Below are 1,137,278 nucleotides of genomic sequence, written 5' to 3' on the forward strand. Positions count from 1 at the left end.
TGGTCAGTATCTGTGCCTGGCGATGTCAGTCAATGAGAGGGGTGTGGGGTACATGGGGGGAACATGCTGAGAGGTTTTGAGCTATGTCGAGGTTGCAGTGTTTCGGGAATGAAACAGGCGAAGTCCACTGGGCTGCAGGATATGTGGAGTGGGGCTTCGAGACCAATCTGGGCTGGAAAGAGAGGCAGGAATTATCCTGAGATATCCAGGGAAGTGCAGTGCATACAGGTGGTCGCTAGCGCTCTGGAATCGGATACATCACATGGGCGGAGTTTATCGAATGCAAAACAGACCAAGTATAAAGTCCCAGGAGACAACACTTAAGGGGTATGAAGAAATCCAGGAGAGACAGACGTCCTGGGAGCCAAGGGAAGGGAAAGTTTTCAAGGAGAGGTTAATAGTCAAAAACCACAGGGACATCTGGGGAGATAAGGGCAAAACAGTGCCTCTTGGATTTCGCAAGAACAAAGTCCTTGGGCTCCTTGGCAAGTGTGTCAGTGAAAGGATAGGACCAGCAGCCAGCATGCAGTTGATGAAGAGGAGAATGGGAGGTGATGACATTGCTGGGGACAACTCTTTCAAGAAGCTCGGCAGGGAGGGGATGGAAAGAGATGGAGCCGAGGGGTGGAGAGAGAGTTTGGAGCCTGGGGATTTTGGCTGTTGTTATTGTAAGACGGTACAAGGCTTAGGCAAGTTTATATGACCCTCAGCAGGCGGGTGGGGATGGATGCAGGGTTCAGAGGGCAGAATGAGAGTCTTCCTCTGAGGCTGGAGGGAAGAAGAGGAGAGAGAATCAAGATGTATACAAATGCACTGGTGTGAAGGCAAGACTTTGAAAGAAGTCAGCCCGATAACCTGAATTTCCTCAAAGAATTAGGAGGAAAGAGTGTCTGCTGAAAGCGAGGGGACAGGCCTGAGTGGGCAGGCAGGGCTGGACTTGAGGATGGTGGTAAAGATTTTGAGCAGCGCTGGAGGGGCAAAGAGAGACCGCCAAAAATCTTGGGACCATTGAACTTAGAAGCTCTAAGGTCCCAGTGGCCCAGAGCCGTCCAATTGTGTGGTTTTCAGATCTTCTGATCTGGAATTCATGGCAAGGTCAATGGGGCTGGGCTGAAATATTTTACATATACAGAAAGAATTAGCTAAACTATTAAAGACAACAAAATAAAATTGAAGAGAAATTGTTTAAGCTACTCATGGGAGCAAACTTTTCAAGCATTTTGGCAACACCTATCTACTGTCCTAGTGTGGGAAGGTAGAAAAAGACACTGATCCATTCAGTGACCCCTGGAGGTAGGTCCACAGAATTCCTACTTGACAACGCTTCTTAACCTGAATTGCTTTACTAAGAGCCCTTGACAGTAAAACGTTTCCAAATGTGCCCTGATTGATATTTTTCAATAATTCAGACTGGGCAATGGGAATGAGTAGAAACCCATATTTTAAAACTTAATGGAAGTTTTCATTTTAAAAAATGAATCCTAAGAACTGAAATAACAGCATGCTGGAAAACCCAATTAATGTAAGGTATACAAGCAATACTTTGTGTATGTATCTTTGACTTGGAACAACAGTCAGTGTTCTTGTTGACATCCTGCTAAACCCAAAACAGATCTACTATGAGGGATGGAGAGGGGGCGGGAATGGTTAGCCAATGGTCCATCCTCTCAGCTTTTGGGGGTTGTATATTCTGTAAGGGGAGTGGGGTGGGAGGTGAGGGATGGAGACCAATCTTAAAGATTGCTCTTGGGGCCAGCCCAGTGGCACAGTGGTTAAGTTCGCACGTTCCACTTAGGTGGCCCAGGGTTCGCTGGTTCAGATCTCAGGCGTGGACCTACACACTGCTTGTCAAGCCATGCTGTGGCAGGCGTCCTACATATAAAGTAGAGGAAGATTGGCACAGATGTTAGCTCAGGGCCAATCTTCCTCAGAAAAAAGAGGAGGATTGGTGGCAGATGTTAGCTCAGGGCTAATCTTCCTCAAAAAAAAAAAAAGATCGCTCTCATGTCAGGGTTGTGGCAGGCCAGAATGAAGTGAGGAAACCATATTAGAGATCTGATGAGAGATGACAGTGGCTCCTGCCATTGCAAATGGTGGCATTGGGGGCAGAGAAGTCGGCAGGCTGGAGCATATCTCCAAGGAGGAGCTGACCCGGCTTGCTGAAGGACTGAAACTAAGTGGAAAGGAAGAGAACAGACCAAGAACAACTCTGAGATTCCTGGCTGAAAATTGGAGGGAGGGCAGTGCCACACAGTGAGATGGGTAAGAGTTGATGGGGACCATGTTGGGGAGGCTGCTCCTGGGGGAGAAGTGTGGAGTTCCATTTAGGACTGGTTGAGTTGAGATGCTCGTGGACATCTAAATGGAGATGCCTGTCTGCTTGGATGGACTGGGAGTTGTGGGCCTGGATGAGACCCTGCTTGACTGTCACGATTTTACCTTTTCAAAAATCATCCTTTGACGTTTGGCATGGAAAGTGTTTATGCTACAGATCAAGGATTGGCATGGATATTACCAAGTAGGATTCCAAAATTGCATTACATGTACATGTATATACACATCCACGGACAGAAGTCTAGGAGGATTACAGCAAAATGTTGTCTAGGAGTCATTCCTGATTTGAACATCTTCCCTTCATACCTCAACCACCAGTTATGACAAACATCCTCTTTAGTCTTAAAGGGAAGTCCAACCCCAGAAAGGATTGTCCTAAAAATGTTTAATATAACATTATTCATTCCAAAATTATTCACGAAGCCTACACGGTATGGTGGAGTGTGAATAGGGTGACCAACTTGTCCTGGTTTGCCCAGGACTTTCCCAATTTTAAAGTGAAAGTCTCATGCTCAAAGAACCCCGTCAGTCCCAGGCCAACAGGGACAGTTGGCCACCCCAAGTGGAAATCAGTTTACTCTCCTGCTTGGATCATGGATTTGCTCCTTACTGGCCACCTGGGCACCCGTGAGAAGACCGCTTCTGCTCTCTGCCTCAGTTCGGTGGCAAATATATACCCCTGTTGTGCACGTCTAGTTGTGAGGATGAAGTGAGGTCAGCATATGAACTTAGTAAACCATGACAGTCGGTGCAAAGGGTTATTATCACTTTGTCCCCAAAATAACTTTACACATTGGCAAGACTTTGTGTGACATTACAACATAAATAAGATGAAAGAACAATTACCAAGAAGATGGTCATTGATTACAAGCTGACCATATAATTTGTTGTCTAAACCAGTGTTGAGCGTGAAAGGGGAACCCTTAATTAATACACTTGGATAACAGTAGTAGACAAGGACTGTCCTCAGTAAACCGGGCCATGCAGTCACCTGGGCATGGACCACAATGTGACTTGGGAACAGGACTGGCATCACAGGCATGCAACCAGAGCAATCACACAGGGCCTTACGCTCAGAGGGCCATGCATGTGGTTTAATGCTCTGCTGTCGCCCTCTTGAAATTCTTAATAGCTTTTGAACAAGGGGCCCCACATTTTCATTTTTCACTGGACCCCCCAATTATACAACTGGCCTTGGGAGAAGCCTGTGGTGCAGCAGGGAGAGATGGCGTGCCCTCTGAGACCCCTTCCAGGTGAAGGCAGCTAAGCTTCCAGGCCCCCAAGCAGAAAGTTCTGGTATTCACCCCAGCGGGTTCAAATCCCCTGGACTTAAAAATAGCAGCACATAATGAGATAAAAGATGGAGCCTGGGGTCCCTGAGCTGCTGCCTTAACTCCATTCCACCAGGCTCAGAGCAGGTGCCGGCCTGCAGCGGGGAGCCAGCCAGCACAAGCTCAGAGGTGTTTCCCGGGAACAACCGCACGCCTGTGTGAACTCTGGTTTTGTCCTTGGCCAACACTTCCGCAGCCTGACAGTCTTGGGCAACTGAGCAGCTGGATGAACCCTCGAGGGCGTCTGAATGTTAGTCATCCTGTGAAGTTAAACCTACTGATGTGGCAAACTCCAGCCACGCTAATGGCTGCCAATGCCAGTGATGGGGCTTCCAAGGGCAAGAACTGTAAAATCTGGTTCACTATCTTAACAACCCAGAACAAAGCCAGGTGGCATGGCCAGGAGAGGGCAGCTCAGAAGTGAATAAGAAGTGGATCCCATACGCCGGGGTGAGCCCTAGAAAAGGCAGCAAGCAGCCAACTACAGTAGAGCGCTCGAGCCTGATTGGGAGAGCGGGGAGGGGTGATAGAGACCATTGTTTTCCAGTCGTGCCTCCCAGGGCCCCACCGTCCCACTCAGTTATGGCAATTTCTCAGCCCCCGCCCTCCTGGCATTGGGGTGAGACCATTCTCTGTTGTGGGTGCTGTCCCGTGCATTGTGGGCTGACTAGCAGCGCCCCTGGCTTCTACCCACTAGACACCACTAGCAGACTATCCCCTGCAGTTGTGACAACCCAAAAATGTCCCCTGATTTTGCCAAATGTCCAAAATTGCCTCTAATTGAGACCCTCTGGTTTGTGGCATCACAGAGTATCTACATTCAGGATGACTGGGAAGATTCGATGAGTTTGTAAATGTTAAGGTACTCAGAATAGTGTCCGACAGGGTCAGCACTCTGTAAGATAAGTATTTGTCAAATAAATAAAATTATTGTACCCCTGCTGCCCGATTCTACCCCACATGGAGTCTGCGTTGGCCGCCCTGCACTGTCATCACACCACGGGCTCTCTGTGCCTGCACAGCCGCCACCCCGGGGCCTTGTTCACACCTCTGTTTGTGGCTCTCCCACTTGCTACCAGGGCAAACGTCTTACCTCTCTGTGCTTCAGTGTCCGCAGTGGAAAAATGGGGAGAATCGCTGTATTTATCTCATGGGTTGTTTTGAAAATTACGTGTTGTCATGTATGAAAGGCACTGGCACCAGTGGCTGGCACACAGTGAGTGCTCCAGGACTGACTAATGGGAATTGTTATTACGGCCCAACAGTGCCTGGCGGGTGTTAAAAAAACAAACACGCACACGCTGTGTGGGCCTGGGTGTTGTGGGTGTGTGTTTAAGACTGGAAACTGTGTGCTGGCCTCCAAAATCAATCAGGGATTTTTCTTTTTTCTGCTTCTTTTCTCTTCTCTCTCTCCTTTTTTTTTTCCTTTTTTTGAGGAAGATTAGCCCTGAGCTAACTGCTGCCAATCTTCCTCTTTTTGCTGAGGAAGACTGGCCCTTAGCTCACATCCGTGCCCATCTTCCTCTACTTTATATGTGGGACGCCTACCACAGCATGGCTTACCAAGCAGTGCCATGTCTGCACCTGGGATCCAAACTGGCGAACCCTGGGCTGCTGAAGCAGAACGTGTGAACTTAACTGCTGCACCACCGGGCCGGCAACCCTCTTCTCCCTCTTTTTTTTAATGGGGCAGGGAAAGGATGGTAGAGCTGGGTCCTACTATACAATGCCCAGCTCCACTTCCTCCTTAGGTTGCAAAGCTAACCTTGGGTTTCTAGAATCTTCCTCTGTGGCAGATCTGTCCCGTGCAGCTCCTTCACAGGAGCGAGGAGTGGGTGGTAGGGTGAACAAGTGTTCAGATTTGCCCAGGACTGACTGGGTTCCTAGGGGGTTAAACCCAAAAAGTCCTAGGCCAACTCAGATGAGATGGCCACCCCAACTGAGAGTGTGGGATTCTCCACTGGCTAAAATGATCCTTCATTGTCAGAAACCCTATTCCCAGTGGGAGGCTCAGAGACGCGCCTCCTGCCGTGCCACGGCTCCCTGGCTTTCACAGGGATGTGGGCGCCTTGCCCGGCTGCTGCCCTGCTCCCGCTCTGCCCCTTCCTTGTGCCTTGGGGTCTGGCAGTGGCATTATCCCCTAGCAGGGCCCAGAGCCTGCCCCAGCCCCAGCCCAGCGGCCAGCACAGGCCCTTCCAGCCTCCCCCGCCCCCATTTCAGGACCCCTGTGCTTGCTCACATATGGTCTGCCTCTGCCCAGGTGCTGCCCAACACTGGGTCTCTCGAAGAGAATCGCTGGAACCAAATCTCAGTGACTTATCAGCGTTCTTTCGCCTCCTTCCAAAGCTTCCAGAAAGGACACTTGTGGATGAGGGCAGCAATTAACTTTATCATCCATAAACGATCAGAAGTAAAACCCAACAGCTGGTGTGAATCATGAGCACCATCACCACTTCAAAAGTTCGGGGGTTTATTTTTTCTGGTCCAGAGAAGGCTTGCCACTTTTCAAATCTACCCCTCCAGACCCTTCTTCTACAGGCAGAGAACTTGGACCCACTGAAAATCATATAGCTCTCCAACTGGCCACGGGGAACCAACCTGGGGCACGGACACCAGGTGGGACGGACCCCAAGCAGCCCCCATGGAGGCGAGGAAGGCGGCTGAGGGGCTCCTCTGCAGAGGGCAGCCATGAGCCTAGAATTTTAACTTACGCTCTTGATCCCACGCCAAGGCCCCAAGGAAAAGGAAAGAAGTCCCCCACCCCCTCCTCCACCCCCGCTCCCTGCCAGTCAGCATGGTAAAATGATCTGGGAAGAAAAATGAGGGGAGGAAAACCAGACGGAGGTGGAGAGGCTGCCCAGAAATGGCTGCTTTTGTCAACTTGGATTTCTTCGCCGGTAGAGACAGTGTCGACGGAAAGCAAGTGTGTTTGTTCCAAGAGGGGATGCCCCTTAGAGGAAGGCGCCAGTTCCCAAATGCAGATAGATCCACAGACAGAACTACCATCACCACCGCCCGCAGTCTCATAACGGCTCTATCATAGAACCGGTCTAAAACCATCGGGCGCGCACCCTTGACAATGACCGGGTGGTTAATAATGGCTCATTAGCCTCTTCCTGGAGATAATTTACATCTCGTCTGAGCCTCTGCTTTTCAGGCATTTTCCTGTCTCGGCTCTGGGCTTTTTCTTTTTCTTTTTTTAAAACTAAATCCATTTAATACTCGAGCTGATTCTCCAAAATACCTTAGATCAGTACCTACAACTTGAAACTAGTTTTTTTACCCCAGCGAAGAAATTGCCTGGCGCTGATCCCTACTGACCCTTCTTGATCTCCTGTAGTTGAAAAGTGCCTTTGGTGGGGGAATTTTAAAAATCATTACCACCAAATACTTCAAATGGAATTCAGATTGGAGCCCACTGCACATTTCATGGCTTCGTGACATTCTTGTTCAGGAATGAATCTTTTATGAAAGGTCTATTTTAAGTGGCACCTTCCAGAACCTTATTTTTGTCTCAGAAAGGAAAAGGCAGAGGCAGGAGCTGGAGACTTCCGACTCCCCCTGAGCTTAACTTGGCTCTCAGCGGGCGAGGGCGGTGGGATCTGGGCAGATCGGGTGCTGGCTCTGCTCTCAGGCCCTGCCGTTTTTTCAATCAGCCTGTTTTATTCAACTGAAAACAACCCCTGAGGGCTGAAGCACGCTGTCTCCGCTGTTCCCGGAGGCGGAGGATCTCATCTCATCTCGGGCACCAACTGCTGACCAGTGGGATTTCTCACCTCCGCCAGGGAACAGCCCCTTTGAGTTCCCCACACCTCTCGGGGCCTGGAGGCTGGTTCTGGCCCTCCATCAGCGGACCCGGAGTTGTTTTTCCAGGTGTGAGAGAGGCTTCCATTGAGTCGTCCGCCCACTCTTGTCTGTTCATTCCACAGATTTTTACTAACTTCTGTTAAGAAGAAAATATCCAAAAACTTGGAAATACGGCAAAAAGATTACTTCACACCCTTCCAAAGTCATGCTAGAGCGTTGTTTGATGAGCCCTGCTGTCCTAGACGGGACATGGACAGGTGGACATGGACTCTGAGACCGTGGGGGAGGGGGAGTTGGTTTACTGGGGGCGGGCGCTCTCAGGAGAGACGCCTGTAAAGCAGTGAGGAAGGAAGCATTGGGCAGGGGAGAAGCTGAGGTGGGGTGTGGTTGCCGCTGAGGCCTCAGCCCACCCCACGCAAACCTCTGGAGCTGGGGTGGCCCTTCAGTGTTGTCCCAAATTGAGTCAAGAGGACCAGGCTTTGTAACACCTGTTCAAGACCACCCAGGGGTGGGGGAGGGAGGGTATAACCTTGGGGAAGGCAGCTTCCTTCCATCTCAGGCAATTCCCAGTGAGGGACAGAGCTGTCACCCATCAACGGCTGACATTCACAGCAGCTGGGTGACAGTGCTGCGCACTGAAGAAGGGATCTGGATAACACCAGGAGGTCACTCGATATGAAGTCATTTTGACTTCTTATTTATTATTGATTAAGACCAAGACGCTAACTTATAGGAAATTGATAAGTTACCAATGATGTTTGTCCGGTAGAGATAGAAACAATTCCTGTCTGGTAGAAAAGATAGCCCCAAAGGTCACAGACATTGCCCCACAGGACACTCATCAGTTTTGAATTTAACTTAGCAAAGTCACTTCCAGCAGTTTCTTTCAATGACAACATGTACTTCAGTCTCTCGTACTTTCCTGTGAACCAGCTTTATCATCCTGCTGGTTTCCTCGTTCATGAATTAGATAACCTTTGACCCACCGGGGGCTAGGACTAAGGAGAGGAAGGAGGGGCACCTAGAGGGGAGCCATCTTTGCTTCGTCCCAGTTCCACCCCTGGACCCATACTTACTATATTATTCTGAGTCATTTTTTAACTTCTTTTGAAACTTAAACTTTGCCTTCTCTGAGCACCTCCTGTATGGCATTGAGTCAGCCACTCTCTGATGAGCTCTGGTTATTTGTTGGGGTCTATAACTCACTCCAGAATGGCTGGAGGCGAACAAGTACCCGCTGTGCTCAAGGCAGTGTCTGAGGCACAACGATGAAGCTGGGAGGCTGTATGGTGAGGCAGGTGTGATCGAAGGCCCTGGGTTCAAATCCACTACTTACTATTGGCCATGTGGTCCTGGGCAGATGACTGAACCTCTCTAAGCCTCGGCTTCCACATCCTTAAAATAAGGTCCAGAAGTACCGCGGGGAGCGAATGCATGTAAAGCGATTTGCCCAGGAACCGCCATATAAGGATTCAATAAATGGCAGATATTATTACTAGCCGTTTTTTTTTATTGTGGTAAATTACGTACCATAAAATTTATCGTCTTAGCCATTTTTAAGTGTACAGCTCTGTGGCATTAAGTACATTCACATTGCTGTACAACCAATCTATTTCCACCATCCATTTCCAGAACTTTTCATCATCTCCGACTGACACTCTGCCCCCGTTAAACACTAGCTCCCCCTACCCCAGCCCCTGGCAACTGCTCCTCTACTTTCTGTCTCTATGAATTTGACTGTTCTAGGGACCTCATATAAGTGGAATCATACAATATGTGTCCTTTTGCATCTGAATTATGTCACTTAGCATAATGTCTTCAGGGTTCATCCATGTTGTAGGATGTGTCAGAGATTCATTCCCTTCAAGGCTGAATAATACTCCATCATATGTCTATACCACGTTTTGTTTATCCATTCATCGTTGGTGGACACTTGGGTTGTTTCTACCTTTTGGCTATTGTGACTTATGCTGCTGTAAACAAGGGTATACAAATAGCTATTTTAGTCTCTGCTTTCAAGTCTTCTGGGTAGATACCTAGAAGAGGAATTGCAAGATAATATGGTAATTCCATGTTTCATTTTTTGAGGAACCACCATACGGGTTTTCCATAGTGGCTACACCATTTTATACTCGCACAAGCAATGCAAAGGAGTTCCAATTTCTGCACATCCTCATCAACATTTGTTATCTTCAGCTTGGTTTTTTTTTTTCTATAATAACCACCCTACCTGGTATGAAGTACTATCTCATTGTGCTTTTGATTTGCATTTCCCTAATGCTTAGTGATGGTTAGCATCTTTTCATATGCTTATTGGCTACTTGTATATCTTCTTTGGAGAAATATCTCTTCAACCCTTTGCCCATTTGTTAATTGGGTTGTTTGGTTTTTGTTCCTGACTCCTAGGAGTACTAACTATTCTTCAGAAGAGGAAAGCTAATCTCTGTCCACCCAGGATACACATATAACACACACGCACACAGACTCCAGGCCACGCGATAGAGTTGGGGTGATAGGACAGATCTCTGAAACATGAAGCAAGAAAGTGCCACAGCGGTGCACAGACTTGTCTGGAAATCAGCCACTGGGGTCAGGAGCGCAGGCCACACTCAGAGGCAGGACACTCCAACCAGCCCCCAAGAACATCAGGACACTGGCTTCGTGCGTGCAGCATGCTCTAACCCAGAGAGATGAATGGCCACAGATGAAGCAACTCAAATACCCAGACAACTTGGCTCACCACCCACCTACCAGGAGAGGGCTTGGTCTTTGCACCCCAGCCTCTGTACTGGGCTCATTGATCTCATCTGGCAGAGAAGCTGAACAAACTGGGGCCTGTCCTTCTCTTCCTACCAATGCCAAGGCAACGAGGGAGCCAGTGACCAGGAATGTCTGAGCTTAAAATAGAGAGGCCCAGTGCCAAGATCAAGGCTCTTCTTTGTGTTGAGAATAGCACTCTGACTTCTTCTTAGTCTGGTTGTGTGTCTAGCTCAGTGCCTGGAACATTAGAAGGGATTCAGTAAAAGCGGTGTTGAACTTGATGGCCCTGGGTGAAGCTGGGAGCAGCCCACAGGAAAGGGACTCTGTCTCTTTCCAGGGAAATCAAGGCACCCCCTTGCTGAGACTCTGTCACATCTTCACAGATACCTGAAATAATTTCTATGGTGCAGCAGTGGACAAAACTTTGCATCTGTCTTAGTCAGCTAGGGCTGCCGTAACAAACTATCACAGAGGGCGTGGCTTACACACCAGAAATGTATTATCTCACAGTTCTGGAGGCTAGAAATCCAAGATCAAGGTGTTGACATGCTTAGTTCCTTCTGAGGGCTGTGGGGAGAAATCTTTCCATGCCTCTCCCCTTCTGGTGATTTGCTGGCCATCTTGGACATTCCTTGACTTCTACCATATCTCCCTGACCTCTGCCTTCATCCTCATGTGACATCCTCCCTGTATCTGTGTCTTCACATCTTATAAGGACACCAGTCATGTAGGACTAGGGAGCCCATCTTACTCCAGTATGACCTCATCCCAACTTAACTAGTTACGTCGGCAGTGACCCTATTTCCAAATAGATCACATTCTGAAGCACTGGGGGTTAGGACTTCAACATAAGAATTGGGGAGGGGACATATTCAACCCATAACAGCATCCAAAATCTACATCAGTCACCTCCTTTCATTCTGAAAAGCCACAAAATAGCAATGGCATTGTTTCTGAAAGGATGTTGGGGAGAGAAGGTCCTGTCATCTGGAGCATCCCCAACCCCTAGCACGGGCCTTATGGAAAAGGTGGGAGCAGAAGTTTGAGAGTCAGATAGGCTCTTCCTTACAGCTTCACCATTTCCTTCCTGGGTGACCTAAAACTTACTTAATCTCTCTGATGATCAGTATTCTCATCTACATAAAAGGAATGAAAAGAATCAAATGGCAGAGTTGTTGAGACAAAGAAGGTAAAGTATAGTGCCTAGTCTATAACCAAAAGCTTAAACACATCAGTGCACTGCTAATGGTCACTTTTTCCATAGTAATAGAGACCCCAAGTTTTAGCTAAGCATATGGTCACCCAACTTCTTCTTGCTGCTAAGTGTGGTCATGTGACCAAGTTTGGCCGGTGACATCTAGGCGTAAGTATCATGTGGCAGCCTCTAAGAATCATCTTTAAGAGGATACTCATGCACACTCTTAGCCTTTCTTCTTCATCTTATCCACCTTCCTGCTGATGATGGGCATGATGGTTGGATGATGGCATCTTAGACCATGAGGTGACATGGGGAATGGAGAGCATGCATGGTGGATCAACACGATGGAAGGAGTGTAGGCCCATCAGGGCATCCTGGAGCAGAGCCCTCATACCAAACCTGGACTTTCATGGAAGAGAGGAAATAAACTGACATCTTGTTTGAGCTGCTGTTACTTGAGGTGTCTTTACTCATAGCTGAACCCAATCCTAACTGATACAGTTGGGTCCCTTCCCAGGCCCAGCATAAGTGACCATTACATGTTTGTTGGATTGAATTGCATCTGTGGTGTCACTGGGAGTCCTAAGGCATTCATACCCACAAGCTTTCACTGTTGGACTCTTCCTAGCCTTCAGGGTTGCATGTTCTGGTGGTAGACAGCAGAGGGGCTGGCACCCCTCCCCTGGACCCCACGTCCCTGTGCAAGTAGTGGTGAGTCTGTGACTGAGAATAAACATGCTTGCTACCCTCTGAGCACAACAGAGCATGTTACTGAAGGTCCATGGGGTACTAGTTTGTTCTATTCGTAGCACACTGAGGGTAGGTAAGAAGTATGGAGGGAAGGGAGTAGAGAAAAAGCAAAGCAAGTCCCTGAGCCCTCTCATTCTGCTTCCTCTCCCAATATCCCAGGAATAAAAGGGCTACCATTCTTGAACAGTTTATATACACGATTAGCAATCCTGCAAGCCAGGGAACACCTCTCGTTTGGCAGATGCTGTTTGGTGATTTGCTCAAGGCTCACGCTATGGAGCTGTAGAGCCAGAATTTGACTCCGCCAGCTTCTGAAGCCTGAGCTCTCCCCAAACCCATAGTCAACTCCCCGAAGCCCTCTGTCCACATTGCTCTTGGAAAAACTGTGCAATCCCAGGCCTACACTCAAGTTGTACTGGGTTGCTGTGCATGCAGGAGCCCACCGCCATCCAGGGCATATGAGGTGGTAGAAACAGGATGGGCTTCAGAATGTCAGGGAGACCGAGGTACAAATCCTTGCTCCCACTCTCAGCAGATCTGTGACCTTGGATATATACCTTGGCCTCTAGATATTCGTTTCTTCTTCCGTAAACAGTAAAAACACCCATCTCAAGGGTTTCCCAGGAAGACTAAATTGGAACCAATGTGACAACTTACGTAAAGTGTCTGGCAGAAGCAGCAGCTCAATAAATATAAATAGTAACTCTCTTCCCTTTAGTTTTATCCAGACATCCTGCCTAGTAAGGACTTTGGGGACAGAAATGGGGCAAATCTAACATAGCACTCCAAATCGTCCTCCAGCCCTTCCTGCCTCTCGCCTGGCAGCCTGGTAGAATCGCTGGAGATGAATTAGAGAATCAAAAGATGAGGAGCCAGTCCTGTCTTGGCCACTTGCTCACTGGGTGACCTTGGGCAAGAAACATAACCCCCTTGAAGACCTAATGAGATTGCATACATGAAAGAAATTTATAAATCATAAAGGGTTGGGCAAACAAAGATGGCGGCCCAGTGCTCGGACGCAGCCTGGGGACAGAAGCCATCACTCCACATGTTTTCTTTTTAGAGGACAGCTGGACAAAGGACTCTCCTTCACAAAAGACTGGGGAGAGCAGTTTGGTTAATGGTCCTTCACCCAGGGGCCAAAAGGTGAAAGGTCACAGTAAGGCCTTGTCTGCCAGGGGAATTCCTGCTGAGAGGCCTGGGGGCTGGTTGCCATTGTGAGGCCCAGAGCAACTGGCTCTCTAACCAAAGAAAGGGGTACTTTGTTTCCAAGATTCCAGGGAAACTGAAAGAGAAGGAGGAGTGTGGGTAAGACTGAGGCTTCCAGAGATTCTCCCTTGCTTCCTGACCAACACGCTGAACACTCAGCAGAATTCAGTTGTTCCTTCAATGACGTCTATTGTTACTATTATTAGTTAACGTCTTCAACCCTGTCTAAAGCCCAGGCCTGTGCTAAGGAAGCACTGTCTCACCGAACCCTCCCAGCAACCCGACCCAAGGCTGACCTGCCTGAACATCCCCATTTAGCTGATCTGGTGACTGAGGTTTGAGTCATTCCCCGGTGTGACCCCCGAGTGCGTGCCATCCTCTGTGAGTGCTTACTATACATCAGACTGTGCTAGAGAAAGGCTGGAGAGACTGAAGTGACCCCAACAAGGTCCCTGGCATGAAGCCTAGGAAGCAGCCAAGACTTAAACGGGAAGAGGGACATACACAGAGTTTGTGGGACCCCAGCTCCAGCAATCCTCGCCTTGTCTTCTGGCTCAGTGGGGGAACCACCATCCACCAACCACCCTGGGATTTTAGAAACTTGAAAGTCAGTGTCTCCTTCACCTCTCCTCTACACCCAGACGCTGGTCCAGGCTGACTAGTTTGACCAACGTCAAGTTGCTGGCCCTAGGCTGGGAGTGACCGGAAGTCTTCATCATCTGATCTCTGTTACCGAAAGTCCTGAAGACGTGAGTGCAGGCTTTGTTACAAGGAAACGGGCAAGATCGTGAAAAGGGCCCGTCATTTCAAACAAACACAGATTGGGCTGCTTCACTTGACTGGTGATTTCACCATACTCTCAACAGCTCTGGGATGTGGTTCATGTCTTTACTTCATAGATGAGGAATCTGAGGATCAGAGATGGGAGAAGCTTGTCTAGGGTCACACAGTGAGGGGGTAGGGAAGGCACATGTTTCCAATCCAGGGCATTACACCATCCGGATTTACAAAGCAGGGAGAAGGAAGCGATTAATGATGCCTGGAAAAAAGATGCTTCCAGAAAGTCTTAGAGGAGAAGTCTCTTGACTTGGGCTAACTTTAGTATGGGCTTGGAAGCTAGGGTGCCTGGGTTCAAATCTGATCTCCACACTCACTAGCCTTGTGACCTCAGTTTCCTCCTGTAAAACGGAGGTGATAATAGTACCTACCTCTGGAGATTGTTGTGAAAACTAAATAAGCTAATGAAAGTAAAGTGTTTAGAATAATGTTTGCAACAGAGCAATCCAGGTGCTATTCTGTCATGGAAGGATAATAATATTATTCCACTAATATTCCTATTGAAGGATGATAATAATTTGTTGAGTATCTATTCTGTTCCAGGCCTGCACCTGATGATTTTATTTGTATCATCACTACAATACTGCAAAGTATTGGTTTTTATGCCCTACTTGAGGAAATTGAAGTCCAAAGAGAATGCGAGGGCCTCCAAGACAGTCCCCAGTGTCCCTCACCTCCTGGGATTCATATCTGTGGGCAGCCTTCTCCCACATGAATCACGCCTGACCTATGCAACCAATAGGATGATGTGGAAATGGTGGCTTGTGGCTTTCGAGGCTAGGTCATAAAAAACATGGCAGCTTCCACATTGCTCTCTTACATGGCCAATCTTGGGGCAAGCCATCGCCGTGTCATGGAGACTCTTCAGCAGCCCTCCGGGTTGGTGGATGTAACAAGTAACTGCAGCCTCTTGCCAATGGCCAACACTCAGGCAGCAACACGTGAGGGAGCCACTGAGGGAGCACATCCTCCAATGCCAGCTGACATCCTCACCACAACCTCGTGAGATCACAGCCAGGGCTGCCCGGATGAGCTGCTCCCAAGTTCCTGACCCACAGAAACTCTGAGATGATAAATGTCTTTTTAAGCCTCTAAGTTTTGGAGGTAATGTAGTACACAGCAAACAGTAATGAATACAGAGGATGAGTAATATGCTGAGGATAACAAGATTTAAACCTGGGCTGCCTGGCTCCAGAGTCCAGCCCAAACCCACCCCATCATGGCTGAGGAGTGATTTCCACAGCGGACAAGAAGAGGAAGGATGTTCCGGGTGGAGGTGTACCGCCTCCTCACACTAGCCCCTCTCAGCAGACTCCAGCTGGTTGGAGAGGAATGGTACATAAAGATACTGCGCTGGGTGCTACAGCCAGGAGAACGGAGGGCTGCCCACTGGCTGGCAGCAGCTGGCTGACCACGTCACTCCTTATTTGCTGAGGAGCTGTGGAGAGGAAGGAGGTATTCGTCTTGTTTGGAAGCCTCTGATCCAGGCCAGTGACCATGGCAATGCTCAGCCTTGGAGATCCAGCTGCTACCGTCCAGTAGGGTCCCAGGCTGCCACCTTCCTCCAGGCAGAGCCACCCCTGGGCTGGGCACAGCCACCCCCTTCAGGAGCTCCTCTAGAGGAAGGGAAGGGGACTTTTCCTGTCCCTCAGCCCCAGGGGCCTGGAATTCGGCCTCTTTCCACTCTGCTGCCAGCTGCCCTCTGCTCAGCAGGGCCCTTGACCCTCCAGGAAGGGCCCAGGAACCACGCGAGCCAAGCGCTCCCAGCTCACTTTCTCCTGAGCTGCGCAGAATAGCCAAAGCGCCCTGGCTTGCTTTGAAAGTGCCTGGGGAGCTTTTGATCCCCCGCAAAAAAAAAAAAAAGGCATTTATTATCAGAGACTGTTTGTTCCAGGTTTAGTATCCTCAAGAGACAAAGTGAATTCTCTCTGCAGTTAAAGGAGTTTCAAAATAGAAAATCGGGGGGTGGGGGGAGGCGCTGGCTGGAAAACAGCATCTATCACCCAGGAGGGAAGGGGGACCATAAATCTCGCGGCGGCTGCAGGGGTCTGGAGGCCTGGCATGGACCAGCAGACCGATCTGACTCCAACCAGGAGGTGGCGGCGGGGAGGGCAGAGCCCACGGGCACTTCAGCCTTCCCTCCCTCAGCTTTGGTGGCCACACTCTGCATGTCTGTGGAATCCTGTCCTCTCCCCTCCCCCCTCTGCCCTTCCATCCATAAAGACCCTCTCTTAGCGTTCATCAGGGAAGAGGACCACGAGGTTACGTTGCTGACTCTCTGCACACTCCACAACTCCCCCAAAGAAATCCCTGAGGCTGGTCATTAGCACGCAGCCACCTCACCCTGGCAGACACATCACTTGAGTTCCCTGAAACTTTCGAACCCATTCCTTCAAGAGAGTCTTATATTGTCAAGTAGAGGGAAACTGAGGGGCTCTGGAACCAAACAGACTTGGGTTCAAATTCTGGCTCCGCCACTTTGTGGGCCCCTCTAGGTGACCTCAGATGAGCTCCTGGTGTCCTCTGCCTTAGAGTGCTGTTGGAGGATTGAATGGGGAAATGTGTGTAGAAGGACCAGTGCAAGGACCAGCATGGGGAAGAAGCCCAAAAACAATAGCTATAATGATGCAGGGTGAGGATGAAGAAATTGAAGCCCAGAGAGTGTGGGCGACAAACCCAAGGTTGCAGAGCACATGGGATGCAGAGCCCAAACCAGGCCCTGGGCTTCCGATCCCCACTCACCTTATTGTTTATTTCCCTAAACCAGCTGGACATCTCCCATCCCCACCTGTAAAATAGCGGCAGAGATCTATCTCTCTGCAGGGCCTCTGCGGGGATAAACGAGAGCAGCATGGCTAGCATTGAACATGTAGATTCTAGAACCAAGTGCTTGGGATCAAACCCCAGTTCTCCATTTATGAACTCTGTGACTTTGGATGAGCTGTGAACAGCTGGGTGCCTTGGTTCTCCGATCTGTAAACTGGAGCTAATAAGGACCTACCTCATAGCCTCGTTGGGAGAATTAAATGGGTTAATAGTCAATAAACAGTCTTCCAATGGCAGAACCATTATTCTGACCTTCCCCTGCCTAGGGTGCCCAGAGATCTAGGCTCACCAGGCACAGGACAGCTTTCCAGGAGATGGAAGGAGCTGGCTGCAGAGTGACCTCCCACCTGACCCCACACGGGGCTGCTGGGTTGAGGGCAGGCACTGCTGAGCGCTGGCCAGACAGGGCTGGGATGGGAAGAGAAGGCCAAGGGGACTGGAGGCAAGCCCTCCACCGCCCGCTGCCCTCAGCCAGGCGCCACCCAAGCAGTGCCTCCTCTCCAGCTCAGCGGGATCGCGGGTGCACAGGCCAAGCTCTTGGGTAACCTGGTTTTGAGCAATTCTCTAGAGGAGAGCGAAGTGTCCAAGGAGCACATGAGGGCTGTGTCATTACATCCTTTGGGTTTGTTCTCTGTTTTAAAGACATTCATTAATCAGTCTCACTCTATTTTTAGACAACTCATGCCTAGCCCATCAGCCAGACTCTGGCCGCACTCTGAGAGTGAACTTGGTTATCTGTTTTTTTTTAAACCAGTTTTTTTTTAAAAAATGAGAACTGAAGCAATTTTTTAATGTTCCCTTCAGGAGGGGGAGATATACAGAGGTCACTTCTCAGCATATCAGCAGCTTACAAGCTATGGAAAATCAGGGCTTATGCTTTTTTGCTAAATTAAGACAAAATTCATTGTCCTGCTAACAGAGTGTCCATCCATCTCTGCTTTGGGACTTTCCACCCTGTTTTGTGATTGCATCTTCAGGAGTCGGGTTCCTCTGTCAGATTGGGAGGAACAGGGTCTTTCTCCCTCACCGTTGTCATGATTTCTGCACGAGTGTTCTCTGCAGTTAACACGGTGCCTGAAACTGAGGGGCTCTGGGAATATTTGTGGAGTAAATGCTCATTCTTCCCATCCCCATCCCCTGCTCTCTTCAGCAAGGCACATGGCACATTGCGGGCAGGCAGTGGGGGACAGAGTTTTTGCCAGCTCAAATTGCTCTCCCTTCCCTCTTCTGATACAGAAATCTTCTTTCCACTCGGGACCCATCTCCTGTGGTTCAGATAAAGTGACACTTGCTCAAGGAATTAGACATGTGACCCAGACCTTGGCAGAGTTCCCAATCTCCATGAAGGTGGTTAGTGCAGGCATGGAGCCCTGAGCTAAGAAGAGTCAATCAGAGCACCCCTGAGAGAGTGAGACAGCTGTCAATATGGTAGCCACTAGCCATGTGTAGCTATTGAAATTTAAATTAATTAAAACGAAATAAAATTAAAAATTCAGTTCCTCAATCACACTAGCCACATCCAGTAGCCACACATGGCTAGTGGCTACTATGCTGTATAGCACAGATAATAGAACTGTTCTATTATCATAGAAAGTTCTATTAGACAACACTGACCTAGATACCGCCATATTTGAATCAGACCTGAACAGATTTCTTTCCTTTTTTTTTGCTTAAGTTTGAGTTTCTATCATATAAAGCCTAAACAAGTCTGAAGTCAAGGTGTTGGAAGGGCCATGCTCCCTCTAAAGGCTCCAGGGAAGAATCCTCCTTGCCTCTCCCAGCTTCTGCTGGCCCCAGCAATCCTTGGCACCCTTGGCTTGTGGCCGCATCACTCCAATCTCTGTCTCTGTCTTCGCTTGCCTTCTTCCCTCTGTGTGTGTCTGTGTCCTCTCCTCTTCTTAGAAGGACTCCAGTCATCAGAGTTAGAGCCCACCCTAAACCAGTATGACTTCTTCTTGACTAATTAGATCTGCAAAGACCCTATTTCCAAATAAGGTCACATTCTGAGGTTCAGGGTAGATGTGAATTGGGGGGACACTATTCAACCCAAGATGCATTGTATTTACTGGTGCTGTTGACCAATAACTTGGGTTATCCAGCGTTGACTCCAGCTAAGCCTGTAAGCAGGGTCTGTTGCTTCTAGTCCCCCAGAATAGTCTCACCTCAATATCATCTTGCTTCATCACAAACTTCCCCTTCTCCCACGTTCCCTATGGTGAATAGCGTAGCCATATATTCAGCAATCACTCACGCCAAAAACTTGAGGGTCATTTTCCACAGTTCATGCCACCTCACTTCCTCCACTCCCAAACCTAAAAGTCACACAATGTCCTATGTGTTTATTTTCATACCTGTCACCTCCTCTCCACTCCCTCTCATTTCTGCCCTGTGTCTCCATCATCCTTCACCTAAACCATATGAAGATTTCCCATCCCCACCCACTCTGCACTGGAATGATCTAAAATGCAAAACTGGCCAGGGTACTCCCGAAACCCCTTTGGGCATCACTTGAAAGTAATGGACCCTCAGCTTCAGAAAAGCGCACATAGACGCAGATCATACAATTCCACGTGGAATTTCATGGGGTTCACAAGATCCCATTACCTTGAGGGCAAGGCTTCTCAAACTTTAAATCACGCACGGATCTTCTTAGAGTGCTGGTTCTGTCTCAAAGAGTCTACGGTGGGCAGGAGAGCCTGCATTTCTCCCAGCTCCCAGGTGAGGCAGATGCTGCTGGTCCTCGGACCACACTTTGAGTAGCAGGGAGTAGGTGCATAATGATGACTCCTTCCTTCATCATGACAGCTACTAGTTACTATATATTCTTATTTAATCCCTCTAGCAAGCCTATAAGGCATTATTAGCCCTGTTTTATAGGTAAAAAACTGAGGTTTAGCCAGCGTAAGTAAACTGCCCAAGGTCGGACCACTACTATGTAGCAGAGCCAAAAGCTGAAACCACATTTATATGTCTCCAAATTCTTTGCCCTAAACCCGCACTAAAATACCCCAAAAGCCTTTCCCATCCCTCTTGTCACCAATGCAGATGGGACTGTCTCTTCCTTTAACATTTTACAGTACCTTTGACCTTTTCATCACGGATATTTGTTCATGTATCTGTCTTCCATGTCTTTGAACCACCAGCACTTAGGCAATGCCTGGCACATCGGAGGTGATCACCAAAAGTTTGAGTGACTGGGCTTGTGTCGCACCCCCTGGATTGGGCACCCTTCTCGAAACTCAGTCTGGGACTTGTTTTACCTTCTTGTTAAGTCAGCAGGCACCCCACCGAGAGAAGCTGCCTGAGCCCGAACAGGAGAGGCCAGGCACGATGCCAGCCAGGGCGGGGGCCCTCTAACCCCGCAGGTGGCCCCAGTGTGCCTTCCCGGGGCCCCACCCTCCGGGAGAGGGGGTTGCGAGGCCATCTGGCTGCAGCCTGCGCCTGTGAGCTGAAGGTAATTGTGTCTCTCAGCCGAGAAGCAGGCCCTGCTCCTGCCAACCGTTCACGGGGGAGAAATGATTAAAAAGCTGGAGAGACTGACTCATGAGGAAATATGAATAAAGTACAACAGTCCCCAAATATGTTTAGCTTGGCTCCCACACAAAGGGGGGATGTGATAAGGGCCCGAGTTAGAGGGTGGCAACACGGAGACGGGAGGAAGGCGAGATCCTGGCTGGGAGGACCCCACCGACGGGAAGGTGAGGGGGGACAGGGCGACGGAGGGGGACGAAGTGCGGAGTCGGGGCTGCAGGAAAATGGCTCCTGGAGCTCTGGGGCAGCTTTCCACAGGGTTGGGGACCACTGCCAGAGATTGTGCGCCCACCCCTCAGCTGGTTTGTTCCTTCAGCAAATGCTCCGGCCCCCACCCTGGGCCAAGCATCAAAACTAGGCTCAAGGGTCGCTCAGCGAAGAAAACAAAGTCCCTGCTCTCAGGCAGCTTATATTCTATCAGGAAGAAGCAGGTTCTGCAGCCTTTGCCCTGGCTGTTCCCTCTTTCTAGAATGTTCTTCTCCCAGATACTCATATGGTCAACTCCCTCAACGCCATCATGTTTTATTCAGGTGACACTTTCTCCATGAGGCCTCCCTTACTTATCATGGTAACCTTATTACCGACCACCTTATTTAACATGGTCACCCTCATGAAGCCCCCACCCCAACTCCATTCTGGTCCATTTGTTCTATTTTCCAGAGCACTTTGCACTTTCTAACACACCGTATAAATCCTTGTTTGTTTTGTTTATTGTTATTGCCTGTCTCTTCCCCTTGGAAAGGCCCGTTGCTCTCTCTGGTTTCCTGCAGCCAGGCCGTCCGTGAGCCGGCTGGGTTCCCCACAATGGTAAAGAAACAATAAAGACTCACTGGGCTAATGAGGATGGAGGGGACTGTGTGGGAGCTCCCCGCCACATGACAGACAATCGACTGCTGATTTCTTGGGGGAAAGACGTAAATCCTGGGCTCCCCCTGAGTGGGAACACCTGCTCTTAGTTGTGTGTTAGTTGCTGAAAATGCCCCGTCAGGGTTGTTCACTCTCTTCTGAGGTGCAGAGAGGGCTGAGGGGCCCAAGTTTCACTAGGAATGAGTGGTGGTTAAAAAATGGGTCCCCTTACAATAGCCAAGACGTGGAAGCAACCTAAGCACCCATCAACTGATGATTGGATAAAGAAGATAAGATATATAGAGATATATATATATATATATATATACACACACGCAATGGAATACTACTCAGCCATAAAAAAGGATAAAATCGTCCCATTCATAACAACATGGATGGACCTTGAGGGTATTATGTTAAGTGAAATAAGCCAGATAGAGAAAGACAATCTCTCTATGACTCCACTCACATGCGGAAGTTAAACATGTGGACAAAGAGAACTGATTAGTGGCTACCAGGGGAAAGGGGGGGGGGCGGGGGGTGGGCACAAAGGGTGAAATGGTGCACTTACACGACTGACAAACAATAATGTACAACTGAAATTTCACAAGGGTGTAAACTATCATAAATTCCATAAAAATTAAAAAAAAAAATAGGTCCCTTTCCCTCAGCCCACTCACCTGGCCGCCAATTAAACAAGCCCAAATAACCAGGAGGGTTAAGTGTGAGTTCTAGGGTCAAAAACTTGGGAGGCTTAAATCCCAGCTGCCACTCAGTACCGTGTGACCTCAGTGAAGCTGTTTAACGATGTCAGGCCTCAGTTTCCTCATCTGAAAATGAGTTAATGATAGTACCTTCCTCATCGGATTGTCGTGAAGTTCAAGAATGAATGTCAAACGCTTAGCACAGAGCAGACACTTAATAAATGTTACTGTTGTTGTTACAGTGCACAGTTTTATGTTAGTGGCTGTGAAGGAAAGGAAAAGTGAGAGCTGGAATCTCTACCATCAGGGCCTTAGAATGGCTGGGAAGGAGATAGGGTTTGCATGGACTGAGGGGGAGGCTCTACCATCGGATCATGGGATCCTCATCCTGATTCGGTCTTTGAGTCAGTCAGCTGCCTTCATCCGCCCACAGGGCACATTCCTCCCACCTCCACGCTGCGTCACCCCTTGTCCATCTTTCTCTCTCCTCGGAGGCGAGAACCACATCTTACTCAGCTCTTCCCACCCCCAAAGCCGAACTAGCCCAGTGCTTTGTACCCAGCAGGCATCCAGCTCATGTCTATTAATACGACATGAGATCCATGTAGACAGTTTACAAATACCACTTGAGCAAAGTGCTTCATTATAGATGGAGGTAAACTGAGGCCCCTGTAGGTTATGGACCAGGCCCCGGGCCACACAACCATTTATCAGCAGAGCTCTCCCTGGAATAAGAGTCCCTGAAGCCAGCCTCACCCACTAGCCGTTGAGACCCCTAACTGTGAGGGATTTGCTGTTCCTGTTGCCGGGCGCCCAGCACCCCTAGAATGTTGTGCCTGATATCAGGAGGATGGAGGAACAAGGTTTACTGTGAAGGACACAGAAGCTCAACGGGAAAAGGACTACTGCTGTCCGAGTAAGAGAGACACAAAAGGCGTGTGGAGAACCCAAGCCATGCAGAGTAAGAATGGAGCATTCCTGTCCTGCTAAATGCTACTTTTCGCCCTCGCTTTGGAGTTTTGAAGGCTCAGGGGTTTTCCAGGGGCGGGTGGGGGCAGAGAGGAGAGACAGAAGTGCCTGTGAGAGAGGAGGCCCTGTGGGCAGGGCTCCCGCTCCCTCCACCCACACGCTGACTCTAATTTGAGGGCTCTGCCTTTATCGGTTTTATTTGTGTATATTTCTGGGTACAATTTCCTTTGAACAAAGGGATCTGTGACTAAAAGAATGTTCGAAAGCCACTTGCTATTTCCAATACAAGATCAAGGAGAGGAGAAATCAGGAAAGGCTGGAAAAGACGGAGCAGGCTTCTGGGAGCGATGGTTAGAATTTGGACTGGAGAGGGAAGAGGGGAGGGCCCTGGGGTGAGGCTGATGACAGGAAGGGAGCGAGCCCCAGCCAGTGGCTGGGACACAGCAAGGGTGTTCTCTGATAGGAGCAAGAATCCTGTGGCTAAGTGGGGAAATGGGGAGCAATAGGCTTAAGAGGGGACGAGGCGAGGGAGAGTTTATGGGAGGGACCTTCCTTTATTCTCCTCAAGCTGCCTCTGGTCTCTCATTTGTGAGGTCCCCTGTGTAGCATGTCCGGGTTTTAAGGTCTACAACAGCAATTCCTAAAACATGGTTTAGAACATTCTAGGCATCTCCCACCCTCTTCATGAAGTCTACTATACATGGTGTAATCTGAGAAGTTCCAGCCAGAATCTAGTGCTCAGAAATACCTTCCCTGCCCTGTTTTGTCTGACTTCCTTGCTTCAGGAATCCACTCCCCAAGGTTTCAAAGGCCTTTGTCATGTTAACACACAAACCTCTGACCCAACAGAATAACCCTTGGGCATTCATCTCACAGAATGAAACTTATGTTCACCCCAAGACCTGTGCACGAATGTTCGTGGCAGATTTATTTGTAACAGTCCCAAACTGGAAACAACCCAAGTGTCCTTCAGTGGGCGAATGGTTAAACAAACTGTGGTACATCCATGCCATGGAATACTACTCAGTGATAAGAAAGGAATCAACTATTGACATGCACAACCACCTGGATGGATCTCAAGGGGTTTATGCTGAGTGAAAACCCAAATCTCAAAAGGTTGCACACTGTTTGATTCCATTTATGTAACATCCCTGACATAACAAAGTTATAGAGATGGAGCACAGATCAGTAGTTGCCAGGAGTTAGGGATGGGGGAAGGGTGAGCGCAGCTATAAAGGGGTAACGCCAGAAGCCTTATGGTGAAGGCACAGGACTGTATCTTGATCATGGTGGTGGTGATGTCAATCTACACACGTGATAAAATTGTGCAGAACTGCACATATATGCAAATGAGTGCATGTAAAACTGGGGAAAGCTGATTAAGCTTTATGGATGGTACCAATGTCACTTCCCTGATTTGATATTGTACTATAGTTATGCAAGATGTTGTCATTCGAGAAAACTGGGTTAAGGGTACACGGGACCTCCTGTAGATTTTTTTTTTTTTTTGCAGTTTCCTCTGGATCTATGATTATTTCAAAACAAAAAGTTTAAAAATAACCCTCAAATATCCCTAGGAGGGGTAACACTTGTACTTCAATTAAGATCTTGCAAATTGGTCAAAACTTTGGCAGATAGCAGAGGAGGTGACAAGGAAGGGAGGGCTCCAGAAACTCAGCCAGCATCTCAAGTTTATGGGGTGTTTGTCCTGGCAACAAAGCAAGTGGAATGTTACAGAATTAAAGCAAAACAAAACCCCACCAGCAGGATGCATTGTTAGGGTCCTTTTGAGAACGAGTGTCCAGTGGTGTCCTGGAGCAGCAGGGTAGCATTTCTTTTCAACTTCAGGTTCACGGAGTCCTCGTGTGGCTTAAAATCAGCCCTAGCGGGAGTATTTACACCACAGAAATTGGCAAATGCTACAAATCAGAGTTGTTTTAATTAGGAAAGCTAGTTGTTAAATATTTACCAGCACACCGTCGAGAATATCTGATCAGAATTGTCTTGGACGTTAAGGACACTTCTTAGCATCTAAAAGAGGTCCTAAGGCAGGCTGCCCCAGGACTGGTGAGTGTGGTAAACTGCATAATGGCCCTCCAAACACATTCGCAGCCTCGTCCCTCAAACCTGAATGTTCCCCTATATGGCAAAATGGATGTTGCACATGTGCTTAAATTAAGGATGCTGAGATGGAGAGATTATCCTGGATTACCTGGGTGGACCGGATGTCATCACAAAGATCTTTATGAGACACGCAGAAGGAGTCAGAGTCAGAAGAGACGGTGATGTGATGACAGAAGCAGATTGGGTGATGCACTTCGATGATGAAAGAAGGTCCCATGAGCCAAGGAATGCAGGAGGACCTATGAATTGAAATAGGCAAGGAAATGGATTCTTCCTTCAGAGCCTCCAGAAGGAACCAGCCCCGCTGATACCTGACTTGACTTTTAATTTGTTATAATAGTAATTACAAACGAATACAGTTAGGAATGTAATTTACCAATACCAGCTCTTCTCAGTCAGCATTTCTGTGATTCTCCTGGCTCTTCCCTCATAGTCACAGAATAGTTGCTATAGCTCCAAGTGTCACACATCCTCACATAACCACACCCAAAGATTCCTCACTTATAACTTTTGTTACGAGAGAAAAAAAAAACCTTCCTAGAAGCCTCCAGCAAACTTCAGTCATGTTCATGTCTAAAGCCATCATTGGCAAAGGAAATACAATTATTGGGTTTGGCTCAACCTGATCAATAATCACCCTTTGTGCTGAGAAGGGGTCCGTGAAACAAGCACAAGCCCAATATTTGAACAGAACTGGGTTTCAAGGAGGAAGATTGGGGGACAATAACACAGCTCAGTGCTCCCTGGAGGTTGTGGTGTTCTCAGGTACATGGCCGGTCTTCCCGAAAAAACAGCTTCAATCCATTTGGTGCCCCAAAGGTGCAGTCACTTTGGGACTAGGTGGAGGCACAAGGAGTGAAAAACATTTACTGAATGTGCACTATGTACCAGGTGCCTTCCATATCTTCTCACACTGTATCTTCACTTTATCCCAGAAGCTCAGGGACTCAGAAAGTCCTAGAAATTTGCTCAAGCACACACAGCCAGTCAGAAACCAAGTTGGGATTGAAACTCAGACCTTTCCAACTACAAAGCACGCAGATTTTCCACTGACCTTGGCTTCTCAGACAGCCATCAGCCTGACGGCATCTTCGGCCCCTGGCCCCACACCCTCCCCACATTCACACCCCTTCCCACTGTTTCTCATCTCCAAGACCTGACTTGAATCAAGCCTTGATCTTCACCAGACTTTAACACTTAATCTAGAATTCCAGGACCGTGGATCTACAAGGAGCCAGTGGCTTCAAATGCCTTCCCTGGGCAATGGCTCCCGGAGGCCCTCCAGACCCACTCAAGAAACGCCCACACCCTTCCCCATCACATACTCCTAGTCACCACCTCCTGGCTGCCAATCAGAAACGGGAGGATGCCTTTGTCCCCCCAGTCATAAGCTTGCCAGAGTCGCTCCTCCCCCAGCCTCGGCTTTATCACCTGTCAGCTGTGCAAACCTTGGTCAAATGACTTCACCTCTGAGTCTCAGGTCCTCGTGTAGAATGGGGTGCTTGGGTTGTTGTGAGAATTCTGAGACCGTTAGGATCACCCATACCGGGGTGCCCGGCCCTTAAAGAATTCTCAATAAATATTAGGCATTTGCCAATAGAAGACTTTGGGAAACCCAGCTCAGCCTGTGGCAAATTATAGGGTACCATGGAAACCAGACCTAAGGCCTGAGAGAGGACAGGCCTGGTGTGCCCAGAGCCTGTAGGTCCTTTAGGATCTACTGCCTTAGGTCCTGAATGCTCGTTACAGTCACACGGGCACCAAGGAAGGCCTCCATCTATTGTCCTCGGGCCCTGGGGAGGGAGCAAGCACAGCTCCATAGGATCTGGCCCTGAACACACACTCACAGAGTGAGGGAATTGCTGAGGGTCTACCTCTGGCTCCCTTAGACAGGTGTGCTTAGTGAGCTTAACTTAATGCATCTTCATTGTCCCCTAAAGGGACGTGACAAAATGTCAGGTGAATTTGTTAGTCTCACTCCATCCAAGATGGCGCCTCACAGGGATTGCTTGCTTAGGTGACTCGATCTATGGAAGGCCTGTATCACCCACAGCCGCTTTTCGTCAGGTCTTTGATACCCATCATCAGCCAGCAGGGCCCTCATTTGAACCAATGTTGATACATCTGTCCTCAACTTAAGGGTTTAACTGACGCCTGCTGCCTCCTTTGTTTAAACGATGGCTGCTGTCTCCCTTGTGATAGGGTACCTGCCTCATCAGTAGTTATCATTTGCAGGCCCCATAACTACCGCTTATTAGCAATATGAACCTGCACCAGACACTTAATCCTCTGAGCTTCGGTTTCCCTTTCTGAAAATAGGTATAGTGCTGACCCCAGTTGCCCTGCCTGCTGCTGATCTACTGGAATGAGATAAGAGCTATAGAAATGGAAGGACTGTTTTGTGAACAGCCAGGCTCTGCTCCAATCCAGACTGTCATTACCAGAAGGTCTGCTGATCCCACACAACTGGTGTGTTTATGAATGTGTTCCTGTGGACTAAGGGCGGGGCAGAACACACCCTTCTGATATTTTTAAAGCCATGCTCCAAGGGACTAGCTATAAGCTCGACACAGAGGCCTCCACACAGGTATAATCCATTTGATCTATGCATCACATGGTGCCGGCAAATCGCTTAAAGTCTCCAGACCTCCGTTTCCCCATGCACAAAATAAAGGGATTGGAGGGTTGGTCTACTTCTTGGCTGGCTCTGACTTTCCATGGCTACTGAAAGACACTAGATTTTGAGAGACACAAACCATAACATCTACAATCACGCCGCAGGCTGTCTGAGCACTGCTGAATTATCCCGGCAAGCACGGCGCTCCGCCCCCTGCCCGTTCAGCTTGTCCATCCCCACAGCAGCCTAGTTTCCAGGCGGGGGAAGAGAGCCTCAGAGACGTGACCCTTCCCAAGGCCACCATCATGGAGTGACCGGGCCAGGACTGGAACTTCAGCCTGCTTGGCCCAACGCCTTGGTGACTTCCACTTTTGCCACATAACACAGGGATTTTCCGAATTTTCAATGAGATATTTTCATGTTATTTTGTAGGGAAACCAGAGATATTTTTAAAACCTTTTGGAAGGTCAAGACTACAGTCGTTTTTCAGGGTGAATGGTTAATCCCCCCAACAAACAACACCCTATGTCAAAACTGCACCCAGAATTCAGACCTTTCAAGATGGAGGGGGAGGGGTCTCCGGGAGGATGGAAGGCCCAGTGGCACCTGCCAGGTCTGTGAAAGACGGAAGAGGTTGAAGAAGAAAGAGTAGGAAAAAGCTTTCTTCCCCCTTAAGTTAGAAAGCGGGCAGAGAGAGAAGGAGAGATCAAAAACCACTAAAGGTCCCTCATGTCAACCTCTCCCTGTTTTAATTAAGCAGCAAGTCCACACACCCACCCCCTCTCCCTGAAAAATGCTTTGCACTCAGCAAGAGCTGCCACACAGCAGGTTGCAGTTAAGCCTTCAGACAACCAGCAGCCTCAGGAAATGCCAGCAGCCCACAGGTGCGGGGCGCGGCGGGGCCCCTCGGCTCTCCGGCACCCAGGCAGCACAGTCGCACGATGGACCAAGAAGCTGCGAGAATGTTCCCTGGACCCTCTTCCATGGGGCCATGACCCAAGGCAGCATGCCTCAAACTGCGACAACCCTCAGCAGGAAATACATTTTCCGTGGAGACCCAGCCTACACCTGCATGCATCCACACATAGGAAACTCAAATAAAATCTCCCAAACGGCACTTAGCACTATTGTGTGCAGTGCATTTGTATTTTCTACTCTATTTCTTTGAATGATTGTTGCAGCCTTCTACGTTAATTTTATCACTCCATGATGGCTGCAACTTGAAAACCCAGCCTGCTGGCTGGATGCACCCAGTCCCCCAAATGAGGCCCTGGCCTGGTCACACACCTCCCCTTCTCTCTTCTCCTCTGCCAATGTCCCCTGCTCCAGCAGACTCCTGGGCTTGCTTCCTGAATGTCTCCAGTGCTTCCACACTGCCAGGCTTTGCCCATACCCTTTGTTTAGCCTGGATGCCCATTCTTCTGTCTTCTGATTTTTCCTACAATTGTGGCCACCTCTGTGAAGTCTTTCCTGAATTTCTGCGTACCACTTGCTGTTTGCAAGCACCTCTGTTCTCCACTGATCACACTAGGTGTGGTCATCCTACTGGGACCGGATGTGAGCCCTTCAGAAGCTGTTCCCCCTGCCTGGCCAATGTCCCACAAATCAGAGTTTCTCCATCAACGTTTCCACATGGAAGAGAGCAGGGAGAGAGGGCGGGCAGGAGGAGGCAGGATTCATACCTCCGCCAGGGGCAGGTCCAGGTGCTAAGGAGGGAAAGTATCATTTATTGAGTGTCATCTCTCTGTCAAGGCCCTTCCATGCTTAGTAGAAAGAAGACAACGGTCTTCAAACTCAACACTGACTACCGCCGCCTTTTTCTCCAAGGCGGGGCATGATTCATCCTGGAGGTAAGATGTTTAAGAAAACTCTTAGAGATGACGTGATAGGCTTTCTTGGAAGAGAAAAGCAAGACTCCTTGGGCTTAATTCAGAACGGCAGGAATGAAGTGGAAGCCTAGGAAACGGGGACATGTCGGTGGAGCCAGGAGAGAGACGACGGGGAGGCCCTGTTTCTAGAGCAGTGATGTCTGACCTTGAATTCACGGAGTCCCTGCCACCACCCCAACCTTTAGTAACTTGCATCAGTAGTCCTTCCTGGGGCAGAAGGAAGACAGAAGGAAGGGCTTACATAATAGGATCTGTCTTACAGGGTTTTGTGAGGACCTGATGGGTTAACATAAATAAAGCACTTAGAACATGGCCTGGTACCGAAAAAGTGTCCCATTCGTTTCATTTAATCATCACATCAACTCTTCAAAGTGAATATTATTATTCCCATTTCACAGATAAGGACACTGAGGCTTGGGGGGCTCCAGGAAAAAAAAAACTCAAGGAGAATCAGCCTCACAGAACCAGCTGACTAGAGAATGTTTGCTGCGTACCTGTCCTGTGAAAGGCACTGGGGGACGCAAAGACTGAAGGGCCGCCCTGCTCACAAGAGAGTGATGTTTCTAGTAGGGCTGGTGAATGGAAGCTCCAGTAGAGGCTTTCTAAGTTCAAAGAGCAGAGAGATCCCCGGGGGGAAGGAAGGTGGGGAAGAAAGGGATTTAGGCTGGGCAGGGAAAGCTGTGCTGGGGAAGCAGGCCTGGTGTTCTAACCAGGGTCTGTGATCAGGTGGAGAGAGAAAACCAGCAGCAGCTCAGGACAGGGGGATGCGTTAGTCACATCTGCAGCCTCCACCCTCAGGCCCTCTGCTAGCTGGGACTGATTACAGAAAAAAACTGTGCTGAGCCAGAGTGGGTCAAGGGACCCATTTACCAAGGGCCTCAAAGGTCAACTTTTGATCTCCAGGGTAGACCGCACACCCTGCTCACTCAGCCAGGGTGGAGAGAGGCATCCAACCCTCCATGATCATTGTCAAAGGGAAACACGCAGCAGCACAGTGACAAGCCAGGGGCCCTCAACCTTGGTGGCACATGAGTGAGTGCCACCCCACCGCAATTGAGTCTGAGTCTCTGGGGGTGGCGCCCAGGCATCAGTAGGTTTTAGAGCTCTCCAGGGCTGCTGTGCTGGTGAGCACCAAAGGCTGGCTGGAAGCTCTGTTTCTTCATTTAAAAAAAAAACAGAAGTGGCCAGAGCCTCTCTCCAGGCGAGGAAGAGAAAGCAGGAAAGAACTGGCTTCTCCTTGTGATCTTGATCCAAATCCCTTTTTCTCTCGCTGAGGGATTCTCCCAGCAACCTCCAAGCAACCAGCCAAGAGACGCTGCCCTGAATTTTCGGTCCTTAGCTATAGAACAAAGAACTCTTTGAGGTTTAATAAGAGGCTGCTTGGCTCTCTGGCCCCTGGGCTACTAAGATCTAGAGCGAGAGTCTGGGCTGCCCCATCTAGAACAGAGCCAGCCTCGGAGCATGGCTGTGGGGTTGGAGGACTCCAAAGGTGGCATCTCTGCCACCTCCTGCCCACCCTGTTCCGACCCTCCAGAGAGGGCTCGGCCACACGAGATGCTGCAGGAGAGAAAAGCCAGCAGCTCACCCCACAGAGCCCTGCACTGTGTTAGGATCTCAGGCAATGAACCCCAGCCGTTCACTCCCATCCCTCCCGCCACTGGAGGGAAACCAGCTTAAATTTGACTGGCTAGTGGGAATCCCTCTGTTTGTCAATGCCAAGTTCCCCCCAGCCGCCTGCTCCCAAACTTTGTTCCCTGGGGATGCTATCTCAAGCAGGCAGAAACTTAGCTTGTCTGAAGTGGTCCTGAACCCTCTTGTGTTGCGGGGTTGGGAGGATAGGAAGTGAGTACTTGAAATGGACTTGGGTCATGGGAATGAGGTGAGGGGTGGAGGGGGCCTTTTGCGCCAGCTTTGTCACCCTCTCCAGCCTCTGTGACAGGAAATGTTGAATGGCGGTCAGAAAGAAGTTGACTCCTCCGAGCCTTAGTCGGGGACACTGCCAATCATCCCTTCTCACTCCTGCAGTTTTAATGGCTCACTCTTACCTGGGTCTTCTGCATCTGCCTTTATGCAGGTTCCTTTCTCTTCAGGGTCAACCTGCCTGCATCCTACATCTTCTCCCATCTCACTTGCTCTTCCAGGGTCCTCACCTGCTCACGGCCCCATCCTTCCACAGCAGTGGTCCTGTCTGATGACTTCCCAGGCCCAAGTCATCTGGACACTTCCACTCCTCTTGCCCAACATCTCAGCAGCCTTGGATATTGCTCCACACAGTGCAGTTGTGGTTGCAGGGTTAAAATGAAGCTGCATATATATACGTAGGCCTGGCACAGAGTCTTCAAAGCCTGTTAGTTCTCTTCCACATGCTCCAGCTCCCTCTCTTGAGAGTTTGCAGCATTGGGTGTACTTGGGAGCCTGGTGCTACGTGTAGTCCAGCAGTGGCTGGAGAGCGCTAAAGGGAGGGAGATGCTGGGGAGGACGAATCAGTTTGTAGTCACTGGTTTGTGGCCTGATAGAGTGGCATTGTCTGACCTTGGGCTGCTTTCCTTGAAGACCACCATCCCTGGGGTGGACAGAGATAGTGAGACTGTCCCTTCTTCATTTTTCCACAGAAGCTGCACAACCCGAAGTCAGGCTGGGTCAGTCTTAAGACAGAAATGACTTACAACGCCCTAGCCTTCCCAGTGGCTCCTTTAATAGGGATTGTTAATCTTTCCTTTTCTCTGTTGTTTGGGTTAATTTGCAAGGGAGCTTGTAGCTGGATTGTTCAGTTTTAAGGATATATAGCCCTGGAGGAAAACACCAACTAAGAAAATGGAACACCTGAAAAAGATCAACAAAGGAAAGAGAAGAAATGGCTAAATTCATAAATTCAGGCCCCGTGTCTGAGGAGGTTCTGAGGAAACCCAAGGTGTTCGCTGAAGTGTTCCTGCGTGTCTTCAGTGTGACTTCTTATGCTGAATCCTACCTGGGGCCCTGGTGTGCTGGAAACGTTTAAGCTGGTGCAGCAGAGAAGACATGAGGGAAAGCACCCCCAGGTGGGGTCACAGACCCCATGGGCGTTGAGTTTCACACCAACGACACACGTGTGTCCTGGCATGCTGGGGACTACACTTTGTCCCAGGTGCTACATTTAGGGCCTCATTTAGTCCTCAAAGCACTCCTCTGAGGTTAGAATTATTATTCTCTTTCACACAGTAAGAGAATTGAGTCCCCAAAGTTATGGGAAGGGAGGAAACAAGCATTTATTAAGCAGCTCCTGTATAACAGGCCTTACATTCTTCATGTACATGGTTTTGACAGAAACCTCATTTTTGTTTTGTTTTGTTTTTTAATTTTATAGATGAGGAAAGGAGGCACAGAGATGATGAGTACCTTATATAAGGTGAACGGGGAAGCTGAGTTTCAAATTCAAGTCTATCGGGCCTTGGAACTCATTTTCTTCTGCCTCCCTATTTATTAAATAATTTACTCAGGGTCACCTAGCTAGTAGAAGAATAAAAATAACCATTAACATAGGTAATATTCACTGGACACTTCCTATATGCTCATCTTGACACGGTACCTACTATAGATTGAGTATTTGTGTTCCCCCAAATTCATATGTTGAAACCTAACCCCGAAGATGCTGGCGTTAGGAGGTGGGGCCCTTGGGAGGTGAAGAGGTCATGAGAGTGGAGCCTTCATAATGGGATTAATGCCCTTACAAAAGTGGTTTGAGAAAGTCCCCTTGCCCCTTCCAACACGTGAGGGATGACTAGAAGGCATCATCTGTGAACCAGAAAGTGGGCCCTCACCAGACACTGAATCTGCTGGAGGCTTGATCTTGGACTTCCAGTCTCCAGAACTGTGAGAAACAAATGTTTGTTGCTCATAAGCCACCCAGCCTATGGGATTTTAGCAGCCCGAATGGGGTAAGACAGTCCAGCTCACTTAACCCTCAGGCTAACCCTATGAGGAAGGTTCTGTTAGACTCATTCCCATATCACAGATGGAGAAACTGAGGCTCACAGAGGGGAAGTACCCCTGGTCACCTAGCTAGCAACGGCAGATCAGATTTCTCGAACTTGAAGCTCACATCCTCTTCACTCTGCCCTCTGGCCATCTCCTCACGCCCGGCAGTGTGCTCTTCCTCCTCAGTGTTTCCCCAGGTCCTTCAGGGCCAAGGGACAGTGGTGCTGAGAAGAAGTTGCCCAACAAAGTAAGAGAGATGCATGGCGTCTGGCCTGTTGTCACTGTGCCCTGGACAGACTGATATCCCTTCTCATGTGTATCAGTTCCCAAGGGCTGTTGTAACAAAGTACCACAAACTTGGTGCCTTAAAACAACAGAATTTTATTTTCTCACAGTTCCAGAGGCCAGAAGTCCAAAATCAAGGTGTCAGTGGACCCTGCTCCTCCCTCCAAAGGTTCTAGGGGAAAGTCTGTCCTGGCGTCTTCCAGCCTCTGGTGGTTGCTGGCATTCCTTGGCTTGTGGCAGCATCACTCCAGTCTCTGCCCCTGTCCCCACATGGTGTTTTTCTCTGTATTTCAGTGTGTCCAAATCTTGCTCCCTTTTTTCTAACGAAGATACCAGTCATTGGATTTAGGGCCCACCTTAAACCCAGGATGATTTCATCTTGAGATCCTTCACTGATTACCCTATTTCCAAATGAGGTCATGTTCTGAGATTCTGGGTGGTTACGAATTTTGGGGGGACATTAGGTGACCAACCACACCACAGTTGTTGACATTGGCTTTAGTCCCTTCAAAAATGGTGTTCAGGGCTGGCTGGCCCCATGGCCTAGTGGTTAAAGTTCTGTGGGTTCCGCTTCAGCAGCCTGGATTTGTGGGTTTGGATCCCAGGTGTGGACCTACACCACCTGTCAGCCAGGCTGTGGAGGTGACCCACATACAAAATAGAGGAAGATTGGCAGCGGATGTTAGCTCAGGGCGAATTTTCCTCAGCCAAAAACGAAAGAATGGTGGTCAGAATGATGCACTTGATCTGTTTTGGGGATAAAAAACATACTAGTCCATTTGGCTAATCCTTCTTCCTCTCTCCTGTGGGATGAAGGATTTTCTGGGTTATCCCTGTCTTCTTTAGAGCTGCACCTTCCTCTAGCAAGATTCTCTCTACCCAGACAGGATCCTGAGGCCAAACATTTTAGCCCAAACTTCTCCAGTCAGAATCCCCATCCCCGCAGACTTTCCAGCAGGTTCTCCCTGCAACCCCAACCCTCATGTTGGCATTGCCCTCACTGCCATCCAGCCTTGCCCATTGCTGGAGAAAGGAGCACAACCAGAGTCTCTGGGGACCACTTTCCATGATGCTGTGCTGCACTGGGCCTCAGCAAAGCACTGTGCCCTCGCTGCTCTCTCATGGCACCCGCTAAGGCTCTTTGAGTCCTCTCCTTCCTTTTTCAAACCCCCTTCTCCTCTTCTCTCCAGCTTGGAGTGTCTGCAGGAACAATTGTTAATGTCTGTTGGATACTTTCAGAGTGTGTGGAGCTTTATTCGCTCATTTACTAGCCTCACAACCAGAGGAGGCAGGTTCTATGGTGATCCTCTTTGTTGGCAACTGAGCAAACTGAGTTAATAGCTTACTGGAGGTCGCATGGTAAAGAGCAGAGATGGGGTTTGAATCCAGAGTCAGATGCCAGCCCCTAAAAGCTTAAGCACCACCATCTACGATCTAGGCTTCTGCTACCCAAAGTGCAGCCTGAGAACCAGCAGCATCAGTATCACAAATTCTGCCCTGGTTCATATGCACATTCGAGAAGCACTGGGGATCTTGTTAAATTGCAGACCCTGATTCAGTAGGTCTGGGGTGCGGCCTGAGATTCTGCGTTTCTAAGCAGATCCCAGATGATGCTGAGGCTGCTGGTCCACGGAGCGCACTTGCAGAAAGAAGGGTCTACCACATATGCTCTACCTCCCCCAACTCTGATGCAGGAGCGTGAAGCAGCTTGCCCCCTTCCCTCTCACCTGTGCTCCACAGCCCGCCAGCTGCTCCACTGCCCGGCTCCACCAGGGAGCCCCTCCCCTCTCTCCAAACTTAGATCCTCCCACTGGCCTCCCCACCATCACTCTCCCTGACAGAGTCTCATGACAATTGCTGCTTCTTTTCCCTCACCATTTACCCCCAAACAACGCTGGCAATTCGGCTTTGCCTCAGAGCTCTCTCTCCCTGCTGACCAGATTTTCAAAAGTTACCAGGAACCTCCTAACAGTTCTGTTGATTGATTTTTTTCTTAGTCTTCTCCTTCCTTGACCTGCCCCATTAAAGGCTGTTGACCAAATCCCACACAGCTTAGCATGAAATTTTTTCTCCGGCTCATCCTGATTGCTTCCCACCTCTCAGACCTATCTCCTTCATTCCAGTTCTTCAGTCTGCTCCCAAAATTGTATGTCTACTTCCAGGTCCAGATGACATGCAAAACTGAATCTTCAGCCCCAACTTCTCTCTAAATTTCCAACCATGCATTTCTGATTCCCGAAACTCAAAGTCTCAAAAGAAACTCATCGTTTTTCCATTTAATTCAGTGGAACTCAATAAACAAGGGTTGCCAGGCATTGTGCTGTGAAAACAAAATGACAGAGCTGTACTCATGAGGGGTTCCCAGGAGCAAGGCTGCCCTGACCCCATTGGTGTGCTGGTAAACCAGCTTTCGAAAAAGCAAGCCCTGATTTGTAGCATTTGCCAATCTCCGTGGTGTAACTATTCCACCATGGCTGATTTCAAGCTTCTAACATGACATTACTGAACATGCATGGAGTTGGGAAGAGATGCACAGAATCAGCTCTCCTGAGCTGGTACAAGCCAGGTCCAACATGCCACTGCATGACCTCCACACGTCTATCAGCTATTCCCCTAGTCATCCACTCTCAAATCTTAGAAGCGTCTTGACATCCTCCTCTCCCATTCACCCTCATATCTAGTAAATCAGCAAATGTGGTGATTTTAAAATAAAACCCTAAAATTCTTTGAAGGTATATGTGATAAGTTAAAGAGAAAAGAGAATAAATAGCACATAGAAAAGAATAGCAAGATGGCAGAGACTTAAACCCAATTATGTTGATAATTACACAAAACATAAATGGTCTGAAAACTCCAATTAAAAGGCAGAGATTATCATCAAAATGGACAAAAAAAGAAAGACCCAACTATTTGTTGTCTATAAGAAACGCACTTTAAATATAGAGACAGAGGTAGATTAAAGGTAAAAGGATGGACAAAGACACAACATGCATACGAATGCTGGCTATATTAATATCACACAAAATTAACTTCAGGACAAGGAATATTATCAGGGATAAAAAGGGAAGTTCCTTTTTCTTTTTATGTACTTATTTATTTTTGGTAAGGAAGATTGGCCCTGAGCTAACATCTGTTGGCAATCTTCTTCTTTTTGCTTGAGGAGGATTGTCACTGAGCTAACATCTGTGCCAATTTTCCTCCATTTTGTATGTGGGATACCGCCACAACATAGCTTGATGAGTGGTGTGTAGGTCCGCGCTCAGGATCTGAACCCACAAACCCTGGGCTGCTGAAGTGCAATGCACGAACGTAACCACTACACCACCAGGCCAGCCCGAGGGACATTTCTAATAATTTAAGGGTCAATTTAACAGGAAGATATATCAATCAAAATGTGTATGCACCTACTAACAGAGCTTCAAAATACATAAAGCACTAACTGACAGAATTAAAGGAGAAATAAAAGAAATGTGCAATTACACCTCTTTTCTCATAATTGATAGAGCAAATAGACAAAAATCAGTAAAGATATAGAAGACTTGAACAATACTGTCAACCAAATTGACCTACTTGACATTAACAGAACATTCTATACAGCATTAGTAAATATGCATTATTTTCAAATACACATGGAGCATTCATCAAGATAGACCACTTGCTATACCTTAAGACAGCATTCCATACATGTAAAAGGGTTGAAACCATAGGTTATATTTGCTGACAACAGAATTAAAAAAAATAAGAAAAAATATCTGGAAAATTCTGAAATATTGGGACACTAAACAACATATTTCTAAATAGCACATGAATAAAAAAAGAAGTAAAAAGAGAAATTAGAAAATATTTTGAACTGAATGATAATGAAAACACAACATATCAAAATCCGGAGGATGCACCTAAAGCAGTGCTTAAATGAAAACATATAGCTTTAAACACTTATACCAAGAGAGAAGAAGGATCTAAAGTCAACTTAAGCTTTCAGCTTAAGAAACTAGTAAAAGAAGAGCAAATTAAGCAGAAGGAAGGAAATCTGGAAAATAAGACCAGAAATCAAAGAAATAGAATAGGCTTACAGTAGAAAAATTCAATGAAACCAAAAGCTAACTCTTAGAAAATAGCAATACAATTGTAAACCTCTAGCTAGACTAACCAAGGGGATAAAAAGAGAGAAAACGCAAATTATCATTATCAGAAATGAAAGAGGGGCATCATTACAAATCCTACAGATAATGGAAAGATAATAAGGAAATAACATAAACAACTTTATGTTGATAAATTCAACAATTCAGATAAAATGAACAAATTACTTGAAGGACAAACATGACCAAAACTGACCCAAGAAGGAATAGGAAATCAGAAACAGCCCTAATCTATTAAGGAAATTGAATTTGTAATTGAAAATCTCCAAAGGAAAACTCCAGGCCAAGTGGCTGGACTGGTAAATTCAATCAAACACAAAAGGAAGACGTATGCCAACCTTTCATAAATTCTTTCAGGAAACAGAGCAGAAGGTCCACTTCTCAACTCATCCTATGAGGCCAGCCACACCTGATACCAAAACCAGACTGAGATTACAAGAAAAGAAAACTGTGCGTTAATATTCCTCATGGATGTGGATGTAAAATTACTTAACAAAGTATTAGCATTTTAAATCCAGCAATAATTAAAGTAGATAATACATGATGACTGAGTGGAGTTCATCCCAGGAATAGTGGGATGGCTTAGCATTTAAAAACCAACCAGTGTAAACCATCATTTTAACACAATAAAGGGGGAAAAATCATGTAATCAAATCTATAGATGTAGAAGAAGTATTTGACAAAGGAAAACTTGCATTCATGATAAAAACTCTGAGGAAATAGAAGGGAACATCTTCATCCTGATATAGAGTATCTACAACAAACCTACTATTAGCATCAAAGTTAACGACGGAAGACTGAGCCCTTTCCGCCAAGACTGGAAATGAGCAAGGAGATGTGATGTCATAACCTTTGTTTACCATTTTACAGCAGGTCCCAGTCAGTGCATAAAATGATTGCGTACATAGAAAATCTTTATGAAACTATTTTAAAAAGCTAATAGAAACGAATTCAGCAAGGGCATATGATACAGGGTCAAAATAAAAAATCAATTATATATCTGTACATTGCCAAAGAACAATTGGAAAATTCCATTGAAAAATGCCATTTATAACAGCATCAAAAAAAAAACCCCATGAAATACTTAGGAATACATTTAACCAAATATATCCAAAATACGTACACTGAAAAAGACAAAGCATTGCTGGGAGAAATTAAAGAAGACCCAAATAAATGGTAAGGTAAGCTGTTTATGGGTTGGAAGACTTGGTGTTGTTAATTTGTTAGTTTTACTCAAATTGATCTGTGGATTCAACTCAGTCCCAATCAAAATCTCAGAGTTTTTTGGTAGAAATTGACAGGCTGGTTATAAAATTTCTAGAAACGCAAAGGCCCTAAACCAGTCAAAAACACTTTTTTAAAGAAGAATAAATTGGGAAGACATACTCTTTGATTCCAAGACTTATTATAAAGCTACAGTAATCAAGACAGTGTGGTACTGGCATAAAGAAAGATAAATTTATCAATGGAACAGATAAAGTCAGAAATAGACCCACACATATATGGTTGATTGATTTTTAGTGAGGGTACTGAAATAATTCAGCAGGGAGAGGATAGTCCTTTCAAAAATGTGGCTGCACAGATAGAGAAGGACAATGTCTGTATGACTCCACTCATATGAGGAATTTAAGCATGTGGACAAAGAGAACAGATTAGTGGCTACCAGGGGAAAAGGGGGGTGGGGGTGGGCACAAAGGGTGAAGGGGTGCACCTACAACACAACTGACAAACAATAATGTACAACTGAAATTTCACCAGACTGTAAACTATCATAAACTCAATTAAAAAAATGTGGCTGCAAAAACCGGATACGCATATGAGAAAATAAATGAACCTTAAGTCCTACCTTACACCATAGACAAAAAATAACCCAACATCAATCATAGAGTTAAGCTTTATAGAGGCTAAAACCATTAAAAATTTTGGAGGGAAAACAGAAAAAAATCTTTCTGACCTTGGCATAGGCAATGCTTTTTTGTAGAAAAAACATGAAACACATTATCGGAAAAGAAAAAATGGATAAATTGGATTTCATCAAAATTAAAAATATCTGTTCTTCAAAGACACCATTAAAGAACTGAAAAAGAAAGCCACGGACTGGTGGAAAACGTTTGAAATACAAACATCTGACAAAGAATTTGTATCCAGAACACATGAAGAACTCTTCTATCTCAACAATAAGAAAACGAAAGACCAGGGCCATCCTGGTGGCGCAGCAGTTAAGTTCACATGTTCGCCTTCTTGGCAGCCTGGGGTTCGCTGGTTCGGATCCCAGGTGCGGATATGGCACCACTTGGCAAAAGCCATGCTGTGGTAGGTGTCCCACGCATAAAGTAGAGGAAGATGGGCATGGACGTTAGCTCAGGGCCAGTCTTCCTCAGCAAAAAAAGGAGGATTGGTAGTAGTTAGCTCAGGGCTAATCTTCCTCAAAAAAAAACAAAAGACAAAGAAAACAAAAGACTCAATTTTAAAAGTAGGTAAAAGATGTGGTCAGATGTTTCTCAGAAGAAGATATGTTAATGACCAATAAGCACACAAAAAGATGATCAATGTCCTTAGTGGTCAGAGAAATGCAATAAGATCTACTACACAGGCACTGGAAGGCTTAGAACTAAAAACACTAATCATTCCAAATGTTAGAAAGGATGTGGAGCCACTGGAACCCTCATACATTGTTAATGGCAATATAAAATGATAAAACCACTTGGGTAGACAGTTTGGCAGTTTCTTATAAAATTAAAAATATACTTACATACAACCCAATGATTTCACTCCTTGCTTAACAAAAGTGACATTATATGTTCACACAGACTTCTAAACGGATGTTCACAGCAGACTTATTTATAAAGTCCCCATGTTGAAAACAACCCAAATGTCCATCAACAGGTGAATGGATAAACAATTATGGTACATCCATACAATGGACTAATACTCAGCAATAAAAAGGAACAAACTGCTTAGACACAGAACAACAGGCATGAATCCCAAGAACAGTACTGAGCAAAAGAAGCTAGACACAAAAGAGTACATGTTGTATGATTCATATGTATAAAATTCTGGAATTCTCAACTGTGGATGATTTTGTCCCTCAGGGGACATTTGGAAATATCTGGAAACATTTTGGGCTTGTCACAAGTTGGTGTATGCTAGTGGCATCTAGTGAGTAGAGACTGGGGATGCTGCTAAACATCCTACACCTCTCAGGTCATCCCTCACAGCACAGAATTATCTGATCCCAAGTGTCCATGGCGCCGAGACTGAGAAACCTGAGCTGACCTAATCTATAGTGACAGAAAGGAGATCAGCGATTGCGACTAGTTGGGGGTGGGAAAGCCAGGGTCGACTGCAAAGAAGCACGAGAGTGAAAAATAATGTTTCGTATCTTGATTGCGGTAAAATGAAGCATTTTACTTTATGCTTCAGTCAAATCAAATCAAATTGATTTTTTTAAAAAATGACTCTGAACATTACCTTGAAATACTTTTTTGTTGTTCCCACGCATCAGGTAACTAAAAGTGCGCGGTTCTAACTGTAAATTACCCTGAGCAAATCTCTCAGTACTGAAGCTATTCTTTTTACTGGATGGGACCTGAGATACAGCAATTGGGAAACCTCTCACATCCTACGAAATTGAACCCACGTTTACTAATTAGTATCTGTGGAAGGTGGAACCAGGAGGGGAGCAAGAACAAAGAAGTCCCCTTGTCGATCAATCGTGTTATAGTATTATACAATTACATTCTTACATGAACGCATACACACAGCCATTTGCACACATTCCATCTGCATGGTGCCTGACCCAAAGAAAGAATAGAGGAAGTGTTCACAGCCTTTGCCCTAACCCCCCATTATGTATGCTTTTATCTTTGATGTTTCAATAAAGTCAGAAGACTCTTTAACCTTTTAGCTAGGGTGCCGTCTTTTGGAATGGAGGCATTGTAAAGAAAAAGGCAGCTCCTCCTGGGATCATCTCTGAAACCCTACATGTTGGGGCCCTTTGCTGCGGTGTCCTAGAGCTAGCTCACACAGGCTTGTGGCAGCTGACCTCAGGTTTCAGTTTGAAGTCGGCCGTGGTGGGAGCATTTACACCATGGAAATTGGCAAACACCGCAACGCACGGCCTGTTCCCTGGAGAGCTGCTTGTTAAATGTTTGCCAGCACACCACTGCCTCTGACTCAGAAAGAAATGAAATTCATACCGAAAAGAGAATGTGCATGGGTGTGAACATGGACATTGTGGTTTGGAATGTATGAATTTTCCTCTTAGGTCATAAAGACAGTTGCAACTGCCCTGAAGATCCGTCTTCTCATAAAACCAGGGGGAGCGGCGGAGCCTGGATACATTCCACACAGTGGTTTAAGAGAAAATCGCAGTTGGTAGCACAGGGGGCTAAACAAAACAAAATGTTTGTTTTAAAACCCCGTACTTTGTATTGGATTCAAGCTAAATTGGAGTACAGAGTTGAGTGAGATCTTAGCCGTGTCCTCAAAGGAAGGACAGAGAAGCCCCAGTTTAAGGATGGTCAGACCACAGCCACGGGTTGCTGTATTTTCTGATGGTCCCCATCCTGCAGACAGCCCGAGAAGATGGAAGCGCTCCAGGGCCCCAAAGCAAGCTCCAGGCAGAGCTGAAGTGTCCTGCAGGGCCTCGGCTCCTTTGGCTGCTTTTCCAAGCAAGTAAGGACAGGGCGGAAGGAAGGAAAGATCCCCAGAGCAGACACCAGAGTTTCTGGTGAGTTGTGGCTCTACCCTGAGCTGTCTCTAGCTTTCTGGGTGCCAGCCTGGCCCAGGAGGCAAAGTTCCTTTGCTCCTGGCCTGGGGAACATGAGACAGAGGACCAGGTACCCCAAATGCAGCTCAGTCAAGATCAGCAAAACTGAGGCCTTGGAGCGGGGAGCCACAGCGAGTCCTACGGCTTGAGGGCTCTCCTAGAATTTATTTAAATCACCTTTAAAAGGTATTTCTTTTTCCTTATAAGAGAACAGTGTGGGGTCACCAGTAGACACCAGCCCATGTCCCTGGGCTTGGAGATCAGACCTGGAAAGTTGAAGGCCTTCTCTGAGCCCGTTCTGAGGGCAGATGCTGGCGACAGGCCCCCTCCATTACCCTGGGAAACCCGGAGGAGCAGGGAGAGGTGGAAAACCCCACTCCCAGAGCCCTGCTGGGCTGGCCAGAATCTAGGCTGCCGCCCTGGCCTCCCAAAGAACCTTCAGTAACCAGGGTTCCCATGGGAACCTTGAGGGGGTGGGATCATCAGCTGGGGGTGAGGAGGAGAGGGGAGAGGGGGCAGCTTCCCAGCGGGACAGGAGAGCAGGGCAAACTCTCTTCTGGGTGGAACTCGGGGTAGAGACCTCTCTCTCTCTCTCTGCTGCCATTTCCCTCTGACAGTGGGATTTTTAAAAACTTGATCAAAAAAATAAAGGAAAAAAAGAAAGCCAGCACAAAAGAGCAGGATGGGGAGGACCCTAGGTAGAAATCAATGAAGGCTTTAAATCTTCCACACTGAAAAAGCCTGCATTTCTCTGTTGTCTTTGGGAACCCGCTGAACGGCTGGGAAACTGTTTTTAATAAACAAGAGTTCAAACGCTGAGGCTCCATAGCCAACAGTCACGCCTTAAACTCTAAACTTTACATGAAAACTCTCCCAGTCCCTTTGAACTCGCCTTCCCTCTCCGGCAGAGCATTCCAGTGTTTATGCATTTTTCGAGATTGCTGGCAGGATCCGAGGCGCTTTGAATACTTTCCCTCTCTTTAGCAATCTCCTGCCTTCAGAACCCATTAATGCCCCACTCAGCAACATCAAGGTATTGCTTTGAAGTCCCTTCTGGCTACAGGCCTCTCACACTCTGGTTACTGTGCAATCAAATAATTAAATGGATTCTCAGGGAAAAAAAAAATCATTCTTTTCCTTGGTAATTAAACACTCCAGGTTGGACAGGAGTGCTGGGTTGCCAAGGGAGTGAGGATCTATAAAGACTCCGGGCCCAGAAGTCTTTGCTCGTGGCCCCCAGGGGAGAAAAATAATAACAACAGAGTCAGCTTAGTCCTCATTTCCCCTATTCACTTCCCTGGGCCCCGGGCTCTCCTGTCTCAGGACCTCCCTTCTGAAGGGTGGGGGTGAGGGCATCCCCACCACGAGAGCCCCTTTTTGGGGTGGGGGGTGGCCAGAGTTGTAGGAGGGGCATATCTTGGCCAAAGTAGGCCTATGAGAGATGGTAGCTGCTGGAGCGCAGGGACCAGGGCTCGCCGCAGTCCCAACGTGATTAGGGTCCTAATTTGGCTGAGAGGGGAAGACAGGAAGAGGAGGGCAAGAGAGTGGTGGGAGGACGTGTAAGAAAGGGGAGGAAGAGGGATAGGAGGAAGGAGAAAGAAGGGGAAAAGAGGGATGAGGAAGAGGAGGAAGAGATTGACAGAAGCAAGGGGGAGACGGACAAAGAAGGGGAGGAGGAAGGGGAGGAGAAGCGAAGGAGAGAAAGAGGGAGGTGAAGTGGGGCAGCAGGGGCAGAGGATTGCTTAGGCTTCCGTCTTCCACATCCGTCTTCTGTCTTCCACACCTGCACCAGGGTTAACTTCTCCCAGAACAATCGAGGTCAGGGTATAGCCCCAACCTGGAAGAGCCCAAGGTACCTTTCACCACCTGCTCCATCTTTATAGCCTCTACTCCTACCTCTTCTTTCCCACCTTCTTGCCTTGGCCAAAGCAGTTCCCTCTCCCAGGATTGCCCTTCCACTATTCTCTTGATCAATTCCTGGGACCCCTTACGTCTCAGTCCGGAAGGGACCTTCCTCTGGGGAGCCCAAGCAGACGTGGCCCACCTCTGGGTCTCTGGACAATCTTTATTCAGGCAACTTCTAATGCTGAATTATTATCTCTCAACCGGTGTGCCTCTAGGGCGGGGACCATGTCTCCGTCATCTGTGGTCCCCACCCCCACCCCCCAGTACAGGCACATAGTAGCTCTCAGTAGGTGTTGCTGATGTTGGTGATGAGGATGTTCAGCAGAGAAGAGCAAAAGTGGCTTAGGTCCCAAGAATCACTTTAAATAAAGGCTATTATATACCCTAGGCCTTTGGTTTCAAGCATCTAAACATGGCATTCCCCATAACTTGAACTTGAGGTTTCTCTTCATCACTCCGTCCTGTATTTCAAGAGTCCAGTTTCCATTCTTGAACCTCTCTCCCCATGTGAGACCATGTAATATGTGTACCTGAACCTCCTGGAACTTGGGTTATCTGACATCCAAACTGGTCTGGAGAACAGATCTCCCAACCCTGGGGACAAGAGCTGCATTATTAGTCAGAGTTCTTTTGGTTGAGTATGACAAAAATGCAAGTCAAAATGACTGAAGGAAAAAAGATGAGAGGATTTATTGATTCACAAGGCTGGGCTTCTGGGCAGTTGAATCTAAGGATCCAAGTGACGTCATCAGAACTTGGTCACTCTTTCTCTCTGTTCCCACCCCTCCATCTTGTGGCTCTGAATTCTTCTCTGTTGGCTTCAACCCCAGGCAGGTGCTCTCCACACCATGGCCCCCAAAAGCTCCAGGATTTTGTGCTATTATTTTAGGAGTTTCAATAGAAAGAAAACACCTCCTTCTCTGAATTCCTGGCACACGTCCCACAGCTGACTCTCATTGGACCAGCTTAAGTCACATGTCAATCCCTGAACCAATCCTCGTAGCCAAAGTGATAGAATATACAAATTGGCCAGAGCATGTGCCATTTTTGTAGCTGAGGGGTGTTCCCTGAAGGAAAACCAAACTCCTGTTAGCAGCAGATGAGGACGCGGATGCTGGGCCAGCTAAAATAACAGATGACCCCTGTAAGAACAAACCTCACTAGTGTCATTTATGCAGATTCTCAGAGGGAGGTGGCTGAGAAGACACAGTGTGTTGGGGATGAAAGAGTGGAGATAAACCAGAACAAGAAACAAGACCTCATCTGATGTTGTACAAGGGTGGGAGGCGGGGAGCAATGGAACCAGGCAAGTAGCAGATGAATCAAGAGGATGTGATCAAGGAGCAGGACCTCCCAACAGGTAGGGGGCAAGGGGAGGGCAGGCAAGAACTCCAAACTATTCCTTCTTAGTCCAGAAGTGCATTCTATAATTCCTGGGGAGTCAGGAGCCTATCCTGGGCCTAGCCTGCCCCCTGCCTCCAAGTAGCAGATGCTGTGCTATGGCTCCTGTTGAAAAAGGAGGTACCGGTGGAGGAATCGAGGCAGTTCTGCACGATGAACAGGGAAGTTTGCAGAAATGGCCACAAAGTCTGCTTGAAACAATGGAAGTCTTCACACACGTAGGGATTTATCTTAAAAAATTACAAGATGCTCAGGACACTTTACTGAGCAAAAGAGTATGCCTTATATTGGAAGGAAATACACCAAAATACTATCCATTGGTATTTCTGGGTAGTGGGATTATAGATAGATTTCATTGTCTTTTGTGTCATTCTGTGTATTTTTCAAATTTTTTACTATGAGTATTTATTTGTGTGGTCAGGAAAAGAATCCAAATTAAAGGGAAAAAATCACTAAGCTGCTCACGTCAAACGCTCTACAAGCCAACCTTTTACTGTCATAATCCACTCTTCTATTTAATTCATTTTCTTGCCATCCCTCTGTCCCTTACCCTGGGGACCTGGCTGTCCCTCAGTCCGGATAATTGGCCTCTGGCCGACTGGGAAGCAGGTGGCCCAGGCTGCCCTGTTCCCTAAAGTGAGGTTGGGAGGGTCTCTGCTTCTCAGTGGGGCGGGGCGGAGGGGGGAGGCAGGGGCGGGGGGAGGTTGGGGGGCTGGGTCTGGAAGCCAAAGCCATGGTTCCCACTGAGCCTGGAGCTGCTGAGGGAATCGGGCTCAGATGGACGGCAGCTGTGACCCTCCTCCAGCCTGCCCCCTCCTCCTTCTCTCACCCCCGGGCTTTTTCGGGCAGGATGAATGAACAACAAAGGCCTGTGGCCATCTCAGGCATGCCAAGAAGTGGGTGTCATCTGGAGGACGCTTCTGCCCAAACCTTTTATGTTGACAAACCATGCTGATCAGAAGACTAATTGCTTCTTGCTGTCTTCAGCCTGACAAGTGCTCGACAGTGATTCACAAATCATTTATACAATTGATTATCACAAAAGACTTTATCCTCGTGGAAACAGACATCCAGGCACCCACTGCCTGGTTGAGGATGGGAGCTGAGGCTCAGTTTACCAATGAAGGTCCCTGCCAGGACAGAAACCCTCCCCTAAAAGTCAGTAAGACGCCCCAGCGACCAGGTAGCTGAACCCTTCCCTTGGGAAAATATGGCGGAATAACCCTCCCAGGCCTGTGCCAAACTCCAAATGGCAAGGGGGAAGAGATTTGGACGGCTTATCTAGCCTGGGATGCAGCCTCCGGGCCAGAAGAGGTCTAAAAGCTACGGGAGGTACATTGGCTTTATATTCTTGACCTGCAAATCCTTGGAGACAGAAATTCCACAGTTTTTCCCCATGACCTATGCCAGGGTTTTATCTCCTGGCAGCCAAGATAGTTTGGGGAGAGACAATTGCATCTCCAGCTTTTCATCCTGTTTTGCCATGAGCATAGAGGGAAAAGGCTCAGATCCCGTCTTCAGCTTCAGATGGGCAAAGACTGGGGCAACCTGGATTTTCAGTTTGACCCAGGCTGGGTGGAAATGAAAACTAGAGATGTGTGGAGAAGTCAGTATAGAGTGTGCCCAGGAAAGACTAGCTTAGTCCATGTGGGTCTGGGAAGGGAGGCTGGCGGGGAGTGGGTAGTTAACTGAGGTGACTGGAGGGCTGGCGGAGTATGGAGGTCTTGCACGTGGTCATTGTAAGTTTCTCCTTGAGGTGATGCTTAAAGTTTTTCTCTTTGAAAGATTGTGCTTTTCTTTTTTTGTTAGGACAGACAAAGGATAGGTGTCCCAATTTTTTCAGTCAGGAGACACACACCACTCTAGTTTTTTGTTATGGGGTTAAATTGTGTCCCCTTCAAAAGTTATGGTGAAATCCTAACACCCAGTACCTCGGAATATGATCTGATTTGGAAATCGGGTCTTTGCAGCTGTAATCAAGTTAAGACAAGGTCATTAAGGTGGGCCCTAATCCAATTGGACTAGTGTCCTTATAAAAAGGGGGAATTTGGGCAGTCACAGACATGGACAGAGGCAGGACTGTGTGAAAAGACACAGTGAAAAGAACACCCTGGGTAAGCAGCCACAAGCCAAGGACCCCCTGGGGCCACCAAAAGTCAAGAGGCAAGGAAAGTTCCTTCCCCTACAAGTTTCATGGAGGGAGCATGGCCCTGCCGACATCTTGATTTCAGACTTCCAGCCTCCAGAACTGTGAGACGATAAATTTCTGTTGTTCTAAGCTGGTTTACAGCAGCCCCAAATGAATACAGTTTAACAGAAAGCAAATTAATCCAGGGTATGAGGTGCTTAGCAATTTGTTTAAGGAGTTAACAAATGGAATAGACTGAGCCTTTGGTCATGCCTTCCAAAACCCTACAGAGCTCACCTGCCCAGGGAGTGTATACGGATGCGCTGCCATAGGCATGACCCTGTTATCAGGAAGCAGCCACAGCCACTGCAGATCCAGGAGCTGGTGGCTGGACACCATAATGGGGAGTCTGGCCATCTCTCTCAGCTCCCCGCCCCTCGCAGCCAGGGAGCTAGGAGCGATGCCCACGTGGCTGCACTAAAGCCCTGGGTATCCATGACTTTGCTTGTCGGCAGACAAGAGTCAAAGGAAGACACCTCTGCCTCCCAGTGAGCAAACCTCCATGATGGAACCCACTTCGCATCTAAACCCAAAGCAGTTGGGGAAATGTAGTGTTTGGCTTTCAGTCTCTGCAGAATAAGAGAGCACGTGAGAGGGAAAGAAGAAGGAAGGTTGAGCGGCAATTTACAGCATCCCCCAGAACTAGAGTTGCCAGATTCAACCAGATGCCCAGTTAAGTCTGAATTCCAGATAAACAACAGGTATGTTTCTAGCATAAGTATGCCCCAACTACTGCATGGGACATACTTATACTAAAAAAGTATTCATTGTTTATATGAAATTCACATTTCACTGGGCGTCCTGTATTTTAATTTGCTAAATCTGGCAATCCCAACCACAACACCGTCCAGAGCTGATTTCTAGTTTTTTCTTGTTGAGATCCCTGAGAGAGGGAAGGAGAGAAAGTCAACCCTGAACCCCCATGACCATCAGCTCATCCCCGATCCTCTCCATGTACTGTGTCTGATACGAACAGCATGAAAGGCTCAGTAACAGGGGTTCACAGCAACATCATTTGGACCAAAGTTGAGTTTGGGAAAATGGAGCGAAGTCAGATATTGGGTTACTGAGGGTGGTGTGGTCACGATGTCTGGATGAACTTTACCTGGCACTCCATCATTCAGGGTGATGTTCTATCTGCAATGCTCTTATACATCGAGGTCTGAGCCACAGGCCTTGCTCTCAAAGTGGCTCACAACTCAGGGGAGGAAAAAAAAAGCAGATGTGAGCACAGGCTGAACGCCCAAGAAATGCCAGAGTCCGAGTGAGTTCGGGGGTTCTGAGCAGGAAGCCTGGAGGAGGACAGGGAGGAGAATGGGCGGGGGTAAGCAGGGCCTGGTGTAACTCAGGTGAGGGAAAGGAAGGAGGGACAAGGGCTAGCAAAGTCAGACACGAAGACCAGATGGTGGGGATCGGTGGGCGATAATAGCAGCTGACATGTACAAGGCCCTTGTCATGGGCCAGACTCTCTTCTGAGAACTGTGTGCACTGAGCAACTTTCATCAGCACTGTGAAGGACGTTTATGACTCACCTCATTTTACAAAGAGGCCAACCCAGGTAGAGCAAAGTTCATTGCTCAAGGCTATGCAGCTCGGAAGTGGAGATCGTAACAGAAAGGCAGGATTGGCTCAGATTGAGGAGAACCTTGAATATCCAGGTCTGACATTCAAATTGGTGATACAGACATGGCTTGAGTGTCAACCACAGGCAAGGCGCTGGATTCAAAGACAGGTAAGCCGCTGCCTCAGACAGTCAGACAGGATGTGGCCAAAGCTCTAGAAAGGACCTTCGACCCAGAAATTCTACACAAAAAACCTCCATCCTAGTATTAAAGACTCTTTAGCTATGAATACTGAGGGAGTGGTTAGCTATGAAGATTTCATTCCAATGTGACTTAGAACTGAAGAATTTGGAAACTATATAAATGTCCAACCATACGTGATTAGTTAAATAAATGATAGTTCAGCCATCCATTTAAGTCATATTGCAGAAGAATATAGAAAAATATTTATTGATATGGAAATAAGCCAATGATATGTTACTGAGTGAAAAATGCAGATTACAAAATAGTGGATACTTTATGGTCCTATGCAAATATGTGTGTGTGTGTGTATTTTAACTTGGAAAGATAGTGCAAAGTTTTAATAGTGGTTATCTTAATCTTAGGTGATACTACTGTAAATAATTTTTATTTTCCTTTTTTGCTTCTACTGTATGAATATTGAGTGCCTCCTAGGTGCCAAGCACTATGCTGGGTATCACATACACAATGGTGAACAAAAGCATATTTACTCCCCGCTTCATGGATGAATAAGGGGACAATTAAATAATTATGGTATAGTTACAAATTAGAATGTACAATGAAAGAATAAACGAAGTTCTGTGATGGAGAGGATCAGATGAGGACATATGTGGATCCGATGGTCAGGGAAGACTTCTGACATTTAAGTCAAGACCTGAAGGCTGGAAAAGAGACAATCTCAGGAAGGGCTGAGGAAGGAGGTGTGCCCAGCAGAGGGAACAGCATATGCAAAGGCCCTGAGTAGCAGAGCACCTTAGGGAACTAAAAGGTCAGAGAGAATGGAGCACAGAGAATTTGTTTTCAGAACTGGGCCTTGTTGAGGTGGAGGAGCCCTTGTTCAGGGGACACTGTTCTTTCTGTGGCAGATCCCTTCTAAAGCACCACTCCCCCCCCACAACACACACTCACACACCCAACTGTGTGTGTGTGGTGGTGATGTTTGTGTGTGTGTGGTTTTTTTGTTTGTTTAAACCAACTCAGGACTACCCACTTCCTGGTGCAAGTCATAGAAGACAGCAGAGGCCTGCTCTCATGTCAGATTTTTACAAAATCTGGTTGATAAAGTGAGATAATAATTACTAAGGAAGATATAAACCGCTCTTTTGGATTGTCTATGTAATTTTGGGAGTTTCTGTCTAACCAAATGATTTACTAAAGGTAAAAAAGGAGGAACACTTTTCCAAACACCAACAAGGAAAACAACCAATCTTATCTAATTGTTCAAATACACTGGACTATTTTCCTTGGGGCAATTGCCAATTTCCTTCTTTCTGACAGCATGATTAGGGTCCCAACACATTGGGGGGGCAAGTAAACAGGATACTTTTTCCATAACCCCACGTTTCAAGTCCCTCGGCACGAACTGTCATCCTAGGTGGGTCCACACAGAATCTCCAAGTATTGTGTAAGGTCACAGACTTAATAAAGAAAAATTTAAAGATGCTCTGGGGCCAAAGCTCAGCTCTAGCTGGAAGTCTGTTTCCAAATCTGGCAGTCTGCTGGCCCATTCGCCCACCATCTTCTTGGCTCTGTGCCAGCTCAAGAGAACAGAATGCCAGGGCCCAGCTGTTGCAGCAGGGAGAGGGGGAGAAGGAATTTCCACCCGAGGAGCTAATAACAATACAGCTAGTGAGGATGGAGCTGTGAGTACTCCTGAGACCCTGGGGGAGATCCGAACCCACGTCCCCTCCTTCGCCAACACAGCAACCCCAGACGGTAAGCACGTGTATTATCTCCATGTAACAGATGAGGAAACCGTGGCTCCCCAGTGTGACAGCCGGAAGAGGACTCAGCCCAGTCTGCACTTCCCCCATGATTAGCTGGCTGACAATCAGAGAAACAAGACCAGAGCACAGGGAAGCACCTAGGAAATGAAGACCAAGTAGGTGAATCCGATTTGCAGCTGAGGTTTAGACAGGGGAAGATCCCAGCGGATTAGGGCAGCGCAACTCCATCGTGCAATGGGACCACTGAGAGAGGTCCGGACACACAGGACCCGTCCAGCCAGGAGGTCTGGGGAGGGCAGGCTGCATCTCACCAGCTCCCAGGTGAGACCCGAGGGGCTGGAGGAGGGAAGGAGCTGGTTTCTGGAAGAGCTGTGTCTTAAATGATTTGGGGAAGGGGAAGAAAGCGGCTGACAGCCCAAGCCATGGGCTTTAGCTTTTTCTTTTTTCGGGGCATGGATCCCTTTGAGAATCTAATAAAAGTATAGACCCTCTCCTCAGAGGAAGGCACAGGTGACTCTGCAAAGTGTCCAGGGTTCATGATCCCAGAAGCCCATCCACGCCAGATGAAGAGCACCTGACTGTTAAAATGAGAGCAGCAGAGAAACAGGCCCCCTTAGAAGAGGTGCTCTTGCACAGACGCCCGCGGTTCCACAGAAGGTGGTGGCGCCAGGACTGGAGCCCAGGTTTTTCTGAGCCCCAAGCCTGTGTTATATCTCATTATTCTCACTGAATGAATCAAAAGGCCTGAAGATTAAAAGCCATAACCCCCTACCCACCATGCACTACAGGTTGCATCACTTCATCCTTTGGGATTGGAAAGAACCTTATGATGCTGGAAATGGGTTCAGGATACCCCTGCTGTGAACCCCCCCTCCAGGCAGAAGGGGAAGAGTGCAGCAAGCTGCATCATTAGGACCAAGATCAAGGAGTCCTGCATTCCGGTGTCGGACTCCCCCTATCCTCGCCTCCTCTGCCAGCAGCTGCCCCAGACGCCTCATGATGCTGCCCCCACATCCAGGCAGTTCAGTCCAAGCCAGGCCTTAGCGCCACAAGGCCAGGACCCTGGCTTACTTCTGTCCTGTCAGCCTCACGCCAGTTTGCAACAGACAAAAAGCTAGACAGATCCACTGCAGATCCCGCCCATGAAAACTCAGCCCACAAGAAGTCCGACTGCCATCACAGACCCTTTATTCCTAAAAAGCGTTCATCACAGAACTTGTTTAAATAGATCTGCTCTCCCAGATCTAAAATACAGCCCAGCACTCCAAGCGGCCACTGCATGGGGAAGGAACACGTGTTTGTTGAGTGAACAACTGCACACCAGCTTCCATGGCCATACAAGCAAGCTGTCCAGTGAACCGTGCAGTTTTCTTACAGAACCACCTGCTGTTTGTTCCCCACCTTTCCAGCCCAGACCCTCACTGAAGCCAGCAGTTGACGTCTACTCAGCCACTGGGAGGGTAGTTAGCACTGAGCTCAGGATTCATCGGCCCCATTGGATATTCCAGATCCACACACTGTTTTCTGAGAGGCTTTGCATCTCTGAGCTGCCTACTGAATCGAGCACTCCTGGGAGGGCCCGCCTCAGCCCCTTATCACCTGCACCTACCTGGCCAGGTTGCAGATGTCTCCCTGGGAGGAGGCTGATGGTAGAGGGAAGTGGACATCGGAGGAAATGTTGTTCATACCTCGCTCCACAGGAAAATCCTCAGCCAGTAACCGAGTGATTTTGAAGAGATTTTCAAAACCCCAGGACAGGTGCAGACTGGGTAAGAAGAACTCAGGGTTGGTTAGCAGTGGGCTGAGCAAGTTGGGAAATCCAGCAGAGATGTTCACACACAAAGGTGCCTCTGCCCGCCTCCCACCCGGGACTCAAAGACAAGGCCAACGTTTTGAAAAATATAAAATTTTAATAAAGGCTACATCTCTTAATTACAATAATTATTGTACCAAGTAATTTTCCTTAAATGAACTCTTTATAATGCATAATTTACAGTATAAGTAAAACAAAATGCCATGGCAAAAGTCATTGAGTACAAGACTTGTAATAAAAAGGCATAAAATATATTTGTACATAAACCCCTTTCAAAAAACAAGGGAAAGCTTGAGCCCTCAATATAGGGCGACACACGGAGCGGGACACCGTGCAGGTACAGGTACTGTACTGATTTAAGATCAAGCACTAGAGATAGTGGACTAATACTCTTCTGCCGTACAATATATACAGACGTATAGTACAAAGAACAATGGCAAACAGAAGGTACAGATTAACTTAACACAAAAACCCGAACGTCAAAATGAAGGTGTATGGAGGAAAGGGTGCTGCTAGGTCTTCCCACAACTGTCCTTTGCAGGGCAGGGGGCAGGGGGATAATTTCCAGAATGGCTGTGGTCCAAAAACTAATTGAAACAAACAAACAAACTCCAAGGAGCTGTTATTTCAATAAAAGCACAAGTTGAACCATCAGGTTCCAGCAGGCCCCAGCCACTGGGCACCGGCCTTGGTGGGAAGCTACAAGAAGTTACAGGGTGCATCTGGGGTCCCAATGAGGCTCCCCCCTCCTCCACCATGGATCATCCCATCCAACACGACAACCCCAAAACTGCGGGGACGTTGCAACGTAAGTCAAACCTCAAGACCTTTTATGACGAAACAGAGCAGCATAAGAAATGCACCAATTTCTGTGTGTGTCAATGGCAGGGCACCATTTAAAAAGTCTATCTTCACTTGGAGAAACGCAGGGCAGAGCTTAATTCTTCTTTTAATGAAGAAATCATTAATGCACTCCTGGTTCAACTCCTAAGTTTAGATAGAACAATTAAAACTTCCTCTCTCCCCCTTCCGTGTTTAAAGCAGCATATCCATAAACTGGGGATGGGGGGAATTAATTGTTCAATAAATATCAGTAAGGATTCCTGTTCAGGTAAGCCATACAGTTTCTCAGTTTATGGATTTCAGATCCCTAGGAAGTCATACATTATGTATGGCAGTCTCTCAGATACAGTCAGCATCTTCAATAGCCAAGAGTGGTCATGTTTTTAATAAATAGTTCAGGCTTTTCTTATCTCAGTACCCAGCTCGGGAATAATGATAACCCACCTCCCCCCACCCTCCCGAAGGCCCAGTGGCCAATTCTTCCCTAGACTTTGTCTTCTTCATTGGTTTAGTTTTCCTTCAAAATGCTTCATTGTGGTTGCTCACGTCCAAGACCGGTGGCGCGGGCTCAGGCCCCACAGTTCGAGCCCCAAAGGCTCAATCGATCCTCTCCACCTTCCCCAGAATCCTGCCTTCATACATGGGGAGCACCGTCTCATCGTCCCAGATCTCCTCGAAAACTGCTCCACAGGCAAACTCGTCGCTTGCTTTTTTGAAGTAATACCTTAAAAGGAAAACCCAAAAACCATCTTGATGAAATTGCATTTTCTCCTTTGTTTACAAGTATATGAACACTGAGGACTGAGGTGTCGTAAGAATTCTGCAACAGTAGGTGAGCATGGAAACGTCTGTCCATATCGGATCTGGAGGGCAGCCGGGGCCAGTGAGGGCACCACCGGGCGGGTCTTATGTCGCTGGGGAGGAAAGGCAGGCAGGCACCCTGGGAGCAGCCAGCAGCCTGGGTGGCTTCCCTCTTGCAGTCTTCAGCCCAGAACTGCTACTGTCACCCAATACACACATACAGGGAAGAGCAAACTCTGCAGAGTAGAGCTGCTTCTTTGTCCCCTTTTGGGGGGCGGGGTCCCCTCAAAGAGACCCCAGGCTCAGCCACCCTGAACCTATGGAAGTCTGTGGAAGGCTGACACCTCTTGTCCTTCCCACCCTCCAGTGCCCATGCGCCAACTCTGCCGGCCAGTCTCTGGCACAGCCATGGGACAGACAGGCTGCTTCCTCTGTGGCCCCTGCAGGAGGCAGGCCAGCCTGATCTTGCTTCTCAGGGTAGCAGACAGCCCCGGTGCATGCTAGGCTCCCCTCTTCTCCCTCCCTCCTCCTCTCCCACCCCACCCCTCCAGGGTCAAACACGAAAGGTCCTTCTATTATGCCCCTTGATTAAAGGTTCCTTTTATCCCACCCAGCCTTCTTTCTTCTAAGGCTGTTTAATTGTATGTGCAAATGACCGGCCTCTCGCAGGAGAGTCACATTTGGAAACAACTGCGGTCCGTCCTCCTGGGCCAGGCCCACTCCCAGGCCTCTTCTGAGGAAGTGAAGGGGGAGCCTCTCTCTTGCCCATCCCCAGCCAGTGAGACCCCTCAGATGGATTAAACTTGCCCCTGCAAGCGTCATCTTCGGCCAACCAAGGCCACTCACAGGAGAGAGGGTCACAGTCCCCTGGGGGGAGGGGGCAGTCTCTCTAAAAGAATTAAATTGTGTCTTAGGGTTATGGTTGTTTTTTTATTTTTGTCTTTTCTCTTAAAAAAATTAATTCCCCTTGGTTAGAGCTAAATTTCTTTCCTCTTTGATGAAGGCAAGCCAAATACTTTCCTAAGAGATAAGAAGTAAAGTGAAACAGCTGCGTTTGGTCAGGGCTCTGTTTTCCGCGTTCCCAGCTGAGCTGGAGCGTCCGGGTGAGCAGCACACACGGCTCTAGTGGGTGAGAACGCTGCATGGAGAGGGGGTGTGCATCTCGGGAGGCCCCTGGAGATGGTGCGAAAATGGGAAGGGGCTCTGTGCTCACGAGACCCCGATAGCGGGAAAAAGTCACTTATCCAAATAAGAGGCTCAAATTCCGATGCCCCCTCAGTCACGCCCCTGGGCCACCAGCTCCAGCCCGACCTCGGGTTTACCAGGCGAGCAGGGCTTTCACGGCATCTCTGAACAAACAGGCAGTGACCTTTTACATAATTGCCACCTCTTCCAGAGAGGAGACATTCCCGTGGCCCCACCCCCAAGACTTCAAAAGTGCAGCGCTGCCCTCGTTTTCTCCAAGAAACGGGCTTTTCCACTGCAACATGCTTTATGTGGCAAACTCTGCTTTCTTCTGACATCTGGCACCAATAGCGTCTGGCCCGCCTGGAGGGATTGTTCTCCGGCTGAACCCCTGCCACAGGGAGATTACTCAACGCAGCTCAGGTCCCCCTGCTCCACAGCCCCGTCCTCGCTGGGCTTTTTATTGGGGGCCGAGGGGGTGCAAAGTGAATGTTGGAGCAGCACTCCTGCTGGGAGGGCGAGGCATGGCACCCTGCACTCCCCGACCCAGGAGGGCAGCGAGAGCAAGGAGAAAGAGATAAGGCGGCTGGGAAGGGCCTTGCCACAGCCTGATCCAATCAGGAAAGAATTTGAGAGTCGACCACTTGTGCAAGTCTTTGTGCATTAAAGGAGAGGCCGGGGCTTCAAAGCCAGGCTTATTAAGTGTGCCTTAGAGAAAAAATCAGAGCCAGATGTGGCCAGAGTGGCTGAGCATGGAGCCTCCCCTGCAGCCTCGCTGCTCAGTGCTCCGTGGCCCTTCTCCCCTGAAGGTCACTTGCAGTTCCACTCAAAGTCCAGCCGAGTCAAAGCTGAGATCAAAATGAATCCCTGGAGGGGCACACTTGTGTAATTAGTTTCACCTTGTGTCTGTTCAAGATTAAAAAAAAAAAGGAGAAGCAGCAGCCAGACCTGTTCCCCAAACCCTTTGATACATTTTCAGAATTGTCTCTGCTCAGGTGTAAAAGGGAAAGATCTAAGCCCAGCTCCATGGACTGAGTGTCAGTCACCTACAGGGTCCCAGCCCGAGCCCTGTCCCTTCCCCTAGAAGAGGAACCACTCTGGGCCCCTGCCCCAATCGGCTCCCAGGCAGAGGTGGCTGGTAGAGCTACACAGGGCTGGCGCTGGGAAGGGACGGGGTCTCAGGGCCCTGGAGGTGGGCTCGCCTGAGTCTAGAAGCCAGTGCCCACCCGGCAGGTTGCTAAGTGCTATGAAAGTTCTCCACTCCCATCCAGGCTTGAGGCGGAGTGGTTGGCACCTTCTGTGCCCCTCCTTAAACCACGTGCTGGGCGCCTCGCTTGCCCCTCCCTTGTCCCCGCCCTGCAGCCGAGATATAGTTGGAGCAGGACTCACATATTCCCTTGGGATGAAGGCCATTGAGAAGGGGCAGGCAGGACTCTGGAGTCATCACCTGCCCAGCATTAAGGGGAAAGTAACCACGAAATGGTCCAGGGCTGGTTCTCGAATCCTCTCCAGGGCCCTGGACAGCCAGGGTGGGCACCTCCACTGTGCAGACGAGGAAAGGGAGCCTGGAGAGTGGGAAGCTCCCTTCCCTAAGGCCCCAGCAGGGAGGGAAGGTGGTGAGGCCCTGGCAGGAGAGTGGCCAGCCCTGTCCACCTGGTGCCCACCCACAGGTCCTGCCCTTCTTGGTTATGGACAAAAGAGCATTTCTGCTTCACATGACCCATAAAAGAGTGGGGTGGTGCTTCAGGCAGAAAGGCTGAGGAAGGAGAATGCTGTCTACACCCCCAGGCAGTGGTCTCTGCCCTTCCCTAAGCCTGCAGTGTGGACAGTCTCTCCCAGACCCAAGCCAGCAGAGCAGTCTTCTGGTCTCCTAATCGGCCTGTCTGTCTGTCTCTTTCCTCCCTCCACATACCTCTGTCAGGAAGAGCTCCCACAAGGCAGCCCAAGCCCAGCTCTCCTTCTGACAAAGCAAACTGCCCCCTTTCTCCTCAGAGTCTTGTTCACCTGGAAAAGCCGTCCAGGTCCCCACAGAGCCCTCCCAGTGGCCTCCCCGATGCTGTGTTATTTCTGTTAGTGGTGAGGGGAGAGAGGAAATGAGGAAGAACTGAAGCGCCGGGCAGCCCACTCCAACGGCCTCCCCGAGCGCTTCCTAACCCGGCTCTCCGGCCCCTCCCAGGTCTGGCCGGGCCAGGGAAGCGACTCTGGCTCTGGGTTCTGAGCAAACAAACTCTGGAGCAGAAAGAAGCCACAGGACTCTTACCTATAATTTCCCTTTTTGCTGAGCTGCTCTTTAAAGTGGCCCAGGGTCAGGCTCTGAGCCTTCAGCATCCTCCTGTATGGGATTTCTTCTCCACAGAAAAAGTAAGTGACGACCAACTCACTGGCCTGGAGCGCGTGGACCCCTGCCAGTTTCTTTGGCTCTTTGTGACTGAAAATAAGATGGAACGCAGCAAGTTTAGTGTTTGAAGGCAGCAAGGAAACACACACACACACGCAGGCTCTCCAAACACTATTTCCAGAGATGAAGTGAGGCTGCAAGCTCCAGGGGGCCTGGACGTGGGGACCCCATATCACAGAGGCAGCCACCTCTAGTGGAAACACCGTCTAATGCTAGGTCATCTTGTGGGGCACATAGGAAGGGACAATTTCCTTTGGGTTGTACAAATTGCTATTGTTTTCCTCACTGCCACCAAATGGGGGGACAGAGCAGCTTCAGGTTGGCACAAATGGGGTGCTTACCAGTGAAGATGAGAGAGGAGAAACTATCACAGGGACAAACACCCCAACCAGGGTTTGCTGGGGAGACAAACCCAGAGCACTTTATGGGATGACATGAACTCAGAATGCTAGAGCCCACTGGGGGTTAGCCCATGGTCATTTCAACTTCCCCATTTATTCCAAATTTTTGTAGAGTGGCTTAAAAAAAAAAGCTGCAGGCCCGGACAGCTGGTAGACTTAAGGTCAACCAATTAAAACAAAAGGGTCCAGGGCGGTGGCTTATTCAGGAATTTAAACATTGTTGATTGCTCAAGATGAAGAAGCTAAGAGAGAAACTTTAATTATTTAGACCATTCTAGATTTCTGCAGCAGACTTCTGTTTAAAGGCACCCTCCTATAATTAAACAAAGCCAGGCTCCTCTGCTCACTTTTCAAGAGTGTAAATTTATGAAAAGAATCATGGCACAATTGAGAAAGAAGTCCTGTTTTTCCCAAGCAAAACAACAAAGATCACCCTCTCTCCATCTCTACAATGATGGAGAATCATCTTCCTGCTCAGTGTGACACAAAGATGTCTCCAGGGGCCAGCCCCATGGCCGAGTGATTGAGTTCGCGCACTCCACTTCCGTGGCCCAGGGTTTCACTGGTTTGGATCCTGGCCGCGGACATGGCACCACTCATCAGGCCACGCTGAGGAGGCATCCCACATGCCACAACTAGAAGGACCCACAACTAAAATATACAACTATGTACTGAGGGAACTTGGGGAGAAAAAGCAGAAAAAAAAAAGAAGATGATTGGTAACAGTTGTTAGCTCAGGTGCCAATTTTTTGGGGGAAGAAAAGATGTTTCCAACTTGCTAACTTGCAAGCTGAATGGGGATAACATTTCCATCTGGGTTTGGGGGTCCCTTTTATCTACCTGCTAACAGCTTCATATCTCAGCTTTGATTACTGTGTACCAGGAACCCTGAGCCGTCCATCGCTTCAGGAAGGAACACCTGTGCACAGGTCATGATGCATTCACAATGTATTTCTCAGTACAGGCAGGGTTTTCAAGATCTTAATTTACGACAGCATCTTTGTTTACTGTTCCTTGTTGCTAACTTTAAAATCAAGGTGATTTTATATACTGAAAAAAGTTTTCAGAAATCACAACTCCAGACAGTGAATACCCTGAAACGTAACCACCAGGCAGATCTCAGCAATGCCAGGTAAAGACACTCACTCCTCAGAAGCCAGGGTTGGGTTGGAGAAGGGCGTGGCTCCTGCTTGACCAGTGGCCGAGTGGTTCCTGTCCCTCTGCTGACTGGCCGTGCAGCACCTGAGGACACGGCCAGAGCGGAGGATTCAGAGGTAAGCCTGCTGTCCCCAGGGCAAATGGGGTGACCACCTAAAGAGGCACAGAACTGACTTCCATCCATGGGGAGACCCAACTGAGGCCTGGAAGACATCTCAGGAACAGCCATCCTAAGTGCCTGCCAAGCCCCTCCCCCACCGGAACCTGGGACTGGACACTGCCAGCCCAGGCAGGGGCTGAAGGCTCTCGAGTCCCCAGTCATGGCTTCTTATACACTTATCTAACCAGCCTTCAATGATCAGGACGTCAGTAAGCAATGGGACTTGTAAGGAATGACTGAAATTCATTCCCCTCCTTCTAGGCACGACTTGCCTAACACACAGATCCCAGTTAGCTCTTCAGAAGCAAGGGAACTAAAAGGAACAATTTCTGGAGGTTGGAAGGGAGAATCTCAGGCAGCCAGGAGCAAATCCTCCCCCCCAAGAAGGGATGAGGACCTAGGCAGACAAGGCGGTCGTTCCCTCCAGGGACAGGCCAGGGCACCGCCTCCACCCCCCATCCCTGCCCTCCCCGCGGAGGCCTTCTCCACTCACTCACCGCTGCTTCGGGGGCTTGGACACCTCCGCCAGCCTGCGGCAGGCCTCCTCCAGCTGGGCCAGGGTGTTGGGTGGGGTCAGGGGAGGCATCGCAGGGTCCTGGGCGAACGGGTGGGCTCGGGGGGTGGCGCGGGGGTGCCCGTTGCCGCCCCCCCAAAGGTGGTGCCGACCGGCTCGCTCGGCTGGGGACACGCGGGCAGACTCCAAGGGGTAGGCCTTTTTTGCGCTTTGGGCACTGAACAAGAACGAATGAGGCGAGAGAACGCAGAAGGAAAGAAACTGGGTTAGAAAAACTGGAAAATGTGACTTCAATAGAAACTTCTCTATTCTGCCTTCAGAGAGAGAAGAAAAAAATAACCCTACCATAACACGAACAGGGGGCGTTGCCAAAACATGGCATTTTTGTGGTCTGCTCAGTCCAACATTTAATATTAAGATGGCAAGAGCAAACAGTCCCATTTGTTTTCGGCCGACTGCAAAAATAGCCCTCCCCACGACACCTCCGCGGTGGCCGGACCCTCGCGGCGGCCGCGGTGTTTACCTGTGGGGCTTGGGCTTGCTCTGCCGCTCGCTCTCCAGCATCCACTGCCAGACATCCTGCGACCTGTCTCCTTCCTCCCCGGGCAGCTGCGGCACCCCAGCTGCGCCTGGGGCCCCTCCTTCCCTGGCGGGCAAGGCCAGGCCCGGCTCCGTGCCTTTCCCACTCCGTTTGGGCAGTGTACTGCCTCTGCTGCCACTGTGGGGAACCAAGAGCCACACCCGTCCCAGAGAGCCCGTCACACCTCCAGGACTCGTCCCATCGGGCAGTTCGGCAAGTGCTAGGGTGACACGACAGACCCAGGCACCTGCTCCCCTGCCTTGCCCCACCCTGTACCACCCTCCCGGATGCTAAATGCCTGTGACCTCCAACCACCCCCCACACCCCCCCTCCCCCACCTGCCCAGGGCTCTGGTGGGGAGAGCAGTCCCCGCCGGGATCCTCCAGTCTGCCTCACACTTACCCAAACTGCTCCACTGGCGCGGGCTCCGGAGCCTTGGGGTGGCTCTTGCATTTCGAGTAGCAGTAGTACTCAGGGCCCCCAGGGCAGAAGCAGCGCACCCTCTGGGCGGCCTCCGCCTCAATCTCCTCCTTGGTCTTGGGGACGGCGTGGTGGTGGATGTAGTGGTGATGGACGTGCTTCGTCGTCTGCTTGGTCACGAAGCCCTTGGCCCCAAGGAGGAGGCAGCCGGCCGGCAAGGCTGCGGCGGGGGGCAGCTTGCCCCCGGGCGGGAGGAGGGGGTGGTACTGCTGGTGGTGGTGGTGGTGGTGGTCAGGGGAGCGGGAACGGGGGCTGTAGCGGCCCACACCCGGGGACTGGCAGCCAGGGGTCTTGAGGACCCTGGACAGGTGGTCGTCCAGAATCGTCTGTGGGTCCTCCTCATAGCTGCCAGAGGGTAAGAGGGAGAGGGGGTGCTGGGTGGGCCCCCCCTCCCGCGAGCTGAGCGCTAGGTCGGAGCCGTCCTTCTCTTCATCCTGGAAGGGCAGACAGCAGAAGGGGGAGCGACCCAGTAAGTGGGAGGGCCCCCTGGCAGGGCACTGGGTCAAGGGGAGGAGCGGCGCCCCCAGCCCCAGCCCAGGGCCAGCACTACCTCTCGGATCTGCTGCAGTCGCTCCTCCAGACTGTGGCGGCTCTCCAGCTCCAGCTTCAGCTTCTCCAGCCTGGAGATCAATTCGGCCGCAAAGGTGGCGGGCTCCACGGGGGTCATCTCCTTGGGCAGGCGGTGGGTTCTCTAGAGGACGCGGGGAGGAAGGGGACGAGGCATGTTTAGCAGGCCAGCAAGAGGGGACAGCGGCGGCCCAGCGCCGGGCGTGGTGGCTCTGCGCTGGAGCAGAGAGCGGACGGCGCGGCGGCCCGGGCTGCTCGGCAGTTTTATGCGCCAGCACCGCGGCCTCATGGAGAGCCATGGTCCCCACCAGCGTTTGCCTTGGGCAGGAGCAGTTGGTCGCACTCCGAGAGGCCCCGCTTGTTCTCTCTGTAGTACAACCAGCCCATCAGTAGCTACTCTGAAGTAGAAAATCTTCAAAGACTGTTGTCAAACATCAAAAAAAAAAAAAAAAAAAAAAAAAGGCAGCCCTCTGAGGTGGGGAGGGGAGAGAGACCAACTCAAGGAACAGAAAGGCGAGTCTAAACAGAAGGGGAGCTGGAAATTTAAAAAAATAAGATTGGAAGGGAGGTGGGGGAGAGGAAAAGGGAAAAAAAAAAAAAAAGTCACACGGCCAGATCAGAAGAAGCGGTAATTTATTTCCTGGCCGCACACTGCGCACCTTTGAGGTGGTGTTGTCTCAACAGTGTCCTACATGTCCCTCGCTTTCCTGCGCCCCCCGCCTCCCCATCTCTTTGTACAGAAAATGAAGAAGGCTGCTGCAGGCTAGTAGCAGAACACTGCTGAGTCTGGCTGCCTGAATCTGATCTATCAAGGGAAAAGGGAACATCTCCAAACCAAGTACAGAATATAAAAGGCACCGGGCGCGCCTGCCAAAAGCAGCCAACAGAGAGAACCCCCACTGCCAGCTTTCTGTCCTCCTCCTGTCATCTCGCCCCCCACCTCCTCGGTTCTTCTGCCTCCTTCTCCCTCATTCCCTTCTTGCTTTGCCCTTTTCTTTGGGGTGGGGGCAGCAGAAAGCTGACCTGCAAAGGCACACAAGCATCTCCCCAGCACATGAGCCAGGCCTCACCACGGCAACCACTTAGCTGCAGATCCCAGGGCACAGAAAGGCCCCTCGGTAGGAGATGGCCATCCTCACACAGGCTGGCTCCACGCAGCCCCCAGTCAAAGCGCTGCCTTGTGGAGTTGAGTCGATTTGCACACCCCAGGACAAAATCATCTAATTCACAAGCTTGGGTGGTAGAACTTTTCTTTATTAACACACGTACCACCCCCACCCCGCCAAAAAAAAAAATGTGTATCATCAACACTGTTGTATTTGCGGGGGATTGTTACTGAGGAGGGGGAGGCTGGAGGTCCTCAGAAAAGCAATCTTATGTTAATTTTAGGACAAGGTTAAGTCTGTCCTGGACCGCGTGGGGAGCCTGCAGGGGAGGCGCTCTGACAACAATCCGTGCACTAATGCAACAGGGGATTAGCAATTCGATGTGTTAATTTTCTAAATGCAACATAACTAATGGACCAACTGGATCCTCTGAAGCTGGCAGGAAGGATTCATAAACAGAGATGGCGCTCTACACTGGGCACTCTCTTCCTTTCCCTAAGGAACAGCTTCCTTGCAACCTGGAACTCAAGAGTCTGCAAGCAGCACAGCTCCTGAAATGTAATGAGAAGGCTCTCTTGAGTCCAGGGGCCACCTGCTGGCTGCCCTCCAGGACTTGGAACGAGAAGGGGAGGTTCCAGACAAGTTGCTCACACCATGCTGGCATCTCATCTCAATCACAGGAAGGAGCTGCTCATGGGATCCTCACTTCCAACCACCTGAAGTTCCAAACACTTCATTCATTCAGCATTTATTAGGTGCAGATTCAATAGCAGGTACTAAGCCAAGTTCTGGGGTTGGAAAAAGACAAGACGGAACAGCTGCCCTCCACGGTTTCAGAAGTCAGCAGGAGAAATGGCCAAGTAAACAGATAAATGGACAACTGAAATGGCCGAGCCGTGCAATCAACACAAGGAGAAGGTCCAAGCGATGAAATTTTCCTTCCACAGGGGGCAGAGGTTCCTCTCCATGCATTCATTCCATCAACAAGTGCTTATTAGGCACCTATTATTTGCCAGGCATTGTTCTAGTCTCTGTGGATATGGAAGTTAACAGAATAGACAAAACTCCCTGCCCTCAGGGGGCTTCCATTCTAGTGGGAACCCAGTGAGAAGCAGGGAATTATCTCCTACCATTTCTTGGTTCCTGGGAAGGAACTGCTTTGGCTTCTTTCTGATAGAGAATTTTCTTTGTGTGTGTGTGTGTGTTTGGTCTTTTTTTGGTGAGGAAGATTGGCCATGAGCTAACATCCATTGCCAATCTTCCTCCTTTTGCTTGAGAAAGACTGTCCCTGAGCTAAGATCTGTTGCCAATCTTCCTCTATTTTGTATGTGGGATGCTGCCACAGCATGGCTTGATGACTGGTGTGTAGGTCTGCACCCAAGATCCAAACACACCAACCCTGGGCCACTGAAGCAGAGCGTGCAAACTTAACCAGCATGCCAAGGGCCTGCCCAGAGAATTTTCTTTTTTGAACTGAGAAAATGTAAAGGTTCAAGTAGGTCACCTTGAGTTTCACTCCACTCAGTATCACACCCCAACGACCCATGTGATAGCTCTTGCCTGGTTCTTTCCTTCCCTCCCCCGTAGCAGCCCCCAGGCACTGTTCCTCCTAACTTCCCTACACCTCCCACCCCTTTTCTTCAGGGCGCAACAAGGCTGAAACAGCTGCCTCCCCCCTCCAGACTATACTCACCGGGAAATGAGGTAGAGACACTTGGCCATTGGCCTTCACACTGCGATGCATTTCTCTCTGGAGCTGTTTCTTACTCCCCACACGATAAGGAGGGATTCCGTCTCTAAGGGAAGGGAAAAGACAGAACCCACAGGCTCGTGAGGATGCTTTCAGCACATGGGCTGACTCACAGGCCATCCTGAGATCCTGCCAATGGAGAGGGCCACATGCCTCCATGGGCGTGCACCACCCACCCGGGCACCATGGCTGCTTTCACAGGGAAAGATCAATCCAGGATCAAACTACCAAACTTCCTGCTCATCAATCATCTCTGGAAATTTGGCTCCCTCTTGGATTCAGGATGGTCGACTTGGGAAGAGCTTGGTAAGCTCATCTCTCGGGTTGTTGTCTTACAACTGGGTTACACTCCAGCGGGCCCAGTCAGAGAGAAGGTGCCCCTATTTTACAGGTGCCCCAAGTAGGAGATTTAATTTCTCTTTGGTCCTCCCAACAGTCTGTTACCACTGCAACGTACCACCCCAGATCAGGAAACCGGGGCCTGACAGAGCGTACAGGGCAAAATACCGCAGGATAGGAGGGCCAAGCCAGGCATTAGTGACGGTCTGTGTAATTCCCCAGGAGTCAACCTCCCAGTTGTTTCCAAGTTTCTTCCTTTTATAAATTACCCCAAGGGGATCTTTGGGCTCCTTCTCTCAGCTTCAAACCCTACCACCCCAACCAATGAATTCTCTAAGTCACACGACCAATGTGGGCATAAAGAGAAAGCCCTTACTAGGTGGCATTCTACGCAATTCATTCAAATATCTGAGTACCTACTATGTGCCAGACCTTGTTCTAGGCACTGGGCAAGAGGGCAGGGAAGGAAAGGGATAAAAATGCAGACAACTGCCCTGATGAAGCTTATACTTAATGGGGGGCACTTAATGGGGGGCACAGGCAGTAAGCAAAAATAAAAGAGTAAAATCTAAGGTATGTTAGAAGGTGGTAAATACGATGATGAAATACACTGCAGGAGATGGGGAGAGAGGACTTCTGATGAGCAGGGAAGCACGAGGGAGCTGAAATTTTAAACAGCAGGGGGTAGGTCACTGAAGTCCTTGCTGCAAAGGTGACCTTTGAGCAAATACGTGAAGGCAGTAGGGGCCCCTATGTCCTTCATCATTATATTTTTAAAAAAGGCAAGAGGAAGCGGTAAGAAACGCCTCCACTCCAGCCAGTCTTCGCTAGAAACATGACCTGGAGTTGCCATGATTTTTTAAAAAGAATTTTGTTCTTGAAAGCAGTTGAATGGTCAAGGTGTGACCATTTTCCCCTGGCTGTCCCTCCTGGAGGCCACCCATTCACAAACGCCTCAGGGTTCCAACATTGCCATACTGAACCATGCTTGAAGGCTGTAAATACTGAAATTAGGCATTTGGTTATTTCCCTTTCCCTGGTGTATTGTTCATCATAGGGTGAGAGGAAGAAAAACATCTTCGGCTCATCAGCAGTGGGGGAAAACCAGGGGTGCCTAAAAATACCCAGGCGCAGCCAAGGGTCACTGGTTGACCTCTAACTCCTTATCTGGAATGCCCTAGAATTCTAAGGCATTTTCTGGAAGTCTGCTGACCTAGGCCAGAGAAGAGGACCACTGTGGAATGATGCAGATCACAGCAGATCAACAGTCCAATGATATGTATTAGCCAAACCTTGGCTAAGAAGCACATCAAGGATAATCGTTTTGAGGGTGCAGGGGGAGAAGAGAGATCAATACAAAGCACGGACTTACACACAGTGTGAGTCCTGTCCCAGAGAAAGGCCGGGGGGGGCAGACACGGGGAGCACTGTGGGGCGGGTCAGAGCCAGATGACCAGTGCCGGCCAAGTCTCCCAGACAGCCCCCTACTCACTGAGGCCTGGGACTTGATTGGGCCTCTAAGGCCAAGTAGGATAAAAGGTTCTAAGTCCAGAAACTTACTGAACCACCTGGAACTTATTTACCAAAACTCAGTGTTTTCACCTTGGGATTGTTTACAAGACATGGGAGAAAACTGGGTTCTCACAAGTATGCCTGGCTTGTCCAGTAACCAAATTTCACACCAGGGGATTGATTCCAACCCAAGGCCGGCAGGCCCCATGTACTGAGTTCCTACTGTGGGTCAGACACATCTGACATATAATCCAACTTCATTCTCACAAACACCCTAATTCACCACATCTTACAGATGACCACAGATGCTCCGTAACTCGCTTGGAGTCAGTCAGTAGCGGTTAGATCCAGGATCCGGAGCCATGCCCTGTTGGACTCTGGAACAGGTGTCCTCAACTCAACAACCTATACTCTCAGCCCCAACTGGAGGAGCCAAGCTTCCTGACTGTCTGAACATGGGGGCGGGGGGAGAGGGGTCATTTCCTAAGCCCCACAAAGCCATCTGACATTCTCAAGGGGTGAATGGGAGATTTGGGGAACATTCTGGAAAGTCTTCCCCCACCACTTAGTACTCACTGGCTACGGGACATGCGAGGTGGCTTCCAAAGCACGGTGAATATCTACCTAAAATCCCTTGTGGGGTGGGGATGACAGGGGGGTTCCCACAGATTGGGTCTCATGCTGGCCCAACCAACTTCTGCTGCCCCAGGGTTGTAAGACACTGTCCACGCCTTCTGACCAGCGACTCTTCCACGGGCTTTCTAAGAGTGGATGGCTCTGCTCCAGGCCTCTGCCTGACAATCTTGGGGGGCAGGAGCCAAGCACCCCATGAACTCCACTGTGACACACACAGGCTTCAGGTGTCCCAGAGGAGGCCCCCATCCATCTACTCCAATACTCTGTCCTTGAGTAGCCTTTGCTCTTTCTTCTCAGATGGAAATTAGTGGCAAGGCTTTTTTATATCTCTTTTTCTTTATCCATTAAGGTAGAAGAAAAAAAGATAAATGGGGGAGGTGGGTATGGAAGGGGGCGCAGGGGAAGCAGGTCACTGCCCGACTGAAGGCAAGAGAAACAAATGATTCTTTAAGCACCCCCAACCAACACACACCACCTCTTCACCCAGGGCAGGCGAAGGATCCAACTGCAGGAAAGGAAACTTCTGACCAGACAAAAAAGGGAGATTTCAACTTGCAGAGGCTCAAAGAGGCTTAACAGGCACCTTCAAGGAAATGTGGCTTGAATTCCCCCCCAAGCCAAGAATCTTCTTCCAGAACAGCCCCTCATTCCAGAAGTGGGCCTCTCTTCTTTTGATTCAGGCTCTAAAAGTCTAGGATCGGCTTCCTGGCTACTCACAACTGTGAGCTGAAGAGTGCCCAAGTTTTGGTCCCTGCACAGTCTACTTTAATTATAAACATTTTAGCTAACGAGCCCGCTGCCGGGCCCAGCTGTTTCTGGGGAGCACTGGTTTTGAAGTGTGGACTCCACTTAGCTGCCATTTAAGCCGAGCCAATTAGCTTAGCCTTTTGACTCCCCCGTGCCCGGCCTAACCTGAAGGTCGGTTTTCCGGCGGCTTTGAAAGAGCAGACTCAGGCGCACGTGCGTCCACCCGCATTTTCATTTGGCAACCGCTCGGAAGGCGGCCTCTGATCACAGCCAACATCAAAAGCCTGGTTTGTAAGATAAGGTAATATTTGAAGTTCACTCAGATGCCTTCCCTGGTGTCCAAAGTAAACCCATAAATAAGATATAAGGAAATAAAAATAAATAAATAAAGTGCCCGGTGCCCCCCTCGGCGTGAAAGGCGAGGAGAGCGACTTGCACTGATTTTGTGACATGGCACCAGCAACCTCCACATCGAGTGGATCCTGATTTGAAGAGCAGCTCTGCACAGAAAGCAAAGCCCGAGTCGCCTCCCCACCCTCGCTGTAGCTCAGAAGCACCTTGGGCGGCATGGAAGCTGCTGTTTCTGCTGTTTCCAGCCCCGGGGCTGCGTCCTCCCAGGCCTGATGCCCTGGATTCGCCCTGCCTCCTTCTGCCCCCAGTGCTCCTAGGACCGGGACTTAGGACTTTGCTGGCAGTCTGGCAGCCAACTCCCCCCGCCCTCAAAAAAAATTAAAAATCCATTTCTTCCGAGAAGGTGGGTTTCAGAGTAACAGGCTCGTAAAACAGCTTTCCCAGAGACCTCCCCTGAAGACCCAAATCGCCCGCCATCTTTAACAGGGCTTTTTACTGAGCGGGAAAACAAGTCGGCAGCGGGCTTGGGGAGAGGCAACGCTTCCTGGAACGCCCCTGTCCGCTCTGCCCCTCCAGGCCCAGGCCAGCGCTCTGGAAGCACCAAGGGCGCGGCCCTGCCCAATTCCATCCAGGCCTCTCGCAAAGGCCCCCGGGACTTAATTGGTTCTGTCGCAAATGAGACAATTGCCTCCCTGGGCTTGTGTCTAATGAACTCCAACCTTCTGGAGTCTATTGAAGGCCGCCTGTGACCCCCTCTCCACTCTCCCCAGCCGCATCCCCTCCCCAACTCCCAGCAGGGCAGCCGCCCCACTCCCCAGCCCCACTCCCCAGCCCCTCGCAGCCCGGCCAGCCATTGTGACCAGGAGAAACAGCCAGGGCTTTTCATGCTTTATGGGGCGCTCCTATTCACTTGTTCAAGGAAATTTCAAAGGGGCCTGCTACCCTCTTATCCCCTCTAAGCTTCCCCAGAGGAACAATGGGCTGAAAGCGATTCAGTGCAGCTTTTCATCCCCCACACACTTTATTTCTCGCTCGGCGCTCTCATCTGCGCCAGGCCCACAATTGGCAGAGCGCTGAAGAGGGGTCTGATCCCAGCCCTGGGAATCCCGGGCGACCCGCCCGACGCTGGGCAGATCACACCCACCCGGCCAGGCAGCCAGAAAGCACCTCGCACAGCCCGGCTTTCAGGGCACGCCAAGTCTGCCAGGCAGGAGAGCGGGAGGCCCCAGGGACCCCCAGGGCCTGGCAGCTCAAGACCCACAGGAACCTGTAAGCCCAATGGGCTCTTGTTCCAGAGGCCCCTTTGTCCCCTTCCATAGGCCACATGAGGCAAACAGCCCTGGACAGAGGACTCCTGAGAGAAGAGGATCCCGCACTGATGAGAAACACGCTCTTGGTTGGTATAAACACCCCCAAGTGGGTGCAGCTGCAGTGGCCGCATCTGATAACTTCCCACTTGGTGGCAAGGAGGCTCAGAGCCCCAACGTGGACATCAGATCAGATCCAATGCCGTGAGCCCCCAGGTCTCCGAGCCTCCAGGTACATCTCTTGGCATTGGCATCCTGGTTTACTCATCACCAACCCAAGGGAGCTACACTACAGGAGGGGCTCACAACACCCTGAGGTCCTCCCACTGGGACCCAAGGGTATCTACTGTGCCCCCAAGAGAAACCCGCTAAGTGAGGGACAAACCCCTGCCACCTAGAACAGCTGACTCACAAAGGTAGCTTCTCTGATCCCTGAAAGTGGCTTCAAGTCGACAAGTGCTTTCGCTAGAGGAGGGAAGGGGAGAGCTTTAAAGTCACATGTAAATAAAAATAGAGAGTCTTCCTTCTGGAAAGGAGACCAAAGAAGGGTGAAGGCAGAGGGTGCAGGGGAGAAACCAGGACTTGCTCCCTCGCAGTCCCCCAACCCATTAAAAAAGCAAGCAGTGTGGTCACTAATAAACAAAAGTAAGGGAAGTGGCATAACGGTCTCCTTATCAACTGGTCCTAATAACATAGCGCACGTGGGAAATTTTCGTGCTTGGTGGGAGGAGTCTAACAGGCAAAGGCCAGGGGCCGTGTCTGGCCTGGAGTTGAGTTCTGTCTCTGACATGAGTGCCTATGGCAACAGTGGGCCTTTCTTCTTCCTCATCTGTAAAGTCACAGGTGACTGCCGACCTTTTCGACTAGGTCTTGTGAGGCTCAGATAGGCATGGGGACTACGGCCAGTTATCTCCTCCCGAAGCCAGGATAACACCTCAATGATGGGGACCGACATGCAGGCGAGGAGCAGGAAGCAAGCCAAAATAGTCTCTACAGAACTAAACAGAAGTCTTACAGTCTTAAAGAAACTACATCTGACTTAGGAGAGTCACTCAATGCCCGCATTCAAATCCCACTTACCCTTACTTCACACATAACGCTAAGACTCCCACGCAATCCACAAATTAATAAAAGCTGAAGGAGTAATGCTGCTGGAAGCAAGTACACAGACAGGAGCAAGAAATGACAGCAGGGAGAATGACAGAGAAAAAACCCTATTTTTAAAATGGGGGGCTGCCAACATGTATAGAGGCAGATAGCTTTATACAATCTTGTATTCTCTGAGAAAATACTACAACATAGTATGAAAACATCTTGATATTATTTGGATCAAGAAATAAATTATGCCTTGTCTAATACTATTCCATAAAGACAGATCAAAAACATATTATTTTAAGAACTATGTCCATCAAAGGATAATTTTTTTCAAGTATGGATACCTAAAGAGTTCAGTCAACATGGAAAATTTACTTCTGTGGAACCCCCTCATTTCTCCATGTTGCATGAAAGATGTGTAGCTTTATTCTATTTTTACTCATGCCAAAATCTGTTCTTATACTAAGATGGAGCCTTTCACCTTAAGGATCTCTCTCACTTTAATAACAGGGGAATCTGAGGTGACACAATAAAAAGTCACTGGGAAAATCAATAGTAAAGTACCCAGCCAGCCTCATCAACTTTCCTTCCAACTGGTTCCATGCCACAGGCCAACCAACAAAACACTGGCCAATAGAAACCAGATAACACCAAGCAAACTAGAAGAATAGATGGTCCAGTTTTAAGAAGCTAAAAGGAACAAACTCTAGTATGTATACCAGAATTTACAACAGCTCAATGGGTTTGCCTTTCAAAACTGTTCCCTTGGCAAGAGAAATTCCTTTTCCAAAACATTGTGGAAAAGCCTTCAAAGATCATTTCTAGAACAGTGGTTCTCAGCTGCGTGTTGGGAGACAAGACAAGCTCTTGGGGAGTTTCACCCAAGCCCAGGCTCCACCTCCCTCAGGTCTCTGGAATCAGAAAGAATCTCAAAGGAGCTCAGGAGATGGGGATACCCAGCCCACCACACAGACACCTCTATGAGTCTCACCGAGAACTGCTGTCCTCCATCTACAGAGATCACCACTGCATGACCTCAAATGACCTCAGACTCAAAGCATGACCCTGCCTGATGGGCTGCTGACCTCATCAGACCACCCCAAGGACTTGGATTGCTTTCAGAAATCAAAGCCGTCCATCTGCAAAGATCCGGGATCAGACACAACTTTGGGCAGAACTGCTGCCTGACAGAGTAGGTGCTTGAATGATGTCCACTTGAACACATCCATGAGGGGACATTACACACCGTGGCTTTTTAGAGAGCTCTGGCTTTCTGACTCCCATCTTCAACGTCTTTTCCTTCGAAAACAATGAAGACCTAAACACAAACCCTTCTAATGCCACCCTGTCTCCCACCTGTTGGTTCTGCAAGTGGGATAACTGGGTTTCAAGACCAGCCGAGCACTTCTGCCCACAGGGAAGGCAGAAAAACTGACAACCGGAAGATGGGTTTTTAAACTCAAGGAATTTAGATATTCATCTTAACCTTCTATCTCACTTCAGTTTTCCTCTGTTAAGATCCCATCCAACTTTCCTTTCCAGGCTCTAAGCTTAACACTCCCCAGACTACCATGTCACCCTCCTAAGCCAGCACGGCACCCCTGGCACACTCCCCTCCCACCAAACAAAAGTCTACACACAGATGGGATCTGTAAAGCCAGGTGAGAATGGCTGAGGACTCCGCCCAGCTGGTAGGTCACACTGCTAACCATGTACATGATGGGGATACCGGAATACTTACACGCTACTGTCCGTCATGGACATGGAATCATCAGTCAGTGCGTCACTGGATATCTCACTATCATTGGCGCTGGTGGCTGGTGCAAAGACATAGCCAGAACCTACATGGTACGGATTCACAGGCTCGCTCCTCTTGAAGGACCTGCAGGAAAAGTACAACAGCAGTGCATCACTGATTCTCTCCAGAAACCCAGGTAACCAGGTGACCAGGATGACAGAGTGCACAATCCTACAATCTGTTCAATGCCAACCTGCTGCCCAGGGCCAGCTGATCACAGACTGAGAGCAGGGGTCACAAAAGGAGCCTGCTGAGCCATTGACTTGCCCTGGGGAGAAAGCAGGTTGGATTCCTCTGTCCCCAAAGGTGAGCCCTACCAGGGGACAGAGGAGGACCCCAGAGGCAGCCAGGGGATCCTACAAAGTTCTAAATACACACATACATAGAGGAGGGAACAGGACTCCGCTCTAGGAGGCGAGGCTATGGAGCGAAAGGGGAATAAGTCAGTGGACAGTGTCTCCCTCTCCCCATCCCCACATCCAAGCCTGCACCAGAAGCATACAATTTGAGGGTCCCAAGACATCTTAAGCTTCCAAACTCCCCGCCTGGGCTCTATCAGCATAGCTCCAAGATGCAAACACCTAGATGTCTGTCCTAGCCTTCTCTTTTCAACCCTGGACACAGTGAGCTGCACAGATAGGACAGAAAAGTTCAGGACAATGTTTAGGACTTCTATCCCACCCTGAGCTGGGCCTCTGCCATGCCCTTCCCCCAGCCTGGCCTTCCTTCTCCCAGGGCTGGCTAAGGCCAGCAGGATTAAAATGAGCAGCACAGCTGTTTCAAAGGAAGGTCCAGGCCCCTCCTCTGGTGTCTCCTGCCCTTTTGTTGCAGTGGCCTCTGCCTCCCCATTTTGCCCTCTTGATCTCCTCCCAGAACAACCAGTGTGTCTGTCCCCTGCTGGGCTGCATTCCTCTTGTGTCACCAGTGAGGAACTGAAGTGGGGGGAGAAGGAGGAAGGGGCCACTGTGGTTGGCGGGCTGCAGGAAGGGGCCTGTGAAGCCTGAAGTTGCAAGACACCTCGTATACAAAGACCCTGGCATACTCCACTGGGCCCACCACGTCTAGGGCAACAGCAGAGAAATCAACTGGAGGAGAAGGGAAAGGCTAGAAAAGAGAACATGTTCTTTCAGACCACCGCGGCCGGTCCATACAGCCAGCTTTGGAGTTGACAGATGAAAGGAACCCAGGAGAGGTCAAAGCAGTCTTCGGCATGTGTTCACCGAGCTCCTAGTCACTGACAATGTGTCCACTGCTACACTGGACTCTGGGTGTTCCCAGCCCCGGTCTCTGCTCTCCTGGCACCCATGGCCTGGTAGGGGTGTGTCACCATAATGTGAGGGGGCACCACGAGGGAGGCAGACACAGTGTTAACACGGGTCCACAAAGAGGGGCTCACCTTCACACACATCAATCGCTTTTAATCCTCGCAGCCACCTGGGGGAGAAGCAGCACTGTGCCCATTTTACAGATGTGTCCTTGGTGGTCCCACAAGAACAGCAGCCTGCCCTAGATCACAGAGCTGGCGGGCAAGGGATTGATTTGTTGGGTTCTCTCTCAACCTCTTTTTCTGCCTCCTAATACAAAGACTAGCCTCAACATTTAAAAAAATTCTTCTAGAATCAAAAGCAGGATGAGTGGCCTGGGAGAGGTAACCCTGGCAGAGCTAACGATGGAGAGGATGCTTCTAGCTGGGATGGCCGGGGATGGCTCCCTGGGACAGGTGGGAGGAAGGTCAACCTTAACGGATGAGCATGAATTCAAGGAGATGACACCCAGGACCTGGGAAGGGAAAAGCAGTTAAAAGCCCTCCCCAGACTGGGGAGGAAGGGAGTGGGGCTAGTCGGGGCAGGAAGAGGAGGGGGGGGCCTGAGGTGTTCCCAGCGGCACCTGTGATCCAGCGGGTGTGCCACCAGGTTGGACTGGAAGGTGGGGTGGGGGTGGACAAGGAGTTGTTGCCACAGTTTGGTGTAACGGCCTCAACAGGGGGCAGTGGGCAGGGAAAAGAAGGTGGAAGAGACGGTCCCTGTCTTTAAGGAGTCTGTACCCTAGTGGCTGGAGTGACAAAACAAATAAGAAAAGTTAGCTTCAGAGTCAGAACATTTTAGAGCCAGGATGAACCTTAGAAATGATCTAACCCAACCCCCTCAGTTTAGAAATGTTAATGAAAGCCAAGAGCTACCAGTGATGGAGCACTTCGTATGGGCGGGGTCTTTGTTTTTGTCACTGCTGTACCCCCAGCAGTAGTGCTCAATGAACGTCCGCCCAATCATCTTTCATCCTCACTACCACCCAAGGAGGTAATGGAGCCCAAGGTGGGGGTGTCAAAAGCCTTGTTGGAGGGCCACCCGTCTGAAGAGTCAGCCACATGGAACCAGTATCCAGACTCCCAGAGGAGCCCAACATTAGCAGGGACCTTGATTCTGTTCTAGTGAGCTAGGCTGGAACATAAAGCCAGATCTTAGAAACGTTACATAGGTGTGGAATTGACTGGAAAGTGCAAATGAGGAATGTCACACCTGAACCCGTCAAACACCTTGGATCAAGTGACCTTGAACTGTCATTTGGACACTCTAACCCTGTTCTGATATCTGTATAGGGCAATAAGGCTCAACGCCTCCCAGGACATTTTATGATGATTAAATGAGGACAGTAAGATCTTCCATGCCTTAGAACTGGTCCCCATGTCCTCACTCTGGGATTTCCAGATCCCAGGTCTAGAGAGGAGGAAAGGCAGTTGGTTTTTCTGGAGAAGAGAAGAGATGAGGGATGATTCAGTTAAAAGAGTCTCCCAGTTGATAAGGGAACTCAAGAGGTGGAAGAGGATGATTCTGTTTGGCTTTGCCACTAAAGGCAGAACAAGAGGAAATAGACTTTCCTATAAGATAGAATGAAGAAACACTTCTTAATCCTCAGAGTGGACCCATGGAGTGGATGGGGGCAGGCTATGGAATCACCCAAGTCTTATCTTTTTTTTTTTTTTAAGATTGGCCCTGAGCTAATATCTGTTGCCAATCTTCCTCTTTTTTTTTCCTCCCAAAGCCCCAGTACATAGTTGTATATCATAGTTACAAGTTATTCTGGTTCTCCATGTGGGATCCCATCACAGCATGGCTTGATGACAGTGTGTAGGTCCATAACCAGGATCCAAACCAGCGAACCCTGGGCTGCTGAAGTGGAGAATGTGCTCTTAACCACTCGGCCATGGGGCGGGTCCCAATCCAAGTCTTTAAAATAGCCCAAAATTCCAAGGTATCTGGGGTCCTTGGACTGGGCTACTGCCTCAAAGCAGGATGGACAAGATAACTTCTTCAGGGCCCCATCCTATCTTCAGGACCCCATAATAAGTAACTTCTGTAAGCCCTTGATTGGGACCAGAAATCAAGAGGCCAAGAGCTGGTGCTGGCTTAGCTCCCAGCCAGCTGGGCAACCACAGGCGAGTCACAGCCTCCACGGAGGACAAAGTAGGCAGCTCAGGGCTGGCCTGGTGGCACAGTGGTTAGGTTCGTGTGCTCCACTTCGGTGGCCTGGAGTTTGCAGGTTCAGACCCCAAGCATGGACCTACACACCACTCATCAAGCCGTGTGTGGCAGCATCCCACATACAAGGTAGAGGAAGACTGGCACAGATGTTAGCTTGGTGACAATCTTCCTCAATCAAAAAGAGGAAGATTGGCAAGAGATCTTAGCTCAGGACCAATCTTCCGCACCAAAAAAAAGAAAACAAAAAGAGGCAGTTCAAACATGGCCATCTGCATGAAGTTCTTACATCCGCTGAAAGGCCCAACAAGGGCACTGTAATTTGGGAGGATCATGGTTAAATAGTCCAAAAACCAACCGCCAACAGAGTGCCCCTGTAGCTCGTCTTCCTTCCATGGCATTTATCATGACTTATAATTACAGAGCACGGTGTGTTGACATGCTGAATGCCTGTCCTGTGCAGCTTGACTAGAAGCCCCATGAGGACAAGGACCAGCTCTGTCTTCTTCACATGTGTCTCCCCGAAGCTGCCAGCAATTTGTGGCATGTGGCAGCAGCTCAAAGCTTTGTTGAACCTCCTTAAGAGACTCAGGACCATTAAATGGGTTGCTGAAAAGTTTTTTAGTCTAAGAGGCATGGTACAAGATCAAAAAAACCCAAACAGCCTTAAATAGCCTTCAAACCCTCTTTCCTTCCCTGAGCGTTACTATCTTTGTGGTATTAACACATCGACAATGCCCCAAATGTAAGGGTTGTAATTCAGCCTCATACAGGGAGAAAATGACTCAATAGACGTTCCTCCCTCCCCAAGAAAAAGGGCAGCTAACTCCAACCCATGTGTGCTCACAGCTTTGCGCTCCTTGTTGAACACATGGATCCCAAAATAAACTCGTCTCCCTTCACTTCCAAAATAGAGGGCTACTGTGTGACCAGTAATTAAAAATGGAATATACTGCTCTTAGCTCAGTTGACTGCAATAAAGTATTTGGATTTTCCTACAATCATAACAAGACGAGGCAGAGGAAGGAGGCAGAGCTGTGGGGAGAGACAGAAACTCAATTTTTCAGAACCCAGAACTTTGTCACAATCGCCACATAATTTTAAGAAAACGGATTAGAGCTGTTTTCTTGTGATTACTTAAAGAAAAAAAAAAAACGGAAAGAAACTCGACCATGCTACAGTAATTGTACCCAGATGCTTTGATTATTTCTTCAGGACTGTTGTGCTCCCAGTTGCCGCAGGATTTTAAATTCCTACAGAGTGGCCTATGGTACAGATTTTTGCACTGGGCTACAGAGGCTCCTGGGACCTGAAGGGAAAGGAGACATCGGCTGCTATTTTTCTCCCTCAGCCAATTCTTATCTCTTATCTTGATGAGGTGCTGTGGTCCTGCCCCCTCCCCATACACGAGGGCAAAGCCGGCCTAGAGAGAGCACAATAGAACTGACCTTCGGGGTCTCTTTCTGAGTCCCCTCTCAAAACAATGCAACTTCAAAAGTGTTTGCCTAGTTTAGGGCTTTCCAAAAGCCCTCTGACAATTTACTCACAAAGTCACTGCCCAAAAGGCAACACTCTCTTCCACAAGCATTTTCTAAGGCAAGAATAAGGGACACTAAGCGAGTGGCCTGGCACTCAGATGACACTGGGCAACTGGGCCTTTTGACAACAGGCAAACTTTTACAAGTGTATCTTAGCAAACTGCCTTCATCAGAGCTTCCATCCTCTAATTGTGGGCTACTGCTTCCAGCATATCTTTCCTATGGCATCATTTTCTTTGATAGTTGAAGCCAAGCTTGATTCCAATGGCTTCTCACAAAAACGGGCCTCATCAGTGAGTTCTTTCAGAGAACAGGAAGCACTTGGGGCCAGCAGAGGGCCATCTGCTGGGCCCGGCTTATTTTAAGTGATTCTAGAGCACAGGGTCCCATGGGAGACAGAGGAGAGCCGCCTTGGGCAGGAACACTCAAGGGCCAGTGCAGAAAGGGAAGGACACACGCAGCATTCTGTGCACCCCACACTGTCTTCTCCTTCCCAAAATAAATGCTGGGCTGAGCTCCTAATCCCACAGCCCCCTTCACACACACCTCGACACTCTGTGTGTGTGTTTGTGTCCTGGGCTTTTTACACGTTCTTCTACCAACAGGCCACTCTCGCCCTCAGTTATTTATAGAGACCATCAAAAGCCCAGGCATCCCACTCAAGCACTCGCAAACCAGAGTCCTGCCCTCCGAGGATAATTCCTGCTCTTCCGTTCCAACTATTTATATTAAACCTGACACCAAATCAGTAAGGACACAAACAAGTCATTAAAAATGAGGCTCCTTCGAGTGCCCAAGGTAAACACACTGCTTGGAAGACCAGCCACTGCTCTGGGCATCCAGCGGCCCAGACTGCTCCTCAACAGCGGGTGAAGGGAGACCCTCAGCAGGACGTGTGTTTTCGGTTTCATTCATTTTGCTAACTTATTGAGCCCATCCCATAGGCCAGGTGTCTTGCGTGCTGAGTGAGTGTATGAGGAGGGGGAGTTAGGATCCCTACATCCCAAGAACTAGCTGGAAAGACAGACTTAAGTTCAACAGAGAAGGCTGAGGAGTGGCAAGGGGGAACACTCTAAAACTTTCCAGTGAACATGGACTAGAACCCAAGAGTCACTCTTTGAAAGTGACATCCTAACCTGGCTGCCCTTTTCACATACCCATTTATTATCATTATTAAATTATACTAACTATAACGCTTTACATCTGTTCAAAACACTTCCCTTTACAAAGGGCTTTCGTGCTTATTATGTGGATCCTAATAGCAACACATGACATAAGCAGAAGGGATGGGGCCCATTTGTTTCACAGATGGGCACAGGAGTTCAGAATGGATTCAGCCCAGGTAGAAAGCGGTGCACAGGGCTGGAACCCAGGCCTCTGACACCGTTCAGGACACCTCCCAATACACCGTATGCACACTTGAATATCTTGTAGGTTAAAATGAAATTGGATGTCTTAAATTATCTTTGGCAATGCCCAGTTAAGACTTATGGGCACATGTAGTCCAGATAAAATACTTCACTTCAACCCAACAGTGGAAGAAAGCACATACAATTAGTATGGAAACTCAAGAGGCTGAGGAAAAGGTGTCATCTATCTATCAATGACGCCCACAGTTCACAACCAAGAAGGCAAGCACTGAAAACACAAAGGACCTTTGGCCCCTGGCCCAGAATCTCAAAAGCTTCATCACCAAAATGTTGAATCCTGGTAATATCCCAGCTGAGGCCTTTGGAAAGGGGAGGGGCACACCGAGGCTGGGTGTCTACCGCCCACCCACAAAGGGAAGGGGTCACAGCAGGGTCCTGCCAGGGTGCTTTCTTACTGATGACATCCAAAACCACACACGGTGCTACTGTATTTACAAAGGTGACACTCTGGGGCCTGACACCGGGAGGAACAGAAGCCCCACTGTCAGGAGGGCCCTGGAGACGCAGCCTTCCCACAGGCCTTAAGTAGTCTGAGCTACAGCTGCCAAACTGGAGAGCAAGGAGGCCAGCAGGTTTACCCAAATGTTCACGTACAGGAACGGGGCAGCAACGGCAGGTGCCCAGTGACTGCCCTGCCACCAAAGCCAGACCCAGTATCTGCCTCCGAAACAACCTGAAACCACAAGCTTAAAGATGCTGAACTCCTTTCACAAGATCATTTGCTTCCTTGCAAAAGCCAATCCGTTTCCACTTAGGTGTAGACCAGATGTCTGAGTGTGGGTAAACAGGCTCCCAAGGCTGTAAGGGTGCCCCCTGGTGGCTGGAGAACAAGCCCTTCCCTCCCTGTGAAGAGTCAACTCACTTGGCCACCCCTAAATCACCGTGCGCCTAGGCTCAGACCTGGCTACCCTGCCCCTCCTCCAGCTGCCAGATGCTGGAGGCCCTACCCTAGAGAGAGCAAGTCTCCACAGAGGCAACCCCCAGACTGCATCCCTGGTCCCCAGCACAGGGGGAAATACGCAACGGATAGTGAGAGAAGCCGCTCAGACAGCAACCACCCTCCCTTCCCCTGCATGCCATCAGCGGCAACCTAGAATTAAGAGGCTCACTCTCTTTTTGGACGTTTGGAAGGGGAGGGAGAGAGAGAGAAACAGAAAAACTCGTTCTAACAGGAGGTCTGAAGTTGCCTGCAAAGGTCAAGAATCTTAAGACTTGGCCATTCTGTAAAGGACTGTTTGTCTTGAAGCCTCAAAGAGAAAGGACTCCAGGGAACCGCCCCCCCCGCCCCGCCCCCCCCCCCCCCCCCGCGGTCCTCACTGGCCAAGACAATTTCCCCATTAGCACTAAGCCACAAAATCATCACCCAAGATCTGACCCTCAGGCTGCAAGCATTGAAAACCTAGATGAATATACCAGCAGACTTGAAAGCTAGAGGTCTTCAGTGGGGAAAGTCGCCGGGGCCCTCCCCAGTCAGGAGTTTCTTGCCAGGTAAATACCTAATGCTACAAACAGACCCACAAGCTCGGTTGTTAAGCCAGCTGCTGCTCTTATCTTAACATAAGTTCAAAATATCCCACTTACCCCCACGTCCAATGGGTGCACACGTTATTTTCTGTGCCTCCACCACAACCCAACTGCCTCCCTAGCCACAGTAAATCCACTCTCTACTGATTAGTGGTGAATGACCCCTTCCAAAACCGGTGCTTAGTGTATCTGGTGACTCAGAGGCATCAAGGCTGCTGTCCTCTCCCTCCCTCTCTCAAGCCCTTCTAAGACCAGCCCAGGATAATAAGTAACCCGCATTAATGAATACTGCATTGGAAGACTGCAGGTATTCAGCTGTGTGCATCACTCCCCCCTCAACAACAAAAAGCAACATCAAAGAGTTCATGGCCAGTGGTCCTAGCTCTCAACAGCCCTTTGTCAGCCTCAGCAGCACATCCATCCAACCATCCACCCTCCTTAACTCAAAACATCTGCCAAGTCCATAGCATCCTCCAACACCCCAACCCCCTCCTCACCCCGCCAAGTCTTACCTGTATCCATTTTCAACAGTTTCTGTGGACCTCACACTCGCTGTAGCCCTCAGGGTTTTGCTGGACAAGCCAACCACAGTGGGGGCAAGTTTGCACTTGAAGTCGGCACAAGTCCATTCCTCTTCTTCATTCAGGGTAGGGAGATAGCCACACACGACCTTTAGGCTCCCCAGTCCCCCAGTACTCATGTAAGCTGTGTTTTCTCCCCCACTCCTCACGTATTCGAGGTATATATCAGAAGTCAGAAACATCTGGTAGGCATTTTCCTCCATCACCGACTGGATCTCAGTCTGTGCCTGGTCAAACATGATGGAATCAATCTGCTGCTTCTTGATGCCATCTCTTATGTAGGTCTTGGTGGCAGGTTTCAGCTGCTTGGAGACAATGCTGTTGTTCTCGATGTACCTTTTGTAGATCGCTTTGGCTACTCGTAAAGTTTTGGTATCCTTCAGGTTCATCTGCCTGAATCCATTGCAGGCAAACCAAAAGTCTAGGGTATCCACGCATTTCTCCCTCTCCAGGAAAGTCCGGAAGAGATAAGCACCATCCTGATCGCCCAACAAGGAGTGCAACGACTTGGTCCACCTGGTCAGAGGGGAGTCCGGAGATGCCCGCCCCTCGGGCTCCCCCAACCCATCCTCGTTCCGCCTGGCGTTGGAAGAGACAGGCATGGGTTTGGTGACCTGGCCCTTTCCCACCCCGGTCTGGCACGGTGGGGTCTCCCCTTCTTCCCCCGGAACCGGGGGTCGGGGGGCATCCTCGCGGAAGCTGCTGCTGGGATCTGGGAGGCGAGTCACCAACACAGCGCTACTCATGGTGAGGGAGTTCTCACTGAGTTTGGGAATTTTTTTATTCTTCCAGTTCCTCTCAGCAATCAGCGTGGTCTCTCTTTCTCTCTCAAGTCAGCAGGGGCTCATCTGAGCCTCCTTTCTGGAAAGAAAAGGAAGGGGGAGGTAGGGAGAGAGAAAAGGGTATTGATCTAATCAAAACCAGATCTACCCAACATCAAAGCAAGAAAGTAAACAGGCTTTTCAACTCCTCAAATTCAAATCAAGCAACCCAGCTATCTGCGAGGTGCTCATCTAAAGTATCAGACGCCGCTTTTTCAAAGGCGAAATCTGAGCTCCCAGCACACTTGGGGGGGAGGGGCGGGGAAGGTGAGAGGGGAGCCCCGAGGGTGGGAGGCGGGGACAGAGGGGCAGGGGAGGTGTGAGACGTAACCTCCCCAAAACCCACTCGGCCCCGGCACACGCAGGGCAGTCCCGCCCGCGCCTCCCCGCTCCGCTCCCCCCTCTCCCCTCCCCCCGACAGCATTGACTCCAAAGACGCGCACTCCCAGCCGCTGGGCTGGGTGCAGGTGAAACCAATTTCGGTAGATTTCCCCGCTCGGCTCTCCGTACAGATAACTCGAGCTCCAAACGTGCCCTTCCCCAGCATCTGGTTCCCATTCCCCCCACCCCACCCCTTCCCCCGTCCCACTCCTTAAAAATTCAGAAGATCCTCGACCGAGAAAGAAGCCCGCCCAGCACAGGGCTGAATGGGCTCCCGGACTCCCAGCTGGAAAACGCCCCCCCCCCCCCACCAACCCAGATGTACTTGTTCACTGCGCCCCGCCTCCCGCCAAGAATCCGACTCAGTCTACACTTCTGTCTCCCCTGCTCCCCCAAACCAGAAATCAACTAACTAAGATGAGACTAACTTTGCAAGAGAGCAGAGAAGCCTCAGGACCCGCCGCCCTCGTCCCCCCAACCACCTCCCGGAGCCTCAAACCCTACAAAACCGGACCAGAAACCGTCTCACGCTACCACTGCCTGTGCCAAGAATCCCAAACTCTACTGATCTCAAGCCTGTCTCTTTTTTCCAAAAGAAAAAACTCTTATCTAACCAATAAACGAGCCGCTTTCCCCAGCACGGGAAGGATCAAACTAAGGAGGGCCAGGGCGCGCCAGGGGTGTGGGGCGCGACCCCGAACGAGGGGCTGGGACCCGGGGCCTGGGGTGGATGCGCACGGCCCCCGCCTGGGGCTTCAGGCCGCCAGGCTAGGCAACTCAGTCGGCGGAGTGGCGGGGCCGCCGGTAGCGCCGCGTTACCCGGGCGGAGGGGAGGTGGGGCGGCCCCGTTACCTGGAAGACGAAGGCGGCCCGAGACCGGGCTCTCATCTCCGCCGAGACCCCCAGGCCCGCCCCCCGGCCCAAATCCAACCGAACACGTCCAGAGCCCCGGCGAGCGGGCCGCCGAGCGCGGGGCCGGAGCCCGGGAGGCACTCGCAGCACCCCGAGCCCGGACGCGGGTCAGTCCCCCGCGCCGCCGCTCGCACAGGCGCCCACAGAAAAAGCACGGAAAGCAGCAGCCTCGTCCAGAAATGGCGACGCGCGGAGTCTCTGCCTCTCCGCAAAAGGGGGCCGGGGGCGCGAGGCCCGGGCGGGGAGGAGAGACGCGGGGGACGCGGGCGCCCCGGGCTCGGGCAGCTCCTCGCGCAGACTAAGCCTGGGCCAGCGCTCCGGGCCCCTAGGCGCGGACCAGTAGCTGGGAGGGGAGGGGAGGGGAGGGGGGGCGGAGAGGCGGGAGGGAAGGATGGGGCGGGGGGAGAGGGGGCGGAGGGGAGGGCCAGCGGGGGGCGCCGCCACCCTTTCATCCCACCTTCCAAAGACACTCCCGCGCACACTCACACCTCGACTCACATCCATAACAACGACAGCGATGCGCCCTCCGGGGGGGATCTGCCCCCTCTCCGCCCCCACTGCAGCCGCCACTTGCAGAAGTCCCTCCGCCCGGGCCCCCGCCACCCCGCTGGGGAGGGGGTTCGGGCGCCGGACGCGCAGGGCGGCCCGGCCAAGCCCCCCGGAGCGCTGGGCGCCGGGCCCGCCGCTCCCCTCCGCGCCCGCCCGGAGCGCGCCCCGAAATAGCCGGCCTGCTAACTTCAAAGGGCCGCCCGGCACATCAAAGCGCACTGGCCGCCCCGCCGCCGCGGCCTCGGCACTCACCATTGATCCGCGCGCGCGCTCCGCAGCGAGACCTCGCAGGCGCCCCGGGCAGGGCCCTGGCCCCGGCCCCCGGATCGGCTCGCAGCGGCAGCCCCGGGCCCCCCCGGGCCGGTCCCGGCGTCGGGGAACATGGGGAGTCGCGCGGCAGGGGAGGGGGTGCGGGGAAGCAACAATCCCGGGATTAGAGCGAGATCCACCGGCCAGGGAGGGGGAAAGCGGCGCTCCCCGCCGCCCCTTTTATGCAAAAGATCCGAGTGGGCCTCCGCCCCCGCCGCGGCCGCCCCCGGCCCCTCCGGCCCCCGCCCGGCCCGGCTTTCAACACAGGTCCTGTTTCCAGCAGTCACTCCGCGCACCAAATGTCCTCCGGGCGCTTCCAACAAAAACTGCGCTGTGGATTTAACTGTGCACTTCAAAGGCGCGAGCCGAGCGCACGGTCCTGAAAGGGAGGTACGCACCAGCCGCGCCCCGGGCCGCCCCCCCGGCCCCCGCCGCGCCTCCTCGGGGCCGTCCGGCTCGCACCGCCCCTCCCGGGCCAGGCTCGGCCGGCGGACCCCCTCTCGCCCCCGGCGCCCGCGACGCGGCTTGGCGCGACCTCGCCCCGGGCCCGAGGGGGGCTTCCTTTGAAGCAGCTCTGCTGTGGCCGCGCCTCCACCCCCACCTTTTACAGCAGGGCCTTCGGCAGGGGAGACGGGCGCCTCGGACGCCGGGCGGCCCCTAAATCCAGGGCTACGAGGGGTTATTTTTATTTCGCGGCTCTCGGGTTGTTACTGAGTTGCCAGGACCTTATCAAAGCGCAGCCGGCTCCAGCCGACTCCCCCGGGCCGGGCCGGGGAGCCAGTGATCCCGCCGCGCCAATCACAGCCGCGCTCGGCCGGCCCGCGCCGCCCGCTTAAAGGGACAGCGCCCCGCGCCCTCCCCGGCCGGCCCGGCCCGCCCCCGCCGCACGCTCGGCTCCCGCGTTAACCCTTCCCCGGCCCTCCTCCGCCCCCTGCCTGGCCCCCGCGGCCCCAGAGGCTCTCCCAGCCTGAGTTCTGATTCCGTCTTTCAAGTTCTCTGGGCTCTGCTCCGACTTCTTCCCGCTGCCTGCCCTCGCCCTCCCCAGCTCTGGAAAGCAACAGTTTATTGTAGCATTCTGGCCGTCGCAAGAACTGCAAGCAAGCAAAATTCTTTTTTTCTATCATCAAACACTTTTCTACCTCTTTTCAAGTTTCCCTGGGAATTTGGGCTTGGAGGATTCTAGTCTTGGGATCGACTGACCAAGTGTCATAGGGCGAACGCAGGCCTGGATGCAGCAGGCATGTGCGTGCCTGTGCGCGCATGTAACTGAGTGTGGGTTAGAACCACCGTGCGTGCGTACGTGGATGTGTGAAGATGGGGATGTGAATCTGCCAGCACAGGCCTGAGTGCTGGGGATGAGCCCTGACGCCTCGTGAAGAAGCATCCCTCAGTTTCCTGAAAGTTTGACCCCAACTTCCCAACGTGGCCATCAGAACCCTCCTTGCACACACATGGACCATCTTTCTTGTAACAACTGCGTACCCAACACTCTCGCAAGAATCCCTCATCCTCCCATATGTTACATATTAAAGAGACATGGAATGTCTTTTTTCCCCTCCACCCTCGGTTTTAATGTACTGAAAACTCCTCTCCCCAATGTCACCTTTCAATTCCTCCACACGTTCCCCCAATAATGTTTACGAGGTACAACCTTCTCTTTGCACTTAAGAAAACATGCCACAAATCTAGAACATTATTCATTTACTCATCACTTGCTATAAAATGATGCCTCATATGATAAGCTAATAATTAACTTTTCCTCCTGTTAAAAAACATACAAGTGTAAACCAGATTTCTTCAAGAAGGGAAAGGGAGAGCCCAGCATCGTGGGAGCTGTGCGAGCGTCTGGCTGTCCAACTCTATTCCCTTTTCCTTTATTTACTTTCTTGTTGAACTTGATGGATGACAAACCCTCTTCAGTACAGAGGTGCCTCTAACCTGTCATGCGGCCTTCAGAACTTTGAAACATGCAAGTAACGTGTCTGTCTGTTTAGGTTTCCATAGGAAAAAAGAAGGAAGATACACCACCCATGCTCTGCTGGAAAAGGGCAGGCGTCACAGGCACTGCTCCACCCCCAGCCTATGGGGCTGTGACAAGGGACTAGAGTCCTTGCAGCCCATGCTGCCAGACTTTTCAGCTCCTGGGTGCCAAGGCAGGTGGCATTGCCCTCCCCAATACCTGACTCTTTGTGCCCATGGTCTGCCCCTCTGGGCTCAGCACTCCAGGCAGCCAGGCTGGCATAAAGCCAGCAGTCCAGGCTATGAAATACAGCCACCTCGGGGCACACCAGGAAGGCCAGTGAAAGAGTGTGGCCCGATGACTCATCTCTGCCTTGGGACAGACAACTGCTGGGTGTGAGGAAACTGGAAGCCAGTCTGCTTCAGGTTGGCTCCTCTAACAGCCCTGCCTTCCGGAGTGCTGGCATGTGGGACCCATGGCCAAGGGCACACCCACCCCCTTCGGCGACCCCAGGAGAGCCAGGGGCAAAGCTGTCCTTGTGGTTCCGGGGAGTCTATAGGCCACAGAGGGTGTTATTACAGGAACGAAAGTGTATATGGAGGGGAATGAATTGCCATAGAAGCGTTTACAATGTAAACAGCAGCAGCGCGTGCAATTGCATGCATGCACACACACACACACAATGTGGGGGAGGGGAGATAAAAAATCAAAACATCCAAAATCAAAATAAACAATGATCAGAAAGAGGACGCTTTAAAAAGGAAGTGGAAACTTGGTCTTCATGGGTGGTTCCTCCCCCCCCCCCCAGCTGTCCCCATTGACCCTTCACTGCCCCCCAGCCAGCCCTAATCATCCCTGGCTTGGCTTTAACCGAAGGACTCTCCTTCTGCTCCCTCATTATCCCAGGGCTGCAGCGGCAGGAAGGAGAGACCGGGGATGAGGACACAGGAGCACGGTCTGGCTCAGTTTGGATTTTCTCAGTAATGACCCTTCTGAGAGCCTGGTTTCCAGAACAGGTGCTCAGTCACCTTGGGCCAATGACTCCCCTTCATCCCACCCCTGCACACCCCCCTCCCCTTCATATCTGCTGGTACATTTCCCATCCAGCAGGAGGCTGGGCCAAGTGCTGAGGAGCCGGGGCCCTCTTGAGCCTCCAGGTCTTTGACTACTTGTTGATAATGTTTCTGGAGGAGAATCCAAAGTCCTTGCCTATACCCTTTCTCAAGATAGCACAGTTTTCCATTTTCCCCTTCTCCCTGGCAGCAGCGATATCATGTGACTGGTTGTAATCCTGCACGGTTGCCTGGAAACTGGAAGGCAAGGTGATGGATTTCTGCACATGCTCACTCTCCCTGCTCCTTTAAAGAAAAACCCTGCAGAGGATCAACAGCCCACTTTGCCTAAGTGCAGACAAGTTTAATAAAGCAGAGAGTAATTCTCTTCTGGAATTATGTACCAGGCTGAAATCCTAGAATCCCAGAAAATGAGGATTCAGGGCTCCCTGAGAGGCAGCTGGCCAGATCTCCAAGCTTAGTCAGCCCCACAATAGCCCTCTGGAGGGGAAGGCACACCAGCTGTGACTTCAGAGGAGCTCAGACTCAGGCTACCACTCTCTAGGATTCAGTGACTTTGTCTTTATTTCTTTGAAGAAGAGCCACCTTAGATGGTGTACCTTTGTTTAGGGAGGGAGGTGGAGAGACACAGGTAACCTTTCCTAAGACTGCAGGTCACCTAATGGCTCTGAGTTCCGGTGTGTTCACCTGTAGATTGGAGGAAACACCCTTCAAAAGCTGTTGTGAGGATAAGCAATGAGGTAAATGTCCAGCGTGATGTGTGACACACAGTAGGTGCTCAAAACATGTGGTTATTTCTGGGTAGTCACCCTGTCCGCTCAACAGCCTGTTGCCTGTTCTGGGAAGAAACTCCCCAACTTCAAAGGAAAGATGCCCTCCAGATAGGAGCCACACTCCTGGGGCTGGGGGCCTGGAAGCGACCCAGGAGGCAGGGGTGAGTTAGTGCCCCCCGCAAAAGAAATATCAAAACTTTCTAGCCAGGGGGCCCTTAAATTAGTGTCATCTAATCGAACCCATCATTTAAGAAATGAGGGAAATTAAGAAAAGAGGTGAAGAGATTTTTCCAAGGATCACTCTGCCCATGTCGGAGCTAAGCTAGAATCTCCTGGGGTCCTGACTCCTGTTCATCCTCTTCTTCCATACCATGGTGAGAAGACGCAGGGCAGAGCTGGCTTCCGCGGCAGGGCTAACAAATGTGATTTGAGATGATTTCCTAGGAGAATCATCACAGGGCTTCAGCCTGAAATTCCCCTGAAGCCCACTTCATTCATCCCTACTTCTGTACAGGCTTGACCCCCAGAACTCCGCTGTGCTGAGCCGGCCCCTGGGCGGTTCCACCAAGTCTTTTATAGCAGCAGATGTCTCCCAGGGCATCTCGGTAGGGTTGGTCCACCTGAGGGATAACTGACTTTAACAGAGCCGGAGAAAAAGGAGGCCTTGACTTCCGACCTGCTCTCTCTCCCTACTTCCCCTCTACAGGGGGCGGACCTTGAATGTCAAGGTGGAGATTTTGAAGCCCCAAGCAAAAAAAGTAAGGTTTTCCTAAGAAATCCTATCCATAGAAGTGTTGGGGAAACTTATTTGTTAATAAAATTATCATCTTTGGTATGTTAAATGTAAAACACAGTTAAGTGAAACAATAATTTGAAATTTCCTAATCTTATTTATTTTCAAGTGCTTTTCATATTTCCTTCAAATGGAGCTACAAACTGCTGGGTTTTTCAGCATCTCACCATTCATCATCTCAGAGTTTGGCTTTAGGTGTGGGACTGAGCCAGTAACCGGAAGAAACCATCAATATTAAAGCAAATCCAGAAAGAGGTTTTGATTTTTGAAGTTATCTTCTCCGTAACGTCAAGCAGACACACACAAAAAAGGTTGCTTTCAGAAAAGGATGTGAAAAATAGATAGCAGAAAGAATCACTAAGTCTGTCCTGCAACTGGCAACACGTGGAACTTTGCTAATAAATAGGTCTGAGTTCCTAAGCTCTCTCCACTGACTTTTTTCCCACTCCTGATGTTTCATCCTGCTCATTTAAGACAACTTCTGGAAACTGAAGTTTTGCCAAGTTTGAAATCAGTTCCTTTATTCTCTCATGTCAGTGTTTCTTGATTTGCTTTGAGCATTTCCACAAGCTGTCTGAGCGCTTTCCCGGGCTCTACGGGACTCGCGGCGGTGGGCCAGGATGCTTGGCAGAGTGTCAGGCTGCCCGGAACACCTGGGGAGGGTCTGGATTCTGCCTCCTGTTGAAGAAACTCCCCTACATCAAGTCCTCAACGGGTTGCTTTATTATGTGAACTGTCGATGCTGCAGCTGTGTCCTCGTCCCCTGCCTTGGCTTCGGGGCACGCAGGTAGCATAAGATGGCTGGCAAACTTCTTTCAAGCGGATTCTACACTTTCCTCCCCTCCCATTGTTCCCTCAACCCATGGCAGTCTCTCCTCCTCAAACACCATTCTCAGCCAGGTAAAAGACATCCTAATTGTGAAGTCCCATGGGCCCCTTTCGATCTGCATCTGGCCCGGCTTTTCTGCAGCTCTCTCTCCTTCTCGAGGCCTTGTTACTTATCTGTCAGGACTTTCTAACAATGACCACCTCCCCCTCCTGCTGCCCTTCGGGACACCTCTGCCTCCTCCCCATCCCCCACCTGCGGCTCTTTCTCTGGGTTCTTTCCCCCTAAAATGTTTTCTGGGCAATCTTCTGTTCCCACCCATCGTTCCAAACTCCGCTCTCTAGAGACCAGGGCCTCTCAGACCTGTAGCCCTGGCCTCTATCACTACTTTCCTTCATCATCCCCTCCTTGGATAGGACAGCCACAGGCTCCTTGAATTTAGCACTCTTAAAATGGAACCTACTTTGTCCCTCATTGAAACCAGCCATCCTCCTGTTAGGCAGTGACCTCACCACCTCCAGCTGCCTCACTGAGAAACCTGGGCTGTGTCTAGACTCCTTCCTCTCCCTCATACATCTCCATTCAGTCACCCAACCCTGTTGATTCTGCCTCCTAAACACCTAAAATCATTGCCTTCTCCCCATATCCATACCACCACCATGGCTCTAGCTCTTCTCATCTCTTGCCAGGAACAGCAGAATGTTCTCACTGTTTTCCCTGCCTGTAGTTTATAGCCACCTGCTCCTGGGCCCCCTGACATGTTCCTACCATAGAGAGCGGTCTGCAATCTGAAATTGAGCATTTCGTTCTCAGCTTCAAATCCTCTTCTGGCTGCACAGAACCTTCAGGATAAGGCCTCAAGCATGGCGCACAAGGTGGCTGGCGCAGGCTGATCTCCAGCTCCCTCTCCTGCTGTTTCCCCCTACCCCTCCTGTCAAGGGCAGTTCCACGTGGTGGCTCCCATCTTCCAGTCTTCTGTGCCTTTATCCTCAAGATTCCCCTGGCTGGCCGGCCATGCTCTTTGCCTACTTCACTCCTCCTCTGTCTCAAAGCCCCTGGACTGGGAGAGGCACCCACCCTCCATACACACATAGCACCTGGGCCTCACCTCTGAGGTTGATCTGCTTGTCTGTCCCACCCTCTCAACTGTGAACTCTCTGAGGAAGGGGCCGTGTCTTATGATCCTCACATCCCTTAGCCTAGCCCCTGGCATAAGGTGAGGACTCTCTAAATGGTTGAACTGCTCTGTGGACAGGGGTGATATGTGAAATATTTAACAACTGGTGAGACATGTACAGGGGCCAATCAGCACAAGGCCAGCCTGGGTCCTGGAGCTGGGTCTTAGAAGCCCCCTCAGAGTCAAGCCTTTAGTTGTTGTGTCATGGGGAGCAGTGGTTGGCATCCTCTAGGTTGGCCCCTAATGATCCCTGCTTCCTGGCATTTGTACTATGTGTAACTCCCTCCCCTTGAGTGTGGGTGGGACTTACTGAGTCACTTCTAACAAATAGACAATGGCAGACATGACAGGATGTCCCTTCTGAGATGAAGTTATAAAAAGACTGTGGCTTCTATTTTAGGTGCCTCTTTAAGATCATGAGGCAGCCCTGTGGAGTGGAGAGGCCCGTGTGGCGAGGGACGAGGCCTGCCACCAACCAAGTGAGTGATCTTAGAAGCCGATTTCTACCCAGCCAAGCCATGAGATGCCTGTAGGCCCAGCTGATAGCTTGCCTGCAACTTCATGGAAGACCTTGAGCCAGAGGCACCCAGCTAAGCCATGCCCAGGGTCTGGACCCACAGATTAAGGTGCATCCTTTGAGAAGTGGAATGGCAAAACCAGACCTGTTGATAAGGCTTTTCTCCTATCAACTAATATTGCTAATGCTAAAAATCAAGTTGCAATACATACGGGTTACATGAAGCTTTTCTGCACTTTATTAGATAAAGGCACATTGATGAGGAATGGTAACAAGCAATAAACTGGCAATCATTACAACATGTTTGAAGTTCTTCAAAGGTTACTGGGAGTTTCTATAAAGATATATCAAATTTCTCCAAATAGGTTATGAATTGAAAACCAAAGTCATTTTGAGATTTTACTGAGTTATAGGATAGAGACATTTTATCGCATTCAAAACAGCATTGACTTTGCCGCCACCTTTTCCCGAGATGGTTTTTTTTTTCCCTAAATGGAGAGAGAGAATTTATTGATCCAGAGGGTAAACATGAATATTATTTGTTAGTTATTGCATTCAAATTCAGAAGAGGGAAATGAATCTTCCCTTTGGAGTGACAGGGAACCTGGAAGACAGATGCTAAGGAGAGTACTTTGGGGATTAAAATGTGGTACCACAAGTAGCAGGGGCTTGGGGCTAACTCCTTGAAGGATAATGGTCTTTGTGAGCAGGTCCTCGGATGGATTTCCCGTCAATGAACTTAGATGGGGGGAAGATTCCCGAATGGCATGGTCCAGAAAGACTTTGGAGAAGTCTTCTTGTTCCTTGATGACCATTTTAATGACAGTCTGTGAGAGCGTGTCCCCTGGACAGACAAGGAGAAATTGTCTGCACAGGAGATACGCTGAACATGCTTAATGGTTTTCTTAGCAAAAACGTTAATATCTCAGACGTGAACTAAAATGTATCAGTGCCTTGAACCTCGCTTCCTGGTACTAATGTTCTCTTGATAAATACTTCCCCAGTAACTTTTGAGCACAGAAAAAGATAGAAATTATTGAAACTGCAAAATCTCTCTTGATAATCTCAATGAATCACCCCAGCACTTAAGGGATGTGAGAAAAAATTAAGTGGAATAAACGGGTCTTGAGTTAGGCCAGCTCTTCAGACAAGAAGCCAGGAGCCAGAGGCCACCAACTTCAACAGATGACGAGGTGAGAAAGCCAGACTTTTAGGTGACAATAAATATCACTTCCCTTCCCCCTGAACTGAGCATTTCTTTTTCGCAGAATTGAATTTTTTTTCAAGAAGATCAATTTGGCCGATGCATTTAATCTGTCAACCTTCGTAACACTTTTCACATGAATCCATTAATTCACAAATCAGAAAATGATCAAGACCTGGTGGCCTGACTTTGGGGTCAGAAAATAGGGTCACAAAAAGTGAGCGAGTGAAGGCTTCCTCCCCTTCCCTTTCTCCATTCCCAGCTCGGAGAAGACCCGAGAGCAGTGAGTGAGGTGTGGCGGGCAGGTGTGAGACAGCTGCCTGCCGAGTGGAGATGGGGTCAGTGCCTTGGGGGTTGGGGGGGACCAGGAGAAGCCCCCAGCTGCAGGATGGCTTCCAGAAGCCAAGACCAAGAAACACGCCAGAGCAAGCTCTGCCACCCAGGCCGGGTGCACGGGGCGTGGGAGGGCCGTGAGGCCTGTCTGCCATTTCGGCTTTCTCAGGCGGCCACCCACTTCGTGTAGGTCGAGCAGCTGCTTCACCCGAACTTGGCTCTTCTGTAACTGACGTGACCCTCCCCATCCCCCACGTTGAGCTTTGACCTTTTCTACTCCCACAAAGGCTGCCTTCCTTTCCCCTCTCCGGCCATCCCCAGGGGGTCCCTGCTCTTAATTTCCCTGTGAAAAGGTGTGAACCTTAAGCTCTACAAGACAATGGAGGGTCCTGCATGCCTGGAGGACAGCAGCTTGCCCGAGCAGAAGGGGCCTTTTCCCAGGGAGCCAGGATGGGAAGAGAAAGGTGGGTATCCAGTGCAGTGGGCACCGGGGTCCCAAAGTGCAACTGAAAGCCGGAGTGCCTGCCCTCAGCAGCCTGCCATCCGGGGGAGGCCGGGGAGAAAGACATCAATAACCTGCTGGCTAATCTGACATCTTTTGTGCCAGGAGCTGGGCAAGAGAGGTCGGACAGACAGACTAGGAGGGCACAAGATGGGAGCTCTAATCGCCTGGGGCGAGGAAGCCGGGCAGTTGCTGTGGGCAGCTGGGAACAGGACCTGCACAGGCCACAGGCAGGAGGAAGCTGTGCCTTTTCCAGAAAGCCACAGAAGCTGAGAGCCAGGGAGAAAGGCGAGGAGGGGCAGACTGGCCTAGGTGGGCTTGTCAGAGCCGTATGGGCCACAGGAAGGCGGTGTTTTCTTTATCCTAAAGTGTAATTATGAGCCGGGGAGTGCAGTTCATTGGTTAACCATGGAGGGTCTGAAAAGAGATGGTCTCCTATGAGGAGTCTGTCACTTCTCTGTGCCTCAGTTTCCCCAAGGTAAGATGGGAGGAAGCAAAGTATCACAGGGGTTGTTGTGAGGAGTAAATGAGGAGATAGAGTAAAGCGGCTGGAACTCTGCCTGGTGACCAGTGAGCAGTGGGGAAGGATTAGCCATTTTGGGGAAAAAAACTAAGGAGAACAGCCTGGGCTGGGGCCTGGCTCCCCGCTAACGGCAGGCTTTCGGGCTGTTTGAGACCCTCTTCCCTTAACTGTAACATGAGGATAAAGTAATGGCATATTTAGGGTGGAGCTTGAGTGGAAACATCCTAGCCAGTGAACGTCGTTTCCAGAAGGAGTACTCGCTCAGCTTTCTGGCACCAGCGGTTTCCCACGGCCAGCAGCCGTCCCGGCGTCCATCTCGTCCTGTCGATGCTCACTGCTAGACCTCAGCGAGGGCGAGGGGCTGCAGCCAGCTGACTTCATCGTGGGTCTGCCTCACAGTGCACCCCCACCCCCAAGCCTTGCTTCCATGACAGCGAGACTTCTAGGTAGCTGCAAACGGCCATGAACCCTTGTACAGCATTGGCACCCCAGCCTGCTGGCTCCCCGTCACCACCGCCACCTCCCACCCTCCAGGCCTTTCCCTGGAGGTCCGATTGAACAGCATTGACATCTGTTTTATAATTCTTGCTGCTCCTCCCAAGAGCCATAAGATGGGTCCCAGAGGGTGAGGTCAAGAGAGCCAGGGGCCCAATCCTGGCCCCACTTATCTTCAAACCTCTCAGCAGGGCCCTGCTTCTCAGAGACTTCCACAGAGCTTGGCATAATTGGCAACAGGTACACACCACAGCATGCTGCTGCTCTTTTTGTTTTAATAATTTTTTAACGATCCCGGTGTGACTACCGAGTTTATGATGCCTTACTCCTCACATTTGTGCCTCTCTTTGTAAATCCTGCAAGATGCTGTGTCTCATCGATTCTTTGCGGTATAGATCCCATTCCTTATTCATATTCTGTGTCAGAAAAAGGCTCGTTCAAAGAGAATCCTCGGGGCAAGTGTTATGATGGCCACAGACGGGGCAAGCCTTCCTGCCAGTGTGCATTTTCCGTGGCTGGCCAGGGGTTCCAGGCCAGTGTGTGAGATACGGCGGGTCTCACCCATCAACAGGGCCTCTGTGTGTCCTTCAGATACGGCTGGCTGTAATGTCTTGGTGTTGCAGTGGTGTCGGGGCAACCCCTGGGGGATGGCAGGTTTGGAGGATGACAATAGAGTCCAGGATAGGGCCTCTCCTCTCCTCTCGGGCCCTGTGGCGCTCCGCACTCTGGACTCAACCTTCAGCACGCTGTGCCCCTGCCCGGGCTGTCCTCTTGCTGTGTGTGCCTGGCATGGGTCTGCATGCCTGGAGGCCACTCGTCCTGGGTTCTCAGAGCCCTCTGGCAGAGATTCATCAAAGGACACTAAAGGGGCATGCAAGCCCACCTGTGTCTTCTAGGGACTTTGAAGCCAGCACAGTGCCCTGCATAGCAGGCATGTAGTGCTTAAAGGCAGGAGGAAGGGAGGCAGAGAGGGGGAGGTGAGTACGGTCATTCTGGAAGTATTGGACACCGAGTTTGGCTGTTCTGCATTGTATCAGTTTTCCGATTTTGTTTCCCCCCGGGGGGTCTGGTGAGGGAGACGGTCGGGTGAGGGAGGGTGGATGACCTCCTAGGTGCAGTGGACCCAGCACAGGGATTGTGGATCCTGTTTGCCCGATGCTGGATGAATGTGCAGAGGCAGGAGAGGGCAAGGGGAACACTTTGGGGCTTCCCAGCTGGACCTTCCATCCTTGGCCTTGCCCACTTCAGTAAAGTGAACAGAGCCTCCAAGGACTTTGGGGATGGAGGACGCTGGACATGTCTCATCATTGACCACATCTTCCGACCACCCTTCCAGGATATAAGCCTGTTCCATCCTTGGCTGGCCAGCTAGGGGGCTGCGTCCTTACCCGCTGGCTCTGCATGGGAGCATGCTTGCCCTCCACTCCTTTGGCTTCCATGTCAGGGAGGGATGCCTGGCCCCAGAAGAGGAGGAGTTGAACCAGAGTATACATAACTCTGCCCAACCTGCTTTGGGGTTGGCCTGCAGAGTCTCCCGCTTTGCCTCTGCCCCTCTACGCCCTAAGTCTCATAAGGCAGGCCCCACTGGGAAGATCCAAGGTTGTCCCTCGAAGCTAATGTCAAGTGGTAAGTAGGCCTAATTTGGGATCCTGCTCTAGGAAGCCAATTGTTGCTGATGATTGCCATGCACTTACTTGACCAGCAACAAACTAGACGTTTCATCTCCACCTGCCTGACTCCTGTGTCTGCTTTCAATTCACTCTGCACTTGGGCAGAGAAAAGGGGTGCTATTTATTGGCCCCCTAGAACCTCAACACCCAGTTTAGAAGTTGTTTCCTCTATAAATGTACTTTCTGAGATGGGCCTTACCCACAGCACCCAAGGTGGGATGAGAAGGGACAAAGGAGGGACACACAGAGGCAGGAAGCTACAGTCACCCCCATCCCACAAGCATTTTTTCCTACCCTCTGCATGCCGCCTCAGCTGGGCTGTTGGTCTTACATGTAGAAGGTGCTGGATTCGTCCAGCGATGCTTGTCCGGACAACGTGACCCCATGAAGCTGTCAAAGTTGTCAGAACAAAGCCTTCCACTTCTGTATCCAGTGTAATGAAGAAATGAGCAGAGGAATTAACGAATGAGAAGAAACTCTACATTTTGGACTTTGGAGTCAGAGAGATAAACGGACTAACTGTGACCTTGACAAAGCTGTGTATCCTTTTTAACCTTAATTTCCCCATCCATAAAAATGGAGCTAAGGATAAATAAATACCTTGTAGGGTTGTTTATGACTGAAATGATTTTCAAGCTCTCCCTTTTATACGTTCCCCACATACCAGTTTGGGTACCTAACAGGCCCAGGATGCTGTGGGTATCAAGATAATGTCTGGGCCATGCCTCCTGGAGTTGCTGGCACAGAGAAAGCAAAATGACTGCTATTGCTGTTAGGATTATTTTCCTACTCAGGGGTACATTAGGGCCAGGAGGCCAAGTGGTGACCTGGGCAGGGGGATCACACGCAGTCCTGTAAGTGTGGCCAAGGCAGGCGTTCCCATAGTCCCCTACAGGCTGACCCTGCCCGTCCACAGGGAATCCAAGGCCTGTCCCCAGAGGGAAGGTGGGTCTGTGGCTCACTGGCCACAACCACCAGTGATGCCTCCCTCCTTGGCGCCATCTTCCCTCACAAAGAGCGGCCCTGTCTGAAGCCCCAGGGCCGAAGGCAGTTAAAGAGCCATAAAGACAGCGAGCTGCCATAAACCAGAGACAGTCGTTAGCAGTTTCCTCTCTGATAAGGGCTTCAAGGGTTCCGAGGAGACTGCTGTGATTTCCAAGTCTGGGTCCTTGTGCCTTAGATATTTGAATCCTTGGTTCAGAGTCCAACGAGGGAGAGAAAATGGAGGAGAAGAAACCCTCTGAGGGGACAGGAAGGAACGGGAGGTGCATCTGGCCCAGGGCAAGAGGCAGGCGGCAGAGGGCTTCAGGTAATAAAGAGACACTTCCTGTGGACCAGGCCGTCTGCGAAGGGGATCAGCTCATTTACTCCCCCGCCCAACCACTCCTTGAGGTAGACACCACCATCATCAACCTACTTTACAGGAAACGCAGGCCGGCGGGCAGGACCAGCTACAGAATTTGCAGGGCACAGTGCCAAACGAGAACGCGGGCCCCCTTGCTCAACAATTATCAGGAATTTGAAGATGGCAACAGCAGAACAGTGAACCCAGCATGGGGCCCTCTGAACTTGGGCGACTGCGTGAATGTACTGATGGCACGTCCATGAAGTCAACCCATCCAGAGGGCTCAAGACGCTTGACGGAAGTCACACGATAGTAAGTAGTGGTGGGGCTGGGTGTGGACACAGGGAAGTAGGAAAGAACAAGGCTCTGACTTGTCTCTCCGTTCCTCCCAGCCCGTCTCCAACATGGGAGAGCGCTGCACCAGCCACAGGCGAATGCTCAGAGAGGGTAAGTAAACAGTTCAAGGTCATCGAGCTCCCTGAGAGGTGGGTTCTCCTGACAAGGCATGGAATTCAAGGTGGGCCATTGCCTTGGAAGATGTCAACCTCCACTTGCTTAGACGCCCTTCTGGGACAGTGGAAGCACCCCGGCTAGAAAGGACTGCCGAGTAAACATCCCACTAGGATGGATATGTGGGCTCTGCCACCAGAAACTCGCCTCCCTCGGAGCCCAGGGCTCAGGCCTGGCTCTTTAGCAGATGGGAAACTTCCTGAAAACCCTGGTCCAGTGTTAGTTTCCCAGTCTCTGAATGATAGGGGTCGGTCTCCCTAGGCCTAAATATCTGAAGGCAACTAGTCTGAACCGCTAATCTGAAGGACGAGAGCCAGCCAACTGAAGAGGCATTTTATTAATTTCCCATTGGCTACGTGTTCTTACTAACTGAATGCATCATCAGGGAGGGTTAGTGGCGAGCGCCCAGGCCCGCATCCCAGGGAAGGCTCTGGCTCCAACTCGTTCTGTGACCCAGGCCACTCTGGGCCACCTAGGGCCCTCACCTGCACAAGGAGATGCTTGGACACCAGCGTGTCTGACTCTTACATTCACGGCCCTTCTATTCCATTCTCCCTCCTCATCCACAGGAGGCAGCTCAGCCCCACCTTGGATGTGGCCAAACTCATCAGATAGGAGGAATGAAGACTTCAAGAGCAGCAGGCTGTCACCTACTCGCTCCTCCTCTCTTTGCACAGCCTGGGCGAGGAGCGCATATGTCTGGGCCTCCCTGGAGGGAGCGGGGAGGTGCCGGTCTGTGGCCTTTGGTCTCAACCACAGGTCCAACATTCAAGAACAATAACATGGGTACAGGCAGATGCTGAGTGTTTAGGACCCACTTCTTCCTTCTGTTCCTGGGGCCTGTTCCAAGAAGCCATCATACCTCTGCCTCAGGAGAAAGGGCCAGGTTTCCAAAACACTCCTAGAATGAGTCTAGGGTGTCATCTTTGTGCATTCTTTTTTTTTTTTTTTGGTGAGGAAGATTGGTCCTGAGCTAACATCTGTTCCCAATTTCCTCTTTTTGCTTGAGGAAGATTGTTGCCGAGCTAACATCTGTGCCAGTCTTCCTCTATTTTGTATGTGGGATGCTGCCACAGCATGGCTTGATGAGTGGTGTGTAGGTCTGTGCCCGGGATCTGAACCTGCAAAGCCCGGGCTGCTGAAGTAGAGTGCACAAACTCAACAACTATGCCACTGGGCTGGCCCCATCTTGTGTATTCTTTTTTTTTTTTTTTTAAATAAGTATATCCATATCTGCCATATCTCCTTTAGGCCTTTTTTTTTTTTTTTTTTTTTTTTAAGATTTTATTTTTTTCCTTTTTCTCCCCAAAGCCCCCTGGTACATAGTTGTATATTCTTCGTTGTGGGTCCTTCTAGTTGTGGCATGTGGGACGCTGCCTCAGCGTGGTCTGATGAGCAGTGCCATGTCCGCGCCCAGGATTCGAACCAACGAAACACTGGGCCGCCTGCAGCAGAGCGTGTGAACTTAACCACTCAGCCACAGGGCCGGCCCCCCATCTTGTGCATTCTTAATGCTATTCCCAGTATTCAGGATTATGTATAATCATAGCAATTTGGAAATAGCATTCATGTCTGTGGAGGATTGATTAAGTAAATCATACACACTATATGGGCAGAACATAGGAACATTATATAGTCATTTAAAAGGTAATAGAGTTGTAATGATGTTGGAAATGCTTATAACATGAAGTTAACTCCAAAAGGCAAGATGCAAAAATTGCATAGACTATGTATTCAGCTAGGTAAAATGTATAGAAAAAAGACATGATTAGTAGATGGTGGGATTGGGGTTAATTTTTCTCTTGCTTTTTTATACTTGTGTTAGCATGCTTGAGTTGCTGGCCACCTCAGCCACTTCTTGAGGGGCAGGACTGGATGGTGACATTTTGTACCATGTGACCCCGTCCCCTTCCTGGGTACAGCAGATTGGACTACATTTGGCCATGTCATTCACAGGCAGCCATTCATAGGCTGGCCGGCGCCAAATGACTTGAGGAGTTGGGTCTAGAAAGATGAGCTGGGTTGTTCAGGTTTTCCCTTAAGCTCAGAAATTTGAACTGAAAAACAAAAGAAAAATTGTTTACCATGGGAGCCAAAGCTGTGGAAGGGGGCCAGAGTGAGGCTGGGGGAATGGCTGCCAGGGGCCAGGGACTTACTGAAGTTATGAGGAAGCAGGGGCCAGAGGAAGGGGCCATGCCCTGAGGGATAGAGAAGGCCCCCAAACCCCTTGTGTTCTTGTAACACACCCTCATTTTCCCTTGAGGTCAGTTGAATGGGTCTCTGATCCTTGCAACTAAACAATATTAGCTTGTATTTTCCAAAATTTCTACAATGACTTTATATTACTTTTAATAAAATAATTAACCACCAAAAGGGGGTTTCATAGCATTTTTGGGTGAGCCTGCCATTTTGGAATGCCTTTTTATATGGGGTCAAATATTTTAAGGAAGCTTGGTCCTGCATCATTTCATCAGGGTTATGAAGAGCTGTAGGTCAAGGCCGTTGGGATGACGTGCAATCCAGGAGCTCCATTTGGGGGCTTTGGCATCAGACACTTCTAGCCAGGGCCTGTTGGGGACAACCTGACAGGCCAAAGAGCCTTGTCCCTCTCAGCAGTGTCATCTTTGAGAGGCAGTTTGGCATCTTTCCTTTCATGCTGATCACATTCTTAGATTGCGGATGGGTCTCTATACTGTCCTGTGCAGACTCTCGCACTCATAGACACACAAACCAGAAAATGAGTGGCCTGGAAATACCAGGCAAGAAAATGGAAGAAAACATGTGATTAGTTCTATAGAACTTGAAGTCTACTTCTTCAGCGAGGGGACTTTGTTAGCGAGTCTGAACAGACAAGGATGTTACATTTCCTGGCCCTCTAACCCCGGTAGCATTTCCTTTCCCCTCACAGGCTTCTCCCCTTGAAGATTCTGCTCCCCACACTTCCAGACTCTTGGCCAGATCTGCAGACTTGAAAGGGGCAGGATAGCGGCCTCAAACATTCTCTCCTCCTGGATAAAACGCACCCCCCCCCCACTCATCTGTCTATTAACTTTCGTCAACTTTCTTCCTTCCTACTTGCTTGAAATGAGGATTACTGGGCAGAGAAGACGCAGAGTGGGTGAAGCGGGGAAGGGGAGGATAGCGAAGTGTATGGGCTCTTCTCGAAGCAGCCAAGCAGGCAGTATGGTGTTGTGCCCCTGCCCCCACCCTGGGCTGCCGGGAAGAGGACAGGTATGATGCAGCCAGAAGACAACTCCTTGGGAGACCTCAGCCTGGGCTCATATCCCAATTTCACCACTTAAAAGCTGTGTGGCTTGGGCACATTTTTTTGCCTTTCCGGAGACTGAATTTTCTCAGCTGCGAAATGGGAATAAACCACTCGGTTATAGAGAGAAATGAGAAAATGGACATGATGTAATCGACACAGAAATGGAAACATAAAGGTGTACACCTGAAATTGATATAATGTTATAAACCCATGTTACTGCAATAAAAAAAAAAGAAAACGGACATAAAGGTCCATGTATACAGTAAATGCCCTGTAAATGTTCCCCTCCCTTCCTCTTACGGAGCCAGGCTGCGGCTGCCCTTTCCCTCCCTCCCCCACGCCTCCCCGTGGGAAAATGTCCAAGATCTTCTGGAGAGTGTGGTGGGGGCTGGCACACTGAGCACAGGGCAGTCACCCCAGGCCAGGCGGGCAGCCACCTTTCAGACTCTTCCCCGAGCAGACCAATTGCTCGCTTTGCGGACTGTGTCAACAGGCAGTGCTGTCCCGGCCCAGGGAAGGGTGAGTGGCTGCAACCAGGTTTAGAAACACGTGTCAAGCCCAATTCCAACCAGATGAGGCTGGCCTGTTTCCAATGGCCACTTTCCATCTGAGTCCTGGCCAGAGGGACCTCTGTCGGGTCCCATCCCCAGGCAGCCAGGCCGTTTGTTCCCCAGAGCCCTTGGATCCAGACTGACGAGCTCATCCCAGTTCTGGAGGCTCCAGTCAGAAGGTCCAAGCCCTGAGTCATGGAGCTCAAGGACGAAGTAACCTCAAGGAGTGCCCATCTGCACATCCTGTAGTTACGCGGGCCAGTCCTCTCCCTAACACCAGAGGAAGCAGCTGGGCAAAGGGAGAGGTTGGGAGATGCTGTTCAACCACCACCCCACGGGGGTTGGATGAGCCATTGCCCTCCCCGCCGCGACTGAAGCATCCCTTAGGTAGCAGATGGGCCTGAGACAACTGGCCAGGAAGCCACTGGCCTATCTTTGCTGGGTTAAAAATGGTGGCTGAAAAACATACGCCACTGCCATCCAAAACACCAGCCCACCAGAGAATGCACATACCAGCAAAGAGTCAAGAAGGAAAGGAAATCCAAATGTTTTGAGTTTAGCTATTAAGCATAGTTTCCAGCGAGTGCACTCATGTCTTGAAATGAAACAGATGAAAGCAACATGTGTCAATGGTTGTAGGAAGGCAATAATGTCATCAACAGGAAATAAAGAAATTGAACACTGAAGCCTCAGCCCAGAACTTAACTCTTCTCCTGCCCTCGTCCCAAAGGCTTTTTGCATGGAAGGCTGAGGAAGTTTCCTGCATGACTGGGTCTCCGCCCCTGGGGGGTCCTACAGGAACCCCCAGCAAGGATCACGAGCACCAGGGAGGGACTTGCTGTGTTTCTTAACAGCTGGTGGCCTTATAAAGAAGGAGGCTCACGGGCCCTGGGTCCCCTGAAGGGGAAGCTGCACAGCCTCTCTCTCCATGAGGAGCTACAAAGCTTTGGCCGTGGGACCACAGTTAAGAGCTCCTGGCAACGGCATGCTGGCTGCTGGCAGAGGCGGCAAAGCCAAGGCCAGTGTGCTGGCACTGAAAGGGCGGGCGGTGCCACCCAGGAGTCCTGCAGACCCCAGGAGGCGCTGAGTGCTGCTCGGGGGCCGGGGATGCAGAAGGAGCAGGCTGGGGTCTAGGAGACCCCTTCTCACCCAGTCTCTGCACCCAAGACAGCATAAAGGAAGTGCACACCCGCCCCTCTGGCCAACCCTCAGAGAACCAGAAAAACGGTGACTTTGGGCCCAGGAGGGTGAAGCTAAAGTCCACCCGCCTCAAGAGCGGTCCGACGGCTCCTGCAGGCCAGCCTCCCTGCTTTCATCTCTGATGGAGTGACACGATTTGGCTTTGGGGACACCTGCCTTGCTGTTGACCCTGTATATCACATGCAAATAATACCTAAAATTTGAAAATAAAACAGAAAAAGTGGGATAACATAGATGAGGTGGAATCACAGAGCGAGAGCATCTGTCTGTCCTGTTTTAGACCTGGCTTTAGCTCATGTGTGGCCCAGGGGGCCAGACAGGGCTGCAGGGTGCACCTGTCACTTGCATGAGATCCTTGGGGAGGTCCAGAGCTCTGCCTGGGAGAACCTGGAGGCCAGGTTCAGGGGTCAGTGAGCTAGTCCACTGATTTTCAGACTAGCCCAGGACAAGATACTCTAAAACAAACGGCTGGTAACATTGTCATTACATGCAGATAATGGACAGAAATGCTTTAATTCCTTCTCCCATCATTAAAAAAACTTCGAGCAGGCCTCGCTGCCAGATTCCAGTATAGGCGCCTTGGTATTCACTCAGAAAGGTACATATTTGGGTTTACTGTGCCTGTGTATATTAGCTCGGGCTGCCATAACAAAAATCCAGAGACTGGGTGGCTTCATCAACAGAAATCTGTTTCTCACGGTCCTGGAGGCTGGAAGTCCAAGATCAAGGTGCCAGCCAGTTCGGTTCTTGATAAGAACTCTCTTCCTGGCTTATGGACAGCCACTTTCTCACTATGGCCTCCGCATAGCAGAGAGCGAGCTCTGGTCTCCTCTTCTTATAAGGGCACCAATCCCATTATGGGGACCCCACCCTCATGACTCCACCTAACCCTAATTACCTCCTGAAGGCCACATCTCCAAATACCATCACCTCAGAGGTTAGGGCTTCAGCATGCGAATTTGAGGGGAACACAATTCAGTCCATGGCACTATGCTTTAAAGAGTGTCACCAGGTCAATCTGAACCACATCTGTAGGTACCTGCCACGTGCTCAGGGACAGCATCAGCGACGGTCAGACACAGGCCTTGTCCTCTCAGAGCCCTCATTGTGTGAGAGAGAACGACAGAAGCAGACGACGTACCAATGATAGGATAGAGATCAAAGGAGAGATGCACACGGGGCACCAGGGGTGAGGAGGTCACTGAGCCCCCAGGATGAGATAACAAAGGGCAGAGCCAGTCCGAGGAAGCTGAGAAGGGCAGCTTGGGAAGGTGGAACAGCATGAGCAAAGGCTCAGAAGCTAGACACAGAGTTGGGAGTGGGGACAGCTCCCTGCAGGATCCCACCATCCCAGCACATGACGAGTGAGGCAGGCGGGTGTCCAGAGTGGAGCTGGCGTGGCCGGAACAAGGGGAAACCCAATGCTCTGCTAGAGTGTGGTCTCGAATTTATAGAGAAACTACTTCAAACTGGCTAGTGGGGGAGCTATGTAATCGAGCTGTGTTTTAGGAAGTGCCTTCTTGTGGGAGTGTTGGGGGCTGGATTTAATGAGCGGTGGGATTCAGGAAGCAGGGACCCCAATGGGAGTCCATTAGAATCTAGGAGATCGGATTTGGCTAGATATTTACATTTTATTTCAGCAGCTGTTCTGGGTTGGGCTCCTTGAGATGGGAATTCATGTGCATTCTTAGGAAACAGTCTCAGGGAAACCTGTAAGGGAATGAGGAAGTGCCCAGGAAGGGAAGGAAGCCAGCAAGGGAGTGATGTCCACAGTGTCCCGCAAAAGCTAACCCTGGTTCACTCCAAAGGCAATCCTATAACAGCGTAGGCCACCCTTCACCATCATCCTGGCTTGGGGACAAGGGAGCTGGAGTATTTATGCCCCAGCATCTGTCAGTCACTGGTTAAGGGCTGGGGGAAGATACTAGGGGACACAGACATTTCCTGCTCTCCGAGCTTGCAGGCAAAGTGAGTTCTAGCAGCTTCCACTAGAGATGTAGGAGGGGAAAGGGGAGTGAAAGCAGGAAAAGACTGGTGCCCGAGGGAGGTGAGGGGGTCAGGGAGCAGAGCTAGTTAGTTATCTGCCACAATTATGAGACTGCCCAAGGACTCCCAGTGCATCCCAGAGCATCGGTCTCAGCCAGGCTTGGCCAGGAATTAGTGCTTGGGAAGAACTTATGTGGTTCAAATCTAGAAGGTCAAGAAGAGTCCAAAACAGGATTGCAGCATCAGCTCCATTTCCAGGATTATGTGGACCTTGTGGCTCTAAAACATTCCTTCCAGCTGTGAAAGGGGCAAGAAACATGTCAGAGACAGGAATGCTGGCCCCACATTCAGCTCAGAGCCACTGCAAACCACACGGAGGCTCCGACAGGGCTGCACAGTGAGAACCGGGGCTGGGCTTCCGGAGCTTGGACCCGTCCGACAGCTGCCACTGACTGGTTATCTGAATGTGGTGCAAAGGTGAGTCCCCATCCATGGGTGACTCAGTGCCCTTTGTCCCCACAACCAGGATGGCTCTACCTGCCCTGCCCATCTCTAAGATTGCTATAGGGATAAAAATGGGATTCCAGCTGGGAAGTTCTCCAAGAACATTCAACTGTACTCCACTTCCAGAGGGGTGACTAACGTCAGACGTGAGCAGGCAGAGAGGAAAGTGCCATTGACTGAACATCCCCTACAGGCCGGTGGCTGCCCTTACAGGCTTCATGCAAATGATGAGAAGGCACACAGGGTAGAACTTTGACCCCCAGGCTGGATACTGACAGAGAACTTGGTCTGTCCCTACAAGCCGCAGATACCACTGAGTCATGTGATCTCCACCCAAACACAATTAATCACTGAGCATCTGAGTTACCTCTTCAGACTTGAGGATAGAGATCAAAGCCGGCCAGTCAATGAGACTTTGATAAGCCTTGGACCAGGCCCAGAGCCAGCACCTCGCCCTCCCTCCAGGTCCAGACAGACAGACTCAGCCAGCCGCATGTCAACCCTGAGTCTTGTCCCCTACCCTCCAGAGCCAGGCCAGCCTTCCACAGTGCTCCAGAGTCATTTAACCCTGAAGTTAACCTCTTCCCCTTTACAATGAGGCAAGGAAGCCTCTGCCTTTCCTCTGGAAAATCAGCACTGTGGATGAACTGGCAAAAAGGACCCCATCCTTTGCCCCTCCCCTCAACCCCGTCCCCTTGGCAGCCCCTCCGCCTGCTCTCCCTGGTAGATCCACAAGCTTGCAACACATTAAAATCTGCGCCCCAGCACCATTTACAGACCCTACTTGTCTTGGACCCTCCAGGTCACAAGAAAAAGATCAAAACTATGACGATAACATTTGAACTGTCAGGGAACACCTGTATAACCACGGAGAGCTTCTCCCTCAGCGTCTGTGCTCCACCTCACTGTGGGGACTCCGGTGCTGCAGAGATGGGACTGAGAGTGAGGGGCGGAGAGTCTACGGTTTACTCCAGGGTGGCCAGGCTCTCCTAGACCCCGTGTCTACATCCAAGTCCCCGTTCCACTGGGCAGCAAGGGAGCCTCTACCCATAGCTCTGGACCCTAAGCTCTTTAGGGGCAAGGACGAGATTCACCCCCTTTTACATTCCCAGAACTTCACACGAGGCAGGTGCCCAGCATGGGTATTGGCCTTGAGGACTGACTAACGAGTCACTATATTTCATCACGTGTCACGAGAGAAACTGAGCATCTGAGAGCTCTGGGACTGGCCCAAGCTAAGCTGGTCAGTAAAGGCAGAATCTGAACTTGAACACGTCTGTCTGACTTCAAAGTTTGGGCTCGTTCCAATACACCACACATGTGTCTAAACTAAGACATCTGGGTTACAACATCATAAAAATCAAAGGTTGGCAATACTCACATTCCCAGCCTCCAGTTTCACACATGGACTCGTTCTGTCCCAGAGGCCAGGACTTGTGACCCTGACCTTGGGCACGTCTTTGCTGACAAGCGGTTCTGGGTAAGAGAATGCAGAAGGTGTCCATGCTGCTCCAAGGGCGGGAAGGATAGGCCATACTAAGGATGTTTCCAGTTACCTCCACGTTCTCTCTTCTACAGGAGCATGTAGGCTGCAGTGTGTAATATCCAAATTAGCAGATGATTTTTTAAGAAATTTTGGATTGGATTCTGGAATAGATCATAGGTATCAGATTCCCATTGGGCTACACTGAAAATTCATCATAGTTTTCCAAGAACAAACCAAATGCAAAGAACTGACTGAGCAATCCTCAGTGACGTAATTCGGAGGGTGCACAACCTGTATGTGATCAAGGAGAGACTATGATGGACCATCTGATTAGATCACAGGTGTTAAAGGCACTGAAACCAAGGGACCGGCTGGCTGCTGGCCACAGTCAGCTCCCTGCCTGGTCCCACTTGCGGCTCCATCTCCCCAAGGCAGTCACTCTGCAAGTGACAAGTAGGCCACTGCACAAGTGGTGTGAATACAGAGGTTCCAGGGGGCTCCCCAGCTCTCTTCTGGCCTCCCCTGTTTCTTCCACCCAACGCCCAAGTAAGCAATTCCTTCCAGGAGTTTGGGTCACAGCTTGAGATGTTGCAAACTCTTTCGCTAGGGTAGCAGTCACATACACCTCTTGAGAGAAGGCTTTTGCAAGGACTGGAGTGAGGGCTGCAGATGGATGGGACTGCATCAGGTGGTCTTCTCAGGCCTGCTAGTGACCCATGCCCCCCGGGACCAGGGCAGAGCCCTTTGCACTCTCCACTCACTCAGGGACCATTTATGGAGCACAATTGGTGGTGAGCACTGTGCTGGCCCTGGTGGCCTGGGCTGCATTTTCTGGCCCTTTGGGGACATGGGTGGCTCTCTGTAGAAGCCTGGGGGGAGACGTGTTTGTGGGGCTGAGGCGTGCTGGCAGGGTGAAGGTATTCTAGCAACCTCCCCAGCCCCCAGCCACCCCACTGGACGGGCCCAGGAATGCGGTTGGTAGGAGAGGCCTGCCCTGCAGTCTGCAGAGAGAGGCTATAGCTGCCCTGGCAGCTGTTCAAGTGTTGATCCATTTCAAAGGCCTTTTGTTAAACTTCTAACGGCCAAAAGGACAGCCTGAAGCCATGCACAGGGAAGGGCCTCGCAATGTCAGTGACCTGGAAGGCTATCAAGCTCCCCTCCAACGCAGGAGAATGGAGACAGGAGCTGGACAATCAGCGCAATAAATCAGGGGAAGGGGCCAAAGGGGCCATAGTGACCAAGAGGAGGCCCCCTCTGGCCTTTGGGGTATATTGAAAGGCCACATGCAGGTGTACAGAGCAGGACGGCGACCTGGAGGTTTTGGAGAGATGCTACAGAGGGATGTTGCAAGTGTCTACACTAAATGTTGAGCCTCCCTTGAGCGATTTTCGAGTTCATTTTCTCCAGGTCTTGTCTACCCGCCTATCGCTTAGCTGTGGGGGCCAGACCTCTGTCTCTGGTCTTGGTTCTGCTACCACCAATTAGCTGGCGATTTCCGGGCAAGTCACCTCACCTTCTGAAACGCTATTTTCTAATTCATACAATAGATGTTGGCCTGCTTGCCACCCCCGATTCTCTCCATGAATGCCAGGGGCATCTCAAAGGATGCAAGGAAGGTTGAGAGAGGCCAAGGCTGGGAGGGGAGGTTGGGAGCTCAGAGGGGGCCCCACACCAGCTCCAGAGGCCCCTGAGGGTTCAAGCCCTCCTCCCACCAACTGCGGGGGCCCCCACACCAGCGCAGAGTGGATCTGGGCCCTGAGGAAACGGGGACCCCTGGCCTCTGTAAAGCTTGCCCCAGAACGGTGGAAGAGAGGGGCTTTCCTTCCCTTTGAAAACCCTGCCCTTGTCCCATGTCTTTCTTTGGTTTGAATTCTAGATTGCCATCATGAAGAGGTGGGGGTCAAGTCGGACCTCTGGTCTTCTTGTGCCCCCCCAACCCCCCCAAATTTCTGGGGTCTGTGATTTGGCAGAGATGTCTGGGGGTAGCAGCCATCACTGCCATCCTGTGAGGGGAGCGCTCCGGCCCAAATTGATGTCAGGTTCCCGGCCGGGTGGAGTGTTACCTGGAGCTTTGAAGCTCATAATGACTCCAGACCATCTTCTCAAGTCAGCGGCTACAAATGTTAATAAAATTAAAGCCACCTGAGAGTTCAGCCCAGCGATCCTTTGAAAGCAAGTCTGTGATGGGTTATTACCCTCAATTATCTAGTTGTCCACTCTCTTAGCTTGGGGTTAAACTCTTAACTCTTCCCTTTGAAGTCATTATCCTTTTATCTATGACTGGACCAAGGAATTTCAGGACAATAATCAATGGAAACTTCATAAGAATAGAGGAGCCGCGAGGGGAAAAGGTGTGAATATCCCTTTAACTGTCGGGGAGGATGGGGGATGGGGCAGGGAAGGGACTGGGTCCCCAACTTGAAGCAGCAGAAAGGAAAGGGGGAAACACTCCATAACAACCACCCAGTGAGCAATTTTCAGATCCTCTGGAAAATGAAGAGAAAGGGATGGTTTGGGGGTGATCAGAGAGGTGCAGGCTTCATCAAAGGGAGAGAAAGTAATGAAGCAAAAAGACACAATTAAAGAATGGGTTTAATTAGGGCTTTGATGTCTGACATGGTGCATGACACTGTTCAAGGGGGAAAGGGACCAACTATTCATGTGCCAGGAAATGGCTTGTTAAAAAGATCTGTCCCCAAAGAGGCTGGCGCAGAGAGGGGCGCTTTCATCCCAGCTTCTCCCACCAAAGAGGAAAGTCAGGCACACACAGGTCCTCATCAGCAGGAGGAAAAACATCACAACTCTCTCTTTTTGCAAAAGTCTTTCTGGGCTCCCGGAGGCGGCAGCTCTTTCAGGATCATTACACTGCCTGTCTCTCCCTGTTTAAAAAGAGAGAGAGAGAGAGAGAGGAAGAAAGAAAGAAAGAAATAGGAGGAGGTCGCTAACTAACGCTGGAAATGTGTGTTTCATTTCTCCTTTTCATTTAATCCCATTTGGGACGCTTGTCTACACAGAAAAGACGAAAACGCAGAGGGGAAGAGCCTGTTTCTGCAGTTTCCCAGTTGCGCTGGAGCAAGGAGCCGTCTCCGGTAACGAGGAGCAGTCCTGCCCGGGTTTAAATGTGACATTTCCCGCGTCTGCCCTTCCACCGAGCAGCGCACACCTCTCCTTCTGCCTGACACGCACACGCACACAGACTGCCAACTGAGCATTTGAAAGCGCACATTTTGCCCTTGTTATGACTCCCCCTCTCCTCATTAAAAAAAGAAATAATAAAATAAAAACTCGCTATATTGTGTGCAACATCTGGAAAGTTCCCTCCTCCATCTGCTAGGCCCTGACAGTGTTTTCAGCCACAGAGCCGACCTCACCTCCTGCAATGTGTCGTGGAGCCGGGGGTAGGAAGCCTGGACTGGGGAAGGCCTGGCAGGGGGAGGGCCAGACAAACAGGTCTGCTCTTTGGCTTTGAGAAGTCAGGGCTCTCTGAACCCAGGGTCAGAGCTGACCCCCATGGCCTGGGTTCTGGGGCCCGGGCTTCATGGTGCTCCCAGTTTAAGGGAGGCAGCTGGTGGCCCCCCGCGTCTGTTCAGACAGGAAGCAATGGCTGCACATTCTCGAGTTCCTGGGAATAACTTGAGTCAGGCCCTCCTGCCAGAGCTGGGAAGAAGGGCGAACTGCTCTGAGACCCCAACATTTACGCTTATGATTTCACTTGAAATGAGCCTGTCTTGGGTTTTCGATTTCAAAACACCTCTGTCTTGGATTTTTATTTCTTCTTATTTATACACACACTTTAGCTAGCACTCTGGAAAAAAAAAAAAAGCAGCAGGTTTTGAAAAGTAGAGTGGTTTATGTGAAAAGATCAAAATGTTTCTCATACTTTCTCCGAAGGCCTAGGGCTCTTCTCTCCCAGGGACCGAACTTTTTCTCTGAGCGAGTAATCCTTTAAAGCCTCAGCCCTCATTTCTTTTAGGTCACTCTTCCATTTCTTGGATTTAAAGAACCAGAGGGGTCACAAATGTGGGCACGCCACTCAAAATGAGCCACCGGGCTTGGGCCACTCTGCTCTGGGAGATGAAGGGGTGGACTTCAAGCCTGAGGAGTGACCTCCCAGTGGAAAGGGGCAGGTGACCCCAGGCCAGCCAATGAGAAGCTGCCGAAATTTGGGGTCACTTGAGTGACTGTAAGTGGTAGATGTCCTAGGTTGTGACGATCTCGGACGTGTTACTTGAATGCAAACACATATATTTAGACGTGAGCACAGGTGCTGCCCAGTCTGGGATGCCGCAAGGCATCTGCTCCCAATTAGAATCGATGCTAAAGTTAGCTTAACAAAAAACAAACTTCTTCAAATCAAGTGTAATTATTCTAGATACATAAAAGACGCTTTGTAATACGATTTGTGCAGACCCTGGAGGACCTTCTGCTTGAATCAGGGGGTTTACTGGCATTTTTGCCAGACCTACAACTGCTCAAACATTTATTTATTTTTTATTTTTATTTGTTAAAAAATTTTTTTTTAATTTCTTTTTCTTTTTTTTTTTTTAAAGATTGGCACCTGGGCTAACAACTGTTGCCAATCTTTCTTTCTTTTTTTTTCTTTTTCTGCTTTATCTCCCCAAACCCCCAGTACATAGTTGTATATCTTAGTTGCAGGTCCTTCTAGTTGTGCGATGTGGGACGCCGCCTCAACGTGGCCTGACTAGCGGTGCCATGTCTGCGCCCAGGATCCGAACCCTGGGCCGCCGCAGCGGAGCGCGAGAACTTAACCACTTGGCCATGGAGCCGGCCCCTTCTTTTTTTTTTTTGAGGAAGATTAGCCCTGAGCTAACATCTGCTGCTAATCCTCCTTTTTTTTTGCCGATGAAGACTGGCCCTGAGCTAACATCCATGCCCACCTTCCTCTACTTTATATGTGGGATGCCTACCACAGGATGGCTTGCCACATGGTGCCATGTTTGCACCCGGGATTCGAACCGGTGCAGCCTGGGTCACCGGAGCGGAATGTGCAAACTTAACCGCTGCACCACCGGGCCAGCCCCTGCTCAAATATTTCAACTGTGAAGAAATGAAAGATTTAAAAAGTACTGTAAGCCTAAATTGGCCCACATTAGGAATAATCGTAATCTCTCCTCCTCACTTTGGGACTTTCCATTTTATAGCAGTTTCCTAATCTTTGCACAGTGGAAAGTAAGATGCTTGGGGATGTTTATAATAGGATGGGAAAAAAAACTTATGAAGGGCCTGAATTTTTTTAAAAGGGCTTTAAAATGCCCTAGGTTTATTATAAAATACTTTTGAAAATGTTTCTTTTAGTGTTCTCTTCCCACAAAAGGAAGGTATGATATGAGGTGTATTTTCAGCCATTGGTTTTGGGGAAGTTCATCCCTGGCTTCTGATATGTGATTCTGCTGGACAGGGCTGGGCAGCTGGGAGCGTGGGGAGAGGCTCTGGGCTGGCACAGATGCCCTGGGAGCCCAGCATGCTGACCTCAAATGCTTTGGGGGAAGTGAGGTCAGGGGTTGGCTCGATTCTCCAGCAGCCCTGATCCCTATGTCCCTTTGGGGTTTGCCAATATTTTCCCCTTACACCTCGCTTTTTTTTAAATATGAGAAACATTTCTGCGGTAGGAGAAAATGGATGTTCATTACCAAGTGAAGCTAAACCCGAATTCACCAAGAGGCCTCTGCAAAAGAGGCTGCAGGCCACAGAGAGAAGTCTGACTTCAGGAACTGAGTAAAAGGCTTCCCTTTCATGTTGCTTTCAGAGAGGAAGGCTTCGTGTGTGATGAGAGTAGGTGTCAGGAACAGGCTCTATTAAAGGTGGCTTTGCTGGAGGCTTGAGGGCCCAAAGGCAGGGACATTCTTTTTAACAAGCTTCCACCAGGCTCTGGCCTCAAAGCAGAAACAGGCCCCAGGTCAGCACTCAGAGGATGAATGGCTTCTCTTCCTCAGCTCCCAGTCGCCCACCGGAGAGGCGGTGGGGTGGGGGTGTGCGTGCACGCGCATGTGTGCACACACGCACGTGGGGGAGGGGAAGGGGACACTCCAGAAGGCTTTTCACTCTTTGGAAGTAAAGTATGAATTTAAGACCCCCCACAGGAAGTCACACCCACCACCCCAGTAACCTGGCTTTGCAGAGTCTTATCTACCAATTAGCTGGAGTCTACACCTCGCTCTGCCAGTATTGGCTGAGGACAAGTTTTTGGGACAAGTTACCCACCTGTCTATGCCTCAATTTCCTAGTCTGTAAGATGGGGAGAGAATCCCGGTCTCACAGAACTGTCGTGATTATCAGAGGCCATGTAGTGTCTCTAGCACATTGTAGCGGGAGCCCAGTATACTCATTATTATTTTTCCAGTATTTTGTGTGCATAAAACTATATAAGAAAGAATGGATTTCATTTAGACCCCAAGACCACAAGCACCTTGAGAATAGGCACTGCGTCTCCGTTGGTATCCTCAGGTCCTAGCACACTGCCAGGAAGACGATGGGCATCAGTACAGGGTCATGGTTGCTGTCACAGACCACTGCAGACTTGCTGTTGGTCAGGAGAAGGGGGAGGAACAAGGAGGACTACAGGAGGTTTGCTTTACAGATAATCTTATAGGGCTGTCAAAACCAGACATTGATTAGTTTTATTGACTCAGAGTGGCAAATTTCAGGTACAAGTTGAAGTCCATCACGTGTTAAACAGGGGCACCTACTGGTAAAGCATGGAAATGCAACCCGATTCTATTAGACACTGTCAGCAATTAGCCCAAAGGGAAGAGGAAGAGGAGGAGGAAATTCAGGGTTGGGGAACCCTTGGCCCTAGAAGTAACAGAAGAGGAGACAAAGGTGAAGGAAACATTCTTAACTGAGGAAGAGTCAAAACGCTACCAAGTGCTCAGACTGCTGGCAACATGCCACACCTGGAAACTAAGCACATCCAATATGCCACAGACCCTCCTTCCCAGTGGAATCAGATCCTACAGAGTAGCTCTGCTCATCCAGCAGTTGTGACGAATCCCCCTCCATCCACCCTAGTGATCTTGTCTGGGCTCCATGGCCCATCCCAAACACATAAAATGACTGACTAGGGCATAATCTCTAATGCTGGCACAAGGACAATGGGATGGGCCAAGAGAGTGTGAAAACCACGGCCTTGATGTGATGACTAATAGATTGAACTCATTGGAAAGGTTCCCCTGGCCTACCAGGAGACAGTAACTCTGGTTTTGCAAAAGAAGTCAACGGGAAAATAGGATTCACTTTATAGTGCTCTTTGCTGGAACCCATCTGTCTCATGCAGTTGCCTTCATGTACCGCTCTTGGGAAGAATGGATGTGTGGATAATCTGATGAGGTTGTCCACTCACTTGTTCCTACTAACATTCATTGAGCACCTCCTGTGTGTTGGGCCCTGTGCTATGACTGAAGCCCTACTAGGGCAGAGGGAAGGGGATATTCCAGGTGATGCATCTATTATGGTGCTCACCTTGTATCAGGACCATTTGAGCAGCTCAGTCACCCTTATCACTGGCTAGCCATGTGGCTTTGGCCAAGCCATTTAAATTCTATTTCTCTTAGTTTCTTCTTCTGGAAAGTGAGGGCATTTGACTTGATCATCTCCAAAATCTCTTTCAGCAAAAATATCCTAAGCATCACGATCCATGTGAAAAAGAACAGGTAACTGCCATCACTCTGTATAAACGTGGTGTTGCTAAAGAGCGGTAATAAATTTTCTCGCTGTCTGCCATAATCATGTTCTGCCACATCATCTCCCTTCACACACAGATGTTTTTTCCCCTTTCAAAAGCTTGCTCCCTCCCTTCAGAGTGCCTCGCCACTGTTGGTGCCATCCATTTCTGGCAGGCTCCTTATTGGAACTGCCCGAGCGCAAGGCCTTGATGCCATGCCTGTCCCTCGACGGGAAGGGAAACAAGTCAGATACATGACAGCCCATCCACTCTGCTCCAAGCACCTCCTGAGGAGAAGAGGAGAGGAGGAGGAAGCCGGGCCATTTGAGGCGAAGAGTAGAGAAAGGCAGAGTTCTTTTTCTAGAACAGCTGTGTTGATGGCACAGTGGCAACCCTTCCCTGAAGTTCCAGTAGTCACTCGATTGCTTGGCTCACATCTGGGGAGTTTTGTGGGGCCAGCTGAATGGCATATGTTTCCATATCTTTTGAGAAGATTATCAGGCATGGGCCTTAGCATCTTAACATTTTTGTAATTATTATTTCTCCATTGAAATGGAAATGTCTTCCCTCCTACCCTGTTTCACTGGACCGTCGTGGGGCAGGTCTTCTGTTGTCCAAAAAGAAAAAAAAGGACAGACTGTTTGGAACAGTTTGAAATACCTTTAAAGGAACAGTCAAATCATCCATTCAACTAAATAGGAGTCAACTCCCCTAGAAATAACTTACAAGAACTTCTTTGGAGTATGACATTTTCAAAGCAAAATTCTCTTCTTTTTTCTAAATACCACAAGCAATGCATTGAGTTCAGGGAATACTGCCTGCCAAACTTCAATTTTTACATTTAACCTTTCTTCTTTTTTAACGTCTTGCAAAAACATGCTTGAAACTCTTCAAAAATCTTTTCAAGCTTGAAAGTTTGGAAAAGAGTCTTAACTGACGAAATCCTCAGTTCTTCGCTTCCCTGTATCTTCCCTTCCCCCTTCCCTGGTTAAGGAGAAAAATTATTACTGCCCTTTCGGCAAACAAGGTTATCTCTCATCAGACTGGGAAGGGCTCAGTGCTGGCTGCTGACCTCAAACGTCCACAGCACCTAAATGACTCCTAACTAACTCAGGGGTTCTTGCGTTAAAAGTGAGAACCCCCTAAATTGTGGCTATGGTAGAAACACGACATCAAACATCCCCCACTACCCCTGCGTCAGGGCAAATAAGCATTGTATAGTCAGGTTCTGCCAAAGAAATGGAAAATACATCTATAAACTGGACTAGTGGCTAGTCAGTATGAGAACTGAACTTTTAAAAAGGTGTTGATAAAATACTTGTTAGAACAGGAAAATTGGATTAGTGGTGGTGTTCTGGGCATGACGTCCTTTGGGCCGAAAAAAAAAATAATCATCTTGTTCTATTTTTCCCGGAGCCCAGAAAAGCACTCTCAGCCCAAACATCAGCCCCCTAATCTTATTTTCTTTTTCTCTAGCATGTATTTTATTAACCCATTTTCTCATTTACCCAGTCTGAATAGCTCAGTGGGTAGCATCCTTCTTAGAAATTGAAAGGCTCCTTGGAGATGCTACGTTGGAGCAGAAATGCACACAGACTCCCAGGCCCAGTGCAGCAAAGAAAAGCCCCTTCTGTAATCCTGTCTGGTGAATCCACACATTGTATTCCGGCCTGCCAGGAGTGCTCAGGCCTTATTAAAACATGGGCCGTCAAGGAATGCAGCTGGCAACAGGCTGGCAGTGTGCAAAGTGATTAATATCTAGGTGGGGATGAAAAACAGTTGTTCCAACCCAGGGCCCAAGGCAAAGGCAGCTGCTTTCCACGTATCTGCCACCTGGCAACAGACTACTGTCCTGAAACACGTTCCTCGAGCGATGGTCTCTTGGAGTCATCAGGTGCAGCCTGCTTTGTACCTGTATCTCAGGAGATCAGCCATGAGTTTAGATACAGGCAGGTGACCTGAGTTCTCACCTTAGCTGTGCCACCATCTTGATACAATGACCTTGGACAGCCACGTTCCTTCTTGTAGCCACTTCACAGGGGGAATCCCGAGGGATCGCACTGTACAGGGAAGTTGTGAAGAATTCCAGGACAATGCCCTATTCTACACCCCTTGGAAGAAATATATAGATACACCGTCCCTATTTCAAAAGCAGAGCCTTCAGGAAGGGGATAGTGATATTCCCCCCAATTTCCCATTCTGACTCCCGGAAAAGTCTGTCCCGTGGTCTCTGCAAGGTTGCGATAGGGTGGAGGTGGGTGAAAGGCTGCACAGGAAATGAGCTGGCTCAATGTAACCCACAACTCTGAGTCCCTGATCTACCCCTCAGTCCATGCTAGGACCTGGGATGACACAACACGTACGACATCATTACTCATTAGGGAAACGCAAATTAAAACTACAACGGGCTAACTTACACACCCACCAGAATGACATAAATTAAAAAGACTGACACCACCATGTGTTGGCGAGTCTGTGCAGCAGTGGAAACACTCACACATTGTCGGGAGGAGTGTAAACTGGTTCAACCACTTTGGAAAATTGTTAGCAATATCTACTAAAGCTAAATATACGTTTGTCCTATGGCCCAGTAATTCTACCTCTGGTACATATTCAGGGGAAAGGATTGCGTATGTCCACCAAAAGATAGGTACTATAATATTCATAGCACTTATATCCATAATAGTGCCAAAGTGGAAAAAAAACCCCAAATATCCGTCAATAGGTGAATGGATAAATAAACTATAGGATATTTATACAATGGAATACTACACAGCAGTAAAAAGAAATTAACTATGAATACAAACAATAATGTAGCTAAAACTCACAGATGTTTTGTTGAATAAAAGAAACCAGGCACAAGAGGACACACTATATGATTCCATTCACACGAAGTATAAAACAGGCAAAATTAACTCTGGGGATAGAAGTCAGACCAGCGGTTACCTCTGGTGGTGGGCACGGACTGGCAAGGGGCACGAGGGAACCTTCTGGGGTGATGGAAATGTTTTACATCTCAATCTAGAGGATGATTACTAGGGGAGGAGTACGTCACCCAGGTGACGACCTGTGTGTACGCTGATGTACACACACAAAAATTAATCAAGCCGTACACTAAAAATGTGTGTTCTTTACTGCATGTAAATTATATCTCAATAAAAAAAGCTAAATGAAACAAAACAAAAACATTCCCTAAACTTATATTCTAATTTTTCCTATGTGTTGCCTTGGTCTTCTTAAACAGACTATAAATTCTTCAGCACAAAACCATGTCTTATACTAATAAATATCTATTACAAAAAAACCCAAAATGAAACAAAATAGACACATATGTGATAAAATTGCATAGAACTAAACACAAACTCACACACACACACACGTCAATGTTCTTCACACCAAGCTGCAGAAGGAGTCAGGCTGATAGGGAAGGAGTAGGGATTAAATGATGGTTTTGGAAACAATCTGGAAGAATGTGACATTTTTTCTTTTCAGCACTTTATAGATGATCCATTGTCTTCTGCCCCACCCCAGCCCGCACCCCACGTTTCTGATGAGAAGCATTCATTTTTTTTTTTTCTTAAAGATTGGCCCTGAGCTAACATCTGTTGCCAATCTTTTTTTGTTTTTTTCTTCTTCTCCCCGAAGCCCCCCAGTACATGCTTGTATATTCTAGCTGTAGGTCCTTCTATTTCTACTGTGTGGGACGCCGCCTCAGCATGGCTTGATGAGTGGTGCTATGTCCATACCCAGGATCCAAACTGGTGAAACCCTGGGCCAGCGAGGCAGAACGTGTGAACTTAACCACTTGGCCTTGGGGCCGGCCCCCAAAGAATTCATTCCATTTTTTTTTAATTTGGTCTGTCTCTTTTTTTTTGAGGAAGATTAGCCCTGAGCTAACATTCACCACCAATCTTCCTCTTTTTGCTGAGGAAGACTGGCCCTGAGCTAACATCCATGCCCTTCTTCCTCTACTTTATATGTGGGATGCCTGCCACAGCATGGCTTGCCAAGTGGTGCATAGGTGTGCACCTGGGATCTGAACTAGTGAACCCCGGGCCGCCAAAGCAGAATGTTCGAACTTCACTGCTGCGCCACCGAGCCAGTCCCACATTCCTTCTTAATGTTGTTTCCTGGTTATGTCTTTTTTCTCTAGTGGCTTTCAGGACTTTCTCTTTATATCTGGGTTTCAATAGTCTATGATACATCTAGGTGTGGTCTCTTTGTAGTATGTATTCTGCTTGGGATTTGCTGAGCTTCTTTGATCTGTAAATTGATAGTTTTCACCAAACCGACTAAATTTTCAGCCATTATTTTTCTTCAAATATTTTTTCTTTCACATTCTCTCTCTTGTACTTATAATTACACATATGTTAGACCCCATGTTATTGCTCCAAAAATCGCAGTCTTTGTTCATTTTTTGCAATATACTCTCTCTTTTCTTCAAATTGGTTGCTTTCTCTTGATATATTTTTAAGTTTACCGACCTTTCTTTACTACCTCCAATCTGCTGTCAGGCCTGTCTAGCAAAATTTTCATTTAGGATACAATTTTCAGTTCTAGAATTTCTGATGTTTTAAAAAAGTTTCTATTTCTCATCTCAGATTCTCCATTTCTTAATTCATTATGACTATCTTTTCCTTTAAGTCCTTGAACATATTTATAAAAGTTGCCTTAAAGTCATTGTTAGCGAATTCCAACATTTGAGTCACATTAGAGTCAGTTTCTTTTGATTGCTTTTTCTTTTGAATAAAATAATACTTTGTTTTCTTTTACATCCAGTTATTTTTTTTATTGTATATTAGACACTGTGCTTTAGATGCTAAAGGGACTGGATTTTATCTTCCTTTGAAGATTACAGTGATTTTCTTTTAAGTAGGCAACTAACTTGATGGGACTCAAACTCTAAACAGTATTTCTTCTGTAGTAGCAGTGCTGAAATATTTGCTCTGTTCTTTCATCCTTCCAGCTATTGCTTTCTGTAGTTACTTGGGGTCTCTCTACACATTGACAGTTCAGAGGTCAGCCAAGAATTTGAGAGAAGTTCATACGCAGATTTTGAGGCTCTCCATCTATGGCTCCCTCTTTCCCTGGATTTCCCCTCAATTTCTAGCCACTCTGATAGCCCCAAGTATGTCTTCTGATACCTCAAAGAAATAAGACTGTGACTTTTGCTTGACTTCTAGTCTCCCCACGTCACGAAGACTGGAGATTGTCCTCAGGGGGAAAACTACATAAATGTGGCTTTCAGTATTGTTCCCTTCTTTCAAAGGTTGAATACCCTCCAGTTTATGCCTGATTTTGGCCACTCTCCAGTGCCCCCAAATAGCTTTTTTTTTTTTTTAATGATTTTGTCAAGAGTTTATCATTGTTTTCTTCCAGAGGGTTAGTTCAATACAAGCTGCTCCTCCATTACTGGAACTGAAAGTTGACACAATCTTTATGGTCTTTATCTCCAAAAGAATTTTAGAAATTGTGATGTAAAGGTAAGTCTTACGCCTTGGAACATCTGGGGTGTATGTATGTTTCTGTGTGTGTATGCCGAGGTGGTGGTGGCAAGGAGAATGGCATCTGACGAGACAGCTGGGTATACTCCTATTTGAAATTTTCCTGAGCATCTGTAAGGGCAGGGTATTGAGGTAAACACTGGGGATCCTTGAGGACAGAGACCACATCATCTATACTTCCAAGGTACCATGCACAAAATCAAAGGTCAGCAAATGTTGACCTGAACTGAATTCCTGCTCTCAATGAGCTTATAACATGCTTTAAAAACAGCAACGACAGGGGCTGGCCCCGTGGCCGAGTGGTTAAGTTCACGCGCTCCGCTGCAGGCGGCCCAGTGTTTCGTTAGTTCGAATCCTGGGCGCGGACATAGCACTGCTCATCAAACCACGCTGAGGCAGCGTCCCACATGCCACAACTAGAAGGACCCACAACGAAGAATACACAACTATGTACCGGGGGGCTTTGGGGAGAAAAAGGAAAAAATAAAATCTTAGGAAAAAAAAAAAAAAAAACAGCAACGACAAAAAAACCCACATCACCCAGAAACACAGCAACCTATGGAAAATGATTCAGCGCCATTTGAAAATAGCTATGGGGTAGACTGGAGATTAAAAACTTTACGTCTAGTCTTGTGTCCACCACGAACTGGCTGTGTGATACTGGGTAAGTCCCTTCCTGTAATTTGGTCTCAGCTTCCTTATCTTCAAATGGATGAGGGCCCTGCCATTTGACCCAGATCCCTTTCTGCGGTCATAAGCTCCGGCTCTGTGAAGAAGAAGAAGGTGTTTTGGTTCACAGAGAGCAAAGGGGTCCTTGCTGACACTTCTGTCTGGGGCCCTAGATTGAAGCTCAAAGCTGCAGTGTGACCTTGGTCTGAGTCACCTCCCTCTCACACAAGGTCCTGACATAAGGAAAATTCCAGGGGGTCAGCTGCTGCTCAGCCTGGGCTTGAGATCCCCTCAGAAGGGAGCCTAGTATCTTCTCTGATGCATATTCATGAGGAGAAATAGCCAATCACCGTGGCAAGAATGACGAGGGGGGTCAGTGGAATCTGTTTGACCTTTTCTAAGGTTCTAATCACTGCAGGATTCAAGGTGGAGGAGCAGCGGTGGTGGTAACAGTGACAATGAAAACAGCAGCAATTACTCACTGAGTTCCTCCTGTGCTGTACTGGGCACTTTATAAACATGATGGGTTTGAGTAAAAGTTGAACAGACACGGCAGAAATTATCTTAATCAAAACTGAGCTCCTGATTGTTCCCTTCAACCTGCACCACCTGCAGCCTCCCCATCTCATTTAAGGGCAAAGACATGCTTTAGTTGCTCAGGCCAAACACTTTAGAGCCATCTCGCATTTTCTTCCTTACACTCCACATCTACTCCATCCAGAAATCCCATCGCATCTGAGTTAATCTCCAGGGCCTGTGCTTGCTCTATACTTCCAGTGCCTATGTTAGCCCCTTATAACAATAGAGGTATATGAATTTCCCTTGGTTTTTAATGAAAGAAAAGGCATTGTAGTTGTCCACTAATTCAATTGACCAGATGAATCCCCAAGATCATGGCTTGAGCTTCGGGAGATGTAAGTAGCCTGTCTGAGCTGGGGCGATGTGTCACCTTGGTGGGGTACCATATCAGGGGGGATGGGGGGGGGGCTAAGGCTCGGGACAACCCTGTGCAATGCAGGAGTTTTACCCTGTTATGCAGGAGAAGGGACTAAAGTCAGTGGGACCAACTTGACTTTCAAGGTCACAGAGCTAGTAAATGCTGGGACGAGGATCCGAAGCCAACTCAGGCATCAGAGTCAGGCTACTTTCCCTTCGTCATGCTCTGCCCTGGCCAGGTGTGCTGTTAAGAGAAGCAGATTCCTCAGCACCCATTGTCCCCTGGTCAGGAATGGGCCAGTCCTGAGATGAACTCTGAGTGAAGGGAGTGATCAGGAAAAGTCTGGGTGCAGGATGCTGTCAATAGGCAGTGGTGGATACTTCCCCTCCCAGAGTGGAAGGGCCTGGACTTGGTGTATTCCTAAGAACATGGCACTGCAGTTGGCAGGAGGGAGAGCGCACCAAAGCAGAGAAGAAAACCAGGAAAGTAAATGGCTTCCTCCTCCTCCTCGTCACTGTTGCTTCCATCATCACTTATGGGGGCTTTGCCAGGGCCAGGCCCCGGCTCGGCATAGTACTTGCATTACTGCCTGTAATCCTACAGCTACCCTATGAGGCAGGTTTTCTGTCTCTATCAGTGAGACTCTCTGGGGAGGGATAGGGAATCTGAGGACAGTGCCTTTGTTTCTTTGCTGGCACCAAGGGCTGGCAGATGCAATCAACACAGGTTCTTGTGAGAGGGGGACTTTAGGGGAAGCCCCAGCTCAGGCTGGGAGAGGCAGATGTATGGGCATGTTTGATTCATTCCCAATGCAAGGGGTAATGAGAGCAATAAAAGTGTCTGCAGGAAAGAAGGCACCACCTGGCAGCTCCAGGTTCACACTGGTTGTCAGTGAACTGGACTTTGGGTTTTATTTTGTTTTTTTTTGTGAGGAAGATTGTCACTGAGCTAACATCTGTTGCCAATCTTCCTCTTTTTGTTTGAGGAAGACTGGCCCTGTGCCAACATCAGTGTCAGTCTTCCTCTTTTTTTTTTTTTTGAGGAAGATTAGCCCTGAGCTAACTGCTGCCAATCCTCCTCTTTTTCACTGAGGAAGACTGGCCCTGAGCTAACATCCATGCCCATCTTCCTCTACTTTACATGTGGGACGCCTACCACAGCATGGCATGTGCCAAGCTGTGCCATGTCCGCACCCAGGATCTGAACCAGCAAAGCCCGGGCTGCCAAAGTGGAACGTGCACACTTAACTGCTCAGCCACTGGGCGGGCCCCAGTCTTCCTCTGTTTTATGTGGGATGCTGCCTCAGCATGGCTTGATGAGCGGTGCTAAGTCCGTGCCCGGGATCCAGGCCTGCGAACCCTGGGGTGCCGAAGCGGAGCGCACGACCTTAACCACTACGCCACTGGGCTGCCCTGGCATCTGGACTTTGAAGCAGTCCAGGCTCCCCCACCCCTCTCTCACCCACAGGCAGCCAAGTGGCCAAGCCGTGCAGAGGGGACTTCTTACCTTCACAGATTTATGTTCCCAATATCGACAGCTGAGACCGATGCGCCTCTTCCACATTCACAGGAAACCTCATTCCACGGGGCAGTGGGTGTGCTTCCATCCAACAGGGAGCACTGTACAGCACCACTGAAGCCTTTGTCTAGCGGCCGGTTTGGGAACATGTAGGGTGGAATCCCTCGTCCCAGGGAAGGTCCTTCTCCATCTTTTGTGGGGGATTCTCGGAAATCTCTATCAAGTCTGGGATTGGAAGGTCTTCTAGCAGTGGCTCTTGCCCCGGCTGCATATTAGAATAATCCAAGAGCTTTTAAAACATTTGCAGGCCTCAGCCCCAGCCCTGAGCATTTTATTTTATTGGTCTAGGGTGGGAAATGGGCCTGGGTGCGTCTTAAAAGCTTCTCAGATGATTCTAATGTGCAGCCTGGGTGAGGCCCCCTGTCCACTCTAGCTGGGTTAGTGGAAAGGTCTTCATCAGACAGACCTGGCTTCGAGTCCCTGTTCCACTACCAGGACCGTTTCTCCTTGGAAAATAACCTCTCAGCCTCATTTCTTCATCTGTACAGAAGAGCTGAAATAGCCAAACACTGTGGTAATATCTACCTCTCAGAGTGGTTGTGAAGATTCAGGGAGAAATGCCTGCAAAAGTGGCTTGCCCTCAGAAAATAGATTATTTCCAATTAGAATTGATCAACGCGTGTTTTCAGTTCAAAGTTGGCATGTTTCCCTTGTTCAGGAGGAAACACAGCCAGCGACGAAGGTCGGGCTCTCAAGGAAGTGTTGGCATCCCTTTTTTCAACCTATGTGCAAACTACAGAAGAGATGGGGCTCCAGGTGTATTCTGAAGTAATCCTGCCTCCTGATCCCTTGTGAAGGGTCCAGAAGCTGCTGGCCCCTGAGATGTGATTTGCATATTATGCCATCTTGGAGCATTTTATTTCAAGCAAAAAATGAGAATCTATCTTGAGCAACAGGGAGACTCAATTTGGAAAACAGGAGGCTCTGCCTCTTTCCTTCTTGAGTGACATCTTGGACTGTCCCAGGAACCAGCAACATTCCATTCATGTCCCTCAGTTGTGTTTCCATCATCTCCAAACAGAAAATCAGAGACGTCAGCAATGGAAAAGCCAAAACCTTATGCGTTTTGAGTCTTTTTGAAGGCTCAATTTTAATAATGTCCCCATGTGAGGATGTCTGGCTGGATATCAAAGATCTCTCTAGTTGCTTCACATTTTTCCCTGCCATTGCCCAAGAATAGATACTGATCCGCATCCTAAGATTTTGTCACAGAATCTCAGAGTTACAAAGGACCTGCGAGATACAGATCAAGGGCCTGCACCATGCAATCTCTCACTCTCCCTGCTGCTTCCCTGACACCACTGCTTGAAGTCTTGCCGGATTGAGGACCCACCAGCTTCAAGGGGAGGGGAAGGTCAGCCTTGGACGGTCACTCTAATCTTGCAAATGACGGAAAAGAAATGAAATTCCAAAGAGAAAGAATTTCCTTATGCAGTTCCAGCAGTGGCTGACATTGGAAGGACGCAACTCCCTCATGCACCCTTTTCCTACTGCCCAGAAGAGCACCTCTCTAGAGAATAGAAAGGAAACCCAGGGCCCAGGCACGGAAGGGGAATTGCTGAGAGCAGAGAGCACTGCCAGGACTCAGCTCTCGCAATTCTCCCTCATTTCTCACACTCTTGCCCAAGAGCAGACTCTTGCACATACCACTCTTTGGGACTCTGGCAAGTGTTGCTCTCCAACAAAACATCTTATCAGATGGTTTATGAAATTAAGCTTTGATGTCTTATAGCACATTTCTAAACAGACACTGTTCCCAGGGCTACCAAGGGCTAGACCTTTCAGCCTTTCTAGATCAAAAGACTCATAAAGTACTGAAAAGACTAGTAAGTGGACATTGGCCAAGCATGATCATTGTAAGAAAAGAGCTTGGCTGATATCACCACAAAGTTAAATTAACGTGTCTAATATACTATGGGGGCGAGGGAAGAACAAGCAATGAGGGAAAGAGTATGGGTTTTGAAAACAAAAACTTGGATTTTAGACCTAATTTGGCCACTTGGTAGATGATCTTTGATCTTAGGAAAGTCACTCAATCAAATTAAACACAAGATCATAAATACTCCTTTCTGAAGTCTTTTCTTCATGAGCTGGGTTGGATGAGATTTCTTAAAATATGAGTCCAATGATATTGGACAGAAAATGGTATCTTTGTATCAGCATTTTCCATTGCTCCAAGGGCCTTGGAACTATGTTCAAAATTAGGGTTATCTCTAGAAAACAGTTATTATGGACACAATGTGCATGAACGCTCCAGAAATCCATTGAGTGGGAATTGCTGGGGGAGAGAAGAGTCCATTGCTCCCTTTCGTTAACTCTTCTGTGGAATTCTTTGATGCTTCTAAATAGACTCTTAAAGCTTTATCCTGTATTTTGATCTCAAACCAACAAGTTCGTTTCCAGAAGTAATGAAACTGCTTTAGTGGTGCTGAAAATGCCTCATGTTCTTCTGTGTTTATGAGAGAAGTAGTTCTTTGGCCTAAACTACTGCTTAATTCTGAGGCATAAGGATTCATTGCAACTGATTAGGTTTCCAATACACCATCACATTTTTTCTACTTTATAAATAAGCCTATCACATCCCCTCACAACTGAGAAACTGGCTCTATACACGCTACAAATATTTTTTGCATTCTTTGAAATTGTGTTCACAATCAAATAAGATGTCTTCCTTTTAATTAAATGCTTTATTTCCAAAACTATGGTCTTTCTTTATCCTTTCGTTGATTGAAGAATCCACACATCACATTTGCTTTTCTTAGACATAGTGAAGCATGAAGACATTTTAATACTTGATGGATTTTTTTTAAATGAAGTGTTGCAAAAAAGATCTTTTTTTCTAAGCTGCAGAGGGAATCAGATGAATCACTACCAACCTCGACCTTGAACGGGTAGATTGTATATCCAACTAATTTAGGCCATACATGTAAATATTTAGGAAATACATGTTTTTGTGGTTAGTAGTGGTCTTAAATAGGCTAAGAGAAGAACTTAAAGCAGGGATAGGTACCAAGACAAGCTGATGAATGTGAAGCGTTGTCTCTAGCAGCTGGAGGTGGCTTTCCCTTTCAAGATGGCCTAAGTGACGTCCACACTGAGACTTCTATATCTTAAACACAACACTAATTTGATAAACCTATAATCATTTTCTCTTGTCTATTTATCTGGATGGTGAATCTAAGGCATACGGAGTTTAAGTGCCTAGCCTAAAGGCAAACTGAACCAGTGTTGGAAATTGGATTTGTCCATCAGTGGAACTATACTTGCACAATAAAATATTTAATAACTTGGCTGAAGACACAGTAGAATTATACTTTCTCTTCTCTGTGGTCAGAAGGCATAATGTAAAATTCAGCTACCCTAAGGGGCATGATCATAGATAAAACCATTATGACCAAGTAGGAATTACAGTATAAAATCTAAGTATATAAAATGGAATTATTTAGATGGCATTACAGTGAAGCTAATCTGAAATAAGACTCTACCTATTTTTGGCCCAAAGACTCCTTTCAGATGAAGATAAATGCTACTCCCAGTTTTACATACAGTTCTAGGAATAAAACTCAAGACTTCTCCATAATATTGTTGGGATCCTCTCCATTTGTTCCTGAAGTGCCTGAGCGGAAAGCACATCCTATCCAGCACTAGAGTGGTAAGTATTTGAAAATCAAGCTCCTAATTACCCATGGCATTTCTCAGTTTGCTTTTAGCTGATGCCATCTGGCAGAAGAGTGGCACGACCTTAGGATACCAGCAGTGGAAAAAGCCTGAGTCAATGTCTACAAACCTTCTCACTTCTATACTGCTGACCTCTGCAATGGACAGGCTAAATAGTGACATGCTTTAAAGTTGTGACTAGGTTCCAACTTCTCTTTTTTGTACCTGGGAGGGCCATATGCTGGTATTGAAAAAGAAATCCAGCATTAGATTAGTGGTGGCACACTTAGGCACCACAGTCATCTCTAGAAATTCCCAGTGGGGGACCCTACCCTGAGACACGGGAGAAGTCACGGTCTGGCCAGCTTGAGTTGACTGACTTCTCCCAACAGCTCAAGGGCACCGAGCAAAGTTGGGTTCCCTTCGTCACTTCTTTGGAGGGCAGGCAGCAAATTTAAAGCATTTACACCCTCCCACTTCCGAGTAGAGATTATAAGGTGACTAAATGTCCTATTCTCAATTTTTCTTAGTAGATAAAAGCCATTTTCCCCCTCCCTCCCTCTAAAATGAGACTATAATCTAAGTTTTTTTGACAGAATTATAATGTCTTGCCTTATTTTCTTTGTAAGTCCCTATTAGTAATTTTCAGTACCGGCATGAAGGAAATTTTGGTGCCAAACTATACAAAAAAATAAACAGACATTTACGGCTTCTAGACATTGTGGTAAACATTTATAGAACTTCCAAAAAAATTTAGGGTATCAAAATGCTTTTATGTAGTAAGAAAGTTTTACCTATATTTCCAGAATTTTAATGTTTAATTTCCCTTTTAAAATAGTTGTTTCATCTCTTGATGTTCAATACTAAAGTCTGTATAGTACTGTCCTTACATTGCTCTGTTCTTTTTGTTTTGCTTTGGTGAAGAGGATTGGCCCTGAGCTAACATCTGCTGGCAATCTTCCTCTTTCTGCTCGAGGAAGATTTATGCTGAGCTAACATCTGGGCCAACCTTCCTCTATTTTGTATGTGGGATGTTGCCACAGCATGGCTTGATGAGCTGTGCGTAGGTCAGTGGCTGGGATCTGAACCCAGGAACCCTGGGCCACTGAAGCTGAGCGTGCAAACTTGACTGCTATGCCACCAGGCCAGCCCCATACTGCTCTGTTTTTAATGCAATCTTCTTTACCTCCAAAATGTATTCACAATAATTTGCCTGGTTTTCTTAACTACTGTTTGTTTTTTGGGGGGTGGAGGGGAGGCTAGGCATTAAAAAGTGTGATTTTGTGATCAAGTATACCAACTCAAGGCTAAGTTCTACCTAAATATCAAGTTCAAGTTGACTTTTGCTGTAAAAATAAAAATGCCTGAAAACCAATGATAATCTCCTATCAGTAAGGATCAGAAACAAAAATATCTGAACGTAGAGGAACATCCCTGGAGGATGCTCAATTTCATTATCATGATTTATCCCGAGGGCTAGTTTGCAAAATGGCTAACTTCATTTAAAGACTCCAAACATTTTACAAATTGGCACAAACTGTACGATGAGAGAGAAGAGGTGACCTTTCCAAACATTTCCCTAAACTTTCAGAAATAAACCCGAATACTCATTCACATGGCCGGGCCTGCAGAAGCTCCCGTGTTTTTGTGGGGTTTGCGTCCGGTGGAACCACTGCCAACCGCAAACTGTTACTAGAATCAAAGGAGGAAAGCCTGCCTCCAATCCCTAAGGAGCTCTCAGAACTGTACCGGGCTCGCCACCACTCAGCTCAGGACCCAAGATGTCTGGGAGCCACCACGCCCTTCAGTTTGGCTCCTCAAGGAATTCAGATGGTCTCCTCTAATCCACTGCACCTCTGGACTTCTTCCTCAAGGGCAAACTCAACGGCTTTTCTTAGTCCTCCTAGAAGCACCCTGGGTCTGACCCTGCGACCAACCCTCTCCTCAGCCCTACCTCTCTTTTATAAACTCTTTTCTTCAGCTTCCCAAATGGTACACTCCCTCCCGGTCCCCTCCTACCTCTCTCCTCTCCTCCTGTCTCCCCCAAACCTTTCTCCTTCTTGGTGAAACCATCAGCTCTCTCAGCATCTACTCTCAGCCAGACGTTCCTGAATGACAAGTCTCTGGGCCCTGACCCAGGTTTCTAGTCACCTGATGAGGCTCAGTACTTCTGAACCCAAACTCATCATTCTTTCTCCCACTCAAATCTGTGCCCCGCATCTTTTTAGCCTAGCAAACTTGGCCCACATTGGTTTCTTTCTCTTTCACAATCATCTCATTCATTCAGGTGCCACAGCAGCTACTGATTCTTTGACCTACTTTCCATTCACAGAGAGATGCTTCTCTCACTGGGGATTTGGTCCAACGTATGGGACTCCTGCACACATTTCCTAACCTTTTCTCTGTCCCCAGTCTCTTGTCTTTTCTAATACAATATAGCGGAAGGAGCAAAAATGAATGAATGACAGAGACAAGAATTCCAATTTCTGTTTTCATCACATATTAGAAATGTGACCTTGGGCAAATTTCCAAACTTCTTTTTGCTTCTGTTTCCTAAAGTATAAATACTACTTATCCCATGACTTTATTGAAGATTGTTAGAAAATAAAAATAACCTTCATATATTGAATGTTTATTGCATGTTAGACTTTTTAACGCACTTAATTTTCATAACCATGTTCTACTGTTTCCTCCATTTTCTAAGATAAAGAAACTGAGACAGAGAAGCTAAGCAACTTGCCCAGTTCCAGGTCCCTCTGACTCCAAAGCCTTTAACCACACATGTGGAGACCAGCCCAGGACTGTAGGTGGTCAGTAAATGCGGTTCCCTTTGTCTCCCATAATCTGACTTCAACACACCTTTGAAATCTTCTCTCGTACTGCTTTCTCCTGGGATCACATTGTGATCCAGATCATCTGAACGACTTCACTGGCTATGACTCCATCTAGAATGCCCCTCCCCACACTTCTACTTAGGGAAACCCTACTCGTATTCCAATGTCCAGCTTAAAAGTCACCTCCTACACCTCCTATAAATGTTGCTACTGCCTTGGAATTCCCACAATAGTCAGCATTTCTCTTACACAAAGATCATGTTGTCTCTTGCATTATCAGGGTTTTTTTCTTTTCTATATGTCCATCTTCCCTCGTGGATCATGAGCTCTTCACAGGCCAGGAACAGGTCTTGTGCATCTCGGTATGTCTAATCGTCCCAGGCTCCGTCCTTGGGACAGACACGGCGCTCAGCAAAGGTCTGCGGGATATTTAATTTTGGAGCAAATTTATTCAACTTTTGAAGAGCTGAGCTCAATTCACTGTTTGCATGAAGTGAAAATGCTCCTCATATGTCAGACGTGATATCACAGAGAGAACAATAATTACCATGTGAGATGGAGATGGGGCCAATTAATCTTTCTCCTCTACCAATACAAAGGCAGAGAGAGTGAACATTGCATCGCTCTAGGCAAAGTACCTAATAGCAGGGGCCAGCAGTAGGCGGTCTACCTAGGTTTGCTATCTTAATGAGTCTATTCAAAAAAAATTTGATACTACAAGAAAAAAGGTATATATGTGCCTTTGAAAGTGTATGGATTTACCAATACACACAGATACACACACACATTCACACACACATACACACTTCAAATAAGATTGTAGGAAGGATTTAAAAGAAAAAGAATTCCCTTAATCCACCCAATTTGTATTCCAGCAGCTTCCAAATTCACATGCCCAAATGCATAAATAAAAATACTGAAGAAAGTCAGATAACGTAAGTGGGAACTCAGTCAGAGAAAGGTTCCCTAACGTTGTAAGAAATATCACTCTAGGCAGAAAACTGCTACCAGATCCTTAACGCTGAGAAGGAGCAGGCGGAGACACGATGAGGCAGTCCTGCCGAGGCTTCTTCACGCAGTAACCACTGCGCCCGGCCTGGATAAATATTTTTATTGCAAACACAGTGATATGTATTGGACCAAATTATCAGTGTTGAAAAGGATTTCACACAGACTGTGATGCTGCAGTAGCTAGGAAACACAAAAGTGTTCAGCGGAGTCTACACATAACTTGAAGAGCAACATCAGGGTTGATGTCAGGTAAGTGACAGCTGCAGTCAACTCGCATGAGGCAAAACCGGGAGATGCAAACTCGCTTTTGAGACATTGCAGTCGATGTCAAGATAATTCTGCAAAAAGTGCAAGATTCTCGGGACTCTCCACCACGCGGTTAGGAAAATATTTCCTCTTCCTCAGGAAATGATGTCTTTTCTATTTTCCTTTTACCCTTAAACTGTCAGGCTCTGCTTGCTGAACAGAGCTGAATTGCAGTCAAACAACCGTTTTGATGTTTTCACGACACACACTGATCACAAGGTTGGATGGATTGTCCAGTAAGATTCAGAGAGTTAGACGGCGGAACGTAGCCCAGCTCTTATACTGGGATCCTTGGCTCCATTTACATATTGACATCCACCCCACTCAGGGTTAGGCTAAGAACAGTGAGATATAGGAGCTGGAATAAGTGGCATAAATACAGATAACTCAGGAGTGGTGAGAAAGCTAATGGGGCAATTAGGAGGCTGATTCATTTGTTTATCTCGATGATTGTGCTCTACTAGTTGAGTAGTTTTTAAGTGTTCTGTGGTTCAGGAAATTTTCCTTCGCAGGCTCATCAAGTCCACATCCTTCCATGTGCCTGATATTTCCACGAAAGGAGGACACACCACGCTAAGCACAGGGTATGCGTTTTGGCGGACCTTTATAATAATACGCTTGCTAAGATAATTACGATAAACAATGCATACCAAGCCCCAAACAGAGAAAAGCTGGAAGAAACATTCAATTGTGGTTGCTACCGTCTTTCAAAAGAATCACAGAGCAAGACATGGCCTAATTGAATACTCCTGATTCAGGGCTACAGCGCCAGTTTCCAACTCGCTCATTTAACCTGTGATTGTAGAAATATAATGTAGATTAACAGAATGTTTGAATAGGCAGGAACTTTTTAGCAATCACCTAGATTTGGGTTATTCTAATCAATATTTCACAGAACTCTGTATAATAAAATATGTGGACCACATAAAAACCTAAAAAATGATTCCATGAATCAAGTTATTTTAGGAGATTCTGGATTAAAGAAAGTTGGATGGTTCTTTACCAAAGGCTGTGGCAGATTAGAGACGGCCACAGATTCTTTGATATTGCTGGAGCCTATGTCCTCTCTCCTTGACTCTGGCTCTGTCTGTGACAAAACTCAGTAGAAGAGATGTTGTGCCATTTCTCGGCCCAGGCCTCATGTGGCTGGTGGATTCTGTGTCTGGTCTCTTGCTGGGTTTGCTCTTGTAGGCTCCTCACAGCCGCCATGAGAGTGAGCCATCGCAGGCTTGAGCCCACTGAGCCTCCCAAGACTGTATCCCAGCCAATGTCTGATGGCACCTGTATGACACTCATGTGAGAACAACCTAGCTGAGCCCCGTCAACCCTCAGCTCCGAGAGAGACGACAATAAATTATTGTTTAAAGTCACTGGGTTTGAGAGTGGTTAACTGTCTAGCACACAGTAGGCAATCAATAACTATTTATTACATGAATCAATGACTAAGCAAGTGATGTAAATGTGGATCTTCAAGGGGTATAGTTGTACCCCTTTATGTGATAGATTAGAAAAGTAAGGCCCAGATAGGTGAAGAGAATTGCCCAAGGAAACAAAGGTAATTCGCAGGCTCCACCTGTGAACTAACCCCCTTTCTAGCTGAAGTAAAGGAGGGTGGACAAGATGATCTCTCTTGTGTAAACACATTTTTAGCTCGTTAAATGTATCAGCCTTCCTACCAGGTAGCCCTCTCTTTCTGCTCCATGATCAAGTCTTTGTGTCCAACTAGCTATTTTCCATAAGACCGCTCTTAATTGGTAAACTCCCAAAGAGGATATAAGAGTACTTATTGCCTGATGTCTAGACTAAGCTCAGTTCTAAAAACAGCAGAACCTATAGCAATATCTTGGGCCTTTGGTTTTAAAACATTTGCCCGATGGAGATCCTTGCGTAAAACTGAATTGTCTAGAAGAGTGAATTTTCAACTGAACTAGATATTGGTGAGGGATCCAGATTTTAAAATTCCTTCAGCCTTAGGTTACAAACTCCATTTCTGTTCCTCCACGTGAGAGGTAAATAATATGATCTGAAGTTTGATTCAGTTCTTAAAACAATACAGTGAAGAATGTTAATACAGGTCGAAATCTGGGATATTCAATTTTACTTCCAAACACTGTTACGGCCTGTGCCACAGCTTCCTAATCAAGTCTCCAAATGCAAGACCCACTTCAAGAGTTGAAAAGAAGTTTTATCTAATTATCTTCTTTTCCTTCTTTGGATTGACCAAGGCTGTATCTTTTTCTGGTGCTATCAAAGGGGCTGCCGGGACAAAAGCACATCCAATTTTAAGTAAGCTTTAGTTAGCAGACTTAAAATTGATCACGCATTTTAGTTTCAGTAACTTGCAATTTCTACACCCTTTGATAATTCACTTTAAAGAGCAAACCGTCTTTAATGACAAGGCTTAAAAGAGACGACCTTTCTGAACAAAATATGAAAGCTGAGAAGAGAGAGTTCTTTTAAGGAAACTATGAATTAAAATGACCTTGTGTTCTGAAACTTTTCTCCCACCATTTTTGATGTTTTACCTTTCCTTTTTACTCTTAGAAAGAAAGCTAAAACACCACTGCCTTCTGTGGATGGTGATGCACTTCAATGAGAGAGCTGTTAATTGTTAATTCAAACTCAGTTTCTTCTTTGTGCACTTTCTCTACAGATTTCTTCACTGAGGTTGCTCACCATCATAAGCATATGGCCGTTTCTGAGGAAATCACTGTTGATAGCGACATTACAGGATAACATTTGAATCTGAACTATTTCCCTTGAGTCACAGTCAATTCTCTTGTGCAAACTATGAGGCAGGTCCATCCATTCTGTTCCCTCTCTCTTAGTCCTTTTCCTCCATTGTGCCCCTGGATCGCTGCCCTCTGAGGAGTTGATTGTTGAGCGGGGAGGTTGCAAAATCAGGGGTCAGACCCCTTAGGTGGCTCACTGCTTGGTGATGCAGAAATCGTGGAGTCAAACAAAACCAGTATGTGTGCCCATGACTGACAGCTAATGTCCACGTTAACCCTTCTCCTGTCTGCCCCATAACTGGATAACAACACACCCCAAGAACACTGTGATCCCACAGCTTGCCTTCTGCTCAGCTTGTTCCAAATGCTTTATCAGCCACTACCTGTTGACAATTACATGCTGAAATGTAAAAAGCACAGGTGCTTGACTCAGGTGCAGCAGCCAGTAATAATAACTTGAAAAGTAACTAAATTAGGTGCTTGTGATGAACAATTGATCTTCCACCAGATAAAAGAAAGGATGAAATCTTAGATGATTTTATAATAAGGGACAGTGTTTATAATTTATTTCCTCAGCACTTGCTTTTTCTCCCAGTAGCCATTTATACACGCAGTAAGGAATTTTAAATAAGCCAAGTGCAATTTTTCTTTCTCTTCCTCTATCAGAGAACATCCACAAAAACATTAGTCTCAGCCACCTATTCCTATCACATACAATCAAACCGACCTAAAGTTTCGGTATGTTTGCTCCCAGACGTATACGACATGCTTCAGAAGGGAAACAGGATCTGGGTAATGTCAAAGGTTCACCAGTGTTTGTAATTTCATAACCCTTGAAATAAGGAAAAGAAAGAATAGCAGGCAGCTTTCCAAAACACCTACTGATATTTACTCATGGAAAACAAATATTCTTGAGTGGGAGTTCCAATTCCAGCATACAATACAATTCACAAAGCATTTTTACTTCAAGCAACTAATAACCTTACTAATGAAAGCTGTGGAGCTTCAACCTGTTTTTTATGGTCTGTATAGAAGCACTTAAAATTAATCACGTAGTCTGAATCTTTCCCTTTCGAGTACTAAATCACAGTCTGAGTACCAAGTGTCCTCATTTGTTAGGTGGTTTTAACAGCCCTGCTACAATTTTGCTTTTTCCTGAATTTTCTTTAAGCTAGTGCTATAATTTGTTGTATGTGCAAGAAAAATCTTATCCTTCAAAGTACAGAGACTTCTATTCCTGGAGGAGGTATCAGGGTGAACATTACCAGGTCGAGTTGTGACTGGACAGCAACGATTTAGTGTAAGAGTGCGAGGCCGCCTACTGATGGTCTGCACAAGGCGGTGTCTGTGCTGATCCTGGCCCTGGATTTGGAAGTAGCTGTAAAACCTGTTATGTCCTTATCATCTCCATGTCTCAGTTACAGTACAAAAAAGGGTAATTAATCCCTGGGCAGCAAACAACAGAGATGGGCGTGGGAAAGAATTTTGAAAAAGTCTAAGTAAATGTTCTGCCCTGTCCTTTACAGTAAACCAGATGACTACAGCCCTGCCTATGGTCCAGATTTTTAGTGTCTCAAAGGGCCCATGGCACGCATCACAACACGGTCAAAAGAATATGGAGCATCCATCCAGAGCAATTCAAAATTTCCTTGGCAAACCACAGAACTGCTTACTGGCATTCAGGTGAGACTTAAACACCCATTCACGGGTGCAACACCACACTCTCTCAACAAGGAAACACGGCCAATCAAAGCTCATCCTGCCATCACTTGCCAGTGTGTTGAGTGTCCTCCCAACACACCCCTACATTTTAGGCATTTTAAGGATTGTCAAATGATATTATTATTAAAACAACAACCATAAAAAGAGAGATGAAGAAAGCAACATTAAACCATAGCTGCTGCATAAAATTCGTACACTATTCTGCCTCTGGAGTCCCAGGATCAGACTGGAGACCAACATGACAAGTACTTGGACTGATGTCAGATGACCCAGTGGCGTTTACTCTACATAAGTATGCTACTTATGGATTTGATCTTTGACACGACAAGGTATTTTTCCTTGTAGTACAATTCGAGACTGTGTTTCTAGGGAAAAATACCATGTATACGTCATACTTATTTTACCAAATGAGGTGCAATAAAAAGTAGAAATAAAACTGATCAGTACAAAATAATATTTTAATAATATATGAACATGAACATGAAAACAATGTAAACATGTTAAAATTTTGATATGATACTACAAACGTGATTTTGATCATACGCGACTGGTAAAATTCTATGCTAAAGCATTAACCAGGCATATCATAAGAAATCATTTCTTTTCCCAATATAAGCAATTCTCAGTACACACTCAAATGCACACAAATATGGAAATCAGAAATAAAGGAATGTTAAAAAAAATAACTTAGTCAGACACAAATAAAACCACCCCATTAGCGTATGAATGATGTATGTTTTTATGATCTTAATTACATTTAAGCATTAAAAAGAAAGCCACTGATCTCACAGTTTACTTTACAATATCCAAATCTGCAAACCTGCTGGAAGAAGTCCACAGCGCAGCCCAGGCAGCTGAAGCCATTGCACTCTCGTGTTCCTCAGGTAAGTCTCCACGCAGTTACCTGAAAATCAAAAATCAACAAGTTATGACTTTTTCGAGGTTTAATGGCCATAGCAATTAAAAAATATGTTCTCATTCAGGAAGAGTTGGATAGAGGTTAAAAAGGATATTTCATATCAAAATTTCATCATTTACTCCTATAAAGTGTCAAATTCTATCTATACCAAGCAACAGAATCTTTGGAAAAGTGAATGATTCACAAGGTTTTTACTTTTAATTGAAGGCCAAATAAGTGGTTCAGTCTTTCACTGCAAGAAAAGGAAGTCTGTTTGACTGAATTAGAGCAGGTAAACATAATCTATGTCAGTGATGTCCCTGGGAACCTTTGCTAAAAAGGTCTCACGTATCCCCGAGCAGTACACACTGGGGGCACTGAAGTCGCAACATCACTAAGCTGGTTCTCTCTTTTGGTCTAGAGAATGTGTGCAGCAGCGCGGAACCTCCAAGGGCCACAGGGCTCTGAGGATGTGGACTACCATAGTAAGAGTCGCATCATCTCACTATCTTAAAAGGAAGACGGTGTCTCCTTAACCCTGCAACTGGGCTTCAGGACAATGTCTTGTCGTGACTCTGCAGGTGAAGCCTGGACTTGCAGGCACCCGCGGATTCTCTCATCTTGTTCTGATAGTACTGACCAAGCACTGTGATTACAGGAGGTGGGGGCCTTCTCCAAGACAGGCTGTTTACAAAAATAGTCTTTTTTTCAAAATTTATATTATGTTTAAGCATTTTAATAAAGACTAAATTCAAACCTTAAGACTCACAGGGACAAACAATACAATACAAGTGTTCGAAGGCATTCTGGTCACAAGCTGTACCTTCTGCCTTGGTATGCAGTCAGTTCTTCCTGAAGGATGGATGCTCTCTTCTGCAGAAAGTTAACCTAGAAAAGACATCTTGTATGAGAAGAGGCGAATGTGGCTTAAATGGCAATTTTGTGCAAATGTCATGGTAGGATTTTATTTAAATTCAGACAATTCCCTAGATAAACTCAGAGGATTTGTTGAAAGTCAATGTTGTATTTTTTTACATTTGGTCATATCGCATCCCTACTGAAAATCCATCAGAGACCACCCAATTGAGTTCAAACTCCTTATTGCAGAGCCATTTTGATCTGGCCCTAGCCTGTATTCAAGGCTTTACCTCTCCTCGCGGCCTTCCCACCATCACCACCTCATACACCAAGTCCTTCACACGTTGCTGTCCAGCACAGGCCATTTTCTCTCTTTGGAATGCTTGGCTAATTATCACCTGTACATCCTCCACTATTTGGTTCAAGTGTGACCTCTCCTACTGAATTCTTCGACTCATCCCGCACTGCTCACCGCCTCCTGCTCCAGGCAAATGCTGTGCACTTCTCGAACTGCCTGAGGGCTGTTTTCATATCTCCCCAAACCTTAGAGCTCTTCTGGGGCAGGGATGACATTCACTCATCTCTGTGTCCCCAGTTTCTTGTACAGAACTGGGCACGTAGCTGGTATTCTCTAGCTGTTGAATGAATGAGTGAGTGAGTGGAAAGAACATTACTGCCTCCTGCAAGCCTCACTCCACCCTGGGGATCTCTGGGGTTGGAGAGACAATATTTTGTCATGGAAAGAGCCTGGGCTTTGTCTGGAGTTAGGCCAACTTGGGTTCAATTCCTGGCTTGGCCTCTACGGCTCTAGGAAGATTACTTAAGCTCTTGATGCTTCATCTGTGAAATGGGATTAATGACAGCTACTTCCCAAGGCTATGAGGATGAGTGAAATGACTAGTAGCAACTGCCTAGTGCAGAGCTCATGGCAGGCTTCACCCCATGGCCCCACTCTTGAGGGGCTGGGGGATGGAGGAAACGGAGTTGCTCAGCATATTCTCTTAAATCAGACCTTGATAACATGGTTTGATTATTTTGAAGAATAAATTTCTATACTATTAAAGATACCTATATCAGGTATAAATTCAAAAGCACCTTACACAACCAAATGAAAATGGTTTGGGGATAACTTATGCTATGGCTTAATGTAATCAAGAGTCAGTGGTGTTTGATCACTTTGGAATTGTTTATTCTTGCCTCTTTGGTCTGAACGGAAACCATGGCAACGGTTGATTCTGAAACATAGTTATGCACGAGAGTACAGCTGGCAGAATAGAAAACATGCTTGCAAGAGAGGAAAGCAGTCTTTCTAAATGGGTATATATCAAAGTGGTCCGCTTGGTTTTGCTTATTTGTAATATTACCCTGGTCTTAATGTTATCCAATTGCTCAAATGACCCACAGGACAATTGATAATTTTGACAGATGCAAGGATTACACTGATTCAACTTCCCTTCCCCCACTGTGCTTTGCAATTGGAATTCCAACAATTTTCAAAAAACACAGGCACCTGTGCTTTCAAACTAAATTTGCTTACTACATAGCCTGTGACTCCTCCGTGCAGCTGCCAATTCTGAGGCCCTAATGCAGCTGGCAGCCCTCTCTTTCTGGGTCAACATCCAGTGTTAGGAGGCTGAAGTGGCTTTTATTACAGGGAAATGATATGAATGATAACAGAAACCCCGCAGGTGGATATCAGATTTCTTTCTTTCTTTCTTTTTTCCTAAAAAAAGCCTCCTCTGAAGGTGCCAGGTCCGACATGGCTGACCCTATGGAAGCTTTCCTGCAAAGTTAATGGGTAAACCACACCTCGAGGAGAGCTTTTCATGTAAATAAAGATGACTTAACCCTTTCTACGTGAACGCTCTCCTGTAGTACTCATTTTTACATACAGGAGAAAGCACAGCAAAACAACTTCTTCACCTCCAGAAGTCATAGCCAACAGTAGCATAAGGATTGATATAATGGAAACTTCGTTTTCAGATAAGAGACTTTTTACTGAGGGGAATATAAAAGGAATAGCTAAAATTTGCTCCACATTTCACCTTACACATTATGAACAGCTAATGTGAATATCATCAAACTACATCATTTGTTTTATTCCTAAATAAACTTACTGAGCATCTACTATGTGACAGGCACTGCTCTTGGCACAGACAGCAAAGAAATCTTTCCCTCAGGGCGATTTTCCAGAAAAAACTATGTTTTAACTTTCTAAGTGTATTAGAAACAGGAATATGTGAACTCTTTCTTATGTTAGAGTTAAAACACTAGTTTTTAAAAAACCAGCAATATATAAAACTAACAGTATATAAAATATATACAGCAATATATAAAACGTTTACAGGAATATATAGTGAAAACTTACATTGGAAGTTTTTTTAATAAGTATCTAAATTTAAATAAATTTTATCTCTCATATTATATTTTATGAACTATACCAAGAGCTACACATTTCAGCAAGAAATATTTAACCTAATTGTTTGAATACTTTGTTATTATTCTGCCTTGAATTTAAAATGCATCTTATCTCTAGCAACCATATAAAACACACCAGAATAGAAATGCTTCTAACTTAACCATGTTTTTGATTTCTCTGCACATTCACCCAGTGAGGAAGCAGCAATGTGCTAAGGATGGCATTTGGGGCCTGGCACCAAGAAGAAAAGGGTGAGGCTGTATTGGAACGTGGGCTGTAAATGAATCAAAGTGACCCTAACTGAACTTCTCAATTTCAAAGGTGCTTTTAAGAAAAGCTTATTGATACAATGAGTTCTTCAACCAGTAAGAAAAAAATTCTAAAAAACTCCCCAAACAAAAACCAATTAATCCTGGGTACTAGGTTATACTATGACGACACATTGATTTCCGGCATCAGTTCAGAATCAAACTTATTAAGATATGCATACCACCTAGACCCTTGGAAAATGCCTTGATTCTAGTAATTACCTGTGACTTCAGGGAGGAAATAGTGTCTTCAAGTTCTTGTCTTAGAGACGCTGGCATCAATCCTTTGAATTTTGTTTCATATTCCTGTCGTATGTAAGTTATCTAAAGTGAAAAAAAAATGAAAGCTTATCTTTCCTACCACAGAAATGATTGCTTTAAATTTAAGAAATCCCAGAATAATATCTATCCATCACAAAGGTAAGTTTGTCACATGTTTTTGGAAACCAAACGATAGAAATGAAATAAGAGGAAGCACAGTTACCAACTGAAAAAGGTACTCGGTCTGTCCTTGTGAGTGTGGGAGAGACAGCCCCTATACCAATACTTTCAAATTCTTGTTAACACAATTTTTAGCATCAGAAAAGTAAAATACCTATTCTGTCCTCTTCACTCATGATGTATGCTCTGTGCCAACCCTGTATCCTTTTCTTGATTGGGGTGTGGATTATGATCATACTAAACTGTGATTTGAGGACAATTCATGGCATGTTGTTGGTTTGATTAAGACACTTCCCCAAAGTGGCTAGGTACCTGGATGCTTGATATAATCCATACGATTATGAAGATATGAATGAAGGAAAATCCACACAGCTGTGTCTCCAAGTCTCCCCAACACGGGTAGACCAGAGTCAGAGTGCCCTTGTCATCATGAGCTTCTCTGATTCATGGGTTTCCCTTTCCCTCCAGAATACAATCAGGTCTGTGCTCAACTAACTGATGGTCTCTGGGCTAGTAAAAGAAAGGTTGGTGGTTCATCCCATTCATCTCTCTAAAAGCTAAAGATAGAAACAAGTGAGCAAAGTGGAAGAGAAGTCGTTGGAAGGACATGCCAGAGCAGGATGAAGAGGTGTGTGAATGTGAGCATGAATGTAAATGTGTGTCTTGATGTCTTTCTCCAGCTATGTTTCTTTATCTTTCTTCCTCCTAACCTGAGATGAGATGGAATTAATAAATCTGTTGCACATGCCGTGTGTGACTTAACTGAATTCTAAAGTTGAACTGCAGTGTATCCTACAAATGGCTCATTGGACACAACTGGACAAAAGGTAGCAAATTATGAAAATATGTGCAACTGAGTTCAGTTAGACAAGTCGATGAATTTACTGAGGATAATTTTAAATTAATAGCCTTAATTCCCAACTTTTCTTATACTAAACTGAATTAAGGAAGAAATGTGTTCTAACAGTCCATTTCATTACCTAATAAAATCCCATGGCAAATGTTCTAGAATACAATTTTTCAATTTTTTGCAAAGTGTTTTTTTGAGATATATTATAATCTTGTGATTTATACCTAGAGGAAAAACAGAAATAATGAATAATGATCTGTCCCACTGATGCAATATTTGATTTTCCCACCTTCTTTTCTTGGACTTGAGTCCAATAGTTACATCTGTCAGCTGACTCAAATGAAAAGCCAATGAAAGCAAAACACATGCTTTACAACTTAGATTTCAGGGCAACATTTACTGAGGGCCCACAGGCTACTATACTTACTTTTTTCCCCAATCATTCAACACTGCCTCTGAAATTTCGACCTACTACTCTCTTAAAAAGAACTCACATTTGCTCTATTTCCTGTCTCCTTGTTTGTTTAGAATGTCTGCCCACTGCCTGGACATTTTCGAGACAATTTGGCTGGGTATAAAAATACTTCAATCCCACTTTCTCTCAGAACTTTGGAGACATACCTTCAATGTCTTCTGGCGTTACACACAGCTATGGTGAAGTCTGAAACCAGGTTAATTTTTTTTCCATCGTGAATGTGACTTTCTTTCTCTGCTGGGATGCCCATATGACTGTCTTTTTCCTTGACTGATTGGGATATGTTTTGGTATTAATGACTCTACACCAATTTTCCTGAGACATTGCGTGTGTCCTTTCTATCTTTAAACTGAATTCTTAGAAGACAAATTTCATCTATTAGAAGAATTATTTGTATTCTATTATTGTTACATATGTTCATATTATATATCAATTTTTTTCTATTTGTTCTCTTCTTCAGGAACATATACTTTGCTTGTGTTGGCTCTTCTTTGACAATCTCCTATAATTAGAATTTTCTCTATTATTTTACTTTCTTCATTTTATATGATAAATATATATATTTAAAATTTCTATATAAATATTATAAACGTATAATATATATTATAAATATATATTAAATATACTTATCATATAAAAATATCTATTTTATTTTTCATTTCATTTTATGTGATTTCCTCTAGTATGATCATCATATTTCCTTAGACATTTTCAGTCATGATTTTTCTATTTTTGTTTCTTCTAATATGGTTTCAATCTCTGTAACCTTTTGATTTTTGTCTACCATTTTTCCTAAGCTCTAAAAGATCACTTTTCATCTATCTGTTGACTTAAATAATCTTTAATCATCTCTTCTTTTGTCTTCTTCTCTATCTCCCTCCACCTCCTTCCTTCACAGAAATACATATCAATGTGTTTTGTAAATGCTGTGACATTGTGAATAACTGTTTGTTTTAAAAACTACAATTTGTCTGAACCTTCCCCATTTCTCGGGCAATTTCCCATTTGATCTCTGTTCTTTATTTGCTTTTTTCTTATATTCCTTCTTTCTTTCTCTTTTTTTTTGTGGTGAGGAAGATTGGCCTTGAGCTAACATCTGTGCCAATCTTCCTCCATTTTGTATGTGGGATGCCACCACAGCATGGCTCGATGAGTGGTGTATAGGTCCACATCCAGGATCCGAATCTGTGAGCTCTGGGATGCCAAAGTGGAGCACATGAACTTAACTATCACGCCACGGGGCTGGCCCTGTCTTTCTCTCTTTCTTAATCTAGCAAGGATCTTATGATAGTTTCTTTTCTTTAAAAAAAATTTAAACCTCATTTTTGAATGGAACCAACTATTTGCTGAGTGTTGAGGATGGGGGAGTAAGCTGGAGGCAGGCCACAGCTATAATTTGGTTTTGTTGTCTTCAACACCCTTTGACTAAATCTATTCTTTCATTTGCTCTTGGTGCCCATCTCCTCTCAGTTTTCAAGTACTTTGGAGGTCATGGCGAAGCACTCAAGCCCTTTGGTTAATGCTTACAGTTTCTCTGGACTCCCCTGCCCCCCTTCACTTTTCACATCTGAAAGTCTCTCTCTACGTGAGGCTGGGCCACAGACAGCAGACAACTGTGCGTCAGCAAGGGTGCTCTTGGATCACCACTACCCCTTCCATCACTTTTTAAGTCCAGTGCCATATTTTCCAACTTTCACTGAGGATTCAGGCATTTCTACTTCCTGTCTACTCCTTTCTTCTTTGTTTTTATGATTTCAGTGAATCTGAGTGAACTTCAAATGAGCCCTTGGAAAATCTGAAATTACCTCACCTATGAGTGAGACTATCAATCAGGAAAACACTACTGAATCCTTAAGCCCAAATCCTGAATTTAAAAATCATTCTACCAAGGAGAATCCTGTTCCTTTAATAAAGTCATGGAAAACTTTAACCAGTATGTTTTACTTTATTTATGAGGTTAATAATGTTACTTCTAGCAAACATTTATTGAGTATTTTCCATGTGCCAGATACAATTCTAAGTGTTTCAATAAGTGTTTAATCCTTCTGACAACCCAATGAGGTAAGCACAGAAACGCAACCCATGATTTGAACTCAAATAGTCTGACTCTCAAGCCATATTCTTAGCCACTATGCTCTGCAGTTTCTCAAATAATCTTTCCAAATGTTGAAATGTTTTTCCCCTCAAAGAGGAACAGGATCTCACAGACCAGTTAGAGCAGTTTCACCCACTATACATTGATGCTCCCTTAGCACAACAGGGGCTGGGGCATGGGGGCGGGATGTACTCTCCTTCCAGACAGCCATCTAGTCTTCACTCTATTTTTTTTAAGGACAACAATAACAACAATTGGTTCCAATATGTTATGGTTCCCTGTACCTTCCCATTGGTTTAAAATTTTAATTTATTGAAGATATACATGTTCGATCAATTAAAAAAAAAATCTGTGCAAATACAATACACATATTGACCTAAAAGAACAGCTCCACAAATCTCTTACATAAGCACACATTTCAAAGTCCAACCAGTAAAGGATATATCTAAGTTTGTGACATGGTAAAATGAGAAAGAGGAAGGAAAAAGTTAGCTTCTATTCCGTCATACCACTTTGACTCCTGCTACTGTTTTCTCTCTCCCCACCTCTGACCCAGGATGTGTCTGAGGGGAAGTAAGGAAGGGGTAATGACATTTACCTATAGACTAATGACAGACATCAACTGCTAAATACGCCAGTCTCTCTCCTCCCTGTCTTCCCATATTTCCTCGTGGTGTTAATCGGCCTTACAACAGATCAAGAAACAAGAGGAAGTTGAGTTGATCTAAGCAAAGGGTTTGGTGGACATGCAATTCCTTTTATGAAGGGAGATCAAAACTTTTACATACAAATCTATTTTATTACTAGATTCGAATATTAAATTCATTAACATACAGTGTCTGATTATACTAGTGAATGATGTTTATTAAATGCAGAAAAATTCAAAGACTGTTCTTGCTTGAGTACTTCTGGAAAGGAATTTCCAGGACTGCTGCAGCTCATTTCCATTCCACCTCCCACTCCCACTGCCCTCAAAAAGCACGGTGTATAATTATCTGCTCTTCCACATTCCTCAACCACATCACACCAAACAGACATAAGCTTCTGCCTCTCCAGAGTGGCCACTTCTCTCTCTACTTTCCTTTGTCTCCTTTCCTTTAGCAAAGGAATATTAGAAAACCCAGGACATCATGACAAACAATGATATTCTTGTAATGTAGTAAGATCCCTTTAAGCTGAGTACAAATGGTGTATGTCTGACATGGTACCCATGTGAACAAAGATAGCTGTGCTCTGCTCCATGGCAACAGACTGCCCAGCTTTCCCTCAAAGGCATAGCACTGACAATATTTCCTTTAATTTTTAAATGAAGACCCAGAACATCCATAATTGGAGTTTAGCATTACAATTAAGTAAAACTTATATCCTGTGTAATCAGACAAATACTCATTTGTATAAATGAGAGTGGATGAAGTATACAGGATATGTAGTTGACTTGAGCCAAGAGGGTCTCTGGAGGTAAAAATTCCAAATGTTGAAGAAAATGAACCTTGGAAATCTACAATTTCATTAGAAATATAGAAGGGAGAACTAAAACATATTTAGTGGTGTTTTTATTTGAAAAACACTGCATCAATTAATTATGTCAGTATGCCAAAACTATGTTAAATGTGTCAACCTCCTGTTGTACAATAAAACAAGTAAGATGAAAGTGTGTGGCTTTGTACAAACAACTTAGGGATGATGCCTCAAACACAAGACGTTTTCTTACGAGCTTCAATGCATCCAATACTGAATTCACTTTTGAAGAGGTGAGAAAAGGGGAAGCTACTTTTGAGTTGTCACTGGCAAATACTCTGGTTGTTTTTTCACGTCTCTGCATAGTCATTTATTATTGTATTTTAAGGTAAAAGAGAAGCAGTCCAGGAAAGTGACTGTGCCTAATACTACTTTACAAAGTCCAACCAAGCATTTGTGGAGTCAGTTCAGCAGAGGAAAAAGGGAACTAAGTAAGAATTCTATCGACGTTATCTCCTAGTACCTTTCCACTTCTCTGCACTCCACCAGCACCATCCCAGTTCTGACCACCTTCGTCTTGCACCTGGCCTACTGCAATATTGGCATGTTGGCTTTGTTTTTCAAAACAAATTTGCTTAACCTTTAAAATCAAAATCAAAATCCTTTATGTGGCCACAAGGTCCTGCACAGTCTGGTCCCTATCCGCCTCCCACCCTCCTGTCACCCCAGCGAGTTGCCCTCACTTTCAGAACAGCAGACACCTTAGCTTTCTGTCAGTTCATTCACCAAATGCCCGAATGCTTTTTCTCACACAAGTCTTTTCTCTGATGATTCTTTCTTGTCCTGTGGGGTTTGGGCACTGCCTCCATCTGGACCTCTGGATGTTGGAGAGTCCTGCTCTGTGGTGATATCAGGGATGTTGTAGACCCAGGTACCCAGCTCGGGGGAGCTTGTCAAGACTTAGTCATGAGGCTGTGTCTGGGGCAACAGCTTTCATCAGTTTCCTTTCAAGAACGGGGGCCCACAACGGCCCATGCTTTCAAGCTGTGACTCACCCTTTTGTCATTTACCTGGCAAGGAGCCCTTTCAGCAATTTTAGTCCCTGTCCCCCCAGGTCTTTCCTCCCAGCTGCCTCTGCCTGCTGTGTGACTCAGGATCCCATACCTGTGGCTTCAGCTTCACTCACCACACTGGCGTTCCATTCTTTTTCTAGATCACACAGATGTTCATCTTGCTTTTGATATCAAATACATCCTTTTACTTTTCCCTTTTTACATTGTGCCAATCATTATTGAGTGTTTGGAGTGGAAGGGGTGCCTCATACCGTGACCTGACAGAACCATCTTGTACAAAAGGACAGAATGTTTTATAACCTGCCTTTTAACTTAATAAAGTGGAGGGCTTCGGAGCCCAGACTCTGGGGCAGGAACATCTGGAGCTGAATCTGGGCTGTGCCCATAAACTGTGTGCCCTGGGAAGGCGAACTTCTCTGTGCCTCAGTTTCCTTGTCAGGAAAACGGGAATTATAATTTCTCAAAGCTGCTGTAAGGATTAGATGATTTAATACATGTAGAATTTTTACAGTAGTGGCATTTAGTAATGTTCAATAAATGTTAGTTATTACATCATATAATGGAGACTATACATATACTAAATATTTCATTATATTATCATGTATATATATATTATGAATTATATGTGTATTTCATTTAACCCATTCTCTATCATTAGACTTTTTGCTTTCTAATTATTTGCAATACTATGAATCCTTACAGCAAATTATTTGCATATATTCATGATTAATTTGAGGACTCCATTTAAACTTCTTTTTGTATTTTTTACTATCCAGTGATTGAGAAAGTACATAACAACAAAAAGCTTCTCTGAATTCAGAATCAACTTGAAATGAATTTGTATTTCATAATTAAAATAATTGACATACATTTGAAAAACAGCAGTACTTGTTCATTTATTTATTTATTTTGTGAGGAAGACTGTCGCTGAGCTAAAGCCTGTGCAAATCTTCCTCTACTTTATGTGGGATGCTGCCACAGTGTGGTTTGATGAGCAGTGCTAGGTCCGTGTCTGGGATCCAAACCTGTGAACCCCAGGCCGCTGAAGCGGAGCACGTGAACTTAACTTCTATGCCACCGGATTGGCTGCAGTAGTACCTGTTTTGAGCCATATTATTTATTCAGGCTACCAACAACGATTGGTGTACATGTGGATTTTCACAGACCCTTGCCTATAGCTCTGGCCCACAGGTGAGGAATCAGCGCTCCAGGCTGAACGATTTAAGGGAAGAATCTCGGCTCAAACCTCTTTCCATCCAGCCTGGATTTTCACCAGTTAGGAATAGACAGGAGGGTTAAGGGAAATTATCAGATGCTTTCACTCATTATGGATTAGTTTATTCAGAACCTGCCGTTCCAGCACCTGGCTTAGCTGAATGCCATAAAGCAAACTGAGTTTGATTGGTGGGTAGATTGTAGGGGGTAGGAAATGGGAAGAAAGAAGAGGTAACTTTGGAGCACAATATACAGTCTGAGTGAGGGTGAACACGGGTGGGCACTGCAGTAGGGGGTTTGGGGCAAGTAGAGAGCATCAAAGAGACCTTGGGCTTGTGAAGGGCAGTGGAGGGCAGGTAAGGGGTGGGCAGGAGGGGGGCATGGGGAGGGACGGGACTGTGGGGATCAGATGTAATGCAAACAGACACGTGGAGGATGTTTCTGAACGATGGGCCTTTGTGTAGCAAAACGGTTTTGCATGGGCTTTTTAGAGTGAGTATATAGAACCTGTAAGTTTGATACTGAATTCCAATATGGTTTGAAGAATAAGAATGAAAGAAATAGTAGCAAAAGATGACGTAAAAGATGCTCTCGTGAAGCCAAGAAAAAAAGCACTGCCTTCTAAGAAATTTCATTTTTATTGGGGTTAAGGTATTATGCGTTGCCACAGCAACTGTCAAGAGAGATCCATTTTAAGAAGGGTGCTCTGCAGCACAGCTTGTGTACTTTGACTCTAAAATATAAAGTGAAAATAACCATAATTTTCTTAACAACCTTTAAAATATTAATTTTCCCTTCTTTCTTCCATATGGTTTTATCTTATGGTTCTTTATTCCAACTGGTGTTCTTCAGACTGAGGCTGGGGCTCACAGGTGTCCTCTGTTCCCCATTCACAGGGACCAGCTCCCACCCGAGGGAGTGAAGCCTGCTGCTTAATGGGCCTGGACCTCCCGGGGGAGCGGGTGGCTGATGAATGAAGTGGCTGCCGACCCCTGGAGTGGGAGGGTAGCATGAACTAGTTTCTGGGAAGGGTTATAGTTTTAGGAGGAAGGAACAGTTTTCTGGAACTGCAGAGAAAACGGTAGCCTGAGAATGAAAAGGATGGTTTGAACCTAGCACTGTAATTAGGGTTAGATGCTCTAAATCCAGGTCTGGGTAGCTGAAAAGATTCCTGACACCAAAAAGAAATGTGGGTCTGGTAAGCCTACTCAGAAAGATTAGCACACACAGAAAAGCTGGAAATGGGTTAAGACAGTCAAAGGCCAGAAAATTACCAATAAACTGCTCACATCTGTCATGAATAAAGGACTTAAATATCTAATAGGAAGACTGAGATTGTGACATGAAATAAACATGTGTGAATAATAACATTTTGGATGATATTTTGTATATAAGCTGTACGCCTTACCTCCTGATGGAGATGAAAAAATGAAACCATATTATAAATCTCCTATAAACAAATGTGGCCTTCAGAGGAACTCGTTTAGAATTTCACGAGCTATATGTAGTGATTGTGAATTTTGCCCACCAGCAATCATTCAAGAATCTTCTGGTAACTGGAATCCACCCCTCCTCCATATCCTCCCACCCAAGGTCACAGGGGTGGAGTATGTGACGGGGCCTAGCCAATCATCACGTCACATTTCCTCTGTGCTGTGACTGACTGGGGCTTGGGTACATGATCCAAGTCCAAGTAACCAAAGTCACCAAGAGTCGTGGGACCCAGACTCTCATCCCCCGGACTTCACCTGGGGGTGTCATTCTGGGGTTGTGACAACTATCTTGCTACACAGAGCAAGAGCCTGACTGAGAGTGGAGCCAATCCAGAGGAAGAACAGCTGAGAACTGGAGAGAGAGAAACAGGGCCCTTTATCAAGCTTTACCTGAAGTTAGCCCTGTCCTTAGATGTTTTTTCTTAACTTTTTATTGAGATTATGATAGTCTACAACCTTGTGAAATTTCAGTTGTACATTATTGTTTGTCAGTCGTGTTGCAGGTGCACCACATCATCCTTTGTGTCCACCCCCCACCCTGCCTTTCTCCTGGTAGCCACTAATCTGTTCTCTTTGTCTACATGTTTAACTTCCGCATATGAGTGGAGTCATACAGAGATTGTCTTTCTCTGTCTGGCTTATTTCACTTAACATAATACCCTCAAGGTCCATCCATGTTGTTGTGAATGGGACAATTTTATCCTTTTTTATGGCTGAGTAGTATTCCATTGTATATATATACCATATCTTCTTTATCCAATCATCAGTTGATGTGCACTTAGGTTGTTTCCACGTCTTGGCTATTGTAAATAATGCTGCAATGAACATAGGGGTGTATGGGACTTTTGGAATTCCTGATTTCAAGTTCTTTGGCTAGATACCCAGTAGTGGGATGGGTGGGTCATATGGTATTCCTATTTTTAATTTTTTGAGAAATCTCCATATTGTTTTCCATAGTGGCTGCACCAGTTTGCATTCCCACCAACAGTATATGAGGGTTCCTTTTTCTCTACAATCTCTCCAGCATTTGTTACTTTTTGTTTTGGTTATTTTTGTCATTCTAATGGGTGTAAGGTGATATCTTAGTGTAGTTTTGATTTGCATTTCCCTGATGATCAGTGATGATGAACATCTTTTCATGTGCCTATTGGCCATCCATACATCTTCTTTGCAGAAATGTCTGTTCACGTCTCCTGCCCCATTTTTTTTTTTTTTAAAGATTGGCACCTGAGCTAACAACTGTTGCCAATCTTCTTTTTTTTTTTTTCTGCTTTATCCTCCCCACACTCCCGTACATAGTTGTATATCTTAGTTGAAGGTCATTCTAGTTGTGGGATGTGGGACGCTGCCTCAACGTGGCCTGATGAGCAGTGCCATGTTCACGCCCAGGATCCGAACCCTGGGCCACCGCAGCAGAGCGTGCGAACTTAACCACTCGGCCACGGAGCCAGCCCCATCCTGCCCAATTTTTGATCAGCCTGTCTGATTTTTTGTTGTTGAGTTATGTGAGTTCTTTATATATTGTGGATATGAACCCTTTGTCGGATATATGATTTGCAAATATTTTTTCCCAATTAGTGGGTTGTTTTTCTGTTTCAATCCTGTCTTCCCTTGCCTTGAAGAAGCTCTTTAGTCTGATGAAGTCCCATTTGTTTATTCTTTCTATTGTTTCCCTTGTCTGAGAAGACATGGTGTCTGAAAAGATCCTTTTAATATTGATGTCAAACAGTGTACTGCCTATATTTTCTTCTAGAAGTCTTATGGTTTCAGGTCTTACCTTTAGGTCTTTGATCCATTTTGAGTTTATTTTGGTGAATGGTGAAAAAGAATGGTCAATTTTCATTCTTTTACATGTGGCTGTCCAGTTTTCCCAGCACCATTTGTTGAAGAGACTTTCTTTTCTCCATTGTATGCCCTCAGCTCCTTTGTCAAAGATTAGCTGTCCACAGATGTGTGGTTTTATTTCTGGCCTTTCAATTGTTCCATTGATCTGTGCACCTGTTTTTGTACCAGTACCATGCTGTTTTCATTATTGTAGCTTTGTAGTATGTTTTGAAGTCAGGGATTGTGATGCCTCCAGCTTTGTTTTTCTTACTCAGGATTGCTTTAGCAATTCGGGGTCTTTTGTTGCCCCATACGAATTTTAGGGTTCTTTGTTCTATTTCTGTAAAGAATGTCATTGGGATTCTGATTGGGATTGCATTGAATCTGTAGATTACTTTAGGTAGTATGGACATTTTAACTATGTTTATTCTTCCAATCCATGTGCATGGAATGTCTTTCCATCTCTTTATGTAGTCATCAGTTTCTTTCAGGAAAGTCTTGTAGTTTTCGTTGTATACATCTTTCACTTCCTTAGTTAAATTCACCCCAAGGTATTTTACTCTTTTTGTTGCAATTGTGAATGGTATTGTGTTCTTGAGTTCTTTTTCTGTTAGTTCGTTATTAGAGTATAGAAATGCTACTGATTTATGTAAGCTGACTTTATACCCTGCAACTTTGCTGTAGTTGTTGATTATTTCTAATAGTTTTCCAATGGATTCTGTCCTTAGATTTTTCAGTTTGGGTCGGATTTTCTGTCATTTGCAACCAAAATAGTCCTAAGTGAAACAATGTAGAATACGTAAAATATTAACTTGCATTTATGTGTTGCACCCATTAGACCAGGGGTCAGCAAATTTTAGTCTGCAGACCAAATCTGGCCCACTGCCTGTTTTAGTAAATAAAGTTTTATCAGAACATAGCCATGCTCATTTGTTTCATATTATCTATGGCTCCTTTTACATGACAATGGCAGATCTGAGTGGTCTTGACCCAGACCCTATGACCTGCAAAGCCTAAAACATTTGCTATGTACGTAGCCCTTTACAGAAAGTTGGCTGACCCCACACTAGACCATGAGCTTCGCAAGGTAGGCACGGTGTTCGTTCTGCTGATACTGCAGCCCCAGCATTTAGCTCGGTTCCTGGCATATGGTTAGCAACTCAATAAATATTTGCTGAGTGAATGAATGAATCGAAACCTCAGAGCGCACAACTGTTGGTGCTAAGTTAGTCTTTGTCTTAAGATGACAGGATCTTCAGAATGTCTAGAGTAAACTAATCACAAAACCTTTCCCTAAATACAAAAAGCAGCTTCTGTCATCACCGTATTGCAGTTCTTAATCAGCACGGTGGCTATTAATAAGTAGGCCGGCTTCAAAGCTGAGAAAATCGGAGGCAAATACCAGGGCCTACAGGGCTGCCGAGATCAAAAGTGATCTTAGAGATTTACCTTGAAGGAGGGAGCTTGTGGCAGCCCTGCTCTGTTCCCGCCCCTTCGTTCCTCCCCTTTACTCACTATCAGACTCTTTATAGGGTTGTGATGGTAAATGACTCATGCCTCTCTTTTTTTTGGAAATTAAACCCCAGCTCCTTTCTCACTAGAATATAAGCTTTTAGTTTCTACTTCTACTTTTTCTTCCTAATAATATGATTCCTAATATTTTTCTTTATATACACTACAAACACTCCCTTCCTTCAAAGAAAGGCTAGGATAGGACTTAAAGGATTATCATCTGTGCAGCAGGATTATGATAGAGGCAGGGAATGAGAAAGGCTGAACGGGGAGTCTGGGGCGGTACATATTGAAGAACATGGTCACGAGACGGGCCACGTTTGTTTGAGTTAGAGGACTTTGCTTTGTAAGATGCATCTCTGAGAGGGTTTGGAGAAAACCTCTGGGGGAGGGACACAGTGATTTTCATCTTTGTTTACAGTGCCTGGCCTTCCTTTCAGAGAGAGAGTGGATCAGCCCTTTTTGGTTGGGGCTAGACTTCCTGAAAGGGTAGTTTTGGTCAACAGAGGACCAAAATCCCAACTGGAGGGGGAAAAAAAAGACTCCTGAGACTTTTAACTAACTTGTTAATAAAGACCCAAGAAGATTTACAGAGTGACAGTGATATTCAGTGAGGCTGACAGTGGGTTTTGGGATCTGTTTGACATTTACTCTTTGTACACTGAAGTAAGATTGGAACACTTGGCACAGATTAAATGCTCAATGAATACTGTCTGAATGAGGTAGTGACTGAATAAATCTATGGTTGAGTAGGTAGGTGGGACCTTGAAATGATGGAGGTCGACAAATTTAGATTTAATGTAGTAGAAAATAGAGAAAGTAAAGAGAAACTAACATTTATGATCACCTGATACATGCCAGGCACTGTATTAAGTAACTGATATATACCCTTCCAAATACTGTGAAGATTCTGTTCAATCCTTAGATAGGATTTGGGAGACAGCATCACACCCATTTCATAGATGAGGATACAGGCTCACCGTGAGTAACTGCTGGAACCAGGACTGAAACTTGACACCTAACCCTGCACTGTGTCCACTTATTACAGGGAGGCAGAGGGCGAGGATTAACGTGGAAGCACTGAAAAGCACTCTCAGGAGAGGAGACAGCCTGGGGTGCAGGGGACAGCGCAAGTGGCTAGACTGATCTAGGAGAGTGAGGAGCTCTTGCTCTAAGGCTATGGCTGTGTGAAGGTCATATAACAGAAGCTGACAGCTAACTGGCTTGTAAAAAATAAAAGCCAGAGATGAGTTAAAGGAGAATGTACGCCTTCAGCGATGTGCCTAGCAGAAAAGTGACGTTACCGTAGAGATGGCAGTAGGTACAGGGAGCTGGTCCATGTGTGGGTGGGAGAAAAGGTATGATTTTGGTTTGCATTTACTTAGTTTGAGGAGTCAGGAAGGCATTCATGAGGAAACAGAGGAGTGGAGCTGATGAGAAAACCAGGGCTGGGTATCTGAGAATCACATACCAGAGCAGGAAGCTGAAGCCTTGGGAATGGAAGGGCTCTCTGAAGGGGGAAGCAGGGACTAGGAGTTTCCCAGCAGCAGAACTCACCCATGAGGGGCTCCAACACTTAGGATGCAGGAAAAGAACCAGAGAAAGGCCAGGAATGGCCAGAGAGGTGGGATGAAAGTCAAGAGAGTGGGGAGCACGGCCTTGGGTTCACAGAGAAGGGGAGCAGTTGGGTGTCAGACGCTGTGGAGACGCCAAGGAAGGCGAGACCATCTCTACCATTTGCCTTACATGTCGTCACCACGGACGAAATAGAGCCATCTACACAGCTATCAGCCATGAGACTTTGGTGAGTGGCAATGCTACAAATAAAGAGAGTTTAAGATGGAACTAGTTTGTTGATAAATATGTTCTTATTTTAAGGCAAAAATTACAACAGAAGTGTCCACATCTAACCTTCAGTTAAACATCATTCAAATACCTGATTTTGTCAAAGATTTCTGACCTGGTTTGAAGGCATTTTTCAAAAGAGGCAAGCTATGACTGCTCTTTCTTTTCTGCATATTTAAACTCTTGACAATTATAAATAAGTTAAATCTCTCCCTCAAAGTACCAATTATCTCCTTAGGTTTGAGAAGGCATTTCTTGCCAGATATGGCATTCTATACAAAACACAAAATAGGCACACAAAGGCGGCCATTGTCCTCCGGCTGCACCCGGATTCACTTAGGCAGCTCCAATCAACACTAATGAGGATTTGGTGCACGAATCCCCGTACCTCCCAACTAATGGGAACAGAGACCCCACAACCTCAGAGCAGAACATTTCAAAACACTATTGTAAACAGTCACTGACTAAATTCGTGAGTTGTTCACCTTTACACAGCAGAGAGAAAAGGAATTGTCATTCAATTAAAAGTTAGGGAATGTGAAGTTATCAAAAGACTTCATTTAGTGTCTGAATGACAACGGTCAGGATCTCTATCCAGCCAATGTTTACGGGTGATTACTTCGCACAGCTCTGTGTGGAGAAGCAAAGTGAGTGTGAAATGTTTTTTGTCTTCAGAAGCTTATACTTTTTACATATATGTGTAAAAAGGAGCTACATAAACACATAATTGAAGTGTAACAGGCCAAGGAAGGGAATAGGAGAGACTGATTACTTCTAAGTGGGAAAGTGGAAGTCTTTACAGAGGTGGTGAGATTCAATTTGGATGTTGCAGAATGAGTAGGAACTTTCCAGATGGATGAGACAGAAAAGAAATCGCTGGCTGAGGGAAGAGCAGGAAGCATACAGGCGAATGAGTGTGGCACGCTTAGGGACTAGCGAGTGGTCAGGTGCGGAGGGAGGTCGTGTGGTGGGCAGGGCATGAGTGAGACCGGCGGAGACTGTGCTGTTAGGACTTTGAAGGCCATGCTTTATTCTGAAGGCAATGGGAAAACTCAAGGTTTCTGACTGGAGACTAACACATGCTGCCTTCTATTACAGCGAAAGAAACCTATTGTAGCTGTCCTGCTTCGAGTTTTTCTTCTTCAACTGATTCTCTACACTGTTGCCCTCTTCTCCAAAACACAGATCTGATTATCTTGCCCCCCACACCCCATCACTGAATTTAGTTAGTGACTGTTTACAGCAGTGTTTTGAAACGTTCTGCTCTGAGGCTGTGGGGCCTCTGTTCCCATTAGTTGGGAGGTAAGGGGATTTGTGCACAAAATCACTTTGACAATTTTTTTTAAACCTCTAGACTAAAGACAATTTCCTTGGCACACATCATGTAAGAACTTTCTTGCCTGATCTTAGCCTAACTTTCCAGGAAACCCTGTATTCTAGTAATGACTTGCATTTCCCCCCAAAAATCCTATGCCATTTTGTGCCTCATGCCTTTGCACATCCTGTTCTGTGCCCTTTTTTGGCCCTTCCCTCCTCCTGACTGGCTGAAGCACTACACCCTGTTCTCACGGAGTACCTTCTCCAGGACACCTTTCCTCAGCCTTCCAGCCAAGGTCGCCATTCCCTCCTCCAAGAGGCCTCGAAATCTTGCGCATCAACAGGTATTACTGCTGTGATGATGATTATCACCATCGACAACTGACACTTACTGTTTTCTCTGTATGAGGCACCATACTGCACTCTTCTGCATATATTGTATTTCATTCGCTCTTCCTACCAATTCCATGTGGTACTCTTATGGCTATTTACATATGCAGAAATGGGCCTAGAGAGGTTCCTGTCTTATCCACAGTCACACAGCTAATTAGGAGCTGAGTTAGGACCCATCTCTAGGGCTTCCTCACCCCAAGGCCTCTGCTTTTACTTCATTTATCACATAATATTATAATTATTGATTTACATACTGCTTTCCCTATCAGACTGTGGGTTCCCTGCGGGTAGGTCTATGCTTTCCTGGAGATCAATGCTATTTAAAAAGTAAGCAAGATTACACTCTTATTTATTTGAAGTTTGAAAACATTATATGGATTGTTTTTGCCAACCTCTTGTGTAGGCTGGAGTTTGCATGAAGCAGAACGTATCAGACCACACGACTCTGGGCTCACTCACCAGAGCTACACCTGCTCTCGGTGAGATGCAGAAATGGGGCCAGGGAGCCGTTCTCTTCCTTTTAGGAGAGACTGGGGTTTCTGTTTTTACAAATCAGATAAACTGGTAATAAATATTAACTTGGCTTGCTCGTGTGGACATATGTGAAAGTAAAATTTCTGTTAGAAATGGTTACATTAAAGTATCTTTAAAAAACTTAAGTATGTTGTTTCTGACTTAGACAAAACCAACAACCCTAAGACACTGTGTGGAGAGCACAGTTGTGTGCGATTGAGCAAGAGACTTCCTCTTCTAATCTTGTTTTCATTATTATTTTCGTGCTCTTCCAGGAATGTCGCGGTGCATTCTTTATAAAACTGTTGCCCAGATCTTTTTTAAAACACATCAAACCAACAAAGGTCAAATAAAGAGCAGGGAGATTTTGTTCTTCCAGTTGAAGACATTTCTTTAATATTAAAAATGTACTGAAATCTAGAAACATATTCTGATGATGTCTGAAAAGAATTCATGACAGAGAGTAAAAAGACAAAGAAAAAAAGCTCTCCGCAGTCACTGGTGGCTGAGGGCTGTGGGATCCTTATCAGCACAGCTTTTTTCTTTACTTCAATGACAGAGAAAATTCACTATTTAAAATCAGAAAAAAATGTCCTAAACATCCTGTACTGGTATTACAACTAATGTCATTCTCTGTGTTTATTGGCCCACAAGGTAAAATACATTATGGTGAAAATTTCAACTACTTCATTTATAAACGAAAACAAATAGAAAGGTGTCTTTTCTTATTCAGATAGAATTCTAGAGGGTTTGTGTTTGCTTTATTTCCAACCACTGGAGGCTGCTATCAGAAGGATCTCTCCACGCAGCTCGAGAGCCCGAGTAGGTGACTCAGAACTCCACAGCAATTTCATTCCCTCTCTTTATCTTCCACATATATTTAAAACCAATGCTGGCAGCAGAAAGTCTAAGATTTCTGGAATAAGTGTAATTTTGCATTATGCTAACATTTTTTCCAGCTTTGAGAAAATTAATCTTGCTTCCTCCTGGCCTGAGGAAGATTTTAAATACTCAGATAGGTGAGTCCAAGTTCCTGGACTAAATAAAAGTGGCTTATGTGACCTCTGTCATGTCCAGTGATCTTGGAAATATAAGGGCTGTTATATTGTGAGCTTCCGTTAATATATTTTAAATGTCCCTTAAGGCAAAGTAAATGTTTGATGGAATGGGAACTTTCAGAGGATTCGTCTGAAATTTTAATTTAATCTACCCATGGTGTAGCTGAATTGCATTTCTGGATCACAGGTGGTAACTATAAGAAGTCTGGGAGAAAGCAGGGTGGCCAGTGTGGCTGTCTAAGGATTCGGTGCAAGGTATCAAAGGTGGCTAGTCTTAGGCATAGAGGCCTTTAAACTACTATCTTAGGATTTCTGGAGCAATTTTTCCTTCTTAGTTTGAACTATTCCAGGCCGATGAGACAGCAGGGCCCGGTGGGCGGTGGGGTGGGAAACTGCTAGGATTGGTGGAGCTGCCTCAAGGAAGCCCAGCCCACAGCACGCGCAGAACTGGACACACGCATTTTGTACGAGCACGTCCCCCTTTACCTCTCCTAGTCCAAGCTGAACCCCTGCTAGTTCACCAGCACGGGTCTATGCGTTGTGGGGAACCCAAAGGAGGCATTGAACCCAGTCTTCAAGGGGTTTACAGGGTTCTTGGGAAGCAAAATTAGCCCACAACTATTACAAATCCAGCTACGGGGAAAGTGAGTATAATTGAAATTTGGGGGAAGAAAAGAATCTTTGTGGCATGGAATTGTTTGGGAAGGTCTGAGGGAGAAAGTGAGTGCTGAGCTGTGCTCCCAAAGGTTAACAGCAGTTCGATGGGCAGAAATTTGGTGAAAGGAAAAAAAGCATGAGCCAGGGCCAAAATGAGTGTGGACGGTATGGAAGCTGACAGCCTAACTCAGCAGAGTGCCTGAGTGGAGATGCCGGGGACTGCTTAGAAATACTACTGGACAGTCAATTAACCTGGACTACAGAGAACCTGAGAAATGTGGCAGAGAAGTCCAATAAGCGAGTGGAAGCCCGCTATTTTGTCAAGCAGGGGAAACCATGATGACGTGATATTTAAGTAAGATTACTCAGAGATGAGAGGCAGGCAGACCAGCTGGGAAGAGGCTATTTCATCAAAACATGATGAGACCAGGATTCAAACAAAGATGACAGTGGGGATGGAGAAGATGAATAGAACTCAAGTGACATTTTGGAGGTAGAAATAACACGACTTGATGATGAAATGGTTATAAAGTGTGACTGACGGAGACGGCAGAGTCCAGGACAACGTCAAGGTTTCTAGCATAGCTTCCTCTCAATCCTGTTAAGACTGTCAGGGCTCAGTGTCCTCAGAGGTGAACTATCCTGATACTCTGGCCTCTTGGTTCCCAGCCGTCTCAGTCAGCTTGGGCTGCTTTAACAAACACCGTAGGCTGGGGGGCTTAAACAACACACGTTTATTTCTCGCGGTTCTGGAGGCTGGAGGTGCAAGACCAGCGTGCCAGCAGGGTCAGCTTCTGTGAGGACTCTCTTCCTGACTTGCAGATCGCCAGCCTATTGCTGTGTCCTCACGTGGTGGAGAGAGAACAAGATCTCTGTCACGTCTCTTCTTATAAGGGCACTAATCCCATCATGAGGGCCCCACCCCCTGACCTCATTACCTCCCAAAGGCCCCATCTCCAAATACCACCACACTAGGGCTTAGGGCTTTGACGCATGAATTTTGGGAGCACGCAAACATTCAGCCCATAACACCACCTCAATTTTGATGACTTCCACTTCCACACTATCCAATTTTTCCACCCCCACACTGCTTGTGCCACTTGGCTTTCTTTTCACTTGTAAACCTAGCCCTCCCAAGCTGCTGAGACGATGCAGGTAAGGACAGGAGTATTATTAGGAGCCTAGGACCAACAGCTGGAGGCAGCTGGAGTTCTCTTACTGTTGCAGACCCAGCATCTAGTGGCCTCAGGACCCAGGCAATAGTTTGTTTCATTAAACCAGTTCATATGCATAAGCTGCCTTCTCCCCCTGCCTAATGCCCCAGGTCCCTTCTAAAATCAGAGTTCAGGGCCAATGAAACAGGAGCCCAGGACTTTTGCAAGAGCTGTTGGTGAAAGGGAACTTTCTCTTTTCTGCTGATGTGAGCCTGGAAACACAGGCCCAGGAGTTGCTAGCAGTCGTCTTGCAACCACGAGGGGGATAACTTGCAGAGAACAGAATCAACAATAAGGAAACCAAGCTACAAAATGGAGAGAGAACAACTGGCTTTTGGTACATAATTTGAGTAACTGGATTAAGTCTCTCCTGAAGTCAATACTACTTAGTTACATGAGCGAAAAAATCCTTAGATTTTTGAGATTCTCTGCAAGAGCCTTGACTTTGCACCCGCCGAGCTGGCCCAACCAATCAGCTAGCGATGTAGTGATGGCCACTATTTAAACTGCCACACCCTACTGACTGGACTGGATCATTGGGCACTGACATCGCCTCAAACCCCAAACCAACTTCGGCATCTCCACTACTTGCCTCGCTCCTCACTGTTACCTGCATTACAACACTGGTCACTCAAGCCTCCCTACCTTCCAAATTAAAGGCTTAGGCTCCCCGTGAACTCTCATGCTGACTTAACCTAGACTTTCCACACTAACATCTTAGATTGCTGGGTCCTCTGGGCCAAATTCCAGCTCTGGTGACTCCCTGCCACCTGCTTTCTCCATCCCAAGGCTATCTTTGGCTGCTGCAGAAAGTAAACAACAATAAAACATACACACACTACTGTAATAGGGTCCACTGCAAATTCATGCTATCCAACCCCAGTGCACCTTCTCCACTGCTGGCAAATCTTTCACTGACCTCTGTTTAATGTCGTGTGGGGGCCTTTTTCACACAACTTCTATCTTACAAGACACCTACACACCTAGCAGCCAGCATCACTGGGGCTCTACCAGTGACTGGCCCTGTGTAACCCAGGACCAATGGCACCTGTGCTTGGTGAAGCTTTTGGTCACACCCAGGAAGTACCATGGAAAATAACTTTATTCAAAGACAAGGGGTTTAGTTATTTGCTGTGTGTCTTAATTGACGCAGGTCATCAAAGCAATAATTCTAGAGAACAAGGTATAAATCAATAACATAAGTAAATGCAAGTGATTAAAGGACAGAGCCACTTTAAAGCAAGTGTTGCCCAATCTCCTGAAAACACAACCAAACTGCTTTGCAAGACAAATTACAATGGTTTGCCTTTGTTTCTACTAAAAAGCAGTAATAACAAATAATGGGAAGTTCAATTGATAATTAAAGAACAAGAACACTTCACTTCTGGGCTTTCACAAGTGAGGCAATATTCCCTTCAAATTATTATAGTCCTGGCAAGGCAAAGTCAAGGTACTTTAGTTTCTTTGTACTTTTCTTCCCTTTATTCCAAATTTTATATGAATGAAACACGATGAGTAACTCCTTCAATTTGGATCCTTCAGGATATTATTTAAACACTGGCATCTGGTCTAAGGGAAATTTAATGCTAAGTCAGAGAAGTATTTGAAAAATAGTTTACATCTGGTTTTGCACTACCCATCCCTGGAAGTACCCAGCAAGAGTGGAGGAAATGAGCACATTGCTGGCTCTCCGGGTTCTGGTGCTGGTGGGGCTGGTGCCTTTGGTGTAATGCATACCACAGCATTCCCTTTTATAAAGTGAGGGATTAGTGCCACCTTCTCTGTAGCAATGTCGTGACCTCTATAATGCTTCTTAAATTGAGGACAATGATGGACCCACCAAGCCTTAACACATGATTTAAATCTGATCTGACAGTACTTAAACCCAGAAGCCCAGAAGGCTAATGGTTGAACAAGTTTGGGAAAATGTCCAGGGAGCCAAATGTAGGAGCCCAAGGAATTACAGAGAGGAATCACAGCTTCAGGGCAGCGGCTGGGGGAGGGAAATGATACTTTCTGCTTGGTATCTTTTATAGGATTGACTAAAGCTGTGGTCCCACTCTGATGTGCCAAAAAGCAAAAAACAAACCAACCAAAAGACCCCAACCAACCAAACAACAACAACAAAACCCCCCCCAAAAACCTCCAAACTCCCAAATCCTATAGTCTTTTCTTTTGTACCTCTATATTTTATTATATTAAGGATATGCCTTTTAAACTCTCATGCAAAAAAAAAAAAAAAAAAAAGAGAAGAGAAGAAAAAAACCTGTTGAGAGGAGTCCAAGAGAGGCTAAAAATTAGCAATGGGAATTAGTTTAGGAACAAGCATATTTTAAATTTCATACATTTAGTTAGACAAAAATGGAAACAAGATTAAGATCAATCTGTAAGATTTGCATAATGAGGATGAACTGAACTTGCAGAACCATGAAGAACAAAATACACAACAACGCAGCCATCGTGGGGCCCATCCCAACCTAGAGGTGAACCTCTCCAGTGTCACTACCACCCGACAAGGTCTGTCACAGCAGCCACTCCCGCCCTTCAGAGTGGGGCCCAATGCCTGGGACACATTTCAATAAACTAAAAGTTAGTGACAAGACTAGCTTTTATTTTGTTTTTAGTTTGTAAATAATTCACACATCAAAAACTTCCATGCCTTGTTCTTTGACTAATCCCTAAGACCCTCCAGTTATGTTGAGCTGTTCAATATACATGGTAAGCCTTTGCTCTATGTCAGGAACTTTCTACCCACATCCAAGAGACCTTATTACCCTAGTGACTTGTATTTCAGCATTTTTCTTTTCATAACTCTGATCTCCTACCTGGAAAATCCTCTGTTTGTAGTTAAGCACTAAAAGTCTATGTAATTCATAACCACAAGGGCAGAGAAAACTCTAAAACCACCTGACTACATGTGGCTTTTGGGGAGCAACATTCCTGGAATGACACAAGCTGAAAAGGAATCAAAGCACTCTCTGACAACAACACAAAGTCAGACCTCCCTTCTCTCCTTCCCGGGGATGGAATAAGAAGGGTTTCCTTCCTCTTCAGTTTTGCTGAAATTTGAACAGTTTCCTTTCTCTGAGTTCAGCACTCCTGAGTCACAGTAAGAGTTAGTACCACCCTTCTAGCCAAGGACAGGTTTGGACAGGCTCATCTTGACTCCCAGGCCAGCACTATGCAAAATTGCTGAGCGGTGCTTTTCTCCCGCTGTCTCCTTTCTCTGGCCTTCCCTCCTGCCCCTGTTCTGGTACCCAGCATTTTCATACTTTCTCACCACTTTCTCCCAGCAGAACTGTCTCTTGGTAAAGGCTCTGATGGGTGGACAACTTGCAACAATAAGTCTCTAATTGAAAAATAAAGTTTTGGTCCCTGATACTTGAAATTTTGCCCCCGTCTAATTTCAGTTTTCAGCAAGTTGGTAGGGGAAACATTTTGGGAGGGGGCAGCTGACCCTTTTCTCTTCACCGAAATCACACTACCAGTTTGAACTTGGGCTGGTATTAAGACGAACTCCATTACTATGGCCTATTATTAGTGACTCACTTCTCTTTCCTTTTGAAGATGTTATGACATTGAGCCCATCTGTTAGATCAACTATAAAACCTAGATTTAGCAGCAAGGAGCTTTCTTCTAAAGACAAGTTTTAGACTCTAGAGTCTGATACGTCAGATTGAGAGGCATGCGTCACCACACAGACACAAATGCAGGACTTGAGTTTGAGAAAGACGGATGCCCTTGGAACAGAAATTTGGGAATTATTGCAACAGATTAATGCTGAAGCCAATGGGGATAAATGATATCCATGAGGAAGGGAGAATGTAGAGCTGGAAGAAGTAAGCAATAGAGACCAGAAAACAGGGTTACCTCTGATCAAGATAAATGCCCAAGAGCAGAAGTCAGTAGAGGAGATTGTGAAGGCGGGTCCACAGGCCAAGACCAGTAACTTGAAGAATCTCTTCTAGGCTGTGAGCACCTTCAGGGAAAGGTCCTTTCACTCATCTTACGCACCATGGCCAATGGTACCTACCACATAGTAGGTGTTCGATAAACGTCTGCTGGATGAATGAAAGCCTTCTCCTATGAAAAATAACTTGTTTCTCCCTTCAGTGAGGCAGATCTTATGTGAGGTTTACTGTTGTTTTAAAGAGGGTCTAAAACTTCTGTGTTGTGTTATTTTCAAAATATACCGTTTATACTCAAATATAGTTGCACAGATATCATAGCTAGACCTTCCTAACAGGCAGGTCCACTTACTGTCCAGGCCCTGATACTTTCTGTATATTGTTATAACTCAGCTGGGATTTTTTAAAAACTCATAATTTAAATTCTTAGGAAGCTTTCTATTTGCTGGCAACATCTTTGTACACACAAATGCAAACACTTTTATCATTGTTTGTCACCTGTTTAAAAACCAAATACCAAAAAGTATCAACTTTAAAATACATCATGAATTCTTCAAGCTTCAACCTAACCTCACCTTCCCCCAGACTTAGATGCTCCTAAATGCCACAGCTCACAAAGAAGTGGAGTCAGCAACAATTAACCAACATAATTTTCACATATGCTACAATCAATTTTTGGCAAGCTTCACTCAAAAGTCCAGTATGTGCATAAGCAAAAATGCAGCAGTTTTAAAGATTAATGAAAACTAAGTAGAAACTACTTCAGAATAATAAATCTGATTGTCAGCCAACACCGTGCAAAAACGTATGGAATGTATTATTCATATATTCACTGACCAAGCAGCCAACTGCCCACTCTGTTCAAAGCACTGTGTGGATGACCACTGTGTGGTCGAGGGGGAGGTACCACGATTAAGCTCAATGTAAATGACTGGGGTATTAACTTACATTATTGTCTTTGAAAGAATAACTTACTATTACAAAGAAATAAGGAATATAAATATAATAGATATATTAACATATAAATATATAAAGAAATGTCTACTGCTATTTCTAAAAGGAAATGCATTTCTCAGATGTCTTTTGAGGTTGTTTGGCTATGTAGGGGGTAGGTAAAACAAACAGTATGCAGCTGGTGGAAAGGGAAATACTACAAGCAGGTGGCAAAGGGAAAACAGCAGTCAGTGGGCCAGGAATCTGAAGGTCAGACCACAGGGTGACATCATGGTAAACAGTCCCCCTTACTATAGTGTAAGAGCTCCAGAAGGGGGAATTGGGAGGGAGCATGAATACGTAGTGAGGGGAGAAGTACCCTATGGTCCCCTAAATAGGGGGATTCTACACCTTGGAGATGAAGATCCTGCATAGTGTCCAAGAGATCCCATGATGATGTAATAAGAGTGGGCCAAGAAGTCACTCTGTGATGGATGAAAGGACAAGTTGGAAGGGAGCGATGTATCTATCTTGCATGTGCAAGAGGACTGTGAGAATTTCTGTGTGTGTATCTAATTGGTATAAGTTCTCTAAACCAACTAGAGATCAACTCTATCTTCTCTATGGTAAAAATTGACTATGAGGCAGATTTATACATTATACACACATCCATACAACATATGTATACTATATTCCTACTATAGCACATCTTCTTCCTGCAAAGGAGTTTTAGTCTAGTGGGAATGACAAAACAGGTACACAAGTAATTATAATGAAAGTGGTGTATCTAAACCCAACAAAGAGTAGCTATCAGAAACTCTCAGAAACCAGAACACTTGAGTGAAGCACAGGAAGCGTAACCATTAGAGATGAGTAAAAGACAAGGACACATTCCCTCATAGCTACTTCTCGGTGTTGAACCAGAGGCTCAGCCTGTGCAGTAACACAACAAATATGGATGAAAGATGGAAAGGAAGGCACAAAATAATCTCTATTAAGGAATGATATAATTGTCTACTTAGATAAATTTAAGAGATCAACTGAAAAATCATTAGAATTAATATTGATAATAGTTCTGGTTGGTTGGATATATATAAACAAAAAATATGAATACGTTCCTAAACATCAGCAATTACTCTTTAGAGAACATAAGGGGAAAATCCACAAAAGGAGAAAATTGCCATAATATACCTGGGAATAAATTTAATAAGAAATGTATAACATCCATAAAATGATAAAGTTCAATTGTACTGAAAGACAAAAAAAGGCCTAATGAAATGCAGAGAGATAAAAAGTTCCTGAATGGGCAGACTCAATATTGCAAAGATGTTCATTTTTCCCAGACTAATTCATAACTTCAGTACAATTCCAACCAAACAATCGTTGAGATTTCAAAAATAGAAGTCAGTAAGATTATTTTAAGATTCATATGAGAGTGCAAAGGCTTAAGAATAACTAAGACAATTCTAAAAAAAGATGATGAGGGGAGCCTTTCCCCTACAGACAATATTTACTATGTTCTAGTACGCTTCTAAAGGTGTTACTTGTAATAACTGACAATTCTCACAACAATTTTAAGAGGTGGGTACTGTTATTAACCCATTTTAAAGACAGGGCAACAGAGGCAAAAAAAGTAAAGTAACTTGCTTGAAGTCCCATAGCAGGTAAGAGGAAGTGGCAGAGCTGGGGTTTGAACCCAGGCACTGTGGCTCCAGAGTCCATTCTCTTAAGCACCATAATATATGACTCATATTGGTACAGGAAATGGAGAATAGGAAAGAATAAAAGGTCCCAAACAGATTTATGTATATACAGAAAATTTTATTTTTGACAAAGGTAACATTTTAAATAAATGGGGGAAGAATATCTCAGTCAATAAATGGTATCAATAACTGGTTATCAATTCGCAAATAAAACAAGGTAAGATCCCTATATTAGCTTTCTACTGTTGCTGTGACAAACTACCATAAATTTAGCAGCTCGAAACAACACAGATCCGTCATCTCAAAGTTCTATGGGTCAGAAGTCTGAGGGACTCAGCTGGTTCCTCTGCTCTGGTATCCCAAGGCCAAAATCAAGGTGTTGGCTAGCCTAGACTCCTGTCTGCAGGCTCTCGGGGAGCATTTGCTTCTGAGCTCATTCAGGTTGTGGGCAGAATTCTGTTCCTTGTAGCTGGAGGGCTGACATCCTCATTGCCTTGCCGGCTGTCACCTGAAGGCCCCCTGCAATCCTTCTTATGTCGCCCCCTCCAACTTTAATCAGCACTGGTGCACTGGATCCCTCTTACACTTAGAATCTGTCTGATCTCTCCTTCTGCCACATCTCTTCTGCCTCCAGCCAGAGAAAGTTCTCTACCCTTAAGTGGCCATGTGTTTATAATGGGCCCATTACTGGATAATCTCAGATAAACTCTCTATTTTAAGGTCACTGATTAGTAACTTTAATCACATCTACAAAGTCTCTTTTGCCATGTAATGTACATATTCACGGATTCCAGGCATTAGAGAACGATCTCATTGGGGGAACATTCTGTCTCGAGGTGTACTAGATAAAAGAGAATCTATTTATAACCTCGGGGTAGGGAGGACCTTCCTAAACAAGCTTAGAAACCATACAGAAAAAAATGGAAGACAACGTTCCCCTAAAATTAAAATACGGAACAAAAATTTAAAAGATAAGCAACTGGGAAAAAATATTTGCAACCTATTGGACAAGCCATTAATATACAGAATATGTAAGAAAATAAATTTCTATAGCTCACATTAGAAAAATCAGTAGAGCAAATTAGTGATGAATGTGATCAAGCAATTCACAAAAACGCAAATACTAGATTTCCACTTCTAGTAATGGAAGCTTACGTAATTCTCTCCCAAGTCTGCTTCAGAGTATGAGGAAACTAACAAGGCAGGGAAGAATTACGGGGCCAAGATCCTGGAGGGTATGAAAATCAAGAGAGCTTGTAACTCTGGCATTTGGGACATTTTTACATAGTGGCCTCTGCCAATTCTAGAGTGGTTGGTGAGAGGCGAGAATCTGAACAGATCTTTTAACAGCCTCACAAAAAAAAAGCCATGGAGACACAAATTGCAGTCCAGGACTCACTAAAGGGGAGTGCCTGGTAAAATCTCATGCTCTGGGTGGATCCTAAAGAGCTACACCCTAGCAGTAGGAGTGAATTGGAAATATACCAGTCCTGTCCAAAAGTGGAATCTACCTTCAAATCATCTTAATCCCTGAAAATGGATTAAGGTTATTCAAGAGGGCAAGTGCCACTACCTGCCCACCTAGAAGCAAATGTAAATTCTCTCTGGAGGAAACTATCGTCATCCTAGGTCTCAAATTATTTCCAGAAACTTCTACATGAAATATCTGGCACTCAGTCAAAAACAGCCAGGCTCACAAGAAAAGCAAGACAATATGACCAAAAGCCAAGAGAAACAAAGACAATGAAATAAGACCTACGTGAATTCCAGATAATGGTTATCAGACCGAAACTTTAAAAGAACCAAGATAAATATGTCCAACAAAATAAAAAACATAGTTGTGAACTTCTCCATAAGATAGGAAACTAAAATAGAACTAAGCAGAAATTCTAGCTCTGGAAAATATAATAACCAAAATTAAGCATGGGTTTAACAGTGGATTAGACACAGCTAAGGAGAGAATCAGTGAACTAAAAGCTGGATAAAACAATATCCAGAATAAACACAGGACACACAGAACAGAGTCAGAAGGTCTAGGATACACACAATTATAGTCTTAAAGAGAAGTGAGAATTAGGCAGAAGTTAAAGTAGAAAATTTGATACTATAACTACTAAAAAAAAGTATACCCATAACAACCTGAAAATCTTCCACCCAAGAAAAGCCTAGGCCCAGATGGCTTCACCTACCAAACATTTTAAGGAATAAATGATATCAATATTACAGAAACTCCTCCAGATAATTGGTAGAGGGAACATCCCAGTTTGTTTTATGAGGCCAGCAAACTTTGATATTAAAATTAGTAAGAACATTACCATAAAAGAAAATTATAGGCCAATCTCACTTATAAACACAGATGTAAAAATCCTAAACAAAATATTAGCAAACCAAAATCCAGCAAAGGTAAAAAATGCTAAGTCAGCATGATCAAATGGAGCTTATTCCAGAAATGCAACACTGGTTTAATATTAGAAAATCAATCTATGAAGTTCACTGCATTAGCAGAATAAAGGACAAAATTCATATGATTATCTCAAAAGATGGAAAAAAGGCATTTAAGAAACATCCGTTTATGATTTAAAGAAGAAAAAAGAGACTCTTGGCAAGAATAGAAAGAAAGTTTCTTAATATGATAAAGGGAATCTATACAAAAGTCAATTGTATGTCTATATACAAGCAACAAACTGTGAGAAAATAAAATTTTAATAAGAATACCATCTAAAATAGTGTCATAATATATCAAATACATAGGAATAAATCTAACATAAGTTGTGTAAGATATCTTTACATAAAATGATAAAAATATAAAAACTAAAGAATACTCAAATAAAGCAGACGGATATACTATGGTCATGGACTGGAAGACTCACTAGAAACTGACAAATGGAATCTAAAATTACACAGAAGTGCAAAAGGCTATGAAGAACCTATCATTAAAATGTAAGTTTCACAAGAGCAAAGATTTTTGTTTGGTTTGTCATCTATGTGTATCAGGGCCAATAAAAGGCCTGATACAAAGTAGGTGCTTAGTAAACATTTGTTGAATTGAATTGAAATGTTGAAAGTATCACTTAGGAGTTTAGAAAAAGAGTTCACCCTGAGCTGTCATATAATTCCTGTGGCATATTCTGATTTACCATCTCATTTACCTTCCTCTGTTTCAAGTCAAGCAAAACCTCAAAATCTTATGTACGGAATGAAGCATTTGGGATCACTCAGTGTAGCTTTCCAATTTTTCTCCATTCTTTCTTCAGGGGCATTCATTCAAATAGAAGCTTAAACCTGAAGGGTAGAAAAATAACATAAACTGCCGTTCTGGCTCTACAGAGGGTGCCGGGCCTGACACACCACCTGTCAGATTACTGATTCCTTTCTGCTGGTGCTGCTGCAAGAACCAGCACAAGCGTCTGAGCCCAACCTCTGTGCCCTTGCTTTCCCACCATACCTTGCTGCCCACCTGAGCAGGGAAGAGCCCCCCACATCAGTTTGTCGGGGCCATCACCAACATGTTGTAAATTTCTCCCTTCTTAATCAAAAATAAAAAAGTCTCCCATCAGAGTGCTCTCTACTGCTACCTCTCTCCTCAGCCTTTCTGAATAAACTTGAGTGTAATTCTCACATTAAAAACCAAAAATGGATCTTTAGGGGCCGGCCCCAAGACCGAGTGGTTAAGTTCGCATGCTCCGCTTCGGCAGACCAGGGTTTTGCCGGTTCTGATCCTGGGCGTGGACATGGCACCCCTTGTCAGGCCATGTTGAGGCAGCGTCCCACATGCTACAGCTAGAAGGACCCACAACTAAAAATACACAACTATGTACCGGGGGGCTTTGGGGAGGAAAAGGAAAAATAAAATCTTAAAAAAAAAAGGATCTTTAAATGATGTTTTAATCATTTAATCATGTCCTCTGGACAAGTTTTCCGTTGCATCTATACACTGAGAGCTGAGTATGTAGTAGGTTGTCTGATTCAAAATAGGACTCGTATTCCACAAGATTTTAATAATGCCAGTGATGCTGTATTCTTCACTAGTTCTAATTTTTCCATTTGATGCAATAAGTCATTCTTTGCACTTGAACATTTTATAATATTATTTTTTTCCAATTGAAATAATGTCCTCTAATTCTGTATAAAAATCCAAAAGATTATCTAACTGGAAGGTATATTCAAATGGCCTTTTAAACTTCTGAATTTTCCTTTGTATTAAAAAGAAATCACTTTTCTTTCCTTATTTCTAATTTAAACTGATATACATCTGATGCCTCTAAAATATCTCTGATCTTGTCATTTATTTGACAATAAACAATTTCAATTGCTTTTATCTTAAAATACCCCTTTCTCAACAGGAAAAGGAGATATTTTCTGACTGGACTACAGTAGAAATGAAATTGCAATAAGTGGCATCTTAGAATATTTGATACTCTTTGAACGTGATAAGCACAATAAATAGTCATCACACATTTCTCTCTTGTAACCATGCTGACTCACCCCCACCCTCTTTTACCATCTCCGTGTTCATCTCTTCTTTGACTTCCTCTTTCCAGCTGTTCACTCAATTCCATGAATTCAGTGCTTAGTAGCTGCCAGAAAAGTAAGCCCGGATAGGACACTGCACAGGGATACATTCTCCTTTTTATCTTCCTGGGAGACTATTTTTGATTACCCAGGTTAACGCTTGATAATTCTTCTAGTCCGCCAATTTTAAAAGGTGGTATTGAACACAACTTGGTTTTAAGCTTTTGTTCCTGCTTTTTTCTTTAAGTGCCTCCATAATTGACTGATTTGGAGTAAACCATCTGGACTAAATCATTTTTGGATTGAAAAATAATTTTTAAAAGTACTAAATTAAAGCCAAAACTATCTAAAAAAATCCAACCAAAAGAAGTGAGGCTGTATTAGTATGTTACTTCATTGCAGGAGTGAAAGATGAGATCCAGCCCTAGGCACAGCCAGGCTTTGAACCTGGCAGCGCCGGGTCAGAGCCCCCGTGCAGGCCTGTGGCCCTCACCCCCGTCTTCGTCGTCGCCCAGTGTTCAGTGCATGGATGAAGAGCCGCTTCAACAATGTAGAAGATGCTTTATGGAAAAACAGCTGCAATGATGCAGTGGGTGCTTTGCTGACACTTGGATTTGGTATGTCAGCAAAGCACAGGATTAAAAACATGCAGCAGGCACGTCAGGGACCCGCCTCCTCTCCCCTCCAGCAGCACAAGCCCAGTGAAGTTAAAAACAAAGGGAATCTCAAGAAAGTAATGATGAAACGCAGAGCACATTCGCCCCAGAAGAGCTGCTTTCAGTTAGCCTTTAAAAATGGCACTGTGATCATCATGTATAATTTTTAGTGGTGGTTTTGGGTATAAATGTTTGGCCTGCTTTACCACTAAAATCTACTAGAATAACTGATTTATAAGGAACATTTTGATGAGATGTATAGTTTAATGAAAATACTCATGTCCCTGACACTGTGCTTCAAGTGTTTTTCAGAAAACAGAGGCAACTATGCAAACTCTCATTGAGAATATGATGTGGCCAAAATTAAATGTGGTTCTATCCCTCATAACAACTCAAATTTTAGAATCATGCATCATACCAGCTGTCTGGGAACAAATGTATTTTGTTGGCAGGGGAACAAAAGAATTAGTCTGAATTTTGTAAATAAACTGTGGTTATTGAAATTACTTGAAACAAGCCAGAATAATAACCATTAAACATGAAAAGTCCATAAAAGTCTTTGAATTAGATTTCTGTTGCAATTATTATTCCTGTTTTCATTACATGTTTTGGGATAAAACATAGTTTTGAGCTGTTAGTACTTTTAAATAGATTTCACTGCAGATGAGTTAGCCAACAGCAGCTAAGACTATGAAGTTTTAAAAATCATTATGGAGAATGGAAATTAAAGGCTTGGAAATCTGTAAAAGACCAATTCTTCCTTTTAACAATTGTCACGATTATTGCTTCACTGATTTTCTGTCTACATAGCATCTTCCTTCTGTAAGGCTGCCTCTGACTCTATAGATTAGTTGGTTCCCCTTGATGATGACTGAGGTGGTTTAAAGATAAACAGAGTTATCCAATGGAAGCTTTAAATATATTGATGTTACTTCTCCTAATATCCATGTTACTTCCCGATAGATCATTGGGCACTGTGGGAGGCAAATAGATTCTTTCAGAATACAAATGATAGTTGCTGTAGTGGTCTAACAGGAAGAAGGAGCTAAGGCACTTCCTGAGATGTCTAACATTACCCGAAAGCTAACTAACGTAAAGGGACCAAGTTTTATTCTTAAACCCAGGAAGCTGGGAAGGAAGCAGCAGAATGCTAAGGTCAGCATGTAGAGAAAATAAAGGACTCTGCTGGCGTCCTCTCTGCTTTGGCCTTCTAAGGGAATCTTATGGAAGATCTGGAAGGGCAATCTGCTCTATTTGAGAGAAGAGCAGAAAGATGAGGGCATTTGTGACAACATGGATGAACCTGGAGGCCACTGTCCTAAGAGAAGTAAACCAGACAGAGAAAGAGGATCTTACTCACATGTGGAATCAAAAAAACCTGAACTCACAGAAACAGAGTAGAATGGTGGTTGCCAGGGCCTGGAGGGTAGGGGAAACGGGGAGATGTTGGTCAAAGGGTAGAAACTTACAGTTATAAGATGAAGACGTTCTGGGGATCTAACGTACAGCGTGGTGACTCCAGTTAATAATACTGTAGTGCATACTTGAAATTTGCCAAGAGAGTAGATTTTAAGGATTCTCACCACACACAAAAAAGTCATTATGTGAGGTGATGGATGTGTTAATTAACTTAATTGTGGCAATTATTTCACAATGTATATCAAATCATCATGTTGTACATCTTAAATATACGCAATTTTATTTGTTAATTATACCTCACTAAAGCTGGAAAAAAATCACTGAGGAAAAAAAAAAGAGAAGGTAGGCTGATGGGCAGGGAGCTGGCATTGTGGTTTCTCTTGGTTTCCCTAACCTATGAACCCCTTTGATGCTATGATGTCTGGGGCATAGCTGGGGGCCACAGAGAAGCCATGAGAAGGCTCAATCATCCTACTCACCTCAGCTGAAAATTGTAAAAGACTATCTATAATATTTTAACAAAAGTCTAGACAAGTAGATGTTTAGAAAAAGCCTGCTTAGAATATGTTTAGAAGGCCCAATGCCAAGCATCTATAATCACTACCCAAGTTCGGTGGCTTTTGGAACTCTCTCTTCATCCTTAAACTCCCTTAGCATATGATGGGGTTAATCCTCCTTCCTTCCTTCTCTCCCTCCCTCCTTCCCTCCTTCCACGAATTCACCGATTCTCACTGGGCCAGGAACTAGGCTCAATGCTGAGACAGAAGGATAAACATGACAGCTCAGGAGCCCACCCTCAAAGAGCAACATCTACCGAGGGAGGCTGCTGGGAAAACCTTTCAATGGAGGTTCCCAGAAAGTGCTACAGGAGCACAGAGGAAAGAGGCACATGTCGTGGGCAAGGTCATTCTGAGGATGAGACTAAGGGCCGCAAAGGCTTTCTGGAGTAGTTCAGTTCAACAACAAGTGCTGGCAGATGCCACAAAGATGACAGAGAGGGTCCAGGTCCTCACTCTCAAGGAGCTTAAAGTGTAGTAGGAAACTCTTTGGTTTTCACGACATTCAGTTCTTCTGTCTCTGCCCTCCTCTCTCTGACCATTTATTCCTGTTAAACCCTCTCTGTGTCCTCCCCTACTTTCTCTGTCCCTTCAGTGTGCACCTGCCCATGCGTCTGCCCATGGCCTTCTTATTTCTCTCTCTGCTCTTCCTTGTCAACATCATCCACACTCTGAGGGCTTTTCCTATACACCCCCGTCAAGATGATTCAGATATATTGACATTTCTAGGGCTTTTCTCGAGTTGTAGATTCAGATTTTCAACTACATGTCTCCGAATGAATGTCCCGCTAGCATCTCCGACTCGACATTTAAAAAATGCTCCCGCTGTCCTCTATACACTGGTTTATCAACTCAAAACTTGGTATTATTTTCGACACTTTCCTTTTTTTGCCCTCTAAATCTTTGTGTTCTACGAATTTTAAGTGAGTCTTCACATCTACCCCTTTCTTTCACTCCCTTGGAAAATACCCAGTTTGAGGGCTCCTGATTTCTCTTGTGGCTAGTGATGTGAATTTTAGTGCTAGCATGTCTGAATTGGTCTCTTTTCATTCCTTGTTCATCTTATCTTCCACCACCAGATTCATCTTTCTAAAGTATAAACACAATCATGCAACACTACCTAGTTACAGAAAAAAAATCCTCAATGGCTGATGCCTGCTTTCTGACCAGTGACTGGATCCCTTAGCATCGCATCCAAGATTGGCTGCTGATGGTCCTGACACACAGCACAGTGCCTGGTAAAGAGCAGGGATCATTAACAGAGGTTTGTTCTTTTCTTTTCTTTTTTTCCTTTTTTTTTTTTTTTTTTGAGCAAGATTAGCCCTGAGCTAACATCTGCTACCAATCCTCCTCTTTTTGCTGAGGAAGACTGGCCCTGAGCTAACATCCATGACCATCTTCCTCCACTTTATATGTGGGATGCCTACCACAGCATGGCTTGCCAAGCAGTGCCATGTCCGCACCAGGGATCCAAACTGGTGAACCCCGGGCTGCTGAAGCAGAACGTGCGCACTTAACCACTGCGCCACTGGGCTGGCCCCTCTCTTCTTTTTTTAATGGACAAAATGAATGAAGCTGACTTTCTGGATTTATTTTTCTCTTCACTGATGCTGCCCTCTGGGCAAGATGTTCTTCACTCTTCCCTGAACACTCTGAGCCTGTCCTGCTTCATGTCTTCCCTCACTCTGTTCCAATGTCCTTCCTTTCTGGTGATGCCTAACTCACATGTCCCCTTCTCCTCTGTGAATAATTACAACCACACACATTGCATCTGCATTATGTTTTATAGTTTTTGAAGTATTTTACACATTTTACCCGGTTTTGATGTTCACATCAGCCCTGTGGGAAGGTATTGTTACCGACATTTTAGGAACCTGATATCTGGAGGCTAAGTGACTTGCCCCAAATCGCATGACTAGTAGCGACAAAGGTGGACTTAGAACCAGCCGTGCTTCCCTGCTGGACCATAATGGTCCTTGAAGCCTGTCCTGTTTCCCTTCCCTGTGTCTTGGTAGAGGTGCCTGGGACAACCTCTGCCCCCTCCCCAAACATACGCAATTACTATTGAGACTGCATTTGGTCACTAGATTCTCTCCTACATTAATTGATACATCTAGGCCTCAAATATAGGGCAGGCGGCTTCACGGCTGCGATTGAAACGTTAAGTGTGACTGGCTTTTAGCTAAATATTTTAAAACAATGTTGCTTGTGCCTACACAGTCCAGACCTTTAATGGCTGGACACACCAGATAAGACTGAGAACTAAACTAGCTGGCTGCAAAAAACACTGCGCACGAAACCAGAGAGAGCTGTTGCCTGGGCAGCCCCAGGCAACAAGATGAAGCAGAAGCGCAGGTCTCCGTGAGAAGGCTGACGGAAGCAGTGCCCTCCCCTGACCAGCCTGCAAGGGCCCAGTTCCCTTGAGGGCCACGGGCTCTGGAAGCAACTCCAGGCCAGCGAGCGCCAAGCCCTGCCTGGGGTGGTGGGACTCAAACCTTTTACTGGCTAAAGGCCCTCCCCTTCCTTCCTCCCGGGGTCGGGGAAGATGGATGCCAGCACCAAGTCTGGGTTCTTTCCACATCTGTGACTCTGAGTCTCCAAGCCATTGAGAAGAAAAAGAACCTCCTTTAAATTCCACGCCTGGAACCTCCATTACACACATATCTCCCTGCTCTACGGGACTGTGACCTCTTGGGGGGCAGGAGCTATAACTTGCTTGTCTTTGTTTCTCTTCAGTACCTACTGTTGTCTAGCAATAACGCCCGTCAAAAGAATGACAACACGCCTGTCAAAAGAACAAAATGTTGAGCAAAAAATTATGACTCTCCTGTGAAATGCACAGCATTGTATTTAACTTATTAGATCTCTGAGGGATTATTTTTTTCTCACTAATGTATTTAAAATAGTCTTCTGGAAAACTGAGTGACCAATGTAATCAAAGTTACTAATACGTTCAAAACTTAAGATAGCCGGTTCAACGCAGGAGTTTTATTACACGTATATTAATATCTACATTATATTAGGTGAAAATCTGACATTGTTTAGTGCCTTTGTGATAAATATATGCTTTGTTCAGCATTAAGAATACCAAGTAAATTTTTAGACTATTTCTTTTCTTCTCTCTCTTTTCTATAATTTATCAGATTGAATTATTTTAGCAAAGGCTAGCAAATTACTTAGTCTCATTGTGAATAAATGAAACATTGTTGCTCCCGAGAGTGACTTTCAGTTTTACATATATCTGAACCCGAGTGATACGCGGCACATACCCATTTTACACAGTGTTCAATATGATGGGAAATCACACCCTGGGAGTGCGCAGCCCAAGTACCATACGGGGAGGAGCGGTCCCACCCGGGGTCTGTGTGGCAAAGTCATTTCCTTTCCTGACGACTCAGTTTCTTTGCACAAGGGGGAAGTTTGGTCAGAGCCCTGCTCTCCCCTTCTTTGCTGCAGCTATGGGATTCTTGCTTGGATCTTATCTAGAACTAGAAATTATTAACTCCTGGTAAGGATAAAAATAATGATTTTTAACTACTTTACTATTTATGGATTACAGGAAAGATCATGTTTCTCTAAGGTTGACTTAGATAGAAAATTAGTATTTTCTAATTTTATTTGTTTTATCTTGAATCTGCATAAGGAGCAAATTAAGTCTTTGTAAGTCTGGATGAACATGCCTTCTCTGGGCGCTCTGCTGACCGATCCGCCCGGGGTGAGGAGCTCGAGGAGTGAGCCGATGGCGCTGAGGCTCTTGGTGGGCAGCAAGGATACCACCCATCGAGACCTGATGAGAAGCAGCTTTTTGTTTTTAATTAAAAACAAAACTTTTAAAATGCCTCATTCATTTTTTATTTTTATAGAATCAAAACACAGGAATTTTTTCTTAAATGAAAAACAGAAATAGTTTAAACTTTTTTTTTAAGCAAGCAAGTTAAAAAAAGCAGCCCAGGAAATTGTTCTTTGTAATTCTGCCAGTTTCAATTTTGATCCTTTATGCAGCTAGCATCAGGATAATAATATTTGGTGGAAAAGACAGAGAAGAAAGTTCCAAGAAGCTGTTTTGCACACATTTCAGTTCTTTGATTGGCTGACGTCAGGCTAGCTGTTATTGCAATTACTTTGACAGATGGCAAAAGAGGAAATCATATACAATAATTTCAACATTTTAAATATCCTAAGTAAGCTCAGATATAAGCAGACCCTAAAAAATATACATGATAACACTTCATATTACCTTTGACTACTTCTATTACTGTCACAGATTGAAAGAGTGGTATAGGTCAAGTTTAGATAAAAGAAAAGTTAAATTAAATATAGATGAATAGTATCTATTAAGCGCCCATTATCTGCTCTCTAGTTTTGTTGAAACAATTGGCATTTTTTTTTCTAGCTACACCCTAGGACCTTGTGGAAAGAACCCAACATTTCACAGTGGCAAAGATTATGAAATATTCAGCTTTACCCATGGGTATTTCCTGACATTTCTTTGGTAAACTGTAGCCTAATAGAAGATATCAAGAATTAGTGTAAGAAATATTCTAAAAAGCTATTGTCACTACAAAGATGAAAGCAACTTTGATGATCAAAAAGAAGTCAATAAAAAAAGACTGAAAGTGGTTCTTGAATCCCTCCCTATTGTTCATTTGGGATTTCTTAATTTCCCTACTCTCAGTATATTATGGAATTTTCCGTGTGAAGTTTTGCCACGAATTAGAGTGATGTCAACAAAGTTTTACCTTAAGTCATATTTTCTCACAAACTGGAGAAGCCCCAGTCCTCGAGGGAACACTGTTCTCTGCTTTTAAGAAGCTTGTCTTCTTTTGGTTACAAGCCTCCTAGACATCGGATGGAGCTCAGCTGACCTTCAGTGACAACTAAATCGATGCCGATTCCACTTGAACCTCACACTGTTATGTGAGGAGGCATTTTCACCTGTGGCCACAGCTGCTCTGCCATTGTCTCCTTTGCTCTGTGTTGTTCTCTGCCCACGGAGGGTTAATGGCATTTGTGACGGTACCAGGTGTCTGGAACACTATGCTTGTTTTTCTGCCATCTTTAATGAATCTACTTCCCCTGTCACTGCTATGCAGCTTTTTTATTAACTAGAAATGTTGTAACTTACAAATTGTCATGAAAGGAGTAAAGGTTTGGAATTCAGATAAACCTGGGTTTGAATCTACTATGGACTAGCTGCATGATCTTGGACGAGTTACTCAACCCCTCTGGGTTTTAGTGTGCCATCTGTGGAATGGGGATGGTAATACTGGCCTTATACAGTTACTATCAGGATAAATGAGCTAATTCATGTAACATTTCTTGTGCAGTGCCTGTCATCTCATAGGCCTTTGATAAAGTGTAGTTACTATTAATTTTTTCATATTAGGATTATCCTATTATTGACTGTATGACATAGACCCTGTACAGTACCTATACATGTACATATACTATATATGAATTTATGCATATCATATATATACATGATATATATATATATACATGACATGTATATTACATGGGGTATATACCAGAGAGTAGGAAGTAATTAAAGGAAGTCAATTCAGTAATGTTAACACTCAGCATCTATTAAGTGCTTACTTCTGCCATTTTGAGCAATCCCTTACCTTGGGATTCTGTTTGTAAACAACTCCAGAGATGAAAAACCTCCCCTATTAGACTTACATCAGTGTTTATGCTTCCTATAAGGTGAAAATGACCTAATTTAATATTTCTGTACTGAATTTACTGTGAGCTATGAGACAATCAAACTATAAACGTCTGTCAATATCTATGGCAGGTTGTATGCACAAAGATTGGTGACACTTAGGGGATTGTTAGCAATTCTATACCCAATGGCCAAGGACAAGGCATTTATAAAAGATTTCATTAAGACTTGTGATCTCTACTGATACACTGTTGACCTTTTACTTTAAATTGTCAAAATTACCACAAAGAATAATTCATTATAACCAGAAGAATTAGATGAAAATAATCCTCTCATTTGAAAATAAAATAGGTCATTAGCTATTGTCATAGCCAGATTATTCTGCTTATATTACATTTATTTTATTAACAGAATGAAAAGAGGAGAAAAATAAAATTCAAAAGAAAATATGATTTATGTTTCTAAGTCTAAGAATGTCTATTTATTTTAATGTGACGACATGGCAGATTGTTGGCTGCACACCCAACCTCCGTCTCCCCTCCTCCTTGTCCAGGTTATACGCCCTCTCCTAATTCCGCTACCAGCAGGTGGAGCCTGATTGGCCGAGGCTAGTTTTGATACCTTCCGTCCTCTTGCCAGGGATTGGACATACCAGGCTGAGCATGTGACCTGTTTTTTCCAATGAGATGTGAAGGGAGGTATGTGGTGGGGGTGGTTCTGGGAAAGGTCTCTTTACTCTTCGGAAGGGGACCCCCGAAACAGACAGCCCCTTTCTGCCTCTGGATATTGCTAAATCTGCAAGGGACGTCTGGAACTGCTGTAGCCATCTTGGAATTGCTTTGAGGCTGAAGCCAACACAGGAGGTAGAACCACGAGAATGTCAGAGAAGCAGAGCCAAGGCCCCAAGGCTCTCTGCCCGGAGCCTGCCCTACCTACAGACTTCTGGTTTTGTGAGGTAATAAACCCTTTGTTGTTTATGCCAACTAGGGGTGGAGTATTCTGTTACTTGCAGCCAAAGCATCCCAGTGGAAACAGAAAATGCATAAGCTCCTTGACCTGGAGAAAGACAACAAACAAACCAGCCATGCGGGGGTGGGGGAGGGGGTACCTGTTCCTGGGACTCCAGCTCCTTGTGCTGTAGTTTTTTCTCTGCACATCGCACTTGATTAGAGCGGTTTTCTAGTTCATCTTGTAAAGCCTGAAACAGTGCAAGATAAACACATAAACATTAAAAATCAGCACCCTTGGAAAAAAGTTTTACCACATGAACTGGCATTAAAAAGGCCTCAGCCCTCTAGTCTATTGCTGTTGTTCCAAAGAGTTCAGGCAAACAAAACTAGCCTTTTAATGCCAGGCCCAGGGGTTTTCTACTTTAGGAATCACTGGAATGAAAATTTGCAAACTTATGAAACAGACACATTAGCAGGTATCAATTTATTTTATGAAAATTTCCTTAAATTCCCAGCATAGAACTATAAGCACGCAATAAAGCATAGTTACTGGTAATTAAAATCACTCTATTGGTACACCTGGAAAGTACACTTATACTCTGAAAAGTGTTGTGACAGCTAGGAATTGTAATATTGGACCAACATGACATTTTTCAAAATTAGACCATGGTAATTTGAGTAAATTATAGCAACCTTGAAGGAATTTCTTTATTAAATCATGAGGATGGTATGGAATTTTAGGAACCTGTAAGAAGTGGACAGAGATAAACTCTTCTAGTTGCCAAGCAGCTGTTGGAAATAGAATTCAGGTTAACATGGGAAACTTGGAAACCACAAAGATTAGTAATTATCATCTCATCAATTACTATTTTATGTAAATAGGTGAATTAAAAAAGAAACAGGATCCATTCAAAAATCTGATGTAATTATACATATAATACATAGAAAGTTACAGGGAGCAGAACACATGGGATAGCAACCGCAAAGATCCCAAGTAAAGTTTCAAAATAAAATTCACTTAATCAAGACTTTTGAGTTTCCACCATAAGTCAAGAACTGTGATAGGTACTCTAGATAGAGCAGTGAAAGAAAACAGACAAAAACCATTCTTATGTTCTATTGGGGGGCAGAAAATAGCAAACAATAAGTATAATACATGTCAGTGATAAGTGCAGAAGAAAAATAAAACAGAGAAGGAGAATATTCCAGAGGGGGGAGGGAGGGACTGCAATTTTAAACAAATGGCCCAAGAAAACCTAACTGAGCAAGGACCTGAAGGAGAAGAGAGAGCAAGTCAGGGATATCTGCAGGAAGAACCTTCTAAGCAGGGGACACTGTGTGTGCAAAGACCCTGAGGTGCATGTTTGGGGACACCGCAAAAGCCAGTGTGGAGAGTGAGCACAGGGGGAGCAACACTGTTAAGGGCATAGCAAGGGTCAAGTCTCATCAGGCTACGTGAAGCCTCAGACGGCAGCTAAGAACTTTAGATTTTATTAGGGGTGGATGGGAAGCTGGTGGAGGGTTGCGGGCAGGTGTTGCTTTGGTTGCTGTGAAGAACAGACTGAAGAAGGATAAGGGCAGAAGCAGGCAGGCATGGGAGGGAAAAGAAGGTGGAGAACTGGACCAGGGTGGTAGCCGTTGGGGGCGAGGGAAGTGTAAGATTCCCGGTATATTCCACGATGGAGATGACGGCCCTAAGGAGTGGATACAGGGCATGGAACAAAAAGAGACCCTAAGGGTTTTGGCTTGGAGCAGGGAGAAGAATGCAGTGGGGGAAGGTTAAGGGAGGGCAGGTGCAGGGGAGAAGATCTGGAGCTCAGCCTGGGATATGTTAAGTTTGGAATGCCTGTTACACATCCAAGAGGAGATGCTGGTAGCAGCTAGGTGTAAGAGTCTGGAGTTCAGACAAAGGGCCCAAGTTAGTATCCATTAAAAATTCTTTCAATGCAACGTCAGTCTCTTCTACATATAAATACAGAGAGTGGTTCTTAACCTTTTCTGGGGTTCTAGATCCATTTGAACATCTGATGAATGATATGTGGTCACACCCCACATGAAAAGAAAAAATGCTTATAATTTTGCCTCTGATTTTAGGAGTCCACAGATTGCCTGAAGCCACCCATGGATGGAGCCCAGGCTAAGAGCCTCTAATTTAAAAAGTAAAATGGCTGGAGAATAAGGTTAAATTCTTAGGGGCTCTTTGATATACTTGATTATTAATGCAAAGTTCAACCCAGTCTGAGAATAAATAAACATGAAACTCCCTATTCTTTACTTGTTTATAATTCTGCTATTATGATCTGTTTCCAGAATGATGAATGCAATTGTTCCTATGCTTGTTGATTAAGTGGCATTTTTTTCCTTTTGAGAGCTACCAATAGATAGGATCTCATCAGCTTCCCTTACGGCATAATTGGGGGAGTAATGATGACCGTGTTGGGAGGACTGTTTGACCATGTTTTTCTGCTCCCACTCTTTCCTGCTCTCCAATCCATCCTCATCCTGCCGTCAGAGTGATCTTCTTAAACTTAAATCTAATTATGTCATCCCCCCTGAAATGCTTAAACAACACTTCAGCATCCCCGAGAAAGAGCTTAAACTTCTGGGCACGGCATTCAGGGACCTCCATAATCCAAGCTGAGCCATATGAAGCCTCAGTGTCCTGCTGATGTCGCTCTACTACCAACAACAACAGGAGCTGTCATTGACTGAATGCATTTCAATTTTAACCCTCACTGCAATCCTCTGCAGCAGGCATTATTTCATCTATGTTAGAGAGGACACAACTGAGGCTCAGTGAGGTCAAACAGCTTGCTCAGGTCCATGTGGCCAGTAGTCAGGCACTAGACTGGAATTTTAACACAATGACTTCAAATTCAATATGTTTGTGTGGCTCCATGCTACCTCTTCCTCCCTCTCTACCTACTTTCTCTTTTCTTTGCCTGGAAGCTGCCTCACCTGATGGTGTAATCTCCCTGACCTATCCCGAGAGCTAAATACAGACTCCTCTGGGCTTTCATCCATTCAGCGTCTAAGAGAATCAGTTTCCACGTCTGCGTGAGACTCAGAGCACCTGAAGCCCAGGGCTCTCTCCTCTTCATGTCTGCAAGCCCAGTGCCAAGCCAGCTCAGTGCCTGGCACACACGACACTGAATCCATGTCTGCGGAAGGAACTAATAAACATTTGAACTATACTCCCTGAGGAAATTTACTCCAATTATCAGAGCTTCCAACCATCCTTAATAAGACACATTAAACAAAAGGTTATTTAATTTTTGTTTTTTTGTTTTCCTTGTTTGTTGTTTTGTTTGATTCTCCAAACACAGAATATACAAATATATCTTCCAAATATCTATATCAATACACATATATGTATTTATATTATATTATTGTTACTTATAATAATATGTTTTCTGGTTTCTGCCACAGCTAAAAAAGACAACATTCCCTTGATTTTTTTTAGTTTTTATTTTTACTTCACAGAAAAAAATAAAGGAGATGTGCATCTCCCTTCTTCCTACCTCCTGCCTGGTCTCCCTCCTCCTGTACGCCAGTAGAACCCTGGGAGTGGCCCACTCTCAGTGCCCCCTCCCTCCCGTCCCATCCTCTCGGCGCCGTCACACCCGCCTCCTGCCCTCACTCCTCTCCTGAGGCAGTTGTCACCACAGGCAGTTGTGCCTCCTAAATGCCAAAGCCAGAAGCCAATTTTCTTCCTCATTCCATGGCCAGCATTTGGCCCTGTCCATGCCCTGAGTGCTTTTCCCCTTAAATTTTGAGGAAATAATTCTGCAGAGTGACATCAGGGGGTTAAGTAAGGAGGCTGTTGCAAGAGTGAAGCCAGACACAACGAGGGCTTGAAAGAGGGCCGTGGGTCTGGAGGAGGGGACCGCAGTGGGAGAATCACCAAGGGGGAAAGGAGGGACTCAAAGAGACCACAAGGCTTTGACACCGAATGACCAGAGAACAGTGGACAGCATGAACTGATAAAGGGACCAGGAGCAAGCTCTCAGTAGGGGCAGTATGGTTTCTGAGAAGTTGAGTTTAGGGTGCTAGTGAGATTTCTAAAGGGACCAGTTACCCTGGGAAGGTGGGTCTGAGCAGTGGATAGGGGTCTCAGACAAAGGTACAGATGGGCACACTTCGTTGCGGTAGTGAGTAAAAAGAGAAGAGGTTCCAAAACCTGACCCTTGAGTGGTACCCACACTTCCAAGCAGGCCGAGCAGGATGAGGCCAAGAGGCTGGTGAGAACTCAGAGGGGCAGGAGGCGACTGAGGAGAAGCTGGCGTTATGGAAATCTGGCTGCAAGAGTTTCTGGCAGGACAGGTAACAGAAGTAGATCTGATCCTTTCTCCATATGTCACATGGTGAAGAGACCATCAACTCTTCCTATTTTATCAATATTATCAAAATAGAAGAGAAATTACATTTGCTTTTCAAAAAGATACCACTTTTCAAATTTACTCATAAAGACACAAAACATGTGACCTTTCTAAGGTCAATGAAAGAAAGCAGTATGTCTAGAGATTACTTTTATTATCTATCAAAAAACCAGATTAAAAAATTGAAGAGTAACCAAATAATATTCCACATTCAAAAAAGTTAAAATGTACCAGATGAAAGGAAAATGACAGTTTATATTGGCAGCTGTTCCTGGTCTCATATTCCAAAAAATTATTAGGCCATTAGAATTCCAACCTCAGAATTCAACATAAGGACTATGTGAAAATGACCACAATTGCTCAACAAGTACAAGCGGGAAATTTCTTTTCAGTTGTGGCTTCTTTATTCAAAAACCTTCAAATCTGACATTTGACACACAAAAAAAATCAACTTTTAATTTATCCCCGAGAAAAGCTCAAGATAATTAAAGAACGGAATGTCCAACATTGGGTCAAAAATATAAAACAAAACCCAACTTGAACAGTAAAACTGTTTATTCTGCAAAATTATTCCTCATCTCTTAGCTCTGCTCTGTCAACTTGCAACATGACTGCAGACGCAGCTCTTCCTCCCAATTAAACCTGCCTTTAAATGCCGTGCCAGTCAGCTTGCTGTGCGAAGCTACACCCTGCCGACTCTCAGGGCGCTCCGTGTTGGTGGGGAACAAAGAAGGACACTTTCCAGAAGAAAAACATAAATGACATAATAAGCTTTACAAGAACAACGAAGGCATATCACACTCTTTAAAAAGGAGCAGGTTATAGGATAATTTGATTTATTTGTTTGAAATAAGAAAATAATTAGAGCAAATTAAAGTGTAAAAGATTTTACATGTCAGTGGCCTTTCCAGGCTGAGGAGACGCCCTGGCAACTATGTGTCCATCGAATGGCACCCCTCACAAGACTAGAGCTTTCAGGAGGCTTAAGAAAAAAACAAAGAGTATTATATCAATGCTATTTTCATAAAATTTATAAAGATGATTCAGACCAAGCCACTCAACTTGCAAATCCACGCACTAAGGAATTATATGTAGTCTTATTAAAAATCAAAGTTTCTCTTGCAGTTCTCAATCAAACAAACATGAAACGATGGCAGATACATGTCTTTTGATAATGAACAAATGAAACAAAATTTCATTTCAATTACAAAGTCGTTAAAAAGTTATTTAACAAAGGAAAACTTCATTGGAAGGAGAAATCCTGTTATAATGATAAAAAAGATATAGTCCAAGTGTTCCCATGTACAAGGCATAGGACAGAGAGAGGCCTTCAGACTCACTGTTTAATACGACCAGAAGTCTTTCTAGAGATTTCTGACCTTGTCTTTGGCCAACCTCTCAGCCAGCTCCATGTATGGGTGTGGGCAGTGGGCGTCCACTCTGGCACATGACAGCTATGACCCTACTGCCCTGTCCCCATCAGCTGTCTGAGCTCACAAATGTGTCTTCAGCTCATAATCCAGAACATCTGTACTCCAGGTTCTCAGCAGAGAACACAATCTCAAACCCCGCTTTCCCATCTTTACCAAAACCTCAGTTGCCAGAAATTTGGAAAAATCCACTTGCAAATCAAAACAAAATCAACAGTATTAAAAATCACCCTTCTCCTGAATCACTTGTTCTGGAAAAACTGTCAGCAGAGTGAACTCCAGAGGCACATTCTCTTATACGTTCTATGTTACGCAGACTGTAGAATTGTGCCCTCCCACTTTTTAAGAGTTTTCAAGCCAGTTCTCACTGACTTGAAATTTAATGTGTTTTACATTATACTCTGCCTCATTCTGTGTTGCCAAGTCTCGGCAAAATGCTTGTGTCTGGCCCTTTCACAAGTCATCATGAAGTCCACGCACACATGTCTCTGGGCCTGCTGCACATTGAGGGGCAAAGGGTAAATGGATCCTTCCCTTGGTTCTGTCCTATAGAACATGTTCCACACGTTCTCTGGGAAGTGGGAACCTTGAGTACTATAGTGCTCTTCTATTTAAAGGGATTCGACTAAAGCATATGTAAGCAAAAAGATTGTGGATTCGGTTTTGCCTGTATAAATACAAAACCAGGGTCCTCAAAGTCATTGATTTTAGCTGAGGAGTTTAACAAGAGAAAAAAGCAGAGTATTTGTATTAAACATGTTGCCAAAATGAAGTTAGCCTGGCAAGCTGTTGAAAATTGGTGAAGCTGGGTGATGGGTAGATGGGGTTCTGCGTACTATTCTCCCTATTTTTGCATATGTTTGAAAGTTTCCATAATAAGTCAAAAAACATTTTTTTAAGCTTTTCTTACTTAAAAAACATGAAGTCACCATATCCTTCCTTTCATGAGGTTTGAATTTACTATCTTACTTCAGAGAAAACAGATGATTCATTCATCATTCAATGGGTAGGAGGGGTGTGGAAGGATTTCCGTATGTCTATTTTGGACATAAAGTGAAAGAAGCTGGGAGCGGGATGTTCATATTTTGACCCAAGAAGAAGAAAACTGAAAAGGGAAGGCTTATTTATATTTTTATTGAGATATTTAGTCAAAGATGGTTACGGTGAAACTACCCGGAACCATAACTTACATAGGGTAAAATTCCAGGTTTGTTTTTTTTTACCGGTAGTGGTCTGTTTTCCATTTAAAACCCAGAATATAATTAAAAAATTCATGTCACAAAATATCTGTTTAGATGATAAAATTTCAGTATAAACCATCTTCCACTGATTAGTTTATCCATCAAACAGAAATGACACCTGGCCTGTGGCTACAGGGAAGAGACAATAATCATAAAGGGAAAATAAGAATGACTCATTTAAACCTTAATCGCCTTTTTAGTAACGCCCACATTTCAGCAGCGTTACTGCAATCCAGTTTACAAATGGTGCCGACAATATTTCTGATGAGCAGATTTTCTTTGACATATAAATTGACAAAAGAACAGCAAATGTTTTTCTTTCTACTACTGCTAACTGAAAGTTAAGGGAAAACTAAATAAAAGCAATAAAATCTCACTATTTTTATGTCAAATTTACAGATTTTTTTTTTTAAATCACATCTTAAACAACTGGGATACAGCAAGAAGACCAAGCCGTGTGTCCCCCAGCAGAGGAGATATAAATCTGGGGCTAGGGAAGATGACACAAAGGCAGAGAGTGACATTTTTACTGGGTGGTCTCACTGGCTATTTACAAAGGCCACTATAGCTCCTGTTTTATTTTACTTTTTTTAAATCGGCTAAATCTACTCACAAAAGGAACAAGTCTTCCTCAACTGAAATGCCAGTCAAGATTTCTTTTAAAGTGATTTCTTCATTCAGACCTACCCAGGATGAATAACTCGCCATAAAGAAGGTTTTATTAGTGATTCTGCAGTAACGGAGGACGGGTTCATACCATAGATCTAAAGAAAACCAGAACCACAGTTACAGCAGAGGCACTAACGCCTTCAAAACACAACAGTAGAAGTTTTTTCTTTATGGCTTACGTTCAGGTTTTTAATTTTTTTTCTTCACATTCCAAGTAAGCATCTTTTTTCAACCCTCATAATTCAGTCTCTTGTGATACTGGTATGAAGAAATGGAGATCTTGGGGGTTTTTAACCCAATACATATGTTACTCTTCACAGAAGGCAGAATTCCTTGCAGGTGGAAACTTCTTAGTTGTTGCAACAAACCAGGTGGACAAAATACCAAACTTTGCTATGAACTATTGCCTACTGAGTCAACATAAAAGGCACAAGTATTGTGGCCAAAATAAAAAAACAACAGTACTGTTTTCACAGAGAATAAAAAATTTTTCGGTTTTTCTCTTTTTTTCTTTCTCTCACCAATTTTCAGTCCTTTAAAATTCCTAAATAACTTTCTTTAAAAGTCCTAAAAATGCACTTTTTAAGAAGTTACAGAGGTTCCAGGAAAAGAAATCATGTAATTCCCAAACTTTGATGATCTAAGGAAGCTGGAATCTCCTAACACACCTCATTACTGTTTCTCTCCGCACACCAAAGACCTTCCTGCTTGGCCCACATCTCCTCTTCAAGGAGCCAGTATATTTCTACTCAGGAAATCAAAGCACATTCTCCCCACTCTGTCACTCCAGACAGCTTCACTTGTGAACAAGTTCTTATCTCGGGCGGTAGAAAGCGAGGATCAAGTTCAAGAACCACAGCTAGGGTTTTTAGGGATCATGGAGGAATTTCCTCGCTGGCCAGTGTGATAACCACTTTGACTTGAGTTAGGTCTTTGTGGAACAGAGCGTAATCTGTTAAAGCCTCAGAGACCACGCGTCTTCTGTGCGAGCCCAGGGAAGACGGCGCACCCACAAGCCACTGACTGAAATTTCGACTTCTTACACCAGCTCATCATTCCCCCAGGGGACCCCTCGAGCCTGCAGCATCACCCCCATTTCTCCACACACCGTGAATGTCTCCTCTGTTAAATGGAAGTCCAGAGTCACTTCTTCCATGAAAGATTTCAAAGTTAGAGTGCAGAAAACTCCTATTTCTCAGTAAGTCATTATGTCCCCATATGATAACATTTTACAGCTCTTTTTACTTTGAATTTATCTGACTTTCTTTCTCATTCTAGACTATGAGCCTCATAAGGGTAAGAACGTTTTTCCCCTCATATTTTAAAAGGGATCTCTGAAATGCTTAGTCAAGTGCTGACACTGTGGCGATAGTATTTACTGGTAACATTAACCAATTATATAAAGATCAAGTTGCCTTTCATTTAAAACAGTTGAGGTATGTCTACTAAAATTTCTCCAGATTTCTTTTTTCTCCTCTCAAACTACATAACATTTCCTCTCACTCTGTCTCTAGATAAAAATATCTGAGTTTCACCCAGTTTGCTCCCTCAAATGTGAGATGTTTCCCTTCTTGTTTTCTCAAGATAATGCACCTATCAGTGCCCTCATTTCTATCTCTTTTCAAATTCTAAGGGTCCATCACAACTGTCACCCTCTCCCTTTCCGCTGAGCCTCTCCCAGTGTCTAAACTGGCATGCCTGACTTTCCCTCTGCCTCTCTGGAAACTAATCTTGCTTTTCACATGTTGTGTGGGAGAATGTATTTTGAATGGAAAGACACCTCGTGGTTCCTTTAACCTGATATTCTTTTATTCAGTGATGGCCACACTTCTCAAGCGCGTTACTATATTCCCATATTTCTCCCCCATCAGCTAACTCCTTCCTCATCTGTAACCCGAGTTGGTCTCCAACACCTGATGAAACTTGCTCTCTGCGAAGTCAGCAATGAGCCTTTTATTGCCAATCCAACAGCCTTTTCCACATCTTTATTCTCCTCGACCTCTCTGTTGCCTTGAGCACTGTTAAATCCTCTCCTCCCAGAAATCTTTGCCTTTGACACCAGAAAACCCTGGCTGTCCTCCTCCCCGTTCCAGCAGGCTTTTTGCTCCTCCTCCTCCTTGTCTTCCCTTTCAGTTGTGGATATTTCCCAAACTAGATATTTCTTATCTCTCCATTCTTCTCTCTAAACACTGCCTCCTTTGGACAATTGCTTAATCAATTCCATAAATTAATAAAGGCATTGCTATAATCTAAGCACACGCCATGTGCCAGGCACTGTGCCAAAGATTACCCTCAAAAAGCACTGAATTTAGTGGCTGGCCCAGTGGCATAGTGGTTAAGTTCACATGCTCTGTTTTGGCGGCCCAGGGTTTGCAGGTTCGGATCCCAGGCACAGACCCAGCACCACTTGTCAAGCCATGCTGTGGCAGCATCCCATGTAAAATAGAGGAGGATGGACACAGATGTTAGCTCAGCAACAATGTTCCTCAAGCAAAAAGAAGAAGATTGGTAAGAGATGTTAGCTCAGGACCAACCGACCTCACAAAAAAGAAACTTTTTAAAAATCACTGAATTTAATACATATGACAAACTTATAAAGAAGTAATTATAATACCACATAAACTGTGCTGAAGAGAAGTCTTACCAAGCATTGAGCGTGAACACAGGAGGAAAGCAACACGTACATGCCGGGAAGGGCCAGAGCGAGAAGACTTCAGCGAGGAGGTGATGTGTGGCCGGAGGAGAGAAGTGAGCTCCCCGCAGATTCAATGCAGAGGGAAAGGCATGGCCACAAGGACCAGCCGCGGTGCTGGCTGCGCAGGGCATGGGGAGCCGATGACGGGCAGTGAACCAGGAAAGGCTGCTGGGCGTGGTCTTGTGGGCCAGGAGGACCACAGATATTATCCTGTGGCAATGGGGAACCATGGAAGGCCCTAAGATGACCAGACTGACCAGATTGGAAGAGCATTTAGGTGGCAACGTGGAAAGTGGGGGCAGTAAGGCCCGCAGGAGGCTATTCAAGAGTCTTGGCAGGACACGTGGGAGAATCTCTGGGACAGACCAGAGGAAAGGTCTGTTGACACCCTACCTTCTCAATGTACAGTAGGAAACCAGGCCCAGAAATATGTGCCTCTAAGCCTCATAATCACTTGTGTAAAGGCCGGGCACAAGCATTCTGGCAAGTCTTGGGAATACAGAATGAGGCAAAACACATTAAATTTCAAGTCAGTGAGAGATGGTTTGGAAACTCCAAAAAATAAAAACAATAAAAAAGCACAGTTTTACATATGTTCTGCATAACACAGAACATGCAGGAGAATCTGCCTTAGGGGTTCACTCCGTCACAGCAGGGAGACTACTAGGAGGCCACTGCAATATCACGTGGGAGATGAGCCTGGCTTGGACTAGAGATGGCAAGAAGTGATGGGCCCGCGACGGGGTGGGTTTACATGCGGAGATGGCAAAAAAGCCAGAAGGCAGAACTATGGGGCTTGGTAACAGAATGAACGTGCCAGGTATGAGAGAAGGAGGTTCAAAGAAGGACTATGAGGCTCCCAGCATAGATGGCTGATTGCTGTCATGAGCTAAGGCAGGGAACACAGCAGGATTAAAATACATGGAAAGGAGGAGAAAAAATAAGTTTCTGACCGACACAGATTCAACAGTAATATAATGCAAATGACTTGACCATTAGAGTATGGTGACAAAAAAGAAACAGTGGAAGAAACAGTTTTGGGGCAGTAAGATCATGAGTTCAGTTTTAGAGCCCGAGTTTGGATGGGTATCATGACACCCAGCTTTCCCTGTCCAACAGGCAATGGAAACACCAGTTCTAATGAGGGCCTTCCTGCTGATGATCCCTAAAGCTCATCTCCACACCCAGCATGGCACGAGTCCTCTAACTGGACATCTCCAACCGTCTCTCGCATGTGTGCACATAGTTGCTTCACTGTCATCTCAAACTCGGCGAGTTCAAGACCAAACTCATGATTTCCCTCCTCAGTCAGCCTCTGCCCCGCTGTCCTGCTGATTCAATGACACAGTCATTCTTGCAGTCAGCTGGGTTTAAATCTCATGGTCATCTGTGAGTCCTCTCTCTCTTAGTTCTCACTTCTAGTTAGTTGCTCAAGTTCCTTCAATTTATATCTGAAACGACTCTTATTTAGGTCTTCCTTTTTACACACCAGGTTTCCACACTTTTCCCAGTTGTGTCATCCTGCATACCACTGGAAGACAAATTTTCCTCAAAGACTCTCTCTTTATGCCATTCTCCATCTCCAGAAGCATAAGGACCTGACCATCTCTCACCCCATCGAGATGGAACTTCCTCTGCCTAGTTCCGGATCCCTCCATCTTTCTCATTGCACTCAACACGCTGACTCAAAGCTCACATGTTCCTATGTCTCAGGCTGGGTGACAGGGGCTTGAAGTACTCCACCTCCTCTCACAATAACCCTCGGAAGTAGAAGCCTCACTTCTCAGGAAGCAGCTAAGGCTTCTAGAGGTTTCCCAAGCTGCCCACTTGAAAGTCATGAAAAGAGGAAATGGCCCAGGTTAGCTTGGCCCCGGAGGAGGGAGCAGGGCCTTTGGTGGCCCTTGTTGCTTTCTTCATCTTATGTAGAATGTGTTCTTCTCCCTATGATAATGCTACCTTCCTTCAAGTTTCCAGTGACCCCAAATCATCTGGGTTTGGTTTTAAGATATTTAATCCTCAATTTAATGAATTAAAATGCATGAGAAGCAGGAGGAAAAATAAGTTTCTGTGTCACAGATTCAACAATAAAAATAATGCCAATGGCTTGCCTATTGGAGTATGGTGTCAAAAAAGAAGGGTATTACACAGTGTTATGGGTTGAATTACATCCCCCCAAAAGATATGTTGAAGTCCTAACCCTTAGAACCTCACAATGTGACCTTATTTGGAAATAGGGTTGTTGCAGATGTAATTAGTTAAGATGAGGTCATACTGAGTAGAGTGAGGCCTTAATCTAATACGACAGGTGTTTTTATAAGAAGAAGAGAAGAGACACACTGGAAGAGGTTGGCCATGTGACAATGGAGGCAAGGATTGGAGAGTGACGCATCTACAAGCCAAGAATACCAAAGAGTGCTGGGAAACACCGGAAGGGAAAGGCAGCAGGGAGGACTCTTCCCTAGAGCCTTCGGGGGAGCCCGGCCCTGCGGACACCCTGATTTCAGACTTCTGGCCTCCAGAACTAGGGGACGATAATGTTCTGTTGTTTTAAGCCACCTGGCTTTTGGTACTTGGTTATGGCAGCCCTAGGAAACTAATACACATGGCAAGAAACTTCCCTTGATTTACACATTTTCTTTCTGAAACCCTACAACACACACACGTACACACACGTGCATGCACACGTGTGTGTGCACAGGCTCACACAGGCACACATACACATTCCCTTTCATACTACCCAGTTCTAAACCTCATTTTATCCACATAGGGACCAATAGTATTCTCATAATGAGACAGTCTGGATAATGGCCATAGCGGGGTAGTACTCCTATCATATCTACACGTATTTCTATAATTTTGTTTCCCTGGTCATATCGGGTTATAAAGGAAGTCAGTCCAATATAACAGAGGCACATTCCTAGACAATGGAAGAGAAAATGCCCGATGGAGGTAGAGATCCTTAGGTGAGCCCGTTTCCGGCACTCCCACATTCATACAGGGGATGGAAATTCTACATGCCAGATAAAGTGTTTTTCTTTTCTTTTTTTCACCCTAGGATACTGGGCTATCTAAAGCCAATACTTATGAAGGAAGAAGTTTAAAACTTCCCATTTAAACCCCTTAGACGGAGAGGATTTACAAAGATCCTGTTCAATGTTCTGCTGACACATTGTCAGAAACATTTATCATGCGACCTTTTGAAGTTTTTTCCACTCCCTTTTAGTTATTAAAGCTTGGATTGCAGTTAGTTATCAACAACAAAGCATACACGTGATAGTGTTTTTATAGTCAGCCTTTCAGTTTGATTTCTCAACTACTGAGCGACATTAAATTCTCCTGATGAGAAAAATGATTAGTGACCTAGTTTCATGCTGAATGCACAACAGTTGATTTCTGAAATCACTTCTATATGGACTACAGATGAAGTAGGGGTCTTGGAAATTTCACTTACGTGTTTTATAATGCTCCAAATTCTAAGAGTCTTCAGCTAGAAGACTGTGCCACTTTAAGTTAGACTGTAATTCTTTCAGTGCAAATTAGGAAAGAATGACCTATATTACTGAGACTTCTCTGGCAACTTGATTACTACTATAAATTTCTTCACACTGAAAATACCTGCAGTTCACATTTTCACAAGACGAATTAAAATTCTTTTTAGATAATTCAATTGAATAATATTTTTAAGTACATACAACGTGTTAGATGTCATATAGAAAGGATAAGTTGGTAAGACATGGTCTCACCTTTCAAGGAGCTTACGCTATCATAGAAGGTATGTGATAAGGACAAAAAGCAGGGGAACACAGTAAGTATCTTAAGTGTCTAATTGAGAGAACAAAAGGAAAAGGGAAGGACACAGGAAGAAGTTTAATGACAGCACAAAGAAGCAAGCAGATAAATGCAGCATGTGGGACATTCTACAGCACAGCTGACGTGGCTTCTGCAAGAAGTCACTAGCATAGAATAAAACGTAAGGAAGGGTCTGCTTTAGATTGAAAAAGACATAAGATTTATAACAACCAAATGTAACGTTTAGATTTTGTTTGGATCCTGATTCAGACAAACCAACTGTGAAATGGCATTTTTGGGTCAATTGGGGATATCTAATTATGAAGCAGGTATTAGATGATACTAAAAGATAATTGTTAATTTTCTTGGTATGACATTGGCACTGTGGCTGTGTGAGATAATGTCCATGTATTCTGAGAGGCATTCTGGAATACAGGGAATACATGGAATAATACAGGATATCTGGGATTTGTTTTAAAATATTTTAGAAAAGAGAGAAAACATAAAGTAAATATGCTCAAATCTTGATAATTATTGAAGCCGTGTGATGGCTACATGGGAGTTCATAGTACTATCCTCTTTATTTTTGGGTATGTTTGCAAATTTTCATAACAAAACTTAAAAAAAAAAAACCCCACATACAATAAACTGACATGGCAGAAAAAGCACAAGATCAGGAAAGTCTTTAGGTAGGAAGTAGCATTTGGGAAAAACTTGAATAATAGCTGCACTTTTGACAGGCAGAAGGTGGGGAAGGGGGAAGAAATGTCTGCCAAAGAAAGAGCATTTGCAAAGGCAAATAAGAGAAAAGTAGGGGTGTCCTTAGCAAACAACATGCAGTCCAAAGGAGCAGCCCCTGGACTGTGTGAAGGAGAGGCAGTCCTGCAAACGGAGTGAGGGCAGAGCACTGGGGCTGAGTTTACACTTAATTTGGTGAAAGCAGAGAGACTTTCATGCAATGCCTAAACTCAAGAAGGGACACATAATCACTTCCTAGATGTCATTAACACATGTCCCAGGCTTAGCAGGTACAAAACTAGATATCTTTTCAGTTCTCCTGCTTTCTTCCTCTACCCTCTCACGCACCCCTTTGCCTAAACCTATTGATCTTCCTATATATTCAGATCTAGATTAATGGAACCCATGTTCACTAATCATCCAAATCAGGAAAGTTGAGGACACCTCTAAATTTTCTTTACCCTTAACCTCCCATCAATCATTTACCTACCTCCTAAATGCTTCTCCTCTCCAGCCCTACTGTTACTGCTCTTGTCGATTCTCATCTGGACAATGACCACACTCATAGATCTCTTCTTTCCAATTCACTGTTGCTATTCCTGATCATCAAGTTTTCTCTGTCCCATTGAATAACACCACCATCACCTACACAATCCGTCAAATTATCCAAGGCAAAGACTCAGGAGATATCCTTGATAACTTGCTTGTATTCCACTTATTCCCACCCATAGAGTCCTGTTTTTCACCACTAAGCCCTGTGGATTCAATCTCTTAACTACATTTTGATTTGGTCCACTTCATGCCATCTCTACTAACCTTCTTGGATTGTATTGTCAGAGCCGCCTATCTGGTCTTCACTCATTCCTCATGGCTCCCCTCAGTCTATTCTTCATAGAGCAGCTAGTTATCATTTCAAAACCCATCGCTGAATACCTTCTTTTGCTCACTTCCCCCTGCCACATCCAATTCATCAGTAACTTCTGTTACTCTACCTTAAAACATGCAGAGTCCACCCATTTCTCTCTCTCTCTAGTTCTAGCACCCTAGTCCAAGCAATGGCCATCTTTCATCTAAAGATTACTCCAACAGCCTATAGTCTCCCTTCATCTCCCTCTTATACTTTCTGCACACAGCAGTCAGCTCAATTCATTTGAAGTGAAAATGCCTCTCGCTTAAAATTCTCCAGTGGCTTACCATTACACTTAGAATAATGTCCAGTCCATGGCCAATTAGGCCCTACAAGACCTGGCTTTTACTCATCTCTTAGGCCTCTTCTTGTGCCAGTCTCTCTTTCATCTTCTCTGGTCCAGCCACATATTGCCTTCCCTTTGTTCTTTGAACATGCTAAATTCATTACTACTTCACAGACTTGTACCAGCTCTTCCCTTCTTTTAGGAATCTTTTCTCCACAATCTTTACATGGTCAACTCCTTCTTGTAACCACTCTCAGATTACATATCACTTCCTCAGGGAGGCCTTTCCTGACCATGCAACGTAAATTGGACACCTGCTCATACTTTATGATATCCTATCTTAAGTCTTCACAGAACACTTACCATCATCTTTATTCTTTCTCTTTTATTAGAAGACTCTATGAAAGCCAGGAATGGATCCTGTTCACCACTGAATTTCAGGGATCTAGAATAGAGCTTGGCACATTAGAAGGTGCTCAACAAATACTTGCTGAATAATATCTGACCACATCCTCCACTATTTAAAATATTCCAAACGTTTCCACATGGTCTTCAAGGCACTGCCTGATCAGACCCCTGCCTTCCCTTCCATCTTCATCTTGTACCACCCTCGCCCATTCCTCATGCTACAGCCACACTGGCTGTCTCAGCTTGTCATATGTGCCATTTCTCTCTGACATGACTTTGCATATTCTCTTCTACCTCAAGCATGACTTTGCCACTTAACACTTCATTATCTCTCTCCACACATCCTTTAGATCTCAGCTTAAACATTACTCTTGTAGAGAAATCTCTCCTATCAGGTCTGCTATGATGTATTCCATAGTACCATGTGCCTCTCCTTTGTAGCCCCATAAGTCACATCTTCACATTTATTTCTGTGATCATTTTATTTGCCTAGCACTTACGTCTTCTTCTAGCTATAACTTCCACGAGGGCAAGGGCTATTCTTGTCATTGAAGGACTTTAAAGACCACTGTATTAAAAAGGTCATTTTCCTGGAAAATAAAACTTACTGATGGTGGGGATAGGGAAAATCTGTATTATTTCTGAATTCTAATTTGAATATACAATAATGAACATAAACATTTATGCTCCTAAATACATAGCAAGAATTACATTAATGGTGAAATTATGAGTCATCTCATCTGATGATTTTGCTGCTTTTTTTAAGATGAAAGTTTCAGAAGTTTCTAACTGGATTTTTTTTTTTTTAAGATTGTGATTTCCTATGTGAGTTAAGAGAATGTAAAGGATTAAAACTCTTTTTGAATTACTGGATTAACAATTACTGTTGTCAGGAAAGTAAGCATTTCCCCCCTAATCACTAGGAGCAGTACATGATAAATATAAGGAAAAGCCCTTATAATGTTTTAACACCTTTCAAAGTAACTCTAATAAAAGACAATAATGTGTTAGGTAAATCATGACTTCATGAACTGTATAAGAACTAGCTTGAAACAAAAGACCCAGTAAACTTAATGTGGAGATGTAAATAGTCAAAAAATATTTTTAATAAAAAACCAAGGCTGGTTCTTGGCAGAGTGTAGCCAAAACATATTTGCTCAATCTTCACTTTTCACCAAAGGCTTTCCTTTACTAATGAATTATGCCTGTAACTAAAACTGTAAGGCTAGCAGGGCTTCTTTGAAATGAACTGCCACGAACCAAACACCTAAAACTTAAGATAAGTGTTGTTTCTCTTTAAAATTGACAAAACTCATTTTAGAGCATTACATGATTGGTAGCCTTGAAAAAGACGATTGTAAAATAATACATGCTAATTGAAGAAAAATAGAAAAGCATAAAGAGGAAAATAAAATTTCTGTAATTCTTGTACTCAGATATAACCACTACTAGCACAATGTCTTTTTCCCTAAGCATATGAAACTAGCATGTTGAACCCATATGACTCACTGAGTATAATGGTAAGAGCCCCTCTCTCTCTGTCTTCTACTGTTCTCTTAATCTCCCTTAGTGGAGGCAGCTCTTCTGTCCCTTGGTGAAAACTTAGAAAGGGGCCTTGATTTTTCAGGTCACTCTAGTCCTACAGTCACTTTGAATTGCATGAATAGTCTTAATCCACTTGGATCACTCTCAACAAATTTAAATTGTCCCTAAAAGCAACTTAACCTAAGGTAAGACATATTTAAGGGACTGCAGAGCACCATCCTATGACGTATTATCAAGGTACTTTTACTTCCTGTTTATCTGTGACCCAGGCACCTGAACCAGCTGGGTGGTCCTCGTGGGGCCCCTACACACCAACATCCCTGATGATGGCTGAGACTGGACTGGATGTCTGGGTGTCTCCTTGCCTCACCCTCCTAGTTGTTATATTTTATTCTCCTCTGAGAATATCCCTCAACATTTGTCTTCACCCTGCTTCCTGGCCTTCAGCTCTCTGTTGCAGCTCTCTTTGTACATTGCCCTTGGCCTGCTGGACGGAGTGGTCCTCTTTACTCCCTTCTGCAGAGAGTTGGCACACTGAATGGGAGTCTCACTATCACTCTGTGCTCATTTACGTATCAAAAGCCTACCGCGCTCAACGGAGCAACTCCTGAGATGCTGTAAGTAAAGGAAATCAGGGCATGAAGTTAACGGTTCTTGCCCTCACAAGGTAATTGTGGTATTTCCCCCCACAATTCATGGATAAGACATACAGAAGATGAATAGTAGGACAAAAAATAAACACCTCTTTATCCACTTCTTTTAGATCTCTGAGGAGACTGAAGTATTCTGTATTTATATGTCAGGTGGAAAGTAGCCTGGAGAAAATGATGTCTAATATTGCCTATATCTTAGGCAGGAATAGTTCCAAAGACTTTTGAAATATGGCATATTAAAAATGCTCGCAAAAATAACATAAAACAGGACAGGGTTACCCGCATCGCCATCCTCATTGTGTAGTTACCGCCCTCTTCCATGCGACTGGCAAAGCCCAGACAAACATATAATTTCTGCTGTGCCGTGGGGCTTCAAAAGGGTTTTGAGCAACAAAAAAAGCCTTCTGCTTTCTCACCAGCAAATGTAAATAGTGACCAAAATAGTACTAGAAAGAAAGCCGGGTTAGGGCTGTCTGGGCCCTGGTCTAATTTTCACTTTTGATGAGAAGATGTGAGCAAGTCTGTCCTCTGTGTAGGTGGGTGTTGTAGGTGACATTCAAAAGCAAGGACTGGATGGAGCTCAGAGGTGTGCTACTGGCAGCACAGAACTATAATGAAGCTTGCATTCATGCCAAAAATCACCTATGCCAAGCTGAATTAGCTAATGCTGGGTCAGGAAGGAGGTGAAAACTGGGCATAAAAACTATGAAAGGCAGACTCGAGGCACAAAATAAATGGGAAACACGTTCAAAGTATTCAAAGTATAGTACACTGACAGACCAACCACACTATAATCTCCATACATCAATCATTCTCACTTTTCCTGTGTGTTTTCCTGGTTTCCGAGCTTTATAGTAAGGTAGGTAGATGATGTATGGTAATTGAGTATTCTGGTAGCTTTACGGAAATGCATAATATAAGATGTGAGCAGAGTACGGCTTTCTAGCTAGTGGTCTAGGGTGTTACCAGGTATGCAGACAATTAGAACCTGCTGATATAATTAAAATTATTACATAGCCTTCTGAAAATTGCTGTTTTTATTTTGGGGAACTACAAGTCCAAATCTGCAAAGGATACAAATTACATTAACTTTAGAAACAAAAACATAAGAAAATCTAAATATAGCCATTTAAGGAAAACCTATACTGTCTAAAGAACAATTTAGAAGTTATTTTAAGAGCAATACCAAATTGTTGTGTGACACATTGGTTCCTACAAAACACACTCAGGTGATGGCAAAACTCACAAATACAGTCCATTTCTATCCCTCAAATTCTTTAATAACTATTATTTCCTTCCATGTCAAGTCAATCTACTTGCCTTCTTCTCTAGGTTCCTCTCCAAGGAGCTGAAGAACATTTAAACTTCCTCTTCTTCCTAATTTTGGCCACTCTTCATTTGTGCATACTAACTTCTTGGTCACCCTTCTAAAGGATACTGAATGTCACTTCTCTAAACCTTGAATACGCTCCTCGTCTAAATTATGCAAGCATCCTCTACTTTTTCCTCTTCAAAAAGGATTTGGTGTTTCCCAAGAGAACACGTCCCTTTGAGCTCCAAACATAGTCTCGTGTGCACGCTCTCTCTCTCTCTCTATATATTTTTTTTCTCTCTATATATACATATATATTCTTGGCACAACGTAAATATGTAACATTTTTAGGTAATTCTGTTTGTTACATCTAATTTACTTTGTGTTGTAATAACCCAACTGATCAAAATGTGAAAAAGTCAAGAAATCAGATATTTTACCATATTCTTCTTTTTTTTTTGCTCTATATAATGTCAAAATTTTTACCACTGACCTGATAATTATTGACCATTTACATGAAGATGAACATTACCCAGTAGTATATACATCCGTCAGTTTATTCTTGTTTCTTTATCTACGGATTCAGAATGTGACCCAGCCCTAACCTTCTCCCTTTCCCAACTCCTACAATTATATGACCTCAGTTCTTCATTTATCAGCCATCTGTGTCCCTAGTCATCCTCCTAGTTCCTTCATTTTCTCTCCTCTGAAAATCTTGACTTTGCCTCTATTTTGACAACTAATTCCATTGCTATATCATAGGTATTTTATTATTTAGGATTGGTGCATGTCTGAAATCTTAAATTAAGCAATCCAATATTCTGGCCTGGTAAAAGGAACATCATCATCAAAGATTTATACACAAGGAAACAGTGGGTATATTTAGGCAATAAAAATAGTCCCCTCGGGCTGATGCTTAGGGTACCTGTAGGGAACAGTGGAACATGAAGGAGATAGGCTGGTTGAGCTGTTTGTTTTATGTTTCACTGGATAGTGGGGAATAGTTGAAAGCTTTGGAGTAGGGGAATGATATGATTGGTGTGTTTAGATATAGGACTGATTTATCTGCTTTGGTAAAGCATGAAGGAGTTGAACTAGTGGGAGTAAGGAGACTCAGGAAGAGTCTAGGAGAGAAGTAATAAGCATAAATTGGATGGAGGTAATGGTAACAAAAGGAAAGGGTTAATTTAAGGCATAGAAACAACTGACTCTGTGTAGGAAGCAAGGAAGGGAAGAAGTCAGCTGAGGACTCAGTATGATTTAAGTCCTGAGTTGTAAGAGTGGGGAGGAAATAGGTTGAGTTCTAGAAGCCAAGAGATCATCCATATAGAGGTGTCTATTTAGTCTGGAACTTGAGGGTAAACTAGGGTCAGGAGTTCAAAGTTGTGATTCTTCTGCAGAATAATTAGAGATGAAATTGTAGGAGTGAATGAGTTGGCTAAGGGAGAAAGAATAAAGAAAAGATCATAGAGCGTTGGTGCAGAATTTATGTTTAGGGTTCCTGAAGAGAAAAGAAGAGCCACTGGCTAGAACCACAGAAGGCATTTTAAGTGTAGTGTGGAATCTGGGGAGTCAAGGAGGGGGTTAACAGAACTGACGTTGTTCAGGAGAGGTGGAGGAGATCCATGACTGATATCACCCTGACCATCATCATCAACACAATCACCATCACAATAACAAACCACCACTACTGCTATTTCTAACACTAAAAATAAGGAGGAGGAAGTTGATCATTTCTAAGAACGTGGCTTTATTAGTTGGTAAATATAAATGCCAAATTCACTTCATTCAACCAAAATTTACGGAGTGGTTACTATTTGCCAAATACCGCACTGGGCTCCAGGTGTAAGGAAAAGAACGAGAAATGAATGCATGGTGAGAAAGCAGGGGGAACAGGCTTCGCCCCACTCTTCTAAGAATTTGGTGGTCCTAAGAGTTTGAGAGGGGATAGTAATCTAGGTCAGGGGGACTAGTCAGGGTCAAGTCAGACTTTGTTTCTAGGGGAAGAACTATTTAACCTTACAAGTCTGAAATATTATACTGTGCTAATTGTACTGTGAGACCCATCTACAATTTATAACAATGTTTCTGCTGGAAAATATGTTCAGAGTTTCCATTTGGGATGCAAATAATACATCTTTCCCTACAATACTCTTGGTAGTGTAATTGATTCAAAATTTGGGGGGTAGTGATGGAAACAAGAGAGAGGATTATGAGACCATGAGGAGAGAAACAGTTAGAGAACATGATGCCATAAAGGGGCATTTCAGGGTATAATGTGATTCCAAGGGCCTTCTTGGGAATGTGATGGCGCAAGAAAGTTATAGGAAATGGAGGCCTGGGAGTCATGCTACGATCACAGGTCTGGATTCTAGAAATTATTTATTATTGCCATAATCTTTAAATAAAAAAACTGTATTTTATACCTACAGAAGCCAGGAGTCTCTAAACAATGGTGCAAATAATTCAAGCCTGGAGACATTCTCAGCTAGAATAAATTCATATTTATATGTTCCATTTTATGTAATTCCTAGAAAAATGCTACTAACCTTTATGACTCGGCTCTCATTGGGAAATACAATTTCCTCAGCAAAATAAATATGTATATTTTAGGACTTCTTACTACATCACACTTAAAAGCCTTTACTATGAATTTAGAAACTTGCCTTGTCCCTGGAAACAGCCTTTGAAAGGATGTCATGTGCCTGAGGCAAGTGGCTGGATGGGCAGTATACGGCTCCCTCCGTACTCTCTTTAAACTATAATGATCCCACAGATATGAAAACAGGTTAGTCCCAGAAGAGAGTGAAGAATGCCAAAAAGACACCAGAAATAGGACAAAAATAAGGTTTTGAAACTTATTTGATGATTTTCAGAAACGCCACATTATGACCACTGTGTTTAATTTTTATCTTTTCTTTTGATTAGCAGTTTTTCCTCTCCGGCTTTTGAATCCTGGCTCTTCCTCCTGGCTCCAGGGCTTAACCTAAAGGCAGATATTTGAAGCGCACGCTCTCCTTCAGTGTCCTCCAACATAGTAGGTATGCTTTATAGATGCTATATGATAAATACAAAGCACTGCTTTGAAAACAACTTTTTTTTCTCTCAAATCCTTTTCCCAGACTCTCCCAGCTTTCAAGTTTTAATTTCCATGCACATCATTTCTTGGAAAACTAGCAGCTAGAGAATTTGTGCCCCAGTGAAGGCATGGGTGGCTGAAGGTGAAAATGTTTCAAAGGGCCCCTGACTTCTAGGCCAGGAAGAAATAAGAGAAAGGAAAGCAGGGAAGCCGACTGCTCCGTTTTGTCCCCTGGCACTCATTCTGGTTGGCAGACCTTACAAGCAATTGTAGCAATCTCACTCTAAAAATCAAAGGGAGCAAAAAAAAAAATCCCTTTTTTGACTGTAAATATTTTTTTCTGACAACTTTTCTCTATTTTTATAAAATTCGACTCAATAACACTCCATCCTTGACTAAGCGAATGTGCTGAGATATAAAGGGGATATTTTGATATATCTTGACTGAAAGTTGTATTTACTATTTTAATTTCGATCAAATATTTGCTATTTGTCCATAGAATATAACCAATGACTAAAGTTTAGCCAAGAGCCTCCTTCAACTCATCCCGTGAGGAAGATGGCCTCTTTCCAGGGGCCCCTTAATGTTAACGTCTATTTCACTAGTTGTTAAACACATACTTGTATTAAATTCTACTGACTGTTTTTTTCCAGGAGGATTTAGTTTAACTTTCTTTTTTTTTGACATACTTGTTTATGTTTATTGATAAAATGAAAGGAATTTTTATGTCATGAAATAATCTAGCCTCAACATGATGAAATAAAAACTTGGCTCATATGGAGAAAGGAAAGGGAAAGCCAACTTTTCCGAGCTTCTAGATAATTGAGGGACTGACGATGGAGAGAGGACAGACCAGAAAATGTTCTTATTTTCGGGTAAAGCCTGTAAGTATGATTGTTCTCTTAGCCCTAAAAATTTTTTCAAGTGTTTCCACACGAAAAATTCCAAGAAATGCTATTAATGATTTGCCTCAGAGACACGGAGAGAGAAAGGGGGAAGAAAGGAGGAGTGAGGAGGGAAGTTTGAGGACTCATCCCAAAACAGGGCATGGAGTACAGGATTTTTGGATGCTTAAGAAGTTAAACTGCTTTTCTCTGCATATGTTGCAGAGAAAAAGAGAGAGCTTTCTAAGAGGAACTGTGTTTTTACTGCTTTATACAGTCCACACAAAAGTGGACATGAGGCCTGGGTGTGTTTGGCAGTGAACGTCCGGTGAGCTGACAAATGAGTGCTGAGTGACCACGGCGTCTGAGGCACTGGGCTCAGCTCTGGGCTCGCAGTGAGTGGCTCTGTTCTTATAGAGCTCAGAGGCCAGGGGGAGGTGCGGAGAAGTAACAGCAATCACTTTGTTACATGTGTCCACGCTACAGCGGGAACATCAGAGGGCACAAGAGGAGCAGGAAGGATGGAACGTAAGCCAGTTGTGGGAGCCTGGGATGGCTAAGGAAGTATGTCTAGAGATAGAGACACCTAAAATGAGACCTGTAGCATGAGCAGGAGTGGGACAGGGGAAGGGGCAAAGGCTTGCCATATTTGAAGAGTTAAAGGTGAGTAGTGGCAGGAGTGTGGGGGGGCAAGGAGGCAAGAGGTGAGAGATGGCCAAGACAGGCTGGTGGTCATGGAGTCTTGCAGGCCTTGTTAGAGCATCGGGGCTGTATCTTCAGGCCCACAGAGACTCAGTGAAGTAAAGATCACTCTAGATGTGGTACAGGGAAGAGACTGCATGGGGAGAAGACTGGGTGGGAGCCTGCTCAGAATCAGGAGAGAGCTGGCGCATCCCTGCATTAGGGGAAGGGCCTTGTGGATGCAGAGAAGATGGTGAGCCAAAGTCAAGATTAGAACTAAGTGACTGGATGCCTGTGGGAAATGACAGAAGAGGAGAAAAGGAAGGACAGTGCCATTAACTGCATTTGGGAACCAGGAGCAGAAGCAAGTGTAAAAGGCTTCAGATAATTTCAGTTTTGGATATGGTGAGTTTCAGGTTTTTATAGGACATATTGAGATCTGTGTAGTTTTCCAGGAAGCTTCCAGAAAGATCTGGAATGCAGTAAGATCTGAGAGATCTGGGGTAGAGATAAAAAGTTGCCAGTTGTCAAAATATAGGTGGTAGTGGATGAGATTGCCTACATGAGATCATTGAGCCTAATTAGAAAAAGAAGCCCAGAACAGTGCCCCTGAGGAACAACGGGGTTTGAGGGCAAGAGAGACAAAGGAGCCCATCAATGTGACCTGGAGGGAGCTGTCTTCCACTGTGTCAGTCACTGCAGAGGAGTCACGCAGATCAAGGCTGAGCGTCCAGTGGATTTAGTAACAAGGATGCCATGGGCAACCCAAAGAGCAGCTTCTGTGGAGTGATGGGGACAGAAGTCAGACTGTAAAGTAATAAGAAATGAGTAGGAATGGAGTATGGACAGTGGCTAGAAGCAGAATAAGATCAAGAGGTTTATTTAATATGGGTTATATTTGAACACATCTCAACTCATTGGATAGGGTGTTTTTAAAAAATAATTTAACAATAATGTATATGTAGGACTCATTAAATAGAAAACACTATTCTAAATGCTTTTCAAGCATTTGCATTTAATTCTCTCAGCAAGTCCCATAAGTTCTAGTATTATTTCCTTTTTTTTTGAGGAAGATTAGATATGAGCTAACATCTGCTGCCAATCCTCATCTTTTTGCTGAGGAAGATTGGCCCTGAGCTAACTTCCTTGCCCATCTTCCTCTATTTTATTTTTGGGATGCCTGCCAAAGCATGGCTTGATAAGCGGTGTGTAGGTCTGCACCCAGGAAGCTGCTGAAGCGGAGCGTGAGAACTTAACCACTACGCCACCAGACCAGCCCCAGTTATGATTTCGATTTTTTGAAATGAGGAAGCTGGGGCACAGAGAGGTTAAGCAAGTTGTCTGAGGTTTCTAAATGGTGGAGCAGTCTGGCAGTCTGCTCCAGAATCCATATTATTAAGCCCTATACTTCTCTCTAACACAGCACATGCAAGATAATCTAAGCGCATACGTTGAGCCTTAGAAAAATAAAACAGTGGTAACATTGAAAAGATCGAGTTTCATGTAACACTTCATAGTTTGGCAAAGGCTGAAAAATTACTCAAAGTAATACAGAGCCTACCATCTTCATTCCACTGTGATAGTGTCCTTCCAAAAATCAACAACACTGCAGTATTGACTCTTTTTACTTATCCAGTGATCATTTGACATCATAGACATAAAGTCATTTGAACTAAATGCATCCTCAAAATAACTGGTTTCCTCTTGGAAAACAAATTCCTCAGGCTTCTCACAAATCAATCTCGGGAGAAGTCTCTTTGCTGAGCCTCCATATCTACGACGCTACACGAGATGGTTATTCAGCAACAACAGTTACTCCCTTTGGAAGGCTCTTTAAATTAGGTAAAATGTTAAGAAAGTTGCTTTTCAAATCATGATCTCTTTTCTAAATTGGCCTTGAACATTTTGTTTCCAAGGACAACTAGTGATAATTAGAAAAAACCCCAACATCACAGCAAGCAACAAAGCCAGCTCCTGAAGGAAACAATTCCTACACAGTTCAAGTGAGAAATGGTCTTGCTGAGCCCACTCCAAAGTTCTGCGTGAGTCACAAGGAACCATAGAGGATGTGGGGACGATGCTTCATCCATTTTGGCAGCTCACATACATTTAAAGTAAAAATAGTATTTTCATTTCCACGTGTATTTGAATACATGGAGTACTAGGGAAAGACCAAAAACTTGGAAGTGTTGGGTTCAAGGCTTGGTGCTGCCAACACCTACGAGAAAAGGACCAGGCACTTCCCCTCGGGTGGGCTCAAGATTTTTATTTGTGAAATGGGGTACAAGGATGGGGAGAATGTGAGGTCAGTGGGGCCAATTCTCTAGGATTCTTTTCAGCTTTAGATTCTGTCAATCAATGAAATAACATGGAACTATGATTTTTGCTGGTATAAAAGGCAACAGTTTCACATGAATCCACTAACTTTAATACTCTGCTTATCAAACTTTTTTAAGAATAAAGGAAAGATGGGGCTGGCCCTGTGGCCGAGTGGTTGGGTTCGCGCGCTCCGCTGCAGGCGGCCCAGTGTTTCGTTGGTTCGAGTCCTGGGCGCGGACATGGCACTGCTCATCAGACCACGCTGGGGTGGCGTCCCACATGCCACAACTGGAAGAACCCACAACGAAGAATACACAACTATGTACCGGGGGGGCTTTGGGGAGAAAAAGGAAAAAATAAAATCTTTAAAAAAAAAAAAAAAAAAGAATAAAGGAAAGATGGATGAGAACATGATGTTTGAGAACAGAGAGATGGTGAGCTTGAGCGGAAAACTGCCATCAAGAAGGAAAGAAGAGAAATCAGAATAAAAACTCAGCTAGAGGAAACGTGACACAGGATCTGATGGACAAGACTGCTATGTCAAGCGGTCAGAGCTCAGGAGCAGTTTTAATGACAAAGCATTAGGCCAAGAAGGGAAACGGCAGACTTGTTAGCAAGGCTGAAGCAGGGGCCACAGCAAAGTTGATGCCATGGATGAACAGCAATGGTCCAGGTTCGGAGGACTCTAGGTGAAGCACACATACACCTTTGGCCTCTCCAAACAAGCACATCTTACACTATACAGTGTGTTCAAAGAAGAATTCCCGTGCAGTCAGAGGTGAAACACAAACTCCCTTGCGATGTCAATAATGAACTTGTTCCATATTCTAACAGGGGCCCAAACTGTTTCTGTATCCTTCCCATGAGACATGAACTCACAACGAGGGGTTGTTTACTAACTATACCAACGAAAAAATTAGGCCAAACTCAGAATTGGTAAACAATGATTTGCAGATACTACTTAAAAATAAAATGAAACTAGATAAGCCAGCTTGGAAAATAGAGAGGAAAGTAAATCTCTCTCTCTGAGGAACACCAGTATGTGATAAAATTTGAAATAGTTTTTTAAACAAAAATGAAATACTACTGACAAAAAATGATTCACTATTCAAAAACTAGCAGTTCAGCTGAGGTCTGGTCAGAGCTGTGGAGGAAGGTAAGTGCACCGGGAGGAAGGTGAGAAGAAAGCCGCTCTCTGGATGAGGAAATGCTGGCCAGCACTGCTTTTGAATTTGGAATGAATCTGCCACTAGGAATGGCAATAAAAAAAGATGGAAAAAAAAGCAAGTGGGAAGAAAAGAAAAAATAATGCTTGTTTCTAAGAATGCTGCTGCTTTGTTTTATGAACTAGTCTATTTGTTTTGGCCCCAACTAAACTCAAGAATGTTTTCTGCATATTTTACAGTGTAGTTTATAGACATCAAAGGAACAATCTCTCCTTTCATCATTATTTACACATAAAAATAATGCAATTTGTGGTGCATGTAAGATGTTACTTCTTAAAAAGCTCTCGAGTCTAATTTATTAATTGCTTGAGATTTAAAGTTAAACAAGGGTGAGATGCAAATCATATGTTACTCCGAAATATTTTACCACCAAATCTTGTTTTATTAATGAGATGTTGAACAGCCATATGAATATTTATTTAGGTGGTTAGGGGCTTTCTGAAGAATCCTGGAGCAAGTGACAGAGACATAAAAGCAAAAGGGTTCTGCCTCTCTTGAAAAAAATGGGGGCTGTTTCTTTGTTTTTAATTCCACTTTTTCCTCTGTGCTTCCAACATTAAAGCATTCCTGTAACCCACCAACCACCCCAGATCTCTTTCCATCCAAATCTTTCGTTTCAGCTGCTACTACTGCTGCTCTGAGAGCAAAAGCCTCCTACTGCCAGCCCTGGGGATAACATTTTGGTCTTTTGTGACGGCATGATAATATTGCATTATTTTTTTTCCAATTATACACATTTGGAAAACACAATGCATGTACAAAACTAGGTTTTTAAAATTAATTTATTGATTTTGATTTAGTTCTTTAGAAACTGTGTAAAGTTGTATAGATTAACTCTTTTATTATATATTTCTTTATGCAACAAATCCCCTAAAAATAACACTATAAAAATGTAAGGCTGAGTGAGCTAAGCCCATCTTAAAACTTTTCCACGATTTATGAGGCACACTTATGCAGAATCAGTTATGATTATACAACTTTTTATTCATAGCTTCACTTTTTTCTAAGAATGTATAATAACTGTTGGAAGATAAATATGCATATATATACATATCTTATATATATGTATATACATTCTATCTTTTCTGGAAAAGTATATACACACAAGCAAACACACATACACAAATACACACACACATACATATATACATACATTCCATTTCCTTTTTTAAAAATATACTTATGACTCAGTCTGTACATGTAAACATGGGATCATGTAAAGTACAGACAGAAATACTTATGAAGTCAGGTGTTAAACTTCCGTAGCAACGTAGGTGATCTGAAAGTCCACCAACAGGCTGTCCTGCTCCAGGGCTCCTCCTCCCATTGCAGTCTAGCCCCTTCTCTTCTCCTCTGTGGCCTCTTCCATTCCTCTGCCCTCAATGCTGCCCGCCTCCCATGTGAAGACCTTAGCGCTCTATTCCTCAGGCTCCCAAATTACTCTCTAGCTCCCCTCTCCCCCTTTCCCCTCCAGATACCACTTCCTAGTCCTTCAAGTGGATAATCTCATCTAATTGTTAGGAACAAAGTCTCTGATTAAACAACTTCATATTAGACTGTGAATTACTTCAAGCAGTTTAATATGCTAACATATAAAGGATGTCTGCCTCTTAAAAGAGTTTTCTAATTCAAAAGCTTAAATATTTAACTGCAGTTTTTTGGGTTTTTTTTGCTGTGTCTATGGGGATCCCTACTTCTTTTAACTGCAAGGTTGGTGTTGATGTATTTAAATCTTCCTTAAATAAAACAATAATATACACGAAATTTATCATTTAATGACTAAAGATTATATCCTTTAAATCGACCAGTTCTTTATTTTTGGGTGCCCAGTTCTGTGGGTGCTGTGCAGAAACCAGAATTATGAGACATGATACACTAAGAGAATCACTAAGCATTAATAACAGAACTTAATGAAAAGATAAGGTCTCCAGGGACTGGGGCAGCCAGAAAAGCTTCATGGAGGAGACAGGTAGGACCTCTAGACGGCCTTGCTAATACTTGACAATCCGAGGGCTAAAGACGCGGCTGCGGTGAGGGGAAGGGACACACCGTGAGTGAAGGCAGGATGCAGGCGACAACATGTACTTGTGGACAGTGAGAAAACCAGCTTGACTAGAACAGAACGTGCATGTTGAGGAATACTGAGAAATCTGGAGGGGCTTTTTGAGAGCCAGGCAGAAGAATCTGCCTGCTTACAAGGAGGTGTTATAAGTAATCTTCTAAATTTAATTTAGTAATATGACATTGTAAGAAATTAAATCATTGAAAGATTTAAAATGAAAAAGTTCTATTCCCCCAAGATAACCAGTTACCCATTTTTTAGACCCAAATTCTTTTTTTAAGAAAGACAGACAGGAGGCCGGCCCAGTGGCGTAGTGGTTAAGTTTACACACTCCACTTCGGGAACCCTGGGTCCATGGGTTCAGATCCCAGTCGTGGACCTACCCACTGCTCATCAAGCCATGCTCTCGTGGCGTCCCACATACAAAACAGAGGAAGACTGTCCCAGACATTAGCTCAGGGACAAGCTTCCTCACGCAAAAAGAGGAAGACTGGCAACAGATGTTAGCTCAGGGCCGATCCTGCTTACCAGAAAAAAAAGAAAGGCAGACTGCCACATGCGGCACCTCATTTGGATGTGTCTGGAGTCTTGGAAGCTTGGCTATCCTACATTCTCCTACAAACTGACCTTGAGAGCTTGTGTGCAAGTTCCAGCAGGGGAGCGCAGCAACTCATATATCCTTGACTGAAGAATGGTCCTCCTTTATCAGGGAAGGTCGTCCTCTTCGACAGAGCACACAGCTTCGAGAGGGACACACATGGAGCAGGGAGGGAGGAAGGGGACACCCGCCTAACCAGCCAGACCAGCTGAATCAACCCTGGCAATCAATCCGGTGACAGATGTCCTAGCCAGATCGCCCTCACATCTGAGACCCAATTTTAAATGTATATGACATTCTGCATTCTTTTCACTTACTCCATATTGGCAATCTTGTCTCATTTCACTTAGAGATCTACTTCATTCTTTTAAAATGGCCTCATAATATCCCACTGTATGGATGTATCATAATTTACTTTTTCCCTAGCTTTTTCTTCAGATAATGATACAAAGACATTGCATTTCCTTGCAAGTATATCCAGGAGATAAATTCCTAGCAGTGGAACTGCTGAGCCAAAGGTTATGTGCACTTAAGGTGGTGGTGGATACTCCCACACTGCCCTCCAGAGAGGCTGCACGGACTCATACTCCCAGCAATAGCGCATCATTGGGTACTTTTTCAAATTCAAAGTTTATGCCCATCAAGTGGCAGCCAGGCCCTTTGAAACTTTGTAGTTTTGATTCACATTTCTTTAATTATGAATGAGAATAAGCATACTTTTCACGTTTGCTGAATTCACGTTGTGAATTCTGTGTTCAGATCCTTTGCTCTTTTTGTCCGCTGGCTTGTTAGTCTTTTCCTATTGATTTCTGAACACTCTTTGTAAGGCAGGGAAATCAGTGATTTAAGATTTCTCTGGCAGAGTTCTTCATCCTGGACTGGAGCTGAGAGATTTTGGCAGGGGAGTCAGCTGAGAGGAGGCTGTTTTAAATCAATCGCAAGTTGAGAAGGGCTCTGAAGAGGGTCATATCAGAGGAATAAGAAAGTACATGCTAGGACTCTGATGATAGACTTGAGATAAACTGGGATGAAGGAGACAAAGGACAAAGATGAATCCCAAGTTTCTAGCAAGAAACAGAAAGACTGGGGGTAACACTGACAGACTGGAAAGACGAGCCAGTTTGGAAGGGAAGACGATAATTCAATGTTATAGTTACTGAGTTTTAAATAGCAGTACATCCTCCAAAGAAGATGATTTACAGGCAGTGGGAGATACAGGACCCAACCAGGAATCAGGCCGAGGCTTCTGGGAACCATCTCTGCAGAAGTGACAGCTGAAGTCACAGAGGAGATGAGCTCACTGTGGAAGAGAAAAGGAAAAGCAAAGCCCAGGACACAGACTTGAGGAACACCCAACTAGGAGGGAGAGAGATTAATAGAGGAGACAAGTAAAAGAAGTAGCATATAAACCAAGCGAAGAGTCAGTTTCTAGAGCAGGGGTTAGAAAACTATGACCAGCAGGCCAAATCTGGCACCAAGCCTGTTTTTGTAAATAAAGTTTTATTGGAACATAGCCATGCCCACTTGTTGACAGATTGTCTATGGCTGCTTTCATACCACAACAGCAAGAGCAGAGTAACTGTGACAGAGACCGCATGGCCCAGAAAGCCTAAAATATTTACCATCTGGCCCTTTACAGAAAAAGTTTGCCAAACTCCGTTCTAGAAGGAAACTTGTTGGTCAATATAGTCAAATGCTGCATGAAAGTCAGAGAATGATTAGAAGTGAGCAAACAGTATTGTATTTAGAGAGGGGGTAACTTTCTGTATTATGTTGGGATTAGAAAAGGAATTTTAAGGGAATATTTGGAAGAGCCGAATCATATAAATATCAGAAAAAGCAGAGCAAGCAACTGGTCAGTAGCTGGAAAGAGTAGCAAGAGTGACAGCGGAATGCTGCCTATCCACCCGTCCATCCAAATACCCTTTGTGTTGAGAAGGTTGAGTGTCACCATGACCACGGGGATTTGAGCTGGAAGTCAGTTTCTTCAAGAAAGTGGGGGAAATGGCTTACTGTGGCAGCAGTAAGCTGGTCAATGTTTAATAATTGGCTCTCAAAAAATACTTGTGGCAGTGTGCACTGACTTTCATGGTGCACACATTCCAGCTGGCAGAATTCCTGACAATTTAACAATCGGCTCGCTCAAGCCAGTACAAGCCGATGCCAGCACACCAACTGGGTGTTGCTGCCACCAGTGCTGAAGCTGGAGGATGGCGTATAGGAAGAAAGAGCAAAGTGTTGAATTCTTTAGGAAGAAATCCTGGGGAGCAAGAGATAATATCATGATAGTTAAAAGGAAGAGGCATGAACTTCAATATTGATAAACGATGAAAGAGAGGTTGGTCAAGAGTCACCAGAGACTGAACAGAAACCCAGCTTCTGCTAGAGAGAATAGGCAAACAGCCAATTCAATCAAAATATCACAACATTATTTAACATAATGAATATATTAAATCCTTATCAAGTCTTCTAATAATTAGGATTCCATATAACCCTGAATATACATGTGTATGTGAATATATACAATTATGTGTATATACACATTGTATATATGTAGTGATCATTCAGTAATTTTGGTATTTGAGGCTTACAATGATATATTTCAGCTCATATGTTCATCATACTGACTTTGAAATTGTTTCTGATATAGTTCAGAATTATTAGAGATTGAAATATTTCTAAATAGTTATTAATTTTTTTAAATATTAAAAAAACTAAATGATGCATATATATTCCAATATTTGACTAACCAAAGCAATTCCTATTTTGGACCATGTGATAATAAAATTAACCATATATAGTCACTCAGGGACTTCTGAAGAATAAAATTTACCTACCATGGGTGAAGGAGATTCTGTTTTCACCTGTACTCCTTCAATCACTCTCTCAGTCATTCGTGCATTCACTCATCAAATCCTAACTGATTCCTTAGTATACATAGGGCAGTCCCATGGGCTAAAAATATTTTTCCTAGTGCTTGAAGGATTTTGTCCTCTGAATAAATAATCTTCAACTAGTCTTTAAATAAAATAAAAATTTGCCAGCAAATAGAGCTGGAGGAAGGATATGGAGTAAAACACTTTGGGGGGAGAACTGTGCATTTCTTCTCTACTCATTTACTGTTATTGCTTCTCCTTACTCTAGGAAGCAAAGTCATAATTCACTGTCACACTGTATCCAGGCTTATCTTCCAGAGCATTCTTCCTGGAAAATGGGACTTTTGCTTTATGCTACTATGACTAAATGGCTCTGTCTTCCTTTCTGAGTGAGGAGGCAAGCCTTCTTGGGTGGGATGGAAAATGCATTTCTATTCTTAGCATTATTAATTCTAATTCAGGAGGGCACAAAGAAAATGCCACTTCCCTCTGCGCCTTTAGGACATGCATGCAGGGGAGACAAGAATTAAATAATGAACAGGTCCCAAACAAAGCCATTTGATGCTAGACACTGAGATGTCTTTCTGTTTCTCAATGCTACTAAAACCCCACAATGAGGTTTGTAATTTTATTCTTTGGGAAATGGATTCCTGTAAGCTTTTAGCACAGTGAGAATTGCCCAATCTTATGAAATATTCTTCCCCCCCCCCCACCCCAAGCCCTTCTGGTAACACAGACCAGATTTCTAGATGTCCTACTGGCAGCCGACCTTTTCTCGTGAACTCCAGTCAGTGGCCAAGGGAGAGAAGCATCAATGCTTTAAAATCTCTTTTCTGTGCCTGCAAGCAAAAATTTTACAACATTTCTCCTTGATATGAAATCTCTGCTTGGACATCTGGCTTCACAGTGAGGAACTTTCAATACACTAGCTTCAAAGAAAGGGTTTAGCCCTGGTGGTGCGGTGATGCCAGAAGAATGTTCCACAGTCTTTCTGTAGAACTATTTCTAAGCAATTCCCCCAGTGAACCTCTGTTGAGTCAGGGGCTATTGTAACGAACATTTAGATAACTTGGCTTTGGTGCACAGCCTTTTGGGAGACTTTCCCTGGAGTATACAAATTATGCTCTCAAATAATATACACAAGGTCTAGGATTTTATCAGAAAATGCCTAATCAGGCAAAAGACATCACTGTTACCAAAGATCGGAGTTGTTTTCACATAACTGCTGTACTATCACAAAATATTTACAAGCTTGCTGCCATCAATAAAATAACATGAGAATAAAGTGAACTTATTAGTTTTCAGAGCCTTGATTTATGAGGCAACATCATTAATTTATTCAGCATATTTTTAGCACTTCCATCAAACCAAACATCCTGGTAAGTGCTTGCTCTCAAGAAACTTAGAGTCTAGTTGGTGAGAAAGAGAATTAATCAAAATACAGATTCACAATCTCCTATCTGCAATCTTGGAATCCCCAAATCCTCTGAAAACCACAAATTATTTTTGAAAAGCTGCAGTTAACTTGTGAGGCAACAAAACCTAACCGATGTTGCGAGGGTGTTTATAGTCTCTACTTGTCCCATTTATGGGGGATATGCATACGTTTCACTGTGCGTTTGTGTGTCTGCACAGTGTGTCTCCCCAGACCCCACTGGGGAAACAGTACAGGCACCGTATCACCTCCCTCGAATCTGCAGATTCTGATTTGCAAAACGCATCCAACCTCAATGCTTTGGATAAGGGATGGTGGACAGCATCACAGTGCAGCAAAAACTCCACCAGAAGAGTGAACAAAGCTGGTATGACCTCCTCTCTCTGATACTTCGCGGAAAAGACGACATTTAAGTCTTAAAGGAAAAGGACTTTACACAGAGTTCATGGGATCACAGAGAGCACGGCACAAATGTTGAGGACTGGCAGTTGATGAGGTGGAGAGGAGGGCAAGAGCTAGACAAGCGCTTCCGAAAGGTTTTGATCTCCGTACCCCTTCACCTTCTTAAAAATCAAAACTCAAAAACCTCAAAGAGGTTCTGCTATGTGGGTTATAGTTATCGATATTTACATTATAAATTAAAACTATGAAATATCAAAACATTTGTTAATTCATTTTAAAATGACAGTAATAAGCCCATTACATGTGAACATAGATGTATTTTTTAATTAAAAATAACTATCTTCTAAAGCAAAACACATTCAGTGAGAAGAGTGGCTATGCATTATATTTTTGCAAATCTTTTTACTGTTTGCCTTAGAAGGCAGCAGAATTCTCATATCTGCTTCTGCATTCGATCTCTTGCAATATGCTGCTTTGGCTGAAGTATAGGAAGACAATCTAGTCTCGCATGGACAAGTAACTGGAAAAGGGGGGAAGATTTTAGTAGGCTTTTCAGACGATTGTGGATATTCCTGTGATGACATCAAAATTTGACAAGTGATAGTCTCTTAAAAGTTAGTTGCCGTGTGGAATCTGAAACCCTATCTTGCTGCACCGTTGCACTGAAATCCACTGGCCTCTTTTCTACTTAGGATGGATCTTTTACCCACGCATGATTTTGTAACATCAGGTATTGGTCATGCGGAAAGCACTGGTTCCGTGAGTTATATGCATCTTCCAAATGTGACGAGCTTCACTGCATCCTTCCCCCTTTCTTCCCACCACATCCTCAGTAATGCCACTGCTCTCATCAGAAAAGTTTTTAAGTTGTGGGAAGCTGTCAAGCCTACAGCAAGGGCACAAGTTTTCCAAATTTCTAATTTTTGCTTGAAAGCTCATATTTTATCATTAGCAACAATAGAGTCAGTTGTTGCCCTTGAAGTGTCAGGCTCACTTTCTTCGTTTTCAAGAAAACCTCTGCCAGATACTCAAATCTGAATAAGTGTAGTCTGCCTGTCAATTGTTCTTTCCAAGTGACTACGGTTCAGCTCACACTCCAAAGCAGAACTTCTTTTCCTTGAGACAACCATCTTACTTCAGGACGCAGCAGAAGCGCTTCAGGTGTACCTGCTATTCACATTCAAAAGATGTGCTCTCAAGGGGTGAGATTTAATCAAATTAACACACTTCATTGCTTCAGTTTTTTTTTTAAAGCACAAGTATGTGGTGGTGAAGAGAATAATGACTACCAGTACGTGAGTGTCAATGCCTTGTTTGTGCTACGACACCAGCAGTTTTACCCCCCATTGCTTTTATACCATCAGTGCAAATGTGAACACAGCAAAAAAGGCAAGTGACATCTTAGTGTTATTATGAAAATAGTTTTGATCCCTGAAAAGGTCTCAGCCTCACACGGGTCTGAGGACAACACCTTGAGAACTGTTGGTTTAGATCATGAAATGCTTTGTATGCCATGCTGACAAGCACAGGCTTTATCCTATAGGCAATGGAAAGCCACTAACGGATTTTAAGGAGCAAAGCACATGCTCCTATTTGTGCTTTAGAAAGGCCGCCTCATGACAGTGTGAGGGATGGATCTGAGAGGCCGAGCTGCTGGCAGCGATTCTACACAGGATGGACTGTAACAGGCAAGGCCAAAGAGGAGGAGGGTCTGACGAAGAAGGTAGGAACTAGTGACTGGGAAACAGGTATGAGTTTGGAGATACTTAGGTGTTATTTCTAGGAATTGACCTAAGAGACGAGAGGGAGGGGAAGAATCCATTCAGGGGGACTTCCAGAATCTGACTTGAGTGACCAGGTGGATGATGGTGGTACTTTAATTCAGATAATCAATACAAACTGAAGAACAGTTTGGGGGAAGGGAAGAGTGGGAGGTAGATAAATTCAGTTTACAATATGTCTAGTTTGAGCAGCCTGTGGGCCGTCCAAGTGAAACTGTGCAACAGCAGTTAGAAGTGTGGATGGAGAGTTCAGAAAAAAAGTCTGGGTGGAGGTGAAAACTCAGAATTCACTTGCATGGAAGTTTACGTGAAGGGATGAGATTGTCGAGGGACAGTACATACAGAGAAAACAGAAGAGGCTTTGAGTAATATCAACATTTGAGTGCTAAGAATAGGAAGGGGAGACAGGGAACGGGAACAAGGGTTTCAGAATGGTAGATGACCTGGGAAAGTACTGCCATGGAGCGAAGGGAGTTTTTAGAGACCATTTATGTGGCAGATTGAATCACGGTTCACAGACGATCATGGCCTCTTACTAGAGTGGGAATACAATTTCCCTGCCCATTGATTGGATGGAAACGAAGCTGAGGCTGCAGTCATTGTTCTTCTGCTCTCCCTCTTGCACCCCTGTAATCCACCATGAGGACAGCTATTAGTCCAAGGAGACTGTGCAGACACGTAGAGCAGACCTGAACCCAGCCTAAAGCCTGGGGTCAAGCCCCGCCAATCCACAGCCTAAATCTGAGCCACACGAGTGATCTGCACATGTTGAAAGGAAAATAAATGTTTGTTATTATAAGTCACTGAGTTTGGGGGATTGTTTGTTATGTAGCATTCTTGCAGCAATAGCTGACCAACATAAGTTCCTCGTTAAATGATATTAAGGAGTCAAACAGGCTTCTAAGATCAGATGGCAGATTGATTTTCCCTCTCCCAAAACCAAATGAAGTGAGTAAATGACAGTAAAAACTGGAAAAAATGCACTAACAGCACTGAAATAGGGTAGTGAGGTAGACACAATACAAAAAACCCTCAAAAGCCTGCGGTCAAGGAAAGAAATGTGCTTCTGGAGCACACAAGAGAGTTGCACAGTGGCTCAACTTCAAAATCTGCCAGTGTCCCCTGAATCATTATTTCGCTATGAGTTAACAAAATCCTGAGAATTTTTCTTAATATCACCAAATCTGGAGAGAAGAAAACTGTGAGTAGCCTCATCTTTTTCCTCTTCTGACTGAGAGAAGTGGAGATGGATACAGTGGAACAACAGGTAAATATCCAGCTGTTAATCTCTGAGGGAAGTGAAGGTGTCAGGACTCCAGAGATATACACCAAATTGGGATAATTCAAACCCCAGAGGGAGCGCATACGCCCTCTCCCATTGAGGTGGTGTGAGCCCTGAAACAAAGAGGGCAGTGAGCCCCACCTCACTGCACGCACACCTCTATCCAGCTCTGCCTTCCGCTTCCCTCGGGCCAGAGAAAATGCAGACACTACAGATAAGGTTGACTCACAGAGAGAGAGAATCACTATGCTTCAGAAACATCTGACATTGGATGTTTAACATTTAGAGGTATCCTGGTTAACTAACGAATTTATCCTGGTTAACTTACTAAACTTACATGATAAAGAAAGACTTCTTCAGGAATCCCTCAGAAAAAGCAAACCATTTACACCAGGGAAAACTTAGTCTTGATCAGCCTTCTCCACGGCAATAATAAACGCTGGATGAGCAACATTTCAGTTCTCAAGGGAAGAAATGTGAACAAGAATATTGTGCCCATCTAACACATCATTTAAAAACAAAGGTTAATCAGCAGACATTCTGAAACATGAAACAACTCAGGGAAGATAGTACCGTGCGTCTTGAAGAAGCTACTTGACCAAGAAATCCAGCCAATTAAGAACCAAATCAAAGTAAAAACTTTGGGAATGGAGTTGCTGTGGTAAAAGGCCTAGCGGTAAGCACCACATCCATTAAAGATAGCTTGAGTATAAACCAAAGGTCGTGATTAAAGACAAATGGCGAATATCATAAACCTGGACAGTGTAAAAATACTACTACTCCTCTGTGTCAGAGGTGGTAAGGAGGGGTGATGGGAGGAAGTACGAGCGTACTAATGTACTCATTTTTCAGCCCCAAATCAAATTCTGTCCAATGTTCAACAATTCCTTCTGTTTTACTCTAGTTTCTTTCATCTGTTTAATTTAAGTAAAGTTAAGAGTTTTCTAAAACAAACAAAAATATAGAATCTAGAGTATTATCCCATTTTATAAATCTATTTGGCTTTCTTTCTCTTTTTTCCTTATATGTAGTAGGATATCTGAAATAATGATCACGTTAATGCTATGATGGTTATTTCTGGGTGATAGGATTTGGGATGACTTTAAATATTTTTAATTTTTTCCTCCCTGCATTTTGAATTATTTCTGAGCATTTGCCATTATCCATTTTTACAAAAACAATAGAGTAGATTTTCTTAAAAAAAAAAGATGGATACAAATATGCCACAATGTTAATTAACAACATTGATTCTGGGTGGTAGGAATATAGACATAGATATTTTCTTCTTTGTACTATTTTGTACAGGTCAGGAATGAACGGGAGATGAAAACTGGATGTTTAAGAGAGACGATTGTGGTGGATTTAAGATGGCCTCACAATCTCCCATTCCTCCCATTGAGAGGTGGAGGCTATTTCCCCCCAACCTGGATTCTGGGCTGGTCCTGGGACCTGTCTTGGCCAATAGAATGTGGTGGAAGTGCTCCTGTGAATTTTCCTATCGTAGCCTTAAGAGAAGTGCAGGTCTGCCCTCACCTCTTTGAGCACTTTCTCAGACACCAGCTTCCACGTAAAAAGTCTGACTACCCAGAGAGCAAGGCCACATGGAGAGGGCTGAAACCATCTTGGACGTTGAAGCCCCAGTCAAGCTTCCTGCTGCATGTAACCCCACGAGGGGCCCCAGCCAATGCTACACACTGAGCAGCAGAATCATCCAGCCTATCCCTGCCCAAGTCTCTGGTCCAAAGAATTATGGGCATATAACGTAGCTGTTGCTTTAAACCACCAAGTTTTGGGGCGGTTTGCTATGCAGCAGAGATAGCTCTTTTTAGAAGCTTGACTTCGAAGGTAAGGAGTAAGGAGTGATGAAGATTTTTTCGACCTCGACTTTTTCAGATGGGGTATACAACAGCATAAAAGATCTATTTGTATGAATGCGTTTACGTCTATAACTCTTCACACTCCAGGAATTCTGTTTTGTGAAAGACTTCACTTCATCTTTGTTTCTCAGACAGCGAGGACCATGCCTGCTCTTAGTCTCAGCCACCATGATTCCTTCATGTCCACTGGATTCCTTTAGGCTGGTGGCTCTTCCTTTTTTACTAAACTATTTTTGTTGTTTCTAATTGTAAAAGTGATGCTATAACTTAAAATATAGGGCTAAGACAAAAGAAGAAAATTACCACAGATTCCACCACTCAGAGATCTCCACCAGCAAAATTTTGATATGATTCCAATTTTGTTTCTCTTTATATGTACTTTCATGTGCAAAAATTACCTCATATGTACATAATTTTTTATAAACTGTATTTTCATTGAAAACTATCTTGTGAACATTTGCAAAATCTTTAAATATCCTTCTCCAACATCATTTTCAATATTGCATAGTTTACACACCATGGTGAAAAATACAGTATAGAAAGGAGATAGAGAATGCTGGTATTGTGGGTGCCTGGTATATAATAGGAGCTCACTAAATAGTTATTGGATAAATGAATGAATGCTAGAATGAGCATCTTTTTGGCTAGCTAACGCTTAGTGAAACTCTTTAATTGCCAGCTTAGGGCAAATTCTGGAAATGGGTCAAAGGCTAGGCACATCTCTCAGGCAATTTAATAACGATAGGTATTGCCAAATTACCCTGCAGAAATGTTTTATCAAGTTACACTGCACCAGAATGGTGGCCCTTTAAGTGGGTTTTAGTAGATACTTTATATCTCAAGTTTTCTCCAAAGAATTACTTTAACGAAAGTTTTATTTATTCTGTGGCTCTGCAGAGTGAGTACTAGGTTTATTCTCCATCTCCATTCTCCATCACCAACTTGAGAGCTCAGCTCATCAACCCAGAAATGCGGTGAAGTACGTTTCACAATTAGCACGCACACTGTGTTTATAGCACTATTTAATACGAACATTTAAATACAGTAATATTTAATGTTACAAAATATTAAGTACATATGAGTGTATTTTAATATATACACAGACAAGTGCATTTGGTTTCAGAAAACCAAAAACAAGCCTCATGGTGACTGTGCCTCTCTCTGAGTGTCTCTACTATCTATCTATGTATTTATATGTATAAAACACTCAAATGTAACTGGAATGTCCAAACCAGACATCTGTTGCAAACGTGCTGTTATCGTTCAGGCAGACGGAAGTCAGCATGAGGGTATCTGGGTTCATTTATGCACTCGGTCATTGACTCACTTTCATAGACTGAATGTAGAGGCTGAGATTTGGTGTAATAGTTCATAGCTGAGGCTTTCAAGTCAGAAAGTCTCTGACTTAAACTTGGCTCTCCCAGTTTAGCAGTATGACCTTGGGCTGGTTATTTAACCTCAGAGCCTCAGTTTTCCCATCTATAAGATAGGGATGATAGAAATACCTTCCTCATAAGGATTACTGTAAGGCTTAAATGAGATAACAGAACATGAGATGAATGAAATTGTTTGGCAGAGAGCCTGATACATAGTCCATGTTGAATAAATATCAGCTATTATTCCTATTATTTTTGGTAACACAGCCTGAGAAAAAAAGAACCAAGGCAATAAGTGCTAATGAATTAATTATCTTATGTAGATTAATACAAAAAAAAGTCATTCACTTTACACATAATCTAAGTGAGTGAATCAAAACTGAACTATATCTGGGGCTGGCCCAGTGGCGCAGCAGTTAAGTTGCACATTCCACTTTGCTGGCCTGGGGTTCGTCGGTTTGGATCCTGGGTGCAGACATGGCATCACTTGGCAAGCCATGCTGTGGCAGGCGTCCCACATAGAAAAAAAGTGGAAGAAGATGGGCACGGATCTTAGCATAGGGCTAGCCCTCCTCAGCAAAAAAAAAAGAGGAGGACTGGCGGCAGATGCTAGCTCAGGGCTGGTCTTCCTCAAAAAAAACCCCAAAAACCAACAAACTGAACTATATCTTATTTACACTGTAATTTTAATTATTTTCAAGTACCTATGGTATCCATGTTTGGAGGTCATAAAACATATATATTTATATATACACACTGCCATCTTTTAAATTCAGTCTTTATGATTTGACACTTTGTTGGAAATTAGGATCAGAATGCTTTTCCCGCTTAACAGGTAAATGGATTAAAACTGCAAAAACAGATAATTAAAACTAGGCAGTTATATTAATTACATTTCTTTCAAGATTTTTTTTAAACTTTAAGAAATAATGCTGGAAACTATGTTGTTACAGAGTAAAAGAATTTATGTTTTCCCTTTTTGCTTCTATTGGGATTTAATTATTTACTTAAAATTTGGAAATTACCTACCACTTGGTATTTGGACATAAAGTGGAAAAGAAATTCACTTAAAATGAAATTTTTATATAATTAAAACAATTTAAACAAAGTATGTAACTCAGTTCACGTAAAGCAAAACAGTCATACAGATCAATGAGCATGTCCTACGCATTTGTAAATGGAAAAAGGCTTCCAAGATTTTTTAAATTACCAGAATTTGGAAAAGAAACATCTTTTTTGTCTCATATCACATGTAGGGGGAAAAACGCTCACAGGTGGAAATATACAGGGAAAATCTCATTAACAACAAAATAAAATAAGTCCTCACCTCTAAAGCGAGAAGCCTTCAAGGTTTTGTCCATATCTTAAGATTTTTTATTATATTTGGTGTTGTCCAGGCTTAAAAAGGGTATATATAAAAAAGTGACTTATGTTAACATTAACTTTTCCCTAAATTACTCAGCTAGCCTACAGCAGGCTGTAGAAAAGAAAGACCGAGGGGTTAGGCAGAAAAGGGCAGCGGTAAAACCCAAATGTTTCCTTTATTTTTCTTTGCTTTGTATGATTACTCTACATGCTTTGAGTATTGTTATAACAAAGTAAAATCACTGAAAAATAATCTTTTGCTGGAAATTCTTAAAAAAAATTTTTGTTCTCTTTTAAATCTTATTTATAAAGGTTCCCAGATGCTTATCCCCACAGATTAAACACAGCATGATGTAGACGCTTACAATAATAGTCAATGCTATGAAGCCAAGAAAAAACTACTTTGAGATCTAACTGCCTATCACCTAAAGAATCAGGGTCCAGGGAATTTTCTGTTGCTACTAAAGGTGTGATTCTCTGAAGCCATTTAGAAACAACCTCGGTTCTCAGCAGCAATGCATCTACCCTGTACTATGTGAAAGCACATCAAACGGCTGGCATTCCAAACCTCAGACAGGTTATTTCTCATTATGCGAACACATAATGAAAGGATGTGGGCAAAGAATAGAACGTAAATTGGAAGCTGACTTCTGAATTTATTAGCCAGCAGTACTGGGCTAAAACAGTCATTCTAATTTCAAGAGACAGCTCCAAAGTGGTTCTCCAGAGAAAGGACAGGGTATTTTTCAAATATTTGTTCAATGTGAATGGACTGGGCTTGCCAAAAATGACTTTTTATGCTGGCATGTGATCTCTTAGAGGGAAGTCAGCCTGAGTCACTGGATACATCAAAGGTGGAGTCCAGTGAATGGAATTACTGCAGGCTGTGTGAACAAGCCAGATACCTGCATTCATCTGCCCACTGCGGGGATCTCAGCCCTCCTTTTAATTACATTAAAGCAGCTGGTGCCACTGGTTACTGAAGTCTTCAGATTACCTTGATTGCTCGGTCATTATCTCTAATCAGCTGCTTCTTCTCATCTTCAAACTTCTGTATAACATCCTGGAGCCGCCTTTCTGCAGCAAGCTGCTGCCGGCTGTTCTCCTCTTTCAGAGAGGAAATGGTTGTCTGAAGTTCTGCTATGATCTAAAATGAAAACAGCATGCTAGAACTTCAAATTCTTCAGTGAGAGGCATCTATTTTATATGTATTTATGCTTAACAAAAGAATGGATTTGGCAAAACTCTAGTCCACAAACTAAATATTTTCAATCAACATATCACACACTATAAGGCATGAAATTCCCCACAATAAAGGCTATAATAAAACTGTGAATGGTGAGCAACTGCTGAACCAAATATATTTGGAAGACATTTCCACTATAACATTCCACAATATTTACTCATCAGAAAAAAGAACATCTGTGATCTCAAAAATATGAAAAGCATCAGATTTTATTTTCCTTAGCAATACACTTATTAGAATGAAAAAAGCTATTTTGCCTTTCATAATACTCTGAGCTGCAATAACCAAAGGACATAATGAACAAAGTTCATTCTTCATAGTTACCTCATCCTACACAGTAATTTCTGAGTATCCACTAATGTTTGTGCATTGTGCTAAGCACTTCCAGCCCCTGTGTCGTTTACTACAGTGAGACTAGCGTTATTATCGCCCATCTTTTATAAATGGAGAACCAGAGGTATAGAAAGCGGTCACATATTTTACCTTGTCGAAGACGACATCCAACCAGGGAGACAAGCAGGATGTGAACCATGCAGTCAGATCAATCACTGCACTACTCGGTTCCTCTAACCGGCCTACTTTGTTTTTCTTTTAAACAAGGTTTTGCTACTGAAGAGAAGTTTATTATACATAGTTCCAAACAGGTTGCTTTCTTCCTAACTGATATATATCCATGAAAGTTTATTTTGGTTCAAAGAGTATCATTTCCAAGACTCACACAGTATTCTCTACCTTTGAGAATTGCTTTTCTTGAGGACTGACTGCCCTCCAAGTTCTCAAAGCAGTCAACTGAGGGAGTCTTTTAATTTAATGAGTTTACTGACAGCATCACTCTTCCTCTGGTTTGGATGTATGCACTTCCTTTCAAATTCAATAGTGATGACTTCTTAAAAGCAGGAAACGGTTGTTTCTTCTAATAAAAGAAACAACTTTAGTCCTGGGTTAGAATATAATTCTGTTGGTTCTGGGGGAGGAGGGCTGGTTGGTGAGAAACTCTGGACAAGTTAGTTATCTTGAAGCTCAGTTTTTCCAACTATTATTTGATGGCGAAACTAGATTACAGTGTTATAAGGCAATAAATAGAAACTGTCTGGAGTTCCACAGAAGCCAAGTCCTGTAGAAATATTAGTTGTTACCACTGACATAAATAATAGCATATTTACAATAAAATATGGAGTATTTATGCTTTTAAAAGTGAGCAAACTCACTGTAACAAAGTTTAACATTTAGAATCTGTAAATAAGTAAATATTAAAACAACTGTGAAATAAATGACAAAATACATAGTAGGAGTATGTTAGTATTTTTAAACGCAAACTTGATTGTGCTATGAGGGGAGGAATTCATTTACTGAGAATGAAGATATTTTCATTTGTTTTCTGAATTTGGATTAAATGTTGTTTCCATTCTGGCATCAATTCAATTAATTCTCATCGCACTTCTATGAAACAGGGAAGGTTAAATTCTTACAGCAAATGTCAAAAAACTGAGGCACAGAAGAATCAGCTCATTCAGGCACAGAGCAAGAAGAGCCAGAGATAAGAAAGAGCCAGATTTCCTTGGCCCAACATGAAACTTAAGATTGATATTTTATAAGAACACGGGGCCAAATAGTAAAAATAACTTCCTATTTCAGTGACTCTTGCAGTGTTTCAAGTGGAGGGGACCACAACTCTGCAGAAGTGGTGAGTTCAATTCAGTAACGTGTTTGCTGGGCGTTCAGTGTGTGTGTGTCTAGTTCTATGCAATTTTATCGCACGTATAGATTCGTATATCCACCATCATAAACACGTCAATACGTTTTTAAAGTACAAAGTAATTTCATTTCTTTAGAAAGTAAGATTTAGGTTAGCCTTTAACTGACCAAGACTGAAGATAAAAATATTTCAGAGTTCTTCAAATGACCACAAGGGCATGACACAGGATCTCTCATTTTCAGAAGATTTATGACAGCAGTACATCAAAAAGAAATAAATGCAGGTTTTGGAAGGAACTACAAGTGAAGTCCAGGATGTTCTGAGAACAGTATGCTTGCTTTTGTCTGGAAAATGAAACCTTACATTCTTTGGGGGAATAATGAGATTCCTTAGGGGAAATAATTAGATTATCTTTGGGAAGTTATTTTAAAAACTTAAGATGATGATATAGGGAGAGTGTCAAAACACTCCAGGTGAAACATATTGAATAGATAAATAGATAAGTTGATTGACAGACTGATAGATAAGATGGATATAGAGGAGTGACTAAAATACAGATAATTTTTAAAAGCAGATTTGAGATTTACTTTCAGACTGAGACATAATAATATTAACTAGATTAATTGATTTAGGTAAGGAATAAAACTCACTTGATTGTAGACCCAGAGTATAAGACAACAGACTATGTTCACCCTAGCTCAGTGCACAGAACTGGCACTCAATGAATATTTAAGCAGCAGAACTACAGTCATAGTAAATAAGAAAAAATAATTACTTGGCAAATTATATTGAGAAGACCTAGGCTTTCCATAGAATAATAATGTAAAAAGCTTCCAAGGAAAATGAAAACTACTCTATGTAATCATAATCAAACCCCACCAGTTTTGATTGAATCATAATTAAAAACCATAAAACAAAATGCCACCACTCAACTAAATGTTTACCCTGTATTAGCTTCAGAGAAAAAAGTGGATTAGAACATTTCCATGTGAATATTAAAAATGAATATTTTGGGAAGCAAAAGGAGAGATATTTTGGGCTGATGCTGTAAGAAACCTAACCCATGAAAGCTATAATAGTTAATAATTATTGTTAAGCGATTAATACTTTGCCTAAATGTTAGTTGTCTTATTAGGTCTTAAAAATAACAGGATTCTAAATAGAGGCTGAGATTTCATCTCTAACTCTATTGTTTTTCAGATCGTAGTACAGTTGAGATTTTTATAAAGCTCTTCTTTAAAATACGACAAGACAAGGCATTCTTGGGAAGGTTCCGCAAACACTGAAGATCCTCATACAATCTGCGGAAGAGTGGCTCCTGGGCACCTTTCGCATTCTGGGTTGCTCCCCTGGAGACACGAAGCTTGGGGACGTGTGGGACATGTGGCATATGCCAGGCACTAAGCTGCATCAAGTCTGTGGCAGTTAGTGAGGGGCACTGGGAAAGCCTGTTCCCTGGCAGTGGGGGGCTCCACTGGCATTTCAGTTTTAGTCTTCTCCACAACTACCCATACTCCTGCAAAATGGCAGTATCTTTGAAAAATGGCTACCAGGCGAGTCAGCTGAGTAGGGAAAACTGAAAAGGCAAGGTTGATGTGTAATACTAAGATAAAAAGAACAAGTATGTGATTCTGATGGAAATGATATTTGAGAGTCTGCCCAGAGATGAAGCAAGCACTGCCATCAGGGTGAACATTGAGAATCCCAGAAGGAGCACAGTCCTGGGTGTGCCCAGGTTTAGTGCACGTGATCTATTAGGTCCTAAAAGCTTAATAAAAACCTTAAAGATTAAGTAACTTCCTTTAAGGGAAGAAACTATTTAAAATATTTTCCAAATTTAACCTGATGATCTCCTGGGTACCGATGCATTCATTACTAATGCACTCATCTTATTACTGTTTTTTTTTTTTGGAGAGAAGAATTTTTAAAAACCTGATAAACAGTTAAGCAACTTTGCTTCTGGCATTCTCATCAGCTTAGATATGAATTAGAGATTCTAGCAAACTGTCACTGGAAAACAGAAGAAGTCCATCCATGGTTCTGTTTTATAATGTTCATTTTCAAATAATCTGTTTTTCTGAACTGACTGGAATTGCCGATCAATGTTTCTCAAACGCCAGTTCACAGATAAAAATATACACATATTTATATACATATAAATATTTATACGTACTTAGATGTGGGCAAACAAAATGTTACTAATGTAAGGTTGTCATCTTACCTTTTATGAGAGGGATGGACTACCTTTTACTATGGTATTACACCCTAAGATTTTTTTTCTTTTTTGGGGGTTGCACTGTCTTTTGACTTATGAAATGATGGTTACAGTACATGACAGTTGCTTCCAGTTGATTTTTCCTCCTTCTCTTCCTCCTCCCCCTTCTTCACGTCTTTACTTGGGAAAATATTTGTAACCCTATGCCTCTACAAATTTTGGGGGGAGATTTTATCAATTCTTGAACACCCAAAAATAAATTAAAAATAACTAACTTCTTTCTCCTTCCATACCTTTTTCATTCTTCATTCCCTTCTTTCCTTTCTCAATGGTAATTTTAATACTCATAGTATAAGAGCTAACAGCTATTAAATGCTTTACCATGTTCTAGGCTCTGTTCTAAGCACTTTTTTGTCATTGTGTTACTTAATACTTAAAACTATCCTAGGAGGTAAGTACTACTCCCCCATTTTAAAAATGAGGAAACTGAATTCCAGAGAGGGCAAGGAACTCGCTCAAGGTCATGTAAATGGTAGGGCCAGTATTCAAATTCAAATCCAGGCCTATGGGACTCCAAAGCCTGGGCTTTCCTCCACACTAAGTGACATCTAATTCACTTTATTATGAGCTCCTCAGGCTTCTTCATACATTGCTTTAGATAAACTGAAACACTCCTGCTTACACTCCCATCATCTAAGCCTTTCTGTTAGCTATCTTCTATCTCACTTTCGGTCTGCCTCCCTCATTTAATATAAAGCAAAACAAGCAGGATCTGCGGGGATGCCAGCTGGGGCTTTTCATGTTTTAGTTTAAACTTTAACTTTTGGAGTAATAAGATTTCTTTTGATTATAAGAATGTTTCTCAGTGGATTACAAATGATATTTCCTCATATTCTTTCCTCAAGGAAGGTCTAGAATAATCGTGATCAAGACAGAATCATCATCATTTAAACAAACACATACAACTCTTCACTTAAAGACTTTTTGCTTTCCTAATGGGATGTGAATTACATAATATATACATTTTAGAAATAATTGTAGAATCTAACAAATTTCATGAGAATTATCACCAAAGCTTTGCCATATTAAAAGTGTGTGGGATTGGTCACGCTGATGGTGTCAAGGTTCAGAACTTCCATTCCAAAGTCAGATCCAGGTTGCGTCCTGGCTTAGTTACTTGCTAACTTGTGTCACCTCACTTCTCTGAGTCTCAGTTTTCTCAACTGGAAAAATGGGCCCAATAATAGCTCCCAAGCCCAGAGTTATTGTGAATGAAGACTGAACGAGTCGGTATGGTTAGTGTCCCATAAACATTCTTGGTTTTATGATCATTTTGTTGTTGTGTTGTTGTTACTACCACTGTGTGGTAACTCATAAAGTGGTATGTAAACTTCATTTTACTACCACATATCACTGTATGCACGCAAAACACTAAGAAAAGCCGATTTTAAAAGATCATTAGATATCATGCCCCCAAAATTAAATGGCTTAATCTATTCCTCGGTAAAGTGCAAAGAAGTATTTATATTTATTCTAGAACTACTTATACAACTAAGGAATGCCTGGGAGTCTCTAAATGATATTACAGGGTATCATTATAATAACTTACACAGAAAAAGTACTCTAGGCATCTTACGTCAAGCAGAGACAAGCATTCAACTATTGGCTTTTCTTATACTAAAATTAATGTAGTAACAACATACAGCAAGATATGGAGGTAGGGACTTATAATTCTTCTGTTTCCCAAAAGGAGGCAGCAATTGAGCTGCTGATTTAACCCAAAATACTTGTCATTTTGAGTTTTGCTGTTAAACAGTCTTTGGGTGCAGCAAAATGGAATAGTGCAGAAAAGCACAGATGGTATCAAACTGCTTACATCACAACGGTAGGTGTGTATCCCCTGCTCTTGGGAAATGTGTTTCAGCCTGGGCTTGTTCAAGTGCACAGGCTGGTTTTACAACATCTGAGTCTGTGTATATATGTGTGTGTGTGTGCGGGTGCGTGTGTATTGGTTGAAATGGTTTAATATGCCTAATTTAAAAAAATTTTTTAATAAGACAAATATTAAAAGCATATTTTATTTATCCATAAACCTATCAAAAATATGATACCAATCCTTGAAAAACTGAAAAGAATTAAGTTTAACTCTAAATTAGAAATGCATTTATGTGCAGATTTCTTTTTTGTTTGTTTTGGTTTTTTTTTTTAACGTTCTTACCTGCGAAGATTTGGCAAGCTTCTGAGTATATTCCTTCTCAATCTGCTTCAGCCTGCAGTTGGCCTGAAAAACACACGGACACGAACAGACACACACACGGTGACCTGTGAGCTTGGTAACTGTTCCACATGCCTATCACCAGGCAGCTGGGACGGCTGCCAGCTGCACCGCCCTTCTGGGGCAGCCAGAAAACCACAGGGCTTGCCTTTGATCTAACGCCAACTATTCATCACTTAAAAAGCAAAAAGCAAAAAAAAAAAAAAAAAAAGGATCTCTCCTGCCAATTATTAGACAAACACAGACTTCTGTGGAGAGAAAGAGAAAGAGAGAAGGAGAGACAGAAATAGACACAGCAAACGTGTGAAGGCTCGGGAGGTACAGTAAGGGAAAGGGAGAAGAAACAAAGGAAAATGAGAAAGAAGAGAGGGCAGAGGGAACTGGAGGAGAAGGAAAGAAAGAAGGTAAATTTAGTCCTCTTTCCCTTAGTTTAAAGATAAAAGAAACAGATGCTCCTAGACAGAGGCAGATAGGAGATTTTTAGATTTACTGAGCAAAGAGTGGAGCCCCACCCTGCCTAACACATGAGAACTAGTTTTTGAAGTGACAAATATATTTAAATCAAACAATTTTTATGTCCTGGAAGTAGGGTGGCCTTCCCAGCTTAAGTCCACATTGCTTAGAACCTGATGATCTCCTTTGCCACCTGAGTTCTGAGCCTTTGTATGTGACCTGCTTTCCCGCTCTCTGGAAGCCTTTGGGATCTTCACTTTCTCTTTAGTGTTTGGAAATGTCACAGTGACATGCTCTAGATTGGCCCTTTTTTCATCCATTGTGTCGGCACTAAGTAGGTCTTTCCACTCTGCGCTTGTGTCCTTCATTTCTAGAAAAGGTTCCGGTCATTACTCTCATACTTGCCTCTCTTTTTCCCTGGTCTCTCTCTCTTGTCTCTGTCTCTCTCTGCAGCTCTGATTGTTGGACCTCTCAGTCTTAGCATCTCTTTTGCATATTGTTCCTATTTTCCATTTCTTTGTCTTTCTAATCTTTCACAGAGATTTTTCAACTTTCAGTTTTAATGTTTCTATTGGATTTTTTAAAAATTCTGCCATACTATTGGTAATTTACAAGAGGTTTTTGTTCTCTGAATAGCATCATCACTCACCTTTTTACAGATCAGGAAACTGAGGCACAGAGAGGTTTAAGTAACACTGTTGGGAAGTGATGCAGCCAAGACTCAGTCCCACGCAGCAGCGCATGGGTGCTTCACCAGCTAAAGCACAGAGCTTAGTGCCTCTCCAGATAGTCCCTATTTCTCCTGAGGTTATTTGTTTCATATATACCTATACATATCTGTTTGTCTACATCTCTACACACACACACACACACACACACACACACACACACACACACACACACATATATACACACATTTTTTTTCTGCTCTCTAGAGTATCTGTGGGTTTTTTTCTGAGTTCTTTTTATTTATTTACTTTGCCTGCCTGTTTTGGTCTCTGTTTTTCCTTTTAGATACTTTCCTCAATTATCTGGTGACCTTTGGCACTTTTTCACATTTAAAGTGAGCCCATCTAAAATTGGCAAGCTCAGGGGCCGGCTTGGTGGCACAGCAGTTAAGTTCGCAGGTTCCACTTTGGCGGCCCGTGGTTCGCCAGTTCAGATCCTGGGTGTGGACCTACACACCACTTGTCAAGCCATGCTGTGGTAGGCATCCCACATATAAAGTGGAGGAAGATGGGCACAGATGTTAGCTCAAGGCCAGTCTTCCTCAGCAAAAAGAGGAAGACTGGTGGCAGATGTTAGCTCAAGGCTAATCTTCCTCAAAAAACAAAAAATGGGTAGGCGTGGGGATAGGTGGGCATCATCACATGGTGTCACAAAGGGGCCTGGACCCTGTCATGTCAGTATACGACTGGACACTCTTCTTGGACCATTTTGCCTAGAGCTGAATCCTCCAGCTGACTACGTGCAGCACAGATCTGGCGCCAATGTTTCCACAAGGGCACCCGGGTGTTCAGGATGTAGACTCTTACACAATCCCGTTTTCATTTTTGCCCTCAGCAAAATGAAATGGGTCCCTTCTCTCATTCCATCTCTCCACAGAGCAAACCAGGGGTGCACAGGGGAGGACATGGAATAAACGCATATTTTTGAAACCCTAATCCCAATGTGATGGTATTTGGAGGTGAGGACTTTGAGAGGTCACTGGGTCATGAGGGTGGAGCCCTCATGAATGGGATTAATGCCCTTATAGGAAGAGGTCGGAGAGTTGGTTCTCTTTCTGCCATGTGGGGATACAATGAGAAGATGGCAGGCTACAACCCGGAGTCCTCACCAGAACTCAATCGAGCATGCTGGCACCCTGATCTCAGCCTTCCAGCTTCCAGAGCTGTCAGAAATAAACTTCTGTTCCTAATAAGCCACCGAGTTTATGGTGTTTTGTTAAAGCAACCCGAGATGACTGAGACAATAGCCATGTGTTTTAGGGACTTAAGTTCAAAATCAATTCTTCAGTTTACTCCATAAATTGCATGTATAATCTCACTGAGTACACTCAGTACTTTTTTCCCAGAGTAGAGAAGATAGGTGACTATTGCTCTTTTTCCTAGTAAGCCATCAGACTCTATTCTAGCTCTATAATAATAAAGTCACTCTCCATTATAGAATTAAGGCCACCCTGAACCTCTTGAGGTTTATTTGTCTTGGTTCACATTCTGCCATTTTTTTAATCACAAAATTATTGATAAAGTATTTGTTGCTTATTTAATAAACACTTAAAAGAGCTCTTACCATGTGCCAGGCCCTGTTCTAAGTGCTTTAAAAATATTTACTCACTAGAAAATATAAAAATTATAGTGTCATACATTGAGTTACTTTGCTCTAAAAAAGTCAGATTCGGAGATGCTGGTTAATGCAGGACAGCCTGTGTCTCAGCTGCAGTTACTTTCCATGAGTGTGTGACCAGCCAGGCCCAGAACCCCACAAACTTAAATAAGTTCCATTACAACTAACTATCCAATCCATTCATCCACTCCAGGCAATCAGGACTAGAGCAGCGAATTAAACAGACCAAAATCCCTCCCTACCTTTATGGAACTTCTGTCCTGGAGAGTAAACAAAATACCTTATACAAGTAATAGTATTTTAGATGGTGCAAGTGCTATGGAGAAGGATAAAGCAGGGAAGAGAGATGAGAAGGGATGAAAGGTAGGAGGTAGTTTACAATTTTAAAAACATGGAAGTTAGGGAAGGCCTCGCTGAGAGGATGATATATGAGCAAAGACCTGCAGGAGATGCGGGAGTCGTGGTAAAGTCTAGAGGAAAGAGCACTCCAGGCACAGGGAAAGCCAGTGCAAAGCCCCTGAGGCAAGAGTGTGTAAGGCATTTTCAAGGCACAGTGAGGTGGCCAGTGTGGTTGGATTAGTGAGCAAAATCTCCCTTGGACAAGATGAGGTCTGAGAGAGAATGAAGGGCCAGATCCTACATGGTGTTACAGGCAGTTGTAAGGAATGTGGTTTTCATATGAGCGACGTGGAGAGTCATGAAGTTTTTAGTACGGGGCTGACATGCTTTAATGTTAAGGGATCACTCCAGCTCCTGCTTGAGGCAAGACTTAAGCAGAGGAGCCAGTTGGGGGCTATTGCAAAGAATCCAGGAGGGTAACAGAGGAGGGGTGAGAAGGGTCATATTCTGAGAAAGATTTTAAAGCAGAACCAAGTGGATATGCATTATGAAAAAAAGAGATGAATCAAGGATGACTTCAAGACTTTTATCCCAAGCAACTAGAAGAACAGTGTTGTCATTACCTTACATCAGAAAAACTATGGGTGGAAACGGTTTCGGGGGGAAGATCACGAGATCAGTTTTGGACACATTAAGCTTGGAGACACCTATCAGAATCTGGTGTTGAAGTGAATATTTGGATACTTGAGTCTGGAGTTGAGGGGAGAGGTCTAGGTTAGAAGTATAAATTCACACACCACCAGTATATAAGTGGCATATAGCAGTATGCTACTGGATGAGATCTCAAGGCATCGAGTGTATACAGAAGGAGAAGTCTAAGTATACTGAGCCTTGACCTGCAAATGTTAGGAGTCTAGAGATGAGAAGGAAAGCAAACAGAAGTAATGGCCAGAGGGATAAGAAATCGGAATATGGAATCCTGAAGCCAAGTAAAGAAAGTGTTTCAAGGACTATTCAACTGTGTCAAATGCTACAGAGAGGTCATGCAAAGCGAGGACTGAGAAATGACCATAAGGCTTAAGCAAAGTGGAGGACATTGGTGATTTGGATAAAAGTAATTTTGGGTGCAGTGGCAAGGATGAAAGCTAGATTAGAGACAGCTCAAGAGAGGAGGAGAAATTAGAGCAGATACAGACAAGTTGTTGGGTTTTGTTATAAAAGGAAGGCGAGAAATGGGCTGGAAGCTACAGGGGAAGTGTGTAAAGAAAGGGCTGATTTCTTTGTCTGCTTGTTTTTTTTTAAGACAAGAGAACTAATAGCTGATGGGAAAGATCTGGCAGTAGAGAGGGAAAACTAGATGATGCCAGAGATTTACTGGAGATGTGTCCTCGAGTAAAGGAGAGGGGGTAGGATCCAGAGCACGCGCGAGGAAGATGGCCTTTGCTAGGAGTGCAGCTAAACTGCCCCTAGTAATAGCAGTGGGAACTTTGGATTACTTCCATCTTCTCCATGAAGCGGGAGGAAAGATTCATCAGCTAAGCATGAGGACAGTAGAAGAGACTGTGGGGAGACTCGAGGTGTGAGGGAGGGGTACCAAGAGTCATCTAGGAAAGTGGGAAAGGACGGGACTGAGGAATATAGTATGAGTCCCAAAACACCACGCAGCATTAGGGCCCACTTGAATTCACTAATGTTGAATTTAAAGTGAGACCAGTTGGTAATATATGAAGACCTCTAGAACTTGGTAATAGCAAAATGGAGCAGAATCAATACTGGGGAGAACAATGAGACTAATTGAAGAAATAAAATTAATTCATCAGTCTTAAAGGTTTTTACTATTTATTTGAGCCTAAATCACAGCTGCCTGGATTTCTGAGTTCATCTTAAATAAATCTAAAAAGTTCTGGTTTAGCATGGTTGAAAATTTAGAGCTAATTTATCATGCAAGCTGTCACTAAAACATTTTTTGAATAATTCTATTTTCAAGATGGTACTGACCGTACATTTCATTTCCATGCATAAAATTAAGTTAGGGTTAGTTATTTTAATGCAAGTCTTATTTTCATAGCTATCCTCACTGTATAGAAATACAGTTTTCAAACAATTATCTGAAGCATGACCTAAACAGACGCAGAAAAACAGAAGAGAGGAATATCATAATCTTGAAGTGAGCAAAGCTGTTTTGTTGTTGCTGTTATTTAAATCTCTAGCTCCTCTTCACTGCTCCCGTTTATGGTTGGTCATGCCCTCCATCCTCCACCAACCACTCAATTCCCCTCTGATTGTCTAGGGCTTTCTCCTCAGGTCATTCTTCCTTGTTAAAGAGCCCAATGTGTTGGTCCACTTTCTCTACGCAATTCCTATCAAAATCTTGGCCTTAAAACCCTACCGGAAAGTAACAAACCAATCAATATTCACAAACGTGTCAATGGTTGTTAATCATCTTGAAATGCTACTTTTTGCAGGATTCTTGGCATTATATCTTAATTTTAAAAAGTCCTTCATTCCTTTATTGTCCATTTTCTTTCATTAATGGTGAAAGTTCAGGCATTCATGATTTCTAGGAAGGGGATCTGAGGGAAGAAAATTAGGAGACTCCTCTAGAATACTTATATTTAAGGCAAGCCCTGATCTTACAAAGATATATTTCTTTAAAAAAACTTTTTTTAAAGATTGTCACCTGAGCTAACAACTATTGCCAATCTTTGTTTTTATTTTTTTCCTGCTTTTTCTCTGCAAATCCCCCCCGTAAATAGTTGTATATTTTAGTTGTGGGTCCTTCTAGTTGTGGCATGTGGGACACCGCCTCAGCATGGCTTGATGAGTGGTGCCATGTCTGTGCCCAGGATCCAAACCAGCAAAAACCCTGGGCCGCTGAAGCGGAGCATGCGAACTTAACCACTTGGCCACGGGGCCAGCCCCCAGATATATTTCTTTAAAATATAATAGCATAAGTTTTTGAATAAAGTATTTGCTTTCAGGATTAAAAAGAAGAGCTGCTTCCTAGATTCTTAAAACATATCATAAAGCTCAGACTATTATGCAGTATTTTCTACTCAAAAGCTTTGAAGGCATCCATCGGAAGCATCTTCAAACTCTGTAAATACAGTTATGACCAGTTGATGCCAGATGTTAATATATAACTGTGTACTACCCTATGAACAAAGACATTCAGAGAATTCAACAAATATTTATATTTAATTTAAAATATTTATGAAATTTTCAAATTTGAAAATCTCTATATCTTACCTTAAAATAAAGGTACGAATTTGTGAAGCATAAATAAAATTCATGATTTCCACTCAGGCCACAATGGAGGACAGGGACCATACTTAATCTGCCACAGTAAACAGCTAGAAAACTGCAAAAAATAAGCAGCACAGGATTGTGACCCTGTGAAGAGAAGGGAAACAAAAGCAAGCCCTACAATCACTCCTGCCCTCTCCCTGGTGGCACATTCTGGGCCTGAACACAGGGAAAGGGAATCCAAGCAAGCACAGCAGCACTGTGAATCAAGGAGACCAAGCCTGGAGTTCAAGAAGGCTGAGGCCCCTGGAATTGGTGGGGGCAGAGCACTAGATAGGAGCGAGCTATGCAGAGAAAGAGCTTCAGACATCTACATGGGTTCCTCTCGGGTCTGTTGTTGATACTCAGCTGTGCGTGTGCAGGGTCAAGTTCTGTAAGGCCAAGTAAAATGTGACTGGTGAGCTTTAAGATAAACAATTCCCAAAGCTCACACAAAGCGGAGAGATGTTTCAGTTCTGACCAGCCAGAATGGAGAGTCCTCACAGAACATCCAGGAAGGTCACACTTCAGTCATGGGGCTAAACTAGCCTTAGAGTAACGTCAACTTTAAATCTGCTTTAATGAAGTTTAAAAACAAGCCTCAAATGGATCAAACTGCTCATCTACAAGTAACTACTTCCTAAACAGAGTCTAATATTTTCTAAAAGAAGTCAAGAAAATCCAGCATTCAACAACATAAATTTTACAATATTCAGTATCCATTAAAAGACAAGCAGACATGAGAGGCAGCAGGAATATGTGAGCCATAAATAGAAGAAAAATCAGTCAATAGAGCTAGATCTAGAAATGACAGAAATGGTGGAATTAGTAGACACAGTCTTTAAAATAGCTATGAAAAACACTCAAGGGGCTGGCCCCGTGGCCTAGTGGTTAAGTTCAGCATGCTCTGCGCTTCAGTGGTCCCGGTTTGGTTTCCTGGGTGTATATCTACACCACTTGTCAGCAGCCATGCTGTGGTAGTGACCTACACACAAAATAGAGGATTATTGGCAACCAATGTTAGCACAGGGACAATCTTCCTCAGCAAAAAGAGGAAGAATGGCAACAGATGTTAGCTCAGGGTGAATCTTCCTCAGCAAAAAAATAAACAAAAACACTCAAATATTTTAACAAAAAAGTAAACATAATGAGGAGAGAAATGGAAGATACAAAAAAGAACTAAATAGACTAGAGCACAGTAATATATTATCTGAAAGGAAGATTTCACTGTATGGGATTAATAACAGATTTGGCATTATAGAAGAAAAGATCAGTGAATATGAAGAAACAGCATTTTAAATATCCAAATGATTTCCAGAGAGAGAAAAACCTGAATTTAATGAACCGTCTCAGTAATCTCTGAGAATATATCACATCATCTAACATAAGTGTAATTGTATACCCGAAGGAGAAAGGTTCGGGGAAATATTTGAAGACAAAACGGCTGAAAATTTTCCAATATGAAGAAAACTATAAATCCACAAGTCACAGAAGGACAATGGACAAAAAAGATAAACACAAAGAAAACCACATCAAGATCCATCATAATCAAATGGCAGGAATAGAAATAAAGACAAAAATCTTAAATGCAGGCAGAGAAAAATAATTAAAAGATAAAAGATAAAAATGACTGAGGATTTCTCATCTGAAACTATGCTGGTCAGAAGATAACATGAGGAACCTTCGAAGCGCTGAAAGAAAAAGTCTGTCAATCTAGAATTGCACATTTAGTGAAAATATCCTTCCAAACTGAAGATGAAATATAAATATCTTCAAACAAAGGTCTGAGAGAATTGGTCGCCAGCAGACCTGCACTACCTAAAAGGTTAAAGGAAGTTGTTCAGGCAGATGGAAAATGCCACCAAGTGAAAACCCAGATCAGCTCAAAGGAATTAAGAGTGCTGGACATAGAAAATACGTGTGTAACTATAAATTACCTTTTTTCTTATTTTAAAATTTCTTTGAATAATAATTTACTGTTAAAAGCAAAAATAATAGGGGCTGGCCCCATGGTGTAGTGGTTAAGTTCAGTGCATTCCACTTCAGTGGCCTGGGTTCATGGGTTTGGATCCCAGGCATGGGCCTGCACCACTTGTCAGCCATGCTGTGGTGGAAACCCACATATAAAGTGGAGGAAGACTGGCACTGACATTAGCTCAGGGCTACTCTTCCTCAAGTAAAAAAAGAGGAAGATCGACAACAGATGTTAGCTCAGGGCCAATCTTCCTCAACAAAAAAAAGCAAAAATAATAAAAGTATATTTTGGGGTTTATAATATATGCAGAAAAAGGATAGGAATAGGGAAATGGAGGCATTCTGTTATTAAGGTACTTATATTTTATGTAAACTGGTACAATAGTACGTGAAGGCAGACTGTAATAAAGATGCAAATCATAAAAAAACAATGAAGAGGTATATCTAATAAGCCAATAGTAGAAATAAAATGGTACATTAAGAAGTACTCAATGAATCCAATAAAGGTATGAAGAGAGGAAAAAAGGAACAAAGAAAAGACGGGACAAATAGAAAACAAATAGTGTAATAGTAGCTTAAAAGCCAATAATATCAATAATTATATTAAATATAAATGGCTTAAAAATTCCATCTAAATGACAAAGATTGTCAGATTGATTTAAAAGAAGGAGTAACAACATGGTATTTTCAAGATAAACACTTTAAATATTTTAAAAAATTAGAATTAAAAGGATGAAGAAAGATGCACCATGCAAACAGTAACCATAAGAAAAGTGGAGTGACTATGCTAATATCAAGGCAGATGTGAGAACAAAGATGCTTGGCAGAAAAAAAAATGGATATTTAATAATGATAAATAATTTAATTCATAAAAATGATACAAAAATCCTAACACGTATGTACCTAATTTCAAGAGCTTCAGAACACACGAGGCAAAGACTGACAGAACTGAAAGGAGAAACAGGCAAATCTGCAAGTTATAATTGAGGAGATTCCAACCCTCCTCTCTCAGGAATCGGCAGAAAAAGCAGAAAGAAAAAGTGGGAGGATATAGATGATCTGAAAAATGCTGTCAACCAAGCTGACCATTAATTAAGACAGACCATAATATGGGCTACAAAAATTTCAATAAATTATAAAAGGATTGAAATCATACAGAGTATATTCTCCGACTACAACGAAATTCAATTAGGAATATATAATAGAAATGTATCTGATATTCCCCAAATATTTGGAAAATAAAAAATATACACCTAATTTCTACGATTCAAAGAAGAAATCACAAGGATAATTAGAAAATATTTTCAAATTAATGAAAGCATAGTATTTGGAGAACACCACTAAATAAGTGCTTAGAAGAAATGTTTTAACTTTGAATTATTTTATTAGCAAAGAAGGAAGATCTAAAATAACTGATATAAGCTTCCCATGAAGAAGTCTGAAAAAGAATAGCAAATTAAAGACAAACTAAGCAGAAGAAAGAAAATAATAAATGTAAGAGTAGAAATCAATGAAATAGAAAACAGAAAAGTAGAGAAAAACAATGAAACCAAAAGCTGGTTCTTTGAGAAGAGATCAATGAAATTGATAAACCTCTAGATAGACTAACGACAATCAACAGAGAGAAGATATAAGTTACCATTATCAGGAATGAGAGAGAAGGGACATCACTATCAGACTCTACAAGCATTAATAGGGCAACAAGGAAATATTAAGAATAACATATTCCCCCAAATTTTTGAAAATTTAGACAAAATGCATAAATCTCTTAAATGATACAAATTACCAAAAGTAATTCAAGAAGAAATAGAAAACTCAGAATCCTATGTTCCTATATGTATTAAACACACACACACACACACAAATACACCTACATTCAGGCCCAAGTTGCTTCACTAGTGAATTCTATCAAACATCTAAGGAAGAAATAACATCAACTCCACATCAACTTTTCCAGCAAACAGAATAGGTGAAATTACATTACGATAACTGGTTAAAGGAACAATGTTCCTCCAGCAAAACATGCATGCTGCCTCTTCCCACCATCAAAAGCCTTAGACCATTAGTTCTCTCCAGTCTTCCTTCCTTTCATATCATCAATATCTTCCGCCACGTTGACTCATTTCCACGTGCTTATAAAACGGCTAGTTTTTCCCCCACACACACAGCCCTCCCTGAAATCCTGACACATCCCCGTAACAGTTTCACAAACGTTTATTTTGAGTGCCTCCTCTGTGTCGGCACTGCATGCTTACAGAGGTAAAAGGTTTAACCCAGTTGGGGAGGAGACAATAAGGGAGTAAATGAGATACAGCAGAAGTGCCACGAAAGAACTGTGCAGAGGCGTCATTAGGGAAAGACTAGGAGATAGCTCGCGTCAGAGAAGACTTTTCTAAGGAGATGAATACTAAATGATGATGATGATGATGATAGCAACAACAACTAATGTTGATTTTGCTCTTATTCTACTGACACACACTGTTTAGATGCCTTACACATATTAACAGATCCAACTCTCAAAGACTCCGTGAGGTAGGCGTGATTATTATCTTCACTAATAGATAGTGAAACTGAGAGACAGAAAGGTTAAAAACTTGCTCAAAGTTATCAGCTGGGAATGAACAGGAATCAACCAATTGAAAAAGAAAGAGAAGAAAATTCCAGGTGAAAGGAGCAACGTGTACAAAATCTTAAAGGAACATGGTGTATCTGAGGCACTGTGCCTTCTTTTCTGCCTTCAAAGCCACATTTCTTCAAAAGGTAATCACCCCTCTGCCTGCATTTTCATTTATTCAGGAAATATTTACTGAACAGCTTGGTGACTGCCCATTCCTTACTTATGGCCTGAATTTGACTCCTGTCCCCACCTTTCAACTCATCAATGACCTTCTTATTGCTATAATAAGAGGCTATTTTTATAACATTCAATTTTTTGTGTCACAAGGCCAGCAAGACTGCTGTACCCAGTTCTCTGTGGGCTCACACCTCTCCCTGACAGTGAGAAGGAAGAATATACAACCTCCTGGGTGTCTGAGAGCAGCATGGATGTAGCAAAGAGAATGCAAGGTCTGAGGGGCTTCCAAAGAGGAAGGAGGGATTACAGAGAACTGAGACTCATATCAACTGACTACCAAAAATCAACGGGGACAACAGATGTCTCAGTGGATGCTTAGGTGGAGGTGATGCCCAGGATCACAGGACCCCATGCCTCATCCAGTGCACCACAGCTTGATAGAGCCCCTGGGCTTACATGCTGTCCTGGGGAAGTGGGAGAGTGACCGAGGTCTGAGGTGACTGAAGACAAGGACCAAGTTTTTGACACGCAGCCAAACAGCGACTCAAAACAGAAATTGAGATTATAGTAAAACAAGCACATCTGAGTTTATGGCCTGATATTTACCCTTTTCAGGTCTATCACTATTAAGGGTTAGGGTGAGACTTTGGTGGCATTTGGCTCAGATTCTGGCTTGCCACCATGCCTCCTCTCCAAAAAAAAGATGCTCATGAAAGCAATGGTAGCAATTAAGAGAGAAAATGCCACTTTATTATAGGCTGGTTCTGTGCCCAGTGCCGTTAATGTGGTGAGTCACCTGGGGTCCCCAAGCCTCATGAGGTCCAGACTCCCTCCTTCCAAGCTTGAATTAACATGTGCCCATGGCTTGGCCAAGCAGAGGGTAAGAGAACCTGAAGCCACAGCAAGCTCGCGTAGGCCTAAGGAGAGGCGACCAGGCCCCCCTGAGGAGGCCCCAGTCCTCTCATCCCCACACAGCACGGATGAGGGAACAGAGGAACGCAGAGCCATGCAAGAGTGACAGGGACCCTGCTCACCAGCAAACATGGCCAGAAATGTGCTCATTCACATCAGTGCAGCCTCTGCATGCAAAATATGGGAGCATGAAAGGAGAGGGGGGCAGGAGGGCAAAAGCATTCTTATCAGTTTTTCCCACTTAGCATTATATCATAAGCATTTTTCCATGGAATTAACATCATTTCAAAACATAATTTTTAAAAGCTTAATATTTCATCATATGAGTCAAGAATAAAACATGTTCCCACAAATTTAGGAAAAGACATTGTTCTGTAGCCACGGTAACAAGTAGCCATCATAACTGGTTTTAAATGTATTCAATGAATCAATGACAGCTCGCTTTGGTGAGCACACTTTTGCAGCCAACCAAGAGGCATCAACCCCTCACTTCTGAAAGCTGGCCAATCAGAGACAGACTCAGTCTAACACATACACCTCTGAGGGTCAGCCAGTCAGCACGTCTCACACAAGTCACCTTGCTTCTACCGATGACATCAAGCCAGGACTCTGCAAGTCCCCACTTCCCCACCCCTGAATTCTAACCCACCCAAACGCTCCACACAAGATCAGCAGTCTGCCTGCTCGGAGAGACTGTGCCTGACCAGCATAGCTGTCCCTTATTGTGGTGAGCGATAAATTCAGCTTTGTATTTCAGACACTGACAGGATATAGCATGACCTATTGAACCATTCCTCTATTACTGGATTATTTAGATTGTTTCTAATATTTTATCATGATAAATAACACTGTGGTCTGTGTCTGCATACATAATGTTTCACTGCAGTGCCGATTATATTTTTAAGAGAAATATCAAGAAGTGGAATTACTAAGTCAAGGTACCGGAACATTTTTAAAGCTCTTTAAAGTGCTTTCCAGAAAGGTTGTATCAATTTACCATCATACACCAGTGTCTGAAATGCCCATTACACTATATACTTGTAAGGATTAAGTATTTTAATTTTAAAATAATTCTTGTGAATATAATAGAAAAAACAGCTTTTTATTTTAATTCGTATTTCTTTGTGAAAAAGAATATGCTAGTTCTTTCCACAATATCTAGTCTCCCCTTCTTCTTTAGGAATAAAGTTTTTCATTGGGTACGTGCTGCACAGAATGAACACTATATTTTCCAGACTCCTTTGCAGCTGCGTGTGGCCATGTGACCAAGTCCTGCCCATGTAAGTGGAAGCGTTGTATGGCAGCTTCTTCCTTAAGAGGCAGTAAGTACGTGACCTTTGATTCTTCTTTGTCCAATTTCCAAGCCACTGCATAGGCCTAGGATGTGACCTTGGACCACAAAGATGAGGGCCACGCCATAGAGATGGTACAGGAGTAAGGCAGACCATGACTTGAATGGCTTAGCTGGTCTTTTTTGTGAGAAACACATAAACTATCTGGTTTAAACCACTATTATTTGGGGCTTTCTGTCACTCAGTGATGATTTTAATCTTAACAACTACACCTCTATTTATTGTCCATATTTCCTGAGTTCCTTTTTTGATTTCCAACTGCCTACTAGCCACTCAATCTATGGTGCCTCTCCGGCAACATGAAAATTCAACATCTCTACAATTCTCTTACTCTGAGAGTAGGAGGTGTGCTATAGTCATTCCTCATCCCTTCTTCCACCCCACTGCACACCAAGGCCAATGTTAAATGCCTTACAAATAGTAGGTGCTCAATAAGCATTTGCTGATGGAAGTTCTCTACCTTCTTATGAAGATTCTTAATCTGAGGTCCACGGATAGGCTTTAAGAGTCTATGGACGCCCCCTAAAATTTTACGCAAAGTTTTAGCTATATTTTATATACACACTTTTGGAAGAGGATCTAAATATTTCAACAGATTTTCAACGGAGTACGTGAAGAAGAGCAAGCAGCACTGTCCTCACGGCTTCACTGTGTTATGTGGGACCACATTCTGCCTCTCCATGCATTTAAAAGTACTGCTTTTGCTTCAGTTTATTGGTCTTAACATTTCCCCTGCTTTACCCAGAATTCAGTTTTTTCTCTACCTCATGCCAACACTATTTTCCCGACTTGTCCCCCTGCTTCCACATTTAGCCAACCTCTAGTCTACCCCGAACCCCTGCTGATTACTCCGCCGCTGAAGAATCTTGCTCACCAAGTCCAAACTCCATGGCGTGCTATTCAGGGTCCTTAATGATATGGAGCCCACATCTCTCTTCTGCTTCAACATCCCCAAACACTAACTTTATCCTGTTAGGATAACTCCTCAAAGACAGGAATCTTTGTGTATTCTATTAACTCATATATCCCAGGACCAATAATACAACCAATAACTATTGAACAAATGAATAAACATTTTCTAATATGGATTAATGGGGTTTTCCAGACTCCTTCATTGCTCTGCAGTCTCCATTCGTCTGCTATCATGTTTTTCTCTAATCTGCCAGTGTACAAACAAAGACTAGTTCAAATGCTAATGCTTTCTTTGCTCATATCCTTTAGAAGTGATTTGTTTTTCTTTCTTTTGTATTTACAGTCCTGGTAATATACATGATGGTTATATAGTCTTTTGAAAACACGTCTTATCTTTCCTAATAGATTATGAACAGAGCTTATGGTTCTGGCATCATTGTTTTGCCCTTAGTAGTTGTTTGGAAAATATTGTTTAATGAATTAATGGCAAAAAACGTACATGTATGGGCTGAGTTGGTAAGATTTTTGATAGTTGTGGGAGAAAAAGATAGCTTTCTATTTCTTCATCTCCACTTAGCACATGAAAGGTAAGGTGGAGGGGGGAGATAAAATGGAAAGGTTTATGAGTATTTTTAAAATATGATTTACCATATTTATTATCTCTTCTAAGAAGAGATGAAAGATATTTTGGGGCAAAATAGAAACTGAGCATAAATGTTTGAGAGAAGGTATCCACACTACTTTTTGCCTAGGTAAATATAATTTATTTTATATGTCATAGATATTTTAAGACATTTTAAGGTAATTGAAATATTTCAAGTTGATTATAAAAAATAACTTTTTAAAGATATAATTTAATACCACTTCAGAGAAAAATATTACTTTTCTCACATTGCAGTTAGAGTGGTAACTTTTTCCAAATACTGTATTAAATGATAAAATTTTACTTAAAAACACGAAAGCTAAGTTAGAGATTATATATAATTATGCCTTGCAGATTACTATGCTGGCTCAAACAGAATATCAATGTTTTAAAGAAGCTGTCATTACTTTCACTTCCACATCCTTTAACTTTCAGACTGGATTAAAAATTAATGTAATAAATAAAGTTTCTATTTGTTGTTCATTTAATGAAATATTTATAGTGCTTTGCATTCATTGGGCACTTAATGTTTATTGAATTGAATCTTGAAAAGGGTTTAATCCATCCACGACTTGATCATACTAATTCTCTTCATCATAAGACATTCTCCAAGATCAACCACTTAATCGAGGATTAGTGGGTAGATTGCCATTTACAAGACTTCGGATGATCACAGTTCTAATTTCAAAGCCCCTTCTTGAAACAAATAATCAGAACCAGAAGTGAACAAACATTTATTGAATGTGCCAGGCAAGGATACAGATACGAATAAAATAAAGTTGCATCCTAAAACTTTTAAATCTTATTTTGAGTCAAGGATAAGTTCTCACTTTGAAACAATCATTGTAAGAAATGGTAATTTAATTAAAGGATTTTTTTTCTTTTCCATCATTACATATCAATCCCAACTTGAGAAAATGGCAACTAGTCTAAATAGCAAAGCATTGGCAAATGTCAGCACTCCATATTCGGTGACTCTTCCGTTTTAATTCATTTCTAGAAAATCAGTTGTCATTTTAAAATTTTTTTTTAAAGATTGGCATCTGAGTTAACATCTGTTGCCAATGTTTTTTTTTTCTTTCTTTCTTTCTTCTTCTCCCCAAAGCCCCCCAGTACATAGTTGTATATCTCAGTTGTGGGTCCTTCTAGTTGTGGCATGTGGGACACTGCCAAGGCATGGCTTGATGAGCGGTGCCACGTCTGCGCCTAGGATCCGAACCGGCGAAACCCTGGGCTGCTGATGCAGAGCACGCGAACTTAACCACTCGGCCACGGGGCTGGCCCCTGCTCGAGTCACTCTATATAGTTACTTTACTCAGAACCAGAATCTAACAGGAATCCACGTGTTTTGGGTTTTGTCAGTGACTATTTATTTCGTAAGAGTCCCATGGAGAAGCCACATCCTTTATTAAAGAAGGAAGAAACTGAACAGTTTTGGAAAAGGGCTGTGGTATCATTATTATAACCATTTATTGAGTATCTACTCAGTAAACATTGGTGGATCTATTCTCAGAAAAAGTTCTTATATTCCTGAATTTGGCCCTATTTCTGAATATGCCAAATTAGTATTAGATACATTTTCTGTCTATACAGATTTAATAACTGTGATCATTACTGTGGACAAAAATAATGTGTATTTAATGACAGACAACCTAAAGAATAGCATGGGACAGTTGATTTTCTGCCCTCACTGTAATTCAGAAGGACTAATTTTCTCACCATTGCAACACATATATTTACGTGGCTAACACCCCTAAATGATCACATAAGATTCACATGAATTTCCACCCTATTCACTGAATAAGAAAGCAAACTGTGAAACAAGCTTATGGAACTAGTTAAAGAATTAAGATCTAATCATATTTCAAAAGCTCACCCTAAGAGAAGTTCTCTGAAGCAGAGGCCACAGAAACTGAAACTCATTTATTACTTGGGCAGAAATACAAACTTTAAGAGAATGAGGGAGAAAAAAACCCTGTACTTTGCTCTAGGGAAGAAGCAACTATTCTCTGATGTGCAAAAAAGAATTTATCATCAAAGACCAAATGTAAATGGGGCCAATTAATTTTTTTAAGAATCTCTACCTTCTATAATATTTTTATGTCTTTGCTACTGTTATGCTTTATACTGAAATCTAATGTTGCATGATTCGACAAATATTAAAGGCAAATGACTACTGTATTTAACAAATTTTAATATACATAATATACTTTTAAATATACTTCATATATTTACATGTGAGTGGCACATTTATTGGTATAGTACTTTTAGGAAGCAGATAGAATATCTATTTCAGATATACATAATAAAGTAATAAATTATTTCAAATAAGCTTTGAATCTAGGAGCTAGACGTCCTGATTTAGCATACTCATAAATCCCATTAATATTTTACTTACTGTTTAGGAAATTTTTCTACTTTTTGGCTCACTTACATAACAAAAAAAGAATGTGCTGAATATTAGTTGGAAAGTTTATGAAATAATGTATTTACAGGAAGTTACTATGTTAGATTTGTAGGCAGTTCAATATAAAGCAGTCATCTTGACACTTAACAAAAGCTCCCTCTCTTTTACTGGATAATCTGGAAGTTTGGAATAGGGGCTGAGGGGACATTCTTGAGATTTAGTCATTAAATCTTCCTAATTAAAAATGACCTAGAGCTTATCTAGTTTTCCAGGATCATCTATATTGAGATAGAATTATCATACCAATTCATCTAAAAATAATATTCAAAACAACATTTGACAACAGTGTGCAGGATGCTGGTATCAAACATGCTCTGTCCCCTCTTCAGTCTGCAACATGAGATCTTAGTTAGTTTTGTTGCGTGTGGGTGAATTTCCCATCACCCAGACCCTCGAAGCTACTCCAACCATCTTTTTCATCAACTCAAGCTGCTTCGGTTGACTCCTCCAACCACTGCTGCCAAATGGTAAGCAGTAGAGCATGGCGGTTACGAGCATGAGCTTTCAAGTTAAACCAATCTGGGTGGTGTGACCATGGGCAAATTATTTACTTTCCTGGGCATTATTTTATAATGTGCAGATAACGTGGACAATGAAGATTAAACAGGACTGAGGTTTAGCAATGTAGGAATGGCGGAAGTTCAAGATGGCAAGGGATCAGAGAGTGGTGAGTAAGCAGTGGAATGAGGACAAAGACCAGGTTCTTTATGCGTGAGGGAACGGAAAAAATAAAAGGTAAGGCAAGAGAGATCAAAAGGAGAACTTGATAGACTGAGATCTTGGAGGTGAACTAGCTGAGTAATGCTGAGGCCTGGGGCATGGCTGCATTTTTTGATGGATAAAGTGGAAAGAAATTAGAAGGTACTTTACTACAGCTGAGCTTACAAAACTGTAAGGTCAGGCTATTAGAAAAGTCAGCCATCAAAATCAGCCTTTTGCAGCCAAGTCTAGTTACTCTTTCCTGTGCATTCCTCTATTTCAAATCCATGAAAATAACTATTTGCCCCAAATTCTTTACCGGGGAAGCAATTTTATTCCTGACATGTCCCCAAGACTGGGGTGCTCTGCTGCTTTTGACATTGGTAAAATTTTTTTTTGTAAATGTTTAAATTACATAATTGACACATACGAAAGAACACAGTATTTTGCAGGTTTATGAAACATGATAGAGAACTCTTCTAAACGACCACACAACCTAACATCTCGCATCGCAAGTGCCAGTGCTCCCGCCCGCCCTACTCCATCCCATCACCCCCCGAGAATCAACCACTATCCTGAATTTTATTTACTGCCCTGCTTTAAAAACTTATCATATGTATAAGTATCTCTAACCTATTATCTTGTTTTACTATTTTTTTAGCTTTATACAAACATAATCATGCTCTCCTGCAATTTCCCAAAACTTGCTGCTTCTCACAGAACATTGTTTCTAAGATTCATTCACGATGTTTCATTTGAAGCTGTATTTCCTTTATTTTCACTGCTTTAGAATACTCAATTGTGTGAACAAATCAAAATCATCTGTTTTTCTGTTAATGGGCAATCGAACTTTTTGAGTTTTTCCTCCATGAGCTATGCTGCTATGAACATTCCTGTACATGTCTTCTGATGCATATTTGTGAGTTTCCAGGGTATATGCTAAGGAGCTGAATTGATGGTTCATAAATCAAATGTTCAACATTACAGCACAGTGCGGCCAACATTTTATATTCTAACCACAGTACACGAGTTCTTTTTACTCCACACTTTCAACCACTTCTTATTTTTAATAACAGCTTCAGTAAGATTAAATTCACATATTATAAAGTTCACACTTTTAATCTGTACGATTCAGTGGTTCTTAGTGTATTCATAGAGCTGTATACCTATCATCACTATCAAATTCCAGAACATTATCATCACCTCAAAAAGAATCCCCATACTCATTAGCAGTCACTTGCCATTTTCCTCCCCCTCAAGCCACTGGCAACCACTAATCTACTTTCTGTCTCAATGGATTTCCTATTTTGGACTTTTCACATAAATAGAGTCCTATGACCTGTGGTATTATGTGACTGGCTTCTTTCACTCAGCACATTTTCAAGGTTCATCTATTTGTGGTATGCATCAGTACTTCATTCCTTTTCATTGCCAAATAAGATTTCATTGTACGGATATACCATATTTTGTTTATCCATTCATCAGTTGATGAACATTTGGGTCGTTCCCACTTTTCGGCTATTATAAATAATGCTGCTGTAAACATTCTTCTGCAAGTTTTTTGGGGGGAAATATGTTTTCAGTTTTCATAAGTATATACCTAGGAGTAATTGCTAGGTCATAAGGTAACTCTAGGTAAACTTTTCCAGGAACTGCCAAACTATTTTCCAAAGTGCCTGCACCATTTTTCATTCCCACAAGCAAAGTAGGAGGGTTTTAATGTCTCCAAGTCCTTGCTAAAATTTATTTCCCTCTGTTTGATTATTGTTATCCTCATGGATGGTATCTTATTGTCATTTTGATTTGATTTCCTTAATGACTAATGACATTGAGCATCTTTTCATGTGCTTATTGGCCATTTGTAATATCTTCTTTGGAGAAATGTATATTCAAATCCTTTGCCCATTTTTAAATTCAGTTATTTATCTTTTAATTGTTGAGTTTTAGAGTTCTTTACATAGTATGGATACTAGACTCTTATCAGATAAATGATTTGCAATTATTTCCTCCTATTCTATGGGTTGTTCTTGTACTTTTCTTGATAGCATTCTTTAAAGCACAAGTTTTACATTTTAATGAAGTCCAATTTATCTATTTTTTTCTTGTCATTTGTGCTTTGGTATCATATCTAAGACCTCTTTGCCTAATCCAGTGTCATGAAGATTTACTCATAGGTTTTCTCCTAACAGTTTTATAGCATTTTTCTTTTATTGTCTCCTTCTAAGAGTTTTACAGTTTTAGCTCCTATATTTAGGTCTATGATTCACTTTGAGTTAATTTTTGTGTATGTTGTGAGGTAGGAATCCAACTTCATTCTTTTGCATGTGGATATCCAGTTGTCCAACGCTATTTGTTGAATTTCCATCTGAATTTTAGGATCAGCTTGTCAATTTATACAAAAAAGGCAGCTGGGATTTTGGTAGGGAATGTGCTGAATGAGTAGATCAATTTGGGAAGTACTGCCATCTTAACAAAATTAAGCCTTCTAATCCATGAATATGCATGTCTTTCTGTTTATTAGGTAGTCTTTAATTTTTTCAGTAATATTTCATAGTTTTCAATGTACAAGTTTTCCACTTCTTTGGTTAAGTTTTATTTCTAAGTATTTAATTATTTTATGCTATTAAAATGAATATTTAATTATTTTTTATTTTTTTATAGCTAACAAACTTTTTGTTTGTTTTTTAAAGATTGGCACCTGAGCTAAAAACTGTTGCCCATCTTCTTTTTTTTTTCCCCCAAATCCCCCATGTCCGCGCCCAGGATCTGAACTGGTGAAACCCTGGGCCGCTGAAGTGGAGCCCGTGAACTTAACCACTTGGCTACGGGATTGGCTCCTAAAATGAATATTTTAATTTCATTATCAGATTTTACATTGCTAGCATATCAAAATACAACTGATTTTTGTATGTTGATCTATATTCTGCAACTTGAACTCATTTTAAGTTTTTTTTTTTAGTGTGAATTCCTTAGAAGTTTTCTGCATATAAGATTTTGTCATCTGTGACTAGAGAGAGTTTTATTTCTTCCTTTCTAATCTGGATGTCCTGTATTTTTCTTGTCAATCAATTAGGTATAAAATGGTATTACATAAGGGTCTTAGTTTTCATTTCCTTAATTGCTAATGAAAGAAGAGTTCTTGCTATCTTTATGGGCTACTTATATTTCCACTTCTGCGAAATGTCATTACATCTTTAGCCAATTCTTTTATGGGCCATTTCTGACATAGTATCAGAATAACATTAGTTTTGCTTCTCCATGTATAATTCATATCTTATTTATTTCTTTTTCCCGTCTTATGATCACTAGCATCTCTACTACAATGTTGAACAGCAGCATTGATAGTGGGCATCCTTTTCTTTTCCTGATTTGAAAGGGAATCCCTCTAACGTTTGACTGTAACAAGGATGTTTGCTCTAAGTTTTTAATTGACATTCTTTATCAAGTTAAGGACATTCCCTCCAATTCCAAGTTCATTAAAAATATTTATCACAGGTAGGAGTGGAATTTTACCAGATGCTTTTTCTTCACCTGAGATGATCATGTGCATTCTCTCCTTCCATCTGGCAATGCAATAGACTATATTAACGGGTTTCTCACATTAAATCACCCTGAATTCCTGCATTAGATCCAGCTTTGTCACAATCATTTATATATACTGTTAGATTCTATTGCTAATGTTTTGCTAGGAATTTTACACTTAAGATTAAATGTGAGATTGGTATGTAATTTTATTTTTACTGTCCTCAGTTGATTTTTATGTCAAGATTATACTTGCCGTGAACGGACTGGGGAATATCCCCTCTCGTTCTTTCCTCTGATAGAGTCTGTATGTCATTGAAATTGTCTGTTCTATGAAAATTTGATAAGAATTAGAGCATAAAATCATTTGGCCCTGATGTTTTCTTTGATGAAATACTTAAAACTAAATGCTCTAATATCTATAGAACTATGTGAGTTTTCTATTTCTTCTCCATTCAAACACATTTTCTAGAAATTTTTCCATTTTATTCAGATTTCCAATTTTATTGGCATAGAGTTAGTCATTATATTATCTTATCTTCTCTGGATCAGGAGTCATTTTTCCTATTTCCTCCCTTGTCTATTTGTACCTTCTCTCTATTTTTCTGATTAGTCTTCCAGGAAGTTTGTATTATACTAGTCTTTCAAAAGATCAAATTTTGCTTTTGCTGAATTACTCACTTTTTATTAAAACTTCCTTTTCCTTGGCATTCATGCCATTACTCCCTCTCCTGGCTCTCCAGGCACCACTCTGACAACTGCTTATGATCTCTAGGTGATTTTCAGTGAAAATTGCCCCATGCCATCCGCTCTTCTCTAACTATATCTCCCCTTTTTAAAGCTACTCTTACAGTTAGTTTTAAATCATCTTTTTGTTGATGTGACTTACAACTCTTTCTCTCTCCCTTTTACATCCCACGCACCCTCATCCAGACTCGGCTGACCACAAGTTGGACAGGCACTCTCTGCGATGTCTCACAGGCACTCAACTCACTGTCCCAAACTGAACTCAGTCATTTTTCCTCAAATCTACTCCTCCTCATCTTAGTTAATGGAACTTTCATTTAGTCACCCAAATCAGAAACTTAGAAGAATTTCTTAGAATCTTTCTCTCTCACCCTTGACAGTCCTGCCAATTTTCACTTCTGGGTTGACACCTTCTCACTCCTGAATTTTTACAATAGCCTTCTAACTATTCTTGCCCTATTATTTCCTATTCTTTCTAGCTATCTTTTTTTTTTGTCTGATATATGTCCATCTACCACTTTTCAATCGGTATCCTATCTAAATCGTAAATATGATCATATCAATTTGCATCTTAAAAACATTCATTGCTTCTTGGCAGATACTAAATAAAGTTCCAGTTCCTTGTTAGGGCATACGATGTCCCTCAGGGCCAGGCCTCTACCTCTCCAGCTTCCTGTTCCTCTACTTCCCACTCTACCCTTCACGCTTCTGCTAACACTAGACTGTAGTCCTAGAATATGCTGTTTCACAGTCTGCATATTTGTCCAGTGTGTTTTTTTCATGAACATCCTTCCTTTCCTTGGTGGGATCTTAATCATTTCTCAAGGCTCAGTTGAGCATCATCTCCTCCAGGAAGTCTTCCATAAAACATCAAGAAACCTGAGTTTGGACCAACTCACACTTCTCCAGCAGTCTATATACACAACTAGTTTATTTCTTGTTGAAACCATTTATCTCTAACTAGATTAACAACTCCTTAAGGCGAGGGGCAATTTATTATATATCTTAACTCCCGGCACCTAGCACATAATGGGATGCAAATTTAGCTTTCTTGAAAGCACTGGATTGCAGTCCGCCCTTCTGCTCTAAGTCCAGGTCATAACTGCTGCCCGCAGGCTCAGTGAGCTGCACTGGAGGGGAGGAGCAGCTGAAACTGGCCAAAGGGGCCAAAGAAAATAAAATTCCCTCTTCTCCGCCTATAGAGAAAGCTGGCAGCTTAAATCCCAGGAATCCCAAGCAAGAGTAGATGAGAAGGTTAGCTACCTAGAGAGCCTAATTTGAGAATGGAATGTGGAACACGGGAGGCAAGACTGCTAGACAGTAGTTGCTCTTGGTGTTTGTGTCCTAAAGCAGAGAGCCATTTTCAACTTTCAACTTTTTCAGCTTCTTCTAAGAAGAATCAGAAGCAGCGTCTTAGTGAGGGATCAGGGCTTCATAAATCAGGCTGGGGTTTAGGGCCTGATTCAAATCCCAGCATGAATCTATGATGGGAACTGAGAGCCCGTGACTCAGGCGGAAACCTGGGGAATAGGTACACATGGTGAGAATTAACTAAGGAAGATGCAGACCATGACCACGAGGTCCCCTCAGGGCCAGTCCAGCCCAGTAGCTGCTGAACGTGCAAGCCACACGCCTTTCCACACTCCTGGGGAAGCTGTCCTCATCAAGTGCCAGCCTGGGCCCACCTCGCTTCCCTGACTAGGCCCAGTCTAAGTGCCCTGAGTAAGGCTGGAGCGGCAGGGACAGAATCCTGAACCCTTCCCTCTGCAGTCTTAACCTCTCCAGCCCTCGGCTCCTTTGACCCCTTGCAAGTAGTAGTAGCAAACACGGGCTCAGGTCATTCTCTAAAAGTTCTGCTTGCTTTTCGTTTTTCACAGTGATGCTCTGAAATAGTAGCTCCAACCTGGGAACCTTAGAATTACGAAGCATCACGAGAAAAAGGACATCATAAAAAGCCTGTTAGAAGAGTGTGGGGCCTGCAAATAGAATCTCTGTGATCTTCTGTTGAAGGGTGCCCCCTCACCCCATTATAGATGCTGAGTTCTTCAAACGGTTCAGTTTCTCCCAACTAGGCCTTCGCAGCACCACTGCTAAACCCTCCATCTTAGTTGAACACTCTCCCTTGAGAATGTGCCTGATGCACACACTCACCAACTGGCCTTTTATCTCCTTTCAGACCAAAATCAGCAGTGCAGGCCATCATATTTATATCCCAACTACACTTTATTTTGATCCCATTTGAAATGAGGAGGTCTTAATCTTCATATGATTTTGGGGGTGATTTGTTTGTGTTGAATGTCAGGTTGATATAGTATTAGTGTAAATCTTCTAGATTTCACAGAAGGAAAAATCAATAAAAAGATGACTACAGGAGACTAAAAATAAAACAGGGAACCAAAATCTTGAGAAATAATTTTACAAAGCTTAAATATCTTTTAATAGGCTATAACATTGAAACTATTTCCCCAAACAGGATTACAACAAAAGAAGAAAGTAGGAGAAATGACACAGAGTGAAAGGAGAAAAATGTTATTTGAGATTCTAAACCTCCTGAATCAGAATTGCCAGGATCTTGGGGCCCAGGAATCTGTATTAAAAACTCTCCCATTGCTTCTGATAATCAGTCAAGTTTGGGAACCAATGCTCTAGCTAATTGAGGATACAAGTGAGGGCACTTTTCTAAATACGAAACAGTAATTCAAAGAGTACATAATTTCTGCTTACATTTCTGTTATATTATCGCATTTCTACTGTGATTTTTCTGAGAAAAGAGTTCAACAAGTTGAGATTGGTTGTTTTAAATAAATGAATATCGTCAACTGTGATAACCCCGAAAGAGTTGCTATGGTAACACAGAACAAAGATAATAACATCAAGATCTAAATAATCAAGGTTGCTTAGTGATCTTAAGCTGGCTTACTTTTAATGGCTTCAAATGCAGTAAAAAGCAGTTAGCTCCAAGGTGTCAGACAGTATTACTACAAGAGTATTTAACTAATTATGTGGTCCTCCCAAACCCCCAACAAAAACAGAATGGAATATATTGTTTAATCATGAAAGCAATTAAAATACATAAAGACAATTTTCACTGAGTCCACCACTCTCAGCATGTAATTATTTATCTAATTCAAGTCATGCAGCTAGGTGTTAAAATTACCTTATCTAAACTAACTGCAAAAATTGAAAGTCATTTCAGGATTTGATCCTCATTCATTTTCAACCAAATATCCAAATTCATTTCAAATTCACACAAGAACTGCACCAGCTTCACCTAAATCAGTTTTCTACAACTTAAACATCCCTCCTACACTCAGATGTAATTGTGAAACTACTTTGATCTTTATTCCCAAATTTATTGCTCTGTGTAATCCATGACAAAATATAATGTGATTTACTATATCTCTATATGACAGCCCAGCAGCTGACAGAACTTAATAATTTAGCATAAGAAAAAAAACCTTCTGGCACCAAAATACACAGCTCATAATGGGGGCTCTTTAGTATCAGTTTACAATGCAGCTTATACAAGCCGATCATAAGAACTTCAAAACAATTCTTTTTTCTCTCATGCATTTAATGAAGGAGATTTTTATTCCTTAAACGTGCTTTGTAGCTGCAAGCAAGTAATTTGGGAACATTCTGCTTTTGTTCTCATTAAAACAATGCGAGACTAGATGCATACTGATGTTCCTTTCTCAAAGAAAAGGATGAAATTTCTCCATTTAATCTGAAATAAGTGAAGAAACGCAAACATGGGAATCTAGGAGACCCTAATAAAAGTAAATTTATATTTGGTTATGATATAGAAAAAAGCATAGATTAGATAGTTAGACACTGTATATATAATTATCAAAATCAGGTGAAATCGAGACTTGTCTTTGGAATCGCCAGGGCTGCAGTCTCTCTGAAATTCCCTCTCCCTCAATGAGAGGCTCCGTCCAGGACAGGAAATGTCAGACCAGGTGGCCCTGAGGTCTCTCTCAACTCAAAATTTCCCAGATCCTTGAGCTTGCTTTTTAGAGGGCCACAGCGGTTCTGGTGGTGGGGTGCTGACGGGTCTGAGGGTCTCTTACACTTTTGGCCGAAGTGGGAGATAGTGGGATGCTCACAGCTCACTTGTCTGGCACCCTGGAGATGACTGGGTGTGTGTGCATAAGGAGCCTCAGCAGGGTGGTCTGGCTGGGTTTGCAAAGCTCTAGGTTCCCTCTGGAATCTCACTGGTTTTCCAGCACTGTGGTTCTCAACAAAATGCCCCCAGACCCCTACCCCTTGATCTGTCAGCCTATGACCCAATCATTGGGGAGTTACTTCCTTATTATTTCTTTAAGATATTTGGTTATAAAAGACAAATTATATGTTCAAAACTTCAATTCAAAAATTTGAAACTTAATGTCTTCTTAAGATTCTTATCTAGGTTAGTGTATTGTTGGGAAAGGCTGGCTGGCCAGTTGACTTCCAAGAGTATTCAAGCACTTCTTGTGATGCCATCCATGAGGTGATCTAACTTGTGGAATCCACCATGGGTCACAATCTCATTCCCTGTTTTGCAGCTCCGGAAACTCAATGTTGCCAGTGACCCTGTGTGGGTGATCTGACTCACACAGACTAAATCCACAGCAAACCTAGGCTCTGAAGGGCATTTGCTATTATCCTATGTTCCATTCATTATTATATTTCATTTATATTTGCACACAACTTTGCTCACATTCTAAACCAGCCTCTTGACATGCTTAATACCTGTCATTTGTCACAAGCACTCATCTCTAGCACTGTAATCTCAGAACAGAACTTGGAAAAATTCCAAGAATTTTTACTGTTTCTTGTTTAGAAAGGTTATAGTTAACTGCTTTAGAATCTAAAGCTACTAAAATCCTTGAGGTGCTTTTCTGATGAACTACATGACTATGGTTTTCAATTCACCCAAAAATAAATACCAAATAAGACTCTATATGCAAATGTATCATGAAGCAGACTTTGTTCTGGAGTGCTTTAGTGGACTCAATCTTTTGAAATGGCCACAAGACTTCAGAATATTTCAATACAAAAAAACAAAAGATGTGAACTGAATAATTTACTAGCTGTTTAAATTTTTAAGTTTCCTTGATTGGTCAAAGGTGTAATACAAATGTTTTACCTCCAAATAAACTCAAATGCTGTTTCTGTCCACTTGGTTTACAAAGATAAGAATGGTTTCAATATAAGAATGTAGTATTTAATTCTCTAGTGTTTCTTCTTTTATTTTGAGGTGAAATAAAGAGAAAATGTTCTCTATGCACAATTTCCTTAAAAAAAAGGTCTTTTCGCCCCATATTTGAAATAAAATCTATGGCTGCCACAGACATCCTTAGGAATATCTACCACTAGGAAACACTCTGTCCTTGACGGCTAGACTAAAAGCTCGTAATAGTCCCAAGAGAACTCCCCAACACCCTAATCCCTCCACTCACCAGACTTACTTCATTATTGGTTACATCCACTCTCTTGTCTCCCACTCAACTCTGACTTCAGAGCCAAAAATTCAGGGTTTTGGCCAAATCAAGGAGTCTCAGGCCAAGGAATTTGGATTTTATTCTGGACACAGTGGGATGCATTTAGAAGTTTGTGAGCAGGGAGTGAAATGAGTAGAGCTGTCACTGGGAAGATGACTCCCCGGGGACCACAGAGAATGAACAGAAGAGCAGAGCAGAGAACTGGCAACATTCAGAGATAACTGCTGCCAGTGGGTAAGGGTTTTTATTTAAAGTCCTAATGCAACTACAATAACTGAGGAGACAAAGGAAGTGAAATGGGGCTATCCAGACTTGTGCCTCTTTCTGAAGGAGAAAGCTGCATTAGGGAAAATTGGAAAATGAAACAAAAAGTAATAAGACCATTTTGAACTCTATACGCATTATCGACCTTTCCACCATCTCTTTCACAAACACACAGGAACCCAAATAATGACACATTCAAAAATGGATTTTTCTATAGTAATTCTTTGTTTAAAGATGTTTACTTTTGGTATATTTTTCAAAGTGCAACTGGAACAAATGAAAGATGTATTGAGAGCTCTAACTATGGGTGAATCATAAATAATTCCTCAGAAACCGAGAATAAAAAACATGTCCTAGTGTGGACATGAAATCAATCTCTCACAAATTCTCCCACCTGATGATACATTTCTTTCTCAATGTTGTTGTCTTTTCTTCCATAACCCACACTCCCTTTTTTAAAAATTGAGATATAATTCATTTACCATCGTGTCCATCCTTCTAAACTGTAGAATTCAGCAGTATATTCACAAAGTTGTACAGCCATCTGTCTAATTCCAGGATATTTTCATCACCCAAAAGGAAACCTTGGACCATTAGCTGCTGTTCTCCGTGGGAACCCTCCCTTAGCCCCTGGAAACCTCTAATCTGCTTTCTGTCTCTGTATTTGTCCATTCTGAACATCTCACATAAATGCAATACTACAACACGCCACTTTTTGTGTCTGGGTTTTTTCACTTGCATAATATTTTCAAGGTTTATCCATGCTGTAGCATGTATCAGCAATCCATTCTTTTTCATGGCTGAACAACATGCCATTGTATGGATATACTACTTTTATTTATTTATCATCATTAGATGGGCACTTGAGTTATTTCCACTTTTTGACTATTATGAATAATGCTGCTATGAACATTTGTGTATAATTTTTGCATGGACATGTTTTCAATTGTCTTGGGATATACCTAGGAGTGGAATTGTTGGGTCCTATGGCAATTCTATGTTTAACTTTTGCAAGAACTGCCAAATGGTTTTCCAAAGTGGCTGCCACTTTACCTTCCCACTAGCAAAGTATGAGGGTTCTAATTTGTCTACATCTTTGACACTTCTTATTGTCTGTCTTTTTAATTATAGCTATCCTAGTGGGTATGAAGTAGTATCTCATTGTGGCTTTGATTTGCATTTATGTCATGACAAAGAGCATCTTTTTGACATGCTTATTGGTCATTTGTATACCTTTTTTGGAGAAATGTCTATTCAAATCTTTTGCTCATTTTTAAATTGGATTATCTGTCTTTTTATTATTGAGTTATAAAAGTTCTTTATAGAGACTCCTAGACCCTTATCAGATAGATAATTTGAAAATATTTTCTCCTATTCTGTGGGTTGTCTTTTCACTTTCTTGGTGGCATGTCCTCAAACCACAAAGGTTTTTACTTTTGATGAAATCTAATTTATTTATTTTCTCTTTTGTTGTTTCTGCTTTTGTTGTCATATTTAAGAAACCATTGCTTAATCCAAGGTCACAAAGATTTACTGGTATGTTTTCTTTTAAGAGTTTCATTACTTTAGCTCCTATATTTAGGTCTGGCAGGGTTGTTATCAGCAAATTCTCTCAGTTTTTTTATCTGTGAATCTTTTTAGTTCTCCTTTGTTTTTGAAAGATGATTTCACCAAACGTAGAATCCTGAACTGATAGTCTTCTTCCTTTAGGGCTTTGAAAATGTCATTCCACTGCCTTCTGACCTTCATGGTTTCTGATGAGAAATCAGCTGTTAATCTTTCCATTAGTTCTTTAGACATAGTTTCCTTAGATTTTTGAACATATTTGAAATAGTTGATTTAAAGTCTTGATCTAGAAAGTCCAACATTTGGGCTTCCGCAGGGACAGTTTCAATTGATTTAATTTTTCACTGCCCATAGGCCATACTTTGTTTCTTTGCTTGTCTTACAATTCTTTGCTGAAAACTGGACATTTTGAATACCATAATGTGGCAATTCTGGAAATTAGATTCTCTTCTTCCCCAGGGTTTGTTGTTGTTCCTGAGGATTTTTGTTATTGTTGTTGTTTTTTAGTGACTTTTCTGAACTAATTCTGTATACTATGTATTCTTGGTCATATACAATCACTGAAATCTCTGCTTAGTTAGTGGTCTGCTACTGATCGGGCAGAGACTTCCTTAAAGGCCTGGAATCAAAAAGTCTTCCAGTTTTCACCAAGGGACTCTGTGTGCATGTTGGTGTGCACCTTCAACACTCATGGTAGATTATAACTCTGCCTTAGTCTTCTCTTCTTGCATGTGCAGAGCCTCAAGGTCAGCCAGAGGTGAGAGCTTAGAACCTTCTCAGATCTTCCCTGAGGATGCACACAGCCCTGGGTGTGTACTCAGCGCTATGCCATATAGCATTCTGGATTCCAAGGAATATGTTGGAGATTACCAAAGCACCTATGGACAGCTCAATCCCAGCTTTACATTTTAAGCTTTTGGGTTAGCCTATCGTTTGCCCCAAGTGTTATACACCACCTCAGGCAGCCATGATCTTAAACAAATCTCTAATTGTTTTTGAAAAATGCTCCCAGGAAGAGGTTTTTCACACTAGGTAAACTCCAAGTCAGGACAAATAAAGATAGCTTTGTGAGTAGAGTCTTCCTGGGAACCATCAGAAAGGTCAAATAATAAGAGTTTTTAGGAAATGGGGCTTTGAAGGAGCTGCCCTGTTCTGGTCCCTCTAATGGCTTCCAGGCTACTGATTTTCTCCATGATTGATGGCTATTGGTTTTCAACACTATTGCAGAGCTGGGGAGAAAGGTAGGATGGGAATAGGGTAAATACAAAAAGTCACAGGTGCCAGCCTAGTGGCATAGTTGTTAAGTTTGCACTCTGTGCTTTGGAGGCCCGGGGTTCACGGGTTCAGATCCCAGGTGCAGACCTACACACCACTCATCAAGCCATGATGTAGCAGCATCCTACATACAAAATAGAGGAAAATTGGCACAGATATTATCTCAGAGATATTCTTCCTCAAGCAAAAAGAGGAAGGTTGGCAACAGACATTAGCTCAGGACCAATCTTCCTAACCAGAAAAAAAAGTCACAAATCTTGTTGTTGTTACCAAGATTCAGCTGTTTGTTTGTCTGTTTTTAAATGAATGCTCCCTAGATTGCTGTAAGCCTTTGGCTAATTTCCATAGTTGTGAAAAGTTTGATTATAATAATTTTTGCCTGTTTTCTCATTGTTTTCATGCAGGAGAGAATTTTTGGAGGTCCATAATCTGCCATTTTTCCTGACATCCTCCCCAGCAAATTCATTAAGTGTTGTTTTCTACAGGGTTACAACCTTTCCTTTCCTGTTTTCTCCTCTTATTCCATAAAATTCCCTTGGGAAATATCATCCACATCTAGGCTTTCAAAGTTTACCCAAAAATCACTGACTCTCAAATATACATCTTCAAAACAAACTTTTCCCTGGAAGCCTTATTGATGACCAATGACCATTTCTATATCGATATTTTACAGACGTCTCCAGCCCAACATGTCTTATACCACTCATCCACTTGGTTACCCAAACTAGGAAACTGGGAGGCATCCTAGATTACTCCCATTCTCTATTCTTCAGGTCTTCACTAAAACACCTCCTCTGTCAAATCTTCCAACATCCCACTTTCCACAAAGCTGATCATTCTCTTATCTTATTACATGTATCCCCCTTGTACAGTATTTGTTTATTTGGATGTTCCTCTTACTAGACTATAGGCATCTTGCAAGTAGGAACTGTATATTATTCATCTTTCTTATTCCCAGGACTCACCACAGTGCCTAGCATATTATAGTCAATCATCTGTTTTATCAGTGTAGCAGATTGCATTCTACAAAGATGGCCACACCAATATATACCCCATTCCCACATGTTCTCCTCACAATAGTGTGTTGACATTTCTCCAACAAGAGATGAGGTCTATGTTCTCTCTCTAGAACCTGGGCAGAACTTTGTAACTGCCTTAACCAAGAGAATGTGGTGGAAATTACACTGCTTGATTTCTAAGGGTAGGCCAAAAAGGTGATCTGGATCCCACCTGGTTCTCTGTGTCAGAAGATGAGCCTTGGGAGTCCTGAGCTAACACGTGGGAAGTCTAGCTACCCTGAAGCTGCCACATGGAGAGATCAGAGAGAGAGAGAGAGATGCCAGAGGAGCCCCAGCTGTTTGAATCTTCCCTGTACAAAAAATGTGAGTGAAGAAGCCTTCAAATGGCCTCAGCCCCAGTTACTGTCTGACTGCAACACGTGAGAGATCCCAAACCAGAACCACTCAGTTCAACAGCTCCCAAATTCCTGACCCACAGAAACAGTTAGGAGATAATAAATGTTATTTGAAGCCAGCATGTTCTCGGGTGATTTGTTTTACAACATTAGATAAGTGAAAAAGTAATAAATGAAGGAATGAGGATGATAGTGGAGAAGTATCTTGGTGTATGCATAATATCCTTTTTTGTTTTCTCTGTCATGCATCATTTTCAAATGGAAAAAAGTGGTAAATATGTGATTTTTTAAAAAGTATCTCATATTTGTGTCAAAAAATTTCAAAATGCAACTAATGTAGATGCACAATGAACTTGCATCTAGCAAGGAAATCTTTTCCCCAAATACTTAGCGGTTGTATTATTTTCTCAAAATATATTTCGTTGCATTATTTAATCATCATTGTATGGTACCCTGAAAGGTAAAACCCTATTCTCCATTCTCTCCAAATAGACAATTTCATAAAGATAGCTTCTGGATCATTCATATTAAAAGTTTCTAGCACTGTAATATCTAAGTAGATTACGTTTTGTGCACTGACTGTTCTTAAGTAAATTTTTGATAAATTAAATGACTTAAAGTGTTTTTGTAGTTTTCTAATGAAAAGAGTTCTGTTATGAATCATTGAGCACTTTGTTAATTCTGATTTTTCAAACAGTGATACTAAATAAATTTTAAACAGTTTAATATTTATAGATTTTTTTTTGTTCTGGTTACCTTTTCCAATTTACTTAAACTAAAAAAAAAAATAAAAACTTCATCCCTTTCTCCTACTCCCCATCCCCCACTTCTGGCAATCACCATATATTAAATATGGATTATTTCATATATCATAGATGGACACAAATTCACAATGACAGAAATAATGATTCTGTTTGTAACATACATTTAATCTCAAGCTAACAGCTGTTAATATCTTTGGATTACATTTCTTTAGAACAGATGCTTACTTAACACAGATAAAAGAAATTAAACATTAAACGAAGTCTCATCCAAAAGAATCGGCCACCTTTCAATAATCTTTCAGCATGTTTTAAAAGGGTTGGAGTTAATTACCTATAATTTCTAAAAATGTGTTTTGTCTGGTTTACCTAAGCCAAAGGAAATGTTATTTGAAGCAAACACAAGAAAAGCTTTGTATTTTGATTCACAAATATAAGTTTTCTTTGTATTAGTAAAATTAGATGTACAATCTATGCTCATGACATGGTTTTGTATTCTAAGTCTACAAAGATTTTTTTAAAAAACAAATTTTAGATTTTTTCATTTCAAATGTAGATGAATAAATCTAATTATTCACTCAACATATATGTTGGAGTACTAAATAAACTGCCAAAATTTCCCCTAGAAGAGATATATAGTTTACAGTAAAATACCAGGAAAAATTTCCTCAATTCGTATTTTCTTTCCTTTTGCTTAATACATTGAGTATAATTTTTTATTAAGTATATTTCTGATGCCATCATTTATAAAATCTCTTATGTGAGTTTCATTTTCCAATCTCAGGCAGCTACATTGTTGGATGAATGAAAAAAATTAATAGTAGTCTGTGAATTATTTAAAAGGCATTACGGATAAAGATGAATGTATAATTTACTATCAAAATTGAACCACTTTTGAGAGTAAACAGAGTGTTAAGAATCACACTGAAAAAACAGGCATTGAAACTGGTTCCCATGGTCATCCTAAATATGAATTATACCTTCAATACGCTATTAACAGAATAACATAAAATACCACCATACCAGGTCAGATCCACTGCCCATCTAACCAAGGACAGACACTGTAGAAGTAATCTTTATAGTGGCAGGAAGAGTCACAATGGTCCTCATCAACACCATCATTTTAATGTATTCATGTTATTTTACTACCACTATAATGCCTCACTTGCCCAGAGGTCAGAGTTCTAGCGACAATTGTGTATATTATTTAGAGGCTGCCCTGAGGCCCTTGCCCATGCTATTGGATGTAGAAAATCAGTTGACAAATTAAAAGAAGTTGCCATCAGATAAAGTGACAACTGAAAGAAGAGGGAGGAGTCAGAACTATTAAAAGGAGAGAGAACTACAATGACAATGTGGGACACATTTATTGTAGGGAATCTTGTGTGGTACCAGAATGTTCACAGTGATGACTGAGTTGTCAGGAAGAGTTGTTGATGTCTTCAGCATTTTTTGTTTAAAACAGTAGGGGAGTATGTTAGAGAAACAGCCCTCAAAATATGTCTTGGCACATACGTAGAGATGACATTGTAGTTATTTGGAAACTGACATGAGGAACATTTTACTTCTGGGCAATATCTGATAAATGAGGCACTCCTGTACTTCCTTTTATTTGTCTTGAAGCTGTCTACTTGGTTGAGAAAATAATCTTAATTAACCCATTCATGCTATTAGAGAATCTGTTCTTAGAATCTATCTTCTGCCTAAAATGAAAACTTTTAAAAATCTTCGTATGGAAGCTGCTTCATTCCCTTTATCACTTTAGTTATCCTGTTTCAAATGTTTACCAGTTCTGTACTATTTCCATAATTTTAAGCTGCATTATGGATACATTCAAATCATATTTGACGCAAAAGCAGAAAATACGTTTGTTTTGTTCTATTCTGTTTCCAGAGAGCTAGAAGTGTCTGTGTCAATTTTACTGGTTGGTGAAATCAAAGCCCAAGAAATATTCTTTGTGAAATCCTTTCAGTCTAATCGGGGTATTACAGTGGGAAAAAAAAAATAAAGAACCATCCATCCATCTAACGATCCAACAAATTTTTATCAATAGCTATTATGTACCAGGCACTGTTCTAGGCACAAGAGAAACAATAGCAAATAAATAAGTAAATGAATAATAATAAATCATAAGTAAGAAGTAGAGTGGAGGAAAAGGCAGAGTAAAATGATGGAAAGTGATAGGGGACTCTCACATTCCAGCAAGGATCAGCTGGTCACGGGGAAATACAAGGTCTGTGGAGGAAATCCAGACAAAGGAGAGAAGTAAGAGTAGAGACCTTAGGTAGGAACAAGCTTGGCATATTTATAAATGATAAGAAAGCTACATGCCAGTCTGTGCACTTCTGGGGGAGAGGAGTAGGAGATAAGCTGGAGAGGTAGGCAGAGGCCAGATCACACAGCATCTTGAGGACAAAGTTAAGGAGTTTCCATTTTCTTCTAATAGTAACGAGAAGCCAGAGTATAGCTCAGCAGAGGAATATGTGTGGAGAAAAGACTGTTAGAGACAGCAAGTGTGAATAGAGGGAGACCAGCTGGGAGCTACTGTGACAGTCCAGTCAAGAGCTGATGTCACTTTAGATTAGGGTGGTAATGGCAGAAGTGATCAAAAGTGATCTGATGTGGGATATATTTTGAAGATGGAGTCAGCTGGACTTTCTGATAGAGAGAATATGGGTGTGAAAGAAAGAAATGAGTCAAGAATGATTCTTGAGTCCTATTTACTGATTTGGAAAAGACTGGGGAAGAGTTCTGTTTCAGAAAAGTGTGAGAGGACTATTAGAATTTCAGGGAAGATGTCTAGGAAGAGGTTGGATATACAAGTCTGGAGCTCAGGGGAGAGACTAGGACAAGAGATACAAACTGTAAGTCATCAACATGTAAATGGCATTTAAAGTCATAGGACTCGGCAAGATCAGTTACGGACTGAGTAAAGAAACATTAAGAGGTGTAAAGAGAAGGTGAGGCCAGTCAAGGAGGTGGAGTAGGAGCAACTAGTCAATTAGGAGAAACCCCTGGAGAGTGTGACGTTTTGCCTAACTGATAATGTGAGTAAAGTCTATCAAAGAAGGAGCAATCAAGGGTGTCAAAATTGATGAGCGGTCAAGTGAAATAAAGACAGTGGAGTCTCACTGTCAACCAATACTGGACTTACAAGCTGGGAAAGTATTAGTTAATCACAGGAAATTATTGAAAATTAACCAGTTTAGACCTACAAAACAGCACTTACATATGGTTTAACTTAACAATAAACCTTTGTTAAGCCACTGACATTTTGGGGTCAATTTGTTACCAGAGCACAACCCAGCATAATTTGGCACGGGTGATCAAAGAATTCTTTAAAATATTATAACATGTTTTTATGATTTGAAAATAATATAGTAGAGAGGAAAATGTTGATATAAGAGAAAGGATGGATAATTAAAAGAGAAAAGTCCTTCAGGAGAGGTGAGGAGGGCAGTGCACTGGCAAAGGCCTTGGCTAGAGGCACACATTTCCTTCAGTAACGCATCCATGCAGCCTAAAGGAGGGAAGGTGGAATATATGGAAACCGATGCGGTTGGAGGGTGGATAAGGGATGGGCTGATGAGGAGGTTCTCTTCTGCTGCTTCTACTTTTCCAGTGAAATAGAGGTCATCACTTGAGTGAGGAATGAAAAGGCAGTGTTGGATGTTTGAAAAGGGAAGAGAGGTATGAAATTTTCTTAGTGCAAAAATGAATTGACTATTGCAGTGCTGAGGACCCACTTAAGCTTTTTGGCCCTAAATTTAAGTAAAACCAGTGGCATGAGTGCCTATTCTCTTCAGCCACGATCAACTGTTCAGATATAAGAGTAGGGCAGTAAGTATTTGGTTTATCCAGAGCTGGAGATTTTCCCGTGGGGAAGGTGGAGGAAAAGAGGGGCAAAGAAGTTGAGAGAAGTTCCAGGGAGTGATTACACTGATGGACTATGACATCTAAGCTGGGAAGGAAAGACATAAGGAAGCTGACAGAAACTGAAAAATGATGAGATTAATGGATTTGAAGTCCCCACAGGGCAAAATTCTTTTGGAGTGAGAAAGCTAAACTAAGTGAGCTAGAAAGATGGGGGTGGGGATAGGTAGTGAGAGTGGAATGCCTGAAACCAAGATTTTGAAGGTGGTACAGTTATTAGAATTGGCAAGGACTCTAGGTCGTAATCATGAACAAGTGGCCAAGAAGAGTGATGAGCTCAAGTAACCAAGAGGCCAGTGAGTTGTCATGATTCTCATCAATGGACCAATCCATTCACTGTCATCTTGGCTAAGAACAATTATGATTTGAGTTCAGACATGCTTTGCTCCTTCTGTACCAGTTTAATCACGTACAAGTTACAGCCATGAAAGTCAAGCCCTATGAATGAGATAGTATTTGAAGCAATATCTAAATTTCATAAGAAAAGTTCTATTTAATTAAATGAAAGTTTAAAAAAATTTGCTCTTCTTAACTTTGTTAATCTCCTATTTAGAACTTAAAGCTAAATGAAGAGCCATGTCCTTCTACAATAACAGAATGCCTCATTTTTGGTCTATCACTCTAAATGGAAGTGGCACTTTACTACCAAAATACATGTAAAACCATTCTTGGTTTTTTTCCATTAATACTTAATTTTTTTCATTGCTGTTTTCCAATCATAATCACGTGTCTTAAAATCACTTTTTTTTCTCACGGAAAAATATCTTACTCTCCTTTGATTTTCATTTTCTTGCTTTCCAGGATATTTACATAGAAAAATGGCTTTTGCCCCCTGTAGATGATTCATAGTTAAGAAAGGAGTAGAATTATTTTATACTTTGTTGCTCCAACACAGATCCTAACAGCCCAGAGAAAATTCCCCCACATCTATCAAAAGCAGCAGTCTAATGCAGCTGACAAGGAAACCTAAAGCCATCAAACAACAGTAAACCTATTTATAATCGAAGGTTTTTTTAGGGAACTATTTTTGGTTCCTGTTATATATTATCACCATCAGAAACAATCAGATTAAAAGGAAATAAGACAGTGGAAGAACAAAACTTCAGTTTTACTTAGAAAAAAAGCAACCATCCAAACAAGCATCCCTAATCTCTCAAAGACAATGATAAGGCAATCCGACAGCTTTCAGAAGTCAAGGTGACTTTCAACCACTGTCATTTAAATGGACAGAAATTCCTACAGATATCAATGCAAAATTTAAAAAGAGAACTAACATTTTTTTAAATGAATGTATAAAACTTTAGAATTTATACAGGATAAAAGCTTGTTTTTAACATTTTCAAGGTTGAAAGCAAAGGCAGACATTGCTTTTCTGAAGCTATTATTGAACAAAAAGACTTATTCATATATAAGTAAATATCTATAGTGCAAATTCAAACATAAAGCAAAAATCCAGAACATAAATTTCAAATAAAAAGGTAGTGCATTTACGAGTATTTCCTCTGATATCACAGAATCCAGATGACTATAGGAAATTATAGGAGGATTACACTTCTAGTCATCCTATATAGAAACAGCAGGAAAAGGTCTGGTGTTTGTCCAGGGAGCTGGACCAATAATTCTGCTAGAGGATTCATTAAGTTGAGTGGATCTGAGATCAAGTCCAAAGTGAACAAAGAAGAACTGAAAAATCAGACAGGTACCAAATACTCAAGGTAGAAATAAGAAACAGGGGTAAAGAGCCTTGTGAATAAAAGGTGTGGGTAAGAGTGATGTCAGCAACATGGCAGAGTGAGCTCTTCCCTTAGTCTCTCCCTCCTAAGATACAATGAAAAGGACATTCATAAACCATCAGAGGACATTCACACAACATAACAGACGTCTGAGAGATCCATGCAGCCATACATCTGAAGGTGGGGATGCTAGACCTGCTAGGAGGCAGTGGAAGGAGGTAAGTGGATGTCTTCTCCCTCCCCCAGCAGCAGTGGGCCGTGATCTAGGGTGCCTGACCTTATGTGGCAGCCAGCATGCGACCTTGAGAGAAGGGGGAAAAGGCAGGCCTCTGTGGGAATGCTCTCACTCTCAGAGTTGCCTCCCAGCCCATAGGAATGCTCCACAGTGTGGCAGCTAAGCAATTGCAGGGGTGTCCCCATCAAGCTGAGCAGCCCAGGCAGGCAGACAGTGAGCACAGAGTGGGAGACTGTGGGAACATGCATGCAAAAGAAAGTGTCCTCCCCCTGCCACTGCCTGGTGCACCAGCTTGGCTGGTCAGACAGAGCAGGGGATCCTGGCTAGAGCTCCTGTGCATACATGTCTAAAGCAGTGGCAACCAGTGGGCAAATGCAGACAGACCCTGTTGGCACAGCTTCCAATGGACAGTAACAACTGCCAGGGGTTGTGGCAGGCTCAGAGAACACAGCTCCTGCCTCCCTGACACAGTGGCAGCAGGTGGAATCTGCAACCAAATACTACCAAAACGCAATGCCAAAAGTCCACCTCATCAAATAGAATAAAGAAGTATATTAATACTCCGGACCAGAAGGAAAATGACAAGTACCCAGAAATCAACCCTGAAGTCATAGAAATTTACAACCTAAACGACAGAGAATTCAAGATAGTTATTGTAAAGAAACTCAATGAGTTGCAAGAAAACTCAGAAAGACAGGTCAACGAACTCAGGAATAAAATTAATGAATACAGGGAATTATTCACAAGAGATTGAAATTATAAAAAGAACCAATCAGAAATCTTGGAGGTGAATAACACAATTAGTGAGATGAAGAAAAATCTGGGGGCCAGCCCTGTGGCCGAGTGGTTAAGTTCGCATGCTCCACTTCAGCGGCCCTAGGTTTCGCTGGTTCAAATCCTGGGCACGGACATGAAGGAGTTCATCGCCACAAGACCGCCCCCCCATACAAGATATGATCAAGAAGGGCCTTATCACATAAAAAAAAGAGAAAGTGTTACAAAGCCTTGAGCAAGGAGATAAACAGACAGACAAATCAGAAAATTACAGCTTTCTAGCAGAACAGGTTACCAAACACTTAATTGTAACATTAAAGATAAAAGGAAGGAAAGCATCAAAAATAACTATAATCACTTCATTTTAATCACAAACTCACAATACAAAATTGGATAAGTGGTGACAATAATAACTTAGATGGGGAAGAGGCAAGGGAAGGAACTTGCTTAGACTGAGGAAATCAGAGGTTATCTGAAAATGGACTGTCTCATCTACGAGATGTTTTATCCAAACCTCATAGTAACCACTGAACGAAAAATCAGAACAGAGACACAAATGATAAAGAGAAAACTAAAAAAACCATATAGAGAATCAGCAAACTGAATTGACAGGCAGAAATACACAGGATGAAAAACAAGGGAAATGGAGAACAACTAGAAAACAAGTGCTAAAATAGCAGTAATAAGACATATCAATAATCACTTTAAATGTAAATGGATTGAACTCTCCAATGAAAAGACACAGAGTGGCTGGATGGATTAAAAAACAAGACCCAACAATATGCTGCCTCCAGGAAACACATCTCAGCTCTAAAGACAAACACAGGCTTAGAGTGAAGGGATGGAAGATAATACTCCAAGCTAATAGCATACAAAACAAAGCAGGTGTTGTCATACTTATACCAGGGAAAGTAGACTTCAAGATAAAAAAGGCAATGAGACACAAAGAGGGGAAGTATATGATAAAAGAGACACTCCACCAAGAGGACATAACACTTATAAATATACATGCACCAAGCACAGGAGAACCAAAGTACATAAAGCAACTATTAACAGCCTAAAAGGAGAAATTAACAACACCACAAGAATAATAGGGGACCTCAACACTCCACTCACATCAATGGACAGATCATCCAGACAAAAAGTCAACAAGGAAACAGTGGAATTAAACAAAAACCTAGACCAGATGGACTTAATAGACATATATGGAACACTCCATCCAAAACCAGCAGAATACACATTCTTTTCAAGTGCGCATGGAACATTCTCAAAGATAGACCACATGTTGGGAAACAAGGCAAGCTTCAATAAATTTAAGAAGATTGAAATCATATGAAGCATCTTTTCTAACCATAACGCTATGAAACCAGAAATCAACTACAAGAAGAAAGCTGGGAAAGTGACAAATATGTGGACTAAACAACATGCTACTGAATCACCAATGGATCAATGAAGAAATTAAAGGAGTAATCAAAATACATCTGGAGACAAATGAAAATGAAAATACAACATACCAACTTATACAGGATCCAGCAAAAGTGGTCCTAAGAAGGAAATTCATAGCAACACAGTCCCACTTTAACAAATAAGGAAAATCAAAACCCTTTAATGTTTTTTTTTGCTGAAGAATATTCACCCTGAGTCAACATCTGTTGCCATCCTTCACCCTTTTTTTTTTTTGCTTGAGGAAAATAAGCCCTGAGCTAACATCTGTGCCAATCTTCCTCGATTTTGTATGTGGGTTGCTGCCACAGCATGGCTGACAAGTGCTGTAGGTCTACACCTGGAATCCCAACCCACTAACCTGGGCCACCAAAGCAGAGCATGACATACTTAACCACAATGCCACGGGGCCAGCCCCCTCAAATAAGTAATCTTAAATTACACCTAACACAGTTAGAAATGAACAAAATTGACAAAACGTTAGCCAGATTTGCTAAGGAAAAAAGAGAGAATGCTCAAACAAATAAACTAGAAATGAAAGAGGAGAAATTGATACCACAGAAATACAAAGGATTATAAGAGAATGCTAAGAAAAACTATATGCCAATAAATTCGACAATCTAGAAGAAACGGATAAATTCTTATACTCATACAACCTCCCAAAACTGAATCAAGAAGAAATAAAGAAGGTGAATAGACCAATCACAAGTAAAGAGATTGAAACAGTAATCAAAACCACCCCCCCGCCCAAAAAAAAGTCCAGGATCAGATGGCTTCTATGGAGAATTGTACCAAACGTTCAAAGAAGATTTAATACCTATCCTTGCCAAACCTCTCCAAAACATTGAAGAAGATGGAACACTTCCTAACTCATTGTATGAAGCCAACATCACCCTGATCCCAAACTCAGACAAGGAAAACACAAAGAAAGAAAATTACAGGCCAAGATCACTGATGAACATAGATGCAAAAATCCTCAACAAAATATTGGGAAACCAAATACAGCAATACATTAAAAGGATCATACACCATGATCAAGGAGGATTTATACCAGGGGCACAAGGATGATTCAACATCTGCAAATCAATTAATGTGATACACCACATTAACAAAATGATGAATTAAAACCACATGATCGTCTCAATAGATGCAGAGAAAGCATTTGACAAGATCCAAAATCCATTTATAAGAAAAACTCTCAAGAAAATGGGTATAGAAGGAAAGTATCTCAACATAATAAAGACCATTTATGACAAACCCATCGCCAACATCACACTCAACAGTGAAAAACTGAAAGCCATCCCTCTGAGAACAGGAACAAGACAAGGTTGCCTGTTCTCACCACTCTCATTCAACATGGTACTGGAGGTTTTGGCCAGAGCAATTAGGCAAGAAAAAGAAATAAAAGGAATCCAAATTGGCAAGGAAGAAGTGAAACTCCCCCTGTTTGCAGACAACATGAGTCTCTATATAGAAAACTCTAAAGAATCCACCAGAAAACTATTAGAAATAATCAAGAACTATAGCAAAGTGTCAGTGTACAAAACCAACTTACAAAACTTAGTTTCATTTCTATACTGTAATAACGAACTAACAGAAAAAGAACTCAAGAATACAATCCCGTTTACAATGGCAACAAAAAGAATAAAATACCTAGGAATAAATTTAACCAAGGAAGTAAAAGACCTATACAATGAAAACTATAAGACAGCAGTGAAAGAAATGGATGATGACATAAAGAAATGGAATGACATTCCATGCACATGGATTGGAAGAATAAACATAGTTAAAATGTCCATTCTACCTACAGCAATCTATACATTGAATGCAACCCCAATTAGAATCCCAATGACATTCTTTACAGAAATAGAACAAAGAATCCTAAAAATCATATGGGCAACAAAAGACCCCTAAAGCAATCCTAAGAATTAAGAACAAAGCTGGAGGAATCGCAATCTCTGACTTCAAAATATACCACAAAGCTACAGTGATCAAAACAGCATGGTACTGGTACAAAACAGGCACAGAGATCAACGGGATGGAACTGAAAGCCCAGAAATAAAACCACATGTCTATGGACAGCTAATCTTCAACAAACGACCCAAGAACATACGACGGAGAAAAGAAAGTATCTTCAATAAACGCTGTTGGGAAAACTGGACAGCCACATGCAAAAGAATGAAAGTAGACCATTATCTTTCACCATACACAAAAATTAACTCAAAATGTATTAAAGACTTGAAGGTAAGATGTGAAGCCATAATACTCCCAGAAGAAGATACAGGCAGTACACTCTTTGACATCAGTCTTAGAAGTATCTTTTCAAATACCCTCTACTCAGGCAAGAGAAACAAAAGAAAAAATAAACAAATGAGACTACATCAGACTAAAGAGCTTCTGCAAGGCAAAGGAAACCAGAAACAAAACAAAAAGACAACCCCTAAGTGGGAGAAAATATTTGCAAATCATATATCTGACAAGGGGTTAATCTCCAAAACATGTAAAGAACTCGTATAACTCAACACAAAAAAACAAACAACCCAATCAAAAACTGGGCAGAGGATATAAACAGATATTTTTCCAAAGAAGATATACAGATGGTCAACAGGCACATGAAAAGATGCTCAACATCAAAAATCATTAGGGAAATGCAAATCAAAACTACAATGACACACCACCTTACAACCGTTAGAATGGCTATAACTATCAAGACAAAAAATAACAAATGTTAGAGAGGATGTGGAAAAAACGAAACACTCATCCACTGCTGGTGGGAATGCAAACTGATGCAGCTACTATGGAAAACAATATGGAGATTTCTCAAAAAATTAAAAATAGAAATACATACGACCCAGCAATCCCACTACTGGGTATTTATCCAAGGAACTTGAAATTAATAATTCAAAGAGACTTGTGCACCCCTATGTTCACTGCAGCATTACTCACAATAGCCAAGACATGGAAGCAACCCATGTGCCTATCGACTGCATGGATAAAGATGATGTCTATACATATATATATATACACACACACAATGGAATACTGCTCAGCCATAAAAAAGGATAAAATCGTCTCATTTGCAACAACATGGATGCACCTTGAGGGTATTATGTTAAGCGAAATAAGCCAGAGAGAGAAAGACAAACACCAGATGATTTCACTCATATGTGGAAGTTAAACAAACACATGGACAAACAGATTAGTGGTTGCCAGAGGGTAAGGTGTTGGGGGGTGGGTACAAGGGGTAAAGGGGCACATATATATGGTGATTGACAAATAATAATGTACAACTGAAATTTCACAATGTTATAAACTATTATGACTTCAATAAAATAATGAAAATAAATAAAAAATAAAAGGTGTGGGAAATGAGGAGTTAGGAACCCAAATCAGAGTGTGTTTGGGAATGAAGAATGTGGCAAGAGTCACGAACTGGTTCATAAAACCAATTATCTTGTGAAGCAACAGCTTCAGTCTTTTGCTCATGGTGACATACCTGAGCCAACAGATGGCTAGATAAGCTGGTAAAGGCACTGGAAGCAAACAATTCCTAGCATAGGTTTTGGAAAAGATACACTGGAATTAGAATCTTGGTTCTGCAACTTGTAGCTTCACAGCTCTGAGCCAGCTGCTTAATTCCTCTGAGACTTAGTATCTCCAACTATTTGGAGGGAATAATAACTTCAAAGGGCTTCAGGGGATCTGTGTTGTCTGACCTTAAAAAAATAGAAGATAGTTAATTTGTTTCATGAAATTGACAATGCCAACTTTTAGGAAGAACCATCCTATTAAAAATCTTGTATTTCCTGATCAAATTGTTGGGGTGGAAATGAGAAGGGAAAAAAGGGTAGTAAACAAAGTAACTATTTGCAAACATAGTTAAGCTCATATAATGTATATCTTTATCCAGTGAGGTGCCCATTTCTCCTAATAGAAAAGAGTAAGCATGGAAAGTTGAGGCTTGAAAAGACAGTAGCCATGTCAGCAAAGGACAGAATCGCCTTCAGATAGGTCACTGGTCTGGGGCTGCTTAGCTAATTATTGACAGAGGCCTGGCTATCTAGCACGTCTCTCCCTGCATGTGTGTCTAATGTTCACTCTTACCAAAGAACAAGTGTAAGCATTATTTCCTCAGGGAAGTCTTTCTTAGTTCTACGACCAAGTTGTCCATTCTGGCATACTCTCCTAACTCCCCGTATCTCCTTCTCAGCAGTCATCATACGTATCGTTACCATGCGTATAACAGAGTAGTTAAGAGCAGAGGTCCTGGAGTCAAACTGAGTTTGAATCTGGTCTCTCCAAATTACTGGAACTGCTATGTGAGCCTCCACAAAGAGAATCACAGCACGCACTTTGCTGTTGAGAGGAGACAATGAGATAAGCCTTTGAAACACTGCTTGACATTTGGTGCAATGAACGTTGGTCATTTTTATTACTAGTCAGTAAGGGTAATTAAGGCAAGAAGTGTTTAATACCAGACGTCTAATACACTCATGGTGTGGTGCTCCCCACAAAATAACACAAGACATGTCCCTTGTCAGACACTTAACCAATTGTCGGACACGAATCAGTTGTCAGACACTTAACCAGTCAATGCAATTGAAAATCCATAAAATTAACAAACTTTCAAAGTAGTTGTGATTTTTCTTTTAATTTTTATTGAGTCAATGATAGGTTACAATCTTGTGAAGTTTCAGTAGTACATTATTGTTTGTCAGTCGTGTGGTAAGTGTACCCCTTCACCCCTTGTGCCCACTCCCCACCACACCTTTCCCCGGGTAGCCACTAACCTGTTCTCTTTGTCTGCATTTTTAAATTCCTCATATGAGTGGAGTCATACAGAGATTGTCCTTCTCTATCTGGATTATTTCACTTAACATAATTCCCTCAAGGTCCATCCATCTTGTTGCAAATGGGACGATTTTGTTCTTTTTTACAGTTGAGTAAGTATTTCATTGTGTATATATACCACATCTTCTTTATCCAATCATCAGTTGCTGGGCACTTAGGTTGCTTCCACGTCTTGGCTATTGTAAATAATGCTGCAATGAACATTGGGGTGCATGGGACTTTTGGAATTGCTGATTTCAAGTTCTTTGGCTACATAACCATTAGTGAGATGGCTGGGTCATAAGGTATTCCTATTTTTAATTTTTTGAGAAATCTCCATATTGTTTTCCATAGTGGCTGCACCAGTTTGCATTCCCACCAGCAGTGTATGAGGGTTCCTTTTTCTCCACAGCCTCTACAACATTTGTTACTATTTGTTTTGGTTATTTTTGTCATTCTAATGGGTGTAAGGTGATATCTTAGTGTAGTTTTCATTTGCAGTTAGTTGGTGTAGTTTCATTTTCCTGATCATCAGCAATGATGAACATCTTTTCATGTGGCTATTGGCCATCTGTACATCTTCTCTGGAGAAATGTCTGTTCATGTCCCCTGCCCATTTTTTGATTGGGTTGTTTGATTTTTTTGTTGTTGAGTTGTGTGAATTCTTTATATATTATGGATATTAACCCTTCGTCAGATGTATGACTTGCAAATATTTTTTCCCAGTTAGTGGGTTGTTTTTTGTTTCAATCCTGTCTTCCCTTGCCTTGAAGAAGCTCTTTAGTCTGATGAAGTCCCATTTGTTTATTCTTTCTATTGTTTCCCTTGTCTGAGAAGACAAGGTGTCTGAAAAGATCCTTTTAACACTCATGTCAAAGAATGTACTGCCTAAATTTTCTTCTAGAAGCATTATGGTTTCAGGTCTCAGCTTTAGGTCTTTGATCCATTTTGAGTTTATTTTGGTGAATGGTGAAAAAGAATGGACAATTTTCATTCTTTTACATGTGGCTGTCCAGTTTTCCCAGCACCATTTGTTGAAAAGACTTTCTTTTCTCCATTGTATGCCCTCAGCTCCTTTGTCGAAGATTAGCTGTCCACAGATGCGTGGTTTTATTTCTGGGCTTTCAATTCTGTTCCATTCGTCTGTGCACCTGTTTTTGTACCAGTACCATGCTGTTTTGATTACTGTAGCTTCATAGTATGTTTTGAAGTCAGGGATTGTGATGCCTCCAGCTTTGTTCTTTTTTCTCTGGATTGCTTTAGCAATTCGGGGTCTTTTGTTGCCCCATATGAATTTTAGGATTCTTTGTTCTATTTCTGTAAAGAATGTCATTGGGATTCTGATTGGGATTGCATTGAATCTGCAGATTGCTTTAGGTAGAATGGACATTTTTAACTATGTTTATTTTTCCAATCCAAGTACATGGAATGTCTTTCCATCTCTTTATGTCGTCATCCATTTCTTTCAGGAAAATCTTGTAGTTTTCATCGTATACATCTTTCACTTCCTTAGTTAAATTCACCCCAAGGTATTCTATTCTTTTTGTTGTGATTGTGAATGGTATTGTGTTCTTAAGTTCTTTTTCTGTTAGTTCGTTATTAGAGTATAGAAATGCTACTGATTTACGTAAATTGATCTTATACCCTGCAACGTGTTGTTGTAGTTGTTGATTATTTCTAAAAGTTTTCCAATGGATTCTTGGGGGTTTTCTATATATAGGATCATGTCATCTGCAAACAGCGGAAGTTTCACTTCTTCCCTCCCTATTTGGATTCCTTTTATTCCTTTCTCTTGCCTAATTGCTCTGGCCAAAACCTCCAGTACTATGTTAAATAAGAGTGGTGATGGAGGGCATCCTTGTCTTGTTCCTGTTTTCTGGGGGATGGTGCTCAGTTTTTGCTCATTGAGTATGATGTTGGCTGTGGGTTTGTCATATATGGCTTTTATTATGTTGAGGTAATTCCCTTCTATCCCCATTTTTTTCAGAGTTTTTACCACAAATGGCTATTGGATCTTGTCAAATGGTTTCTCTGCATCTATTGAGATGATCATGTGGTTTTTACTCCTCATTTTGTTGATGTGGTGTATCACATTGATTGATTTTCGGATGCTGAACCATCCCTATGTCCGTGGTATGAATCCCACTTGATCATGATGTATGATCCTTTTGATGAATTGCTGAATTCGGGTTGCCAAAATTTTGTTGAGAATTTTTGCATCTATCTTCATCAGCAATATTGGCCTGTAGTTCTCCTTTTTTGTGCTGTCCTTGTCAGGCTTTGGTATCAGCGTGATGTTGGCCTTGCAGAATGTGTTAGGAAGTGTTCCCTCCTCCCTAATTTTTTGGAATAGCTTGAAAAGGATAGGTATTAAATACTCTCTGAAACTTTGGTAGAATTCCCCAGGAAAGCCATCTGGTCCTGGGGTTTTATTCTTTGGGATGCTTTTGATTGCTGTTTCAATCTCTTTCCTTTTGATTGGTCTATTCAAATTGTCTACTTCTTCTTGACTAAGCTTTGGGAGATTGTAGGAGTCCAAGAATTTATATCTTTCCTCTAGGTTATCCATTCTGTTGGCATATAGTTTTTCGTAGTATTCTCTTATAATCCGTTGTACTTCTGCAGAGTCTGTTGTTATTTCTCCTCTTTCATTTCTGATTTTGTTTATTTGAGCTTTCTCCCTTTTTTTCTTTGTAAGTCTGGCTAGGGGTTTGCCAATTTTATTTACCTTCTCAAAGAACCAGCTCTTTGTTTCATTGATCCTTTCTACTGCCTTTTTTGTTTCAATAGCATTTATTTCTGCTCTTATTTTTACTATTTCTCTCCTTATGCTGACTTTGGGCTTTGTTTGTTCTTCTTTCTCTAATTCAGATAGGTGTAGTTTAAGATTGCTGATTTGGGACTTTTCTTGTTTGCTAAGATGTGCCTGTATTGCGATGAATTTCCCTCTTAATACAGCTTTTGCTGTATCCCATATGAGTTGGTATGGCATGTTATCATTTTCACTTGTCTCCAGGTATTTTTTGATTTCTCCTTTAATATCTTCAATAATCCATTGCTTGTTCAATAGCATATTGTTTAGTCTCCACATCTTTGTGCATTTCTCAGCTTTCTTCTTGTAATTAATTTCTAGATTTCTAGCATTATGATTGAAGAAGATGCTTCTTATTATTTCAACTTTTTTACATTTGTAGAGGCTTGCCTTGTTTCCCAACATATGGTCTATCCTGGAGAATGTCCCATACACGCTTGAGAAGAACGTGTATTCTGCTGTTTTTGGGTTAAGTGTTCTATATATGTCTATTAAGGCCAACTGTTTTAGCTTTTCATTTAGCTCCACTGTTTCCTTGTTGATTTTCTGTCTGGACGATCTGTCCATTGATGTGGGTGGGGTGTTGAGGTCCCCTACTATTATCGTGTTATTTTTGATATCTTCTTTTAGGTTTGTTAATAGTTGCTTTATGAACTTTAGTGCTCCTGTGTTGGGTGCATAGATATTTATAAGCATTATTTCTTCTTGATGAAGTGTCCCTTTGATTATTATGTATTGGCCCTCTATGTCTCTCTTTACCTGTCTTACCTTGAAATCTGTTTTGTCTGATATAAGTATTGCAACACCTGCTTTCCTTTGTTTGCTATTACCTTGGAGTATTGTCTTCCACCCCTTCACTTTGAGCCTGTGTTTGTCCTTGCAGCTGAGGTGTGTTTCCTGGATGCAACAAATTGTTGGATCTTGTTCTCTAACACATGTTGCCACTTTGTGTCTTTTTATTGGAGAGTTCAATCCGTTTACATTGAGGGTAATTACTGATGCATGAGGGCTTAATGCTATCATTCTGTCGTTCATTTTCCAGTTTTCTTGTGTTTCCTTTGTTTCTCGTCCTGTGTATTTTAGCCTACCCATTGACTTCCGCAATTTGTTATGCTGGGTTTTTTTAGCTTTTTCCTTATTTATGTTTTGTGTCTCTGTTCTGTTTTTTAGTTTAATGGGTACCCTGCAGTTTGTATTCAGAACCTCGTGCATAACACATTCCATTTTCTGGTGGCCTCTTACTTCCCTAGCCTAAACTGATTCAGTCCTTTTCCTCCTCCCCTCCTAAATTATTATTTTCATCTCTTATTCCAACTTGTGTTGTGAGTTTGTGGTTACAGCGATAAAATTGTCTTTGCTTTGGTGATTTTCTTCCCTTTATCCTAATGCTATAGTTGAATATTTGCTATCCTATTCTGGTTCTATTAGTCTTTCTACTCTGTATTTTGTGACCCCTTTCTCCCTTTTTTCTTTTTTCAGGTATGAGGACCTTCTTGAGGATTTCTTGTAGTGGAGGTCTTGTGGCTACAAAGTCCCTTAGCTTTTGTTTGTCAGGAAAGGATTAATTTCTCCCTCATATCTGAAGGATATTTTTGTTGGCTACAGTATTCTTGGCTGAAGAGTTTTATCCTTTAAAGTTTTGAATACGTCATTCCAATCTCTCCTAGCTTGTAAGGTTTCTGTAGAGAAATCCACTTAAAGTCTCATAGGGGTTCCTTTGTACGTTATTTTCTTCTGCCTTGCTGCCCTGAGTATCCTTCTTTTGTCATTCATTTTTGCTACTATATGCCTTGGAGTAGGTCTTTTTACATTGACAAAGCTAGGAGATCTGAAAGCTTCCTCCACACACACTTCTCATTCAATCCCTAGATTTTGGAAGCTCTCTTCTATTATGTTGTTGAGCACACTTTCTGCTCCAATTTCCTTTTCCACGCCCTCAGGAATTCCAATGATTCTTAACTTGCACTTTCTCATTGAAGCAGCTATTTGTCAGACATTTTCTTCAGTTTTTAAAATTCTTGGTTCTCTTTCTTCCTCTGTCTGGAGCCATTCAACCTGTCTATCTTTGATTATGCTAATTTTCTCCTTTATGGTGTCTACATGGGCATTCAGGGAATCCATATTCTGTTTTATCTGATCCCTTGTATTTTTCATCTCTAGTATTTCTGACGGGTTCTTCTTCATAGTTTCAATCTCTTTTGTGAAGTAACTCCAGAACTCGTTGACTTGTTTTTCTATATTTCCCTTCACCTCATTGAGTTTTTTGATGATAGCTATTCTGAACTCATTTTCACTCAGTTTACCTATTTCCAGGTCCTCAGGACATAATTCTGTGCTTTTATTCTTTTCCTTTTGGACTAGAGCTTTTATAAATTGCTGGATGGTAGAGGAGCAGTTTTTGCACATAATGCTATTATTTGGTTGCAGTTACAGCCTGTCGCCACTAGATGGGGGTCGAGAGCCGCATGTTCTGAGCCCTCTGCCTTCAGCCACGATGGCGGCACACAGTGCAGGTTGGGGGAGGAAGGGCACTTTCTCTCGCGCAGCGACCTGGATTCTAATCAGCTCTGCTCTCTGGTTTCCTGGGGCCCTGGCTTGATGGGGTCCCCCCATGTGAAAGCTGTCCCCTGTTATTTGGCTGCTGTGGGTCTCTGATGATCTCTGTGTTATTAGGATTCTTTTGGTGGGACTTCAGTTGCTCCTTTTGGTTTTAATTTGGAGGGGAGAGAGTCCCGGGCGAGCTCACTCTGCCATGTCGCTGACGTCACTCCGTGATCATGTTTTTTAAATACAGGTAGTCCTTGAAGTGCACAGTTCTGATTTGCATGGATTTCAGTTTTCATGGTTTAGTAAGATAAACCCAGTGCTTCAAAATGCTTCAACAATGTAGTTAAAATTTCAGTTACTATGATACATCTTCTGTGATGAAGTTTGTTAAATGATTTTCTGATTTTTTAAAACTGTACTGTCTTACTAAGTTATATGTGCTAGATAAAAATCCTTTATATAAAATACATATTTTGCAAATATTTTCTCCCAGCTTCTGGCTTGGCTTCTCATTTTCAAAGAACAAAAGTTTTGATTTTGCTTAAGTCCAATTTATTAATTTCTTCTTTCACAGCTCATACCTTTTGAACCCAATCAAAGAATATTTTGCCTGAACAAAGACCTTTAAGGTTTTCTCCTAGGGTTTTATATTTTTAGTATTTATGTTTAGGTCCATGAGTCATTTCAGATCACTTTTGTATACGTGTGAGGTAAGAGTGGGGTTTTTTTTTTCCCTTATGGATATCCAACTATTTCAGAACTATTTGTGAAAAGACCATCTGTCCCTATTCTTTATCTTAGCACATTTTTTTGTCAAATCAAAATCAATTGATTATAAATGTGTAGGTCTATTTCAGGACTCTTTATATTGTTTAATTGATCGACGTGTTTATCCTTACATCAATACCACATTGACTACTGTAGCTTTATCGTTAGTCATGAAATCAGGAGGTATAAATCCTCCAACTTTGTTCTTTTTCAAAATTGATTTGGTAATGCTTTGCATTGTCAAATGAAATTTAGAGTCAGCCTGTCAATTTTAACACCAAAAAATGCTGGGATTTTGATTCAGACTGCACCTAATCTAAGGATCAATTTGGGAGAAATGATATTCTAACAACGTTGAATCTTCTCATCCATGAATTTGGTATTTATCTCCAATTACTTAAGTTTCTTCAATTTATATTACCAATGTTTTGTAGTTGTCACTGTAGAGATCTAGCACATATTTTATTAAACATTTAAGTATTTCATATTTGTGTTGCCATCGTAAATAGCATTGATTTTTAAAACTTCCATTTCCAATCATTCATTGCTAGGACATAGAAATACAATTGATTTTGCATACTGACCTGGTACCTTGTGACCATGCTAAATTTACTTATTACTTCTAGTAGAGTTCTGGTTTTTTGTAGGTTCCTTTTGGTTATTTCAGGTAGAGGAGATGCTGCCTACAAAGACTGTTTCATTTCTTCCTTTCTGAGTTGTATGCTTTTTATTTCTTTTCTTTTCTCTTTTTGCATTTTTGCACCAACTAGGACCTCCAGTATAAAGTGGAATAGAAGTGGTGAAAGTGTACATTCTTGCCTTGTTCCCAATCTCAAGGAAAAATCATGTACTGTCACCATTAAGTATACTTTTAGCTGTAAATTTTTCTTTTTCTGGTATCTGTTCTCTATCCTAGTTTTCTGAGAGTTATTATCATAGATGAATGTCAAACTTTGTCAAATGCTTTTTTTGCTTCTACCGACATGATATGATTTTCCTTTTTTAGTGTTTTAATATGGTGAATTACATTGACTGATTTTTGAATGTTGAACCAACTCTGCATTCTAGGATAAATGCCACTTAACCATGATGCACTATGTTTCTTCTGTATCACTGGATTTGATTGGTTAATATTTCCTTAAGGATTTTTTTGGTGTCTGTAGTTTTATTTCTATAACTTTGTCCAGTTTTGGCATCAGGGTAATGCTAAGTTCATGAGATAAGCTGGGAAGTGTTTCTCCTCTTCTATTTTCTGAAGGAGTTTGTGTTGTGAACAGACAATATAAGTGGTAATTTATAAATGTATATGTAACATATAAATAATTTTGTATATAATATAAAATTAAAGGCTACTTTACAAATATTATAAAGGGATTATTACATATTAATTAATAATTAAATACAAATGTGAATATTCAGTATATTGACTAATGCTCTTCATTTAATTAGGTGGTTAATAAAATCACCTAAGCTATGGGAACAAACCCAAAACAGTAGTTAATTAAAAATATCATAAAACAGTGGCTATTGTGATATTTTTGTGATACTGTGATATCACAAAACAAAACAATGTAAAGATGTGTGAGGCTGAAATAATCAAGAGCTATTTAACCAAAATATATTACAAAATGGTTTCCTAAATAATTTTCTCCTCTCCCTTAAAAGTCTGATCAGAGCAAAATTCAGATTCCTCTTATGCTCATGTAAGTCCCTGCTCACGTGATTTTTAAAAATCTAACATTTCCCCAAGAAGTGTCTATCAAAAACCATGCTATTTCCGGGCTGGCCTGGTGGCATAGTGGCTAAGTTCACGTGCTTTGCTTCGGTGGCCCAGGTCCAGATCCTGGGCACAGACCTAGCACTGCTCATCAAGCCATGCAGTGGTGGCATCCCACATAAAATAGAAGACTGGCAGAGATATTAGTTCAGTGACAATCTTCCTCACAAAACAAAACAAAAAACAAAACCCCCAAAACCCTGCTATTTCTAGTTTCTCAATAGTAAAGGTTGGGTTTATAACATTGCACAATTTTGACTTGGTTCTATTCCTAAGGTCGCAGAGAGTATTTACAAAACAAACATCAATCTTCACATCTGGGTTTTAAATTAAAGTGCTATCTAATTCCTTAGCCATATAAGGCATATTTTAAAAAGATGGTACAGGGCATTTGAAAGTCATGCCAACATCACTCTGAAAACTTTTATACTATTTTATTTTCAGCTTATAATCTAATAAGTGCAGATAAGATGGAAATTCTACAGACCCTGCCAAATGTGGTCTACTTAGCAAAGGTAGAGGTGAGGTCTTACCTAATTTGAGCTGATACACTGTTGGGCTATTTTATTCTCAGCTATATTTTATGGGAAACAAACTAATTTGTAATTTTTAAAAAATCTATATTATATTTTGATCCTTTATGTTCTGATCAATAATGATAACTTTCCTTCTTCGTATCTGCCATACTTAATACATTCCCTAGGTCACATTGTAGGCATTCAATAAATGCTTAACTTCAATATGAAATTCAACTGAATTAAACTGGTGATGTAGCAATTTGCAAAGTAATGCAGAGCTTCAGACGCTAATGTTCTGTTCCAGTGGATTAAATTATCATCAGAAGCAAAATTTGAAGTAAAAAATCTCTCAAGAATTACAACAAATAAGGCAAATGTTTGGCAAACCTCAATTTTGTTAACTTTCTCCTCAAGGTTAATACTGTGGGACTATCTTATAAAAAGGTTATTTGGGGACATCCCTATTAATCACTTTTATGTGGTTTGAGACCAAATAACCTCTACTCCAGAGAAAATACTATTATAGTAAGGTTTTGTTATTTAGCACAGTAGCCTTCGAATAGCAGGGATTCAATTTTTGTTCAAGTAAGTATTATCTGGTCATTAATTTGTTCGATCCCAAAATAATTTCACAAACTTTATAACAGTTTGTGAGTTCTTAAAGACTTCTGGAGCTCAGATTGACTTCTAATACATTACATCTTACTCTAATAGTCATTCTATTTATAGAAAAGCTAAAGTCAAAAACTACACCTCCATTCTAACAAAATACCCTATAAAAATGTTATGTTCTGGGAGAATGTTGTTGAGGATGTTAACCACATTACATACTGCCTTCTTCATGAGAAATCCTAGTAAATTAGTCTCTGAAGACTTCAATTCCAGGAATTTGAACTAGCGACTTTTAAAATTTTATTGCACTGAATCTTGTTCTAATTGCGATGCTCTCTTTACATTTGCTCCTGAAACATATAGAGTCAAATTGAAATCCCTCTCTAGGAGGTATACAAACTCTCATATCACGGCATTGTTTTTCACAAACTTTACCTCCAGCTTCATCTTATTTTTTCTTTTATTTTCCCCTGGATTTGATTCCTTACTCCAAAAATATTTGCATTTAAAAAGTCACCTTTGACTTCCAGTATTTTCTTCCTAAAGATTTAAAAAAAAAAAAAAAAAAAACCACATCCCCAGCACAAGTTAAAGCCAGAAAATGCCAAAACTTCAAAGGAACTATGAGTAAAAATAGTAATAATGTGCAGGAAAGATTCACCAATGGGTGGTAAAATTAGTGAATGAAAGTCTAAGGAGAAACAGGATATTTGCAAGTCTCAAAGTCTCTCCTCAAAATATTCTACATATTACAAAGGGGAAAAAAACAACTTTATAGCAGAGAAACCTGGTGGATACTACCTTAACAGAGTGATCAAGGTTAATGTCACCAGCAATAAGATATTTCCATATCAGTTACCCTTGATATAACACACTTGAGAAAGGCACAATAACACTTCTGTAGTATTCTCATCAAAAATGTATAACCTCAATCTAATCATGAAAAAACATTAGACAAACCCAAAGTAAGAAACATTCTACAAAATAACTAGTACCATTCAGAAGTGTCAAGGTTATGAAAGACAAGGAAAGACTGAGGAACTGTCACAGATTGGAGGAGATTCAAAGATTGACAACTAAATGTAATGTGAGATCCTGGACTGGATCCTGGAACAACAGAAAAAGAACATTAGTGGAAAAACTGGTGAAATTCAAAGAAGGTCTGCAGTTATTTACCAATGTAAATGTAAAGCATTTTACCAACGTTAATTTCCTGGTTTCAGTGATTGTACAATGGATAAATAAGATGTTGACATGGGGGGAAGCTGAGTGAAGGCTGCATGGAAATTCTCTGTACTATTTTTGCTACTTTTCAGCAAGTGTAAATAAAAAGTTTAAAAATAAAACATTTTAAAAAGTCAGCTTCTATCTTTTTTATAAGTAGGGTTTTCATTATTACTGTTTGACATTCCCCCAATTTGTCCTAAGCTCTTAGCTTCTCATTTTATCCCCTTGGACTGCCTCCGAAAATTCTTCCTATCTAGTGCCAATTCAAATATTGTACTTCAAGGACCACCTCCTCCATAAAACAGCCTCTGATTACTACAGACCTTGTCAGATTTCCCAGCATTGTACCCTAATCTAAAATTTTATTATGCATAGTTAAAACGTTTTTGAAGTTCTCTTATGCTTGTACTTCTCATTATCATCACAATAATAAAAGCTTCCAGAAAGCAGGGACAAAGTTACATTCCTTTTTGTGATCAGCCCTGAGCTAAGTACACAATAAATGCTTGTTAAATATATGTTGATTCATTCACCCACAAATTATTAAGGAAACTAGAGATTTGGAAGTTCACAGCACCCGTTTATTCCCTCTTTGTGTTATGAGACACCAAATATAGGACTAAATGAACCATTAGATATGATCTAAGTATGGCAACTCTAATAATTTCTTGTTCTCAGGAAGTCTCTAAAATGTATGATATTTCCTTCAATTTAATAAAGTAGTCTGGGCTGAATAAACACTATAATCCACATTAGAATTGCAACATAATAGAAATATAGGTCTAAATTACACATTTTTAAAAGCTCATTTAAAAATCTGTTAAATTCCTCATTTGATAATAATATGAAATGTATAATAACGTAAGCAACTGTCACGAATTAGATTCAAAGATACCGATGTTTTATGAGATATTTTCCATGACCCAGGGTTGCTTCCTTAGAGTATTCCTAGGATGTCTACTGATCTGTTAAATTCATGCAGTGGGAACAAATGTCCATTTTCTTTGCCAAGAAAATACCATAGATGAATATTAAAAACAGTTCTGTTAGCCAAAATTCACATCTGCACACACTTAAAAATGAAGCTTTTCTTTTTTCCAATAATAATTTGTAATACATTCTGAAAAATATAAAAATTAGACAGTACTCTACACCTGGCTGGTTAACTAGTATTTTAGCTGAAAGTGCAATAATACAGCCCACACTATCACTGAAACTGATTAGCACACTCTAAATTGTGGCTATATGTATGTGTACGTATATACACATTAGTAACTTTTTTTGGTGTACATATATATAGAGAGAGAGATGGTTATACATATATATAGAGAGAGAAGTGGTTACGAATCAAATACAAAGTTCAAAATATATTCTAAGGGTGGAATAAATCAATTAAAAGAAATAAAATATTTTTAAGGAGAATATAATTTAAAACATGGGAATTAAAGAGATTTTTCTACAAAATTTGGGAATTCTAATACTTTAAAAAAACTTCTCAACTATCAAGGTAATATTGTTTTTAAAAAAGGTCATTCATTCACTAAGAATGACATATCAAAAACAATGGTTCTTTTTTTTCACCAATTTTTTAATATGTATGTAGGAGAAATACATTTTGGGCCTGATTTCCATATTGTTGTATTTGCAAAACTTTTGTAATATTTAAGTAGTAGAGGCTTTTAATCCAATGTATTATGTAGAATATATGCATAAACTATATTATTTAAAAACATTTTAAAATCATTTTTTCCCCCTGAGGAAGATTAGCCCTGAACTAACATCTGTGCCAATCTTCCTCCACTTTATATGTGCGTTGCCGCCATAGCATGGCTGATGAGTGGTGTAGGTCTGCACCTGGGATCTGAACCCGCAAACCTAGGCCACCGAAGAGGAGTGTGCTGAACTTAACCACTACGCCAGGGGGCTGGCCCCTCATTTTGATTTTGAAAAAGAATGATTAATATGGAGAATCGAGACCAAGAATAACCTGTATATTAAAAAGAGATATTTCAAAATATCTATCACTTCGCCTATCATATATCTGTGTATATTATTGTTATTTTAAAAAATCATGTATATGTCATAGGACACAACAAAAGAAACTGGAAAATTAAAATCTTGCTTCCATAACCTATACACATTTTCTTCTATTGGTGTGATCCCATTTGATTCTTCATATGTTAGGTTTGTTTTGAGAAGTCATTTTCCAAAATTCACCTGTCTAATAATAAAATACACTACTGTATGAAATAAAATATGCTTATATATGCTGCTTCATTAAATTAATCTCCCATGAGGAAAACTGTTAAATATCAGGTATTTGTCTGAAAGTATGTAGAAATCTCAAAGAATCTACAAAAAAAGTGACTAGAATAGGTGAATTTAGAGAGGTCATGGGATACGAGATCAATATGCAGAAATCTATTGTATTTCTATATATTAGCAACAAACAATTGGGAATGGAAGTTAAAAACACGAAATGATTAGGTATAAATCTAACAAAATAAATACAACATCTATATGCTCAGAACTATAAACACTGTCGAAAGAAATTAAAGAAAGCCTAAACAAATAGCAAGATAGTTTATATTCATGAACTGGAAGACTCAATATCATTAAGATTCAATTCTCTCCAAACTGAGTAGATTTGATGCAATTCAAAAAAATATCCCAGCAGGATTTTGTGTAGATTTCATTACGTTGATTCTAAGAGCAAAAGAACTATGACAGGCAAAACCATTTTGAAAAAGAACAAAGTTGGACACCTCATACTACCTGTCTCCAAGACTATAAAAGCTATCGTAATCAAGGCAGTGAGGGACTGGAAAAGGAAAGACATACAGTCATGCATCGCTGAACATGGGGATCTGTTCTGAGAAGTAAGTTGTTAGGTGATTTCACTGTCATGCGAACATCACAGAGTGTACTGAAGAACAAGAAAATGTGCCACCCCAAAATGTGTCTCTTTACCATGACGATTAGTTTAGGCTGATTATTTTTAAGAAACAAAAGCCTCAGAAAGTTTTTCTTGTTACCTTCCTGTAAACTGCCTAAAAGAATTCACATTAAAAAACTTGTCTTGGGAAGTGAGTTATCACTTAGCATAACATGAACTAGGTAATACACAGGGAGGAACCTAGAAAAGCCTCTTTGCTGGGCTTCCCTCTGTGTTCTTCTGTTTCTGTGACCAAACACTTGTTTTCCAAATGTTTGCTCATTTTCACCTACCTGTGAATTGCCTTCCTTCCCTTTGAAGTCCCTGACTCTCCCCACCCCCCGCATCTTCTTTTGTCTTTAGCTGAGGAAGACATTTAAGGTGAGAGCTTCAGTCATTTTAGCAAGTTACTTGGTTTCCTGGGTTTCTCTCACGTATACATGTTATCCAACTTGTTTGTTTTTCTCCTGTTAATCTGTCTCGTGTTAATTTAATTCTTAGACCAGTCAGAAAAATCTAGAAGGGCAGAAGAAAATTTCTTCCTCCCCTATAGTACTTAACACAAACCTACATGGTATAGCCTACTACACACCTAGGCTATATGGGACTAATCTTATGGCACCACCACCGTATATGCAGTCTGTTGTTGATCAAAATGTCACCATGCAACAAGACTGTAAACACCAATGGAACAAAATTAAACACCCCAGTAGTATACCACACATATATGCTCAACTGATTTTCAACGAAGCTGCAAAAGCAATTCAATGGAGAAAGGATAGTCTTCTCAACAAATAGTGCTGAAACAATTGAATCTTAATCTATACCTTGCACTATTCACAAAAATTGACTCAAAATGGACCACAGACCTAAATATAAAACTTAACACTATAAAACTTTTAGAAGAAAATCTTTGTGACCTTAGGTTAGGCAAATATGTCTTAGATATGACACCAAAAGCATGATCTATAAAAGAAAAAACTGATAAACTGGATTTCATAAAAATTAAGAACCTTGGGGCCGGCTCTGTGGCTGAGTGGTTAAGTTCGCGTGCTTCACTGCGGCGGCCCAGGGTTTGGATCCTGGGCGCGGACATGGCACCGCTCATCAGGCCACGTTGAGGCAGTGTCCTATATCCCACAACTAGAAGGACCTGCAACTAAGATATACAACTGTGTACGGGGGGGTTTGGGGAAATAAAGCAGAAAAAAAAAAAAAGGGCGGCACTTCAATGCCAAAAAAATAAAAAAATTAAGAACCTTTGCTCTTTGAGAGACACTGTTAAAAGAATGAAAACTTAAGCCATTGACTGTGAAAAGTCATCACATATGTAATCATTTGGTTATACAGTCATCATATCATATGTGATTTGTAAATCATATATCTTATAAAGGACTTGTATTCAGAATATATGAAGAACTCCCGAAATTTAATAATAAGAAAATAAACAATATAAAATTGGAAAACATTTAAATAGACATTTTACCAAGGAAGATATTCAGATGACAACATATGTGAAAAGATGCTCAATATTATTAGTTATTAGGGAAATACACATACAATGAGATACACCTATTAGGGTGGCTAAAATAATATTACAAACTCAACAATATCAAGTGCTGGAGAGGATGCAGAGCAACTGGAACTCTCACACATTGCTGATGGGAATACAAAATGATTCAGCCACTTTAGAAAGCAGTTGGACAGTTTCCAATAAAGTTAAAAAATATATTTAACACACAACTCAGCAATCCCACTCCTTGCTATTTAACCAAATGAAATAAAAAATATATGTTTACACAAAAGCCTTTATGTGAATCTTTAATAACTCAAATATTTTTCAACTAGAAAGTGGATAAACAAAGTTTGGTACATCTATGCAATGAAATATTGTTAGCAATTAAAAAGATCGAGCTACTGCTACACACACAACGTGGATGAATCTCAAATGCATTATGCTAAGGGAAACAAACTAGACTCTAAAGGCTGTACACTGAATGATTCATTTATCTGACATTCCAGAAAAGGCAAATCTACAGACACAGAAAACAGACGCACAGTTACCAGGAGTTGGGGCAAGGAGAAGGAAACGGGTTGACAACAAAGGGTCTGGAGGAATATTTGAGGTGATGGAACAGGTCTTTATCTTGATAGTGGTGATGGTTTGTCAAAGTTTGCAGGATTATACATAATCTATATGTAAATTGTAGTTTGATAAAATGTTTTAAGAAGACAGAAATGAATGAAGAGTTACGGAAGTACAGGAAAGAGAGCAATTTCTTCTGAGTTGGTGTAGGAAGCAGGAAAATAGGGACAGTAACATGTTTGAATGAGGATGATGAGTTCACCAGGTCTTCCAGGCAGAGGGAACAACATGTGTGAAGCCATGAAGGGAGAAGCTTTGCAGCCTATTTTTGGAAAAGGGAGTCATCTCAGGTAAGCACAGCACAGACCATGTCTGTGATCGGGGAGACAGTTAAGAGAGGTAGAAGAAGAGACTTCATACTCATTTGGATGACTATTATAAAAACAAAACAAAGAAACCCAAAGCAACAAGCGTTGGGGATGATATAGAGAAATTGGAACCCTTGTGCACTGCTGGTAGGAATGTAAAATGGTGCAGCTGCAATGGAAGACAGTATGGCAGGTTCCTGAAAAAAGTAAAAATAGAATTACCATATGATCCAGCAATTCCTCTTCTGGGTATATATCCAAAACAACTGAAAGCAGGAACTCAAATAGATATTTGTACCTCCATGTTCATAGCAGCATTATTCACAATAGCCAAAAAGTGGAAGTAACCCAAGTGTCCACTGGTGGGATGAATGGATAAACAAAATGTGGTATACACACACAATGGAATATTATTCAGCCTTTTATGAAAAAGGAAATTCTGACACATGCTACCACATCGACAAACCTTGAAGACATCATGCTAAGTGAAATAAGCTAGTCACAAAAGAACAAATACATATGATTCCACTCATAGGAGATCCCTAGAGCAGTCAAATGCACAGAGACAGAAAGCAGAATGGTGGTTGGCAGGGGCTGGGGAATACGGGGAGACAGAGAGTCAGTGTTTAATGGGTACAATTTCGGTTTTGCAAGATGAAAGGAGTTCTGGAGATGGATGGTAGTGACGGTTGCACAACAATTTAAATAAGCCACTGAACTGTACGCTAAAAGATTTAATTAATTAAAATGAATAAGAGGAAAAAAGGAAAGTTAAATGAGGAGAAACAGGATTATGCAAATCCCTGGCCAGAAAGCTAAGAAACCGTGGCAACCTCACTTTGTTGTGGGCAATAGTGCTTTGTAAGATTTTGAGCAACAGAGGGAAACGCCATTAGTTCACAATCTACCTTGCCCAGAAGGTTCCGCTTGATTCTACCCCTCTCCCACAGACCTCCAGACATTTTCCTGGGTGTTTACCAGGGCCTGCTGTCCAACAGATTTAGACAATGGTTCTGATTTCAGTTAAAGGTAATCACAGTTTTGTCTGTTCCATTATTCCTGTCCCATTAAAATAAATCTCTTTGAGGGGAGCAGTTATGTTTACATTGCCAGTGCCTAACCCAACCCAGCAATAAGACAGAGGGTATCTCAGTCTTACCTTCTTCTCTTTGAGGCCAGATGGTCCTGTGTCCCTCAGGGGCCTCAGACTACCAGCCTGCTCTTTCTCAGGAGCATTACCATTTTCTCCCTTCATCCCTATTAGACCCAGACTTGGCTTTCCTGGGGAGATGAGTAGTCTACAGTCAGAGAAGACCACATTTCCTTTGGACCCCATTAAGATGAGGGCTCTCCGGACAGGACAGGCCAAGCTTCTGCTTTTCTTTGATGCTAATGAGGGCACAGCCCCCCTGCCCAGACAAGAAGATCTAGTGACATCACAATCACACTGCTCAGTTTCTGATGCCAGGGCTAGAGAGCCAGCACATCCTTTTCTTTGTGACTCCAGTCTCCCAGGGGCAGAAAGGGGAAACAGGTTGAAGATGTCCTACAGCATAGGAGTATGGCAACAATATAGATAGATGGTGACTTTTGTAAATCGCTGTTCAGCTTACAAAGTGTTTATAATATAGAACATTTCCAAAAAACTGAACAATGCAATTTAAAAATCACATATAATCTCATCCTACAAAGAAATGAACTAGCGTAGTTCCTTTTTTTCTTCTCTGTGTATAAGCTTATTTATGGCTCATTTTTTCTTAGTCTCACATCCTATATCAAATCCCTGAGAGGTTGTGTTGGCTCCAACTTGAAAACGTATCCAGAAGCTTACCACCTCCACTAGTGCCCTCTGTTCTAGGCCCCGATCATGTCTCACTTAGATTACTGCCCTGCCTTTCTAATTGGTTTCCCGCTTTTGTTCTCACACAACTAGAACGATCTTTTCAAGTCTAAGTCAGATCACATTACTCCTTGGCACGATACCCTAATCTTCTCCCATTACTCAGAGTTAAAGCCAGTCCTTAGAACAGCCTCAAATACCCTACATGATCAGGACCCTTGAGATCCCTCAAACTTCATCTCCTACTCTTTCTCCTGTGTGTACTCTGCTCTCTCCACACTGGCTTCCCTGCTGCTCCTTAACCATGACAGCCATGCTCTTGCCTTGGGATCTTTGCACTGGCTGTTTGCTCTATGAGAAATTTCTTCCTTTAAATATCCACATGGCTAATTCAACTCCTTTGTTGATCTTCTCAATGAGGCCAACCCTGACCACACTATTTAAATGGTCCCAACTCTGGTACTCCGGAGTCTCCCTTAATCATCTCTATCATTTATTATTGAATAGCACCTAGAAACTTTAAAAAATTATTTGTAAGTTACTTCTGTTGCATGTTCACTTCTATGGTCTGTCTCTCCTGCTAGAATGTGAGCTCTGAGGAGACAGGAATGTCTGCCTATTTGGTTCACTGATATATCAGGCGTCTTAGGACCTCTATATACAAAATAGGCACCAAATGCTGAAAGCATTAAGAGTGTGCCATTGCCGCTAACTGTCCTTCAGCATCCGTTCTTCTTCTTCTTTTAAATAATAATCTCTCCCCAAATTTTAGTGCTGTACATGCTAACAAGTCCCTGCTTCTCCAAGTATGGCCCTAGGACTAAGATTTCTCTGGTGGAATGTGAGTGAGAATGATATGTACAACTGCCATAGCACTTCCTGAAAAGGAAATTATTTGTCATCCTCATTTTCTTTTTCCCCCTTCCTGCTGGTTGGAAAATGGTAACAACTGGAATAGGAGCCCTTAATGCAGAGATGGTAGCTCCATGTTGAAGATGATAGACCAGCCCGCCAGCTAGCCTGGGTTCCTAAATGACCTTGTGGAACAGAACCATTTGCTCCCACCCTTGGGCCACCCTAATACCTCTGGACTGTTAAGCAAGGGAAAAATTAGCTCCAGATCTCATTTATCCACTGTGTTTTGGGGCTCTTTCTTACAGCATCTTAGGCTTACCCTGATGAATGTGGAGAAGACCACCCATAATAATAATATAATCATAGCATTCCTAATACCAAACCATCTTTGTATTCCTGGAATAAAACCCATGTGGTCATGCTGTACAATGTTTTAAATAGGCTAGTGGATTCTTTTGCATAATATTTATTTGCATTTTTTTACAATATTCACTAGTGAGATTATTCTGTTTTTAAAGGGATACGTTTTTTGGGTTTTGGTATTGATATTATGCTAACCAAGGAACAGATTACTAAGTCAAAAGAAATGGATATTATAAAAGTCTATAACCTAGACTACCAAAGGCTTTCAGGAAGGTGGTACCAATTTACAATCCCACTAACAGCATTTTAGAGTATTTATTCACTGCACTTAGTGTTTGGTATTATTAATTAAAAATGATGCTTGGTATTTTTTAAAATAATTTGCTTACTCAATATATGAAAAGTAATATCTTGTCTTAATTATTATTTCCTTGATTACTTGTGAGAATGAAGAGGTTTATTTAAGAAAAATGCACTTTTTCTGGTCATGTATTTTCTCTCTCTTTTTTTTTTTACTGTGTCCTATAATGCATTCAATTTAGTTAAATTAATTGACCACTTTCAATTATTAATTTATTTAATCATCACAATATTGAACCAGGAAATCCCTTTCCACAGGGAATAATTGCTTCCAACATGAACAATGGTTAGAACGAGACTTGACTCTCAGCCCAGAGCTCTTCCACTATACTCTGACATCTGACCCCTTTGCAACCTCAGCTACTCAATACACAACACCTAAAGCTCATTGTTTACCCTCTGCCCTCCCCTCACAGAAAGTCTCTCAACAAAGGAAGCAAAAATGTGGATAGAGAGGCTTTGCCCCTTTTCTCCAACTTCCTTGAGCCTCCTAATAAATGGAAAATGCTTTTGTTTAAGTGCATTAAACGCTACTGAAATGTTGGTGTGGTATAAAAAAAGCATCAGTAAAGGCTAGTTGTAATATTAAAACAATTACAGTCTAGTTATCTATAACCTAAGTTCAGTATTACTGTCAAAAGGGCCCTCATTTAAAATGTATGCAGTCAGTATTAAAACGTTCCATAATTAAGTCATAGGACATATAAGGAGAAAAGATGCCTCCTAAACATAAAGAGTATCCTCACATATAACTTAGCATGCAAGCTGGAACATGCTTGAGAGTGAAAGAAGTGGGGGAAATACTGAATCATACAGGATTCTGGGACAACAGATGCAAACTAGGACTTTCCTGGGCAAGCTGGAATGCATAGGCATTCTATTTATGGTAAATCATCAGGATAGTGCCATAAATTATTTCCTTCATTATTTGTAATCATTTCATCATTAATGAAGATATTAATGAAATACATTTTTTTTCACTTTACTTTTTCAGTGTTATGAAAAAAAGATGCACTGTCCAATAAGACTCCTGTAGATTTGGCCATAAAACCAAAAGGACTAAAAGAACTGTACAATTCTCAGCAGCAATCTTAAACACATACACACGCACACCAGAAAACCCCACAAAACCAAAAGGAATACACACACAAATGCCTTTGGGCACAAATACCTGCTCCTCTTGCTCTCCACTCTCTCAGTTTGGATCTCAGTCTCTGAAGATGGCAAATGAACTGTTCCATTTTCAATAAATTCTAAAGTCAAATTACCATCTTTTGTTGCACTGACCTAAGAGATTTTTCCTTTATTCTAGTTAGAAATGTTTTCATTTAAGAAAGTCCAAATGGATAAAATCAACAAGTTCTGGTAAATGGCAGAACTTCCATTTATAGTGGTGTGATTAGAATATTAGAGGTTAGGCTAGAGAATGACAGGGAGGACTAATCTTGTAAATTTTAAACGTTTAATATAAACAATGATTCATTTATAATTCTAGATTTTATTTTCAAATAATCTTAACATAAAATATACTGCCTTTTCATTTTCTCCAAGTAAAACATAGTTCTCCAGCTCAGGAAAACTACAGTTGGAAGTTAAGCTATTATTTGCTCTCCCAGATTGTTAGAAAATAGGAGTGCTCTTTAACATGCAGCAGAGGTAGAGGAAGAAACAGCAGAAGAAACAGAGAAAGCCTTTCAGCAGGGAGCAGCCCACTGCCATCTACATCCCTGACTCCACATCAGCACTAAGCTTTGCAGTTCCACTCAGGTAAGAATGGCAAAACCTCGACAGTGTAAATATTCAAGCAGGAATGATGATAGATACTCTGCTCTTTTTGTTTAATAAGTAAACACTCCAGGCATTATTCCAGTATTTATTTAGTGGAATCACTGTGAAACAGGTGCCTCACATCAGAACCAGAAAAAGTAGGAGAGAGCTGGAGACTGGTATAAAACTGAGAGACTAGGGAACAAACAATTCCTCTTGTTACACAAGGAGATGCACAAACTGATGTAAGTAAAATATTTGGTTTGGACTGATTTGTATATATTGTCAAAATGACAAAAAAAAGTCCTGGTTTTTATATAAGACAAGACATAGCCCCTTTCACCATTCAGAGAAGGTTTACAATTGAAGTTATTTGAAGATACTTTAAAATTCTAAACCTTAATATAAATGAATACCAATTCATCACATTCCAATTATGTTCACACTCAAAGTTTTCTAAGTTGTCATTTATGCATGTTTTTTCTTTCATAAATTAATTTACTGTTATGTTTAAAGGCATCAGTATAGTCCATTATATTAAGCTGTGGTTTATACACCCAGAGGAAAGTGCCAACTTGAAGTTCATCAACATTGTAGAATGTTGTAAAAATTATACTGGATGTTGTTTGCCAATCAATTTTTATAAATCTGAACTGTTTGAGGATAATATTTAAAATTTTAAGGATATGATACTTCATATTTTTAGCAAAGGAAAAAGTAAGAAAAAAGATCAAAGAAAAAAGAACAGAATTGAGATTAGAAATCCATTTTAAGCCAAAATGACAATGTCTTCATAAGTTAATATTAATCCTTTAATTATAAATTTCAAAGGTCTAAGTAGTTTCTATGACCTTAGCTTTGAATAATTATGCCATATGGAGCTTTTCTTAAATTTGAAAAAGATGCTGAATTGTTGCTCAAAGCCTTTTAATGACTTCAGGCTGGCAGAATTCCAGTATAATCCTTCAGATACCATTAAAATTATAGACCAGGAACCCAAGCTGGTAAATGCTATGTCAATTTCATAAGCGGTTTTTACTTAGTAGAGCACAGTGTGGAGAATGTTTGATGTGTTCATATATATCTAAATATCAAATTGTGAAGCGTAAAACAACTACTTATAATGAAGAATTCACAAAGGAAAAGATGGACAGGTTACATGAAATATAAATAAATTTTTTGTGTATCATAAAATTAAAAGGCAAATACCAAAAATATTTGTCACAAAGATAAGAGTTTTATCATCCTAAATATAAAACAAATTTATATAAGGTGATGGAAAAAACACTAGGACACTAATGGGAGAGAAACTGACAAAGGATTTGAACAGGCAATCCCCAAAGAATGAACTACGAGTAACAAATCCATTATACATGTTCAATCTCACTCTTAAAAATGCCAATTAAAAACAAATGTTGTTCACCAAAAAAATACCAAAAATTAAAGAGAAAGTATTAATTATACTAAGGACTGGCTAGATAAAACAGATATTCTTTTGAGGAAAATATAAATTAGTACAACCTTTCTAAAAAGTAATTTGTTCCTATAATTCTACTAAGATCTTAACCTATGGGGAAGAAATGGGAATGTTGACAAAAATTTACCTATGAAGATGTTAATCTCTGCATCAAGTTAGACATTTTTTTTTTTTAAAAAGCTAAATGTTTAAAAATAAAGGAATACCACAATAAACTATGCTACATCCGTAAAAATGGAATATCATGAAATAATGAAAACTATTTTCAAAGAATTTCTAATGACTTTGGCATATTCTTAGCACAACTTTTAAAAAAAGCAAGACAACTGTCTCTTTAGTATGATCTCAGTCAGCTAAGTTAACATAGCTATTTTACATACACACTAAATTATTACTATTAGTTACATCTGGGTGATAGTAGTAACAGGAAATTTTACACGTCTCTATTTTCCACATTTTCTAAAAGGTCTATTTCAAGAAAAGTTATTTTTAAAATAGCTGAACAGATCTTTGAAACAATGGTAAATTTTTTTATTTTTTATTTTTATTATTTTTTATTATTTAAAGATTTTTATTTTTTCCTTTTTTCTCCCCAAAGCCCCCCGGTACATAGTTGTGTATTCTTCGTTGTGGGTTTTTCTAGTTGTGGCATGTGGGACGCTGCCTCAGCGTGGTCTAATGAGCAGTGCCATGTCCGCGCCAGGATTCGAACTGACGAAACACTGGGCCGCCTGCAGCGGAGCGCGCGAACTTAACCACTCGGCCACGGGGCCAGCCCCGAAACAATGGTAAATTTTAAAGACAAAAGTTTTAATCTAACTTCTGAAAACTACCCACTACCATCACTTACTAATGCTCTTTAATTTTTCAAAGGTTCATATTTTATGGACCTCGTTTCAATTTGGTTTGAAAAGATTTTCAAAAGGCTAGAAAAGCAGCTTTCACTTTGCAAATGTCAATCATTGACTCTTTCGGATTCTCCGTTTCAAGTATTTTGACCTTGTGGAGGTATTTCATGTTTCTCTTAACTCAGACACTGAAGATATCATCTAGGTCTCACTCGCTGCTGACAGAACCTCAGGTAGGATCCAGACTTAGGAATTCTTTTATAACCTTAACATTGTAAGTGCTACTGAAACAACCCAGGCCCACAGGGAATGTTGCATTTAGATTATTTATTATCCTAGTGTTACTTTCCTCTCCTCTTTGAAGCTTGATTTTATACTTAATGATAGAAAATCATTTCTAAACCTCTGAATCCTGACTAGATTTTGAACTGCTAGCAAATATTTTAACTTTTGGATTTATTTAAATGTAATAAAACATTAAAGATACAGTGAGAAGAATTCAAATAACACGCACAATGAGATTAACATTCTAGTAAAAGAATTATGTACTGGCTTATTAGTATTAATTCAAACTTTTATAGTAAGAACTCAAATGTCTACTAATTTGTGCACAAAAAAATTAAAACTGTGTCTGAAAAAATATTTATGCTCTATGTTTAACTTATTAAGTAATATGGAAGAAATTACAGCACTAAAAAACAAAGGAATACTTGAACATAAAGATATATCTTGTCCTACCCGAAGTATTTATAAGGAGTTGAAATCAAATTTGGATGCATCAATAATTTTTTATTTATTCACATTACCATTCACAGTGGCTATATTGAATTTCTCAGTTCATCATCATTCTTTTATTCACTCACTTAACCTTTACGAATGTCTACTTTGTACGAGGCACCACACATGATCCTGGAGCTTTAGAAATAATCATTTCACAAGGACTGCTTCAGGGAAGGGACAGTGCAGGTCCTCACTGCATTCTGAAATGCTAAACTCCTTTTACTAGTTAAGCAAAAACACTTATCAATCAGAAATACAAATTACTCTTCATATCAGCAGCCCAGTACTTGTACTATAGCATATGGATTTTGGGGTTGACTATTTCCATAACTCGACAAAAACAAAACTTATGGTCCTAAACACTAGCCCACTCAATTCTCTTGTCCTTTCCCAGATTCTCCCCCTGCCAAGACCCTGCATTCTCATTAACATCCTCAGCACTTGTGTACATGTCAGCTAAAATTACTACACTAAAACCCCTTTTCTATCTCCTTGTATTACTTGTGTTCTCAGTTCAATTCAGGAGCATTCCATTCTTCCAGACTCATGCTGCCATGCTCCCTCCTCTACCCGCAGAACTCCAATTCTACCTGAGCAAATTCCTTTTCACTCTCTTCCTTTCAGCTACATTCCAGCCATCTGCTCAGCTTGAAGCCTGGCTGTTTCACTCTTCTCGAAACTCCTCACTCTGAGCAGACTATTGTGATCCTTTACTAAAAACATAGATGATATCTTACACAAGCTCTTCTCAAGTCTTGTCAAAGAACTTCTTTATTTATATCTTTACCAAGCCTCTTCTTCCTTCCTTCCTCCTCAGAAGTCATGGCTCCCGTCATTCATTCACTTAATTAATGCCAGGTAAGCACCTACCATATGCTAAGTTTTCTAGGCACTAGCAGTACAGAAATAAACAAGATAGATAAAGTCCTGCTAATGGAGCTTAGGTTATAGTGGAGGAAAAAGAAGATAAGTGAAAAAATAAAAAAATGATTTCAGATAGTGAGATGAGCTATGAAGACAAAGGGACAATAAGGGGGTAGAGGTAGGCAAGACTTTAGATAGAGAGGTCACAGAAGGACACTCTGAGGAGTGCACAGTGATGAGGAGGAGGATGGCCATAAGAAAATCATGGAGAAGAACATTCCAGGCAGAGAGGTGGCAGGTGTAAAGACCTGGAGGCAGGAGAGAGAGATACATGTTCCAGGAACAGACCAACGTCTTATGTGGCTGAATCCTCAAAGCCAAGGCATGAGGGTGGGCCAGTGCTGGCAATTTCACTCACATCCTCCTCTCTCAGATCATAAGCCATCAGTTATCTATGGTTCTTTGCATCTTTAAGGCTCTTCCTCTCCATTAGTCTTTTCTCATGTATTTCAAGAAATTTTCAGCCTGAAAATATACTCTCCTTAGCTCCTGTTCCTCTTTGGAACTGCACTTTCCTTTTAATATCAGATTTTCCAAAACAATAGAGTATTCACTAATCTCCACTTCCTCACTACTCTCTCATTTATCTTGTGCAACCGTGTTTCTGCCCACACTATCATTTTCAGTGCTGTCCAAGATCAATGACGTCTCAGTTTCAAATTTCGTGACCTTTCCTCCACCCTCATCCTTCCTGACTTTCTGTCACATTCTTGACAATCCTCCTTTCCAAATATTCTCCTCCTTTATTTCCATGAAAATACATTCTTCTCATATTCCTCTTACCTTGATGACCCTTCTTTGACTGTTTCCTCCCCAACCTCCTGAATGAAGTTCTTCCTTCACAGCTGTTGCTTGTTTTCCTTCTGCATTTCTCTCTTGAACAGGCCCTCTCTGTGGGTGACTCCCACAGCTGTCTTTCCCAGTCCTGCCTTCTCTTATTTTACCTACAAATGCCCCTCAGTAGCAAGTGAACACCACAGCTGGGTTTAGCGATGGCACTTCAAACTCAACATGCTCATAAATGAATTCTTCTTCTTCCTCCCCAAACCAGAAACTTCTCCTACATTCCCACAATGCCATCCCCAAGATGATTCTCAAACACTTCTCCACTGGCTCACTGTCACTGCTAACCTCTTACCACCGTCACTCACCTCTAGTGGGCCCTCAAGGACCTCTTGCCTAGATTAATCTAGTCTCGCCAATTACTTCTACTGCTATAGCATCTTGCCAACACTGATAGAAAGATTTTCTTAATAATCATTTGAATCTGACACTTCATTGCTTAAAAATCTTCAGTAGCTTCTCACTGTTTACCCAGTGAAGCTAAAATACTTACCACAGCTTTGGAACCTTTTAGTGATCCTTAGCTATCAATTAGCCTGATCACTGACCATGCTCCTTGATTAATATCTATGCCATGTAAAAGGGTTTGTTTGCTCTTGCTGCTTCTTGATTCCTTTGGCTTAGTATGACATCTTGCATATCTACTAGTCAACATCCTACATATTACTTATGTCTAGTTCAAGTGACATCTCTTCCAGTTAATTTTCCCTGATTTCCTTAACAGAATATAATTTTCCCCAGTTCACCCTCCATCTCGCATTACTCTTATCTGCGTATGTGTGTGCCTTGCAGTCACTATTATTTTATAATCTCCTTGAGGACAGTGCCTTTTTTTCTTTTTTCCTTGTATCCCCACAGTGCCTGCAATAATGCCTTTCTGAGACATAGAAAATCTTCCAGAAATGTTTGCTAAATGAATTACCAATGGCTTCCAATACTAACTTTTTATTATCTGTATCCTGTCAAATAGTAACACAAATAAATCTATACTCAAAAAAGCTCATCTCCTACTAAAAAGAAACATTTGAAATGTGAATATATAATGCAAGAAAATTACAGCCTAAACTGTATAAGTCTGGCTTTGATATGTTTAATTTTCTTAAATTGAGGTACACTGGTATCTGCGCCATTTAAGAACACTTACTTAGAAATACTTTGAACGGTTGGCAGAGATGACTGAAGCCAAGGTGAGGTATGTAAGAGCTACCAGAAAAGATAAGTGCAACACCACGGTCACTCTCCATCAGTCCCTTTTTTATCTGCTATTGTCAGAGGGCTAAAACTATTCTGTATAAGGGAATTTCCCTAATTCTTGGACCTTTGTATGTTTTAGCATCAAAACATTATTACTTTGTACTGCTTTGATGGAATTATCTCTAACATCTTCACTCAGATGTGTAAAAGGCATCTCAACTGGAACATGTCCCAAATGGCCCAACTCGTTGCTCTTATAGTCTTCTTGCAGCAAGGGGAACTCCATTTGTTCACTGGTTCCAGCAGGTCACCTTGGAATCACTCTTGTCTGCTAGCTCCAGTGCTCTCTCTAGCTCTTTTTCTCTCTTTCTCTCTCCCTCTCCACATCTGAACCAACAGCAAATCCTGTCAGCTCTACCTTCAGAATATAGCCCGAATCTGATCAGTCTTTACTACCTTCACCGCTACTGCCCAGGCCCAAGCCTCTTATATCTTGTCTAAATTACTGCAATAGCCTTTAAAAAAAACTTATTTTATTGAGGTCATAATGCTTTATAACATTGTGTAATTTCAAGTGTACATTATTATTTGTCAGTTTCTGTATAGACTGTATCACGCTCACCACCAATAGTCTAATTTTTATCCATCATCATATAAATATGTGCCCCTTTACCCCTTTTGCCCTCCCCAACTCCCTTCCTCTCTGGTAACCACTAATCTGTTCTCTTTGTCCATGTGTTTGTTTATCTTCCACACGTGAGTGAAATCATGCGGTGTTTATCTTTCTCTGTCTGGCTTATTTCACTTAATATAATACACTCAAGGTCCATCAATATTGTTGCACATGGGACAATTTTGCCTTTTTGACGGCTGAGCAGTATTCCATTGAATATATATATACCATATCTTTATCCATTCATCAGTTGATGGGTACATGGGTTGCTTCCACGTCTTGGCAATAGCTGTTTAACTAGCCTCCCTACTTCCTTCTTTCCCCTCATTGCAGTCTATTCTCAGCATGCACAGTCAGAGAGACTCCACTCAAATGTGAGTCAGGTCATGTCACTCCCTGCTCAAAACCCACTAAGCCTCTTCTACTCACAGAGAGTCAAAGCAAAGCCCTTTCAACAGCTACTCAGACCTACAGGACCTGTGTCCATCCCCTGAGGTTTCTTCCCTGACCTCATTACCACCTCCTCCTCCTCAGTCATCATTTCCAGCCACACTGGCCACCCTGCTGTTCCTCTGAGAAGCCAGACTCACTTCTGCCTTGTTAAAGCCTTTTCCCTATTTATTTCTGGGTTCAGAGCTATGCTGCCAAGGGCAAAGTCTGCTGAAAACTGACTCTCAGATAAATTTAGGTTCTAGAAAGTAACCACCTTAGGATCACGGTCCCTGAAAAATCAAGGGAGTAGTGCCTGGAACGGTGCTGTACGCTCTGTGAAGCCTGAACATTTGAAGAAGAAGAGGTGGAAAAAATTAAACAGAATTAGACGATTCTTAAATTACCCTTTTCGACTTTCTTGATCCCAAGATATAGACTGGTTTTAAGGAGCTCAAGAGGCAACTTGCAGTTGTCATGATTAATAGGAATTCACATGGACTACCTGATTAAAATATTTACACCAAAAGAATGAATACTTGCACTTATACCTGGAATATAAGTCAACCCAAAATGCGTGAACATTACATTAACATTTCAAAAATATATAATTCTAAAGAAACTTTTCGTTTTCTGAAATATCAATCTGGGAAAATGTCACCATTTTTGTTACACTGTTACAAAAAATGGCAAAATCTAGAAATGACTATTAGACAAGCTAGGAAAGATCTAAAACCTAGTCTTAGCCTAAGAAAACTTAGGGCCACAGCCCAAGTATTCCTAACCAGTATAATATTTGACAATGTTATAACATTGTTTTATCACAATGTGTATTTAATTACTGTGGAACGGGATATTCCATACAATGCCTTCCAGGAAAGTCAAGGGAAAAGTTAGGAAACCTAACTCTCAAGATTATTTTAGTGGTATTTAGATATTACACCAAGATACTTAAACTGCTCACTTGAATAGTTTATAAACTTGAAGAGCAATTCTATGTCCACCATCTTTTAGAGATTAAACATAAGGCAGCAGTGGATTTCAAACATGGGTTCAACCGCCCCTAAAAGACCCAGGTGCATAGCTTACCTTTTCCAACGTCATCTCTGTCTCCGCAGCATGAGCCTTTTCCAGCTCTATTCTCATTTTCTCTGATTCAGCCTTCAGCTTGCTGACAGCAGTGTCGTGGTCCCTTGCAGCCCTTTGTTTCTCCTCTTCACGAAGAAGACCAAGCTCTACCAGCTGCTGTTTCCTCTGTGAGTTCACATTAATCAGCTCTTCTCTCAACCTGTGCACTTGGGCCTCCATGTCAGCAATAACCTTGTTTTTAAAAATGGAAAAATGGGCAAAGGATATGAATAGGAAAGTTATGAAAGAAGAAAAAGGCTAACAAATGCACAAAAAATGTTCACTCCTTTCTTTTCTCCTTTCTTCCTACCCTCCTTCCTCCCTTCTTTCTTTCCTGCCTTCCTTCCCTCATTTTCCAATCCCATGCCATTCCCTCCTAGCTCAGATTTAAACACTACCTAGAACATTTTACCATATACATTTAGTTCTTCTTATTTCAAACATCTATGTAAATGGAATATCACATGTATTCTTCTGTAACTCGCTTTTTTCAAATACTCAATACTATGTTCATGAGATTTGTCTAGTACTTCCTATTGTATTTTTGTTTTTATTTCATTGATTTCTGCTCTTATTTTTATGTCCTTCATTCTACAGTCTTGGGTTTATTTCATATTCCTTCTTATAATTTCTTATTTTGGATATTTCTCTCTTTTATTTTTATCCATTCTTCTTTTCTGATTTATAAACTTAAGACTATAAATACCCCTCTACCTATACCTTAAGTTTAATATCTCAGGTTTAGATATATGGTATTTTCATTATCATTTAGTTCAAAACACTTTTTAACTTCCATTATTATTTCTGGAGATCTGTTCCACGCCTCTCTCCTAGCCTCCGCAGGCGATCCTTGGCATGCCTTGGTTTGCAGAGGCATCACTCCAATCTCTGCCTCCATGTTCACATGGCTTTCTTTCTACATCTGTTGTCTCTGTGTCCAAATTTCCCTCTTCTTTATAAGGACACTGGTCATCTTGGATATAGGCCCCATTCTAATCCAGCAGGATCCAATTTTTACTTTATTACATCTGCAAAGACCCTATTTCCAAGTTGACACACACAGGTTCTGGGTGGATATGAAATTTTGAGGGGGACACCAATCAATTTAGGACATGGAGTTTAATGCTTCTCTTCTTGTTACTCACTTCTAATTGTATTTTGGCCAGAGAATGTAGTCTATATTACATTAATTCTTTGAAAATCCTTGCAATTGCTTGATGGCCACTTATACAGCCAATTTTTTAAAAGTTTCATGAATGATTGCTAAGAAATATGTATTCTACATTTTCTGCAGTTGCTGGGTGCTATGTTCCACACAAATCCATTAGACCAAACTTGTTTATTATGTTGCTGAAATCTTCCATATCTAATTGCTTGCTTTCTTTACTTGAGCTATTGATTACTTAAAGATGTGTGTTAAAATCTCCCACTATAATGGGAGGTTTGTCTATTTCTCTTTGTAGCTCTGCTAAATTTTCCTTTACATATTTTGAGGTTTTAAGGTCCATGTAAGTTCTATATCTTAGTTAATCGGCTTTTTGTTTTCAAATAGTGATCCTCATCCTCTTTTTATCTAGGCTTGATTTTTGCCTTAAAGTCACTTTTGTCTGAATTAACAGATTTTAGTAGCAGCTTTTGCGGGGTAGATAGCATTTTGTTCAGTATATTTTTACCCATTTTTTTTACTTTAAACTTTTTGCATTCTCAAGTTTTAGGTATCCATCTTATAAATAGCTTATATATTTTGAATTTTCTTTTAAAAATCTAATCAATCTTTGTCTCTTAAATGGAGCCTTTAGTCCAATTTAGTCCATTAGTTTGTATGTTAACATATTTGCCTTTATTTTTTCTCTTATTTTGTGCTATCTTTTGTAAATTTCATTTCTTCCTTTTTTTGCCTTCTTTTATTCTAAATGAATAAATTTTTTCTTCTTTCAACTTTCTTCTTCCTGGTTTGGAAGTAACACACTATATAGTCCCTTAGTGGTAACAGTAAGAGGCCTCAACACCCACGCTTCACTTATCAAAATTCAAAGTTAATTATTCTGCTATCCTCCTAAACGCTAAGAGAAACTTAGGACATTCGAAGTCCTGCTGCAGTCTTCCATATTTATATGCTACAGTTGTTACTTTCAATTTATTTTGTTTTTCTCAACTCAATATTGCTAATTATTTTATTGGGTTAGTAGGCACTTAAATCTATCCACTTATTTACCTCTCTCTTGTTTCATTATTTCTTCTTGCAACTCTGACCTCCCATACAACCATTTTCCTTTAGCTCCAAGTTCATTCTTTACGTTCTTTTAAAGAAGTTTAGCAGCAAGCACTTAGTTTTTACCAATCTGAAAATATTTTTATGGGTGCTGTTGAAAAGTCAGCTGTTATTCATTGGAAGATAATTTGTTTTTATCTCTCTGGCTGCTTTTAGGACCTTCTATGTGTCTTTTGTGTTCTTCAAGGTTTTTTTATTTCTCTTAGTGTAGACACGTCTTTATTTAGTCTGATTGGGACATGTCACTCCTCTGAATCTGTCTTTGATAAGCACTGCAAAATTCTCAGGCATAACCTATTCATTTAACGTCTCTGTTCCACTCTCTCTCCACTCTTCATGGAACTCATTTAGATGCAAGTTAAACTTTTCTATTCTTCCATTTCACTTAACCTCTCATATTTTTCATCTCTTTTCATCTCTCCTACATTCTGCACATTTTATTCTGTGTCTATCTGCTCTCAAATCCAGGCAATTTCTTAATTTCAATTGTTTTGTTTTTATTTTTAGAAATGTTATTCTTTTTCAAATATGTTTGATAATTTTCAAACTCCCTTGCTATTTTACTATTTTAAATCCCTCTAAAATCTTTAAATATATATAATATATTAAATATGACTACTTTCTATTCTGTGGCTGATAATTCCAGTATCTCAGGTCTTTGCAGGTCTCATTGTGCTGTTGAAATTTCTGAAGCTGCTGGCTCACAGCACTTCGTTTTTTCTCACGTTGTTTTATGTTGCTGTTCTTTTTTAATGTCAGCTCATATTTCTCAACTTTACCTGTTAAAATCGAAACTGGGTTATCCAGCAATCACGTGACTCTGATAGACACCTGGAGCTCTTGGCATCTCTGGATAACTTTAAAATAAGTTCTCAGCCTGAACTGATTGTGAATTCAGACATCGGATCCTCATGAGAACTGGCTTTTAGTTAATGAATTTTCAGAGGCAACTCCCCATACTCAATGCTAAGGTTTGAAACAGGTAATTTTCCTGTTTCTAGTTCCCTGGTTTTTAATTCACCCATACACTGTGGTATGGCCCTCTGGTGTCCTAGCTTTATGCGTGGTGGTATCCTAATAGATTCCCCACCATGGGCAGGCCCTAGACTTTAGTCTTTCTCCCTGGGCTCCATAAGAGTCAAAAAACTGAAGTTCAAGTTCGCTCAGTTTTAGAAAAGGTCCTCAAGGTGACAGCTGCCTTCAGTGTTCTGCTTACACCTCTGGGTTTCTGTTTTCATTTAGATTTTGACCTCTGAGTATCCTAACTAACTTAACAGCTCACAAATACACTCAAAAAGATGTTCGTTTAAAAAACCTTTAAGCTTTCCAGTTGTTTTCAGAGGGAAAGTTGATCAGATAACCTAGTGGCCGTGCTACCAGATGAATAACTAGTTCAGGCTAAGAGAACCTCTATTATTATTGTCAACGCATTAGCTATGAAGAAAACATTTTCTAAAACGCGATAACTATTTTATGCATGACGTACTTTCACCAAACACTGCCTAAACCAACATTTCCCTGACTGGAAACCAGAAAATCCAAAAGTGATGGTAATGGCAAAAGTAACATGAGGATGCTAGGAACAGGAATATAAAGCTAAATGATGAGAAGCTGCTTCAATAATGAAAATATCTACAATAAATGGTTAACTCATTTTCAATGAAAATCTTGGACTCATTCTATTTTGAATGTTAACAATTTTATAGTTTCTACATGATACACAATAATTGTTAACATTTTTAGTATTTATTTTGCACCACGCATCTCATGTAGACTATCTTATTTAATCTTTGCAACAACCCAATATGACAGATATTATTAATATACAAAGTTTTCCCTTAGTTTGGATTATGGTCAGTACACACTAGTTCAACTATTGACCCTGCTCCCTCCCTACACTAGATTGCAAGAGACATATTACAGATGGCTGGTCAAACACATTTATGTTGAAAGAGGAGAAAGGGCTTGAAATCAGAGCCCGAGGGCCTGGAGGTGATAGGGTGCTCCATTTTTATCCTCTCTACAAAAGTTGATTGGAAATAGATAGCGCCAGAGGAATGTATAAGAGAAATTTGTAAGAAATATACTTTACAGAAAAGGCCAATTCTCATAAATCTGTAGTAGAAAAGATTAATCTTTTTTCCCAGTAAAGGTATGCAATGTTTTAAAGTTTATTTGCTTCTCTGTTTCAAAGATGTATTGGTATCTGTATAGTGATAAACAACTGTAAACCAATTATCCTGATAACAAAGTCTCTTGCCTTCTGCTTCTTGTTTTAAAATGATTTCTCTTCTTTGAACTTGATACTTGGGCATAATAAGAGAAAAGATGGTCAATATAATCATGTTCCAAAATAGATGAGTAATCTTCTAAGAGCAGAGAGACTTACGCAGTGACAACAGTTATGTTTCCAGGTGGCAAAACATTCTTTTAAAAAAATTTCAGTGATATCAACATGGTAGAGTAGGATGGTCTGCTGACTGCATTTCCCAAAGTCAGCCATGGAGAAACCACAGGAAGCAGGAACCCGAGATATTGTCAGGGAGGAAGACAAAACCTCTACCAACTCTAGGTCCTTCTGGCTGGGTACAAATTAAACTGACATGAGACAGAATAACAAGAGAAAATCAAACAAGGCTTTATAACACATATACATGAGAGAAACCCAGGAAACTGAGTAACTCGCCAAAATGGCGGAGGCTGTTCTCTTAAATGCTATCTTCAGCAAAAGAGGAAGGAGGGTGTTGGGGGTAGTGGTTTGGGGCTTCAAAGAGAAGGAAGGCAATTCACATGGAAATGGAAAAGCAAATGTTTGGTAAACAGAACTTTGATAAGAATGGGCTTAGTAAGGATCCTCATAGTCTACCAATTCCCAGAGATATCTGTGGTGATGGCTTGTCCTGAGGACAGGGCTTTTATCTTAAATTCTTTTTAAGGTGGGAGGGAGGGGGGTCAAAGTTTCTTTCAGAGTCTTTTATTTTTAAAAAGAGACACATTTTGAGGTGGCCAATTCTGATCCCCCACATATTAATGATGACGACAACAAGAAGAATAAAAACGATAACAAAAATACAACCAGAGGAGCTCCTGGGCACAACAAAGGCTCTCTTGAACCAGAGACTGTGTGTAGAAGGGAAGGGGTTGCAGCCTGGGAGACAACCAGGAAACTCCTATAAGAAGGGGGGCTGGAAGAATGCTTTACTTTCTGCCCTTACCTCTGTCTTTTGCTGCCATGAGACAATGTGACCTGTCCCATTGCCATGTTTGAAACAAGAACCCAACATGGTGCTGCTATGAGTCAGGTCACACCAAGATAAGTGAAAGCCTTGCTGGGGTGAAGAGCTGAAGAAACCAGGTATAGACTCATCAGAACTTCTTAGACATCCACTCTTCCACATTCTCCCCTCCAAACTTCCAGGACTAATCCATTTAACCTTACAAAACAGCCTTCTCCCACTGCCATTTGTTTCCAAGAGGTTAGATGAATTCCTGAACCGCAGATTTTCCTGCCGTGGTAGCTGTGAAAGGGAGTGGTATGTGATGCAGTGCTCTGTCTGGGGGTTCATAATCTCCTCCTTCCATAAGCTCATCCAGCAGGTCAAGGACTAAGGACCGGGCTTTTGCTTTCCCCAGCTGACGTTACCACTTAGACTATCTGATAGTCCCAGGGGAATATTATCTGGCCAAAGTAAATACACCTGAGGAGCAAAACTACTATGAAAAAGCTACAACTAAATGACATATATTACCTGCAGTGTAATAGGAACAGATGGATCAATAATTGTTTAAAATAAGTATATACATAACAAACATACTAAAAAGGGTAAGCAAAGAAAACAGACATGAAGCAGGAATCAGAAATCCTAAAAGAAGGAAAAAGTGAAAATGCTGGGAGAAAGAGCAGGGTAGCTACAGCCAAAGAACAGAAGCATAAAGTGTAAAGAGGGTCAGAATGAGGAGCTCCCCCAGGAGGCAGCAAGCAAAGATGATGACAGGACACATAAGAGAAAAGCTGAGATTTGTGGAGGCAGAGGAAGTGACAATAAGGAGACAATGGAGGGCTGTGGTCTGAATGAATGTGGCCCCTCAAATCCATATGTTGAAAACCTAATGCCCAAGGTGATGGTATTAGGAGATGGGACCTTTCGGAGGTGATTAACGCCTTCATAAAATAGAATTAGGGGCTTTATAAAAGAGAACCAGAGCAATCCCTTGTGAGGACACAGTGAGAAGGTGCTAGCTTTGAAACTGGAAGAGGGTCCTCATCAGAATGCAACCATGCTGCTGCCTTGATCTTAGACTTCCAGCCTCCAGAACTGTGACAAATAAATTTCTGTCATTGGTAAGCCACTCAGTCTGTGGTATTCTGATATAGCAGCCAAAACAGACTAAGACATGGAGTCTGAGAAAAACAGACATGGAAAGATTTTATCCAAGTTCAATCTGATTCAAAAGCTTTTGCTTTTATCACATACTATACTGTGTCAAAGCAGAAATAATTTCTCATAAAGAATGTGTTTTATTAATTTATTCTTTCTGTGCACCTCTAACCCCTAATTTTCACTATGATTAGTACAAAATTAACATCCAAAAGTCAAAAGGTCATAACGTCTTTATAAAAAACACAAAATGAACAAAAAAAATCTTAGTTTTCCAAAAACACTGACACCACTCCGAACTGAATTTCAATCTTTGTCAATGTACACAGAAACATTTTTAAATGATATAATCATTTATATCATTGTTCTACCTTTTCCCCCACCAAATTTTATATCTTCATTCCCATTAGTGTATTTGTCACTTTTAGTGGCTCTTTGATATTTCATCTTTACAGTATATCATAATTTCCTTTATCATATTATTCTAGGATATTTGTCTTATTTCCAATTATTCATTATTGTAAATGAGACATTTGTGAATAAATTACAATGATACTTTGCTTTTAGGTTATGCTATCAAAATTATTTGATTCAAAAGATGAGAATAACTCTAACTTTTTTGCAAATTGCCCTACAGAAACACCAAATCTATTTCCAGTGTGAACAACAGTGTATACGTGTACCTATTTCTCCACACCCTTGTCAGTGCTGCACTTCGTCATTTAGTATATTTTATTAGTTGACTAGGTATGTGATGGCAACTCAGGGAAAGGCATTTTAAATTGTTGGCAACATTGATACACACTGGCTTTAGGCCAGTGGTGACTTTCAAATACAAAAACCATACTGAAAGTTTATCAACCAATTATAGAAGAAATAAACATTAAATGAAAGAACTAAATGCTGAAGCCTTCCTTTCAGTATTTACTATTTCAATCGTTAGCATGTCCTGAAAACTAGAGTGATAAACTGCCAAAATAAATCTGGAATAGATGTGTTCACTTTTCCTTAATATTATAAATAGCAAGCAATAAAACTTCATCTACATGACTGATATAAAAAGAGAATTACAAAAAAATTTCACAAATTAATAAATGTTGTGCCTATTATAGATATAAGGCCAACTTTTAATCAAATTGACTTTCAATTAACAGTTAAAAACATACAGACCAGAAAATGTGGAATGGATGAATCTTGAGGACATTATACCAAGTGAAATAAACCAGTCAACAAAAGACAAGCATTATATGATTTCACTTATATGAGGTACTTAGAGTATTAAAAATCATATAGACAAAAAGTATAATGGTGGTTTCCAGGGGACAGGAAGAGGGGAGAATAGGAGTTACTGTTTAATGGGTAAAGAGTTTCAGTTTTACAAGATGAAAAGAGATAGGTGGATGGATGGTGAGTAATGGTTGCACAACAAACTGGCTGTATTTGAATGCACCACTGAGCTGTACAGTTAAAAATGGTTAAGATGGTAAATTTTATGTTATATCTATTTTACCACAATAAAAAAATAAATTACAAAAAACCCCCAAAACAAGAAATAGACCAATTTCCTTAGAAAGCTATGACTCTTGACACCACTCTGAATCTGACAAATTCTGGTAAGAGAAGTGGAAGTTTAAAATATCTTACAAATGATAATGGATTGCCAGGATTATCATCAAAGTAGTCCCAAACAAAATTTTTTTTTAATTTTCATTAAGATTATGATAGTGTGTAACCTCGTGAAATTTCAGTTGTACATTACTGTCAGTCATGTTGTAGGTGCACCACTTCACCCTTTGTGCCCACCTCCCCTTTACCCTGGTAGCCACTAATCAGTTCTCTTTGTCTACATGCCAAAAAAAATTTTAAAAAGCAGTTTATGAAAGTAAAATGTTTCTAAGTTGAGGACATGTCCAAGGTTAAGAAATAATCATTTGGATTATTTTCAAATTTGAAAAATTATTCTATAGGCACTCTTAGAATAAAGATACATTAACAACTTATTGATATATTAGGTTACCTTTGTATTTTCATAGCAAGTTTATGAACAATCACCACCACAGGCTGAAATATTTACCATGTGCAACTCTTTAACTTATAATGATGTATAATTCACTATTAGGATCTATGATGTGGAAGCCACTATGATAAGTGACTTCCAGAAAAAAATTTCCCTAGAGTTTAGACTACAATACATAAGCTACACACACATATACACAGACACATACAAAAGAGCCATAAGAGAAGACAAAGTGCTGTAAGAGTTCAGAAGAGGGAGCAGTCACTTTGAGCCAGGAAAGATTCTGGAAAACTGAATAAAACTGAATGCATCTGACATAGACCTTAAGAGATAAATTAGTACAATTTTTGGACAGGAACAGATGCAGGACAGATATTCAGGCAGAAAGAAAGAGCCGCATGGAAGAAGAAAAGCAGAGCATTAAAGGGGAATCAAGGAAACTCAGAAAAGAGAGATTTGATGAAGATATTGAAGGATTTTGACTGTGAAGCTATAGGGGATTTCAAGGCACTGGAGGACCAATGAAGATGCCTAAATTAGATGCTGGAGTGGAGTATGTGAGGATAGTGAGCTAAGTAATACTACTGGATTTGTACTAAGAAAGACTAATCTGGAAGCAGTTTATATAATGGACTAGACACACTCTGGAGATGGGAAGGCCAGTATTGGGGGAAAGAGTGGAACAAATAGGGATACAATTTTAGAAGTAGAATTGAAATAGCTAAACAACCATGCATGTTGAAGGCAAGGAAGAGTGAGGAATATTGGTGATTTAGGACACTCACTTCAAGCAGTTTGGCAGATTAGAGATTCTTCGCTCAAAGCCAGTAAGAGAAACATCCAAAGGGGAAAACAAAACAAAACTAAAACCACACGCACGTAAAACTGCATCTGCCAAAAACAGGATAATAAGCAGTAAGCACACTGCAAAGGCAAGGTGTCTTTGAAGGCAAACGACCTTATCAGCACTGCAGCTTCAGGGCACGGGGATATGGGAGCCGAACATGACACCATTAGATTAAGTCAGAGAGCCAAGAATAGGACTAATGTGGTTCTAGGTCAGTAGTGTTATCTACTCCCACCTGAAGCTAAAACAAATTACCTCTGGAGAAAAGCTTATTCAGTTTAATGTCTCTAAGTTCCCCTATAAATTAAGATAAACCAAACATGAGCTCGTAATAAAAAATTACTAAATCCATTAAAAAAAAACATTGTTAGGAGTCAGCAGAAACAGATTCCCACTGGCAAGCACTTCAGAAATGGAAATTATCAGAAAAAGAATATGAAATAAATATGTATTAAATATTTAAAGAAACAAAGTATGAAATCACAAAATGAGTAAACCAGAAGAGATTAAGCAAATATTACCAGATTTGAGTAGAACCAAACATAATTTCCAAAAATAAAATTTTTGTATCAAAGATAGAATGGATATGCTAAGGTGGTTTAACTACAGCAGAAGCGAGAAGTAGTAAAACAGAAGAGAGATCTCAATAAATTACTTAGAACGAAGCACAGCAATATCAGAAGATAAAAACTAAGTGAGATGTTTAAGGCTAAGAAAGGTAAAATAAGAAGATCTCATATATGTCTAGAGTTCCAGAAGGATAGAAGAGAGAAGAAAAGATATGGAAGATATGAAAAGATGATGCCTGAGAATTTTCCAGAACCGAGAAAAAGCAAGAATCCACAGAAATCATGTGCAGAATAAATATCAAACAGGATGGGAAAAAAGAGAGAAAAGAAAAGAGGAGAAAGAAAAGAAATCCACATCTAGATACTAGGTAATGAAATGACAGAACACACAAGACAAAAACTTAAAAGAAGACAAGGTGGGGGAAAAAGAGATGGCATTCAGCAAATGACATCCCAGTAGCAACAAGCACATGAAACATCCAGATTTTGGTTTCTAGTACCATTCTCCAATGCAAGGAACCAATGGTCCTTGGAAAAATGACTGATTCTAGGAATGGGCAGGAAATACATAAGATGAGCCTGGAGCATCTTGCTGTGCTAGAAGTAAGGAAGTGCTCATTGATGAAGGTATATCAAAGAGACAAGGGGCCAACTGAAAGAGCTCTTAATAGCCAAAGCTGGAACAATTTGAGAAAGTATTGGATTATATCCTGAAGAATAAAATAAATGTCCATGGGTACATGCCGATATAAAGATTTAATAAATTAATAAATAGGGGAGAAGAGACAAATCTTCCTTGCAAAAGAATTTCAGTATAATAAAAGAGCATTTTACAAATCCCTACCGGGTACCCCTCAAAACTGTCAAGGTCATCAAAAATAAGGAAAATCTGACAAACTATCACAGCAAAGAGGAGACTAAGGAGGCATGACAACTAAATGTAATATGATACTTTGGATGGGATTTTGGAACAGAAAAAGGACATTAGGTAAAAACTAAGGAAATCTGAGTAAGATAGGGATTTTAGTTAATGATGACGTATCAATATTGGTACATAATTTTAAGTGATGTATTATACTAATGTAAGATAATAGGAGAACCTCGGTATGAGACATATGGAAGCTCTCTAAGCTATCTTTCTATTTCTCTGTAAATCTAAAACTATTTTAAAAACAAAGTAATATTTTAAAAAATAAGGGCAAGAAAAACAGCATAGATAAAAGTGGGAAAGATGAAAAAAAGTAAGATGGTCTATCAGTAATCACAATAAATGTAAATGGACCAAAATTACTGTTAAACGAGTGTGATAGTTTAGATTTTTTAACAAGTCAAAATTCATCTATTTTTTTATGAGACACACAGAAGACATGAAGAGAATGAAACTAAAGAGATGTGAAAAGTTACACCAGTAAAATATTAACCAAAGGCACTCTTAAAACAGGGTATCATTAAATAATGATTTTTAAAAATTTCATTCACCAGGGAGATATATCTAAACTTGCACACGTAATAAAACAACCTAAAAATATATACAACAAATTTAATAGAACTATTGGGGAAAATGGATAAATCCATCATTTCAGTAGGAGATTGCATCATACACACACACATATGAAATGCAAGTGTCAACACACTGCAAGAAACTGGTGGTATTAAAGAGACATTCTTTGACAAGATTGCAACTAAATTAGGAACCATGACCAAAATATCAAGAACAAAACCAAAATAATTCCACATATACTCTGAAGTTAAAAATATACACCTTTAGGGCTGGCCCCGTGGCCGAGTGGTTAAGTTCATGAGCTCTGCTTTGGCGGCCCAGGGTTTCACCAGTTCGGATCCTGGGCGTGGACATGGCACCGCTCATCAGGCCATGCTAAGGCGGTGTCCAACATGCCACAACTAGAAGGACCCACAACTAAAATATGCAACTCTGTTCTGGGGGGCTTTGGGGAGAAAAAGGAAAAATAAAACCTTTAAAATATACACACACACACACACCTTAAATAACTCATGGTTCAAAATAAAATTAAGATAAAAATTAAAAGTGCTTAGAACTGATCTCTGAAAGAAGAAACAAGGCACTTTTTACATTTGTGTTGTCTTAATGGGAATGAAGGGTCTAGTGCTGAGAGTCAGGAGTCCGTAGGAGATATTTTACTGTATCTGTTTTTGTGACTTTTGAATTCTGATTGATATTACCATATTTCCTAATCAAAAGGAAATTCACAACATTTAAATAAAAATTCTTAGAATGATTAATAATGAAAATATTACTTATCAAATCCTGAAGGATGCAGCTAAAGTGAAAGAGATATGTAACCTTAACATGCTATTAAAAGGCTAATTATTAATGAAGTAGGCAACCAAATTAAGACATTAGCAAGATAGAACAATTTCTGGCAAGAATGATGAAGAAAACAAGAAAGAAGGCACAAATAATATTAGGGATAAAAATAAAGATATGGCAATATTATCAAGAAAAAAGAGGTAACTACTACTAAAAATTTAAAAAGGACATACTATAGATCCATCAGAGATTAAAAATAAGATAATACCATGAAATATTATACCAATAATTGGAGAACCTCGGTGAAATAAATACCTAGGAAAATATAAAATGCAAAAGAAGAAAGAGAACTAAACAATCTAATTTTAAAAATTGAAAATATAGTTTAAAATTTCCCACAAAGAAAACACTAAGCTCAGATAATTTTACACGTAAGTTCTAATATCTCCCAAGAGATAGACCATTTCAGTCTTTTACAAACTCTTCCAGGGAACAGAGAAAGGGAAACATCCTCTGAAACGATTTCAGAAGTCCTAATATTGATACCAAAGGAAGACAGGAATAGGAAGAGAAATAAAATTACAGGCCAACTCAGGCATGCACATAGACATAAAAATCCTATATAAATTATTAGCAAACCAAGTCCAGTAATGTATAAAAACAAAATATGTAATCACCAAGAGTCAGAGAATGCAAGGGCAGTGTAACATTTATAAAAGTTTATAAACGCCAAGAAATATCAAATTTACATGAAAAGGAAAAATACCTGAACTATAAAAATTTATGAAAACTGACTAGAAAAAAATGAAAAATGTGAATCATCCTATAATTATTAGAAAAATTTAAGTAGTAGTCAAAAATCTTTCCAGAAATGAAATATCAAGCCCAGATGGTTTTACTGGCCAGTTCCACCAAATATTTAAGAAACAAATAACTCACTCTTACACTAATTCTTCCAGAGTATAGAAAAAGAATCATTCAGCAACTCAATTTACGAGGCTAGCATAACATCCGTTAAAAAAACATTTCCAAAAAAGAAAAATTTCAGCTCAATCTCTCCAAATAATTATTAGCAAATTGAATCCTGTGGTAATAGATCAAGAAAAAACTGGATGAGACATATTGTTGGTGTAATGTTAGAAAATAACCTATAATATGATTTACTCCATTAATGTATTAAAAGAAAAAAACCTTATGATTATATCACTATACAGAAAAGTATTTTATAAAATTCCACAACACAAACTCTTAGCAAAATAGGAATAGAAAAGACCATTCTTAACCAGGTAAAGGGCATTTACCAAACACTCAGTAAATTTTATTCATTCTTTATTGTGAATTTTTAAAATAGCCCTTTTAAAATTTGGAAGAGAAAAGAATGCCTGCAACAACTACTTGTACTCATAAGTGATGATGAAAACAAAACTGTCTTTAATCATACATGTTTTTATTGTCTATAGAAAAAATGTAGAACGAATGTATGAATTATCAGAAATAATAAGAGAATTTAGAAAGGTGTTTAAATAAAAGATCAATGTTTAAAAATCATTTGTAATTTTTATACACTAGCAAAAAATTATAAAACACCATTTACAACCATAACAAATATAAGATTCTCAGAAAAAGGTTTACCAAAAGATGTGTAAAACGCTAAAGAAAAAATGATAAGCCTTTTTGAAAAACATTAAATAAGATATAAATAACTGAGAGACATATCACGGTGATGGACAGTCTCTCCATCAGTTCTCCTCAAATTGATCTACAGCATCAATGCAAGTCCAATTAAAATTTCAACAAAAGCTTTCAAACTTGACAAGTTGAATTTAAAATATACAGGGATGAACACAGTACCATGATACTCATAAAGAATAACAGGTGGTATGACATTCCATACCAGATACCAGAACCTAAAATTATTGAAACTAATACAGTGCTGTATTATCACAGAAATCAGAAAAATTTGACTAATGGAACATAATGAAGAACCTACAAAAAGCCTCATCTTGGACAGAGCTGGCAATGAATTTAGTGGGGAAATGATGAACTAGTCTAAAAATTGTGCTAAGACAGTAAGTTATTCACATGGGAAAAAACGAAATTGGATCCTTATCTTACACAGTACACAAAAGTCAATTCTCTCCATTCCCAGGTATACATCCAAAAGAAAGAAAACATATCTCCAAACAAAGACCTGTACATGAATGTCCATAGCAGCATTATTCATAATGGTCAAAAAGTGGAAACAATGAAAATGTCCATCAACTTAAGAATGGACAAATAAAATATAGTTTATACAAACAGTGGAATATTATTCAGCAGTAAGAAGGAATGGAGAACTAATACATGCTACAACACGAATGAAACTTGAAAACAAACTGAATAAAGTAAACCAGTCACAAAGAGCTCATACTGTATGACTGCACTCAAAAGAAATAGCCAAAACAGACAAATCTAGAGAAACAGAATTTAGATTAGTGGTTGCCTAGGGCTGGAGTGCTGCGGGTGCAATGGGGAGTCACTGTTAATAGGTATCAATTTTTTGAGAGGGGCCAACACAATGTTCTAAAATTAGGCTGACGGCTGCACAGCTAGGTGAATATACTAAAACCCAGGGAATTGTACACTTTAAATAGGTGAATTGTATGGTATGGAAATTATATCTCAATAAAGCTATTATTTTAAAAATATCAATGCTGAGTAGACTAGAGACCAAATGCGAAAGACAAAATTTAAAAAAATATGAAGGATGGCCTTTCGATTTCAAGGTAAGGAAGGATTTCTTAAACATTACTCAAAGGGCACTAATTTGAAAAGACTGATAAATTAGACTACAATATAATTAAGAACTCTCGTTCATCAAAAGACGCCATAAAGATAATGAAAAAGTAAGTCAAAACCTGGAAGGGGAGATTTACCATATACACAATTAACAAAAGAATAGTAACCAGAATTTGCAAAGTGTGCCAAAAAAATAAACACAAACAATCCAATAGAAAAATGAGGAAGACATGACCAGGAAATTCATAAAAAGCTAAAATTTTAATGGTAAACATATGAAAGGGTGCCCAACCTCATTAGTCACCAGAAAATGCAATGTTATTTTATTTGCAAATGCAAAATGCAAAATCACTATATTTGCAAAAATTAAGAAGTCTGACAGTACCAAATGTTGGCAAGGATGTGTATCATTGGCACTCTTACACACTACTGATTTGAGTGTAAAGTGCTAAAACCCCATTGTACACACCAGCATTCATAAAACTACATTATTACTAGAGATGGTCCAAATGTCCATCACAATTAACCGATTTCTTATCATACAACGGGATATTACATCTAGAAAAATGAATAAACTAGGCTGCACGCAAGACTATGGATGAATCTTAAGAAAATATTGAGGGGAAAATTCAAATCACAGATTACCTACCATATGCAACCATTTTTATAAAGTTCAAAAACAAGCAAAAGTAGGGGCCAGCCCAGTGGCGCAGCAGTTAAGTGTGCACGTTCCGCTTCTCGGTGGCCCGGGGTTCACCGGTTCAGATGCCGGGTGCAGACATGGCACCACTTGGCAAGCCATGCTGTAGCAGGCGTCCCACATATAAAGCAGAGGAAGATGGGCACGGATGTTAGCTCAGGGCCAGTCTTCCTCAGCAAAAAGAGGAGGATTGGCGGCAGATGTTAGCTCAGGGCTAACCTCCAACCGCCCAGCCCTCCAAAAGGAAACAAAAAAGTGGTAAAAAGGCAGGATCAGAAGGTTTGACCTCAGAAAGGTCTGAGGCGGAGGTGTTCACAGAATGGTGAGTACCTCCAGGTGAACTCCTGCTTTGACATAGGTCACAGGTCTTTCAAGACTTTTGATCCCCAGGTAGTTCATAGCTCTCTGGTCAAGTATGTCAGTCATTGGTTTGTCTGTCCATCCATCTAAACATCCATTACCTCACCAAATCATATTTTAGGGAGCTGGATGGTCCATATCTATTAATGAGCCTTCTGTGTCTATTTCTGAAGAGTTGTGTTCTCACGTTTACATGAGGCTTATCAAGGAGGCAGAATCCTCAGAGGAAATGGTTTGAGGTTGCATTCAAGAGAAGCAGTCCAAGCTCCCGACCTCTTCCTCATTGGAAATTTCCTACCTCAGTGAAAGAACGAAGAACCTAACAACAGGGGCCCTGACACCATTGTCCTGCCTTCTTTAGACATTCTTTGGCTGGCCACAGAGGTTAGAATTGGCAAGGAGAACAGTATGGAAGTGGATAACGTTTGGTCAGATATCATAACTGCTTCACACAGAGTTCAAGAGCAAGATGTCACAGAATTCAAACACATCTGTGTTTCTTACAAATGAATTACGGGTGAGTGCAAAGTAGATGGTTGAGGTATGCCTGCTAATCTCTATTGGGTATCGGGGAGGGCAGTAAAACTAACTGCATCTTCATGATCTCAAGGAAGATACAATTAAATGCCACAGGAATGAAAACCTCACAGATGGGTAAAGGTTTGAGAAATGATCCTCTAATTTCTTAGCTAGTTATGTCATGTAGAAAAGGTCAGAGTACGCCTACATACACCCCTGCAGTTAAGGGGCCTTTCTAGGTATTTTTTTTCACCTTTTATTCACTTGGTCTTTTCATTTCACCACATACAGGGAGAACTAGAGCAATTGGTCTGATGGTTTGCATATAAGGGAGATGATTAACTCGTCGTCACTATCACACAGAACCAGAAATGAGCGTACTGCACTGAGGAGTGCAAGCTGCTGCAGATACACTTATAATACCTTAATCTTTCTTTGAAGATTTTGAAAATATTCCAGGAACATAAAATAATTCAAAGTCACTACTATAAACACCAATTATCATTGTAAAGTAAGATAAATGTATAAGGTTTAAGGGATTGACATCAATGTATAGTGACCAGAAGGATATCCCATAAGTAATTTTGGGGGAAAAAAAATCCTTGGTATGTGCTATTTCTATTTACTTTTATGGAGCATGTACCTTTAAATTCTCCTTACCTCTTTCTTTTGCTTTAGATTCTGAATAAGTAGAAGTTAATTATCTAACAAGGAAGCTTTATTTATTACTATATATTTCCCATTTTAAATGTGTTTTTATGTAAATCATCTAAAATTTGTTCTCAGTTATATGTCCCTAAAACTTCAGTGAGATCTTTGTCAAGGGAAAATATTGGGAGATAACTTTCAGTGTTGGCAGGTTCAGCTTATGAAGGAAAAGGGAAAAACTTAACCCATGGCATTTTTAAAAAATAATTTTGAGGGGAAAAAGCCCTGATGAGTAGGTTTGAAGATAACAGATTTCTGTTAGTTATAATACATACTCTAAGCACATAATACATTTGTTATTGGTTTATAGTATTATATATTTTGGTACTAACTATTTTTAAAAAACTAAAATATGGGTAAAAGATATTCTTTTTGTTATATTTGGTTGTTGATCACTCCTTATGTCAAAGCCATTTATGAAGCAAAACTTCAGACTCTTATACTAGAACTTTCACTTCACCCAAATAAAATGTCTCATTTTATTTTTTAAGGAAAGGAATATATTGAATAAAATATGAACTTTTTAGATTTTATTAAATATACAGAATTGATGTGAAAGTAGATATTCAGACTTTAAGGAATGATAGCATATATATTTTTAAAAATAGCAGAATATATTAGGAAAATACTGTTGGATCAATAAAAAATAATATTTTGGAAAGGTTTAACATATCAATTTATTTTAAAGAGATTAAATTTATATCATGCGTAAAACTGTACATCTTATGTGAGAGCCTATGTTTATTATAATTTAAAAATGGAAATTCATCTAAATAGTTAAAATAAAAAGCATATTTTACTGTATATTTATATCCTATGACGTAGAATACGCCTTTTAACATTTCTTGGAAATTAGTGATTTCAAATTAAGCCAAGTGTTATAAAATTACTTTATATGTGAGCTAATTTTTTGCATAAAATTTCCTATTTTTATAAGGCTAAAGCTTTTAAAGTGTGTTCCCATCTGCCAGAGGAAAGAAAGGTAGTTGATAAAAGCAGAAAAGAGAAACATCAAGGGATGCAGGTGAAGTCCCATAAAAGTCTAGGTAAGAAATCAGGTCTTCAGATTCCTAGGGCAGCATATTTTCTATTTTTAACCTGCTGCATCTTAGGTGCAAATAGAACTTTCTTGACTCATAAGGCCTGTTTTCCATCAAATGGAAAATATTTTTAAAATCCTTTAAATAACTGAGAGATACTTAGAACTAAGAGCCAACAAATTTACCTTTAAAGTAACTCAAAGATTTCTGAGATTCAGTATGCATGGTTGGTATCTTTAAAGTGCACCAGTGCTTTGTTGTATAGTTACTACACCTAGTAACAAAAAATAAAATCATTAGCCAAGCTTGTGGCTCAGTGAAAATATCTCCTCTGCAACTTGTAAACATGAGAAACGGGCTTAAATTTTCCCATATTCCAAAAGAATAGCTTAGCTCTGGAAGGAATTCTATACAGAAAAGTAAAATGTGGTATTGTTGTTCACAACACGGCACTACTAAACTATGCGATGAACGGGGGGATGGAGCGCAACATACAGGAGACGCAAAAAAAAGTTTAATTTGGTTAGGAACATGCTACAATGGGCTTAGGTCAAGAAATAAAATATATTTTTACCTGCAAAAGAAGAGAGTACTCTAGGTAGAGAACGAAAACAAAAAGAAAAAGAAACAGGGGGAAAGTACAAAAGAAAAGCATTAATTTCCATGCCTATCTGGAGAAAAAAAACTTCAAAAGAAGTGGTAGAACATGTAATGAGTCACAAGAACTGGCAAACATTATGGCTGTATTTGTTTTCTGGGAGTAATGACAATACTACTTAAAATTCATAACTGATGTTGAAATTTCTAGTTTTATGCTAAAAGAACCACCCAAATCATCACATTGAAAATAGGCCTTGAAAAAAGTGAGTAAAAACCCACAGCAACTTGCTTTTAGGTTAAATTACAATTAAAAGGGAAAAAAGAAGGTTCATTAGCACCTTGGCTTAATTTGGAAATTTGCAAATGAAACGTCTACTACACTTAAAATGACTATGTATGAGCATTTATTTTATAGATTAAACTATGTAAGTAATTAACAGAAGCACAAAATATAAATATGTACAAATTTTCTACACTCAAATGGAATTATAAAAGTGGGACTATTCCACTTGAGAATGATGACACTAAACAGACACTGTCATCAAATAGCACTTTTAATAATCTCATCTTGAGAATGCAAAACCTAAGTATTAGAAAGCCAGCACAGATGTATCATCCACAACTCACTCTGGTGCAACATCAGGGCTAACGAACAGCAGGACTACATGTCGGGAAGACGTTATTTGCAGCATCTAGAAACACTTAAGGCTATTTTTTTGACAGTGTTTCCAGGAGTGACAGGTAACCTATTTGGCCTTGGAAGAAGAATATGATTCAGGCTGAATTCTTCTTCGCTAGAAACATTCTTCTATAAAGAATGACATTCATGTAATTGGAAAGCGGATTTTCAACACTCTCTCTACTTCCTATACTTCACCTTCCCAGGAAAGCAAAGTTTCGACCTAGGTTTTCTGCCAGATCTGTATCCACCACTCTATCCAAACATGCTGTACACACGAAGGTCACAATAGCTCACACGTTACACCAGTGCCATTCAGAAAACACTAATTACTGTGCAAACAACCATATGATTTTACATGACTAAGGCAAAGTATCCAGACGTTTTGGCTGCTTAATTAAATATAAGAAAATCTAGAACCCCTTGAAGTACCAATAGCTGAATTTTTAACAATGAGCTGGTGAAAGGAAAGAAAGCCCTGCCTCCTATGAAGGTGGACGCTGACACAGGGACGGCCTCCATCAGACCGGCCGTGGCGTGTCTTCCCTTACCACTGTGACTTCCAGCCGCATTTCTTTTCCATTACGTTTACCTTTTTTGTGCATTGTGTGCGCTTCGTGCTACTAATTCTTTAAATATAAGCAGAAACCAATGCAGAAGAATCACATGGTATGTTTTAGGTCAGTACCATGTAAAAACCAGAATCATGTTTGTAATTGAAGTGTGCAATACAAAACATATAAATAAGTCAATAATCTTACCTAAGAGAATAAATCTGAAAAAATGAATATTATTTCAGCCTTTTTTTCCCCAAGCACCACATTACAAGTGAGGATATCTAGTTTAATATTCCTGTCCTTTCATTAATTGCATAAAATAGTGTAATTTTGGGGTGATCTACTTCTAGGAATTTGGAAAGAAGCTCAAGATAAGTATCCAAACTAAAGGAAATGCACTCTAAAGCCATTAAGGCATTGGTGGTGAATATCTCCAGCACAGCATCCTCTCCAGCCAACTTGACCTTAAAGGACAGCTCTACTGTCCACGTGGGCCTCTCCAAGATACCTTAGGTGTCAGAATACCTTGTATTATGTTTAGGGTATAATGTTACCCTTAATCCACCCTACTTACGAAAGCATCTTGGATGATTTTCATATCAACACAGCAACCCTATGAGACTATGCAACAATAATTTAATTTACTATAAGAGTTTGCACTTTTGTACATGATTCGTTACTTGTTGCTTTTATTTTTCTATTCATAAACTGAATTCATCTAATATAAAAAGAAATTGTGTAGGCAAAGCCAATGCAAATAACTAGAAAAAAATACACTAACTAAAGCCATGGTGATATTACTTAGCTCTGCTTATAAAGTATATAATTGTCAATTTTTTAATAATTTAGCCTTTTCACTTTAAAATTAATTTCAAGTATATTAACACATTTGTGGAGATTTTTTAGGCTGAGGCTCTATAAGAGTTAGCATAAAAAAGGTAGTTCTTAAATATGCTCAAGAGTATATTCAAAAGTTATAAATCTATAATAACTGGCATACAGACATTAGATACTTGATTCATAACAATGATATAAAAATAAGGTTTTAAATTAAATTATAAAAGGATTTAGACTAAAATTTTAAGCATTCATCTTACAAAATATAATGTTAAATTCTCGCACCAGGTAAAACTAGACAGTTACGACATCTAGGCAAAATTAGACATCTTAGATAGTCAAACACTTAGCTACGGGCATAGTGATCCTAATTATAACACTGTTACAACAAACTAAGGGACAAAAGCTACCTAGATCAAGATCATGGATAACAACATATTTTCAAACCCAAAGAAAAAGGCTGTAAGTAAATTTAGAGATGAACAAAAAAAATTAAATGTTTCAATTACCTTAACATTTTTGATAAATATGTGAATTGATTTTTTTCACTTAAAAACATAAAATGTATTTTAAATTTGACAGTTTTGTTAACAAAAATGGTCTATGCAATTTTATACAGAGCTTTTCTAAAACCACTCTGTGATTAAAAAGCTCCATGTAACTACCTATAACTTCCACTAGTCAGTATTCACCAAGTTTCCAAGGCCTGTTACACTACTGGTAGCCTCCTACTTGCCTGTTGTACTCACTCAGTATACAGAACAGAGTGCCCTGACAGTATTTGAGACAGATGATTTATGAGATTATTTTCGTTTTTATTAACCGAAAAGGTTCAGAAACTCCTTACGTCCTCTCTCTCCCATTTAACCTCAAGCACAAGCTTGCACTTGCCCATCCACTCACTGGATCATTTCCTTCCAAGGAAGGACACACCCAAGAGGGCTCTCACCAAAATAGATCTTGTCTCCAACATAGGCTCCCAGCCATGAACTCCGGTCATGGCCAGTCAGGCTCACCTGTCAGACTAAACCTTTTTGTTACCTTCAACCTCTGGCACTTGTTTCCTTCTTAATTTGGGATTTGGATTCCTGACCTTATGCATGTTCCAAAATTAAGGTTACTACCTGTTCCCCAAAACTGTGGTTGTGATTAGATTTTTGACTTTACATAATTACATCCTTTTCACCTCTTGTTTGAACTTCCTGGACTCCTGAAGTCCTTTTCCTCACCTCTTGATCTGACTTCATTATCCGAAAACTGACCTACTTGAATTTTTGACCCTTCTAATAACTTAGCAGTCCATATTAACGCCTAGCTACCCAGGCTCCTGGTCCCCACCCTCTGCCGTGTCCTAGAGTACTGAGATTACTAGATTTATTCTCTGGCCATTTACTGAGCCATCTATCCCCCAAAGCAACCAGCAAACCCTAAGAAAGTATGAGAATGAAAATAAATACCTGCGAAGTGTTGAAACAGAAATACGTGTTGCTATGGATACAGAACTCTATTTATGACCTTAATTTTATTCTATGCAGTTCCAAAGCAAAGTAGCCAATAAGGAGGCAGAAACTTCACTAAGAATGTGATCAAAGAAATCAGAAGGTACACATTATTTTTATTAGCAGAAAATTATATAAAGGGTTTTTTGTTTTCATAAGAGATGCCTAGAATGTGGGTATATGCCATATGACAATTTCATAAATCATAAGGAAAAGAATTTTTCCCAGTTCTGTATGATTACAATTGAATGTATATAGCAAAGTGAATGTCATTAATTAAAATGTTATGCATAATACAAACCACATCACTTAAATAATCCTCTGCATTTCAATTCTACATTTTTGAAAACCACTACGTGTGTGTGCGTTCTCTACACACTTTAGAATTTTACAAGCAGCTTTACAGACTTATTTGGATCCTTATAATAAATATGTAGGTATTACCATTTTCATTAACAATAATAAAGTGGGTGCTCTAAAGGCTGGGTTAAGGTATTTGTTCTAGTTCACAAATCTTGCAAGTAGCAGTCAGGATTGGCTCCCAGGCAATCCAACTTTCCTCATCTGCTCTATGAGACAACACCATGCTTTAGTTAATTAAAGCTGCTTGCTCTAGAATTCATAGAAATTTTCCACGGAGTTTAGACTTACGTGACTGGAGCATTTTCTTAAATTTTTAATTAAATGACCATTATTCATTCTATTTTATTTTACAAATGATGGCTGGCTGGATCAATAAAAATGATTCAACTAACACGTCAATGCTAAAGAAATCTAAAATAACATTAGTGGAAAAAAACAAATGTCAGATTCTTCCACATGTTGTGATTTCTCATGTTACCTATCTGAAATAACATCATTTTATTAAAGTCTGATATTTTGCTTTTCACCTCAAATTTATTGCATCATGAATTACATTTCAAAAGGATGTTCAAGATTTATTAAGAAAGTGTTACTGCAATCAGTCTTCTATTTCCACCATGATTTCCACTAATATTTCAGTTTTTCATGCAGTTTCTATTTCTCAGAGCATTCTTCTAAGTACTTCTTCTACTTAGATTTTCTATCTTTAACTCACTACAACAGTGAATAGTGTATCATGGGGACTGTCTCATGTACTGTCCATGTTGATGAAACTATGACTGGGTTATGTTCTTCACCTTGGCAGCAGAAAAATGTGTCACTCTTATTTAAAGCCTCTGTGACCACCACTGAGGAGAGTGTGTAAGGTTTCCCCAAGCTATCTTAAGTTATTCATCCCAATGATTACTCCAATTGATACTGTCAACTTAAAAAGTAAATTCAGTTGCTATTTTACCTTCAAAATGAGTTTATCTGAGAATAGCCAAAAGAATTGCAATTCGGGATGTGCATGCTATGGAGAACCACAGGCAAACCCAGAAAACAAAGGAGAGGAGCTGCCTTTATAGAGAAAAAGGAGGAGTAGGGAGGGGACTGTTCTAAAGGAAAGTCCACAGGGGGAGAGTAACAATTCAGGGAGGCAACAGGTTCTCATTGGCTGGGCTGTTGCTGGGTGGGGAGTGAAATCTTCCTTCACTAGTAAAGTAGTTTTACTTCCTGTAGAAGATGCAAGTGTCCATCTCTTCCTGTTTGGTGTATTTGACAACGTATGACAGGGCGAGAGAGCTCCCCCTAGAGGCCTTCTCGACACCAATTTAGTTGAGGTTTCTCTCCGTCAACTAACGTCACAATGTCACAATACTTAACCTTGTCTTCCCAACTCTAAAATGTATATATCTTTGCTGCACCAATGATAGAAATACCTTACTGACCATTCTTGTAAAAACACAGTAAATGATGGTACCATAAGATATTTTACAGGATGCAAGATAACTGCATTCTAAAATAGTAGAAACAAGTTGCAAATGTCTTCTGAATATCTCCAATTTCTCTGAAAAAGTGCATTATGAATTAACTAGTCAGGAATTTGTCCACACGGTTGTGAATCTGTTTTTATGGAATACCTTAGAAAACAAAGATTAGATGAAAATAGAAAAAGAAAAATTAGGCCATTGCATTGACAAAAGCTTTCTTTATAAAATTTTTCCACTCAAGTGTTTTTTTCATCCTGAGCTAACACCCGCTGCCAAATCTTCCTCTTTCTGTATGTTAGCCACTACTACAGCATGGCTACTGACAGATGAGTAGATGAGTGGTGTAGGTCTGCACTCAGGAAATGAACCCAGGCCACTGAAGTGGAGTGTGCCAAACTTAACCACTAGGCCACGGGTGCTGGCCCCTCACTCAAGTGTTTTTTAAAAAAATTTTTAAATACACATAATCAAACAAACCAAATGGTATAGAAGGGCTCTTAATGAAAACAGTGCTTTACTGCTTATGACTTCCTATCTCCAATCCACCATTCCCCTCAGGTAAACACATTTAATTATTTCAGTTGTCTTTTTAACTCTGGTGATAATGACCTTTATATCTTAACATAGTTCATGAATTACTAATTCCTCCACTTTATTTTCTGTTTCTTGAACATCAATTAAATATTGAGCATCCTGGGTTAATCATCTATGTCTGACCTTTTAAAAAGTGAAACACAGATGATTTTTATACTCATATTTTTGTCTCTCCTTTTTTGTTCTCTCTTGGGGGAGATTTTCTTGACATTAGTTTTGGCAAATATTTAAAACAATTTTTAATATTCAGAGTCCTTTCTTATTCCTTTGATTGTTGCATTTTCATAGCAGCCTGTTCTTATAAAAATAATCCCATATTTGGTATTTCAATTATTCTTTCCTTAAATTTACTTTTTGCTCCCTAAAATTCCTTGTTTTCTCTGTTTGTAGAGTCCTTCTTTTTCATGCCTCTGAGACATGCCTTAAATGTCAGATGATCCAGGGTTGTCTGTCCATATTTAAGACTGAGGAGGTAAAATGCAGAGTGGAGGCACACATGTGGATGGGGCTGAAGTTTGTATGTTAAGGGGGTCACTGTGCTTTAGGGGGAGAAAAAGGAGAGGAAACTGCAATGGCACAGATCCCTAAAATGCTATAAAGCAGAAGGCTTTGCTCCAAGGCGCCATTTTCCACACTAGCTTCCCAGTACTTTTCCCAGACAGTTTATTCACTTCCTTCAGCATGGGAATAAATGCATAGCTGCTGGCCATTCCGGGTTCATGGTAGAGATAAATCGCCTATTCTATATGCTGACTTTCAATGAATCCTGTTTTTAACTTCATATCTCTCCTCTGCTACCCTTCCTTCCTGGGCCTGGGCCTCTATTGAGTTTTATGAGGAATACAGGCTCTTTCCTAGGCCGTAATCTTCTCTATGTGTAGCTAGATTCTCATTATCTCAGCACTGCTTCCAGAAATGTGTCTAAGTCTCTTGTCTGCTGATGGCACCCTTGTGTTGTCTTGGTTGTGCTAGCTTTATGCCTTTGGCATTCCACTATTATCATTTTAAGGAAGCCTTGTGAGGGACAGGAAACAAACTCATGTGGTCTGATTATTTGGGGCTTCTATGGGCATGTTTTAAATAAACATGATTCAAATCTCTGAAAGTTGTTTTAATGTAGTTACGTAGGGAAGACTCTATGTGTAAAGAAAGATGCATCTATATTTCTGTTCCATTTTCACTGTTTTCACTTAATTCTAGATGCTTCGGGTATCCGGGCCACATCTTTTTGACCCATCTGATTGCAGCCCAGCTAAGGCAACCCATACCTGATTCCACTTCAAGTGGGCTGTGGTGTGACTCAGTTCTTCTACCATGAGCTTTCTCCAAAGCCAGGAAAGGCCACTCAGCCAAAGGGCAGGTGCAGCCACGAAGTGCAGGAGCAGCAGGAAGTATAGGTGCACTCAGCAAGTGCAAGAGCAGGCAGGAAGTGTAGGTGCATCCAGGAAGTGCAGGAGCAGGCAGGAAGTGTAAGTGCATCCAGGAAGTGCAGGAGCAGCAGGAAGTGTAGGTGCATCCAGGAAGTGCAGGAGCAGGCAGGAAGTGTAGGTGCATCCAGGAAGTGCAGGAGCAGGCAGGAAGTGTAAGTGCATCCAGGAAGTGCAGGAGCAGCAGGAAGTGTAAGTGCATCCAGGAAACATAAGTGTGGCCAGGAAATGAAGGAGCAGATACCCTTTAGGAGTACCCTCAATCAAAAGGAGCTGAAATTCCAAGGATAAATGTTCTAGATTCCCATTCTTTGGTAAGACAATTCAACTGGTGTGTTTTTAAAGATTACCCAGGGTTCTCAAGTGGAATGGAGTACCCCTTGTTCTCAGTAGTAACTTGATCAATAAGGCACCCTTTATTGGTTTTTCCCTCCCCTGTCTCATACTACCCATTCCCTCACTTCAGATTTGCTTTGTAATTATACTACTTTGTAATGTAAAATTGCAAAGGAAGTGGGAAGCTGGATTTCTATTAACATGCCTAGTTATCCTTCATGCCAGTCAATTTTCATGGCCATTAGCTTAAAAATTAATATGTATCAAATTACCTTATGTGATGCAAGATATAAATTAGCAAAGAGTTTTAACCAATATTCATTCCTTGAATGCAGTATTCTAGTCATTATATGCACCAATACTTTTATATCTTTAAGTGAGTATTATGATGCATTAAGAATTCTACTTTGAGTGACCTTTAATCAATTTAATGAACTGCTAAGAAGTGACCTTGACTAAAATAAAACTATAGATGTACAAAACGAGGCCAGCCATAGAAACAAAGGGAATGAGAATAGGCATGCTTGGGGGACATTCACCAAAGAGCTCTCAGCAAATTTCTGGAAAATAGAAGGTAGAAAGGACTATACTGAGATGTTGAGGGATGAAACAGGCTGTGAAAGCCAGAGCTACTGGGGAGGCATCAGCAGAGCCGGGCGCCCATCTGTTCATTACAACCCTCTCGAGAGGCTCTGGGCTCACGTACTACAAAGACAGTAAAGACACCAGTGAGAAGTGAAAATAAAAACAAGCTCCTGAAGGTCTATGTACAGGGGAGGTGGGCCCCACCCCTACCTACAGACTGTAGGCAATCCAGGTGAAAAGCAGAAGGCTCTTCTCTAAAAAAAAAAAAAACAAAACTGAATGAACAATCCAGGGAAAGCCATGGCTTCTAATATGGATTCTGCAACCCCAGAATAAAGCTCCCCTCATTCTAGCACTTAAAGGGGCAGGATTCTAACACATCTTTCAGTCTAAAGGCCACCCCCCATCCCAGAACTTACTCTGATTTCCTACTCAAGGAGAGACATATTAGGAGGTGAGTGGGAAAGAAACTCTATTTGTACCAGGAATCAGCTGTGCCGCAGTCCTGTCTGTGCTAGGTTGAATAATGTCCCCCTCTACCCAAAGACGTCAACATCCTAATCCTCAGAACCTGTGAATACGTTACCTTAAATGGTAAAAGAGACTTTGCAGATATGGTTAAGGATCCCAAGACGGAAGATTATCCTGGAGTAAGCATGTGGGCCCAAAGTAACCATGAGGGTCTTAGAAGAGACAGGGAGGAGGGTCAGAGTCAGAGTGAGGGCGCTGTGACAAGGGAAGCAACAAGAGGAAAGGTGATGTGGTGCAGGGCCACGAGCAGGAATGCAGGTGGCATCTAGAAGGTGGGAAAGGCAAGGAAACGTATTCTTCCCTGGAAACTCCAGAGGGAACGATCTCTGCCAACAACTTAACTTTAGTTTTGTAAGACTAATTTTGGATTTCTCACCTTCAGAACTGTAAGATAAATTTCTGCTGTTTTGAGCCACAAAGTTGATGGTAATTTGTGACAACACCAATAGGCAACTAAAATACCATTCATCTTTTGTACATATGAATAGAAAGCAGGAATCATCAAGCACAAAAGAAAAGTCAAGAGAAATAAGTATGAAATAGAAATACAAACAGAAAAACCAATCCGAAAGAAAAAAGATAATTCAGGGCATTGTACTAAGAAATCACTCTAATTCATTATCTTGGAGAAAGGAAAATTTATTACATCTATGAAATGAAAACAAGATACTCTGAGAAATAAACAGAAAAATACAAAATGATCTCTCAGAATTTAAGAACATGATTCTTGAGCATAAAGGGAAGGAAATTTGCAAAAGTACAGTCAAAAGACAAAATGAAAATTTTGAGAAAAAAATAAGTCATGAAGGCTTTCTGAGGTCTTTAATTTAGAGTCAGAAAAGCCTGAGAGAGGCAATTAACCAGCTGTCATTCCGAGGCGTGAAGAAGTGCTGAGGGTGGGACTATGTCACACCTCTGACCACAGTCTGAGGCATGTAGCCAGGGCTCAATACTAGTTAATTCCCCTAACTTTTCTTATTCAAGAGATAAAAATCTCCTGATTGTTCAACCTCAGATTGTTCAAGCTTTGGAACAATATTTATTAATTCCATACTCATAATCTTAATATTCTTAATCTCAGATAAGAAAGTTTATGATTATGGTAAAAACAAAAATTAGGAATAGGAAGTCAAGGCTCTACGGAGCACAGAGCAGTGCAACTTTATTATAACTGAAGGATTTTTTCCCTTTGTGTCATTTTTATGAGGACAGATGCAGCCAACTTCATGTATTAACTTCAGAGGCAAAGCAGAGAAAAGATTATGTGTGTGTGTGTGTGCGCGCGCACGTGCACGCACACATGCATGTGTGTTTTCCCTTTGGCCATCAGACATAGCTTCAAACAAGCATCTTATTATTTTTACCCCTTAAAAGTTAATTTATTGCCTGAAAAAGAGCTAAAGAAGTTCCTGAAGATGATCTCAGACTATGTTCCCTTTGCCAACTAACTATCCTTAATTATAACATCACACCCACTGGACATGGATAAAAAGAAGAGGCGATGGTACCACAGTACACCATGACAGTTTCCATATTTGTCCTCATAATGGCAACACTTCAGTGGTATTAAAGTAGGATTTCTACACACTGAATTCAGTTTATGTACCAGAGATGCACCTAGAAAGTCTTTGAGGTAAAACAATATCAATCTCAATGATCACTACCAGAAGACAACAAAATTAAAGTCATTCTTCAAACTGACTCTCCCTTTTGAAGATTTTAATATAAATTACGGAGAGGAACATTAAACTATGTAGGAATATTTTTCTAACACCACAGAATCAGTGGCATAGTTCACTCCTTGCCTGAGCACGGTGGCTTTCAACAAAAAACTAAAACAGGAACTTTTGTTGATTATGTTTCTGCTTCTTATGGACACAGCAGCCTCTGCAGGGAGAAACTACATGGAGACAAAATAATTTTGTATTTACCAAAGAACACTAAAGAAATAATAAAGAAGGAAAATTATACTCTTCAATTGGGAGAAAACAACACAAGAGCAGTGCCCAAGGAGCACACACTGTTGAAAGATGGAGGTACCGCCCCCTCCAAGAACGGCGTAGGGCTCCTTCTTCATGGCTCATAATGCCTCATTATGTCTCTAACACCGCGCTTAGCACATTATTTCATATTTATGTTTCTTTGTCTTTTACCCCTTATGATTAAGTGTGTCTTATTCATTTTTGCATCTTCAGCAGCTAGCAACATGCCTGAAATTAAGGCAGCCCTCAGTATACGTTGGATGAATATTTTATAATTTTAATCATATTACCAAAATGGTAATCAGTTCTCTGAGTTATTATTATTTGGAGATTTAATAAACATCCTCTGTATATTATAGAAATCTGAAGGTTAAAAAATATGGTATGGGAACAAACAAGGCCCAGACCTAGACCAATCCCTGCAATATAAATTTATTGATTTCTGCTCATTCATTCACTGATTAAGCATCAGTACTTGGGCCAGGCCCTCTGGTATGTTCTTGGAATACAAAGACAAATAAGGTGTCTCTCTCTGGAAAACACAAACACATAAATAATAATGACAATCCAGTAATTATAGGCTTATCCTACACATCTATTTTTGTCATTGTATACTAGAAATTTTGTGAGAACTCAAAGAGATGGGAATAAGTACACTGACAATGCCATCCACCAAAGAACAAACAAAACTAAAAAACTAAAATGAATTGATGGCTTCTCTGGGAACATGGCAACTGTTAGCCTCTTCCCCTGCGACCTAACCCAACTCTGAAGCCATGACTGGCTCAGATTTCCTGTGGCTCTTATTGATCAGCAAATCTGCCTTTGTTAATACAGATGTTTGCATATGTTTGCTGAGGCCACAGTCTGTACTAGGAATCTTTTAGGTATAGGGTATACAGAAGTGAGGAAAATGGGTAAATCCCCTTTTTTCGGTCCATTTGAGGGTATAGACAAAAAGTTAATAACTATGTAATATAAACTGAGAATAGTGCTCTGAAGTTCACAAACAGGGAGCTCTGATAGACTAGCAGGGGAGGCCCTTGTTAGAGAGTCATTAAGTAAGGCCCATTTGAGGAGTTAACAACTAGGGTAAGACAATGAGAAGGAGCTGATACTACAAAGGCCTACAGCAAAAGCCTTCTAGTCCCAATGAACAGCATGGGCCAGACTTTGAAGATAAGAAAGAGGATGGTATATTTTAGCAAGTAAAAGAGGCCAATGTAGCTCAAGTAGAGGTAGCAGGGAGAGAAGAGCTGGTGAGCATGTTGGGAAGGAACAGTAGGGCCAGGTCACGCAGGGTATTGCAGGCCATGCTGAAAAGTGGATTTTATTCTAAGTACAAGCTATTGAAGGATTTTAAGCAAGGGGTTTCCTAATCCAATATACATTCTGAAAGAGGTCATTATGGCAATGGAGAAGAACAAGAGAGAAAGTAAGACTATCAGTTAGGAGGTTACAGCAGAGGGCGGGTGAAAGATGGTGGCGGCCTGGACCAGGGCAGTAGGTGAAAGCAAAGGAAGGACATGGATTGGAGATCTATTTGGGGGTTGAAGCTATAGGATTTATCAAAGGATTAAGAGAAAAAGAAGCCATTCAAGAATGACTTCCAAGTTCTCGTGTGGGCGCTGAGCGTATAGGAATGCCACTTGTAGACAAAGAGAAGATGGGAGGTGGAGGTTTCAGTTCTGGTCTTGTGAAGTTTGAGGCGCTTGTGAACTAGTTAAGAGAAGATGCCAAGAGGCAGCTGGATATTTGAGTCCAGCTCTCAGATGAGAGGAGGGAACTTTGAGGGTCTTAGCATAGAGTTGTTATTTAAGGCCACTGAAATGTAGATGATCACTCTACAGAAGAATGAAGAGGGGAAAAAAAGAAGCCAGACTCCAATATTTAGTGTAAGGTAGAGGAGCTAGTAGAGAAAAGGAAACTGAGACGGAGAAGTGGGAGAAGCAGGGGGAAAGCTAGGACTCGCTGGGAGATACAGACGTCTTCAGTAGGGGACAGTGAAAGGGACGTCTTCAGGAATGAAACCTCACCGCAAGGTTAAAGCAGTGAAGACTGGCTGGTCACAGTACTAGAAAAGGGAGCTAAAACAGGATTCCAGAAAACAATGATGATTATACTGAGAGAAATCCAACTCTTCCCAAGTAACTCAGTAAACTCTATGAATCTCAGAAAACATGTAAGGACTAGGCAAATGTATTTCCTAGTAAATCCTACCTGAAAGTGTTTTATTCCATGTTCTCTGCTAAGGAGAAGAGAGAGAAAAAGAAAATGAAACATTTAAGAATATGAGGTAGACCATAGATGGTAGTAAAAGGAGAATTAAAATATTGCTCCTTTTACTGACATCTATTTTGCTAATTTAAAACTATACATATTCAGAACTTCTTCAGACTACGGTTTGGATGTTAACTTATGGTATAAATAGAAATTCTATTTGAAGAGGATGAAAAAAAGCAGTGCAGAATGATCAGATTTGTACAATGGTATCAAATCTTCCAAGTAAATGGAAGAACTGTTTTTATTCTGAGAAATAGAAGCAAATTTCTACTGTAAAGCAGGTGCACATTATCTTAAGAAAATTTTCTCATGGATTAAAACTACTATTTCTCCTGAATTACTATTAGAAAATTTAAAAATAATCACTTTTTACTTTAAAGTGGACTTAGATCTATGCTCTATGTTTGTAATTACCCTAAGCTACTTATCTATACTATTTGGCTCAAGATAATATCTATCATTCAATAGTACACTGAGCAAAGACAATGTCGAAGTCTGCTTTCCTAAGTGATTTTTTTCTAGATCAATAATCGGATGAGGGGAAATGTTTTAACGCAAAATAAGTAACTGTTTTAAAATTGTGTTGTTTTCCTTTTCTAAAAAAGTGGTTCAAGTTAACCAACTACACTTCATTACCCTGCGATGCACTTGAACAGACTAACGCTGCAAGAAGAGATGCAATAAAAGAGAAGACGCATCTTCCAATCCTTCCTGCCAGAGTTTAAGAGATACCAATCAAGCAAACACCTCTCGGAGAGTCACAAGACTGCTGTGTTAATTAGCTGGTGATATTTTTGACTACGACTCTCAGATGATGAAACTGTTTTTCCTTGTATTGAACCAGCTTGGCCCAGACTAGCCTGTCCCGCAGTGACATGTATATTGAATACAAATCAGACAGCACAGCTTTAAATCTGTGTTGCAGCTCTCATTTCCAATTCGAGAACTGTACTATAATCATAAGCTTCTGGTGGATGAAAGGAAATCAGCTCTCTGAATATTAGCTAATGCCACATTTGCAAGTCCTGAAGAGATCTGTGCTGTTAAAAAAATAGATCATTTCGCGTGAACCTATATATATGAATTGCTTTGTACTGCTCAACTGATAGAAGCAATGCCTGTGCTGGGATTAAACCCTTTTCATCATAAAACCTCATCTGGTTCGGAGTCCAAGTCCATCAAACCTTTTCCTTTAAAGTCCCGCCTTTGATTCTACATCAATTTATTCAAACCGCAGCTGGGTGGCTGAAAACGAAAGGACAGCATCATTTAAACCAACCATGTTCCCAACTTGAAAGAAGGGCTATAATTAAAAAAATGGGCATAAAAGAATGGAAATGGGATAATATTTTTTAATGGTAGTTCAAAGGCCGACAGATGTCAAAGCCTTTGAAGATGTCAGTACACTGAGCAAGAAGTTGCCATAAAAGAGCTTGCCTGAGAGGTGAAGCAGCTTTTTAATGGCTGAAAAAACCCTTGCAGACACATCCTTGTGTTTTTAATTTGTCAGAGTTTCTGCAGTATTTTCTGATTAATGACACATGATTATAACTGCATAGCAGACATAGTTTTATACTTGGTTAAATGAATAGTTTATTCCACATTCTTTTAGAACTAGATAAGAATAGGGACACTTTCTTAGGAAGTCCAAAACTGTTCTGATTGCTTCACATATTTATGCTAATTTTGTGGGACTGGCCAAATTCAGAGTTGCTGTATGTTGCCAGCTTTTGCTCTTTACTAGTCTGTCTGCTAGGAACATTACAATTCACATGTGCTAGTTAGAAGGCGATTCACCACAGTTTCATTCTTTTCATGTACATGGAACAATATGTGCCTGAATAATTAATTTGTGCACCAAGTCATGTCAAACTAAATTAATGTTTAAAAACATTCCTGAGCTCAGTCTAAACAACCACGGGCTGCCATTGGGGTTCAGAAGAGAAAGACTTGCTTAGGGGAAAAAATTGCAGCCATAACTACAGTATGACATTAATGCCTACTCAAAAAGAAAGAGCTGTAATACCATGTGTAAAAGGCTGGGGGACACTTTGCTAGGATTTGGGGGAGGGACTCAGAATGTTCCCGAACTATTCGCCCTTCTAAACAGTTCTGACATGTCAATTTGATTTGTTCTGTGAAATTACCCTCACAATATTCATGAATGTTAACCACAAGTCACCAGTGAGTAGTAGCAAAAAAAGGCTTTCCCACCACTGGGTGTGCCTGTAATTTATACCATGACAATGTGCAGAGGAGAGAGAGTTCAGAGGCTTTGAAGTCAGACAGATTCGGGTTCAAATCCTGGCCTGTTCACTCCTGGGCTGCACAGGTTGGATCTGTCTTCCCTTCTGCAAAAACCAACATAATATGTACCTCCTTCCAGAAAGCATGTGAAAGTGTCTAGTACATAACAGTGTGCTCAACTCCCTTTCTCAAACAATACACAGAAAAATTAAAATTAGGTCATTTCTAGTTGAAAATGTTTATATTTCTATATATAATAAAATCACCTTTTAATGAAAATGATCATTCTTTTAAAAGTGGATGTTGAAATCCAGGTCCAATAGCTCCTAAGTACTGCCCACTTCCTTACGTTGTAATCTTCCACGGCCATTAGTGATCTAACCCTAAGCACATACCTGTTTGCTTCTGACAGCTAACTTTTGGCTCAATCCTGCAAGGATACTCAGGGAGGCAGCTCAGAAGATAGGGCACTAGGGAAGAGATTGGGGCACAGAAGAGGGAACAACATTTTCAAGTAGGATCAGGGAACAGACCTAGGAAGTATAGAGGAAGAGTAAGCAAGCAGTGCCCCCAACCCAGAGAGAGCATCTCTCATAGGCAGGAGGCCTCCAACCTGACCCTGAAGAAGCTGATCTGTAATCCACTCACCTGCCCCGACCCCGGTTTTCTATAAGGAGAGGGGTATCTTAGGGTTTACTTTTCTAAGGTAGGGGCTGTTGCCTCTTTTGTCTCTAGGTGACTATAGTTTTGGCATTACTAACCCTAGGCACAACTTCAAAGCAGGTGAAGGTTGCCTTAAGCATTTTTCTACCTCCTTGTCTGCACTTACTAAATCTTCTTCTTGCCCCCTCCCCCACCTCCAGATGCCCAAGTCTTCTGACTACAATTCCCCTATGGCACCCCACCAGGAAGTTATCTTCCTGCAACATTCCTCTTCCTTCTCCTTTTACACTCTTTTCATCCATCAAAACTCCCACTTCATCAGTGTAATAGATTTCAGTTTGATGAGAGCAATTTAATTAGAATAATTTCACAATATGGTGGCTATGACAGTTACTTTCCTCCCCATCTCCACGTTGTTCAGATCTTCCCTTCTATGAAGACTTCTCTGGTTCCTTAAGGCACACGCAGTCGTCTGACCAGTGGAACGCAGGGCAGAGAACCAGGTAAAAGCAATGACCTCATTTGCAATTCTTTGTGTACTTGCTAAACTGCTTGGCAAGCCTGTGACCACTTCCGGGGAAAGGCTTTGTCTTCTTTGTTTTTGTATATCTCCTCTTAGCACAGTGACTGCTACATGAAGGTATTCAATAAATGACGAACAAACAAAGAAATCAATGAAGGAATCCTTGGAGATAAATTTGCATCTTAAAAGAAATCATTTATTCTTTTTACCATATATCTTTATTCATTTAACTTTTAAGTGTTCATGAATTACCTGTTCAAGAATTCATTTTACTGTATATATTTATCCATTTTGAATTTTTAAATGCTGCACGAGTTACCTAGTCAAAGCAAATACACTAAGTAAAGCGCAAGCAAGACAGAGAACGTTAGTCAGCCCAGACAAATTCCTCTTCGAGATATTTCAAGCCATGTAACTGATAGATCTCAGGCATGGTAGTAGATGATTCTGGAGTGGGAGCTTTCTCACAGCCGGGTGTCTCAGACTGGGCATTTCAGAGGAGCTTCAGACCAGCTTGTGATCTCCTTTTCTCTTGTTGACTGACGCTGGGTATATCCTCCCTCTGACCTCAGAGCCTCAAACTCTTGGTTCTAACGTAGGCCCAGGCAAAACTTGGTCCTTTTTGCCTCATTGGGTGAGCCCGACAATCGATCCTGCTTCTCTAGGTGAGCTGTGAAACTTCTCCTTCGACCCCAGGAGCGGCAGTGGGCTGGAGGCACTGGGCTGGACATATAGTTGACCCTCCCCACACCACAATGGAAGCCTGGTTTAGGGCTGCCTGCAAATCATGCCTGGCCCTGCCACTAACTGCCTGAGTTGCTTCATTCATCTGGGTCTCATGGTTTCCCTCTCTGAAATGGATCCCCTGAGCTCGACGTCCGTGACCAGCTGCAGAATGATGCGATGTGGAGTCAAGCTTCATAGCTGTCGTTCATTTGGTGCAGTAGTGCATTTATGTTGTACGGCCACAGTTCACAACTTGAAAAAAATAAACTAAAATTTATAGGGTTATTCAAAAGTATTTTCCCATTTTCAATTCTCTCAACAATCCAGGAGTTAGGTATTATAGTTTTTTTTCTTTTCCTGGCTCCTGAAATACCACTTTGTCTTGGTTCCCTTCCCATCATTCTTGACCACTTTCTCGGTCTTCTTGTCCAGTTCTATTTCCTCCATCCTCCCTTAGGCGCTGAGTGTCATCTATCCTCATTCTTCCTCCTCCTTAGGAGATCATGTCTTCATGTTGGTATCTATTACCATCCATCCTGGTGACTCCCAAATCTTTCTTTCCGAAGGAGAGCTCTCTTTTGAACTCCAGTCCTATATTTCCACCTGCCTAACTGACACCGACACCTCTATGTTCTGCAGCGTATCAAACCACAACTCTGGGTCTCCTCTCTCATATCTTCCGTCATATCTTCTTTACTTGAGATCAAAGCACCTTTATCATTTTATTGCACTTTGCTATATATCTATGTCTGTTAATCTGGAAAGTCTGAAGGCTGGGCCTGCTGGAGGAGGCCACAGAATATAACTGTCCATTTCCATGCTGGTTTTGTTACCAGCTTCTTATACACCTGGTGGCCAGGCAGGCATGTAGGCAAAGTTTCCAGACAGCAGAAAGGGACCAGGAGGGTACTAATCTCCCTTCACGCCATAGAATGGTGAAGAAAGTATCCTCAAGGGCCTGATTAAATCATCACACCAATCAGGTGGTGTCATTGGCAAAAAGGTGCCTTCCTGGGGACTTGAGGGTCAAGGCAGCTTGTCCTGCTGACTAGGGGTATTACTTTGTCTCCTATCCTATGCAGCCTTTGATGTGTGGTAAGATGTATCCTTTGTCTATGTTAAAGCAAGGCATTCTTTACTCCTATCTATTGGTATGAATCATATTACCCTCCTTTTATGACAGATGCACAATGCCTGTTTCGTCATAGAATATAAGCTGGAGGACAGGGATCTTCCTCTTTTTAATATTCCAAGGCCCTAGTACAGTGCCTGGCACACAGTAGGAGCTCAACAGATGACACTAAATGAATGAATGAATATTACAGATGTGGAAAACGATGATCAGATTTATGAAGTGGGTTACCCGGGTTTATAGAGCCAGTAAGTAGTAGAGACTGGCCATGAACCAGCATCTCTGTCTTCATATTTGATAAGAAATTGGCAATTGCATTCAGGCCCATGCTTTCATTATTGTCTACATGCCAATGAAGTCTAAATTCATATTTCTGGAATCTCGATCTGCATATCCAACTCTCTATCTGACACATTTCCATCTGGATGTTTAAGATGTAGGTCAAACTTAGCTTGGCAACAGCAGAACTTTTGTTTTTGCTTTTATTCCCTCCCAATCATCCTCGTATTTGACACCACCATCTATCTAGCTGCTCAAACCAAAACTCTTAAGAATTCTTCTTTCCATCACTCCTCATATCCAAGCCATGAGCAAGTCCTGTTGACTCCGATGCGTATGTCTTACAGACCTCCAGGACTGTGCACAGCAGCCACGGTGGCCTTCTGAAAACACGAATCGGACCCTGTCCCCTTACTGCCTAGAAGCCTCTCATTGCCTTCCAATCACATTTAAAATCAAATCCAGAGTCCGCCCTGGTCCTGCTCTTCCCTGCACCTGCTGTGCTCACGCCACACAGGCCTCCTTTTTCATTTCGTGAACACACCAAGTTTATTCTTCTACAGAGTCTCTGCACCAGCTGTTCCCTCTGGGTGGCTGGCTTCTCATCAATCAGATCTTAGCTTAGATATCTCTTCCTTGGAAAGGACTTCTCTGATGGCCAGGTAACACAATCACTTGGTCATTATCATATCTCTCTATTTTAATTTTCCACCTACCAGTTATTGCTATATGATGCTCTCCTTGTTAATTCATTTTTTGTATCATCTTTCTTTCCCCATTCAAGTGTACCTTCAGAGCAGAACACTGCTCTGTCTTGGTCTTTGCTGAACCCAGTGCTGCAAACCCCTAAAGGGCTATATAGGTTATGCCCTACACAAATCTGGGGCAATATTCACAGATACAAGGACATGAGGGGCACCTCCTCAAGGGGTGCACCCCCAGCTCCAGGGCCTGGCACAGAAGAGCACTCAAAAAATCTTTATTGAGTAAATGAATCAAGTTGAATAAAGTCTACATCATAAGGAAATTTCATATACACAATTCCGCCTAATTTTTGCAGACGGGAAAACTTATTTGGAAATAAATTTGATTTAGATATTATTCTAAGATTCACAAATATAAAATTTCCAAGTCAGAGAGTTCCATTTTGTCAATATTAATCTGGAACTATGAGATTTCAAACAGCAGTCAGAATAGTTAACAACAATTATGATTTTCATGAGAACATTTACTCTATTACTCTTATTTCTAAATTGAATGATTTTTTTTAAGAAACACCAACTTTACGGGAATAGACTATGATGTTTACTGCACGTCACTAGAAATTGTTAAAGAGATGCAAGTACAAGAGTGCATATTTCCACGTCTTCCAAAGTCTGAACCAGCACATGCACAGTCAGGACTGACTTTAATAGGGGAGCCAGGAACACACTGCACCCCTTGAACTCGTGGCTTTTGTCTAACGACAGCTTTGGCAGTAATTTTTGAATAACTGAAGAAGAAAACGTTTCCAACTTTCACACTCCACTTCTCTTGTTGTACATGGCAACAGCACTCTATCTGGAGCTATCAGACAATTTGCCCAACAAGTGAGGAAAACATTTACATTATAAGAAATTAGCTTTTCAGGAAACATTTGGTGAACACATGCATTTTGTACATTAAATGACATCTCTGCAAATAACAAAATAAATAAGGTCCCACTTGACCCTGGGGATCTGGGGTTTGTTTCATTAATAAATACTGACTTAAGGAGCAAACTTAAGATGAATGAATCACCAGCTTAATTTTAACCTTTTTAAAAACCTTTCAAGTCTTTACACTGAAAAATTCCCTCGTTTTGAGACGCGGGGCCTGGCTGGACTGTTGGTTCCATGTTCACTGAAAGCTCTTCTGTGCCACAGAGCAATGGTATCAGTGGCAGACACACACACACACCCTGCAAGACCAACGCTGTCTTGCAACTGCCCCCATAAACAAGGGAAGAGACCCCAGATCCAGGCCACATACTTGGACAAACTTCATCCCTGAGGACACCATTCACTCATTTTCAAATACTACTAATACGGTCGGGCCTTAACTTCACATGGAAGCAAAACAAATCAAAATTACTCAGAAAAATAACACACATTTTCAAACCCTGCAAGTCTAATTCTGTATTGTTTCTTTCTGATTTCTTGTGATCTTTCCCCACTGAATTTTCACTGAATTTTAATATTTGTTTCAACTGAAAATCAGCTTAAGTTTCACACTAATCTACCAATTTCAATGCTTTGGGGCTCAATCAGGCCAATTTTTATTGTCTAAAAAGTTTCCTCCTAATGACAGTATTTTTCAAGCATTTTCTGTAGACAAATATTAAAGTAGTTTGAAAGTAGACTATTATTTTCATATAATGTCTTGCTCTCCTCCTCAAATAGGAGTTTAAGGTCTCCCTGACATCAATTTCTGTCATTTTTCTCATGAAAAAATGCTCAGGTGTTAAATATCTTTCATATCATGCAACTAGGAATGATTCCAATTAGCCCTGAATGGAGGACAAAATGACAGTTTAATAAGCCTCAATTTGCCAGCTCTTTGAACATTTGATGATATCATCATTTTGCCAATCATTTCTTGCACTTTGGCTTCAAACCTCTCTGTCATAAAAAATTACCTCAAATATACAAATAAAGACATCATCTCTGAGAGAACTGACTGAGTCAGAAATCCAAAAATGACTTTTCCAAGACATCAAGGAAAAAGAGTTATTCATCCAATATTTCCTCAAAGATAATTTCTGCCAACATTCTCAGTAATTTCGCTGAGGCAGAGGTGAAGAGGCGGAGGAAGAGCAAGATGCTAAATATAACTGAAGCCTTTTTCCTTGTGTAAATGGGAATGACATTCAGCATGCGGAATAACGATTTATCTCTGGGTATTTTATTTTAAAAAAGAATTCATCTGAAAACTTCTCATTTTGACCAAAATAACTCTAGAATTAAGCCAAAACTGCATTAATATACAGCGTTTCTGAGGATTCTAAAAGAAATATATTTTCTAATTATTCTTTGTTATTTCCATTGAGAAAGTCTCCAGGTTTAAAATTACCAAACCACCTTGATTTCACTTCTAAAAGATTGTGAATAGCTGTAGTCACGTAATAAGATCCTTACATGGGTTCCATTAGAGAAAAAATACTAACACTGAAGTCTTTGAGATTTATTCCTTAAAATAAATGGATCATATGTAATATTCCAAATTAGGATGTGACTATAACAGAAGCCACCTATAATAAACCATTCACAACAAACCACACTTCACCAGCACTAAATGCAAATTCCTAAGAAATTTTTATAGAGATTGGTAGGCCCATTGACCTGAAAGCTTACTGGATTCTTACTTTGGACATATCTTCTTATTTCAGTAATAATGTGAAAACCAAAAGTGAACCCATTTCAAAAACATATTCATTTTTCCATTCTACAAATTCTGAAAGTTGTGGGAAGGAATTCTATTCCAAATAAAATATTAAGAAATGCATATCTCTTCAGAATTTAATTTGTCTCAGAATAAAGACATAACCATGGCCTGTGGCTTTGGGGAAGATTGGAACTACTGGCTAGAATCTGATTTGGATTTACATAGTCTGAGTTATGGGTATCGCTATTTTAAATCTAGCAATGTATTAACAATCCAAAATTGAAAATATAATGGAATTTATGCAGAATAAATGAAATTCAAAGACAATGAGTTTATACACAAGCAGGCGTAGGGGGCAGGGACCTTTTCCATGAGTCTCAGCTACACTAACTACTGGTTATGTAACCTTGAGCAATTTCCTATGCTTTCTGGATCTTTCCTCATCGATAATATGGAAATACATAGAGTCATCTTCCGACCCAGGTAAGAAGATCAAAATAGAGTTTCCAAATAGGAAATTTAATCCTTACAGGGTATTAAGAGGGTTGAATGAGATAATGCAATGTAAAAGACCTAGCAGAGAGCTTGGCGCATGGGAAGCATACAATAAATATTTGTTGCTGCTGCTGCTGTTAAACACACACAAGCATAAAAATTCAGTGTTGTTCTAGGAGGTACCGCTTACTAAAACTGGAACTCAAGCAGCATGATTCAGTTTTGACTTTGCAGCAATATCGAGTATGGCAAATCACTGAAAGAAATGCAAATTGCAATGAGAATCTCAGCATGGGGAACAAAGAGTACCAGTGTCTCTCTCCCATGCCAGGCAAACATTCACATATAACCCTGCTCCTTTTTTGCCATGTCTAAGTCTCTCCAAAAATCTAAAATCTTTCTTGGAAGAGGCTATGAGATAAGAGTACTGAATTAAGATTAAGAAGCTGTGGTTTGCTAGTTCTGCGACCTTGGGCAAGATAATGTCCTTGAACCACAGATTCCTTATCTGTAAACATAAAATAAATGGATGTGGTCATCTCTTTAGATTACTTAATCTGACTACATTATTGCTGGATACTTAGACACTTGATATGACTAAAAGCTTCTTTTGTCTGTCAGAACATACTGTATACACAGACTTGTGTTCCCTTGCGACCTCCCCAATTTTCACCACTGCAGAGTGATCACATTATACCCCCTATTTGAAATATCTCCAGCATTTAACTACTAATTCTTAAGAACAATTTTAATATTTCTAAAAAATCTATTAGGTATAATGAGAACAAAAGGCAGATTTTTAAAGCAATCATTATTAATTGACATGAAGTTGTTAATTCAAAGGGAATACTTTCTATGTTATTATTTGGAAGGTCTGCCTTTAAAAGGAATATTCTTTATCTAAAAGTGGACCACATGACATAGAATGTGGTTTCCATGGTAACTGCCACATTTGAAAAATATGCACAGGACTAAAGATACACTGTATAATGCTTCTACAAATGGATCATTCTTCAAGAAATCAATTTCCTTGTCTCAGTCTGCTTCTCTTTTTTAACTTAATTTTATCCATGATGAGGACGAAGTTGAATTATTTATAAAAGTTTAATTATAGGCATATACGCTACTCTTGTGCTTAGAAAATGAAAATAATTACAGAATTTTATAATTATAATGGAAAAAGAAAACTGGTGACCAACAAAAAATGTAAACTTTGCTTGAAAGGGCATCATCTTACTATATTTTCTCCTAATTAAGTACTTAAGAAATAGTATTCTCATACAAAGTAATATATATATAAATACATAAATATAAATACATTATTAAATTCATTAAATACTATTAGACACACAACTACTGGATACTAATAAAATGAGATCTTCGCATCAATACATCTACGTCAAAATATGAGAAGGACTGGTTCTATTTGGAAAATTCTATATAACTTACGCTTTTGGTGTCAGAAAGACAATATTTCCCCCAAAGGCTTTTAAAAATGGCTTAGTTAGGAAAACCTCTATTTACATTTTAAATGTATACAGAAAATTCTTGGTCTATCTTAAATATAGTGCTTAGATCATACTATAAAATTTTATCTAAAGAAAATAAATTGAAAATTGTAATGCATGGCTTTACCACAAGACCACTGAAAAGGTCTTATTTTATTTTTACAAAGTAATAAAATGAATTGTTAAGAAACATTTTCCCACCAGCTCTTCTAATGTTTGACATTAAACATTCTATACATTGCAGCAAAACCCACTAATACTTAAAACACACTTAATCCCACTCCTCTTTCCCTCTAATACAAATAACTCAGTGCATCAGGGGACAAGTATCAAAGTGTGGTGTGTACACAGCTGGAACACCAGGCAACCACTCTGATGTGACCGTGTGTGTCACTAAGGAGAAGAGGGGAACAAAAAGCAGGGTTACATTAACAGCAACAGCCTCATTACGTTGGGGAAAATATGGTTCACGTAGTTTGGTTTATTCAAGCAATCAGCCCAATTTAACCCACAGAAATAAAAATATTTCCTACCTCAAAACCAAGAAAATGATATTGGTGAATAAATGATGATGAAATACGATTTTGGTTATGTAGGTAGGATGTGAACCATTTCAGTATAAGGCACAAATATCCTATACTCTGGACCAAATTACCATTTCTTACAGTTTCCACAGTATAAATTCAGAGAAAAGAAGTAGATATGGGAAAGAGAGAACACACTTCAAAGTTAACACTAAGGCATTAACTTCTAAACTGCTTCTAGTCTCAGTCATGTTTCTATTTTTTGGCTACTAAAGATATTTTGCAAGAGTTTCTGGAACGGTCATAAAGTGATGGTACTAGAACTTGGTAGGATCATGACTGAAAATAAGCTTTCTTTTGATTCATAATATGTACAAAATTGGATGTCTCAAAGCACCTATGTTTTTTGATGTTGAGAATAATGGTATTTTCAATAAATTAAAACAAAATTTTGGCATATTAAAATAAAACCTGCTAATTACCTTTTGTGGAAGTACTTTAAGAATCTCAGGTTCCCCAGCAGATTTTACTTCCCAATGTTCTAATAGATAGAGAACAGCACCAGGTACATTGGTCAGCATCCTTTATATTGCCTTAAGTCACAAATTTCTCTTAGAATTGAGAGCTAAAAAAAAATGAATTGGTATGACTTTTTTCATGAGATAATTAGAATCTCACCATTCATCTTGTTTCCCTCTTTGCTGTGGCTTCTAGGCAAGCTCAGAGCCAAAACCTGTACTTAACTGAAGGATTTTTTTTAAGTATAAATTTCATAATGCAGTTAATATCATTTATTGCTTAATTATTATTTTCAGTTACATTTTACTTGCTTAAGTGTGTGTTTATTATAAAATGCTGCCTCACATCTTTTTTGAAAGTAGTTGGCATGTAAAGAAATTAAACCAAGGGTTTTCAAAAAAACGTTGCTCAAACAAAGCACAAACACCATATACAGGTTTAACAATAATATTAAAAACATACATACATTGTTAAATTCATCCTTAAGTAATCTTTGAAGAATGATAGCCAGTGCTTAATTCACTGCACGCATGTACACACCCAGTTTATAAATGCAGATTTTTATCTTGTGCCCAGATTCCCAAAGTCATGGAAAATAATGTCATTGAGACATAATTTTAAAAATTAAAATTATCATAAATATCGTTTCTGGAAAACTGTTTTTTAAATAGAAGAGAGAAAGAAGAGGATTTCTGAAAATCCCACATTTTAGAATGAGTGATAGGTGCAGCCTCTTACTGTGAATCAATATGGCAAAATGAAGATGATCTGTCCATTTGTTATGCAAAAATTGTTCATATCAGAATCATAATTCTCAGTTTCAGGATTCAAGAAAGGCATCAAGGTGCCAATGTTAGGCAAGACCCATTTTACTAAATTCAAATTCTAGGTTTCATGTGTTTTCAGATCCGCTTGATAACCCTCCCCAAGTCTGTCATATCTAATTTGCATTATTCTGATGGTGGTTGTCAGTGGCTGCTGTGGTTACCCGGACTCCTTGACTTGTCTGTACCTCAACAGGTCACAGAGACAGCCATTCTAAGATGGTGACACCACCTCTGGGGTAGATCACACAGGTTCTCTGTAACAGCCTCTACAGTGTTCATACACACCACTCACTTCGGCAACACAAATAAAAATCAAGCAATCTCTAAGTGGTTCAGGGTCCTAAAAGAACAATAAAGGAATCAAGAAACCTATGCTCTGCTATTCTTGTAATTCAAAGGGATAAACTGCAGAAATTCTTCCACTACATTGCAAAAACGAATTACATGTGGAACTATCATGTTAGAAGCTTTTCTAAGATGATCATAACTAAACTATAAATTTTTTATTATTAAAAAACATGACTGAATCAATAAAATCATTCTCCAAATTAATTTCCAAAAGAGGGATCTGGCAAATGAGAAATATTTGACAATGAAGTTGTGAATCTCTCTATGTCTTGATATCTACTGATCTGGATGCTTTTTCTTAAACATTATGACCTTAGGTAGACACAGACTGAACATTTTGTATGAGGGTGATAAAATTTAATATGCATTTTAGCAAAGTAAGTATCAGAACATAAAATATCCTACCATTGAAAATCAACATATTATGACAAAAACATAATATATGCATAGAATAATTAGCTAAATGCACCAAATAAAATGAGGAAAATGGCTAAGTGTCCCTAGTTGCATTACCATATCATATTGTTTCTTTATAAAACAGAAATTACTTGAATAACAACTAACCTTTAATAATCATATAGCATATTCACCAAAAGGGAGTTCCTAGTTGATATATGATTCACCTTATGGTAGGTAACTATACTTTGTAATAACGATTTTCTTATCAGTATATAATATATCACACATTTGGAAGGAGCCTAACGCAGATTTTTAGTATATTGTCTGCATTCAAGAATCTGATGGAAGAAAAAGCAGCAAACAAAGCTACAGTCTCCAGATTAGACATCTCCCTGGTCCTCTTCTGGTTAAGTATTTCAAATAGTCCTTTTTTACAAAATGGCCTCCACTGCTAAACGGGAGCAGCCAAACAGGAACAGAAAATCAAATATCTCTCTGGGACTAAAATTAAAAATTATACAATCCAATATTTACTGCAGCAAGCCACAAAACAGTGATTTGAAAAAAGATCTTCTATTTTAAAAAATATATGCCCACTTTGTTATTTTGGAATTCAGGACTTAAAAAGTATTTATACATTAGATTATTTAGACTACAATCACGAAAAGACATATTTGGAAAATTTAGGACTTACCTGAAGGAAGCTTTGAATTAATATCCTCAATGAATAACCAAAAATAAATATAAATTATTAGCATTTTGGTATATACGATAAGATTTTTAAAATATAGCTTATTGATAAAAGTTTTTAAAAAATATTTTTTCTGAAAACAATTAAGTACAGCTTATACAGAAAATCATTTTCACTTTGATCAAGAATGCATTTAGTAAGTTTCCATTGCTTACTAGCATTCCCGTAACAGCAATTCCAATTGTTTCAAGAAAGACACAAAATATGAGAAATATAATCCTATCCATAGCATTTGAAGAGGTCATATGATCCTCATACTTAATATTTCAATTAGAATAAATTCAATCAATAACCTGCTTATACTCTCCCTGTGGCTTAATTATATGTAATAATTCTAAAATTCCCTTTGGTTATCATTGGAAGAACCGCACCCTATATATGGCAGATAACGACATACGCAAAATCACAAAGATCCTCTAAATTTGGCCTCCACTTGTGTTGGCTTTCCACAACAGCACCAAAACAGTAGGAAGTTATATAAATTAATCTATTTTATTGTATTAATTATTCAATTCTGCTATGCAAACAGACCCTTCACTGACTTAGAACCCAAATACCTCATAGAAGACAATGGTAAGGCTTAGCATCATCTTTGAAGGAGAACATAAGTTTGAAAGCATTCTTAATAAATTGTATGGCTAACAATCAACAGCATATATTTTATAAAGGCTCTAATGAGGTTGGTGGCAAACATACAATGCACAGTGATTTAACAGGAACCACCTGACTATTCTGGTACCATGGCTACTACAATGACCACCTTTTTAGTTAGCAAACCTCCATAAAACAAACTGAAAATAACTTTCCTATAAATGTATATTATTGACAAAAAAAACACCTGTGCTGAGTATATTTATATTGCCCCAGTCATTCTCTGAAAGTAAAAGACAACTCAAGGTCAAATGAAAAAATAACCAATAACTCCTATTCTTTGCCTTACCGCCTCCCGCCCCGCACTCAAGAAATTAACATCTTATTTAATCAGTAGTATTTTTATGTTTAGATAATTATAAAATTGTTTAAACACATATCACAACAAACAAAAGGTTTATTTCGTTGTTTTAAAATTATATTTTTTAGGGAGGAAAGACAACTAGGAAGAAGCTTATGTGTGGTGAGGATAATATGGTTAGATTTCAATGGGAAAAGAGGTGTTTAGACCTAGTATATGATATGGTTTTATTAGAAAAGAAAATTATCTTTTTATTGTTATCAATTGCTCTTCAATTTTTCTTTAATAAAATTTCACAGCAATCTCCTCAAGAGGATACACTAAAGGCCTTTGATTATATATACCCTAAAGAATGTATTGTACCACAAAGATACACACCCAATAAGATTTTTTTTCATCTGAAATTTATAAAGATAATTTTCCATGCTGACAGTGCACATTTCATCCATAAGTTTGAAGAGTCAAATGCTACCACAGCTGGGGGTTATTCTGCCAAATGGCTTCCAACAGGGACTACAGAGATGGAGGCTGGAGGCATGTGTATGTGCATGTAGGAAAAAGCAACAGACCTGATGGGAAATAGCCCTTCTCTAGAGTCATTTATCAATTGCCATCTGAGTGATCTAATCAAATATAGTCTCATGAAAAAAAGCAACACTAGGAAGAAAAGCAAATATTAAAACAGCTGCTTGATTACCTACAGAGATTAAAACAAAAAGCAAGGAGTCAGGCTGATATATTTCATAGGGATTTGCTAAGGCTGAGGGGAGGGGTAAGGGGCAGATACCTTAAAAAAATCCATCATGAAAGGAACTGAGACAAGATTATAAAAAAGAGGCCAAGTTATAGCGCGCCATGGGATTTTTAATCTGGCTACCTGTGGTTTCTGTAGTTAAAGCCTTATTCATCCTCAAAACGGGGGGGGTGAGGGGAAGAAAACAAAAAAAAATCACATTTATATGTCAGTTTTGCAAATGATCAAACAGCGTGCATCAACAAGAATAATAAGAAAACATTAAACGCTGATGACTTTTTAAAAATAGATGCCCGTTTTATAAAATATTATTGATAATTACCTGTGAATCTCGTTTCTTGAACTCTTGAATTTGATTTTCGTGCTCCATATTGGCAGCGCGAAGCTGGTTTTCCAGGTTTTCAATTTCCCGTCCATGGTCTCGGACTAGGCTATCCTTCTCTGCGTTACGCTGCTGTAATAGGTGCGTCTTCTCCTGTTCGTGCTCCAGCTTCAGCTCCACCATCTGATTGGACAATGAGGACAGTTCATCAACAGAACATCCTGGTCGTCATGACAACTCATGGACAGCTTAATTTTTCTCTAATTTGTCCAAGTTGAAAATTTTATTTTTGCGTCATTATTACCTCACCCTTGAAATACTCTCATTTTGGGGGGATTTTATCCAAACCTCCTAATATTCAAGACAGTTGGGCATATTCAGTAAATCGTTCTGCAATCTGTTGACACAAATGCCTGAACATTGAAAAAGATTATGTTGAATGCTAGGTATTTCCTCCCCAAGATTTCGGGTATTACTGAACAGCAATGGTTATAAATGGTTAATAGTCAGTATGCTTTGCTTTTTGCTTAAATATATACACGTCAAAAGCAGCAATTAAATCGGTCAGTTTTCTTTATAATTTTCAAATAAAAGATCAGAGCTAAATACGCATCTGGATTATTGTATATACAGTTGTCTTTTTAAAAATAAAATGATAAATTTCAAAGCTCTATTATCTCGTTGTCAGCTACGGTATACCAACATAAACAGATGTTATGTGTTCCAGAAGGGCACCTGCTGTGCTGCAAGCTTGCGCCATGATTTCATAAAAAGCATTCTATTCTCAGGATCCTTTCCCAGTCCACTCCACACTGGAGCCTGTGACCTTGGCCAGTCTTAGCCTCTCCCTGCTAGACTGAATGGCAGCCCGAGACCAAGGGCCTGGTTGCCGCAGCTTTGATACTAATCCTCCCAGGCTGCGCACAATGGCACCCTACCTGGCCTGCACACTATAGCCAGCCAGGCTGTCTTTGAAGCAGGTGATGAATAGGGGACTGCAGGAAGCCAGCTTCCCCAGTGAACTCCAGGCCACACAGCTGCTAGGAACAGTCACTTGGATTTTTCTTCAGTTTTGGTGGATTTCAGGGTAAAAAACTGCTGTTATCTAGAATATGTTGTGTTATTTTCGGCGTGAGAATCCATCTTCAAAAAAGCTAACAGTAGGAGCCTGCTCCAAATCGATCTTGTTTCGTGCAATGAATCACCAGACTACCTTATCTTAAAGCTATAGCATTCATTTCTCCAGGCGTGCACGCTGCACTCAATTTCAGAAGTTATTTTCTTTTGAGATTTGAAATTCTCATCCTCTAATTGCAAATTAAGAATCAAAACACAAATTTAATTTGCTTTTAATCACAGGTTTCAAAATCTTTTCTTATTGTGATTTTTCTTAGAGAGTTGGAAAATGAACAAGAAATTTTTGACCACTCATACATTTATTAATTTAGAAGAAAGAAAACTATACTAACTCTTGAAAATATACAATTATCATAACAAAATAATGTATAAAATAATATAGAAAAATTTATTTTGCATCTGAGAAAAAAGATGCATTCTAGTGATTTTATGTCTTTCTAAAATTTATGGGTCCTTCTTCCATATTATTCTACTGTTAGTAATATACAGAAAAAAAAAATAAAAATTTCCTCCTTATATACTATATCAAGTAGTAAAAAAAAGTTTTCCTTATTTAAAATGTGCGTGTTTTACTTTGTGAGTCATATAACCACAATGTTAATCCCAAGAAAAGAGAGAATTTAAAATTTTATTGATATTACTGCATTTTTCAGGCAGCCAAGTCTATGAATTATTGAGTTAGAACATTTTTAGTTCTTGGACATGTTATTATTTCTACTCAGTGTTAAACTATCAAGCATTATTACGATAAAATTATAAATTTTAGTTAAAATCATTTAACTATGTGACACACTGAAAGGAAATGGAAAATTCTACTGAGATCTGATTCTCAAAAGCCTCAGAAAAATTGGGATTATGGTTGTGATTTAAAACTGACAGACAGCAAAATACTTCATAGTACTGTAGGGAAAAGTAACCAGTTGACCTATAATTAAGGCAGAAGAACGATAGAATTTTTTCCTGGTATGAGATAGTTAGTGATGGAGCTGCTCATTCTACTCTCTAGCAACGATGCACTTCCATAGGAACTTTCTCTGAGTTATCTGAAGATTCTGATGGACTGATCAATGACCCTGCTCATGTTCAAATTTCAGTTTACTCATTTAAAAAATCAGGAAAAAGTGAAATAGAGATAATGAAATTTCAAGCCCAAAGACAGATGCTCATAAATTATTAGTTACTTTGTCAGGGCCTGTTGTTCAATGATGTTATTTAATGAACAAATCTCAAGGTTGCTGGAGCCTTTTAAAGTGAAATAGCTTAGGTTTGTCTGCCCAATTCAACACTACTTGGGCAACTTCTAGATGTATGAACCCTTTCTGGTTTTCGCCTAGGTTTCTTCACTGTCAGCATCTTCTGGCAGGTGTGTCTTCTCCTGATAAACGGTAGAGTCCAGGAGAAATACCCTAATGTTCTAGGAACATCTTAATGATGGTATTCATAACCACAAAGACCACTGTCAAGGTGGATCTGTGTTTAAATTCAAGGTTTCACTGGTCCTTAGCCCACTCCACGTAAGTAAATGTTCAAAAAATTTCTTTGGGGGTCGGCCCAGTGGTGTAGTGGTTGGGTTCATGCACTCCGCTTTGGTGGTCTGGGGTTCACAGGTTCAGATCCTGGGCACAGACCTGGCACTGCTCGTCAAGCCACGTTACAGTGGCATCCCACATAAAATAGAGGAACTCCGGCACAAACGTTAACTCAGCAACAATATTCTTCAAGCATAAAGAGGAAGACTGGCAACAGATGTTAGCTCAGGGCCAATCTTCCCCACGGGAAAAAAAAAAAACGTTCTTTGGATTTTCCAGTTCAGTCCTTCACTTGTGGATGTGAAGGTGAACATGTGAAGGATCTCAAAGGTGAACATGAAGTAGCATATCTTCTTTACCTTGGACCACCGGATACTTTTGGTTGACCAACAATAATGTCTAATGGAGTTAATGGTGGCCAGGAGGTGGTAAATCATGCAAAATGTGGAGAATGTAAAAGCAGACAGCATCCACAATGATGAATGCTGAATGGTCAAAGAGGTCTCTAAGTCTAAGTGGTCCAGAATCCATAATACATGCTACAGAGGGAAGAGGACACACTATAACCAAGAAACTGCTTAATTAAGGCCAGCTAAAGAGCTCCCTGTAATATGGGAGGAAAAGACTCAAGTTCCCTAATCCAAAAGCACTGAGCTGTGGGCCAGATAACTGTACTGGGTATGTGCCCACTCTACATGTATTAAAACAGATTGGCATGTCTTTCAGGAACAAGGGAAGTGATTAGCTCTCACATGCAAGCATCTGGTAGCATCCGGAAGTCCCCTGAGATGCTGGGCTTGCTGGCTTGGGGGTTGGGGGTTGTGGGTTGTGCACTGGGTGAGAAAATGGCTTTATTGCCTAGGAACTACTAGGTTGACTCGCATGAAATTGTCATTTTTGTATGTCAAAATAGAAGATGAATAGGGGTCCTACTCCATCCGCTATGCTACCCCCCATACACACTGATCATGAAGTTCAAGACAAGTTTTGAAGTTCTGAAGTCCCTGAGGGCATAGCCATCCACCACAGACTAAATCATTCTGCCATCTGTTGCTGATGTGCTCATTCTGAGGCTTCAGGTAAGCGTCCAAGGGCAGGAGCTCATTCCAGGCCTGAGAAAGACCAAGACAGAAGCACTAGATAGCCAAGTCTCTGGGGTGCTGGAATACATATTTTAATTCTGGTAACCATTTTAGAGTGAAATTAGTGCTAGCAAATGAGGCCTGAACACCTTTTAATAATCTTATAAACAAAAAGACAAAGGAAATGGAAGAAGTCGTTACTTCTTAATACACAACACATAGAAGCCCAACACATCTCAGTAACACACCTCAACATCAGAAATTCCAAAATCAGAAATATAAACTATAGAAGATGGTAGAACGCATCCAACAAGTTAAAAAGGAGGATTTATGGACAAAATACTGACTAAAATAACCTCAAATGTAACCAAATTTAAAAAATCTATATTCTCCAAGCCTTGGTATAAGAAGGGTTAAAGCTGTCAACAGCAGGGAGGGGGCCCTCCGTCTTCTCTGGCTGCGAAGGAGGGAGTGGAGGACGTCCAGTTAGGAGCTCTAGTAGATCGGCCCTGCGACTCAGTGGTAACTGCTCGAATTTCAAGTGAACAGACTATGAAAGTTGAAGAGTCTGGAGAGATGGAGAGCCTACCCAGTACGACGTTCATCTTAACCCATGAATCCTCGCTATCACACCCTGATAGGCGGTCACAGCTGCTGCTGGAACAGTTTTAGCAATAAGGTAATAACTGTATTCCAACCTATGCCTCATACTGAACACACCTGGCACTGGAACTTCTGGGTAAAGATAGCTAAAAACTGTGAAAAGAACAAAACCAATGCTAAAAAAAAAAAAAAAAAAAGAACCTTCACTGGCAGCAACCAAACAAGAAAAGAGGGATATCATCTTGGCCACAAATTTCAAACGGTGGTAGTCAAGGAAAGAAACAGAAGATTCTAACATGATTTGGTGAGACATACTATTCTGTCCCCACCCCACCCCCACCCCCAGAGGCAGAACTGCTGAGTTGAAATAGCACTGAGGAATATCTTCTAATACATCAATTTTGGAGAGAAATAGACTGCAGAGCAATCATTCCCTTTTCCCTATCCTACCTAGGTGAGGGACAAGGAGGGTGATTGTATGGAGTAGAAATGGCTGCTGGAAAGAGAGGAATAAAACTGGGAAAGTAAAAAATTGGGGCTGATTCTCCCTAATAGAAGCATAGGCTTCAAAGCTCCAATAAAAAAAGAAAAAACCCAGGGCCTTACCCATGGTGTAGTGGTTAAGTCCAGCACACTCCACTTTGGTGACCCCAGCTCACAGGTTTGGATCCTGGGAGTGACCTAGACCACTCGTCAAGCCATGCTGTGGCAGCGACCCATGTACAAAATAGAGGAAGGCTGGCACAGATGTTAGCTCAGGGCTAATCTTCCTCACCAGAAAAAAAAGAAAAAACCTTCCAATAGAGAGAGCAAATTCTGGTGTTGGACATGAACAAAATGTTAAAAGACATAGCAGATATCAGTTTCTCTAACAAAAAGTTGCTGAGAGCCCCAGCTAAATTTTCCTTCTCCATCTTTATCCTAATCTCAAGCTGTAGCAAAGGAAATGAAACAAAATACCTATGCCCTCAAACTGAAACTCTGAGGAAGACAGACAGGCTGAAAATAAAGGCAGAGAAGGAGTGAAAGAGAATTCATGCATACTACATCAAAACAAACAGTAGATGTGGACAGAGCTGCCCACTTTAAGCCCAAGCAAGAAAAAGGAAAAAAGTATCTAGATAACTGTAAAAAATATTATATCAGGTAAAAACTAACTTATCAAAAATGTGGAGTGGGGGAAGGATGGAAGGGCCATTATTCTGGAGGGGAGCAAAACATACCTTGAAAATTAGAAACAATTAGAGTGATAGGAAAACTTAATAAGAACATGAGTGCAATGAAAGAATAACTCAAAGACAAGGAGATAAAACAACAGAATTAACCAAAGATCAAAATAACCCATCACAAAATTAATTCTAAATTAGAAATGGCAATGAGTTGAATAAACGTGGTTGAAAATCGAATCACTAACACAGACAAAAGATTTGAAATAATCATAGTAAAAAAGCCCATGAAGGAGACAGAAAATAATGTAGAGAGAAAATAGAAAGAAACCCCATGAATACTGGATATGGTATCAGAAAATTTCCCTGAAATGAATGAAGAGTTGAATGTGTATATCAAAAAAGCACACTGTAGGGGCCAGCCTGTGGCATAGCGGTTAAATTCACACACTCTGCTTTGGTGGCCTGGGGTTCACAGGTTTGGATCCCCAGCATGGACCTACACACCACTCATCAAGCCATGCTGTGGCAGCATCCCACATATAAAATAGAGGAAGATGGGCAGAGATGTTAGCTCAGGGCTAATCTTCCTTAGTAAGAAGAGGAAGATTGGCAGTGGATGTTAGCTCAGGGCCAATCTTTCTCACACGCGCACACACACAAAGTCCTGGTGGTCAGCATATAACTGATTTACATAACAAACTCACTCTATATAACTATGAGAATTATGGTGATAGAACAGAATATAAATGTTATAAATCTCAACAACGTATCAATGATACTATAATTGACAAAATAGAGTGGTAGGGGTGAGTGGAAGGAAGTATAAGCACGTTAATTTTATTTTTTTATAGTAGGGAGTAAACCAATGCTCTCAAAACTGAACCATAAAATTTAAAAATGACTCTAACCTCAATGCATTTTTAATATTTATTTTTGAATGTTCTAAGTAATCATATCTCATAAGGTAAAGAAATATTTTTCTAAACTTCAGAAATTCCTTAAGTTTCCCTTGTTTCTTTATTTCAGCTCATTTCATATAAAATTAAATATTTTAATAAAAGTGGCAAATATAGCATAGTCCCATTTCTAAAAAATTGTTTTTGTTTATATATCTACTTATCCTTCTATTTATCTATCTCTGATAGAAATTTCTGGAATGATACTCATACAAGATTAACAATAGTCATTTCTGGAAAATAAGATCTTACTAGAATTTTTGCTTTTCTCATTGTGTGCCGTTACCATGTCAAATGGCAACAGATCCCTTTAGAGGAATATTTACTTGTCATAGCATCACAAGAGCCATTATCAAGGGACATGGTCTCCCTTCAAACACACAGGTTCTGGGTCTGTGAACTGTGAACTTAGATCTGGAAATGTGATGAAGGACCATGGTTTTCCACTGAAGTAGAGAACTGTCTAAAGTGTACTTGCCAGCCCTTGACATTTTTCTTGATGTTGCACAAATAGTACTCTCATTGGCCTCTGTCTATCTTATCCCTCAGAACAACATGTTCTATTCACTGTCGCCACAGATCCCTGCAGGGCAAGACACCTTGATCCCCATTCTAGCCTTGCTGCCCATTACAGGAATCACTTCTACCTTCCTTCTGACATTTCAGTGCCCTACCTGGAGTCTGCCATTTTGGAGCTCTACCACCCTAGTGAAAGGAGGCAGCCTAGTTCCATAGCAGGGTCTCCTATACCCTGGCATAGAGGCAGCCCCCAGAGCTGTTCAATGACATTGACGCCCCCACCGTCAGTGCATTCCTCAGGACCTTAGTGAAGGCAGTATCTTCCAGGCCCTCCCATGGGGTAGGTTATCTGGTGTAAGGTAACAAAATGACCCCAATATTCTCATTTTCCTGAGACTTTGACCTCTTCCTCAATACGATGTCAAGGCAGTTCTGGCATCTCCACGTTGGATCAGTGTCACTAGAGGAGTGGGGAAGACCACTCACCACCCAGTAAAATCCACCTATCGTAAAGGTGCTACATTTTTTAAAAAGAGAGAGAGTCAGGTCAAATATTGTGAACAATTATATACATCAGACTAATAATAGCTCAAGGGGCAATTTGCTTTAAAGTCTTGGCCATTAAAAGACAAGAATTTTTCTATATGGCCTGCCAGGTAATACTTCCTTATCATCCCACACCCCACTCAAGAGCTCCCTGTGGAAAATTTTTGCTTCTTGATTGTGAAATTTAGTACTACTTGTATATAGTAGACAAGACTCATGGCATTAAGATCCCCACTAAAAGACAGGTTCATCAAGCCCTGGTTTTTTCCACTTAATGAGATATGGACTTATCATCAGGTTATGTCTCTGAGCAGTTCCCTATTTGCACTGCAAAATAACACATTTAAAATGTCAAAATAAGTTACCAAAGTCTCTAGAGTTCCAGAAATTCAGCACCAGAGGGACAGAGTCTACTGTAAAGTTAGCACCATTTCACTAGACTGACCTTGTGTCCTTCCTAAAAGATGTTGGAAGCTTTTCTTTTCATTGCAGTGTGTATAACGGAAAACGTGCTACTGGACATTCCATTGCATGAGAGACAAAGACTCCCTTAAAGATAAATTTAAGGACATAAACAACTTTCTCTGAGTCTTTGCAGTCAGAGTAAAAAACACATTTTAGCACAGAAAATACCACAGTATGGTCTGAAGTTCTGAACAACATCTTAATAGAAACAGGCACCAAAAAAATAGTAAAACTTCAGCAGTATGTCAAGAGCAGAAATAGAATTTGTCATCTGTGGGTGACCATGTGGTTCCAGGGTTAGATGTTTGCTAGAACGAAAAGAGCCATCCATGAAATCTGTCAATCAACAGGTCAGTTTAGCCATGCAACTTCTCTTTATTTAAAAGTTTAATGTTATCATTCTAACTGCTTCAGAGATGGAACAAGGGCCTGCCGGCAACTGTGTGTCTTCATTCCTTTTCCTCTCAGTCAACCGTCGACAGCCGGCGACAAATGCCTGCTGAAGCTCAGGATCTACCGAGGACTGAGGGCCGGAAGCACAACAGGATCCTGAAGGCAAGCTGAGAGATGACACACGTGCTGGAAGCAAGGACCGGTCTCTGCGGTTCTCTCTCCCTTTCAACACGCTTACAGGTGCCAGGTAAGTAAGTATTATGAAGCTTTTAAAACTTTTGAAAAATTAGCTACTATTTTTTATCTGCCAGATCTCAATTAAAACCCAGGAAGGATTCAGAGTCAAATGCTTCACGAAGATTTTTCTTCATGGTTTAATGATGGTCAATTCAAGCCACTCAAATTGAGACAATTCGTTAACTGAGAATACACCCTCGTAGACAGAGTTCAACATTTTTGGGAAAAACATGTCTTGACTGTATATTTTAATTTTGGTTTATTTTACTTTATGTCTGTTTTTCTAAAATACATTCAGTTCATTGTAGTCTAGGACATCACTGCTGTTGAATGAACATAAAACATAAAAATCATCAGTTTCCCAGTTAGTGTGAAATTTAGAAGAACAAACAGACCAACCACCTAATGAACTCCTCCAGTATAAGACTGTCTTTACCGTCTTTGTACTTTCCTCCCGTCACCTACTGCAATGCTACATAACTGTTCATAATTTTGAATGGAACATGGCATTCAGGAGCAATAAAAAAGCAGAATCAGAAGTAGTCGGAGGAGAACTACTTCCTCTTCCTTATCCAAACTGACTTGCCTACCTGCGTAGTCTCTGCTGGTCCTATGCTTGAAAGGGTTGGCTGGCCCTGCTGCTGTCTCCAGCGAGGCCCTCCATCTGTGCCCTGGATTCTATCCCCATGGCCAAATCGAGCATGTTGCTCTCACAATTATCCCATCACTCTCTGCGTCATCAACATTTTCTTCTCCATTGGATCATTCTCAATCAACAAATATGTTTTTACTGGACCTCATTTTTTAAAAACTTCCCCTTGACCCTACATACCCCTGCAGCTACCACCCCATTTCTCTGCTCCTCTTTCTTTCAAAATTCCTCAAAAGGGTTGCTCACGTTCCATTCTCTCTCCACCCATATCATTTAGGCTTTTGTTCCCACATTCTACTGAAACTGGTCTTGTCAAGGTGGCTAAAGACCTTCTTGCCAAATCCAATGGTCAGTTCTCAGCCTCCATCTAACTTCCCCTCTTGGCAGTACCTGAAACAACTGGTTACTCACTTCCTCCTTCCTGAAACACTTACTGCACATGGCTTACGGGAAATCACACCTTCTTGCTTTTTCCTTCTACCCCTCTGGCTGCTCCTTCTCAGTCTCCTTGGCTATTTCCTCCACCTCTTCCCCATCTAACTATTGATGTCTCCCTGGGCTCAGTCGTGTGACTTCCTTTCTTTCCTCTCTCTACTCATGTGTCAGTGTCTGTCACCACCTTCACCTGGTTGCTCAGCTGGAAGACTTCTGAGTCATGTTGGAGTTCCCTCGTCCCCTCACCCTCCACTTCATATCCATTAACAAGTCCTGCCTGCAAAATATATCCCAAATCTGACTACTTGCCATTACCTCCCCACCCCCGACTCCTACCTGGTCCAAGCCCCGGTAATCTCTTGCCAGACTACTGCAGTCATCTCCTAACCAGCCTTCCTGCCTCCTCTCCTGCCTCCACTACGATCAATGCTCCACACAGCAGCTAGAGAAATCTTTTTAAGACGCAAACCAGATCTGGCTCAAAGGCTCCAATGGCTTCCCATCACACTCAGAGTAAAACCTGAAGTCCCGACCACAGCCTCTAGAACTAGACACAGCCTGCCCCCTGCTCACCCCCACTCCTGCCACTCTCTCCCCAGCTCACTGCGTTCCAGCCACACATCAACCCATTCCCTCTGCCTGAAATGTTCTTTCCTCACCTCAGATTTTTGTATGGTTTCCTCCTTCACTTCATTCAGGTTTTTAATTTAAATATCACTTCTACAGAGTCTTCACTGACGTTATCTAAAATAACACCTTATACGAAACCACCACCTCATATAAAATAACCCCTTCACTCACAAAGCAGGATACTGCTTTATTTCATAGCAATCATCATTACCTTACCTTACACTGTATTTTGAGAGAAAGAGTGTGTGTGTGTGTGTGTGTGTGTGTGTGTGTGTGTGTGATGGTGGTGTTGTCTACTCTACCATAAGGGCAGAGACTCTATTTTGTTCACTGCCATATCCTAAGCACCTGGAACAGTGTTTAGCACAAAGCAGTTGCTCAATAAACATGTGTTAAATAACGAATCATTGGAATGATATTATTTCTATTCTAGATTGTTAACGCATCTAGAGAATGAGAACCATCACTTAGTCATATCACTAGCTAGGAAACATGTTTAAAATGAAGACTGCCTAACACAAAACAATACACACTTCATATTACAATTACTGAAAAGAACTGTGTTCATCTTTTCCCTCCGAATTCTTACTTGAGATAAAGGTGCCATTTGTTTTAACCTAGATGAGAAAAATTCCAAGCCAGAAAAAAAAGAGGAAGAGGAGGCCCAGCCTTGAGTACCTTTCACCAAGTATCAAAGCCCATTCTATAAACCCAGGCCTCCAACACTTGGCCTGGACCCATGGGTCCAGGCTCTGCAGCTTTACGGCCTGGGTCTCTGATCCTGGCAGCCAAATGTGCAGAAAGCTGGCAGTTTGGCTGTTGCCCGTAGGAGCAATCTGTACCTGTGGCATGGCTGCATTCCTTGGATTAGGTGAGTATGGGAAGAAATAATCTGAAAGACTTGGCGCACCACTGGATCAGGGACTGCATTTGTCTTGATGACAACTGAGGAGCAGAGTGGCTGATATGTAGTTGAGCATCAAAAATTATTTATTACAAACTGGAAAAGGAAAGTCAAGCCAAAAGACTTTAAAAAAAGAGTACAATAAGGTGAGCAAGAAGAACAAGACAAAGAAGAACAGGAGCATACGAGGTACACAGAGAAGTGGACTCACATTTAGAAATCAATAAACCATATGAACATCCATTTTGAAGATTCATGGTCATTAACCTCACCTGGGACTTCAATGCCAAAAAGAAATTTTACCAAATTTTTCTAGTCAGATCAGTCATGCCATCACTAAAATAATTTCAAACAATTCCCACTGCCAGCAGCTCTCCTGTTCAAATAATTCCTCCAGTCTCCGCAAACGGCCTTGCCTCCTATCTCACAGAGAAAAGCCCCCAGTAACAAGAACGTCCTCATTTTCCTACTGCAGATCTACACACCTCTGTGCACCTGTCCGCCCCGCCTCTTCCCACTCGTCACAGCAGATGCCTGCCCCTCCTCTCTGAGGCCAGCACCGCCTGTGCTGGGGGTCCTAGCCACACATCTCCCACTTCCTGGGAACCTGTCCCAGGGAATATCTCCCCTCTGTTTTCTCTGTCTCTTGCTTTCTACTGTATCCTTTTCCAGTTGAGACTAAATAGTCAAATTTCTACAAGGCCTGCTTTTAGGCTACATTACCTAAAAAATCTAGATAACTAAAAACTAAAATATTTATAAAGGTAAAATTGGGAACCGCATGCTATCTGCTTTTTAAATATCTCAACTGATCTTAAAATTCCCCAATCTGGTATCTTTCTGTCTTATCTTTACTACTGTCTTTGCTACCAAAATATTTTAAGTTTCAGATAATGGTAACATGCAATGGGTTGGCCCCTCAGTGTTTTTTATCATCATCAACAATAAGTATCTATTCTTTCTGGAGAATTTGACCACTTGCTTATCTGTTGAACTGCATTTTCCTTTAAGGGCTTTGTAGTGAAAAGAAAAGATATAAAATATAAGATTAAAGAATGATATGATGCCATTGCCAAAAAAATCTCTATGGTTCAGGAAATCCTAGCATGCCTGGTTTGTTGTTTCCAGTTTGAATGAGGTTTGTGAAAAGACAATTAGAATTGTCTTTTTGTTCCAGTGGGTTATACAGGAAAGAAACAGGAAATCTCGATGAAAGCTTGGGCTTTACAGGATATTTGTGTGAGGGTTTATCCCATGTGTTTGATGTTTTTCCCTCAGCATCTGCACACTTTATGCCTGCATTTTTGGCTAAAATATTTTAAAATACCACTTGGCTTTTTTTACTTCATTACAGTTCCTGGCATGATGCTTTCTATGTGGGAGGGGCTCAAAAATTAAAACTCAGTAAGGAAACTGAGGCCCAGAGGCACAAGTCATTCATTTCCTCTGGATGTGAATTCCCTCATTATAAAATGTGAGGATCAGACCGGATAAGTGCTTCTAAAACTTTTCCACCAAAGTACCCCCAGCAGCAGCAAAAATGAATAGTACCCCCTGGGGGATCTGAGGGCATAGCCTGAAGCAGCCTCTGCCAACTGGAAGTTTCTTTGAAATGTCCTATTTTATCTTAAAAATCCATGAGAACTTTGCATTTTACAAAACAGGGAAGTCTATGTTTGTTTTAATATGAGTATTATTTCAATAGTAAAACTACTTTGCTTTCCCACAAACTAGTCTCATGAATCCAACACTCCAGGAAACATGTCTGTAGCTTCACATACACCCTGGCAGCTGTCCACTAGCCTGGGGACCACCTACCCCAATTTGAGAAGCAAGGCCCTGGGTGATCAGCATCTAAATCCCCTTTCAGCCTGAAATGCCATCACCATTACATTGAAGATTTTACATTTTAGAGAAAAGTAAGGGAAATGAATAGGAAAGTTGTCACATTTGCACTTGAATGGCAACTGAGCAGGTAGGTGGAAGCCCTGAAATAAGGAAACCCAGCTAGACAGGTACGTCAGTCACTGAGTTGGTGGTGGAACCAGAGACATCTACACAGGAGACACGCAGAGGGGCTGAGGGTCTAATCAGGCAAAGGAACAGAGTCACGGAACGTTGGCTCTGGAAGGGCAGTGAGCGGTAGGACAGCCCCTCACAGGCACAGACCCTCCTCAGCGCTCCCGACAGCTGCTTCAACACGCTCATGTTGGAAAATTACTTTCTCATAAGACAAACCTTTACACATCTGAGTAATTCTTCAGGAAAGAACTACTTTGAAATGACTCAGAATATTCCTCACAGTGCCATCTACACACGGGTTCACTTTCTGCTCCCTGGAGCTCCATGGGGAGTCCGTTTAGAGTGGAGGCCAAGAGCGCGGCTCGGCTTGAGGCTTTGATTCTATCACTTATCAACTGTGTGGGACCTTGGACCAGAAACTTAATTGGCTATGCTTCAGTTTCTACAACTAGAAGATGGGAATAATAAATAATGGTAACTGCCTCACAGATTACTGTGAAGATGGCTGAAGTCATGTAAAACGGGTAGAAACGGTACCTGGCCCAAAGTAGGTCCTACTCCCTGTTGGCTATTATGGTTATCATCACACAGACCAAGGGTAACATCTCCTGTATTACAGACCTTGAATTTAAAAGTACATAGATATGCAATTCTCCTTAGTCTTGTCTTCTCTTGGCAAAATGTCCATATTCTTTTAAATATTCCCTCTGTCATAGCTCCAAACTGTTCTATAATTCTAGAAACTCCCCTTTGAACATGTTCAAGTTTGTTAGTGTCCTACTTAAAATGTGGTGAGCAGAATTGACTTATTCCTTATGTGACCCGATATGTAAACAATATACTGGGACGCCCTCTGTCACCTCTGTTATCCCACTGTCCCTGGCGTTTCTTTCTCTCTTCCTTGCCATCCCCATCTCCTATAGCCCCCTTCCCTGCCTCATATTTTTTGCAGATGATTTTCTAAACTGAAGCATGGAAGTTTATATTCAACCTCAATAAATTTAATCTTCTTAATTTCAGCTGTTTAAAGCTTCAGAAAATGGATTTTCAAATCCTATTTGCCAACTCCTCCTCTGAACTCTAAGAAGCAGGAAACTTTACTTCTATATCATCATCCAGTGAGTGACACACTTACAAATCTCACTAGTTGACACCAGTCCCCCAGAGATGGCCCTTTGAACTATCACCTAACCACATAAACGTACCAGTATCCAAACCATATTTTCCCATACTGCGTTCGTGAAGGACCTTGTCAGATGGCTCAGTGAAGTCTGGATATATTACATCCACTTCTCTTTCCTTATCTACCAGCTGGCCACCCTGTTCAAAGAAGGAAATGAGCTTAATCGGCTTCATTTTAGTGCACTCGTGCTGGCTTGTAGGGACCACTACTGTACACCTATCCTTTCTCATGATAAACTTTCACAGTAAAAACCTTAACAATTTGCAGTGGCTGGGGGAATACTGTTCCAGTTAATAGAATTTTCCGCTGAAAAAAGGTTTAAAAAAGTTTATATACTATCACATTGATAAATATTCTCCTAAAATCTACTAGCACATACTCCTGCCTTTATCTTTTCTTAGTTACCCCCTGGGATCTTCATTCTCAACATCAATTCTATTGAACAGGCCTATAGACACAGGAAGAATAAAAACGGGTGAAACCTGCACCAACCAGAGGGATCCTCGTGAGTTTTTTAAAATTCCTGTTATACATTTATATAACATTTACATCATTTATCTCTTTTTCATGAAACGAAATACAAAAGAATTGATGCAAAAGTGTATGGTTTCTATTACTGGCATCAATTCCTTAAACAATTAGTCAATTTTCCTTATTAAGTATTTTTGACTAAGACTATAAAAGACAAAAATTTGGTAGAGTTTTTAATCTATCATTCTGAGAACAGCCTTTGAAGCTTAATATTCTTTCATATGAGTTTATATGAATGCCTTTTTACACTAAAAAAGTGACTGTCGCATTAATAAAGACACTGTCACAACGTGGAAAGTCAGGGTGTAAAAGAAGAATCAACCATGATTCCATCATCCAAAAAGTAATCAACGTCATTGTTTGAATATTTCTGTGGATTTTCAAGGTTAAGGATAATTGGGCCAGAGGGTGTAAACATATTTTATGACTCTTGGTAGGCACTACCAAAATCCTTTCCAAAAAGGCTGCATTAATTTATAATGCCACTAGCAAAATATGAAAGTACCAATTTTACTAACCCTTTGCCATGTGTAGATGGTACATCATTGTTCATTCTGACTTCCACTTTTATTAACACCAGAGCAGAAGATGCTTCTACATGGTCTTCTACGTGACTCATTTCTTCTGTTTCTTTTCTTTGCCAGGTCATTTATTAGGACATTAATGATTTTCTTATGATTTGTAATAATTACTTTATATGCTAATTATTTTGTTACAAATTTATTAATTTAATAAAATCACTCTTTGCCCACCATATTTGCTGCAAATATTGTTTTTCTAACTTATAACAATTTTTATTTAGTCAAATGTTAATTTTCTTCAGTGAATTTTCTAATGTGTTCAACTTTAAAAAGCCAGAATTGTACCAAAACAATCACAAAATAAATGCAAATCAGGAGGAACTGACATTTTTCTTGTTTTTATTAGTGCTTCTAATACTGCTTTTAACCCCAAAATCACCTCAATTATACCTTGTAACTATAACATGTTAACAAGCAACATTTCTTGCCCTTCCTTAATATTCTTATTTATATTTGATGAATTATTACCTCAGTTTCCCTTTTACTCCCAGTCCCCACTTACAGGCTCTACTTCTTGATAAAAGTTTCTACGTCTAGTTTCTGAAGTTAGTTTCCCAAGCAACCTCCATTCCAGTACTAAAGTTCTGGAGAACATCCTCCACGGCTCTTTAGAGAAAGTGTGTTTCAGTGGAAATATATGTTTTTAAGTTGGTATATGTCAGAATGACTTTCAGTTGCCATCATCTATTAATCAGAAGTTAGGTACTTCATTCTTACATTACACCATTTGTTTTCAGATGCTGATAAAATAATTCTATTGCACTGGCTTTTGCAGTTAGAAAATCTGAAGTTATCCATACTTTGGTGCCTTCAAAAATAAAATAATCAGCTAATGTTCTTTCATCTATGTCTTTTCTTATCTTTTAGGCTTTTCCTCTCAGGTAATTCTGTACTGCATATAAATTGTTTGAATTGATTTTGTATTTCATTAATGCAAATTTATTATCCACTTAAAATGCTATAGAATATAATATAAATGTTCTATATTTAATCTACTCTATTGTTTCTTAGCATTCATAACTTTAATGTTTTCATTATGCAAGTAATGTATGACACATGCTTATTGTGAAATTTTAAAGGAAAAAGTTTATTTAAAGCATACAATGGAAGTCTCGATTTATCATAACTTTAACCCATAATTCAAAGCCCATTCCATAGACACGTGTAAACTTGTAGAATTTTAAAATGAAATTTACATATCTAACTATAAGATACAGACACATAAATGTTATAATTTGACATAAACGAGATCATAATACAAAAATTGTGCTGTGATGTACTGTATTCCCCGCTTAAAATTATGCCTCAGAAACCTGTGTATGTTGGCTCCTACGAAGTTCTATCAATGTCTTTAACATTGTCTTTAAGTACATAGTATTCCACAGTATAGATTTAGCATAATTTATTTAATCATTGGCTTTAACTTTTTTACATTATTCCAAATAATCCTCCATGAACACATATCCTTTTTGCACATGCGTAAATATTTCTATGGGCTAGGTTCCAAGAAATGAAATTTTTGCATTAAAGACTATATTAATTAAATTTTTAATCAATAGAATACAGATAAATGATTTTAAAAATTAAAACTGTAATGATGATCTTACAATGAAAAGAAACAGGCCTTTGCCCCATCCCACTCTTTTTAACTATTTCTGCTTTCCTTCTTGTGGCAGTTGTTCCATACCTCTACATAACATGTGTATAGTTCTTTCTTAGTTTACCACATCGAGGCATTGTGTGCAGGCTTTCTACTATGGCACATGGGACTCAACTCATTGACACTCCCTCGCCTCCTCTTTTCCACTCGTCTCAATATAGCTACGTCATTCTTCTCAGTTCCTCCACTGGTCAAACCTGTAACTTTAAGAACTATACGAAACCCTCCAAGTCTTATTTCATTACCTGAGCAGCACCTTAAAACCCCACTTCATAATACTGACACCTCAGTGCCCACCCTTCCCCCTTTCTGTCCTTACATCCCTTTCTCCCAATTCCATACCTATGTCACCCCTTACCTTCACTGTTACAATAGCAAGGATGACAATCTTTAAGCTCTGCTCTGTAACCATAAATTAGTTCTGAAAGTTGAACACCAATAAATGACATCTAATTATTATGACTAGTATATACTGTTCATTGAAAAGCCCATTTTGCTCAGATTACATTTCTTTCTTTACTGGTCCAATGTCATAACACCTGTGCTGCTCGATGGAGACTATTTCTAGAATTAAGTTCCAACGTTTTCTCCTTTTTTTTACATTTTCTAATCATAGTAAGTGGTTTTATGCTTACCCCTATTTGATGCTCTTCCTCGTGATGCCCCTTCCTGCAGGAGGATTCCACAGGCAGGGTCTCGCGACTTGCCTTGGCCAATGGGATGTGAGTGGGTGTACCACTGTACTTACTACTGAGTAAGCTTTAAGAATCAGCGTGTGTTCAGCCATTCCCCACCGCAATGTTCCAAATAGTTCATTTGGGAAACTGGACTCCAGATGACGTGACATAGATCAGACTGTAGCCAACCCTCACAGGACATGTGGCATGGGCGAGAATAAACCTTTGTCGTTCCAAGCCACTGACTTGGGATCATGTTTATCAAAGCAAAACCAAGATATCCTCCTGCACTGCCTGGGAGGCCTCTGAACAGCTATCATTCCACCACTTTCCCCCACTGCTCTTCCAATTGCTGGATCTCAAATCCTCATTTTCCTCCGTTTACTCTCTTGTTTTTCTAGAAAACATCGTTCGATAACTTCCTAAGAAAGGGCACATGGAAAGTAAACTTTGTGAGTCCAAGTCTGGGAGTTTCTTTGTGCTGCTCACATGATAGATAATTGGATTGGATAAGTCAATTGACTTTAGAATTTTGAAGGCATTCTCTTTGAGGATCTCCTTTTGCTGATTAAAAGTCTGAAATCAGTTTGATTCCTGTTCCTTTGTAGGTGGTCTGTTTTTTCTCTGAAATTTTTAGAGAGATTCAATTCATATGGCCGCAGAGAACAGGCCTATAACATAACTGTGTGAAGCAGTGTCTATAAAACACATGGAGAGAAAAACGTTCAGCGAATAGACAAGTACCAGCCTTACACAGAGAAGCGAACTGTTTCTCCACTTCAGTTGATGGCTGATACGGGAAAATGTGGGCCTATAGTTGCCAGATTTACTAATGTTGCAAGATAAGCCCAAAATTTGTATTTTTGTATAAAACCATGTATTTTTAAATGGTAAGAACTCATTCAAAAATTACTTTCAGAGGCCGGCCTGGTGGCGCAGCAGTTAAGTTCACATGGTCCACTTCAGCGGCCTGGGGTTCACCGGTTGAGATCCTGGGTGCGGACATGGCACTGCTTGGCACACCATGATGTGGTAGGCGTCCCACATATAAAGTAGAGGAAGATGGGTGTGGATGTTAGCTCAGAGCTAATCTTCCTCAGCAAAAAGAGGAGGACTGGCAGCAGTTAGCTCAGGGCTAATCTTCCTCAAAAAAAAAAATTAATTTCAGAAACTCTGGTCTGGCAAACAAAAACAAGCTTGAGGGTCTGAAATCAGCAGTTTGCCACCTCCGGTTAGGACATTCCTCTGTCCTTGGTGCATACAACACCACAGAGATGTACTTGTCACCCCCACCTCCTGCAGCTCTGTGAAAATCTTCTGTGTCATTTCCTTAACGATTTCCCTTCCCCCCATTTCTCTGTTCTCATTCTTGGACTCCTAATCAGACAGCGATGTTCGTCCCCTCTGGATGATTCGCTCAGCCTCTCACCTATTCTGTCTCTTGGCATTTTGTACTGTTTTCTGGGAGAGTCCCTCAAATTCGTTTGTGGTGAGGTTAAAAAGCAGTGTAGCAGAGCAGTTACGAGAAGGGTATTAGATCCAGAAAGCTTGGGTTTGAATTGTAGCTCTGCAATAAGAGTGTGACCCTGGGCAAGGTATTTTTGTTCTCTGTTCCTCAGTTTCCTCACCTGTTCAATGGACATAATAATAATAGTACCTACCTCTATTGCTCTGTTTTCTACTCATTGATTTTTGCTGTTATGTTATTTTCTTCCTTCTGGTTGTTTTGGGCTTAATTTGATCATCTTTTTCTAGCTTTCTAAGGTAGAAGCTTAAATCATTGATTTGAGACCTTTCTTCTTTTCTAATATAAGCATATAATGCTATAAGTTTCCCTAAAAGCACCACGTTTTCAACATCTCATGAGTTTTGGTGTTGTGTTTACATTTTTGTTCAATTCAAATGTTTTCTTACATCCTTTGTGGTATGCATTCTTCATATTTACTACATAATAAAGTAATGTTAAAACGGTACCAAGGGTTATAAAAATTGGATATATCTTTTATATTTATGACTATTAAAAACCTTTTAATCAAAAGTATCTAAATCTTTCTGAAGGTATCAGAGAAATGTCATATAGAGAGCCTGGCAACAGGGAAAGACTCCCAGAGAAATCAGGAACTTGGACTCTCCTTAAGACTGTAAGCTATTTAGCTTGTGACTTGGAGCAAGTCATTTCACGACATAGTATTAATAATGCATAGTCATGGAAGCCCAATTTTTTTAAGAAATAAAATACACACACACATAAAACCAAACAGGTGATAACTAGTGATGTTTTCATTGGTGATCACATTAAGGACACTGAAATTCCTACTTACTTTTTTTTTTTTGAGGAAGATTAGCCCTGAGCTAACTGCTGCCAATGCTCCTCTTTTTGCTGAGGAAGACTGGCCCTGAGCTAACATCCACGCCCGTCTTCCTCTACTTTATACGTGGGATGCCCACCACAGCAGGCATGCCAAGCGGTGCCATGTCCGCACCCGGGATCCGAACCGGTGAACCCCAGGCCGCCCAAGCAGAATGTGTGAATTTAACCACTGCGCCACCAGGCCGGCCCCCCTACTTTCTAATATACAGATAGTAGACAGATGTATATTGACCAAAACTAAAATCAATTCAATAATAATGAACTGTATTTGTATTATCAACTCAATCATAGAAACATAATGCAAGAGAAGTTGAAAGAAATATAAGAGAAAGTTTCTGCTCTCTTGTAGATTGTACTATGTTCTGGATAAAAACAGCTCTATATGATACCTTACAACACAAGAACTGATTTAAGTGTACAGAATAGTGAGATGATGAATGCTGTAATTTCAGAGGAAGAGGAAATGGGTGTGGGCTGAAAGGTCATGGAACATTTGATGGGAGGTTGAGGTGAGTCTTGAAGGATGGGCATGATTTGCTTAGAGAGAATGGAGCAGGACCGTCCAGGTAGCGAAAATGACAAAGAAGGGCCAATTTTCCAACTTGTGTCTTTGTAACTATTTTGCCTTTACATCGTTCCTATGAAAGTAACTCAGGGATTTTTACCAACATTTTAAGATTAAAACAACACCACCACAACAATCCATAAGGTCACATGTCAGACCAGACTTCCTTTTCATGGAAGTCAAGTGAGCCATTAATTGCTATCACTTAGGAGAGGGGATAAAATTCAGTAATCACAAGGGATTAATGAGTTTTTGATGTAGTACCCACTTAATAAAGGATTAAAATGTAATAGTGAAAAAAAATTATTCAGGTGTCCAGAATAAAAAGGTTCAAATATCGTCTTCAGAAAAAATTTTCTTAATTAAGTGATTAAGCTAACATTTTTCTAGATGTGAAGAAAATAAAGCAAGCAAATTAGACAAACCAGCAAAAATTAATAGCCACCTTAAATGTTCCAAGAATCAGCTGGAATACATTTTTAAAAAGACAAAAATCAAAGCTGTTTTTATTAATAAATAAGAGGCAGAGTGTTGAGGACAAAATCTAAGCTCCTTATGGTACCGCACACGTCCTGGTCCTAGCCTGACTCTCCCCCGTCACCTCCCACAGCTGGAACCTTCTGCTCCACACTCCTGTTACACCAGTCTTCATCGTCATGTTTGCTCCTTAAACACTCCCAGCTTGCACTCACCTCAGGATCTTTGAACTTACTGTTCTCCCAGGCTGGAACACTATTCTTCCAGAGACTTCGTGGCTGGCTCCTCCCTAGTTTTCAAGATTCTCAGCACAAACGTCCACAGCTTAGAGGCTCCCTGACCACCTCTCAATGCTGGTAACTCACCTCTCGTCTGCCGCCCGGCAAGGTCTATGGACATATCATCTTTCCTTCTTTACAAATCACTCTTTGAAATTACTTCCTTTTTTATTTATTGGCTGACTGTCCACCAAAATGTAAGCTTCGTGAGAAAGAAACCTTGATGGTCCTGCTTACTACTCTGCCCAGTGTGGGCAACAGCGCTTGGTACACAGTAGGTACCCAAAACTACTTCTTAAATAAATGAGTAAGTCAAACTGATACTCTAACAGGAGTAGGAGAACCCAAGAATCACAATAAATGTTTTAATTAAACATTCAGATTAACAAACTGTCGGAATAGACTCCAGTGGAGAGTTAAAATTCTCTGTTTCTGGATTTTATTGAAAGAAATATTATTTTGAATATTTCAAATATATTGGGAATAACGTTCTTAGTCACACTGTCATCATGTAGAGATTTTGTGTTATAGATATATTTAAAGAGAGACTACACATGCATTAAAAAATTAAATGGCATCATAAAAGCGAAAGACTAACCTGCTGTTCATATCGTTGTTTGACATCTTCCAGCTGCCATAAAAACTCCTTTGATTGTTTCTCACGAAGAGACTTGGATCTAGTTAGATCTGCTTCCACTCTTTCCATCTATAAAATTTAAAAATCAAATATTAAATTTTTTAAACAAAAAATTGTATTCCATGTTTCAGTAATTTGTTCATTCATTAAAATGACGATTTTAAACACCTCACCTGTCCTAATGGTGAATAATGAAAAACTAATGAAATATACATCAATTTGTTTTTATATATTTTAATGGTTTTAACTCAGGGAAATAAAAATTGGAATATAATTGACTAAATTCTAACATTATAACAATACTGCAACGGAAATATAATTTTAAACATTCAAATACTTATTCAACAAGATTTTATTAAGGCCTTAGTATGTGCTGAATGGGAGAAAATATTTGCAAAACATGTATCTGAAAAGGGACTTGTACCTAGAATATATAAAGAACTCTTTAACTCAATAATAAACAGGCAATTAAATTCAATTTCTAAATGGGCACTATTTGCAGATGACATGATTTTATATACAGAAAATCCTAAAGAATCCACAAAAAAACGATTAGAAATAATAAATAAATACAGTAAAATTGCAGGATACAAAATCAGCACACAAAAATCAGTTGCAATTCTACACACTAACAACAAAGCAGCAGAAAGAGAAATTAAGAATACAATCCCATTTACAATTCAACAAAAAGAATACAATACCTAGGACTAGATTTAACCAAAGAGGTGAAAGACCATGGTTGAAAGAAATTGAAGAAGACACAAAGAAATGGAAAGATATTCCATGCTCTTGGATTGAAAGAATTAACATAGTTAAAATGTCCATTCTTCCTAAAGCAATCTATAGATTCAACACAATCACTTTCAAAGTTTCAACAACATTTTTCACAGAAATGGAACAAAGAATCCTAAAATTTATATGGAACAACAAAAGACCCTAAATAGCCAAAGGAATCTTGAGAAAACAGAACAAAGCAGAAAGTATCACACTCTCTGATTTCAAAATATTCTACAAAACTATAGCAAGCAAAACAGCATGGTACTGGCATAAAAACAGATACACAGATCAATGGAACAGAATCAAAAGCCCAGAAATAACATCATACATCTGTGGACAGCTAATTTGCAACAAAGGAGCCAAGAACAGACAATGGAGAAAGGAAAGTCTCTTCAATAAATGGTGTTGGGAAAACTGGACAGCCACATGCAAAAGAATGAAAGGTGATCATTATCTTACACCACATACAAAAATTAACTCAAAATGGATTAAAGACTTGAATGTAAGACCTGGAACCACTAAACTTCTAGAAGACAACACAGGCAGTACGCTCATTGACGTCGGTCTTAGCAGCATTTATTCAAATACCACGTCTGACTAAGCAAGGGAAACAAAAGAAAAAATAAACAAATGGCACTACATCAAACTAAAAAGCTTCCGCCAGGCAAAGGACTAAATCAACTAAATGAAAAGAGAACATAACAACTGGGAGAAGCTATTTGCAAACCATATATCTGATAAGGGATTAATATCCAAAATATGTAACTCATATATCTCAACAACAAAAACACTAAGAACCCAATTAAAAAATGGGCAAAAGATCTGAACAGACATTTTTCCAAAGAAGATATAGAGATGGCCAACAGGCACATGAAAAGATGTTCAACATTACTAACTATCAGGGAAATGCAAATCAAAACTACACAGAGATATCACTTCTCGCCCATCAGAATGGTTATAATGAACAAGACAAGAAATAACAAGTGTTGGAGAGGATGTAGAGAAAAGGGAACCCTCACACACTGCTGGTGGGAATGCAAACTGGTGCAGCCACTATGGAAAACAGTATGGAAAAATTAAGAATAGAACTACCACATGATCCAGCTATTCCACTGCTGGGTATTTATCCAAAGAATATGAAAACACAAATGTCTGAAGATATATGCACCCCTATATTCACTGCAGCATTATTCACAATAGCCAAGACTTGGAAACAACCTAAGCGCCCATCAGGGGATGAATGGATAAAGAAGATGTAGTATTTATACACGATGGGATACTACTCAGCTAAAAAAGACGAAATCTGGCCATTTGCAACAACATGGATGGAGCTTGAGGGTATTATGCTAAGTGAAATAAGTCAGAGGGAGAAAGTCAAATACCATATGATCTCACTCATAAGTAGAAGATAAAAACAACGACAACAACAAACAAACATATAGATACAGAGATTTGATTGGTGGTTCCAGAAAGGAAGGGGGACAGGAGGAGGGGCGAAAGGGTGACAGGGTACACATGTATGGCGATAGGTGGTAAATAGTTTTTGGGTGGTGAACATGATGTAATCTTCACAGAAATTTAAATATAATGATGTACACCTGAAATTTATGTAAGGTTATAAACCAATGTTACCTCAATAAAAAAGATAAAAAACTTTTATATAAAGGATCAGCTCATGAATGGATAAACAAAATGTGGCATATCAATATGATGGAATACTATTCAATCCTAAAAAGGAATGAAGTACTGATACATGACAAGATGGATGAACCTTGAAAACATGCTAAGTGCAACAAGCCAGACACAAAAGGCCATATATAGTATGATTCCATTTATATGAAATATGCAGAATAGGCAAATCCATAGAGGCAGAAAGCAGATGAGTGGTTTCCAGTGGCTGGGGGGAAGGAGAAATGGAGAGTGACTACTTACTGGGTACGGGGTTTCCTTTTGAGGTGACGGAAATGTTCAGGAACTAAACAGTGGTGATGGTTGCACAACACAGTGTATGTACTAAATGCCACTGAATTGTATGCTTTAAAATGGTCAAAATGGTAATTTTTATAAGTATTTTACCACAACTTTTTAAAATTTAAACACAACATAAATGGTGATTCAAAAAAAATAAAATAAAATAAAACGGGCAAAGGAACTGAAAAGACATTTCTCCAAAGAAGATATGCAAATGGCTAACAAGCACATGAAAAGATGCTAAACATCATTGTCATTAGGCAATTTCAAATTAAAGCAACTATGACATACCACTTCACACCCACCAGGATGGCTGTAATCAAAAAGACAGACAGTAACAAGTGTTGTTGAAGATGTGAAGAAATCAGAACCCTCATACACTGGTGGCGGAAATGCAAAGTGGTGTAGCCATTTTGGAAGAGAGTTTGGTAGTTCCCCACAAGGTTAAACATAGAATTACCATATGCACCAGGAATTCCACTCCTAGGTGAGAAATGAAAACATACACCCACACAAAAACTTATACACAAATACTCAAAGCAGTGTTATGCATAAGTGCCAAAAAGAGGAAACAACCCAAATATCCATCAACTGAAGAATGGATAAATAAAATGTGGTTCATGCATACAATGGAACATTATTCAGCCATAAAAAAGAACGAAGTACTAATACATGTTACGACATGGCTGAACCTTGAAAACAGCATGCTAAATGAAAGAAGGTAGTCAGAAAAGACCACGTGTCTTACGGTTCCATTTATAATAAATTTCCAGAATAGGCAAATCCACAGAAACAGAAAGTAGATTAGTGGTTGCCTAGGGTGAGAGGAGCTTACGGGGGTGACTGCTAAAGGGTATGGGGTTTCTTTCGGGGGTGATAAAATCTTCTAAATTTGATTGTAATGATGGTTGCACAACTCTATGAACATATTAAAAGCCACTGGATTGTATGCTTACAACGAGGGAATTGTTGGTATGTGGTTATTTCTCAACAAAGCCGTTATAAAAAAGTGAAAGTCAAAGACTCCACCTTGGTCTGCGAGGCCTCACGTGACCCAGCCTCAGGTACACCTCTCAGTTCATCCTACTGCGCCATACCTCCACCACCCCCACCACTCCCACCACCCCCATCACTCCAGCCCACCTGCCTCCTTGCTAGGCCTAAAACATGCCAGAAATGCTCTCACCTTGGGATCTAGAATCTTCCCCCCGGTGCCCACAGATATTCACATGGCTTCTTTCTCAAAGTCTTAAAGTTTTGCTCCAATGTCACCTTTGTACTGAGGCCTCCCTGACCACCCTATTTTAAATAGCAGCCCAGCCCCCAGTCCTCTCAGTCTCCCTTTCCTTGCTTTGCTGTTCCCTTTTACCATAGGACACATCACCTTCAGGTGCACTACATAAGTTACTTATTCATTAGGGCTGTTTTTAATGTCTGCTCCCCCCATTGGAATGCAACCTCATGTTCACTCCTGTATCTGAACCTTTTAGCACACTGCCTGGCACATATAGGGACTCAATAAATACTAATCAAATGAAAAAAAAAAAAGACACAGTGTACTGAACTTGGTTTGAAATTTGCTAAATGAACAACTTTCAATATTTAATAGTGCCAATTTTATTTTTATATTTATTTTTTTTGGTGAGGCAGATTGGCCCTGAGCTAACATCTGTTGTCAATCTTTCTCTTTGTGTTTGGGGAAGATTGTCACTGAGCTAACATCTGCGGCAATCCTCCTCTATTTTGCACGTGGGACACTGCCACAGCACAGCTTGATGAGCAGTGCATAGGTCCATGCATAGGTGTGCAGACCTGTGACCCCCAGGCCACGGAAGTGGAGCATGCAAACTTAACTACTCCATCACTGGGCTAGCCCCCCAAATTCTTTATAAAACAGACAAAATAAATAAAATAGTGTTGAATCTAACGTTTTCTATTGCTTAGGAAATTAAATAAATGATATATTATGGTCCTTGCTCTTATCAGATGCTGTTTTATATGTGATAGGAGAGTCTTACATACAGCAGTGAAAAAGGTCTCTATATCGGTAACACGAAAATGGTACCTTTTATTCAAAATAGTGCAGTATTTCATTTGTCTTTCTACCCCTGGTTTAAGTTTGGAAAATATTTTTTCTGAGGTAATTGTCAGTTAATGTGACAATCATTCTATCTCTGGCTACATTATATTACTTATTATTCTGCTTCATTGATATTTTGAGGTATTTCTTCTTTTCAACTTGTACGCCATGCTCTCTTTCAGGTTAACTTTTGGTAAGCACTAAGATAAAACATGAATCTTAGGGGAAATGAACCATGAAAATGCTTCCTTCACAGTTTTTCATGTTACATTGGAAAAAAAAAAACCATTCAAATGCATTTATTAAGACACGATTAAACTTTAAGTTTCTAGGAGTGAAGATGTTCAATAAAAAGCAGTCAATTTCACTGGATCAGAACAAAACACATATTACCACCCACCACTGCTACCGAAAAACACTTTTCAGTTTCTGGTTTTTACACTTCTAGAATTATGGAGTATCTAGATTACGGCATGATATTTAGCACCTAAGTATTTCTTTGTAAATACCGAAGATCACAACCTTGATAATACAAAGTCATCCGCTTCCAAATTCAATGGTCTGAGTTCTAAGATTATTGATCCATAGGTAATTAGCATTTTGGTTGTGAATAAACTTGCTAAGGAATTATTAAAGGAAGCATAGTCAAATCCACTTTTTCTTTTGTCTCAAGATGTGGGTTTTAGGGCTCTCTCTCCCTCAAGACTTTTCACATCAGACCGCAAGCAGAAGGCTCCTTAACTTGTCCTCAGCAATCTACACTCCCTCAACTCCAACAGCCCTGGCATCTCCCTAACAAGCCCTGGCTGTTCTTGATTCTTCAGCCTTTTGCTCTTCACGCTATCTGGAAAGCCTTTCATATTTTTTTCCTCATCTAAATGGTCAATCTTCAGGGTGACTCAAGTCTTCTCTCCTCTCTGAGTGTTCTTTAATCTCACCAACTGACATCAGTGTTTCTTTCTCTCCATGCTCTCGGACTTAACATCTTTATTTTCCTAGCATATTGTGTTTTTCCGTGTAGTATGGAAGTGTTTCAAATGTGTGAGCTTTGCTTATTCATCGAGATCATGAGCTCCCAAAGAAAAGAAACTATGACATAATTCTTTCTTTAGTATCTTAATTATTAACTAATTGCCATGGTATGAAGAATGAATACGTATTAAATTCTTAAGGATGAATGGAAGGGAAGGCAAAAGCAGAAGGGCAAGAAAAGAAGAGAAGATAAATCAAGGAGGGAAGACCTGGTTCATTTAGTACTTTTAGGACAGATCTTCATATGAAATTGATTTTTGGTTCTTATTTTACTTCCACACAGATTGAATATTAAAAAAAAATAATAATATTAAAGTATTTAAAATAAAAATTGTCTTATGTATTCAAAGTTTATAAAGAGTATCTTCTATGAAAAAAATAGAATTATCTTCTATAATCAAAATAGAAAACAATATAAAGCACATGAAAAGATCTTTTATATCTAAACATTAAGAAAATCTCAAAGTAGATAATAACTGATATTATAAGAAAATGAAATACATATGATATTTTAGATTATACTGACCGAAAATGCAAGACCCCACTCCATTCTCCTTCCACAATTTAACCAAAAAAATCAAAAAACGGGTCTTGTAAAATACTTAGTCTGTACAGAAACACAGGGTTCTCCGTTGCCATAGATACAGAAGATTCTGCTTCTGTCTCATGCATCATTCCATATTCCATTCAACTTCAAGCATTAAAAAAAAAGAAAGCCTCCTTTATTGTTTAACTCTGGCTTCCAAAAAACCTAAGAGTAAAACTGGGTGGTCAAATTAAGAGGAGAAAAGGGCTTGGGTGTATTTCTGTGAATGTTTAGGGTTTAAAGAAGTGAGAAAGAGGTAAAAAAAGGTGTTGATTTTTGCTTATATGGTCCCTCAGGCATTTCTTTAGCTACATGTAAGAGAAAACCGCAGTGTCCTCAGCTTAAAAAACATAGGCCCTTTATGTTTTCCTTGTGTAACAAAAAGTTCAGAAGTAGGCTATCACACTGGCAGTTCAAAGATGTCAGGGTTAAGGTCTCTGCAATTCAACCTTCCCATAATGGTTGCAAAATGGCTTCTGCAGCTCTGAACATCCGGGCAAGGAAGGGCAAAGAGGGAAGGGTAAAGGTAGAAGGGCAAAGGGTCCGTATTAGCCAGGTGGAAGACCCTTTCAAGGGGCTTTCCTGCAAGTTCCTGTCAATAGCAAATTAATTATGCTGTTGGCATCTCATCCACCAGAACTACATTAAAAGGCAAGCTCTGTGTGCAAGGTAAGAGACTGCAGCTTTAAGACTGTGTCTAATGCTGTCCTAAATAAAATGAGCGCTCTATTAGTGAGAAAGTAGGAATGGACACTGGGCCAACATCTGGCAGTCTCCATCAAATACGGTCATAATAAGTTATTGTTCTTTCTCTAGTAAAGTACTCTCGCATTATTATATTCTCAGTAATTTGACATGTACAATTCATATGATGCAATTGTATAGAAATATATAATTCAAAATTTATTTTGTTGTAATTAATACATAGTTAGATTAACTATAAGAAATCGCCCTTCAAATATTTTCAGATACATGGAGGAAAAGAGAGAGAGATAGCATAATGATTGTCTTAGAGTACCAAAGAAACATGTAGGTAGATGACAGAGAGATACATAGATAGAGATAGGCAGGCAGGCAGGCAGATAGATATAAATGGTAGAAAGACATATAAACAATTATTTCCACGCTTGGCTAAAGACTCAGTAGGAACTAATATCCTAATAGAGAAAACCAATTAGCACATTAACTGATTATATTTATAGTTCTTTTGTGGGAGGTAATCATTAATTGATATAAGATAGACAACATGTCTGGTGTCTATCCTTTTCTTATTGATCTGTAGGAGTTCTTTATTCTGGGGATATGAATTCGTTGTTCAATATCTGAAGTGCAAATATCTTCTCCCACTCTGAGGTTGCATTTTCACTTTCTACTGGTCTTTTGATGACCCATAAGTTTTTTATTTTAATGAAGTTAAATTTAACAATATTTTATTTTTTACGCCTGTTTCCTATTTAGAAAATCTTTGCCTACTTCCAACTAACAAAAATGTTCCTACATTTTCTTCTGAAAGTTTTATTGTTTTACTTATCATTTGTATACCTACAATCCTCAAGTTTTGTGAACGGGGTAAAATAAGGGGCACGATTCTTCTGTTTCCTTATGACTGTCCACTTGACACAGCAGCATTTACTGAGACGTCCCTTCTTCCCCTGCTGCTGCTACACTTCCTTTCACACGAGTCACATTGGTCATATACGTGCGAGTCTGTTTTGGTCTCTTTCTTCTGTAACATTGGTCATTCTGTGCCAAAACCACACTATATTAATGACTATAGCTTAGCATCAGTCTCTAAATCTAGCAGTGTGAGTTGTCCAGTTGTGTTCTTCCAGACTGCCCTTCGCACTTTCACGTACGCTTTACAATCAGCCTGTCAGTCCCTCCCCCCCAAAAAAGCACTGCTGACATTTTGATTTCAGAATTGTGTTGATTCTGTAGATTAATTTGGGGAGAGCTGACATTTTTATAATCCTGAGTCTTCAAATCCATACACATTCATCAATCCATACACACCCACATACATTCTTCAATTTATTTAGATCTCCTTTGATTTCTGTCAATATGTTTTCTAGTTTTCAAAACAGAGGCCTTGCACATCTTTTGTTAGATTTATTCTTAGGTAAGTGAAGCTTTTTCACACCATGGCATCTTCAAAGTTTATTTTCTATTTGTTAGTTCCTGGTATATAGAAATAAAACTGATTTATATATCTGACCTTACATTTAGTGACCTTGCTAAATTCATTACCAATAACATTTTAACAAGTAAACATTTTAAGAAATTCATAGTTTCACAAAGATGCCATAATTGCAGATAAATGCATAACTCACCAGGCTACCTTAGACATCCCTCCTCTGCGTTCTCTTAACGATCTATTTATTCCACTAGCTATACCAGCTATTATAATCACACAATTTTATGCCCTGGTCTATCACACATGCCACATATATGTCTTAATCATCTCTGAATTCCAGAATCTCCAATGGCTGGGATAGAACAAATATTCATACATTTTTTATAAATGAATGAAAGAAGAAATCAAGTCTGTTGAATCCTTGGCCAGTAAGTCAATAAAACTTCTGAGGTATTAAAAAATAATAACATTACTATCTTCACAATTAACAATCCTTCAAATCAGCAAAATGCAGAAGGAAGGACATATTTTCTGGTCCATTGTGCTCAGTATATATTTTATTCTGGCTTATTTTTCTTCTGCAAAAGTGATTAGTCACTCACGAATATTATTAGGAGAATGCTTCACTTACTACTCTATTAAGCATTTAAGGATAAAGGTAAGATTTCTTTTAATTATTTGTTTTGTTTGGTTTTTTGTTTAATTTTGTTTTTCAAATACAAATACTTACTCTTTGGAATATGCTGTCATTTGAAATTGATTAATTATCACAATAGCCTCTATTGAAACATTTAAATATAATTCTAGAATTTTACCTCTGCTACCTAATCTCATTTAAAGACAAATTCTGTATGTTAAAAGGGTAGAGAGATTTCTCCATTATCATCAAAAAGTAACTGAGAGAAAATGCTTCTATTTATATTGGATCTTTTATTATTTTAAAACTGGTCTAAAAAGACTTGTTTAAAATTACATGAGCCAGCATGACCCTTAAAGGACAAGAGGACAAAGGATGGTTTGGATGATGATTCTTCCTTTCTTTAAAGCCTGTTTGTTATCCATCTACACTTAACGGCACAAATATATCCAGGTGGCATTCTTCCTTCCTTGTAACTTGAAATTTTTTTTCATTAATTCAACAGCAATAATAGGATGATGAACTGAATTTATAATCGCTAAGAATGTAAGAAACTGCTAACCAGTTTCGAACATTCCAGGAGCCAGAAGCAACCTCACTAGTCAACAGCAGTGTTTCAGAATTTTGTTTTCATGGCAAACTAGTGGGTTTTCCAACTATAAAGTTAAGATCATGTAGCTGATGACTGCAAAGAAAAAGGAAGAGAATTTAAAGCCAGATATTTAGCAGCAAATACCATTTAATGAGGATGTAGTTTCAAGAGAAGAAAAATTAACTAGAAAAGTCAAGTGGTTAGTGGAAGCCCCAGGAGGAACTAGTTAGCTGACACTCATGCAGTCAGTTTACAAGATTAAAAAGTTTCACTTTAGAATTGCTGCCAATACTTCAAAAAACATAGCTGTCTTTTTTAGTCATCTGTTTCACAGAGAATAGGTAAATATAGAACACTAGTTCTTTAAAATACAATTATACACACATATACAGAAATAATTCTAACCGAGTAATACATTTTCACAATTAAAATATGTATATTTTACACAACTAATTGCTGACAGCTAACACTTATAATGGATTTCACCATTGGAGTAAAAATTAGGTTATTTAAGCAATGAGATAAAAAGTTCTTCAAAGTGAAAGAAACAGTATGAAGCAATTTTTTTTAAAAGTTTGTTCCATTTTTTTCTCATGGGTCTCATTTTTGAAACAGCAATTCGCTTTCAAAAACAAACTCAAAGCTTTTATTTTTTAATTCAAATTCCCATTGTCTGCTATCAGTAGCAGCCTCCAAATGGAAAAAGATGCCCTACAGCTCTGCTGGCTTTTACACAAAAGATTTTAGCAAGAGGAGAAAGGAGCAGTTGAAAACAACAACAGAAAAGGAAGACTGTTAAAAATACAGACTATGGAAAAGTCTGAAAACATTATGATTCTCCAAATAATGAATCTGCTGATTGATTTTCTTTTAGAATTTGAGCTACATTAGACTCACGTTTTAATCAACTGATGATCTAGAATAGGGGACTTCTAATTTACCATGTTTTGACATGTATATTTTATTTAACATTTGTTAAAATTTGCCATGTCAGAATTATTTGATTTGTAAATGAGCCTAGCTATAAGGATTCCACTATAAACAGGGTTCCTTATTATTACACTCACACCAAAGGTGCTTTCTATATTTCAGAAACTCAATTGCATTTGGCAAAACTATTTGATTGAGATCACTGAAGAACAGTTCTTCAAAAGAAAACAAAAAAAATTCCTGCTCTTCGATTACCATCACTACTACTTTTCAAATAGTCTGTCTCTAGCACCACTGCAGAGACTGCAGAGATCAGGTCTGGTGAGAGCTGCTCACAAAAACAGAAGTCAGCTGTAGGTATGTGGGGGCAGGGGGAAGGGGATCCCAGAGGCATGCATCAAATAGGGTCCTTCATCAGATCGTTTCACCAGTCTACAGAGATGTGATACCTAGAAGGTAGGAACACATGAACTCTTAAGGTCAAGAAGTGAGAGAGTCAAATGGGTCTGGGAAGATTGGTGAAGGAAGATAGAAGACAGACATGAACCAGGCACAAACAGTCAGAGATATGAGGGTGGACCAGTTGAAAGGGTGGCTCCAGAATCAATTCCACAAATACTATCTTTCATCCTTGGCTTTCCCTAAGTTATGGCAGTCACATTTTGTGGCTTGTTGGGGTTCTTAATTTAATGGTTCCTGAGATGACATCATCTCCATGGCTTTCAGTTCTGCCACACAACTCAGAGACTTCTTTTTTATCTGAAAAATTATTTTATCAATTTCTACATTCTCTCCAATCTTTTTTGACATGTATTTTCTAACTTTTCAGCAGTAGGAAATAACATCACAACAAACATCCTTGAACACACATCTTACACACTTTGTATTCCTGAAGAATCAAGTCCTAGAAGTAGAACTACCCGGTAAATGATAAGCACAGTGTTGAACTAACACTCCAGAAAGGTTACCTAACTCTACACTCCACCAGAAATGTATGCCGCGTCTGCTTCCTCAGGCCTGCATGGATTTCTACCTGTGCGTTAGCTGGAAAATAGATCATTGCTATTTTAATTTACTTCTTAAAAAAGTTACTAGTGAAAATAAACATTTCTGATGGTCAATTTCTACAAAAAATGTGTAATTGGAATTTTGACAGTGATTGTATTGAATTTAATGTTGATTTGTGGAGAACTGCCATGTTGACAATACCGAGTTTTCCAATCTGTGAACATAGAATAGCTCTCCGTCTATTTAGATCTTTTAAAATTTCTCTCAGCAATATTTATAGTTTTCAACATGTAAGTCTTCACATTGTTTCATTAGTTTATTAATAAATATTCTTTCTACACTATTGTGAATTAAACTGTTAATCTCATTTTCAGAGATTTCATTGCTAACATACAGAAGCATGACTGAATTTTGTATATTGATCTTATATTCTGCAAACTTGTTTAACCATGTATTACTTCTAGTCCTTCTTTTGTGGATTTGACCATACAGGATCATGTCATCTGAAGACATTTGTACTTCTTCCGTTCCAATCTGTATGTCTTTTTTTCTCTCTGGCCTTAGTGAACTGGATAGAATCTCCAATACAATGTTGAAGGAAGGTGGCAAAAGAAGCAACCACCTTTTCCTTGTTCTTAGGAGGAAAAGCATTAAGTTTTTCAACATTAACTATGTCAGCTGTAGGGTTTTCATAGATGTCCTCTATTAGGCTAAGTTCGCCCATAATCCTAATTTGCCAAGAATTTTTTTTTTACATCATGAATGGTGTTGAACTTATTCAAATGCTTTTTCTGCCTCTGTGATGATCATGTGGTTCGTCCTTTATTATATTAATATACTGTATGATTTTCAAATGGTAAAACAACCTTGGACTCTTGGGATAAATCCCACTTGGTCGCGGTGTATAACCACTTTTATGTTCTAGATTTAGTTTACTAAAATATCATTAAGCGGTTTTGTATCTACATTCATGACAGATTTCAATCTGGAGTTTTCTTGTGGTGTCTTTGGCTTTGATATTAGAGTAATACTGGCCTTACAGAATGAACTGGAAAGGGTTCCTTCCTCCTCAGTTTTCTGAAAGAATTTTCAAAGAACTAAAATTATTTTTTCTTTAATATTTGATGGAATTCACCAGTGAAGTCATCTGGTCCTGGCCTTTTCTTTGTGAGAAGATTTTTAATTGCTAATTAAATATCTTTATCTATTATAAGACAATTCAGATTTTCTCTCTCTTCTTGAGTCAGTTTTAGTAATTTGCATCTTTCTAGGACTTTGCCCATTTCACCTAAGTGGTATAATTTGTTAGCATAAACTTTTTAAAATATCATCTTATGATTCTTTCATTTCCTGTAGGATCAACAGTGGTGTCCTCTCCTCTTTCATTCCTAACTTTGGTAATTTGTTTCTCCTCCATTTTTTTTCCATCAGTCAAGCTAAAGATTTGTCAATTTTGCTGATCTTTTCAAAGAACCAACTTTTGGTTTCACTGACTTTCTGTAGTTTCTATTTCTTTGCTTTCTGCAAATATATAAAAATATTTATCATTTCCCTTCTTCTGTTTGCTTGGGCAGAAACTTGCTTTTCTTTTTTCTGGTCTCTTAAGATGAAGTTTAGGTTACCGATTTGAGAACTTTCTTTTTGGATATAGATGCTTAAAGCTATAAACTTTTCTCTATGTACTGCTTTAGGTACATTCCATAAATTTTGATATGCCATACTTTTGGTTTAATTCAGTTCAAAATATTTTCTAATTTTTTTTGTAATATCTGCTTTGACTCACGAGTTATTTTTAACTGTTAGTTTCCAAATATGTGGGGATTTCCCAGATTTCTTATTGTTGTTTATTTCTAATTTATCATCACTGGGGTCAAAGAGCACAATTTGTATGATTTTAATCCTTTTAAAATTTATTGAGAATTGTTTTGTGGCCAAGCTTATGGTCTCCCCTGGAGAATGCTGCACGAGTGCCTGCAGCCATCGGGTGGGGTGACTCAAATCACGACCCAAGCCTCAGGCTCACTCCTGAGCGAGACACCGACACAGGCAGACTCAGAGCAGCAGGCAGGGCTTTGGAACTAAATGGAAACTGAAACCTGCCCACAGAAGATGAGATGCTCAGAAAAGAACTGGGTCGATAATCTGCTAAAGCAAAAAACTCGAGGGAACTCTAACATTACTCAGAGTACACAACATACAGTGTGTACTGTTCTCAGCTTCTTTCATTCAGCAGGATTTTGAGATACACCCTGTTGTTGTGGGCATCAGTTGTTCATTCCTTTTTATTGTTGAATAGCATTCCACTGTATTACTGCATTTTGATTGTCCTTTCAACTTTTGAGGAATATTTGGGTTACTCGAGTTTTGGGCTTTTGTGAATAAAGCTGCTGTCAACATTTGTTTACAAGTGTTTGTCTGGATGTGTCTTTGTTTCTCTTGGTTAAACACGTAGGAATGGAATGGCTGACATATGGTCACTGTATGTTTAACTTTTTAAGAACCTGGCAGTTTTCCCACTAGCAGTGTATAAGAGCTCCATACAACCACATCTTCACCAACACTTGGCATTGTCAACAAACTTTTATAATTTTAACCGTTCTAAGGACCAAGTAGTGGCATTTCATTTTGGTTTTAATTTGCGTTTCCCTGATGGTGATGATACTGAACATCTTTTCATGTGCTTATTAGTCACTTGTTTAGTATCTTCTTCTGTGAGGTCTCCAAATATTTTGCCTAATTTTAACTGGGTTGTTTGTCTTCTTATTACTAAGTTGTGAGATTTCTTTTATATTTTAGGTACAAGTTCTTGGAAATATGTGTCAATCTTTTCTGCCATTCTCTGGCTTGCCTTGCTTCCTTTTGTTGTTTTTTAATGGTGTCTTTCAAAGAACAAACGTTTTTAATTTCGGTGAACTCCAATGTAGCAATTTTAATCGAAATTTAATTTCTGGTTTTACTGCATTGTGGTAAAAAACATGTGCTTTCTGCCATGCCAAGTTTTAGAAATATATTCAGTGTTTCTTTATAGTCTACTGAGTTTTACAACTGTTCCCTGGGAGTAGAAATTTAATGTCGTATTTAAAAGGTAGAAAGTAGAAATATAGCTGTTCTATAAACTGCTATTTAGACCTCTTGTCTGGTTTTTACCCCCGGTCTACCGGAGGGAGAAAAATATATTAAAGCACCTCAGGACCTCTGATGTCAATTTCTCCATGTTTTCCTAACACCTTTTCATATTTGATTAAGCAGGCTTGCCTTTAGCATGCAAAAATATATTCCTCTGTCCAGTTTAATGACTTTTATTGATGCTAATTTGTATGATAGTATTATACTCTTAGTTTCTTTTTTTCTGAAAACAATTGATATATTTTCATCTTTTTAATATAATTTTTGTGTAACTTTTAGATGTATCTTTTATAAACAGCACATATGTGGATTTAAGTCAGCTAATCAATACCTTTTCTTTCATAGAAAAATTTAACCTGTTAATATTTAATATTACAATTACGTACTCTGTCTTATTTTGGATATTTTGTTCTGTTTATGCCTCTGTTCCTTTCGAAATATCTCCTCCCAAGTTCTGCTTTTGTCTTCTCAAGATTTTATGAGAATCTAACATCTTGTTAATTTTATTAATGCCTATGTTTATATATTTCAAAATTACTTTAACCCACATTTCCCTAATTTTAAGAATCTTTTGAATCTCATCAATTCATGGCAAAGAGTTTTAGCATACTGTGCTCCTCCTACTCTCACTATCCACCTACCTCTTGATCTTTGTTAATGTAATCTAAAGATTTAGATTTAAGTTACTGTTATTAAATTTGTATTTCCTACTTCACATACCTTGTTTTTAAAGAATCAGTAAACATTAGTATTCGATCTTATAACCAGATGTGTAACAATTAGTTAAATTTATTTTGATTTTGTTAGATTCCACTGTTCTCTACTCATTCTTAAATATGATGGCTTCCCCACGTGGTGTCTTTTGCTTCATTTCTGGATTGGTTGACGTGTTCATATAATTTTTTCCAGAAAAGAAATAAGTGGTACACACTATGTGAGCTCTTATTAAGAAAATGTTTCCCTGTTGATTTTGCAAGTGAAAAACTCCTTGATTATGTATAAAATTGGGTCACAACCTTTCTCCTTCAAAACTCTAAAGCATTACTCCATTATTTTTCTAATTTCTCTGCCAGTTTTATCCTGCCTGGAAACTGGTAGGATTTCATTTTATTCTTGAGGTTCAATTCTTTTTCCAGAATGTATCCAGGTTTCATTGCTTTAATTCTACTTGATATCTGTGGCCTCTTTTGTATAGATCATGTCTTCTTATAAAGGTACTACTTTTCTGAATGTTTTTTCTGAATTTTTTTTTTTTAAGATTTTATCTTTTTACTTTTTCTCCCCAAAGCTCCCTGGTACACAGTTGTGTATTTTTAGTTGTAGGTCCTTCCAGTTGTGGCATGTGGGATGCCACCTCAGCATGGCTTGTGAGCAGTGTCATGTCCACGCCCAGGATTCGAAATGGTGAAACCCTGGGCTGCTGAAGTGGAGTGCACGAATGTAACCCCTCGGCCACAGGGCCAGCCCCTAAATTTGTTTCTGAACTTTCTTTTTTATTAAAGATGAATTTTTTTTCTGAATTCTACAGTAGACTGCTTTCAGAGGTATGCTTTTATTCTGTGACTGCCGAACACAAATGTCTTTTTTCTTGTTCTACAGAATGTTTTCACAAGTCCCACACTGCTTACTTGTTTTTTTACTTACTTATCCACGAATTCTGCAATCTGTTAATTTTACATCATCAGACCCAAGAGGTACATTTTTTGAGCCAAAGGTGCCTGTTAGAGTCTTAGCTTTTGTCACAAAGTTGCACTGTCAGCCTTAGCGCTTTCCAGCACTTTACTGTTAGCTTTCTTAACTGTACATTTAAACCTTCTTGCCAGTGGTCCCTTCCTTCAATATTTTCTGTACTCCTTTAAATGTTAAATCAATCAGAGGGTCTCCTATGCAGCTACACTGCATAGGTGGACCAGATACACGACCTGGGGCCTGGGCTCTGATGAGAGCAGCATCCTGGGAAGAGAAGCACATCCATGGAGCAGGAATTGAACGTCTCCACCTTCCAGCACAAACTCTCAGCAGAAATCCAGCTTCTGCACTTGGCAGTGCGTGGAGAAACACAGAGAATGGGATCTCAGACCCCACTCTCAGGACCCAAATTCACAGAACGCAATATGAGTGGAAATCTGAATCAAGAAAATAACAAGAAGACAGTTCCAAACTAGCAAACCCTACAGGGCTCAGTCATAAACCCTTCCACAGAAACGTTCCTACCATCCAGTGTATGTTTGTGACCCCCGAGGAAGATAACTCCAATTAAAATGAAACCACAAATAGGGACTGCAACATTCTTTATAATCAAGAATACCTGAAAATAAACTAAATACCCTTGAATAGGGGAGCCGATAAATAAAATATGGTATATTCATATGATAAAATATATTCAGCCTTAAATGGACTGCACTAAATTAACATGGATAGGGCACAGGCACATAAAATTAAACAAAAAAGAGCAAACAAGACTAATACATAAAATCTGTAGTACTCATCTAATTTTTTAAAAATATACACACAAAAATTATATATGCATAGATAACATGTTCATATTCATGAATGTTATCTATGCATATGAAAGTGTAAAATAGACTGAAATAATATACACTAAATTAATTATAGTGGTTTTCTCAGAGGTGAAGAGGAGACAGTAATATGATTAGAGATGAATAACAAAGCAAACGAAAACTTCATCTGCAATGTTTTAGTTTAAATAAACAGAATGTTAACAATTGTTGATTCTTCATGATGAATATCTAGGTGTTTGTTCCCTTTATTTTTTTACAAATTTTTATTTTCTCTCAAAACTAAAAAACATACCACTTAACTTGTACAAGAAGTGGAGACAGCCTCTGTCCTCCTGAAATGCCAGTTGAAAATAATTTGCTGTAACTGACCAATAAAACACTATTTATGGAACATGAACAAACACAGACATAGTTAACTTGAGCCCTTGCTCTACAGAAACGGATTGGTCATGGGATTTTACTTGTAGGCTGATCCACGCCCCGAAAATGAGATACACTTTTGCCATTACCACATCTGTAGACAGGACTTTAAAATGGTTATTCTTTCCTTGCTTTAAGAATGAATCAAGGGATCCTGAAGGCGGAAAGAGGACTCATCTCCTTGTCTGCACAGCTCCAGATGGTTCTCCACCTTTATCCCTCCATTCACTGCCACCAAGAAGTTGCTGATGGGTGCCCACCCAGGGGCCTAGGAGAAGCACACAGCAGGCCCTCCAGAGACGCACAGCAAGGTCTTTCCCTTCACGTGCTCTGCCAGAGCAGAGGGAGCCTGCTGACTGAGCCCTCTCCATGAGGGCTCTCCTTCTGGGCCGCTGGGGGCCACCCAACCTCCTCCTTTGGGGCTCTGGTGGAGGTGGGTGTTCACCTCTGCCAACCTAATAGCCCTTTCTCATTTTAAGTCCCTGACCCACTATATGGCTAATTTTGATAAAGATTTTTTAAAAAGGAAATATGTTTCTGCCATATTTAAGACCATAATGTACCTTCCTACTGAGAGAGTGACTTTCAAAAAAGATGGAGTGGTAGCCTCCTCACCTGCTCTTTCATGTCGGCATAGACCTTCTCCGAGTTCAGCTCCACCTGCCGCTTAAACTCTTCTAGAGCAGCATCCGCCTGCTGGGCCTGCAGCCTCTGCACTTCAGTCACATGCGCAAGCTGCTCCTCCTTTTCCCTGGGAAAGTTCAGGAAGACTTCAGAGTTAAAATAGAAAAGAAAAGAACTGGGCCCGAATGATAGAACAACATTTAACCTTCTCTAAAATAAAATTCAGATTTCAATGTTTTGATCCAAATTCTGTGAAACTTCCCTTTAAAAAGGTGACAATAAGATAAATCGTCTCAGGAGAAAAAGGGTGTGTGTGTGTGTGTGTATATATATGTGTGTATATACATATATAAAATATGTGTTCTGAGGAGGGCATAACTACTTTCAAAGACTTCTCTAAAACAAAACTGTTTAAAACCATGTATCTCCATCAACTGATGAAGCAAAATGTGGTATATCCATACAATGGAATACTATTCAGCCTTAAGAAAGAATGAAGTTCTGATATATGCCACAACCTGGATGAATCTTGGAAACATTATGCTAAGTGAAAGAAGCCAGTCACATTCATATGATTCTATTTATGTGAAATATCCAGAATAGATAAATCCATAGGGACAGAAAGTAGATTTGTGGTTGCCAGGGGATGGGGGGACAAGGGGAATGGGGAGTGATTGCTAATGCATATGGGATTTCTTTTTTGGTGATGAAAATGTTCTGGTATTAGAAACTGATGATGGTTGCACATCCTTGTGAATATACTAAAATCTGCCAAATTGTACACTTTAAAAGTATGAAGTTTATACTTTGTGAATATCTCAATTTGTTAAAAAACCAAACAATGCACCAATAGAAATATCTTTAATATGCATGTCTAGCAAAAGTTGATCTGTAGGGTGACAGGTGCAACAGAGGAACGTGATGACTTGAAATTATCCTACTGGCCTCCAGTAGACTTGCCTAAAAGAATGGATAACCGTCTAACTTCTTTATATCTTAAATTAAAATTATACAGTCAAGAGAGTCCAACAAAGCAAAGAAATCTTTGCATGTTGATAGAAGAAAGAAAAGAAGAGCTTTAGGTTATAAATACACAAAAGTCAATAATAGTCAATATTGAGGTCTCACTAAGTACTGGGCACTGTGCAAAATATTTTTATATGTATTCTCTCATTTATTCTCACAGTAAACTTGAATAAGCCTATTATTATATCCCTAGTTTAACAGAGCAGGAAACTGGGGCTTAGAGAATATTTCCAAGGCTACACATCTAGTAACAGGTCAAGCCAGGATTCCAGTCCTGGCAGTCTGCTTCTATGGCTCATGCTGTTGGCTACTGTGCTATGCTGCTTTCCTGATATTCCATATGCCATATTTTATGACCTGAATGTGTCCCCTCAAAATGAGATTAGTGTCCTTATAAAACAACATCCAGAGAGATCGCCTGCCCCTTCCACCATGTGAGGACACAGTGAGAAGGCACTGGCTATGAACAAGGAAGAGGGCTCTGGCCCAAACACGACTGCGCTGGTGCCTTGATCTTGGACTTCTAGCCTCCAGAACTGTGAGGAATAAACGTACGTTGTGTATGAGCCAGCCAGTCTGTGGTATTTTGGTTTAGCAGCCTAAATGCACTGGGACATCCTAAGTAAGATTAACTTGGTTCACCTTCCCTAAATGGGAAAGTTTCACATTCATTAAAAAAAAACACTATCTTATTATTGACTGTAATACTGAAGAACGCTGAGGGATGGGGTAATTTAACTCACATAAATCAAATTTTAGAGAAACATCATAACGGGGGTGGGAGGAGACATTTCCTTTCAAGATATGGGCAAAAAGTAATTGAGCTTTTTGGAGTTAGTCAGATTTGAGTTTAAAATCCTCTCAACACCCTTAGTAATTTCTAGGCTTTCCAATAAGAACATATGTGTCATATAAAATATTAAAATACCAAATTTTCTCCAAAAAGATTTAAAACTTTTCTCAAAGCTTAAATGGCAACGAGACTGATAAGAAAAAGTGTCACCTAGTTTCCATTCCAGCAGAACTCTTCTGTCCCTTTGAAAGGAGCCATGCATATAGAGATTAGAGTCCCCCACTGTGCCAGGACAAGGGCAATCTTCAAATAAGCAGCTCTCTGTATTTGGGCTAGAAGAACATACTCTCTATCCATTTTTCCTTTATTTTTCATTTTAAGTGCCACTCGTGTCTATTTTTCTCTTCATATCCACCCACATATCCTTCTATGTGAAGATGACAATTGTCAATACATCCTCGTGATAAACAAAGCAGTTTTCCTTCTACCTGTCTGTTTCACAGGCATAGCCCCCATTTTAATGACCTACAGAGTGTAACACTCTGCCCAAAAGTGTGTGATACCCCGTATGAGAGCGAAGTCAGCTCAGGTGACGCTGCATGCCAGCTGTAGCCCCCAGCTATGGCATTTTACAACAATATGATACAGGCTTCTGGACTTATTTTAAAGCTTTTCTTTAAGTTGTTGACTTTGGTTGACTATTTAACAGGAACCTGAATATCTTGTTATCCACCATTTTTCGTATGTGTTGTTAAAATAAAATATCTTTAATGTTAACTAGTTGCCAAATTCCAAAGCCTTAATATTACTGATGCTTTTTTGCCACTTAATGTTAATATTAGCTCACAGACAATGGTGATTAATAACTGGATGTCACACTGAAGACTGATTCAAGGGACATCACTACATAAAAGACTGAGCACTCTAATGGCTATAGGGAATTTTAATTTGGTCTAGTGCATTTTCATCCTTCTTACATTATTCCGCCCAAGAAGCAGGAAGCCTTGAGTTGTATGTAGGGTTTCCCTGACACAAACACTGAATATTGAGTGACTTATATGAAAGCATATGGGAACTTATAAAGCCATATAAGTTATATTGGGTACCATGGCCTAGACCTAGGGTGGCAAATGCGATGGACATTTGCCACAAACATTTTGTCACAAATGTTTGATGAACATTTGCTCTGGTATATGGACCCAGTTGACTGGAAGGGGCTGTCTAGAATGATCTATTAAAAGGATTCTGAGACTAGGCGCACGGGAAGAGGCTTCTGTGGTTGATGACCAATGTTCGCATTGCGGGGGGTTGGGTTAGGCGGTACAAGAGGCACTTCTCTGCCTTACAGGGACAACAGTGACCAGTTCATCCTAAGATACTCTTTCATTTTTTAGGCCCTCCCAAAAGCGCTTGGGAAGACTATTTCACAGTTAGGATTACAATTTTTCAAAGGTTTACCTTTGCTTGGTCAGACTGTCTATAAATAGAAAAGAAGGCACATTGGACAGCATATGTCATATAATTTAAAATTTTGCTAACACATTTTATAAAAATACATGACCTCTGGCTGAAATATCAACTTTCTTCCATGAATGCTGAAAGTCAGTTGTTTTACTTTTTTTGTCCAATAATTCACATGAGCTATTTAATTAATGTAAACACTTAAAATTTAATAAAACAAATATTTACTCTATATCACCTCATTCTTAACTACAAAATTTAGTTAATTTACTTTATAACTAACTTATGACCGCATAAATCAAAGTCATAGACTTTACCTAAAATCAGTTATTAGAGACCATATTAAAAATAACATTAAAATAAAATCTTGTGCAATAAAGCACATTGCTTTTAACTGATCATTTCTATCCTGATTTACAAACAGCAAATATTGTTTTACATTAAATAGCAAGCATGGGGAAATGTGTGAAGTCTCCCCAGTAGTTCCCAGTACCCCCACACCTGCTGTGCTAATTCAGCAGGAAAGCTGAAAACCAAAGAAGGCCTCATTCGAGTTAAACCAATGTTCTTGTCCAGTTAAACCATGACAAGTACATTAAGCTCCATTAATATTTGGGAATCTTCTGTCTTAATATAAATGAAATATCTGTCAATTTAAATAAAAAGGTGACAATCATTTTAATGAGGGATCCATTTTAATTTCTATAAAGTGATGAAGTGAATTTTTTATTTCTTATTTTTTTGCTGATGAAGATTCACCTGAGCTAACATCCGTTAACAATCTTCTTCATCTTGTACGTGAGCTGTCACCACAGCATGGCCACTGACAGAGGAATGATGTAGGTCCACGCCGGAGAACCGAACCCGGGCTGCCAAAGCGAAGCATACCGAACTTAACCACTAGGCCACCGCGGCTGGCCTTAGAAGTGAAAATTTTCAGGGTTTGAAAAGGAGAAAGGTCTGCTCCTCACTAACATAAGAACGCTATTCCTTTTTACCTCAATTCCGAATAGTGTGTCCTATAAGCAGCAAAAGAAAAAGTGACTTTGAAGTTTATTTTTTTCAGTAGAACCAGTTGTGGGGCCGAGTACAAATGCATCATTCAAATACCTTAAAGATGGACTTCCATGAACATAAAAAGGTGGGAAGAAAATTCGCTTCTTAGATCTTATTTATTTATAAAACGCAGTAAATTTTCTTCATCTGAGTATATAAAGGATAAAGAAAAAAGAAGCTACATTCTTATACAACCACAAGCCAGCTCAGATTAAAGGATGTTCTGAAGTACATGATTATTCCAAAAAGGCAATAAAATGTAGGAGACTAATGGACTACAATTTAGTATTTCTTAGCTTTACAAGCTAACATTTATACGCCCTTTGCACATTTCTATACCAGCACTTTTGATAATGATGGCAGTGATCCAACATATATTTATACGGCTTCACATTACAGTATACTTCACTTGCTGCCAGCTTGGCATCTCCACTGGAAACTCCAAGAAAAACAAAACAAAACAAAAAACTTCAAACAAGTCTGAAAAACAGCTAGAAGAGTCTCCATTCTCTTTCCAGCTGGGCTGGAAAACAAAGCTTTCAAGCAGCTATATCACCTATGTTCATGGCTGCCTTTTGGTACTTAAACTGATTAGAGTGGGTCAGCTAAAAACATTAAGATACAACTATGACTTAAAAGGTGTTAAAAATAATAACTTTCACTCAGCATGATAAACGAAAAAATTTCTTTGGCCTCTTCTTTACATGACTGCTAAGACTAGTGGTCTCTACTAAATTCTTGTAAAAAATGGTAAACACTGTGGACGTCTAAACATTTGATACTTCAAGAGTGAGAAAGGAACACCCAGTAAAATGGAAATTAGTATTTGTCTTAACATTGGAAAGACGACAATACTTCCCAAGTTGATCTACAGATTCAATACAATCCTTATGAAAATCCCAAGTGGCATGCTGCAGAAATTGACAAGCTGAGCCTAAAATTCATATGGAAATGCAAGGGAGCCAGAATATCCAAAACAATCTTGAAAAAGAAGAACAAAGTTGGAGGACTCGCATTTCCTGATTTCAAAACTTATTAAAAAGCTAGAGTAATCAAAATAGTGTGCTACTGGCATAAGGATAGACATATAAATCAACGAGATAGGATTAACATTCCCAAAATAGAACCTTACATTGATGATCAGTTGATTTTCCACAAGGGCGTCAGGACAATTCAATGGAAAAGGAAAGCCTTTATATCAAATGTGCTAGTACAACTGGATATCAATATGCAAAAGAATAAGATTGGATTCCTTTCTTACATAATACACAAAAATTAACTCAAGATAGGCCACAGACCTAAATATTCGAGCTGAAGCTATAAAACTCTTAGAAGAAAACATAGGAGTAAATCTTTGTGACCTTTAGCTAAGTAAAGCCTTCTTAGATATAACACCAAAAGCACAAACAAGAAAATGAACTACAGATAAATTGGACTCCAAATTTTTAAAACTTTTGTACTGCTTGGGATATTATCAAAAGGTGAAAAGATAATCTACAGAAAGGGAGAAAATATTTGTAAATCATATAACTGAAAAGAAGCTTGTTTCAAGAATATATAAAGAACTCTTACAAATCAATAATAAAAAGATAAAGAATTTAAAAATGAGTGAAGAATCTGAATAGACAGTTTTCCAAAGAACATACACAAAAGGCCAATAAGCACATAAAAAGACGCTGAATATCATTAGTCACCAGGAAAATGCACATCAAAACCACAAAGAGATACCATTACACAACCTCTGGTATGGCCAGAATCAAAAGACACATAACAACAAGTATTGCTTGCTTTGTTTTGTTTTGTTTTGTTTTCCATTCATCCTGCTTGAGCTTTGTTGAGTTTCTTAAATCAGTATAATTACATCCTTCACGAAAACTGGATAATTTGGGACTATTATTTATTCAAATATTTTCCTACTATACTACTCTCTTCCCTCTACTTCTGTGACTCAAATTAAACATTTTATTTTACACGAATAAAATTGTGTTATTTTCCCACAAGTCCCTGAAGCTTTTATTTTCAGTACATTTTTCTCTTGGTCCTCAAATTGGCTGATTTCTTTTTTTTTTTTTTTTTTTAAAGATTTTATTTTTTCCTTTTTCTCCCCAAAGCCCCCCAGTACATAGTTGTATCTTCTTCGTTGTGGGTCCTTCTAGTTGTGGCATGTGGGACGCTGCCTCAGCATGGTTTGATGAGCAGTGCCATGTCCGCGCCCAGGATTTGAACCAACGAAACACTGGGCCGCCTGCAGCGGAGCACACGAACTTAACCACTCGGCCACGGGGCCAGCCCCTCAAATTGGCTGATTTCTATTGATTTATCTTCAAGTTCATTGAATCTTGTGATCTCTATTCTATTGTTACATGAGCCCACATTTTAAATTTAAAATGTTGTATTTTTCACTGTTTTTCTGTGGAGATTTCCTAGCTTTTCACTCATTGATACCAATTTTTCTTAATGTCCTTGAGCATAATTATCATGGCTACTTTAAAATTTTTATCTGCTAATTCTAGCATCTAATTCATCCTGGGGTAGTCTCCATTAATTGTATTTTCTCCTGAGAATAAATAGGTCATGTTTTCCTGTTTCTTCATATGTCACGTAATTGTGGCTTGTAGCATTACAAATGATACATTGTAGAGAGTCTGGATTCTGTTATTTTCCTCTGAATGGTATTGACTGATAATTTTAATTTTTTTTAGCAGGCAGTTACCTTGGCTGAATTCAAACTATAAATTCCGCGAGAAGCTCATATATAAGTTGAGCCCTTTTAGCCTTACTTGGGCTGTTGGGAGTTTTCTCCAAGCATGCATGTTTCAGGGCTCAGTCAGAAATAGTAACAGAGATTATATGAAGTATTTGGGCTCCCCCTCTCTGGCTCAGTTATTTCCTGGGTGTCTCTCCATCTTAGTTTGCCAGTGGCTGTGGTTGCCACAATTTTTCATCTGGTTCTTCAAGTACCAAGACCACAACTATCTACCCAAATTCTAGCTGCACCACGTGGTACCAAATGTGGTTGGATAAATGCTATAGAAATGGGAAACACCTCTGCTTCTTCCAAGTGTGTACTCCCTTCCACTCTCTGTGCTTATTCATTCTCCACGGCCTTCAGGTAGTTGTATTTTATATTTTGTACAGAGTTTATATTTGTGGGAGAATTAGTCTGATGGGAGCTTATTCATCCACAATATAAACTGGAATTTCCTTGCTTGGTTGTTTTGACTGCAAGATTACTATTCATCCTTTAGGTGCTAAAATGTCAACTCCTCAGAGTTGCTAGCTACTTCTTTCGTCCTTGTCAGCCCTTTGTATATGCTGCTACTGTAGAATTTAATATACACTATTATACTTGTTAATTTACATATTTATCTTTTCCAGGATAATCAAGTCTCTTTGAGGCCAGGGAAATGGAGAATGTGGGGACAGAACAGTGTCTTCTTTATATTTATACTACATACCGTTAGTATACTACATGTATAGAGTTACTCAATATTATTATATCATCCAAATGGAACCAGAGCAAAACCATGGAAAGAACTAATTTATCAACCTTAGCACTACTGACATTTTGGGCCAGATAATTCTTTGTCATAGGGACCTGTCCTGTGCACTGTGATATATTTAGCAGCATCCCTGGCTTCTACTCACTAGATGCCAGGGACAATGTCCCATCCTGAATTCTGATGACCCAAAAATATCTACAGACATGCCAAATGTCCCCTGGTGGGACAAAATCATGCCTGATTGAGAACTAATAAGCCAGAAAGTATGGTTCTTTAGCAAATTACATAAAGTGAAAGAAGGATTATTATTTGGTTTCAAGGTGTTTGTAAATTTGATTTTTGAACAGGTTTAGGATTCTGGTAATGGAGAATGACCTGGCAAAGCAACTGTCATCCAATTTCTCAAAGAACTCAATGTCATATAATGCTTATAGATGACTATAACAGCTCCATGACCAGGAATTTACTTGTTCTTATAGCATGTGTCTTAGAGGTGCTTTTGATCTAGAGGAAGTGGACTCAGAGATAACTCTTAAGTTGATGATGATGATAATGATATGCTTGTATCTTTGCAATTTACGAGTTTTTGCATGCATTTTCCCAACCAAGTAATTATTTCTAATGGAAAATTTGAAGAGAAAGTAACAGCTGCTAAAAGGCAAAACTGATAAGTATTATTGAAAGAGTATACTCTGCATGAGAATTGTACTTAATATGTATAGTTTTTCAGTGTAAAGGAAGAAATGCTTTGTAATTAGTTAGTTGGAATGATAGACAATACAATTTGTTTCTTCAGTTTGTCAACTGACCTTCAAAAGGTGGCAGAGGAAAGTGAATTCAGATACAGAAGGAAGACAAGTAGTTAAGTCTTGAAAAGGCCAACTATGAAAGGCAAACTGAATCATATCCAAAAATACCAAGTGGAGGAATAAGCTCATATATGAACAAGAGCATGCTGGTAGCTAAGAAGTTCTTGTGCACAGAATGAGGGGGTAACTGCTGAGATCACCCAGCACTATGAATGGGATGAAGTGCAGAGAGAGAGATCATTCAGTAACGACGTCCACGGCGCTGTACATGAGGGTAGCTGGGCATATTAATTTCCTGTGGCTACTGTAACAAATTACCACAAAGTGAGCAATTTAGAACAACAGGAATTTATTCTCTCAGAGTTCTGGAGGCCAGAAGTCTGAACTCAAGGTGTCAGCAGGGCGATGCTCCCTCTGGATACTCCAGGGGATAATCCGTTTCTTGCCACTTTCAGCTTCTGGAGGCTGCTGGCATTCCTTGGCTTCTGGCTGCATCTCTCTCTACTCCATCTTCACATCACCTTCTTTTTGCTTCTTCTCCACCATGTCTCTCTCACAGTGATACTTGTGATTGGTTTTAGAATCCACTTGGATATTCCAGGATGATTCCTCATCTCAAGATCCTTAATTTAGTTACATCTGCAAAGATTCTCTTCCCAAGTAAAGTAATATTCATAGGTTCTGGGGATTAGGACACAGACATCTTTTGTGGGGACCAATCAGCCCACTACACATGGGTTGAGAAGATACAGTCTGCTCTCTCTTTTGGAGCTCTGGCCCTCAGCTCTAGGAGATCAAACATCTTCACAACTCTGGTATACAAAAGTCTTCACTCTAAACATGCTTATATCAAAGAGCCTATTTAGAGTGATGTCATCAAGATGGCAACATAGGTCATTCCCAGCTTCAGTTCCTCTCACCAAAAGACCAGCTAGGAACTACCCATAGACAAGACACCACTGTGAAAATCCCAGAACCCAAGGGTGAAGCTGAAGCATCCCCCTGGAACACAGAGACTGAGAAGGACCATGTTAAAAGGGCAAAAGGAACAGCTACACTCTAACTGCATCAACCCTCCCCCAGGTTGGCACAGTGCCACACCAACGGGCTTTCTCCAGTGGAAAAAAGAGAGCCCGAGGTGGACATCCAGCTCCCCCAGGGTTGCAGGATGCTTCCTGGGAAGCCTATGTGGGACTCAACTCACAGGGCTCACTGGGGAAATCTTTGGGGTTCAACCACTGGGGGTCAGATAAAGACTGAGAAGGGGGGTGGGGCTTACAGCAAGGAGTGCTCATATCTTGGCAGACCATACTCCTCCTTGCAGTGACAACCATGCAGAGATCCAGCCAGTGGCTCTGCCCACTGGCAGAGCCAAGCTGGTGGCCCCATATAGCCAGGGAGCTCAGCAGGAAGTTCTGCCTGATTTGGTTCCCCAGCCAACAAGCCTTACAGGCCAGGGAACCCATTCCATGGCCCCTCCTGGGAAGGGAAGCAAATTTACAGCCCTACACAACTATGGAGTTTAGCTTCCAATCCCATCCCACCAGGAAGCCGGGCCAAAGAAGCCAGGTAGCTGCAGAGCTCATTCTAGAGCCCCACTTGGGCAGGGAGCCAGGTTAGCAGCCCTGCCCAACTGTTAAGTATAACCTCAGACCCCTCATATCTAGGGAGCCTGAACAGTGACCCTTGGCAGCCTTGGAGCCCAGCCTAAAGCCCAGTCCTGTAACAGAGCCCAACTATGGCCCTGTCCAAATGCGGAATATAACCTGTAGCCTCACCTAGGCAAGGAGCCCAGCCAGGTACATGAAAAAGGGCTGTGCATCACTAAACATCAGGGAAATGCAAATCAAAACCACAATGAGATATCACCACACACCCAGTTAGAATGGCTATTATCAAAAACACAAGAGATAGCAAGTGTTGGAGAGGATGTGGAGAAAAGGGAACCCTGCACACTGTTGGTGGGAATGTAAATTGGTGTAGCCACTATGGAAAACAGAATGGAAGTTCCTCAAAAAATTAAAAATATAACTAACTACCCTATGATCCAGCAATTCCATTTCTAGGCATATATCTGAAGGTGATGAAAGCACTAACTCACAGAGATATCTGCACTCCCATGTTCAGCGCAGCATTATTTGTAAGAGCCAAGGCATGGGAAAAAAATCTAAGTGCTCATTGACAGAAGAATGGATAAAGATAATGTGGTATATATATACAACGGAATGTTATTCAGTGATTAAAAAAGAAATCTTGCTATTTGTGACAACATGGATGGAGCTTGATGGCATTATGCTAAATGAAATAAGTCAGACAGAGAAAGACAAATACCATGTAATCTCACTTATACGTAGAATCTAAAAAAACCAAACTCACAGAAACAGAGAGCAGACGAGTCGTTGCTAGCGGGGTGTTTGCGGGGGGTGGGGGGATGTGAAAGCAATGGGTAGAGGTGTTCAAAGGATACAAACTTGCACTTATAAGATGAACGCGTTCTGGGACTGTAATACACAGCATGGTGACTCTAGTTAACAATACTGCGCTGTGTACTTGAAAGTTGCTAAGAGAGTAAATCTTAAAAATTCTCATCACAAAAGAAAAATTTAACTATGTAAAGAGATGGATGTGTTAACTAAGCTTACTGTGGTAATCATTTTGCAATAAATACATATGTCAAGTCATTATCTTGTACATCTTAAACTTACACAGTGTTATATGTCAATCATATCTCAATAAGGCTGGGGAAAAAAGCCCATTTAAGAGGAAACGTTACTCCATTACTCCTTGACTAAGATGCATCCACATCTTATTACCCCTGGGTAGACTAGCCTGCTTGCTCTGACCTCATTAATTAGCTATAAGCCATATGGGTAGGAAACAATAATAGTTATGCGTCACTTAACAACAGGGATACGTTCCGAGAAATGCGTGGTTAGGTGGTTTTGTGGTTGTGCAAACACCACAGTACACTTACACACACCTAGACGGTGTAGCCTAATGCTCCAAGGCTACAAACCTGCACAGCATGTTACTATACTGAATACTGCAGGCAATTGTAACACAATGGGAAGTATTTGTGTATCTAAACATAGAAAAGGTACTGTAAAAATATAGACTATATGATAAAAAATGGTACACCTATATAGGGCACTGACCGTGAATGGAGCTTCCAGGACTGGAAGCTGCTGTGGGTGAGTCAGTGAGTGAGGATGCGTGAATGTGAAGGCCCAGGACATTACTGGACACACTGTAGACTTTATCAACACTGCATGTTTAGGCTACACTCAATTTATAAAAAATATTTGTTCTTCCCTCAATAATGAATTAAGCTTAGCTTACCGTAACTTTTTTTTTTTTAAAGATTTTATTTTTTCCTTTTTCTCCCCAAAGCCCCCCAGTACATAGTTGTATATTTCTCGTTGTGGGTTCTTCTAGTTGTGGTATGTGGGACGCTGCCTCAGCGCGGTCTGACGAGCAGTGCCATGTCCGCGCCCAGGATTCGAACCAACGAAACACTGGGCCGCCTGCAGCAGAGCGCGCGAACTTAACCACTCAGCCACGGGGCCAGCCCCTACCGTAACTTTTTTACTTTATAAACTTTTTAATTTTTTTAACTTTTGACTCTTTTGTAATAACATTTAGCTTAAAACACAAACACATGGTACAACTGTACAAAAATATTTTCTTTCTTTATAACCTAACTCTATAAGCTTTTTCTATTTAAATTTTTTTTTTACTTTTTAAACTTTTTTGTTAAAAACTAGTAAACAAACACACACATTAGCCTAGAGCTACACAGGGTCAGGATCATCAATATCACTATCTTCCACCTCCACATCCTGTCCCACTGGAAGGTCATCAGAGGCAATAACATGCATGGAGCTGTCATCTCCCATGATAATAAGGCCTTCTTCTGGAATGTCTCCTGAAGGACCTGCTTGAGGCTCTCCTTGAAGAGGTGTCACTCTTTTCAGAAATAGGCGCATGGTGGTTTGGTTTGGTTCTTTTTTCCATCATAGATTTGTTTGTAAGCAGATAATACACCATGAACATTCCTCTCTATTAATGAAAATCTTTCAGTGTTGGGGTTCATGTTTTCAAACTTTTTAAGGAGCTGGCTGAGGTCTGCAAAACCTTCTGCTAAACGCTTCTCTGTGAATTTTCTTGGGGATTCTTATTTTCTTCTGCAGTTTCCTCTTCCCTTGCCTCTTCTTCAGCTATGCATTCCTGCTGCAGTTCCAACAACTCCTCATTAGTCAATTCCTCAGGAACCACCTCTGGGAGCTCCTCAATGTCGTCCTCATCCACACCCAGGTTAAAATTGTTTGCCATCTCAACCACAGCCTTGCTGATTTTTGCAACCGCCTGATTCTTGGCAAATCCTTTGAAGTCATGGATGAACCTCGAGTGTTTTCTTCCAGAAGCCATTCCTATACTCTTTGATGACATCCCCCAGGCTCAAGCAAGGCTCTTGACGCAGTCATAGATGGTTTAATCCTTCCAGAATTGCATCAGTGTCTTCTTCACTTGCAGCAATAGCCTGGGCAAAGATCCTCCTCAGGTACTAGGCTTTAAAGGCTGCCATAACTCCTTGATCCATTGGTTGTATCAAAGAGGTGGTGTTTGGAGGGAGAAACATAGCTTTGATGTTGGGATAAAGATCACCAACAAAAGGAGGGAGTCTGGGAGCGTTATCAACAATAAGCAAAATCTTGAAAGGTATGTGATTCTCCAAACAGTCCTTCTCCATTTCGCTGGCATGGCAATTCAGGAGGGCATCTTGGAAGAGGAGCTGGGTCATCTGTGACTTCTTATTGCTCCTGTAGCACACCGGCAGTGTGTGCTTACTGATGTTCTTGAAGGCCCTGGGGTTCTCACCCTGCCAGAGGACAAAGGGTTTCAATTTGTAGCCTGCAACATTGCCCCAAGCAAGAGTGTTATCCTGTCCTCAAAAGCCTTGAAACCTGGCATTGACTTGGCCTCCTTCTGGATCAAAGTCCTTTCAGGCACCCATCTCCAGAAGAGGGAGGTTTCACCCATAGTGAATATCTGCTCTAGCAAGCAATCTTCCTCCACAATCAGCTTATCTGGAGTTTCCAAAAGTTCTTCCGCTGCCTTCACATCAGCGCTCGCAGACTCACCCTCACTTTCACGTCATGTAACGAACAACGATTCTTGAATCGTTTAAAGCACCCAGAGCTAGCAGTAAATTCGAATCGTAGTCGGGTCCAGCCTTTACTTTCAATCGCAAATGAACTTTTTGCTATGGCTGTGATCATTATGCTGCTGAGAGGGATACACGGTTCTGTGTCTGGTCTTCAATCCAGGTCATTAATAGTTTCTCCACGCCTAATATAGGTCCTTCTCAAATTTTTGATAGTCTCATTGCCTTAAATGAAGCAGATCCTTTAACAGATTCATCACTTTTTCTTGTGCTTCAAGATTATAGCTAACATGGAATAAGACATGCCTAATTGGCAAGCAATAAACATCACTGATTTTCTACGTCCATAGTCCTTAATCACTTTTAATTTCGTTTCAGGATCAATCCCTCAATGTGGCCTCTTATTGGCAACATTAGCAGTGGATTTTGTATGCTTAAGGGCTATGATGAACAAAACAACATGAGGTTAAATCAAGCACAGGGGAAAATACAACTGGCTCTGCAATAGGTTTGTTTACACCAACATCAGCACAAACACATGAGTAATGCATTGCACTATGACATTATGATGGCTACCACATCACTAGCCAATAGGAATTTTTCAGCTCCATTATAATCTTATGAGACTACCGTCGTATATGTGGTCCATCATCGACCAAAAACATCATTATGTAGCACATGACTGTAGATACATTTTTAGAGGAAGATCAGCACCATTTCTTCTATCATCGATATGAACTATAGTAGCCTACAGAGCATGCCATCCCATCAGGTTGAAGCAGTACCACTGTGGCAGGGTAGGCTGAATAATGGTTCTCCAAAGACATCCATATCCTTCCCAATCCCTGGAACTTGTAGATATGCTACCTTATACAGTAAAAGGGGCTTTACCGATGTGATTAAGTTAAAATTTTGAGATGGAGAGATTATCCTGGATTTTCTGGGTAAGCCTCAAATGTAATCACAAGGTCTTTATGAAAGAGAAACTGGAGTGCCGGCCCTTGGCCAAGTGGTTACAGTTCCACACGCTCCACTTCGGCAGCCCAGGTTCGCGGGTTCAGATCCCAGGCACAGATCTACTCCACTCATCAGCTATGCTATGGAGGCATCCCACATACAAAGTAGAAGAAGATCAGCACAAACATTAGCTCAGGACTAATCTTCCTCAAGCGGGGAAAAAAAAAAGAGGAAGATTGGCAACAGATGTGAGCTCAGGGTGAATCTTCCTCACCAAATAAATAAATAAATAAAAGAGATGCAGGAAGGTCAACAGAGAGATAAGGAAATGTGAGCGAGGAAGCAGAAGGAGCAATGGCAATATGATGCAGGGCCACAAACCAAGGAATGAAGACTGCCTCTAAAGATGGAAAAGGAAGGAAAAGATTGTTCCCTAGAGCCTCCCAAAGGAACCAATCCTGACGACATCTTGACTTTAGGCACTTAAGTCTTATTTTGGACCTCTGATCTCCAAAACTGTAAGATAATAAATTTGAATCGTTTTAAGACACCAAGTTTTTGGTATTTTGCTACAGCAGTGATAGGAAACTAATGCAAGTAACGACACTAGTATTTTTTTTTTTTAACTTAACATATCTAGGGTTGTCTAAGGTGCTTACCATAATTTATAACTTCCTTAACAATGTTATGAGAACAAAATACAGGAGTGGGGAATAGGGAAAATTTAAAAGTTAAATAAGGTAAAGAAAAAATCGATAGGCTCAATTGTGTTACAGCCTTTAAGTATTTAAAGTTTCTGTGTTTGCTCAGTTACTTGACTCACTTTAAGTAATGTTGCCAGGTTTAAAACACAAGCTAAAAAAGCCAAATCCTTTCTCCCAAAGGGAATATTTACACTTAACAGCGGCAAGTTTGAACGAGATAAGGCCCAGGATGAAAGTGCCCGCAGACTCTTCAGTTAGCTCCAGATGTCCCCCTTGACTAAGATGCATCTGTCTAAAGGAGGAAACTCTAAGTTCGGTTAAGTGCAAAAAATCATACGGTTATGAACCAAAATTTCTGGAGACCAATGACCACTAAGACTTGTATAAGACATAAGTCACCCAAGAAAGTTTTAGTTTTTCCAAAGTAAGTTCATAAGACTAGAAGCCAACATGGAGAAGAATTGTGCCATGGATAATATGGAATGAGGCCCCGTTAGAACCTCAGGGAGTCCCAGAGATTATCAAATACTGAAGGAGAATGTCAGCTCACAACTAAGGTGACTTTTTATGGGAAAGTTTTAAAGTCTTATAAAGAAATGATGCTGACAAATATTTCTGCACTGCTCACATCAAGGACATATCACAATTTTGAGACATAGTGTGGGTATTCATGGTGCTAGTCCAATTCAAAATATGCCAGGACAAAGTGCTATCCTGAGTCACAGAGTAGTCCACATGTAAGATAATCATACAACTACTCAAGCCTAAACACGCCAAACATAAATACATTTTTTGTAAAATATTGGAAGATAAAAAGAATGTTTCTAAGGATTCATAACAAAACTATGTTTAAAAAGGCCATGGCAAACCTGAGATTTTCTCCATTCTTATTCCTTCTAAAAGAACATAATATTTTGAGCTTACAAGAGAGCCGTTCAACCTTTTATTGGCTCATTCATCAAACACTGGTTAAGATTTACCACCTATTAGTCAGTAACTTTCCCTAGGGAACAAAGCTATATGAGAAACCTGTCTTTCTAAGAGGACTCCATCAAGTAAAAGAAAAAGGTAAAGATAAATACTAAGTATTATAACAGAAGTTTGAACACAGGGTCTTGAAAAGCAGGAGAGGGTTCAGAGAAATTTCATTCTGCTCCATTTAATGAAAGAGACGGGTCTGCAGGAAGCAGATCTTTAGTGCAGGAATCCCCATCCTACTATGGTGGAGCACAACAACCTTCTCAGAAGCCCCTCAGGGGTAAGTGGACTTACATACAACAGCAGTAAAGTTAGAACAAAGAAAGCCAGCAGTTCTCAGTGTCAGCAGCAGATGAAGCATAACCCTGGCTCAAACAGAACAGCATTGATACAATCACAGGCAAACACGCAATAAGGCTCCAGGAAACTATGATGATCCAGAAGTAAAGCAGCTGAGGTTTTTCTCTTGCTACTAGGGAAAAAGCTCAAAAATGCATGGTAACTGCATAAAGAAGTCTTACAGAAGGTCCTTCTGACAAGGAGCTTTCATTGTCAGTGATTTCGACTCACCCAGAGAATGTGCTCCAGGCTCCCAGGGTCAAACTCCACGGTTAAAGAACCATGATTGGTTGAAGCTAGTGGTTACGAATATGAACCATGAAAGGGATCTTCTTCAACTACCCAAAAGTCTCTTAAGAAGATATGGGTCTCAGCTGGGAGGTCCATAAATCCTTTGAAATCAACTGGATTTGAATCTTGATTCAAAAGCACTGATGCGGCATCAACCTCCTCCCCTTCTTTCTCAGTAACCTAGGCAGGTTCTAGGGGTGATGTAGGGTCCTGGTAGCAAATTCTGAGATCTACTTGGTCAAATACTGCAGAAAACTTCGAAGTACAAGAAATGGTTCTTATCTTGGAGAAACTACAATCTGATTAAGGGGAAAGAGAAAAATGCAAAGAAAAAATCTAACAGGAGTGTAATATTATATATATTTTGTGACAAATTCTAAGTGCTATAGGAATAAAAACAATGGAAAGTAGCAGTGAGAACCTGTATAAGAAAACCAATCTCAGAAGATCGGAAAATTTGTGTGTAAAGTAGAAAATAAAGCAAGACGGGTAAAGTTAATAAAATATTTCAACAGTTTAAAGTTTTACGTAATAATTTTGTGCTAAACTGACTTCTGCCTATAATATGGATCTATAAATAAATTAAAGGAACTCTAACTCAGCAAATAGAAAAGTAATTAATATTTTTATGGCAAAATAAGAAAACCTTGAAAAATAATCCTTAAAGATCAAACAGCTACAGTGAATCGTGAAGAAAAATTCCTTTAAAATCTTTAAACTTCAAAATAAATCCCAAATCTAATGTTTTCTTTTATGTTACCTATATTTGAGAAACTACTGATTAAAAGTTACATATATAAATTATATATCATATATGCAAAGCTATATACATACCCACCAATACATCTTATTTGAGAGGCAGTATTCTATCAGTAAATAATAAGGAAACACATGTTCATCTTGTACAATGACAAAGCCTAAATATTTTGAAATTGGTGCAGGACCACTTCTTGTTACCAGGGAGACGAAAAAGGCAATGTGAAGTCATCCAAGCAGAATGATAAGTAAACCAAAGCTAGATCAAAGGAATAAAGAAGAAAAGTTGAAATGTGAAGCTGAAATATTTATTTCCTTCAAAACATCATCCATGTCTTGTCCCTGGGCAGTTCAATATTTCAAAGTGGCTGGAAAATATTCTCACATTCATCATTATGCACAAACAGATCAAATATTAAGTAGTCAAATTTTCTCCTTATTTATCAAATATAAACGTAATATTTACCATTGAGAGAAGTTTTTCTCCTTATCATAAATGATTTCTAAATTATGTGAAATATATTTTAAAGTCACAACAGACCTTTTCCAATACTGTTAATGAAAGGTGCTGCTACAAATTCTAACATTTACAGTGTAAACATAATTGTTAAACGTTGTTGCAAATGATGAAGTGGAGTACACATTTATTCAGCGCTTACTACCCTCACTACAGTTTAGGGCAGTTCTTATATTATTTTATCTCATTTTTATAACTATAAAAAGTTATTATTTAGTTTTTTATCCACAAATGAAAACAACGACGTTTAGCAGAGTACTGATTTGCCCAAATTTACATAATAAAATGGCAGAATAAGAAATTAAACCAATCCGTCTGACTTCAAAGTCCAAAGTGCTTCCACATCATACTATTTCTTTAAATCTAAATTTAAATATCTTTAAATGTATATACTTTTCACTAAATCATTGTTTTATGTTAATTAATTTAACTTATAACTAGGTCTTTATTGTAATTTGTCCTTATATAACATTAACATTTGCATATCAAATTACTTTTAGAACATTTGAAAGCTAAAATGCTTGTCAAGCGTTTACTTAATACCTATTATATGCCAGGATCTGTGCCTTGTGTTAGAAATACAAATAATCAAGACACTGTCCCTGGAAAAGAAGACAGACTCTATACCGTTTTCAGTGTGATAAAAGCTACACAATGATATAAACACAATACTATGAGCAAACAAGGACCAGAGGAATTCATTGTGCTTAGAGTAAAATAGAAAAGCTTCATAAAGTGTGTATCATTTCGGTAAGATCATCACTGAGATTGTTTAAGAAGTATGACATATATATATTACATATATATGCTATATATATGCATATTACATATATAATACATTAACTATATGTATATAAAATGTATATGTATTTGTGTGTATTTGATACCTATAAAATCTGTTTTATCTTCCTTCCTACTATCATAGTTTCCATGAAAAAAGCAAATCTCCATCATAAAATTTTCATTTATTTCAAGGGGAAGTCAAATATGGTAGGGGCAAGAGATTTTTTTTTTTTTAAAGATTTTATTTTTTTTCCTTTTTCTCCCCAAAGCCCCCCGGTACATAGTTCTATATTCTTCATTGTGGGTCCTTCTAGTTGTGGCATGTGGGATGCCGCCTCAATGTGGTTTGATGAGCAGTGCCATGTCTGCGCCCAGGATTCGAACCAACGAAACACTGGGCCGCCTGCAGCGGAGCGCGCGAACTTAACCACTCAGCCACGGGCCCAGCCCTGGGCAAGAGATTTCTAAAGATAGAATTAAAGTTTTCTTTGAGATATAATAAAATATACAATCATTTTTACTAATTATAAAAAGCATACATTCTATTGATTAGTGCATAAAAGTGTGTTACTGAATTTATGTTGGTTTCAAGATACCAACCTTTATTTATAAACATATAGCATCCATGTTTCACTGACCATTTCTCCCCACCTCATACTGAACTTTTCCAAAGGCTCCAGTGATTATCTTACATGTGCTTAAGAAGTTCAGTCATCTGTTTATCTGCCACCATGTGGTATTTACTAATTCATTTACCATTAGTGTGTTAAATAGCCATTATGTGCCAGGCACCTTGCTAGATGTTGAGAAAACATCACTGAATTAATCACATCTAGTTCTCGCACTAAGGGAGGTTTCAGTCTAGCAGGCGAAAAGATGTTGCATTAATACTAAAAAGAACAATAATATTCAATTCAATGAACAAAGGAGAAATATAGGGATTAAGAGTTTGTATAACAGGGAGGAAAAAACCTTACCTAGGAATTAGGATGTAAGAAAGTGCTGTTAAAGTTAACTGAAGGATGAGGAGGATTGGGTAAAAGAAAATACAGGATAAGGGCATTTCACCATAAAAGATAACAAATGGACAACTGTGAAAGGGAAAGACTTCGGTTAAGTCAAGGAAGAGAACAGGGGCCAATACAACAAAAATATAGAGAACAGAAAGAAAAGGGCCTGTGATGAGGCTGAGAACTACCTTTTCATATTGAAATTCTAGGGACAGAATGTTTGCAGTTTTGTAGAAAAACTACAATGTGTGAGATGAAAAATATAATGGATGGGATTAAAGGCAGATTATAACCGCTAAAGAAAAGATTACTGAACTTGAAGACATAACAATGGAAACCAACCAAAACAAACTACAGAAAGGAAAATAGAATAATAAACAAAAAATACACAAAGCATCAGTGACAACTTTTAGCAACCTAATATATGTGTACTTAGAGTCCACCTAGGAAAAGAGAGAGAGACGAGTACAGAAAAATATTTGAAGAAATAATGGTCAAAAGCTTTTCAAATTTAATTAAAATTATACATCTGTAGATTCAAGAACTCAAAGAACTCCAAGCACAAGAAACATAAAGAAAACTACACCAAGGCAGATCATAATCAATTTGCCCCAAAACCAGTGACAAAGAAAAAGAGAATCTTGAAAGCAGCCAGAAAAAGACATATTACAGAGGAACAAAAATAAGGATGGCAGCAGACTTGCTGGTAGAAGCGATGTAAGCAAGAAGGCAGTGAAGCAGCATCTGTAGAAAGACTCAACTTAGAATTTCATATCCAGTGAAAATATCTATCAAAACAAAAGACAAAATAAAGATTTTTCAGACATACAAATAATAGAAGAATTTATCAGCAGGAGACTTGTCCTAAAAAAAGAAAAAAGTAAGTCCTTCAGGCTGAAGGATAATGACATAAGATAGAAATATAGATATACACAAAGGGATGCAGATCATTAGAAATTATTACTATGTGGGTAAAATATAATATTTTTATATTATTTAAGTCCCTCTAAAAACAATCCACTGTTTGAATAAAAATAATAACAATGTAGTATGAGGTTTACAACATGTAAAAGTAAAATGTATGACAGGAATAGCACAAAGGTCAGAGGAGGAGAAATGGCAGTAAACAATTCTAAAATTCTTATACACAAACTAGTATAATATCATTTCAGAGTAGACTATGATACCTTTAAAATGTATACTCTAAACTCTAAAGCAGTCACTAAAATAACAAAGCCATGAGTTATAACTAACAGGGCAATAAAGGAGACAAAAGGATTCATTAAAATATTCAATCAACCCAAAAGGAGGCAGAAGAAAATAAAGAGGGAAACAATGGACAGATAGGATAAACAGAAACAAATAGTAAGATGCTAGATTTAAAATTAACCATATCATTAGTTACATTAAATTTAAATGGTCTAAATATCCCAAATAAAATATAGTGATCGTAAAACTGGTTGAAAAAGCAAGAGCCAACTACATGCTGCCATTAAGAAATATACTTTAAAATTAAAGAGGCCAATAAGTTAAAAGCAAAAGTATTAAAAAGATATACCATACCAACACTAATCAAAGGAAAGCTGGAGTGGCTATAGTAATATCAGCCCAAGAAGATCTCAGAGCAAAGAATACTCCCAACAGGAAAGAAAGTCATTTCATAATAATTTAGTCAATTTATCAACAGTACACAAATTGTCTAAATATAAGAAGTAAAACCTTATAGAACTGCAAGGATGAATTAGACAATTACAATAGAGATCTCAATATCCCTTTCTATCAATAATTGATAGGAAAAAAATAACTGATAGGATAAGCAGACAACAATAAAGAGAATCTGAATAACATTATCAACCAACATGACCTAATTGACATTATAGAACATTCCACCCCATCAAAGCAGAATACATATTAATTTCAAGAATGCATGCAACACTTACCAAACAGACTATACTCTGGAACATAAAACAATTCTCAGTAAACTTTAAAGGATTCAAGTCATGCAATGTATACTCTCTGATCACAGTAGAATTAAATCAAAAATCTATAAAAGAAAGATTTCTGGAGAACCTCCAAATAACTGGAAACTAAATAACACTCTTCTATCTAACTCATGGGTCAAATAAAAATAAAATGAGAAATTAGAAAGTATTTGGAACTAAATGAAAATAAATATAAGACATCAAAATTGGAGAGAGCTGCTAAAGCTGTAGTTGGGGGAAATTTTATAGAATTAAATGCCTATGTTTGAAAATAACATACAGGTTTCAAATCAATGGCAACAGTTTTCACCTTAATCAACTAGAAAAAGAAGAGCAAATTAAACACAAAATAAGTAGAAGAAAGGAAATAATAAAAATCAAAATAGAAATAAATAAAATAGGAGCAGAAAACATTACACAAAAATCAATGAAACCAAAAATGGGTTCCTTGAGATCAATAAAATTGATAAACCTCTAGCCAGACTAATCAGGAAAAAGAGACAACACAAATTAACAATATTACAAATGAAAGAGGTTATATCACTACAGATTCTATACTTATTAAAAAGATAAGAAAGCAATATTATGAAAGAGAAAAAAGAATTTCAATTCATAATTCCAAGAATATATAAAATTAACTTTAAAAATGGGTCATAGTTCTAAATATAAAACCCAAAACTATAAAACTTCCTGGAGAAAACCTTTGTGACCTGGGGTTAGGGAAAGATTTCTTGGATATGACACCAAAAGCACGATCCATAAAAGAACTAATAAATGAATTGGACTTCATGAAAATTAAAAACACCTGCTCTTCGAAAGAAATCATTAAAAGGATGAAAAGAAAAGCCACACGCTGGGAGAAAATATTTGCAAATCATCGATTTGTTAAAGGATTTGTATCCCATATACACAAAGAATTCTCAAAACTCAATAAGAAAACAACCAATCCAGTTAATAAATAGGGTAAAGATTTGAACAGACACTTACCAAGGTAGATATGCTTATGGTAAAAATAAACATGAAAAATTTTTCAACATTAGTCACCAGGGAAATGCAAATTAAAAACCACAATGAGATACTTGTACATACCTGTTAGAATTGTGAAAACAAAAACACTGAACATATCAAGTTTTGGCAAGAATGTGGAGGAACTAGAACTCTTAGACACTGCAGGTGGGAAACTAAAATAGCACAACCACACTGGAGAACAGCTCGGCAGTTTCTTAGTTAAACATACACTTACCATAGGATCTAGACATTTGACTTTTACGTTTTTTTCTTTTTTTTGAAACAGAAAAATCATTGTAGTTTCTTAATTTTAAAGGAATACTATGAGACAACGTAAATGAAGGAGATTCAGTTACCTGCAACAGTAATGAATGGATCTCACAAACAATATTGACTGAAAAAAACAATACACAAGATCATGTATACCATATGATCCATTTATATAAATTTTAATACCAGGAAAAACTAGCATATAAGCCAAAACGTGGAGAGAGTTCCTCGGGAAAAGATACTTTAGATAGTGACTAGCTGCATATGAGGGGAGCTCTGAGATATGAATAATATTCTGTTTATTGATTTAGGTGGTGAAAGCAAGTTTGTATCCACATATGATGCACGCTTCCATATATTTTAAAGAGGAATTCCATTTGATTTTATTCAACATTTCTGATAATATTTTAGTATGAGGGATTTTCAGCATATTTATTCTAGAATTCACCCATTTAATAAGATGATATAGACATTCAAGCAATGCATTTCTAGTATAGTCTAGAATGCCTTTGCATGTGCATCCCCAATTCTCTTTCTTTCTGTTGCTCTTTCTCTCCCTCCTTCTCTCTGTATCTCACTTTTATACACAGAAACACCACAATTTCTGGCTTATTGCCCTCCAGTAACGGATATTTTTCCCCATTTTTGCTTATTCTAAAATGTAAATTCTTTTTTTGTTTATTAATGTCACGATAGATTACAACCTTGTGAGATTTCAGTTGTACATTATTGTTAGTCATGTTGTGGGTACACCACTTCCCCCTTTGTGCCCTCCCCCCACCCCCCCTTTTCCCTGGTAACCACCGATCAGATCTCCTTGTCAATATATTAACTTCCACCTATGAGTGGAGTCATATAGAGTTCGTCTTTCTCTGACTGGCTTATTTCGCTTAACATAATACTCTCGAGGTCCATCCACATTGCTGCGAATGGGCCAATTTTGTCTTGTTTTAGGGCTGAGTAGTATTCCATTGTGTATATATACCATATCTTCTTTATCCAATCATCAGTTTCTGGGCATGTAGGTTGGTTCCACGTCTTGGCTATTGTAAATAATGCTGCAATGAACATAGGGGTGCAAGGGACTCTTGGGATTTCTGATTTCAGGTTCTTAGGATAGATACCCAGTAATGGGATGGCTGGGTCATAGGGTATTTCTATTTTTAACTTTTTGAGAAATCTCCATACTGTTTTCCATAGTGGCTGTACCAGTTTGCATTCCCACCAACAGTGTATGAGGGTTCCTTTTTCTCCACAACCTCTCCAACATTTGCCGCTCTTGGTTTTGGATGTTTTTGCGAATCTAACGGGTGTAAGGTGATATCTTACTGTAGTTTTGATTTGCATTTCCCTGATGATTAGCGATGATGAACATCTTTTCATGTGTCTATTGGCCATATTCATATCTTCTTTTGAGAACTGTCTGTTCACGTCCTCTGCCCATTTTTTGATCGGGTTGTTTGTTTTTTTGTTGTTAAGCCTTGTGAGTTCATTGTATATTATGGAGATTAACCCTTTGTCGGATAAGTGGCTTGTAAATATTTTTTCCCAATTAGTGAGCTGTTTTTTTGTTTCAATCATGTTTTCCCTTGCCTTAAAGAACCTCTTTAGTCTGATGAAGTCCCATTTGTTTATTCTTTCTATTGTTTCCCTCAACTGAGGAGATATAGTGTCCAAAAAGATTCTTTTCAAACTGATGTCAAAGAGTGTACTGCCTATATTCTCTTCTAGAAGACTTATTGTTTCAGGCCTAATCTTTAGGTGTTTGATCCATTTTGAGTTTATTTTGGTGTGTGGTGAAAAAGAATGGTCAATTTTCAATCTTTTGCATGTCGCTGTCCAGTTTTCCCAGCACCATTTGTTGAAGAGAGTTTCTTTTCTCCATTGTAGGCCCTCTGCTCCTTTGTCGAAGATTAGCTGTCCATAGATGTGTGGTTTTATCTCTGGGCTTTCAATTCTGTTCCATTGATCTGTGGACCTGTTTTTGTACCAGTACCATGCTGTTTTGATCACTGTAGCTTTGTAGTATGTTTTGAAATCGGGGATTGTGATTCCACCGGCTTTGTTTTTCTTGCTCAGGATTGCTTTAGCAATTCGCGGTCTTTTGTTGCCCCATATGAATTTTAGGATTGTTTGTTCAATTTCTGTGAAGAATGTTCTTGGGATTCTGATTGGGATAGCATTGAATCTGTAGATTGCTTTAGGTAGTATGGACATTTTAACTATGTTTATTCTTCCAATCCATGTGCAAGGAATGTCTTTCCATCTCTTTATGTCGTCGTCAATTTCTTTCAAGAAAGTCTTGTAGTTCTCATTGTATAGATCCTTCACTTCCTTGCTTAAGTTTATCCCAACGTATTTTATTCTTTTCATTGCGATTGTGAATGGGATTGAGTTCTTGAGTTCTTTTTCTGTTAGTCCATTGTTAGTGTATAGAAATGCTACTGATTTATGTATGTTGATTTTATACTCTGCTACTTTGCTGTAGTTGTTGATTATTTCTAATAGTTTTTCTATGGATTCTTTGGGGTTTTCTATATATAAGATCATGTCGTCTGCAAACAGCGAGAGTTTTACTTCTTCATTACCTATTTGGATTCCTTTTATTTCTTTTTCCTGCCGAATTGCTCTGGCCAAAACCTCCAGTACTATATTGAATAGGAGTGGTGAAAGTGGGCACCCTTGTCTTGTTCCTGTCCTCAGATGGATGGCTTTCAGTTTTTGTCCATTGAGTATGACATTGGCTGTGGGTCTGTCATATATGGCCTTTATTATGTTGAGGTACTTTCCTTCTATACCCATTTTATTGAGGGTTTTTATCATAAATGGGTGTTGGATCTTGTCGAATGCTTTCTCTGCATCTATTGAGATGATCATGTGGTTTTTGTTTTTCATTTTGTTGATGTAGTGTATCATGTTGATTAACTTGCGGATGTTGAACCATCCCTGTGTCCCTGGTATAAATCCCACTTGACCATGGTGTATAATCTTTTTGATGTATTGCTGTATTCGGTTTGCCAGAATTTTGTTGAGGATTTTTGCATCTATGTTCATCAGTGATATCGGCCTGTAGTTCTCCTTCTTTGTGTTGTCCTTGTCAGGTTTGGGGATCAGAGTGATGTTGGCTTCATAGAATGTGTTAGGGAGTACTCCATCTTCCTCAATTTTCTGGAATAGTTTGAGAAGAATAGGTATTAAGTCTTCTTTGAATGTTTGGTAGAATTCTCCAGAGAAGCCGTCTGGTCCTGGACTCTTATTTTTGGGGAGGTTTTTGATTACTGTTTCTATTTCCTTACTTGTGATTGGCCTATTCAGATTCTCCATTTCTTCCTGATTCAGTTTGGGGAGGTTGTAGGAGTCTAGGAATTTGTCCATTTCTTCCAGGTTGTTCAATTTGTTGGCATATAGTTTTTCATAGTATTCTCTTATGATCCCTTGTATTTCATTGGTATCTGTTGTGATTTCTCCTCTCTCATTCCTAATTTTATTTATTTGCAATTTCTCTCTTCTTTTCTTGGTGAGTCTGGCTAAAGGTTTGTCAATTTTGTTAATTTTTTCGAAGAAGCAACTCTTTGTTTCATTGGTCCTTTCCACTGTCTTTTTTGTTTCAATATCGTTTATTTCTGCTCTTATTTTTATTATTTCCCTCCTTCTACTGACTCTGGGCTTTGTTTGTTCTTTTTTTTCTAGTTCTGTTAGGTGTCGTTTGAGGTTGCTTATGTGAGCTTTTTCTTGTTTAGTGAGGTGAACCTGTATTGCGATGAATTTCCCTCTTACGACTGCTTTTGCTGCATCCCAGATGATTTGGTATGTCGTGTTCTCATTTTCATTTGTCTCCAGATAATATTTGATTTCTTCTTTAATTTCTTCAATGATCCATTGTTTGTTGAGAAGCGTGTTGTTTAGTCTCCACATTTTTGCACCTTTCTCCGCTTTTTTCTTGTAGTTGATTTCTAGTTTCATAGCATTATGATGAAAAAGGTGCTTGATATTATTTCAACTCTCTTGTATTTATTGATGTTTGCTTTGTTTCCCAAAATATGGTCAATCCTTGAGAATGTTCCATGAGCACTTGAGAAGAATGTGTAACCTGCTGCTTTTGGATGAAGTGTTCTATATATATCTATTAAGTCCATCTGGTCTAATTTTTCATTTAATTCTATTATTTCCTTGTTGATTTTCTGTCTGGATGTTCTGTCCATTGGTGTTAATGGGGTGTTGAGGTCCCCTACTATTATTGTATTGGTGTTGATGTCTTCTTTTAGTTCTATTAAGAGTTGCTTTACAAATTTTGGTGCTCCTGTGTTGGGTGCGTATATATTTATAAGTGTTCTGTCTTCTTGGTGGAGAGTCCCTTTTATCATTATATACTGTCCCTCTTTGTCTTTCTTTATCGGTTTTGCTTTGAAGTCTACCTTGTCTGACATTAGTATAGGGACACCTGCTTTCTTTTGTTCATTATTAGCTTGGAGTATTGTTCTCCATCCCTTCACTCTGAGTCTGTGTTTGTCTTTGGGGCTGAGGTGTGTTTCCTGGAGGCAGCATATTGTTGGGTCTTGTTCTTTGATCCATCCTACCACTCTGTGTCTTTTGATTGGGGAGTTCAATCCATTTACATTTAGAGTGATTATTGAGATGTGGGGGCCTACCACTACCATTTTATGTCTTGTTTTCCGGTTTTCTTCAATTTCCTTTGTTTCTTGTCCCATGGTTTAATCTGTTCTGCTGAAGAGCTGCTACTCTCTGTTGTTGTCCTTCTACTTATCTCCTCTGCTCTTGGTTTTGTAAACCTTTTCCTTTTCTTGATTTTTCAGGAATGAGGGTTTTCCTGAGGATTTCCTGAAGAGGAGGTTTTGTGGCAATGAACTCCCTTAATTTTTGTTTATCTGGGAAAGTTTTTATTTCTCCATCGTATTTGAAGGATATTTTCGCTGGGTAGAGAATTCTCAGCTGTAGGTTTTTGTCCTTCAGATTTTTGAATATATCATTCCACTCTCTTCTAGCCTGTAAAGTTTCTGCTGAGAAATCTGCTGATAGCCTGATGGGGGTTCCTTTGTAGGTTAGTTTCTTTTGCCTGGCTGTCCTTAGTATTTTCTCCTTGTCGTTGACTTTTGCTAGCTTCACTACTATATGCCGTGGAGTTGGTCTTCTTGCATTGATAAAGTTTGGAGATCTATTGGCTTCTGTCACCTGAAGATCCATCTCTCTCACCAGATTTGGGAAGTTCTCAGCCATTATGTCTCTGAATAGGCTTTCTGCCCCTTTCTCCTTCTCTTCTCCCTCTGGTATACCTATCATCCTTACATTGCATCTCCTAATTGTGTCTGATAATTCTCGGAGAGTTTCTTCATTTCTTTTTAGTCTTACTTCTCTCTCCTCTTCTGCCTGCAGCATTTCTATATTCCCATCTTCCAAATTGCTAATTCTTTCCTCCATATTATCAGCCCTACTGTTCAGTGCATCTAGATTTTTCTTAATCTCCTCTATTGTGTTCTTCATTTCCAGTATTTCTGTTTGGTTCTTCTTTATCGTATCAAACTCTTTTGTGACATAGCTCCTGAACTCGTTGAGTTGTCTATCTGAATTCTCTCTTAACTCAATGAGTATTTTAATGATGGCTGTTTTGAAGTCATCGTCATTTAGGTTATATATCTCATTTTCTTTGGGATTGTTTTCTGTGTATTTGTTATTTTCCTTCTGTTCTGGAGATTTAATGTATTTTTTCATATTGCTTGATGTTGTAGATTTGTGCCTCCACATAGAGATAGAGTTTAGTTGCTCCTTCCACTTGTTTCTGCTGGTGTGGTGGGGGAGCAGCTGTTTATACTGCACCAACCAGGAACCCTATCCGCAGTTGTTAACTGGGCCTGGGGCCCTCCTTGTAGTCACAGTGGTCCTTTGGATTCTCTCTTCTGCCATGGGGTCCGTCACGGGGGGGCTTCAGGCTGCTGGTGCCTACTGTTGCAGCCCACCTAGACGTGCTCCCTCCTTGGGGTCTGCAACGGTGTTATGGGCTTTTCCAGCGGCCAGGGGTAGGATCACTTATATTTGCCGCTCCGTCACTGTCGGCACCCACAAAATCTCACTTGTCCACTATGGGTCGCAGCAGAGCTATTGACATCTTCTACAGTCTGTGTTTAGCTCACCTAGCTATGCTACTTTTGTCCTGGGGTCTTCCAGCCTTGTGGCTCCAGGATGGGTGCTCTCTACTAGTGCTGTGCAGAGGCTTTCCCTGAGGCTGCTGTGAGCCTGTAGGGTTTCCCCCTAGGCTACGGAGCCGGGTCGCTGGAACTCCACCCAGCCCCAGTCCTGTTCCCCAGGAACTTGGGGAGCCCTTTGCCCTGTCTGGGGGATAGCCGGAGATCCTGATTTCAGTGGTAGCTGGTCAGCTGCTGCACTGCCTGATATTCTCCTCTCCAGGACCCTCCCGGTGTTGTGGATGCTGGGCTTGGCCCCTCCGCTAATAGCAGACAGAGGGTTTTGTCTGCTGCCTGGGCGGAACTCTGGAGCTTCCCCTCCGGGCCACAGAGTGGCCTCTGGAGCTCCCCCCAGCCCCAGTCCTCTCTGAGATCTCCTGTGATCCCTTGCCCCACGGGGCGGGCAATGGCAGCTGGGGGTCACCTCGTCCTCTGGGGTTCTCTCCGGTACTTTCCCGGAGTTGTGAATGCTGGGCGTGGCCCCTCCGCTAATCGCAGACAGAGAGTTTTGTCTGCTGCCTGGGCGGAACTCTGGAGCTTCCTCTCCGGGCCGCGGAGCCGGCCTCTGGAACTTCACCCAGCCCCAGTCCTCTCCGAGATCACCGGCAATCCCTAGCCCCACGGGGCGGGCAACAGCAGCTGGGGGTCACCTTGCCCTCTGGGATTCTCTCCGGTACTTTCCCGGAGTTGTGAATGCTGGGCGTGGCCCCTCCGCTAATCGCAGACACAGAGTTTTGTCTGCTGCCCGGGCAGAACTCTGGAGCTTCCCTTCTGGGCCGCGGAGCCGGCCTCTGGAGCTTCACCCAGCCCCAGTCCTCTCTGAGATCTCCGGCAATCCCTTTCCCCACTGTGCAGGCAGTGGCAGCCGGGGGGCCGCTGTACCCTCTGTGATTCTCTCTGGGACCCTCCAGGCACCGTGAACACTAGGCGGGATCTCCCCGTCAATGGCAGGGTGAGACTCTCCCCAAGTGCTCAGGTGTGTAACTCTAGAGTTTCCCTCTGCGTTTAGGAGTAATTGCAGGGGCTTTAGGTAGGGTTCTGGTCACCTGTTTCCACCGTCGCTCCTCTGTTGTGTGCTCGCTCCTGCCCTAGGTGTGTGTTGATCTTCTGGGGGCGTCCGTTGGAAGAAAGCCGCTTGCAGGTACTAGGCTGTTCGGTTGGGGTCAGAGAGTTTTCACCTATCTCCACATCCTCCCGGAGGGAAGTCCGTCCGCCTTCCGATGTATAGTCGCGTGGGTCTCTCAGACGTCCTGAGATGCTATCTGGATATCCTTTGTTAAGCGATGAGTGTCCAAATAATTGTAGACTCGAAGGGGGAGAGACAAAGAGGACTACTCATGGCGCCATCTTGGATTCCCCCTTGACTTTTACGTTTTTATCGAAGACAACAAAAAGCAAATGTCCACAGAAAGACTTGGACACTAACATTTGTAGACACTTTATCTGTAATAGCTCAAAATTGAAAACAGTCCAAATGTCCATCAACAGGTATACAGATCAACAAATTATGGTATATCCATACAATGGAATATAACTCAAAAATAAAAAGGAATGAACTATTGATACACAGTACAACATGGATGAATCTCAACATCATTATGCCAAGGGAAAGAAGTGAGACCAGAAGGTATACATACTATGGGCTTCCATTTATATAAAATTCTGGAAATTAAAATATAGTGACAGAAAGGAGATTAGTGATCACCTGCATGCGGAGAAGGCAAAAGGGTGGGCAGAAGAGATTCCATAGGTGCATAAGGAAACTGGGAATAATTATATGCTCACCTGGACATCTTTTCTGGGTTGGTAGTTTCACAAGTATATAAACACGTCAAATTTAAGCAAGTGAGATTTATTGTATTTCAATTATAACTCAATAATAAAGCTGTTAAAATGGCCCTTGAATATATGTTTACTCTCACATAGTATGAGAAAAATGCAAATTAAGACTACATTGAGATACTATTTATCACCTATCAGATTTACAAAAAATTTTAAAAATATAACAACACATTCTACTTGGGAGGCTGCGTGTCAAAGTCATTCTAATATGCAGCCAGAAGAAATTCAATCAATACAACCTCCATGGGGGAATTTGGCAAAATATAACAAAACTAGATATATGTTAATTCTTTGACCCAGCATTCCCACTCCCGAAAAAGGGACCCTGAATATCTATTTTGAACAATATAAAACTACATATCTACTAGGTTATTCATTACAGTATCATTTGTAATTGCAAATATTGGGAGATGCACAGAGGGAGGACAGTTGTTGCCTGAACTATGATTCATCCACACATTAGCATACTATGCTGATGTAAAACAAATGAATGGCCTCCAAGTTTATAATAAATAAAAAAGGAAAGTATAAGAAAGAAGAGAAATAATGAGATATACATGTATCTGCTTATTTGTGCCAAATCAAACACAGAAATTATCAATCAGGGACTGATGAGATCACATATCCACAGGGGAGGAAGGGAATGGAGAAGAAAGGACAGAAGGAACAGGAGTGGGGCAAAATTTCTCTGAATATACCTTTTAGTACAGTTCAGATTTTTGAAATCATGTTAATGTTCCATTTACTCAAAAAATAAAGAATAGGATAAACAAGGATGGCGGAGGTAAATTCTAAAACAAAATACCCCCCCAAAAATCTAACAGTACTTCAAATGATTAATAACATAATCACACTGAAGAGGAGGCAAGAAATAACCAAATTAACTTTCAAACACAATATTTAGATCATATGCTCTCAGACTAAAGACAAAAAGAGCTCAAAAAATATTACTCTAGTTTTAGGTTTCTTTTTCACAGAGGTATGGTTTATCAATTCAAAAAACAACTCCTGGTATTCAAGGTTTGAGCAAATAACTAAATATATGAAGGAAGTCAGGTTTCTCCCTGTCAGAGAAGGGAATAACAAATAAGGAAAGGGAAAAAAAAATAGAAAAAAAATCCTGTGGTATTTGATTAGACTGGAATTCGTGTGAATTCATGATTTCTATATATTTAGCTAGATATAGAAACAGAGATAGATATGTGTGAGTATGTGTATATGCACATGATATAAATACACACATGTATATATACATATATATATGCACACACACATTATGCATGTGAGGATGAATACATTCATCTGTTTCCTATCTCTGTCTGCTAAGAGGGGCTAAAAGCAATTTCTTTGGAAAGGAGAAACACATTTAGGTAATTTCTAAGTGTCTGAACCACAAGGAAAACAATATATATATAAATTTGTAGGATACAACAAACATTTCTTAAAACAATTTAAAACCTTGAACACATAATTTAGAATAGGAAAAGCAATTGAAACCTTTTTTGGATTATGCTGTGATACTTAAAGTACATATAGTGGGAGTCCTAATTTTTGGACCAGTCTGTGAATTCAGCTGTGGGATTCATGTGTGTCCTGGTCTGTGTGATAAACTGCTCAGTTATGACTATCAAAGGTCTATTTGCATAGGCGACAGACAATTTTCCTTAGGAGAACTCATCCTAATGAAAATCTCGTACCTTTTCAAGGGAGTAACACAGCCTTGAAAAGACATGGTAAAAGCATGAAATGTGGACAAGAAAGATGTGATTATCTCTGGAGAAGGAAAAAGAGAAAACCCACGCATACAACATTTTTTTTTCCTTTAAACAAAAAGGATCTGAAGTAAAGATTACAAAATGCTACCCTTTGTTAAATGCATGCTTGCAGGCCAAGTATGTCACGCTCTCCTCCCGCCTTCCCTAACCTGGCCCATGACGTAAGAACGTCGCTCTTTGGGCAAGAAGAGAACTGCTGCCATTTTCGTCCGGAGCTCTCCCACACACATTCACAACTGTCGGCTTTGGGAGAAGCAATTGTAAATGCACTGCTCAGCCCCTTTATTCTCTCTCCAGGAACGTCCTCCTCTTCTTTGCAGACTCTTGTTGGTGGCTCTGGCAGGGACCAGGTGAGCACATTTAATCCAGTGCAGGAGGATTCCCAAGCCTCACATTGGCCACACACTTAAAGCACAACCCTATCTACCTGATTCTTCTATTTTTTCAAATTAGTTCTAAATATGAGAGGGAAAAGAGGTGCTATTTATTGGCCTTTAATCTCTCTCAAATAGAAAATGTTACAAATTTTTCAGATTTTATACAAGTTTACATTAAGAATTTATTTCTACTGAATAAACTCTAGATGTTCCTAATAAAACAGTATCATTAATTTTATTTTCATGAATAATCTTCATTAAAATTCCTAAGGAATCTGTAAAAGTATGCCTTTCCCATACTAATTCAGACTTTGCGAGTAAGAATTTGTGGTAATTTTTTCTGGTTTTTTTTTTTTGAGGAAGATCAGCCCTGAGCTAACATCTGCTGCCAATCCTCCTCTTTTTGCTGAGGAAGACTGGCCCTGAGCTAACATCCGTGCCCATCTTCCTCTACTTTATATGTGGGACGCCTACCACAGCATGGCTTGCCAAGCAGTGCCATGACCGCACCCAGGATCCGAACCGGCGAACCCCGGGCCACCAAAGCAGAATGTGCAAACTTAACCACCGTGCCACCAGGCCCGCCCCAGAATTTGTGATAATTTTGACAGAAGGGACATTTAAATTCACCTTTATTTGTTCCAAGATAAATGACTTTTTTAAATATATGCATTTTGTAATAACGTTATATAGGCCACACAATCTGTTTTTAAAAAGAAACATAACTATTTAAATAAATTTTTTAAATAGCTTCTGACTCATGCTTAAATAAAACAGCTGTATACTACAAAGATGCAAGATCTCAGTGAAGCATGTCTCTTAAGATGGAACTGGAATAGACAAAGCTTTTCTACACATGGGTCCATTTCTTACAGCTTCTCTGCTTTTCTCTGTGCATTTGCTCCACTTTCCTCTTGGCACCAACATAACTATTCAAAACTTTAGGTGGCATACGGGCCATAGTGGCCTAGCCAATCTTCATCATAGTAACCTTCCACATTTGCAGCTTCCGCACTGATTGAATAGTCTCTAGGTTTTCCAGTGCCAAATTCCCAAGCTCAGGGAGGAGGGGCAGCACAGTAGAGCACAAGGGTTAAGAATAGGGGTTTTAGAGTCAAGCACACACAATTTCAAATCCTCGCATTTCCACTTACTAGTTGTGTGACCTTAAGTTCTTTGTACCTCAGAGTAATATAAATTTGCTGCCTTTGGAGGAGGTGTCCACTCCAGACCAAAGAGCACGGCAGAGAAGGGGAGGCAGTCCTATGCAGAGAACCTGGCGGGTACTTGTCAGAGGCTGTGGGCAGGGCACATTCTCCCATTTGGGAATTAAGAGAAGAATAAGTAATGATGCATCTAGTATATGTTGTTATCTATGAATCATTTGGATCAACTCATTAAAAAGGCACAAAAAGAAATCTACTGAGTGACACAAAAAGTGAAAGTCAGTGTTCTATCAGGAAAACAGCACTGAATTAGGAATCGGCAAACCTAAGTTTACGTCCAGCTCGGCCACACCTTGGCTATGCCATACCAGGTAAATTGCTTAATCTCTTTGAACCTCAGCTTCTCCTTTTAAATGCAGATAACAAACAATCACATAAGATTTTCTTGAGGATAAGTTAAGAGAATATATGTTAAAATCATTTTGTTAACTATAAAACATTAAATAAAGTATTGCTATCTTTTATTAATTTCTCAATTCTCCACCAAGATTATGTTTATTTCACCACATTTCATTGCTAAAGTAAAATTTGATTGTAGTTAAATTCAAGAAGCTAAATACATAAACTGCTAAAAAAAAAATGTTTTGCAAACTCAATTCCTGAAGAAAGAATCCAATAAACCTAAAAATCTCATGCTACAAATTAAACCTATAATGTGAAATAGTGTCACAAATGTCTTCATCAATGAGAGGCCCCTTGACCATTATATTATACTGACACTCATATAAAGCAGTGTGTTCTTGTGAGAAGAAACACAAAGTTCTATGAAGACACATCTACAAAGATACACTTAATAGAATAGAAATTTCCTTTTCCACTTTAAACAAGGTGACCACATACTTCTGTCCTCTCTTCAAGCTTTCCATCGTGCTTCTTAGAGGGAGGGTTATGTCAGCATGCTCACTGGGGCTAAGGAATGCTTATAATAAACTGGAAACTTTGACTGGCTTCCATCTAAAATGGTTTCAGATGCTCCAGCAGAGTGCAGAAAAGAGAACAGATGGGTCCCCACCACCACCACCATTGATACTTAAGAAAGCTATTTTTAAAGAGAAAATTATATTCAGAGCTTTTAGGCACTTTCCAAAGTGTGTGGATAACTTTTCTCAAGATGACAGAAATGTTTGTATCAATGCAAAACTGAATATTTTTTAAATCACCTAACAAAAAAGAATGTAAATTTTTGGCAGTGCCTTCTAGTAATTTATCCATAATTTCCAAGGTCAAATGTAATGGTACCAGTTGCAAGAAAAGCAAACTATTATATTCGTTTTAATTACTTAGTAAATTATGAAAATGAAACAACTTAAATAAATAATAAACATATGCTCACCTCATGGTCATAACCTGCAAAATGAATGACCACACTTTATGGGTGTGATAAAACCTTCATGATGAATTGGAACTTTCTCCACTAAACGAGGTGAATCTCCTTAGTAATAATTTCAAACACTACTACAATTCAAAACTACACGATTAGTCATAACAGAGCAAGCTAAGGAACAATTAACTTCCCAACTAAAGAACTTGAAATGTTTCTAATTATAATCACATAGCACCCCTTTAAAAAGAAAAAGCCAAATCAAAGAATCAGACATCAAAAGGCCATTAGGTCTTTCAATATAGACCATTTCCAGACCTGATTTACTCCACATAAAACCTCCTTTGGGATGTTTTCATTTTTCACTAAGAATAGAAATATATGGTTCAAATTACTGAAAGTTTCTTCAAAGCTTCTTGACATTTGTGTATGCCACACCTAAAATGAATAAATTTTATATTAAGTAATAAAAAACTAGAGGATTTAAATTTTAACATAGTTACCAATTTTAAAATTCCCTTGTTAAATTTCACGACATCAGACTTCAGGGATCATGATTTAGGGAGGAATAAAGGAAATCTGGTAAGGAAATAAAAGCATGTTTTTCTTAAGAATGGAAATGTTTGACATTTACTTATCTATTGTTTATTATAAGTTGACAAAATCTTTCTTCCAGAAAATCAGGTCTGTTTGCTTTACTCCTAATCTCATGCTTGGACATGTACACGTTACCAGATTCATGTCCTTGAAACATATTATTCCTTCTGGCAAGGAAATCCTCTCTTCCCCACCAGCTCATTTTCTGTCCTTCCTTCAAAATCTAGTTTATTGCAGAGAAATATTCAGAGACGTAACCCTTCCTCCAATGTCACATTCACCACATAGCACACTGCTACCAATTCTTCAACCATTCCCTGCTCCCTATGGGAAAAAGCCTCCACTTTTGGGGGGCTTTAGGGTCCTCCTCAATCTGGACCACCAGTCCCCTCTACTTTCTGTTCCAACCGGGCTCATCTTCTCAGGTTTCTTCATATACTCTCCACACTCTCTCCATCCCTACATATCAGTTATCAGTTCATACACCTCCAACTTCCTGGATGACTTTCACTGTATCTAAGAACAAAAATATAAGGTATATAAGCCATTGTGTTCAGAACATACCTTGGGGACACCACTGGAAAGAGTAAAATTCTACTAGTAAAATTAATACCAGATTGAGAGTTAGTTTATACAAATGTATTACTGATGAAACTTATTTTCTGTGTCTCTATGAAGAAACCAAAGTATCTGATAGCTAATAGCCAACATAACTGTAAGAAATTACCATCATTGATGATGTTTTTCCAGTATTTTAGATATGTTACTTAGTTTTGCTTTCTTCATTTATACTTTAACACAGGTTTAAGTGCAATGTGAAATTAATTGAGATTAAAGAACCATTGCTTTCAACATGGCTGATGATTTCTATCTTGTCTGAATTATGTTTTGTTTGTAAGATTTGATTTCTTATCACTAGCACTGGCACTATTTTTCTGATTTGAAAAAATATAATGAAATATTAAAATGACTATATAAATAAGCTGTTATAGCAAAAGGAGACAAAACTCACATGCTGCCTAGTGGCTACTTAACAATTCCATTGTAACTCTCTTGGCATAAGGTGGTAATGTTTTTAATTTGCTATTTTTTATGATGATGATTACACATGGATGGATAAGAAGGTAAAAATTTATCAGAGTACTTTTAGCACTGATTCAGAGAAAAATTTTGTTTATAAAACCTAGCAAAGGAGATACAAGCTAAATATCCCCAAAGTAGGGAAGGGCAACTTACTCAATTTAACTGTGTACCCTAATTTGATAGAAATACCACTTAAGAACACCCAACTCTCTGAGTTATAATCTCATGATTATCACACAATACTTTAATCAATGGTCTGAATCCTGGGATAGACTAGTCCCCTAGAAAATATTCTTACCAAATGCCTAGAAGCCTTTACACAATTCTCAACAACTATTCTCCTTTTGTGGGCTACAGCAGCAGCTACAACTAGGGTACAAGGCAGGAAAGTGTGCACCTGCAGAGTGTCATTTGGAAGACCCAAAATAGAAGCCAAGTACAAGAACAAATAGCTTTCCCAGCAACTCCACTCCTAGGTATAGACGCCCAAAGAACTGCAAACAGGGCCTCTAACAAGTACTCGGACATGAGTATTCAGAGCAGCACTATTCGCACAGCCTGAAGGGAGAAACCCAAATGTCCATCCACAGCTGAATGGATATAAAATTATGTTATATACACACAATGAAATATTATTCAGCCATAAAAAGGGATGGAGTACCAGTACAAGTTACAAAGTGGAGGAATCTGGAAAACATTATGCCAAGTAAAAGAAGCCGGACACAAAAGGTCACATACTACACAATTCCATTGCTATGAAATATCCAAAACAGGTAAACCACAGAGGACAGAAAGCAGGGTGGTGGCTCCAAGGGTCTGGGAGGCTGTAGGGAATGGGGACTAACTTATGTAATGAGTACAGAGTTTTATTTGGGAGTGATGAAAATTTTCTAGAACTAGATATAGGTGGTGGTGGACAATACTGTGAATGTACTAAATGTCACTGAATTGTTCACTCTAAAATAGTTAATTTTATGTTATGTGAATTTCACCTCAATCAAAAAAGCAAAAACCAGTAACTAAAACTGTGGAGCAGGCGTCCAAATTAAAATGCCTACAGGGGCCAGGTAACAAAAATGAGAGGAGTGAGCCAAAAACAACATGATCTGCATGTAGTTATGGTCCTGATTTGGGGGGTTTTTTCCTTAACATTATTCAATTTTTTCCTTTTAGTCTTTTCTCTTCTTTTCTTAATCAGTCTAATAGAGATCTGTATAATTTATTAACTTCTTTTCAAAGTACTTTTGGTGATACTCTGTAGTGTGTATCCAATTTCATTGATTTCTGCTCTTAGCTTTATTTCTTATATTTTCTCTATATTTACTTTGTTGTCTTTATGTAGGTTCTTGAGGTGAAGGCCTAGCTCATTTCAGTCTAGATACCAGATTAGAGACAGTCAGATACCAGACTAGAGACAGTCAGATACCAGATTAGAGACACTTCATAACACTTGATGAGCAATACTTTCATCATCTTTCAGTTTTAAATATTTAAAAATTTTATTATGATCTCCTTTTTGACCGTAAGTTACTTAAAAGTATAATTTTAAGTTTCCAAACATGAGAGTTTAAAAAGAAAATTGGCTGATTATTGATTACTAATTTGATTGCACCAAGATAGAAAATGCAGTCTCAATGACAATGATTCTTTGAGAACTGTTGTGACTTAATCCAAGCACTATCCAATCAGCTCCAGCTACTTGTTGCCACCAGAGAAGATGGTTTAGTGTTGCCAGATCTTGGATGTTTCAAGAGAAACCAGAAATCCAAATTTCATGTGAAATCTCCTGATTTTATAAAGTTGACAACTAATTCAAAAATTTCAAAACATTTTGCAGGCCAAGCTGAACACACGTGCAGAATGACACTACCTGCAGCCCAGGAATTTGGAACGGTTACTGGAAAGCAGGAACTTGAACAGAACATCAAAATGGACAAGAAAAAAGCACAGAAGCAGCAAAGATAAGAGCAGCACGTAGGAGAAAAGATGAAAGGAATGGCTTATATGACATCCTGGAACTGTGCAGCAAGTGAATTTAAATATGGGAAATAGAGGCCAGCCCCGTGGCCTAGTGGTTAGTTTGGTGCACTCTGCTTTGGCAGCCTGGGTTCACGGGTTTGGATCCCAGATGCAGACCAACACCACTCATCAGCCACGCTGTTGTGGTGACCCACAGATAAAATAGAGGAAGATTAGCCCAGATGTTAGTTCCAGGCTAATCTTCCTCAAGCAAAAAAAGAGGAAGATTGGCAACAGATGTCAGCAATCTTCACCAGCAAAAAAAAAAAAAAAAAAAAAAAGTGGAAAATAAAAATATTAAAATATCATCTAGTAATAAGTGTTATAAAGAAAATTAAGGAAGTAAATGGTCTGAGACTAAGACATACATTTGTAAATCATTGCTGTAAGGATGGTGTAGAATAATGGTTTCTAAAGCTGTGATCTTGGATTGCATTGTCTCAGGGGAGAATCTAGAGTGAGTGGAGAATAGAATGAACATGCAAAGAAGACCGAGTGGAAGGAAGAAAATCAGGAGGACATGTGCCATAAAGACTGAAGAGAATGTTATAATGAAGGGAAACTAAACAAAATCTAGATTGGAGGTCACTGTAACCTTGGAAGAAGTTTTGTTAACAGGAGGAAAGAAGCCAGACTGGATTGGGCTGAAGGATGGAAGAGGAAGATGAGGAAATGGAGGCAATAAGTAAAATAACTCTTTAAGGAAACCTGAGTATGAAAGCAAAGAAGGAAAAAGGATCAAGGATGGGGGGGGGCAGAATTGGGGTTGAGAAAGGGGTTTTTAAGATGGATACTTACTCTCATCTAAATGTTAAAAGGACCAATGCAATTGACAGACAACAAAGGGGTCTTGAATTAGACTACATACTGGAAAAACACACGGTAATTATGAGAGGAGGCAAAGAATTAGTGGAAGGATTGGTACAAGGGACACACTTTATAAGTTAACAGAATACAAGCAAAGAAGGGTTTAAAACAAGTATGTTAATGAAATTAAAAACAGTATTTTGGTTTGGAGCTGCAAGAACAGAAATAGTACCAATTTTACATGTAATTAGTGACAGGTGACTGGAGAGGCGGAGGAGGTGTTGACAAAGGCTTCCCTACATATTCCACGAACAAACAGCGTCAGGAAAAAGAAAACAGGGATAAAAGCTCAGAAGGAGCTGACTGTGGTCTATTATATTAATAAAGCATATATCGATGGTGTGAAAATCAAAGAACACTCACGGCAAAGAGAATATGATGATTTTCTGGAGTTAAAAAAAAACATTTGGGAGATCTGAGTCCGCCTTTGATTCACTTATTAATTTTGCAGAAAGCTAACAGCATTACACTGCTCGGAGGTCATACAGCTTTACAAGGCTCACTATCCTCTTGAAAAAGAGGCAAAAGACTACAAAGCAAGCTGAGCTCAAGGACTTTTTTTAAATCAAGTCTCAAGGTCATGAGAAGGTCCTGTGTATTTAGATTTTAGTCACACAAACTAATCTATAATTGAATCTACAGCAAATCACAATAATTGATTCCAAAAATGATGACGCCAATTTACCATAAATTGTTTTTATTATGCAATGATAAAAAGCACGGGAGTATACATATTACATTTCAAAAAGAATTCTACCCAAAAATAAGTTAAGAATAGCTCTAGTCTTCATATACAAAATGACATCTGTCTAGCATCGCCTGAACAGTCTCTCTTAAGTGCTCACTAAAATGCCTAGAAAGAGAAAGAGGGGGAAAAACGAAAAAAATCCAAATAAGAAGAACTTAGATAAACAAACAACCCAATTAAAGAACCTGGGAGAAATCTCTAATGAATACAAAGAAAATGGAAGGAGACCGATAAAAAATATGTGTACAGGTCCACCTGAGAGCAAATCTCAGTTGATCTCAGGAAACAGAACCTGAGAAAAATGAGGTAGGAAGACACTTTCTTCCTCCTCAGATCAAAGATACTATGTCTTAAAAAATCAAAAGTTTTGGTAGCTGGGATTCTTCTGCATGGCAGGGAACATCAGAGTAACACCTACTGATGTTTCATATACATCCACTCAGAGCCAGTAACTCCCAGAAAACATCTGGGTTGAGAGTAAAGGAAGAATGGTGGTGTATTGTATGCAGGGACCTGTAATTTCCACAGCTAAGTAATATAGATGGATACCAAACGAGGAAGACACCTGAGTTCAAAATAAACTGAGAACTAGAGCATGCACACTCCTTCAGAAAAACAGAGAATCACCACGTAGGTTAGAAAAAGCATCCCATCAGTAAAGCAGTTTCTACAGGTGACATTTTCCTAGAAACCCTGGAACTTCACTGACAGTTGACAAATAACGTTTTTATCCAGCTGCAGATCTTCAAGAGAGTGTGAACATTATACAAGTCGACAGGGAGCAGAGACAGGACAATCCACACCAAAACACATAATACAATCATGTCAGATGGTATCTACGTAAGTGTGCACACAGTAGAACTTCAATAAGTGTTTGTTAAATAAATAAAACATCAAGACAGACAAAATTTACCCTGTCGAAGACTGAGTAACAAGGTAGAAAAATACCAACAGGAGTCTGAAAGTTATTGCAGAACTTGGGAATAGAAACCAGGAAAAAGAAGCATTCCAGATACACAAAAGAAAAATCTACTGTCACAATGATCTAATACAAGGTCAAGAAGAAAATATCAGGAAAACTGAGAGGTATCTGAATGATAAAAGACAGTCTCTATGAAATAGGGGGTAAAGTCTTAAAAATTATATGAGATAAAAAGAATACAATAAGATTAAAAATAGGGAATGATTAAGATAAAGAAGGGATAAAAAAGAAAGAAAAAATAGAGGGGAATAAAAATTCATAATGGAAGGGGAAAAGAGCAGAAATGTAGGTGCAGAAAATCAAATCAAAGATGTTATAAACTATCTTAAACATATACCGAGAGGACAAAAAAAACCCAGATAAAATATAAGAGAGAACAATAGAAATATGAAGGAATGACAAAAGATACAAAAATGGATATGGAAAGAGGAGCTAAAAAATAGAAAATAAACAACTTAATAAAGATGTTGAATAAAAGATTCTGGAGTGTAACAGACAAATCTAGGCCAGAGACAAGGATGTGAAATTTACTAAATATATAGTATTTGAACCTAGGGGGCTTAATGAGATCACTCAATAAGTGGGCGTAAATAAAAAAGAAAAGAGGGTCAAGGATTGAACCTGGGAAACTCTAAAACACAGAATCCTGGTGTAAAAGGAAGTCTCAGTTCAAAAGAGATTAAAAGGAGTGCCCAATCAGTGAGGTAGAAAACGATCAGATGCTTCTGACACCATGAAAGCATAGGAAAGAAAGAGTTTCAGGAAGAAGAAAAAGAACTCCAAACTAGAGAGGGTTGACCAGGAGGCCCCTCCTTCCACAGACACACTGAATGTACAGCTACACACAGAGTAATTAACTCCAAAGGAAGTCCAGAAACTAGCTGACTAACTCCTATACAAGGCCTAGCTCTGATGGCCAATGGGAGGGGGTTGGGGGAACTTACATTTATGAGTCCCACAGGACTGTAGCAAACAAAGAACAGTTCTTAATGGGCACAGGAACAACCTGTGCCTATACACCTGGGCTACATCAAATCAGGTAAGAAAGGCTGAGACACACTCTTGCCATAAACACCACCCCTGGTGTAGTGCCACATACTTGGGAAGGAATTCCCAACTCCCAGCTTCTCCCTGAGGAGCAAAATGTTTGGACTCCACAGATACAGAAAAGATAAGGAGAAAGGAATCAAAGCATACCACTACAGAAAAATCACAAAGGAGGAGAACAAAGAAATTACCAAACAATCAGAAAACAATTAACAAAATGGCAACAGTTAGTCTACAACTATGAAAAATTACTTTAAATGTAAATGGATTAAATATTCCAATGTAAAGACATAAAAATGGTGAATATATAAACAAACAAGACCCAACTACATGCTGCCTACAAGAGACTCATTTTAGCTTTAAAGACACATATAGACAGAAAGTGAAGGGAAGGAAAAAAGATATTCCATGCAAATGGAAACCAAAAGAGAGCAAAGGTAGCTAGACTTATATCACACAGAACAGACCTTAAGCCAAAGACCATAACAAGAGACAATGAAGGTCAATATATAATGATAAAGGGGTAAATTCATCAAGAGGATATAACATTAGTAAATATTTATACAGTCAACACAAGAGGAAAGAAATACATAAAGCAAATATTAACAAATCTGAAGGGAGAAATACACAGTAATACAATAATAGCAGAGATATTAATACCCTACTTTAAAGAATGGATAGATCATCCAGAGAGGAAATCAATAAGGAAACACTGGACTCAAACTGTGCATTAGATCAGATGGACCTAACCAACATTTACAGAACATTCCATCCAACAGCAGCAGAATACACACTCTTCTCAAGTGCACGTCAAACTTTCTCCAGGACAGATCAAATTTGGGCCACAAAACAAGTCTTAATAAATTTAAGAAGACTAAAACCATATCAAGCATCTTTTCCAACCACAATGGTATAAAACTGGAAATCAATTACAAGAAGAAAACCGGAAAATTCATAATTACGTGGAGATTTGCTACTGAACAAACAATGGGTCAAAGGAGAAATCAAAAATATCTTGAGACAAATGAAAATGGAAACACAACCAAAACTATGGGATGCAGCAACAGCAGCTCTAAGAGGAAAATTTATAATGATAAATACCGACATTAAGAAAAACCAAAGATCTCAAAAAACCAACCTGAATTTACATAAAAAGTTGCTCAATAACACTAATCATCAGGGAAATGCAAATCAAAACCATAGTGAGATATTACCACAAACCTGTTAGAATGGCTATTATCAAACAGAATTTAAGAAGAATAGGTATTAAATCTTCTTTGAATGTTTGATAGACTTCACCAGAGAAGCCATCTGGTCCTGGACTTTTGTTTCTTGGGAGGTTTTTGATTACTGTTTCAATCTCTTTACTTGTGATTGGCCTATTCAGATTGTCTGTTTCGTCTTGATTCAATTTTGAGAGGTTGTATGATTCGAAGAATGTATCCATCTAATTTGTTGGCATATAGCTTTTTATAGTATTCTCTCATAATCCTTTGTATTTCTATGGTGTCCACTGGAATTTCTCCTCTTTTATTTCTGATTTTATTTATTTGAGCCTTCTCTCTTTTTTTCTTGTGAGTCTGATGCTTCCTAAGTGTTTTTTTTCTTTTACTTTTATAATCTTTTTTTTTTTTTTTTGCAAGATTGGCCCTGAGCTAACATCTGTTGCCAATCATCCTCTTTTTTTTTTTCTCCCAAAGCCCCAGGATATAGTTATATATCCTAGTTGTGAGTCATTCTAACTCTTCTATGTGGGACCCTGCCGCAGAATGGCTTGATAAGCAGCATGTAGGTCCTCGCCCAGGATCCAAACCAGCGAACCCCAGGGCGCTGAAGTGGAGCACACAAACTTAACCACTTGACCATAAGTCCAGCCCCTTCCTAAGTCATTTTATGAGGACAACATCACCCTGATGCCACAACCAGACAAGGACAACACAAAAAAGGAAAATTATAGGCCAACATCACTGATGAACATAGACACAAAAATCCTCAACAAAATACAAGCAAATCAAATACAGCAATACATTAAAAGGATCATACACTATGATCAAGTGGGATTTATTCCAGGGAGGCAGGGATGGTACAACATCCACAAATCAATCAATGTGATGCACACAAAATGAAGAATAAAAATCACATGATCATCTCAACAGATGCAGAGAAAGCATTTGAGAAGATCCAACATCCATTTATGATAAAAACTCTCAATAAAATGGTATAGAAGCAAAGTACCTCAACATAATAAAAGCCATATATGAAAAACTCACAGAGAACACTATACTCAACAGAGAAAAACTGAAAGCCATCCCTCTGGGAACAGGAGAAAGAAAAGGGTGCCCACTCTTGCCACTCTTATTCAACACAGCACTGGAAGCTTAGGCAAGAAAAACAAATAAAGGGGATCCAAAGTGGAAAGGAAAAAGTAAAACTGTCACTATTTGTGAATGACATGATTCTATATATAGAAAATCCTAAAGAATGCACAAAAAGACTGTTAGAAATAATTAATAAATACAGTAAAGTTGCAGACTACAAAATCAACATACAAAAATCAGTTGCATTTCTTTTTTCTTTTCCTGCTTTTTCTCCCCAAATGCCCCAGTACATCGTTGTATATTTTAGTTGTGGGTCCTTCTAGTTGTGGCTTGTGGGACGCCACTTCAATGTGGCCTGATGAGCAGTGCCATGACTGAGCCCAGGATCCAAACCAGTGAAACCCCGGGCCACGGAAGCAGAGCACACAAACTTAACCACTTGGCCACGGGGCCAGCCCCTCAGTTGCATTTCTATATACCAATAACCAACTAGCAGAAAGAGAAATCATGAATACAATCCAATCTACATTCAGAACAAAAAGAACAAAATACCTAGGAGTAAATTTAACCAAGGAGATGAAAGACCTATACACTAAAAACTGTAAGACATTATTGAGAGAAATCAAAGAAGACATAAGGAAATGGAAATATGTTCCGTGCTCATGGATTGGAAGAATAAAGAGAGTTAAAATGTCCATATTACCTAAAGCAATCTACAGACTAAATGCAATCCCAGTCAGAATCCCAATGACATTCTTCAGGGAAACAGAACAAAAAATCCTAAAATTTATATGGAACAACGAAAGACCCCAAATAGCCAAAGCAATCCTGAGAAAAAGGAAAAAAGTTGGAGGTATTATACTCTGTGAATTCGAAATATAATACATAGCTATAGTAATCAAAACAGCATGGTACTGACAGAAAAACGGACACACAGATTAATGGAACAGAATTGAGAGCCCAGAAATAAAACCACACATCCATGGACAGCTAATTTTCAACAAAGGAGCCAAGAACACACAATGGAAAAAGGAAAGTCTCTTCAACAAATGGTGTTGGGAAAACTGCACAGCCACATACAAACAAATGAAAGTACACTATTATCTTACACCATACACAAAAATTAACATAGGGTAAAGAGTTGAATGTAAGACCTGAAACCATAAAACTCCTAGCAGAAAATATAGGCAGTACGCTCTCTGACATCAGTCTTAGCAGCATCTTTTTGAATACCATGTCTAGTCAGGTAAGGGAAACAAAAGAAAAAATAATCAAATGGGACTACATCAAATTAAAAGGTTCTGCACAACAAAGGAAACCATCAACAAAACAAAAAGACAACCCACCAACTGGGAGAAAATATTTGCAAATCATATATCCAACAAAGGGATAATTTCCAAAACATATAAAGAACTCATGCAACTCAACAACAAAAAATGAACAACCCAGTTAAAAGCTGGGCAGAGATATGAACAGACACTTTTCCAAAGAAGATATACAATGGCCAACAGGCACATGAAAAGATGTTGAACATCACTAATTACTAGGGAAATGCAAATCAAAACTATAATGAGATATCACCTCACATCTGTCAGAATGGCTATAAGTTACAAGACAAGAAATAACAAGTGTTGTAGAAGATGTGGAGAGAAGGGAACTCACACACACACTGCCAGTGGGAATGCAAACGGGTGCAGCCACTATGGAAAGTAGTATGGAGATTTCTCAAAAGCTAAAAATAGAAATATCGTATGATCCAGCTATCCAACTACTGGGTATTTATCCAAAGAACATGAAATCAATAATTCAAAAAAATATATGTATCCCTATTCACCACAGCATTATACACAATAGCCAAGATGTGGAAGTAACCCAAGTGCCCATCAACAGATGAATGGATAAAGAAGATGTAGTGTGTGTGTGTGTGTGTGTATATATATATATATATATATAGGAATACTACTCAGCCATAAAAAAATACAAAATCATACCATTTACAACAACATGGATGGACCTTGAGGGTAGTATGCTACGTGAAATAAGTCAGACAAAGAAAGACAAACACCGTATGATTTCAGTCATATGTAGAAGAGATAAACAAACACACATAGAGGAAAGAGAACAGATTGGTGGTTACCAGAGAGGAAGTGGGTCGGGGGAGGGCAAAAGGGTGAAGGGGCAAATATGTATAGTGATGGATAAAAACTAGTTTATTGGTGGTGAACATGATGCAGTCTATACAGAAAAAGAACTATAATAATGTACATCTGAAATGTACATAATGTTATAAGTGAATATGACCTTAATAAAATAATTTTTACGAAAAGGTAAGAGGTAATGAGTGTTGACAAGGATGTGGAAAAAAGGGAACCCTTTACACTGCTGGTGAGAATGTCAACTGGTATAGCCACTATGGAAAACAGTCTGGAAGTTCCTCAAGAAATTAAAAATAGAAACACAGTCACCCCTGCGTATCCACGGGGATGGGTTCCAGGAACCCCAGTGGACACCAAAATCCACAGATGCTCAAGTTCTTTATATAAAGTGGCGTAGTATAATGAATACAGTCGGCTCTCTATATCCACAGATTCTGGTTACATTTAATTCTACCTTGATATAATTAATTTAATTCTAGTTACATAAAATCTAAGATTATTTCATACATGTTAAATAATTTCTTCTCACTCCCCAATGCTAAACAATATCTAGGTTGTTAAAGGTAACATTATAGGCAGATATGAAAATCTGACATATTTCGATTGAATAATACATTATAAATTGTATCAGTTCTTAATTTGAGTAATAATAATAATAATAGGAAAAAATATATTGAAAATTTACACACTCAATTGGTCTTTAAATTCATATATTCTCAAAACCAACATCACATCTTCTTAATAGGTATCATGAGTTACAGGCTACTTTTATATTACAGCGGAACAGTTTTATAATTAATGTTCCAAGACAACTTTTAAAAAGCACAAATCTGTTTTATAAACAGAAAAAAATTCTTACCAAGGTGACTCTGCAAAGAGATTTTCATTTACTTATTAAGCATAGAAATCTTTAAATTGATTATTCAAGTTTGCAGGCTTCCTTTAGCTTCTTTCCAGAGAGCTCCTTAATTCAAATTCTTTTCCATTTTAAAGTATGTATCACCATTAACTCCTTGAGATATTTTTTAGCAACCTTACAAACAAAATGACCAAGCCACAGTTCCTCACTTCAGCAATGTATAAAACTAAATTTAGAATTATACTATTCAGCTATACTTTAAAATTCCTACATAAGATTGATTTAACCTAGCTCTTTCTACCAAAATACAAAATTCAAGCTCCTGGGCTAAACTGGAAGGTTATCTGCTTTTAACGCAACTTCATCCAAATTGTTGCAGTTAGGCAATGTTCCATTTAAAAAACCTAATCAAAATGTAGTCCACTCCCTTTGAATAATCACAAGATTGTTTAGTATTCCATCTGTCTTCTTTTAAGATTAGTTTCTAGTAAATAAAAATATAATAACACTGTCATTATAACTTTGCAGTTTTATTATCTTTACTCTAAGGCATTCCTATTTGAAGATTAATCCCTGTTCCTACTAATATTATAAATGTTGATTTATAACAACAAACAAGCAACCAAAGATAAATGAAAGAGATTTAAAAGAACCTTATAGGAACGCTTTCCCACTTATGTTTAAAAATATAACTTCTTTAAAAATATAACTTTAGGGGTAAATAATCTGTTTTCCACTTTAATGGGAGATAATAAATATTATGTATATTGAGCAAGAAAAGACTGTGTTTTTTAAAAGCTATATGTCAGCTTGTTGGAAAAATAACACCTCAAAACTGTTTCATAAATTTCCTCATTTTAAACAAAACTATAGATAAGGCCAGGCAAAAGAAGTGGTGCTGCTAATTTTTGTATGAATAAATAATTTTACAGAATGACTTTCAATAACCAGATGGCGAACATTTGCTGAATCTCAGTAGCATTAAGAGATGGCTGCAAAACAGGTCAAATAAAAATATAATTCAAGAACGTTCTAAATTACTTTAGAAAACATCAAGAATTTTTTCTAAATATTCTATGTGCAAGTGAAATTGTACTTGTAAAAGCAATGGGATATTAAAATATTATTACACATTTTTTTTAAAAAAACAACAGCTACCATTAACAGAAATCTTTAGTGGAGGGAGGAATATTTTAAAACTCAAAAACATAGTAAAATAATTCCTTAAGAAATTTTCACTTTTTTTCTATACTTGTAATACTTGTTCAATTAGCTTATAACCACCCATTTACCAACTAGCAGGTCCATGAATCAGATCACTTGTGTCCTAGATCCTCCTAAAGAAATGAAACTGATATAATGACTATGTTCTCAGAACACAGAGGTTCAAAACTACACTAGGGGAACGTAAAAGTGAGGAAAGGCCTCCAATAACCTCTTCCCTTTGGTCCGAAACCAACTGGAATCCCCATTGACTTCATTTGGTTCTTTGAAAATGCCACTGAATAGTCTAAAGGTCTATCCTCCCCACATATGCGCCTTAGTTGGCAGAAAATAAAAATTAGATGGAGGTATATTTCTAACAGAAATGTGTTTATCAAAAGAAATATAACAAGAATGTTCATACCAGCACTATTAATAATACCCCCAAACTAGACACTGCCTAAATGGATACTGACAGTAGCATGGATAAATATATTATAATTATGTTCACTTTAAAATACTTTTCAACAAATGAGAATGAATAAACTACAATGATATGCAATAACATCTCACAAACCTAAATGTTGAGCAAAAGAAGCTCATTTCTCTCTCCTCCCATCCAGAGTACTGAATCATGAGCTGCATGATTAGTGAGCAAGAAGAGGCTAGGAGAACAGTAGACAGGACTCTCAGAAGGCATTAAAGGGACAGGGATCCTACTAAATGCATCCTAGACTCCATCAAGGAGCCTGCCCATGAGCTGCTGGGAATGCCCTACCCACAGACCCCCGAACAGGCCCACAGCCACCCCCACACTCTGTGTACCTTACCTACACACCCCAATCCTGTGGTCAGCTCCCTGTGTGTGCTCACAATGGTGGCAGCCAGAGAGAGCCTTAGAAGATGGCAAGTGAGGATGTGCAGAAAGCCAGTCTCAATATGAGGGCCAGGAAGAGACCACGAACTTGAGCTTCAGCACCACTTTTGTAAAGACAAAAGAGAAGCTGTAAGCACTTGGCCTGATATGTTGCAGGATTGAGAAAAAGCATACAAGCTTAAGAATTCTGCCACAAGATGGAGGAAAAATCATGGAACAGGTGTACTTACTCTGAAAAAGTCTCAGAATAAGTAGCAGGGCTAAAGGAAGGTACTTCTCTCCTAAAGGCAGTTAATAAAGACCCCTACTAGACGACTGCTACTTCACATGTGAGGATAGCAATGTAAAACTTCAAGGAAACATGACACCTCCAAAGGATCACAATAATCTTCTAGTAACTGATCCAAAGACACAGAGACCTGTAATTTACCTGATAAAGAACACAAAATAGCTATTTTAAGGAAACTCAATGAGATACAAGAAAACACAGAAAGACAATTCACTGAAATCAGGAAAACAACACACAAACAAAATGAGAGGTTTAACAAAGAGAGGAATCATAGAAAAGAACCAAACAGAAATTCTGTAGTTGAAGAATACAAAGAGTGAAACGAAAAGTGCAATAGAGAGCATCAACAACAGAATGGATCAAGCAAAAGAAATAATCTGTGAGACAGAAGATAGGAACTTTGAAATTACCCAATCAGAAGGAAACAAAGAAAAAAGAATGAAAAAGAGTGACGAAAGCCTGTGTGAGCTATGGAATAACCATCAAAAGAACCAATTTGTGAATTATTGGAGTTTCAGAAGGAGAAGACAGGGAGAAGGGAGTAGGAAGCTTATTTAAAGAAATAGTGGCTGAATTATGGAAAACAGTATGGAGGATCCCCAAAAAATTAAAAATAAAACTACCATATGATCCAGCAATTCTACTTCTGGGAATATATGCAAAAGAAACAAAAACACTAATTCAACAAGATATCTACACCCCTACATTCACAGCAGTATTATTCATACTAGCCAAGACATGGAAACAACCTAGGTATCCATGGACAGATGAATGAATAAAGAAGTTGTAGTATATACAGACAATGGAATATTATTCAGCCATAAAAAATGAGGAAATCCTGCCATTTGTGACAACATGGATGGACCTTGACGGCACTATGCTAGGTGAAATAAGTCAGACAGAGAAATACAAATACTGCATGATCTCATTTATGTGGAATCTAAAAAGAAAAGAATCCAAACTCATAGAAAAAGAGATCAGATTTGTGGTTACCAGAGACCAGGGGTGGGGGTAGGGAAAACTGGAGGAAGGTGGTCAAAAGGCACAAACTTCCAGTTATAAGATAAATAAGTACTAGGAACGAAAAGTACCACATGATGACTATAGTTACCATTTCTGTATGATATGCATGAAAGCTGTTAACAGAGTAAATCCTAAGAGTTCTCAGTACAAGGAGGAATTTTTTTTCTTTTTTTTCCATTTCTTTTTAGTGTATCTATATGAGATGATGGATGCTAAATAAACTTATCATGGTAATCATTTTATAATATACGTAAGTCAAACCTTTATGTTGTACTTCCGAAACTCATACAGTTATGTATGTCAACTAGGTCTCAACAAAACTAAAACAAAATTAAAAGTAAATTAATTAAATTAAATTAAAAAGAAATAATAGCTGAGAATTTCCCAAATCTGGGCAAAGATTTGGTTTAAAGACTCAGAAAAACTCTTAGAAGGAAACATAGCAAAAAAGCTCCTTGATGTTAGATATGACACCAAAAGCCCAAGCAACAAAAGCAAAATTAATAAATGGGACTACATCAAATTAAAAAGCCTCTGCACAGCAAAAGAAACAATCAAAAAAATGAAAAGGTAAACTATGGAATGGGGGAAAATATTTGCAAATCATATATCTGATAAGGGGTTAATATCCCAAATATATAAAGAACTCATACAAATCAATAGCAAAAAAACAACTTGATTTAAAAATGTGCAGAGGAATTGAAAAGACATTTTTCAAAAGAAGACATGCAAATGACCAACAGATGCATGAAAAGATGCTCAATCATGAGGGAAATATAATGAGATAGCACCCCACACCTGTTAGAATAGCTATTATCAAAAAGATGAGATAACAAGCATTGGTGAGGATGTGGAGAAAAGGGAACCCTTCACACTGATGGTGGGAATGTAAACTGGTACGACTACTATGGAAAACAGTACAAGAAATTCCTTTCTTTAATAAGAAATTAAAAATAGAACTACCATATGACCCAGCAATCCTACTTCTGAGCATATATCCAAAGGAAATGAAATCAGGAACCTTGAAGAGATATCTGTATTCCCATTGCAGCATTATTCACAATAGTCAAGCTATAGAAACAACCTAAGTGTCCATCAACAGGTAAATGGATAAAGAAGATGTGGTGTGTGTGTGTGTGGGTGTGTGTGTGTGTATATATATATGTATAATGTATATACATACATAATGGAATATTATTCAGCCATAAAAAAGAAGGAATCCGTGCCATTTGCAACAACACGGATGGATCCTAATGGCATTATGCTAAGTGAAATAAGTCAGACAGAGAATGAAAATACTGTATGACATTCCTTATATGTGGAATCTAAAAAAGCCCAACTCATGGAACTGGAGTAGAATGGTGGATATCAGGGCTGGGAGGGGAGAGGAGTAAGGAGTTGCTTGTTAAAAAGTACAAACTTCCAGTTAGACGATCAAGAAGTTCCAGGGATCTAATGTACAGCATGGTGATTACAGTTAATAGTACAGTATTATATACTTGAAAGGTGCTAAGAGAGTAGATCTTAGATGTTTCACCACAAAAAAGAAATGGTAATTAGGTGAGCTGATAGAGGCGTTCGCTAACGCTTAGGTGGCAATTATTCTGCAACACGTAAGTGTATCCAATCAATGTGTTGTACACCTTCAACTTACACAACGTTGTATATCAATTATGACTCAATAAAGCTGGAAAAAATTTAATAATAAAAGTTAAACATCTTTAAATTTGTGTCTTCTGAATCATGAAACTGTATTTAAAAATTCAGTATTTATACTTCATGTTTGCATTTACTCAACAATCTATGTTACTCCTACATGGAATAAAAATATAAAACCGTGTAACTTTTCTGTAAGCATATCTCTTGGAAATTATTTGTGAAAGTTCATCCTGACTCTGAATTTTAAAAAAGGTGCTTAGATGAGACTGAATAGTTCCATAGAAGCTGTTTTTCCTGGAGGCTGTATTTACAATCTTCAACACAGACTCATCGCCTTCAGAGTCATTGTCTCTTGCATGGCCTATTACTGTAGGCTCATCTCCCTTATCGTCCTGCATCTAAGTTCTTCTTATCCTGCCAGGATAATCTCCCTAAAGTGCAGTTCAGGCATAAGATTTACCTCCCTTGAAATAGTACAATATTTAAGTATTGGGACAAGCAGTCTCATGCACACAGTCTTTCGGCCCCACTCAGGTACATAAGAATGGGCCTTGGGCTTGCAGCACTTCCTTACCAAGAGATGAAGAGCCCACAAAGCCTCTGCTGGCCTTGTCACCTTGTGTGGGGATACCTTTCCCTGGATGCCCTTTTGTCTTTGCTTGAAGTGTGTGCATCACACGGCCCCTGGCCAACCCCACTGTTACATCTCTGCCAGGAGAGGACAGGCTCTTTCTACTGCAGCTCAGGAGGGGTAGACAAACTGCTCTGCATCAGCCATCAGGAGAGAGTCGTTGCCCTTGGGGGACCGACGCCCACTACTAAAGCTGATCTTGCTGTCTCCTCCCTGTGTAAGTAAAGCGTTGTTCCATTCAGCGCTTGATCACATTGTGTTCATGGAGACTCCAGTACGAAGACGCAGTGAGCAGAAGTGTTTGGACTTCTACTCCTGGCGGCTGGCATTGTGATGGTCTTTGCTATCCCCCATGTAGTTTGAGTCTTCCCTAGGGATGGGTAACCAGTGCACGATGCCTTACTCTCTTGAAAGTGATAACCAGTGCATGGTAATCTGCTCTGCCATTAGGAATCAAACTATGTGTGCTACAATCAGATTCAAGTTTACAAAACAAGGTCACTAAATTAAAAGTGGAAAATGAACCTGTGTATTACTATCTATGCACTGCAAACTCCCACAAGAAGAAAAAAACTTAAAGCATGTCTAAAATGTACCATAATCATCCATGAAGAATATCTTCTATTTTCATTAAAAATATCCTAATTGTACACTTATTAGAAAGCTGCATTTCCTATTCTGTGTTCCATAGGCCTCCCAAGAGCCTCTCTTAAAATGCTGTGGCAGTGTCCTTCCATTCCAGGTGGGAAAAATTCTCACTTGCTAAAAAACAAAAACGTCAACCTCATCACCTATCCATTTATTATATGAAATACATAAAAGCTTTTTTAAAATACTTAGACTTCAGATATTTCCAGAGACTGTCTGGGTTCATAGCCTGCTCCACCTCATGCCAGCTAAGTGATCTGGGACAAGCTGAAAGTATCTCAAGACCCTGAGATATTTTACTTGTCACTTCTTGTAATAAATTAAATATGTCTATGTATTATAAATACAGGAACTACTTACTTGCTGAAATAATCTCTAATAGGAATTACTATTATTTATTTTTCCTAAATTCACTCATTGTTTAAATCATATAATCCTGAAAGAATTTCAAACTCATAGTGTTGTCGGGAATCAGCACTATGAAAAATCAGCAGCATTTTAACAGTTCTAGATAGAAATTCCATGATGAAAATAAAATTTTGTATTTAAATTCCTAAGATTTTTTTCTCCAAAAAGAAAAGGTGGGTAGCTTTAGAGACACTGTATTAGGTCGGCCTCTGGAAGAAATAACAGTGATTTTCATCCTGCATACCTGAACAGAGAAAATCATTATACAAAGGAGGAACATGATGCAGTTTGAACATCTGAGTCCACAGTAACCAACGAAGGGAAAACGGATAGAGCAGTAAGATGATGACAAGGTCCTCAGGCAACTGAGTTTTAAAAAGAAGTTATTGGACATACAAGGTTAAGCCGACTGATTCTGGACTTCCTATAAAAAGCCCTAACTCTTGAAACAGGGACTGAAACACTTCATTTATTTCTTCATTACAAAATTTCTACTTTTACAAACAATGCAACAATTCTAACAATAGTTCAATAGAAGGAAAAATAACTATTTTATATTAGGTAAATAAAATAAATCAAGAATATCTGATGTAATCAACTGAAGCAGGAAAAGCACACCTAACTTCCAGAGAACATCACACAGTAGTCACCGGAACAGCGCCCTCTGTATCGTAAGCACTAATCTCTATGGTACTATCTTAATACACTGACAGATGGTGTGCTATGCAATACAAAACCTGTGTGGCCGTGTACAGCGGCCAATGCAGAGACCTTGCCTGCTTTGTCCAGCACTTTCTACCCAGTACCAAGAAAGTTCCTAGAACAGAATACATGTTGGGAGGAATTAATAAATTAATTTGATTAAAATCATGTATAAGTCACTGAATAGCTGCAGGAGAAGTATAAACAAAATAAGTGATGCCCCCAAGAGTTGTACATTCTTCATATAAAAGTACACAGTATGTCCAAAAGTAAAAAGAGCTTAAAATCCCTATCTTACATTCTGTATGAAACTTTAAACCTAGAATGTACAACTCCCTACATACTTTAATTTTCATATCACATACCCTAGGAAAGAGTCAAAATACTAGCACACAGGCTTAATACAAAAGAATCAGCTTGTGATATTTAAGTAACATAAATTCCTTGTGAACAATGTCTGTTTCAAAAAAGGATATAGCTGTAGAATGGCACAAAAGAAGACCCGAACAAATGGAAAGGCATATCATGTTCTTGCATAAAAAGATTCAACATTAAAAGATGGCAGTTCTTCCTCTCCTGAACCTACATACACTTTCAGCAACAATAACAAAACGACTAATGGGTTTTTTAACTAGACAAGCTAATTATAAAGCTCAAATGGAAAAACATAAACAAAAAAAAGGAGGATTCTGAAAAAGAACACCACAGCAAGACAAGAAGTCCTATTAGATATTAAACATTATTTTAAAACTGCAGTAACTAAAAGGGACTGGTGCAAGCATATCCAGATCTCTGCAGAACAGAAAGTCTAGAAACAAATCCAATGATAAAGGTGCTAGAGCAGAACTCTAATGAGGGAAAGGCTGGATTATCAAACAAATGACGTTGAGGTAACTGGGCAACCATCTGACAAAAAACAAAAACAAGAGGATCCATACCTCACAACCTACCCTGGACACACTCCAAATGCATCAGTTTTAACTTTTAAAATCAAGCCATCCACATGCCACAAGACAAATGGAAGGACTTTCTTCCTGTGTTCATCAGTAGCAGTTGCCAGTGTCGTGGAATGGATTCTGACTCCCAGCGACCCTGTGGACAGCAGAGCGGAGCCCTGCCCGGTCTTTTTGTGCCCTCCTTTCACCTTCTGGCGCTGTACCAGACAGTGCTCCATTGCAATTCATAGGGGTTTCATGGCCAATTTTTTCTCAAGGTGGGCGGCCAGGTCCTTCTTCTTAGTCTGTCTAGTCTGGGAGCTCCCTGAAACCTATCCTCCATGGGTGACCCCGGTGGTATTTGAAACACCAGTGGCAGAGCTTTCAGCATCACAGCAACACGCAGCTGCCACAGTATGACAATGACAGACGGGTGGTGTGGTTCCCTGACCGGGATGCAAACCCGGGTCCTGTGGATGACAGCACCCAATCTTAACCATCACACCACCAGGGCTGGCATTCATCGATAGAGAACTGGTAAAATAAATTATATCAAACATAAAATAGAACAAGGAAGCTCTTTATGTCTTTATATAAAACAATCTCCAAGATATACTGACAAGTAAAAACAAAAAAAAAGAAAGATGAGGATACATGTAGAGTGTAAGGAGAAAAGACGATGGGAGAAGAATACTTATGCTTGCACATGAAAGGAGACAAGGAATTGTAACACTGCTTCTCTCAAAGAGGGGAAAATGTGCAGCTAGAGGTCTTGTATGGAAGGGGGGCTTTTCCCAATACGCTTTTTTTCTCATCTTTCTGATTTTTAAACACAAGACTACATTACCTAGCTTTAAAAATTATTTTTAAATTGTAGGGGCTGGCCCAGTGGCTTCAGGGTTAAGTTCGCATGCTCCACTTCAGCGGCCTGGGTTCACAGGTTCAGATCCTGGGTGCAGACCTACACCACTCATCAAGCCATGTTGTGGCAGCATCCCACACACAAAATAGAGGAGGACTGGCACAGATGTTAGCTCAGCAACAATCTTCCTCAAGCAAAAAGAGGAAGATTGACAACAGATGTTAGCTCAGGGCCAATCTTCCTCACCAAAAAAAAATGTAAGGGTACAATTGGCCACTGTTTCACTTTTCCGTACAGTATATTTTACAGCAAGTTTAAGCAAGAGCAAACGTAACAGATATTTCTAAATATTTATATAATCAAATATCTTATATATCTACATTTTATATATTAGATAAATTTGCAAAAAGTCAGCTAAACATATGTTTCAGGGTTATAAAGTAATTGAAACAAAAATTCAAAATAATAACTGAAAAGTACACTAATGGAATATCCAGTTTTCACGAGATGCCTCTTTTTAACAAAAATGTGTGATTAGTTTGTTTTAGTAATGTCAAGAGGCCTCTGGCCTGAGAGGTTAGGGCCCATATTTGAATTTGTTTTCTCTCTCTGTTATTTTTTTTTAAACCCGGTTAAAGTTTTATCTGTGGTGTATACATTCAACTACAGTCCCGTATACATACATATGTACATACAGTGCTACAATCAAAACAACATGTTTTAGTTAAATAAGGGTTTGCTTCCTGTAGGGTCATTTATAACCATATCATGCAAAGACCAATATTATCATATGTTCTAGTGAAATTACCACTACATAATTTCAATACTAACTGAAAAACATAAGGCTTCTATATATCAGTGTCAGGGGAGAAATAGTTACACTGTTTACAATTTGACAATGGAAAACAGGTAATATGGATCAGAACAAATCTATTTCAAGGCAGTTTTGTATTTTACTGCCAAAGAGGAGTTTGAGAAAGGTAGCAATTGAAAAGATGACCTTGGAATGTTTCACTGAATACCTAAAAATTGACAATTTATGCAATATCTCTGAACAATGCTTTATTATTTTTATAGTACCGAAAACTTAGAAATCAAATTTGGTAAAGACAGAAGATTGAAAAAGGAAAAAACTAAATCTATACTATCTATGTCTGTAGTTTACAGATTTTAACTCCTCAGAAAAAACCATATACTTTTTCAGTATATCCTTCAAGAAAGCAAGAATGCTCTAGTTTTGTCCTTATTCAAGTTGGAGTGTAAGATACAGTTATTTGACTTAATAGTTAATGAGTATCATAGTTCTCTTCTGATTTCATCTCATTCATACGTGCTGCTGTGAACAAAAGTAAGAGTAAGTCCTCGTGTAGATTTTAAAAAGCGATATCCTTTGATGCCATCATACATAAATTATTTTAAGATGCTCTGTTCAGCAACTCAGCCAATACATTTTCCTAACAAGCAAAGTGAGGGTGAGGGAATGGTTACGCAATCTTCCCAGGCAGAATTTGACACTGAGTTTGTTTGATCTTGGGTGTGCTTTTTGGCCTTTCTGTAAATTACTCCTGCTTGGAGGTTTGGGGAAGCAAGAAAAATGGAATTATCCGATTCTCTTGGAGTTAGCTAGACATACTGCACTCAAGTAAGTGTCCCTTCTTAAATCGCTTTCTTGGGCCAGGTACCCTGTTGACTTTTCTCCTATTAAAGTTCTTATCACTCTGTAGTATAACTGCCAAAGTTCTTGAATATCTTTCCAACTGGACTATAAGGTTCTTGGGAAGGGACTACACATTGTCTGACACATGGTGGGATCTTAATATATACTGAATAAATCAATGTTTTCCAGCAAAAACCGCAACATAAAACTTAGTGATAAGTAGAGCCTAATCAACTTAGTAAATGAACAGAGAAGAAAAAATCTAACACTCCAATCTGTCTATGTAAGTATTATATCATGAGACAAAACCCTACCAATGCCTGTATAGTAGTCCATTTCCAGATTTAACGGCTAGAACATTTATTACCCAAATTTTTCAAAATAATCTACAGAGGAATTTCCAAATGTCCTAAGACCTAAATCTTGTTGTTGTTGTTTTAATCTGTTTTCATTTAAGAGGAAGAAAGCATCTGAAATCACTAAGTTCTATTTTCTTACATTCCTATCACTTAAAAACAGCTGAAATGATTTTTCCTTTTTTAAAAAGATTTATGGCTAGTAACAAAATTCTGAAAATACAAGTTCATGATGGAAAACCGACTCAAATATAACAAGGCTATTATAAAAAATATGAGGTTTAGGTTCTAGTTACTTAACTTGGCTCACGGTTTAGAATAAGAGTATTTTTTAAGTTAAGTATATTATAATTTTACTCACTTCAAAGCTTCCTCCAATTTTTGGATTTTCTTTTGAGCATCTTCTTTTTCTTTATCTAGTTCACTCTGCAAGTCATGAATCTGCCATGACAAAGATATGCAAAATTTACCAGAGTACAAGTAAAGTTTACTTAAAGGAGAACTACAAACAATGAAGCAGTAATCTTAAATCCATTTTTAATATAAAATTAGACTTAGATATTTCAAGATAGAGACTTGGTGAGCCATAACCATTTACTATATAATTATTTCAGTACCAATTTTCTGGTCAAAGTTAATAATTGTCTGACTCTACCTGCATGTGGATTCCCTGTAAAACAAACTGATACGTAAGAAACTCAAAAAGAAAGCAATCACTTTTGAATTTTTTTAAAATTACAGATTAGCCAAAGGAAAGGAATCTCACAAGATTCAGGAGAATACAATAAAAAATGTGTCTCTATTCCCCAAACACGTACAGCTTATGATGAAATAGCCTTCTCTTCCACTGTTAGGAATGATTCGTAAAAGCATTTACAGAGTTGGGGAGAAGATCCCCCCACCATAAGTATCTCTTGACTAAATATGGCATCCTTTGAATAGATGAGGTGGCAGCACAAATAATGAGCGCTAAATGAAAATTTCTCCTCAGAGAAAGTTCTTCACATGCAAACGCAGATAAGCGCACCCAACACGGACATTATATGGATCTAAAAACAGGAAAGGAAACTTTGGTACAGCTGGAAGGAAGGGGAGGAGTCAAACAGCAGCCATGGCTCCACATACATGGCAAGTGAGGGTGCAGAGCCCAGCCAGCACGTAAGAAAACTCAAGTCACTTAGTAGGGTGGGGGTACCAGCTAACCTGCTGGCAACCCAGGTGAAGCTGAACGTCTAACTGATGGGTACGGGGAACAGGGGAGTAATGACAAGAACAAAACCAACAAAACACACACACACACACACACACACAATCACAAACCTTTTCAAAGACTGAATCACTGCTAGCTAAAAATACCTGTAGTCAGCTATTTACATTAGTTTGGACAGAGACCTATTTAACTCAAAAATCCCATATTCTTTGGTCTTTTCCTTTTATAATTCTCTTCTATTTTTTTCTCTTGCTGTCTTAGTAAAAATAAATAAAATAAAATGCTTGTAAACTGAAAGTAGAGAGAAATTTTGAATGAGAGCATCAAAAAGCTTCTACAGGCTGCTATGATGGCAATCACCAAGGTGAGAAAAAACTGAGAAACAGAGAGGAACACGCACGGTAGCAGGGAGGGTGGACTATGGGAGAATTGGGAGATGTCCTCCATATTTTAAATGGTTAAATCAAAACACTTACAAATAGTGATCTTAGCAGGAAGAGAAAGAGCAACTAACTTGCCTTGCAAATTTTTTCCACTACAATTATTCTACATTACATGTGGAAAAAAGTTTATCTAAAATTTTCCCAGATTCAAGACCGAAATTACGGTCTTACTTCTCTTGGATCCCGAGAAACACTTGGCACACAGTAGGCATGCGAAATTGGATCAATAGGGCAACAGAAGCATCATTCTAACACTGATCTGGTTTTTTAATGTAGAGAATCAAAGGATTAAAGCCCCAAAATTCAACTCAGAGATGACCTAATGAGGACATTTTGGAAACATGTTTTTATATCAGTAAATCCTTTCTTGAAATGAAATTTTCAGTGAAAATCCAAACACCAACTTAAAAACACAAAGAAAAACGAATCTTTCTTGGGAAGAAAGTCAATGGGAGAAACTAGCATCCGCTCAGTTAACGTCTCAACTGTTACTTTCAGTGGTGTCACTCATACATATTCACCTATCCTTTTGCTTTAATCTTTCTCTGTTAATCAATTTAAGTCTCTTGTAAATATCATACAGATTTGGCTTTTAACTCAAATTATACTTTTTTTTTTTTTAAAGATTGGCACCTGAGCTAATATCTGTTGCCAATCTTCTTTTTCTTCTTCTTGTTCCCAAAGCCCTTCAGTACATAGTTGTATATTCTAGCTGTAAGTCCTTCTAGTTCTGCTATGTGGGACACCGCCTCAGCGTGGCCTGATGAGCGGTGCCATGTCCACACCCAGAATCCGAACTGGCTAAACCCCAGGCCGCCAAAAGGCAGTGCGTGAATTTAATCACTCAGCCACGGGGCCGGCTCCTACATTTTCTTTTTTCAGTAGGTGAGATTATTGGATTTATTGCTATCACTAAAATATTCTTATTTATGGAATTTCTCTTTATGCTTCCCAGTTTTTTATGTTCCTTTTTTACACGGCTTTTTTTGTTGTTCCAAACCCTGCCATGTCCTGATAGATTGATAAACAGAAACAGTTTTTAATTTCACCAGTGATACTATATAGACTCCACAATTATTTTTAACCTATAATTCTCTAATATTCAGCAAGTAAAACATTAACTTCTGTGTCCTAGTTTTTAAGTAATAACCTGGCACATGTTTACTTCTCCCTCTCCTATCCTTTTTAGTTTTCTTTTAAATGATCTGAGAATGTGGATCCAGACAGCTATTTTAACCTTTTGTTAACTTTACTTCCCTTCTCTCAAGAATTTTTTGACATTTGCATTGTTTTATATCACGTACACAATAAACATTTAAATTCATCTCTATTTTAGCTAATTTTGGCATTCACCACTACTCCTTTTTTGTTCTTGAGTATTTTTTGTAGTTTGGTTTTGATTTGAGTTTTTGCTTATCCTTAGGTTTATTAAAGTACATCATCAGTAATTTTATTTTCAAAAAGAATATCTGAGTGATATATCCCTGAGGCTTTACGTATTCAAGAATGTCATTCTGTTGCCTTCCCCTCCGAAGGAAAGAGTGTGTATAAGATTCTTGAGTCACAACATTTTGGCCTAAAAACAGAGCATATGTCACTCTATTGTTTTACGACATTAAGATTTGCAACATCTCTCTGATACAGGGAGAATCTTCTAAACTCTCATAAACAGACCTTCAGAAAAGTTTTCTCCTATCTTCATTTTTGTGTTAACTTATTCTGAGCCTCTTTTCAGGAATATCAATTGTATAATACTGGTTTTTCTATTTTCTGCCTTAATATCCATCTTCTTTCTCAAAATTTTTTATTCCTTGCCCTTTTCCTTTGCAGTCTGAGAGATAATGGCCTGTCCTTCATATCACTGATTTAATTCTTTACAACATCCATCCTTCCCCAACCAACTTGTATGTGGATTTTAAAACTACTATTAGGTTTTTAGGGTCTTTACAATCCTTCCCATGACAGTACCCCATTTTCACCTCATCCTTTTCTTTCCTTATGATATCTGTTCCTCTTTCATAGAGATCATATCTTCTGGTATTCTACTGATGAATTTCTTCATGTTTTCTTTTGGAGTACTCCATTTTCAGAAGAAACTCCTTTCTCTGAGTCTTCTCTGTAATGTTCTCATTCTTTTGCTCTACAGTATTTTTCCACAGACCCCATTTTGGCTTTTTTCTCCTACTCATTCTTAAACAGTGTATTATCTGTTCAGGTTTGGTGCTTGGCAAAAAATACAGGGGGCATAACCTTGCCTCTGTTTCATGTCTCCTAGCATGATCTCCTCCCAGGAGCTGTAGTTAAAATCCAGTTCCCAGAAATCCCCAGGAGGGTTTGGGGATCTCTCCTCAGGAGGAGTTTTCTCCACAACCCACTCCTTCGGTACTCTGGAAGAAGACATTACAAGGAAAACTAACAAGGAGTTGCTATCAGAGTTATGGGCGAGTCAACAGTATTTTACATATTGGGACTGTACCTCCAACGGACTGTGCTACCAAAGCTTCCCCTCTATTTCCTGCTCAGGTTTTTTCTGGGACTCAGAACTCCCTGTATGAAAGCATAATTGAGATTTAACCCTTTAAGTTAAAAGTTCAAAATATTACCCATTTTGGAAAAAACCTATCTAAAATTACATCGTGATTATGAGTGCAAGCTCTGGAGTCGGAGTCCAGCTGCATGGGTTTTTAGCCCCACCCCTTCCTCTTTATTTTTTTTTTGAATATTGGCCCAAGCTAACATCTGTTTCCAATCTTCCTCTTTTTTTTTGTTCCTCCCGAAAGCTTCAGTACATAGTTGTACATCCTGGTTGTAGGTCATTCTAGTTTCTCTCTGTGGGATGCCACCACAGCATGGCCTGAGAAGCGGTGTGTAGGTCTGGGCTCAGGCTCTGAACTGGCGAACCTCAGGCCACCGAAGCAGAGTGTGTGAACTTAACCACTCAGCCACAGGGCCAGCACCCCCACCCCTTCTCAAGTCACTTAACCCTCTGTGCCTCAGGTGCAACCTCTGAAAAATGGGGACAACAGTGAGAATATAAACAAGATGATGAGTTAGTAAGTTACTCCATGTAAAGCTCCTATAACAATGTCAGGAACATAATAAATGGGCACAAATGTTAAAAGATTATCATCATTGCCCTCTTAGATTGAACACTCTCTACACAAACAGGTTCTTGAAAACACAAGGTCACTATGAACACCCAAAATCACAGTGTGCCACAAAACAGTTAACCCCCTTAGATGGACTGTCGGCCCTTCCAGAAAAAGGCCCCCAAATTGCTAAGCATTTTGAGCTCTTGTAAGCGCCTTTTCTCACTTGCTATTCCATCTTAAACTCTGTCAAGCTTTCAGCTGCTACTTCCTGGTCGGTGGGCTAACTCAAGCACCTTGATCTAATTTATTGCTTCTAAAACCATTAGAACAATTTCCAAAGCGGGAATGGGACTATCTGGGTGGGAGAATGAGAGCCTTCCCTCTGAGTTAAACACGCACGTGTCAATGCACAGACTTTCGAGCTGGGGGTTTCTAGAAGCTGTTTCTCATTTATTTTTATATCCCCAGCACCCAGCACAATCCCTGGCCCACACCAGAACAGTCAATAAATGCTGTTCTGGGTTTGTTTGTTATTTGTTCTTAACTGAATATACGTATATTGTATGCTTAAGAGCCTTTTTGGATTATACTTTTAGTTTTTACCTGTATTCCAAATAGTGGACAGTGACAGAGATAATGTATTGTCAATTTTTCCTTTTTAATGCACTAATGGCAGTGGGGAATAAGGCTTGAATTGATTTGCTTGTAATCCTTTCCCCATTATACATTGTTAATACCAAAAAGGAATGTTAACAATTTAAATAATTAATTTAAATAATGAAAATACAAACCAGAAAGTCAAAGATACAGCATATATTCTCAAACATGTTTGTCATACATAATTGATTTAAGTAGCCATAAGCACATTTACTGAACATTTACTAAATGTATATTTTACTCCTTTGCATCCTAAGAATTTAAGTAACCAAGAAAGGAGTACTTGCATAAATAAGAATGAGATTTGCTATATATAAGGAAATAGATGTACTGTGGTAGACCTTATGGCATAAAAAAGAGTCCTGAACTGCTGCTGACCTACACCCCAACTAGCTGGATAACCCCACCATGTCTCTTAACCACCGTAACCTTGCTTCCCAATATGAAAAATATGGGGCATTGGGCTGTACAACTTGTACAAATTGTTTTACTGTACAATTTCATATTTGAAAACTTCATTCAAGGCACATGTCCTCTTAAACGAAATTATGCCAGTAGTAGTCAGAAAATATTACACAATCTATTATATGTAAAACTATGGTAATTTTAAATTATTTTTAACCTAATTAAAACTATTATATGCGTATGCTAAAAACTGGAATAACTACCTTTAATGGTTTTGAACTCCATCAGACTTTATATCTCATTTGTTACACAGTTCCATCAGAATAATGATAAGCAGATATTTCAGTTTTAGAAATATTCCAGCACCTTTTAGAATACACAAGCTTGACATCTGTCTCCTGAGCTTCTCTAGGTAAACAGCACCATCCTTCACTCTCTGGTGCCTGTTTGGAAAACAAGCACTCGGTTATTTGTAGGAGGCAGGTGTTTCCTCACTAGTAAAATCATTTGGCCTAACCATTTCCTGATTGAACAGATTAGGACACTTCATCAAACAATGACATTTAGTTTACTACCTATCATTTGTTTGATGTTCAAAGATCTTAAGAGCAGGCAATAGCCTCCAGAGATCAATAAAGACCATTAGATAATGTGTGTGTACTTAAATTAGGGACAGCATCTGATGCCAACTGTTTCTCTTACCTCAAAGACAAGTTAGAATCTCCCATGCCGCTTTCTTATTGGCATGAGGAAATAATGTCATTCAGATGGCATTTCCTCCTCCTGAGCAGATATTCAGAACAAAGTTTTATGCCAAAAGTTATTGAATGTGCACACCTGTAACACTGGCTAACAAACAAAAGCCCTATACATCCCATTTAGCTATCCAGTTACACAGCCCAGGACTATGTCAGATTTACGGCAGCTCTTTGAGCAGGCAAAAAGGATATTCCCCGAGGGGGGTACAAGACATCAAATCTTCAAGGCCTGAGATCACAGCAGGTTTAATAAAGAAAGAAGAACAGATGTCAATTTAAAAGGGGGAGATTATGGAATTAATTGTAAAACAAAAAGTGACATGCTGAGCAACATTTTCTTCCAATATAAATAAATGTTAGAACATATGCAATATGAACAAATATGCTTATTTTTCTTTTAAAGAGTGCTATTATATTAAACACGTCATATTTACACTGAAAATACAACACACTTTAACTAGTTACATTATTAAGAAGCCAGGCCAATTGATACCTCATGGAAAGGGAAAAGCTGTGGTTATGATGCCTCATAGAAAGGACTTCAGTCTGCTCCCTGAAGTGAAATAGAACAGGCGTGGAGGGAAGGTTACTGGATGAGAATGAACTGAGCTCTGACAGTCTGTTTCTTGTGTGTGCCCATCAGGGAGAGGGGCTGATCCCAAACACTTAGCTTACTTGGTGGCTACATACCCAAGAAGAGATAGAGGTAGGAGAAAGACTGTCTTTCCAGCTTTATCTCTGTATCTAACAGTCCTCAGCAGGACTTAAACAAGTTTGAGATAGGAATACATTCTTTTTTAAAATTAGTCAGTGTGTGCCTTTCTGCTTGCTACCGGCGCCTCTCTCTGTCTCACAGGTACGCAGATACCATCTCTCAAGAAGAGGGCTGACCACAGAGTGCAATGGAGCAGAAGGCCAGGAAGGCGTTCCTTAATGGACAGGGAGCCAGACAGCTGCCCAAAAATGAATAGTGGACCAACCAGTACACGCAGAGGATGCAGATGCCTTGTACATGAGGGAGCGAGGCTTATGATAATGCATAGTCTTCTTTTGGTAAGTAAAATATTTATGAAGCTGCATGGTTCAACAGTAGAAACTAAAAAAAATTATTTGAATAAAAGCAGTATTTCCCTCTCCTGTTCAGATATCATTTTGTAGACCCGAAATATTTTAAGACCTTGCATTGAGTTGTATCAAAACTGCAGCAAAAAAACTTTAGCAATAAGAAAATTGATTATAATTTTAAAGAGCACATATTCAGGTCAATATATGTCAGTGGAAATACTTTTCCAAATGACAGTCTTCTTCCTAGACTTTAAGCTCCTGGAGAGCAGTCTATGTCTAATTTATCCTTAACCCACTGCCCCATCCCAGGACCTCGTACAATACCGTGCCCAACAGAAGCATTTAATGAATATCTGCTGAGTGACTGTGTGGATAGATAAGATGTGATATCACAAAGTGTCTTAGGAATTTTGTGCTATAAAGCTTGTTTAATTTTAATTTCATATGTATTTTAATTAGTTAAAGGGTTAACCTTTTTCTCATTTTTTATTATCTGTGTACTTCACAAGCAGATTAATTTGGCAAATGTTAGAACAGTAAATAATTACAAAAGCTGCAACAAAATCTTCGCTATTTCAGCTACTCTTCTACACTCTGTCTTACAGCAAACAACAATTTCAAAGCTGAAGTTTAGTAGTCACAAACTCATAGAATTCTGTACTTCATTGCCAAAGGTGTTAACAGTGTGTCAAAAAAACCCAGTTATTACTAATAACAGAGATACCAGCATATGTCAGTAGAAATATTCACTATTCTAAATGAGAAGAAACAATTATCAATCAGTTTTTAAAGTAGTAGACAATTCCTCCAGTGTTTCATATTCTTTGATGAAATAGTGAAAGTTCTTATTACATATATGACACAACAGAATACAAAATAACACCCACCGATTGTACCATATGTTTAAACTGGTTGAAAGAAAATATAATTTCAAAGTGTTACTATGAGAGGTTAACATAATAATACTCTTCACTCATTAAATATAGCATACAACTGATGTTTTACTATTGATATGATTAATAATCAAACTGAAGATGTTCATAAACAAAAAATAAAGAAGCAAAATTTGATTACTGGCTAGCCGAAATGAACTTAGAAATAAGTTATTCTGTAAGGTCTAGAATGTGTGGCTTTATAAAAATGAACCCTCATTCTTAATTGCTTCCTTTGCTATTTAAATGTCTTATAGCTTCTCACAAAACATATTACCTTTTTCTCATAGGTGCGTTTTAAATGACTTTTCTCCGTCTGAAACTTATTTTCTTGATCCTGTGAATGATAAGTATTTATTTTGATTATACTTAAAATTGCTACTAACGTCAATAAAATTAGTAATCTGATGAAATAAATCAATCTACTTGATGATAAACTTTATTTGAATTTTCCACATTAGTAAGAGAGCCCTACCTGTCCAATTTTGTAAACTAGAAATAGAAACATGAGTAGCTTTACGTTAGAGGCCATAAAACCTTAGTTATCTGAATATGTTACTACTCTCAGAAGTACCTACATTACAGTAGAAGAGAAACTTCCTGACCCTTTGGATTAGGGGATTATTTAAAAATGACCAATTGAATCATGTGGAAATAATAAATTTGAAGTTACATCATTCATCAGTCCTTGGTACTTTTTCACCATGAGGGAAAAAAAAGATCTAAAAAGTAAGAAAGAGAGAGAGGTAAGAGAAATTGTGACGACTGGCAAATAATAATTTAAAAGGAGGGAATTATACTAAAATAATAATATATTTAAATAAGGTTATTTTTTAAACTCATCTCAAAAAGGGAGATTATTCAAACTAAAATTATTGTTCTTTATTCTCTGTATCTCATTGGCATCTCCTCTTGTTAAAATAAATAAAATAAGATGAAAAACGACACAATGAAATAAAAGAATCAGAAATGACTACTTACATTTCTGAGTTTTTTTTAATTGACTCTCATTTGTACATAAAAATCAAGAAAAGGGAAGGTGAGTTTCAGCCATTGTTCTTCTAAGGGTTCTAACTCACCCTTAGTTGCTGCTTTCTTTGAAGTTCTGATTCCTGTAACTGCTGTTTCAATTGACAGATGTTCTGTTCTAATTCTTTAATCATATCAGATGCCTAGAAGGATTTTAAGAAGAAGAATAAAAGACAGAATATTGATTTTTGTACCATCCTACTTCTGGTTGAATAAATTTACCATTTTTCCCCCCGAAGGTTCAATCACAATTGAAACTATCTATAAATCTGAATGAAAAGTGTTTTTAAAAAGAGTAAAAAAAATTAATCTTTTACAGTAAAAATATAAATTAAATTCTGCATAGTATTTAAAGTTATGAAAATATAATACAGTGTATAATAATAAGTTTATAGAAAACTTTTCAAATCTCAATTTTAAAACCAAACCCACTGGAACATTTAATTCATGAAATATCAAGTAATTGACTACCTTAGAATTGTAGCTATAGGATACTCTTGCAGAAAGTGTCAATTCCTGGACACAAAGGTGCATGGGTGTTGGTGAGGGTGTCTATGGGCTCACACACGTGTTATGTGCTGACAGGAAAACTACAGTATACCCAAGATTTCCAAAGAATAATGATAAGGTATATAGTTACTTTAAAAAATGTATTATTAATGTAACTGAGCATTTCTTCTTGGATTTTTATGTTTCCTCCTTTAAAAACTTTGGCACTTAAAAGGGTTAACTTATTATAGCAGAATTTAGTTTATTAAATATTTATGTCATGCTATACATCAGACATTTAGCATTTTCAGTATTTTAAATACCAATAAAAATTCTTTCAGTTATTTCAAGAATAAAACACAGGAGAGACTAATTTCGAATACCCAATCACTTCTCTATGGCCCTCACAGCTGCACGCTGAGTGAAGTCAGTAACTACTTTGCATGGTTGCGTGTGCCAGCACACACAATACCTTAGAAACGGAAAGCGCATGTTCCTTTCTCAGAAGGTTTATATCAGCATCACATTTGGTTTGTAATAGTTTCATGTTTTGTTCATAATCATTTACAAGGTGATCTTTCTCTTTATGCAGTGTGTTGCGCCTACAAGCAATAAGAGACAAAAAAAAAATACTTCCAATATATTTAGAATCAACCTCTAAAATGGAAATTTTTAGTCAACCAAATCCAAATGCATTATCTTTCAATATGTCAAATAATTATCCACATTTTTATCAACTGTTTTAAACATTATGCTTCTTACGTTAAATGGGACTTAAACAAACGGCAGTATTTAGGTTGGAGACCTCCCAAGATTAAACGCACAAGGTGGGACTAATTTGGGCAGATAATTTATAGAGTTAACATACAGCTACACAGTAGTACTACACAGCCACACCCAAGCGAGGTCTGACTTCACACAGTACCTTGCCTTTACTTCTTGTAATTCACTACATGTTATCTGGTAACATCTCTCAAGTTCCAGTTTTTCTTGGATTAACTTCTGCTTCTGTAAATTACTGTTCTCTGCTTCTCCTGTCAGCTGCTGGACGCGGGACTCCAGTTCCTTGACCATCTGGTTCTAAAAGAATAGATCATTGTTAAAAAAGCCTCTGACTGACTTTAGAACACTTCTGCATCATTAAGTAGCCCGAAGAAAATATATATCCTATTAGAGATAAAAATTCAGAAAACAAATGTATCATAGACCATACTAATAAAAATTAAACCAACCTCTAAATTAACCAAGTCTTTAAAAATAAAAATACTTTCTACCATAAAAGTAAGACCATAATGTTTATATGCTTTCATTCATTCATTCATTCATTCAGCGAAGATTTACCGAATCTGGTACTATTCCAGGTCTAGGGACACGGTGGTAAACAAGAGAGATGCAGTCCCTAACCTCAAGATTGTTACATTGTCTTTACGCAACTGAAGAAATTTCCATTTGTTTGGTGAATAATCAGCAGTGTTCTTTACTCTTCATTTGAAGTTTTAGAAACCTTTTTAAATTATAAAAGCAATGTAATAATATTTTTAAAAAGGAAATTCATAACCCAAATATTTTAATACAGGGGTTATCACACAAATGACACATGTATTATAAGTGTATAGGAATATTTTATTACATAGTCACAGTGTTCATGCACAAAATTTTCATTTGTTTCACTTTTTTATTTACTTACTTCCACAAGCTCCAAAATTATCACATAATTAAATCATTTCCCTATTATTTGATATTTAAGTTATTTTGAATTTTTCATCTTTATAGAACTAAATACAGGTGTTTAGGATTAGGTACTCTATATACAATTAGGGTAAACAAGCATTAGCTATAAGGACAATTGATTTTCATTTTAACAATTACTTCCAGTAAGTGTGAGTAACTTGAAAAAGTTAGGATGATGTTCCAATCAATTAGTATCCTTTTATACTCTAAGATAAATGTTTAAAATAAATTTTAAGAACTAAATAATATTACAGCCTCAATATCCTTTACTCCTATCATCCATTCTTCATAATAAAATGGATTAGGTATATAATTTAAATTTTGGTGCAACAGCTTCCAAATCTAAGAAATGGAAATAATTATATCTAACTTAAAAATATGGTATATAGTTTAACTTTTTAAAACGCATACAATTCCTAGCTCAGAGCTTGACACATATCAGATGCTCAGATTTCTTCTCCATACATCTATTCATTCTGCCTCTTTATTAGTGATCCTTCTGCTTTAGGAGCTCCTTCCAAAAGATAGTTTCAATTTTCCAATACATATTCTAAACTCTCCTTGTTTACTAAATATGAATTGACTAGAAGAAAGAAAGAAAAGAATACATTCTTTGTCTTCCAGTTTTAAATGGTGGAATAAAGATGATTTGTATTCCTTCTTCTCTTGGAAATTACCAAACATAGACAAGATATACTAGAAATAGAAATGAAATTCCATCTTAATAAACTCTAAGAGAGGAACTCTATTTCTGGCTGTGAAGGAGTACCTTGCAGCATATCACAGTCTCCCTGAGAACAATTGAAAAACCAAAAAGATACAAAAGAAATCAATTTATTTGTAGGCATTGGAGACCTTCCAAGGCAGCTAGGACTTAAGGGCACCAGAGGAAGAAATCTCAGAGAGATGAGTCAACATTCTGTAAGCAACTTTCACCTTTGAGGCATTTCCAGTCTTGGAGGATGAGGATGGAGCAAGGAAATCAGAGCAGAGGGTGGCCAAGGCAGCCAGGACTTGAGGAATCAAGATCCCTGAGAGAAGGGATGCACAGAGAAGTGAGCTCCACACAAGCAGTTTTCTCCTCAAGGATTTGCCAAATTCTTAACATTCACAAGGCAGGAGACTAAGAAACCAAGGGCAAATACTCTGAAAAGCAGACTAGAGTTTTCAGCAGTATCACTGTACTCAGGAGCAAATGACTGTATATTATTCAAGGAAGAGGGCCCCTACGAACATCACAGGCTTTCACTGGCGACATGCATTGAGGGCTACAGCTGGGAGTGCAAGTGAATCAGGGGTAGACCAAAGATTCCAAAGACTGCAACCCAGACTGGAAACCATCCCTGAATGATCAGGAGGGCTGTCTGCAAACTAGCCGCCTCTCAGGCCAGGGCAGAGCCTCCCTGGAGGAAGACAACATTCACACACAGAAATCACTTACATGAGACAGAATAACATCAATACCAAATGCATCATAAGGAATTCTTTTTACAATTTTCAAAAACATTGAATATCCATAAGAAAGGTAACAAACCTCACCTCTAAAAAACAGTAGGTCAAAGAAAAACTATAAGATCCCAGGTAAGCTATGGTGAGATACAAAAAGCAATAAAACTTGAACACGCAGATCTCAGGAAAAGGGGAAAGGGGAAGAAAGCATCAGGAAAAGGAAAGTTAAAATGAAAATAGCTCCACGAAGAAAGAATGCATATGGGGGAGATACATTAAGAAACATGAAGGGAAAGCTTATGGAAAGCAAGCAAAATAAAAATCAGAATGAGCAAAAATTAAACACAAGAGCAAACTATACATATAGAAAAAGAGAAAAAGGATAGCTCACATTTACATAATTGGTGTACCTGTTGTAAAACAGGTGTAATGGTAATGGTAATGCTGTAAATGGTGAAACAGCAAAATATAATAAAAAACATACCACAAGAAAACTTTACAAGAAAAATACGTACTGATTGAAAGGGCACACTATAAAACTGACACAGATGAGGAACACCAAGGTATATGGTAGAGTTATTGAACTTCAAGGAAACAACCTTTTTTAAACATTATCAAATATGTCATTCTCCTACTCAACACCTTCCAATGGCTCCCCTTCTTCTCAGAGAAAAAATGATTATCACAGCCTCTCTGATCTCATCTCCTACCATTCTCCCTTCTCATTTCAGGCACACGGGCCTTCCTGATGCTTCTCAAAGTCGTCAGGCCAGCCTCAAGGCCTTGCATTCTCTGTTCCCTCTGCCTAGAGCACTCATCTGCCTAGAGCACTCATCTGCAGTAATGCAGAGCTTACTGCCTCAATTCTTTCAGTTCTCTGCCTAAACGCCTCCTATACAGGAATCCTTCCATAGCCACTCTATCTAAATAACCAGACCTCTAACCCCCAGTCTCTCTGGTCTCATAGACTTTATTTTTCTTTTTAGTACTTATCACAAATTGATGCATTTGTTTCTTTGCCTATCTTCTCCAGTAAACTGCAAGCTCAAGACATTGCTTTGTTCATTCTAGGTCTCTTGCTTCTAGAACAGTGTTTGGCTTGCAGTAAGCATTCAATAAACATTTGCAGACTATCGATATTTTTAAAAAGTAAATTTTTAAATAATTGTTAAATTTCCAAAATCTTTATCCCATACTCAAAACTGGAGTGATTTCTGGTGACATTACAGAAAAATATTAGCACATCACACAGGTTATAATTGGATGATAATGAGAAAATAACAAACATTTGTTCTTCATGGAATATACCCAAAAGTTTTTTTTTTGCGTTACAAAAGAGCAAAAACACAAGAAATTCAAAGTAGGGATAAAGATATTCCCCATTATTAATAGAATTTTTGAAAATCTATTTCTTTTTTCTCCTGTTCTTAATGAAAAAGAAATATGTGATCATTATAAAGTATCAGAAAATACCTAATTGTTAAAGAAACTAAGGCAAAGAATGTTGAACTGATACAAATAAGTAAGTCTCCAGACTTCAGACTTTGCTAAGGAAAAAGGGTTTCTATCAGCCAGAAAACCAGACAGCCCTCTTTCTACAATATGAATACTGAATACAGTAGACATAAGAGAAAATGCTCAGATAAAAGTATAAAAGTGTTTATCATAAGAGAAAGACAAAAAAATACAGGTGAGAGGGAAAGGCATTCAGCAAATAGAGAAGAAAGTGAAGGATGTTGAAAGAGTATTTTGATCTCAGCTGTCTGTATCTTATTGAACAGAGCAACAGCAATAAAGTGAACTTGAAATTTTAACTCAGGAATTATTAAAAATCATCAGAAACTTCTGAGATCTGAGAGGAAAAGACTTGTGAAGAAAACAGGGAATTCGGAATATAACTATTCAAAAGGAGCAGAACTATCAGAAGTGATTCCTTCTCATGTCCTTTTGGATGCTGTGCGCTTTGCACTGCTGGCCAATCTTCCTGAAGACAAGTAAGTGCTTTGAGTACCCAAAAGTACTGACAGGTGAGTACCTCTGGTACCAGAAATACATGTCCATCCTTATTCTTCTCTGCCTGATGGCCTTCCTTTAGGTTCTAACATGTTCATGACCAGGACCTTACATAACCCAAACTAGGTGGGGGTACAGGCAAGCAGGAATCACTGAGGGATTTCCAGAGAAAAGAGTAGTTGTACCTAGCTCTGGGGTGCAGGAATGAAGAAGATCCAGGACATCAGCAATGTTGGACAGCAAGTACCAGGGGCAGAGGTTTAGACACAAGATTCTGGTCCCTGTGTTGAGAGATCAACAAGTCTCACAAAGACTGGCTCAGAGGAAGATAAGACACGGATTTAGGCGGAGGGGGACAAAGGAAGGCTCAGAAGTTGATTACAAACTAGCAATTTGGTCTCAACTATAAATATGAAGCTTGGGTACTAGAACCAGGATACATGAAAAGAACCTAGAAAAAAGATAACGTGATTTGGAATCATCTGAATATGGAACTACTGCTAACCAAATTTTCTCCACGCAACAGAAGGAACGGTTGCGAAACCTGAGGAAAAACTGGTGCTTGTAAGTCAGAAGTAGCTTGTAGGAAGAAGGAAGAAGAAAAACAAAGAGGTCCTGACAGCTGAAAAGCCCATACCTAACGACATCCAAGCGAATTATCCTAATAGTTACACTGAAAACACCTGTCAATCAGACCGCTGGACCAGAAGTCACTGAGGAATCAGAGATCACTCACTGCAAGTGTTCCAACGTCTCAAAATAGACCAATTTTGATTCACAAAAAGAGAAAGAAGCTGAACTTCATCTGACAAAGACTAATCAGTTTGATGATAATAATTGCCATGGTTCTAAAATGAATTGTTAAAAGGATTATTAGCAAGCCTGATCAATTAGACTACCAGTAACAAAAAGTTATGATGGATTAACCCAATTTATTTTACTTTATTTTGAAAGGGTAAATAAATTGATAGGTAATGAGGACAAGAGCATAAGATGAATTTATGTGGATCTCTAAAATTTATAAAAAGCATTTATTTTACAAAGTTTCTCTTGAAACCTCAGTGAACTAGATGGAAAAATCTGAGCTGGAAGACCCTATAATTATGGAATTAGTAGCCAAGTCAACAAAAGTATAACAACGGTATTTTTATATAGTCCTTCTCCTATTTGAACAAATTAAGCTATCCACCCTAAATTTTAACATAGAATGATTTTTCTAATTCAACAAGATTACGATTATCTTTTTACAACAATTCTTACTCTAGCACCATCCAAGTATGAAGTGTACACTCCCAATTACTTCATCAATAGCAGAAATGAAAAGAATAGCCCCCACCCCAGGTATGCAAAGTTGGTTCAGCATTCAAAAATCAATTAACATAATCCATCACATCAATAGGTTAAAGAAGAAAAGTCACACGATCAAATCAAGATGCATAAAAAGAATTTGGCAAAATCCAACATTCATTCATGATAAAGACTCTCAGGAAACTAGGAATAGAGGGGAACTTCTTTAACTTCAGAAAAAATATCTACAAAACAACCTACAGCTAAAAGAAACTAGAAGCTTTCCAACTAAGATCAGGAACAAGAAAAGGATGTTCTCTCTCACGACTGCTTTTCAGCATCACACTCAAAGTCCTAGATAATCCAATTAATCAGAAAAGTAAATAAAAGGTATATTAATTTGAAAGGAAGACAAAAACTGTCTTTTTTCACAGAAAACATGATCATCTATTTAGAAAATCTGAAAGCATCTACCAAAAACCTCTTGGAACTAATGAGACATTATGGCAAGGTAGCAGGATATAAGGTTAAACATACAAAATTCAATCACTTTCCTATATAGTTGCAATGAAAAAAGGGAATCTGACATTGAAAACACAATACTATTTACATTAGCACCCAGAAAAATAATATTCTTATGTATAAACCTAACAAAATATGTACAAGATCTATATGAGAAGAACTACAAAACTCTGATGAAAGAAAACAAAGAACTAAATAAATGGAGAGATATTCCATGTTCATGGATAGGAAGACTCAATATTGTCAATGTCAGTTCTTCCCAACTTGACCTACAGACTTAATGCAATCTCAATCAAAATCCCAGCAGATTATTTTATAGATATGGACAAACTAATTCTGAAGTCTATATGGAGAGACAAAAGAAACAGAATAGCCAACATGATATTGAAAGAGGTGAAGAAAGTTGGAGAATTGACACTGCCTACTTTAAGACTTACTGTAAAGCTACAGTAATCAAGACAGTGTGCTCTTGTCAAAAGAGTAGACAAACAGATAATGGAACAGAAGAGAGAGCCCAGGAATAGGTCCCCATAAATACAGTCAACTGATCTTTGACAAAGGAGCAAAGGCAATACAATGGAGCAAAGACAGTCTCTAAAACAAATAGTGCTGGGACAAATGGATAACCTATATGCAAAAAAAAAAAGAATCTAAACACAGATCTTACAACCTGCATAAAAATTAACTCAAAATAGATCAAAGATCTAAATGTAAAATGCAAAACTATAAAACTCTTAGAATAACACAGGAAAAATCTAGATGACCTTAAGTTTGGCAATGCCTTTTTAGATACAACACCCAAGGCACAATGCATGAAAGAAATACTTGATAAGCTGGATTTCATTAAAATTGAAAATTTCTGCTCTGTGAAAGACAATATCAAGAGAACTAGAAGACAAGCCACAGACTGGGCGGAAATATTTGCAAAAGACACATCTGATTAAGGACTGTTATCTAAAATATACAAAGAACTCTAAGTGAAAGAAGGCAATCTGAAAAGTCTACATATTGTATGATTCCAACTATATGATAATCTGGACAAGGCAAAATGATGGAGAGAGTCAAAAGATCAGTGGTCACCAGGGCTTAGGGGGAAAGGAGGGAAGAACAGGCAGAGAACAGACGATTTTTAGGGCAGTGAAAATACCATGTATGGTACTATAAAGGTCAATACACATTATCGTCTATTTGTCCAAGCCCACAGAATATCCAACACCAAGAGTGAACTCTAGGGGCCAGCCCCGTGGTCAAGTGCTTAAGTTCGCACCCTCCACCCTCGGTGGCCCGGGGTTTCACTGGTTCAGATCCTGGGCAAGGACAGGGCGCTGCTCATCAAGCCATGCTGGGGTGGTGTCCCACATGCCACAACTGGAAGGACTCACAACTAAAAATACACAACTATGTACTGGGGGGCTTTGGGGAGAAAAAGGAAAAAATAAAATCTTAAAAAAAAAAGAGTGAACTCCAATATAAACGATGGACTTTTGGTAATGACGTATCAATATTGGTTCATAAATTGTAACAAATGTAATACTTTAGCAGGGGATGTCAATAATGGGGGAGGCTATGCATGTGTGGAGACAGGGGTATATGGGAAATCTCTGTACCTTCTCCTCAATTTTGCTGTGAATAAAACTGCTATACAAAAATTAAGTCTAAAAATAAAGATAGGCTCCAAACAACTCATTTTAACACACTACTTAACACACTTCCTCAGGTTCATACTACTTTTGAAAATAAATTTTACATGACATTCAGGCTAATTCCAACATACTAAGATCAAACTTTACCAGACTGTCAAAGACTTATTTCTCCTGAGAGTCCCTGAGCAATTAATTCACATGTAATCATGTGATTAATTCACATGTGATTCACATGTGTGATATACATGTACATACATGTGTGATGTGTATGTATACATATCTATGATATACTCATATATACATATGAGGCCCATGAAATGGGAAAAACCAGCCTAGTTGGTACTACCTGTGAAGACAGGCACAAGACTGGGAAGTCCTGGGGCTGTGCCAAAGAGAACAGTCACCAGAGGGAAGACAAAGATTGAAAGTTAAGAAAAGGATTCAAGAGTAGAAAAACCAGATAGCAGTCAATCAAAATGGAAAGCCAAGGTAAAAGAGAGGTGACAGCAACAGCAGAAGAAAAAGGGTCAGAGACAGGCAGGTTTAAACTAAAGAACAGGATGGTTCTGATACTAAGCCTCAAACACTGAGCACCTGTATCTAACACCTATGTTGTCAGAAGCTGGCATGGTTTCTTGTGCAAGGATACTATTAAAGGAGATAAATATATATGAAATAAATAAGTGGCTTCTGCATTAAGATCTATATTTATTGAACAAATACTTTTATATATACTGATATAAACTTCCTGATTCAAGAAGCAAAATTTGTGACAATTATTCATTTCATTATTTATTTTATTTGTATCATTTATTTATTTTTAAAGCTTTTTCTCAACACTCATTGCGTCTTACACAAAGTAAATAAAAGAAATTTGAAACTTACAATGCTAAAGAAAATCCTATAGACATATATAAAATACCTTAAGGACAACGATATTTGGCCAAAATAATCTTTTTTAAACTGAATACAAAGAACTGAGGGGATATAATATAGTGACGGTCTCAACATGGGGTAAAAAAGTCATTCAGGAAAAAAGATGCTCGTGTAGAATCACATTGTGCAGGCTGTAAAGGACAGAGTAGAAGGGGAATTCAGAGATCTATAACAGCAGGATCAGAGGAGCAAGTATGTGCATAGTTAACGACAAACAGATTACCCTGGGTGCAGAGAATATCCTCCCACATTGTGAACTCAAAGGTGGCACTCGGAAGACTCGGTTGGAGCTCTTGAATAAACACGGCTTGTGAGCAGAAGCTATAATAGGCATTAGATTAGTAACTCAAGTTCTTGATCATGGGAAAATGGGACAAATTGCATTAGTGGGTTATGGAACAAGAGGAGAGAGGGAGAGCAACTGGCAGGTTACAGGAAGAGTCCTGGAATGAGGCAACAATGGCCTGAACTCAAGTGGTAGCTGCGGAAACAGAAGGGAAGAGAGCAGATCCAAGAAAATTTTCAGAGAAGTAAACAGCTTGAGTAAGTAAAATACTAAGTGAAGGAGATGAAAAGCGACAAAAATCAGAAATTTTCCAGGTTCAAAATCTAATATGCCAGAAGAATTGGCACACTGGGAATTAAGGGAAAGTTTGGGAAAGGGTATTATTTTGGTAGGAAATGTAGACATGATTTTCAACAAGTTAAGTATTAAGAAATTATAAAGTATCCCACGGACCTTCAGTTATGCAACCAATAGAGACACTAAGAAATCAGAACCAGAGACAGAGAAGTTGGAGTTTTACATACAAACTTTTTTTGAAATCCTATTGGAGTCAAAAATTAGAAAGGGTTACTATCTGGCAACTATTTAGAGTCCAAAGTTCAACTCCTATGGCAAAAGGAGCAACACATTTTATCTTATATCATAAACTTCTTATTGAAATATGACATATATACAAAAGACACACAAATCTTAAGTATATATTTTCATAATTTCTTATAAATTGAAAACTCACAAGCCACTACAACACATAAACATTACCAGCTGTTCTGAAGCCTTACTGGTCATCCTGTACACAAAGGTAACCACTATTCTGACTCCTATCACAAAAAATTAACTTTGCCTGTCACTGAACTTTCTACAAATGGAATCGCAGAGTATGTACTCCTTTGTGTCAAGCCTCATCATACATATGGTATGTCTGTGAGACTCATCCCTGGCATGGGGGATAGCAGTAGTTTACACTTTTTCATTGCTGTATACAGTTTTCCAGTGCGCGAATATACCTAAAACAATTTATCCATTTTGTTGATGGGTTGTCTTCAGTGTTTGAATATTTAAAATAACATTACTATGGACACTTTCATACATGTTTGATGGTACATATATGCACTTATTTCTTTTCGTTATATTTTCTGTGGTGAAATTGCTGAGTCACAATTAATTTGAAAACTACGTCTGTGTAAAAACCTGCAAGCAAATGTTTATAACAGCTTTATTCATAATTGCCAGAAATGGATATAACCAAGACGTCCCTCAATAGGTACACGGATAAACAAACTATGGTACATCCACATAATTGACTATCATTCAGCAATAAAAACAAATGAGCTAGCAAGCCACAAAATGACATGGAAAAACCTTCAATGTATAATTGTTCAAGGAAAGAAGCCAGTGTGAAAAGGCTACACACTGTATAATTCCAATTATACGACAGTTTGGAAAAGACAAAACTATGCAGACAGTAAAAAAGATCACTGGCTGCCTGGTATTCTAGGAAAAGGGGCAACGGATGAATAGAGTGAAGCACAGGTGATTTTTAGGATGGAGAAAGTATTTTACATGATACTATAATAGTGGATACATGACAATGCATTTGTCAAAACCCATGGAATTTTAAAGCACAAAGAATAAACCTTATTTTATGCAAATTTTAAAAAATCATTTAGGAGTTTGGGAGATCCCAGGAAGAAATGCACACTAGGACGAAAGAATCTAGTTACATTACAAATACATGAAAAGACCTCATTGAAGGCACAGGGGAAAAGGTGATGATCCAAGCAATTCTGAAATGAGTGGAGTCCGTAAGACAAAAGGCAAAAGGAACTGCACATAAGCACTGTACACTGGGTGACAAAGTTCGCTTCCACGGGGGTATGGGTTAATCACTCTGATGTTGGTATAAGGTGTACAGTCATGTGCCACATAACATTGCAGTCAACAACTGACCACATATACAACAGTGGTCTCATAAGATTAGTACCACACAGCCTAGGTATATAGTTGGTATAGCATCTAGGTTTGTGTAAGTACACTCTATGATGTACACACAGTGACAAAATAGCCTAACAATGCACTTCGTAGATTTCTCAGAACGTATCGCTGTTGTTGAGCAACAAATGACTGCATGCTAGAACTGAACGATTAAGCAAACGGATGGAGGATGGCTGAAGCCAAGTTTCCACTGTTTGATTGAGAATTTACAGATACACAGGAGAGGAAGCTGGAATAATCCATGTGGTAATGGGGTAGAGGTACAGACGTCTATGTTGAAATTATGTTGAGTTTAATATAGGTACAGACGGTTACATGTGCAAATGGTCTATAGATATGCATATATACAAACTTAGTAGATACACATGTACTCCCTTGCTCTGTCAGGTGAAAGAGCATAAAAGAAATGACACCCCAGCAGCACACACTAAGCACACAGATTTTGGTTTCTAATACCATTCTCCATATAATCCATATTGATGTGGGTATGTCAAAGGGGCACAGGGGCCCAGTGAAAGACCTCCCAATGGCCAAAGCTGGAACAATTTGAGCAAGAAAATAAAGGAGTATTGGGTTATAACCCAGAGGAGAAAATAAATAATATCCAAGAGTCCATACTGATGTAAATAAAGTGATTGAATAAATTAATAAATGAGAGAGAAGAGACAAATCTCTCATGCAGAAAAACTCCAAATAATTTATGTAGCTACTCTGCCCTCAAGTAGGGAGAGCATAACTCCCCACTCCTTAAACCTGGGCTGCACAAAGTAACTCCTTCCAGAGAGACAGTATGGAAAAGTGAGGAGTAATTTTAGAGTGGAAAACCTAACAAAAACTACCTCAGCCAGGGCATCAAGGTTAATATCGACAGTGATAAGTCATTACCAGTATGTAGCCTTGATAAGATGTGATGAGAAGAGCACTTTGCCTCTGTAGTCTTCCTGTCTCAACTTAAAACCCCAGTCTAATCATGAGAAAAACATGAGACAAAAATCCAACAGAGGAGCATTCTACAACATGCCGGACCATATTCTTCAAAACTGTCAAGTCACTAAAAACAAGGAAAGAGGAACCCAAGGAGACACAACAACTCAACATAATGTGGTATCCTGAATGAGAACCTGGAAAAGAAAAGGGTAGGAGGTAAAAATTGAGGAAAACTGAGTAAACTATAGACTTTAGTTAATAATAATGTATTAATATTGATTCATTTATTGTAACAAGTGTACCAAAATAATGCAGGATGTTACTAACAGGGGAAATTGGGAGTAGGGTATACGGGAACTCTGTACTATCTTCTCAATTTTTCTGTAAATCTAAAACTGTTCTAAAAAATAAAATATATATTTTTTAAACAGTCATCTTATTCAAAATGATGAACTGGTGCTAGTTGAGGGTTTCTTTATAATTGTGAGGTTGCGAGAAGAAATGCTGGTGGTGACAATAAAATGACAAACTGTAGCTATCTCAGAGAGTAGATGAGTTGCTCTATGAATTACTGCATGTTATTACTAACAGTAATAGTTAATAATAGATAACGAAATATTACAGGCGTCTAAGGCCTTTTTAGGTGGTCAGTGCTAATAGTCTAGTGGTTAAGATTGGCATAATCATTGCCGCAGCCCAGGTTCGTTTCCAGGTCAAGGAACCACACCACCCGTCTGTCAGTTGTCATACTGTGGCAGCCGCCTGTTTCTGTGATGCTGAAAGCTGTGCCACTGGTATTTCAAATACCAGCAGAGTCATTCATGGTGGAAAAGTTTCAGTGGAGCTTCCAGACTAAGACACACTAAGAAGAAGGACCGGACTACCCCCTTATGAAAAAAAGGGCCATGAAAACCCTATGAATAGCAGGGAAGTACTGTCTGATATAGCACTGAAAGGTGACAGGATGGCATAAAAAGACCGGGCAGGGTTCCGCTCTGCTGTCCACAGGGTCGCTGGGAGTCAGAATCCAGTGGACAGCAAAAACAACAACAGTGACACCAAAAGCTTTTTGATACTTTTTAAGGTTGGGTCTCTTAACCTTGATACAGGGCCATGAATAGAACTCAGTGTCAGAGAATCTGAATGGAAAAAAGAGCTCATCTTTATTTTCATTCCTCTAACTGATCTTCAGCTTTTCCCTTCAATTATAAATATAGTCAACAAACTAAGGTAATATTAGCAATACCTATGACTAACGGAAATCACAGATATTTTATAGTCCATTACAGTGTTGGATAGTCATTAAATATCCTTCATTTTCACCATTGCTCATAAATTAGAATAGTAAAACTACTAGAATATAGTTGTATAAAGTATAATAGTAATAAAGTCCACTGCTAAATCTTGATATTTGTGGCATTAGTTTAGAAGCATATGTATTACTTCAAAACAACTCTGATTTATTAATATTTTGAACAATTGTAACTCAGTATAATTTCTTTTCTTTGTAATCTTATGTTTTATTAAATTTAAAAATATTATTCTGAGAAAGACTGCATAGATTTCACAACATTGCCAGCGGGATCCGTGGGACAGAAAAAGGTAAAGAATTCTCCTAATAAAGACTCAAATCTCAATAAGGCCACTCACAGACTTTCAGCATGTCTAAACTCTGAAATGAACAGAACCCTATATTTTATAGTTGTCACTTCCCCTAGCATCTAATAATTTTGCTCTAATTTTCATATTTAAAATTCTAATATATTGTTTTAAAAATCCAGTGTTTACGTGTTTTAACTATGAATTTCACACAAGAAAATCCCCGCCAATACCACAAAACATAAGTTTAATAATCTATATTAGTGTCTGCGGTACAATAAATGGCACTGAAACAAAACAAGACTCAACAAAAAAAGAAAAAAGCCTGAAAGAACGACAAAACAGAGAAGCTGATTCTCAGCGACAGTCTCGTCTTTCATCTGAAGCCGTGCCTCGCACTCTACCCTGTTTAATTATTAACTCAGGAGCTGCTCAGCAAGATCTGTCTAGTGTTGGTGATGCTTAAATTCAATCCTGCTGACAGATTCTGTCCATTTTTCTCTATATTGACTATTACCTAATGACAAGTTCTGAATGCTAATTTTTAAATTCAACTTTCACTAAAAATAGAATTTAAGTTTCTCTCACAGTGACTTTCTGGCTCCAAAGTATCACTTTTCTTTACATTCCCAATTTATAACCATTAAAAATTCCACTGTGAAAGATATTGCTCTTGTAATATTATTTAATTAATAAGATATAACAATGCTGTAAACATTTTAGGCAATCAATATGTTTCATAAATTTCAACTAAAATTACTTAGATTTAATTCACGTTTGTGAAAATCTAGGATACTGAGAGGATGAAAATGTATTTCAGATATAAATTTGGTTTTCATCCATGGCTTTGAACATCATCTTTAAGCTGATTATCAAGATGATAACTTTTGACTTTTTCCCCCAACAACTCTGATCCATCTTCAGTCTTCTCCATCTCACTGAACAGCAGCATCATTTCCAGTTCTTACCTCTTGACTGATACCCAAGTCCAGCCCCCGTTCCTCCCTGCAGGACGACTGCAACAGCCTCCTAAGCGGTCTCCCACCTCCCACTCTTGGTCCCCTACAGTTTGTTCTCCCCATAGAGCAAAAGAGATACCTGTAAAATATTAGTCAGATGGGATCACTTCCATGTGCTCAACCCATCAAAAATTAAATACAAATATACTAAAACTTCACTGAATTGTACACTTTAAAATAGGTGAATTTTATACTATATAATTTATACCTCAATAAAACTTTTTACAAAAGGATTAAATGCAATGATCCACATAGCTTTCTCTGATGCTCCCTGACTACTTTTCCTGCAACTCTCTTTTTTGCTCACAGTGTCCACACTGCCCCCCACGCTGTTTTCATAACTTGGCCAACACATCCCTGATGGGATCTTTGCACTGGCTGTTCCTTCTGCCTGAAATGCTTTTCCCAGACTAACACATGGCTTCCTCCCATGCTTCTGCAGGTCTCTATGTTAATGTCCCAGTGCCAAAAGGCTCTCCTTGACCACCTTAGCTGATTAGCAGTCTTCTCCACTCCATTTCCTCACCCCAGTGTTGCTCAACCTTTTTTCTTTTATTATTGCTCCCTTAAATAAGGAGACCTTTTAGATATTTTCCTTCTAATCGTCCCGTACTATGAAATCTTAACAGCACAGACTTAGCGTTTATGAACCGTGCCTGCTGGGGGAGACACAAACCACTGTAACATCTAAGGTTTTTTTTTTTTAAATTTCAAGAACCAATTTCTCTCTGCTGAGGACGAAATCACTCCCATTTATAACACATGTCTTACACTGACTTCTTTTTCCTCATACTACTTATCAGTACTGGACATTTGTAGTTGCTTACTGGCTGTCACGCCCACAGAAACGTGAACATTGTGGACAGGGACTTCTTGTTCACCAATATGTCTCCAGTACCCACTGCAATGCCTGCACACATGAGGTGCTCCGTAATTGTGTGTTGTGTATAAACAAATGTAATTTCGAAATATTTCTAACTTCTGTAAGCCAAAAATTACTTACACTTTTTCAGTTTTGTATAGTATGCTACATTTTTGTTAACTTATACAATTGTTGTGGACTAAACTGTGTTCCACTCTAAATTCATACATTGAAGTCCTAACTCCAAGTACCTCAAAATGTAACTGTATTTGAAAACAGGGTCTTTAAAGAGGTAATTAGGAAAAATGAGGTCAATAAGTTGGGCCCAAATCCAATATGACTGGTAAGAAGAGATTAGGACACAAACACACAGAGGGAAGACCATGTGATGACACAGGGAGAAGACAGCCCCCTATAAGCCAAGGAGAGGTCTCAAAAGAAGCCAAATCTGTCAACAACTTTATCTCAAACTTCTAACCCCCAGAAGTGTGAGAAAATAAATTTGTGTTATTGAAGCTGCCCAGTCTGTGGCATTTTTTTACCGTAGCCCTAGCAAACTAATACAACAATCTAGTAATCAATGAGGAAATTGTAAAAAAGGAAAAGTAAGGACAGATAAAATAAACTTAGGGTTGAGACTGATACTCAAAACATATGCCAACTAATAACAAGCAATCCAAAAAGGAAATTAAGAAAACAATCCTATTTACAATAGCATCAAAAAGAATAATACTTAGGAATAAAATTAACCAAGAGGATAAGAAACTTTACACTAAAAACTACAGAATGTTGTTGAAAGAAATTAAAGAAGATATTAGTAAGTGGGAAGACATCTCGTGTTTATGGATTGGAAGACCTAACATTATCAAGTGGCCAACAGTCCCCAGAGTGATCTACACATTCAGAGCAATCCCTATCAAAATTCTAGTGGCATTTTTTTCAGCAATAGAAAAATCCATCCCAAAATTCATATGGAAACTCAAGAGACCTTGAATAGCCAAAACAATCCTTAAAAAGAACAAAGTTGGAGATCGCACACTTCCTGATTTCAAAACTTAATGCAAAGCCACACTAATCAAAACAATGTGGTACTGGCATAAAGACAGACATATAGACCAATGGAATAGAACAGAAAGCCCAGAAATAAACCCTCACATACACAGTCAAATGAATTTCAACAAGGGTTCCAAGACCATTCAATGGGGAAAGGACAGTCTTTTAAAAGAATGGTGTTGGCAAAACTGGGTATCCACATGTATATACAAAATTTAACTGAGAATGGATTAAATACCTAAACATAAGCCTTAACACTATAAAATTCACAGAAGAAAACACAGGCGAAAAGCTTCATGATATTGGATTTGGCAATGATTTACTGGATATGACATATACAAAAATTAACTGAGAATGGATGAAAGACCTAAACGTAAGCCTTAACACTATAAAACTCACAGAAGAAAACACAGGCGAAAAGCTTCCTGATAGTGGATTTGGAAACAATTTCTTGGATATGATACCAAAAGCACAGGCAACAAAAGATAAACTGGACTTCATCAAAATTTAAAACTTCTGTCTATCAAAGGACACTATCAACAGAGTGAAAAACCAACCAACCTGCATAATAGGAGAATATATTTCCAAATCATATATCTCATAAGTGATTGACATGCAGAATATATACAGAACTCCTACAACTCAACAACAACAAAAAAATCCAAACAACTCAATCAAAAAAATGGGCCAAGGACTTGACAGACATTTCTTCAAAGATGACATATGACATACAATGGCCAATAAGCACAGGAGAAGATGCTAAACATCATTAGTCATTAGGGAAATGCAAATCAAAACCACAATGAGCTACCACTTTGTACCCATTAGGATGGCTATTATTAAAAAAAAAAAACAGAAAATTACAAGTGTTGATGATATAAAGAATATGGAACCCTTGCGCATCACTGGTGGGAATGTAAAATGGTATAGCCACTGTGAGTAATGGTATGGCGATTCCTCAAAAAATCAAATGTAAAATTACCATACAACCCAGCAATTCTGCCTCTGGATATTTACCCAAAAGCACTGAAACCAGGGAACTGAACAGATATTTGTAACAGACAGCAGCATTATTCACAATAACCAAAAGGTAGAAGCAATCCAAGTGTTCATAAATGGATGAATAGATAAACAAAATGTGGTATATCCATACAATAGAATATTATTTAGCCTTAAAAAGGAATGCAGTTTTGACACATGCTACATGATGGATACACCTTCAGGACATTTTGCTAAGTGAAATAAGCCAATCACAAATGGACAAATACTTTATGACTCCACTTACATGAGGCCCCTAGAGTAGTTAAATTCATGGAGACAGAAAGTAGAGTGGTAGTTGCCAGGAAGTGGGGGAAGCAGGATACGGGAGTTCTTGTTTAATGTGTAAGGAGTTTCAGTTTTGGAAAATGAAGGAAGTTCTGGAAAATGATGGTGGTGATGGTTCCACAACAATGTGAATATATTTAATGCCACTAACTATACACTTAAAATGATTAAAATGGTAAATTTTATGTTATGTATAATTTATCACAACAAAAAAATAAGCCAAAAAAACACCCAACCTGACAAGTGACTTTATTAATAATAAAATACTCCTACAAATCAAGGGAAAATATAAATAACCAAATTTCAAAATGGACAAAGGGTATGGATGAGCAACTTAAAATGGCTAAGAAACATATTAACTAGTCATTAGGGAAATGCAGATTAAAATCTGACATTCCTCAGATTAGAACAAAATTTAAAAGTCTGACAGTTATAAGTGTTGACAGGGATGTGGAGAGATGACTCTCATATTCTGACTGGAGGCATAAATTGATATAACCACTTTGGAAAGTATACTATAGACACAGAAATTACACTCAAACACATACCTCCTATAGCAGTGATTTTCAAATTGTGGATTTCAACGCGTGAAAATAAGTTTCAAACTAGCAATTATTTTAATGAAATAAAATAAAGAGAATAGGACATTAATTAGAGGGCACAGCAAATAATAAAAGTATCATTTTGTGAAACTTTTGTTTGAGTTATAAATATACAGGTGAGTGTATGCTTCTATGTGTGTTCTGGGCACAATATACAAGATTTACTTTTTATTGCAAGTCATGGTCAAAAATGTTTGAAAGCCAATGGCTTAGAGCAGTAGTCCTCAAAGTGTGGTCCAGAAACTCCTGAAGGTCCCAAGACCCTTTTAGTGGATCTACAAGGTCAAAACTATCTTTATAATACTACTGAGACACTATATGCCTTTTTCATCTTATTTTCCACAAGTGTATAGTGGAGTACACTTTCCAGAGGCCTCATGGCATATGATACCACAAAAGAATAAACGCAAAAGCAGCTATGAGACTCCAGCTGCCTTCTATTAAGCCAGACATTAAAGAGATTTACAAAATGTAAAGCAGTGTCACATTCCTCACTAAATTTTTTTGTAAAATATAATTATTTATAGTACATTTTACAGTACTATTTTACAGTTATTAAAATATTGTTATTTATGTTAACACTTAAAGGGTTTGTTATAATTAATTTTAAGTGAACTATAAACCTTTTTAAAATATTAAAAAATGTAACTTAAAAAGAAGAACACAATTCATACTGGTTTAACTGCTAAAGATAGATCCCAAATTTAACCTTGAGCACCAGAGTTGCTGTAAGAGTAGAAAAGATGATCAGTTAGGGATCAAGCATGTGTATATTAAGCCTCTCTTCTTTTTAAATACAATGATTAAAACAAAATGAAATAAGCTTTCTTACCTATTGTTGTGGGTGGAAGCATCCTCCAAAAAGATATGTTGAAGACCTATACCTCAGTACCTGCGAATATGACCTTATTTGTAAACAGAGTCCCTGCCAATATAATTAGTTAAGATGAATTCATACTGGATTAGGGTGAGCCCTAAGTCCAATGACTGGTGTCCTCATAAGAAGGCCATGTAAAGACATTGGGACACAGAGACACACAGGAAGAACACCAAGCAATGACAGAGGCAGAGATGGGAGTGCTGCAGATGTCAGCCACTGCGAGCCAAGACTGCTTGCAACCACAGCAGACAGGAAAAGGTGAGGAAGGCTCTTCCTCTAGAGACTTCAGAGAGGGCAGGGCTCCACTGACACCTCAATTTCAGATTTCCAGCTTTCAGAACTGTGAGACCATAAATTTCTGTTGTTCTGAGACACCAGGTTTGTGGTCATTTGTTATGGTAGCCCTAGGAAACTAACATACCTATCAAATTGGCAAAGTTATAGTTTATTTGTTTGTTTTTAATTAAAACATCCATTGTGGCCCTAAATTGTAGAAGAACGGGCACATTTATCCACCTCCAAAAAGAGTAATTTTATTATATAAACATTAATTTTCTTATTTTTGGCTCTATTTACCTCTTTTCTAAATTTTCAATCAACAATACATATATTTTTTTTTCAGTAAGAGATTTTATTTTTAAATCCACTATCATCACCATTATTTTTCTGCAAGTTCTCGTCAAGGTACTGTAATAACTGTAAAAACTGTAATAAAATATTTACTACATACATGGTAAGAGTTAAAAGCTATAAGACTTATTCGCTTATTCCTGGTCTTCTATACAACAGAAGTATAAAACTTTTACATGACAAAAGCATAAAAGACTCAGGAATAAACATTACAAAAGATGTTCAAGAGACCCCAAGATTTTGTTTTCTTTATTAACTTGGTCCCGATTTCTAAATGTGTAAGTAAAAGGAAAAGACTCAGAGTAACCAAGACCCTTCTGATGGACAAGGAAAGAAAGACTTCCCTATTAGACAGCAAGACTAATTATGAAGCTATAATAATGACGACAGTATGATACTAGCAGAGCCAGAGAAATCAGCCAACCAACTAGAATAGAAACTTTCATACAAATGGAAGTTTAATAACTGACAGTTGGCATGGCAGATCAATGAACAAAGGAGGAATTACTCAAAAGCAGAACTGGGGAGAAAAAGAAAATAAGGAAATTAGATCCTATCTCACACCAGTAACAAAATAACTCCAGATGGATTAACGACTCAACATTAAAAGCAAAACTTTAAAGCTTTTAGCAGAATATATAGGTGAACCTTTCTGCACTGGGACTAGAGGAAGATTTGCTTAATAAGACATAAAAAGCACTAACTATAAAAGATTGATAAATTTGACTAAGTTAAAAATAAGACCTTCCTTCATCAAAAGATCATCTTTCCCTCCGAATCTGGAGGATTGCTATATTACAATCTAGGGAGAGGGCCTCTCTCCAAAGCCGCACTTCCCTTTGGATTAGCGAGGTTCATCTGTTATAGATGGGAACTGGCCAGAGGGAGTCCAGCAGTGGTCCTGTGCTTTCCAGGGCTCTCTACCCTGAGGCTCACCCCATCTTCACTATTTAAACTACAACTCATCCACACAAGTATCTGGTCTTCCAGCTATTCCCCAATACACACTGGAATAACTGATAAACCCAAAGGACATGAGTTCATGGTCCAAAATAACTAGACACCTTCAGAAAACTATGAGAGAAAGCCAGCAATACATGTGCGTATATAAATAATGTTAAAATACACAGCATACTATAATTTGTAATACATATATAATAATAAGTAATATATAATACTCTTAAGGCAAATTATTAGAACAGAAGGACCAAAGGTTTTAAATAAGCCTAATAAATATATCTAAGAAGATAAAGAATATACTAACAATGTAAAACAAGAAATTTAAAAAAAAAAAAAAGAAGAAAAGCTAAATGAAAACACTAGGTATTTTTCTAAAGAAAAACGAAAAACACAGATTTAAAGGGCTCAAATGCCAAAAGAACTCACACTCAGTGACATTAGAGTAGCATTGAACATGTATTTGCTGATGTTCAAAACTGCCCATACCCTTTACACTTGAAAACCATCCTAGGCCATACTTTTTCTCATGTTTATCTTTTAGTGCTGCTCTATCGTCTTCTGCCATTGAATATTAAGGTAAAGAAATCTGAGGGCAGCTTAATATTTCTTCCCTTATGCAAGTGACTTGATTTTTGTTATTTTTCTTTGTTGGGGGAAATGGGGTTACGATCTGGCAACTCAAAGGATTCTAAAGGGTCCCAAGGACTCCCCAGGATGTGCTCACCACACTTTGAGAAATGCTGTGGTAAGAAATCTTAACTGTGTCTGATGTCTCCCAATCCAGAGACTGTTTCATTCTCTTCAGAAAATAACCTCATATCTTCTGCTGAGGTGAGTGAGAGACAGCCTATGCTTCATGAAGTGGGGGAAAGGATATAAACACCTGGTTGTTCGTTGCTAATTTTATTATTAAAAGAAAGCTTTATTACGGAACATTCCAAACATATACAGAAGTAGAAAGAATAGTATAATAAACTCATTTGTATCCATCAACCAAATTCAACATCTAGCTGCTGCTTAAATAGACTTTCTAGGTGACGTCAGTAACATGGCAGATTGAGCAGTTTTCTTTGTCTCTCCCCCTTCAAACTACAACTAAATGAACATTCATTGATCAATGGAGGATACTCACACAGCACTGCAGGATGCCTGAGAGACCCATGCTGCCATACGTTGGAAGGTGGATGGACTACCCCCGCAGAGAAGGTAGAGACAGGTGAGAGCTCTCTGGCCCCCAGCCAGCCAGTACCCATGAGCGACTCTCTACCGGCTGAGGCATTCACAGCACTGCTGCAGCCCCAAGGGTGGGCGTGTGCATTGGTGTGACTGAGGAAACAGGTGACTACAACCCTGAGCCCCCTGTGATTGCTCTTTGAACCAGTGGGAACATCCACAGTCCCACTGCGGTCCCAGAGAGTGACTTGGGCTCAGACTTGGTAGGGAGGCCCAGCCCACCAAGCACAAAGACTGGGCAACCAGGGAGCAGACAAAGAGCGGCTAGGCGAACTAACCACCAGCCACATTAGTGCACATAGCTCTGCTGCGGCCCTGAGGGGGCAAGTGAGATCCAGCAAGACCACGCAAGTGGGCAGTGACAATCCAGAGTCCCAGCATGATCAATCCTTGGTCCAGGGGGAAAATTCACAGTCCCACAGTGGCCCCAGGGAGAGTCTCAGCTCGGCCCTAGGGAGAGGTCCCGCCCACCAAACACAATGGCTGGGTGACCTGGGAGAAGATGCAACATGACTGGGCGACCCAACCACCAGCTGCATTAAACACATTGCTCTGCTGCGGCCCCAGTGGGGCAAGTGAGACCCAGTGGGACCAGACGGGGGCAGAACTACAAGTCTGGGCGAACAAGCTCCCAGCTGCCTCAAAAGCCCATAACACTGCTGCAGTCCCTAAGGAGGGAGCATGTCTAGGCAGGTCTCGGAGCAGGCAGCAGCAACCTGAAGCCCCCATGTGATTGCTCCTACAGTTGAAGGCAACCACACAGGGCAACTGTGATCCCAAGGAGTGGCCCAGGCTCGGTCAGAAACAGCTGACAGAGATCAAGGTGGCTGCAAACTACACAGTTCCTGCTCTCTCCCCCTAGTGGCAGCAAGTGGAAGTAGTAATCAAACTCGATCTCTATGCAGAGGCACAAATTCACACCACTAAGCAATATGAAAAAATATATTAAATCTCAAGAACAGAAGGAAAATGACAAGTACCCAGAAAATAATCCCAAAGACACAGAAATCTATAATCTAAATGACAAAGAATTCAAAATAGCTATCATTTGAAAACTCAATGAGTTAAAAGATAATACAGACTGACAAGTCAACGAGTTCAGGAGCTATGTTACAAAAGAGCTTGATCTATAAAGAAGAACCAATCAGAAATGTTGGTGATGAAAAATACAATGGATGAGATTAAGAAAAATCTGGACTCCCTGAACAGTAGGGCTGATAATATAATGGAGGACAGAATTAGCAGTCTCAAGGACAGTAATACGGAAATGCTTCAGATAGAGGAGGAGAGAGAACTAAGACTAAAAAGAAATGAAGAAACCTTCCAAGAAATATCCGACTCAATTAGGAAATGCAACATAAGGATTATAGGTATCCCAGAGGGAGAAGAAAAGGAGAATGTAGCAGATAGCTTATTCAAAGAAATAATAGCCAAGAACTTCCCAAACCTGGGGAGGAAGCTGGAAATTCATGTGACAAAAGCCAATAGATCTCCAACCTTTATCAGTGTAAAAAGATCAATCCCAAGGCATATAGTAGTGAAGAATGTAAAAGTCAATGACAAAGAAAAAATATTAAGGGCAACAATGCAGAAAAACATAACCTACAAAGGAACATCTATCAGGCTGTCAGCAGATTTCTCAGCAGAAATGTTACGGGCTAGGAGAGAGTCAAATGATATATTCAAGATTCTGAAAAACAAAAATTTTCAGCCAAGAATACCCTATCTAGCAAAACTATCCTTCAAATATGATGGAGAAATAACAACTTTCCGAGATAAACAAAAGTTAACGGAGTTCATCGCCACAAGACCCACCCTACAAGAAATCCTCAGGAAGGCACTCATACCTGGGAAACAAAAAAGGAAAGGGGTTACAAAACCCTGAGCAGTGAGATAAGCAGAAAGACAAAATCAGAAAATTGCAGCTTTCCATCAAAACAGGTTAGCAAATGCTTAAGTATAACATTAAAGATAAAGGGAAGGGAAACGCCAAGAATAAATATAATCTTGTCATTTTAACCCCAAACTCACAACATAAGAAGAAAAAAGATGTGATAATAACAACCTAGAAGGGGAAGAGGAGGGATGAAACTGGCTTAGTCTACGGAAATAAGAGGCTATCAGAAAATGGACTATCTCATCTATGAGATATTTTATACAAACCACACGGTAACCACTAAACAAATAATTAGAGCAGAGACATAAATTACAAATAAGGAGAAAACTAAGAAAACCAGCATAGAAAACTACCTAATTGAACTGGTAGTCTGAAATACACGGGGCAAGAAACAAAGGAAATGCAGGAGAACCAGAAAACGAGTGATAAAATGGCAGCACTAGGTCACCACATTTCAATAATCACTCTAAATGTAAATGGGTTGAATTCTCCAATCGAAAGACACAGAGTGGCAAGATGGATTAAAAAGCAAGACCCAACAATATGCTACCTCCAGGAAACACACCTAAGCCCCAAAGACAAACACAGACTCAGAGTGAAGGGATGGAAGACAATACTCCAAGCTAATAGTGAACAAAAAAAAGCAGGTGTTGCCATACTTATATCAGACAAAGTAGACTTCAAGACAAAGGAGGTACAGAGAGACAAAGGGGGCAGTACATAATGGTAAAAGGGACACTCTACCAAGAAGACATACACTTATAAATATATATGCACCCAATACAGGTGCAGCAAAGTACAAAAAGCAACTATTAACAAAACTAAAAGGAGATATCAACCACAATACAGTAATAGGAGGGGAACTCAACACCCTACTAACACCAATGGATAGATCATCCAGATAGAAAGTCAACAAGGAAATTTCAGAATTAAATGAAAAATTAGACCAGATGGACTTAATAGATATATATAGAACACTCCATCCAAAAACAGCAGGTTACACATTCTTCTCAAGCGTGCATGGAACATTCTCAAGGATAGACCATATAATGGGAAACAAAGCAAGCCTCAATAAATTTACAAGGATTGAAATAATATCAGGCATCTTTTCTGACCATAATGCCTTGAAACTAGAAATCGATTACAAGAAAAAAACTGAGAAAGGGGCAAAGATGTGGAGATTAAACAACATGCTACTGAATGACCAATAGGTCATTGAAGAAATCAAAGGAGAAATCAAATATTATCTGGAGACAAATGAAAATGAAAACACACCATATCAACTCATTTGGGGTGCAGCAAAAGTGTTCCTAAAAGGGAAATTCACTGAAATACAGGCTTACCTCAACAAATAAGAAAAATCTCAAACAAGCAAAATCAAACTACACCTAACAGAACTAGAAAAAGAAGAACAAACAAAGCTCAAAGTCAGTAGAAGGATGGGAAATTATAAAAATTAGAGCAGAAATAAATGAAATTAAAACAAAAAAAGGCAATAGAAAGGATCAATGAAACAAAGAGCTAGTTCTTCAAGAAAATAAACAGGATTGACAAAACCTTAGCCAGGCTCACTAAGAAAAAAAGAGAGAAGACTCAAATAAATAAAATCAGAAATGAAAGAGAAGAAATATCAACAGATACCACAGAAATACAAAAGATTAAAAAAGAATACTATGAAAAATCAGATACCAACGAATTGGACAATCTAGAAGAAATGGATAAATTCTTAGACTCTTACAACCTCCCAAAAGTGAATCAAGAAGAAATAGAGAATCTGAATAGACCAATCACAAGGAAAGAGATTGAAACAGTAATCAAAAACCTCCCTAAAAATAAAATTCCAGCACCAGACACCTTCTCTAGAGAATTCTACCAAAAATTCAAAGAAAGTTTAATACCTATCCTTCTCAAACTATTCTAGAAAATTGAGACAGATGGAGCACTTCTTAACACATTCTACAAGGCCAACATCACCCTGATACCAAAACCAGACAAGGACAACACAAAGAAGGAAAATTACAGGCTAATATCACTGATGAACACAGATGCAAAAATCCTCAACAAAATATCGGCAAACCGAATACGGCAATCCAGTAAAAAGATCATATACACAATATAGTAAAAAGATCCCACGATCAAGTGGGATTTACACCAGGGACACAGGGATGGTTCAACATCCACAAGTCAATCAATGTGATACACCACATTAACAAAATCAGGAACAAAAACCACGTGATCATCTCAACAGATGCAGAGAAAGCATTCAACAGGATCCAACATCCATGTATGATAAAAACTCAATAAAATGGGTATATAAGGAAAGTATCTCAACATAACAAAGGCCATATAGGACAAACCCACAGCCAACATCATACTCAATGGGGAAAAACTGAAAGCCATCCCTCTGAGAACAGGAACAAGACAAGGGTGCCCACTCTCACCACTCTGATTCAACATAGTACTAGAGGTTTTGGCCAGAGCAATTAGGCAAGAAAAAGAAATAAAATGAATCCAAAGAGGCAGTGAAGAAGTGAAACTCTTGCTGTTTGCAGACTACATGATCTTATACATAGAAAACCCTAAAGAATCCATTGTAAAGCTACTAGAAGTAATCAACAATTACAGCAAAGTTGCAGGGTACAAAATCAACTTACATAAATCAGTAGCATTTCTATACTCTAATAACAAACTAACAGAAAGAGAACTCAAGAAGACACTCCCACTCACAATCACAACAAAAAGAATAAAATATCTTGGAATAAATTTTACCAAGGAAGTGAAAGACCTAAACAATGAAAACTACACAACTTTCCTGAAAGAAACTGATGATGACATAAAACAATGGAAAGACATACCATGCACATGGATTGGAAGAAGAAACATAGTTAAAATGTCCATACTACCTAAAGCAATCTATAGACTCAATGCAACACCAATCAGAATCCCAATGACATTCTTCAAAGAAATAGAACAAAGAATCCTAAAATTCATATGGGGCAACAAAAGACCCCGAATTGCTAAAGCAATTCTGAGAAAAAAGAACAAAGCTGGAGGTATCACAATCCCTGACTTCAAAATATACTACAAAGCTATTGTAATCAAAATAGCATGGTACTGGTACAAAAACAGGCACATAGATCAATGGAACAGAACTGAAGGCCCAGAAATAAAACCACACATCGACGGACAGCTAATCTTTGACAAAGGAGCTAAGAACGTATAACGGAGAAAGGAAAGTCTCTTCAACAAATGGTGTTGGGAAAATTGGACACCACATGTAAAATGATTAAAATAGACCATTCCCTTACACCATTCACAAAAATAAACTCAAAATGGATCAAAGACTTAAAGGTAAGATCTGAAACCACAAGACTTCTAGAAGAAAATATAGGCAGTACACTCTTTGACAGCAGTCTTAAAAGGATCTTTTTGGACACCATGTCTCCTTGGACAAGGGAAATAATAGAAAGAATAAACAAGTGGGACTTCATCAGACTAAAGAGCTTCTTCAAGCCAAGGAAAAACAGGATTGAAACAAAAAGACAACCCACCAATTGGGAAAAAATGTTTGCAGATCATATATCTGACATATATTCTCTCCATAATATACAAAGAACTCAAAAACTCAACAACAAAAAACTCAAACAACCTGATCAAAAACTGGACAGGGGATATGAATGGACATTTCTCCAAAGAAGATATAAAGATGGCCAATTGCTCATCATTACTGATCATCAAGGAAATGCAAATCAAAACTACACTAAGATATCACCTTACACCCGTTAGAATGGCTATAATAACCAGGACAAAAAATAAGAAATGTTGGAGAGGTTGTGGAGAAAAAGGAACCCTCATACACTGCTGGTGGGAATGCAAACTGGTGCAGCCACTATGGAAAACAGTATGGAGATTTCTCAAAAAACTAAAAATAGAACTACCATACGATCCAGCCATCCCACTACTGGGTATCTATCCAAAGAACTTGAAATCAGCAATTCAAAGAGACTCATGCACCCCTATGTTCATTGCAGCATTAGTCACAATAGCCAAGACATGGAAGCAACCTAAGTGCCCATCAACTGATGACTGGATAAAGAAGATATGGCATATATATATGATAGAATACTATTCAGCCATAAAAAATGACAAAATCATCCCATTCACAACAACATGGATAGACCTGGAGGGTACTATGTTAAGCAAAATAAGCCAGATAGAGAAAGACAAACTCTGTATGATTCTACTCATACGTGGAAGATAAACAAACACATAAAGAGAACAGGTTAGTGGTTACCGGGGGAAGGGGGGGCCGTAAAGGGTGAAGGGGCACTCCTATAAGATGACTGACAATTAATAATGTACAACTGAAATTCACAATGCTGTAAACTATCATAACTTCAATTAGAAATTTTTTTAATAATACACTGCCTAGCAATCCGTGTGCTGAAGCACCACTTGCACCCCCTCTTCCAGAGGTGACCAGTGCCGACAAGTCCTGAGCCTCTAGAAGACCAATGGTATAATTCAGTTTACCTCTTAGATTTTTTCACTGCTGATTTCGGGTTTGCTTTCTAGAACTGGCTAGGTCAGTTTCAACTCATCCATCACCTTTCCATCTCCAGAATTTTAACGCTCTACTGTTCTCTTTGTCCTTCTGGGTTTACGCTTTTTTCTTTAGCCCTTACCTCTCATTTTTGTAGGAGGGAATGGAGGCCAAAACTGTGTTCAACCTGTCATCTTTAAGCAAATTTCATTAACTTCTTGAACTGAGTCTTTCTTTTCTCATTTATATGTCTCTGTTGATTATTATTCTTGTATGTTACATTTTCGATTACCAATTATCTATTAAGCACTTACTATGTAACTTAATGTATGTATATTAATTTATTTAATGTTTCCAACAACATATATTAATTACACTGTATTACTGTTACCCTATCCGACAGATGAGGAAGATTAACATTTGAAGAGCTTACATGGCACTCAAGCTGTTAAGGAGCTGGGATTTGAACCCAAGACCCTAAAGCCCAGGTTCCAAATCACTGTGGATCCTGCTTCCTGCTTCTTTAACCCTGTGAGATAGGGCCTAGAGCTGCTCCAGGGGTCTCTAAGATATGTGTTGGTAACAACTCTCGTTCAAATTCTTTGGACCAAGCCAGGCTGGCCTGGGCAGGCCATTAGTGGTAAATGAGGACGGGGGTCATAACTGGGATACAGGGCTCTACCGTTCTATGAAGTCACATACATGAGGACCTAGACTGATGAAGTGCACTTGTATCAGATGTGAGGAGCCCTGGTCCTCACATTAGCTACATACAGAATTGTTCCAGACTTACGCATCTGAGGAAGTCAGTTGAGCTTCTAAAAAGCTGGAGACATTCACCCCCTGAGACCTATCCTCTGCAGCTAGGTGCTCACCGAGGAGGCTCTTTAGGGCATCCTCTATGGCTCCCTGGAGAAAGTCACTGGTTTCTCCGCTATGCAGCCTGACTATGGGGACCTCCTGTTGCATCCTTTCAGGAAGGGAACTTTTGGGGTCTGCCCATGTGATGTAGAGTGCTCACATCACTACGATCTCCACATTTCATTCCCTTCAAAGTAGCATTAAATATTTTCAGAAAAACAATCAAGTTTTCAGTTAAAAAGAATTTTTAAAAAACAGAAAGAAAGAAAAGAAATTATCTCTGGACTGAAAGTCAATAAAAAAAGAAGGAAGATTTGTAAAGGCTTCTGAGTTATTAAAAAAAAAAGTAGCATCAAACAATTCAGAGTAAAATCCTACAACAAACTTCAAGGGACTGTCCATTGTCACACATAAATCTGCATCAAGAAGGAAAGTAAACTGTTTTCTTTGAATTCCATAATACTTATTTATGCACTGCACACATCAGGGAAGCATGGGGACGTGGAGAGTAAGAAGATAGTTTCTAAAAATGGCAAAAAAAGGAAAAAAATGACTTACTGTGGACTGTGTTTGTGCCATGTATTCACCCTCCATTTTATTCAGACGGACATTTGTGTCCTCAAGCAATTCCTGAATATTTTCAGTGTGCCGCTTTTGAAGATCAAACTTCTCCTTTTCCATTTCTGCTACAGCATTGTGGAGCTACACAGGGAAAGCAAGCATTGGCTCTTTCACTACCATGGAATAGACTTTCAGTTCATAGAAGAAAATTTTTTTCTCTATTTTTTTCTCTATATTTCTCTATTTATTTATGCAGTGAACTGACCAAGAAAAGATATTCAAAGTAAAGCTATCACGTGAAGAGGATGATTAAGCAACAGTTTTTTTCTTTACTTTCCTGAATTGAAATTTCAATGGATGAACAAATATTAAAGGGAATTATCTGCCTTGGGTAGAAACAGTAATAAATCAGACAGATAATACAAGGCATGCCTCAGCTACACATCACTAGTATGAGCCTGAAATCAAAAAACAAAAATATTTATAATATTGTTATTGATTTGGAATATTATCATACTATCTGTATTTTAATCTTATTTGCATGAAATTTTACATGAGTAATGCTAAAAAATGCTTTCTCCTTCACTCTAACCTCCAACAAGAAACTATGTCTACCCATTCCATAATCCATACAAAAGTGGACACAAAGATGCCATTTGTAAACAAACAGAAAAAGAGTTCTCTGAGGAGAACTGTATACTATACGTCCTCATGTACCCAGGTCTTTCTTTATAAAGATGATTTATTCACTGTTTAAATAGATGAAGCTCTAAAATATCTATGTAACTAAGATAAAGAAAACAAAGTTCACTGGACAGCTTCCAAGGGGAGTTGGAAATCTGCGCTCCCAGCCTTGCGGGCACTCCCTCAGTTATCTTAATGGAAGTGGAATTCTGAGTCTAACTCCCATCCCTGCACCCAACACCAGCTCACACAGTAGGCAGGGAGGGCAGGAGTCCAAAACGATATATTTCATTTCCCATCCATGAATAGGAGCGACAAAGATATGACATACACATATAAACTCTTGATTAGGAAGATATTGGAGGAACAGGGAAAACCCTGAGACATGGTGAAAACTAGAGGCAGAATGTCGGCAACAATTACGCTAATTATTGGTGAGAGTACCAAGACTTTGCTTCTAGTTTCTAGCTGAATAGAAAGAGTGAGGATGGCTCAATAACAGCCATTCAGAAGATCCTTGAGTTTCACAAATTTAACACATGCAGTTTTGACTATTTGTAAGTGGTCCTCCAAATCCCTAATGTGTTGTGTTGTATTTTTCCCAAAGCATACATTTTCCTTTTTTTTTTTTTTTTTTTTTTTGAGGAAGATTAGCCCTGGGCTAACATCTGCCACCAATCCTCCTCTTTTTGCTGAGGAAGACCAGCCCTGAGCTAACATTTGTGCCCATCTTCCTCTACTTTATATGTGGGACACCTACCACAGAATGGCTCGCCAAGCGATGCCATGTCCGCACCCGGGATCCAAACCAGTGAACCCCAGGGCCGCTGAAGCGGAACGTGCGCACTTAACCACTGCGCCACCGGGCCAGCCCCACATACATTTTAAACTAGTGTTATGTTTAGTATTCAAAAGTCAGTCGACTTAGCTGGTACATGAACACTGGCAAGCCCACAGCACCTAAATTTCAGGGCTACTTCGTAGCTGTCAACTGGCATGCATAGCAACTCTGATAAAGGGATCTAAAGGACTCACTTAGAATTCTGTGGTTATACTTATGCTGTAAGGGTTTCTTCATGTTTATGGTCTTCCAAAGATCCTAGGACATATATCTGCTGAATGTCAAAAATCTACTGTATTTAGTAGCCCATTAATACATAGTGATTTCTCAGGTGCATCCCACAATTGCTTTATAAAGGGACTGTGCCTGTAGAAGTTAGAGGGGTGTCTGTAAGTCAGACTGAGTCATTTAAAACTCATCCGGGGCATTTACAGTTGATACTACAAGGTGAACATGACACTGACAAAAACAAATATGCTATAACTTTGCTAATTTGTTTGAGAATCAAATAGATGTAATCTGACTGGAGACAATTAATACTTATGTATTCATCCAACCAATTTTATTAGTATTTACGGTGTACCAGGCACAATTTATCACTAAGAGCTTTCCTAAACCTGGCAATGATCGGACCCAGTCACTCGGTCTGGAGGCTTTAAAGGGCAAACATCCTCTGGGGGATAAAATGTTTTAGCAGCAAATATTATTAGGCATGCTCAAAGTACAAGCCTTGCTAGGGTTTATTAAACCATAAGGAAGCCATCATGGCCCCGATAATTAGAGGATCTATAAATGCTCAAGGAAATTTTTTAGTCACGGTTTGGCAATGGGTACAGGGGACGTAAAAGGCCGTCCCAGCATCCTATATATTGGCCTTTAGCATGGACATATGACCATGTGATTGCCTCATGCCAGAGGAGACCCACAGGAACCAGGAATCTGTCCAAATGAAAGGAAAAATATTGTAAAAGCCCACAGGTTAATGGTGAAGCCACTTTGGAAAATAGTTTGGCAGTTTCTTGAAATGTGAAATATAGAATTACCATATAACCCAGAAATTCCACTCCTAGGTATATACCTGTGAAATAATAGAAAATACATATATTGGTCTTTGCCCGTGGTTCCTGGCACAGAGCTCCTAAACTCTTGTAATTTCCTAAGTGATAAGAGCACTAGGAGCACCTATTGTTCTAGTATTTGGTCTTTGACTCTGACACAGAGCTCCTAATTTCCTGAGTGACAGGAGTGTCTTTCGTTTAATGAGGAGACTCTTGGTGAGCTCCTGCATAGCTGCAGGATGGGAGCTGGTCACCAGAAAAATCAAGCCATGATCAGAAGCTTGGAACTTTCAGCCCCACTCACCATCTTCTGGGAAGGGGAGAGGAGCTGAAGATTGAGTTTATGACCGACCATGCCTAGGTAATGAAGCCTCCATAAAAATCCCAAAAGTATGGGGTTCAGAGAGCTTCCAGGTTGGTGAATACATGGAGGTGCTGTGAGAGTGGAGAGTCCCAGAGGGCACGGAGGCTCCACGCCCCTTCCAACACACCTTGCCCTGTGTATCTCTTTAGCTACTGTTCATCTGTATCTTCTTTTATTTCCTTTAAAACAGTAAATGTAAATTTTTCCTTAAGTTCTGTGAGCCATTCTAGTAATTCATAGAACCCAAAGAGGGTTTCGTGGGAACTCCTATTTATAGTCACTTGATCAGAAGTACTTTAACAACCTAAGATTTTCAAGTGATGTCTGAAGTAGAGGCAGTCTTGTGAGATTGAGCCCTTAACTTGTGCTATCTGATGCTAACTCCAGGTACATAGTGTCAAAATTCAATTGAATTATAGGACATACAGCTGGTGTTGAAGAGAACTGCTTGATGTGTGGAAAACCCACACATCTGGTGTCAGAAGTATTATGAGTGTGTGAGTAAAGGAAAACACAGGCAGTGGTTTTCCCTATACAAGAGCCAAGAGAAATGAAAACGTATGTCCACAGAAAAACTTGTATGCACATTTTTAAAGCAGCATTATTCATGATATCCAAAAAGTGAAATCAACTCAAATGTCCGTCAACTGATGAATGGATAAAGAAAATGAGGTATATGAATATGATGCAGTATTACTCAGCCATAACACTGACTGAACTATTGACTCATGCTACGACTTGGATGAAACTTAAAAACAGCATGGGAAGTGAAAGAAGCCAGTCACAAAATGCCACATATTGTATGATTCTATAGGCAAAACTATAGAGACAGAAAGTGGATTCATGGTTGCAAGAGGCTGAGGGAAACAGAAATGGGGAGTGACTGCCACTGGGTACAAGGTTTCTTTCTGAGGTGACAGAAATGTCCTGGAAATTGTACAGTGGTGATGGGTGCAGAACTTTGCGAATATACTGAAAATCACTGAGTGGTACACTTTAAGAGGGAGAATTTTAAGGTATATGAATCACAACTCAATTTTTTTAAGACCCACAGATTTGAAGTAGCCTGGTAAGTCAAAAAACTGGAAGAAGTTTCGTTCTGCTTGTACAAAGTACAGAAGGTAAGTAGGATTGTGACAAGAAGTGAAGCTTGAAAGATCACCAGAATCTTGCTCATGAAGAACCTTCTAAATCTAAGGGCAACTGGAAACCCCTGGAGTGATTTAAACACGGTGAGGAAAACCAGGCTTGTGTTTTAGAGAGACCGTCAATTTGGCTGTATTCTGGGCATGGCCTGAAGAGGGGCAGAGAGTCCAGTTACAGTATATGTAGGCAAGAGACAACGGTCTCCTGAACCAGGAAGGGACAATGGTGAATCAATCCCAAAGAAGTAGAATGAACAGAACGTGGCAAGTGATTAGACGTGAGAGGTGAGGCAAAAGAGTCTCTGAGCAGCTGGGTAGACAGCAACACCACAGGGAACAGGGAATAGACAAGACGTACACAGACACATACACCACATCACCCTGTCCACAGAGATACTTAACAGTTTTTGAATGAATGCATAAATCACAAAGTAAATCTATCATCTGCCTTTCGGTACCTTTTGGTACCTATCCTGCTTACAGCAGGTTTGAATCTCTCCCCAGATCTTCACGCAGCTGTACTGCACAGAAAGACCTTCAGCCACGTTTGCAGTGTTTACACACCCACTCATTATTGTGTACCTGTAAGAAAGATCTACTAATCCAGTGGAAGGAGTAAGAGCTATCCTTGTACATGTAGAAGGCAGAAGACTTTTCTCCTCAAACACCTAACAATTTGAACTGGGACATAAGGAACCAGGGAATTCAGACAGAGGGAGGAAGGGGGCCTGCCATGTACACAATGTATGGCAGCAAGCACAAAAATATGCCATATTTATAGCAAAGATAAAACCAAAATGCGAGAAAGAGAAAAACCACATAAAGTGACAATATAAAACTAGAAAAGCGTTAACTCTACCTATCTTACTATATCTGCTGGGCACTCTCCAGACTGGCGCTGAAGCTACCATCACCGGGATGTATTTCAGACCAACACCATCTGCACGGGAAGGCATTTCCACCTTCTGGTAAAATATTTCATACCCAGACTAACTGAGAGAATATCAGTATGAGTTAACTGAAGATCTTTATAATCGAATACTTCAAAAGAAGTAACACGCTTATTTCTTTTAAACGCATATTGTGATTTGAACTAACAGCTGAGGGCTCCCAAGTGAAAATATTATACAACTATGTGAGACGCGCTCATGAGTATTTTTATCACATTATTCTTGGCACTGCTAAATTATATGAAAATATTTTTATTAACTAAATTAAATGCTCCTCCAAGAATAACCATCCACTACTGATTCTGTTTACATCAAAAACAAGCTTATACTATAAATATTGTGCTATCTGAAATTTCAGGAAAGAAATGACCCAATGGCCTAAATCCAAAATTTAAAAGCTTCAATTTCCAAAAATTATCCTACTGCTATTTCCCTACTAAAATTGCTTAAAATCTATTTGCTACGACAGAAAATTCGGACCATGAGTTAAATTCAAGAATTAGTCAATAGTAAGTTTTCTAAATGAAAACCGACTTCTAGAGGAAAATATCCCAAAATATAAACAGTAGCTATTTCTAGATAGTCTAGAATTTTAACTTATTTTTTCACACTTTTCTGTATATTCTGTGAACACCCATTATTTTTATAATTAAATGTTACATTGACACATAAACCTTTATGCCTATTACTATTTTATTTTATGTAGCTTACCTTTTTTTCCCAATCATTATTCAGAGATTCTGTACTTTGTTCACATATCTTTTTGAGCTCTGCAATCTGGTTTTCTTTAGTCTCTCTGATAACTTGACAGTCACGTATAAGGGTCTGAACTGTCAAAAATGATGAAAACACAGTTAAACCAATTCTAGCTACCACATAACAGTTTGATGACAAAAAATATAGTGTGCCAGTTAATAAATAATTCCATTTTTCTCCAAGTCCTCTCAATCAATTCTCTCTTCTAAAGTTACTTTTATTCTTTCCTCTCTTTTTCTCCAGGGTTTCTACCACTACAGCCTTGGTTGAATTCAGCATCACTCAGCCCCTAGACAATTTTAACAGTGTGCTGGGTTCAGCATCACTTCCCTCCAGTGGGGTCTTCCATTGCATTAAAGAGGCCTTTCCATAAAGACACTTGCACCCCTGTGTTCATTGTGGCATTATACACAATAGCCAAGACATGGAAGCAACCTAGGTGCCCATCAAGAGACGAATGGATAAAGAAGACGTGGTATTTATACACGATGGACTACTACTCAGCCATAAGAAATGACAAAATCCGGCCATTTGTGACAACATGGATGGACCTTGAGGGTATTATGCTGAGTGAAATAAGTCAGAGGGAGAAAGTCAAATACCATATGATCTCACTCATAAGTAGAAGATAAAAACGACAAAAAAAAAAAACAACACATAGCATTGGAGATTGGACTGGTGGTTACCATTGGGGAAGGGAAGAGTGGGGAGGGCAAAAGGGGTGATTAGGCTCATATGTGAGGGGATGCACTATAATTAGTGTTCGGGTGGTGAACATAATGTAATGTCCACAGAATTAGAAATATGATGTACATCCGAAAAAAATAAAAATTTTAAAAAAATAAATAAAGAGGCCTTTCTACAGTGCAAATCCAGTAATGTTCCTCCCAAACTTAAAATCAATCTTCAGTCTCCTTCACCAAAAGATAAAGGCCAAAAACCTCTAACACGGAAAACAGCTCCTCAGAATCTGACTGCTTTCTGGCCATATCTATTGCCGCTTCCATATTTTTAAACTTCTAAACACACCAACCCATCTGCAGATTCCTGAGGCTGTATGCTTTCATATATCACTGCCTAAATATGATCATTTATCCACCTGGAATGCCCTTCCCTCCCTTGTCGAACAACTCCTACTCATTCTTAGTGTCCATTCAACTATCACCCTCTTTATGAACCACTCATCAACTAGATTCCTCCTCTTGCAGAGGCAGAAACTCCACTTTGTTCCCAGAGAACCTCATACATTTCTCCATTAAATCCCTTACTACATTATGTGTTATAACAGTTTACTTGCCTATTTCCTGAGGAGAAAGATTTTTCAACTCTTTATATACACGGCATAACACTGCCACATAGGCAAGTATTCAAAAAGATGTGTACTGAATAAATAGATAAAGGATCCCATCAATTCAATGTATTGTTGCTCCTAGATACATTAAAATTGTTGCCAAGGTTTATGTCACTGAAACAAAATATGCTTTAAATTATACAAAATATTTCCCTTGTAAATCCACTTAAATTTTTATCTTCTTTTTAAACATGAATTAATCTGTCACTGATTTAAGTGAAAATTTGTTTAATACATTCATGTCATCTGAATGGTAAAATAAATTCAGCTGTATGTTTGTTTGAATGTAGTATTTTCTTGGCTTACTGAATATGTTCTTATTCACTTACTTCAAGATAGCAGAATTTTCATAAATATTTACACAGAAATTTCTTTTACTCATATCTCAACTATGCAACAAATAAGGGGAGGAGAAGAATCCAAGTTAACCTAATATTAGTCTTTAGCATTTACAACATTTCACTTCACAAATACAAAATTAAAACTAAGAGTAGTTTGCAATTCAAAAAGCCTTAAGAAATATTATTGTTAAACCTTAGACATATTTAAATTGCCTGGTTTGAATCAGAGTAAGAAATGAAAATCTAGAAATAAACTTAACATATTTTTTTAGTCACTGATATTTGGAGAAAGAACCTGAACAAATTTCTAATTACTTTCACCAACATTTAAGCCTGGAAAAAACCTAAAAATATCTATTTCACTAGTTAACTTATATATGTAACTGCCACCCTAAATTTCAAAGGCATTACCATTCTCTCAGACACTCAGGTTTGGTGGTTTGGGAAAGAGCCAGTATGTTCCATATGGAAATCTGAAACGAAAACCTCCCCCCCTCCTCTTACTCACCATTTATATCTTATCATTCACCAAATCCTTCAGAACTTCTTCAGTTCCATTCTCACTACTCCCACTGCCATCATTCAGATATTCTAAGGCCTTATTATCTTACACGCAAATTACAGAAGCATGGAAGCATAACTTCCTTGAGTTGGAAGGGACTTTATATATTATTTATTCCAACCTCATCATTTTATAATAAGCCAAGGCCTAAAGACTTCCTGATGTCACCTAGCAGACATTGAATAGCAGGGCTGGGATTAGACCCTAAGTTTTCTAATAAGTGCAATGCTCTCTCTCTCTCTCTCTGACTCCATTCTGCCTCTCACTATTAAATGCACTGGGAATTGGCCTCACCACATTTGGCATACCCAGGCTACTCCCCCTAAAACATCAGGTCCTAAAACTCACCTCCCAAAAATCTTCTCTGACTCCCCAGCATCTACAGGATAAACTTGAAACTTCTAAATCTGAAATTCAAGGTCATGCTTAAGTCATGCCAACTCACCTATCTTAATTTTTTCCAATCTGCCTCTTAGTGTATAGGATATCCATTCCGGTTAAATGGTTTTACAGCATCCTTCCCACAACTTACCAATACCAGCATTCCCATTCCTGTACTTGGAACTCTTCTCTCCAACTAATCAAATCTTACAAAACTTTTAAAGTTCTTTTCTCCAAAAAATGTTTTCAACACTCTCCCTAATGACTGCCTGTAGCATTTCAATGTTTTGACCTATAATCATAGTCAATTTAACACTTGATTACATGCTTCCTTTTCCTTCGTAATGAAAGTGTAAATGGGGAATACTATTTGAATGTTTGTTCTGTCAATCACAATAGCAGCATACTATAAGGCATCAAGTAGATATTTACTGTAATGAATCTTATTAGACCAAGAGGAGTGATTTCCCTAGACTTCCCTATGAAAGCCAGTAAGTCCTAATTCTCTGACTGACCTATGACAGCTGCAGCCCAATGAGGGAGAGAGTCTTGAAGAGGGAGTAACAGTGACACTCTCCCAACTCCTTAACAAAACTAACAACCTCTGCCACCACCACCACCCAGCCACCCCCACTCGCACATACACAGTCTTCCCACAGTCACGTGGAAGCCCACATAAACACATCCACTGATGGAAACCCACATAAACATTCCCACCTCATACTACAAAAAGTCAGAAATAAAATTTCACATTATTCAACCTCTAAAATCAAATGGAAATGTTATTAAAAGATTTATTTAACAATATAACATCACCTTTCTTTTCAAGTTTTCTAATAGTCTCCTCCATTTCATTTTGTTTCTTCTTGTACAAAGTTTTCAATTCTTCTATTTCATTATTCTTTCTCTCTAAAATCTGCAAATAAATGTAAATGTTTTAGTATATTGTTTTACATATAGAACACATAACTTCTTAAATGAGCACAATATTTCCTGTTAAGTCTACCTCAGCTAATCCCATAAATGGTTTCCCAAAAAGATGTAAAAGTTAAATTTTAGTGCATTGAGGAAATTTTAAATATACTAGAATAACTGATTACTGAAAGAACTATGTTATCTGCTTTGAATTTTCATGCATCAATTTTTAAGGAGATTATAAATAATAAATTAGGTGATTCCCTAAAATATAATTCAAATATTAAACTGTCATAAAGTAGCAGAGAGAAGCCATCAGAAACTTGACATGTTGGTATAGTACAATTCACCTCCCCACTGCAGTGGAATAGAACATCTTCAGACGAGCGTATCCCTGAATCCTCCCACTAGTGTCCTTCCATCATTTTCACGCACAATAGGAAGAATGCCCATATACGTGGGAAGATGAGATATAATAGGCTTCTTTTACATCTAGCCCTGCTACTGTGAATCAGAAAAATCAGCTCAAAATATGTCAGAAATTCCATGAATATTTTACATCATTATATTGTGTCAGAAATCTTAAAATGAATCATTTAATAAAATTTAATCATGATTATACACTTCTAAATACATCTACACTCAAAAAAACTAAAGAAATAACCAAAATTTAGGAAAGCTAGCAAACAAGAAAAAAATGTGCTAACCAAGGAGAAAAAAGAAAACAAAGTTAAAGTAGGAAAAAGAACATCCACTTTTCTTATAAGGGTTGAGGTATATTTTCTATATACCCAAATTCAGTTTAAAAAATAAGTTATTTACCAATGTCTAACCAACTTTTTCTTAGTGCTTTTATTACAAGAATTTTATTTACCTTTCATTGTTTCAGTCTCACCTCTAAGAATGATTGATAAATAAGAAAAGGAGCTAGTTTGATGACCCCAATGTCCACAAAGAAGCAAAAAGGAAAAGAAAGTATGCAAATAGATAAAACACTCTAAATTTTATTCCTCTCCAATTCCTGACACTTTGAAAATGCCAAACAAGCCACAAACTGATGAATATACTTTCCAAATCCGGCATAAGGTCAAGGATTATATTTTACCTGGCATTTCAAACTAGTTGCATTATTTTTTTTCCATGCAGAATTTATTTAAAAAGATAAATTTCTGGAAAGGATTTTATTATTAAATGTTCTTCTTAATGGACATACCAAGAAGCCTATTTCAAACTCTATGACCATGATTTTTCCAAATATATTTTTATATCTATTTATCTTATACATCATTATCTTATACATTAATAGATTCTATTTCATTTGGATATATATTATATTATATTGAAATTATATTACTGAATCTCTGACATATTTATGATAGAGAACAGTTTTTATCTAACCAATTTAAGCTAAGGTAAAATGCTAGTAAGAGCAGAAATATTTGCCCTTGAAATGTGAATGGGAAAGAGGAAAGGAGAAGGAAAAGGATTAAGCAGTTTTTCTCTTTCTAATTTTCAATCAATAGTTTCCATCTTGTTGCCTTGAAAGAAGATGAGTCAAATATGCACCTGACTAACATTAATACAGGTTCCACTTTTAAGAAAGCTTGGATATGTGATGCTGTGGCCTCCACTCCCTGCCACCATCTGTCATTCAGTTTTGTGAGGCAGAATCATAGACTTAGTTTTGAAACAGGAAATGTCAAGTTTCTATTGGGATCAACCTTTACGTAATATATATCACTAAATTTTTTAAATCAATACTAAAATATAGTATCAATTCAAATTCCACGTAGGATAACCATAAATTGATGATTTTTGCTTTGCCTATTTAAAAGAAAAATAAATTTTATTTAAAAACACAAACCGAAACATTAGAAGGGATAAATCCCAATTACTGAAAATAGAAGTCTACAATGTCAGTGCTAGCATTACAATGCATGCACACTATACCAAACAGAACTAAATCCAAGAGCATCTTTTTAAATTAAAAAGGAAATTTTAATTGCCAGAAAACTGAAAGAATATTAGACCAAAACAAACTCTGCTATTTATAGTTGATGTCTTATTTCAGCTTTTATGAAAGGTAATGACAGAATGCAGATAAAGGACTTTAAGAAGGCCAGCCTTCAAACAATAGATGAAGAAGAACGAAAAGGTAATGTAAACTATAAGGATTTACATAAACACCTCTGTTTAGCAAATGAAGCTTAAAGATCAACTTTTGCTGGGATATTAATTTAGCAAATTCCATTTATAACACAGACCATCATGAGTACATAAATAAGCGAATGGATGGGTGAGTGGATGGATGGATGGGTGATGACAAGAATATTCCAAATATTCAATAATAATAGAAGAATAAACGGGATATACGCTACCTTCTGAACATCAGCATCATGCTTCTGTTGCAGTTTAAGCTTCTCCTCATGATATTTAGCTTCCATCATTTTTGTTTTCATGTCCAACTTCAAGGAAAAGATTTTAAAGCTGTTATTAAATTTACTTAGCCCTACACAATTAAATTAAAATAACTCCTTAGCTGAAAGAGAGTATCATTTTCCACTTTCACCTTATAGCACTGGTCTAGCAATCACATTACATATACTAATATGTTGGTTACATTCGTTGACCACTTCCAAGCTGAATAAAAGTCTTTCAAATAAATTTCACTTGATAGCAAAAGTGAGTCTACTAAACACAGATTTATCAGTTATCTCCACCTCACCCCACGCCCTAAAAAAGTTATTTTAAAGTGATATTTCACTAAATCCACTCAGTACATAAGCTTTTGTTTATTATTTACTTAAGTCTCTATTCAACATTTTCACTTTTTGCTCTTCTCATATCTACATGCTCATTTAAAAATATTCTTATTTTCCTACATACCTAAATACAACAATTTAGAATGAATGTCCATAAGTATAACATATTACTGATAAATGCACATCTCTCAATAGATTTTCCACTTCTCCCTCCTGGAATCATAGACCCCGACAACCTCCAGGTAGCGACTTTATCTCCTTTGACCATCATTAGTAACTCTTATCCTCCTCAAACCAACACCTATTGCATCAGTGTCCTGAGCAAAGCCAGCAAAAATGTAACCAATACTCGTTGATAATAAAATGAGTACATCTTAGAATTAAAAGAACAGTAGTGACAGTTTTCAAAAAGAACAACATAAAATTGATTATCTCATATGTGAAAGTATGTGACCACCTGATTCCTTACTATCTGAAAGAACATGGACATTGGAGTCTGACAGCTCATTTCTAACTTTAATTCTAATCTCACTATGTTTTAACTGTTGAAACTTCAGGCAAGTTATCATTTTGAGATTCTATTTCTTCTGCTGCTAATTAAGATTAATTACCCTTACCTCAATGAGTTGTGAAATCTGTATTCAACGATATAATTTAAGTAACCACATTCAGTACAATGCTTGGCAGAAAGCAGGTATACAAAAAATATCAGTCTACAATATTCAGGAAAATTTTCTTTTAAAATATTAGAAATGTACTGTCAAAACTTTTTCTTGAAAATTTTTGAAATATACTTTGTTTTTCAATTACTGCTTCAAAAAAATAATAAATTTGAATTAAAATAAACATGCATAGGGGCTGGCCCAATTTCTTACTGGTTAAGTTCACGCACTCCAGTTAGCCCAGGGTTCACAGGTTTGGAGCCCAGGCTGGACCTATGCGCCATTCATTAAGCCACGCTGTGGTGGTGTCCCACACACAAAATAGAGGAAGACTGGCACAGATGTTAGCTCAAGGACAATCTTCCTCAAGCAAAAAGAGGAAGATTGGCAACAGATGTTAGCTCAGGGCCAATCTTCCTCACAAAATAAATAAATAAACATGCATGATCAAATCAACATATCAAATTTAAATTTAAAAAATTTATAAACAAAAGTTAACATAACAGATTCATGCCTTTTAAACATTATGAGTGATGGGGAGGGAAGCAGTCATCCATTTATTATACAAAAGGAAAAAAATTCACAACGTTTCCGTTCTCTGTCTCTAAATCACATGATACTTCTTCCTCATTTTAGAAGAAAGGTTGCTGATCTAAGTCCACGTGAAAGTCCTTAATAGACACATTTTGGGGCTCTATTAAAAAGGAATCAAACTCAAAAGGCAATATAAGCAAACTGGGTAGATATAGAAGACAGTTCATTGCCATATCTTTCCAAAACATCTTTGAGAGAACTTGTCATACCCTCAGCTTCTGAGAGTCAGCCCTGAATACCATGTGACTGCTGTCATAATCCAACCCACCACCTCCCACCTGCTCCAGCTCAATCTCAGTTGGCCAGTTTAGGAATAAACACCTAACACATACTTAAGCAATCCATTAGCTAGAGAATAACCATTCAGACGCTCTTTCTCAAGAATCTGAACTAAGACAGCAAGTTAGCTACTTTGAGGAGCAAACCCAAGTTCTAGAGGGGCAGCAACCAAGAGAAGGCAGGTGAATCCACTGCAGAGAAGAGTGCAAAGCAAATACGCAAACATAGCAAAGACTAGAAACCACACGGCATCTGACACATGAAGTAATCAGCTCAGGCTCTGAGAGTCTCCATGACACTAGGCTTACCTGACTTCGAAAGGATTTCTGTGTTTCTTTCCATTTTAGGGAGCTTGATGGATCTCTTGCAACCAAAGAGATTTATCTAAATTTTATTTTTATGGTGCACCTTTTTTACTTCAGTATAACACTAAACTTAAAGAAAAGCCACAATAATAGTACAAAGAGCTCCCATATACCCTTTACCCAGATTCACCAATTGTTTGTTTTGCCTCATGTGCTTTACCATTTTATATCTATATCTACATACAGATATACATAGAAACTGTTTTCTGAGCCATTTGTGAGAAAGTTAGAGACATCATGCCTCTTTATCCCTAAAAACTTCAGTATATATTTCCTTAAAACAAAGACACTGTCTTTCATAACCACAGCAGTTATCAAACTCAGGAAATGTAAAATTACACAATTATAATATCTAATGCACAGTCCATAGTCATGTATTACCAGTTATCACAATAATGCCATTTATAGCTATTTTTTTCCGCAATCCAGGCTCCAGTTCAGGATCATGCACTGTTATAGCAACTACATCTCCTTTAATCTGGAACAGCCTTTCTTTGTGTTTCTTGATGCTGACATTTTTGAAGAGTATCGCCAGTTACTGACTGTCCCTAAATTTGGATTTGTCAGATGTTTCCTCATGATTAGACTTACTAGATCTTCGCAAGAATGACACTAAAGTAACGTTTTGTCCTTTTTCATTCCACCTTATTAGGAGGAGGTTGTTTGTCCCAATATTGCCAATGTAAGGTTTGACAACTTGGCTAAGATAGTGAATAGCAAGTTCTTATAAGGGTATCATTAAAAAGAAAGTTTCTCTACTGCTATCCTTAAAAAAAAACAGGAGTATCTTTTCTCTGGAAACTCTTACCTTGACACCACAGAATAGCTCTATATTTCTGCCCTGCACTCTAGGGCATGATTCATGATAAATCATCAGGATTAGAATAAAGAAACAATATTATTAGCCTAGTACATAAAAACAATATGCCATACAAGAAATAGATACAAATATAAATATAGATATGTATACATATGTGTATATCTATATAAACATACCCATATGTATATACAAAAGACAGTAAACAGCCTAACAATTTAGTTTAACACAAAAGGCTGAAATTGAAAGACTGAATGTAACACTTCTAATTTGTTTGACTTCCAAATAATTCTGACTCCAAACAAGATTTAAGTTTTCTTGAATTGGGCTCAGAATATACATCATCAATTTCAAACTTAAGAAGCATGGAGACCTACTCCATGCTATAATGGAGTGACTAGTACTGAACTCGCCTCCCACTGTTAACGACTATAAAATGGGAAAAAATATATTAGGTAACTATTCTCAGGTACTAGAAAACAGGCAGTGTGATGCTGTCATCCTCATAAGCTGAACCCCACAATCGTTCTGGCTCTCTGCATGAGCACAACCACTGGAGTCCAAGTAGAACCCCACAGCCCTACTGAACTAGGAAGGCAGAGATCAGATTTAGGGCAGCTGAAGAAGCTGGAATCTTAAGCACAGGGCATTTGAGAAGTGGGAAGTGCCCAGCAGGGTCCCCTGCCAGGCCCTGACTATGGGCTGAAATGTATGTGCACTTGGTGCGGTGGGTGTGTGCACCGGGTAGTGCTTTGGGTGAATAACAAAGCATGACTGCGACAAAGTAAAAGATATACAGATACTACAGACTAAACAGTGCTGGGAGACACTAAAGGCCTGGCCCAACCAGAGTGGAGACACCTTTCTAACAACTTGGGGACATCTGGGCATCCAGCTGAATCACCATAAAAGCCACATGTTAGGCCTACCCTAAACCTTCCAAACAAGGCCTAAAAGCAGCCTTTAAAAGATCCTCAGAAGATACAGAGTTTGCAAATTGGATCCCACTATGTTGGAGGAGTCAAGGAAATCTCTTTGGCTTTGCACACATATGCCTTAATAGAATATAAAACCAAGTCTACACAGATTAAAAGTAATTGACCAATAATTGAACAGCCTACAAGAACAAAAGAAATCACTATTCTATGGAGGAAGATAACAGAATCCAGAAGTCTCTACAATGAATCATCCACAATGTCCTTTATACAGAAATTAATAAACATTCAAAAGGAATAGGCAAGAATAAATAAGTAAAAGGGGTTAATAAGACCCAGAATGAACCTATTTAGCCCACAAGACTTTAAAGCAGTTAATATAAATTCTTCAAAGAACTAAATGAAAATATATTTATTCAAAAAATTAAGGAAAATTTATTTTAATGCGAGAACAGATAAGGAGTCTCTGCAGAGAAATGGAAATTATAAAAAGTAAACAAATGTAAATTCCAGAATGGAAAATTATAATAACTGAAAGGAAAAAAATTCACTAGCTAAGCTTAATAGCAGATTTGAGATGGCAGAAGAAAGCATCTGTAAATTTGATGACAGATCAATAGAAATTATCTAATCCAACAACCTGAGAGAAAAAGGACTAGAGAACTGATAAAAAATAAACAATGCTTTAGGAACCTAGGAGAAAAAATCTAAGAGTCTAATATAATTGGAGTACCTAAACAGGGGCGTGAGAATAGGAGGAAAAATATTTAAAGAAATAATGGCCAAAAGTTTCCCAAGTTTGATAAAAAATAAAAAACATTAACTTAGAGATCCAAGATGTTCAGTGAACTCTAAGCAGGAGAAATACAAATAAAACAACATCTTGGCACATTATAGTCAAACAGCTGAAAATCAAAGATAAAGAGAAAACTTAAAAGCAGTCAGAAGAAAAGAGACATTATACACAGGGGAACAATAATAATGACTGCTTGCTCCTCCAACAATGGAGGCCAAAGGACAAAGGAATGATATCTTAGAAGTGCTGAAAGAAAAAAAAGATGATAGAATGTTTCATCAATAGAACAAGAAATAATAAAAGACGTTCTTCAGGGCCTGTGGCCCAGTGGTTAAGTTCACGCACTCCACTTTGGCAGCCTGGGGTTTGGCTGATTCAGATCCTGGACGTGGCCCTAGCACCGCTCATCAGGCCATGCTGAAGCAGCGTCCCACATAGCACAACCAGAAGGACTTGCAACTAGAATATACAACTATGTACTGGGGATTTGGGGGAGAAGAAGAAGAAAAAAGAAAATTGGCAACAAATGTTAGCTCAGGTGCCAATCTAAAAAAAAATGTTCTTGAGGTTGAAAGGAAATTATACCAGATGCAAACTCAGGTACGAAGGAAAGAATATCAGAAATAGTAAATAAGTAGATAAATATAAAAGACCATTTTTCCCTTCTCATAATTTCCTCAAAAGACAACTGACTATTTAAAGCAAAAATAACAACACCTTTTGAAAGGTGAAGTGTCTGTAGAACTATGTCAACTAGAACACAAAGGATGGGGGTGGTGTTACCTTGAATGACACTGTTTTAAAGCTAGCAGCTTTGTGATGAGTAAAGTAGAAAGTAAGAAAGGTCCAGTGAGAAGTGGTAGAATATTGACAGTAAATAGACTTTGATAGGGTAAGGGTGCCTATTTTTAGCCCTAGAACAAATAAAAATATATATATAAAAGGAAATATAACTAAGAATTCAATAGAAAAATTAAAATGAAATAATTTTTAAAATAAATAACTGAAAATAAGGCAGGAAAGGAGCAACAGAGGAATGGGGAAAAAAAAGAGTACCAGTGGAAACAAACACCAAGAAAGTACATTTAAAGCCAAATGGCCATATCAATAATTACATTTAATTTAAATGGACTAAACACTCCAATTAATAAGATAAAGTCTGTTAGACTGGATTTTTTAAAAAATGACCCCACTATATGCTGTCCACCAATGATCCATTTTAAATATAAAGGCACAAATAGGTTGAAAATTAAAGAATACAAAAGGATATGCCACACAAACCAAGAAAAGGAGTACTATAAAAGATAAAGGCGGATACTTTACAAGGATAGAGAAATTCATCAGGAACACATCCTAATTATGTATGTACCTAATACCAAAGTTTCCATTTGTATCCAGAAAATAAAATATAATTTATATCCAGAATATAAAAAATATAATTTGTGTCCAGAACAAAAAAAAGAACTCTTACAACTTAATAATAAAATGGCAACCTTACTTCTTTTAAAATGTAATAGCACTGAATGAATACTTAGCATAAAAAAGATACATAAATAGGCCATAAGCATATGAAAAGATACTATCATTAGTCATCAGGAAATGCAAATTTAAACAACCATGAGATCAGGCCACAAAACGACATAGAGGAACCTTAAATGCATATTGCTAATTGAAAGAAGTCCTTCTGACATTCTGGAAAATGCAAAATATAGAGATAGTAAAAAGATCAGTGGTTACTAGAGGTTCAGGGGAGGGAGGGAGGAATGACTAGGTGGAGCACAGGAGATTTTTAGGGCAGTGAAACTATCCTGTATGATACTATAACAGTGGATACGTGACATTATACACTTGTCAAAACCCATAGAACTGGACAACACAAAGAGTGGACATTAATGTAAACTAGAGACTTGGGTTAAAAATAACGTGTCAATATTGGCTCATCAATTATAACAAATGTACCACACTAATGCAATATGTTGATAATAGGGAAAACGGGGGGGCGGGGGGGGGTGTATATGGGAAGTCCTTGTACTGCTGCTCAATTTTTCTGTAAAACCTAAAATGGCTCTTAAAAAACGAAGTCTATTAATATTCTTAAATCAACAGTGAGACACAACTTCACACCACTATAAGACTAAAATAATTTTTTTAACTGACAATATCAAGAGTTGGTGAGGAGATGGTGCAACATGAAGTCTCATACATTGATGACAAATGATAAAACTACTTGGAAATCAGTTTAGCAGTCAGCAAGAGAACTGAAAACATAAGTCAACAAAAAAACCTGTACACTAATACCAAATGTTGACTAACAGTTCAATGAATAAAAAAATTATGGCATATTCATACAATTAAACATTACCCCACAATATCAAAAAATATTTTTTAAAAAAGACAAACTGCTGATGCACACAACACAGAAAAATCTCAAATACACTACGTTGAGCAAAAGTAGCCAGACACAAAAAAGAGTAAATAATGTATTATTTCATTTATATTGTAGTTATCCTTTTCTAAACAATTTCATAACCTCAGTCTCTTTCCCTATCTCCCAATTCTTCCAATCTTGCTTCTTTTTTCCCCTGCTTTTCTAATTTTGGTCAATATCTCTAACCAATAATGAATATAGAACATTAAAAATCAACATACATGACATAACATATTTAAGATAACTTTTCTATGGAAGAAAAAAGCTAACTACAATATCTACACTACTTGGGGATAGAAAGAGTATATTTAATACAGATAGTCACATGAAGTGGCTGAAGACATCACAGGCAATAAATTACATACATCTTTATACTCTTAACTTGAACTTTAAAATGATACAGTCACTGGGATCAACGTAAAAATTAGAGAAAAGTTAACATATTAAACCATTATCAGCCATCAACACCAAAAATTAAATTATCTATAAAATTAGTTAGTAGGAATTTTACTGGGATAAAAGACAAGTTTTGAAAGGGTAAGAGGAAATCGGGTGACACAGAGTAACAGAAACAACACAGAGTGAGATGGAGGAACAGACAGAAAGATGGAAAAAACGGCATTAGCCACTCAAAGGCAAAAATCCTTAAACAATTAATAGATGCTATTACAATAAGGACTAACCAAAATATAAACCAGCCTCGTTAAATGATACAAGAAAGTCATAGTGGCACTAGCGTAGTAGTAAGCAGCAGCAGGAATAAGTAGTAGTAAGTGGTAGTAGTAGTAGTAGTAGCAGTAAGTAGTAAGTAGGAGTGGCAATAGTAGTAAGTAGTAGTGGTGGTGGTGGTAGTCGAGGTAAGTAGCAAGTAGTAGTAGTAACAGTGGTAGTAGTAATAGCAACAGCAACAGATATTGTTGAAGTAGCAGTAGCAGCAAGGAGCAGGAAGAAGAAATTGCGGAAGAAAACCAACAAATATCTGATTAATTACACACTACATGCAAAGCACTATTCCTGGCAATTCACATGCATTATTTCATGTAATCATCACAATAACCTTCGGTAGTGGGTACTTTTACTATCCCCATTTTACAGATAATGAAACTAAGCAAAAAGAGGCACCTGCTCAGGTCACAGAGCCAGGGAGGTATAAGCCTGGACTCACACTCAGGAGTCTGGGTCCAGCAAACAAATGAAAGCTAAATACTGCTGAGTAGCTTTTAAAATATGAGTGTTCACCTATTTTAACCAGCCCAATACATAAACAGAACTCAAATGAGGAAAAGAAGATGCTCTCTAAATAAATAATCTTACGGTTCTAAGAAGGAATGCTGGCCTGGGACAGAAAACCTGGCAGAGGTGAGGAGTGGAGAAGGGACAGGCACACACCCATAAATCATTACATTGTTCTAAAACATATTGTGTTTCAAGTTTTGCTCTCTAAAGACCTCTTTTAATTTTTTTAATTAATTAAGGGTTCCTACTTTCTTGAGATCCATTAGGAATTGTTTGAAGTCACATTTTACCTCAGTGCTATTTATTTAATAGATTTTTTTAAATCCCAATTTACAAGTTACTGGCAGCTGTTTAAATATTTGAGCGTTCACCACAAAGCATCATTCTTGTTTCTTTTTTCCTTCTTCTTTTTAACTAACGAACTTTTCAATAAGTATTCCTACTTTCTCCTTTCACTTCTTCCCTTCCCTTCATAATTTGCCTTTCACCCTTTATTAAAACTGCAATCTCAAAGGTCACATGTGACATCACTTTCATTTTTCATCCTTTGATCACCACATCCTCTTGTCTTCAGCAATTTGCACTATGATCATTGTCTTGCTTTCCTTGGCTTCTGCGACAGCATGCTACTCTGGTTCTCCTCCCACTCTAAGGAATGTTTCTCTAGCTCCTCTGCATTGTCCAGTTCGTCTTCCAGGCTCTAAAGGTAACATTCTCCCAGATGTAGTCCCACAGTCATCTTCACTATGTGTAAACATTTGCCTTTGGAGATTTTAGCTGGGTTTAACTCAAATCTTCCACATAGACGAATCACCATTCTCCATCTTCAGGCCTTATGTCTTTCCTAGGTTCCACCCACTTCCTCCACAGCTCTAGTTGAATGTTCCCCCAGTACATTAAATTCAATAATCAGTAAAAAAAAAAAAAGTACCTACTACGTACAAATAAGTCCCTTATCTTTGACGACTCCTTTCCCCCACCCTCAACACCCAATGAGTCACCAAGTGCAGTGCCTTGTTTCAGCCCCACTGTTACCACTCTAGCAGAGTTCCTCATCCACCCTCACCTCAAAGGTCAAACAGCCTCTTCACTAGCGATCCCTCACTCCAATCTTCCCCCTACTACTCCATCCGAGACTCTACTGCCCATTTACTTTCCTAAAGCACAGGTGTGAAAATGTCATTCTCTGGTCAAAACTTCACAAGGTCCCTGGGCCTTGCCTTGGCAGCGACATACATTTCTGACTTTACCACACTCTCTTCCTTTTCTTTTCCCTCTACACTAGTCAACTGGCCTAAGAGCTGCAGCTAAGCACGCTCTGGCTTCCTGCTTCCATGTCTGCCTATTAAAATCCCACACGACTCAACATCTGGCTAAAATGTCACTTCATCCATGAAGTCTTCCTCGACTTCCCCAGCAAAAGCAATTTTTCCTTCCTCAATACACCTCACAACACTTCAAATTCAATACTGCCCTATGGTTGGTTTGTACTATACTTTCTTTCCTGGAACTAAGTCTTAGGGGACTTTCTCATGTTTGCTGAACAAAATAATTTCGTAGTCACATTTGTATTCTCTTTACATTATGCAGACGTACATATACATGTACATGTGTACATAGATATTAAAATTAACTTTTAAAATTTAGTTAAATGAATAACTGAGCCTAAATTCTAGAAGCTTCAATGCCAGGCTAAGGCAGAGGGAGTAAGTAAGGACTATGCACAGAGAAGTCCTTCTTAAAGCAGTGCATGAAAAAGTGAGCACTCTCTTATTCCATTTCTAAAGTCAGCCAATCATTCGACTTGTTCTCACCTATCAATCCTCTAATGCTAAAGAGGTTTGGTTTGGAACGAAACAGTCCTCTAGGCCATTTGCCCCTATCAAAAATATTTTACGGTGAGAATCAGTAGGGATGAATGGAAAGAGGAAAACCTTACCTCATTTGACCAAGTCCCTAGGCAATATGACCAGAAGATCCGCTGAGACAATTACTTGAACCACCCCAGGGCTAAACCACCCACTTCTAGAAAAAGAAGTAGACAGCCATCAAGAGACCGCGACAACCCCACAGGAATAAAAGGAGCATACACAAGCCATTCTACAGATAACCTACTGCTGAAGCAAGGGACTGAAATTGGATAGCTTCACTTTCTAGAGGGCATTCCCACAAGCTATTTTTAAGAGAATATCTGAAATGTCTACTTAGAAAGAGCTTAAGAAATTTTATTTACAAAGTCCGTTGGGCCCCATTTTCTCTGAAGTATTTACTTCAAAGAATAGCTCTGAGGTTAGACATTCCTTCCAAATGAATAACGCTGATGAATGTGCTCACTTACTTAGTATAAAAGTATTTCCTTGGGGTTAAAAATATCCTACTTACAGTGTAACTAGTTAAATTTTAGGACAATTAACAATGTCATTTTACTCGACTGAATATTTACGAACTTTGAATTAAAGGGTTTTTTTTTTTTAAAGGAATGCTTACCAATCTATTCACTCAGGTATTCAACACTCATTCCTACAGAAAAGCAGATTTCTTATTCAAAATGCTACTTTTTACTATTCAGATTTGCATGTGCAAATTGTGCTTAACATTTGATACTGAAATTAGCAGAATACCAAAACAAAACAGCTTAACAATCATTAATGAGTTTGTAAGAAAAAAAGGTATCAAAGTTCAGGTTTCATCTACACATTCTAAAATACCAAGGAACTCCTTTTAATGTTATTTCAAAGTTTTAATGTTGATTAATGACCTCAGTCACGTCAAAAGGAACAAAATGTATAAAAAAGCAAGATTTATTTTGATGTAGGGAATAACTCTACAAACCACAAGCTTTTAATAAAGTATAAAAGGTAGCCATTGTAATATTACTGCAATATTCTTTGTTTGCCTTTATTTACTCTACCAATGTAGCAATTAAACCATAAGGCACAAAAGGCTGAAAATATTACTGATGTCAACCATCTGTACTGCCCAGAGATTTCCAAAGCAACACAACTGAATGATGTATTTGCTTAGTCACATTTTTCCTTCTACATCTCAACAACCATCACAGCAAACTGCAGAAGAAGTGATTTATAAAATAATCATCACTCTGCTTACTCAGATACCCAATTGTTACAGTCATCTTTTTAGAGAATTCTGTTAGTTACTAGTCTGAGGAAACTATCATATGTTAGCAATTAAGATTCTTCCTGATTAATATCTCCAGTGTATTCTATTCTCAAAATGTTAATTTGTAATATTTCATCATGCCAATTGTTATTCATTGTGCTTATTTATAAACACAACACAAAAAACAAGGAATCCATCTCTCTTGTTATCTTATCCCTGGGGCTTAGGGATGCATGGATTCTGCTAAACAATAATTTCCAATTTCCTCAGAATTCACCACATTAAAGGAAGAAGTGATATTTAAACATACATAGTGCATGCTCGTATTTTTTTCTCATTTTAAATTTGTGTTATATATCATATACGAGCATAATTTATATGAAAATGTACATGATCACAATCATATTACATGCTGAGTTTTGCTTATTTTGGTTAGCTTCTCTGCACTGCTGAGTGTTTGTTTCCTTTTTTATTTGAATCTCTCCCTCTCCTCCCCATTTCTTCCTACATCCAACACTTGCACCGGGTATTCCATATTAACAACCTAGTGTATTTTCATATCTTGTGCCATGCTCACAGAAGCACACAAATACACACGAGCAAAAATGCAAACACCAGTGTGGGATTTTGTGGCATAAATGGCTAGTGTCCCTAGATATCTATTTTCCACTTCTCTTTGGGGCCCCACAACCACCACCAAATTTGGGCTTGGCTACATCATACAAGGTTGCACGTGACCAGGTGACTAGTTACGGTCAAGGGGGATGATGGGACAGAAACAATGCAGGCAACTTTGATTGGACATCTTTAAAAATAAAGTGGCTTTTTCTCCACACTCTCTTTGTTTCTGAAGAATGGCACTTAAAAGATTAGGTACTGGTGAGCAACCAGCACCTCAGACCCAGAGGCTGAAGCCATACGCTGAGAATGTTCTGTAGAACTTCCCCACTAGCCTGGGTCCCCGATGACATCACAGAGCAGAGCACTCCCTACACACCTGGACTGTTATATGAGATGTAAATAAATTCTCTGCTTTAAACTGCTAGACCCCTAGCAATGCATTTTATCTATGAATGTTTCATGCACAAAAAAATACATATTTTTTCTGTATCTTGCTTTTCTCTCTGAACAATACCTCATGGAAATTCCTCTAAAACTACCTGCTATAGTTTTTATTCATTCTTTCAAATTGGTACCAACTAAGATGAAAACAAAATTTGTTCAACCTTTTCCCTAAATGCATATTCACTTTATTTTCAGCATTTTTCCACTACACACAACACTGCAAAAAAAGTACTCATACATGCATCTTACACACCAGAGCTTTAGTTTCTATGGGATGGATTCTCAGAAGACACGCAGACGCGTCAATGATGGACATATCTTAATAGATTTTGCCCTCTATTAAAGGTAAATTCACATTTCCACCAAAACAGCAGACATCTCATTACTACTCTAACTTGAATTTCCCTGAAAACTACAGTATCTTAGCCCCTTTTCACATTTGAGGCCATATGAAGTTATTCTTCTGTCAAGTGCCCTTTCACAATTTTGATCCATGTTTCTGTCTCTCAGCCAGTAAGACCCCCTGGTGTGCTGTACACATTAACACTGTCCCAAATATTTTCCCCAAATCTATTATTTTTCTATTGATCTTGTTTGTTGTACTTTTTACCATTCATAGTCTTTCATTTCACTTGAGTTGAAGATTTCTATCATTTCTTTTACATGTTCTGAGGTTGGAAAGGTCTTGGGGTTAGAAAGATCTTCTGATTCCTCAATTACTTTTTTTTTTTTTAATTAATGTTATGATAGATTACAACCTTGTGAGATTTCAGTTGTACATTTTTGTTAGTCATGTTGTGGGTACACCACTTCCCCCTCTGTGCCCTCCCCCCAACCCCCCTTTTCCCTGGTAACCACCAATCAGATCTCCTTATCACTATACTAATTTCCACCTATGAGTGGAGTCACATAGAGTTCGTCTTTCTCTGACTGGCTTATTTCGCTTAACATAATACCCTCGAGGTCCATCCACGTTGTTGTGAATGGGCCAATTTTGTCTTTTTTTATGGCTGAGTAGTATTCCATTGTGTATATATACCACATCTTCTTTATCCAATCATCAGTTTCTGGGCATGTAGGCTGGTTCCACGTCTTGGCTATTGTAAACAATGCTGCGATGAACATAGGGCTGCAACGGACTCTTGAGATTTCTGATATCAGGTTCTTAGGATAGATACCCAGTAATGGGATGGCTGGGTCATAGGGTATTTCTATTTTTAACTTTTTGAGAAATCTCCATACTGTTTTCCATAGTGGCTGTACCAGTTTGCATTCCCACCAACAGTGTATGAGGGTTCCTTTTTCTCCACAACCTCTCCAACATTTGTCACTCTTGGTTTTGGATGTTTTTGCCAATCTAACGGGTGTAAGGTGATATCTTAGTGTAGTTTTGATTTGCATTTCCCTGATGATTAGCGATGATGAACATCTTTTCATGTGTCTATTGGCCATATTCATATCTTCTTTTGAGAAATGTCTGTTCATGTCCTCTGCCCATTTTTTGATCGGGTTGTTTGTTTTTTTGTTGTTAAGCAGTGTGAGTTCTTTGTATATTATGGAGATTAACCCTTTGTCGGATAAGTGGCTTGTAAATATTTTTTCCCAATTAGTGAGCTGTTTTTTTGTTTCAATCCTGTTTTCCCTTGCCTTGAAGAAGCTCTTTAGTCTGATGAAGTCCCATTTGTTTATTCTTTCTATTGTTTCCCTCAACTGAGGAGTTACAGTGTCCGAAAAAATTCTTTTGAAACTAATGTCAAAGAGTGTACTGCCTATATTCTCTTCCAAAAGACTTATTGTCTCAGGCCTAATGTTTAGGTCTTTGATCCATTTTGAGTTTATTTTGGTGTGTGGTGAAAAAGAATGGTCAATTTTCAATCTTTTGCATGTGGCTGTCCAGTTTTCCCAGCACCATTTGTTGAAGAGACTTTCTTTTCTCCATTGTAGGCCCTCTGCTCCTTTGTCGAAGATTAGCTGTCCACAGCCAATTACTTTTTTTTTTCAAGATTTTTGTTCTTTTTAAACTTTTTGTTTGGGCATTTTTAGGTTAAGTTTTTCGTACATCCAGAATTTGGTTTTGTTTGTTTTTGTTTTTGGAGAATGAGGACTCAATTTTATTTTCTTCCAGGTAAATGAAAGGTTGTACCAGCATCATTTGTTAACTAAAAGTATTTCCTCAATGTATTGATAAGACATTTTGTTATTAAACTTTTATTTTTACTGTGATTTAATTTTTTTCTTGTAATGTCCTTTTTGATTGTACTGTGAGGGTCTGCCACATAAAATGAGCTGACAAGTATTCCCTCCTTCTCTGTTATCTCAAAGAATCTGTGTAACATTGCAATTAGTTCTTCCTTAAACGCTTCATTAAGTAAATATGCAGCTGTAAAGGGAAGGAGCATTTTAGTACCTTTTCTGGATAACTGCAAATATTCTTCTTAAGTAAACTGACACTCACAAATGCTAGGTGTTTAAAGTTCCTCGCATTGTGGAATGTGAAACCTTTCATACTCTGTCACGCTAAGTTCTATTGGTCTATCTTGAACTTGGAATGGGTCTTCCACCCATGCATGATTTTAATAACATCATGCATTACTCATTTGGAAAATATCAGTTCAATTAATTATGTATATTTCCAAATATTGAAAATTTTATTATACAGTATCAAAACTTCACATTAGTTAATATCACCACAATCTCATCACAAAAGTCTTAGTATTGGAAAGTTCTCAGACTCACAGTGACTGATACAAGTTTTCCAAAATTCTGATTTTGTCATTAGCAACAAATATTATCAGCTGTTTTGCTTGAAGTGATGGGCTCATTTTGTGCACTTTTCAGAGAATGTCTGCCAGATATCCAAGTCTGAATGACCACTGTCTGCCAATCAGTCATTCTTTCAAATAATACCATTCTTTCAAATGGTATTCCACAAAAAACAGCAGCTATTGCAGTTGACAACTCAAAGAATCACACAAGTGTTTTTCCTCTGGGCAGTCATCATACTTTGATAAGCAGCAGAAGTTCTTTAAGGATAGTTTCATTTCATCACACAGGTATCAAAAAGAAAAGAGGTGCAAGATTGAATAAAATTAATAATTTTACTGCTTGCATCAACAAGGACATTCTTAAGTAAAATTGGTAATTTTTTCCCTGTGACCATGTGATACTGAAGGGTATAATGACTACCAATACAATTTGATGCTACTGTCTTAATTTGGACTAAAATATAGTTTTATTCAGCACTGCGTTTGCACCATCAACGCAAATATCAACTCAGTAAAAAAAAAAGTAACATTTAAATGTTATTACAAAAATAATGTTGGCTCACAGACCTCCACATGAAAGAGTCTTGGGGACTCTGCAGGGTTCATGGACCACACTTTGAGAACCCTAGAAAAACTTGCACGCGTGTGTCAGGATACATGTACAAGATTATTCATAGGATTATTGTTTGTAAAAGCCAAAAGTTAGAATAGATTCATCAACAAAATGGCAAGAAATTATGGCAGATTCATTTAACAGAAAGCAATGCAAATGAACCTACTATAGCTATATAGCATAACAAGGATGAATGTCACCAACATACTATTGAGCAAAAAAAACAAGACACAAAAGAATATGTAAAGTCCAGTTCCATTTATATGAAGTTCAAAATCTATTAAAGTAAAAATGTTTTTGTTTTTAGGGATGCAGGTATTGATGGCAAAATAAACTTTAAAAACAAAGGACGAAAATTATCAGAAAAATCAGGGTAATAGTTACTTCTAGGGAACATGGAAGGAAGCATGTTTGGGAAGGGTCAGACAGCAGGCTTCTGGGATACTGGCAGTGATCTAATCCTTGCTTGTGTGTGGTTTACACGGTACTCCTTTGTATAATTATTTATTATATTTTGTGACACTGTGTGTATCTGAATGCTATATTCATAAGAAATGTTTAGAAATATCAATTCTCTCATTTATTATGTCAATGACTGTGGATTTCATTATTTAAATTCTTTTTAACTAGCAGATTTCACAAAGGAAAAAAATGCCTAATTGGCATTACATGTAAGAAAGAAGCAACAACATCCCTTTTTAGGCAATAGGTGGGAACATTCAATACAGGTGGAGGTGAAGTTCAAAGGAAATATTCTATTTTATTTCACAAAAAACACAATTTCTACCATCTGTTCTCTGAAAACTGATGGCTGCTCTGAAAATTGATCTTCCCTTGTTGTGTTGTCTCTTCTTTCATTTTCAGTGACAATGGTTTTCCAAATGACTTAATCTATGTCAGAAATCTTTTTTAAGAACACTAAAAAAAACCCCCACTGCTTGATGATACTCACTGTCACACAATTCTGTGATGTGGATGTCACAGGAAATGTGTTTGCAATTACAAAGGCAAACAAGCCCAAGTATGTTTGTGAATGACAGGCTAGAGTGAAAATAAAGGATCTCTGTCACTGAACATATGTTTTCCCAGAACGCCCAAGATAAAATGAAAATATCTAAGAACATCTTTAAAATATTTTATAGGTGCATTTGCAGCCACCAAAAGAAAACTACTACAATTCTTTAACACTAATAAAATAATATTGCAAATATTACTCATTTAACATCTATAGTATTTTCTACAAATTGTAAATTTAAAATGGAAGTTGTGTGTTTTATAAATTCTGATTTCTAAAAGCTAAATACTTTAGGGCTCTCTAAAATTCTCAAAAATTTCTAAAATAAAAAGTTTATTATTATTTATAAGTTTATTTTATAAATACATTTATAAAATACATCCTTTTTAAATACATTTTAAATGTATTTTTTTAAATACATTTATAATACATCCTTTATTAACTGCTTCATGACACAGATGAACTCTGTAACCTGTATAAAATTTCATACCATTTAATTCTCTCCACACTTACTGCCTTCTTTAACTTAAGCATTTCAACCTCCCAAATTTTAATTTTATAACATTAAAATTGACTAACCTAGATTACCATCACTACTCACAGCAAAAACCTCTGAAATGGATTTGAGATTTAAATATAAAAATAAGATTTAAAGAGACAAAAATATGAGTTAATTTTTTTCATAATCTTGGAATAAGAAAGGCTTTTCTAAGTATGACACAAAAACCAGAAACCATAGAGAAAAGTCATAGATCTAACCAAGAAAACTTCTATACATTAAAAAATACCAAAAATAAATCAAAAGACATATAGAGAAAAATACTTGCAAGATATATAACAAAGATCAGAATTCCTTAACATATAAATTGCTCTTAGGAATCACAATGAAGACAAAAAAGTCAATGAAAATATGAAAAACTATAAGAAAAGACAGTTCACAAAAGTGAAATTAAAAACACAATAAACAAAAAATATGTTCATGCTCACTTATAATAAAAGAAATGCAAATATCAAAACAACAAGATACTATTTTTCATCTCACAGATAATCAGAAATGTTTATAACTCAGTATTGATGAAATGGGAAAACAGGCATTCTCCTATCTGTTGGTGCAACTAGACATAACCTTTTTTTAATAGCCTCATTGAGATATACATAACTCACATACCATAATATTCACCCATTTAAAGTATATAATTCAATCGTTCTTAATATATCAGAGAATTATGCAACCATCACCACAATCTAATTTTAGAACATTTTCATCACTCCAAAAAGGAACCCTCATACCCATTAGCCGTCACTCTCCATTCTCTCCCATTCCTGCAGCCCTAGGCTGATGTAACCTTATGTTAAGGGCAATCTGTCGATGTCAATCAAAAATTTAAATGTGCAACCCTGTGAATGAGCAATTCTATTTCACAGAACTTATTGTATAAGAATAAATTTACAATACACAAAGATATACATAGGATGCTCTTGAAACACTGTTATAGCAAAATACATAACCTATATCCCTCAATGCAAAACTATACTAATAAAATGTAATACCTCAGTAAAATAAAATATGATGCAATTATTTAAAAGAATGAAGCCATAAATTTGATATAGAAAAATTATCAGAATATATAAGTTAAAAAGGTACAAATAAGGGCCGGCCCAGTGGCATAGTGGTTAAGTTTACACACTCCACTTTGGTGGCCCAGGCTTTGCAGGTTCAGATCTGAGGCATGGACCTAGGACCACTCATCAGGCCATGCTGTGGCAGCATCCCACATAAAATAGAGGAAGACTGGAACAGATGTTAGCTGAGCAACAATCGTCCTCAAGCAAAAAGAGGAAGATTGGCAACAGATGTTAGCTCAGGGCCAATCTTCCTCACAAAAGAAAATAAAAAGCGAAATGAAACAGTATGAAGTCTATACATATGATCTATGATCTCATTTGTATAATAAAATGAGATATTCCTAGAAAACTAAAGAGAATACACATTAAATTTTTAGCAATGATTACCTCTAAAGAATGAAGATTAAGTGTTGAGAAAATGATTAAATACAGTATTTAACATTTAATATTTCATTTTAAAACAAAGTTAACTTATTTGAAACAATGTTATTTATTATTTGTAAAACACCACCCAGCAACAACAAAAGTGTTTTTAGATGAGAACATGCACAAGACACATCAGGGTTGTCTTACATGGACACACAAGGCTCTATTGAATTTCAAAACAGAAAAACATTTATCGTCATGCCTGCAAGTAAATGTTTCATAAAAGTGAAGCAAGTAAACATAAGATTATTCTTCTAAAGATCAACTATGGCTATCACAATATAACTATGCATTTAAATTTAGGGAAAAATCCAAGTTAGAAAACTATCTCTGGAAAAAAAGACAAAACTAATAAAGCAATATGACTGGTATTTTTTATTTCAAAAATGAAAATATTAAAAGATTTCATCCTGAAACTAAAAATATTTTTAGGAAAAATACTTGTTCTGTATTAAAAGTATAATTAGTGTCTTTGTGTTTACAAAGGCAATCTAAATGGATACTTCCCTCTGCCTTCAAATGGCTCCTGATTATCTTTGCCTTTTTATTTTCATTCTCATTTTTGCACATAATATTTACTTGTACCTTATATTAACATACAATTTTTCAATAGGCTTCCAAGTATTAATTTTCATTCTAGAGGTTAAATTTTTTATGATACTAAACTTATAAAAATCCATCATTTCAGTTTTATCATGTAAGATATAATCATTACCCCAAAGAAATACTTAAGGATGCATATAAAAACAGAAACATAAGGGTATTCGTCCAAGAATTATTTATGTTAGTGAAAACTATAAATAATATCAATACCACAAAATAGGAATAAGTTAAATTAACTAGGGATACATCTATAATATGAAATATAATGCAGCCATTAGAAATAGATGCTTAGGAACAATATTTAATAGCATGAAACGTACTCAAGATATATAAACAATAATTATAATATCATCTCAATTTCCCAAGGAAAAGTATGTGTTCACAGGATACATAAAGAAAAGACTAAAAGACCGTACAATGATATTTTACCAGTGTCTTTATTTCTGGGTATTGATTTTATAGTGATTTTATTTCCTTCTTTACATATGTCTATACTTTCCAAAATTTCTTCCATAAAAATCCACAAATGATTTTATAATCATAAATACTACTTTAAAAAAAAGATGAAACTGAAAGAGTTCTCACATTAGGGTAACACAGCATACATTTTTAAATATTTTAGGATGGAGAAAAAATATGATCAAAAAATTTCATCAAAAAAAGTCAAAAACAACTACGTAATCGCACAAAAGTTTATTTTAGCCAAAATATACACTAGATGTATTTTAAGATATGGAGTAAGTTGATGTTTACATGCAAACTTTCAATGATGACACAAATATTTTTACAGTACGCCAAAAAGAAAAACAAAAACATAAGGGTGTGGAAAAAAATAAAACCACACAGATTTAAAAATGAATCTCTGATGCAATACACGATAGCTTTAAAAGTTTTTCTTTCAACACATATGTGGGCAGCATCGGTATGTTTACCCTTGACCCAAGATGTCATCATAAAGAATAAAGATATTATTTCATGACAGGCCAAAAAAATTTTCAAAAAGCCACCACTTCCTTTCAATTATGTTATTCTGTGGTAAGTAGCCTCAATAGTAAGAATTAGTAAAAAATAAAAGGAAAAGGAAAATGGTTGGAAATGACTTGTAAAAACAATTACTGAAAATTTTTAAAAGGAAAGAAAGAAATTCAAAACAAGAGCTCAAAAGAAGGTCCATCTGATTATAAGAAGTACCACCCTCAAAAAGGTTTTTTAGCATCTAATTTCTTTTTATTTCAAGAGTTTTTTAAAACACTAGGATTGCACTAGGAAACAAAACTTCACATGCCTTAAATTGGACCTACGAAATGACAGAGAGAACATTACTAAGATGAGCAGCAACAATTCTACTAGATGGAAATTTAAAAGAAAAAACAGCACTTCCTCCTCCATTATCAACAAAAATAAACTTTTACACTCATGATATTGTTTGGAATATCTAAGGAAAAAAGTAATGTCTTTTATGATATTTTATAAATACAGTGATAAAAAAACTTTCATGTTGAAAATATCCAAATTGAAATTAAATATCAAAAATTCTTAGAAGCACCCTTATTAAAATGAAAGACAAAATTATTTAAATAAATTTATTAGAAACATCAATCTAAGTCCAATAACATTTTACACATTTAAATAGTGCATTACATTTTACAAGTTACACACATATTCATCATTCTCATTTGATTTTGGTAACAACCCTGTGAGATCACTAAGTATGCCCTTTTTAAACAAAAACTAAACTAATATTCTTGACTTCCCTGGGTCATATTACTAGAGATTGGTGAAGGCAGGTTAAGGACACAGTTTTTCAGGTTCCTAATCTAATAGTCTTCCATCATACCACACAAATGACCAAAGTGTTTCACTGATATCATAAGCAAATATAAAAATAATAATGATGATTTTTAAATTTCCCAGAAAAACTTTTAAAAGAAAATAATAAAGCAAACTAACCTCTGTTTAACGACTACTATATGTGAAACATATAGGTACTTACACACTACAAAATCTTCACACTATTCCTGCAAAGTAGGTATCTCCCAAATTAGATGAGGAAACTGAGAGTCAGAGAAGATAAATACCTGCCCATTTTCACACAGCTAATAAGTAGGATTCAAATCCAGGTATTCTTGATTCCATAGTCTCTGCTCTTAACCAATAAACAATTCTGCTATTTTCAAATGGCCAAGGAAAGACAGTATATTATGTCATTATCAGTTACAGCCTAGCTTAATTTAGCAGATCAATTTAAACAGTAGAAACAGTAACAGTGAAACTAGAAAGATACATTAAGATACATTACAAGTAAGATGAGATAAAGGGAGACTGGAGCGCTTTACTGAGGTCAAAGATACTGCTTCTAAAAGCTGCCATTTCCCCTAGCCGTGTGATAATCAGGAATCGAGAGTCAGGAGAGAGCTCCTCGGCACGCCCTGTCTAGTGGGCATGGAGCTGGGACACACAAAATGGCAGATGGGCGTTAAAACAGAAAGACAAACCCTGCCTTCCCTGCATCATTATTTAATATTTGTACAAAGACAACCTCTTCCTACCATGAATCATTATTCTAACTAGCACCTCAAAACTCGTATTACACAAAATATGAAAATAGTGTTAATAATTACATACGTTAGAAATATCTCAATCCTACCTCTTTCTCATGCATTCGAGAGAGTAAATGATCATCATGGAGACTGCCGGATTTCCCCAGGCTGAATTTGGGAGTCATCTGTCGAATGAGCAAGAGTTATTCAAGACTCTTTCAGGCCTGGTTTATCCTTAACCCAAGAGTAAACTTCTAAATTGCATAAAGTTCATTCCAAAATAATAGCAACACTGGAGGAAAAAAAGTGATTTATTCACTTCCAAGTGATAGGATTAATAAACTAGTATTTTTCATAAAGTGGACCTGTGTTATTTTCTGTAAACTTAAGGATTATTTTATTAAAAAATATTTGTCCACAGGAAAAGTCCAAAGAAATTCTCACCTACCAGAGAAATTGGGATAGGCTTCTGTCTCAGGTACCGAGGATTTTCTATCTGAAAATTTAAAAATAAAATAAAAAAAGGACTTGTTAACTTCTGAGTTTTAATTATTATTTGATAAATATAGAATTATGCTGCTATACTAAAATATTTTCTTTACATCTTAATACGTACGTTTGTTTTTTAGAACGAGTACTGCATAGTACATTTTTAGTGGCTCACTAACAAATGAAATACAAAACAAACTCCTCTGCATACACAACTGCACCGCCATGAGGCCCTCACAGCCTGACTGCCCAGCCTCATCTCCACTGTTCCTGACCTCACGTTTTATACTCCTAGAACCCTGAATGGCTTCTATTACCTTCTTCTTGCACCTCTCGACCTCTATGCGTTACTCTGTCCACCCCTCCAACTCCTATAAGCACGCACCTATTCATCTTTCAAGTCTCAGTTTACACTACACTCCCAGGCAGATTTGGTGTGAGAATCCTTAAATTCACCTCCAAAATAACAACCAGAATACAAAACTTCTTTAGGACCCCTCCTGTATCTACCTTGCAGGCTCATTTATCCCCAACATATCTTATATTCCAAGGACACCAAACAACTTGTTTTACCTTGAAAGCACTGCACTCTCCCATATCTGATTCTTTGCAACCTGTGAAGTAATTCTCCCAACTTCTTCATGTGGTTAACTTACTCAAGACACTCAGTTCAGGAATCATCTCCCCCAGGCAATTTAGGTAAGTTCCTACCACTCACATAGTTCCCCGGAGGCTCATTCTCTTTTATGATATAATATCTATCTTCTGCAAAAAAGTGTGAACTCTGAGAAAAGACTATGACTATCTTGTAACCCACCTAACTCTAGCATCCACCACGGGGCCTGGCAGGTAGTGAGTGCCCAACAAACATTAATAAAAAAACGGAAGGAAGGAGCAAACTGTACCTGATCCCACCCTCTTATCAGCTCCTCCACTATCCTGTGTGTCTCTTATCACTCTGATATTCTATTTTAAGTGTTTATCAGCATGTCTCCACATCTGTCTTTAAGCACAGGGAGCGCAAGGGAGATGACTTCTCAATTTTGTAATCCTGGTATCTAACACGCAGTAGGCTTTCAATGAAATATTTATTGAATTAATATACTATATAATAAATTAGAAACACTTATCTCAACTAGCGTTGTTATCTCAACTATTTCATTCACAAATGAAGTGATAATTAAAAATCATTATCATGGAATTCTAAACTTCTGACTTCATAAACCCACAATTTACTACATGGATAATCTCACAATGTACAAAAATATAACACTAACCACAACTTCAACCTAGGATAGTGTTTCTTACCATTAGCACTGACTGACCAACTTTTTCAAATACACATTGTTGGGCTCCACTCCTCCAAAATCCCACTATCTTTTCAAAAAGTTCCTCAAATCACTTATTATAGTTAATAATCACAGAAGCTGAATAATTCATACCCAATTTGACAAGAAAGTTAAAGAGATGAATAAAGAAACAATTAATCAAAGAATATAGAGGCAATGAAATTAAAAATAGAATTTATTCAGGTTTAAAAAAAAAAAAGCTTCTATAGCCACAGATAGGATCTAAAAAGGATCTAGATATTTTAGCACCTAGATTAAGAGAAACTTACAAAATAATTTTTTTTCACCTGGAGGCTGTTTCCCATTACGTAACGGCAACTGTCTGAATTTAAATTTCTCTCCCCATCCTCCAAAAACCCATAAAAATCAGCAAAGAGAGGAAATAAAAATACTGGTCACCCATGCCTACATCACAACAAGGAGAAAGAGATTACTGAAACCCTCAGTTAACATGTAAGTGGCTAAAGAAAGATTACAAACCAGCAGAATTCGATCCTGAGCCAAAGCAGAGCGAGAGCGCAGGGCAGGCGGGGGGGGGGGTGCCTTAGGGTCCTGGTGGTGGTGGAACTTAAACACCATCAAATAGTGGCCTGTAGAAGGAGAGTAGCTACCTTAAGTGGGTCATACAAAAAACCTGATGGATGAGAGTGCTGGAGACAGGAGTGAAAAGAAGAGCCTGGAAAGTGTGAAGAACCAGAGAAGGCAGTCTCAGGAAAAAACCACTTCTGCGGGAAAGTGGGCCCACGGGAGAAAGGCTGTCCAGGACGGGAGGAAAGAAAAAGGGAGCTGAAGAAACAAGACAGAATCAAAGAACTGGGAGATGACAGGCCAAAATGACAACCATAAAAGGCATCATTTATTAAAGGAATTGAACTTCACTGGAGCAGGAGAAGAGGGCCCTCCTGAACTAAGAAATAAAGTCCACTACCCAAACCACCCCTCCAAGACGATCACTGGCTACCTCTTGTTCAGAAAAATCTCACATAAATGATCATGAACAGAAAAAAGAATCCAAGATCCATAAAAACTTACTATAGAAAATCACAATCAAAATCCATCAGCAGAAGGAATCACTTTTTTAAAGAGCCATGAACCAGAAGACAGTCACATAGTGTCCTTTTGACTCTCCCCATCTCCAGGATGCTGATTCATCAGGTTTTTGTGCAACCCATTTAATGTAGGCCACTCCCCTGCAGGTCAATATTTGATGATATTTACGTTCCTCCACCACTACGACAATATGTATTCAAGGATAACTTTTAAATAATTTCAGGCTGTTCATAAAGAACACTACAAATAAAGACAAAAACATAAAAAGATGTCAAACAGGAGACCGAATAAGAGCTTGGCAAAATTGCCAGATGCCAAGTCAACATGTAAAAGTTAACTGCATTTCTATAAATTAGCAAAAATCATACAGGAAAAAAGATCATTTTACAAAGATATCATTTAGCATAGACAATATATAATTCCTAAAAGTAAATCTAAGAAAATATACATAAGCCCTTCATGGAGAAAATAACGAAGCTTTTTTGAAAGACGTTAAGACTGGAATAAATAGAGAGTGAAACCATGTTTTTGGATAGTCTTAATATTGTAAAAATGTCAATTCTCCTTAACTTAATCTAATCTAGTAACTAAATTTATCCAAACCAGGATTTCAATAGGGTTTTTAGAAAACTTAAGTTCATTATAAAATGTATACAAATAAATAAAGGGACAAGAATAACCAAGACATGCCTGAAGGAAAAAAATCAAGGTGAGGTAACTTACAAAAACATAATAAAACTACAATGATGAAGATAAGTCAGCTAGAAAGTACTGAAACTCAAATATATAGGAGAATATGATTCATGAAAGAGCTTGCACTGTAAGTTATTAAGAAAACAAGGATGTGTTCAATCAGTGGGAGAAAATCAGATCAGATCTCTTCCTTGCACCATGTAAAATAAATTCCCAAGGATTGAATACTTATAATTAAAAGCACAACTATAAAAACTTTCCAAAGACAATTTAGATGAATAACTTCATGGCCTCAGAGTAGAGAAGATTTCTTAAAACAAACCAAAAAAAAGTACTAACTAAAAAGAAATTAATAAATTTGACCACTTTAAGTAAGAACTTCTCTCCAAAAAAGATATCATAAAGTGAAAAGACAAGCCATAAACTGGGAGGAGATGTTTGCACAAATGATTAGTCTCCAAAATGTGTAAAGAAGGTCTTTCAAAATCAATAAAAGAAAAAACCCACTAGAAAAAAATGGGAAAAACTTCAGACACATTTCACTGATGAGGAAATCTGAATGACTAATAAACATACAAAAATATGCTCAATCTGTTTAGAAATATGAAAAATGTAAACTAATACCACAATTAGATGGTATTTTACAGCAACCAGATGAGCATACATTAAAAATTTGATGTATTTTTGGGGCCAGCCGGGTGGTTCACGCACTCTGCTTCGGTGACCCATGGTTTGCCAGTTCAGATCCCAGGCACAGACCCAGCACCTCTCATCAAGCCATGCTGTGGTGGCATCCCACATACAAAACAGAGGAAGACTGGCACAGATGTGGGCTGACACTCTTCCCCAAGCCAAAAAAGAGGCAGATTGGCAACAGATGTTAACTCAGGGTCAATCTTCCTCACATACACACAAAATTGACAACGAAAGTGTTTCAGATGTGGAGCACTACTGGTGAGTGTATGAATTAGTACATTTACTAGGGGGAAACATTGATTGAGTAAAGATAATAATAAAATCCACTTAAATACTTAAATATCAGACCAGAGAAAGAGGCATATTCTTTAGTAAATAACACTGTACTATATATACACAGCTTTTTGAAAAATAGAGGCAGCAAATTTCCAGCAGGTAACAAAGTGCACTCAGTAAATATTTATTGTCTGAAGGTATATATATGGGAAAAGTAACCATTCTCTATTTTTGAAATGAAGAAAACCAGCATAAAAAGTAAGTTCTTCAAAGACACACACAAATCTGCAAATATATAAAACCCTAACTCATGAAGCAGAATTAAATATAAGTGGGAAAATAAAAGAAAAGGGAAACGGGGAATTCTCAAAGATGCTCAAGCTCTAATTAAGCTTAAAATTTAAAACCAAAAGCCAAGAAAACCATCTGTGACTTATTTTTACTCTGCTCTACATTTATAAGCAGGGTACAAAATATTGGTTTAGCTAATTACAATGTAGCCTTTCAACTATGCAGAAGTAACTCCTACTTCATCCTTTTCATCTTTAAAAGCCATTAAATACAGAAGTTAAGGACTCATTCTGTTATCACAAATGTCCTTTCTCAAGTAGACCAAAAAAAAAAAGACAGTCTATCCTAATATTTAAAAGCCACGATGAACACTGTAAACAAGTATAAATCTCCTGTTGTTATTCATTTACGGTACATGCAGCTTGTCTCATAACCACTTTTAATATGTAATGAGAATTACTCAGAGTAAAGCATGTTCTTGAGTCTATTTGGGGGAAATAAGCAATCTATTTTCTGATTTTATAACAGCAGCCAGATGTGCTTTGAAGTTGAATGTTCCCACTTTGTAATCCACAAGTAACATGGACTTGATGCAATCTGTAAACAGTCTTAACATTTACTTTTTTCATGCTCTTTTAGAAAACTTCTTGTTCTCTCACAATACCTCAAGAAAAAAATACCACAATAAAGAATGTCCAAAATGGAAGATAAAAAGCACTTATGTGAAACATTAAAGTCTAACAAAATATTATACAGAAAGCAAAGCCAAAGATAATTATGTTCCAACAGCATGAATAAATCACATGACCAAACATTTCTTGTTTAAAAGCAAACAGAATCACAATAATAAAATATATAATAATTGAAACTATTAAATACAGATACTGAATGTTCTCTAATGAAAACTGGCTTTTGACATTTTATTTTGTTTAGTTTTTTAGCAGATTTGTTTGCTTACAAAGGGTTCTATCAGTTTCTTTCTACAAATTATTCAGGATTTGGTAAAACTGACCAAATATCAGCTCATAGATTCATGTTGATTAAATAGAGATGTTCTATGGTTCCAGAATAACAGAAAGGCATTTCATCTGATATTTTAGCTGTCTTAGAGGAAAGGACATCATCAAGCAATAGATTAGCAGAAAAACAACTAAAATAAATGTTTTTAAGTCACAGCATCAGTCAGAAAAGAATTGCCTAAACTCCTCTATGGAATAAAATAAATTCAGTTCTCAATGTCAAATCCATTATGCGCCAAAATAATGTTTTTAAGTCAATATTTTAGAACTTGAAAAACAAGTTTCCACAGAAATAATATACAAATAGAGGTTCATTCATTGGTTTATTCACAACATTTCCACAAACATTTAATGAGCACAAACAAAATAGAGATATAAAGACATAGTGCACTGGTATAAGGAAAAGCAAATAAGCCAAAGGAACGGAATGGAAACAGACAGGCACTGGTCACTTAATTTATGAGACAAATAACACTGCAGTGCAGCAAGAAAAGAACAGTCTTTTCAATAACTAAACATCATCTGGATACAAATAAGGGACAAAAACAAACCTTGAGTCCCTATCTTACAACATATACCAAAATCACCTCCAGCAGGTACGTAGATCTAAATAGAAAAAGTAAAACAATAGAGCCGCTAGAAGAAAATATAGGAGAACATCTTCAGGACCGTAAGATAATCAAAGATCTAAAGCAGGACAGAAAATAGCACTAACTATAAAGTGAAAAAATGAGAAAGTGAATTGCATTAAAATTTAAAATGTCTGTTCATCAAATACACCCCTAAGACAACGAAGGAAAGCAACAAACTGGAAAAAAAAATTTCTAATACTACATTCCAAAAAGACTCTTATTCAGAATAGATACAAAGCTCTTACATATCAATAAGAAAAAGGCAGACAACCCAACAGAAAAACTGGCAAAGACTTATTAAGTAGGTGCTTCACTCTGAGAGGTTATCCAAACTGTCAATAAACATATTAAAGGCATCTAACTTTATTGTCATCAGGAAAAGATATATTAAAACCACACAATACAGAGGCCGGCCCCATGGCATAGTGGCTAGGTTCAGCACACTCTGCTTTGACCTCCCAGGTTCATGGGTTTGGATATGGGCCATGGACCTACGCCACTCAACAGCCATGCTATGGTGGTGTCCCACATAGAAGGTAGAGGGAGATTGGCAACAGATGTTAGCTCAGGGGGAGTCTTCAGCAACAACAACAACAAAAAAACCACACAATGGAATGTCATTAACCACTCTCGAGAATGGCTAAATTTTTTTAATTAAAAAAAATTTAACTGACAATATCAAGTAGTGAAGAGAAAGTAAAGGAACAGGAACTGGCACATACTGCTGATGAAGATGCAAAGTGGCATAATCACTTTTAAAAAACTGCTTGGCAGTATCTACATATCAAGTAGCTTTTGCTGCATAATAAATGACCCCAGACCTTCCTGGCTTCAAACTACAACCATTTTATTTAGCTCACAATTCTGTGGGTCAGCAACTTGGGCAGCTCATCTGGAATAGCTCATCTCAACTGGATTTACTCTTGTGTTTGCTACAATAGTGTGACAGCAGCCACAGGTGACTGATTAGAACAGTTCTCAACAGGCCACAGTGAGGAAGGCCCCAGGGAGCAGAACAGCCAGGCTTCCCACATTCCTGATAGAGAGAGTAAACAGCTGGTAGGTGCCCAATAGCCCTCGACAGGGAGGTTCACCCTTCTGGATAGGCCCTGACCTCCAGGTGAGGCCATCTGACTTTGAGGTGCTGTCCACCCTCTGGAGCTCCCTGTGGGATCGGGGGAGACTCACTCCCACTGACCTTGCTCAGCTCCTTCCCCCATCCAGTCCATGGTGTGTGTCTGTATGTGTGTGTGTGTGTGTCCCACCCCTCGACTGCCTGTCCTGAGAGCTCTCCCTGCTCAAACCCCGCTTGCCCGCCCAGCTCCTGCTCTTGGGCTCTGCTTCCAGGGACTGGACCTAAGAGGTCTACTCAGAGTCCTCACTCTTCATTTGCTCCTGGTGGGAGTGAGGCTCTGCAGTCAGCACGTGGACCCAGGGTGGGAACCGACAGGTAGACAGTGACTGGTGACCACGATGGAAGGCCCAGTAAAGTCCTCCTCCTGACCTCACACCCCGTCCTCAGAAAAAAAGAAGAAAAAAATTTATATAACGATACTCATGCATGGAATGTATACAAAATATATTAATAAAATAGGAAAGCTTCCCAAAAACTAAAGATTAAAGAGTAAGAAAAAAAGAATACAAGAGGAAAATTTAATTGCTAGAGTTAGTAAATAAATGTCTACTTGAATGAAACAGTCCTAGAAAAAATATTAACACACTTCTGAGAAAAGAAAGAATACATTCAGGAAAAAATGCATTTTTTTAACAAAAACTATAAAATTCAAATTCTAGAACATCTAATGCATCAGAATGAAGGTGTTGATAGTCATGACAGCAATATGAAAAATGTACCCTTAGTATAAAGCACAAAAATTAGCTATTAACTGATCATTCAGAAGAAGAAAGAAAAAAAAGTTCGTTGTGCATTCCCATACAAAACTAAAATCAAAGCAAAATCTATGCTTTTTAATACACGGATTCTTAAATTACTCTACTGTGATCAAGAGATGGTTCAGCATGATTAACGCATATATATTATAAATATATAAAAATATATAAAAATGCAAGATTTTCATATTCTACTCTGTTAGTGCATTCTTTGAACAATAAAAATATGAAACAAAACCCCAGGCAGGCCTAGTTTTAAGGGATTACTTTGAAATATTTTAGATATTTTATTTTAATATTATTATACGAATGAAAAATTTAATCCTCTGAACAGTTAAATAATCGTGAAAAATATTCTGCATGCTAAGAAATGTACATCAGAAGTTTCAAATGGCTAAGGGCAAAAGCAGTTTAAAGGGATAGCCCAGAACTGTATTTTTCACTTTGATACTGTTTTCTGGCAAAAAGAATTTGTCTTTCTGAGGGAGTTCCTGGCCTCTTCTCCCACACTGGCAACTTAGGACTTCCCTCCAATGGCAACTTCCCCTACACCTTCATGAAAGGTGTGAACGTTTTTCTTTTGACTTATACCCCTCTCGTTATGTATTCTATTTCTCTCTCCTGTTTCACTAAGATACTTCCAACACGACTAGGAGAGTCACATTGCTTTAAATTATTATACATTTCCCTACCTTCTAATCGTGGCTATTGCACGAGCCAGCCCTCCTCACTCTGTACTGTCTAAGGACTAGAGCTGTTCCAGTCTCTGGGTACAACTACCATCTCCAGCAATCTGACCAAGAAATATGACTCCAGCCCTTGAGACTCATAAAGCTCCAAACCTGGAACCCTCCCCAGTTAATCTGACCATCCCTTCAAACTCCAACAATCTAAAATAAAACTTTAAAACCCCTAAAATGGATTCCCCCATCTGACAATCAATTAACTGACAAAGAGTCAACATTCCCATTTCCTGAAACCAAACCTTGAGGTACCCTTCTGTTCAGCCCACCAGTAACTAAGCATTCTTCACTCTCTTTGAAATATTTTTCCCTTCTATGCTTTCCATCTTCACCAAAATCACACTAATGTAGAGTCCACTACAAACACCTAAATGATGATTGGGTCCCTTTCTCCGTCTCTACTCACATCCGGTATAATCTTCAGAACACCACCAAGCCAATTTTCCTAAAGCACTGCTTTCATTAAAGACCATTATTAGTAGGAAGGGTTCCAGGTTTTTTACAAATAACAATCCCTAATGTGACTGAAGAAGTGAGAACTAGACAATCCTATATACTGCTGGCTGGAGAGTAAATTGGTATATACCTTCTGGAGGGCAATGTACCAACACGTAATGTAACCTAAGAAAGTAACCAAACAGGTATGAAAAGATTCTTGTAAGGAATTTTATTGCAGATTACTTATGTTAGCAACAAACTGGGAGCAACCTAAATGTCCAAAAGGAGCAGAATGCTTAAATAAGTTATGGAATATCCATCCAACAGAAAAATTAGTGCTATCATTAATATTAATGTTTATAAACCTATTATAAACTTATACCAAATTTAAAACAGCACATAATAAAATAGTATTTATAATATAATCCCAATTTTGTTTAAATTTTAATTTTATAAATACACACAGAAAAAAAGGAGAGAAAGATATAACAAAATGTTAACACATCCATCAGTGTTAACATTTTAAAGTATATTTTATTCCTATGACTTCCTGTACTTTCAAATTTTCAAATTACATATTATTCTTATAACAACAAAGTGTGATGGAAATTGTTTTAAACCCCTTTTCATTTCCTCAAAGCATTTAAACAGCATATATGTAAAGTGGAATGTGGAGAAGAAAAAAAAATTAACCTCCAGAGCTCACTATTGCCTAAAATTTAAAGCTAAACTTCTCAATTCAGCACTCAAAGCCCCAATACAATCAAGCCTGACAACACTGCCCCCAGTGCCCACCTGAATCCCAAAGATCCAGTCAGACAGTTCGCTTACACCACCACGCCTTTCTTTGTGCCTATTTCTGCCTTGAATTCCAGCTCTGCTCCTCCTCTCAGCCTATGCACACACATTCATGCCCCGAGCCTTGGTACACGAAAACTACTGTCCATGGTGGTGGCACATCCGTGAAGTTTCCCTGAGGGTTTTTTAACCCAAATGACCTTGCTTCTCTAAGTCATTCCTTCCCTCCCCTCCACCTCAGTATTCTACTTTCTATATAACTCATTTTGGTATTTGATCATATACTATCTTAAATTATTATTTAACTATTTTATGTGTATATCTCTTATTTCACCAAAAAGAAAGTCAGCTTATCGAGGGCAGGAACTATTTCATGCTTCTTTGGAATGTTCTCTTTCCTGTACTCAGAGTCCTTCTCAGTGTTGACACAGTATTAAATGTCGAACATCTAATAATATAGAATTAAATTCATTCAGATGTTTTCCAAACACAATATAATTCTGCCACATCAATATACATACATAAAACAAATACTTTTTTTACCCCAAGATTCCAACTATTAAGGCGAGCTTCAATGTTGCTGTCATCCAAACAAAGAGCAGATTTTTTCGGATGAATTTCCTAAAATACAAGAGAGAAAAAGGAAGAAGAGATGGAGGAAAGAAGCAAGGAGGAAGAAATAAAAGAGGAAAGGAAGAAGGGAAAGAAGGGAGGAAGAAAGGAAGAAAACAGGACAAAATATACGTCATTCAGAGTAATAAGATTGTGTGTGCTCTGTGGTGAGTTACATTGCCCTCAGAAAGGATTCTGTTACAATGGAGCTAGGTCTCTATTCTAGGTAATGACTGTTCATTATAGCTGCTTAGGGCTATGAGACGCCTTCACAATATACTCACACAGTAACTAGATTTCAAAAAAAACATCAAAAGAATACTTTAAAAATTAATCCAGACTCTTCTCTTTAAGTTCTTTTACAAAAAGTTTTAATTGTGGTATACCACAGTAGCTTTAAAGGGGGGTGGAGGAACACTTGAAAAGATGAAATATTTACTCTCGTTAAAATTAGTTAACAGGGAAGTTTGTACTGATGCCCAAGAAGCTCTTTGTTCTTAAATTAATTTTCATTCGTACACTGAATATAAAGAGAAATAAGCTTTGGATTCACATCATGAAAACACAGTTATGGTGACTCTTTACTTTTTAAAAAAATTAAAATTCTATGCTTTTTTTTCCCTCCCATATAATTTATCATATTATACATTTATCAAACCAGATTAAAACTATAATTAACTGAGGAAGCCTAAGATCTGTGCCCAGAAATGGGCAATGATCTGAAAGCTCTTAATCTTAGAAAGGTAAATCTGTGCAAAATAATAATGATTATTCTCCAGCCAAAAAAATTTATTTTGAAATTAACTTTCTTGGTACAGCATTTTCACGCTTTTAGAAAACCTCATTACTAACTAATAAGTCTATTTACTATGGTCATTTAAATTATCTGAAGTGATGAAAAAGACAGTAAAATGTTCTTCATATTTTACTGAGTCTCCAAATTTCTATCAAATAAAATGATGAATTTATTATTTATATACAATATTAAAATCCAATATTGCTTTTACTGTCAGTCCCTGCTTTTTGTGTTTTTCTTTGTGAACAAGAACATCTTAAGAAAACGTACCTGCTTTGTCTATTCTGAGTAAATACGATGATTAATAACAAACCTATACATATTTAAAACGTGCTGCCCTTCATATTAAAATATCTTTTGAAAGTTCCAAATATCCCTGGAGAAAATGCTACCAGTTACATTTAGAGCAATATGTGCTAAAATGGCCATGCATCACACACGATCTCCTTTTAACTGAAAGTCATGTAACCAAGACAAGCCAGAGTTAGGGAAGAAAGACTGCAGGAGCAGGCGAAGTCCTCTTTACAAGGCTAACTGGAATGCTCGTTAGCACCTTGTTCAAACCAAATCTGTTAAGCAGCAAGAAGCGAGAGAGGCGTTCATGTTTCAGGATGTAAACTGTTCGCCTTCATCAAGAAGGCAGCATTCCCTACTTCACAACAAGTTCATCCCAACGTCTTAAGTTTATGACCACTCAGTGCGTGTCGACTCACTTTTATATACATGCTGAGCAAAAGGGAAAAGGAAAAAAACTGAAAAATGAAGGTTTATTCTTCGATGTGCAGGAGAAACAACAGACTGATTAACATGATGCCCAAGAATCAATGAGAAAGCAGAAAGAACACTGGAGAATATACCAAATACGCCACTTTCTTGGACACCGGGATGTTCAACAAAATCTTCTGACTTTATTCACTGCTTTTATGTAATTGCTGGAACTTTCACAATGTGAAATTAAAAATCTGTGGAGTTATTTTAAAACAACAAACAAACAAAGTAGAATCTGATCTTACAGAACTCTCTGGGGTGGTATTTTGTCCATCTTCTCTGTAGGTTGGGCTCACAGAAAGGGATCTTGTTTGGAGCTTTGCAGTGTACTGTTCCCTAATAACAGACCAAAATAGTAACAATCAGAATTTGGGGAATTCAGAGGACAGAAGGGTATTTAAATCTAGGATTACCAATTTTTTTATTTTGCAAATAAGATGATTATTTATATTAAAAATGAACTTTCAAGAGCAAAGAAGAAAAGAAATACAAATAATCACCACTTGTATTTCTCACATTTGATTTCATTTAGATCAAACTATAAATAAAATTATCACCTAATTGCCACATACTTGCTTACAAACAAATGCTATTTTTTAAGTGGGATCATAATAAACTACATGCATTTAAATCTTTTCTCCTGCTTTCCCCTTTTCCTAAGTGTAGGAAAAGAAAAAATGAAGCATACATTCTCAGAGAAGATAATTGTTTACAAGGTTAGCAAGTTTTGTTGAACTCATCTTCCATAACAAGATGAAGTCTTAAAATATATACAATGAAACCTATACATGGCTCAAAGTTTGAATTAATTTGAAACCATGTCAGAAACCACAGATAAACCAGTCTTAAATTAAAAAATATGCCATGCTAATTCAAGTAAAATGTGGTAATTCCAGCATAAGTAGGAAAATAGTTCAAGCTTCCAAATGAATTTGAAAAAAGAACTTTTCTCCAGAACAAAATGGAGTATAAAAATACCATTCTCAATATTCCACTTTAGCCTAGAGTCTTTCATTTATTTTTATTCAAGCTATTTCAATAAAGTTCCATGATTACGAATATCTATTCTTTGAACAGCTGTCTCCAGATACGTGAAATGGAAACTAACCATTATATAATGAATTAAAGTCACTAACTTCCAACCACAAGCCATATCAGGATTTCCTTCAAAAATTGTGGGCCATACTAAGTATTCCCAAAAGACAGAACAGGAGTTCAAAATGACAAGATTAAAATGAATGTGTTTTTTGGTGGTAACACTAATAGATTAACACTCCTTAGACTAGTTACTAAGTAATTTAGAATGTCTGAAAAAGCTGTTTTAAAGAGAGCTATTAATTTTTTACACCCCTACTCAATATTCCAGATATCCAAATACTTAAAAACAAAGGAGAAAAATAGATAAAGTAACATTTTGAGAATAATTTCACCAGCCAATGTGTTTGAGCTGATAGAAGCATTTAAAACTCAGTATGTGGGAAGATGAAAACTGATAATATCATACTAAGCAGTAGCCTGTTCTTCCTTAAGAATAGATTAAATAATCATAAAAAGAGCTATACTTAAAAATTGAAAAATGCTTAAATATTAAAAGTAATTCTTCTCAGAAAATATTAATAAAAAAGAGGACTGAAACATTTATCTATTTATTACACAGGGAGCATACATAAAACAACACACCCTTTTAATCCACTTGTAGCTGTCCTTCTGTACCAATCTACCTCTTTCCCTCCACAATACATTTTCAAAATAAATTATTGGGTCCATGTCCTAACCCGCCATACACTTTTCAATCAACTGCAATCTAACTTCCACTAATTTGGGAAGTGCTGTAAGTAAAGTCACCAATGATCTCCTAGTTGCTCAAGCAAATGAGCTGTTACCTCACCCTAGTTGATCTCACTAAAACATTACAGACAGTGTTTTAAAGATGCCACATTCGTTGGCTCCGTAGAATCATTCTTCCCTGGTTCTCATCCCATCCTTCAGAAATCTCCTTCACAGTAACCTTCACTAACTTTTCTTTCTCTTCCCACTCCACATGCTATAATCCCAGGGTTCTGTCTCTAACCTTATTTACTTTTCTTTCACATGCTTCCCTGGACAATCCAATATACTATTAGTTTTTCAAATAGTAAAGAGAAGCTTTGATTACCAAATCTACTTCTCCAGCCCAAATTGCTCTCTTGGCCTCCAGGCCCATTACAAATACAAACTGAATAGCCCTACCTCCAACTCAACATGTTCAAAACTAAATTCATTATACTGCCCCTAAAACATGCTCCAATGCAGGCCAAGTACCGCAGAGGGACTGCTGAAGCCAACTTCTTGTGAAGGCGGTTGAGCCAAGAAGGAGATCTGTATCACTGCTAAAATCTGGCTGGCACAAGAAACATGGGACATTAGGCACAGAAGTTTCACTTCTTGCTATTGAGACTGTCTCCAGCTGGAAACACAATTAACTGGAACTCTAAATAGGTACAAAGATAGCTTGAATTCACAGTGATGGGGGTGGAGGTGGGAAGGACAGTGAGACAGAGGGTAGGAGGCAAAGCTCAACCCTATAAGCCTCTTTATGAAGGATAACAGGTGTTGCCCACCACACAGAACAGCAAGTTGTGGTGCTCATAAAAACAGCCTACAAACGGGACAGGGGACCTGATTACAGTGAGCTCATAATTATGGTACTTGTGCCAATTAGAAAAGAGGGACTGTGGCCCAATTAATTTCAGGGTGCCAAAACTAACACAGAAAGAAGAGATTCAGTACATGGTAAGATTCCCTGACACACAAATGCCTCTTTATCCCTCTTAAGGAGTAAAACTACAGGAAATAGAAATTTTTTCCTTCCACTTTTTCTTAACGCTAAAATATTTCAACAGGAATCCAGAAACATTCTCTCAGCATCTTTGTTGATTCCAAATGCTAAAGAAACAAAGTCTTGTTCCTGTAAAGATAAAGAGATAAGCAACGAGACATATAATAAGATTTAAAAGCCTAAAGGAAGACCAACCAAATATCCTCCTGCAAGCGAAACTTACTCATTTCTCAAGACAAAAGAAAGGTAACTCAGAGGGAAAAGTCAAGAGCCCAAAGGATAGAGCATAGAGACATGAAGAACACTCCCAGGAAGCAGCACTAAGCCCTAATCAAGAAATAGGCAACATATGCCTGGCTAGATTTCAGCATTGCTATAGAATTGTCAGTACTATGTGTTTCTCATTTTCCCTGTTCTTTGAATGGGAATTCTCCAGTTCCTCTTTCAACACCATACGTTGGCTGTGTGGATGGGTGTGAGGGGGAGATAACTTACTCCTTTAGGTCACAGGTGTATAGATTGGAAGAAGCCACACCAGGGAAGCCTCAGCTAACCTGGATATGATCTTAATAAGTTTATTGAGGTATAATTTATGTACAATAAAACTATATCCATTTAAAATGTAGAGTTTGATGGGTTTTGGCAAAGGTATATACCTGTGTCACCACCACAAGAAAGATATTCTTTCCACCACACCCAGAAGTTCTCTTGAGCTCCTCTGGGATCAATCTACCCACTCCTGCAAAACTAGGCAACCTGCATTTTGTAGAATCTCTTACATAGGGAACCAAATAGTACATATAGTTTTAAGTCTGGCTGCTCTCTGAGGAAAATGTTTTTGAGATTCAGCCATATTGTCGCACGTATCAAAAGTTCATTTCTTTTTACTAATTAGCAGTATTCCATTATATCGAGAAACTATAATTTATTTTATGTGTGATGGACACTAAGATTGTCTCCAATGAGACTTGCAGTTTCATCACATTGTCACCATACTTGGTTTTCTCAGTTTTTATCATTTTAGCCATTCTAATGGATGTGTACCGGTATCATATTGTGCAAATGCATTTCCCTGATAAAGAATGATGTTGACCATCTTTTCAAGTGTGTATATTAGCCATTTACATATTTTGTTCTGTGAAGTGTCTGTAAAATCTTTTGCCCATTAGTTGGGTTGTTGTCTACTTTTTCTTGAGTTGTAAGCGTTCTTTACTTATTCTAGACACCAGTCATTGTCAGATATATGTATTCAGAATATTCTCTCCCATTCTGTGCCTTGCCAGATAATTTTCCAAATGGAGTCTTTCAAAGAAAAAACTTAACTTTGATAGTCCAGTTTACAGTTATTTTCTTCATTATTTGTGGTTTTTTATATCTTGTTTTAGAAATCTTTGCCTACTCCAAGGTCACAAATATTTTTCTATGCTTTCTTGTAAAAGTTGTAGAGTTTTTAGCATTTCATTTAGGTCTATAAGCCCTTTCCTTTTTTTCCCATGTTGCTATCCAGTTTTTCTACCATCATTTGATGAAAAGACCTTCTTTTCCTCATTTAATTCCATTGCCATCTTTGTGGAAAACCAATTGACCATATATGTGGAGACCTAATTCTGGAACTTCTATACTATTCTATGAATCCATCTTTTCACCAATACTTCTATCTTATTACTGCAGCTTGAATTCTAAAAAATCAAGAATGTTCAGTCCTTTAACTTTCTTTTCTTTTTTTCATAATTGCTTCGTTTTTGCATGGGTAATTTACATCAGATGAGGAAGTTCTCTTCTCTTCCTAATTTGCTGAGAGTTTTTATTATGGATGGATGTTGCATTTTGTTGAATGCTTTTTCTGCATCCATTGATTTGACCCCATGATTTCTCTTTCTCACACTATTCAAGTGCCAAACTACTTCATATTCCTGGGACAAACCCACTAGTCATGATAAAACATCCTTTTTATATTTTCTAGATACCACTTGCCAATTAAGAATTTTTAAATCTATGTTCATGAGAGACTGTTGGTATGTAGTTTTATGTTCTTGTAATGTCTTTGTCTTCTTTCAGAAATAAAGTAATACCAACTTAACAAAATGAGTTAGGAAGCATTCCCTCTTTCTCTGTTTCCTAAAAAAAATTTCATGTAGGATGATATAATTTCTTCCATAAAAGTCTGACAGAATTCACCAAGGAAGCCATCTAGCCTTGGAAATTTCTTTGTGGCAAGGTAATTATGAATTAAATTTCTTTGGTAGAAATAGGGCTACTCAGATTTCCCACTTCTTCTTGAGTGTATTGGTTTTGTGTCTTTCAAGGAATGTGTCTATTTCATCAAAGTTTTCACTGGCATAAAGTTGTTTATAATATTCGCTTGCTATATTCTTAACATCTGAAGGATCAATGTGGAGCCTCCTCTTTCATTCCTGATAGTGCTAACTTGTGTTTTCTCTTTTTTAATTGTGGCAAAATATACACAACATAAAATTTACCATCTTAACCATTTTTAAGTGTACAGTTCAGTAGTAGTAAGGATGTTCACATTGTTGTGCAACCATCACCAACCATCCATCTCTAGAAATTTTTCATCTTCCCCAACTGAAACTCGGTACCCATTAAACAACAACTCCTCGTTCCCCTCTCCCCTCCAACCCTGGAAAACACAGAAAGTTCTACTTTCCGCCTCTATAAATTTGACTACTTTAGGTACCTCACATAAGTGGAATCATACAGTACAGTCGGCTCTCCGTATTTGCAGGTTCCACATCTGCAGATGCAATCAACCACAGATCTCATAATATGTTTATGATTCTTGGTTGGTTGAACCCGCAGATGCGGAACCCGCTGATATGGAGGGCCAACTAAGAGACTTGAGCAACTGCGGATTCTGGTATCTTGCAGGGCATCCTGGAACCAATCTCTTACAGATACCAAAGGACAACTGTATTTGTCTTTTTGTGACTGGTTTATTTCCTTTAGCATAATATTTTCAAGTTTCACCCATGTTGTAATGTGTCAGAATTTCCTTCTGTTTTAAGGCTCAATAATATTCCATTGTATGTATATACCACATTTTGTTTATCCCTTCATCCATTGATGGACACTTGGGATTCTTCCATCTTTTGGCTATTGCGAATAATGAGGCTATGAACATGAGTGTACAAATATCTCTTTAAATCCCTGTTTTCATTTCTTTTGGAAATATACCCAGAAGTGGGATTGCTGGATCATTTGGTAGTACTATTTTTAATTTTTTGAGGAACTGCCATACTATTTTCCACAGCAGCTACACCATTTTACATTCTCACCAACAGTGCACAAGGGTTCCAATTTCTCCATATCCTTGCCAAGACTTATTTTCTGGGTATTTTTATAGTAGCCGTCCTAATAGGTATGAGGTGGTATTTCATTATGGTTTTGATTTGCATTTCTAGAATGATTAGTGATGTTAAGCATCTTGTCATGTGCTTATTGGCCATTTGCATATCTTTTTTGGAGAAATGTCTATTCAAGTCTTTTGCCCATCTTTCAACCAGGTTGTTTGCTTTTGTTGTTGTTGAGTTGTAGGAGTTCTTTATATATTCTGGATATTAACACTTTTTCAGATTTAGGATTTGCAAATATTTTCTCCCATTATGTGGGTTACCTTTTCACTCTGTTGATTGTGTCCTTTGATGCACAAAAGCTTTTAATTTCCATGTAGTCTAATTTATCTATTTTTACTTCTGTCTGTGCTTTTGGCATCATATCCACTAATTCGTTGCCAAATTCACTGTCATCAAGATTTTTCCTGTATTTTCTTGTAAGAGTTTTACAGTTGTAGCTCTTATATTTAGAACTTTGATCCATTTTGAGTTAGTTTTTATATATAATGTAAGGTAAGGGTCCAACTTCATTCCTTTGCATGTGGATATTCCATTCCTCCAACACTATTTGTTGAAAGGATTTTTTTTCCTATTGAACAATCTTGGCACCCTTGTCAAAACTCATTTGACTACATATGCAAGGGTTTATTCCTAGGTTCTGACAAATAAAAATGGCAAGCAATAGGATATATTGGAGTATATGAGGAAGCCATTTGGTGTAAACCTAATTCGGCCTGACCTTGTCTTTCCAAAAGGGCCTGACCATGGCTGTTGAGCATGCATTGTATATCTGCTTTAGATATTCCCTATGGCAAGAACAAAGACCCTTGAGATAAAGGTGCAACTTCCCTCCCCCTCCCAATGTTGGCATTTCCTTAAGGATTAAGCATCTTTCCTTAGGCTAGGAACTGATTGCGGCACTCACCTGTGACCACCTAGCTCAAGACAATAGACTTGCCCCCTGCTATGCCCTCTGAGATAGCAGACCCACTACCTGCTGTGTCCATCAAATGCTGTGCTGACAGGGCAATCTTGTGACTATTGTGGGAGGGACATTTCAATTATATGTGAAACATGCTGTTTGGGGGTATATAACCACTCTGTATACCTCACTTCTTTGGTGCCCTTTCTTCCTTTGGGAAGAAAGGTCCCGGGCCATGGTCCTCAGATTTTAGCTCAGAATAAACTCTCCCAAATTTTCATTTATAGATTGGTTATGGATTATTTTCGTCAACATTTCTCTATTCTATTCTATTAGTCTGTATGTCTGTCTCTACGCCAATACCACACTATTTTGGTTATTGTAGCTTTGCAGCAAGTTCTGAAATCAGGAAGTAGGAGAATTGCAGTTTTTTGTTATTTTCCAAGACTGTTTTGTCTATTCAGTGTCACCTGAGATTCCATATGAATTTTAGGATGGATTTTTTATTTCTGGAAAAAAAAGAAACACTGGAATTTTGATAGACATTGCATTGAATCTGTATATCACTTTGAGTAGTATTGACAACCTAACAATATTAAGCCTTCCAATCCATGAACACAAGATGTATTTCTATTTACTGATGTCTTAATTTCTTTCAGCAACATTTTGCAGGTTTTCAGCGTACAAGTCTTTTGCCTCCTTAGTTAAGTTTATTCCTAAGTATTTTATTCTTTTTGATGCTATTATAAATGGAATTTTCTTAATTTCCTTTTCAAATTGTTGTTAGTGTATAAAAATGCAACTGAGGGGCCAGGCCAGTGGCACAGCGGTTAAGTGCACACATTCTGCTTCGGCAGCCCAGGGTTCGCTGTTTCCGATCCCGGGTGTGGACACAGCACCACTTGGCAAGCCATGCTGTGGTAGGCATGCCACATATAAAGTACAGGAAGAGCACGGATGTTAGCTCAGGGCCAGCCTTCCTCAGTAAAAAGAGGAGGATTGGCAGATGTTAGCTCAGGGCTAATCTTCCTCAAAAAAAAAAAAAAAAAAAACGCAACTGATTTTTGTGTTGGTTTTGTATCCTGCTACTTTGTTGAATTTATTGTGGAATATTTAGGGTTTACTACGTATAATATCACGTCATCTGTGAACAGAAATAATTTTACTACTTCTTTTTCAATTTGGATGCCTGTTCTTTTTCTTGCCTAATTGTCCTACCTAGGACTTCCAGGACTATGTTGGATAGAAGTGATGAGTGTGGACATCTTTGTCTTGTTCTTATCCTAGAGGAAAAGCTTCATTTCTCACCATTAACTATGATGTTAGCTATAGGCTTTTCATATATGGCCCTTATTATTTTGAGGTGGTTTCCTTCTATTCCTAGTGTGTTAAGTATTTTTACCATGAAAAGATGCTAAATTCTGTCAAATGCTTTTCTGCATCAATTGAGATGATCATGCATTTTTTTCCATCATTCTGTTAATGTGGTGCATTATACTGATTGAGTTTCATACGTTGAATTATCCTCGCATTCCAGGAATACATTCCACTTGGTCATGGTATATAATTCTCTTAATGTGCTGCTGAATTCTGCTTGCTAGTTTTTGCATGTGTTTTTTTTAGAATTTTTACATCAATATTCATCAGGGATATCGGTCTGTAGTTTTCTTGTCTTGAAATGTCTCTTTCTGGCTTTGATATGAGGCTAATACTGGCTTCATACTATGACTTTGGAAGTGTTCCTTCCTCTTCAATTTTTAGAAGAGTTGGAGGAGGACTGGTGTTACCTATTGTTTAAATGTTTAATAGAATTCACCAGTAAAGCCATCTGATCCTAGGCTTTTCTTCATTGGGAGGTTTTTGAATACTGCTTCAATCTTACTAGTTATAGATCTGTTCAGATTTTCTATTTCTTTATGATTCAGTCTTGGTAGATGGTATGTTTCTAGAAATTTTTCCATTTCATCTAGGTTATCCAATTTGTTGACATACAAATGTTCATCATACTCACTTATAATTCTATTTCTGTAAAATCAATTGTAATGTCCCTTCTTTCATTTCTGATTTCAGTTGAGTCTTCTTTCTTTTCTAGCCAATTCAGAAAGATTGGTCAATTTTATTTTTTTCAAAAAACAACTCTTGGTGTCATTGACTTTCTCTAACGTTTTTCCACTATCTCTGTTGTTTATCTCTGCTCCAATTTTCACTTTTTTTCCTTTCTTCTGCTAGCTCTAGCATTTGTTCTTCTCTTTCTAGTTCCTTAAGGTGTAAATTTAGATTGTTGATGTGAGCTCTTTCTTCTTTTTAAATGTAAGCTTTTACAGCTATTAGTTTCCCTCTTAGCACTACTTTCACTGTGTCCCATAAGTTTTTGGTATGTTGTGCTTTCATTTTCATTTATCTCAAGATATTTTCTAATTTCCCTTTTGATTTCTTCTTTAACACATTGCTTAAGAGTGTGTAATTTAATTTCCACATATTTGTGCATTTCCCAGTTTACTTCTACTATTGATTTCTTAAGTTTCCCTACATTTTGATCCGAAAAGATACTCACTATGATTTCAATCTTTTTAAATTTATTAAAACTTGTTTTGTGGCCTATCATATGGTTTGTCCTGGAGAATATTCCATGCGCATTTGAGAAAAATGTGAATTCTCCTGCTGTTGGGTGGAACGCTCTGGATATATCGTCTGGTCCAATTGGTCTACAGTGTCATTCAAGTCCTTTATTTCTTTATTTTCTATATATTTTATTTTCTATATTCTGATTGTTCGATCAATTGAATGTAGAGTACTGAAGTTTCCCACTGTTGTTGTACAGCTTTCTGTTTCTCCCTGCAGTTCAGTCAATGTTTGCCCCATATATTTAAGATGATTGGTGCATACATGTTTATATTATATCTTCTTGGTGAATTGACCCTTTTATCATTATATAATGTCCTGTCTCTTATAACAGTTTTCTACTTAAAGTCTATTTTGTATGATATATAGCCACCCCTGCTCTCTTTTGGTTACTAATTGCATGGAATGTCTTTTTCTATCCTTTCACTTTCAACCTCTGTGTGTCCTTAGATCTAAAACGAGTCTCTTATAGATGGCATATAGTTGAATACTGACATTTTTTATCCATTCTGCCACGTTATGTCTTTTGCTTCTAGAGTTTAATCCATTTACACTTACCGTGTAATTAATTAGTGATAGGCAAAGACTTAATATTGCCATTTTGTTGTCTTCTCTATGTCTTATAGCTTTTTTGTCCTTCATTTCATCCCTTTGCGTTTAGTTGATTTTTTGTAGTAATATGTTCTGATTACCTTCTCATTGCCTTTTGTGTATATTCTGTATATATTTTCTTTGTGTTTATCATGGGGATTAACCCCCCCACCTCCACCCCCCTTACCCCTGGTAACCACCAATCATTTCTCTTTGTCTCTATTTTTAACTTCCACTATGAGTGGAGTCATACAGAGTTCGTCTTTCTCTATCTGGCTTATTTCACTCAACATAATACCTTCAATGTCCATCCATGTTATTGTGAATGGGACGATTTTATTTTTTTTATGGCTGAGTAGTATTCCATTGTATACCATATCTTCTTTATCCAATCATCAGTTGATGGGCATTTAGGTTGGTTCCACATCTTGGCTATTGCAAATAATGCTGCGATGAACATAGGGGTGCATGGGACTTTTGGAATTGCTGATTTCAAGTTCTTTGGATAGATACCCAGTAGTGGGATGGCTGGGTCATAAGGTATTTCTATTTTTAACTTTTTGAGAAATCTCCCGACTGTTTTCCATAGTGGCTGCACCAGTTTGCATTCCCACCAGCAGTGTATGAGGGTTCCTTTTTCTCCACAACCTCTCCAACACTTGTCACTTTTTGTTTTGGATATTTTTGCCATTCTAACAGGTGTAAGGTGATATCTTAGTGTAGTTTTGATTTGCATTTCCCTGATGATTAGTGATAATGAGCATCTTTTCATGTGTCTATTGGCCATCTGTATATCTTCTCTGGAGAAATGTCTGTTCATGTCCCCTGCCCATTTTTTGATCGGGTTGTTTGATTAGTTCTTTATATATTATGGAGATTAACCCTTTGTCGGATAAATAACTTGTAAATATTTTTTCCCAATTAGTGGGTTGTTTTTTTGTTTCAATCCTGTTTTCCCTTGCCTTGAAGAAGCTCTTTAGTCTGATGAAGTCCCATTTGTTTATTCTTTCTATTGTTTCCCTCGTCTGAGGGGTTATGGTGTCTGAAAAGATTCTTTTGAAACTGATGTCAAAGAGTGTACTGCCTATATTCTCTTCAAGAAGACTTATTGTTTCCAGCCTAATCTTTAGGTCTTTGATCCATTTTTTTTAACTTTTTATTAAGATTATGATAGTTTACAACCTTGTGAAATTTCAGTTGTACATTATTGTTAGTTGATCCATTTTGAGTTTATTTTTGTGAACGGTGAAAAAGAATGGCCAATTTTCATTCTTTTACATGTGGCTGTCCAGTTTTCCCGGCACCATTTGTTGAAGAGACTTTCTTTTCTCCATTGCAGGCCCTCAGCGCCTTTGTCGAAGATTAGCTGTCCATAGTATTTTATCTGATATTTAATATAGCTATTCCAACTTTCTCATGCTTATTTTTCCCACTGTACATCTCTTTATATCCTTTTACTTTCAACTTACTTGTCTCTGTAGTTGCAGTATATCTCTTATAGATAACACACAATTTGTTCTTGTTTTTTCATCCAATCTGACAATAACTGCCTTGGGATTAGAGTGTTGAGTCCACTTATATTTAATTATTAATATGGTTATATTTAGTCTGCTACTTTGCTATTGTTTTTGTATTTGTCCCATCTCCCCTTTGTTCCTCTGTTCTTCCTTCCCTGCCTTCTTTCGTCTTCACTGACTATTCCATTGTATTCCATTTTAATCCCTCTAGTTATATTTCTTTCTAGCTATATGTCTATTATATTTTTTAGTACTTGTTCTGGGTATATGCTAGGCAACATCTAATATAGCTCCTAATGATCCCACCTCCTGGTATTCATGTACTTGTGTAAGCCCCTTTCTTGAATGTAGAAACCTTGAACCTAGGGACTTCTGTCTAATAACCAGAATCTGGCAAAAGTAATTGGCTATCACTTCCAAGATTGGCTTACAAAAACACTGTAGCTTCAATCTTCCTTACTCTCTGTAATAGAAACCAGCTGCCATGTTGTGGGCTGTCCTATAGAGAAGTCCAAACAGCAAGAGACTAAGGAAGGCCTCTGGGTGACAGCCATAAAAGACTGAGGCCCTCAGGCCAACAGCCCACAAATAACTGAACCCTATTAACCACACAAGTGAGAACGGAAGTAGATTCCCCCCAAAGTCAAAGCTTCAACTGAGATCATAGTCCTAGCCAATACTTTGTTTGCAGCTTTATAAGAGAACCTGAGCCAGAACAACCAGCTAAGCCATTCCATGATATAATAAATGTTTATTGTTTTAAGCTGTTAAGATTTGGAGTAATTTGTTATGCAGCAATAGGTAACTAATACAGATTTTGGTAACTGGAAGTGAGGCGCTGCCTAATGTGGAAGTGTCTTTTGAATCAGGTAGTGGTCAGAGGCTAGAAGGATTTTTAGTAGTGTGCTAGAGAAAGACAAAATTGACTCAAACAGGCTCTAAGTAGAAATCTGGAAATTTGAGGACATTGCCAGTGAGGGCTCAAGGGGAAGTTAGAGGCATGTTACTGAAAACTAGAGGAACACAGATCCTTTTTTACATAGCGGCAGAAAGCCACACCATTACTTCAGTCACATGTAAAATAGAAAATATACCTAATGAATTGAGTGGGTGATATAGCTAAGGAGATTTCCAAGCAAAGTATTTCTTGCTGCCTATAGTAAAATGCAAGAGGAGAGCAATAAATTAAGTAAATGGCAGTTAAAAAAAAAAAAAAAAGAACCAGTACATTATGGTTTTAAAAATTCTCAGTCTCTCCAGATGGCAAAAGATGCTAAATTAAGAAAAGGCATCCAAGCAAAGTTGGGCACGGCCTAGAGATAAAGCCAAGAGTACAAATGAAAAACACTGTTAAGATCAAAAAGATCAAAGAGGGTACATCAGAGTACTATACACTCACACATAGAGACCTTTAAAAAGATTAAGGGTGTGGCTTACAGATCCTGCCAATCAAACAACAGGGACTCTAGAAAGTTCATTATCCTTCAATCTTCTCAGAAGCAACTCAAAGTAACAAGGACTTATCGCAAAGAGATTAGTACAGGTGGCATTTGCCTAATGGAGTGAACACAAATGAGATGCAAGGAAAGAGAGATCTACAAAGTTTCTGAGGAAATTATATCAGCAAAATCACTGCCCCCTTGGACTGAAAGGGACAGAGTACAAAATGAAAAAGGGCCACTGGACTCTCAAAATTCTTCCAGAAGGAAGCAGACTGAGAAAACTATTCGACTGTGAACACAAACTACTCAACTGCAAACACATGATATCTTTCATGAAAAAAGAAGGATAACTCAGAAGACAGAATTAAGGGCCTGGTGGGAGGAGCCAAGAGACATGGGGTATTATTTCCAGGTGTTGAGCCTTAATTAAGGAACTTCCAATATTTGCCCAACTGGATTTCAGAATTGCTATGGACCACTGACTCCTTTGTTGCCTCCTATTAATCTCCTTTTAAGAAATGTCTATAGTTATTACTGTGTGTTGGGTGTGTGAGGACCAGGTAACTATTGGAATAAACATTTTTCCAAAGAAGATATAGAAATGGCCAATAAGCTCATGAAAAGATGCTCAGCATCATTAGCCATTAGAGAAATGCAAATTAAAATCACATTGAGATACCACCACATTGGCCTATTCAAATGGACAAAATCAAAAACACTGACAATACCAAGAGTTGAGGATGTGAAGAAACTGGAAAACTCATACACTGCTAATGGGGATGTAAAATGGTACTGGCACTTTGGAAAATGGCTTGATAATTCCCTAGAAAAGTTTAAAAATACACTTACCACACTACCAACTACTAGATGTCTACCCAAAAGAAGCGAAACCACATGGCCAAACAAAAATGTGCATATGAATGACCACAGAAGCATTATTCATAACAGGCAAAAACTGATAACAATCCAAATATCCATTAACTGGTGAATGGATAAACAAAATGTGATATACTCGTCAATGAAATACACTCAGGAATAAAAAGGAATGAATTACTCATACATGCAACATGAACTTCAAAAACAATATGCTAAGTGAAAGAACCAGATGCATAAGACTACACAGTTTATGATTCCACTCACACGAAATTCTAGAGAGGCAAAACTATAGTGACAGAAAGCAGACCACTGCTTGCCTGGGGCTTGGAGTATAATTTCCATATTATAAAGATATTAATTCTTCCTAAATCGATCTATAGACAATGCATTCCCAATCAAAATCTCAACAAGGGTGTGTGTGCATGTGTGCTTGTGTAAAAACTGGCAAGCTATTCTAAAATTTATACGGGAATGCAAAGAACCAACAAGAGCCAAGGCTATCTAGAAGAAGAAGAAAACTGGAGTGCATATACTACACTACTAAAAATCAAGATTTATTTTAAAGCTACAGCAACTAAGGCAGTGCAGTATTAGCAGACTCATAGACAAAAAGATCAATGGAGGAGACAAGAGTCCAGAAATAAACCCACACAAGTAAGATTTCATGGTTTACAACAATAGTATCAACTACAGCAGTCGGTGAAAGAAAGGCTTTTTTTAAATGATGCTGGACTAAATGGCTATCCTTCATCCACATGGCGGGGGGAGGAATTACCCCACCTCACTTCATACATAACAATCCCAGATTTAGCATATAGCTAAATGAGAGAGGTAAAATAAGACAGCTTCTAGAAGATAACACAGGCAAGTATCTCCGTGATCTTGGGAGAGGCAAGGCAAGAAATCTTAAACAGGACACATAAAAACACAAGCAGTATCAGAGACAACTGACAAATAAAACTACATTATAACCAGTAACGTTCAACAGAACAAACCAGTGAAAGAGGGGGAAGATATCTGACATACATTTATGAACAAAGAATTTGTATTAGAGTATTAGATTATACTGAATATCGTATTGGAATAAAGAATTGCAATAAATCAATAAAGACTGACAAACCATTTTTATTAAAAAATGAATAAAAAAACAAATAAGAACATCACAAAAGAGAATATCCAAATGGCCAAGAAGCATGGAACAAGGTGCTTAATATCATTAGTCATGAGAGAAAATGCAAATTAAAACACACAGTGACCACACTAGAATTGCAAAAACTAAAAGAAAGTGACCAATCAAGTATTGGTAAAGATGGGGAGCCAGAGACTTTAAAATCCTATTGGTGGAAATGTAAATTGCTACAACCACTCTGGAAAACTCTTTAGCAGTTATCTACTGTAATTACACTTCCAAGTCAACACAGTGCACGTATGTGCACTAAAAGACATGTAAAAGAATGTTCACAGTAGAATTATTTGTAATAGCCCACTGGAAACAACCCAAATGTCCAACCAGAAGAATGGATATATAAATGTGACACATTCACACAGTAATAAAATAAAAAGGGTAATCCATTGCTAAGCGCAACACATGGATCAATCTCACAACATAATATTGAGGAAAAGAAGCTAGAAAAAAGTGAACATACTTTATGAAATAAAAACAGTTAAAATTAATCTGTAGTGATATAATGCAGAATAGTGGTTACCTTTTGTGGGGATGACAAATGACTGGTAAGGAACAAAAGAGAGGTTTCTGGAGAGCTGGTGATGTTCTCTATCTTGATCTGGAAGATGGTTATATAGATGTACTCGTTTCGTAAAACTTCATCAAGCTTTACAATTAAGATTTGTTTGTCTTGATGTATGTATGCTATACACTGATTTTAAAAGTTTGCCACAAAACAAAGAATGAACTACAGCTACATTTATTAACACGGATGAATCTGAAAAATACCAGAGAAAGAAGCAAGCTTCAAAATAATATATACAGTACGATTCTACTTCTATAACAAAAAAACAACAAGGACAAAAAGCAGCAGCACAGATATGATGAACACAAAAGACAGGCAGTGGTCCTCTCAGGGGAAGGAGAGATGCCAACAGGGGAAGAACACCCAAAGATCCCCTGGAGTACCGCAATACACTATTTCTTGGCTGGGTTAAAAGTATAGGGATGTTTATTTTATAATTGTTCCTTAAACTGTACTTGTGCGTATTCATACACTTTTAACAAGTACACTAAGTTTCACAGTTGCAAAACATTTTAAGAGTAATATAAATACTACATTATAAATGATCAGAAAACTAAAATGAAAACTAACTTTAGATTTCACATCTCTGCATTCATCTAAGCCGCAGGTAATATCGTTATACACTATGTGCAGATCAGTCTTCTTAAGGTATTGCAAAATACCAATGAAACATAAAAAAATAGCAACAATTAATAATGCAGTAAAGTATCAAATAACACTAAAAATAAGAAAATGAAAATAACTTCCAATGATCCGCAACATATTTATTTTAATTTTTTACAGGGAACCTCATTAGGAATAAAAAAAAAAAACTAAACGAAAAACAAATGAGAAACTTGACAAAACTAAAAAATGACCAGATATTCATAAACATTTTAAGACTTCACATTTTTCCCATTTCCTACTCTAAAATAACACGTGATTTAAAAAATTAAAAATGAAAACCATCTTTAAAAGTCACACATTTAATCACCATTTATTAGTATATCTCTGGTTTAAAAGTACAACACTCAGAGAGTATGTTAATTCCCTTAAAATTAAGTTTTACAATATACTTATAAACTTACTGTCATCTTTTTTTGTTTATTAAAAGGACAAACTTTTCAATATTATGATCTCACAAAAAGAAACTTGCTTGTGAAATAAAAAGATACTATTACAAAGCCCCACTCATCAAAAAACTTAGGAAAAAGTGACTAAACTTGTCAAAAATCTGACTCACTGGAAAAAAAAAATAGCCTAAAAGAAATGGAAGGCCATTATTTTCAAACCTATTCAATCTCAGTTACAAATTGTTGCCACTTGGCCTTGCCTTGGTAAATACCTGAGAATGATAATTAATTAGCATATTAATGTTGAAAATTAATGAGCCGCTAACTGGTTTTATGAGTGTGTGAAACGTTATGCTTTACTGAGTACCCTAAGAAAGAGTTTCCATTCCTCATTTATGTAGCAGTCTTATTTCTAGAGCTCATAGTTAAGTGTCTATCTAACAAGAATCCATTGGATCAAAAATATCAAATTAATCAGATTTATCCCCAACTAAATGACGAAAAAGATTAATTTTTCTTTCTTTCAAAAAGATTTGTTGGAGAGAGCTCCTCTGAAACCAGAGACTGACCAACAGAAGAGTGACTAGATGCTGGTCATGATGATGATGATCATGACGCGACCATCATCAAAGATAGGAGATAACCGCAAAATGTAAGTAAGCACAGAATAACGGTCTCCCCTGGGGCAGAGGCAGGTGAGGTGCACCTATACCCAACTCCTAGTCCCTATCCCCATCCACTTCCCTGCCTAGACAGCAGCTCTCCATCCAGTAGGTCAGGTCTGCAACAGCCCAGCAGACAATCCAGGTCTAGAACTCCAAGCCCAATACAATAGCCACTAATCACATACGGCTATTTAAATTAATTAAAATTTAAAATTCAGTTCCTCGGTCACATTAGCCATATTTAAAGTGCTCAACAGTCACACATAAATAGTGGCTACTGTATTGGACAGCACAGCTATAGAACGTTTCCACCATCACAGAAAGTTCTATTGGACAGTGCTGCTATAGAACATGTTTCCCCACACAATGGGGCTATACTTAAATAAAATGAATAAGTTTTTTGTGAATAATATTTAAGGATGTTTTACTATGTGTAATCTTAACCACAGCTATTTATGCCAATGACATACATAAAGAATATCAGGAAAGAAAAGTATAAATCCATAAATTCATCCAACAATTTAAGAACAGGGGTTATTTATAGCGTTAGCATCATTTACATATAAAAATAGGGTTTAACAAAGTAAAAAGATTCTCAAATAGTTTTTTGAGTATGCAGACTAAAAATTAAATAAGTATTTTTAAAGTGAAAAATGTTTTTTCACATAGATCAACATACTCAATCACAAGTACATTTTCATTATACTTGATCACCATCTGCTGGCCACATTATTAAACTGCACAAGCAAATGAAATGCTAGCTATATGGGGAGACAGTCCTAGCTTTCAGCCGCAATGCATTCCTGGAAAACCACATCATAAAGAGGATCATTGTAAAGCAAATCATATTTTCCATAAGGGCAGAACTATAATTAGATTCTTCATTCCAAACTAAAATCTGGCATCAAATAAACCACGCAAAGATCTCATTAAAGCAAGATGAGAAAATTATAGTCTTCTATAATCATTTAAAATAAGATAATTATTCTCCAAGTCCTTTCTTATAGGTATGAACACATTTACTATTTAGAGGATACAACATAAATTAAAAGATAAATCTTTATATAAAGGTAACCTAAATCTAATATGGTAAATGTAACATACAAAAAATAATACTTGTTTGCACACTCCTACAATTTTTAGGCAATTCAGATGGTAGGTCTTTATAAAATGGCACCTAAAGAAATCTAAATTAATGCCTTTTTTTCCATCAATAAAGTCCCCTAAAATAAGCAGAATTAGGGGCCAGGCCCGAGGCCGAGTGGTTAAGTTCACATGCTCCGCTTCAGAGGCCCAGGGTTTCGCCAGTTCAGATCCTGGGTGCAGACCTAGCACCACTCATCAAGCCATGCTGAGGCAGCGTCCCACATAGCACAACCAGAAGGACCCACAACTAGAATATACAATTATGTACTGGGGGGCTTTGGGGAGAAGAAGAAGAAGAAAAAAAAGAGTGGCAACAAATGTTAGCTTAGGTGCCAATCTTTAAAAATAAATAAATAAATAAGCAGAATTGATGTTTCTTCCACTGCAAAGCATGTTTGAAGGGCGGGATTGATTCAACACCACTCCTCTTCGCTCTCTCCTAACTCATAACTCTTAATCAAAGTTTCAAGTAAAATAATAAGTGCTGTAAATCATTCTTTTTCATCTCTCCCTATCTCAGAACCTAACTGCACTCTGGTGAGAAGCTATCAGACCACATCATACTTCACTGAAAATGTCATAAAAATAGTTACAAGCCATTAAAAAGAAGCTTCAAAACATTTTTCACAGAATTGTAAGACAAGAATACAACCTATTATCTCTGTGTTCTGTCTTTGGGATAATGCACAAAAAGAATACACAGAGATGACACGAACTGAAGTCTAAATATCACTTCGGAGCTTCTAATACATGATGCGGCAAGAGGCAAAAAAATGGGGCCAGCCATACTGTGTTTCTTCTATCCTGGAAAATGGGACTTGCTAAATTATCTAAATAAAGATTCCTTCAAAGCCTCTTCTAAGATACTATTACCACTATTATTGTGAGAGTGTGTAGGATTCATACTCACAATCAGAATCTTTCTGCATAACCATGAATTTATCTTCTCAGAAACACAAAATGATTTTTGGTTACTCAAAATAATTAATGACCAATGTATTTTAAGATAATATCCTTTGGAAGGTTTACATAATTAAAGAAACAAAAGAATGGTCCAAAAATATAACAAGCAAGCCCCTGTATGAACTATTCAAACAACAATCACCACACCAATGACGATGGGGGAAGCAACAGCTAACCCTTTCACAGGTCCCGTAAAAGGCTCTATGTCTCCATCTTACAAACGATGAAACTGGGGTTTAGAGAAATTAAGTAACAAGCCTGAGGACACATTGTTGCCAAGTGTCAGAGGGTAGATTTGAACAAAGGCAAATTGCCTCATTTCAGCTTAACCCGGAAACAACCAAGAACAAAGGCACAGTCACCAGGATTGCTGATGCAGCTCAAGGGGGAAAAACAGATTAAAGTGAAATTTCCATATTTGCTGAATAAAGTACTCATACCTATATGGTATACCAGAAAGAACATGTGGTCTGGAATGATGAAAACCTGATTCCAATACTAGAACCTTACTGAAGCTGTTACCTCATCTATAAATATGAAGGGCAATCATGTCAACCTCACAGAATTGTAGAGAGGATAAAATCAGATGACTTACAGATTTCTAGAATAGTATCTAGCATACAGTACATGCTTCATAAATGGTACAACTTTTCCTACTTGTTTTCTGTTTTAACAAAGTAGAAATGCAAGTGGAATCCAGAAACATGCAGAATATATACTGGAAAATTTCATTCTTATGTTTAAATCTGTACTTGTTATACATAGTTCAATTTATTAACATGTATATACCCAAATATTCTAACAAGCTGGTATTCTGGAGGGCTCCTTGACAGTTACCTACCAAAAAATAAGCATATGATTATTAAAAATAACACAAACACATGTACAAAAAAAGTTTTTAACTCTCTACACCAGACTAGTCCCACTCCCTAAAGGTAAAACAGAGTCATATGTGGAGCCCAGAAATATTCCATGCACTTATGCACACACGTATCCATATACCATCTTTAAAATACACACACACACACACACACAAATGGAAGCTTACTGTATTTTTATGGACTTCTTTTGAACTTTATACATCTTAGAGATCTTTCTATACTAGCCCATGTAGATTTCTGTTACCACTGCAAAAGCTGCTGAACCTACTAATAATCCCACCAACAGTTCATCCACTAAGTTTGTTAATGTGCACAGCTACTGAAATAGCAGTTCCTTTTCTGGGAACCAACAACAGCCCAAAACACACGCAGGTGCATAATCGTCTATGTACTAGGATGCTAACAAAGGCATTCTTTATAACAGTAAAGAACTGAACGAAACAGAGACATTAAATTACAGTAAATCCACACCACAAATTATTGTGTGCAATTAAAAAGACTACACAGACTACAAGACACAGGTTTAAGACACAGTTAAGTGACGAACAAGTCTCAGAACAAGACATATAATATAAGCTAATTTATGATTTTTTAATTATATACGTGTGGGTATGTGTCTGTTGTAGAATGATACACATCAAATTGCTGATGACTATTACCTCTCATGAGGAAAGTGGAATAAGGAGGACACGGAAAGGACTTTGGCTTTTTGCTCTACATATTTCAACATTATGGTTTTTATAACAAGAATGCATTGTTTATAGATTGCATAACTCTAAAATGAGGATAAAAATTGCACTAGTCATCTATGGCTGCATAACAAATTACCACAAACTTAACAGCTTTCAACAACACACATACATTTTCTCAGTTTCTGAGGGTCGGAAGTGCAGGCACACTGAGCCGGGTCCTCTGCTTAGGGCCATATGAGACTGCAGTCACGGTTTGACCAGGGCTGGGTTCTCATCTGGAGGCTCAACCAGGGAAGGATCCGCTTTCCTGGCTCGCGTGGGTGTCAGCAGCATTCAGTTCCTCACGGCTACAGGATTCACAGCAGTTTGCTTCTTCAAAGCCAGCACAGAAAAGACAGCAAGACTCCACAGCCACTCTGCCAGCAGGACTGAGTCTTACATATCGCAATGTAATCATGGAAGTGACATCCCATCACCATGCCATATTCTGTTAGTTAGAAGCAAGTCACAGGTCCTACCCACACTCAAGAGGAAGGGACTATACAAGACTGTGAGCACCCAGAGGAGGATCATGGGGCCACCTGGAAGGCTGTCTACCCCAAAGACAATTAAGGTCTTTACCAGATCTCAATGGCAAGTATCTGAAGGATGACCAAGAAGTAATACATATAGATACAGCTAATGGTTGTAGAACTAAATGAAATTAACCAAATTGGACAGGGATGAGATCTAAGTCTACGTCTCATCAGTACCATTTTGTAAAACCACGCTCCAAACTCAAATATAACTAAAACGTTTCATTGTTAAGAAAATAAGCAGATATTTGACATAAAAATGCAATAACAAATCTCTACGAAAACAGCAATGCAGTTTGGAAAGCGTTTTTTCTAAAAGAAAACACAGGGGCCAGCCGCATGGCTGAGTGGTTAAGTTTGGCACTCCTCTTTGGCGGCCCAGGTTTTCGCCCATTCGGATCCTGGGTGCAGACATGACACCACTCATCAGGCCATGCTGAGGCAGCATCCCACATGCCACAACTAGAAGGACCCACAACTAAAAATATGCAACTATGTACCGGGGAGCTTTGGGGAGAAAAAGGAAAAATAAAATCTTTAAAAGAAAGCATGGGTAATAACACAACCTAAAACAAGAAATATAAAAAAGGAAAGCAAAGAATAAAACCAGGATGGGACAACACAAGCTATGTGTTGAAGCTGTTTGATGTGAAATGCTAAGTTTACTAGTGCATAATATATTTGGTGGGAAAAAGAAAGCATGATAATAAGCCTGGTAGAATATAACCTCATAATACTTCTAACGTGTTTGGAACGAGGCTACATACCGTATCCTACAGGAAGAAGAAAGGTAAAGGAAAGGTGCCATCTCCTCTGAATAGGGAGTCCTAACAAAGAGGCTTCAAAAGGACTCTGCATCTTTAATAATATAAAAAGGCTAGGACACAAACAGCATAATCTAAAATGCCATTAGAAATACTTCACATACAAAAAGGTCTAAGTAAAGCAGGATTTTATAAAGTGATCAAAAAAGAAACACTAAGGGGGAAAATCTTTTAAGATTAAAGAGGTTTTTCAAAGGACAAGTTGAAGTGGTTGTAAAATTTATGAGGCAGCATTAAACTTCAGTTCTAAGTAACAATAAATTATTCACTATAAAAACATACATGTGTCAAATATTATAGGCCTCTTCAACTTTTTAAAACAATTTCTTGCAGACCTGATTAGATGTATTGGGTCAACACTAGCAGGTACTAACTTTTTCATTAGCACAGTATGACCACTCAGAGTAAAGGAGCAACTTTAGAAAAGAAATACAAAGACAGGTCAATGACAGATGCTTCACCACCACTTCTGATCTCATCTCACATATTATGTATTTGCCCTTAAAATCAATTTTATTGCCTTTAGCTAAAGTAAATGTTAGTTTTATTAAATGCCTTCATATATGTAAAATTATAAATATCCATTAACGTACATGCAGAATAAAATTTTAAGTCAAATCAAAATTTTAAAATAAACTGAATTAGATTAAGAGAAACATATAAGAAAAGATATCGTGAGAAGTTTTGTTTTACAACCCTAATTGGCCTTTAGCCTCAGGGATATTCTAACACTTGACCAGAAAGATATTTAAGCGTGTCTTTTCCAGCTCCTCTGCCGTCTTTATATTCCTTACGGTATGTGAAGGGCATCTCTATATCCTATATCCATACTTCTCTTAACTTGTTCTAAAATTTATCCTTCCCTCAGCTTTCTCTAAAAGTTTTTTAAAAAAAATCCTTCTGGGCCATTCTGTCGGCCACAATAGACCTATCTCAAAGTGTTTTTGTACAGATTAGATTACACATGTGGCGGTGCCCAATACAACCCATTCATTCATTTACACATGCACCCACCAAATACAAACACCCATCGAGGTCCTAACAGATTCCTACTCAGTGCCAAGCGCCAGAAATATAGTGCAAATAGGAAAAACACAGTTCCTGCCTCATGAAATCTACAATCCAGCACAGAGGACAGATATGGAACCTTTGCACATTGATGAGAGCAACAGAGAAACACAGAGTACTTTGGTGTAAATAAAAGGGTCACCTAAACAGACCTGGGACGTCAGGTAAGGCTGTTTTGAAGTTATGAAATCTGAAGGATTGAGTAGGACCAAAGGCTTGCCTGCTTTTCCCATTAATTACTCACATAAGTGGTAACTAACACCTTATACTGGAGTAATTTGCATTAAAATGCCATTTTATTGCAAGTGAGCAAAAAAGAAAAATAAGTTATTTGTTAAAATTGTGGAGACCTTACTATGGTTTCACTTTCCAGAAAAGTCACTGAGTAATATTTGGAGAAGACAGCCAATCCCCGTGACCTAGTAGTTAAGTTCAGTGCACTGTGCTTTGGCAACTCAGGTTCAGTTCCCAGGCGCAGACCTACACCACTCATCAGTGGCCATGCTGTGGCGGTGGCTCACACACCAACACAGTAAGATTGGCAACAGATGTAGGCTCAGAGTGAATCTTCCTCAGCAATAAAAAAAAAGAAAAAATTGAAGAACATTCTCACTATATTTTCTCAAACTTTATCCTCTGTTCTGAGGAAGAAAAAGTCCATTCACTTGGACTCCCCAGAGATCTCAAGTCTATTTCCTGTCCTGAACTCTACTCTTATACATACCCCAATCTTCATGAATACTTCCACAACCACACATAGCCACTATATGAAACCAGCCATGCACTTATCTCCCTCCCCTATACACCCAAAACAATGGATACAAATCAAATGTCTGTAGGACTTAGGGAACAAATGAGTGATTATGCTGCCAGATTTAAGGATAGTCTTCACTCCTACAGAGATACAGTCTCTCTCTTCTTCTTGAACCCTACAATCCCTCATCTATCTTTCTTCTTTCCACTTTTGATAGAATATAAAAATGGAAAAACAAATACTCCACTTTCCTCTTAACCCTACTTAAAGGGAAGGAGAAAAAAAAAAGCTCAAGGTCAGTCAGAGACATAACTGACCTCACGCTCAGAGTCAGGAATGCGCAGGAAACAGCGCAGGCACACTGCACTAGGGAGTACCCAAGTACTGCTTAGCTCCAACCCACGGCTGTCCTCTGGAAAGACTGCTAGGTCTCCATTTTTTAAAATAAACCAGAAAATTAGGTTTTTATATAAAATGCCCCAACTGTTGATTTTGACAACTGATTAAAAAATCTTTACAGACACTATGTAAAACAAACAAAACAAATCTATCCACATGAGTCATTCAGTCCAAGAAGATCAGGAATTTTCAACCTCTGGCCTAAGCTTCAAGAGACAGGAAACTAATTTAGATCACCTTTATACCGTAAACTCCATATTTACTACATGCAGAAAGGAGCCCAGCATTTAGCTGGACACTCAACAAATGTTTTCTGGCAAACACTTGATGGATTTTGCAGCCAAACCAAGAACTATATTTTTCTTTATATACAGACCACAATCTCTTTATACCTCTATTTACCTCTATAAGACTAACAAAAATTCCACAATTACACATCTTCTACTTTTACAAATCTCCTACAATGCAAAAATAAGTATTTAACACTGTCTCCTATTGACTCATCTATTCATTTCCTTTTACTCTTCTCAACACATCCTTAATCATATCACTTCCTCCATTTTTGCCTCTCCATTTTAATTTGTTTCCCCTTTGTAATAAGAAAATTTCACATGGACTGAAACTCTTGCTTTGTGTTCATCTGTTCTTTTCCATCATAACACCTGAGGTCTGAAAAACATATAAGCAGACTACACCAACTATGAAGACATTTCAAATTACTAATAGCATTTCTATACCTGACTAAGGAATAAATCAAAAAAATTATAGTAGAAAAGAAAGATTACATTGTTAACCAAATCAAATTCAAAAGTTAAAATCACCAAGAGAATGGTGAGGAGTGAAGTATAAAGTACGGTACATGTCAACTGACACCATCCAGTATTTCAACATTTCAGGGAACAATGTCGAAGGTGAAACTCAAAATCTGATAAAAGTCCACCTTAAATCTATCCCTCCTAGGGGCCGGCCCCGTGGCCGAGTGGTTAAGTTTGTGAGCTCCACTTCAGCAGCCTTGAGTTTCGCCGGTTCCGATCCGGGACTGAACATGGCACTGCTCGTCAGGCCATGCTGAGGCGGCGTCCCACACAGCACAACCAGAGGCACTCACAACTAGAATATACAACTATGTACTGGGGGTCTTGGGGAGAAGAAGGAAAAAAAGAAGAAGATTGGCAACAGTTGTTAGCTCAGATGCCAATCTTAAAAAAAAAAAGTTTTAAATCTATCCCTCCCAAAGGCCAAAAGTTATACCACAACAATAATCGTCTTTTAGTGTATTTAAAAAACTTAGAAGTTTACTTTTATTTGCACTAAAAATCCTATTTAAGCTGAGTACTCAAGAAAGCAGAGTTTGATAAGGTTTACGTTCACATATTTTATTAAATCAAAACAAATACTGTTCAATGAGGGAAAAAAGAGAGAAATTCAAGCATAAGTTTCAAGATGGATACATAGGATGTCATATTTTGTTGAGGTCATTGATGATGTTCTTAATTCATGCTTATCATAAAGGAAAACAGAGAAGTATGTCATTTAAAGATTTCTCAGGTACCACTTTCAAGCAATGGAATACATAAATATATTTAACAGATATCCAAAAGTGGCTAAAATGTAATATAATCTCAAATAAATGGAACAGTGAATGGAAATACAATAGTAAATGGAAAAGCAAAACTGTTATTTTACCTACCCAACAATCCTTTACAGCCCTCCACCTTAACAAAAAGATAAAGTAAACCAACTGCTTACCATAAAAAAGACCACACAGAGAAAAAAACGGAATGTATGAATCAGGTTGAAGGATAGGATAAATGATGAAACACATTCGAAATCCCATGTTCATAGCATACCTGTGGACATCAGTTGGTAACTGCAACAAAGAGTAATCTTCTCCAGAAGCCAGCTTCCATGATTCATTTAATTTGTGTCCACTTGTCCCCAGCTCACCCACTACCCAGTCTGGTAATCCTTCCGGGCTTGAATCTTTTGCTCGTGTTGGATTTGGTTCATCAAAATAGATGGACTGATTTTTAAAAATTAGAAAAATTATTCTTTCAAAATGTACTACAATGAAATAATTAAAGATTTCCATCAAGTTTCAAGTTTGGAAACAACCTTTCAAATACTCAAATTCATTTACATAAAAATATATAAAATCTATCATTCAACGTACAATGAATCCTGAAATATCAAAATACATAAAATGGATAACATTTTAGTTGTGCTCTGATAAATGATAAAATTACACAACAGATAAATCTGATAACTATTTGCATTACAAAAAGAATATCAGCTTTATGAAAAGATGAACTGAAAGTTCTTTTTAAATCATGTGCTCTCCCTATTTCTTTCTGTAATCATTAACCACACTGCACCAAAAAAAATCAGTGGGCAGAGAAACCACAATCAATAAAAACCAGAAATGCAAATTAGGAAGCCCTTGATAAGGTGGCAACAATAGAGTTGAAGACCTGGAATTTAGTTCTGACCATGCCATAAACTAGCTGGAAAATCCAAGAAAGGCCTCTAGGCCTTCTCATCATTATTATTTGTAAATAATATTTCCTATGATTCTATGAAATGAGTGTGAATGGGAAAACATAATACAATATATGAAATGAGTGTGAATGGGAAAACATAATACAATATACTCATATCTTAACATCTGACTGTGTTTCAGAAAAGGTTCTACCTTTATTTATTAAGAAGAATGACATTAGCCCATCTATTTCTCTTCAAGTGAGCTGGGCTTCATGACATATTCCTGAAGAAAACTCTGCATTAACTGGATACTTCTGCACAATTCTCCCAATCCTACACAAAAACCCTCCAGGGGCTGTTCTCTAGGGACGGGTGACATACAACCCTCTACCCCAAATCAGGCATGCACAGTGATTTCTTTTAAATGAGAGAGTCACTGAAATGTTTGATCAAATATCAAGACAAGTAACCACTATCCCAAAGACTACTGATCTTAAGCAAAACGTATGGCTCTACTTTAACGCACAACTGGTAATAGCATTAAAACTTTTGGCATTCTGCTATGAATAATAAAAATTACCATCTAGTGTGCAACATGTCTCGTGACTGAATTTGGGTTTACGTTAACTAATAAAATACAGGAAAACCTTAAAATACATACACAAGAATTTTGCAGTTCATTTTTTAAAAAAATATATATATATATCCTAATAGCAACTACTAGCACCTAGTACTCCAGTCAGATTTCTCAAGTATTCAAACACCACACAAACTGAGGCATATTTCAATATTTCATGGTTACAAGGACCAAGACATTAACAATTCATCAACCAAGCTTAATTGTAACTGCCTTGCAACAAAGCTGATTTTGATAATGAAATTAAATCAAGTATAGGAAATCACTTCTAAACTCCAATTTACTACTGTCACTTTATTAGAGTAGAAAAGAACTTTAGAAGTCACTCAATCCAACCTCTCATGAATCTTTAGTAATCTATATGAAAGTTTAATAAACTAGAATTTATTGACACACATAAATTATTACTAACATAATCCAGCGAAAATTAGTGGGAAGTTAAGGCTCAATATAAAAAAATTCACTTTCAGGGCCAGCCCCAGCAGCTTAGTGGTTAAGTTCGGCATGCTCTGTTTCAGCAGCTCAGGTGTGGTTTCCAGGGGCGGACTTGCACCACTCGTCTATTAGTGGCCACGCTGTGGCATCCCACATACAGAAAGAAGACGACTGGCAACAGATGTCAGCTCAGGGCAAATCTTCCTCAGCAAAAAAAATTCACTTTCAGCTTTTTAGAAACATTGTAGAATAGTGCCAGATGACTAAATCAGTAAGTATAGTCCCCTTACAGGCCAATATCTGATCCCTATTCAGGGTAGAAAAAAATTTAATCAGGGAGAAAAAAGCAGTTTTAACTAATATATTACCTAAGACTTGTATCTTAATAATATGACCATTCCCAAATGGGATGACAAACTGACATGTTTAAAGAAACAAAACTAACAAAGATCTTTTGGTCAATGACACTTACCATATATGAAGGTAAAGTTTTTAGCGTTCCCGGTTCGGGTCGGTGTGTAAACGGGCCTTCGAGCACGCCCCGTTCAAGCATGTGCAATAAGAGTTTTGCATACAAGTTCCGATTCTTCCTGCCCATGATTCCCGAACCTGTTCCTGAAGGCTCACACAGCTTTCTAATCCAAAGTGCACACCTCTGCCGTTCTAGAAACACATAAGAACTATTTAGAGACTTGATTTTTCAGAAAAGAAAACATTAAATTAAAGACCTATACAAAACATCTTCTTTTGTCTAGAGCAGGGGTCCCCAAACTTCTCCTGTAAAGTACCACGTAGTACATACTCTACACTTTGCAGGCCGTCTGATCTCTGGCACAAGCACTCAGCTCCGCCACTGCAGCATGAGCGCAGCCGTACACCAGGTGTAAACAAACGGGCCTGGCTCATGGCTAACAGAATTCTACAGAAAAGGCAGCAGGCTGGATTTGGCCCCAGGGACTACAGTGTGCCAACCCCAGGTCTAGAGCTTAATTTTATCAGTTAATTAGTGACCAGGCAAGACAAATGCCAATAAATATTTTCTCAAAAATAAAATCTCTGGATTACTATCAAATAAATATCTGAGATGAAAATTTTCCTGTAAAAACATCTCCAAAATAATCTTAGTTGTGTTGAAAAATCTTTCTATAATTCTAATTATACAAACTAAGACAGAGATAAAATGCAATCTTATTTATTTAAGCATTTCTACCTTAATCTAAAATTAAATCTCAAATGTTTATTAAAGCTGATAATTTTCAGGGATTTGTAGCTGATTTATTTAGAGTTTTCTTTTAATCTCTCTAAAATAAGTGAGAGCTATACACATGTAATTTCGTAAAATAATTATCCCTTTAAAAAACTACCTAAAAAATACAGCACAGTTTAATCCACACATAATGACCTATTGACTACCTTATCTTACCATGACACAGAATTGTTTTTAGGTCTCATGAAAACTATTTTGACATTAATCTTTTATCAGTCTAACTCAATTTGAGGATTATACATCTAACACAAATCATAAATCCTCTTTAATCTCTCAGTTTCTAAAGGTCATATTCATTTATTGTTGTACCTACAACAACAGCTGGGGCTGGATTTACCACTTTGCTCATAGCAGATGTATCACCACAGGTATGAGAACTGGCCTCTGAAGAACTTTTATATTTTTAGCTTTGAAAATTATATAATCACAAAGCAAACTTCATAAGATATGAGGCATCCTTTGCGCAAAAAGAAAAGACAAAAGTGAAACTGATACACAGTTTTTCAAACTATGTATTTCCTATACGCCCGCCAGCAAACTGAAATCTATATGAGATTCAAATGGCCAGAATTTAGCATAACAACTTAGCTAATGAAAAGAATTCATTCCTCTACTTAAAATATCGGAGAAAACCATTATCAAAAGTAGAATTTAACTACAAGAAGACATAAGTTATTACAAATGTTCAGGTTCTTGATTGCGATGTGAGTGCCCAAGGCTTCCTTCTGAATTAATTAAATAAAAGAGGGCCAGGGATGTACCAATACTGACAACAAGTCATGAACCAAAGATTACAATTAATCCAATTCTATGTACCTAAAATGCATTTTTAAAAGAAGATGAAATATGAGGACAGTTTGATGTGAAATACATTTATAATGGGAGACTTTAATACAAATTTTTTCTAACCAGCAGACGTAAGAGAAAAAGGAAAAAAAATGGTGGTGAATATCAGAAGAGGACACAGTCTAGAATGTCATTAAATACTAATTCGAATAATCGTGAATGAGCCATGGGACATGAACTATTCATTGTGAAGAGCAGCAGAGGAAGAAAGAAGAGGCCACAGTCCAACATGGCAAGAGAAGAGCGCAGAGGACGAGGCTTCAAGGGCAGACCACGGCAAGCCGCCCCAGACTAGGAAAGGTTGCAGGCCTGGAACAACGGGTGACCACAGAACACCTAACTCATACACTACACTCCCTTCTCCCAACACGGCTCCCTGGAACAAATATCTAATATTGAGCTGGTTCCTCATTTTGAATATAGAGTTCACTCAGACACCTCAGGGAAACAGAGAACTTGGCTAAAACTTGGGTAAAAGTCAAAGTTTCTTGGCCCCGCTCCAAACCCTCCACTCAAAAGCTACCAAATCAGATTGACCTAAACAGCCAGCCTTATGCTTATTACGACTTAGAAAATCTTCCTGGCCCCCCACACACTCTCCAATTGCTCAATGATACCTAATATTATCTGAAAATTCTCTGACTTCAGACAAAGACTCTCATTCCATAATCAGAGATGACAAGCCAGGAATTGGAGACAAGATAGCAATAACACTCATTTGCCCTTGATTTTATTCAGTCGACCAATAAGCATACAAGACCAATAGATTCTTTTCTGCTTTGATAAACAAAAGGGTCAGAGAACAATAGACAGTAGGCTCCTGAAAGAGGAAACATTTCCATGGTAGGAAGGAAAAGATACAGGAAGACAGAGTTACAGCTAACTTCAGAGATCCCTGTGCTTTAAGCTCATGACCTATGAGAAGTGGTAGCACAAGAAGATCTTTCCAAAGTTCAGTAGGACATTATCACTAAATTTCTACCTATCCTTTAACAGCTCAAAGTAAACAATCCTACATCAGCTTAAGAGGAAAACTGTTATTAAAGGAATTCAGCTTTCTTTCCATTTTGATGGTTCATTGGTTTGACTAAATAATAAAAAGAAAAAAATTATTGTTAAGAATCTAATTTTTCTGGGTAAAAGTTAAGTTCGCGCTTCGGCAGCCAACGGTTCACAGGTTCGGATCCCAGGAATGGACCATGTTACACCACTCATGAAGTGATGCTTTGGCAGCATCCCACATACAAAACAGAGGAAGACTGGCACAGCTGTTAGCTCAGGGCCAATCTTCCTCACCAAAAAAAAAAAGAGAGAGAAAAGAAAAGAATCTAATTTTCAAACATAATCTTACCTGACCTATGGGGTAATTTTAGAACAAACGGCTTCATATCTACCACAAAGTGATCAAATTCCGCATCCAGCTTCTCCCATTTTTCTTCTTCACTTCCCATTTCCATAATTCACTCTGTAAAAAAATTTAAAATTAAGCTATTAACATCTGTATGCTAATCTACAAAACTCTGATAAAAGAGATCAAAGAAAACTCATTAGCATTAAATATCCCAAAATTGATCTATAGATTTATTGCAATTCCAATCAAAATGCCAGTAGTATTTTTTGTAGATATATACAAGCTGATTCTAAAATTTACATGAAAAGGTAAAGGAACTAGAATAGCAAAAACAATTCTGAAAAAGAAGAGCAAAGTTGGAAGACTCACATTACCCAATTCTAAGATGTACTATAAAGCTACAGCGGTCAAGACAACGTGGTATTGGTGAAAGGATAAGACACAAAGACCAATGGAACAGACCAGAGAGTCCATAAATTAACCAAAACAAGCATGGACAACTGATATTCAGCAAAGGTGCAATTCATGGAGAAATGATAGTTTTTACAACAAATGATGCTGTGACAATTGGGCATCCATACGCAAAATAAATAAATAAATCTCAACCTAAACCTCATACTGTAACAAAAATTAACTCAAAATAAACCACAGACCTAAGCGTAAAATGTAAACTATAAAACTCCTAAAAGAAAACAGAAAAAAACCTTCATGACCTTTGGTTAGCCAAAGATTTCTTAGATACAACACTAAGAGCGCTACCCATAAAAGAAAAAAACTGATGTATTGAACTTCACCAAAATAAAAAACATTTGCTCTGCAAAGGACTCTGTTAAGGGATTGAAAAGATAAGCCATAGACTGGGAGAAAATATTTGCGAATCATATATCTCATAAAGGACTTAAGTAAGAATAAAGAATTCTCAAAACTCAACCATAAGAAAACAAACAACCCAATAAAAGTAATCAGCAAAAAAATTAGTCCCTTTATCCAAGATATACAAATGACAAGCAAGGACATGAAAAGATACTCAACATCGTTAGTCATTAGGGAAATACCAATTAAAACCACAATGAGGGGCCAGCCCCATGGCCGAGAGGTTAAGTTCGTATGCTCTGCTTCAGTGGCCCAGGGTTTTCACCAGTTCAGATACTGGGCTCGGACATGGCACCACTCATTGGAACATACTGGGGCGGCGTCCCACATGCCACAACCAGAGGCACTCACAGCTGGAGTCTACAGCTGTGTACTGGGGGGCTTTGGGGAGGAGAATATAAAGAAAAAAAAAGATTGGCAACAGTTGTTGGCTCAGGTGCCAATCTTAAAAAAAAAAAAAAAAATTGAGCTATCACTACACACCTATTTGGACAGCTAAAATTAAAAATGAGACCACCAAATGCTGGTGAGGACACAGAACACCAGGAACTCGCAGGCACTGCCGGCAGGAATGCAGAATGCTGCGAGCACTCTGGAAACAGCTTAGCGGTTTCTTACTCAGTTAAACATACACTTACCAAACAATCCAGAAATCCCACTCTAAGGTATTCACCAAGTGAAACAAAATCTGTACTCACACAAAAACCTGAACGTAATGTTTACAGCAGCTTTTTTCTTCTGTAATCACGAAACACCGGCAACAATCCAAATGTCCCTCACCTGAGGAGCAGATAAACTGTGGCAAATCCACACAGTACAACAGTGCTCAACGACAGCAAGGAATGAACTGCTGATACACACGACAACCTCCACTGTATTATGCTAAGTGCAAGACGCCATTCTCAAAAGCCTACGTGCTGAATGAATCCATTTGTGCGACATTCTAGAAAAGGAGAAACTATGGGCATAGAGAACAAATCAACAGTTCACAGAGGTTAGCAGAAGGGGAGAGTTGTGAATACAAAGCGGTGACATAAGGAAATGACTTGGAGTGATGGAACTGTTCTGTGTACTCTGTAGGCTTTAAGAACCTATTCTATGCATGTGTAAAAATTCATAAAACTGTATACCAAAAAAGTGATTTTAACTAGGTAAATTTAAATTTTTTAATTCCCCTCAAAAAACTTAAAATACTGGTCCTTGTAATTCTTTTTAATTAGCAAGAATAACACTGAATATAAAACGGGTGAATCCCAAAAATCAGAAACAAAAGTTTTGACAAAATTCCTTAAGTTAAAAATAGATCCAGGGCCAGCCCCGTGGCCGAGTGGTTGAGTTCTCAAGCTCCGCTGCATCGGCCCTGGCTTTCACTGGTTCGGATCCTGGGCGTGGACATGGCATCGCCTGTCAGGCCTCGTTGAGGTGGCGTTCCACATGCCACAACTAAAAGGACCCCCAACTAAACTACACAACTATGTACTTCGGGGATTTGGGGAAGAAAAAGCAGGAAAAAAAAAAAAAAAAAAAGACTGGCAACAGTTGTTAGCTGCCAATCTTAAAGAGAAAAAAAAATACATATATATCTCCACACTCAACATGTTCCGTTAAGCTACACGATGTCTTGGAAGGGATGTGGGCTACCTCCACATTATGCATAGTCCCAATTTGTGATTTATTCAATTTACAAATTATACATTTGGGAAAAAGCTCTGTTCTGCCTCATAAGCTGTCTTGCTCCACAGACTGCTCTCCCTCTGCTGAACCAGCTTTTAATATTTCCCACAGCGCCCTCCATCTTACTATCAAGAGCCTCCCACAGAAAGTTCTCTCCGCCCTGTCTCTGTAACTACACCCGAGCTTTCACTGGCCGACTTGACCCCCTCCCAGTCCTCAGAGGTGACCCTAGTTTCCCATCCTCTCTCACACACATCGCAGGGCTCTCTGGAGTCCTTCTCCCTCTCCCCAACCGTGCCCAGGAAGGACAGCAGGTCCTGTACTGAGATCCACACTGCCACTTCCCAACTACTGCTCTTCAACCTCAACCCAAAAACTCCCCTCTCACGAGGCTCCTACCATCTGACTGTACCTCGTACCCTCCATTCTCCTCACCGTCACTTCCCAAACCCTTCCAGCTGATCACAGCCCCTTAGCCTCTTAAACTCTCTCTCTGTATTCCACCATCTTTTCTTTATACTCAGCAAGACTGCCATCTCTCTGGACACCCTCCTTCATTCCCCACCAAGGGTTTCCTGGAGGAAAATGGCACTGCCTTGTAGTCAGAAAGCTTCCAATCTTACCCGATTCTTCAGGAGTCTTTTACCATTTCCTACTCCACAAAGCAGCTTTTACACTTTTACCAGACGGTTTAAAGTTTCTTAAACCGTTCCAGCCTCCCCTTACTTTCAATTTAAGAAATCCGACCTCCGCTTCCTGGAAAAAATAGCAGTCAGGTAGGGACACCCCAAAATGCTATTCCCTCCACCTCTCAACTCACCTCTTGAAGGACACATCCTCACCTCCGTTGCGTCTGTATCAGCATTCACTCCCCTGTCCAGCGCCAACACCTCTATCACCTACCAATTTCCTCCTCACTCCCAACTTTCCACCCCCACTGCTCCTTCCCCTCCACTGCTCCCATTCCCTAAACCCCCATAAACCAATATATCAACAAACACTTGGAGATACCTCCAAACCTGCTGTATCCCTGTTCTCGGTGCCCCTATCCCAGAGAAAGCCCTTCCCACCACCTCCTTACATGACTGCACCAGCCTGTCTCCCTCCCGCCAGTTTTCCCTCCTTTCGTCCTCATGGCACTAGAGCAAGTTTCCGAAGTACAAAGCTAAGCATGTCACTCCCTATTTAAAAACCTCTCCTGCCTGGCTACTATACCAGGACACTATTCAAACCCAAAGTTAGGCCTACAAGTGCCTTTGCATCGTGAGTCCATCTCTCTCACCCCTCCCTGCACACGCACTCTGCCTAACTAAGCCAGGCCACCAACGACGACCTCACCACCAAGGAACTCCTCGCCGTTCTTCAAACACTCCAAGCCCTTCTACGATTCCACATCCTTGTCACAGGTTGTTCCCTCTGCCTGGAGTCAAGCAAATGCAGCTCAAATGTCACTCCTGCATAAAGCTCCCCCACATTTCCTAGACTCATTGTTGCTCCATTCTCAGGACGCACTGCTCACATCTGCGTAGCGGCATTTATCATGCTATTTTTTACACATCTGTGTATTATTTACATGTCTTCCAGCATCTGTGAGATGCTCCTGGAAGGCAGGGACCATGACTTATACATCTTAGTAGGTACCTAGCACCTTAGGTGGCACATATTAGAAGCTGTAGAATTAACTGGTAAATAAATGCTAACTAAAGGGATTAATGTACCACTTTTACAGGACTGATAGTTGTTTGGTTTTTTTAAAGATTCTGTTCTGAATACCAAATAGGTCTTCTAAAACAGAAATACTATATGCCCTTAATTCTATTAACCAAAACTAGTCATCCTACCCTCTGCATTACATAAGAAACATATTTTCAAATTCAAGACTTGGTTAAGGTAAATTTTATTTAAGTACATTTTCTGATTGGTGAGTTGGTTTGGGGTTGTTCGGTTGGTTGGTTTGGTTTTGCATGCCTACAATAACTAAGTGCATTCCTCCATAACTACATCAGTTACATACTTGGTAACATAAGGCTATGATACCACGGCTCGAAGTTAGATCATAAAGCTGAAAAGCAACTATTCAAATGAATGAACAAACAACTGGAAACTCATAAACCCAGAATTTTAAGCACAGCTCTGGCCTAGAAATGTACTCCCAGGCTTAAAGGTGCGTCCTGCTCACGTCCTCAAACATCAGCCTGAGAGCACCCACAGCTAGGACTAAAGCAAAAAGATTCCTCAATTATTAACTCTCAATAAATACTCTGACACAGGCAGGAGATGTTAGTGTTCAATGTTAGCAGAAACTAAAACTCAATAGTTAAAAGACTCACCCAACGTCATATGAAATTAAGCACAAAGCTCAGATTAAAATTCTGAAATCCCCAGCTCTCAGATCCGTTATACCTGACCACTGGCCATTTACATACAAGTCAGCAATACCTCCAACTAATAAAGAAGTATTTTGAAAAGTAGAAAAGCAATCTGAATTGCTATAATGACATGCAATACTGAAGTACACACTTTTTTTAAAAAACAATAGTCAACGTGATATTCGGTAAAAACTAAAAATCTGCTTCTCTTTATCCCTTATTTATTCTCCAACAAAACAAAGAAACGCAAAAAGAAAAAGAAAACTGAGTTACCATTTTAAGCTGTCAAGGAATTCTTGCAAGAAAAATTACATCTTAAAAACAAACTATATCTTAGTTCCAGCTAATCAAAAAGTTATATTACTATTTATAAGAATTGCAGATTTAAATTATCAGAATTGAAAAATAAGTAAAGCTGTATCTTTAACTTAGGCTTAAAGTACTTATAGTGTCCCTACTTGTCACCTAAATTATTTCAAAAGCAAAAGAAGTAAATTGGGTGACTCTTACTTATAGCTATAATCTATATTTGGATCATGTCTTTTCTTTAACTCACTGGCACTTGTCTTTTTTTTAAACCTGTTTCTATGTGGACAACTACAAAGTGGGCTAAGAACTTCTCAAGGGGCTTAGCTGCCATAGGCCTCAGCCAAGCATAAGCAAGCCACAAATATTAGGCGGCCTTGGAAAAACGGCAGCCCCAACTGCTAAACAAAGAATACACCTCACATACATCATGCTCCTTGCCAAACATAAATATATTCTTGAAAGTTGCCTGAAATCAATTTTGTTCAATCAAATCATATTTTAAACATACGGTGGGTCATGAAACAAATTTGAAATACGTCCTCCAGTAAATCAAAAGGGGTTTACAGGTGCATGTTTTAGCTGCTTACATATTTGCACGTTTGGACAATTACCAAAGCGTTGATTCAGCCTTCCCTGACTGCGCCAGGAGCATGCTGGGTGCTTTACAAACGTATCCCACCCAATCACCACCCCAGGAGACAGGCGCTATTTCATGCCCATTTCACAGGGGAGGAAGCTGAGGCTTAGCGGAGTTAAGTAGCTGACCGAGGGTCCCGTGGAGAGTGGCAGCTGGGCCTGAGCACTGAGCGCAGAGGGTCCTGCGCTGCACTCCGGGGCAGCCTGACCACCAAAGAGAGGCTCGTGTCATTTCATTTGCCTTTTCTATCTTATTTTTACTCATCTTTAAACATTAAGGACAAATAGCAAAAAGAGCCGCAAGATGATCAGAATAAAGGCCGTTGATATTTATTTATGTTGTTCTCTTGAACCCTTAAAAACTAATGAACTCAGATACACTCCGCGGCTCCCAGCACGCCGTGATGCTGGGGCAGGGGCTTCCCTAGAGCACGGTTATTAGGACCGTTCCTACAAACGAACCAGCACACCGGTTCCGCCCCAAGTCCGGCGTCGCTGATGCTCTCCTGGGAGGAAATGTGACAACTCGAGCGGTGCGTGTCGCGTCCCCGGCCCGGCTGGGCGGACGTCGCAGCGAGCACGGGCGGGCGACCCGCGAGGCCCGCGGGGCCGAGGCCCCTCTCCTACCTCGTCCAGGACACAGATTTCTTCTCCCGAGCGGCAAGCCTTTGGTCCGACGTCTGGACCGCGGCATGTTGACCAGCTCCGTCCGCTTATCCAACTTTACTCAGAACTTTCCCCATCCGTGCCGGGACCGGATTCCACTCTGCCCAGGGAACCACAGCGCTCTGCGCCCAGAGCCCCCAACCGGGCGCGCGCCCCACAGGCCTCGAGAACGGGCCCGGGGCCTGCGGGGGACGCCCCTCCCCGAGCCAGCCCGCACGGGCGGGGCGACCACCGCCCGCGCAAAATTCCACTCGAGAACCCGGGTGTAGGGGCGGGGGAGGGAAATGCGGAAAAATAAGAATCTGGCGCCCCTACTTGCAAGCTTTCCGACCGGCCGCCGCCGCCGCCGCCACCGCCGCCGCGAAACGGTTTCAAATCCTTGCGGGCCGCCGCGGTCGCCGCAGCCCAGCAGGCCGGGGCGGGGACTTCCGCGCTCGCATTCCCCGCCCCCTTCCCCAACTCTCCCGCCCCGGCCGGCGTGCGGCGCCGTTGCCATGGCGACACTCCGGGCTATGGTCGCCACCGCCCAGTACGTCGGGGGCGGAGACTTCCGCGCTCGCCTTTCCACGCCCCCCCCCCCCCCCCCCGGCCGCGGCGTGCGCGCGGCGCCGTTGCCATGGCGACGCCTCAGCTCGCCGCGCAGCCTCCTGGTGTGTCCTCTGGCCTGGCCTCCCCTAGGCGGGCAGACGCCGTTGAATGAGTCCAAAGAAGTGAGAACTCGCTGCCTGTGTCTCATAACCCAGAGGTGAATGAGGTTGGATTCAACGGGAAAATGAACATTACCTTTTTTTTTGCATTTAGAACTATCCGAGAAGGTCTGAAAACACTGACCCCAAATTTTAAAGGTACTGCAATAAAATAAAAAGACCTTGTGACGACCGATTCTGTGTAGAATACCAAGATCAAGTGGAAAATGTATTTTTGGTGCTCCTAGGAAGTCTCAGCCACCTCAGGGCAGTCTCCACGTCTGCACTGCCATGTTGCAGTGTTCTTTGGTCTTCTGTTACATTTCTGAAAAGCTCTGAACTATATTTTTTTAAATACCAGGCAGAAACAAAATTTAAATTGTGAAAACACGAAATTCAGTTTACCACTGTTTTTCATCTAATTTCACAACAGGATTCCGTCTGCAGTATCTGCGGTACACTTAGTGTGATGCCAAATCTAACACAAGCACAGCTTGAAGCATCTTTTCAATTTTCCATAAAGAAAATAGAAGATTCATTCATTTGTAACTAGTTATTTTCAAGCTTCCAGAGGGAAGTCATATTCTTTCCAAGGTGCTTTTCAAACCCATCCCACTGGAAGTAAACACCAACAGTTTTTCATGGTTGCATTGACAAATCGTGAAGGCTAAGGGAAAGAAAAGGTATGAAATGCTTTTAAGAATGTTTAGTTTTTCAAAAGCGTATTTGAGCATGTTTATAGCTAAAGAATGATCAGTAATCCAGATCATTTGCACTGAGAGTCAGGGATGCAAAACCCACGCATGCAATTGCAGGAATTTGCTCAGTGAAGAGGTTCAAAATATACAACCACGTTGCGGGAAGAACATGAAACGAATTTGAAAAATGGTTTCTAAATGAACATGAGCTGGAAAGTGAAAAATCAGGAAAAAAAAGGGATCAAGGGAAAAAATGTAACAAAGTCAGGTTCATCTGAGAGGATATAATTACAGCATAAAAAATATGACCGAAACTAAAAAGTAAAAAAGAAATTAAGAAAGTAAATTTCTTAAAATATTTTCTCTAGTTGAAAGTAAGGAGATGAGAAGATCTTCCTTTCCAGTGTCAAGAGCTAACAGATTGTTACTATTTTCATTTAAAAAAATATACACATATGTACCTTTATATACATATATACATATATTATGCAAGCAAAAATATTGTTAAGATATGCATATAGGGTTTTTTTGTTATTTATGTTGCACATATGTAGCTGGGATACCAGCTTGAGCCTGAGCTGTGTTCACCTTAGGATTCAAGCCTGTGTGTCACGTTTAGGGGACTGGTGGACAATGTCCACTCGCAATCTCCTTATGTGAGAAGGAAGGAACCTCCTAGGAAGTAAGTCATCCTAAGAGACAGTAAGCAGATCTATTCTGTGATGTTATACAAACATTGAAGGGGAAGGTGATTCTACGTAAACCACAGTGCTGGCCGCGGACTGACTTCCAGCTCTCCTCCTCTTCTTGTAATAGAGTGATTCCTAATCTTTTGCGGTAACGAACTTCCTTGGAAAATCTTCAAAAGCTGTAACTCTTCTCTTACTCCATCACCACCAAATGGCCACATGCCCCAAAATGTGCATATAAATCAAAGAGTCCACAACTTCAGAAGTCCCTCCATGGAGCTTAGGTTAAGAACTCCTGCTCTGGATTTTATATCCATTTAAACATTGAGAACAGAAACCATAAGCGCATTTGTGTCCATAATTTCTGAAGATAGCAAACTCAATACAGACATCGTTGCCCTTGACTCTGGACTCCAGCAACCTCAGGGCAGACACGAGTGAAACGCAGCAGCAGCAGCAGTGGGATGACTTCATCAAGCATCAGAGGCAAGAAATGAGAATAATAATAATACCATCCCCACAGCTACACACACACGGAGGAAAATAAATGATGCACACCATATGGTAGCTTAGTAAGATACAGAGTGCACTTGAGACCCACCCTGAGGACCTCCAGAAATATTTGGGAAGAAATTGCTGGAATCAGTGTCCATTCAGGGACCTCAAGAGTGAAGCCTCAATACTCTTTTGTAAACTGTTACAATAGAGCCCCAAGCTTATGTGACCTGAAAAATGCAGTTCCACGTAAAGGTTTGATGGCCAAACATCTTTGGCAACCAATAAATATAACTTCTCTGTCTAGGTCCTTTATAAAGAATAATAATGGGTCAGCTCAATATATATAGAACACCTAGTATGTGTAGCTATCTTTTTTATTTATTATTTTTTTTTTTTAAAGATTTTATTTTTTCCTTTTTCTCCCCAAAGCCCCCCGGTACATAGTTGTGTATTCTTCGTTGTGGGTTCTTCTAGTTGTGGCATGTGGGACGCTGCCTCAGCGTGGTCTGATGAGCAGTGCCATGTCTGCGCCCAGGATTCGAACTAACGAAACACTGGGCCGCCTGCTGCGGAGTGCGCGAGCTTAACCACTGGGCCACGGGGCCAGCCCCATGTGTAGCTATCTTAAGGGCATGTTTCCTCTACCAGAAATGCTCTGACATTCTGCTCTTCACCTCAGCTTACATGTCACTTCCTCAGAGAGGCCTTCACTGATTCTCAAACCATCTCTTCTTCTCTTGCAAAGCCCTCTGTTCTTTTTTTCATTGCATTTATCAAAATTTGTAATCAAATATTAACTAGTATTAATGATCTTTTTTAAGTGCCTGTAGACTCCATAAGGACAGGGACCATATCTGCTGGGTTCACCCTTGCAGACCCAGCATCTTGCAGAGTACCTAACACGTAGAGACAATTCATAAATGTTTATTGATGAAAGAATGAATGCAGAGTGGTCTTCTGTGCTTTTCTCTGCACCCAGGGTGGAATATGGCCACCCCATAGTGCCCTAGTTTACAGAGCTTCCATTTAAGAGGCCTGGAAGACTAACTTTTCTGAATCCAAATTTCTTTCTAGGAGAGTGCATCTGATTGATCTAATTTGAATCAGGTGAGCACATTTAGTCCAATTGATGGGGTATGGCGAGGAGATTGGGCATCCCACTGTATAAACGGGACTTCATTAACTCACCTTTGTGCTGGGGGACAGAGTCTGGGGTCCCTTTCTCAGAGAAGGGACTGGTGAGTTGATTACCTTAACTTGTTCCAACTACAGCAAAGCTTCAAGACTTGTGAGAACAAAGATGAGTTTCTGCCCTCCACCAGTTTAAAATGTGGTAGGAGGTAATAAGACAAATACTGAATAACCATATTTGGAGTCAGATTACGTCACCTGGCTTAACAGGTAGATAAATAATATGTTATAGGAATAGAGGAAATATAAAGAAAACACCATACTGTGATTATAAAGTCAGTACATGAAAATATATGCTGAATCTTGTTTTCTCTTTGATTTTAAAAAGGTATTGAAATTGAAATATTGTTTCCATTGAAAATATTATTTCCTATTAGCTACAAATGACTTAAATGAAAGTAGAAGTTTTATTTCAAAAACAAATAACATTTTACCTCAATTTTTAAAAATCCAATGGTAGCATAGTTGATAATGTTGGTATAAACATGACCCTAAAAAGTAAATTGTTTTTCTTTCTTGTGTGGGAAGTTAATTATGCTATAATTCTCATGTTGAAAGGGATCTGTTTATTTTCAAAGTATAAACTTAAAATTAAGAATTAGTCTAGATAATACTGGACAATATAAATTCAATTATTCCCTAAATAAAATATGGAAAAATGTGACCTTTTACTAATTAGAAAGATAATAATTATTCATGTATAATGTGAACTAGGCCTGCATTTTGTTGTAATTATTAAATCTGATGATCTCTACATTTTAAACTCCTGATCTATAAAATTAGGGTAACTATAGCAGAGGCCTGGAGCGTATCTCCTTTTCGTGTAAGTCACTGTGATGTGAATTTTCTGTTTTACAAAGTCAAATGTAAACCTGGTGTAGTAACTTACCTCTCTTGACTTTAAATTATACACATATAAAGCTTACATATTTACTAAAGTCTTTCTTTTGATACTCTAATTGACCTGAAGATCAATACCAAAAGTATAAGTCTATACTAACAAATATAGGAAGTGAGTTACGAAACAGTTTATATACCATTCTCCCATTTTACATACTTGCCGAACACACACAGAAAGGAAAACAACCTGTAAGAATGTGAATCAAATGTGGACAATGATTCTCTAGGTGAAGGAATTAAAGATGGCTTAAGTGCTGTCAATTTTACTTCCCAAATATCCTCAAATCTCTCCAAAAATAGCACTATTTTGGGAAACATTGACTTAGACACAAAATTTTGAAACTCTATTTTTCTCTTCTAAAACATTTTGGAGTCAAGGTTTCAACAACTTCAATGTAAATTTATCCAGTAATTTGAAGGAATGTGAATAATAAACATATAAAAAAGTAAGTGCAAGACACAACAACAAATGTTCATGAGCTTGGATCACTGTGGTGGGTTATCAGGCAATTCTTTCCACTTACTATCAGGAATAATCAAGAGTTAACCGTCAAGAGAACTGAAACTTTTCTTCCTAGACTGAGATTTTTGAATTGTGTATTTTTTTCAGATTATAAAAGTTTTCATACCATTACAGGGAAATTGGAAAACACTGAAAGGTTTAAAGAAGAAAATAAAAATTAAGCGTAATCCTATCATTAAGGAATAGCCACTATTGAAAATGGTATATATTTTCTCAAATCGCATATATATATATATGTATAATCATTTCCACGTTTACTTATTATTCCATCATTTGAATATAATTTGCTTAATTATTCTCATGTGTTTGGATATGTAAGTTATTAGCAATTTTTGACTCTTATAGATACTACTACAATAAATATCTTTTAGTAGTTACATCTTGTTTGAAGTTTCAGCTCTCTCCATAAAAGATATTCCTATGGGCATAAAAAATTAAGGCTTTCGATGAGGGCTGCCACATTGCTTTCTAAAAGTGTTTTGCAAATCTGCAATCCCACTCAACAGTCCCTAGAGAGTGGCTGTCTCACATTAACAATTTTTTCTAATTTGTGCTAATTGTATGTATAAAAATAGCATCTCTTTTTAATTTGCATTTTCTGCTATTAGAAAAGTTGAAATATTTAAATATCTCTATTAGTCCTTTCCTTTTATTCTTCTGCAAAATACCTCTTTAGCCCTTTGTCCATTTTTCTGGAATTTGACGTGACATACATATCTTCCATATTTTTGTTAATTGTTTCAGAACTAGCCATGGCTCTGTACACAGTACTTATGTATAGGCTGATATTCTAATTAATCGCATTTCAGTGAGTGAGTCACCATTTTGCATTATTAAGATACTCTGTATCATTTGGATGAAATACATGAATGACTCTTAGCTATCTAAATGGAAAGCAATTTATAAATACCAAGAATGATGATTATTATGTAAACAGATTAGAGATAAATATCAGAATTATCCTGCAGCCAGTAAATTCCTTAAATTGAATAGGAAATGATTCAGAACTTTCTGTTTACAGGTTACAAAAGTATAAATTTTGCCACAAAAAGATGCAATATAAAGAGAACAGAAGCTGAGAATTTTGAGGCATATTTTCTTTTCTTCACTAACAACAACAAAAAAAGAGTTTCTACCTTTAACACTACGGCTCTGGATTCCTTTCTTATGCCGGAATTAAGCCACATTCCCCACTCCATCCTCCCTCCATGACTTACTCTATCCTGCCTTCCTGCCAGAGGCTGCTATGAGAGATAAACTGGCTATCCTTCCTCCCTCCCCTTGAATAATATACACTGTATTGCCCTAGCCAGTGTCCATACAAACTGGCAACCACCTAATAGGGTACTTCACAGCCTCCCTGTACAAAAATCTCTCCACCAAGCTGTTTCAGCTAATAGTGTGCTACCTTCCTCCCTAGGCTGTGAAATTCCAACTTTAGACTCCAGTTATTTCCAAGAAGCCACTGCGAAAATTCATAGCTTAACTACCAGTGTGAGAACAGTAGAAAAGACATAGTTCTGAAGTTCAGATATCTGGTTCTGCCACTTACTAGCTTTGCGACCCAGGTAGACCAAGTTATATAATCACCATGAGCTTTGGTTTCTTAATTTCTTTATGGCATGATTGGGAAGATAGAATTAAGAAGGGTGAAATATATGGAAAATTTTGCCCAGTGCTTGACCCAAGAAAACTTCAATAGCAAGTCTTCTTTTCCTTCCCGACTATTGTGTGAACACTTTCAAAAGTAGTAGATGCCACTAGGAGGCAGCATTAGCACACAAAGAACTAGTTATGCCACACACACACACACACACACACACACACACATTTATGTACATGCTTATATCACACACACACGGGCATGCACACACGTACACACGCTCACACACACTCAAACATACACACTCACAAACACACACACTCACACATGAGAGATAAACTTGCTCACACATGTGCACACAAACACAGACTCTCACACACACAGACATACCACACGCATATGCACACACCCCAAGCTATTTTCTTTTCTTTCTTTCTTTTATCTTTTAAATCTTTTATTTAGGAATTAAGGTGGGGCATGATCCTCAGGCTAGTAGATGGGAAATTTCACTGATGAATACTTATTATTGAGTTTCGGGGCTCAGAAATGAGACCCTATATACTGAAAGATGGTCAATGTCTTAGAAATGAGAGAACTCACTTTCTATATTGTAAACTTCCTGAAGAAATGTTATAGCATGAGAGAAAAGTTAAAACGTACAGCTTTGCATTTAGAAGCCCATCCTATCACAATCCAAGAGAGGAAAGCTGGTCATTGGGAACTACATCCAGGGACCTACTTGTCTCAGAAGAAGGCCTCCTGCCCATATGCAGTTTACAGAGGTCTGTGGTCTGCAGTTGCTGGTTAAGCAACATTGTCTAAGATGGGAAGACCAAATTCAGCCATGCTAAACTATAGGATTATAATCAGCAACTTGTGGTTGTAGTTTCACTCTTTCCTCAGTGGGCTGCCTGGGAGGAGGAGGGAAGTGCTTCCTGGACCATCAGCCAGCAGGAGGGGTCACCTCACACTGTGCTAGGGAGGGGATAGCTGCATTTTGATGACAGGTAACCTGATGACCTAAGCACTTAAGAAGAAAACATTTGGAAATGAGAGTCTACTTATGGGACTAAATGGACCACATAATCACTAAATAGAGGGGCTGAAATTGGGCCATTTCTACTGATGGGCTCCTCTAATCCAAATTGCCTCTTCAGGTTGCAAAAATAGCAGATTTTTCTTTCTGTGAAAATATCATTAAATTAGAGGAATCAGTACTATGGCCTAAGCTCTAAAGTCTACTCTGATTATATTTTCAGGGACCCAAGCCTATCCAGCAGCCTGAAATGCCTTCCAGCAAACAAAGTGATACAAAAAGCCATCCTCAACAAATTTGCCCTATTCCAAAGCTTCTTTGTGGATTAAGCTAGGGGGATGGGAGATAAACGGGTGCTATAGGTTTAAAACAGGAGTGCTGGGCTTGGGAGCTTTTGCCATTCTGAATGGCTGATGTTACCAGACAACACAGAGAAAGCTACAGTAATCAAGACAGTGTGGTAGTGACAAAAGAATAGACAAATAGATCAATGGAACAGCATAAAGAACTGAGAAATAGACTCCCATAAATGTAGTCAACCGATCTTTGATAAAGGAGCAAAGGCAATACAATGGAGCAGAGACAGTCTTTTCAATAAATGGTGTTGGAACAACTGGACATCCACATGCCAATAAGAAAAAATGAATCTAGACACAGGCCTTACACACTTCACAAAAGCTAACTTAAAATGGATCATAGACCTAAATGTAAAACACAAAACTATAAAATTCCTAGAAGATAACATAGGAGAAAATCTAGATGATCTTGGGTATGGCGATGGCTTTTTAGATACAATGCCAAAGACATGATCCATGAAAAAATCATTGATAAGCTGGACTTCATTAAAATTTAAAACGTCTGCTCTGTGAAAGACAAATATCAAAAGAATCAAAAGACAAGCCACAAACAGGGAGAAAGTATTTGCAAAAGACATATCTGACAAAGGATTGTTATCAGAAATATACAAAGAACTCCTAAAACTCAACAATAAGAAGATATGCAAACTGCTTTCTAAAAATGGGCCAAAGACCTTAACAGACACCTCACCAAAGAAGACATACAGATGGCAAATAAGCATATGAAAGATGCTTCACAACACATGTCATCAGGGAAATGCAAATTAAAACAACAAGATACCACAACACAGCTATCTGAATGGCCAAAATCCAGAACACTGACAACACCAAATGCTGGGGAGGACGTGGAGCAAGAAGAACTCTCAACCTGCTGGTGGGAATGCAATGTGGTACAGCCACTCTGGAAGACGGTTCAGTGCTTTCTTACAAAACTAAACATTCTTTGGGTGGAATGAGTGAAGGTGGTCGAAAGATACAAACTTCCAGTTATAAAATAAATAAGTCCTGGGGATGTAATATACAGCATGAAGACTGTAGTTAATACTGTACTGTATATTTGAAAATTGCTGAGAGAGTAGATCTTAAAAGTTCTCATCACAAGAAAAAAATGTATAACTGTGAGATGATAGATGTCACTAGACTTATTGTGGTGACCGTTTCACAATATATACATATCTCAAATCGTTATGTTGTACACCTGAAACTAATAAAATGTTGTATGTCAATTATATCTCAATAAAAAATAAACAAACAAATCTACTCTTACCATATGATCCAGCAATCATGCTTCTTGGTATTTACCCAAAGGAGTTGAAAATTCATGTTCAAAAATCTGCACACGGATGTTTATAGCAGCTTTATTCGTAATTGCCAAAACATGGAAGCAACCAAAATGTCGTTCACTAGGTGAATGGATAATCAATAAACTAGTACCTCCAGACAATGGAATATGATTCTACACTAAGAAAAAATGAGCTATCAAGCCATGAAAAAACATGGAGGAAATTTAACTGCATTTTACTAAGGAAAAAAGCCAATCTGAAAAGGGTGCATACTGTATGATTCCAACTATATGACATTCGGTAAAAGGCAAAACTATGGAGAAAATAAAAAGATCACTGGTTGCAGGGTGGGGCGGTAGATGAAAAGGCAGAGCACAGAGAATTTTGAGGGCAATGAAAATACTCTGTATGATATTATAATGATGGCTATATGTCATTACACATTTGTCCGAATCCATGGAAGGTACAACACCAAGAATGAACTCTAAGGTAAACTATGGACTTTGGGTGGTTATGATGTGTCAGTATAGGTTTATCTTTGGTAAAAAATGTACCACTCTGGTGAGTGATGTCGATGATGGGGGAGGCTCTGCATGTGTGGGGGCAGGGGGCACGTGAAATCTCTGTGCCTGCCTTGCAATTTTGTTGTAAACCTAAAACTGCTCCAAAAAAATTGCCTTAAACACAATAAGTGGTATAACAACACGCAAAAAAACAATATCTGTATGCTTGGTTTGTTCTGTTTTTGGTGTGTGTGGTTTATTTTTATGTTGTTTATGTCCTTTCAACATTAAGCTGTCCCAAATCCTTCTAGAAAACAGGCATGGAAGGGCATACAGGGTGTTAAATATTGAAAACCTTTTATACCAGTTGGTAAATAGCTGTTGCCCAAGCACTCTGCGTGCTGACCAAGAGGCCACGGGCTGGGACACATAATGGGGACATGAGACCCCCCCTCCCCTGATTTACCACAGACTAACAGCTAAAAAGTAATGCCTGGTACATTAAAGGGCTTCCAGCCCTGAGCCCTCACCCCCAAACCCTAGTCTAGGACTGCCATCCATTCTGTTTGGTCCCATGCCCTATTGCTTATACCCCTGATATGGGTCATAGGTAATTAATACTTAAATATAACCACCCCCACCCCCCCCCCATCAAGTATGTTCCTTCACTGGGTATGAGCTGGGTAATAGGACTTCAAAAGTTCTGGATTAATATGTCTTAGTTGATCCAAGAAGGTATTGGTAATTGTGAAAGAAGAGGGAAGCCTGGTGTAAGTTTTTATCGAGAGGCCCTCAGAGATTGAGCAAAAGGCCTGGAGCTCAGGTCTGTGTTAGAGAGGCTAACCGTGTCTCCAGGTGCCAATAACCACCCACCAGACGCCAAAGAAAACCTTCTTACTCACTTTCCCTGCTCCACAGCTGTCTCTGCAGCCAGCCCTGTTGATTCCCTCCCAAGTAAACCGAGAGAGAATGAGCAATTTAGAAAGTTGTCTATATATTTTTAAATTTTGAGACCGTAAAATTAATTATGAAAGCATTTGCAACAAAAAGGAGGATAATAGAAAAATATATTCTCTTTTCTTCTGGAGTGAAGCCAGCGATCATGAATGGGGCCAGGGGAGACACTCTAAAATCTTTACTGCGCTCTTTCCATTCCTAGAGCCCTTAGGTGGGATGAGGGGGAGGTCCATTTTAAAATTAATACGTGACAAGTTAAAGAAAACAGTGGTTCTAAAACTTTGTGCTAAGGGAGGAAATCCAGCATGAATGACTCTTGTTCAGCAAATCCAAAACTAGGGGATTTGGTTTAGAAAGGGGAGGCACCACACCCTTTTCAAACCCAACCCCCAATACACAGAGTGGGTGGAGGGAGATGGGATCTCAGAGTTCATCCATCCTAACAAGATGGAGGGCAGAGTACTTGGTACAGATACTGATAAGGTGATGGATTTGGTAATAGAAAGATAAAAAAGGGGTTTTTCTATTTTCTCGGTGAAATTTGAGCAAGGCCATCAGCTGAGAGTGAGGAGAGGGAAGGTGGCTTGAGAAGAATTGAAAAGAGAGAGACCCACCTTGGGAAGCAGGGCAGTGAGCAAGCTGAAGAAATACGGTAGGATCACTTGGCAGAGCTGATGGCTTGTGTCAGGTTTGTTCATGAATTGAAAATGGGACCTGTTAGCGTGATTGCGAGTTTTTCCTTTTTTTCCAGCAACATTCCGCTGCTCTGGTACAGGCACAGGGAAGGCAGATGGAGCCTAGGGTGGGTTTTGCCAGCATGTACCACAGAAGGAGAAAAGGACAAGGGAATTGAATGTAAATAAAGGAGCAATGTCATGATAGATGATGGGGTTTTAGTGGGTAAGGAAAGGTTTTTAAGGCATTAGGTAAGCTAAACTAAACCTCAAGGGTTCAAATCCAGCTCTATTGACCTGGAGGTCCATGCTTATTCCTTTAGGATAATGTTTCTCAAACTTGAAAATACGAAGAATTGTGTGGACACTTTGTCATAAATGCAGATTTGTGGACCATCCTCAGAAATTCTGGGACACAGCATCTTTGCTTTGTAATAACCACCAAGTGATACTGATGTGAGGGGTCTGTGGACCATTCCATGAAAAATACTGCATTGCAGTTGTTTTAGGTGAAAGTATTTGAGAGTAGAATTAGGGAGAGGGAAACTGGGTTACCCACATAACTGTTTACACTTCCCATTTCACAGCCATGAAATGATAATGTTCCCAATATTTAAGTTTCTTAACCAGATAACACAACTAAAAGCAAGCCACCATGAGGAGTAATGTTGCAATGGCCAAGGCAATAAATCCAGTCACTTTATTTTTCCACTTCCATTGGGTTCCTTGGGCAAACACAGATACAAGTATGGTGTCTAATTTTGAATCTGAAACCGGTTTAGCACGGCTTTACATCCCATGCATCAGTTTTCCAGAAAGCGAGAGAACTGTGTTCTGTTTGGGGAGAAAAAGATAAACATTCTAAGAGAAACAATCATTTCTTAAATTTGTTATATAGCTAAGCCAAATCAAATACATTTTATAAACATATAGAACAAATTTAATTATATGGATGAAACCATTTAGTGTGAGGTTTAAACGATACAAGAAAACATCAGGAAAATGATATGGCACTCATTTTCAAGAGAGAAAATAAAAGGTTCTATGTAACGCTGATAGTCAGGATTAAAAGGAAAAAAAAGCTGTATCAGTCCTTTATTTATTCTCCAACGCACTAACAGTGCTGTGTCTGTGTGAATACTGCAAGAGAGAATAGCCTGAAGAAACACCGCGACAAAGCTTTCTTTGTTTTTTTAAAATTATCCTCTTCTAATATGTATTTTTTCTACTGATTTGTACTAGGCTTACTGTGTTTGTCAGTTTGGGTATTTAGCATCTCGCCAGGGCACTGCTGTACTTTGAACAATAACAATTGATTCAGTGCACTTCTAACTATTTGTGATTACAACGATAATAACTGCCATTGGTTGAGCACTTACTCCATGTCATGTACCACATTTCTAATGATCAAGTCTATGAGGTGGGTATTATTTACTAGTTACCATTCTCTTTCTCTCTCTCTCTAGCTGGCCACATCTCAGATCTCTCTCTTCTTCTCTACATCTGCTCCCAACTCTGCTCTTTACCACCCTGCTGCTATAGGGCTGGCAACATTCTTAGAGCATTTCTAAACCTAGAGCCAAGAACAGCTTCAGCCTCTGGGCGGCTCTTCCTTCACAAAAACAAAGATATTAAATCCTAAACCTGAAACCTTACAAGGTTGCCAGCTCTAAATGCTGGCCATTATGCACTTCCTTATCTCATGCAAACATAATGTCATCTTCCTTGAAATATTTTTCTCTAATGAATACTTTGCTCTAATGGGTACTTTTCAAACTCAAGGATTGCTGAAGGAAGGAAAAAATGTAAGAAGATCTACAAACCAATTACTATTGCCATGAGTTACTTTGTAATTTGGGATGAGTTCTTTACCATTTGGGACCAAGAGGTGGTAAATATTATTATTATTCAATATGCCTTTCAATATTATTATTATTCAAGCTTAATTCAGAATTATACAAGATGGCATAATTCACCTCAACATTCATTGAATAAAACCACAACTCTGAGTTTTAAGGAAAAGTATTGGAAAGGGGAATGTTTATGCAAGTGGAGAAACTGAATACAGCTTACTGCTTCATCGTGCTATTTCCTCCTCCCCTCCTCTCTTTTTAAAAATCCAATGGCCAAATTGACATGGCTTCTTATAGTAATTATGCAATAAAAGTGCTGATGATGGTGAAGGCCAAGTGGAAGTCCCACCTAAAAGTTCCAGTGTTAGACTCACCCTTGAAGCATTTGGGGATTTCAATGGTGCCATCTATGCATTGAGCATCTACTGTATAGCTACACTTCTTTTCCTTATTTTTGCAGAAGAAAGAAATTTGTTCACCATGCAGCATTCCATTCTTAAATTTTTCTTGGACCTTTACTCTCTCTCCTTGGTATATCACAGTAGCTTTTCTAACAGATAATTTACAAGATGCTGAAAGGCAATATTTGGAGTTAAGATTTAGAAGTTCAATGAGTCTTTCTAGAAGAGAATATAGCATTTGAACCAGTAGATGGATACACTTGAAACAAATTGATCAAGACAAGAAGATTCCAAGAATGAACGTAGTAAGTAACATCAGTATCATTGCTAATAGCAGTTCTTTATCAATAATGATAAAGTTATGGCTTTCAAGGTGGTCTCTTCTTCCCCTACAGTAGCCACATAAGAAGGTCAGAGCAGAAGCATCAGATTGTAGACTTCACTGGTAAAAAAATATCTATCAGATACTGCCATTTCATGTAAGCCACCACTGCCCCACTCAAATCCCATTTATTGAGTTAGTGCACCCACCCACCAGCCACAGTGAGTGTTGGCTGCTAACAGCTTACAAATGCTGTTTTTCTCTGAAAAATTGCCTTCAGTCACAAGGAAGCCACCTCTCCCAGGAAGTTATACAAATCAGCCCACAACCCTACAGGCAGGGAAGAGAGCAGCCCATAGCCAATGACTAACTGACAAAGGGACACAAAAAGCAGGCCCTTTGTCTGTTGGTAGGATCAACTCTGGGATAGAATTCATGGTCCAGAGCTCCCAGGGGGATGAAACTGAAGCTAGGCTCTAGCTGAGACCACATCTTTGTTCAAAACATAGTCTCTGCATCAGCAGCATCAGTATCACCTGGGAACTTGGAAGAAATACAAATTCTCAGGTCCCATTCCATTCCAGATCTACCGAATCAGGAGTTGTGTTTAAACAAGCCCCCCAGGTGACTCCGACGCACAGTGAGGTTGAGAACCAGTGCCCCACTCCACCCCGCCTGCCGCACTCTCTTTCGTCTTAGATACTCACTGAATAAATCAATTGCACTTAAAAGCCCTGTCCTAGACTTTGCTTCTAGGGGACCCCAACCCAAGACTCTAGTCATACATCATTTTGCCTGCTGTGCCTAATTTCCTTTTCTGTTTGAACCATCCAGCCCACAGCAACCTGAGAAATATAGTGCTAGGCTGTCATTCTTTGCATAAACATGACTCTGACCAGGTCAAAGATAGACACCTAACTCAGCAGAAACCAGTGTGTCAAGGACAAGATGCCAGTTAGTGATGAATCCTATAGTTGAGAGGTCCTCGTGTAGAGACAAGCCAAGTTCAAGGTAAGTAAGCAGAGAAACACAGAGATGAGAGAGATCAGGAGGCCCCTAAGATATGGAAAGAGAAGCAATAGTCCCTGACTTTCAGTTACAATCCTCAGAAGGACAAATTGTGTTTCATTTCTTCATCTTCCATGTCCATAAGATTGTCCGTTGCCCTTTTATAATAAGCCTGCTTTTCCTTGAACTAGCTTGAATGTGTGGCTGGTTTTTGCAAGAACAAGAAAAGTCTTGACTAGAACAAAACAGCAAAAGATGCACACAGGCAAAGACTTAAAAAGAGTTATAGAAAATCCACACCATCTTCCACCATATTATCAATGCTTACAGAGGATCTGTTTATCTCATATGGTTTAGTCTCAAACAAGCTTGCTGAGCATGAAGCTTTCCCTTGCCCATGTGAGTCCTTGAAGCCTTTCACATGCCAATAGCTGTGAGGCAAGTCGCAGCAACAAACAGGAAATGAATGGAACAAGAAAATGGCAAGTAAAGGTGATCCACTGGATAAATTCAGAGATGTTTCGAGACCTCACCCATATTTCATACCTTTACAACTTGGCTCTGCAGACCAGTTTCCGAATTTGTTACATTCTACTTCTTCTGGGCCATCCAAGACATATGTATCGTGGCAACCAAATGTGGCTTTATCTTTGTAATAAAGTACTTGTTTTGCAGGATAGTTCACAAATCCGTTCTCTGGTCTTGATGGAAATGGACATTTTACTTCTAAAAAGTTTATTCAATAAGACATATTAGTATAAATAGCAGTGTTGTCCAGTAGTTACGGAATAGTTACACTCTAGTCTTCATTACACCATTGAATCACTAGGTGTCCCTATGACTGGAATGTAATTTCTAGGTACCTTGGTGCTTAATTCTGTCCCCCTTATCTTATACTCACAGGAATCTGGATATTAAAAAAGAAAAAAGAAACAACAACACTTTGAAAATAAATTAATGACACTACAAAGTTCTTTGGGCTTTCACATAATCATAAAGTATTATTTATTGCAAATTTCATCTCCACACAGTCTAAGATGGTGGATTTGAAAGAAGAAAAGAGAAAGAAAGAAGAAAAAGAGTCTGTCTCTTTTAATCAACAAACCATGAAATTAAAACACAAAATACTCCCTCCATGCACACTGGCATACCATTATTTAGATTTTACATTTAAAACCCAATTCTTATGATTGTCTTCAGGCTTCTATACAGCAGCCAGCATGAAATATGAAGGATAAAAATGGTGCTGCCTCCTGACTTTCTTAAGATCCTCAACAGGAGAGCCCCAAACCCATATCCCTATTTACCCCAGTATAAGAAAGCAAGGTTGGAGCCAGGAGCAAAAGGCTCTTCAGAGGTAGTTTAATGAGATGGTTTAAGAGTACAAACTCCAGAGCTGGATTGTGTGGCTCAACTTTGGCTCTTCCACACATTGAATAAAAAATAACCTATGAGTCTATAATAATACAAAAAAAAATCTATGGAAGAAAAGCCCTTCTCTATAGAAGAACGCGAGCTAATAAATATAGAAGAAAGATAGAATTAGAAAGTCACTATTTTGCAACCACTAGTATGATAATTGACTGAGTCAAGGATCATCAATGGATACTAAAATGACTGCTAGAGAGTAGATATTCACATGATCTCAAAGTATCACCCACAGGTTCCTTCCTAATTCCAAAGAGAAAGAGATGCCTTTACCAAGAGAAGATCTGGTACACTCCACCTCACCAAGGGGGTCAAACTAAACACAACCAATGATGGACTGACACTATGTGCCTCCTGATGTGATGGAATGCATTCTTAACAAAATTATTTAACTTGAGTCTAATCACAAGTAAATAATCAACCAAATTCAGACTATGGAACATTCTACAAGGCAAATAACCTGTACTCTTCAAAAATGTCAGGGAAAGACAACTAAAAAGACAGATCATTCTTAATTAAAGGAGACTAGAGAGACATGACAACTAAACAGAATGTGTGATTCTTGATTAGATCACGCATAAAACAAAACACATTTGTAAAAGATACTTCTGTGTCAATTGGAAACGTTTGCATATGAAGTAAATTTTAGTTGTTTATATTGTTATAATTATTTAAATGGGTGCTAATAATTCAAAACATGTTAAATGTCTTGGGTACAGTGGTAATACAGGAGATTCTTAGGACATTCATACTGAAGTATTTATGGGTAGGTGTCATGATGTGTACAACTCATTTTCAGATGTTTCAGGAAAAAGAAGTATCTGTCTGTGGAGAGAGAGAATGCCACAGCATGTTGACAGTTGGCACATCTAGGTGAAGGGTTGAAAAAAAGAAAAAACACCTTACTGCTTGGGACTTGGGAGAGTTAAATGAAGTGACATAAATATAGCGGGAGACCAGTGCCCAGCCCAGAGTTAAGTCCCCCAAAAGGTGCTAGGTATTATTATTAGTAGTGGTTTCCAATGCTAAAAAGTACTTGGGTTTCAAATCATTCAATAGACGTCCGTAATATCTACTACAGGAGAAATTAACAGTCCCTAGGATGCTCCTCGTGTACACGATAAATTTTAAAACTTATCTACTTGTTCTGCAGTTGACAAATTCAAAGACAGTAATGATAGGTCAAATTAAAGGAGGAAGAGTTTTCCCCATAATTTTTTTAAAAAAATCAAATATTCTCATGATCCTTAAATTTGGGTTAAGACTATAAAAGCTTATAACAAACTGATTACAACCCAGTTTTTCACCTTTGTCTCCTAGGACTCCCCAGTTTCAATCCAGGCTTCTCTTTCTCAGTCTCACCACAACATTCAGCTGTCCATCCACACACCCTGTTCTTTCATGCCTCCCTGACTTTCCTCATCCTGTGCCCTGTGTGCGTGCCTTCTCCTCGTTCTCCACTTCTCCTCCAAGCCCCTACTCTGGCAAGTTTCCCCAGGCAGCTCCAGGCAGTTTATTGCATTATATATTATTCTCCTGAGGTCAGAAACCAGGTCTCGTTCATCTGGGATCTTGATTGCCCAGTTTACTGCCTGGCACATGGTAGATGCCAATAAACATTTGAATATGTTCATTTGAAACACTCCATGATAGTGGAATTTTCCATACTTTCCAAAAAGGGGTCTGTACTACCATGATTACTTTGTCTTACAATTGCACTTACCCCTGCATTCTGGTAATTCAGTCCAATTTCCATGTGCTGTGCAGGTAACTGTATCATTTCCAAACATCGCATAGGATGGCAAACATTCAAAGACTGCCTTGCTTCCATAGAGGGAGTGGTTTCCAGCCAACGGCTTATAAACGCTTAGTTTTGCAAACTTAGGTATGGGTGGTGGAGGGCATTTTATAGCTGGGAAAAGAAAGAACTATCATTTTTGTGAAAAAAGTTGAGTCTTTTAAATATACTCTCTCCAGAAAGAAAAAAGTCCAAAGATTAACTTGAAAAAATGCAAAATTTGATCAAATGCCAGAGTAAAAACAGTCAATTGTAGAAGATAAATAAAATATGATCTGAAAATCAGATGTCTGAACCAGTCAAAACACTAAAAAAATGAAGTAAATGGAAGTCTTGCCACAATGAATTTGCCTTTTACAATAACACAATGCTTAGGTTTCCATAAGTCTTTGACCCAAATGCTACCTTGAAAGATGATGCTGGAAGTCAGAATTGGAGGAGGACATTGCTGAGAGACTATCCTGCAATAACCGCTGATGATAGCAACTTGGTGAAAGTCGTTTGCGACATCTAAGTTGCACTGCTAGTTCAGGCTTGTTGGTTCGTATTGAATACCTCCTGACTTTGCACCATGTGTGTGTGGAGCTTACCCAAGTAGCTTCTCATGGAGACATGTAGTGGATTGTCATCCTGCCCTGACTAATCCCAGGTTTCAACAAGTCCAGGGAAAGTGATACTGACATAATGGAAGACAGAGCAGACCAAAATGTGATTTAACTTGAATTGTCTAGATCCTTGTTACTCAAAGTGTAATCCACGGACTAGCAGCACGGGCATTGCCTGGGAGCCTGTCAGAAATGCAGAAGCTCAGACACGCCCCCCACCCCAGACCCACAAATCAGAATCTGCATTTTAACCAGATGCACAGGTGATTCTCATACATTAAAGTACGAGAAACACTCATTTAGAATAGATTGAAGCTAAAGTAGCCTTTCTACTTGTAACTAAAAAAGGAAAAGTAACTTTATGAAAAGGATATAAATCTGCTTCAACAGGAAACTATTTATAGGAACCATGGTGATTCCTACTGCTGAGTAAAGGACTCTACTTGATTTATCCTTACAAAACTTCTTTTTGGAAATTCAATTTTTCTTAAATCGTTCATTTGAAATTGCTTTACTTTTCCACTTGCTTTTGCTAGAACAGACCCCACTGAAATGTTAAAGAACCATAAATAACATTGTAATGCCCTGGCCTCCGGGTCAAAGATTGGACTTACGTACATCACAAGTTAGGGAACATAAGAACGTCCCTCCCTAAACAAGCAAAGCCCAAAGCTGACCCTGACTGCTCACCTGAGCATCACGTGAATAAACCATCAGTGCCTCTTGGAGGAACCTTAATCAGCTCCTAAGATGCAAGGCCCTTGAATGGGCTCTAAGTTTACTTGTCTTTCTCTTCACTAGCCTCACTTCCTGAGGGCAGAGCTAAGTCTCCTTCAGCCTCAGTGCTGAGAACAAGGCATGGCATGTATTAGGTCCTCAATACATGTTTATCTAATACATGAGTGAGTGAGTGAATGAATGAGGATCCAGAGTGGGACGAAGGTATTTGATGCCACTGTTTCCAGAAGTTCTTCTAGTCAAATGATGGCAGTCTCTGATAGACCAATGACACACACATCCAAGCCCCTGCCAAAACATTGTGGGAGTGATGGAATTAACAAACCCACAAATCACTGGCTCCACCAGGAGGAGCGTACAAATGTGTTCACGAGTAGAATGCTTTCCTTCTGTTGTTCCAAAGTGGTTGTTTCATCCTCCACTGAAAGATGATCACAGGAGGAACATTCCCCATAAGAGTGACCAACCTTCTCATTGAGCTGGACTGAGGGGTTTCCAGAGCACAGAACTTACAGCGCTAAAACCAGGCAAGTCCCAGGCAAACCAACTGTTCACCTTCCCCATAACTGGGACCCACAGACTCACGACTACAGACAGGAAGGTCTGGACTCCATTTTCCTTCCTCAGTGCATTTAGCAGAATTAGTTCCATTCAGATAAAATCTGCAAAAGGAAAATTTAATCCATCAAGCAGTAAAATAATCCATCGACAGCATCTCAAATGTCTTCTCCATTGAGCATTGCTTCAGTTAATACTATTGACTTTTTTCCCATCTTATAACTCTGTTTTCCTGAGGAGCTTAACTCTCATCTAAGGCTCACTGAGTCTCTCAGCCTAATGCTGCAGGTGTGTCACTGAAGAATAGGAGGGTTCCATAGCTGTGGGTATGGAAGCCAAACCCCCAAATCTCTCATCTCCAACCAGCTGGCCAAGTTAACTTCTTCTTACATAAAGCGAAGAATCATCGATTTTTCAGAATCACAAAAATGAATTAAATTGAGTAATCTCTACTATTCATTTTCTGACAGCCGACTGACACAAATGTGTAAAAACAATGCAGTCTATTTCCACTAAAACTGTAACATTCTGTCCTCGAAGCCAATGTTTTCAAGGTTGTTGTCATCTGACCCACCAGTAAATTGGTTTTTCAGATGAAAGTATTGCATTTCTCTTTCATGTAGAGTAGTTCCTAATCTCCAATCCCAAAAAAGGATCTTCAGTAAAATTTTGCCCTAATGTGCAGCCAACTTGCTATTGACAATATCACCAGTGGTGTCTCTGCTCATAAGGCAGGTGAGCTATATGACCAACCGTAAGAGCTTTCTTCCTGGGGGCGTTGTACTGCATCAGGTGAGGATTCAGAGAACTCTGCTCTACATCATCACACTCCCAACCTTCATAGAATTCTCTTCTAGAGACTTCCAAGCCAGTCAATCAAATTAGCCTCATAACTAAAGCCCAAGACCAATTCCTAAAATAATTTAAACCTCATGCCAAGATTTGGCCCAGAGATGATAAGGCATTATCACCTAGTTTCAATCATTTCAATGTACCTTCTCAGATAAGAAACTACTCAGAAGCAGAAAAATGAGATATATTTCACTAGTTATATTCTCTACCCCTTCCTCTTGTGTATTTGTATTCTGCAAGCCCAGCCTAAGCTAGAAATCAAACATGGACCAGTCTTGATGTTTAGCTTAAGGGCACAGAAAGTGCTGCATCTGTCAGCTACTCTGTCACCCAGAAGTCCTTACCCAGTGTTACAAGCAAAGCTGATCGTGTTGGGATATTCAAAAGTTGTGTAGCGTACAGCTCCATTTTCTAAGATTCCAGCAAAAGGACATACTCTGGCTGTGATTTAAAGATAAAAAGGTAAATTTCTATTTACAGAACTTCCTATTAAAATAAAAACACAAACTCATTTCTATCCTTTGATCCATTAATTCTAATTATTCTAAGAAAATACATCCCACAACTAGAAGGACCTGCAACTAAGGTATACAACTATGTACCAGGGTAGGGGGGTGGGATGGGGGTGGGGGGTTTGGGAAATAAAGCGGAAAAAGAAAAGATTGGCAACAGTTGTTAGCCCAGGTGCCAATCCTTAAAAAAAAAAAAAAAAAGGAAGATTGGCAACAGTTGTTAGCCTAGGTGCCAATATTTAAAAAAAAAAAAGAAAAAGGAAAGAAAACAAGTCAAACGATGTACGCGCTAATGTGTTCATTACATTGTTACCTCTAATAACAAAAATTGGACAGTCTAAATGTTCGCTATTAGGGTATTGTTTTAATTAATGATGGTAAAGCAACAGTTGAACTATGATGCAGCCAACAAAATATGGATTATGAAGACTATAGAGACATAGTCAATATTTCTGATACGCTAAGGAAGACAGAAAAATACAAAATGGTCTCTATTCTCTGCAATGATGCAAAAATACATACATGGAAAATAATGTGCAGAATGAAATAGTGTTCCAAAGTTATGGCTGATTTTGATGAAAATTTTCCCTAATGATGTCATAATGATTTTTCGTTAAAAGTTTTGTCTTTTTTAATCAAAAGCATGTTAAAATCATTTGTATGAACATGTATAATTTTCACAAACGGCCATGTCTATATGACCAAAATAACAAGAGCTCAGATAGGTCCATATAGTTATTTTTACTGCTTAACTTCTACATAAAATTTCCAGAAATTCTCTCTGGTGGATTGCTCAATATTTGACCATAAAAGAATTATGCCAGGGGCCGGCCCAGTGGCGCAGTGGTTAAATGCGCATGTTCTGTTTCAGCGGCCCGGGGTTCGCTGGTTCGGATCCCAGGTTCGGACATGGCACTGCTTGGCAAGCCATGCTCTGGTAGGCATCTCACATATAAAGTAGAGGAAGATGGGCATGGATATTAGCTCAGTCTTCCTCAGCAAAAAGAGGAGGATTGGCAGCAGATGTTAGCTCAGAGCTAATCTTCCTCAAAAAAAAAAGAATTATGCCAGCATGATATCAAAGAACCATGTTCTGAGGGATAAATAAAAGCAACCATCTACCATAAAACAAAGCAATATATATATAATTTATATTATATTATTAATTTAATATAATACACAATATATTTATATTCTATTATAATTTATAACATAGACATAACATAGAAGAAATTTATATTCATTTCAGTAACTATTAAATCTGCTTTCATTCTGAGGCAAAGTCCAAAGATATGATGATTCCTCGAGTTTTATTTTTTCAAGTGTCTCTTTGGCATCTTTTAGGTGCCAGAGTATCTCTACGTCTCTTTTCACTTCTACAATATTTCCTTCTCCTTTTATCATACCAGGTCTCTTTTTACATCTCCCCTAGTCCAGGCTATGCTCGTCTCCTGTGCTCTAAAGAGCACTTATTGCACTTAGTCTCCTCTCCCTTGGAGAAGGCTCCAGAGCCTCTTGTTTCTTCCCAGCCCTCCACTCCGCAGCCCTGCTGGCCCTCTGCACCCTGAGCATGACGAGGTAGGCTATCCCCTGAAATGTCCAGAATCCACGTGAGGGGAGAGAATGTGTGAGCAGGCACTGACTTACGTAGACATTTCAGAGTGTTGATGGGCCAACGTCCTGTGAGAGGGCAGGTAAACCGTCTCATGACTCCGCGGGACACATAGCCCGGCTGGCAGGAGTACACTATTTCCTCCCCTGGGACATAGGATGTTTTTAATGGAACAACTGTGGCAAACGGTAAATCATCTGGCTTGGGACAGGCTGAAATAGAGCACAAAGCAGTTGGTTAAGAAATCTCTATTTGCATTTTTAAGTTCAGCTAGCACACACAAATGAAAAATATTTAACGCTGCCAATAAGAAGTATGCCGAGTTCCGTAGCAAATACTTGATGTATACAACGTCTCATCTAATCTCCTCAACAATCCTTTGAAGGTTGTTTGAAGGAGCTATTGTTATCCCCATTTTACAGGTCAGTACACTGAGGCTTAAATTGGCTAAATATCTTATAGAGGAACCTTAAGCATGGCTGTATCAAAGAATAAGTATTAATCCAGCCTCTCCAGCATCCACCCTAAAGAGAACTTATCATTATTGATCCCTGGCAGATACTAGGGGGTTGGATATATTAATTATTTTTGCAAAAGCAAAGAGTACTTACTGTTAATTGCAATAGTAACATGGCAGAGAAAACTCGAGAACAAGATGAGCACTGGAGAAATCATTGTGGATGATTCACACTGACACTACCAAAATGGCCTTCTTCTACTAAAAAGAGAGATGCAAATATAAAAGTGTTTAAATATTAACCATTTTCTGTTACTCTTATCTCTGTAAATAGAAGATAGAGCATCATGATCTAAAAGGAATTCTGAGACCTACGTCCTTTAATCATTTACTTTTCACTTCTGTGGGTCTGTTGTGAAATCTTTGGTAGATATTTCCTGTCTTCATGACTCTTATGTTAATGGCATAAAACAGTTCGTTCTTGCCTCTGATAGAATCCTGCTGATTCCCAGACTGCTGGGTCTCTAGTATGGACCTCTCATTCTCCATCCCCTGCTTTGTGTACATAGTGGATGGAGCACCAAAAGACTAAAGTGCCTGCTTCACCCACAGCCTTGACATATAAACTTAGTACCATCACTTACTCTCTGCGTGTCAGTCTCCACACCTCTAAAATGATACTCCAGTTTCCAGATGTATGATTCTAAAGAATATCTTCACAGAGGCATCTAAAACTGTAATGCCTAAAAAACTGAGCTCATCATCCTCTCTCACAAAATGATTATTTCTTCCAGATTCCTCTTTCACCAGCAGTTAGTAACAAGATCCTCCTGGTAGTTCCAGTTACAACCTTAGAGCTATCCCTGAATCCTCAATCTTCTCACATCAAATCAACACAAAGTCCGGCTCATCCCTTCTTAATACTTCTTAGATCTGCCTAGACAGATTTCTAGATCTGTTTTAAGGATTGGAAAGTTGACGTGAAATTACAAGTTGGGACTCAAAGAACAAGTGAAGTTGAGTAGGAGGAGAGAATGGCCAACACTGATAATGTTGCTTGGGAGAGTTCACCAGGGGCCATCCATGATGTCATAGGTTTCTCATGCATCATTTGCTCTAAGGGACTGGCCATACTAATGGACAATGGCCAGACAATATACAAAAATAGAACTCTGACCTGTTATCTCTATAGCAACCAATCCGGGAAGCCAAATCACAACCTCTGTAGCAATTGGCTCAATTTAGGACCAAACAGAGAAAACAAAATATGTTCTTCTAACCAATCACATAGGATGCCTGGCTTCTAGTTAGTCTGCCTCGATCTTCCCCATACCAACAACCTCCAATCACAGCATACTTGAACTTCCCTTTTTCATCCACTACAAAATCTTCCCACTGCTCTAACTGACTTTGAGTGTCTGCCAAACACAAACGATGATGGCTGACTCCCTTGCTGTAGCAAGCTCTGAATAAATAGCCTTTGCTCGTTCTCATTTAGGTGGTCTTCGTTTATGTCCACAGGTCTAAAGTTCCTTGAGACACATCAGTTTAAGAAATGTTCTCATCAGGCCGTGATTGCTAGACTATGCTTCTAATGAACATTGTGTTCCATGAAAAGAGAAAAAGCATACTGCCATTAATATAAAATAATGGTTGTCCTTCCCCTTTTGTGATTAAATCACAATCTTCACACATACACGCGCACACGTGCACGTGCACACACACACACGCTCCATCTTCCGCTTCTAAGGAGAAGAATTCTTGTTTTCTAGGTCACTGCCAGGCTCTGCTTTATTGGGGAGAATTCCCTCAATGAGTGGAGAAGAGAGAAGACTAATGAAGAGAGGCAAGTTGTTCTATATAATAAAGATCTGAGGTAGACCAAGAGAGGAAAGAGAGAGAAACCAAAGAGGCTGGGCATCAGGAAAAGAAACTTCGGGAAGTTTGAAATGGAGAAGATAACATTTTTGGCAGCAGCTGCAAACTGAACGATAGACATTGATAGGAGCAGTGATGAGAGAGGGCTTTTTAAAGATGTTTGCTGAAGGGCGTACTCTCTCATGAGGGAACCTTCTGGAGAGGTGGAAATATTCTATATTTTATTTTGGTGGTTGTTACTTGGGTACACGCAGTTACCAAAACTCATCCGACTAAACATCTAAGAGCTGTGCATTTTATTATATGTTAATTATACCTCAATTTTAAGACAATGCATTCCTCCCTCCCTCCTTTATTCCTTCCTTCTTCCCTGTCTTGCTTCGTCCTTCCTTGCTTCCTTCCTGCCTGCCCTGAGTGGAGCAGTCATGGTGGCCTTTGTGAGGATAACAGCCCAGTGTTGTCACAGGATTGGCTATGTACAAGCGATTGAGCAAAGAAGCAAATATGTCGAGGATAATGGGAGTCAGAATTCTTACTGATAAAGAGAAGAAGCAACATGAAAAGAAGGCAAGTTTGAATGAATCCTGTGGTGTGGGACTGGAAGTGGAGATATCAGTACAAATTTTGCATGTATGTAGACGGCTACAGAAATAAATATAGATATAAAGATGTGTGCATGTGTATGTGTATGTATGTCTGTACGTAAATCTAATTCCTAGCTCTGTCCACTAAGATAGCCTGGGAATGGCAATACACCCGTGGCAATGAGCACACCTAGTGCCTAGATCTTGCTTTCTAAATACAGGTCTCTACTGAAAGACACCAAGTCTCCTTGGAAAATTTGCTGAGTCTAGGACTAGGGCAGGGAAAGCGCAAGATAAGCTTGGAACATGACGTTGTGAAGACAACTCAGGAAATGCTCAGAGAATGATAGGGACAGGTTAAAAGGACACAGAAGTCATTTGAAGGGGCTCTCACTCATTGAATACGGAACAATTTGAATGTCAAAATAACTAATGATAGTAATGAATTATAATTCGTTGACTAAAACAGGAATCAAGAAGTCCACATTGTTTACTGACAGCAGTAAACATATTAACAAATATATGGGAAGATAAGAAAGTTCTTCCTTACAGTAGAATGCCAATCAATACAGTAGGAATACTGTAACCAGAAAATCGCAATTTTTAATCACCATAGAAATATTTAATTCCGGCAAGAAATATCAATAGATGCTAAAACTAGGAGGTGTTATTGGGATGAGAAATGAGATGTTCATATAGCCTTAAAAGTGTCTCCACATAAAATAATTATTGATCATAAAGGAGAAAAAAGGAATTTATAGTGGAGGAACCTGGCAGACACCATCTTAATGAAATAATCAAAATTAATACCACCATTAAAGGGACAAATTGACATTGTCCCTTTTGCATCCCCCAATAGGATGCAATGAGAAGAACACAGCATCTCTTCTGTGATATTCCTGCCAAAAGCATAAGAACACGGGTTGTGTCATGAGAAAGTATCACACAGACCCAAGTTGAAGGACATGATGCACAATGACTGCCCTGTAACCTTCAGAAAGGCCAAGACTGAGGGAGTCGAGTGAGACAGTGGGCGGGTGAACTCTGTGGCCCTCTTGCTCTGAGCACCTGAGGGGATGTTTGGTGAGACTTGAATGGGGTTTCAGGGTAAGGAGGCTCTGGAAGTTTTTTGTTCTGCTCTTGGAAATTTTCTGTATGTTTGAAATTGTTTAAAAATGTAACAACAAAAAAAGAACTTGCGATCTTTTGTAGTTTCCGTGAGAGGACTTTTAATGAGATACTATTCTTAAATTGGACAATATGAGACTTTAGCTTTTATTTACATGACCCTGTAAAAATTGGTGTAGTAGATAGAAATTTCTCAGTTTTAAGTTTATATATATATATATATATATATATATACACACACACACACATATTAGAGAGAGAAAGAAGTAGGTGTAGATAGATAGATGGATAGATAGATACACACACACATATACATTTTTTTAATCATTGACATGTCTCTCCTATTTGCCAGATACTGAACTTTGGGAAATGATGCAAAAATAATACTAACAGGAAAATGAAGAAACAACTCAATCAAATTTAGTTAGACAGTTTTTGGAAAGAGTCACATGTGTTTGTGGGTTTTGTTGTGGCTTTTTTCCTTTTGGCTAATAAAATTTTCCCTTGTTTGTATAATTAAATACAAAGATAATGGAAGGTAATGTGCACAATTAATAAACTATAATTCTTATTAGAGTCCTGAGTGCTTTGCCACTTGAATCTGTCTGAGAATTACGAGACAGTCCCAGAATTCTTTCGAAAACACACATGGGTCTAATGAAAAGCCTTTACAATGCGCCTTAAGATGAGACGCAATCGTTCATCTTCCAGTTGGTGATTTATTGTTCTGAATAACTTTAGCACCATGTGGTTGATCTGTAGTCCAATCTACCCTCCCCCCACATAGTTCAACTCACATTCCAATAACTAACTTATGAGAATAACCAAGGAGCTGGCTGATAATCAATGTGAAATGACATTTTAAAGACATACTTACACTTACCATTGACGTTTAGTTTGGCAAAGCAAATGGACAAACTGTTAAGAAAAAATCCAAGGCATTTTGGTAAATCAAGTGGCCGTTTCGTATTGTTGGGGTTATGCTTACCACTAAGATTAACCAACCCTTGGATTTAATGTTGTACATAGTATGCTACATTTTATTAGCCATGAACAAGAATACGTAGACACTTAGGTTGAAGAATATGTGAAATTTGTTTTACAAGAAACATAGGACCTTGTACTTAAAACTCTTAGTGACTTTATATGTTTTCCTACTCTGTTTTGTAAATTAAACTATAGAGACCCAGATTCAGAGTCCAAGGTTTTGTATTCCTGAAATCACATTGCATCACATGTTCAGAAACTTTCTTGTTTACTTCACAAGCAAAGACTTTGACCATAACATTAAACATTTACCAACGATTTAGAATTTAAAAAAAAAAAAAAAACTTTCAATGTTGTCTCTTTCCAGGTCGAGATTGCACCAATATCCGCCAACAAGCTCCCAGTGGAAAGATGCAAGTGCCTTTGCTCCTGTGAGAGTGAAATCTATCAGGAATAATGCAAGCATTTGCAGAGGGAATAAGGAAACACGTCATAGGGCTTAATGGACGTGATTAAATATGTCAGGACAGGTAGGGTGAACCTAAGTCAGCGCCGAGACATCTTTGTGAGAATTCTGGGATCCCCTCCATGTAAAGAGCTTTTACCTTGAAGAAACTAGTATCTTGGTATACTACAACTTCTATCGTTAGCTAGAGCAGTTCTTCTTAATCTTGGCTGCACGTTATAATCTCCCAGACTGTTTTTATTTAAATAGAAAAATTTAACAGAATTTCTGGGGGTGAGGCCCAGGAATTGGAAATTTTGTAAAGTGCCCAGGTAATTGTGATGGCAGTGAGGGTTGAGACCCACTGATTCAGCATGCCAATATTTACCTGTCAGGTTCAACTAGTAGGGTTCCAGCACATACATTCTCTCTCTTGCCAAAGAAAGGCTACTTTCTATCTTGCATGACTCCTTGATCTCTTGTGAGTAATTCCTGGGTTCGATGAATCCCTTCATTTTTTTTTAACAAACATTTACTAAGCCCTTACTGAGCTGTATTATGTAGTTGATCTTGTGATTTCGGAAATAAACAAGATGACTGTTGCCTATAAGGAGTTTACAGTTTACTAGGACTGAGACGCAATGTTACAAATGAAATGATAGGAGAAAGTCTAAGGAATTTATTCTTCTTAGAAGCATCTGTAGAAACCTCACAGAGCATATTTCATTGGGATTATGTCTTAGAGAACCTTGCGTCTAGTGGATCAGAGAGTGAGGCTGGGTGGGGGTGTCATGGTAAGGATAGATCAGGTAGTTGCCAAAGCAAGGAGACATAAAGCAGCATGATGTATTCCAAACAGCTGCAAACTGTTGGGAACATTGAATGCTGAATGTTGCTGGAGCAGAATATTTCAGGTAGGAGTAGTGGGAAATGAGGTTGGAGAGCAGGTAGGACCTAGATGACAAAGGCTCTTATACGCCAGGTTTAGCAGTTTGAACTCATCCTGAAGGCAGTGAAAGGGTGAGGTTTGAATTCTGGAAAGGGTATTGGCAGCAGAGTAGAAGATAAACTGGGGTGAGACGGTAGCGTGGGGAGAGAATGAGATTGTAAAAAGAAAAACCGTAGTACATCCCAAACTGAATTCATCTTCCATTCTCACTTTCCAAACCAACCTTGCCTTCTGTGGTATGAATGAGTGGGAGACATTTTTATGAAATGAACAGTGTGAAATGGGCCGCGTGCACACCTGGCCATGATGAACGGGAGCACTTGCTGCTCTCCTGAAGCATGCATTGGAGGGAAGGATTTTATTTCCCAAATCATGGCCTGAGGTGCCAGAGAATGGAGTCCTGGTAAACGGCTAAGGACAGTACTCAGAAACTGGAGAGAATTGTGCTGGGCAGATTCACCAACCCAGATGTTCAGGTTTTTGTTTTGTGTGCATGTGTGAGGAAGATTGGCTCTCAGCTAACATCTGTGCCAATCTTCCTCTATTTTGTATGTGGGACACTGCCACAGCACGGCTGGATGAGTAGTGTGTAGGTCCATACCTGGGATCCAAACCCACGCACCCCAGGCCACCAAAGAGGAGTGCACAAAATTAACCATTATGCCACCGGGCCAGCGCCCTAGATGATCAGCCCCACTAGATGTTCAGGTTTAAAACTGGAATTGGAGAAAAGTGCCCAGACATTGTCGTGATATAGAATCTATGGAGGAGAATGTGAACCAAATAGAAAAAAGGAGCGAAGTGTGTGGACTCCAATAGGGACGGAGGACAAGCCTGCCACCATAGAGGAAGTGTGGTGTCCTGGTTAAGGACAGAGGTTTTCATCATTTGCATTTGAGTCCTGACTCTGCCTCTTACTGGCTGTGGCATCTTGGGCAAAGTAACATTCTCTGGTCAAGTTTTTGTCTCTAAAATGAGAGTGGAAATAAAACCCTACTTCAAATGCTTGTTGTCAGGATAAAATTAGAACGCATGCAGAGTACTTACAAAGTGCCCAGCTTATGTTGAGTGCTTGATGAAACTTAGCTCTCATTAGCATTCTTCCTGTCATTAATATCAATGCCCCAGATGTCTTTCACCAAAGTATTAGAAAGTCCTACACAAAACCATGCAATAGATTTCATTGCAACGATGAATCGGTGCTCATTACCAGAAAACACAGAAGAACAAAAGACAAAACGAAAGAGCTACATTCCACACCCTATTGCAAAATGTTAGCGGTAGTTATCTCCGGGTGGTGGAATATGGGTATTTTACTTTCTTCATGTTTTTTAATACATCAGATCTTTGTTTTATTTTGTTTTTGTTGATGTTTAAAATCTAATCAATAGATAAGACAGGAAATCTATTTCCACATTTGGGGGAAAAAATAAGATACGCCTGTACGGAAATTCACAAACGCAAAAGTAGGTATGTAATTCGCATACGTTAAATGAGAATTTCTGGGAGGTGCTTAGTCCCCAAAGGGAGCACAATCATAGGACTCCCTTGCCCAGGAACTCATCTTTGTATAGAAAATATGACAAATGTTTCCCCCAAGATTCAGGAGAGTCATCAGTTCACCTGCGTAATGTCTATTGATCACTAGAAACCCCAGCCGGTTCCTCCAGAGTCAGGTTCTCAGCTGGCTCAGTCTCCTCAGCCCTCGTCCAGTCCCGGTGGGTGGGTCTGGTGTCAGTTCCCAACTCCCTCCCTTTTCCTGCTTTACATGAAGTCCGGAGTTAGGGCAAGTTTGGGACAAAAAGGCCATGACACTTTGGAACACAAAGAAGAGAACACTGGGACCTTTCACGCAGGGGTCATACACTATTTAGAAAAACATAGTGTAAGAAATTGAAAGAAAAGATCTGTACGCTCTTACCACTAGAGATTCCAAAGGGGAATGAAGCTTAATGGATGAGGGCCTGAGAATAAAATGCTGAAAATGTGTTCACTAATGATCTTATGTAGAGGAAAATGAGGCAGCCAGAGAAACTGATATGACTTCCCAAAAAGTTCTCTGATGAGCTCAGCTATAAAAAGACCATGTTGGAAAAAAAAAAGGACGGAAGAAGGGGCACGTTCCACGGAATGAAATCAAACGTAGCATAAATCAAGTCTGCAAAATGTGAGGAAGTCAGCTGATTAAACTAAGTTCAGAATGGGATAAAGATTGCAAAAGCTGCAAAGCCAAGAAAGGGTGGGATCAGAACAGGAAGAGGAAAAAGAAGTGTTGTACCTCATAAGGAAGATTGTTCATGAATATGGGAATTATGAGTTAATTTTCTGATTATGAAAGTAACATTATATCATTTTAATCAATGCAGAAAACAAAAATCGTATGATATCACCATGTAGAGTTATGTATTTTCAAAAGCAAAGTCAGGATTATATTCAGTGTACAATTTTGTGTTTTGTTTTCATATCATAAGCACTTTCCCAGGTCATTATTTATGTTTTAAAGGCATGCTTTTTATTTTTGTTTATTTTTTTTTAAAAGATTTTATTATTTCCTTTTTCTCCCCAAAGCCCCCTGGTACATAGTTGTATATTCTTCGTTGTGGGTTCTTCTAGTTGTGGTATGTGGGACACTGCCTCAGCGTGGTCTGATGAGCAGTGCCATGTCCACGCCCAGGATTCGAACCAACGAAACGCTGGGCCACCTGCAGCGGAGCGCGCGAACTTAACCACTCGGCCACGCGGCCAGCCCCTAAAGGCATGCTTTTTAAATGTAACTACATAATCCTCCATCATCTATATTTTAACCATCTCCCTACCTTTGAATGTTTAGATGGTATCTTTCACCATTATGAATAACACCACAGTTAAGATTCTTTTACAAAATCTTTGAATAAATTATTTCCTTAGGATCTTATTTCTAGATGCAGAATTATTTGAACAAAGGGTGAAATATTTTTAAGGATCCTGATACATATTGTTTGGTTGCCTTCCAGAAAGTTTAGCCCAATTTATGTTCCAACGTTTTGCTGTTTGAAGGTTCTAAACATAGAATAATGTCAACAACTGACAAAGAGGGAGCTTGATTATTTAATTTTTACTTTTCTTCTGGCTTATCTAGCAACAAAAGTTATACTCACACTGAAAAAGGTAAAATGGCCATCATGAATATGGAATTGAAGCTTCACTAGAAAATAATACAAGCAACTAGCTATCCAAAACACATTTCAGAGCTGTCAACCCAAGAAAATATATCCTAAGTTGCAAGAACCTGTCATTTTGACCTCAACATCACTGTCATCAACCTTTACAATACAGGATGGTAAGGCAGACAACATAACATGAATATTTTATTTAAAAACATGTGTACATGAACTAACAGAAAGAGAACTCAAGAATACAATCTCATTTACAATCACAACAAGAAGAGTAACGTATCTAGGAAAAAATTTAACCAAGGAGGTGAAAGACCTATACAATGAAAACTATAAGACATTATTGAAAGAAATCAATGATGACATAAAGAAATGGAAAGATAGTCCACACACATGGATTGAAAGAGCAAATATAGTTAAAATGTCCATACTATCAAAGCAATCTACAGATTTAATGCAATCTCAATCAGAATCCCAATGACATTCTTCATAGAAAGGAACAAAGAATCCTAAAATTCACATGGGGCAACAAGAGACCACGAACAGCTAAAGCAATCCTGAGAAAAAAGAATAAAGTTGGAGACAACACAATCCCTGACTTCAAAATATACTGCAAAGCTATAGTAATCAAAACAGTGTAGTACTGGTATGAAAACAGGTGCACAGATCAATGGAACAGAATTGAAAGCCCAGAAATAAAACCACACATCTATGGACAGCTAATCTTCAACAAAGGAGCTAAGAAAATACAATGGAGAAAGGAAATTCTCTTCAATAAATGGTGTTGGGAAAACTGGGCAGCCACATGCAAAAGAATGAAGGTATCTTTCACAATATACAAAAATTAACTCAAAATGGATAAAAGACTTGAAGGTAAGACCTGAAACCATAAAACTCCTAGAATAAAATATAGGTAGTACACTCTTTGACATCGGTCTTAGAAGGATCTTTTCAAATACCGTGTCTACTCAGACAAGGGAAACAGAAGGAAAAATAAACAAGTGGGACTTCATCAGACTAAAAAGCTTCTGCCAGGCAAAGGAAACCGGGAACGAAGTGAAAAGACAATCCACCAACTGGGATAAAATATTTGCAAATCATATATCTGACAAAGCGTTAATCTCCAAAATATATAAAGAACTCACACAACTAAACAACAACAACAACAAAAACACAATCAAAAAATGGGCAGAGGATATGAACAGACATTTTTCCAAAGATATACAGATGGCCAACAGATACACGAAAATATGTTCAACATCACTAATCTTCAGGGAAATGCAAACCAAAACTATACTAAGATATCACCTTACACCTATTAGAATGGCTATATTCACCAAGACAAAAAATAATAAATGTTGGAGAGGATGTGGGGAAAGGGAACCCTCATACACTGCTGATGGGAATGCAAACTGGTGCAGCCACTATGGAAAACAGTGTAAAGATTTCTCAAAAATTCAAAAGTAGAAATGCCACACAACCCAGCTACCCCGCTACTAGATATTTATCCAAAGAACTTGAAATCAACAACTCAAGGAGACTTATGCACCCTTATGTTCGTTGCAGCTTTATTCACTACAGCCAAGACATGGAAGTAACATGTGATCATCAACTGATGATTGGATAAAGAAGATGTGGTGTATATATATACAATGGAATACTACTCAGCCATAAAAAAGATGAAATCGTCCCATTCGCACAACATGGATGGACCTGTTGTGTTATGCTAAGCGAAATAAGCCAGACAGAGAAAGACAAACACCGTATGATTTCACTCATTTGTGGAAGATAAACTAACACATGGACAAAGTGAAGAGATTAGTGGTTACTAGATGGGAAGGGGGTTGGAGGGAGGGCAAAAGTGGCAAAGGGGCACATTTATATGGTCACTGACAAATAAGAACGTACAACTGAAATTTCACAATGTTATAAACTATTATGACCTCAATAAAAAAATATGTATACAACATTGTGATACTGTAAGGAATATATATAGAAAAATGGTGGAAGTTAACGCACCAAAATATGAAGAGTATTTCAGTTAGGAGGAAATTTTTTTCTTGCTTTCTCTATTTCCAAATTTTATGTAATGTATTTCTATCACTTTATGATGGGAGAAAAAAGGAATTTTTAAAAATGATAAACAAGAGAGATGCCTGAAGACACAGAAGGAAAAGCAATAGATTGTGAAAACCAAGTTATCAGTAATTTTGACATAAATCCACAGCCCAATGGCATGAATTGTTGAACATGATGGTTTATGAGCATTTAGTGAACGGGAAATGATCACTAAAATGCAACATGGGCTCTCTTTGAAGAGGTTGCAACAAATTATGCCCAATGCTGTTTTTGACCTAGTTATTAGGTTACTAGATGAGAGGAAGTGCTTTAGCTGTAATGTGTGTCTCCATTTTAGCAAAGTAGCTGATGAGTTAATTTTTGCTAGTATCCTTGCGAGTGAGACGCTGAAACGTGGATTGGACTATAGTTCTATTGGTTGACTTAGCAGCTACTTTCACAAACTGTATGTGAAAAGTTCTGCTCAGCAGCTCTAATGTGAAACAAACAAACCCCACAGGGTTTGATTAGCTATAGGTCTAGATTGCACGAAAGCAAAAGAGGGCTTGGAGAATGGCTCACTATTTTTAAGAGAGTAGAGACATGACTATCTCCCATTGCTTTTTTGTTTAAATTTGAATCTTTAAATTTAAAGTGAGTATGGACACCCGACAATGTTGATTTATATAGACCCCTCATGAAGCTCATACATCTTAAGAAACATTCTTCAAACAGCTCATTATATGAACATGCACAAATACGTCAAGGACCTTTACAGACAACTTCTCTTCCCTTCCTAGGTGAAAATAAATCCAGCTGATTATTTAACCTGTCAAGGGTATTCATGACTTTCCCTTTGTTTCTACCTGTTCTTATATTAGCTTTCTTCAACATAGTGTGCTCCCCTTCACATAGTTGCTCTGCTCCAAAATCTTCGCATTTATCTACTAATATTCTAGAGCTAAAAATCCTCACACTGCCTATAAGAATACACTCCTCTACCCACTCAGTCCATTATTTGAAAAGCTGATAATTTAGAAAAACTTTTAAGAAGAAAACTATAGAATTCTGTCGCCAGTCCTATTCTTTTCAGTATTTTCAACAAATTGGACGAAGACTAAAAAAACTTCTATAAATTTTCAGATGTTGCACAGCTGAGAGAATGCAGACAGAGTTGATCACAAAAAGCTTAGCGTATCAGCCCGAAACCACAGGATAAATTTCTCAAGATTGATGTCAATCTCAGCACGTAGACTGATTAAGTAGGGGACGGAGCAGTTCCAGCCTGAAGGAGTTCCAGATGTTCTCACTGGCCACAAGTTTAACCTGACCCAGTAGCGACGTGGCTGAAATGTAATCGAATTAGCCTGTGTTCAAAGACAGAGAGAGCTCCAATCTTAGACACAATTGCTTCTTTGTCTTGTGCTGGTCAGACCAAAATTTGGCAGCTCTTAAGGAGCACATTGAAAAGCCAGACCTCTCTGAAAGACAACGAAAAGTCTGAAGGTCATGTGATAGGATAATAATTCAAAGAATCATGGAGGTTTACCCTAGAGACCCTAGAGACAAGGAGACTTAGAAAGCTGTCTCCAAAAAACTAAAAACCAAAAAAAAGTAAGTGAAAAAAAGCACAAAAAAACAAACAAAAAGCTGTCTCCAAATATTTCAAGAACCATTATGTGGAAGAAGTTTTAAACATGTTTTGAGATCTTCCTGTAGGCAGAACTTGGATTAATGAGTAGCATTTAAAAGGAAGAAGGATTCAATTTGTGAAAGGAACATTTAGTAAAGATTTTCAGCAATGGAATGGGTTTCTGTAAGAAGTGATGAGTGTCCTGTCATTGGTAACATTGAGGTTCTGGGCCCTTGCAGTTCAACTGAGTGATCATCCCAAAGAATAATCAGGACACTCTTCTGCTTAGACACTCCATGGCTCCCCATTAAAATTAGAACAAAATGCAAACTTCTCACCATGGTCTACAGGGCCCCCCATGATCTGGCCCTTGTCAACCTGTATCCTCAGCTCTCTCTCCCTTCCTGATTTTTTCCATTTATTCATTATTCTATGACACAAATAGATGAAAGGTCAAGTGGTAAGTGCTATGAGGAATAATAAACAAGGTAAAATGAATGGTGAGTGACGGAAGGAAGTGCTACTTTAAATAGGACAATCAGGGCAGGCTTCTCTGAGGAGGTGACATTAGAACAGCAGCCTGATGTAAGAGAAGGAATGAGGCCCATGGATCCCTGAGAAAGCATCAAGGAAAAAGCTCCAGGTCTGGAGGGTGATGGGCGTGTCCAAGGAAGAGGCCAGTGAAGCTGGAGGGCAATGAGCAAGGAGTGAGAGAGGTTGGAAATGAGGTAGAGAGGGAACAGTGTGTTGAGGGCAGCAGCTCTTGTGGGGCTTCTCAGCTGGGCTCAGGACGTGAGTTTCACTGAGCAATATGGGAAGACCCAGAAGGTTCAGAGAGGAGAAGTGATGTAGTCTGAGTGATATTTTAAAAGGACCCCTCTGGTGGCTGTGTGAGGAATATTCTGCAGGTGAACAGAGGCAGAATCACAGAGACCAATAAGCTGGGCTCTCAAGAAGCAGTCTCTGAGACAGAGTTTAGGGTGCAAGAGGTTTATCAGGAACAGGAACCAACACTTGTGGAGGAAGGGGAGGAAGCAAGATTGGCAGAGAGAAAAGTGAACTGAAATTCGAACCCAGCAAGCCTTGGGCAACCCAGTGGGGAGCTCTGGAGCAAGTACTGCCTGTCAGAGTGTCCCGAAAGAGCTGGGCCTTTACATTCCCTTCTTGCTCAGAGACAGGATGCAGGTCGCCCAAGAAGGGCATGACCTCAGGAAGGCAGCTCTCTGTGGCAGAGGCAGACCCCAAAGGAGCTGACAGTGGGAGGCTGTGTGATGGCCACATTCCCCACAGGTGGGCAGCAAGTCCTTCCCTGAAGGTGGATTTTAGTGGCACATCTCTGTGACTACCACACGGGTGGATGCAGAGACTGCTAGAGTTTCTCCTTTATTCATTTTAGTCTAAGAACATCCCCAAGTTTTACCAGAGCCAATCGCTACTCAGCTGGATACTACATTTCCCAGCCTGCCTTGTAGCTAGGTGTGGTCATGTGACCACATCCTGACCAATGAGATGTGAGCAGAAGTGATATGTTCTACTTCAAGGTTGCATCCTTAAAAAGGAAGCCACCTGACCCTGCACACACATTCTCTGTCTTTTTCCCTCCCTTGATGTGGGATGGAATAGAAGGAGTGATCATGAGCCCGCTTCAACCATGAAGCAAAGAACAAGACCTTAAGGAATGCTGGAGACGCAAGATAGAAAGAATCTGGTTCCCTGGATGACCTCACAGCATAGGGCCTTCTACTTCTTGGCTAGAGAGAAATAAACAGCTGCCTTATTTGAATCACCATAATTTTACTTCAGCATCTTGGCTAGGATGATATTTGTGTCAGCACCTTAGCCAACACTGTAACTACCGCTGAGGCCGTTGCAACAAGTCCATGTTTGCACGAAGATGGTAGTCATGAAAGTGGTGGACAGTGATCAGATTCAATTTCATTTGGAAGAAATAGTCATTGTGATTTGCTGATGGATGCGATGTGAGATTCCAGAAAAAGAGAAGAGTCAAGAATGACCCAAACTATAGGCTTCAGCAATTGGAGAAAGAGATGCCATTTATTGAAATGGGGAGACTGCAAAGGAGCTGACTTCGAGGTTGGTTCATGGAACAAAAAGTTCAGTTTTTTACCTGGTAGATTTGGGATACCTGCTAGAGCCAAGTTGGAAATAAAAATGTGGAGTTGAAGAGATAGGTATAGGCTGGAGAGATGAATCTGGGAGAATACAGATGGTATATAAATCCACAGTCTTGTTTCTTTCCCTGAAACATGCCAGAATGCTCCTGTCCTCAGGATATATGGAAAGCACTTCTCACATGAGGGTCTAATGGCCTCCTTCAGGGGAAGGTCAGAAGTCCTTCCTACACAAGCCATTTGTCAAATTCCTTCAGCTTAAAGTGTTCAAAATATTCAATCTGTCATATTTTGGGGTAGGGTGTCCTGAACCCTGTCACTGCAATGCTTTTCTTTCCTACCCGTGTGAAACCCAGGAAGAGGACAAAGGAGATTACCTTCATGGAAACCAACTTGCGCTGCTTTGTTTTCAAAGGAGACACGCTCTGCTTCCATTGTCCCGTTGACGCTCCTAGAGGGCAGATTCCCCCAGCCTGAGCAACCACCTTTGAGGAAGAACGCTGCTGGAGAAGGACGTCAGACTCCGTCAACTGAGGGTAGCACAGTCGGCTGCTGGTCTGATTTGGCCTCTCTGGTTTAGCCAACGTCACTCCAAACTAGCCCCATCGCTCTCCTAGTTGGAGGTGGACAGAAAAAGGAAAAAGAGATGAAAAGGAAAGGAAAGGGATCTGTATATTCATCATTCTTCATCTCCAGTGTACATGTGAATTTTCACTTAGGAGAAAGCTGGATGTGTGGAATTTCCAAATATAAGAAGTTCAGATGTTCATACTTTCCCTGGGAATGTTAAAAACTGTTGTACCATTATTACAATCTACATACACATGTTAAAAATTATTCCTACAGGGCTGGCCCGGTGGTGCAGCAGTTAGGTGTGCACATTCCATTTCAGCAGCCTGGGGTTCGCCGGTTCGGATCCTGGATGCGGACATGGCACCACTTAGCAAGCTATGCTGTGGTAGGCATCCCACATATAAAGTGGAGGAAGATAGGCACGGATGTTAGCTCAGGACCAGTCCTCCTCAGCAAAAAGAGGAGGATTGGCAGCAGATTTTAGCTCAGGGCTAATCTTCCTCAAAAAAACCCAAAAATTATTCCTACAGTATAAAATGTAATTAGTGAGAAGTCAGTTACCTTCTCATCTTGGCCCACCCTGGTTTTCCTCCTTAAAGTCAAGTCAATCACTGTTACTACTTTCTTGGGTATCCTTCTATATACTTTTTTTTTTTTCTGGTGAGAAAGATTGGCCCTGAGCTAGCACCTGTTGCCAATCTCCCTCTTTTTGTTTGAGGAAGATTGCCCTGAGCTAACATCTGTGCCAATCTTCCTCTATTTTTTGAATGTGGGACGCTGCCATAGCTTGGCTTGATGAGTGGTATATAGATCTGCACCTGGGATCTGGACCAGCAAACACTGGGCCACAGAAGCAGAGCTTCTGCACCTAACCACTATGCCACTGGGCCAGGCCCTGTTGGGTATCCTTCTAAAGATACTCTACGCTATTTACTTATTCTATGATATTCTACTTACACCAATGTGAGTATATTATATACTCTGTTCTAGATTATGTTTATTTCACTTAACAATACGTCTTGGAGATCATCCTGTATCTGCACACATGGATTGGCCTTATTTCCCAAACAGTTGCACGGCATACTCATTGCGTGGGTATATCATAATTTGTTTAGCTAGTACCCTCATGATGGAAATTTAGCTTGTTTCCAGTCATCTGCTATTACACCAGCGCTGCTAGGAATATCCTTATACACATTCCTTTGAGTACATGTTTGAATAAATCCATAAGATGAATTCATAAAAGTGGAATCACCAAACCAAGGGTGTGTGCATTTTAAATGTTGATAGATGTCCTCAAATTGCCTGGATTGGAATTTGGCAGAGATTCTGGAATGGCCTTTCCTTGAGATTGCAGCAATTTCACAGCTACCAATAACATCTAAGAGAAACACTGGCTATTTAACTCATATCTCTTTGGACATTTCCTTCGATGAACACCAGATGGCAGAACAGACCCTAATGTGTCTGCCATGGGTGACTTGAAGATGAGCTGAAAAGACTTGAAATCTCATTTTGGTTATGTAGATTCAGTAGACGAATTTGGCGAACCAGTTGCACATTAAGGAATCTCTATAGATAGAGATGTTTCAATTCATCAGTAATAGCAGATGGGAGCCTGTGCCTTTTTTTTCTTTTACTTGAAAGAACACTAAAAAGATCCTCATCTTTTGCTCCATAATTCTTCCCCATTACCCAAACGCTACCTTTCTCCAGCTGAATGGAAAATGTGTGAATGGGAGCGAGAGCACAAGTTAGCAATAATCACTCTGGGATTTGCATTTATGTGTGAAAGTGACTTATTTAGTTCATGTTGCTGCAACAAGGAAATGTATGAACATATGTAAGTCACATAAGAATATTTCTTCAAGCAAATAGAAATGAATAATTAAAGTTGATGTATTTACTATGATAAGGCTTCCATTTGGCAGAACACCAGCAAACCAATTTCACAGCAGAAAAACAATATTTTTTTTCCTGGAGAGTGTGTCATTTGAACAGAATAAATCCAATTAGAGTTGTACCTGCTTTGCAACTTATAAGTATATACTTCTAGATGTGAGTTTAGATAGCTGCTCCAACCACAGCCCACAGCCCACAGCCCACATATAGCCAGCAGAGAAAGTATTCGTTAACTTGTACATACACGCCTGCAAAATGCTTTCTAGTCTGCAAGGGAATATATTTTTAAACCAATCCATCGTTTTCCTAAAAGGTAAACAGGTGGGAAGTTAATCAAATTGGTCTCCTGAGCTACCTGTACAAGATGAATATTTACTACCTATTACAGAGTCTACTGTTGCTCAGCCTGAGCAGATGACAGAGGTCTTATTTGTAAACTATCTAAAGACAAAGTGTACCTAATTTTAGAGGCAAAAATCATCTCGTTACTCCAGTTCCTTGGGACACTAAAAGTCTTGAAGCTGAACAGGAAGGGACCCCGCCTCAAAGACAGAAAAACTAAGATTTATGAAGACCCATTAAATGCTAGATCTTTTCCAACTGCTGTCTCATTTAATGTTGATTACAACTTTATGAGGCAGAAGTTATATCTGTTCTAGATGAGGAAATCATGGCTCAGAGAAGTTCAATGACTTCCCCAAATTAATACAATTACTGAGTGGCCAAGCAGGAGTGGGACCAGTCTTTCTCCTAGACCAGTTCTCGGTTCTCAGTGGGTGGCCCCCAGAGCTGTAGCATCAGCATCACCAGTATAACTGGAAATTTCTTCCAAAGGCAAATTCTCAGGGGGCAATCTATTCCTTCTGAATCAGAAACTCTGGAGGGGGCGCCCAGCAATCTGTATTTTAATAAGCCCTCCAGGGGATTCTGATGCAAGTCCGAGTATAAAAACCACTGTCCTAGAGTCATTCTCCTTCCGCAACATCATGATGCATGGGAGCGATGCACAGGAGGGGGAACTAGTGTTCATCGAGGCACCATCATGAGCCAAACACTACGATAGATGTGTCACATCTTCCTTCTTTTACTCTTCACAACGGCCACGCAAGTTAGGTATTATTTTTATTTTACACTGAAGAAACCAAAGCTGAGGATGATAAGGTCATTTGTTGAAGCCCCCAGTACAAGTAAGAGTCAGAGGGGCAATTTATACCTGGCTCTATCTGATTCTACAGCCTAGGTTTCTTCCATAATCCACTAGAAAGTTCTATTCTAACAGCGATATTGTTCTGCTAAAGTGTTTGTCTAGCGGAGGATGATAAGGTCATTTGTTGAAGCTCCCAGTACCAGTAAGAGTCAAAGAGGCTTCACACACAACTGTAACCAGCTTGATTGTGTAGTTTCCCAGCCTAAATCTAGATCAAAGACAATGAGTGAGAGGATGCTGCTAAAAGCATATTAAAAGGAGCCAAAAATAACAAAGGGACAGGGGAATAGTCTGGAAGGAGATAGTAAAAACTATTAAAAAGTGAATAACCTTTTAAAAAGATTTAAGACTGTATCACTTTATAATCAGAAAAAGCAATAAAGGTTAGTTACAAAGAGTTAAATGTCTGGGGCTATTTTGTATAAGGGTTAACACTACAACATTTCTTGAACCTGTCACTGTAATAATGGGTATTATAATGCTGGATTAGCCATTGAAAATAGGTTGAGTTTTCCATATAACAATGTATGAAATGCATTTCAGAAAGATCTGCACGAGAAACAGTTAAAATGAAAAATGCTTGGGCTCTGGAGGCACAAGATATGGGTCACCTGTGCAATTCTTCCATACAGACTTTTGCATTCCTCAAGGCCACTATTGCCTCAAATCAAGTTGGCCTTGGACTCCTCAAGCTGCCTCTCCTGTTGTCTCATTTTTATTGTGAAAGGACCCCTTGTTGTACCCATCCCTAGACTTCAACCTGGAGAGACTGAGGTACGGACCCAGCTCCAATTACCTGGAAAAGGGCTGAAGCTCAGATTTAAGTTACTAAGGCTCCTGAAATAACAGATAAGAATCCTGGAGGAGTTGACCCCTCCGTTTATCCTTCTGACACAATAAAAAAGGCCCCACGAGACTGCTCCAGAAGAGACTTTCAAATACCTTCTAATCCGTTGTTGCCACCATGAGATTGGTCACCATCAGAGCTTCTTTTTTTTTTTGGCAACATTCCTAACCAAGATTTTTTTGCTCACTGAGTCATATCAGACTTTGATAGTTACAAATAAAAGATGCACTAGCAGACCACATATCAGAATCTTGAATGTCCAGGAGAAATAGGTCAAAGAGGTTTACAGAGAATCCAGGAAATTGGCAAAAAAGAACAGGTCAGCAGGCCTGCATGAGGGTTCTGCCCCACGAGCATCCTTCAGCACATGCTCCAAGTGCCCAGCCAATGGGAAGGCACAGCTGCTAACAAGATCATGATAATTCAGAGCTCCCACTGGGTCTTGCCTGGGTAGTCAATGAAGTCTCACCAGGGGAAAGAAAAGAATGTTCCCCTCTGAATCACTCATCAGGCTGGACTCATTACTGGCTTCTCTATCGTTGGACAAAAACAACAGGACAGCAATTTAGGGATGGCTGATTTAAAGCACATCAGAGTGCAGTCACTGAGCAGATACAGTGGCACCAAATTCAAGGGAACACCTTAAGTGACTCCTACCAGCAATGTGGGTTTCAATCAGCACCATCTGAACGAGCCTCATAAAAAGTGCAGATCATAAAGCCACAGCATTTTCCACGAGCTCTCACAAGTGGTGGAATATCTGAGGAACTGGGCTAACACGTAGGGTGGGGTGGAAAAACAGCAGTAGAAGAGACAGCCACACCGGAGTCCAGCTCAACTCCGGGTCCAGAAGTCCCTCTGCCTCTCCTCCCAGCTTCAGCTCTGCTAGCAACTCCTTTTCTTCAGTCTGCTTATCAATATTGGTGCACAGTTCCTACTATGTGCCAGGCACTCTGCTAAGTGCGTTCCATACTTTACCTTATGTAATGCTCACAATTCTATGACATAAGCACTATTATTTTCCCCTTCCCCAGATGCAGAAACTGAGGCTCCCCGAGGTTAAGTATCTTTCCCAAGATCATGCAGCTGTTATGACATAGAACTGGAATTCAGACTCCAGAACCTGCCCTCTGAACCCACTCGCCCTTGCAAATCGAAGTGCGGTCCCCAGAGCAGGGATATCAGCAGCCATGGTAGGTATCAGTAATCACCTGGGAGCTTGTTAGAAATGCAGAATCTCCAGTCCCTCCACCACACCCAACACTGAATGAGATCCCCCACCCCCGCCCCCAGTGATTCATATACTTATTGATTCTAGAGAGGGACCAGCTTGCCTTATGCTTATCCTACTGCTGTACCTCTCTTCCTTTTCTATTCCCAGTCCATGTGCATACCCTGGGGACAGATGGGGACCAGGGAGTGCTGGAGGGAGAGATGGGAATGGGGCAGAAGTTCAGCTAGAGGACGAGGCTAAGGAGCCCTGAGCAGTAGGGTCTGAAGGGTTGCCGCGCTGGTCCCATTACTTCTGTAGACACGGAAATGACTTTTATTACTACTTCCCAGGCCTGGCAGTGTTTCATGATGTTGATGGGCTTAAGCATTCTAACGTTTCTCTTCCATGCTTGAATAATTACCAAGACACAACCGCCTCCCACTGACCTCTGTTTCTCAGAGACTTTTAACGATCTTTAGAGCCTGTTTCAGTGCAGACTTGGTCCCTTTAATAAATGAGTTGGAACTTAAACTCCAGCTGAGAATGATTATCCAGGCCTAGAATAAAACAGAGCTAGTGCTGGGGTGGGGTTAGCTGTCATCTAGGCCGGCAGCTCTTAACCCTGGGGTGCATCCCAGGCCTCCAAGCCTCTTCTGAAACATACCCCTGAGTCCTCTCCAGATTCAATGAATCAGAATCTCCAGAGGGAGGTCTAGGAATCTTTTTTTAGAAAAAGCTTTTCAGGGGGCTGGCCCCGTGGTCGAGTGGTTAAGTTCGCGCTCCGCTGCAGGCAGTCCAGTGTTTCGTTGGTTCGAATCCTGGGTGCGGACATGGCACTGCTCATCAAACCACGCTGAGGCAGCGTCCCACATGCCACAACTAGAAGGACCCACAACGAAGAATATACAACTATGTACCAGGGGGCTTTGGGGAGAAAAAGGAAAAAAATAAAATCTTTAAAAAAAAAAAAAGCTTTTCAGGTGATTCTGGAATAATCTCAGGAGTAGCAATTGAAAACAGTTATGTCTATTCCAACTCCTCCCCTCTTCCAACCAAAATCCTGGGGACCAAGAGAAATCAACCTCTTTGGCATTTGGTACAGCCCATGTTTGGTCACCTCCAGAGACAAGTAACTCACTACCTAGTGAGACGGCCACCTTTTATTTTGAGTCAGCTCCAATGACAGGAAGTTCTTTTCAGCCTCCAAGGTTGGAATATGCTTCTCTGAAACTTCCACCAATGGTCTCGTTTCTATGCTCTGTGACCAAGCAAAATATGCTGGATTCCTCTTCCACCTCCTAGCCCTTCTAATACTTGGAGGAAAGTGGGAAATGTAAAGAGCATGGTTTTAGGAATCTGTTGGGACCGGCTTCAAACTGCAGCTTTGATACATACTACAACTTGGTGAACCTTGACATCATTACTAAATGAAATAAACCAGACACAGAAGGACAAATATTGTATGATCTCCCTTAATGAGGTACCTAGAACAGATCAGTTCATAGAAACAGAAAGTTTCTGTTACTAATAGCGGTTACTAGGGGGTGGGGGAGGCAGAATGGGGAGTTAGCATTTAATGGGGACAGAATTTCTGTTTGGGATGATGAAAAGGTTTTGGAAATAGATAGCTGTGATGGTTACACAATGTTGTGAATGTACTTAACACCAATGAATCTTACACTTAAAAATGGATAAAATGGTAAATTTCATGCTTTGTATGTTTCACCACATAACAAATTAAAATTTTTCTTTTAATTACAGCTCTGTCATTTACTAGCTGTGTCAGTTCTCTGAGCTATGGTTTCGTCATCTGTAAAATGGGTATAAAAATATCTACCGTGCATGTTGTCAGAGGGTCTGATAGCTTTAGTTACAGAAAGTATCCAGCACCGTATTTGCCTTTTCAGACTTGGAGAGTAGAAATGTTTATACGTGATGAGTGATGAAAAATGTGGGTTTGTAATAGCTGGTGATATTAACATTGAAATCAAAATGAGCAGTCAGAGAAGGCAGAATTGATGCTTTAAGAAATCAGAATACAAATGAGTTTTAAGACAAAACATTGGACTCCAAGGGCATTTTGTTTCAGCTTTTAGTGGGCAGTTGAACTGTGGACCTAGATTCCTCCCAGGGGCTCCCGGCTGGTCCTCTTCTGTGGTTTGGAAGTGGGCAGTTTGAGAAGCTCTGGCCAAGATAATGGTTTCCAAATCTGGCTGCACTTCAGGACGTCCAGGGAAGATTATGAAACATACACATGCTGGCCCTCTCCTCGGAGCCTCTGATTCAGTAGGGCATCAGTTCAGGACTTGGATGGACTTTCTATATTCCTCCAAGTGATTCAGATGCACTACCAGGTTTGACGACTGCTGGGCTGGGAACTTCTAGCTATCTCTGATGCCCAAGCAGTTCAAGAGTTTGTGTGAAGAGGAGTTTTGATCTGAGGGTTGGAACATGGTCCTCAGGTCCCAGAAGGCTCCCAGGGAGCCAAGAAGTGGAGGACAGTCTCAACCTAGGAGTGGAAGTTGGTTGAAGCATCAAGGAAGTGGTCTTGAGAAACCAGAGAGAGACGACAACAAAGAAAGAGTGGAAGAGAGAGGCCACGGCTTTAGACCTGTCAAGTTTAGGCTGAGCTTTATTTGATCAAAAACATGTAATGTAGCTCTCCTGTCCAGAGTTTGCTTACAGAGATTGCTTCTGCAATAAAAATAACTATGCACCTGACTTGACTGTAAAATTACTGACTACAATGAATGCTGGAAATCGAAAGGTGAAAAAGTTATGTGCTAAGTATGAATTCTGGTGCCCCAAAGGTCCCATTACTTTATATTTCAAAATCAGATTTAAATTGCTTTGGGCCCCTACCCAATGACTGGCAGGAAATTTAATCCCACGAGAGTCTTGAGGGTCCCACCTTCTCCTCTTGGTGATAAAGTCCTCCTGCTTTTGTGGCATTAGAAAAATGGGGCAGGGGCTGGGGCTGAGTTCTTAGGCAAGGATTGCTACCATCTTTCAAGTTGTTCTTTGGGCTCCAAGATGCTACAGATAAGCCCTGGTCCCTGCCAAGATGTGGTCCCTGATCTCAGGCATTGCTGCTCCAGGGGGTCTCAGTAACACCTTCTTCCACAGAGAGGTCCCCTTCACTGGCCTGAAGGTACTGCATCGAAGAGATATGCTTGCACATGCTCAGAGGGAGCAGCCACTTCCCCTCTGGTCATTTCTGCCTCCCACACTCTCTTCCAGCTGCTCCCATTTGGTTATTTCTACAGATGCCCCTGCAACGTGCCTTTGGACACAGGATGCTGGCCTTTCTTTCTCAGAAATGGGAGCGAGTGAGGAGTGGAGAGAATAACCCCAGCTAAAGACCTATTTTTTTCTTAGTAATTCTCCCCAATCATGCAGTGAAGCCCAGGGTTGGTTTTAGGGGGCCAAGAGGCTCCCTTCTCTTTCATTACCCTCGACATATTTGGGGAACTGACATGCTTGTCCACCAGTGATGGCCGCGGCAGCCCCGCAGTCACAGCAGTTGCAGTATCTAGTTGGCAGTGGAGAGGAAGAGGCCCCCACCCAGCTCCCACTCCCGCCAAGAATGGGTAGTTCCCAAAACACACTTTTCCTGAATCACCATTTAGACCTGTTTAATTTTGCTATTAAGAACGGCCGAATCTTGCCTTAAAACAGTCATAGCCATAATATTAAACCTGGCCCCAGGATTTGCATTAATAAATAGCTATAGTGTAAAATGCCCTGAAATTTCTGCTTTGCTGAATCTATTCTAGATGTTTATGAGTCAGGGTTCTGGGCTACAAGTAACAGCAAGTGACTCTGGCAAATGTATGGGAAGGATATCAGCTCATGGATTCTTCTAGAAGGCTGGAGAGTGAGGGTTGGAAAAGGCAGAACCACGGGAGGTGAGATAGCAGGAAGCCCGGCTATGGGGCTTCACAAACAGCATCACGACTACAGGACTTGAAAAGTGATCAACCTGAATAATCCCCCCCTCTTTTTTTTATACATAGATTTCTTTATTTGTACAGTAACCATTGACTTTTTTTTTTTTTACCCTCAATCATTTTAAGTATACAGTTCAGTGGCATTAAGGACATTCACACTGTTGTGCAGCCATCACCACTATTCATCTGCAGACCTGTTTCATCTTCCCAAATGGAAACTCTGTCCCCATTAAATACCAACTCTTCGTTGTCGCCTCCCAACCCCACCACAGCCCCTGGAACCATCCTACTTTTAATCTCAATAAATTTGTCTACTCGAGCTACCTCACATAAGTGAGATCATAGAGTATTCGTCCTTTAGTGTGACTGGTTTATTTCACTTAGCATAACGTCCTCAAGGTTCAGCCACATTGTAGCACATGTCAGAATTTCCTTCCCTTGTCAGGCTGAATAATTTTCCATTGTATGTATACTACATTTTTTTAATCCATTCATCTGTTGATGGACACTTGGGTCCCTTCCACCTCTAGGCTACTGCGAATAATGCTGCTATGAACGTAGTGTACAAATCACTTCGAGACCCCGCTTTCAGTTCTCCTGGGTACATCCCAAAGGTACATTGCTGGGCCATATTGTGAATGATCTCCACTTTGTTCCTATATCTTTTTTTTTTTTTAAAGATTGGTACCTGAGCTAACATCTGTCACCAATCTTCTTTTTTCTTCTTCTCCCCAAAGCCCCCCAGTATATAGCTGTATACTCTAGTTGTAGGTCCTTCTGGTTATACTATGTGGGATGCTGCCTCAGCATGGCTTGATGAGCCATGTCATGTCCATCCCCAGAGTCTGAACCGGTGAAGCTCTGGGCCACCGAAGCAGAGTGGGCAAACTTAACCACTTGGCCATGGGGCGGGCCCTCTTCCCAAATCTTTACATCCCTTCCTTAAGAGTCAATACCCTAGGGGGAAGTATAGCCAACATTTTTGATGCTCTTGGCTACTCCCTCTTAGCCCACCTCTCGTGGCTACGGCTGGGTGGAGAGGTCCCAGGCATGCCAACTCTCCCACCTAAAGCACCTGAACCTCAGAGAACTCACCCAGCCTTCAGTTCACAGCACACAAGTTATAGGAGCATCCTCCAGGGACCACTCTCCACCAGTACTCCAGCCTCCTTTTTTTTTCAAACAGCTTTATTGAGATGTAGTTCCCGTATCATATACTTCACCCACTTAAAGTGCATAATTCAATGATTTTTAATATATACACAGATATTTGCAACGATTATCACAGTCAATTTTCATCACCACAAGAGAAACCCTGTATCCTTTAGCTAGTCCCCTCTATTCCCCCAATCCTCTCTTCCCTAGGCAACCACTAATCTACTTCCTGTCTCTAGAGTTCCCTGTTCTGGATACTTCACATAAATGGAATAATGTAATATATGGTCTGACTTCTCTGACTTAGCATAGAATTTTCCAGGTTCATTCACATTGTGGAATGCATCAGTACTTCATTCCTTTTACGGCTGAATAATATTCCATTGTAAGGTTATATTTATTCACTCAGCAGTTGATGAACATTTGGGTTGTTTCCATCTTTAGGCTATTATTATCTTGGGCCCAAACATTTGGGTAGAAGTTTTTGTGTGGGAGTATGTTTTCATTTCTGTTAGGTATACGATTAGGATTGAAATTGCTCTAGCCTTTTGTTTTTAAAGGAAAACTGTTGCTCAGATGGTCCCCCGCAGGATGTTGCCCCGGTGCCATGTTGTAAGTGGCTGGGTAACGCACCCTTCATTGGTGTTTCCTTCCTCTCCGTCGCACTTTCCCTGCTTCTGCAGGCCTGCTCCCTGGGATCACCTCCAAAATAAACTCCCCACACCCGAGTCCTTGTCTCTGGTTCTGCTTCCAAGCAACACAAACTAAGAGATGAAAGCCCAGCATTGCCACATCTGTTTACATACCTGATCCCCAGGTATCAAGGAGAAGGAGCATGTGGCCCTTTACTTTCCACAAAGGGAGACACTGACCACTACCCCCAAGACTCATCTCCATATAAGAGCAGTGTTCTGATGTAAGGCAGGGAAAACAAAATAAAACCACCACCAAAAAAAAGACCCAAGTCTTCTGCAAGGTGATCCCAGTGGGTGGAGGAAGAGAACTAGCATGTTCGGTGCATATTATGCTAACGGAAACTCTGCATGCATTATCCTATTTAATTCCCGCAACAGCCCCGAGAGAGGCACCATCAGAGAGGTTGGGAATTAGCCCAGGGTTGTCCAGGAAGTGGAGGAGCCCAGATGGTAGCCGGGCTTGTCTGGTTCCAGCGGCTGTCCTCGTTCACCTCACCCAGCCATTCCGACAGTGCTACTCACAGCAAAACCGTAATCCCCTAATTGCATTGAAGTGAGAGTGTCTTTTTGGCTCCACATCCGACTGCAAACGAAGCCAGATGCTGCTTTTTCGGCCCTATGAACTTCCCCCTCCTGGGAGGTGCCTGGCTCTCCTTTTCCCTGGATAGAATGCAATTTCCATTTGCTTTTGAGCAATCTTATTGATTGAATGGGGTTCCGAGCTTTTTCACATTTGATACGTCGCCTCCTACACAGTCCTACAGGGCAGAGAGCATCCCTTTTGAAGAGGGAAGTCCAAGATAGGGCAGCGTGTCTTACCTAATGAGCACTCTAGCTTATTCCTTGGTTAAAACTGAGCATGACTTAGGGACAAACACCAAATAATCACCCACACCTGTGACTGGTGGCTGCTCCTGGGAACCATAGGTGATAAGGTCATCCAACCATCTTAAGGACTTTGCAGTGACTTTGCAGAGACTCACTCACTTCATTAAAGATACATGATAACAGGTGAAGAAAACCACTTTCCTACTAGGTTCTAATAACAATGAAAAAAATGAGGTCAGCAGGATTTGATGGAAAGACCTGAGTTTGAGTCCCGCCTCTGTCACTTTCCAGCTGTGTGAGTTTAACCAAGTTACTTAACCTCTCCCAACCTCAGTGTCCTCATCTACAAAATGAGATTTGGGAGACGATCAAATAAAAATGTGCTTGCAAACGTTTTGCAGGAATATTAGCTTTGTTACTATTTTCTCCAGGAAGACTGTATCGTATATTGCTACTTTCTTGTAAGCCAGGCTGATACCTGAAGTATGGAGCAATCATTAACAGTATCTGTGCAAAATATGATTCAAAAGTCTAAGCCTTGTGTTAGAGATGCCCATTGCATGAATGGGAGGAAGAAAGGGAACTCATTCAAACCATGTTTATGTCTCAGAAGAGCCCAAATACTTTAAAACACTGGTTCTCAAAGTGTGGTCCCAGAACCAGTAGTAGAAGCATCACCTGGGAATTTGTTCAAAATGCAAATTCTCAGGCCACACCTGGACCTATTAAATTAGAAACTCTGGAGGTAGGGCCCTGTAATTTGTATTTTAACAAGATTAAATGCATTATTTTTAATTAAAAAATTGTTTTTAATTTAATAAAAATTTAACAAGATTGAGAGCCAGCCCAGTGGTGCAGAGGTTAAGTTTGCACATTCCGCTTCAGCAGCCCGGGATTCGCTGGTTCAGATCCCAGGTGCAGACTTACATACCGCTTGTCAAGCCATGCTGTGGCAGGCGTCCCACATAAAAAGTGGAGGAAGATGGGCATGGATACTAGCTCAGGGCCAATCTTCTTCAGCAAAAAGAGATGTTAGCTCAGGGCTAATCTTCCTCAAAACAAAACAAAATTTAACAAGATTAACACTCTTCAGGTGGCTGATGTTTGAGATGCGCTGCTTTAAATACATGACCTCAGTCCTTACAACAAAGCTGCTTTATTCCCATTTACAGTCGAGGAAACTGAGGTTCAAAAGAGAAATAGAACTTGCCCGAAGTCACAGGGATTCACCTGACTTCTGTATACTTCCCAGCCACACTGCGGATTATCTTTTAGAGGTATGCCACGTCTGCAACAGTCTTACCAGTAGATGAGTAAGTAAGCTGGCAGAAACTTCCAGACCAGCCAGTATAGGGACCACAACATAGCAGGAAGATGTGTCACCAAGAAAACAAAGCCACCAAGGGTTGCATATTATGCCACAGTGATTCACTGGAGTGCAAGGGCCCTCGCTCTGATTACGGGTGTTCCCGGGTGACCTTTACACACCTTACTGATCTTTTTCTACTTGGCTCTTCCACACACTGCACAATCATTCCCATGCTGCCCCTCACCGTGCTCCAGTGCCCCAATGGAGCCACCATCTTACGGCTGAGGCTTCCGGTTGACTGGCCTTCCAAGGACCTCCGCTGAGCACCCTGCCCTCCTAGCCTTTCTCAGACTCTCTGGGCACAAGCAGGAACCTGGACGTTTCCATTCCACGTTAGCTAAGAGGTCCCTGCTTCCAGGCTGACTTGTGCTGGTACTGAAGTCGGGGCTCCTCTGCTTCAGGATCTCTCTCCCCTACTCCCTGCAGCTCCATAATCTCTGGATATGGCACCCTGCCACCGGTAGGGACAACCAAGAGCATCCCCAATGCTTCACACAGCAACTCTCTTCTCCCAAGTGGATTTTCTATTTCCCTTCTCAGGGACCCCCACAGTGTAGTACAGCCCTTCCCCCCACCCCAGGTTATTCCTTCTGGAGGGGATTTCATCAGAGGAAGAACTTCTTCAGGACTGAATTCTTTTTTTTTTTTTGAGGAAGATTAGCCCTGAGCTAACATTCGCTGCCAATCTTCCTCCTTTTGCTGAGGAAGCCTGGCCCTGAGCTAACATCTGTGCCCATCTTCCTCTACTTTACATGCGGGACACCTACCACAGCATGGCTTGAGGAGCAGTGTGTAGGTCCGCACCCGCTATCTGAACCCGCAAACCCTGGGCCACCAAAGCAGAGCGTGTGAACTTAACCACTACACCACTGGGCTGGACCCACCAACTCAATCTTAACAAGCCTTGCTAACAGCAAAATTGACCTGAGCTTTAGCTTCTCTCTCTTCTTCCTGGGAAAGGTGCTAATGAGGAATGAAATGACCAGAGGCTGAACTGCAGGAGAGAGAAGCAGGCCCTGGAATATGTACCAGCTGAGTGTTGAACACGGACGATTTTCTCCATGAAAAAAGCTTTTTGCTTAACTCTTACTCTTCCTCCTGCTGGTCCTTGCTTTTTCCTTCCTTGTCTTCTTCCTTTTATTCTTCTTTTATGATTCTTTCTTTCTTCCATCCCCAATACACGTCTTAAGTAGGAAACCTACATTTATTGAGTACCTACTATGTGCCAGGTACTGGGCTTGGGGCCTCATGTACATTATCTCACTAAGTTCTCCCTCCCTCCAGCCTTTGTGAGGATGTACGTTATTGTCCCCATTTTATAGAAGAGGAAACTGAGGCTCCAAGGCTAAATAATCTATCAAGTCTGCACAGCTAAGCAGATTGCCACTTACATCTAGGTCTACTCGACACCACAACCTTTATTCCTTCCACTCTTTTCTGGAGGATCCATGAAGTGCTATCAGGGAGTTACAGGCATGTCAATTACTTGCTTGAGTACAAATTCACAAAATAGACCTGGGATTGCTGTTTCATTGTTTTTATAAAGTCTAGATCTGTCTTTCTATCAAGAGCCGCTGATCTGCGAGTAGAAATCCTCACAATGAAGAGCTTGTGGATCCAAGTGTTTTGCTGTCTGTCAAGGTTTTCTGTGAGCCGAAGCAGCCAGCAAGACTTTGGCTGCTCAGCCAGCCCCCTCCAGGGGCGCTCAACCTGTTAACAAAGAGACAGGGAGCAGGAGCCAGCGGCCACAGGCTTCTGTTTACAGAATCACTCAGACAACGGACAAAAGAGTAGCCACTTTCATAACAACCTGACATTGACAGAGTTTTTAATATAAATAGACGTTTTCTATTGTTCTTGCTCCAGTCTTTTTCATAAAAAGTTAAAGAAGATTTGGCCCTTACTTGGATTATCAGCAGTTACAAAATGTCTGGAATGAATCCACTTGAGGCCTTTCCGAGAACTAATCTCAGCCCCTTTCTCTCTCTCTCTCTCTCTCTTTCTCTCTCTCTCTCTCTCTCTCCAGGCCAGGTTAAATTTCTGACCATTCAATGAGGTTCCTTCATTTGTGGAATCACCTTAGAACACATTTTATGTGATAAAGGGGGGCCAAAAGTGATGGCTATATTCTTATTTATTATTTTCTCATTAAATGGCCCTTTAGTGGACCAATCACAAACTATTTGGTCAACAAACATTTATTGATCTCTTCTGAGGCAGAGTGAATATGAAAAGAAATTATTTGATGTAGTTAGAAAAAGATATCCTGAGCTGTGATACTGGTTAACCTTTCAGTTCCCAACTTTTGGTGGAACCAATTGCTGGTGTTTTCAAAAAGAGGAGAGCACTGGGCACAGCAGTGATGGAGGCCATCCGAACCATTTCTCTTCCACTTTTTCAAAACTTGGATCAAGACGCTGTGTTGTGCAACATGAATATTTTTCTTTAAAAGGCATGTATATACAGAAGTTACCTCTGGGGGATGGGATGGGAGGAGGAAGTGAGGAGAAAAACATCTCTCTAAGATTTGTATTTTCCCATGTGGCTATCTGAGCCTTCTTTTAAATAACAAAAACTAGTTCAAATGAGAAAAGAACATCCCACAAAAGAGGGGGCACAAGTAGAGGATGGTTTTGAGAAACTCACCCTCTCTGTACAGATTCACTGGAAACATGTCCTTGCCATCTCTTTCAAGCTAACGTGCCTGTTGTGAACTCACAAAGCATCTCAGTCCTTTAGTGGTCAAAAGCTAAATACATATGTCTTAAGCAGGGAACCTTCATTTATTGAGTACCTACTATGTACTCAAAAGCAGTAAAAGAGAAATGTAGATGGAAGGGTTTCAGGTTTTGATCCTAACTTCTGAGTTGTTCTGGCTGGTTCTAGATGTCACATGCACCCTTCAAGGGTGAAGGGGAAAAGCGAGGCATTGTTCCCCAAAATTTGAGGGAAAACATTGTTGGCTGTAATTACCTGGGTGTTTCAGGAGAAATCCCATTAACTTTAGCTCTCTACTTTTTTTTGTTTGGGAATCTCTGGCCCCAGTATCCCCATTTGTCATTTAGATTTTCCAGTTCCAGGATTCATTAATTTGGAGCCCCTGCCTGGTTCTGCTGGAGGCCCTCAGATGACTGCAGCTGGAACCCACATGGGATCTTTTCCAATAAATAGGAGCCCATTTTGCATGTCCCTTTAGGCAATATGACCACAGCAAGAAGAAAGAATAACGAGATGCTCTCTCCATATCCTGCACACCATCCCTTAAAATATATATATTTATTTATTTCTCCGACGAAGCAGTGTGAGGCAAACTGCTGCTGGCTGAGCTGTTTCATTTTACCAAAGGGCTCTTTTGAAAAAAATGGTTGGTGTTTGACAGTTCGGTCCAATAATTCAACATTTTCTAGATACTGGAGTAGGTAGAAAAAGATAAAATTATGCTTTTCTAAGAGAACCTGTGTCTAAAAATTCAGTTGCATAAAAGGATAAATTAGAAGTGTTGTGAATGGTTTGCATGAAATTCTTTTTTTCTATTCCACAAAGAATTTCTTGAGATAAGAGCTCTGCCAGTTCGCCTTAGTATTTGTGTAAAGATGACTAATTGGCTGAGTTGGGAATCTGAAGAACTTAAAACTAAAGTGTGAAAGGTCATTGTTACAGATGATCAGTCAGAAGTGAAGTTACAGCATCTCCAAAAGGTCATCAGTCATTGGACAAAAACAAGGAGACTCCTGAGCCCCTTGAAGACAGGAGTCTTGGCTTTCAGCTCTGATTCCAGGGACCCAGCGAGATGTCTGAGTAGAATCATGAACCTGGAGCCGTGGACTCTGCCCACCGTGCTTGAGTTGATAGCATACACAGGGGCCTTCCCTGGGGCAACTGGGGTACATTCGGGATTCCAGGAACACGCGAGTGTGGAGGCAGCAGAATGGGGAAAGGGCTGCGAGGAGGGCTCAGAGAGGACAGGACAGGGCAAGAGTGCAGCAAAAATGTCCTGTGGCTATGATAGGCAGGGCCGGTTCTGGAGTCTGCATTCCTGGGCACAAAAAGGGAGAGATTGGACAACACCCCTCAGAAACTAGGCATTCCCTGAGAATCAGCCTCGCAGCAGAGGCAGGGAGCAAGGGAGTGGCGGGGAAGAGGCTGATTAAGCCCCCTCTGACAGTCTCCTGTTTTCACAGCCACCAAAGCGGGATTTACTTCCGTGGCCCTCCTCAAATCTGGACCGATGAGGCGGGCAAGAAGGCCTTCCGTCCTCCCAGTTCCTACCCCAGCTTACCTGCTCCTACAGATTTCCCTAAAAAGCCAGAAAGACAACCCATAGATGGAGAGAAAAGATTTAACATGCAAATAAGATCAACTGAGGGAGTTAAGATATGAATGTTTTTGGTCAAACAATGGAGGGTTGGTATCAGATTCTGTTTTGGGTTCTGATGGTTCGGTTTGGCCCAGCCCACTAGAATGGAAGCTCCACAAGAGGACGGCCTTTATGTTAGTAACTACCCCATCCCCAGTGCCTACGCATAGTGGGTACGCAAGGAATATTTATTGGATGTGGAATGAATGGAGCTGGAACGTGCTAGGTGCTGTGCCACGAAATGGGAAGGTCCAAAGCAAGGATTTTATGAAGTTTGTGGTTGGTGAGACTAAATATAGAAAGAATTCCCAGAGTGTGCTGGAGACAAGTCTGGAGGGCTGTGGAAGAGAAGAGAAAGAAGTCAGGGCACAGAAAGGCAGAAGCTACTTGATAGCGAAGGGAAGCTCTCCTACTGCTGTCTTGGGTAGGAGGGAAATGGAGACAAACTTGGCCATCGCGTGGAATGCCCAAGGCCTGCCTGGTTATCTTTAGCCGTGCAAAGCCCAACAGAAACTGTTTGCAGAGGTATTTTTGTCTTAATGATCAGATATCTAACTCCTTAGAAGGAACAATGGCAGATTTCACTTGCAACCCTTTCCGTGCACCTGAAGTATGAAACCAGGTATAACTGGATCGAGTCTTTCTACAGTCTCATCATAGCACCTTAACCATTGAGTTTAAGACATCTTTATCAGTTTTAGTGAATTTGCTAGTCTGTGCTTAAGAAACAGCGTAGGAAAAGTAGTAACAACTCCCAAGCAAACTTGCCATTTGTTGCTATCCAACTTAGTGTCCATAATATCACCTTTCTTTACCATATCCTATCCATGAATTAAATTATTGCAAATAAGAGAAGAATCCTCCCAGGGGCATAATAGAGAGCAGAGAATATGACAGAACACAGGATAGTTCACAATCACAAAAGTGTGTGCTTGTCTCCAGTTCCTAACTTGACAGAAGAAATTATTATTCACTAATGATTCTTTTTTTTTAACTTACATCTAATATTTCATTTATTTATTTTTTCTGCTTTTTCTCCTGAAATATCTCCAGTACATAGTTGTATATTTTTAGTTGTGGGTCCATCTAGCATGGGCTGATGAGGGGTGCCATGTCCGCGCCCAGGATCCAAACCAGCGAAACCCTGGGCCGCTGAAGCGGAGCGCGCGAACTTAACCACACGGCCTCAGGGCCGGCCCCTCACTGATAATTCTTAGCAGCTTAGGCTCCTGGGTTAAAATTGATACAGATGTGGAATAACAAAGTATGAAGCATTGGCTTTTACGTTCCTCTGTAATATCTTTGCCCAGTTCAATGCTCTGAGGCAAATTATACACTCTATCAAAGGAAAAAAACCCCTAGCAAATAGGTGGCAACTTAGATAGACATGTTGAAATATTTGTACTGCTTGTTTGTTCCTACTTTGAGCTGAATAAGGAAGCTCCACGTTCGGTGACCACAAGTCATTCTCGCACCACTGGCTGGAAGACAGGCTTCTCTCTGACTCTTTCAATATTTACATTCTGTCAGCAGCAGCTTTAGTTCCCCCCCGCCCAAAAGATCTCCTAAACTGGGGGGAAAAAAATCCCACTCTACCCTTCAGAGGACCAACTTGGGAGAATTCCTCTTGTCATGCCATAGGGTTGACATGAAAAATGACGATGACACTAGCCATATACGGCAGATCACTTAGGTTTAGGGCACAGCTGTGAGTCAGGCTGCCAGGGTTCAAATCTCAGCTCTGCTGGTCACTAGCTGTGGGATCTTGGATACGTAACCTCACCTCCTTGTGTCTTAGTAACTCTTTCTTCCTCAGAGGTGAAATGGGGATGATATTAACACCCACCTCACATGAGGTGAGGATTGAAGGAGTTACACTTGCCTGTAAAGAGCTTAAAATAATTCTTGGGACATAGTTTAGCCCTCAATAAATGTTAAATGCCTTCTTTTTAAATGCTTTTTCTCTTGTTTCTTTCTCGTTAAACTTCCTAAGTTACTAAGTCAGTTTAGGTCAGCTATAGAGAACTAAAGAATCTAGTAATTTTTTAGAGACATCTAAGGTATTTATTAGAGACAACGTTTATAAATTTAACATTTATGTTTCATTGGTCCAAATGAGCAAGGAAATACCATTGCCTGACTCTGCCTCAGCAGACTTCCCTGGACGTCACAGTTTCCACGTGAGAATAGTTTTCACCAAACAGTACGCTTTCTGCGTTCAGTTAGTTCACGCCTTTGAAATTCCATTAACATTTATTTTCTAAGGCTATGGAGCAATTTAGAAGGCCAGATATTTTTCAATGTTAGACCTTCATTTCTCCACATATATGGATATATATTTTAGCTCAAACCGTTTTTCGATGACTGACACCCAAACAGTAAGAGACACACTCAGTTCCAAAGGTTATGAATCTAGGTTTGACAACTTTTAGTCCAATTCACCCTGAATGTGTGTTTGATACTTCTAGGAAAGCAACTCAAGTCCTCTTAGGAATGTCTATGCACGTAGTACCTGAGCTATGAAACTTGGGTTTCCCACTGATTTTAGACCCGTGTTAAAAGGGCAGAAAAAAAACTCTACCTAAATGTGGGTATAAGGTAAAATTACACATAAAACTGTCAATGTGAGTTTTTACATCCCTGAGGCTCACTTGTCATTCTTTTGTTTTGCCCAGGAAAACATTCAGAAGGATACGTTTTTAACATTCATGTTTAATTTACAAAGTTACACATTTAAAACTATAGTTCTTCCTTAAGTTTTTAAGTTCAATTTACAAATCTTACTCTCTCATTGACAAATCACTTTAAAGACGCCTGAGGAAAGTAATAATAAACTGTCAATTTTTTGGCGAACAAGATTTCCCTCATTAAGACTTAAAACTTAAGTTTTATAAACCAAGGGAATTAAACCTATAAAACTGATGAATCTTAAAATTCTAAGTGTTTTAATGCTGCTGACAAAGTCAGTAAGATTTCAACTTAAAATCACAGTCTAAATCCATTACTCAGTTACACATTTTAAATTAGAATCACAAAGTAAATCTGTTAAAACCCCTAATATGCCAAATTCTCTTGAACACGAGTTTACACAGTTTCTAAACTCAGCTCAAAAATACAAATACTGTAGGTTTAATTTATTTGACCATCTCTACAGTTGATTTGAGATCTCCCAGATGGAAGGATATTTATCCACGGAATAGAAGACATTTATATTGTACCTGCCATGTGAGGTTGCCACCTCACCTAGCCAAGGTTGTTGCTAGACATTCCAAAAGAGAATGACATCTGGAACTGTGACACCAAGAGTAACTTTTCTCATGACTGCCTGTGGAGCCGGGCTCTGCCACAGCCTCCAAAATGTAGAATACGCCACTGTGGCATAACAATTATTTTGATCTGAAATCATTTGAGAATCAACAGCTGCAGGAACAGGCTTTTTCTCTGAACTCTCTTTATCTGCCTAAAGGCAGAGCCTCCCAAAAGAATTCGACTGTCACAAATGCCCTCTCTGGGAGTTTCACAACTTTTATCACTGGAGGCATAGTCACTGAAAGAAGAGATCACCTAAACAGATACTGTCACAAGAATATCCTATCTCCCATCTATTTTCCTAAGGGCCCATTTGTCTATCCTAAAAATCACTTGATTTCAAATAAGTGCCCTTTATCCCCGTTCTCCTCCCCTATTAAGATGATAGATAAACTCCAAATTCTAACCAACCTTCTGAGTAACATTTTTCTGTATGCTTCCACATAACATACGTGATTAAAAATTGGTCTTTTCTTTTATTAACGTCTTTTGTCAATTTAATTCACATGCCCCCAATGACAGAACCTTAGTCAATAGAGGAAAAGCTTTTCTTCCCCAAGATCTATCAACTATACTTAGTCAATATAACTATTTGACGTATCTATTTACTGTTCCCTCTCCAGGGTCATTCTTATGATCATACAAACATACTGTCATTTTCCCATTAAAAAAGTGGATTTAGATCTCATTGACCACCTTCCTCACCTTTTTTTACTCTTGTTTGCAACAGCACTGTGCATCTCTGACTTCAATTTCTCTTTTCCCTTCTCTCTTGAGCCCCCTCCAAACACCTGCTTGCCTCTCCATTGAAACTGTCTGTTCTGCTCGCTGTTCATCCTCGATTTCCGGAACACTGCCCGAGCGTGTCCTAAGTGCTCAATTAATATTTATTAAATAAATTGTGTTTCCAAATACTTTCTCTCGTCTTCCTATTTGTTAGAGCCACACCTTATAGAGACATTTGAATGACGTTTGAATGAATTCCAAGGCTTTGGGGGGCGGGGGGGGTGCCACACTCTAGTTCTAAGGCCATGCCAACCACAGATACAATCCCAGATCGTACACTTTGCCAAAAAATATTGTGTGCATTCAAAAGAACCAGCTATCATCTCTGCATTGGCTCTGGTGAAACAGCTCCAGCCAAGGGAAGGCTGGCCTTCCGCGTCGCTTAATGATTTACCTATATAAACCTTGTTGGACATGCCTTCTGAGCTCCTTCTCCAAGTTTTGCTTGAATCTTTTCCCTATGTCAATTGGTGGGAGTTGGGCTATTTTTACTCCATTACTGCACACAGCATAAAACATCCAAACTAACACAAGGTCAAGGTTTTGAAGGTAGTTATGCATGTGTACTAAATGACGGCTATCATAAAAATAGAAGTGAGCATATGTGAGGAGTTAAATTTTGTTAGGTGGAAGTGTGCACGACTTCCCTCTCCCACTCAAATCACCAGAGAGAATATAAATTACACAAAGGCAGGGATTAGGTCCCTTTTGCTCACCACTGTATCAACAGATAGTAAACACACAATATAATATATTAATATTCCAGGACCTAGCATTTACTGTTGAACAAATGGACAAGAATCTGGTAATTGCCAGCACCCTCCCTCTGCTCAGCTACCTGACGCTCATTCCTACTCCAGCCTACCCACCCCCACCCCCATTTAAAACCAGTTTAAATTCCTAGACTTTTTGTGATGCAAAATCATAGAAAAAGTACAGAAGGCCTTCCTCTGAAGGGAGAGGAGGAGGGAGGTTTTGTCGAAAGTGATATATAATAAAGACAAAAAATAATAAAGGGGCAGAGAGAGAGTAAAAGCTGAGAGGAGAGGAGGCAATACTTTTTTGGGGGAGTAAGGGGGTTTCTGAGAGGCTATTGAGAATGTGGGAGCTCAGGGACCGTCCCGGTGGCACAGTGGTTAAGTTCTCACATTCCACTTCGGCGGCCTGGGGTTTGCTGGGTTCGGTTCGGATCCCGGGTGCAGACGTGGCATCGCTCATCAAGCCATGCCGTGGTAGGCGTCCCCACATAGAAAGTAGAGGAAGATGGGCACAGATGTTAGCTCAGGGCCAGTCTACCTCAGCAAAAAGAGGAGGATTGGCAGTAGTTAGCTCAGGGCTGATCTTCCTTAAAAAAAAAGAGAAAGAACGAGAATGCGGGAGCTCAGAGTGAACGTGGTGGGAGGCGGAGGAGAGAGAAAGGGGGATTGAAAAGTCTGGTTGGGGGTAAGGAGTTGGATTTTGTTTGAAGCCCTTTGAGGGCCATGAGACGTGAATGACACTTCTTTTAATTTTAACTTGCTTCCATTTGCCCGTTGGACTATGCTAATTTAAATGTGACTCCACTCCAGAGCTGACCCTCTCTCCTTTTGCGTCACAGCAGAAAGACTCCGAGCTCCTGGAGGACAGGAGCATGTCTTCTCCATCTTGTATTCCCGGGTCTAGCGGAGTGCCTGCCAGGAGTTGGAGCTCAATGACTGTTTTTGGAACTAGATGGAACTCAACCTGACTCACACCTGCTGGACAGAGTGGGCTTGTCTCAGCCCTCAGGGAAAGGCAGCTGAATGTCATGTGGGAGGACCAAATGGTTCTTCTGCTAGTCCTCTTGTAGTTTGTCTGTTTATCTGTTTTAGTGTACTTGGCTATTTAGCTTTAAAACTTTTTACAGTTTTGTTGAGGTATAATTGATTTATAATAAACTACATACATATTTAAAGTGTACAATTTGGTGAGTCTTGATATGAGAATACCTGTGAAACCTACAAATAATGAACATAGCCATCACCCCAAAAGTTGCCTCCTGGTGTTGATGTTTTGACATGTATTGCTTTGTTTCAAGGTTTTATTATCTAGAGATAAAGAGATAAGGTAGGGGATGGATTAAACTGGATTCATCAGGAACTGATGACTGTTGAAGCTGGGGGATGGGTACATGGGATTCATTGCTTTAACACTTGCATGTGCAGATTCTTTTCGCTAGGCAGCTTGGGGGAAGCAACATGAGATAACCCTCAAGTAACTGCTCCCATTTCAATTAAATGAGCAGTGACTGGAAAGGCATGGAAAGGCTTGGGTCCTTTTCAAGCAGCGTTTTCAAAGAATCCAGGCAGTATGACCTTTGCTAAAAAGCAGTTTAAAGGTGAAGGTGGTGGCAAGGTTGTAAGCTTGAAATGTGAACTCCAAGACAAATTTTTTATACTCCCTCCATGTGTATAGCTCTCGCTTCCTAGTTGAGAGTCTCTGGGAGTAGAGGGAAATAAATCTGTCACTCTGGGAGGAAGAATGTGCTTTGGAGAGGGGAGCTCTTGACTCACTTTGTCCAAAATGCACTTGGTAAAGCTGAGAAGTACCATCCCACCCTGCATTTGTATGAGACCTGAGGGTTTACTAAGCACTCTTATGTACATCATCTGGTTCAATTCTTAAGATCCTAGGGTAGTTATGAACATCTCCATTTTTAGATGGAAATACACAGACTTGGAGGAGTTCATTTATCCAAGTTACGCAAACCAGTAAGTGCTGGAGCTAGTACTCAAACCTAGGTCTTCTGAGTCCTACATCTGGTTGGTGCCATGGCTACTGTAGGACAACTGGAAGAAAGTGAAGGAAAAATGCTTTATGGAGGAAGCTGAAATCCTGGACACCAAGAAGCTGCCTTGCGCCAGTCCACTCAGGAATTCAAATCCCAGTTGTAGACCGGAGCTAAGGAGGAGGTGAGGGTCAATGGTTTAAAACAGACGTCTCAAACATTTTACATTCAAATTGGTACAGTCTGTACTCAATGCAACAACAACAAAATTCTGACAATACAACCTTTTGCATTAACAATAATAAGTATCTCCTTTTTGGTTAAATAAAAACATCAAAAATATTATGGCTTCCAATGCCCTTTCAAAATGTGACTCCTAGGCTAAAGGCTTCTATTCCTGTACAGAAAAGCATCTATGTCCCCATGACCCAGAGACAGTCACTTAAATAAACATTTTGCTATATATAAGTTTATATATGTGTGTGCGTACATGCATAAGCATATTTACATTTATACAGATGTGGGTGTACATAAGTGTACAGACATTTTAAAAATTGGGATTTTACTTTAAATACTGTTTTCCATCCCGCTTCTTTCACTTACTAGCAAATTATGGACTTTTGCTTTTTTTTGAGGAAGATTAGCCCTGAGCTAACTGCAGCCAATCCTCCTCTTCTTGCTGAGGAAGACTGGCCCTGAGCTAACATCCATGCCTCTCTTCCTCTCCTTTATATGTGGGATGCCTACCAAAGCATGGCTTGCCAAGCGGTGCCATGTCCACACCGGGATCCGAACCAGCGAACCCTAGGCCACCGAAGCAGAACGTGCAAACTTAACCACTGCACCACCGGGCCGGCCCCTATGGACTTCTTTTAATACAAAATATCCAATCAGAGATCTCTGGTGTTTTGCTTCGATGCCCTTCAAAAGTTACTTTTTTTTCTAAAGTGGGAACAAATGTTTTCAAAAGTGCAAAAGGGTAGACACAGTGGAAGTTAAGTCTCCCACACCTCTGCACAACCCTTCCTGGAAGCCTTGCTGTGAACTTCTGACGGGGGCTTCTGACTCACCCGCCCCTATGAACCACCATCCTGCTCCCAAACTTACAAGGCATCAGCCGCTGCCCAGCTAGACCTTGTCTCTACCCATTTCTTGAGACCTGCCATTCACCCTGCCTCTAAACACCGCTAATTAACTATGCATTGCACCAGTTGTCTTAACTCTCCTAAACCTGAATTCAGCGCATAGAGCAAAACGTGAGCCTTTAAATCCTTATGGTCACTATAAATCTCAGAATCAAGCTTTTTCTACACTTGAAAGCAACTCCGATCGCTCAAAATGAAAATGGCCTGGTCCTTTTGAAAATGGACCAGTTATCTGCAGAGAGCAACAAGTTTGAAGTTGCATCGTAAAGACTATTGGTTTTAAGTAAACCACTCTGGTTCAGAAGCATCAGTTTAGTGGCTGACTTTGATGCCAGCCTCCAGCCTCTGGGTCGCCCTGGTCTAGGTGACACCTCTCCAAAGAGTCTCGAGCTTACTTCTCAAAGGCAGGGGACACAGAGAAGGGTTCTCACAAACTCTGTGCCAGCCTACCATTCCCTGTTTTTTCCCGTCACCTTCCTCATGAAACAGCAGACTCTAAAATAATTACTAATGCTCATGACTGACTGACCACTCTCTCCCAGGGGTTCTCTTTCCATAATCCCCTCCATTTTAGTGCTACCATGAGGACTTCTTCATGGGCTGCAGGGGCCAACTGTAGCCCACATTCCCATCAGTCCTCGCTATGGGCAATGTTACACTGCTTAATAATTTCTTGTCCCAGGTGCATCTCCACCCTGGCTCCCACAATTGAGCTAAACTGTAGGCAATTGAGCACTTAAGCTCAGCCCAGCTATCAGTCAACAAACTTCCGGTTAATTCTCTCCACACCCACAAGGGATAACAGTAATAACTGAGACAAGAAAGCAAAGCCACGACCTGAAAGAAGAGAGAAATATTGTTTTCATCTGGTCTGCTCACTGCTGAGATCAGTCACGCCACTCTGTACGTAGAAGATGGCCAGGCTGCTGCCAAGGTCCATTTGGTTCTTAGCTCATCTTCCCTGGGACTTTGCTCACAGATTCCGCGACCAACAACCCCACCCTCCAACTCTCCCATATTTTTCTTCCATCGTTACATCAAAGCTTCAGGGAAATAGAAGCTTGCCTTCATAAAATGTGTGAGGACCACTGTCTTAAAGATGTCTTTGAGGAAAGAACTCTGTTTCATTCTTTTTTGCCTCCTTGGACCAGTGGGGGTCGCCATGAATGGCAAAATTTCTGAGCAGATAGACTATCAAGCAGCTTCTCTTTAAGCACCAACTACATTGGCTCAAGAAACTGTAAATGGGCCAGCAAAGTGCATGCCCCACCAAAGGCCAGTCAATAGCTTACACCTGTTAAAATAGAAAAGCCGGTCCTATCTTCAAGCATTTAGTTAGGCAGTCTTAAAAAATGGTAGCCCTCCTCGGTCTGTGTGATATGCTCCAAGCAGTACCTATCTTTGAAAAGTTTTCTTTCTTCTTTTTGTAAAACTTCTTGAGAGATTAAACATTCTCTTTTTGATGTCTTCAATTCATGAAGTTGTTTTGTGAACTTAGCGAATCTGACAATGAAATGAACAATAATGAAATGCTGGGAGATGGTTGTTTCCCTTATGTATTTTAGCATCCTAGAGGCAGAACTAATTAATATTCAGCAAATGATTAGTTGGTATGTCCCACGTGCATCCCTTGCCTGTCCATGCCAGCTACCCTTTCACAGCAGTTTTACTCGGTAATTTACAAATGAACTGGTTGCACTCTGCACCTGCCAGTATTACAGTAATTAGCTTAGGATGCAAAATGATTTCTAAATTAAGGTTCTGGACTTGTAAAATCAAGAAAGCCTGATCATCAACGTTGTAACTGTGGCAGCCAATGAGTAACGGGATAAATAACTAGGACAAGTCCTTTAATCATTCTACGTACAAATTAGATGTCTATACAAGACGCAGATGAAATATAGGCCAAGGGTTGGCAGGTGAAAGGGTCAGTGTGCAATGATTTAAAATCGCCTCCTTTCTCCTGCTGTATATAAAAGAGCGTGAAGGTCTAGGGGTTGGGCGTCTTAGGGTACACCCAGTTGGAGTGACATGTTAGCCAGGTGAAACCTCAAACTGATACCGGCTAATAAAACCTGGACATCGTGCCCTAGAAATACCAGTGGGTCCTGAAAGATGGAGAAGGGGTAGCTGCTGTGTGTGCGAACGGAGAGTGAGCATCCGAGCGGGTCGGACCGAGCGGCGTCCCGTCCTGGGACTCGGGGCTGCGCTCGGCCACGCAGACCTCCGACTCCGGAGAGGAGAAAAGATCAGCGAGGAGGGGGAGGATGAGCTGGAGAGAGCGAGCGGGAGTGGGAGGAGAAGACGGGAGAGGAGCGGAAGGAGGGGAGGAGGAGGAGAGCCGGGCGGAGGAGGGGAGCAAAAGGGAGGAAAAGAGAAAGGCGGCGGAGGAGAACGGGCCCGCCCCTCCCGGCGTCCTCCTCCGCTCCCAAATTCGGGCGGGCCCTCTCCGGGCCGCCGCCGCCGCCGCCTCCGCTTTCCCGGCTGCTTCGAAAACGCGGAGGCGCCGACTCCTCCGGCGCCCGCGGCCGCCCCGCGCGCGCTCCCGTGGGCGCGCGGCCACCCTCGCCGCGCGGCTCTCGCACTCGGGGCATGCGCGGTGGGCGGCGCCGCTCCGGCCGCCTCTGCCGCCGAGAGTAGGAAGCGCGAGCGCCGGGTGCCGGGCTGTCAGTGAGCGTGGGGCCAGCGAGCGAGCGAGAGAGCTGCTCCGGCTCCCGCTCCCGCTCCCGCTCCGGCCCGACTCTGCCGGCCGCCCTCGCCGCGCCGCCTCGCAGCGCCCCGGCCGCCGGCCCGCGCCCCCCGCCCCCACCCCCCGGCCCTCCCCAGCTGCTGCTCCCCGGCGGAGGCAAGAGGTGGTTGGGGGGGACCATGGCTGACGTTTTCCCGGCCAACGACTCCACGGCGTCTCAGGACGTGGCCAACCGCTTCGCCCGCAAAGGGGCGCTGAGACAGAAGAACGTGCACGAGGTGAAGGACCACAAATTCATCGCCCGCTTCTTCAAGCAGCCCACCTTCTGCAGCCACTGCACCGACTTCATCTGGTAGGTGCGCGCGGGGCGCGGCGCACGGACGGCACCCCGGATCCCTCTGGCGGCGCCCGGGGCTGGGGGGGCCAGTTCCTCCCTAGTCTGGGGTCCTTTCGCCCCGGGGACCCTCGCCCGGGCCCCCCAGTCCAGGCGCGTGCACCCCCGGGGCAGACTCATTCAGGGAACTTGGAGAGCCGGCGGGAGTCCGAACTCGCGCGCGGCCGCCCCGGCCACTCTCGCGCTCGGGCAGGACTCCCAGGGAAGTGGCCGCCGGGTCCCACACCCCCTGCCGCAGGAGGGGTCTGGCCCCGCGCGGGAGCCGCGTTAATCCCCTGCACAGGTCTAGGGCTCCCGTCGCCCGGGCGCGCCCCCCCTCCCGTACAGTAAGGACCGTGGAGAGCCGCTTGCCCGCGTGTGAGCGAAGGGGAAAGCCACAAGGAGAATCCAGAGGGCAGAGTTTCCGGAGAAACGCGCCCGGGAGGAGCCGGGGGAGCCCCGGCGGCTGCGCCGCGCGGTCCAAGTTGGCGAGCCAGGCTGGGCGCAGTCGGGGGGTGTGTAGTTTGCGTTTCCCATCGAGCTTGGACTCCACTGGAGCCTTGGGTCCCTGCCTACTGTAGCTTGTATCTACTGGGCACGCAGAGACGGACTTTTCTGGGTGAGCCCAGAGAGCGGAGAGGCAACAAACTGTTGAAAGCTTGCCGTGGGGGAGGGGGAACTAAAACGGAGCAGGCAAATGGCAGAAGGGCAGAGGGAGTCATTTAAAATAGACCCTGTCAACACGAGATTAGACCTGTAACCCTGTCCATGAGGACAGAGGCCTTATTTAAGAAAAATACTGTAAGGGCTAAAGGTGTCAGAGTTCAGGTAATTTCTAATGAACTTAGGTATTCTTAATTTGGGGGATCTGGGGGTATGGGGGGAATTGATAAAAAGATGGGCTTCTGGGATCTCTGAACCCTGTAAAACTAGTGAAATTGTGTTTGTATGAGCTCTTTTTTTTTCTGGCAAGAGAATCGTTGCTTTTATTAACTGATTCTTAAAAGGTAGGTGACCCCCCCCCCAAAAAAAAAACGTTTAGAAAGCTGGAACGAAGGGAACGCCAGGTGCTCCAGTCTGAGGAGCAGTGGTTTTGTTTTAGGTTGCCAGACACCCTCTGTCTTCTACCTCCTGTTCCTGGATGTAGGAAGCTCCTCAAATCAGGGCTGTGTCTGGAGTTCCTTAACTCCTCTCTCTCCTAGGCTGGGGCGCTCTACCAGGGTGACGGTTCCACAGAGTGCACCCTGCCACCAGCCAGTTGTATGTGTATATCTTGTTAGGGCCCTAGGGAAAATGTATGGATGGCTCTGTCTGAATCCATCACACCTGCGGGGAAAACATCTCTTAGGGAGTCCCACAAATGTGGTGCTAATAAGGTGCTTAACTTCTCCTTTATGGAGGGCTCTGTTGAATCCATCACATCTGGGCAAAATCATCTCCAAGGGAGAAGTCCCACAAATGTGCTAATAAGGTGCTTAGTTTTTCATTTGTGGATGGCTCTATTTGAATGCATCACACCCCGGGGGGGAAACATCCCACAGATGTGGTGCTAAGAAAGGTGCTTAATTTTTCCTTTCTTTCTTAGAAATCTCAGAAATACACTTTTATGAACAGCACAGCCACCTCTATGAATGATTTCTTCTGTGTAGCCAGCATATGAAGCAATGGTGCTCAAGGTGTAGGTAACTGTAGATAAGGCTATTTAAAATAAGTTCTTGGAGCGTCAGGGCAAAGAGGCTATTGTGTATAGTTAAGGGGAGGCCTTTAGCCTCCTGGGTTAACTGTGAAATTCCATTTAAAGGGAACAGACTGCTGATTACTTTTGCAGGAAGTAGGTAAGGTAGAAAAGAAACTCGCAACATACATACCCAGGCTAGCTAATGTCTTTCCACTATCAATTGCCCTGAAGGATTAGGCCCTGGTGACCTGATGTGGCACACCAGGTCACCAGGTGTAATGTGAAATGGAAAATAAAGGGCTGCCTCTCTTCTTCCTCCCTGACTCACCCCTGTACCACTTCTCCACTTAACTAGTTGTAAAGCAACCACTTGAAGTTCCAGGAAAATATTCACCAGGATTATCTAGCATTGGTTTTAATTTTTCAATTTTCTTTCATTATTGTTTCTCTGGGTCCTTGATTTACAAGTTTTATTTAAATATTAAAACACCGATATTTTAAAACTAAATGTTTGGGCTTGAGTATGTTTTGGGGAGGATGAGTATGTTAATTATAAAGATATGTGAAGTGTTTTGTAAATTTAAAATGCTATGTAAAGCAAGAGATTATGACTAATAACCTTCTGAGAAAATTCTAATGCAGTTCGTCCTGGTTGGAATAGTGTTTGCAGTTTAATGCCCGTTTCAGAGTTCTCTGCTTCGAGAGTAAATTCTTTAATTTACAAGAACAAAATAGCCTCTGTATGTGCCTTGAATGCTCTTGGTTCTCAAGGAAAGTGAGATCGTGATCTCAAATGCAAACAAGAGGAATGATACTTTGTAAAACCTGGCTCCTTTAAGCCAAATTTAATGTTAAGAGTGATGCTGTTTGGCAATTTCTAGACAAATAATATTTTAAAGTCGTAACAAGTGACGAAGCCCCTTTTTAGTTGTCTTTAGGGAGAGAAGGATTTTCCATTGGTCTGTAGGGACCAAATGAAGCCTTTTTTTAAACCATAAGGTCTTTTTTGTTACTTGATTATGTAGCCAGCTACTTTGAATATGCAGTCATGTTCTTGTCTTGAAATTTAAGTGTTGATAACAAAGTCTAAAAAATTGGAAAGAACCTTGATACATTGAAACAGTTCAGTGAGCTTTCAGAGGCCAGAGATTTTTTTCAAAGTTAAATTGACACAGTACTCTGATTAGCTATTTGGGGATGTTTTTCCTATCAAATCGTTGGGTTTCATGTACAAGTCTTTAACTCTGTAGAATACTTTGTCACGTAACTGGCTTAAATATGGTATCCAACACAAAATATGTTAAGAGATTTTGTTCTTGTTTCTGTCTTTCAGGGGGTTTGGGAAACAAGGCTTCCAGTGCCAAGGTAAGCTGCCACGTTGGATTTTCTTTTCAAGTACAACACAAAATAAGCATTCCAAACCGGAACAGGGTTTCAGTCATCTTTTCTTTCTGATCCAAAAAGAAAGTTGTTTAGATATTTTCGAAATATGAGGGCTATAAATTTGGGCCTTAAAAAAAAAATCATATGGAATTGCCTAGTAATCTGCATAGAGAGCTGCCTTTTTCTCATTGAAAAGAAAAAAAACCTTCCTGTAATCTTATTTTTTGCCAAGAACATTCTTGTCAGAAACTGCTGTCTTTGTGTGGGTGTTCAGGAAAAAATGGAACCACTTTGTATTCGTGTGGCTTTTCTTTCTTGTTCTTCCTCTGTCCCTACCCCTCTCTTTTACCTATGTGTTGGGTTGGACTTCTGACTCATTTTAGACCATGCATCATACTAGTAAGTTTTTTTGTTTTTTGATTACCGATTGTCATCCAGGACAAAGTTTGCTCATTTTAAAGTTCCGTAGCTGATTAGCTAATGACTGGTTGCTGTAGTACGAGGCACATTTTTCCTTCAGCTTAAATATGTAACAACGTATGACACTATCCATTGCGTCCAGAAAGAAATCAATTCGTTTTCTCCTCTGATCTGTAGTTGCATTTCAAGCATGTCAAATATCTAACTTTTCATACTCTCCATTCTATCTGTTTAAACAATTTTTTTTTTAACACTTTATAGTTTGTGAAGGCATCCCAGGTTTATTAGCTTACCTTCTGGCTTTCCTGCTCCCTGTCTATCTTATGTTTATTTAGTTCTGGTTACATTTCCCATCTGGGCATAGGTTTATTATTAGGGCAAGTGGAAAGTACATTCTAGCCTGGAAAATATGCTAACACTGTTTAATATTAAGCGCATTGGAGAGAGGCACTGTGTGTACTTTTTATAACTTTAAAATTGTGCTGTTAAGTTGGTTACCTTTTAAAACCTTCTGCAAATTTGTGAACTTATTTCTCACATACATTTTCTAAACGTATTTTAGGTGTAGATATTTTATGGTGTAATTATTCATTAATAATCTACCTTTCTTCACAATGTGCTTAAAACCCCTATTGAATAAATCATTTTGAGAGTTACATTGGGAAATCAAGGGATATTCCTTTAAAAAAGAGTAAAGAGAGAGGTGTGTTGCCCCAGTCTCTTTATAAAAGATGGAAGGAAGTTGTAGCTCTTTCCAGTTCTTAATGTTGTGGACCTAAACTGCATAGGCAACCTTTGGGCCTAGGCTTGACGGTGATTTTAGGAAGTTTAAAGATGTAAACTTCTGATTCTGGGCTAATGTGACTCACATCTATGGCCATTTTTGGTTGTGTTTGGGTGGGGACCTATGGAAACTTATAAGAAAAATATTTATTACATTTTCTAAATAATATGATGTCCAGGAAAAAGTGAGTATGTTAATTAAAAACTATCATTTTCTGCATACAAAGAACTCAGGCTAAGGTTGGTCCCTTTTAGATCTGCTCATCTGAGCATATATTGTTGGTAAAATCAGAGTAGGCCCATTCTTGGGCCACAAGGGGAAACTAAATGGTTTCCCCCAGAGAGCATCTATGGAACTTTTAGTGGATTAGCAGATTAACAGTCTCACATCAGCATAACTTACTTTTACCTAAATTATGAAAGCGATACTCACAAAGACTGTAGACACTCTACAGAAAAGTGAAGTGGTACGCCCTTCTCCCTTCCCACTCTCAGGGATAACTTTTATCTAAGATGTCCATTCATTCACTCATTCACATATAGCTTTTAAAAAAGAGATCACAATTTTCAGTCGTTCTGCAGCTTATCTCCCTCAGCAGCATGTGGTATGGACATCCTTCTGTGTCAAAACATCAGTTCTTTATTCTTTTTAGTGGTTTCGTGTGTGGATGTATCAGGTTTATTCACCCGTTTCTCTGTTGATGGATATTTTCATTGTTTCTAAGTTCTTACTAGTATGAATGCAGCTATCGAGAATATCCTTGGACACTAGTGTAGACATTTCTACAATAGGTACCTAGAAGCGTGTGTGTACATTTTAAATTTTAATGAGTACAGCTAAGTTGCTCTCCAAAAAGGTTCCAATTTACATTTTCAGTATTAATATACAAGGAGACTCTCCTTTCCCTTCACTCTTCCCAGTGTTGGGTAGTATAAATCTTTACCAGTTTTGCTCTGGTGGCTGAAGAGGGCCTCTTTTTTCAATTTCTATCTCCTGGATAAGGTTGAGCATTTTTTCAAACATGTGTTAGCCATTTGTATTTGTTCTGTGAATTGGCTCACTGTATGTGATATTTGAAATTTAGGATTTACAGACCAGACAAATTAGAGCAGTGACTATGTGCTTTGCTTTGGTGAAGAATTAAACCACAGATCTCTTTAAATAATGAGTTCCCCTACTGCATTTACAAATTTTAGTTCACAGAAACCATTTCAAGTATAAATCTATTTGTAACATGCTATCTGCCTGTTGCATTTTGTTTAGTATGTGTCATCTGTGTTTGACTTTGAGTAGGCGTATGATAATCCATTATATCTTATTGTTTATTAGAATTAAGAAGGATATGTTAGCTCAGGACGGTGCTTTTTAATTTCATGAATATAGCTATCCAATGTTTCCTATTTTGGCATTCGCCTGGAAATTAGTCTTTCTTTCAGTATTTTGGACCATTTTGGAATATATGTTTTCTCTTAATGTTCTCTAACTTAAAAATTTTCCTCTTGGTTCTGTTTGATAGTCTCATTCTTATTCAGGAGAATCATTCATTCTCATCTGTGCCTTTGGCAACATACCCTCTGGAGATGGCAGCTGGAGTCTGAGACTGCTTTTTTTTTTTTTCCTTGATGAGGAAGATTAGCCCTGAGCTTACATCTGTGCCAGTATTCCTCTACTTTATATGTGGGTCACCACTGCAGCATGGCTGACGAGTGGTATAGATCCACACCTGGGATCCAAACCTGCGAACCTGGGCTGCTGAAGCAGAGTACACCAGACTCAACCACCACCATGCCATGGGGCTGGACCCCTGAGATTGCTTTTTGTATTCCTTATCCATCAGAGTTTTCTCACCTGATGGAGGCAGTGTCTTCTAGCTTTTAGTATGTAGTGTGTTTCTTTGGTCAGTAGATAAAATGTCTTTAGCTGAGTCTACTTTAATTAGAGAGGTGCATATGCTCCAAATGAGTCACACATTCATGTAGTAAGATAGCTTCACAGCTAAAATGTTCATCATCATTTTACTTAGTACATGTTAAGAATTGGAAGACTAAGGAAATGGGTTTTCTATATACTGGGTTTGTAATCTGTGCCATTTAGGAAGCATTATATTTTATAAGCATGGAAAAAAGCTTGTAAGGTTATTTCTGACTTCTTCCCTTTCTCAAGATACAACGTAAATAGAAGCAGGAGACTTTTCTCAAGAGAGATCTATTGCGTTCTTCCCACTTTCACTGAGTGGGCTCTCTGGTGTTCTTATTTGTGTTGCAGTACAGGTGTACAACCCTGAAAACCGAAGCTATGGGGCAGGTAACACAGGAGGATCCCTTGTGAGAATTTGCTGCCTGAAATAGTGAAACCCAGGGCCTTAAACACTGGGGAGAAGAAAGAAGAGTGCAGGGTCGATCAAGAAGCTGTGAAATGTTTTTCTTAAGGGTCTTAGTGATGAAGACAAGCTCGTCCCTTCGTAGCTCTGAAATGACAGGATTCAAATCCACCCTTTGATTTTGTTCAGCTTAACATTTGGTGTGCTGGATCTCAGTGCTTATTTCATCTCCCTGAGGCTAGCAGAGGGCTGGTCCCACCCTTATTTTTTCAGAGAAAGGAGAGAGAGAAAGGGAAGTAGGCCTGTCTGGCTTGGTCATTGATGAAATTGAGATTCAAACTGGGAAGGTCTGTTTCCAGTCAGTAATTTCTGTCCTGCACCAGATGCTTCCAAAAGCTGTCGTCACAGAACAGAGCGATCCACCCGGCTGCTCGGATATTCTCTTCCTTTGGGACAGGGGAGCCGAAATGGACTTATCTGTTACTTTCACTACTGGACAAGGGCATCAGCCAACTCTATTTCCTTTCCTCCTCAGTTAGTAAGACTCAGGCACTTCCCTAATTACAGTGACAGAAACAGCCTCTCAAAATATGACCTGTTTATTTGATGTGCCAAACAGTTACTTACATAGTCTGTTAGCTCTGGTTAACCTCGGCATGTTTTTCCTGATTTTCCTATTCTTTTTCTCTGTTTAATGTCACAAATTAAAATGTACTGCTATCCCAGGCTCTTTGATTGAGATACCCTAAAGAGACAACATTAGAATTAATCCTTGCCAATGACCCTGATTGACAGGAGACTGGGGTCCTGAATGATCCACACAGGATGTTTGAGGGGTCTGCGGGGCACGAATTCACATTTATGTGCTTTCACTATGCCACTGTGAATCTGCTTTGAATCTTGAGCCATTTCCCTTCTAAGAATACACCAAATATTGTACTTAACCTCTGACTCTAACTGATGCTCTGTATTTTTTCAGTAGTTAAGGGTTAAACAATCAGTTTCTTTTTCCGTTTGCTGATGACATTCTGTTTTGAAGGCCTGTTTCAGGGTGGATATTTCCATCGGCTCACCTGAGCTGGATGGTGTTTTAAATTCCTGCTGTAAGAATGAAAGTTGCTGTTTGAGGGGAGAAGAAAAAAGAATGAGTCCCCCCCTTGGCTGTATGGACTCAGAAATTTCAGAAAACCAGGCTGATTTAAGGGAGGGTGACCTTTAACAGAAAGGGGATCGAGTTGGCAGCTTTTAAGAAAAGGATGTCTAGTTATTCTCATCACAGGCTGCAGGATTCTGAGAGCCACGCAGTGTGGACACCAAACGCCAAGAGGGATGGAAATGATTTGAGGTCCAAGCTGGGCTGAATCATGAGTTTGGTTGCTTTAACAGAATATTGGTCCTTCCACGGACTGGCTCAGCCACCCCTAAACTCAGTGACAGCCCACTGATTTTCAAAGTTGATGCCAATATTTTCCATCATCCTTCATCTTCAAAACAGGTCAACATCTTGGCATCCCACTTCTCCTTGGTTACCCAGCCCCCTCCCCCCCCCCGCCCCAAATTTTAAGCTATGTTAACTATAGATGAACTCTTGGGGTTATCTCTACAGTTCCCAAAAGACAGGTCCTTAGAAGAGTGAGTGTCATTTAAAATTCTGGAGGTTTTACGCTGAGGTCAGATCAAAGCATATTTCAGCTTCAAAGGTGAAATTGCCAGGAATACCTAAAACAGAGAAAAGTGCGGTGGAGGTGGGCAGTTAGAACTGCTTTTCTTTTCAACAGTTCTTCCTCCACAAAAATGCATTCATCCTCGTTAGAAGTAGGGACGCATGGACAAAACTAGTGTTGAGTATTCCCATTTGGTGCTATTTACTTGCTACAAAATCATTTCTGTTTTCAAAATAGCATTAACTGCAGAGCTTCCCTGTCAGGATGAAGTCCAGCTCCCGGGCAGGGCTCTTACGTCCCTCTGTCTTGCTTTTTTCAGGCTCATCTAAGGATGCTTCCATTCCTCCCATCCTCCAGTCATTCTGAATAAGTTGCAGTTTCCCAGAAAGTATTTTATTCAATTCTTTCCCCAACTTCTTTTGGCCCAGATAATGCCTGTCTCACCTGTGGGTGTTAGCCTGAAGTTTAGCTCAGACCTTGTCCCCCCTCCTTGACATTCTGGATGCTCTTCCTGCCAGAGGACCCTCACCCTGTGGTGCTGCTTGTCTGTTTCCTCTGCCAGGCTTGAGAGCAAGGACTGGGTCTTATTTCTCGGTGTCTCCAGTGCTTAATGCAGTGCCTGGCGCTCGGTAGATACTATGTAAATATTTGTTGGGCGTATGATTATGTAAATACTAGGAGAGAGATGATATGAATGTCCACAACCAGAAGGCTCACAGTGACTTCTGCCTGCCTGCTGCTTTTTAAAAATCTACTTTAGAATCCAAAGTTATGTCAACTAGGGTAGATCTTTAGATGGCTAAAGAAAAAGTACTTTCTGAAGTTAAGCATACTTACTCACGATATAGAACAAAATTCTCATTTGTATCTATAACAAGTTGTATGTCATGCTTAACCTAATAAATTAGTACAGTAGGTGTAAACCACTTAATGTGCTTTCATTCTATCTTTAGACAATTATCCAAGCATCAGAAATCCTTATTTCCACCAATAAAGCAAGAGCATATTATGGGCCACACCAGGATAGGGGGAAATGTCTTGAGTACAGGGTGAAAAATTAAACCCAGCTCCAGTCCATGTGTTTGGTACAGTCTTTGAAATGTTCTGTTGTACTCTGAGATTGCTAATAGCTGAAACCAGATTGTCATGCTCCAGAGGGAGTAGTAGCTCAACTTGATTGATTCTGGTGTTTTTAAACTTCTTGTACCTGAAAGGTGTCTGTGCCTTGATGTGAGAAGGAATGGATGAGAGTGGCAATAGGGGCACTGGGGTAGAACAGTTGTAACTGAATTACAGTCGCTTTAAAGATTTTATTCAATTGAAGGGAAAGACAAACCAATGTTGACTAAACGCTGCAATATGCCAGATGTTTAGGAGCTTTCACATTTTATATACCTGTATTCCAAAAGCATTCCCTCAAGCAAGAGGTATTATCCCTTTTTTAGAATTGAGAATGCTGAAGAATGTACCAGGCTGGTGGGTTGGAGCATGGGTTCAGATTCTAACAGTTCTGCAGAAAACATTTTTCAGAGCCAAATGGAAACTTTTTTGGTACTTACAAAGCCTGGATTTATATCAGGAGGGGAAAGAATGATGCCATTGAGGGAAACACTGAAACATTTCTTGGTGACATAGAATTAAGGCTTCACTGACCTACTGTCAGAATTTCCATGACAAACCCTTTACTTTAGCTCTTGTTTTCTACCAAATAGTGAAACCTCGTGTTAGACTTTAACCTGAGACGTGACCATTTCAGTGTTGGCACCGTATTAACAATCAAATCTAGTTGAAGTTAGTATAGCTACATTAAAAAAAAAAAAACCCTCTCTTAAATTATACAAAGGAGAAAATGGTTTCTGGAAATGGATTCCTATCAAAAATGGAATAGGGGGAATGATTTGATTAATTGTCAGCTCAAGATAAGAATTTAAGAGCGAGTTCACAAAGTAAGATTAGCATGAGGGCAGTGCATCTTTGATGCCTTCCCTTACTGTGCTCTCCCCACCCCCCACCAATATCTATACATCTCTAATTTTGGCATTTTGGGAAGTATAAGATCCATCTATATTATCTGGGGTGACTCTGATAGGTAGGAAACAATGAGGATGGAAATATGGGACATGAAGGTGTGTTATAACTGAGTTCAGATCCAACTTGGACAAATGTATGTGAGAAGTGGGATAAAACGAGAGTCTAGTTAACAGCTGAATTTTGAGAGGAAAATTCTATTTTAGAGATTACCTAACTGCTAAAAGTGTCAGTTATCCTGTTGGTGAAACCATGGCTCTGGTAGTGCTGTGTATACTGTCTCGTGGACAGCAGTGCCTAGTCTGTAAGGTAGAGGTTTGCTCATACTTGAGACATAGTAACAATCACCCAGGTAGTGCTTACTCCTACACACTGTCCTACGCACTTTTCCTTAATGCATTCCTTCCTCACAACAATTCTGAAAAGGTGAGGAGTGTTATTATCCCCGTTGTACAGAGGAAGAAACTGAGGCACTGAAGTTGAGTAACTTGCCCGAGGTCACATAGTGAGAAAATGGTGGAGCTGGGATTCAAACCCAGGCGGTATGGATCCGGACTCCATGTTGTTACCCCCTGTGCTCTGCTGCCTCCCACACTTCCCCTTGGCTTGTTTTGTCAGCCTTACGTTACACCGCTCACTTGATTGTGGAGGCGTGGGAGAATGAGGAGCAGTTCAACTCGGTCACCCTTGTGTGCTTACTCCCTGTAGGGGGAGATCGTGCTGGATTTGTGGTCCTCCATTGTATCTATTGTGCCAGACACTGCGGGGCGTGGGACAGAAAGCCTGGTGTGAGGGAGCTCAATGTGAAACAACTCAGGTGAAAACAACTCATCATAATGTAGTCTGAGTGAAATAGGAGTTGTTGAAGCATGGGAGGAGGAGGAGGAGGAAGATATTTTCTGGGCTTGTTAGGAGGTGGCTTTTGACTTGGGCTTTGTAGGATGACCAGAATTTCCTTTGATGGGAGAGTTGGGGGAAGATGTTGGAGGGTGAGGAAATGAGCCAAGAAAGAGAGGGATGAAAGTGGCGTGCATATTCAGGGAGCAGTGTAGACCGGGAAGGAGGCCATATTATTTGAGATGTTGCCAGCGCCGATCCTCACACGAAGAACAGATTGGAGAAATGAGTGTGGAGCCCCTTCGTGCTTTTCTGCACATACTCGTTCTTCTATACTCGTACATTATTGCTCTTGTATATTCTTTATTTTTGTCATGCTCATTTTTAAGAAAAATGTTGCAGTTACAGGAGATTAAAGCATTGTATCTCCCTGTGAAAGCTAGATTGTATTGAAGCTTGGAAAATAACTTCTTGTTTTAGAAAGTGTGCTGCTTTGACACTATTCCAAGGATCTCTCTGCTGTCATGAAGCCGGTACTATTCCATACAGTGTCATGTTGGAAGTCCAGGGTCTTATAGGATGGAGATTGTATGACTGGAGGTGGTGCACTGAATTATACTAGATATGCTCATACACATTAATAAGGGAAATAATAAGAAATAAAACATTTACATATTTAAAATTAGCAGTTTCTGTTTTAAAAACTGCAAACTTCTGGTTCATTATCAGTAGTTATTCCTTTTTCGTGGGGCTGAATGCAGGAGAATGTGTTCTAACTCTGATCAGCAACCTTCGTAAGGGAAGGTCTGGGGTGCTGCAGAGCCCCCCAGTTTGGAACATGAGATGGATTTCCACCTGGGTTTCAGATTCGCAAAATAAAAATTTGTGTGATACTGCTGCTGTGCTGACATGTACTTACGATATGCCACCACCTTATGGGGAGCTGGCATTACTGTCCCCGCTCTGCAGGAGCAGACGCTGGGGCCGAGGGAAGTTAAGTAGCATGCCCGTAGTCAATGTGACTTTGAGACCAGGCAGGTTTAATAAATGTCTGTGTTTGGTTGTAGTTTTTTATTATCTGAAGCTATACAGATAAGTAGCCAGTCCCTTTTACTCATCTCTTCTGTTTTTCCTTCCCTTAGGTTTTCTAATAAAGTATGATTTGTGTTCCTGTTTGTTGTAATCGGAATAGAACTCGTTGATTCTAGAAAGCCTGGCTCTTGCTGGTAAAGGCTTTCCTTAGCTTCCGTTTGGATTTGTCTTCCAGTTAAGTGGCAGTAAATGAGCTTAAATTATTTTCCTCCTTTTGTTGAATTAATGCATGCAACTGTATATAACTATCTTAAAACGTGCAAATGGGAGATTACTCACTTAAAAAAAATTTAGATGTTGCATCTTGATTCTGAGCTATTCACAATGTAGAAAGTAGTTTAAATCACTTATTTTCTTAGACTCTAAATAAAAGATGCTTTTTTAAATGCAGTTGTTATCGTGAAAAGTTGTGTATGGATGTTTAACATTTAACAAATGGATTACAACAGGATCATGTTGTGAGTCATTGCCTAATAATTTTGAAATCTTCGTTTGAGTAAATCTAATTTTTTCACATGCTGGGTTTGTTTGATCACTAAAGTGATTTTCGTCGCTTTAGTTTCACATTAGTTTCTTTGATCTGAGTGACTCATTCAGGTGGAAAACTTCTTTAGCATTCTTTAATTTCATTTTATCTCTATATACCACATATATGTACCTTTAAAGATCAAATCATTAATTTTAAACCGAAGCATGCAGGACTGGTTTTAATTTTTTATTCTTTAGGTCCCAATTCAAGTTTGAGGATAAGGACTGAGAAATGCATTATCCTTATTTTCCCTTTTTTGCTTCATTGCACCACCAAGCATCACAGCACCTGCTGGTATTGCACTGAGTCTGCCCTCATGTGATGCAAATTAACTCGCAAAATCGCATTTTATAAAGATTAATTATCGGGTGGGAGCTGGAATAGTTGGTATGCTTAAGACCTGCCACTGTGGTCTAAAATGAACGGATGAGATGCTGTAGGAGAAAAATTAAGATAAAAGCTAGAAGGTACTAGAGATCGGAGGATGCCTCGTTGGGCGAGTCTCTGGGCTTATTAAATTCTTCAGTTAATATGATAATGAAGGCGTGATACTAATGCTTTTCATGATGCTTTAGTTTTAATTGAAAGCCTAAACTCAGGACAAATATTCCTGATACTGACTTTGATAGGATGGTTTGTGAACAAGGTGCTGTGGGCTGACTTGCCTGCTAGTGGAGAATTAAAGAAGACCTGTGTTTTCTCTCGAATTCTGAAGTGCATCCTTAACTTCTGTCCTTGTCTGCATTCCCCACGTGTCACTTTTATGTCAAGTTATATTTGATATTCTGTATATTTTGTCCTAATAGCCTTGAAACTATGTGGAGACTTTTTCCTGGGATTTAAAAAAATTATTTATTTGAAGTGGAGAATATATTTCTGTCAGATGGGCAACACTTTTGGTCACTAAGAACCTGGATAGCTCTAATAAAACATGAGATTTGATACTGCTTAAATTATATATTTGTGGGTGATAACACGCTTCTGTCTAAATGTAGGTTAATAATCTGAATTCTTACACATTTAAGTGTTGACCTTTCTTGACCTCCTTGGTGAATTCTGTGCTCACAGGATCAGGAAGAGCCATGTTCTTAGAATTTGAAGCAAGAAAGGACCATGGAGCCTGTGTAGCTGAGGTCCTTGAATTTACAGCTGTGGACTTGGCCATGAGGGTTAAGTGACTTGCTGTAAACCCAGCCACAGAGTGTGGCCATCTGAATCTCCAGCTTCCTACTCCCGTGCAGTGACGCTGTAGCTGCTGTGATATCCCCCTGCTCCTCGGTAGCTCAGAAGCCTTTGTACTTACCTGTGCTCTGTAGTCTTGAATTGGAAGTACTGTTGGCAGTGAGTACAGATGCTCGTTTAATCATCTCTTTTTTTTGGAAAAGGCATGAGGAAACCTGCAGACAAAGCAGGTACTAGATTCCTTTTATTTTCTTCAAACACTGGTGGTGCCTTTTAGAGACAAATACCCATCTTGCTCTAAAGTGTAGGAATCATACTGAGTAAGGATTATAAGTTTTATCTTTTATACTTTATAGATTACCAGTCTGGTAATAACATATAAAGACCTTATTTATAGTATTGTGTTAAAAATGCTTACGACTTTGCATTTGTATTGAATAAGAATTCATGGGCCAGGAAAATGATTCTATTTGAAATTAGAAAATTTCTTTGACTTTTATTTCTCTAATTTTAACTCTCTCACCATGATTCCTTGGGAACAGCCTACATCTCTGTATTAGTCTGTTGTTGATCTTACATTGCTGAGATGTCAGAGCTGACTTTGCATTTTACATATTACTTAAACCATATATGTACAAGTCAGTTAGTGTTTGGTTTGTGTGGAAATGTACATATTTTTAGTAGCCCCCAAACAAGATTCAAATGGTGACTAAATGTAACTATAGAGTTTATTATTTAGTAGTTTTGCCTTTTGTAGTTATAAGTAACCCTACCCTTAGGATTGAATTTGTTTCTGGACAGTGGTACAGCCAAATACAGAAGTGAGACTTTATTTCCTATCGTTTCAGTGTTGATTTGAGGTTCTGATCTTGGAAATAACAGGTACAGTAAATACGCAAAATATGCAAAATGACAGATCTAATGATAACAAATGTGGATATTTATGCATGCCTTTTTCAATATTCTCTATCTAAATCTGAACAGCACATAACTCTTGTAGATTTTTCTTGGAAAATTTTTCTTCATGTCCTAGATTTCTGAGTTGCTTTTAAAATGAACCCAAGGGCCAGCCCGGTGGCATAGTTGGGTTGGGTTTGCACACTCCACTTTGGTGGCCTGGGGTTCACTGGTTCAGATCCTGGACGTGGATCTATGCACCGTTCATCAAGCCATGCTGTGACAGCATCCCACATAGAAGAACTAGAAGGACTTACAACTATGTAGTGGGGCTTTGGAAGAAAAAAAGGAGGAGGAAGATTGGCAACAGATGATAGCTCAGGGCCATTTTTCCTCACAAAAAAAAAAAGAAAAGAAAAAAAAAAAGCCCCAAATGATGATTCCTTTTTTTTCCTTGGTGGATTTCCCTGTAATACTTTTGGACATCTTTGCTGCTCCAAGGGTCTTTGAACAATGTTCAGAATTAGGAAATCTTAAAGGAAAAATTATCACTGCTGATTTGATATATAGAATAATTTTGATTTTTTTTTTTAAGATTTTATCTTTCCTTTTTCTCCCCAAAGCCCCCCGGTACATAGTTGCATATTTTTAGCTGTGGGTCCTTCCAGTTGTGGCATGTGGGACGCAGCCTCAGCCTGGACTGATGAGTGGTGCCATGTCTGCGCCCAGGATTCGAACTGGCGAAGCCCTGGGCCACCGAAGTGGAGCGCGCGAACTCAACCGCTTGGCCACGGGGCTGGCTCCTGAAAATTTTTGATAGGGTTTAAGTGCTAAGGGGAGGCAGTTCCCATGTCACTTCCTTTATCAATCCTTTGTGCCTGCTATATGGAACTTACTGCCTACTTTGAGCTTTCCTTTTCAAATTCAGTTTTCCAGAAAAATCTTTGGTTCTAGGGTGGGGTGGGGAGCAGAGACTGGCATTTGTTCTGTGAACTGAGGCTTAGGCCAGCCACATCTCCTGCTTGGGTGACTAAGCCATCCTTGGCTCTAGCTGGAGTTCTTTCCATCACACTCCTTCTTAAACCTTTGGAAGAAATAGCTTTTCTTTTTCTTCAAACTTTTATTTGAAACCAATTTTAGACACAGGAAAGTTGAAAAATTGTACAGGGAGTTTCCGTATATCTCTCTCAGCTTCCCCCAATGTTAACATCTTACATAACCAGAGTATAATTATCAAGAACAGGAAATTAACTTTGGTGCAATATTGTTAACTAAACCACAGACCTTATTTGAATTTTCACCAGTTTTTCCACTAATGTCCCTTTTCTGTTCCAGGATCCTATCCGGGATCCCACATTGTGTCTAATTATTGTTTTTCCTTAGTCTTGGTGGTAATAGTTTTTTATCAAAGTTGTCTGGGTGTAGTGTATCTGATCATGTATTGTTGCAATCAGATGTCTTCCTTGATCACAAATCAGGCCACTCTTTTTATTATTATTACTATAAGTTGCAGTGGAGCAATGCCACTCTGAGTGGGGTCAGCCTGTGGTCACTGTGGTTGCTAGGTGGTTGTCACGGTGAGTCTATATTGCTTCTCGTTGGTGGGAATCTTATCTGCAAGCAGGGTAATCGAATGGAAGCCATTGAAGGTCAAGGATCTCATGCATTTGCCTGCTCTCTTCTGGAGAAATCAGCTAGGAATTCAGAGCTGCTGATCTGGAAAGCCAGCTTGTTATTCTCTAGACTATTGCTGTCCAGTAGAATTTTGTGAGATCCTGGGAATGTTATGTAATCTGCACTATCCATTATGGTAACTGCTAGCACCGTGAGGCTATAAGCACTTGAAATGTGGAACTGCATTTTTTTTTTTTTGAGGAAGATTAGCCCTGAGCTAAGTGCTGCCAATCCTCCTCTTTTTGTTGAGGAAGACTGGCCCTGAGCTAACATCCATGCCCATCTTCCTCTACTTTATATGTGGGACGCCTACCACAGCATGGCATGCCAAGCGGTGCCATGTCCACTCCAAGGATCCGAACCGGCGAACCCCAGGCCGCCTAAGCGGAACGTGCAAACTTAACCGCTGTGCCACCAGGCCGGCCCCTGGAACTGGATTTTTCTTTTTATTTATCTTTAAAGTTTAAAGTTAAATGGCCACATGTGGTGAGTGGCTAATGAAGAGTTCAACTTTAGAGCATGCTCAGGGAGTAAAATTGGATCAACTTCTTAAGCCTTTCATTGTAAAATAAAACATAGATATATAAAACCACAAAAATATGTGTGGTTTAATGAATTACCATAAAACCAGCACTCCTGTAACCACTACCCAAGTCAAGCAGTGGAACTCGGCTTGTCTGTCATTTGCCTTGTCTCTTCTTCCAGAGTAACCACTGTTATGACTTTTAGATCCATCACTTCCGTGCATTTCTTTTAGTCTTCATCACCCAAGTGGCTATCCCTAGGCACTGTAGTCTAATCTTGCACATTTAAAAATAATTGGAAATGTCCTTGAATTTTCTGATCTACAGCTTCCTCCTCAATTCCCTTTTCCTTAAGTTTATCTGGGGGGAGGGAACTTGGTATGTGGGTTTTGGGACCTATTGAGTTTCCCACAGTCAGAATTTTGCTGGTTGCATACTCATAGTGCCATATACTGTATTCCTCTGTGTTTTTTTTTGGCAAATTGGCAGCTGGATCCAGAGGTTTGAAGGATCAGGCTCAGGTTCTGTCTGGGTCATATAGTTTTTAAGATGCTTCTGTGACTTCACGTCTTGTTGGTTGTAAGTATATTAATGTGTAAAGGACACTAATGGAGTATCTTTCCATGAAAGTATCCAAAATTGAGAACAGTTAATCTAATTAAATTGGTGCATGTTAAATTTTGCAGTACACACTACACAACATGGAAACATCTACTGTATAACAGTGGAAAACTGGGTTGTCAGAGGTCTTTCTAAATCTATGGTGTTCATTATACCTCTATGCAAATTTTAGTTTTTATGAAGTACTTCTGTGGGCAAAAGGTGTGTGTGTTGGTGTGTGGATGTGTGTCTGTCTATTGAGGGGGTGTTGGAAAAGATTGCTAATTGAATTGTTGTATAGCCATTTACGTGTCTAAACCTCACCCACATGACTGAACATAGTATTTTTTGTTCTGGTCTTTTAATTTCCAACACAAGATCAAAATTGGGCTTTAGAGTTATTTTTGTACATTGGAACATCTGGGGGCAAAGAGAATAAGTATGCGAGAGGTGAATCAAGTGTGTTTCTCTTTGAAGAAGCAGATGGTCAACAACTCTTGGACTGCTGTGTACAGAACTATACATGGGTTATTGATATGGAGGAGGAGGGTGTTCCTAAAAATTAGAGGGCCTGTTCACTCTTATCAGGGAGTTTACAATGTAACTGAGTAAATATGGCTTAGATACATAGAGCACCAAACAGGACTTTTATAAGGAAACTTGTCAACATATGTAAGTTAAAGTATTAAAAAAATCGAGACCTTCCAAGTGATCAAGGAGCATTGAACTCGAAGTTAGGCAATCTTGGTTTGAATCCAATTTAGGCCTCCGTCCTTGTCTTTGTAGTGGGGGGGTGGGGGGGGTGGGACTTGGACTCAATGAAGGGATAGCAAATAGGTGACATCCTTGCCAGTTCCTATGGCAGATAACACTAATCATAGTCCTCTTTCAACTTCAGAATCCTTCTCAACTCAGTATGCCAAGTAGCCATTACCCATCAGTTGATTAGAATTGACATGGAAGACCAAATCTTTTTGTCATTCTCAGACTGTCTACTTTCCAAGTCCGTGGCCGGCTACTGATCTGAGGATAGAGATCCTTGGAAGCTGTGAATCACCCTGCCACTTGGTGTTTGTGTAGTTCTGTCTCATCTTTTAATTCTTCCATAGAAGCACAATATCTTGGAAAAATAATCTGTTGTACTGAATTTTTCCTAAAAATGTTATCATTGAAATATTGAAAGCTTCATGTCAAACAAACCATTGATTGCTTGGCATTGGCCTTAAGCCAGGAATTGAGTTGGTTTAGGATGAAAAAAACCTCGTTCATTCTTGATGTTTTTCTTAGCTTGTAAATGTTAAATTTTTCTGACTTCTGTTGGGTCCAAGCCAATGTTGTTTACTATCCAATTTATGTGAACTCCTTATGGTTGAAATCTGGTGTGTGAGTTGTATTTTGGTTTTGTGGTCTTTCACAGAGCTCTGTGACCCAAGTAATCACTCTGGAGCCCTCCCCCTCTTTGCCCCCTAATTTGAAGAGGAAATAACAAAATAAATACTAGGAGTAGACCTTTGTGTTTGATCTCGTGGGAACCATAATGAAGGCTGAAATAATGGTACCCTAGCCTCAGCGATGCTTGGTGCTAGCGGGAGTACACATTGCTGTATTCAGAAATGCATAGGAGAGGAAATCACGTTGGAAGCAGAAAGTCAGGATGTAATGTTCCTATGACTGTTTGAGAATGGAGTTAAGGGGGAGGAGAAAAGCCCTACAGGGTGGGTCATTGTGATTTTTTTTGAAAGCTTCCTTACAACCTCTGAGCTAGACAGCCCTAGGATTACTTTGAGTTTGTAAGACTGTGTGCTTTTGCATGCACAAATCCAACATGTGCAAATTTGACCTTTGAGATTATTTCCGTTACTGTCGGCCATTCTTCTCCTCCTTTGCCCCTTTAAAAAAACTGGCCTTTTGTGTTAAGTTTTAGGTTTTATGGTTGATGTTAAGGCCCTAAGACATCCATGTATGGCTGGCTACCATCCGTCCACTTACCTAATAATGATATATTCACTTACCTAATAATAATATATTCAGTATGCATTATCTGCCAGGCATTGTGCTCGTTGCTGAGAATAATAGTACCTAACATTCATTGAATATGGCCCAGCATCAACCACTTTCCATGGATATTTTTTCTTTCTTAATCTTCACAACTCAATGAGGACAGGCTGTTTTATGGATAAGGCTCAAAGAAGTTGAGTGTGGCCTGAATCACAGAATTAAGTGACTGGGTTAGGTTAATATTTGAATATAGATCTTGATGATTCATTTTGTTCTTTTCATCATGGATTTTGTGATAGTTCATCCAAAAATTTTTTGAAAGGTAAATTCTTCATGGATGTGTATGTTTTTAAAAGCAAATCCCCTGTTTTTACAACTTGGATCCAGATGTTGTCTTCCTTCCCTAGTGCCTCCCCCCCCCCATCACTCATAATAAAATGTGGACAATCCATATATAAGAGCATGCTCTTTAATTTCCTGTTTTCTATCCTGGTGGTATAGGATGGTGATATGAAACAAGTGCAATCAAGCCTAGCAAACATTAAATTGAGGGCGTTTCAAGGATACATGGAATGGGTTTATGTTTAATAAAAGATTGATTCAGTCCTAACATTTTACTTTCTAAGAGTGACCTCTTTTCTGTCCATACCTGAGGTTGGAAAACTTTGTGATTGTATGTTTGCTGTTTGCCTGCTCTGTCTATCCTTTTGGGCTGCTGAAATCAATTAAGTTGAACTTACCCAGAGGTGGATGTAGTCTGGCCATCACATACTCAGCTTCTCTTAGAATTAGTGGTGTGTGCTTATGTCTGATGTGTTCACCAGTTTCACATGTTGGGTTTCTGTTTAGATATGCCTCTAATTTATCAGTATTTGTAAATTCTTGATATTATAAAGTTTGATGAAGGGGAGGTTTGCTGAAAGTGATATCAGATGGTACCTTTGTTTTACTCTTGATAGTCAGTTTATTTAAAAATATTCTTGGGGCCGCCCGATGGCGTAGTAGTTAAGTTTGCACGTTCCACTTCGGCAGCCCAGCATTCGCTGGTTTGGCTCCCAGGCACAGACCTGCACACCACTAATCAAGCCATGCTGTGGCAGCATCCCACGTACAACATAGAGGAAGAGTGGCATAGATGTTAGCTCAATGATGATCTTCCACAAGCAAAAAGAGAAAGATGGGCAACAGATGTTAGCTCAGGGCCAATCTTCCTCACCAGAATAAATAAATAAAAAAAAAATTCTTATATTTTTGCTTCATCTACTTCCATAACCTCCAAATATTTGAAATTAGCTCTGTAAACTTGCGTCCTTCATCCATAGAAATTCTTTTTCAATTCATCTTTTCTGCTCTGGGCTACCTCTATTTCTCATCTCCTGTTTTTGAAATTTGAAGTCATGAGATAGTTAGCTTTTATTCGAATATCAGTATGATGATTCTGGAGAATTATTTCACACAATGAGGTCTAAGGTTTTAGAGGACTATTGATTGAACAGATTTTTAAAGTTGCTGTATCTGCCAGGCACACTGTCTAATGCTGGAGATATAAATAAGCCAAACTGAGACTGTCTCTGCTATAATCCCTCTCGTAATGGACCCAGCCACTAATCCAGTAATCAGGTGGACAAATAGCTATAGACTGCTTATGGAATTATAAAGAAGAAGGCCACAGGACTCTGGTGGAGGATAGCAAGGGGCCCTAAGTTAGTTTAGGGGTCAGGGAAATCTCACCTAAGGAAACAACATTTGAATGAGCTGCTTTTCATCCTTTAGAGCTATGTAGGTGAAGAAAAAGGGAAAAGCCTTCTGGGTAAAGCAACCAGCATGTACAAAGGCCCTGAAAGGAGGGAGTGCTGTGTGTTCCAGGAACCAAAGGTAGCCCACAGTTACTGGAGTGTTTTGAGGGAGGAATAGTGCAGGTGAGAAGGGGCTGGAGAGGTAGTCAGGGGCCAGCTTGCAGGCCTTAGACCATGTTGAAGATTTCACTTCGTTAGCCTAAGAGCCATGGGATCCATCAAAGGAAGCAGTTAGCCTGATCAGAATTTCCTTGTTGGGGATCATGCCTGCTATTATATGGAGGATTAGAAGTGGACAGGAGCCGGTGGGGCAGGCTGTTGGGAGGCCAGTCTTCCTTCTGGTGGGAGATTTGATTCCTGAGACTGGAGAGGTGGTGGTGGTGGAGCGAGGTGTACAAATCCAGGGTCTATTTAGGACGTGCAGTCACGGACATGGTGATGAATTGGATGTGGAAAGGAGGGGCGAGTGTCAAAGATCAGAAGGGCGGCGGTGCCATTCACTGTTGGGTAGCAAGCTAGGGGAAGACCAGGTTTCAGAGAAGAGTGCACCTGCTTTTGAACCTGTTGAATGAGAGGTGCCTTAGAGGTCTCCAAAGGCTGGAGGGAGAATGCCAGGGAGGCAGCTGGATTTACGCACTGGAGCTGAGAGACGTGGCCAAAGCTGGAGAGCAGAGTCCTCTGCTTGCAGGTCGAATTGAACAAATGGCAAGGATTAGCGTGCCTGGGGAGAGGGCAGGGAGTGAAAAGAGGGCCAATGCCATCAGTGTAGTAGAGCTCTGACGTTGATTGGCTGGGTAGATGAGACTGAGCCTGCAAAAAAGAGGGGAAGGGGTGGTCAGCGAGGCAGGAACAAACCCAGGGGCTGTGGTATAGGGAAGCCAAGGCAAGAGGAGGACCTGTGGCTGTAGGTAGGATGAGGTCTGCAGACAGGAGTTGTATTGATGGCCTGTGGAGGTTGGGACATTATAGTCACGGGGTAAAGAGTCAAGGAAGTGGAGATGGCGACTATCTGAGCAGTAATTCCCTGGACAGTTACTGAGGATTGTTCAGTAAACGCATCCTGTTGTTCATCAGGGTAGTTCTCTCTTTCCATGCTTTGTCTTTGAGGTTATGGCTTCCTAGAAATGTCTGTCTCTTAATCAACCAGGTTGAAAATGGTATTACCCTGCTTGAAACTGAGTTTTCTTTTTTTAAAAATTTTTTATGCATTCAAAACCTAGTCTTCACTGAGCTGGTCTCACTTGACCCTTTCTCTCTGCTTGTCTCTTGGATATTAATACAGAAGGAAACAGCTGGAATGATAGGCTGTTCTCGGAGACAATGAGTTTGTGCGTGACTCGGGGAGGTATGGATCCCAACCGTTGGCCCCCTGCCTTTATTTACTTAGCCAGGACATTTGTATATATCAGTAAAAGGACATCTTAATTATTTTTTTAGTCATACAGCTGTAATATCTACTCATCCTATCAGAAGAGATAAAACGGATCAGTAGGTAAGCAAGCATTTGTCAGGGTTAGAGAGATTTTATTAAGCTAGAATATTCTGTTAGAGACTCCACTCCATTTTCAAGTATTTTGTTAAGAGAGTCTCAGGATGATTGCAGGAAAAGGGGGTATTTGGAGGGTCACGTGCTCTGGCATTAACTAGATTACAGAATTTTATAAGTAAGTTAAGATGGACTTTAAAACAGCAACAGGAAAAAGGATTTTGGACTCAACTGTGTATGGATGAGGCTGGTGGTAGTAGTATTAGTGGGCTCTGACTCTGGGAGTCCTGGTAGGAGGCAAGAAGGCACATGTCTGCTCCTGCTTTTACTCTTTCTACTCTTAGACTGTTAATTTCTGTTCTCTCCCTAAGAATTTTTTTTTTTTTTTTTAAAGATTTGCTCCTGAGCTAACAACTGTGGCCAATCTTTTTTTTTTTCCTGCTTTTTCTCCTCAACCCACCCTGGTACATAGTTGTATATTCTAGTTGTAGGCCCTTCTGGTTGTGCTATGTGGGACGCCGCCTCAGCATAGCCTGATGAGCGGTGCCATGTCCACACCCGGGATCCCAACCAGCGAAACCCTGGGCCACCGAAGCAGAGTGCACGAACTTAACTACTTGGCCACGGGGCCGGCCCCTGTTCTCTTCCTAAGAATTTTGTCTGTTAGTAACTGTTCCACATTTTTGGTCCCTGGAGCAATTCCATAAATGACCAAAGGGGCATGCCTAAGATGCTGCTGGCAAAGACAGCCCTGAAGATAAGTTTTATAAGTTTTATTGAGTGCTTTTGGGGTGATGTGCAGAGATAGGATGTCAGAATAATTTGGAATCTTAGCTTGCTGCTTCTTGGACTCACTTGATCGGGGAAGGGAGTTGAGTGTGTGACTCTTAGCTGCCTATTCTGATGACCTAGTCTTGGTAGTTTGGGTTGAAAGACTGTGTTCCATGCTTCTTGTCCTTCCAACCTTTCCCTTGGCCTTGATTCATTCTTCTCAGCTTAAGTTTAAATCAGACCCCTTTGCGTCTCTGCTCTCTTTAATCTCTGAAGACGCCCAAATGCATGTATTGTGCTCTCCCATGAGGTGATGCTGCGTTACATATTTAATGTCTTTACACTTTCATTGTGTTTGTCAGGCTTGGCAAAGTTGTGTGCCATAGCAACACACTAGTCCCCAAATCTCAGTGTCTTAACACAGGAGATTGCTTCTCCTTTGCCATACATGTCTGCTGTGTCAATGAGGGGACTCTTCTGCACAGTCTTATAAGATCTTGGCATCTAGAATCTGAGGCTGCCTCCTTCAGAAGCTAGGGAAGAGAGAGACTGAGTATCACGTGGGGCTTTTCATTGCTTCAGCCCAGAAATGACACTTCTGCTCCCCACTCATTGACCAGAGCAAGCCGCAAGACCTTCCAGTGAGGGCGGAGGAAGGATTGGAACATACCAAGAGGGATGGGAATATCTGAATGTTCCTGTCTCTGCCACATCCGTGTTATCTATTTCTGTGAAGGAAATTTGACGACTGTGTTGTTAGAATATAACCTCCTGCTTGTTAAAGGCATTGCTGTAGCCTTTCCTTAATGGAAACTGTCTTAAAGACAACATAAATTACACACAATCTGTCTTGTTAAAAGCACTTATTTTTATAGTTTGTTTTTTCCCTTTTGTTGAAGATTTGATCACTATTTTCCTTTTGAATCTAATGGTAGCAAACCAATTATTCTTTGTTCAGAGTATACTAGAGCAAAAGAAAACGACTTTTGCCCCATTCACAGCAGGATGTATAAATGTCGTACCTGTTGGAATAGACTGTGGGAATTCTGGCCATACCCAGGGCATCTGATTTGTTAAAGCAGCTTCATAGCCTCTGCTGTAGGGTTTGGTGCAGGATGTGGGGCAATTTTGGGGAGGGAGACATTAGCATCTAAGACTGACTGTCATCCAAGCTAGGTCCGTTTTTCCATTTTCTGTGAAGTCTTAAAATAGGTTCCTGCTATTTTTAAGGGATCTGTTTGTCATTGAGGAATCTTTTAAGGAGGCTTAAGTCTTTGTTTAGGTGGAATGAAACTTCAGATTTTCCTTCAGACCTACTCAGCCAGTACCTGTGTCCCACGTGCATGGAAATAGCTCTCCCAGAGAAACCAGCATGGAGGCAGAAAGTCTACATCAATGAAATCTACATTATAAATAATTTTAAAACATACTAGGTTTGCCTAATAGAAAATATAACAAACTATAACAAATAAGAGTGATTTTTTTTTTTAAATGAAAATAAATTCCTCTAAATGCTGGAAAGTTTAGTGTTCCTATTCTAGCATGAATTATCAAGCTGTTTTCTGATGAGTGTCTAAGGAAAAAGTGGTCTAGTCTGAATAATGGGACTGTATTAGAGGGGTCTGCATTAATATGACTTGGGATACATATTTGTGTGGTCATTCAGTTGTATTTTATATAATTCTTTGTCAGTTGTTCATAGGTTCATCTTGTTTGAACTAGTTTTCGAGTTCTGTGAGGAGAGAACATTTCGTATTCTCCTGTGCCCTGTACTTGTTTGTGGGCTGAGAGGAAAGAATCTGGACTATTAAATGGAGGGCATGAGGGGGATTGAGTCCTAGCCAATGCAAACAATGTTGTGTTGTCAGCATCCTCCAGAGATGTGTGGCTCCTTGGGTACATCTGGTCCACACCCTGACAAGATAAACAGAAGTAGGTTGAGTCTTTCCTGCTTCTGGAGGCTAACTTTAGAAACTCTAAAGATGATGCTGTCAACTGAATCCTTGACTTTGTGCTTGGGGTTCAGGTTTTTAAAAATTACTTTTAATGCCTCCTTTCCTCGATTGTTCTAGTCGTATGTGTTCTTTTTAGAAACATTGCAAATAAAGAAGAAATTGTCACACAATCTTCCTATCCAGAGGTAATCTTTGTTAATCTATTGTTATACTTTTTCCTCTCTCTCTCTTTTTTAAATTTATTCTTTATTTAATTAAAAAAAATTTTTTTTGAGGAAGATGAGCCCTGAGCTAACATCTGCTGCTAATCCTCCTTTTTTTTGTTAAGGAAGACTGGCCCTGAGCTAACATCCATGCCCATCTTCTTCTACTTTATATGTGGAATGCCTACCACAGCATGGCTTAATAAGAAGTGCATAGATCCACACCTGGGATCTGAACCAGTGAACCCAGGGGTGCCAAAGCGGAACGTGTGAACTTAACTGCTGCGCCACCGGGCAGGCCCCTGTTCCTCTCTTTTAATGTGTATATATGTGCGTATTTTCTCCTGTCTGTTAAAAGCTATATACATTTTTAGCTTCTGTTTTTGTCACTTGAGAATTTATTGTGAGAAACAACCTGATTAAAAAATGGGCAAAGCACTTGAATAAACATTTCTCCAAAGAATATATGCAGATAGATAATAAACACATGAAAAGATGCTCAACATCACTAATCACTTAGAGTAATACAAAACAGGACCACAATGAGATACCACTTCACACCCCTTAGGATGGCTTTTTATCAAGAAAACCGAAAAACAAGGGTTGATGAGGATATGGAGAAATTGGAAGACTTGTGTGTTGCTGGTTGGAATGTAAACTGGTGCAGCCACTGTGGAAAATGGTATGGCAGTTCCTCAAAAAATTAAACACAGAATTACCATATGATCCAGGAACTCCACTTCTGGGTATATACCCACAAGAGTTGAAAGCAGGACTTGAACAGATGTTTGTACATTCAACTTCCTAGCAATGTTATCCACTGTATTCGAAAGGTTGAAGCCACCCAAGTGTCCGTTGATAGATGAATGGATAAAGAAAATGTGGTAGACATATGTAGTGGAGTATTATTCAGCCTTAAAAAAGAAGTCATAAAAAACAAATAGTGTATGATTCCACTTGTATGAAATACCTAGAGTAGTCAAATTCATAGAGGCAGCAAGTAGAATGGTGGTTTCCAGAGGCTGGGGGAGAGGAAATGGGGAGTTAGTGTTCAATGGGTTGTTTCAGTTGAGGAAAATGAGAGTTCTGGAGATGGGTGATGGTGATGGTCGCAGAACAACGTGAATGTGCCTTAAGCCGGAGAACTGTACACTTAATGTACAATTTACCATTTTAACCATTTTTCTCTATATGTTACCACAGTGTGAGAGAATATTCTGCTTTTCACTAATAGTGATACTAAGATGAATATCCTTGTCTATCAGTTTTTTCTTTATAGATAATTACTTAGGCTAGATTCCTAGAAGTGAGATTACTAGGGTACATGGTATGGACATTTTTAAGGCTCGTAATCTGTCCTTCCTTTGATGTATGGGACATACTATCAAACAATGTTATACTTCCTTTATGGTGCTTAGTCTGGTAGAAGAGTCAGTAACAATTATGGTAAAATTGATAGGCGCTGTCAGATGAGAAATAAGCCTGACATGGAAACAAATGTTTGTGGCACCTAACCCAACCTATGAGAGACAGAGGCTTCTGTAGGACATAATGTTTAAGCCAAGACTTAAGGATTGATAGGAGATCTCCAGGTAGTGAAATGGAGCACAGAGAAAGAATTTTCCCGGAAAAAACGCCAAGGTGCAAATTAAAATTGGCCATTTGTATCTCTTCTTCTTTCAGGATTTGGCAATTTATCCTTTGCTTTTTTTCTTTTTCTCCCTAGTTTAAGCACCTTTTATATAGTAGATTATTAACCTTTTGCCACTTAAATATGTTGTAATTATTTACCCTTCTCAGATATATTTGTGCCGCCCTCTCCCCACCACGTAACTTCAGTTTGCGATTTTTGTTTTTGACCATCTGCAGTAGGAAGGACCCTGCATCTAGAAGAGGGTAGGGATGAAGGGGTGGGGCTCAGGCCCACTGTCTTCTGCCTGACCTGGAAGTGGAGTCTGCAGTGTGGGATGGAGTCAGTCATGCCAAATCTCAAGCCTGCGTCTGTGTACTTGGGGCTAGGTCAGCGTGGTCTCCATCATGCACTTCCCCTTCCTGTTGGGCTGTGTGCTAGTGCTTGGCAGCTCTGCTCTGACGTCTGTTTTTCTTTTTTTCTTTTTAAAAGATTTTATTTTTCCTTTTTCTCCCAAAGCCCACCTGGTGCATAGTTGGGTATCTTTAGTTGTGGGTCCTTCCAGTTGTGTCTTGTGGGACGCCACTTCAGCGTGGCCTGATGAGCGGTGCCATGTACTGCGCCCAGGATTCTAACTGGCGAAACCCTGGGCTGCCAAAGCAGAGCTCGCAAACTTAACCACTTGGCCATGGGGCTGGTCCCTGAGGTCTGTTTTTCTCTATCCCCATGTTCCTCATGCTCTGATCTGTGCTTAGTATGTGCTTTTTCTGGGAAAGTGCAAGATCCCAGGTGGATCCTTGTTTAGAACCTGAGATGTTGGTGTTTATATTGCCCTTCTTCCTAGGGTTGACTCTGTTGATGGACGTGTCTCCTTTATTGTTTGTAAGAATCTGTTTAATTAGAATAGATCATCATTTTCACTTCCTCTACAGAGTCAAACCCCAAAATCCTGGGAGGAAGTGAGGAAGGGGAAAAGAGTTGGGGGACAGGAGGCTACAAGGAGACCCTGAGATGTCTGAGGCCTTGGTAAGGATGGGAAGTGAGAGGATGGAGAAAGGAATATAAACCATCCACTCTCCCCTGAGACCAAGCACCCTTTCATGTTATCTCAATCCTCAAAACTTTAAGGTTTTTATCCTGCTTTACGAACTAGGAGGCCAAGTCTCTAAGAGGTAAGTAACTTTCTCAAGTTCAAAGAGCAATTGTGGTGGACCTAAGATTTAAACCTAGGTAACTGATAATGAAACCCAGTCTTTTTCTGCTACTCCTTAATGCTTTTTGTTAAGGGAAATTCCAGAAAAGTTGGCATTGGCCTTTTGACGTTGAGTGTTAAAAAGAGCATGATTCAGTGGAATTCTTGAAGAAATCCTAAATGCTGAAGGTTTAGACCATGATGGCAGTCATTTTTGTGACTTTCCATGAATGCAAAAGATAGAAGTATTTTTTAAAACTCCTGTTGCTAAAATGTATAGGCATCATAGATATTTGTTTTGGTATTTCTTTTTAACCTGGAAATATATATTTTTTGCTTAAATTCCCTATTTTGGTAGGTGACTTGTTCTTGGAGAGGTAGTTTTAATGGTGTGAATTCCACTAGCAGGCTGCACAGGTACTGTTTGTAAGCTGGCCTCACATTTCATTTTCTTTCTTCTGTCCAGGAAGCGTTTGGAGTTGGCACAATTCCCGCGGCTGCCAGCTCTCAGTTGCAATCACCAGAAAACATTGGCTTTCTTTGGTCACTGACCAAACTTGTCACTTTTCATTTCTGCCTGGCTCCAAACTGAAGACTTCAGTCCAGTTTTCAGAACAGGCTGTTTTGACTTGCCGTGCAAAAACCCCACTTTGGCTGCGAACCACGCTCTGCATATTAGCATAAGCACCTAATGTTGCTTTACTAAATCGTTATTGTCGAGAGATGATGAGCAGACTGGCACTAGGAACATCTGTTAGGGCTGTATATTTTCCTTGTATTGGTTTTCCTGACTTCTAGGATTATTTTCATTATGCAACTGTTCAATAAGCAAATTTGGTATGCTAAGGACATAACATTTCCCCTACTCATTTTACGCATTTGAGGTTTTGGGGTTGTTCAAAGCTGTTTATTAGACTAAATTTCTAAAATATTAATGAACCAAGATTCTGCAGCTGCATTTGGGCTTTGACAGTATTCTGAGGAGGTTACAGTGGGAAAAGGAGATGGGGAGCATATTTTGTGGAATGGACTGTAACCAACAAATAAGATGTTTTTGCAATTTTAATTGGCTCTTCCTGGCAGGGGTTCATACAGCTGTTTCTCAGACACTGACAAAAACTATTTATGGTAAGCGGTTACTGTGGATAGCAACAAAATTCACCAGGCCATTGTATTACTACATTTGGAAATGTTTCCTGATCTCAGAGTAGTAGAAGGAAATGAAAAGGACGTACTTGTGGCCACCATCCTAGGCTCATTTGTCTAGCCTTGTTTTAATTTTATCTTTATATACAATTTCTGCAGTGCTAAAACAGGTTGTAATCTATCTTGCTGGCTCTGCTTAGACATTTATTGAAGAGTCGTGTGTGTGTGTGTGTGTGTGTGTATGTTGGAAAGAAAGTAGATAGTTTGGAAGGTAGATGATTCTGCTAACTCTGTGCTGGAAGGAATGCAATAGACACAGAAGTTAAACAGTTACTGTTAGGGTATCAACTGAGAACTAGGGGATGGCTGGAGTTTTGAAGCTGACTTGCAACGCTTGTATCTGGAATTACAACCTTCCAGAGTGTGACAAAGTTTCCAGTATATACTTCCTGCATCATTGTCTCAGTGAGCTAGCACTCTCTCCTAGTATTTAATGCATCTTTCTTTTAAAATTAGGCCTTCTGAAAACAGTGGCTGAAAAGGAAAATGAATTCTTCTGTAAAACTCAAATTTCTTAAGCTTCCCCTTGGACTAAGTAAGATCCCTCTCATTAACTTAAGGATTTTTCTTTTTTCTTCTACAAACCACTTTGAAGCTAACTTAAATTTAATTTTAGCTTATGCTAAAAAAAATTCTTACATGACTCCTACAGGTTTCCTAGAGTTATTGAAAAACCATTTCTGTAAAGGAAGTTTAGTTTCTGTTCTCTGGTTCATCTTAGCTACCTAATATTGTTTTGTCATTACTACTTGAGGGAAGCTTAGAAAGAAAGAAATATAACAGCTGTTCTGGAGTACATTTAAAGAACTGTAAACTCCAGGATCGGTTGTTTTTCCTTGACTCTCTTCTCTCTCCCCTAAAGACCTTTAAATAGAAGCTGTTTCCTTTTGCTGTCTTAACCCCAAACCCTATCTGATTTCTTCCAGTTGCCAAGCAAAGAGTGGCAGCTTGCCTCTGAAGGCCACTGAAAAGGACAAAAATGTTTTATGGAGATAGCCTGCTGTTAACTTAGGTCCTCAAACTAGAAAGTCCCTCCAAAGCAACAAAATAACCCAATATCAAGAGCCCATCTCGAAATCTGCCATTTATGATATGAATGCATGCTTAATCAGGTTTTCAAATGCTTTTATAAAATTATGTAATAGAGGTGAAAGTGAAAGGTCTGAATTATAACTTTTATTGCATGAGCTAAAAGTGTATGCCTTAACATTTGATGTGCACTTTATTAATTCCAGGCTTAACGTTAAGGACTGTTCTGGGCTAAAAATGGTGTGGATTAGTTCTGTGTTAAACATACCTTCATCTTGTTTATGTATTGCATTAAACTCTTTGGCGGAACAGATAAAAAGGACATTTAAGCCTTACAAACAAGCTACCCACCATAAAATATTTGTATCAAACAATTGCTCAGACAAAGGCAGTGAACGGACGTTTGCTTGGAGGTAATCTCAGTAATGGAAAACATTTATCAGGGCCTCGGAACTAGATTGGGGTGGGTGAATTGGCCGTAGGTAGGGGACTGAGGAATCGGGGCATCAGTCCTGGCAGATGAGGTTTGTCAGAACAAGGCCCCCGTTTGGTTTAGATTGTGCATATTCCAGAAGCTCTGCTAGCAGACAGGTCAGCAGAGACTTGGGGCTTCTGCTATGCAAACAGTGATGTTCTTCCAAAAGATGAATTTGGCCTAAGTATAACTACAGCTTCTTACTTTCTTTAAGATGGGAAAGCATAAACTCCGTTCAGGGGCGGTGTGGGGGGGGGGGGGGGTGGGCGGGGAATTAGAGCTTAAATATTAGAATATTCAAACCATTCAATAGAGAGCCAAGAAAGTCATGATTAGGTGCTGTTGTCTGTTCTAAGCAGGCAAAACCTATCTGAATTTGCATACTTCAGAAATCCTTTAGAAGTCATTCATACTCATCCTTGATGGAGCAACTGGGAGTGCTCAGAGGCCAGAAGCAATAATTCTGCTAAAATTATTTGTCAGTTAAGAAGGTACAGGGCTGGCCAGGCGGCATAGTGGTTAAGTTCACACATTCTGCTTTGGCGGCCTGGGATTCACCGATTCGTTTCCCGGGTGTGGACCTACACACCACTCATCAAGCCATGCTGTGGTGGGGTCCCACATACAAAATGGAGGAAGATTGACACAGCTGTTAACTCAGCAACAATCTTCCTCAAGCGAAAAGAGGAAGATTGGCAATAGATGTTAGCTCAGGGCCAATCTTCCTCACCAAAAAAAAAAAGGAAGAGCCGTTCACAGTCCTGTAGCGCCCAGGAGGAACTTGATAGTGAGTTCCTGTTAAAGGGGCCAGTGTTGTAGTCAGGGAAGCCCAAGGCTAGTTATGTGGGAATCAGAGGAGGGCCGGGTAATTGAGTGCTTATATCCTTTATGCCTGCAAGAAGGGTAGACACATTATTGCAGATCTGAAAAGCACTTGCATGGATCTTTGTAATTCTTTTTTACTCTTCTGTTGAGGAGAGGAGACAAAAAAACCCAAGTGAATAACGCCTTGCTGAGTCTCTGTTTCTTTGCTGGCCATAGACCTCTCTGTCTAGAAGACTGCTAGCTTCTCATTCATTGTTAGAGAAGTTTTGGGATATGGCAAGCCTTACAATTTCTTCATGTTAGTTCTGCTTGCTGGCAGCAGACAGTAAATATTAAGTAAGCTCTTCAAATTCAGTTTCATTCCGTCAGATCATGATCACTTTTTTTTTTTTCCTGCATTCAATCTCTAGGATGCAAATTCTGATGAGTGTTAGGTGACCTTAAATTGAACATCTTTGTGTTTTGTATAGAATATCCTTTCAGAGGTGCAAAATTGAGTGAGGTGTGTTCTGAAATGTGTGCTTGTGATCCTGCGTGGTGGAGAGATGTGTCTTGTGTTGTACGTGCTTGTTAATTCTGAATATCTCTCCTTGAAAGAAGTTTGCTGAAGAGTAAAAAGTACTTTAAACAATTTTACAGTTCTGAATTTTGAAAAGCAGTCATAAGGAAGAAACTGTTTTTGATGAGTTATAAATGGTGATCATTCACAAATAATTAACTAGATGCCTCACTGTGCCAGTCTGATCCTAGCACAGGGCGGTAGCTTGGAATTTGAAATTGAAATTGACCTGGTTATCTTCTGAACGTTGTTAGTTTCTTTCTTTTATGTGAATGAACATCTCTTTTGCATGTTGCTCTAAACATTTATATATCCTTAAAAAGCCACCTTGTGGGTTATTGCAGTTTATTAAGGAAGAGTCTCAAACAGGAAGGCAGCTTATAAAATGGTGATAGATTTCTAGTGAATTACTTTCTTACAGCTCTTGTACAAGGAATTCAAGATTTTGGACTATTTTATATGAGCCACAGATACAATATAATGTGGTTTCATAGGTTGTAAGTTATTTTCACACTGTTTTGCAGTTATAAATGCCACCATTCAACAAATATCTCTGGGGCAGACTCAAATGGTGCAGCCGTGACCAAATCAGATGTGGCCCTACTTCTTAGGGAGCGCTGAAATCCACCCAACTCAAAGCTGAATCAAAGCAAGGAATTCAGAGAGACAGACACTGTGGGAGGCAGGATGCGCATCTGAATCTATTTAAATGTAGGTAGAATTAATGCCAAGGAACTAAGGGAATTATGGGAACAGGCCAGAATGGGGAAGTTACAAACCTAGATACTGTAAAAATCATGTAGCTGAACAAAAATCTGGAGGCAGAGAGAGGAGAAATGAGAAGAAGTATTAGCATGCTGGTGTCCATATCTTTCAATGTAGAGTCAACCAATTCTGCCTAAAACTCAAGCATGTCATTTAAAAAATGACTCCAGAGGGGCTGGCCCCGTGGCCGAGTGGTTAAGTTCGCGCGCTCCGCTGCAGGCGGCCCAGTGTTTCGTTGGTTCGAATCCTGGGCGCGGACATGGCACTGCTCGTCAGACCACGCTGAGGCGGCGTCCCACATGCCACAACTAGAAGAACCCACAACGAAGAATACACAACTATGTACCCGGGGGCTTTGGGGAGAAAAAGGAAAAAATAAAATCTTTAAAAAAAAAAAAAAAAAAAAAAAAATGACTCCAGAGCCAGCCCTGAGGGCCTAGTGGTTAAAGTTTGGCATGCTTCACTTTGGCGGCTCGGGTTCAGTTCCTGGGCACAGAACAGCACCACTTGTCTGTCAGTAGCCATGCTGTGGCAGCAGCTCATGTAGAAGAACTTACAACTATCCACATCTGTGAACTGTGACTTTAGGGGGTAAAAAGGAAGAGAAAAGGTGGAAGATTGGCAACAGATATTAGCTTAGGGAAAAGCTTCCCCTGGAAAAACAAACAAACCAACCCCCAAACAAAAAAGACTCCAGTTTCTTAATATTTTTCACCATCTCTTAATCTTAAATTTTATTTCTTTTATTTTGCTACAGGCAAGTAAGCTTAAATTTGTCAAAAATTAAATAGCATGTAGCCTGTGATCTCACTTTCATAAAATTGTTTCTATCCACCATTTGTCTATCTGTCCATCCATGTACATAGAAAGATGCCTAAATAAAAAATTGTTGATTTATTTTTGCATTTTTCTTTCTACTCCGCTTTGCATAAATTCTTGAAAATATTTCATTTTTTTAAAAAAGATGCAAATATGCCAAGATTTTAAAAGTAGATAATTTGAGGTGTTGGGGATATGAATAGTTATTTTTTTTCGTTTTTGTACTTTTAATTTCTAAAATTAGAGGGAGGTGGAGAGGCAATATTGTTTACCATACTGAACGGTGGTTGTGTTCATGCAGATGGTTCCCTTGTTTTGTTTTGTTTTCATGGAAAGCTGTTGAAGAGATAAAAGTGGGTGTGGGGTGGAGGATGATGGTTTCCATATGATCAGCTTCAGAAATTCACTCAACCTGCTGTGCAGAGGCCAGATTGGAGGGAGAGTGGAGAGAATGTGAGGAGACCAGTGACAATGCCAGTGAAGCAGTCCTGCCAAAGGTGATGGTGACTTGAAGAGAGAAGGTGGAAAGAGGAGGTCATGCTTGAAGAAGGGGCAAGCCTTAGTGGAAGATTAGACAGGATGGTGAGTCAGGAGGAGAAGTGTCAGGGTGACGCCTAGGTTCTGAGCTCATGGCGGTGCCGTTCACTGAGAGAAGGCATGATGGAAGAGGAGCTTGATGTTTGTACGTCTGATTCATGAGACTGGGCCTGGTGACCTTGGGCTTGATTTCAAAATTGATAGCATCATGATGTCTACCATTGTGTGTCTTTGGCAAGGGCCCATGAATGGTCTTCTGGGGGCCCATCCCTCCCTAACTTAAAAGAAAACTGTCAGTGTTTTCTGGGGAGAGGTTCCTTTTGTATCTCTCACTGACTCTCACGGAGGGCCATGACTCAAGAAAGGTTAAGAACCACTAAGTATGTTTCATCACAGTGGCCATTCAATAAATACTTGTCGTGGACTCATGAAGAACGAGAGCAGTATCGATGGATGGAATTTTCCTGTTCAGCTTTGTCACAGGGAGTCAGAACTGCTCCTAAGTGCCATTTTTTCAGGACATTTTCCCTGACCACCTGAGACCAAAGAGATCTCTCTACCTCTTAATTCCTTTAGCAGTTATTATGCATATGTTATTGTATTTTTTTGGCTACACTACATAGCCTTTCAGATAGAAACAGCTAGCAGTCACTAGCATAACCCCGTGCTGGGTAACTTACGTAATTATCCCTGTGAGACTACATTGGCATTCTCATTTGACAGGTGAAGAAATGGAGGCTTAGAGAATGTGAATAAATCGTAGGTAGTAAGTCGCAGAACTGAGATTTGAATTGTCTGACTGCAGAGTCACAGTGCTTTCCACCACGTCCTCAAGTCCTGTTGGTTGACAGAAGGGACGCCTGTTCCTTGTATCTTACCTGGTGCTTTGTACTCGGCTCTTTACTGAAAGGATGAGCAAGCATCCTGCAGTCTGATCAAGCCTCTTTGATGTAATGTCCATACAAACGCCCAGAGTAAAAGCTTACCCCTTTTATTTTTATAGTTTCCTATCTCTTTTTTAAACTAAATGCCCCACCTTTTTTTTTTGGTGAGGAAGATTGGCCCTGAGCTAACATCTGGTGCCAATCTTCCTCCTGCTTGAGGAGGATTGGCCCTGAGCTAATATTTGTGCCAATCCTCCTCTTTTTGTATGGGATGCCACCACAACATGGGTGATGAGACGTGTATGGGTCTGCACCTGGGATCTGAACCTGTGAACCCTGGACCACTGAAACAGAGCATGTGAACTTAATGACTATGCCACCGGGCTTGCTCCAGTGAACGCTCTTTTTTATCTTCTACCCCTGGATTATTTTAGGAACTTTATACCTTGTCTTGCTTTGGAAATAGCAGAATACCCAGATTCACAGAATTATCATCCTCAAGTCACAGATTTGAGATTTATTTCTGTGTGACCATCCTTACCTCCCACATCAGTTTCTCTTCAGTTGTTATGTACATGGTGGGGCTGTTGGGTTTTTTTTGTTTTTTTGTTTTTTTTTGAGTTGTGATTGAATTAAAAAAGCTTGTTAGGAAGTTGAATTTCTGAAGCAGTCATTTATGTTCAGCCTGTGTAACTAATGGACAATTATCTTTCAGTTTCCTCTGGAATCTTGCTTTAATGACTTTCAGAGTAGTGTTTATGTATGCCATCACTTGCCTGATTAGTTTTACAAGGAAATCTATGCAGTCTTGTGTCATACTGCCAAAAGGGGCAGCCTTCACTTCTCTTCGCCCAGAGAGGTGGTCTCTAGGTCCCCCTTCTAGTATTGCTGGCTGACTTTCCCAGAGCCTCCAAGTGGGGGGACCACTCCTTTACCATAGACAAGAGGAGAAAGTGTCAGCGTGACCGAGTATGCCACAGTCTTTCTGATTGTCAGCAGATCTCTTCATCTTTAACATGAAATTGTGGACAGGAAAAGCGAACATAGCGGTGGCCTTCAGATTTAAGATGAAGAAATCTCTTGACTCCAAAGAAATTTGGAAATGAGCAAAAATTTTGAGAACAACTGAAAAAGGAATTCATAGCCCTGATGAAAGTTGCAATTAGATACATCAACATTTTGATTCTGAGAAGGTGAAGTACAGTGCCTGGTGTATAACAGATGGTTAGTTAATTTTAATGAACACATAAGTGGATATGAATGCCACTGGAACATAAGCTCCATGAAGTCACAGTTGCTGTATTTCCAGCATCTAGAAGGTACTCAGTAACGACATTGTGAGTAGATAACTAAATGAATGCCCGTGAAGGATAAGTTGTTGGATTGGTTTTAGTTTAAAAACTACAGGCCCTTAGAGATGATAACTGCCAAGTATATTTTAAAAACCAAGCTTGGGGCTGGCCCCGTGGCCGAGTGGTTAAGTTCGGTCGCTCTGCTGCAGGCGGCCCAGTGTTTCGTTGGTTCGAATCCTGGGCGTGGACATGGCACTGCTCATCAAGCCACGCTGAGGCAGCATCCCACATGCCACAACTAGAAGGACCCACAATGAAGAATATACAACTATGTGCCAGGGGGCTTTGGGGAGAAAAATGGAAAAATAAAATCTTTAAAAAAAAACAAAAAACCAAGCTTATTAGAAATATTACTTATGTCCTACAATACCAGAGGCCTATTTTTACACATTCGTTTAATAAAACACAGTTGGACTCTCAGCTGCTTTTGCTTTCGGTCTGGTCTGATGTGTTGCTTTGGTTGAAGTATATGTCTAACATAGGTACGTAACTGGAAAAAGGAAGAGTATTTTAATATCCTCTTCAGATAGTTGGAGACATTCTTCTCTGATAGTGATAGTTGGCAAGTGAGTTTCTTAAAGGTTAGTGGCAATGTGGAATATGAGACCATACCTGTGTCTGTCTCGTGTGCTGAATGGCTCTTCCACGTGCTTGTGTAACCTCATTCTCTGTTTGGAAAACACTATTTCATTTAGTCCTGCAGGTCATCTAAATGTTGACACATTTCATTGTACAACATCAAAAAAATCACAGTTGTTAATATCGCTATCAATCTCATCAGAAAATCCTTTAAGTATTAGGAAGCTGTCAGGCTCACGGCAGATACAAGCTTTCCACAATTCTTTTCCACTTGAAAGCTTGAATTATATCATTGGCAGTAAATACTGTCAGTTATTTTCTGTGAAGTGACAGGCTCACTTTATTCATTTTCAAGAAAGTCTCTGCCACATATCCAAGTCTAAATAACCATAGTTTGTCTGGTAGTTGTTCTTTCAAGTAAAAATATTTCATGAAAAGAATGGACATGACAACCATCATAGTCCGTACAGCTAAAGTGCTTTATGCATACACAGAATAATGACATAGAATATTTTGTAGTACTTTATCAAGACGTTCTTAAGTATGAAACTGGCATTAGAAAACCACCTGGTGTTCATGGTGGGACGAGTGTCATGCCTGTTAGCACAGTGCGCTGCTGCCTCGGTTCATGCTAAGGCACCAGCAATCTTAACACCGTTGCTTTTGCATCATCAGAGCAAATGTCAACATGGAAAAAAAGGCAAATAATGACTTAGTGTTATCAGGAAAATTGTTTTGATCATGCTGATCCTCGGAGGTCTTCAAAAGCACACTTGAAGAGTTTGGAAAAACCATGTTAAAGTTCATACTTAATAAATTAAAGTTGTAGTACCAACTGCAAAACAGTACATAACCCCAAATTTACCTTCTCTCGGAGAAATGCATTCAAGGCGTTCAACATCACTACTTTATTTTGTTTGTGTTTATTCAAGTTGATTAGCATACCTTCAGACTAGAACAGTAGGCAGTTGGCAGTTATCCAGGAGCAGGTTGGACTACAGAGGGGGCGGGCAGCCTGAAGTTAGGATAATCTAACAAATGAATCATCCACATGTGGATGATGGAGTTGTAAAATTACTCTCAGCTTTAGTCAGCACTTTAGTTGAAAAGCAACAAAACTATAGTTAAAAATTACAGATCATCTGGCGCTGGCCCCGTGGCCGAGTGGTTAAGTCCGAGTGCTCCGCTGCAGGCGGCCCAGTGTTTTGTTGGTTCGAATCCTGGGCGCGGACATGGCACTGCTCATCAAACCATGCTGAGGCAGCATCCCACATGCCACAACTAGAAGGACCCACAACGAAGAATATACAACTATGTACTGGGGGGCTTTGGGGAGAAAAAGGGAAGAAAGAAAAATCTTTAAAAAAATTACAGGTCACCAGAATAGACACTTTGTGCAAACTTTTAATGTAGCATTTAACTGAGAATGTATCTAGGGTTGAGAATTTTCATAAAGCTTTTCTCTTTTGGAATGTAACTTTGTTATTAAGAGTTTCAGTAATTTCCTTTATGAATTGTTCAAATTGCACCAGGCACTGAACAAATTCTCTCAGGAGCGTCATCAAGTGAAGAACAGTTTGTCCTCCTCCTGTGCAAAATGTGAGAATCCCTTTTAATTTCTAGTGGACTGTCATTTAATAAGAAATTATTTCATACCTATGGCAGTAAATAGAGAGCAAATACTTTATTTTTGCCTTCCATTTAAACTTTGACAATACAGGTTTTCTTTTGAGACTTTTGTTTTAAAAAAGAGAAAAGTTAAAATTCTGGCAGATGCTGGGTTTCTCCTGCTGTCTCTCTCCCATGAGGTTGAATACACCTTTGCATTTGGTGGCAAGGTTGCAGACTCCTTAGGGAAAGGGGTGGAAAACCGGTGGCTCCCACTCAACCCTGCCACATCGACCTGTCTTGGTGAGGACAGGGCTGTACAGACGTTTGCAAATAAGTTGTCACATCCTTTGTTTTCTCTCTCCTTCTGGTTTTAATTTTTCTCCTGGCCTGATGGATGGAAGAAATGAATCATCCTTTTCTAGTAGTTTGGCTGTGAACGGTTTGCCCATGGAGTAGACTTTGGCAGGGCGAAGAGGGTTTTCTGGGGCCCCCCAGTTGTCCAGCTCCTATGTTCTTGCACCTTCCCCAGGCTGCAGATTGTGCAGAAGCACTAAATTCATTCCTCCAGTAGAAAAACATTTGGCCTGGTTCCCCAAAACTGCTCATGCTCTCCTCACTTGCACAGCTTTGATTGAGTGTTAGGTGTCTCTTTGGCTGCCTTCAGTGTCTCTTATTTTTAGGACCTTCCTTAATGTCTTGTGTGTGTGAAACATGAAAAGTGAGCCATAGCTGCTGGAATTGGAAACTTACGGTTTTTAGGCCACCGTGCCCTTGTCACATGGCCCTATCAGGTTCTTTAGTTACAGAGGTTAAAAAAAAAAAAACCACCCTAGGAACCGGTAGATGGGTCTGGGGGGAGGAGGGGGAAAGGATGAGCACCCAATGGGCAGTGAAAAGAGATATTGTAACTAAAGCTTGGGCCAAAGTCCTTAGAGCTATGGCCTTTCAGGTGTGGCAGGAGTCTGCTTACAGCTCAGCCTGGTTACAAATCAGGGGACAAATTTGTGATAATAATACTTTTATTTTTCCTTTGGGAACTGGCTCTCACATGTTGAAGTAGTGCTGGGAAAAAAACTTGGATGCCCAGTAGTGACATGCATTTCTGATCTGAGAGGAAGGGCTCAGGAGTGGCATGGCCAAACAAGCCGTGTGGGTGGCCAAAGGAGTGGTTAGTCCAGCCCAGGGCACCCCCTGGCAGGGAGCTGGGCTCTTTTGGGTGGGTGTCAGTGGACCTTTAAGAGACAGCGAGGGGTTGATTACAGGGGTGACAATTTCTTCCCCACCTTCCTAAAATAAACAGAAAAATGAAGTGAATTGGACGTATTTAAAATTCTGTTATTTTCCACCTTTGGAAGTCTGAGCATTTGTGTTGGGGCTAGCTCATTGATAGGCACTATGGTTAAATGAGCATGCCTGAGTAAGTTCATAGAGTCAGGAGATCCGCTGGTCCTGGTTCCCTCCCTCCCTCCCCAGTGTGTGAAGCTGACCTCTTTCTTTCTCTGCAAGTCCTGCAATACACCATGCTTCTTTTTGTGCATCATCATAGACTGCAGTACATTGTCATTGTCTGTGTATCCGTTTTCTCTTTTGCTAAGAGAGGACAGTCTGTCCCAGTCTCCCCCACGCTCCCCATGACATGGTAGATATACAGTGACTGGCTGTTGAATGGGTGGATGCTTGAATGAGTACAGCCAAATTTACTGGCCAGGAAAACCATGGAGTGTCAGCACTGTTCTTTCCCTCTGGGGCTGTGGATGCAGGCCAACTAACAGGACAGAGGAGGTGACAGCAAGGGGTATATGTTCCCTCAACTCCAGCACAGTTTAGGTGCCTCCTGCTTCCGAACCTTGAATGATCTTTGCACCATTCTATCATTCCTTTGGTATGTGTTTTAAGCCTATGAGACTGTTGGTGAATTTGAAGATTTGAAAGTAAAACCTTTCACCCAAGGTTTTTAGATTTTAACAACTCATCACTTAGGGCAGGGAGAGTGACTCTATTAATACTTGTTTAAACTTCCTCCTATACATGTGGTGTGTTTTAGATAGGGCTATGGGGAACTAGAAAGTATATTTTGAAATTGGAAACACACATTTTAGGTCACGCTGTAAAGAAAGAGTCTTCTAAGCTATGCTACTGGGGTTATAAATCATTAGACGTTAGCTTTTAAATGATTAAACTTATGACTGTGTCTTATTGGTTACAAAAAATAAATGCCTACTCAAACCAACTTAAGCCATAAAAGTAGAATTTATGTAAGGATACACAGGGCACTTTCTGGGGGCAGGGACAGAAAATGATGCCAGGCTACGAGGGGTCTTGGAACCAGGCTCTGGCAGCTCCAGGAGTCAAGGCGTTGCTCTCTCAGCCTGAGGCCCCCTGGGGCTCGCTTTCACTTCCCTCCCGGGACTGACTGCATTCTTCTGTATGGTAGCCTTTGGACTTTCTCTACTTCCCTGTTGACAGGGTGTAAAGCTGGCTGCATCAGGTCCTGGGTGTACCAGTCCCCAAGTTCAAATGCCAACAGACATGAGTCTCAATTTAAATTCCTGGGAGAGAGATTTTGACCCAGCCTGGTCAGGTGCCCACTGTGATCCAGTGAATTCTGCCCAAGGGGAAGGAGTCTGGGGAATAAGTGTCACTTAGAGGGTTGCAGTGAGATCCCAGCATCTGAGAGCTGTCTCAGGATTCTGAAAGTAGTCTACCAGGGCTACAGAACCGGGAGCAAGCCACAGGGTCTGACACCGCCTTCATCTCTTTCTTGCCGGTTACTTTCCACTGTTTCTTTTGGGAGCTCAGTGCCTTCCCAGGGCCTGGAGGCCCATCCTTGTGCACGAGATGGAATTTTTCAGAGCAGAGTATGGGACGTGCAGACAGATTAGACTGTGTCTGCCGCAGGGTTGTTGAAATAGTAATTCTATCGAAGTGGTAGAGTTTCCATGGACAGCTCTACAGCTGACGACGGGGAAAGAATGTCAGGAAGGAAAACATCTTGAGTTTGTTCAGAGTTGTGTTGTTTTAGGGTTTGGGGAGGAGGGAAGGGTTGGAGAATGGTGTTAGAGGGATGTTCTGGAATTTTCCCTCTGAGACAAAATAGTTCTATCCAGCCACTTCATATTGCAGAAATACTTCTTAGATATGACCCTTCATTAATCTGTTTTTAATATCATGTTAAACATTTTAGTCAAAGATTGTTTATTATCAGCCAACTTCACCCAGTTGTAGTGACGATAGTTTCGTTATATGCCGTGCTCTCAAGATATGTATTAAACAGCTGGCTGGCTATGATTGCATTAGATTAATAAAGTCCCCTGGTTAAAGGGGTATGTCCTAGATTTAACATTTGAAATCCTTTCCATTAAGTATAATACAGGCAGATCTTTCTGCACATTTTGGTGAAGCTTAACCATTTTTGATGGCTCACTTTAATCGTAATCTTTATTTTAATTTTTATAATTGCTCTTGGTAACCTATTCGGGCCGTCTGCTGGATTTTATGACAGGTATCCCTCCCTTTACACAACAGATATAATCAGGTCATTTGATTCAGAAAGGAAGTTTGCTTTCCCTTCAGACTTCTGTTATGGAAGCACTGAGGAATTCCCCCGTAGAAACAGAATGTGGAAAATATTTGGCAATGAAAGAATTAAATGGGGGTCAGTTTCCTGTTGCTTGCTTTGAGTCTTGTGGCCCTAGTGGAATATTTCCAGAGTCTCGAAACAGATGCTGGGACCTCACTTGAATCCTCTAAGCATCTTCTGTCGCTGGGAACTTTTTTTTTTTTTTTTTTTTTTTTTTTTTATCGTGAGAGTTGCCTTTCTATTGTCCTGAGTTAGAATATCAAATAGAGATAGGCCCTTACTACTTTGCTAGTATTACCATCGAGCATGTTAAATAGTTCCTCTTGAAAATTTCTCATGTTTTGCACATCAGGTTCTTTAAAATAAAATTGTGTTGTCTGTTTTGTGGAAAGAGCTCTTGGTTGTAGACGTGAGCACTGCCTCTTTCTAGATTGTGTTCTTGAGTTAGTCACTACACATCTTTGGACTTCACAGTTTCTTTTTGTGAAATGGAGGTCGTCTAGTGACCTCTAAGATAACTTGCAACCCAATGCACCAGGACTCAAGTTTGAGAAACTCAATCCTTTTTGTCATTTAGGGTTCTTTTTTTTTTAAAGACTGGCTTTGAACTAACATTTGTTGCCAATCTTTTTTTTCTTCTTCTCTCTCAAAGCCCCCAAGTACATAGTTGTATATTCTAGTTCTGTGTGGGACGCCACCTCAGCATGGCTTAGTGGTGCTAGGTCTGCACCCAGGATCCGAATCAGTGAAACCCTAGGCTGCCAAAGCAGAGTGCGCAAACTTAACCGCTCAGCCACAGCGGCAGCCCCATGTCATTTAGGATTCTTCTTAGGCAGAGTAATTAATTGTATTAACTCTGCTCCCTGCATGCAGACTGTGGGTCCTGCATTAATATATATAAAATATCTAATATGGTAGTTGCTTAATAAATATTGTTGGTTGAGTTGAATGAATAAATGCATGGTGGCCATTCTCAAAGTGCTTTTGTAGGATTTAAGCAGGGTTTCTAGCCAACCTAATTATGACCTCTGCCATTTGGAGTCTTTTGAAAATGGGAGATTAAAAACCCTCTTCATGTAAATTTCAATCTGGGGGTCTTGGACCAACCTTGGATCACTCAGGTTTCTTACTCTGCAGGACATTTATTTACAGAAGACTGGGCTGTGCCTTCTTCCTGCCTATTTGCCCTGGGACTGCCTACTTGACTAATCAGTTTAAGCTCTTCCCTCTTAGGCCACTAATCCTATTTCTCCAGCCGAGAAGCAGCAGGATAATAGTAATGTGTCCATAGCTATTAAAAGATGATATTGCCTTGCACGTAAATAAAGTACTTATTTTTTCTCTGCAAAAGGATGATTAAGCAGGAATTTAATTTTCATTTGTGCTTTTGTCTTTTCGTGCTATTTCTTTACGTCTTCTGGTGTGGGCAGGGGAGAAACAGAATTTTTGTTATTGTCATTGCTGATTATATTCTCCAGCTTATTTTCAGCAGCATGACAACAGGAGGCTTTCTTTCTCATACGTGCTTACGTTTTACCAACCCATTATGAGCCCTAGTTTTCAGAAGGGGGAGAGAAAACAGTGAAAATCGAAATGATCTTCTTTGGCATGTGGTATTTTCTGAAAGATTGGTTAATTTGAAATAAGCACCTTTTATAGTATTTGCTAACCACATTATTCTCCAAATTCATGCGGGCCAAATTTTCTCATTGAATACTTTCTTTTTTTCCAGTTTTTATATGCAGAAAGGGCTTCATTAAAACTGACATCATTCTAATTCAATCACAGGTAGGCAGCCAACCCAGATCCTTTAAAAGCCTGCTGTATGTGCTAATGAAAACCTAGAGACGTGTTAATGAAAGGGAGTGGTGAGACGCCTCTGGTTCCCTGTAGATTTACCCAGTAGATTTCTAGGATTTTTGGAGTTATGTATTGCAACTGCTTGTCCAGGGATGATGGAGTTTCTTTTATACTTCTGCTTTTGCTGCTGGGTCTTGAATTCCCACCATTAAATTTCAGTTTGGTGGTGGGTGCCTAGGTGTGTGTTATAGCATTCTCTGAACTTTTATTTGTATGTCTGGAATATTTTGTGATCACCATTATCATGGCCATCTTCATCATTTTGATTTTTTTTTTTTTTTGAGGAAGATTGGCCCTGAGCTAACATCTGTGCTCATCTTCCTCTATGTTATATGTGGGATGCCTACCACAGCATGGCTTGACAAGCAGAGTGAGGTCCATGCCTGGGATCTGGACTGGCGAACCCCAGGCTGCCCAAGCAGAGCGCACAAACTTAACTGCTGCACAACCGGGCCGGCCCCTTCATTATTTTGATCTTTAAGAGTCATTCTATCCTCTGATCCACCTTCTCAGAATCAGCCCTTAGGAAGTATCTTAGATATGGAAGATTTTTGCACAATAAACTTGCCCATAGCTGGTTTACTTACAATAGCAAGAAATTGGAAACATCCTTTCTGTCCAATTGTGGGGAAAATGATTCAGTGGTGATTAGTATATTCTATGTATAATCAAGTAGTAGGCTATTAAACTTTCAAATTGCTGCTCAGGGTGAATATGGAAAAATGCTAATGAAAATACACCTTGCCACTTATAATAAAAATTATATTCACAGTATGATTACAGTGATTTAAAAAAAATCTGTAGGTAAAACCTAAATGGTGATGGTGGCAAGTGATGAGATGATGATTTGTTTATTTTCATTTTCTGATTTTCTGAGTTCAATTTTTTTTTTAAAGAATCGCATTATTTGTATAATGAAATGCCATGGAAATGTCTATTTTAAAGTGAATGACTTACAAAGCAGTTGGAAATGAATGCTTAGGTAATAAAAGGAATCCTTAGAATGAATTCTTTTGGGTCCAGAAGTCTTTTCTTTTGTAAGGAGTTTGCTGGGGACAGGGTTGCTAGGAGGTGAAAGAGTTCCCAACTAACAACTCTCCCAGTTGTGTGTCATAGCTTCTGAGTGCTGGCTCTGAGTCCAGGGAAAAGGAATTGATGGAAAGAGAGAGGGAAGGTGCCCCAACAGGTGGGAGGTGGGCACCAAAGGCTACTGGGGTCTCAATCACACTTGTGTCTTGGACCAGCTCTCCTGCATTTTAGCTTTGTTTATATTACCACTTTACCTTTTTTTTTTTTTTGAGGAAGATTAGCCCTGAGCTAACTGCTGCCAATCCTCCTCTTTTTGCTGAGGAAGACTGGCCCTGAGCTAACATCCATGCCCATCTTCCTCTACTCTATATGTGGGACGCCTACCACAGCGTGGCGTGCCAAGTGGTGCCGTGTCCACACCCGGGATCCGAACTGGCGAACCCCGGGCCACCGAAGCGGAACATGTGCACTTAACCACTGCGCCAGGCCCACCCTTTTACTTTTTAATGCCATGGGCTGCGGATACAAAGTCAGCCTTGAATTATTAAGACTAGTAAGGTCTGTCCTGATAGAGACAGCAGAGGCATAAACAAATCCCAGTAAATAATAATAAAAAATAAAAACTTTGGTTTAGAATGTGTTATGACCTTTATAGAGAATGCGTGGTCCTAATGCTGTTTGGCTGTGGAAGGTAGAATGGCTACAGGGCTTTGGAATTAGAACGGGGTTCAATGCTGGTCCTGCTATTTATTAGCTGTGAATTTTTGACAAGTCACTTCACTTTCCCTAGTTAGTTTTCTCATCTTTAAAATGGAAATAATACTACCTCTCTCAGAGGGTTTCGTGCTTATTAAATGAGAGGCTGTACCCAGAGCCTCTTGCTATGGTGTCTTGTTCATGTTATAGACTTGGTAGATGATGGTTACTGTGAACTAATGGTAAAGTAAATAGCGTTATTAAAAGGCCCACGGAATGCTGTCTCATGGGGAACAGTCTGTGTTATGCTAGCTCAGAAGAGAAACCTGGCCCAGATTCCAGACGGTTCCTTGGAAGTGCTTATGGACAGCAGAATGATCGCTGCTAAGTTCTTGGCAAGCTGTTCTTTCTGGTGAAGTTGGGAGCAGAGAGAAGGGTAACAAATTATGCAGAGTATAATGATATTAATCAGAATGAACATGACAATTATAATCTAATTATCTTTTGTTTTGCTCTCCAGTTTTTAATATTTTACACTCTGATCTCGAGCATTTTGAAAGGAAGAAATTTGGTAAAATGTGCTTCTTTGTATGAAATGTTGATCTTTAGGTGGAGTTCTTATATTTTTCTGAGGACTGAATTTAAACGTTACCAGGAAGGCAAAGGAACTCTTAGCTGTAATTGAATCATTCATGTGATCCCTGGGTACTAGGTGGACTTGACTGATGCTTTGTGTTAATGGTGTAAAATGTGTAAGTTCTTTGAGGTCAGAGACCAGATTCGTGCACGTTTGGTCCTTCCATCCCTACAATGTTCCTCACACATAGTGATGAATAGGTGATAAAGTATTGTGGTCTCAATTCCTTTCGTGAAGATTCCAGTCTAAAGCTAACCTATACTGAGAAAAAGAAGACACACGCAAACTGCTTTGCTCTTTACAGTGCGATAGCCAGTGGAGTAATTTGTGGGGCTATAGTGTGGTTGTCCTTCATCTTCCAGTCATTTATTTGCGTACAAAACATATACCAGCACCTTTTACTTGTTCTTTTTAAATTTTATTTATTTTTTTGCTCTGAGTGTTCTTGGCACATTTGCTCTGCTCAAACTCAAGATCTTATCGTGGCTGATTCACTTAGTGATTATGGTTAAATGGCCCCACTCCCACGAGAAAAGGCTCACATTTTCACACTAGCGATCATGTTCTTCTGCTTGATTTCCATAGTTACTTGTAGTGTTGTGTCAGTCTGAGGAGTTGGAAAGAAAGTTAACAAGGCATTAGGATGAGAGAACCTTAAAGCTCTGTTAAGGAAGTGTTCCGCCCTGATGAATAATGAGGTGAGCCTAAAATGTGCTGTGAGTTAACAAATTGCTGTGAAATAACAAAGACTTTCAACGTAGTCTTTGTTATCCTCACACTTCATTAATTGGTTGCCTTTTTGTCTTTGCTGAACTCACCTTAAAACTAAAGTTTGGAAATTTAGTATAAAATTTTATTTTTCCACAAATTTGCCATTCGCAAGATGCATGTGGTAAGAGCCAAGTAAACTAAAAAACATGAATTTAGATGTTATGAGACCTAAGATGGCCCTCAACAAAGAGAACTTCTTAGAAAATTCTTGAGTCGCCCCAACTTTTATCATTAACAGCCCACGGACATGCTTCATTTTAATTTTTTGACTACCGATACTTATCAGAAATGGTAAATCTGTAAATGACTTTGGAATCTACCACATATTTCTTTTTTTAAAAAAAAATTATCACGGTTTCTTAATATATTCAGAACTGGATTTGATACACAGAAACATAGTTTCCCTGCCTCCCTGGGAATGTATCACATCATGTAATGACATAAACCTTTCAGTAGCCATAAAACTGACAGGATTAAGGCCTCATCTTATTTATAGAAGAATCCTAGCCTGGCCATGTGGGTCTGAAATTCTGGCGGGTTTTGAGTCTGTTATCTAAAGAGAGGACTTAGGGGTTCTGTTTAGTGGAACATCTATGGGGTGTGTGTGTGTAGATTATTCAAGGGGTAGTTTGAAGGATGTTGATGGATAACTTGGCAAATTGTGTCCCACATACTAATAACAATTCATTCTAGGCCAGCACCAAAAATATTTCTGAGATTTTTTAGGCTTCTCTCAAGGAGTTGGGAACAGACAAGGATTAGAAATATTTATAGCAGGCATAAACTTGCATATAAACTCAAAGTACTTTAAGCAAGCTTGTTGCAATTATTCTTTTAGAGAACTGGAAAAAGTATTTCTTGTGGCCTCTGATTATTTAACTCCTACTAAACCATACTCGTCGTTTAAATGTTCTTTCTTAGCTCTGTTTTTCACCCCTCAAATTGTGTCCTCCAGACGAAAATTATAGCAATGATAGCCAGGTTGTCTGAGGGCAATTAGATTGTGAGGAGACAATTTATATGTAGAATTGGGAATATTTCATATCACTATGAAGTAGCAATCGGAACAGCATAAAAACCATTCTTTCAGAATAACTCTTCCACTCAAACACTGCTGGGCTTGCTTACCAAGATCCTGAATGGATTTTACTTCTTTGTAGTAGTTGAAGTTGGAGGGAAAAGCTTCCACAGCTGGAACGTTCAACACACCGTGAGAACCTTTGCCACTGGCTGAAGGTGAGTGAGTATTAGGAGTGGCGTTGATCCAAATGAGGTCGCCCTGAATTGACTGGAACTCCCTTTCAATACTTGGGGGACGAGTGGGGAAAGACTGGAACACAGCATCCTCCCTGTGAGTCTTAGTTGCTAATAAAAATGCCTGCTGTTTCCTTGTGGGCCTCGACACAACATTCTCTGTGTGTTTAGCAGGCGTGGCTCCCATCTGGGCCCTTTTCCTTGGCTCTGCTTGGAAGCTGGGAAGTGGGGACATGGATTGGAAGAAGCCCTGAGGTGCATGAGGAGCTTTAAGTGTTTGCAGTGGCAGGGGAGCGTGGGCTAGTGGGGTAGGTAATGGGATAATGGGTGATAACCAGCTCTTTGACATAGGTGGTTCAGGAGCCACAGGCAGATCAGATTTTAGGGACGAATGGGGCTTATTAGCTGCATCTTTCCTATAACACCTCTTTATGGAAAGTCTCAAAGCCGCACTCATCATCTGAACTGGATGATGCGGTTTCTTGGCTTTTCCAGCCCTTGTTTCAGTCCAGGGCTCAGAAACGGTTGAACTGATGGATGCTTAGTTCCAAAGTTGTGCTTTAGAGAGAGTCTCCGTGATGCGCAGAGGGAGAGTAGGCAATGTGTTTGCAGTAGTTTTCTTTTTTTTGGTTGAAGGAATTTAGGGTGTATGTATTGTCTTTTGCTTGCTTTGTTGTTTTGGGTAGGTGTTTAAAAATAGAATAGAGGGAAGGAGACCAAGTTAGGTTTCAACAAGCTCTCAATGATCTGTGACCATGTTGTTTTCATGGAAGAGAATTTACAAGACTTGTGAGGCCTCGCATGCTGCTTGGTTGGGTCCAGGGTCCAGGCCATTAGACCAGGAGGATGTTCCCGAAAGGGAACGAGTCTCTGAGTGAGTGAACTTGTCCTTGTGTGTATTGGTAACTACATTCAGGAGCCCAAATATCAACAAGCCATTTAGCATAAAGTGTCCTTTTTGGATCTTGAGACTTCAGAGGCCAGAACAAATGATCTCTCTATCCTTCTTTTGCAGTTCTTTCTAGAGATGGTACATTGGATTTTTTTCTTTTTCTCCCCCCCACCCCTGGCTAACAGCATGGAATCTATCCAATCTTCCTTATTCTGCTTTTCAAGCAGCTATCTTTTATTGACAGTCGTCACTGCTTCTTAGGGTTTACAGATGTGTAGACTTGAGCCTTCCATTAAGAAATGAAGTAAATTGGATGTACCTGTCTTAACGCAGTAATCGAGATAATAACAGTGGTAGTAGTTAGTGTTTCCTGAGCACGTCCTCAGCATCGGGCACTGTTCTACGCTCGCTTTGGCTCAGTCCTCACCACAGCCTTGTGGAATCTGGCTTACAGAGCAGAGCAATGTGAGAGGCGTCTGTTTCCCCGCAGCCTTGTTACGGAGGCTTCACCCCCTGACAGTCTCCACATCTCGCTCTGCCGAGCCGCTTGCTTATTCTAGAAGGAATTGAACTCTCTCACCTCTTTGTCTTTTACTGCTGTTTCCTCTGAGTGGGACCTCTCCCCACCCCCCTCCCTACAGCCTGGCTAACACCTCTTGGCTATTCAGATTGGGTGTTTTCTTCTGTCCTCTGACCAGTGGTCTAATAATCCCCAGTGTTTCTGCTATACATCTGTTGTGTAATTGCCTGGTGTCTGATGCCTTCACTCCATCCTGAGCTCCTTAGGGCAGAGATCAAGTCTTATCTTGGTGTCTCACGAGCCTGGTACACAGGAGACAATAGGTAAAGTTTGTTGGCTATTACTTGATGGATGGGGAAATATATTTTTTTATTCTTACCAATTAGCGTAGTGCCTTGCAGGTTTTTAGGCTTCTCAAACACATCTTATTGTTTTATAATGATAGCCTCCTAGATCTTCGAGATCCTAGAAATCTGATGTGTTGGGGACAGTCTAAATGTGCTCCCAGTCCCAGCAATTGTGTGTTCTTTAATTCACCCTAAAACTCATGTTGTTTTACTTCTGCAGATATGTTCATTTTAGATTAAGACATTGTAAAATTCAGCACCAGATAGCCCAGAGTTTGTGGTAAACATTGGATGACTGCCTTTGTGTGTTCAGTCAACCCTTGTATTATTTTACCAATTTTATTTCCGCAGAGCAATCTTTTCTTATTGCAATTGCATGGAATGAATCTTAGAAGAAACAGTGAGTAATAATAGTGTGCAACCAGAAAAACGAAGCGACGGCTTGCCCCTTTTGGAATTGTTGTCCTTAATACTTGGTCAAAAAAAAAAAAAAAAATCCCCAAACCAGCTATCTGAATATAAAGACATCTTACATTCCATGCGTAGTAAGTCATGTCTCCTTAATAAGACAAATTGTCTTTTATTTGATGAATTCAGAGTGTTTGCTACAAGTAAATTCGTTAAGAAGGAGCACTGTTCTGATAAAGCCAACTCAATTTCGTAGAGAATTGAGGAGCATCTTCCCTCTGCACTGTGCCAGCCACAGGAGAGAGACTGAAATATGCAAGCTAGGAATGTGCTTCTTAAAGAAGATTGTAATTTCATGGGAGTAACAGACAAGGGAACAACCTACAATCAGAAAGGGAAGTCATGATAAATACCACCGGAGAGGTAAAACCAAAGTGGTTTGGAGCCAAAAGACAGAAGCTGAGGAGGTGACATTTGAATTTTCTCTTAAAGAATAGACTTCTTCATGGCTGCTGATCGTTCCGCATGCACATTTATGTATTCACCCAGCCAGTGATTTTTCTGTTTTCTCCTTCTTTTCCACTTTCCCATCCCATCTTGGTCTTCTGCAAACCTGTTCTAATTTTAGGTCAATCAGTGTGATTTTTCTTCTGCGTGGGTGGCTCAGTGAACCCTTTCAAATAATATTTTCCCATTTGCAGACTATTTCATAACTGAAGAATGTAAAATCTAATGGCATCACGTATTTGAAAAGCAGCGATTTCCATTATGTGTGTTCACAACTCCCCAAAGGTCTACCTCTAAGACTCTTAGGAGAAACATGGGCTCAACATTGCAAAAGCAGCATTTATCTTCATATCTTTATTACATATCTCCATATCTTGGTGTTCGTATCTTGATGGCCTTTACAGTGCAGTTTTCTTGAGGCTTTTGTGGGGAGGACCGTCCAAAATTAGGAGAGCAGACTTTCTGGAAAGTCCCTGAATTCAGCATTGTTGGATTTGTAGTATCTATTGCGCAAAGCAGTGGGATGCTAAGTCTTGGTATTAAATACCTCCTGCAGGAGAAGGGAGAAAGGTTTACCAGTCTTGCTGGCTTCTTAAAGCATAAGGCAGAAGGAGGAGAGAAAGGAGAGGGTGTGAGTAGATGACTGGAGCCCTGGAGTAAAGGCTTTACATGCGTGACCTCATTTAATCCCATTTCATCAGAGGAAATTGCATATATTAGATATATTTGACTTGAGAGTTTATGCTCTTAACCATTAAACGCTTCTCTTTACTGATGGTTTTACTCTGCCCTTGTCTTACAGTTACTGTTACATTTACTTTCCCCAGTAGATTAACTCTGCATGTACTCCATGGTACCTGGATCGTCTCATGTAGTCGTAAATGCTGAAATATTTCTTAAAATGAAGACAATTGTCCTTGACATGAAATTGCTTTTATTCAATGTATATCCACTGAGAAAACAGACTTATGAATCTTTAATACTCCCTGATTATCATACTTTTTTATTTAAGCAGAAGTATAAAATGCATATCCATGCTTAACATAAATGATTTATTATGCATCATTTGATGTTATATGAACCATGGTTTTTCTTATGAATTGAGCCTTGACAGTAACGTAACATTCATGTTGTTCTTGTTTAGATACAGAAATCATCTGAAATAAGTAACTTATCTTTCCCCGGTAGTCAGCGACATATGGAGACATCTGTGTTATTAAGTATGTGTCCATATCATGGGATACTTTTGTACTTTGAAAATTCGCTTTATAATTAAGATTGTGATAGGTATAAATCTGCCACTGGAAGCATCCCCACAGATTATCATAATCTTCCAGCTATAAAAAGCTCAATTTCTACCTTTTTAAAATTTATAGCATTAAGACAACTATCATATAGATGACCTTTTAGATGTCAACAGAGATGATATTTTTATGTATTTTATTCATGATGCAACTGTAGTACTTCAAGGAAAAAAATCCTTCTAAAGCCAAAAGTTTTATAACGTCTTCAAAAAACAAAGGATAGATTGCTGTTGGTGGAAAATGTACTTTGAAGTAAAACTTACTCTGTTTTCTGAGTAACATTTCCAGCTGGGCTTTTCATAGTGATATGCACCTGACTAGCTTATTAAAAATAAATTGCCTTTGTGTTCTCATTTTCAGGGCCTGGTCCTAAGGTTAGAAGCTGACCGGGCAGTTTCCTTTTCTACAGGGAGGATACAAATAGTGATACCAGAAGAGACGTTAATTGACCCACTAACTGAATCGAGCATATGAATTAGTTGCAGGGAGTTTGTCAAAGTTAAATAATGGCCATGAATTTGAGGGGGGAAATAGCAGGACTAGAAAGAGGGAAGAATGATAAATGACTCGTAGGCCAGCTGCACCACGGGGAAAATGAACTGTAAGTAGCTAGCCGGCGCTCTTGGCCGACTTCCTTGAAAGGAGAGGATGAGGACGCTCTTAAAGCTGGCCAGTAAATCTCGTGTGAATCTTTTGTGGATTGAAGAAATTACCGTTGACTCAGTATGCTTGAAGATTTAAAGACATGCATGATCCAAAAGTCAGTCTGAAAAAACCACTTCATAGGGAGCAAAATTAATTAAATCATTATCTAAATTAAATGGTTTGAGAAACACATTTGGGATTTTTATTCCATGTTGGCCTTTATGTAAGAATAATTGTCACATCAAAGTGATCTTTTCAGGTTGCCCTCTTCCCCTCCCTTCCTGTTTTCAGATAGTTCTGTTGTCAGGGCAAAAGTAAAATCTTTTGAAAACATTACTTTCAGGGTGCCAAAAGTAAAGCATGTATAACTGGCTGCAATTTGCAGACAATTTGGAAGTTGGTAAGTTTTTAACAGGACCACATTAAGTTCATAAAATCTGATTTTTTTTTTTTTTTTTTAAAGGAGACAAAAGGGGTCCCAGTGTTCTTTGTGGAAGTCGATGTTAGGAAGTAGAAAGAAAGAAACCCACTGTTCAGTCTTTCAGCAGAAGTGCCTAGGCCACTGGCCAAGAATTCCTGGGCTTGGAACCTGAGCTAAGAAAAAGCCCCTGGTCACACGGGTGAATAAAAGACTTAATGAAAGCTTGGAGGACAGGTGAAAAATTATGGTCTGGAAGCCAGAGGCTGTTAAATAGAAATACCGAGGTGACAAAGGTAAAAGCCGTGGCCATACCCCAAACAGTAGTTAAAAATGAGTTTAAAACTCGAAGTTTCAGAAATTTGGGGCTTTGTTGTTTCTTTCTTTCCAGATTCTGAATTTTGTACTCAGTCCTTCAAAATCTGTTGAGCTGTTGTCATTCTAAAAGATGGTCTTGATAGTAAATAGGGTAAAATGGTCTCGTGAAGTCTATTTTTCTCTCCTGGTTAAATGACTAATTGGGCTAAAGAAAAACAGTCCTGTTGTAGTTGAAACAACTAATTCTTGGTCTCACAAGACCAGGTTTGAATCCGGGGTACGTCCTTGCTGGCCTTATGGTACACAGCAAGTTTTCACTGTTCAGCTTTGTTGTGTTGCCTTGTTTGCTAAATGGGGACAATATGGATTTGCAGTACAATACTCACAAACATGCAGTGGTCAATCGGAATGGTATATGCAGGAGGTTCTCGTGCAGAGTAGGTGCTTGATGAACTTTACTGCATTCCAGCCCTACGTAAGTGCTGCAGGGCTGTCACTCACAGTGAATTCCCTGTGCTTGGACGACACCCTTCAGGTGCAGTCCCCCTCCAAGAGGAGTCACGTGAAAGTATGATACTGTACTGAGATCCTTAGCAAATCGTCCAGGTTGGTCAGTGTTGTGAACTCAGAATTCCAACCATGATTTCCCAGCTGTCCATTCAGTGGCATTTCTGCCAGAATGTGTTTTTGAGATAATTGAAGCTCATATAATTTTGGTGGTTCTTACCTTATCCTGAATTCTGTGCGTTTTGATTTAAATTCCTATAGCTGGTTGGGCATTTTGAAAATCTAGGAGCAATTGTTGATTATTGCAGTGACTTTTGGCCTGTGGAAAATCTCTGCGCATATTTATCTCTTGTTTCTCATGTATGATCTTGAGGTAGAAAGGGTGTTTCTTTATGTAGAGGAAGACAGGTGGGCACGCACTTTCTAAAGTACTAAGTTCCGTACAAATACAGAGTATTGTGATTCATACTGAGCCTCCCGGTGGGCCTCATTGCTCTTAGAGTAGAGGGGGTAGGGAGAGGTCTGGGTCTTGCTGCCTGGCCCAAATCATCTGACCCAGGGAAAGTCTCAACATCTCTAGGTTTTAGTTTCCTCGTCTGTAAATTGAGGGAGTTTGGCCAACTGACTCGCTGAGCCCTCTCTTCTCCAACATTCCATCCCAGTCCGTCCCATTGATCCTTGGCTGGCATCGTCTCCCTGAGAGGCTGCGAGGGTGGCTTACGTCAGAGCTGTGATCAGCGTTCAGTTTGTAGCTTCGCTTCTGTTGATTAGTCAGAAATTCTACCTCAGGGAAGGCTAGGGTAAACATGTTAAGTGCTGGGGTTTCATCACAGGCTCTTTTTTTTTTTTTTTTTTCCTGAGGAAGACTAGCCTTGAGCTAACATCTGCTGCCAATCCTCCTCTTTTTGCTGAGGAAGACTGGCCCTGACCTAACATCCTGCCCATCTTTGTCTGCTTTATATGTGGGACGCCTATCACAGCATGGCTTGCCAAGGGGTGACATGTCTGCACCCAGGATCCGAACTGGTGAACCCCGGGCTGCCGAAGCGGAATGTGAGCACTTAACCGCTGCTCCACAGGCCAGCCCCTCATCACAGGCTCTTGCTATTGCAGAGCCTCTAAGCTTTGGCCTCGTCTTAGTGAGCTTCAGTGACTACACCCATCCAGGGAGGCCCAAGATATCCTTGCACTTACAGAGGAGGATCATGTGCAGATTTTTCTAAGGGCCCAAGGTTCCCTCATAAAACATCAAGAGGGGTGTTTGCGGGAGGGAAGAGCTGTGAGAGGAGAGTTGAAACCCATGCAGGTGATTTCTTCTCTTCCCATCCTCTTATTAAAATTCCCCAAGGCTGACTACAGCTGGATGTTGATCAGATTAAAGCAACTGATGCTGAGATGAATGGTTAATAAACTTGGACATTTTTAACATGGGGCCTTGAGGACCTGAGTTAATCTCCAGGTATTTGCCATCCCTGCTCCAATAGTCCAGTAAAATTTGTTGTATCATTTATCCATAAACAATCCACCTGCATTTTTTTTTTTTTTAAACTGTTGAATGTGGCACGGTCCACTCTTTTCTGGGAGAACAGAGAGACTGGGAGGGGTGACAGCTCACCGAGGGCTGGTCCTCCTCATCCTCCCTTTAGTTGTCCGCGTCCCCGCCCCAGGCTTCCTCCGTCTCACCCTTGAGGCCCAGCTGAGGCCCCACCTCCTCCAAACGTTCTTCCTGATCTCCATCCCCCAAAAACCTGAGCGGCCTGTTTACGTCACTGCTGCGGGACCTGTTAAATACTGCCAGGGAAGAGTTTTTTTTCTCAGGGGTCTTATCACTAGGCTGAGTGTGTAATTTATCATCCAAACCAGAACACTTTTGACAGTGAAGGGGGAAGCGCCATTAATAATTAAGCCAGGACAACAGGCATAAACCGAGACTGTCCAGGAGGACTGACGGGACATACGGTTGCCCTGCTTGTCAGCTGTGCTTGATCAAAGCCTTCTTGATAATAAGGACAGTTCGTGCATATCTTCTTAACCTCCGCAGTGGCACAGACATAATTAGCTTATTGAATGAAATGATGAATAAAACAGAGTTAATAAACTTTAACTAGAGACAGCAGTGGTAAATAATCAGGGAGGTTAACAGTTACCAAGCACTTCACCAGGTGCGAGCTGTGCGGTAGGCGCCCCATACAGATTATTTACTTTAATCCTCGCAATAACAATATACATTAGGTACCATTAGTTCCTCTGTTTTGCAGAGGAAGATATTGATGCATAGAGAAGTTAAGTATTTGCCTAAAAGTGACTAGTAAGCAGCTGAGCTGGGGTTCAAACCCAGAGTTTAAGCTCATAGCCCATGATTATAGAGCTATACAGACATGGGGGAGAAAATAGTATGGAGGAGTGCAAATTGTATCTTACCTTAAGCATTTTCCCTAGCACATCTCAGAAAGAAACGAATCATTTCCTGTTTATCTCCAACAAAGGAGTGTAAATTGATGATTACGTATGATTTCAGAAGGCAAGTGGCAAATAGAAGATGTGATTATTTTCATAGTTATTTTCTCAATTTTTTGCAAAAATAACCACTTTTTAAACCCATGGAAGAGTTGAATTTAGAATTAATCACTTAGCATCAACACTGAAGCCAGAATTCTCATCTCCTGGTTCCAACTGCCTGCCCCTCCTACAGTCACTGATGAGGTTGAGAGAATAGAGAATGGAGAGAGAATTATTGACTCTCTTGAAGATTCACATAAGACCAATTTTAATTTCTTTTGGTGAGGAAGATTGGCCCTGAACTAACATCTGTGCCTATCTTCCTCTATTTTGTCTGTGGGCCACTACCACAGCATGGCTTGATGAGCGGTGTGTATGTCTGCACACAGGATCTAAACCCGTGAATCCCGGGCTGCCGAAGCATAGCATGCGAACTTAATCACTAGGCCACCGGGCTGGCCCCCCATGTAAGACCATTTTCTAAAGTGATCTTCCTCAGTGGAAACCAGGATGGGCTTTGAAGCTTAGGCACAGTCTAGTGTGGTGCTGACACACACAGCCTTGGACCCAGAATGCCCAGGTTCAAATCCTAGCTCTTCTAACTTTGTGATCTTGGGCAAATTATGTGCCTTCCTCTTCCTCTCAGCTTCTTCCTCCGTAAGACGTGGAGAATAACACCACTAGCCGTGTGTTGGGATTGTCAAAGGAGTTAAATCAGTTAATATTTGTGAAGTTCTTAGAATAGGGCCTGGCACAGAGTGACATCATGACCATTTTATTGATGTGTAGTTTATATGCTGCCTTTTAAAGGCCACTAGATGATACAGAACGAGAAAGGTACCATCACTTGGCCCAAGACTTTGAGACATCTGGCAAGATTGCCTAAACACCAGATGGGGGGTTTTCTCCTTAAAAGTGGTTCTTCTGGCTGAAGGCAGTCTCTTGAAAGTTCCTACCCGAGGCCTGGCACATAATAGGCATCTAATTCTTTTTGTTAAATTCAACTGAAAATTTTAAAGTGCTCAGTATCTAAACAACTGTTGTGGGGGGGAGGTGGGTAAGAAGCTGTATCGAGAGGCTGAAGTTGGAAGGATTAACGTGTGGGTAGAGGCTGTGGGGGAGATATCAGTAATTATTTGTGTATCCTCTGAAGCCAGCACCTGCTGTGTTTTACTGTGTATTAGACTCTCCTGGGGGCTTTGTTTAGAAGTGCCTCCCAGCATCTGAGATTCCGACTCAGTAGGTCTGGGTGGAACCCAGGCTTCTGCTTCGCCACAGGTGGTCTGTGGACCAGATGTGGAGAAGCAGTTCTAAGTCCAACATCTGGGTGCATGTGCGCTTGTAGCTCCTGGCAATGGCTAAATAGGAAACTTACTAAGGGAACATTTCAGGCACCAGCCCTGGTGGCCTAGTGGTTAAGGTCAGCGTAGTCCACTTTGGTGGCCTGGGTTCAGTTCCCAGGCATGGGCCTACACCAGTCTGTTGGCGGCCACGCTGTGCTGGAGGCCCACATACTGAAAAATAGAGGAAGATTGGCATGGATGTTAGCTTAGAGCCAATCTTCCTCAGCAAAAACAAACAAACAAACATACCCAACATTTCAGAGCCAAATTCATAGATGTTTGGGTGGCACTGGTGAATCACTAATTCTTAAAAATGTGAGCAGTGGGGCCAGTCCACCAGCTGAGTGGTTGGAGTTCTGCATGCTTGGCTTTGGTGGCCCTGTGTTCACGGGTTCAGATCTTGGGTGCTGACCTGCTGCACTCATCAACCACGCTGTGGAGGCATCCCACATACAAAATAGAGGAAGATTGGCACAGATGTTAGCTCAGGGCTAGTCTTCCTCAAGCAAAGAAAGAGGAGGATTGGCAATGGATGTTAGCTCAGGGTGAATCTTCCTCACGAAAAAAAAAGAAAAAAGTGAGAGTGATATATTTACAGACACTTTCCTGAGAGGTGATAATCTTGGTTGCACAAAATTTAAGAAACTTTTACTCTTAGCTGAATCTTTGTGACTTTGTTTTATTTTATGTTAGATGAATTCTTTACTAACATTTTGAATTTCTTAAATCTTGCTTTTTTTTTTTCTTAAAAAAGCCAAAGCCCATGTAATGATGTGAATACATTCTTTCTCAGCAGTTCTCTCTGGAGTGTTCCCCTAAGAAGTGAATTGGATGGGTGAGCCAAGATGGATGGCTCAGGGTACTCGTCACTGTGTTGTCTATCATAGGGAACAATTAGCAAAAGTCTAAAAGGGCGGCAAAGAGAGGTAGATTAATGCGTGGCCCACATATATAGTAGGTACATGTAGCTATTAACTATGGAAATGGACAAGTCTGTTTGCTGTTGTGGGAAGATGTTTGATATATGGGTAAATGAGAAAGCAGGTTAAGGAACATCATTGTAAATGTACAATTGTAAAGCTAATATTTACTGAGTACTTACTGTGCAGCGGACGCTTGAAATGCGTCATCTTTAATCCTCACACTAAACGTGAGTTTGACTTGTTATCCCTGTTTCCTGATGAAGGACATGTGGCCCAGAGAGGGAAAGTGACTTGTCCAAGGTCACACAGCTAAGTGGCCCCTCAAAGCTCTTGTGCTTTAACTCCCATGTGATATGGCTCCTACATTGATAGACATTTTCTTTTTTTAAAGGCCTGTGAGAATATACACCAAATGTCCACAATATTTGTTTCACTGGTAAGGGGATGGTGATTTTATTTTTTCTGCTGCTCTGAATTTTCTTGTTTTCCAACCAATTATTAAGTAAACCAACAAATAATCCTAATGGCTTTCTAAACGTGTAAAGTTGGTTCTTGGTGTTGCTTTTGCCATTCAGGGATTTGTGGAGACCACCACAGAGGAGCTAAACCAGTTAACCGCTGTAGGGGAGGGGCGTTGATCCCTCCTCCTGTTTTCATGATCAGTAGCCGTCCTGTGATAGGGTTGATTGACTCTTGGTTTGTAGCAGGTCAAGTGCTCAAGGCTTGGATATAGGTGAAAAGCCAGATTAAATTGTCTGGAGGTTTTCAGTCTAATCATTTAACCCCAGGCCTTAAGCAGCCCTTTGGGTTAAGAAGAAAACCAGTGTGTCATGGGGCAGTGGCTTCATTTCCAGAGGGCGGGTGTGGGGGCTGGGCTGCTGCCTCTCCCTCCCTGTGTTGGGTACATGTCCTCAATCCTCATGCGGACAGTGCTCCCCTAGTTGCTGCCGCCAGGTCTGTCTCTGGGGACTGGGTAGGGGAGGGCTGTACCCCCCCTGTGCTGCCCGGGTGAGGCCTGCATCCCAGTGCACTGTGCTTCCTCCTGGGGCTTTCCCATCTGATCCTTGCTTCACCACCGCCTCAGCCGGCTCCTCCAACTCTCCTCACTTGACCCAGCTTCCGCCCACGGGTCTGCCTCATCACCTGCTGTTCTGTGCTGAGTGGCACAGGGTGCCGTGTGTGGCTTTAGCATCCCTTTTGGAGGAGTGCTGAGGTGTTAGTCCTCATGAGACTGTTTGTTGAAGGCCTGCTTCTCTCCTCTCCGAGGTTTGTTGCTATCAAGGTCGTGCAAATGTCACCTCGGTCTCCTGTGCTGTTCACATGGCCTCTTGCTCGTTACCATGGAACCAGTCCAGCCTAGAGGAGCCTTCACTGTCTAATTTCCTCCCTCATCCTCCGCTCCCCTCTGCATTCCAGCCCCCTGAATTAATCCAGCAAGCAAACAAGTCTCGGTTGACGTTGTTAAAGGGGAGCTGGGTTCCAGGGTCTGAGGATCCCTGGTCCTCGACGGGGGGAAAGTAATGACATAGTTATAACTGCCATCTTACTGAGTGTCTGCTAAGTGCCTAGGGCCTGTGACGGGCATTCTTTTTGTGTTGAATCTTCATCCCTCTGTGTGGTGTAGATGGCCTCGGGGCGGGTAATAGTTTCGTGGAGGTGTTTACCATGAATGGAGGAATTCATCGTCTTACCTGTGTTCTGCAGAGGGTTTCCGGGCAGCAGAAGCTCTGGGAGGATTAGGCACGGAGGAATAGAGATTGAGCATAGTTGAATTAAAAATCATTCCAGTTGTAGGCCATATGCATTTGAGGAAAAGGAAGTGCCTCAGTCTGCTTGATGAATATTTATTGCCTGTCACCTGGAAACACCTGAGTCCCCGAAGACGTGAAGGGCACTGGCTTTACATAGCAGGCAGCTTTTCCATTTGACTTGCTAGCTGAAGACAGATACTGATTCAGAGGCTGTCCAGTGATGGATGGATCGTGCTTCCCTGGTCTGTGTTTCCAGTAACGCAGCCAGCTGTGCTTCTCGCTGGTCTCCTTACCTGTCTGCATTTTGCCCTGTTCACTGATGACTCCTTGGTGAAGCCAGTTTAAGTCTTTGGGAAAAGCATCCCATGTGTATTGTATTCCAAATGTTCTGTGTAAGCCACGCTTTCCTGTAACAGGTTGTGTGTTCTTAAAGCTTTTGGGGCCGTTCCTGAGGGGTGTGTGTGTGTGTGTGTGTGTGTGTGTGTGTTTTCTACCATATCTAAAATAGTTTTGTTCCCCTGGGCTTGTTTTATCCTTCAGATCCGCTCCCAGGGAAATGCTGAATTGGGGGAAAACAGATGCAATAAAGAGAAATATATAAAGATCTGTAAGCTCAGGGTAGCTCTAGTGGAAACCTCCCAGTTCCTGGCTTCTCAGGCTAGCCCTGCCCTTTAGAACCATACGGACCTGGCATGTGGCTTCATCCTCCTGAGCCTGGGTCCCTCGGACAGCTGGAAACGGGGTACGATACCTGCCTCGCTAGTGTGTTGAGTTGTGGAGGTCATCTGAGGTCATGGAGAGTGAAGGCTGGAGCAGTTGTAAAACATGATTTGTGGTCTAGGCAAGGATTCCATTGTATACACCTTTGTTGACTTCCTTCTGTACGTCTGGCACAGTGCTATATAGCAGCTCTCCACAGGGCGTAGTCCCGGGGCAAGCAGCCTCAGCTTCACGGCCCCCCCAGGACCTGCTGAATCAGAATCTCCAGGGCTGGGGCCCAGGGATCTGTGTGTTAGCAAGCCCTCCTGGTGACACTGGTACTCAAGTTTGAGGAGAAGCCCTGGCACGGTGGGAGGGATACAGAGACAAGCAAGAAGCTGAACATTGTGGGCGAGGCTGGCGGAGGTAGCAGGAGGCGGTGGTCGAGGGGAACAGGTGGATCTGCTGGATGAAGAGCTCTCGGTTTCATGCTCCAGCGTAAGATCTGCAGGTCTGGTGAACGGTCCTGGGCGTCTGGGACGGGGAGAGAGGGTGGGTAGGGGTCCGCTCGTAAATCCTCACCCTGGGTTGTGGCACCTACATGGCACCTACTCTGTGTGGAAAGAGCAGCCCGGAACTCTGAGGACAAGGAGGACAAGCGCTGAGCCAGTTTGCAGCTTGAGTTCAACCCCCTGTCAAGGGTTGTGTGTCGTTCCCCCCACCCCACCTCCAAGACTTTATTTTCTTTGAGAGCAGTTTTAGGCTCACAGAAAAATTGAGGGGAAGGTACAGAGATTTGCCGTATACCCCCTATCCCTACACACGCACAGTCTCCCCTGTTATCAACATCCCCCACCAGGGTGGTGCACTTGTTAAAACTGCTGAACCTGCATTGATAGGTCATAATCACCCGAGGTCTGTAGTTTACGTTGTGGTTCACTCTTGGTGGTGTACATCCTATGGGTTTGGACACATGTACCCATCATTATAATGTCATAGAGTATTTTCACTGCCCTAAAAATCCTGTCTGCTTCGGTTGTTCATCTCTACCCCCACCATCCCCTGGAAACCACTGAACTTTTTGCTGTCTCCATAGCTTGCCTATTCCAGAATGTCATATAGTTGGAATCATACAGTAAGTAGCTTTTTCAGATTTACTTCTTTCACTTAGTCATATACATTTAAGTTTCCTCTGTGTCTTCCATGGCTTAATAGCTGATTTCTTTTTAATGCTGAATAATATTCCGTTATCTGGATATACCACAGTTTGTTCATCTATGTACCCACTGAAGGGTATCTTGGTTGCTTCCAAGTTGTGGCCATTATGACTCCTGTAATGGGTCTTGACTGCTGACGTCTCAGAGCCTCAGGGTTTGAGAGTACTGTCAGTCCTCTTGGCCCCTCAGAAAGCTGAGGCCCAGGAACGGGGATTTACTTCCCCAGTGCCTGAGCTGGTGTATTACACAGTTCCGTAATTCTGTTATTACTGATGTCACCGTTCAGTGTGAACGGATAAAAGAGAAAGTTAAGAGTCAATGATGGATATGCTCGGTTGTACCCAACATGTTTTAATGAAAAGGTTCTTCTAATTTTTTTTCTCTGCTGCATATGCCATTTGTAAGTAACAGACCTACTGAGAGATAATCTCCATGCCATATAATTCACCCCTTTGAAGCGTTCAACTTAGTGGATTTTTAGTACGTTCACAGAATTGTGCAGCCATCCATACTACTTAGTTGTAGAACATTTTGTCACTTGGGAAAGGAACTCCACACCCGTTAGCAGTCCGTCCCCATTCCTCACTCCTCGCAGTGCCTGGTAACCATAAATTGACTTTCTGTCTCTTTGGATTTGCCTATTCTGGACATTTCATATAAATGGAGTCATGAAATATGTGGCCTTTTGTGTCTGGCATCTTTCACTTGCATGATGTTTTCAAGGTTCATTCATATGTGGCATGTGTCAGTACTTCATTCCTTTTTATGGCTCAGTAATATTCTATTGTATGGCTATACCACATTTTGTTTACCCTTCATCAGTTGCTGGACATTTGGGTTGTTTCCACTTTCTATTATGAATATTGCTGCTGTGAACATTCATGTACAGGTTTCTCTGTGGATGTGTTTTTTATTTCTTCTGGGTATTTGCCTAGGACTGAAATTTCTGGGTCACGTTAATTCTATGCTTAACATTTCAAGGAAGTGACAAAATATTTTCCAAAGAAGCTGCCCCATTTTGCAATCCTACCTGCAATATGGAAGGGTTCCACTGTTTTTGCCAGCACTTGTTTTTATTTAGCCATCCTGCTAGATATGAAGTGATGGCTCATATGGCTTTGACTTTCATTTTTTTAGTGACTAATGATGTTGAGTATCTTTTCATGTGCTTATTGGCCATGTTTTCTTTGGAAAAATGTCTCTTCAAATTTTGGGGTTGTCTTATTATTGAATTATAAGAGTTCTTTATATATTCTAGATATGAGTCCTTTATCAGATATGACTTGCAAGTATTTTTCTCCCATTCTAGGGATTGTCTTTTCTTTCTTTCTTTTCTTTTTTTTTTTTTTTGCTGAGTAAGATTGGTCCTGAGCTAACATCTGTTGCCAATCTTTCTCTCTTTCCTTGAGGAAGATTGTCCCTGAGCTAACATTTGTGCCAACCTTCCTCTATTTTATATGTGGGATGCTACTACAGCATGGCTTGATGAGTGGTGTGTGGGTCCTTGCTCAGGATCTGAGCCCATGAATGCCAGGCTGCTGAAGTGGAGTGTGCGAACTTAACCACTATGCCACTGGGCCAACCCCTTCACTTTTTTAATGGTGTCTTTTGGAGCACATTTTTTATTTTGACAGTCTCATTTATGCATTTTTTTCTTCTATTGCTTATGCTTTTGGTGTCATATCTAAGCAAACTTTGCCAAATCTAAGGTCAGGAAGATTTATTCCTTTGTTTTCTTGTAATAATTTTATAGTGTTAGCTATTATATTTAGGTTTTATGCTCCAAGTTAAGTTTTGAGGCTTTTCTAATTTTTTTTGAAGTAATCTTACGGTTATTGAAGTATATAATGGATAAAAAAAGCGTTGATTTTTCTAAAAAGGATTATGATGCTCGGCTCTGTCCTGTTGTTGAAATTACTAGTCACAGGATACTGAAATTATAGGTTTACTTTTTTGAAGGAATAAATAAATGCCCAGTCTCAATTTTATTCTAAAGTTGTACTGACTACTAAGTCAAGATCCAGTTTAGGAAGTGTTTTGACATTGTCTCCAGTGAGCAATTGAAGAAGCGCATGTAACAGAAATAAGAATGTAAATGTTCATGTGGGCTGCTTCGTAGGCAATTGAAGAGAGAGAGTATTTGACTTGATGGGAAAAATTTGAAAGTAGATGACTTGGTTGTCCATACTTACACACACTTAGATATGTAAATAGACTGTATAGTTTTGATTAGGGAGACGGTAATACATCGTTATTCTTTATAATCACCCTTTTTAAAAATGAGGAAATTAATTGTACATACCTCCTAGGGTTATGAGGATTAGATAAGTTGATACATTAAAAGGCTTAGAGTACAGCTGATGTAAATACTCATTGAGTGCTTATTATTAAATATTTATTTTTCTAGTGATTTTGCCCCCCAGGGGACATTTGGCAATGTATGGAGACAGTTTTGATTGTTACAACTGGGGGTGGGAGGTACTACTGGTATCCAGTGTATAGAGGCCAAGGATGCTGCTCAACATCTGGCATGCACAGGACAGGTCCTGACAACAAAGAATGATTTAGCCTGAAAATGCAGGTAATGCTGAGGTTAGGAAATCCTGCAATAACCCCACGCTAACGCATACAGTAATCCCGCTCCTAATTGTGTTGTCATCTTGGTATATTTCCTTTCATTGCTTTGTATGCATATTGTACATGACTGTATACATTTTTTTTGTATCCAGATCTTTTCCTTAAGCATATCCTAATTAAAAGAGTTATTGTATGGTCTTCCAAATTTGCATCCCATGTTTCTTTCCTGTATTCTGAACATTCATAATTTACTGCTCTTGTGAATGACCTACAATGCACAACTTTGTGCATTTGGCTTTTTCTGATCCAATTATTTCTTAAGGGTAGGATTTACAAATGTTCCCATTACTTTTCTAATGGGTGGGTTTTTAATGGTTTTTGGCAGATATTTCCAGATTGCTGTCCAAAGGCATGGTGCTAATTTCACAGTGTCATCAGCAATGAGTGGACTTCCTGTTTGCCTGGGTTCTTGCAGCATAAAGCACTAATGTTATGGAAAAAACTCTTATTTTTTTAAATAATTCAATAGGTAAAAAGTGGTATTTCTTTGTTTAGTAGTCCCCTACAATATGTTTTTCTGTGGGAGAAACCTTGTTTCTCCCAATCCTTGTGGAAAACACACTATCCTTATAATCGTCATCACTAGCATCAGAAGTTATTACACATCTGTGTCTACTCAACAAAGTTATTATGAGAAGAATTTTAGATCAGTTGAATGATGCGTGACAGCAAGGAAATTTATTAAGAAAATAAATTGCAGTAGTTTCAACTTTCTTGGAAGACGTTTAAACGAACTAGGATCATTTGAAGCATCATGGAAAATCCTGCCAAATTCTAAGAAAGAAAAAAATTGTTTTGATGAAATAGTTACAGTTAAAATATATTTAGGTATAACGTAGAGCTCTATTACTTTCCTATTTTTGAATTATTTGTGTGTTTTATGGGACACTTAGCACTCTTCAGCATTTTATACAGAGGATATATATGCTTGGCACATGGAATAGTCAATAAATATGTATTAAACATGACTGAATGAATTTATGCCCGCACTGTAAACCTTAGAGTATAATTTTCTACTCTTAATGATTACAGAGGGTTGTAGCTGAGTGTTACCTTTTGATGGATTGTTGGTCTTGCTTGTGATTTACTTGATATTGAAGTGTTAATTAGGAATAAACCCCCCAATTATATCACTTTTTCAGTGGTAGTGATTTGTCTTAGAACAGGGCCTCAGAAACTCATCATCAAAAGCAGGGATTTTCTCCTCTGTGTTCTAAGAGAGTAGCAATAAAAATGATCTCTCTGGTTTCTGACGATTTAGTCCTTGTCGGAATAAAACGTCTGTCATACTTTCATACAGTGTTTCCTAGGTTTTGGTTCCTCCTTAGGGGAACCAGTCCAAGTTTTACAAATACTTTTCTTTAAATATTTGTAGTTGGAGAAGACGACTCTTCTCCTCTTCAGTTCTTCCAGCATCTTATATTTCTTCATTTTAGCACTAGTACGTGTACGTGAATCCTGGGACTAGGGTTTTGAGGACTGCCTTCCTCCTCTTTGACTTTTAAGAGTCCCCCTTGTTTCTTGTACTGTCTTCCTGAATCACGTAGCGGTTTGGCTTCATTTGGGACGAGGCGGGCTCACCTGGGTCGCATAGCCATGTGGTGTACTGTGCAGCTGGGACAGCAGGTGTGGGCTAGGACTGTCCTGGCAAATGCTGTGTGGGACGTGCCCTCCTGTGCCTTGTTTTATGTTGTTCACTGACCTTTTGCTGCTTCCTATTCTCAGCTCATCAACCTAGAGTTTAAATTGAGTTGGGTATTTAATTGCCCTGATTCATTTTATATTTGCCATAGAAGAAATTGGAAGACAGTATTTTTGTCGTTTTTGAGGAATCAGGCGCAAGACTGACTCTTTACCCCGGGGTTAGACAGTTCTGAATCAGACACCCGTTCACGTGGGATTTTGATCATGTTATTTTATAAGGCTTTGCCTTTTCCTCCACTCAAAATGTTTTTAACAAAAGCCCAGTGTTCTGTTCTTCTCTCTCTGGTATCATTGATAAATTTCTAATCCTTTTTTGTAAAAACACTTTTAAAAATTAAAGTGAATACGTACCCCCGATTAAAAAACAACTTAAACACATGGAAGGACACAAAACGTTAAGTTCTGTTTCCCATGCCACAGGCCCGCTTCACAGATGAAACCACCGTTGAGTTCTCTTGTGTGCCCTTTCAGAACTGTGCTTTTGACGTTTCTGTGTTTGTCTCTATTTTACTCTCCCTTTGAGTTTTTAACCCACGTTGTATCATATCCTACGATTCGGCACCTTGCCTTTTTTTCGCTAACAATACAGATCCTGGACCTTGTCCCCCTGCAGCACATAGAGACATAGCTTACTTTTGCACTGGTTTTGCACTGTTCCGTTGTGTGGATGTGCCATCATTTGCTTAGCAGTTTCCTATTGATGAACACTGAAGAGACATGCTTAGCTTTTTAAGCTAAGCTGCAGTGACATCTGTAGACTGCCTGGGTTTGAATTCTGGCTCTCCTTGTTGCTAGCTCTTTGAACCCGTTGCTTTCCTTCTCTGTCCTCAGCTTTTTTCTCTGTAAAATGAGGATAGTAATAATACCTACCACTTAAGATTGCCAAGAAGAATAAAATAGCTCCTGCACATAGTGCACTTAGAACAGGGCCTGGGCCGTGGTGAATGCTCACTAATTGTGAGCTCTAGCTCTGGCTGCATACATCTCTGCACACTTGAGAGTGTGTCAGTGGAATAAATTCCTAAAAGCTGACTTGCTGGATTGCTGGTTTAAAAAAAATGTGCAGTTCAAATTTGGATGAGTATTCCCAGTTCTTCTACTCAAATGTTACACCAAGTTACTCTTCCACTAGTAATTACACTTCTGACCTCTAAAAGGCATAGTTGTTGGTTTTTTTTAAAAAACATAAGGCTTGTAGGGGCCGGCCTGGTGGTGCAGAGGTTAAGTTCGCATGTTCCGCTTCAGCGGCCCAGGGTTTGCCGGTTCGGATCCGCACTGCGGACGTGGCACCGCTTGGCAAGCCATGCTGTGGTAGGCGTCCCACATATAAAGTGGAGGAAGATGTGCACGGATGTTAGCTCAGGGCCAGTCTTCCTCAGCAAAAGGAGGAGGCTTGGCAGCAGTTAGCTCAGGGCTGATCTTCCTCAAAAAACAAAACATAAGGCTTGTTAACAAGTAAGTTCCTTCATTATTTCCTTTTACTTATCTCTAGTTTGACTACATACTGACGCATCTTATGAAATGCTGGTGTGATAACAACTGCTCTCCTGTGGAAGAATTGATGAAAATGTGAAGATTCTCAGTGGGCTTTGCACTTGCCGTTGCAATTTCCCCCCTCGTTGTTTCGATACAACGTGCTTGACCAAGAGTAAAGGTTACTTCCTGCTTGTTTAAGCTTGCCCAACATTTGCATATGAGCAGGTACATCCTGCTTGATGAACAGTGCTGAGACTCATTTAGATGATTGACATCAACTTGTGGTAAAACAGGAAAATATTCCTAGATCAATTTTCCTGTTCATCGGATAGGGTTGGAGATGCAAGTCAAATGCTAGGCTACAGTTAGATGCACTGACTCTAGCTGATGAATAATAGCTTAGCAGCAGCGTGGGCAGAAAGCTTGAGGTTTCTGCACGTGATCCCTGGTGAGGCAGGCCTTGTTATCTATCACGGGGTCAGATCATGTCTAATAGCTGGCTGTCCCCACTGTAAGGGAAAACTAGAAAAGGGAGAAGAGTGAGTGAGAGGCAGCCAAGGGGCTCTTGGCCAAGCCTAGGAAGGATCTGGCATCCTGGGAGAGCTTGTTTCCTGGAGTTGGTGATGCCTTTTTCCTTTTTGTAGAGACTCCTCATGGTTCAGTCCAAGGGGCCTTTCATTTTGACCTTCCTGCAGGAATAAGAGGGAAAGGGTCCTTGGGAAAGTGGCTTCTACCGGAGAACAATGGAGGTTGGAGGCTGGGCACTCCCTGTCTTTGCTGCTTATTTTGTAATCATGCTCAGCATCTCCCCAAAGATCCCTTGGTTCCCTCTAAGCTGTGGGGCTTCTGGCTGAATTCCTGCTTGCTCACCCAATGGGAGCCCCACAGCCATTCCAGCAGTTTGTTGAGAAGAAGCCCCAGGAGTGGGGCGGAGGTGGACAGGAAGTTAGAGAAAGCCATGACATGGCAATTAGAGCACAGCCAGCCTGCTCTGTACATTTTCCAGATTGCTACCCACTGTTCCTTGGATAGGAACGTTTCTTCCCACAACACTCAGCCTTAATCTTGTTTCCCCTGGCTCCTTTTCCCGACTGTTTGTTCTGAGCCCTGTTGGTCATGTCCTTTCTCAGTGTGGAGCTGTAGTCTCCTCCTGAAATGGGTGTCTCAGCTTTAAGATAGTGGAGCAGGAAACCTCTGTCTGGGCTTGAAGAGGGGGAGGCGACCATGGAGCGGGCTTGGGGTGCAAAGTATCCTGAGATCCCTGGGTCTGGTAAAGGCCCCCAACTGTAGCTTCCTTCATAGTCAATGTCATGACCTAACGAGGCTGTGGGGGTGGAGAGAAGAAGGAAGGAGCGGGAGAAGTGGTTTTTAGCCTTCCATGGAATCATAGATATTCTTTCATTTTTTTGTAGAATCAAAGATTTTGAAGACAGATTGGACCTTAGTGTGCAGTGATACTTACTTTTTATTGGTCATAGTTCTCTTGCAGAATTTGGAGAAAACTGTGACCTTCTCCCTAGAAAAATGCACAAACAATGTACTTACAGACACACAAAAAAAGTGCTTGCAAGTTAAGGGGTTTTACAAGCCCCAAGGTTTATCTGTAGACCCACACTGGAGCAGCCACATCGTCCCCACAAAAGGCTGAGGTCAAGGGAGGAATAGTGGCTTGCCCAGGGTCATACAATTAGAGATAATGTACCCAAAGTCATCAGCCTTCAGAGCTCTCTTGCCTTTTCTACTCTGCCGTTTGCCACAGTGGGGAGAGTGACATCATTTTTTAAGACGTGGGCCTAATCACCAAAGGATATTTTACTTAATACCGAATGGATGACATTACTAGTATATGAACACATAGATGTAGAAGGAAGAAGAAAAAGGTGTGGGAAAAAGTGAATTCATGGACATTCATGGTGAAAGGCTTATTTAAGCCGTTGATGTGGCTATCATTTTATTTAAGAAACAGCATCATGTCTTACAACCGTCTTAAACAGCGTGGCGCCCTCCCACTCAACTTACAGCTATGAGGTCACCCTGAGATGAATGCTGCTTTGCTTTTCCTCACTTCTTTCCTAGGGCATCCATCAGAAGGCCTCACACTTAGAGGGTGCTTAAGTAAATGTGGAATTGAATTTCACTTACATAAACAGGCTGACCGTAGTGGGAAGGAAGAGAGGTATATGGGGCTGTGCCTCCCTAGAGACACTCCTTCTGCAGCATGATGTATGTGAGGGACATCACTGACTACAGTTAGACTTGGGGGACTCTCCAGCTGTGTGGTCTCTCCCTCAGTGTTCCCCTCTGCATAAGGGCACCTCTGTAGGGTAATTGGAAGGGATGAAGAGAATATATCTGAAAAAACCAGGGTAGCGTCTGGTCCTCAGGAAATGGCGGCCAGCACCATCTTCAACATCACCTTTTATTGTGGTTAGTGTTGATGTTGTCATCATCCCGAGCCAGGGTGATTGACAGTGAGTGGGTCTGCCATAACTGGTATACCTTGCAAGGCTCAGGTCTTGATGGAAACACATGATGGCTTCTTTGTAGGTCCTGGCCCAGGAGCAAAGGTCATGCGGGGTCACTACCTCTTGTGATTAGGCTGATGAGTTTGAAAGTTGTCATGGATTTGTTTGACATGAGTGAACTCAAATTTCATTTTTATTCACAATCTTTAACATTCTTTTGTAGAAAGTCCAAGATGTAAAGAATTGACTCATGTAAAGTGCACATGAATGCTGGCTTGTCCATTTGTAAATAATCCAATTGAAGGGAAGTTGCTTGGAATAGTGTAAAATCATGAAGGGTGGGCTGTTTTGCAAGATATATAAATATGTATTTCCTGTATTCTGTGATGCTTATAATTGTGATAGAAATTTTCATGTTAGTAGCTTTGAATTCCTAGTCTCCTTGGGCTACAATAACCAAAATTGGATTGTGAGAAATAATTTTCAAAAGAAAGAGATATCTCTGAGCCAATAAAGAGCTGAATAGGAGGAGAGAAGAGAAGAACATAGAGTTGACTCCCACTCAGCTTTTTGTTTTTTTAAGGAACACTGCTTTTATCAAAAAGAGAAAAAGGCCAAACCATTTCCGCAGATGTTTCTCTCTGAGTTGTCAACAGCACCTACAGTGATTTCTGGAGGGGGAATTGCTTTGAATGTTGATTTCAGAATTTCCCTGTGATTTATTGTATTGACACTCCTGGTGACGAATCCCACCTTTGTTCCCATAAAGGTCATACCTTAGCCACTTCTTGCTCAGATGACTTATGTTGGAGTCCCCAAAAGCAGTTTCATAGGGGCTTCTGTGGGCTTCTCCATTTTTTGAAACTTTAAGCATGACTAGCAAAGCCATCAGGAGCTTATTCTCTAAGGCGATGACCAGCCGTGAGTCACCAGGTAGGAGGGAGGGTATAGGCAGCTCCACCATCCTGGCCTTGGAAAGGGAGGCTGGTCTCACCTCTGTCCCTAGGATCAGTCAAAGACCCGGGAACCAATTCCAGGGGCCATTAGCACATGAAGCTGAGGAACCGAATCTGCACAGTAGGGAGAACTCGGCAATCTCCAAGTGTTTCGGAGATGAAATCAGACCCTCCTGAGGACTTCAGGTAGAATCTACACTTGAGGTGTTAAGGAATTTCCTATTTTGACAGTTTAAATGGACTCCTGTTCAGCCAGCCTTTCAGCAGAGAATTAAAAATACTAGTGAGAGCCTTCAGGCGTTTTCTACTCTCTACCCCATTGGCCACGAACCTTGCTGTTGCTTGTTCTGCATCAGTCACCCGAGTGGTGGGGTCCTGGAGCTTTCAGAGCAGTGGGGAGGGGGAGAACATCATCTCTTTCCTGTTTTACTTGTGTTGTTTCACCCTGTCAGGAGCTCACCCCATCCCCACAGGTGGACAAATTCTACTGAATGCTTCAAGGCACCGTTCAGCTTTCACACCCATTGTGATTCATTCATTCATTCGTTTGTTCCACACATGTTGATTGGTTGTGATGTGTTGCTTGAGTATCCCATGGCTCCCTCTTCCTCCAAGAGAAGATGGATGCTTCCCTCCTACCTCCCTATGTAGCACCTCCTACTTGCCTTGGTCAGAGCACCTGGGGTGTTACTGATCTCAGTCATCTGCTTCTCCCACTGGACCCTTGGGGTAAGGACAGAGGCTGTTCATTGTTCCATTGCCTGCGTCTACCATGGTGCCCGATGGCAGGAGCTTTGATGCTTATTGCATGAAAAATTCCCGTGGTTCTCTTTACTCAATCGCTAAGTGGTCATTCAGTCATCAGAAAATACAGAAATTCTTTATTTGACTAGCAATGACTGAACTCCTACTGTATTATTTCACTTTAAATTTATTTTATTTAGAAAACTTTCAAATTGACAGAAAATTTGAGAGAACAGTGCAGTGAACATGCGTATCCCTCTCATCTGGGTCTACTGACTGTTAATCCACACACGTGCGCTCGTTCTCTTGACAAGTCATCTGAAAGTAGGCTGCTGACATTGGGGCACTCTACCTACCCCTAAATATCTCAGTCTCGTGAAAGGAATAATATACGCCAGTAGAAAGTGTCTTAGCAAGGAACGCGGTGCTTTGGGAGTTCAGAGCAGGGAAAATTACTTTTTAATTTTGTTGAGCAGGTAACATCTGAACTGAGCCACGTGCAGAGACGCCAGTCTATGGTACCCACGTCTACAATTTTAACAGGGAGAAGGGACCATCTGTCTAAAGAGAGCTTTGAAAAACTCATTCAACTTTACCATATTTGAGCTTTTGCGTCTACGATTCCTCTGTGGTTTTGTAATAAGCACACTTATTATTTCCTTAGCCTCTCAGGGGCTGTCGTTGAAAAAGTGCCTTTAATTTTGCTTGCATTTACTGGGAGGTTTATTCATGTGCCGAGGGGGTTGTGTCGACCAGTTAAGGGTTTAGTCAGCTGGGTTATCCCTGCTGTGTGAAATGCTGGTGAAAGATCTGTGACTTAGAGTGACAGACAAATCCAACTTTTGTATTTAATAATAGCTGTGGCTTAATTTGGTAATTATGCTTGAGAATTCTATCCATCCATAAATAAAAGGAAATGAAGGCCGTTCCAAGTAGTCAGAACTTCAGCTGTTTCTACCATATAATAGAGGGTTTTGCTAAATCTCAAAATGTGTCCTTGAAGCTGAAAGGCCACCTCTGAAGCAGTCTGCGGGGGCCTGTGTACACTTTGCAGTGTCTGGAGGCACATAGGATGTGAGCAAATAGCTCACACCCACACTGGTGAGAAAGAGGCACTTTGAGGCCTATAGGGCATGTTCTTGGCTAAATAGAAGGTAAATTATGGAAAATAAATGTTCACTACTGGTTTGGGGTGAGAATAACAGCTTGTGTGAAAATAGAGGTCATTCCAAACGTATGCCGGTGGGCTTCTGGAACACAGGGCACCGTGAGAAGTGGTGGAGGTCACCGTTAGCAAACCTGGGTCTCGATTTAGACTTTTTAACCCCATTCTGAGTAAAGTAAGACAAACCAGCGTTTGGTTCTGTTCAGCATTCTAACAGATGACTTTTCACTGGGGGAGGGTACATGGAAGGTCTGGAAGTCGGGAAAATGTGCGATGATGGCAGAGAGTGCATCTTAATACAAACTTGGCTCCTGGTTATCTTGTTTGTTCAAGGTATTCAGCTCCCTCTGGGTCTCAGGCACTAGCATGTTTCTCCTAGACACACCCAGTCTGTATTATTACCTAATAGAGTTTGCATGTGATCGTCTCAAACAAAAAACAACCAAAAAACACCGCAACTAACCCACCCACTCCCTATTTATGTGAGAGTAGCTCGGATGGACAGGAAGGGGCCCACCATTTCCTGACACTGCAGATTGAGCTGGAGGCCCCAGGGCCTGGGTTTGTGCAGAGTACGGGGTAGAGCGTGGGTTGGGACCAACGGTGTGCGGTCTTCCAGGGCCCTCGGCATTCTGTGGCAGGTGTGCTGGTCTTAAATGTCGGAGCTGGTGGAGGTGCCCTGGGACCCCTCCGTGTAGGGGTATCTAGTCCTGGCTGGAGTGAGGGGCCTCCCTGAAGGTGGAGGTGGGCCTGACCTCTCGCATTGTTGGCTTTTAGAACAGAGGAGACTAGAAAGGCACATGAGCAGGAAGAAACTTTCCAGTGCCAGGCAGACATCTGCAGAGAGGGGCACTCTGAGAAGGGCACGTGGTCCCCACAGTAGGTGCGTTTGGCACCCCAGCAGAGAGGGCATTTGGGGTGGATCTTGGTTTAGTATTTTACCATGAACAAAATTCTTGTTTTTTCTTTCTGAAAGCAGAGGTCCACAGAAGCCATGACATGACTAAGCTCAGAAGTCCTGGGCAAGGATTGGAACTGGGTGCTCCTCCCACCTAGCACTAGCCTACCCTTAAACCTGTGTGGGGGCAGTTAGGGAGAAAGTAAGAATGAATTGGCAAGGAGAGACTCACACCCAAAGTATTAGGTCAGAAGAGGAGTTAGCCTACGATGTGGTCAGCCTGACTAATGTCGGTCTTGGTTATTATTCACATTGTTTCATTTGTGATTCATTTCCTATTTATGGTGTGGGGTGCGTGCTCGAGGTTCTAGGCACTGAGTACTTAGCAGTGGACAGGACAGTTGAGTCCTGTTCTAGTGGGGCTTCTGTGGGTGGGGGACCCGTAAGAAATAAATAAACCCCATAAACAAACAGGGTCATTGCAGATGGTGATGTACTCTAAAGAAAATAAACCACTTGATGGCTGACAGCGGCGGCTTTGAATGGAGATACGATGCAAGCGACACGCTACTTTGAATTTTCTAGTTGCTGTGTTAAAGGAAGAAGAAACGAGTGAAACTAATTTTAATATATTTAAACCAGTATATCTATAATGTTATCATAGTAACATGTAATCAGTATGCAAATTATGAAGATTTTTTGCATCAAGTCCTGTAAGTCTGGTGTGCGTTTTATTCTTAGAGCACAACTACGTTTGGACTTGCACACATTTCAAGTACTCAGGCACGTGTGGCTTTGGACGGTGAAGGATTAGAGAGTACTGGGCCAGTGGCGCAGGTCCCCTTTAGATTGGGTGGTCTCCTTTTAAACAACGTCCCATCAACTGAGGATAAGGAATAGTTCCTACAGTTGATCTCTTTTTGTGTCTTATTTGCTGCTGATATCCCCACATGTTACGGTAAATTATTGTCTATATGCTATTTCAGCTGATAATAACAGCTTTTTTTTTTTTTAAAGCAGCCTTGCTCTGGGCACTGTTGGGTGGGATATCCCAAGGACAAGCAGTGAGAGATCTCTTAACATCATAGGAGTGGCAGTGGAGAGAGTGCCTGCAATCCTTGAGAAAAAGCTTTGGGGCTTTCAGGGGCCCCTGTTTGTCAGAAACCTCATTTTGTGTACAGGAAAATTGGTGTTGTTGATTCCTTATTTTCACAGCTTTCCTTAATGATGGGAAGGAATTCCACCAACGTTCAGGTTTAACCTGAAAAGTCTCCCACTGGGAAAAGTCACTGGCACAGGCAGCATGGCTATTTTTAGCATCATTTCAGTACAGGTTTAAACTGTTATTTTATTGAATATTGTAGTTATTAATTCTAAAGCTAGGCAAGGATATGGTTACTAAGTATAGTTCTCCTCCCACCTACTCGGAGCCTTTTGGCTGGGTGAAATATTACTTGTTGAATGGAATTAAAATGATTTCCACCTGAGTTTTTCCCATTCAGCTGCAAATCAAGGAGTTGGTTTAGATTCAGTTTATGAAGGAGGTCTTGGGAAAACATTGATGGAGAGTGTTTGTGTATGAAAACTAGGGTTGTGGGATGAAGGGAGTGGTAGAAATTGCTTGGAGATACAAGGCAAACAGTTTTTACAAGTCCCCTTCCCTTGCATTCTTGTGTACAAGTAATGTGTGTTCTTTGGAGCCGATTTAAAAAAGACAAAAGAATAAATCATTCATAATCTCTTATCTTTTTTTCTGTATGTCTAGACATATATTTTACAATGCAATTTTATGCGGTTTTTGGTTTTTTACACTTAATGTATCATGAGTATTTTTTCATTCTCAAATATTTTTAAGAATATAATGGCTGCATACTGTTCTACCTTATGAATGTTCTGAGATTGATTTAACTTTTAATTGACCCTCTATTGTTGTTTTCTGTTTTACCTTGTTATAAGTAATACTGGGATGAACATCCTTGTACATAAATTTATATGAAATTTTTATTATATAAATTTTTATATGAAAATCTAATTATTGCAGTATACATTGCTAGAAGCAAAATCATTGGGTCAAGCAATGTAGTCATTTTTTTAGGGCTTTTGATATGTGCTGCCAAATTACCTTCTCCAAAATAGCACAAGTTTATATTGCTAACTACAGTGTGTGTGTGTGTGCACCTTTCTCCTCGCCGTCCAACCCATGCCGGGATTGATAATTTTAAGGGAGTTTATTAAATTGATGATAGGCATGTCATTTTGATGCAGTATTTTAAAAGGAGAAAATACATTTAATGACACTTTGTCTTTATATTTTCCTTCTTAACCTATCTTCTGGAGCCCTTGTCCTTGACTGATAAGGAGCAAATGTCTTTCTGAGGCATTCCCGAGGAATGCTGAGTGCATGGGTCACAGCTGGTTTTCACTGCTTTTTGTCTTCAGTAAGCTGTGTTCACGAGTTTTGTGACTGAGAACTCCTCATGCTGCAGACCTGTATCAGGGTGCTCTACAGCTCTGTGATAACGCTGACATGTGGAATCAGTAATACGCCATAGGGAGAATATGACCCACTCCGGAGGGGTTGTTCTTGGTCGTACTATTATTCTCCATGCACTGTTGATGGGTGCATCCTAAAGATACCGCTATAATCCCACTCCTGTGTTTTGCAGTATTTTCCATGGCCTCTGCCAAATGTGGGGGCTCAGCAGAATAAGACTCTCTGCCACTGTCTAAACTCCAAAGGATTATGGCCATGGTATTTCCTTCCCCAAGGGAGCTGGTATCTACTATCGCTGACATTTTTTCAGTTACTCTGTACCAGGCCATGAACTTCAGTACTTTATTTCATGATTGATCCTTACAACGACGTACATGGCAAGTACTATTATTTTCTTCATTTGATTGATAGAATTGAAACTCAGAGTGGTTAGGTAACTTACTTGGAATCACAAAGCTAGGAATGGGCAGAGCTGGGAATTGAATCAACTCCAAAGCACAAGCCCGATAGCCTTGAGGACTGGGAGGAAATGAAGCAGAGATTAAAGCCAGAGTGACATTCAAAGCCATTGAGATTTCGGCTCAGACGTTCTAACCTCCACATGCAGACACAGTTTATATCCACAGAGAGAAACTGAGGAAACAAGGTCGGTGGTTGTACAGCAGCCTTTGAACCCAGTCACATTTTTCAAGTGAAGAGTGGCTCAGGATGGTTTTGAGATGCCTTAGGAGAAAAATCAAAGTTGATGTTGGGCTAATTTGGAAGATTAACTGAAAAAGATAAGTGGGTAAGAAATAAGAGCTGATTGGAGTGAGGAAGGCATTGGGGTGTCAAGAGAAGATGGGAAGGAAAGTTCCCTGAGTGACTGAGGGAGTTGTGGGGGACTAGAAGCTAGAGGTAGCGTGGTTTAATCAGATAGTTATGAAGCAAGACAGAAAACATTCCCCAATCTGGAAGATGTGTATTTGTATTCAGGATAATCACAAAAGAAGAATCATAGCATTTGTAATTAATGAAGGGGAAAGGCAGATGGATGATGGGGAGGTGGGTGGCGTTAAGCTACTCGTATGTTCTTCTAATAAGTAAAATTATAGCATGATTTCATCCACTCATTTAAAACAAGGTTATGCAGTTAGCATCCTGATGCTGTTAAAGCCTCCAGAAATTTCAGTGCACTAGACACACAGAATTATTACGTTGACTTTAAAAATCAAAGTTGTGCTCTTCTGGGAGACTTAATTTTATTTAATGCTCAATTTTTGTGTTTTCTGGTTCTGCATTTTCTCATGTAGAATCAGATCCAATTTAGAGATGGGATCTGTGGGCAGTTTGGGTGAAGAAAGCAGAGAACAATGGTGCTGTGGGCATGAGGAGCCACTTGTCAGAAGCACTTTCCTGGGGTCATGAGGGATTTTCTGATGACTTTTATAAGAAAATAGTGGCTTTATCACAAACCCAAAAAACCACCGTTTCTTTAAAGCAGTGAGATTTTTGGATGTTCCCTTTGAATGTGTCAAATTTTTAGCCTTTAGTTTCTTTTTTTTTTAATTGTGGAAAAATGCATAATAAAATTTACTATCTTAATCATTTTTAAGCATGCAGTTCAGTAGTGTTAAATATATTTGTGTTGTTGTGAAACAGATCTCCAGAACTTTTCCATCTTGCAAAACTGAAACTCTATACCCATTAAACAATAATTCCCCATTTCTCCCTCCCCATAGCCCCTGGTAACCACCATGCTACTTTCTGTCTCTATGAATTTGACTACTTTAGAAACCTCATGTGAGTGGAATCATACAGTACTTGTCTTTCTGTGACTGGCTTATTTCACTTAGCATGATGTCCTCAGGTTTATCCGTGTTGTTAGATACATCAGAATTTCCTTTTTAAGTTGAATAATATTTCACTGTATGTCTATATCACACTTTGTTTATCCATTCATCTGTGGATGGATAGTTGGGTCGCTTCCACCTCTTGGCTATTGTGAATAGTGCTGCTATGAAATAGGTGTGCAAATACCTCTTTGAAACATTGCACTCAGTTCTTTTGGATATATACCCAGAAGTGGGATTGCTGGATAATATGGTAGTTTTATATTTAAGTTTTTGAGGAACCTCCATACTGGTTTCCATAGCAGTTGCACCATTTTACATTCCCACCAGCAGTGCCTAAGGGTTGAAATTTCTCTACATCCTCATCAACACTTGTTACTTTCTGTTTTGTTTTTGTGTTTTAAATATTAGCCATCCTAATGTGTGTGGGGTTGGTCTATAGTTTATTTATTGCATCAAACTTTTCCTCATAGTCATAAACAAATATTAGTTTCATTTGAGATTTATGTACATTTGCTGCTATCCTACCCAAAGGGAGGATGTTTAAAATATCTATGTATCTGAGTACTGGTTGCTCCAGAATATTCCAGACAGTGTTCCCCTTTAAGTATTTAACTAAATGGAGTTCTACTTTTTTTGCTTATTATTTAGTGCAAATATTCAGTTCCGTAAATATTGTGTCCTACTGAGTACAAATTGAGAACACAAAGATGACCAGGACATGGTTCTTGCCCTCAAGGGGCTGATGAGAAGAACCTAAATTTTGTAGGAAGGATAAATGAAGTGGCAGAGGGAGTTGGACATGGACATGGATTGCGATTGGAGCCCAGGTGAGAGAAGGGAAAAGGAGGCACTAACCAGGTTAGTTGGTGAAGGGGGAAAAGAAGGCTTCTTACAGCTAAAGCCAGAGCTGTTTGAACCTTGGCCACTAAGTAGTTCATCAGCTAACATGGGGGTGTGAGTGGAGTCCCCGTAGCCGGACTCACTTGAACAGAGGGATGGCCCGTGCAGGAAAACTCCAGGCAGCATGGTGCTGTGTGGAGGTGGTGTTCAAGGGAGGTGATGGGCAGGAGATGAGGCCCAGGAAGTTGGCTTAATGGATATCAGAGCTTGGGTTTTACCCTCTCAGAGATGGAAAGCCAGTAAAGCATTTAGTGACATTCGCGGAGCACTCTAATGGCGAGGTGGAGGCAGAGAGATTAGGTAATTGGATTTTGCGAAATTTCAGGTGACGTGAGGGCTGAACTAGGGCAGTGTGGTAGGAGGGATGAGGAAAAAAGAGGGAGCTTGCAAAATCCGTAGAAAAATTAGCAGCCACTTTTTGATTGATTAAACAGGTGGGCGGTGAGGAAGAGGGAAACTTGATGACAACTCCCTTATTTCTGATAGTGGTCCCATGATCTGCTGTCAGGAAGATGAGAATGAGAACTGGGGACAGACATGACTGATTCTGTTTTCAACATGTTGAGGTTGATGTGTCTGTAAGCCATACAAATGGTGATGCCCAAGTCACCTTGGGTTTGTGAGTCAAACTTGGCAAGAGAGATCAGGGATGGAGATACATTCTTGGGACACATTAGATGTAGACAGTGGTTAAAACCATGAAAGTGGATTAGGTAGCCCCCAAGTAGGGCAGAAAGAACCTTGGGTCTTGGGCAAAGCCCTGTGTTGAAGGAGCTGGAGAACGAACCATCAGAGTTAGAGATAGACCAAGAGGGGGTAGTGTCACAGGGGCTAAGAAAGTAGGAGGGTTCCAGAATGAGTCTTCACTTTGGATGCAGCAAAAAAGTTATGGACATGTAAAGGCTGATTTATCTGGGCTTTTGCCCAAGCAGTTTTTATAACTTGGTGGTTGTGGAAAGCTAATTTCAGTTAAATGTTTAGTGAGGAAGTTGAATGTAAAGTACTCTTTTGAGAAGCTTACGTGGAAAAGGAAGCAGGAAAGGTAAAAAAGGTATCAAAGGAAGTTTTTTTTTAAAAGGATGGGGGAAACTTGAGCATGTTTTAGTGGAAGGGAGGAGATTAGTGATAATTAAAATAGCTAACATTGTGGAGGGCTTGCTCTGTGTCCGCCACATTCAGCAGCTGTACATGGACAAACTCATTTAATCCTCACAACTCTGAGATGTAGAGACAATGATATTCCCAGTTTACAAATGAGGGAACTGAGGCACAAGGAAATTAAGTGGCTCCAGGTGACACAGGCAGTCAGAGAGCCCTGCCTCTTAAAACCTTTATGGATCTCACTCTTAACCATAGCACTAAAAATGTCTCCTGGTTTTGAGGAAGAAGTTGAAGATTTGGGGTAAAGGAGGAATAGTAATAATAGAACCAGATTCTAGAAGACACTGAAGAGGGTGGGTTGGAATCTTTGTGAAATCGGTTTTTTTTTTTAAAGAGAGATTAAAGATGAAAAGTTTGATCATATGAGAAAGACACTTAGGGAAAATGGACAAAATTGGATAGAGAAAATCTCCTATGTATAGATGGACTTGGTACTAAAGATGCTTGAAGGATAATTTCTGTGATGAGTTCATTCATGACTTCATTTTTCATGATCAGCATTGTCACTGGCCCTTTCGACTTGAAACTCACTTTCTGCCTATCTCGGTTATGCCCTCTGCAGCAACAGTGGTTTTGAGTTTTCTTCCTGCACATAGTGATCCTTTGATTCATATTTATGGATGGATTGATTTCCTTACTCTCAAGATCTGAGCTGTCATTGAGTACATGTCTGTTGCTTTAACAGGGTTGTATCAAGAAGAACCTACTGGGGTTTTCTTAACAGTCCAGTGACTTAAACAATCACATGTATTACATTTTTATTGGTGACTTGTGCTGAGAAGTCTTATGCCAGTGGGTATCTTGAAATCATTGCAATATGTTTTAATATTAGCATTTTAAACACTAAGAGGCTTATTGTGCCCTCTGAGACTTATCCTTATTCCATACTAGCCTACGGAAGAGATGTTACTCCTGACCCTGATTTTGTGGGGAAGATAAGGAGGTGCCTATATTAGACGATATACACTCCATCCATGCCTGTACCACTCGACAATGGAGTACTTGCTGTGAGAGTGCTTCATAATCTCATATTGCATTATAGCTCCCAAGTAAGATGCTAGCGCTGTTTATTTATGAATTTACCCTGTGAGCTATAATTCAGATCCTTAGCCAATCAAATGGAAAAATTGAACCACTGGGTGTAGTGTTTTACTTAGGACCCATTAAAGCAATTTAAATGAAAGTTTTTCAGGTATAAATACCCGGCTGTCTGCAGGAGGGCGAAGGTAGATGTAGAAATAGCTTTATGAATGCTCTCGGTGAGGCGGGGAGCTCAGCAGCAGACATAAATCCATTTATGAACAATTCAAGTCATAGAGCTTTGCAGCATAATGCTCGTTTTCAATAATGATATTAAAAGAAATCAGAGGTTTAATTGTAATGCATGGAGAAATGGGGTATTATAAATTTGAATAAGTAAGCATTAATTTTCAGTGGATCCAGCAGATTCCCTTATTATTTTATTTATTATTCAGGTTGTTGAATTTAGGTTATTCAAATAGCAAATGTCCTGCTAGAAAAGCCTCTGCAGAACATCATTTTTCAAGTAATCCTGGCAAGGTGGCTACTCCCTATTCTTGACTCCTCCGGGAAAAAAACAAACCAAAAAAACCAGAAATGCTGCTTCCTTTGATAATGCACTGCAGCCTTATGCTGCCGAGGGTGCCAAGGGCAAGTGTGTGATGGTCTTAGTGTCTGTCTGTGTCTTAGGTCCTTGTCTTATATATTATAAGTATTTATTATAAATAAATAAAAGTATATAATATATATTATTATATGTAATAATATATAGAAATTGTAATATATATTATAATATATAATATAAATAATAAATATCTATGATAAATACAGGTCACTATTTACAGACTGTAGGAGGTCAGCTCATAAGTTTGTCCTCCTCAGCAGTAACATTCAAGACTTACTGAAAGCTATGCATCTTGTGTTCACTACTGCAATACTACAGAAGCTGGAAGGCCTTCTTGATGTAATTGAAACCCATCTTCCTGGAATTTCAGCCCATCCGTTTTCTCTCTGGTCAGGACCAGCCATCATCCATATGATGGTCTTCGTTCACTTTACCCAAAGGGCAGACAGTGCATACTTCCCAGAGATTTGTGTGAGGCAGGTGTGAGAAGGAAGTGCTGCATGCTGGCCATGAGGGTTTCACAACTGGCAACCCCACAGTCCCTGAGCTGTCATTACTTAAGCCCCTGGTCTTGCTGCTCGCTTCTCATTGGCGTGAAATAACCCATAGACACACTGATGAGGAGCAGTTACTCTTGTTTTCCTTGGATTTACCCATGGACCATCCTCTCCTCTCTTGTGATGCTTTCTGGATCAGATCCAGCTATCGTTTCACATGGAAAACATCTACCTATATTCAGTGTCACCACCAGATCTGTCAGCATCAGTATTCTGTTACTGCATATTCATTAATAATAGGGAAAAAACCCCACAACCAGTCCTCTATGTAATTGCTCTTTGAATTTCACAGTTGGAGTAGACGTTTACGGATTTAGTTGGCTTTAAAATGTAAATTTAGAAGTTCCTGGTAGGCGAAGCGTATTTCTCTAAGGGTTTGTTATCCAATAATTCAACCTCTGTTCCTTTGCATGTAGAATTAATCCTTCCCAATAGGTACTAATGCCCGAATGGGAGAAAGTTGAAAATTCTTGGCAGGTGGCTATCTGTGCTCCTCATTAGCATTTTTTTTTAACTTGAAAAAGTGATACATTTGGTAGGAGAATATGCTTTGCTGGGCTCTGCCAGGTTTTCTGTGGCTGTGTTCCTGTTAGTGGGTTTCAGGGACTTCCTGTGGACAATCCTGATGGTTGGTATGGAGGAAGAGTGGAATACATTATTCTCACCTCTCTCTATATATGTTTTAAAAAGTGGCTTCCTTCCCTTCTCTCCAGCCAGCTGTCGGATTTGAATGCCTGCCCCAGTTTGCTCTGTCATACAGTGAGTTAGTGGGCTGAGTGGTGAGAGCTGGCCAGCAGCCCATGAGAGTGATTGCCAATTGCCAAACACACCCAAAAAACTCTCGCTACACATGTCTAAGAAAACGGAATAAGGGAGGTTTACCTCTGGGTTTCAGTACATTGATTTCTTGCTATTTTGACTACAGCTCTCCCATTAAGAAGGAAAAAAGAGCAGCTTTGAATTAAAAATGTGGTTTCTTTATAGATTTACTCTCTTAAATAGGATGATTTTTTCTAAAAAGAAAGTTTCATTGGATACTCTCCGATTTTTCCTTTGTAAAAATATCCCCATTGTACAGATGCTGACAACACTCCCATAACAAAAGATTTTCCTGGGTCACCTAAGGGTATGGTTGGAATCCAAAATAACACTGGTTCCCAGGTGGCTAATTACCACTTTCTCTATCATGCCTGGAAAATATGCAGCTTCTCTTGCCAGCAGTCTATGGCAGGGCAGAAAATGCTGCTCAGGCAGCTTCATGAAGTACTATAGAACTTTTCTGGTTTTTTTGATGTCATAGAAAAGATGTTGGTGGTTGTGAATCTGTTGTGCTGAAGTTAGATGTGAATTTGGCAGTTAAAACTTAAAATTTAAAAAATGTGTTTAAATTCTGTAGTTGATTGGAGCCTGATACCAAGGATGTCAAGACAAAGACATCTGCCTTCATTCTTTTTTTTTTTTTTGGTGAGGAGAATTGTCCCTGAGCTAACATCTGTGCCAACATTCCTCTGTTTTGTATGTGGGATGCCACCACAGCACAGCTTGATGACTGGTGTAGGTCTGCATCTGGGGTCTGAACCAATGAACCCTGGGCCGCCAAAGTGGAGCACATGAACTTAACTACTAGGCTACGGGTCCAGGCCATGCCTTCATTCTTGTTCACTTGTTTCCCATCGCTGCAGTCTGCTGAAGAGAGGACTGTGAACTCAGTGCAGGGTTTTATCACTCCTGGAGGATGTGCTCACGTCTGCTTCTGACTGAATTCTTGGCAGCTTCATCTGTAGAGGACACTTCATTTCCAGGAAATCTAATTTCAAGAAAATGATTGAGTTTCTGAAAGTCTTTCCCATGTGACCTCTAGACAGTCTTCCCTGCTTTGAAAATGAAAGCCTGGTGTTAATGTTTTTACACTATTGTCTAGATTCAGTGAAACTAATTACGTGCTCGTCCAATGGACATCCTGTTGAAGTATGAGTTAAATTTATGATTTGTGATCTTTAGGCATTTTTTTGTTTGTTTTATCCATCTATTTATTTATTTGGACCGAAACATGTCCCAGGAATTGTGTTAGACTGAGACTTAATGTAAGTTCACACGATTCTGCTACTCTGAAGAATGTTTTGCATTTCTTAGGGCGGGGGGAGGGAAGGTAGATTTCCTCTTCTTTACACTTAAATGAGCACATTGCAAAAGTGTTGTGTTTTAGGGTACATTAACAGAATTTTACCATTTCTTGTCAAGGATTGTAGCGTTCATTCTCGAACATTGCAAGCAGCATTCGAAGTCTGTCTTTTGTAACATAGATATATACTTTTATGTGTGTTTCCTAGCCATAGGTAACAAGCAGTTCAAAATCATTGTTATTTTAAAAGTTGGAATTCATCATTTTAAAATGGGCTGGATAAGGGTTTGAGCATTTATATAATTTGTTTTTAGAAACACCCGTGACTTCAAGGTTATGCTCAATTACTTATTATAAAAATTGGCATTGACACTAATTCGCTTTCTGTACCTCTGTTGGGTAGATGGGTGATGTACAGCGTAAGAAAGACTTTCTGGAAAACATGCCCTAATCAAAGTAGGCTGTAGAAGGCAACTATGGGTTTGATGACATGTTATTTGCAGATAAACTGAAATGATGCAAAAAGAAAAATATTTGGAAGGAAAGGGATTTCAATTTGAATATTCAGTGTTTAAAAAGACCTTCTAGCTATGAGATTGTGTTGACTGTATTTCATTAATTGTTACTTAATTAGTACCTTTGTAATGATACTGCATTTTAGGGCAGCACTTTAGTCTGAATATTGTCAAATATTTTAATATTATTTAATAACTTGAGCTTTGAAAACTAATCTGTGAAAATAAGAGAATACATTTAATGGATGTCAACCACTCATTTGAATCAATGATTTAAAATCGAGCTTGGGTGTTGAAGCACAGGATGTGTGTTTGAGTGGGCCCGTCCAAGTGGGAATGTCCCAGGCCTGTAGTTTTGTTACCTGACTTTGCGGTTTTTTGGTTTATGTGTTTTTTAAAAAACTGGTTTGTCTTACTCCTTCCATTTTTAGTGCAAATATTCATTTCATTTTACCTTCGCCAGTGACGAGGGCAGGGAAAGAGAAAGTCATATACAAACCAGTGCACTTGCTGCTCGTTTGGTTTGACTGGGGCAAGTCAAACACTTTTGATTGAAACAGTATTTGGCAGTTATCAGAAAACCTTACTTTTTTGGGAGTTTTTGGTTACCTCTTATAAGTGATGGCTAGAGGAAGTTTAGAAAGCATTTTGAGTCCGCTTGTGAAATATGGAACACTCAGGAAATATGGAACATTTGTGAAATAAGGGATGGGGTCGGGGAGAGGGCGTAAAAAAGCTTCAGGGTTTCCCTTTCTCCTCTGCTTCACTTGTGGCAAATCTTGGGTGCTTCCACTAGGTCTTAGGGGCTGCCCAGTGTGTCCTGTGCCTTCTCTGCTGCACTCAAGGGAGTCAAGGTGTCTTGGAATCCTGTGTATGGTGTCTGTTCCATGGATGAATTATAATTTGACAAAGATTATTCATTTTTCTAGGGAAGGGAAAACTTAGGAAAGCAAATGCTTCTTGTTTGCATTAATATGTTCAATAGCCCCATACAATATATCCTCTCACTGTCAGATGTGTTGGGGCTATTAGAAATTATTTGCATCTCAAAAAGTTAAATATTGTGATAATAGGTTTGTGTTTAGATAGTTTTAAATAGAAGAAATCAGAAGTCCTCAGTATTCTGAGAGTTCCAGATAGAAATCAGACTCAGTTGGCAGATCCTACTGGTCTGTCTACCATCATTTTTTATGTTCATCCATTCATTTGTTCATTTGTTCAACCAATGAGTATTGGCTGGATGCCTGCCTATGTGACAGTTGCTATGTCAGGCTGGGGTGAATGTGAGGATGGGTCAGCATTTCCCTAGTCCTTTCCTCAAAAGTTCATAGTGTACATATTAGTAGATTTCTGACTTGGAAGTCTCTTTAATTTTGTAGGAGATATCAGATGGAATTTTTTTAAATTTCTGAAAGTCACAGATATCTCCATTGTTTGAGGATGCTTTTTCTTTATATGAGAAATATTTTTTTTAAAGATTTTTTTTATTTTTCCTTTTTTTCCCCAAAGCCCCCTGGTACCTAGTTGTATATTTTTAGTTGTGGGTCCCCTAGTTGTGGCATGTGGGATGCCGTCTCAGCATGGCCTAATGAGTGGTGCCATGTCCGCGCCCAGGATCTGAACCCATGACACCCTGGGCCGCCGAAGCAGAGCGCACAAACTTAACCACTTGGCCACAGGGCCGGCCCCTATATGAGAAATATTTGTGTATCATGAATGTTGTAAGCATTTCAGAAAGTCTTCCCACTATAATTTAACAGCTCAGAAATGAATTCACGAATGGAGACCCCAAAATGGCTACTCTGTGTTATTTTGTCACTGAAAACTGTGCTAAGGTATTCATTTTCCTGGTTTGAAGGACAGTTTACAATTGCTAAAATTACTACATGAATACCCTAATAGAAGAAAACTGCCTCTTGGCCTTTTAAAAAAGTGACATTGTTGTTGGTTTCTGAGAGCAGTTGTATAATTTTGTTCTAATTCATTGAAATTCTTAAGTAGTTGAACTCTTGAACTTGACCAACAAATGACTTCCTCAGAAGTGTGCTTTACGCTGGACTCAGGGGTGGCTCTTAGTTTGACTTGAAGATGCTGCCACCTCTCCCTGAGCCCAAGGAAGCTGGTCTTTGTGTAGAAGAGTATTTTCTGGGTTTGATCATTGTTTGTTGTTTGAGAATCCTTAAATTCTCTAAGAAAAAAAAGCAAGCTTTGTTTTTTTTTTTTTAGACAGGCTTACATGTTTAAAGATTATTTATGGATACTTATTGTAAAAATGAAAACTCACCCTCAAGTTCCTTTCATTTTCCTGCTCTCTGGGCCGGTGGTCCTCAAAGTGTGGTCTGGACCCCTGACAGTCGACAAGACCCTTTCACAGGGTCATCACGTCAAACTTATTTTCATGATAACACTAAGATTTTTTTTTTTGGTCATTTTCACTTTGTTGACATTTGCCCTGATGGTGCCAAAGTGATGGTGGGCAAAGCTGCTGGTTCCTTGGCCTGCGCTGAGGCAGCAGTGACTGTGCTAGCAGTGGTTATAAAATCACTTGTTTAAACAAGGAAAGTTTGACTTAAGAACATCTGTGACGAAGCAGTAAAAATGACTAACTTTATTAAACCTTCCCTCTTGAGTTGCATTTTTTGAATACTTCTCGTGACAAAATGAGAAGTAGGTGTGAAGTGCTTCTGTTACATACTGACGGGTGGCCGTTTTTAAGAAAAAAAAGATTTGTGTGATTTTTTTGAGTTATCTGCTGAACTGGCTGCTTTTCCCATGGAACGGCACTTTTACTTAAAAGTGACAGATCATAATTATTCAGACTTGGGCGTTTGTCAGACATTTTCTTTAAAATGAAGGAAGTGAGCCTGTCACTTCAAGGAAAATAACTGATGGTATTTGTCCTGAGCCCAGAAAGTGAGAGAACCGCCTCTCTAGGAAAATCGGGGAGCTCCAAAACCCAGTGGCTCCAGAAGCTTCTGCCGGGAGCCCTGTCTGCAGCCATGTTTGGTCTGCTTTCTGGTATTTTTCCTTTGTGAATTTGCCAGGCACTCCTTGCTTATTTTAGTGGCAAGATGGATGTGTTTTGTGTTTGGGTTAATAATTTTGTGAAAATACACCCCAACCCTTCCCCTGCTACACATGTACATAACCAGGGATGTTTTGCATTTCTTAAGTGATAAGGCCAGCTTGGCAGTGGGTTCTGGTCTTTTTAGAGCCTCTGCTACCAGTTCTGCTTGTTTTCTGTTGACGAGTGACACTGTGATTCGAGCCGATGTTATAGTCCCTGGACACCAGGCATTGTACTAAAGGAAATAGAAAATGATGGAAGCTGGTTCAATACATTATAACATGGTATGAAGCTGTTGAAAGTTGTTTTTTAAAGACTAATTAGTGACATAGTTAATGTTATGAAAATGGCAGGGTACAAGTGTCTATAAATAGACCACAAAGGAAATATATTTACATATACACAGGAATAAAAACTAGAAGGAGACAAACCAACATGACAACATTAGTCTCTGGGTGCTAAGATAATTTTTTTTCTTTATATCCTTACACATTTTCCAAATTTTCGAAAATGATCTTGGATTACTCTTGTAATCAGTAATTTAAAACTTTTTTTTAGACTGATTCATCTGTATTTCATAGTGAAGACCATATAATCTCTACTGACTTTAACTTCAGCAATGTTACATATTTAACCACGGTTGAGATAAAAAATGCTGTCATTTAAATTCTGATGTGATTTTTCACTTAGAAAAAAGCAAGGTAGAAAGGAACCTCCTCCGGACTTTCCTCCTCAAAGAACAGTGCATCAGATTAGCATGAGGTTGACTCTCACTTGGCTTATGCTCAAAGAGAACTTCCTTTGTCATTTTCACAGTGATCATCTGTAAAGTGGCAGTTTACCTACATTCCCTCAGCTGTAAATTATTAACATTTGGCCTAAAGGTAGCCCTGAAAGGTCCTAAGCTATTTATTCAGGAGCACCTTTGTCAGAACCAGAGGTTTTAAAACCAAACTGCCAGATTCTAAGAGCATTCTTAAAGCGTTCTTATTTGTTTCTGTAAAGATCAAAGGTTTCCTTAAATTGATGTTAGAAGAAGCTTATCTTCAAAGAAAATTTGTAATCTCTCTGGCCCCGCCCCACCTCTCAGTGCCGCCCAGGGTGAGGTGGTTTCTGGGTTGGTTGGGTGACAGTGACTTTGGTTGCTGTAAATGACAAGCCACCTGCACTCTCAGATGGTATGCATTCCTATGTCCTAGGTGGCTCCTTGGGAATTCTAGATAGATACCAAATGCCAAGTGAGCATTCTTTAAATGTTGGTTAATGAATGAATGAGTGGATGATGAATGAGACCCCTCCCTAGTTGTGGGTTTTTCTTAATCGTCTAGCCTGAAGGAGCCTGCACCATTGTTACTTTGTCTCCCTGACCCCCACTTGGGCAGCGTGGTCCTGGACCCTTGCAGGATGGCCAACCACTGTCCTGACAAGCTGGGAGTGGACACCAAGGAAAGGGGAGCAGAATGGCATCAGAGCAACTCCACATGTGCTCTTGATGGACCGGAACAGGGGAAGGGAAGAGAAACAGGGAAAGTGGCAGTTCACACTGGCAGAGGAAGCTGGGGGAGTGGAGACAGCCCTGCTGTGGCCGGCAGCTGTGGGCTACACACAGAGCTTGATGTGACAGTCCTTCACCCCTGTCCAGAGTGGTCTTCCCAAACTCTTTCAAGCCTTTTCAAAGACTGACCATAATTATAACAACAGCTGGCAAAGGCTTATGTGCCAGGCATTTTATATAGATTTGTTCATTCAGTGCACCTGACAGTCTTGAGTGGGCACTATGTTATCCCCACTTTACAGATGATGAAGCAGGTAACAAAAGATTAAACAAGAAACATCGCTGGAAATAGAAGGTGCTGAGATTTAATCCCCAGCAGACTGACTCTCAAGCCTGCTTGACCTCCAGCCTTCCTTGCATTGTGCAAAGGTACACTGTTCCCATGGACCACTATTTTGGGTGCCAGAATCTCCACTATGGTTTGTCCATTTGGGATCACCCCTGTCCAAATGTCACAGTATCAGAAGTCCTGGAACTCTGGCCTTTTTCTTTTCTTTTTTTTTGAGGAAGATTAGCCCTGAGCTAACATCTGCCACCAATCCTCCTCTGTTTGCTGAGGAAGACTGGCCCTGAGCTAACATCCTTACCTATCTTCCTCTACTTTATATGTGGGACACCTACCACAGCATGGCGTGCCAAGCAGTGCTAGGTCTGCACCTGGGACCCAAAGTGGAGAACTCCGGGCCACTGAAGTGGAACGTGCAAACTTAACCACTGCGCCACGAGGCTGGCCCCCAACTCTGGCCTTTTTTACGAAGACAATAAAATGATTTGGAAATCGTTAAAACCATAGTGTAGTTTATTGTTAAGTGTAAGTATAATTATAGATACATAGGTCCTCCCAGTGCTACAAAGTCATCTCTGGCTAGAAGGCTAACTGCCAGTCCTTACCTGGAAAGGAACTGGTGCAACCCCTAGCTAGGTACAGAGGAATTTGCCTGGAGCATCTGCTTTGGTTGTTCCTGTCCTGCATTGCCCAGCGACCACCTCTCTGACCTGTCCTTTCCTAGGCCGCAAGGACTGCTTTGGGCCCTCTTTACTTGTGGAGACTTTGCAGTCTCCCTCTGTCCTTGCTCTGAGCTCAGGCTTGAAGTCGAGCAGGCACTCATCAAACAGACTTGCAGGGGGCTCTAGCTGTCTCTTAACTGCACATTGCCCAAGGTGGAGAGGGTCTCCCTGCCGCTAGTGTTGCTGCCAAGAAAATTTGCTCTCTTTGTGGCAAAAAAAAGGCCTCAATTGAAGCCTGGGATATTCTTTATGTCTCTCAGTCCCCAGGATGCATGTGGCTGGGATTTTTTTTCAACCTACTTAACTCCTATTTCCACTAATTCCCGTGCTGGGAATACAGGCCACATTGTCCTGCTCAGCAACCTTTGACATGGTGGCCACACTTTCTCTTCCCCAAATTAGCCATGTTTGAGTGTGGGTCTCTTCATGGACAGTGCAGACAGCTCAGCACACACTTCTGTGGACTTGCAATGAGTTAGAGTTTTACTGTCTCCTATTGAAGCCATGTCCTCCTGTTTGGAAGGAGGAGCAGGAAAGAAAGACATGACTTGTTGGGGCAGAGGGGCGTGGCTTACAGATCTGTGCGGGTGAAGAAGTGCTAAAAGCTTTGAAAGAAAACTGCCTACTTGCAGCTAAGCCTGGTTTAATAAAGTCTTGGAGCCTGAAGTAGAAATCTTAGGAGATGGATGGGGAAATTCTTCAAGGCATATATCCATCCATCTACTCCATCATTTGTTGCCACTTAGTGTCCGGCACTTACTGAGCTACAGAGATGCACAGCAAACATAACACATCCTCAGTCGGTATTTGTTGAATAAGTAAAGAAACTGACCCTCTGTCTAGAGACTCTTTGTTCCCCAAAACCAAAGCATCAGCTTTGTCTAAATTTTGGGGAAAGTAAAAAAAGAAACTAGTTACAGTAAGAGGGAAGAGAAGACATTTGGAGGACTTCTGACAGGCTATTTTGACAAAGTCTTTATGATTTGAGGCCAGTTGTGGATCAAGAAAACACTCAAATTGGGGTCTGGCCTGGTGGCATAGTGGTTAAGTTCACGCTCTCTTCTTTGGCTGCCTGGGGTTTGTGGGTTCAGATCCCAGGTGTGGACCTACATACCGCTCATCAAGCCATGCTGTGGTGGCATCCCACATACAAAATAGAGGAAGATTAGCACAGATGTTAGCTCAACAACAGTCTTCCTCAAGCAAAAAGAAGATTGGCAACAGATGTTAGCTCAGGGCCAGTCTTCCTCACAAAAAAATAAACACAATACTCAAATATGGTGTCTTTTGGCCTGAAGTTCTGGAATTCAATGATGTCGTTGTGCCCTGCATCCCTCCGTTTCTCGGGGTTTCAAAATCCTCTTTACAGGGAGAAGTTAACCCTGAAAAAGGAAAGATCAGAATGTCTACTAGCTTATTGATAATGCATTCATTTTATGCCAAAATGGGAATATTGTTAGGTCCTAGATGAGTAAATGGGTGTCTGCCAGTCACAGTCAAAACATTATTACACAATGAGTTTTGCCGCAGGAACCAAAAGAGCTTGTTTTACTGCTTCTCCGCCCTTAGTCCACATGCAAACCACTTTCTCCTGCTTTTACTCAGGAAGAAGAGAAGTGAAACCAAAAGGTTTGGGTTGAGTAGTTTAGAGGGGAGAAAATTACAGAGAAGCGTTGGCACTTCGGGGAGTTGGCACAGGGGGAGTTGGCACACTATTCTAGAACCGAGCATTGCTTTGGGGGCTGATTTCAGGTTTCGTCTGTCTGGAAGAAAGAGGGGCAGTCCCTTTTGGCTTAGACCACTTACCTTGATGGTTGGTTTATATAAATGTGTCAAAATTTAGCCAAGGCTTTTTTCTTTTTTTTTTTTCAGTAGCTCTCTTGAGCGGTTTTCAGCCTTATAGGAACAGGGAGCTCTGTAAGTCTCTTTTCCTCTACCTTTCATTTTTCTCCCTCTTCACTTTGGCATTGTAGATCTGTAGTTCTGGGACTCCTGAAGTTGGATTCTGTGTGTTTCTAAGAGTTCAGAACCACTCAGTTTATAATGATCTGATGCGTCATGAATTACAATGTAAACTCCACGAGCCAGGGATGGTGTCTGCTTTATTCCTACAATGATATCATTATCACCAAGAGCATGAGGAAAGCCTCCATAAATACTGAGTGTTGTTGGACGAAGGCATGTCAGATATGGAAGAAAGTTAAAGGAATGCCGTGAAGGCATGTTTATTTCAAATGTTTTTATAATGACTCAGAGGCAGCCGTGACTTTCACCAGGTGTGGGGTCCTAAGCAATCAGCCTGCAGTTAGAGACAGTCTGCAGGACAGACTTGCCAGGGCCAGTCTTAACTTTACAGCATCGTCATGCAATACGGGACATAAGAGATTCCACTTCAAATCATTTTTAGATGCTATATTCATATACTGTATTTGTTAAATGGTGGTCGGATTATTTATAGCAACCTTAAAATTTATTCATCAACCCCAGGCATGACAGTGCTCTCACCTCATTTGATTAAAGTGTTACTGCGGAGGAAGAGGTCCCGTTAGAACTCTGGACTCCGTTAGCAAAAGCATTGGGGGTTTACAGTGGAATTTTTTTACTCATCAGGCTGAGATAGCGGTGTCTTTCCAGAGAGCAGAGAAGATTTTTGTCCCCGTAGTCATCAAGCTAGGATTTTCTATTTTGCCCAGATTCCTGTCCACTGCAGCCATTTATGTACCATGGTAAATAGCTGTGCTTAACATGTTTATGATTTCATTTTTGGAGATTTCTGATTATTTGGTATTTACAGATTTGAAATATTGATAATTCAGAGAGACTAGATTAAAATTTATCCATAAACAAGGGATTTGCTGATCAAATTAATACAATGGCATGATATGCCTAAGAAGGACTTAGATTTCTTCCGTACATCTTTAGAAGCATCACTTACATACAGTAGTTGTTAACCTGATTCAAGATAGTTCCCTGAGGGGTGCCACCTGCCAGTTCTGGTCACCGCATGTACTTTAAAGTAGGCTGTTATTGAGGCGTTTAATGCATCCTGGTGTTCTTCCCAGGTAATCAGCAATAATAATTATGGCTTACTTGAATGGCCCACCCCCAGTTGAGAGACACAATCATATTATTCAGTTAAAAATATTTAAAGCACACTTATAGTTCCGGAATCTTACATGGATAGCTCTAATTAGACTGGGAGCGCTTCTCTGGAGCTGAACGTATTTAAGAATTCAGTCTTTTAAGTGCTGGTGATGTCAGTTTTTCAAACAGCGGCATGCTGTTCCATTCCACTGTGAATCCTTCTCTAGCTGCCCTGCACTTTAGCTAATAGAATCAAGTGCTTGTGTCAAAGATTTTTAAGAGCATAAAACCCCTGTTTATTAAAACAATTCTCTTTGGCACTTTGTAGCGTTATAGTATTGCTGTCTTCGCAGAAGGGAAGGAGAGCTGTGAACTCCGATGGGGAGGCTCGAGAGGAGGATCATGCTTCCCCTTGTACATCTCTGGGAGAAGCGTCCCTTCTTTCCTTAGTCAAGGGCTGTTTCTCAGCTTCCACTGCACATTTTCAGTATCTTTCCAGTGCGAAGGAACAGCAAGTATTCTAGATATTGACCATGATTTTGTGCTTATCTAAGTGAACTCCCATTCTTCTAGCCATTCACATAGTTCTAAAATATTACTACTTGGAATAAGAGTTAGTGATAGGAAAAGAAGACTTACAAATCTAGAAAATCAGTTGATGGAAACCTGTAAATGGTCCGCCTTTGTCTTACTCTTCCTGTATACAATGTAAAGGCCTTAGTGGTATGTTCCTATGCCATTTCTAGGTGTAGTAAAATGCCATTCATGTCAACATCTGAGCAATGGCTGTTGAGCCTGTTGCTCATAGGAACTATGTAACTTGCATGGTTTTTGAGTTAACGTAGCCAGAACTTGCTGAATCATTGGATACTGCTAGGTTCTTCTCATTCCTGATTAATTCAGAAAAGTAGCATCCCCATGAGATACTTCCTCCTCCCACCTCTGTCAGCATCCACACGCGCCTCACATCAAAGCCAAACCACCGAGCCCTCTTACTGAGGTTACCATACCTTCTAGGTTTGCTGTCCTCACCTTCTGAGTGTGGGTTTTGTTTTCTCTGTCTTGCCCACTCGGGACAGGGCTTCCCGTGGTGCTGTGATACGAGTATTGCTATCTGCTGCTTAGTGTGTGAAGGAAATTTGTCAGCTCGCTATCAACCGATTATTTGAGGCCTTTTGTTCTCATTGTCAAAGATGTCGGTGATTGTTCAGTGGCAGTTTCGCTGAAAAATCACAGTTGAAGGTATATTCATAAAACCTTCTAGGATGAGAAAAATAATGGTGTTTCTGTGGTCTGTTTATCTGATCCTGAAATGAAAACAATATTGCACAGAAAGTGATTACATGGAGCTCAGAAAAAAGGATTTTGTATCGTTTTTCAAACCCAGTGGTTCAAAGTAGCATATTATTTGTTTGCATGTAGTTTATGCTTTTGAAAGCGCTAAAGTATGTGCAACAGATTAACCCTAATGTAAAAAGGGTTAATTTACAGGAATAGGAATGGTCTTTAGAGGTGGTAAGATTCAGGAGGAGGAAGGGAGCTATTGCATACCAGGCCTGGTGTCACCTACACACATGCATCCTTACAGTGACTCTGAAATACTCATGGCCCTGGCTTAATGGATGAGGATGATGCAGATGCATCTCAGTATAGCTGAATCACTCTGCAGCAGCAAGTGGCTGAGCTGGTTGGGAGTCAAACCCGCATCTTCGAGTCTACGTTTGATTGCTTTTTCTGTGTATACCCGCATTAGAAAATGTGAAAGATGTAGTCATTTGGAGGAGAAGAGGGAGGATGTTTCAGGTTAGGAAAGCCCCAAGAGTGAAGACGGTACAGGAGAGAGGGGATCACGAGCCAGGACGTGCATGGACCAGTGGGCAGATGAGTCCTGCTGGAGTGGAGGGTGGGTGGAGGGTTGGGGAAGGAAAGCTGGGCAGAAGGTCAGGCCCAAGTGCAGACTGAGGAGTTGGTCTTTATTTGCTTTAGGAGCCTTTGTAGGATTTTGAGGAGGGGTACTAGGACAATTTCCAAGCAGTGTTCTATCATAAAGGTCCGTCAGGGTGTGTTGTGCAAAGTAAACAAGACAAGAGCAAGACTTAAGATAGTGTCGATGGGCTGGGTATGCAGTAAAGGTCCAGACGTGGGACGTGTTCAAGCAGACAGACATGACAGAGTGAATGAAAAGGTGAAAGATTTGGGTGGTTGCAAGAGGGAAGTAGGCTGGTTTGAGGAGGAAGATTATTATAGACACTTTGTGTCTTGGCTCTCTACCCAGTAGCCATTCCACTTCCTTCTGTGCTAGCAGAGCCCAGTTTTGTTCAAGGGGGGTGGGGGGTCCATCCCTCAACATTGTGATTCAGTGATAAATCCTGATTCATCTAAAACAATCTCAGGAATCCTGTTCAGGGATGGAGATGTGATTCCTGTCAGTGAGATAGGTAGGCTTCTGGTAAAGGTTTCCTTACCCTAAAAAGAGACACAAGGAAGAAGCCGTTTCTGCTTCTGCTAGAATTTGCCATGTGTGCATGTATCTCTCGGAGTTGTGGCAGCCATCTTGTGACCCTGAAGAGAGAGAACTTTGTCAGATGGCAAAGCAGAGGATGGAGAGAGACAGGACCTTAGTATGTGATTGACTGGCTAAAGTAATCAACCCTGGGGTTTTCCTGCCTCAGGCCATTGTTTTGTAAGGGATATATTCTTTATTGTTTAAGCCAGAGGTTGGCAAACTATGGCCCATGGGCCACCCCCCACCTGTTATTCGTAAATAAAGTTTTATTGGAACACAGCAATGCCCATTTGTTCACATATTGTCTGGCTGCTTTTGCCTTGTAACAGAGTTGAGTTTTGTGAAAGAGAATATATGGCTCACAGAGCCTCACCATCTGGCCCTTGAGAGAAAGAGTTTGACCCCTGGTTTAAGCCCTTTTGAATTAGATTTTCTCTTCTGTAAAGATGCTGGCTTTGTTTTGTATATATTAACTGGAGATCATTGTGTAGACAAGGGCTTTGTAGTTCAGACGTGCAGTCAGGACTGAACATATGCATTTGGGATTCAGTAGCACATCCTGAGAAACCAAGTACGAGTTTCCGAGAATGTCAGTAATGTCAGGTTCAGATTGGTTCCAATTTCAATATGGTGATGGAGAGCAGGAGCTAGATGGCAGGTGCTTAAAAAGAGGGAATGAATAGGGAGAAAAAGCCAAAGGATAGATTAGTTTATTTTTCTAAATTGAAAGATCCAGACATTTCAGCTATGAAATTAAGACATATCTTGATGGTCTTTGATATGAAAATTAATGTTTAATCTGCTTGTTCCAGACAAGGAAAAAGTTAAGTTAAATTATTTTTATAGCCTCTGTGATTCCTGCTCCTGTCCGTTGAACCTATGGTCTGGGCAAAGGAGCGCATGAGACTCTCAGGTTATGGCTGTTTGACTGAACCTTTACTTTTAAGATCTTTCTTATTGTAAATAAGACCTGCTCCCCACAGTCATGACCTATCTCATGTTGTTGGCCTCATCAGATCCCACTCTGATGCAGTGGAGTGACGGGGATAAACAAACCTGATAGAGTGAGTTGATGGCAGGGGTGTGTGATCAGAGAAGCTGAATCCGTAGGCCTTTGCACTAAGCCGTGATTTTAGCAAAGGCATTGAGCTGTCTTCAAAATACTAATGAACAGGTGAGATGAGATGTCAAAGGAAGACAGCCTGAGCCAAGGGTGATTTATTTGATCACTTCAGGGAAAATAATGGTTGGTATCACATCAGCATTCAAGGGAAACTACATGAGACATTTCAAAATAGTTGAAAGGTATTCCAGAAACGTTAAGTTGAAAACTTTGAAGAGGTTTTGATGTAACGGGTAGGGATCATTGAAGAGGTGATGGTAAAATTAGACTTTTGCTTAAGCTTAGATCACCTAAAGAGTTTACAAGCCGTTCGTTTCCATGCACACTGAATTAGTATTCAGTATGCACACTGCGATAAATTGGTTCTTATTTTAAAACGTTGTTTGGAGGTCTTCGGTGATAAAGAATTCCCTTTTGTTACTGGGAGATTTATTTTTGTGATTGCTTTTCTGGCTCTTCTACCAGGCCTGAACTCCTTGAGAGTGGGGACTATGTCTGATTTTGGTCAGGTAACATCTGGCATAGTTCTTGGCATATAGTAGGTGCTTCACAAATACATATTGAACAAATGTGTTTACTCCTAATTTTATAGGACTTGTATTTTAAGATGCCTCAATCAGTCTTCTTTCATGTAGTAGTGGGATCCACCAAAATAAATATTTACAGTCTAGCTTTGATCCTGTTTGGTTTCATGAACCTCATAAATGTGTGTGAATGCATACATTGGGTTTTACTGTCTTTTCACGGGAAGTTTGGGTATATCGAATGTATGAAATGGGCTTCCAGAAACAGAACCCCAATTGATATTATTATGTGTCTAGGAAATAAGGATTTTCTACTTTACTATGGTTTGATTTGTGCTAATCATTTAAGAACCAATTAGTAAGTGAGAAGTGTGTATGCATTGGATAGACTGTCGGGCTGGGAAGAGAGAGATCTCTGTGATGGTTCCTTCAGTCCATTTATTTTCCAGATAAGGAAACCATTGTTAAGTTCCTTACCCAAGGTCCAACTGCTGATTATTGTTGTGGAAGGAGGCTGCCACGTATCGGGTCCCGTCTCTCCTTGCTGGAACCATGGACCTATCTCCCCAGCCCCTACTCCCAGCCTGTACCTCCCTGCAAAATTTAGGCAAAAGTCTGGCAGAGTCCATCTTCACAACAGTATACATTGGAGAGTAGACAGAATGTCATGATTGGGGAAGAACCACTGTGGGTGTGTTGGGGAGGAGGTTGTATCTGGTTGTTTTCTGCTTGCTTTAAGATCTTTTTCTACAATGTTAATTTTTGTTAACAAATTTGAGGACTGTGGGTATAATTATATACTTATGTTTGTGGCCAGCATCTCTTTGGCCTCTACGGATTGAATGCTGCTTTTCTCTGCATCCTCCAAGGGCCCTTGAGCTACCCACTCTTTATTTTATATGAAGATAAAAATAAAGACATACGTATCTATGTTTTGGGTTGTTCCCTTTTCTTTCTTGGCACAGTGCCTGATGAGCTCAGCTCTCTGGGAGCCAGCCAGCCCTCAACCTCCTTTTGCTGTCACGGCTCCTATTCAGGCTTTGGGTGAAAGTCTTGTAGAGACAGAAAATCTCTTGCCTTTCTTCATGACGAGTCTCTTGAGCTTCTAGACTTTGGGGGCGGCATTAAGAACAGGGCAGAGTGTGTAGCAGCATAAGCTGTTGTCGTCTCAGCCTCCCAGCAGACGATAGAGATACCCTCTGCCATGCTGTAGGTCGCAGGAAATTTGGCAGCAAAAGAGCCAGCGTCTTCCAGGTGTGGTCAGAAGCTGTGCTTGGGATCTCTGCCGGGTGGCGGGGTGGAGCCTGAATCTGGGGCAGAAGGCATCTGCAGATGCTTGGGGGACCTGGTGTGTTGAGTCCTGAGAAGGGTTTCAGATTGGAACTGATTCCAGCTCTACCTCCTATAGAACTTGATTGTCATTCATGGCGTAGAGAACTTGCAGGAACAAAGTTAATTTACACCTCTCCACCATTCCACCTTGCCCACACAGATGAAAAATGAGAGTGGGCTTCTGGAGACTCTCTGAGGCATCAGGACATGGCCAAGTGACTGGGCAGAGCCCTGCACATGCCTACTTTAGGTCCCGGCTCCCAGCAGCATAGCGTGATTACTGTTGATTGCTTCAGTTCCTTTTTCACAAATCCTTTACCTTCCATGCAGAGAGGAAAAGTCCAGCTTGCTGACTGGCACGGGGCTGTCCAAGGAAATCATAGGACCCGAGGGGAAGTGGAATGTTAATTTGCTTCACAGGGTGGAACTGCTTTGTGGGGCGGGCTCTGGACCTCAGGTTTGTAATAAAATCACAGCCGGTCCTTATCGTTCACACTGGAAAATGTATTCCTGGTTGTGCCCCACTAATAACCAGCTTTCAGAATGCTGGGTCTCTCATAATTGTCCACTGATTGATTGTCTTTCTGTTGGGAGGGGAAAAATAACAATGTATCTGCAGTCACCACTGCTCCTTGGGCAACTGGCTTTATTGTTTTCGATATTTCCAGCATGGCCCTTTTATGTGCTTTATGTGGTGCCATATTCATATTTATTAGGGCCAGTTAATAGCAAATGTAAATGAGTTCAGTGCAGCTGTGCTGGACAATAGTCATGGAAATGAAGTCATTTTGTTGCCTTTCTTTCTTTGCTTCGATAGTTCAGATCTTTCCATATTTTTCTTGATGGAACACGCCAGGTTCTTCAGGAAAGGTGGCCTCGTGGTTTCCTGCACCTGTAGCGAAATGGTTTGAGTTTCATTGCTTCCTATGGTCCCTGACCCAAGCTGGTCGGAATGAAAGTGGATGACATCAGAAATATTTTGCACAAGTTTCGTCTCCGTTCTCTGGAGGCCTGCAGAGAAAGCTTTGCTCTGGGAGGCTGTGGGCTTAATTCCTCCAGGTCTCAACCCCTTTACATTTTATCAGTGACCACCCCCCTACCCCCCGTTGAATTACACTTCACTTCCTTCTGAAACTGAGAATTGAAGACTAAAAGGAGTTGATTCCTGAACTGGACGTGGATGTAGTTCAGGTTTTAGAGGCCTCATACATCTTCCCTCTGCCCCATATCATTGGCAGCTTTTAATCTTCAGTGAGCATTGAAAGCCAATAATTAAGTGTATTGTAATTATATCTAAAATGATGCCACGTTGGCCCCGGCTAAACCTGAGGACCCATCCTACAGAAAACCAGCGATAGTTTTCCCCCACTTTCTCATTCTCAGCCTTCTTTTGTGAAGCGATTCAGCATTTCCAAAGCTGAATGGACTTTTAGGTCCGTTCCCTCGTTTCATCCGTAGACTGAAATTTACCCTGAAAGGTGGGTGAAAATATTCCTGTGATTCATGTTCAAGAAGGAGAGCACCACTCGGTCTGTGATGCATCAAGGCAGATTTATGGCTCATGTAAGTAAGGGGGAGAGCTCTGCTCTGGGGACAGCTTCTCTGAGCAAAGCTGGGAGCTCATCCTAAGGGGACTTTGGGTGGCGTGAAGTGCAGGCCTGAGGAGGTGGGCGTGAGTGGCTGTGGGCTGTGGAGGTCATGTGGTGAGCCAGTTGTTGACTTCCTGACAAGAATGTGGGGATGTCAGAAGCCTGTGTACTGGAGCTGAGCTGTCATTGATCAGTTAAACTGCTCGTTTCTTGTTACTATGACTACAGATCAGATTTTTTTCCCCCAAGTACACCTCTCTCCCCCATTTTGGTGCTTTCTCAGTCAGAGCTGCAGGAGAGACCCTCAGGGAGAGTTTTCCTATAGCAACTAATTCTTCTTCCTGATGGTATTTCCTTTGCAAGGGTCTGATTTTCATCTTGCTGAATATTCAGGGAAACTGAGGCTTCAGGACATCACGTGGCTTTTCCGCACTTCCCCAGTTGGTCAACAGGAGAATGTAGTCCCTGTAGGTTCTCTAGATCTGAAGCACCTTGTGCCTTATTTATGTGGGTCTCTAGCACTTTGCACATAGTAGGTATGCAGTTGATGTTTGTTGATTGAATAAAGTGAGGCTGCTAGCCCTGAGCAGGTCAGATTTTGTTTCTTTCTGGAAGCCTGGGACCAGTCAGTACTGATGAAACCCTCAAACTCCCAGCTATACAATCAGCCTCTTAGGTACCTTTGAGTAGGTGAGAGGGCAGCTCGACAAGCAGGCAGGTTGTAAGGTGTAAGATCCTGAAGGTGGAATGCGCAAAGCAGGGCCCTGATGTGTGTGATTAGCCAGCGGGAGGAGGCAGCCAGGAAAACAGGGAAGTGGCCGACTAGAGTTAAGGATGCTTCCTAGTTTGGACATGTCATTACTGCCTTACCTTTTTTTTTTAAAGCAGAGAGAACTCTAGAGATTAAGTGTTCCAATAACAGGGGTGCTTTTGGGAGGATGTGAGTAAATCGGGGTGTGTATTCCCCGTAGTGTGTTCCCTGGAGGACTCCCCAGAGCCCAGAGCTCCCCCTCCACGCGCTCTGGGCCCTCGAGGCGTCTTGTAATGAAGTTACCTCTGTGGAAGTTTCCTGTGAACACAGTCAAGAGCAGCCTCTCTCCCTGCTGAGTTGTTCCGAGTGCCTCCTCTTCTGGTCTCTGTCTCAGAAACACCAAGGGAGCTTGCTTATTCTCAGCACAGAGGAGCTGAAGGAGCAGGGAGGGGCTTGAGTTCCTCGAGCCCAGAGGTTCACCCAGGGCTTCACATCGAAGACACCAGGGAGTGTTTCCAAAACCTCTGACTCAGAGTCTCCCGCGACGAGGCCTGGGTGCTGGGCGGTCCTGTAGCAGTTTGCCGAAGACCTCGTTCTCCTCGTTCTCCTCGTTAATGGGCTCTGTTCCACAGCCCAGCTGCCTCAGTTTGTGGATGGAGCAGGTGGGGTGCAGGAGCCGTGGAGCTGGGATGGAGTCTGGCTTCTGGGCTCCCTTGGCTCTGCTTTCTCTCTCCTAACCAAGCTCTTTTTGGGGCTCTTGCATGTCCTGGGCATGTCAGGGGCTGGCGGAGTTAGAGGCTACATGGGTCGTATTTCTGCTCAGGCTTTGAGGTTTGAAGCAGCCTGAATGGGAGACAAGACGGTAGACTGATCCTTGATCTGTACATCACCTTTGCTTTCCCCTGACGGGCAGTAGCTCTGCTGTCCTCCCGTCCCTTGATGGGGCTGTCACTTTAGCCCCATTAAGGGGTGGGCTGGGAGTGTGAATGGAAGCCAGGTTCTCTGTACTAGACTTTATAATGTGGCTCGTCAAATGCAGTTTGTGTAGGTCCTGTTAAGATATCACGAGCCTCCTAGTGCGAAGAGAGACCTGAATGAAAGGAAATCAATGGGTTTAGATGATGATTTGTGAAAGGCAGGTGACGCATTGATCTGATCTTGTAGACCCTGTCCGTGGGTGAATGGGGAGGTGTGGAAGCAGGAGGACTCTCAATTCATTCCAGTCGCTGCTGCAGTGATTTAGCGGAGTTTGAGTTGTTTTTACCAAAATGGAGGGTTTTTTTGTTTTGTGTTTTTTTTTTTTTTTTAGCAAAAATGGAGTTGTTTTAGCAGAGCTCCCATTTCTGTAGTCTGCTCTGGCATTTTGATGATCTCCTTTGCTTTGGTGATTGCAAAGTGCAGAACCAGATTTGTAGCTGCTCCTTTGCTCATGGCGGGGTCCTTTGGCTTTGGAGTCAGATAGGCCATTTCACATTTCTGCTCACTGGCTTGCTGTGTGTCCTGGACAGGTTCCTTAACTTCTCTGTGCCTTGGTTAAAATTATAGCACCCAATAGTCATCATCATAATTCCTCAGTTCCAGGAGTCCTGTTGACCACATGGGGCTATCGTGAGGATTAAAGTACAGTAGTAATCTCAAGTGCTTCGAGCCGCCTCCCTAGAACACAGTAATGTTCAATTCATGTTAACAAAACCACCGGCACCAGGGAATCCTAGCTTGGTATCGACATTCTTTCTTCCTCCCAAACGTGACTTATTGGTTTCATCCATATTGTTCCTAATGTGGATTTTCACATGTATCTATACTTTATTTACTCTTTATGTTGTTCGTATTCTTGTGGGTAAGCTTTGATCATGTGTGAATGAATAAAGAAAATATATCTTCAAATGCCAGGCTTTTGCTGTGGAGTCCAGCGTCTTGAATTCAGAATGAGAAGGAAGAGCTTTCTAAGCGTAAGGCACACACAGACCGCTGCTGCATCTGGAGTTCTGGGCTTGAGCGCCTCCCTCTGACCCTTAAAGTCATGTGTATACCTTTCAGTCCCGTCCCTTCCTTATTCTGGAACTGTACCTTGCCGGACAGACTGCCTAGCATAGACTGAAACTTTTTCTTTCTTACTCTGACCCTTTTTAATGTGCAGTTTGTGTTGTCAAATAATAAGCCCCAAATGGTGTCATGATCAGGCTTGGTACTCCTTACAACTGGCAGTTTGTCATGTTGGCGTGATGGTACACGTCCGCTACATTCTCGTGAACAGTTGTGCTCACGGCAGAGGACCGCAGATGCCGCCTTTGAGGGGTAACTATGTTTTGTTTTAAGAATTAGACTATTAGGCCTGGATTAGGCTTCTAGAGAGGGGACGTGGAGACATGCCAAAGAAGAGTAGTCTGCAACCTCGATGGGGGAGAATGTTACATTGGGGAAATATCAGGCAGTCGAACAAAGAAATGTGAAAAGGTGTATTTAAAACCATATATATTAAGCACAAAGCCCACAGGATGGTTCTAATGAGTAAGCACGGAAGGCTTTTTAGGAGCTGGTCATTTTCAGCTGGATCTTAAAGAGAAAAAGTGAAGAGCTTTTTGGATAGAGAGAATGGCTAAGTCAATGCAGGCATAGATTTAAGAATGAAGGTGTATGTTTGAGATGATCACCCTGAAGGACCCATACTCTCCTGAGCCTAGCAGTGAGGTGAGAATTGGAGAGGCTGAGAATTAAGAGGAGGAATGTAGATGTGTCATCATGGGTTAGAGGAAACCACTGTCGCTCTTTGAGTAGATCTGTGATGCAGTTGGTGGCATCGTGTGCCTGCAAACTTTCCATCAGGTGGGAACGGGCAAGAAGCTACTGTAGCAAAGCAGGTGGAAACTGATGGCCGGACTGGGATGCTGGCAGTGGAAAGGTGGGATCACGTTTTCAGGCATTGTGGGGGGAAAGTCATCCCAATTTGTTCATGAATTGAATAGTAAAGAAAAAGAAGAAAATAGTTCAGTCTCCAGAGCTTGAGGTCTAGTAGAATGGATGGCATTGACGGTGAATGAAGATCATGTGAAAGCTTTGCAGGGGGAAGTTGTTAGCTCTCTTCGAAAGAGTTGAAGTATATAATCTGCAGTTAGAAGTTTGAACTCTGGGCTCCAAATTTGGCCAGATTTACCTCTTTGTGTCTTAGTGTCCTCATTAATAGGGATAATAACAGTACCTACCTTATAAGGTGGTTAGGAGGATTAAATGAGATCACGTGCCAAATGCTGAGAACCGTGCATGGCACACGGTGAGCACTCAATAAATGTTAGTGTTTGTATTAATTTAATGTTCATCATATTGAAAATCAGACAAGTAGGTATGAGATCAGATATAGGGATGAGCATGAGAAGTCTAGATTTGGGAGATGCAGATGATGAAACTGAGAATAAAGGATCTTCCTAACGGAGTGAACGTGGAGATCGATCAATGGAGGATCAGTGCAAGTGGAGATCGACATGCTGCCTTGGGGAATACCCCTGTGCGTGAGCGGGAGGACAAGGAACAATCCGGGAACGAGACCGTGGATAACTGGAGAATTAGGAGGCAGATCAAGAGACTGTTGTCTTGGAAACCAAGGAAGGAGAGTGGGGTTTAAAAAATTTTTTTTTATTTTTGCTTTTAACACATGTCATCCAAGTCAGATATGTTGAGAGTTGAGTGAAAATGAGGGGGAAAGTGTAGCACTGATTAGGCCTGGATATTGTTGAATATGCAAGAGCAGCTCAGTTTGGGATAATTTAGGAGCCGAGTTCAAGGGATATGGGAACCATGATGAGAGATGATGGGAAAATGACAAGGTGGCGTTTAGAGGAGGCAACAGAGCAAATGAAACCCCTCCTTCCCCGTGAGAGACTTGGTGTTTTAAAAGACACGTGAAAAGCAACCGATAGAGGGCAAGAAGTTAGAAATACCAACACAGAAGGGAATCAATGTGTGGATCCAGGTCGGGAGCTGGCGTGAGGCACGGAGGGGGAAGGAAAGGTGAGCAGGTGGAAGGACCTTCTCATCCAGAATGAAGGGTGGAGTGCAGGTGCGGAGGGCTGCAGGGGAAGACACAGGCCTGTCAACAGGGTTTCTCTATGGGGGAAAAAAAACAACACAAAACCAAAACTGTTTTTGACTTGTGTGAATGTTGATGCTTCTTGAACCTGAAGGAACTTAGTTTTTTCCTTTCTGCAGAAGATAAGTAGAAAGTTTCTTACTCATAATGCTTCCAAGTGCTGGGAAAGAAATAACTTGGGGAGTTTTAAAAGGTGTTATTTTAAAGAGATCGTTTGTCCTAGAGAAAGTTTGTTTTGAAACAGTTCACAAAGGGGTTTGCTCGTTCCCACTGGTGGATGCCGCGCCCGTTGGCTGGAGCAGTGCCCTGGGGCCCGAGGCCCTGACTGCTCTGCAGTCCCCAGAGCAGGGACCATTTAGGGACAGGTAAGCCCGAGTAGCTCGGTCAAGATGCTGTGAAGCCCAGAAGTCACCGGGCAGTTCTCTTAAGTTTGCTTTTGTCAACATCAACAAGGAGGTAAGCCAAGTGCGTAGGATATTTCCTTAGACAATCAAACCTATGTAGGTGAACTCATCTCCCTTCCTGTTTCTGCTTCATTTTCTGAAAATTCTTCAGCTGTTGGTTCTTTCTAAGAACTGACTCATGTCTATAAATACCATTTGACAGGTTCTCATATTTAGACACCGTGAATAAATAAATGAGGTGAATTTTACGACTATACAGCGGGCTTCTAGATGAGGGGCTACTGTGCCCTTTCTATTTTGGGGGTGCAGGGCATGGGAAACAAACTCCCAGGGCTCAGGCTGTGGCAGAGCTGGGGGTCGTTTCTCTGCGTCCTCGTGCTGCGTGACAGGTCGGGATGGTCTGGTGACCCCAGGATCCTGTTCTTGCGTGGCAGGGGGTCCTGAGGCATTTCATCCTTGCAGTTTCCCCATCAGCAGAGCAGCTCTGTAGGCAAAGGGCAGATTCAAGCGTTTCAGGGCCTCCGGCCACTGGAAGCTCCAGAATTGCCAGTGGACGCTGCCTGGACACAGGTCCTTGTGAAATGAGCTGCTGGTGTGAGATCATGAGCCCAGGTCTGTAAACATCCAAGTGGGCTCTTTCCCGGCCACAAAACGCTCAAAAAAAGGGAGTACTTCAGAGAGGAAACAAGTTGTCTGAAGAACTTTGTCGGGCCAGCTTTGATCATGTGTGGGAAGTCATTCTTTTAGAACCAGTTACTTCATTTCAACCAGATGGAGTGGATGAAGGGGGGAACAGAGAACTAAACGTCCCCTCTTAGTAATGATGAAATTGTGATTATTGTCGGCATCGATGGCGTCTAGCGAGGACCTCAGTGCTTAGCATTATGCTGAGCACTTAGGTTTCTCATTTGATTTCGCTAAACCTCCCAACCACGTGTAATAAATTAGACACTACTATACCCACACTTTGTAGGTGAAAAAATTGTGTTGCTCCTCTCCTTTTGACCTGTGGCCCTGGCTGGCCCAGTGCTGTCATGTTCCGAAATGCATTCTCTCCTAAGTAGCTAAGTAGTTGTTAACAGAGCCTTTCGTTATCCTTCTGTGTCTGTGCTTGAAGGTCTGAGATCCCTCACGCTGGAGGTTTGGGCTTTAGCACAGGGCGTTCCTGCTTATCTGCATCTTTGTCAAAGGTGGTGATGACGAGCCTTGGTGCACACAGTCTTCTGCTCGTGTTATTTTCAGCAGAAACCCCATTTTTCATCACTTGACAAGAAAACCTTTCGTGCATTCGACCTGAAGGACCTGATTAGCACAGGCAGGAAAAGAGAATCAGCATAGCCATGTTTTAAACAGTGAAACAGGGTTTTGTTGTTTTTTTTTTGGTCATCCCTCCCACACATCCTGGAAATCCCATAATTAGTGCGACAACCCTCTCCTGCTGATGGATTTCCTAAATCACTCCCAGAAAGAACCTGGGTGATATGTGCGTCCCTTCTAAATAAGGGTTTTATTTTTTTTCCCCCTCACCCAAAATGTTCTTTTCTTATGAAATACCAGAAACACTGACTCCTAAAATATCAGAAGTCATTGACTTCTAAGTGGTTGTGACTACGTGGAGTTCACAAGCTCGAGTTTCTGAAGAAGTGAATAAAAATAGTTAAAAGTAAATCCAGACCCCACAGTTTCAAGAGTTTTTCCTCCCAAAGCTGCAGGATGGAAAAAGCCTTCTCATCCTCTCCAGCTGAAGAGGGCGGTGGCTGTAACGTATAGCTAGTTTTCGTTTTTTAAAAATTTTATCAGCGTAGTTACTTTTGACTAATCTTGTCATTCGAGAAGTTGACAAATATTCTCGCAAGTGCTGTGTTGGACTCTGAAGATGCAGGAAGGGGCCCGTGCCGTCACGGAACTGAGAATTTAGGAAGCAGCGGACATTTAGCCGTAAACCCAAGTATTTGCAGAATACTAATGGCGATGAGTGACATGAAGGAGAAGCAGAAGGTCCTGAAAGTGTGCAAACCCAGTCTGGGGCTGGTGGTCAGGAGAGGCTTTTTTGAGGCCTGGACACCGAAGCCAGGGACTGAGGCGGGGGTAAGGAGAGCCGGCGAGGGGACCGCTGGAGGACGTGGTGGTACAGCACCACCGGATGATGGAACCTAAGACACCAGCACTTACGAGATCGGGGCGTTCTTCTGTTCGAAGCTCTCGCTGACTCCTCTTCCCCAGCAGAAGGAGAACGCCGTTCCCTGAGGGTGGAACCTACTTCCCCTTTCTCTTCAAAGTCTGTTTCTGTATCTAAAAATGAACTGAAGCCCCATCTGTTTGCTGATTTTTTGAAAACCCTTGAAAATGTTTGTTATTTTTGTACAGCTTCATGTGACTCTTCCCTCATCTAGAGAAGATGCTTCTCCGATTCAGGTGGTTTTGCTGTCATGCTGGGGGTCTGTATGCTTTCCCCTCGGAAGCAGAAGTGAGCGGCCTTCCAAAGTCATAGCTTCTGGGCTGTCTTTTCACACGTAGCCTGTTTCCATGTTGGCTTTGTTTTCAACACAATGAATTTAATTCAGATGAAGACAGAACACTTAATTCACACTGAAGTGATCTGTTCCGTAGCTGTGGTAACTCAGGCGTATGTACATTTATACCATAATGGATGCCAGTGGTATGATCTCTGGTTGATGGTTTTCTTACAGCAGATCCACACTGACTGTAAGCTTCTTGTGGTCTTATTTGTACTATGCCACCTCACATCCGCTTTAAGTGGAGTAGCCTTTGGTAAATGCTGGTGGATGGACAGAAATGTCACCCAGGACTCAGGTTCCAACCAGTTTACATTTATGGCCCCAACTTCGCCAGTTGACGTTTCTTTTCATCATGATGTCACTCTCTTCTGGGTGTAGTCCCCCAGCCTCTCACCCGCTCTGCCTGCATACATCCATGGTCCTTACCCCACTCTGCTTTCCACTCCATAGAGAGATGTGTAAAACACCCAGCCTCAGTCTGTGCTCCCTGCTTCTAATCATTGAGGGGCTTCCCATTGCTTTTAGGACAAAGTCCAAAATCTTGTAGATGGCCTTGTGTCTCTAGCTGGCCCTGCCTCCTTTCCAAACCCCCTTCCCTTATTCTTCAGGTGCCATGAGTGTGCTCTGCTCCCTCCTTCTGTCCCACGCCTTCACCTGGGCTGTTCATCGGCCTTGAACACCCCTCGCTCACTGCTCACCTGGTTAGCGCCTCTTCTGTCCTTTTGCTCCCAGTGGAAACTGTTTTTCTTTGAAGACTTTTTCTTGGACCGCAGACCATCTCAGGTCCCTCTGGTTTGTTCTCATATCACTCACACTTTTATCTTCAGAGTTGTCCTCCTAGGTATGATATATTTATTCTTATAATTCATATTCGTCTCTCCCATTAGACTGCAAGCTCAATGAGGCTAGAGGCCATCTTTACCCATGAACCCTGACACTTAGCACGTAAGTGCTCAAACATTTTTCAAAAATTCACTTTTAGTATGTAACTTTGCTTTTTCTTACACACACATGCATGTACTCACTTTTCTCTGGAGATAACTCTTCCGGAATTGGGTGGTTATGAGCAGTGCCTGGATCCCTGTTGGCCTAAGAGCCAGTAACATTTTGCATTTTAGGAAACATGACATTGCAGTTGTTGATGTGAACACAAGGTCTGTGCCAGTAGCCCTACCCACTGTCTCTTTCGGGTCATCGTCTCATTGTGTGCTTCTTTCACAGGGCAGTTCCACACACACCGTCTTGTTAGGTCTCCTGGGATCCCGATTGGTTATTAGGAACTTTATTTTATTAGACAAACAGCTGAGGCCCAGGAAAGGTTGGTAACTTGCCCCATTGTTGCAAGGGGTCGATAAGGGTGGAGGATTGAGGTTTTCTGATGCTAATTTGATGCCTGGACTGCCCTTTCTGATTTGTTTCCGTGCTGGTCTGTTAAACTTCATAATGTTTATGAGGCTGGTCCCTCACAAACCGCACTCTGACTTGAGGCTCAAAGATAATGAATGAGAAGTAACTTGGGGGACAGCCATGATGAAGTGGTTGGCATCTGTTACTCCTAGAAAGAAATCTAGCCTTGGTACTGGAGACTAAAAAATCAAAGTTGGACTCTTAGACGTCACTGTGTATGGAGCAGAAAACTTGTTTGTTCTGGCTGTAGAGAATTCCCATGAGAGTTTGTGGAAGGAGGAACCTGACTCAATAACCCACTAAATGGGTTACACGCTTTCTTCAGCTGCAAGTTATGATGAGTGACAGATTGTGGCATGTTGGGATAAGTGTCACTGAGTCAACACAAAACCTGCCATGCAGCCTCCCTCCGAAATTCGAGACCTGGTCATTGGTGACTGACTCACTGCTGAATGGGGTCGGCATTGTGGCATGTGTGGCTCATTCCAGGAGAGGAATGGAGTCTAGTGGATGAAGGAAAGGATGGGGCAGAGTTGTAACTAATATTGAATTCCTCACCACCCACGACCTAATGAAAAAGAATACTTCCTCATTGCCAGAAGCAATGAATTCTGCTGGCGAGATACCAAGGGAGGAGGGAGAGAGTGCGGGCAGACACCTGCTTCCCCCGGAGGCAGACTTACCCCAAACACAGATTGCAATAGGAAATCTCAGGCTTTGGACCCAGGCCGACCTGAGTGGGAATTTATGCCCTGCTTCTCACTAGCCTCAGCAAGTTATTTCGCTCTTCTGAGTCTGCTTTCCATTCTGTAAAAGGGGAACGATGATGATACGTCACAGGATAATTGCGAGACTCAGATGCCACAAGTATGTAAAGTTCTGGTACTGGTCCTAGCACTGAACTTGGTGCGTGTTCATTGAATGATTCGAAGGAGCGAGGTGCCAGATCGTGAGTCGTCATGGATGTGCTCACCCTGGGCTCCTGCGCGCTGGCACTGCTCTGCGGTTCTGCTTCCTGCAATCTAGGAGCTTCTGATAGAAGCTGGGCCTATCCGTTGCCACCCTGTCTTGTCAAATCTAAGACACACGTGTTTTCACATTTCCATGTTCTGGAATGTGGAGGTGTCTTGTGGTCGACGGCGTGTCATTGTTTAATTGGCAGTGTTCTTTAGTTTCTTAGAGGTGCATCTTATGATGGATGGCGGCTTGGATTCCCTGAGACCTATAGTCAGCTGACTCTCTGGAAAGACTCAGAGGGTAGCTGCCCAGTGGGTGAGGCCTCAGGGCTCAGATGCCTCTTCCTGAGGACCTTTGGGGAACACCGTTTTTTTCCTGGAATGTAAAGGAATTGCGTGTTATTCAGCTTGCCATTTCAGTGAGTTCCTGGTTGGGGGGTGTCAGAGCAGAGGCTCGTCTTTGAGGAGGGGTTCAGTGGATTCATCTGGAGAGGACTTCTTGGCAGTGGGCTTGCCGGGAATTTTCCTCTTGTTGTCTGCCTGTGTGGAGTTTAATTTTAGTGCTTGGGATTGTGAATTATTCGTGGAAAGGTACTCCCACCTCTGAAGCCCTTGTTTGCACCTGCTGGAGGGATTAAAGCTTTTAGAAGCAAAATATAGTTTCCTTCCCTACGTGTTTCTTTTCTTAGCGTCTTAGAAAACCCCATTCTGTTTCTGGAGTCCTTGAGCACCTTTCTCCACTAGTCAGAACACAAATGTGTGTGCGTACACACATGTGCCTAATGGGACTTTAATGGGCAGCAGAGTTCATAGCAACATGAACCTGCCCCCGGATTTGCCACCTGGACTTGCCTCTCAGTGTTGTCTGTGACACTGGCCCAGGGTGGGACTTCTGAATAAAGCCCGTGTGCCTGTTTCTCTGGTTCCCCCTCCAAGGGAGCCCCCTGTGGTTTGAGTCCCCGCTTGTCCAGGTGCTTAGGAATGCTCCCAGGCCTGAAACCCCAGCAGGGCTGAAAGAAAATGGGAGGGAAAACTGAGCTCTGTCCCACGCAAAAGGACATCCAATCTTTACATCTCCAGGCTGGCTGGGCGCAGCGGGTTCAGGCTGCTGCTGACACTGGGGAGTCCAGGCATTGGAGGCTGGAGGCCATTCAGAACAATTACCTCCGAATGGAAGACTTCTGCTGGGGTGATGAGGAGGAGGCCCTGGTTGTTGGGGCCCAGGCCTAATTGAAACCGTCCTGGGAGGAGAAGAGCTAGTTAAGTGTGACCCCTCAGAGGACTCGAACAGTTACAGGTGTAGAAACACTCATTTTGTGGCCTTCCACATGGCTGGGGACCCGAGACGATGCTCAGGCAGGGCTGCTACACCAGTGTTCGGGGCCTCGCTGAGTGTGCTGGATGGTAAACCGTGCAAATCCTTGTGCTCCGTGTGACTGTAGCAGAGGACGCGGCATGGACGGGCCTTTTATTTGTGGTGGTGGCTTTAATCTGTCTGCCTTGGGGCTGGGTTCACCTTCACATCAGTTCAGGTGGACTTGAGAGCCCTGGTCTTTTCTGTGACTCTAACAACTTTGGCTCTGGAAAAGATGCTGTTTTCTGATTTTATTAAATGTTTTACAGACTGTCCTCCCAGCACCAGTGCCCTGCTCCACACTGCGCACACACACCCTTCCAGAAGACTTGGGGGGCTGTGGTGGAGACAGTCATCCTCACCGTGGCTGGTCTGTGTAAAGAAACGTGGGCATCGTGGTACAACATCCTGATCCCCCTTCTCCAAGGTGGAAGTAATTTTCAACCCTCCTGGTCACCCTTACTCAAGAAAGATGATGCCAGACACTTTCAGCATCTCTTGACTGGACCTGCTGAGGACACAGTCTAATTTTGTTTAAAAAAAATGCAGATTGGGGGCTGGCCCCGTGGCATAGTGGTTAAGTTTGGTGTGCTCCGTTTCAGCGGCCCAGGTTTGCGAGTTCAGATCCTGGGTGTTAGACCTACACCACTTGTCAGCCTTGCTGTGGCGTTGACCCACATACGAAATAGAGGAAGATTGGCTCACGGCGAATCTTCCTCAAGCCAAAAAAAAAGGAAAATTGGCAATAGATGTTGGCTCAGGGAGAATCTTCCTCACCAAAAATAAACCAAAACCAAAACCGAAAACAGATTGGGGTTTGGTTCTCATAAGCAGCTGTATTTTTGATGTGACCAAGTTCCAACAGATCCTCATCTATATTCTGGTAAAGGGCTACAGAGCACCACCTCCCCTGGGTACCGGGGTGTGTACAAGTTGGTGACTCATTGCTGGTTGCCGTATTGGTGGTCGAGTGGAATCCTAAAGCCTGGGGGCCTGTGCACAGAACTCACTCGGAGCAGCGGCATCTTGCTCAGTGTCTCCTGTGTCCTCCCCTGGAAGCCCAGGGCCTAGAGAGCTGAAGCACACTCCTGGGGCTAACGATGTGAAGGAGGATCTCAGGGTCCTAGTGATCCCCAGATCTGCAGACAGAGACAGCTGAGATGGATAGAGGATTTGGTCAGGGTGTGTGGGGATCTTCCTGCACTGAACTCAGAGGATGAAAACTTCTGGCTTGTTTTGTTTTTATCGCACAGCTGTTTGTAAAGACATGCAAATCCTTTTTAACAGTTGGGGAAGTTCACCCTTGATTCCCTTTTAATTTAACAAGTAGTTTCCCATAGTCTTAAATTCCAGAACTGCTTCAGTGTCAAGCCCTCAAAAGAAAGACTAATAGATCGTTAAGAGGGTACCTCCTGTATTTGGAGGGCTAGCTCCCTGCCAATGTTTTGGCAGAGCCTTAAAATGTTAGTAATGTGTGGACAGTGGGGGAAGTGAGAGGTATGTGGAATGGGGACAGCTGAGAGGCGTCAAGGATAACTAGAGAGCAAGGGTGTTGAAAGGAGGGAGCAGTTGACCCATGTCCTTTTCAAGTCCCAGTGCATCTTCCTCCAGCAGCTCTGTCCTCAGCCTCCTGCAGGCGGCTTTGGCTGATTGGGTGTGGCCAGGTGAGTTCCCAGTAGGAGACTGAAGGTTTCTTTGCTTTGGTCGGGGAGTTCTCGTGCAGCTGACATCTTCTGAGGTCCCAGGTAGAACTAATCACTTCTGTGCCTACTTTCTGAAGCATTGTGTGTATGCCCCTCACCCTGTGTGGGTATTTGGTTATTGTTCTGCCTCTGCTGGGCAGTGAGCATCCACAAGGTGAGGCTGTCTTACTCGCTTTTTGTGTCTGTAGTTTAGATGCACACACGGCTTCGAGAAGGTCCTCGGGAAAAGTTATTACGCTATAAACGGAATTACGCTATAAAATTTTGGTTCTTCAGAATGAAATCTTGGTGAAAGGTGGCCTTTGTGTTCTATTTAATTTTATGCCTTTTTTCTCACAAGCTCATGTCACACTGTTCCTTTGTTTTGTTGGTATCAGAGTACATACTTCTAAACTTTAGAATAACGGATTGTTAAACATTTCTGTCATAATGCAATTTGTCCTAATAAATGTGGTATTGCGAAAACAACATCTGGGTAAAGGGGACGTGAATTTTGCTGCTTTGGAGCTCAGTGAAAGCTGAAAGTTGGCTTTGGAAATCAAGATGCCTGATGGAAATTAGTGCACCGTTTTAGCTGCATTATGCTCTTTGAGACCGATTAGGCTCGGTGCCATTGAACTGCTATATGTAATGAGGGTGGCACGTCGGGAAGGAGCTCATATCCTTGTAACGCTTCTAATCTTTAGCGATACTCCTGTGTATCTGTGCTGACTCTTTATTTTGAAAATTAGTTGCACAAAAATCCAAATTTAGGGATCAAATACATTAGGAGCAGATTATTCCGCTTATAACAAAAAGTCTGTATTTTTACAATAGCTCACCGTGAGTTTCCCTGGCTCTTTGATTTGCCCAAAACTGAACCAACCAAACAACCCCCCAAAAATCACAAATTTAAGCAATCAATGAAAATATGCAACTTTACCCAGAATTTGTGCTTTTGAAAAGTCAGGTGAATCTAATGTTATCATACAATGCCTCTGTGGACAGGTAGAATATAGACTGTGTTGTCCAGCCCCCCCCCCCCGCCCCCCACTTAGGGCATATTCCCACAGCATGCTGTGTACAAGTGGAGACAGTGACCTTGGTGGCCCCAGGAAGGAGTAAAATCTCCTCCCACCACTGATGACTGCTTACCGTCGGTCCTCAGATGTGGGCAGCGAATGTGTTTTTGTTACCAGGAGCCTCACGTTGGAGGCAGCACGTATTATACTCATGTGTTGATTACTTTTAAGGGGTGATTTCTTGCTTTGTTTGGTTTTCGTTTTCCAGGAGGTGTCCTTTGTGGGGAGTGAGGGTGGTTGTTTTTTTTTTTTTTTTTCTCTTTAAAGCATCATTTACAGCCTTAACAGAATTTCATTGGAAAAATGGAGAGAATAGAGGTTTTGGAATTATGTTTTTGTCTCTTATTAACTGGGTGACCTTTGACAAAATAGTTAATTCCTGCAATAATCACTTACTAAGTGGAATGCTTGTTGTATGCCGGGCACCATGCTGGGCCCTCAAAGATCTCATGTTGTGGAGAGGGACATGGTCAAGGGGACAGCTAAGGAGGGTCACAGGACATAGGGCAGAGGCATGCCAGCCAGTCTGCAAGGATCGGGAATGGCTTTCTGGAGGAGGGGCAAAATCCCTCTTAGTCTCAACTTCCTCTTTTGTAAATTAGGTACCAGTACCTCAGAGGGTTAGTGCCGAGTATTTAATAAAGCAAGACAGGTCAAAATGCCTGCCACAGAGTCTGCTGAATGAATGCTGGTTCCTCTCCACCGTACCTGGGCAAGGCCAGTGCCTGACAGGTGCGTGGAAGGCGAGTGCTCAGTCCTACGAGAAGGTTTCCGTGGTGAGGTAGATGGAGAGAACAGACAAATCCCAGGAAAGAGGAGGCAGTGAAGCGAACAGAGCTTGGAGTTGGAAAAAGGTCCCAGGGTCAGTGTTGGTTTCTCCTATGGACTAGTTGTCACCAAGATGCCTTTCATCCACACACCACACACTCTTTGCCTGGAAAATTTGGGGGGTGGGTAGGCATCTGCTTTCACATAGTGAGGAGTGCACAACCAGGAACTGGCTGAGGATAGCTTCACATTTTGACTGCCCGGTAACGGGCTCCTGCACTGTAGCGTATTTGTCTAAAACTGTGCTGCATTATCTATGAAAACCACTAACACGTCCAACTAGTAAAACATTTTGCTTTTCCCATTTTAACTTCTGAAGAAAATGGGACTTTGGAACTGCTATATGGAGGTTTCCTGCTGAGTGAAATTTTAGGACTCTTGGCTTTCTTAAAAAAAAAGAAGTGTTTAGTGATGGGAAGAAAAGAAGAGTTGATGGGTTTCAGTCGATTCAGAAGAAACCACAAAGTCTCTGGATCTCTGTTTTTTCTTTGATTCATTAACCAAGTGGTATATTGATTGAAAATGATGAGATTTAGGAAATGAGTCATGGGTATTCATCTTTGGAAGGAAATGGAAGGTGTACCTGCTAGGCTCATGAAGCTACATATTGAGTCCTCTTAATGCCTAAGCTATGCATATTGGGTTTTTCTTCAGATTTGGTCTGTAAGTGTGGAGGGTCTGATGGAATATAATAGAAATTAATATCAAGGACTATTCTTTAATTTCCAACATTTTCAAAGTACAGAATTAGAAATACTTTTTCCTAGCACTAGTTCATTGAAAGATGCTTTTATTTTGGCTTTTTGTTTTGATAACATGCAGGCCATATACAATCTAAATTTTATTTCATGGGATGATGTATTGTACTTTTTTCCCCCTAATTAGGGTATGTCTACAGGAGTAGAGTGGTTTTAACTGTCACATTCTAACAACGTTAGGGGGATGGACAGGTATTTGGGGGGAGTAGTTGTACTTTGATGGTATTTGTGTTTGCCTTTCTGTTCACAGTGGAGCCCCACACATGTGGGCTGGCAGAGGCGTGGGATGAGGCGAGGAAGGCTCCTGGATTCTCTTTTCCTTACCACAGTTCGGCCTGCCAGGTGCAGTTCATGAATGAGAGTCTCCAGAGCAAAGGCGTGTGACGAACCTTGGGTTTCCTGTACCGTTCAGCTCACTCCAGGGTGCTCCCTAATAAAGACAAAGGCCGGGGGACAGAAATATCTTTCTATCGCTCCTGGCAAATACCTTTTTGATTCTGTCTCGATCTAACTGTCCAGAAAATTGGATTGAAAGCAGGACATCGCCGGGCAGTAAATCCGATTAGGGCTTCCTACGTTGCAGCCCACAGCAGACGTTTCATTTTACAGCGCACTTCCCTCATTTCTATGAAGTCGTTTATGGCCCCTTGGTGTGGCCAGGACTGACCGGGGAAGGGAGGCATGAGCAACCTGCCAGTCCATGGGGCCTGGATGATTCAATTTATTGACAGTACTACTGCTGGTTTCATTTTGTCTAGAGAACTGTCTTGACCTCCTTTGCCGTCTCTTTGTTTGGGTGCCTCACATTATCACGCTGAAGCCTTTGTCTCTTCCTCGCAGACAGGGTAGCGTTTGTCAAGGAGGCAGGCCCGGAGAGGACAGGAGTGGGACCCCAGAGTCCAGGTGCAGTCTCCAGAGGTCAGCCTTTTCCTTGGGCACTTCGGAAAGGGTAGCGTGTTCTCGTGAGGTTTCCCAGGAAGAGGGAACTGGAGGAGAGGCATGGTGAGCGGAGAGCAGCACAGCTGTGTGTAGCAGAATAAGGAACTGCTCTCGTGTCTCTCTTGAGGTTTCCATTTCCTCTTGAGACTTTGCATTCCAGGAACCTCGAGGAGCGTTTTCATCACTAGATATGAACCCGCCCTGCTTTTTCCTGTTGTGCTGGGGCCTTCAGGAGTGGGGCCTGGGCACCCCTGGCTGAAACAATGTCCTAGAACCCCACAGACGGGCTCCAGCCTTCATTTCTGCAGTGTCTCTTTGAATCACAAACACAGTTGTCCCTCAGACATTAGGGGATTTGAAATAGCCAGCTTCTCAAACCACGGGGGCTATTTACCCCACTGTGCTTGAAGTATCGAGTTGTGCCACCTACCGCATTTGACCATGTTTGTACAGAGAGGCATTTAGGGGGCCTGTCTGCAAGGCCAAGGATATTTTCTCCCATGATGGCCTAGGAAATGGAACAGGAAGTCTTCCTTTCTTTCTCTTCCTGTTGGCTAGGTGGTCATGGAAGCGGAAATACCCCAAGTTTGAAAGCACTGATGATGGACCTTGTGGCTTGGGGCAGAGGCTCTGCGGTTGGCAGGCACTGGGGACTTGAGGGGGATGCCAGGAAGACACCGGGAACCGGTACCCATCTACCGTCATAGGATTCTACACAATCACCCCTTTTCTCTGTTTCTCATGATCTCACTTGTTGCCCTTTCTACTGCCGTCATCTGTCTTGGAGTGAATTGGATCGAAAGCAGGACATCATTGGGATTAGGGCTTCCTACCACACTTCTGGGTTTTTTTCTACTCAGACCTACAATTGCTCTCATGGTTTTCCCCTCTCTCCCTGATATAAACACATATCTTTTTGAGGTTTTCAGTGTGACCATTTTGCTTAAATGGGAATCAAAATTCCCTAGGTTTTTTTCCAGACACAATAGCAGGGGCAACCAGGTTTTTTAAATTATGGGATTTGATCTCTATGTGTTGGAGCTAAATTATTTTTATCGACGTCCCCAGTTGTTATGCTGCTTAGCTGTCAGTATTGGGTATGAACCCACTACTTGTGGAGACTTTATTTATGTCTGGTTTCTTTCCAAAAACAATTCTCCATCGTGCCCTAGTTTCATGATGTGATTTTAGAGAATTAATCTGAAATGACTCAAAATTATACAATTAATTGCTTTCAGCCTCAAATTACAGTTTGTGTTAGCTGAGCCAGGCCTACTGTCCTCCCCGAGGCAGTCACTAACACATGGCAGCAATGGCGGGTGCTAAGGCCCTGCAGACTCCTTGGTCAGTGTGCCAGCTACCTAGGGAAAGCCCTTTGGGGCTTAGTCTCAGATGGATGGTGCCTCAGCAGCAGCCAAATGCAAGGTGAACATGAACCTAAAATGCCAGATAACAGTAAAGACCAAAGAGGTGAGTGTCATGGACTTAGGGGGTAAATGACCAAACACACTCTGTCTGTCTTTCTGTTTTTGTTTTTGTTTTTTTTAAATAAGAAAACCCAGATTCAGGCATTTGGGCTGGAGGTTATAGGATCTGGGCAAGTTTAAGGTTTTCGAGGTAGCCAGCCCCAAGGCAGAGGAGCTTCTTGGGGAGGGAGAGGAAGTCCCTTTCTTCGTCATTGCTGTCAGCTGTGTCACGATTGACCTTGGGCTGGGCCAGGTGAGGAGAGCTGCCTGACCAGGGGGTGGAGGGGCTGAGGGATGGTGGGCCCAGATGGAGTAGGATTCGTAGAGGGAAGAGGAAGTTGGGGGAGGCAGATGGCAGGAGAATACTGAGTGGCCATTGGAGGGGTGGGGTGTCCATGGTGGATTCAGCTACTTGTATGGACTTATTTTCCTCAGATGAGGAATGTCTTTAGATCAGCATAAATAACTCAGGGATTGCCTGTGTTCAACTTGTGCTCCTTTGGAATGTTCTTATTTTCTTCCCAAACTGACTTCATTCACACTGTCTATTTGGCAAGGCATGACCAAATTTGAAGCCTCATTCTTTTTGGCAAGAAAAGTTCATTAATTTTAGTTGGCTCCCCCACACATTTCACAAATGTGCTTGAAAATATCAAGTGCCTCTTATCGCCACACAGACACCATCATATTGCCAGGAGTGCTGAGTTTTCAGATAGAGAGGATGTCCATTTATGTTGACGCTATGAGAAAAAAAGTCCCCCAAAGCATTGCGAGCCAGAGCTGCCAGGAAAATGATAAATGCTGAAGCATCAGTGAATGCATAGACATTATTTATCTTTCCCAGATTCCTGAAGATTATCTTAATCTCTTAGATTCTGTGACTACCGATCAACCTTTAAGAGTGATGGAAGTCTGGCTGCACCAAACTTACCAGTCCATCATCCTAAAGCACTTACAGAAAAAGCCCTGCTGTGGCATTTTGATTAGCTGGGGTCTTACCTGCATGGGGTTTTCTTTCACTTATAATCTAAGAACTCAGGGATGGGAAGAGATTGAAGTGCATGCCTTTATTCTGTTCTCTTCATCTGTAAATGAGTTCTGAGAGCTTCGAATAAACCTCTTATGGTACAGGCCCAGCTACACTCATTTATCTGCTCCCCTTTTCTTATTTGTCCCTGTACTGGGTTGAATAGTGTCCCCTCGGAATTCATGTTCACTTGGAATCTCATAATGTGACCTTGTTGGAAATAGGGTCTTTGCAGATGTAATTCTTTAAGATAAGGTCATACTAGATTAGAGTGGGCCCTCCATCCGATGACTTTTGTCCTTATGGGAAGGCCATGTGACAACAGAGGTAGAGGACAGAAGGATGTGCAGACAAGCCAGGAAATGCCAGGGATTGCTGGGAGCCACCAGAAGGTAGGAGAGAGGCCTGCAGCTCTCCCTCAGAGACTCCAGAAGGAACCAGCCCTGCCAACACCCTGACTTCAGACTTCTGGCCTCCAGAACTTTGTGAGAGTAAATTCCTGTTGTATTAAAGCCACCCAGTTTGCAGTACTTGTTACAGCAGACCTAGGAAACTAATATGCCTCCCATGGACTTCTGTGCTGTCTTGGCCACTTGTTAATACACGGTGTATGCCGCTGCTCATTCTGGGTTTCCACCTGCCCTGCCCAGGTTTAAGAGCTGTAAATGACATATGCTGATTTTCCTTCCTGTCTGAGGCTCTGCAGGAGGCCAGTGTCCTCAAACTCAGAGCTTGGAATAGTCAGAGACCCTGCCTGGGGATGATGCTGGGTTTTACTCAGCAGTGAGTTGGGGGTGAATCTTGAGCGTCGAGACTTTAAAATTGTCATCCGCTGCGCTAGCTTCCAGCCACAGCTTCTAGGCTTGCTTCAAGCTCCTTTCTCTCCTGTTTAAGATGATTTGGGGGCTGGTTTCAAGGTACCTGTAGGTGTCAGAGGAGAAGACCAAAACCAAAAGCCCCTCTTCTCCTCCCTCTCGCCTGCCCTGGCTTCCAAGACCAGGGCGCTAAACAGCTTGAGCCTCAGCGGAACTGGACTACACCAGATTTCATTCCTGCTTGTAGCTGTTCCTCTGGGGGGCACACACTAACCGTGGAGGAACAGCTTTCTCTGCTAACAGGAAAGCGCAGTGTGGGAAATAATAGGAGTTGCAGTGGTCTTGGCCCCCTTCATGATTCTAGGTGTGCCTTGAATGCCGACGGCTTCCACCAGCGTGGCTGTGGGAGGGTGCCTGGCATGACTAGGATGGAAAACTTTTTTGCCTGGAGTGATCAGAGTGATGTAACGTTTCATTAAGAATTTAAGGGGTAGAGTCATCTTGGAATCTTCTCCTTGGTCTGTAACATTGCCACTAACTATTTTAGGCATTTGTCCAGAACAGATGAATTCTTAACCATGTATTTGGGACCTACACAGATCTGCAGAACAGCAATATTCACACCTCTGCTTGAGGGTAGGACCGTCATCTGTGTTTGGGATGAAGAAATGAGTGGGGTTGGTTGTGATAGCGCCTGCCTGGAAGTCTAGGAGCGCTATGACTCAGTTCTGCTTCTCACTCATTGACTCTTGGGGTACCGCTCTCTGTAATGACGATGATAATGGTGCCACCTGTGAAGGCTGGCGACCATGTGAGATGCCTATCAAGCCCCAGGACAGTACGTGGCCCAGCGTGAGTTCTCAGTAAAGGTAAGCCATTGTCATTAACTAGCTGAGTTAGCTGCTGGGATCATCTACTAGGGTCTTCTAGACCTCACTCGTTGTCTTTACCGAGTGAAGGAATGAGGCCTGGTGCCCTCAAGGGTTCTTGTTGAATATAGGAATCTCTTTTGTGTCTCATCAAGTTGGTTTGGAGAAGCAGCCTGTCATAAATATTGTAATCTTCACAAAGTCATACCATGAGGGTAGTGATTTTCAAAACTAAGCAGCCTAAGGTGAGAGCTCCAAACTGTTTAGTTGGTAGGGGCATACTGATTTTAATTATTAAATTTGACATATTATTGAACCATGCAAGAACACCTGGCTTGCAGAATCACACAGTGAGATGTTCCTTCTTTTGTCAGGATCTTTGAATTAATCTGTTTTCTATTTAGGCCATTGGAATAAAGTTATATCTAAAACATCGATTTAATGCTCCAAGCAATCTACAACTTTCTGGAACACAGCCTAGACTCTAGAATTAAACAAAAACTGAGTTTTGGAGACAGCTAACATAAAGCCCATAATAGAACAGGCTACGCTGCTAGGGTCCCCTTTAAGGACCCTTTCAGAATCTTCTGAAAATTATTTTGTTGTAATAGTTTTTTACAGGTTCAGCTATTGACTTTCCCAGTTTACGTCAGATTAGAGAACGCGAAGGGAGAAGGAGGGAAGTAACATTTGTTAGGTGCCTACTATGTGCCAGGTGCTTGACACAGCATTTATTATCCCCATCTTACAGGTGGGAAAGTAGAGGCTCGGAGAAGTAAGTTACCCAGCTACGAAGTAGTCGAGTTGAGATTTGAACCCAAGTTTGCTTATCTGCAAAGCCTTCCCGCTCCTATATGCGGACACCTACGTGGGGACTGAAGGCAATCGGATTTCAACAGAGCGCTGAAGAGCCCATTGTAACATTATAACCAAAGACCAGCATCATGAATACTGAGGAAGGATCAGATTATGTTCTGTCCCCTCCTGTTTGAGACGGCAACAAAATGTACACTGCAATACTCTTTAGAAATAGTAGTGTTTCAAGTTATTTTAGAAGTTTTGGTTGGTGCAGGATGAGTTTCTATTTTCTGGAATATTCCTCTGCTGGAACACCTCATCTTCTAATGGTGCTGGATAGGTGAGATTTTGCTGTGTCTTGTTTTGATTATAATGCTACCTCTGTGTCCAGTGCTTTCTTGCTGACGTTAAGAGGCAAGGAGAGAAGCATGATTGTAGGCTGGGCCGTGTTTCTGCTTTTTCTTCCTGTATTTATTGATCTGATTCCCTCGGGAGTGCTTTTAAGACGATAACTATTTGGAATATTGCTGCTGTTCTTTTTTCTTTCAGTATGGAAGTATTGCTCTCTACCTGTTTCCTGACTTTTTTCAGGGCTGCCAAATGACAGGGCCTGCGGCCTGCGGGGCTGTCTGTCAGTCTGATGGTGCATGTGCAGGCACGGTCACGGCAGCGGCCCTCAGTAATCCATCCGCCGTCGAAGGATGAATCATTCATGAAAGCAGGTTTTCCATCCCGCTCACTGGATGCGAGCTTTTCTTGTAAAGTTGTAAAGTAAAAAATTAACCTTTGCTTTCTGCCTGTTTCCCACACAGGTTTTGAAATATGAATCCACAGTATTGGTTTTTTTCCTAAGTCCAAAGGAACAGGCATTCTTAGCTTCACTTAATCATGCAATGTGATGAGTTCTAGAAATGAATCTATGAAGATCATTGATCGTGGACTTAGACATGCCTGGCAGAGTCGAACGTGGCATGTGGGCCGTGTATGTATGTGTATATTCATGATCCATGTAACTGAAGTCACGGTTCTTACTGGGAAGTCATGAGTCTTATTGCTATGTTGTTTTTCATTTTTGTTTTTTTTAAACTTAGCTCCCTTGAGATTTTACCCAGTTTAAACATTCAAAGTAGAAACACTCAGAGATTGCGTTTGAGAGAAAAAATGTTAACAGGCAGGGTTGGTAAGCTAAGGCATGCTACCCCTTCAAGCCCACCCGTTTAATCCCTTACCCCCATCTCTCAAACTGTTTGTGTGTGTGTTTTGCGCATTTCTGTGGTTTCTGAGTTTCAGCAGTGCAGAAGAGGGAGGAGTACTGAAATTGCCTATTGAGCTTTAGTGGGATGAAACTTTCTCTCGTGCTCCCGATGGTCTGCTCTGTTAGGGCTTTGGAGAATCAGCTGAATTGCACCTTTGAATGCTATTTGAGTGTTATTGCTAGGTTTTGTGCCAACCTGCCAGTTGACGGGGACAAATCACCAGGCTCTAGTGTCTCCTTTGCTGTGGAAGCAGAACAGTATACCCAGGATTTGACACATGGGAGACGCTGAAGATGGGCGAAGCAGCAGCTAAAGGCTTCACATGGCCCAGCACCTAGCCCAGAGTTTATCACAGAAACAGGTTTATGAAATATAAATATATGTAGCCTTCTCTGCAATTGCCTTGATATGTTTGTTTGTTCTTTAGAAAAGCACATCTAAATATTTTGGAAGGTAACATGCCAAAAACTCATCTGCTAACATATTATCTGTATATAAAAAATATTCTTCCAACCAGACTTCCTCCAGACATTTTTCGATCAGTCTCAACCACACGTGTCATGTGGCACATTAAAGTATAGGTGGATAGTTATCTATAACAGAAAATGTTCTAGAGTGGAACACCAATATGGCATGAGTGATGATGAATTTCCGATACCCTTCACTTTCTGATATTCAAAATGAGCAAATGACTTCAAATTCCAGTGCAATAATTGCCCTAATTGCTTTTTATGTCCCTTTCGTGATGTTGTAATTGAGGTTCAGAGAGCTCATGTGATAGGCAGGCACTGAGTGGCAGAAATGATGTAAAATTTTCTGGGGAAATGTATCCAAAGGTAAATTTCTTGATAGAAGAGTGTTCACTGGGCACTCAGGTCTGTACTACAGTGGTAGATACAAACGAACTCTGCCCCAAGAACCTGGCCCATGTACAGGCATTTTGTGGGCTTTATGGGAGCTCATGAATTAATTGGCAGCTGGAGTGTTAAATAGTTGACACCTGGAGATAAGGGGCATGTGATGCGTTCCTAATTACTGAGGATGTCCTGTGTGAGGTCATTGAGATGTTTATCTTCCCAGAACAGTTTATTCTTTTTCATGTCTATATTTTCGTCACTTTTAAAATGAACCTTGGTCGTGGGCCGGGGGTGTGTAATGGATTCCATGACTCTTACCTTCAGGTCAGCTTCACTATGCTTGAGCTCAGGATGGGCAGGCATGTTCGTTCCCTCAGTGGATGGAGGCTGAGTGGTGCTGCGGTTTCTGAGATAAGCTCGTAAGACCAAGCATGGTTTGTCAGTTTTTCTTGCTCATTGTTTTCTTATGAAACAGTTTCTTTCTAGAAGAACGTAAAAGAGGAAGTGTGAGGCTGGAAAGCAGAGTAAGTTCTTCATTCCAAGAAGCAGCCAGTGGGCCCAAGTGATGCTACTGCCTAACGAGAGAACAGAAAAAGGCATCCAATAGCTAATGTTCACCTCACGTTAATAATTTGTATATGTGTAGAAAGTGCATTTTTCTTTCTTTTTTTTTTTGTGACGAAGATTCACATCTGAGCTAACATCTGTGCCAGTCTTCCTCTACTTTGTATGTGGGATGCTTCCACCGCATGGCTGATGAGTGGAGTAGGTCTGCCTGGGCTCCGAACCCACAAACCTTGGCTGCTGAAATGGAGCACATGGAACTTTAACCACTCAGTCATGGGGCCAGCCCCAAAATTCCATTTTTCTAATACTTGAATGTCTTGTTATATAGCCAACCAAGGTATTTTGTTTTTTACAAACTTACCTGTATTATCTGTAAACATTTTCATTATATCAATTTGTTTCTTTCTCAAAATAGATAACAGACTTACATAAGCTGCCTCTTTTTAATTTACATATGTTCATATATACATACACCTATATACACACAGACATATATACACACAAATATAGACGTCATATACTAATATTTTAATGAATCAGTGGCAGTTGTAGGAAATTATTTCCACAAAATCAGTTTTAACTAGCCAACTTCAGGAGGTGGCCTCACCTGGCCTGGAGCATTGAAAGCAGTGATGGATAGAGTCCTTCACCTTCAACTTGGCTTCCACAGTGGCCTTGGAGCTCTGCAGGTCCGTGTGTCATCACAGCTCTCCATCATTTCTCTGTTACCGGAGAGAGGCAGTGTAAGCATCAGAAACTGCTGCCATACCTGTTGCTCCATATATGTATCAGATTTTTCTGACTTTTCTTTGAAGTCATCATTAGGCAGATCAGCAACTCAAACCATATAACTACCTAGGAACTAGATTTTACATGGTCAAATTCTTAGCCTTAAGATTCTTTAGAAATTTCTTAATAGACTTTATTTTTTAGAGTAGTTTGAAGTGCACAGCAACATGGAGAGGAAGGTACAGAGATTTCCCATATACCCACTGTGCCCCCCACACACTAAGCCTATCCCATTTATGGTGTCCCACGTTCCAGTGATACGTTTGTTACTGACACACTGTTATCACCCGAAGTGCATAGTTTCCATTAAGGTTGCCTCTTGGTGTTGTATGTTCTTTGGGTTTTGATAAGTGTATTGTGACAAGTATCCATTATCATAGTATCATACAGAACAGTTTCACTGCCCTAAAAAACCTGTGTTCTGCATGTTCATCCCTCCCTACTCTACCCCATGGCAACCACAGATGTTTTTATTGTTTTATTTTAGTTTTGCCTTTTCCAGGATATCTTATAGTTGGAATCATACAGTATGCATCCTTTTAAGATTGGCTTCTTTCAGTTAGTAATATGCATTTAAGTTTCCCTCATGTCTTTTCATGGCTTGATAGCTCATTTCTTTTTTAGTGCTGAGTAATAGTCCATTATCTGGATGGATCACAGTTTGTTCATTCACCTACTGTAGGACATCTTGATTGCTTCCAAGTTTTGGCAGTTATGAATAAAGCTGCCATAAACATCTGTGTGCAGGTTTTTGTGTGGACATGAGTTTTCACTTCCTTTAAGTAACAAGCAGTGCAATTTCTGGGTAGTATGGTAAAGATGTCTAGTTTTGTCAGAAACTGCACGTCTTCCAAAGTGGCTGTACCACATTGCATTCCCACCAGCAGTGAGTGAGAGTTCCTATTGCTCCACATCCTTGCCAGCATTTGGTGTTGCCATTGCTCTGGATTTTGGCCATTCTAATGGGTGTGTAGTGATAGCTCGTTTTTGTTTTAATTTGCATTTCCTCGATGACATATGATATGCAGCATATTTTCATATGCTTATTTGCCATCTATATCTCTTCTTTGGTGAGGCGTCTGTTAAGGTCTTTGGCCTACTTTTTAATTGAGTTGCTGATTTTCTTGTTTTAAGAGTTCTTTGTATATTTTAGATAAGTCCTTCATCAGATGTGTCTTTCGCAAATATTTTCTCCCCGTTTGTGGCTTGTCTTCTCCTTCTCTTGACAGTGTCTTTTTGCACAGCAGAAATTTTTGTTTTTAACGAAGTCCAGCTTATCAATTATTTTTTTCATGGATTGTAACTTTGATGTTGTATGTAAAAAATCATTGCCATACCCACAGTCATCTAGATTTTCTCTCATGTTATCTACTAGAATTTTGTGATTTTGCATTTTAGTTTATTTAATTAAATTTTTAAAAAGAGTGGTGGTTTTCTTATCTCCCTTGGTGGGAACGTAGTTTGTTCCATCACCAGTAACATAACCAATAAGTAAATCAATGAATGAATGACGAGGAATCCTGAGTAGGCCAACGCACAACAACTTAATATTTGCAGAACAAAGAGGACTAAATACTTTGTGTGAAAGACAAAGTATTTTACAAAGAACTTCAGTCCAATGAGCTGTTCTGCAGACAAGATTTTCTTTTGCTGAAAAGGGAACTGCATTTCAACATTGCCCTGAGAATTCATTATTACTGCATAATTCTTATATTTGGCTTATTCTAATTGTATATCCATCAGGAAATTGGCAATTGATGTGTTGAAACTCTGACAGTGCAGCTATGTGGACAGAGAAGTTGGTGTTGACTGTGAACTATAGCTTTAATTCTCTGGGGCTGTTGTCTCTACTCTGTTATCTCACTTTCCACTCAAGGGAATTTGTTGACCCCAGTAGCCTTTAAAACACTTTGGTGGTGTGTGTTTCCATGTCCTTTCTTATTTTGTGTAAAATTGGACATTAAAAAAAAAATCAAAAGCTTTTCTTCACACAGATGCCTCAACCTGTATAACCTGAGAATGTCAGCAGTAAGTCAGAAGTTTTTCATCTGTAGGGCCATATGGTTTTCTGAAATAAGAAGTCAAAATTCTTAATTCAGATATTTGAAGAAGAAACAGAGAAAGTCAAATGTTACATGTCTACAAGCGCCAGCAGCTGTTTTCCTGAGTAACTGCTGTGTGCAGGGCCTTGTAGTGAGAATTATGAGGCATCACTGAACTATCTCAAACTAAGGATGGGTCTCCTCACAACATCAAGCCTGTATCTTTTTCTCAGTGGGTGAAATTTTGGAATGTGAACTGCACATGTGAAAGTAATTTGTGGGTGGAGGGAGGTTCCAGGGAAAGCTGAGGTGGGAGAAACAAAGGTTGGTCCCATGTGTCCCAGCTGAAAGAGCGTGGGCCGGACCCGAGGGGCGCTGCGTTCTAGTCCACTTGTGCTCTTCGCAAGCTGTGTGGCCTTGGGAAACCCTCTTTGGGCTTCTGGGTCTTTGCTTGTGGGGTCCAAAATTCTGGAAAGTGTTTCCCATTGAGCAACAAGTAGCTTTCTGCCATCCCTTCCCTCCCATGTTCTTTTTTCCTTACCTCAGAACAGGACGGACTTCTTGGCAAAGTATCATTTGCCAGAATTTGGCCACACTGAACCTTTTTGAGAAAAAAAGAAAAATGGAATCCCTTTGAAAAAGTGATAAGTATTCCACATAAAATTTAGACATCATTCTTCTTTTCTTAATTAAATTTTGATTCAAAGCACAAAAATTTAGAAACTTCAGTTTTTAAATAAAGTCAACCTTGTTTCCACTTCTCTTCAGGGTACAGGATACCACAATGAAGTAGGATCTTCATCCTAGGGTCGAGAAAGGGAAGTCAGTATGGGAATTTGAATTGTGACCTCTTCCTTCATGAAAAAAAGCTAAAATTACTCATGTCCTTGGTTTAAATTTGAGACTGGCATTTGATACTATGGTATCATTCATTTCTCATCATAGCAAGAAATTTTTAAAATGAAAGCAAAACTATACCAACATTCAAATAGTTCCGTTTCCCCAAAAATGTGCATGACAGAAATGGCTTTCCATTTAGTAGCTCCTTAATTTTCTCTCTCTCTGAGCATCTTAGATGAGGATGACTACATGTCTTGTCCCGGTCCACAGGTGGGGATGTGGGGAGGTCTTGTCGTGTGTGTGGTGGCTTACCAGCTGGCATTTCGGCCCTGGCATGGTGCCACCCCATTACGATGAACAATTAAGTCTCATGGACCCCGACGTGTTGGACGGGGTGATGTTAGCAGTACTCCCATTTCATGTTACGAAACCAGATTTCATGTGGCTAATCTACAGTTGTTAGACATTCACATTATGACATTACTGGTTGACTGCCTCAGTTTCTTCATCTGTAAACGAGAGCTTTTGACTAAATGACATCTTAGATTTCATTGTGAGCAAAATGCTTGAAGAACGGTTTCCTTTAGCTGGGCAGACATGTTGTTTTGCAGAAAAAGAACCCTGTAATGAATAATAGCCTTTTCTAGTGCATTTTTAAATTAAAGTGAAGTGTATCTGTGCTTCTATTATTTTTTCAAATTTCTCTTTACTCTGAGGAGTGTTAATGTGACTGCTGTCTTTTCTTGAGAATTATGTCTCCTTGCTGATAGCTCCGTTGCCCTGAAAACGTATATCACAGAAGTGGTTCTCTGTGTAGTAATTCCTCATTAGCTGCTTCTAGGAGCTGTATGGTCTCATTTTGACACTTCTTCTTGTGATCAGCTAAAATACAAGGGGAAGGTATGATGTTTCTGAAATGATAAAGTTATTCAAATAAGTACATATTTTCTGTTTGATATTTTGGCTTACAAAGATGAACTGTAGAATGACTTTTTCCTTTTCTGAGCCTGTACTGTGTAGTTACCTATTAGAAAAGATAATATGCAGCCCCCTTTTCCCATTTTTTTTTCTTTTTAATGAATTGGAAGAAAACAAACTAATCTTTGTTGTCTCTTGAATCCTGGCAAATACTCTTGCAGCCTCATCACAGTGAGGAATTCTGTGTCCCCATTTGTGTGGCTGGTTGGTTGGGTCTCTAGCTGTCATTGGCTCACATTTGTTATCTTGATGCAACAGTTTACAATCAGCTGGCTGACTTTTTCCTGCGGATGTGTGTTTTTCTGGCAAATCATAATTCATATTTTTCCTAAGGTCCAACACTCTTGCAAGTGACAGTATGTATCTGGCTGAGACACAGGCATCCTGCTGCACTTCTTGTCTTCTGACATATTGGTGCACTTTTCAGTGGGAAGCTGACCTGGAGTAAAAGCCCGTGGTTGTCCTTCTGAGCTCTCCAACTGGAGGCTGTGCTCTGAAACCAAACAGCTTTGGCATCATCACAGCAAGAGCCCAAAGGAAAGGACCTGTGAAGGAGGGAGGGACAGTGGGAGTGGTGAGGGTGGGGTGAAGACTGAAGAGGAAGAGGACCCTGGATGTTGGCAGGCTAGAAATGCCCTGATTTCACTCGCCACTTCCTCCACCTCCATAAATTTCCATTCCTGTCTATTTTGCAATTCTCTCCCCGAAAGTTTTGCTTTTGTCCCTCTTTCCCTAGCAGTAAACATTGAGAGGAAGTAGCCCAGGTCAGTTTCCTTTTGGACCATCACTTTCAACTTAGACTTACTTTCTAGACAGCGCCAAGAAGGATGTGAGGATAGCAAGAGTCTCCCCAGGTCCCGCTGAGTCCCACTTCGCCTGAGATGCCTTAAGTCTTCCCCAAGTGCAAGAGAGTCTCTGTGGGACGTTTCCCTCCTCTTTCTGTGGGAGCCACGTGCAATCGCCTGTGAGCTCGAGACCGCCGGGGAGCACCCCCGGTGATAGCTGTGGTGAGGGTGCATTACTCCCCTTTCTCCACGGGCTTCCAGCTTTTTAGTTGTGACCTATAAGTTTGCTGAAGACAAGGGTGACCTGCTATCCATCTCTCCAGAGCTTGCTTGGAACACATTTCTCCACTCTCTCTCTTTGTGGCTCTGTAGCCAGCTCTGTTTAATGTAGAGGTAAATATACAGGCACTGTACTCTTAAAGTTAAGTAACATATGTTCTTTGGAGAAAAGAAGATGGAGATAAATAATATTAAAAACATAGTTCCTTTACCTTCCAGGTGATAGCTACAGTATAGCACCTTGGTGCAGGTAGTCTGAATTCTTTTTAAAAAATCTATCTGGGGGCCAGTCCAGTGGCATAATGGTTGGGTTTGTGTGTTCTGCTTTGGCGGCCTGGAGTTGCTAGGTTGAGACCTGGGGTGCAGACCTACACACTGCTCATCAACCATGTTGTGGTGGCATGCCACATACAAAATAGAGGAGGATTGGCACAGATGTCAACTCAGTGACAATCTTCCTTGAGCAAAAAGAGGAAGATTGGCAACAGATGTTAGCTCAAGGCCAGTCTTCCTCACCTCTCCGCCCCAAAAATCCATCTGTCTAGCTATCGGTTGAAATATTGATCTGTCGTTCTGTGTAATCTTTATGGACTCACGTGAGTCATATGATTTTGTAAATTGGAGAGTCACTAGGTTGTGAAACCTTTTATTTTATTTATTTTTTTGAGGAAGACTAGCCCTAAGCTAACATCCACCTCCAATCTTCCTCTTTTTACTGAGGGAGATTGACCCTGAGCTAACATCTGCCACCAATCCTCCTCTTTTTGCTGAGGAAGACTGGCCCTGAGCTAACATCTGTGCCTATCCTCCTCTATTTTATATGTGGGACACCTGCCGCAGCATGGCTTGACAAGTGGTGCATAGGTCTGCACCCGGGATCTGAACTGGAGAACCCCAGGCTGCCGAAGCAGAATGTGCGAACGTAATGGCTGTGCCACCAGGCTGGCCTTGAAACCTTTTAAATATTTTACATTCAATTGTTTGCCAAGCTGCCTAATTCTATCATGGTTATTGACGAGGCATTTGGAGGTAGGGCAAGAAGCTGTCTGCAGAAACATAAGTTTGGAGTTGAGTAGCTGAGACTCCATTTCTGGCATACGGACACACAGGATCAATTAGGTTAAATCTCCCAGCCCCTGAGTATAGGTACTGATGGGCTTTTTAGGAAAAAGAGAAACTTTGGAATTGGGTGGGAAGTGCTAAGGCCCAATGACCAGAGTCATAGAGAAAACAAAAGCCTCAGGATCCATGTGAGTGTCCATAAACTTGGAGACCTACCAGGAAACTGTTGGTGTAGCTTTTTATTAGGAAAGTTAAAGATGATTTAGAAGGATCATGCTCTTTAAGGCAGTGATCCACAATACGTGTCTATTGGCGCGTGCTACAGAGGTCCACTTTTTTTTTTTTTTTTGGAATGGGCTCTTTTTTGAGGGGAGAAAATAACAAGCTTTGGCTGCATGTCCCAGGAAGAGGCCGCAGAAATGAAACCTCAGGGTCACATGCCAAGAAAGAAATTCCCCTGACACATTTCAGAGCTGATGCTTAACAGTCCTGAAGCAGTTTGCATCTTTACAGGGCAGAGACAGAAGAACCTCTGTTGGAGCTCCCTGGCCCCAGCTGGGTTTTGGGACCTGATCTGTGCAGACCTGGTAATTCCCCCCGGGCATCACTGAGTTCGGACGGAAAGGGTACTGTGAGCCCTTCTTCTCACTACCAAGAATTGCCCCTTTGAAATGGTCTTGGAGAACTCGCTATTCTAGGATTTAATTACTAGAGAGATGAGCAGCGGCAGTGCAGTGCAGCTCTGAGACACATGTTGAGCTGCTTGAGCAGAAGAGGAAATGGAGTGAACTGCAACTTGAAAAGCAACCTCCAGTTAGCTTCTCCCTTCTAGGTTGACTGGGAACTGGTGCCTCCACATACGCGTGTGTTTAATTAGACAGCCCCGGAGGTTATGCTTCAAGTGAGAGGGGAAACCCACCTTTTTCTAAACCTTTCCTTACCTTTGGCCTGGATTTGATAGCTATTTTTTAAGCTAATTTTGCTATGTGTACTGAAAGTGTTCTGTGAGTTCCAGAGCACGAGGCTATATTGGATAAATGAACTTCAACCTTACTCTGGACATATTCTCTAATCTGTAAAACTTCAGATTCGTTTCACATCTGCTGAGTTAGTATTTCGTTTCCCTAATATTTTTGTTCCCGTCAGTACCATTCATCCGAGCAAAGTTTATTTTATGCTGGTGGCATCAGTAAGTAATACATCACAAAGAAAGATCAGATCCTCTGGTGCATCAAATCTATTTTGAACTCTGTTCTCAGGCAAGGAGACAGATTGTAACTGCAAGTGACAACTTACACCTTTGTGAGAGTGTTTGTCATTGTTGTACGTGTGTTGTGTCTACTAATTAGCTTGTGAGCTCCCTCAGGTTATTCGTCTCATACAGGGCCAGTGTCTGGCCCATAACAGATAACCAGTAAACATACATTAAATGGAATTGAGTCGCAATGATGTGTTACAGACAGGATAGTCCTAGGAAAATATCGTCATCCCAGAGCCAACTATGCTTTTCCGCCCTCCATGATTTTAAGGCAGAGCAAATATAAAACACATTTTCACACTGGTGAGTGAACAAATTTCAAAATTCCAAGTTTTCTGTGTCTGGAACATAAAACGGTAGTGAAAGTTACTTTTTAAAAATGGGGTGAAGAGCTAGAAATTAAATCTGATTTGTTATACCCACAGAGGGAAACATGGCTTGCTGTGTTGCTCTCTCCATCCCATCCCTACTTGGATTCCTGAAAAGGTGTGGTCAAGCTGGCCCCTGACCATTGGTGGGAAAGCAGCTTACCTTTAGGATCACCGTGACCAGCTCAGGGGGGTGGGTGGGGCAAACACATATTCAGTTACTCTGCGGGATTTAGAGAGGAAAGATGAGGAAGCAGAAGAATCAGAGTTGCATCAATTTGACCAATAAAGCTTAAATTTTGTTCACAACCAATGAGACAGCCTCCAGGGAGCCCAAGGTGGGGGTAGTACCTTCTGGAACCCTAAGCTTTGCCTCGCTGGTTCCAGAGGCTGTGGTCACCAGGGGAAAGAAGTGACACCTGCTTACAGCCCACCCAGCCGTGCACAGACGACGAGCCACACTCATTGAGGGTATCAGGGTGGAAATAGTCCGTCATTACTTACAGCCCATGAATCTTATTTAGCATTTCTCCAATTTTCTCTTTTTTGTCAAGGGAACAGAAGTCCATTATCAGGTGTTTCCACAAAACTGACCTCATATTTCCTTCCTCGGTTTAGTGCTCAGTTGCCAAAAAGAAGCGAAGAGTCAGCAGAGTTTAGCTCGAGTCGCTTGGAGTGAATATCTTCAGATTAACGAGACTCAAGATCCAGTCAGTGCCTCCAGCGCGAGAACACCCTCCTCCACTCATGCACCTTTGTGCAAGGAAGGTTTTTGGAAAAGAGGTCCAGCATAGATCCCAGACGTAAAGTAGCGGGAGAATCAGGTCGCATGTACAATGATTATGGGTCACTTTTCAATTTTCAGAGAACCTTGTGCCTTTTTAAGAGGCAGTAGCTTTTTCTGCCATCGTCTGGAGTGCTTGCACCTGGACTTGGCTGATGTGTGGTGGCGAATGAGGCAGCCTTTGCTCTGGGCCGGGCTGAAGTCGGAGCCCTTCAGCACACTTTTCCTCCTCCTCTTTCTTATTGAGGAGAGAGCTGGGACAGCTGCCTGTGTCTCCTTCCCCATCCTCTCTTCTCTCCTGCTCCAGCATCAGATATTCCTACCTGACCGTACAGGTGGCCTGCACCCCACTGCAACCCACACCTGAGACCTAGACGTCGGGTTGGTGCAGCTCTGGTGCCGGTACCTGTTGAGTCTGCCCTGGGCCAGGGTCCTCGCTCGCTCTGGTTGGCCTCTAGCCTCAGGTTTCCCTGTTACCTTGCTCTGTTACACCTGTGCGGATGGCGTGGGCTTGTCCTGTTTGCTCATGTAGAACACAGCTACCCATCTGTTCCTCTCCGCTGGAGCTGCTCTGCCCGAGTCATGACTCAGTCTTCATTCACACCTGGGCTCTGGCACTTTCCCTCTGACACCCACCCTTCGGAAAGGGAACACATTGCCTGTCCAGCCAGGCTTTTCCTGTCCTACTGTTGTTCATATCCAAGTGTGATGGGAGGGAAAACCAGAGCAGAATAATGAGCATAGCACCTCCACAAATAAGAACCCAAGTAGCTGCCATGATGGAGATTGCTCTGTGCCCAGCAGCGAGTGTCATGGTAAAAGCTTGAGCCCTTAGCCCAGACTGGCGGCTCTGGATCTCAGCCTCCCCGTGTATTAATTGTGTGGCTCTGCAGCTCACTTCTGGCTGCGGCTATGGTTCCCTTGTCCTTAATAAATGAAATTATTTAGCAAGAGTATTATGAGGACTGTTACCGTTACTGTTGTTCCTTATTTTCTCATGTGACCAAGCCAGTTCAAGCGACCCAATGTTACACAGTTTCATTTAGTGATCCTTCTGTAGCAACTCACCTAGATTGGAAAAAAATAACACCAATTTCGCTATTGATGTTATCAAAAGTCTCCAGTGCCATTGTCTGTTTCCTTGTGTAGTGTGAGAGCTTTAGAAATGGGTGGGGCCCTGGGATCCTGGCAATGCGGCTGTCCTGCCTGATGCCCAGGGAGGATTGTGTCAGCACACATGTAATCAGTGGAGGAGTGAGTCCAGTTGAAACACTGCTGTTGCTCTGCAGACAGGAAAAGGACACTCTTTAGAAATGGCTGAGGGTGGCAGTGTACTGAGGCTACAGTGTGCATTTAATAGCTGTAATGAGTCAGATGGAAAAGGACCAAGCTTGCAGCTTCCAGATCCACATTCTACCTTTAAAGTGTGCCAAAGGTATTGTCACGTGCCTGAAAGGAGAGCTTTTTTTTCCCCCCCAAAGGGTCCTCTTTAGATGTGTTTTATACCAGATGTTCATTTCTTTCAACTTAAAGAAATGGTTAATAGTGACTGAAATGTTTTCTAAATAGCACTATTGCAGTTAGCTGCTTTGGTTGAATTTGGTTGTTTTAGAATTGCGGAGTGGATATACAAACTTTAATGTTAGCCTGTAATCCGGGTCATACAGAGTATCCAACCACTTTCCCCGTGTTCACACGGAGCAGTTTTCCAGGCTCTGCCTGAACAGCCAGCTCTGGTGACCACTCAGGACTCCCGTGAGCCGCCTTCCTTTTCAGAGAGCCCTTTCATCATCCTTCCTTACGGTTAGCTGAAATCTGATACCCTGTAACTTCCACTCTTTGGTCCTATAGGGTTTCCATCCTTTAGCGACAAACAGAACAAGCTTAGTCTTCCCTGCAAATACCAGACCTTCAAATACTTGCAGATGGCTCTCTTGCAGGCTGTGTCTTCCCTTTCAGGTGGATCTCCCATTCCTCTTAGGATGTGGTTCTGAGTCCCACCATCTTGTCTTTAGACCACCTAAACCAAAGAGAGACTGCAACCACAATAATGAGGGGCCTTGGAACCTGAATCATGTCTCAGGAGGAATAAGTAAGGAATTGTCGTTTGGAACTCCCACCTCCTCCATTCTAGATAATATACATCAGTTAATACAGCCTCTTCTCCTAGTAGCTCTTTTGGCAGCCATACCACATTGTTAATTGGATCAATTAAAAATGCTGTCGTCTTTTCATCTGTAGTTGATCTATCTCTTTCTCCACTCTGCATTTCTGTAATTTTAAGGCCAGGTGTGGGAATTTGAATTATCTTTATTACTCGATGTCATCTTCATAGGGTACAGCTTGTGGAATCTTCCTGGTCTAGCTTTGGATTTTTCTTTGGGTTTTCTGGTCAGCCGGGTTGTGTACTGTCTTTCTCAGTTGCCCATTTTCTGCCCATTTGGGAAACTTGCCTTGTGTGGGCTCAGCCAGGTCTAGAAGATAAAGCTTGTTATCTTCACCTCTCATAATCCAGTCTTCCTCTCAGCTCACATCTAAGTGGGTACATTTTATCTCATCTACTTGTTGGAAGGTCTGTCCTGGATCCGGGTATTTATACCTTGTAGGTATTGATTACTGTCCACGGAATTGAGTGCCCTCACACGTTGTGGAACCAGAGGCTCTGATTGCCATTGATGAAGCCTGAAAGGAATGCCTCTCTGCACCCTAGCCCCTCCTCCCCTGTGTCCTGTCCAGGCTTCCTGACATGCCTGATTTAGGGGAGGCCCTGGGCTCACAGGGAGGCTGTGAGAGAACACCAGCCAGGCACTGCCTGGGCTAGATCATCTGAGCCAAGGCTCTGTCAACACCTGGCCTGGCCGTCGGGTGGGGAGAGGAGGGCCTGGGAAGGAGGTGGTGAGAGGCACTGCCTCTCGTCCTGGTACTTGTCAGTCTGGAAGAGGTGGCCGTTTGGATTCTCTATGGGAAGCAAAGCGGAGGCTCTATCCTCTTCCTGGCCTGTGCAGGCTACAGCTGCCTGAGGCCCAGGCTTGCCTTGTTTCCTCTAGTCATTCATTGATTTCTTTGTCAGCTGGATTCTGTCTTTACTTAGGTCTTCTTCATTTGAAAATCCTCCACTTTTCTCTTCCCTCAGTCTAGTCACTAGTTCCAAATTATTTTGGAACCCCATGAAACCGAAAGTTTGTAAGCAGACAACAGTGAGATGTTATCACATTTTTGTTTTGTTTTGTTGCATTGTTTTTCTGGTCCCTGTGCTTGTCTCAGTCACTGTCCTCGAGCATTTCCGAGTTGTGTCATCTAATTTCTGTGTGGACCCATGGCTGAGCACCCAGCACCATGAGTCATGGAATTGTATTAAATACCTGGGAGACTTACAATATAACAGGACAAATTTAATTCTAAATATGTGCTAAAACTAATTTTTTCTGATGATGATTCAAAAAGCACCTTAGAATCTTGCAGCTTGTTACTGTGAATGTCATCTTTAAAGTTATATTAGTTACTTAATACATTAATGGTTGAAAAATTAGAATAAATATGGGTAAACAAAAAGAAAAGTAAAATTAAATCATCCCAGACACAATGCCTTTGGTTGCCTTGCAGACTCGTCCCCATGCACAAACAGTGGTATGCATCTTTTAAAATCAAGAAATAGCTTTACATCGTGATTGTCAAATGTAGGTTTTCTGAAGCGTCATGTATAGCTGTAGATTAAAAAGCACTTTGGTCTTAAAATCCTGGAGAACAGTTTGTCATTTATTTTAAAATTTACTTTGCCTTATATTTTCTGGCATGCGATTTGGAAATGTAATATATTAGTTTTGTAAGGTTGTGGGTCTTTGCTTTGTTTTGAATTTTCATTGCTTTTCTGCTTCTCTCTCTGCCTAATGTCCTTATTTGTACGGAACCTTCTCTGGTCCCCTCGTCTTAGGTCTTTCCCAGGTTGCTCATCGCTCTTACCCATGGGCATTGGAATCCCTTGGACACCTTCGAATTCTTTTTTGGAAACTTCTGGCCTCATTGCTTTGTAATCATGTTGTGTTCCACGTCCCTGGTGCTTTATTAGTTCCCAGCATACTTGATAAAGAAGAAGTAATTAGTGTATCATGACTTCTTTTGAATTGTCCTCCAAGATAAGCTGATGGAAATGCTCCTTGGGTAAAAATTTACATAGTAATGTGAACAGATTTTGTTGCATAAGCTCCACCCAATCTCAAGAAAGTGAAAGCATTTTATTTATGGAAGCTTGCTGTATGTATTTATCCCTAAGAATTAAAAATCACCACTGCGCTGTGGTGACCCTCTAATTCCAGAAGGAAGGCTGTTCATGTTTCCTTTCATTATGCCCTGTGTTTCTAACTGAACTTTAACATCTTTCTTTCAATTTTGAGACAGTGCCCACCCCTATTCCAACTTTGAGTGAAATCACAGCCAAGCCAGAACATTAAATATGAAACACTTTTTTCCCTAACTTACCCCCTGGAGCTTTGTAATTATGTGGCTGAAACAAACAAACAAAAAAAATAGAACACTGGATTCTGAAACGAGTGTTGACTAAAATATTTGGCACAACTTCATAATTTCCTTCTGTGAACCATGACCAGGAGTAATATTTTCTTGGTTGATATGAATCACATTCCTTTCCATCATTGCTTTATTTTCCTCTGACCCCACTACCTGTCTCTGTAGTTTGCAGGAGGTGGCCCATGCCTATTTTCATAATTTTACATAGATTTTATTGAAAACTCTATCCGATGACTGGTGGGGAAAAAGTCCCTTGATCTTTTGTCCTTTTCAGCCCTGGCAGCAGCACCATTTCTGCCACAAGTCCTCCATGAACCTGAGGCTGAGAGAAGAGCCCTTCTCCACGTGCTCACAGCCCATAATGAGAAGATTTTACTTCATGATCTTGAAATTGCAGTCACATCTCGCTTAATGATGGGGATATAGTCTAAGAAATGCGTCGTCAGGTGATGCCATTGTGTGAACATCATAGAGTGGACTTACACAAACCCAAACGGTGCAGCCTACTATACACGTAGGCTATAAGGTACTAATCTTATGGGACCACCATCGTACATGTGGTCCTTTGTTGACCGAAACATCTTTACATACATGACTGTATCTAGTTGTGACTTTCTCTCCCAAATTAGACTCAAAGCTCTTGGAGGCACCTGAGTCTTATTGATCTTACAGTTACCAAGGCTTAGTGCCATATCTGGAGTGTAGCTTTTGCTCAGTAAATATTTGTTAACCAGAACTGAATTAAACTGAATGCCTGTGTGTTTTTTTTTTTTTACTAACAGCTTTCCTGCCATCCCCTATATTTTCTTTGTCTTTTTTTCCATTACCAAAACCATGACCTGGGTATGACAGTGATCCTCCGGTCTCTGATCTAGTAGACTTGCTGACTTCTTGTGAGAGTAACACTATTGAAAACTTCCTCCTTCTTGAAACGCTCCCACCTTTCAGATTTCAGGGCTTCTGGCCGTCTGCTTGCATCTCTCCTAGGTCTGTCTCTGCTCTTTTGCTGATTCCTCTTCTCACCGCTCAAGCACACCATCTATCTTGAAATTGCATTCAGCATTTCCACCATCTCTGCCCAGGTGGCTTCTACTATCTCGTTTAAGCAGATGCCCCCAGTGGATTGTGCATTATTAAACCCAGAGTCCTCCCGTGCCTGCCAGCCCTCCTGGCTTTCTACTGAGAGCTTCCTGGGTATTTGTGGAAGGAGTGGCCAAATGGACAAACATGCAATTTTATTTTGAAAGTGGATTGGATATAAATTATGAAATTACAAATACCGGAGAGATAGACATGGTTCTTGGTTTTGCTCTGACCTTCAGCTGTAACCAAGTGGCTTGTTTACTGAACAAGTATGTGCTCAGGGTGTCGACTCTTTGTGAGACTGCTGGGATATCAAAACTTTGGCTTAAGAATAGGACTGTAGCCTAGGATTAGACCAAAGAAGAACAGAGGCAGGAAAGAGTCACGACCTGAATCTCACCCACCCAGTCCTCCAAAGTCCTCCAGAGAGCACAGTTTGAAAACCACTACAGTAGATTCTTTCTACTGAAGTCTCCTCTGTTTCTATTCTCAGACTCGCAGCGATGCTGACTGCCTTTTCAGTTAGTAATTCCTTCATAAAGGTGCGGGCCAAAGCGTGCTTCCCTGAGCTCTTGGTCCCTTGAGGATTTCAAGTGTTTGTCTTCTGGGTGGTTTTACACTTGTGTGGGAACCTACGTTATCTCACCACTAAAGACCAAGAAGGTACTTTGTATAATCAGCAGCATCATGCAAACGTGGTCGCTGTTAGGATTTTGATTGTAAATACTAGCTAGTATATCAAGCAGGACATATACCCAAAAAGCCAATGATTTTAATTTTGGGCTTCTGATTACACCTTTGTATTGAACTCTTAAAGAGTTCTGACTTTATTAAACTCATTTATAATTGTGAGTAAATGAGTCTATATAAATGCCCCAGATATTTTTGAAGTTCACAATTTCCATTCCATATCAGCAATTTAGGTTTAAATAATTTTTTTGCTTATGGTCACTCATAATCTTTGTGGGCCCTTGTTTTTCCTTGTGGGAGTGGAAACAGAACCCTGATTCATTAGTTTGTTAATTGTTCGTTGCTGCTTTGGACTTAAAGTTGTCCTCAGTCTTCATGGGTGATGAAGGTGGATTTTATGGACACAGATGTGCTGTCTCATGGAAGTATTGGGGAAGAATGCCTAGAAGCTCTTACTGCTTGCTCTTGTTCATATCTCTTAGTTGAGACCCGAAGTTGATTTATGTCCAAAGCTTTACCTTGACACTCTAGACTTCTACTTTCTCTTAGCAACCTGGGTTCCATTTGAGAAGCGGAGTGTTGCTGTTTTCTTGACCACACACCCACAGCCACCCCTACCTCTGATTAAAATTCTCATTTATTGAGTAATTTACTTTCTAAAAACTGCCTGGGGGTGTGTATGTTAGTTTGCTAGGCTGCCAGAACAACGTACCACAAACTAGGCGGCTGAAACAGCGGAAGTTTGTCTCCCGGTTCTGGAGGTTGGAAGTGCAAGATCAAGGTGTTGGCAGGGTTGGTTCCTCCTGAGGGCTGGGCGGGAGAAGCTGCTCCATGAATCTCCCCTTGTCTGGTGATTTGCTGCAGTCAGGGGCTTTCTTTGGCTTGTGGAAGCATCACCCTGAGTTTTGCCTTCATCTTCAGGACATTCTTGTGTGTCTGTCCAGATTTCCCCTTTTTATGAGGACATCAGATTAGGGGCTCACCCTAAGTCATTGTGACCTCATCTTAACTAATTAAATCTACAAAAACTTCATTTCCAAATAATTTCATGATCTGAGGTACTGCTGGTTAGGACTTCAACATAGGAATTTAGGGGGCAACATTCAACCTGTAACAGTATGGCTAACACCTGAAATGATCAGATGACAGACATTTTCACTGGGCAATTCTGAATAGGAGAGATGAGTAGAAATAATAAATTACACTGAATGTGCTTCAGAGACTAAGTAGAAAGACAACTGTTGCAAGATCATAAATTCTATCATATGAAAGAATTGTGGGATTGTTCTTGACATACTTGTTATAAAAGAAAATTATTTTTCAAGTCTCTGCTGATTTTCCTGACCAACTCTTTTTAAATACTGAGATAATAGTTTCTTAATGACGAGGGAGAAAGAGTTTGACCACATTTGTAAAAACCCAGTAACTTATTTCTTTCACCTTTTTATCATGTACCTTTCCAAATATCTACAAAAGTAGCAAGAACAGTTAATGATAAAAACCATACACCCATCGTGCAGCTTTGAGAATTGATCTTTTACCAATCTTGTTTCATCTCTCCTCTTGCCACCTTTTTTTCTTGTGAGAGTCTGCTAAAGCAAATTGCAGACATTATGTAATTTCACTTATATAATTTTTTTAAGGCAGAAAAAGGCAGGCTGCCATACTTCATCACTATTAAAATGAAGAAAGAGCTAAAACTATTCAATAATCAATATTACAAAACATATCCTGGTTTGTACATTATAACTAGTTAAAGGAGAAAAAGTGGGAGATAAAGGGGGGTGAAGGGATGGCGGAATAGAGAGAGAGAAGATGTGAGAGAGACGTTCTCCTTGACGTGTTTTTCTCCTTAAATAGACCCTGAGCCCACCAAGGGCACAAACTGTGTTTTGGCCACCCCTTTACCTTCATACCTTGCAGAATATGGGTGTATAGTAGATGTTGAATAAATATTTGCTGAATTATTGAGTAAGAGAGTGAATGATGTTCCCCCAAAAGCCTTGCACAGAAAGATGCATAGACATACTCAGAAACATACACATTTAGCTATAGAGACAGAAAAGAGAAAAAAAGAGACTCTCAGGTAATTACATTGCCTCTTGCAGTCTCCAGAATATTTCTTCCGACACTTAAGTCCCAGTGTAGGATTTTTGCAACCCTACTACGAAGTAGGTTTATCCCTGCTGAGTACTTGTGCCACAGGCTGGTTAGAATTAAGTTATACGCTAGAGGTTTCATCTACACTGTGGGAATTCACTCTTCCTTTGCATCAAGTGTTTTTACCACCTTCCATCCTCCTAGAATTCTGGAGCTGTGATTTCTTTTGCTTGCCATTCTGGGGAAGAGTTGGGATGCTTTTAAACAGGTGGCATGCATTTTCTGGAAGAAAGCACAATCTCAGGTGTCTATACTGTAGGCAGACCTATGCTCGTAGACGTGAGTTACCTTGGAGCAAAGGAAACAGGTCCTGTTCCACCAGAGTAAGGAGGTTTTAGACTGGAAGCGGGGGAGAGAAGGCACAGTATGTGGTTCTGGAGCCCACTTCAACCTTAATTCATTGCAAGCCTCTCACAAACCCCAGTTTAAGTTATTCCAGACTGAAAAATAAAAGACTTAAAAATATTGCAGTGGGGAGCCGGCCCGCTAGCATAGCAGTTGGGTTTGTGCGCTCAGTGGCCTGGGGTTCACCGGTTCAGATCGTGGCGCAGACCTATGCACTGCTTGTCAAGACATGCTGTGGCAGGTGTCCCACACATAGAGTAGAGGAAGATGGGTATGGATGTTAGCTCAAGGCCAATCTTCTTCAGCAAAAAGAGGAGGATTGGTGGCAGATGTTAGCTCAGGGCTAATTTTCCTTAAAAAAAAAAAAAATACTGCAGTGAGGGCAAACCCTAATGTAAACTATGGACTTTGGGTGATTATGATGTGTCAATGCAGGTTCATCAGCTGTAACAAAGGTACCACTCTGGTGCAGATGTTGACAGTGGGGGAGGCTGTGCATGTATGGGGACAGGGTGTGTATGGGACATCTCTATACCTTCCATTCAATTTTGTGGTGAACCTAAAACTGCTCTAAAAGAATGAAGTCTTTAAAGACATATTGCAGAGAAAAGTCTGGTATTGTAGGCTTGATGAATCCTTGTGTTGAGTGTGTGCAATATATTTTTTTTAAGGGTCAAAATGAGGAAACCCCAAATGCACATTTGGTTGTGGGTGTTCATGGAGTTCATATTGTCAAGTTTGAAAGGCTCCATGCCCTTATGAGCTTACAAGCAAAATTGGATTCTTTAGATGATTTTGAAATCAGCACTGAAACACTGCAGTATCTGAGCTTAAAAACCAAACCTTAGGATTTCTCTTCAAACACGTTCACATGATTATGTACTTACATTTAAGGGATTTTTTTTTTTCCATAAAACAGTTAGACCTTTATACTATAGTTACTTAAGGTATTAAGATTTTATTACCGTATATTGATAGTTGGTGTCAGAAAAGTCTATTCTATTTCAGTTCTGAGTTGAAGAACTTGGGAATAAGTTGAAATAAGAAAAAAAAGAAAAAAAAGGGGGAGACAGGTTAGCAATTACCTATTGGCATATGTGTTGCTGTCATTATCTACATTCTTCCAAGTGTGTGGCTTTGGGGCCATAATGGGCCAGTAATCATCAAATCTCATCTTTTCTACCTGGCCCTGGGGAAACCATCTATACTGGTGATTGCCTGACCATCCTTGAAGTTCTTGCTTTCCAGCTCTCTCCTAACTCTCTCCTGTCACCTCCCAGACCACCTCCCTCTTTCCACCGTCAACTGCAAATGCGGATGTCCCCAGGACTCCCCCTGCTGCTTGGCATTCTCATTCACCACCTTGCCTCCAGCTGGTCAGCCATGCAGGTGTATCTCAAAACTTGGTCTGCAGTTCCCAGCTGTCTTGTGACCTCTCACCCTGAAGTTCCACCTGCTTGCCTGACGCAGCTATCTGGGTGACCCCCCCCAGCATGTTATATTCAACTTGTCTAAAACTGAAACCCTTGGCTAAACAACACAAAGAATCGTCTCTTCTCCTTCCACCTGTGTAATTCCCGTGAACAGCTTACCCAGGTTGGGTGTCCCTATGTCCAGGTTAATTCTTTCATACCTCATGGTCTCCTCCATTTGTCTCTTACAACCTGCCAATTCTCTCTTTATCATTGAGGATTCTTTCAGTTGCAAGTATAGAAAACTCAATTCAAACCAGCATACACACACAAGAAGCATGTCTGATAGGATCCTATGTATCCAGATATATTAAATTATATGGTATATATGAAGGTATGTATCAAGGAAATGAATTTTTTAAAAGGTATTTGATGGTTCCCATGCCTGAAAAGTCTGGAGGTGAGTGCCATGTCAACACCAAGATCTGGTTTCTTCCTTTCTCTCTCCTTAGTCTTCTTGCTCTCAGTTTCACTTTAAACCTCCCCTCTTGGTTGCAAGATGGCAAAAGCTTTTGCTCTAGCCAGTAACCTAGCGGCCATCTTTGACTCTCTTTCCTTCACACCTCATATTCAGTATTCCAGCTTTTTCTTCAAAATCTATCTCACGTCCAATCAGGAAGGAATGCAAAAAGGAAGCATCAGTAGGACTTGGTGACATTAGAGAAAAGGAAGTCAAGGAAAAGGTTAAAGATGATTTTCCTGGGGACAGGGAGAAGGGTGCCTGTAGAAGTGGGAATACTGGGATTTTGGGAAGAGTGTGTGCACAAATTCTAAGTCAGAATCAGTGCACTGCCTGAAGAATGGCATTCCTTATAATATGTGATAAAGCACATTGATTTGATTTGTTTTCATACAACTTGAATGTGTATCCCATGAGAAGACTGTTTTCATTGTTACAAATCTGAAACCAATAATTTTCTTTTAACATGCAAATATAATATAAGCTCAGTTTTTCATTACTTTCCCTACAAAGCTGAAAGCAGCTCCCTTGCCTTAGAGATTTTCATTTCGTTGTGTTCTGACGTGACGTTACCTTTCATTAATCCCTTCCAGCTAAGCAAAATTTAATTAAAACCATCTCACATGATGGCAACTATTTCTGTATTTAAAAAAAGGAACTCAGGGAAGCTCAGCTACCAGTCTTCTGTTCCAAAGCCAAACTATTACCTTTAGTAGGTTCTTCCTTGCATTCAGGATGTGTTACATAATGACTTTCCCCTATACTAATTTTGGATAACAGGGAATTTTTATGCATATGTCCCATTTTACATGACTGTGACCTGAATTTGAAATGATGTGGACTTGAGGATGAAGGGAAGGGAAATTAATTTTTAAAGGAGAAATGGAAAGTGATACGTAGCAGTATATATATTTTTCCCCTCAATGAACATGGCAGTCCATGTCAAGTGTAAATAGCGATAATCTCATTTTACGTATAGATTAAGTGACAAAGCGTCCCAAGGATTTGGTAGGAGAGCCAGGCCTGCCATCTGAAGGTCCTCATTTCCATCATCATTGTTGACATTAATTGTTCGCAAGTGAGATGTGAGGGTTGGAGGAGTTCATCTCTGATCTTCCACGGTCCAGTGAATCCTTTGCTCTGAAGTCTGAATTTTCCCCTGTCCCAACTCTCTTCTGGTACTGACCTTATTTAGAATTTTGTGCAATGGAAGCAAATATTTTTTTCTTGGTTTTATGACTAACTCAACTGTGAACACGAATGATCGTAGGAAATTCACATAAGCAAGACTACAAGGCTGTGCCTCTTGTTTGTAATTTCATAAATATCATTCGCAGTTGATGAATTACTTAGTTTTATTGTGGTGAAATATACATAACAAAATTTACTATTTTAACCATTTTTAAGCGTACAGTTAGGTGGCCTCAAGTACCTTCACAGTGTTATGCATCCATCCATCTCCGGAGCTCTTTTCATCTTCCCAAAGAGAAGCTCTGTCCCCATTAAACACTAACTCCTCATTCCCCTCTTCCCCCAGCCCCTGGTAAAAACCTGTGTTCTCCTTTGTCTCTGTGAATTCGACTACTCTAGGGACCTCAAATAAGTGAAATCATACCATATTTGTCTTTTTGTGTCTGGCTTATTTCACTTAGCATAATGTTTTCAAGGTTCCTCCATGTTGTAGCATGTGTCAGATTTTCCTCCTTTTTAAGGCTGGGTAATATTATGTTGTATGGATACACCACATTTTCTTTATCCATTCACCTGTTGATGGACATTTGGGTTGTTTCCATCTTTGACTATTATGACTAATGCTGCTAAGAGCGTAGGTGTGCAGATATCTGTTTGAGTCCCTGCTTTCCGTTCTTTTGGGTATATACGTAGGAGTGGAATTGCTGTATCATATGATAATTCTGTGTTTAAGTTTTTGAGAATGGCCATTCTGTTTTCCACAGCGACTGCATTATTTTACATTCTCCCAAGCAGTGGGTAAGGGTTCCAATTTCTCCTCATCCTCACCATCAGTTGTTATTTTATATTTTCTTTTAAGAATAGCCTTCCTAGTGGGTATGAAGTGGTGATTAATTACCTTTAACTGAAATTTTCTCTCAGGCTGGAGCCATTGCTGCACCTACTTGATTTGTGTGTGGTCAGTGTTGGTGGCATTCCTAGGCAGGAGTTTGTATTGATGATCCTGCAGTGCTGAGCAGGAAGCACTTAGCTGCAGCTGATTCCTTTGAACATGTAGCATCAGTTCACCAGGCTCTTTTTTAGTAAAGCTCTATGCGTGAATGGAGTATGGAAAACGTCTCTGGTTTACCATTTTCCCAAGGTCTCTCTAGGAAACATTGTCCAGTATCATGAGCCCCAACTCATCCATCTGCGTGATGATGACATTGACACAGAAACAAAGCACTCTCAGGTCCCCTATGTGTGTCTAATGGGTCAAGACTCATTATAGTTACATCAGCTCTTATCAAATTCATAGGGAAACATTGTCAGAGGGGAGTGTTGTCTCTCCCACACTGAGTATTTGACTTCCAGTTTGCCCTTTGCTGGTTTTTGCTGGTTTCTTCAAGCTGAAAATTAGGATCTATCATTTTTATCTTAAACTACAAAGCATGAGAGAGAGCTACTGTTAATATCAACATGGCAGCATTACCACACACCGCTATTCTTTTTGAAAATTTTTATGAGTTCTTGAGCCAAACGTAGGTGACCGTTATTTGTTGTGTCTCTGAAACATACCTTTGGACAGATGGCAAAAGCCCTCCTTAATTTCCATTTATTTAACTTCCGTAAGTAAGATTAGCATGTGACGTGGATCAGTAGACTGAACATTCTCAATTTTAAACCCAGTTAACATTAAAAATCATTATTTGGCCTGGCCTGTGGTTTTTATTGTTTTTTGTCCTCCCACGTCATTTGCTTAGCGTGATTTGTATATTTCATGTGTCATCCTTCACTGTTGGGCAGCATCAGCATATCACATAGAGGATTAGAGGAGAGCAATTTAGTACTTAGAAAATAAGTGAATGAAGATTTACTTTGTGACTTTAAGCTGCAGGATAGCCTTATATTTTAAAACCTCTCATTTGGTTATACAAGCAGAGGCAACCTAAAGTCATTGAAAATGAGGCTCCATCTCAGGGTCTTATTGGCCAGCCTGTGCTTGCTTAAGCAAAGGCTTGTTTAAGGGCCAAGGGCTCAGGCTCAGGACAAACCATGGAGCAGGAGGAATCTGCCGTGACACATGTCTGCACTTCTTCCAACTGAGTGGCTGCTGTCTTAAGGTTACCATCCTCCCTGCTAAGGCCAGGCCACTATTGGCGGAAAGTGTAGTGTGGGGCAGGCTCCACCTTATTCCCCCCTCCTCCCCAGTTCCCCTTGTTCCACTTAAGATGGTGAGATGAAGACCTCTAGAATTTCAAATAAAAAGGATAAAAATGATAGATCCTAATTTTTGGCTTGAGGAAAGTCTGTGCTATCCATCTCCAGGTCAACCCCAGCGCATTTTCTTGTTTTATTAAGCCAGTCTTTTCCTCATTCTTCAGCTACATTAGCAAGACTTCTCAACTGTTTGCATTATATTGTCTTACAAAATATGCACTACTCCGTTTAGTTTGGAACTTGAAACAAAGGATCAAGGCCAGCCATCAGTGATTTTGGAATCTCTGGCCCTCGCTCAATTTTCTGGGACAGCCTTTCCCAGGCAAGTGCTGCATCCCGCCAGAGTCAGCCAACACCAAGCCTCCCTTGCTGGGGCTGGGTTAGGGGAGCGGGTAACCTGGCTGTCTCTTTAGAGTCACCCAGGCATGGGCACATTCTCTTTCTTCATTTGTTCTGAATTGTGGGTCTTCGAACACGCCTACAGGGTCTTTATACCTCAGATAACTCACATGTATGAATGTGTCTCTGGAAACACATGACCCTTCTCTCTACCTCCTCTTGGATGAATCCAGTCACTTCTAGATGTGCAACTCTCATGGAAAGCTTGAGGAGAGGGGGCTGCTGCGGCAGGTTGGGAGGAAGTAATTTTGGGGTAGATAGGACTTTTTGCTGCTCTTGGAAATTATTCTGTGCAGTGAGGGCCTGGTTCTTCCTAGGGTAAAATTGGATGTGAGAGACTTTTTGAGGCGTACAATAGAAATACTTCCAGCTGGAGATTTACGCTTGCATTGATGGGTAAATGGGGCTAGAAAGAACAGATACCGAAAACAAACTATCGTTCCAAAGGGATTTGATAAATGTAGGTTTTCTTAAGTGTTCACCTGAATGCAGAGATGGTTTTGAAAAAAACAGAAGACAAAAGATAAAAGACCCAAATGTTTGAACAATTAAGTAGAGAATCAGAATGCTTATTTTCCCTTCAAAACACTATATCCATAATAAACTATGATGAGGAAATAATGCTCCTGTGACCCTTTTCCTTTAGTAATTTATCTTTCTAATTCCAGCAAATGATGGTTGACTTTGTGCCTGGGGAGAGCAAGCAGATGAGATTAATTTGCGCCATCACAGCACTGCTTTATTATCTATCCTTGGAGAGTGTTGCAATGGAGATGCTTTTAGCAGAAACACAGTGGAAAGGCCACTGCCCTAAGGGCCTGTAGGAGTGAAGTGCTGCCTTTTGCAGGGTTTGGCTCTGCCTGGGCAGCTCTTTTCTCCATCACTTCAGTCACTTTCTCCTACCCCGATTGTACACAGTGGGCAGGTGTGGTGAGTGTGGCAGGCAGCCAAGGAGAACCCCTCACACAGGGCATCTCTGCTTCTAAAGGGATGCTCTTTAAAAGATCTTCTGGTGTCACCTTCCTATGGATGGTTCCCTCCTTTGTCCAGTTCTGTCTGCTCATGCCAAGCCTACATTTTCTTTAAAAAAAAAAAAAAGTACTTTTACAGTGACATTGAATTATGACTGCCTTAGAAGAAAACAGTTATCTCTTATCCTATTTCCCTGACATGGCATACCCACATCTTCATCCTCTGGGCTTCATATGTATGTGTATTTATGTATATACATAACTCTTTTTGTCATGTACTATTTTTCTGTCACTCGTGCAAAATCTTGGCATCCCCTCTAATATCTTTTCTGCCCCTGTACATGGATATGACACAGTGGAAGGAAAAGGGGCTATGGAGTCAAGCAAATCTTAGTACGAGCCTGGCTGCACTACATAGTAGGAGAGTGACTTAGGCAAGACCCTCATTTGTCTCTTTGTCCATCTATCCATTTGTGCTCTCCCATCCTCTCATCTGTCCACAAATATCGTGTTCTTACAGCGTACTAGATGCTAGGGATTTGCACAGTGTTTTCCCTTCCATAAAATGTAGATGCTGAAGCATATGAAGTAGTGTCATGAGGGTTCAATTAGATAATGCATGTGAAAGGACCCATCAAAATGACACATAATAGGATGCTCAATAAATCTGTGGTCAGTTGGCAAGTCCCATCAGTTCTTCTGCAATTTCTCTGGCGTTTATTACTTCCATTTCTGAGCAGACTGAGTAATGATGGGCAATTACTTTCATTCCTAGACTATACAAGAGGCTTCTAACTGGGCCTTATGGCCCAAATCTATTCCATTAAATTCTTCCTATCATCACCATTTGCCCCTCTAAAGCACTGCTTTTGTCTGTGTTACTCTTGTTCAAACCTTTCAGTGGCTGCCAACGCTTATCAGAAATACTTGGCTTCTGATTGGGCTCTAAGTATCCCCTTAATACTGGGCTCAGTACTTGATCTCCTTTTGGGATCTCAGCTCTCAGCAAACCTGCCATCCTATCCCATCCCCTGAGATGACTGGCCCTCTTCAGTTGGCTTCATCTACTGACACATGTGCATTGAGTTCCAGTATCGTTGGTGAGGGAAGAAAAGAGCATGTGGGCCAAGAATCTGGGAAGTTCTAGCCTTCCTTCTGCAGCGAAGACTTGGGACTTGCCTGGTTTTTCTCAGGGTGTATTGTTTTTAGCATGTTGTTATTCAACAAAGAACAATAGCGTAGTGGATTCAGCCCTTTGGAGCTAGACTTCAAGCTTTTGAGGAAGGACTAACTAGGTCATTGTTTTTTATCTTCTACATTACTACTGTTCATAAAAATTTCTTAGGGGATTACTTATTAATTTCTCTAACAATTCTTTTATTGATTCATCTTCAGAATTATTTATCAAAACCATGTTGAGTTTGGGAAATATTGGCTGTGTAGTGGATTTTGGTAGATTTGTGAGAAGACCCCCAACTGGTGACAGCGACTATGGCAAGTAGGCAGATACAAGAAGGTGTGAGGGTGTTCCCGGACTTTTCATTTCAAAGGGCTGTTTTCTGTAGGCTGGGTTTTCGTCTTAATGAGTTCCGTAAGTTCAGAATTCTGAGGAATTTCTGCAACCCAAGTTTAGGGATAGCCATATATTATTTATGTTCAGTTATTCTTTTTATAGTTTATTTGACCCACAGGGTGTAACATTTATAGACATTTATATACATGTGTGTGTTGGTATAGGACCGTGAAAAGTCCTTTAAATTTTGATTCCTGTTTATACCTTGGGGAACTGCCTTACAATCTCTGGCCCTCTCTCCCTCAACATTAAAGAATAGGAACTATGGTTTAGGTCTCCTTGGCCCCTGTCGGTGTTGGCCTTTTGTGACTCTATTATCTATGACTCCAATCAATACCAAATGTTGCTGAGTCTCAAATGAAATGTCTTCTGAGTGCTATTTGAGATTCTGTCTGTATTGAAATTAAATTGATTTCTAACAGCACATAGCTCTGTTTGGAAAACAAAAGCTGGTTTATTCAATCTAGACTATTCTAATTTTAGTTTTCTTTTCTCCCCACCAGTTTGCTGCTTTGTGGTCCACAAGAGGTGCCATGAATTTGTTACTTTTTCTTGTCCGGGTGCGGATAAGGGACCCGACACTGATGTAAGTAGTCTGGAAACTATTATTTGATGTTAATGCAGGTTTCTGAGTTTAGTATTTTTTTAATGCCTGTACAACTGTTGTTTTGGCGCAAACTCTAAATGGAAGACTTAGCAATTAGTCTCATGCGACTTTGGCTTTTACTCATGAACAGATGTGTAGTCCTTTTGAGCCCTGGCAGGACTACTCAGGAATCTGAGAAGCATTTCTTGTTAGCTTGCCCTTGTTCACTCTGGGCAGTCACATGAACTAAATCCACCAAATTTATAGTAATAGCTTTCACAAACACAACGCGGTTCTTTTCTGAAAATGTTGACAAATTTTACAATGAACATAGATTACCCTTCAGTTTATTCCTGATGGTTTATTTACTAATAGGACCATCATTGCTCTTGGTCATTGCAACATACTATTTCTAGTTTGCTTCATGAGATCCTTGCTGCTTTTTCGTTATGTATTATAAATGCTACTGTTGATTTAAATAATTTAGTATCTGTTTCACTGAACAAATGATCCCTAAGCCGCCCATGTGTGAACACACAATTTCATTTATTTGTCTTCTAATTCTGCCTGTCTCTACTGAGCATCTCTGTTGCATCTCTTGTTTACTGAAAAATGGGATCAGCAAAAGGGAGGGAGAATTAGGAGGCTGGGGAAATACCAATCTAAAATATATCGAGTGGAAAGAAACTTGGGCTGTTACAGGGAAAATAATATTTTAACTGAAACAAATTTTTTGCAGGAGAAGCCTGGAAGAGTAGACATTTTTATTCTGAATTGCTTTTACTGGATCCTTTTAGTCACTAATACTGACATTATGTGCTTCAAGTGATTCCTACCTTTGGCACTTATTTCCGTTGGAAACTTTGATCTCAGAGTGGCTTTCGCTGTGGAGGCAGGGCTGAATTCCTCCCTTCTCAGAAGCGGGTGTGTTCATGGTGAGCTCTGAGCTTTGCGTTGTTTTAACACATGTAATGAAGGAACTTACCATTCCACCCTTGGTGTAGGGGCGTGCCATGTTTCAGTTAAAATGCTAGTGGTGGCAGCATAGAGTGGGTGCCACAGCTCTGAGCCACCACCATCCCGCTAAGACTCACAGAATGTGGGAGCCAGAGGGGACCTCAGAGATCATCTTGTTTTAAATCTTCATGGACCAGGAAGCCAAAGTCCATGAATGCTGAGGGACTTGCCTGTATACAAAAAACCTAGTTAGTGTCATCCACCCCACCCTTGCCATACTCCCTTTCTTTCTGGAATATTTTCTCCACTTGGGGCATTTTAGAGATAAAAATAGATGCAAATGAAGAGTACCAACTTTTTGGAAAGTTGACCTGAAGCATCATGTGGTGATCCTTTCAGCTCCTTGCTCATTATTCCCAACTTCATCCTTCCATTTTATCTTTCCTCACTTCTCTTCTATCTCTTCCTGTTTTGCCCCATGAAGAATAGGTAGGAAGTGTGGGCAGGCTACAGGAGTTTAAGTAGTTTTTTCCTGACCTGCCTCTCTTCCTCCACCTTCCTCCTTCCATATCTTCATTCTTTTGGTTAAGTACTCTTTATTGAGTACTTAATATGGGGGAAGATAGACCTTAAAATATCACTAATTAAAATAGGTTATAGGTGTTCTGAGCACATTTACCTAAGAGACCTACTCTGGGTGATCAGAAAGCTTCCCCAAGGAAATGTCATTTAAACCAGGCTTCAGGAATAAGTAGGAGATAGGCAGGAGAAAAGGAATGTGTGTGTGTGTGTGTGTGTGTGCGCGCGCACGCATGTGTGCATGCATGCGTGCACGCGTGCTTGCACTGGGACATAAAGATCCCTGTAAGAGACTCTTTCAGACAAAGAGAAGAGCAAGTGAGAAAACTCTGTGGGAAGGAGTTCAACATATGAGAGAAACTGAGCAGGTTGGGCATCAGATATCTAGTTAAGGATTTTGAACACAATCTTAGGAGCAGTGGGGGCCCAGGGAAAGGTTTTAAACTAGGAATGACGTGATCCTGCTTGCATCTTCTGAAGGTTCCTCTGGTTGCCTTGTAGGAAATGGTTGGGGTCGGAAGTGGGCTTGATGTACAGGTGAACATGGGGCAATATCAAAGGATAGAGAACCAGCACAGAGGTGCCTACTCTCCAGGGCAAGATGATGGGAGCTTGGAGTAGGTGGAGGCAATGGGGATGGACAGAGTGAACTCATTCAAGTTACATTTAGGAGCTGAATCAGCAGTTCTTGGCCATTGTGGGATCAGGGAGGTGGGGATATTGAGAAGGACTTCTAAGTTTCTGGCCCAAATGCATGAATGGATGGAGGTGCTTTAAGGCCATGGAGCTGCTGGAGGGAGACCATATTTGGGATCTTGGGATAGGGCAGATCAAGGGTTTCTCTTTGGATATGTTCAGTTTGTGAAGTCTGACATTGAGAAGACAGTTGTGTGTGCATGTTGGTGTGGAGGTTGGAAGTGGGGTGTGTCCTGAAGATAAAGGCCCCTTTTCTCCTTTTTTAAAGCCGTAGGAGTAGATCATCTTGCCTAGAGAGAGGGTATAGAGTCAGAAGGAAAGAGATTAGGGCCCAAGAGAGAGCTCTGAGGAACTCCAGCACATCAGATGGGAGAGGAAGGGCAGGGCAGTAGGAGGAAATCCAGGAGAGAGTGGTGCTGATTTAGAGATTTCTTCCTAGCTTGCTCATCAGGTCTGTGATTTTTGTTATGAATTCGCTGTGAGCTTCTGATAATTATGCACAGATAGGTAACTTGGTTTATGCCTGCTGTAGATTGATTAATGCCTGTTGTTTAGCAACCTCTTTCACATTTAGAAATTTTATCCTCTTGGGATGATTTTGTGGTCCCCTTACTCATAGAGCCCAGAGCCAGGCAGAAAGCTTGCTGTGAAAGAGTATGGGAGGCACACCTGTGAGCTGATGTTCAGCTGAGTTCTGTTCCTTCTCATTCTGTGTTGACTTGCTGTAGATGCTGAGGTTCACAATTTAATATCCTTGAAAGTGAAGATAAGAGATGAATTTTTTTTAACATGAGAGAGAAGGAAGTACATGAGATATTAAAAAGGTACAAAGAATCAGCCAGTCCTGCTTGTCTGATTCACAAAGGATTGTGCATTCTCTTCCAAGGTGAAAATTTGCCTTTTGGTTCTTGGCATTAAGAGACTTTGATTAGGGCGTTCTGCAGCCAGGCCAGGAGAAGTGTCTTCTGTCCATATGAAGGATGATCTTACTTCTTTTTTTCCAAATCTGTAAGATGCCCGAATGGAACTGCACCAGGGAGAAAGTTGGAAAAGCATGAAGGTATCAGGGCACAGAGCTGAGCTGAGATGGTAGGATTTTCTCATTTTATCCTTCTTTGAATAAGTTTTAAAATCATAGAATTATAGAGCTGGAAAGGGTGTTAAAGATTTATCTAGGTTAGCCTTATTTTCTAGATGAGGAGACTGAGGCATATTGAGGGAAGGCATAAATGATCGCATGTTGTCCTTTGCGTATCCAGTAGGTTTAAGGTTGACTCTCTCGAGGGTATTGGCCGTGAAGGGAAAGAGAGAGGAGAGGTTCTCGGTCTGCTTGTGCTGTCACTGGAACACGTTGATATCTACCCCCTGGTGTAATCATTCAAAGTTCTATTCAGATGTTTAGAAAAGTGCTAAAGGGCATGAGAAAGGCCAGTTAAAAGAATGGAAGGATCAAGAAAAATGAAATATAATTTAAGAGAAAAAACCTACTCCAAGCTTTTTTCCCGGAAAATGTAAAGTTTTTAAATTAAGACTTTTTTTTTCATACCATGACGAATATTTAAGATGCACAGTTCATGTGCTGCTTAATAATGCCTTCATTGAGCTCAGCAGACTCCAGAGCATTCACAGATGGGGAGAAAGAAGTGACAAACCCTGTGAAATCTACAAATACTGCACCTGCTCTGCCATCTTTAAGATGAAAGGAAAGAAGTACCGAAAAATAAAATAGCAGTACCCAGGTTGCAATAACCTGATGGGAATACAGTTATACTTGAACAAAGATAATCTTCAAGACTCAAGAAACAGTCTAGTTGAATGGATGCAGAAGTGCAGGGAAGCTTGGAGGAGAAAGGACTTCTGGGTTCAGTGGAAGGACCCCCTGAAAATCATCAGGCCAGTTTCTCAGCCTCCCCGCCCCGCCCCACCGGAGGAGCAGTGTTCTATTGCCAGACATTTTCTGCTAGCATGTCTAGAGAGAAAAGCCAAGATTTCTGAGACTCCAAGTGCAACCCCATGCACATTGAGTAGAGAAGAAAGGAAAATGAAAGACTTGCAAAGAACCTAACATTAAAGGTTAACTCATTCACTGATGCTGTGAGTTTTTGCAGCCGGGACTCTGAAGCTGGAAAGAAGGGGTGAGAGCTGCTGGGTACCTGGCTCACAGAACAAGCAACACTCTTCCCACTTGGTGTTGGAATGGCACTTTGAGTGGGTGCAGAATTTGTGTTTCCAGGTGTGTGGCCCCAGAATGCAGCTTGGGGCTCTGCCCAGCACCCCTGCCCTGCGTCCGAGATTTTATAAGACAACAAAGAAATAAGACAAAACAGATCAATAGCCCCACTCTTGCCCCCCCTGCCCCCCGCTGCCATTAAGACATGAACTAGGACATGGATGGTAGAAGCAGGAGTATTACCTTGTTTGGCTTGGGGGCATGGGGGTGGTCACTGTGACTTTGCTCTTTGAAAGTGCTGTTAGGGGCCTGCGCAGGTGGCACAGCGGTTAAGTTTGCACGTTCCACTTCTTGGGGCCCAGGGTTCACCAGTTCGGATCCCAAGTGTGGACATGGCACCGCTTGGTACACCATGCTGTGGTAGGCGTCCCACATATAAAGTAGAGGAAGATGGGCATGGATGTTAGCTCAGGGCCAGTCTTCCTCAGCGAAAAGAGGAGGATTGGCAGCAGATGTTAGCTCAGGGCTAATCTTCCTCAAAAAAAAAAAAAGAAAGTGCTGTTATTTCGTCGGCTGCCGTTGATCGCCTGCCCCTCTGGTTTCTCTTCCCTCCTTTGGCCGTGAGGGGCTGAGGAGGACTAGGAGAGGGCTGGTGGTGGCTTCTTCAGGGCTGGCTCCCCCTCAGACTTCTTCCCTTCACTTGGTAGAATTTCAGCTCACCAGTCTCTTCGTCCTTCAGTTTGGAACTCCTCCCTGTTCTTAGAACAATCTCCTTTCATCTTAAATTCTGTGGAGCCCACCCTGCTAGAGGGAAAATGGGGTATTTGGCCTTCCAGTACGTACCTGTGTGTACATGAGGGTGTATATATTTATTAACACATTAAATCCTTTTCTTCCGTACTTTCAGTTTTTTCTGTTCCTTAAGTGAGAAAAACTGTAAAGTGGCGCTTTTAGAGAATCGTACCAATCTGAGTCATGCTCTTAAAGCCACAGTGTACACACGTACACACCCTTTCAATCTGTAAAGTTGTAGGGAGAGAGAAGTTTCTTAAGTGATATGTATAAAATGACACATCGTAAACAATTGTTTAAACATAATCTTTGGAAGGTTTGCTCTGTGTGTTGGCCGTGTGGGCGTTTGAGAAAGTATAAGGGGAAGGGGTGATCCGTTAAAAGGCTTAAAGCACCCAGAGTGTCCCTTACGTTTTTGTTTAACCATTCTCTTTCCATTTGCCGTGTACATCTTCTCCAGTGCCTCTGGCCTGTCTGAGGAGAAACTATTCACGTAGTACTTTGCACTTCTCCTCTCTCAGCCATACGATTGAACAGAATTCAGGTGACTTCAAAATAACTTCCTGGATCATCGCCGTCCCTCACCTGGGAGACAGCCAGCGTCCACGGAGGCAGCGTCACAAGTTAGCTGGCGCCTGCCAGAATGTTTGGAAGGACACAAATGGAGAAATTAATTAACTCCTTAAAAGGTAGGGAAGCTTGCTTCTGATCTGGGTACATCTTCAAGTCTGTGAAGACCATCAACCTGAGCCATTTGAAGAAGCTGAGAGCATTGACTGCAAACACTTAGAACCAAAAATGGCACTTATGGCACAAATTGCTACAAAGCAAAAGCAATGTCCGGTGCAAAGCTGGGCCCTGCGGAAGGCTCTATGTCCAGAAAGCAAAATGGCTTTCTTCTCTTGACTACAATCTTGAGAATTCTCCTATTTCAAGTTCTTTTTGGTGTCTTAGAAACTGATCAAATAAAAAAGGCTGCTAACATGTTTAAAATTCAACATTTCAAAGCTTCATTTATAACAAAACTCAAAACATTTGAAATAAATCTAGTGATAAGATTAATTAGCAAATCTCCTATTTTCTCAACGTGCACTTTTACACTTAATATGGAAATCAGACAGTTTTGTGAGCAAACCCAGTTACACCCAAAAGATTTTTATGTTCCTGAATTGACAAAGCAAAGTGAGATTTGTACAAGGTGCAGGCGCAAAAAAGTGACATTTAAAATTCAGCAGAGTGAGATGAAAAGAGTCCCGGAGTTGCACTGGGAATCCTGCCCTGCCGCGTCACTGAAAACCTTTCTAGACTTTGGTTTTCTCATTTATAAATGTGGCGGTTGAACTTAGTGGTCTTTGAAGTTGTTTTCCGTTAAATTCCTAAATCCCATTTCATCATTAAGTATGTATTGAGGGCTTCATGCTGTGAAGATACAAAAGTGAAGACGGTTCCTCCCCTCCCCATGCCCTCACTTACTGGCAAGGATGAGCCAAGCATGCGAATAATTGTACTGTAAGGTTGCCTATGATAGCTGCTCTAAAAGTGGAATAAAATGCTGTTGAGTTTGTGGAAGGAGAGAGAGCGTCTAATGGAAGAATGAGGGAAAACTTCGTGAAATTGGGTGACATTTTAAGATTTATTTCTTTTTAAGATTTTCTTGTAAAAACAAGTAGACCAGTATTTTCATGTTTCTCCTGCTGGCTTGAGGGAGTTACAGCTCTTGCCACATGCTGCTATCCAGTGGCACATAACTTCAGGTGACATGTATTTGCAAGAAGACCTGAGAAAAGAACACCAGCGAGAGAGGGGCAATGTTCTGCATGTCGTGGTGGGATCCCCCGTGGATAAACCTCTGCGGAACCCCGTACCAGGTTCTGAGAGCACGCCCTGCACTATGTCGCCCCCAGGTACCCTTCCTCACGTGCTGTGATGCCACCGGAAACCTTATAGAGAAGTTATTTCAGGGAAACAAACCCAACAAAAACTTCCCGTGCTAATTCTGCTCTTCACTGGGTGGACTATTTTAGGTACCAGCTTCACAGTAACAGAAGTACTTCCTACAAGGGAAGGGAGTCCTGCTACTTTTGCGCCAAATTAATTTAGCCTAGAATTAAAAATAGCCTCAAAGACTTGCGTCCTCGTCTGCAGTTCTGATGAGCTAAAGGAGACAGCTGGGTGATGGAACGTCCGTTCTCTCAACCTACCAATTTTTGGCCAGCGAGAAGAGAGCAGTGTGTGTGGCGTAATGAGAGATAAAATGCCTCCTATTTTAACCAGTGTCCCAGAATGCCTGTTTTCAAGAAAGTCACCCTGGGGGGCTTTTCAGCTTAATCCAATGGTTTAAGTTGCCGCTGCTCAAGCATCTTTGGAACTCCCCTCTCAGAATGGCATATAAGGCCAGTAGCACATTCTGTTTAAAATCTGCACGCTTGGCAAATTGTCAGCCTTTGAGAGTGTGGTGAGAAGGTTTGGGGAAGCGGCCAAAAGTCCAGTGGAGCCAGATCTGAAAAAGGGGCGTGATTATGGTGGGTATAGTACCATTTTGGGTTCAGAAGGAGGTAAGATGATAAGAAAGAGTGATTTTCTTGTGAAAGTTATGAACTGTCTCTGCCATCAAGTTTTAAAGAGACTGTGTGTGTGAAGCTTGGAGAGCATGTAGGAATCATTGCATAGCCTCCCAGTGGCACTTCTCATTAATACCCGTGTTTATTTGTTTTTAATTGTTGCCTTACTCAGTGATTATCCGACACAGTGAATTCTTCATAGGAAGATTCTGTGTTTTTTCCCTTTGAAATCCAAGAGCATGGTGCAGAGCCTGGCACAGAATGGATACTCAAAAAAAGATTTCTTTAGCCGAAGAGAATGAGTAGATGAAGTCCTGATAACCTAGTTTGATCACCAGTTGTATTCATCTGGTGTTGAATTACTTGAATAGTTTTAGCTACACATCAGACTGTTACTGAACTTACCTAATACCTAGGAATGAATGTTTCATTAGCATCATTATTATGGCACCTGGGGACGGGAGAGAGTCACACCTGATGGGCTTTCTTTTCACAATAGTCATTTCAAACCATTGTCTCAGCTATTTGGAATTTAGTTTAAAAAATGGTGGCCTTGGGCTTTCGCTTTTGACTGCCTGGGATCAAAAAATTGGTATGATGGCTTCCTTATTTATTTTCCCTGACCCATCCAAGTGACTTAGTAATATCAGACAGTTCATGATGTACAACCAACCAAACTAACCTGGTCCTGAGAACTGTTGCTGGAAATGGTGTCTGGGGATTCTGCCACTGGAGCTGAAATCATTGGAAGCCCAGAGCTACAAGTTCTGTTATGCAAGTCATAGCATCTTCATGTTACCTGATGTATATTTAGCATCTCGTATGTCTAGTGCTTTTCTTGCATTTCTTCCTTATTTGTAATTGTTAAATGTTTCTTGAGCGTTTATTATGTTCCAGGTACTGTGAGATGCAAAGGTTAAAAAACATGGTCCTTATACTCAGATAGCTTATCCTTAGTGGAAGTTCATACATATGAATAAACATTCAGATAATTACTTCAGTGGATAACCTACGTAAATGCAATAGGTATATATTATTGTTCCTTTTGTACAAGTGTGAAAATCAAGGCTTGTGGGTGGTTAAGTGACTTGCTGGAGTCTAGTAGTAAAAGGTGCATTAAGCTTTGAACCAGGTCTCTCTACTTCCAACCTGGCCTCTTTCTTTGGTACCATGTGGTTGATCAGCAAAGCCAACTAACGGGGCAGATTTTCTGTCCTTGAAGGCTCAGTTTTTGTGGACAGAGTCTGAGGTCACTGTGACTTTGAGAAATCTTAAAACAGTAAGGAAAATTTGACATGATAAAATCCTAAAATGTTAACAGTAAAAGCATTTGCACATGAGGCCAGCAATGCATAGTGGTGAAGCCCAGAGCATGCAGGGCTGCTGAGACCAGGTGAGAGCCTGGAGCCATTTGGAGGTTTGGTTTGGGTTTTCCTCAGGAAGACGGAAGGTAGGACTTTCCAGGACACTGGGTTTCTGGAAAGATTTGTTTCAGGTGGCTTCACCCGAAGCTGAAAGCCAGCCCGGAGGACTTTTTGGCTCCTGCCAGAGCCTTGTTCCTGGATTTTAGTGAGTCACTTTTTTATGAGCTGAAGTAGGAGTCCCGTTCAATTAGCTTGTACCTTCCTCCCCTTGGCTCTGTTTTCTGTAGTTGACGCTTAATGAATTTCCAGCAGGAGACTCAGGAAGAGTCTATGGACAAAGGGAAGTACATTTCCTGGGGGCCTAGGGGAGGGAGGAAGACTTATTGAGGATTTGATAGCTAGCATTATCACTGTGACATTTATTTACAGTGAGACCAAGGGCCAAAAACAATCCTAACAATTAAATGAACCCACTTACTGGGAATTTTGTATAGGCTTCACTAGTGGCTAAGAGAGATGAAGCAGGTGGGAGAGCACCCTCTCTGACAGTGCTTTCTAGTGTGTTGTTGTACCAGAAGCTGTGAGCAAACCCTCACTCGTAGAGTCTAGTACTAGGAAGAGGGGAGATGGGCAGAGGAAAGGTCAGTTGTTCTAATCATTCTGTTTATTTGTTCAACAGTTCTATTTATTTTTTTATAATCCAACATATTCCCAAAACACATTTATTTTTAGACTGATATACCAAGGAGAAAAGCCAGGTTCTGAGAAGAATGTCATTGTCATTATGATAATTGTCCTACTGCCATTAGGCATTGAATAGTTCTGATGGTATGAAGGTTTCCCAGCTGATATCCTTGGTGTGGAAAGTGCTCAGGTTCTTTATGTTGTCACACTGGAGACGTACATTCCTTTTTTTGTTTTGTTTGTTTGTTTGTTTTTTAATGTTGCATCTCCTCCACTCCCAAAGACAGTGCTTACTCCTGTCATCCTGATCTATATTGGAATAACACCAGATTATCATCTCTACACAATCTCCCAAACCAGAAGCTTTGGGATTATCTTGGTTTTCTCTCACATCTAACAGGTCTCCATGTTCTGTGGGTTCTGCCTCTGTCTCCATCTTGGTGAAGGGCTTCGTTGTGTCTTGTGAATCGGTCTTACTGACTCTGGATTGTTTCTCTTCTACTCCATCCTTCTCACTGCTACCCAGTGGTAGTCCACTTGTTGTATATATAACATATGTATATATAACACATAGAAGTGATCATCCGACTCTCTTGCTGAACATTTTCCGAGGGTTTCTCCATGGTCACACACGATGATTCCACTGGCTGCTAGCTGGGGCTGTTGGCCGGGATGCCTTAGTTCTCCTCCATGTTGGCCTTTCTGGGAGGGTAGGGCGGGTTTCGTACATGGTGGTGGCGGTTTTCTGAGAGGGCAAGCCTCAGTGCACACACACACTCATGCTTCTGCTGGCATCATGTTTCCTGATGTCCCATTGGCCAAGTCGTATGGCCAGTCCCAGAGTCACTGTGAAGGTAGATTAGTGCTCTAGAGAAACAGAACCAGTAGGTTGTGTGTGTATGTATATGTGTGTGTATATTTCTATCATATGAAGAGATTTATCATAAGGAATTGGCTCACGTGATCATGGAGGCTGGCAAGTCCCCAGGTCTGCAGGGCGCGTCCACAAGCTGGAGAGCCCATAGTGTAGTTCTAGTCCGAAGGCCAGTGGGCTCAAGATGCAGGAAGGGCCAGTGTTTCAGTTGGAATCCAAAGGTAGGAAAAAGCCCGTGTCCTAGTTCGAAGGCTATAGGGCAGGAAGATCTCTCTGGCTCAGGCGACAGTTCAGTTCAGGTTTTCATTAGGAAGGACGATCTGTTTTACTCAGTCTGCCGATTTAAATGTTAATACCATCCAAAGACACTCTCACAGAAATACCCAGAATAATGTTTGACCAAATATTCTGGGCACTCCGTGGCCGAGTCAAGTTGACGCACAAGCTTAACCATCACAGAGTGGGGTACCCAGGGTGTGGATCCTGGGAGAGATGAGTCACTCGGGCCATTAATCTAAGTTTACCACAGAAAGATCGATCGTTATGTTGTAATATTTTCTTTCCCCTAAATCTTATTCATCTCTGCGTCCCTAATGCCTGCAATGATTTCCGACTCATGGTAGGTGATCATTAATGTATGCTGAGAGAATGAATGAAAAAGTGAAATCTCTGATCCCCAAATAAAATGAAAATAATTTCCTTGGTGTGAATAAAAGTACCTGTAAAATGTTTCATGAGATTCTCTCAGAAGCAATACCAGCCATTTCCTGATTGTAAGTTACTGTCTTTAGGAAGAAAATTTCCTTAAAAGCAAACAAAGAAATTTATATTGAGCGACTCCTCAGTGCTTTTATTTTTTTTATTTTTTATTTTTTTTAAAGATTTTATTTTTTCCTTTTTCTCCCCAAAGCCCTCCGGTACATAGTTGTGTATTCTTCGTTGTGGGTCCTTCTAGTTGTGGCATGTGGGACGCTGCCTCAGCGTGGTTTGATGAGCAGTGCCATGTCCGCGCCCAGGATTCGAACTAACAAAACCACGGGGCCAGCCCCCCTCAGTGCTTTTAAAGAAGTTTAAGCCTAACAAAATTACGAGATGCCCATTGAACTGTGCTTGCTGTGTGATCAGAATTTTTTAATTTGGTGAACATTTTTTGGTTAAATATGAATGGGGAAAACAACCTGTTAAGAGGAAATGCTTATTTTGTCAACTATGTATTTTGGATTTGTATTGCTTGAAGTAATTGCTAATTATACAGTTAATCTGGCAAAGTTTATAACAAATCACAATTCAGGAGGAATAGAAATGACAGAGACAGCTAGGAACACTACCTTAGGAGTCAGTAGTCTTTGATTTCCTTCCAGTTTGACCAGTTTTTCTAGGGGCATGTCTGTGCCCTAACTGTGCCAGGATGAATAATCCATGCAAAACTCAGGGAAGTTGCCGTTCATGCTCATGAGAAAGTACAGTGTTATGAGGTTGCTGTATCAAAGACTTTATTTTGAAATGCACAGATTATAAACTGTTTTACAATAGGTGAGGTTTTTTTCACGTCATAAAACGTTCCTAACACAGATACCTTGCCGAAGGCAGTTTACATATGGCTTGCTCTCTGTAGTTTCCAGTCCCCAGCCTGTCCCCCGCCATCTCCTTTTCAAGGCAGGAAGCTTTGTCAACTTAACATGGGGTAGGAATGTTTAAAACTGGAGAATTTCATACTGGAAAGTGATACTGTCTGTGGAGGAGGGCGATTTTAGTTGTCTAGATATTAAGCTGTATCATGACTCATTTGTTCTTAAGCAGGTCATTCTCCCCTTAGTAAAATTAATCACTACAGACCAGGGACACTTGAAAAACAAGAGAAATTCACACAGCAGGTCTTAGAATGAGAAAGGCCGCACTGCTCTCTTTAGCATCTGCTAAGTTTGAATGATGTACCAAGATTAAGGTCATTCATTTTGATCATGTTTTTTCATCATGATTCAGTGGTTTCGAGTGGCTTGATGTACAGAACTAGAACTGGGGAAGAAAAATGGTAAGTTGAAAATTTAAGAAGGAATCACATACGTAAATGAAACAGACCTTCTCTGCAAGTCCACGTGCCCACTGTCGGTTTGGAGACGTGTGCTTAGATTCCATCGTATTCTCATGTAGTAAACTTCTGTTCATCCAGGAGCCAAGTGATGGGAGAGTCCGACAAAATAACCTCTGAAGAAATACACAATTTGCCAAGTAGCATCTTAATGAGGCTCTTCCTTTCTGCCCTTGTCTCCTATAGTTTATCCTCTCCACAGCGGCCGGAGTGGTATTTTGCATGCATTAGCCAGATGAGATCATTGCATTGCGCTGTCGAAGCCCTTCAGGGGCCTTTCTTGACCCTTAGGATAAAATATAAACTTCTTACCTTGGTCATCAAGACCTATCGTGATTGTGACCTGGCTCCTGTCCACCTCACTGACCAGAACTTGCCAGGCTCATGTGCACCTCAGGACTTTTGCACTGGTGGAGTCTTCTGCATAGCTCATGCCCAGATCTTCACAATGCTCATTCCCACCATTTAGGTCTCTGCTCAGGTGACACCTCCTTAGAGAGGCCTCTTTAGATCACACTCTCCCCTCGTTATTTTCTAATAGTCTCTCCTCTTCTAGGTACTTCGTAGCCCTATTACCACCTGAAACCGTATTATTTATTTGTTACTTGATTATTGTCTCTCTCCCCCCAGCATGAGCACCATGAGAAGAAGGTCATTGTCTTACTCTTCTATTTCATTTAGAATGGTGCCTGGCATGTGGGTGGTACTCAGTTAATATTTGTTGGCTGCATGAATGAATGCATGTTACTTTTACAAGAGAGGTGAAAAATCTTATAGGCTTTTGTTTCCGTCCAACAATATAACTAAATGTCCTTGGTCAATAGAGATTTTTTCTGTTCTGTGATTATAATGCTGTACCATAGGGGCCATGCCAGTTAAGCCTGAGGCCTCCTGTGTGATTGGATGTATCTTCTCCCAAAAAGCACTTTCTTCATAATCTTAATGTTAAGAATATGTGGTTTCTAAAATTCGTTAAAAAATAAAATATATGTGATCAATCTTATTTAACTAGCATACCTAATTAACCACCAGATTTTGAATGTCAGCCATTCCTGATAAGTGGGATAAGTGTTGGATTTAAAACCTTGAGAATACTTTATATCTAATAGGATCTTAACAATGAGAATTATGGGCATGGCTGCAATTGGCTTGGGAGCAGTGTCCACTTAGATTTCCCTCTGCCAGCCATCAGTTTCTTCTACTAACATTCTTGTTGAACAGTAAGGAGTTGTTAAGTAAATAGTGATACATCAGTGTGATAGATTATACGGAGCTATTAAGAATGATGATTCTAAAGACGTGGAAAAATGTTATGCTAGGTGCAAAAGCTTAATATAAAGTTATTACTGTGATTAGAACTATGACAGTTTGTGGTTGGGGAACAGGAACTAGAAAGGCCCTTAGGAAATGGAAATATGTGATAATAATTTGATTTTTAAGGTGCTTTGACTTAGATTATCTTTCTGAATTCAATCTTATTGAATGAGTACAATTTTTGAAAAGTTCTAAAATTCTTATTGAAGTATTTGCACCTCTCTCTAGTCACATCCGTATAATTCTTCTGAATTATGGCAAAGCGCTGTGGTCTCCCAGAGCGCTATCTGAATGGAGCATACCCACCCATCTGAGGATTCTTTTTTGCCCAACAGTGTGGTGACAGATGTTTGTTGCAGATGTCTAGACTGCTACATGCTAAGTATATCAGTTTGGGATTGTGTTCAAGCGTGAATAATAGAAAACCTGCCCAAACAAAGTTTTATTTTCCTCGTGTAACAAGACGTCCAGACCTGGGCAGTCCAGGGCTCTTAGGACGGCTCCAAGATTCCATGAAGGACACAGCCTTCCTCTGCCTTTCAGTTCAGCCAGCCTTATCGTGTACTTGCATACCTTCACCCTTGTCTTTGTTGCCCTAGCTGTGAGATGCCTGCTCCCTTACCATCCCATGCATGTTCCAGGCAACAGGGAAGAGAATGGTGAAGGCCAAAACATCGAAGCCTGTTGAGTCCGCTCCCTTTTAAAGAACTCCCCCAGAAACCCAATCCGGCAACTTCCATTTACATTTTATTGGCCAGAACTTATCACGTAGCCACTCCTACTTGGAAAATGTAGGCTTTTTGGTTTATTTGTTTTGTTTTGGTTTAAGCTGTGTATATTTCTACCTGGAACAAAATCAAGATAGTTCAGTCATAAAGAAGAGGAAAATGAGTACTGAATAGGCAACTAACAGTGAATTCTATGTTAAAATTGTTGAGGATGAATTGCCTTCTAGACGTAACTGCCTTCACCATGTGATGTTGTGTGTCCTTTTTTTTTTCTTTTTAGTGAGGAAGATTGGCCCTGAGCTAACATCTGTTGCCAAGCTTCCTCTTTTTGCTTGAGGAAGGTTATTGCTGAGCTAACATCTGTGCCAGTCTTCCTCTATCTTATGTGGGACACCACCACAGCATGGCTTGATGAGTGGTGCTAGGTCCATGCCCCGGATCTGAACCTCTGAACCCCGGGTCACTGAAGTGGAGCGCGTGAACTTAACTGCTATGCCACTGAGCCAATGCCGTGTATGTCCTTTTTTTAGACTAGTATTGCTATGACTTCATCTCAGTGGTACAGGAAGGAGTCTGTTACTCACATGATGTCATGAAGGGTTTTCAGATGTGATTGAATTAATAACTGAGTTTCTTGATCTGTTGAAGATAGAAAAAGGAGACAGGAATGAGGAAGTCTTTTGATGAGTGTTTTTTAAGAAGCCTGTTATTTTTTCTTTAAACACTTTGTTGGTCCTTTCTGTTTCGTTGATTGTGCTTTTAAGTTTTGTGAGGAGCATTTTTTTTTCTTTTTGAGGAAGATTAGCCCTGAGCTAACTGCTGCCAATCCTCCTCTTTTTGCTGAGGAAGACTGGCCCTGAGCTAACATCCATGCTCATTTTCCTCTACTTTATATGTGGGATGCCTACCACAGCATGGCTTTTGCCAAGCGGTGCCATGTCCACACCTGGGATCCGAACAGGTGAACCCCGGGCTGCCGAGAAGCAGAACGTGCGCACTTAACCACTGCGCCACTGGGCTGTTCCCATGCATTTTTGTTTTAATAATGAAATATTTTGAGCTTCAATAATTGGTTTATTCAGTCATCATATTATTATATAGTAGTTTCTGATAGTAAATAATAAGGGTTGCTTGAAGCAAAACAAGTGTATCGATACCTCGCTGCTGCTTAACCCGGCACTGGTCATCCATAGCAGCAGCGGAGCCTCCCCCAGACTGAGGGAGTCGGTGCTCCTCCGTGGGTACCAGACATCATCTGGAGAATGAAGTGTAGTATGGGCAGCAGATCTTAAAGAGGTGTCAGGAAATTGGTATGACCAGGAACTGTAGTATAAAGACCCAGAAAATGAGTCAGGAATGTTCAGTGTGAAGAAAGGAATGAGTGTAGGCGTCGGTGAGAGCTGCCTTCCATGCTAGGAGGAAGGGTGGACGTGACTTTGGAACTCCAGGGGCAGATGCAGACCCAATGACTAGGTGTTAAAAGAAGGCAGAGTTTAGCATAAACTCCAAGAAGAACTTCTAAAGCGTAGATGTTTCTAACAATAGAAGAAGGCCTCAAGAACAGGGAGCCCAAGAAGTATACCGAGGGATGCTAGTCCTGCCCTACCCAGAAGGGGCAGCGATGGCTCCCCTTCGCCACCTGAAGTTTGAGATGAAGCTCAGAAGGATGCTGGATTTCTCTCTGGAATGCCTTCTCCCATGCCACCCAAGCAATTCTTCATCTTCCTTTAAGAATCACAATTGGCGTCTCTTCTCTCAGAAGATCTTTCTGATGAGGGACTCCTTTCCACTCCTCCCCTCCTCCAGCTCAGACATTTATAACCCTATGCTGTAAATGTTTCTCCTCTCCACCCATGCACTGCAGCCCCTTGAGGGCAAAGCCCATCTTTCATCTCTTTGTCCTCAATGCCTACCCAGGGTCTGGCATGGAGCTGGCTCACAGTATTTATTGAATTAGCAAGTAAGTGAATAGAGGTTGGTGAGATTCTGCTTGAGTTAATCTTGATGTTACAGAGAATTTCTGTTTTAACCTCATCGACACCAATTCTTCTCTCACAGGTTGTCTTTGAGGCAGTTGTGGCCTCTTAGCATAATGGATGGTTATTGAGGATAAAGAATAATACACAGCTCTTTGTGCCAGTGCCATCTAGTTTAGCTGTCTGACTTCCATGCTTGTGATGAGGTTGAAAATCACCCGCTGAGCTGTTTTCGTGAAGCACTTTATGCATTTTGGCTTATGGGTGAAAGTTCCATTCTGCATTTTTGTTGATGATCATAATGTGGACCATGGAACAGGTAGGATGCTTAGAGTGAATGTGAGTACAATAGGCTGCCAGGTTCCCTTTTGTTTATTGAAATAGAATAAAAGGAGAAGAACAAGGCAAGTTTTAAAAATAACTTGGTACACATGTAGGTGAAATAACCTTACCTCCCAGGAGCTGAGAACAAAATAGGTCCCAATTCTGGCTGTTGTTCCAGGATATTTTTAGTAAGAGGGCCCTTTATTCTTTGATGGTCCATGAAGGAAAAATCATGGTAGAAAAAAACAGGTGGGGAGAAGGCTGCAATTTGTTTGGTGTTTCATTTTATTTCCACCTCTTCCACAAGAGAAAAGCAAACATAGTCAGAGGCTGATCATGAGACAGTAGGAAAGGAAAATGTCATGTTTTCTCCTCTCACGTTTGTTTATACTATATGATTTAGTTATAATACATACTGCTGTGAGTTATTTTCAGAATGTGGCTTGGTAAATTATTTCAAGGGCCTTCTAAGAACCTCTTCTCATAAGATACTTCCGTTTTAATTTTGTTCAGGAAAAAATATGGTTTTGGAGTTTCCTTTTAGTTTTTAGCTTTTAAATGAATGTAGTTTATTTACCGTAGCATTTGAACTATCTACATTTCACTGTTATTACCCCCAGAAAGCTTTGGTCTATTTCTACTAGAATCTCTAAGGGAAATTGATGAACCTGGTAACCTAATTTTAGACCTCCCGAAATTTGGCAGATGGGTGGTATTTATAGTGTTCTGAATCAGTTCCTATTGGACATTTAAAAATAGTCACATCATTAGAGAATACATTCAAGAAAGAAAAGATTTTAACCCCAAATCTAATGCCCAGATCATTGTTTCTAGTTTCCTAAACTGGATGTATGTTTTGGTAGCAATTTCTGAGGAGCTTTTCTGTACCCTCTTTCTTCTCTTTCCTGTGTGATGCTGCTGTTGTCATGGAAACAGATCTTGGAGTTGCTTTGTTATACAGTGTAAGGGACTCCCTGAAATGGAGAGTTACTGCAAGTCGTTATCATCAACACAGATCCTTTATTAAGCATTGTGTTCTGATGCATATTGTACAAAGCATGGAACTTTGTGTTTTTGGAGCTTACACTAAAAATGTAACTTTGACACCCATAAACACAAAACAAACACCAGGGTCCTCAGGCATAGGAGCCTTGAAAAGTACAACCAATGGGCACATGCTGTTTCTGTTATAGGTGATGGGTTACATCCTTGGTCGGGGGCAGGTCATCACTGTGTGCCCAGTTAGGGTTGGCTTATTGAGAAAGGAGGATTTTGGAAGTTTGTTGAGTGGCACCGGAAAGGAAGAAGCCAAAAGTTAGAAGATTGTTGGAAATTCCTGAGTTTCCAAAAGAAATTTCTAGCAACCATTTAGAGGTGAGACATGGCTGTGCATAACTGTGTTTAAACGCTCAGAGGCCTCCAAGTTAGAACGTTTTATTAGCAAGTTTGCAAGTCGTAAGATAGCCCAATCAGATATTAATACAGGGTATTTTTATGATGTCTGTGATTTTGTGGGTTGGGCTCTAAGGTCGGGTGAAGTAGTTGGAAGGCGTGGTGGAGTCTTGCTGCCCTGGGATTGTCTCCTGCCTTCTCCCATACCAGCAAATACCATCACCTGCCTGGGCCTCAGTGTCCTCACCTTTCCACTGAGGGTTAAATGAGGGAATGATAATAAAGGACCTCGTGCTTGGCAACTGCTCATTTCCCTCCTCCCATGAGTATCCCTTAGGTCAGTGGTTCTCAAAGTGGGATTCCGTATCTGCATCTTCAGTATCACCTGGGAGCTTGTTAGAAAAGCAAGTACTCAGGTGCCTCAGATGCACTGAGTTGGCAACTCTGGGGTAAAGGCCCGGCAATCAGTGTTTAACAAGCTCTCCAGATGATGGCCTCTGACTGAGAACCACTACCCCAGGACATCTTTCTGGGGGTGGGTTTACCTTGGATGTGATTGAGTACGGTTCTTGTTGCCATGTAAGATTCTTGGTCACTCAGAGATCTCGCCCACTCCACTCTTAAAAGAAGGGTATTGAATAAGGTGACTTTGGATTTCTGAGCTATTGGAAGAACAGGATAACTTTGAATGAAAAAGTCTATTTGTATTTATTTCACTATCAAGTTGAATTCAGCTTATTAAAGTTAATGCAATTAGCAACCATTTCCCCCCTAAATTTCAGATGTCCAGATTTATTATTTATAATTATACTTTTTCATGGGCTAAAGAAACAACCAAATTCTTTTCTAACTCCAGTATCTTACATTCTTATTGCTAGGTGACTGATGATCTGGGCTTTTAAAACCCAGCAGATTTGGCCCCGGCCTTCACAGGAAAAGGAGAATGATTCTAACTCCACTTGCAGCTGCTGTTTTAGACACAATGAAATTCTCCTGGGTTTGTCATTCCCAATTTTGTTGCTTTCAAAAACTGTGAATCTTTTAAATATATATATAGAAATTTTTTTTAAAAAACTGCAATGATTTAAAAATCTCAAACCAGGGCATCCCTGGTATATTCGGAGGCAAGCCACCTTAATTTGTGAGATGCTTCAGATACTGTGTGACATGCGGCATTGTCAGGACTCTGAGGACCTGCCTACTCGATACAAACCAAATTGTAGCTTCAGCTAATTTTGATTTGGAAATTGCCCCCTTAAAAAGAAAAGTACTAAAAATGTTTGACATTTACAGGATTTTTGCAGCAGTCTGCAGTTTCTCTAGCAAGTGTATTCACAGGCGTTGAAAGAATTTGGCAATTGCTAACTCATGTTTTTGTATAGTGTGGGAGTACAAATATAGTGCTAATGGCATATTACAGTGATGGGTATCTAGAGTGTAATGACTCTCAAAGTCAGAATTCACATTTTTATAGTTTTTAAACATGTTTTCAGCACTTAGGTGTAAACTCATCTATAAAGATAATGGTAATGCGTGACCACAGAGCATTTTTTTCCCTCTAATTCTCAATTGCTTTCACACTTATTTTTGCTAATAAGTACTGTCTCTAGGAGCCCAGAGTAGTGGTATAAATGATAAGATGAGGTTCAGTTTTTTTCTAAGGAAAATCGAAATGTGATTTTCTTTTTCTTTTTTGGTTAATTAGGACAACTGAAAGTAAACATCCAATTAGGCAGTGATGAGGCTAGTCTAGCTCAGTCTGTATTCTTTAAGGAGCCTGAAGTTAGAAGAATGTTGAAAAGAAGGTCAGTCTAAGACAAAGCCAGATTTCTTGTAGAGAATGAACTCCTCTTGATTTTATGGGTTTATACCATGTGTGTAAGAAGAGAAAATAGGGTCAAGAATTGTTTTATCCCTTTACTCTGTGAAAGGCAAGCACAGTGGTTTAGAAATAGGGAGACCTGCTTTCTACTTTTAGATCAGTCTTCAAAATACTGAATGTTCTTTGAAATAACGAAATACTCAAGTGAAGAAAGAATTGAGGAACCAACTTAAATTTAGTTCTCAAAGAACCCTTCCTTCAACCCATGGCTCCTTTAGCTATTATTCAATCTCTCATTCCCCTCTTAGCTGTATTTTGGCTGCCATTCTGCATGACTGTGACCAGGGGTCTTTCTCTTGATCTGGACCACAAATCCCTCAAGATGTCCACTGGGGAGCTGCTGGGGTCCCAAGATGGGCATCCTCCAGGTGAGGGTCAGCTGGGAGCCAGGAGGGACGAACACAAGCATTGTGCTTGGGAAAGAGCTGATAGACATCCCGGGGCTGGGTGTGACCTGGGGCAAAGCCAGTGAAGGGGCTATGGCAGGATGGGACACCTATACTTTATAAAGCAATGCCCCCTCCACCCCCCCCACCCCCCCCACCCCCACCCCCCCCCCCGCTTTTTTTGGCTTCCTGCAATGTCTGTGTTTATTTCCTTTTAGTATTTGGAAATATCTTTGAGTCTGTCTCAGCTATACTAGGCAGAAAGGAGTTTCCTGGCTATTAGCAGAGCCAAAAGGTGAGAACAGAATGGGGGAAGAAACAGTAATTGAAGCAAGAGAGAGCTGAGCAAGGAGAAATGGGGGACTGATCGGAAGCGCATGGTGGTGATCTCCTGGAGAAGCTGAGTGCTGTGCTAAGTTTTTGTATTATTGCATTATAAACGGGCCAAGTTATTCCCTTACAGGTGCTTCATGCCGAACCCCGGAGAGGGAGGAGGGACCAGCTGCTCAAAGCCAACTAAGAGAATGCTTGAGGGCATTTTATGATGCTTGGTTTATGGGCATAGCAGTGAAAACCATAATGTCTATTCTGAACTTTGGGAAGATGGTGTGAGACTGTGTAGCTGGGTCTGTCATTGGCTGACATGTGGTGTGGGTAAGTGAGTCATTGAAAAAGAAAGCCAGGCCACAAAAGAAGAGGGCCCTAGAGCATTATTCATCGTGAGACCCACTACGACCCTAATGGGGCCTTGAACTCTACTCCCCTCCTGGGCTGTGCTGTCAGGACTTCCTTCAGAGACCCATGGTGCTGCTTCCTCTTGAATTCTGTTGCTGCTCCTGGGATAATTATCTGGTGCCTTCTGGTTCCCATCATTATCCAGGAGTGGTGGTGGAGGATTCCAGTGGAAGGGGTTGAGTACAGGAGGGAAGGCAGCACTTTCTGTGGTGTATATGACCTGAGTCACCCGAGGTGAGCTGGGCACAGTGGGCTTGGGTCAGGTTCTGGACTCACCATCATTCTGATTTCAGAAAAAAACAGAAGCAAGATCAATCCATCAGTGTAGAGTTGCAAAGTGGGGCAGTGACCCCCAAACCTGGCTGCAAATCTGAATTACCTGGAATGCTTTCAAAAATGCATTTCCTGGGCCTCCCTCCAAACTCAGGCAGGTCTTAGAAAGCACAGACTTTAGAGTCACATAGTCCTAATATTGAATCTCAGCTTCAAACACCCTTACTAGTTGTGTGACCTTGAGCAGGTCAGTTAACCTCTCCAAATGACAGTTTCTTTATCTGTGTGTACAGGACAAATAATCATATTTATAGTTTTGGGATGAATGAAACAATGCATGTAAAATGCTTATTAGCTCATTGGCCATTACACAGTAATCATTTAATAAATATTAGCTATTATTATGCTGAACCAAAATGTTTGTCTGCTGTTCAGTACTGTGGAAATGTGTAAAAGAATTAGAAAAATCATGCTCCCAATCTGACACACACACGATCTAGATGGATGAGCAAAGCAAGTGTACATGAATGTTCGGTGAGCTCCAGGCAAAGGGGGAACACTGTGATAAAGTTCAGATTGGAAGACTCGAGAAGGATACAGTGTGGAACTGATGGGGGGTCCAGGGTGCTGCTGGTGAAAGTGAAGAAGCCTGTGACTCTAGAGACGTTTCAGAGCTAGCGTCAGAGGGGCTTGCAGTGAACAGAATTGCCTTCTGATGATGTCAACATGTCTAATACAAGACTCTGACTAATTGCTATTTATAGTTGCTTATATTCAAAAGCTTGTTTATACCACTGAAAACTGTCAGCTGGGTGTAGTGGAAAGAACTGAGCTCAGTTTGAACTCTCCATTCCTTGTCCCATCTCTACCCCTAACTAGCTTAGTGAGCTTAGACAAGCCACCTGACTCTGAGGTCTCAGCTTCCTCGTTGGGGGGCAGGGGCCCCAGACAACTACCAGGGGTCTTCTGGCTCCAACAGTGACCATCCAACATTCAACAAAAACATTTGCTACACTTGCTTTCCAAACCATTTATTGAGTATCGTTGGTTTTCATTTCCTGGTACTATGGAAGGTCTATTGTTCAGTGGAAGACTATATGTTTTGCTAATTTGTTGCATAAGATTCATATTCCTATAATTCTCACAAAGACAGATTTCCACTTAAAATCATTTTTGTTCTGTTGGAATTAAATAGAAAGTCTACTTTGTTATGCTTTTGTTTGATTTCCAGCCTCAAGAAGCTGTTAATGACATTTTGGAAGACTGATGTGGAAACATCTTAACATCATTTCTCGGCTCTAATTAACTACTGGTAGCCCCTGACTTCAAAGCAATTGACTTCAGATAACCCATATTTACAAGTTAGTATCCTGGATGTCAGGATCTAGTCCTTCTCATCTCCCTCTGCAGACCTACTCAGTAATTTTCAATTCAGAACACCAAGGAGGCATTCAGTCTTTCTTTTCACAGCTCTTCATTGCTTGTCTACCGTGGGCCAGGCACTCTTCTTTGCACTGGAGATCCACCAGTGAACTAAACAGACAGAAATCCCTGTGCTCATGGAGTATATGTTCCAGTGCCGTTAGCCTGGAAATGTACCAACCCTATTGCCCCAGGTGAGGAGTAACTTGTGTCGGGTATCTGGGTCATTCTTTATCCAAGATCACTTCCCGCTCAGTCCTCTGGAGTCTCCTAGTGACTATGAAGGGAGACTAAGTCGTAAAACTACAAGGTGCTTTTCCGTAGAAATAATAGAATATGTGATTGTTAGGTCTATGTGGTATATTGCAAAAAGTGGCCACAGATCCTCCCATCTTTGTTGTGTGCTCCCATGTAGCATGACTCTGCGATCCTTTCGGTCAGGAAGTGGAGTCCATTTCTCTACTCCTATGAGTCTAGACTGTTTTATGACTTCCTTTGACCAGGAGTTACAGCACGAGTGACACTGTGGGAGTTATGAGCTGAGGCATTAAGAGGCTTTACAGCTTCCTCTCTTGCTCGCTGTCTTGGAACTTCTGCTGCCATTGGAAGAAGCCCTCACTACCCTCCTTGAGGATGAGAGGCCATGTGAGCAGAAATGAGCCTTCTGGCAGAGGACCCCTAGACCAGCCAGCATTACCACCAGGCCTATGAATGAGTCCATCATAGACCATCTAGCCAACTGCCAGATGGATGCAGCTGCGTGAGTTTTTACCAGCTTAAAATCTCAAGATGCTCACCATTAGCATCAATGCAAATGGTTTTTATTAATAATTAAAAGTTATACACATTTATATATGTATTTATTAATATAGATATTAATATATTTCCCATCTGTTATGAATTACATAGATTTTGGAAGGTTGGAAAGACATGCCTTTCACATTTTAAATGATCCACTTAGAGGTTAGCTCTTGGAACAGAACCACCTGAAATTTGCTGACTGGCTATATGTGTTTTGTGGAGAGAGATCAGCACTAGCGAGTGTGAAATGCAGTCATCAAATGGTAGAAGGTTCCTAGGGCACATGGACCTACTTCACGTGGATGCAGGTAGTGGGGTGTATTTGGAAAGGCACGGGTCTAAGACGACCCTGACCAATTTGGACAAGTATGTTTTCATTCTGGAAACTGAGATTTGTTTCTTTACTGGAAGTATTGATGGAAGTCATGACTCATTAATATGAGTCCAAAGTGGAAAATGGACATCTATCTCCATAAATTAAACAGAAACATGGCAGGGCCACTTCACATGCTTTTCCCTCTTTTCCAAAAGTCGCATTTTGTTTTAATTCAGAAGGAGGTCTGGGAGCATTCTCTGTGCATAATTGCTTTATAAACACCATTTTATTTAATTCCCTTGCTAATAATACTTCCTGTAAATAAACAATCAAAGTCAGCATGGTTCCAGATTGCTATTATAATGATTATAAACCATATGTTTTATGGAGTGGTCTAAAAATGACGTACACTGTGAAAAACTTTGGAAATTGCATATGTTAACTATCTTGCTATATAGATATCTGTTCTGATCAGTGGATAAAAGCAGCCACACACTATTGTAAGGAAATATTGAGAAAATGTATTAATAGTAAAGTTGGAATTAGTAAAGTAAGTTTTAAGTAAATATAAAACTGAAATATATATATTATATAGATGCACATATCAATCAGCAGATTGTTCCCTTGAAGGAGATGTAAGGTGTTCTGTGGAGATGATTGGGTGGGTATGAAATAAAGGTGGTTTGCTTTATGGTTGAAATACTATCAGTATCAATTTGCTATGGTCACCTAAGAAACTAACCCAGAAAATTGATGGCCTTAAAACAATGATGCTACTGTTTACAGAATCTGCAGGTCACGTGAGGTTTGGTTGATTTCACCTGGGCTCAGCTGGGCACCTTGCCTTCTCATTGTGGGGCTGTCAGTCGACTCTGCTCCACATGCCTCTCATCCTCCTCTGACCAGGAGGCTAGCCTGGGCGTGTTCTTCCCGGGGCTGGCAGAAACTGAAGAAGGCAAGCAGAAACACCAAGTCCACTCTGTTGTGGACTTGGAACTGGCACTTTGACATTTCTGCCTCATTCTGTTGGCCAAAGCAAGTCGCATGGCTGAGTCAAAAGTCAGGGAAATATACTTGACCTTTGTAGGAGGAATTCTAAAGTTGTGTAAAAAGGGTAATGGATACAGTGAGAGGTGAAGAATTGGGCCAGTAATGAAATACGCCACTTTGTTTGCGTGACTCTTAAGAGAGCCAAGACTTGTTAAAAACGAGCAAAAAGGTAAATTAGAGATAGTGAAGAAGCAGATTGGGAATACTTTGGTCTTTGTATAACGTAAAGACATGTGTCCTCCTTCTATACCAGGGGTTGCAAATTGCAGCTAATTGGGCCATGTGCCATCCAACACTTGTCTTTGTGAAAACACAGCTATGCCCATTTGGTTTTATTATTGTTTTTTAAAGATTTTATTTTTCCTTTTTCTCCCCAAAGCCCCCCAGTACGTAGTTGTTTATTTTTAGTTGTGAGTCCTTCTAGTTGTAGCATGTGGGATGCCACCTCAGCATGGCTCGATGAGCGGTGCCATGTCCATGCCCAGGGTCTGAACTGGTGAAACCCTGGGCTGCTGAAGCAGAGGGTGCGAACCCAACCACCGGGCCATGGGGCCGGCCCCGCCCATTTGTTAATGTATGTATTATGTATGGCTGCTTTGGCCCCATAGCAACAGAGTTGAGTCTGAGTACTTGCAACAGACTGCATGGCCCACAAAGCTGAAAATGTTCACCATCTTGACCCTTAACAGAAAAAGTTTGCCGACTCGTTTTAAATTATGTGACTGAATAGCTTATGCGAAGCAAATTCAGTTGTAATGTCCTCCTTTCTAGCCTCTCCCAGCCCCAGTTCCTTTTAGGGTTTTTCAAGTGTGTGTTGCATTCTTATTCTTGTGTGTTTTTTTGTTTTTTTATTTTTTATTTTTTCCTTTTTCTCCCCAAAGCCCCCCGGTGCATAGTTGTGTATTCTTCGTTGTGGGTTCCTCTAGTTGTGGCATGTGGGACGCTTCCTCAGCGTGGTCTGACGAGCAGTGCCATGTCCGCGCCCAGGATTCGAACTAACGAAACACTGGGCCGCCTGCAGCGGAGCGCGCGAACTTAACCACTCGGCCACGGGGCCAGCCCCTATTCTTGTGTGTTTTTATAAAATAAGTAAAATAGGGAGATAAAGTAATCCTGGTACCTGGATTTTGCCAGTGGCAGCCAATACCATCTACATCCACTTAAACCAAAGTTTACAAACTGACAAATTACAGACTATGGAACATACAAATGAGGGGGCCAGTTTGCTGCCTTTGCCTTTACTGTTAATGCTTTGTGGCTCTGTAGGTCATTCATGATGTTAGACAATACGCTGATTGTTTCTGTTCTGCTGAAAGACAATCTGATTGTGTTTCGTGTAGAATGAAGTACAGATCTGCTCACCTCTACTCCCACGAGAAATGATGCAGACCTGTGTCTGCTCAGACCTCCTTTTGTCAGCTTTGGTGTTGGTGTGGGAGGCCCAACCCTCTTGGGTCAGCCTATATTCCTGCTGCTTTGTAAAATAATACAAAGAAAATGTAAAAGAAAAAAACTATCCACTATATTATACCTACCACTCCCTTAGCATTTATTTATAATGGTTTTCTCTACTGGATGGGACTTTGTATGGCTTAGAAATAATATTGATGACTGTATGGAAATATGGAAAATGCCTGTAATACAGTGTTCCATAAAAATAATACAAAATTGCTGCAGGTACACTGTTGCAGCCATATCATAAATATGTATATGTGTGTGTGGTAGACAGAATGATGTCCCCCAAAAGACAGCTGTGTCCTTATACCCAGAACCTGTGAATATGTTACCTTACATGGCAAAAAGTACCTTGCAGATGTGATTAAGTCAAGGATCTTGAGAGGGAGAGATTATCCTGCATTATCTTGCTGTGGGCCCTTTGTAATCACAAGGGTCCTTGTAAGAGTGAAATAAGAGGGTGGAAGTCAGAAAAGGATATGTAAGCAGAAGTTGGAGCATTGTGCTTTGAAGATGGAGGAAGGGGCCATGAGCCAAGGAATATAGGTGGCCTCTGGAGGCTGGAAAAGGCAAGGAAACAGCCCTCCAGAAGGATCACAGCCCTGCCAACACTTTGATTATAGCTGGTAGGATTCATTTTGGATCTCTGACCTCTAGAACTGTTACATAATAAATTTGAGGTGTTTAAGTCACTACTCTATGGTTCTGGCAATAGAAAATTAATACGGCACATACAATTGGGAGGGAAGATGTTTCCAAATGATACTTGGAGGTTATAAATATTTAATATATTTTAGTTGGTTAGTATATTTTGATTGGGTGGCTGGTGAGTTTATTTTGGTGGGTGGTTAAGACTAAGAGGCAGCCAGTGCTTTTTAAATGTTACAGGAGGGGAAAGTGGTAGAATTTGAAGTTCAAAATCAAGCAAATGATATGTAAACCCAGCAAAATTGTTCTCTAGTTTGAGTTTTGCTGTGCCAGGGTGGTAAATGGCTCCAGTCTTAATAGGGAAGCCAATTTATTCTTTTTTTTTAAGCCTGTCTCTGGTTTTCAATAGACTTTCTTTGAGCTGAAATGTCACCTTTGGTTTCTATTGGTATCCTTGCAATTAGGTCTTTGCAAAAGTTTGAATGCAAGTATTAAGCTAAATAGATGTTTACAAACTTCCGTCAAACTCTCTAAGGTGACAGCAGCATTCTGTAAAAGACATTACACTCCAGTTTTCTCACCATCTCTATTCCTTCCAACTATTTCCAAGTTATAAGAAGCTGCTGTGAATAAGGCTAGCTGCTCACTTTCCCCAGCAGTTGACCTTGTGGGCTTTGGAGTTCAGTGAGCCATTTCCTAGGCCTGCGTCTGCTATTTCACAGTCATGTGACCTTGCAGAGCCTGATCCTTCATTGGTAGAAGGAGCCATGCCTCGTGGAGCAGTTGATCAGGGCTGTGCACCTGCAGATGGAGTCACCAGCACTCGACAAGCTCTTCCTTGTGGCAGGAGTGGCCCGCACATAAAATTCCAGAATCTTATACTCAGTCTTGGCAGTTTTCTCAATAGGTAAATGAGATTTTGAGATTTTTCATTTCCTTTCATTTGTTCTGAGGCTAGCTTTATGTATTTTGAACAACTAAAGGATAAATATAGTCCTTTAGAAGGACTATAAAAATGTCCTTAACAGAAGTCCCCTAGGGCTGTGTCTCACTTTCGTGAGTCCTCATGTGTAGTCCCTGAATACTGTGGTCCCTAGTTTAGTGGGATTAAGCAGAGTCAAACTCTCCTTAAATCTCAAAATAAGCTGCTGATCATACTGCCTGATGGTGCACAGGCTAATCGATTCGACTTGATATTTCAGCTAACTGGAGTTACTTTCCTTTGCTCCTTCTCTGTCCTCCCAGATCTACAACACGCAGTAAGGAAAACTGAGTCAGGGAGAAGAAAGAACTTCTGTCATTGCGAATCAAATTATGAATCATGCTCTTTTGGCTTTGATTTGTCAATATAATGCACCCCTAAAAGTTCTTGGAAAGTAAATCATATTAATTTGGCTCTTGCCCCAAGTTCACTTCCCTTTGATTGGCTGCTGCATAACATATCCTGGCTGGAATGTCCTTATTGTCCTCAAGTTCATCAAATATTTTGAACTCTCAAAGAGGAGATGTAAGCCAAGTACATTTATTCCAACTGAGACCATCTTTTGAGAGACGGAAAGAGGGATAAACACATGAATATATTTTAATTAAGCGAAAGACCATGACACGGAGTCTTACGGATGCATGCAGATGTGGGTGGCAGAAGGAACTTCGCCATTCAGCATACTGTCACCGAGGTTCCCCAAGAAATGGAGAGACTGAAAAATACTTGGGAAGAAAGAAAATACCATCAAATAACACGTCTATTCAGCTATAGAGATGGCTGGAGATAAAAAGCAGGACAGGACCGCTGCAGTTTGTTGCCTCTTTTACAGCTCTCAGTTTGCTCCCAGTTCCCACGAGGGGTAAAATGGATGTCATCCCAGCATCTACTGTCCCCTGTTCTAGAGAATTGAGGTAGGCGTTGACTCCAGAACCTTCTGGGTGTTGTTATTGTTGTTAAAGGGATGGACCGCATGTCTGCAAGGGAAGAGGAATGCCTCACCTACTTACAGGCACTCTCTAAACCAGGCAAGAGAATCCTGGGTTCAGGAATGTCTTTTTCAGACTTTTGCTGCAATTCTTAGGCTGCTACACTGCTTGAAATGCTAATATTCCTTCCCTGCCTTTCAGAGGTGATAATATTGGGGCAAATGATAGAGATCTAGAAAAATCATGTTTGTGCTCCCTCCTTATCCTGGCTGTGGAATGAGTAGCCAGGCACATCACCTCTCTTCCTGTCTCTGTCTGTCTGTCTTTCTGTCTCTGTCTCATTCTCTCTCTTCTTCTCTCTCCTGGGCCCTCTCACATCCTCCTGACAGCACTTCCAGTTGCTTAATTGATTACCTGGGTTTGTGTTGACAATTAGGATCTTTTCAGTAACATTCTTTGTCCCAGTGGGACTCTTTGCTGGCTCCTGTTCACTGAGCAAACACTTGAGAAAGCCTGAGATTAAATGGGCAGGGGACCCACACCACAGGGAAGCTGTGGGCAGCAGCGAGCCTTCGAGGGCAGTCATGGGATGGGAGATGCGCTGAGAGGCGGGCAGTCTCCATTAACGTTAGGATCACGGCCTAGAAGCTGTGCCTCCTCCGGACTCTGAAGAGCAGTGCTTCTCAGCCCTGACTGCACCTCACAATCAGCTGAGGAGCTTTTAAGATGGGCCGGGGCCTGGGTGTTCTCCAGATCAATTAAATCCACATCTCCGAGGTGGGAGTCGGCAGCTTCAGTGTTCTAGCAAAGCTCCCCAAGCGATCCTAATGGGAATTCTGCGGGAGACTCAATTATCTTCACTCCTCGGCTTGGGGAGAGTGGAGTCCTTTTGTGGCCGATGTCGGGAGGCAAAAATAACCGCTGGGTTGTTGGCTCCCGGCGTCTATCCCGTTTTTGTGGTGTGACTGTTTCAGGTCAGGTGATCTGGCCCACATTTTCACGAGTCACCTTTCAGTGGCCCCCTGTCCGTGCTGTCTCCCTTGAGGGCTTAGCCCGCTGCCCACCTGCAGGAGCAGCGGCAAATCGAGGTCCAGACTTCACTCCCCACCGCTCCTTTCCACACCCACCCCTTTGTCGGCGGGTCTCGACCTTGAGCGCAGCAGATGGCACCGACGGATGCCACACGCCGTGGATGTCCGCAAGTGCCTGTTTAGCATCCAGCACTCAGAGAAAGTGGGCTTTCTCCTTTAAATGATCTTCTTAACGCTTCCCTTTCCCAGACCCCACAGGCTGGAGCCCGCGTTTCCAGCGGTGGAGTCTGATTTCCCTGGAGAGGAGCTGTGTCCCAGCGAGCGCTCCCTCCCCCGGTGCGCGGACATCACCCAGCCCGCCTTGGCCTCGCACCTTCGCACTGGGGTCCCGTGTGCCGCTTCTCAGCAAACAAGGGCGTTTCCACGAGGGAAAACTGCCGATGCCTTTGCCTTTGGCGATGGGTTTTCTTCCCCCAAGTGGCTCACTTCTGGTAAAGACCCGACTTCAGCTTGAGTCCCTTGAGTCTCTCTCAACCACCTTTGCGCAGAAGGATTTAAGGAGCCAACTGAGGGCTTAAAAAAAGCCAGGTGATAATTCACTAGGTTTTGCTGGTTGTTTTTAACCAGACTCATTTTTTTTTTTTTACATTGATTCTCACCCCCACTCCCCCCGCCCCAGCTGCTATTTCTCTTTTTAATTTAATTGCAACCCCATCATCCTTCCCTCTTTGTGTGGGATAAGACTCTAAGCACTGGCTGGGACTTGGGTTCTCACCCACTGGTGATCTGGCTTCACTGTGGGTTGCTGTGGCCGTGCACAGGTCCCCTGGTGCCTCTCCTGAGATCAGCAATATATAATACCCTCCTTGAGGGTGCGTGAGGCTCGGTTTATCCCCAGCAACCAAACTGCCGCTGTGGGTGTGCACTGGTGCTTTCTGAGCGGACTCCTTTGCTTTCCCACATTCAGTGAAGGGGTATCCATGGCTGGAAAATGCTTGAACGCGACTGAAACTCTAAGCAGTCAGCAACACTTCATCCCTTTGAACTTGAATTTTAACGCACAAGAGACTTCAAACCTTAGAGCTTTTTGTGACGTGTCTTCGATGATAGCCGTTTGATTCCCATGCTTCCTCTCCCCTTACCAAGTGATACTTAAACGGATGCCCAAAAATGTGCAGCTAAGAGGCTCTTTTTTTCACTTGATTAAATGAGCTATTTTTCTCCCCCAACTCCTTCTCTTAACCGATGTAACTGCATTTGGTTTGCCTAAGAGAAGAAACATATCCTTGCCCATGTTTGTCTCTGTTTCAGATAAGACATTCCCCTCTCTATCCTCCAGAAGGCGACAGGGTGGTGGCCAAATTCCTTGCTCTCCTGGATCCTTTTCTGGGGCTCTCTGTCCTGCTCCCCACTGGTTTGCTGCATGCTAATTAGGAGGCCACGTGTCTTGAAACAAATCCCATCCAAGGTCGGGAGTCTGCATGTTACCCACTCAGTTTATAATCAATTCTTAATTTGGCTGGGCAGAGGAGGCCTGTTTTAAGGGTCAGCCTTCTGCTGCTTTCTCTTGATTACAGACCACTGTTGCCTGTCAGTGCTTCCCACCTAAGCTTTAACTGATACCTAGTGGGTCAGTCACTAGCAACCAGGAAGGATGCAGGGGAGGTTCTTCCTGCTGCCTCCCACCCAGCCTGGTAGAATCTTTTCCTCTTAGGAGGTTCCTACTGAAAGAGGCCCTGGTTGACTTGACAGAGCTGCTTATGGTTGCTTAGGCTTATTTCTGCCACTGCAGAGAAATTTGCTCCCACTGCAGAGACCATTGGAAAGGGCAGCCCAGACAAGCCGGCTTCTCAGGCATTTAAACAAGTCATCTGAAGTTTGTTGGACTCCAAGGGGCAGAAGCCATCCTTTCATCCTGGACGCAGAAGTATTTATGGAGCACTTCCTTTTGGGAGAGGTGGGAGGCAAAGCTTTCAACTTCTCGTCAAAGTTTTTCTATATTTAGAGGCAATATGAAGGTCATGACCTTTTCTGATGCCTCCCCAATTTGAAGATGATTAGTTTTGATTATATTGACCTTGACTGTTTTCTTCTCTTGTGGAGCTGACCATGATTTTGTGTCAGAGCCAAAGATTCATATTTGTCTATTCCCCTTGGATGGGAACTATGCAGTGGCTCAGTTATTATTGTTCTGCTAAAGGGCAAAATTGGGGTTTCTTGTGCATGAGGGACATTCCATTGTCTTCTCTTGATTCCTGGTAAATCTGACGAAGGCTGCATTTTATTCCTAACTGTCTGGCTTCCTCTTGAGTTTTGTATTCTGAATATTAAAAGTCATGGATTGATTTTTCTGAACTTCTAGGCTAAATGTGTTTGAATAATAAACTTGCAGCATGAGACAAATGGACAAATAAACTCGAAGACTTATGATAATTTGACCCATGTCTGTATTATTTGTTACTGACAATGAAATAAAGGAGGATTGCTTGGGGCAGACTTGGGCTATCTGGTGGCATATGCTGATTTTATTGATTTAAAGGATTATATTTGAATATATTTTGACTTCAGTAAGACCAGACTGCAGAGTGCTTTCCTATCATTACTTACTTATGCCAACACCATCATAAGTAACAGTTGTTAGCGTTTACCAAGCATGTATTAAGTACTAAGTACTGTCCTCAGTACATTATGGGAATTAGTTCCTTGAATCATCCCCAAACTCTCTGAGATTGCACTGTTATCAGCTTTGCTTTCCAGCTAAAGAAACTGGCTCAGAGAGGTTTATCAGCTCATCCGAGGTTTACTAAATGACAGGTTCAAAATGGATTTGAACACCTGCAGTCTGATTTGCAAATTCACACTTGTAACCACTCTTCACCCCCCATCTACACTGCCTCTTGGACATCACTCGTATGTTGCCAGATGGAGGAATTCACCAAGGATGAGGCCTACTTAAAATATTCCTGAGTATAAACAGGCTGTCTGTTGATCTATGTGTCCATCAGGCCAGGGGCTTTTACCTCCAGCCAACATATGGCAGAAAAAGAAAGAAGTGATGAAACATAGACAGTGCAGCTTCTTTAACCTGTCCCATCGTGGACCCAAATCCCCTCACCCTTGCTGCTCACAGGCCTCTGCCTGTTGGCAGGTATCCCCAGCAGCTTTGGGCTGGTCCAGCTTCCTCAGGCTTGGCGCGCTCATCAGAGTAGGAGGCACATAACGCGGCTTTTAAAGGGGTTCTGCAAACCGCCTGAGCTGCAGACCTTTTCTTTGTGGTTGGTGCCTGGCCGCTGTTTGCTCCATCCCTCCCTCCTCAGTTCCTGTGGGCCCCCTGTGCTGCTCGGTCACTATCTTTTCTTTGTTCTCTCAACAACAAGAAAAACAGTTATAGGATCTCAGGGCATTGTGAGATCTCAGAGTCTTCTGGACCTAGCCCTGCTTTTCAGAGGAGGCCCACACAGCCGGATAGTTTTATCATCCAGGCCAGATCTTCAGCTTCCTGACTCATTCTCCTTTATACTAAAATGTCTACATTTGAAATAAAAGTGAAGACTTGCGCCAAAAATAGCATCGTGCCTGGAACATATTGGGTGATCAGCATTTACTCTCTTCCCCTCCTCACTCCTCTTGTTGCTAATTATTTGCTCTGCAGCTTGAATAGCTGTTGGCCTCTGCCCTCTGGTATTTATGACTCATGATTTCTGTGTCTTACCTGGGTTTGGACTCACTGCTTTTGAGAGACTTTTTTTTTCTTTCATTTTTTTGCATGTATCCCACTTTTCTAATCCCGGCGTTTATCTCTGAGGAAAGTCGCCTCAGCCTCTTGCTGATCGCAGCCCTGGATGAAAAGACTGTGTTGTTGTTGTATTGAGATGCTCTCAGAGGAAAATGGCTAGGAGACATGAGCTGTTAGTCTGGTGGCTAGAACCTTCCTGGTGTGCTCTGATTCACTCCATCTGAATTCTGTTGTATGATATCTGGATAGATCCTCCAGTGATCAAGGAAGGCTTTTCTTTTCTTTTTTGTATAGGCAAAGGTTCTTTAACATATTAAGTACATTTGTGTGGAAATTATGTAACTTTTTTTTGGTAACAGCTTTATTGAGATATAAACACTCAAAACTGGAAAATAAAACCCATGAGAAAATGCTTTATGAGGTTACAACGTAGATTAGATTATGCAGTCTGGGAACAGAGGAGAGTGCAAATGAAGGTATCTGAAATGTTATTAGAACAGTGTTTAACATAGGTAACTTAAGACTTGCAAGACCTGGCTTGAAGTAGCTTCTCTGCTTCCTGGTTCTGTGACTTTGGGCTACTTGCTTAACCTCTCTGAGCTGTAGAATGGGGATGCTGCTGTTCATGCCACTGCCGCCACCACCGCCACCGAAAGCAGTAGCAGCTGCCGCTGCAAGAACCTCATGGGTTTCTGAGAAGACCTGTAAGGGGGCCTAAAAGGGCAAACACACGCAAGCACCCTGCACAACACTTAGCTCACGGCAGACGCTAGACTTAGTTCTTTCTCCCACTCCTTCCCTTTGTCCCTTCAAGTAGGCAAGGACACATTCACTACCTTTTAGAAAAAATTCCTTCAAATGGGATCCAATAGAGTTTTGCAACTCAGAAGGACCTTAAACTTTCTGGAAAATTGGCTGATGCGGCGTACCTCCTTTCCTGGGGATAAGGCAGTTTTCACTTTCCTGTTAGTTAGTTCATCTGTGTGCAAGTAAACAACATGCCCAGGTGGAAGAGGAAACTGAGATGTCTCCATCTTTGCATTATTTTGGGGGGGAATAGAAATAATGCCTTCTAGCCAAGACTTTTCTTTTTACTTGTGGTTGATCATTAAGAGAAGAATTTGGCTGCTGGTCTGTAAACTTCAGATAAAACAGATATTATTGATATGTATATTCGGAGTTTCTCGTCTCCTTGTTTCCCTGTGACAAGACTGACTTTTTTTCATTCTCATTTTACGGACTGGGAAATCACTCAAGAAATCCTAGTTACCTCAGTAGTGAGTGAGGAAGGAACTGGTAGGGCCCGTGTTACTACCACCTCGGCTGGGGAGGGGGTGGGAGCTTCAGAATCCGTTAACGTTGGCACTTCTTTTTATCTGTTTAGGTCAAACCTCAAGCACGTGCTCTCCCAGGGGCAGGTTGGAGAATAAGACTTGGGCTATGTCCTTTGAGAAGTTTATGATCTAGGAATGTGGATTATTGTTGGAGATTAAGTAAATTTATACTGACAGGTGATAGTTGAATTCTTAATCTGAATTTGCCACCTGAACCTTTCGATTGAAATGTTACCTATTAATGAAAGTAATATAGTTACTATATGACCCAGTAATTCTACTTCTAGGTATAGACCCAGGAGAAGTGAAAACATTATGTCTACACAAAAAAGAGTCATAGCTACATTATTCATAATAGCTAAAAAGTGGAAGTAACCCAAACAACCATCAGCTGATGAAATGGATAAGTAAAATGTAGTGTATCCTCACAGTAGAATATTACTCAGCCATAAAAAGGCATGAAGTACTGATTCATGCTACAATATGGATGAACCTTGAAAATGTTATGATAGGTGAAAGAAGCCAGTCATAAAAGACCACATATTATGATTCCATTTATATGAAATATGCAGAGTTGGCAAATCCATAGAGACACAAAGTGGATGAATGGTCGCCCAAGGTTATGGTTCAGGAGAGGGGAAGAAGTAATGGCTGCCAGTGGGTATGGGGATTCATTTGGGGGGAAAAATGTTCTAAAATGAGATTATGGTGATATTTGCACAACCTGTGAATATCCTAAAAATCCTTGAATTGTGTACTACAAATGGGTAAATTATATGATATGTGAATTATATCTCAGTAAAGCTGTTACCAAAAAAAGTTACATAATTTCCACACAAATGTGCTTAATATGTTAAAGAACTTTTGCCTATACAAAAAAGAAAAGAAAGCCATACTGTTGACTTGAATATTTAAATTGACAGCAAGACAAAATAAACCAGAATAAAACTAATTATGTAGCCCCAAGTTTCCTCCTTTACTGAGGTTTACTGTTCCAAATTCTCAAGGTTTTTAGAAGATGACAGCGGTTTAGCCCTGGGTGCCCTGGTATCATTCTACTTATAATGCGCACTGGGAAATATGTGTGAGAAACGGACTGATTTCCTGCCGTTATTCCTGGCGTCGTTAAGCACTGACCTGGATTATTGAGAAAGGTTTTGGACATTAGGTGGCCGGCAGGCCATAAAATTATTTGGAACGCTTTTACAAACTTGAGTCTCATTTCTGTCTATGATTCTGTCATTTGAGGTTTTATGGTAAAGCAGAATGTATTTTATTCTTGTGGTGGTGAGCAGGAGAATTCATGCTCCACACTGAGAGCAGCTCAATTCTTTTCACAACCCCAGAGTCCAAAAGAGTGAGCACTCTGAAAAAGCTTTTCCAAGGGGCATTGCAGCCGTAGGTAATTGGGAGTGGTGGCCGTTCTTTGCTTTGGCTGTTCGTTCTAGCCTGCCTGCCGCTCAACATAACCTGCAAACAGAGCTCCCGACAAGTAGGCAGATAATTGAGAATATTCACTTGGCTTTGTAACCTTTGGCTTCCTGTAGCCACAAAATCAGAAATGAACAGTAATAAGTTCAGAAGTTACAGGAAGAGGGGGAAACAATAACCAGAACTTTGAGAGCACCCAGAATGAAAAAGTGGCCGTTCAAATTCAAAATTGGAAAGGAATAGAACGTCCAAACAGCTTGTCTGAAATCTTGCCCATTCAGCATCCCTTCTTTGAGTAAGTGCAGAGCTCTGGGCAGTGTAGTGGAATGGCTGAAATTTGGACTTCATCTTCAAATATCCCTGTTCTGCTTGCTAACTCTTCGACTTTGGGAAATTAACTTCGTGCCTCATTTTTCTCTTCTGTAAAATGTGGATGATGATAGTAGTGCTCTGTCATAGGGCTGTTGGGAGGATTAACGGGTGCTTAGAACAATGCATAGTGCATATCAGGTGTGCAATAAATGCTGGTAGCGGTTGTCACTATCATTATCATTGTTACCAGCAGCAGTGGCTAACAAGACAGCTCCGAGTGCTCTTGCCCATGGACATTACAGCTTACTGCAGTGGATCATCTGGGATATTCCTGTGGCTGTCTGTCTGGGACAGATTCAGGGGGAGAATGTAGTTGTCCAGTCACTGGTCAGTCCCTCCATCCTCCTGCTCTCGTTAGATTGAGAATCACTTGGGGCCATTTTCTGCGATGGGTGCTGGATGGATAGAGGTGAATGACTTGGACCCGCCTCCCAGGAGCCCACCTCTGAAATCCCTCCACCGTATCTAACGCGTGATCCTAGGCATTCTTTCTGCAGTTTGCCCCAGTTAATTATCAGAATCTTTGTTTTAGGGGTTTCGGTAATTCATTCTTTGGGCTTCAGCTCTTTCTTCTAGGCTTTACTCTCAGGAAACGCCCCCTGCCCCATGTTCCTGAAGCTCTTTTTATTCCTAGCAATTTAGCAGGCATCCGGATGTTAAGAACTCTTGCCTGCCCGAGGTCAGAGGTGACAGAAAGCTACAATGTTTTCACTCTTTTTCTTTTTGAGAATAGTAGTTCACCAAATCTCCCTTAAGTAAATTATTACTGTAATTTAGGGTGAAAATTATTTGGGGCCACAGGTAAGAATCATTGAGAAAGTAAAACCAGTTTTGAAATGGACTCCAAAATGTGTGGCTCTGTTGCTCCAAGAATGGGTTTTAGGAGGTGGTGATAAGAACTGCAACTGAGTTGTCAAACACTTAGGGCTTCTTTGTAACTGAATGAGGTCTGTGGTTGGGGTTCCTTAGAGTTCATATGTGGAGCACCACTTGAAAACTAACATTCTGGGGAAGATTTTGTATTGACAGATGTTCCCTGTGATCAAATGCCATTTGGTCTTCATGTCACGCTGTAAAAGTCATGAGATGCAGTTCTGATGGAACTTTCTTGAGTGTATGCGAGCTTATCTTCTCAACTCATCTTTGCTGTAGAAGAGTACAAAAGTTTCCCTGAACAAAATTGAAGTATTCTCTACTCTTCCCCATTTCTGCAGTTCTTAAATATGTTTATTTCTGTTGAGGTAGAGATTGCCTTCGTATCTAAGGGCCTCTTCATGGTGTCTCTTTTTCTTGATGTTACTGAAGATTTTATTTTGGGTAGTGAGGACCCAGAGCTGATCCTTTCTAGAGATGTGTGACTAGGGATAAGAACAGAACTTTGGAATCTCGGCTCTGTCACTTAAAGCTGTGTGTCTTTGAGAGTTACTTAACCTCTCTGAGCCTTAGTAGCCTATTCTGAAAAGTGGTAGAAATAATACATTTATATATGGGGCAGTCTTGTGAAGATTAAGTAAGGAGTAGACCTAAAGCATCTGGTAGAACATCCGGCACCTAGTAAGTAGTAGCTATTATTTTTCAAGTTTGTCCACTGTTGGCAATACTGTCCTGGTGCAAGTATGGACATCAATGGCATTTGGGACTTGGCATGACCTCTCAGAGGCTGGAATGGGTACCACAGGAAAACAGAATTCTACATTTAGCCAGAAAGCAAGCAAAGTGCTTGACCGTGAGATGTGCCCAAAGGACATGGAGAGGGCCATCGAGAGAGCACAGAGCAGCCATTTCTGCCAACAGTGTGCTCTTTCTTAGGCCCCGTGTCTGAGGCCTCATCCAGGCCTGTCAGCAGTTAGACTTCTAGACTTTGTCCTTGTATCTTCCGCGCTACCATAAAAACAGTCCACTCTCTTCTGGCCTCTGCAAAACTCATCTAAGCTTATCTATTCACAAGCAAATGTACGAAAATAATTTTTACTGGAGACTGTTCCATGATTCAACATCATATTTTTGTGTGGCATCCTCAGATTTTCACTCTTGGTATTTTTTTTTGCCTGACTGCCTCTGCCTTTAAAAAAAAGAAAACCTCCTTTGCACTCTTCAAAGCATGAAGTGAAGCATGGGGAGTGTGTGTATGTGTATAAGTGAATGCTTTAGGTGGAGAATATCTTTCTGTTGTGTTATTATAGTCAAACGGTGCAGCAAAAACAAATTTCTAAATTTGTGAATTATTCTTACATTTTTCCCTTCTCAAGCCCAATAATTTTGTTATTGAATTTTTTTCAATATTAATAAGAACGGTTACCTTTTTCATGAGAGTATTATATCCAAAAACTACCTTGTACCCATAGATAGTTGCCCCCCCCCCCCCCCCCGAGGAAGATTCACCCTGAGCTAGCATCTGTGCCAGTCTTCCTCTGTTTTGTATGTGGGTCAACACCCAGCATGGCTGACAAGTAGTGTAGGTCTGCACCCAGGATCTAAAACGGTGAACCCGGGCCGCTGAAGCAGACTGTGCCAAACTCAACCACCATGCCAGTAGGCCAGCCCCACGTACGTAGTTCTTTTTTTTTTTTTTTTTAAAGATTTTATTTTTTTTTTCTCCCCAAAGCCCCCCGGTACATAGTTGTGTATTCTTCGTTGTGGGTCCTTCTAGTTGTGGCATGTGGGACGCTGCCTCAGCGTGGTTTGATGAGCAGTGCCATGTCCGCGCCCAGGATTCGAACCAACGAAACACTGGGCCGCCTGCAGCGGAGCATGCGAACTCAACCACTCGGCCACTGGGCCAGCCCCCCATATGTAGTTCTTTTAATTCAGATTTGAAGGCGTGGGTTTCCTCATCCTGGATTCAATAGCTCATTCAGACATACCAAGTAAATGTAACGTGTGGTCTTAGGTGGCACCAATTAAGAGTGAAAAGCATAACACAGTTTTAGAAAAGGTCACCACACTTAGAAATAGGAATTCATCCTTGGTCATGCAACCTGAGGGATTTAAAAATAATTTTAAAAAATCAATTTAAACATGTAGGCCACCCATCTTGTCGCAGAGAAATTCACTTTGTGCCTCTCCTTTCAACTGAGTGTTATGGAGCTCTTGCATCTGTTGCCAGGAAGGCGAAGTTTTCCCCCTTGGGAACCCCAGGCCAGCAAACTTCTGGAAGTGTCTGTGGCAGCTTGAATGCTGCTATTTAAGAGCTGATGAAGAGGCAGCTTGGAGAAAACCTCAAAAATAAATACTCTGATTCATCATTGTTGTTCAGGCTTTCCAGCCGTCAGAGCCAGCCCAGGGCTTCGGAGACAAAGGGGAACATTCAGCGCTGCTTGGGAGCAGGCTCAGCCCCAGTCGGGAGCCCTGACTGTCGGTGAGGGGGCGGAGAGGGAGGCAGCTGACTGCAAAACCCGGAACGGGGCTTGGCGCTGAAAGGACAGTATGTGCTGGTTTTGCTTCATAGGGGGGGGAATGAATAATCTCAAGACGGATGTCTTCTGAGAGCAAGGACTGTCTCATAAATAGCCCAGAGAAGTCGGTTGGGTAGCTGCAGCGTTGCGGGGGCTGCAGTGAGCAACAGCCCCTGGAGCGGGGTTTCTCGGGGGGTCCGCAGCCCTGGGTGCTCCAGCACTTTGCTTGGGCTGCAGTGGAAAGTGAGCTGGGCTATAACATCTGGATTTTTGCAGACAGTGTATCGTCAGAGGTGGAACTTGGGCTGTCAAGTCTGTTTGACCTGCATGAGATGCCCAATTCTGCTTCCATCACTTCTCTGACTCCTTCGCTTCTCTGCATCTCTCTTTGTCCCTATCTGTAAAAGAGGGACGACACACCTCCCCTGTGAAGACTGAACAAGATGGCAGATGACAAGTGCATAGTAAATGGTAGTTATTAGTGTATTGTTTGACCTCTATATCTGACCTTCACTGGATGTATTTCCTGGTGCATTTCACCCTAAACCATCTGAGCCTCTTTTTTTCTCAGCTGAAAAAAAAAATGGCAGCTCCTATCCCACCCCACACTGCGGTGCATAACCAAATAAGACAAGGTATGCGCAAGCCCTTAGTGAAACTCTGCAGAGGTAGGAAGTGGCTGTTACTGGTTTTCCCCATGTGTGTCCTCTGGTCATACAGCGCTGGTTAGTGACTACTTTAGCTAGGGGGAAAGGCGAAAGTGCAGGACGGACTCTCAGACAAGTCCAGCTTGTTCTTTCTAAGCTCTAGAGAGATGATGAACAAAGATGTGAAAGTGAGGTTTTATTAACTAGATTTTAATCTGTCCTGTGCTGTTTTCGCAATGCAGATGTAAGCAAGAGTTAGCTCGAGAGTATGGTTCCATAAGAAGGTTTTGTAGAAAATGGGTCTGCCACCCCCACTCCCCTCCCCCTTGTGCTCCTGTAACTTGCATTCTTAAAAGTGACTGAGGAAGCTTTGCAGAGCCAAGAGAAACCAAAAGATTTTGGAGGCTTAGCTCCCTCATTATTTTCTTCCCCTGTGGCTTAAATGAATTTCTGCAACAGATGAAGAGCAGTTGCCTGGGCTTCCAAGCTAGTTCACCCTTCTGGACTTGGATGTGAAAGAAAAAAGTAATTCCCGCTCTCTAAACAGAGGCGGATCCAGAGGCGGCAGATGACAGCTGTGGTTCTGAGGGTAGGAATTACATGTGCAAGCGGGGCTGGCTTCCGACGCAGATCTCACTGCACTTTGGGAGTGCATGTGACTCTCTGTGCCTGCTGTATACAAAAGCCACAAAGGAAGGAGACTAGTTATGCTGAAAATTAAGGAAAAATATTACCACTTTATGCCATGTTTACATATCTGTTCTGGGGTTTGCAGAAAAACATGTGCCCTGTAAAAAATGTGTAACTATGTTGTTTAAAACTCTTTTGAATCTGTTAAGATTTTCCATCAATGTATGCTTCTTGGGCTATCAATTAAATGTCAAAGCCCTAAGCTTGTGTGAGCCTCTAAAACGTTTCTGAGTCCCACAGCAGATTTTTATAGTTTGACCACATTTGTTCCATATGAGGCTGATAATAAGCCACCACTTGGGATTCCCACAGTGGGAGGTTAGTATCAGACATTTACAGAGGCCCTAAGCTCATGTTGCGATTATTATGGTTCTATATAAAGCCACAGGGGGAAAAAGTCATTTCATGCTTTTAAAACTTACTAGTTAATGTTTAAAGAGTTTATCCGGAGTGGACTAAGTCAAGCATTTTTTCCTAACCTTAAAATTATTACAGAGAAGTTATAAGAAACTGTTCTATATCAGCATTAAAAAATAGGATCTTTTTTTTTTCTTTTTGTCATGTCTAGGATTTCCATGATGTGGTTTGTAATTCATTGACTCAGGTCACGTTTATTAGCATCATTATATGCAGAGGCTTCATGCTAGTCCCTGTGGACATACAGTGGTAGTACTTGGCCTAAAGAGCTTTCTGGATGGGCAACTGGGAAACCATGGTGTGCTGTAATAAAGGCAGAGCATAGAAGTCCCATAGGAGAAGTGCTGGGTCCCACGGAGATGAGAGAGAGGAGGGATTATTTCTGCCCAAAGATGGCTTCTTGGAAAAGAGAGCAGGTATGAAGGACCTGGAAAGATGCTGCAATAAGACTTGAATGAGGGGACACTGGTGCCAAGGGGGCAGGACGGAACATTCTGAACAGAAGCACAGTGCTAGAAAGTGTGAGGGCTATTCAGGAACTACTAGTTGGGCAGGATTCCACAGAAGAGGCCTGTGGTAGGAGATCAAGGCTGGAAAGATAAATGGGAGTGGATTGGAGGAACTTGCCAGTCATATGTCATTGGGTATTAATCGTCGGGTTTCTTTCCCTTGAAAGATAACATCATGCTATTAAGTGGTAAAGTACAGATTAATGCATATTTCTTGTTTTATTGAATTAAAATTACATTATACTTGACAGGTCATTTTATTCTAGTGTGTACATGTAATTTTCTCAGAGTGGGGGTAGTATTTTAAAGATAGAATTTGATGGGTTATTAAGGCCTTTTGAAATAAATACTGTACTTGGAACATGTAATAGTTATAAAATACCTTGGAGTTACAGCTAAAGAGTCAATTATTGTTTCATCTGTAGGCATCCAATTAAAGTTGAATTGTGTTATATTCACACAATTTCCAAAGCTACTACACACTTTCACAATTTCTACTCTTGTTTATAGTCAGTAAAATGTTTAATACAATGTGCTTGATTTAGCACCTGACGTATCAAACTTTGCCTCATAAATGGTCATCTGCATGTTCTTTTCTATGATGGCAGATTTCTTTGCAGTGAATGGAGCTGAAGATATTTATATAAAATATAATTTGGGAGGAGTTTCCGTATGAGAGTTTGTGTACTAATTGAATGTCCAAAAAAAAAAAAAAGTCAGTGTTTCTTGGCTTCCGGGTGTTCTTTAAACACCATGTGGCTGCTCTTGTTTTTGTCACCAAAACCCCGCTCATTTTCTTATTTATATAACGAGAAACGGTAAGATACTAAAACATATAAATTACTGTGATAGAAGGCTTTTCATGGAATCAGCTACTCTTCGTTATTTGAGACTAACTAAAGGAAATCAGTGAGTTCCAGCTTATCTGCTAGTATTAATATGAAGCAACATAGTGCAGAGCAGACGTCAGACTGGGGCAGTATCAGACACTTAGTAATCATAGGCGCTGTCATGAGCCCGCGTACCCTAGGCTGTAGAAGAGGCCAGTACCCAAAGTCCATTATTCAAAACAAGCCTGTTCTCTGGCTTCCTGTGTCAAATATCAGAAGCAGAAAATGGGAAGGTAGGGAAAGAGAGCAGGACGAAATTTTAGCAGGCCCAATAACCGTGCAGAAACAACACTGCTCAAGGCCGCTTAGTATAGGAACAGAAGCTCATGAACCCCCTTTCTGTGGACCAGAATGGTATAAACATTGATTCAGGGTCATCACTGAGAAAGTGTTCAATTTTATTGATTTATTCTGTTTAGGAAAGCAGGGTACTTACAATACATTTTAGAAATGTTTGTGTACACACTGGCTTAAAAAGAAACTGAAAAAAAAAGACTTAGTACATAAAAAGAAAATATTTAATTATCCAGAAAATATGGACATTCTCTTACGACAAGAGTTACAGGAAGGTTTGTTACAGTACTTTAGGTCTTCTTTATTCAAAGAAATAATTTCCATTATAATTTTTTTAATGTAAATTCTCACAGCTGCCCTAGGCAGGTCACTGTTGTTTTCTCCATTTTACAGTTGAGGAAATGGTAAGCCTCTTGCCCAAGAAAGGTTACATGATTTGAGTCAATCAACAAATGTTTATTGATTGCCAGACATCTTTCTAGGTTAGGCACATGTTGGAAGATTTTCCTCTGTGAGCTTTCAAAAATGTTATTTCTTCTTGTCAGTGCTCCAATAGTTAAGTATGGAGAATTTATCTAAACACTGTGTGTTTAAATTTAAGACAAAATATTTATGTCCTTGTAGTGAGATTATTTGTTTTATTCTACGCATCATGTAGTTCTTAGTGTAAGCTACTAGTGTTTCACGTATATAGCTAGAGATTGCCAGCGCTAAAATTTAGGAAGAATTAATGAGAAAAACTGGTTCAACCATCTCAGGCTCTCAGTATCCATTGCTTTTTGTTGCTACCTTTGTTCGTTTTCAAGGAAGAAAGTGAGGCAAAACTTTGTAATGGCAGGTACAAAAAAGGAGAACATTTAAAAATATGATCATTCTAGGAATCACACTCAGAATGGAATGTGTCCTTAAGAATCCTAGTATTCGACAAATGCTGGTGGAAAACATGAAGTAGCTAATGTGTAAAGACAAATGTCATCAGAAAATAAATTACCATATTTACCTTTACTTATAAAAAAAGTATTCTAGATTTTCTGTAATAATACCTTATTCAGATGTGTTAATTTTGCTCTTGGTCTGATATTAATATAGCTACTCTTTTGATTAGTGTTAACATAGTATATTGTTTTCTATCTTTTTGCTTTTACTGTATCTGTGTCTTTAAATTTAAAGTGAGTTTCATGTAGACAGCATGTAGTTTGGTCTTACCTTTTTATCCAATGTGACAATTCTTTGCCTTTTATTCAGAGTCTTTATAATACCATTTACATGTAATGGAAGTATCGCTAATTTACATGGGATTATAGTTTGCATTTAATGACCACTATTGTCTTTCTTTGATAGGGCATTCAGTTTATTTTCATTTTTTCCTGTCTTTTTTTGAGATAATCGAGTAATTTTAATCTATTTTATCTTCATGATTGGCCTATTACCTGTATTCGTTTCCTAGGACTGCAATAACAAAGGGCCACAAACTAGGTGTCTTAAAGCAGCAGGAATTTGTTCTGTCACAGTTCTGAGACCTGAAAGTCCAAAATTAAGGTGTTGGCAGGGTCGTGCTCCTTCTGAAGCATGACCTTTAGGGAAGAATCATTTCTTGCCCCTTCCTAGCTTCTGTTAGTTGCTGGCAATCCTTGCTGTTCCCGGGCTTGTAGCTGAATCACTCTAATTTCTGCCTCTGTCTTCACAGGGCGGTCTTTCTTCTGTGTGTGCCTGTCTTCAAGTCTCCTTCTCCTTATAAAGACATCAGTCGTTGGATTTAGGGCCCACCCTAATCCAATATGTCTTCATCTTAACTTGAGTATATCTTTAAGACCCTATTTCCAAATAAAGTCACATTCGCATGTACTTGAGGCTAGAACTTTGAGATATCTTCTTAGGGGGCACAATTCGGCCCACAACCTTAGCTATACCTTTTTGGTTTTGTTTATTAGTGGTTGCTCTAGGGTTTAGAATATACGTCTTTAACCACTCACAGTCTACCTTCCAATAATATTATACCATATCAGATATAGTATAAGCCCCTTACAACATTTTACTTCCATTTCCCATGTTTCTGGCCAAGCATCACGTGCTATGCCTTAAGACCCTATAGCATGTCCCATATCTGTCCCTTCTATATTCCTACTGCTACTGACTAAGCCCCTTATTATTTTCTTGTTTCATGTCTTCAGTACTCTCAAGTTTCATCAGTTTACCATGGCATTCAAGGCCCTCTGTGATCTTGCCCTACCTACCTGTTTACCTTCATTTCTCACTTAGGGACCATTTTTATGTCTCCCGATATGCCAAGATATGTCACATCTCTGTACTTTTGCTCACACCGAGCCTTGAACACCCTCCTGCCCACCTTATCCACCTGTCAAGGAATTTGTTCCCTTTCAAAATCTATACAAGTTTGTCTTTCTTTGAATCATCCAGTGGAGCCAGCTGTGGCCTCCTGGTGCCTGCTGTGGATGACACACACCTCAGTCCTAGCTCCTGCTACTTTTCACTGCACAGTTTGTTGTCATTCCCCCCTCCCAGGAGGGTGCAGACCTTTTAAGAGTCCTATCTATGTCCTAGCATCTAGGACAGTACTAGGCTCATAATCACTGCTCAATAAATGTACACTGAATGAAATTATGAATGAATCATTGATTGAGTGCTGGTTTCCCCAGTTGTTAGTACTTACTGAAGATTATTGACCCACAACTAAATTTTTCCTTAGCAGGTCTTGTGATTAATTCTGCCCACCCTGGGTAAGTCCTTTGTCCATTCAGTTTTAACTTCATAGAAAGTCACTTGAGAGTCGAGAGTCATTTTGATAGTTTCAATAAGGACGTGGATGTATTTTCCAGACGCCTAAAAAGTGTGGTGATTTCCACGTTTGATGTCGGAAATAATGAACCCTTAATACCACAAACCTGTCTTGAAAATAGTTACCTTGGGAGAAGATTTTATGCAAGCAGAGAAACCATCTTAGGGTATTTTATTCCAATGCACCAAAACACTTAACATAAGAAGATTATACCAACCTCTTTTAGATGATTATGACTGGTAACATTAGAAGACGTTCATGATGTATTGTGGCCACTTAGAATTTTGCAAAACATGTTTCTAAGCTCTTTTGTCGTAGGCCTGTCCACAAATCCCAAGTCAGTCTTTAAATGTGGGAATGTTCAAAGGGTTTTACTTTTTCTAATTAGAGAAACCAAACCAATTCCAGCTGTAATAGTGGATGTATAGCCTGAGGGAACTTTTTGCTGACTCTTGTTTGGAGACACTCCCCTGAAGTAGGTGGTAGAGAAATATTATAAAGCAAAAACTTCAGCTACTTAACATTTCTCATTAGCCAGGAAAATAGGTACCAATAAAAGGTACTAAGATGGGGGTAAACCCCACTGAGCCGCACAGGGCCGATTCAGCCAGGGCAGAAGAGGATGTTTCTCCTCAGTTCTCCCTTCATCTTGGCAGAAGAGATTGAATTGTCACCTATCTCGTCCTTCCCTCCAGAAAATGACTTATACTGGTTGAGCATCTACTGTTAGCAAAGGTCAACACACATGCTAATAGACAAGCGTTCTAACAAGTGAGTGTTTATCAAGTTATGTACTGTGTACCAGGCACCTATAAACCTACTATGCAGGTATTTTCTCATTTAATCTTCATTAAGATAAGTACTTTGATCTGCTGAAAGATGGCCCCCAAACATTTCCACATCCTAATCCCAGGATCCTGTAAATGTGATCTTATTTAGGAAAAAGGTCTTTGCGGATCTTGAGATAAGGGCATTATCCTGGATTACCCAAGTGGGCCCTTAATGCCATCACAAGTGTCCTTACGAGAGAGAGGCAGAGGGAAAATAACATACAGAAGAGGAGGCAGCAGTGTGTTCAAGGAGGCAGAGATGGAAGTGATGCGATCACAAGTCAAGGAGTGAAGGAAAGCCAGAGGCCGCCAGAAGCTGGAAGAGGCAAGGAGCGGGTTCTCTGCTGGAGCCTCCAGAGGGAGCACAGCCCTGCTGACACCTTGATTTGGGCCCAGTGATACTGATTTCTGCCTTCTTGCCTCCAGAATTGTGAGACAATGCATTTCTGTTGTTTAAAGCTACCAGGATTGGGCCGATTCGTTACAATGGCCACAGGAAATTCCTACAGGAACCATTTCTGCCAAGGTGGAGAGAGATAGGTTAACACGCCCCAAGTCATAAAGTTGGGCTCTGGTAGAGCTGGATTTGCACCTAGTCGTTTGTCCAGAACCTGGACTCTCAACCAATGGAGAAATGCTCATTTGCTTCAATGGTTGATGATAATAGGTGGATGGGGACCAGCCAGGGTCTCACATAGTCTATCAGATATTCCCTTCTGCTTTGGCATAAGAATCACTTGAGAACAATAACTCTCTCAGGAGACCGAAGTCTTAGAGGAGAGTGATGCCTCTCCAGGCCACAGGAGGCGGCCGATAACGGATTTGACTGTGTCCTGGCCACCTACTCTTAATCTGCACCAGGAAGGGAGCAGAAACAACAAATTTCAGGCAAATTGGTATTCAGCAGGTATGTGGATTCCATTTGGACTTCCTCTGGTGGTGTTTCTAATCCAAATTATTTAAAGTATTTGGTAGGAATGCAAACCACTTGCTAACAGGAGAGGGAGAAAAGATACTGATTTTGCATTCTGAAAATTTTATTTCTTAGTTACAAGAAAGAAATCCTTAATTGTCTCCCACGTTGCCGTTTTTATTTACCTGCTTTTATTGGCAGTGGGGTGGATGGGGTGTGCTTCTTAACGGTTATGGTACAGATAAAATTCATTTTGAGCACAAATAGAAAGTGAAGGGGATTATGAAATCTAAAAGGAATGAAGTTCATAGAAGCATCAGTCACCTCTCCCTGAAGATCCTCCGAAATCCCCTCCATGTTTCTCTTTGGGGAGACTCTTCAGACCTCTGTGTACTTGCATTCCCATTTGGAACAACTGGAAAGACTATCCTGGCCTGTTATATTCCATGTATTTTTCAGTGTCTCATGTATAAAGAGACATGCATTTCTGATACGTGCTGGGTTTCCCCTTTTTTTCTTGGGTAAAGAGTCATAGCCAAGATGGGAAGGGGCTCACGGGTCTAAGACTGATGGTGTTAGCCCATCATCTAGTTCTGAGTCCACATTCTCTCACAGAGGCTCCCCTTTCAGATGTCCCGGTTGTAGGTCCTTGGGGAACACTTGCTGAGTGTCTGCACAAATTGTTGATTCTCTTGACAATTGAAAGTTCCATTGCAGCCTAAGGAAGCCTCTTGGAACAGAAATGGAAAGATTTTTCCAGTGTGGGCAAAGGAAAAGCACAACCCTCCTTAGAGCCTCCTGCCAACATTGGCCAGCCCTTCCTCATTCTCTGCCACCTCCACAGGTGCAGGTGTGGGTGCAAAGGGAAGTAAGACATCAGTCCTTCTTGCAGAGAGCTTACAGTTTTTTCTTCTCCTGTGGATGTAAGAGTAGTTGTTGTGTGAGTGTGTGTGTGTGTGTGTGTGTGTGTGTGTATTTTATGATAAGATCTTTTATTACCAAGCACAGCTCTTTGTTAAACAGCCTCTTCTATTTTAAAACACGTATAAATTTTGAGTTACATGGGCGGTTATATTAATTATGTATTGGTGTGTAACAGATTATCCCAAAACATAGTGGCTTAAGACAATAAGCGTTTATGATCTCACAATTTCTTTGGTTTAGGAATGCAGACCCAGCCGAGCTGTGCATCTAATTCAGGGGCTTAGAAGAGGCTGCCGTCATCTTAAAGCCAGACTGGGGGAGGGCTGCTTCTAAGCTGGCTGTTGGCAGGATTCACTTCCTCACAGGCTATTGGCTGAAGCCTCCCTCAGATCGTAGCCACATGGACCTCTCCGTAGGACGGCTCACATCGTGGTAGCTAGCTTCCATCAGAGTGGGCAAGAGAGGGCAAGCAAGACAAAATCCAAAGTCTTTTTATAACCTCATCTCAGAAGTGACATCCCATCCCTTTTGCTGTGTTCTGTATGTTTGAGGTAAGTCACTAGGTCCAGCCCATACTCAGGGAGAGGGTATTACATGAACGCGTGAATACCAGGGGCAGGAGTCATACTGAGGGGCTATCTCAGAGGCTTCTGTTTCACTTTAGGCACACCTGTTTTATGAAAATCCTGATTTATGTATGAGAAGAGAAGGGAATTATTTTTTCTTTCTTTTATTGAAGTATAATTTGCGTATTATAAAATGCATAGATCTTAAGTATATAGTTTGAGTTCTGAAAAATATATAGGTTTTTTATTTTATTTTATAAAAGTCTGGACCATTCTTTAAATGCCAAATACAGTAGCTTTGTATTTAAAAATGTATGTATTAGTTATCTATTGCTGCATAACAAATTACCCCAAAACTTAGTGGCTTAAAGCAACAACACTTATTATCTCAGTTTCAGTGGGTCAGGAATCCAAGCATAGCTTAGCTGGGTGCCTGGGACTCAGGGTCTCTCATTGGCTGTGATTCAGGAGTCGCCTTGGGGTCTACTTATCGCAGGGCTCCACTGGGAAAGGATCCGCTTCCAAGCTCGCTCATGCAATTGTTGGCAGGATTGTTCCTCATGGCTGTTGGACTGAGACCCTTAGTTCCTTGCTGTCTGCCCTCAGCTCTGTGCTTCATGGACTTCTTGCTTGCTTCCTAAAGTCATGCAGTGTCAAGAGAGAAATGACAGCAAGATTGCATCCATAGTCTTCTATGAGCCAGTCACAGAGGTGGCAGCCTAACATTTTTGCCATATTTTGTTAGTTAGAAGCAACTAGGTCCAGCTCACATTCAAGGAGAGGAGACCACACAAGGGTGTGGAAACCAGGAGGTCAGGACTCACTGGGAGCCACATCAGAAGCTGCCCACCACAGTGTGTAATAAAATATGTGCATAACTGTTATGAGAGCCCATCATTCCATGATGCCAGGTATGCCTTTTCAATGGAACATCTAAACGTATAGCTATAAGAAAAAACTAAATTCCATAAAAATGTAACAAGTGATTTATGACTCTTCTATCCTCAATGTGGTTGGATTGAAGAATGTTTGTCCCCAGCAAATAAATAATTATGTAGATATAAAAGCAGCTTTATTGAGCGATCGCTTACCTCTTGATATTCCTTCTTCACACATGTCTCCTGGGCTTCCCTACTGTGAGTTTGAAATATTTTCATAAATTCTTGAATACTCCTTCCTTCAAGAGTTGGAGCTTAATTCTCACCCCCTAAAGTGTGGATTGGACTTAGTGATTTGCTTCTAATAAATAGAATATGGCAATAGTGACAGCGTGTGACTTCTCAGACTAGATATAAAGGGCATTGTAGCTTCCTTCTTGTTCTGTCTCAGATCACTGGCTCTGGGGGAGGCCAGCGGCCGTGCTGTGAGGGCACTCAAGCAGTTCTTGAGAGGTCTACTGGCAAGAAATTGAGTCTTGCTGCCAACAACCGCGTGAGTAAAACGTCTTGGAAGTGAACCCTTTTGTTTATCAGGTACTGTGCTAGGGCCTGAGGAGACACCAAGAAGAATAAGATATGGTCCTCCTTCTCAAGTTGCTTAAGAACTAGTTGAAGAGTATAGGAAAGCTTGTGCTGTCTTATGATTCAGAAGGGTAAAGTGTGTGGCTGCAGTGATCTGGAAAGGCTTCTTGGAGGTACAGGGATAAGCTTGGGGCCTGGGATAGAAATTTAGACAGGCTGATGGAGAGCTGAAGTGGTTCACAAGGTAGAGTATGGCGCAGGGTGATTAAAGTTATACAAGTGACAAGCGTAAGGCCTGTAAGAAGTGTGCTGTGCACCAGCATTGGAATGGAGAAGGGCTCGATGACGCTAGACTATGTTCAGAGGGGAACTCTATGAATGCCTGCCAGGGCAGGTTTGAGATTTTTCTCAGAAAGCAGCTTTAAACTCATTCCAATTGGGAACAAATGTGAGCATGGAGCCCCAGGTGGTATGTCAGCCTGTACAAGGCATCCTTGACCCAGAAGATTCTTAGGCTTCCATTAGCAATCATGCTATGACATGTTTCTGGTATTTGTTGGGCTGGAAGAAAACATTTCTGTGAGTCTGCTCATGTCCTTCCTGTTCTCCAGAACCCTTCTTCCTGGTCTTGTTTGGCCCACTCTACCTTTTGAAATCTGCCCATTCTCCAAAGGGAAGATGGTCTTTTATCTTAAAGGATTTTCTTTTGACCCTTGCAAGTAAATATATGATGGTGAAGGTCATTTGGTTGTGACATGTGCTGCCCTGTTAGTAGCCTTTTCTTCCTTCTTGGCTCCAAACTGTATTCTGTTGAAGGGGAGCCCTCTCCTTGCTACAAGAATGGACCAGCCTTTGGGATTATCTGTTGCCCCTGAACACTCACAATGTTGTTTTGATACCATCCCATGTTCCTGTGATCACATAGTTGTCTCCCTAAGTAGACTAAGTGAACTCTTTGAAGGCAGGGATTGTGTTATACTGAGCAGCCAGCCCAGTATTTTAAATGTAACGGGTGCTCAGGAAGGGTGTTCTTTCTGGATTGGTAGACATGGTGGCTGGAGGGAGAGCCGTGTAATATGTGTGTCACTCTTTTTGCATAGCTGGGCTTCTTGGCTGCGCACACATGTGGCCTCCTTTGTGGAAATCACCTCCCATAGATCCCTCACCGCCAAGAACAGGTATTTCCACCATATTGCAGAGTCCTTGTGGAGGAATGCTCTTTCTTCCTCAACTTTCTTTTGTGTTGCACACTCCCCATGTCACTTGGGCACCTTTGAACCAGAGGAGCCAGGTTGCTGCTTCCCCACCCAATGTAGTAAATACCTTTACAAATGCCTTATAAAATGTCCCTCCTTGGAAGTATATCTGGTAAAAATCCTGGTTTCTAACTTCATCCAGGAAATTTCTAGGCAATGTGGTACTCGTAGCCTAGTTTATATCCTTTAAGCATGACTTACACTACTGGAGAACTACCCCACCCAGACCCGTTTGAGTTATAGGGACAAGAAGTCTTTGGAAGTTTTTTATTATTACTGGCACGTCTGTTATAATTACCACAGTTGACACACCTTGTTTCTGTAGTAATTTTGGACCTTCCGTAGGTGAAGGGTTTCCCCTCCTGATGCTATTTTAAGATTAAAAATAGGTGGAATCCAAGAAGAACACATAAGTATTTCATTTGTCAAGACCTTGGCAATGAATGCTACTATTTTTTGTTCCTATCATTAAATATGGAGTCTTCTCGTTTATTTTGCCAAATGAATTCTCGATTTTCTACCACTTTTTCTTGAGAAAAATGTTCTGTGAAAAGGAAGGCATTCATCCAGTCCAGCTCAGCTCTGCTCAGCCTGGGCAAGTCATCCAGGGGGCCGCCTCCCAGAGACTGGGGTTCTTTTTGACTGAGCTGCTGGCTCATGAGAACACCTTTGGGCATCAAGTTTCTGTTTACTGCCTGGAAGCTTTCCATTTTGAACGCATTTGGGACTTTCACTGAAAGCCACTTTAAAAATTCAAGGTTTAGTTTTTATCACCAGAAAACATCTACTAAATATGCATCTGTACCTGGAGCCATATATCAGTGAGTTAAGTTGTATGCTCTGAGAATGATCTTTTTGTTAAAGCCAAGACAATAGTTTTCATGGACATTATGTGACAAAACCTATTCAATTCCGTTTAGTCCATAATACATTATTTAAAGAGATTATTGAAGAGCTAACTCCTGGAGCTAAAGGAAGCTTTAGGAAGAGAAGAGGAAATGTGAAGATCTCAAAACTGTCTTTAGATGTTTGAAAGGCAGTTGGGTGTGGAAGAGGGTGTGCTCCTTGGTGCTCTCCAGGAGAGAACCATGTAGGACCAGGGTGGGGAGAGTAAGGAAGCCAGTTTGGGTCAATGTTGGAACAAACCTCCCAACAGCTTGGCAGCTGGACTAGGTAGTTTCATGAAGTTGTGAGCCTCTGGTCTCCAAAGATAATCAGAGACTGAGTGACTTCCTTCCCCTCTGCTGCGGGGTCTGGGGGCACGGAGGGAGGTTTCTTCAACTGGTAGGGAGGTGGGATGGGTAGGATTCATTTAAAGGATAGAATATTATCTCCAATGTCTCTGATTTTTTTTTAGAGACTTGGGGAAGGACATAATGAATTATTCAGAGATTCCTCTCTGTGAAGCAAGTCGCACAAAGACAGACAACTTGATACAAATTACAATTCTAAAATTGTTAGTAATATATTTTATTCATGCACTCTACTTACAATAGCAGATTTCCTGCTTGACATTTCTTAGACATATCACTCGTGATCCCACATTACTCTTTGAATGGGTGTGGAATCTGACACAAAAAATGATGTGCATGGTCTAATGGATGATGCAAGTCTTAAAATTTCTCGGGAAAAAGATTACTCATTAGGATATTCAAATGTGTATATTCAGTATTATCGTTGGTGTAACTGCTCTCATGGAATAGGTACCAAAATAGGGTTTTTTTATATGGGGGGCATGGACTTTTCTGAACAATTTTAGCAAAGGGCCAGTGCCTCTTTTAGGGTGCTTTGTAGTAGAGCCCACAGAGATTTCTTTAGCAGACATTATGGTTTTTCTCCCCAGACTTTCAAAATTTGGAAAAGCCTTTCCCAGTATGTTTTTCCTATTTTCCCTACTGAATGGTGAGATCCACTGTGGTAGATTTTCTGCAGGCTTGTGAGGGGGACTTGGCCAGAGAGTGGTGTTTTAAGTTCATATGCAGAATAGACACTGTGAGATGCCAGTTTGGATCCCAATATCCCATCTCACAGGCCCGTGTTCTAAACAGGCGGAGGGCACCATCCCCCTGAAATCCAGAAGCCCTCCAGCAAGCCTTCTCATGTGCCAGCATCCTTGTGATACTACTACTGCCTCTGAATGAAGCCCACTGCTCCCAAACTCAAATATTTGAGAACTTCATAGCCCCAGCCCACACAGGAACAGCTGTGCATTCAGGAATTCTCAGGAACCATGGCAGGGCCATCACTGCTAGGTTTGAGGCCCAGGCAAATGATCATTGGTTTGGTTGGTGGTTCGTTCATTCACCAGATGTTTACTTAACAGCAACTACATGCCAGGCTCTGTGTAGACAAGGAAGCCTAAACAGACATTTCCTCTTCTGGGGCTTACTGTCTAGGTGAAGAGACTGACAGCAAACTTGTATGCAAACAAATATATTATTTAAAGTCATGCTAGATGCTACATAGGTCCAAAAACCTAGGTGCACTGACAGGGAATGAGAGAAAAGGGCTTTCTTATCCCGATCCTGCTGCGCAGCTCCCAATGCACCCCTCGGGCGGGTGTGCTTTTCAGTTAGTGTCTGAAGCTGTGTTCCCGAGGCAGAAAGATGGGTCGGTCCAGTGCAGGCGAAGTGGAAGCAGTGCTGGCGAGAACTGAGAGCACCGGGAAGCACTTAGTGCTCGAGGCTCTCTCCCTTGTCGTGACTTCTCGTTGGAACCAGCATGGCGTCCCTCTGGGCTCAAAGAGAACAGCTCGGGGACCCAAAGGCTGGGATCCGTTACGGCTCTTACACTGGAAGGTTTGGGCAAAGGAGTCCTTGGATCAGTCTGAGCAGGGGCGAGCCTCGGAAGCCCTCCTGCACCCTCGTCTGAGAGTTTAGGAAATCGAGGCTCAGAGAGGTTGCATTCCACAGACCCCGTCAGTTAGGGGCACAGCTGGAGAGGGACTGTCAGTTGAAGCAACCCTTCTTTCTTTTCCTGAGAATTTTGATTGATACTTTTGGAAATCTTCATTAAATCCTTCCAGGGTCTAATTTTTAAAAATCCTAGGACCAACCCTGGGGCCAAGTGGTTAGGTTTGTGTGCTCCACTTCAGAGGCTCAGGGTTTCGCCGGTTCAGATCCTTGGAGTGGACATGGCACCGCTTGTCAGGCCACGTTGAGGTGGCGTCCCATGTCACACAACCAGAGGGACTCACAACTAGAATATACAACTATGTACTGGGGGCTTTGGGGAAAGAAGAAAAAAAAATATTGGCAACAGATGTTAGTGCAGGTGCCAATCTTATAAAAAAAAAAGACCTTTTGGAATTAATTTATTTAAGAATTAAGGCAGTCAAAACCCCAGGACTGTTTCAAGTAAACAGCTTAAAAGTGGAATCTTAATGTTACCAAGATCATCCCTTGTATGTGAACTGTGGTAATTGGGCTCCAGTCTCTCATGTGAGAAGCCAGATGGTTGGAGATGTAATGAGTCCTGGCCACTCGGGCAGACAGAGTTTGGAATTCACTATTTATAGGGTTTTTAAGTGTCACTTCCCCCTTTTCTTTTAATAAGCGCTGAGCTGTAAGATGTAAATGAGTGCTCTGAAGGATTATGGTGGGGCGTCACAGCTGAATGATTCCTGCTTCAGATTTGGAGTGAAGGTTTAATTTGGGATGTTGGCTATTCCTCATAAATGAGGACGTGCTCTTCCAAATAAACGGCAGATCAATCATGTACAAATTGGAGAGCTGAGAAGGTGGGTGCCCTTGGCTGAGGTTGATTCTCCCTCCAAAGACGCGAAGGGCAGCTGCATTCTGAATGCCCGGGAGAGCTGAGTAATGCTTAAATGGGGAATATAAAGAGATTGCCAGGGAGGGCCTCGGCGGGGCCCAAAGGAAATCAAGGAAATGAGCAAACAAGAATGCAACTTAAAATGTAAAATACAAACTGAAATTGAAGCCATTTCTATGAAAAATTAGGAGCCTTCCGTAAGTGTTGCTAGTCAGCCTCAGGAAAATATATAAGGTCATCTGTGTTGCAAGCTCGTTATCAGTGTTTTCTTCAGAGAGGGTTTCTGATTTTTCCCCAGAAATTTTCCCAAGTTGGGAAGCACCATGATTTAGTGGGAAGAACACTGGGCTGGAACTTTGCAGCCCTCAGTCAACTGTGGGACTCTGGGCAGGTCATCTGACCTCTCAGAATCTCCATTTCCCCGTCTGTAAAACGGGAATCATAGTATGAGTCCCTTTGACCACACTGAATTGTTGAGAGGATCAGATGAGATGATGTACGAAAAAGCAATTTGTAAGCCGTGTAACACCGCTCAGATAAAGTCTGAATTTCTTCCCAGCTCTGATTTGTTTTAAATTTAGGCTGTACCTTTGAATCACTTAGAGAACTTAAAAATATTACCGGCCCCACCACTGGTGTTTTCGTTCTACTTGGCCTGGGTTGGAGTGATGGAGGTAATTCTGGGCCAGCCTGGCTGAGAACCTCCGGCCTGATGGTTAGGGGGCGCTCTGAGGAGTTTGGGGCCTGTCCTGGCCTCTGCTTTCAGGAAGTCGGCCATGGGTGCGGGCAGCTGTCATCTCCTCCTCAAGGCAATGTTGCCTTCCTCTCTGCTCACTTCCTGCCTCTCTCAGGTTTTCCCTGGACGTTTTCCCCTTTTAAATATTGATTCCGCCAAAGCCTCACGGGGTTTGAAGTACTAATGACTGCCAGAGAAGGTGGGCCTGTGGAGAGCAAGAGCTCCTACTTTCCTCAAAACATATCATTTTAAAGGCTTCTGAAACCTGTTAAAGTAGATTGATGGGACTGATCTGATAAAGTGGTAGCAGGTTAGAGGTGCGGAAATGATCGTTTTCACATGCTTTTTAATTCAGTCAAGATTAATAAAAGATCCTGTGTTTGCCGACAGAGCTCGGGTTTAAAATTTTGAGTACAGAATTCATTAGCCTGTCTTAATGAAGAAATCCAACTTCCTTGTCAGTGTGTGGAACTGAACTTGAGTACAGCTCAATGCTGCTTTGAGTTACAAAGATCGCCCGTGAACAGGCAGAGGGAAGCTACGGTTTACCCTCCAAGCAAGGTCAGCCCCACGCTTTAATCATGCCACTTGAGGATGTCTGTTTTCTAACCTGAAGAGAGTGAATCCTTTAGACTTTGTCTTGTCATTCAGTGTGTGTCATTTCTACACCCAGGAACAATGCCTCTCTTAAAAATAAGATGTATGATCATAGCAGTTCCGTTTCTGGGTGTATACCCAACAGAAATGAAAGCCGGGTCTCAAAGAGGTGTTTGCACACCCGTGTTCACAGCAGCCTTAGTCACAGTGGGCAAAAGGCGGAAGCAACCCAGGTGTCCATCAACAGAGGATGGATAACCAAAATGTGGTAGACACGTACAATGGACTATAAAAAGGAAGGAAATTTTGACACATACTATAACATGGATGAACCTTGAAGATATCATGCTGAGTGAAAAAGCCAGTCACAGAAGGACAAATGCTGTATGATCCCACTTACATGAGGTACCCAAGGTAGTCAAATTCATACAAAGTAGAACAGTGGCCGCCAGGGCCTGCGGGGAGAGAGAATGGGGAGTTAGTGTTTAATGGGGACAGAGTTTCAGTTTGGGAGGATGAAAAAGTTCTGGAGATGGATGGTGGTAATGGTTGCACAACAATGTGATGTAGTTAATGCCACTGAGATGCTTAAAATGGTAAATTTTATGTATATTTTACCACGATAAAAAAAAATTGAGAGTAAAACAACTACAGAAGAATAGGCATATCCATGGGCCTTCCTTGCCCTAATTCAGATAGTTCTACCCTGGAAACCTTGATGAACTCTTCAGTGTGTTTGCCAGCATGGTAACCACAGTGCTCTTGCTTCTGCTGAAAGCTGTAGAAGGGAAGGAAATAGCAGTTACTGGGAGGTGTTTAGGGCAACCTGGGAAGGAGACCTTGAAGGAACTCAGAGCATGATGAGGACAAACAGAAGGGAAGCCACTCAAGTGGTCCATCGTGTCCCTTACCAGTGAGTCACCGGCATTTTTCTAGGTCCTCTGAGTCTTCTGTCTACCAGCTGGTGGTCTCAGATATTCTAGTGTATGTGAAAATCATAATAGTAGCAACAACTGCTAACATTATAAAAATACTCCGTGCGTACCACGTCCTGTGAGAAATGCTTTAAATAGAACAGCAACCTTAAGAGGTTCTGTTGTTATTCCCATTTCAGAGATGACCTAAATGAGATGGAAGAGTTGTCCAAGGCACACAGCTGGCACCCAGCCTCAGAGCTGGGGTTTGACCAGCAGCCGGCTCCCGCCTGGGAGTCCTGTGAATGATTGGCGTGTGTCCATCTCGTATCTCTCTTCCCTACGGGTAGAGTGAGTGCCCATAAATTAGCTTGATAAATTTTTATACAAATGGTTTTCTTTTCTTTTGTTCAGAGTGGAATGAGGATCCTTCCCCATGATTTCTGGTGAAAGCACCCCCAACTAGAGCACCTATTTCATCCTGTAAGGTTTTTTAAATTAATAGACTATTTTTTTCAGAGTAGTTGTTTTAGGTTTACAGAAAAATTGAGAGGAAGGACAGAGTTCCCATCTTACCACTCCCCCACACACAGTTTTCTCCATTATTGACATCTTACATAAGTCTGGTACATGCGTTATAATTGATGAACCAATATTGATACATTGTTATTAACTAAAGTCTGCAGTTTACATCAGAGTTTGCCCTTTGTGTGATACATTCTGTGGGTTTGACAAATGTATAATGACGTATATCCATCATTATAGTATCATACAGAGTATTTTCACTGCCTGGAAAATCTGCTTCCCCTATTCATCTCTCCTTCCCCTATTCATCTCTCCCAACCACTCATCTTTTTGTTGTCTCCAGTTTTGCCTTTTCCAGCATGTCATATAGTTGGAATCACACAGGATGAAGCCTTTTCAAATTGCCTTGTTTCACTTAGTAATATGCATTTAAGGTTCCTCCATGCCTTTTCATGGCTTGATAGCTCATTTCCTTTTATCACTGAATAATAATCCATTGTTTGGATGGACCACAGTTTAGCCATTCACCTGCTGAAGGATGTTTTGGTTGCTTCCTAAGTCCTGTAAGCTTTTTAAAAATTTCGATTTTCTACATATTTGACCCTTGATGTCATGAGATGGGAAGGGCCATGAAAAATATCATTCTTGTTGCCCTGTTGACTTAGAGTCTGAACGATCCAGACTCTAGGGCTGCCTGTCCAATCCAGGAGCCTCAGGCCCCATGCGGCTGTGGAGCACTTGAGATGTGGCTGGTCTGAATGGAGATATATGGTCTGTCCGTGATGAAAAACACACATGAAATTTCACACTGGATTTAAACAAAACGGTATAAAATATCATTCATAACTTCTTGCATTGATTGTGTATTGAAATGATAGTATTTTAAATATATTTGGTTAGGTAAAACATTATTAAAATTGTGCTGGTTTCTTAAATGTTGCTACTAGGAAAATTTAGATTATCTGTGTGGCTCACATTATATTGCTGTTGGGCAGTGCTGCTAGAAAAAAAGTGATGTTGGGCCTTTGTCTACCATGCTCCTTTAAGTATGTCCTTCAGCTGATATTTATTGGGCACCTACTGTATACCAAGCATTGTGTTAGCGCTTGAGATAAGTCAGTGACTAAAAGAAACAAAGATGTGCCAGCTTTCAAAGATGTGCCTGCATCTCTGCAGTTCTCCACTTGCAGCCTCCAGGGCACGTGGGGCAAGAGTTGCTCTGCAGTCCAGTGTGCATTCTGTCTTCTTCATTTACGTTTCTTGACCTTTCTCTTTCTTAACCAGCAATCCCCAGGGAGGCCTGCTTTCTGAGGCACGCACCTAGCCTCTTCCTGAGTTTTAATCCTGGCTCCAGCTAAAAACCTTAAAGCAAAATAGGAATTGCAGTTCCAGAATTATAATGCAGGACTTCCTGTACAAAATGAAGGCAAATGAAATCGCTCTGGCAGAAGGCTGGAGCTACAAAGCAGTAGTGGTTTTCAGGATTTGCAGCCTCCTTTTGCACCAGGAGGTCCCTTTTTCTTCCTAGGAGCGGTACTCCTTCCGATAGTCTCCCAGCACCCTGGTAGGCAAGATGGCAGTGCATAGAAGCTTCTGAAACCTGTTTACTGTTTTCTACTAAGGCCTTGACTGTAGCCTACTGATCTGCCCACCGTGTGTATTCATTTTAATGCTGCTTTTGAGACCATGTACTACTCTGGGAATTCGAAGTTGGCAATCACAGTCCTCGACCTCAACTGGCTTGTCTACAAAGAAGTTATGTGGTCACATTAGAGTGGGTGATAAAATGCAGGGGCTGGAAAGGGAGCCCCAAGAAGGTCATGGGGCCTGCACAGCTGTTTGTGACTTAACCCTGAAGATGTTTGGGCCAAATGGGGCCTGATGCTTGTTTCAAGGTTGCCTCACTTTACTCTCTGTTAAGGTTTGGTGAGTGCGGAAGTGGGAATGAGGTAGATACCATTTGCTTTAGGAATATTTTATGTTTTAGGGAGAAGGAAGCAGGGAGCACACTATAATTTCAGTAAAATAGACTACTTGTTGGAAGGAAAGCATTGTGAAGACAAGATCTGGGTTTTAGAAATAGCTTTTCCCTCTTTTGGGTAATAAATAACTTTTTTCCACCTGAATGTTGTATTTGATGGGCCTCAGATTAATGGGGGAAATCTTTTTTTTTAAGGAAAAGATAATCAATTTAAGTATGGTTGTATCTTACCAACAAGAAATACGATCATTTTTTAAACTAGAACTATTTGTTACTTCAGCAGTGTGTCCTAAATGGGAGCCACCCTCAGATTTGAAGTACGGGCCATCTCTTCAGTCTTCTCATCTGTGACACGGGGTTTTCTTTGCTGGTATCAGTCTGGGCACTGTTTCTGTTCAGTGTTGGGGACACTGCCTTTCAATAAGGCATGGGAGCTCAGGTTTATGGAGTATCTGCCCTATGCCTCTCATCAGCCTCCCAGGCACTTTTAGGATATGTTTGGGGCAAGATGCTTAATGAAAGGATGTCTCATAATTTAGAAAGAAAAAAGAAAGTTACTCCATAGGTAATTGAAGCCTAATAGAAATTTTAGAAAATATAATTGTCACATTATGTAATGCTTAAACATTTTCCATTGTAAGTAGAAGTACATTCTGTACCTGATGTGTGAAATGTGGAAAAGGCAAACCTTTTTGCTATTGTAAGTAAATATCAAGGGGAAAGGAGGCCGCATAAGTGATACAGTGAACTTCCTGTAATCATTTATTTAGCTCAATATGAAAAATTCAGTATGAATATAAGCAACCAATTTCTCTAAATATTAAATCGCAATATTGAGTAAATAGGAGATGGGGTGCTAGGGTGACCAAGAAGACAAGGTGGGCAGTACATTCTGCAATGTTACTGGACAACTTCTGGAACATTCCAGAATGTGGTGGTGTAGCTGGAAAGGGCCCCCTGGTTCTGTATGATGAGCAAGACTGACCCCTGCTGGTGAGTTGTTACCAAATTGTGGTTGTTAATGAAGTAGGGTGTCAGTCCCTAAGCAAGCCAAAGGTCCCACCAGGCCACATGCAGGTCTGTCCCTGAGGCTGTGCCTTGCACCAAGTCTTGATGCCCTTGTCAGAATTCCCAGTGGGAAGGGAAATATGGACCTGCTAGTTTATAGTTTTTGGTCCAACCATCCACCATTTCTTCCCTTTCCCAATCCAGGACTTCACTGTGTTCCCCACGCCTACCCCGGGCCTCTGTTACCTCAGAGTTTCATGGAAATGAAAACTGGATCCTCCATAACAGCATGTAAAGGTTGGAATTCCAGGTTACCTCAGAATTAGACACTTGAGAAATTGATACCAAGGTACTCTGTGTTTTGGAAACCATCAATGTGATGCTCATCTAAGAACTTTTTGAAAATATTCATAGTTTAGAAACTGAAATCAGATGGGAAGAAGTCCAGAAATGTGAGTTCATGCCAGGACTATGATATGACCAAAGTCTTTGAGCTGGTGGATGGGGGAAAAAATAAAAGTGATAATGTCACAGAAGACTACTATTTGTATGTGTTTCCTGGAAAAATGTTCTTGACAGAATATAAAATGCACTAAACATAACGGAAAAGATTAATATATTGGACTACATTAAAAAATAGGGTAACGGAGCCGCCATTTCCGTAGAGGTTAGCGTTTTCCCTACCAGGTTCTTCAGCTTGTTCTAGGCCATGCTGTTGGGTGCTGCAGGTGAGAAGAAATCCATGATTTAAGGAAGGGAAGTTTGGGTAGTCACTCAGAAATGTTTATTTTACATTAGGGCATCAAGGACCAAGAAGGCTTGCACCGCAGAAATCTGATTATCTTTAACTCCAACCACGGTTCCCTAGGACAGCTCTTTGGAATAGCTGATGTGGAGTTGATGAAGTAAGGATGTTTTTAAAATGAAATTTAAGAAATGGGCTTTCAGAAGTACATAAGGAGTTCCTTGTGGTTCAAAATGGCATTATAATCGTTTCATTTTGAGATGATTTAAGAGTCATTTCCTTGTGTTCTGTTGTCTACAGCTTATCTAAAGTCAACAAAAATGATAATGTATGACTTGACGAAGTGGTGGAAATGAGAGCAAAGCCTTTCATCTTTGGACTTATGCTTCCGTGTTCATAGGAATTATGTAGGGATATTTAGGTGGATGGAAGACTGAAAACTTGGGGTCTTTGGGAGTTTTTTCTATGTACATTCAAGTTCAACATTTTTATGTTAAAACTTTGTCTTCAACTGCTGAGCAGTGGGGGAAAGGATGCTCTTTTCAATAAGTGAAGCTGGGCCAATAGGCAATCCATATTAAAAAAAAACCAAAACTCAACCCTCTGCCAAGTCACAACACCATACACAAAAATCAGTTCCAGATAGATAGTAGATCTACTTATAATAGTAAAACAGTAAAGGTTCTAGAAAACGAAATGACAGAGGAGACTATGTCTAAACAGATTGTAAAGAAGTACTAACCAAGAAGGAAAGATTGATATGTTGGACTACAATAAAGAGTTTCTGTTAATTAAAACATTGAGAGACAGGGGCCAGCCCCGTGGCCAAGTGGTTAAGTCCACGTGCTCCACTTTGGGGGCCCAGGGTTTTGCAGGTTTAGATCCTGGGTGCGGACGTGGCACCGCTCATCAGGCCATGCTGAGGCGGTGTCCCACATGCCACAACTAGAAGGACTTACAGCTAGAATATACCACTGTGTACTGGAGGGTGGTTGGAGGAGAAGAAGAAGAGGGGAAGAAAAAGAAGATTGGCAACAGATGTTAGCTCAGATGCTAATCTTTAAAAGGGAAAAAAAAATTGAGAGAGTGAAAAGTAAGCTGAGGATATGGGAAGATATTTGCTACACCTTTAACTACAAAAGGCTTGTGTCCAGAATGAAAGAACTCCTACAGATCAGTAAGAAAAAGACAGTCGATTAGAAAAGCTGGCAGTGGATTTTCACACTTTGTAAAAGAAGGTACACAGATGCACAATATACATATGAAAAAGTACTCAACCTCGTTGGTCATTGGGGGAATGCAAATTGAAACTGCAATGAGATACCACTACCACTCGTAAGAAAGAAGAAAATGAAAAAGACCCACAATACTCAGTGCTGAGAAAGACATGCTGGTGGGGTTTACATTGGTACAACCACTTTGGAAAACTGTCAATATCAATGAAAGCTGAACATACACCCTTATGAGACAGCAGTTCCACTCCTAGGTATATGCCTGAAAGAAATATGTACATATGTGTACCAAAAATTATGTACAGAATGTTCATAGCAGCAGTGTTCGTAATTGCCTTAACCTGGCAACCCAAATGTTCCTCACAGGGAGAATGGATTCTTTTGTAGACTCTTATGACATAATGTTGAGTTAAAGAATGCAGGCACAAAGTAGTATGTTTCTTAGGATTCCATACGTGTAAAGTCCAAAAAAGAGGCAAAACTCATCAGTAGTGCTAGGCATCAAGATAACTACCACCTTGTCGGAGAGGATCATGACTAGAAGAGGCAAAAGGCGGTTTCTGGGGTTCTGGACTATTGACTGGGTTGTGGATACACGGGGGTTGGGGGTCATGTGATAAAGCATCAGGCTATGCGTTATGATATGTGCATGTGAAAAACTTGTTGCGCTTGATTTTTTAAAAAAAAGTTTATTTTAGAAATGCCTTGAATTACTCAGGCTACTGTGCAGTTGGCAATGGTGTCTGCATTGGTGAGAAGAGGAGAGATGCCAATGAGTAGAGAGTGAGAGTGTGATATTGTTAAATCACTTACTTGTGGTGTGAAAGACTCTGCGTTAGCTCTTTTTCTGGGCTTCCCTGCCATTCTTTACTAGTTTTGGCAGTTTTCCTATTAAAATTATATGTAACGTCTTGATATAACTGTGCTCGTCTGGAGCTGAGTATTTAAATAGCTATAAGCTTTTCAACCTGAATGGTGGGTGTTCGATTTTCACTAGCAGATTGACAGCTGAATCCAGCGGCACGTACTCAGGCCAGAAGCCGAGAGCCCTGGGTTCTTGTTTCAGCTTCCAGACCTGACCTGGAACAAGTCATTTAGCCATTCTCTATAGGTATCTCCCTCCACCCCTAAAATACTAACGTTAAAGCTGTGTATGGAAATCATGTCACCTCTCTCTCAGCCTGTTGTGAAGATAGAGCAAGGTAATATCTGAGCACGATTTGCAAATTGTGACGATAGACTAATAAATCTGCTTGCATACGCCACACATCCCAGTGAGATTCTACTCACATTTATGTATGTTTCTTAAGTTTCTTACTAAATGTCTGTAGACGTGCGAGGTGGGAAAAGCAAAGCACAGCTAAGATAAGTCAACACGATGGAGGAATTTTGGAGAAATCTTGATGTGTGGAATTTTCTTGTTCCTAATCCCTATCATGTTAAAGAATTGCATGCACTTATTTCTCTGTTTTTTATGTTGGTGGAGGACCACATGGATGGCTGAATCTACAGGAGAGGAGCTGGTTCAGGAAATCACTGGTCTTTTGCCTATATTTCTAAAGTAATTTTTATCAGTATATACAGATATATTTAAATTTAATTATTTGCCTGCTAACAAATCATAATATCCCAAATTAGGAACAAATTTACACTGGGTAATCATTTTAACTCTGATCACTGGAATTTGGAATGTTCTCGTTGATGGAAGAAAAAGCTAATTTGGAACCTTTAGTCAAATAAATTGGTCAGAAGAGATATATCTAACTGAGGAGAAAAAAAAAACAAACCCGTGTTTTAATCAACTTCAGTTTAATTGAACAACCTTCCTAAGTGAATTCTTTGGAAATTGTTATTCTCAGAAAATAGACTATTGATCTAGGCCAGTGGTTTTAAAACTTTTGGTTAGCAGCAAATGAATATTTCTGCAAATAAAACCTTCCACCGGACCCCAATATATAGGGCAGTTAGAAGGGCGGTTGCTCTCTTTGAAGCAGGGAGCGGGGAGGGTGGATATAATTTACTACTGAGATTTGGAAAGACTGCTGGGCACGGTGGAAAGCTGGGTAACTATGTTCCGTGTTCTGGTGTAGAGAACAGTCTGTATCAGTGTGATCGTGTTATGCTGACGCTCTGTCCCATGTAACTGGGGTGCTGTCTCTTGAGCAAACTGATAGAGGTGGAATTCACTGACTGTGGTGTCTGCAATGCTGTGATCCTAGACAAAAATAAGTTAGCTCCCTAATACCTCAAATGCGGATCGATTAACCTTCAGTTGAATTTATATAGTTTCCAGAATGAGTATTGTGCTTTGAGAGGCTGTGAAAAATATTATCAATAACTACTCTAAGAAAATATCCAAGATGGACTTGCTTTCCAGAATTGTTTCAGTTAATCAAATTGTCCAGGTAACCTACATTTAACCTCTTAACCACTGAAACTTTTCTGAGACTTTTTGGACTTTCCTGAGATATATGTCACACAATTTTTTGGGTTTTGCACTAGTTTTGCTAATGTGGATGAATATCTTTCCCTTTTTCAGTAATTTTCAATGAGAAACACAGCATTCAGTAATTCAGTACTAGAGGAATTGAGGAAACCTTACTCTCAAACCCAAAGTATAACATGCCCCTATCCACCATTTCTGAAAAGATTCCAAGAACTACTGGCCTGAAGCTTTAAAAAGTAGACATTTGTTTTTATGAGTATAACAAAACTTCATTCTGGGGCCAGCCACATGTCGTAGTTGTTAAGTTTGGTGTGCCCTGCTTTGGTGGCATGGGTTTGTGGGTTTGGATCCCACGTGCAGACCTACACCACTCATCAGCCATGCTGGGGCCACAACCCACATATAAAGTGGAGGAAGATTGGCACAGATGTTAGCTCAGGGCTAATCTTCCTCAGCAAAAAAAAAAAAAAAAAAAAAAAAAAAGACATAAAAACCCCTGCATTCTGTCTACAGAAAAATGTTTTCATGAATCCCTCCTCTCATGACTTTTTTTTTTTTCAGATTTTTTTTTTTTTCCTTTTTCTCCCCAAAGCCCCCCAGTACATAGTTGTACATTCTTTGCCGTGGGTCCCTCTAGCTGCGGCATGCGGGACGCTGCCCCAGCGTGGCTCGATGAGCAGTGCCATGTCCGCACCCAGGACTCGAACCAACGAAACACTGGGCCGCCTGCAGCGGAGCGCACGAACCCAACCACTCGGCCACGGGGCCAGCCCCTCATGACATTTTTTTTTAAAGGTTTTTTTTTTCTTTTTCATCCCAAAGCCCCATGGTACATAGTTGTATATTCTTTGTTGTGGGTCCTTCTAGCTGTGGCATGTGGGATGCCGCCTCAGCATGGTTGACAAGCAGTGCCATGTCTGTGCCCAGGATCCGAACAAACGAAACTCTGGGCCGCCTGCAGCAGAGCGCGCGAACTTAACCACTCGGCCACGAGGTCAGCCCTCTCATGACATTTTATATAGAAACACTTGCTCCATGGGGTGACCCTATGGGATAACTGTGGGAAATAAGAAAATGGTTTAAAAGAAACCTCATATGCACAAAACAACAACTCTTCTTTCGAGGTGAGTTCAGCAGTTGTCAATTGATAGAAGAGCCCTACATCAGCAGGTAAGCCAACACTCCTGAAAAGCCCTTAATTATAAAAATGAAAATGAGAGAGGAAGGAATTGTGTTCTGGGTGATTATGCCTTTGTATGATACACTATTAAGAACCAGTAAATGGGGGCTGGCCCCGTGGCCGAGTGGTTAAGTTTGCGCGCTCCGCTGCAGGCGGCCCAGTGTTTCGGTGGTTCGAATTCTGGGCGCAGACATGGCACTGCTCATCAGACCACGCTGAGGCAGCGTCCCACATGCCACAACTAGAAGAACCCACAACGAAGAATACACAACTATGTACCGGGGGGCTTTGGGGAGAAAAAGGAAAAAAAATAAAATCTTTAAAAAAAAAAAAAAAAAAAAAAAAGAACCAGTAAATGTAGGACAACCTTAAAATCTCTAAGACTACATTAAATCCCCCCAAACTCTTGATCTTATTCTTCTGAAATCGAGACACTTAGGTGATTAATCTATTAGAATAGCAAGTGAAGGGCATTTCCTGAATCCAACCATCTTTTTTCCCTCAGTTTGAAAAATGTCTATTTTTTTCTGGTTGTGCTCATTACAGAAAATTCCAACAATAAATAAAAAATCACACACAATTCAGAGGGTGGATTGTTAGAAAAATGTTGACAAGCATTTATAACAAAACATGACGCTATTCTTTGACTTCATGCCTTGCTGCTGTTTTTAGCGAACAATCTGTAGCCTCCTAAATATTCTTCATTTTGAAGGGCCATATCCACCCACAAGCATATACACCTAGCTCCTGAAAATGTTCCACCTTCTCAAAAGATGAAGGGCCCCTTGTAAATAAACATCTAGAAAAATGGAGGGTAAGAAAGAAAACAATGTGTGACAAGACCCTACTTATTAAATCAATGAGATCACGACACCTAGGGTTGGGAAGGGAGGTTAAATAAAATTGACAATCTCGTGTCTTGTCCACGGCCTGTGAGTTGATGTGGTCTCTTTGGAAATGAATTTGGCGATTATGTATTGATAAGCGTGACTATTTATAACCTTGACCTAGTGATTTCAGTTGTGTTTATTTACCCGAAGAAAGAATCCGTATTTAAAAAGCTGTTTGTTTTGGAGTGCTCATTCCAGTGGAGTGATGGTATTCTACAGAGGAGGGGCTGTGCCTCAGTTAGACTTGAATCCAGTTGGCTGTCTACCATACCAGCTCTCTGCCTTGGCAAGTTACTTAACCTCTGAGCCTCAGTTTCCATATCTTTAAATGAGGATGACCGTCTGCCTCTGAGTGTGTGTGTGAGGATTAAAATGAAACTTTAATATGCAAAGTACTTAGAACCTTGTCTGGCACATAGAAAACATGCAGTAAACATTGCCTGTAATCACTGTATGTATTGTCGTATTAAATGAAGTGACACTTAAGGACAGCGTGTGGATAGAGCCAACAAGTGCTCCACGTTAGGTGTTAGTGTTATTAGTACATAAAATTAGAAACACCTAGTCATGGAATAACTAAAGGAAAGGCAAAATAAATTATAGTGGTTCCAAATGGTGGCTAAGAAGACTATGTCACAACATGGAAAATCAGTTACAATGCAGTGTTAAACATAAGGGTACCAAATTTTATGTGCACTGTCGTACCTATTTAAAGGGTATATGTGTAGGAAGACAAACTAAAATTCATTTCACAGTTATGATCCCAGCTTCTATGGTGATTGACAAAGCATGAAGAAGCTTGGATTCTGGCCTCATGAAATTAATTTAAAGCACCAGAGAGACTTAAGCCCCTACCGTAGATATCATTAAGATGAAGGAAAAGCTTGAATAATTCCGGACCAGTCTATAATTTGAAGTAAATGCCTTTTGAAGTGCCAAAGCCCATGGCTCTTTACGTTGACATGTAATTTCTTCCTATTGATTTTTGCAAGGTGCTTGAGGACTTATTTTCATGCTGAAATGTCATTTTTTGCTGTTCACAGGACAAGAGAAATTTGATATCCATGTACAACTTGACCAGGCTTGAAATTCCATTTTATTTGATTGCTCAGCTAGTCCTGTATCAATGAGCACATTCAGACTTCAATAGGGAACACACACAGGGCAGCAGCCCTGCTCTGCTCCCAGCTCCTGAGCGAGGAGCCCTCACAACGGACATTCTTTTCACTTGTGAAGGGTTTGCGGAGGGTTTATGTGCTCTCTCTCACGTCTCCCTTCTCAAACCCTTAAGTTGTTTCTCTGTGGAAAATAGCAAGGCGCTTTTGATCTCGACAGTCTTCAGCCAGCGGGGTGGAAAGACGTTGAAATCAACAGGCGCTGGGGTCCGGAGCATTTGGCAGGGCACAGTGGGCCTTCCACCAAGTTGTAGAGGTGGGGATTTTTGCATCCGTTGCTCCAGTTGTCAAGGAGTTGCTTGTTTCTGCTTTTGAGCTCCACTCCTGGTTTTGGCCTGAGACAGTGCAAGCTCCCTTTCCAGAGTAGAATAAAAGCAGATGATGACTCTGAGGTCAAGGACCTCCTGGGATGTGGCCTGGGCAAGGGAGTCCTTGTGGGGGACAAGGAGGAGGGAGGACCTCAGCTGCAGTGTCAATACAAACCAGACTTCAGCACGGCCTCCCCACCCCCTCGCTGGAGTCACTTTTAGTCTCTCTGCAGGAGCTGAAACTGCTCGTCCCCTCACCTGCTTCCGACCTGGAGTTCAGCAGGCCTGCAGCTTCAGCTCCTGGTACAGCTGTGGGTTTCTGTTCCACTTTTAGCCCGTGGAGATGTCTATTTTGTATGGGAGTGGACTACATCTTTTCAAGTGTCCTCTTGTATTTTTCTTCTTGTTCGTGTGTCTGTGTATTTGGGGCTGAAGGAGGGATCCAAAGAGTCTTAACTGGAAGCTCTGTGTCTCATTTATCCTTAGAGCAGAGAATGACACTAGGGGGAAGGTGGGGGTGACTGGGAGAGGGCGCTGCTCCTAGCCTGTCCCCTGATGCCGCCTGAGTCATTGTTTTCAGTCTTGTGTGTTGCACTTCCGATCCTCACCGCCCTGCCACCCACTCCCGAGCTGCCGTTCACCCCGTACACCTGCTCTGTGACACAGACCGGCCCAGAATGCAGGGTTTGTGTCTAGGCCTTTTCCACCCCAATAATTCTTCCTTTAACCTTTCTCCATCCACTCCCCCTCAGCTACCTGTCAAGTGCCAGATTCAGAAACTGTTTTTCTTTTCATCTGTGAGGGAGGAAGAGACTGAATTTTAAAACAAAGTAATTCAACATGTATTGTCTCCCTTTGCTATTTGCCTTTCATCTTGTCCAGGGTCAGGGCACCCCCCTCCGTCCCGCAGGTCAGCAATCCTGAAAGACTCCCCCTTCCCACATGTGACAGGTAGAGAGCCCTGCAAGCCAGCTGGGGCTCCCACTCGTCACGTCCACATGGTTTGTCTTCAGAAACCCTCCAGTTCACTGTGGTTTCAAGTCCTTGGAGAAGGACAAAGTGGAAGAGGAATTCAGTGGAGTCTACATCTGTTTATATTCATCACCTTCAAATGATGGTGGTCCAGGAAATGCACCTCCTACGCGAGGTGAACTCAGCAAGCCATCCAGCTATCTGGTCAACGAGAACAAAGCATCTCTGAAGCCACAAACACATCTGGGGTTGGTTTGGTTTCTACAAACCATCCCTTCCTCCGAAGGCTGCACAAATAAGGAAGAAAATGAGTGACACTGATTCCCTTTGCTAGTCATTCTAGAGAAGTAGCCCATCTGGGCGTCACCAAGTTTCAGCCCTTCTACGTCTCTTATTTTGGATCAGGCCCTAGGGTGGCAGTTCGTGCCCTCATCCAAGTCTGTGACTGCTGTGGCCCCCTCCACACTGTGGATCACACCCCCGATGCCGACACTGCTTTGTTCCAGATCTCCCTGTGGCTTCCCTGAGCACGGCTCACCAGGCACACCTTTATGAATTAACTGTGTGTGTCCTCTCCACCCCCGTCCTGGCTTCTCATCTCTGTCTCCTCATGAGGGCCTTCTTGCGCCGTGTGAGCCGTGGCTCTCGGGGCTCTCTGTATTGGCACGGGCTGCTGCTTTTGCCTGGAGTGCGTTCATGCACGTGTTCGGTACTGAGTACCTGAGGAGGCACCTGCTGTGGTACTGGAGATGCAGCACGGAGTAGACAGAGTGGCTCTGCCCCTCGTGGAACGCACAGACTAGCAGGGAAGACAGACATCGATCAAGTCAGCACAGAAGTAATCACGTAATTAAACATGGGGACAAGACCTGGAGGTGACAGGAGAGAGGCAGACTAGGAGTCAGCGGTGTGATGGTTAAGCCAAAATTCGGGTAGGAAATAGCTCCAGGTAGGTGTATGGGCCTGAAGAAAGATCTTCCCAAGATCGGGGGCCAAGATATGTGAAGGTCTTGAGGAGGGGACTCATAAGGACAGTGGCAGTAGTGGTGGTCATCACAGTGCATGCTTACTGAGGTTTACTCTGTGCCAGCCACCAGCTTAAAGACTTTGCATGTGTTGACTCATAGAATCCTCGTGAAACCCTACAAGGTAGGTGCTTTTAGCCTTCCCACTTCACAGATGTGGAAGGTGAGGCACAGAGAGGCTAGTAGGGTGGTGAGACTTGAACCAGTCAGTCTGGATCTGAAGCCTATGCTGTAGTCACTACGTTATCTTGCTTGGCTCAATCAAGGCCTTGCAAGAGGCCTTTGTGGCTGGAGTTTAGACCAGCGAGGTCAGGCTGGAAAGCAAAGATAGGGCAAGGAAGCCGTGTCAACAGTTTAGGGGGTGACATGATCTAACTTGCACTATTAAGAGGTTAGTTTACTGGCTTGGAAGGGCAGTGGGTTGAAGGGGAAGGAAGGATAAATTCTACATGGTCGCTTCGTAGTTTAGGTGAAAAGTGGGGAGCTGGATTTCCCTCCTTCCTTCACCGGGTCCCTTCCTGTGTCTCCTTCTCAGCCTAGTGCAGGTGCCACCATCTTTGTGCGGATCTCTCTCCTCCACTGTGCTGGAGTTCCTCAAGATCACGGAGGTGTCATCTTGGTGGGTCCAGCGTCTCCCAGGGTTCCCCACGCACAGTGGGCACTCGATAAGTAGGTTAATGGAATAGAAGGAAAATAAATTTACAAAGCTGAGAAGTTGGATATTTTGCTGAGTAATTTGATCTTTCAAGTTAATCTTAAAAATTCTGATGTGTCTCACACTGTCCGCTGCCTGTGGCTTTGACCAAGCTTCTCTCCTTGACCAAACTCTAGTCATTCTCCTCTGAACTCTCTTCTCACCTAGGCCCTGACTTTTGGGCTTCTGTGTTCGTCTCTGCATTGTCTAAGTTTAGCAAGAATCCTGCTAAGTCAGTTTAGCCAGAACTAACCGCCTCGATGTCTGATCACCCTCTGTGTCTGGTCTGGTTCCTCGTCCTCCACCATCCCCCAGATGCTGTCTGATCACCCTGGCCTGCCTTCAGCAAGAATCCCCCTTAGCTCTGATGTTCCTCTAAGTCATTTCCATCCACTGACCTCCACCCTGCCCCTTGGCTGTAGGTTCCCCCTTTTCCTTGTGTATTCAGGGTTGTGCCCAATCTGTGGCAAAACCGCTTTGTGGTACTCCCTATACCCGCTGCCATAGTTCCCCTTGCTATTCTTTAACAAGCGTTGTGAACAATTTTTTCTTTAAACTTATACTCTAAATAAAATAAATTCCTTGTGAGGTACCAATGGTCTATCATTTTAGCTATCAAAAGCTAAAATTTCCATTCCCTTAATAGCATGAGTGACCAGTATTACTCCTCCAGCTTCACATTCTTAAGGAGTCAAAAGGTTCCTTGATGGCGGGCCAATCCACGCACTGCCTACTGGTGTCACTGCATTCCTGCTCGGATCTCCAGGACCCTGGGACTTTGCAGTGCTCTGGAAGCCAGCAGGATTTGGCGGTGGGGGACGGGATGGGATGGGAACAGGCTGACCCTCCTGGCTCTCCTCATGGGCCTTAAAGCCCATGTAGTCCAATATGGGACCACAGAGCAGTGTTTGGGCTCAGACTTCTGGGTTCTGTGCATTCTCAGCATCTCAGAGATCTAAGAACAAACACTAAGCACGTTAGCTTCCACATAGCCGAGTATAAGAGAAGCTGTCCATTTTTTAATATAAACTTTAACTGACAGTCAAACATATTTACTTCAAAAAAAGTACAGTCTTGTTCATGTGCAGCTAGGTGGATTTTCATCAGCTGAACCCACCCTTCGTAACCTGTGCCCAGATCCAAAAACAAGGCTCTGACATCCCTGCATCCACCTTGTGTCGCTTCCGTGTACCACCCTCCCCACGAAGGGAAAGGCTATCCTTGCTTCTGACAGCCTCGATTCGTTTTGCTTGTTTTTGAACTTTATGCCAATGGAATCGCAGAATGTGTAGGAGGAAGTCCATCTAAAATGGAAATCGAGTTTTAAAAACTTTTTTCCCTAATACTTGATGTACCACATGTTTCTGGAAATAAGATGAATGAAGAGGCAGTCTCGCTAGAGGAAGGTTATCCATCAAGGATCGAACACACTGGGCACAAAACCATCCTTTAGAATCGATAGAATTTAGTCATTACAATGACTATTATTTGTAAGTTGTTTTACTAAGAGTAAAAAATTTGTAGTACGTTACTGCCTTGTTTACTTTTTATCATCAGAGAAACTAATTCTCCTAAATTTTCTAGATCAGCAGCTGGGAAACTTTTCCTGCAAAGGGTCAGATAGTAAATATTTTTGGCTTTGCGGACCATATGGTCTCTGTCGCAGCCACTCAGCTCTGCCGCTGTGATGGAAAAGCAGCCACAGACAGTACACGCACAAATGAGTGTGGCTGTGCTCCAAAAACTTGATTTACGGACACTGAAATGGCAAGTTCATGTAATGTTCGCTTGTCACAAAATATTATCCCACCTTTTTTTTACTTTAACCATATTTGAGAGGGGATCTGTAAAAATTTTAAACACTTAACCATCTACATTCTCAGAATGAGCTGATAACATCTTTTTAGTAAATTTAGGCAACATGGTAGAGAAGCCTGGCTCTGTGCTCTGGCTGTGTCTCTTTGGATGCCTTACTTCTCTGGGTCTGCTTCGTCTTCTGGGAAATGGAGTAATAGTCAGGAAGGATATTTAGCTGGTCCCACCAGGATGGCCGTGCTGGTTATTCATGGACAGAATCCAGCGTGCTCGATCACGGGGTACCAGCTCCCAGGCTGTGCCAGGTGTTAAATATTTTGGCTATCGCCCCTGATGCTAATGCCCCCCTGCAGAGGTCTTCTATGTACCGCACCCAACATTTGCCTAGTATGTAAGCAATGCTGTTTCTCCACCTCCCACAGAAATGTCTGTAGGCATTCTTGCCTAAGAGGGATATGTTACCTCCACGTCAAACTCCCCCCAGCCTCAAGGACTTTTATGTTAGGGTGTCTAAATTTTGTAGTGTTCTCTTCCACTAGGGGTCACCAGGATTGGAGCTGTAACTTCACCTAGCCTGCCTTAAAGTCAGCCACATCCGTCCACTCTGCCTTGCTGTTTCTAATTAACAGTCTAATTAAAACTGAAGTGAGAGGAGGGAAACGCTGCGTTAGACCCTCACTGGGCTCTTAATGTGAGCTTTGTGCAACGTAGGGGTCAAGAGCATGGACTTTGGGGCCAGGCAGCCTGATGGAATTTCAGCTGTACCACTTAGGAGATGGGTGTCTCGGGCTGTGTCACTCATTCTCTCTGTTCCTCAGTTTCCCCCTCTGTAAAATGGGGGCAGTAGTATCTGCCGCTTAGTGTTGCTGGGAGGATTAGGTGAATGAGTACGTGTTAGAATGTTTCAGACGGTCCAGGCACAGAGTAAGCACTGTGTGTTCACCATCATTATTTTTTGTTTTTACACAGTAGGTATATTATTGTAGATATAATATTGCTTCGTTCTGATGCCTGGTGAAGATAGTTGAGGTTTCCAGATATATGACCACTAGATAAATTACATATTGAATGACAGATTTTGGGAGAAAAAAATATGAGTGTTGCTTTATGATTTGATGATTTTCTGTCATCTGGTTTTGTTTTTAATAGCTCCAGACATCTAATCCTGAACAGGTCTTTTTCTGTTTGGGGACTCATAAACATACTAAAATGCAACGGTTAAGAATGGATGATAAAGTCTTAAATACTGTGCGGAATGAATTTATTCCTATGAGACTTAAAAGTGACATCCTGAAGGAAGTCACAGTTAATGGTTAGTCTCCTTTGGGGAAACATTCCTAAAGAATTATAGTGCTGATCTTTTTCCATCTTGGATGGAAATCAGATGAGACCTGGGTTAAGTTTAGTTAAGTGGGCCAAAAAAAAAGTATCACTGCCTGGTTAGGAGCAGAGGAAAATTATTTTAATTGAGAGAGAATTTGTGAAAGTGAGAAATAATTTTGTTAAGGTGGTGAGATTATGGGTGATGAGTCTTTTTCTTTTTTTAAAGAGGGATTTGCCTTTTAAAAGGAAAGGGAGAAAAGCAGCCTGAAGCTATTATTGTCTCTCTCCAAACTAAATTATCTTCCTTGCAACTTTAAGATTGCAGAGGTCTGGGGCTGGCCCCATGGCTGAGTGGTTAAATTTGCGTGGCTCCCCTTCGACAGCCTGGGGTTTCACTGGTTCGAATCCTGGGTGCGGACATGGCGCCACTCATCAGGCCACGCTGAGGCTGCGTCCCACATGCCACAACCAGAACGACCCACAACTAAAATATACAACTATGTACTCGGGGGGGGATTTGGGGAGAAAAAGCAGAAAAAAAAAGAAGAAGAAGAAGATTGGCAACAGTTGTTAGTTCAGCTGCCAATCTTTAAAAAAAAAAAAAGATTGCAGAGGTGTGTGTCATAAAAATTAAGACCCACAGCCTTAAGTCCTCCAATAGGTGAGAATATTCTAAGAAGCTAGTGATACATACACTAAGAGTGCTGGCATTTAATGCTATTAGTTTCTCTGGTTGATTTTGGTTTGAGTTCAAAGCAAAAGTCTGTCAGGTGGGCAGAAAGGAAAAAGCATCACATTTGGACACGGGTTCCCTGTCCTTTGTTCCTTCTCTCCTCTGCGTTCTTCCTGCATCCGTTTTGTTCTGCCTTGGTTTCAAGCAAATCTGTGAGGTAAAGTTTGGTGATTAGTTTCCTGGAACTGCTGTAACAAATTACCACAAACTGGGTAGCTTAAACAACAACTGAAATTTATTCTCTTCTGGTTCTGGAGGCCAGGAATCCAAAATCAGGGTGTCACCAGGGCCACGCTCCCTGCAAAGACCCTTGGGGAGGATCCTTCCTTGCCTCTTCCAGCTCTTGATGTTTCTTGGCTGGTGGCAGCTTCACACTGGTCCCTCCCATCTCTGCCTCTGTCATCACTTGGCCTTCTCCCCTGTCTCGGTCAGATCTCCCTCTTCTTTCTAGGAACATGAGTCATTGGATTTAGGGCCACTAAAGAGATTATAAGATCCTTAATTACATCTGCAAAGACCTTATTTCCAAAGAAGGTCACATTCCCAGGTATTGGGGTTTAGGAGTGGGACTTATCTTTTTGGGCCCACTACTGAACCCACCAGAGTTGGCTTCACAGACATTTTAGCTGACCACCAAGCAGGGCTTTCCACTCCAGAACACACTTCCCCGTCTCTAGAACAGTGGCAGTCTGGAAAGGAAGGAAGGAAGCTGTGCAGCTGGGGAGCTGGCCGCTTAAGTTTGAAAGCCAACTTCCTCATTTACTAGCCTGTGGCCTCAAGGACATTATTAAATGTCTCCCAGCCTTGGCCCTTCTTTCTTGTAAAATGGAGGTGATAATATTTACCCCACTGGGTCCCGAGTAGTCTGTGGACGAATGTTGAAACAGCCAGCATGATGCACAACTTAGAACAGGAGCTCAGTCAATGGCGTTGAGTCAGAAGTCACTCGCTCCTTGACCTCGACGTTAGCTTTCTTGTCCTCAGGTGGAGTATGTTTGACAACCAACAGATCTATTGGGTGATTCCAGACAAATGAGGGAGTTGACCTTTCTAGATGACGCAGGTTGTTGACAGGATTCAGTGAATTAACGTGAAGAGTTTGGGCAGTATTGGCCATGGATTCGTAGTTGTCATTCCTGTGGTTGCTGTGGCACCATAACTCTGTTGATCTGAACAGCAGAGACAAGGCCTCCAGGAGGCTGCTGGAGGTCAAGAATGGGGTAACCCAAAACCCACCCCAGGGTATGTAGCGGAAACAGCCAGCCACTTGGCTCTATGTGTCTTTTGGCCTCCTTCAGCCCAGGACTCAGTACCTACTTGGCCCTCAAAAAATACTCTTGACTAAAAGAAATTATTCCAGGTGTTCAGGTAATGAGCAGGATTAAGATCATTTCCCCCTAATTATATCTTTGATGTGATGAGCGTTGAGTCTAACCAGTGGTCACCGCAGAAGACAGCACACAGAATTGTCTGTCCTTTTATTGGAAGAAAAGGCTTCTCCTCTCTTTGGACCTCAGACCAGAAACTGGTCCCTTTAGGACTTAGCTTAAAAGAAGCGGTCCATATCTTTGTCACCTGAGGTTGGACCCTTGATGGCGGATTGTTGCTGTATTGATGCCAAATAACAGAATACTGTTTTCAGCTCAAAAGAACTTCTACCAAGTTCCTTCAGTGGCTCCCTCCCTGGGTGACTCAGTGTTCTGCTGCTGTCTCACGTTGTGTGTACCCTAGAGAAGCTTGATTTTCCCATGATCATCAGTTAACATTGACTAAGTATCCGCAGCGTGCTAAGCTCAGTCAGGATGCAGAAAGAAGACTCTACCCCCACTCGGCTGTTGTGGGCCTGAGGGCCCTTGGAACCCTGGATTGATGGACAGTTGGAGACAGGCAGAATTAATGGGGAATGGCCTTTTTTGTTAACCTTATTGCCACCATGTTGCTCATATATTGCCGTTACAGATGGTCTCCCTGAGTCTGGTCAGCAGGTAGTGTCTTCTCAGAAACCCAAAGTTTTCCATCTTCCTCGAATAGAAATTGAGCAAAATCCTGAACTGGAGTTATGGAAGTTGAACCTGACTATACATTTCCGAGCGTCACCGAGGCTTCATCTCTTCCCACATTCCTACTGTCCTGTATGAGTGTCTTTCTAACAGTGTTTTCCTTGTGTCAGATTTTTCTTGCCCCTCATCCCTTTTCCTTCCCCCTTCCTACCAGGGTAACCACCGTCCTGAAGTTGATCTGCATCATTATCATATGCTTTTTCAGCACATATATGCACGTGTAGCTAATTATCTAGCATCATTTTGTCTGTTTTAAATTTTACCTATATCGTGTTATATATGGAAACTCTTTTGTAACTTTTTTCTCTTCAACATTATAGATTTGAGATTTATCCGTGTTGATTCATCTAGATCTGGTTCATTCACTTTACTAGTTACATAGTGATGACAGTTTGTCCATGCCCCTACTGGGAGGCAGCTGTGGGTTGCTTCTGCGTTTATGCTCTTCTAAACAGAGTGGCAGTGTACACGCATCTTAAGCTCTCCTTGCACACACGTGTGAGAATTTCCCCAGGTCTAGGGCATATTCAGAAGGGGAACTGCTGGTCATAAGGTGGCATATCTTTAACTTTACTGGGTTTGGCAACCTGCTTTCGAAAGCGCGTGCACCAACTCACAGCCCACCAGCAGTGTTGGAGGGCTCTGTCTCCTCAAGTCCCCACCAGCAAATGCTTTTGTCAGATTTACCAAAATGTCTCAACCTGACAGGTGTGGAAGAGCAGGCATTTGCCTCTGTGATTGCTGGGAAGGTTAGTCCCTTTCCTATGTGTATTAGCCATCAGGGCTGCTGCTTCTAGGAATTGTTGGTATATTTTTTTCTCTGCCTCTTTTGGGAATGCGGGGGAGAGGAGGTTCATTTCTCACTGATTGGTAGAAATTCTTTCCATATTCTGGATACTAATTCTTTGTTGATATGAGTTGCAAGCATCTTCTCCTGTCTGTGACATTTTCACTAAAATATTTTTATGAAAGAAAAACGAGAAATGGGGAAGAGCGATGCAACCTTTAAGAGAAGCATTTGTAAAAGAGTCTGTTTACTCTGCTTCTGAGACTGGTTTATGGTGTGCTAAGCTAATGGATGGTTGCAGTTCCCATTTATTGAGACGTCGTCAGGACAGGGCTTTCCTTATATGGTTGTTTCTTTCCGAGTCTTCGTTTTATTTTGCCTTTTTAGGGGAGGGCCGTTAGGAAAATGCTTTTGCTCTGGGCAGTTCCCCATGCTCACTTGTTTGGGATTTGGGTAATGAGTTCCTGGTGCAATCACCTATGCCACAGTTGAACATAGGGCTGGCCGATTCCATTTCATCATGTCATAATACCTCTGACCTCTAAAAGATTTAGACTAGCCTGCCAACACCCGCCAGCACGTGGTTGATCAGTTGCCATCCTCCCAAAGCAGAGACGTGTTTTTCTTAATACAGAAGCAATCCATGTTCATTACAAACCCCCCAAAAAGTGTAATTCTACCCAGCAAGAGACAACTACTATTGATACTCTGACGTGTCCTAATATTTTTCTAATACATGTATAACTGAATATCTTATAATAACAAAAGTGATCATAAAGTACTTATTGTACTTTTTTTACTTAATATCTTGGTAATCTTTTTCTAGGTTAGTAGATATATTCCTACAGTGCCAGTTTTAATGGCTGCATAGTTTTCCTTTGTATCTTGAAGATTTTAAAAGATTCCTTATTATTAGATATGTTGGTGCTTTTCTTTCTTTTTCTTTCTTTCTTTTTTTTTTTTTTTACTGTAAGAAACAGATTGAAGTGAACATGGATGTCTGTGAATATCTTTAACTACATCCTTATGGAAAAGTAAAATCCCAAACCTGGAATTACTGGATCAAAGCGATGCTTGTTTCTAATCTAAGACTTTGGTATATAGCCCCAAATTGTTCAGTGTGATGGGGCAGGGGCGTTGGCTGGTCACTCATTCTTAGGATACTTGTTGAGAACCATCATGGGCCGGGCATTTTCTGTGAATGGGAATATGGAGTAGATTGAGATGCTCTCAGTCCCGAGTCTCGGGGCTCATTGTCCGGGGGGCTGTGCAGAGGCAGCTGAGCAGGAAGGCAGCAGACTCGGGAGGTGAGGCTGTCACTGGGAGGAAGGAGGCTCGTCTTCAGGTAAGGGAGGTGGATAGTAACAGTCAGAAATTCTCCTGGGATGGTCCATGCGGCTCCCCTCACCACACGTTAGTTTTCTGTCTCAATGATGTAAAATATTTACCTTAGCTAAAAGTACAGCTCCTCCTGTACTGGAGATGAGTCTCATAACGTCTTGGACTTCAGTTTCCACCCACGTCAGTAGGGGACAATAATGACATTAATCTTCTCTGCTTCACAGATGTGAGATTCCAGCACAGAATGGGTGGAAAGGTGGTTTGCTGACTGTCAAGTTCTATTATAAATGTTGAATAAACAGCATCACTAATGTTGTCCTCGGGTGTGCACAAGGGCATCAGATGAGTCCTAGCTCCCAGAGGACCTTAAAGAGGATGCTGGTCCTCAAATGAGATCTCCCCCGCTGAACAGGAGTGTGGGCCGCCACATGAGCCTACTGCAAGGCTTAGAGTCATCCTCAGCAGAGCACAGTGGGAAGAGCACCGCTGTGCTCTCCCGCGGCCCGGGTTCAAATCCCAGCTCTGCCACTTATCAGCTCTGTGATGTTGGACAAGTAACTTAACCTCTCGGTGCTGCAGTTTCGGCATCTGTAAACTCAAGATGATCGTCGAGTCCTTGTGAGAATCGAAGGGAATAAGGCCTGTAAAGTGCTTAACCCAGGACCTGGTGTAGCAAATGTTCAAGACTACATGTAAGCTTTATTATTATTAATTATTATTGTTATTTGCAGCTTATTAATCCTTATCATGAAACTGTTAGAGCAGAAAAAGTCTTTCCGTCAGCAGTTTAAAAGCAGCCTAGAATCAAGTTCTACTTTTAAGGTAGATTGAGTTTTTCATTCATCATTCTGGAACTTCCTGAATAGCTCCTTCCTAGTAAAAGTTCCCTGCTTTGAGGATTTAATTATAAGCCATGAGGGTTTGCTTTTTCTGTATAAGATTTGAAGGAAGAGCTGCTTTGCTGCTACAGAAAAATGAGTAGAAGCTCTGTCTCTTGACAGCCTCGTGGAGTGCCCGAGTCCGGGGCTGCCTTCCAGACTGGCCTGCTGCTCGGCCATGGCTGGCTCTCCGGGGAACAGGGCCCTTTTATGTAAACCTGAGCATAACCACATTGGCAAGAGAGCTATCGTCTCTGACAGCCATGTGTTTTTAATTGTCATTGAATTACCAGTTGCATTTGCCCTGAGTTCACCTTCATGCACCCAGAGATCAAAGAATGTTGGGGCTTTTTGAGAGTATCTGGTCCTAGATTTGGGGGTTTCATGGCCTAGCAAACAGGTTTTTTAGTGGATGGGATGAGCATTAGAGTGGTTAACTTTTCATTTTTCTAAGGACATTATTAAAAGTTACTATCAGGAGTTGGCCCAGTGGTATAGTGGTTAAGTTCTCATGCTCCACTTTGGCAGCCCAGAGTTCACCGACACAGACCTAGCACTACTCTTCAAGCCAGGCTTTGGTGGCATCCCACATAAGCTAGAAGAAGATTGGCACAGATGTTAGCTCAGGGCCAATCTTCATCACCAAAAACAAACAAAAAACAAAAAAAAACAACCAACAACAACTGTCAGCTAAACCACTATTTTATCAAAGAAAGCCCTTTTAATACCCGCTCCCGTCAAAGGAAAGGAACGCGTGGGGAGTGGAGAGAGAGAGAGAGAACTTAAGCTCAGTCTGCTTCTAAAGATTGTGTCAATTAATTTCATGAAAAACTTCCTCCTTTGTTCTTGTGTTTTCTCTCGCGCATCTGAGAAATCACAGATCTCATCCACATAAAGAAACGGAGATGAAGCGGCTGGCTCAGAGTCACTGGAGTGGGGCCCTCCTGAAGCCCCTGTCCAGGCTTCCACGCTGCTGGTCACTGAGTTATTGAAACCGACTGTGGTCCTTGTATTGGATGGAGGCAAACTGTGATGCAGCTGCATTCTGTGATTTGACTTCTAAATCGTTCGTAACTAAAGAACACTAACTCATTAAATAAAGAAGCATTTATTTGGTGCTTGAGTATCTGATCCTGAGGATTAGTCCGGGTGAAGGCTAAGTTGCTACAACAGAGAGATGCTGAATTACAGTGGCTGAGGTTGGAGAAAAGTTTATTTTCCTCCTTCTGCAGCAATCCTGAAGTTGGTGGGGCAGCTTTGCTCCATGTGGTCATTCAGGGACCTGAGTTTCTTCCGCTGTGATATTCTGTCCATTTTCTAGGATGCTTTCCTTATTTGCATAGTTGAAGCTGATTTGCTTGGAAGTGGGGAAGGGAAGATGGATTTCTAAAGCTCAGTGTCTTGAGGTCAAGACCCAGAAGAGTCACTCGGTACTTCTGCGCACAGCCTCCTGGCCCAAACCCAGTAACACAGCCACATTTTAACTGCAAGAGAGGCTGGCAAATACAGTCCCACGCCAAGCAGCCAGATGTCCAGCGGAAACTTGGGGCTGGAATGGGGAGGGGTTTCCGTCACTAAAAGAAGAGAATGGCTACTGGGCAAACAGATAGCAACCTTGGCCACAGATATGAAGATGTTTTTGATCCATATCATTTTTCTCTCTAACAAAATGGAAACAAGAAAATTCCTGCTTCTTGAACTGTTTGAATTTTCAGTCCACCTTACCAGACAGTCCCCATATTTTGGAAGGCAGATGCCCAGGAAGGCAGGGTTGGTATGAGAACAAATCTGTCCCGCATCAGATGTTACCCCCAAACGTCTGATGTGATGAAGCATTGTAAGCCTTTGTCCTTTTCCCCAAACATGACTCTCTTATTAGAGTATTTCACGGGGAGATCCAAGGACACAGTTTGAAGAAGACTTTGAGTTCCCAGAACCCAAACCTGATGGTGTCACCCTGTGATAGCAGTGACAACTTGTCCTGGCACGTGTTAGTTGGGTGGAATGGTCTAATGACTGCAGGTTTTAGACCTGTGTTTACCAACACTTGGCTTCTGCTTGATGATGCTCAGTAGAACAAACAAAGCTGTAGATTGCTCTCCCAGATGGCTTCCTTATTTTTAGTACAGCAGGAAATTTCTGGAATCTCTATCTTTATGATCTTGGTCTGAGTGACTTTAATGAAGGGCAAACTCAGGCACTGCAGGAAAAATATGTTACTTAGCATGTCATTACCCGACACATTTTTTCCTTTGGCACCTTTACAGTTAAATTCCCCAAATCCAAGAAAACAATCTCCCAGTTCCAGGGAAAATAATTAAATTACAAATTAAAATGGAACTCTGCTTCTCACTACTACAGAAAGCCTCTGACATCTTACACTCTGTCGCAAAATTGCGTCATTCAAGTGGGGCCGTGGAATTGCAGGCGACTCACTCATCCACATTCCTAGATTAGGGACCAAGATAGAAATCTTTTTAAATACTCTCACTGAGGGAATTGAATTAACATCTATATTAGTTTCCTGGGACTGCCATGTCGGACTACCACAACTTAATGGCTGGAAACAATAGAAATTCATTCTCTTACAGTTCTAGAGGCCAGAAGTCCAAAGTCAAGGTGATGGCAGGGTTGGTTCCTTCCATTCCATCTTCTGGTGGTGCCCAGCAATCCTTGGCATTCCTCGGTTTGTACAGCATCACTCCAGTGTCTGTCTTTATAAAACCTTCTTCCCTATGTCTCTGTGTCTCTAATCTCCCTCTCCTTTCTCTTATACGGAGATCAGTCATTGGATTTGGATTTTGGGCCCATCCTAAATTCCCAATGGTCTCATCTTGAGATCCTCAACTTAATTACATCTGCAAAGACCAATTTCCAAATAAGGTCACATTCAAAGGTACCAGGGGTTAGGACTTGGACATATCTTTTTTGGGGGACACATTTCAACCCACTACCATATCACAGCAAAAAGGCACTAGAAGAGGTTAAAGCTGTTACCGCCAGCCCCTGTTTTGTTGACTGCAAAGACTTACAGCATAGAGCCTTATAAATGCAATAGGCCCATTTTTGCTGTTGGAAAATCAGAAAGTGAGTGGGCTCCATCTGTAGGGATGGATCATAGATCGTCTCGGGGCGTGCTTGTGTTCAGGGGCAATCCCTATTTGCACAGCTATGTGTGAGCAAGCCGGCTCACACATTGTCAGTGATGCCTCCTTTGCGTGTGCTTTTTTCTTAGGCTCCGTCATTAGTTGGTGGGTGCAGCGCCTGTTGTTCATGTCCTGGGGCTTGATAAGTGTTATTTTACTTCTTGGCATATTTCCCACCTTGTACCTTTGCTGTTTATTGTGGTTCCTTTGAGCCCCATAAAAGCAAGATTAAAAAAAAAAGCAAGCGAGAACAGGGCAGGAGAAATCAGAACTGTAATTTAGTCGTGTAAGGTTCAATTGGATGTGTTTTTCCTCTGCCCTCCTGCCTTCACCGCTTTGCTGTTCAGAGCCAGGCTCTGCTCCACTTCATGCCCAGTGACATTAAGCCAGCCCTGACACGTCCTCATCCTTTCTAGGGTAATCAGTATCTTCCTAGGGACATGATGGAAAGGGGAAGATTTTTCATTTCCATCAGATGTTCAGGATCTTTGTAGGAAATTGAAGAAATATTAAACTTAAAACAAGTCCTTTTTGTATTACAAGGGATGGTGTAGCGTAGCTGCTGTAGAATGAGAGAATATTAGACTTGAACACGAAGCAGGGGTGGAGGTGGCTCAGTTTTAAGGGTAGACTTTAGAGATTCTGGCTCAGATGCTACCATCTGGAGTCCTCCTTCCTGCCCTGGATTCTTTAGAAGCAACTGGAAACTGTCTCCAGAAGGTGTTTTCTGTGATGAGATAAATAGGAGGGCAGGGCCAGCTGCTGTGGGTGGCTCTCCGCTGTGCTTCCTTGGAATTCTGGCCTTAAGTTCTTTCCTGAATGTGTCAGCCCCTTTGAGAATAGAAGGAACAAGAGAACACCGTCATCCCAAAGGCCTCATGTGACTTGTGTTTCATCTAGGACAGGGAATGGGAGGTAGCCTTAAGAGTAAATCTCATTTGTGTTTCCTTTGGCTGTTGAGAAGCAAAGAATTTTAGATCTAGGCCCTTTTGTACATGAATACACACACACTTGTTTAAGTGGAGCCCTCTTTGGGTCTTCTTAAGCTGAACAGCACATAAGCGCATGGTGATGCCTCTGCGGTGGCCTTGGGTGGTCAGTGAGAGAGTTGAAGGCCTGTCTCTCCCTTCTTTTTTTTTATAGTGGTAAAATATATAAAATTGACCATTTTAATGATTAAATGTACAGTTCAGTAGCAATAAGTACATTCACATTGTTGTGCAACCGTCACCACCATCCCTTTCCAGAACTCCTTCATCCTCTCAAACTGAAACTCTGTCCCAAGTAAACTCTAACTCCCCATTCCCCTCCCCTAGTCCCTGGCAACCACCAGTCTGATTTCTGTCTCTATGAATTTGACTACTCTAAGGACCTCATATAAATGGAATAATATAATATTTGTTTTATTATAACTGGCTTTTTCACTTAGCACGTCAAGGTTGATTTATGTTGTAGCATGTTTCAGAGTTTCCTTCCGTTTTAAGGCTAATATTCCACTGTCTGAATAGACCACAATTTGTTTATCCATTCCTCCAGTGGTGGACACTTGAGTTGTTTCTACCTTCCTTCTTCTCTTGCTGAAGACTTCCTCTCCATCCATTTCCACCTTTAGCTCCCTGCTTCTCTTTCATGATATCCACCAGAACAGAGTTTTGCTGTTATGCACCATCTCTGTAAACAAGATTTCCCAGAGTTTGTTAAAATAAAAATATAATAGGGGGCTGGCCCCATAGCCAGGTGGTTAAGTTTGCATGCTCTGCTTTGGCGGCCCAGGGTTTCGCCAGTTCAGATCCTGGGCACAGACCTAGCACTGCTCATCAGGCCATGCTGAGGCGGCGTCCCACATAGCACAACTAGAAGGACCTGCAACAGGTATATTCAACTATGTACTGGGGGGCTTTGGGGAGGAGAAGAAGAAGAAGAGGAAGAAAAAAAGAAAAAGAAAAGATTGGCAACAGATGTTAGCTCAGGTGCCAATCTTTAAAAAAAAAAAAGAGAGAGAGAATAGATATTAGTTCCAAAAGAAAACCTGCTTCAGGGAAGCTTGGGTGACATCTGTGACAGAAAGTGACCTAGGAGACAGCAAGGCTTCCTGATTTGATAAATCATTTCCTAAACCTGTATGTAAATCCCAGAGCAGTAGATACTGTGGGAGTTACTTTCTAGAAGAAAATTCGCATTTTGAAGGCCATGCACAGTTATTTTGTTTTACCATGGTTGCTTTTATTTGTAAGAGGAAAACGATGGAGCAGAGGGTGTTTGCGGTAGCCTGGGCTGTCTCCTGTCCCTTTGCTGGGTGGAAACTGAGTGCTGGATGAAAGTGTGTCTGCCTGGCTGCTGAACGAAGGCATGGTTTGCTGAATTCATTTCAGTAGCGTATGCTCAGGACAAAGTACCAGTTGGCTACCACACTACTTAATCAGGCTTCTCTTGAGGCGTGCCAATAGCATCTGCCTCTCCAAAGATCGTCTTGATTTTGAGTATGACTTGCTTTAGCCAGATCCACAGGCCCACTTCTTTAAAAGGCGAGCAAGCCAAATCAATCTTCTATGTTCTCTGAGGGAGTGATTATCTGGAATCAGCTTAAAACATAAAATTTGGAAAATGATGTAAATTATTACAATTTTTATTTCACTTTTAGGATTTAGTGAAACTTGAACCACCAAGAGACTGAATTTGTGGATGTTTTGCCTATAATAGGATGCTAAGTCATTTGGGCAGAAGCATGGAGATTGTTGAAATAGGACGGGAAAGAATCGCTTTCTGTCTGGGTCAACTACTCTATGGAGCCGCCGCTGGTTCCCCACTGGATGGTGGGCATCCTTCTCCTATGCTTCTGAGGCTCCTTGTGAACACCTCATTTAGAGCACGTATCGCATGGTCTTGGAATTGTGTACACACAGGGTTTGCAAACTAGACCTTGTATTCGTTGAGAGTACCACACTCTGCATTGCTTTATTCTGAGCACAGGGCTGGTGTGTGGCATTGATGAGGACAGCCACTTATTAGATGCCTGCTGCATGCTAGGCACTGCCCTAGGAACTTAACACTGTGACACAGGTGGTATTATCATTATTTTGTGTCTGAGGAGCAGTGGCCCAGTAGTTTAGAATTCCCCCTAGTCACTCAACTCATAAATGGTAACATGAGCCCTGTGGGACTCCAAAGCTAATGCCTTTACCATCAGCACATGGCTTCCTTGTAGGTGAAGAAAGAATTAATGGTGAAAACCACAATGATATACCACTTCACACCCATGGGGATGGCTGTGATCAAAAGACACGTAATGACAGATATTGGAGAGGATGTGGAGAAATTGGAACCCTCGTAACTTCTGGTGAGGATGAAAAATGGTGCAGCTGCTTTGGAAAAGTATTTGGAAGTTGCTCAAAAAGTTAAACATAAAGTTACCATATGACCCAGCAATTCCACTCCTAGGGAGAGAGAGTTGAATACATGTGTTCATACAAGAATGGTCATAGCAGTGTGGGTTACAATAGTCAAAAAGTGGAAACCACCCAAATGTTTCTCAGCTGGTGAATGGATAAATAAATGTGATGTTTTCATTCCATATTTCATAATGGAATATTATTTGGCAATAAAGAAATGAAGTACTGATGCATGCTGCAACGTGGATGAACCTTGAAGACGTGATGCTGAGTAAAAGATGCCAGACATAAAAAGTCACATGCTTTGTTGGCCCATTCACAACAACGTGGATGGACCTCAAGGGTATTATGTTAAGCGAAATAAGCCAGTCAGAGAAAGACAAACTCTGTATGACTCCACTCATAGGTGGAAGTTAGTATATTGATAAGGAGATCTGATCGGTGGTTACCAGGGTAAAGGGGGGGTGGGGGGAGGGCACAAAGGGGGAAGTGGTGTACCCACAACATGACTAACAAAAATGTACAACTGAAATCTAAAAAAATAAATAAATAAATAACTGTTTTTCTCCTACACCTCTTGTGCCACTCAAGTTCTCTTTGCTACTCACTGACACTTCTAAACTAATCTTCCTCTCTCCTCCAGAAAAACACTCAGTTGCATATCAGGTGTTGTTCAAGTTTACCACTCATTTCTCTTCCTTGTGGTATTATCCTCTGTACTTCTCCACCTCCAATCTATTGAAGATTTTAGATCCTGGCTCACTGTCAGTCTGTATTAGTTATCTATTTCAGTGTAACAAATTACCCCCAAAACTAGTGGCTTAAAGCAACAAACACTCACCATCTCATAGTATCTGTGGGTCAAGAGTCTGAATGCAGTTTAGTTGAGTGCTTCTGGTGCAAGGTCTCGTAGCACTGCTTCATAACATGGCAGCTGGCTTCCCCAAGGTGAGTGATCGAATGAGAGTGAGAGAGAGTGCACTTAAGACAGAAGCCACAGTCTTTTTGTAACCTAATCCCAGAAGTGACATCCCATCATTTTTTCTGTGTTTTATTTGTTAGAAGTGAGTCCATAAGTCCAGCTCCACTCAATGGGAGAGATTAGACAAGAGTGTGAATACCAGGAGGCAGGGATCATTGGGGACCACCTTACAGGCTGCCTACTACACTCTGTTCTCTGGCTCCCTAATGATTCCCATCCCTCCAACATGCAAAATATACTTTCCTCCCAACAGATGTGTGAAGCATACCATCAATCTCATTAAAGGGACTTTTGGTGACTGGAAAAAAAAAAAAAAAGGTCACATGCTTTGTGATTCCATTTATATGAAATGTCTAGAATAGGCAAACCCATAGAGGCAGAAAGTAGATTATGGACGCCTGGGGCTGGAGCTTTGATGGGGCAGTTGGAGGGAATGGAGACTAACTGCTAATGAGTTTGGAGTTCTTTTTGAGGTGATGAAAGTGTTCTAAAATTGATTGTGGTAATGGTTGCACGACTCTACTAAAAACCACTGAATCGTACGCTTTGAATGAATGCATTGTATAGAATATGAATCGTATCTCAGTAACGCTGTATATAAAGAAAGAATTAATGAACATCCTTGCCTGCCTCCACAGTCCCCACTAATAGTACCGAGTTGACATTGGATTGTGAAGACCTGGTTTAGCGTGTGCTTTCAGAGCTTGGTGTTTGTGGTCCCGTTTCACGGTGGGGACTTACAGGAGTTCACCTGTTCGTGTTTAACGGCGGGAAGGAAGCATCACAGAAGCAATGCTCATTCTGACAGCCACTCACATTGAGTGTGTTCCTTTTTCATTCATTTTCACGTTCCCCGGGGCTCTGAAGAATCCCCTCTCGTGGCCTGTTTCATGGGTCCTTTAAAGAGATCCTTCATGGCAAGCAGGGAGCCACTGGCTGAACATGGCCCAGGCATTCTAAAGCTCTGGGGCAGTGAGGGCTGTAAGCAATGAGTCATGCAGACCACCTGCCATGCTCCTGTTTACGCTTAGTCTTTGCAAAAAAGTCACAGTCATATTCTTTTAGTAGACATAATGGGGGAATGAATCTCTTACTTCTGATGCCTTCCTTCCCCCACTACAAACCCTTAAAAATTTGTGCCCTGTTTTAGATTTTCGCTACCTCACCAGGAGTCTTTGCGTCATCTTTCTTTCCCCATTGAACAGCTCCCTTTCTTGATGAGGCATCAGAGCCCCTGGCCACCAGCCCTTGGTCACCCCCACGTGCACTGAGTTTTCCATCAGTCAATTTCTCACTGTTAAGACAGTTATTAGCAAAGCAGCATGTCCCCGGAGGCCATTTGAGTAAACGTGGGTTTTTCATAGATGTGGTTGGCGATGAAGTTCGATTGCATTTTAAGAGTAGAATGCCTTGGCATCTTTCAGGGACTCATCATTCATTTAAGAGATGCTCAGCACTGCTCTGGGTCCTGGGTAGAGGCTAAGGTCATGGAGCCTATGTGTGAACACATGCAGCAGAGAACAAAACAGCTGCACAGAGATGTGATACGAGCTATAATACCCATGGCAGGGACACAGAGAAAGGATGACATTGTAGTGAAATAGAGGTGGTCCGAAAAGCTGCCTCCACTGTGTCCCATCCCTACCTCTGTAGTCTAGTAATGCTTAGTTGCTGCTTTTGGTCTCCTGGTCCTCCTCGATTTTCCACACTACATGTCACTCTCTGTTAAACCTTCCTGTTTAAGGGTGTTGGGGTAGGAGTGGGGGGATTGCTATTCGGATGAAAGTCCAGTGAGAGCAGGGTTCTTGTTGGGCTTGTTTCCCATTGGTTCACTGGCATTTATAACTGCACCTGGCACTCAACAAGTATTTCTTGGATCAACAAATGAATGAATGTTAAAGTTATATAATCCCCTATAGTGAAAGAAACTAAAGCAAAAGAGCAACAAAGAAACATTCAAGGTATTAAGCTAAATTTTTAAGACAGTAAAATATCAAATGTGAGTGAACATGATGCAGATACTGAAATCAGATGGCTCTGTATTTCCTCATCTCACCACCAATTTGTTTTAATTTTGTGGATCAGACCCAGACCATGGCCTCGTAGTCAAGTTGTCAGTGCTGTTGTACAGTTTTTATTTACTTGAAATATTTCCTTCTCTATAACACACATATCTGCATAATATACATGTATGTATAGACACATAGCCACAGATATACGTATATCTGTGTCTGATATATGTGTGAGTGGTCTCTTCTTTCTGTGCCACCCAGATTTTTCCAAGAATGTGTTCACTTCAATTGAAAAAGAAAAATGCTGCTGAATTTAATTGTTGTTTAAACTGTTATTTATCAATAGGAAGTGAAAGATTATTCAATAAATGATATTTGGAATAAACTCAGTAGTTTGAGAGAATAATGAATTTAGACACTGGTTTCATACCATGCATGAAAATAAACAAGAGAGATTAAAGGGTTAAATATAATAAAAACCAAAGAAAAACCATGATTCACTTGAATTAAAGAAGTCTAGTAAAGAGTTCATACAAATTTATAAGGATTCTAGTAGATAAATTAGCAAAAGAATTAACAAAGAGCTCACAGTAGAGGGAATATAATTAACAAATAGAAAATATTCTGGTATTTTGACAAAGATATTAAAGTTAGAAAAATAAAGTATCATTTCTCTCATATTTAATAAAGTTTTTTAAAAAAATTAGCTCAACTAGAAGGAATTACAATTAAAATATACAATTATGTACTGGGGGGCTTTGAGGAAAAGAAAAAAATTAATTTCTGGTAGAGTAGATCAAGTACCTCTTTATGTTTCAGATTACACTATAAATTGGTATTCTTGGAAAGCTGTGGCAATACATATCAAGAACTCTAAAATGTTCTAAAATGGCTGTTCTACTTCTTGAAATCTCTTTTAAGAATACAAAAATAAGAAAATTTATGTGCATGAATATGTCCACTGCAACAGTTACTTCCAATAATGAATGGTGATGCAAATTATGACTCATTTATACTTTCATTTGAAAATTATTCTAAAGTCATGGCAACATGACTAAATTCACGTAATATTAAATGCAAAGTAGGATTTTAAAGTTGTAGTTACTCTAACTTTACAAAAAGAGATGTCTAACATTACCAAAAGGAAGTAATCTTTTTTTTTCTTCTTCTCCCCAAAGCCCCCCAGTACGTAGTTGTATATTCTAGTTGTGGGTCCTTTTAGTTGTGGCATGTGGGATGCCGCCTCAGCATGGCTTGATGAGTGGTGCCATGTCTGCGCCCAGGATCCGAAACGGCGAAACGCTGGGCTGCCGAAGCAGAGCATGCAAACTTAACCACTTGGCCCCGGGGCCAGCCACAACCAAAAGGAAATATACTAGAATTGATCCAGTGATTGGGTTTAGTGATGGGATTCTTGGAAATTTATTCTTAATTTTCTTATTTTATAACAGTTTCTTTTAAAATTTAAAACGTTTTTATAAATAGATATTTTTTTTGAGGAAGAGTAGCCCTGAGCTAACATCTGCTGCCAATCCTCCTCTTTTTGCTGAGGAAGACTGGCCCTGAGCTAACATCCGTACCCATCTTCCTCTACTTAATATGTGGGATACCTACCATAGCATGCCTTGACAAGCAGTGCCATGTCTGCACCCGGGATCTGAACTGATGAACCCTGGGCCGCTGAAGCAGAATGTGTGAACTTAACCACTGCACCACTGGGCTGGCCCCTAGACTTTATATTTTTAAGAGTTATGTTCCCTAGAATATTTTTTAATTTTATGCAGATGACCTCAATCAATAAAAACCAAAAGATGCAGGCTTACTTGATTGGCTTTGAAATTAAAATATTTAGGAAGTATCATCTTAATGAGAAAAATGGGCTTAAGACACCATGGATTAATTCTACTTTTGCCAAGCCACTCTAGGATTAAGTGATTCTTTTGCTTTTCTAATTTGCATAGTTTTGTGGAAAAAATTCAGATGTATAATCAGTTAAGTGCAGACTTTGTTGCAAGCAAGCCATGAATTACCTTTTAAAAGCTTATCCTTTTTTGGGAGGGAGGCATGGATTGCCCATTCCAACCTCTCTGTCAAAAACTGTAAAAATCTGAGTCTTGGATATTTAAAGATAAACACACTTGATTTAATTTTTTAGAAAGAGTTATTGCTGAGGTCCAGGTTAAAAAACACACCATGTTATTTTCTTCTCCTGTATGTGTTGGTTATTGATCCCAAGGAACTTATATCAAACTATGAAAGTTAATTTTTCTTGTAGCAGCATGTGGTTCCTTAGCCAATTCAGGGTACTTCCTAAGAGGATGCACTCAAAGCTTTAGCTGCTATTTCTAGGTTCCACCCACTGTTAGCTGCTCGTATGCAGGCTGGTTTTTCTTAGGTACATGAAGTCCGATCTTAAAGTACTGGGTATGTTTAGGATGCCCGTGGGATCAACCAGGTCTCACTTCCGGATTGATGTTTAATTCAGTGGACATTGTCATTTTGATTGCAAATAGGCTCCACTTAAGTTAAAAACAATATTTTAAAATGAAAAGATTCGTTATCAATTTGGGTAGCTACGTGGTTCCTAAAGTCACTTCCATTTTTAGGATTTTTGCGATCTCAGAGTAAGAATGCAAGATGAAGTCTTGCTTGCTAAAGCTCTCTGTATTGTAGTTGGGAAGCTGAAAACTTGGATTTCGAATGCAACTGCCTATAAAGATCTGGATGGTTTCTTCCAAACAAGACACTCAGAAACTTGTATTAATTTAAAAGCTAAGATGGTTCTAGGAAATCATCTTAAAGATAAAATTGTCAAAGACAAAAATGTTTATGCTAACTCAGAACCTCCTGAGTGGGTAGTATATATCAGAGTTTCAGTGGTGCCAATTATTGCATCCACCTGTTGGTACTGATTTCTATCAGCTGATCTCAGAATGTATTGAAGCACACCAGTTGGTTTAATTTTGAAGTTTGGGTGCTGTGCAGTATTTCCCATGTACCTAATCACCACTTTGCTGTGGTGAACTTCACTCTGGTTCCAAGCAAGCAATTGGAATGACCTGCGTTTTGCGATTCTAAATTCTAGAACACTGGGGGTTTCTCTGCAGCCTGCATTGAGCAGGATTTCTTCTTTCTTTGAGGGTCCAGGTCCATACTTAACTTGAAACAGGTAATATCATCTTCTTCTTTGATGGCTTAAAGTACTATAAAGTATGTATATTACCAAAAATATATTTTTATTGTTTCATAATCTTGACCTATGGCATTTGTTGCTTCAGACATCCTATAGAATGTAGAATAGAAAGAATTTTGTTGCTGGAAAGAAATTCAGGGGTCCTCCAGGCCATTGGTTTCCAAGAAAACCCCAATTCTCCAGCTCCATTCTAGACCTGATGAACCAGAGGCCCACGGTTATGGCTCAGGAATCTTTGTTCTTGAAAAGCTCTCTAGTAGGTTTGGAAGGAGGAACGTAGAGTGTAGGGTATTCTCACTGGAACAGAGCAAGCCAAGAGGTGATCATTGTTTAAGCTGGTAATGGATACAAGGGATTCATTGTTCTCTCTTTGCATGTGTTTGAAATTTTCCATAATGAATAGATTATTAAAACGCTTCCCAGGTGATCCGGATAATCAGCCAGTCTTGGGAAGCACCATGCACTTCAAAGAAGTCTGATTTGTATGGCAACTGTTTGTTTTTTTTAAAAGTCTGGAATTTTGCAAGATTTGTTTCTCCTTCACAAATTTAAACCGTTTAAGACGTGTTTACAATCCTTCTGTTGGACTGCGAGGTAATCATGGGCTTTTCAAACATAGAGTGTGGTGCTTCTACTTTGCCACAAAGTCCAACGATGAAAGATGTAAGTTCAATGGTAAAAGAGTGGATGAATGACTGGTTAGGTGAAAGTGCTGAAAGGTGCAGTGTATCTATATTAAGCAGTGGCTAATGAACAGAACAGCAAAATCCAAAGCAGAAATGAAAGAGACCAGCCACAGCCTAGGAGGTGAAGATGACAGCCTGGAAAGTTGTGACTTTGCTTACTGGTCAGTTCCGTCAGTCTGGCTTCACCCTCCAAAGCTCATCAACAAAATATATAGTTAAGTTGCATGTTCTATAAATACATCTTATTTATTGATTTTGTCAAGCAGGCAGCCATTATTGATTGAAAATGTGTCAAATTGTCTGAATGATTTGACTGGAAGCCCCAAGAGAGGAAGGGAAGAGGAAAGAGAGAGGAGGAGAAGGGAAGGAGAAAGGGAAACACACAGTTGAGTTAAAAGGAATTACAATAGGAGCTACCTTGATTTTTGTTTTGTTCTGGCCAGGTTTGTTTTTTTAAATTTTGAATGAAACTATTTTTTTACTGTGTTTTATGGATTTGAGATATAATTCACATAACATAAATTTCACCCTTTTAAAGTGTACAGCTGGTTTGAGTTGTGCAAACATCATCATAATCAAATTTCAGAATATTTTCGTCACTCCTAAGAGAAATTCCATACTCTTTAGCAGTCACTCCACATTTCTCTGTTCTCCCAACCCCTGGCACCCACTGATCTACTTTCTGTCTCTATGGATTTGTTTATTCCGGACACTTCATATAAATGGAACAATATGATAAGTAGTCCTTTGTGACTGGCTTCTTTCACTTAGTATGTTTTCCAGGTTTGTCTGTGTTGTGGCATGTGTCAGAACTTCACTCTTAATGGCCAGATGATACTCCATTGTATGGTACACCACATTTTGTTCATTCACCAATTGATGGGCATTGGGATTGTGTGTACTTCTTGTGAATAATGCTGCTATGAGCATTACTGTTCGGGTTTTGTGTAGACGCACATTTTCAGTTTTCTTGAGTATATACCTGGGGGTGAATTGTTGGGTCAGGTGGTAACTTTATGTTTAGCGTTTTGAGACAACTGCCAGTTTTCTGAAGCAGCTGCACCATTTTGCAGTCCCACCAGCAATGTATGAGGGTTCCAGTTTCTCCACATTGTTGCCGATCCTGATTCTGGTCGTCCACTTGTAGATGGGAAATGGTATCTCCTTGTGGTTTTGATTTTCATTTCCATAATGGCTAATGATAATCAACATCTTTTCATGTGTTCATTGATCATTATGTGTCTCTTTTGGAGAAATGTCTATTCAAATCCTTGACCCATTTTATAATTGGGTTATTTATCTGTTCATTAGTGGGTCATCGTGAGAGTACTTGTTTTATTTTAAGCATGTCTCACTGTGTGAGCAGAAAAATGAATGGAAAATAACATTTTAAACATCGAAGAGACATGAACAGCTCTATGTAACCTAATTTTAGGAATCGTTCTGGTGGTTGGAGAAATCTGACATTGATAATATAAATATATTAAATATAGCACAACATAGAATCCTGAATGCTTTATCCTTTTACAGCCTGTTGGTGTAGGTGCTAGGCCTATTGGAGGGAATAAATTGTTTTACTTTGAGAACATTTTGATATTTGTGAATTTTTCATATGTTATATAAATTCAAAATTCATATGTGCAATTGAGAATATTCTCCACTGATTTCTGTTGGAGGCTTTTTTTGTCTTTAGCTAAGTTGTGTGGAAACTCAAGAGATAAGTATCTCATTTGTGGTATTGTGAATTTTTCCAGGGGAAGAAAACCTTTTTTTCTTGCAGACAGTTGAAGGAAATTGTCATTTCTGTCTTTAAATTATCATAATTGAGTTTCTCCATCACAGACTTGTAAAACTATAGAGTATGTATAAAGTCATGTTTATTCATGTGGTATTCTGAACATCAGTATACTAAACTTGATTATGTTAATTTCAGAAGAATAGAACATTAAGTTTAGAATTACGCAAATATACGCAACTTGCAGTTCTCTGTATGGATTGCTTATATTTGCAGGATAAAATCAAATGTTATCCCCAAATCTAATTAGCAGCTGTTTATTGGTGTACCTGACATACAACAGCTGACTTTTCTCACCTCAATAACTAGTACGTCATCCACAGATGAAGGAGAGCATTGACCGTTAATTAGAGTTCTCAGCCAGAATCCTAGAGCCTGGGCAGGCTCCTAAGAGTGGAACCAAGGACAGCACAGCAGTGGTTGTGAGGAACGAAAACTAGAGGTCAAATGCATAGCAATCGACGTAAGAGAGAGAGTCATTTTTCAGATAGACAGAAATGGATCTCAGTATTATAAGTATTTTCATTAGTCAGTGCTCTTTGATACTCTAAATCTGTTTCCCGACTGTGTTAATTTCCTAGAGATGCTATAGCAAATTACCACAAACTGGTATCTTAAAACAACAGAAATTTATTTTCTCGTAGCCCTGAGGCTGGAAGTCCAAAATCAAGGAGTTGGCAGGGCCAGGCTTCCTCTGAAGGCTCTAGAAAATAATCCTTACTTGCTGCTTCCCGGTTTCTGGTGGCTCCTGGCAATTCTTGGCGTTCCTTGGCTTGTAGCTGTATCACTCCAGTCTTTGCCACTGTCTTCCCGTGGCTGCTTCTTTCTCTGTGTCTCTGTGTGTCTCCTCCTCTTCTTTTAAGGACAGCAGTCGTTGGATTTAGGGCCCACCCTAATCCGGTATGACCTCATCTTAATTTAACTAATATCAGGGTCTGCAAAGACCCTATTTCCAAATAATGTCTCATTCTGAGGTTCCAGGTGGACATGAATCTGGGGGGACACTATTCAGCCTAGTACACAAACCTAGTCACTTCATTTTTCAGGTAGGATTTTTTAAATTAAATGATTGTAAGTTTCCATGTGTGTTACCTCCCAAACAAAATAATCTAACAAAACACATCTCAAAAACTGGGGGGAGGGATCACTGTATGTCTCTGGAAGGGCTTTTAAAAAATCCAGATGGAAATGGATGTTTTTGGAGTATCTACCACATGATAGGCACCTTTACATATGTTATCTCATTTAATTAGGTCATTACCTTCTTTTTATTCTAGCTTCTCCTGGATTTGCAGTTAGTAAATTTGTTGGTAAATTCTTAAAAATGTTACCATTTCCTACCTGTCACCGTGTCTATGTCTACTCATACCAAATATGTCACTCTCAAATATGAAACATTCAACAAATGCCAATTCCTGTTGTCATGCTTTTTCTCTGGCTCTTTTGGAGGCTTGGGCATGTTCTTTTTGTCATTACTGCCAGAAAGGGTTTAGGAATAGATGTATTGCACACATCCCATTCTCCCATAAAGTCATTGTTGTTCATGGGTATGTCAGTTAAGAATTGCATGCAGCTGTATACAGCAGGAAAATCCCAGACAACAGCAGATTAAATAAGAGCATTTGTTTCTTTCTCATATGAAAGGAATGTGAAGTGGCGTGGGCCAGGGCTTATGGAGCAGCTCCACAGTCCTCAGGAACAAGGCTCTGTCTCTTTGCTACACCATCTGAGCCCATGGCTTCCATGCACAATCCCCTCCTCTCCAAAAAAGCTGCTGAAGCTCCCGCCCTCGTGTTTGGGTTACAAGCCACAGAAGGGCACCTCTCCCGGCCTGAATAACCTCCCTTTGAGCAGGTTTTCAGAAAGTCCACGTAACACTTCCACTGATAGCTCATTTATCGCATGACCACACTTAGTTGCTAGAGAAATGTTCTTTTCTTTTTTTTAACAACAGATCTCAGTGTGCCCAGCTAAAATAGGGATTTCATTACAGAGGAAAGAGAGGAAGTGGATGTTGGGGTAGGTAACCAGCATTCTCTCCTGTAATGGGATTGTATTCTGCAGGGCTCTAAAGATAGCACTTTGGGACTGAAGGTCTGATCTGGGAACTGAACCACATATGCAGCCCTGTTTCTGGGGTAAAAACATCCCGCGTTAGAACAACAGCCTCACAAATGATTTTTAAAGCAACCCATTCATAAGCAGAGCACTGTCTCTGCTCCAAACCTGAGAGGAAATGAATAATTTACACCTCCATTTTGATCCTCTCCCACTCTAGCCGTTGGTCCTTCCAGGCCTGCATCTGCTCTGGGAGAGCGAGGCGAAGCTTTGTTAGGGCTGCCTCCAGTTTAAAGCAAGTCCACAAACCCGACTATCGAAACCAGAGGCCTGCGGTGCGGTGAAAAGAGCACGCACGACCCGTGCCGTCCAGGGTGTAAGTGAAACCCATTCCCTTAGGTCGTGCTGGCGTCCCCACACGTTGGGACGGGAAGACGAGCTCCAGGGTCCCTTAAACTGCTGGTGCTCGAATGTTCAGTGTTCTACTTATAGATCCAGAACGAAGAAAAATTGCTCAACACCTTACTTAGCCGTTTTGCTAAGGGAGGTTCTGAGGCAGTAAGACACTCATCTCTGCTCTCAATCTTAGTTTCAGATGGCAAGAAAAACAGACTTACCTCGTTCTAATTCGCAGCCCATCCCAAGGACGCAGTCAGAAAGCCTGGCTGGGCCCTAGCAAATCATCACTTGCTAATTGTCCATGAATTTTAGTTCTAGGGGGAATGAAATGAAAAATAAAAATATGTAGAAATCCACGTATTATGTGGAATTCATTTAGCACATTTAAGTGGCTCTGTGGGTCCTTGTCCCCCACCTCCACCCCAGCAATGAAAATAGAAAGAACCTTGTACATTCAACCATCAGACTTGGGTCCAATTCTGCCCCAGTGCCAGAGAGATGAATGCCTTTGATCAAGTCCTTCCTCAAATGTAAAATGAGTGAGGTACAGTGATGGAGAGACTTTTTCGCACTGAGATTTCCTTCCTCATGTATTTATTCACTTCATTCCGTAGATGTCTTTCAAGCATCTGCTGGGCCTTAGGCCCTGTACTGGGCACGGGGGGTACAAAAGTGAATCAGGCACGGTAGCTGGTTCCATCCACCTCCGTGACTTAGGCAAGGGCTGGGCTTGGGGCTGCATCCACAGACACCCCTGTCCCCAGCTGCCAAAGCCCATTCCCAGGGTGGTCGGAAACACTGGGTGGAGTCTGCCCTTTAATGAGAAGGATTTGCTCTGAGCTTGTATCACACAGTTAATTAATTAGTTACAATTGTGGTAAGTGCCATAGGCTTATATTCCAGAGGGATCCAGCTGGGAGAAAAAGAGCGGAGTGGCTGGAAGGGTAGAGAGGGAGGACCCAAGAGGCAGGAGAGTGGGCTGGGGGCCAGGGAGAAGCTCTCAAGGGCTGTGATGCTACCAGAGGGTTTAAAGGGTGGGGCCATGGTCAGCTTCTTGATGGGAACAGGAATTCCAGCTTTCCCATGGCTGGACGGGAGGTTGAGTAAGATGGGGACACAAGCCTGAACAGCTCACAATATTAAAAAAAAAAAAAAGTTCCTCATTGATAATTGTGATTAGCACAGAACATTCATAAACTACAGCCTCTGGAAAAGTGACACAGCACACATTACAACATGTCGTTCTCAGCCTCTTCCTAATGAAAAATGTGAAGAACCCAACCAAGATCAGGGGACACGGGTGTTCGGGAGCTGTTTCCTCTCAGGGCCTCATGGGAACAGATGATGGTCTGGGTTGCAGACCTGGAATATCTGGTCCGTCTCATGTCTCTTGACCTGCCCAGGTGTGGGCTGTTTTTCTTCATGTTTGTAATCTAGTTCTTTGGCTTTGCCCTGCTCCTGCCTCATTGGCTGGGTTTGAAGCCTCACTTTGTTCTTCAGAGGGGCCCTAGTCCATCTGCCACCAGACATCTCGTCTCATTATCTGACGTACACCAGCATCGTTGATATCAAAGGGGGAAGATTAGAGGGCCATTGAGATCAAAGCAGAGAGCAAATTTGATGATGAACCAGGAGAAACAGACCAGGGTTTGTCCCTAATGGGCCTGTTCCATCCATTTGGGTGAATTATGCATGAACTGGCTGGGCGCTGCCAGCACAGGCAGATCTGCCTCCAGCTACCAAAACCCAGATCCAAATAGGAAAGGAACCGCCAGGCAGCTTCCTGACTGTGGCCGCAGATGGGCACATCATTTACCCTCGTCTCTTAAAAACCACATTGAAATTGGATCAGCACGCCGTAGAACCATCTGATGACCACCAGGCCTTCCTTTGTCAAGTTCTTTTAAAGAACGTGAAGGACTATTGGAAATAAAGCTCCTTTATGACCGAGTGTAGTAGGAACTTCTTATGTTACAATGAGAGAGAAACTCTCATTGTTTTGAACCGATATTGAGATTTTATCAGGCTAAGTGGCAGGAGGCTAATTTCTCAAGGCCTTTCTGGTGCCAGAAACATTTTGTGTTATGAAAGTTTGGTTGGCCCAACATGGTCACCTATTTGAGTTGGGTCAGAAGAAATGCTACATTATTTATTTATTTATTTATTTATTTTGGAGGAAGATTAGCCCTGAGCTAACATCTGCTGCCAATCCTCTGCTCTTCTCTCTCTCTCTTTTTTTTTTTTTTTGCTGAGGAAGACTGGCCCTGAGCTAACATCCGTGCCCATCTTCCTCTCCTTTATATGTGGGACGCCTGTCACAGCGTGGCTTGACAAGCAGTGCATAGGTCCACACCCGGGATCCGAACCGGTGAACCCTGGGCCGCCACTGCCCCCCTACATTAATTTTTAAGTCAAGGGTAACTTTATTCTTTCAGCACACTGTTGAATGAATTTTGTCCTAGAGATTGCCTCCATTAAACTTAGTCATTTGTTCATTTGTTCATTCATACGTTCTCATTCATTTTTTTCCTCCCTAAATGTTTATGTATAATCTTTACTTTTCACCTATAGTCTCTATATACACATATTACAAGTGTTTCTTTTATAAAAGAAATGGAGTAACTATTTTTGGATCTATTATTATGGCTTTTAAAAAAATAATTTTAAAAACCCTTAAATTAATTCCAGGTACAGTTTTGAGAAAGTTCTGGGCATTAAACAGCTCTGTGGCTCTCAGAAATGAGTAGCAGACGTCAAGTAACAAGGGATCACAGTATTTGAGACTTTACTCATGAATTTTAATAAAAGATTCTGTGACTCAAGCTATTTCGTATTCTGGGAAATGCTCTCATTTTGTACTACATGCCCACATTCTACAGGGACATAGGCTGGGCCAGGGACGTGGACCTTTGCTCAATATCTAAAGAAGAAAATTACAACTCGCGCGACTGTATGTCACTTATTCATGTATAAATTGTTTTTACCTCCTTCCCTTCTCCCCTTCCTCCTATCCATTCATTTATTCATCCATCTATCGATCATCTTTGAGTGATTTCTAGAGTCTTTGGACTTTCCCTGGTGAATAGGCAAGGAGGGGGAACCCATATGAGTGAAGCTGATCCCATTGAGTATAATTAGCCCCAGACAGCACATCCCCTTTCCTCAGGAGCTGTGAAAGTAAGGCTTCTAGATTTAACACATCTTATACTCTTGGCAGTTTTGTATGGTACTCTACATCAGTTGGAGGACCAAGGTTCAGGAAAATAACTTTGCAAAATGGCAAAATCGTGGTTCTCTGCTGAGATGGCTACAGCTGAGTCTCTCATGGACTGTTGGATTCTGGAAGTCAGGGCTGGTTGCAAAAGGAAACACATGGGACACTCTCTTCTCTCGCACTCTTTCCTGTCATCTGTGTAAACTGCTCTAAATTGGTGTGTGACTCCGGCAGGCTTCAGCCCTCCAAGTGGGTGTAGGTCTGAGGAAGCCCTAAAGCCAAATGTGTAGGCAGAAGCATTAAGAGCTTTTAACAGTGAGAGCAATAGCTGGCTCCTTCTAAGCAGGACTGTTGGGTTTTTTCCTTTTTTTCCCTGGGAGGAAGTAATAGTTGAATGCCTGGCACTTTCACATGGCCTATTTTCCCTGTGGGAAATTTTTAAAAATATCCATTAAGGCTGGTTTGTATATGCAACAGAAGGGCATGATAGCCACTCAAATGAATATCATTTTCTTCATCCATGAAATAAAAGCCTCGGAGGAATGGCAAGGCTGCACAGATTCCTCAAAGCCACGGGTTTTGGCAAAGCTCAGCTGTGTTGAAACCAGTCCCTTCTCTCTCCCCCACTCAGTGTCTCAAGGCAAAACCTCATTAAGCAGATGCTTTAAGAAGTTTGTTATAGTCCCTTTTAAATCTCTAAAAGGGAGGGAAGGAAAGTGGGAGTGAAGCTTCTGTATAATATGCAGAGGACTGATCTTTTTTTTAATCCTCTCTTTCCTTTCCTAATCCTGTTACGAGGTTATAAAATAATGGAGGGGGCTAGATTGAGATGTGGGTAGTTGTTACTTAGGAACAGCCCAAAACATCTAAGAAAACAGGGTTTTTTTGGTAATTAAAAAAATTTCCAACTCAGCGATACTGTCACGTGTTTCCTTAAATGGCCACAGTGGGGTCACTGAGAATACAGAGCCATAAACGTGTGTCCCACACACAACAGATCGTGCGGCTTTCAAAGAGCAGAGCTTCCTCAGTGAGCTGTCACCCTGTCCTGTGAACAGCAACGAGAGAAAGAAGCAGAAGCAACAAGTGCTGCTGCTTTCTAACTCTGAAAACTTGGTGAAAAGGACAAAAGCCACCAAACTGCTCAGCCCCTCATTGAACAGCCTCTGTTAGCTACCGCCTCTTTTCCTGAGATGATGAAGAATCCAGCTTCCTTTGTAAGAGAGTTGCCAACAGGCTCCATTTCCAAAGAGAGAATGGGCTTGCCTCTGGTTATGAAGTTTATAAAGGCAGCCTTTCCACCTCCAGGTAGGAAGACAAAAAAGGGGAAGCAACAAGCGAGGGAGAGAAGCCCCTATAATAGGAGAATATAGCTTTCCTCAAAGCGCCCAGCCGACTTGTGTTTACATCTGATGGGCCAGAACTATGTCACCTGGCCACCTGTAGCTGCAAGAGAAGCTGGAAAGTGTATTTTGTTGGCTAGACACGTTGCCATTCCAACAAAACTCAGAGATCTGTTATAAGGGAAAAGAAGAATGGATTTTGGCCAGGGACCTAGTAATGTCTGCTACTGGCAGGGAATTCGGGTCCCAGTAAATGGAAGCTGAGTGATTCTAAGTCAAGTGAGCATGTTTTCAACAGCCCATTGACACTGAACAGCTTGTGTCCTGTCCAGATATCTCACTGTCAGCTGTCCACAGGAAGTGTGCAAACATCTATTGTACCTGGAGAGTGGCAATTTCTGCTGAACCTCTCTCTCACCTATTCTCTGCGTGTTTTGTAAGAGGAAATGGATCTATCTTGCAGCTAACAAAACAGCCTTGAGGCTTGGAATATGTTTGATCATGGAGCATCTGAAAATAACTCATCTCTGAAGTTCTCCGATGATGTTGTCCTCTGGCAATGGAGTAAAAATAAGTCTTTATCCATCCATCAGCACAAGTTTAGCTAGGGCTTTTCAGTGACTTAGTTCTACCTTATGCCTCTGCTTCTAACAAGTATTAACCCCTAATTGCCCGTCTACAGAGGAACTGAAAGTTCAGTAGAGAAGATCAGGTTGATCTTGATGTTGGTCAAGAAAGGTGGCTGCCTTCTGTTCTTGGAATTTTGGATTAACTGAGCTGTCCGGTCAATCAAATGTTGGGGCTGCAGTCTTCAGAGACCTAATCTGAGAGAATGGCTGAGTATTTGAGTGGCATGGAATGGAATTTTCTTGATAAGAATTTTGTGATTCAGGTGTGTCTGTAACTATTTCTATTTGAAGTGCATCAGAATCATGATTTTATGCATTGAGGCATTTCAAAATGTGATTATTTCTTCTCCAAGGATCTACAAATCCCATTTTCCTCCTATTTATGTGTAAAAACATACTTTGCTCTAAATTTGCCATTGTAAAGCCTGTGTAATCAATTAAATTATACCACCTGTTTTGACCACTTAGCATTCAACCAGGAGGATCATTTGCTCCCTTTAGGAAGTAGAAATCTCTTCACATCTTCATTAGAACCAGATTTCTTTACAAAGTCTGTGGTTCTTGGGGTGAGAGTTAAGTGAAAACACTAAGAATGTATGCTCTATTAATGGAGTAACAGGCACTTTCCAGGAGGACAGATGCCTGTAGCTGATCTGATGTTTGTGTTGATGTGTTTTCTTAAAAGATGCCAGAGAAACCTCAGAGAATGGCAAGGAAGGGTACAAACTAATCCTCCTCCAGCAGCATATCAGTTCTAGATGTGATCAGGAAAGTCTCATTTAAAGCATTGTTTGGTTCTGTCACAGTAACTTTGGGGCTGGCGCAGTGGCGTAGTGGTTAAGTTCATGTGCTCCTCTTTGGCAGGCTGGGGTTCGTGGGTTTGGATCCCTGGTGTGGACCTACACACTGTTCATCAAGCCGTGCTTTGGCAGCTACCTGCCTACAAAATAGGCACAGATGTTAGCTCAGCGACAATCTTCCTCAAACACAAGGAGGAAGATTGGCAACAGATGCTGCTCAGGGCCAACTTCCTCACCAAAAAAAATAAAGTAACTTCTGATCCTCAGATGTATTTGCTGTGTTAAAACTTAGCAAGAGTTTGCAACTAAATTCAGAGAGTCCACCTTAAGAAAAGGGTCTTAAAAAAACACGTTTATAACAATCATGGCAATACATCAGCAGCCTGCCTGCAGACTTCTCATGAATACCGAGTTGTCCATAATTAAATGTATGCAGTCAAACAATGGCCTTATCCATCTGTAATCAGAGAAATGAGATTAATAATAGCAGGAAGGCTGATTACAAACAGATTATGTTTACAACCAAAACCATAGCCCAATGGAGTAGATCCAGTGGCCCCGAAGATGGCTCACCTTCTTTTAATCAGTGCTCAAGGACAAAACATAGCAGTATTATAACCAAAGAATTTTAAAGTGAGTTGTAATGAGACCTGACTTGTGGTGGTTATCTTTGCTTAGGACTGAGGTTTTCATTTTAATGTGGGAAACTGACATCCCCAGAAAATAAAATGTCAGAGAAACGCTTGTCAGTGATTAACTCGGTACAGTTGAGGGCACTGACCTTTCCTGGGAAACTGCTGATTTGCGAAAAAGTTTAATGCCAAGACTAGAACCACGAGCTCTGTTGTGTACTCAGCCTTCTCTTCCCATTTCCTGGAGGACAGACATTAAAAGATTTTCTGCCCTATCTTGTACTGGTGGAAAAGGCTTACCACACCTCATTTCTTCGGTAAGAGAAGTTGAAGTGCTCCCTCTTTCCATCAGAAGACCTGTGTCATCACCCTTAGCAATATAAATTCACAAGTGAAATCGGCTAAAAGTTCTAGAATTTCCCCAAATGGCTAACAGTGTAACTGTTATTTAATTTTCCGTCCTTAGATATTGACCTTCGCTAGATCTCTTTGCCCCAACTTGAGGTAGGCTCTTTAAAAGACATGTATGTGTATCAAAAGGTAGCGTGTCTGTCTAGAGAGCTTGGCGGGGTAATTTGCAGGGGACCTTCCTTTGATGGTGTGTCACCTGTGAGGCAGGCGGCTGCGGCTCCAGCTCAGGTTCAGTGTCGCTGTTGTCCTGATCTTCAGCAAACAGGTACTGAGCTCGCCGGAGTGATGAGATAATGGTCTCTGATCTCTGAGTCTTCCGTCCACTGTGGGATGATATGATATTCGTTCATTTGACAGACGTTCGTGAAGAGCCTGCTTTGTGCCAGACCCTGTTCTGGGTGCTAGACGTTTAGCCATGCACAAGGCAAACAAGGTCCTCTCTGCTCATGGAATTTATATCTTCAAGGAAAAAAATACAAAATTGGAGTGAGTAAAAACGAAGAAAAATAATTTCAGATGAAGTTATGTGAAGAAATAAGATAATAGAATACAGAGTATGTGGAAGGTTCCTTTAGATAAGGGAGAGTCAAGGAAAGCCTGTCTGGGAAGAGGGGAGAGAGATGAAAACTGAGCCAAGCCCTGAACGACAAGAGAGGCATCCATGTGAAGAGCTGGGATGCCTGGTTCCAGGCAGAGGGACAGCAAGTGCAAAGGCCCTGTGATGGGGACAAATAAAGGATGTATTCAGAGAACAGAGAAGTAACACAGATCCTCCATAAACGTTTAGAAAACCGTAGTTGGTGTGGGCGCTATGGAGTAAAAGAGGGAAACAAGGTGGAGGCAGTCAGAGAAGGCCTCAGGGAGGAGGCAGCCTAAATATGGGCCTTGGGGCATGTTTAGAACCTGTGCTGAGACAGAGGAAATATGGGAGAGAGGGCTCTTCCCAGTGGGAGAGGGTGGCCTGTGAGCAAAGACACCACGGCACACTTGTGGGGTGGGCAAGTTGACTGGGAGTCCTGTGGTGAGAAAGAAGACTGGACAGTTAGACTGTGGTGGGACGAAGTAGGCAATGGACGCTGCTGGAGGTTTTCAAGCAAGGGAAGGGTGTGTGGCAGGCACCGAATCATGAAAAGTCATCTGGTCGGGACGGACTGTGGAGTGGGGAAGGGAGCCACCAGGAGACCAGATCTGCTGCTGCAAGGCCTGGCTTAGGGTGGGAAAGTGGGGTTAGCATGAAAGGGCTAGTGCGGGAGAGATGCCCAGTCACTGATTAATAGTCCCACTGGTCCAGTTATCTGCAGAGAGTCCAAAATTCTCTCCCAGCCATCAGGTGTCTCTGACATCGTAGTATTTTGAGAAGAAGTAGGGGAAAAGGGTCACAGACTTGAGCGAAGAAAGAATCTCTGGGAAAGGTCTTCTAAATTTGCATTGCCCAACTCAGTAACCACTAGCCACCCGTGGCTATTTAAATTTAAATGAATTAAAAGTAAATGAAAATTTAAAAATTCAGTTCCTCAGTGGGAGTCACCACATTTCGAGTGCTCCCCATGTAGCTGCTGTTTACTACATTGGACAGTGCAGCTGTCAGACATTTTCATCATTACAGAAGGTTTCATTGGACAGTGCTGAGCTGGATCATTAATTTTTCTGATGAACAAACCCTTCATCTTTCTGTCGATCATGAGGAAGTCTCCCACGGTGTTTTATATCACAAACTACCTTCCCTGGTGAAATTTCTATTTGTACAGAACATATCTCCTTACAGATCCCAATTAGAGTCTTTGTGAAATTACATTGGCTTAGCTGTCAAATCTGTGGGCTTGACGAAGAATATTAGAAAAATCACTTTCCAGAAAGAACAGAATGTTTGAATTGCACATATCATAGAGGCTGAATAAAATTTCAGCCTGACTTAACTTCTTTGGTGTAGACTATTATAAAGGAGAGGGCCACATGCTCTAACACAGATTCATCAGAACTGCCAAGACAGCAGGATTCGTCTCGTCTCTAGTGGTGACAGTCTTTAAAACTCTGTGGACTTGCATCTCTCGACGTTATTCTATTCCCCTCTAGTGGAATTAAAGGGTACCTGTCTTTCTACTCCGGCTTGGACTTATTTGCAATAGTAGGAATGGAAATCTAGAGATGTTAAAGATGGAAGATGCCCTTATCATTTGTTTCCATTTCACGATAGCTGTTTCTTTACATGTTATCTTTTACCTGTTCTTGGGGGTAAAATAGCCTTCTGTTCTATGTCTATTTGAGTTGCTTAGAGAAAACATAAGTTTGGGCTTCTATACTGTGTATCAAATCTATCCTAAGACCAGAAAGAGCCTTTCTTGCCCAATATATTTCTGTGTGTGCTGTTGGTCTATTATCTTACACACAGTCAGACCCATCAATTGAGTCAGAGGCCTTGTATTGAAATTCTGATTTGACCACTTAGTAGCCATGGGTCTTGCTTAAATTGTTTACTTTCCTGAGCCTCAGTTTCTTCATGTTTAAACCGGGAACTGGCCTTCTTTGATCCTACATGGCCATATCACAAGACGAAAGGAAATAACGCAAGCCTTTTGAGAACTAAGCAGGACTCTGTAAGTATCTGACCTCGTTTTCTCCCCTCCACAGCATCCTATTAGAAAGGATGGATCAAGAGGTGAACTGGGAATATGTTTCCGAATCCTCTGCATACAGGTGGAGCACCGGGGGTCTGGGGCTGCCTTTAAATTGGTTACAGGGGCCCAAAGGCTGCCATTCAGTTTTGTTAATTTCCCTTTTTCTTTTAAATGTTGACTTTTAACAACGAAAAATCTTTTTTAGAAGACTGGCAATCACAGTATTTCTGTATCCTCAAATAAAAAGAACATCACTTAGAGGTATTTACGCAAATGCGTTTGAATGCCACACCCCTCCCCCCTCTTTGTTCCATCCCCGTTTTATAGCCACCCTCTCTGCAGAGGGGGAGAAGCGAGTCCTGAAGACTAAACATTTGAGGGGGCAAACACACAGCACTCAACGTCTACCTTAATTGTACCACCTACCACTGTTTGCTACAAGTAGAAATATATGTTTTTGTTAGGTATTAGGTTTACTTAAAAAACAAAAAACAGAAAAATTTCAAATGTGCTTAGTGGGTTTTTGCCACCTTAAGGGCAAACTTCAGATTTTTACGAGGGCTGAGCAGATCGTGCCCATGGTTTAGGATGTGGGATTGGAGGGCGATATTGGAACAAATAGTATTTTTTGTCATTATTCTTTAGGTTGAGTTCTGGGCGGCATTGATTGGGATACATTTAAAGTCACAGTTGGAGGAAAGTGCATGAGTGTTACTCCCTAGTGTTTGAACAGAGAGAGAGAAAGAATAGAATACGTCTGTTGGACCCTTGTGCTGCTCTAAAACCACCAGCAACCAAACGCAGAGACATTTGGGCAGAAATGAGGAAGGCAAGTAGAGTTTGAAGCGTGGTAGGCAGATGCTAAAGGACAATGGAACTGTACCTGTGATGGTGGTGTGTCACCTGCACCTGTGACGGTGCTCCTCGTGAGCACTTCTCGTGAAGGCTACGGTGGAGCAGTCTTTCACCCAATCACGTCTGTGAAACCAAACCCAGAGCGTCAGTGTAAAACAAAGTGCCGCAGACTTTCTAGCAGGCTGGAAATACAGATTTTTTTTTTTTTTTTAATTTATAAGAAGTTCTGCTGCTTTATGGCTTTCGACCAGCCCTCCCTAATTGACAAGTGGTAGGAGATTTACTATCCAAAAAAATGATTGAACCCCCACTGTTCCAATTTCTGGTTTTAGAACAGGAATGAGAAGCTGTCAGCAGAAAGAACAGTAAATCTTTGAAGAGAGAGGAGCTGCAGTTGTGGGGAGAAAATGCCGGCCGTTGGCATGCGGAGGCCGTCAGCCGTCCTCGAGCAGATGAAGGAATCCTAACTCGAGGACAAATGCCTGCACTGAACAAAGATCAACTACAAACCAAGAGTTACTGATTACTTTTTAGCCAAAATATAAAACTGGTTCCCTGCAAGCTTATCCAGAAGGCTCAGCAACCACTCAGCAACCATCCAGCACAACCAGAGTGGCCTGATCAAAAACAGATCCCTGGCTGTGTTTGATGGAAAGCTTTTAAGTTTAGTATCTTACGTTCATCCAGTTGGCCCAAGATTTCCACTACTGGCTTTTCTCCCGAGGAGCTGATAAGACACTTGCGCAATAGTGTTGTTTATAATGGAGAAACTGGAAATAACCTAACTGTCCAGGACTTGGGGATTAGTTAAATCAATTATGGCACATCTGTATGATGAAGTATCATACAGTAAAATGTGATACTGCTTTGTATTTAATGACATGGAAAGGTGTTTGAGATGAGTAATTAGTTTTAAAACAAACAAACAAAAAAAGACCTGTCTATTCAGTATGATTCCTAAGAAAACACACACACTCTTATCTTCCTTGAATGAAACATACCAAAATAGTTATATGTGTATAATTTTTCTTTCTACTGAACTGTATTTTCTGATTTTACCATAATGAAGATGATTTGAACCACACGATGAACATGTGAAGAAACAGTTGAACATAAGTAACAAGTGACTAAAATAATTTTACCATAAGCTTCACATTTTTAAAAAAAACATCAAGTCATAACCAAAAAGATCATTGGACATCAGGAAGTAAACATCTTAATGTTGTAGGAGGGGTTGCCATTTGGGAAATAGTTATTGGGAGTAATAAGCAATCCGGATAAGGAATCAGAGGTCCCTAAAGAAAGAAAGAATCCTGCCCTCTTTGGACTTGGCAAGTCAAGAAAGAGACGGGGACATACCTTTTGCCTTCTTTGTTGTGTTTAATCAGTTGAACAAATACCTGCTGCTGGCGAGTCTTCTGGCATTATAGGGAGGCATAAAATCAGCCTGCTTGCCAGTAATGTTATGCTTTTTTCAAGTCCATCACGAAAATACGTGCTGCATCTCAGGCATATTGTCTACCTACTATCAAATATCAGGCTTCAAAATCTGTTCTCCACCATCTCAAAATGTCAGACAGGGTTCCTCACATGAACGACAGCCTAATTCTGATTTTACCAAATTAAACAGAGATGATGGGATGTTGGAGACTCTCAAATAAATATGTTTCCATTTATCTCTGATTTGTTCTCAGATAGTTATGTAAACTTAGCCATGAGGTTTTTTTTTTTTTTAGGAGACAACTGTGTTCGGGGCTGGCAGAGGTTCACATAACTAAGATACTTCTTGTATTCCTATTTCATTTTCCTTTCAAACTATGGCATTAGAGCTAACCAAATCTTTAATTAGCACAAAGATTATTTGGTGCTGAAAAAAAATGCTATAAAAGTTGAACAGAGAAGAGATAACAGATCAGTGGTTGCCAGAGGTTATGGATGGGGGAGGGTATGGCTGTAAAAAGGTGGTACAAAGAGCTTCTCTGTGGGGAGGGAACTGTTCTTATCATTACTGTGAATGGGATAACATTTTGTAGAGCTATACACACAGACACACACAATAAGTGCATGTAAAAACTGGTAGAATCCTTTTATACCAGCGTCCATTTCTGGATTTGGATCATGTGCTGTGCTCATATAAGATGCTATCACTGGGGGGAAGCTGGGTGAAGGGTACCCAGGAACTCTGTGCACCTTTGTTACAACTTGTGAGTCTAACACTATTTCAAATTAAAAACTTAAAATAGAAAAAAATAACATTTTTTTAAATGTGAGATTTTCCTAAAAAGATTACTGTTTCCAAGACTATCATAAAGCTAGTTGTAGTCAACATATCTAATTGAACATGCAAAGAAACAATATTTGAATGATTTTTTTTCCTAGAGGAGTCACTATGACTATAGAAAAAAGAAAAATAATGATTTATCCTTGAAACAAACCTCCATGAACTCCTAAGTATATCGTGTAGATGAAGAAATGAAGGAACACCTGCAGAAGATTGTATTATTGTCCCCACCATTTGCTCCATCACCTATAACAGGATGATAGATCCCGCTATTGCCATGTGGTTTGCAGTCCCCCCTGGAGGAAAAGCATCTCCCACCCGGGGTCAGGCTTGCCCTGTGACTTTCTTTGACCAGTGGGAAGTATGTCAGTTGCAAGAAGCGTTAACAGATGGCATTGTTCAACTCCACTTCTTGCTTTTCTTTCCCTGATGACAGTGTGTCCCAAATAGTGGTTGTGCCTTCATCCCCTGGTCCCAGAATGAGCAGACAGGTGTTCCTATCCTGCAGTGCCTGACATATAACATGAGTGAGAAGTAAATATTTGTTGTGGTAAGCCAATGAGATTTAGGGGGTTTTGTTACTACTTTGCTGCTAAGCGAATATAATAGCTAAAGATAGATGGTTTATTTGACATCACCAACTTAAAACTATATTCATTTGAGCTTAAACCTACAAGCTTTCAAAGTTTGAAGTTCTAACCCATTCTGTTGTTCTTCATCAAATATTGTAAAACAGCAATAGTCTGAGCTTTCTGGGGTTTTTGTAGATGATATTATTATTCAAAACCTTCACTGTCGCTTCCTGGGGAGGTTTATATACCCTTGCCCTGTTGACTTCCAGCTTGGCCATGAGTTTTGCTTTGGTCAGTCAAATGTGAGCAGAAATGATGGCACCATTTCCAAGTAGGAGATTTAAGAGCCATTGAGTGGTTCTGCCATTTCTCTTTTTCCTTTGCCATGAGACTGGCAATATCCCAGACAGAGGCTGCTCTCTCAGTTTGGGTCGTAGGGTGAAGAGTGTGAAACACCTTTCAGTGGCTTAACATAATAAACATTTGAGTGATTTGTTAGAAAGCTAATGATTTGTTAACACAGTATAACCCAGTCTCTCCCAAGTGAGATGGGACCTGAGCCACACCTGGAGTCTTTGTCACTATGGACACACCACTTGGCACATAGTAGGTGTACAATAAAGAATTTTTGAGGTGAAATGCAGAAACTTATAGCTAACTAGGAAATACCTTATTTTTGATGAATAATAGGCTTTGTTGTATGAATATTTGCTCATTTTAATACAGAATTTCATACTAAACCATCAGAGGTTCTTTTGCAGTTGATAAGACATCAATATATGTCAAGTTTTTGTCCTGATATGACAACATATAAAATTTATTCCAAATTAGGGAGATGGTGATCTCTTATAGCCTTTAATTAAGATTTCAGTTTTATTGATGGCTAGTGGTACCGAATATCTGCCTGATGATCTCATATAGACACCTTCTTTTCAGTGGGTTGCTAAACATTGATCACCAGATACAGCAGTTATGCCCGAATTCCTTCAAGATGCATAGCTCTCCCTCTAATGGCGTCTCATGAACTGGTTGAAATATAACCAAATATATTCAGCTGGGATTCATGGTAATTTAGATTGCAAGGATAGTGTATTAATTCATTTTTTTTTAGCTTAAATCTTTTCAGATAATGTTTAAAGGCTCCTCTCCCTGTCATCTCTGAAGCTAGTCTGTTCCTACCCTTTCCCAGAGGCATTTTACTTATATATATATATCTAGAGAAAGGCTGTATTATCATTCTATATCTTGGGGTTATTTTTTATTCTGCTTTTTACGTAAATGTCATTATATTTTATGTTTCATTCTGTGACTTGCTCTTTTCATTAGGCAGTATATCTTGGAGATCTGTCCATGTTGTTACAGAAAGATCTAGCTCATTTGATTTAACTGCTACGTAGTATTCCATGGTATAAATATATTATGGCTTATTTAGACATTGCCTTGCTGGTAGAGATTTATGTAGAATGTTTTTTGAAGAGTTTGTCACTTCCCGTTTAATGATTACAGCATCTTGCATAGCTGGGCAAGGGACCTGTAAGAATCCTTCTTCTAGAAAAGCCTGGTTTGACAAGTTAGACCAACCATGAAAGTGAATGTTATTCATCAGAATAAAATGGGATTGCATTAAGATAAAAAATTAACTATCACCAGAAATGAAAGTTCCTTAGTTCTTTCTTAGAACAGGCAACATTCAACATGACCAGTGTAATCAAAGGCAAAGCACTCTCCCTAAGCCCAAATGAAGAGCTGGCCAGGCTGGTTCGGCAGCCGGAGAAGGGCTGTTGGAGCCTTGCTCAGTGCGTGTTCTCCAGTGTAATAATTATGGTGATACCCAAGTTACATAAAACCACCCTGATCTATGATCTGGTACTGGTAATACTCCCATGTTAACAAAAAAATTTTAAATAGGAATTTTTTCAAACATAGAGTTAAAAAGAAAAACAAAAAAACTAATTCCCCAGAAATTTAAGATCACAGAAATGATGCCAGCTTCGCCCTTGGAGCAATGTTTTTGGTGTTGCTTGTGTAGTCAGCATGTGGGTGACATTTAGACCCAAGCCTGGCTTACAAGTATGATTCATGGGAACACATCAGATGGTGAACATGGGGAAGTTTCCTTGGTATTTAGAGGGAGCAGCTTGAGGGAGCCACACTGCTCTGGGCAACGGAGGAAGTCACACCGCAGGGCTTCATTCAGTTAAAAACAGTCTTTTCCAGAGACTCTTAAATCCTGAACTCCAGCCCTAAATGACAGGCATTTTGGTCCTGTAAGAAAAACCTGTGGGGCATTTCAGAGACATTCAAATACCGGTGGAAAATTCGTGTCAGGACGACCTCTAGCCAAAAGCCTGCCATTATTTTACTCATCAAATTAAAGGGCATTTGAAGCGATGTCTACTCAAATATAAACATCCTCATCAAAAAAGCCTCATTGCTTGCCTGCCTCCTGGTGTACAGGGAGCCGTAATTCCTCTAGAGGTTTCACATTGCTACATTAATCCCCACGCTTGAAGACTGCAATTTCAGACTTACCTAGAGTACGCCTTCCACATGGTTGATGGTGATAGTGGTGGTGGTGATGATGAAAGACTTTGAAAAGTCCTGGTAGAAATGCTGAGAAATATTTCCAAGGGAGGCTAATTAAGTTGCTATATTATAAAACTAAGATATGAGAAACAGGCTAGCAGATGCTTTCCATAGAACTAGAAATTTCCCTTTGTTATTTTTTCCTAAGAGGTCTAGATTTAGATTTGTGGATTAGACTTCATTTGTGCCTATGAAAATTGCTTTAGTCAAAAACTTCTTTTTCTCCCCCAACCGTGAATATGACAGAAGCGTCTGAGCTGAATGTTTCCAAACCTCTTTCGTTATAATATAATGTCAGGCTTCTGACATATGACAGCAGGTTTCATACTCCACTTAATGAGAGGCTGCCAGTGCCTGGAGAAGTAAAAGTAAGATTTACAAGTATTGCACTAAACGGGAAAATGTTACTAACTTGGTAATAGTGACGACTTGGTGTATACTGGCCATTTCTGTGTGGCACCAAGTGCAGCCAAACAGACCATAACTTGTATGTGGGATAATTTTATCTAGAACCCTCAGGTGAACAGTGATAAAGCATGCTTTGCTAAATATTTGGTAGTTCTTTTCACATGTATTTATTATTTTTTTTTACCGAATGTGAGACAAAATGATTTAGAGGCTGCTAAGACAGGTTTCTACGTTCAGGTGTCTTTGCAGTCCCAGAGGAACCTATGTTTCTTTTCCCTTTTTTGCTTTGGTTTCCAGGAAGCTCAGAGAGAAAACTAATACCTAAAACGTCATTGTCAGCCTTGGTTCTGGTACAGTTGTGAATTCAGCAATGTGCGTTAGGATCTCTGGTTTAGGTGTCTGTCCTTCTGGCATGTGCGTGAGAGAGAAATGATGAAGGAACAGAGGAGGAGGTACCTCAGATAGAGTAACCACTATCGTAAGTGGCAGAATGTGTAAGTGGCATATAAAAGACAGATAAAATGCTGTGGAGGGTCAGAGGAAAGAGGAGAATTGTATCTGGCGCTGACCTCTGGAGAGGCTTCCTGGGAGAAGGAAGCAGCCTTCCTTGTTGCCTTTTTAGGTGTTTCAGCAGGTGGGCTCTCGGCCTGTGGTGGTTATGTGAGATGGAGGGAACAGTCAGAGCAAGTGAGAGAAGCCGGGGTGCCACCTGGGGGTCACCTGAGGAAGGACTGAACGTCAAGGTTTATAGATGTAAGAAAGAGTCCTGAGGCCCTGTCCATCAGATGCTGCTTCTCACAACCTGAGGGCAAGTGGGACTCCCACACAAGACACCCAGGACTCAGCTCCTCCCCGTGCACCTCCCTGGCCCCACACAGCCTCCTGGGAACGCCACAGCAGTCACAGTTTGTGTGATTCCCTTGGCAGCTCTCAGGAAAGCTCCTCTGGAGCCAGTGAAAGGACGGCTCAAGCAAGAGTTTTCCTTTGATGGTCTTCTACTTGAGTTGTACAATAAAAATAACGTGTTGGAATTATGCATGTAAGATCTTGTGAAACCCTAAAGCCTGTGGTTTAGTTAATGGTACTGTGGCAGTGGCAGTGGCAGTGGCCCGGTTTTGCTGATGTACTATGGTCATGTAAGATGTTACGGCTGGGAAAGCTGGGTGAAGAGTACATAGAAAGTCTATACTATTTTTTGCTGATTTTTGTGAGTCTTAAATTATTTCAAAATAATAAAAAATTTGTTATTTTCTTTTTAAAAGCAAGATGGAATCAAAGAGATCATCTAGTCCAGTTGTTTTTGAACTTTTCTTTTAGCAGCGGCCTCCCTCTCTTGCCCATCCTCAGTAGCCCCAGGCACCTCCTGACAACTGTAGGGCTCTGTGAAATACCACTTGAAACATGTTAATCCGGTCCAACACCTTCAAGACTCCAGATGAGGAGATCAGGGCCCAAAGAAGTAAAATGCACCTCTATTTAGTGGCTTTTTATAGAAACATAGAGCCTGGCGAGTTCTTAGAACAGCTGCTTTCCACAAATCTCCATTAAGTCACAGCTCTTTAGCCAACTCTGTGGTTTCTTTTGTCAGACTGGATGAGAACAATCAGACTGGAAAAGAGTGCCCATGCTTCTGCGTTCCGTTTCTGCGGGGCGGGAGATGGACTCGTCCACATGGTTGAGACAGTGCATGAGTGTGTCACGTTGGCAGGTGGTTTCACAATTTACCACTCGGCCTGGAACGTTTGCCTTGGAAAGCCAGGCTTGGGCAGAGCGCAGGAGCTCAGGACCTCGGAGGAAGGCCCCTGCCTTCTCGCCAAGTTGGCCTCCGCTCCGACCACCTGCGAGGATGGGTTGATTAGCTTTCCTTTTCCTTCCCTTTCAGGCAAACCTTGGTTTACTTCCAAGGCTCATATAATTGTAATGATCCTCTCTTGTATTTGTCTAAGGGTTCCAGGTTGCAAAGTCCTTTCTCATAGGTTCCCTAAGTTAAGCCTCACCCCAGGCTATGACACAGGCAGGCTGGTTTTATTTCTGCTTTATAAAATAGTGACATGACTTTTCCAAGGTTGCTGAGTTTGTATGAAGGCAGGAGTCAGAACACAGGTCTCCAGAATCCTGGTAAATGCTCTTTTTATAGGAGGGATCTTGGTTATTGTAAAGCACGTGCACACACATGATGATCAACAAACAGGTGGTGGTGGCATTATTATTATTATCGTTGTTATAGTCACGATCCTTGGCCACTCATGATTTTGGAGTGTGAGGACTCCAAGACTTGGTCATTCTCCAGGTTTATACAGGAAGTGGAAGCGATGGTTTCCTCCCTACACCTCCAAAAGATTAGAGCCTGAAGATGCCATATGGGGGCTGGATGAGTAAGACTTAGGTTTTCCTGCAAAGTGAAGCAAGTTGCCCATGTGCCACATCAGTAGAGATCTACGTGACAACCAACTGGCAGGCCAGCCACCCTGCAGCTGCCTGGCACTCCCAGCCTCCAGAGGGCTGTGTGTGAGCTGCCATGCTTTATTTATTTACTGCCAGTTGTTGATGCCTTGCTTCTGCGGGAAAACTGGCTGCTCCCTTTCCCCTAGCATCCTCTTTGTCCTCCACGTGGTAGGACACAACTTTTACTGTGGACCTGGGAACTTTTCATTGGTACTGGCCTCTTCCCTCGACATTCTGCCCAACATCCTTGGATATTGAAAAAATTGGTGAACTGCTTGAATGGTGGAAGGCTAAGGCCATGCTGTAGACCATATTCACAGCTGCTGCTTCCTGGGAAAAATGATCTCCCAAGGAAGGTGTTGCTTTTTCACACCCTGAGGGAGATTTAGAAAGTAAGTTAGTGGCCTGCCTCAAGAATATTGTTAATCATCTACACGTGTATGTAACTAGCATCTATTAGGCACTTTCTTGATAGTTGTTGAATAACCTTCTAAAGCAGTAGTTCTCAGTCTTTAGTGAGCCTGCCAAAATTAGGATCACCTGCAGGGCTAGTGGACCCACAGACCTTGAGGCCTCACCTGCAGAGTTTCTGATTGAGTTGATCTGAGGAGGGGCTAAATAATTTCATTTCCAACAAGCTGCAGGGGATGCTGGCGCCACGTAGAGACCATACTTTGAAAACCATGGTCCTAAAGCAGGGATTGGCAAACTGTTTCTGTAAGGGCCAGATAGTAAATATTTTAGGCTTTGTGGGCCACGTGGGCTCTGTTACAACTGCTCAACTCTGCCACTGCAGCCACAGAAAATATGTAAATGAATGAATATGGCTGTGTTCCAGTAAAACTTTATTTACAAAACAGGTGGTGGACTCATTTAAAAGAAAAATGTGTTGCAAATATAAAAAATTTTTAAAAAGATGTTAGGAGCCAGATCCTCATTCTGGATGGATTTCTGAAAGCTTTTGGATGGGAATCAGTGTTAAAGGTGCAAACGTTGGTCAAATCCCATCTCTGATATTCGCCAGCCACATGATTTTGAAGGTCACTCCCTTCTCTGTAGGACAAGAATTTATACAGTGAAAAAATCGGGGGAAATATTAACATTAGCAAGTCTGAGTGGCGCTTAGGTGAGTGTTTGGTTTCCTAGTCTTTGTACTATTCTGCATGATTGATGTATTCCAGAATTCTAAAATTTATGTCTTTAATAAGTAATCATAATAATTCTTTGGCATGTATATGGCTTAGATTTTGATTCCAAAGTCAACCAAAAGGTGAATTATCTTTTAAAGTCAAAATCACCCTTGCAATTCCCTCACCTCACCAGCACCTAGGCTCTTAGTCAAAAACCAAGAATATCTTTCTTTGTGTATCTTTGCGTTTGAGAAACACGAAAGGACATGTCTACAGTGGAGCTCCTGGTCTCCTGCCCTTTGCCTGCTCCTCTGTCATCTTCCTTAATTCAGTGACTGGCAGCTGTGTCTTTACAGCTGCTCAGGTCACAAAGAATGATTCAGGAGGAGGACTTTCAGGAGGAAGGGTCTTGATATGGACATGTGGAGTATGGAATTGTTTTAGAGTGCAAGTAGGACGTAAAGATCTTTTCACTCAACCCTCTACTTTTACGTATTAATGAACAGAGGCCCAAGAAGCAGAGGAGCTTCCCTGGTCTACGTGGATTCACCCATCTGAGCATTTTACTAAGATCGAGTTGTTTTGTCCACGTGACAACCACATAGGATAGGTGCTGTTAATTTCCCAGTTTACAGCTGAGGCGGAAAGGATAAGTAATTTGTCCAAGGTCACACGTCTGGGAAGTCACATAACTGGGATTTGAACCTCGGCAGTCTGACCCCGAGTCCATGCTCTTTAATTACTGTGGTATGCTATATAGAATTTTTACTTCCTTGTCTATAATCTGTCTGTGGGATGAGGAAGAAAAACGCTCCCTGAAGAGAAGCTGCCTAGCTGCACCTTCAGTAATTTGTATGGCATGCTAGAGAAGGTAATGAAATTGCAGCAGGGGACTATGGGGAGCATACGTTCAGTGCATTTCCAATTTTGATCTGATTATGCTTGTTTCCCCATGCAAATACATATAATGCTTTAAAAATAGTGCAGAAGCAGGAAGATGTCCCTCTCAATTTAGGTGTGTATCTGGTCTTAACAGAAGATTGTGTTTTTGGAAACCTTGCCCAAAAGGAGATGGCCCAAACTCCATTGAGTGGATCCAGGGCCATTCAGTTCAGCTTCACAAATCCCCCTATTCTGTGCCTGCTCTGTGCTGCAGCCTGTGCTGGGCACTAGGGACACAGAGATCCCAAGCTGTCTGAGCACTGTGCTTGCACTCACTCGCTTTGATGACTGTAAATCCAGAAGTGGCAGCGTTAGTGGAAACCCTGGTATGTGCAAATTACACCCCGTAAAGAGAGGAAACATGGGTATTTGTTACACAGCCCAGAATGGGCAGCCTATTAACATATGATGTGGCAAAGTCGCCACCACCCATTGTATGACCCCAGAGAATGGTGCACAGTCTGGTGCCATTGAATGTTGACATGAGGATGGGGAGTGGGTGGGGCCTGAGCTTGGCTTAGTCCAAAGATGTGGTCCTCTAATGACTGGAATGAGCTCTGTGCTTTTTCTTCCCCCAGGACCCCAGGAGCAAGCACAAGTTTAAAATCCACACTTACGGAAGCCCCACCTTCTGTGATCACTGTGGGTCATTGCTGTATGGACTTATCCATCAAGGGATGAAATGTGACAGTAAGTAAGTTTTCCTTTCCAGTAGATGGCGAGGCTCTGCAGCTTATGCCCAGAGTTTACAGAGCACTTCAGGTTCAGTAACTTTTCAACACCACTCATCAATACAGAAAATTTGTTCAGATATATACAAGACTGAAAACGGGTAGAATCTCTCTGCTCTCAAAGTTCGGGTTTATTAAACTATGTAATTGCCTAATTGTGAACCCAAAAGAAGCACCCCATTTATAAATGAAGTTGGTGCTGTCGCGTTTTTCCATGGGAGAAATCTTCAATCACGGTAAAATGCAGGCTAGTTAAACCCTAAAGCAAATGCCATGTGTTGAAAGAAGACTCCTCACCTCCAGATTCTACCTTTGGTTAGACTTTAAAATAAGCTAAGCAACCATAGTCATTATCTTCCTGTGTCTCTAATTAGTGGGTGGACTGTGGAAAAATCCAGTAGGCTTTCCTTAAAACTGAAACCACAATGAAAATAAAAACCAGGATGGCATCTTACTTAAGTTCACTCACCTTGCGTGTTCATGGGCAGATCAAATTTCTATCAGTCCAGCTAGAGATGAAATTAATCACTGAAGACCATCGACGAGGAGGACATCAGCGCTCTGCCATTCTCCTTTTTAATTTTTAAGGTTTTTGGCAAGGAAGATTGGCCCTGAGCTAACATCTGTGCCAATCCTCCTCTACTTTGTATGTGGGATGCCACCAGAGCATGGCTTGATAAGCAGTGCTTGGGTCTGCACCCAGGATCTGAACCCATGAACCCCAAGCCACTGAAACAGAGCATGCAAACCCAACTAGTATACCACCAGGCCAAACCCCCATTCTCCTTTTTTGTTCTGTATGTATCTCCATCAAATACCAGGCGGAAAAAAAACAACTATGGAAAATCTTCACTGTGGTAATTCTTATATTATGAGATTTCCCCAGGCTATTTATTTGTTTAAAGGAAAGTATATTTTTAGGACATAGAAAGGTAATTACTGAGCCTGTTTTTCTAGTAGAAGGGGAAGCATTATCAGTATACTGTCATTCCTTAGTGACTGCTATTATGGTCAAAAGCTTTATATGTGTATTCTACATGGAGCAAGGACAATATATAAAAAATCAAGATAGCTGAACATTGTAGAGTAGATAATTTCTCAGAACACAGGGCTACTTCACCGTACAAAGCTGTAGAATTTAATAGCCTAACGAAAGCTTTGTGATCATCAAGGCCAGTGGCCTTCTATGTTCCAAGAAACCCTAGGATTGCAAAGACGAGGTTTTCAGGGTTTCTGCAAGTGCAAATTCTAAGTCCACTTGTAAATATACTTTTAACCATTTTAAAACTTGAAACAAAAACGAACACTTGAATGTGTTACACATTCAACCTTGACAAGTTGGAGATGACATCGGAGCCTCAATGTTGCCACAGCTTCACTCATTGGGCAAAATATGCAATCAGGTTCCTCCTGCCACATCCTCTCCACTGAAGCATCTGCCAGGATTGGGAAGCACGCTGTTAGAGCATGTAGCCGTTTGTGCGTACTCTTCATTTGGTGACGCTGTACAACTGTAACAAAATACAGGAATTAATGAGTTGTTGAGGCTTAACTGAGACTTCACCTAACATCCCGAACAGCCGGTTTCAAAATTTTGTTTGGATCAGAGGGTTTTATTGGTTATCCATGAATGTGTTTATAATAAATAAATGGTATAAATTTGCATGTATTAACTAAGTTTACGCTAGTGAAATAACACTCATCTGGTTTATGTATTAGGATTCTGCTTAATATTTTGTTTGAAAAACGGGTTCCATTACTAAAAAATTTTGAAAACCACTGACCTAGACCAGTGCTTTTTGTTTTGTTTTCAACTCTTTTCCTTGGAATCCTAGGGCTTCTGGGGCTGCCCCCTGTGCTCCTTCCTCAAGGAAGGAGGGAAATAAGCAGGTGGGCACCAAGACCCCGACCCCTCCCTTAACTTCTGCAGAGAGGAAACCTCTTCCTGTGCCCTTACACGTGGTAGGATTATAAGACTATATATGATTCTGCTTGGAGGGGGCGGAGGGAGTGAGCCTCCACTTGTCTAGGCTAAGCTGTTAGTTTGCAGAGCAGGAAATGGAATCAGAGAGAGCAAGTGAGCTTCCCAAGATATAAAACCACTTAACAGCAGAGCCAAGACAAGAAGACGACCGAGTGCACTTTCTCCTCCGATGCCCTGCCTGTTGTCCATGTCCTTTCCAGAGGCTCAGGCATTTGTTTTAAGTTGCAAATTCTGCCCAGGCACTTAAAGATAGGATTTGGTTAACCCAAGCCATGTCCATGGCACCGCTTTTCAAGAGCGTTTCTATGGCTGAACCAAGGTACATGATTTTGAACAGTTACCTTTGGACATAGAAGCCTAAACACAATTGACATTTGTGAATCAGCTAATTGTTCTCTCCTCGTTGTGTCCCTTATCCTGCTTTCAGTGTTTAATCATAGCAAATATTCATTATTCATGATGCTCTTTGCAACTTACTTCACCATGTTCAAATTAAACACTCAAAATGAAACGGGTGTGAAGGCTCCACCTTGAAGGTTCCAGAAGAGCCTTGTAGCGTCCCTTCGAGGATGTGTGAGGATTCCAGTGGCCATCCCTCCTTCTGGAAGCTTGAAGGTAGACGAACGATAGAGCTGGAACACCTACAGAGTCTTATATTGGTGTTCAGTCACAGGATTCTTTTTCAGGGTTTCTTTGGTTCATTGCAACAAGACTGATCTTTTTTTATCCTCCCCCTGTCTCACCCACGTGATGTCAGCTAGTAAGGAATGGCTTATCATGCCAGGCATGTATTTGTTTTACTTGGAGTAATATTTATGTATTTGAAGACAGGTTTAAAATATCAAAGACAAGTTCCTTTAAAAACAACAACAACAAAAGCAGTATACTTAAGCCTTCTTGAAAGTGCAGAGTTAGCAGAGGAAAGGAAAATTTTATGAATTTCCTGTACGTGACCCACAGATTCTCATTCTGAGTGGTGATCTCAGAGAAGCATAAGAAATTCTTTGGCAAAAAGTATCCTCTGTTTAAAATTTGTATGTTATTTGCCTCCGTGTACCTAAAATATTAATTAGCCTATGCTTTGTATGCATTTACCTATGTGAATTTTGTATACTGTTCAATATTTGAAGTGTTCACGGAAGACCAGGCAGGGGTATTTTGCTTCAGTTAAGACTAAACAAATGTAGTACAGATATTTTAAGAATATTGTCATGAAGTCTGAGCTGTAAGGGACATCTGCTAACAGTTCTTTATGTCACCAAAAACATTATAGCAAAGTATCGAGTTAGAGGGTAGCTCATTTTCACTTCTGCTCATACAACCAAAACACTGAGGAAGTGATGGTTTGAGTCCATATGCCCAGCCAGCCTCACCCTTCGCCTTCTTGATTCACAGCCTGTGATATGAATGTGCACAAGCAGTGTGTGATAAATGTCCCCAGCCTCTGCGGGATGGACCACACAGAGAAGAGAGGGCGGATCTACCTGAAGGCGGAGGTTGCCGATGAAAAGCTCCATGTCACAGGTAAGACCATCATGAAGAGGCGTAAAACATGCAACTTCTTGGTGGGCATTCAGATGAAGGTCAGGCTGACGCCGAGACGAGGCTCAGAAACCCGGGCTTGTCATTGCCTCGGAGCTGGTCAGACTCAGAGCCACTGATTCACATTAACACGTCAACACACCTCCCAGGAGACCACTCTGTATGCCGAATTCCCAAAGACTCAATGTCATACAAAGTCAGAACCACCCTGTGGATTGAGGTACTCTGACAGCGTGGCCAGTGTATTGTCCCCTGGTGATGGGGGACAGGGAAGCCAATTAAGCAAAATGCTGTTGGTAAGAGTGGAACTAGGATGAGGGGAGGCAGATGGATGATCCAGATGTTGAATAGCATCAGGCTATGATGACCTGATAAGTCCATCATAATGATGACAACATCAGCAGCCGCAGCCACCATTGAGCGTGTGTGCTTCCTCTGGGTTAGGCACGGTGCTAAGAACTTCACATAGATTAATTTGCATCTTCTTCACAACTACCGGATTATTAGCCTCATTTTCCAGAAGAGGAAACTGACCCACAGAGAGATCAGAGACTTGCAGTGTCACAGAGTAAGCAAGGAGCCAAGATTGGATCCAAGGGGTTTTGACTCTATACCTTATATTTCTAATTATCACACCATGTGCACCTCATACAAACAGCCTAGCTGTGGGACCAGAATTCCCATCCAGGGGCCAGGACCCTCGTCGGGGCTGTGTCTGAGGGGGCTCTGTCATAGCGCAGCTTTTCCTTTGGTTTTCCCACCAAACCCACTTGAGGTTTATCAACACTGTCAGTCAAGTTATCCTTGAGTGTTGTTGGCCCAGGACCCCATCCCGTGTCCTCAAGATGCTCTGATGTGTCTGTGCTGTGACCCACCCCAGGTTGATTCATGGTTTAACTCTCGGATGTCAACCTTGTTTTCTTGCTCTTGGACCCCCTCGTGTACCACCATCTACTCTCCTTTTTTTGACAAGACGTTTGTTTTCATTTGATCGGCAAAGGTATTACCTTTCCATTTGTATTTAGGAATGCTGGGCTATCATAAAAATGGAAAGACTAACTTTAATGTTATTTATTTGTAAATACCAGAAGATATTACAGACAAAGACTGAAAGGGTCTATTTAAGGGGAAACAAAAAGAGGAGAGAATTCCAGAGAAGGCTCGCTTTTGAAAATAGCCTCACTTTTTTTTTTTTAAATAAGCAAATTTTCTACCCAATACTGTCCTCTCAGGTAAGAATTCAGGGAAAATCAAAGGATTTTGAGGTGTTTCTAGAAAAGAGTCAATACAATTTGCCTCTGGATAACCTTATGGAGCAAACACCAAATATAGCTAATGGTTCAGATTGACTTGTGAATAAAATCTCTGTCATAGACATGGAATCTCTTGACCTTTTGTGTTTTAGAGAAGTTTCTTTATTTTCTCAGACCTATCCCTCCTGTACCCTTGCATTTGGGGCTGTGGCTGTCACCTCCATTTCCTTTCATTGGACTGATGCTGTCAACAGAGTCCATTCTGTCCTTCTCTGGGCTAACAGCCAGGGCCCCTCTGACCTCATGGGCACCGATGCTCTCTGCCCAGAGGAATTGGGGTTCTGTGGGGGCCATGAGCATGTCTGCACATCACAGCCTCACACTGTTTCTCTCTCTTTTCTACTGTGGCTCCTACCTTGTCAAAGTCATGTATGGAGGCAGGGAGCATGCAGTTTAGGAGAAAACTACCATAAAACATAGTCTCAAGAGGTGTTAAGGGATTGAGTAGCATCAAGTCGCAAGCCTATTGGCTAAACATTTCCATATTTTTCCTTAGCTTTATGAAGCTACCGCCATTGACAATATAATAGACATCATAGGTTAATAGAGCTAAATTGTGAGGTTCACAGCTCACTGTAAGGCAAGAATGTCTGGGCAGAATTTTTAAATGGGCAGCTCTCACTTGTGCTTCTGAATACAGCAAAACACACACTGTGCATGCTGGTCCTGCCCCGTGCCTTCTCCTGTAATAAAAGCAGCAACTATATGATGCTGCCTAAGTTTTCCAGTCTCTTCTTTGAGCCTCGGGAGTCTTGCAGAGGTAACACTACACAGAGGGGAAACAAATGCACTGGCCACGGTGGCACATGGTACACAGGCAGAAGAGAAAGATCAGGTCCCATCATGCAAGGACAGCAAAGAGTGTTCTCCTAGGACTCATAGGGTAATTGTTCCACCATTGCCAGGAGTTGAACTTGACTCACAATTATAGAATCATCTTAGGGGACAACACCCGTCACTGAGTTAGACATGGACTTTTCACACATGAAAGCCAACCAGTATAACTTACAGCAACAATCTAGGCCAAGTCTCTTGAGGATTAGTCTAAAATATTTTGCATAGATATAGCTCTGCTCTGGGAATGTGAATTCAGCAATAGTTTAGTAACACAGCAATAGCAGCTGACACTTATGAGCACTTCCCACAAAGGGGCACTTTCTAAGCACTTGTCCCAGTTAACTTTTTAAACTTGTGTGGAAGTTTGCTTTGTAGATGAAGACACCAAGGCACAAAGAAATAAAATAACTCGTCCAAAGTCACAAAGATGGTAAGTTTAATGCTTAATATTAACTGGTAGAAGTAGAGATAAGATATTTTAATGATAGCATCAATACGAATTGCGATCTTGTTTTAGTTCAGGCAGCCCTAACAAATACCACAGGCTGGGCGGCTTAAACAGCAAACATTTATTTCTCACAGTTCTGGAGGCTGAGAAATCCAAGATCAAGGTGAGGACTCTCTTCCTGGCTTGTAGGTGGTCTCCTTCTAGCTGTGTCCTCACAGGGTAGAGGGAGGGAGAGAGACGAAGCAAGCTATCTGATCTCACATAAGGGCACTAATCCCATCATGAGGACTCCACCCTCCTGACCTAACCATCTTCCAAGGCCCCATCTCCAAATACCATCACCTAGGGGGTTAGGGCTTCAACTTTTGACTTTGCAGGGGGGGGAATACAAACATTCAGTCCTTAGCAAATCTATCTTAAAAATAGTTATTTGTGTGAAGGAAAGCCAAACTCAAGGAAATAACTAATAGGTAATCATTTCTCTAAAACTCTGAGTAGTTTTAGATTTGCAGAATCAGAATTAGCCTGGTTTTACTGAGAACACAAATATAAATGATAAACCATAAGGAGTAGAGCTTATGGTCCAAATGCAAAAAAAATCAGTTGTGAAAGTAGTACACAGTTCCCATGCACCCTTCACCCAGCACCCCCCACATTGGCATTCTTTCATAAGTTTGGTTTAAGTATCAGAGGAGTCACATTTTTATATAGTACCTGATAAAGTTGTGAAAAATAGGTAGCTGTGTTCGTCACTGGAGATTGTTTTAAAGAGCCAAAGAGAAGACCTGAGACTTACCTTATTGCAATATGAGAGGCTGCAAGGAACACGAAGCAGAGCCGCTTTAGAGCAGTCCCTGCCATGAGGGCCCCTCCTGCCGTTACCTGCCTGCACCCTCCCCACCCACAGTGCAGGCACGAGTTTGTCTTGACAGATGGTTTCAGCAACAATAGCTCCCATTTATTCAGTGCTTACTATGTACTTACTGTTCAGAGGACCGGACCCGTCTCTCTGCTAAGCGCTTTATATTCATTGTTTCATGGACCCCTCACAATTCCACAGAGTACTATTATTATCCTCATTTTCAAGAGGAACAAACAAGCTGAGAGAAGGGAAGGAAATTGCTCCAAGTTATAAGGTAGAGAAAGACGGGGTCGGGGCCTGAACCCAGGTCTGACTCCCACGCCCGCAGGCGATGAGCCTCCCCAGTCTCTCTGATTAAAGAGTCTGTTTTTGAATAAATAGCAAACCCATAAATATTTGCTAAACCCATATTCAGCACTCCACAGGTTCTCAGGGGCTGCAGAAGGTCCACGTGTGGGACTTACACCCAGCGGGGAAAAGACGAACACGTGAAGGACTTAAAGAGCAACCCAAGTCCAGTGTAATTAAGTGTCAATTACGTGGGCGCTAAATGGTCCACCACTGGGGGGTGCTCCAGGTCATGGAGGATAAGCGGGCAGGGAAAGTCCTCGTGGAGAAAGGAGACTGAAGGACTGGAGATGTTTGAGAGGTCGGGGAAAGAGAGCTCTCGTAGAGGGCTTAATGGGATGTGGGAATTAGCCTGGCTTTCGTGAGAGCACAGATATAAACAATAAACCGTAATGAGTAGAGTTTATGGTCCAAATGTGAGTGATTTCTTGGAAAATGCACTTAAACCCTGAACAGCTGTGTTAATTGCTAGATTAGCTCTATTTTCATTTTACCTGTGCAGAATCGCTCAAATTGAAAATAATTCCCAAAGAAGAATAGAAACTTTGGGACAGAAATCACCCTTTTGAAGTCAGAGATAAGTTCCCTTCCTAGATTGGTGAGGTATTTATGGGACAGTCCTCCACTTTCGGGGTATATTTTTATTTCTTGCCTTTGGGCAGTGGTGATGTTATCTGAACAGAGTCATTCTTTTTCTTTCAATATGCGATTTTAATAGGTTTTCTACATTCTTGTGTGCTTTTTTATTTGGTTTGGAGGGGTAGTAAAAAAAAATTCCCTGATGGGAACAAATTTTCAATGTAATGTTGTAAGTAAATGGAAAAAATATCGTATGCTTTATAGCTGTTTCAGGAACACATCTCTCCCGCAAATAGATTATTCTGCAGAACAGTCTAATTTTCTTAGATACTTTGGGTTGCTAATTTGGCCTGGAGATGGAGAGTGTAAAACGAGTTCCATCGGGGAGGGGAGGCTCCTTGCGGGCTCTGAAGCTCCTTGCAGCTCAGGGATCGAATCCTCCTCTCTCTGCCTTCCTGGGGCTGTGTCGGATTCTGTGCCCATGTCTCACCACCCCAGCTATAGAGACTTGCCATCATGTTCTTGTGATTAAAACAATAATATTCCCTCTGTGTTCTTCCGCCTTATAATAGTGTATTTGCTACAGAGTCAAGGTGGTGAGACTCAGCTTCATATGATAATCATTCATTCCTTGGCTCATCCATTCACTATACAAATACTGAGCATGTGTCAGGCTCTCTGCCAGGCACTGAAGATGCTAAGGTAATTAAGACGGTCCTTATTCTGGTATGTGAGGTCCTTGTGGGGAATTAGGACGTGAAAGAAACATGGGGCAGTGCCCAGGTGCCTCAAAGTCTGGTGGAAACTTGATCTCCCAAGCTCCCCCCACAGTTCCGTTTTTCCCGTGTGTTCCTGAACTTCAGGAAACAGTGCCTCGCCTGCCGTGAGGAAGCTGCAGATGGCTTCACATGGAAGTGATAGTGGAATCAGGAGGACAGGTGGGGAGAAGGGGCATTTCCAGTAAAGATGCAGAGCCAAGGAAGGGCATGGTGCGTTCAGGACTGTGCTTGACACAGTCCAGGAATTTGGGGATTTTGAGTGTGAGGTGGGGAGAGCTGGAGGGGAATTTGTTTCCATTTTCAAGGGTTAGGGCTACCATTTACAGTTTATAGATTGCGCAGTTGTTAGGAGTCATGTAGGATAGGCTCTGAGTGAAAGAGTTATTTTTCAAACAGGAAGATTTTAAGTTCCAGGTGGCTATGTTTTCAACAAGGATAGAGCATCAGCCTCCTGCCGTGAACTCCAGACATCACTCTGAGGTTCACAGTGACCCTCGACTTTGTCAGTGGTGGGAAAGGGGGCACAGCAGGTGGCCTCTTGGTTGCCTAAAAGCTGTGTAAGGATGCTTTTCCCAGTGGGAGATATGCTTGTGGAATATAATAACCAGTATGGGGCTTCCAGCAAGGAGGAGTTGGACCGAGCTGCTTGCTTGAAGGAAAAGGTATTAGTTGGAGGTAATTTCTGTTAAATAAAATCTTGGCTGTGGGATTTGGAGCCAGCTGAGGAACACAGGTGATGCAGCTCCTGTAGCTGGTCCTTTGGTTTGGGCTAGAGAGAGGGGGTCTGCAAGAACCTGCTTACCCTCAAGTTTATCCAGATCATCTGTTATTGGTGATGCTACGTTTGATCACCTGGTTAAGGTATTATCATCAGATCCCTCCAGTGCAAAGGTACCTTTTTCTGTTTATAATTAATAAGGAGTCTGGCTGTCATACTTGGAGACCAACAACCTTTTACCCAATGGTTTTACCATCCATGGATGAGCCTTAATCACTTGTTACAATGATGGCTGCAAAAGGCTGATTTTCTTTTCTTTTTTTTTTAAAGATTGGCACCTGGGCTAACAACTGTTGCCAATCTGCCTTTTTTTCCCCCCCAAAGATTGGCACCTGGGCTAACAACTGTTGCCAATCTGCCTTTTTTTCCCCCCAAAGATTGGCACCTGGGCTAACAACTGCTGCCAATCTTTTTTTTTTTTTCTGCTTTATCTCCCCCAACCCCCCCTGTACACAGTTGTATATCTTAGTTGCACGTCCTTCTAGTTGTGGGATGTCGCCTCAACATGGCCTGATGAGCGGTGCCATGTCCGTGCCCAGGATCCGAACCCTCGGCCGCCGCAGCGGAGCGCGTGAACTTAACCACTGGGCACGGAGCCGGCCCCAAGGCGATTCCTTCTACATTCGTTAGCTGGCATTTGTCGGAAAGAAAAGTTTTCCCTTGTCTCCTCATACAGTTTTTAAAGCAGGAGCTTGGGCCCACAAGTTCTTTTTTACCATCATTTTTTAATGTTCAAATTGTTTGAAATATGGCCAGTGGGAGCCCCTTGAAGCTGGTTTTGTGTCCTTTTGACATGACCCATCAGTTTTCTAGCACTTCCTTCCTGCCTGGAACAGAAGAGCTCACCTGTACTTAATGTCTCAGAGGAAGCTTGGGTTTTTTTTTTTTTTTTTTTTTTTAACTGGGAAATAACAAGAATGATGATAAGCCAAGATCTGGGTGCTAGGGGTGCTCAGTGCTCCTGGGGTGTTACTGCTTCTGAGCTCTTTCAGTAGACGGAGGTAGGAACTTTGTTTGATGACTTCACACTGGTGCTTCCAGTTCTGGTCTTAGCCCAGGGTTCGTTCCTACCTTTCTCTGGTCCCTAATCCATTCTCCCTTCTCCCTCAGCCAGATCCCTGGTTCCTGAGGACATCAGTGTGTTTAATCATTTCCTCCACCCCGTATTACATGCAGTTGAGTTTCAGAATTATTACACCAATACTTCTACCAAGAGCAAACCTAGTCCATAAAGGTCAGGATCTTATTGCTCTTTTTTTCCATCCATAGATGATATCTCACCAAGGATATATAGTCTGAATACTGTTACTTGGAGTAAATATTTTTCTGTGTAGCATGTTGTCCATTTGACCTACGCCACTTGAACCAGGTGATCAAATTCAGCCTCAATAAGGTGACAAACTGAAAGGATGTACCTCCTGATGTAATGTACTAGAAAGCATACAATATCACCTACCAAGTATCTTTGCCAAAATTTTATAACCTGAATCTAATCATGAGGGGGGAAAACAGACAAATCTAGATATTGGGACATTCTGCTTGATAACTGGCCTGGACATTTAAAAAATGCTGTAGAGGAGGAAAACTATTGCCCTACCCTCTAGGTTCTTCTGGGTCATCTAAGAATTGAATTGACATGAGACAGAATAACAGGAGAAAATCAAGCAAAGTTTAATAACATGTGTACATGGGAAGTCTGAGTAACTCGCCAAAATGGCTGAAGCCACTACCTTAAAAACTGTCTTCAACTAGAGACAAAAGAGGATGTGGGGGTAGTGGTTTGGGACTTCAAAGGAGAGGAAGGCAATTCACTTGGAGATGGAAAGGCAAATGTCTGATAAATAAATGTTTGCTGTTCAAGGCCTTGCTAGGTGCCTTCCTGTCTACCACGCCTCGAGTCATTTATGGTGATAGCTCCTTCCTGGGACAGGCCTTCTATCTTAGATTCTTTTAGGCAGTTAGGGGAAAGGTCAGGGATTTTTTTAGTCTTGTGTTCTTAAAAATAAGTCAAAGACACACATTTGGGCTGGCAAATTCTGATCTCCTGCAATGTCAATGTCATGAAAAATGAAAACAGTCAAGGGGACTTGTCTTGATTAAAGGAAACCAGAGACATGACAACCAAATGGAATCTGTAACACTTGATTGGATTCTGGATCCAAAAAAACAACTTATAAAGGACATTTGGGGGGCAGTGGCGGAATCCAAATCTGGACTGTATTTTAGATGTCTTTGTATCAGCATGAAATTTCTGGGTGATAATGGCAATGTGATTATTGGAGGGGAATGCTGGAATGTTTTGGGGGTGACTTTTCCTGATGTCTGAAATTTACTTCCAAGTGGTTCAGCAGAAATCAAAAAAAAAAAAAAAGTAAAGTTGAAAATACATGCACAGACACAGCATGTGTGGCAAAATGTTAATAAGTAGTGAATCTAGGTGGAGAATATATAGTTGTTGTTGTACTCTTCTTTCATCTTTACTGTTGGTTTGAAATTTTTTAAACCAACCAGACCTCCAGAAAGTTGGGCAACGTTAAGTTGGAGCTTTTTGTTCCAGCCGAGACAGCACTTAAATGCTCTCTGTAGGAATCATTCTCAGCTGGAAGGAGGCCCCCAGTAGAGCCAACATCAGAACTCCTGATGGGGATGCTAATGGACAGCCAGCCAGTCAAAACACAAGTAGCAGATGTGGAAAGGGGGACAAGAGAGCAAATCACAGCAGCTGCTGGTATTTATGGAGTACCTTGGTCCTGCAAGAAGAGAAACCAACATCTGATTAAGCCTCTCCCATGTACCAGGCCCTGACTGTATGCTTTCCTATGTAGTGTTTCATCACAACCACCCTTCAAGAAAAGCGCTGTCATCATCATCATTTATAAGTGAGGAAACAGGCTGGAAGTGCTCCTGTGGCCTGCCCAAGGTCGCATAGCTGCTAAGTGGAGGACACTCAGCCCCCAGCTCCCAGGCATGTGCCTCCCACTTCCTTACACAGCGGAGTCCTGGCTCTGGCCAGGAAAGATTCTGGGCTAGTTCACAGCCCGTTCTCTTTAGTGCAGACGTGGCCCATACTGTTGCTTAAGTGTTTGTGATTTCATGTTTCCATCCTCCAATTAATAGTTGAGGCAACTCTGTGGTGGCCCTGAGGCACCTGGAATTACCCAGTGCCATTGGCACCACTGTGGGTGAGGGTCTGTCATCATTTGCCTCCCAGCCTCCATTTTCCAGGGCTTAAATAATAGCTGGAAACAAAAATGGCAGCAGGGAATCTGGCTGAAATCTTCCTTGCCTTAAAGTGAAGAATTAAACTGGGCCAGGAAGAATGGAAACAAATGCCCCTTCAGGGTGTGTTCTGATTATGCGTGAGTTGGCCAGACCTGTGACCTGCCTACACTCTTTTTCGGCCTGCCGTCGCTGGTGTTTTCTTACTGGCCCTGATTCTTTCCCATTGCAGGCTTGTCCTTGCTCTCGCATTTTCACAGTCTTGGAAGAACCCATCGATAGCAGTCGCATGCCTTGAGTTTGTAGAGGCTTAAAATCCAGGCACATGCTTTGCCAAAGAAAACTGGAACTACCCCTAAGCTAAAAACCTACAGCTGTGCTGTCATACCAGCGAGCGCTTGCACCTTGCCCATTCACAGGCATACACTTCTCGGTGAGGCCTGGGCATGTTTTCAATGGATTTATCAGCTGTATATTCTCCTTGATTGAATGTCACTAAATGTCAGGTGTCCCGTGTCTGTGGGACCCCTTCAACAGCCGGTCCCTTGCCTGCCTCTCCAGTCTTGACTCTTACGCCTCTCACCCCTTGGCACCCTGTCCCATTTGTAAAGAAAAGCTATGTGCCCCTTCCCCAGGTGCAGGCTATTTCCTGCCTCCTCACCTTTGCTTATACCCTGTCCCCTGCTCCATCAGGAACAACCTTTTTTTTTTTAATTGAGGTAATATTGGTTTATCACTTTATATAGATTTCAGGTATAGTTACCTTTATAAAGCCTCTCCTAACATTTTACGCCCTGCCTAAAATTGCCAACTTTCTCCCCATGTCCTTTATAACATTTATAATGTGATTTCACTTGCGTATTTATTTGCATGCTGATCTCCCTCTATACACAGTTAGCCTTTTGAGGTCAAACATGGTATCTTATCTCCTGTACCCAGCCCAGTCACTTGAATTTGTGCTTAATAATGTCTGTTAGGCAAATGATGATGATAGAAGTATCCAGTAGGCACAGCATAAAAAATTAAATAATAAATAAAAAATAAGAAACTTTGTACTTTGTTCCTACATCCCAAATCTAAGCAACTCTTCCCATTTTAGCCCTATATCTGGATCAAGTTAAAATGATCCTGTTTTAGCCTAATTCATAAAGCCACATGACTTCTGGGATCCTTTAGAGAAACAGATTGTCGGCCAAGAAGGAGCTTGCATCTTCTCAAAGAGACATGTCATTATTTACATCCTGACTGTGGTATCTCATCCCGACCTATCTGTGGCAGAGCTAAATGTCAGATGTATACTAATGTCAATGAAAGTAATCCATAACCAGTCTATAAATGAAAATTGGGGGGAGTTTATTCTGAGCAAGATCTGAGGACTGGCTCATCCCTGGGCCTTCCTTCCCCAAGGAAGGAAGGGCACCAAAGAAGTAGGAGTGTACAGAGTGGTTCTATACCGTCAAAGAGCATGTATCATATATGATTGAAATGTCCCTTTTATAATAGTCACGAGATTGCTCTGTCTGCACAGTGATTGATGGACACAGCAGGTAGTAGGTCTGCTGTCTCAGTGGACACAGCAGGGTGGCAGGTCTGTTTTCTTGAGCTGGATGGTCACAGGTGCGCGCAGCAATCAATTCCTAGCCTACAGAGAGATGCTTATCCTTAAGGAAATGCCAATGTCAGAGAAGTTGCATCTGTATCTTAAGGCCATTTGTTGCTGTCTTTGGGACAAGCAAATGCTTAAAGCAGATATACAATGAATGCTCAATGGGCACGTCAGGCCCTTTTGGAAAAACAAGGTCAGGCCGAATTAGGTTTACACCAAATGGCTTCCTCAGATACTCCAGCATATCCTATTGCTTGCCATTTGTTTGTCACTAACTATCGGCATGCCCTCCTACGGGTGGTTATTCCTGCGTGGTCCGCTGTGCAGCAATTTGAACATAGCTTTCCACGCTGGGTGCTTAGTCACTGGATGTCCATGGGAGGCAGGAAGACTAGGGCGAGTGGTAAAGGGTCCCCAGCATGATGTCCTTAATGCAGAGTTTGCTTTTGTCTTAGAATACCCCACTATCCAAGCTCAGAGTGGCATGGCTTCTCTTTCTCCTGCTTACGATGATCTCAAGCCCCTGGATTCTTTACAGGGGCCTCAGTCATCCATCCACTTTGAGTTCAGTGACTCCTGCCATGAAGAAACAGTCTTAAATATGGGCTTTGAATGCCTGCATCCCTGGGAAGAAGAGAAACAAATGATTTCTGGGGCCTCTTTCAAGATTACTCCATTAGCATATGGGGACATTGACATTGACTGAGCAGGTCATTCTTATGCAGGATTTTAATTGCTTCTAATTATAGGATTATCATTTAAGCACAAGATTAATTGCCATGAAATTATTGCAAGGAACTTGATCATCTTCTAGGAAGTAAATGCATTAGCCAAGTGAGGAATCTCTTAGAAGCTTGCAAATGATGTCTTTTTAATCGCTTCCATGCAAACTTTCTTTTAACTCTTTGATGGGTGGCGGGGTGGAGGAGATGCTAGGGGGATCAGGATGGAAGAGGAAACAAATAGCAGGTAGATGTCCCTTTTGGTTCCCCACCAAAAGGCTGGAAAACCTGAACATTCAGTGTTTGGGAGTCATTTGGTTCACCAGTGAAACTGTCCCCAAATAAATGCAGAGGTTTTTCCTCTCTTGATTCAGTTCATCTTCAAGGGTGGCTGAGAGTGGCCCACCAAAAAGCTGGATGAGGCGGAGACTGTCTTAGGGTCCCTTCCAACTCGAAGTTGCTCCGATATCCCCCACACGTTTTTTATTTCCAATGTTTGTAAAGGAGCCCCTCCAGTTAATGTGTTGTATACACATGCTCTGGTTATTGGCATCGAAATGGTGCAGAAAAACATCAGACTATGTTCTTCACAGCTTCTAGGCATTTCCACTTGGAAAATTTGAGAGAAGTTAGCTCCTGGGGTCATTCTAAAATATCCCTGTTTGAATAGAGTGGGGAACGGGCCCCTGTGGGAGGGTCCGCCCCAGAGCCTGCCCCCACGGGGGACTTTGTGAGAAGAACAGTAGTTGTACCTTACCACCCATTTTCCTTGGTAATTAATGCAAGATTTGTGGTTAATTAAAGACAGTCAGGGTCCCTTTTAAAACCAAGGCAAGCACTTTTTCTTAGAATAATGAAGCGAGAACAGATGCAAGGCAAACTTCCTATGAAAGTTTTCAAGGTGGGGGTGCTGAATTTGGGCAAAGTTCTGTGAGGGAAAGTGTTGCTTCACCAGCTTAGACCCACTGGAAGCAGGGAATATAATCAAAAGAAACGCCTGCTTCACTGAACACCCAATGGGGAGGTGGAGAGAGGAGGGCTCTTGTTCCGGAAAATAGCACATTGACTTCTCTTTCCCTTTGTTAATTCCCTCTGCCTGTCGCCAACCACTGCTGGGAGTAGGGAGAGAACATGTTTCTCTGGCTGTATATGGCCACTCTCATTTTATAGGCTGCCTGGGTGACTATCTGTAGAACTCTTGTGAATAAACATCTGCCTGGGAGGCCAGAAGAGAAAGTGTGTGTGCGCTACACGCTATAAACAGCACAGTCCAGCCTCGTTACTTCTTACTAATTCCTAGCTACTTGGGATGACCCTGAAGTCTCTCTCAGTCCCAAGAGAGCAGGGACTCTTTGTGGTTCTCAGAACTTCAAGCTTTGAAGGATGCTGATATATTTTGGGGGTGGGGGGGAGTCCTCAGCACATATTAAATGACTAGCACTCCATGAAGAAAGGACTCAGGGGGCTTATGTTGATAAGACGATAAAAGTAACTTGCTTTTAGAGGAAGCTGTGGCTTTGGCTTTGGAATCAGGTAGATTAGATTTGACTCCCAGCTCTACTACTAACTAATGCTCAGTGAGTATTAGGGGTTGTTGCTTTATGAAGAGAGTTTTTCTTCTAGTCACATTGAAGTTAAAAGGTTCAAGGAAGAGAAGTTCATCAGTTTGTTAACATAGTAACTCTTTCTGTCCTGACTTATTCCTGACATAGCGACAACCACAGTGGAACTCCAGCCACACCCAGGAAAGTCTTACCCCGGATTTCATTCATTTTTGCTTTAGCATGCCCACCATGCACTACCCAGGAACACAGTGTGGAGCTGGCACTTGGAGAATTGAAAGGCCTCTGGATGAGTAGAACAGTTGCGTATTAAGCTGACAATATTAACCTTAAAGATTATAACTCGCTGGGGCCAGCCCCGTGGCCAAGTGGTTAGGTTCGCCTGCTCTGCTTCGGTGGTGCAGGGTTTCACCGGTTTAGATCCTGGGTGTGGACCTAGCACCGCTCATCAGGCCATGCTGAGGCAGCGTCCCACACAGCACAGCCAGAAGGACCCACAACTAGAATATGCAACTATGTGCTAGGGAGCTTTAGGGAGAAGAAGAAGGAAAAAAATAAAAAGATTGGCAACAGATGTTAGCTGGGCCAATCTTGAAAAAAAAAAAAAAAAAGATTATAACTTGCTATGAACCTGGACCTCATCACTTAACCTCTCTGTTTCCCTCCCCTCATCTGCAAATTCAAATTAAGTCTCCTGAACTATATGGACTCTGAGGTTCCCTTCAGCCCTGGCCTTTTGCTGCTGTGACAGTCATTTCAGAAAGAGCTAAGCAGTGGTGCCGGTCAGCATGCCCCTCCTCACTGACCGCAGAGTTGGAGAGTCCAGGAATTCTGCAGCTGACACGGCCTGAGACGCCTCTGGTCTAGTGATGTTCAAACAAGTCTGAACAGCAGATGCCTTCACGTGACGTCTTGTTTGGAGTGATGTTCCCGTTAAACAGGGCTACTCTAGTGGAAGGGGAGAGGATGTGGCACCCACTTTCCTCCTCCTCCGCCTCCTCCGCTGTGACCCATGAGGAGACTCTGGACCAGAATTTGAAAATCACCAATGTGCTCCAAACCCTCGTTTTACAGGTGAAAACACCAAGGCTTACAGAGGGAACGTGACTACTAGGTAGTGTGTTTGAGGTTTTAAGGGACAAAACCGAACCACCACCCACTTGTGTAGGAAGGAGAATTCTGAAAAGAAATCTGGAGTAGCCTTCGGAACTCAAGGATAGGAATGCTCTGGGACCATAGAAACAACTGGAAGCAGAGATTAGCTTTCTGAACCTCACCTCTGCTATCTAGATACTGCTGTAGCTCACCTTTATCACAGCGAGTTAGGCTTTTTCCACACTGCAGGAAACATGGCCCTAGACAGTCCTACAGCTTTGCCTCTCACAGCTTCTCTCCTGCTGTGTCAGGCACAAACCCAAAAGTCCCGGGGAAGGGCTTCATTGCCTCACTTTGGGTCATGTGCCACCTCCATTCTGGACCAGTTGACTGTGGCTGAAGGGCAGGGTCTTGTAAGAGGGTAGATGAAGGTGGGGGAAGGACAGTTCACAGCAACAGCAGGTGGTGCTAAGCAGACAGTACAATAGAGACTGCAGGACTGCCGTAAGCCATTAGCCGGGGTTGTGCAGAAAGCTGGTTTGGGAATAGGGACTGGGGCCAGGCTCCTGCCTTCTATTTTGGTGCCTTTTTCCTTCAACCACGTTGCACATCCATGAAATTACTAAAGAGCATTGGCAGTGTCTGAGCTTCAGCACAAAAGTCGGGTATGACTCATACGTCCCTTTTGAACAAAGGAACACCTTCCTGGCCTGGCCAGTTTCCAGAAACAGCCAAGGATAAAGAAAAAATTTTGACTCAGTGACATTTGTCCAATCCAGCCACCCGGCACATTAATTACCCCTCTTATTTAGAAGCTGGAAAACAGCACACCAGGTTCTGAGTGAAATGGTATTGATGGAGGAGAGGTTTAGTGATGGCGGTACCCACAGGAAGCAGAGTTCTTTGAATGGGGCCACAGTTAGAATACAGAACAAGTGGCCCAGGAAAGGTGGAGTCGTTTGATTAAGGCCTGGGAACTGGACAGAGCCTTCCGGCCTACGTTTTGAGCTGTTTGGCCTGAAACGATGCTCCCCTGGGCCGCTTTCTCTGCAGGCTGTGTGCTTACTTGGCCCTGGCGTCCCTGTTCTCTCACCCCTCGAGCTTTGCTTTCATGAGGAATTCCAGCTGCGAGAATGAACTAGTTGGCAACATGCTAACAATGCCTCTGGATTCTTAGCCTCTCTCCGAGAAAAGCCAGGCTACCTGGCTTCCATTCAGCCAGGGAAAAGAAAAGGTACATTTTATCCATGAATCATCGCCCTCGGTCCCTCCGACGGTTAGGAAAATGATGTGTCTCCTGCTTGGTTTGCAAACAGTGGTGATTATGCTCAGACTGGCAGGTCCCTTCCCCCTTCTGTCTACCCTAAAGCACTTGGATCTCAGATGCCCACTTCTTCAGGCCCCATGGGTAAGGGACTCTTCATCCTGTGGATAGTCTTTGACTTGTGGGTCCTCCAACACTGGCTGTCTTCCCATTTAATCTCTGTCTCTACTTGACAGTTTTTCCAATTCAGCAATTGCCTTCGCATCCTGGCTCGGTGGTAATAAGCAGCTTGGTTATTTCACTGGGTTAAAAGTTTTACATGCAAGTTACTCAGCCCCCAGTCTTTTCTGTTCAGAATTAATTTAGTCTCGCAATTGGTTTGCCGCCTGTGGCCGCCTTGTGGTGGCCTAAAGTGTTGACAGATGGACCCAGTCAGAGAGATCCTTTTTTTTTAACTGTGGATGAGGTGAGCAGAGGCTTTGCCAGGTGAAACTCTCTTAGCCCTGACATCATAAGTTTAATTAATGTTTATCTTCAGCTTTGTATTCTCAGATTAAAGACTGCAATGCTATAACAGATAGAGAGGCTGAAACAAATGGGTTATTTTAATTTTGTCTCTCTCTCCAAGGACCGTAGTGTTCCAGAGATAAGTACTGATAATCTGCTGTTCACGTGAATCCCCAAGAGCCCTGATAAGTACGTCCCTTAGAGAATGAGCTCTGAGCCCATTTTTGGGGACGAGAATGTGTGAGAGAGCTGTTGATCCTGCAGGTGGTGGGAACAGGCTGGAAGTGGGACAGTGGATCCCTTTCTGCCCACTGATGGAGGCAGTATGCCCTCATGCGTGAACTGTTGTTGGCTAACCAGACATCGTGGGTGATGCTCAGCCAGGACGTTCCTCATAGGGAGGCCCAGCAAAGGCCAGCGGAAGCGGGACTCCCTCACGCGAGCTAGAAAAACCAAATTCCTGCTTGTGACCAGCCTCCCGGCCTCCTGCACCTTGTCCCTTGTATAGAGGTGATGGGAAGAAGGTTGGTTTCATTGGGCTTTGTCTCTCCAGGGTTCAGCTACTTCGGGGAGGAAAGTAAAGAACCAATAAAGATTTTTGTCTTTATCTGCCACACTGATGTGAATACTTATGATTTTATTAGCAGCTGCCTTGGAGCGAGGCCTGATTTAATTTAATTTAATCTCTGTGGTTATTTTCAGTTCAGCTGGGTCTATTTTAAGCATGGATGAAGGGGAAGTAATCAGACCCAGGGGGCAGATGAGGGATGCACAGGAGGTACCTTCCACTCCCCTCCCTAGTTACTCAAGCTTAACCTCTCTTGATAGAAAGCAAATAACTTCATGAAGACAGATCAGCCAGACCAAGTTCTAGTTCTGGCCATGTTTATCTCTGCTATTGCCTGGTTCCTCTGAGAAAAGAAACATTATATCAGCTGAGGGATACAAGGTGGGAATAATAATTATGCAGCCAGAAATACAAATGGAGCGATTCCCTCTGGTGCCAGGAGAGAACTAAATAATGACACCTTCCCTTGCCTCTTGTTTGCTCCTTTTGCAAGTGTGGGGCATGGGAATTGGCCACCCCAAGATATGTCTCTTTGGCATGAGGATTATTTGGGGCTGGTTACTTTTAATAAACTGCACACAAGAAAGCAACTCTAAAAAGTGGAATTTACTTACTCTTTGTTAAGAGATATTTACATTGTAAAGGAAATCTCCATCTGTAAAGGTGTCTCCCTCTCTGTACCAGGAAGAAGGGGGGAATGACCTTATCTCTAGAAACTCTTTATCAATGCCAAAGGCAAGGACTTAAATCTGCATCTTGTTTATTGTACTTGTGTGGTAATGTCCCATGATCCACTCCCCCTCCACCCCCAACATCCTCCTTTGTCTTTAGCTGAAGATGATATTTAAGGTGGTGGCTTCGGCCATTTTGGTGAGTTGCTCAGCTTGCCTGAGCCTCTCCCATGTATATGTGTTATAAAGCTTTGTTTAATTTTCTCCTGTTATTCTGTCTCAAATGAATTTAATTCGTTCTCCGGTCAGAAGAACCCACAGCGGGTAGAGGAAATGTCTTCCTCCCCTACACAAGCTAGGTTTATCCTTGTGTTCTTGTCACTCTTTCTCTTTGGAGTGCTTTGATGCCCTGGAATCAGGAGTTTGGGAGGCAGGATGCCAGAGACTCCCAGTTTGATGGGTGTCGTCAAGGTCAATACGTTATACAGAAGCTCCCTCAGTGAGACCCAGAACCAAAGATCTTGTGGCCTGGAGCTGTCGTGCCAGCCATGAGCCCAGGAGCAGGTTCCCAAGGCCGCGCCATCACTCCCTGCTCCCGGGGCGGCCCTGAGGGTATGCATTTGGTTTGGTACCAAGAGTGATGCAGAATGAGAGAGATCTATCCTAGTTCTGTATGCCAGTTTTGGAGGTGGAAAGTTCCATCCCCACTGGGCTGTTGGTCCCGTGTGCCTAGAGCCCTCATCTTTTACTTGAAAACATAAGTGCAGAATCCTGGCACTTTATAAGGGTGTCTGGCACACAGTAAGTCTCAGTGCGTGTCTGTATGATGGCTGTTTTTTTCCTGGATGATACTGATGTTGATGATGATGATGATAAAAATAGTTAGGAGTTATTAATTACATATTTTGTGCCAGGCATCATGCGGTTTGACTTGTGTAATCTTGCTTAATACTTCCAGTTCGTACTGGGTGAGCCTCTTCTTATCTCCATTTTATGATGAGGAAATGGAGGTGAGGAGGGTTTCAGGGACTTGACAAGGTCGAACTAGAACTTGAATCCAGGCAGAACAGTTCTATTCTGTGTCCTGGAAGTTTCCATGAGAACATGACCAAAGATTTTCTGATGCAGGCTAACGAGTCACCTGCATCCACGTTGGTTCAGAACCTGCTCTCCCACCACCCCGTGGGGTAGAGATGCCCTGAGAGAGGGAGCATTTCTTGGTTTGAGGCTGAGTGTGGGAATGGCCAGAGGAGGTCAGATGGACCAGGTAATCTCGATGACTCATTAATGCCAGTGCAGTGGGCCTGTTAACCACTCACTCCTCCATGCCAGGTTTCTCCAAGCATGGTGATGTTCAGTATGCAGACTACTGCTCCCACGCCAGACCCGTGAATCCAGTTCTGCAAGAGTGGAACCTGCAAATCTTTGTCGTTAGTGAGTTCTCCAAGGTGATTCTTATGCACAGTAACATTTGGGAACTGCAGCTCTGGGTACTTTCAACTCCACTCTTGTAGTAGGGTAGGTTTACTTAAAACAAAAAGGTGTCCATATATTTGGGATGGTGTTTGGAATTTATTCAAACCAGAGCACTCCGTTACCCAAAACACAGATACACGGGGAAACACAGTAGCACCTCAAGGCAGGGAAGGAGGTGCGGTTAATTGTAGCCTTTCATTTTGAAGGCCCAAGGTTCACTCTTAGTACCATCCAGAGATGGCCAGACACCTAGAGACCAATTCCAATATAGTCCTGACTGAGCAATACACCAGGATACCAGTTTATTAATTTACAGAGAGAAATAAAATTGTCCATGTGTCTGTTGACTTGATCAGAACAGTCTCTCCAGGGTAGTCAAGATACCCAAGAAGGCAAATCTTAATGAACCCGTTTTATTGGTTTGTTATGTACAACACTGTCCCATAGGCCACCAGTAACATAAATCCACTTTGGCAGTGCCTTCTTTCCCTGTAGACAAACCTCAGGAGACACAGAACACTGCCAAGTGAACATGGAATTATAACAAGGCAGTTAGATAAGTATTTAATGGCATCAGGCTAAGATTTAACATTTATCTCAAGATGGGTGCAGCTCTTCTCCTTGGGCCAGTCTCACAAACCCTCATGGTGTCTGCCTCAGGGCCTCTGATTTCTCTGCCTGATTTGAATACAGAAATGCAGGACAAAGGCTGGTCTTGTAAGTCTAGAAACCCTCTGTCTCCTGCAAAGGTCTTCACAAAGCCTGCTCTGATCCATTGTTGATGGAGCCTGGAGCTTGTCGACTCTTGCTTCCCTCATTTCTTTGTGCCTGAGGAAGGGGGAATCGCCCATTATGGCTCCAAATTTCAGCAAGTCCCTTTATGTTAATTCTTTGCAGAAATGCCTTCTCTGAAATCAGATTCTCTGTCTCTCAGATGATCTGTATGAAATAACTCCAAGTCGTAGAAGAGCAGTGTTTATCTTAGAGCCAGTTCTTAGCTTCAGATCTGTGTTAAACCTCAGAAATCATCAGGGAAGCCAAAATTGCAATGTTACTTTTTACTTTTCTCACCACACCCTTGATAAGACTTTTACTCTACGTATGGTTATTTGGCCACTTGTATTTCTTTGTCTTTGATTTCCCTCTTGTTCAAGTTTCCTACAGGGTGTTGAAGAATTTTCTTACCAAGTCAGGAGAGCTCTTTAGACATGAATAAATAAATGATAATAGCCCTTTGTCATATTTGCTGCAAACTGCGTTTAGATTTCATTCACTATGCTTCTCGCAACACAGAAGCTTTTATAAGTTTTAAGTTTTTACACAGTTAAATCTGTCAAACATTTCCTTTTTTATTTCTTCCATTTGTTTTCTTTCTTTCTTTTTTTTTTTTTTTTGAGGAAGATTAGCCCTGAGCTAACATCTGCCGCCAATCCTCCTCTTTTTGCTAAGGAAGACTGGCCCTGAGCTAACATCTATGCCCATCTTCCTCTACTCTATATGTGGGACGCCCACCACAGGATGGCTTGCCAAGTGGTGCATAGGTCCACACCCAGGATCTAAACCGGTGAACCCGGGGCCACCGAAGCGGCAAGTGCAAACTTAACCACTGCACCACTGGGCCAGCCCCTCCAGCACATTCTTAACCTCTACACTGAACTGCTGCCTGTTGTGTGTGGCTTTGCTTCTGTTACCACTTCTGCTTCCTTGTTATTTGTTTTGTTTTCAGTCTTTTGTTACACTGTGTTTTGTTTGTATTTCTCTTTTTCAGACATTTTAGAAAGTATAACTCTTGCTTTAATTCTACTGAGGACCATCTTAACGATTCATGCCCAAACATTTTTTTATTTTGCATTTCTCTGATCATCAAAGGACAGAATGAAGTAGTATCTTCTGACCCCCTCCCTCCAGTGCCTGCTGTGTTCTCCTCCCTTAACACCCCCTATCACCTCCCATCCCATTTCCCATTTTTCTTACCATAAAATTATCTAGAGTGTGGGATTCCTAATTATTGTAATTTTATATGATTTATAGTTTTATATGATTTATAGTTTTCAATGATTATTTTTCACATTAGTATGTTCAACTGATTTTAATGATTACTGCTTATCCTCATATATTATGACTTCTCCATTCTTGGACTTTTACTTCATCTTCATCCTGCAGTCCTATTAGCTTGCCTTTAAATAACTTTCTCAGGAAAGGCTTGCAGGTGATGTATATTCTGAACCCTGGTATATCTGAGAATATGCCATATGAATGGCAATTTGGCTAGGTGAGAAATTTGAGGGCAATAAACTGTTTCTCCAAACTTGGTAAGCAATGCTTCCTTTTCTCCTCAAATTCAGTACTGCGTACAATGAGAAGTCCAATGACAACCTGGTTTTTGTTGTCCTATATGTAACCTATATATTCTAAGAAATAAAAACAAAAGGTATTTGGTTTTTTTCTTTGTAATTAAACATTTTCTAGGATGTTTCTAGTTGTAGACGTCTTTCCATTAATTTTGCTGGAATAGAGTACCTTCCTTTTAATTCAAATGCTCCATAAATTCCTATCATATTGAATTACTGCTTCTTTCTGTTTCTATTTGTCTTCTTTCATCCTTAGGACAATGATACGGAACCTCTTAATCTCAAATTCTTGTGTCTGATGAGCAGTAAACCAATCACTGAGACATCAGTGCTTGGAGATGGAGAAAGGTTTAATCAAATTGGCCAAAACAAGAAGGCAGGAGCATGGGTTCTCTCAAATCCATCTTAACATGAGAAGAAAGCAGGGGGGTTTTATAGAGCTAAAGGGCTTGGCAGGAGGAGTTTCAAAGAAACAAAGGGGCAGTCTTTCCCTCCAGAGAAGCCCTTAGGCGGTCTGACTTCTGGGTGTCAATGGCAGCTGAGGGCTGGTTGTCTGATGATTGCAACCTCCTTGAATGTGTTCTCTTTCTTCTACAAGAGGAGCTCACAAATCCTCCCCACCCCTGAATCACCCTGTAGGTTAAACAAGAAAACTTATTGATTATCTACAGGAACTCTCAGGTACCCAGCTTCAACACTCTAATTCTCAAGTTATCTCCCATTCTCAGTCTTCCATTTTGGTTATCTTCTCTCTCATCACCATCATTTTGTCCTTTGGCCTGCATTCTGCAAGAGCTTTTCAGGATTCTTTCACAGCACTGACTTAATTTTCTCCAATGCCAGGTCTGCTCTTTACTACTCTGTGGTTTTAAGTATGTTACTACAATTTAAGTTTCTTTGTAGGCATTTCTTACTTGCCCACCTCCCTTCATCTTGTCTGCCTCTTTGTATAACCTTCTGTCATTAAAAAAAGTCTCATCCTGTTTGCCTTCCCTCTCAACCTGTTTGCTCAAGTGGCTTGCTGTTCTTGTTTTATGGAGATGGTGTTTTCTTGCATTTCCCAGCAGTTTATATGGAGTTTTCTCAAATATTCTTTTGTGGTCCTTTTTCCCTCAGTAATCCATTTTCAAATGTCTTCTCTATGATGCTATTCCCTTCCCTTTACTCATCAATATATTTTTTAAATGGGCCACATATTATGTGTGTGTTTTCTTTCTTTCTTCATTTTCAAATAAGGAAGGCTATATCCCAATTTGGTGTTTGCCAAAAGATGCTATGTTGAGATTCCTCATTGGCTCTGTCTACCATCTACTTGGCTACTGGTGAACTATCTTCCTTCAAAATTAATCTGGCACTCAAGCTGATGTGTGTGGTTCCTAATCCAATATCAGTGTGTCTTTGCTGGACCCAGGTGGGATCATATCCATTTCTTAGTGTGTGGTAATCACACACACAACCAATGGCGTCCATTTAAAATTAGAATCCCACTGACACCAAGGTTCTTCTTACTTCCCCACCTGTCCATTCTGCTTCACACGTGGGGCTCATAACCCTCAGGATGTAATCCACCAGCCCTTTCCTTCAGCTGATCCTTTGGTTTTTCCTTTGGAAGTTACACTGTGTAGAATGATAAGAGAGAACAGCATTTTGGCCCCTGAAATTAGAGGACCTCTGCAGTAAAGGGATACCTCCCAGGTTTTTTGGCTGGTGAAGACGCTGTTCCTCTGAGCAAAGGGGGAGACTTAAAGAATCTTCCTGCTATCTTTCAGGTGCACAGAAAGGAATGTGCTGTTTCGTGCATCAAGGATGGCCAGACCACTGATAATTTTTTTCTTAATGCCAACCCATGAGGCTAATAGTAGAAATTTCTCTAAGATCACAGCAAGTGGTTGGTCGGTCTCAACTGTGGGTTTCTGTCTTTTCCAAGATTGAGGTAACATTTCAGAGGGACTCAAGAGAAGATTGCATTTCAGAGGTTGCCAACTGGTTACCTTAATTCAGTGTAGAAATCTATTGATTTCTTAATCAGCTCTTAGAATTGCCACTGTTTCTAGAAAGTCTGGTTAATTAGAAGAGGAATAAATCCCTCTTGGCTACTCTCAGTTGAATCTAAGCTGCCCACCATCGTTTCTCACGGTAAACATTATTCCTCTGTTTTCATGCTGTCACCTACTTTGTCACTGTGTGGGTAGCTTTTCAATGTACTGCCATTGGTGGAGTCTGTCCTTTAAAGGCTGAGGCAGAATCTGTTTCACTCAGTTCTGCATCATCTCATTGGTCATTTCCCCTCCAGCTATGATGTTTCTAAACCTTCAGATACTTTAGACGGGACCTGAAGGGCAGCAGAGGCCAAGGGGAGAGCACCCCAGCCTGCTCTGCCTGCCACTCACTTTCCTGGGCAATCTCTAGTGAATTGTGTAATCTCTCTGGAAAGCAGTAGAGTTGATTGGACTGGGAAAGATTCCTTCCACTTTGAACATAAGCTGCTGCAAATTGATTTTCGAAGCATATGTTTATGACTTTGTTTTTATAGTATCACCTGTGTCCAAAGTTCTGTGTTCCCAGTGTGGAGACTAAGTAGCTAAAGGTCCTGCATCCTGGAAATAGTTCCTAGACTAGGGGTCGGGGGTCGGGGGAAGGAGTCATAGGATGCCTTTGGTATGACTTTTCGGGGATAATTTGGCAATATATGTCTGGAGTATTGAATGATTTTGGACCCTTTGATCCACTTCTAAGAATGTATCCTAAGGAAAAAAATCAGAAATTCAGGTGAATATTTATGCATGAAGATGATCGTTTGCTATGTTATTTATAAAGGTGAAGAATTTTGAATTATGTAGATGGCCCCAAACAGAGAGTTGATTAAATAAATTATGATTTACCTGGAAAATGGGATGTCAGAGATTTGAAATATTTTCAAAACATGCTTTGTAATCTTATAAAGGCAGGATCTAAAACTGTATTCATCGATATGAATTGTATAACAATAAATATTTCAACGTAAATATATGCAGAGCAAAGAGACTGACAGTAAATACACCAATATGCCAACAGTGGTTCTCTCTTACAGCAGAAATATAGGTTATTTTAATTTTCTTCCTTATACTCTTATGCATTTAAATTTTTGTATGATGAGTACATCCATTACTCTGATAATAAGAAAAAATAAATATTTCTTAAAATCTTCCTATGTTGTTTTTATAGAATCATTTCAGTCTCTTATAACCTGGAAAATATTACTTCTCTCACAACCAGATTCCATTTTCTTTTGCAACATCAGGTCTATAGAACTTTAATAGAAAATTTTATTTTCCACTAACTATAAGAGAAAAAGTAGTGAAATATTTATGATCCTTTTCCAAGGACCCAATGTCGCTCTTTCTCATCTCACTCCATACTCCTCTAAGTTGTCTTTGATAAGTTTTATTCCAGTGGGACTTGGATTGGAGAGTTGCTGATGCTTATTTTCTGGTATATGAATGGCCACCGGATTTACTGGGACAGAAATTACATTCTTATCTCCAAGCAATGAGTCTCACCAATGAAACAGAACATTCACTAAACAGGTCCTAAAATGTGAAATTACTTATGTCCCTGAATCCAGATTTATGTATAGGTTGTGTGTGGGGGGCGGGGGGGCCACTGGATAGCTAAACAGGTGTATTTCTAGTGTATCTCATTCTTCCTGCCTTTGTCTTTGGCAATGAAGAAACAAATATTGCAGAACTCATGGGTCATATTTTATTGACATGGAAGGGACCGAATCCAAAATTCTGTGGTTTCAGCAGACAGCATCGGCAGACTTGACACAGCATAATTGGAACAAATGGAGCAAACCAAACAGCACCAAGAGGCCAGTCTGTTCACAGGATCACAGTCTATTGTTACGTGATCAAAAATTGTTCATCGTTGTTGAACAGTGAACATTTTATTCCTGAAATCTCGAAGAGTTCTACATGGTAATTTTTACCCAAAAGTAAATGGCTCTTTCTGATATGTTTTCCTTGGAAGCTGGAGCCACGTTACATGTCCTTTAGTCTTTGTGGGCTCAGTGACCCTTTCTTCAAAGTATTGAACGTTCTCTGAAAAGTGCATGACTCCTTTTGTCCTGCCTTTTTTCCTCCATTGCAAAGGCTCGTTAGGTTTTTCCTTGTCCAAGAGTCCCTCTAGATGGACACTTTATGTACTGCAGCCGAAAGATGAGAAGTTTGCAAAGCTTTCCTGTCTGCTTTAGTTTTCCAGCCAAACAACAAGACTCCATTGGGCACTCCTGGTTTTGCCTTGCCCTGTGCTGACTCTGAGGGGAGATGCCCAGATAGGATGTGGTGCAGCCTCTGCTCTCAAGTTGCTATCAGTCTGTAGAGAAACTCCAGTGGGCTGGGCTGGCTGTAAAATGGAAGGTCAGAGAATATGGGTCTTGTGCCAAGGTAAGGGCTAGTAGCGCTGGATGGATGGAAGGGTGTGCTCCAGGTGGCCCAGGCATGGGGCAGCATAAACCCAGGAGCACAAGACATGGGTGGCATGCAGATTTCATGTATTTTTTTTTAAGATTTTATTTTTCCTTTTTCTCCCAAAGCACCCGTGGTCCATAGTTGTATATTTTTAGTTGTGGGTCCTTCTAGTTGTGGCATGTGGGTTGCTGCCTCAGCACGGCTTGACAAGCAGTGCCATGTCTGCGCCAAGGATTTGAACTGGCGAAACCCTGGGCCGCCAAAGTGGAGCACACGAACTGAACCACTCGGCCATGGGACCGGCCCCGAGATTCATGTATTTTAGCAGAGAGTTACTGAGTGCATTCTAGGGTGCTATATTGGGCAGTAGGGGTTCAAAATACTTAGCAGCAGAGAGACTAGGCTCATTGGTGTGCAGTGGGTCTTTTGGGTTGTATAAATACTAAATGTGATAAGTTGGGTGCAGTTCAATATTTCACATACTTATTCAGTCAGAACCAATGCCAGCTTCTAAATCATGTCACCATGCACTAGGTGAATGTGGAACAGAGCTCGGAGTGTCCCTAAAATTTAGGGAGAAAGTTTAAAGTAAATAATAGAGAACACAGGCTGTTGGCCTCTTTTCTATATTGGGAGCCTCAAAAGTAGTCACTCAAGCTATGATTGAAAATCTCGCAGATCTAATTTCTTTGTGAGAGAGGAATGTGACTTTTTTGTTTTCTCTAGTTAAACAATGCCATTGAATCAATCTGATGAGCAGCGACACGTGGGGCAGCCACCCATGATCAGCTGTCGACTATCCTCTCAACGCTTCATTGTTAACTGTTTGAGAAATATTACCTCCTTTTGCCAGTTTGAGCTCGACCTCTAGTGGGCGCCTACGAACGGGCACCCATATTCATGATAACGGAGGAATGTGCCCCTGCCGTGGCCATGGACAGACCACCTTACTAACACTTCCCACTAAGAGCAGTTCCCAGCCAGTTCTCGCTCCTCATTGCCAGGACCTCTCCCTCCCAGACCTCTTCCCATCCCCGGCCAAAGCTGCCTCTCCCTTTGCACGCATGTTCTGCAAGTGTGTGGAGAAAGGAGGGAGATCCCTCAGTCCTTAAGAGAACTGGGCTCTTAAGGCATACAGCAAAGGTCCTTCACCCAGGGCCCATGAGTGCCCTAAAACTGTCATCAAAACTGTAATATTGTGTTAAAGGAGTTTATGGGTTAAAGAAAATGAAGAATCTCTGGGCCACAGTGTTTTTACATGGACCTATCACCCAGAGTTAAAACCCATGTGCATCAGCAACGTGACTTGGGAGCTGTACCTCTCTGTGCCCACTCCCTGCGCCAGCTGGAGCCTGCCCAGGGCCCTTCTTCTGCGGTGACCTTCTGTGCCACCTGATGGCCTATGGCCTTGCTGGTTCTGGTCTTTCGTAGGGTCCCATGCCAGCTTGTCTGCCATCACCTGTGAGACGCCCCACCCTTGCCAGGGCTTATCTCCAACTCACATTCCCTAATCCCAGAACCTTGCCTATTGCTAGACAGCTTGATCGCCCCCGACACGTCTCATGTGAAGGGCATTCGGTAATCCCTGTTCCGGAAGCAATCTGTCACTCCACCAGTTTCCCCATCAACATTTGCTGAAGAGTTCTGGCTTCCTGTACAGAGCTGACTTGTAGCGACGTGAGGGAACTGGCAGCTTCTTAGACACGATTTCCCCTTGCACCATCGTCAGAAGAGGCCTAAAGTAAAGTGAAAACAAAATTTGAGAACAGGGTGTTCTTTCTAGTAACGTGACCAGGAAAGTATAATCTAGAGGAAACGTGAGAACTTTGTGCTGTGGCTGTGTGTCAACATTGTTCTGATCTAGGAGGCTAAAGGTTTTTTTCCCTTTTTCTACCTGATCCAGCCCAGCGGCCGCTTGAGATGCTCCTGAACTGAGCAGCTAGACTGTTAGGAGGGTAACAGCAGGGCAAGCCCTTAATTCTAAAGCGCAGGTGGATTAAGCAGGAGCCAGAGGGGCCTCTCCCATGCCTGGCTCTCCTCTAATGGATCAGTATTTTTGCATCCAGCGCTACTGGGTGCACATTCCTTTAAAATTCTCCTTTCTGAAGCAGCTGTTGCATGAATAAAGAATGGCCCCATTGATGCTTTATCATGCTCACTGTTTGCACTTGGTCACTGGGTGGGGCTGCGGTGTGGAATGGGCTGGGGGTGCCAGAACGAGGTGGGATTGGCAAATTGCATCAGGTTATGGCCAGATAGGATGTTCCATGGAGCAGGCTGCAAATCAGGTTTGTCTAGGAGTACAGACTACTGTGCCAAAAGTGCCCAATGCAGCCAGGGGAAAAGAAGCAAGCATAAGTACGCATGGGAGATGTCGGCTTCTGAGGGTTCTGCTAAGACCAGAGACAGCAACAAAGGGAAAGGGTGGATTCCAGTTCCTGTTAGACGACGTACCCTGTCTCCTCAACCCCAGCCCAGGACTCCTCCTGTTCAAGAGGCTCAGATCAAAGCAGAAGGAATCAGAAGGAAGGAGTCCTAACAAGGAAGTAGAGACTCTTCTCTCATGTCAGTTTCTCCTCAAACAGTTGAGGGTGTCGCTGTGGAGCTGCAGTGGTGGTGTTCTGTGTCACAGATTAGTAAACTGTGGCCTGTTTTTTTTAAATAAAGTTTTATTGGAACACAGCATTTTCATTTGCTCACATATTATCTATGGCTCCTTTCCCTATAACACAGCAGACTTCAGTAGTTGCAGTGGTGGCTTTGTGACCCGCAAAGCCTAAATTATTGACAATCTGGCCCTTTGTAGAAGAAGTTTGCTACCTCTCTTCTACACTAGCAGCTGTACCAGAATACAGAGGCTGCCTTGGGAGGACCAAGTAGAGGTCAACGATCAGGCCCCAGAGTCAGAACTCAGTTGCACCCTTGACTCCATCACTTACTAAATGCCTGACCATGAGCAAGTGACTTAAGATCTCTGTGCCTCAGTTCTCTCACCTGAAAGTGGGCATCTGAGTCATTATTTCACAGCAGTGTTGTGAGGATTAAGTAAGCAGATATAGTAAGGCACATGGAAATCTGTCAGTCTTTTTCTTAAGTTACAATTCACATACCACAAAATCCACACTTTTAAAGTGTAAACTTCAGTGGGTTTCGGTACATTCGCAAGATTATGCAACCATCACCATTATCTAGTTCCAGATCATTTTCATCACCCCAAAAAGAAACTCCTTAATGGAACCTGTAGTAGGCTGAATAATGACCACCCAAAGATATCATGTCCTAATCCCTGAAATCTATAAATGTGACCTGTTTGAAAAAAGGGTCTTTGTAGATGTGATGAAGACTCTTGAGATGGGGAGATTTTGAATTATCTGGGTGGGCCCTAAATGCAATCACAAGTATCCTTATAAGAGAGAAGCAGAGAGAGATTTGACACACAGAAGAGAAGACGATGTGGACTGAGCAGAGATTGGAGTGATGTGGCCGCAAGCCAGGCAATGTTAGCAGCCACCAGAAGCTGGAAGAGGCAAGGAATGGGTTCTTCCATAAAGCGTCCAGAGGGAACACGGCCCTGCCAACACCTTGATTTTGGCCCAGTGATACTGATACTGGACTTCTGGCCTCTAAAACTGGGGGGGCATAAATTTCTGTTATTTTAAGCCACCAAGTTTATGGTAATTTGTTAAAGCAGCCACAGGAAACTATTACTGTCATACCCATTATTTAGATTATAATTTATGCCCTCCTGCTGGCAGAAGGCAGGCAAAAGTTGGAGGTGTATCCTAGTATCTCAACTGAGGTGGGATGGTCTTCAACACACCCCACTTAACGTTGGAGAAGGCTGCCTCATCCAACCTCATTAATTTGGCAGGGCCCGAACATTTTATGAACACAAATATTCCTCCACTCCGTTTTATTTCTCCTGCAGAGGGCTGGAGAATGCTTATTTGACTGGGGGGGAAAAATATATACATATGTGTATATATATAGCCTCATCCAACCAACAGACCTCTCACAGTAGGCGCACAATTGATATTTCAAGCATTATTCTAGAGGAAATGAACACTGTTTTAGATACGTTTGTGCTATTTTGTGCAATGTCATTTTCCTTGGTTTCAATATTTGTTTTGTGATCTTAAAAATCTCTACATTAGTGCAAATTTACCCAGCTCACTTTACACCCACTGCAATCTTCTCTCTGTGCTTGCCATGTGCCGTTTGTCCTAGCATAGTATCTTCGGCAGAGAGAGTACTTAAGCACCATTTCTGAGTATGAACTTGTGGAGCCTTCCCTATGTCTCTGGTATTATGGCCACTGGATGCTCTTGGGCCCCATGTCTCGATGACATTGTGATCTTACTTGGTTCAGGCACTAACCTATTGATTCTTAGGCAGATGTCAACACGTTCCAGAAGCCCAACTGTAGAGGCCACCAGGGACGAAAATGCCCCAATGTGCTAAGTGATTTTAGAATTGCACCCCGAAAGCTACTGCACTCACATCTTTAAATCAGTCCCCTTAGCTAACTACGTTCAAGGCACCAAAGCAGAAATGTCGTTGTATGCACTTCACCTTCCTTCCCACCCACGTCCCTCCGAGGCACACCCACAGCTCAGCCCAACGTGTGTGTTCACTTAACCCCGTGCTCTGAAGTCTCCCTTCCTTCCAGTGGAGGGGTGTGTGGTCTCCCTTCCTCCCCACTCTCCTGGACAAACTTCCCCCATCCCCTCCTAGCTGAGCCGATTTTACTGCCTCTTCTCTGGGACTTTGTCTTGTTAAGTCATTTTTATCACGTAACAAGCAAAACCTGGGTTTTTATGCAATCACAAGCTAACTCCAGTTTGGCTCCCTGTTAGCATTGTGTGACATGCAGGTCATACACCTCTCTCTGCCTCACGACCCCCATCTGCAAAGGGGCCTGGGAAGAGCATCTCTCTCCTTATCGTAAAGAGCTTAAAACAGTGCCTGCCACGTAGCAATCTCTCCAGGAATGCTCTCCCTTACCATGCCTACTATCACCACCATCGTCATCATGTTCATTAGCTTCCTAGGTAACAGAGGGTCAGGGACCTGGTACAGCCTCGATGCCACGTGATCCAAATCAGCCATTCTCAGTGGAAGAGGGAGAGATCACATACACTCATTTCTGCCTTTATGGGCAAACTTCTTAGAAATAAAGTAACCCATCAAGCTTCTCTGGCATTAAACTTATATTCAAATGCAATCATATTTTTATAAGAAATTAACTTATGGGTCTAAAGTTCTTTGAAAGAAGGTGCTATGGCTGTCTAATAATTATCAAAATTAATTCTCTAGGTTTGCTCATGGATTTGGGAAGCCCCCATCACTCTGTTGCCTGATGTTAAATGACACCATGTCCTTTTGACCACAGACACTAAACCCCCACTCGTTTTCTGCACTTGCCTGTCAACCCCAACATTTTTGCATTCGCATTTCTTTTGCTGTTAAGTAACTTCAAACAAAGAAGAGTTTGTGTTGTTTTTTTCTGTCGTGTCAGAAAACATCATTTTTGCTTCTGCATGATGTCGGGTAGGATTGTAGAATCTTGTTTACTCTTGCTTTTACTGTGGAGCAAGGATGGAGGTGGGAGGAGGTCACTGGGTCAGCACACGCTGAACAATCCTGACTTTTGCAGCAAGTCCCTGTTTTGAGCCATTGTCCTTGTTGGTGGCTTTTAAACAGAAGCCATAAACAGAGGTGCTCTTAGGGAGAAAAGGCACTAAAAATAGAGAATTATTTTCTAAAGCAAAGCAGATCATTTGAAGGGCCATTCTGTCCTTGAATTTGGAGGCACTTGACTTTTGTGCATCAGCAAACGATGTCCTCATATGGATATGAGTTCGGCGATGGGCAGGGTTACTATGGGTCAGTGCAGACAAGTTCAGTCTGCAAGCAAAAGGGATTCAGCTGTGTCCTCAACGAAGCTTTTAGTTTGTGTCATGGCTGAATCCTTTGGCATCTCCATGTGCCCAGACAGAGTGCCCTGAGGCAACCTTAGAGGGAGGTTAAAAATCCACAGGGAGGGCCACCCCGTGGCTGAGTGGTTGAGTTCGTGCACTCTGCTTCCGCAGCCCGGGGTTTTGCTGGTTCAGGTCCTGGGTGTGGACGTGGCACTGCTTGTCGGGCCATGCTGGGGCAGCATCCCACATGCCACAAGTAGAAGGACCTACAACTAGAATATACAAGTATGTACCAGGGGGCTTTGGGGAGAAAAAGGAAAAAAAAAATCTTTAAAAAAAAAATTCACAGGGAGGCAGACAGTGAGATGGGTGGGATACACTAGGTGGGTTCAGCGGTGTGGCCCTCACCTAGCTTTTATGTTAGGTGGTGAGCTCTCGAGTGTCTGTTTTATTGTTACACTTTGTAATTTATGCTATATATACACTCTCTGGATCAAGAGCCCATCTGGACTATTCTCTGAATGGATCAAGGATTGCATTGAATTTTTTTTTAATCCCAAACTATTTTGGAACAACTAGGAGCTGACCATTGAACTCCAGCCTAACTCTGGGGTCTAGAAATTCCAGTAGTATATAACTATCCCTTCAATGTAGTAAATTTCTTTACCCTATGGAAACAGTCTTGCCTCCTAGGCCAGACAGGTCTGGTTATCTAGGATGAGGATGATAAAAATAGCAAACACTATTAACATTGATCTTTACTAATAATGGCAAATGTCTATGTAACACTTTGTTCCAGGTTCTCTTCTAAATGCTTTACATATGTTAACTCATCTAATCTTCACACAACCCTATGAGACATACACTATTATTGTTCGTGTTTTACGGATAGACAAACTGAGGAGATAATTTGTCCAGTCATACAGCTCATAAGCAGTAGAGCCAGGTTTTGAACCCAGGTGCCCACACTCTTAGCCACTAAGCTGTACTGAAGAAGTCAGCCCCGGTCTGCAGCCCCTGTCCACGCAGAGCGAGCCTGTCACTGTATGTCCTCAGATGCACATTAGACGGTCACTTGACTGCAAGTTTCTGTGGGTATAGCTTGCCTCTCCCCAAGAAAGCATGGCAGCTGTTTCTTCCTGCCCACCTGCCTGCCAGCGTCCACACCTCCATGTTTCCCACATCAACCAGGCCCTTGGCAAAATCCCTGACTTCATTCCTAAGTGTTGGCTATGCCGTCTACCCTGGGGCATCTTTGATGTAGCTAAGGCTGGCCACTGCTCAGAGCTCATGGTGAGACAGCCATGTGCCTAAACACTTATTCGAAACTCCCGTGTTCTGAGCTCGCCTGGCCTCCCAGATCAGGTATCTCTGGGGCACCAGGGAGGGATTTCACAAGCTTCATAATCTTATTTGAATAGATTTTGTCCAGAAATGACATCTTACATTATCAGGAAATTATATAACCTTTCAACCTGGGCTGGTTTTTCTCAGTGCTGGGCTTGACAGCTGATCATTTCGAAATAGGCACCTGAAACCAAAAGCTGGTAATATAATTAGTATTCTGTATTTCTGTTAAAGTTCTCAAATTACAGAGCAGACTTTCGTTCTGAAACGGCCAATACCATGGCACAGATGTATTTCTTCAGCAGATGTGCCCGTCTCACAGAGGCTGCTGAGAGGCGAGGGAAAAGCGTCACTACCCCGTGCATCCCACCGTGGCGCCCTGGGCCCTTTTGGGCCGACCCTGGGGAGCACAGTCGGCGCTGCTGCAGCTGAGTGAGCAAGGGAAATGCGTGGCTTCTGTGCTGCTGTGTTTAGAGACCGTCTGCCTTTCAGAACTTGAGCCGGCATGATAGAGCTTTACCTCTCAAAAAAGGCTCATTCTCAAGACTTTATCAAAGTATCATGATTTTTTTCCCATCTTAATTCTGTGAGTCAAAACAGTTTGGTTCTTGTAGAAGATGAAAGACAAGGAATGACCCATGGGACCTGTGCTGGGTCTGTTCCTGGACCTACTGGTACTTTTAGACTGAAAATATTCCAGGCCCTTAATGCCTCAGAATTGTCATTCCCGCCAACATGCTTCCCACGTGTGGGGCGGGACCGCTGATGGGCTATGACTTTTGGTCGTACACTAGATGATTTCTGAAGGTACTGAACTGACATTAAAAAGCATTAAATTACATGGTGAGAAAGTTATTCCCTTTTCAATTTTCTTCCAATCTTCGTTGTAACAGAGAAAGACTCTATCTAGCACTAGAATATCCTTAACATTCGAACGCTTGTTGATTTCCCCTTTGTAACTGAGAGCAGGCCTCAGGCAACTGTAGCAGCTGGAAATAAGGAACACTCAGATTTTCGTGGCATTAATTTTTTCCTGATTACTTTCTATTTATGGCAGACCAACTTAGTTTTCTATGTACCAGAGTGATAAATTTTTAAATGTTAAGTGTTAAAATCTGAGTAAATTCTTTTCAAAATGTGAAGAAGAATCTAAGTCCTCAAATGATGTCAGTGATGCTGGTCCAGGGACCACACTTTGAGGACGACTGCCAGGTGCATTGAATGGCTTCACATAATACTGAAGCTTACAAGATGCTAATGTCTGGGCCTCAGCCTGGACAAATTAAGGACTCTGGGTCTGGGGCCCAGGTATCTGTATTTGACTAAAACACCCAGGTGTTTGCAGTGTGCTGCTAAGGTGGACAACCGCTGCCCTAATGTACCCAGCCCATGGGCACCTCTGCGAGGGAGCACCCTCACACCCTCTGAGCCCACATCTTCACTGCATTTTTCCCTTCTTTCTCTCTCCTGCCTCGAGCCCTTCTTCTCACTGCCCCACCACTTGTTTTGCTCTTTTCTCTTTCCTAGCTTCCCCTCTCCCAGCTTCCCTATACCTGCTCCTGTCAGTGACACCCTCCAGCACTGCTGCTTAGTTTAAGACATTGCTAACACCATGCAGTTGCAACCACATTAGAAAATTTCCACATTACGTTGTTCTTCCCAGCGTCTGCTTGCCAGTTCATAAGCTGTCAGTCCAGTTTCTGAACATCTAAGCCTTTGGGATTGTGTTCTCTGCCAGTAACTTGTATTAACAACACTGATAGTAGTTGTTATTGGGCTCTTACTGTGCGCCTATCACCATTCAAGCACTTTACGTGTATGAACGTATATAACCCTCACAGGGAGGTGCGACTTTCCAGATGAAGAAACTGAGGCATAGCGGGGGTTAAGTATCTTGCCCAGGGTGATACAACCATGAAGTGGCAGAGCCAGAATTCAAACACAGGCTGCCTGGCTGCAGAGCCCACCTTCTGAGCAGATGGGACCCTTGGTTGGTTGTTCCCAGTCCTGATTCAGGCGTCCCGGCACGCAGTGAGTCACTCGTCAGGCGGGTGGTTCTCCTCTGCAATAAGAAATTGAAATTTGGACCCGCCGTCTGCTTCGCTGACATCTGCAATTGATAACTTTATTTCCAGCTTAAACGATAGCATCTCAGGAGGAAGCCCACAGCTTTAAATTCCATCAAGATTTTAACTCATCACCATTCAGAAGAGATCAGCCTTAAGTGATTTTCTGTGTGCTGGCTGTCAGAACTGTAAATCGAAGATGAAAAAGCCAGCACCCACAATCGTTCTGCAGCTGGCAGAACTCTTGGCAGCCTTGATGGTTCCTCATTAGTTTATCTGGGATGGAGCCTCAGTGTGAGACATTCTGGAACTTTCTCTGTCTTTTAAAAAGTATGTGATTCTCATTCCAGTGCTTAATTGGAGAGAGACCTTTGGCTTATTTCCATTCCTGTAGGAGAGTTCCATTTTGACGCTCAAATTTTTCATCTTTGGTGATAATTGTGTTGCTGTTTTAGGAAACTCGACCTTCTGTATTGCATTAAAAACCTTCTGCCTGAGCCTGGGGGAATTCCAAGCTGGTCAGGTCCCCTGGAGACCTCCTACCTCCTTGAAGATTTTGAAGTTGTGGTTGGTGGAGATGAGCTTGAAACACTGTGTCTGGGGCCTAGTAGGGACTCCAATGATGGAATCTTTTTTTTTCCCTCTTATTCCAAGCCACCAACTGTATATCATTGTGCATTATAAACACTATTTAATTCTTCCCAACAATCCTATACCACTGGAAATATGCCCCTGTTCCTTTTTCTAGATGAAGAAACAGAGGTTCATGAACTTAAGTTTCCTGGTGCTTGAGGTTACATGGTGAAGGAGGTAGGATTTGAAAGCTGGTCTGCTGAGCTGCAGAGCCCATGCATGCTTGTTTATGTTCTGTCTACTCACAGTTGGGTGAGGTTAGATATTATGAGAAAAAAAATCCCTGGAAAGCCTAAATGGAGTATGAGGAACATATGCTTAGCTCCTCTGTGGCTGGTAGACCTGAGTCGACCCACTCCCCCCTCAGATCATTTGAATATGTTCCCATCTGTCACCTTCCTGTGCTGAGGCTTCCAGGCGAGGAGGATGTAAGGCTGGTGGCCAGCAGGCATCAGCATCAGTGTGTCCCCAGACTGGTATGGGCAATGCTTGTCTGTGACTTCCGCTCTTTGGGCTGCACCCCCCTCATTTGTGTCCTAAGACCCAACATCTTTAGCATCCTTCTATCCTCCCCTCTCTCCCTGCCCACGCCAGCACCCACTTCTAAAATTCTTCCAAAATTCTTAATTTGACCATCAAACCGTGCTGAGGATCTATACTAATAGGCCAGAGCAGTGGTTCTCCAACTCTCTTATGCATCAGGATCACCTGGGAGCTTGGCAGACATCACTGGACCCGCCCCCAGATTTCTGACTCAGTTGGTGATACCAGTGCTGCTGGTCCAGGGGCCACACTGTGAGAGACGCGAGGTTAGAGAGCCAAGTCCCAGTTAGATGTGTACTCATGGTTTCTGGCTAATTAAGGGTCCTGATGGTGGGAAAGCTCAGCCACATTGGGGAAGATGCCATTGGAAGATGGCGAGGAAGACATTTGGGGGAGGCAGGCCCAGGCCTTAGTCCCTTCTCATCACAGTGATGGATAGGGACCTGTTTCATTGGCTTGCAGTGGCTTTAGCCACTCCCACTGTAATAAGCCGGCTGCATCTCTGAGCATGCTTCCCTCTGTGAGTGAAATGGCCGTTCCTCTAATTATTTGATTGCCAGATGGGTACTTCTCAATCTGGAATGTGCATTGGAGTCACCTGGGGATCTTGGTAAAGCGAGGATTCTGAGTTTGTAATTTTGGGGTAGGGCCTGTGATTCTGCATGGATAATGAGCTCCCAGGTGATGTCCCAGGTGCTGCTGGTCCGTGGACCTGCACATTCCATAGCAAGGCCATGGCACACCTGTGGAGCATATTCTGCGTTACAGCTGTGGACATCAATAGCTCTTGCCCCTGCTGCACAATAGAATCACCTGGGGAGCTTTTAAAACCCAATACTTGGGGGGCCGGCATGGTGGCCGGCGGTTAAGCTCGCGTGCTCCGCTTCAGTGGCCTGGGGTTCGTGGGTTCGGATCCCAGGTGTGGACCTGCACACCACTCATCAAGCCATGCTGTGGCAGGCATCCTACATACAAAATAGAGGACAATTGGTACAGATGTTAGCTCAGGGACAGTCTTCCTCAAGCAAAAAGAGGAAGATTGGCAAAAGATGTTAGCTCAGGGCCAATCTTCCTCACAAAAAACAACAACAAAAAACAATACTTGGGCCACATCCCTCAGAGATTCTAATTTAGTTCTGAGCATTGGGATTTTTTTTTTTTTTTGAGGAAGATTAGCCCTGAGGTAACATCTGCCGCCAATCCTCCTCTTTTTGCTGAGGAAGACTGGCCCTGAGCTAACGTCCATGCCCATCTTCCTCTGTTTTATATGTGGGACGCCTGCCACCGCATGGTTGATGAGTGGTGCATGGATCCGTGCCCGGGATCCGAACTGGCAAATCCCGGGCCCCCGAAGCAGAGCATGCCAATTTATCTGCTACACCACTGGGCCGGCCCCTGAGCTTTGGGATTTTTAAAGCCCCTCCCAAGTGATTCCAATGTACAGCCAGGTTGGAAAACACCAGCCTTTACAAAGAAAAGAGATGACTCTCTCTAGGAGTTCAAGTACACGTGCAATGCCGTGAACTAGGTCAGCTGGTTGCTTGGGGTGGGGTTGAAGGGTACACCAGTTCTCCTGGAGAAGGGCTGCCATTGGCACCTGGGGATCTTGTTAAAATGCAGATTCGGCTTCAGCAGGCTTGAGGTGGGGCTCAGGTGTCTGCATTTCTAAGAGGCACCCGGGCACAGATGCTGCTGGTCCAGGCCAATGCTGAAACTCAAGGCCTGACCGCACGGGCCCACTTGGTGCCCATTATCTCTGGCAGGGGTGGCAGTGGGTAGCTTTTCTCATGTGGAGGGTCAGAGGCTCTTGGTCCTCACCTCCTCTCCCGTCAGTCGCCATCCTGACGTCCCTTTCATTCAGCTCCGTATTGATGCAGGACACTGGGCAATATGGGTCAGTTCTCTTTTTGTAACATTTGATCTTTCTTCCTTCTGTCTTCACAGTACGAGATGCAAAAAATCTAATTCCTATGGATCCAAATGGGCTTTCAGATCCTTATGTGAAGCTGAAACTTATTCCTGATCCCAAGAATGAAAGCAAACAAAAAACCAAAACCATCCGCTCCACACTAAACCCCCAGTGGAATGAGTCCTTTACCTTGTAAGTTATGTCTTCTCTTCTCAATTGAATTCCCTCCCTCCACACCGTGTAACTGCCCACCTCGTTAGAGATAATGAGCTGGGATTGTTATAAACGTCTTTAAACGTTTCTTCATTAAGACTTTCCTCAGACTTCTGCTAGGGAGGTAGCTGTTGTCAGCCCTGTTTGATAGATAGTATTATTTTACCAGGAATTACGTAATACAGGCCCCAAATTATTATCTATACCTACTCTGTACAAAAAATTGTCTTAGATTACAGATAGTATAAAATGTGCCTCACCTCTTGATGAACTTAGGTTCTTTTGAGGGTTGTGGGAGAGTAAGGAAAAACTTTAAATCATAATTTTTAAAACACAGAATAAGTGAGTAACATGGAAGATGCTGTTGCCACTGAAATGGGAAGATTCCTCACCTTTAAACAGAGAAGACTTCCTGGAGGAGGTGACATTTAAAATGGAACTTGAAGGAGGGCCAGGATTTCAGAGGTGGAGATGGTAGAAGGGAAAGAAGGAAGGAGGTAAGGGGAGGAGAGAGTGGCATAAATAAGTCAGTGGTGAGAAAGCCCTGAGTGCAGCTGAGCACAAGCAAGTAGTCCACTTTGTAACCTTGAACATAGGAAGCTATTTATCTGTGGACAACCAGAAAGGTAGCTCTCTATTGTCTAGAACAGAGGCCAGCGAGCTATGCTCTGTAAAGGGCTGGATAGTAAATATTTTAGATTTTGTGGTCATATAGTCTGTGTTGCAGCTACACAACTCTGCTGTTCTAGAATCAAAGCAGCCATAGACAATATGTAAACAAATGGCCACAGCTGTGTTGCAATAAAACTTTATTTATAAAAACAAGCAGTGGGCCAGATTTGGCCTGTGGATCATAGTTTGCTAACCCCTAGTCTAGAGCTCTGGTTGCCGCGGGGCTGGAACTCTGTTGGCAGTAGGGAGCCATGGGAAGAGAATTGAATTTTTTTTTTTTAATCTCCGACTCAGATCATTAGCATTAGCATGCGGTGTATCCCTAGAAATCATGATCAAGATAACCCAGCGTGTGTGTGTTCTTTTCCAGCAAATTAAAACCTTCGGACAAAGACCGACGACTCTCTGTAGAAATCTGGGACTGGGACCGAACAACCAGGAATGACTTCATGGGCTCCCTTTCCTTTGGAGTTTCGGAGCTGATGAAGATGCCAGCCAGTGGATGGTAAGGAAGCCTCTGAGGTTGAATGTGTCTGTATCAACCAAGAGTTAATGGTCTCAAAACGTTAGAGCATTTGGAGATTCAGAAAACGAGCCAGTTTAAGTCTGAAATGACCGTTGAATATATAGTTATCTGGCTCTAGTCTCCCCATAGGATGCGTTTCAGGAACAGCTGGATAGAGGGTGAAGGAGAGAAGTTGCTGAACCTGTGGTGGCGCGAACACAGCTCTTAACTCCCCTTCTCTCCCTTGTCTTTGAAAGGTACAAGTTGCTCAACCAAGAAGAAGGTGAGTACTACAACGTACCCATTCCAGAAGGGGACGAAGAAGGAAACATGGAGCTCAGGCAGAAATTCGAGGTGAGGATACCAACAGAACGACTGGAATCGCCTTTCGTTTAGAAAGCTTAACTTCAGGAAGGACCAGATTTTTGTGGTCACGCTGCTGAAAGGCAAAAAGTAATTTAAATGTTAATCTTTTCTTTATTTAAAAAGGTAAATGCTGTGTAATCACCTTCCTTCCCAAGCTGTTGACATTCTATGTCCAGGATCATTTAGAGAATGGAAATTGGAAATATCCCAGAAATGAGCCTGGTTGATTTCTGCGTAAGAAATTGGTCTGAACGTCGTGGGGAGACAGGCAAGGTTCTGAGTGCAGTATTCCCATTAGAAAGAAGGGCTGTATTCCTTCAAAGGAGAGGATGTCGTTTTGGCCTTAACTTGGGTGTAATTAAGCTTTCATGCCAGCGTCTTAATTTTTGCTCCACATCTTTAGAAAAACCCAGCTCTTTCTCTTCTTCCCATTGGGTGTCTGTATTTGCCTGCTGTCCTGGGTTTGTTTGTCGTCTTTCTCCCTCCTTTTTCTGCTCTCCTCTCCTCCTCACTTCCCTCTTTCTTCTTCTCTCTATCCCTCCTTCTCTTTACGTACCAGATGTCTCAGCTTTTAATGAACCTTATTTTCTCTAAGCACCTGTCTTATGTTTGAAGGCACAACTTTTAGTTTTTTTCTATTTCTCTAATCACCTGCACTTTGGCTGTTGGAAGGATTCATATCGTAGCTGATTCAGTCTGGGTAGCTGGTTAATTCCTTTTTGAATCTTTCTCCTTCTTAGGCTAGTTAGGATTCCCTGGGATTCCCCTAACCTAGATTACACATGTACACACACGTATGTGCAGTAGACACTGAATGGTTACGGAAATGTTGACACTAATGGGATGCTGATGGGCTTATTTTTCTCTTTCTGTTGTTTCCTTCTCCCAAATAAAATTTTGTCCCCAAGAACCGTATAGGTCCTATCCAGATAGAATGAATTCCAAAGGATGTAAAACCTAAAAATGTTTCGTTATGCTGATATTTGGTTAAAGTTGATGTTGATGGCAAATACTTAAGGTCAAGTGCTGTGAGCCTTGGTGCCCGCAGGAGCACAAATAAGTGAAATGAGTCACAAATAATATAAATAAATAGCACCTAATAGCAGGCTGCAGAATTGAAGAGACCGTAGGGAGCAGTGGGGACTGGGATGAGCTGGTCTGCACAGGCCCTGTCTGAAGTCGGCAGCCACTGCTACTCAGCACCAGTTGATTATTGCCCTGCATGACTGGGGGTCCTGTGCTGTCGTATCTTCCAATTCTTCAAGAAAAGCCAAAATCCACATTTTTATATGACACTCTGATTACTTTTAATATTGGCAGCTAATTAAAACTTACAACTCTGTGTAGGTCAAACACACGTCTATTGCTTTAAGACACAGGTAGGATTCAGCCAGTGAGAATCAGCTTACGATCGCTGTTCTTGAAAAATATAGGATAAATGAATAAATTTTATATATATATATATATAATAAAAAAGAATAATGAGGTTCTTTCCCAAGAAGCCAGGCACAGCTCTTTTTCTATTTGTTTCTTTCTTCACTTGCTTCATTATCTACTCCCACCTCCACCCCACCGCTGAGGGCAAAAGCCTGGAGCACTAGACAAGAAGGCTTCTCCCTAGAGCCCCGTCCCCAGGATCACACCACCCCCGTCAGTGATGAATCCTTCTAGAGAGAGTTTCAGGACACTGCGTGCCAGCATTCCTCAGATGTTGCAGGCAGGGGAGAGACCAGAGGAGCTAAAAAGAACCTTACTGAATTTTGCGCTGTAGTGTAGGTCATTAGCCATCAATGGGTCAAGACCTGCTGGTAGGGAACGCGTCTGAGGGAGGAACATTTTTGGGGATCATATGGTGTCACTCTTGGTGATGTCTGAGACTTAGCTTTGCTGGTAGAGAAATATTCGCCCACTTTTTATGCTTCGGTTCTGTGGCTTCCTAGTGAGTAGCCTTCCTGTTTTTCTGGGCAGTGAGTACAGCCTTTTATAAAGGTCAGAGTTCCAAACTCAAAAAAAAAAAAAAAAACACACCAGGCCAGAGGGCTTGAGGCCAGAAGTGCCACATTTCTCTCTAGAGGATGGATGGTTAGAGGCCGTGCGTGTGTCATGCTGGTTACTGTTCTTCCTGGGAGAGCCGTGGACTTTGCAGTGGAGCACTAGCCCAAGGGCGAGTGGCATCAGAGGGGAGGGTTCTGGGCTCAGAGCATCTGCATGAGCTACATTCCAGCTTTTTCTTTAAATATCTTTCAGCTTGCATTTCCTAGATGTTACTGGAATTACATTAGCTTGTTCCTTTAGAGCGTTTGTAAAACACACTGCAAGAGAAACAGTCAGCAGAAAACCACTACATGATGGTGTCAAGAAGATGCTAAGAATTTGCTGACAACTGTCGTGCTGCATTTGAAATGGAATGTTCAGATCTGTTTTTAGGCAGGAGTTCAGTCATATAATGGTGTCTTGTTGAGGTCTGTAAATGTGAAAGTTGCAGTATTTCCCCACTTGCCAAACTGCTGGGAAGCAATGTGCAAGGGCAGAAAGGTTGTGTCCATTTGAGCCGTTCTGGGTGCCAGCCAGCCTTCCCAAATGGGGTGCCAGTTGGATCAGGGTGCAATTTTGGGAGCTTCCCTTAACCCCAACCATTTCCTCCTCCTCGGTTCCCAGACATGGCATGGTTGTTTCCCAGTGTCTGCAGACCCTTCTTTATGCCCTTTCTCACCCTATCATTGCCACTCTGACTGGCTTTCCATCATATTAGTCCTTTCCCCACCCACTCTTCCATGGATGCTTGCCTACCCTCTGGTGACAGTTTGATTCAGCTGAGTACTTTTTTTTAAATTTAAAGTTCAATGGTGGGTCATGATTGGATCAAATGCAACATGATGCTCCTTTTAGGACCAGACATTACTCAGTGGGATCTTACAACATCTAGTCTGTAGGGGTTATTCTTTCTGTGTCCAGCTCTGTTTCCTAGAAAACATTAACCAAATGTGGTTTTCGAATCCTTCCCCAGAAATCAAAGTCATTCAGTCTGATGGAAGAAAAACCAAAACGAGCTTTACAACTTTGCCACTGCATTAGTGTTCATCTGACAATAGCATGGAAAAACTTGCAAATTTATTGTTGATTCTAGAATCTTGGGAAACAGAACCATCGGTGAGTGAAGCTCTTAGGAGCCAAGGAAAATCCTAGGATGGTTGGAAATGAGCTTATTCTGAAATGCGTTGTCCCACTAGAGCAGTTCATTTGCCCAAAAGACACAACAGACCAGAACCTTGACCGTAAATTCATGGACAGGGTGTCTGTGGGCCTGTAACCTGTCCTGTTTTTGTCTTCAGATAGGCACGTGGCCCCTGATTCACAAGCATAAATTGTATATTTGTTCATTTTGTTAGAGGTGGTGCAGAGGATGGTTTAGCCTTTGCTCAGCAAACGCTCTGTAAAGGGTCCGGTAATAAATACTTTAGGCTTCCCGTGCTGTGGGGTCTCTGTCACGACTCACCTCTGCCCTTGGAGCAAGAAAGCAGACGACGTGCAGACAAATGGACATGGTTGTGTTCTAATATAACATTACTGACAAAAACAGGCGGCAGATCAGATTGGCATATGGGCCTTTGTTTACCAGTCCCTAGTTTAGCCCATGGACTCTAGAATCAAATCCTGGTTCTGCCATTTATTAATCACGTGACCTGCCTGTGTGTGTTCCTCACTGTAAGTGGGAATAATAGCAGTGTCTGCTTAACAGTATTGTTTTCAAGATTAAGTAGTCAATAGAAAAATCCTAAAAGCATTCTTATTATATAGTTATTTGCTCTTATCATCATCATCATTATCAATGCATTTCACTGGAGAAACTGGGTTATAGGAAGATTTTTTTTTTTTTTCACTTCTGGAGCTTCCCTAAAGAAAAACATGAATTTTCCTGTTGAAATCATGCTCCGAATAGTGGGCATGTTCTGTCCTGTAGTCCAGCCATATTATGATATAGAGACATATCGGTGAGAAGTTTATCACCATTTGTAACTTTTTTTAATGAGAAAATATATCCTCATTTACATTTAGATGGATTTCTGGAACATAATAGGTGTGTGAATTGCGAACTTTGTGTAGCTGGCAGAGGATCAGATAATCTCTGGACAAAACTGTCAGTGGCTGTCAGGGAAGTCGAGAGCCTGGCGGTGAGGAGCCGGTCTGCACTGACACCTCTCCGTGGAGTGGTTTGGTTTAGGGTCCTCATTAGAGACTCAGAAGGGAGCACATCTGAAAGACATTTGATATAATCGCACCAAGACAAACCCAAGTATAACCACAGGGATAGCAGCTGTTAATGATTCATTAGATTAACAACAGAAATGTCACAGTTGATTGATTACTGGTGCCCTGTTGCTGTTTTGATCTTTCACCTCCTGAGCTATGCCTAGGGCGTAACGCATGACATTCAACTTTCCAGTTGGAAGAAAAGGTATCTTCTGACCACATCTTTTCCTCATTTAAAACGTTTCCAAATTGTCATTTGTCCATTTCCATGGTTATTTGTGAGCTTGAGCATTTTTGCATTGTGTTTATCAGTCAGTTGGTTCTTCCCCTGAGCCGTTTGGGCCAAATCCACCTCCAGAGTTGGGGTTGTCCTAGAATCTAGAAAATGGTAGGAGGATGGGGCTGGCCTGGCAGTGTAGAGGTTAAGTTCATGCACTCCGCTTCCACGGCCCGGGGTTCACTGGTTCTGATCCAGGGTGTAGACCAATACATTGCTCATCAAGCCATGCTGAGGCAGGCATCCCACATATAAAATAGAAGAACGTGGGCACAGATGTTAGCTCAGGGCCAATCTTCCTCACTAGAAAAAAAGAAACAAGGAAAGAAAATGGGAGGAGGTTTGGGAGGAGGAGAAAAGTTGAGGTGATTTATAGGACCACTTTCCAGTCCTTCCTTTGGAGCCAGCCACTTGCTTCCCAGGGTCATATTCCCTCCTCTACCACCCCCTTCTCGCTGATGCACAGCCTTTCTCCTAAGACTTGGCCCCTTATGCCTAGGGCATTTGATTCTAAGCAAGACCTTCTTCCCCAGTCCTGCTGCCCACAGAGAAATTGAGCCAGAAGGGCTGATGACTGTAGCCCTGGACCTGGCTCCCTTGGGCCGACAGCACCCACAGACGGGCTCCGGAGTCGGTGGAGACCACTTCTCCCTTCACATTTCATATTTCAGAATTTAACAAAATAAAACCTAAATTCCCTCATTTTACTCCAGTGTCACAATCACCGTCTCTAATTTGTATGTTTATGACTTTTGGCTACAAATGGACTTGAGTGAACTCGTTCCTACCTGTGGGGTTGCTTGTCTCCTCCCCATGTTGTTAAGTTATTGGAGATTCTGATATAAAAAAGTGGAGCAGCTTTCCTTAGATGAGGCTACACCATTCTCTTCTGCGTGATTATGAGGCTTTTCATTGTTTTCATCATTTGTTTTAGATAATTAAAAAAAGTAAAATAAGCTAAAAGCACCTGAGCCTTTTTCAGTTCTCACTGCAGCTGTCACCTTTGTCCCATCATTGCTGCACTCCAAAATAAGTTAAAATCTAGAATTAAAAAAACGTTAAAAAGCAAAACAGACACATTGATAGCAGAATTAAGATAGCTAAGAGGCTGCACGCTCCGGGCTTTGTCTGCAGTGAAAGATTTCTGTTGTCGGAAAGTAATGTCCCATTAGAAAGCTGGCAGATGATATATCATAAGTAACTCTTTCGAGTATCAGGATTCAAGAAAACAAGATGAATTTATTTAAATTGCAGTGTCCCTTGAAACGTATGTGAGTTTTCTATAGGGAAATGCTTTTGAAGTTCTATGAGGAGAGAAAGTTGTAATCAAGTGTGAAATACAGTAACTGCTCTTGGGTTGTGGTCTTGACTACCACCTGCCATCCTGTCCCTTCCAGCCAGCAGGAGGTGTGCTGCTGGTGGGGACAGTGATGAAAACAGCGGTAGTAATGACAACGCACAGGGGGTCACTGCTGCGCTGCAGGCAGTTTCTCTGCTGAGCGCTTTTACCAGTTTTGTTTGAGAAGTGGTGTTGCCTCATGGCTAAGGGCCCTGGAGCCAGACTGCTGGAGTTCAGGTCCTGGCTCTTCTATATCCCAGCCGTGTGAACTTGGGCAAGTTACTCGATGTTTCAGCATGGTGTTCTAGAAAGAATATACAATTTGGAATAGTTAGCCATGGTTTCACATCCCAGCTCTACCACTTACTATCTGGTGACTTTGGGTATTTAAACTCTCTGATCTTGAGTTTGCTTGTCTGTGAAGTGGGGATAATAGCACCCGCTGCATAGATTGGCTGTGAGGACTAATTCAGTTCATTTATCTAAGTTGCTTAGCTGAGGACCTGGCGTATAGTCGCTGCTCATACATGTTAGCTATGACTCTTTTTTCACTTGTATCCTACCTGAGTATATGAACTAGACAGTACTTACTCAAGTTTGGTTTTGATGTACATTTATGAAAACATAAACTCTGAGACTACGTATATGCACGTGCAAGAGAGCTGCTGCCAAGAGGTAAGAGCATTTCAGAGCCCTATTTTGAGTGTTAGAAATTTTGTCGGGGAATCATTCCTGAGAATACACCAGGGGATTGATTGTCCCAACATTCACGGCTTTCTGGAGCCTGGAGCTTAATTCTGATTTTCCTCTCTCGAAGATGTTTTCATGCTCAGTTTCCCATGCTGTATGGCACACACGGGGCTTTTCAAGGTTGTTTGAACTTGAATGCTTACCTGATTGGGAGCTTTGGCCCATCAGAGGGACATCCCTGCTCTGCCTGCCCTCTGATTGTTAATGCTACCCTTGGCTTGACACCTCCCCATGAGCCATCTGTGCTCTGCAGAACCTCAAGTTGACCCCCTCGTGATAAGTCTCATTTTCCCCGATCATAGACCATTATCATCCTTTGCAATTGACTTCATGCCCAGCCTTTCTCTTCAGATGGTTGAGGAAGGCCAGAAATTCTTCTGCCTGTTGGATGGGTCAGCCTAGAGGACCCAAACCTATCTATCTCTCATGGTTTGACTACACTGTCGGCTAAATAAGCATATAATCCTAACCTCCCAAGAGTGAATAGCTGCATTTTCCCTTACCTTGAAAATCCCCTAGGGCTGCACTGTCCAGTTCGGTAGCCACTGGCCACATGTGTCTACTGAGCCCTTAAAATGTGGCCAGTCTAATTTGAGATGTGCTTTAAGTGTAAAATGTGCACCAGATTCCAAAGACTCAGTATAAAGAAAAGAGTGTAAAATATCTCATTAATTTTTGTATTGATTGTATATTGAAATAATATTTTGGATATATTGGGTAAAGCATATTGTATATTTAATCTATTTTACTTTATGTTATATACTTTTATATTGTATATTAGTATTAAGTATAATATTTTTGAAATTTCATTTGTTATATTAACGAGGTTCTAGGAAATTGAAACTTACATATGTAGCTCACAGTGTATTTCTACTGGACAGGGCTAATCTAGAACATTCCTCCCATTGAAGAAATAGGGATTGAATTGCAAAACCCGTGACTTTCTAATGTGTTTTCCCTGGGCTTATAAATCATTTATTTCCAAGAGACCTGGGATTTCAGAAAGTGGGTTCCCTCGAGATTCTAGGCCTGTTACTGGGCCCAGATAAGTATATTTTTTACATGGACTCTGTAACTGTATTAGAGACAAGGATGTAGCAAAGCTTAGATAATATTTGAGTTACTTAGTAATTTCATAATGCACATTTCTAGTAATAGCCCCAGAAGTCACAATGAAATCTATGGAGATTTTCTGGTTAGTGGGAAAGCTGTGAGCAGAGGGTCAGAGGTCTGTGGAAGTGAAGGCTCAGAGAACTCATCTGGCCCTGCCTTGTAGACACAAAGTTGTTTTACCTCTCGGACTGTAGTGAATGTGTCACCTAAGGGCTGGGAACCCATGAGCTACATGAATTTTAACAGATATTTTGAAAACAGGTGACACTAACCTTTCATGGCTGAAATATTTTATTTGAAAGACTTGTTCAAATAGATTCCACAAAATGTCCATTGGTCAGAATTTTAAGCTGGATTAGCAATGGCTTCTGTCAAAATATTATATAATGTCTGTGTCTTCACAGTTTTTGTTTTTATGACCATTCAGAACTATATCAGGGTCTAAATCAAAAGAAGCCAAAATAAAACTGATGGTCGTGGCCCATTGGAATGAGCTGTTTGTGGGGTTGGTGATATAGTTCCAGAAACTACTTCTAATCTCCCTCAAGACTCTGCAGATTGCCTTAAGATCGCATAGATCTCCCTCTATAGATCCCTCTCTCGATTTATTCTGGGGAAACATTTGAAATTATCCCTATTACTGATTATCAAGTTAATATGATCCAATTACTATCATAGTTAAGGTATTTAAATCAACATAGATGAGACTCTGTTACTAGGTTATTTGTGGAAAGAGTCAGCAAGCATTTTTATGTTTACTATTGTTGAAATTGGATTTTCCAGAAGCCTCCATTGTCTTTGAAGGCTTTATCTAATTCAGAATCTTCTTCTCTGGATGGGGAAAAAAAATAGTTCATTGGAGACCCTCAGATAAATTGTAGCTATTTGTTGATATGATCAGGCCTGCTACTGTTACCATGGAAACCTGTCTACTTTCCAGTGACCTTTTGGACACAAAACAGAAAATCTATGTGCCCCAATGTGGATTCTGCTTTTTTTGGTCCCTAAATAGCTACTTAATTACTTTCTGAATTGTGTGATGTTAAGGGGGAAAAAAACTGTAAAATGCACTTCAGTTAAAAGATACTTTAATCTTTGTGCTTCAGCTCTGTCTTAGAAGCAAAATCTTAGATGGAAATAAGACAAGGTTTAGCGTTGGAAATCATTTTCATACATTCATTAGATCATTGTCAACAGAGGTTAACACTGCCACTCAACTGAGCAAACTCAAAGCTTCTAAAAGCCGCTGCACAGAATTTTTGATTAGTCTGTAAGGGAGGGTAAATGCATTTATATTATAGCGTTGGCAACATGCTTTCAGTTTAATTTATCTTATGGAAATGATTTTCTTGGGAAACCAAAGAAACTTGTACATTCCGGTTGTCTGTTCCATTCTAATGGATTCTTGAAATGACTTAAAAAGCCTGTGTTTGTAGTGATGGAGGTCGCCTTGTGGGTGAATGTTGCTGGTTGAAGAATCAGGGCAAGCTCATGTTAAATGTTAGAAGCACTATCCACATGTCCCCAGGCTCAGGTACCCACAGGGATTAGTGGGTACCAAGGATGCTTCCCTCTGTCGCCAGGAATTGCAAGGAGGGAAAACAGAGACAGTGTCCTTTGGCACTAACGTAGACATGGCAAGTGAGCATTGACACAGGTCTTTATGGTTCTGTCTCAAGCACCTAAGAAGACATCAAAATCCCCTAAAAGAGAAAAGCCTAGCATAAGGCTGACACAATACATAATGCTGTTTCCTCTTTTTCCCAAGGAACATGTCCTACAAAGAATTAGGGTTGGGGGTCTCTAGAGGGGTTAATCCTAAGGATTCTGAACCCCTTGGGTGTCCTGAAAAACAAAGTGGTGACCACCCCGGTGCTCCAGATCCTTGCAACTCCGAGAATAGTATGTGGATCAGCAGCATCAGCAGCATCTGGGAGCTCATAAAAATGCAGAAGCTCAGACAGCGTCCTAGACTTTTACTGAGTCAGAATCTGCATTTTAACAAGATCCCCAGGTGATTTCTGTGCCGATTAAAGTTTCAGAAATGCCAGTTGAAAGCATGTGACCTACTGACTGATGAGTAAACAAATTCATATCTTCCGGTGGTTGTGGAGGTGGTGAGGACAGCCTCTATCACCCCCACTATCCACTTTAAATAGTGTGGGGATTGCACCCAACCGCCTGCTGCACCCAACCTCCTGCTTTTGTATAGGTCACCAGCTAAGAATGGTTTTAATATTTTTAAATGCTTGAAAAAAAATTAAAGAAGGGTAATTTTTGTGACACTTGAAAATTAGATCGGATTCACATTTCAGTGTCCATAAACAGACTTTAGCCAGCCCTGGTGGTCTGGTGGTTAAGATTCTGTGCTCTCACTGCCACAGCCCAGGTTTGTTTCCTGGTCAGGGAACCACATCGCCTGTCTGATGGTTGTCATAATGTGGCAGCTGTGTGTTGCTGTGATGCCGAGAGCTATGCCACCAGGATTTCAAATACCAGCAGGGTATTGATATGGACAGGTTTTAGCAGAACTTCCAGACTCAGACAGACTAGGAAGAAGGACCTGGCCGCCTACTTCCAAAAATAATTGGCCATGAAAACCCTGTGAATAGCAGCAGAGCATCGTCTGATACAGCGCTGGAAGGTGAGAGGATGGCGCAAAAGATGGGATGGGGCTCCGCTCTGCTGTCCACAGGGTCACTAAGAGTGGGAATCCACTCAACAGCACTAACAAAAGATAGAATTTTATTAACACAATCACATTCATTCATTCATTCATTCATTTATTGTCTATGGCTCCTTTCATACTACAACGGCCAAGTTGAGTCATTGACTGGAGACTATGTGGCCCACAAAGTCTAAAATATGTGCTATCTGGTCCTTTACAGAAAAAGTTTACTGACCCCTGGAATAGTGGAATACTAGAATATTAGAACTGAGAGGGATGTTTAAAATCATCTTTATTGATGGGGAAACAAAAGCACAGAAGAGTCTTAGTCAAGCTAGTTGGTAGCAGCACCCAGATCTCCTGTCTAGGATGATGCTTCTGTCTCATTTCCTGTCCCTTTCAGTCCCCCTCCCTGTGACACGGATGTTTCCCGCTCCCCACCCCCCTGCATATATCATGCTCTTTCATGATCTCAGTACTTGCTGATGTTCCCTCGGAAAGGCTCTCCCTTCTCCTCCACTTCCCTCTGTCTCAAGCTCTTCAAATCCTCCCCAAACCTTTACATAATTCTCAAGCCTTTTAAGCTGCTCCGAATTCTCATTGTGTAAACTAAAGGCTGCTCACTTGCTGGACACACCTGTAAGGTTTGTCACCTTCCTGTTTCCAGAGTCAGAACCTTGGGCCCTTCTCTAAATGCTTTGAAATCTAAACATGAAGCCCCATTAGGAATCCACCTTCCACCTGGCTTTCCTTGACAACCACGGGGAGGAGGTCTGAGCCCACATATCCAGGGAGGCGGTGGAGGTCCTGCAGGGCAGAGGGCATTCTGTAGCCCCCAGAGTCTCCTCCCCTCGCATACCCAAATCCCTTTAGCAGTTGAGCAGAACCCATATGTGTGACGAATATGGTCACTCTTGGAGATGGACCAGCTCCTTTTCCACACGCTCTGTGGTTCCAGAAATGGCTAGTTCTGGAAATTTCGGGCTGGTTAATGCTGCATCTACTCTGTGTCAAGCACAGGCCCTGGGGATAGAGAGTTAAGACGTGAACCTTGTTCTTAGGAGTGCTGCTGAGTAGTAATAGGGGATATGAGGCCTTTTGCTTCATCTCCACTCTGTGGATAATATTCCTGACTCTTACTGGAGGAGAAGCAGAACTTTCTTCTCAGCCCACGTCCAGTAGCTAACCTAGATGAGCAGGTGTCTGACTCAGGCCACAAGTCAGTTCTTTGTCCAGGTACCAGTATGTCCAGCTCTCGAGACACATATCCAACCTCGCTGCTAGAAAGATTATGGCTCACCTGGCATAACATGGCATTAACCAGGACTTGGGACCATAGAGAACTCAAAATGACGGCTCCCAAAATGAGGCCTAGGAACTTATGACTGGGGTGTTTGTGGGTGTTTTATTTCGGTTTTGTTGATGGTTTTCTTTTTATGAATGAGGTCTCTTTGCCTTTAACACCATTGCCTTGATGTACAGTGACTGCGGCTCTTACCAGCTCATCAAACCAACCAGGTGGGGGTCACAGAGTGCCGATGCTCAGTAACTCCCCGAAGTCAATGACTGTCATGTCTTTAACATTTAATTGAAAACCAAGTAGTTAACATTTAGGCAGCAAGTACAGCTGACATTTACATCTTCACTTTGAGCTGAGATGTTTTGCTCCCTTATCTCCCACCGCAACACCCGGGCCTGCAGTCCGGGATGCGTTCCCTCTGGGAGCTCTTGCAGACGTGTGGAGAGGGGATATGGGAGTCTGGCTGATTCACTTCGTGAGCCTTTCCTTTGGATTTTTTTTTCCAAAAGGAGATTTAGTGTGGTTTGTCATGTCAAAGCTTAAAACAACTTATGGTTCTTTCTTTGACTCCATTTGACTCGAAGAATAACTGCCCAGGGGCTGTTAGAAGGCTGTGAAGCTGCACAGCATTTGCATTAGTGTCTCGGCTAGAGGATGTTTGTCTCCCAGCAGAAGCAGATGACCTACTGCAGATGGAAGTTGGAGGTAGGACCCTTCTAAAGCCATGCCATGCACTTCTCGGAGCACCTCAGCCCATCCAGAGTCCTCTATACTTAAAGGTATTCAAGCAAAGGTTGGACAACCCTATCAGAAAGGTTCAGGAGAAAGCTGCATTAAATTTCCCCTCGGGTTCTCCCAACACCGGGATTCCAATAAGGATGTTTTGTTGTGATTCTTAGTTCCCTTTAAACTTGATGTGGATTAAGATCTCTAGCCTAAAATAGAGTTTTGGGGATTGGAACAAAATGGCCTATTTTAAGAACAATTATAAATAGATTTGTGATTACAGATTTAAAGGAGCATAATTATAAGATGTAAAAGAACGTCGTCTATCCATACCCGTTCAAAGAGATGCAAAATTCGTGGTTTGACCAGTTTCCTATCTTTGTAGACAAAGCCTTCTAAGTACAAGTACCATCAGTTTGTTTCTGATCTCCTGTCTCTTCAGGCTCAGGGATGTTGTGGCCCTTTCAGGCTCGAATTTAGGTTCAGAAAACCAAGCGCTCTCGCAAGTTTTCTCCCAAAAGCTAACTCACACGCTGTATGAATGTGTAGGATTAACCCTGTGACTGCTTCTATAGAATTCTCTGTTAATATGGTTTCAACTTATTTTTCTCACATGAGTACTTGAGAAAATAAATTATCCAGTCATGATGGGTTTTTTTAAGACAGAAATTGAAAGATCAAAAGAGATGTGGCTGAAGGGCAAAACCTAGTTACCTGGTGTTCAATCAACCAGAACTTGGTTAACCAGCTGCCTGACCAATTTATATTGCACCAGTTGTCTTAGGTGCTTCAAGATACTGAAGAGCCTTCTGAATCATCAAGAAAAAAAATACCTTTTTTTACAAGCAGTTTTAATGGTAAGCGAGTTTGGCTTTATTCTAATTTATTGAATAATGGCAACCTGTGTATAAAAGTATCAGGTAACTAGCTGTGTACTACCTCAAACATTGAATTAACCAAATACCCATTATTCCATCGTATGGATTTGCCAAAACCAAAAGAGACACACATGAATATAGTGGAGCTGTTGGCGTGGTACCATGTCTGGCCACATAAACACCACAGGAACAAGAGAGAAGAGTCTTGGCCCCGTGTGGTTTGATACTAGCCTTTTCAGCATTTTTACAAAGAAGAGTGAGTTTCTACCCCTCCAAGGGCCAAATCAGACCTGCAGCTGCTGAGCCCCTGGAGCAGTGCCCATCTGAAGGGTCACTTCCTTCTCTCCCTGACCCTCATGCTGTGTCTGGAGCTGACTGTCTCTGCCCCATGCTTTCTGTCTGCATCGTCAATGGAACCTATGGTGTGTGGTACTCGATCTTGATTTCTCTCATGGTGCTGTTTTCCTGTATTTCTAACATCTCCCCTACTAACCGAGCAGTTTTTCTCCTCCTGTCTTTTACAGGGATTTCATGTCCGCTTCTTAAAGGTAGATCTCCCTGCACTCGGTCCTCTTCCACCCCTCCTTCCACAAAAACTTCCTGGTTTTTGTGGCTCCCAAGCCTGTCCCCCAGCCATGCTCTCCACTTAACGATGCACTGTGTGTTCTGGTAGCTTGAAACTCGTGCCTACCTGTGTCTTAGTCTGTGCTCTCCTGTCCAAATGGCCGTGGTCCCCCAGTGAGGAAAAATGCTGTGTATTGATCACCCAGAGAGTATACGGTCCTTCCTTCTCTTCAGATTAGGCTCATTTAAAATTTTACCAAGGTAATATTGAAATCTCCTATGAATGATTAAAGATAAGTTCAAGTCTATTTTGAAAGCATCAAATGAACAGAAAGAGTGCATCTTTAAATTGACAACACATTTTCCTTTCTTTCTGTTAATATATGTTTCTGGACACGTATGAAGACTCATCTTCAGTTTTATATAGGCCTACATCTACATTAGCATGCAATCAATATGGCGTACTTACACTACATGTGTGCGTTTATGTAGAAGATGTAGTGTAATATATCATGAGCTGAAATCATCAAATGGTTCTGACATTCTTAATGCCTGGCTTAATACTACTCACTATACTCCATTTTTCCCATTTTTTAATTTCTTCCTCACTCGCTTAATTGTTGTAACTAATCAACCATTCTATCCCCCAACTATCCAATGGAACTTTGCAACTTGCATGTAAATTATTTTAAAAATCTGGTCTATTGTCATTTCTGACAACACCACTCTCTTTGGGGGAGCTCGGTAAGGCCGTGGACCAGCTGTGCTCTCAGTGTATTATTGCCTTTGTTAATAATTAAAATCAGCTCTAGATTCTTACAGCGTATTCATATTGGAACCAACTGGAAGATTTAAAAATTCAAATACTACTTGAGTGAAGAATTTGCGAGGAGATCCCATCCTCTACCACAAGCTAGAATCAACTCATAATACTCTTTAAAAAACACTGGACTAAAGAAAACATCTAATAAGGAATGTTTTTAAAGTCTCTGATCTCTAGATAAGGTGAGATTAGTGACCTAGAGTTATTCGAAATGGGAAAGAAAGAAATATTCTTTGAGGTTTCACAAGTCTTGCCGGAGTGTGGTAACTATCATGTGTGAAAATTTCCGCCTTTCAAGACTCCTGTTGTTGCCGCCCTCCTGTCGTTTGTTTTGTAAAACCCTGTCATTCAATGCAGTGTGTTCATTTTGGAGAAACGTCTTCAGAAGTCGGCCACACTTGAACACACCGAGCCCCCGGGCGATTTCTTCCCTTAGGGCACCAACATCCCACCTCCTCAGAGTAAGCAGACACCTCTTGATCATTCTGGGATGTCCTGACAGCTTCTGCATAAAAGCAAATAAATCTCCTGTCATCTTATACCTTGTTATTTCAGAGGACACCTCTACTCTAATGTAATAAACTCACACTTGGGTCCTCGGATCCTTCTTGTGACCCAAACGCCTTTGGCCTGTGTGATGTGACATTACAACAAGTTTTTGTCTTTGTTATTATGTTGGAAACTTTTATTCCAGGGAAAAATAATGTACATATTATGGGGCTGTGTTTCACAACATGTAGGAGAAGCTAGGTGCAAAACTCAGATGTGGCTGGAAAAGAAAATAAGAAAGGGAGTGAAAAAACAAAAAGGATTAGGACCAAGCTTTCACCTCTTAGGTCCCCTCCTGGCAGGTGAACCGTGGCCCCTCCCAACTTTGGGGAAGGGCTGTCCCCCTCTTCAGAGGGACTGTCCTGTCCCCCGCCTGCTGGGCAACACAGCTCTTACCTCGTCACTCCCAGGATGCAGCACGGGGTAGTGGTGAAGTGCCAGGCTGCCTGGGTTCGAATCTCAGCCCCACCACCTCCCAGCTGTGTGGCCTTGGGTCTCTTAGCTCATCTCCCTACCTCAGTTTCTCCATCTCTAAAATGGGGTTGATGAAAGCCAACCTCATAGGGTTGTTGAGAGGATTAAATGAGTAAATACAAAAAGTGCTGAGAACAATGCCTGGCTAAGTGTCTGCTGCTGTCACTGTTCTCAGCATTCTCCCACTTCTCACCCCCAGGCAGGACGAGTTAGGGGTCTTTTCTAACGGAAGTGCCACTGTGCAGGGCTGTTTTCTGAGAAGCCATCACCAAGTTGAAGCAAACCCTTTGTCATGCTTTCTCAGCCACTCATGGGCCTCAAGTTGGGCGACCCCCCCATGTACAAGGAGCTGTCAGAGAGGAATTGCGGCCCCACCACTCCCGCCCACAGCCGGGAAGTGAGGCCGGGCTGAGTTCATTAAGAACAGGATGGAGAGGGGGCCAGTCGGCAGCCTCTTTTCTAACATTCTTTGTGTTGGTGCACATTTTTGATGTTTCCTGTGCCTTTTGTTATGAGTCTTAAGACAAGAAACACATTATTCTCCCTGAGAAAGAAAGTGTCCCCTGCGTGTTGGAAAACTCACCCTGACCCAGGCGGTGGAAGGGGAGTCCCATCGCGCACTCACACCTCTTGTTGCCCGCTTGTTCACGAACTCATCTTCAGCTTCCCTGAAAATAGCCTTGTCCATAATCAGTCCAGCGACGGCCCCCAGGGACCATTTCTCTCTGTTGACAGACTGGAAAGAAACTTGCAGGAAGGACTCTCCGCGGCTCTGGCCAGTGGCCGTGGGTGGACAGCCGATTGTGCAGAGCTGACAGCTTTGGTAGGGGGTGCAGCCGTGGTCTCACTTCTTACTAGGGGTGTTCCTTTGTAACATGCATTTCCTCAGGCCCCAGCAGCCTGTGGGTCCCATGGGGTCACAGTAATTGAATTATTTTACATTTTCCTGGCTCTTCCCTGGCCTATTGACACAAAAGCCCCATCCACTCCCATAGCAGGGAGCATCCTTCCCCCTCACCCCAAATCGCACCCTTACACATCCTCCCCCAAAGCTCCCCTTTCAGAAGAGTCTCTCTTCTGATGCGGCAGCCTGGCAGCAGCTCCTGAACTCTGATTACGTCCCCGTCACGGTAGGAAGGGAGGGCTCCCCATGTAGGACAAGGTTGGGAGTTTCAGTCCATCTCACAGATGAAGAAACTGAGGCCTCGGAGAAGTCAACAATACCGAAACCGTCTTCCAGTCCACATGTGGCGGACCCCACATCCCATGCTCGTCACCGTGTTGAGTCCCCTCCAAGCTTCCCTGTCAGCCACAGGGGGCCCAGAGGCCAGCCCGGACCTGCGCAGCTGCCGCCAGCCTGGGAAGCAGGTGTCCCACTGAGCTATAATTAGGTCCCTCGTTTTTAAAAACTGGTGTGGTTTTTAAAAACACTCCATGAAGATAGGATGAAATCAACGATTATGGAAATTTTGTGCTAAATTTAATTGCAGTCGGCCCCACTTTCCAAATGCTTGCTGCTGTCAGACATTTTATGAAAAAACTTAAATTGAGTAATTGAGCAGACATCCAGCATTTTGGGGAAAGGATCATTATGGTGGTGTTTTTACCTCCGTGTGGATGGGAGGTTCACCCCTCTTTCACTAGATGCCCCGTCCTGCCCACCTTTCCTGCAGCTGCTGCCCAGAGCTGCAAGTAAGTGTCTGGAACTTTCCACAGGGATCTGGGCTTTATTGTCAGTTGTGGCTTGATGGGGTTTTTTGTTGTTTTTTGTTTTTGTTTTTATTGACTTCAGGAGCTGCTGTCCTGTGATCATTTAGCTCTGGTTGAATTTCCCCAGTGGGGGCTTTTTCGTTGAATCTGCCCCCCTGTGTCTATCATCGTTTCTCATTATTTCCCAGGTTGTTCTGTGTTTCTGCCTTTAAGATAAACAGCGCGGCTCTCTGGGACCACTCCAGGGCCCTCCTACAGCCCTCACTGCCTCCCTTTCCGCACTTCTTGCATCTGCAACTTGCAAAGTCCGGGCGCGGTCGAAGCTTTGGGAAGAGATTCAGGAGACACAGAGAGGTCTAGAAGTGGTTGGGGTTTTGCTCTTTTCTAGAAATAAAGCACCTGGAGATTCTAAAACACGCTTTCTGCATCAGTACACATTCCCCTGGCATTGTGCAAAGGCCCGGCTCCCGCATTAGAGATTTGAGGCATCTTCCGTAAAGGTGTATCTGGGAAGATAGAATTCGTGTCTTGTTTGTGCTGTTTCACAGCATTTATGGGACCTTTACCTCTGTGGGCCAGACTAGTGAACCTTAGGCGTGTTTCTGCTAAAACATCCCGGTCAAAGTGCAGTCAGTCCAGAAAATAAATACCACAAGAGGGCAGTAAAGACTTGCAAATAGAAGAGTCCATGAAACCTGCCCGCGGAAGAGAGCAATGAACTTGTGCCTGCATCTCTTTACTTTCTGACGGAGGTGAAGATGGGAGTCATACTTTGTGCACCCAGTTGTTCCTTGATTTGGGGGAATCATTGAGATGCTGAAAAGGCAAGAGGTCCAGGGTCTCTCTAGGTTGTTTCAAAAAGTTACTAAGTACCAAACGTGCCCTGACAGTGACATGCCATGCACATCCACTCACATTGGGCCTTCCTCTAAGGCAGGTATCAGAGGAGTGGGTGCCATCAGCAAACAGGTGAGAGAGAGAAAGACGGGTTTTTGCAGATAGAAAAACTTAGAAAGGGTAAGTTTTTGGTTCCGGGACCCTCACCTGAGGCTGGACTCTTAGAAACTGGGGAAAACATGGCAGCAGCCTTCCTGAGACCTTTTTAGTAGATCCGTAGGTTGACTACCGCAACCTGAAAATCACAGATTAGTCAGCCTAAGAAGATTTGTGTCAGCATCAGTGGACAACTCTGGGAGATGGGAAGACCAGGTTGGCTGTAAAGACAACAGCACAGCAGGATACTAGAGCGAATAACACTCAGTACAGATAGAACGAAGCACTTCGTGTTTTCCGCATTGGGCAAAGTGCTGCTGTGTCACGGATGCCGCGTTTCTCCTTAGAGTATGGCTTGGTTGCCATGACAACAGATGCCTGATGGCTTCCCGTGAATTCAGCAGTGGCAGCAGCCTAAGTGGATGTGTCCATAAAAATATTTCTCATTAAGAAAATGACTGAATGTGGTTTCCCTTAAATTTCTGCTCCACTGAATGTCTACTCCACTCACTACATTGTTTGGCTGCAAACAGTTTTTTTCCTGGACTAGTCAGCATCTCAAGCATCATGGAAAAGACTGAATAGTAATTTAATCCGAGTGCACTTGAGGTTCTTAATTGTGGCTGTTCTGAGAGGTTAGCAAGGAGATAGAGACGTTTTATTTAAATCTAACTGCAAATGAGGATGATTTGAGAACCTGCATGATGTAGGGAGACAGGCAAACTACAGCCCACGGGCCACATTCTGGCTGCTGCCTGTTTTTGTAAATAAGTTTTTACTGGAACCCGGCCACACTCATTCACTCAGTCATTCATGTAGCTCTCACACTATATCGGCAGAATCGGGTAGATACTACAGAGACAGTATTTGGCTTGCAAAGCCAAAAATATTTACTATGTGCTCCTTTACGGAAAATATTTGCCTATTCCTGATGTAGGAGGATGAGCACGGAATTCAAAGACCAGCGTTCTGGTTTCCAGGAAGGAAAATTGACTTAGACACATCACTTAGCCCCCCAGGCCTCAGGCTCCTCGTCTGTAATGTGGGTGGCCTTGATCAGCTTATCTCCAAGTTCTGTTCAAATACTGAAAGCCCCGTCCCCATTGTGCTGTTGGTAAAAGATGACATCCCAGAAGGGGCGGCTCTTAGCACAGGGGAGTGACCTCAGCAGAATGACCCAGGGTCTGGTTTCAAGGACCAACCTAGAGGATAGTAGCATCCTTCTCTTCCTCCCCCAACACTGCCACAACCCAGTTCAGTGGCCATAGGGAGTGGGGGTCGCTCTCTACCCTCACTGTCTTCACCTGTACCAAAGGCAGGTCAGCCCTTCCCAAGGAACCTTCTATGACTGACAGTCCTGAGTTCTGAGGCACTCTCTGCACTTGCCAGCAGGAGAACTGAGGCACACCTGTGATTCCCGACTCTAGGAGAAAACTGCAATCAGCAGATGTTGACACAGTTGTATGGGAGAGCTCGCCTGGCCCCATGCCTCCAGGTTGCAATTGCAGATTAGACTGGCAAATCTGAAAAATAAAAAATACTATTGAGAGTCCAACCACGAAATTAGACACACCACTTAGAAGAAACCAAGGTCCTGACTTCAGGTTTTAGGCTACCTTGACTCTCTGGGTTTCCTTCTTTTCTCTCTGACTTTTCATGGTCGGATTAAAATGTCTGGCCTTGGGCACCAGCCTTTGCAATACCTGTACCTCTTGACCCAGCAATTCCACATCAGGAATCTATCCTGGAGAGATCGGGGATATGCGTAGAGATTTGGACTACAAAATTGTTCATCTGCATGTTATTGAAAACAGTGAAAATTGGAAACAACCTAGGTGTCCAACAATAGGGGAGTAGTTAAATAAACTGCAGTAGAGCCACACAGTGGGCTGTTATGTAGTCACGAAAGTCATGTGGTAGAAGAGTGCTTGTAACATAAAAAGAAGTTCACAACACAGCAGGGAGGAAAGGTTACAAACCATATAGTTCTATATACATCAAAGAAGAAAACATGAAAAGAAAGAATTAGAAGAATATTCACCAAAATGTTAACAATGATTATGTGCAGGTGATAAAATTATGGATGATTTGAATTGTCTTTTTTTTTTACTTATCCTTGCATGTTGAATTTTCTAAAATGTACACATGTATTACTTTTATAACAAGCAGCAGCTTTGTTATAGAAATTATTTAAAAGCAATAACTCTGCCTTTAAAACATTTTTATATTAGAAGTAATTGCCTTCCCCATGTACATGCTCATCCATTGGTTCTAAAAGTATCCAAAGGACCACGACACCCCAGGCGCTCTCCTGGGCCCTGGAGGACATCAGGGAACAGAACAGATGGGGTCCCGGCACTCCCTCCAGTGGAAGGAGAAAGAGAAATGTGTAACAGGCAGTGAGAAGAACGTAAGGGAATACACAGCCTGGGAAAGGATGATGGATGCCATGTGGAAGCCGTATACTTAAAGCTGCACCTGAGGTGAGACAGGAAAGCATCCTGTCTGGGCCAGAGGAGCAGACAGTGCAAAGGCCCCAAGGCAGCAAGCATGCTTGGCATATTCCAGAAGATGAAAAATTAGCCAGAGAACCACGGGCATTTTATCTCCTCCAGCTGTGTTACCCAGGAGGCTATAATGCCCACAAAGTCGCATCATCTTCACCCGTTGCCAGGTTACTGAGTAGGAGGTAATAGACGTGACTCATGGCTTGTTAGAAACACACAGCCCTACTCCCTTAACGGTATCGTTGAAAACTCCTTCCCGGTTCCTTTGTGGGTTTCTTCTCCTGAAAGTGCATGATTTCTCTTAATGTTTCAGTGGGTGCAGCTGAATACGTTGCTTTAGAGGTAAGATGCTATGCAAAGGTCCTTAGCTACACATGGCATGGCTATTTCTGTTACCCATGCCTGGGTTTATGGAGCAGCACCAAAACACCATCAGTCTTATATTGCCAGGGTTGTTCAGATAAGTGCTGAATACAGGACATTTTCATTGTAGGAAAAAAAATGTGGAAGAAATACAGAATTACTCATTGCTTTTATGGTTAGTTATTGTTGGCCTGTCTGCCCTTGGAATCTTAGAAGTATAAAGAACCTTCTGTTATTGTCAGGTTCATCTCTCTACACTTTGCAAACATCTTTGATAAATATATTCATCAAAGCCATGTTTTCTATTATGCTGGGAGATACGGTATTATTAATGAACATTCACAAAACAGGTACGAATGGCCACATTTACAATGGGATGTAGTTTAACGTTAAAGCATACTTCATGGGTTGGATTTCTACCGAAGATAGTCAGCACCTCTTGGAAGAATTGCTAGGCGGGGTGCTGTTGTGTTAGAGGCTGGCGATTTATGATTACACACTTCCCCCATGTCTTTATTGCCTGTTTTCCCACATACCAAAGCTAGTATATAATCATCATACAAAGTTCAAACATTGCAGAGTATCTATGGTATTACGCTAAATCATTTGGAATTTCCATGACTGTAGGACCGATCGTCACATCTCAGCAGCTGCAAATGGTCCCACCTAATAGAAAATGAACATCTCCCGTAACCCCATCCCTCGTTGGATACACAGCGCGGTAGTTTGGCACATCCTCCTCTCAGTTTTAATTTGAAAAACCCCCTAATAATGGGCCGAATGTGGACAGCCTCTCACAATACACGTGGACAACTCCTCAGACACAGGCGTTTGACACACATGCCATGCTCAACCCCAACTGCGAGAATTTGAATTTGCAATATTCACATTCACTTTGTGTGATTTGCTTTACAGAAATGCCATCATAGGAGTCCTTTAAATTTTGAATACCTTCAACGATTGCAAACTATTATGTCTTTTCAAGAATAGATCTGTTGTGGGGGCCGGCCCCGTGGCCGAGTGGTTAAGTTCTCAAGCTCCGCTTCGGCGGCCCAGGGTTTAGATCCTTGGCGCGGACATGGCACCACTCATTAGGCCATATTGAGGTGGCGTCCCACATGCCACAACTAGAAGGACCCACAACTAAAATATACAACTATGTACTGGGGGGATTTGGGGGAGAAAAAGCAGGAAAAGAAAAAAGAATAGATCTGTTGTATAAAATGAGACGCACATCGGTTACGAGTAAATTGTCTGAGGGGGACAGAGTACTGCTCCTCACAACCTGCTGGTCCACTTGGCATCGTGATGCCAGACTAGACCTAATGCTAATGAGCCATCTTTCAGGGAACCTAAAAATCCTGGATTCTGAGTTGTTTCATCATAGCCAGTAAACCAGGCTGTGTTTTAGCCTTATTAAAAAAAAAAAAAAAAAACATGCTAAAGCTGCAACATTTAAAGTCACGCTTTTCTGTTTTGTGCATTATATGTCATAGTTTCCATTTTTGTTTTCTCTCTTAGAACTTCTATGCCATTTTAATAAGACAGGGTCTTTTCCTGCGCCAGTCCTAGCCCAGCCCCACAGGGGCTACAGAAGGCGCTCTGGAAATCGGGGTGAGCAGCTGGAGCCGAGACCTGATTCTTCTCCTGCCCCGCTGGGAGGCCTGGAAGCCCACGGGGACGTGCCTCTGCCTCCCCACAAGTCCTGAGCTCCTGCAGAGCCTATCTGCAGCCTTGACACATGTCCGTGGGTCATAGGGTTTCTGGTCTATGAGTCAACCAGGCAGACCCCTGACCCAGGTGACCTGCAGTTGCTCACGGAGGCCTTCAATGTGCAGTCAGGGAGGAGGCATATGCCAGGAGGCCAAGGGCCATGCCAATAGTGTCGTCTTCCTGGGACAAAGGAGGAAACCAGGGTAAAGAGTATGATGTGAGGTGCTGCACTGGGGGCTTTTGCAAAGCGTTCCTCATTACACCTTCAGCATAGCCCAGAGATATAGAAATCTTATTACCACTGTGTTACAGCTGAGGGATCTGAGGCTCAGAGAGGCAGTGTAATCTTCCCAGAGTCACACAGCAAATATGAGTAAGGCCGACATTTGATCCAAGCTGTTTGGAATCCAAGTCCAGGGCTCTTTCCAGAGTTGCCTATCAATTTTATATGATAATTGAACATTGTCAACGGTAGAAAGAGTCTCAGGAACATTGGCTCTGAGGGGACATTTGAAGTTGGAGAAACATTCCAGCTGTCGTAAATCAGCACATCTCAAACTTAAATGTGCATGGGAATCACTTGAGGTTCTTGTTAAAAATGCATGTCCTGATTCAATAGGTCCGACCTGCGGCCCAAGAGTCTGACAGGCCTCCAGGTGATGCCGATGCAGCTGGTCCATGGACCACGCTTTGAGTGGCAGGGATGCAGACCGCAGTACCTTTGGACTGAAGTTCTTCAGAGGAGAGGCTACTTCCTATTGGTCTGGTTTTCTCAGCACCTGGCCCCATGTCTTGGGCATGACAGACATATAGATATCTGTGGAATAAATGATGGAATGTTCTAAAGTCACACAAGGACCCATGAGTTCAACAACATGTGTGTCCTGAGCGAGAATTCTGTGCCAGGGCTCCACTAAGCCCCTTGAGAAAATAGAGGTGAATAGGAAGAAATAATAGGAGGCACCAAGCAGTGAACACTTGCTGGGTACCAGTTACCACGCCAAACATTCTCACATCTACTCCTGCCAGGAGCCCTGTGAGAAGAACGTCAGCAGAATCATCCCATCTCACAGATGAAGGATCAGAGACTCAGAGTGGTTGACTTGTCCACGACCACACACAGCGTGTGCTGAGGTGGAGATCCAAACCCTGAGCTCTTGGCCACTGCTCTCTGAAGAGGTTGACAAGCATCATCAGAGTTGAGAGGGCCTTCTGCCTTTGGGAGGTGGGGGAGGGCTTCAAGGGAGGATGGTGGTACAGCAGGCCATGGATCTCCATCCCATCCACTGCTGCCCGGCGCCTGATCCTCCATCAGCTTTCTTTACGTGAGTGTTGGAGACGAGCGAGATCCAACTTGAGATCCGGGATGGGCCAGCGAGGAACGTCACTGACGGGCTCGTCCATGCATTCGATCCCCAGTCCAGCGCAAGCCTCTTCTCTCTCCTCTGACTATCAGTCCAGGAGACTTGCTTTCTGTGTCTGCGGTTTGGATTCCCACTGGCTCATGTGCCCCGGCAGGGCGTCTGGCTGTGCTGGGCTGTGTTTGCGTTGCTATAGTGAAGGATGTCAGCACCCTTTCCCTTACGCCTCCTTGGGTTTGCTGAAGTCTCTGCAGTTAGGCTCAGCTTCAGCTTTATCCCTAGACATATATTGATTTTATTTGCACTCCTGTTGAAGCCTGAATTACATTCATGACAACCAGAGTTATATCCACAGTGTGCAAGCCAGGAAGGGCAGGTCTCTTTGTCCTGCTGGGAGACCAGTTGCCAAACAACCCATTAAAAACCTCAAAGAAAGGGTCGGCTCAGGGATTCATTGTTGCTCTTCATGCAGAGATCCAGCTGGGTCTGGGGCAGGCTGGACTTCTCATCTGAGGACTATCCCTTCGGAGAAACTCTTCCAAGGCCATGGTTTCAGCTTGCTGCCCCAGCCAGTCCAGCATGGCCTCTGGGGAGGGTCGCTGTGTAGCCGACCTCCCTAAAAGCAGGGACGCCATGATAGCCAGCCTTCTCTGTGGCTGACCCAGCACGACCAGGGACTGCTTGAGGGGGAGAGTTCTGATTATATATGAACAGCCACCTGCACAGAGGCTGGGGCAGTTCTCTGAAACAGCCTACCTGATAACAGCTGCTTTTCTGTGTTAACATTTGCCATCTTGTGTGACTAGTGCTGGCCACAAGATGACCGTACTGTTTATGATTCGGCCTCTTCGAATTCTGTAAGTCCTAGTGCTTAAAGAAGACGTGTTTTTGAACGAATGAATGAGATATTTGTTGAGTGGGTAATTATGTGCCTGGCACAGTGCTTGGTCTAAAGATACAAAGATGAGTGAGATGGTCCCTGTCTTTCAGGATCTCACAGTCTAGGGAGGAAGCCAGATCAGTGAGTCCAGGAAGAAGGTACACGTGTCTAAGTTCCCCAGAAGCCAACTCTGCCACAAGGGTTGAGAACAAGGAGTTCAGGTGGGAAGGTATCCCAAGAAACCCGGGGGGGCAAGGGATGTGAGCCAGCGGAGGGAGGAAGCTAGCTGGGTACCATGCTGGAGCTCAGTCCTGCTGGGGAGCGGGGAAAACAGCATGGAACACACTTCTGTGTGCAGCTGGTGGTGGGCTGCACCCTAGGATGGTAACTGTGGGGCACGCCCTACAGAAGTCACCCGACTAGAACCCTCAGACAGCCTCAGGTGTGCACAGGTGTGCAGAGCCCAAAGCTCAGGGGACGTGGGCAGGGCAGAGACAGCGTCTACCACAGGCTGGAAATTCCAGGATGGAGGAGGCATCAGGGAGACAGAGGCGAGCCTTGAGTTGGACTCTGTGGGTGAACAGGACAGCATGGCCCCTATGGAAAGGGTGACCAAAGACCCGCGGCAGGAGCAAGGCTGGCGTGGCTAGGACAGAGGGCCGGGGGAGTGATGGGAGCTAAGGTCACAGCCCCAAGCCCAGTCTCCTCCTCACCCGTTGTGATGACTTGACCTTTTCTCTCCACCAAATGGGAATCCAGGGGACCAGGACAGCACCCCACTGAACAGGATCCTTCCAGGGAACAGGGCAAGGGGGACAGGGTGGAAGCAGGGAGACCCATGAGGAGGAGGTCACTGAAATGGGGCACCAGAGGTGGGGCCGCCTTGGCCAGAGAGGTCGCGAAGAAAGCCCTGAGCAGAGGGTGGGTCCTGCACATGATCTGAAGGTGGCTTTGACGTGAGCTGCTGATGGATCAGCTGTAGAGTGAGATTCAAAGAGGCGTTCGACAGTAAACACACCATTGGCAGGTATTGACAGGTTGCCGTGTGAGCTGTTAAGACCAGGGTGCAGTGAGGAGAAGGGCAGGAAGTCTTTGGGGAGGGGTTCTCCAGAGAAATGACAGGGGAGCTGGGACCTGGATGGGGGGAGAAGTCAGCCAGGAGAGGGGGTCGGGGCGTTGCAGTCACAGTCTCCACAGAACATGATTGCACTCCGACTGCCTGGAGGGGAGCCATGGACCCAGGAAGGGTCGGAATTGGCAAGACAAAGGCGGCCCTGGAAGTGGTCTGGAGGCCGAGGCCTGGGGCTGTGTAGACCACCCTCCTGGGGGTCTTCTGCCTTCCCTGCCCTCAGGCCCCCAGCAACACAGCTGCTGCCGGGTCCACTGGCTGTCTCCTCCAGCCCCATTGTTTACTAGACCCAGGTTGACCGAGGGACTTGCTCCAAGTCAGTCCTAGACCACTGAGCTTTTGGTATCCTGGATGTTTCTACCCTAGAAGAGCTGCTCATGGAAGCTCGGTGTTGGAGTGGGCCCATGCCATTCTGCAGCAAGGCCTGCAGGTGGCAATGTGGAAATGGCTCTGAAGCGTGTCCTGTAGGTGACGTGGAAGAAATGCTGCTGCATGAAGACCTCAGGGCTGCTCTTATCTCAGGGCTGGCTCAAGCTGGGGAGAAATCCCCTTCTCACCCTCTAGGCCAGGCCACTGAGAAGCCAGCTCTCTGACAGTGAATGCACTTGGTGTGGGCAGCCTGGCCTGTCTCCTTCCCAAATGACCCGCTGCTCTACCCAACTCTGCTTCCAGCTACAGAGACGTGAGAATGGAATCTGTCCAGGCAGGGCAGGAAGCTGGTGCCTTTCTCTCTCTGGCTTCACCTCCTGAGAGCAGGAGTCTCCTTGGTGGATGTTCCTCCCCAACCTCACGGATTGAATTCGGAGCAGAGTCTAAGATCACATTGCATGTCGGTGCAGAAATCCTCAATGCAAAAATGCTTTTTTGGCATTTATATCCCTTGAGCCTGGCTGTGGGGAATATCTTGTCCCTGTAACTAGACTAAGGTCACAGCACAAAACTCACAGAGCCCTTGTTGGGGTACAGCCCCCACTGGAGGCAGGGATGCATGTGTGTATAAAGCCCCGTATCTCTCCTGGAGGCCATCGCCTCCATCAGCCCCCATTCCGTCTGCACTGGCTGTGGTGTTGAAGGGTCAGAGGTGAAGGAGCAGTGACTGTTGAAGAAGGCCCCTGAGTCAGGAGCATCTGCTTAGGACGCAGCACTGCAGGTGGAAGCTGCGCCCGGGTGAAAACGCTCTTCAGCTGTTTCACGCACGTCAGAGCGATGAGTCCGTTGTGTTTCCGTCTTCTCGGATGTTACTGTGAAGTTTCTGATAATCTCTTTGTGCCTCTTCCTGATAACTTTTTTCTTTTTAAAAATCAGAAGAGCAGAACAGAGTGGCATAGTCAGTATTCTCATCTCAAACTTGACCTTCCTGATTATTCATTTAAATTTAGACACAAACCAGAAAGTTTCTCAGCTTGGGCTCGTTCCTGGGGTGTCTGTTCGGAGGATGGTGCTGGTCCTACGGTTCAGGAGGGCTCTAACCCTTACCTGAGTGGTCATGTCCTGACTCTTTCTCACAAGTCTGTCTCGAAATTCCTTCCCTCCTCTGTCAAAGGGGAGGCCAGTTTATATATCATCACAGTTCAGGTTTTGTCCTTAGAGAGCATGTTTCCAGTGGCCCCCAAGTTCCCACGTGTTTCCCACATGGACTGACAATATTATAGTGCAACTGTATTAAATACTTTCAGCCTCAAAGCAAAAAAGTCAGGGCCACCGTCCCCCATACTTTAATGTCTCTGCTTAAACGGGCATGCTGAGTCATCAGAGCATGCACTCGAGCCGTGAGGTTTGATCTCTGTACAAACGAGGTATTTTTATCAGAGAAAAGCGTCGCCTTAACAGCACATCTGATGAACCCATTCAGACTCCATCTCTTTATTCATTCAGCCACAATGTTGAGTGCACACCCTGTGCCAAGCACTGAGTTAGGGCTGGGGATCCAGACAAGCTGACTGCGGCTCGTTCTGCTAATGCAGAGCCTCTTCAACAGAGCCTGGCACGAGGTGGCTCACTCAGTAATTGTGGGATGAAGGGATTCTGTGGCTCCAAGAGGGAATGTGGATGATTCCTCGAAAGCCGGAAAAAATTGCAAATCCCACGTTTTCCTCCAAGAGCTAAGAACTGAGGTTGCCAGTGCTTCGGTCGCATAGTCAAGCCCCTGAATGCCTCCTTTGCCTCCTGCGCCATCTTGGTGACCATGTTGACTTGAGTGATGTCCTGGCCCCTGCTCCAAAGCTCAAAGGTGCCCTTAGGTCTGCTGCCTTGGGGAGGGGGAGGCACCCTCTCCTTAACAATGTATCCAGAGCAGGAGTCTTTGCCCTTGGGCTCAGCCAGCCCCCAGGACCCTGGCCTCGGCAGCAGACTCACGGTCAGTCAGGCGGTGTTCAGCAGGCAGGGGCTGTGGGGAGACTCTCCGCCCACGCCAGGCTTCTCCTCGGGCTCCCTTGCTGACTGTTAGATGTCCCCAGGTGATCACTTGCCCTTCCTTTTCTGCTGAGCCCTCTGACTTTTCACCTCTGACATGAGACTAACTCCCCACGGGAGAAGAATGAGGGTGTGGTCCCTCCAGGGCCTTTGTGTGGCCTGAGTCTAGTTTATAAAAACTCACACATCACTGACCAAATATTCTTCAGGCTCAAAGGGCGCCATGTGTTTGATGTGACCAGATTCTCATGCATGTCATCATTTCTTTTCCTAAGTGCAACTCTTGACTTAAAAAAAACACTCTATTCTTACTGTGCCTTTTAAAGTGGCAATAAATCATCCCCCCAGCTTGCCATTTAAGCGGTTCTCCTTGCGAGGACACTATGCTCCCTTTTTGCCTGGGTCCAAGTTTCCTTCATTTAGATTAATCTTAGACTGGAAAGTCTACAAATAAGAAAAGCATCAGTACACAGTTTACTTTTTTCATTATGTTAACAGTCACAAAGCACCATTTTCCCCAAGAAGTTAACTTCTCCATCCAGGGATTACAAACTGCCTGCCCCTGGTGGAGTCCCATGACTTGATTCTCGGTTAACCATATACAGAGTCCTCTCATCTGGTGAGAGGTAGGGGCAATTTTTTGCTACCTTGCAAGTGTTGCCCTTAGGGTAAGAAAAGCCTCTGAAGTATGAGTAGATCTTTCAGCACCCTCAGATTCCTTTTCTCACCCCATCCCACCTCTCACCTCCCAGCCAGCTTAGTTACAACACGCTTTTTTCTATCAGTCTTTTCCCTGGAAAAATGACCGACTGTTCTCATGTGTGCTTGTTTAGAAAGCCAAGCTTGGCCCCGCTGGTAACAAAGTGATCAGTCCTTCAGAAGACAGGCGACAACCTTCTAACAACCTTGACAGAGTGAAACTCACCGACTTCAATTTCCTCATGGTGCTGGGGAAGGGCAGTTTTGGGAAGGTAAGAGAACAGGAGTCTGTGCACAGCTGGGCTTTTGCAGAGAATGTTGGAATCGATCCGGTTCTCCCCAAGATTTCCACAGCAGCCGTTTAGATTGCCCTGCTCGCTGTACTGGTTTCTCAGATGTTTCCTTTCATTAAAATGAAATGTTTCATTTCATTACAAACAACTGCATCCAAAAAGCTACAGAGGGTTCACTGTGTGTCACCCTTTCAGTGATCAGCACAGAGTGGGTGCTCCCAAATGCCAGTTGAATGAATAATTTTCACAATTAAAAATTAAATGTTGCCTTGTAGTAAGCACATGTAATAATTAAGAGACACTTAACTGGGTTTCTTCAGCTCTCAGCCTGGATGTCTATATTTGGCTTCTCTGGCCTCAAATCTCATGATAGACTCAGGAACTGATTGCAGTCCTGCCTGTTTTTTTTGTATTGGTTCCTGACTCATGAAAAGCTTATAAAGGTCGGTCACATTTTGCTCCAAGGATGCTCCTGAAAAATGTGCTTAATTCAAGACTGATCCCGATGATGCTAGGTATTCCTTTTAGCAGCCACAATAGCGCCATCGTGTGACAATAGCCTGCACAGTGCATAGATCTTGCCAGCTTAGACACTGTACAGTGCTGGAGGAATTTAATTTGCAGGGATGTGCAATATTTCAAAATCTCATAAAGTAGAACTTTATTAATATTGTCATATCACACATTTACAGATTTGCATGAACTGTCCCCCGACCTGGTTTCCCCACCTCCCCCAGTACCAGACATATGCCTAGAAGTTTTCAGGTTGCTCTTCCTCTGCTCCCAGGTGATGCTTGCTGACAGGAAGGGAACAGAAGAGCTGTATGCTATCAAAATCCTGAAGAAGGACGTGGTGATTCAAGATGACGATGTGGAGTGCACCATGGTGGAAAAGCGAGTCCTGGCCCTGCTTGACAAGCCCCCGTTCCTGACGCAGCTGCACTCCTGCTTCCAGACGGTGGTAAGGATCCGGGCTGTCTATCTGTGGCGCAGCACACAGTGTGCTCTCACGGGCTACCCCTGAACCAAAGTGTTCTCCACACATGAGTCAACCTTAGTCCTGTGGAGAAGGCTGGAGAAAGGCCTAACCTGGGGACCGCTCAGCCCCCGATTCTTCTCTGCCAAGCAGAAGTGCCTGGGGACAACCTCTCACTCTTGTGCCCCTGGGAGATTTGGGGTGCCCCCTCTCTGTGATGTGCCCACTACTTAGAGGCTTGACGTTAATTCCATTTAGTTCAAACTGTTATATCAAAGTTTTCTTCATAGCAGGCAATGTGCTAAGACTTTCAGATACAAAAACAATAAAATAACTCAAAGTCCTGGCTTTTTAAAACCACTGGTCTAGCTGCCGGGCCTTGCGTTGGAGCATTAGGAGACTTGATCTCTTACAAGAGTGTGTTCTTGTTTAATGCCACACAGCAGAGGTTGGCAAACAGGCCTGTTTCTGTATGGCCCATGAGAACTAAGAAAACTTAAAAAAAAAAAAAGAAAAGAAAAGAAAAGAAACCCGAAGAATAATATTTCCTGACATGTGAAGATTAGATGAAATTCAAATTTCAGTGTCCATAAATAGTTTTCTTGGAACACAACCATGCTCATTCATTTACTCATCCTCTACACTGTTTTCATGCTAGTGAGGCAGAGTTGAACAGTTGCAAGACACACACAAAGCCTAAAATATTTACTAGCACGTTACAGAAAAAGTTTGCTGAGCCCTGTCATAGAGTATAACTAAACAGAGGACAAAACAGTTCCAAAGCACTAACCAGCCAGCTGTGGGGCCAGGGCTCTGGCATGGTGCTTGCAAGTAGCCTGCAAGAAATATAAACATTTAGATGGCACCGTAGTGAGGCATTCCCAAAGACAGGCTTTCCACTCCTCAGCAGCTGTCCTTTTTAAGATATGACTCAATAATCAGTAGCTATAATTGTTACTGTTATGATGATGATTATTTTCAACTTCCCGTTGGCCGAAAATTGACTTTCTATTTTATGTCTCTCTTTAAAATTTCTTGGAAGGCGCCCCCTCAATGCTCTTGGATTTTAGAATCTCAAAATGGCAGGGCAGTCACACAGTCTCTGGATGGGCAGTGGGGCTGCAGAGTCAGGCGCCGGCCACTGTATGTCAGCCTGGCACTGGCAGCACGGTCAGCGTCCTGCTCCCAGCAGCTCCTAAGCAGCGCCAAGGAGAGGAGAGCAATGTGCTAGGGAGAGAGAGCCACATCCCCAAATCCCAGCCCAGATCCTGTAACCCTGGTTACGCTGATTAGGCTCCAGAAAGCCACAGAGCAGAGAAATAAAGATGAAATTAAAGTTCGTAACAGGAAAGCTGAGATTGAAGATCCCAGAGCTGTTTCCTGCTTATTAGCACCAGCTTCATCATTTTTTTTCTCTCCCTGTGCAATACTTTAATGTTTAATAACCTCTATAAATGGTGATGCTGTCCAGAAGAGAGCAGAGGTCAGCTTCTACCTCCGTGTGCTGTGCTGTTAGTTATTTCACTATTAAACCCTCTCATTCTCCCCATCTGTTCCAGCATAATGTCCTCATAAGTATGCAGATTTATTTGGTTCCCTAATATGCTCCCTCGGTGGGGCCAACACTTAGCATACCAGTGACAGAGAAAATCAGAAACAACATTCGGGCATGTTATGGATGCAAAAGAACATTTGATTAGCCTCTCCACTTATAGTCCCCTCCCCCACAGTAAATGTCATTGAGCGTTTACAATTTATAAGCCCAACGTAATTGACAAGACTTGTTTTCAGAAGCATCCAGTTAAACACATTACCACGTTACTATGGCATGCCTCCTGGACACTGCAAACCAGAAACACTAGTTAAAATTAAATAATTGGCCCATGTGGATTCTTCACACCGTCTCTAACATAGAAATGTGTCACATGTGTAGGAGAAAAGGAGGAACGTTTGAGGCCGGTACTCTAATGGGGAGCACACGTAGCCAGAAGGGGGCAGACACGTTCTCACAGAGACATTATTTCAGAGTTATGTAATAACTTTATACCTCCCAAGGCCCTCGTGCAATAGGGTTTATGACTTATTCTTTATTTGGGGAAGAAAGTTTTGAAGGGCTCCACTGAGCAGATCTGCCAGTGCGGCCCACATTTAACTAACAAGAAAGCAAAACACAGTCTGCACAGAGTGAGGGAAGCCGCTGTGCCCGTGGAGGAGTCCTGCTCACGTTTTGACCTTGGTCTTCAGGATCGACTATACTTCGTCATGGAATACGTCAATGGCGGGGACCTCATGTACCACATTCAGCAAGTAGGAAAATTTAAGGAACCACAAGCAGTGTGAGTACTTTTTTTTTTTTTTTTGAGTCTCTTAATTTAGACAGCATAGTATTCCCAACTGGAAACTTCTGCTGAGTGAAATATGAAAGTGGAGCTCTGTCTGGTTCAAGATGGAGCACTGTCACCTCCCAGGGGGGCAGGTTTATTGGCAGGGTCCCTCTGAATGTTTCCTAAGGAGAAGTTGATTCTGCTTCTAGTAGATTGGAGATGCTGATGTAACCCCTTGTCACCCGATTCCACCCTCATTGATTGAGTCAGCTACTCATTTCTTGAACACATGGTCTTGCACACCCACAATGCAACAGGTGCTAGGAGTGTGAAAGGAACCAGTGGCTCCCTGCCCTCCAGAGTGGAGCGGGAAGTCAGTCGACAGTTGTAACGTGTTGCCATCACTTTAGAGGTGGCACAGGACACCATGCAAAGCCCCGAAAGGGAGGCAGTGAGGGAGGAACGTCCTTGGGGAACGCCCAACCCAGAGATACGGGAGATGGTGTGAGATTCTTCTTTTTTGGTGGTGGGAGAGGCAAGGGCTCTAGGTGACAAGCATGGTGGAGGGCCTGGCTGAGGAACAGGGAAGGCCGGAAGGGGGCTTGACAGCATCAGGTTAAGTTTTCATAGAGCCTCCTGGCCAAGAGCCGAAGGAAGAAGGCGGGGAGTATACGGGCCAGTACCAGGGGCTTGGTGCAAATCTATGTAGAGGAGAGAGAATGGAGCTGTAATTAGGGCTTAACCTTGGAGCCAAAGAGGAGTAAGTGGCTTTGAGAAACATTCTGGAGGATGAACACCAGAACTTGGTGACGGGGTAGGGGGGTGACATGAGAGAAACCTCTTCAGGTGACACCCATTTTAGGTTTGAGAGGCGGCAGCCACCGAGGAGGAGGTGGTTGGGGGGAATCATGAGCTCGGTTTGGAAGGTTTCATTGGGATGTGCTTGGATGCAGGGTCGCAGGGATGCAGGAGTTGGCAGCACAGGAGAGAGACAGGGCTCCAGGGAAAGATGGAGAATCATCCACCTGGAAGGCAGTCTTCGATACCTGCAGAATCATCCCATTTTTCACGGGCCAGGAAGTCTCAGGAAACTCAACAGAAGCAAAACTAAACAAACAGCTATTTCATTTCCCTCAATGAGGATGCGATACGCAGTGGGCACGTACCTGATCGATCAAGTTAGCAAATGTTCATCAGATTCTGGCCAACGTTCAGTCTCAAAGATAAATCTGAAGAACTTTTGGCCCGTGTGGGTTGATCTGTCCTAGGGAAGATTAACTGAAGGCAGAATAAGGAATTCTTGGGTAGCAAGCTTAAAAAATGCGAAGGGAGATTTTCCTGTTTTTATTTTCACTTTTCAATTTTCAGAACTGCCTGGCCTTATCCCTTCTCTTATGTTGTTAGTTATAAACCATTAAAATCCTCAGATTGTAAGATAAAGCTTGATAACACAGAGCTGTAAGGAACGAGCAGCAGAATGGCCACCTTATGTTTTGAAGTATTTGTATTGCTTTCATTGCATTTGTGTTGCCTGAAAGCTTTTACTTTATACAGAAAATACAGAAAAGCATGAAAAATAATATAAAAGTCACCCGTAATCCCATCTCTTTTCCCTCCCTTGTCTTGTCCCTCTCTTGCCAGCCCTCAAGGGTGTCCCCCCCAACCCCCACCCCGCCGTTAAGAGTTTCGTCCTTATCATTACGGCACTCTTCTCTGCTCCTGTAGACATGTGTGCTTATTCTAAGCCTTCTGGGTGTGATGTTCGCACAGCACAGTCTTGTGGCTTCTTACACTTCAAAGATTCCTAAATGCTATGCAAATTTTAAAACATCCTTCAACATTTAGTCTGAGTTTCAGATATTAACCTGTTAATGATTTTGAAGTAATGGCAGTAACTGCTTTTTATTGTGAAGCGTCTGAAAGGGTAAACTCAGATGTGAGTCATGGCGTGTGTCTCATTTATCTCAGCGCTTGGAGTGGGGGTGGGGGATGAGTAACCTAGCTAAAGAGTTCATCACACATTATTCTTTGTCTTCCAGAGAATAATAGTATTTTCAAACACTAATGTGTTCTGTCCAGAATAGGAAAATGAAAATTTTCTCCACTCTACCCTAGTCCTGATGTAGAATAGTGTAATAGCCACTCTTTTTTTTTTATTGTTGTCATAATAGCTTATAGCATAGTGAGATTTCAGTTGTACATTATTATTTGTCATACACCATATAAGTATACCCCTTCACCCCTTGTGCCCACCCTCCACCCTCCTCCCCGTAGTAACTACTAACTTGTTCTCTTTGTCCATAAGTTTGTTTATGTTCCACATGTGAGTGAAATCATATGGTGTTTGTCTTTCTCTGTCTGGCTTATTTCACTTAACATGATGCCCTCAAGGTTCATCCATGTGGTTACGAATGGCACAATTTTGTCTTTTTTTATGGCTGAGTAGTATTCCATTGTATATATACACCACATCTTCTTTATCCAATCGTCAGTTCTTGGGCACTTGGGTTGCTTCCATGTCTTGGCTATTGTGAATAGTGCTGCAGTGAACATAGGGGTGCATAAGTCTCTGTGAATTGTTTATTTCATGTTCTTTGGGTAAATACCCAGTAGTGAGATAGCTGGGTCATATGGTATTTCTCTTTTTAATTTTTTGAGAAATCTCCATACTGTTTTCCATAGTGGCTGCACCAGTTTGCATTCCCACCAGCAGTGGATGAGGGTTCCCTTTTCTCTGCAACCTCTCCAACATTTGCTATTTTTTGTCTTGGTGATTATAGCCATTCCAATGGGAGTAAGATGATATCTAAATGTAGTTTTGATTTGTATTTCCCTGATGATTAGTGAGTTGAGCATCTTTTCATGTGCCTATTGGCCATCTGTACATCTTCTTTGGAAAAATGTCTGTTCATATCTTCTGCCCACTTTTTGAGTGGGTTTTTTGGTTTTTTGTGGTTCATTTGTATGAGTTCCTTATATATATATATTGGTGGGCTGTTTTTTCATTTTGATCTTGGTTTACTTTGCCTTCCAGAAGCTCTTTAGTCTGATGAAGTCCCACTTGTTTATTTTTTCTTTTGTGTCCCTTGTCTGAGTAGACAAGGTATTCAAAAAGATCCTTTTAAGTCTGATATCAAAGAGTGTACTGCCTATATTCTCTTCCAGAAGTTTTATGGTTCAGATCTTACCTTCAAATCTTTGGTCCATTTTGAGTCTATTTTTGTGCGTGGGGAAAGATAACGGTCTACTTTCATTCTTTTGCATGTGGCTGTCCAGTTTTCCCAGCACTATTTATTGAAGAGGCTTTCCTTTCTCCATTGTGTGTTCTTGGCTCCTTTGTCGAAGATTAGCTGTCCATAGACGTATGGTTTTATTTCTGGGCTTTCAGTTCTGTTCCATTGATCTGTGTGTCTGTTCTTGTACTAGTACCATGCTGTTTCGATTACTATAGTAATAGCCACTCTTTAAAAAGTTGTACAGTCATGCATCACTTAACAACAGGGATACGTCCTGAGAGATGCATCGTTAGGCAATGTGATTGTGCAAACATCACAGAGTGTGCTTACACAAACCTGGATGGTGTGGCCCACTACACACCTAGGGTCTATGGTACTAATCTTATGGGTCCACCGTCATTAAGTGAAATGTCGTTATGTGGTGCATGACTGTATTAGAAATTTCTTTTAAGCAGTAAACTACCTGTCTAGCTGCCCTAGATAAGAAGCACTTGTTTCTGGGCAGGTAATAAACCTATCTCATTGATTTTATTAGCTGTTATCTTTCCTTGGGGAAGTTGGAGTAATAAAATGGCAGAGGGAAGGTCGAAGGGTTGGAAGAACATGTGTAGGGCAGTGCTGATCTCCGACAGTCCCAGAGTCTACATTCTTTTACCTCTTCAGTGCCTGAACTGGAGGGTACAAAGTCTCCAGGAATCCAAAGAAGCAAACCAGAAACCTCATGAGCATTTTGTTTTGCAGATTCTATGCGGCCGAGATTTCCATTGGATTGTTCTTTCTTCATAAAAGAGGAATCATTTATAGGTGTGTATCGAAGCTCTACCACCCGCACTGTCGAGAGTTTGGCTGGACCTCTGGACCTCTGTGGGCATGTAACTCTGTGATGGGGACTTAAGATAAGGAGTTGATAACCCCTGAGGTAACAGACACCTTCTGGGGCCTACCTTTCTCTGCAGCCTCCAGGCAAGTCAGAACCGCCTTCAATTTCTGGGCCTCAAAAGATTTTATCTCATTTCAAGATAACAAGAAAACATGCTTTTCTCTCCACCTCCAGCTCCTTCCTCTGCCTGTTATTTGGAATGGAGGTCAAGGAGCAATGGAAACCAAATTTCTGTTCTAGATGCTCAGCAGCAGCAGAACATGCGGAAATAGAGGGAGGCAAGGGAAAACCATTGGATTAAATTCTTGAGGTTGTTAGTTACAGTGAAAGTCTGGTGCCAAAGAGAAGACTGTCTCCCAGTATTAAGTAAAGAGTAGTTAAAAGGACATAGGCAGAGGGGGAGGGACACGTGTGTGACCCACAGAGGTTGTTCTGAACCCATGATTTTGCAAACCTGGTTGTGTGTCAGACCCCTCTGTGTAGGATACTAATAAACCAAATGACTAGGATCTCCCCAGACCTGCTGGATTCACAAGCTCAGCCAAGCTTGGGAATCACTAGTTAAGTCATTTGGTCATTCATTTAGTATGCATTTATTAAGTACCACTGTAAGCCAGGCAACACATTAGGAGATTTAAAAAAATACGAAAGCTCAATAATGCCTGGTCCTGGCTCTCCTGGGACTTGAAGTGAATATAACGTTGAGATGGCAGCTGGTCAGATACCCTTCTGTCTCACCAGCTCCAGAGCAAACCGTGTCGTGTCGTGGGAAGGACACTGATGCTATTCTGCTTCCTTACAGGGATCTGAAGTTAGACAATGTCATGCTGGATTCGGAAGGACATATCAAGATTGCTGATTTTGGGATGTGCAAGGAACACATGATGGATGGAGTCACGACCAGGACCTTCTGTGGGACTCCAGATTATATTGCCCCAGAGGTAGGGAGCAGCACGTTCAAACAGCAGACACAACCCCCTTATGGGGTATAGAGTCATTCGTCAGTCACTAAGTCATTGTGTGGGGTCATGACCACAAAATAGACTAAGCTAGACTAAATAGAGCAAAATTTTTAAAAAAATACATGAGAGGTCATTGCACATAGTAAGGCTGTGCCTTGTTTCATGGAAGTTTTGTTTTTGTTATGTATACACCTGAGCTGCGTGCATGAAAAAATGCGTTTCTCACATGGTCATGGTCAAAACAATTTAAGCAACACTGTTGGGCAGAAGATGGGGGATCTTGCTTGTAGAAATATTCTGCATGGAAAAACTGGGTCAGAAGGTGGTTCCAACAATGGCTTTTAGCAAAATCAGAGTGATTAGTGTTCTAAGTGACATGCTGAAATTGTTCATGGTATCTTATCTAGGAGGAACACTTCAGAGTGGTTATAAGCAAAGTGGTGCCAGGATGTGTGTTTAGAGCAGTGGCCATAGGACTTTATCATTGCTATAACATGTACTGAGTAATTTTCTTCCTCTTTTATGAAGCTCAGTACATGACAAGGATTGGAGGAATTATAACCCTGGATCACTGTGTAGCCAACTTTCCTTCCACACACAGCCCTGTGGATGAAACACTCACTTCTTAACTGAGCTCTGACATGGTGGAAAGTAATAGATTCAAAGTTAGGCCGATCTTCAGCTCTTTGTAGACCTCTCATGTTAACTGTTGATGGCTCTTATGGCATTTATTCAACATATTGCCCCATGCATTTATCTCGAAAGCAGTAGTTAACAGTGGAAAAGACGGACTTAGGAATCAGACCAATGCAAGCTTCAATGCTGACTCTATTATTTACAGGCTGTGGCAACTCAGGCAAGTTACTTAACCTATCTGAACCCCTGTTTCTGCAGTGACAGGTTAGGGATAACAATATCCTCCTTGTAGAATTGCTGTAAGAGTGAAAGTAACTGGTAACAAAGTGTTGCAACTAGTAGACCCTTTCAAAGTGTAAGCTAATTTTTATTCCTTTTTTAAGAGTTTTTTTGTTTGTTATATGCCTAGACAGTGTGGAAACATAGAATTAAAATAGCTACTTAGAAACCTAAATTCTGAATTACAAATAGCTAAAGATGTTATCTTGATACATAAATTGGTGAGGTTTTCCCCCAAAAGAGCTCACACATTCCTATCTCCAGGCATAACATGAGCTTAAATAGTCTTATTTTTCAAACATGAAGATTAGAGAAATTGTACAGTAAAAAACACAACCTCCCGAGGCAGTGTTTGTTCTGCAGACTTCTACTGGCTGGCGTGTATTAGACAGTCTGTGATCATGAGCTATGCCAGCTCCATTTAACACGCCCCGACACTGTCAAAGCTTGGTGACAGGGAATGGCAGCATTTTTAGGAGTAAAGGTAGCTTTGAACTTTTCTATACCTGGTCTCTGCCAATCAAACAAATCGCTTCCTGCATTCAGGAACACGGCAGCCATCTGACACGCCAGGGGTGACAGCCTTCCACATACATGAAGTTTTCCAAATAATTGAAGCTCGCTGTCTTTTTTTCCCAATGGTCCTCATTATATTAGTTTCCCATTGCATCTGTATCAAATGACCACAAGCCTGGTGGACTAAAACAATACAAATTTATTATCTTACAGTTCTTACAAATTTACCTTACAATCTACCCAAATAACCCGGGATCATCTCTGCATCTCAAGATCCTTAACTTAATCTAATCTGCAAAGTCTCTTTACCAAGGAAAATTAAATTAATATAGTCATAGATTCCGGGGATTAGAATGTACACTTTTTGGGGGAGAGGGGCATTATTCGGCCTGCCACACTCATGATAGCATTCCATCTAACTATATTTGATAACTTCCCCACCTGCCTACACCAAGTCCACCTAAGCCTACTTCTAACAGATCTTGGTAACTTTGGGCTTTTTCTTTTTTTCACTTGTACTCATTTGTATGTGTGTTTATTTAGTTCTCATGTGTGGGTTCACGTCTCCAACAGCATAGTCAAGATAGAGTGTGGTTCCGTCACCACAACCATCTCTCCTGTTGCCCTTTTAGAACCACACCCACCTGCCTCCTGCCACCCCTCCCTGCCCCCCATCTCTGCCCCCTGGCAACCGCCAATCTGTTTTCCATCCTGTAAGAATGTTATATGATGGAGTCATACAGTATGTAACCTTTTGAGATTGGCTTTTTCATCTGAGCACATTCCAGAACTGCGGTCATTGTGTTTGAGTACTGCGTCTACCACTTGGTCAAGTTACTAAAACATTCCATGCCTCAGTTTCCTCACCTGTAAAATGGGGATGATAATGTCTGCCTCATAAGGTTGTTATCTGTAACTTGGAGTATTGTCTGTCCCAAGGCAAATTGGTCCTGCTGCTGTCATTGTTCACTTCACTCATTTGCCTCGTTGGACTCTGAGCCTCTTGTTACAGCCCCTCTTAGAAGACCCAGGCCATTGTTGTCATCTTGGTGATTTTTTGGGGAGCAGAGGATAGATTGGCCTGGAAAGACCCTTTGAGCTGAGAAGTTAATTGCCATTTAGAAGGTGCTGGAAGAAAACGGCACCTATATGGGACTGACCAAGTCATGCTAGGAACCTGGAAACACCCTATCAGAAGAAAGGATCCTGAGAACACCTGTCAGAGAGAGGGATGCTGGGAACATGCAGGCAGAAGAGGGATGCTAGGAACATGTCATCAGAGAGAGAGATGCTGGGAACATTCAGGCAGGAAGAGGGATGCTGGGAACATGTCGTCAGAGAGAGGGATGCTGGGAACATGCAGGCAGGAAGAGGGATGCTTGGAACATGTCGTCAGAGAGAGATGCTGGGAACATGTTGTCAGAGAGAGGGATGCTGGGAACACGCAGTCAGGGAGAGGGATGCTGGGAACATGCAGTCAGAGAGAGAGATGCTGTGAACATGCAGTCAGAAAAGCATGTGTGGAAGACCAACTTTGGGCCTTTTAATATGCAGAGGACAACATGCTCTGGCCCTAAATAACCTATTTCCACAAGGCTTCATTCCTCTCCTTGTATCCACTATATCAGCAATAACAAAGGGAGTGCCCGCCCTTCATTGAGAGTCTGCTACGTGCCAGGCCCCTTACACACTTTCCCTCTGTCCTCGTAACAAACTGCATGTCGGGGGCCGGCCCGGTGTCACAGCAGTTAAGTTCGCACATTCAGCTTCTCGGTGGCCAGGGGTTCGCTGGTTCGGATCCCGGGTACGGACATGGCACCGCTTGGCAAAAAGCCATGCTGTGGTAGGCATCCCACATATAAAGTAGAGGAAGATGGGCACGGATGTTAGCTCAGGGCCAGGCTTCCTCAGCAAAAAGAGGAGGACTGGCAGTAGTTAGCTCAGGACTAATCTTCCTCAAAAAAAAAAAAAAAGTGAGGAATGTAACATCAGGCCCGCGTTTCAGATGAGGAGGCTGAAGGGTGACTGATGGACTAAGTCCACATTACTAAGAAATGCCAGAATCAGGCTTCAGCCCCGGGCTCAGGCCTTCTCCAAACCCTTGAACCGCCCACTACACTAAACTACCGCTCAAACCCTGAGTGATACATGCGTTCAGAGAGCGTCCTGCATGCTTACTGTGCAAGCGTAGTGCCACCGGGACACAGAAGCGTCTTCGACAGGAGCCCTGCCCTCAAAGTACCTACAGTTTGGAGGAGATGACACTCAAGCAAGCAAGCCAGCACCAAGAGCTATGTTTAGATTCCAGTGGACTTCCACTGAGAAATAAGCCGCGCCAGTTTGAGAACTCAATCAGCAATAACTCGAGGTTGTTTCACCTTCTGCCAGCGTTTGCCTCACAAGGGTCCAGGCATTTGGCATGTTGGGCTGTACGAATAATTGCGATATAGAGAAAGACCATCTGGGTTCAAAGTTTCTGAATTTTCTCAAAGGTTAAAATAATCCCATCCTCTGTGTAAATCTGCCTGTCAGGCAGAGGCCAAGTAATTATCTTGGATGGCATTTTCCCTAATAGGCAAAACGGAGGCTTAAATACTTATGGCTGTTTGTTCAGAAACCTTGAAATGGATTAATACTGTAGCATCTCCTTAACCAGTGAAGAGGAGCTCAGGCGGAAAATGTCACCAACAGATGCGATTTTGGGGTTGAGATGGACACCCGGGAAAGGGCGCTAATCAGAAGATAATTCCTGAAGCTGGCATCCAGGGTACTCTTTGATTTGACATGGAAAGAATTCTTAGAATCAATGAGAGTCTTTGAGAGGGCCAAACAAAAGCTTCCTCTGGATGTAATCCCCCCTCTGAAAGTTAGTTATTTGGGGCCTGCAAGATCCAGTCTCAAGTTGTGTCTCCTGGCAGCCAAGAGTCACACTGATTACTAGCATCGCCCATTCTTTCCCGGAAGAAAACAAGGCAGCAGGGGAGTGTTCACTTCTGGCTGGTGTACCTCTGAGCGCCTCCTGCTGCAGTGGGAGCGAAGCTTTTGGAAAATGTGCCATGCGGAACCCTTCCTCGAAGCCTTGCTATGCAGGGGGCACGTTAGACCTCAGGCAAAGGATGTCACCCATGATGGTAGTGACTGTCTACTCTGTACCAAGACCCCTGAGCACATTTTCTGGTTTGTCTCAGTTTATACATGAGCAGAAGTCAAGTGACCTGCCCCAGGTCACACAGCTGGTAACAGGCAGAGGTGGGACTTGGACCCGAGACATTCCGATCTCAGAGCCCAGATATTTTTTGCATGTATTGCACCATTCTCCAGAGATATGAGAAAGCTCGCTGAGTGAAAGAACAGCTAAAAATGAGCACTGAGATATTATAGACCATCTTTTCTTTGACGTCTTTTAGGAGAAGATGGACATCCATTCACCTTAGCTGGAATCGGGTCCGAGTCATGATCAGACTTTTTCATCTCTAAAGCAGTCAGTAACTCAGGGTTGTATTCTAGCATTAGTGTTAGTCTGGACAGATCCCTTAGAAGCCAAGGGAGAACCAGCAGCCCTTAAGCCTCTCTCTCGCCCATGGCATCAGTCAGTCACATGTGCATCGAGTGCCTATTAAGTGCCTGGGCAGGAGGGGAATGAGGAGTCCTGAGGGGACCTGCGAGGAGGACCTGGAGCTGGAGGCAGTTAGAAATGAGCCACTGCAGCCCAGGAGAGATGTGGGTTTAGAGACGTGGACAAGACAGTGTTCTTGTGGGCAGTAACAGATGGCACCTCCAACATGGCTGAAATCACTAGGGAAGAAATTTGCAGATGCCCTGCCGCCCCCGCAGCCAGCTGGCTGTAAGCAGATGTGCGAACTGCTGTGCGTGTTGGGGGCTGGATGAGTTCAGAGAGCTGGAGACTAATCCCAGGGGGTCCTGGCTTCTCCTTCCAGCCCTATGAGAATGCCAGCCCAGTATTGCCCAAGATAGCAGCCGAAAGTCTGCATTTTTGTGTAAAATTTGCCTAAGTGTTCAAAGTTGGCTCTAACGTATAGTAAAAGAAATGTATACAGGTGAGATGCAACTAATGGGCCATCAGCAGTGACTTCTTTTCTGGAGGGGGTCAAGGGTCACATTTCAGGGGAGCCACATACTAGGGATGGGAGGAAAAAGAGAAGACCAAGGGGTGTCCAGAGAGGTAGAGGAACTGAGCAGCTATAGAGTCTTGGGTTCAGTGTTCATGAACTCAGAGATGTCCAAGGACTGCAGAGGTCACGGAGACGGGGGTCGGGGTGCGGAGGGTCTGGCCACAAGGAACCAGTGATCCCTGAGAGCAGTGTCAGTGACAGTGAGGAGGAAGCTGGATGGCACTGGCATGGAGTTGAGCGTGAGCAGCAGCAGCCAGATGGGAACCCCCTCTTTGGGGGAACCTGTGGTAAACGGAAGGAGAGAAGGTGGACAGTCACTCCCAGGGAAGGCAAGGTAAAGGAAGCATTGTTTAACCTGCAGAAACTTGAGTGTATTTCTAGCCCAGAGGGAAAGAGAGGAGAGAGAGGGAAGATTCCACATGCCAGAGGAAACGGGAATAGAGATGCAGGAGGCAAGGAGAGCCTTCCTGCTCAGGTGCAGGAGGGTGAAGTCAGGGTGGCAGGAAACCTGAAATCAGCCTTACTGATTGGCCTGCACCTTCAGAGGCTGTGGTCAGGAAGGGTGGAATGTGGACCTCGGGGCAGGATGCTGGTTTGCGGGTAGGTGTGATGACAGAGAAGAGAGGCTGATCCGCTGAGTCAGGAAAGCTGGATTGTTGTACAGCCGGTGACCCACACTCAGTAACTCTCTCCAGCAAAACACCACTGTGTTTTGGTCTGGGGCAGGGGCAACAGGGATTGCCCAGGGCGGCGGCCTATCCAGGTGAGGCCAGATGCTTGAAAGAGTCTCCTGAAAGTGACTGAGCAGGGCATGGGAATAGGTGGGCGAGGCAGGAAGGGGGCCGAGTGTCCGAATAGGAGGATTGAAGGGCTCTTCTAAAGAGTAGAGAGAATATGTGCAGTCTGGGGTCGGGGGCAAGGACAGATGAGGTGGAAAGGCCGGACATTGCCAGCAGGGCTGGGTCAGGGGGCAGGGGGTTCATTTCTGAATTAGGCATCTTGTGGAAGCAGAGGTCTTCGCAGTGGCCTGAGACCCTTTGTTACCCGGTCTCCCACTTTGCCCTCTTCCCGGATCTCTCTAGACCAGCTGCCCTGGCTTCTTTACTGCTCATCACACTTGCCAGACTGGCTCCATCCTCTCTGTCGTCCTCGGGGCCCTTGCCCTGCTCATTCCCTCTACCGGGATGTCCTTCCCCCAGGTGTCAGCGTGGCTCCCTCCTTCACCTCCCTGAAGCCTCAGCTTAGGTGTCGCCTCAGGGAGGTTGCCTTTCCTGGTGACCCCGTTTAAAACTGCAAACCTCTGGCCCCTACCCAACTCTTCTGACCCCCTGTCCCTGCTGTCCTTCTGTGGTACTCGTCACCCTCTGATGGACTGCGTCAGGGACTCGTGTTTATCGATTTCATGTCTGTCTCTCCCATAAAGCTCCCTCGGCAGCATCTGTGTCTTTGGTTTACTGGTGAGCCTCCACGCCGAGTCTGGAATGGTGCCCGGGCAGGCAGATAGTATTTGAGATTTATGGGTGCGCTGGGCTGCATTCCTAGGTGTGACTGTGTCAGAGGAGATGCAGCGATAGAACAGAGCTGCAGGCTCTGGAACTGAGAGGTGGGGAACTCTGGAGGCAGGTATTGGAAGGGTGGTTTCCAAGGCTGCCACTGGGGTGAGGCTGATGGCATGCGGTGCAGCCACGTGCCTCCCCTTATCCACTGAAGAGAGCCAATGTGTGGGGGGCCTAAGTGTCTGAAGCTTGATGGGACATCAGCCCAGGTCCCCCAGGCAGCCCAGAGTGCTAGAATGTTGACATCTCCGGAGACTTTTCCTGGCCTTTGTGGAAAGGATTATACAGAGGGATAGAGAATAAAGGAGCATCTAAAAGTTAAATGAGAAAATAACTCATGTGATGCACACAGCCAGGCAGTCAGGCAGTAAATTAGCACTTGCCACACTGAGAAGAAAGGGGAAAATGAGATAGAGAGAAGCCTGTCCACACCAGCAGAAGCTCCTCCAAGATCAGCGCTTCTGAACCTCAGGCCCCACCCCAACCCTGTGCGGGCAGAGCAAAGAAAGCACTTGATTAAAGAAAGAGAATGATAAACCGAAGGCGGCTTTCTTTCTATCAAAGGCCAATTTCACTCTCTGTAAGGTCACGGTCTGATGGCCCCAGCATTGGAAGAGAAAATGAAACAGCCGATTTCCCCCCAAGAAATATTTAAAGAGCCAGGGCTGGGCTTTCCTTTGGGTTCTTCCTTAAATTGTGTAGCTCTCCTCAGATCTTTTCTAGGAATTATGTTGGTTGTACTGTTTCATGCATTTTATCTTCTGCCCGTGGCTCTTTAACTGTCTCATAACTCTCCTGGTCTCAGAGTTTCATCAGCGTAGCCCTGTTCTCTGGAGCATTTCGCACTCTCTGCAATATTCTGGTCCAGGAAACCACTGTGGTCCAGACCTTCCTCCTGACCTTTCCTTGCAGTTGTTCCTCCACAGATGACCAGCTGCCCCGTCGTGAATGCCTGCTGTGTACCAGACCCGGGGGGAGCGCCTCATTGACTTTGTTTAATCTTTAAGTCAGCTCTGCGAAGTTGGAGCTATTGGCTGTTTTCCAGACAATGAACCCAAAATGCAAAGAGATTCCTTAATTTTTCCCACAGCCCCAACTCAAGGTAGACCTGGGCTCTGAACGCAGGGCTGACCAGCTTCTCTCCCTGCAGTGGCCATTGTCCTGAGAGGCAGGGCCTGCAGGCATTGGCTCAGCTGCTATTTAGAGAAAGCTTCCCTCCCTGAGTACAAATGAGGTGCTCTCACAGGCCCGTGGCTGACTTTTAGAGCTCCAGTAATGCTCTGATAAGATTTTACTCCCAGTATTCCATGGCTGGATTAATTGGCCCTTTATTTAAGGATTTGTCTAAATGCTGTGCAAATGGGTCTGAGATTTCTGAATTCTATTTCATCTTTTACTTTGCAAAATTGCCTGGGCCGTGGGGAGGTGGGGGTGGGTATCTTGAGAGAGATTGCCGACATTTGCTCATTTCCTAGTATGTAGCATGCACTTATATCGCTTATCTATTTTACTACTTACAATAGTCCTCTGAGGTAAGTGGCATTATCTCTATTTTACAGACAAGGAAAAGGAGCCATGGAGAGGAGAGGTGACCCATCCAAGGCTCATAGATAGATGGCAGGGCCGGGATGCTGGGCTGCCCACCACAAAGAGCAGGCCTCTTGCCCTCGTACCGTCAGTGGCCTGTTTCCTCCCTCAGCACATGGCTTATTGCTCTGTTACCAAGCACATCTGCAGAGCCCCACTAGACTGTGAAACCTCCCAGTTCTGGAAAATCTTTCATTCCAGCTCATAAAGCTCTTACGGGCGCAAAATTTAGTCCTAATTCTCAGTTCATTCCTTTACTGCACAAGATTTATTTTGTTTGGACACACAGTTAACCTTTGGAACAGCTCCCTGTTCAGCAGAGAAGGCCTGAGAGAAGATCCCGAAGGTGGCTGCCGGGCTGGCCTCCTGCCCTGCTTTTCCCTTGGACCAGCCACCCAACCTGCTCCCCCAAGAGGGACCAGTGACAGGGGCTGCAGTGACTGAGTTTGAGAACTCCTTGAGGAGAGACTCAAGGGCCAATGACCGTGCATTTGATTCTGGGTTATTTCAGCTCTACTGCATTTCAGCCCCACGCAGACCTAACGTCCCCCCATGAAAGAAAGAGTTCCTGTTTGATTTCAGGTGGCTTTGTCTTCATCATGGCATAGTGAACTCTGGCTAGAGTTCTGGTCATGTAAGAACTTGGGGTAACATCTGTAAAATGGGGATAATCATAGTACCTTCCCCCAAGTACAACTTTGAAGGTTGGGTTTTGTCCGTAATGAGCTTAGCCTGCCTCAGAGGTCTTTGTCCGTTATTTAGCGGTTGTCTTGATTATCTGTTGCTTTGTGGCCACCCCAAGACCTAATGGCTTAAAACAACAACCATGTTAATCCTCTGATTCTGAGTCAGGATGCGCAGGGCTGGCTCCTTCCTGCTGCTGGGAGTCTTGGTTACGTGTCTCTGCTGGTGCCAGAGGATCCAAGATGACCTCAGGCTGTTGTCTCTTGGCCAAGGCCCCATGGGTTCTCCTCTATGTGGTCTGTCTGTCCATGCTGGCTCTCATCATTCAGTGGTTTATCCAGAGCTGCTTGACGTGATGTGGTGGCGAGCTCCCAGAAGGGCAAAAACGGAAGCCACAAGGACCCTTAAGCTGCACCTGGAACTTGACTGTGTCATTTCCACGACATTCTGCAGGTCAAAGCAAATCCCAGAGCCAGCCCAGATTCTAGAGGAGGCCACATAAATGCAACATCTTGGTGGGAGGAGTGGCAGTGTCACACTGCAAGGGGCATGCAGGACAGGAGGGGGCGCTGCAGCCATCCTTGGAGACACCGCTCCACCACAGCTGGTTTAGAGCTCTCTGTTGGCCTAGGAAGGATCCTTAACACAGCACCCAGAAGCGGGAAGTCTCCACGGCGCTGAGCACCCAGGCAAGGGGGCCCCTGCCCTGTGCTTTCGAGCTGGGATCAGCCAGCTGATTCTGGTAAGGGCTAGAGAGTAAATATTTTAAGCTTTGCCTTAATCTAAATTTTAGATTTTGCCAAGAGGCAATATTGAGCAACTGTTCCTGCCAAAATCTGATAGTCTTTTTTACATTTTTCATTTTACGTTTAAAAATTTTAGGACTGTGCTTAGCTCACAGGCTGTGCACCAACAGGAGGCAGACTGGATGTGGCCTGCAGGCTGTGGTTTGCTGCCCACTACTGTAGGGGGCTCTCCTCCAGCCTTAGCTCTCCCTATAGGGTTAGGGGTCTGCAGGTCCAAAGGGGCATGCCTACCTGGCACCTGAGAATTCCCTTCCAGGACCTATGTGGGCTTCCTCCCATGGTCCATTCTTCCAAGGGACACCACCTTGCTGGTATATGCACTCCTGTGTCCGATGGAGAGGTCAGTGGGTGGCTGTTTGAGGGGACAGTGGGACAGAGTTTGGACATGCAGGCCGAAGTGCACAGGGGTCTTCATAGATGTGACGAAGAGGGACTGGGAAGAGAAGTGGAGTGAGCCAGGTCTCCACATACTGGAGTGGAATCTAAGGGGCCCATGAATTCTACAGTCAAACCTGGCCTTCCAGGTTGTTGGGAAGTATTATGGACTGACTTCCTGTTACCCTGGCCTGTAACATTATGTCCCCCTGATCCATATGTTGAAGCCCTAACCCCAGTGTGAATGTACGTAGAGATAGGGCCCTTAAGGAGGTACTTAAGATTAACTGAGTTCATTAGGGTGTGGCTCTAATCTGAAAGGACTGGTGTCCTTATAAGAAGGTGAAGAGACACCAGGAACCCACCCTCCCAGAGGAAAGGCCAGGTGAGGACACATTGAGAAGGGCCACTGTCTGCAGCCAAGAAGAGAGGCCGCACCCAAAACCCACCCTGCCAGCACCTTGATCTTGGACTGCCAGCCTCCAGGACTGTGAGAAGTAACTGTCTGTTGTTTAAGTCACTCACTCTGTGTCATTCCGTCATGGCAGCCTGAGCAGACTGACACAGAAGGTACGTTTGTCAGGAGGGTAGGAGAAAACATACTGTGTTTAATACTTAGCTCGTTTGTACCTCCTGTATTTAGACATATGGTATGTGGGCCTCTGCTACTCTCACCCCAGTGTCCTCCCCCACCCCCCAAATGTTAGAGACGGGGCCGTCCCAAGGCCGGTGTGGAGTCCTGGCTTTAGGGCAAGTAAATTATGTTGTAAACCAGGATGTGTATTATATATTCACAGTCAACATCGTCGTTTCTCTTATCAAGCAGAACAGGAAGGAGGATGCCTAAAGGTCTCAGAGGTCAGAGGCCATATCTCAGATGTCCTTGTCCCATTCCCAGCTCCTGCTCACAGAGAGGGCACCACGAGAGAAGGAAGCAAGAGCCAGGTTGAACCCTGACTCTGTCACATCCCTGCTGTGCGTCAACACACCCAAGCTTGCCAGGCCTCAACTTCCCTAGTGGTAGCTAGGAGTAGCGCCCAGCACAGTGCGGCTGAAGGACTGCACTCAGGGATAGCTTGGGTTAAAGTCTGACCTCTGCTGTTGTTAGTATTATCTTCTTAGTGGATCTTGCTGTTAAGGAGGTTCTTGAAAATATCAGGTTGGGAGAAGAGAGAGACTCTGAAGAGGTGTTTGATTTCTTTAATGTAACAGGAAATTATAGAAGTTAGTTGGGCATTGGGTGGAAGACGCTGGGTGACCCAAGTCGATTGGGATGGTGTTTTCCCCACCCCAGTCATTTCACTGTCACCTCCCTGATTTCTTTCATAACTAGCAAAGGCTACAGAGGCATTAGAGGGAGATGAGCCCCAGTGAGGGATTCGAGATTACTCGGAAGAATTGCACAGACTTGTAGTGGGAATGCTGACCACTGCGTAACCGCTGTTATTAATGCCTCATTGAGGACCATGGAAAATCACATCCCACAAGCCCCTAGTGCACGTCCCAGAATCAGAGAAACACCAGGTACAGGGAGTGTCTTTCTTCCAGATCAAAAGGCTGGCACTTATTCAGAGTTTTACTTGTGGCTCCTTCAGAATTAGTACAGCCACTTTGGAAGACAATTTAGTGGTTTCTTACAAAGCTAAATATAGTCCTTATTGTACAATCTAGCAGTCGTGCTCCTAAGTATTTACCCAGATGATCTGAAAATTTATGTCCCCACAAAGACTGCACACAGATGTTTATGGCAGCTTTACTCGTAATTGCCAAAACTTGGAAGCAACCGAGATGTCCTGCAGTAGATGAGTGGACAATAAACTGTGGTCCCTCCAGACAGTGGAATGTGATTCAGCACTGAATGGACGTGAGCTATCAAGTCATGAAAAGACATGAAGGAAATTCAAGTGCATATTACTAAGGGAAAGAAGTCAGTCTGAAAAGGCTGCATACTGTATGATTCCAACTATAGGACATTCTGGAAGAGGCAAAACTATGGAAACGGTAAAAAAGATTAATGGTTGCCAGGGGTGGGGGGAGGAAGGGATGACCAGAGAGGGCATAGAGAACTTCAAGGCCGGTGAAACCATTCTGTACAATACTACAGTGTGGGTACATGTCATGATACATTTGTCCAAACTCATAGAATGTGCAATACCAAGAGTGGACCTCATGTCAGCTGTGGACTTTGGGTGAATGATGTGTCAGTGCAGGTTCATGGATTGTACTAATGTGCCACTTTGATGAGGGATGTCCATCACGGGGAGGTTGAACATATGGGGACAGGAGGCATGTGGGAACTCTGTGCTCTCCACTCAATCTTGCTGTGAACCTAAAACTTCTCTTTAAAAAAGAAAAAATTAAAACAAAAAAATATATATATATGGCCTGTGTGGCCTTTCCCTTCTAAATGAGAGTCTGCGGTGGAACTGGGAACAGGGTCTGCAATCAGCAGGCTCTGAGCTTAGCTTTTCCATTCCCTTCCTCCCTCCTCCTCTGCTTCCTTTCTTCCTGTCTTTTTTTTCTTTTGTATTGTTTGTTATTTAAAGCCAGTGTTAATCATTACAAACCATTTTTGTACCAGTCAATCTTCTTCTGACCTTTTGGGGGAGCACTTCGGTTGTCCTGCTGCTTGCTTTCCATTCTTAGTAAAAATGGAACAACCCGGGGGGTAGGAGAGGTGGTTACTATGAATAGATTGTAAAGCACTTTTACTGCCATGCAAGAAGTCATTTCCTGTTCTCTCCAGTCCTAGATAGAGCCACAATTTTTGTCTAAACAGAAAATACGTAGTTTGGACTCCAGACTTTCCATTTTCATCTTGTGGTCATTTTCTTGATACTTATTTATATAAATGCCTTTTGTGAAAGATGACGAATACTACAGACATTTCTCATGTGATGGACTAAGATCCGTGATGGGAGAGACCACATTTTAGTGTATGTATCCATCTTCGTGTCTGTCTGCCTAGTTAGATTCAGAATCCCTGTGCCTAGCAGAGTGCCCGGCCCAGAGAAATGTACAGTTAGCCATAAACGGTGGGAGTGAGGGAAGGAGGAAGCAGGCAAGGTGTGTTAATACCGTGAAAAAAGAGAAACCTGAAGTTTTGCTGGTAAAAATTAATTTAATTGCCTGAGGGGGATTTTTACATCTGTTGTGTTCGTTTCTGTGTCCCATGCCTAAATCACTGTCCAGCACATAGTAAGCTAATATTTGCTGAAAGAATGAATGGGAGGTTCACCGTTGACTGAGAATGCCCAGGTGCCAACAATCGCTTCAGAGCTTTTCATGCATATTATTCATATCATCTCTCATCCCAAATGTCCTGTGTCCTCCTGTGAGCCAGGTTAGTTTATTACCCTGAATCGCTTTCACCTGCCTGCCTTGCCTCGGGGCCAGTTCTTCTTTCTGATGTCAGGCAGTATGTTAGGAGATAGTCTATCCAACTCACCTGCAATAAGCACGTTTTACTGTACATAATGCCATTAAATCCCCTACCACGTACTTGCCAGCGGGGGTGCTGGAATTTCAGTATCACATCTGAGGAAGCAGAAGCTCACAGAGGCTAAGCAACTTGCCCAAGATCACACAGCTCCTTCAAGCCTGAGCTGTCTCTGGCAGTCAGGTTCAGAGCTTCTCACCACAGTGTTCTTTCCATAAGGCGGATCTTGGTGTTCTGGGCTTGGAGGTGATGCCCGAAAGGGATTTGATTGCCAGGCTTCTTGGCTGAGAGTTGGATGCACCTCTCCTTAGCCCCCCATGGGGCTTCCTGTGTATGGCGCTCTAGTTAAGCCTGGTGCTGGCAGGAAGAGGCTACAGGCAGGAGACCGTGCCACTAACCAGCCCAGTGACCTTCAAGCAAGCCACTTAGCTACTCTGAGCCTCAGTTTCCTCTTCAGAACCCTGAAGCCACTTTTCTAAATCTCCCCTGAGCCCCTCCAGCCGTAGCAGTCCAACAGTCCTACGAGCTGTGTTGTGTTTGCTCTTAAGGGGTCAGTGATGTCTGCAGAGCGGGCTTGGGTCAGATCCTCATTTCTCCAGGGCGGCCTTATGGCGTGTCTGCCACGCTGGGCGTGGTCCTGATGCTGGAGGCGCAGGAGGGTGGCCCAGCCCCTGCTGGGGAAGAGCTGGGGTTGAGTGGGGCCAGATAAGCAGTCTCAGTCTACCGTGGCAAAGGCTCCAGGAGCCGCGTGGCCCTGGAGTTGTGGGCCCCAGAGGAGGGAGTGGAGGAGACGCTCAGTGAACTCAGGCTCCCAGTCATCAGAACAGAACAAGAAAACACCCCAGCTCATCTTCTTTCTTCCCAAATGGTACTCTTTTGACATGTCAGTGTTTTCAACCATGTCCATGAAGAATGCCTCTTGTGTCGCAAGTTCTGTCCTTGGGAATTTATGACATTTTTCAAAACTATTTTTTCCATTAAAATAAAATATTTTTATTATTATTTTTTTTGGTAAGGAAGACTGGCCCTGAGCTAACATATGTTGCCAATCTTCCTCTTTTTGCTGAGGAAGATTGTTGCTGAGCTAACATCTATGCCCATTTTCTTCTATTTTGTATGTGGGACGCCATCTCAGCATGGCTTGATGAGCAGCGTGTAAGTGCACGCCCAGGATCCGAACCCACGAACCCTGGGCCACCAAAGCAGAGTATGCAAACTGAACCACTACGCCACCAGGCCGGCCCCAAGATATTTTTATCTTTGATGAGAGGAAGAGATGTTCTTTGTTTCCCTGAGACAGTAGAAGGACTTGAGCATGTTTTATGCGTAAAGGCCAGGGTTATTTTGTCATCACAGCCTGGAAAGAGCCTTCTACAGTCAGGCCATTTATGTTAAAGTGGGCTCTGGGGGTTTGGCGAGTAGCTAAGATGTGAAAATGAAGAGTGGAGTTCAGTGAAGGTGCAACCAGGAGTGGGAGAGTGCGTCTCCTCGCACGCATGTTATAGTCTCATGGGTCCTTCTGGACAGAGCCTTCAGACCCAAGTTCCTGAGTGAAGTGGGCATCTTGGCTGTTTCAATCCTGTTGCACATTGGAACCCCTCTTGGCAAGAGTCACCTTAACTGGGCCAGTTCCCACCAGAGCTGCCTAGGGTACCACACCAGGTCAAGAGCTGATGAGCCTTCAGCATAGAAAAATGGTCAAAAATGTGCATGCCAAGGCCAGACCACCAGGGTTCCAATCCCAGCTTTGCCACCGCCTAGCAGTGTAACCTCAGACAAGCTGCTTGACCCCTCTGTACCTCGTTTCCTCATCTTTGACATGGGATGCTCCTGCCTTGTAAGAGTCTGGTGAGGGCTACGTGGGCTGACAGAGCTAAAGAGCCTGGCATGTGTGACTTTGCTGACGGTGGTGTCAGGTACAGAATTGTTGCTTTTGCCGGTAGCATCTCAAACCTTACCGTGCTGCCCCCAGTTTCTCCCAGAGAGCTTCTGAAGCCACATCCTCTTTGTGAAGCCTGCAAGGGTGTAGCCCTGGCAGAGGGTGGATGGGTGAGTGGCCTTAGAGCAACATCCTTCCAGCAGCTGTAGGCCTTTGACCTGGTAGAAGATGAGAAGCCCTTTTCATTCCTGGTCCTGTGCCCAGGCTGGGAGAAAGCTCATTCATATCTCACTTTTGCAAGACAGGCAGCCATTTGTAACATCCTGACATTCCCCCCACAAGCAATCTGGCTCATGTAAGTGTAATAATAATGATCATAATAACAAATAGCAGTAAAACTGAATGGCAGTGGCCCTGTTGGAGGTCTGTCTTTAAAGCTCAAGTTCAACCTCCCATGTGCTGGAGGGAGATCCGCCAACTCGGAGCCCTTCTTGCCAAGTCTGCCTCTCCTTTTGTGAGTTTCTCTGCTGTGGGAAACCAAATTGCCAGCTCGGCCCCTTGCCTGGGGCTTCAGGATGTCAGGCAGCCCCTGGGCTTGGCTGTAGGCCTCGATTGGCGCACAAGTGCCAGGGACACCTGCTCCTGTGCCCATTGGAGAGAGAGATGAGAGAGCCTCGCCATCCATTCTGTGGTCTCTGAGCCTGGTCCTCAGCCCAAAGCTGGCTGCCTGGGTCAATAAGACCCAGGGGACCAGAAAGGACTGTAGGAGCCAGTGAGAAATGTCTAGACCAGCGCGGTCCAATAGAGATAAAATGCAAGCCAAAAACATTTAGCAGCCATGTTTTTAAAAGTCAAAAAAGAAACAGGTGAAATTAATTTTAATACATTTTAGTTAACCCAATGTATCCAAAATAAAAATTATCAATGAGATACTTTGCAGTTTTTGGTACTAAGTCTCCAGAATCTGATGCGTATTTTACACCCAGAGCGCATGTCAGTTTGCACTAGCCACATTTCAAATGCCCAGTAGCCACATGTGGCTAGTGGCTACAGTACTGGACAGTGCTAGACAGCTCACAAGGGACAGTGCAACCAGCATCCTAAATCATGTGTATCTGGATGTTTGTCTTCAAATGGGGCTCTATAATACTTTTTCCCTTTTGCAGTGAGATTTTGGATAATTCAAGGTTTTCTTAGTAGCAGTTGATCGTTGAGAGGAAAGCAGGCTTCACTGTAAAAATGAATTTGGGATGGTAAGGTTGCACCCCTGTACCCTGTTACTGAGATCTTCGGACCTTCTCACTTCTTCTAGTGCACAAGCCAGGGGTGACAGATTGTGGCTTCTCCAGAAGGAAATGCTGCAGCTAAATTCTAGATCCTATCCTATTATCGCAATTGCAGGCACCGCAGTGCTCAGTGACTTTGTAATCCTGGCCCAGTGGCTGAGCTGGCAGGCTCTAGGGACTGACAAACGCCATCGCCAAGAAGAGTGAGCTGTTGGCATTTGGCGTTCCGCTTTTGTAAGCCTTGGAGGAGAAAGAGGGTGTTATCAGCAGGAGCCATAAGAGTTTAATGCTGTAGAAATAGAAAATGAAAAGCAAGTTGGACCAAAGTTGATATGGAGTCAGAAAAGAACACAAAAATTCAGGTGGCCATGGCTTTTAGGATTTGTGAAATAGTTCTGACCAGAAACAGGGTTTCCACACCCTTGACTTCTGGCAGCTTCCCAAACTCGGGTGGCATTTTTCACCACCCAAGTAGAGGGGTCTGCTTGGGAAGACTGCTCGGATATTTGTAGAATATAAGATGTGAAATAAAGTGTGAGGTTCAGCCCCGCCACTCCTCAGCCTGGTCATTCACACGGCAGCGTGGTGCCTCAGCTCTGCCCGTGGTAGAAGCAAGCTCACTAAAACCCTGCTTAGTAAAAAGAGATCGCAGGGACTGGTGTTAATATAGTTACAAGAGCAAGTTTTATTCAAGTACTTTTGAAATATAATGGCAACAATGGAAATGATGATTTCAAGTCTCTTCAAAATACTTCTCAAAGCCCTTTGTTTAATATTTTATTAGTCTCAGTATGAATGATTACATAAATCTGAAAGCCGTAAATTGCATTTTTAAAACAAATATGTCAGTATTCAGACCGCCACTTATTGACAGATTGGCTTCGGGCAAGTCTCTTGAGCTTTTTGCACCTCAGTATTCTCACCTATAAAATGGGAATAATAATACCTTCTGCCTCTTCAGATTATACAAAATGCGTGTAGAGCATCTGATGTATAGCAGGTGCTCAGCAAGGGTACTCTTACTCTCCCAAAGAGAATTTCTGTTCTTCTTCTACTTGGTAGACAGGCGTTGATCCAAATCTTTTCTGTCTTGCAACTAGAATGACACGCATCATTTCACATCATCAGGTTATAAATTAGAGACCCACTTTGGTAGGTTTTTGTGCATGTATTTTCCAAGTCTGCAGAAAAGAACAAATGTCGTTTTAAAAAGAAATTAAGGCCTCCTTGTAGGTTCCTTTGATTATCATCTCCTTGACAAGCCATAAAGCTGCCAGATCCAGGCGTGCAACCCCTTGCTGCTGCCCACACGGAGGCAAGCCCTGGGAGCCTGGATTTCTTCTGCAGGAACAAATATGAGTGCTACGTTAAAGAGACGGAGATGGGCAGACATGCAGGCAGTTTGCTTACGTTCCAGAACATTTACTTAGACATAGTGGGATATTAAAAATATCCTAGAACATTTCAAAGTCAAATTTGTATGCCAAGTGGCAGAATGGTTGAGCTGCGTACCTGTTAAGGTGTCTTCACCTCAAATCCTGGGGCGTGACCCAGGTCTGGGGACTGTGTGCATTCGGTGCACAGCCTACCCATGCCAGTATGCTAATAAGCCACGCCACACGTGTAAATTCAGAGCAGCATTACTCCCTTCCACAAGGGGAGGTTGTAGAGTTAGTCTAGTACTTCTGACGGACACCAAGTAGGGGGAAGAGTAGAGGGATGGGTCCCTGTGGGCCCGTCACCCAGCTTCAACGGCACCTACGTCTTCCCAGCTCATTTCATCTGTTCTTCCTTCATCTATTTAACTAAAGTATTTAAAATAAATCTGACATATCATGTTGCTTCACTCACAGATACTTCGTCTCTCATACGTTTCACTCATAAATTACACTCACCTCTAACTGAAAAGGACACTTTTTAACCAATCACCATACCATTTATCCCACCTAACAATATTAACAATAATCCCTCAGTATCATCTAATATCAAAACCATATTTAAATTTTCCAAATTTTTTTTAACAGTTGGTTTGAATCAAGATTCAGACAAGGTCCAGAGGTTACATTTGATTGTTATATTTTATGTCTCTTTCAACACGTTTTAAAACTTCAGTCATTAACAGACATCATTGCACGTGTGTGTGTAACACAAGAAAACTAGGATTTTTACTTTAGTCATTCCTCCTCCTTCTTCCTCTTCATTAACTTCATCATCATCCTTGTCGTCATCCTTATTACTTTTAGTAAAACCCTGTTACATAATTTGATCTTATTTATCAGACCCTTGCTCTGAATGACCTCTGGCTTTTTCCAAGAATTAAAATCTACCTTAGTGTCCAAACTTTTTCACCAATGAGGATAATGAAATCTACCTCAAACAGCACTGTGGCATCTCCAAGTGGATTCAGAAGAGGAGTTCCCAAACAGGTTTTGGGTGGTAAATCATGGGGTGATAGTTCTCAGTGTGTCTGATTTGAAGGGCCCTCTTTCCTTGGTGTGGAAATCAGACAGATACTGTCATTGCACGTTTGCATGACCTGAGTGTGTAAATGCCTACATACTTGACTTGTCTCGTCTAACACAGGCTATTTGATTGACCACTAAGTGTAATTGATGTATTTGTTTTCACACAGATAATCGCTTATCAGCCATATGGAAAATCCGTGGACTGGTGGGCCTATGGCGTCCTATTGTATGAAATGCTGGCAGGGCAGGTATGTTTTACTGCATTTTCATGCTGGTTTATTGCTGGATAATGTGAATACTTCAGCTCTGTTTGGGCCGTGACAGCAGGAGCTGGCAGCATGGTAAAGCTGATGCTGGTCTGACTTCCCTGACCCAGAAACAGGGAGAAACCCCCCCTTGAGAGTGGATTATGTTCAGTGTGCACAGAAATTATCTTCTAGTCATAAAAACCCCAAATTGAAAGCTACAACCTGGAGTGTAGACAATGTGGCTTTCACTTTATACACAAAAGTCTCCTGCATGTTGATGACAGTGGCCTCTGTGAGTTTTAAGTATCTCACAACCGGGGTTGGGTTCTGGTTCCCTATAAGCTTGTCTGCAAAAATTACCCCAGCTGCTGCCCATGTGTATAATCAGTATTATTATTAAAGGAAGGAGACAAACTTGAAGTGTTTTAATAGCTTTTCCCCACCTCCCCTTATCTCATCCTTGGCAATTCATTGTAATTTTCACAGAAGTCCAGCGAGGCTGAACTTCTAGTTAAGAAAAGGCAAATTAGGTTTCTCTTAAGGATGTGACATACATCTGATAACCAAGTGCATTACTGCCTAACATGGCACTTTCTAATCTAACGGCCTTAGTATCTATATTATCAGGGTAAGTCACCGGCTGCTTTAACGAGCATCTCCAGAATCCCAGAGGCTTCGGATACAGCACAGGCTTATTTCACACCCTTGGCACAGTCCTTGGGGTGAGAGAGAGGGAGAACACTGGCCCACGTGGTCATTCAGGGGCCCAGACTTCTCCCATCCATTGGCTCCACCATCTTTTAGGCCGGCAGACTCCTCCACTGAATCCTCCTTACTCCAGCAGCCAGTGAAGAGAGAGCAGGAGGACAGTTGCACAGAATGTTTCAGGGGCCAGGCCTAGAGGTGGCATGCATCTCTCCTGCCCACATTCCCCTGCACCTGGCCCCCCTGAGACACAGAGGGCTGGGAAGTATAGTGTACCTATGAACTGTGCAAGGGAAGCTTATTTGGTGAGCATCTGCCGGATCTCTGCCGTTATACGTAAAAACAATTCTGTTGCAGGCAGTTTTTAATAATTCCCAGCACTCAGCTGTTGGTGCCAGGGTGCTTGACCCTCCATAGCCAGAAGCCTTAGTAAGAGAGAGTGGAAAGAAATGCCCATGTTGAGCAGCAGAGCTACCCCCAAAGAAATTTTTGAATCTTTGTTCCTGGGAAAAAAGTCACCCTTTCTGACATGTTACATCCATTGACTCAGTCATTTACTCATTCAACACATACTTATTGAATGCTTACTATGTGTGTGGTGAGAGCCATGAACAAAACAAAGATCCTTACCTTTATGCAGCTTACAATCTAGAGAAAGAGAGAGACAATAGACAAGTTAAATAAGGAAAATATATAATAGTGATAAGCAAAGAAGAAAAGTAACAAAGCAGGAAAAGAAGATATAGTATTGGGAGAGGGTTGAAATTTTAGCTAGGATAGCCAGGGAGGGCCTCAGGTAGAGATAGAGTTAAGACCAGAAGGAAGTGAGGTGATATTCATGTGCATATCGGGGGCAAGAGCATTCCAGGCACAGGGAACAGCAAATGCAAAGGCCCTGGGGTTGGAGTGTGTGGCTATGTTTAAGAAATGGAGAGGAAGCCGCCAGTGTGGCTAGAGCAGAGTGGGCTAGAGAGGAGGTGGGAGGCCTGAGGTCAGAGAGGAAGGGGGAGCACCAGGTCATGTGGGAGTGGAGATCTTTGCAAGACCATTGGCTTTCCCTCTGGGCTGGGGTGGGATGATGTCATCTTTGTATCTCTCTCATTGTGTCTTATATCTTTTAGATACTAGTCATTTAGATGTTAAAAGATAGAAAGTACTGGCCTACATGTGGTCATCATTTCTCAATGATGCTAAGACTTTATTGATATTTTTTAAATGGTCTGTGCATTATTTATTTAGGCTTTTTTCTCCCAATAAAACGTTCTTCTTAGGCTAAAAACTTCAGTTTGTAAACACAAAAAAACGAGTTATATAGAACGGTTGTCAGTGAATTGCCTGCCTGCTCCTTAAGTTCATTTCCGCTCTTTAGAATTTTGACGATAAGATTTGACTGAATTGTCGGCCCCCTGGGAGCCATGCAGCTTGTGAAGGCAAAAAAGCTGAGTCCCCTCCTTGATCCCACTTGAATGTCCTGATTCTCAAATCCAGAAAACAAACCCTGCTTTCATTAAGAGTCGCATTTGCATATGCCAACAAACGAAATTGGTTGGGTGGAAATAGCCAGGATCTGTTTCCAAAGGCACTTGACAAGAGAGAAAATGAGATGACTCTTAGTGGCCAGCAGGAGACTAGAATTTCAGAACCCAGGCCTGAGGCAAGCCCCCCCCCCCCCCCATCTTCCTTCCTCCCCAAGCCTTCCTGGGACTTCATTCCCTAGGGGAGAGCTCAGGAAACGCTGCACTTCTGCAGGGAAGGCCCCTTTGGAGTGCATTCTGAAGTCCTACCTCATTTGCAAAATGAGAAGGTCTCCTTTGCAGGCTGGCCTGGAGGCCCCTGACTTGAAGATTTACCTTCTTTATGCACCCAACTGAGTGACTGTGCGCAGGGTCCTCCCCAAACCAAGTGGTTCCATAAACATTCTGGCACATTTCCATTCTTTCCCATCCTGCTTCTGAGAGTCAATTAGCCTGCCTCATATGATCCCTTGAAATTTTCATAATCTCTGTTGAGAATGGTGATAGTCAAAAAATGGCCCTTAACAACGTCCCACATTGGGGCGCATTGGTAAGCACAGATAGCAGCCGTTGCCCTCTGAATCTGCACTGTGCCTGCCGCAAGCACAGGATTCTCATCAGCTCCCCTTCGTGGTGTTTCTCTGACTCCTCAGTGCAAATCTGAACATATCCCTGGGCTGTGACTCAGTCCAGAAGGGATAATGAAGGCCCTGCACATAGTACCCACGGCCCGCAAAGCTGCAGGAGCTTCCGAGACCCCACAGAGGGACTAGATGCTGTTATTGAAAAGTAAGATTACATCCCACAACTAGAAGGACCAGCAACTAAGATATACAACTGTGTAGGGGGGGGGGGGGTGGGGGGCGGGGTTTGGGGAGATAAAGCAGGAAAAAAAAAAAGAAAGAAAAGTAAGATAAATTATAAAGTTGCTGATGGGGTTGTGGTCTTAATGTATCCTCTTTATTCACAGAAGGCTGAAGACGAGCAGAAAAAAATAGCTTATTGCAATTTTCTGCGCATTTACCTTATTTATTGTCAGCAACCAAGGGGGTAGTTAAGTATAAACAGCCTGAGTCTGTCTTCAGTGCCTGGATTGCTTGACAAATATGATTACTCTCGGGGATAAATAGTATTTACCCAGCTCTCTAACGACGTATTGCAGCTCAAAGTGTTCACGGGTGTTCGTCATAAAGGGACTGGCCCTCCCCTCTGCCAGGGTTATTTGTGCTTTGTCTTCACTCCTAATGAATCGCCATTGGGTACTTTATCCCAGAACCTCAGTCTGAATTGTCCTTGGCTCTCCCACCTCCCGCTGCTGGTCCCCTGCAAATAAACATGGCAGCCCCCCCAAAGACCACTTCCTAGTGATTTAGTCATCATTTTGGAAAGTGTGAACCATCACCCCTCATTCGTCTGTTTAAAATTCACAAATTACATATTGTTAAGGAGGGCACCCCCGGTTCTGAAAATTTGTACACCAGGCCAAGATTTTGGTTCACAGGTAGCTTAGCTTGAAACACTGAGTCCAGATCTGTAGAAATTTAAAAATAATCATGGCAATGGGGGAAAGAGGAGAGAGAAGCAATTCAAAAGTGTTATGTACTAAGTACCTCAGCAACACGTCACCCCCTGTGGTCCCCAGGCTCCGTAGCTGGCATTCCTGGGAAGGAAAATGAATGTAATTATAACTTTTCACCATTGACCTGCCTTCCCCACCAAGGCCTGAGAGCAAAGTCACCTCTAAGAATGCTCCCAGGGTGACCTGGAGAGACTTAACAAGAGCCCTAACAACGTGCACATCCTTTGGCTGCATAATGCCGCACCTGGGAAGTTATTCTTAGGAAGTAATTCAGAGAAGAAAAAATTGAGATGCACAGAGATGTTTGTAGTCATTAGTTGTTAGAATACAGCCCTGGGAGCAATTGTAAATGTACCCACGGACAAATGAGTCACTGACGATGCCGTACCCGGGTGGCCACAGAGAAAATGTGTTTGCAACAGTCCGTGAAAAACAAAGACCCCCAAACTATGCGTCATAATTTGAAAATAATATGGAAAGCCTAGGAGTCCACAGAAAAATGAGAGCAATTTTTTGTGTTTAGATAAAGGGAATGTGGATGCTACTCTCATGGGCTTTCCCTTCCCCAAAGAATACGTAATTTTAATTTAAAATAGGGCTCCAGGGAGCTTTTCCAAATGTGATGGTGGTTACTGCGGTTCACTGGGTATCTCGGGTCTTGCTCCCTTCTGGCACATGGTGGGATCGCACCTCCCGGCTCACTCATGGTTGGGTGGCGTGCGCAGCTAGTTCTGACCAGTGAGATCTGAGCGGACGTGCTCCAGGGTGGAGCACTTAAGTGCTGAAGCAAGACACCCCAGAGCTCCTGTTCCAGTTCTGCCGCAGCAAGACCAAGATGGCAGCTGCTCCGTCAGCGTGGGTACCACAGTAGACATCAGTCCTGAGCAAGAGAGAATGCAAATTAGAGCCGGGACATCATGCCAGGTCTCTCTAGTCTAGAGACAACCACGCTTTACACAATGACCTGAAACATCTCAGACCACGGCGACTGCCCCCTCTTTATTATCAGAACTCCCCACTACCTGTTGTGCAGGATATGAATCAGCCTTTTAAAGTTTACCGAAATGACCTTTGCCCATGGTCGAGTCCTCTTTACGTGCTGGGTGCACCAGCAGCCGAGCACCTCCCACTCAGCCCTACCAGCAGCAGCACCGGGGTCCTCCCTCCCCGTCTGACGATCTGGGCAGATGTGGGGAGGCGGCATTGTCAGAATGGCTGGGAGTCTGAGCTCCCAAGTCGGGATGTTGGCCTTGAATCCTGGTCCTTCAGCAGCCCAGCTCTATAACCCTGGCCAAAGCACTTAACAGAGCCTCAATGACCTCACCTGTACAATGGGACTGATAGGACCAAGTCATAAGGCTGTTTGGGGAGTGAGTGAGTGATGCCTGCAGAGCAAAGAACCTGAGAGGTCAATGTTACTGCTACTGCTCTCTCCCAAGTGCTGGTCGTCCTTCTTTGTCAGGCAACATAGACTCAGTGGGCGATAACAGTGCTTAGGGAGAGAGGCCTGTGTCCTCCCTGGAATGTGCTGACAGGAGAAGCCCCAATCCTGAGGACCACCCCGTCCATGGACCACAGAGTGAAACCCTGAGGCTTTGCCACAGGACATGTGGTCTTGTGGCTTTTGTTGCAGTTTAGGAATCTTATTGCAACACATGTGCCTAAGGGGCCTCTGAGGATCCTTCCAAACCTAGACTGCAATGATTCACATTTGGTTAGACAACCTTCTTCACTGCAGGATTTCTGAGGGCCTTTAAAATGTAAATATTAATGCAGATCTCCAGAAGGAGGTATAGGGTACTACTTGACCCAAGAAGATCCTGTAGGATTAACGTTCTATGGAATACTCTTTCGGGTGTGTCAGGAGCCAGGTATCGTGGGGATGCAGGGAGAATTCCCGGTAGAAGTCTTCCTTTGACCCACGGTAGATAAGGCCTAATCCCTGACACGCAGGATCCATTTCCAGAATTAGCATCCGTGGGGAGGCTCACCTGGGCAAGGCTGGGTGCCATGCCTAGAGGCAATTAAGCAGGAGTGATAGGCCAGCGCCCTGCACAGAATGTTCCCCAACCAGTTCGTGTCTTCCACATTAGAGGGCGAAGAAAGGCTGCAGGTGCATGGACCTAATGAGGCCGATCTTGTAGCTGCCTCACTTGAGAAAGGTGCCTGGGGAAGGTTGGCTTGAGTTTCTCTCTGGAGAAAGTGTCCCTTAGGCCTTTAGCTCGGGTTGTCTGTGACTCGGCCCCTGCAGCCTTCCTGCTGCCAGTACGTGAGCATCGTCCAAGAGGCTGGGTGAATCTCTCTGGTGCTGTTGTCATTACTCAGGAAAGTACATCACACTGGGCCAGCTTCATGCGTGTGCGACCAGCAGGTGCACGGGGCCCGAGGTCAGAAGAGCCCTGCACGTTTGCTTTAGCGCTCTGCTCTTGCCCTTGTGAAATTATTAATAATGTTTAAATAAGGGGCCCCGCATTTTCATTTTGCACCGAGACCCACAAATTATGTAGCTTATCTTGACCAGCAGCGCTGAGAGGCCATGGTGTGAGGTGTCTCTTAGTTGTCCAGAAGCAGAAGCTGTGCCCTGCTCACACCCAGGGCACTATGACATTGAAGAGCTTGCACACATAGCAAATTCAGAGTAAGTGGTGCCCCCCTGGAGGTGTGCAGTTCGCATCCTGAAGGAAAACAGCACGCTGTTCGTTTTAGTTATGCAAACCTCCTCAGCCACATATGTGCGTCACTTATTCGGGAAAGTGGGGTGTTTTGCAGGTGTCATAGAACATGTGTTCAGAAGAAGTAGTTCATGATGTCTGGCAGAGAAGATGTGGTGGGACGGACAGTAGGACTGGCCTCTACTGTAGCTCCTGACCAGTCCTGCCGCACCCCACCCTGTCCTGCTCTGTTCTCTGTAGGCAGAAGTGACACATCCCCCTGCTGACGCAGGTGACCGTTTGCAGCCTACACCTCCCAATGAGGTGTCTGCCCCAACTGACTTGCCTTGTGGGATCCCAGGCGCCATGTTACTTCTGCCGCTGGGAACTCACTGCGCAGGCTGCCCCTGCTCCGCTCTGAGTCATTCACAGGCAGGCTGCTTTTTGTTCTTCTCACCCGCCTGCCTGCTTGGACCACATTAAACATTCTTTACACCAGGCACTTACAACCGGAAAAGAGGCCTATTTATTTATACTTCTAGACAAAAAAGAAAAACATAAGTGGCACCAATCCCCTAACCCCCCGTTCTCCCATCCCTGGTCCCAAGGTGGCATTCTTTAGAGACTTGGCTTCTTTCTCTCAGGTGGGTGTGGCCTCCGTGTGCGGACCCCATAACCAGCTCCTATTCAGGGCTGCGGTTAGCGGGGAGGACGAGGGTTCAGGGTCAGATGAGCAGGTTGGGGTGGGTTGTGAGGGGTGGTTGAGGGAGGGCTCTGCTTGGTTCAGTTGCTCTCTCTTACTCAAGGGAAATGTTGATAAGAAGGGAAATTCTACTGACTACTGCACAGTTCTCTTTGGTCCGTGATATCATTTAAATATAAGCCAGACTGTCGTTATCTCAACCCTAACCCTGTTGGCCAAAGTGACTGTGAGTCCTCTGTTCCATGAGAAGGAAAATACAAGATTAAACATAGGGGGGTCCTCTGTACAGGGCTGGCCCCTGGTCTGCCTTTCTAATGCTAAGCTCAAGGTTAGCTAAGCCAAGGGGGAATGTTAGAAAGTTCCCATAAACCCATTTATGCTGTGTGCCATCCTGCCAGAGTGATAGGTAGTTTACTAGCCCTCTCGAGATTAAAGATGTACTGGAGGACAAAGCTTGAAGGACATCCTGACTCACCTGTTACTTCTGAGGATTCTGGCAGCCCCTTCCAAGACAGTTCATCTGCTTTATAACAGAACCAACACTGCTAAGCACCCTCCATGGGCACTTACTGGGTACAAGACCAAATATCATGTGCTTTAAAGACTCACCCAGGTACCCCATTTTAAAAATTGGAAAACTGTCTTAAAGAGGTAAGTCATTTTCCTGTGGGTACCCAGCAAGGAGGTGGTTAGAGCTAGAAGTCTGGTGCAGACCCACCTGACCTTAAAGTCATGACCGCCCCCAGTGCCACTACGTGTCCCACTCTCCATGTGGAGATTGTGGACCCTGCAGAAGAGGACAGGAAGGTGTCCAGTGGAAACTACGCTCCCATCACTGCCCACCACAGGGGTGGCCAGTCCCACGAGAGCAGCTCTTTGTTGGGTCAGAAGGGCTGTGGTATGAATTCCTGAACCTGGGGAGCCCTGTTTGCCCATGTTCTGATGGCTGCTTCACCCCATGTTCAGAATCCCAAAGCGTTAGCATTCTCCACCCGCCTCCACCTTCTGAACACAAAGCTATCTGTAACCTAACTTGATCGTAATTAGATTTTTTAACACATAATTACAAGACTAATGGATTAATTATAATTTATTTGCAAATCATTAAAAGCATTACTCAAAAACATTTTCCCTAAAGATTGCTTTGGGTTGCCCAGGGCAAGATAATGAAAGGGACAGAGGGAAAAATGAAAAACACACAGCCGCCAGCCTAATTAAAGATAATCAAATAAACCCGCACGTTAAGTGAGCTGACTCTGCAGCCTGCGGTGTGCCTAGAAGCCCCCCAGCCTGTCTCTGGTGCTGAATTGAATCTTCCTGTGCCACGTTAATGAATGACTCTGCTAAATCTTTTCCCGTCTCTCTCTTTGCGGGAATAGCCTCCATTTGATGGCGAAGATGAAGACGAACTGTTTCAGTCTATAATGGAGCACAACGTTTCTTACCCCAAATCCCTGTCCAAGGAGGCCGTTTCCATCTGCAAAGGAGTAAGTCGATTTGGATTCCTTTTGGATCAGGACCGAGGACAGGGACAGGAGATAATACCATCCCCACACTTCGAGGAGGGATGGTGGAAAGACCACAGACCCTCGCCCCTGCTTTTGGCTGTTGAGGGCTGGAGCTTGGTGACACGCAGGGCGCAGTGAGAAAAGAGGGGGCCTGGAAAATGGATTCAAATCCCAGCCCTTCCTGGAATGCTGGCCCCGTCAGCTAATCGTACTGTGCTTCAGTTTCCTGTCCACCTCATAAAGTTGTGGTGCGGGTCACCGGACGTAATCGCAGGCCCTTGGAAAATGTTAGTTGTCTTCTCTTGCCTCACGTGGTATGTCTTGGTTAGTTCTTTGTTCGTTTCCTTTTTTTTTTTTTGAGGTGTAACATACATACAGAAGTGGGCACAAATCATCAGGATATAGATCAATGAATTTTCACAAAATGAATCCCCCCATGTAACTACACCCAGGTCAAGAAAGAGTGTTTCCAACGCCCAGGAAGCCCCCTCTTATCCCATCTTGCAGTCACTTCCCACCCCCAACATAAGCGGTCTGCCCGCTTGTAGCTGCACGAATTAGTCTCGCTTGTGTTGAACCTGGCACAAATGGAATGGATGCTGCATCCTGCAGTGGATGCTCCCTGGACCTGGCCTCTTTCCCTCAACATCGTGGTCTTGAGATTTCTCCATGGTGCTGTGCGTGGCTGCCGTTCCATCTTTCATGTTGCTGCATAGCATTCTGTTGTGTGAACATAACCAGTTTATTTATCCATTCTACTGCTTATCTACCCATTCTCTCCTTTGGGTTGTTTCCACTTTGGTTTGGGCCTGTTCCACATAGAACTGCCATGAACCTTCTGGGTCATGTGTTTTGGGGAACGTAATGCATTTCTGTTGAGGAAATACCCAGGAGTGTTATTTCAACTTTGAAATAACAGAATTCTTTTCAGGCTTAGTAACATGGTGTACAACTCACTCTTAACATTTTCTGGGAAGCATTTATCACGTCTCTTCCTAAGGGCAAGGCACTATTTATGTACAAAGGTAGGGAGAACTGGCTCCTGCCTTCAAAGGGTGTTCACCTCTGCCATCCTGCAGTGGCACGCTGAAAGTAACTAGTCATCTTCCCTGTTACAGCATTTGTTTTTCCAATCCATGGGTCTTTGATTGATAATGTTTTGGTCTAGGCAATAAATAGGCGTGTCATGCTGGCTAGAATAGCATATGTAATACTGGCTGTGATCCTTTTAGTACACACAATTTTTAGTGATTACATACCTTTTTGAATACCTATCTTTATATACATATAGAATGGCAGCTCTAAAACAGATAGTGTATAAAGACACCTGTTTCAATTCTTCTTATGTTTGGGCTTGGGCCCAAATTTCTTCCTCTTTTTCTTATTGTGAAAATCACCGTAGAAAGGGCCATGCTCGTCACATTGTATTTGTGAGTTGGTATCACTCTGTGCAAGATGCCGAGTTTCTTGGTAAGCATCCTGAGGTGCTGCCCGGGTGTCCACGCCGTCAGGGCTGGAGGCAGAGCCGCAAAGGGACGGCGTGTCCTCCAGCATTCTCTTCTGTTCCCTTTTTTTTATTTTCCTCTGGGTCCTTTTGTTTCTCTTTCCTTTTCAGCTTTACTGAGGTATAGTTGACAAATAAAATTGTAGTATATTTAAAGTGCACAACATGATGATTTGATATACATATATGTATAGTGAAAGGATTGAGTCAACACATCCATCACCTCGCATATCTACCCGTTTTTGGAGGGGGGAATACTTAAGTTCTACTCTTTTAGCAAATTTCAATTAGACAAGGCAGTTTTATCAGCTGTCATCGCCATGTTGTGCATCAGTTCCTCCTCCTCCCTCTGCTTTCTAGCTGATGACCAAACACCCCGGCAAGCGGCTGGGCTGTGGGCCCGAGGGCGAGAGGGACGTGCGAGAACATGCCTTCTTCCGGAGGATCGACTGGGAGAAACTGGAGAACAGGGAGATCCAGCCGCCATTCAAGCCCAAAGTGGTGAGTTTCCCTGAAGCCCAGAGGTGTCCCTCCCACCCTTTTCTCTGGGGAGAGGAGGCCGATGACCCCTGGCCTCTGCAGGGGGAAAAAAGCCTTGCCCTCAGTTCTGTGCTCTGAGCAGCCAGGACTGTGGCTGCCTTTGAGAGTGAAGACAGACCAGGCACGGGTGGGGAACCCGCAGAGCCCCTCCAACAAAACTGTTAGCCAGCCAGGGTAGGTCTAGCTGGGTATTGTGTGTCATGGACTCACGCCCAGCAAAGCCAGGCTCCTTGCTCTGAGTCTCCAGCTTTCGTGGGTTTGCCCTGCACTGATGGTAGCCCTAAAGCAGAACCACATTGTCGCCAGCTCACTGGCAGGCCCTGGGTGCAGTTCCCACATTGGCCGCTGCCCCTGCTGCAAGGAGTGTGTGTCAACCACCATTTCTGGCACTGCCACCTTTGTTCAGACTCTTCCTATAGGACTTCCTGTGTGATCCCTTTTTATTTCGTTTATTTAACAAGCACTATGCACCAGGCCCTAGTCTCAACACTTTACAAGTTAGTTGATTTAACCCTCACAACCACCCTGTGAGGTGGGTACTGTTGTCCCCGATTTACAGCTGAGAAAACTGAGGCACAGAAGAGGCTGAGTAACTTGCCTGAGGACACACAGCTGGTAGGTGTTGGAACCAAGGTTCAGACTTGGGTGTTCTGGCTCCCAGATCCGTGTTCTTAGCCCCCTGCACCATCGCTCTGTCTCGGGGACTGCCGTCCAGCACTTCTCTGATTGCTGGTTGCAGCCACTGTTTGCCTTTCCTAATGTTTTTCTCCCTGGAGATAAACTGAGAGTCTTTAAGATGCCAACCCCCTCACTCACACCGCCTGCCCCTTCGCAGCGCCTCCCAGGAGTCTGCTTTCCCTCCATCCCATTCCTAAGGGCCAGGTGGACCTGCCTTCCTGCTCTGCCACTGTCTCGGCCAGTGCTGGGTAGTCACCATGGTGCCTCTGCCCCCAGGACTGCAAAGAGTGCAGCTTTGTTCCACAGTCAGGTTCAGAAACATCCCCTGTGTTGGTTCGGCCCAGATCTGTCTCCTCTGACAGATGCCTCTTGAGCAGACGGAGGGGGACCTTCCCGGGGCGGCTGAGTGACTGACTACATGGCCACACAGCTTTATTCTTAGAACAGCAACTTCTTCATCGAACATGCTTATGTGTCCTCTACTCCAAGAATAAAACTGCTGGTGGTGAGCCCACTGATTTTATTTTTTCAAGATATTTTTAGCACAAACTGAAGAAAAACTAAAATTAATCAGGTCAGTTGACTTCCACCTGAGTCATCATTTCAAATAGGGCCCTTATGTCTCTGCCACCCGGCTTTCTCTCCAGCCAGCCCTAGATTTCAGGGGCTCAGAGGACCCCAGCCCTTCAGTTTACAAAACCTGGTGTCAGTGGGGAGGAGGGTAAAGACAGAGTGATAAATGGTGCTGCAATCCATCTCAGTAGAATATTCTGTGAGGGGTTTTCTTTTTTCCCTTTCATATTTATTTAGCCTTCTTAAATTCAATATGAAAGGTGTCCAAGAGCATCTTACACACAGCTTAGTTTCTTTACAGGAACAACATAGACACACATGCTGACCCTGCTTTAAATGTGGAGCAAAATGCAATTACTTGTCAAGCACTGTCCAGAAAGAGACGAGGAAAGTCAACCGTAAAACACTTCTTCTTTTTCTATTTATTCCCACCTCATTTCAGAAGAAAGTGTCTATTTGCGTGGTCTCCCACTTTTTATGGATACTGCAGCCCTTAACTCAGATGTAGGGGAAACGGAGGGTGACTTGACTCCAGCAGCCAAGATGTGAGTTGTTCTCTATGGGCCACGGAAATCGCTGGAAGCACAGTCCCACTGCGGCCGGCAGTCGAGCCATGAGCAGTGGTGTTTGTTTATTCATTCCTGCAGGGCTGCTGTTTGTTTGTGTTTTAGCTGAGTGCTGATTAAAATAAAGAGCCACTTGCCTCTGGCTGTGAAGAAATAGCCGCTGAACTCATGAACAGAAGCAGAAATTGTGGACTGAAGCCCTAAAACAGAAGGGTTCATGTGAAAGGCCTGTTTGGTGAGAGCTCTGGTCAGAAGGAAGGGAGAGATCTCACGTGCTCACAGCGCGATTTCTCAGGCAGAAGCCCACGTTCTCTGCTGGAGAAGCTGTATACCAAAAAGGAAGAAGCTAGAAAAAATACAAATGGACAGGCGATGGCACAGCAAGGAAGACAGAAACAATAGTGGTTAGAAGCCCAGGGCTGCAGCCAGGGGTGAGCAGCACCTTCTGTCCCGAAGCAGAAGAAAGTCAAAGGTGAAGAGAGAGACTAGGAAAGTCCTGGGCCCTGGGAGAGCTCAGTTTGCCCTAGTCCCTGCGCCAGGCCACCACACGGCAGCAGAGTTTGGCTCCGAATCTCAGATGAAGGGGCATTTCAGCAGCCTCCTAGGACATCCCTCTGCTCTTGTGGTGCCATGCTGCAGCAGAAAGACCGCAGGCCAAGACCAGTCCCAGCAGTGGGAGAGGAGACTGACAACCTGAGTCCAAATGTCACTGAGGCTGCAGAACAGGCAGGGGTTAACCCAGCAGCAGAGGGGAACTAACTGCATTTAAGTTATTCTGTGATGTGGTTCCCTAACATTCTTGGTGAAAAGTGTAGTTGATCCAGAACTAATTAAAACGTCAGAAGAGTTTACAGGTAAAATACAGAGCTGAGTGTTCTCTGACAGGTGGTTTTGTTATTTCAAAGAGAGATGCAGCGACAGCGGCCTGGCCATGGCTGCCGAAAAAACACTCAGGAAGACGTGTTGCTGCCAGAGGCTCTTGTTCAACGTGTGCAGTGAATCTCCTTTGCAGAGCATCTCTCCTCTGAGCAGGGTTCCTAGCCCTGGCTAGCTAAACTATCTGTCTGGGTGAAGTTTGCACGATGCTTTTTTAGCAAGTGCTGGTGAATCAGTTTCCCTGAGATTTATCAGATTAAGGACTCTTAGCTCCTGGCTCCCAGGAAATCAAGCCTTTGGTTATTGTAAATACAAGCAGTAAGATTTCAGGTACCCGTAGTTATCTGCAGGGTGCTTCTGGAAATCAAGTTTGTGCTTGTAAGCTGGGGAATCTCATCTCTGTTTCATTTTTATAATTTTTTCTGAACCTCCAATGAACGATTATTCCAAAATCACTGACTTCCCCGAAGAGAGTAGAAGTACAGAGCCACAGAGCTTATCTGGAGGAATCAGGGTTCCCATAGTGTCCCGTGTTTTTTCATTTTCCTGCCTACCAACGTGACATCACTGAAGCTAGACCAAAGCCATGGAAAGCGTGAAATTCCAGCAAAAAAGACATTTCGTGATGCAGCTGGTCCATCAGGAAACTCCACTAGCACTGTCCGTCTCACAGCAACGTCAGGGCGGGACCTGCAGTGCAGCCATGGCCTGGATTCTGCTTCAGGTCACGCATAAAGGATAGAAGAGAGTGACCGGCCTCGGGCGTGTGGGACTGTGGCCATCACCCGTGAGGGTGGCGAGTCTGGAGGCTCAGAGGTGCACCTGCTTGCCTCCCAGGCTCAGGAGTGGAAGTGGGGTGGGAAGAGCCCACAGACAAGAAGGAAGAACCTGCGCTGCGGTGGCCCACGGTGGCAGAGTCCAGTCCTGGGCGGAACCGTGTCCCTGGAAGGCCACCGTGTGCAGATGCGAAGATGAAGATGATTTTCTAGAAGATGAAGTAATCACTCGTATACTGATTGATTTTGTAAAACAAAAGCAAAAACAAAAACAGCTGTGTGATGCTCTCCTGGAGATGAGGCAGCCACACAACTCTCCTCCTTCATGGACAAAAGCACAAAGCAAGCCGGGTTCTGTTTTCTCTTCAAGGAAACAGAGCAGAGAGGAGCCTCTGCTCCACAGACACAAGGCCCAGAAGCTCAGCATTTTGCTGATGTTTGAACAACAAACCTGAATCCTCAAAAAGAGGCTCGTTCATGTTCAGAAGATACCATGGAAGAAGATGCCTATTTTATTTTTAAGTTTAAAAAAGGTATCAGGCCTGAATAGGTTAATGTTCAGTTACTGAGTGAGGAATGAGGGCATCCAGGCCGCCTCCCGCAGAGTCAGGTGAAGGAGGAGGTGCTGTCTGAAAGGAGGATGCTGCCAGCCTGCTTGGCCTGGAACCCGGAGAACTCACCGAGGGGGAGGAAAGCTCTTTCTTTCTGCTTTGCCAGAAAAATAAAAGGCCCGAGTTTTAGCCCCTGCAGCTTGCCCTCTGAGACACACATGAGCCCAAGATTCTGACCTGGTGTCACTTTGAATTTTGTAGGCTTTTATCCTGATTTATTATTCATGTGAATAAAATGCCCATGAACAGTCTTCACATTTCCATTCATCCTGCCCGTGATATTAAATAACAGTTTATCCGAATAGCAGAAGCAGAAAGTTAATTGATTTTTCTCTTTTGAATTCTATCCATTGGCACCATGGAGCAGAATAACTGGCTCACAGGCTAGCCAAAAACACTCGCTCTCCTTAAATGGTTACTAGAGAGAGAGTAATCAATAAAGTTAACACCGAGAAATATATTCCAGAGTTGAGAGATGAGCCGGGCACTTTGGAAACAGGCCTTCCTTTCGTGGGTAGCCTTTCTCAGGAAATTACTGTTGTCATTTTATCAAAAAGAGACAGGAAAAAAAAGAGAATAACTTTCATGAGGACATTGTCTTCCTGGCACCAAAGAGAACAAGAACATTGAGAGCGTGTGGGAGCCGCTGCTCTGGGAATGCACGGTCATGTCATCTTCCCAGTCACTCAAAATCCTGTATTTCAGTGTCCTTAGCTTGTTTAGAGAGTTTGATGATGGTTTCATTATGAAAGTTAGTACAATGTTTCTTTTTGTTTCTTTTAAAAATTTAATTTGAAATAATTTCTCATTTCAGTCTTGCAGAAGAGTTGCAAAAATAATATAAAGAATTCCTGCCTTCCCTTTGCCTAGATTCCCTAAATGTTAACATTTTACCACATTTGCTGTATCATTCTTTCTCTGCATCTCTGAGTGCGTGTACGTACAGAGACACACGTACGTATTTTTTTCATGAAGCATCTGAGAGTAAGTTGCGACGTGATGCCTCTTTACACCTAAATAATTCCTTGTGTGTTTCCTGAAACTAAGGACATCTCTTGGTACTGTGTTCTTTCAATAATTGCTCTGAAAGTTATTTATACAGAGCAGCAGCTCTCTAGGTAAAATGAGGGGGCCCTGGAGGGGCCGGCTGAGTGATCAATGCCGTGGGCCGCCTCGGGCTGCATCTAATCAGATCTCTCAGGTAGCAGTAGGTTCATTCTCTTGGCCCTTTGGTGGAACCAGCAACAGCGATGTTAATTAAAATCGAGAATCTCAAGACTCAGGGAGCTTCACCGACGACATATGAACACTAACCAGCCTTTGGAGACTCGACTTGGCCACATCGTGATGTATTTAGGTTTGATTTAAGCCTTTAAACCAGGCTAAGACAGCATCTTCTCCTTGGCTAATGAGAGGCAAGAAGTCTTCCTGTTGTTTGATACTTGCTCTCCCAGATGCTTTTCTGCTTGGAAGTGGGAAGACATAGACCTTTAAAATGATTATCAATATAAATAAGTAGCTCTATTGCAAGCCTCAGGGAGCTCCAGTGGTGAGTGACAGGATGAATGCAGACCCTATGTGTCTCACATGGTGTGAATTGACACGTTCCCGTTGTCAGAAGTGAGGGTCTCTGACAGTGATGGTCATTACAACAACTTTTCTTGGAAAAGGAGCCTTGAATCCTCTAAAGCTGGCCATTAGTGTAAAGAGAGACCAAAAGGAGTGCATGCTTTTATCCCATTGAATACAGCCCAGGATAAGCCAGGACCTTTGCCCTCATGTACACAGGGCTCTCGCAGTTGCAAGAATCCACTTGTTTAGTGTCTGGCTTGTAGCCTGTGTCTAACAAAAAAACCAGCTCCCTCCGAACCAGAACTGGCCCTGTCTGAGATACACTCTCAGGCCACAGCTGAGATGAGTCCTGTTTAAGTCCATCTGAGAAACCATAGCCTGGCTCGTCTCTCACCACAGGGGATGTTGGCGGGAGGTGAAGGAGGTCCCAACTCTTTTTTAAAAATGATTATTAAAATCCTCTCTCTCTGTGGTGAAGCAGACAGTTAAGCAGTAGAGAAGGACAGAAAATGAAAAGACCACGTCTCCCACTCCCCAATTACTGGTCTCGCTATTCACTGTCTTTTCTGCAGCCTTCCAGAAAGTTGTATGCATGTGTGAGCATATACACAAGCGAGGATGTAGCACACATTCTGTCCTGCACTCTGCATCTTTCGCACAGTGATATTTCTCAGAGGTGTTTCCACGTCAGCTCACGTGGGTTTGTGGCATCCCTTACACAGGCCATTCAGATTCTTGAGTTCCGAGGCCACGCACTGACTGTTTGCCAAATATTCTCCTCTGTCCATTCTTATTCTCCAGACTTTCTGTACCAAAATGCACTGGCTTCAGTGGGCATCCAGGCCTTCGGTGAGCACATTTCCAGAACTTTGGGTGACTAAAAGAGCAAACTAACCTCACTCTCTAACCCTGAGCGTGTGCCCCTGCTTGTGTTGGTCATGCACGGGGACCGTTCTCAGAGCATGCTGATCTTCTTAGAAACGGCAGACCCACGGCTGCCGCCCGGTGCCCACCCCCTCACTGGGTGGTTCCCAAGAGGCCCAATGCAGAAGGCACCCACTCATTTCTACCACTGGTTATTTAATTAATTGAAGACAATCCACAGCCGTGAGTCGGGGAGCCATGTGCAGACCTTGGTGTTCTTAGTAATACACCCCACTAGGACCACGGCACAGTGCTATGGTCAGCCCCCAAAACCGGAACTAGAAATACAGGTAACGGCTCCCCGAAGATGAAACACATGCTTCTGTATCTGGTAATTGGCAGAGATGGTCCCCACCTTTGTAAGTTTCCTTTCTCCTTAGTTTTGCAACATACCTTTCCTCCTGGTTTGTTCCATGCTCCTGAGTTTGGTTTGGTTTTGCTTTGGCAAATGGCAGTGTTTTTGAGCTACTCATACTCACCCTAATTCCCACGCCAGCGACCATGGGGTTAGATTCCACATGACTGAGACACCAAGGTAAAGGGCAGGATTGAGACCAGCACACATGTGCTCCATTCTCAGCCTCTCACAGGTAGGAGTCAGCTGAGAAGCCGACTTCTGTGCTGAGGCTCAGGCTCCTCCCCCTCACCTGGAGTGCAGATGGGCCAGAGTGGACCATTTGCCACACAGGGCTCTGGAGCGGGGAGCTTTGCATCCCAAACTCTACCCGCCATCTGTGCCTGGTCACATCTTTACCATGCCTGATTTTTCCTGCTGCATTTTATTAATGGGTGATTTTTACCTAATGGGTAGGAATGTCCAAACAACCAAGGAGTTAAGTCCTGAATCCAGAGCTAAGGAAGGGAGCACATTATTCATAGTGTTCATTCCTGCCTCGCGTATCGCTCACATGCCTTTGACATGCCGGGCGCTTGCTGTGCATGTTGCACCTCGGGTCTACATCCTGCCTGATCACCCAGAAGGGGTTGTGTGCACACTACGGCCTTGGGAGGTGGACGTTCACATCCCTGTTTTATCTTTACAGAGGGGCAGTGAGTTGCCCGAAACTGTATCCTGGGCTTTTGCCCTTGGTGCTTTTCACCCTGCTATGCCTCTCGTTTGTCCCTTGGGTGGCAAACACAGCCCTATGGGCACAGACGTCATCGGGTCTCAGAGAACACCGGTGGAACTGTCTGGGCTCAAACACTGGCCCAGCCGGGTTTGGGCTGCCTCCTGCTGTCCTCCCGTGCATCTTTGTCCCACACCAGTTGTGTGGTGCATCACATCCAAGATAGCCAAAGCCTCACCTGGGGAAAGGTGCAGGTGGCCTTTGGAGGTGAGGGCAGTGCACCTCCGCTGTGGCGTTTGGCTCACAAGTAGCAAATGCTGCCTTTGGCTGCAGTGCGTTATCAGGTGGCCTAGAGCTCAGAGGCCATGGACCATCCAAACCCGAGTGTCATCACAGCCTGTGGCGGAGGCTGCCCTCATAGTGGCCGTGGTTATAACCTTCCCACTTCATCCCTGAGGGGCACTAGCAGGATGTCTGCAGTCAGGCCAGCTTCACTTTTCACTCACGCCATCATTCCTTCACTTGCTTGTTCATACATTCTCCGGTACCACTAGGTGCCCCCTGAACCCTTCAGTTCTGTGCCTCTTCTTGCTCCCTCTCGCATCCAAGATGGCACCTGAGGCCCAGTGCCCACCAAGCTGATGGTTATGCGTAAGGTTGGCTCATAAGTGGTAGGAAGAATCTTTTCTATGTTAAAAATGCAATAGCTTGTTGAAGCCATTGTCTGTCTTCTCCCCAGGGGTCCGAAGAGCACAGATGTTCGTTATCCTTTGGGTAGGGTGGTGGAATGAGAAGAGTTGCAGTTCTCCATAGAAACGTCTTGAAAAACAAGTAGTTCAAGATCTTCTCCAATTTGATTTACAGGAGATTGTCTATTTCTGGGCCTAATTTCGCTGAGAGTTGTGGAGGGTTCATTTTTAAAGCACTGAGAGACCCTCCACGGTGGAAAAATAAGCACTATTTCTGATAGTACCGAATCTGTGGTAAAAATAGCTGTGCTTCCCCACCCCCTGGTGGGAGGGAAGCAACTTCTTTCTGTTATGATCTCCCTCCGAATACAAAGTCCTTCTGAGCCTTGGATCTCAGATTTGAGCCTCCAGCTCTTCCAGGGCTTTCTTCCCCATGGCTTGCTAAAATAATTGCGTGATTCTCCCTTGGCTCTGTAGTCAGCAGCAGCCATAGCATGAGCCTTTGAGCAAAGAGGGTTTCTCCTCCATGAGTTGCAGTGCTCGGCTTTACAAGCTGTGGCAGCCCTTCGGAGTAAGCCTCCTCTGCACACCAGCTTGAGAATTTCCTGTCCCCAAGCTCCGTCCCCATCCCCAGCCTCCTCAGGGTTGATGTTTATGTGGCCCCCTTTTTGGATCTTGGGAACTCTTCTCTTAGCTTGTTTGGTTATTTTTATTTGGCAGGTAAGCCATGGCTTTTGGAACTTCTCATTGGACTATGATTTAAGAATACCGTAAAGATGGTACTCAAAAGGTCAAACCTTTGCAATCTTCACAGAATAGATTGACAAATCCAGAGATAGATAAAATCTCCAGCTTGGAGAGACATATTTCACCTTGGCTTGCCTTCCTCTTCCTTTTAGAGACTTTACCTTCTTTTATTTTTTTCTGAGAAATTCCCTCTTGCTCATCTTTGCATGGTTAGTGAGTAGCAAAAGAAATGCAAATGATCTCTTTTTAAGGGAGCACATGTCCCAGCTTCTGGGAGTAGATTCACTTGAAATCTTCCAGGCAATGGGTGTAGATTAATCGGGTTCCCAAAGGACGTTCTCCTGCAAGCCGACTCTGCCGAGGCTATAGCACTTGCTTCCAATACGTTTTGCCTTGGACCCCCGTCCTCTGCTCTCAGATATGGCTCTTCTTGCCTTGTTTAGCCTCCACGTTTTCCCTCACAATGACCTTGCATTACAGTCTTGGTCTGTCCCAGGGTTTCTCAACAATAGCACTGTTGACAGTTGAGACCAACAGTGCTTTGTGTGGGGATTGTCTTGCGCATTGCAGGATGTTTAGCAGCATCCCTGTCCTCTACCACTAGAGCCAGTAGCACACCCTACCCAAGTCGTGACAACCAAAAATGAATTCAGACATTGCCAAATGTGCCCCCAGGGTGGGGAGTGGGGTATAAGATCGTCCCAGGTTGACAGCCACTGGTCCATCCAAAGGAGGGCTATTTCTTTAGCTGTTAGCATCATCACAGCAGGGTCTGAATGTGGTGCCCCATGGAAGCTAGTTCCTGTTGTTGGTTGGTTTTACTGATGAATCAAGTGCAGATGCCTGGTTAATTCTTGGGATGAAACATTATGCCCTTCTTCCTTCTTTGAAGAATCTTTTGACTGCTTCAGATTGGCCTGTGCATGAGGGGAAATGCAAATTGCAGGCTCTGCTTCTGCTGACCTTTGCTCCAAAGGCGCTTTATGCTCTTCCGAGAAAAAGCACCATGGAGACGTGGAGTGACAGCTCCGCCATCTGCATGTAGGAGGCAGGACCCACGTGATGAGCAGGCCTAACAGTCAGTGTGGCCTCAACAGAGTGACTGGAAGGGCCCAAACAATCCCCCAACACACGTGTCCCCCACATACGCAACCCCCAGTCACTGGTCTGAACTCTCCTCCAGTCAAGAGCGGGTGGTCGCTTATGAAAATGAAAAGAACCCCAGCAAGGAAAGCTATCAGTGATGAAGACCTTACCTTGAATTTATGACGTGCTTTCCACCGCGACAGGTGCTTAGGAGCAGGCTTTATTTGATGATAAGAGAGTGGAAAAACGTAATGAAACTAGATTCTAAAGGAAATCTTCCCGAAGATGGGGAAGAGATGTGAAAGAGGAGGGGAGAAAGTATGACCCATGAGACTAAGCCAGCCTTACAGAAATAACAGTGATGTGTACTGAGCTCTCACCATGTGCTGGGGTCTGTGCAAAACACTGCATATCCAGCCTTCGTAACAGCCTAGGGAGGGAGGTATTCTCCCCATTTTACAGATGAGGGAATAGGGTGAACCCCCCTTCACAGTTTATCTAGAGCTATCCTCTTAAAGATCCAGGGATACATGGCTGGTGTAAAACTTCTGCTCATTCAGAATTCATGTCGTCCTGTGGTACCAACAGGGAAAAGGGCGATCACCTGCAACATGTGGGGAATCATGGCTTGTGTCACCAGTGCGCCTCCCAGCGTTCCCTGTCTGAGAGTCACCTTGGGGACTTTAACATGCCACCAGCCTTCTGGGTGACTGGGAAAGTAAGGAGGACCCCCCCTCCCCCTATTTGGGGTTGGGCCCCAAGCAGTGCTGCTTAAGCTGCTGTGTTTCTCAGAGCCCACCCTGGTGGACTCTGGAGGAGGGGAACATCCAAGACAGACAGCAGACTTGGCTGTGCCTCCTCAGGCACCTGTGCAAACCTCTCCAGCCTGAGCCCACTCAGCGAAGGAACTCCGTGTCGACCTGTCTGCTGGTTGACCAGACGTGTCTAGATCTGCTGACGCCCAGCTGAGCCCAAGGGTGAATGTCCCAACCTGGCCACCACGCCCACCTCAATATTGAAGATTACTGTAGGGGCTGAGGTTTTTAGAACATCCCAGTTGGAAGACAAGAATAACACAGCTTTTATTTTATCACAAATGTTGTTGCAAAGAACCAGATGTAGGGCAGTCATCTCAACCTCTCGGTTCAGGGGTAACTGCCTGCATTCCCACTTGACATCCTGGCCCTTCGACAGGGAACCATGAGCATGGCCCGTGCGTGTGGCATCCATGCTCATTGCCCTGCTTGCTCTGTGAGGTGGAAGGGAACTAGAAGAGGCTGTCTTCTTGTCACTACCTTCCTGCCAATGGTGCATTTCCACCCAGGCTTTTAGTTCCAGGGGTATTTGAGGATTTACAGCTGAGTGACTCTCCCTTGTTGTTTGCTCTGCCTGGCTTGTGAATCCAGTAGGCCTGCAAGTCCTCCAGAATTCTTTCCGTCTAACCAGCCCCGATTCCCGCCAGCCGTGCTCCTCCCTGCCCAGGGCTCTCCGAGCTGCGCCCTGTGTGTTGTAGTATTTACTGACCTTTCCTCCTGTTTCTTTTTTCCCCACAGTGTGGCAAAGGAGCAGAAAACTTCGACAAGTTCTTCACACGAGGGCAACCCGTGTTAACGCCGCCTGATCAGCTGGTCATTGCTAACATAGATCAGTCTGATTTTGAAGGGTTCTCGTATGTCAACCCCCAGTTTCTGCACCCCATCTTACAAAGCGCAGTATGAAACTCACCAAGGAGAACAAACGCGTCCCCAGCCCCCAGGACCCCCTACCCCCAGCAGTGGGAAATGATCCTTCACCCTAAAATTTTAAGGCCATGGCCTTGTTTCTTGTTCCAGATGGAGGCCTGAAAATTGTAGGGTTATTAGTCCAAATGTGATCAACTGTTCAGGGTCTCTCTCTCACAACCAAGAACGTTATCTTAGTGGAAGATGATACAATGTGCAGTGTCCAGTTTAATTATGTAGAAGTCACATCTGGCTGTAGGTTAACCCTTCCTAGAAAGCAGACACTCTTGCCCCTTTTTTGGTACGATTTGATATATTTTCCGTGCCCTCTGTCAATTTTCACCATTGAGATCCCTCAGGCAGAGTGATAAAGTGAACCTGCCCCCGTCCAGTTGGCTGGAAGCATGTCCAGCCAAGCCAAGACATCTTGGGATTGAAAGAACAGGGCACCCAGAGGGTGGTGAGCAAGGCGGGACTGGGGGCGGGGAGGCTTCAAAACGCCCACTGCTTGTCTTCTCTGCCTCGACGGAAACAGTCCCTGGAATCCGAGAGGCCAGGAGGAATCTAGTCCTACTGGCGAGTCATTTGCCAGCTCGCCGTTCCCAGACGTTGACAGTTGTAACCCAATCATGGTCCAGCGGTTACCAGTTTAAAAAAAGAGAGAAAGAAAGCCTCAAATGAGCGTTCGGTGAATCTGTCATCTTGTACCCTACTTGGTTGATAACTATCTTGATACTTGCATTTCTTTTTAAGAGGCCAAATCTTCTAAGGACTTTGCTAAATGAGCATGTGAAATCATTTCAGATCAAGGAAAAAACCAGTGTGTATGTCTGTTCATTTTAATCTCTGGGAGATTATTCTGCGATCCAGGGTGCCATCAGCAATCATGCCACTACTCACGAGTGTCATTAGCCAACCTCCCCCCCCACCACACTCCCTACTTCCTGAGAAGCTGAAGTGTACGCCCATCCCCTTTTGTACTTATTTATTTAACAAGCTGCAGTGTCGTTTATGAGAGTACGATGTACAGTAACTTAATCAAGTGTTGACTCGAGCATCTGTCTCTGTTGACTGGTCTCCCCCCCACGCCCAGCCCTTGACATCCACTTAGGGGTGAAAACCAGGGCAGTCTTACTTCCCATTTCAGTTCATTTGGAATGACACACCTGGAGCTGTATAATCAGGAAAACTGGATAGCATATCAGCTCAAAGATGTTTTACTGCTAGAAGGATTTTAATATGTTTTGCAAATGCATCATGCAATGAATTTTGCATGTTTATAATAAATCTTAAGTGAATCTATATTATTGATATAATCGTATCAAGTATAAAGAGAGTATTATAATAATTTTATAAGACACAACTGTGCTATATTTGTGTAAAGCTCTTCTTTCTAACCGGCTTTTTATGATTTTTAGCTTAATTCTTCGCTGCCGTGCTACCCCCACCCCACGCATACCCTGCATATTGGCACTGTATCAGATATATTAATTTTTTACCATAGACCTAACTTTGAAAATGAATGGTTACTTTACATGATCCATTAGGCTTAAATATATGTATATAAATATTTGATTCTACCTGCAAACAAAAGTTTTGTTTTGGGGGATTATTTTTGGGACGAGACTCTTAACCTCCTAACGCCATCTTCTGGTTCCTACGCCGCTCTTCCTCTTGGGGACCATGGGAAGTGTTTGACTCCGGGATGCCTGGTATGTGTCATCCCAGCCCCCCAGGCTGGAATCTGTTTTGCTCCTCCTTCCAGCCTTGTTACTGTTAGTGACTTGGGGTGGGAGGGACAGGAAGACTCCCTGGTATGTGCTCGAGGACCCCAGAAGCACGCTGCCCGACTGCTGGCCCTGAACGACCAGCTGTTTGCTCCAGCGCAGACAGACTTCCTGAGACGGACGGTCCTGCGGCCCTGGGTGGAGCCAGCCCTGGAGCCACGGGCAGACTCTCTTTAGAGCCTGCAGATTTTCTCCCAGCCTTGAGAGGACTGGCCTTTCCGGTCTTGTGAGGAGCCTTCTGTGGGACACCATCCTATTGTGAGGTCCTCAGAGGAGCCAGCCTTCTACACAGGAGGGAAATGCCCAATGGGAGCAGCTGCCTGTCCTCCCAGAGGGCAGCTCTGTTTCCCCTCTTCCCCATGGGCGTCTCCCAGCTCAGCACCACCTCGTTTTTACTCGCTGGCTGTTTGCCTGAAATTCTTGTAACGCATGACCCCAGAAAGGGCTTTCAGGTGAGAGGCATGGGCTGTCCTGGACACCGTCAACTGGAGGAAGAGAGAGAGTGGGCGTGGGTCAGGCGACTTCTCCATCTTTTAGGGACTGTGGACTTCAAAACTCAGAAGGGGCCCCTGCACAACCAGAGCTGCAGTCCTGCTGGTCGGTGCACGTTTTGGGGACGCTTCCTCCCCAGGTGCACCTGATTCAGGGTGACAGAAAAGGAACCAGTTTATAGAAAGAGCCTGGAGAGAAAAGGGCCAGGGCCAGTAACCCACCCTGCCCCCGAATGGAGCTCCAGCAGAACCGATCCCCAGCCAAGCCCCTAGAGGTGAAGAAAGTTCCAGAAAGGAACACAGAGGGTTGTGGACCGGTTGTTCCAGAGCCCCATGCTGCCTGCTTGTTTTAAGCAAGCAGCGGGCTCCAGCTCTCCCTCAAACAGCCAACACATTTCCAAATTATTCCTATTTCTCTAGGAAACATTCAACATCGCAGCCAGCTTGTGTTCTTTCAGAATGTGTGGCCAGGTTTTAAAAGAAAGTGCCCTGACGGTGGAGCCCAGCACTCTGTCCAAGGGACGGCAGGCTCGAGCACAAACCTGGGGGGCAGCAGTAAAAATCAGGGCCCGGTGAAGTGTTTCTACAGTGTAGCCTGGTCTGTGCGTTGCTGTGCACTGAATTTGATGAAGGTTAATGCTTTGAAGAGCTGAGCAGCCCGAGACAGTCATTGCTGAAAGGATAAATCATGTGGGAAAAGGTTAACCACTGTTAGCCACAGGAGCGATTTGTGAAATTCTCTGGCACTGTCCCAGTCACTTCTGGGCGTTGTGTAAAACAGAACAGTGGGGAGGGGGCTGCCCTTCTAACTGCAGCAGCCCTGTTAGAGGCCGGAATGGGGAGGACGCCTTGAAGGGTCAGGTCACCGGAGGACTCTAGGAAATACCAGCCCCCGAGCACTGCCCATCTCACTGGGGCCTGTGGAGGTCCGGCCGCCTGGCAGGATCTAGCACAGTCTGAGTCTCCATCAGACTCACTGGTCCGTGACTCCAAAAAGCCATTCAAATTGGCTTGCATTGTTTTCCCTTGGAAGGTGGCCACTGCTCAGCAGTGGAAGCTCCCTCTGAGGCTGCAGGCCGGTGGGTTGGCAGCCTTCTCCTGGCATCTCATCTAAAGCCATTAGTTGCTTGGTTTGAATGGAAGAAACTGGAGTGTGCTGCCAATTGCAACCCTCAGAGGTTAATGGGAGGTTCACCCAAGGCAAGAACTAATTCAAAGGTCCGTACGAAACCCCAGGAACCGAAATGGTTGCTCTTGAGCACATCTACTTCCCTCTTATCCTCGTGACAAGTTAGTGCAGACTCCCTGCCTTCGCTTATGAGATATGTCAGGCTTGCTTATTGGGAATTTTGGTAGAAAATCAGAGGGTTGAGAGCTCTTTGGAAACTTGACCTGAGACAGTCATTGAAAGATTATGAAAGATCAAGATGAATGCAAGCCCGAAAACGATCGTTGAGCACCTCTCTGAGCTCCAGTTCTTGGCAGAGTGTGATGACTTGCTGGAATGAGGGTACAGACCCCAAGAGAACCACCTGTTGATGTTCTGAGAAGGGAGAGGTCAGTGGAGGCTAAAGTCGGCAAGGAGTTTCGAGAAGAGCAGGGTTTGAGTGTGTCTGGAAGGATGCTTGCAGTAGGAGAAAGCAGGAAGGGAGGCGAAGGAGAGGGCATCTTGGTAAGGAAGCTGCTGCCATTTTTAATGGCTTTCACTTGGAGGTCATTGGTGCAGGTGAAAGTCACCGTCTGCTGGTCCTTGAGAGCGAGTTTATTGTCAGGGATACAGTCTATTCCTCCCCAGAAAGCATCTCCCAAATGCCAGCAGCATCCTCACCAGCTGCTAGAAGCCCCCTTCCCCTCCCTACCTTGACGTGACTCAGAATTCCTTGGTTCCCTGGGCAGAGCTAAATCCTGTAGCCTACCCTGGAAGCCAGTAGGTTCCCAGCCATTTGTGGCTTCCTGTTGAGAATTATGGCAGCTGGGGATAGATGGAGAAGTTGCAAAAACAACTAACACTGCAGTTCCCACCTGATTCCACTTAGCAGGAGAACTTTGAGCTTTTTGCTGGGATTTGTTTTCTCAGTACTGAAGGAGGAGGAGGAAAGTGAGAGTCTTCTGTTTTTAAAAGCCTCAGAAAGGCAACAAACACCATGTGTCAGTCATTTTCTCACTTTGTCTTATGAAGTCACCTATTTCTTGTGTGTGTGTATATCACACCGTTCCCTGTTTCTTTAAACCCAGCAAGGGCAGGAGTGCCTGTTCTCCCGCTGAGCACGCTGAACAGTCATGACCATCAAATGGACGCTGAGCCAGGGTCCCAAAGGAGGATGACCGTAAGGGTTACAGGAACAGCAAAGGCATGACAGTTATAGTGAAGGAAAAGGAGGCTCTGGTTATTAGTGACTACACACTAATTTGTCAAGGAGTGTTGGGAAATATTTTTAAAAATCATTTTCCTCGAGCTGCTTGGTTACATATCGTGAAATATACCAGGCTGTAAACACTTCTGTCATTTCCCATTTGGGCTGATCCCACAAATCTAGGGAACGTTACATATTTCTGCTGTTAGAAGACACAGAAAAATGGAAAAGGTTACCTGAGTTATGCATGGAGGAACAGTCGTCTGGAAATGGTGTCAGCCACGATTCTGTCAATTCCATAATGTCAGGGACCCATTGGGAGGGTGGAAAGTGGTGAGCACTTAGTATCCATGTAATCATGTGTCAGTTAATAACCATGTAGGTCGAACTCAGTAGTCAAACAGCCTTACACTGACCCTACACCATGGCCCACAAGTTCCAAAGACTTTTTTTAAAACTTAAGAATTAATTTGTTAATTCCAATAGAACAACTGAATATACTGGGCTATTTGTACTTTTTTATAGAGAACTGTAATAACTCAATTCTTTAAAAATAAGTTTTTAAAATAAAACTGACGATTTCATAAGATTCCAATCACATGGAGCCTTTAGGAGGACTCAACTGGGGTCAACTAGAGCACCCCTGACCTGCACTCCCAGTGCAGGATTTTCCCATGCCTGTGGAGTATGGAGTCCACATCAGAATGACTGGATGTTCAGGTGGAACGTGTTGGCTGACTGATGCCCTCTGTTTTTAATAGACACTGGGGACAACTCTCTAAGGTCTAGAAACTTTCAGACCAGAGGAAAGATGGCTTTATTGTTCCCCTTCAAGATGCAGCCCTAGGATAGCATTCCTGGGGGTCCCCGGGACCCCTTTCCTTACTCTGTGAGGCTCTGTGACCACCTTTGGCTTTGGGGGAAGGGCACTGCCTCAGCTCTGTCTGTAGTCTCCGTGGGTCCCCAGGTCCCTCACAGTCAGTGAAAATTCAGAGATGCCCTACAAGGATTTTGCCCACTGGGCAATTCAGAAATCCTTCAGTCTCCCCAAGAAAGGAGAGGCGGCAGCAGAGGTGCCCGCTGGCGTCTGTTTCACAGCTCTCTCTCATGCGAGGAGACAGGACCCTACTTTTCAGAAAATAGGGATCAAGTCCACTTTCTAAGACCCTTTTTTCTAAAATAAGACAAAAGATGGCTTTGCGTTTTCTGATTAAACAACTGTGTCTTTGTCTCCTCTGCTTAGCTTCAGGGGTATTTATTCCTGTGATTGTTCGTAGATTTTTGTTGATGCTCTTCCTGGAAGAATGTGAGTCTTTCCTCGAGGAGATTAGTGGATTCTTCAAAATCCTATGTGAAGGCAGTTATCCTTTTGAGTCTAAATGATCTAAAAATTCACCTCACTTCCTTTCTGTTAGGGTCTTCCAGAATATCTTTTATAGAGGGTCAAAAACATTTGAAATCATTGCTTTTGCTTCATGATTTTTTTTTTTTTGATGAAGGACGTGCCACGTTTAAACCGTTAATTGAAAAGCGTCATATAAGACCCCAAATTTGTACAGAGGAGAAAGTGGAGGGGAGGGAGGTTGAGGTTTTCCTTTGGTTTAAGCACCTCCTGACAGGACGTAGACGCCATTCAATGGTCAGATAACAATTGGTTTTTAGCAGGCGCGATGGGTGTGTAAATTACCGCATTGCTTCCCTCATGGCGTATGACCTCTAATCTTTGTTTGCATGATATGCTTTGTTAGATACATTAATTGTAGTTTGGAAGCAAGTGTGTATGAATAAAGATAACGATCATTCCTTAGTGACTTGGTCTCGTTTGCATCTTTTGTGGCACTGCAGTTACTTTTCATCAGATGTTCATCTTGTAGCCTCTGACTCTGTCACGCTGCGCAGAGCATGTCATCTTCCCCCCTTGTTACACACGCCTCTCCATTTAAGTTCACATTTTTTTCTTAAAATACTTCATTCTTTGCATTGAAGCCAAAACAGTTTACTGGGCTAAAGTAGCGGCAGGTCATCCCTTTGTTTGTTTATCGGCCGTTCCTGGAGCACCTGCTCGGGGCCGGGAGTGGTGCAGGCACTGGGAGCGTGTGGAGAGGAAGGCCAGGGCCCCTGCCTGCAAGGAGCTTACGTCCTTGCACCCCAAACTGCACCCCCAAACTTTGGGGTGCCCCCAAGGATGGAAGATCCCCTTCCACTGAAAGGAGGATTCCTAGAAGGAAGCCAGCTCAAATCTTGGGACTTTATCTCCAGAAATAGACATTTTTCACACATCCTGTTGGCTGCACTCTGGACTCAGCTTCAGGACTGTCACCGGTTTTAGTGTCAGCGGCCTCATCCTGTATTTATTTATTCATGAGTGAGAAATCAGGGAAATCTTTAAATGTGGAACAGGTAAGAAACATTCCAAAACACCCAGTGTCTTAAAACTCAACACTCTTGAGGGGATTCGCCTCAAAAAGGATTAAAAACCACCAACAGCAAAAATATCCCTACCTCTGAAAGCCGAGGGTCGGCTTTCGCCAGGTTCAGCTCTGCGTGCTGCCTCACTCTTTTGGGGGCTGCCCTCCCCTCATGCTCACAGCTTTCTCCCAATGCCGCCTCCCTCCCTCCCCACCCGAAGCCCCCTAGTCCTGCCCCTCCCAACGTGCTCTGCATCCACATTGCTTTCCTGCATCCCTTCCCTCGAGGCCTTGCTCCCAGCCCACTTAGCAAATTATCAGATACTAGTGGTGTCCACTGGGTTAGTGTCCCATCCCCCAGCCGCTGTGGCCACACCTGAGCCCCTAGCAGTTAAGGGTCTTTCAGCTGCCAATGCAAGGGCCAGGGGAAGAGTTACTTGGAGGAAGAACGAAGAGCACGATGAGGACCCTCAGAGCAGTGCGTGGTCGCTGGCTCCTGGGCTGGCCATGAACTTGGCCCTGGGCCCGTTCCTCTTACATATGTATGTGGCTGGTGGCTATTCCTCACATTGCCTAGCAGAATAGCACTATCAAGACAGGCTTAAAATGGCTTTTGAGCACACCCTCATCTTCCACCAGTGTGCTGTTTTCTTTTCCATGAGTCTAGTTCAGCTCTGCATTTGATTTTATTTCCTTTTTCCTGCAATGCAGCCCGGAGCACAGTGGGTCATCCTGCACAGATCAGCATCGTCAGAAGCAGCTGGGCTGGGAGGGCCTGAGTCTGCCCACCATGGTTTACTCCTGTGGGGGACCCCAGAGGCCCAGTAAGATGAAACAAGGCTGGTCCTCTCAGCCCCATGGAGGCCGAGGGGATGACCTGAGCACCAGGAGGTGGACAGGCAGCCCCGTCAGGACTTGACAAACTGCCAGTCTCAGAACTGAAGCTCCCTGCAGTCCCTGGAAGCCTGTGCCTTCCTCTCCCCCACACACCTGACACCTGTGACATTGGGGAGCCTCTGGTGGTCCGGCCGCCCATCACTGAGTCAACTCAGAAGGTCTTTCAGCTTGACGTGGTCCCTGCACTCAGGCACACACATCCTCCTCTTCATCCCAGGTTCTCGCCTCAGCCTGGCACCGACACCACCTCCTCTGCATACGTCAACACCCATTTTCTTCTCCCCACCCCGCACCCCTTCACGCCTGTGTGTCCATCTCTGAAGAGGCAGCATACGTGGTGGTTAAGAGCAAAACTCTGCAGCCCACACTGCCTCGTGTCCCAGTTGGTAGTTGTCTGATGGGGGCGAGTGATTTACGCCTCTCTGGGCCTCAGTTTCCTCGTCTGTAAAGGAAGATGATAACGTTAGTGGCTCCCTCACAGGGACGTGGTGAGGACTAAAGAATGAGTTCGTGTGAAGCGTTAGAACAGAGCCTCCCATGGGGAAAGTGCTGCCTCATCACTAGGGTGGGAAACCACGGCTTGTGGTACCACTAAAACCAAGCAGTGGGCGGTGCCGTGGCAGGAGAAGGGCTTAGGGCTTTTCTCTCTTTTAGTCCTTTTGGAGAGAGGGGGCCATGTGTCAGCTGATGAGGGGATTCCCAGTGTGAAGATAATCATCCAGCCAACCTTGGAGTCTAGGAACAGGCTGAGCAGAGATGGGCGGGGACCACAGGCTGGGGATGGTTGTTCTGTAACAGGAATTCAGTGTTCACGGAGAGGAGCAGCTGGGCTGCGTAGGAGGGAGACCAGAGGAGCACCTGCCAATGCCCACCTTGCAGCACCCACGGGCCCCACTGTGCCCCACTAGGGGCGGCCAGCAGGTGCCTAGCCACCTGTCGCCACCCCAGCTCTGCTCAGCAAAAACTCACTGGCCCCAGCAGTGTGAGCCCCGGGAGACAGCCCCAAGCCCCACGCACCCCTGGGCTCCAGGGAGCTCCACGCCTGGCCCTGAGCAGCTGCACAGTGGATGTCGGTTGAAAGAATGAGAGCGAACGTGGGGGGACTCAGGCTCTGTCATCCTGGCTGGCAGAGGCTCCCGATCTACATGAACCTGCCCGGAAATTATGGGCAGTGCCCCTGGTGTAGGGGTGGGAGGGCTCCCTAATTGTGTCGTTAAGTTGGGAGCTCCCTGGGGCAGGCCCGTGGCTAGGATACAATTTAGGGCACAGGGTCAAGCCCAGGGTCAGCACTTCAGCCATAGAATCCCGGCTTCAGCCAGAGCTGCTGACTGGTCATCGTTTTACCCACCACCCTGTCTGGTCAAGTCCTGGTCACGGCTCACCCTGACTCCCCCAGGAGCCTTCTAACTGGTCTAGCCCCTGTGCTCAGCCCCTCTGGTCTGCCCCTCCCTGCAGCCAGAGTGAAGTCCAATCCTGCCACATCTCTTCTTGAGAAAGATCAGATGCCCTGCCATGGCTCTGCAGCCCTGTGCAAACTCTCCCCACCTCTGGCATCGTCTGGCCCTATCTGGCCCTACAGTCTCCTGAGTCTTTGGCCTTCCTTCAGTTCCTCAAATGCACTGTCATGTTTCCAAACACAGGGCCTTTGCACCTGCTGTGCCCTCTGCCTGAAAGGTCCTTCTTCAAGCCTAGTGAATACCCCCTTACCCTATGTTTCAGCTGAATCGTTAACTCTTGGGGAAACCTTCTTCTTCCTCCCCACCAGCTCATCCCTCCCCTCATCCCCTCACCCACTCACTTAGCACCCACATCCCTTCTCGGTTACTTTATCATGGCTGCCATTTACCTTTGTTCGTGGGAATATTTGATTGCCTCCCTTAGCAGTTTGCTTCCCAAAATCAGGCACCTTGTTGGGTTGTAGTTGCAACTGTCCTTCCAGGGAGCAGTGCCGTGTGCAACCCAGAGTGGAAGCTCAAAACCAGCCCGCCGTCCAGTACTGGCCTCGCTCCCCTGCTACCCCTGCTCACCTATATCCAGTCCCAACAGGGTCTATCCTAAAGTCACGGTTCTCAAATGGGGGCAGCTTTGCCCCCCAGGGGACATTTGGCAATGTCTGGAGACATTTTGGCTTGTCACAACTGAAGGGAGGGGCTACGGGCATCTGGGGGGTAAAGGTCAGAGGCCAGGGATGCAGCTGAACATCCCACAACGCACAGGACAGGCCCCACCCCGAGAACGATCGGCCCGAAATGTCAGTGGTGCTGCTGTCGAAAACCATCTTCTAACACCCACTCTGAGTGCTTCCACTCCACGTCTACTGGTCCTCCTGCCTGTCTCCTGGAGGTCACCCTTCGTCCCCCATGGCCCTCTCTGCACGGCAGCCAGCACGGCCTTGTCCAAGCAGTTTCCTTCCCTGCGTAAAGCCCTTCAGTGGCTTCCCATCACCCTTAGAATAAAACCCAAACTTCCCCATGGCTACCAGCCTCACACCACCTGGCTCATGGCACACAGGTCAATGGTCAGGAGGTGAGCTCGGCAAAGTGCTGACTTGTTTATTCTCTCCTTACGTGTGTCCTTTCCCATCAGAATATAGGCTCTGTGACAGGAGCGAGCTTGTCCATCCTGTTCGCTGCTGGAGCCCAGCACCTAGGGCAGGGCCTGGCACGTAGGAGGGGCTCCTAAGTATGTTTGTTGAATGAGTGAATGAATGAATGTATCCCAAGATCGCTCTGAGTCCAGCAAGGTGTGACCCAAACCATTGCTGTGCCATGGCCCGAGCCTTGAGTGTTCACAAACTAATTAAGGAGACAAGATGTACACACAGAGTCAATTAAAGATCAGCTCTCAAACAGCTTTCACAAGCTTCTGCTGGGGAAACCGAGTTCACCGTCTTTGTGCATCGGCCCAGCATCGAGACAAGGGCTGCCTCCGGTTACTCTTGAGGGATCGGTTAAAGCCCTGAGCTTCTTCTCCGGGCTGTCCTGTGCTCCAGGGGTGAAATTACGGTTCAGCTAAAATGCAGATGCACCCGGGCCGAGGCAAAGGCCATATATTTCCACGTCATGTCCCCATCGTGAGAGTGCACATCATGGGGGGCGTGGCTGTGCCTGCACGGAGGGGGCGAGCAGTGCTTTTGGGTCCAAGAAAGCAGAACTGGAGGTCTCCCCAGGATTCTATTTTTACAAAGCTAAATCGATAAAAGTATTGCAGCAAATCGTATTCCAGGCAAGAGACGGGAAAGTACGTACGCTACGGTTCTGAAGAAATGAAAGAGCCAGTGGAAGCTCAAGGACTCAACAGACGCAGGTGAAAATGGCACAAAAGTGATGCAGATTATTCACACACACACACACACACACACACCGCTGAGTGATGACCCAAAGGGTGCCAGGCACTCTTCTGGTCCCTTTATGTGCGTTTATTCAAAGCCCACAGTGACCGCTCAAGGTAGGTCCGATTTGCTGCGCCCATTCTACAGAAGAGGGAAGGGAAGTCTAGAGAGGTTAAATAATAATCCCCGGGTGGGCAACACCGGACTAACAGAGCCAACCGGAAGAGCAGAGATGTGAGCCATGCCAGAGGCCTTCCTGGAGGAGGAGGCAGGGAGGTTGCGGTCTGATGGAGGAAAGGATGAAAGGGGAGGTCACAAACACAAAAAGCCAGTAAATGGGCGGGAGGAGAGGACTAACCCTGATCCAGCACCCACGGTGTCATTTCAGCATAATCATCTCATTTAATCCTCGTGGCACCTCTGATGATTTCCTCCGTTGTTCACATCTTACAGATGGGGAAACTGAGGCCCAAGTTAACTGACCAGCTTCCAGTTACATAACTCCTAAGCAGCACAGTGAGGCTGGGTACCAGGTCTCTCTGACCTTTCTGACCTTGCCATGATCAGGGGACCAAAGAGGCAGCCTGGGTGGGGGGATGTGGGACCTTCCTGGAGGCCTTCTCCCCTTATGACTTCCTTCAAAGCCCACCCCACAACCAAGGGGACGTTACCTTCTCGCACCTGACTATGAGATGATGCCTATGAGACTAGATGCCCTTGTGTGAGTGTTTCTGGAAGCTTCTCTCCCACCTTCACCTGACTTTTTTTTGAGCTGTCTGGGTGTGCGTGGAGGGAGAAAAATAGCACTGTGGTTCTCAGAACCCGGCAGGTACCTTTGCAGCCACCCCACCTCGCTGACTTTTACCTGGAGAGGCCTCAGGGGAAGGAACAAGATGGCAGGGAGCGCTGGCTGGTGCGTGGCTCACCCGCCCACACAGAAAAGCCCTGGTGTTGAAACCCCACCCCCAATCCCAAATCAAAAAAATTGGCACTGTGAGAGTTCAGGTGAGTCCTGGGCGGGGGCGGGGGTGGGGAGGGAGTTAAGGCTGGCCGGGTGAGGGAGCATCATCTAGAGGCTAGGAAGCTTGCGAATGAAAGGGCTGATGTCCTCGGAAATGGGCAGCCCAGGGAGGACAGTCTGGGCTTGGTTGGGGCAGGAGGCTAGGGCAATGCCTTCACCTTTTAGAAAATTTACCAAAATAACACCTGAACCTTGTATGTAATATAGATAAGGGAAAGAAAATGCCATCCCCACGATAACCGCTGTCCTGCTGAAACTGCTTGGTGACTTGCTCACTTTAATTATTATTAATTATTTTGTCACCTTTTCGAGACGGAACAGTGAAGCCCTCTTATCAAGCTCCATCGGGCCTTGAAGCTGGCCTTCTAAAGCGGGATCAGAACACCGACACGCACAGGCCTTAAACATTATGTTGTAACTTAAAGCTTATAAATGCACCACCATTCGGAAAGGTTGAGGGTGTCTCGGAGTGGGGTGTCTCTTTCTTGCATGAACTGTACCGGTAATGGTTGACTTAAAATTTCCAATTTGAGTTTATTCAAAGAGAAGCAAAACATTCGCAGAGACCCCTGAATGCAAAGTCCTTTGAGATTTTTGCAGTGTTTTCTAGTCTTTCAGACGGCCTTGCCCACAGCTGGCTCTATAGCCGTTTTGAAAGCTCATCTTTATTATCTTCCTTAAACATTCTATTTTGTGTTCATTACAACAACTCTATCCTTTGCACTTGTTCATCATCAGTTTATGTGGCATTTGCTTAAATTACTTAGCTACAAAGCAATCTTGTAGTTAGACCTACTGGACTAACGACCATTTTTTTTTTTTGCCTTTACAAAATACTAAGTAATTCCCGTGACATGTCAAACATCTTATTTTCCTTAAATTCCTATTTTCTCATATCTCCATGCAGTTTTGCTCCTACTGTGACTTACCATGAGTCAATTTATTCCCTAAACTTTCCCTAAGTTTATAATAATATACATAACATATATTAATATATAGAATATATAAATATTCCACTATAAAACATAGATCATTCCATGTAATTGTTTTTAAGGTCTGCATAATATTCCATCTTGTACATAAGCACAATAATTCATCCTAACCCATCATTTACTTTTGGTCTACATGTCCTAATGTCTAGGTGGTTCTCAATTTTTTACTATCATAAACAACATTGTAATGAAGTTTCTAATCTTTATGTCTTCACACACTTGACCAATTATTTCATTCATTCATTCACTCACTCAAAAAATACGCATTGAGCCACTACTAGGTACTATGTACTATTCTACGCAGTGAGATTACGGTAATAAACCAAACCAACACAAACCCCCACTCTTGTGGATTGTATTCTCATGGGACGTTTCCATGTCCTTAGGATAAATTCCAAAAAGTTGGATTCTTGGCCAATGGCTATGAAGCTTTTTAGGGCTTTTGATACACATTGTCAAAACGCACTCAGAAACTAAAGAAACAGTGACTTCTAATTCTTAACCAACTGAGTCATTTCAAAGTTTCATGCACACACATCCATAGCCCCTACACACAGCGGTAATAGTTACCACGTGTATTAGTTATCTATTGCTGTGTAATAAATTACTCCAAAACTTAGCAACTTAAAAACACAAATATTGATTATGTCACAGTTTCTGTTGGTCAGGAATTTGGTAGTGGCTCATCTGGGTGGACGGGCTCAGGATCTCTCATGAGGTGGTCGTAAAGGTGTCACCCAGAGCTGTAGGCATCTGAAGGGTTAACTGTGTCTGGAGCACCTGCTTCGAAGAAGGCTCACTCTCATGGCTATTGACAAGAGGCCTCAGTTCCTGATCACTTGGGCCCCTCTGTAGGCCTGCTGGAATGTCCCCACAACGTGGCAGCTGGCTTCCCCCAAAGCAAATGATCCAAGAGACAGCAGGCAAGAAGCAATGCCTTTTACAACCTACTCTTAGAAGTCACTCACCAGCATTTCCACCAGATTCTATCTGAAGCAAGTCACTAAGGCCAGACCGTAGTCAACGGGAGAGGAACTAAGCTCAGACTTGAATTCGAGGACCTGTTTTAAAAACACCACACTGTAGGTAGGGGAGACTTCCATGGCACTGACAGCCACCCGGAAGAGAAGCAAGAAATCACTCCAGTTGTATTTTTGATGGAATGATGCTCTTGTCCCAAAGAGCGTTTCAATGGGTCTTACTATTGCTTTGTATCTTTTTCTCTTCCATTTTTAATTAAGCCTATTCTCCTCTATAAAATACACACTTAGTGTTGAAAACTTGGAAAATACAAAGAAGTCAAGACAAAATAATAAAATTCACCCAGCATCACACAACCGAGAGACAACCACTGATAGCATTGTAGTTATTTCCTTCCTTCTATGAATATTTTCTTACATTGTGGAGAACGTGATGAATCTACAATTCTGTATCCTGCTTTTTCTTGTAATCTTAGTGCATATATTTTCTTCAAGTCATTGAGAACACTTTGGCACCAAAAATTTTAAATGGCTACCACTTTCCATTATACACATCACCACAATTTTCTTACTAATTCCCCTATTATTGGACTTATAGATTGTTTTCAGTTTTTAAATTATTGTAACAACTCAGTGATGAACATCTTTGTTCTTAGAATTTTGAAAGCATTTTGATTCATTTCCTCCATTAGGTTCCCAGAAATAGAATGACTGAACATTTTTGAAACTCTAGGTACTTATTTCCTTTGTTTTGTTTCTTAAAGCCTTACTTCCATGGTAACGTTTTCTGGTTCTTGGATCAACCAGAAACTCGTGTTACTTTTCAATCGATATCAGTGTTGTCCTTGGCTGGTTTGTTGTCAAGTGCCTCCATTCCTTCATTCGTTCGACAAATATTTACGTGAGCACGACATTAGGGGCCAGGACTGGGCTGCATCTTAGGGAGGCAATGATTACCAGAGCTCATAGTCCAGAGAAATTTTGGCTTTTGTCTCTTTCCACAGGATTTGAAGTGGCTTGCAAGTAGGACATTTGAAGTGGATAATAAAATAAAAATAGAAGGTCAGTACCGAAGACGATAAAGACATGAATATATTTCCCCCAAGAGTTACCAAAATTGCTGTCATTGATCCTCAAACTTGGCTTTGCATTTCTTAGCAGTCCAAAAAGTGGGAACAATGACCAGTTATAGGGTTCTCATAACTGGAGAAGAGGGAGCGTATGTGTGCCTCCAGGAGTGGAAGCCTTTCCCGGCACTGAATTCTGAAGGAAATTTCATGGGAATGATTTTATTACACAGAACAGAGACTGAGCAACGGAAGGAATGAGGTCTTCAACAATATTTCGGGTTTTCTAAAGCAGCAAATGAAGTAATAAATTTCACATGATTTTTCTTTAGTGATCTTTATCAAGTTAAGGGCCTAATATTGAAATGCAACTTCATGAAGGTAACCGAGTGAAAAGGAACTCCCTAGTCTCCGGTGAGCAGCCAATGATGGGGTCCAACTGGGTTCAAGAAAAAACTTAGAATTCCTGGAGGAGAAAGAACAATGAGATGCCATGTTTTGTCTCTCAGCTTGGCAAAGATTAAGCTTTCTTTAAAGATTAAAACCCAATTTTGGCAAGAATTGGGGACGCCAGCCCTCCCATACACTATGGGTCAGAATTTAAATTGGTATAATCTTTCCAGAGGGTGATTTGGCACGAGGTAACAAGAGTCTTAAAAATGTGCTTACACACAGCGATTCTGCCGTGGGGAATTGTTCTTCCTAAGGAAATAGCCAAAAATGCATACAAAGACTTATGTGCTAGGACTTTGTTCTGCTCAGGCTTCTTGGTTTGCAATAAATACAGATGGACCCACCCAGGGGCTGGAAATCTCTGGATGTGAGGCAGCTCTGGCAGCTGGACTTTTTTCTGTAATTCACGTTAGCATCTCAGCTTCTCTTTTTCTTTGTATAACTTTTTATTTTGAGATAATTTAAGACTCGAAAGAATTTGCAAAAAAATAATACAGAGTGTTCCCACATACCCATCACACAGCTTTCCCCAATGATAGCATCTTACATAACCACAGAACATGATCAAAATCAGGACATTGACCTAGTAATGCTATTACTAAACTACAGACCTTATTCAGTTCCCACCAGGTTTTATACACCGTGTGTGTGTGTGTGTGTGTGTGTGTGTGTGTGTGTAGAACTATGAAATTCTATCTTACATGTAGATTCATGTAACCACCACCATATTCAGGACTGAGAACCGTTCTGTCCAGAAAGAAACTCACTGTGCTACTCTGGTAGTCATACCCCACCGCACCCCTGCCATAGCCCCTGACAACCACTGATCTTTCTCCACCAGGATAATTTTGTCATTTCAAGAGTGTGATAGAAATGGAAGCATGCAGAATGTACCCTGCGGAGTGTGCTTCTGCATCCTCAGCTTGTCTGTTTTCTCAACACTTGGGTCGGCCATACCTTCTCCTGGCCTCTCCTCAGCCTATGTGGGTCTCTCTGGGTACTTTTGCCCTGAGAGAGAGAATCCCATGGCCTACCACACTTGCAGGTCAAGCCCCGCCATTACCATGGTCAGTGGTAAGCCACGGATTGGCCGTCAGAGGTCAGGTTCCCACTTCCGGTCCAATCATCAGTGGCTGAGGGGAGTCAGCCATTTGACATGAAACATGGCCCGCTCAGCCCACCCTGTCATCAAAGAGATAAGCAGAGGGAGGTCCCCTCCGAGGAGGGGCTGGGGCTGGGCAGATGCCTTAACTGGTGTCTCTACTTTGCTGTTCACTGGGAAAAGTCCAAAATGTCCGTGGCCTAGCTGATAGCCACTCCTGTGTTCTTCTTTGCTATTAGAACCCCAATTTGGGGCTGATCTGGGGTAACCATGCGCTTTCTGGGTTCTCTAGTGTCCCAGAGGATGGACGTTTCCTGTCCAAGCCAATCGTGGGAATTCTGTTCTCCTTGCCAATGGCTGGTTGAGGCAAGTACATGTGACACAGTGAGGCCTGGGGGAGGACTCCTTCCCTGGGCAGGGGGGCAGATCCAGGAGAGGACAGTTTGACCTCAAAGAGCTCCTGACGGTTTCTCAAGGATGACAGAGCATCCTTCTCTGTGTGTGGTTTTTCCAGAAGTCCTTACCCGGGGATCACTGGTCCAAAACCCAGCGCTGCAGCAAGAACAATTTATAGCAAAACCAGAACCCAAACCAATAAACTAACTTTGGAGAAAATATTAAAGGCCAGAGAGGAGCTGCTGGGAAATTTCATTAGCCTGAAAACACCCAGAGTCATCATTTTGTGAGTTAGGACTATCAGAAGTGATGTCCTCGCCTCTGGGAAGGCAGCCGTCCCCCTCACCAGGCACCTGCCACTCACCTGTCTCTAGACTGTGCTGTGCTTGGAAAGGAGCAGAACCCTGTCCCCTTGTCCAGGGGCTTTTGACTCTACAGAGTGCAGGTGGCTGTTGTTGGTGCCAAATGAGAGGGGGATTATGTAACTCATTGTCCAAACTGGGACACTTGTGAAAGTGAAACAGAGCTGTTAATTCTTCCGGAGCAATGAGCATAGACCAGGACCATCCAAAGCAGATGGGCTGGAGGGTCACGCAGCGATTGGCCCACTTCTGGTGAGAGCTGCCCCCTGCCCACCCCACCCCGCTGCATTTAGGGGAGCTGCCCGTCCCCCCTCTAAGCATGTGACTCTGATACTTTATCTATTTTAGGGTTTCCTAGCCTTGGCCCTACGACATTTGGGGCTTCATTATTCTTTGTTGCGGGGGCAGCTGTCCTACGCCGTGTAGGTTGTTTAACAGCGTCCCTGGCTTCTGCCCACTAGATGCCAGTAACAGCCCCCGCCCCAAGTTGTGACGACTGAAAATGCTTCCAGACATTGTCAAAATCCCCTCGGGGCGCACTTGCTCCAGTTGAGAACTGCTGATCTAGTCCTTGTGTCAAGGAAGGACGTCAGGCCTGGGGTGCACTTAGGGGTTGGAGCTTGTCTGAACAGTTAACAAGTCTCCTCGTCTCAGGGCCTAAAGAGAGGAGCCGCTAAGTGGTTGGCACCAGGGCACTGGAGGACCCCTAGGGAGGAGGGAGAAGCACGCTCCTTCCTTTCCAGTGTTGTTCGGGAAGCCCCACTATGACTCGCAGGAGCTGGGGTTTGAGTGGGAGACCATCCAACTCTCCCAGCCGACACAGTCCCCAGGTCTCTGGAGAGCCAGCCTGGGGGACAGTCCATTGGCCAGAAGCACGTTGTTCCTGTGATGGGGAGCACTAAAGCTCAACACCGTCATCCCACCGGGGCAAGCTGGGCGTGTCGAATGAATGAATGAATGAATGAATCCCAGTTCAATCTTAAACTTACTGAGTGACCATGGGCAAGTGCATTTAGACCATCTGATCTTTAATTTACTCACTTAAATAATAAAGGAAAGAATGCTACCTGCCTTACAGCTGTGCAGGATGAACTTAGACCCTCCCGTCCATTCCATCAGAGGCAGTTTGGGAGTGCCAGAAGTATCTATATGGGGATGGCTACTGTGGCGACTAGGGGGTCTTTATAAGGAATGCGAGGCCTGGAGGGAGATGGTCACTGCTTTAGCACAACAGTGAGCCAGCTGTCATTGCACAAGGAGGGGGTCAGAGTCAGGATCAGAGGAGTAAGACTGTCCCCAGGGGAATCCAGACCGCATTGTCCTTAGAAGAAAATTACAATTTGCTGTGGTGTGTTTTGCTCTTAGGTAACTAAAAAAACGGTGTGTGTGTGTGTCTGTTTCTTTCACCAGTGCAGAAATTTATCAGGATTCAGAGCCAGGGGAGCCTTTCCCACATTGCTGGGGCCACAGCCCACCCCACTTCTCTGCTGCGCAGTCGGCAGGTCTGGGCAGAAAAAAGCCTCAGTTAACGTGGAGCCCAGTGGTCTTCGGCCAGAGGTGACTTGCTCCCCAGGGGACATTCGGCCATGTCTGGGGATATTTTTGGTTCTCATAAATGGGGGCGGGATGCTATTAGCATCTAATAGGTAGAGGCCAGAGATGCTGCTAGACATCCTACAATGCACAGGACAGCCCCCACACCCCCTCAACCACATGTCAGTAGCGCTGAGGTTGAGAAACCCTGATGAGCCTGAGGTATTAGGGTTTGTCCTACACTCCAGGGAAGTTGGGCTGCATCCTCCATCCCCTGGGGAAGCTTAGGGGTTTCTGCCCTTACCCTCCCCATGAGAATAAAGGAATGAGTTAGAGGTTGCATCTCCATCCTCTGAGGTCGTCCAGGCCTTTCAGTGGAAAAACTGCTTCTCCTCCTACAGAGACCAGCACTCAGGTTTATGGACGACACAAGGTGGTCCTCACTGGGACATGGGCTACTGGCACTAAGCAATGCCCACAGACTCACAGATGACACCCCAACCAGGAGAGATGTAAGCTAGTATTCCCCCTGCCAACAATCCTCCCTTCCCGCCACCCACCCTCCTGGAGGGTGCCAGAGCTCCTGGCACATCCTCATTACTCAGTACCAGGTACATTGGTGGTGCCCAGAAGACTTCTCCCCCTTTGTTCCCTGCCTGCCTCTCCTGTGCTCTCAGGCTGCCAACACCTGCTCTCAGCAAAGTGCCTGGCACTTTAGTAGCTGACTCTGAATGATCCAGAAACACCACCCTCCCCATAGGGATTTAAAACTGAACAAGCATTCAAACCTAAATAATTACAGTTACATTTGCTACTTTTTGCCAGACCCAGCGCTACAGATTCTGGATGTATTGATTGTCTCCATTATTCTCTCAACAAACCCTTGCGGTGTGCATTATGGGCGATAAGCCTATTTTTCAAATAATGAAACCAAAACTTAGAGGGATCCAGTAGTTTACCCAAGTCACTCAGTCAATAGCAGAGATGAGAGTCAGTCTCAGACCCATCTTACTCCAGCGCACATGCTTGTAACCCGCTGGGGCTAAATAAGTTACAGGCATGAGAGGCACCACTTCCTGGAGCAGTGGAGCCCCTGACCAGTTGCCCCCCGCCACTGCAAGCAGCCTGACCTTTCACCCCAGAGGGCCATCTGTAATTATCTTCGTCTTGAAAAAAGGCGGGAAACACAGACTGCATCAAACCTCCTATGAACGGACAGAAGGTCCACCAGGAAATTTTAGACATTTACCAGTAGATGGCAGTGATTGAGGGAAGCGGGGAGATCTTTTTATCCCCCTGTAGGAGCAGAATCTCATGATCTTTACAAGCGATGGCTGAAGGATCTGTCATTCTTAATCAAGGTTTCCAGAAGCTAGAGGCTTCCAGATAGCCTGAAGCAGGTCCATTTCTTTGAAAGGCCAATTTGTCATACCTAGAGGTTGTCCCACTTCCTAGAACCACGCCCAGAAGAATCCTGCAGACCTTTGCTTGCTCTGAAAGGACAGCCAGAGCCCCTGGAAAAGGAACATGGCTGAGACTTCGAAGACTGGCTCTGCCCCTTCCCCACCCCCATGCTCACCGTTGCTAAGCATCTCCTCAGACTCCTTGCCCCGCTGGCTCAGTGTCATACCCTTCACACCCTGTAGGAGGACTCTGGTAAGAAAAAGGAAAGTAACAAGGGTTGGTGAGGATGTGGAGAAATTGGAATCTTCATACGTCGCTGGTGGGAATGTAAACCAGTCCAGCCACTGTGGATGACAGTCTGTCGATTCCTCCAAAATTGAAACCAGAACTGCTATAAGATCTAGCAATTCCACTCTGAAGCGTACATTTAATAGAATTCAAAACAGGTGTTCAAACAGATACACGTACCCACATGTTCATAGCAGCACTATTCACGATAGCCAAAGGAGGAACAACTCAATGCCCCCAGCAGAGGAACGGATAAACGAACTGTGGTATATGCGTGCAGTGGAATATTAATCATAAAGAGGAATGAAGTACCAATGCGTGCTACAATGTGAGGGGGCCTCTAAAACATTATCTAAGTGTAAGAAGCCAGACGCAAAGGGTTATATATCATATGACCCCATTTATCTGACATATCCAGAATAGGTCCTTCCATAGAGACAGAAAGCAAACTGGTAATAGCCAGGGGTTGGGGAAAGAGGGAATGGAAGTAATTGTTTATGGGTACAGGGTTTCCTTTTAGCATAATGAAAGTGTTTTGGAGCTACATAGAGGTGGTGATTGCATAACATTGTGAATAAACTAAATGCCACTGAATTGTTCACTTTAAAATGGCAAATTTCATGTTATGTGAATTTCACCTCAATACAAAAAAAACCTTATTAATTAAAAAAAGTTAATGTCATATTTATACCAGCCTGGGCAAGGGTGGGCTGGAGCCTCATAAGCATCCTTCCTCAGCCTCTGCGTGGCGAGCATCTGCCGGTTTGGTAAACAGCCTCCGTTCCTTCTTCCAGCATCTCTTCCCACATTTTCCTCTGAAGAACTGTACCCACCATAATTTCTCAGTCCAGATGCCAGTTACACGAGTCAATGAATTCCCTTTCTGGTGTTCTCGCACTTGCAACCAGAACAATCCTGACGGGTACAGTCAGTTCCAATGTTTCTATGGAGCAGCCCTAGTTTATGTCTGAGTGCATTGCGAGTGACGGCTGAGAGAGGCTCATGTTGCAATTTGAAAATTCTAGCTTCCATGGCTCTACTTTAATCCACACAGAAAATTTCAAGTTTCAAGTTTCATTAAAAACATTAGTTTATAATGTAAATGTACTTAATGCCAATGAACGGTATGCTTAAAAATGGTTAAAATGGTACATTTTATGTTACATGTATTGTACCATAATTTAAAATAGTAACAATGTTATTTTTTCTGGTTATAAAATTAATATGTATCCATAATTTAAAAATTTTTTGAACAAGATCAAAAAGTATGAAGGAGAGTATAATTATTGCCCATAATCTCTCTTCCATAATATACCAAAACACTTTGGTATATTTCTCTGTAGTCCTTTTTATTTTTCATGGTGTATGTATTTGTATAATTTGATTTTTTCACAAAGTGGATCATATTATATATACAATTTTGTGTCCTGGTTTTTATTTAACTATCTAATAAAAATAACTAATATTTGTATACTATGAGTGTTTTTTTCTGTACCCTTAAATTGAAAGCTTGATTTTTAATGGCTGTATAATATTCCATCTTATGGATGACGTGCTTATCCTAGTTGATTCCCTGATAGTAGATATTCCAGGAGTTTCCTAATCATCTCCATCATAAATAAGGCTCTGATGAATATTGATCATTAGATTCGCAGAAAAGGGATTACTAGATCAAATGGTTCTAGCAATTTCAATGCTTTTAATCCATCCTGCCAGATTGCCCCCAGAAAGTTGTCCCTTTTCGCAAGCTTTAGTCACTGCCTGGGGGAGGGGTCGGACCTAGCCCAGATGGGAGCTGGAGGGTCTCTTAAGCAGACCTAGGGCTGGAGGACACTGTCGTGGCTGGAAGGGTACACCTGGCCACCGTCCCTGCTGTCTGGCTCCTCAGTGACACACACAGCTCCCTTCTCAGATGCTCCTGCTTAGAAAATCACCCTCATTCACATCTTTCAAAGCTTTTCACATTAACTTCAAAGCTAGGGAATGGATATTTAAGAAGCTATTTTCTGTCATCTCAGGAGTCAGGTAATTGGGGAGGTGGCTGGAGCCTGGCCTGGCTTCCTTTGTTCTGAAACACGTGGACACCTTCTTATTTCCTGGCCTCCCTTTCTCCTCACTCCCACCCCACCCTCTAGGCTCTTGGCCCTTTGTTTTGGAGCCCTCCCCAACCATGCCACTGATGTCTGCTCTGCAGCTGGCCTGTGGGAGGTGGCCATTTACTTGACCCGATCTTAGGTGAGCTGAGCTGCCCACGTTCCCTTCAAGCTGTCTGAACAAACTTGCTGGGCTTACAGCCATAGGTCACTCTCCTCATGGGTGGAACCTCTGGAAGTTCTCTAAGGAACTGTGCGTATGCCCCCTGACCTATTTACACCTTAGCCCCTGTGAATTCATGCTAACGGTGGCATGGATTAACTTATCAGATGAGATTGATGTCTCCCTGAGGCCTAAAGGCACAAGTCACCAAGCGGAGAATTTTTATAGGGTTTAGTAGAGAACAAGGAAAAGTCTAAGACTATGAGGCTGTAATCACCTTTTGCAAAGATCCCCTGCTCCCGCATTCCTAAACTCTACAGGGAGCTGTCCAGGTGCTGACCTGTTTGAAGACCATCTTCCCGGGCCACCTTCAGACCTTGTTGTCCCGCCAACATCTCTTTCTTCCCTATCCCTGCTGTATGCAGCCCCATCCAGGGCCTTCATTTCAATGTCATTTCCTTTGACACCCTGCAACTTTCTCAGCGGTCACAATGCAGAGGAGCCTTCATTTTATTGATGGGCTCCCCTGCTCTTGGAACTGTTGTATAAGCAATAATCTAGTTGCCAAGGGGACAAATTATGAGAGCAGAGGCTGAACAGCTGGTCTTAGGGGACAGGGAGGGTAGCTTGGAGAAAGGCCAGTTGGATGTACAAGCGGCTGCTCGGTCACCCGGCGGGGACATGAACGGCTGTTTGAACACTCCCCGGTTTCACAGTCCACTGCATCAAAAGGAGGAGAGAGCACATTCTAATTGAAGAAAAGAAATCAGTTCTTAGCAAGCCACATATGGAGCCCTGAAAACACACTTAGTGGCTGTGGGCAGGAGAGGGGCGCTAGCTGGGGGCATGGAAAACAGCTCAGACTGAACTGAGATGGAACAAGAAGGGGTGTAGCGAGGTCTGAATGAGTAGGGGAGGGGTGAGACAGAGCCAGTATCTCTGTCAACCCCTCTCCCATCAGCAAAGTCAACTCCAGGAGGGAGAGAGGCGAACCCACAGGACTGAATCCGCGGGGAAGGAAGAGCAGGTGGAGAAGCAGCCCACCTGGAGGTTTGGCACAGCCCCCTTCTCGGTCCCCACCAACCTGCTAGAGGAAGCACTATTTGGTGACCCAGCCTCCCCCTTGAGGAAGAACAGAGAATCAGTCTTTTTTCTTGAACCCCAGTATTCCTCGAGCCCTGAATACCTGTGGCCAGTGACCCTGTCGCTGGAGCCTTTCCTGTCTGCCCAGTCATCTGAATGTGTGGCCCCCAGCAGCTCCCTGGCTGCTCTGCTGAGACCAGATCCTGCGTGCCTAGGCCCTGACAGCCAGCCTAAAGGTTCTGGCTGCTGTGCCCACTCCCGGTGTGAGTGGTGCCAACGAGCATGGGGCCTGAACACGCCATTCTCCCTTGAGCACTATAATTTGGCCATTTCTAGGGCAAATTACTTCTTTAAGTCTCCAGTTCCTCATCTGGAAATAGGGGCTAGTAACATCCTAGCTCATAGGGTCCTTGTGAGAACCAAATGTGTTAGCACAGGGAAAGCACTTAGCAGGGGGTGGCATGTAATTGATATTAGATATTATTGTTATTAGCCAACCCTCCATCAGGGCAACTCTATATTGAGCTCAGTTCTCTCTGCTCTGGCCTTGCCCAGTTCTGCCCCTGGCCCCGAAGTCTTCACTGGGCCCTCTTCCCTCCCTCCCGACCCCCTGACACACACACATATACACACCCCACATGTCTTGAGGTCATGCCCATTTCAAACTTCATCTGGATCTGTTGAGAACCTCTGATTGCCTCCATCCCAACACCATCGAAGCTGCCTTCATCTATCTGTTACTGCTCGTCCCTCCCTCAGTGTTGATGACCACTTAGACCTGGAGTTTAGGGGTCCCCAGACCATCTCCTCACTGCACTGAGAGTGTAGCCCATATGCTTCTAAATGAGTGAGTCCGGGTGTCCTAGAAGGTGTAAGGAAGGGAAGGAGAGCTGAATCAGGGTCGACTGCATTCTATAGCAGTAACAAAAGACCCTCCAAGTTTAGTGGCTTCACTCAACCAACTTTTTGTTTTTGCATCTGCTATGTGTCTGTCAGAGGTCAGCAAGGAAGTTCTACTCCTTGTAATCACTTGGAGATGCAGAGTGACAGAAGCTGCATCTTGACTCATGTCTCCCCAGTCCCAAAGGCAGGGGAAGTAGGATGGCAAAGCACTCAGTGGCTCCTAGGCGTCCATCTGGAAGTGACACATGTCACTTCTGCTCATATTTCATTGGCCAAAGCTGGTCCTCTGGACAAGCCTGACTTCAAGGGGCCAATGAGGGAAACTTCTCCCACAGGGAGGGCACTAAGCACCAAAAAACACAGTCTCCTACTGTGGGGTACACGTCATGTGTCCCTCCAGGGCAGCCAGCCCCCACGTCCACCTCCAAGGGGCCTGGCTGGACCCTTCCTCCTCTGAGACATAACCAGGCATTTTCCTTGACATGAACACAAGGCATATTTGCAAGGCTGAATGTGCTCACGCGTCTGTACGTCTCTAATTAAGAGCTAATGCACAAAGCCGTTAGATTTGCTCTGATTGGCCCAGGATTCAGAAAAAGCTGAGGTTTTATGAAACTCCTCAACCGAGGCAGAATGCATGAATTATTGAAAGGATAGAAAAAGAGACCCGGGGAGGAAGGGCTGTTCCATTATTCATCTGGCCCAGTGTCCCCAGGTCCCCCAGCACAGCTGCTGGCTTTGACACCTACAGCATTTTCCCACTGTGTCTACAGCGAATGTTTCGAATACCCATATTGGCAGCCTCCAAGCAGGGCTTGCACCCACGCCATCCACTACCTGTCTCGTTATGGAAAGCCCTCCGCCAGGAACTGCAGGCTAAGGATGCTGGCGTTCAGTGCCACCTGCCTCGCCTTCAGGCCTCCAGACCTGAGATCCAGATGCCTTTAAAGAAGCAGAAGGCCTTTCCCTCTGGCCCCATGCATCTCTTCAGTTTTACCTTCCTCTACTCTCCACCCGCAGCCCAGGCCATTTGCTCTTCCCAGAATGTAATTTCATATTCTCTGACCTTTGCCCCCCACCTGAAACGCCCCTCCCGTGCCTTCCGTCTGCCTGCTGACTTTCTATTCATCTTGAAGACCAGGTGAGAGAAACGGAAGCTCACTTCTGTCAAGAGCCCATGTGTTAGATGTTTGTGCAAACAGGATCTCAGCAAAGTGTCACAGTAACCCAGTGAGGTGCGTGTTATCACCAGCACCAGGCACATAATTTGTGGGATTCAGTGCAAAATGAAAAGGTTCAAAAATGATTAAGAATTTAAGATGGCAAAAGCAGATCATTAAACCAAGCACAGAGCCTCTCTAAGAGGAGGTTCTGTGTGACAGCATCAGTCACATACCCAAGAAGTCAGCCTGGGTTATAGAGAAGTAAAGAGAAACTCAGAGAGGTCAAGTAACTTGTCTAAGGTCACACAGCTAGTTAGGGGCCCAATCAGGTTGAAGACCCCATTTCCTCTAATCGGAATCCCTTTTCTCTCAGCCACCCACCTTGTGAGGCCTCCCCACTTGCCTCAGGCAGAATGACTAGTGAGGAGGCTGTGAGCATCCCTAGAAGCTGGTTTCTCTTTCAAAGGGTGCCTTCTGCAGGCAATGGGTCTGTCACTTCACCGTGGGTACTGCAAGATGACCTGGAGAGCAGTGTCACACAGATCAAAGAAAGGACCAATTTGAGGAGCAAGTGGACATTCTAACATGCCTCAGTCAACTTACGGGGGAGGACAGCCACTGCCTCAGCCTCCCCCACCCTCGGGCAGTCGGCTTACCTTCCCTCAACATACTCTCCAGTTGTCTGAAGACATGACTGCTGCCCAGCAGAGGTGACCCTGCAGGACACAGGTCGCAGGGCAACCTCTGTGGCCTTTGCTGGGAACATCACACGCAGACCTTGAGAAAGGCGCAGGTCCTGGCTGCCATGCTCACTTTTCCTCTTTTCACATGGCTGATCCAGCTCTGCCAGTGGTATGCCTGGTGGGTTTCCCCTTGACTTGACAGCTCTAGCCTTGGGGAAATGCATCCTGCTCACATTCGATCCTTCAGCAACTACGAACTCTGCACCTACTGTGTGCCAGGCCTTCTGCCTTAAGGAGCTCACAGCAGCCGGGGAGACTGACAGGAAACTCCCTGTTGCTATACTGGTGAGAGCCAGACAGAGGCTCCTGGGCCCGGATGAGAGAGGGAGAAATTCGTTATCGGGTCAGAGGCAGCGAATGAGTAAGGCTTGAAGGATTTATAAGAGTTTTCCAAGCAGAGAAGAGGGCAAGCCAGGCAGAAGGAACTAGCACAGTGGGAAGATGCTGAGGGTTGAGAGTTTGACAGATGTGGGAGTCCATCCCAGGTGAGAGATGTGAACACCCATCAAAGGGGTAAGCAGCCTCTCCATCAGGGAATCCTGGGAAGTGGGGAGGAGCATTCCTGGGGAAGGTAGGAGAAGAGAGAGAAAGCTGGGAATTTTATAAGCTTAAATGCTGTGAATAGAAACCTCCTGTACCCTTTCCAAAAACCTCAGCTGTTCCAACTCTACACAGCCCCATTCACACGTGACAACGTTCTCCCGTGAGGCCCAGGTCAGGAGGTCTTAGCGGCGCAGCGGCTTCTGCCGGGGCTGCTGCATTACGGTTTTCAACAAATGTGCTCATCGCTGACGTCGCATTATTTGGCAACCTACTTCTGCCCCCAAACATCTGCATCCTCCAGGTCTTCAAGCACGTCCTGGTCTGCAGGGACTTCAGAGACAGTCTAGTGCAGGCTCCCACGGCCTGGCGGCCAGCGTCCGTCCTGTAGGCTCATCCTAGCAGGGCAGCCCTCCCGGCTCACAGCAGAGGACTGAAGCTGCTGGTCCACAGCAAGCCACACAAGCATGCTGGGCTAGGGTCGGGGTCAGGGGGCCGTTAGAGAGAAAGGAGGATGGGCAAGTATTCAGGCCAGAAAGAGCTGCCCTTTGGGTTCCACCTCCAACCTGGCTGGACAGGCCACCCTGACTCCAGCCGCACCCTTCAGATTAGTCATCGACTCACAAATATTTATTGAGCACTTACTGGGTGTCCAGGGCTCAGAGAATAAAGGAGACAAACTGAAGACAGAGGAAATTTAAAATCTTAGTTGCTGTCATTTATTGCACACATATTTCCATTTTATAGTTTAGATGGACAAACAATTTGCTTAATGCCATGCAGAAAGAAAGCAGATCGAGGCTTTAAAAGCACAGAGGCAGGTCGGCCAGGTGGCCTAGGGATTAAGTTCACGGGCTCTGCTTTGGCCGCCAGGGGTTCTAGGTTCAGATCCCCAGCATGGACCTACACACCGCACATCAAGCCATGTTGTGGTGGTGTCCCACATACAAAATAGAGGAAGGTTGGCACAGATGTTAGCTCAGGGCCAATCTTCCTCAAGCAAAAAGAGGACAATTGGCCAATGATAATAGCTCAGAGCGAATCTTCCCTTTGGGGGAAAAAAAAAGCGCAGATCCGGGAGCCAGACAGACCCGAGCTGCAATCCCGGCTCTGCCATTTTCCACTTCTGCGTCCTCAGGCATATCACGTCGTCGCTCTGAGCCTCCGATTTTTCATCTGTAAAATGGGATCGTTGTGAGGGTTAAATGACTTCATACATGCAAAGCGCTCTGAACAGCGCCTGGTGCACAGGCTGTGGTCTGTGAATACTAGCTGGCGTTGTCCTTGCGTGGTTGGTCGTTGCTGGTATTATTATTATTAAGCCGCAACAGCAACATCAGCTGGAATTTGCAGGTAAGTCTGACCCAAGGCAGGGAGGTCTCAGCCAAGACCTCCAGGGCCTCCGAAAGCCTCTCCCCCGCCCCCACCCCGCCGCCAACGCCCGGCTCTCCACCTGCACGCCCCCCAAGGGGCTTCCCCGAGATGGGCTCGCCTCCCGGGGAGGAACCCAGCGGCCGCAGGGTCCCAAAGCCCGCCGTCGGCTCGCCGTGCGGGGGCGGGGAGGCCCCGCCCGCGGCCCCGCCCCCCGCTTGCCCCTCCCTCTGGAGTTCGGGGCTGGAGCGGCTGCCGAGGCCACGGGCAGGGGCGCGGAGCGGGTCGGCCGGACGCGACGGGGCGGGCGCCCGGGGAGCCTCGTGCGGAGCCTGCCGCCCCGCGCGCCGAGTGGGCGAGCGACGTTCGAGCAGGTCGGGGCTGCGGCTGCTCAGCGAGGTAAGAGCCGGGAAGACCGGAGAGACCGGCTCGCCCCTCCTGGGTGGGGGACGATCTCCCGCTGGAGCCCGGGCTGCCGCGCCAGGCTGCCCCCCACCACCGCGCAGCCGGGGCAGTGGCCACATTGCCCGCTGCGTGCGCCATCCTGGTCCGGCGCGGGGAAGGAAGGGGCAGCGTGGTGGGGGGGGATGGGGAGGGTCTCGGGCAAGTGCTCCGGAGATGCTGACGCCCCTCTTTGCGGACGCTGCTGGTCAGTTCATGTTGCCCGCTCCAAAGCGGGGGGCAGACTCCCACGACGGACTTGAATGGGCTGCCAGAAATTATCCGGATAATGCGGGAGGGAAAGCCCACCACCACCTGTTGAGCTGGGCTGTCCGTGTACGCGGGTCGAATTCCTCACTTATCACAGTCTTTGGGATACGTCTGTCCGCCTGCCCCGGGACTCCTCCCGCCTGGCCGCGGGGGACGGCGAGGATGCCAGATCTGGCTGGGTCCCTGCCAGGTGCCACGGAGCAGAGATGGACACGCAGGGGAGAAGGGGCTGGCGGCGATAGGGGACCCGCAGCAAGATGCTGAATGTGAGACAGCAACCCCCCGGGCACACCAAAAAATTTCCCCCATCACTCCAGAGCCCTCCATTTTAATTACTTGGTCTGTCTCTTTGCCTTCATCCTGATTTGGCAGTTGATGAAGATGCAGTTTGTTAGAAAATTGTAAGTGAAGTCAAATGATCACTTCCTGGGACTGAAAGGTACTCAAGAGAATTCCCGGGAACCTGGCTGGGGAGGAAAGAGGCTCATATTCCCCCCTCCTCTGCTGACCACGGTGCCCACTCACAGAACTGGGGCCATGTGCTCTCGTCTGCCCGGTAGAACCTACCGGGCATATCAGTGTCCCCTCATATGGCTGAGCGAGCTCTTGTTCAGAGAAGGGAAGAGATTCGCCCACTTTGCACTGGATTATCAGCAATTGGATAAGACCCAGGACAGAGTCCCCAAGTGGGAGCCTGTTTGACAGATGTCACTCTCCAGCTGTCACCAGTGCTGGCTCTTGCTCCATAGCCATCCCAGGGAACCCAAGATGGGATCTCCCATCCGGGCCACCCCTGGCCCACTCCTTCATCTCACAGACCCCAAGGTTTGATGGATTAACAGCCTGGATTACACTGGGGGTGAGGGTGGGGGGACTTTGTCCTGGATGTGATATCCTGGTTTCAGGACATCTCAGGACCACAGGCATCTTGGTGACAGGTTGGTTGCACCTTTCTGCTGACACCACAGCAGCCCCCACTCCCGGAGTCTCCTGCTGGCCTGAGAAGCCGTAGCTATGCCCCGTTTCTCTGCTCATTTGGCAGCTGGAGGTAGAGGGGGCATCCCATCTGAGGACCAGGTCCCCAGGTGCCTAGAGACGGTGAAATTTGTAGCTGTGCTTGAGACACCCCGCCCCAGACTTCTGCCTCCCTCCCGAGGGGCGGGGTGGAGCCAAGGCTGTCCTGTCCACACATGTCCAGTTTGTAAGAAGCCTGGAGTCCTGGTGGGCTGCACCCACGGCCCTGCCGGCCGGCAGCAGGCTGTGAGAGCTCGGCCGTTCTCAGGCTGTGCTTTGGGGTTCCATGACTTGGGGCTAGGGTGAGGGAGGAAACATGGGGGAGGTTAGCCAAATTGTTCACACTTGGCTGGCGGAGGTGGGCCCTATGTCGTGGTGGACAACATGGGCGCCAACCCCGGCTGGGTCATTGATTAACAATGCAACATTGGCCAAGTCACAGAACAGCTTGGAGGCTCAGTTTTCCCATCTGTAGAGTGGGGCTGGGGGTGTTGTGTAAAGCAAGGACACACATCAATGGTGGTGTTCAGGGTCGGCTGTCTCTGCTTCCTCCTGCCCCCAGCCTGACTCTCAGACACTGGACTCTGGACTCGAGGGGAGTGACTGTGCAGTTCGGATCCCTCCTGCCTTCCGTAGGGCCGGGGAGTGGTGTGAGTTTTTTTAACAAAGTAGCTCACAGATCGAGCTCAGATTCCCAGAAAGTGGGGATGGAGGAGTTGGAACCCAGTGTCCACCAAGCGCTGCCTCTGGGGGAGCTGGCGCTTCTTCCTCAGGCTTCTAGCCATGTGCCTGGGCCTGCCCCACACAGCCTCCTGGCTCGGTCCCAGGTCATCACTGGGCATGCGCCTGCTCTTTCATTTCATCCTGGGTTTGGAGTCAGCCTTACTCCCTGGCAGAATGGGGGCCAGCTACATATGACTTCAGGGACACCAGGAAAACCCCTGCTCGCCAAATATCATCCCAGTCCCCCAAACCTAGCTGTCTGCTGCCTAATATTCCACCATTAGAGACTCGTTCCTTTGGCTCATAGCCTAGTACCCAGTTATGCCAGCTAGTAAACATTAGCATCAATGACTAGTTTAAAAGCTTTCAGGACCTGTGTGCGAGGGGAGAGGGAGAAGGCAGAAGAAGAGAGGGGAGGAAAGAGCAGGTGGGGAGAGAGGGGGAGGGGAGAGGGTCCTCTGCCAGCCTCGGGGTTCTGCAGAGAAGGGCCGGGGAGATGGGGCGAGAGCAGGCAGGGGAAGTTGTGAGCCTCAAGTGGGATTTCTCTGTGAGACTGGGTGTGGCGGCCTGCTGAGCGGGCAGGTGATAGATAGAGGACTCAGTCCCCTGGCTGGGGCGGAGCCCTGGCAGCCGGTTCCAGAGGTGAAATAGGCCTGATGCCAAAGCATCCTTCCTTTTCACACCGCTCTCCCTCCCCTTGGAGCGTGGCCACGCGGTGTTAATGTATTCTATAGGCGGTGTTCCCTGCATGTGGAGAGCCTGGGCTGGTCGCGCTGGCTGTTTCAAACTGTCAGTCGTAATTTGTTAGGTCAGCAAAAGGCCACGGCTGAGCTGGGCAAGGGCAGGTTCCAACACCTGTGCCTCCCTCAACATCCCCCATCCCTCCTATGGCCCTTTCTGGAAAAGAGCAAGAGCAGCATAATTCGCTCAGACCTGTGAGTCTCCTGGCTGCGGGGCTTGGCTGGGATGACCCTAAAAGGCTGGGGGACATGGTTCCTTGCCCAGCTGGGCACGAAGTCCTGAGTTTTCCAGGGTAGGGGCAAGTGTTGGGGGGCTCTGGGGTGAGAACTGATCCCCTGCCGAGGGGGCCCAGGGACAGGCTGGCTGTGTGGAGGGGCAGGCTGGCATCACGCCGGCTCTCAGAGGGCCTGAAACATGGACCGGTCCTGGCTCGTGATGGCCCAGCAGTGAGCAGTTTGCAGCCCATTCTGGGCGCTGCTTGGGCAGACCTCAGACCAGAGAGAAGTTAGGGGTCACCCATATGACCTGTTGGCCGTGAACTCCAAATGACATTCTTTTTCCTTTATTATTGAGACATCATTGACGTAGAACATTATACTAGTTTTGATAACCATGTTCAAAGATTGTTCTCAACCGTGTCTGTTCCTAAATAATACTAATGATGACGACAGTGGTGATCGCAGCTTTTCATTCTTCATCACAATCATTAGGGAGCACCTTCTGTGTACATGCTGGCTATTGTTGTAAATAATGGGGACACAACTGTGGCACTGGTGGCATTTGGGACCAGATTATTCTTTGGGGGAGGGGCTGTCCCGTGCATTGTATGATGTTTAGCAGCATCCCTGGCCTCTCCCTAGTAAAGGCCAGTAGCGTCCCTCCTCCATTATGACAGCCAAAAATGTCTCCAGACATCGCCCAATGTCCCCAGAGGGCCAAATCACCCACTGTTGAGAACCACTGTTGGGGACACAGCTGTGAACAAAAGAAACGAAATTCAATCCTGTTCCCTTAGGAGCAAGCATTCTAAAGAGGGAGAGAACAGTAAATATGCTAAGAGGAAAATGTATAATAGGCTGCATGGCGAAAATGCTAGAAAGACAAGGCAGGGTTGGAGGTTTAGAGAGTTGGGGTGGCGGTGGGGGTTGCCATTTTCAAAGGGGGCTCAGAAAAGGCCTCCCTGGCCCGTGACATTTGAGCAGAGGCTGGAGGGAGGGAGGGAGCCAGCAGAGATCTGGGAAGGGCTTCCAGGCAGCGGGAAGAGAAAGTTAAGGAACAAGGAGGACCGGCTGTGGCTGGGTGGGGGCAGGGCCTCGAGGCCACTGTCAGGACTTCAGCTGCCTCGCTGGGTTTAAAGGAGCACCAGGGAGCGCTCACTACCTGCTGGGAGCAGACACCGTGCCAAGTGGTTTCCTACGCATATTCACAGTAGTCCTGTAAGGTGGTATTTCTTTACCTCGTGTTCCAAGGCCCAGGAGGGTTCAGTGACTTAGACGGTACAACTGGGACATGAACTTGAGAAGTCCACGCTCTGTATTATCTTACACCCACGGAGAAGTGAGTCCAAATCCCAGCTCAGTCACTTACTCGCTGTCTGTGGCCTTGGACTAATCACAGATCTCTCTGAGCCTCGGTTTTGTGGCGTTTTTGTCAGGAGTGGTGTATTGTCCTTCGTCCCCTCGTGCTGCCTGTGCCATCTCTCGTGCTCCCTCCCTCTCCGTGCCCACGTGCCAGCAAGAAGCCAGAGGGCAGGCAGCTCCCTCCATCTCTCCCAGCCACGGGCTCTTGTTCTGGATTTGTGCGTCTGTTCGCTGAGCTGCAGCAACGCCATCTGGTGAGGTCAAGGCCAGCCCCTCGGGAGGTCAAGGGAAGCTAAATGCTGCTCTCCCCTCCGTCTCCCTCTTCCTCTCCCAGAGCTGAGGAGGAACCACCCTTTCCTGGTCACTGTCTCCCAGGCCCTTCGGGGCCAAGCTCGCCCGGTTCCTCCAAGGATGCTGGCCTGGCTTCTCCTGGGAGCTCAGCTGAACTGAAGCCACAGATCCGCTGTGAGCTTGGGCGGGGACTGGGGCAGCTGACATAGTGTCTGTTCTCAAGACTCTGGGACCCCAGGACCCCTAAGACTCTAAGTGAGAGGGTCTCAATTAACCCATTAGCAGGTTCTTGCTTTTCAAGTGACACATGTCAGAAATAGGTTCCTAACTGGAAAAGTGAGTTTAAAAATCACTCCAGATGATTGAGAAAAGAGAAACACTATGGTGTCCACAGAAGGCCTCCCACTTAATGGCCACTGTCAAAGGTCTTTCCCCCTCCACATGCAGGGATGTCTTCCCTGGGGACGGACTGCAGGGGTGGGGAGACCCCACCGGGAGTCCGTGGGGGGCAGGGTGTGTTGGTGTGAGCTCTGGGGGGTGTGAGGCCCCTCTCAGGAGGCATGTGTGTCTGCCCTGCAGTGTGTGGCTGTGTCCTGTTTGGTACCTGGGCAAGTGGCTATCAGAGGTGGCTCGGTCCTCCCCTGGTCTGTGGTTTCTGGGGATGCTGGGGTGTCCGAGGTCCTCTGACTTTGCTGGGCAGTTCTCATCCATGAGTGCACCCCGCACCCCACTGCTGGAATCTTTGATGCCCCTGGAGACCATGGCCAGTGTGTGGCCAGCCTTTTCTGCAGCTGCCCGGAGGAGCATCCTGCCCAGCTGTCTCCCAGCTGCTCAAGTCAGCAGAGTCGCGGAGAACAGCAGCATTGCTTCCTGCCCACGAGTCTTGTCGGGGGCTGAAGCAGGTAGAGCCCTGGGCTGGGGATGGGCGTCAGGAGACCAGGGTTCGAGTCCAGTTACTCTTACTGTGTGGCCTTAGGCAAGTCCCCACTCCTCTCTGGGCTGCTAGTTCCCATCTGTTAAAGAGTAAGATGGGAGAGAGGATTCATTTTCTCCATACGTGTTCTGGAACACCTGCTGTGTGCGAGGGGTCAGGGATGCTTCAGAGAATAAAACAGCCGCTCCCTCCAGAAGCTTCCAGCCACAACCCCTGAAGGCCTCCCAGCTCTGGAGCTCGGTGGGGCCGTGACTCTGAGGATAAACCTGGACACAGACACTGTTAAGCAGCAGGAGCTGTGGAGGGATGCAGAGCAATCAGAGGCTGTCTCTACTCAAAAAGCAAAGGCCAGGAGAGGGCGCCACTTCCCTGGTGTGCTTTAGGGGGGCCCTCTATGCCCCTGACTCCCCACCCCACTGCCACCGCCTGCCATTCCCGCTCCCCACTGCCAGGTGGGTTAAGCTGGTGGTCTAGAGAGGACAGCTGTGAAATATGAAAGTGATTCCAGGGGTTGGGGATTGGCTTACCACCGCAGCCAGCGGGGCGTGAGATGGCTCCCCATCACTGCCGAGGGACCCTGACCAAGTTGCCTGCTCTCTGTCAGCGTTCCGCACTGGTAAAATGGAGATAATAATCATGTGGTTGGAGGGGTTTTCTGGTGGGTGTTTTTGTTTGTTTTGGATTTTTTCGGTTGCAAATAAAAGAAACCCGAGGTTCAGAGAGACTGAGAAACTGCCCACGGTCACCCAGTGAATAACTAGCTGAGCTGAGATTTGAACCCACGTCTCTCAGGGGCCGAAACCTGGGAGCTCCTTCTGCTCAGAGTAGCTGGAGCTGAAGGAGGAATTGATTAGTGAGGCCTCAGGCATGTCGGAGCCCAAGGATGGGCCTTGCAGTGCCCAGAACCCAGCATCAGGAGCTGGCGTGGGGCAGCACCCAGGGTTCTCAGAGCCCCTCCAGGCCCAGGGCCCCCTGGTTGTGTCCTCTGCAGACCACGGGCCACCGGAGCCCCAGGCCACAGGTTTGACCTTAAAAAGAGCCTGAGTGCCCCAGGAGGAGTCTGATTGGGCCCACTTAGGTCAGGTGGCCACCTCTGGACCAGTCAGCTGTGTGTCGCTATAGCGACCTCTCCTGGGGCAGAGAGGGCAGTGCTTGGAGAAGGGCAGGGGCCCTGGGCGAGCAGACAAGCCACAGGGCAAGGAGAGGACCCAACAGCGGGTAGAGTATTTTCCAAAGTACTGTCTTCAGTCCCACAAGTCAGGCAAATGGAAAGAGCCTGATGTAGGGACATTTCCAGAAGATGGTAGCTAGCAATAGCTTCCACCACTTCGGTGGCATCTGGTTTATCCCTGGCACTTACTGCTCTATTTCATTAAATCCTCACAATGGTCTTGGGCAGCATTATCCCCACTTTACAGATGAGGAAACCAAGGCTCAGAGACATAAAGTAACTTGCCTAAAATCATGTGGTTGATAAGTGGCAAAGGAGTAGCCCTGGTGTGCTCACTTGGTGTTGTCATCCACCGGGGGGCTCCCCACCTCCCCGGAGCTCAAGCCCAGGCTGCCTGGACTGCAGCCCAGCAGGGATGCTGCAGGAGGCATCCTGCTCCGGGAGTCCGGACATCCAGGAGCCCTTCCCGGAGGGAGACAGTGTGCCACAGAGTCAGACCCGTGCCCGAGGCCCGAAGCCGCAGCAGCTGGCACAGGGCATGGAGGTCGAGTGGAGGGTGCTGCTCTTGCCTGGAAAGGAGCCAGCTCCCGGCCCAGCGCAGGTGGGAGGAGGCAGGAATCCCTGCCAGAAGCCAGTGTTGGAATCGCTCTCCCAGCGGGGGTTCTCAGGCAAACAAACGTACAACAGCTGCGCCAGGGGTTCTCTCTGCAGCTTGGCGAGGGGCATGGCCTGGCAGGAAGGAAGATCCTGACTCGGTGAGAGAGCCTAGGTTGGGGGAAAGACACCCACAAGCCTGGGGTCCTGAGATGATGAGCCAGGCAGCAGACCTGTGCTGTCCTGCCGGGGACAGCCCCCTCAGGAGCCCAGCTCTGAGTGGTTCTCCCGTTAAGAGGGGGCATCCAGAATGACAGCACAAGTAAAACAGAAGCTAATGTTAACCGTGTGCTTATCACGGGCAGTCTTGTGTCAGCTTCCTGCCGTCTAGTCCTTGTGAGATGCAACCTAGTGTCATGTCCGTTTTGCGGACCAGGAATCAGGCTCACTGGTAAGCATGGACATGCAGACACAAAGCCAGGATCTTGTCACTAGTCCCCTGTCCCCCACACTGGGCAGTGGACAGACTGGAGCTCGACCCTTCCGTGTGACCTTGGGCAAGTTATTTTACCTCTGTGAGCCTCAGTTCCTTAATTCTAAAATGAAGGGGAGAGCAGTTACCACTCAGGGTTGGTGCGATGATAAAATTGGAAGGGAGGCAACAGACATCAAGCAGCATCAAACAAGAGGGGCTCAATACATGGCGGCCGCTTGCTTTGTCTTCTTGGCCCTGTGGACACAGAGCCCATCACGCCCTCTCGGTGACCTCCGAAAGAGGTTCTGCTAAAGTCTGTGGCTGGGAAAGAACGAAGCCAATGGCTCCTTGTAGGGCACCGTGTGGGTGGCCCGGCCCCAAAGCCACGGTCGTGTGTAAAGGGAGTGGAGATAATGGCATTAGCTCCTATGCATACCTCTGCTCTGGGTCTCCCATGCTCAGTGCTCTACTGACCTTATCTGTGAGGTCCTGGTCATTACCTCTATCTTGTAGAAGAAGAAACTGAGGCACAGAGAGGTCAGGTAACTTGCCCAAAGTCACCCAGCTCATAAGTAGTAGAACCAAGACTTGATCCCAAGGAGCCCGATGTGCTTTCTGAGACTCTTGGAATTTGTGAAAGGAAAATATAACCAAATCCTTGGGCACAGGGTCTGACTTTTCCAAAATTCTCTTCTTCTTCCCTTCATTTAAAACCAAAACTCTTCTCCAGATAGGAACCGGGTAATGTAATGGGCTCAGCTCAGGTGTCATCTCCTCCCCGATGTTCCCCAGTGATGGGCCCTTGTCTGTGCTTCTGTGGCATCGCCTCCATCGGCTGACTGCCCCCAGCACTGCCAGCCTCTGTTGCTTTCCCCTGCCCCACTAGACCAGGGGCTCGCCTAGGGGGTGCTTGCTACCTGCCTGTTGAATAGCATTTGCTTCCGCTGGTCACTGAAATCAGTGCCCGATGTTTCTTTGTTGATCTCCCCTGACCCACGAAGCTTGTGTTCGCCACTGCTAATCGCGGCTCCTTGCAGAGGCCGGTTACCAGGCATGAAAGGCACGTTCTGCAGTTCTGTCCCTGGGGTCTTGGGCTGCTCCGGGAGGCAGCGGATCACTTGATCCAGCATGTGCAGCAGCGAGACCTCGCAGACGCGTCCCGCCTGCCTTGCAGGGGTGCAGCGCAATGCAGTGGGTGAAAGGGCGTGACCAACAGAGGGGGGTTCTCCAACACGAGGGGTCCCTGGGGAGGCTGCATTTCACTGCACCATTAGCATGTGCCTGGCTCTGTGACAAGCGCTTCCCATCTCGTCTCCTCCCCGGCTCCCCTACCCCCATAATTGCTTATGTACATACACTTTTGGTAGGCGCTCCTTAAATTGTGATGAATCATATTCTTTGATATAAATAGATGCAATCTGTAGGGGGGGTTTATTGTGGTAAAATACACATAACGTAAAATCTGCCATTTTAACCATCTTAAAGGTACAATTTAGTGGCAACTAGTACATTCAAATGTTGTGCAACCGTTACCACTATCTAGTTCCAGAACATTCTCATCACCCCAAAAGAAAACCTCCCCAGTAAGCAATCACTCCCCATTCCCTCCTCCCCAAGTCCCTAATCTGCTTTCTGGATTTCTCTATGGGTTTACCTATTTTGGACTTTTCATATACATGGAATCATATGACGTATGGCCTTCCATGTCTGGCTTCTTTCACTTAGCATTGTGTTTTCCAGGTTCATCCATGTCGTAGCATGTGTCAGTGCTTCGTTCCTTTTTATGGCTGAATAATATCCCATTGTGTGGATATATCACATTTTATTTATCCATTTGTCAGTTGATGGACATCTGTGTTATTTCCGCCTTGTGGCAATTATGAATAATGCTGCTATGAACGTTCATAGGCAAGTATTTGTTTGTTTTCGGTCCTTTTCGGTCTGTCCCTAGGAGTGGAATTGCTGGGTCGTGCAGTAATCCTGTTTAACTTAGTGAGGCACCACCGAACTGTTTTCCCAGCAGCTGCACCATTTTGCATTTCCACCAGCAATGCGTAAAGGCTCCAACTTCCCCACATCCTCCCCAAGACTTATTTTCCTGAAAACTTTTGAACTGTGGTTACCATATTTTATGAGCCCCACGTGGGGGCGCAGAGCAGTTAAGCAACTTGTCCAAGGCCACACAGCTGCTTGGTGACAGAACCAGAGCTTGAGCTCAGGGACTTTGCCCCCTGACCACCAGCCTCTTCTCTTCCAGGGCTTGTGTGAGGCCGGGGTCAGAGGCTTGAGGCTCACGGGAGCTTCACTCTGTTCCTGGTTCCTGACCCTGCACCTGGCACTCCACTGCCCAGCACGGCTTGCCCTCCACACAGAGGCCCTCCCTGAGTAGCGTGCTGGGCCCCGTCCTGGCACTCATGGGCAGTAAGTATTCGTGTGCCAGAAAGCAGTGCCCTCCCCAGGGGGTAATACATACAGACACCCCCCAGCCATTGCCCTTGGAGGCAGGTGACTTCCTGCATAAATCTCACTTGCTCTCAGAATCGGGGGCTGCTTCCTGGGGGGTGACCTTGGCTTGCAGCTCTTCATCCCAGAGGCCCAGGCTGCTCGGCCAGCCTCACCGTGCTCTGCAGAAGGAGCATGCCAGGCGCCCCGGGGCTGGCAGACGCACAGCGCCAAGGCCAGCTTCCTCCTTCCAGGGCACGCGGTGCATCTCTGACCGAGCTCAGGGGGTCCTGTCAGTGAGGTGGTCAGGAGCCTGCTTCCTGGAGGGGACGGCATCTCCTGGACAAGGCAGGTGGATCCACCCTGTGCACAGAAAGTGTCTGTCTTTGCCTTCTGTCTCAGGACAGCCTGCTCACTCTCCTCACCCGCCTTCACCACCAGCTCCACCGTGAGACCACCTGTGGCCTTGCTACTGCCAGAACAGTCATCTTGACCTGCCTCCTAGAGTTTAACCCCGACAAGCTGGACCCCACAGCCTGACCCCCAGGACACGACCTCTGTCTGGGTGGTACCGTGGGGCTGCCGTGAGCTTTGTGGTCTCAGCCCTGGGCACAGAGCCCACACCCACCTGTCACTGTCTGACCTCAGGCCACTTATGTTCCCTCTTTGAGCCTCAGTTCCAACATCCCTGAAAGGGGATGTCAAGGTGGCATTCATGGTCCTCGTGGGGACTGAGTCTGATTGTTGTGTAGAGAAACGCCTGGAATGCTGCTGGTCACGGCGGGAATTCCCACACTAGCTTCTTCCCCGCTGTCCCACCTGGCCGGGCTCAGCTGCTCTGCCAGACCTGAGACACCCACTGAGTGGGCGCAGGAGGGACCCTGGCACCCAATGCCAGTCTCGTTCTTTCATCACCTGCCAGGTCTGCTTGTTACCCTAGCCCCGGGTTAATATCTGAGGCCCTGGGGCCAGCCCTGAGGCCTAGTGGTTAAGTTCGGTGCACCCTGCTTCGGCGGCCTGGGTTCGGTTCCCAGGCATGGACCTACACCACTCGTTGGCAGCTGTGCTGTGGCAGCATCCCACGTACGAAATAGAGGAAGATGGGCACAGATGTTAGCTCAGGGCCAGTCTACTTCAGCAAAAATAAGCAAAACAAAACAAAATAAAGATCTGAGGCCCTTATTCCAAGCAAAGCCCTTACCAGCTATGGAAGTTGTAAGTAGGGTGGCTGGAGCCCTTTGGCTCCAACAGTCTGTAGCATTTGTGGCAGGACTCCTCCCCACCTTCAGATGCAAAAGTCTGCTGGGGGAGTTCCTGTGTCCGCCCCGGCCCAGCACAGCTGTGTGTGGATAGAGTCACAGTGTAATTACAGTCAGAGCAAAGCCCCCTGGAGGGGCTCCTGTGTGCTGGGCCTGGTGCTCGGTGAAGACGCGGTACTCGCTCGGCCCTCACTCAGCTCAGTGGAGAGGGGTCTTTTTTTGTCCTCCCTTTACAGATGCAGAAGCTGAGGTGCAGAGAGGTGAGGTGACTTGCCCCGGGTCACACAGTTGCTGAGTGATAGAGCTGGGATCTGAACCTAGAGCAGTTGTGAGGGAGGAACCCCTGGCTTGTGTCACTTCTTGGGACAGAGTCCTAAGTATGACCTGCAGTAGGTAGGTGCTTCCTTTGCTCTGGCGGCATTGATTGCCCCCTGAGGACACAAAGGACAGAGCCCTCTGGGGAACTCAGCAACCCTGGACCCTGTTCTCTGAGGGGAGGGGCTGGGCCTGACGTCCCCCTGCGTCCCCAGCTCTGAGTGCAGCGGCAGGCATGTGGGGGTGCTTGGTCCCCACTTGACACTGTGTCCCCTCGGCTGTTTCTGTGTGCTGCCCCCCTCTGAAACCCTCCTACAGATTTCCAGGCGCCCCTATGCCCTTCCCTCATCCCACTCCCACGGAAACTTCCAGAAGCTTGAGGGGAGTGCAGAGCCATGTGCCAGGAACTGTACCAAGCCCCACCTTTATCATATTTCATCATCTTAGCATCTCTACCAGGAAGTATTAGCTCAGATTCCAGATGAGAAGATGGAAGGCCTGAGGGGTGAACCGAAACATCCAGGTGACAGCACACCGTTGGCTAAACAATTGTATGCCAAACAGATTGGGGGCCTGGAGGACCAAGGCCGGAGCTTGGCTTTAACAGCAGCTGATGACAGTGCCAGGTGTGGGCTGGGCCCTGTGCTTGAGTCACCTCCTGTACTCCTCATCATGTCCCCAAGACAGGCGTTGTGACTGTCCCCATAGAGGACAAGACTACAAATTCAGACTAAAGTGTTACTGGCTGATAATCCTAGTTGTACCACTTGGATTTAAGCTCAGCTTTGAAGGTATTTGAGCCAAAGCCAGGTTGGAGTTTTTATCTCTGCAGGAGAGATGGGTTTGGGGCTGTGGCAGAGGCCCTGCTTGCCTCCTTTGACCTTCTCTCTCATCACCCGACCCAGCTGGTGACCCATGTTCAGACCCTACTGAGCAGGCCCCAGAGCTGCGAGCAGAGAGGAGCCATTAATGGGTGGCCTGTGCACATTGATTGAGAACTCGTTGTCAACCTGAGTGCCAGCAGGTGATGGCTAGCCATTAAGGGAGCACTGCTGGTTTCCCCCAGCTTCAAGATCCATTAATATCAAAACCACAGTCAACATTTCACTCCGTCGGGCCTCTGTGGAGGGAAATAAAGCACAGGAGGTACAATATAGAGACATCATTCTCGTTATCGATTTCCTCCACTCCTCGCTCTTCCCTCCAGAAGGGAATGTCTGTCTTCCTCCTAATGAACGTGTTGCTGTGGGAGGACGAGGAACACTCATCATCTCAGGGGCCCGGGGACACCGCCCTGGGGACAGGAAGGGCTGTGGAGGGGGGTGAGGTCAGCCAAGGGAGCCAGGCAGGAGGGGCGCGCTGTGCACTTGGAGGCAGCGAGAAAGCAGCACTGGCCTGTGGCCTCAGCTGTGCCTACCCGGGGTGGGGCAGATCCAGCATGGATCAGCTCGCGGTGCCCCTGGCCCCGAGTCCTGGGGGCCACGCTTCCTGGCTGAGTGGCCCCCCGGGCTCTGTCTTGGGGTCTGCATGGGGAAAGCCTCTGTGGGGAGAATGGGGTGAACACAGGCAGAGGACTGTACCCCCAAAGACATAAGATCAGGTCCTGCCCTAGCCTCCCTGGGCAGCTCATCTCTCTCAGCCTGTTTTCCCGCTTGCAGGATGGACCATGCCATCCATAACACGTCTCCCTAGGCTTCATGGAAGGATCCACGTAAGGTCACAAGTGAATATGAAAGCATTTGATAAAAAATCTTTCATGCTAAGGGTCAACGTCAATGCAGTCAATCAACAAACACTCCTGTGTCATGTGGTTTCTCCCTTTTGACCTGATGACTCACCCCATTGTTTTCCAGCCTCCTGGGTGTGTAACCTTTGTGGGGTCAGATGGTCAGAAGATACAGTTTAGATCACTGTGAAAGTCTAGAAATTAAATAATGAAGAAAAAAGATGAGGAAGAAGAATTAAAACTCCTACGTGCTCCGGGAGTGGGTCTCAGGACAGCTCCCTGCCAGTCTGGCCAGGAGCTGAGTTCAGTGAATCATAAACAAGCCAGTAGCGGTGAGAAAACAAGTCGATAGCCCTTCTCCAGCCACACCAGCAGCTCAGCTCCTGAGCGCAGGCTGCAGTGGCCACGGCCCGCAGGTCTGCACATTTTCTTCCCAGCCCTCCCCTGCTGGTGGGCACTGCCTGCCTCGCTCCGTCCTGGGTTTCCCCTGAGTAGCCCCAGCCCCACCCCTACCCTCTTAGCTTCGGACTGAAGTTGACTGGGGGCGGGCGCCTGAGGACCCTGTGAATGGCCCCTGAGCTCCGTGTGACTTGGGCATTTGCAGACGGAGGTCAGTTGTCCATTAAGCTATGGAACTAAGCACTCCACTTAGCCGTGTATATGGGACACAGTTAAATAATGAAAACAAAAATAGAACATTGCAAAAGCCTGGGGCAGCCCGGCTTATGCCTCAGGAGGAAGCAGGGAGGGCCATCCTGGGGAGAGGGGAGGGAATTCATACTCAGCCTCCCTCTGCCGTGAAGCTGCTCTGGTTTAAAATATATTTTTTTTCTTTATATATAGGTCATCTTTTGTTAATTTTTAAATTAAAGTTTATACCCACACGTACGTGCACACGCAGGTGCGTGCACACTCACACACACCCCCCAACTGGAGAAATAATTTGTGCTCGTTATAGCACATTGGGAAATACAGAAGAGTAGAAAGAGGCAGTCTTCTCTCCTCTCCCCAACTCCATAAGGCTGGGTAGGGGTGGGAGAGCTCTCTGGTGCCACCCCTAGCAAAGAGAGGGGTGAAAAGTAGGCACTGAATTAGAGACTTCCAGATTTGGCAACACCGTAAGCTCAGCTAACGCATACCCATCCAACTACTAGCACTTCAGAAGGTTTTTAAATACATAGTTGACTCATAAGAAAGACAGAAGTCCTCAGAAGCTCAAACTCAGAGCCTTGAGCGTGTGAACTGACACCAAGGAGGAGCAGGGGATAGGGGACCCAGATATGGCCATAGTAGCTCAAGTCTAGAATCTTAATGTCCCGGACAGGGACAGGAAGATGTGGCCTTGGGCCCTGGCAAGGCCAGAAGTTGCCACTGAGACCATTCCATGAACAAGCTGCCAACTAGTAGCCTAAGAAAGCTGCCAGGACATTTAGCTCTGTCCAGATGCTCTAGGTAGGGAGGAGAATGTCTCCTTCGAGAGACACCAAAGACAAAGACTGAGCTACCCAGAGATACGAAGTCTAAATTTGCAACATACCCAAGGGGGAGGAATCCTGAGCGAAGAATTTAATGCAAAAATAGGTCCTGGGCTGATGGAACCCCTAGCTTGCCCAGCTGAATCAAATTCGAAACTGCTTTCCAGGTACTCTTCCAGGACCCAGAATACAGAGGGTTCCCATGGGGAAAAGGGGCCCTCCAGAAGATGAGCTCACAATAAAAATGACGAACCACACAGGACCTGGTTCCCCGTGAGGCGAGTTAGCACAAAGCAAATGGGGAAATCAGCACCTTGATTGGAGACCTTGAACTCGATTGTAGAACAGTATGAAAAGTCTGTAAGTCCAGTGTGTTTAAAATAACCAAGAAGATACAAGAAGGAATAGAAACCATAGTAAAGTAACAGCACAGATTTCTCATCAGCGATGACAGAATAAGGAGGAACAACAAAATCCAGAGCTGGTTCTTTTTAAAAGGTGAATAAAATATCGGAAACTATGGCAATATCAGAAAGGAAGACAGACAAACAAAAGACACAAAGTACTAGGAATGAAAAAAGGGACAAAGCTATATGTGCAGTAATAATTGTTAAATGCATGAGCATCATGAAAGAGTTTATGCTGATGAGTGACCTTTTAGCAAGTGACTCAAGAAGAAATAAAAACTTGAATAGATTGTAGCTGTTAAAGAAATTGAAGCAGAATTAAAATATAGCCACAAAAAGAAATAGACCCACATGGTTTTACTGGTAAGTTTACCAAATCTATAAGGAGTTGATCATTGCTGTCCTGTTTAAGCTCCTTAGGAAGCTTTAGGAAGCTAATATAACTTTTAAAAGTATACTTTACATACAGGACAACCTGCCAGTTTTGTGTACAATTTGATGAGTGTGTAATCATGGTAGAGAACATTTCCAGCACCTCAGAAAGTTTCCTCGTACCCTCTGCAGCCAATTCCTTGCCCACACCTTACCTGCTTTCTGTCTCTGGGACCACTGATCCACTTTCTGTTCCTAGAGTTTTTTGCCTTTTCTGCAATTTCATGTAGAGGGAATCATACAATACCTAGTCTTTTGTGTCTGGACTCTCTCACTTAACATAGTGTAGTTGAGATTCACCCATGTCATATGTATCAGTAGTTTATTCCTCTTTACTGCTGAGTAGTATTCTATTGTATGGATGTACCATGGAATTTTTTATTCATTCATCAGTTATGGATAGTGGGTTGGTTCTAATTTGGGGCTTCTATGAATGTTCAAATAAAAGTCTTTATGTGAATATAGTTTTCATTTCTCTTGTAGTCTCATGTAGGAGTGGAATTGCTGGGTTATGTGGGAAGGACATGTGTAACTTTGTAAAAACTATAAACTGCTTTCTAAAGTGGTTGTACCATTTTGCATTCCCACCAGCAATGTATGAGAGCTCCAGATGCTCCAAATCTTTGCCAGCACTTAGCATTGTCTATCTTTCTAATTTTAGCCGTTCTAGTATGTGTGTAATGGTATTCATTGTGGTTCTAATATAACTTTGATGATGAAACTAAACAGGACTGGGGAAAAATTACAGGTCAATCTCACTTATGAATATAAATACAAATACCATAAATATAATTGTAACAAATTATATGTAAATATAAATTTATATTATATATACACATACACACATATATACACATCCATATATATCACAACAAAAGCAAGATTTACCCCAGTAATGCAAGAATGGTTTAACATTAGAAAATCTATTAATGTAATTTATCTCACTAACAGATTAAAGGAAGAAAATAAACATATTATCTCAGTAAATGTAGAAAAGATGATAAAAATCAATATGATTGTAAAAAAACCAAACAACCTCATAGCAAACTAGTAATAGAAGAGAATTCTGTTACCCGGATGAGCTATATTTTCAACAAATATCTGACTTGATGGTAAAATGTTAGAACCATTCTCTTTCAAATCAGCCCAGTGTGTCTCCGTCACCTCTTTATATATTGGAGTTCCTTGACAGTGCGCCAAGATAAGAAATGGGAATTATAAGAATTGAAATGAGAAACTATGAAACTGTTACTATTCACAGATGGTATGATCATATATATAGAAAATCCAAGAGAATTTTGTTTAGCAAAGTTGCTAAATACAAGATCAACATACAAAAATCAATAATAGTACAGTACATTCAAATATATTTAAGAACTTCTCAAAAGATACCATAAAGTGAAAAAAAAAAAGCTACAGACTGTGAGAAAATGTTTTAGCACATAAATATGATGAAGAGTTAATATCCAGGCTATTTCAAGAGCTCTGATAAATTAGTAAGAAAAAAGATGAAGAACACAATAGAAAAACAAATGGGAAAAAGACATGAACAGACATTTCATAGAAAAGAGAACAGGATGTGACTAGATGTGAAAAGATGCTCCATATCACTAGTAATCATGGAAATGCAAGTTAAGATGACATGCCATTTTATTCCCACTGTGATTGACAAAGATGAAGAAATCCAACACCACCAAGTGTTGGCGAGAACACGAAGCTATGAGAACACTTACACGCTGCAGGTGGGAGGGTAGCTTGGTGCAACTACTTTGGAAAGCAATGTGGCATTATGTAGTCAAATAAAACCCATCTCCTTGGTCTCCTGTGCCCTTTTGTTCTTCAAACACCCTGCTTACAGGCATTATATTATTGTCACCGTTTTATTCACATGCAGCGGTAAGAAATCATACAGAGAGATCCTGTGTAACTTTTACCCAGTTTCCTCCAATGATAACATTATTACCATTATAGCTAAACTATAATTATAGCCCAGCGAGGCACCACCAGGATCTTGACATGGATGCAGTCAAGATCCAGCACATTTCTACACCACAAGGATCCCTCTCGTTGCTTTTTCATAGCCACACTGGCCTCCTCCCTTCCCGACTCTGGTCCCTGATCCCAGCAACCACTAACTTTTCTCCATGTCTTTATTTTTGTGATTTCAAGAATGTTATATAGGGCCAACCCTGGTGGCCTAGTGGTCAAGTTCAGCATGCTCTGCTTTGGCTGCCTGGGTTCAGTTCCCGGGTGCAGACCTACACCACTCATCTGTCAGTGGCCGTGCTGTGGTGGTGGCTCACATACAAAAAAAAAAAAAAGAAGAGGATTGGCAGTGGATGTTAGCTCAGGTTGAATCTTCCTCAGCAAAAAAAAAAAAAAAAAAAGAATATTATATAAATGGAATCATGAGGTAAAGTTTTAAGGAAAATTATTGTCAAAAAACAGAAGAAACAAACTCAGAAATAGAAGAACTATAGAAAACAGATTTTTGAATTGGCTAGTCTCTGACCCAGCATTGTCTAATAGAAATATAATATGAACTGCATAATATAATTTGAAATTTTCTAGAGCCATGTTAAAAAAGTATAAAGACAGATAAAATTAATATATTTTATTTAGCCCAATATACCATTTCAACATGTAATCCATGTTATAAAAATCATTAATGAGGGCCAGCCTGGTGGTGTAATGGTTAAGTTCACGTGCTCTGCTTCAGCAGCCGGGGTTCACTGGTTTGGATCCCGGGCACAGACCTACACACTGCTCATCAGGCTATGCTGTGGTGGTGTCCCGCATACAAAATAGAGGAAGATGGCCACAGATGTTAGCTCAGGGCCAATCTTCCTCACCAAAAACAAAAAACACAACTCATTATTGAGATATTTTGCGTTCTTTCTTTGTACTAAATCTTAGTACTGACGGAGTGTCTCAATTTAGCCACATTTCAAGTGTTCAAGAGCCACGTGTGGCTAGCAGCTGCCACATTGAATTGCTCAGCTCTAGTCCAAAGTCAACTGAAATCAAAGCATGAGTGAGGGGTCTGTACATCTCCAGGTTTGTGAGGGTCCCCATGTTGGCTGGTGGGTCTGAACCTTGGCTGCACATTGGAATCACCTGGAATTTTTTAAAAAATATTGATATCTTGCCCACCCCACCAGAGAGTCAGATGTAATTGGTCTTGGAAGCAACTGAGCTTTGGGATTTCTGTAGGACTCCCCAGGTGACACTAACAGGCAGCAGGGATTGAGGTCCACGGGTATAAGGGCTTGGGGTGGTGTCCCATTGGATCCTGTCTGGCCGGGGGGATTCTGGGAAAGGTCCTGGAGACGCCGTTCCCACTTCTCTCAGCTCCTGACCTGATCCCTTGAGAGCAGGCACTGTCCTCTCTAGCAGTTCCCAGAGATTTCTGCACTTGCCCTGCAAAGTCACATCCCAGTCTCTGCCTTGTTCAGTCAGGGACAGTCAGCAAAGCTGGTTTTAAAGTGAGATGCACACAAGCCTTCTCACCCATTGCTCCCACCCCACCGGCGCCATCTTGTTGCCCTGAGTATTTTCCACCCCGGGGTCACCCTCCTCCATGGCCAATCCTGCTTCCTTTCCAGACAAAGGAATGAAGATGAATGTTTGCTGAGAGCCCATGACCTAGTTTATGTCACAGAATCCTCGTGGCCACTCTGTGAAGAAACAGTCGTATTTTTGATAAGACTCTGAGGGGCTGAGTGAGTTGCCCGAGGTCCCTGCTCCTCCCAGGCAGAGGCAGGACTGGACCAGATGCCGGGCCCAGGGCCCCCACTGCGCATGCGGCCGCTCAACCAGACGGCCGAGGGTGTCAGGAACGGAGCAGGGAGGGCAGCAGCCCTTGCCGCCCCCTTCTGTCACCAGCCATCCCTGGGCCCGGTGACCAGCGAACCCTCGCTCTTGGCCCTGAGTTCCCCCTCTAGGCCTTGAGTTGTGTCGTCCAGTCAGGAGATATTAAAATCTCTTTAAAAGCACCGTAAGTACCTTGGCTTCATCTTCAGTCGTGAGGCATCCGCGGGGCACAGACTTGTGGGGTCAGCGGTCCCCTTCCAGGACAGAGAGAGCCAGTGGACTGAGGCGGCCTTGGGCCTCCTCACTCCCAGGGAGGGGCCTGCTCGGAACCAGGCCCCGGGGCCTCAGGTTGGCCCCACCGTCCTTCCATCCTAAGTCATGGGGTGGAGGGGGGAGCGGAAAGCATCGTGTTGAGAACTAACCCCTCAGAGAAACACATCAGCCCCTGTCGTGCTTTTCTCTCCTTGTCTGTCTTGTTCAAGGCTCTCGCCCTGAAGTGGCTGGCATGTCATCTTCCTTTTTGCACTAACATTGGGAGGGCTGGGACTCTGGGCTTGTGGGTGTTGTTCCTGGACCCACGGCAACCTGTCCAGCTCTCTGTATGAGCCAGGGCTTGGGACTCGAGGGGGCAGGGCTGGGACAGGAGGGGGCAGGGCAGAGATACAGGGGGATGGAGAGAGGGGCGGCTTGGAGGTGTGCTACATACCATTAGCATCCTGGGTTATGGTTAGCTGTGCTGGAGGCAGGGACACGGTGCTGGCACGGGGTATTTATAGATGCACATCTGTGCTTTGTAACCTGGCCAGACCACACTGCCTGTCTTGCAAGAGTCCCGGGGCAGCAGCCGCAGCCGCAGCGTTCAGAGGGGCGAGGGGCGTGCCTCCTGCGGGGCTCTGAGCTGGCCTCCGTGTGGTCCAGGAAGCTTCTCCAAAGCCAGACTGGGTTTCCTCCCCGGGGTCCCCCGCCTCCTTCCTCCTTTTTCCCAGAAGGAAGAATCAGCAGAAAAAGAGATGTCTCTCTTGACACATAAGTACTGACTCTAATGGTGGAGGGGCTGGGCGCAGCCAGGGTTTCTCGGAATGTCCAGCAGGAAACGCTCAGTTGCTTTCTTCTCCTCTTCCTCCTCCTCCTCCTCCTCCTCCATAATCACTTTTATAAGGAAAACATCTGGTTTGTCCATCTACCCAGGTAATATAAAGGCCAAGGAGAGGACTTGAAATCTTCCGCCCTCTTATCTTAGGCGAGAGGCTGATAATGTTGAGAAAAATTAGGGTGAAGTTTCCATTCGACAGTCAAGAATCTCCACTCGTCGGAAGCGGGGATTTCCAAGGTGGTGAGCCGAGCCCTGTGTGGACACTCCCTCTGCCGCTGCAGGAGGACCAGCAGAGAGAGGACGAGAGGTAGTTGAGCTTAGCAGATGATGGGGCCAGATTGCTGGGTTCAGATCCCAGCTCCCCCACTTTCTAGCTGGGTGACCTTGGGCAAGTGGCTCAACCACCAGCCGCCTAATCTTAAGGTGGGGATAATGACCACGGTTAAGGGTAACTATTGCACTTACTGTGTGCCAGGCTGGGGTTCCTGTTTTAAGCTGGTTGCATGTGTTAGCTCATTGAATCCTCATAACCCAGTGAAGAAGTTACTGGTATTATCCCCATTTTAATAATGGTACCTACCACAAAAGTTGTTTTGAGGATTTAGTGAACTAAGGTGTGTAAATTGCTTAGACGAGTGTCTGGCACGTGGTCCTGGTCCAACAGCCTGCAGGAATCGGGGAGACAGTGTCCATAGGTGAGAGAAGCAGCAGACCCCAAATCCGGATGCTGTGGAAAGGAGGAAACCCTGGATCCAGCTCTATCCACAGGCTTTTGCAGCCTGGATCTGATAGATGGCCAGTGTCACCAAAATTAGATCAAGTCTGAACATTTGTCCTGTCTACACATATTAAGATACAGCGTACGAAGTGGTTTTTCATTTCTCACTGGCTTTTACCATCCCCAGTAGCCGCAGAGGCAGTGATGTTACGTGCTGGCCCCCGCTGCGGGAGGTGTGGGCGGGAGGAGGTGACCGCAAAGCAGGCCTTCTAATTGCCACAATTAAGACGTCAAGCCGCCGAATTAATGTCATTTGCGGCCCCCGTCACTGTTATGTTTAAGTGATTTTAAAGGAAGAATGCAACTCTGCCTTTCCTAAAGGGTGTTTTGGTTTCTGCAAATGCTGCAAAGTAAAACTCCATTTCTGTTGGGTGGAAACTGGGGAGGTGGACCCCTCCTCACGGGACTAGTGTTAGGGCTGGCCAGGACGTCCACTGGTGAGCTGGTGCGTCTCCTCTGCTTCCGGGGCCCCTGATGTGCCCCATGGCTGGGGGGTGACTTGGCGGGGCAGAGGGGAGGGTGTGCCTATGGTTCATGGCTGGTGGCAGTGCTGGGAGTGATGGGGGTCACAAGGACAGAAGCTCCAAGGTGCAGACACGTTTGCTCAAGAACCCACCTCTGTGTTATTGAAGGGAGGAGGCAGAATGTTTTAAATTTGTGGATTGAATAGAGGAGAGCCCTGGTCTCCATCGCCGCACAGCAGGAGAAGTGCACAGAGCCTGGGCCTGGGGGCCCGACACACCTGGGTTTGAATCTAATCCCCGTCACTTATGAGCTGGGTGACCGCCATGTCTTCAGCCTCAGGTTCCTCTATGCAAAGAAAGAATAATAATGTGACCTTGCAGGGTAGCTATCAGAACAAGGTTATGGATGCTCAGGAGATAGATGGTCCCCAAAAGTATCAACTATCCTCCTCCCCGTCGCCCTCCTCCCCCTCCTCGCCATTCCTAACACTGTCCTAACGCTCACATTCTATGAGTCTTCAATGCACGTGTGTGCCTGGCGTGCATTTGTAATGCAAGCACGTGAAATGCAAATCATAGTTTCCGTTAGCGCAAAGCTCGTCGGTCAGTCTTGGTGGTGAGTGTCCTACACACCCCTTCTGTATCAGGTGCTTCCATTCTAAGTGCTTTGACACGTATCAGTTCACTAGTCCCCGGAACCGCCCTGTGAGGCAGCATTACGAGAATCCCATTTTCCAGACGAAGAAGCCATTCAAGTGACTCTTTAAGTGAAACAGTTTATGAAATCTGCAGACAGCTCGCCCAAGTGGCTATCCCTCCAGCCGGGAGTTGAATCTGAATCCGTTTGATTCATGAGCCACGGAGGTGATGGATGGCCAGAAAAAAAAGAATGGAGGAAGTGGAGCCCTTGTCGCATCTCAGCCCCCTGGGCAGCCTCGGCAAGCAAGCAGAGGTGTAGAGCCACTGAGGTGGGGAGACGAAGAGGAGAGCGCCCTGTGCCCGTGAACCTCTGCTGGTCCCCTTGTCAGCGCAGGCACGACACTGTCCTCCCCCTGCTCAGCCCAGCTCCTCTTCTCTTCAGGCTGCACTGAAGGCGGGACCTCAGCCTCCGAACTACCCACACAGGGAAGCCGTCGTCATGGTGTTCTTGTTTCTGCCACATCAGGGGTGGATCGAGAGCGAGAAAGTTGCCCACAGGGTGGGAGAGAGGAAGGGGCATTTGTCTCATTCTCTTCCTCCTCTGGGCATTGCCTTAAAATGGGAGTTGCTGGTTTTTAACCTGAAGCCCTGAACACACAGACTTGTGGGATGTAGTCACAAAGTGACCCTCCCGCCTCTCTCACGTCGATTCAGTGGGGCTGGTTCTTCCCTCGGCTCTAGAGGAGCACCCTGATGACCTCTGTGGGCTCTCTGGTCTCTCAGTAATACAAGGGTCTCCGGCCAGTAGAACCTCTCTCAGTCTGGTCCCAAATGATAGTCAAACCTTCTGACCGTAAGCAAAATGACAGCAGCTCTCCAGCCCTAGCTCAGCTCTCTTGCGAAGCCCTGGAGAGAGGTACAGCTGGTCTCTTTTCTCCTTTGCTGCCCTCCTCCCCCATGCTGCAGTTTTGGAGAGGGAGCAGGAGAGGAGTTAGATGAGGTAGAAGAGTTCTTACTTGACTGGTAAAGGCATGAGATGGCACAGACCCTCTCGGCTTGGGGCATGTTCAAGGCTGGGTCTTTCTCCCATTGAGCATTCCTTGGGTTCTCCAGAGACCCCTCCATCCCCAGTGCTTTCTAATTGTAGTTCCCTTCTTGTGGGTTTTGCACCCTTTCATGGTTCCTTCCTCAAACTCATGGGAATCCAGTGGTTTTCCCCCAGCTTCTCTTTGCCCAGGCTCCTTCACCCTTCCTTGCAGCCATCTTGGATGGCAGCCATCTTGAATGGGACCTAAGTCACTTCCATGCCAGCACTCTCAGGCTTGGCTCACTGGTCTATGGAAATGCTGCTACCTCCCTTGCCCCAACAAACTCTGGCAGTGCAAGCCAATGGCAGAGCAGCAGCAAACTCTCCTTCACTCCCACCACCTGAGCAAGTAGCCAACATCTCTCTCCTTTTAGATTTTCTAGGCCATAGTTTCACATCAGGCCACCGGGCTCCCAAGATGCATTGAATCCTCTCTCACTAAACTTGAGGTTTGGGGCAGGGATTTCCCCCCTCCCCACCTTCTGTGGAATAAAGTTTTTTGGCTGAGGAAGATTTGCCCTGAGCTAACATCCACTACCAATCTTCCCCTTTTTGTATGGGAGCCACCACCACAGCATGGCCACTGATAGATGAGTGGTGTAGGTCTGCGGCCAGGAACCAAACCCAGGCTGCCAAAGCACAGCATGCTGAACTTAACCACTAGGCCACCAGAGCTAGCCTGGAATAAAGTATTTTTAATAACTAGGGGCACATCAGAAGCCCTTTCACACATTCCTCTTCACAAATCTCTTACAATCTTCAACTCAATTAACAGTCTCACCATCATTGTGAGTGAGCTCTTTAGAAGTCATGAATCCAGTTCACCATCACCTCATTACTCTAAGTCTTACACGGTGCTCTGCTTACAATTTTGGAATACTGTATATTATCTGCTGTCTTAGGGATCTCTCTCTCTCTCGATATATATATGTATATATATAATTTATAGATATAGAGCTATATACATATGCACATATATAATACATAAAATGCTTATATAGTATATATGATTAATTTTTTTACCCAAGAGTATCATACTATAGTCAATTTCCTGAATTTTTGCATTTATCACTTAATAATTAATCTTGAAAAGCTTTCTGTATTGAACATACAGAGCTTCCTCATACTTAATAGTTACAGAGTATTCATTCTATCATATGGCTGAACCCTAGTTTATTTAACTGGTCCCCCATTGGTCATTTAGGTTGCTTGCTGTTCCTTGCAATTGTATATAGTGCTGCAGGCATCTCCTTCATGTGCATCTTGTATAGTGTTGTGAATATATCCATAGATTACATTCCTAGCCATGGGATTACTAGGTCATGGAATAGTTGTGTTTTGAATTTTGGTGAGTGTCACCAAATAGATCTGTACACTCACTTTCACTGGTGAGAGTGCCTGTGTCTCACAACCTTGCTAGCCGTGAATAATCATTCATATTTTCTCTCTAAGTCTGGCTAGGGGATTACAAATTATACTGGTGGATTTTCTTTATTGTATGCTTGTTTTCTTTTTGTTAATTTCTGCTGTTATCTTATATTTTCTTCCTCCTATTTGGGGAAAAGGATTTCATTGGCATTCCTCTTTCATCTTCTTGAGATAGGTAGTTAGATCATTTACTTTCAACTTTTCTTTTTTTCGAATATATGCTCTTAAGGCTGTAATTTTCCTTCTAAGTTAACTTTGCTAGTCCCTGACAAGTTTTGATAAGCCGTGTTTTCATCACCATTCAGTTCAACAGACAAAGAGAAAATCTTAAACTGTCAGAGGGAAAAAAGTCACATTAGCTTCAAAGTAATTCTGCATATATTTTAAACCCAAAAATAGTATTATTATTCCTTTTTACACTTACTATTTAGTTTTACCCACATAATTACCCTTTTAATTCCTTTTCCTCTTTATATTTCTGTGCTTTAGTACTGGATGATTCTGCCCGAAGCATCTCTTTAGGATTTATTTTGATGCAAGTTTGCTGATGACAGGTTTCCTCAGTTTTTGTTTGTCTGAAAATATTTTTATTTTGCCTTCAGTGTTGAAGGATATTTCTGCTGGGTATGAAATTCTAAGTTGATTCCTTTCTTTAAGCATTTTTAAAGTGTCATCATATTATGTTCTAACTTTCATCATTCCTGTTTCTGATGTCTTCTTTTTTGTCATAGTCTTGCCTCTTGATATGTCTGGTAACTTTTGATTGAAGACTAGAGATTTGTATGGAAAATTGTAGAAGCTCTTGATGGTGTTATCTTCCCCCAAATAGGATTTACTTTTCCTTTTGTCAGTCTGTTAGGCAGGAGAACATTGCCTACATGCAGTCATGAATTGAGCTGATTTGAAGATGGTTTCAATTTTTGTGAAGGCAGATCTCTTGTTTGTTCACCTAGAGTGTGAGCCTTTCTAGGTCCTCACTTTGAAAGACCTGGGATGTTTGCCAGATCTGTCCTCCTGGGTGAACACTCAACTCTAATCTTTTATCCAGAGCATCATGAGTCTTCTGTAAGAGCTTCACAGCCTTTTTCTCAGCCTCTTGGACCCACACTCCATATGGACTGGCTCGTGTTTCAAGTGGAAAAGTTGTACAAAATGTCAGGCTTGTGTCAATGCATTTCCTTTAACTTCAGGCCTTAACCTCTAAAATCTTGGTTTAATTGATTTCTTTGCAATGTCCACAAAGAGATAGTTTACATTTTATCCAGCTGTTCTAGTTATTTTCACCAGGAGGCTGGGTCTAAAATAAGCTAGTTCACCATAGCCAGAAATGGAAGTCTAACCTCTCTTTTTATCCCATTGATTGATTGATTTTTTTTATCAGCATTGAACTGTTTTGATCGTTGTAGCTACATAATACATATAACTATCTGGTAGTTCCTGCTCATCTATCTTTATTTTAAAAGAATTTTCCTGGCTCTTCTCAGTGTTGCTTCCTCTAAACAGACCCTGGAATCATGTGTCCTCTTCTAAAGACAACTCATTGCATTGAATTCATAGATTAATTTAGGGAGAGTTGACATTTCTATGGCATTATGTTCCTATCTAGAAACATGATATATTATTTTATTTATCAGTCTTATGTCCTTCAATAGTTTTAAGGTTTTCTTTATATAGCACCAGCACATAACTTGTTAAGTTTATTCCCCTATAGTTTACCATTTTGTTGCTGCATAGATAGGATTTTTCCCCAGGCATTATATTTTCCAACTAGCTACTGTATTATAGTTGCTGATTTTTTTATATGTTATTTTTGTGTCGACCTATTTATCTCAACACTTACATTATTTCTAACGGTTTTATCAGCTGATCTTTTTTTTAAAAAATTTTATTTTTCCTTCTTCTCCCCAAAGCACCCCCCCCCCCCGCCCCAGTACATAGTTGTATATTCTAGTTGTAGGTCCCTCTAGTTGTGGCATGTGGGACGCCACCTCAGCATGGCTTGATGAGCAGTGCCGTGTGGGTGCCCAGGATCCAAACTGGTGAAACCCTGGGCTGCTGAAGTGGAACACGGGAACTTAACCATTTGGCCATGGGGCTGGCCCTCAGCTGGTCTTGATCTAGGCATCCATATGTCTACAGTCTTTCACAACTGATGATGATGACGAACCTCAAAAAAGTCTCATATCACTGATGTAAGAAATTTTGCTTTATATAGGAGGCCCTGAAATTTCCTGGAGCGTCATTGCTCATATAGAAAACTTAGTCTTGAAAATCATGTTGATGTAGCAAGGAGAGCAATCAGGGCTGAGCAGAGCCCAGGTTCCAAAGCTTCCTTTATTCTCAGCAGAGGTAGGGGAGGAACTCTTTCGAGCTGGGGCAGTTTGGAATTCTCTGTGTCTATATAGGGGGACCTTTGTTGTACCTTAGGTAGCTGGGGTAATAATGCCTTTGAAACTTTTGAACAAGCCCCGACAATACTTCTAAGAGTGCTAAAATATTTCATTTCCTTTAACCCAGAAATTCCACCTGCAGGAATCTATCCTGAGAAAATACTTGCAGATGTCCATGGATATTTAGCTACAAGGATGTTTATTCATCGTTGCTTACAACAGGGAAAATTTTGGAAACAATGTAGCTGTTCAGCAGTAAAGAAATGGTTATATCAGTTCTAGCGTATTCAAATCAGAGAATATATATTTTGAAGATATTAAAAATAGTGCAGAAAATATTGATATTATGGAAAGTGAAATCAGGCTATACTATGGAGTGTGCAGTATGGTTGCATTTGTAATGCATAGAAAAATGTTAATTTGCATAGAAAAGTTCTGCAAAGAAAATAATATTAATGATATGGTTACTATTATCACTGCGTGGTTAGTGTTCCCTGGTTAGCTGTTCTCCCACTTTACTTGGTATCTGTGGCCATGCCTTTGGAGAAACATTGTGGACACTTCACAGGGCATTTTGTTGGGTTCTCAACAAAGTCCTGGTCAGCAATGTCTCCAGCTGGACTTCTTTTTCTGGCAAGAGCAGTGGCCTTTGGTGGGTGCCCATGATTCCTCTTGGTCCCCTATGGAATCTAGTCTACCATTAACTTCTTGCCAAACCACGAGTGAGAGGAGTTTTAGTAGACACTGATCTCGGTCCACTCCAGGAGGTTTGGGCACACAGTGTCAGAGTTGTGCCAGAGCTCTGCATCCTCAGCTCTGTAGCCTGGACTCCTGGCAGACAGGCTGGCTGTGGCTTTGCTCTTAGTCTTGAGCAGGGAGTGCTTGAAATGCAGAAAGCGTACTCCTTGGGTCTTGCTATTGTCAAAGGACAGCGAGTCCTTGCCTGGCAATGCTCACATTCTCCAAAGGGCATCAGCATTGTGGCAGAGAGGGCTTGGTGGGGCCAGCATGGAAAACGGGCTACTCCTCAGCCCCCAGCCAGCAGCCTCATGACCACTTGGTGGAGTGTCTCCAACTAAGGGGGATTCCAAAATTGGGAAAGCAAGACAGTAATGACACCTAGAGGTCTCCAGGCTTCAGGTGACACACTCCCTTCTGATGCTGAGCCACTGTTGGGCTTGACACTTAATAAGCACTTGACATGTTTGCTAACATTTTATTTGTTATCTGTGCCTATACAGATGCCACTCCGCCCACCACAATAACACTGTTTACATCATTATGTGGAGCGGTTTAGCTCCTCAAATTATAAAAACCTACAATCTCTCCAATCCAAAAGCTTTAGTTGATACGGAGGTGAGAGAGGAGATGGGAAGGCTGAAATTTGGCAGAGGTGAAAATGAAGAAAATTTTGCAGGGAACAACTGCCATGAGGAGAGGGAATTTGCAAAGCTGGATGAGATGAGAGAGTCTGGGACATTTTGTCCCTTTTCAGGGGAAAATTTACCCTATTAAATCTTCCCTTGGCTCACTGCTCTTTGGGTTCAAGTGGTCTTACTTTCTGATTGCAGCATAGTACTGAGATGGCACGAGGTGACCCAGCCTTATTCGATTACATTTTTGTAAGTCCTCATGACAACCCTTATTAAACTCTCCCTGTTTTACAGATGAACACACTGAGGTTCAGAGTGGTCATGTGACTTGCCCAGGAATGAAGAGAGAACTGGCATTCCAACTCTGATTTGCCTCATCCCAAAGCCCGTGTGCCATTCACTCCCCAACATAGCTGTAAATTTCAGGGATCAAAGTATGACCTTCAGGCCCTCCATCACTAAGTTACATTCTGGACAGTCACACCTGGGATTTATATCATAGTTAGGTGGTGTGAAGAAGATGCTAATTAAATGAGTAAGAAAGTTATTTTGCCAACTCCCACTGCATAACAGATGACCTCAAAACATAATGGTATAAAATGACAACTATTATATTTCACACATAATTTTGTGGGTCAGGAATTTGGGAAGTACTCAGCTGGGTAGTTCTTGCTTGGGGTTTCTCATGCAGGTGCAGTTAGATGTTGGCTGGGGCCACCGTCATCCAAAGGCTCAACTGGGCTGGACGTCAAGGATGGTTCAATCCCATCGCTGGCAGCTGATGCTGGCTGTTGGCTGGGAGCTCAGCTGGGCTGTCAACCAGAGCACCTTTGCATGGCCTCCCAAGCAGTGTTCTCAACCAGGGGCAATTTTGCTCCCCAGGGACATTTTTGTGTATTACAACTGGGGTGCTACTGGCAGCTGGTGGATAGAGGCAGGGATGCTGCTAAACATCCTGCGGTGCATATGACAGCTCCCCACAACAAAGAATTATCCAGCCCAAAATGTTAGTAGGGCTGAGGTTGAGAAACCCTGCTCTCAGGGGAGTCAGACTTCTTACATGGGAGCTGGCTTCCCCCTGAGTGAGTTCTCAAGAGAACCAGGCAGAAATTGCATCTCCTTTTATGACCCAGCCTCCAAAGTCACAGAGCATCACTTCTTTCTTGGTCTAAGCAGTCACAAACCTGCCCAGACTCAAGGGGAGGAGACATGCATGGACCCCACCTCTCAATGGGAGGAGTGTCAAAGAATTTGTGGTCACTTTTTAACCGCCATACAATGTAATAGGGATCCACACAGTGGGAAACAGGCAGAGCCATGGGGGTTGTCCTCTGGTCACCAGCTCATCCTGCTGAGAGCTGGCCACACTGATGCTGAGTCACTAGATAAGCTCATGGGAGCAGCTGCTGTAGCTGGCTCAGAAGCCCTGTCAGGAACCCCTGCTCCCCAAACCCTTCAGCAAGCACTACTGGGGTTTCTCTGGGCTAGTAGGACATGGAGACCGGGATGTCTGTGTTGGATTATCCTTCCACTCTCTTTTTCCTTTTCTCCAGTTAAACCCCGTCCATCCTCCCGACCAGCCGTTCTCTAACTGGGCTCTCACTCACGCCTGTAACCTCACCTACCTGCAAGCACCTAAGCACTCGATTGCAAGTCCTTTCATTATAGGCTTGGGCAGGGAGATGTGCCGTTAGTCATTTAATCTCCACCAGACATTTCTCCCTAATTGCTAGTCATGGATGATAATTAGCGACTGTTCATTCCTGATAATTAACAAGCTAATACTTAGAGGTAATGGCACCTGGGTAATCATCTTACAAGGCTCAAAGCTGCTGTGCCTCTGGGCCCCAAGCTGCAAAGGGTAACACCGCATTTCAGAGCCCAGGAGTCAGCTGGGGCCCTGCATTTTTGCTGACGAGGGCAGAGATTGGAGAGTTGACAACTCTGGTCTTTAATTTCATTTTCTTCTCTGGATATAAAAATAAGACATGTTCTTTTAGAAGCTCTGTCGAGCACAGAGAAGTATACAGGCAATCAAATATACATAACCTTCTTACCTGGAAGCATCCACCGTCAACATTTGGGTTTATTTCTTCCAGTCTATGAATTCTTTTCACGGTTGAGTTCATGTTAAATGAACATGTGGTTTTACATCCAGCTTTATTCATCTAATATTATAGCGTAAACACCTTCTCTGGTGTAGCAGCTTATAAGAATGTCTGCTCCCCCATCAGAACATCAAATGAACGTCGTAGATGAGGGAGGGGACTTATGGGAGGAAGCCGCGCCCACGTAAAAGCGAACGCTTGGCCAAGGGCCTGACCGTGTGGGGACCAGGAAGTCATTCCCGACCAGAGCGTCTTCAAGGGGACTCCTGTCCCTGCCCCATCAACTGAAGACGCTGGGTGGGAGGATGCGTGCACCACATGCGTGGTTACGTAGGAAATAAGACTGGGTGTGAACTAAGATGTTAATGATGGCGTTGTTTGCAGAGTGGGGAAATACAGGTAATTTCCATCTTCTGCCTTGTAATTTTCTGTGCGGTACAGAGGAAAAAGCATTGGATCAGCATTCAGAAGATTTCCAGTTCACACTCTTGTCGGTCCATGGAACCAGCTGGCTGATCTCAGATCAGCCTCCCCTCTGGACCTTGATTTCTTTATATGCCGTTTAAGGGAAATGTGAGTCTTTCTGCCCTAACAGGTAGTTTTCAGAATCAGAAATGCTGAGTCAGCGCACCTCCATGAAACTGATACGAGAAGATTTGCCAGGTGTCTCCTAATAGTCAGCCCAGTAGGCTCAAGAGACAGCCCTGATGTAACACTTGGCCATTGACAAAGACAATCTTGCAAAACATTGTGCCCTATGCATTTCTAGATTCCCTAGTGACCTACCTTGGCTGTACCTCTTCACCTCAACACTTCTTGAACCCGTTGATTTCTTTGATAGGGAGATGGTGTAGCAGGAGCATAGACTTTACCGAAACGTAAACCTAGGTTTAAAGCCACAGTCTGTCACCCATCTGTGACGTCCTATAGGCTACTTAACATCTCTGAGCTTCAGTTTCCCCGTCCACAAAATGGGGCTGAATACTACCCACTTATGGGGTTGCTGTGAGGTCCTGATGAGCTCCTGTACGTAAAGGGCTTTGCGGTAGTCAGTCAACAGTATTAGTTATTTATAAGTAAATATGATTTCAAAATAGAAGCATACCTACAGTTGTGTAATGAAGAAGAGTGTTACTTTGCACTCCGTGTGGAGTTCCGTGAATTTGGTACATGCTCTGGAAGGGGGCTCTGCAGTTTCCCGAGCCCACTCCAGCCCCCACGCTCTGCTGCTGTAGCGCTGGCGGCCAGTCAGCTTAAGCCTCTTCTTTTATTTCCTGCTTTTATAGATTCAGATCCAGTCTTCTCCCCACTTCATCTTTCCAAACCCCTAAGATCCGGATCTTTTTTGTCTCTCTGCTAAGCTTACCATTCAAATTGGCGGTTCAGCTCCGGCCTCACACCAGCCGGCGTGTTTCGGAAGCCCTGATCCGTCTGCCCTGCAGGAAAACGGGCTTATTTAGCCCAGTACTGCTTACTCGTAATTCCTTATACCAGGATCATGCTTCAGATTTTTCAAAGCACAGTCATATCTGCCTTTGCGTTTGCTCTCCCAGCAGTTTGTGGAGTGGGCAGGGCAGGGCTTGTCCTTCTTCCTGGGGGGCAGCATCGTTCCCAAAGTGGATTTCACAGGACAGGACGCCATTTTGTGGACAGATAAGTTTGCAAAACACTGGAATGAGCACAGCTAAACAGGCTTTTCAGGCTTTTCACATATTCATGTGCAATGTGCTTCCTAAGCTTTTTTTCACCAGCGTCCTTTTTGCTAGAATATTCCATGGAAGTATTGCTCCATGGAACCCACTTTGGAAAACAGTCCTAGGGGTAGCACAAGAAAGGTCTTGAGAATAAGGCGGGGTGAGGTTCAAATGCAGGCACCACCACTTGCTAGCTGAGTGACCTTGAGCAAGTTTTTTAACCTCTCTGATCATCAATTTGCTCACCTATAAGATGGGGATGGTAATAGAGTTGTAAGGATTAAAATAGAGAGTAAAGTGCTCAGCAGAATGCGTAACAATGATAAACACTCAGTGTACTTTAGCTTTTATTATTATTCTCTTCTTTGTGTCACCTGGGAGAATAATGGGCCGCAGAAAGGTTAGTGGTCCAACGTGACACAGCTTTAGTGACAGAGCTGAGTATGAAGTCCAGGCCTCTTGCCTCTCGGTTCAAGCCTCTCTGCAGCATGTGGGGCTGTCACTGTCATTCGGGCATCTTATCCCTTTCTTCTCTCCTTCCTTGACCCCCACTAACCATCCTTGGGGTTCTAATTCCCTTCCCTCTGGCAGATAATGGTGGTTTGCAAACCTCAAACATAAGTGAAAGTTCTTAGTAAACCACTATAAAAATCTTGATTATTGTTATCCACATCACTCCGCATCCCCCTGACCATGTAGCCATCTCCCTAGGGCTCCTCCAGGCAGCCTGCCCTGCCCGGCCCCTCCTCCTGGGGACCCAGGCTCCGTCTGTTGTGATGCTGCCCCATCTGTGTTATAGTCATGATGCCGTTGTTTCCTGTTTTCCCAGCTGGTGAACTCTGCAAGCAACAGTGCCTCCGATTCCTTTGCCTCCTCTGCAGCAGCGAGCACAGGACTCCACCCATAGTAGGTCCTTTATTGGATCCTTGTAACCCAATCAGGAGCCAAGCCGTCCCCTCCCCACCTTCTCCCCTCCCCACCTTCTCCCCTCCCCACTACTGCAAGGAGAATGACTTAGCTTGGTGGGGAGGGCTGGCTGTTTTGCATTTCATGTTTCCGTTCTTTGTCAAAGCCAATGCAGAAGGATTGGCCTGGATTAAACCCCCATGCCCTGGGACCTGGAGGACAAATGCCTTTGCCTCCATGCACTCACACACATCTCCAGGAAGCCAGCGTGGGGCTCGTTCTATAGATCAAACTCTCCCACGGTCAGCTGACAGGGCAGGGCCGGTGCTGTGGAATCAGGGCCAGGATGTGCCCCCTTCTTGCAAAGAGCACCCATTTTCTTCCACTTCTCCCTTCTCCGCTCCTGCAGCGGGCTCAGACTCCGCCCATGAATCAAGCCTCCAGACTAGAGTGAGGCTTCTGTCCCTTTTCAGCTGGCTCAGCCAGGATACACCTGTGTCTTAGCTGAGATATGATGCCTTGCCTTGGGTGGGGCTCCTGGGTCACCACTGGGGCCCCAAGCTTCGTGGCCCCACCTTCCATCACATGCACTGTGGCACCTGATGCTTTCCTGACCATTTACATCTTGTTTCAAAATTTCTGACTTTGTGTTATAGCAAGAGGCCAGTGAGAGATGCTGACAGCCTGGCAACACTGCGAGCATGACCGCCTTAGGCGGGACCCACTGTTTGAGTTGCCCCAGGCTCCACCCTCTTCTAGAAATGGCCTTGCTGCCCCCTCCTGCCCCACTGGATGACCTCTTCTGGGCTCTCATCGTATCCTGGATGTTCCCCATCATGGCAATTACAACACTGTCGTGGAGTCACCTGCCTGCTTGGCACAGTGCTTCTCAGACTTCAGCAAATATGCAACTCACCTGGATCTTGTTGAAATGCAGATTGTGATTTAGAAAGTTGGAGGGGCCTGAGAGTCTGCATTTCTAACAAGCTCCCGGGTGATGCCGATGCTGCTGGTCCACGGATCACACTTTGAGTAGCAAAGATCAATTGTTCTCAACTTGGGCTCCACGTTAGAATCCCCAGGAGCATGTAAAAGATGCCATTGCCCCCATATGAGCCCGGCTGCACTGGAATCTCTCGGAGCGTCACCCAGGCATTAGAGATTTTTAGACACTCCCTGGGTGATTCCAGATTGCAGCTAGCGTTCAGAGCCCTGAGCTGGGCTGTGGGCATCCATCTGCCTTGCTCCTCATTTTTGCCCAGCTCCGAGCCCAGTGCCCAGCCCTGGCAGGTATCACTAGGTGTGCCCATGGCTCACCTTGTGTAGACTCTTGGCCTCTCCCGGTGGTTCAGAGCTGGCTCCTGCCAGTAGCGCATGCTGAGCAGGCCAGAGTCAGACGGTTTCTGATTCTGGGGTTTAGAAGGCCCGCTGGACTTGGACTGTGGTGTGGCTTCTTTGCTTAGGTCGACCCAGAACTGCAACTGATTAGAGTGCACGAGGAAGACACCTTCCCCAGAAGCTTTCTCTGCCCCTCCACCTCTTCCCAGAGCTGCTGCCACTTCCCCTTCTGGATCCTGCTGCTCTCTGGCTGTGTGCACTTGAGCCTCAGAGTCCTTCTCAACACAGAGTCCACCCCAGCAGAGTTCACGCCCCCATTCCTCCTGGCTGCTCCCTGAGCTCTTGGGCAGATCTCAAGCTGCATTTTGATTGCTTAGAGGGTGCCTTTGTGCTTCTAGACAGGAACTCTTCAGGAGCAGGATAGTGTTGTGTCCATCTTATCTCCCGTGTCGGCACAATGGTTTGCTGAATGAATGAATGGACGGCCTTATCCAGCAAGGGGGACTCCCAGAGAGGAAAGGGGGCCCCTCGTAGTGGCCTGTCAAGAAAGCTGTGAATTCATGACAGAGAGAGGCAGAGGGTGGCACCCCTGTCTTGGTGGCAGGGCATCCGGGGAGCTGGCCTGCTGGTCTTCATCCATCCATTTAGCCGGGTTACTGCCCAAGGCCTCTCATCTTGTCCCCTTCCGAACCGTAGCTGCTACTGCCTGCTCCCCCTCTCTCTTCCCCGCAGAGCCCTCCCTGCAGGCCACCCACCGAACGGCGGGAAGATGAGCACCTGCGGGAGGAAGGCCCTGACGCTGCTGAGCAGCGTCTTTGCCGTCTGTGGGCTGGGCCTCCTGGGCATCGCTGTCAGCACCGACTACTGGCTGTACCTGGAGGAGGGTGTGGTCCTGCCCCAGAACCAGAGCACAGAGGTCAAGATGTCCCTGCACTCGGGCCTGTGGCGTGTCTGCTTCCTCGCAGGTATGGGCACCGGGTTGGGGACAGCTCTGCCCACAAGTGAGGAGCAGCCCCTCCCCCAGGGAAAACCCACCCAAGAGGTGCCCCGCTGGGGAGAGGTGCCCTTGTGGGAAGGAGGCAGTTCACCACGGGCAGTCCTCTGGGCGGTGCTCCCTGCAGTAGCCAGGACCCATTCCAAACCTGAGCCCTACTCGCGACGTCCATTTGAACAAGTCCTCCCGTCTCGCGGGACCTGGTTCTTCCCATCTGGAGGACCCACGTAATCACGCCTTCCCCACCCTCTGCCTCGCAGGCTGGATGAGGCTGACCTCGCTCAGGTCCGAACATGCCTTTGCATGACTTAGCTCCCTGAATTATTGATCTCAGGCCTCCCCACAACACTGCCGGGCAAGACTTATTATTATTTCCATTTTACAAGTGAGGAAATGAAGATTCAGGGGGCAAAGGAAGTCTCCTTGACTCCACGTCCCTTGTCTTCACTAGTTTACAGGATGGGAAATACTTAATTAGTTTCTCTGCTCCTATTCCAGAAAACAGCAGAGAGAAAAAGATGCAGGTCCTTCTGACTATGCAAGATGGTGCAGGCCTTGATCCTGCCTCTCTGGGCCACCTGCCAGCTTGCCAGGGCCTCTCTGGACCTTTGAGTTGTTACTCCAAGGGCTCTGTCCTTTATCCCTTTATCACAGCCCAAAAGAGCATCTCTGTGCCCGGTGAGACTGGCCGCAAGCCTGGGCTGCCAGAATCACCAGTGTGGTCACTGAGCCCTTCCTGGAAGGCCCTGGAACCTACGTGTGCACTGGGCAGAGGGAGCTCTTGGTCCTCCCAGCTTTGGGGAGAGAGGTGTGCTTGGTGCCCACCAATACTGAGCAGGGAGGAGCCCTGCTTGTTGCATCTGCATTGGGAATAGCATCCAAGACTCACCTCCCCTCCCACTGCCCCAGACTGTGTGGCTTTGGTCTCTGCTTAAATCTGAAGCAGAGTTTGAAGTCACTGGCTCCCAAAGTGGTTGACCAGGCTTTTGGGGTTCTGCTCTATGATACCCACACTGGGGAATCGAAGCCAGCCATGCACTGTCATCAGCTCAGTCAGTCCCAGGGTGACAAGACGGCCACCAGGAGTTTTGCTCAACCTTGCGTTTGCAGGCTGACCGCTTTTCCTGTGGCTCTCGGTGCTTGGGTCCATCTTCACAGATGCAGTGGTATGTCTCCAGCAAAGGTGTGATGTCAGGATGTGCTCCCAACCCTTGCTGTGGGCCACCGACTAGGGACGGGAGCCCCTAGGGTTTGGATCCAGCCCAGGTGCAGATACACAGCGGGTCACAGATCCTGGTAGCATTTGGAAACACCATTTGAATATACTAACTTCAAATCCATGTTCAAGAAGAACCTGGAAATGGAAATGATTCTTATCTTCCTAGGTGAGGAGCGGGGACGCTGCTTCACCATAGAATATGTGATGCCTATGAACACCCAGCTGACGTCCGAGTCCACCGTCAACGTTCTAAGTAGGTGCCTGGGACTTTCCAACTGGGCCACTGGCTGGACAGAGCGAAGCAGGGCAGAGGGAAGAGTCAGGGTGACCAGCTTGTTTCTTGAGATCTGAGGCCCTTGGACTCGGCTGGTTGTGCTGGCCAGAGCTTGCCCTGCAGATTGTTTACCCAGTGGTGGTGACAGGCTGCTGGAGTCTCCCAGTCTCCTGAGCCAGGCGAGTGAGAGGGCGTCCATCCCCAGTGTCTTAGTCTGTTGGGGCCGCTATAACAAAATGCCACAGACCGGGCAGCTTATAAACAACAGAGATTTATTTCTCTCGGTTCCAGAGACTTGAAGTCCAAGATCAAGGTGCCAGCACAGTCACGTTGTGGTGAGGCCGTCTTGCTGGTCCACAGCTGGTGCCTTCTGTCTGTGTCCTCACATGGTGGAAGGGGCGAGGGGGCTCTGTGGGGTCTCCTTTGTAAGAGCACTGATCCCATTTATGAGGGCCATGCTCATGACCTCAGCACATCCCAGAGGCCCCACCTCCTGCTACCATCAACTGGGCATTAGGTTCCAACAGAAGATTTTGAGGGGACACAGACGTTCAGACCAGAGTCCCCAGGGAACTGAACTCAACTCCCAGTGAGAGTGACTTCCCGGCCTCAGCCTCACCAGGGCTGGTTCTGAGCCCTAGAGTGAACTTGCAGTACAATGCAGACATTAATCACCCCGAGTCGGCACGGACTCCACAGGCTAAGGGCTAAGGGCCAACCATCCTCTCAGCACTGGGAGGTCCCAGGCCATCCAAGGAGGGGCTGGAGCGCAGGGAGCTCATGCCCCGTGGGGGCTTTGGGGACCAGCTGGTAGATGCTGCCAGGAACACTCGACCCGGGAGGGTGAGCGGTGAGGAAGGCCAGTGGGAGCTGACAGCATCCTTTTGTCCCCTCGATTAGAAATGATTCGCTCGGCCACACCGTTCCCTCTGGTCAGCCTCTTCTTCATGTTCATCGGGTTTATCCTGAGCAACATCGGACACATCCGTCCCCACAGGACCATCCTGGCCTTTGTCTCCGGCATCTTTTTTATCCTCTCGGGTAAGCTGTGTTGTTTTCTTGCACACACGCTGGACTTACGCAGCTCTGCTCTGGGAAGTCCTGGTCACGGCTGTGGGTCCCCCCCCCCCCAGCTGAGGCACCGGACCAGCTGAGGCGGTGACGCAGGCAGAATTGAGTCAGAGCTGGAGGAGACTTCTCGTGACCTCAGACCCACCTGTTAACGCTGGGGGAGGAGTGACCTGACAGGCTCACGCTGGGGCAGAGCTGGGGTTAGAACCCGGGTTCCTGCCTCACCCTTCACCATCACACCCACTTACTTTTTAGTTCCCACTGATAATGAGTATTCCTGTTCTCGAAGAGGCTACATCTTTGTGGTTTTTCATGAAAGATGAATACTGTCTGCCTTAGGAATAATGGCCCCTTCACTCCCAGCCCTCCATTATCCTCAGGTGACTCCTGCTGTCCCCTTCACTTTCCAGTCACACCCCACACCCTGGGCCCTCCCAGGGCCCTTCAACATGGACCTGTCTTCCTGGACGGACACCAGGTTATGCTTCAGCATTCATTCTTTCTTTCATTCGTTCATCTGTTCATTCATTCACGATGTCTACCGGGCCTTATCCTGGGCTCTGGTGTCACTGCCCACAGAGAGGTCAGTGCAATGGGAGACACAAACACGCCCACAGGAAATGTGACCACAGCATGGAAAGGGCTGGGAGGGCCGTCAGCAAGGACTGCACTGGGGCCAAGAGCAGTGGCTGAGACTCAGGCCAAGAGTTGGTCAGGGAAGACTTCCAGGAGATGGTGAGCAAGACTGAGTTAGGGAAGTGTGGTTGGGGTGGGGGCAGGGAGGGAGCCTGGAGGAAAGAAAGAGGATGAAGCACTGGGGAGACTAAGCACAATCACTCCTCATTGGGTCAGGAGTGTAAGGAGGGATGTGGTGTGAGGAGACACGGGGGACGGCCTCTCAGGTCGCCTTATGGATTTTGGACTTGTGAGAAGCCTCAGAAGGACTAAAGCTGAGGAATGATGTGATCAGATCTGCGGATTCTAGAATGACCCCCTGGGGAGTAGAGTGGGAGGGCAGAGCAGGACAGGAGGCAGGGGGACCAGGCAGGAGGCTATTTGAGTGGCACAGGAGAGAGGTGATGGTGGCCCAAACTGAGGGGACGATAGTAGAGAAGAGAGAAATGAGAGGATCCAAGTGACATTTGGGAGGTTATCTCATCAGGACTAGGACCAGGCTTTCAAGGGAAGAGTCAAGGGTGAGTACCAAGTTCTTGGGCGCTGGGTGGATGGCGCAGCGCATCACTGATCTGGGGATTACAGGAGAAGGAGCAGATTCAGGGCAGAGGTCATGAGTTCGTGTGGGCAATGCTGAGTTTGAGATGTCCATGGAACATCTGGGAAGAGGCGTCTAGAAGGCTGCTTGAGGTCAGGGTCTGGGGCTCATGGAAGTGGCCTGGACCAAAGAGAAAGATTTGGGAGCTGTCATCCTAGGGAGTAGGAGGGGGAACCATGGATGTGGATGAGGTTACTCACAGGGAGTGCATGGAGTGAGAAGGGAAGGGAATGTAGTAAGTAAAGTAGGCTCTTTCTCCCCTTCAAGGTGACCTGTGCATTTTCATCAGGACCCTTTTTTGGGGAGATAATTCCTCAGGCCAAAGGAGTGACTTTCTGGGCATGTATTTTAGGTGGCCTGGAGCCCTGGACTTGTTGATAAAGGGAGGAGATGCTCAGATGGAAGATAGGTAGGTGGATGGCTTGAGTAATGGATGGATGGATGGATGGATGGTAGAAAGAGGAGAGGAAAAACAGCTCTTGGACGCCAGGTATTCTGATTGCCACCTGACTCCCAAGCCAATTTAGGTTTCTTTTCCCAACATTTTCTTGACCATATAGCTTGGGAGCCAAGTGGCAGTCAGCATGCCTGATGCCCAAGAGCTTTTCTTCCTTTCTCCTTCTATCCATCCATCCTTTCTTCCATTCATGTCCATCAATTTTTCAGCCCACCCACCCACCCATCTTCCACCCATTCTTCCAGTTATTAATCCATTCATCCACCCTTCCATCCATCAATCCAACAAATATTTCTTGAGCACCTGCAGTGTCCTCAGCCCACCCTCTGCAGGGTGATATTTCCACCTAGTCCAAAAGGTGCCAACCCAGGGTTAAGCAATTCCTTTCTTTTCCTATGAACTTCGCAAAAATCAAGGCTATACAGTAGCTTCGAGGCACCTGAGGTTTTTCAGGAGCAGGCTACAGGATCATAAATCTCAGATTGAACTGGGCCACATGAAGTTATTTTAATGATAACAATAGATTCATGATTAGTGATAACGATAGATTGGACCAGCAATGATTCAAGTACGAGTTTAAGTGCTGAGGATGGCTTGAATCACACTTATTTTCCTTTAACGTTCATCCTTCAGCATGCCCTAGTTTAATCATGTGAATGGTATTAAACCTGAACAGCTCAAAACAGAGTAATTAATTATGTCCTGATTCAATTACAGTCACTAATTGGCGAGACTGATGGCCTGAGGCGGTCATTTGCACAGTGGCGGTAGGAGTTTGGGTCCCACTGGCCTCTTGATTTAATGCTTGCCAGAATCTGGACAAACTCTCTTTACCTCTCCTGCCTAAATCTCTCAATAGGCCACACCAGTGGTCAGGTGGGAGGCATAGACCATGGGCCACTTGGTTTCCACAGTGATGTCACCACCCACTGCTGGAGACAGCGATTGGAGGCCCCGGCTGCCTCTGCTGAGGGAGCATATTTTATTCCTCAGTTTAGCAAAAGCCACTTGCCAGCTCAGTGGTTCTCGCTCTTAGTTACATTAGCATCACCAGGGGAACATTTAAGACAATACAGTGCCAGGAGCCCCATCCAGGCCAAGTGACCGAGAATGCCCGGGGCTGGGGCTCAGGCGTGTATGTCTGACAGGCGATTCTAGTGGGCAGGTGGGGTGAAAGGCATCGGGCCTACCATGGCTCAGGAGGTGGCGGTCAGGGAGCTTTCTTACCTGCAACTATTGCTTTCTAGAAGGTAACGGTCTAAACAGGGACTTCAGGAGGAGAGTATTGTTACCACAAGGCCGGTTGCTTTCTTCTTGTACCCCAAGGGGAGGTGGGTGCCCCCTCAGCAAACTCCCCAGGCCTCTTCACTGAGCAGCCCCTTGCCCTTGACCCAGGCCTCTCTCTCGTGGTGGGCCTGGTGCTCTACATCTCCAGCATCAATGATGAGATGCTCAACAGGACCAAGGACGCAGAGACCTATTTCAACTACAAGTACGGGTGGTCGTTTGCCTTCGCTGCCATCTCCTTCCTTTTAATGGAGGTAAACCCGTTCCCACAGGCTGGGTGGGGAGTGGGGCACTGCCCGGGCTGAGCGGGAGGAGGGAGACGCTCTACACACATCCTGGACCACCCACTTGACTGCCCTTCCTCCCCAGAATGTGTCACTGTCTTACCTTCTGGGGTCTGCTCCATCCAGCACGTCCCAGCGCCCTGCTCCTGTCGCCACCTCCACATCCACTCCCCTCCCTCTCCAGCTGCTCTCGTGGCTGCGTCCTGCACAGACAGGCCCCCAGCAGTGAGCTGTCCTCTGCTTTCTCCTCACTGTAGAGTGCTGGGGTGATGTCCGTGTACCTGTTCATGAAGAGGTACACCGCCGAGGACATGTACAGGCCTCACCCAGGCTTCTACCGCCCACGTCTGAGCAACTGCTCCGATTACTCGGGCCAGTTCCTGCACCCGGACGCCTGGGTGCGGGGCCGCAGCCCCTCCGACATCTCCAGCGACGCCTCCCTGCAGATGAACAGCAACTACCCAGCCTTGCTCAAGTGCCCCGACTATGACCAGATGTCATCTTCCCCCTGCTGAGCCTCGCTGCCTCCGTCCCTGGACTCTGGACAGTGGACAGCCCTTCCCATGCTCCCCTGCTGGCCTGTGAGCCCCAGGCCCTTGGTGGACAGGCCCAGGCTGCCCCTATGCTTTGCTGTCATCACTTGACCCATGTCGCCTCCATGCTTCCCCAGCGTAGCTCTAACTGCCCCAGGGAGTGTCAGGGGTCGGAGCCCGCGGGCAAGCTGATTGGCTGAAAGCATGGGTGTAGCCCCGCCTGTTGAGTGCCCATCTCCAGCAGCTCTCGCCTTACCTGGGAGAGGTGTTCCAGCTCTGTATTTGTCCCTGCACACCTGACCTCTCAGCCCCAGGCCAAGGCCAGCTCTAAGATGCCAAATTCCTTACACACACCCAGCTGGACTTGTGTGCTGGCCAACTGGCCTGGCCCTCACGTTCATGATCTGGGCCATCGGGTCAAAAGGTGACTGCGATATGGAGGTCTGGCTGGTTTGGAATCGTCAGGCAGCGTTCCTTGTGAAATCCTTTATTCTTTTTTGTCACCCACATCCCCCCATACAAGACAGCTGTCCATGCTCTCCGCCTCCCTTGCCCCCTCCGCCCCGCAGGCTGTGAATTTTTCTCCTTCTCCTCTCACCAGAACTCAGCTGCCCCTGCCTTGGTCCCTAAGGGGCTAAGGGTGTGTCTGAAGCCACTCTGATAAAGTCACGAATAGGTGTTAATGGCTGATGATGTCTTAATATATGTGGCCCTTGATAACATATTTAACAGGGGTCTTTAAAGCCTTACCCCAAAGAAGTGACTCTGACAGAGAATTTCAGAATTTGGCTGGTCCGAGTTGATATTACCAGGCACTGTTTCCGGCCCTGGGGATACTGTCCCTGCTCACGTGAGCAATATTTCTGGTCCCAGGCTCTAAAATCTAATCATGTAGACAGATGTCTATACCACCTAGGTGGAAGGCAGCTTTCAAAGAGGCTGCCTGGGATTTGGAGCCACATGTGCCAACACCTGGTGCATTTTGAGTCAAAACAAGCCAGATTTGGAATGATCCAGCTGCTCTCCTGAGGATGCCCGTGAACATTTGGGGGTGCCAGTTTAATCCTAATATAGGGCAGTGTCTGCTTCCTGGGCACGGGACATATGTAGGCAGATAGATGCTTCTAGAAGATGAGGCAGCTTGAAGCCTGTTTCCCTAGGAGGAAACCTGAGCTGGCAGGTGTGACGCACCTTCCGTGAGGTGAGGGGGGATAGTGGAAAGGTCACTGCAGGACGTGACCCCCTTGGTTCTCCAGGCGTCTTCTCTGCTTGAGCATTTTTGGTTTTGAGATTTTGAGTAGCAAAGCAATGCCGGACTCTCGCCTGTGTATTTTTTGCCATGCCCGCTTTTCTTTCTCCTACTCTCTTTAAGGTGTCACGAGCATCTGGTGCACAAAGCCATGGTGAGCTCTGAACAGGAGTACAGAAACCCACACGTCTGGCACGTGCAGCCTTCGGAAGGGCAGTGTGTCCATCTGCTCGGGCCACCATAGCAAAGGCCACACACTAGGGGACTTAAACGACCGGCATTTATTTTTTCCCAGTTCTGGAGGCTGGAAGTCCGAGATCAAAGTGTCAACAGATCTGGTTTCTCCCAAGGCCTCTCCTTGGCTTGCAGATGGCCATCTTCTCGATGTGTCCTCATAAGGTCTTTTCTCTGTGCACGTGCAGGCCCCTGGTGTCCAGATTCCCTCTGAAAAGGACACCAGTCAGACTGAATGAGGGCCCGCCCTAACAAACTTGTTTTAACTTAATCACCTGTTTAAGGGCCCTGTCTCCAAATACAGCCGCATTCTGAGGTACTGGAGGTGAAGGCCTCAGCATATGAATTTGGGGAGAGGGGCACAGTTCAGCCCGTAGCAGGCAGGTTGCTTGTAGCTGGATTATTGTATTTGATTCACAGCACAGTAAGGGGGAAAGATAAAGGAGGCCGATTCTGGTCCCGGTTTAGCTACTCTCTCCGCGTGGATCCTTGGGCAATGCTTTCTGCCCTGAGGGGCTTGGCCTGATTTATTTCCAAGCCCCCCTCCAGCACACTCACTCCCAACTCTAATGATTCAGCCTCATGTAGAAAGCTCCAGATTGCCCTCATATGTGACTTTTCATCCCTCGCCTCTAAAGCCCCAATTTGCCCCTCCTCTGGCACCTGCAATGACTGTTGTACTCTCTGGTCACTGTTTACAGAATAGCACGGAAACCACGTTCTCCTGGAACAGAGGAGTCGGATGGTGAACTTGGAGACCATTAGGTAGCGTTTCCAAACTGGACAGTTATTTAGATGAGCTCTACTCCAGTTCTTGTCAATGTAATGAGCTCCTCAGATGCCCTTTTCTCTCCCTCCAGCACTTTCTCTGTCACTGTGCCAGCCTTGTTTTTGTGCACATGGAAAAAATAGAATCTACTCCTGAACACAAGCTGACTGTTGACTGTGACATCATTAGGGCCTTCGGTGGCCTGGATGCTGAGCTGCTAAATCAAGCAGCTGGTACCCAGGAACGGGCAGTTTACACTTACCTTCGGGACAGGTTCTTGGTCGTTGTCTTCCCTCGTGGGGGAGGGGTGAATGTATCAATAATTGTGCAGCCACTACAGTTTTCGTTCTATCTGTAAATTAATCTCAGAACGGGGGTCTATTTGCAGCCTTTCTACAATCGAAAGATTTTTATCAGATATTAAAGTGTACAAACTCAACTCAGAAATCATAAATTAGGGCCCCTTCCCCAATGCACTTTCCGATCTTTTATTTCCTCAAGCACTTAAAAAGTACATTGATAAGTCTACTTTTTCACCCCAAGAAAATGGGAGAGGGAGACTAATACATCTCAGTCTGATGAGTTATGGGATAAAATCACCCGGTCACCAGTCGTCGGGATGTTGGCTCCCTCCCACCAGGAACTCACCAGCCTCCTTCCTGCCCCAGGGGTGAGTCAGTGAGGCCCCCCTACTACGACCATGTGGATGGTCTATTATCAGGGCTGCACATGGAGTGGAGGCCAAGTGATCGGGGGTCCTTCTAGCAGAGTAAGGTCTCTGGATCCCACATACCGCTGCGCCAGGAACCCAGACCGCTGCTCTGCGACCCTGTGTAAGTAAAGCCTGATCTCCCTGTCTGCTCTGAAGCTGAGATGTTCTGCCTGGGCGGCCCTGCCCTGGCTATTTGCATATAGCGGGCTGTCTGCTCCCAGGCCGGCCATGGACCCCACTGTTCAGAGCCCTGACAGCCCTTGGGACCTCAGTTTTTTCATTCATATAATGAGGGAGTTGGATAAAATCATCCCCAGGCTCTGTCCCCAACTCTAAAGGCTGCAAGTTTTTCAGGCAAAACCCAACCAAGCCCCAGTGATGGACCCACAGGCCCTGCCTCCTGCCAGGGGCACCGAGACGACACCCCAAAGAAAATGAAATTTGGATAAGAGAGCAGAAACTTGGGGGCCCCAAGGAAGAACAAGGTTGTATATAATGAAGTGCAAATAGCAGGCCCCGAGAGTAGCAGGAGAGAGGAGCAAAAGGCCGAAGGCAGAAGTCAGCTGCCCCGTTCCTTCCTCTCAGCCATAGGGGAAGGGGGGAGGGGCAAGCGTCTGCACCCCATGTCTGCCCTCCTGGACCATGTATGGGGAGTGAGGCCCTGCTCCAGCCAACTCCAGAGGTTTAAGAGCAGATTCAAGGTCAAGAGGCACCACTTTCATGCTAGAGGAAAGGCAGAGAGATGCTTTCTGGCTGAAATGTACCCAAGATGTGACTGTGTATATTAGGTGATGCAAATTCCCCAGGTGGGAGTTGGGTGAGCGGAGGGAATTGACGGTTTCCTGGAAAAGCTCATCCAAAACTGATGTGGAAGGCTCAGCCTCAGCCTTGGATCAGCAGGCGAGTCTTTTTCTCTAACAAGCTTCCAGGCGAGTCAAGGCTGTGCCCTGCTCTCGGCTCTAGGGACTGGGTCCCAGCCGTCTGAATTCTATTAAAGTTCCAAAGGTGGTTCTAATGGGAAATGAGGGTCGAGGACCACTGGCTTAGATCTACCAGGATTTACCCTTGGAACTAGGGATAAAGCCCCTTCTCCTGAGTCTAGTCAGGGAGTAGTGGCTTTCCAAACAAAATGCAGGAGAGGAAGGGGAGATGGTGCTGGGTGGGCAATGGAGGATGCTGAAGGCCCAGGCATCATCCGTGCTCCCTCCCAGCCCACCTTGGGCAAGATGTCAAGTCCGTGGGCTCATGCCCAGTCTCTGCTCCTGAGCCCTTTCCCTGATGAGCTGGTGTTCACTGGGATGCAGCAGGAGCCTGCCCTTGAGAGAGAGAACAGCCACGCTCAGCATTCTGGAGCCAGCGTGCCCTCTGCCCAACTGTCAGGGCCAAGCGCTGGACTTCTGGCCCTGAGGAGGCCTGACGGATGCTCAGACATGACCTTGCAGCCTCGGGGCTCTGACGGTGGAGCTTAAACCAATGTTCATCACTGGTCTTTGAATAATTCATTTTACACTCATAAATTCTTTTTACACTCAGCAATCATAAAAAGGACAAGGCTTGAGGGCTTTGGAGATTTCTGATCAGACAATAAGGAGGCCCTGTATCACAGTTTTCTCAGCAGACTGGACTTGGGTCAATTTTTATCTTAAATCCACCCACGTGCACATATCTACCTCCAATCCCATTTCACATACAAGAGAATCTGTGCGAAAACACTACGGAATCTATTTTTTGTAACTATAAAGTCCCCCCTCCGATTAAGTTATTTTCATTAACAAAATGGTAAAGAGACTAAACTAAACCCCATAAGAGGCTCCAGGAAATGCCATATATTAAATCCAAACCAACTGTCAGTGCCTTAAATGATCGAGTTGGACGGTGTCCGCAAGGCCAGTCAGAGGTTTGGGGAAAATAGATTTGCCATCTTGAATCAAGACACAGTTTCTTGTGAAGGTCAGTGTAGACACTATGACTTCAGCTTCAACTCCAGAAGAGGGTCCTCACCAGATGTCAGCATCAGCAACATGCATGCAAAGCCTTTATCAGAGTGCTTGGCACATAGCATAGTAGGTGCTTTGCAAGCACTATCTCATTTAACCCTCTCAATCCTGTACACAGAAGGACTCTGAGACCTAAAGAGGGTTAGGGACTCGCACACAATCACATAGGTAGTAATACTTGCAATCTCTGCACGTCCTGTTTCAAATGTTTGGTATCTGCAGTTCTAAATGCCCAGCATGGCAAACACACCCACCTCCATAATCAGTCCAGGTTCCCATCCAAAGACAGATGGGGAAGGAAAGGTCCCAGTAAGTGGGAAAGAACAGTGAGGTATCATTCCCCTGAAAGCTCTTGACTTCTTAGTCTCGACTCCTTGTCGCCCATCTCTACTCATGATGCCAACTTGTGTAAGAAAAACTCACTGTTTCTTCCTCTAGTCTCACACACAATACTTCTGACACCAGATGTGTGGGGGTTTTCCCCACACCATGCAGTTCTCAGTGATACCAGCTGTGTGTCCTACAACTCAATTCAATGCTGACACTAACCAGAGTTAGCACAGACCACACGGGTTAAGGGCTCAGTCCCACAAGACTGCCCCCGACTTCAGATGCCAATCACAAGATGTAGGTCCCCAGGTTACCCCCAATTTCCGTTCAAGTTGGCTACAAATCAGAAGTTCCCATGGCTCCCTTCCTTGGATCTGATAATTTTTTGGAACAGCTGAAAGAACTCACGGAAACACTTACATTTACCGGTTTATTATATAATAAAGGATATGATAAAGGACACAGATGAACACCCAGATGAAGAGATACATAGGGCGAAGCCTAGAAGGGTCCTGACCACAGGAGCTTCTGTCCCCATGGAGTTGGGGTGTGCCGCCCTCCCAGCATGTGGGTGTATTCACCAACCTGAAAGCTCTCCAAATCCTGTACTTTGGGGATTTTTTTTGAGGCTTCATCATGTAGGCGTGATCAGTTATTAATTCAATCTCCAGCCCCTCTCCCCTTCCCAGAGGATGGTGGGGGGGGGGGTGCTGAAACTTCCAAGCTTCTAATCATGGCTGGTCTTTCTGGTGACCAACCCTGATCCAGGAGCCCACCAGAGTCATCTCATTAGAACAGAAGATGCTCCTATCACCCAGGAAATCCCAAGGAATTTAGGAGCTCTGTGTCAGGAACCAAGGCCAAAGACCAAATATTAGAACGAGAGATGCTCCTAGTGCTATTATCACTTAGGAAATTCCAAGGGTTTTGGGAGCTCTGTGCCAGGAACTGGGGGCAGAGACCAATATATGCACTTTCCATTATTTCACACAACCAGTGTTGGAAATGACTGCAGAACAATCCCAGATTTTCCTGTCTGAGGTCCGGTCAGTGGTGGAAACTCACCACACTGTCCTTGCTTGCTGGCAACAAGAGGAAGAGTGACTAGTGGCCAGGGGTTGTCTGTCGCATCCCAACAACCTGATCCAAGCAAAGTGCTGAGGAGTCAGGCTCTGATCCTGGGGACAAGCTCACGGCACATTCTGGCATCTAGATTCCATTTTCCTGCCTGAATCGCAGGATGCCATGAAGCAACTGGCCAGTGGGAGTGCCATGGGAGGGGAGCCCCCAACAATATGAAGCCTATCGGCTGGAGAGGAAGAAAGCATATTTCCGTTTGTTCAACAGAACGTTTACTGGAGCACCAACGTGTGAGCTCCCATGCTGGTGGCTGTGTGAGGTGTAAAGAAAGAAAGTGTAGTGAGAATGAATGTTACTTCACCACACTTAGATGCGACAAGTGTCACCTTGTTTTTCTAAATCAAATTAAAACTGACTCTGAGCGCCCACTCAGCTGAGGGGTGGGGAATTCAGTGTTCCCAAGGGCTGCTCAGGAATCCGATTGAGGGCAGGGGGCAGGGAACACAAAGCTACCTGGGAGCTGGAAATCCACAGGCCAGCACCGTGTAGGTGGCTAGTGTCCTTGCAGAGCCAGGACCCTGATGCCTGGTGTCCAATGTCCTCAGAAACACCACTCTACCCTCCCTCTCAGGGCCTGTGAGGGATTCTGGTCCCCATCACTCTAGGGACCCACCAATGGCACTTCCTTGTTCATTTCCTTCCCAGGCACGGGGACTGTCCCCAGGTTGGCTGTCATTCTTGACCTCTTCCAAGGACTTCCTTACAACCTGCCACCTTGGGAGGAAGTTCCATATTCTCCTTCAGTGGGTCCTTGAAAACTATGGTGGACTCTCTTTCCTGGATTGGAATTCAGTGTTCCCAAGGGCTGCTCAGGAATCCGATTGAGGGCAGGGGGCAGGGAAGAAGAAAGAGATCGGGGAAAAGGCCAAAGTATTCTTAATAATTTACCATATATCCTATTAATAATAACTAAATTGGTACTAATACATTATTTTGGTTATTGCTACCATTTATTTAGCATCTCCTATATGCCAGCTTCTATTCTAGGCTGTTTAACCTAGAATATTTATTTATTCCAAACCCCAGAGCAGTGTCTGAGTTAATTATACTCTCCAGTTCATGGTGTACAGCTGTCATTGGTCCACAAAAGGCTTGGGCTCTTGGTTTTTCATTCATTCATTCATTTTTTCCTTTCCCCTCCTACCCTAGGCGCAAACATTCAAATGTGTTTAATATGTATCTTTTTGTTTCTATGTGCTCCTTAAAATGTGTCTTCTTGATTTTTGCATGTAAATTTGAATTTGAATAAATGATACTGTATTAGATATGTTGTTCTCTTTCTCATTTGGTCCTTCAGCGTTACCTTTACGATGTTTCTGTTTTGCTCCAAGAACATGCAGTCCATTGTTCTAACGACCGCCTAGTAATACACTGCATTGGGCATCCACTGCCTTTACCTAAATCTCAGCAAAAATCTCAGTGGCACCCACCAGGAAAATGAGATCAGGAGGCCAGAGTCTTGAGCTCATCTCCCAGCTGTGACCCCGATTCCTCCAGCACTTCGCTGGGGTCTGCTGGAGTCAGGCAGCCTCCAACTGACCCCAGGCATGGACAGCGATGCTAAAATACAGCCAACTGTCTCCCCTTAGAGATCCGCATGACCCATTTCTTTGTGGTGTACCAAGGAGTGGAATTCATGCCTCCCAGGATATGTGTGCACTTAACTTGACCAAACAAATCCCAAATGTCACAGTGTTTCTTCTTGTAAATATTTCATAGTGTATCTGCAAAAAGTAGATTTGTTTTAAAATCACAATGCCAACAATAGCATGCTTAAAATGTTAACACTAATTCCTTAATTTATCAGATATCCAGTTTGACGTTCAGATTTTCCCCATTATTATCTAAAATATACATATGTATCTGTGTTTTACAATTTATCAAGATCCATATAATATCCCTACATAGCAGGTGCTTTTCAGGTCTCTTACATTGCTTTTTAGCTGTACGTTTCTCTGTCTTATCCGCATGATTTGACTCATAGAGTTTCCCGCCACCTGGATTTTTCTGACCATATCCCCATGGCATTGAAGAATGTTTTCTTCTATTCCTTCTATTTGCTGTAAATTGGTGGGTGGGTCTAGAGGTCTGATCCGAGGCTAGTCTGATGCATGGGCAACGACCCTCCTTCAGGAGGCACACGATATCTGGCTGTCTTTTCTCTGTGAAGTGAGTGGTCATTAATAGTCATGGCCCAGGTCCATTACTTATCAGTGGTTGAAAAACGCTGGTGTTCTAATCACTGTTTCTTCATTGATGGGCTGGAATACCGCTGTCCAGAGAAACTTCCCACTGTCAGCTGGCTGATTTCTGTACCTCGGTCGTCATTCTGTTCTGTGGCTGCCTATGCCCTATTGTATGGATTTGCCCAGTCTCCAGCGTATGCACATTTGGGTTGTTTCCAGCAAAAACATCCACTCGTAACATTTTGCCAGCCCTCCTGCAGAAGCCACTTTTTGATCTTATCTTCATTTTTAAGACAAATCTCCAAGTCGTGAATATTAATGTTGTCATTCTTTCTGGCCCCTGTGCTTTCCCTCTGCTCCAAGGACATTAAACAACCACATGACAAGTTCTCCTCTAAGAAATCTGCCCTGGTTAAGTGGCTCAGGAACGGCCACTTCCTGGCCAGCTTTCAGAAAGGCCCAGAGTGAGGCTGGAAGGCCATTCCCAGGGAGGCTGGACGAGTTTCAAGTTCGCCTGTCACAGGGTGACACTGCCAGGAGCTCCCGCCCCGACGTGGAGAGGGGCCTTTCCTGGAGGCCCCCTCCAGCTGTGAGTCACTAGCTCCCCAGCCCCAAACCCCACGGAAAAAATGCAAATGGATTCTGGCGAATAGGGAACTAAAGCCCCCTCTGTGTGGGAGAGGATGCTATAATATCAGGCTGTCGCCAAATTAACATTATTAAACAAATGTGCAAAAATAGCAGCCATAATTACTCCTATACAGTAGCTCAATCTGGAGCTTTCAGTGCATTTCTGTGCCCCCTAAACACAGGGCTGTCGCTGCTCCTTCTCGTTGAGTCCTTCCTCCTTCCCTCTCTTCAAGATGCTGCAGAGGAAAGAGGCCCCAGGCAAGCTCCCAGAACTTCTTTGTTTCCTTGGGAAAGAAGACAAGGATGAGAACTAAGATTTCTGCAGCACCTGCTATGTGCCAGGCCCTTCACATACGGAACTCCAGTTAACCCTCAGAACAATCTAGTGAAGGAAGTGCTGTTAATCCCATTGGACAGATTGGCAAACTGAGTTCCAGAGAGGTCATGTAACTTGCCCTACAGTCACTGGGCTTGTAGATACGAAGGCCCGGTTTCCACCAACTCCAAAATTGATGCCCTTTGCCATTTGCTCTTTGTCTTGCTGCTCCAAATGTCCCTCTGATCAATATCTCCACAACCTCCTCCCCCCCGCCACAGACCCCTCACGTCCAAGTACCTACCCACGCACCGTGGCTTTTAAACTTGGCTCTGTCCCAAGCGAGTGCCATGTATCCAGGCTTGTGGTCTGTCCACTGCACCAGCTCAGCCCCCGTGCCAAGCTTGGGCCAGGATCTCTCCTAGGAGAGCAGAGCAGGCAGGATGGAGGAGAGATGGGGCTCAAGCAGAGGCTGGCTTCCTGGCAAGTTGGCATGAGGACATGAGGTCGTGGTGGGCGACCAGAGGCTCAGGAGTGGGGTGCCCAAGCACAGATCTGGTCCCCAGGCTGGCTTATCTGGCCAGGATGGCTGCATCATCATGGGAGCAGGCACACTGCAGCACACAGCACCCTGTTCTCACAACAGCAGCCTGGTCCTCACTCTGACTCAAGTAAATCACTTCACCTCTCTGAGCCTCCATCTCATCCATCAGATGGAAGTACTGATGCCTGCCTCTATGTTACATGTCATAAACATAACACATCATGCAAAGGATGTATATAAAACGTGGCTATTAGTCCAGAGGATGCATAGCCACTGAGGGCTTTCCCAAGAGACAAGCTCTGGGTTGGAGCTGGGGATGAAGCCAGCAGTGGTCCAGCCCAGATCTTGTCCCTTTGTTCTCAAGAAGCTCACTGTTGAGCAGAGCAGTCGTGATGATGATGATGGTGATGGTGATGACAGTGACAGTGATGACTATTGTTACCAAGTGGTGGACCCACGAGCACCACTAGGAGCCCCCTTCCATGAAGGACTTGTCATTCTTGCTGCTGGCAGGACCATGGACATACCCTCAGCCATCAGCCCCTTCCTTTGGGAATTGCCTCAGCTACAGAGAGCCACCTTCCACCCACAGCCACCCCCTTCCCAGGGCGGCCCGCATCAGTGACAGCTCCGTTTGGGAATATGAAGACCTGGCTATCCCGGGCCAGTCTGCCTCCAGCGCCCCCTAGGGGTGGAGCCTGTGCCGCAGCTGAGCTCCTCCGCCCAATCCTGGGCCGGCTCAAGGACCCTCTCCCAGCTCCCGCCAGCGCGCCAGCTCTTTCTCATGGTGTTTCCAGATGAATCCAACCTGCAGCGGGCTATCGCTATAATTGTATAATTGCTGATAAAATATCCCAGGGGTGCTTGCGAGTGAGCCTAGCCGACAGGATTCACAGGTGGCTGCGGGAATGTGCCACAGAGGACATCTTTCATTTTCCTCTTCCCACCGGCGTGGCTCCCCTTCTGGCCAAGGAGTGGGCAAGGGACTCAAGCTGGGCCGTTAGGGTCCCTCACACCGGATAGGCTAAGGTGGGGAGCTCCCCTGCCCCACTGCCCCACTTCACTGAGGGCAGCTCACCTGTCCGGAGGTCCTGTGCCAGGTGGATGCCTCCCTGTGTAAGTATCTCAGGCAACCTGGGGTTTTCGTCCCCACATCATGTTGACTTTCCCCTGCAGAGGGGGAAAGAGGTGATGCTCTTTGCTGCACACAGTTCTGTCTCTGCCTCTAATCAATCTACTAGTTTTGCTCTGCCCCTGGGAGCCGCAGCAAATAAACCCTGCTTACAGCTTCACATCTAAGAGTAGTTATCGGTCCCCACTGACTGGTCACCTCTTCTCCAGGCAAACTATGTCCACGTCCCCTGCCCAATCTGTAGGTGCCCTGATTCTGAGATATTTCATCATCCTGGTCACTGCCCTCTGTATGAGGCAATGTCTAGATGGCAATGTCTCTTTACATGTGATTTCCAGAATTGACTCAAAACTCCAGCACCAAATGCTGGAAACTTCACTTTCCTTGATGTGGGCATTGTGCACCTGTCTGTCTTGTTTGTTAGGAAAATGACATAAACCTGTAACCGAAGGTGCTTTCCAGGCCTTGAGCAGTCCTTAAGTGCCCTGGAAAATTGGGTTTTGGAGTTGAAAGTCAGTATCTTACATTTACCTCCTCCTTTTATCAAATTATGCACTTGTCCATTCAACCTGGATCTTGCACCCACAAAGCAGGTGTTTTTTTTTTTCTCAAATTTTGAATGCTTCCTCAACTTTATAAGAAAAAAGCTAACAACTCTGCCCTCTTGTGGCCAATTTATTGTTTTCCTCTTCTTTAATACATTGCCTTGGAATAGACTGGAACAAGCTTATTCCTTTCAAGGTTTTGACACTGCCACACACGCATTTTCTTCTGAAGAACACATGTCTGCTCATGGAAATGCAGAAGAACCTGTTATGACGCGGCTGGTGATGGCAATTGCAGAGGCTGGCTTGCCCACCCCTGCCATCCACCTACAACGCCCGGCAGCGTGTCGCTGCCCTAGAAGGCAGGAGAGACTGCTGTCCACAAACAGCCTCCAGGAGGACTATGAGCCAACCTCAGTGCTTCACATTTTATTTTGAAATAATCTGAAATTTACAGAAAATTTGCAAGGCCAGGACAAAGAACTTTTTCTAGACTAGAGGTTCCCAATTTTTGTGGTCAATGGCACCCTCTGTGTCTCAGTGAGGTTTTCACAGCACTCCTGGGCCAAAGAAATAGCTGACAGTTCTAATTACTAAGTAGTTGGGTGCCCTATTGTATGGATTTGCCTGGTCTCCAACAGATGGGCATTTGGGTTGTTTGCAGCCAATACCTCCACTAGTAACATTTTGCCAGCCCTCCCGCAGAAGCCACTCTTTGATCTTATGTTCAAGACAAATCTCCAAGTCGTGAATATTAATGTTGTCATTCTTTCTGGCCCCCATGCTTTCCCTCTGCTCCAAGGACATTAAACAACCACATCACAAGTTCTCCTCCAAGAATTCTGCCCTGGTTAAGTGGCTCAGGAATGGCCACTTCCTGGCCAGCTTTCGGAGAGGCCCGGAGTGAGGCTGGAAGGCCATTCCCAGGGAGACATAATAGTCAAAGTCTGACAGATGTTGCTTTGTTTCCTTCAAATTTTAAAATATCCCGTGGCACCTCTGGGCGTTCACTGCCGTACTCTGGGGCTCCTCGGAACACAGTTTGGGACCCTTGGCCCTAGGTCAGTAAGCTGGTGGCTTGATGCCCCATCACCCTGAATTCTTAGTGTGTATTTCCTACAAAAATAGACATTGCCCTACACAGTCCAATGTGGATCGTCACCATCGGGAATTACCACCGATGCATCACTACTGTCCAAGCGCCACCATGGAGGTCAGTATAAAGGACCACAGCGGACCAAAGGAGGGAGTGACCAGGAGGGCTGATGGGACTCTTGGTAAATGGGAAAGGTGACTGGGAGCTTCCCGGGAGGAAGGGGGGCATTCGACGCCACGCCGCACAGGCGGAGGGGAGCTTGGTGTGTTTGCGAATGGCAAGTTCGCTGAGGCTGGAGCCCAGAGCCTTGATGAAGTATGAGCCCAGAGACTGGAGACACAGGTTGGGCCAGTTCAAGAACCTTGAACTCCAGACTAAGGATTTTGGACTTCATTTTGGAGTCAACGGGGTAAGCCAGGCTGGACTCATTTTTTACAACAGTCTCCCAGGCCACAGCACAGATGGAGAAGAGGAGCAAGGAGGGAGGCTGGGCTGGGAGAGGAGTTGGGAGGCTGTCTGCTGGTCCAGGTGGAGCACACTGGAGGTCTAACAGGGATGGAGGGGTGACCCCCTCCCCCATAGGGCCGGGTCCTTCTGACTTCTCTTCCCACCCTAGACTCTGAGGATGAGCCCAGCCTCTGCTGTGTCTAATCAACCCCCAGCTGGCCCCACAACAAGAGACGCTTCACACACTCAGTGGTCTCAAAGCAGACCCATCCAAACGCAAATGTGAGAACCTGATGGAAGCAACATCAAGGAGGTCAGCTCTCAGGACGCAGCAGAACGTCTCAGTTAATTCCGGAAGTTCTGAAGTCAGGTGGCTTATGTTTGTTCCCAGGCTCCACCAACCTCTCCCTTCTTCAGCTAACAAAAATAGAATTGCTCTATGGGTGGTCGTGGGGATTAAATGAAGACACCTGTATAAGGTTCTTAGCTGGTACTTGGCATGGAGCAAAAATTGAAAGACCTGTGTCCTAACAAACAAGTCACTTTCATCCGAGACCAATCCGAGGACCATCAATTTGTTTAATCAGTACATTCTTAAGAAATAGGATGTTGGTGGAGGTGGGGCTGGACTCCAGGAACTTGGGATGGAGATGGGCGGGGGGGGCGCAGAGTGGGCTCCCAGGCTGCAGAATGGGGAGCTAAGGGGGAGGAAGATTCCAGAAGGGAGACTGGTGTTCAGAACCCAGCAGAGTGGTCGACTGATGCTTTGACTCAAGGGGCTGGGCCAAGAGGCAGAGACTAAGGTGGGTGGGCTGGCAGGGGGGTGGGAGCCGGGGGGTGGGAGCCGGGGGGCATACCAGACAGGATGGATGATGCGGGAGGAGTCTGGAGAGGCTGGAAGGCATGGAGTGGGAGGAGGAAGGGAGAGCACGAAACGAAGTCACATGTGTCCATTCACTCCAAGTACAGAAGACTCCTCCACTGATTCCTGGTGTCCTCAAAGGGGCAGAGGGAGGCAACAGAAAGGACTCATGGCCTGGGGTTCTGGCTCAGGGGGGCCCCTACTGGGGAGTCTGGGGAGAGGAGGAAACACCCCTGGTCCAATCCCCGCCCAGCTCCCAGAAAGTCTGCGGGTGTGGACCAACCCAGAGAAGCAGCCCTGAAGGAAAGGGACGCCGTCCCTACAGCCTTTCTTACTTGCAATCATTGGCATATGTTCTTTATGAGAAACAGGATTTCCTTTGGGATAGCAGTCCGAAGATGATAAAAATTATCTTCTTTAAAAGAAGCACTAAAAGCCCACCACAGTTCAAACGCATTTGCCTGAACGGGCAGAAAATTTTTAGTAAAAAAAAGATGGCTGCCACACACACACACACACACACACACACAATCCAAATGCCAAGCTTCTGAAGGCAGAGCAGGTGTGTCCCACTGGGAGGACGCCGCAATCAGGAGGCTGATAATGAAGCTGCAAACAAGGATGGAGACACTTCTTTGGCCAGAGAACATTGCAGATTGCTCTGAAATCCCACCATCTCTAGCCAAGAAGAAGAAAAATGTGGAAAGTCCAGCAACTACCTCCAAAAGCTTTCACCGCTGCCAGACTCTGAGAGTGAGGAAGCGGGCAGGGAAGGGCTGGGCAGAGGGGGAGGCTCGAGAGGGCGGCCCGGGCACAGGGTTCGAGCCCGAGCGTCTGAGGCGGTGGGAGAGGGGGCTGAGCGGAGGGGTCAGAGCTGCAGGCCCCCCACTTCTTGGCTCCCAACCTCGGGTCTGGGAATGCACTGCTCACTTCCTGCAGTCTCTCTGTCTTTGAGAATGAGTTTCTCCACAGAAGAGAGGGGCTCCATGAAGTCACAAACCATGACTTTAAAGCAAGTTTCCTGTCTTAATAGAGGCACATCTGTAATTCACTCTGGGGCATTTCGGGAAGCAAGTGATCCTCACCAGGGTCCAGATGGTTGGCACGGAAACACCCAGCACATGATGCAAGCTCTGGCATATTCTGGGGCAGAGCATATCTACCCCGCCGTTCTCATGCAGCCATCCTGGTGCTGCAGACACTCTGACTGTGGCTAAGAAGCAAACCGCTTCAACTTTCCGATATCATCAGCTAACAAGTTATCAGTCAACTAATAAGGGGAAAGCTGGACACTGAGGAAGTAAATACAAGATTGAACAACAGAGACTAAAGGAAGCAGCTGACCCTGTGGGGTCTGTGATCAGGGAGGGCTTCCCTGAGGAGGTGGCATTTAAGCCAAGCTCTGATGAATGAGTAACAGTTCCCTGGGGAAAGGCCTCAGGCAGAAATTTTCTGGCTGGTGACCAGCAAGTGCAAAGGCTCGGAGGTGGGTTTGAGACCCTGAAAGAAGCCCAGGAGAGCAAGCAGGAGGCACATGAGGGATGGAGGTGCGGGTGGGGGTAAGGATCCAGATTATAGCGATTGTGCACATTACTTGGTATTTTTGGAGAGAGAAAAAAAAGCATTTTACAGAACCATTTTCCGTAAATATAGTTGTCAAAACTTCTGCCCAAGTCAGACCGGTTCAGAAGGGCCTGCGTCTGGCCTTCTCTACCAGGCGTTCTAAGTTAATTATCTATTTCTGACCACGCTGCAAAGAACTCAGCAGAGGAAAATGTCAATTTTGTGTTTATCCTGAATTATTCCCCCAGAAAAGGGTGGAGAGCCACTCACATCTGTTAGGTGTCAACCATGTGTCGCGTGCTGAGTCGGCCGCTTGACTTGGGTGGCGTCCCACCTAATCTTCAGAATGACCAGATAAAAGAGTGGCCATCTTCTCCACTGCACATTAAGAAGATGGAGTCTTGGAGAGTCCACATTATTCACCCAAAACCACCCCGCTGGCAAGTCGAGGAGCCTGACTGTAACACCTGTCACCCTTCCATCATCGCCTGCCACCTTCAACTACGTTTGTAGGGAAGGCTCCACTCACGCAGCCACTGACCGGGATTTACTGAGTGTCTGCTGCGTGCCAGGGGCTGTCCTAACCCCTCAGGAATGGACCTTCCAGTGGGCGGGGCTGCGGGTGGACCCCAGTGACCACCCTCACACACACCTCCGATGGGTTCAGGTAGAATGAGGACGGTACAAGAGGATCAGATGGAAGACAGTGGGGGAGGCCTCTCTCAGGAGGTGACATTTGGGTTGAGACTTGAACGGTAGGGAACATTTAGGGAGTCTGTTAATAATAAAGGTTTGGATTACGTTCAGAAAATGGTGGCAGAACTCTCTGGAGCAAGCAGCGTGGCGCAGAGCCGTCGCCAAGGCTGCCGGCGCAGACACAAAGGGAGAAGCCCCATCTAGTGGCCAGATCCCGCACCTGCACGGATCGAGCTTGCAGACAGAACTCGGGGCATTCAACTTCCACAGGTACGAGAGTTGCATGCTTTTAAAGCCCCCTGCAATTCAGAGACTGTCCGATGCGTCTTTTTAAACCCCTAAATAAATAAATAAAGATCTCCAAACTGCACGTGTATCCGTGCGTATGTTTGCACGCGCCATATTTTTTGCCACATCTAGGTACCGCTTGGAGTAACATTTTTTTCTGCAAACCAACTGACTCGTTTACTTAAATATATTTCATTTCAAGGAAAAATGTTGCCACCAAATACGGGAAATGGAAATCCAATATCAGGCACGAAAGAAGAGAGCTATGATCAAGATGAATCCATGGCACATGGAACCGTGTAGCTGACGTCCTGCTGGGTGCCGCTGCCTCCAGCGAGCTACAGACTCCGGGCCTTGCTCTGCCAAAGGCGGGGATTAGCCGGCGCGCCCGGGCCTCAGAGACAGGAGCAGAGTCGGCTTGCCTTCGTCAGGAAAACTGCTTTCTCACCAGGAGATGGAGGGCCGTTTAAGGTCATG

General features: G+C 42.3%; 5 protein-coding genes and 2 long non-coding RNA genes across 31 annotated transcripts; 3 read left to right on the plus strand and 4 right to left on the minus strand.

Annotated features, from left to right (window-relative positions):
- Positions 1 to 53,794: 53,794 nt before the first annotated feature.
- On the minus strand, positions 53,795 to 85,737 carry AXIN2 (axin 2). 5 transcript variants are annotated; one of them, XM_070560172.1, is made up of 11 exons: positions 85,568 to 85,737; positions 81,926 to 82,855; positions 73,389 to 73,529; positions 65,604 to 65,706; positions 62,788 to 62,928; positions 62,160 to 62,671; positions 61,701 to 61,895; positions 61,161 to 61,394; positions 60,492 to 60,587; positions 58,807 to 58,974; positions 53,795 to 55,284 (listed from the first exon to the last, which is right to left on the minus strand). In XM_070560172.1, the coding sequence occupies exons 2-11, from the start codon at positions 82,738 to 82,740 to the stop codon at positions 55,158 to 55,160; spliced, it is 2,532 nt and encodes an 843-aa protein (XP_070416273.1). In that variant the 5' UTR covers positions 82,741 to 82,855; positions 85,568 to 85,737; the 3' UTR covers positions 53,795 to 55,157. The 5 variants fall into 5 exon arrangements, with proteins under 5 accessions (XP_070416273.1, XP_070416272.1, XP_070416274.1 ...); XM_070560171.1 differs by lacking the exon at positions 85,568 to 85,737 and adding an exon at positions 84,910 to 85,049; XM_070560173.1 differs by lacking the exon at positions 85,568 to 85,737 and adding an exon at positions 84,607 to 84,717.
- A 50,996-nt stretch (positions 85,738 to 136,733) lies between these two features.
- CEP112 (centrosomal protein 112) lies at positions 136,734 to 582,326 on the minus strand. 17 transcript variants are annotated; one of them, XM_070560179.1, is made up of 27 exons: positions 582,074 to 582,326; positions 575,232 to 575,345; positions 572,240 to 572,430; positions 570,065 to 570,237; positions 543,549 to 543,639; positions 541,671 to 541,748; positions 531,212 to 531,259; positions 530,871 to 530,948; positions 508,495 to 508,581; positions 506,018 to 506,117; positions 502,522 to 502,640; positions 496,766 to 496,909; positions 466,882 to 467,036; positions 466,429 to 466,558; positions 465,518 to 465,610; positions 464,716 to 464,775; positions 456,238 to 456,317; positions 395,797 to 395,932; positions 377,328 to 377,435; positions 355,128 to 355,310; positions 306,494 to 306,724; positions 231,183 to 231,245; positions 224,805 to 224,954; positions 180,671 to 180,760; positions 140,999 to 141,100; positions 138,015 to 138,079; positions 136,734 to 137,197 (listed from the first exon to the last, which is right to left on the minus strand). In XM_070560179.1, exons 2-27 carry the CDS (start codon positions 575,335 to 575,337, stop codon positions 137,194 to 137,196), a joined length of 2,865 nt encoding a protein of 954 aa, XP_070416280.1. In that variant the 5' UTR covers positions 575,338 to 575,345; positions 582,074 to 582,326; the 3' UTR covers positions 136,734 to 137,193. The 17 variants fall into 17 exon arrangements, with proteins under 17 accessions (XP_070416280.1, XP_070416276.1, XP_070416281.1 ...); XM_070560175.1 differs by having other exon boundaries at positions 137,961 to 138,079; XM_070560180.1 differs by having other exon boundaries at positions 581,720 to 582,185.
- LOC139073859 (uncharacterized) lies at positions 298,122 to 340,088 on the plus strand. Its single transcript, XR_011522955.1, has 3 exons — positions 298,122 to 298,236; positions 329,220 to 329,286; positions 339,362 to 340,088. It is a non-coding gene; the product is annotated as an uncharacterized lncRNA (long non-coding RNA).
- Positions 582,327 to 594,018: 11,692 nt separating the features above from the next.
- APOH (apolipoprotein H) lies at positions 594,019 to 606,545 on the minus strand. Its single transcript, XM_008529289.2, has 9 exons — positions 606,144 to 606,545; positions 605,654 to 605,760; positions 605,078 to 605,254; positions 603,263 to 603,359; positions 602,094 to 602,170; positions 600,091 to 600,279; positions 597,486 to 597,665; positions 595,583 to 595,780; positions 594,019 to 594,189 (listed from the first exon to the last, which is right to left on the minus strand). The coding sequence occupies exons 2-9, from the start codon at positions 605,715 to 605,717 to the stop codon at positions 594,134 to 594,136; spliced, it is 1,038 nt and encodes a 345-aa protein (XP_008527511.1). The 5' UTR covers positions 605,718 to 605,760; positions 606,144 to 606,545; the 3' UTR covers positions 594,019 to 594,133.
- Positions 606,546 to 648,851: 42,306 nt separating this feature from the next.
- PRKCA (protein kinase C alpha) lies at positions 648,852 to 1,054,786 on the plus strand. Of its 4 annotated transcripts, XM_070560194.1 has the most exons (18): positions 648,861 to 649,568; positions 652,601 to 652,632; positions 803,235 to 803,317; positions 924,429 to 924,540; positions 927,961 to 928,089; positions 965,998 to 966,154; positions 967,218 to 967,352; positions 967,610 to 967,706; positions 997,332 to 997,469; positions 998,278 to 998,451; positions 1,000,711 to 1,000,802; positions 1,004,768 to 1,004,830; positions 1,005,709 to 1,005,847; positions 1,025,677 to 1,025,757; positions 1,034,289 to 1,034,396; positions 1,036,282 to 1,036,422; positions 1,042,915 to 1,042,962; positions 1,048,180 to 1,054,786. In XM_070560194.1, exons 1-18 carry the CDS (start codon positions 649,396 to 649,398, stop codon positions 1,048,342 to 1,048,344), a joined length of 2,067 nt encoding a protein of 688 aa, XP_070416295.1. In that variant the 5' UTR covers positions 648,861 to 649,395; the 3' UTR covers positions 1,048,345 to 1,054,786. The 4 variants fall into 4 exon arrangements, with proteins under 4 accessions (XP_070416297.1, XP_070416295.1, XP_070416298.1 ...); XM_070560196.1 differs by lacking the exon at positions 1,042,915 to 1,042,962 and having other exon boundaries at positions 648,852 to 649,568; XM_070560197.1 differs by lacking the exons at positions 803,235 to 803,317; positions 1,042,915 to 1,042,962 and having other exon boundaries at positions 649,002 to 649,568.
- A 9,095-nt stretch (positions 1,054,787 to 1,063,881) lies between these two features.
- Positions 1,063,882 to 1,071,987, minus strand: LOC139073860 (uncharacterized). Its single transcript, XR_011522956.1, has 3 exons — positions 1,071,810 to 1,071,987; positions 1,069,101 to 1,069,174; positions 1,063,882 to 1,064,141 (listed from the first exon to the last, which is right to left on the minus strand). It is a non-coding gene; the product is annotated as an uncharacterized lncRNA (long non-coding RNA).
- A 5,516-nt stretch (positions 1,071,988 to 1,077,503) lies between these two features.
- CACNG5 (calcium voltage-gated channel auxiliary subunit gamma 5) lies at positions 1,077,504 to 1,122,479 on the plus strand. 2 transcript variants are annotated; one of them, XM_070560199.1, is made up of 7 exons: positions 1,077,505 to 1,077,671; positions 1,111,259 to 1,111,335; positions 1,113,406 to 1,113,638; positions 1,115,053 to 1,115,139; positions 1,116,061 to 1,116,201; positions 1,119,357 to 1,119,502; positions 1,119,790 to 1,122,479. In XM_070560199.1, exons 3-7 carry the CDS (start codon positions 1,113,443 to 1,113,445, stop codon positions 1,120,045 to 1,120,047), a joined length of 828 nt encoding a protein of 275 aa, XP_070416300.1. In that variant the 5' UTR covers positions 1,077,505 to 1,077,671; positions 1,111,259 to 1,111,335; positions 1,113,406 to 1,113,442; the 3' UTR covers positions 1,120,048 to 1,122,479. The 2 variants fall into 2 exon arrangements, with proteins under 2 accessions (XP_070416301.1, XP_070416300.1); XM_070560200.1 differs by lacking the exon at positions 1,111,259 to 1,111,335 and having other exon boundaries at positions 1,077,504 to 1,077,671.
- Positions 1,122,480 to 1,137,278: the final 14,799 nt, after the last annotated feature.

Source organism: Equus przewalskii, chromosome 10 (genome assembly GCF_037783145.1).
Source record: "Equus przewalskii isolate Varuska chromosome 10, EquPr2, whole genome shotgun sequence".
Classification (NCBI taxonomy): Eukaryota; Metazoa; Chordata; class Mammalia; order Perissodactyla; family Equidae; genus Equus; species Equus przewalskii.

What these genes read in the sequence shown, in the direction of transcription:
- AXIN2 (XM_070560172.1), bottom strand. Translation starts at nt 82,740, where the DNA reads ATGAGTAGCGCTGTGTTGGTGACTCGCCTCCCAGATCCCAGCAGCAGC. An exon ending in TGTCTCTACCTCATTTCCCG is followed by an intron (nt 62,929 to 65,603) that starts GTGAGTATAGTC and finishes CGCGTCCTCTAG; the next exon opens with AGAACCCACCGCCTGCCCAA. An exon ending in GACTGCAGCAGATCCGAGAG is followed by an intron (nt 62,672 to 62,787) that starts GTAGTGCTGGCC and finishes CTGCCCTTCCAG; the next exon opens with GATGAAGAGAAGGACGGCTC.
- CEP112 (XM_070560175.1), bottom strand. Translation starts at nt 575,337, where the DNA reads ATGGAAATGGGAAGTGAAGAAGAAAAATGGGAGAAGCTGGATGCGGAA. An exon ending in TCAAGAAACGAGATTCACAG is followed by an intron (nt 306,725 to 355,127) that starts GTAATTATCAAT and finishes TTTAAAAACAAG; the next exon opens with GTTATTGCTGACATGGAGGC. An exon ending in AGCTTGCCAAATCTTCGCAG is followed by an intron (nt 224,955 to 231,182) that starts GTAAGAACGTTA and finishes TTTTCATTTTAG; the next exon opens with ATCATAGCAGAACTTCAGAC.
- APOH (XM_008529289.2), bottom strand. Translation starts at nt 605,717, where the DNA reads ATGATTTCTCCAGTGCTCATCTTGTTCTCGAGTTTTCTCTGCCATGTT. An exon ending in AGACCTTCCTGTCTGTAGTC is followed by an intron (nt 600,280 to 602,093) that starts GTGAGTCTGTGG and finishes TTCTTTTCCCAG; the next exon opens with CTATAAAATGCCCTCCACCA. An exon ending in TGAATTACCAGAATGCAGGG is followed by an intron (nt 597,666 to 600,090) that starts GTAAGTGCAATT and finishes TAAACTTTTTAG; the next exon opens with AAGTAAAATGTCCATTTCCA.
- PRKCA (XM_070560194.1), top strand. Translation starts at nt 649,396, where the DNA reads ATGGCTGACGTTTTCCCGGCCAACGACTCCACGGCGTCTCAGGACGTG. An exon ending in TCAAGGGATGAAATGTGACA is followed by an intron (nt 924,541 to 927,960) that starts GTAAGTAAGTTT and finishes CTTGATTCACAG; the next exon opens with CCTGTGATATGAATGTGCAC. An exon ending in CAGATTATATTGCCCCAGAG is followed by an intron (nt 1,005,848 to 1,025,676) that starts GTAGGGAGCAGC and finishes GTTTTCACACAG; the next exon opens with ATAATCGCTTATCAGCCATA.
- CACNG5 (XM_070560200.1), top strand. Translation starts at nt 1,113,443, where the DNA reads ATGAGCACCTGCGGGAGGAAGGCCCTGACGCTGCTGAGCAGCGTCTTT. An exon ending in GCGTGTCTGCTTCCTCGCAG is followed by an intron (nt 1,113,639 to 1,115,052) that starts GTATGGGCACCG and finishes TTATCTTCCTAG; the next exon opens with GTGAGGAGCGGGGACGCTGC. An exon ending in GTCCACCGTCAACGTTCTAA is followed by an intron (nt 1,115,140 to 1,116,060) that starts GTAGGTGCCTGG and finishes CCCCTCGATTAG; the next exon opens with AAATGATTCGCTCGGCCACA.